The 1,153,433-nt window shown below is 43.3% G+C and overlaps 1 protein-coding gene and 1 pseudogene across 4 annotated transcripts; one reads left to right on the top strand and one right to left on the bottom strand.

The window, feature by feature from the left end:
• The first annotated feature begins 249,348 nt into the window (after positions 1 to 249,348).
• DIAPH3 (diaphanous related formin 3) lies at positions 249,349 to 931,966 on the top strand. 4 transcript variants are annotated; one of them, XM_044286186.1, is made up of 28 exons: positions 249,349 to 249,630; positions 277,196 to 277,231; positions 329,085 to 329,258; positions 353,022 to 353,126; positions 406,211 to 406,341; positions 471,871 to 471,945; positions 493,863 to 493,932; positions 496,117 to 496,253; positions 496,939 to 497,044; positions 530,572 to 530,682; positions 532,602 to 532,720; positions 534,929 to 535,045; positions 538,504 to 538,622; positions 538,731 to 538,795; positions 547,705 to 547,809; positions 560,680 to 560,982; positions 564,571 to 564,685; positions 594,855 to 594,947; positions 595,508 to 595,602; positions 602,288 to 602,389; positions 614,313 to 614,552; positions 636,866 to 636,995; positions 674,517 to 674,641; positions 692,770 to 692,934; positions 732,887 to 733,022; positions 783,043 to 783,138; positions 783,625 to 783,684; positions 928,094 to 931,966. In XM_044286186.1, exons 1-28 carry the CDS (start codon positions 249,523 to 249,525, stop codon positions 928,348 to 928,350), a joined length of 3,495 nt encoding a protein of 1,164 aa, XP_044142121.1. In that variant the 5' UTR covers positions 249,349 to 249,522; the 3' UTR covers positions 928,351 to 931,966. The 4 variants fall into 4 exon arrangements, with proteins under 4 accessions (XP_044142121.1, XP_044142122.1, XP_044142124.1 ...); XM_044286187.1 differs by lacking the exon at positions 277,196 to 277,231; XM_044286189.1 differs by lacking the exon at positions 329,085 to 329,258.
• A 24,394-nt stretch (positions 931,967 to 956,360) lies between these two features.
• Positions 956,361 to 957,357, bottom strand: LOC122931441 (annotated as a pseudogene).
• Between the last annotated feature and the right edge of the window lie 196,076 nt (positions 957,358 to 1,153,433).

Genomic DNA, 1,153,433 nt, shown 5'->3' with positions numbered 1-1,153,433 from the left:
CGGCCGAGACTTAGTGTCCGTGTTCTTGTGTCTTCCCGTATATTTTAAATAAAGAAGTAAACGTTATATTTTGAATTAGACCTGAAACGGGAATCCATTAGCCTTAGGCTATTTGAACTGTAACAGTTCTTTTTGTTACACTAATTTTCTTTGTTGGAGTGGACAGGGTGAGTCCGCTTTACTGAGTGCACCTCAACTGGTTATTAGTTACTCCTGTACGTCATATTCACTATTTCCAATATATACATATACATATATATATATATATATATATGAATGTATGTTCCGCGATCACCCAAAAACGCGATCACCCAAATCGATTTCAACAAAACTTAGTATACACATTCCCTTGCTACCTGGAAAGGAATCTTGAGGGGGTCACAGCTCTCTAAGATGTACCTTCCTGAGATATTCCCCCAAAATTGCCTGAATTAGCCAATACAAGCATGCAAGTCTTTCTCTTCATATCCCAACTGCCATACAGACAGTCACATGTCCCTTATCAGCCAATAGAAGCTTGCAGGCCCTTAGTCTCCATATACACAGGTTTCCATAACAACCCAGACATTTTTCCACCACTATTAACCAGCTCAGGACCGCCGCACACAGGATTGCGTCCTGGCGGCAGCCCTGTTATTCCTCCTGGACGCGACGGCGCATCCTCTCGCGAGACGCGAGATTTCCTGTGAACGCGCGCACACAGGATCGGCAGGTAAACGAGTGGATCTACAGCCTGCCAGCGGCGATCATTCGCTGGCAGGCTGTAGATGCAATTTTTTTAACCCCTAATAGGTATATTAGACGCTGTTTTGATAACAGCGTCTAATATACCTGCTACCTGGTCCTCTGGGGGTCCCTTTTGCTTGGATCGACCACCAGAGGACACAGGCAGCTCTCTAAAGTAGCACCAAACACCAAACTACACTACACCCCCCCCCCCCGTCACTTATTAACCCCTTATTAACCCCTGATCACCCCATATAGACTCCCTGATCACCCCCCTGTCATTGATCACCCCCTGTACGGCTCCATTCAGACGTCCGTATGTGTGTTGCGGATCCATGGATCTGCAAAACACATACGGACATCTAATTGGAGCCTTAAAACACATACGGACGTCTGAATGGAGCCTTACAGCCTTACAGGGGGGGTGATCAATGACAGGGGGGTGATAACCCCATATAGACTCCCTGATCAACCCCCTGTCTTTGATCACCCCCCTGTAAGGCTCCATTCAGACGTCTGTATGTGTTTTACGGATCCGCGGATCCACGGATCCGCCAAACACATACGGACGTCTGAATGGAGTCTTACAGGGGGGTGATTACTCCATATAGACTCACTGATCACCCCCCTGTAAGGCTCCATTCAGACGTCCGTATGTGTTTTTGCGGATTCACAAATCTACGGATCCGCAAAACATGGACACCGCGGATCCGCAAAACACAGACACCGGCAATGTGCTTTCTGCATTTTGCAGATCCGCACATTGCCAGAACTATGTAGAAAATGCCTTTTATTGTCCGCAATTGCGGACAAGAATAGGACATGTTCTATAGGCTCTACAAAAAAACGCAGTGTTCGCCCGATCAGGCCTGATCTTGTGCGCACACTTGCGTTCAGTCCGCCCCACCGCAGTGACAGAATTTTTTTATGATCACTGCAAAAACACCGTAAAATCGCTGTGGCGCTATAAAAAGATCACTTTTGAGGGGCATGGCGAGTTCATAGAAGATTTTTTTTTTTTGGGCACAAGTTTGCGGAAATTATATATATTTTTTTCTTACAAAGTCTCATATTCCACTAACTTGTGACAAAAAATAAAATCTCACATTAACTCACCATACCCCTCACGGAATCCAAATGCGTAAACATTTTTAGACATTTATATTCCAGACTTCTTCTCACGCTTTACGGCCCCTAAAATACCAGGGCAGTATAAATACCCCACATGTGACCCCATTTCGGAAAGAAGACACCCCAACGTATTCGCTGAGGGGCATAGTGAGTCCATGAAAGATTGAATTTTTTGTCACAAGTTAGCGGAAAGGGAGACTTTGGGCCCCTTTGCGCACCTAGGCTGCAAAAAATTGTCACACATGTGGTATCGCCGTACTCAGAAGAAGTAGGGCAATGTGTTTTGGGATGTCTTTTTACATAGAACCATGCTGGGTGAGAGAAATATCTCTCTATAATGACAACTATGCATAAAAAAATGGGAAAAGTTGACATAGTGGACTATGAGACTATGTAAGAAAAAAAAAACATAATTTTACGCTAACGTGTGACAAAAAATAAAAAGTTCTATGAACTCACTATGCCCATCAGCGAATACCTTAGGGTGTCTACTTTCCAAAATGTCATTTGTGGGGTGTTTCTACTGTCTGGGCATTGAACCTCAGGAAACATGACAGGTGCTCAGAAAGTCAGAGCTGCGTCAAAATGCGGAAATTCACATTTTTGTACCATAGTTTGTAAACGCTATAACTTTTACCCAAACCAATAAATATACACTTTTTGATTTTTTTATCAAAGACATGTAGAACAATAAATTTAGAGAAAAAGTTATATAGAAATGTAGTTTAAAAAAAAAATTACAACCAAAAGTGAAAAATGTAATATTTTTTTCTAAAATTTCGGTAAATTTCGATTAATATAAAAAAATATGTCAGAAGCAATGAAATACCACCAAATGAAAGCTCTATTAGTGAAAAGAAAAGGAGGTAAAAAATTCATTTGGGTGGTAAGTTGTATGACCGAGTAATAAACCGTGAAAATAGTGTAGTGCAGAATTGTAAAAAGTGGTCTGGTCATTAAGGGGGTTTAAGCTAGGGGAGCTGAGGTGGTTAAAGGGGCAACTGCTGTGGAGTTCACTGTTAAGGTAGCAGGGTACTGTGGAGGTCACAGTTAAGGGGGCGGACCCCTGAGGAGGTCACTGTCAAGGGATTTAGTAGCTGTGAAACTCACTGTTAAAGAGGAGGGCTGCTGTTAAGGGAATGCGCTGCTGTGAAGGTCCCATTTTAAAGTGGCGGGGCACTGTGGGGGGTCAGTGTTAAGTAGTGGGGGACTGTGGAGTTCACCGTTAAAGGGGCGGAGTGCTCTAGAGGTCACTGTTATGGGGGATACTGTCAATATCTTTTAACGACACACACAAACATTAAGGAAAATAGATTAAATATACCTGTGCAAAGCTTGGTCCTTCTGCTCGTACAGTCCTAAAACAAGACGCTGTAAATCAGGGATGTAAAACTCATGGCCCTCAGGTCATGATGAGAGTTGAAGTTTTGCAACAACTGAAGGCTCCCTTACAGTAGTAAAGCCCACATTGTGCCCCCTCACAGTAGTAATGTCCACATTGTGTCTCCACACTGTAGTTATGCCCACATTGTGTAACCTCACAATAGTTATGCTCACATTATGCCCCCTCACAGTTCTGCCCACATTGTGCCCCCCTTTCACTGTAGATCTGCCCACAGTGTGTCCCCTCACAGTACTTATGCCAACATTGTGCCCCACAGTAGTTATGCCCCCCTTTTAGCAGTGCCACCTCTGTTCCCCCAATCATTGGAGCACATCTTGCCTGCTGGGCTGTGTAGGAGGCTCCTACACAGCCCAGCTGCACGATGGATAACTGCATTGTGCCTGCTGGGAAGCTCCTGTAGTTGAGTTGAATAGTAAAGCAAGCAGCGGTCAGCTCCCAGCTTCACCATTATAAGCAACTGTCTCTGCGTCCTAAGGACAATATATATCTCATCAGATGAAAAAGTTTATTTCCCCTCTTATCAGCCTCGACATTCCTTGCCTTGACATGACTGTCTTGAATTGACTTTCAGCTCACTTAGGAACCAGTTTGCATGCTGCCAAGAGAATTCTATGGAGAGTGGAGGGGAAGAAGGAGTACGCTGACATTTCCTGTCAGTCTCTTAAGACAATGTTAATTTACAATGCATGGCAAAGAACCTGAAGTGAAAAAAGAGGCATAGTCACTTTCAAGACATATTACAAAAGTTTCTTACATTTTTGAGTACTATTGATTTATGTACTGAACCTATCAAAATGCTGTAGCATGACCAGAAGAGGGCTATGCATGCAAGGCATCACAGGCATCGTTCAATGATTTCTCCCTGCATTATGGAAGTTAACTCAATGTGTTAAAAAAGATATGAATAGTTTAACTATTTGCATGTTATTAGTTTAGGTGGATTGAGTTTCTCTATAATTATGATTTAGATAACAATGAGACCACATTTTATTAGTAATTAATGTAGAATTAGAAGTTATTCAAGAATTTACTTATTCATTTTTGCAACTGTAGTTTCTAGTTTGTTGATACATGTATTGGAATTATAACAGTGAGGAAATAGTAGAGGAATGTGATTCTGGAATCATAATGATTTTAATAAAAGTGTCAAGTTTAAAGGGGTTCTCTGACGATGATTTAAAATAGCTACAAACACCTGTCCTAGAATGTGAGCAGCTCTGGTTGTCTTCACTTGCAGAGCTGCCCTATATATATATTGTGTGGTTTTGCTCTGGTAGACAGGCTAGCGGACGCATTATAGAGGCAATCACAAAGTCTTTAACTTAAACAGTTCTGTGTTTGTTCACACCATGCAATGTCCATAGAACAAAATCGTCACCTGGTTAGCAGTTTTCCACCCGCAGTCCACAGCAGGCTTTAGGGGCCTGTTTCCCTGCATGCGGCTCACATCCCTTGAGCATGGCACAAATTCACAGGTCCCAAAACACAGAGACTCCCCAGCTTCTCTGTCAGATGGAGGATAAACCACACCCAGCTGAGACTGCTGGCTGGGTTTATATAGGCCAAAAAGACCCGGCCTGGATCAAGGGCAGAAGCCACTCACCCAGCACTTTGGCTACTCCCAGTAAGAGCCGGCCCGGATCGGCTTTACAGCCATACTAACAAAAAACTGTGTCAGTAAGCACTAGCTGACGCTGACACTTAAAACTACTGGCTCTTACCTCACCGAGGCCAGTAATCTCGGTGACACATACATTCTATCAATGACGGCCCCTTGCCCCTTCCTACATACCTCCCCCTTTTGTTCAACCCTGAAGGGGGTGAGCACCCGCCAGACAGTGTACCCGGGACAGGGCATCTGCGTTTCCCTGTAACATGCCTGCCCTATGTTCCACAGAAAATTTTAAGTTTTGTAATGACAAGACCACCTGGTTACCTGAGTATTCCTCTCTTTGGGCTGGCTCATCCGCTTGAGAGGGGAGTGGTCAGTCACCAGACGGAACTTTCCCCCCAACAGGTAATAGCGAAGAGACTCGAGTGCCCATTTGATGGCCAGGCACTCTCACTCCACTATACTGTACCTATTCTCGGCTGGGGTAAGCTTTCGGCTCAGGAAAACAATAGGATTATCCTCCCCATTGATGTCCTGAGAGAGTACAGCTCCGAGGCCTACTTCAGAGGTATCGGTCTGTACCACAAACTCCCTCTTGAAGTCAGGCATCAACAATACCGGGGACCCACGCAGGGCAGATTTCAAGTCAAAAAAAGCCTTTTCCACCTGCTCATTCCACTGAACCGTCACTGACTTGCATCCCTTCAAAAGGCCGGTCAATGGTGCAGCGACTGTAGCAAAATTGGGGACAAACCTATATAGTACCCCACCATACCCAGGAATGACTTTACTTGCTGAGTAGTGACAGGTCAGGGCCAATTCCTAATTGCCTCAATTTTGTTCACCTGAGGTTTGATAATTCCACGCCCAATTACATACACCAGGTACTTGGTCTCTTCTAACCCTATCGCATACTTTTTGGGGTTAGCGGTTAAGCCAGCATTTTGAAGGGAGTTCACTACAGCCTGTACTTTAGGTAGGTGACTTTCCCAGTCGGTGCTGTGGATAACGATATCGTCCAGGTACACCAAAGCGTACCGACGATGTGGACGGAGTACAATGTCCATTAGCCTTTAAAACATGGCAGGGGCGCCATGTAGACCAAAGGGTAATACCTAATACTGATACAGCCCCTCTGGTGTGATGAAAGGTGTTTTTTCCTTGGCAGTCTCCATCAAGAGTACCTGCCAGTGGCCTTTGGTGAGGTCCAACACAGAAAAATACCGGGCTCGGCCCAACTTCTCAATAAGCTCATCCACTCGGGGCATGGGATATGCGTCAAACTTGGACACCTCATTCAGTTTGCAGAAGTCGTTACAGAATAACAATGTCCCGCCCAGCTTGGGCATTAAGACTATTGGATTGGTCCATTCACTTTTTGACTCCTCGATGACACCTAGTTGGACAATTAGCTGCACTTCCTCCGCGATGGCTTGTCACCGAGCCTCGGGTACCCAGTATGGTTTTAAGCGGACTTTTGCCTGAGGCTCAGTGATAATGTCATGTCGGACTATGGAAGTGCGTCTAGGGAGGTCCGAGAACACATCCGTGTTCTGACTAAAGAACTCCCTGGCTTCCTGAGCCTGTTTAGAGAGGCTGTCAGCAATTTTCACTGTACCAGCCTCTTCCCTTGCTTCAGACAGAGGGGCCAAAACCGCTTCCCCTAGGAACCCTGGTCGTGGGCTGTCTTCCGTACAGATTTCCCTATCTTTCCAGGGTTTGAGCAGATTCACATGGTACACCTGCTCCGGCTTTTGCCTCCCTGGCTGGTGTATCTTGTAATCTACCTTTACAATTTTGTAAAGCCCCTCGTGGGGCCCCTGCCACATATCTAGGAACTTACTGTCTACGGTTGGTACCAGAACCAATAACAGATCACCGGGTAAAAGATCCGGACCAGAGCCTGCCGATTATAGATCAGACTTTGGGCTCGCTACACTGCCTCCATATGCTCCCTAACCAGAGGTAAAACTATTTCCATTCGTCCTTCCATCTGGGTGACCTACTCAACAACACTTCTGTTCTGTGTGGGTTGTTGTTCCCATGCCTCTTTGGCCACGTCCAACAGATCGCGAGGGTGTCTGCCGTATAGCAGTTTGAAGGGTGAGAACCCAGTAGAGGCCTGGGGAATCTCCTGCACTGCGAACATGAAATAGGGCAGAAGGTCCCAGTCCATACCATCCTTAGAGACTACTCTTTTAGCATATTTTTTTAATGTTTGATTAAACCTCTCTACCAGTCCATCCGTTTGCGGATGATACATAGACATCCATAGCTGTTTTATGTGGAGCAACTTACAGAGTTCCCTCATGACCTTGGACATAAACAGGGTTCCTTGGTCAGTCAGAAACTCCTTTGGCAGACCCATGCGAGAAAACATCTCCATTAACTCCTTAGCTATGAGTATGGCTGATGTATGCCGCAGTGGCACTGCCTCTGGGTACCAAGTGGCATAGTCGAGGACAACCAAGATCCAAGATATGTTGGTGTCCTCTAACAGACTTCGGTACTGGGCCTCCAAGATCCATAGCGATTTGCTCAAACGGGATCTCGATAATCGGGAAGGGTACCAGGGGACTATAGAAATGTGGCTTGGGGCTCATTATCTGGCAGGTTGGGCAAGACTTACAATATTCTTCTACCTCTCTGAACAAACTGGGCCAGTAAAACCGTTGTAGAATCCAGTCCTTTGTTTTTAGCCTTCCTAGATGACCCCCCGGGAACATGCTGGTGGGCTAACTCTAACACGAGTTTGCGATAAGCCTGGGGTACCACCAACTGTTCAATGGATTCACCTCGCAGCTGGTTTACTAGATATAACATCTCTTGATGTACCACAAAATGGGAAAACACAGACTCTGCCCCCGGTTGTAGTGGTTCCCTATCTATTATTAATACATTTTCCCAGGCTCAGGATAGGGTTGGGTACCGATGTTGTGCAGTACCAGAATTATCCCTGGAGACATTGAGGTCGGCTAGCCCCGGACCTGGTGGCAAGTCCTCCATGTCTCCCACCATCACACTTAGCGGGGTTGTCTCACCCTCTTCCACCAAAGTGGTGGTCACCCCTACCGCTGGCCCTTTGGACTCAGGTTCTCAGAGTTCTGTTCTTCCCTCTTAGTATAATCGACGGGCCGCACCAGGGCAGCTCTTACTAGGGACACAAGGCTCCCTGAATCCACCAGTGCCACCGCCAGAGTTTCCCCCACTTCCACCTGTCACAGATGGCTATTGTCTACAGTCTCGGAGGTACCTGTGGCACACAGCTTCCTGGCATACAATGAGTGGCGGTAGCCATAGTTGGTATCCATGGGTTCACCCCGATGTGGACAGTCTGCCCTTATGTATCCAGGCTCGTAACACCAGGGCTGGGTCTGCATGGCATACCTCCCGGGCGGGTTTGGCTGGCACCGGCCACCGGGTCTGGGGTAAAGATTTCCGGGGTTTGGTTGGCCCCCTCCCAAAAGAACCCCCATGCAGATTTTTGGTGGCCTCATAGCGCTCCACCAGGTCGACCATCTCTAAGCCGTTACCAGGAGACACCTGGCCGATCCAGTGCTGGAGAGGGTACGGCAAAGCCCTCCAAAACACATCTGCCAAAAGACTGTCCAACATAGCAGTGGGAGTCGATATGTCAATCTGCAGCCATTTTTGAAACCGGTGTAGCAGGTGATAATATTGTGGTCTGGCGGGTTCAGCCGAGTTAAATTCCCACATCTCCCTCACAGCCACCTTTTCAAGCATCACCAGATAGGTCTCGACGTCATCCGAGGGGGACATCTTAGGGATCACCGCACAGACAGCTTTCTGGGCATGGTGGACGTTCTGGGACGCTCCGGCCGATTGCAACGCCATTACATGTTGCAATAGCAGCTGGCTAGTTTTCTGCTGCTGCTTGTTAGCCTCCCGCTGCTGCAAATTTGCCTCCACAAGGGCTTTCATGACCGCCTCCATTTTAATCGGGGACATGGGTTATAACCTTGCCGGCTTAATATAGGACATGCACTTGTGCCCTGGAAAAACAAAAAAACTTTTCGGCCCTAAGGCCTGCCTCACTGCGTTTGTCCACATCCAACACCAATTGTGTGGTTTTGCTCTGGTAGACAGGCTAGCGGACGCAGTATAGAGGCAATCACAAAGGCTTTAACATTAAACAGTTCGGTGTTTGTTCATACCATGCATTGTCCATAGAACAAAATTGGCACCTGGTTAGCAGTTTTCCACCCACAGTCCACAGCAGGCTTTAGGGGCCTGTTTCCTGGCATGCGGCTCTCAGCCCTTTAGCACGGCACAAATTCACAGGTCCCAAAACACAGAGACTCCCCAGCTTCTCTGTCAGATGGAGGATAAACCACACCCAGCTGAGACTGCTGGCTGGGTTTTATATAGGCCAAAAAGACCCGGCCAGGATCGTGGAGAGATGCCACTCACCCAGCATTTTGGCTACTCCCAGTAAGAGCCAGTACGGATCGGCTTTACAGCCATACTAACGAAAAACAGTGTTGGTCAGCACTAGCTGCCGCTGAGACTTAAAACTTGTGGGGGACTCACTCTGGTAGACAGGATTAGCGGACGCAGTATAGAGGCAACAAGTTATTTGGATCAAACAGTTTAGTGTTTTATTCACACGTTAGGCAAGTGACAAAACAAAATCATATTCAAACAAAAAGTTACCTTGCAGTGTTGGTGGTAATTAACACCATGCAGCAATTCTGCGTCAAAGAGTCCTTGCTGATAGCAGCACCAACCTATTTTCACGCCAAACAGGTAGCAAGCCTTTATACAGACACAAGGCGCCCAGATTACAACACAGACTCAGCTGCCTATTTAAAGGGCTTCTGTCACCCCACTAAACCGTTTTTTTTTTTTGTTTACTTATAATCCCTATTATCTAATTAATCATTTTGGTCCAGTAGATTGTGTTAAAAACGTGCTTTTAAAATATGCAAATTACCTTGCTACCAGCAAGTAGGGCGGCTACTTGCTGGTAGCAGCCGCATCCTCCGATCCTAAAGACGCCACTCCGCATGTTGATTGACAGGGCCAGGGAACGGGATCATCCTCTGCTGGTCCTGTCTGCTATCAAGATCTTGCGCCTGCGCTGTAACGGTATTCAGTCGTCGCAGGCGCACTGAGAGGCGGCCGCTCACTCGGCCTCTCCATCCTCAATGCACCTGCGCCGATGACGTCACATCTACACGGTTTAGTGGGGTGACAGAAGCCCTTTATCCGCTTCCGGACCGCCTAACGCAGATCCGCGGTCCGGAGGTGGCAGCTCTGTGCAGAGTGACGCATGTACGCGTCATCTCGCGAGAGCCGTTATTTCCTGTGAACGCGTGCACACAGGCGCGCGCGTTCACAGGAACGGAAGGTAAGAGACAGGATCTCCAGCCTGCCAGCGGCGATCGTTCGCTGGCAGGCTGGAGATGCGATTTTTTTAACCCCTAACAGATATATTAGACGCTGTTTTGATAACAGCGTCTAATATACCTCCTACCTGGTCCTCTGGTGGTCCCTTTTGTTTGGATCGACCACCAGAGGACACAGGTAGCTCAGTAAAGTACCACAAAACACCACTACACTACACTACACCCCCCCTGTCACTTATTAACCCCTTATTCACCCCTGATCACCCCATATAGACTCCCTGATCACCCCCCTGTCATTGATCACCCCCCCGTAAGGCTCCATTCAGACGTCCGTATGTTTTTTACGGATCCACGGATACATGGATCGGATCCGCAAAACACATACGGATGTCTGAATGGAGCCTTACAGGGGGGTGATCAATGACAGGGGGTGATCACCCCATACAGACTCCCTGATCACCCCCCTGTCATTGATCACCCCCTGTAAGGCTCCATTTAGACATTTTTTTGGGCACAAGTTAGCGGAAATAGATATTTTATTTTTATTTTATTTTTCTTGCAAAGTCTCATATTCCACTAACTTGTGTCAAAAAATAAAATCTCACATGAACTCACCATACCCCTCACGGAATCCAAATGCATAACATTTTTTAGACATTTATATTCCAGACTTCTTCTCACGCTTTAGGGCCCCTAAAATGCCAGGGCAGTATAAATACCCCACATGTGACCCCATTTCAGAAAGAAGACACCCCAAGGTATTCCGTGAGGGGCATATTAAGTCCATGAAAGATTGAAATTTTTTCCCTAGTTAGCGGAAAGGGAGACTTTGTGAGAAAATACAAAAAAATATCAATTTCCGCTAACTTGTTCCCCAAAAAAAAAAATTCTATGAACTCGCCATGCCCCTCATTGAATACCTTGGGGTGTCTTCTTTCCAAAATGGGGTCACATGTGGGGTATTTATACTGCCCTGGCATTTTAGGGGCCCGAAAGCGTGAGAAGAAGTCTGGGATCCAAATGTCTAAAAATGCCCTCCTAAAAGGAATTTGGGCCGCTTTGCGCATCTAGGCTGCAAAAAAGTGTCACACATGTGGTATCGCCGTACTCAGGAGAAGTTGGGCAATGTGTTTTGGGGTGTCATCTTACATATACCCATGCTGGGTGAGATAACTTGTGACAAAAAATAAAAAATTCTAGGAACTCGCCATGCCCCTCACGGAATACCTTGGGGTGTCTTCTTTCCAAAATGGTGTCACTTGTGGGGTAGTTATACTGCCCTGGCAATTTAGGGGCCCTAATGTGTGTGAAGTAGTTTAAAATCAAAATCTGTAAAAAATGACTGGTGAAATCCTAAAGGTGCTCTTTGGAATGTGTGCCCCTTTTCCCACCTAGGCTGCAAAAAAGTGTCACACATCTGGTATCGCCGTACTCAGGAAAAGTTAGGCAATGTGTTTTGGGGTGTCATTTTACATATCCCCGTGCTGGGTGAGAAATATCTTTGTCAAATGCCAACTTTGTATAAAAAAAATGAGAAAAGTTGTCTTTTGCCAAGATATTTCTCTCACCCAGCATGGGTATATGTAAAATGACACCTCAAAACACATTCCCCAACTTCTCCTGAGTACGGCGATACCACATGTGTGACACTTTTTTGCAGCGTAGGTGGGCAAAGGGGCACACATTCCAAAGAGCACCTTTCGGATTTCACCGGTCATTTTTTACAGATTTTGATTTCAAACTACTTCTCACACATATGGGCCCCTAAAATGCCAGGGCAGTATAACTACCCCACAAGCGACCCCATTTTGGAAAGAAGACACCCCAAGGTATTTTGTGATGGGCATAGTGAGTTCATGGAAGTTTTTATTTTTTGTCACAAGTTAGTGGAATATGAGACTTTGTAAGAAAAAAAAATCATCATTTTCCGCTAACTTGTGACAAAAAATAAAAAGTTCTATGAACTCACTATGCCCATCAGTGGATACCTTAGGGTGTCTACTTTCCGAAATGGGGTCATTTGTTGGGTTTTTCTACTGTCTGGGCATTGTAGAACCTCAGGAAACATGACAGGTGCTCAGAAAGTCAGAGCTGCTTCAAAAAAGCGGAAATTCACATTTGTGTACCATAGTTTGTAAACGCTATAACTTTTACCCAAACCATTTTTTTTACACAAACATTTTTTTTTATCAAAGACATGTAGAACAATAAATTTAGCAAAAAATTTATATATGGATGTCTTTTTTTTGCAAAATTTTACAACTGAAAGTGAAAAAGTCATTTTTTTTTCAAAAAAATCTTTAAATTTCGATTAATAACAAAAAAAGTAAAAATGTCAGCAGCAATGAAATACCACCAAGTGAAAGCTCTATTAGTGAGAAGAAAAGGAGGTAAAATTCATTTGGGTGGTAAGTTGCATGACTGAGCAATAAACGGTGAAAGTAGTGTAGTGCAGAAGTGTAAAAAGTGGCCTGGTCATTAAGCGTGTTTCAGCTAGGGGGGTTGAAGTGGTTAATGACAGCCATGTGCTGCCAAAACCCGGGCCGGCACTTAAACTCTGGTCCGGTATTTGACTTCACCTGGCTGGAAACCAGCCCAGCCACACATGTTGGGAGGAAAATACCTTTCTTCCCAGACAAAAGCCCCCGCTGTGTCACATACCCCCCCCCCCCCTTTGTTCAACCCTGAGGGGGTAAACACACGCCAGGGCATCCGTGTTTCCCTGTAACCGGCCTGCCCTGTGTTCCACTGAAAACTTAGTTTTGTAAGGACAGAAACCTTTGGATGACCCGGGCATTTCTGTCCTTGGCCTGGCTCATCCACTTGAGAGGGGAGTGGTCAGTCACCAGGCAGACCTTTCTCCCCAACAAATAATAGTGGAGAGACTCGAGTGCCCACTTGATGACCAGGCACTCTCTCTCCACTATACTATACCTGGTCTCGGCTGGGGTGAGCTTACGGCTAAGAAACACAATGGGATGCTCCTCCCCGTTGACTTCCTGAGACAGTACAGCACTGAGGCCTACTGCGGAGGCATCGGTCTGTACTATTAACTCCATTTTGAAGTCGGGCGTCACCAAAACGGGTGACTCTCACAGGGCCGACTTCAAAGTGGAGAAAGCCTCTTCCGCCCGCTCATCACAGGGAACCATCACTGACTTGTGTTCCTAAGAGAGTCCTGTCAAGGACGTGGCTAGAGTAGTAAAGTGGGGAAAAACCTCATGTAATAGCCCACCATTCCCGGGAATGACTTTATTTGCCTAGTGGTGACACGTCGGGGCCAATTTCGTATCGCCTCTATTTTCTTCACTTGGGGTTTGATGACTTCATGCCCAATGAAATACCCCAGGTACTTAGTCTCTTCTAACCCTATCGCACATTTTTTTGGGATAGCGGTTAGGCCAGCTTTCCGAAGAGAGTCCACTACAGCCTGCACTTTGGGTAGGTGACTTTCCCAGTTGGTACTGTGGATGACAATATCGTCTAGGTAAGCCGAAGCGTACCGACGATGTGGACAAAGCACAATGTCCATTAGTCACTGAAAAGTGGCGGGGGCGCCATGCAGACCAAAGGGTAAGAACTTATATTGATACAGCTCCTCAGGCGTGATGAAGGCAGTTTTATCTTTGGCCACCTCCATTAAGGGTGAGGTCCAAAACAGAAAAATACCGGGCTTGTCCTAACCTCTAGTTGAGCTCATCCACCCGGGGCATGGGATACGCATTGAATTTGGAATCCTCGTTAAGTTTTCCAAAGTCGTTACAAAACCGCAACGTACCGTCCAGCTTGGGTATCAATGCTATAGGGCAGGCCCACTCACTTTTTGACTCCTCAATGATGTCTAGCTGCAACATTAGCTGCACCTCCTCTGATATGGTTTGCACCCGGTATAGTTTTAATTGGACTTTTTGCCTGAGGCTCAGTGACATATATTTTGGCCTTCACGCCAGCCTCACTGCACTTGCTCGCATCCTCCACCAATTGTGGGGACTTGCTCTGGTAGACAGGAATAGCGGACGCAGTATAGAGGCAACAACAAGTCCTTTGGATCAAACAGTTAAGTGTTTTATTCACACTTTAGGCAAGTAACAAAATAAGCAGTCATATTCAAACAAAATGTCACCTTGCGGTGTTGGTGGTAATTCACACCATGCGACAATTCTGCCTCAAAGAGTCCTTGCTGATAGCAGCACCAGCCTGTTTTCACGTCAAACAGGTAGCAAGCCTACATCTAGACATAAGGCTTCCAGATCCCAACACAGAGACTCAACTGCTGAGCCCAGCTGCCTATTTAAGGACAGCCAGGTGCTGCCAAAACCCTTACCTGCACTTAAACTCCGGTCCGGTATTTGACTTCACCTGGCTGAAAACCAGCCCAGCCTCACATGTTGGGACAAGAACTACAGCATCTTGAAAACAGCAGTTGTACTGCGAAAACGTTGCATATCTTAGTGGACATGACTTGAAGCTACACTCACTTGGAGCTTGTGATACTGTGGTCACAGGCGTAGGGATCACCAACGGCTGATCCCCATAGCGTAGGGATCACGTACGGATCACCAACGGCTATGGGGCCCGTCCGGGCCGCCTTCTGTTGACACACACTACACACAGGCAGCCATAACTACCGGCGCCCCGTCAGCGTGTGTGACAGTTTATTTTCAAGTTAGTTAAATATGATCGATTCTTGTCTCAGTTCAGGGCCCCCTCGCTAATGTGATCTAATCTTACTGTCTCCTAAAGTCTCCAATGTATCAGTGTATCAGTGGCAAAGCATTTACCCACACAGCCATAAAGGATGCATTGCAACTGCCTGAAAAAATATGAGACTTCTACTGTTATAGCTGGCTAAGTGTACATCTATACACATGACAGCTGCCCCAACACACCCAGCACTGCTAAATCACTGCTATATGACAGCTGTCCCAGCACACTCAGCTCTGCTATATCTCTATATATGACAGCTGCCCCAGCAAACCCAGCTCTACTACATCTATACACCTGACAGCTGCCCAAACACAGCCAGCTCTGCTACATCTATACACATGACAGCTGCCCCAGCACACTCAGCTCTACTATATCTCTATATATCTATCTATTGTATAGCAATACTTAGAGATATATAGATGTAGCAGAGCTGGGTTTGCTGGGGCAGCTGTCATATATAGAGATATAGCATAGCTGAGTGTGCTGAGACAGCTGTCATATAGAGATATAGCAGTGCTGGTTGTGTTTGGGCAGCTGTCATGTGCATAGATGTAGCAGAGCTGGGTTTGCTGGGCAGCTGTCATATATAGAGATATAGTAGAGCTGAGTGTGCTGGGACAGCTGTCATATAGAGCTATAGCAGTGCTGGTTGTGTTTGGGCAGCTGTCAGGTGTATAGATGTAGCAGAGCTGGGTTTGTTGGGGCAGCTGTCATATATAGAGATATAGCAGTGCTGAGTGTGCTGGGACAGCTGTCATATAGAGATATAGCAGTGCTGCGTGTGTTTGGGCAGCTGTCATGTGCATAGATGTAGCAGAGCTGGGATGGCTGGGGCAGCTGTCATATATAGAGATATTGCAGAGCTGAGTATGCTGGGACAGCTGTCATATAGAGATAAAGCAGTGCTGGGTGTGTTAGGGAAGCTGTCATGTGTATAGATGTACACTTAGCCAGCTATAACAGTAGAATCAAGTGGGACATGGGTGGGTTTGGCACTATGATACTGGCACATGGGAGGGAGGAGAGAGGCACTTGATACTGGCACATGATGGGGGGAGGCTACCATGACTGGTCTGGGAGGCTACCAAGAGGCCTACAGCAACATTAAAGGAGCTGCAGGAATATCTGGCAAGTACTGGCTGTGTGTTGCATGTGACAACAATCTCCCGTATTCTTCATATGTCTGGGCTATGGGGTAGAGTGGCAAGATGAAAGCCTTTTCTGACGAAAAAAAACATCCAAGCCAGGCTACATTTTGCAAAAACACATCTGAAGTCTCCCAAAAGCATGTGGGAAAGGGTGTTATGGTCTGATGAAACCAAGGTTGAACTTTTTGTGCACAGGAGATGCCCTCACAATCTGACAGATTGGGAATGTTTTTGCAAGGAAGAGTAGGCAAATCTTGCCAAGTCAAAATGTGCTATGCTGATAGACTCATACCCAAAAAGACTGAGTGATGTAATAAAATCAAAAGGTGCTTCAACAAAGTATTAGTTTAAGGGTGTGCATACTTATGCAATCATAATTTTTTTTTTTTTTTACATCACAGACATTTTAACAGGGGTGTGTAGACTTTTTATATCCACTGTGTATCTATATATATATATATATATATATATATTTTTATTTTATTTTTTGGCCGGGGCTATGTGTGAAAGAACCTACCCCCTCATATACCCCCCAACAGACCTAGCGGTTTGAGTTGTGCCATAACCGCTTCCGTCAAGAGTACACCTGAAAGAGGCCAAAAACCCAGCATGAAAATACAAAACGTGTTTATTGACATATTACAACGCCAAACTCTGAAAGGCACAAGAAATCTCGCTAACGGGGTTCGGAACATATCGGCTGTAACAAGACGAGCGCCACCGGCCCAACTTACGGATAGTGTGTGCTGGCACCTGATTCCTGGAAGCGGCCGAGGCTGCTCCTATCCTGAACGAATGCCCTGACACCGTGAGGGGGTCTAAACCTAAATTGACCGCCAGTATACGCGCATGCGCTATGAATTGAGAGGTGGACAATGCTGCTGCCCCGAAGGGTAACAGAGGGGTGTCAGTGCCGCGACCGGCCAGTGCCCTTGACAATTCCTGCAGGACGTGGACCGGACACCATTTGTGTGACGTGGGGAAGAATTTGATCTGGGTAGGGGGACCTGACTGGGAGGTCTTGGTCACAGGTAAAGACAAGACAAAGCCCTCTGGGCTGGGGACCAACTGTCGGCGAGCTAGGAAGGGGCCACTAAGTGACAGCGAGGTGAACTCTCCTGGCCTCATGAAGCCATAAAAGGCCAAGTAGATGGCAGCTTTGAGTACCAAGCTTTGTAGAACCCCGAAAGGGCTTAGGTCCAGCAAATCGGACATGCCTCTGAACACTGGGCCGGAAATGGGCTGTCTACGGGAGCTGACACCTGGGGTACTGTTCTGCAGACCTTTCAACGTGGCCTTGACCACGTGACTGGAAAACAACGATGTTCTTTCTGGAGGGGAGAGAGACAAATGATGTTGGACCCCTGATAGGTAAGTTTTGACGGTGCCATGTGAAAGGTGCATATGCCCATGACAGTACCCGATGAACGACAATATGAAGTCAATATGATCAAGGCCGCCTCGGGGGTATTCCTGCTGGAACTTGCAGTACAACCGCCAGCCGGTGTTGTACGCCCTGGTGGTATTAGCTGAGAGCGACCTGGCAAACAGCCCATGGGCCGTAGCTAAGTATTTGTTCAACTGAGAATGAGCGCGGCCGGACGAGGAGACGGGGTTCTCGATGTATCGGCTTCGGGGCAAACCTGAGAAAACAAAGAGTAATTCCGCTTAGCTAGGGCGTCAACTGCTACTACCTGCGCATCATGTATGAGGGAACCACAGAACAAGAAATTGTGTAGGAGCGACAACTGTACCAGACGTCTCATCAAGGACATGGCCAGTTGAGACCTGGATTTGCCACTGTCAAGGATAGCCATGGTGGAGGGGCTACCAGAGACAAAGATCACGGTACGGCCTGTCCAATGGTTACCCCAAACATGCGCTGCCACCACCACGGGATACAAGTCCCTAGCCTCCGTAGACTGGGAAATTCCCGTGGCCTCGCAAATCTCCTCCGGCCACGCCCCATTCAGCCAATGGGGGCCAAAAATAGCAGCAAAACCAGTGCTGACCCCGCTGCTGGAGAATATGACGGGGGAGTTGTGCGAGACCGCCGGGACAAACATGGACACGCCATTCCAATGACTCAAAAAGTGGTCCCACATACTCAAATCCGCTTGCATTTGACTGTCCAGGAACACTGGACTATCCTAACAGGGGGCTGCTGAGAGGAGTGGTAACAACCTGGCTACGAAAGACCTACCCTGAGGAATTATGCGCATCGCAAAATTTACCATGCCTAACAACGACTGCAGTTCCACCTTGGTGGTGACCCTACCAGTGACGAAACTGTGAATGACTGCCCGGACCCTAACCAACTTGTCTTCCGGCAACCTAGCTGACATACTCTCTGTGTCCAACACGATGCCCAGGAGGGTGATGGTGGTCGCAGGACCATCCACTTTTTTGGGGGAAACGGGGATCCCTAATTGAGCGAAGCATGCTAAGAGGCTCTGGAGATCGCGCCACGAGCCCTGTGGAGATTCGATCAGCAAAAAATCGTCCAAGTAATGTATAACATGTTCGCAACAAAAGCTGTTCTCGAGGATCCAATGCAAGGCTTTCGCCAGCTGATCGAAAATCCAAGGGCTGCTACGGGATCCGAAAGTCAACTTTGTAGCGAAATAATAAAGGGAATTCCACTTGATCCCGTGCCACCGCCAAAGTTCTGGCCTGATCGGAATCAACTTGAAAGCGTCTGATATGTCTGCTTTGGACAGAATCGCCCCAGGGCCTGTGGCAAGGATGAGTGCAATAGCCTGATCGATGGAGGCGTACACCATGCTGACCTCCTCCGCTGGAATGAGTGAATTCAGACTGGGTGTAGTTAACCCATGAGGCGCTGACAGATCGAAAATCAATCTTTCTTTGTGGCTGAACTTTCCTGTGACCACCCCTATGGGGCTGACCCTCCAGCGTTCGAATGGGGATGACAAAAAGGGGCCGATGATGTATCCCTTGTCTAACTCCAACTGGAGGAGTCTATCCATGGACCCGGGGTTGTGTGACGCAGACTGCAGGTTCCTACACTCATGGGTGTCATCCGGTAATGCCACAAGACCTGTGTGAAAACCATTAGTAAAACCTGACACAAGAAAGTCGCGAAAGGAAGCATCCTCATGCCCCTGCAAGTAAAATTCCAGGAGGTCTACATTTACCACGCTCATGCATAGTTGTTGCAGATTTGCGACCTGCCCAGGTACTTGATTGGGCGGCCGAGTTTGTCTACAGCAGAATTCTGCTGGACGCCAGCCGATGGACCAGGGATAGGAGGAGAAGGATTGGACCTCGGGGCACTCGCGGCATTATGACACCATTCTCCTGTGTGATAGATAGACTGGCACAAAGAACATGCCAGGGCTTTAAGCCCAGCGAAGTGCCTACAGAATATCTCTGTGTCAATATTAGCCCAGTTGGTGGTAAACTGGAACTGACTGAGCGCTGCTGCCACCTTTGCGGAAAACGAGCAATGGTAGTCATAAAACCCGAAGCCTCCGTATTTGTAGCCCAACTCAGTGACCCTGAACAGATACAGGTCCAACTCTTCTCTCCTATCCGGTCGTACCGAACAGATGATATCTCGGTAGAGACTAAAGGCAAGTACAAACTCCGGAATCGTCAACTTCCTGCTAAGCCTGAGATCGCGTCCCTTCAGGACGACAGAAACATCACCGCACGCAATTACCCTATTGTCCGATAGGTCACGAGTGGCAATTAGGAGGGAGGCTAGGTTCACGTCTCTGCCATCGAGGATGTCCTTTTTGATATTTGCCGGAATGAAATGGGCTGGAGTGACGTTGGGCACTGTAACAAAGTTACCTGAGGTACTGGCAACAGGTGCCATTGCGACTGGTAACAGAGTGGCGGGTGAAGATAAGCCAGCGACCCTAGACTCCACCGACTCCAACCTGGATTGCACACCAGACACGGAGGAGGTGAGACTATTCAGCATGACGTGGAGCTGAGTCAAGGAGGTCTGAACCGTGGCCATAGAGACCTCTTGCTGGCTAGGTTCTGCAGGGGTGGACACCAGTAGCCGATACAATTCCGCCTTTCGGGCAGCGACCGGGAAAGGAATGTCTCTTTTGGTTAGTTCGGACATGAGTTTGGGCACAGTCCAATTGCGCAGAGACGGAATACTGCTGGATTCCGATGCCCTGGAACCCAAGTCTTCGCCAGAAGCATCCACGATATCTGACACGTGAGACATGACCAGACTGTTAAAACAAGCAAAATGAAGGACCGTCACTATCACCGTTTAGCGACAAGTTGACTAACACCCGTGACTTGACACCACCACTGCCACTGCTGAAAAACCGTCATGCAAAAGGTAACTGACCCTGGTGACCACCTGACAGCTGAGGTACGGAGAAAGAGGAGACGTGTGACAGTGGAAAATGAATTGGAGCCAAAGAAGGAGGACCTTACCGGAAACAGGACACGATGCTGATATGAGAAGAACACAAGGAATCAACAGTGGAATAGACCTGTCCGCATGAATTAAACAGAATAAGTTTTTTTTGTTTTGTTTTGTTTTTTTGTTGTTGTTTTTTTACAACGCTTGCGCCTGCGTTCAAGTGGCCCGAAGCTGGGCGACGAGACACGATTGTCAAATTGCCAGGGGTTCTCGCGGAGTTGGCAGAACGGCTGACAGGCCTACGCCAAAAAACACGGCTATCTATGCAGCAAAGCAAATTGCGACAAGTGTATGAAGACAGGCAAATGAGAAAACCTGCCCATCTGAAACAGAACAATGAAATAAAATGCCATGCAATGTGAAGGGTCTGGCGTGCCCCTGCTGTCATACGTCTAGGGGCGCCTGTTACTGGGGGCACTACCCCCAACAACTCATCACCATCACACTGTATGGCATTAACCCCCCTACCTAACTAACAGCACGGCGGCCCGTGCCAGACTTTGCCCCCCCACAAAAGACACTGTCTGCCTGTACCTAGTCAGATAAAGAAGATTTGTAAGTTTTCCAGCGACCATCAATTTTAAGAGAAGTACTACTTAAACTGGAAAAATAGTACTTGCGGAAAAACCATAAATCATTCCATTGGTATAAGCAACACATGGTAGTGGAAGCTTTCCTACTAGCCTAAAAATAGTGTTAAAATGTCATTATAACCTAGCACATCACCAGAGCGAAGTATAAAGACACCGTGGAGTATGTGCACAGCCGTAACAACCCCCCGACCCCCCCCCACTCCCCCTCCCCCTCACCGGCCCCTTGCAAGTCTTCCCTATGCAGATGAAAGAAACTGACAAAAGAACATGAACGAACGGAGTCCCGCTGACTCCTGCTACCTGCGTGCAAGTCACGTGGGAGCGGGGCGTGCTGCCAGACTGCCGTTCCGGTGTGGGGATGTCCCTCTCATACCTTAGAGGGACCGACCCCACCGACCGGACTAACGAGCCGATGCTGCGCTGAGGCAGCAGCTACTTACCCGCCGCACGAGGAGGACCAGGACGCCGGACTGCAGGAGGAAGCGCCGACCGGAAGTGACGCTCTGTCGCCTAGGAGATGCTGACGCCGCCGGCTGTAACAGGAACACTGCTGCCGTCTGTCCCCTTTGGAGAAAGGTGCGTGCCAGATATAGGGCAGGGCGCCCCTCCCACAAATACAGGCCAATGAATCGGCCTTGATACATATATATATATATATATATATATATATATATACACAGTACAGACCAAAAGTTTGGACACTCCTTCTCATTTAAAGAGTTTTCTTTCTTTTCATGACTATGAGAATTGTAAATTCACACTGAAGGCATCAAAACTGTGAATTAACACATGTGGAATTATATACATAACAAAAAAAGCGTGAAACAACTGAAAATATGTCATATTCTAGGTTCTTCAAAGTAGCCACCTTTTGCTTTGATTACTGCTTTGCACACTCTTGGCATTCTCTTGATGAGCTTCAAGAGGTAGTCACCTGAAATGGTTTTCACTTCACAGGTGTGCCCTGTCAGGTTTAATACGTGGGATTTCTTGCCTTATAAATGGGGTTGGGACCATCAGTTGTGTTGTGGAGAAGTCACGTCGATACACAGCTGATAGTCCAACTGAATAGACTGTTAGAATTTGTATTATGGCAAGAAAAAAGCAGCTTAGTAAAGAAAAACAAGTGGCCATCATTACTTTAAGAGATGAAGGTCAGTCAGTCTGAAAAATTGGGAAAACTTTGAAAGTGTCCCCAAGTGCAGTCTCAAAAACCATCAAGCGCTACAAAGAAACTGGCTCACATGCAGACAGCCCCAGGAAAGGAAGACCAAGAGTCACCTCTGCTGCGGAGGATAAGTTCATCCGAGTCACCAGCCTCAGAAATCGCAGGTTAACAGCTGCTCGGATTAGAGACCAGGTCAATGCCACACAGAGTTCTAGCAGCAGACACATCTCTAGAACAACTGTTAAAAGGAGACTGTGTGAATCAGGCCTTCATGGTAGAATATCTGCTAGGAAACCACTGCTAAGGACAGGCAACAGGCAGAAGAGACTTGTTTGGGCTAAAGAACACAAGAAATGGACATTAGACCAGTGGAAATCTGTGCTTTGGTCTTATGAGTCCAAATTTGAGATCTTTGGTTCCAAACACTGTGTCTTTGTGCGACGCAGAAAAGGTGAACGGATGGACTCTACATGCCTGGTTCCCACCGTGAAGCATGGAGAAGGAGGTGTGATGGTGTGGGGGTGCTTTGCTGGTGACACTGTTGGGGATTTATTCAAAATTGAAGGCATACTGAACCAGCATGGCTACCACAGCATCTTGCAGCGGCATGCTATTCCATCTGGTTTGCGTTTAGTTGGACCATCATTTATTTTTCAACAGGACAATGACCCCAAACACACCTCCAGGCTGTGTAAGGGCTATTTGACCATGAAGGAGAGTGATGGGGTGCAGCGCCAGATGACCTGGCCTCCACAGTCACCGGACCTGAACCCAATCGAGATGGTTTGGGGTGAGCTGGGCCGCAGAGTGAAGGCAAAAGGGCCAACAAGTGCTAAGCATCTCTGGGAACTCCTTTAATACTGTTGGAAGACCATTTCAGGTTACTACCTCTTGAAGCTCATCAAGAGAATGCCAAAAGTGTGCAAAGCAGTAATCAAAGCAAAAGGTGGCTACTTTGAAGAACCTAGAATATGACATATTTTTAGTTGTTTCACACTTTTTTGTTATGTATATAATTCCACATGTGTTAATTCATAGTTTTGATGCCTTCAGTGTGAATCTACAATTTTCATAGTCATGAAAATAAAGAAGACTCTTTGAATGAGAAGGTGTGTCCAAACTTTTGGTCTGTACTGTGTATATATATATATATATATATATATATATACAGTTTATATTTAGTAGACATTGGTGAGCATTCCTGACAGGCTGCTCAGCCATGATGGCAGGATCACATCATTACCATCTAATGTAAAGCAGTGCAGTGTGGATCTCCAACCAGTGTTATAATATACTAGCAGAAGGACCCGGCTTCCTACAGGTATATTTAATCTATTTAATTTAAAGTTTCTATGTGTCGTTAAAAGATATCAACACTTTTCCCCATAACAGTGACCTAATGTGTATCACGATCGGCGTGACTATCACATACGTGACACAGAGGGAGGGAAAGAGGAAGGCCCTGCCCAAGTGAGAGGGAAGGTGGTGACCCCTGACTCACCTTGCGGCTGGCACCTGGCTGCCCTGACGACCCTAGACGGGTTCCTCACCCGTACGCCGATCACGTGCCTAAAACCCTGGCTTTCCCTAAGATGAGCCCTAGATAGTGAACAGGGCGGTGGGAACACTAGTCCGCACCACTAGCTCTAAAGGAAAACACCAAGGGGAGGACAGACAATACAGACTAAACATATAATCCCAGGTGGGCGACAACAGGAGACAACAAAAAGCCCAACAGGGATCCGGAGGGTAGCACTCTGGAACAACAACCAGGATTCACAGCTCCAGTGGGTCAGTATAGAAGTCCAGGCAGGAAGCTCTATAACTGGCAACTAGAGAAGTGTGAGAGGAGAATATAAAGAGGTTGGGAGTGGCAGACAAGAAACAGCTGAGGAGGAGAAGCTATGGATCCCTGAGTGAGACAAAAAGGATTGCAAGGCAAACACAGAAAAAACCACTAAGAAACAACGTGATCTTTAGACATAAAGCGCGCAGCCACCCGCTGCGACTTCCTGACCCCGGGTATAACGGAGTCAGATGTGGCTCTTGACACCCTCGTGACAGTACCCCCCCTTTCACGAGGGGCCTCCGGACACTCAGGACCAGGTCTCTCAGGATGAGAGGCATGGAAAGCCTGAATTAACCTGTTGGCGTTTACCTCTGACGCTGGAACCCACATTCTTTCCTCGGGACCGTAACCCCTCCAATGCACCAGATACTGAAGAGAGCGGCGGACCCGACGAGAATCAACAATTCTGGATATTTGAAACTCCAGATTACCATCCACAATAACAGGAGGAGGTGGCAGCGGTGATGGTTCTAGAGGTGGAACATACTTCTTGAGTAATGACTTATGGAAGACGTTATGAATCTTAAAAGTCTGAGGTAGCTCCAGGCGAAAAGCCACAGGGTTAATGACGGCTACTATTTTATAAGGACCAATGAACCTAGGGCCCAGTTTCCAAGAGGGAACCTTCAACTTAATATTCCTAGTAGACAACCACACAGTCATTCACTCCTAGGTCCGGACCTGGCGACCAATTCTTATCGGCCATGCATTTATATTTACCACTCTTTTTCAAGTTAGCTTGCACCTTCTGCCATACCGATGAAAGAGATGAAGAAAATTGGGGATGAAAACCGTATGCACCAAGAAATGGTGACTTGCCAGTGGATTCCTGACAGCGATTATTTATGGCAAACTCGGCTAACGGTAAATATGATGACCACACCTCTTGGTTTTCAGACACAAAACACCTTAAATATGTTTCTAGGTTTTGGTTGGTACGCTCAGTCTGTCCATTCGACTGAGGATGGAAAGCTGAGGAAAAGGACAAGTGTACCCCCAAACGGGAACAAAAAGCTTTCCAAAACTTAGAAATAAACTGGGTTCCCCGATCCGAAACCACATCGGAAGGGACCCCGTGAAGCTTAACGATTTCACTGATAAATACCTGAGCAAGAGTCTTAGCAGTAGGAATTGCGGGTAGCGCAATAAAGTGTACCATTTTGCTAAACCTGTCTACTACTACCAAGATAACTGTTTTACCCGCAGACAACGGTAAGTCAGTGATGAAATCCATTGACAGATGTGTCCATGGCCTATTGGGGATGAAAAGTGGCAATAAAGACCCTGCTGGACGTGTATGAGAGACTTTCGCGCGTGCACAAGTAGAACAAGTAGACACGAAATCCATTACATCCTGACGCAACCTTGGCCACCAAAAACGACGAGACAATAGCTCCAAGGTTGCTTTACTACCCGGGTGCCCAGCAAGTGCCGAATTATGATGTTCCTTTAATAATTTAAGACGCAGGTTTAACGGTACAAACAATTTCTCTGAGGGGCAAGAGGCCGGGGCGTCCCCCTGGGCCTCTAACACCTTTCCCTCTAGAACAGAGTGTACAGCAGAGACAACCACTCCTCTTTGTAAAATAGGTACCGGATCACTAACATTACCCACTCCAGGGAAACTACGAGATAATGCGTCTGCCTTGGTATTTTTTGCCCCAGGACAATAGGTGATTACAAAGTTAAATCTGGTAAAGAATAGCGACCACCTAGCTTGTCTAGGGGTGAGACGCTTAGCCGATTCTAGGTACAGAAGGTTTTTGTGATCCGTAATCACCGTGACGGGGTGGATTGCTCCCTCTAAGAAGTGACGCCACTCTTCAAACGCCAGTTTAATCGCCAACAGTTCCCTATTTCCAATATCATAGTTCTTTTCTGCTGTAGATAACTTTTTGGAAAAGAAAGCGCAAGGACGCCATTTGCCAGGAGACGGACCCTGAGACAATACAGCCCCCACTCCCACCTCTGACGCATCTACTTCAACAATAAAAGGCTGGGAGACATCAGGTTGAATTAGAACAGGTGCCGAGGTAAATCTCTCTTTTAGAGAGGAAAATGCAATTTTAGCGGCGTCAGACCATTTAGAAAAATCAGTCCCCTTCCTAGTCATGTCAGTAAGGGGTTTAACGATCACTGAATAATTTTTAAATGAACTTTCTATAGAAATTTGCGAAACCCAAAAACCGTTGTAGAGCTTTAAGGTTCTCAGGAAGATCCCAATCTAAAATTGCCTGGACCTTCCTAGGATCCATACGGAAACCTGAAGCAGATAATAGATATCCCAGGAACTGTATTTCCTGAACGGCGAAGACACATTTTTCAATTTTCGCATATAATTTATTCGTCCGTAGGACCTGTAGTACTTGCCTGACATGTACTTCATGTGTTTTCAGATCAGCCGAATAAATTAAGATATCATCTAGGTATATGACTACAAACCTGCCGATGAGATGACTAAAAATATAATTAACGAAATGTTGGAAGACAGCAGGGGCATTGGTCAGACCGAAAGGCATGACTAAATTTTCATAATGCCCCTCAGGGGTGTTAAAAGCTGTCTTCCACTCATCCCCTTCCTTGATACGAATCAGATTGTAGGCCCCCCTAAGATCAAGTTTGGAGAACCACCTAGCACCCGCAATCTGATTAAAAAGGTCAGGAATGAGAGGAAGAGGGTATGGGTCTCGGATGGTTATCCGGTTTAGCTCACGGAAATCTAGGCAAGGACGCAGGCCCCCATCTTTCTTTTTAACAAAGAAAAACCCTGCAGCCACGGGTGAAGAAGAGGGTCTGATGTGTCCCTTAGCCAGACTCTCGGAGATATAATCTTTCATGGCTTGTCTCTCGGGACCCGAAAGATTATACAACCTGGACTTGGGTAATTTTGCACCGGGAATCAGGTTAACCGGGCAATCATAAGGACGATGAGGTGGTAGCTTCTGACAACCCTTTTCAGAAAAAACGTCCGAAAAAAAAAAATTCACGATCGGCGTGACTATCACATACGTGACACAGAGGGAGGGAAAGAGGAAGGCCCTGCCCAAGTGAGAGGGAAGGTGGTGACCCCTGACTCACCTTGCGGCTGGCACCTGGCTGCCCTGACGACCCTAGACGGGTTCCTCACCCGTACGCCGATCACGTGCCTAAAACCCTGGCTTTCCCTAAGATGAGCCCTAGATAGTGAACAGGGCGGTGGGAACACTAGTCCGCACCACTAGCTCTAAAGGAAAACACCAAGGGGAGGACAGACAATACAGACTAAACATATAATCCCAGGTGGGCGACAACAGGAGACAACAAAAAGCCCAACAGGGATCCGGAGGGTAGCACTCTGGAACAACAACCAGGATTCACAGCTCCAGTGGGTCAGTATAGAAGTCCAGGCAGGAAGCTCTATAACTGGCAACTAGAGAAGTGTGAGAGGAGAATATAAGGAGGTTGGGAGTGGCAGACAAGAAACAGCTGAGGAGGAGAAGCTACGGATCCCTGAGTGAGACAAAAAGGATTGCAAGGCAAACACAGAAAACAATCACTAAGAAACAACGTGATCTTTAGACATAGAGCGCGCAGCCACCCGCTGCGACTTCCTGACCCCGGGTATAACGGAGTCAGACGTGGCTCTTGACACCCTCGTGACAATGTGATCTAACAATGATCTAATCCTATCCTGTGTGATACTGTCTGCTTAGCTATGTATCTAATCCTATCCTGTGTGATACTGTCTGCTGAGCTGTGTATCTAATCTTATGTTATTTGATACTGTCTGCTGATCTGTGTATCTAATCCGATCATGTATGATACTGTCTACTGAGTTGTGTATCTAATCCTATCCTGTGTGATACTGTCTGCTGAGCTGTGTATCTAATCTTATGTTGTGTGATACTGCCTACTGAGCTGTGTATCTAATCATATCATGTGTGATACTGTCTGCTGAGCTGTGTATCTAATCCTATCCTGTTTGATACTGTCTGCTGAGCGGTGTATCTAATACTACCCTGTGTGATACTGTCTGCTGAGCTGTGTATCTAATCTTTGCTGAGCCGTGTATCTAGTCCTATCATGTGTGATACTGTCTGCTGAGCTGTGTATCTAATCCTATCCTGTTTGATACTGTCTGCTGAGCTGTGTATCTAATCCTATCCCATATGATACTGTCTGCTGAGATGTGCATCTAATCCTTGCTGAGCCGCGTATCTAGTCCTATCATGTGTGACACTGTCTGCTGAGCTGTTTATCTAATCCTATCATGTGTGATACCGTCTGTTGAGCTGTGTATCTAATCCAATCCTGTGTGATACTGCCTGGTGAGCTGTGTATCTAATACTAACCTGTGTGATACTGTCTGCTGAGCTGCGTATCTAATCCTATCCTGTGTGATACTGTATGCTGAACTGTGTATCTAATCCCATCCTGTGTGATACTATCTGGTGAGCTGTGTATCTAATCCTGTGTGATACTGTCTGCTGAGCTGTGTATCTAATCCTATCCTGTGTGATACTGTCTGCTGAGCTGTGTATCTAATCCTATCCTGTGTGATACTGTCTGCTGAGCTGTGTATCTAATCCTTGCATAGCTGTGTATCTAGTCCTATCATGTGTGATACTGTCTGCTGAGCTGTGTATCTAATCCTATCCTGTTTGATACTGTCTGCTGAGCTGTGTATCTAATACTATCCTGTGTGATACTGTCTGCTGAGCGGTGTATCTAATCCTATCCTGTGTGATACTGTCTGCTGAGCTGTGTATCTAATCTTATGTTGTGTGATACTGTCTGCTGAAATTTGTATCTAATCCTATCCTGTTTGATACTGTCTGCTGAGCTGTGTATCTAATCCTATCCTGTTTGATACTGTCTGCTGAGCTGTGTAGCTAATCCTATCCTGTGTGATACTGTCTGCTGAGCTGTGTATCTAATCCTTGCTGAGCCGTGTATCTAGTCCTATCCTGTGTGATACTGTCTGCTGAGTTGTGTGTCTAATCCTATCCTGTGTGATACTGTCTGCTGAGCTGTGTATCTAATCATATCATGAGATACTGTCTGCTGAGCTGTGTATCTAATCATATCCTGTTTGATACTGTCTGTTGAGCTGTGTATCTAATCCTTGCTGAGCCGTGTATCTATTCATATCCTGTGTGATACTGTCTGCTGAGCTGTGTACCTAATGCTATCCTGTGTGACACTGTCTGCTGAGCTGTGTATCTAATCCTACCCTGTGTGATACTGTCTGCTGAGCTGTTTATCTAATCCGATTCTGTGTGATACTGTCTGCTGAGCTGTGTATCTAATCCTATCATGTGTGATACTGTCTGTTGAGCTGTGTATCTAATCCTATCATGTGTGATACTGTCTGTTGAGCTGTGTATCTAATCCTATCTTGTGTAATACTGTCTGTTGAGCTGTGTATCTAATCCTATCATGTGTGATACTGTCTGTTGAGCTGTGTATCTAATCCTATCATGTGTAATACGGTCTGCTGTGTATCTACGTCTATTGTGTCATACTGTCTGCTGAGCTGTACATGTCGTCGTGTAGCCCTAGCCTAAAGCTGACTTATAGCAGTGAAGAAAAATGGCTGGGTTGTTTTGTATTGGCTAATGCTGGTCATTTTTTTAGGAATATCTCAGGAACGGTACGCCCTAGAGAGCAGAGACCCAGTCTAAAACTTTAACGGACACCTGATGTATCTGTGTGCCAAATTTGGTGAAGATCGGTCCAGTCGTTTGGTCGCGCATAAAGAACGTCTAGACAGATAGAAACTAATTTATATATATATATATATATATATATATATATATACACTCACCTAAAGAATTATTAGGAACACCATACTAATACTTTTGCATTTAGAACTGCCTTAATTCTACGTGGCATTGATTCAACAAGGTGCTGATAGCATTCTTTAGAAATGTTGGCCCATATTGATAGGATAGCATCTTGCAGTTGATGGAGATTTGAGGGATGCACATCCAGGGCACGAAGCTCCCGTTCCACCACATCCCAAAGATGCTCTATTGGGTTGAGATCTGGTGACTGTGGCGGCCATTTTAATACAGTGAACTCATTGTCATGTTCAAGAAACCAATTTGAAATGATTCGAGCTTTGTGACATCATGCATTATCCTGCTGGAAGTAGCCATCAGAGGATGGGTACATGGTGGTCATGAAGGGATGGACATGGTCCATCCATGGTGAGCTCATGCAAATTGTAGCCTCTTTTTCCTATTTGTAGTGGAGATGAGTGGTACCCGGTGGGTTCTTCTGCTGTTGTAGCCCACCTTTCTTTCCCATTCTGACATTCAGTTTGGAGTTCAGGAGATTGTCTTGACCAGGACCACAACCCTACACGCATTGAAGCAACTGCCATGTGATTGGTTGACTAGATAATCACATTAATGAGAAATAGAACAGGTGTTCCTAATAATTCTTTAGGTGAGTGTATATATATATATATATATATATATATAAGATATATTGTTACACAGTGAAGGGTTGTTTCTGGCAAGACATGTATTTTCCTCCCAGCATGTGCCGCTGGGCTGGTTTCCAGCCAGGTGAGGTCAAATACCGGACCGGAGTTTAAGTCAGCAGAGATGTCTCTGTTTTTGGGATCTGAGGCTTTGTGCCGTGCCGGAGGGCTGAGAGACGCATTCCGGTGGAAACAGGCCACCTAAAGCCTGCTGTGGACTACTGGTCGCAGAACTGCCAGCAAGGTGACATTGTGTGTAAATTAACACCAAGACTGCAAAGTTACGTGCTGTTTTGTGCAATTGCCTCAAGTGTGAATAAACACTGACATTTTGAGTTAAGAACTTGTATTTTGCCTCTGTACTGCGCCCGCTTAACCTATCTACCAGAGCGAAACCCCACAATATATATATATATTTATACATTTTGTAGTACTGAAGTTCCACCAAAATTATATCAGTAATTTTATTAACTGCATTATCAAGAACTTCTTCACAACATGCTTACTTTGTGATGCAAATCTGATTACTGATTACCTCATTTATTTTCACTTAATCCAGAACTAATTGACATTGGAATTCATTAATCTCCAAGAAACAGTGAAACCTATAGATAAGTTTATACCGTTAGCCTGTGGTGTCATGGTTTATTGGGGTTACCTTGAGCTATCTTATTTTAATTAACCCATAGGAATTGCAGTCTAACAATATCATTTCATAGATAGCAATCAAGGATGTCACATTTAACTTGAATATCTTTCTCTGGGTAGCTACCCAGTGCAGAAAATTATCAGTAAACAGGGAGAAGGTCTGTTGAATAAATTATGGATTGAGAGAGAAATAAAAAAAATATCAGTAGTGGTCAAGTATGCTAGTTGGGAGCAATGTAGTTACTTTTCACCAAGAGAAAGTAAATTAGGCCAATGTTATAACATTTCAAAAGACAAAGGCCAAAATACTTCCCTTGCAAAATTAATATTTCTCTATTAGTCAAGACATAGGTATAAAAGTCTATAATTTTAAATACTAATTAGTAAGTGTAGATGCCTTATGAAGTTATAAAAGCTAACAAACAAAAGCACACAAACATATTTTTTCTGTGTCCGTTCTATGTTTTATTTTTTTACAGCCCGAATACAGAACTATTCACTTCAATGGGGCCACAAAACAACGGAAATTACTCTGTGTGCATTCTGTGTCCATATATCCACATTACCCTTCCTTATTTTCCGCATTACGGACAAGGATTGGACTGTTCTATTAGGGGCCAGACGTTCCGTTCTGCAAAATACAGAATGCACACAAAAAAATGTCATGTGACGAACCTTTATAAAGTATCAGAAGTGATACATTTGTCTTAGATGCTGTTCACATTTGAGACTGGTTCAGTTTTGAAGGATTTTTTTTAAATAAAAATTAAACTTAATCTCCAGCACTGTTTTTGCCATCCATATGGATTCATTGAGGTTTGTTAGGATTCACATAAAAATTTACCCATCATTGCTGTCATAGCACCATTAAGAATAGATTCTATTTAACTAATGTGAACAAAAACAGAAGCACAAAGAATGACAAAAAGGTAACATATACAATTATTTTCTTATTCTTTTTTCATAGCATACCCATTGTTACATATTGGGAGGAGGGGACATAAATCAGTACATAGATGTGTATAGTACCTGTGAACACTGTTAAAAGGAAAATATGGCTCTTAGTCAGAACCTCAGCCTGATGACTATACAAATATGCCTAATAATTGGATATAATTTATATTGATATCCAGTTGTATTCAACCATTCAGTGATATCAGCATGGTCAATAGCCATTTTGTCATTGTGTCCTTTGTTTGAATATCAAAGGCAGGATGGGCACATTGTAAAAGCAGTTGGACAACATTCTGGTGGCCAACAGATTGGCAAGAGATTTGGGTGGTCACAGGGTGGAGTCCATGGTGGGCGGCTGGGACACAGGAACATATAGGTGAATCTTGGGAGGCTCTCTCTTTTCCTGCCAGCCCTTAGACCAATAACACTTCAGGAGCAAGCTAAGTATATATCTGGTTATATGTGCATAATGGGACACAGTGAGAGTTTGGTCTGAGGAAACAGGTATTTCCATAGCATCATCATGACGGCATACAAGGAGATTGACCCCTGACCTCTGTATTAGCAGGAACAGAGAAAGATTAAATACCCCCCTCCCACCACCAACACCAGTGTTTCCTGTTCCTACAGAGGACAGGGGCGGAGAAAGGTCACCCTGTATGCAGGGAGATGAAGCTAGGAACTAGGACGCTGGGCAGGGGTGTGTGGGGTATACTCGTTCGGGTTGATCCGGGGCCTGATCCCAGGGCGACGACTCCCTCCTGGCCTACTGAGGCTTCAGCTGGGTGCTCCGGAAGTGACTTAGGAGGCGTTTGGCGTCCAACCCGGCTCAAATCTGAGGCCTGGACATTCTGTGGATGCTCCTGAGAAATCTGGGAGCCCCTCACCTATCAGTCGGAGGGCAAAAAGTATCCAGCCACGATGTCTGGGACAGAGAGATCTCCTAGAGAGCCTGAACCAACGCTGCCGCCATCCGTGAGTCCCCTCCGGGGGGGGGGGGGTTTGCTTGGTCAGAGAGTCTGCTGATCACCCTCTCCTGCAGCAAGAAAGGGGGGGGGGAGATTATTGTTCCCCCAGTCTAAGGCTTAACTCTAAGAATGTTATAGGTCTCCTCCCTATCTTTTCAGAGGTTCCCCTTTTTTGCGCAAATCTTACATGTGGGAGTTTCTTTAGCAGCTCTGGATCCAGCATAGACCTTACCCCCCCCCCCCCCCCCGTCCCATTTACTCCAGTTGCTCCAGCCATTCCCTTATAGCTACCTTCTCCTCCTTTCAGGTGTCAAAAGAAACCCAAAAAAGATATTGTATGTGATGAAGCACCCCCTCTGAAGGAAGAACTTAAATCTATGATACAGGAGGAAATTCGTTCATCTCTAGCCCACCTATCTACTAATCCCCCCCAATTTACTGCAACCCAAGACAAAGCGTGTTAGGTCACCTTCCTCTTCTGACTCTGAAGCCATAGCGGATGAGAGTGTCATGGGAAGAGGGGGAAAGAGTCTCCGATTCGGACTCAGTGGATAGCGGCTGTAGATACTATTTTTCTATGGAAGGGGAAGTCAGGGTGCTAGAGTTATCCCAAAGGGGAAGAGGAAATGGTCAATCCTCCTCCCACCAGAAACCATCTGACGCCAGAGTGGGGGGAAGAGTCTCAAATTTCAAATGGGAATCTATTTCCCCAAATCCCTGGGTCTCCAAAATAGTCGGTACAGGCTATCAAATAGAGTGGTCTTCAAAACCCCCTAACAAATTTTTCGCTGACACGATTTCAACCCAACCTTTGGCAGGGAGTCCAGAATCTTCATCAGATGAATGTAATCACCCCAGTTCCACCTCCAGAAATGGGTCGGGGATACTATTCAACATTATTCCTAATCAAGAAAAAAGAAGGCACATTTCGTACAATCATAAACCTGAAACCCTTAAACAAGTTTATTCTTTACCAGAAATTCAGGATGGAAACCCTTGCATCTATGATACCACTCTTAAGCAAAGACGTCTTCATGTGTACTATAGACCTGCGAGACGCTTACTACCATATTCCTATTCACGCCGATTCAAAGAGTTTTCTCTGGTTTGCAATCCAGGACTTAACTTGAAAAATTAATCATTATCAGTTCAAAGCCCTTCCCTTCGGGATGTCATTGGCCCCGAGGATCTTTACCAAGGTGGTGGTAGAGATGGTTGCCTTCGTCAGGAGGGGGAACTATGGTAGTTCTCTACTTGGACGACTTTCTTCTGATCAGCAAAGATCTCTATCAGATCAACTCAAATCTGAAATATTTTCTCTCCATCCTAAACAACCTCAGGTGGATTATAAACGAAAAACAAGTCCATCCTCACCCCCTCAAGAAAAGTGTGTTTTTTGGGCATGATTCTGGACCTCCGAAAGCAAGCGGTATTCCTAGCACAAGACAAGATCTCGACTCTTCAGCAAAAAAATCAAACCCTTTCAGAAGAGAAGGTCATGCTCAATCAAGAGATGCAATGAGCCTGTTAGGTCTGTTAACATCCTGTATTCCGGCAGTTCCCTGGTGCCAGATTCACTTCAGACCTCTTCAGTCTTGGATCCTGGGTGTCTGGAACAGGCATCAATCCTCCCTAGATCATCGAGTGATCCCACCAATTCGGGTACTTCAGTCTCTAAATTGGTGGAAGAACCATAAAAACGTATCCAAGGGGACTCCCTGGCAGAAAACTCCACAAATAGTAACAGACGCAAGCCTGTCCGGCTGGGGCGCAAAGGTAGGAGATCATCTTTTTTAGGGCACCTGGCCACAATCGATCAAATCCCAGTCATCAAATTTCAGGGAACTGAGTGCAGTTTGGGAAGCATTGAAGGCGACAGAGGGAATACTACGTCTTCACCATATAAAAGTGCTATTAGACAACACTACTGCCATCGCTCATCTCTCTCATCAAGGGGGAATGCGGTCAACAACTCTTCAAATGCTGACAACGAAAAAAAATTCATGGGCAGAGCAGAAAGTGGCTTCTATCTCTGCAGTTCATCTGAAGGGAACGCTGAATCGGGAAGCGGATTTCCTCAGCAACCACAAGATCGATCATACAGAATGGTCCCTAAACTCAGAGACATTCAGGTTAGTGGTATAAAAGTGGGGGATGCCCGACGTGGATCTATTCGCCACCAGGGTAAACCCAAATGTGGAGACATTCTGTTCCTTAAACCCCAGGGACAGACCTCATGCCTTGGACACCTTCGCCACCCATTGGCATTGGAAACTATGCTATGCTTTCCCTCCGCTCCCCTTAATTACGAAGGTAATCCATAAAATTTGACAAGGCCACGGCGATCGTGATCGCTACCCTATGGACCGAAGAGGAGCTGGTTCGCATCTCTCCAGAAATACTTCCTCCAGGATCCTTGGCCCCTTCTTATGCGGGGGAATCTACTCCATCAGAGTCCGGTTTTGCACCCAAACCCACAGTTTCTGAAATTAGCAGCATGGATCCTGAGACCCAGACTCTAAGAGGACAGGGCTTGTCAGATAAAGTTATTACTTCCTTGAAAGCCTCCAGAAAGAAGGTAACATCCGCAATCTACCTTAAAATCTGGAAGCGCTTCTGTTCCTGGAGTGGCGACAAGTCTCCACACCTGCATAGACCCAACATTCAAAGAATCCTGGATTTCCAGCAACAGGGTCTCGACCTGGGGCTTAGACCTTTTACCCTGATGGTCCGAATCTCAGCCCTAGGTTGTTTTTTTTTACCAGGATATAGCTAGTCATCATTGGATCAGAAGATTCATCAGAGAGGCTACTAGACTCCGTCCAACAATCACCTCACGTCTCCCCTCCTGGGATTTTAATATTGTCCTTATGGGTCTCACTCTACCACCATTTGAACCCATTACCAACTATCCAATTAAATTATTGTCCTTAAAGACCGCCTTCCTAATTGCAATAACCTCAGCCCACAGATTAGGCAAGTTGCAGGCTCTATCCGTTAGGGAACCCTACCTCCGTGTCCTAGATGATAGGATCATTCTCCTACTTGACCCACGTTTTCTCCCTAAAGTTGTATCCAGCTTTCATTGGAGCCAGGAAATTACCCTGCCTTCCTTTTGTCAACACTCCTCTAATAACAGAGAGTCTTCCTTCCACTCTCTGGATGTTAGACTGGCAGTTGTAAACTATATTTCTGCTACTGGAAAGTTTAGAAAATCTGACAACTTGCTAGTTCTCTTTGGAGGAAGGTAGAAGGGCCAGAAAGCCTCCCGGTCTTCTATAGCTAGATGGATCAAGGAAACTATTTGCCTGTGTTACCAAATTCAAAATCTTCCGTGTCCAGTCAACATTATGGCCCATTCCACTAGGGCCATGTCTTCCTCTCAGGCAGCGAGAGCTGGCGCCTCCTTGGAAGAAATATGCAGAGCCGCCACTTTGTCCAGCATCCATACATTTATAAAACACTACCGCCTGGATCTTTCCAGATCCTCTGATCTGTCCTTCGGACGGAAAGTCCTCCAAGCCGTAGCCCCCCCTTAACTGATATATTTTTTATATTTCCTTGTATGCCGTCGTGATGATGGTATGGAAAAAACGGAATTAGTCTTACCGGTAATTCTGTTTCCATGAGATCATCACGACGGCACGTTATTCCCTCCCTACATTTATTTCAACATTTTTTAACTTTGGAGGGTCTCCAGAAGGTATGAAGTAATACCTTTTTTACGGTTTGTTTTTTGTCCCCACCGGGTTACTCTGTGTGATTTTGGAAACACTGGTGTTGGTGGTGGGAGGGGGGTATTTAACCTTTCTTTGTTCCTGCCCCTACAGAGGTCAGGGGTCAATCTCCTTGTATGCCATCGTGATGATCTCATGGAAACAGAATTACCAGTAAGACTAATTCCTCACCTGGCTAATTTACAGCCAGGTGAGGTCAAATACCAGACCGGATTTTAAATGCAGTTCTGGGTTTTGGCAGCACCTGGTTGTCCTTAAATAGGCAGCTGGTCTCAGAAGCCAGTGTCTCTGTGTTGAGATCTGGGAGCCTTGTGTCTGGATGAAGGCTTGCTAACTGTTTGGCATGAAAACAGGTTGGTGCTGCTATCAGCAAGGACTCTTTGAAGCAGAATTGCTGCATGGTGTGAATTACCACCAACACTGCAAGGTGACTTTTGGTTTGAATATGACTGCTTGTTTTGTAACTTGCCTAAAATGTGAATAAAACACTGAACTGTTTGATCCAAGGAACTTGTTATTGCCTCTATGCTGCGTCCGCTAATCCTGTCTACCAGAGCGAGTCCCCACAATGTATATAAGTATAATATCCCAGTAGACTTAATATGTGTACATATAGATATTTGTAGTCTGTGATTGTATTACATGTAGATTATATATATGCTATTTAGTCTCTATATGTACATGTACTAATGGTCAGGTACTGGATGTGAGTTGGTTAGAAGAGTATATCCAGTAGAAAGTATATTGAAGGAATATACATACACATTATTAGCCACATTGTTTAGCAGTCAGGGAGGGCAGGAAAGGAGGCGGCTGTGTGTGGTGGTGTCCTATATGTTATTTGTAGTATCTGTATCTTTATGTATAATGCATTGCTTTGTCATCTCTATGGTTATCAGTAAACTATTTTTATATATAAGTATCTGCAAGGGTTGTATGTTACTCCTGGGATGTATGAAGGACTGGAATGGTGTGTAATAATACACAGAACAAGCAGTTATATGGGAAACAAGAGCAACAGTCTAGGAATAGAATAGAAGGGACAGAATATGGAGATAGATATAAATCTCTAATTTCTGATCAGCAAAATTTTCTTCATCAAACACAATTTTGTTAAAGAAAAGCGGCAAATTCCTTACCTTTGAGTAATCTGTAGTTCCTCCTCACCTGTCCTAAGGCTCTCTGCAAACTTCATAAACCTCCATAATCCCCCTAAAATCCATATAGCCTAATACAGTAAATAGAAGATATGAAGAAGAGTAGAAGACTGACATTTAGCTGTGATTTCTCTGAATCTTTAATACCCTGTTGTGAGGGGGTTAATGTTATAATGCTATATAGCAGGGAACCAAAGACTGCTTTGGAAAATTGTACCTTTTTAAGCTGCATTTACATCAGCTGTTTTCCTGAGTGGAGTCTGGCACAATGTGGTAACATAATTATATCATTATTTTACAGTGTTTTAGTAATTTAACATATTAACACCTCATATGATTTCCTCACTATTTCCATCTATTTACATTGTAAATTAATAATGAATGCAGATTGTATTCACCTACAAGAGTCTTAGCAAGCCCTAATGCCTGATTAATTCACATTCATATTCACATTAAAAAGATTTGCATCTTTATGGCCTATTATACACAAAAGATCTGATCAATGGGGATCCATCCACTGAGACCCCCATAATCTGTGGGGGAGGGTGATAAATATCTGGGGAAGTGACTGTACATGTGTGTATATTTTACTGAAAAATACCACTTTAGGCTCAAGTTTTTTTATTGTCACAAGGGGTAACAGGAGAAAGTCACCACAGAATTTGTTACATATTTTCTCCTGAATACGGCAACACCCCATATGTGGTTGTCAACTGCTGCATGGACGCACGTTAGAGCTTAGAACAGATGGAGCACAATATTGTTTTTGGAGAGCAGATTTCACTGGAATAATTTTCGGGCACTGTGTCGCAAGTTACCCTGAGGTACCCCAAAATGTGACCCCATTTTGGAAACTACACCCCCTAAAGTATTCATCTAGGGGTGTAGTGAGAATGTTATTATTTTACGGTATTCATATTGGGGTATAATGAGAATTTATTTTTACATTTTGTAGTTTGTCTAATTTTCCAAATTATAATTGGATAATAATAGAATGAAATGTGGAGTGTTAAAGTGTAACTGCCATTTCACTACCAAAAATGAAAATTCTAACATATGTGATGCTGAAGGGAACATATTCATGAAGCTGCATTTTTCAGCTAATTTTACCTTTCTGATGTCTGTATTCAGCTCTTAGCAACCATATTTCTCTGTGCCTCTATTTCAGCAACTTCCTAAGATGGCCTCTTCTGCTCTTCATGTGATGATCTTTGCTCTTCCTTGAGGCCATCCTGTATTTCCCTCACTTCCCATAAGCCCTTGTTCTCCTCACATGAACTAGCAGGACCAATCACAATGCAAATAACTTCCCACAGTACCCAGAGCCAAGTGTATCCTCACATACAGCTAACCAGAGACAAGCCCTGCAATTATATTAAGTCAGTAAGCATTTCTTTTAACCTCTTAATAGCCAGCTGTCCCTCATTCTCTTCCAGACTGACAGGGAGGGGGTTGGGGGGGGGCTGCTTTAGCTTTATATATCTCTGGTTTGGTACCAGCTAGAAATATTGTATTGTCTGAAAGCTGACATTACCAGAATGACATAAATCTGTTCAGTACAGGGGAAGATATCAATGCTATAAATCGGGATGCTGTGACTGAAGCTCAAAGTAAAAGCAGTTTTTACCCGCAATTATTTCCAACTCTATTTCTAACAGTGATTTCTCATTTGTTGCTTGGACTAGAGTTGTCATTCTGGTCTTGTATGAAAGTCTGGACTGTCAGCTTTCAAACAAGACCAGTTGCATACTAGCTGCTACCATTGAGAAGATATCACCATCTAAAACAGCCCACTCCCCTCCACTTTCTACCTCAGCACAGCTCCAGGCTGTCAGGGCTGAGCTCCTCCTCCCAGAGCTCATCTGTCTCTTGTTGTAATACTAAGAAGACGGCCTTCACATGGCAACGATGTGAGATCAGAGCTGCTTAATAGAAAAGTAGCATGCATTTGTGGGAGTTATTAGCAGGTAAAACTGAATATGATCATATTTTAAATCTCGAAAGCACTTATACAGTAGGGTGTAGTATACCATTAGGGAATACATTTTTTTACGGCAGTTACACTTTAAAAAACTGTTGATTGCATAATTAATTAAAAATTGCCAAAAGTGCATAAAATAAGTAATTTTTTTTAAATGTATTAACCCCTTAGGGATCGGGCTCATTTTCACATTAAGGACCAGGCAATTTTTTTCAAATCTGACATGTGTCATTTTATGTGGTGATAACTTTAAAACGCTTTGACTTATCCAGGCCATTCTGAGATCGTTTTTTCGTCACATATTGTACTTCATGACACTGGTAAAATGGAGTTAACAAAAAATCATTTTTATTTATAAAAAATACCAAATTTACCAAATATTTGAAAAATTAGCAAATTTGCAAGTTTACATTTTTCTACTTCTATAATACATAGTAATACCTACAAAAAATGTTATTACTTTACATTCTCCATATGTCTACTTCATGTTTGGATCATTTGGGGAATTCCATTTTATTTTTGGGGATGTTACAAGGCTTAGAACTTTAGAAGCAAATTTTTAAATTTTTCAGAAATTTTTAAAAACCCACTTTTTAAGGACCAGTTCAGGTCTGAAGTCACTTTGTGAGGCTTACATAACAGAAACCAACAAAAAATGACCCCATTCTAGAAACTACACCCCTCAAGGTATTCAAAAATGATTTCACAAACTTTGTTAACCCTTTAGGTGTTCCACAAGAATTAATGGAAAATAGAGATAACATTTCAAAATTTAACTTTTTTGGCAGATTTTACATTTTAATTTTTTTTTTCCAGTTACAAAGCAAGGGTTAACAGCCAAACAAAACTCAATATTTATGGCCCTGATTCTGTAGTTTACAGAAACACCCCATATGTAGTCGTAAACTCCTGTACGGGCAGGTCATCTGACAGGGTAGATCATGTGGAATTTTTATATTATAGACCAGGTTACATAGTAACAGTACATAAGGCCGAAAAAAGACATTTGTCCATCCAGTTCGGCCTGTCATCCCGCAAGTTAATCCAGAGGAAGGCAAAAAAAAACAAAAAAACCCTGTGAGGTAGAAGCCAATTTTCTCCACTTTAGGGGAATATAAACTTCCTTCCCGACTCCAATCAGGCAATCAGAATAACTCCCTGGATCAACGACCCCTCTCATGTAGCTATAGCCTGTAATATTATTAAGCTCCAGAAATACGTCCAGGCCCCTCTTGAATTCCTTTATTGTACTCACCATCACCACCTCCTCAGGCAGAGAGTTCCATATTCTCACTGCTCTTACCGTAAAGAATCCTTTTCTATGTTTGTGTACAAACCTTCTTTCCTCCAGGTTGTCACGGATGTGGCGGTACCTAATATGTATACATTTTTTGCGGGATGAGATGACGGTTTGATTGCCACTATATTGGGGTGCATATGAATTTTTGATCGCTTGCTATTACACTTTTTGTAATGTAAGGTGCCAAAAAATAGCTTTTTTTACACCATTTTTATTTATTTTTATTCTACAGTGTTCACCTGAGGGGTTAGGTCATGTGATATTTTTATAGAGCAGGTTATTATGGACGCGGTGATACCTAATATATATACTTTTTTTTATTTACTCAAGTTTTACACAATAACAGCTTTTTTAAAACAAAAAAAAATGATGTTTTAGTGTCTCCATATTCTGAGTTTTTTATATTTTTTTGGGCAATTGTCTTAGGTAGGGGTGCGGGATGAGGTGATGGTTAGATTGGTACTATTTTGGTGGGCATACGCCTTTTTCATCGCTTCCTGTTGTACTTTTAGTGATTTAAGGTGACAAAAATTTGTTTATTTAGCATAGTTTTTATTTTTTACGGTGTTCATCTGAGGGGTTAGGTCATGTGATATGTTTATAGAGCCAGTCTATACGGATCAGCTAGTGGGACTTCAACTTTTGGGGTCTAATCCCTTTAAGTACCAGGACATCATGACGTACTAGTACGTTATATGTCCCCAAGAGGTTACATTATTAATCTAGGGAAGTATGGTAAATTCGTAAAACACTGCTTAATGCAAAGTCCAGGCTTGTCTGGACAGGAGTCACATTGATATATGGTATCCAGCCATATACCATTTTTGTAACAGACCCTACATCTCTTTTGGGGGCTCTGCTTTTTTTCAAAGTAGGGGGCACCTCTGATGGGAAATGTTGCCCTGGGATAATTCTGCTGGCATGACTAGATGACGCTATCCCACTGCTATCCTGGTGCTGCTCTCCAAATATTACATTTTTAAAGATTTGTTCTTGAAAATCAAAATATGTTCCTTGGTTCCCTGCTTTTTGGAACATGACAAAAGAATTATACAGGGATACTTGCATAAGGTGGGCTGCAAGTTTCTTATACCAAATGCGGGATTTCCTGACAGCTTTAGGGGGGCAGCATTTGGTCTGCAAGGTCCGCCTCACCCATATATTTATTGTAATCCTTTATGCAGACATGTTTACAGACGGTGGTATTTGTGCCCCGCACAGGAACTGGGCTGCTACTGTCTGGATGTATAGATGACATTATGAGGACATCTTTTTTGTCTCGATATTTTACAAGTAAGATGTCCCCATTGCAAAGGCCCTTTGTTTCCCCAGACTTCAATTTTTGGTTGACTAAAGGCTTAGGCAGGCCTCTTTGATTGTGGCATATGGTACCACATGCCACTGTCTTTCTGACTGAAAGGCACCTGAAAAGGGGTACACTGGTGTAATAATTGTTGACGTACAAGTGGTTCCCCTTAACTAAAAGAGGGTGCAAAAGATCCCACACTATTTTACCTGCCACATTGAGGGAAGGAGGGCATTTAGGAGGGCAAATCTGGGTATCTTTGCCTTCATGCACTCTAAATTTATAGGTGTAGCCAGATCCGCTCTCACAGTGCTTATAGATTTTTAGCCCAAATTGTGCCCTCTCCCTTGGCAAATAAAGGCAAAATTGAAGACTGCCTTTAACCCCTTAAGGACACAGCCCTATTTCACCTTAAGGACCAGGCCATTTTTTGCAAATCTGACCAGAGTCACTTTAAGTGCTGATAACTTTAAAACGCTTTGACTTATCCAGGCCATTCTGAGATTGTTTTTTCGTCACATATTGTACTTCATGACACTGGTAAAATGAAGTCAAAAAAATTATTTTTTTTGCACCAAAAAATACCAAATTTAACAAAAATTTGGAAAAATTAGCAAATTTCAAAGTTCCAGTTTCTCTACTTCTGTAATACATAGTAATACCCCCAAAAATTTGGATGACTTTACATTCCCCATATGTCTACTTCATGTTTGAATTATTTTGGGAATGATATTTTATTTTTTGGGGATGTTATAAGGCTTAGAAGTTTAGAAGCAAATCTTGAAATTTTTCAGAAATTTACAAAAACTCAATTTTTAGGGACCAGTTCAGGTCTCAAGTCACTTTGCGAGGCTTACATAATAGAAACCACCCAAAAATGACCCCATCTAAGAAACTACACCCCTCAAGGTATTCAAAACTGATTTTGAATACGTTGTTAACCCTTTAGGTGTTGCACAAGAGTTATTGGCAAATGGGGAGGAAATTTGAGAATTTTATTTTTTTGTCTAATTTTTCATTTTAACCCATTTTTTCCACTAACAAAGCAAGGGTTAACAGCCAAACAAGACGGTATCTTTATTGCCCTGACTCTGCCGTTTACAGAAACACCCAATATGTGGCCGTAAACTACTGTACGGCCACACAGCGGGGCGTAGAGTGAAAGGTGCGCCGTTTGGTTTTTGGAAGGCTGATTTTTATGGACTGGTTTATTTACACCATGTCCCATTTGAAGCCCCCTGATGCACCCCTAGAGTAGAAACTCCATAAAAGTGACCCCATCTAAGAAACTACACCCCTCAAGGTATTCAAAACTGATTTTACATACGTCGTTAACCCTTTAGGTGTTGCACAAGAGTTATTGGCAAATGGCGATGAAATTTGAGAATTTCATTTTTTTGCCTAATTTTCCATTTTAACCCATTTTTTCCACTAACAAAGCAAGGGTTAACAGCCAAACAAGACTGTATCTTTATTGCCCTGACTCTGCTGTTTACAGAAACACCCCATATGTGGCCGTAAACTACTGTACGGCCACACAGCGGGGCGTAGAGGGAAAGGTGCGCCGTTTGTTTTTTGGAGGGCTGATTTTTATGGACCGGTTTTTTGACACCAAGTCCCATTTGAAGCCCCCCTGATGCACCCCCAGATTATAAACTCCATAAAAGTGACCCCATCTAAGAAACTACACCCATCAAGGTATTCAAAACGGATTTTACAAACTTTGTTAACCCTTTAGGTGTTGCACAAGATTTAATGGAAAATAGAGATACAATTTCAAAATTTCACTTTTTTGGCAGATTTTCCATTTTAATTTTTTTTTTCCAGTTACAAAGCAAGGGTTAACAGCCAAACAAAACTCATTATTTATGGCCCTGATTCTGTAGTTTACAGAAACACCCCATATGTGGTCGTAAACCGCTGTACGGGCACACGGCAGGGCGCAGAAGGAAAGGAATGCCATACGGTTTTTGGAAGGCAGGTTTTGCTGGACTGTTTTTTTTTACACCATGTCCCATTTGAAGCCCCCCTGATGCACCCCTAGAGTAGAAACTCCAAAAAAGTGACCCCATTTTAGAAACTACGGGATAGGGTGGCAGTTTTGTTGGTACTAGTTTAGGGTACATATGATTTTTGGTTGCTCTATATTACACTTTTTGTGCGGCAAGGTAACAAGAAATAGCTTTTTTGGCAGCGTTTTTTATTTTTTTATTTACAACATTCATCTGACAGGTTAGATCATGTGGTAATTTTATAGAGCAGGTTGTCACGGACGCGGCGATACCTAATATGTATACAATTTTTTTTATTTATGTACGTTTTACACAATGATTTCATTTTTAAAACAAAAAAAATGTTTTAGTGTCTCCATAGTCTAAGAGCCATTGTTTTTTCAGTTTTTGGGTGATTATCTTAAGTAGGGTCTCATTTTTTGCGGGATGAGATGACGGTTTGATTGGCACTATTTTGGGGTGCATATGACTTTTTGATCGCTTGCTATTACACTTTTTGTGACGTAAGATGACAAAAAATGGCTTTTTTTACACCGTTTTTATTTTTATTTTTTTACGGTGGTCACCTGAGGGGTTAGGTCATGTGATATTTTTATAGAGCCGGTCGATACGGACGTGGCGATACCTAATATGTATACTTTTTTTTTATTTATGTAAGTTTTACACAATGATTTCATTTTTGAAACAAAAAAAATGATGTTTTAGTGTTTCCATAGTCTAAGAGCCATAGTTTTTTCAGTTTTTGGGCGATTATCTTAAGTAGGGTCTCATTTTTTGCGGGATGAGATGACGGTTTGATTGTTACAATTTTGGCGTACATGCGACTTTTTTGATCACTTTTATTACCTTTTTTTGGGAAGTAAGGTGGACAAAATTTCAATTTCATCATAGTTTTTTATTTTTTATTTTTATGGCGTTCACCGTTCGGGTAAAGTAACATGACCGTTTTATAGATCAGGTCGTTACGGACGCGGCGATACCAAACATGTGTAGGGAATTTTATTTTTTTAATTTTTAATCAGTGATAAATGTGTTTTTTGATTTTTACCTTTTTTTCACTTTTTTTTTGACCCAGACCCACTTGGTTCTTGAAGATCCAGTGGGTCTGATGTCTGTATAATACAGTACAGTACAATATATATTGCACTGTACTATATTTTACTTACACTGAACAGATCTATGCTTTCAGCACAGATCTGTTCAGCACCATGGACAGCAGGACGCCTGAGAGGCGTCCTGTTGCCATGGGAACCTTCCCCGTCTGCTCAGTTATGGTCAGAACTGCGCAGACGGGGAAGGGTAAGGACGGGGCTCTGGGGGGGCTGTCTGGGGGCTCTCTCCCTCTCCATTGAGGGGCTGCAAAGGCACTGCAGCCCCCCGATCGGAGAGGGAGGGAGCTCCCTCTTACTGTTAACTTTTTCCATACAGCGGTCCGTACGGACCGCTGTATGGAAAGGGTTAAACGGCTGACATCGCATCACCGATGTCAGCCGTTTATACCAGGGTGCCAGCAATGTGCTGGCACCCTGGTATACCCACTGTACACCAACGATTACGCAATAGGAGGCGGGCGGGGGATCGCGATCCCGCCTGCCGCACCGCCCGCCTCCCGCACCGCCCCCACCGCCCGCAACACCCCCCCTGCACCTCCCACCGGGCTAAAATCATTCAGAGGTGCAGGGGGGGTAATAAATATATATTTTCGCCACACTAAAGTTTCTGATCGCCGCGGTCAGGGACCGCAGCGATCAGAAACTGCAGAAAGCGCAACAAACCGCAGGTCTGAATTGACCTGCGGTTTGTTGCGATCGCGGACATGGGGGGGTCACGGGACCCCCCCGCGCATTTAGCCGAGGTGCCTGCTCAATGATTTGAGCAGGCACCTTGTTCCGATCACAGCCGGCCGCACGGCAGTGATCGGAACAACACATGACGTACCGGTACGTCATGTGTCCTTAAGGACTCGGGAAACATGCCGTACCGATACGTCATGTGTCCTTAAGGGGTTAAAAAGGACAAGTGACGCGTCCACGGCAATATTTTTTTCTGGGGTGTAGGCCTCTTTAAATTTTTTATTTAAATAATTTATAAGGGGCCTTATTTTATAAAACCTGTCATGGCTGGGTCATCAAGTGGGGGGCACTGTGTGTTGTCAGCGAAATGAAGAAATCACAGGATTGTCTCAAATCGCTGTCTTGTCATTACTTCCCTGTACATTGGGGAATCGTACAACACATCAGATGACTAATAGGATCTCATAGTTTTTTGTTTTTTTGATACGCATATTTAGAAGGAGGTCCCCAAATTTTAAAATGTCCGACACAACAACAGGGCACCATACACCATTCTTGGCGTAATATGAGGTGGGGTGACTAGCGATGAATTAAGTATAAGTTGGTCTGCTTATCCATTCGGGGTCAATGGCGCTAGTGCCAGGCACAGAGTCTCGTCTGCGAATTTGCTGTGGCTCGTCATCACTAGTGTTAGCGGACGATAATGAAGCCTGAAACTGTTCTGTCTCGCTTGCACTTTCTTTGTCAGAACAGATAAATGCATATGCCTCCTCTGCCGTATACATACACCCAGCCATTTTATATGATGCAAACTACAACTTTTATATATATTGTAAGGGATCAGCTCTCTTTCGGGGGTCATTCTCACAATTAGCTTCGCCACATGCTGTCATCATAAAAGATGTGACCACCTGCCAATCAGCGATCAGCGGCATATTTACACAGGCCAACTAGCGAGAATAGAGATGCATAAGAACATTCATTCCCAATAATTGTCCCAATCCTTAGCCCGTGTCAAAGGGCTGCATTAAACCTAGCATTTATAAGGGTGTGTTTTTAACAAAAATGGGAACAGGTTTTTGGAATGTTCTTTCTCTCTTATCCTGCACTAGTGTCAATGTAGATTTGTTCACCTAATAATAGGAACATTTATATTGATGTATACAGCAAGGAGATTAGAGGCAGGCTCAGAAGCCTTGCTTTGCACGTTATAGTGAGCCTTCTTCTGTGCATAGTATGTGCTGGACACTGAAGATGTTTTTTAATTAAACACACTCATTCAGAGAATTGCTAAGAAAGAATGTCAGAGTTTTTTTTAAATAAAAATGAACAAAATCACTTGAAAAGGTATATTACAAAACACTCCTAACCACTTCCCCTACATATAAAAAAAGTACTTGCAGTGACAATATGAACTTTAAATTGTTCGATCAGATAATGTGTGTACATACATATGCGTCCTTAAGAGCACTGCCATACTATCTGAGGGACTTCATATTTTGCCATGTATCCTCCTGTAAAATGGCTCTGTGGTGTGCATGGGACCTAAGACAAAGTTGATATACAGTACAGACCAAAAGTTTGGACACACCGTCTCATTCAAACAGTTTTCTTTATTTTCATGACTATGAAAATTGTAGATTCACACTGAAGGCATCAAAACTATGAATTAACACATGTGTAATTATTTACATAACAAAAAGTGTGAAACAACTGAAAATATGTCATATTCTAGGTTCTTCAAAGTAGCCACCTTTTGCTTTGATTACTGCTTTGCACACTCTTGGCATTCTCTTGATGAGCTTCAAGAGGTAGTCACCTGAAATGGTTTTCACTTCACAGGTGTGCCCTGTCAGGTTTAATAAGTGGGATTTCTTGCCTTATAAATGGGGTTGGGACCATCAGTTGCATTGTGGAGAAGTCAGATGGATACATAGCTGATAGTCCTACTGAATAGACTGTTAGAATTAGTGTTATGGCAAGAAAAGAGCAGCTAAGTAAAGAAAAACGAGTGGCCATCATTACTTTAAGAAATGAAGGTCAGTCAGTCCAAAAAATTTGGAAAACTTTGAAAGTGTCCCCAAGTGCAGTCACAAAAACCATCAAGCGCTACAAAGAAACTGGCTCACATGCGGACCGCTCCAGGAAAGGAAGACCAAGAGTCACCTCTGCTGTGGAGGATAAGTTCATCCGAGTCACCAGCCTCAGAAATCGGAGGTTAACAGCAGCTCAGATTAGAGACCAGGTCAATGCCACACAGAGTTCTAGCAGAAGACACATCTCTAGAACAACTATTAAGAGGAGACTGTGTGAATCAGGCCTTCATGGTAGAATATCTGCTAGGAAACCACTGCTAAGGACAGGCAACAAGCAGAAGAGACTTGTTTGGGCTAAAGAACACAAGGAATGGACATTAGACTAGTGGAAATCTGTGCTTTGGTCTTATGAGTCCAAATTTGAGATCTTTGGTTCCAACCACCGTGTCTTTGTGCGCCACAAAAAAGGTGAATGGATGGACTCTACATGCCTGGTTCCCACTGTTAAGCATGGAGGAGGAGGTGTGATGGTGTGGGGGTGCTTTGCTGGTGACACTGTTGGGGATTTATTCAAAATTGAATGCATACTGAACCACAGCATCTTGTTGCGGCATGCTATTCCATCCGGTTTGCGTTTAGTTGGACAATCATTTATTTTTCAACAGGACAATGACCCCAAACACACCTCCAGGCTGTGTAAGGGCTATTTGGCCATGAAGGAGAGTGATGGGGTGCTGCGCCAGATGACCTGGCCTCCATAGTCACCGGACCTGAACCCAATCGAGATGGTTTGGGGTGAGCTGGACCGCAGAGTGAAGGCAAAAGGGCCAACAAGTGCTAAGCATCTCTGGGAACTCCTGCAAGACTGTTGGAAGACCATTTCAGGTGACTACCTCTTGAAGCTCATCAAGAGAATGCCAAGAGTGTGCAAAGCAGTAATCAAAGCAAAAGGTGGCTACTTTAAAGAACCTAGAATATGACATATTTTCAGTTGTTTCACACTTTTTTGTTATGTATATAATTCCACATGTGTTAATTCATAGTTTTGATGCCTTCAGTGTGAATCTACAATTTTCATAGTCATGAAAATAAAGAAAACTCTTTGAATGAGAAGGTGTGTCTAAACTTTTGGTCTGTACTGTATGTACAACGTTGCAAGACTAATTAACTAGAAGGCAAATCTCCCCAATCATTTTCTCAATGTCAGCAACTTTGTGATTGACTTCTGTATATTTAAAGGGAACCTGTCATCAACTTTATGCTGACCTCACTGAGGGCAGCATAAAATAGTGACAGAAATGCTGATTTCAGAGATGTGTCACTAATGAGCTAAAAGTAAGTTGTTGCTGAGAACCAGCATCATAATCATTGCAGCACAGGCCTTGGAAAGAGTCAAATCCACTTGAGAAGAGTCATAGTTAGGCCTCATGCACACGACCGTTGTGTGCATCCGTGGCCGTTGTGCCGTTTTCCGTTTTTTTTCACGGACCCATTGACTTTCAATGGGTCCGTGGAAAAATCGGAAAATGCACCGTTTGGCAGCCGCATCCGTGAGCCGTGTTTCCTGGCCGTGAAAAAAATATGACCTGTCCTATTTTTTTCACGGCCAAAGGTTCACGGGCCCATTCAAGTCAATGGGTCCGTGAAAGAACACGGATGCACACAAGATTGGCATCCGTGTCCGTGATCCGTGGCCGTAGGTTTTAGTTTCATACAGACGGATCCGAAGATCCGTCTGCATAAAAGCTTTTTCTGATCTAAGTTTTCACTTCGTGAAAACTCATTTCCGACAGTATATTCTAACACAGAAGCGTTCCCATGGTGATGGGGACGCTTCTAGTTAGAATACACTGCAAACTTTGTACAAGACTGCCCCCTGCTGCCTGGCAGCACCCGATCTCTTACAGGGGGATATGATAGTACAATTAACCCCATCATATCCCCCTGTAAGAGATCAGGGCTGCCAGGCAGCAGGGGGCAGACCCCCCCCCCTCCCCAGTTTGAATATCATTGTGCGGCCCCCCCCCCTCCCCTGTTGTTAACTCGTTGGTGGCCAGTGTGCGCACCCCCCTCCCTCCCTCCCTCTATTGTTTTAATACATTGGGGCCAGTGTGCGCGCCCCCCCCCCCCCAACCCCCCCTCCCTCCCTCTATTGTTTTAATACATTGGGGCCAGTGTGCGCACCCCCCCCCCTCCCTCCCTCTATTGTAATCATCATCGGTGGCAGCGGAGTAGAAGATTTTCATACTTACCTGCTTCTTGCTGCTGCGATGTCTGCGTCCGGCCGGGAGCTCCTCCTACTGGTAAGTGACAGGTCTGTGCGGCGCATTGCTGTCACTTACCAGTAGGAGGAGCTCCCGGCCGGACGCAGACATCGCAGCAGCAAGAAGCAGGTAAGTATGAAAATCTTCTACTCCGCTGCCACCGATGATGATTACAATAGAGGGAGGGAGGGGGGGGGGGGGTTGGGGGGGTGCGCACACTGGCCCCAATGTATTAAAACAATAGAGAGAGGGAGGGAGGGGGGGTTGGGGGGGCGCGCGCACACTGGCCCCAATGTATTAAAACAATAGAGAGAGGGAGGGAGGGGGGGGTTGGGGGGGCGCGCGCACACTGGCCCCAATGTATTAAAACAATAGAGGGAGGGAGGGGGGGGGTTGGGGGGGCGCGCGCGCACACTGGCCCCAATGTATTAAAATAATAGAGGGGGGGTTGGGGGGCGCGCGCACACTGGCCCCAATGTATTAAAACAATAGAGGGAGGGAGGGGGGTGCGCACACTGGCCACCAACGAGTTAACAACAGGGGAGGGGGGGCCCACTGGCCACCAATGAGTTAAAAACAGGGGGGGGGGGTCTGCCCCCTGCTGCCTGGCAGCACCTGCCAGGCAGCAGGGGGCAGTCATGTACACAGTTTTTTTGTATATTCTAACCTGAAGCGTCTCCATCACCATGGGAACGCCTCTGTGTTAGAATATACTGTCGGAAATGAGTTTCACGATGTAGCTCATATCCGACAGTATATTCTAACATAGAGGCGTTCCCATGGTGATGGGGACGCTACAAGTTAAAATATACCATCGGATTGGAGAAAACTCCAATCCGATGGTATAACAGAACTCCAGACTTTACATTGAAAGTCAATGGGGACGGATCCGTTTGAAATGGCACCATATTGTGTCAACATCAAACGGATCCGTCCCCATTGACTTGCATTGTAATTCAGGACGGATCCGTTTGGCTCCGCACGGCCAGGCGGACACCAAAATGACTTTTTTTTCATGTCCGTGGATCCTCCAAAAATCAAGGAAGACCCACGGACGGAAAAACGGTCACGGATCACGGACCCACGGACCCCGTTTTTGCGGGCCGTGAAAAAAAACTGTCGTGTGCATGAGGCCTTATTCGTAATCTCCTGCTCTCCCGCCCATCTGCTGATGATTGGCAGTTCTCTCCTAGAGAGAAAGGGAGAAAACTAGGTAGAAGCCTGTCAGTCATCAGCAGGTGGGCAGGAGAGCAGGAATTTATGAATATCCATGACTCTTCTCAGGTGGCCGTGACTCTTTTCCAGGCCCAGACTGCAATGATTGTGATGTTGGTTCTCAGCAACCACTTACTTTTAAAGGGAACCTGTCACCGGGATTTTGTGTATAGAGCTGAGGACATAGGTTGCTAGATGGCTGCTAGCACATCCGCAATATCCAGTCCCCATAGCTCTGTGTGCTTTTATTGTGTAAAAAAAAGATTTGATACATATGCAAATTAACCTGAGATGAGTCCTGTAGGTGAGATGAGTCAGGGACAGGACTCATCTCAGGTTAATTTGCATATGTATCAAATCGTTTTTTTTACACAATAAAAGCACGCAGAGCTATGGGGACTGGGTATTGCGGATGTGCTTGCGGCCATCTAGCAACCTATGTCCTCAGCTCTATACACAAAATCCAGGCGACAGGTTCCCTTTAACTTTTAAATGACAGACCGCTGAAATCAACTCAGCTATTTTTACTTTATTCTGCCGTTAATATGGGCAGCATAAAGTTGATGACAAGTTCCCTTTAAAGGACTGGTTTATAGATATTTGGAATCTGGAATAAAATATTCTCTTTTAAAGCTGCAGTATATCTAACTTTTCTCACTCTACGTTTTAAGGATATGTAAATATCAAGCAATGTTCTTTTTCCTGATCTGTTGTCATCCTCAAACAAGCAAGTAAAAATCTACAACCAAAACAAGGGGATCAATTCATCACATGAAGAGAATTTTACAATGAGAACACAGCAGTTTCTTTGCACAGTAACACAGGCAAATGTAAAACTTTCAGCGTACGTTTCTAGCATTTTACCATTTCAAACAGTTTCCTCCTTTATTTCACTGGCTGCCCCACTGTCCTTAGTACAAGTATTCAATGTAAAGCACATTCAAGGGACAGAAACATCAAACTTTCCTGCTGTGTGAATGGTAATATACATCAAGGCATTGTAGTTTATTTGCAGGGGGCATCTAGATAAGATATATTGTATCCCTGCAGCAGACCATTTGCATTTCATCCATAAGGCTGCGGATGAAAGAATGGAGAGGACATCTGTAAACAGCAGGTAGCATCATCTCTTTGCCCTATTAGAGAACAGCAAGGTGGTGACCATCAGGCTGATTGTGTCCCATGATCTTTTATATGTGATATAATACAAGAAGTGGGGTAACCTGAAAAAGGTCCAGTCTTCCTATAGTTTCTATACCCTATATAGAGCATTTTTAGATTATTTTACACAATGAAGCAAAGACTGCTGGGCAACCACTGAACCATGTCTGATCATCACATATAAATGGCCTGAACATTATAACAACTGCTTCCATTTATATAAGGCGTTTTGAATACCACAATTATATGTTAAAAGGAAAAATCTGTATTGATTGCCAAAATATAGACTAGGCTATGTTAAGCTGTTCAGTTAATAGCCTCTATATACTGTAGGAGTGTCCCCAGGATAATAATGGACGGACGATACGTGCCACCAGAGGTCCTGGCCTTGGTGGAGTAAGAATCGGATCATTGCGGTTACAGCGGCGCGAATGCTGCTGGTGCAGCGTCAGTGGCGTCGCTAGCTTTTAAATTTTGGGGGGGCACACTGAGGGCCAGAACAAAAGTAGGGGGGGCAGCTATAACAACGATACATTTACACAAGTATGGTTAGAAATGCTGCGATACTTTACCCAATACCTAAAACCGCAACAGGGAAGAAAAGTCCTGCTGTCTATGGTTTAAAAAAAAAATAAATCACTCAGATTTCAACATGTCCTAGCTGCCTGGGCATGCTGGAATTACTCCTGAGTCACAGGTAAGTCCCCTTCTCTTTGTCACATTGCATGACCCGATAGTATCGCTATCGGCGAGCACCTGAAGTACTTGTACAAAGACAATATCTGTAACAAAAATAGAGGCACAAAGGAAATGGTGGAAAATTGTGTGCAAATATTACTCCTAAATAACTACTGTGTAAGGAATATCTTCAGTTTTATACATACCTTTGCCGTCTTCCCTTCTTTTCTGCAGGGGGGCATCAAGCTCTTATGGGCTCGCCACACTGAAGCTGAGCCTCACCCACTGCCCTTTCACGATACAAGAGTTTGTGTCCCAGGGTTTTATCTTGTGTGCTTTGGACCTTCAGCAATGATTTAAAAAAATAAAGTAAATAAAAAAATATATATATATATATATACATTTGAATAGCGTATCCCTGTTTACAGTAGAAGAGCAGGGGTCCTGTCAAAATGATAGGAGTTTGTGCACTTTAATGTTATTCTAAGTGCAAAAGGTATGCCAACTCTAGCTGGGCCTGTGACCATCTGTACTGCAGCATAGTATAACTGTCAGTATATTATTACAGTTTGCCTGTGAGATCCACTGGCTTCATGTTGCCATGGCAACCAGACAGGTTCTGCCACCGATCTTGAGGTGCAGTGAGAATGCAGGACGTATGCATACGTCCAGGTGTGTGAACATTGCAGCTGCAAGGACATAGGCATACATCCTGAAATGGGAAGGGTTTAAAGGGTTTTTCCCCATCTCATTAAGTTATATATATCCACAGTATAGCCTATACTGTGGATATATATAACTTAATGAGATGGGGAAAAACCCTTTAAACCCTTCCCATTTCAGGATGTATGCCTATGTCCTTGCAGCTGCAATGTTCACACAACTGGACGTATGCATACGTCCTGCATTCTCACTGCACCTCAAGATCGGTGGCAGAACCTGTCTGGTTGCCATGGCAACATGAAGCCAGTGGATCTCACAGGCAAACTGGTGCAAGGATTTTTGCCAACACAAGCGAAGTTACATTTTGGCCCCCCCCCCCCCCCCCCCACGCTTCTCCTCTGTGTGGTCCTGGTATTTTCTCTCTGCTTCAGACAATGGCTGGTTTAAGGACCATATTTTTCGCCCTCTAAGACACACCTAGGTTTTAGAGGAGGATAATAATAAAATAAAAAATTTCCATTACACCTCAGTTCAGACCAGCAATCAGACCCCCAATGTTAATCAGACCTCAGCTCACAGCCCCAATCAGACCCCCAATGTTAATCAGACCTCAGATCAGAACCCCATGTCAGACATCATCCCCCAGCCATCAGCCCCCAATGTCAGCCATCAGACCCCCATGTCACATTTCTCCCCCTCCATGTCACATTTTTCCGCCCTCCCCCAGTGTGCGCCCTAAGGTGGCTGCTTGGTCTGCCTTATGGTAGCACCGGCCCTGAGTATAGGGGATAACAAGCAGATAGGTGGGAGTCTGACTGCTGGAACCCCTGCCGATCCTGAGAATGTAGACATGCATAGGGAATGGATGGAGTGGTGGACACGCAGGTGCAGTCCGCACCATTCACTCCAGGCACAATTATGTCCCATTCTCAGGATTGGTGGGGGCCCCAGTGGTCAGACCCTCATCTACTGCTTTAGCTTACAGAGCAGTGGTCTCCAAACTGTGGAGCTCCAGATATTGCAAAACTACAACTCCCAGCATGCCTGGACAGCCAACGTGAGTTGTAGTTCACTGAGGGCAGTGATACTGCTGAATACAGGAAAGCGCCCGCAGCTGCTGGCCAAGTGCATAAGTACCTAAAGCTCTTAGCATTAAGTAATGCTGAGAGCATCAGATCATTATGATCTGCTGATGGCACTGGTATGGGGGGGAGATCTGTAGATGACACTGTTATGGGGGGAATGGGGATCTGTCGATGACACTGTTATAGGGGGGATCTGTGGATGACACTTATGGGGGGGAATCTGTAGATGACACTGTGATGGGGGATCTGTGGATGGCACTGTTATGGGGGGATCTGTAGAGTACACTGTTATGGGGGATCTATGGATGACACTGTTATTGGGGATCTGTGGATGACACTTTTATGGAGGGGATCTGTGGATGACACTGTTATGGAGGGGATCTGTGGATGACACTGTTATGGAGGGGGATCTGTGGATGACACTTATGAGGAGATCTGTGGATGACACTTATGGGGGATCTGTGGATGACAATGCTACGGGGGATCTGTGGGTGACACATGGGGGAATCTGTGGATGACACTTATTGCAGGGGATCTGTGGATAACACTGCTATGGGGGAGGGATCTGTTGATGACACTTATTGGGGAGGATCTGTGGATGACACTGTTATGGGGGAGCGATCTGTGGATGACACTTATGGGGGGGATCTGTGGATGACACTTATAGGGGGGGTCTGTGGATGACACTTATGGGGGGATCTGTGGATGACACTGTTATGGTGGGGGAAGGATCTGTGCCACTTTGTAGATGACACTGTTATAGGGGGGGTCCCAGGATGACACTGCTATGGGGATCTGTGAATGACCCATGCCGTATATAGCTTCTTATGCTATATGTGTCTCCCACAGATCCACCCCATGACAGTGTCATCCTGGGATCCCTGCCTATAACAGTGTCATCTACAGAGTGGCACAGATCCTTCCCCCCACCATAACAGTGTCATCCAAAGATGTCCCCCCACCATCATAACAGTGTCATCCACAGATCCCCCACCACCACCATAACAGTGTCATCCACAGATCCCCCCCCCATAACAGTGTCATCCACAGACCACAGATCCTCCTCCCCGCCGCTCACATTTGACATTTGAACATTTCTAAACAGTAAACACTGTAATCCATATCGTGCAGATGGTAACTTTAAGTTTTAAATCAGGAAGGACAAGTGCATAAGTACCTAAAGCTCCTAACATTAAGTAATGCTGAGCGCATCAGATCATTATGATCTGCTGATGGCACTGTTATGGGGGGGGTCTGTAGATGACACTGTTATGGGGGGAATGGGGATCTGTGGATGGCACTGTTATAGGGGGGGATCTGTGGATGACACTTATGAGGAGATCTGTGGATGACACTTATGGGGGATCTGTGGATGACAATGCTATGGAGGGTCTGTGGGTGACACTTATGGGGGAATCTGTGGATGACACGTATTGGGGGGGATCTGTTGATGACACTTATTGGGGAGGATCTGTGGATGACAGTGCTATGGGGGAGCGATCTGTGGATGACACTTATGGGGGATCTGTGGATGACACTTATGGGGGGATCTGTGGATGAGACTTATGGGGGGATCTGTGGATGACACTTATGGGGGGATCTGTGGATGACACTTATGGGGGGATCTGTGGATGACACTGTTATGAGGGAATCTGTGGATGACACTGTTATGGTGGGGGAAGGATCTGTGCCACTCTGTAGATGACACTGTTATAGGGGGAGGGGGGTCCCAGGACGACACTGCTATGGGGATCTGTGGATGACCCATGCCGTATATAGCTTCTTATGCTATATGTGTCACCCACAGATCCACCCCATGACAGTGTCATCCTGGGATCCCCGCCTATAACAGTATCATCTACAGAGTGGCACAGATCCTTACCCCCACCATAACAGTGTCATCCGCAGATCCCCCCCCCCACCACCATAACAGTGTCATCCACAGATCCCCCCCACCACCATAACAGTGTCATCCACAGATCCCCCCCCCCACTATAACAGTGTCATCCACAGACCACAGATCCTCCTCCCCGCCACTCACATTTGACATTTGACCATTTCTAAACAGTAAACACTGTCATCCATATCCTGCAGACGGTAACTTTAAGTTTTAAATCAGGAAGGAAGATTCAGCGGCCGCTCTCAGATCTCTCTAGTTAGTACTTTACTCTTTCAGTTAGCTTCGGTAGGGCCAGGCTTAGGCTACATACAGCCTACAGGCAGTGCGCGGGCTGCGCTCACAGTAGCGTCACATGCCTGCGCCGCCTAGTGGCACTGCCTGTAGTTTGCTTATTACCATACCGAGCGACAGCGAGCGCTGATTTCTGCACAGGTCAGACTACTGGGGATGGGGAGAGAGAGGATACGGAATCGAAGTTTAGAAGAATTGTACAGTACACAGTACACATCTGTGACAAGCGGTTCAGTCCGGCCCTGCCTGCAGCACACCAAAATGAATAGGGGCACATTTTAGTTGGGGTGGCACAGTGTGATGTAGGGGGGGCTGTGCAGCGTGTCTGGGCTGGTTCTTACTGAGAACAGGTAAAGAGCAGGGTGGGTGTCTGTTCCCCATGGCCAGCCCAGGTTTTTGGTGGAGCTGGGCCTTTGAAGAACCCAGCCTGCTGAAAATGGTGGGTGGGGGGTGTCTTGCTGTGCTGGAGATTTTCACAGACAAAGTCAGTGCTGGTCAAGGAGAGACTGGGCGCAGCACAAACTGAAAGATAGCCCTGGGACCTGTGGTGCTACTAGCTGAAGGGTCTCTGGCCTGAGAGAAACAAAGGCAGGTAACCTAGAAGCCTGCAGGACTGGTGTGGTCTGTCCAGAAACAAGGTGACTTAAACCTGCTGTTTATTTGTTATGGAAGGACTTTTGTTCTATGCACTATGTGGATATGCACCTGTGTGTCTGCACATTGCCTGTTATGCCTTTGGTGTGAATTAAGTCACGGTGTATCACAAAGACTGTCTGTGATTGCCTCAATACTGCCGCCGCTACCTTCGCCTTCCACAAGCACATCCCCACAATACATAACAGAATAATACCTGATAAGACAATATTGAGAAGCAGAACAGTATGAGCAAGAGAGGACTTCTGATATTCAAGGGCCAGTGTACTGTGTACATTCATAATGCTTGTAACTGCATGTAATTCAAAATTTAGCATAGCCAGTGAGCCATACGTTCTGTTAGAAGCTGTGGCATTTACAGGGAGAGAGGTGCAGCAGAAAGGACACATCCTCTGAGCTGCCAGGCTGAAGATAATCTAGGAGAGCAATTGGAGTAGTGAATGTGAAGACCTCTTGACCCATGTGCCGTACAGGGCTGGTTTTAGCTTTGTTACAAAGACATTGTCATGTATTATATAGTGTCTGATTTTCATCAGCCATTGCATAACCCTTTTAAATGACATCTATCATAAGGACAAGCTGCTATCCCATTGACTAGTCATAGACAACTGAGGGCGACGAGTACCCTCATAGGTAGTATTACAGGCCACTAGACCTGAACCCTTTAAGATAGTATAATGGTGCAGGTGGTCATGAAGTGATTGATTACCTCATTGTGACCGCCTGTGCCAGGTCTCAGGCGTGCAGCAGACAGCACAATGATATCATCAAGTACTGCCTGCAGCAGGATACAGGCAATATAGGTGGATGTCGAAAGAAGCTTGTGGCGGGAGTCAGGTGAGTATTCTATATATTATTTTTTTTTTTGATGGATTATAACTATTTGGAACACTAGATTGGGGAATTATAGGTACTTGGCCACTACAGGGTCATTATAAGTACTGGGGGCACTATGGGGTTGGGATTATAAGAACTGGGCAACTATCGGGGACAAAAGTACAGAAGGCATTCATAACTATTAAGAATACTATTTGGGGGATTATAGGTACTGAGTCACAATAGGGGGGGCATTATAACTATCGCAGACACTTTAAGGCATAATACCTACTGGGGGCACTTTGGGGAAAATAATTTCTACTATGGAGGAATTATTACTACCGTGGGTACTACGGGGAAATTATTATTGAGCCCAATATGGAGGGCATTACTACTAATGGGGGCGCTCTAGGGGAGCATTGTCACTATAAGGAGCACTTTAGGGGGCACTGCTAATAATGACAGCACTTTGAGAGAGACGTGCCTGAGAGAAGTCATTATGGCGGTCTGGTCCGAATGGAGAAGATGAGGAAAGAGAATGTGCATCATCAGGGGAGACATCACTGGAAATAATAGGTATGTGGTGCTGCATTCTCCTGTATGTTTGGTAGCACCAGTTGTGTAACTATAGAGGTTGCAGCAGTCTCAATTGCGACCAGGCTCCTGCTTGCCATAAAGCACTGATGAACTGACTGTGACCGCACTATTGAATTCTTGCTCCTGGTCAGTGATATCCCTACACTTCACACGCAGTGCAGGGCACAGGCTGTCTTGAATGGAAGGGCATGGCCGCAGGCCCCGTGATGGTATTGCAGCAAGCTAACATCAGCACTTCCAGACCAGACTTAGAGAGAATGTGTAGTGTGGAAGACATCCTGAGATGCCGGTACGCTGCCAGCAAAGCACAGAGCCTGCTTGTAGAGTGGTGCGGCAGCGGCCTGCAGTGTGTGTGGACCTGGAACCTACAGGGTGTGTTGAGATTTGAGGTGTAGTTAGAAGTTCAGATATAAAGGGGTATTGAGGTTACGGGGGCCCAAACTGAAGTGTTTTACCAGGGCCCATAAGCATTTAGCTACACCCCTGGGTAGCACTAAATATAATGTCCATCCAAACATGTCTTAAGTGGACATAACTACTGTGTGGGGGCACAAAAGGGACTTAGAATTGTGATTGTATCGATAGACATTGGGGAGACATGTGGCTTAGAGCCAAAAGATTTGCCACTAATCATTTTCCTCCTTGGCCTTTTTATGTGTATTTATATGTGTCAAGTTAAGCATTACAAAAGTACCAGGAATCATAGTTTATAAGGCTGAAAAAAGACATCTGTCCATCCAGTTCAGCCTGTTATCCTGCAAGTTGATCCATAGGAAGGGTCTGGCTATGGCATTACTTACTTCTTTTAGGATACGGGGGTGTATGCCATCTGGTCCAGGTGATTTGTCTATTTTAATTTTTTTAAGACGCCGCTGTACTTCTTCCTGGGTCAGACAGGTCTTTTTTAATGGGGAATTTACTTTTACCTTCTGCATTTCATCTGACAGTTTACGTTCTTCAGTGAATACACTGGAGAAAAAAATATTTAATAGCTTTGCTTTCTCCTCATCGCTCTCTGCAACTTCCCCTCATCACTCTGTAAAGGGCCGACTGTCACGCTCTAGTGTGGGAGGGAAACCCCACAGTGAACATAGTAGGGAAAGGGTAAAGAAAATAAGGCCTGAAAAACTAGGGAAGGAAGATGGACACCTCCTAGTGAAAACCCTAATCAAAGCCCTTACTGACTACCAGTATGAACAGACCCCAGAGGTAGGTGAGTTCATACACAGGAATACCTAAAGTCCTATATAACCCTAAAAGACCCTAGGACTAATGATAGGAATGAGACATCCTGTTCCTCCAAAAGGAAGGATGAACAGGAGTCTCCCTAAGGACTAATACAAAACAACAAGGAAATGCAACACGCAAAAAAGCCAAAATACAAAGGGAAAGGTAACAATTAACTTCCAAGGAGCTATGGAAGCAACAGGAACTAAGCCGAGATCCAAACATCGGCTATCCACAGGTCCAACTGAAGCTATAAACCGTACAGCATTATGGGAGAAACAACTATATATAGGGAAAGTTAAATTACCACAATAGCAACACCTGAAGGTTAAGGGTGTGGCCAGTACCAGAAACAACACAGACTCCTATTGATCCACAAGGTAAACATGTCAAATAAAAAACCAAGTGTTGCCAGTCTCAAAGATCTCCAGGACTGACCTTATCTGGGTGAGACCTGTGTAAAGGTTTCACCAAACGACTGGCATTCACGTCAGATGCCAGTACCAACATCCTCTCCTCAGGTCCATAACGCTTCCAGTGAACAAAATACTGAAGAGATCTACGGAAAGCTCGAGAATCAATTATTTTGGCAATCTGGAATTCCAAACTACCGTCCACAATGACAGGAGCAGGTGGCAAGGAAGCCTGCTCCAAAGGTTCAACATATCTCTTCAACAAAGATTTATTAAACACATTATGTGTTTTCAGAATCTGAGGAAGTTCAAGATGAAAAGCCACAGGATTTATAATGGCCGTGATCTTATATGGACCAATAAACCTTGTCCCAACTTCCAAGAAGGTTCCTTCAACTTAATGCCACACATTTATACTTGTTGCCCATATTCATCAAGTTATTTAGAATTTTCCACCATATAGATGATAATGATGACGAAAAACATTCCTCCTCAAGAATACTAGAAGTATCTGAACCAGAAACACGTTAGACAGGAGATGTAGCGCAGATAATGTCGCTGTCTGCAGCGGCCAAACAATTGCAAGTTATTTAGAGCAGGTTACGCAAAAAATATATATTGCTTTCAAATACAACTATAGTCCTCAAAAGGACTTTTGGGTCTCTAACAAGATTTATCAATTTAGAGCAGGTTGCGCTAAAAATATATATTGCTGCCACATACAATAGTCCTTAAAAGTGAATGGCAGTATCTACACTCCTGTTTATTGGCTGCGTAGCAGCCAACAAACATGCGGGTGCAGCGTCCCACTCAGGACACGTGGGAACTGCAAAACAGCTTAAAACAGCATTATCCTATCGCATGTCATTTTTGTACTACAACACTTGTTGTATCCCTGTTCATAGGCTGGTCTGGTGTAATTTAGACATCCCACCACTAGATGGGGATAGTACTTAGGTCATATATATACCTAGGTCAGGCCTAGTGAGACAGATTAGATTGGGAAGATTAGATAAATTAGTGAGATGGTTCTAGAGTCTGGAGGATTAGATGGGAGTAGCAGAGACAATGGTTACTCTGGGGCTACACACCACACATTAGTGGGTGAAGCTAAAGGCAGAAATTAGGTAGAGCCAAGGCATGAGGCGCAGGAGAGCGTTTTCCTTCTGTGACCTTCTTAGATCCCAGAACCTACAACCACAGAATAGCATTTTCGTCCCTGGAGAAATTTAACCAAGCTAATGAGAGACATCAGTGATAACAGCCATTATTAAAGGGTTAATGGACACCTTTGCGCATGGTGGGGGACAATCTAGCTACAGGCAGCCTCACCATACTTTGAAGAATACAGATTAGCTACCTGTTCAAGGGCTTGGAAGTTACCGAGACAGAAGGACTAAGCATACCAAATAAGTATTACAGGCAACCTCATCAAATAGCTCTGGTTTACTAGGGACCTGAAGCAAAGTTACCTACCAGAACTACTGATACAGGACCTTAAAGCTAAGCTAAACCCAGCCAAACCTATTAACAGTGGATCAGCAGGATTCCTTTAAATTGCAAAGGACTGTATTCTGTTTGATGTACCTACTGCAACTGGAGCCAACATCAGTAAAAGCTGTGAGTTGTATCCTACCACTGTCTATTTCATTCTTACTACTGGTTGTACCACCATTAACGGTACTGGCGTCACGACAAATACCATCAAAGGACTCAGCCGCAACAAGCACCCTAAGCACCCCTGACATCAAGGGCACCTCAACCTCCATCTTGGCTGAAGCTTCCCTACCACAGAGCATGCCCCGGAGGATTTCGTGCTGTCCACCTCAACACTGTGCTGCCAGCCCAGGGAGGCTTTCTGCTAACCGTGAGTAAACTGATGAACTGTGTTGTTATTTGGCCCCTCATCGGTCCACCATGCACCTCACGTGTTGCCACTGCGGTACTGGCTGGCTGCACGGGGAGGAGACTCGAGCATCGAGCTCGCGCACATGTGATATTCGTCCGGTATTCGCTCAAGTAAAATTTGTGTTCGGCCAAGCATGCTCGCCCAACACTAGTCAAGATATTTGACATCCATTGACTCACCACAGTCCAGTCTAGAACTTTCAAACACATACAAAACTACCAGCTCCTCCCAGGATCCCAGTGCAGAGAGAATGTTAAACAATATGTTGATGAAGACATATCGCCGAAACACGTCCTGGTTGTTGGGACATGTGGCGAAACCAACCTCGCCACTGGGTTTTGGAGGGGCCTGTTTGCCAGCCTCTTGCCCCAGGATTATGGCCCATACTAACTTTGAAGGAGAAGACAGCTTAAATCTGTGGAACTGTTTTGGGCAGGAACCCCTGCTCATATCTGGGTGATTTTTGGATATGTTGTTCACCCAGATCAGAGCTATCCATGGATGTATACATTATGGGGATATGTGGGGTTTTGAGGTGTTTTCTGTGTTTTGGGAAAAATGTGTGTGTTCTGTCTGTGAGTGTTTAAGTTAGACATTATGCTTGGTAATTGTATTTTGTTGATTGCGTCTCAGGCAATGCTAGTGTGTTAGTTAATTGCATCTCAGACAATGCCAGTGTGTTAGTTAATTGCGTCACAGACAATGCTCATTGTATTTTGTTGATTGCGTTACAGACAGAGGGAAGGGGGTTTTGTGTACAATTGCTGGGAAGGTTTCAATACTGTAAATGCATGTGATTGGCTGTTTTTACAAAACCCTGTGGGTGGTAACCTTGTTGGAAGATGTGTATATATCAATGCTATGTGTTCAAATAAAGAGTTGCTGTTTTACATTCAACATAGAGCCTCATCTCATGTGTGTGGGGATTGCTATAATTGTATACTCCCCTGGCTATTACTCCTAGCTCTTGTAAGAACTGTTCCTGTTCCTGGTTCCTGTGGTGGTATCGGTGTCGAGTGGAGTGCTTGGAGTCCTCGGGAGGCACTGGGAGCATCCATCAACTGAGTTACGCAGTCGGGGTGTCAGGAGATCCTTTACATTGGTGGCAGCAGTGGGATCGTTCCCACAGCCAGAAGGACAGCTACAGGAGACACCATTCCATGGATTTTACAATTTGAGGGCAACGCATGTCCTAGTACAGCGACCCTGACAGCACCAGAATGGAAACAGCAGTGGAGTACGATGAGGGTGTCATGGATGACCGAGATGCAGCCCCGGGAGGAATGGGTAAAGGAATTGGAACTCCTAGCATGGCAGGAGCTGTGGCTGGAAGATGCCTACCAGGCGCTCTGGTGGTATGGGGCACAGTACCTACCCAGGACAGCTGAGCATGACAAGCCAGAAGGAGAGGAGTTTGATGGTCCTGGCTTGTTATGGGAGGCTTTTTCAGAGCTGGAGTTTGGGAGCCCTACACAAGCCCGGTTCCGTGATCTCTTGGAATTGAGGGAGAGCAGGTATGACTGGGACGACACTCATGAGATTGAGCAGGACCTGGTCCACCTGGTGACCCGGGAGATGGAGCTGGAACAGGGCTACCAGCAGCTGTTCCACTCCAGTGAGAAGGCTCAGCAGGAGAGAAGAGTGTCAGACCCAGGTCCAGAGCCCTTCAGCTGGGAGGATATTGTGGATGTTTATTGGGAAGAAGCCCAGGTGGCCGGTGGAGATGGGACCGAGGTCTCTCCACTGCTCCTGCAGGGAATTGGGAGCCCAGTCTCAATTCACCAGCGGCAGAGTGTCCTACAGGGAATATAGAGAGCCCAGTCTCCTTTCCCTAGCGGCAGAGTGTTCTACAGGGAATAGAGAGCCCAGTCTCCTTTCCCCAGCAACAGGACACTGTATTGGGAGAGGAAACAGTCGGTCTCCCTCCCCAGAAGCTGGAAGTATGTATGGGAGAGGAGCTTGTTACCCCCTCTCCCTATTGGCAGTGTGAATTGCAGGGAATTGGGAGCCCAGTCTCCATTCCCCAGCGGCTGGGTGATTTACAGGGAATTGGGAGCCCAGTCTCCATTCCCCAGCGGCCGTGTGATTTGTTGGGAATTGGGAGCCCAGTCTCCATTCCCCAGCGGCAGCTTAACTTACCAGGGGGAGACAGTAAGCCCCACAACTGTGCAGATGGAACCGTGGTCTCTGCACTTACAGCACAGGGGGTAGGGACAGTTGGTCTTGTCCCCCAGCAACAGGGCTGTTTAGCCAAAGGGGAGACAGTCGGTCTCTCCCTCCAGCAGCAGAGCTGGGTATCCAAAGGGGAGACAGTCGGTCTCCCCCTCCAACAACCAGGCTTCTTCCGTGATAGCGCTGGCACCAGGGCAAAGTACCGCTGATCCCTGCCCACAAATCAACCTCCACTCCAAGCCAGGGAGCAACACAGAGACCGGGAGTACCAGTTACCAACATAACCTTGGTGGACTCACTGGACAGAGACAGGCTACCAAATTCAGCAGGTCCAGTATTTGGTTGTGGGTGGACTGCCAGACTAACTCAGGTACTGACCGGCATGAGGTCAGGTATCTGGTTAGTCTTCCCTGGGAGAGGGAGATGTGTGGCGAAAGCAACCTCGCCACTGGGTTTTGAAGGGGCCTGTTTGCCGGCCTTTTGCCCTAGGATTATGGCCCATACTAACTTTGAAGGAGAAGACAGACCGGCAGCACAGCTTAAATCTGTGGAACTGTTTTGGGCAGGAAAGCCATGCTTTCGGCCGGCCGAATGTGACTTCCATGGAATTCGGGAACCCCTGCTCAGATTTGGGTGATTTTTGGATATGTTGTTCACCCAGATGAGAGCTATTCATGGATGTATACATTATGAGGATATGTGGGGTTTTGAGGTGTTTTCTGTGTTTTGGGAAAAATGTGTGTGTTCTGTCTGTGAGTGATTAAGTTAGACATTATGCTTGGTAATTGTATTTTGTTGATTGCGTCTCAGACAATGCCAGTGTGTTAGTTAATTGCGTCTCAGACAATGCCAGTGTGTTAGTTAATTGCATCAAAGACAATGCTCATTGTATTTTGTTGATTGCGTTACAGACAGAGGGAAGGGGGTTTTGTGTACAATTGCTGGGAAGGTTTCAATACTGTAAATACATGTGATTGGCTGTTTTTACAAAACCCTGTGGGTGGTAACATTGTTGGAAGATGTGTATAAATCAATGCTGTGTGTTCAAATAAAGAGTTGCTGTTTTACATTCAACATAGAGCCTCGTCTCATGTGTGTGGGGATTGCTATATGTGTATACTCCCCTGGCTATTACTCCTAGCTCTTGTAAGAGCTGTTCCTGTTCCTGGTTCCTGTGGTGGTATCGGTGTCGAGTGGAGTGCTTGGAGTCCTCGGGAGGCACTGGGAGCATCCATCAACAGGGTTACGCAGTCGGGGTGTCAGGAGATCCTTTACAGGACATTTCACTTTGAATGCAATAAAACACATATATTGAAAAAGAAGATATGACTGCTGGGATTTATTTTTATTTTTCAATTGAAAATATTCAGGCGCATTATGCAATTTTGCTAGCTGATATGTTTCAAGTGCATTCCCTTATAGTACTCAAGTACTAATCCCTCATATACTATGCTGATACGCTATTATACTATACTATTTATTTTTTGAGATACTCCAGAATAGCATCTCTTAGAAAACCTTTAGTTTACCTACAACAGATGTTAGAATTGCTGGCCTATAGTTTCTGAGTATTTTTTTTATTATAGGAAGGCACCACATTTGCTAAGCTTTAGTTCTGTGGAATAGACCCAGAGTCTGGGAATATCAGAAATAAGTGTCTGTCTACTGCATTACTTAACTCTCTAAAGGCAGGTTTAGACGGGCCGATGGAGTGGCGGATTGTCAGGAAGGCTGCTTCACAGCGATCCCTCATCCCCATACAGAATAATTGTTTCTGGGCAGCAGATGCTGTTTAGACAACATGATCTGCTGTCCAGAAATGATAATTGGTGGTGCCTGCACGAATGACAGGATTACCCGATGAACGAGCGTTTCACATATTCATGGGTAATTGGCGGCACATCTAGATGGCCAGATTATCAGTAACAAGCATTTGTAGGATATAATTGCACACTTTCTCTGCCATACTCCGCCTTGACAGTTCATACTATTACACATATTCCTCCCCCCCTCCTGCTTAATCAAAAACAAACAGCTCTATCATTACATTTAAACCTTTTGTTGCCATTGTATCCATATTGAAGATCCACTTTGTTTCCACTTTGGACATACTTTTAATGTAATCTCCTCCTCGTGCATCTATTTTTACTGTTTCTACACCACAAAATGTTGATCCCTCAAATTTCCCTCCATGTTTATCCTTATAGTGTCTTGACAACGGGTGTCCCTCAAAATTCCTTGGATATTATATACATGTTCTCCCACTCTCTTTTTCAATTATCTTTTTGTGCGGGTGATGTATATTTTATTGCAGGGACATTGAAAGAGAGAAGAAAATTGAGCCCTCCAGCCTCCCAGCATACCAGCTGTGCTTTCTACAGGGCCCCCCTCTGTCCGAAGTCATCATACACACGGACAAGAGACACATATCTGTATACACAGCACCATCAAGTATGCCAAGGAGCTAAGTACCATCTCATTCTTCTAAGCACAACAATTTTTTATAAAAATTATTTTTTTGCTTACTTTATTCCCTACGTTGACTACACTGTCATCACCTCCTGATGAGCTGCTGTATGCAGCCGAAACGCGTTGGGGTTGTGTCTTTTTATCATTTACATTAGACTTATTCTTTTTGTTTTGTTTCACTGGATTAATATTTCCCGATCCAGCTTTGCTAAGTAGGGCATCACTAGGGCCACATCTAGGCTTAGGTACGGGGGCAGGGTGTCTCCACCACTAGGGGACATCCCTGTGCTGCAGGACATAGTTCCGTAGGGTCGTCTAGGGAGAGAATTTTCCCACAGACTTACCCATTATTATCCCCGTTACTATAGTGATTTATTATTGTACCACCTATCTATAATAGGAGTTTTTTTTGTTTGCATTTTTATATCAGAGCATCTGAGTGTATCGATCACTCTTGCTCATACCCACTTATTAATAAAGGTATCAAGTTTCCTAATTAAGCACGTCAATTCTCAATTTTCTTCTGACTTATTTCCTACGTGTAACCTATCAATAGATATCTTGTTAAGTGTCTTTAGACATTGAAAGAGAACCTGTCATCAACTTTATGCTGCCCATACTAACAGCAGCATAAAGTAGAGACAAATGAATTGATTTCAATGGTCTGTCATTTCTAAGTTAAAAGTAAGTGGTTGCCGAGAACCAAAATCACAAACATTGCAGACCAGGCCTGGAAAAGAGTCACGGCCACCTGAGAAGAGTCATGGTTATTCATGAATTCCTGCTCTCCCTGCCCACCTGCTGATGATTGACAGTCTTCTATATAGTTTTCTCCCTTTCTCTCTAGGAGAGAACTGCCAATCATCAGCAGATGGGCAGGAGAGCAGGAGATTAAGAATAACCATGACTCTTCTCAGGTAGATGTGACTCTTTTCAAGGCCTGTGCTGCAAAGGTTATGATGCTGGTTCTCTGCAACCACTTACTTCATGTTCATGAGTGACACATTGCTGAAATCAGCATTTCTGTCACTACTTTATGTGGCCCTAAGTGAGGTCAGCATAAAATTGATGACAGGTTCTTTTTAATGACATCTATTACTCCTCTGGTGTTGTATGTTAGGTGTTCTTTTATGTTGTGTGTGTATGAACCATCGCTATTCTGTATTTGAATTTGTTTTTTATTCTAAGATTTTTTACATCATGCAAATTTTTGCACGGGAAAAAAACCCTAGGTAACCTGTTATCTTCAGAAAGGGATCGGAGGAGCATGCGTGTGGACGCATGTGATGCTGCTTCAGCCACCGCTCTGCTGTATGCCGTCCCCCGCTGCCTGCTGATGTCCTGCTGCCTGCAGCTCCACCGCTGGGCTGTTTTGTTCCCCTGGGCCTGAAGTGGATACAGAGTGGGCTCCTAGGCCTTGGATAGAGGGAGCTGAGTGAGGCTGAATGTACAACCTAGACCAGAACTGGAGAGACAGTCTCGGCGGTGTGTGAGTACCCTCCCTCCTTATCCTCTCCTCGGTGATGAGGTGAGAGGTACATATGTTCCTCTTTTTTCGGCTGAACTTTGCCAACAAATGGGCCGTTATACAGGCTGATATAGTAGTGCTGTGCAGGCTGATGGGGGTTGAAGTGGTCACGATAACTGGATCTAAAGTGTATATGTGGGATTCAGGTGGTGCCCCCCCCCCCCCCCCCCCCCCCCCCTTGGTAGCTTGCACTTAGTAATCAAGCTTGGAATATGGTAGAGGAGGAGGAGTGCCGCTTACTGCGGATTGTGGGCGAAAAAACAATATTGCGGCCCTAGGCTGGGAGGATGTACTAGCCTGGTACCCATTCTGGGGCTTGTAAGGAGCAAGTTAGATACTGGTGGGTCAACATCATTTGATTAACCATATAGCTTGCGATATAGATGACCTTCATTGCTGGACCCTGTTTGAGAAATAATCTTGGGCCTAAAAAGGAAGATCTGCTAGACGTCAACTAATTGCGGACAAGATTGAGATAATAAACGTAATGTGAGCTTGTTATAATGAGTGAGATCTGTTAATCGATACACAGCGCTATACAGGAAATGGCTTGAAAGAACTGAAAATATGAACTAATCCAACTAACTTAACTGAGTGCCTGCTACTGACCTTTATGCTATTAATTACCGGAGACTGGGATTATTATAACCATGAGATTCTTTTATTTTTATTAACTAATCATGGTATATTGCATTATTAATTGAGACTTTCTTATTACTTTTACTGATATAATCCGTCATGAAGAGGCTGGTTAATAGAACTGATCAACTATACAGCTGCCACGGATGACATAAATTAACTCTTTAACAAATGTCTGCTAACCAGAGTCCGCCATTGGGCCATTGGTATTTTCTTCCCTCCTTTTGCTGTCGGTTGAATAACGCTGTAGTTCGGTCATGAATTGATTGTATGTGTATAGGTAGGAGGATGAAAATTGGCGGATTAAGGTTATATGAACTAGTAGAGGCAACAAAATATACATGCAAAAGGAAAATTGTTGGACGGATTGTTGCTTAATGGGCCTGTAAGCTGAGGCTCCTTTGTTATTGGATTTAGTTAGCGATATCGTAGATTGTTAGTTGGGGAGGGTGGAGGAGGGGTGTGGGGGGCATGTAGTGGGAAAGTTTGGAGATGGTTAGAGAGGGAGCTGGGAAAAAGGGCAGGGTACAGGTGGAGCTTAATACCTCAATCTCCCCAATGACTAAAAAAAATTGAAAAATCAAAGCAGTTACTCCTGACTAATATGCGAGGACAGATCAGTCCGTCAAAAAAGAAAAAAGAGGATGGTACTGTAGTACAAGAGGGAGAGTCTATTATAGAGGGAAGTTCTGGTCTCTCTGGGGAGAGTGTTAATAAACAGGGGAGAGCGATTTTGCCGAAACAAATGAGGAGCAGGCTTCTAGCTTGCAGGACATATTTCAAGAAATAAAAAAATGCAATTTGGCAATCCAGGATCTCTCTCTCCAGGCTGGAAATATTAGGGAATCTGTGGGGCTCCTCAGAGCTGATGTCCAAAAATATAAAGAAAGGTTGACAGAAATCGAGAAAAGGACGTCTGACTCTGAGGACCTCCTGCAGACAATGGTTAAAGAAAAAAACTCCCTAAAAGAGGAAAACAGGGTATTTAAAAATAGAGTACTGGAGTTGGAAAATAGGACTAGAAGGTGTAATCTGAGATGCCTTGGAATCCCTGAAGGAGTGGAGGGGCAAGATCTATGTGCCTTTCTACAATCATGGCTCATGGACCAGTTGGGCCGGGACATCTCAGATTATAAAAATTTAGTGGAACTGGCCTATAGGATTTAGTCTGCTATCGGTCAGGGATAAGGAGGAGATATTGCGTGGATCAAGGAAAAAATGGAAATTAGAATACTTGGACGCAACAGTAATGATATTTTCGGATTATGCAAAAGAAACGATGAAAGCAAGAGCTTGTTTTATTGAGGTGAAAAAAACATTGCGTTCAAACAATGTCAAATACTCAATTATGTTTCCAGCTAAACTTAGGATCGAACGGGAAAATAAAAACTGGGTGTTTGATAAAGCAGATGTGGTAGAAAGCTGGAATAAAGAAAATATAAGGAGCTGAGGGGTAATCGGGCTGGGGGCTGGTGGGGAGGGGGAAATGCTAAGAGAGAGAACCAGGAGAAGTTAACCTGGCTAATTTAGGAGGCAATGAGGGAGGATATTTGCTGTGTTGGTTGGGTTTCTTTCTTCTTTTTTTTTTCCTTCCCTGCCTTCTCTCCTCCCCATCTCGGGGAATCTTGCTACGTCAGAAGAATGGGTGGACAATTATATAGGTCTGTATGAGAATAGTCTCTTGGAATATTAGGGGTTTTAGCAGGGGAGCAAAGAGGGTGGTGGATTTTGACGCAATACACAGATTTTTACCTGCCATAATCTGTTTACAGGAGACGCACTTGACAAGTGAAACGATAAAGGGGTTGTCTAGACCATGGATACAGCACGCTTTTCACTCAGTTTATTCATCATATGCAAGAGGTGTGAGTGTTTTGATACACGGGGATATTGATATTAAAATAAGGAAAATAGTTAAAGATCAAGAGGGCCGATATGTCTTGATTTGATTGTTTGCTGGAAGGAAGACCGTGGATAATAGCTAATGTATATATACCACCACCTTTTAAAATTTAAGTTCTTCTAAAAATGTATGACTTTCTGCTTAAGGTAGGAGAAAAAACACTTCTAGTTACGGGGGATTTCAATAATATTATGGACAGTAAAATAGATAGATGTAGGTTCAAAATGTTTGCACGGGTTCTAAATTAAAAAGTATTACGGAAGAAATGGGTTGGATAGATGTTTGGAGGGTATTACATCCTAAATTAAAAAAATACTCATGCTTTTCAAAGATACATAGGAGTTTATCACAGATTAACTTAGTTTTCACAAATAATAGAGGTGTATTGGAACTTGAAGGGGTTAAATACGGTCAACGCGGGATCTCGGACCATAACCCAATTATTATAAATACAAAAACAAAAAACAATGAGGATGCACATAAATATAGGGTGGATAAACATAATGGGGATACACAATAAGATCTTAAAAGAGATAGGGGAATTTTTTGAGCTGAAGATGATACAGCATCAGTCAATATAGTTTGGAAGGCTGCGAAGGCCTATATGAGAGGGATTTTTCTAAAGTACACAGCAATATACAAGAAAGGCATAAGGGAAAAAATAACTAAATTGCAACAAGAGGTGGAAAAGTATGAGGACAATAATATTAAAAACCCTAAAGAAAGTAATTATGAGGTATGGATAGAGAAAGTTTCAAAATTGGAATATGAGCGACTCTTAATGGCAGAACAACAGAAAGAGAACTACGTGAGGGATAATTATATCTATGCGCATATACCAGGCGAAAAGTTAGCGGCCCTAGTAGCGACACAGATAAGGAAAAATAATTATATACATTGCCTGTTAGATAAATCAGGAAACAAAATTACTGAACACGTGGCGAAAATAGAACTGATTCAAGAATATTTCAAAGACATATATAATACTAAAATAAATAAGAACCCGGAGCAAATTCAACAATATTTGGAGTCAATAACTATTTCCATGCTAACAGTAGAGCAAAGTGAGAAACTAGAGGCCCCCTTGAACGCCCTGGAGGTGAATAAAATACTATCTACCATTACGAAAAATAAATCTCCAGGAATAGATGGCATCCCGTTTGAAGTCTATGCCCAATATAAAGAAATACTAATTCCGAGATTATTGACAATGTAGAACGATTCAAGAATGATAGGGAAGTTGCCAGACTCATTGAGAAAGGCATTCATTACATTAATTTTAAAACCGGGGACCCAACCCTTACAGATTCATATCGTCCCATTTCGTTAATAAACACTGATAATAAAATATTGGCAAAGATTCTGGCAACTAGACTTAGAAGTGTGGTATTGGGTCTGATACATGAGGATCAGAGGGGCTTCATGTCGGGCAAGACCACAACGGATAATGTCATGCGCTATTCTGTGAACACCCAGATTGAGCCCGAAAATTGCGGTGAACGACTGATTGTTACATTAGATGCCTCAAAGGCGTTTGATACTGTAGAATGGCCTCTCTTGATGGCAACACTGAAGAAGATGGGAATTGGAGATAAATTCATATCCTGGGTAAATCTGCTATATACGGAAATTTCAGCAAAAGTGGAGCCATTAGCGGATATGATCAGGCAAGATCCAGCAATTGAGGGCTTCAGGTTTGGTGAACGCGAGGAAAAAATTTCTTTATATGCAAATGACATTATGCTGTTTGTCGGCTCACATAGATCTTTGACAAAGATCTTTCAGGTTTTTGAACAATATGGTGAACATTCTGGGCTCAGGATAAATTGGTCTAAGTCAGCATGTGTCCCGATTGATCCTCTGAAGGACTTTATTCCAGGTCCATTGGAAATTATGAAGATTAATTAACCAGGTAAATACTTAGGTATTCAAATAACCCCGAACTCTAAGGATTATGTTAAATTGAAAGTGATCCCAAAGTTAAAAGAAATAAAGAAAAAGACAGAGGTATGGAAAAGATTGTATGTCTCGATGGCAGGTCGGATCTCCCTGGTGAAAATGTGTCTGCTACCATCTCTTAACTATGTCCTATGGAATTCACTGATAATAATCCCCCCAAAAATATTTTAAATAATAACCAGCATATTAATGGACTTGATCTGGCGAGGTAAAAAACCTAGGATCAAAGCACAAATACTATGCAATCATGAGAAGGAGGGCGGATTATCAGTTCCAGATGTGGAACTTTATTTTATTTCCGGTCAAATAAAAAACATGATAATGTGGAGTAATACGCAAAAGATATAAGTCTATGATTGCAGGGATAAATAAAAGACTAGAGAAATGTAACATCTTTCAATTCATTGAAGCTGGAATTTTGGGACAACAGAGTAGTAACAAGATACCGCTCTTTTACCTGATGGACATGGTTTGGAGACAGGCAAGGAAACTGTGGAACCAGGAGGGACTCCATGCGGACACCATACTGTGGAACAATATCCATCTTACTGATCTGATGTTGATCGAGCAGACAGTGTGGTGGAAACATGGAGTCTATAAACTGGATAAAATATGGAAACAAGGTGATATAATAACATATGAAGACCTTAAAAAGGAATATAAAGTGGGCAACCTAGAAGCAAGATTTTTCTATCTACAGTTAAAATGTGCAATACGTAGGTTGGTAGGAAAAACTACACAAATAGAGACCCTTTCGCCGCTGCTGCCTAATATATCCAGATTAACGGCAGGGGGGGGAAGCTAGTGTCAAAAATATATGAATGTCAAAAAGACCAAGGGAAATGCAATATCCAGCCTAATGTATAAATGGAGGGAGGTTATAAACCCCCAGCAAGAAGAGTTCTGGGTATCAGCAATACAGCAAAAAAAAATAGGGTTTCAAAGAACTTTTCACATAGGATCACCCAATTTTATATACTGAACCGTCTCTATTACTCCCCTGAGAAACTTATAAAATTTTTATGAACCTAAAGTATTTAGTTGTTTAAAATGTGTGGGGGGGGGGGGGTTCAGGCTAGGAAATGTATTATGGGACACTGGGGAAGTAAGACCTCCCCCTCGATTAAAGAATGGGAGAGACGCACTAAAAGTACACTAACCAGAGAAGAATTCCATTTGGTAAATATCCAAAAGAAAAATAGATTTTCAAAATTATGGAAGTTATGGCTATTGTAAGCTTCTCTTTGACATGTTCTGTCCTTTCCTTTTTTGGGGTACTCTTTCTTCTGGGGGCTGGGACCCCGGGAGATGGGGAGTGAGAGAATGCGGGGAGGTATTATTTAGGAGAATAGGGAAGGGGAGGAGGAGGAGATGAGGGGGAGGGGAGGGGAAGGAAAAAGAAGAGAAAGGGGAAAGAATATTTTTCTCTTCTTTTTTTTATTTTTCTGCAGCAAATCAGGGAAATGGGGAGGGGGGCAAATATGTATCTGTTGTAATTTTAAATGTGTATAATGTTTTGTATGATGCAAGAAAATACATAATAAAGATTATATAAAAAAAATAAAAATGTTATCTATTATTCTTTTATTTTCTATTGCCACACCTTTACCAGTGGATGCTACTAGATTTCCTATATTTATTGCTTTGCGGTATACACATTTTGGGGCTTCTGTAATATGGTCTCCAATTACTTTATCTTCCTTTAGAATGTCCCAATATCTGCTTACTATCTTCCTAAAATACTTTGTTTGCCCATTATATGGTATGATAATAGGTGGAATTGATTCCTTTATTACTTCCTGTAGTTCATATGTTTTTTGTTATTATTATCTTTTTCCTCACTTCTTTGATTCATTAATAATAGCTGTCTATCCTTTTGTCCTATTTCAGTTTTCTGATGAATATGTTATTGTGTATCATACCCTTTTAGCTCAAATTTTTTCTGTAATTTTTCTGCCTCCTTCTCATAGTCCTCCTATGTAGTGCAATTTCTTTTGATGTGCAAAAACTGACTTTTGGGTATATTTTCTAGCCACTGAGGTAAATGACAATTCTCTCTGGAGATAAAACTATTGGAATCTGTGGGTTTATTGAAGGTTTTCGTGTAGATTTTTTCTCCTTCCGTATAAATGGTCAGATCTAAAAAATGTATCTCTTCCCTAATATAGGTTGGGGTAAAATCCAGATAAAACAAATTTTTATTTATATCCTTAAAAAAATTGCTTTAATGCTACTCCCCCTCCCTCCCATATAAAAAAAACATTGTCTATGAACCACCGCCATAGAATGACGCCTGCTTTTTGGTACTCACAGTCATCCTTAGCTCGTACAAGTGACGTCACTAGGTAGCTCTACGTGAGCACGAGCCACCGGCGTGCTCCAACAAACAATTACCGAACCCAAATATATCCTGTAAGAGACATCTGCAACAAGGAATAAAGAGGAAGCCGCAGAACATAGATCAATTACAAGGTACTCTTGATTTTAATATTTTTTTTTTTTTTTTTTTATTTAAATTGTCTTTATTAAATAATATAGCGAAACATTACAGATTAAGAAAAAAAGATACAGTTCCCCCCCCAATCCCCCCCTCCTCCCCCCTACCTGTGGTGCGTCAAAAAAGAACCCCAAAAAAATTAAGTAAAAATAAAACAATTTGACCTCAACTAATCCGTCCTCCAGCCACCCCATATCTTAATCCACTTGTCCTCAGCTTCCCTCTGTTTGTACAGAATTTTCTCATAGTTTTTTACCTTAACAACTAAATTTATCCATGTATTTATATCTGGAGTAAATCGAGCAAACCAGGTCCGACTAACCAAGACTCTAGCCAACATCAATATTCTGCTCAAGAAAATCTTTTGATACTTATGATTATTTAATTTGGAAAGATCATTAAGCACAAATACTTGTGGTTCAAAAGGGATTCGAACTTTTAGTTTATACTTAATACAACTATTAATAGTGTTCCAATAGTTTATAATTTCTGGACAAGTCCATATCATATGGAGAAAATCCGCTCCTGCAGTGTCACATTTGGGGCAGTTTGACGTGTCTCTTAATCCACATTTATTCATCCAAAGTGGAGTAATATATAATCTATGACAAATGTAGAATTGTACTAGAACATGGTTGAAGTTCTGTGACAGTGAACCTAAATTCCCAAAAATATTCTCCCAACCTTCTATTTCTATTTGTAAATTCGGACAATCCTGCTCCCACGCTCTTTGTCCTGGTGAATATGTATCATTAAACCGTGCCTTAAGTAATAACTTATATATATATGAAATTTTTATTCTAGACATTGTACCCCCTACCCATTCATTCAAAAAAGATGAATTATCTATATTCAACACCAATTTGTCATCCAGACTAGATAGTACCGAACGCAATTGAAGATACCTAAACCATGAAAAAATTTTTATATTATGTGTCATCTCTATAAATGGTTTAATATCTCTATCCTTAACTACCTGTGAAATGTATAAAATTTTATTCTTCTGCCAAAATGTGTCGGCTGCAATATCATCTAACCTTTGTAAGTGCACATTATGCCAAAGAGGCGTGAATGTAAATGAACCCTTGATCTTCAACCATGTCCTAGTTGTAGCCCACACTTTCAGGAGTAATTTTATAGTGTCTCTATAGCCTCGCTCATAGCCCTTCAATAGCCCGGATTCCAACAAGGTAAAAATATTATTATGGGCGTGGCTAGTTACCAACTTCCCCAACAGTGCACTGTTCTCTGATTCGTAGCACCTCAATAGCTGGGCTGCAATAAAGTACCCTTTAAAGTAAGGGAGGTTTAAACCCCCGCACTCCACTGATTTATACAAATATTCCAGCTTTATTCGAACTCGCTTTCTTCCCCAGATTAAATCATTAATTATTCTTTCCATAAGTTTAAAATATTTATCTTGTATCCAAATGGGTGTATTCCTAAGGACATATAAGAATTGTGGTAGTATCACCATTTTGACTAATGAGACTCGATCGGCTCTAGATAGAGGGAGTCTCAGCCAGATCCCTATTTTAGCTCTACTGCTTACCATTATGGGGATCAAATTAAGTTGTATAAAGTTTTCAACCCGAGGTGATATAATCAAACCCAAGTATTGAAAGGTATCAACGATATTCAACTGTGTCACAGAGGCCTCCTCCCGTGGCAGGGGGTCCACTGGCATCAAACTGGTCTTAGCCCAGTTTATAAGAAAACCAGACACCTCACCAAATGCTTTAACCATTTGAATAATCTTAGGGAGAGTAGATTCTGTATGATCTATAAAGAAAAGAACATCATCCGCATATAATGAGATGCGGTCTTGTGTTCCTAGCGTACCAAATCCTTTAAGCTGATCATCCTGTCTAATGGCCATCGCAAGGGGTTCGATATAAATATCAAATAACAATGGGGATAATGGACAGCCCTGCCGCGTGCCCCTATTTAAATCAATACTGCTACTCAAAATTCCATTGAGACTCAATTTTGCCCTTGGAGATCCATATAGTAGCTTAAGAGTACCTATGAACCTTTCTCCAAAGCCCATCCTTGCCAGAACCTTCCAGAGGAAGCGCCACTCCACCCTGTCAAAGGCCTTAGAGGCATCCAATGACAGGATGGAGCGAGCAGTCCCCCCAGGGGCCTGAATATTAGAAAAGAGCCGATGTAAATTCTGATGTGTACCCTTGTTCTGAATAAAGCCACTCTGATCCGGGTGAACAATGGAGGAAATGATCCTCTTTTGGGATAATAACTATGGCTCAGCAAAAATTCAAGTTGTATGGGATACCTTTAAGGCGTACATGAGGGGATTGCTGGTTAGTAACATCGCGAATCTTAGAAAGGAGTACGGGAAAAAACAAAAAAATCTAGAAGAACGCGCAGCACTGGCGACAGAATCCTTTTATATGAATAAGACGGAGGAGAATAGGGAAAATATGCAAAGAACCACGCAAATATACTCTAATTTTTTATTGGACAAGGCCCAACAGAGCCTTTTTTTTAAGGGGCAAAAATACTTTACGGAGTCAGGGCGACCTGGTAAACTTTTGTCCAGAGTAATATCAAGTCAACAATCCAAAAAATTTATAGATAAGGTTCGATTGAGTGATGGCAAGATGGTCACTGGACAGGGTCCGGTAGAGAAGGCCTTTGTTGACTATTTCCTGGAATTGTATAAGGCTGAAACTAACATCACAGACGATAAGATAGATCTCTATCTTGACAGGATTACCTTCCCCTCTATTACTGAGACGCAAAAGAAAGCACTCGAATTGGAGGTCTCAATTCAGGAACTTGAGGGAGCTATTAAATTATGTTCGGCCAACTCTACTCCTGGCTCAGATGGGCTTCCATACGAATTCTATAGTAAATATAGGGAGTGCATTCTCCCCAGACTGCTGGAGGTCTTCTCTGAAGCAAGGGAGTATGGGAAGTTGCCAGATTCAATGATGGAAGCTGTAATAATATTAATTCCAAAAAAAGGCAAGGACCCCCTAGATCTAGAATCTTATAGACCAATCTCACTTCTTAATGCAGATGTAAAGCTTCTTGCGAGGGTCTTGGCTACAAGGCTTTCTTGATTTTAATATTGATTGAAGTGGTTATCTCGTCCAAGCAGAGCCAGCAAGATATCATTATTTATTGTAGTTCCCCTTAGGCAGCAGGCATTGCGGTACTGCTGCGATACCGCTGCACACTATATAGATCAGCGCCAGTGAATTTATACTGGAGCAGTGCCATTAATGTTGAATGGAGGGTATTAGTCAGTATTGCCCTTACCTTTAAGTGTTGTGTAAGACACAACAGCTGATTAAGCGGGCTGTATTTTAATCCCACACAGCAAGTGGTGTATCCAGGTGGCAGCCTAGGTCCTCTTGCCGTCTCTGCAATGGTAGCGCTAGCCGTGATAGACTTCTTTATTTTGCAATGCATTTCAAGGGCGTACAGCTTCCTCAGACATTTGTTATATAGTGATAATACATTGACACATTCCTCTGGGTGTGGAATGGGTGGAGGGGAAGGAGGAAAAAAGATTTTACTAAAGGAAATGCACGGAGGATAGAAGAAATAATAATGGAACTGAAGTACCTCAATGCCATTATTATTTCTCCTATTCTCCATGTATTTCCTTTAGTAAAATCTTTTTTTCTCCCTTATACTCATTATTATTATTATATTTCATTTTTAGGTCTATATATAAATAGACTTTACATTTAATCTTGTTTTACAACATATATTATACATATTTACCTAATTTAGAAGTCTGTCCTGGGGAGTGTGCCGATCGAGTGGTGCCGTTTTTCTGCAACTTTCTTCCTGTTCATGCTATGATGGAGGTCCCAGGCTGTGCCGTGGCTTCCTCAACCAGTGCACTATTCATTTTGAACTGCAGCAACATCTGTTTTCTTTTGACCGGGCCAAGGTGGCCCTTTGTGATGTTTCTTCTGTGAGGCAAGGCCCTCACCTGGGCTAGTTTGTTATGGGAGAGAGGCGATCCTGTGACCAATAATCTTAATGAGTTCCTAGTCACCTTCTGCTATGTCTTTGAGGAACCCGAATCTTCTTTTCTGCCACTTCCTCCTTTTTGCAACTTCGCCAGGGTAATCTGTTTGTCAGGCAACATGCCATGCAATTCTGCACCCTGTCCTAGGCAGTGGCGTCTCTAGCTTTCAAATTTTGGGGGGGCACACTGGGGGCCAGGACAAAAGTAGGGGGGGGGGCAGCTATAACAACGATACATTTACACAAGTACGCTTAGAAATGCTGCGATACTTTACCCAATACCCAATACCTAAAACCACAACAGGGAAGAAAAGTCCAGCTGTCTGTGGATGACACTTTTATAGAGAGGGGGATCTGTGGATGACACTGCTATGGGGGGGATCTGTGGATGCCACATACCGTATATAGCATCTTATGCTATATGTGTCATCCACAGATCCACCCCATGACAGTGTCATCCCCATTTCCCCCTCCATAACAGTGTCATCCACAGATCTCCCTCCCTATAACAGTGTCATCCACAGATCTCCCTCCCTATAACAGTGTCATCCACAGATCTCCCTCCCCGCCTCTCACAGGAGTGTACATATATAACAAACATATTTCACATGAACACTTATAGTTACTTGGCTTGGCCCTTGGGGATCTCGGACACTACTTCAACACTTGGCCGGGGGCTCGGCGGAGCTGATGTTGTGTTTTATCCTAATGAGAAAGATTTCATAATAAGGATTTGGAGAAGGGGCAGAGGGATAGCAGAGCAGAGAGAGGCTGGTGTTGCTACTAGGGGGTCATACCATGGGGGAATAATAAAACCCACCATAATGCCCCCCAGTAGAAATAATTCTCCTTATAATGTGACAGTGCAAAAAATACCCCCTTATGCCCCCAGTTGAGCTAATGTCCCCCATAATGTGCCAGTATAAAATACCCCTATATAGTGCCCCCAGTGAATGCCTCCATAGTGCTCCTCTCCCCCCTTCCTGCTAGTGCCCCCCCATAATGTACCAGTATAAAATGCCCCATATATCGTGCCCCAGTAGATGCCCTCAGTGTCCCCCATAATTTTTAAGTATAAAATACCCCTTCTTAGTGCCCCCGTAGATGACTCCATAGTACTCCTCTCCCCCTTCCCCATAGTACCCACCATAATGTGTCCCAGTATAAAATGCTACTGTACAGAGCCCCCCATATAAAACACCCCTTCTTTGTGGCCTCAGTAGATGCCCCTATAGTGCCCACCAATAATGTGCCAGTAATAAGTGCCCTCAATAATGTGCCACTGCCAGTAACAAGAGCCCCCATCACGTGCCAGTAACAAGAGCCCCCCAATGTGCCAGTAATAAGCCCTCCATCACGTGTCAGTAATAAGCCCCCATCACGTACCAGTAATAAGTATTAAGTCCCCCCATCATCATCATGTGCCAGTATTAAGTCCCCCCATCATCATCATGTGCCAGTATTAAGTTCCCCCATCATCATGTGCCAGTATTAAGTCCCCCCATCATCATCATGTGCCAGTATTAAGTCGTCCCCCCCCATCATCATCATGTGCCAGTATTGTAATAAAAAAAAACACTTATACTTACCTCAGTGTCAGCGATGCGATGCAGGCCTCTTCTGGCCTGTGTCCCGCGCTGTAAGGCTCAGGTGGCGTGATGACGTCATCGCGCCACCTGCGCCGGCCTCTGATAGGCTGCCGGCCTAGTGCGCCGGCAGCCTATCAGAGGAAGGGGAAGGGACACACCTCTCTCTCCCCTGCACCGCCGCAGCACAGGCAAATTACAATGGAGATGAGCGCAATGGAAGCGCTCATCTCCCTGTGCCCGGCGGCGGCGGCTCACTTGGGGGGGGGGCCTTGGGGCATTTAGGTTGGGGGGGCACATGGGGGAGCACAGCATGATGTAGGGGGGGCCGTGGCCCCCTCTGGCCCCCCCCCCTGGCGATGCCACTGGTCCTAGGAGATGACCTGGAACAACAGGGCTTTAGTGGCAGCATTCTGGGATAGCCTGTCAGCTCATATTAAGAATGAACTGGTGGTTCTCTTGCTACCTGCACTAATCTCCACTTCCAGGAACATGCCAAGGAAGCAGTCCGTGAGAGAAGACTCCACAGTTGATGCCTTCTTTCCACAGATCTCTGATTCATTCTCCGTCTTCTTTGCCTGCACCAGAATCCATGCATGTGGATTGACTCAAATTGTCTCAAAAGCAACATCTGCATAAGCAGTTCAACAACTTATGCCTGTATTGTAGTGCCAATGGGCATTATGTCCGCAAGTGTACTCACAAGGTGGTACTTCTGAGCCTAGGGACCATAGGAGAGATTGCTTTAAGGCTACATTAACAGATTTAACAGATTTTTTTCACGTTGTGTGAATGTAGCCTAAGTGATGATCAACTCTCTTCAAAGTTGACTTTACCAATATCTTTGTCCTGCGTTGTGGCATTGCAAGGGGGGTGCAGTGGGTGCGGGTCGCACCGGGTGACACCAGTGATGGGATGACACCAGTGACTTTGATGGCGGTGGCATTCATCTCCATAGTCATCTGTATCACTGTCCCCAGGACAGCGATACAGATAGCTATGCTGTGGCAGGGGAGGGAGAGGCATTTCCCTTCCCTGTTCCTCTGATAGGCTGCCGGCACTAGGCCGGCAGCCTATCAGAGGCCGATGCAGGCAGCGCAATTACGTCATCGCGCCGCCATACAGCCAGGGACACAGGCCGGAAGAGACCTGCATCGCATCGCTGACATGGAGGTAAGTATAAGTGTGTGTTTTTTTGTGTACAATACTTTAAAGTTTTACTGCCACATGATGGTGGTGCTCTTATTACTGGCACATGATGGGGGGTGCTCTTGTTACTGGCACATGATGGGGGGTACTCTTGTTACTGGCACATGTTTGGGGGGAGGCTCTTGTTACTGACACATGATTGGGGGCACTATGGGGACATTATCTCAACTGGGGGCATTACAAGGGGGTCACATTTTTAAGGATAATTATTTTTACTGGGGGGTTATTATGGTGGGTTTTATTACTCCCCCATGGTATGAGCTCCCTAGTAGCAGCACTAGCATCTCCCTGCTCTGCTATCCATCTGCCCCTTCTCCAAATCCTTATTATGAAATCTTTCTCATTAGGATAAAACACATCAGCTCCAAGGAGCCCCCCAGCCAAAGTGGTGAAGTGGTGTCCGAGATCCCTAAGGGCCAAGCCAAGTAATTGTAAGTTTTCATGTGAAATATGTTTGTTATACACATATAGCATACACTGTGCCACACATTATACAGTATACCTCTACACTGTGTTGTCTGTTCTATAAGCACCATTGTTTTGTGGCGGCGGACAGAAAATAATATGGAAGTACCCCTCCCGAGACCAGGCTCTGGATCCGCCACTGCCCGGTAAGCGATCTGACTGCTAGCCCCCCCTCGTTCATTGGCGATCTGGGGGGTGGGGGGGTTGTCTGCTGAGCTAACGGAAACCCCCCTACAGCAGTACCACCCCATAGCCCCCATATATGGCTAAAAAATTATTGCTTCGGGGGGTCGGGGTGCTTGGGGGGGGGGGGGTGACACCATTTTCTACCACACTGGGTGACACCAGCTCTAGCAACGCCACTGGTCCTTAGGTGATATTCAGTTTACTGTTCAGGCTTTCTAGACTCAGGCTCGGCAGGAACTATTTGCATCAAGCCGTGGTGAACCAGTAAGGTACTGTATACCCGTCTAATGCCTGGAGAAGCCCTTCGTTCTGACAGTGGAATGGAAAGGCTCTCTCTCTGAGACGATTCAGTTTCCCAATGAGCCACTGCAGCTTCAGGTGGTCATGCTGTATTCAGAGAAAATTTCCCCATAATGTTCTGCCTGTGTCTACTTGTCCACTTCTGCTGGGACTGCCTTGGTTGTTCTACACTGTCCAGTTCTCAACTGGAACACTGGGTAAATTCTTTGTCGGGGTCTAGCATGTCAATCCCAATGCCTGACTACTGTGCTGCCAGTCCAGAATCCACCTGTAGTCCAATATTTGCAAGATCTGCCTTGTGCATATGCCTGCTGTGCCAATGTCTTTGTGTGGAAGAAGGCTGAGAACCTGTCTGTGCCTGAAATCTAAGCTTGAGAGAGGGGTTATCCACAAATTTGTTCTTCTTACCATGATTGCGCCAGAGAATCTGCTTGGTTAAGTGCCTGGAGTTCCTTTTTCTGTGTCTTTCTCTTCTGAACTACCAAAGACTGACTCTACTGCCAGTATTTTTGTTATTATTTTATTTTTCATTTTTGCAATAAGACTAGTTCTTCCCTACTACAGTCCTCTGCTACTATGAAGAGAAGCACTGATCCAGTCATTCACAAACAGTATTTCGGATGTCCTGCTTCTATTGTCTCTCCTATCAGCTCCAAGAGCATCCTGGAGGTGATATCCTCTTAATCTTTAGATAATATTAATGCTTCTGCCCTTCTGAATAAATTTCTCAAATAATAGAGGGCATAAGGGAGGGGCTAATGTCATGATGGTGCTCTGTGCCTGCTGACAGCCCACCATCTGGGACTGGCACATGCCATATCACTCACCTAGCTTCTACCCGGGCTGGTTGCCAGACTCCTGTGTCCTATGCTGTAACCTAGCTGCTAGGTCTCTTTCTATTTATTTTTGCAGCACTGCAAGGGTTAATTCCCCTTTTTGCTCTGTGTTCAGTTGTTTGACTAATGAGCTAATCAGCTCTGCTATATATGCCACCTCTTCCTTGAGCAATTAGATTCATTTTTTTGTTTCACTTGCTTCCTAGGCTTTGCAAATGAGCTATAATCTGTTTGTAGGTTATAAGTCTGTTGTAAGTCTGTCTGTGTATTGACTTCTGCCTGTTTCCTGCATCCTGATTCTCTGCTACCTGACCTGAACAATGACTGTTCACTGTACTGACCCTGAGCCACCTGCCCTGACCAGTGGACTGTTTCATGGATTCAGATATACCCTGCCAACCCTGACCTCTGCCTGTTTCCTGACTACATTTATTGTCTGATCCTTTGATGCTTGGCATTGGTGTCTCTGACCACAGTGGTTCAGCAGCCAACCACACCTGGGACTTTTCCAAAAGGTAGTGGCCTGATGTCTTCCCTGTAGCAAAGGCAAGATCCCTGTATAGGGTTTAAAGGGAGAAAACCAGTCAAATGGAATGGTTGGCACAGTGGGTCCACACTCACTGCCTGTAACAGACAGCAGCAGGCCCCTGTGATCCATCATGTCCTTATGCTGGTATTGTCAGGGTCCCTATGTACCCGGCTTGCGGATGTGAAGGTCTATTAGAGTATTATTAAAGAAAGACGATGATGGAGTGCTGGAACAAATATTCTCAGCAGTAAGCTACTACTGCGTTTCAACTGGAAAATTACATGGAAATTCCTATGCAGACAGCTGTTTATTCAAAAAAGTCCTTAGAATCAATAAACCTGAATGTTCTTGGGCTATGAAAAGAAATAGCAGCTAGAAGAAATATACACAATTCTTATATATAATCTGTGGCCAGTGCTAATCACAGCACTTCCATGCCATGCTGTCACTGATTCTTCAATGTATTAGCGATATTTTCCAAAGTCACATATTTTAATGTTTGCCTAATTAATCACCAGAGATCAGTACTGAGCTCATAGAATATTTTTATAGGTCAGAAAGTTAATGTTTCAAAGCGCCAGACAAAGTAAAGGAGACAATCTCATTTCATACAGACAGCCAATCCATACAGAACCAATTGCACATTGCTACGTTGCTGGTTAAGCATTTCAAAGATTATCTCTTAATTACATGGAGGTTTGTATTTTGATGTTGTCAGTATAATTAATTGCTCACTTTCCAATGCATGTTACAGTTTAGAAGTGAACAGTAGAGACCGCTGCATCCTGATGCTAAGTACAATCTGTTTTGTGACAGATTAGAATTTAGGTTATTTATGATTTGGATAAATTATGAATCTGTATCTTACACACGCATTGAAAGATAGCTGCAAGTAAAATGACTGACTACTTCAGCTAGAATCAGCTGTAGAGTAGGACAAATGGCTTTTTCAATGCTGTAAAATGACCTAGCTTTCACTATTTTTAGCATCTAAATACAATTTCATCTTATAAGGTGCCGCCAGTTATAAAATAAACAGCAAAAATTGGACTCATTTACATAACTGGTAGATAAGACCATTTCCATTATCCCTATTAACATAACTGCATTTCTTAATTATAAAGATATAAATCATGGCAACAGTAGACATGATTCTTTTGTAAACTGTGCCCACTTCTAGATATAGCATTTATGAGTAAAATCCATACTATCCTTTGGGACAAGATCTTGTTTATAATAACTCCTCATCTATTTCTAATTTGTCCTCCCAGGATTCTTCATATCCTTCTCTCCATATCAATTAATCTTGCATTAAAGCTGTTGGTCAGATAGATGTGAATGGTTGTTATAAACAGAGGGATGAATTTTCTAAGGAGTAGTCACTGCCCTGCTTTGGAGGGTTATATTATGGTAGGAATAAAAATAAAGTAAAACAAATACTGCACAACCTGTGGCCCAGGAGTCCAAGGACTATGGTATCATGTTAGGGCAGGTTCGCCTGTCCATTCAGTAAATCAGGTAGTCTGTTCCGGCAGAGGAGCACATTACTGAGCTTACTGTATTTGGTATAGCTGGACATTGCTGGGCACTGCTGAATCACTATTCACTATAATGGGATCCGACAGGCATCTGGAAGGTTTCTGGCACAAATGCTGGCTTTTTGCTGGATTTAATGAATGGAGATGCAAACCTACTATTATGCAGCCGGGTCCCTAACATTAAGACATAGACATTCTTATCTGTGGCTGGATGGTTAAGAAAGAAAGTCACATCATATTGACGGACTGCTGTCATTAGCTCCATTCTCTCTTCATTGCACTGATCATAGATATCATTGCAGGTGTTTGCCATGAACTGCACTGTTCATGCTGCTACTGACCTCTAATGACATTTGACCCAGCTCTATTCTTCTACTCTATTCTGATTGGATATCCAGCACTATCTCCAGCCCCTGTGTCTTTCAACCAACCTGTAACCTGCTACCTGCTTCCAGACTGAGCCTGTGGCTTGGTGACCACCTGTCTGTGCTGTGACCCAGCCTGGTGTGGGTTCTGCTCCTGGTTCTGTCCAAAGCCTTTTCGAGGTCACTGCTCCTGATGTCTACTTGTATCGGCTTGATGTACAACTGGTTACTGCTTCTAGTGTCTCCTGGGCTAAGTTTCCCTGTGCTCTATGTCTATATCCGCAAACTCCACATCTTTTCCCCGTGCTCTAAACTCTGTAATCCCTCCATAAAAACCTGGGCACTACTGTTCTACAATTATCAGGACTTCCTTATTACCTTAAACATTGGTTGTTTGTTTGTGTTCTCTTTACATTTCTGTTCATCACTGCTGCATCTGCCAAAGGATCCATTTTTATGTTATGCTAGTCTGAAATCTTGCCTCTTTCCTCAAATATAATATTGTTTCACGGTAACAGTCTTAGATGTATTGGGTTATATACTGTCACAGCAGGGGTATAGAAAGGGGGACACAAGCAAGGTGCAGCTAGGTAGGAATGTAGAGGGAGCCATCCTTCTATCCTCTTTTCTGTATGGCTGTTGTAACTTCATCCACACAGCAAGGAGGTGGAGATAGGCTGTAGATATCAGTTCAAAATGGAAGTAGGTTCTGCTCTGCTTGCCATTCCTCTGCACTGCTGAGATGTCACATATCTGTAGGTGACATAAGTATGTGAAATATGTATGCATGTGTATATATTGTATATATCTGTACAGTGTATATGTAATGTGTATGCATGTGTGTGTATGTGTGTTTAATCTGCAAATATGTGCGTATTGTGTATATATACAGTTGCAAGAAAAAGTATGTGAACCCTTTGGAATGATATGGATGTCTGCACAAATTGGTCATAAAATGTGATCTGATCTTCATCTAAGTCACAACAATAGACAATCACAGTCTGCTTAAACTAATAACACACAAAGAATTAAATGTTACCATGTTTTTATTGAACACACCATGTAAACATTCACAGTGCAGGTGGAAAAAGTATGTGAACCCCTAGACTAATGACATCTCCAAGAACTAATTGGAGTGAGGTGTCAGCCAACTGGAGTCCAATCAATGAGATGAGATTGGAGGTGTTGGTTACAGCTGCCCTGCCCTATAAAAAACACACACCAGTTCTGGGATTGCTTTTCACAAGAAGCATTGCCTGATGTGAATGATGCCTCGCACAAAAGAGCTTTCAAAAGACCTACGATTAAGAATTGTTGACTTGCATAAAGCTGGAGAGGGTCATAAAAGTATCTCCAAAAGCCTTTCTCTTCATCAGTCCATGGTAAGACAAATTGTCTATAAATGGAGAAAGTTCAGCACTGCTGCTACTCTCCATAGGAGTGGCCGTCCTGTAAAGATGACTGCAAGAGCACAGCGCAGACTGCTCAATGAGGTGAAGAAGAATCCTAGAGTGTCAGCTAAAGACTTACAAAAGTCTCTGGCATATGCTAACATCCCTGTTAGCGAATCTACGATACGTAAAACACTAAACAAGAATGAATTTCATGGGAGGATACCACAGAGGAAGCCACTGCTGTCCAAAAGAAACATTGCTGCACGTTTACAGTTTGCACAAGAGAACCTGGATGTTCCACAGCAGTACTGGCAAAATATTCTGTGGACAGATGAAACCAAAGTTGAGTTGTTTAGAAGAAACACACAACACTATGTGTGGAGAAAAAGAGGCACAGCACACCAACATCAAAACCTCATCCCAACTGTGAAGTATGGTGGTGGGGGCATCATGGTTTGGGGCTGCTTTGGTGCGTCAGGGCCTGGACGGATTGCTATCATGAAAGGAATAAGAATTCCCAAGTTTATCAAGACATTTTGCAGGAGAACTTATGACCATCTGTCCACCAGCTGAAGCTCAACAGAAGATGGGTGTAGCAACAGGACAACGACCCAAAGCATAGAAGTAAATCAACAACAGAAAGGCTTAAACAAAAGAAAATACGCCTTCTGGAGTGGGCCAGTCAGAGTCCTGACTTCAACCCGACAGATGCTGTGGCATGACCTCAAGAAAGTGATTCACACCAGACATCCCAAGAATATTGCTGAACTGAAACAGTTCTGTAAAGAGGAATGGTCAAGAATTACTCCTGACCGTTGTGCACGTCTGATCTGCAACTACAGGAAACGTTTGGTGTAAGTTATTGCTGCCAAAGGACGTTCAACCAGTTATTAAATCCAAGGGTTCACATACTTTTTCCACCTGCACTGTGAATATTTACATGGTGTGTTCAATAAAAACATGGTAACATTAAATTTTATTGTGTGTTATTAGTCTAAATAAGTGACACCTGGCAGAAGGAAAGGAGATGACAAAGTGAAACCAGACCTTCTCAAAGAACTAGCAGTGACAGTACCCCTCCGGGTACTGTCGGGTGGACTCCGGACACTCAGAGCCCACCTTCTCAGGATGAGACCTATGGAAAGCCCTGATGAGATGAGTGACCTTAATGTCCGCCACTGGGACCCACATCCTCTCCTCAGGACCATAACCCTTCTAATGAACGAGGTACTGAAAAGAATCGCGGATAATGCAAGAATCCACAATCTTAGAGACCTAAAATTCAAGATTACTATAAAAGAAAATCAGAGGAGGAGGCAAAGAGGAGGGTACAGTGGGTTGGACATAAGGTTTTAATAGGGACCTGTGAAAAACATTATGGATCTTCCAAGTCTGAGGAAGAGGGGATCACAGCTAAGACAGTATCCCATCAGAGGGCGTAATAACCACAGGTGGTGTGTATGTATTATTATTTTAGTCACAGGGTACCTCCTGTTATAAAACGTAGCCTTTAATATAAGTTACATATAAAATAGCAAACTCCCACAAACAAACAAAACACAGAAATGAAAAGGAAAGAAATACAAAAATGACACATCAGGGATATATACTGCATATGCTCAGTGGCAATGTTTCTGTTCCTCAGTTGTGATTGCGGACATAGAGATCTAGGCAGGGTAATCTCTTGTTTATTTGGGCCTGTCCCTAGATGTGGCCCTTTACTTTACAGGCCCTGCCTATAAACAGAATGGTCGCCCCGATAGGGGTGATCCCGTGTTCTGGAACCTCCTGATATGCCCTAGACTGACCCTATAGCACTATTGTAGGCAAAGTCGGGTTGGATGCCCATAAATTAGTGGCCTATTCTAGGTACAAAAATAACAAACTTGCCGTACATAGAGCAATGGAGCACCACGGCCGTGGATACCCTATATCAGTGATGGCTAACCTTGGCAACTGTGGTAAAACTACAACTCCCAAGATGCCCCTCTTGCTTGGTTGCTCTCAGAACTCTATAAAAATAAATGGAGCATGCTGGGAGTCGTAGTTTCACCACAGCTGGAGTGCCAAGGTTAGCCATCACTGCCCTATATGATAATAAACAATTGCTCTAAATGTGTTGTCTTAGCGATACACTAAAATTTTCAATGTGTATGATTATCTATATATATATATATATATATATATCAACACATACAAATATCTATGTATATATTTATATATTATGATGCCAAACATATTTATTGGTATAAATATGATTTTTTTTATATATGTAAAAGGCGCCTGGATTTGATGCACTAGAGTGGCAGCATATAATTAGGCACCTTGATCCCAACGTGTTTCACAAATATCAATAACCTGGGCTCTTCAGGGGATATTTAGTTCAGTATCGTACTAGGCATCAATACTTAATTAAGGATAGCAAAGTTATCAAAAAAGCCATCAATCTTAATGACAATGTATCAGATATTCATGATAGATAACCTCATAGATATAATATATTTGAATAGCTCGTCCTGTCAGACATGAGAACCACAAGACACGCCTACATATTCATTAAACTTGGGGATACAATGCATGGAGCGGAGACCCTATGGGGTCGAGATACCTAACAAATTCCAAACCATGTCCAGGTAACGATCGCTTCAAACACTTCACCGGCACATGTGAGTGTTTGAAGTGATCATGATTCAGGCTCCATAGGAAAGAGGTCAGTGACTTGATGATGAGTCTGGCTAATACGATCCATCTTTCCCTGGTTCTCTACATATTGCTCATGGGCCAACATTGGATTACCGGGGGCACGCTGCAAATCCCAGTGACCTTATGGGACCATCCATTCTTAGTCTGGGCATGCAAGTAACATTATCTTACTTGTATGAGTTGGCACATACTATCAATTATATGTGACCATTCCTGCTGGGTTATGTATTGAAGTATTTACCGGGATTACTTACCTGGACATGGTTTGGAATTTGTTAGGTATCTCGAACCCATAGGGTCTCCGCTCCATGCATTGTATCCCCAAGTTTAATAAATATGTAGGCGTGTCTTGTGGTTCTCATGTCTGACAGGACGAGCTATTCAAATATATTACATCTATGAGGTTATCTATCATGAATATCTGATACATTGTCATTAAGATTGATGGCTTTTTTGATAACTTTGCTATGCTTAATTAAGTATTGATGCCTAGTACGATACTGAACTAAATGTCCCGTGAAGAGCCCAGGTTATTGATATGGATGAAACGCGTTGATATCAAGGTGCCTAATTATATGCTGCCACTCTAAGGCAGCAAATCCAGGCGCCTTTTACATATATAAAAAAATCATATTTATACCAATAAATGTGTTTGGCATCGTAATATATAAATATATACATAGACATTTGTATGTGTTGATATATATCTATAGATAATCATACACATTGAAAATTTTGGTGTATCGCTAAGACGACACATTTAGAGCAATTGTTTATTATCATATAGGGTATCCACGGCCGTGGTGCTTCATTGCTCTATGTACGGCAAGTTTGTTATTTTTTGTACCTAGAATAGGCCACTAATTTATGGGCACCCAACCCGGCTCTGCCTACAATAGTGCTACAGGGTCAGTCTAGGGCAGTGATGGCGAACCTATGGCACGGGTGCCAGAGGCGGCACTCAGAGCCCTCTCTGTGGGCACCTGCACAGTGAAAAAAGTCTATGGTGTATCAATATGCCTTAGACTTTTCCTGCCATTCATCAGCGCAGGGCGCACTATGAACAGCACAGGCAGCGCACTGAATGTAGGCAGGCTTTAATAGCTAAATGATAAAGTACATGGAATATATACTATATTGAACTATAGTATTCAGGTTACATTGCCGTGTTGGCACTTTACGATAAATACGTGGGTTTTGGGTTGCAGTTTGGGCACTCGGCCTCTAAAAGGTTCGACATCACTGGTCTAGGGCATATCAGGAGGTTCCAGAACACGGGATCGCCCCTATCGGGGGCGGCCATTCTGTTTATAGGCAGGGCCTGTAAAGTAAAGGGACACATCCAGGTACAGGTCCAAATAAACAAGAGATTACCCTGCCTAGATCTCTATGTCCTCAATCACAACTGAGGAACAGAAACATTGCCACTGAGCATATTCAGTATATATCCCTGATGTGTCGTTTTTGTATTTCTTTCATTCTCATTTCTGTGTTTTGTTTGTTTGTGGGAGTTTATTTTATACAGTCAGGTCCATAAATATTGGGACATGGACACAATTCGAACAGTTTTGGCTCTATACACCACCACAATGGATTTGAAATTAAACGAACAAGATGTGCTTTACTTGCAGACTGTCAGCTTTAATTTGAGGGTATTTACATCCAAATCAGGTGAACGATGTAGGAATTACAACAGTTTGCATGTGTGCCTCCCACTTGTTAAGGAATCAAAAGTAATGGGACAATTGGCTTCTCCGCTGTTCCATGGCCAGGTGTGTGTTATTCCCTCATGATCCCAATTACAATGAGCAGATAAAAGGTCCAGAGTTCATTTCAACTGTGCTATTTGCATTTGGAATCTGTTGCTGTCAACTCTCAAGATGAGATCCAAAGAGCTGTCACGATCAGTGAAACAAGCCATCATTAGGCTGAAAAAACCAAACAAACCCATCAGAGAGCTAGCAAAAACATTAGGCATGGCCAAAACAACTGAATACAGAGGGTTCACCACAAGATGTAAACCATTGGTGAGCCTCAAAAACAGAAAGGTCAGATTAGAGTTTGCCAAACGACATCTAAAAAAGCCTTCACAGTTCTGGAACAACATCCTATGGACAGATGAGACCAAGATCAACTTGTACCAGAGTGATAGGAAGAGAAGAGTATGGAGAAAGAAAGGAACTGCTCATGATCCTAAGCATACCACCTCATCAGTGAAGCATGGTGGTGGTAGTGTCATGGTGTGGGCATGTATGGCTGCCAATGGAACTGGTTCTCTTGTATTTATTGATGATGTGACTACTGACAAAAGCAGCAGGATTAATTCTGAAGTGTTTCGGGCAATATTATCTGCTCATATTCAGCCAAATGCTTCAGAACTCATTGGACGGCGCTTCACAGTGCAGATGGACAATGACCCAAAGCATACCGCAAAAGCAACCAAAGAGTTTTTTAGGGGAAAGAAGTGAAATGTTATGCAATGGGCAAGTCAATCACCTGACCTGAATCCGATTGAGCATGCATTTTACTTGCTGAAGACAAAACTGAAGGGAAAATGCCCCAAGAACAAGCAGGAACTGAAGACAGTTGCAGTAAAGGCCTGGCAGAGCATCACCAGGGATGAAACCCAGTGTCTGGTGATGTCTATGCGTACCAGACTTCAGGCTATAAATGACTGCTAAGGATTTGCAACCAAGTATTAAAAAGTGAAAGTTTGATTTATGATTATTATTCTGTCCCATTACTTATGCTTACTTAGCAAGCTGGAGGCACATATGTAAACTGTGTAAATACCCTCAAATTAAATCTGACAGTCTGCAGTTAAAGTACATCTTGTTAGTTTCATTTCAAATCCATTGTGGTGGTGTATAGAGCCAAAAATGTTTGAATTGTGTCGATGTCCCAATATTTATGGACCTGACTGTATGTAACTTATATTAAAGGCTACGTTTTATAACAGGAGGTACCCTGTGACTAAAAGTCTGAGGAAGATCAAGACGGAAGGCAACGGGATTGATGACGGACAAGATCTTGTAAGGCCCAATAAACTTAGGACTAGTGATGAGCGGGAGGTGCCATATTCGATTTCAACGAACTTCGCGAATATTCGCTAGGATATTTGTCTTAAATTCGTCGAAATCGAATATTTGTCATTATTCTAGTTATCGCGATTAATATGCGATTTAAATAATCACGTATTGCGATTTTAACTTAAGGCAACTTTCCTATTGGTTTGATATCTAGAATTAGCGAAGATAAGGAATATGACGAATGTATTCGTCATATTCCTCAAAACAAAGATTCGTCAACTTTGCTAATTCTAGCAATCAAATAGGAAAGTTGACTATAGAGACAGCTAAGTTTAATTCGCTATGCGATTATAATAATTTGCTTTTTTTATAAATAGAATAATTATAATAATTATCAAGTATTATATTTATTCTATTTATAAAAAAAAGCAAAGTACTATAATCGCATAGCGAATTAAACTTAGCTGTCTCTATAGTCAACTTTCCTATTTGATTGCTAGAATTAGCGAAGTTGACGAATATGGAGCTAAAACGAAGATGGAGAATATTTCATTATCTTCGTTTTGAGAAATCTCATCTTCGCTAATTCTACCAAGCCAACCATAGTAAACCAGGTCTAAGTTGTAATCACAAAGCGATTACTTCAAGTTATATTAATCGCATTGCGATTTCAACTTAGAGCTGTGTTTCTAATGGGTCAGCTTGCTAGAATAAACGAAGTTAACGAATATGGAATATAGCAGTGCTAAGTTGAAATCGCAATGCGATTAATATAACTTGAAGTAATCGCATTGCGATTTCAACTTAGCACTGTTATATTCCATATTCGTTTACTTTGTGAATTCTAGCAAGCTGACCCATTAGAAACCCAGCTCTAAGTTGAAATCGCAATGCGATTACTTAAAGTTATATTAATCGCATCGGAATTTCAACTTAATTCTCACATCCGACAGTACATTCTAGTATGAAGGCGTTCCCATGGTGAAGGGGACGCTCCATGAGCATGGAAGTCGGCAGAAGCGACAACAGGCACTGACTGGAGCAGCCAGGTAGCCAGGAATCCTCACAACAGGTAAGAACTACTTTTGGGAAGTGGGAAAGACATTTAACAATGTGATCAACAAACGCTTGCGCCAGCGTCTTAGCATTGGGTAACCCAGGAAAGGGAATGGAATGTGCCATTTTGCTAAAACGGTCCACTACCACCAGAATCACAGTCTTCCCGAGGAACGAGGCAGGTTCGTAATGAAGTCCATGGACAGATGCTTCCAAGGACGGGAAGGAATGGGTAACGGGAGGAGAGAACCCGATGGCCGTGAATGAGGGACCTTGGCACAAGTGCAGGTCTGGCAGGCTGCCACAAAACCCTCAACCGTCTTACGAAGAGCCGGCCACCAGAATCTCTGAGCAATGAGATCCACTGTGACTCTACTCCCTGGGTGCCCAGCAAGGACAGTATCATGGTGCTCCTCAAAAACCTTGTGTCGTAAAGCAAGAGGCACAAACAACCTCCCAGGAGGACGAGATCAGGAGCCTCTGCCTGGGCTGCCTGAACCTCTGCCTCCAAATCAGGATAAAGAGCAGAGACTACCACCCCTTCAGCCAAAAAGGGGACCGGATCTTCAAAGTTCCCCCCTCCCGGAAAACAATGTGACAGGGCATCCGCCTTCACATTTTTAACCCCAGGGCGGAACGTAACAACAAAATTAAACCTAGAAAAGAACAAAGACCATCTGGCCTGTCTCGGGTTCAGACGCTTGGCCGATTCCAAGTAGGCCAGATCCATTCCTCAAAAGCTAATTTGATGGTCAACAACTCCCTATCTCCCACATCGTAATTTCTCTCTGCAGAGGAGAGTTTTATTGAGAAAAAGGCACACAGTCGCCATTTGGCAGGAGAGGGACCCTGAGATAAGACCGCACCCACACCCACCTCAGAAGCATCCACCTCAACAATAAAAGGTAGAGAGACATCAGGTTATACCAAAATGGGAGTGGAAGCAAAACTCTCTTTAATACTAGAAAAGGCTTTAAAGGGAACCTGTCACCAGTTTTATTGTGTCCTAACTAAGGGCAACATAAATAAGTGACTGATTCTCTTAGCAAAATGCTGGGTCACTTTCTTTAATTGACCCAGTCAATCTGCCAACATCTTGTATTGAAAAGCTCCAGCTGATAATGATGAGTCATGAATATTCATGAGCTCCTGACTCTCCCCGCCCACCTGCTGCTGAATGAGTTTGTTTCCATAGGAATCAGCAGCAGGTGGGCAGGGGAGTGGCTATAGCTGTTAATTAAATATTCGCTGGACTCAATGACATCACGCCGGACTCGAATCAGCTCATTAGCATGCGGCATGCGGCATCTTTGTGTGTATATTATGAGGTAACCATCTGTCACACCAGTAAGTGAATACATCTAAGGCACTTTTTAGTAGTTAATGATTGTATATAATTAGTTAGATTATAATCAAATATCCACATGACAGGTTCCCTTTAAGCTCATCTACCGACCACGAGGAAAAATCCACCCCCTTTTTAGTCATATCAGTGAGTGGCTTAACAACAAAGGAATAATTCAAAATGAACTTTCTGTAATAATTGGCAAAACCCAAAAACCGCATCAGTGCCTTCTGATTCTCAGGAAGTTCCCAATCAAGCACAGCACAGACCTTCTCAGGGTCCATCCGAAAGCCAGAAGCGGAGAGAAGAAAACCAAGAAATTGAATCTCCGGAACCGCAAACACATTTTTCCAGTTTAGCGTACAATTTATTCTCCCGCAGAATCAGCAAGACCTGACATAGGTGGTCCCGATGAGTCTTGAAATCAGGAGAAAAAAATCTAAATGTCATCTAGATACACCAGTACAAATGTCTCCATTAAATGATAAAAAATGCTGTTCACAAAATGTTGGAAGACGGCCGGAGCATTCATCAAACCAAAGGGAATTGCATAAGCAAATTCTCGAAATGACCCATCAGGGGTATTGAAGGCCGTCTTCCATTCTTCCCCTTCCCTGACCCTGACTAGGTTGTATGCCCCTCTTAAATCCAACTTAGAAAAAACTTTAGCCCCAACAATCTGGTTAAACAGGTCCGGGATCAGAGGAAGCGGATATGGGTCACGAATCGTGATACGGTTCAGCTCCCTGAAATCCAGACATGGTCTTAAAGAAGCATCTTTTTTCTTAACAAAAAAAAAAAACAGCGGCAACAGGTGACTTCGACGGTCGGATGTGTCCCTTTCTCAGGCTCTCAGAGATATAAGTATGCGACTCTTTCAGGTTGGGAGAGATTGTATAATCGTAATTTTGGCAGCTTGGCGCCTGGGATGAGATTAATAGGGCAGTCGTACTCCCGGTGAGGGGGCAACTCCTGGACACCACTCTCGGAAAACACATCCGAAAATTCTGAGAGAAAAGATGGCACAGTCTTGGTAGAAACCTCTGAAAGAGACGCCATGAGGCAATTCTCTCTGCAAAACTCACTCCAACCATTTATTTGCCCTGCTTGCCAATCAATAGTGGGGTTATGTTTAGTGAGCCAGGGTAGCCCCAACACTAGAAGAGTAGGTAATCCGCTTAAGACGAAACATGACATATCCTCAACATGAGCGTCACCCACAGTCAAACGGATATTGTGAACTATACCCTTTAAAGATCTTTGAGAAAGTGGAGTGGCATCGATAGCAAAAACAGGTATATCCTTTTCCAAAGTGCATACCTGGAGACCATGCGTTGTTGCAAATTGATTATCAATGAGATTGACAGTTGCTCCACTATCTACAAAAATCTCACAAACAATGTTCTTGATGTCTAGCGCCACCCTGGCAGGTAGGAGAAAACAGAAACTACAAGCAAACAGCAAGCCTTCAATTTCCTCATCAACCTTGCCAAAAGTAGCAAATGGAAAGTTTTTAGAGGGTTTTTTATTACCCTCAGAAAACTCCATGAATCTCCTAGAGGGGCAAACATTAGCCAAATGATTTATACCCCCACAACAGAAACAAACCCTCCTCTGAGAGCTGAATCCTCTACTATCAGATGCAAGCAAACCCATCTGCATGGCCTCCTCCTCAGAGGGGATTGAGACAGACTGAGACCCCTGCACACTGAATGAGACAGCCCCACTGTCCTTGGGCTGAATATGACAGGAAAGAGTAGTCTCCTCTCTCTCTCTAAGATGCCTGTCAATACGAACAGCTAGAGACATGGCAGACTCTAACGACGCTGGTCTCTCATGAAAAGCAAATGCATCATTTAATCTTTCCGAAAGACCATGGCAAAATTGACTTCGGAGTGCAGCATCATTCCAACCAGTATAGCTGCCCATCTCCGAAATTCAGAACAATATATCTCTGCAGACTGTTTACCCTGGCATAAAAGACGCAGTTTAGATTCAGCCGGAGCAATGCGATCCGGGTCATCATATATCTGCCCCAGGGCTACAAAAAATTAATCTACCGATCGGAGGGGCCGTGCCCCCACCGGCAGCGAAAAGGCCCAAGACTGAGCGTTATCCCTGAGCAGCGAGATGATGATCCCCACCCTCTGCTCCTCATCACCAGAGGAATGGGGAAGTAGGCGAAAATTGAGTTTGCAAGCCTCTCTAAAGCGAACAAAATTCTCACTACCCCCGGAGAACGTAGTCTTTTATAATAAGTATATCTGACTGTATTGACCCCAGTTATCTTCTCCCTGGCTGTGAGCGCATCCAATCAGAGCACCCTGCTCTTAGCCAGGGAGAAGGAGCTCATGTTCTCGCGAGAGAAGGAGTAGCGATTCTCGAGAGAACTTGAGCTCCTTCTCCCTGGCTAAAAGCAGAGCGCTCTGATTGGATGCGCTCGCAGCCAGGAAGAAGATAACTGCACCCAGTACAAGTCCACGCCTAGTATAACCGAGTCGCCTCATTAGCATATGACGAGCCAAAAGATACGGGGACCACAGCGGACGAACAGGGGGTTCTTTAGAAGAAAAAAAGGGGCAAGACATCAGTCTGGGTTGCACTATAAGGTAGGATAATAATTAGATTAAGGATATCCAGGTGAACGGTACTCTTTAAGTGTGATAGATGTGCCAAAGCCAAATAAATCTGTAAGGGGCAAATACTTTTTCACATCACTGTGTATGTATCATATACAGGGAGTGCAGAATTATTAGGTAAGTTGTATTTTTGAAGATTAATTTTATTATTGAACAACAACCATGTTCTCAATGAACCCAAAAAACTCATTAATATCAAAGCTGAATATTTTTGGAAGTAGTTTTTAGTTTATTTTTAGTTTTAGCTATTTTAGGGGGATATCTGTGTGTGCAGGTGACTATTACTGTACATAATTATTAGGCAACTTAACAAAAAACAAATATATACCCATTTCAATTATTTATTTTTACCAGTGAAACCAATATAACATCTCAACATTCACAAATATACATTTCTGACATTCAAAAACAAAACAAAAACAAATCAGTGACCAATATAGCCACCTTTCTTTGCAAGGACACTCAAAAGCCTGCCATCCATGGATTCTGTCAGTGTTTTGTTCTGTTCACCATCAACATTGCGTGCAGCAGCAACCACAGCCTCCCAAACACTGTTCAGAGAGGTGTACTGTTTTCCCTCCTTGTAAATCTCACATTTGATGATGGACCACAGGTTCTCAATGGGGTTCAGATCAGGTGAACAAGGAGGCCATGTCATTAGATTCTCTTCTTTTATACCCTTTCTTGCCAGCCACGTTGTGGAGTACTTGGACGCGTGTGATGGAGCATTGTCCTGCATGAAAATCATGTTTTTCTTACCTTGCAGACTTCTTCCTGTACCACTGCTTGAAGAAGGTGTCTTCCAGAAACTGGCAGTAGGACTGGAAGTTGAGCTTGACTCCATCCTCAACCCAAAAAGGCCCCACAAGCTCATCTTTGATGATACCAGCCCAAACCAGTACTCCACCTCCACCTTGCTGGCGTCTGAGTCAGACTGGAGCTCTCTGCCCTTTACCAATCCAGCCATCTGACCCATCAAGACTCACTCTCATTTCATCAGTCCATAAAACCTTAGAAAAATCAGTGTTGAGATATTTCTTGGCCCAGTCTTGACGTTTCAGCTTGTGTGTCTTGTTCAGTGGTGGTCGTCTTTCAGCCTTTCTTACCTTGGCCATGTCTCTGAGTATTGCACACATTGTGCTTTTGGGCACTCCAGTGATGTTGCAGCTCTGAAATATGGCCAAACTGGTGGCAAGTGGCATCTTGGCAGCTGCACGCTTGACTTTTCTCAGTTCATGGGCAGTTATTTTGCGCCTTGGTTTTTCCACACGCTTCTTGCGACCCTGTTGACTATTTTGAATGAAACGCTTGATTGTTCGATGATCACGCTTCAGAAGCTTTGCAATTTTAAGAGTGCTGCATCCCCCTGCAAGATATCTCACTATTTTTGACTTTTCTGAGCCTGTCAAGTCCTTCTTTTGACCCATTTTGCCAAAGGAAAGGAAGTTGCCTAATAATTATGCACACCTGATATAGGGTGTTGATGTCATTAGACCACACCCCTTCTCATTACAGAGATGCACATCACCTAATATGCTTAATTGGTAGTAGGCTTTCGAGCCTATACAGCTTGGAGTAAGACAACATGCATATAGAGGATGATGTGGTCAAAATACTCATTTGCCTAATAATTCTGCACGTAGTGTATTAGGGCCACATATGTGTGCAGTATAGAAGTACCATATATGTATGTGGTATGGCAGTGGTATGCATAGTGACAAGATGTTTGTGCATGGTAAACTGGTATGATGTATGGGTTAAGCATAGTGATACAGTTTATATGTGCTAGTGGTACGTTTTTGTTGATTAACATTTTACCAGGTGCACATTGAATCTACACCCTTGGTAAAGAAATGCTAGCTATGTACTAATGGTGTGGCAGGCAGTAATGAGAGCCTCTGTGTTACTGCACTAATGCTCTAACTTGTACTATTAGGATGAAATAAGTTAAGACTTGAGGATAAGGAGGTCACTAGAAAATACAGGAGGGTATTTTATTGTTACTAAATTACAGAAGAAAAGTTTAGCAAATATTATATCAGATATTTTGTGAACACTAATAAATTATGAAACACACACAGTGGGCATTGTTTTGTCATTATGTCCCTTTAATTGCAGTCAAATATATTTTAAAGGTAAAAGTGAAGAACTGCTGGTAAATTTTACAACTCTCGCATTAGTAGACATGCCAGCCTCCTAATGGCTATCCTAACAAGCTTTCAGGTTAAGTAGAAATGGTGACTCAAAAATACACCAGAGAAGTCTTATTCAGATTGAAATTATTTGCAATTGAGCATCTTCTAATAAAAACTTAAAATGAAAGTGTTTATAAAGCAATGAGACATGAATCACTGCTTTTATCAAATTATCCTGGTAATACATTTTGGGAGGGCATTAACCCTTACATTAGGCTTGTATTTCATTCATTTTAATTCCTGCTCACTCTGAGCTTTGGGGTCAAGGAGGTGGTCCTATCAGTGAATGATCGCCTTACCTGTATGACTTTACCTACAGAGATAGAGGTCAGTCAGTAATAGGACTTGACTGCAAAGCCCAGAGTGAGCAGGAATTTAAGTGAGTGAAATACAAGTTATACTGAATCATTTCCCACAAAACTATACATCAATCTGCTCAGCTCCTCCTGTTCTATGACATACTGCCTGCAGATTACAATGCATTTCATTGTGACAGATTAACTTTAAAGTAGCATTCTCACAAAAACATTTATTCTCTGACCTGTTAGAAAGGTCCATGATACAAAACTGTAATACTATGTGACTGTATTTGTGAGAGTTATAACCTTCCTTCTCATCCTCAGCTGTGCCATGTGACCATCAGTTTGATCTCCAACTGACACATGACACGAAGTCAGTTACTTCTCTATTCATTCCTAAGAGATTGAAGCCTCATGCACATGGCCGTTGCCCCGTCATGTCCGTATTGCGACCCGCAAACAGTTGTGCACACCGTATCACAGATGTGGACCCATTCACTCGAATGGGTCTGCAATCCGGGAGATACTATGCAGAATGGAATAGAGGCATGGATTAGAAGCCCACATAACCTTAAATAGCCTGTTAGGGTTAAGGCTTGTTCACAATCATCAAAAGGAAAGGCTAGGTGATACAAATTTCCAAGCTCAAAATTTAATTAAGAAATGGAAGTTAACAGGAACAGTGGAGGTCAAGAGAAGGTCTGGAAGACCAAGAATAATTTAAGAGACAACTGCTCGTTGAATTTCAAAAAGGCAAATCAAAACCCCTTCTTGACTGCAAAAGACCTTTAGGATTAAGCAGACTCTGGGCTTGTGGTGCATTGTTCTACAGTTTAGCGACACCTGCACAACTAAGGCCTTCATGAAAGAGTCCAGTCATAATAAAACCTCTCCTGCATCCTCACCACAAAAAGCAGCATCAGAAGTTTGCAAAAAAAATCTAAAGTATAATGCATTGTGGAAACAAGTCCTGTAGACCGCAGAAGTTAAAATAGAACTCTTTGGCCACATTGAGTATGTTTGGAGAAGAAAAGGGCACAGAATGTCATGAAAAGAACACCTTTCCAACCATTAAGGATGAGGGTGGACAATCATGATTTGGGGTTATGTTGCAGCCAATTGCACCGGAAGAGAGAAGAATGGATTCAATGAAATTCCAGCAAATCCTGGAAGCAAACATAACACCAATTGTAAAAAAAGCTGAAATTGAAGAGGATGGCTTCTACAAATGGATTATAGACTACCTCAAAAGGCGCAAGCTGAAGATTTTACCATAGCCCTCACAGTCCCCATATCTGAAAATCATAGAAAATCTGTGCATAGATATCAAAAGAGTAGTGCATGCAAGACGACACAGGAATCTCACAGAACTGGAAGACTTTTACAGTGAAGACATGGATGGAAACCCCTCAAGCAAGGAATTGAAAGATTTTTGGCTACAAAAGCTGTCTTCATCTTCAACTTGCTTAACTGTCCATGGTAACAGTAATTTTGACCAGGGGTGACCAAACTATTGCATGCCACTGTACCTATGTTCTTCCTTCTAAAAGTGTATAAATAAATTACAACAGGTCCAACTGGGTGTTACCAATGGGGTGGTTCCCTGCACAATCTGACAACAGCAGCACTGATTAGATAGTGTAAAGGACCAGTTCTTGGTCAAATGATCACTAACAAGCACCCATAGCAACGCTTGTTAGCAGTTATCTGGCGGTTTTAAAGTGCCACTCATTACCCGATAAAAAGTAATAATTAGTGTTGATCGAGCATCAAAGTGCTCGGGTGCTCTGGTGCTCGAGTAGAACACTTTGGGATACTCGGGTGATCTACAGAGCACCAGAGCAAAATGGAAGTGAATGGGAGAACCAGAGTATTAAACCAGGCACCCCCTGCTCTGAAGAGGGGAGGGTGTCTGGTTCACAGGAAAAGGTCAGAAATTGATGGAAACTCCACAAAAATGGATCGGGAACAGCATGGGGAGGATGTCTGGATGCATCGTGGACTCCCAGGTTACTGCTGGGAAAGATGTTGTCCGAGAAGTATGCCACTTTTACAGACTGACAATAATAGGCACAAAACCGAAGATAAAATCGATTTTAGAGGAAAAATTGCTAGGAAACATTCTTTGCTGTATATTTACTTGTATATAAAGTGCAAATGCTGCCAAAAATTACAAGGAAGAGACACTCCGATACAACCTGTATATCACATAAAGGAGGGCCTCATTCACATTGTGGTACAATTGTTCACGTAGTGGGACTCCTACACTCATAAAGCCTATGCACTAAGTGACAGGGCTGCCAAAAATTTTAAGGAACCGGTACTACAATACACATAGAGGAGGGCATCATACACACCCTTGAAAAATTATGATTGATGGCCTGTTGGTGACCCTCAAAAACATTAGGAGCAAGGGCCTGCTGGTGACCCTCAAAAACATTAGGAGCAAGGGCCTGCTGGTGACCCTCTATAACATTAGAGGCGAGGGCCTGCTGCTGAGCTGAGCATCTAATACATTAGGAGTGAGGGTCTTCTGAGCTGACCCTCTAAAACAGGGATGTCAAACTCGTGGCCCTCCAGCTGCTGCAAAACTACAACTCCCATCATGCCTGGGCATACTACAGCTATCAGGGAATGATGGGAGTTGTAGTTTTGCAACATCTGGAGGGCCATGAGTTTGACATCCATGCTCTAAAACATTAGGGGCAAGGGCCTGCTGCTGATCGGACCATCAAAAACATTAGGGGTGAGTGCCTGCTGATGATCTGACCATCAAAAACATTAGGAGCGAGGGCCTGCTGCTGATCTGACCATATAAAACATTAGGAGTGAGGGCAGCCTAATAAGCATATTGATATGATGGAGGAGGAGGACGAGAAAAGGAAGATTGAACTATATACACTTTTTTTGTGGTGAAAGGGGTGCATTGGAATACAGTGTATTCAATACACCATAAAAGCCTCATTTAAAGTGCCTTTATGTTTAGCCGCTTTCCTCTGGTGGAGTAGAGAAGTCAGGGGCAATCCAGGCTTTTTTCATTTCGATAAGAGTCATCCTGTCAGCATTTTCAGTTGACAGGCGGATGCACTTATCAGTTATTATGGACCCAGCAGCACTAAATACCCACTCTGACAAAACGCTGTCAAGAAGGCAGGCCAGCACCTCAAAGATGAAGAGCGCCAGTTCATGCCACGTCCAGCTTGGACACCCAATAGTTGTAAGGCACAGAGGGATCACCATCTTCCAAAACTTTTCCCTCCTTCTATGTCGCACATCGGTGTCAGGGTGCTGGCAGGGTGTCATGAAACTGTCCCAGGCTTTGAAGAGTGTTGCCCTGCCTCTGTTGGAACTGCTGTGTGTACCCCTCGTCTCCCTTCCTTGGTTGCCCAAGGAATTACGTACTCTGCCACCAGCGTTGTCAGCTGGAAATTTTTGGAGCAACTTTTTCACAAGGATCTTCTGGTATTGCACCATTTTGCTAGTCCTCTCCACCACAAGAATGAGAGATGAGAAGTACTCTTTGTAGCAGCGGTCGAGAAGGGTGAACAACCAGTAATCGGTGTTGGCCAAAATGCGTATAAACGCGAGGGTCACGGGAAATGCGCATAACATAAAGTCAGCCATGTGTGCCAGAGTCCCAACAGACAAGACTTTGCTGTCCTCATCAGGCGTATGACTTTCAATCTCCTCATCCTCTTTCTCCTCTTCGGCCCATCCACGCTGAACAGATGGATTAAACCTGCTATGGGTACTACCCTCTGTAGCGGGTAGTACCCATAGCTCCTCATCATCATCATCATCATCCAAATCGCACTGAGAAGACGAACTGAGAGTGGTCTGGCTATCACCCTGTGTACTGTCTTCCCCTATTTCTACCTCTTCCACATGCAAAGCGTCCGCCTTCATTGTGAGCAGCGAGCGTTTCAGTAGACACAGAAGTGGGATGGTTACACTGATAATAGCGGCATCGGCGCTCACCATCTGTGTTGATTCCTCAAAGTTGCGTAAAACCTCACAGAGGTCAGACATCCATGCCCACTCGTCGCTTGTGATGAGCGGAAGCTGACTGGAAAGGCGACGACCATGTTGCAGCTGGTATTGCACTACTGCCCTCTGCTGCTCACAAAGCCTGGCCATATGTGGAGTTCCAGCACATGCTCACGTCGCACAACATTCGGTGAGCTGGCAATTGCATGCGCTGCTGCAGTGTTGCCAGAACAGCAGCAGCTGTAGATGACTTTCGGAATTGGGCACACACGCGGCGCACCTTCACCAGTAGCTCAGGAAAATTGGGGTAATTTTTAAGAAACCGCCGAACCACTAAGTTAAACACGTAAGCTAGGCATGGTATGTGTGTGAGCTTGCCAAGCTCCAAAGCCGCCACCAAGTTACGGTCATTATCAGACAAAACCATGCCTGGTTGTAGGTTGAGTGGCGAGAGCCAAAGCTCAGTCTGGTCCCTTAAAACCTGCCACAGCTCTGCGACGGTGTACTGTTTGTCACCTAAGGAAATTAGTTTCAGCACGGCCTGTAGCCTCTTCTCCACTGCACTTCTACACTGCTTCCAGCTACTGACTGTTGTCTGACTGGTGCTACAATATGAAAATTCAGAGGTGGAAGAGGAGAAGGGGGGGTTGCAGCCACTAATGTAGGTGGTGACGGAAAACCTTATGAAAGTAGGGCCCGCAATCCTTGGCGTCAGTAGCACCTGTGCCATTCCAGGGTACGACTCGCTCCCGGCCTCCACAACGTTCACCCAATGTGCCGTCAGGAAAATGTAGCATCCCTGGCTAAAAGCACTTGTCCATGTGTCAGTCGTTAAGTAGACCTTTCCAATAACTGCATTGGTCAGGGCACAGGTGATGTTACGGGACTGGTGTAAGGCGGGACTGCACACCGTGAAAAATAGTGGTGGCTGGGGACAGAGTAATGAGGGATGGCCTCAGTGTCAACAAGCCTAAATGGCAAAATTTCCGGGGCCAGCAATTTGGAAAGGTGCGCATTTAGTGCTATGACCTGTGGGTGGGTGGCTGGGTGGCTGGGTATTTGCACTTTCATTCAAAGGCCTGGGGTATGGATATCTGTACGCTGCGCTGGGACACAGAAGTGTATGTGCTAGCTGATGGTGTTTGCAAAGGTCCAGGTACAGAGCGGGAGGCATCCAGGCCTGCGTCTTCGATAGGGGATTGGCCAACACGTAACACAGGGGAAGAGGAGGCAGTGGTGTGACCCGCAGACACTGATTGTGGACCCAGGTGTTCAGCCCACCTATTAGAATGCTTTGATGCCATGTGGCGGATCATGCTGGTGGTGGTGAGGTTGCCGCAATGGGGTGCTCTGGGGAACAGTTGCGGGCCTGTTTGGTGTGGCCTGCCTTCTCCCTTTTGCCACCCCACTGCCTCTTCCATCCTGTTGCAGTGCCGTGGATCCCTCCTCCTCTGTACTGCTGTCCTCGCTCGGCTTGCCACCTTCCAAGGTTGGGTCAGTGATTTCATCGTCCATCACCTCCTCTTTCACTTCCTCACTCTGGTCATCCTCCTGACTTGTTGACCTAACAAGAACCTCACTTATTGACAACTGTGTCTCATCCTCATCATTAACCTCTTAAGACACTAATTGCCGTTGACTTATTGGCAACTGTGTCTCATCATCATCATCCACCTCGTGAAACACTAATTGCCGTTCCCCACCGTCATCTTCTTCTGACTGTGGATGCTCAAGAGTTTGGGAATCAGTGCACAAGATCTCCTCATGTCCCTCTTCAAGCGGGCTTGGAGAGAGGCCCAAATAAAGGAATATTTGAGTGTGGGATCACTTGTTTGCCAAAACTCTCCATAGTGGGATGAAGGAGGATCAGGGTGAGGATTCTATTGACCAGACTCTTGGCTACTGAGACTGGACTTTGTGAAAGACAGGGTGGCATTATCGACTGGAAGCATTATCTGCTGCAATCCAACTGACCACCTGGTTGCAAAGGTCTGACTTTGAGAGGGGTGTCCTGCGCCGCCCTGCAAACTGGGACTTGAAGCTAGGTATCATGGATGAATGTGTTGCTTGTGCTCTGGCAGCAGGCACAGTTTCACCACACCCAGGGCCACAGCCTCTGCGTGCACCATCAGCAGCATGACTTCTCCGTTCCTTACTGCTCGCCTTGAGCATATTAAATGGTACATATGCTTGCAATTATGTCATACGTACAGTAGCGCAGGTTTTGTAAGTGTATGCGCACATAAATTACACTGAATGTCACAGATATTTAGGATGCACAAACGTTATACAGGAGATGTAGCGCAGGTAATGTCGCTGTCACCAGGGGCTAAGAATAATTGACAATGATTGTCACAGATATTTAGGATGCGCAAACGTTATACAGGAGATGTAGCGCAGGTAATGTCGCTGTCACCAGCGGCTAAGAATAAATGACACTGAATGTCACGGATATTTAGGATGCGCAAACTTTATACAGAAAATGTAGCGCAGGTAATGTTGCTATCACCAGCGGCCAAGAATAAATTGCACTGAATGTCACAGATATTTAGGATGCGCAAACGTTACACAGTAGATGTAGCGCATGTAATGTCGCTGTCACCAGCTGCTAAGAATAAATTACACTGAATGTCACAGATATTTAGGATGAGCAAACGTTATACAGGCGATGTAGCGCAAGTAAAGTCGCTGTCACCAGCAGCTAAGAAAATATTACACTGAATGTCACAGATATTTATGATGCGCAAATGTAACACAACAGATGTAGCAGTGGTTGTCACTGTCAGCAGCGGCCAAACAATTCCACGCAATTTAGCGCAGGTATATATAATAATACTTTTGGGTCTCTAACACCTTTCAAGACTAAACCCTGCCTAACAAAAAAATGTAATTACATTTCCTACACTATCTGTCCCTTCTTCCGTAGCTCTTCCTGACTAAGACTAGGCTGACCCACATGTCATCGGGTGCTATATAGCACTCGATGACGCGTTTCGGCGAGCCAATCACTGTAATGCCAGTAACCAACATGGCTACAGCATTACATTAAGTGCCAGTACTTAAAAAATATAAATGGAGGGGCACTAAAGTATCAAGGAGCTTAGGGTAGCCGATATAAACAATATTGTTTATTATATACTAATAAAATTGAGCATCATAAAAATGACATATGATAAAAATGGCATATAATAAAATAATAGAATAAAAATGGATGTCTAAAATGTGGCTAGTGTTGGTCAGGTATATAAAATTGACACATCCAATGCTGACTAGAACACCAAAGGTATCTGAATGTCACCTTAATAGGAAACAGTAATCTGGTCGACATATACTGTGATCGAGTGTCCCATATAGGTGAGCAGAGGCGTACCACTGCGGCGGTTATCTCCTATTAGTGTGGCCTATTGAGATCGATGAGTATGAAAATCGGTCCGTACCAAATGTCAGGAGACCAACCTGGTAACCATATGTTAGATCACCATATAATAAGTCAGTTAACACTTTCCTTAGGATACTGTATTTCAAGAGTCTTACCACCGGATGGTATATTGAATGTCTCCTGTCTTGCGTGTACCGCCGAACCTGCGGGGCTTGTCTTTATACAGACTCGATACAGGGCACAATATGCCACCTGCAAATGACAATTTTTGTGACCAAACAAATGATCTATTATTACTAGTGTTGGGCAAGCATGCTCGGCTGAACACTATTTTGACTCTAGCATTGCTATGCACGAGCACAAGCGGTGTTCGGCCGAACACCACGATGTGCCGAGCATTGCGATGTCAGGAAAGTGTTAACTTGCTCCTTCCCATACTGTGGAGGAGATCATTGCATGTAAATGCAGCTGTCTACTCCACTGACACGTAGGCGCTTGTCGGAAGGAACCTGCAAAATTGCCCCAACTGGTAACACCCAGATGGACCTGCTGGCAATTCATTCATAAACTTTTAGAAAGAGTTAAAGAGTTATAGCACAACATAGGTTTACATTGTTATTACTTGAATAATGCCAATACAGTTGCAAAAAATAGTATATGAACCCTTTGGATTGATATGGATTTCTGCACAAATTGGTCATAAAATGTGATCTGATCTTCATCTAAGTCACAACAATAGACAATCACTGCTTAAATTAATAACACACAAAGAATTAAATGTTACCATGTTTTTATTGAACACACCATGTAAACATTCACAGTGCAGGTGGAAAAAGTATGTGAACCCCTAGATTAATGATATCTCCAAGAGCTAATTGGAGTGAGGTGTCAGCCAACTGGAGTCCAATCAATGAGATGAGATTGGAGGTGTTTGTTACAGCTGCCCTGCCCTATAAAAACACACACTAGTTCTGGGTTTGCTTTTCACAAGAAGCATTGCCTGATGTGAATGATGCCTTGCACAAAAAAGCTCTCAGAAGACCTACAATTAGGAATTGTTAACTTGCATAAAGCTGGAAAGGGTTATAAAAGTATCTCCAAAAGCCTTGCTGTTCATCAGTCCACAGTAAGACAAATTGTCTATAAATGGAGAAAGTTCAGCACTGCTGCTACTCTCCCTAGGAGTGTCCGTCCTGTAAAGATGACTGCAAGAGCACAGCGCAGACTGCTCAATGAGGTGAAGAAGAATCCTAGAGTGTCAGCTAAACACTTACAAAAGTCTCTGGCATATGCTAACATCCCTGTTAGCGAATCTACGATACGTAAAACACTAAACAAGAATGGATTTTCATGGGAGGATACCACAGAGGAAGCCACTGCTGTCCAAAAAAACCATTGCTGCACGTTTACAGTTTGCACAAGAGCACCTGGATGTTCCACAGCAGTACTGGGAAAATATTCTGTGGACAGGTAGAACCAAAGTTGAGTTGTTTGGAAGAAACACACAACACTATGTGTGGAGAAAAAGAGGCACAGCACACAAACATCAAAACCTCATCCCAACTGTGAAGTATGGTGGTGGGGGCATCATGGTTTGCGGCTGCTTTGCTGCGTCAGGGCCTGGAAGGATTGCTATCATTGAAGGAAAAATGAATTCCCAAGTTTATCAAGACATTTTGCAGGAGAACTTAAGGCCATCTGTCCACCAGCTGAAGCCCAACAGAAGATGAGTGTTGCAACAGGACAACGACCCAAAGAATAGAAGTAAATCAACAACAGAATGGCTTAAACAGAAGAAAATACGCATTATGGAGTGGCCCAGTCAGAGTCCTGACCTCAACCCGATTGAGATGCTGTGGCATGACCTCAAGAAATCGATTCACACTAGACATCCCAAGAATATTGCTGAACTGAAACAGTTTTGTAAAGGTGAATGGTCAAGAATTACTCCTGACCATTGTGCACGTCTGATCTGCAACTACAGGAAACCTTTTTGTTGAAGTTATTGATGCCAAAGGAGGTTTAACCAGTTATTAAATCCAAGGGTTCACATACTTTTTCCACCTGCACCATTGTGCACGTCTGATCTCCAACTACAGGAAACCTTTTTGTTGAAGTTATTGATGCCAAAGGAGGTTCAACCAGTTATTAAATCCAAGGGTTCACATACTTTTTCCACCTGCACTGTGAATGTTTACATGGTGTGTTCAATAAAAACATGGCAACATTTAATTCTTTGTGTGTTTTTAGTTTAAGCAGACTGTGAATGTCTATTGTTGTGACTTAGATGAAGATCAGATCACATTTTATGAACAATTTGTGCAGAAATCCATATCATTCCAAAGGGTTCACATACTTTTTCTTGCAACTGTAGTTACTAAAACAGAAATGTCAGCAGTGGTATCGGAGGCATTCAGAAATATGTTGTCCTGGACAGCTGTCAAAAGATAACCCTATGTTCAACATAAGCACATTTTCCATAATTATAGTAATAACAATGAGTCTACAGATTGGCGAGTTTAGATTGCCAAGTGCTTTGACATGGAAAGCATCTGAGGTATGTTGCCTGGTTCACAAACAGGTTATGATAATGTGTCCATAAGATTAAAATATGCACCACATCCCAAGCATGTAATGTATTAAGTGCATTACAAGAGTCAGAACTAGCATGATGATTGATGATTGTGATACTCTTTAAAAACATGACATACCAGTCAGACGGTGGCAATTGTATCACAGTTGGTTGCAGTATACTGACAACACTGTCTGTCAATGATATGTGTGTCATTAGCTCCACTCAATAATTTCATATATAGAATTACATTTATTTTTTCTGGGTGTAGCTGATACACTATGCTGTGTAGGGCCTGAGAGTTTGGTGCATGAGACAGATGTATTATCTTTGGTATTCTATAATTCCCTGTGTTATGCACCAATAGGGGCGTACAGAGGATTTTTTCAAAAGGGGGGGGGGTTTAAATTAACTTCTGCGTAAAGGTGCTATAAGCCCTAGCTAATAGAGAATACTTGCTAATGATGCCAATGGGCACTGTACCCCAAGAAGGGCAGCAAGCTGCCTGTTTGTACACAAATCTTTTGCTGGAATTATCCAGGTTCTAATGTTTTTCGATAGGAGTGGAGTCAGTGTTTGGAGAAGAGGCAGAGAGTAGTCAGTCAATGGTGGGAGGCAGAGGGTCTGTGTTTGCTGTATTCCCCTGAAATCCTCTCCATAAATAAAAAGTTTGTGGTTTAAATCAGAGTTCCCCAACTCCAGTCGTCAGGGCCCACCTACCAGTCAGGATAAGAATATCCCACAGAATGAACACCTGTGGTAAGTCCTAAGGCATTGACACTAATTATATCACCTGCTCAATACTAAGGAAATCCTAAAAACATGACTGGTAGGTGGGCCCTGAGAACTGGAGTTGAGGAACACTGGTTTAAATGACTCCATCAGTTTTAAAGGGTATGTACACCTGTGCTCATGTTCTCATTTCTTTTCTGGGGATTGATATCATGCACATCTGAAGGAGGGACTGCTTTAACCTGGAATATCTTAGGTTACAATTGAACTACAGTTTCAAGCTTTAACACAAGACCAGGATTTGCGGTGCTTAGGTTTTCAGCTATAAAAAAAGACCAATATAGCGAATCTAGCTAATTTACAGACTAAGAAATAGCCCTCAGAAGTAGCCCCCTTTCCAGCCCCACAACACCTTTTGTTCAAAACAGCTTTTCTAGGTGAAGGAATGGTGTTTTAGTTATTTAGAGTGGGTAGGGGGAGGTTAAACTAATACCACTGTGCATCCACAGTTAGCAATGTTGTTACAAATGACAAGGTCAGCGTACTCCTGAGATGATGTCTACCACTCCGGGCACTGACATTGCAAGGCTCACTCAGGAAATGAGGATGCCAGCATGGCAGATATCATCTTGAAACGATGCTGATCCTATCACTTGTAACATGTTCAAGTAGGGGACTTGAACATGGTTGTTCATATAATACACTGCAATACTTCTGTACTGTAGTGTATTTTGTTACATTAAAACTGACATAATGTGTTTTACACCCTGCCATAGGAATTTGTACATGGCAGGTTTGAAGGCCAATATTAGATCTCAGACTGCAAAGACAACCTCTTGGCAACCATGGGTTTGCATTGTGGTAGGGATATAGAGTGAGAGCCCCCTCTCTCTAACCACAAAGGTATATAGTGTTGGTCGAGCACCGAAGTACTTGGGTGCTCGAGCAGAACACCTCGGGATGCTTAGGTGCTCAACCGAGCACCCGAGCACAATGGAAGTCAATGGGAGATCCCGAGCATTAAACCAATCACCACCTGCTCTGAAGAGGGGAGAGTGTCTGGTTCACAGAAAAAGGTCAGAAATTAATGGAAACACCACTGAAATGGTTTAGTAACAGCATGGGGAGGATGTCTGGATGCATCTTGGACTCCCAAGTCGCTGCTGGGAAAGATGTTGTCCAAGTAGTACGCCACTTTCACAGACTGACAATAATACGCACAAAACCAAAGATCAAATCGATTTTAGAGGAAAAATTGTTGGAAACATTCTTTCCTGTATATTTACTTGTATATAAAGTGCAAATGCTGCCAAAAATTTCAAGGAAGAGGCACTCCGATACAACCTGCATATCACATAAAGAAGAGCCTCATTCACATTGTGGTACAATTGTTCAGGTAGGGGGACTCCTACACTCATAAAGCCTATGCATTAAGTGAAAGGGCTGCAAAAAATTAAAAGGAATGGCACTACAATACACCCTTTATTACACATAAAGGTGGGCATCATACACAACCTTGAAAAATTGTGATTGATGGCCTGCTGGTGACCCTCAAAAACTATTGGAGCAAGGGCCTGCTGATCTGACCATCTAAAACCTTAGGGGTGAGGGCCTGATGCTGATTTAACCATCTAAAACATTAGGAGTGAGGGTCTGTTGCTGAGCTGACCATCTAAAACATTAGGGGTGAAGGTCTGCTGCTGAGCTGACCCTCTAAAACATTAGGGGTGAGTGCCTGTTGCTGATCTGACCATCTAAAGCATTAGGTGTAAGGGCCTTCTGCTGAGCTGACCATCTAAAACATTAGGAGTAAGGGTCTGCTGCTGAGCTGACCATCTAAAACATTAGGTGTGAGGGTCTGCTGCTGAGCTGACCATTTAAAACATTAGGTGCAAGTGTCTGCTCCTGATCTGACCATCTAAAACATTAGGGGCGATGGCCTGCTGGTGACCCCCAAAAACATTATGAACAAGGGTCTGCTGGTGACCCTCTAAAACATTATGGTCAGGACATGCTTGTGACCCTCAAAAACATTAGGAGCAAGTGCCTGCTGGTGACCCTCTAAAACATTAAGAACAAGGGCCTGCTGGTGACCCTCTCAAATATTATGGGTGAGGGCCTGCTGGTGACTCTCTAAAACATTATGGGTGAGGGCCTGCTGGTGACTCTCTAAAACTTTAAGAACAAGGGCCTACTGGTGACCCTCTAAAACATTATGGGCGAGGGCTTGCTGGTGACCCTCAAAAACATTATGGGCAAGGGCCTGCTGGTGACCCTCAAAAACATTATGGGTGAGGGCCTGCTGCTGACCGTTTAAAACATTATGGGTGAGGGCCTGCTGCTGAGGTGACCCTCTAAAACATTAAGAGCAAGGGCAGCCTAATAAGCATGTTGATATGATGGAGGAGGAGGACGAGAAAAGGGAGATTGAACCATATACCCTTTTTAGTGGAGGAAGGGGTCCATGGGAATACAGTGCATTGACTACACAATAAAAGCAGCATTTAGAGTGTGATTATGTTCAGCCACTTTCCTCTGGTGGAGTAGAGAAGTCAGGGGCAATCAAGGCCTTGTTCATTTTTATAAGAGTCAACAGGTCAGCATTTTCAGTTGACAGGCGGATGCCCCCAGCAGCACTAAATACATGCTATGATAAAACGCTGGCGGCGGGGCAGGACAGCACCTCCATGGCGTAGAGCGCCAGTTCGTGCCACGTGTCCAGCTTGGACACCCAATAGTTGTAAGGCACAGAGGGATCACTGAGGACACTGACACGGTCTGCTACCTACTCCTTCACCATCTTCCAAAAAATTTCCCTCCTTGTGACACTAGGCCGCGCATCAGGATGAGGGTGCTGGCGGGGTGTCATGAAACTGTCCCAGGTCTTGGAGAATGTTGCCCTGCCTCTATTGGAATTGCTGTGTGTTCCCCTCGTCTCTCCTCCTTGGTTGCCCAAGGAATTAAGTACTCTGCAGCCAACGTTGTCAGCTGGAAATTTTTGGAGCATTTTTTCCACAAGGACCTTCTGGTACTGCACCATTTTGCTCGTCACCTCCACCACAGGAATGAGAGATGAGAAGTTCTTTGTAGTGGTGGTCCAGAAAGGTGAACAACCAGTAATCAGTGTTGGCCAAAATGCGTACAACGCAAGGGTCACGGGAAAGGCAGCCAAAGTCAGCCATGTGTGCTAGAGTCTCAACAGACAAGACTTTGCGGGAAGGGGAGGGAAAAGACCCCGAAACGCGACTGGTTTCAAAAGACCCGCACATCAGCTGATGGACGTCCAACTTGAACTGATGCTTTTACCCTGATGAACTTTCCTGGCATATAGCGAATATTCTGACCCTTGTACTGAGAGAGTTACAATCAAAACTTTTACATCGAAGAAACTCTACATGGAGGGCTACATTACTCACACTGCTCCTGCTGAAACCGTCACTAACAGGTACTGCCGAATCTGACTCCATCAGCCACGTGGGACGCCACCGTGTGCTATAGTCAGACGGCTATTGGAAGTGTGTTTTTCGTTTTGCCATACAGGAGATATTGACCGAATATTGTTATAATCGATAAAATAATCTATAAAATAATCGAAAGCAAATATCCAATCTCAGTCCGGACATTTATTCAAAGATTTATTCGATTTAAATTTATTCCTACACTGTCGATTATCTCAACATTGAACTGCCATCGATTTTACATTCAATCAGGACACACTTTCTTACCCAAGTTGCACAAAGTATCCTGTTTTGCATGCCATTGCATATTCATTTATGTTCTTAATCTGAATGATCTTAACACAGAATTTTTTACTGTTAATTTTTATTGTGTATTTTTGTTATATTGTTATACTTTTATCTTTTTGGATCTATATATTGGTGTAATAAATCTAATATTTTTGAATAGTCCTTGTGTGGTCCATTGGGAGAGTGCTCAGCCTTTCTATCTACAAGACTTTGCTGTCCTCATCAGGAGGATGACTTTCAATCTCCTCATCCTCTTCCTCCTCTTCTACACATCCACACTGAACAGACTCTATAGTGGAGGCAACCGTCTCCTGCTCCTCCTCCTCATCATCCAATTCGCGCTGAGAAGACGAACTGAGGGTGGTCTGGCTATTACCCTGTGTACTGTCTTCCTCCATTTCCACCTCTTAAACTTGCAAAGCGTCTGCCTTATTTGTGAGCAACGAGCGTTTGAGTAGACACAGTAGTGGGATGGTTACGCTGATAATAGTGTTATCGTCGCTCACCATCTGTGTTGATTCCTCAAAGTTGCGTAAAACCTCACAGAGGTCAGACATCCATGCCCACTCATTGATTGAGAAGAGCGGAAGCAGACTGGAAAGGGGACGACCATGTTGCAGCTGGTATTCCACTACTGCCCTCTGCAGCTCACAAAGCCTGGCCAACATGTGGAACGTGGAGTTCCAGCGCGTGCTCACGTCGCACAACAGTCGGGGAGCTGGCAATTGCAAGCACTGCTGCAGCATTGCAAGACCGGCGTAAGCTGTCAATGACCTGCGGGAAATGGGCACACTTGTGGCGCACTGTCACCAGTAGCTCAGGCAAATTGGGGTAGATTTTAAGAAAACACTGAACCCACTAGGTTGAACACATAGGCTAGGCATGGTATGTGTGTGAGCTTCCCGAGCTCCCAAGCCACCACCAAGTTACGGCCTTTATCAGACACAATCATGCCTGGTTGTAGGTTGAGTGGCCACAGCTCTGTGGCTGTGTGCTGTTTGTCACCTAAGCAGATCAGTTTAAGCGCTGCCTGTTGCTGCTTCCCCACTGCAGTGGTACACTGCTTCCAGCTACTGACTGATGTCTGACTGGTTCTGCAAGATCATAGGTGGATCAGAGGTGGAAGTGGAGGAGGAGGAGGCGGAGGAGGAGAAGGGGGGGTTGCAGCCTCTAACGTAGGTGGTGGCGGAAAACCTGATGGAAGTAGGGCCCGCAATCCTTGGCAACGGTAGCACCTGTTCCATCCCAGAGTACGACTTGCTCCCAGCCTCCACAACGTTCACCCAGTGTGCCGTCAGGGAAATGTAGCGTCCATGGACAAAAACACTTGTCCATGTGTCAGTCTTTAAGTGGACCTTCCCAATAACTGTGCTGGTCAGTGCACGGGTGATGTTACAGTACACATGCTGCTGTAAGGCTGGGACTCCACACCATGAAAAATATTGGCGGCTGGGGATAGAGTAATGCAGGACGGCCACCTCCATCAGGCTGTGGAAAGCCTCAGTCTCCACAAGCCTAAATGGCAACATTTCCAGGGTCAGCAATTTGGAAAGGTGCACATTTAGTGCTTTGGCCTGTGGGTGGGTGGCTGGGTATTTGAGCTTTCGTTTAAAGGCCTGGGGTATAGACATTTGTACGCTGCGCTGGAACACAGAAGTGGATGTGCTAGCTGATGGTGCTTGCAAAGGTCCAGGTGCAGGGCGGGAGGCATCCGGGCCTGCGTTTTGGACAGCGGATTGGCCAGCATGTAACGCAGGGGAAGAGGAAGCAGTGGTGTGACCCTGCAGAGACTGATTGTGGACCCAGGCATTCAGCCCACCTATTAGGGTGCTTTGATGCCATGTGGCGGATCATGCTGGGGGTGGTGAGGTTGCTAGTGTTCATGCCCCTGCTCATTTTGGTACCACACATGCAAATGATAATTCTTTTATCGTCCATACTTTCCTAAAAAAAAAATCGCCAGACTGCAGAAAACCTAACCGTTGGCAAGAGAGATTGCCACAAGGGGGTGCTCTGGGGAACAGTTGCGGGCCTGTTTGGGCGGGCCTGTTGCGGTGCTACGGATCCCTCCCCCTCTGTACTGCTATCCTCGCTCGGCTTGCCACCTTCGCAGGTTGGGTCAGTAACTTCATCGTCCACCACCTCTATTTCCACTTTCTCACTCTGGTTATCCCCCTGACTTGAACTAACAACAATCTCAGTTATTTACAACTCCTCCTCATCATCAACCTCTTGAGACACTAATTGTGGCCTGCCTTCTCCATTTTGCCACCCCACTGCCTCTTCCAGCCTGTTGCGGTGCTGTGGATCCCTCCTCCTCTGTACTGCTGACCTCGCTCGGCTTGCAACCTTCTATGGTTGGGTCAGTGATTTCATCGTCCACCACCTCCTCTTCTACTTCCTCACTCTGGTCATCCTCCTGACTTGTTGACCTAACAAGAACTTCACTTATTGACAGCTGTGTCTCATCCTCATCATTAACCTCTTAAGACACTAATTGCCGTTAACTTACTGGCAACTGTGTCTCATCATCATCATCCACCTTGTGAAACACTAATTGCCGTTCCCCATGGTCATCTTCTTCTGACTGTGGATGCTCAAGAGTTTGGGAATCAGGGCACAAGATCTGCTCATGTCCCGCTTCAAGCGGGCTTGTCGAAAGGCCCAAATCAAGGAATGGCGATGAAAAGAGCTCCTCAGTATATCAGAGTGTGGGATCATTTGTTTGCCAAAACTCTCCTTGGTGGGAGGAAGGAGGATCAGGGTGAGGCTTCTGTTGACCAGACTCTTGGCTACTGAGACTCGACTTTGTGGAAGACAGGGTGGTGCTTAACCTACTGGAAGCATTATCTGCTGCAATCCAACCGACCACCTGGTCGCACTGGTCTGACTTCGAGAGTGGTGTCCTGCACCGCCCTGCAAACTGGGACATGAAGCTAGGTATCATGGATGAGTGTTTTTCTTGTGCTTTGGCAGCAGGCAAAGTTTCACCGCGCCCAGTGTCCATGGCCTCTGCATGCACCGTCAGCAGCACGGCCACTTCCCTGTCCCTTACTGCTCGCCTTGCGTATATTAAATGGTATATATGCTTGCAAGTATGTCTCACGTACCCTATCGCAGGTTTTGTAAGTGTATGCGCAAAAAAATTACACAGAATGTCACAGATATTTTTACGATATGCACACGTTAAACAGGAGATGTAGCACAGATAATGTCGCTGTCCGCAGCGTCTATGAAAAAAGTACACTGAATATTACAGATAATTTTAGGATGTGCAAACATTATACAGGAGGTATAGCGCAAGTAATGTCGCTGTCACCAGCGGCTAATAAAAAATTACACTGAATTAATATCACTGATATTTAGGACGCGCAAATGTTATACAGGAGGTATAGCGCAAGTAATGTTGCTGTCACCAGCGGCTAATAAAAATTACACTGAATTAATATCACTGATATTCAGGATGGGCGAACGTTATACAGGAGATGTAGCACAGGTAATGTAACTGTCCGTAGCAGACACAGTTTACGGAAAAAGTACACAGGATGTCACAGATATTATTAGAATGCGCACACGTTACACAGGAGATCTAGCGCAGATAATGTCGCTGTGTGCAGCGGCCAAACAATTGCAAGCTATTTAGCGCAGGTTGCGCTAAAAATATATATTGCTGCCAGATACAACAATAGTCCTTAAAAGGACTTTTGGGTCTCTCTAACAATTCCACGCAATTTAGCGCAGGTTGCGCTAATAATTATATTGCTGGCATATACAATAGTCCTTAAAAGGACTTTTGGGTCTCTAACAATTCCACGCAATATAGCGCAGGTTGAGCTAATAATTATATTTCTGCCAGATACAAAAATGGTCCTTAAAAGGACTTTTGGTTCTCTAACATGTTTGTTCGATAAAATATTACTATTTCACCCCCTACATTATCTGTCCCTTCTTCAGCAGAGCTTTCCCTGACTTAGGGCTCTTTCACACTGACGTGTGCGGGCAAACTGCGGGCCGCAATACACTGGTGCCGTTCCGTGGGCATTCCGCATCACGGATGCGGACCCATTCACTTGAATGGGTCCGCAAATCCAGAGATGCGGAATGGTGCGGAACGGAACCATGGAACGGAACCCTACGGAAGCACTACGGAGTGCTTCCGTGGGGTTTCTTGCCGTTCTTCCGTTCCGCAAAAAGATAGAACATGTCCTATCTTTTTGCGCAACGGCCGGATCGCGGACCCATTCAAGTGAATAGGTCCATGAGCCGCTGCGGCTGCCCCACGGACTGTGCTCGTGCATTGCGGCCCGCATTTTGCAGGCCGCTGCACGACCACGGGCCGCACACGGCAGTGTGAAAGAGGCCTAAGACTGAGCCGAACACATGTCATTGGGTGCTATATAGCTATGGCATTAGGGTCCACTCACACGTCCGCAAAACACGGACACCGGCAATGTGTGTTCACATTTTGTGGACCGCACATCGCCGACACTCTCATAGAAAATGCCTTTTCTTGTCCGCAATTGCGAACAAGAATAGGACATGTTCTATTTTTTTGCGGAACGGAAGTGCGGATACGCAAATGCGGACAGCACATTCTGGCCCCGTTGAAAAGGAATGGGTCCACACCTGTTCCGCAAAATTGCGGAACGGATACGGACCCATTTTGCGGACGTGTGAATGGACCCTTACAGTGAATGGCAGTACCTACCTGCACATTTATTGGCTGCGTAGCAGCCAACAAACGCGTGGGGAGGAGACTCGAGCATAGCGCTCGAGCACACGCAGGGTTCGGCCGAAGCATAGCCGAGCATAGATTAGCATGCTCGCCCAGCACTAATAATATATTATTTCAACATAAAATTTGAAACAGTTTGGGCTGTTTCACACGAGCGAGTCCATTGTAGGAATCACGCTCCATGTGTGAGTGTGATCCTCTGCTCTGGACTTGCACACGGCGTAATCATGATTTATAATGCTATGTGTCTCTGCTTGACCTTATTTCTACAGAATCATACTGACAGCTTTATATCACTATGATTCTGTGGAAAAAAGGCCATGCAGAGATAGATAGCATTATAAATCATGAAAATGCCGTGCGCTCCTGCAAGTCCAAAGCGGAGGATCACACTCACACACAGAGCGTGATTCCTGCAATGGACTCGCTCGTGTGAAACAGCCCTTAAAAGGGCATTCCAGTTTCAGCAAAGAAATGTTATCTTGTATAAGGAAAAGTTATACAATTTCTCAATATACGTACTGTATCAATTTCTCATGGTTCTCAATATCTTTGCTTAATATAATTCAATGGGAACGTTTGTTATTTACGGGTCCTGGTCATGTGATTTACATACAGGTACATGCCCATCACGTGACAGGACAGATTTTTATCCAGGGGAAGTAAACAAATTGAATGAGAAGGAGCAGAGATCTTAAGAACCATGAGGAATTGATACAGAAAAATGTTGGAAAATGGTATAACTTTTCATTACACAAATAATCTAATGTTCCTTTTTCTGGAACGTCCCTTTTAAAGATTCATTCACACGTCCGTAATGTATTGCGGATCCGCAATACACCCGGCCGGTACCCCCCCATTGAACTGCCTAATCTTGTCCGCAATTGCAGACAAGAATAGGACCGGGGCCGCGCTCCAGAAATGCGGATGCGGAGAGCACATAGTGTTCTCTCCACATCTCTTCCGGCCCCATAGAGAATGAATGGGTCCACACCTGTTCCCGATATTGCGGAACGTATGCGGACCCATTTGTGGACGTTTCAATGGACCCTAAATGTGTTTTACCAAAATTGTCCACGTGCTAAGGTGGGAGAAGAAATTGCATGAATTATGAGTAAAACGCCCTCGAAAAGATAATAGGCATTTTCAAGAAAACAGTTACTTGCCAAGGAGAAGAACAACATGTGCATCACCGGGCCCAGGTGGAAGAAGACTTTTAAGAAAAGAAACATTCGCCATTTTAGCTAAAATGCAGGTTATCTTTTCCTGTTCTTAAATGCAATTGATAATAACAAGTGAGTGATGGAAGTAATGGTTGTGAGAAAAACGGGGCAGGAACATTAGCTGCCAAGCTGCAATCTGAGGAACAGAAACCCAGCAGGCATGAAAGAATCTATCTGAGTAAGGTTAGCAACTAATGATATTTCTGACTATTGTGTTATAAAAGCATGCCGTTTTCAGAGACTCTAAGCTTTTCAATACTTGATCTTTGCAGGGGTAGCAGCTGTCCCCAATTTAATTTTGTGGCAAAAATAGACAACCTAGAAAAATCACTAGGCAGAGTAATGGACGGTAAACCACTTATACAAAACAATAAGAGATGCTACATGAATACAGACCCTTTTAATGTGACAAGACCCAACTGGATGCCCCTTGTTAAAAGTAATAACAATCGTGGACCATAGTACAGAGTACAAAATCAAAGAAGCACAATGCACATGTAGATACATTTGTTTGACCTGATCTCATTGTAATGAAAGGTTTTGCAATAGCAATACGCCAGAAACTATAGAGGAAGTGGAGGCATAAAGGGATAAAAAAAAGTGTACAGAAAGATATGCTGAGACGAATGTTAGGGTACTAAAGGGGTTGTCAGACATTTTCATATTTATGGTCTATTCTCAGGATATGTCATCAATATCAGATTGATGGGGTCCAACTCCAGGGACCCCCACCAATCAGCTGTTTAACCCCTTAAGGACACAGCTTTATTTCAGCTTAAGGACCAGGCCATTTTTTGCTAATCTGACCAGTGTCACTTTATGTGGTGATAACTTTAAAACGCTTTTACTTATCCAGGCCATTCTGAGATAGATTTTTCGTCACATATTCTACTTCATAACACTGGTAAAATAGAGTTAAAAAAATCATTTTTATTTATAAAAAAAATACTAAATTTACTAAAATATGGTAAAAATTAGCAAATTTCCAAGTTTCAATTTCTCTACTTCTATAATACATAGGAATACCTCCAAAAATAGTTATTAGTTTACATTCCCCATATGTCTACTTCATGTTTGGATCATTTAGGGAATGCCATTTTATTTTTTGGGGACGTTACAAGGCTTAGAAGTTTAGATGCAAATCTAATTTCATTTTCAGGTATTCAAAACTGATTTTACAAACATCATTAACAGTTGATGGCAAATGGAGATGAAATTTCAGAATTTCAATTTTTTGCCAAATTTTCAATCTTAATCAATTTTTTCCACTAACAAAGCAAGGGTTAACAGCCAAACAAAACTCTATATTTATTGCCCTGACTCTGCGGTTTAGAGAAACACCCGATATGTGGTCGTACACCACTGTATGGCCCAAAGGGCGTAGAGGGAAAGGAGCGCCGTGTGGTTTTTGGAAGGTAGATTTTGCTGGACTGGTTTATTTACACCATGTCCCATTTGAAGCTCCCTGATGCACCCCTAGAGTAGAAACTCCAAAAACGTGACCCCATTTTGGAAAGTACGGGATAAGGCGGCAGTTTTTTTTTGTACTATTTTAGGGTACATATTATTTTTGGTTGCTCTATATTACACTTTTTGTGAAACAAAGTAACAAAAAATAGAAATTCTGAAATTTCATCTCCATTTGACATTGACTCTTGTGGAACACTTAAAGGGTTAACAAAGTTAGTAAAATCGGTTTTAAATACCTTGAGGGGTGTAGTTTCTTAAATTGGGTCACTTTTTGGAGTTTCTACTCTAGGGATGCATCAGGGGGGCTTCAAAGGGGACATGGTGTCAAAAAACAAGTCCAGCAAAAACTGCCTTCCAAAATCCATATGGCATTCCTTTCCTTCTGCGCCCTGCCGTGTGGCCATACAGCAGTTTACAAACACATATGGGGTGTTTCTGTAAACAAAAGAATCAGGGCAATAAATATTGAGTTTTCTTTGGCTGTTAACCCTTGCTTTGTTACGGGAAAAAATGGATTAAAATGGAAAATTTGCCAAAAAATACCTGTTTTGGCACAGTTTTTTATTTTTTATTATTTACAACGTTCATCTGAGAGATTAGATCATTTTTATAGAGAAGGTTGTTACAGACGCAGGGATACCTAATATGTTTACCTTTTTAAATGTATTTAAGTTTTACATAATAATATCATTTTTGAAACAAAAAAAATGATTTTAGTGTCTCCATAGTCTGAGAGCCATAGTTTTTTTTAATTTTTTGGGCGATTGTCTTAGGGTCTTATTTTTTGTAGGATGGGATGACTGTTTTAATGGTATGATTTTGGGGTGCATATACCTTTTTGATCGCTTGCTATTACACTTTTTGTGATGTAAGGTGACAAAATGATGGCTTTTTTTACACCACTTTTATTTTTTATTTTTACGTTGTTCACCTGACGAGTTAGATCATGTGATATTTTTATAGAGCAGGTTCTTATAGACACGGCAATACCTAATATGTGTACCTTTTTTATTTATTAAGGTTTTACACAATAATATAATTTTTGAAACCAAAAAAAAATTGTTTTAGTGTCTCCATAGTCTGAGAGCCATAGTTTATTTTTTGGGCCATTGTCTCATGTAGGGGCTAATTTTTTGCAGGATGAGGCGACGGTTTTAATGGTACTATTTTGGCGTACATAAGACTTTTTTGATCACTTTTATTAAATTTTTTCCTAAGTAAGGTGGGCAAAATTTCAACCCACTTTTTAGGGACCAGTTCAGCTCTGAAGTCATTTTGTGAGGCTTACATAATAGAAACCACCCAAAAGTGACCCCATTCTAGAAACTACACCCCTCAAAGTATTCAATAGGCTTTGTAGACAACCACACCAGATCAACAACATTCAGGTCCGGACCAGGCACACGTCTCTTATCCGCCACACGCTTATATCTCTCACTCATCCTCTTCAGATTACCCTGAATCTTTTGCCAAATAAATGACAAAGACGAGGAAAATCTCTCCTCATCGGGTAAACCAGAAGTCCCCTCTCCAGAGAATGTCCCAAACTGCGGATGAAACCCATATGCACCAAAAAATGGTGACTTATCAGAGGACTCCTGGCAACGGTTATTTAAAGAAAACTCAGCAAGGGACAAAAAAGAATAGCAATCCTTCTGATTCTCTGCCACAAAACAGCGCAGATATGACTCCAGATTCTGATTGACGTGTTTGGTCTGACCATTCGACTGTGGGTGAAAAGCAGAAGAGAACGACAACCGAACCCCCAAGCAAGAACAGAAGGCCTTCCAGAATCTGGAAACAAATTGTGTGCCCCTATCAGAAACGATGTCTGAAGGAATGCCATGCAATTTAACAATATGATCAACAAAAGCTTGCGCCAGCGTCTTAGCATTGGGTAACCCAGGAAAGGGAATGAAATGTGCCATTTTGCTAAAACGGTCCACTACCACCAGAATCACAGTCTTCCCCGAGGAACGAGGCAGGTCCGTAATTAAGTCCATGGACAGATGCGTCCACAGACGGAAAGGAATGGGTAACGGGAGGAGAGAACCCGATGGCCGTGAATGAGGGACCTTGGCACGAGCACAGGTCTGGCAGGCTGCCACAAAACCCTCAACCGTCTTACAAAGAGCCAGCCACCAGAATCTCCGAGCAATGAGATCCACTGTGGCTCTACTCCCCGGGTACCCAGCAAGGACAGTATCGTGGTGCTCCTTAAAAACCTTGTGTCGTAAAGCGAGAGGAACAAACAACCTCCCAAGAGGACAAAGATCAGGAGCCTCTGCCTGGGCTGCCTGAACCTCTGCCTCCAAATCAGGATAAAGAGCAGAGACGACCACCCCTTCAGCCAAAATGGGACCCGGGTCTTCAAAGTTCCCCCCTCCCGTAAAACAATGTGACAGAGCATCCGCCTTCACATTTTTAACCCCAGGGCAGAACATAACAACAAGATTAAGCCTAGAAAAGAACAAAGACCATCTGGTCTGTCTCGGGTTCAGACACTTTGCCGATTCCAAGCCAGATTCTTATGGTCAGTAAACACGGTAATAGGGTGTCTGGCTCCCTCTAACCTATGTCGCCATTCCTCAAAAGCTAATTTGATGGCCAACAACTCTCCTTCTCTCCCACATTGTAATTTCTCTCTGCAGAGGAGAGTTTCCTTGAGAAAAAGGCACAAGATCGCCATTTGGCAGGAGAGGGACCCTGAGATAAGACCGCACCCACACCCACCTCAGAAGCATCCACCTCAACAATAAAAGGTAGAGAGACATCAGGTTGTACCAAAATGGGAGCGGAAGCAAAACTCTCTTTAATGCTAGAAAAGGCTTTAAGCGCATCTACCGACCACGAGGAAAAATCCACCCCCTTTTTAGTCATATCAGTGAGTGGCTTAACAACAGAGGAATAATAAAAAATTAACTTTCTGTAATAATTGGCAAAACCCAAAAACCGCATCAGCACCTTATGATTCTCAGGAAGTTCCCAATCAAGCACAGCGCGGACCTTCTCAGGGTCCATCCGAAAACCAGAAGCGGAGAGAAGAAAATCAAGAAATTGAATCTCCGGAACCGCAAACACACATTTTTCCAGTTTAGCATACAATTTATTCTCCCACAGAATCAGCAAAACCTGACATAGGTGGTCCCGATGAGTCTTGAAATCAGGAGAAAAAATCTAAATGTCGTCTAGATACACCAGTACAAATTTCCCCATTAAATGATAAAAAAAATGCTGTTCACAAAATGTTGGAAGACGGCCGGAGCATTCATCAAACCAAAGCGCATAACCAAATTCTCTAAATGACCCTCAGGGGTATTGAAGGCCGTCTTCAATTTGTCCCCTTCCCTTACCCTGACTAGGTTGTATGCCCCTCTTAAATCCAACTTAGAAAAAACTTTAGCCCCAACAATCTGGTTAAACAGGTCCGGGATCAGAGGAAGCGGATATGGGTCACGAATCGTGATACGGTTCAGCTCCCTGAAATCCAGACAAGGTCTTAAAGAAGCATCTTTTTTCTTAACAAAAAAACAGAGGCAACAGGTGACTTTGAGGGTCGGATGTGTCCCTTTCTCAGGCTCTCAGAGATATAGGTACACATAGTGACTCTTTCAGGTTGGGAGAGATTGTATAGTCGCGATTTTGGCAGTTTGGCGCCTGGGATGAGATTAATAGGGCAGTCGTACTCCCGGTGAGGGGGCAACTCCTGGACACCACTCTTGGAAAACACATCTGAAAATTCAGAGAGAAAAGATGACACAGTCTTGGCAGAAACCTCTGAAAGAGACGCCGTGAGGCAATTCTCTCTGCAAAACTCACTCCTACCATTTATTTGCCTTGCTTGCCAATCAATGGTGGGGTTATGTTTAGTGAGCCAGGGTAGCCCCAACACTAGAAGAGTAGGTAATCCGCTTAAGACGAAACATGACATATCCTCAACATGAGCATCACCCACAGTCAAACGGATATTGTGAACTATGCCCTTTAATGATCTTTGAGAAAGTGGAGTGGAATCGATAGCAAAATCAGGTATATCCTTTTCCAAAGTGCATACCTGTAAACCATGCGTTGTTGCAAATTGATTATCAATGAGATTGACAGCTGCTCCACTAGCTACAAAAATCTCACAATGTTCTTGCTGTCTAGCGCCACCCTGGCAGGTAGGAGAAAACGGGAACTACAAGCAAACGACAAACCTTCAATTTCCGCATCAACCTTGCCAATAGTAGCAAATGGAACGCTTTTAGAGGTGTTTTTTTTTTGTTTTTTTTCGTTTTTATTACCCTCAGAAAACGCCATGAATCTCCTAGAAGGGCAAACATTAGCCAAATGATTTATACCCCCACAACAGAAACAAACCCTCCTCTGAGAGCTGAATCCTCTACTATCAGAGGCAAGCAAACCCAGCTGTATGGCCTCCTCCTCGGTGGGGATTGAGACAGACTGAGGCCCCTGCGCACTGAATGAGACAGCCCCACTGTCCTTGGGCTGAATATGACAGGAAAGAGTAGTCTCCTCTCTCTAAGACGCCTGTCAATACGAACAGCTAGAGACATGGCAGACTCTAACGACGCTGGTCTCTCATGAAAAGCGAATGTATCTTTCAATCTTTCCGAAAGACCATGGCAAAATGGAGCCCTATAAAACCATAAGAGCTCTCCCTGACTTCTATGCACATGCAAGGGTCTGTGAGATAGACAATTGCATGCCCGCGTACCTAATCCTGTGTGACACCTGAAAACCCTATAATAGTGAGGGGACACGATCACCGGCTCCCTGCACTTAATACGGACAGAGTCAGGGTCACTTAGAATCAAGCCAGCAAGGAAACACTATAAAGTAAAAGACTTATCTGAACAAACAGCAGAAGCAGCCTCCAGCAGTGAACAACTCATCCAGGAAGTAGTATAAACCGCAAAGTGAGGCAGTATGGGAGGGATTATAAAGGAAGACTATTAGTCGAAATAAGTGGCACCTGGATCTTCTCACAGAACTGGCGGTGACCAATAGTTTTTATTTTTTTTGGCGTTCACCGTGCGGGGAATGTAACATGACTGTTTTATAGATCAGGTCGTTACGGACACAGTGATATATAACATGTGTAGGGAATTTTTTTTTATTTTTTTTTATCAGGGGTAAATGTGTTTTTTTTAACATTTCTTTTACCCAGGCCCACTTGGTTCTTGAAGATCCAGTGGGTCTGATGTCTGTATAATACAGTACAGTACACTATATAGTGTACTACACTGTATTTCACTCACACTTTGTCTAAACAGATCTCTGCCTTTAGCATATGTTCAGCACCATGGACAGCAGGATTCCTGAGAAGGCATCCTGTTGCCATGGGAACCTACCCCGTCTGCCACAACTGAGCAGACGGGGAAGGGGAGAGAGGGGAGCCTACGGACCGCAGCATGGAAGGGGTTAAAACGGCTGACATCTACACAGATATCAGCCGTTTGAATGAGAGTGTCAGCAATGAGCTGACACTGTGATTCAACCGCTTGGTCATCCTGAGAATAAACGGGGGGCAGGCGGAAGATCGCGCACCCGCCCCCCACACTGCTGCCTGCCTCCCGCCCGCCTCCCACACCGCCCGCAATGCTCCCCCCCCCCCCCCCGCTGTGCCCGCAGGCACAAAAACACAGAGGGATGCAGGGGGGGTTAATTTTGAAATACAGGCACTTTGAGGTTTCTGATCCCTGCGGTCACGGACCGCAGGGATCAGAAACTTGCATAAGCGCTACAAACTGCAGGTCTGAATTTACCTGCGGTTTGTAGCGATCGGCAATGCGGGGCATTGTCACAGGGTACCTGCTGAGTGATTTCAATAGGCACCCTGTTCCGATCACTGCCGGCCATGCAGCAGTGATCAAAACTACACAGGACGTACGGGTACGCCCTGTGTCCTTAAGTACTGGGACATCAGGGCGTACCTGTATGCCCTGTGTCCTTAAGAGGTTAAAGAGGCTGTAGCACTCCTGTGAGTGCTGTGGCCTCCTCACAGCTTACCAAGCACAGTAATGCATAGCGACTGTGCTTGGTATTGCAGCTCAGGCCCATTTACTTGAATGGGACTGAGCTATGCTTAGGCCATGTGACCAATATACAAGACATTACTGGCCTAGGAAGAGGCTACAGCAGTCACTAGAGCGCTGCAGCATCTTCAAACAGCTGGTTGATGGGGTGTCAGGAGCCTGATCCTCGCTGATCTGATATTGATCGTGGCAGAAATAAGATGCTGACTTTGACTGCTGTGCGCTACCTGAAGCGCAAAGTGGAGAAAAGACCCCGTGTGACTGCTGAGGAACTGAAAAAAGATTTGTACAAAAAAGATTTGTAAAAAGATTTGTACAAAAAAGATTTGTAAAAAGATTTGTACAAAAAAGATTTGTAAAAAGATTTGTATTTATTGTCTGAAGTTTCAGCTCAGACAATAAGGCGCACACTGCGTAATGAAGGCCTCCATGCCAGAACTCCCAGACGCACCCCCTTGCTGTCTCCAAAGAATAAGAAGAGTCGACTGCAGTATGCCAAAAGTCATGTGGACAAACCACAAAAGTTTTGGGATAGTGTTCTGTGGACTGATGAAACAAAATTAGAACTGTTTGGGCCCATGGATCAACGCTATGTTTGGAGGAGGAAGAACAAGGCCTATGAAGAAAAGAACACCTTGCCTACTGTGAAGCATGGCGGGGGGTCAATCATGCTTTGGGGCTGTTTTGCTTCTACAGGTACAGGGAAGCTTCTGCGTGTGCAAGGTACCATGAATTCTCTTCAGTACCAGGAGATATTGGATGAAAATGTGATGCAGTCCGTCACAAACCTGAGGCTTGGGAGACGTTGGACCTTTCAACAGGACAATGATCCCAAGCATACCTCCAAGTCCACTAGAGCATGGTTGCAGATTAAAGGCTGGAACATTTTGAAGTGGCCATCGCAGTCACCAGACTTAAATCCGATTGAGAACCTCTGGTGGGACTTAAACAAAGCAGTTTGCCCATGAAGAATGGGCGAAGATACCCGTAGATCGCTGCAAGACACTCGTGTCAAGCTATGCTTCACGTTAAAAAGCTGTTATAACTGGAAAAGTATGTTGTAGTTAAGTACTAAGATTGAATGTCACTTGGGGGTTGAATAAAACTGATAATGATGTGAGCACAGAAAATACATTTTACTTCATTATAAATGTTATGTTATATGTGTCTGACTTACAAGTGCCTCTTTGATTTAATTGTAAACAAGATGACTGAAATGATCAAAATCAATGTCAAACTGGCCAAAACACTCAATTTCAGTGGGGGTTGAATAATTTTGAACACAACTGTACACTCCATGGCAAACATAGCTTTGCTACACAACTGACATACACACACAGCACAGCAGCATAGATCCCATGACAAACATAGCTGTACTATATAATATATGATATGATATGATAAATTGAGTAATAGCTCATATATTGTTGTTTAAGTCCTTACCTGTGCCTGTGCGCGAGCCGGTCTAAAATGAAATGCGGTCTCCGGGTGCAGGCCGTTCCGAGAACAGCCCGATGAAGACCCCCGGCGGCTGTTCTCGGAACTGCCTGCTCCCGGTGACCACAGGGGTGGGGGGCTGACTTGATGTCAATCAGCTTACTGCTATTTAGAACATGAAAATGTTAGCAACCCAGTAGGACCAGGTCTTATAGAGAGGAAAAGGGGATGAGTGACAATTAGAGCATCATGCATTACACTGATGTGTGCAATGCTCTTCTGCGGGCATGTTTATCTAGTCTAGTCAAGAGAACAAGAGAATTCTCATATTATCCCAATTCTACTGATCTACTATTTTACTAACAAATAACATCTTTCCTGAACAAGAGCTTTATCGCTCTGTGCTGACTGCTAAAGAAAGACAATGGCCCTGATTCATCCTAGACTGGCGGCATACGCCTAGTCATAAATTAGGCACAGTCGGCAGTCCGTGCACCTCAACTGAAATCTGATAACTGGAGTAAAACAAGATAAATGTGGCAGGACCAGGGGACCCCCCCTAGAACCATTCATATATTTTTTTTTAATCACTCAGGCCCGCACCGTCAATTGCGCGCGGCCCTGGATCGAAGTGGGGGCGGCGGAGGGGGGGCAGTAGGAGATGAGCGGGGCAGGGGAGGGAGAGGCGGCTCCCTTCCCCATTCTTCTGATAGGCGGCGCAATGACGTCATTATCATTGCGCCGCCTGAGCCGGGCAGCATACAGCGCAGGACAAAGGCCGGAAGAGGCCTGCATTGCATCGCTGACAGCCACATAGAGGTAAGTATTAGTGCTTTTTTTTTTTTATAGATGGCAGTTGCCACAATGTAGGAAGAACCATGGGGGCATCTAGGGACATTTTATAGGGGGCACATTATAGGGGGTTCCTGGTGGAACTAAGGGGGCATTTCTTACTGGCCCATTTGGGGGGGCATCTGGGGGCATTTCTTACTGGCCCATTTTGGAGGGAGGCACTATGGGGGCATTTCTTATTGGCACATTATAGAGGGGCACAATGGGGGCATTTCTTACTGGCCCATTTTGGGGGGGCAGTATGGGGGCATCTTGGGGCATTTCTTAGTGGCCCATTTTTTGGGGGGGCACTATGGGGGCATTTCTCACTGGCCAAATTTTTGGGGGGCACTATGGGGGCATTTCTTACTGGCACATAATGGGGCGAGGAGCACTATGGGGACATCTGGGGGCATTTCTTACTGGCACATTACAAGGGCACTATGGGGGAGAGGAGCACTATGGGGGCATCTGGGCGCTCTAAAGGGGCATTTTTTTACTGGCACATTATGGGGGCACTATGGCATCTGGTGGTACTAAGGGGGCATTTCTTTACTGGCACATTATGGGAGGCACTATGGGGGAGAGTTGCACTATGTGGCATCTGGTGGCACTATAGGGGAATTATTTGGGGGCACTATGGGGGAGAGAAGCACTATGGGGGCATCTGGTGGCTCTAAAGGAGCATTTTTTGCTGGCACATTATAAGGGTCATTATTGCATCTGGTGGCACTAAGGTGGCACTTTTTAAATGGCACATTATGGAAGGCACTATAGGGAAGATTGGCACTATGGGGCATCTGGTGGCACTATAGGAGCATTATTTACTGGCACATTATGGGAGGCACTATGGGGGAGAGCAGCACTATGGGGCATCTGGTGACACTATAGGGACATTATTTACCAGCACATTATGGGGGGCTCTATGCTGTAGAGGAGCACTATGGGGGCATCTGGCGGCACTAGATAGGCATATTATACTGGCACATTATGGGTGGCACTATGGTTGTATGTGGTGGCACTAAGGGGGCATTTCTTTACTGGCACATTATGGGAGGCACTATAGGGGAGAGCAGCACTATGGGGCATCTGGAGGCATCAGTTGGGGGCACTAAGAAGGGGCATTTGTTACTGGCACATTATGGGGGAGTGGAGCACTATAGAGGCATCTGCTGGGGGCACTAAGAAGGGGACATTTTTTTACTGGCATATTATGGGGGGCACTATGGGGAAGGGGGAGAGAAGCACAATGGAGTCATGTGCTGTGGGTACTAAGATGGGGTATTTTATACTGGCACATTATGGGGGGCACTATAGGGAAGGGGGAGAGGTGGCATACATTATGGAGACATTAGCTCAACTGTGGGCACTAAGAGGGGGTATTTCTTGCACTGTCATATTATAAGGAGAATTATTACTACTAGGGGCATTATGGTGAGCTTTATTACTACTGGGGGGCTATGGAGAACGTGATTACTAGTATGGGCACTATGGGAGCATTATTACTACTAAGTGTGCTCTGGCAGATAATTATTTCTATTAGTGGGATTTTGGGGAGCACTATTACTGTGGTGGATTGAACCCTGGCACAGTATCAGCTTAGCATAATAATTTTTGGGGGAAATTATGTTTATACTATTAGTGTCCAGTTATTTTTTCAGAGCACTGCGTGCCAATAATTGTTTAAAGGGGGCAATATCTGTATAGTACTAGTAATTTCAGGGGGACAGTTTGCAGCCAGCCAGTAGCGCAGGGGCAACACGTGAGGTGCACGGTGGACCGATGAGGGGCCAAATTATAACACACAGTTCATCAGTTTACTCACGGTTAGCAGAAAGCCTCCCTGGCAGCACAGTGTTGAGGTGGACAGCACGAAATCCTCTGGGGCACGCTCTGTGGTAGGGAAGCATCAGCCAAGATGGTGGTTGAGGTGCCCTTGATGTTAGGGGTGCTTAGGGTGCTTGTTGCGGCTGAGTCCCTTGATGGTTTTTGTCGTGACGCCAGTACCGTTAATGGTGGTACAACCAGTAATGGTAATAATGAGGCAGACAGTGGTAAGATGCAACTCACAACTTTTACTTTTGGTGACTTTGGTTGCAGCAGTACAAAAATGCAGTCTCAGATGTTGGTGTTGGTTCTGCAAATCCACTGTTTCTAGGCTTTTCGGGTTTTTAGTTTGGAGCAGTGGGTTATTTCCGATATCAGTGCAATTTTGGGTGAGGTTGCCGGAGGCTATGGTATCCTTCACCTGACTATCCCAAAGGTCCTTGATGCCTGACTTGTGGCTTTTATCCTTTGGATGTATATAAGTTATTTTTCCTTGTCCCTCTCTGGACTAAACTTTCATTAGAGCTGAAGTGCTAGATCTGCACTCTTCCACTCTCAGCATCAGTCTACTTACTGATCTCCACACTGACCTGTCTCCACTAATCTGAACTTTTGTCCCAACTAGGCCTGACCAGGTTATATATATTAGACCTGAGCTATATCCCCATCTAGTGGTGGAATGTATAAATTACATCTAATCTGCCTGGTAACAGGGATTTTGCAGATATAATAAATACAAAGTCATACATTACAACATAAAAATGTGAAAAGTGCTTTTAAGCAGTGCCCACACACACGTAGTTGGACGCTGCAAGTTTCTGCAGTATAGTATTGGGGAGCACAGTATTAGGGGTGGCAAGAAAGGGTGTTGTGAAGATGATGGAAAAGTGGAAAATACATAGATTATTCTTACCAGTAATCCGTTTTCCATGAGCCCATGACAGCACCTGTGAGAGATCCTCCCCCATCCGGACAGGAAACAGGAACTTCCCAAATCTTTAAAAGGATCCTCCTCTCTCCATTCCTCAGTTTGTGACAAGATCCATAGGACTGAAATAGTTCTATATACAGTGAAACACTCACTTCAAAAACACACATACAGACGTGGACAAAATTGTTGGTACCCTTTGGTCAATGAAAGAAAAAGTCACAATGGTCACAGAAATAACTTTAATCTGACAAAAGTAATAATAAATTAAAATTCTATAAATGTTAACCAATGAAAGTCAGACATTGTTTTTCAACCATGCTTCAACAGAATTATGTAAAAAAATAAACTCATGAAACAGGCATGGACAAAAATGATGGTACCCCTAACTTAATATTTTGTTGCGCAACCTTTTGAGGCAATCACTGCAATCAAACGCTTCCTGTAACTGTCAATGAGACATCTGCACCTCTCAGCAGGTATTTTGGCCCACTCCTCATGAGCAAACTGCTCCAGTTGTGTCCGGTTTGAAGGGTGCCTTTTCCAGACTGCATGTTTCAGCTCCTTCCAAAGATGCTCAATAGGATTGAGGTCAGGGCTCATAGAAGGCCACTTTAGAATAGTCCAATTTTTTCCTCTTAGCCATTCTTGGGTGTTTTTAGCGGTGTGTTTTGGGTCATTGTCCTGTTGCAAGACCCATGACCTGCGACTGAGACCAAGCTTTCTGACACTGGCTAGTACATTTCTCTCTAGAATTCCTTGATAGTCTTGAGATTTCATTGTACCCTGCACAGATTCAAGACACCCTGTGCCAGACGCAGCAAAGCAGCCCCAGAACATAACAGAGCCTCCTCCATGTTTCACAGTAGGGACAGTGTTCTTTTCTTGATATGCTTCATTTTTTCGTCTGTGAACATACAGCTGATGTGCCTTGGCAAAAACTTCGATTTTTGTCTCATCTGTCCACAGGACATTCTCCCAGAAGCTTTGTGGCTTGTCAACATGTAGTTTGGCATATTCCAGTCTTGCTTTTTTATGATTCGTTTTCAACAATGGTGTCCTCCTTGGTCGTCTCCCATGTAGTCCACTTTGGCTCAAACAACGACGGATGGTGCGATCTGACACTGATGTTCCTTGAGCATGAAGTTCACCTTGAATCTCTTTAGAAGTCTTTCTAGGCTCTTTTGTTACCATTCGGATTATCCGTCTCTTAGATTTGTCATCAATTTTCCTCCTGCGGCCACGTCCAGGGAGGTTGGCTACAGTCCCATGGATCTTAAACTTATGAATAATATGTGCAACTGTACTCACAGGAACATCTAGTTGCTTGGAGATGGTCTTATAGCCTTTACCTTTAACATGCTTGTCTATAATTTTCTTTCTGATCTCTTGAGACAGCTCTTTCCTTTGCTTCCTCTGGTCCATGTCGAGTGTGGTACACACCATATCACCAAACAACACAGTGATTACCTGGAGCCATATATATAGGCCCAATGGCTGATTACAAGGTTGTAGACACCTGTGATGCTAATTAGTGGACACACCTTGAATTAACATGTCCCTTTGGTCACATTATGTTCTGTGTTTTCTAGGGGTACCATCATTTTTGTCCATGCCTGTTTCATGAGTTTATTTTTTTACATAATTCTGTTGAAGCATGGTTGAAAAACAATGTCTGACTTTCATTGGTTAACATTTATAGAATTTTAATTTATTATTACTTTTGTCAGATTAAAGTTATTTCTGTGACCATTGTGACTTTTTCTTTCATTGACCAAAGGGTACCAACAATTTTGTCCACGTCTGTATATGCACTTATATACCTACAGTGCATCCTTCTTAATAAGTTTTAACCCTTGAGACACTGAGCACTTTTGTATTTCACATGAGACCCTTGATGCCTTATTGTTTGAAGTTAAGGGTTATAGATATTTGTATATGATATGACAGGCTGGTTAAAACTGTAAAAAAACAGATGGGCGCACCATAGGGTAATTCTGTGGGTATACAATTATAGGCAGAGAGAACTAGCAAGGCTCACCTTGTGTGGTTGTGCGAATGTAGGCACAACACTAATGTGGGTTTGTCTAACAAGCCTGGACGTCTGGATATGGCGGTCTGCAGCCACGGGACCACGAGGGATCTTCAAATGGAGAAGCCTGGAGCCCCCAAGAAGATGATGAATGCAAGAAAACAAGATACGTCCCACGGCGCAAATTACCGTCAACCAGTCACCAGGATCAAGAAGGAATCTTTTATTGCTGCAATAAAAGATTCCTTCTTGATCCTGGTGACTGGTTGACGGTAATTCGCTCCGTGGGACGTATCTTGTTTTCTGGCATAGATATTTGTATAGGAATCATATCTTGTACTGTATAACACTGATAGTATGAACATTGGAAATATGGGTTTTATATTTTTCATATTTGGCATGTATATGGATGTATCACGAGTATGTACTAGGCACGGATTGTCATGTGATGTTATTGCCTGAAATCATGTGACTTTATTGCTTACATGTGAATTCACTAATTGCACTGTGTGTATATTGATTTGTGGGTATATATACCCAGTAGTAAGCACAGTTGTATAGCTTGACAAAGGCCTCATTGAGTAGGCCGAAACGTTGCTGGGAATAAAGTTTTGGGGTCTTCACCCTGTCACCAAAATCTGGAAGTGCTGCCTCGTTTTTTGGAAAGTGTATATCTATATCTATATACAAAATCTTTATCTGAAGACTCTTTTTTTCTTTTTTTATATATTTATTTAGGGTGGAGAATAATGTAGGTGCTGTCATGGGCTCATGGAAAACGGATTACCGGTAAGTATAATCTATGTATTTCCATTACCCCCCATGACAGCACCTGTGAGAGCCTAAACTAGATGACTCGGGGGAAACCACAGCCTGCAGAACTTTTCTCCAGAAAGTCCTGACTAGTCAAAAGGTCCAGTCTGTAATGCTTATAAAAAAGTATTTGGAGAGCTCCAGGTAGCAGCTCAACAAATTTGGTCAATAGAGGTGCAGCCTCTCTCTGCCCAAGAGGTCACTAAGACTCTTGTGGAGTGTGCTGAAAATCCTGTAGGAACCTGGAGACCCGCATAAGAATACACTAAATATATTGCTCTAACAATCCACCTAGCAATAGAACAACTTGTCACTTTCAGACCTCTATTTGGACCCTGAAATTGAATGAACAACTGGGAAGCATTCCTCCAATCTTGAGATTCTAAATAATGACACACACATCTTCTTACATCAACCGTGTGGAACCTTTCTTCACCTTCATTTTTGAGGTTCTGACAGAAGGAAGGTAAAATGATTTCTTGAGACTATGGAAATCTGAGACTACTTTCAGAAGGAAGGCAGAATCTAATTTAAACACAATTCTGTCATCCAAGATAGAGGTATAAGGAGGTGAAGTAGATAAAGCGGAAATCTTCTCCACCCTTCTAGCCGAAGTGATGTCCACCAAGAAGGCTGTTTTGAATGACAACGTCTTAATATAAATGTAATCTATGGGTTCAAATGGACATTGGGTTCGAGTAGAAAGAACCAAATTGAGATCCCAAGGACACGATTTGGGCATAAGGGTTGGATTCATTCTTTTAATCCAGGGGTGAATCGCAAATCTAACGTCAAACAAGGCACTAAGTACTGAAACCTGAACTTTTGGGGTACTAGATCTTAATCTCTTATTTAGCCCTTCCTGCAGAAAATTTTGGATCAATGGAAAATCTAGAGGTTAGGATAAATCCAAATCTTATCTGGAAAAATTGATAAATTCTTTCCAGATTCTCACATATATATCTGAAGTAATTATTTTTCTGCTAGCTTGAAGCGTATTGATCACCTGCTCTGACAAGTCTCTAGAACTAAGGAATTCCCTTTCGATATCCAGGCTGTTAGGTGTAGTTACACTACCTTTGGATGAATTAGAGGGCCCTGATATAACAAATCCTCCCTCTCTGGCAGCACCCAAGAGTCTGAAAGGGACAGTTTTCCCAACCATCTAAAGCATACTCATTTCGGCCAATAGAGGGCTATCAAAATTACCATTGCTTCCTCCCTCCTGATCTTTTGAGTCACTCTGGGTAAAAGGCCTAGAGGGGAGAATGCATAACATAGATCCTTCCCCCATAGTTGTGACAATGCATCTAACCCCTGGGATTAATCCGCTGGGTTGAGGGGATAAAACCTTTTGCATTTCTTGTTCTCTCTGGAAGCACCAGGTCTACTAAGAGGACCTCCCATAGATGCACTATTTGGTTGAAGACTTCTTCACAAAGGCACCAAATTCCCTGTTTGATCCTGTGCCTGCTTAGGAAGTATGCCTGAATATTTTCTAAACCTTTCAAATGGACTGTTGAAAAAGAAAGAACCTTTCCTTCCAATCAGTGGAAGATCATAAAAGTCAGATTTAATAACCAAGGAAGCTTTGTAACCACCTGTCTGTTGAAATAGGCTATTGATGTCGCACTGTCGAAACATATCTTCAAGTGCCTGATTACTAAAAAGGAAAGGTATTCTCTCAGAGCACAAAATATTGCCCTTAGCTCCCTGTAATTCTGAGACTGTTGACTTTGGGAAAGTGACCAATGGCCTTGGAAAACCCCAAATTTGAGTGTGCTCCCTACCCCTTGGGGCTGGCATCCATTGTTTTTATTATGGGATTGTCTTTTATCCATTCCACCGCTGACCTCAGATTTACTGGACTCCTCCACCAATACAGGGAATTCATCACTGACTTGGGAATCTGAATTTTGTAGCCTAGGGATGACTGATCTCCATTCCAGCATGATTGAATGTGACTGAAGAACCCGGGACCTGAACTGAGCCCATTTCACCACTGGAATAAAAGATGTCATTATTCCTTGCACTGACATGGCTTCTGACCTAGCTACTGATGTAGTGACAATATTAGGTTTAAAGGAGGAAGTGGACATTTCCTAATTTTTCCTAAGATACGTAGGTGTCCGCTCTTTTATGCATTGGGTCCTTTAGGGAACCTAAATTCTCAAACGGTAGGGCTGATTTTTTTTTATTTTTTGCTACAGGGGCATCAACCCGAGGTACATCTTGCCAAGCCGACACTTCCTGATCATTAAATGGGAATTTTCTTTTTACTGATTTTTTTAAAATCAGGTTTGCTCCATTCTCTTTTTATCAATTATTTAACACAGTCCTGTATAGGGAACACTTTCGCCTTCCTCGGTCTCAGGCTATCAAACATTGAATCCTGTCTTGATCTGGATTCTTTTTCTTCTTCTACTTCCATAGTAGACCTTGCCGCCCTTAATAAATGGTCTGTATCTTCTACTTTAAACAATGTCTTCCCAGCAAGCTCTTCAGAGAAATAATCAGAATCCTCTATTAATCCTTCTTCCTCTGAGTCAGACTCTACCATCTGAATTTTTCTCTGCTTAGTGGAGCTAGGTAGAGATTTCTTAAGCTGTTCTACAAAGGAACGAACCTCCACTTTGACCAGATTCTGTAAGTTCTGGAAGAGAGACAGGGATTCTTCCGCTATCACTCTGTCCAAACATGCTTGGCCACAGACTTTGGAGTTAACTTCTTTTTGCAAATCCCACACACACTGCCCTTTGTCATGTGGGTGGATTTTCTTGGGGGCTCCTTAACCTGTATTAACACATAGCCCGCATTAAACTGTATGTAATAAAAAACAATCTCCTACCAGGAGATGGTGGGGCACAACCCCTCTTACCCCCAGGAGTACCATGCCAGATTCTGAATGCTGCTACTGCCGCTCCGTGCGCTGTGCTCCATCCCCTTCTTCCTGCATAATTTCCAGCTGAAAGGGGTTCTTTGGAAGGGGTCCAGTCACTATACAGCAACCTAGCCATGCTGCTGGTGCTCCCTTCCATATCAGGGCTGGCATCTCCTTTTAAAGGCGCCACTACGTTACGATCTTCCTGCCGTACCAGGTGGAATGCGCAGCACATCCATGCACGCTTGCCCACTGTAAATCAGAACGGCCTGCCGGCACACACGCCGCCCGATGTGCATTGGGAGGAAGATTTCCATCCCCCACCGGAACACGCCGGCTGCAGACCTGAAGGAACATGAGGCAGCCACCAGGACTCCCCCATGGCAAGCAAAAGGAGACTAACCGGACTTCACAGCGGTCTAGTGAGTCTTACCCGTCAGGTAATCTCTACTAGATATTATAAAAAACCCTAGAACCCTGAGCCTCGCTAATTAGATCCGGGAAAGATCCACTCCCTGTCCTATGACAGAAACAGGAAGAAACTGAGGAATGGAGAAAGGAGGATCCGTTTAAAGATCTGGGAAGTTTCTGCTTCCTGTCTGGATGGGGGAGGATCTCTCACAGTACTGTCATGGGGCGTAATGGAAACTAATGTCTGTTTGTCAATCTTTGCAGAGACGGGAGATGGCTGAAAAACCATCATGGTGGTCTTGTCTGAATGGAAAGGATGAGGAAAGAGAACGTCTACATAAAAGGTGACATCACTGGATGTTATAGGTATGTGGTGCTGTATAGGAGAGGAAATACTCCGGCTCCTCCCCCTGCCATTTGGAGGATTCAGAGCTGGGCAGCTATAAGCATGGTGGTGGCTGCAAAAGGGGCAGGGGGCTTCGGCATGGCGAGGACGGCCAAGGGGGGGCAGCAGGCCACTAGCAGGTGGTGGATGGTGGGGGAAAACACAGGCCTCGAGCAGGATCCGGGGAGGGAGGAGATTCCTGGCTGTAGCATGCTTTTGTATATTGTCCTTAGGGAGAGAGCACCTTAATCAGTGTGAGGAGACTTATAGGCCATACCCAGACACAGGCCTCTCACCCAGTTAAAGGGGTTGTCCGAGTTATGAAAGAAAATAATATAGCACTGAAAATCATATATATAACTGAGCTAAGCAAGTTTTATGCAAAAAATTTCCCTGGTTCTTTTCTGGCTCTTTGTTTACATGCAATAACAACAATCTCTGCCCCTCCCCCAGCACTGCTAAGGGAGTGGATGCAAGTGCTGCCCTGAGTGACATGTCTGCCTGCTGGGAGACTCTGCAGCATGTTGTATGTGTAGGACTACAAGTCCCAGCTGTATAATGACACTGCTAAGGGAGTGAATACAAGAGCTGCCCTGAGTGCTGGGAGACTCTGCAGCATGTTGTATGTGTAGAACTACATGTCCCACCTGTATAATGACACTGCTAATACACACAGGATCTTCCCCCTACCTTTTTGTGCAATGTTCTCTCTAGTATTCAGCTCCAGTGCTCAGAATTGTCCCTGCTGCAGAGCTGTGCAGCTGAAGGGGTTAAGTATCCTAGCAGAGATTAGACGGCAGTGAGGGGGGGCGTGGCCAGCACAGTGACTTCTCGTTTACAAACATTATCAGCACAGGGAGAGAAGCTGACATCACAGGTCATGTGACCCTCAGTGAAATCTGAGAAACCAGCCACTGGAGATAAAGGGAGTGAATCGGAAAGCTGTTACATTTGCTTAGTTAGGAACATAGAAAGAATAAAAAAATAACTCGGACAACCCCTTTAAGCCAGTACTCTCTGCTCTGCACTGATGAGGGGCAATCACCCCAAAACAGCTGTCTGCAGATGAGGTGCTGGCTTATTTAATATCCAAGTCATGTCTCAAGGCTTATTTTAAAAGCTGAACATTGACTCATAGGATAGCTGCCTTACATCTCAATCTCATCAGTTTCCCTTACCTCACATGACTCCCGGGGGGTGCCGGGGGGGTGCGCCTCTGCGCAAGATCATAGCACGGTGCCTCCGTGCAAGTGCAGTACCAGGGCATGGGTAAGGTAAAATTACAGTGAGCTTTCATTCATGGACGTGCGCATGGACACCGCGCGTGCGCCCAACCACGTGTGCGCTCTCAGGGGTAAGGAGATCTGATGGTCTTTTGTCCTATTAAATCTTCTTACCCTCACACTCGCGGATTGTAAAATCTCCTTACCCTCACTACACAGCGTGCTTCAGATTCATTGCTGGCTGTCTTCAATCTGCGTGTGCGCAGTGTGGTATAAGGGAATCTGACTAGGTAAGGTTTTCTGACAGAACACCGGGCTCCTCCACCTAGACCTACACACCTTAAATATCGTGCAGCTCCTCCTTCACTCCTCTTTGGCTCCTTCAGGACTGGGAGGGAGGAAGTGAAACTGCAATAGCTCCTACCACGAGCTACGTGGGGGAAAGTCTGTGATCAGAACTTGGTGGTGATTCCAGTAACAGGGAGGGAAGAAGAAGAGTTTGAGTACAGTAGCTTTATATCGGGGCCCAGAGTAATGAGTACAGTGTGTCCATGTAGGATGAGGGTGAGACTCTTACCTTCATCCTCAAGAATATAATTTCAGCTGTACAATGTTTGTTGGGAGTGACCTATTATATGTAGGATGGGCTTATAACAATAGGCGGGGTCAAAATGCTTGAGTAGCGCGCTTAGCGTGCCACATTTTTATGTATGGGAGGGGCTTATAATAATGGGCAGGGCCCAAAAATTAGCTTGGGACCCCCCCATGACAAAATTCCTAGGTGCTCCCCTGGGCAGGAACACTGGCTATGCTTCTACCTCACCATGCCTCCTATTCAGGAAAGTGGAGAAGGCAGCGCAGAAACACCATTTGTTAAAAAAAAACGCAGTTTGTGACTTTTTCATTCCAGGAAACAGGACCTAATATGACAAATTAGATCCAATATGTCGCATTTCAATTTTCAATAGTATAGTAATGGTGAAATAAAAAACAAAAACCGCCTATAGGCCTATAATTGTGGAGTAAAAAAAAGTCGCACATTATAGCGAATAGCATGTGTGCACTATAATTTGCCACTTTTTGAGCTTCTCTGCACTTTTCAGAAGTGCAAAGAAACATGAAGCATGGCTTAGCGGAAGCGGCGTGGATTCACGCCGCTGCAGCATTTACTATATCTTTTACCAGAAAGTGTCAGCTTCTGGCGCACAGCAGGGCAGAGATGTGGGCTTATGCCTCTTAACAAAACAGGCGCACCTCATGCCAAGGAAGGGAGATCAAGACTGGCGGATGGATCTGCCAGTCTTGGTATATCTCCCCCACTGAGTTTTTAAAAATATCCCTTTCTGACAAAAGTGTCCCTTTAAACAAAGCTGAAGGACATGCATTATACATAGTTTTGCCATCCACTATCCCAAAATGTATTTTTCCAGTTGTGTTAATAATATTATCTCTACTTTGCATTCGAATTGACCATTACTGAACTGTAATGCTGTAAAGAGTAAATGGGTTAGGACGGCCATGACATGTCTTTCATCTTTAAAATGCCTTTCATTGATCTGTCTTTCAGAAAGGTGCTGTGGGTCATTTATGCACAGAGGTACTAATGTGTTTTTATAGCATTGTTAAGAACACTTTTTTTACAGAATATAAAAACCAATTTTTTTTTTTATTAATCTCATTATTATTTCTGTCTGTATAGGAATGGATACAATCATTTTAAATCTCACAATAAAGAATAAAGAAGGTAAGTAGGCAGTACTGAAATAACCAGGAAATCAGAAGGAGATAAAGCAGACAAGGGCACTTGAAGAGGATAAAGCACTTCAAATATTTCTATCACATTGATAACTTCCGCTATGATGAACAAAATGATAAGGCAGAACAGACCTTTGCACTCTAGATTTAAAGGCTTTGATCTACCATGAGATAAGTGGTTTCAAAATTATCTGCAAAGAGAGAATGAAGCAAATTAGTAAAAGAACATACTTGAACAAGATGCTCATAATCACACTTGGGGTGATCAAACACTTCTGCATAATGGAACTCGTAATTACAAACTGCTATATTCAAGTTTGTCAAATAATTATAAAGAGAACAGAATGTACTGTTATCAGACATTCATTATGATGCACTCTGTAAACATTAAAGTTTTATTTTCATATGGATTTCTCTTATTCAGTGCTGCCTTGCATTTCATTCTAAAATTAGATTTTTGCTTATTTTTTACCCAAACTGCTTAAAATGTTCTAAATTTCTGTACTTTATTTTCTCGTAAAAGTTGCTAGACTCCAGGCATCTGACAGTATAGAGATTTTGGTGAACAGTTCATTGCATACATTTTCATTTATGAGGTTTTCCCAAAGATGGTCTATACTAAGAATAGGTTCTCAATAGGGATGAGCAAATCGACTTCGGATTAAATATCCTAAGTCTATTTGCCTAAAACTTTGTTCTAATACTGTACAGATAAGGAGCTCCGTACAGTATTAGATCGTATTGGCTCCAATGAGCTGAAGTTATTGCTTCGTGAAGTCCCGCGAGACTTCGCGCAATAACTTCATAAATTAATTTGTACTGTAAAAAAACATTTCCCGAACCCCAGTTTCATCGGAAGTCAATTCGCTCATCCCTAGTTCTCAATATCTGTCACGGCTGAGGATGGGGAAAACCCTCAGCCGTGCGATGCCAGAAGATGTTAGTGAATGCTCGGCCAGGACGACAGAATTAGGGAGCAGGTCACCTCCTATCGCGTCCATAATCTGACCCTGACTCCTAACCATATGAGCCAACCCTGATGGTGGGAGGGCTCATACACCGGTACCTATATTCCCTGCTAGCCCTCAGGATTGCCCTGGAACAAGGAGCAGGGTAAGACGACCTGTTCCTCCTAGGCACGGAGGAACAGGAGTCTCACTGGCCAAGCTGCAAGGAAAAGGGGAACACAAACAGACATATGGATATGGCAGGTGAACTACACTAGTTCCAAACCTACCTGCCACAGCCTTGTTGACTGGATACCGTGCACACAAGCTGATGTCCACACCAAACATAAATGGACACAGCACACACACATATACACATAGGAACCCAGATCCATAGCTGCATAAAACATAGAAAGAAAAGCAACATCAACTAAACATCACATATAACATTTATGACCACAAGGGTGGCCCTCACTGGAAGATGGTAAAAGACCAGGAGGGTGACCCCAGCAACATGCCTGGAGTACCCCCCAGACCTCTGCTCTCAACTGAGGCTAAATAGCCCATGTAGCCACACCCACACACAGACACACCCAGTGTTCACACAAAGAGGGAGTTAACCCTTCCTACACCAGGCAAGGGATGGAAGCCACTTAAAGGGGAAAGTGCACACATAACTAAAACCCTGTGACCACCAGACATACAAAAGACACACCTAACAAAGACAGGTTGCCCGGTGCAACCGCATCCACATTGCAGCAAGCTGCCTAGCACCAGCTCAGGCTGCTATAAGGCGACATACAAAATAACAACTTGTTGCCCACGGCAACCACAAGTGAGGCAACATACTAGCGGCCCTCACCTGTGGTTGAACAACCAAACCAAACCGCAGGCAACAGCCTGCGGTTCATGCGCCACGACCATGACCATGGTCGTGACAATATCAGATAGATGGGGGCCGATGTTTGGTACTCTCATTAGTCAGGTGTCTAAAGTCTCGAGTTTTTTAATCGGTGGATGTCTCACCTACATATAATAATTTGCAGGGGCAACTTAAAACATAGATCACAAAATTCGAATTACAAGTGAGATAAAAAGAGATAGAATATCTCATATTAGTCATCGGATGTATGAAAGTTTTGCCCCTGCAAATATGTTTGCAATTGACACAGCTAAGACACGGAAAACATCCCGTGCTCCGCTGTGTCAATGTACTCTGTGTCAAACCAGGGCCAGGGCCAATATCCGCACGCACTAATTTATCTCGTAAATTCCTGGATCTCCTATAGGAAAATAGGGGAGGGGACCTAAATTCAGGCACTTGACTGAGGCAACCTCCTAGAATACCCCAATGTTTGTTAATAATGCAATTAATTGCATGGCTGTGTTCCGTATATTTAGTGATAAAGGGGATCCTGTTGTGAGGACCCTTCTTCTCTCTTCTCAACAGTGTGTTGCTTCTGTCCAAATCTTGGACCTGATCAATTTGGGATTGTAATAATTCAGGGGGATAACCTCTATGTTTGAATTTTTCAACCATGGTCTCCAGTGATTTATCCAATGCCACAGGGTCAGAGACAGTGTGTCGCATCATGTAGCTAAACTTAAGGGCGAACTTGAGGAGGGAAAACGCTCAAAATGGATCCGTGATCTGGAGGATTGAAAAGAGGCTCCATCTACAGATGGCAGTTTGACAATAATATGTCCAATAAAAAAGATAGAAAGAAGACGAAAAATATACAGTCATCAGGAACAGAGCAACCGGCCTCTAGGGAACAGAGGCAGCAATCAGCACAAAAAGGAGGCCATACCAGACGTGGTGGCCGTAGACATTGATGAATCCCCAAAATTGCGCAACAACAAGATCCGTGTACAGGGTGGCAAACCACAGATACAAAAGAGGAAATAACTGTTATTAATTTATCTTCCAAGACACTCACTCCTAAGCAAGTAAGTGTCCTGAATAGGGGATTAACCTTTTGCCCGTCGACCCCACTGAATGTATTTGATTTGGATGTTGATTTATCAGCTTTTTATTCGCAGGATCAAACTTAAAGCTTGGTTTCACGATAAGACGCGAACCAACACCGCCCAACAGAGTGAACTCACATTGGGTAGTCTTGGTCTGCATCTTAAAAGTAGTTTTACTCCTGTGGTTTGTGAGTCTGCCATTGATGCCTTCATAACTGCAGTAAAGTCTGATGTGTCACATTACAAACAATCTTGTGATACTAATGTATTCAAGAGCCCCAATCTCACTCGGTTGGAGATTTAGGCGATTGAACAGTTGAGAAATGACCCCCTCCTTACTGTGAAACCCACGGATAAGGGCGGTGGGATTGTCATTCTAGATACCTCCAAATACATCGCGGAGATTAGACGACAACTTGATGACACTGAAGTTTATCTAGCACTTCAGACTGATCCGAAATTTGATATTGCTAGAGCTATCAAAAAATGTTTGACCAATGCGGTCATAGTTGGCATCATTGACAATGATCTCGCTGAATTTTGCACGGTTAATCATCCGATTACACCGGTACTTTATGTACTCCCAAAAGTACATAAATCATTGGTCGACCCTCCAGGTCGTCCAATTGTATCGGGTTCAGAATCCATTTTTAGTAATATCTCTATCTTTCTGGATGAACATTTACATAACTAAGCATGTGGGGCGGAATCATATATTCAGGACACTACGGATTTCTTATGCAAACTTGAAAATGTTGATCTTGGTGATGCAGACAGTATCATTCTAGCATCATTTGATGTGACATCTTTATATACGTCAATCGACCATGATCTTGGTATCGATGCGGTTAGACGTATGTTAGATTTGTCCTCTTTGACTGTACACACTTGTGATTTTGTGATTGATCTTCTAAATATTATTCTGAGACAGAATTATTTCCTGTTCCAGGATATATTTTATAAACAAATTAGGGGCGTGGCGATGGGGTCAAATGTGGCCCCTACTTACACCAACATATTTATGAGATGTTTTGAGGAAGATGTCGTCCATGTATCCCACCACCGCAGCAAAATTCTGAGGTGGTGGAGATACATCGACGACATCTTCCTCATATGGACCGGTGACTGTTCTGAGTTGTTGGAGTTTCAGGGGTACATCAATAGCATTAACAATGAGTTACAATTTACAATTCAATTTTTGGACACCACTGTTATGTATCAGGAGGGTCGGTTACAGACTAGGTTATTTACTAAACCAACTGACAAAAACACCCTCCTACATTATCAGAGTATCCATCCACGAAATATGGTGAAGCACCTTCCTTTCTCCCAATTCCTCAGGGCTAAAAGGATTGTTTCTGACCCCGAGGCATTGGATAAATCACTAGAGACCATGGTCGAAAAATTCAAACATAGAGGTTATCCCCCTGAATTATTACAATCCCAAATTTATCGGGTCCAAGATTTGGAAGGAAGCGACACACTGTTGAGAAGAGAGAAGAAGGGTCCTAACAGCAGCTCCGATTAGAGACCAGGTCAATGCCACACAGAGTTCTAGCAGCAGACACATCTCTAGAACAATTGTTAAGAGGAGACTGTGTGAATCAGGCCTTCATGGTAGAATATCTGCTAGGAAACCACTGCTAAGGACAGGCAACAAGCAGAAGAGACTTGTTTGGGCACACCTGTGAAGTGAAAACCATTTCAGGTGACTACCTCTTGAAGCTCATCAAGAGAATGCCAAGAGTGTGCAAAGCAGTAATCAAAGCAAAAGGTGGCTACTTTGAAGAACCTAGAATATGACATATTTTCAGTTGTTTCACACTTTTTTGTTATGTATATAATTCCACATGTGTTAATTCATAGTGTTGATGCCTTCAGTGTGAATCTACAATTTTCAGTCATGAAAATAAAGAAAACTCTTTGAATAAGAAGGTGTGTCCAAACTTTTGGTCTGTACTGTATGTATATATATATATATATACATATATATATATATATATATATATATAGATAGATATAGGCTGATGCTCCTATTCAACTCTCTGGTAACAGTCTAGTGCTCCATGATATTTTCTCTAAAGTACTGGAATACAGAACCAGATGCACACAGAGTTCCCAACATACTCTTACTATAAAAAACCTGGATGGCATGGGAATTCTAAAAGGCCAAATTACTTAGCTTTTGAACTCATTTCGCCAAATTGAGGTCAAGATACTTCAAGTTTTCAACAAACCTACTCCACAGAAGTCTCTCCACACACGTCTCAATGACTGGAGTCTGTTAGTTTGGTTTATTCCCTATGGTGTTACCTTCTATATATTACTATAAGGCTGCACATTTAGCTAACTTTACAGAATGCATTTAACAATGGATGAGAACTGTGCTAAAAAAAAAAGGGGGGGTAAAAAACAAGCACATCTGAAAGATATATGAAATTAAACTAGCAAAGAAGATTAATACAATAAATCTAGTGTGAGGCTGACTGCAGGACAAAATGAAATTGCAATGTTATAGAAGAAAGGATTTGTTCGGGCTGAATAAAAAGCAGTAAGCGTGCTGGATATGGGTCCTGTGACAAGCACACTGAAGTCTTGGTGCAATGAATAGCAAATACATGGGGACACTCATGCATACAGATGTTTCCTCTGCTTGTTTGTAGAAAAAAAAACAGCTATTTACATTTTGTGCACCTGAAGAATTTATGTAGATGCTTTTCCCCGGGAATATCTCAAAGCTTGACTGAGGCTCATCTTAGTAATTCTATTTGGTTGGTTTCATACACTTTTAAAAAAATGATTCCAAGTTTTTGTGACATTGTTAACAGTGTTTTTGAGTCATTTTTTTGTTGCAGACAGATATTACTTTAAAGAAGGGGGCAATATAAAATGCATACAATGCATGTTGGTTCTGTGGCATTGTTGTTTTTCTGGGTTAGTAGCCTTCTTCTTAAAGGTTATGCACACCTTAGGGAGCATTTTTTTACGTATTGCATTTGTACTCATTTTCAGCTAAAAATCATTTTTGAATTCATTTTTTTTTTCAATTGCGTTTATTAAAAATGTTGAACCCCTGTCTCTGTGCAGCCTTGAGTTTCTCTAGTAGCAGGATCTAAATTTTCACTCTGTTCTGTCAGTCAGCTCAGCTGACAGCTCCTTATCTCTGAGCCCCTAAATACTCATTATAGCTCAATTCCTATCTTACTGATAATAATGATAATCTTATTGATAATAAGTGTTTATGACCTTTTAGTAATTTATCGATAAGGTTTATATGATGACCGGCACAAAGTGAAAGTACCATTCACACAGGTGTTAATTCTTTGTGACAGAATGGCTTAAATATTTTTAATAAAGACCAATAGAAAAAATGATTTTTACTAGCCCATAATGAGTAAAATGCAATGAAAAAATTTCCCCTGAAGGTGTACATAGCCTTTAATACAACATAATCTAGATATGGCATTTCAGGGCCACTATGACTCCAGGTTTAACTTGGCTTTTTTTTAACAAACATTTTTCTAACTAAAAACATTTGATAAGCAAGCAAATCTAAGGGCCCTTTCACACTTGCGTTGTCCGGATCCGGCGTGTACTCCACTTGCCGGAATTACACGCTGGATCCGGAAAAACGCAAGTGAACTGAAAGCATTTGAAGACGGATCCATCTTCAAAATGCTTTCAGTGTTACTATGGCACCCAGGACGCTATTAATGTCCTGGTTGCCATAGTAGGAGCGGGGAGCGGGGGAGCGGTATACTTACAGTCCGTGTGGCTCCCGGGGCGCTCCAGAATGACGTCAGAGCACCCCGTGCGCATGGATGACGTGTTCCATGTGATCACGTGATCCATGCGCTTGGGGCGCCCTGACGTCACTCTGGAGCGCCCCGGGAGCCGCACGGACGGTAAGTATGCTGCTCCCCCGCTCCCCACTACACTTTACCATGGCTGCCAGGACTTTAGCGTCCCGGCAGCCATGGTAACCACTCTAAAAAAGCTAAACGTCGGATCCAGCAATGCGCCGAAACGACGTTTAGCTTAAGGCCGGATCCGGATCAATGCCTTTCAATGGGCATTCATTCCGGATCCGGCCTTGCGGCAAGTCTTCAGGATTTTTGGCCGGAGCAAAAAGCACAGCATGCTGCGGTATTTTCTCCGGCCAAAAAAACGTTCCGTTCCGGAACTGAAGACATCCTGATGCATCCTGAATGGATTTCTCTCCATTCAGAATGCATTACGATAATCCTGATCAGGATTCTTCCGGCATAGAGCCCCGACGACGGAACTCTATGCCGGATCCGGACAACGCAAGTGTGAAAGGGTCCTAAGGTACTTATTACATTGACCAATGTTCTGGCAGGACTAACGACTGTTGACAATAAATGTATCACTTGCATCAGCACATCACACAAGACAACGCAACGTATACAGTAGATGAATGATTGCTACCGCAGCCGTTTTTCCCTCCGTTCAGTTCTGCTGATTATCAGTAGTACATTGCTATAATCGTGTACCTTTCATTCTGATGCAAGATGCAAATCAGCAGTCACTGATCGGCAGCATATTTATAAGGACAATTATCAGGAATCTTAATTTCTCAATATTTTGTAGCAGTCACAGCTTGGTTTTTCCTGGTACACAGCTCGATATGCCCTAAATAGGAATAGATTTAAAAGATGGCATTCTGGCTTCCTGTAGACATCAGTAGAGGGAGCTTTGGCACTAATGGCGTAAAGTTACACATTGGAATAAACAATAAGGCTCTATGTTACCTCTAGTGGCAACTTTTAACCAATTCAGAACTAGGCAATTTTCCCTCTTTTCTGATCAGGCATATTTTGTGTTTAGTACAAAGTTTTTTATCTTAGCACTTTTTGTATTTTTGATAGCCAGAACATGTAAAAAACAAAACAAAAAAAACACAATAACAAAAACCCTAAGGAAAAGTAATATGTTTAACATTTTAAAACAAAGTGCAACTAAAATACAAGGGGTGTTTAAATATAAGTAGGAATTTATGAGCAACACTTTATTTATAGACTACAGTGAAATAACTTACTATTTTTCTATGCAGTCTTCTACCACTGCAGTACAATTGTACCTGCGCTCAGGAAGCTTCTTATTCCCAGAAGAGTGGAAGTCTTTTGACTGCATGTTGACCCATTCTTGCACAGCGTCAATAACCTCCTCCTTCAAATCAAATTTCTTTCCTCCCAAAATTTAAGATGATCTTTTATTATTTTTTCTACACTCCCAACACTGATTTCAAGTTTTTCAGTGATTCTTTTAGCAGTAATTCTCTTGAAAAATAGCTTTAACATCAGTCTGCTTGTCTTCATTGGTTGAGGTTCTTGACCGGCGAACATGTGATTCATTTTCAACTCTTTTCCGAACACTCTCTGAATGACTTGCACTAACAATACTCTCTAGACTGAGGTACACACATCTCCAAACTGATTTTTAAGTCTTGAATAAACCAGAGATGGAATGACACCTACATCTGTCAAAAAGTCCAAACATTCATGTGTTTGTCCAATGAGTCAGGTGTACTTTTTATAAGAGCAGACAATAAAAATTCCAGATTATGACTGTTTTCCTGTTTAACACCCCTCGCATGTTAATGCTGTCCACAATGGACACTTGATGGTGCTCAAATTCACGTGGATAGAACGAGTTCGCAAACCATTAAAACGTATCCTGCAACGAGAATGTTGGTGGATTTTTTTACTTGATACATCTAGTCCCGGTGGCCTGAATGAACAATTGAATTGTGACTGCTTTATATAGACCCCCTGCCTTTTCCATGATCTAATCCTGTGATCTTGAGGGCCAGAGGTCAGCAATTTATGCCCCATAATATATTTGTGGTGGAAATCTTGAGATACATTCTCACCAGAAACTTCTTTCTCTTTGACAACAAACACTTCCACCAGCTCAGGGGCACAGTGATGGGCAGTTTGTGTACGCCGTCATGTGCAAATTTGCTCCTGGGCTAGTGGGAGGTGACTGTAGTTTATGGTGAGACTTCCCCAGTAGAACTGGAAAATTTTGTCCTTTGGTCCCAATTCATAAATCTGGAGCGGGACTGAGAGGGAGTTTGAGGATCTGGTAGAGAAGCTCAATGTCAAGCAAATTAATCTTCACTTTACCTTGGTGGTTGTGGAGGACAACTTACATTTCCTTGATATCTTAATTTTAAAAGATAATCGAGAGGGACTCGATACCACCATCTACCGGAAACCCACAGCGACAAATTCATTACTCAGGTGGGAGGGTAGTCATCCAACCCCACCGAAGCTTGGGATACCCATTGGACAATATTTGAGGTTGAAACGTAATTGTACTGACCTAGCCGAGTTTAAGCGTCAGACCAAGGATTTGAGGAATAGGTTTCTGGCTCGGGGTTATCCCAATAGAACCTTACGCTCTGCCAGTGGGCTCTTTCACAAACCTGCACGACATTGTTACACCCAACAAGGTACCCTGAACGTAATAAATCTGACAGTATCAGAATAATAGGGACCTATGACGCTGCAGCTAATGAAGTCAGGAGAATTATCAGCCATCACTGGGAGATATTACTAATGGATCCCGATCTCAAGGAGGTGCTTGGCCCCCAACCTGTGATTACCTACAGGAGAGGGAAAAACCTGAGAGACCAAATGGTACACAGTCACTATGTCCCACCAGAGAGGCCCCTAAGTTGGTTGGAAAATCATATTAGGGGCTGTTTTAGATGTGGAGACTGTAGCTTCTACGACTCTATTAAACCTGGCAGAAGCTTTACCAGTACCAGTACTCAGAAGTCATATGATATACATGACTTCATTACATGCCGCTCTATGGGGTGGCTACCTGATCACCTGCCTTTGCGGCTTACAGTACGTAGGCAAGAAAGCAAGAGAACTACGCCGCCGGGTGGGTGAACGGTGTCTTCAGACACAGATGGGTTTATTGATGAAAGTTCTGCGACTGAAAATCAGTTCCATTTATCTGAATAAGGCCTCATGCACACGGCCGTGTTCCGCGGCCGAGAGCGGACCGTGGAAACCCGGCCGGGATTCCTGCTGACAGCATGAGCACACGGCGTCATTGGTTGCTATGATGCCGTGCGCTCATGCTGTCAGCAGGAATCCCGGCCGGGTTTCCACGGTCCGCTCTCGGCCGCGGAACAAGGACGTGTGCATGAGGCCTTACTCAGATAAATGGAACTGATTTTCAGTTGCAGAACTTTCATCAATAAACCCATCTGTGTCTGAAGACACCGTTAGGCTTAAAGGTGCACCACATTTATCAAATGTTGTTTGACAGTTAATAGATTTGGTCCAAATGATGGGAGTGCAGAATCCTGCAAAACTAACTTTACAAATTCCCCTGATAATAAATCAACCAATGACGCCGTGCGCTCATGCTGTCAGCAGGAATCCCGGCCGGGTTTCCACTGTCCATTCTCGGCCGCGGAACACGGCCGCGGAACACGGCCGTGTGCATGAGACCTAAAGTTCAGAAAAATCCACCTGCTTGCTGCCAGAACAACCCCATTCAAATGAATGTAACAGATTTTCAGTTGCATAATTTTCTGCAAGAAAACCGGGCATATGTTCTGACAGCCTCTCTGGTTTCACTTGCTTCTGTGTTGTTGCTGGGTATGACCACACCTCTGGCCATTCCAACTCCCTTATAGAATCCGGCCTCACCCATCATGCTTTGCGGTTGATAGCTCTTTTCTAGTTGTGAAGAGCTGAAGTCTGGTTCTCCTCTGAGTTCCTGCTCATCTGCATACTTTGGAGTTAAGTGTCTTTTCCCTATTTCTTGTTTGTGGTTTTCCCGTACCTTTTGGTTTTAGGCCTGAGGGAGTCTCCTGTTCAAGCTGGGAAGGAACAGGTCATCTCTGGTCCTGACACTATTTCCAGGGTCCTTTAGGGTCAGATAGGGCCCTAGGTTCCAGCGTATGAACATTGCTACCATCAAGGTCTGTTCATACTTATAGTAGTCAGGGCTCGGTTTAGGGATTCACTAGGTGGTGACCTTTTCCTCTTTCCCTAGTTTCCAGTACCTTTTCCCTTCCCTCTTGTAGTCAGTGCAGTGGCATTGCAGGCCGCACCGGGTGACACCAGCAGGGCCAGCAACTTGCACACTTCTCATTTACGAATCCCAGGCATAGTCATCTCAGGAGAGGATGTGTCTGGGATTTGAACCCACGACCTTCTGTATCTTTGTATTTCAGAAAATCTTCTGCTGGGACTCGAACCTACAACCTTCTGTATCAAAGGCAAAGCATTTACCCACGCAGCCATAAGAGCTGCGATGCTTCTGACTGAAAAAATATGAGACTTCTACTGTTATAGCTGGCTAAGTGTACATCATATATAGAGATATAGCAGAATTATGTGTGCTGGGACAGCTGTCATATAGAGATATAGCAGTGCTGGGTGTGTTGTGGCAGCTGTCATGTGTATAGATGAACACTTAGCCAGCTATAACAGTAGAAGTCTCATATTTTTTCAGTCAGAAGCATTGCACTTCTTATGGCTGTGTGGTAAGTGATTTGCCTCTGCTACAGAAGGTCGTGGGTTCGAATCCCAGCAGAAATTTTTCTGAAATACAGGCACTGACTCCATATATAGACATACAGGGCAGGACACAGGAAGAGGCTGCATCGCATCGCTGACAAGTGGTTTTTTTATTTTATTTTTATACCCGACTGTTGCTGCTATGGGGGGAGCGGGAGGCACTTGATACTGGCACATGGGGGTGGGTGGGTTTGGCACTGTGATACTGGCACATGGGGGTGGGGGGGTTGGCACTATGATACTGGCACATGGGGGTGGGGGGTTGGCACTATGATACTGGCACATGGGGGGTTGTCACCTGATGCTGGCACATGGGGGGGAGGGGGGTTGGCACCTGATACTGGCTACTGGCACATGGGGGGTGGCACTATGATACTGGCACATGGGGGAAGGAGAGAGGCACTTGATACTGGCACTTTTTTTGGGGGGGTGGCACTATGATACTGGCACATGTGGGGGTTGGCACTTGATCATGGCACATGGGGGTGGGAAGGAGAGAGGCACTTGATACTGGCACTTTTTTGGGGGGAGATGGCACTATGATACTGGGACATGGGGGAGGAGAGAGGCACTATAATACTGGCACATGGGGGGTTTGGCACTTGATACTGGCACATGGGGGGTGGGAAGGAGAGAGGCACTTGATACTGGCACTTTTTTTGGGGGGGGAGATGGCACTATGATACTGGCACTTTTTTGGGGAGGAGATGGCACTATGATACTGGCACATGGGGGAGGAGAGAGACACTTAATACTGGCACATTGGGAGGGAGATGGCACTATGATACTGGAACATGGGGGGGGGAGGCACTTGATACTGGTACATGGGAGGGTTTGGCACTATGATACTGTCCCATGGTGTGTGGGAAGGAGAGAGGCACTTGATACTGGCACATTGGGGGGGGTGAGATGGCACTATGATACTGGGACAAGTGGGGGGGAGAAGAGAGGCACTTGATACTGGCACATGATGGGGGCATCTATGGGGACACTTACTGGCACATTATTGGGGGGCATTATAGGGGACACTAGGCCGGCAGCCTATCAGAGACCGGACACTGAGGGCATCTACTGGGGCACTATATATGGGGCATTTTATACTGGTACATTATGGGGGGCACTAGCAGGAAGGGGGGAGAGGAGCACTATGGGGAATTTTACTGGGGGCACTATATAGGGGTATTTTATACTGGCACATTATGGGGGCACTATGGGGACATTAGCTCAACTGGGGGGCATTACATGGGGGTATTTTTTGCACTGTCACATTATAATGAGAATTATTTCTACTGGGGGGGGCAATATGGTGGGCTTTATTACTCCCCATTGTATGACCCCCTAGTAGCAGCACCAGCCTCTCCCTGCTCTGCTATCCCTCTGCCCCTTCTCCAAATCCTTATTATGAAATCTTTCTCATTAGGATAAAACACATCATCAGCTCCGCCGAGCCCCCGGCCAAAGTGTTGAAGTGGTGTCCGAGATCCCCAAGGGCCAAGCCAAGCAATTGTAAGTTTTCATGTGGAGTATGTTTGTTATACACATATAACATACACTGTGCCCCACAATATACAGTATAACTCTACACTGTGCCACACAATGTACAGTATACCGCTACACTGTGCCACACAATATACAGTATACCTCTACACTGTGCCCCACAATATACAGTATACCTCTACACAGTGCCACACAATATACAATATACCTCTACACTGTGCCACACAATATACAGTATACCTCTACATTGTGCCCCACAATATACAGTATACCGCTACACTGTGCCCCACAATATACAGTATACCTCTACACTGTGCCACATAATATACAGTATACCTCTACACTGTGCCACACAATATACAGTATACCACTACACTGTGCCACACAATATACAGTATACCGCTACACTGTGTAGTCTGTTCTAAAAGACCAGGCTGACTGCTAGGGGGGGTCTGCTGAGCTAATGGATGCCCCCTATGGCAGTAGCACCACCATAGCCCCCATATATGGCTTGGGGGGGGTGACACCAGCCCTAGCAACGCCACTAAGTCAGTGTGGAGTTATCTACCTATACCGCGCCGTGAAAAGGAGTGAAACTAATTTACATGGCTGAGCATGCTCACTTTCCCACCCCTTTTCAAAACTGGAATGAATGGTATAAAAATGTAAAATGTCACAAAATGTTTGCTCAGATAAGCTCATTATATTGACAGGGGTCCGAGGTCAGGCACCCCTTCCAATAAGCTGTTTCAGGGAGCCGCCATGCTCATCAGATCTCTGGTGAGCACAGCCGGCTCACGGCAGCTTTCCAAGCACAGTGCTGTACATTGTACATCGGCTGTGCTTGTTATTGCAGCTTAGCCCCATTCACTGCAATGGGGCTGAACTGCAACTAGGCTATGTGACCGATGTACTGTCACGTCATATGGCCTAAGCAAAGCCGCCCCTTCTAAGAGCTGACACTCAGGATCCCCGCCGATATGATAATGATGACTTATCCAGAGGATAGGTCCTCAATATAAATTACCAGATAACCCCTTTAACAATAGTTCAGGCAATATGGCTTCCCCCATAATTACGTACAGAAAAAAATAATCTACAATCAGAAAATAAAAGCATAGATGAGAAAAAAGTGGATGTATAACAATATTTGATTTTTATTGGCAGAAAGAAATTGTAGGCAATCAGAAAATGACCTATTGTGTGAATCAAGTTTTTATGTTAACCATATTTTTTAAGATTTTTTTGTGATGTTATTTTTAGTTTTCCATTTCACAATCAATATTTTTTTTTAATCCTAAAATCCTGTTGTTTTTGCACTTGCCAATAAGCGTTATAATAGGTGCCAGTTTTTTGTCTGTACATATCACTTTTCATCATTATTATTAGAGGCAGGAGTACGAATGACAGATAAAACTCCTCAACATTAAAATTACAATGGCAAGGACAAGCATAAGGTTATGCAAACCAAGGAAGGAGCAGGTGTTGCAAAGATCTGCAGATGATCAGATTTTTCAAGCTGTGGCATGTGGGAGGGGCATCAATGCCAGATGGAAAGCCAAGTTGTTTAGCTACATGAAACCTCACACATCTGATCAAGTCACATGGGATGATCGTGTGATAACTCCTGTTTATCATTATGCCAGTTATCGCCACTTTTCACAAACTGAGAGGGACAGAATCCTTAAACTGAGAGGTCTTGGTTTATCACTCGTGGAGATCGCTATGTGTCTAGTGCAAGATGTCAGCACTGTTCATCATTGTGTGTCCCGGTATTTGGGAGAACAACAACAAACTGGAATGACAGCAAGAAGTGCACAGAGGCAAACCTTTGCACAAACAGATCTTCTGATTAGCAGAATGATCTATTCAGTGATCCATTCTGTATGCCAAGTGAAATTAGACATTAGTTTCCAAGCCTAAAGTGTCTATACAAACCAATAGAAGATGTTTGCACAACACTGGGCTATGGGCCAGATGTCCAGCTACAGGTGTTTCATCGACCTCACGCCACATTTGCATATCATAATCATGTGACTACCATGTTACAATTTCGATATTCTTGAGTGTATATAGATAACACATGAATGGATCCACCATTCATAATAGGTGATGGATAGAGTTGAGCGGACACCTGGATGTTCGGGTTCGAGAAGTTTGGCCGAACTTCCCGGAAATGTTCGGGTTCGGGATCCGAACCCGATCCGAACTTCGTCCCAAACCCGAAGTCAATGGGGACCCGAACTTTTCGGCACTAAAAAGGCTGTAAAGCAGCCCAGGAAAGAGCTAGAAGGCTGCAAAAGGCAGCAACATGTAGGTAAATCCCCTGCAAACAAATGTGGATAGGGAAATTAATAAAAATAAAATAAATAAAAATTAACCAATATCAATTGGAGAGAGGTCCCATAGCAGAGAATCAGGCTTCACGTCAGCCACCACTGCAACAGTCCATTGGCATATATTTAGGCCCAGGCACCCAGGCAGAGGAGAGAGGTCCCATAACAGAGAATCTGGCTTCATGTCAGCAGAGAATCAGTCTGCATGTCATAGCAGAGAATCAGGCTTCACGTCACCCAACATTGGAACAGTCCGTTGGCATATATTTAGGCCCAGGCACCCAGGCAGAGGAGAGAGGTCCCGTAACAGAGAATCTGGCTTCATGTCAGCAGAGAATCAGTCTGCATGTCATAGCAGAGAATCAGGCTTCACGTCAGCCACCACTGTAACAGTCCATTGTCATATATTTAGGCCCAGCACCCAGGCAGAGGAGAGAGGTCCCGTAACAGAGAATCTGGCTTCATGTCAGCAGAGAATCAGTCTGCATGTCATAGCAGAGAATTTAGGATTTTCCTAAGTCATGACGTAAAGTCATGATTTTATGAAAGACACGGAGGCGAATATTTGCTTAACTCTTTCTTTACTGAACAATAGCAGCAAAGATAACTGAAGAAAATGACATCAGTGTAACCACGGTAATAACTCCACCCCCATAGCCCCTATATAAGGCGCATCACCACATGGACACTTCCTCTTTCTTTGTGGACTTCAACTGACGAGAACCTGGAATCTTGAACGGTCAACAAACAGCTCTAACCTCGGCTGCGAAGAACAACACTGGATTGCAGTAAGGTGAACACTTGGAAACAGCTGACAGAGGGTGATCAACCTGAAGAGAGAATAAGAGATCATGGTAATATGGTTACTAACAAGCCGAGTATGGGAACCACACCCGGGCTCATTCCCTGCGGAAACAATAAGAGATTAAACAAAAACATATAAGTAACATTCCAAGAAGGTCACGAGACACCCCAGACCAGACGGGCGGGCACAAAACAATGGGAGGGAAATATTCGCCTCCGTGTCTTTCATAAAATCATGACTTTACGTCATGACTTAGGAAAATCCTAAATTTTATTTCAAGACACGGAGGCTCATATTTGCTAGTTTAAAGCTGAGCAATCACTGAGGAAAAAGCGTGAGGAACCGGTCTAAAATAGAATTCCCGAAAAGTAGCAACGCGGGACCAATCCGCCAAACGTAACACATCCTCCAAACGAGCACCAGCCACAGACATAGAGGTAGCCGCTGCCCCGCGCACCGAATGCGCGGTAAAGATGGACGTGTCGATACCAGATAGGGATAGGATCCATTTAACCCAACGGGACAGTGTGACGCTTGAAACCGGAGCAAAGGGGCGGCGGAAGGAAATGAAAAGCTGGGTATCATTCCCAGAGCGAGAAGCCAGAGTGCGAGCCTCATACTCCCTGAGACAAGCCACCGGACACAACTGAAGAGAGGAAGGGAAAGCCGGATAAGCAACGGACTTAATGCCCGTCTTAGTGTGCCGAGAAATATTGAACAAAACTCCCTCCGGTGTAAAATAGCGAGCATCAATATCCAGAGCCCGGACGTCAGAGACGCGTTTACATGAAACCAAACACAAAAGGGTCACTAATTTGGCAGAGAGCTGTCGGAGAGACAACATGGAGTTGGAAGGCCAACTCTCTAGAAATCTGAGAACTGACGCCACGTCCCAGGTGGAAGAAAAGCGAGGTCGTGGAGGCCGCGCTAAACGACAGCCGCGCAACAACCTGCATACTAATGCATGTTGGCCGGCGGGAACACCGTCAAAACCCGAATGCCTGGAAGAAATGGCAGACCGGTACACATTGAGAGTCCGGTAAGCCTTCCCCGCCTCAAACAGAGATGTGAGGAACTGAAGAATGTCCGTCACAGGGGCAAGTACGGGATCCAAGTCCCGAGAATCGCACCAACGACTCCAGACGTCCCATGCAGCGTGATAGGCTCGTCTAGTGCCTGGGGCCCATGCAGACTCCAACAGACGTCTAGTCGCGGCCGAAAAGCTGGAGGTGTCCCAGGAACCCCTGAAATCCGACAGGCGAGAAGATGAAGCGATCCGTCCAGGAGTAGAGGGTGAGGACGGCCGTAAGGGTCGAGCAGGAGGAGGGGGAAAGATGGCAAGAGCCGAGGTTCCTCCGACAGAAGGCAAAGTAGCTGGGGAAACCAAGACTGCGTTCTCCAGTAAGGAACTATCAGAACCAACTGGGCCTGCTGGCGACACACCTGAGCGAGCACTCGTGGGATGAGTGCGAACGGAGGGAAGGCGTAAAGTAGAGACCCGCCCCAGGGCTGGAGGAAAGCATCCACTGCTTCGGCCTCTGGGTCCGGACGCCAGCTGAAGAACCTGGGGAGTTGCGCGTTCAAACGCGACACGAATAAATCGATGGACAACGGGCCCCAGAGAGATACAATATGCTGGAAAACCCCCGAATCCAACTTCCAGTCGCTGGAATCTGAAAGACAACGAGAACTCCAGTCGGCCAACGTGTTGTGTAACCCAGGAAGGTACTCGGCCACCGCTGATAGCCCCCTGGACAGGCAGAACTCCCAAAAATCTTTGGCGAGAGAAGACAGGACCTTGGAGCGCGTCCCACCCAGGCAGTTCACATAACGGACGGCCGAGACATTGTCCATCCGTAAACGAACACACGCCCGAGCCGACCCGTGAGCAAAGCTGCGGATCGCAAAAGATCCCGCTAAGAGCTCGAGAGCGTTGATATGCAGGTGTGATTCGTCCGGGGACCACGCTCCTCCCGTGGACACCCCTTGACAATGGGCCCCCCATCCCATGAGGCTGGCATCCGACTCGATGACAAGGTCGGGACTGGGACCGAAAATGGCTCGGCCATTCCACACAGATAAATTGTGGATCCACCACACCAGTTCGTGCCTGGTCTCCGTGTCTAAGATCAGAGTGTCCGAGAATGAAGCCCCCGCCCTGAGGTGAGCAATTTTGAGCCTCTGAAGGGCTCGATAGTGGAGAGGGGCTGGGAAAATCGCCTGAATGGAAGAAGTTAGAAGACCAATCAGACGAGCCAGTTGACGGAGAGACACCCGCGGGAGGGCGAGAGAATGGCGTATCTCTTTGCGTATCGCCTTGACCTTGGACGCAGGCAGACTGAGCGTTTGACTTCCTGAATCTATGGTAAACCCTAGGAACTCTATGGAAGTGGCCGGTAAAAGGCAAGACTTTTCCAGGTTGAGAATGAACCCCAAGCCCTGAAGAAGGTCTTGGGTCAACTTCAGATGACCAAGTAAAAGGGGCGGATCCTGAGCCATAATCAGGATGTCGTCCAAATAAATGATCAGACGAGTTCCTCTCCCTCTGAGCCAGGCCACTGCCGGCTTCATGAGTTTTGTAAAACACCATGGGGCAGACGACAGACCAAACGGGAGGCAGGTAAAACGCCAGATGCGGTCTCTCCAAAGGAACTGGAGAAGACTTCGGGATGCAGGGGCCACTGGAACTGTGAGATATGCATCCTTTAGATCTAATTTGACGAACCAGTCTCCTGGTTGAAGCATATCCCTTAACAGATGGATGCCCTCCATTTTGAAATGTCTGTAACGAACGAAGACATTCAAGTTCTTTAGGTTTATGACTGGACGGAATTGGCCGCCTTTTTTCTGCACTAGGAAAATACTGCTCAGTATTCCCGTGTGAGGTTCGGGGGATACCTCTATTGCCTCCTTCCGGAGGAGGGAGGAAAGCTCTGCATCTAAGAGTATCTGTATCTGGTTTGAACAAGAAACCCTCGGGATGGGAGGAAGGTTTCTTGGGGCGGACACCAACTCGATGGTGAACCCCTGGACTGTGGAGAGGACCCACTGGTCTGAGGTGATCCTTGACCACGCACGGAAAAAGAAACGGAGCCTTCCCCCAACCTGTAGCGAAATCGGATAAGACAAAGAGAGATGGCTTACCATATGGGCGTCTGGATCCTGGAGCGCCTCGGAATCCTCTGGAATGGAAAGAACCTCCGCGAGACGGGAAGAAGGTTGGCTGATACTTGGGATCCTGAAGGGACTGGCGATAATTAAAGGAGCCTCTGCCCGTGCCTCTGGGCTGGAAATTGGAGCGGCCGGACAGTCGGCCCCTGAGACTGCCGGCCCTGGATGAAAAATGAGACTGGAAAACGCGGCGCATAGAACTTTGCGCCTTATCAAGGGCCGTAAAGGCCCCAACATATTTCCCCAATTCCTTAATAAAGGGATCTCCGAAAAGGAGGCCTTGCGCCTCCTTACCAGACTCAGATAGGGACAGATTTGCTAACTTGGGCTCTATCTTCATCAAGATGGCCTTTCGTCTCTCTATGGCAATGGAGGTGTTTACATTGCCCACTAAACATATAGCCCTTTGGGCCCAGCCGCTAAGATCCTCTGGGTCGACCTGCGTGCCCGCTACTCTAGCGGTCTCGGCTAAATCGAAGATTTTCGCCAGTGGGCCGGTCACATCAAGCAGTTTATCCTGGCAAGCTTTGAGCGCAGAATCAAGCCCCTTGCGTGGGTTGAAACCGGTTTTTGCCAGAAATTGGACCACTTTAGGATCCATGGTAGGGGTTTCGCATATCCTGTTAGGGATCAGGGGACGGGGACATTCCGCGCGCAGCTTGCTGCGAGCCTCCTTGGAAAGAGGCGTGCGGATCCTAGCCTCAAGATACTGGGTAACATGGGTGGCAGGAAGCCACTCAGAGGACCATGGATGGTGTAGTTGGTCAGGGTTAAATAGAGGATCCCCCATGGGGTCTATAACTGCGTCTTTGATGTCTTCAAGCGGCTCAGTAATGACACCCGTTGTCCGAGACGGGTCATCTAAGGCAGTGTCAACTGCAATATCAGCTAACTCGTCCCCTGAGTGAGTAAACCAACTCTCACCTGCCTCCTCAACAGACTCTGTGTCTAAATCCGATACCGAATCCGGGAGAGCCCGGGCGGTTTTCCAAGATCGTACCCTTTCTGCCGGGCGCGGGTTAGCTCTTTTGCGTGACTTATTCACGCATTCAATGGATGGGCCAGAGCCATCATTCAGGAGTGTTCTGGAGGCAGGAGGGGGCATATCAGAAACTGGATGTGCCCTAAGGGCCTGTGATATGGACTGCGTCAGAGAAGCTGACATGGTCCCCATTGCAGCCACAATTGCATCAGAGATAGATTGCTGCAAATGTGTAGCCTGCACTACAGGAGCAGGCGCATCATTAACCCTGTTTAGAGGAGTAGTGGGAGCTACCTGACCTGTGTGTCTGTCCTGGACAGAAGCGGCAGGGGAAGCTGGCACAGAGGACATGATGGGTATGATACTGTAGGAGTGAGTCACCCCAACAGAACCAACAAGGGAACGTAGAAGATGAAATATCGGACTGAATGTGCGGCGCGGGTGAGGCACAGTAGGTAAGGGAAGTACTGAAAGGACAAACCGTGCGGTGCTGAAAGAAGCAGTCGATCAGTACTGGCAGCCGGAGCGTACTAAGGAGAAAAACCCGGGAATCGGAGGGGAGTGGAAAACCTAAGTCTCCACCTCCTAGGAGTGAGGGCCAATGAGCGGACGCCAACGAGATGACGTCCGCAATCTCGCGAGATCTCGGTGTTCAGTATCCACCGAAGTAAAGATGGCGCCCGAGAATCTCGCACCTCGCGAGATTACGATCGCGCGCAGCCCGGGAAGAAGCGGCGAGAAAGGTAAGATCTAGAGGAGAGTGGGGGGGGGGGAAATGGCCGAACGCAGTACAGAATAAAGGAAAAGGTAGAAGCGCTGGGCACAGGCACCGGAGACCAAGCGGCACAAACGAAGGCCTAACGAAAATAAGCAATAACTACAAGGAGGGCCCTGACAGGGGAAAGAACAAAAGAGAGGGGGAGAAGAAGTCCCACAGAGATAAGTGAGATAAAGGGCAGACAAATGAGCCCTAACCCACTAACGGACGCCACAGAAGACGTCCGCAAATCGAGAACCCTATCTTTATAAAGGGTTAACAATAGAAACACAAGGCAATGAAAACTCTACAGATTAAACCATGTACTTATCTGTGAAGCAGCAAAGAAAGAGGAAGTGTCCATGTGGTGATGCGCCTTATATAGGGGCTATGGGGGTGGAGTTATTACCATGGTTACACTGATGTCATTTTCTTCAGTTATCTTTGCTGCTATTGTTCAGTAAAGAAAGAGTTAAGCAAATATTCGCCTCCGTGTCTTGAAATAAAATCAGGCTTCACGTCAGCCACCACTGCAACAGTTCATTGTCATATATTTAGGCCCAGCACCCAGGCAGAGGAGAGAGGTCCCGTAACAGAGAATCTGGCTTCATGTCAGCAGAGAATGAGTCTGCATGTCATAGCAGAGAATCAGGCTTCACGTCAGCCACCACTGTAACAGTCCATTGTCATATATTTAGGCCCAGCACCCAGGCAGAGGAGAGAGGTCCCGTAACAGAGAATCTGGCTTCATGTCAGCAGAGAATCAGTCTGCATGTCATAGCAGAGAATCAGGCTTCACGTCAGCCACCACTGTAACAGTCCATTGTCATATATTTAGGCCCAGCACCCAGGCAGAGGAGAGAGGTCCCGTAACAGAGAATCTGGCTTCATGCCAGCAGAGAATCAGTCTGCATGTCATAGCAGAGAATCAGGCTTCACGTCAGCCACCACTGAAACAGTCCATTGTCATATATTTAGGCCCAGCACCCAGGCAGAGGAGAGAGGTCCCGTAACAGAGAATCTGGCTTCATGTCAGCAGAGAATTAGTCTGCATGTCTTAGCAGAGAATCAGGCTTCACGTCACCCAACATTGGAAAGGTCCATTGGCATATATTTAGGCCCCGGCACCCAGACAGAGGAGAGGTTCATTCAACTTTGGGTAGCCTCGCAATATAATGGTAAAATGAAAATAAAAATAGGATTGAATGAGGAAGTGCCCTGGAGTACAATAATATATGGTTAAGGGGAGGTAGTTAATGTCTAATCTGCACAAGGGATGGACAGGTCCTGTGGGATCCATGCCTGGTTCATTTTTATGAACGTCAGCTTGTCCACATTGGCTGTAGACAGGCGGCTGCGTTTGTCTGTAATGACGCCCCCTGCCGTGCTGAATACACGTTCAGACAAAACGCTGGCCGCCGGGCAGGCCAGCACCTCCAAGGCATAAAAGGCTAGCTCTGGCCACGTGGACAATTTAGAAACCCAGAAGTTGAATGGGGCCGAACCATCAGTCAGTACGTGGAGGGGTGTGCACATGTACTGTTCCACCATGTTAGTGAAATGTTGCCTCCTGCTAACACGTTGCGTATCAGGTGGTGGTGCAGTTAGCTGTGGCGTGTTGACAAAACTTTTCCACATCTCTGCCATGCTAACCCTGCCCTCAGAGGAGCTGGCTGTGACACAGCTGCCTTGGCGACCTCTTGCTCCTCCTCTGCCTTGGCCTTGGGCTTCCACTTGTTCCCCTGTGACATTTGGGAATGCTCTCAGTAGCGCGTCTACCAACGTGCGCTTGTACTCGCGCATCTTCCTATCACACTCCAGTGCAGGAAGTAAGGTGGGCACATTGTCTTTGTACCGTGGATCCAGCAGGGTGGCAACCCAGTAGTCCGCACACGTTAAAATGTGGGCAACTCTGCTGTCGTTGCGCAGGCACTGCAGCATGTAGTCGCTCATGTGTGCCAGGCTGCCCAGGGGTAAGGACAAGCTGTCCTCTGTGGGAGGCGTTTCGTCATCGTCCTGCCTTTCCCCCCAGCCACGCACCAGTGATGGGCCCGAGCTGCGTTGGGTGCCACCCCGCTGTGACCATGCTTCATCCTCATCCTCCTCCACCTCCTCCTCGTCCTCCAGTAGTGGGCCCTGGCTGGCCACATTTGTACCTGGCCTCTGCTGTTGCAAAAAACCTCCCTCTGAGTCACTTTGAAGACACTGGCCTGAAAGTGCTAAAAATGACCCCTCTTCCTCCTCCTCCTGGGCCACCTCCTCTTCCATCATCGCCCTAAGTGTTTTCTCAAGGAGACATAGAAGTGGTATTGTAACGCTGATAACGGCGTCATCGCCACTGGCCATGTTGGTGGAGTACTCGAAACAGCGCAACAGGGCACACAGGTCTCGCATGGAGGCCCAGTCATTGGTGGTGAAGTGGTGCTGTTCCGTAGTGCGACTGACCCGTGCGTGCTGCAACTGAAACTCCACTATGGCCTGCTGCTGCTCGCACAGTCTATCCAGCATGTGCAAGGTGGAGTTCCACCTGGTGGGCACGTCGCATATGAGGCGGTGAGCGGGAAGGCCGAAGTTACGCTGTAGCGCAGACAGGCGAGCAGCGGCAGGATGTGAACGCCGGAAGCGCGAACAGACGGCCCGCACTTTATGCAGCAGCTCTGACATGTCGGGGTAGTTGTGAATGAACTTCTGCACCACCAAATTCAGCACATGCACCAAGCAAGGGATGTGCGTCAAACCGGCTAGTCGCAGAGCTGCAACGAGATTTCGCCCATTATCGCACACCACCAGGCCGGGCTTGAGGCTCACCGGCAGCAACCACTCGTCGGTCTGTTGTTCTATACCCCGCCAAAACTCCTGTGCGGTGTGGGGCCTGTCCCCCAAACATATGAGTTTCAGAATGGCCTGCTGACGTTTACCCCGGGCTGTGCTGAAGTTGGTGGTGAAGGTGTGTGGCTGACTGGATGAGCAGGTGGAAGAAGAGGAGGAGGAAGCTGAGTAGGAGGAGGTAGCAACAGGAGGCAAAGAATCTTGCCCTGCGATCCTTGGCGGCGGAAGAACGTGCGCCAAACAGCTCTCCGCCTGAGGCCCAGCTGCCACTACATTTACCCAGTGTGCAGTTAGGGAGATATAGCGTCCCTGGCCGTGCTTACTGGTCCACGTATCTGTGGTTAGGTGGACCTTGCCACAGATGGCGTTGCGCAGTGCACACTTGATTTTATCGGATACTTGGTTGTGCAGGGAAGGCACGGCTCTCTTGGAGAAGTAGTGTCGGCTAGGAACAACATACTGTGGGACAGCAAGCGACATGAGCTGTTTGAAGCTGTCAGTGTCCACCAGCCTAAATGACAGCATTTCATAGGCCAGTAGTTTAGAAATGCTGGCATTCAGGGCCAGGGATCGAGGGTGGCTAGGTGGGAATTTACGCTTTCTCTCAAATGTTTGTGAGATGGAGAGCTGAACGCTGCCGTGTGACATGGTTGAGATGCTTGGTGATGGAGGTGGTGGTGTTGGTGGTACATCCACTGTTTGCTGGGCGGCAGGTGCCAACGTTCCTCCAGAAGCGGAGGAAGAGGCCGAGGCGGCAGCAGAAGAAGAGGCCGAGGCGGCAGTAGCAGAAGAGGCCGAGGCGGCAGCAGCAGAAGAGGTAGCAGGGGGAGCCTGAGTGACTTCCTTGTTTTTAAGGTGTTTACTCCACTGCAGTTCATGCTTTGCATGCAGGTGCCTGGTCATGCAGGTTGTGCTAAGGTTCAGAACGTTAATGCCTCGCTTCAGGCTCTGATGGCACAGCGTGCAAACCACTCGGGTCTTGTCGTCAGCACATTGTTTGAAGAAGTGCCATGCCAGGGAACTCCTTGAAGCTGCCTTTGGGGTGCTTGGTCCCAGATGGCGGCGGTCAGTAGCAGGCGGAGTCTCTTGGCGGCGGGTGTTCTGCTTTTGCCCACTGCTCCCTCTTTTGCTACGCTGTTAGCTCGGTCTCACCACTGCCTCTTCCTCCGAACTGTGAAAGTCAGTGGCACGACCTTCATTCCATGTGGGGTCTAGGACCTCATCGTCCCCTGCATCGTCTTCCACCCAGTCTTGATCCCTGACCTTCTGTTCAGTCTGCACACTGCAGAAAGATGCAGCAGTTGGCACCTGTGTTTCGTCATCATCAGAGACATGCTGAGGTGGTATTCCCATGTCCTCATCATCAGGAAACATAAGTGGTTGTGCGTCAGTGCATTCTATGTCTTCCACCGCTGGGGAAGGGCTAGGTGGATGCCCTTGGGACTGCTGCATAACTTGCGGCTCAGACAGTTTCCCTGGTATGCATGGGGGTGATGTGACAGACTGATGGGCTTGGTTTTCAGGCGCCATCTGTGTGCTTTCTGCAGAAGACTGGGTGGGAGATAATGTGAACGTGCTGGATCCACTGTCGGCCACCCAATTGACTAATGCCTGTACCTGCTCAGGCCTTACCATCCTTAGAACGGCATTGGGCCCCACCAAATATCGCTGTAAATTATGGCGGCTACTGGGACCTGAGGTAGTTGGTACACTAGGACGTGTGGCTGTGGCAGAATGGCCACGTCCTTTCCCAGCACCAGAGGGTCCACTAACACCACCACAACCATGTCCGCGTCCCTTACTAGATGTTTTCCTCATTGTTACCGTTCACCACAATAAGAAAAATATTATTTGGCCCAATGTATTGAATTCAAATTCAGGCCTTTTTTTTACAGACACCTAACACTATCTGGCTATCTATTTAGGTACCGTATTATACTAATACAGGCACAGCAGTAACGACAGATTTAGCTGCATATACATTTGAGGCCTATTATTTAGGCGCTGGGTGACAGGTATAAGTTTACTGACAGAATTAGACTTGGAAATGCACAGTAGCGTGTGTGTGAAGTTATTCAGAATGACCCTATGTGCACCTTGAATCTTATATACCCTTTTAGGGATAGATTTAAAATAGCTCTGATGCAGCAGAAACCACTAAATTAGGAAATTGCTAAATTGGGAATTGTATTTCAACCCAGAACAAAAACTGTGCTTTGACGGACACTAAATAACTTGACCAGCCACAGCAGTAACGACAGATTTAGCTGGATATAAATTTGAGGCCTAGTATTTAGGCGCTGGGTGACAGGTATACGTTTACTGACAGAATTAGACTTGGAAATGCACAGTAGCGTGTGTGTGAAGTTATTCAGAATGACCCTATGTGCACCTTGAATCTTATATACCCTTTTAGGGATAGATTTAAAATAGCTCTGATACAGCAGAAACCACTAAATTAGGAAATTGCTAAATTGGGAATTGTATTTCAACCCAGAACAAAAACTGTGCTTTGATGGACACTAAATAACTTGACCAGCCACAGCAGTAACGACAGATTTAGCTGGATATAAATTTGAGGCCTAGTATTTAGGCGCTGGGTGACAGGTATACGTTTACTGACAGAATTAGACTTGGAAATGCACAGTAGCGTGTGTGTGAAGTTATTCAGAATGACCCTATGTGCACCTTGAATCTTATATACCCTTTTAGGGATAGATTTAAAATAGCTCTGATACAGCAGAAACCACTAAATTAGGAAATTGCTAAATTGGGAATTGTATTTCAACCCAGAACAAAAAATGTGCTTTGACGCACACTAAATAACTTGACCAGCCACAGCAGTAACGACAGATTTAGCTGGATATAAATTTGAGGCCTATTATTTAGGCGCTGGGTGACAGGTATACGTTTACTGATAGAATTAGACTGGGATATGGCCAAAAAATAACCACACTATTGATGGTTAAATGCACTTGGTGTGACAGCTTGACCAACCACACTATTGAGGGTTAAATGCACTTGGTGACAGGCGCAGCTTGCCCCTGATGTAGTATATGGCCAAAAAATAACCAGACTATTGATGGTTAAATGCACTTGGTGTGACAGCTTGACCCTGATGTAGGATTTAGCAAAAAAACAACCACACCATTGAGGGTTAAATGCACTTGGTGACAGGCTCAGCTTGCCACTGATGTAGTATATGGCCAAAAAATAACCACACTAGTGCTGGTTAAATGACTGATGGGCTTGGTTTTCAGGCGCCATCTGTGTGCTTTCTGCAGAAGACTGGGTGGGAGATAATGTGAACGTGCTGGATCCACTGTCGGCCACCCAATTGACTAATGCCTGTACCTGCTCAGGCCTTACCATCCTTAGAACGGCATTGGGCCCCACCAAATATCGCTGTAAATTATGGCGGCTACTGGGACCTGAGGTAGTTGGTACACTAGGACGTGTGGCTGTGGCAGAACGGCCACGTACTCTCCCAGCACCAGAGGGTCCACTAACACCACCACAACCATGTCCGCGTCCCTTACTAGATGTTTTCCTCATTGTTACCGTTCACCACAATAAGAAAAATATTATTTGGCCCAATGTATTGAATTCAAATTCAGGCCTTTTTTTACAGACACCTAACACTATCTGGCTATCTATTTAGGTACCGTATTACACTAATACAGGCACAGCAGTAACGACAGATTTAGCTGGATATAAATTTGAGGCCTATTATTTAGGCGCTGGGTGACAGGTATAGGTTTACTGACAGAATTAGACTTGGAAATGCACAGTAGCGTGTGTGTGAAGTTATTCAGAATGACGATATGTGCACCGTGAATCTTATATACCCTTTTAGGGATAGATTTAAAATAGCTCTGATACAGCAGAAACCACTAAATTAGGAAATTGCTAAATTGGGAATTGTATTTCAACCCAGAACAAAAACTGTGCTTTGACGGACACTAAATAACTTGACCAGCCACAGCAGTAACGACAGATTTAGCTGGATATAAATTTGAGGCCTAGTATTTAGGCGCTGGGTGACAGTTATACGTTTGCTGACAGAATTAGACTTGGAAATGCACAGTAGCGTGTGTGTGAAGTTATTCAGAATGACCCTATGTGCACCTTGAATCTTATATACCCTTTTAGGGATAGATTTTAAATAGCTCTGATACAGCAGAAACCACTAAATTAGGAAATTGCTAAATTGGGAATTGTATTTCAACCCAGAACAAAAAATGTGCTTTGACGGACACTAAATAACTTGACCAGCCACAGCAGTACAGCAGTAACGACAGATTTAGCTGGATATAAATTTGAGGCCTAGTATTTAGGCGCTGGGTGACAGGTATAGGTTTACTGACAGAATTAGACTTGGAAATCCACAGTAGCGTGTGTGTGAAGCTATTCAGAATGACCCTATGTGCACCTTGAATCTTATATACCCTTTTAGGGATAGATTTAAAATAGCTCTGATACAGCAGAAACCACTAAATTAGGAAATTGCTAAATTGGGAATTGTATTTCAACCCAGAACAAAAAATGTGCTTTGACGGACACTAAATAACTTGACCAGCCACAGCAGTACAGCAGTTACGACAGATTTAGCTGGATATAAATTTGAGGCCTAGTATTTAGGCGCTGGGTGACAGGTATAGGTTTACTGACAGAATTAGACTTGGAAATGCACAGTAGCGTGTGTGTGAAGTTATTCAGAATGACCCTATGTGCACCTTGAATCTTATATACCCTTTTAGGGATAGATTTAAAATAGCTCTGATACAGCAGAAACCACTAAATTAGGAAATTGCTAAATTGGGAATTGTATTTCAACCCAGAACAAAAAATGTGCTTTGACGCACACTAAATAACTTGACCAGCCACAGCAGTAAAGACAGATTTAGCTGGATATAAATTTGAGGCCTATTATTTAGGCACTGGGTGACAGGTATACGTTTACTGACAGAATTAGACTGGGATATGGCCAAAAAATAACCACACTATTGATGGTTAAATGCACTTGGTGTGACAGCTTGACCAACCACACCATTGAGGGTTAAATGCACTTGGTGACAGGCTCAGCTTGCCCCTGATGTAGTATATGGCCAAAAAATAACCAGACTATTGATGGTTAAATGCACTTGGTGTGACAGCTTGACCCTGATGTAGGATTTAGCCAAAAAACAACCACACCATTGAGGGTTAAATGCACTTGGTGACAGGCTCAGCTTGCCCCTGATGTAGTATATGGCCAAAAAATAACCAGACTATTGCTGGTTAAATGCACTTGGTGTGACAGCTTGACCCTGATGTAGGATTTAGCCAAAAAACAACCACACCATTGAGGGTTAAATGCACTTGGTGGCAGCTTGTGCTGGCACACCACAAGACACAAAATGGCCGCCGATCACCCAAGAAAAAAGTGACTGAAAAACGCTCTGGGCAGCCTAAAAACAGTGAGCAATTCAATAGCAGCAGTTCAATCATCCACAGCTGCAGATCGATCTCTGAATGAAGTCTTTTGGAGGAGTTAATCACTGCCTAATCTCGCCCTAACGTCACAGCTGCAACCTCTCCCTATGCTGATCAGAGCAGAGTGACGGGCGGCGCTATGTGACTCCAGCTTAAATAGAGGCTGGGTCACATGGTGCTCTGGCCAATCACAGCCATGCCAATAGTAGGCATGGCTGTGACCGCCTCTTGGGGCAAGTAGTATGACGCTTGTTGATTGGCTGCTTTGCAGCCTTTCAAAAAGCGCGAAGAAAGCGACGAACACCGAACCCGAACCCGGACTTTTACGAAAATGTCCGGGTTCGGGTCCATGTCACGGACACCCCAAAATTCGGTACGAACCCGAACTTTCGGGTTCGCTCATCCCTAGTGATGGACAAAGCTTATCTACTCCCCCTTGTCCTCTGCACAAATCATAGGGCATGCCTAGAAAAATCTCCCATAGTACGGTCCCCTCTAGACTATATATGGCCCATGGTGAATGCTGTAACGCATATGTCTAAATGCTGTTAACATCACAGGGAACACATAACAGGCCCTATAGTCATGTTCAGGAAATAGAACAATAAAAAATACAATCATAAAAAAAACATATTATAAAAAAACATTTTGCTATCTGTTTTTAACTTGAAACAAAAAGAACCTTCTAGGTGACACATTGCCTGTAAGCACCTGCGCTGCCCAGCCATATATCTATACACAGCAGGGGGTCATTAAGCATTGAAGTGTTGCATTGTCTTTTCTTCTTAATTGATTCTGTGTTTTATTGGAGCCCCATCTACTGACCCAATTGTTCTTTGTACAACTGTTCATTAACATGGATCACATTTCTTTAAAGATCCCTGTTCTTGGTTTAAACAGCACAATCATCTGCATGCATAGGCAGATTAAGTCTCTAATCAAAACATCCCCAGTAATCATTAAGCATGACATTAAACAGTGTAAGGCTAATTACACTCCCCTGAAGAATTTCTTTGTGAACATATTGTAAAAGACTGTTGAGAAATCTTGCCCAAAATACAAGACGTTTAAACCAATTTGATCAACTAGCACAAGCTCATTTATTAATACAATGCCAGGCAAAATCTCCTCCTAATTAACAGTAGCTTGGAAGCTTGCTTGCTGTGGATTCTTGCAAAGCCATAAGGGATTAGACCAGGTCACTTGCCCTGTGTATTGCAATGATTTTGAATTCACAGATGACGTTTCTGAAGATTACTTTTTGCTTTGTTATTTCTGTAATAAAATTACCTTATACGAACATATCAGCAAGAACAGAGTTCTACATGTTGGCAAATTATAAGGTGCAGAATAATTTCATCTGAAGTATTCCGTGTTACAAACAAAGCTCATTGTGGATGTCATGGTAACAAAGCATTGTCGAAGATAGGGGAGTGACTATTTTCACTGAAAAGCAGGAGTAATATCAGTATTTTTTTTTTATTAAAGTGGTTATTTCAGTGCATTTTGTATCAAGAACAATAGATTTCTAAAATATAATGATATTTTATAAAACGTTACGTGCCCATTTCATTGATACGGGTGTTGGCAAACAGATAAATCATTTTTCAGATGATCACTGTGGGTTCGGTTTCTCTAACCCCAGGTGGGCATCTGCTATTACTGGGAGAAGCTGCCTCTGGTCTTACATACCTGACATTCAAATAATTTGTCCACTGTGTAATGTATGGTCAGATCAGTTCTCTGTCCTGGCGCATAGAGAGTTGTACTGAGCAGGTTTTACCCCCCCCCCCCCCCATGGACATCCATGCTGTCCAACCCCTTTAATTTTTTGTTTTGTTTTAAAAAGCGCTTATAAATGCTTACAACAAAAGAAGTTATAAATCAGCAAACCCTTACAGCTCCCATGGCAATGCTTCCCTCATTCCCCATTGGTCTTTGTGCACCTAACTCTAGTGATGACTTGTTAACATAAAATGTAACCACGGCAGTCAATCACTGGTCAAAGCAGTGCTTTCCGTAGACATGTCAGCAGCACAGCAAACAACTGGCTATACCGTTATATGTCATGCCGATATGTCATCACTGGAGGCAGGAGTAACAGGGGATTAGCAAGATATTGGAGGTGATATCTTTCTGTGCTAGTCTTGATATCCCCTACACTGCCAGGGGATGCGCCTAATATATGACAAGGTACACTAACCAGTGCTACCTATGACAGCTCAGAGCTGCTGTAGATGTCTGGCTTCATATACGCTAGCAAACTGGCGTAAACAAAGATAAATTAGTTGTGGCTGCTGGTCATGCCCCTTTCCCCGCCCTTGCCACAACCCCTTTTAGAAAAGTGAGGAGGACGGCAGAAAAGTTTAGATGCGACAATTTTTTTTTAAAGTCATTGTTAAAAAGACAATCCTCTGTCTTTAGATTGACAGGCCTAGACTGCACTTGTGTCTAGAACGATGCGTGCGCACAATATCTTCGCTTGTCAAGATGAACCCGAAGATGTTCTGCAAGTGCAGACTAGTGCTGTCAATATAAAGGCAGGGGGCGTGATGAATAGCAGAGAGGCATCATTATGAAAGACCAGGGGCACTACTGGAACGGTGCTCGAACCACATAAGCCCACCTCCTGGTGCTCAAATAGTTCATTTGCGTAATTCTAAAAGTTAAAGGGGTTCTGCATTTTTTTTTTTTTTATAACTCATCAGCATCTGATTGGTGGGGGTCTGACACCCGGGACCCCTGCCGATCAGCTGTTTGAGAAGGCAGGGCAGGGGATCCCTGCTGATCAGCTGTTTGAGAAGGCAGCGCCACTGCCTTGCCATTCAGCTGTTTGAGAAGGCAGCGGCGCTGGCAGTAGCAGGCCCAGTGACGTCACGACTAGTATCAATGGCTTGGGCGGGGCTAAGCTCTGTTCGCTTGACTGGAGCTTAGCCGGGCCCAGGCAAGTCCTACTAGTCGTGACATTACTGGGCCTGCGGTAAACAGCGAGAAGGCCGTGGCGCTACTGCCATCGCCTCTGCCTTCTCAAACAGCTGATTAGCAGGGGTCCTGAGTGTCGGACCCTCGCCGATCAGATGCTGATGATCTATCCAGAGGATAGATCATCAGTTTAAAAAACTGCAGAACGCCTTTTAATTTTTCTCTGACAGACATAAGAAGACAGGTGTTGTTTTAATCAGCTTTCAAGCAAGACCCATAACTCTAGCTGCTACCAATCCCAATATATGAGCAGCTAAAGCAGCCCTTCCACCATTCTTAAAGGAGTTATCCAAGACTATTAAATTCCCCCATATGCCCGGGCCCCTCTCAATAAATATACTTACCTCACTCAGCGGTCCCCACACCGCCACTGCTGCTTCTCCCAGTGTGCCGATTAAAACATCCGGTGTCGGGGGGGGGGGGGAGCCAATGGTGGGGACGAGCCTCCCTAGCCGGCTCGGACTGGCCCACAGGGGTACAGGTGAATCCCCCAGTGGGACCCTGACCAAGGTGGGCTACTAGTCTCCCAACCCCTGCACAAGTGGCACATAACACAGTAGACTTACTGCACTACATACATATATTCAGTGTACAGCACCTCAACCAGCCTATGTTCATATAAAAAACTTGATAGAATTAAAGAAACTCCCCAGTTTATTATTATATACATGATCAGAGCTGAGATGACTTCCAGGCATAGAGGAAAGATAGCCAGTGTCCTCTTATCCCTAGGACCTACTGTCACCACCAGTTCTGTAAGAAGGTCTGTTAGATGTTCTTCTCTACCTGCATGACGTTCTTTGTTTTGGTTTCACTTTGTCATCTCCTTTCCTTCTCCCAGCTGTCACCCATTTACACTGTCTCCCTTTATATTCCCTCCCATACTGCCTCACTTTGCAGTTTATACTTCTTCCTGGATTGTGTTCACTGCTGGAGGCTGCTTCTGCTGATTCCTCAGATAAGTCTGTTTCCTTTATTTGTGTTTCCTTGCTGGCTTGATTCTAGGTGACCCTGACTCTGTCCGTATTAAGTGCAGGGAGCCGGTGGTCGTGCCCCCTCACTATTATAGGGTTTTCAGGGGTCACATAGTATTAGGTACGTGGATATGCAATCGTCTACCATAAAGACCTTTGCATGGGCATAGCAGTCAGGGAGAGCTCTAGGGGTTTTATAGGGCTCACCCATATGCTCCTTAGTTCCAGCTTTCTGCAACACCATCCGTGACACCTACCTTCTTAAAGTTGCTGCTGTGTGAGCTGGTAATATTTGAATGTATCTCTAGGTGGGCCCCCAAAATACATTTTACTGGTGGGCCCTAAACACCCCAGTCCGACACTGCTCTCTAGCATCCCCTCCTGCCATTGGCTGCTGCCCCCCAACACCGGATGTTTTCATCCGTGCGCAGGGAGAAGCAGCAGCGGCGGTGCGGGGATCAGGAGCGGGGAGCCAGGTAAATATATTCAGTGTGGGACCAGCATATGGGGGGAATTTAATAGTCTTGGATAACCCCTTTAAGTTTAGCCAGCTTTGGGCACTTGGGACAGCAAACCCTGCCAAGCCGTGCACTTTGGAGCCGTTTTCTAGTAGAATAAAAGCACTGGACACACAGGTATGTTTCGAATGTGTTGGCAATCTTCTGTGGGGCAGTGCTGTTAGTTATATCGGTGAAAATGACGTGACGAGAATATCACCATGACAATTCTGTGTAATCTGCAGGCAGCATGTCATAGAACAGGAGGAGCTAAGCAGATTGATGTATAGTTTTATGGAAAAGATACAGTAAAATTTGTACTTTATTTAGGCTACTTTACCCCCTAGCATTTTCAATTCCGCTATTGAGATTCGTCATGGGTTCTCAATAGCGGAAGAAAATGCTTCAGTTTTGTCCCCATTCATTGTCAATAGGGACAAAACTGAACGGAACGAAACTGAATGCACCAAAATGCATTCCGTTCCGTTTGGTTGCTTCCCCATCGCGGAAAGAATAACGCAAGCAGCGTTTTTCTGTCCGCGATGTGGTGCGGAGCAAGAAACAATAGAAAACGGATCTGACACACTGACACAATAGAAAACGGATCCGTCCCCCATTGTCTTTCAATGAAGTACATGACGGGTCAGTCATGACTATATAAGACATAATACAACCGGATCCGTTCATGACGGATGCATGGGGTTGTATTATCAGTAACGGAAGCTAATGTGAAAGTAGCCTTATATAAAACTCTGGGCGGTCCTACTTACTGATTAACAGATAACTCTCACTGCTTAGGTCAGGCATGTCCAAACTGCGGCCCACCAGCTGTTCCAAAACTACAACTCCCAGCATGCCTGGATAGCTTACAGCTATTAGAGCATGATGGGAGTTGTAGTTTTGCAACAGCTGGAGGGCCGCAGTTTGGACATGCCTGGCTTAGGTGTCAACTCTCATGCAGAGATACCTGAAAATCAATGAGTTCCAAACATAAAAGGTGGAGGATTTAAAGTGTGCCTGTAGACACCGCTGTCTGTCCTCACTGCAGGAGACAGACTGGAGGAAAGCTCATATACTTTCTACTGAGTCAATCTCCTGCAGTGAGGCGAGAGCATGCTCTTTGTCCCCATTCTAGCAATCGTTGGCGGTCTAAGCACTCAGCACCAATCAAAACCTCTGATATGCTATGATATAGCTAACTACCTGTACACTTTAAATGAATGAACTTACTGACTCTTTTCCCACAAAACTATACATCAATCTGCTCAGCTCTTCCTGCTCTATAACAAGCTGCCTGCAGACTGCTCTGCATTTCATGGTGACAGGTCCTCAATAACAAGTGCTACAGCATTTTCATTAGGGAATAGGGAGATGAATGGGGTTCCCAGCAGTCGTACCCCATGGATCAGCAGGTAATGGTATGTGCTAGTGATTATGGGATCTAATAGGATCACTGTTGTGTGATTAATGACAGAAATATAATCCACTTTTCATTTTTGATACAATGATTAATGTTGAACAGTAATGGCCACTTTCACACAGTTAGTATTTGGTCAGTGCTTTGTATCAGTATTTGAGGCGCATACCTCCTCATAAATTAGGCGCATTCTCCAGCAGTCCATGCGCCTAAACATAAATCTGTGACAGCTCAGAGCTGCTGTACATTTCTGGCTTCATTTGTGTAAGAAAACTGGAGTAAATGAAGATAAATTTGTCGGGCCGGCTGGCCACGCCCCCTTTAGCGGTAGTGGCAAGGGCAGCATAAAACCTAGAGATGTGAAACACATAGTTTGCGACTTTTAAATGCCACTTTTCAGACACAAGAGAGATGATAAATCTCCCCCTTTGTCTACCTGCATACCAACTCTATTCCCAGGCATTGGATTCAGCCAGTTCCCGACGGGTCTCTTGATCCAGTTGTTAAAATTACAGCTGGATCGGAGAACCGTGTTACCAGCTGAGTCCCGATCCGGTGCTCTGGCAGCGGTGGCAGGGCAGCTGGAGATGAGCGCTTCCATTGTGGAAGCGCTCATCTCTATATTCATCTGTATCGCCGTCCTCAGGACAGCAATACAGATGAATGCTGCAGCAGGCCAAGAGAAAGGAATCTCCCTTCCCTGTCCCTCTGATAGGCTGCAGGCACTAGGTGGCATTGCGTCCGCCTGGGCCGGGCTTTGTACTGCGCAGGACACAGGCCAGAAGAGGCCTGCATCGCATTGCTGCCAGGGTGTAGGTAAGTATTTACACTGGCACATCATGGGGGTCACTATGGGGGCATCTACTGGGGGAATTTGTACTGGCACATCATGGGGGACTATGGGGCATCTACTGGGGGCATTTACACTGGCACATCATGGGGGACACTATGGGGGCACCTACTGGGGTCATTTATAGTGGCACTTCATGGGGGCCACTATAGGGGCATCTCATGCTGGCAAATTATGGGGCACTATGGGGGCATATTATATAGGCACATTATGGGGGCACTTTGGGGAAGGGGGAGGAGCACTATGGGGCAACTACTTGGGGCACTATATAGGGGAATTTTATACTGCAACATTATGAGGGCGCTAAGGGGAAATTAGCTCAACTGGGGGCATTAAGAGGGGGATTTTTTTTGCATTGGCACACAGAACAGGAGCATTTTTGTACCAATGCACATTTTTAGGGGGCATTTTTTGCCCTGACGCACATTATAAGGCAGAGACAGGGGAAGAAAAAAAGAGGGTTAGTCCAGTGGTGTATCTTGGTTTTGTGCTGCCCTAGGCGAGACTAAACTCGGGCACCCCCCCCCATATATAAATTTGACCCACCCCTTCTCCCCCATCTAACCACTCAACGGGTCCCAACCACCTTACCCCATAAAACAACTAAGTAATAGATTTTTTGTGAATTACTGTAATTTAAGTACTTACAGTTTTTGAAGACAGCAGGCTCAGGGATCAGTGCATTGGTGGCCGGGGCCTGGCCTCAGTGTTCATGGTGACCGTGTGCAGGATCCGTTCTGCACTTGGAGGGATAAGGCTCACCCTAGCGTTGCCAGCCCGTGACTCCACCTCCGTGTGATATCGCAAAAGGACGCAAAAGGCAGGGGAGGTCGGGAGGAAGTCAGGAGGAGGAGGAAGTACGGTAAGTATTTCAACTCCTTCACTTTGTGGCGCCGGCGATGCCGCTCGCATAGTGAAGGATCGGATCGGACAAGGGGCAAAAAAAATATTTAGCATATTGTGTAACTATCACTAAGCAAACAAGGCATTTTGCCGCCCCATTGGCAAGTGCCGCCCTAGGCAAATGCCTTGTTTGCCTTGTGATAGATACACCCCTGGGTTAGTCACTGGGCCTTCAAAACGATGGTCCAGGGGTAACTTCGCAGGGCGCCAGAGGTAGGGCAGACTGAGTGTAGTAAGATTGTGTCTTGTCTATTTGGAAGTGAAAATAAATAAAAAAATAATAAAATTATATATCTTAGAAATATATATGTAGGTCAAATGACAATGGTAGAACAGAGAGGGGCCGGCTGCCAATGGTCTAGACCCACCCTGATCCCTCAAGGTGGGTGATTGGAAAGAAAACAGTGGGGTTGTGCAGAGGCGCAAAATAAGGACCACAGAGGGGCGCCAGTATCCCTAATGTCTAGGGTTATGATGGTGTAAAACACAAAGGTAGAGGCTTATGTTTTTTAGGTGATGTGCGTACACTCACCGGATATTGTAGTCGGTTGATATACAATAGGTTATTAGTAGTTAAAATAAAATCACAGTAGCGATAATAGACAAAATATACAATCAAGGTATAAAATCCCAAATTTTTTGTTATAAAATCAATTTTTTTTTTGTTATAAAATCAAAATTTTTGTGACTCACTTCACCCAGGAGGGTAATGTGGGATAAAGCTCAAGACACCCACATGACACCTCCTGCGCCTGGATCGCCAGTAGAGTCTCAGAAACGAACAGTGATCACTCTGGAGTCCTTGTTCTTTCTTTCAGTCTTTTATTTCAAAGCCAGGGTGGGGGAGTGAGGAGCTTGACGCGTTTCGGGGCCTCTTAGTGGGTCCCCTTCATCAGGAGCATAGATAATCCGAACATGGTACAATGGGGTTTAAATAACAATGAAGGAGCACAAAAGACCGCCAAAACGACTTGTAAATCCGTCACTTCCGGTGTCTCCATGCGCATTATAAGGGGTATTCTTTGTATTGGTGCTCATTTTAAATGGCCCGTCCCCCCCACAGTAATAGTGGTCCCCAAAGTCCCACTGGTAGTAATAATTCTCTGCCAGAGTGCACTTAGTAGTAAAATTGCCCCTACAGTGCCCCAACAATAATGTCCCCACTGTGCCCCAGAAGTAATAATGCTCCCATAGTGCCCATAATAGTAATCAAGTTCCCTATAGTATCCCAGTAGAAATTGGGGGGGGGGGGGGGGCATTATGTTTACACTATGTGTCAGGGGCACTATTTGCTGGGTGGAGTTATTTTAGGGCAGTTTGTGGCAATAATTATTGAAGGGCACTCTCTTTGTGGTACTCGTGTTATCAGGCGGTTTATCTGCTTCTGCAGTATAGTATTGGGGAGCATGGTGTGCACAGTATTGGAGGTGGCAGGATGAGTTGTTTAGAAGGTAGGAGGATGATGGAAAAGTAGGAACCTAAGATGTCTTTTTGTCAAACTGCAGAGACGAGAACGTCTCCGTCAGAGGAGAAGTGACTGGATGTGAGATGTATGTAGAGCTGTATTCTGTATGTTTGATAGCAATGAATATAATGTGCATGCAAATATGTCTTTAGTGCTAGGTACAAATGTGTATAAAATATATATAGTGTAGGCAAATCTATAAGTGTAGCCTATGTGTAATTTATATACTGTATGGTGTAACTTATATGGGTGTATATTGTATATGTGATTATGTGAGTGTAGAGTCTATATAGTCTGTTTAGATACAGTTATGCTCATAAGTTTACATACCCTTGCAGAATTTATGATTTCTTAACTATTGTTCAGAGAATATGAATAATAACACAAAAACTTTTCTTTCACTCATGGTTAGTGGTTGGCTGAAGCCATTTATTCCGAAACAACTCTGTTTACTCTTTTTAAGTCATAATCACAACACAAACTACCCAAATGACCCTGATCAAAAGTTTACATACCCTGGTGATTTGGCCTGATAACATGCACACAACTTGACACAAAAGGGTTACAATGGCTATTAAAGGTAACCATCTTCACCTGTGATCTGTTTGCTTGTAATTAGTGGGTGTGTATAAAAGGTCAATGACTTTCTTGACTCCTGACAGACCCTTCCATCTTTTATCCAGTGCTGCACTGATGTTGTTTGGATTCTAAATCATGGGGAAATGCCAATCAGCAGTGTTCAAACTCTAATTAAGAAGTGGAAAAGTAGGGGTTCTGTTGAAACCAAACCACGGTCAGGTAGATCAACTAAACTTTCAGCCACAACTGCCATAAAAATGATTCAGGATGCAAGGAAAAACCCACAAATAACTTCAGGTGAAATATAGGACTCTGAAAGAATGTGGTGTGGCTCTTTCAAGATGCACAATAAGGAGGCACTTGAAGAAAGATGGGCTGCATGGTCGTAGTAATGGCCAGTAGAAAGCCATTACTACGCAAATGCCACAAAGTATCCTGCTAACAATATGCCAAACAGCGCAGAGACAAGCCTCAAACCTTCTGGCACAAAGTCATAAACGCTACATTTGGAGATGAGTCAACGAGTCCTATGATGAAAGGTACAACACTCCTACTGTGAAACATGGTGGTGGATTTCTGATGTATTGGGGATGTGTGAGCTACAAAGGCACAGGAAATTTGGTCAGAATTGATGGCAATATGAATGCAGTAATGTATCAACAAATATTGGAGGAGAATTTGCACTTATCATCTCGGAAGCTGCGCATGGAAAGTACTTGGACATTCCAACATGACAATGATCCAAAACACAAGGCCAGTCGACCTGTCATTCGCTACAGCAAAATAAAGTGAAGGTTCTGGAGTGGCCATCTCAGTCTCAAGACCTCAATATCATTAAGCCACTCTGGGGAGACCTCAAACGTGCAGTTCATACAAGACGGCTCAAGAATTTAGGCGGACGGGAGGCTTTTTGCCAGGAAGAATGGGCAGCTTTACCATCTGAGAAGATAAAGAGCCTCATCCACAACTTCAAGCTGTCATTGAAGTTAAAGGGGGCAATACACGATATTAAGAACTGGGGTATGTAAACTTTCAATCAGGGTCATTTGGGTAGTTTGTGTTGTGATTATTATTTAAAAAGAGTAAACACAGTTATTTGACAATAAATGGCTTCAGCCAACCACTAATCATGAGTAAAAGAAAAGTTTTTGTGTTATTATTCATATTCTCTGAACAATAGTTAAGAAATCATAAATTCCTCAAGGGTATGTAAATGTATGAGCACAATTGGTATGCATACCTCCCAAACATCTCAGCTTTGGCATAACTACTGTGTGCACAATGGAGACTAGGCAGGGTCGGGACATGTACAGATAGACATTGGGTAGAGTTAGAGATGTGAGCAATTTAAAAAAATAATATTTTGGCTCCTTAGGCTTTTTAAAAGTTGTGTAGTGTATATATGGTGTATTTATGTGTATGTGTGTTGCATATATATGGTGTATGTATATATAAACATGTGTCGTAACACCGCGTCTTCGCCGTTGAGTAGGAAACCGGTTGTTAAAAATTTGATCCCACCCCTGTCTATACCAACTATTAGTTTGTGTACTTTAAGACCTACCTCCATTTTAAGCATTTTGGAAAAAAGGAAGAAACCCTATTTACGCTGAATTGTTCTAAAATAGCACCAATTTGCGTCACTCTTGAAAGAAAATCTGGGCCATAGTATTCTTCTTTAGTGAAAACAGTCAGGTGCAATTTTCTACATAAAGGTGTGATAGCAGTGTTTTCTACAACATACAGGTGAAAGTCGAAAAATTTTAATATCATGCAAAAGTTCATTTATTTCAGTCATGCAACTTAAAAGGTGAAAATTATAGAAAAAAGTCCCAATCCCTATGACAAAACTTTCCGCAGCGGTTCCCAATTGTACAGTGGGTAAAGATCACAGTTCAGACCATGCCTTTTTGAGGTTTGACCTCCTGAATAGGGAACGCGCGGTCCCTCAAAAACGCATAACTTAAAAGGTGAAACTAATAAATGAGATAGACTCATTACATGCAAAGCGAGATATTTCAAGGCTTTATTTGTTATAATTTGGATAATTATGGTTTACAGCTTATGAAAACCCCAAATTCACAATCTGAGAAAATTAGAATATTACATATAATCAATTAAAAAAGGATGTTAAATAGAAAAATGTAGGACCTCTGAAAAGTATAGTCATGCATATGTACTCAGTACTTGGTTTGCACCCCTTTTGCATCAATTACTGAATCAATGCGGCGTGGCATGGATGCTATCAGCCTATGGCACTGCTGAGGTGTTATGGAAGACCAGGATGCTTCAATAGCGGCCTTCAGCTCTTCTGCATTGTTCGGTCTCATGTCTCTCATTCTCTATGGGGTTCAGGTCAGACGAGTTTGCTGGCCACTGAAGCACAGTAATCCCATGGTCACTGAACCTGGTTTTGGTAATTTTGGCAGTGTGGGCAGGTGCTGTCCTGCTGGAAAATGAAGTCACCATCTCCATAAAGCTTGTCTGCGGAAGGAAGCATGAAGTGCTCGAAAATCTCCTGGTAGACGGCTGCGTTGACTCTGGACTTAATGAAGCACAGTGGACCAACACCAGCAGATGTCATGGCTCTCCAAATCAACACCGACTGTGGAAACTTCACACTGGACTTCAAGCATCTTGCATTGTGTGCCCCTCCATTCTCCCTCCAGACTCTGGGTCCTTGGTTTTCAAATGAGCTGCAAAAGTTGCTCTTATCAGAAAAGAGGACTTTGGACCACTGAGCAACAGACCAGTTGTTTTTTTTCTTTAGCCCAGGTAAGACGCTTCTGACATTGTTTGTTGTTCAAAAGAGGCTTGACAAGAGGAATACGACATTTGAAGCCCATGTCTAGGATCCGTCTGTGTGGTGGCTCTTGATGCACTAACTCCAGCCTCAGTCCACTCCTTGTGAAAGTCCCCAACACTTTTGAATGGCCTTTTCCTGACAATCCTCCCCAGGCTGCTGTCATCCCTGCTGCTTGTGCACCTTTTTCTTCCACACTTGTACCTTCCACATAACTTTCTATTAATGTGTTTTGATACAGCACTTTGGGAACATCCAACTTCTTTTGCAATTACCTGTTGAGGCTTTCCCTCCTTATGGAGGACGTCAATAATGGTTTTCTGCACAACTGTCAGGTCAGCAGTCTTTCAAATGATTGTGATTCCTACTGAACCAGACTGAGAGACAATGGCTCAGGAACCCTTTGCAGGAATTATGGATTCATTAGCTGACTAGAGTGTGACACTTTAATCTGCAATATTGAACCTTTTCACAATATTCTAATTTTTCGAGTTTCACCTGTACTTTCAAATCCTTTAAATACATGTTACGTATTAAAAATCATTGCGCTCTAATTCTAGGTGTCTGAAGTTGCTATAGAAACTTCAGTTTGACTTCCTGAGCATTTATTCCGCTCAGTTAATAGCAAACTGTAAAACAAAACCCCTAATGTAATATTCTAATCATCTAATATAAGCCTTAAGGCTGTATCACACGCTCGTTAGCGATCATCTGGTAGTGTAATACTGTCGCCGATTGCCCAATGAACAAGCAAAAGCTTACAAATCACTGTTTGCTGGCGGCAAGTCACGCTGTCTAATTATAATCTGCCGCCAGGGAACAACTAGACAGCATGGGGATGAGCGATGGCAGAGCGATTGCTTCTCCCAATGCTGCAGAGGAGATCGCTGCATGTAATAGCAGTGGTCTCCTCCACTAGCTAGCGGTTGCTCAATAGGCCTGTGTAATACAGGCTTAACTCTGTGACCCATGCAGAGGTCTCTATACTGGGAGGGAGTAGAGATGTGCCGTCACCTATTGTGAATGGTGCATCCTTTGTTATCTATATAGAGGTAATATCTTTCATTGTAATCCTGCCGGTGGTGATAATGAGATACTGCTGAGAAGTGATCTGTACAGAACAGCAAGTCTGTAATATTAGGATTTAAAAAAAATTATAGATAGTGACATGGAAAATAAAAAAAAGTTTAAAATTTAAGATGAATTAAAAAAATAGGTAAATTTCTAATGAGACATTTTCTTCAATATCCATTTTTAAAATCTCTCATTGCTGTTTGCAAATGGAATTACTTTTACTTACATTCAGAGGCTGAAAAACACCTACAGACCTGTCTCAACTGAGGGATTGCTACATTGTATCCATTCTCTCTGCAAACTAGATACATTAGCTGCAGACATGTGTGCAGAGGGTTTGTAACAATGCATCTGTATAGATAAGAACTACAGGGTGGCGTCTCCAGTAATAGTATGAACAAGTCACAAAAGATTCTGAAAGTGGTCCCCATTCACATCTATGCATCTTTAGGCACATCGGATTATGTTGGATGATACTGCTTGCAGCTCTTCAACGGTGATGCAGCAGAAGAAAAAATGTTCTGCTTTTTCCCAAGAAGATGGGGCACCATGCCGCACCTCACGGAAGTCACTGGCACAGGTTCTTGAGCTGTTTATGGAGGAGCGAACTGTGACCAAGGGGTTATGGCCACCACGTTCCCCAGACTTGTCCACATGGCATTTTTATCTATGGGGAAATTTTATACAGAAAGTGTCCGCTAACAATCCATATATCCTGGATGATCTCAAGGAAAACATCACAATCACTATCCACAGCATCACCAGCAGTATCAGCCAACATAATCCGACCTGCCCAAAGATGGATAGATGTGAACAGCATCCTTTGTGACTTGTGGGTAATTGAAAAACACAATCCACTTGTATAAGGACTGATTCACACAACTGTGTTCGGTTTAGGAAACATGGTCTTTGTGTGTCGGCCGCAGCTCCCCTGACTTGAACTGACTGCATCATAGAAATGTATGATACAGTCAGTTCCTATCTGACGGCAGATCTATTATACTACGCTCACATGATGAGGATGATGTGAGTTTAGTACAATCAACCCATGATCAGATAGATCTGTTGTTGTAGCAAAAAAAGCAAAATAAGCTACATTGCTTCTGCTGTTTCTCTAAGGGACAACTGCTTTAATCCTATAGAGCATTTATGGGGCACTATTCAAAGGAACAAGTACACCCACTCATCAGTAAGGCCCATTTCAAACAGCAGAATTTTGTATCAGTACCTGCAAGTGGAACGTACCACTCCAGCTATGAGCTTACAAATGCTAATGCAAACTACTGACCAGAATACAGAGGTACAGTTGTGTTCAAAATAATAGCAGTGTGTTTAAAAAGTGAATAAAGCTCAAAATCCTTCTAATAGCTTTTATTTCCATACACACAAATGCATTGGGAACACTACACATTCAATTCCAAATCAAAACATGAAGAAAAATATATCAAATTTGTGTTGTTCCTCTAAAAAAAATAATTGAAGAATAGTGAATATTAGACTGTTAAAAAAATAGCAGTGTTTGTATTCTTCTTTACAAACTCAAACATTCACTATATAACCAAAAAAATGTTTGAAGATTTTGCTTTTCTTTGAATCACTTAACTAATATTTAGTTGTATAACCCCTGTTTCTGAGAACTGCTGTACATCTGTGCTGCATGGAGTCAGCCAACTTCTGGCGTCTGTGAACAGGTATTCCAGCCCAGGATTATTGGACTACATTCCACAGTTCTTCTCTATTTCCTGGTTTTGCCTCAGAAACTGCATTTTTGATGTCACCCCACAAGTTTTCTATTGGATTAAGATAAGGGGAATTGGCTGGCCACTCCATAACGTCAATCTTGTTGGTCTGGAACCAAGATGTTGCACGTTTACTGGTGTGTTTGAGGTCGTCTTGTTGGAATACCCATTTCAAGGGCATTTCCTCTTCAGCATAAGGCAGCATGACCTCTTCAAGTATTCTGATGTATTCAAACTGATCCATTATCCCTGGTATGCGATAAATAGGCCCAACACCGTAGTATGAGAAACACCCCCATATCATGATGCTTGCACCGCCATGCTTCACTGTCTTCACAGTGTACTGTGGCTTGAATTCAGTGTTTGGGGGTCATCTGACAAACTGTCTCCGGCCACTAGACCCAAAAAGAACAATCTTACTTTCATCAGTCCACAAAATGTCTCTTTAGGCCGTCAATGTGCATTTTGGCAAATTGTAACCTCTTCAGCACATGTCTTTTTATCAACACTGGGACTTTCGCGGGGCTTCTTGCAGATAGTTTGGCTTCTAATTGTAACAGAACTCACAGGTAACTTTAGATCTTCTTTGATCTTCCTGGAGCTGATTGTTGGCTGAGTCCTTGCCATTTTTGCTATTCTTCTATCCATTCGAATGGTAGTTTTTCGCTTTCTTCCATGTCTTTCAAGTTAAAGCATTTACAATAATTTTAGCTGTGCAGCCTATCATTTTATGCTCTTCTTTATATGTTTTCCCCTCTCCAATCAACTTTTTAATCAAGGTACGCTGTACTTCTGAACAATGTCTGGAACGACCCAGTTTCCTCAGAATTTCAGAGACTGTAACTGTAACCAGCATGTACATTTGCTGCCTTTCTTCCTTAAGTAAGGGCAATAATTGCCACCTGTTTTTCAAAGAATGAATTACCTCACTAATTGAACACCACATTGCTATTATTTTGAACATGCCCCTTTCAATTAGTGATTCAATTTGACAGAATCAGCAGCATGCATGTCATGACTGTTTGGTCTGTTGGGTTTTTATTACTCTACTACACCTGCTAGTAAATTATTTGCCATGTAGAAATATAATTTCTACCAAAAACAGTGATTGATCAGGTTAGTGATGTCTGACTGCTATTATTTTGAACACAACTGTATGTATGAGGCCTAACTCTTGGGCCCCTTTAAAACAAGCTATATTGAATGAGTCAGGATCTGTTCAGGGAAAAACTGATGGTGTTACACACAAGTTCCATCAGTTCAGTCTTCAATTGCGTTCAATGTTTCAGTTTTTCCATGCGGATGCAATCAATTCTTGATGCGTTATTTGCGTCTGTGAAGAAAATCACTCAACCTCTCCGGAGGCCTTCCATTTTTCACACAGGGCCCTTTCATTTCTATAAAGCCATGGCTGCGAGAAAAACACATAATATAGAAAATGCTACGATAATCAGTAATAAAGTGATCAGTGATAAAGAATGGTCATGTGCGCATATCCATTGAAATGAATGGGTCAGGATTCAGTCCAGAGGCTATCCGTTCATAACATCCATTGCATCCAGACAGAAAACTCACTCATGTGAAAGAGGTCTAACAGACTGTCTAAAATGGCAGTCTGTCTGCAGATTTGCAACTATGGAACTGGCTGGCCTGTTACATATGCGCTTGGCAGCTGAAGGGCTTGGTGTGATCATTGTTACACTCAGGGGCGTAGCGTGGGGGGGGCCAGGGGGGCCATTGCCCCGGGCGCCAAACTGCAGGGGGGCGCTCCGGCGCCGGCTGAAAGATTTTATATTGTAAGTTTTTTTCAGGTTGCGGCATGCGGCAGAGAGCTCAGCTGTTTAGTGCGTGCGCCCGCCCGGCCCTGATGCAGATGATTCATTTGTGCGGTCGCGGCGGGCTAATTAACATACATCATGATTGGCGGCTGGCGCCGCCTCCTTCTCCTCGCCGCCTCCTTCTCCTAGTGCTAGTGGCAATCATTAGGCTGGCCGCTGGCCTGGCTCCCTCCGGCTCCGCCCACTTTCCAGGCGGGAAACACAGTGCGGAGCGCGGGAGCCAGAGCCAGCAGAAGATTGCCAGGAGGCAGGAGCAGGAGGCGGCCCCGCGCCAGAAGAGACTGAGTCAGTCGGAGTCCACTAGCAGCAGTGTGCACTGTGTCACAGTCACTTCAGACTCCAGTCAAGACAAAGAACTGTTGAGTCTGACCACTGTGACCAGGCCCTGAGTCTGATGAGTGAGCCCTGAGCCGCCCTAGAAGAGTCCAGAGTGACAGAGTCCAGTCCAGACTGTCCTGAGACTACTACAGAGCAGAGGTAGAAAGGGAGTTAGTGGCACTAGTAGTGTAGTGATTAAGTTGGGTGGCCATGTCAGATGTCACAATGATGACCTCCCTCCCTGTCCCTGAGTCTGTGTGTGGGGGGATGGTGGCTCAGCTGGTGGGTTTACAGTGTGCACCACTGTCTGAGCCAGACTGAGCAGCATGCAATAATAATGGTAATAAATTAATGAGTGAAGTGCCAGATCTCTGCCAGGCCAAATAGGTAGTGTGGCAGTCTGGCATTCATGGTTCTGATGTGGCAGCTTCTAGGTATACATTGGGGCCATAATATATAATAATTATATAAGGGGGCCATCATTAATTATACATAGGGGCCATTATATATTATAATTATACAGAGGCTATTAATAATGGGCCCTCTGTATAATTCTAATAAATAATGGCCCCCCCTGTATAATTATTACCGTAAATATTATGGCCCCACTGTATAACTATAATTTATAGTTATACTGTGGGGCCATAATATATAATAATTATACAAGGGGCCATTATATATTATACAGAGGGGCCATTATATATAATAATTATACAGGGGGGCCATTATATATAATAATTATACAGGGGGGCCATTATACAGTATATTAGAATTATACAGAGGGCCCATTATCAATAGCCTCTCTGTATAATTATAATATATAATGGCCCCTATGTATAATATATAATGGCCCCTTGTATAATTATTATATATAATGGCCCCTCTGTATAATATATAATGCACCTTTGTATAATTATCATTTATTATGGCCCCTCTGTATAACTATAATATATAATGGCCACCTGTAGAATATATTATGGCCCCCTTGTATAATTATTATATATTATGGTCCCTCTGTATAACTATAATATATAATGCCCCCCTTGTATATTATATATAGTGACCCCTCTGTAATATTAGGATATATAATGGCCCCCTCTGTATTATTATTATATATAAAATGGCCCCTCTGTATAATTATTATATATAATGACCCCTCTGTAATATTAGGATATATAATGGACCCTCTGTATAATTACTATATATAATGACCCCCCCTGTATTATTATAATATATAATGGCCCCCTCCGTATTATTAGGATATATAATGGCCCATTATATATCCTAATATTACAGAGGGGCCATTATATATTATACAGAGGGGGCCATTATATATAAAAATAACTAATAATAATAAAACTCTGCAGAGATGAGACGCGGCTGAAAGAAGGTGTCATAGCGGTCTTATCTCCGAATGAAGACGCTGAGGAAAGTCTACATCACAGGAGACGTCACTGGATGGATGAGGTATGTGGTGCTGTATTCCCCTGTATATTTTGTAGTGATGTATGTAATGTCCAAACACATATTTGTTTCACGGTAGGGTTGGGGGGTGGATTGAGAATTTGGCCCACCCTGCCGCATCCTGGCCCCAGACTTCAGGTCACACTGTGTGTGTGTTCTGAATTCTGGGGCCTTACACCCATCTACTACATCATCTGTACTTAGAGAGTTACCACCATGTTATCTGTGGTGTTACATAGGACTACTACATTATCTGTAAAAGGGGCGTGTCCACAGGTTGGGAGGGGGGGGGGGCGCAATAAATGGCTCGCCCCGGGTGCTGGCAACCCACGCTACGCCACTGGTTACACTACCAGGTTCCGTCAATCAAAGCGCAGAGGGCACGGCAGTTGTAGAGAGAGCAGAGCTTCTAGGTGTAACGGCAACACCCTTGTTGTTCTTAGAGCCTAATTTGCATATATTGCATTTTTCTCATCAATGTGGGCACATATGAACATGGTACCAACACAGATGCCTTCCGCTGCCAAGCAAACATGAAACCGCCAGTTTCGTAGGTACGAATCTACTGACAGATGCCCTTTAAAACAATATATTCCAATTTGGACATATCTGACATATCCTGTGGATTTGCCATAAATGTGTGATTAATGTGGACCCCACCTCTGTGCAAAAAGGAAATCTTCTGAAGACCACTGTATCACTTGGTGAAGTGGCTACCAGTAACAACATCCATGTGGAGAACGATTGGAGAGGTGGCTATGCATGTACCTGGATCACTGCATTCACGTTCATTGGACTTATGAAAACATCGGACCACATGTACAGCCTCCTGTCCCCTCATTGCCTAGATGCAGGGGCTGTCAGCTGACTCACCAGACAAGCTGGAGGATCCCTAATATCCTCAAAGGTGCATGAACCATAAATGGGACCTGCATTTATAAGACATTTATGGCATATCTTGATATGCTACAAATGTCTAAGTTGGAAATAACCTTTTAAATTAACATCAGTATTTTCCATCAAAGTGTGCGGTTGGCAGAAGGAAATGCATTTGCCCCAGCAATGACACAACGCCGCTTTGGGTGAGGTTAGCCCCATCCGATGCTGCATCCCCTGTTGCTGATTGCACAGTTTTGGATGGAGCAAAGCTACTGAACTGATATTAAAGCAATCCCAAAAAGGAATACTATCTACAGAGACCATGCAAAAAAATAAAGATGAGAAGCAATTTGGTGCATAACTACAATTCCAGCAGTTTAATCCCTCATATTCTGCGGTCAATAGCGGCCGCAGTGTTGGAGTGGTTAGACAGAGGGAGGGAGCTCCTGTGGGGAGCAATCAACGGGTGCTGAGTACTTGGCATTTGCAGCTAGGAGCCTGACCTTTCCTTCTCCCAGCCAGAGCTTGAATATGGCCATGTGCACTGATGCAGCCAATAACTGGTTTCAGTGGTCATGTGTCAGTAGTGGACAGGTCACTGCAGAAGCCAGTCATTGGCTGCAGGAGCGCACATGGCCATGCCAAGCCCCGGCCAGAAGAAAACAAGCCATGGACCAGAAGATGGAAGAACAGGAGCCACCATGCAGGACCGGAGTGGCAAGAAGTAGGTAATGTATTAATCTTTCTGGAGGCGATGCAGGCTAGGTGCCTTACCTTAAGATTTAATATCCCTGGAAAACCTCTTTAAGGGGTTAAACAAAATGGTGAAGCATGCAGAGACAATTTCAGGTAGCAAGTAAGACACAAGCACCATTATCAGCGAAAGAGAGAAAGTATATAAATAAATGAAATGGCGTAAAGAAAACAGAATGAATAAAAGTTATATATACAATATATATGGGTGGCAATCTCCTTGTAGTGGCACCTGATGCGGTACACTATAGATTAGGGAAACTTTCATGGCCACATAGATGGCTTCTAATGTGCACATACGTTAGGCAGGAGAGCGTGTATTAGCCAATAGAAAAGAAAGGTTTATGAGAAATTGCTTTCTTCTTAAGTCAATATGCTACTTCTAATGCGGCACACAAAGTGAGTCACTCAATAGAAAGAGTCAACGGGACAACAAATGTGAACCATTACTGTCTGGGAGCCAGACCTATTAGTTTAGGCCACAGTCTAGTCACATACTTGTCAATACTCGGTCACTCTATTGCAAACATCTTGGGAAAACAGGACTTAGTTTATCTGCATTAAAAAGAAATCCAAATATCTGTAAATGTAGAAAACTTTCTTGTATAGAAAAACAAAAGCAATATATTGATTCTGCTTCATTTTTGGAGTGGATTATTATCTCCTGTGAAAGTAAAGCCTTGCTGTAATACCAGAGCATACTGTTCACAGCGTTTACAGCTTTATGAAGAGCTACAACAGAGAATATTTCTTCTGCCGCACATCAATGATGTGTCTACACAACTTTATTCAATTGGGAACAGAATACTAAATATTAGACAAATATTCTCATTTAAGTAATACATCATAGGAGACACAACGACTATAAGCAGCAGGACAGTGAATAGATTTTTTTTAGGATTAGTACGATACAATATACTGCTGGTTTTTACCGTGTTACTGCACAAGCTCCTAGGGCTGGATTCAATATTTTCTGATGAGAGTGATTGAAGAAAACTGCCGTTGCGTCAATGCCAGTTTTCACAGTGGGATCAGATGATTCAGACAATATCAGGTCCTTTCCTCTGCTTCATTACTGAAGTCTTCTAACACACAGCATAGCTTATCTCCAACCTTTTCACAGGCTGCCTTCTGCGGCAAAAATGTATGGAAGAAATACTGTTATCAAAAAGTAATAAATCTCATAACACCGCCTGAAACTGTAAAAAACATATATACTAGGGAGGAAAACAATGATAACACTTTTGCAAAAATTTGTGTTGGTGCCTATAAGAAGGAGTGAATATCATTTTAATTTTCATATAATTGTTTGTATTTGAGTCATTATCATCACATGTAATAGCGTACAGCGATCAAACTACAAGCAATAAATAGCACATTTTCTGTGGATCGGAGAGATCTGCCTGATTGAAAAGATTATTACTGATCGCCACCACACCTCCTTGTCTATGGATAGGTTCACATCTCAGTTGGGTAAGTCCAGTAGTGGAGTAATAGTATGCGGCATAGCCAGACACCCCAGATCCCCATTCATTATAATGGAATTAGATAGGTTTTCAACATAAATGTTGGCATTGTAACAGACAAATACCGCTATATGCAGTGGTATTACACCAGCAGAGAGCAGAATTCATGCTGGAAACCCAGCGAATCCCATTATAATGAAAGTGGATCTGGCGGTGCTTGTCTACGCCATATATGTTAACTCCAGTAGTTAACAAAGATGTGAACCTAGCCTATTCAGCAGTCTGCCAATCGTTTGTAGTGAAAATGCTCTAGGGGCAAATGAGAAACGATCACAATAAAGAGAAAACAGTGAAAAATATATACAGTGTCTTGTTGAAGAAAAGTGCCTTTTAGCTTCTATACCTAGCTATAGCACTAACTGTTCAGAAACTCTGATCTCACTTAAAGATCATAGGTTATAAGGAGAAGAGAACCCGCTCCAATCCGGCTGGCAATGCTGCCTCAAAACCCAGCCCTTTTTAAATGTTTTGCAACAGTGGTTTTACTCCTAATCTGGTGCAAAAAATATGTGTGGACTTAACCTAAATGTGCTTAGACTTTCCTGCAGACTCACTATTGTTAACTGAAATTTAAGACTGCACAACAGGATTAAGCAGAGACTGAGGCCAGGTCATGTAAGTGTCTAGGACATGCATATAAGGCAACCAATACAACTATATAGGCAGACATGAACTGTGGTGAGGAATGAGTTAAAGGGTTATTCCCATCTTATAAAGTGATGATATATTGATGGGATAGGGATCCAACCTCTGGGACACCCAGATTTCTGAGAATGAAGGAAGCACAGTGCTAATTTAGCGCCGCAGCCCCTTTCTTGTTTTTCCCCATACAGTTATGTGAATGGAGCTGTGCAACAGTTCCCTACATAGCCAATGGCAGGGAGCATGGCAGCACTTTTTTGTTTGGCAAGCATGCCTTTATTAGACAAACCCTTTAAACAGGTACTTTTATACAACCTTCCATAAATCAATAGAACAGGCAAATATAAGAAACTGTGTAAAATATTTTATTAGAGAAAAATGGATTGTTCTAGAATTATAATGTTTCTTCCTCCTCACCTTTTATAAACTTTCTCTCTGAAATGTGAGAAATTGTCTCGCGAGACCAAGATGGGCTGCTTGCTCGCTGAAGGATCAGATTACATCATCCAATGCAAGTCTATGGAGTGTGAAGGGGAGGGGGAGGCAGGAAGTGCATAAAGAAATAAGTAGCATGAGACAAACATAATTCACCAACTAATAGTGTTATATCCCACCCCTAATGCTTTAGTCACATCACTACTGCTCAGTTCTTCTTTATAATGTCCTATATGGTGCTTCTGAGTGATACTGGGTGCGAGAGAGTTAGGGAGCAGAATATCCTGTCTCTATGTGTACTCTGTTGTCAGATGACTGAGAATTAGATGCAGCATGCAAAAAAGTGCTAAACAAATTCTAGATACAAATCATATAATGGTAAGATATAATGCTATCACGGTATACACCCATGGCAGCTTATTCTGAAAAATAATCTTAAAGTTTTGGTCACGCTTTAACTACTTGAGTGCCATACAGGACAATACAGATAAGTAATTTCTGAAAGAAAAACAACCATGAACAGCTAAGTTTACACAATGATTGAGGGTGCCTTTATACCCTTGTTCCTTGTTCTTACAGATTGTAAGTAAAAACAAGGCAGGGGGAGAGTAAAGTAATCTGTATTACAAATCACACATGAACTGTCAAAAAAGAGAATGCAAATCTAACAACTCAAACCTATAAAGGTATGCAGCTCCTATTGCATCTGTGGGATATCAGAGACTGCCTGTCAGAAAAGGAAATGCTTGTAAGACACTTATCAGCCCATCCCAGCAAAAAATAACATTACGTCAGGAAAAGAAAAAAGTTGAATCAAAATATTGTTTTTTTCAGTTAGCTTTCAAAAGACAGCTAAAATAGAAAGGTACAGAAATGACTATATACAGTGGCATGCAAAAGTATGGATAACCCTGGTCAAAATGACTGTTACTGTGAACAGTAGAACAAGTTGATCTTCAAAAGGCATAAAGTTTAAGATGAAACACACTTTTCAACATTTTAAGCAATATCAGTGTATTGTTTTGGTTTTGTATAATTTTAGAGTGAAGAATGCAAGGTCGTACCTTGCAAAAGTATGGGAGCCCAAGGATATTTGAATGCTCAGATTACTTTGACTGAAGTCTCAGACCTTAAATAGACTGTTAGGGTTAAGACTTGTCCACAATCATTGTTAGGAAAGGCCAGGTGATGCAAATTTCAAAGCTTCATAAATACCTAGACTCTTGTAACCTTGTCCCAAAAAACAGCAGCCATGGATTTTTCTAAGCAGCTGCCTAACAAATGAAAAATGGTTGATGCCCACAAAGCAGTAGGCTATAAAAAGATAGAAAAGTGTTTTCAGGTTGTCATTTATACAATTCAAAATGTAATAAAAAATGGCAGTTAACAGGAACAGTGGAGGTCAACAGAAGGTCTGGAAGACCAAGAAAACAGACAGCTGCTCGTATGATTGCTAGAAAGGCAAATCAGAATTCTTGACTGCAAAAGACCTTTGGGAAGATTTACCAGACTCTGGAGTTGCAGTACATTGTTCTACTGTTCATCAAAAGAAAACCTCTGTTGCATCCTGACCTCAAAATTCAACGTCAGAAGTTAGCAAAAGAAAATCTAAACAAGCATGATGCATTTTGGAAACAATTCCTGTGGACCGATGAGGATTAAATAGAACTCTTTGGTCACGATGAGCAAAGATATGTTTGGAGAGAAAAGGGCACAGAAATTTATGAAAATGAAACCTCTCCAACTAGGGGTGGATCAATCATGCTTCGAAGTTGTGTTGCAGCCAATGGCATGAGTAACATTTCGCAGGTAGAGGGAAGAATGGATTCAATGAGATTCCAGCTAATTCTGGAAGCAAATATAACACCAACTGTAAAAAAGCTGAAGTTGGAAAAAAAGATGACTTCTACAAATGGATAATGGTCCTAATCACACCTCAAAATTCACAACAGACTAAATCAAAAGGCGCAAGCTGAAGGTTTTACCATGGCCCTCGCAGCCCACTGATCTGAAAATCATTGAAAATCTGTGGATAGACCTCAAGAGAGAGGTGCATGCAAAACAGCCAAAGAATCTCGCAGAACGGTCTCACTTTCCATTTTTTTATTATTTTGAAAATGTAAAAGATGAAAACAAAATATAAGACATACTAATATGTCATAGCAGGAAGTGACCTCCATGCTGATCATGCGGGCACTGGAGTGGTTCGCACCCAATCCGTGCAGGGGCCCAGCAGTCACTGACAGCTGGGCCCCTGCTCTATCAACCGGCATCACTGTAAAAGCAGATGCCGGCGAATGAAATATGCCGCAGTCAGCGCTGAGGTGACGGGGACCTGATTGGTGAAAAGGCAGCCTGATTCCCTTCATTGGGGCTTGCCTTCTACGGAGGATTAGGAGATCCAGCCTCAAAGGTAAGAAAGAAGTTGAGGTCTGCACACTTTTAAGATATGGGTGCTCGTGAAGGACGTTCTCAGTCAATTTATATCCAATAAATATCGATAGAACTCTTTGTGAGTATAAAGCAATTAATTCAACTTTTAATGTACAAATCCATCAAATATCACCAGATAATGAAATGCAATGGTTTAAAGGCTTTTTAATGGCTTGGACATTTTATAATGTGCCATTACTAGTATTGAATTAATTGAATTCTATCCAGATTTCAAGAAAAACTCGATTTGCCATGAATCAGAAAAACGTTTTTCTTCCTAAAATGGTGGCTACATGTGTTAAAAAGAGAAAGTAAGAAGCCCGGGAATGAGATATGACCCATAATACCGTGCAGCCAGCCAATCAGCAGATAGCCATCCCCTGTGATGCCAAAGCCATATAAAAGCCTCATCAGGGAGACTGCAGGCTCAGTGTAATTGCCCTGGGCATCTTATACATCTGCAATGCAATTTATTCTTAATCTATTCTGTTATAGATAGACTTACTGTGCATCAGACTCATTGTCAACAGGTGGTCTAATATATAGGTGTGTTTATCTAGCTCATCTGCTGCACCATTTATACTTAATGTGTTCTGTTATACATAGACTTAGGGGGTTGTTTATCAATCTGAAATATGGGGTATTTCAGGCACAGATTGCAGCTTAACAACTAGTTGTGCCGTAATCTGTGACTTCTCCCCACTCCGGCCAGGTATAAAATTGTGGGTGAGGTGTGGGCGGGGACAGGCCAGCAGGCCTGTCTTATTTACCATTTTCTAATAAATGTGCCCCTTGGTGTGAATCAGACTCATTGTCAACAGCCTCTCTAATATATAGGTGCGTGTACCTACTTCATCTGCTGTGCCTTTAATAATAAATCTGTTCAGTTATACATAGACTTACTGTACATCAGACTCATTGTCAACAGGCGGTCTAATATTTAGGCACGTGTACCTACATCATCTGCTGCACCATTAATAATGAATCTGATACATTACTGATTCAGTTATTGTACACTATGACCAACATACAGTTGCCTGGCCCTCAAAAGGAATGGGCAGTGGCAAAAATGTTGCTGTAGCTGGCAAAAATAGCAGCAGAAGAAGGGGTGGTGGTAGCAGCAGCAACAGGCCAGAGCGGCCACTGTCATCCTCTGGACAGGTTTTGACCAAAAATCCAGCTGTACTGGAATAGTTGACACAACTCTTCAACGTCATCTCAGATGACAACAGATACACACAGCCAGGAATTGGTGGGTTCCTCTGAGACCACACTTAGTTGACATGGCCCAGGAACAACCTCTGTGCCCTCACCTGTCCTATAACTGCCTATTTCTTTTGCTGCTCCTTCTGCTCGAGAAGTAATGCATGCTGCTGGATCTGCTCCACTTTTCAGAGAGAACGAGCTTAGTGAGGACAGTCAGCAGCTACAGGCCAGCATAGACTTGGAGGAGAGGACCACCTCCTTGACCCCAAAGTTCAGAGTGAGCAGGAATTAAAATGGATGAAATACAAGCCTAATGTAAGGGTTAATGCCCTCCCAAAATGTATTACCAGGATAATTTGATAAAAGCAGTGATTCATGTCTCATTGCTTTATAAACACTTTAATTTTAAGTTTTTATTAGAAGATGCTCAATTGCAAATAACTTCAATCTGAATAAGACTTCTCTGGTGTATTTTTAAGTCACCATTTCTACTTAACCTGAAAGCTTGTTAGGATAGCCATTAGGAGGCTGGCATGTCTACTAATGCGAGAGTTGTAACATTTACCACTCAACTGCAAGACGTCTTGAAAATGTCAAGGAAACTGTGCATGCACTTCAGCCACTCTTACCATGCAAAACACGCCATCCTTGAGCTGCAAAGGCAGAATGGTGTTCACCTACATCACCTCATATGCAACATTTCCACACGTTGGAATTCCACGCTCCACATGTTGGACCGACTGTATGGGCAGCAGAAACCAGTGTTAAATTTATTGATGATGCAGACGGGGAGGACTCCTCCGTGGTGTAACTTTGATGTTAGACAGTGGCAGCTCATGTGTGACACCTGCTGTTTGCTCAGGCATTTTGAGGAGGCCACGCTATTTGTCACTTGCCAGGACTACGGGATGAATGATGTAATTCCACTCCTTCATATCCTGGAGGAGATGCTGATAAATCTGACTGGCAAGGGGAGAGGTGACGTGGTACATACATCTCATGGCCACCAAAGCCCTGTAGAGGCTTAACTGGCACAGGAGGAGAAGGACAGAAATGCCAAGGTATTCTATACAGAACTAGGTGGTTTATCTGCCCAAACGAGAAAGGAGCAAGGATAAAAGCAGGAGGAGCTAAAGGGCGACAGGGAAAATGACACAGATGACCCTGACAGACTGTGGCAGTATGTAGTGGAGAGGGAGGCAGGGAGTCCCTCCGAGTCCCTTGCGCAAATGGCTAGATGCATGCTGAGTTGCTTGCGTAGTGACAGTCACATTATCACCATTTGGCAGATGGATGACTACCGGCTCACCACAATGTTAAATTCTAGCTAATGGTCCAAAATAGGGTCCTTTTTTACACCTGAAAGGGATGAAAAACTCAAATATTACCCTGTCACCCCAGATCCAAGATCTCCTGGACTACTGAGTAGCCAAACTTTAATTGTTGCTGCAACTGCCCGACTTTGACCTGGGTAAGCTTTCCTGCCCAGCCAGTAGTGTGGTGGATGGCACAGTTACCCCAAAGAGAACTCACCTTTCAACACAAAACGTTTAGAGATTAACTTTTATATTAATCAGGCCTGGATCATCCAGCTTTTCCTGACACCAAAGCCCGATACAACAGAAATAGGCCTCATGCACACGACCGTTTTTGTGGTCCGCATCCGAGACGCATTTTTTGCGGCTCGGGTGCGGACCCATTCACCTCAATGGGGCCGCAAAAGATATGTGCTGTCCGCATCCGTTGCTCCGTTCCGTGGCCCCACAAAAAATATATAGCATGTCCTATTCTTGATTACAAAAAACTAAATGGCTGCACACCATTATATATACAAGTGGTACAATACCGACTATAAATGCAGGAACCAGCTACAAACATACTCTGCTCAGAAGTCCCAGGTAGATGGGCGTGTCCAGTCTAAAAGGGGTACCACACACAATATATTGCAAGAAAATTTAGACTACCTGAGACTTCTGAGCAGAGTATGTTTGTAGTTGGTTCCTACACTGCCCTGAATATTGTAGGCTTAAAGGGGTTATCCCATCTTAGACAATGAGGGCATATCGCAAGGATATGCCCCCATTGTCTGATAGGTGCGGGTCCCACCGCTGGGACCCGCACCTACAAGGAGAACGGAGCAGAGAAAGTGGAGGAGGGCGCACTGCGCATGCGCAGCCGCCCTCGGTTTATTTCTATGGAGCCGCCGAAAATTGCTGAGCGCTGGCTCGGCTATTTCCGTCGGCCCCATAGAAATAAATGGGAGTGTTGGCCGCGCATGTGCGGTGCGCTCCCATTCACTTCAATGGGAGAGGTGGGGAGCTGTGCCTGGTGGTGGTCGGACCCTGGGGAACCTGGGGTCCTCCAGCTACAACTCTCCCCGGCTCCGTTCTCGTTGTAGGTGCGGGTCCCAGAGGTGGGACCCGCACCTATCAGACAATGGGGGCATATCCTTGCGATATGCCCCCATTGTCTAAGATGGGATAACCCCTTTAAGTAAGTCCAAGAGTCTAGAATGACCCACATTTCTTAGCTTTATTGTTTGTATATATAATGGTGTGCAGCCATTTTGTTTTTTGCAATTATGTTTGCTTCATGGATATGCACCTGTGATCCTGAAGGTTTTAGTCTAAATTTTCTTGCAATGTCCTATTCTTGTACATTTTGCGGACAAGAATAGGCATTTCTACAATGGTCCGCCCGTTCTGTTCCGCAAATTGCGGAAGGCACACGGGCGGCTTCCGTTTTTTGCATGGCACGGTCATGTTGGCACTTTCTGAGCACCTGTCATGTTTCCTGAGGTTCTACAATGCCCAGACAGTGGAAACACCCCACAAACGACCCAATTTTGGAAAGTATATACCCTAAGGTATTCGCTGATGGGCATAGTAAGTTCATGGACGTTTTTATTTTTTTGTCACAAGTTAAAGGAAATTTTTTTATTTTATTTTTTCTTACAAGGTCTCATATTCCACAAACTTGTGACAAAAAATACAATTTTACATGAACTCACCATACCCCTCACGGAATACCTTGGGGTGTCTTATTTCCAAAATGGGGTCACTTGTGGGGTATTTATACTGCCCGGGCATTTTAGGGGCCCTAAAGCGTGAGAAGTAGTTTGGAATCCAAATGCTAAAAGTACTCATTGGAATTTGGGCCCCTTTGCGCATCTTGGCTGCAAAAAAGTGTCACACATGTGATATTGCCGTACTCAGAAGAAGTAGGGCAATGTGTTTTGGGGTGTCTTTTTACATATACCCATGCTGGGTGAGATAAATATCTTTCTAAAAGACAACTTTTCCCATTTTTTTTTATACAAAGTTGTCATTTTAAAGAGATATTTCTCTCACCCAGCATGGGTATATGTGAAAATACACAGTATAAATACCCCACATGTGACCCCATTTTGGAAAGAAGACACGCCAAGGTATTCCGTGAGGGGCATGGCGAGTTCATAGAAGTTTTTTTTTTTTTGCACAAGTTAGCGGAAATTGAATTTTTTTTCTCACAAAGTCTGCCTTTCCGCTAACTTGTGACAAAAAGTTCAATCTTTCATGGACTCAATATGCCCCTCAGCGAATACCTTGGGGTGTCTACTTTCCTAAATGGGGTCATTTGTGAGGTGTGTTTACTGTTCTGGCATTTTGGGCGGGGCTAAATTGTGAGCAACCCTGTAAAGCCTAAAGGTACTCGTTGGACTTTCGGCCCCTTTACGCACCTAGGCTGCAAAAAGTGTCACACATGTGGTATGGCCGTACTCAGGAGAAGTAGGGCAATGTGTTTTAGGGTGTATTTTTACATATACCCATGCTGGGTGAGAGAAATATCTCTGTCAAATGACAACTTTGTATAAAAAAATGGTAAAAGTTGTCTTTTAGAGAGATATTTCTCTCACCCAGCATGGGTATATGTAAAAAGACACCCCAAAACACATTTCGCTACTTCTTCTGAGTACGGCGATACCACATGTGTGACACTTTTTTGCAGCCTAGGTGCGCAAAGGGGCCAAAATTCCAATGAGTACCTTTTAGGAGGGCATTTTTAGGCATTTGGATTCCATACTTCTCATGCTTTAGGGCCCCTAAAATGCCCGGGCAGTATAAATACCCCACAAGTGACCCCATTTTGGAAAGAAGACACCCCAAGGTATTCCGTGAGGGGCATGGCGAGTTCCTAGAATATATTTTTTTGGCACAAGTTAGCGGAAAATGATTTTGTAAGAGAAAAAAAAAACATTTTTGCTAACTAAAAAAAATATTCTAGGAACTCACCATGCCCCTCATGGAATACTTTGGGTTGTCTTCTTTCCAAAATGGGGTCACTTATGGGGTATTTATACTGCCCTGGCATTTTAGGGGCCCTAAAGTGTGAGAAGAAGTCTGGAATATAAATGTCTAAAAATAAAAAAATATGAGACTGGAATATGAGACTTTGTAAGAAAAAAAATATATATATAAATTTCCGCTAACTTGTGGCAAAAAAAAAAAAAAATTCTATGAACTTGCCATGCCCCTCAAAAGTGATCTTTATAGCGCCGCAGTGATTTGACTGTGTTTTTGCAGTGATCAGAAAAAAAAACATTTCTGTTACTGCGGTGGGGCGGACTGAACGCAAGTGTGCGCACAAGATCAGGCCTGATCGGGCGAACACTGCGTTTTTTGTAGAGCCTATAGAACATGTCCTATTCTTGTCCGCAATTGGGGACAAGAAAAGGCATTTTCTATATAGTTCTGTCAATGTGCGGATCCGCAAAATGCGGAAAGCACATTGCTGGTGTCTGTGCTTTGCAGATCCGAGGTGTCCGTGTTTTGTGGCTCCGCGGATCCACGAAACACATACGGACGTCTGAATGAAGCCTTACAGGGGGGTGATCAATGACAGGGGAAGATCAGGGGTTAATAAGTGACAGGGGGGGTGTAGTGTAGTGCTTGGTGCTACTTATTACAGAGATGCCTGTGTCCTCTGGTGGTCGATCCAAGCAAAAGGGACCACCAGAGGACCAGGTAGCAGGTATATCAGGCTCTTTATACTGACCCCCCGGGCCAGAGTACACACACCTGGATACTTGTCTGCCCCTTTCAACCTATACAAGGGCACCAGACAAGAATGCCCGCTTTTTCCCCTACTATTTAATATCGCAATAGAACCTCTATCCCGTCAATTACTAAGAATGGATATCGCAGGAGTCAAAATAGGGGACTTGTGTATTTTTTGCGGACAATTTATTATTGTTCCTAGAACATCCACACAGGGATCTACATCGGGTGTTTCAGCTTCTGGGGACTTCGGCAAAGTATCTGGGTTTAGGGTTAATCCTGGCAAATCGGAGCTTCTGTACCTTAACAATAGCCCCAAGGGTAAAAATCTATCACAGCTTAATGTCCCTATCCAGATAGCTAACAAATCTATCAAGTATCTAGGTATATATATTGAAAGGCGCCCTGAGTCGTTGTATCACTTGAACTATCCCCCACTGTTTAAAAAGATACTTGCAGACATAGAAAGGTGGATGAATTTTCCCTTATCGCTAGGAGGGAGGAGTCAGCTCCTGAAAATGATAAGTATCCCAAAACTCTTACACCCTATGCAAAACATCCCCCTCCTTCTCAAACATTCTGACTTGACCACATTAGAAACAGCATTCCAATCCTTTTTATGGTCTGGGAGACGCTCCAGGATAGCATTGTCCAAATTGCAGATACCAAAACACAAAGGGGGACTTTCGTTTCCACATTTACGGCTCTATAACCTAGCCAGTCCAAAAATACACTGTATTGACTGGATCTTTAACACCAGGTTTTTCACCAATACATCATTAGAGGCCCATCTGGTACGGCTTGGTCACTAGGGGCGTTGTTACATACCAAACTCTCAGCGATACCCCCCTAATAAAACAGAGTCTTCTAGTAAGGGATACACTAGCCGCATGGAAGGCAGTGTGTAAATGGTAGGACACTTGTGGAATAAACAGTGCAATTGCTTTTACTGTTTGGAGGAGCTTCAGGAGACATTCCACCTGGGTCAGGCTCAGCATTGGTTAACTTTCCTCCTAATTAGGAAGTTCATAGGAGGTAGGGTACATGATCCGAGAGAGGTCTTTGTCCCATACTTGGATCTCAGAGACATCAAACATGCTCTTCCGCGGGGTTGGAACAGGATATGCAAAAGGGTCTTTAACGAAATCTGGAGATACGCACTTCAGAATGTTACATAAGGCCATATATACGGGTTTCAATACTCTTCCCATAACCAGGATCAAGGGCTCAGATTTGTCCCATGGGGTGTGGTCTTTCTTTTCCATGACCCCTCAGATGACAAATATTTTCCCCCATTAATTCACATCATTATCCTGGCAGCCAAGCGTTGCCTGTTCAAAGTATGGCTCAGACCTCGAGTCCTGACAGCAACTGAAGTGTACCAACACGTTAAAAGATACTTTGACATGGAAAGAGTTGAGGCAGAACTAAATAAAGGGAGATTTATACTCTTTTTCACAAGATGGAAAAGCTTTATAGAAGTAGTATACTCTTATACAGAACTGAAAGCGCTTATGGAGCCCTTTACACAGGGGTGGGATTCAAATTTTTAACAACAGGTTCCCTACTCAGCGGTGGATACGCAGCGCGTCACGAGTCATGACACATATTTACATACACCATATATATGCAACACAGTCACGACATATTTACATACACTTTATTATTAATATAATGACCCCCTCTTTTTTATTAATATAATGGCCCCCTCTTTATTATTAATATAATGGCCCCCTCTTTATTATTACTGTAACGGCCCCCTCTTTGTTATTACTGTAACGGCCCCCACTTTAATAACAAAGAGGGGGCCATTACATTAATAACAAAGAGGGAGCCATTACATTAATAATAAAGAGGGGGCCATTATATTAATAATAAAGAGGGGGCCATTACATAGTGGAGTACCGCTTAAAAAAGCTGCTCTTACATCTTTATTATTATTATAATGGCCCACTCTTTATTATTAATATAATGGCCCCCTCTTTATTATTAATATAATGGCCCCCACTTTATTATTAATATAATGGCCCCCTCTTTATTATTAATATAATGGCCCCCACTTTATTATTAATATAATGGCCCCCTCTTTATTATTAATATAATGGCCCCCACTTTAATAACAAAGAGGGGGCCATTACATTAATAACAAAGAGGGGGCCATTATATTAATAATAAAGAGGGGGCCATTACATAGTGGAGTACCGCTTAAAAAAGCTGCTCTTACTCTGTGGGCAAAATACATGTGTTTCCCTGTGTGTGGCCACCTTAAATATTGTCATCAACCCCATCCATAACTCTTGTTTGGCTAAAAGAATCTAAACATTGGGTCAGGATGAGGGGAAGGTGGAGTAGGCACCTGCTTAGGAGAAATAATTAATACTTACCTCTCTCTCTCCTTCACAGCTTGTGGCATCCTGGTACAGGCGGTCACCAATGCCTCGCTCACTGTGCCTTCCCGCGCCGCGTCATCTCGCGAGATCCGCCGCAGGAGGTCACAGTGAGGTACGTGACTAAGTCCTGCGTCGCACCTCAACTGAAGCCGCTCCCCCGGCCCCTCCTCACTTCGCCTGCCCAGCTGCCCTGCACAGTGCGCGTCACACAGGGCCTCTCCTCTCGGATTCCGCTCCGCCCCCACCCCTATAGCTACGTCACTGGTGCAGGCGCAGCTGCAGGACCGGGTCGGGATCCCTGCTTCTCACCGGTCCTGCGAACCGCCTGTAATTTTAACAAACGGTTCGGCAGAACCGGAGAGAACCGGCTGGATCCCATGCCTGCCTTTACATCCTCCAAGTGGTACCTAAAGCAGAAAGTGGCAGGGAATTTGGGGAGACTTCAGGTTGATTAAAAAGGAAAAAAGAAACTGTACGAAATAAATACCTAGTGTGGGAGAAGAAGCATCTATGTGTTGGGGGTGGGGGTAATACACTGTTCATTTCATTACTTTATGTGCACTGTACTATTTAGCTAAGTAGGGTGATTAAATCCCATGTCTGAGCCTTTCTATTTCTGATGCAAAAATGTCTTGCTATATAAATGTACGAATATATCCATTATTTTATGTCAAATCTTAATAACGATTATATATTTAAAAAAAGTAGCCTTAGACAGATTTCCTTCTTCTGGAGGATAGATAATTTGATTAACTTTTCCCAGGGAGTAATTGCTGTCATTTATATATGGAAATAATCGTATGGGGCAGAGCAGTCGTTACTATGTTCAGTCATCTATACAGTAGTCATTTGTTGGCAGCAAATTCCCTGTTTACATGCAGAGATGTGCTGCCCAAAAATTATTTTTAGTGTATGTCATCACCTAAAAAATGACCTTCCAGGATAGCTACCTATAGGGACAATTTCCTTCCTTCTGGAGGAAAATTAAAGCCGTTGCCCCATGAAAAATATTCTAGTTTTCAAACCAGCACTTGGATCTGAACACTTTTGAAATTGCATGTAATTAGAAATGTATTATAGCTACTGAGTTATTCAATGAACTCTATCTGTATAGCGCCACCTGCTGTTTGCTCTTTTTCTAATTTCTCTGTCCTGTTCACTGAGACGGAAGCACATGCTCAGTTCCACCCCTCAACTGGCACCAGAAAGGACAAGCATTCTGAGAAAGGACATACCGGTACCCTCCAAGCTGACAGCCTGTAGTAAATCTAGAAGAACAAATGGAGCAATGAATGGGGAGATCTCTGGATCCATGTGAGGTACAGGGCTGGATCTAGTTTTGTTAGACAGAGGTTGTCATGTACTAGATTATGTATTATTTTTATATATTTTTTTTACATTAATCACGGGATAATGCCTTTAATTATATACCTAAAGATATACAAGCAGATGAAGATAGGTATGTCATCAGTTCCCACCTTCCTAACAATACAGTGAGGAGATGACGTTAGTTTAAACCTCTCTCTACATTAACCAGAGAGCTTTTCACATTTTTCTGGCTGTGTGCAAGCACTTTGCATTACTGTAATTCTCCTGTTTTGGTTGCTTATGTTATAGGGAAGGAATGTGCACTCCATGTTCTCTCAGTGTTTACGTCAGACTTTAGTCAAACTAGGACACGGCTTCACTTCTGTCAGCCAAGAAGCAGGGTTTCTATAACAAAGAAAAATACTGGAGATGCCATTTGTGATAATCCTGGGCAAGGACATTACTGAAGTGTAATAACAGCCTCTTTATTGCTGTATATTCAAAGGCCGAGTCTTCAGTGCCTGTGTTTACAGGCTGCTAGCTTTTAGCTCAATTATAAAGTTCACTCACTTGAAAGTAATCTGAAGATCGATCCGTGTTAGTTCTTGTCACTAGGAGTTTGAGAGTGGATGTCTCATGGAGGAGGGGAATGTCTTGCTGAGTTGTGAACTTCGAAGAACCCGATGATAGGACTAATTTAGAAGCTGCATGCGGATGCGTTTCTCTGAAATATATTACTTGGCAAGCCACAATAAAGTGCAGCAAAGATTGACCGATGAAACTCTAAGAATAAAAAGGAACAAAGCCCCCAAATATATGCACAATCAATACAGCTCGTTCTGAACACTAGAAAATGCACAAACTATCGTCTTGAATGTAAAAATTCCAGTTGTGACCTTACCCCTACCTGGCATTCTAAACAGTTGTCTCCCATTGTAGTATAAACACCATGTTTCTGTGACGGTCATGTACACAACACACAGGGGGGAGGATAGTGACCACTGCGCTCCACCCTCACCCCTGGCCCTGCCTACTTGCTTCGCAAGTCCTGATGACAGGGGACAAGTGGACGGCAGTCCCTAACTTAGGATACGTGCTGGGAAGACGGACAAGACAAATAACGGATCATGAACGGACCAGGTCAATACCTAGAGAGCTACGCAGTACCAAGGAATAAGCAGAGAATAGTCAGGAGAAGCCGAGATCAAATACCAGGAGAGAAACTAAGTACAACAGGAGTCGGCAAAGAATCGTCAGGTGGAAGCCGGGGTAGGAATACCAGGAGAATAGCGCAGTACAGGAGGAGCAGGCAGAGGATCGTCAGGGAACACAGGATCAGGTAAGTATGCAGGAAACCAAACAAACGCCAGATACCTAATTAACCTGTGGCCAGCAGGCTGCCTGTTAAATACTGACAGGCTGAGGTCATGTGACGTGGCCAGCGCCACATGACCCACACCAGGGAGAACAGCCGAGTACAGAGTGTCCAGCTCGGTGCTCAGACCTCCCCTGGTTACTGGGGGAACTGAGGACGCTGGCCGCGCGGCCGAGACGTGCGCGGCCAGTCCGTCCCACCCCTGTCACCTAGGAGATGAGGACGCTCTGCGCGTCCTCTTTCCTGCACAGCAACGGGACGCTCAGCGTCCCATGACAGTACCTCTCCTCTTATGCGGGGCCACCGGACCCAAGACTTCAGGCGATGGCCTTTCAGGATGTTCTAAATTAACTTTTCGAACCAGTCTGAACTGAATGACAGTTTGATTTAGGTTGTAATCAGGCAGGCTAAGCACCTTCAGACAATAAACAGTGAGGCCGAGCAGACAGATCGGACCTATACCTCAAGATACAATAGCCCAGATTTACTATTCTTTGAGACAATGTAAACTTAGGGCACTTTCACACTTGCGGAAGAGGATTCCGGCAGGCAATTCCGGCATTTATTTATTTTTTTTAAAAATTCCGGTCTCAGCATGCACAGAACGCAAAAACAGATCCGTTTTGCCGGAACACTCGGGCCCGATCCGACATGAATGCATTTCAATGGGAAAAAATGACGGCAAGTGTTCCGGAATTTTGGACGCATGCTGTGGTATTATCTTCGTCCTAAAAAGGCAAAAAGACTGAACTGAAGACATCCTGAACGGATTGCTCTCCATTCAGAATGCATTAAGATAAAACTGATCAGTTCTTTTCCGGTATTGAGCCCCTGTGACGGAACTCAGTGCCAGAAAAGAATAATGCTAGTGTGAAAATACCCTTAGACCGGCTGTCTAGACCTGCGCCAGATTTAGCACAGTGTTCAGGCTGGATGATGAATCTGGTGCAGGAATAGATACCTTTCTCTGACTTTATACCAACTATTGGGTGGCTTACTTTGAGACAGATATTTAGGCACCACCCCTTTTCCCATGAAGATCCTTCCACTTTACGCTAATGCTTTTTCTTGTATTTCAGGGTAAGGCTACATGCACATGACCGTTATGAGTTTTGCAGTCCACAAATTGCGGATCTTCAAAACACAGATGGCGTCCGTGTGCGTTACGCAATTTGCGGAACAGCACGTACAGCCATTGATATAACTGCCTATTCTTTTCCATTTTGCGGACAAGACTAGGACAGGTTATATTTTTTTGCGGACCACGTAATGGAGCAATGGTTGCTGACAGCACACGGAATGCTGTCCGCATCTTTTGCGACCCCATTTAAGTTAATGGGTCCACATCCAAGCCGCAAAAACTGCAGCTTGGATGCGGACCAAAACAACGGTTGTGTGCATGAGGCCTAAAAGTGTAGAAACCCTAGATGCACCATATTGTGTCACTGTTTTAGACACATTTTTGGCGCAGATACATTAGTAAATCTGGACCAATGTTTGGTGCTTCAGACTTCACAAAAATTCACATAAACTGGATTCAATATAGATATCCAATATAAAAGTAAAGGATAAAAATACCAAGTCAAACCCTATAAATAACCCCTCAAGTGCATCCAGGAGTAGTTCAGCTGTTCAAAATAGCTGCGGCCTCCTCACAACATACCGAGCACAGCGACTGAGCTGCACCTAGGACATATAACCGATGAGTGTGACGCTCCTGGCCTAGGAGGCGACATGTTCAGCTGATCAGCAAAGATGCTGGGAGTCGGACTCCCACCATTCAGAAACTAATGACATATCCTGAGAATAGGTCATCAACATTCTTCGCCTAAAAAAAACCTTTAATAACAAAGATACACTGAGCTTTGTGGCATCCTCCATCGGACGCCGTATGCATGAAGATATTTTCCACTAGAAGCACTGCAATGGCTCACACTGACAATTATCGATGTTTTACAGAACTATTGTGGAGTCAAAAAGTCGCAACTTTGGTTGCAACACGCCCTATTTGTCGCTTTTCACTCGTCTAACCATTTTTCAAAAGTGGTGAGAGAAGTGAGCGGGGCTGATGTAGAATTAAATTATTGGCGCACAGGGTGCCTGGAGATGTACCAAATTTGTGCCTCTTAATACATTTGGCACATTCTGCCCCTATGGACTTCAAACTAAGGCTACTTTCACATTAGCGTTTTTTGCAGGATCCGTCATGGATCTGCAAAAACGCTTCCGTTACAATAATACAACTGTCTGCATCCGTCATGAACGGATCCGGTTGTATTATGTCTTCTATAGCCATGACAATGGGGGACGGATCAGTTTTTTATTGTGTCAGAGGAAACGGATCCGTCCCCGTTGACTTACATTGTGTTTCAGGGCAGATCCGTCTCGCTCCGCACCACATCGCGGACAGAAAAACGCTGCTTGCAGCGTTTTTCTGTCCGCTATAGGGACGCAACCAAAAGGAACGGAATGCATTAAATGGGGACAAAACTGAAGCATTTTCTTCCGCTATTGAGATCCTAGGACGGATCTCAATAGCGGAATTGAAAATGCTAATGTAAAGTAGCCTAAGACTGTCGTTTGTAATGCCACTCTTAGTATATCTATTAGTTTGGTGCACCTTAGGCTACTTTCACACTGGCATTTTGGCTTTCCGTTTGCGAGATCCATTCAGGGCTTATAAGCGGTCCAAAACTGATCAGTTTTGCCCTAATGCATTCTGAATGGAAAAGGATCCGCTCCGAATGCCTCAGTTCCATCTCCATTCCGCTTTGGAGCGTTTTGGTGTCCGTCTGACGAAACTGAGCCAGAAAATAGAAAACTGGTACGTCCTCCATTGACTTTCAATGGTGTTCAAGACGGATTCGTCTTGGCTATGTTAAAGATAGTAATAACGGATCAGTTCTGAACGGATGCAGACACTTGTATTACCTGAAAGGATCCGTCTGTGCAGATCCGTGACGGATCCGCACCAAACACGAGTGTGAAAGTAGCCTTACTAGACATGCTAGACACTTCTCTTTATTATGCCAGCTCTTGGCTTACTTAAGGGGTCATTAGTGATGTCCATATCAAACTGCTTGCTTATAGACACATGGCTATGGTTCACCTGAACAAAACACTGTTTTTCTGATGTTGATCTGAGGCTCCTTTTCCAAATTATGATGGTTTTTCCTCAATAGGCAAGTTAGGCCTTTGGTGCCAAGAGGGCATCACCATTGCTCTAGTTACCTCCAAATTCCAATAATTTCTGTGGCCAGCCCCTCCCTGGCTGCTTTGATGGACAGGGTCAGGCTGTGGTAATGCAGTGAGGGAGAAGCTAGCCACAGAAACGAGTGGCACTTGGATGTAACAAGAGCAATGGTGGCACCCTCTCTAAGGCCTCCTGCACACAGTTTCCGTTCCGTTTTTTGCGTTCCCTATATGGAACCATTCATTTCAATGCGTCCCCCCAAAAAAAATAAACTCCATATGCATTCCGTTTCCGTATTTCCATTCCGTTCAAAGATAGAACATGTCCTATAAAAAAAAAAAAAAATATTCAAGAGCTGTTTTAGTTATTCTACGTAACCTTTATGTTTTTTGGTGCGCTGAATCTGAAAATGACCTTTTTTTTGTCATAGGACATCACATTTCCTGACAATTTAGGTAACTATGTTAAATAAGGCAATACCTCAAAACAAATTAAAGTTTATTACAATTTTTTCATGAAAATCCTTTTTTCAACTGAAATGAGCTCACCTACACACACTGAACTCGATTCTTCTTCCCTGTGAGGCTCCTATTGGTGCATTTATGCTTGTGAGTAGCATCTGGAATGTCTCTCTGAAGCATCCAACATTAGTCTGCCATCATTGTAATGCTCCATTTACCCTGGTAACTCCTTTCCATCTCTTTAATGTCTTGGTGGAATCGTTCACCTGTTCCTCACTCACAGCTGCTAAATTTTTAGGAAAGTAGTCAAGGTGGGACTGGAGGAAATGCACTTTCAAATTCAGGCAACCTAAAGCTTGAAATGCTTTCAGCATTCGTCCGATGATCTTTTTGTAGCAAGGATCTTTGTTATTGCCTAAAAATTTCTGTACGACTTCTTTAAATGCAATACACCCTTCTTTTTGAGGATCTGTCATGGTAGTGACAAAATCTTGATCAACTATAAGCCTTCTAATGTCTTGTCCGACGAACACACCATCCTTCAATTTTGCCTCCGATAGGCCTGGAAACTTGGTGACCAAGTATTTGAAGCATTCTCTATCTCTTCGAAGTGATTTTACAAATTGCTTCATTAATCCCAATTTTATGTGGAGAGGTGGTAGAAAAACTTTATGGGAAGGTACCATTTTTTTCACCGACTGTTAGCACTCTCGGCTGCGAACTCTTCTTGGTCCGGTGATTTTGTCGTTCTCGACTGTCCCATAGATACAGAAAACAAGAGTATTTGGTATACCCAGCTTGTTGCCTGAGCCTGATGCACAAGTCCCCACACACTTGCCAACCATGGTCTTCATATTTAAGTTTGCGAAGAACCAATTCCAAGTTCTCGTAGGTTTTCTTCAAGTGTACGGAATGACCTATGGGTATGGAAGCGTAAAAACCACTGTTGTGGAGTAAAAGTGCTTTGAGACTTCCTTTTGAAGAATCTATGAAAAGACGCCATTGCCCTGAATCATATTGGATTTAAAATTGACCCATTAGACCTTCGACATCGATGCAATAAACCAACTTGTCTTCCTGGGTGAAGTAAGGAACAAACTTCTTCTTCACGATGTCTGAACCATGAAGATGACACTCCTGGCTACAATAAATTCCTGCTTTTCAGCCTTGATCCGAGTAACTCAGCGGCATCTTTGGGAAGATTCAAGCCTCTTAGGCTACTTTCACACTAGCGGCAGGATGGATCCGACCGGCTGTTCACCCCGTCGGATCCGTCCTTCCGCTATTTGACCATGCCGCCGCTCCGTCCCCATTAACTATAATGGGGCGGAGCTCCGGTACAGCATGGCAAAAGGCCGCTGGACTAAAAGTACTGCATGTCCGACTTTTTAGTCCCGCGGCTTCTTACCACAAACTGCCGTGCTGCGCCGGAGCTCCACCCCGTCCCCATTATAGTCAATGGGGACGGAGCAGCTGTCCGGCCGCATGGCAAAATAGCGGCAGGACATATCCGACAGGGTGAACAGCCTGTCGGATCCGTCCTGCCGCTAGTGTGAAAGTACCCTTACCAAATCATTCATCTCCTTCTCAGAAAACTATTTTGGTCTTGTATCTTCTTCAAATTCAGAACTTGATTCGTCATCTGGTTCAGGTATGACTGCACCTTCATCGGAGCTAGGTATCTCTTCCAAGGTAGCAGGGGGCTTGGGTACTGGTATATTGTAAATGTTTAAACAGCCGTAACTAAGGGAAAAACTCAAGGAACACAGTGGTGTGAAGAAACTAAAGATTGCTTTATGCATAATGCTGCTGCAGCAGTAACATATGCTAAAATTGATTTTTTGATGAAAACATGACAGTTACCCTTTAAAGATGAAAAACATTTTAAGCAATATCAGTGTATTATTTAGGTTTTGTACAATTTCAGAGTGAAAAAAAAAGGAAAATAGTACCTTGCAGTATGGGATCTGAAGGAGATTTGAGCACCCAGATAACTTTGACAGAGGTCTCAGACCTTAACCCTTTCCCGACTGCAATCCGTCTATATACGTATTAATTACACATGCCCCGTGCAGCTAGCACGTGTATAGTCGTCAGGCATCTCTTTGTTCCAAGCGCTGAAAAATGCTTGTATTAAAGCTTCTGCCCCTGCACTGCTGCTGTCACAGACAGCATACAGTCTAGTAATGCCGGCAAGGGACCAATCAGAGTGGTCCCTTGCCGGCAATCGATCTGATTGGTTAGTCTGTGCAGACTAACCAATCGTATCGCGGAAGTGAAAAAATTCCTGTTCCAGGCTCTGATCTGCGCTCTCCAGATCAGAGCCTGAAATCAGGTAGTGTGTCCTCCGTGCCCCCCGATCTGTGGGCCCCCCTGTGCGCCTCCAACCCCCTCCTGCCCCTGATGCAGTTTCCCGCTGCCCCCATCCATGTTCATGTATTCTGCCCCTGATGCGGTCTTCCCCCTCCCAGCCCCATACATTCATCCTGCCCCCATTTGTGCCCCCTCAATGCTGGCCTTACCTCCCCCTTTCCAGCGCTGCCCCAGCTGTATGTTAACACTCTGCTGTAACCCCTTAGATGCCGTGTTAGAGGCATCCATGGGGTTAATAGAGGGAGGGGGCTCCCTCTTCCAACCATCGGGGCTGCCGCGCTGCGATGGCAGCGCCCAATGGTTGCCATGGCAACCAGACGCTTTGCAAAGGCGTCCGGTGTTGCCACCTTATACTTTGCAATGCAATAGCAGAATTCTTGGGTGTATAGGGAGAGGAATTACCAGTAGAAAGAGGGAGGTGCTCATGCCGCTCTACAGAGCACTAGTGAGACCTCATTTGGAGTATTGTGCTCAGTACTGGAGACCATATCTCCAGAAGGATATTGATACTTCAGAGAAGAGCTACTAAACTAGTACATGGATTGCAGGATAAAACTTACCAGGAAAGATTAAAGGACCTTAACATGTATAGCTTGGAAGAAAGACGAGACAGAGGGGATACGATAGAAACTTTTAAATACATAAAGGAAATCAACAAGGTAAAAGAGGAGAGAATATTTAAAAGAAGAAAAACTGCTACAAGAGGACATAGTTTTAAATTAGCGGGGCAAAGCTTTAAAAGTAATATCAGGAAGTATTACTTTACTGAGAGAGTAGTGGATGCATGGAATAGCCTTATTGCAGAAGTGGTAGCTGCAAATACAGTGAAGGAGTTTAAGCATGCATCAGATAGGCATAAGGCCTTCCTTCATATAAGATAGGGCCAAGGGCTATTCATAGTATTCAGTATATTGGGCAGACTAGATGGGCCAAATGGTTCTTATCTGCCGACACATTCTATGTTTCTAGTACAGCCATCAGCCCCATTAGATCTTCAAGATCCAAGAGGGACTTGATAAAACAAAATGTGAAAATAATAAAAGTAAAAATAAATAAATAAATATGTAAATAAAATAAAAAAAATTATTGCCTTTTCCTATAAAAAATGAAAAAAATAAAAAAATATACATATTAGGTATCACTGCGTCTGTAACGTCCGTCTCTATAAATATATCACATGATAGACCCCGTCCGGTAAACACCATAAAAAATTTATAAAACTCTGTAAAAAAAGCCATTTTTGTCACCTTACATCACAAAAAATGCAACACCAAGCGATCGAAAAGGTGTATATCAAACAAGATGGTACCAATAAAACCGTCACCTCATCCCGCAAAAAATGAACCCCTACATAAGAAAATCGCTAAAAAAATAAAAAAAACTATAGTTCTTAGAACATTGAGACACTAAAACATTTTTTTTTTTATTTCAAATATGTGTCACGGATGGTGTACAGGAAACAAGACAAAGCAACATGCATATATGACTCACTGGATCCAAAGCTAAGGAACCAAAAGGGAGACCCCTGCACAAGACCTAAGACTTTCCCTGGCTGCTCAGCCTACGCAAAGATCCCAGAGGTGGATAGTTGCATATCCACGTACCTTGACTATATAACCCCTGAACACCCTACAATAGTGAGGGGACACGACCACCGGCTCCCTACACCAGACACGGAGGGAGTCAGGGTCACCTGGGATCCAGCAAACAGAAAATAACAGATAAATGTTCAGCACTTAACTTTGTAGCAGACTGGAAAACAAGATCAGCATGCACACACACTCCAGGAAGTAGTATAAGCCGCCCAGTAATGCATTATGGGGCGGAATTTAAAGGGATGCAATTAGTCCAACTACATGACAGCTGAGAGAGGCTAACGAGATGAGGAACTGAACATCACAACAAAGAAACTCAAGGAGGAGGTTCTGAAAGGCTTCTGTCAGAGCTTCTCAGCTGTCTGGTTGTGACAATATGCTATTATGTCACCTTACATCACAAAAAGTGCAACACCAAGTGATCAAAAAGGCTAATGACCAACCAAAATAGTACCAATCAAACCATCACCTCATCCCGCAAAAAATGATACCCTATTTAAGACAATCGCCCAAAAAATAAAAAACCTATGGCTCTCAGACTATGGAGACACTAAAACATAATTTTTGGGGTTTCAGAAATGCTTTTATTGTGTAAAACTTAAATAAAAACTTAGATAAATAAGAAAAAGTATACATATTAGGTATTTCCACGTCCGTAACGATCTTCTCTATAAAACTGTCACATGACCTAACCCCTCAGATGAACGCTGTAAAAATAAATAAATAAAAACTCTTCCAAAACAGCCAATTTTTTGGTCACCTTGCCCCATAAAGTGTAATAATAAAAGATCAAAAAATCCTATGTACCCAAAAATGGTACCAATAAAAACCTCAACTCTTTCTGCAAAAAACGAGCCCCTGCACACGACGATCAGCAGGAAAATAAAAAACATATGGCGTTCAGAAAATGGAGACAAAAAAAGAATTTCTTTTTCAAAAATGCTTTATGTAAAACTCAAACAAAGAAAGTAGACTAGTTGATATCATTGCGTCCGTAACAACCTTCTCTATAAAAATAGCACATGATCTACCCTGTCAGATGAATCTTGTAAAAAAAAATGCCAAAACAGCAATTTTTTGGTTACCTTGCCTCGCAAAAAACGTAATATAGAGCAATAAAAAATCATATGTACCTCAAAATAGTACCATAGTAAGGGTGCATCAGGGGGGCTTTAAATGGGACATGGCATCTAAAACCAGTCCAGCAAAATCTGCCTTCCAAAAACCATATGGAATCATTTCCTTCAGCTCCCTGCCGTGCGCCCTTACATCAGTTTACGACCACATGTAGGGTGTTTCTGTAAACCACAGAATCATGGTAATAAATATTGAGTTTTGTTTGGCTGTTAACCCTCAATGTGTTAAAGAAAAAAATAAAATAAAATGGAAAATCTGCCGAAAAAGTGAAATTTTGAAATTTCATCTCCATTTTCTTTTAATTCTTGTGGAACACCTAAAGGGTTTACAAAGTTTGTAAAATCAGTTTTGAGTAACCTGAGGGGTGTAGTTCTACAATGGGGTCATTTATGGGGTTATCCACTATGTAAGCTCTACAAAGTGACTTCAGACCTTAACCTGTCCTTAAAAAGTGGGTTTGGGAAATTTTCGTAAAAATTTCAAGCATTGCTTCTAAACTTCTAAGCTTTCTAACGTCCTAAAAAAATAAAATTACATTTCCAAAATGATGCCGATTATGAAGTATACATATGGGGAATCTTAAGTAATAAATATTTTATTAGGAATTACTTTCTGTTTTAGCAGCAGAGAAATAGAAATTTTGAAAATTGTGAATTTTTCTAATATTTTGGTAAATTTGGGATTTTTTCATAAATAAAGGTAAAATATATTGACTCAAATTTATGACTATCATAAAGTACAATGTGTCATGAGAAAACAATCTCAGAATGGCTTGGATAAATAAAAGTGTTCCAAAGCTATTACCACATAAAGTGAAGCATGTCAGATTTGTAAATTTTGACCTGCACACTGGGGCATCAATGACTCTTGGTCATGAAAGGGTTAAATAGCCTGTTAGGGTTAAGGCTTGTTCACAATCATCATTAGGCTACGTCTACACGACGACATTTGTGACGTGACAATAAGTCGTGCGACAGATAGGGCGCAACATTTGTCGCGCATCATTTTGTTGCACCAATGTCGCGCGACAATTTTTATAATGGCAGTCTATGGTGTCGCACTGCAACATGCGACATGCTGCGACGCAACAGTCGCAGAAAAATCCATCTCAAATGGATTTTCTGCAACTGTTGCATCGCAGTATGTTGCAGTGCGACACCATAGACTGTCATTATAAAAATTGTTGCGCGACATTAGTGCGACAAATGTCGTCGTGTAGACCTAGCCTTAGACAAGGCCAGGTGATACAAATTTCTAAGCTTTATAAATACCCAGGCTCCTCTAATTCTGTCCCCAAAACAGCAGCCATGGGTTCTTCTAAGCAGCTAACACTATGAAAATGGTTGAGGCCCCCAAAACACGAGAAGACTATAAGAAGATAGCAAGGAGTTTTCAGATTGCCATTTCTTCAGTTTGAAATGTAATTAAGAAACGGAAGTTAACAGGAACAGTGGGGGGTCAAGAGAAGGTCTGGAAGACCAAGACAAATTTCAGAACTGCAAGAAACCTTTAAGAAGATTTAGCAGACTCTGGAGTTGTGGAAAATTGTTCTACTGTTCAGCAACACCTGCACAATATGGCCTTCATAGAGCAGTCATCAGAAGAAACCCTCTTGTGTCCTCACCACTAAATTCAGCGTCATGAGTTTGCAAAAGAACATTTAAGCAATCGTCATGCAATTTGGAAACAAGTCCTGTGGACCGATGAGGTTTGAATAGAACTCATTGACCACAATGAGTATAGGAATGTTAGGAGAAAACAGGGCACAGAACTTCATGAAAAGAACACCTCTCCAACCATTAAAGAGGTATTGCGGTTGGTACAAGTTATCACTATTCACAGGATAGGGGTTTAACTATTAGATCGGAGGGGATCCTAAAGTTTGGACCCCCACCAATCACGATCCCTGCAGGCCCCTTGCTGCTCCTCTAAAATGAGCTGTACTCGGCTATCTCTGGAATTCCCATAGAAATGAGTGGAGCAGCTATGTAAATGTGTGACCAGCTGCTTTGGTAATTTTAGGGAGCTTTAACCACTTCAGCCCCGCTAGCTGAAACCCCCTTCATGACCAGAGCACTTTTTACACTTCGGCACTACACTACTTTCACCGTTTATCGCTCGGTCATGCAACTTACCACCCAAATGAATTTTACCTCCTTTTCTTCTCACTAATGGAGCTTTCATTTGGTGGTATTTTATTGCTGCTGACATTTTTACTTTTTTTGTTATTAATCAAAATGTAACGATTTTTTTGCAAAAAAATGACATTTTTCACTTTCAGCTGTAAAATTTTGCAAAAAAAAACGACATCCATATATAAATTTTTCGCCAAATTTATTGTTCTACATGTCTTTGATAAAAAAAAAAATGTTTGGGCAAAAAAAAAAAAATGGTTTGGGTAAAAGTTATAGCGTTTACAAACTATGGTACAAAAATGTGAATTTCCGCTTTTTGAAACAGCTCTGATTTTCTGAGCACCTGTCATGATTCCTGAGGTTCTACAATGCCCAGACAGTAGAAAAACCCCACAAATGACCCCATTTCGGAAAGTAGACACCCTAAGGTATTCGCTGATGGGCATAGTGAGTTCATAGAACTTTTTATTTTTTGTCACAAGTTAGCGGAAAATGATGATTTTAATTTTATTTTATTTTTTTCTTACAAAGTCTCATATTCCACTAACTTGCGACAAAAAATAAAAAATTCTAGGAACTCACCATGCCCCTCACAGAATACCTTGGGGTGTCTTCTTTCCAAAATGGGGTCACTTGTGGCGTAGTTATACTGCCCTGGCAATTTAGGGGCCCTAATGTGTGAGAAGAACTTTGCAATCAAAATGTGTAAAAAATGACCGGTGAAATCCGAAAGGTGCACTTTGGAATATGTGCCCCTTTGCCCACCTTGGCATCAAAAAAGTGTCACACATCTGGTATCGCCGTACTCAGGAGAAGTTGGGGAATGTGTTTTGGGGTGTCATTTTACATATACCCATGCTGGGTGAGAGAAATATCTTGGCAAAAGACAACTTTTCCCATTTTTTTATACAAAGTTGGCATTTGACCAAGATATTTTTCTCACCCAGCATGGGTATATGTAAAATGACACCCCAAAACACATTCCCCAACTTCTCCTGAGTACGGCGATACCAGATGTGTGACACTTTATTGCAGCCTAGGTGGGCAAAGGGGCACATATTCCAAAGTGCACCTTTCGGGTTTCGCCGGTCATTTTTTACACATTTTGATTGCAAAGTACTTCTCACACATTTGGGCCCCTAAATTGCCAGGGCAGTATAACTACGCCACAAGTGACCCCATTTTGGAAAGAAGACACCCCAAGGTATTCCGTGAGGGGCACTGCGAGTTCCTAGAATCTTTTTTTTTTTGTCACAAGTTAGCGGAAAATGATGATTTTTTTTTTTCTCTTTTTTCCTTACAAAGTCTCATATTCCACTAACTTGCGACAAAAAATAAAAAATTCTAGGAACTCGCCATGCCCCTCACGGAATACCTTGGGGTGTCTTCTTTCCAAAATGGGGTCACTTGTGGCGTAGTTATACTGCCCTGGCAATTTAGGGGCCCATATGTTTGAGAAGTACTTTGCAATCAAAATGTGTAAAAAATGGCCTGCGAAATCCGAAAGGTGCACTTTGGAATATGTGCCCCTTTGCCCACCTTGGCATCAAAAAAGTGTCACACATCTGGTATCGCCGTACTCAGGAGAAGTTGGGGAATGTGTTTTGGGGTGTCATTTTACATATACCCATGCTGGGTGAGAGAAATATCTTGGCAAAAGACAACTTTTCCCATTTTTTTATACAAAGTTGGCATTTGATCAAGATGTTTATCTCACCCAGCATGGGTATATGTAAAATGACACCCCAAAACACATTCCCCAACTTCTCCTGAGTACGGCGATACCAGATGTGTGACACTTTTTTGCAGCCTAGATGCGCAAAGGTGCCCAAATTCCTTTTAGGAGGGCATTTTTAGACATTTGGATCCCAGACTTCTTCTCACGCTTTAGGGCCCCTAAAAAGCCAGGGCAGTATAAATACCCCACATGTGACCCCACTTTGGAAAGAAGACACCCCAAGGTATCCAATGAGGGGCCTGGCAAGTTCATAGAATTTTTTTTTTTTTCGCATAAGTTAGCGGAAATTGTTTTTTTTTTTGTTTTTTCTCACAAAGTCTCACTTTCCGCTAACTTAGGACAAAAATTTAAATCTTTCATGGACTCAATATGCCCCTCAGCAAATACCTTGGGGTGTCTTCTTTCCAAAATGGGGTCAGTTGTGGGGTGTTTGTACTGCCCTGGCATTTGAGGGTCTCCGCAATCATTACATGTATGGCCAGCATTAGGAGTTTCTGCTATTCTCCTTATATTGAGCATACAGGTAATGAGATTTTTTTTTTCCGTTCAGCCTCTGGGCTGAAAGAAAAAAATGAACGGCACAGATTTCTTCATTCGCATCGATCAATGTGGATGAAAAAATCTCTGCCCAAAAAAAAAATGGAGGGGAAAGGCGTCTGCCAGGACATAGGAGCTCCGCCCTACATCCATACCCACTTAGCTCGTATGCCCTGGCAAACCAGATTTCTCCATTCGCATCAATCGATGTGGATGAATAAATCATTGCCGGGATTTTTTTAATATATATATACAAAGTGTTTGCCAAAGCATAGGAACGCCGCCTCCTCCTCAGCTCGTATGCCTTGGCAAACGTATCTGTCACTGCAGAGGAGAAAATCCCGTCTTGCAGCGCCGCATACACCGACTTGCGTGTAATCTGACAGCAGCGCAATGCTTCTGTCAGAATGCACATCGGTGCTGCAGCTAGTAGATCGGTTGGTCCACCTGGAAGGTAAAAAAAAAAACAAAAAAAAAAAAAACAAAACCAGGCCACAACGCAATAATTTTATTAACTTTGGAACAGAACTTGTAAACTTTAACTTTTTGAACTAAACATTAACGTGTTTGCTTACTGGTGTTTTTTTTTTTTGTTTTTTTACCTTTATAGAACAAACCTCTCCTTCTTCATGGGTCAATGTGCAAAGCGCAAATCGCCCAAAGATGTGGCGAAGTGCGTTATGCACTTTGTCCCATGTGAAAGGAGACGTTTGCAGCAGCTGTGAGTGAATGGGCCCTAATAGCCCTGTGTGCCTATCCTGGTGAGATGATCCCTATGCTAATAGTGTACCTGTGAGTGGTACTTCCGGAAACACTCTCCAAAGCATAGGGCAGGGTGGTCAGGACAGTCAGGACAGAAATAGCGGGTGTCACGCCTTATTCCACTCCTGCTACAGACACGACATTTTTTTCGGGGTGGCGGTCGGTTTGAGGTACCAGGAACGACACTGGGGAAATGTCGCTCGTGTAGACGGCTAACTACACTGGTGGATGGGGCCACGGAACCTCCTGGGTACAGGAGGTTCGCGATGATCTCTTCCTGAAATTTGAGGAAGGATCCAGTTCTCCCAGCCTTACTGTAGAGAACAAAACTATTGTACAGAGCCAATTGAATTAAATATACAGACACCTTCTTATACCAGCGTCTGGTTCTGCGGGACACTAAATACGGAGCCAACATCTGGTCATTGAAGTCCACCCCTCCCATGTGAAGGTTATAGTCGTGGACTGAGAGGGGCTTTTCAATGACACGGGTTGCTCTCTCAATTTGGATTGTCGTGTCTGCGTGAATAGAGGAGAGCATGTAAACGTCACGCTTGTCTCTCCATTTCACCGCGAGCAGTTCTTCGTTACACAGTGCGGCCCTCTGCCCCCTTGCAAGACGGGTGGTAACGAGCCGTTGGGGGAAGCCCGCGCGACTAGTTTGCGCGGTACCACAGGCGCCAATCCGTTCTAGAAACAAATGCCTAAAGATGGCCACACTTGTGTAAAAATTGTCCACATAAAGATGGTACCCCTTGCCGAATAAGGGTGACACCAAGTCCCAAACTGTCTTCCCACTGCTCCCCAGGTAGTCAGGGCAACCGACCGGCTCCAGGGTCTGATCTTTTCCCTCACAGATCCGAAATTTGTGGGTATAGCCTGTGGCCCTTTCACAGAGCTTATACAATTTGACCCCATACCGGGCGCGCTTGCTTGGGATGTATTGTTTGAAGCCAAGGCGCCCGGTAAAATGTATCAGGGACTCGTCTACGCAGATGTTTTGCTCTGGGGTATAAATATCTGCAAATTTCAGGTTGAAATGATGTATGAGGGGCCGAATTTTGTGGAGCCAGTCAAAAGCAGGGTGGCCTCTGGGACGGGAGGTGCTGTTATCACTAAAGTGCAGGAAACGCAGGATGGTCTCAAATCGTGTCCTGGACATAGCAGCAGAGAACATGGGCATGTGATGAATTGGGTTCGTGGACCAATATGACCGCAATTCATGCTTTTTTGTCAGGCCCATGTTGAGGAGGAGGCCCAGAAAAGTTTTAATTTCGGAAACTTGGACTGGTTTCCACCGGAAAGACTGGGCATAAGAGCTTCCCGGGTTAGCGGTTATAAATTGTGTGGCATATCTGTTTGTTTCGGCCACAACTAAGTCTAAGAGCTCCGCAGTCAAGAACAGCTCAAAAAATCCCAGGGCCGAACCGATCTGAGCTGTCTCAACCCGAACTCCAGACTGGGCAGTGAAAGGGAAAACTACAGGTGCGGCTGAAGTTGGGGACTGCCAATCAGGGTTTGCCAGCACCTCTGGGATTCTAGGGGCTCTACAGGCACGTCTTTGCGGTGGCTGCGACGGGGTCACTACTGCACGTGCCACCGTACCAGCTTCAACTGCCCTTCTGGTGCTCGCTACTTCACCAGGTTGTACGGCAGTGCTGGTACTAGGTCCAGGAAGGGCTGGGCTGCTGGTGTATGCCTCACCACGTAATCCGACAGCACCAGCCCCACTCTGCTGCTCTTGAAGCGAATCCTGCGCAACCTGCGGTCTAGCGACACGGGGCCGGGTACGCCTGCTGCTATCAGGGACCTCAGCCTCCTCGTCCGAACTTTGGGTCAGAGAGCCACTGCTTTCTACAGGTTCGTATTCTGACCCGCTGGATTCATCAGATGAGGGTTCCCACTCCTCATCCGACTGGGTCAGAAGCCTGTAGGCCTCTTCAGAAGAATACCCCCTGTTAGACATTTGGGCAACTAAATTTAGGGGTATTCCCTGAGACTACCCAAGAAAAAAAAAGCAAGCCTGTCTTACAAAGGGGAGGCTAGCGAAGTACCGGAGGCCGCTGCGGTTGATAAAAAATATCAAAACTGATTTTTTTATCGCCGCAGTGCGTGTAAAGTGAATGTGCAGTGATCAAAAAAAAATAATTTTTTTGTCACTGCGGTGGGGCGGGCGTGGGCGAACGCACGTGTGGGCGACCGATCAGGCCTGATCGGGCAAACACTGCGTTTTGGGTGGAGGGAGAACTAAAGTGACACTAATACAATTATAGATCTGACCGTGATCAGTTTTGATCACTTTCAGATACTATAAAAGTACAAATGCTGATTAGCGATACGCTAATCAGCGAATAACGGACTGCGGTGCGGTGGGCTGGGCGCTAACTGATCGCTAACTACCTAACCAAGGGACCTAAACTATACCTAAAACCTAACGGTCAATACCAGTGGAAAAAAAAAAGTGACAGTTTGCACTGATCACTTTTTTCCTTTTCACTAGTGATTGATAGGGGCAAGAAGGGGTGATCAAAGGGTTAATTGGGGTGATCTGGGGGCTAAGTGTAGTGTAGTGGGTACTCACAGTGATGTGTGCTCCTCTGCTGGAACCAACCGACCAAAAGAAGGAGCAGAGGAGCAGGCAGCCATATAACCCCATCATATTTACTAATATGTGGGGTTAAATGGCTGCTGATTGGATTTTTTGAAAATCATCAACCTGCCAGCCAATGATCGTGGCCGGCAGGTTGATGACGAACTTCTTCTTTGAATTTTGCCGGCCCGCGATGCGCATGCGCGGGCCGGCATACCCGGAAATCTCGCGTCTCGCGAGAGGACGCACCGGCGCGTCCACCCAGAAGAGCACGACCGCCGAGAAGACGCAATCCTGCGTACGGCGGTCGTGAGGAGGTTAAGGCGCCTGCATGGGGTACAGGGCTCCCGTTCTTGTGTCCCCCTGTGCATAGGGGATAACTTGTACCTATTGGAATATCCCTTTAAGCATGGTGGTGGATCAATGGGGGTGGTTGTGTTGAAGCCAATGGCATGGGAAACACTTCACGGGTAGAAATGAAATTCCAGCAAATTCTGGAAGCAAACATAACACCAACTGTAGAAAAGCTGAAGTTGAAAAGAGGATGGCTTATACAAGTGGATAATGATCCTAAACACACCACAAAATCCACAATAAATTAACTCAAAAGGCACAAGCTGAAAGTTTTGCCATGGCCCTCACAGTAGCCTGATCTGGATATCATTGAAAATATGTGGATAGGCCTCGAAAGAGCAGTGCCTGCAAGACGGCCCAGGAATCTCACAGAACTGGAAGACTTTTACAAGGAAGAATGGATGAAAATCCCTCAAACAAGAATTGAAAGACTCTTGGATGGCTGTGATACTTTCCAAAGGGAGTGCTACTCGGTACTAACCATGCAAGGAACCCAACGTTTTGGTTTGGGTCCTTTTACTTTTTTGTTATTTGGAAAATGTAAAAGATAAAAAAAAATTTGTTTTGCTTAAAATACAAAGGGAACATGCAGGGCCGGTGCAAGGATTTTTGCCAACACAAGCGAAGCTACATTTTGGCGCCCCCCCTACGCTTCTCCTCTCTGTGGTCCTGGTATCTTCTCTCTGCTTCAGACAATGGCTGGTTTAAGGACCATATTTTTCACCCTCTAAGAAACACCTAGGTTTTAGAGGAGGATAATAAGAAAAATATATTTCCATTACACCTCAGGTCAGACCAGCAATCAGACCCCCAATGTTAATCAGACCCTTAGCTCACAGCCCCAATCAGACCCCCAGTGTTAATCAGACCTCAGATCAAACCCCATGTCAGACATCATCCCCCAGCATTAGCCCCCAATGTCAGCCATCAGACCCCCATGTCACATTTCTCCCCCTCAATGTCACATTTTTCCGCCCTCCCCCAGGGTGCGCCCTAAGGCGGCCGCTTGGTCTGCCTTATGGTAGCACCGGCCCTGGGAACATGTTATCTTTAACGTTGTCTTTTGGAGATCATTTCATCTTCATCTTGCTTAAAGGGGTTATCCGACTTAAAAAAATATGTGTTAGGGCTGCTTTATACATCATTAACCCCTTAAGGACACAGCCCTATTTCACCTTAAGGACCAGGCCATTTTTTGCAAATCTGACCACTGTCACTTTAAGTGCTGATAACTTTAAAACGCTTTGACTTACCCAGGCCGTTCTGAGATTGTTTTTTCGTCGCATATTGTACTTCATGACACTGCTAAAATTGGGTCAAAAAAGTTAATTTTTTTGCATAAAAAATACCATATTTACCAAAAATTTTGAAAAATTAGCAAATTTCAAAGTTTCAGTTTCTCTACTTCTGTAATACATAGTAATACCCCCAAAAATTGTGATGACTTTACATTCCCCATATGTCTACTTCATGTTTGTAGCATTTTGGGAATGATATTTTATTTTTTGGGGATGTTACAAGGCTTAGAAGTTTAGAAGCAAATTTTGAAATTTTCAGAAATCTTCAAAATCCCACTTTTTATGGACCAGTTCAGGTTTGAAGTCACTTTGTGAGGCTTACATAATAGAAACCACCCAAAAATGACCCCATTCTAGAAACTACACCCCTCAAGGTATTCAAAACTGTTTTTACAAACTTTGTTAACCCTTTAGGTCTTCCACAACACTTCATGGCAAATGGACACACATTTTTAGAATTTAGATTTTTGGGAAAATTTTCCAATATAATCAATTTTTTCCAGGAAAAAAACAAGGGTTAACTGCCAAACAAAACTCAAAATGGGTTGCCCTGATTCTGTAGTTTGCAGAAACACCCCATATGTGGTCGTAAACTACTGTTTGGCCAAACGGGAGCACGTAGAAAGAGGGGAACGCCATATGGGTTTTGGAAGGCAGATTTTGCAGGACTGGTTTTGTTTATACCATGCCCCATTTGAAGCCCCCTGTTGCACCCCTAGAATAGAAATTTCAAAAAAGTGACTCCATCTAAGAAAGTACACCCCTCAAGGTATTCAAAACTGGGTTTACAAACTTTGTTAACCCTTTAGGTGTTCCACAAGAGTTATTGGCAGATGGAGAAACAATTTAGAAATGTCTATTTTTTGGAAAATTTTCCAATATAATCAATTTTTTCCAGGAGTAAAACAAGGGTTAACTGCCAAACAAAACTCAAAATGGGTTGCCCTGATTCTGTAGTTTGCAAAAACACCCCATATGTGGTCGTAAACTACTGTTTGGCCGAACGGGAGGACATAGAAGGAGGGGAACACCATATGGGTTTTGGAAGGCAGATTTGGCAGGACTGGTTTTGTTTATACCATGTCCCATTTGAAGCCCCCTGTTGTACCCCTAGAATAAAAATTTCAAAAAAGTGACTCCATCTAAGAAAGTACACCCCTCAAGGTATTCAAAACTGGGTTTACAAACTTTGTTAACCCTTTAGGTGTTCCACAAGAGTTAATGGCAGATGGAGAAACAATTTAGAAATTTCTATTTTTTGGAAAATTTTCCATTTTAACCCTTACTTTATTACTGAAAAAAAATGGGTTAACAACCAAACAAAACTCAAAATGGGTTGCCCTGATTCTGTAGTTTGCAGAAACACCCCAAATGTGGTCGTAAACTACTATTTGGCTAAACGGCAGGACATAGAAGAAGGGGAACGCCATACGGTTTTTGGAAGGCAGATTTTGCTGGACTGGTTTATTTACACCATGTACCCTTTCAAGCCCCCTGATGCCCCCCTAGAGTAGAAACTCCATAAAAGTGACCCCATCTAGGAAACTATGGGATAAGGTGGTTGTTGTTTTGGTACTATTTTAGGGGTAAATATGATTTTTGGTTGCTCTATATTACACTTTTTTGAGGCAAGGTAACAAAAAAATAAAATTCTAAAATTTTTATACATTTGCTATTTAGTTTTGTGGAACACCTAAAGGGTTAACAAAGTTTATAAAGTAACTTTTGAATACCTTGAGGGGTGTAGTTTCTTAGATGGGGTCACTTTTTTGGAGTTTCTAGTCTAGGCTACATCAGGGGGGGCTTCTAATGGGACATGGTGTCAAAAAAAAAAAACTGTCCATCAAAATCTGCCTTCCAGAAACCATATGGAGTTCCCTTCGTTCTATGCCCTGCCGTGCGGCTATATAGCCATTTACGACCACATATGGGGTGTTTCTGCAAACTACAGAATCAGGGCCATAAATATTGAGTTTTTTTTGGCTGTTAACCCTTGCTTTATTACTGGAAAAAAAGGATTCAAATGGAAATTTTGCCCAAAAATGGGTGTTTTGGCACCGTTTTTATTTTATATTTTTAACACCGTTCATCCGAGGGGTTTGGTCAAATGTTATTTTTATAGCGACGACTTTTACGCACGCGACGATGCCCAATATGTATGGCTCTCAGACTTTGGAGACACTAAGCAGGCATCCTAAAACTGCGGCCCTCCAGATGTTGTAAAACTACAATTCCCACCATGCCCTGCTGATGGCTGTAGGTTGTCTGGGGATGCTGGGAGTTATAGTTTTACAACATCTGGAGGGCCACAGTTTGAGGATGCCTGCACTAAAACTAATATTTTTTTGGGGAAAAAAAATTGTTTCTGTGTCTCCAAAGTCTGAGAGACATAGTGTTTTATGTTCTCTACGGGACGACTGTTGGAGATTATAAAAATTTAGTACTCCATGGAAGTGTGATACTCCCTGAAGCAATCGATAACGCAGAGGCCCGGATGATCGGGGCAAGTGTCACACTGAGTAGTGGTGTCCTTCCGTATCCCCCTCTTGTGACACACTCTGCATCTTTTTTGGGTTCGTCCCTTCTTTCCAGTATGGGGGACCACACCTGGAAAGTGTTGGCCAGGGACGATCCGGGCGCCTCCAGTTCCCGAGGTACTCCGGCCTGCTCTTTCCCGGTCCGAAAAGATCAGGTCTTTGAGGACTGCCTCATAGAATTGGAGGAATGTCCCTGTGCTGCCAGCGCTTCGGGATAGTACAAAAGAGTTGTACATGGCAACCTGCACCATGTAGACCACAACTTTTTTGTACCATGCCCGGGTTTTGCGCATGGCATTATATGGCTTGAGGACTTGATCAGAGAGATCAACTCCTCCCATATACCGATTGTAGTCGATGATACAATCGGGCTTGAGGACCGTTGCCGTGGTACCTCGCACAGAGACTGGGGTGGTGCTGTTACCGTGGATTGTGGACAGCATAAGGACATCCCTCTTGTCCTTATACCTGACCAGCAACAGGCTTCCACTGGTAAGGGCACGGGTCTCACCCCTGGGGATAGGTACCTGGAGGGGGTGGGCAGGGAGGCCGCGTTGATTTTTCCGCACGGTCCCACAAGCGAACGTGGATCTGGCGGCAAGGGACCTGAACAAGGGAATGCTGGTATAAAAGTTGTCCACGTACAAGTGGTAACCCTTATCCAGCAGTGGGTACATAAGGTCCCACACGAGTTTCCCGGTAACACCCAGAGTGGGGGGACATTCTGGTGGTTGAATCCGGGAATCTCGCCCCTCGTACACACGAAATTTGTAAGTGTACCCTGAGGTACTCTCACAAATTTTGTATAGCTTCACGCCATACCTCGCCCGCTTTGTGGGAATGTATTGGCGGAAACTGAGTCTCCCCTTGAACGCAACGAGAGACTCATCAACCGCGACCTCCCTTCCAGGTACGTAGGCCTGCTGAAATGTGGCCCCAAAGTGATCGATGACCGGCCGTATCTTGTACAGCCGGTCATAGGCAGGATCACTTCGGGGGGGACATGCTGCATTATCGGAATAATGCAGACATTTCCGGATGGCCTCAAACCGGGAGCGTGTCATGGCCGTACTGTACAGTGGGGTCTGGTATAGGACGTCCCCACTCCAGTACAGCCTGACACTGGGTTTTTGCACTAGACCCATATGCAGCACGAGGCCCCAAAATGTCCTCATCTCGGCTGCACTGACCGGCGTCCAGCCACCGGGTCTAGCCAAAAATGAGCCCGGGTTTTGAGCGACGAACTGTTGGGCGTACAGATTCGTCTGCTCCACCATCAGATTCACCAGTGGGTTACTGAAAAAAAAACTAAAAAAGTCTATTTCAGTAAACCCCACTGTGGGAATCTGGATTCCAGGATTGCCAGCGAAATCCGGAATCTCAGGCTCAAAGTCCACTGGGGGACACCAGCTAAGTTCATCGGCAGGGGGCTCCGGTGAACTTATTTGGTGGGCCGGGAAACCAGTACGAACCCCAGGGCGGGGGGGGGGGGGGGGCAAGTGGCAGGGGGGGTCTGGTAGCTGAAACAAAAAAGTTTGGAATAAATGTGCTTTTTTTTTTTTTTTTTTTCTAACTTTTCCCTTGTATCCCTGCCTAAAGGTGCCTCTCCCTCACTGACCCTAACCTACCTGGGTGGCGATGGGTGCAGGAGGGTGATGGATGCCGATTAGGGGGACACAGGAGCTGGTGCTGGACGATGCTGCACGGTCAGGGTGCTGGACAGGAAGAGGAGGAGCGCAGGAAGTTTGAATCTCGCGCCTCTCTCCCCTGCACCAATCAGCACCCTGGACAGCAGTGTTCAGCACCAGGGCCAGCTCCGCCTCTGCAAATCCTCGGACTGCGATTGGTGGTGTAAAATTACGCCACCGATCGCAGTCTTTTTCCGGTTCATCGGGTCACAGGACACCCGAATGGACCGGAAACGCAGAAAACCGCAGGTCTGAATTGACCTGCGGTTTTCTGCGATCGTCGATGCGGGGGGGTCAAATGACCCCCCCCTGCATTGTTACAGGATGCCGGCTGAATGATTTCAGCCGGCATCCCGTTCCGATTAACCCCCGCGGCGCCGGCATCGCTATTTAAAGCCATGACGTACCGGTACGTCATGTGTCCTTAAGGACTCGGGAAACATGCCGTACCGGTACGTCATGTGTCCTTAAGGGGTTAAAGATACATTTCTAATGTACTCACTTTATTGATTTTGCGCTGTTTCCACACTGCTGATTTGGGTCATGTGACCCCCGACGTCATCAACCCTTCTCTGGCACTGAGGTCTCGTTTACAAGCTTCTCCCTGCTTGAGGGAGTGGCCCAGCTCTGTAAACGAGACGTCAGAGCCTTTGGTGCCCGCCCCCTCTCTCCGGCTGCCGCAATCTCATTAGCATATCAATAGAGCAGCAGGGCTGTCATTACCATACACAGGGCTGACTGTGCAAAACAGAAGCTCCTGTGTTGCACTGAAAGAGTGTACAGGAGAGCTCTGATTAGGAAAGGGTTACCCAGGTGCTGCCAGTCGCTGTATTGCTGTGATCCAGGAGCAGGAATGAAGGAAAAGCAGCTCAGCCAATAAAAGGGAGAAGGCAAGTCAGGACAGCCAATCAGATGAAAGACCCGCCCTCCCTGCTGTTTACACTGGAGAGTGAAGACATGTGCTTCTGCCTGGGCTCTTAGATTTCCCAGGGGGAGGAAGGTGGGGGACACTGCATTGTGTATATTGTGTGTATGGAGCGGTGGGGGTGACTGCATTGTGTGTATGGAGGGGTGGGGGACACTGCATTGTGTGTATGGAGGGGTGGGGGTGACTGCATTGTGTATATTGTGTGTATGGAGGGGTGGGGGTGACTGCATTGTGTGTATGGAGGGGTGGGGGACACTGCATTGTGTGTATGGAGGGGTGGGGGACACTGCATTGTGTGTATGGAGGGGTGGGGGTGACTGCATTGTGTATATTGTGTGTATGGGGTGGGGGGGGACACTGCATTGTGTATATGGAGGGGTGGGGGACACTGCATTGTGTGTATGGGGTGGGGGTGACTGCATGTGTATATTGTGTGTATGGGGTGGGGGAAGGGGACACTGCATTGTGTATATTGTGTGTAGGGGGTGGGAGAGGGAGACACTGCATTGTGTATATTGTGTGTATGGAGGGGTGGTGGTGACTGCATTGTGTGTATGGAGGGGTGGGGGACACTGCATTGGGTGTATGGGGTAGGGGTGACTGCATTGTGTATATTGTGTGTAGGGGGTGGGAGGGGGGACACTGCATTGTGTATATTGTGTGTATGGAGGGGTGAGGGTGACTGCATTGTGTGTATGGAGTGGGGGTGACTGCATTGTGTATATTGTGTGTATGGGGTGGGGGAGGGGGACACTGTATTGTGTGTATGGGGTGGGGGTGGGGGACACTGCATTGTGTATATTGTGTGTATGGAGGGGTGGGGGACACGGCATTGTCTATGGGGGGACAGTGACTACATAGTATATAGTCAACATAGATATGGCTGTAATATAGCTTAGATAGATATAGGTGTCATATATGACACCTATATCTATCTAAGCTATAGTAGAAACATGCAGCTTAGATACACAGAGCTGCCTCAGAGCTTAGATACACAGAGCTGCCTCAGAGCTTAGATACACAGAGCTGCCATAGAGCTTAGATACACATAGCTGCCATAGAGCTTAGATACACAGAGCTGCTATAGAGCTTAGATACACAAAGCTGCTATAGAGCTTAGATACACAAAGCTGCCATAGAGCTTAGATACAGAGCTGCCATAGAGCTTAGATACACAGAGCTGCCATAGAGCTTAGATACACACAGCTGCCATAGAGCTTAGATACACACAGCTGCCATAGAGCTTAGATACACACAGCTGCCATAGAGCTTAGATACACACAGCTGCCATAGAGCTTACAGTCATGTGAAAAAATTAGGACACCCTTTGAAAGCATGTGGTTTTTTGTAACATTTTTAATAAAAGGTTATTTCATCTCCGTTTCAACAATACAGAGAGATTAAAGTAATCCAACTAAACAAAGAAAACTGAAGAAAAGTCTTTTCAAGATCTTCTGTAAATGTCATTCTACAAAAATGCCTATTCTAACTGAGGAAAAAGATAGGACACCCTTGCCCCTAATAGCGAGTGTTACCTCCTTTGGCTGAAATAACTGCAGTGAGACGGTTCTTGTAGCCATCTACCAGTCTTCGACATCGGTCTGAGGAAATTTTACCCCACTCCTCAATGCAGAACTTTTTCAGCTGTGAGATGTTTGAGGGGTTTCTTGCACGTACAGCCCTTTTCAAGTCACCCCACAGCATCTCAATGGGATTCAAATCTGGACTTTGACTTGGCCATTCCAGGACTCTCCATTTCTTCTTTTTCAGCCAATCTTTGGTTGATTTACTAGTATGTTTTGGGTCATTGTCATGTTGCATGGTCCAGTTCCGCTTCAGCTTTAATTTTCTAACTGATGGTCTCACATGTTCTTCAAGCACCTTCTGATACACAGTAGAATTCATCGTGGATTCTATGATGGTGAGCTGACCAGGTCCTGCTGCAGCAAAGCAGCCCCAAACCATGACACTTCCACCTCCATGCTTCACAGTTGGTATGAGGTTCTTTTCTTGGAATGCTGTGTTTGGTTTACGCCAAACATGTCCTCTGCTGTTGTGTCCAAATAATTCAATTTTGGACTCATCTGTCCAAAGAACATTATTCCAGAAGTCCTGGTCTTTGTCAACTTTATCTCTGGCAAATGTCAGTCTGGCCTCGATGTTTCTCTTGGAAAGCAAAGGTTTCCTCCTTGCACACCTCCCATGCAAGTTAAACTTGTACAGTCTCTTTCTGATTGTAGAGGCATGTACTTCTACATCAACAGTAGCCAGAGCCTGCTGTAGTTCTCGAGATGACACTTTAGGGTTTTTGGAGACCTCTTTTAGCATCTTGCGGTCTGCTCTTGGGGTGAACTTGCTGGGGCGACCAGTCCTGGGCATGTTGGCAGTTGTTTTGAAAGCCCTCCACTTGTAGACTATCTTCCGGACAGTGGAATGGCTGATTTCAAAATCTTTTGAGATCTTTTTAAATCCCTTCCCAGACTCATAGGCTGCTACAATCTTTTTTCTGAAGTCCTCTGACAGCTCTTTTGCTCTCACCATGGTGCTCACTCTCACTTCAACAGTCAGGAGCACACCAAACTAAATGTCTGAGGTTTAAATAGGGCAAGCCTCATTCAACATGCAGAGTAACGATCTACTAATTATGTGCACCTGGTGTGATATACCTGTGTGAGATCTGAGCCAATTTAAGAGGGAATACATGTGAGGGTGTCCTATCTTTTTCCTCAGTTAGAATAGGCATTTTTGTAGAATGACATTTACAGAAGATCTTGAAAAGACTTTTCTTCAGTTTTCTTTGTTTAGTTGGATTACTTTAATCTCTCTGTATTGTTGAAACGGAGATGAAATAACCTTTTATTAAAAATGTTACAAAAAACCACATGCTTTCAAAGGGTGTCCTAATTTTTTCACATGACTGTAGATACATAGAGCCTGTGTTTCTGCAATGGGACAGGATGATCTGTTTGTGTGAGCTAGGAGATGATCATGTGACTGGTTTATGCAAAGTTAGGATGTGCAAAGCAGGGTGAGGGGAAGGTCAGATTGTTCACGCCTACAAATATTCATGAGGCAGAGCTCAGGCTTTGTTGTTACACGCCCCCTCAGCATTGTACTTCAGCATGTAAACACAGCAATGACAGAACCATGAAAAGGTGTAAGTATGGGTTTTAACTTGATGAAATCTAGCTTAACCAAATTATATGTATATCCAGATGGGTTTTAAGAGTTTTTTTTTATTAACTCGCAATTTATGGGCACTGGCCTTCTGTTCTCTGAATCATGGCTGCGGACCCATTGACTGGAATAGGTCCACATCCGCCCGAAGGCTTCTGATCTGTGCCTCCACACCACAAAAAGTTCTATCTTTGGCCGTATGTTGTGGATTGTGGACCCATTCAAGTCAATGTGGAGTGCACATGGCTAGTGCCCATTCATGGGCCCTGAGCAAGTACGCATGAGCACTAATACTGTACCAGCAAAGTGTATGAGATTAGACAAATCCCATGTACATTTTGCTTTATTTTTCTTGGGCTACTTTCACACTTGCAGCAGTGTGATCCGGCCGGATCCGCCGATCTGGGTGTGACTGAAAGCATTGCAAGAACGGATCCGTCTCTCCGCTTGTCATGCGGACAGACGGATCCGTCTTGTATTTTTTAATTAATTTTTTTAGCGGTCTGCGCATGCGCAGGCCGGAAGGACGGATCCGGCATTCCGGCACTAGTACATTCCTATGGGGAAAAATGCTGGCATTCAGGCAAGTCTTCAGTTTTTTTCGCTGGAGATAAATCCGCAGCATGCTACAGTTTTCTCTTTTGCCTGATCAGTCAAAACGGCTGAACTGAAGACATCCTGAACGGATTGCTCTCCATTCAGAATGCATGGGGATATGCCTGATCAGTTCTTTTCCGGTATAGAGCCCCTGTGATGGAACTCTTTGCCGGAAAAGAAAAACGCTAATGTGAAAGTGCCCTTAGGTGCAGAAATTGATCTGCCGAGAAAATTCTGAAATCTTCAGCATGTCCATTGTTGTTGCACACGGTGCAGATTTGAATGCAGAAAATCCACACCAAAACGGCCCATAAATCGGCACTATTTATTGCGGTTTTGGTGTGGTTATTCTGTTTATATTAACAACTCCATTGAAGCCTATGGGGAAAACCACACTATTGAAGGTGCAGTCACACAGATAACCGACAAGCTGCAGATTTTACACTCCACACAAGTCACTTTCTACAAGGAAGACAAAAGCTAAATTTGTCAAATCTCATTCGCTTTGCTAGTACTCTATTATGCTGCAGTTTTTTCTGCACAAAAATCAACGTAGAAAAAAACGAGTGTCTGCTCAAATCCGTGAGCAGATGGTCAGTGATTCATGCGTGAAGTATCCGGGTTGGGTCCATGTTTCTGTTTTTTGCTGTCCGTGTTTCACTGACACTGAACAGCTGAAAAATAATTTTCAACGTATCTCTTCTTAATGATACGTTAAACACGGATGCAACACGGGTGGCATCCATGGTTTTCATGGACCCATAGACTATAATGGACTGTGAGGGATTCGGGAACAAGATAGGAAATGCATCCGTGCTGAAAATACGGACCCACGGACCGCGCTAAAACACTAATGTGTGAATACGCACATTCAAATGAATGGGGAAGTGTGATGTCCGCGGAGAACACGTACCTGAAACACTGACGTGTGAATGAGGCTTAATGCTCACAGTGTGCAGTTACCCTAAGGCCCCTTTCACACGGGCGAGTATTCCGCGCGGGTGCAATGCGTGATGTGAACGCATTGCACCCGCACTGAATCTGGACCCATTCATTTCTATGGGGCTGTGCACACGAGCTGTGATTTTCACGCATCACTTATGCGTTGCGTGAAAATCGCAGCAAGCTCTATATTGTGCGTTGCGGTGCGATAATCCACGCAACGCAGGCCCCATAGAAATGAATGGGGTTGCGTGAAAATCGCAAGCATCCGCAAGCAAGTGCGGATGCGGTGCGATTTTCATGCACGGTTGCTAGGAGACCCGATCACTATTATTTTCCCTTATAACATGGTTATAAGGGAAAATAATAGCATTCTGAATACAGAATGCATAGTAAAATAGCACTGGAGGGGTTAACCCCTTAAGGACCAGGCTCATTTTCACCTTAAGGACCAGGCCATTTTTTGCAAATCTGACCAGTGTCACTTTAAGTGCTCATAACTTTAAAACGCTTCGACTTACCCAGGCCGTTCTGAGATTGTTTTTTCGTCACATATTGTACTTCATGACACTGCTAAAATTGGGTCAAAAAAGTTAATTTTTTTGCATAAAAAAATACATTTTTTACCAAAAATTTTGAAAAATTAGCAAATTTCAAAGTTTCAGTTTCTCTACTTCTGTAATACATAGTAATACCCCCAAAAATTGTGATGACTTTACATTCCCCATATGTCTACTTCATGTTTGTAGCATTTTGGGAATGATATTTTATTTTTTGGGGATGTTACAAGGCTTAGAAGTTTAGAAGCAAATTTTGAAATTTTTGAGAAATCTTCAAAATCCCACTTTTTATGGACCAGTTCAGGTTTGCAGTCATATTGTGAGGCTTAGATAATAGAAACCTCCCAAAAATGAACCCATTCTAGAAACTACACCCCTCAAGGTATTCAAAACTGTTTTTTCAAACTTCATTAACCCTTTAGGTCTTCCACAAGAGTTGATGGCAGATGGAGAAACAATTTTGAAATTTCTATTTTGTGGAAAATTTTCCAATATAATCAATTTTTTCCAGGAGTAAAACAAGGGTTAACTGCCAAACAACACTCAAAATGGGTTGCCCTGATTCTGTAGTTTGCAGAAACACCCCATATGTGGTTGTAAACTACTGTTTGGCCGAACGGTAGCACATAGAAGGAGGGGAACACCATATGGGTTTTGGAAGGCAGATTTGGCAGGACTGGTTTTGTTTATACCATGTCCCATTTGAAGCCCCCTGTTGCACCCCTAGAATAGAAATTTCAAAAAAGTGACTCCATCTAAGAAAGTACACCCCTCAAGGTATTCAAAACTGGGTTTACAAACTTTGTTAACCCTTTAGGTGTTCCACAAGAGTTAATGGCAGATGGAGAAACAATTTTGAAATTTCTATTTTTTGGAAAATTTTCCAATATAATCAATTTTTTCCAGGAGTAAAACAAGGGTTAACTGCCAAACAACACTCAAAATGGGTTGCCCTGATTCTGTAGTTTACAGAAACACCCCATATGTGGTCGTAAACTACTATTTGGCCGAACGGGAGCACATAGAAGGAGGGGAACACCATATGGGTTTTGGAAGGCAGATTTTGCTGGACTGGTTTTGTTTATACCATGTCCCATTTGAAGCCCCCTGTTGCACCCCTAGAATAGAAATTTCAAAAAAGTGACTCCATCTAAGAAAGTACACCCCTCAAGGTATTCAAAACTGGGTTTACAAACTTTGTTAACCCTTTAGGTGTTCCACAAGAGTTAATGGCAGATGGAGAAACAATTTTGAAATTTCTATTTTTTGGAAAATTTTCCAATATAATCAATTTTTTCCAGGAGTAAAACAAGGGTTAACTGCCAAACAACACTCAAAATGGGTTGCCCTGATTCTGTAGTTTGCAAAAACACCCCATATGTGGTCGTAAACTACTGTTTGGCCGAACGGTAGCACATAGAAGGAGGGGAACACCATATGGGTTTTGGAAGGCAGATTTTGCAGGACTGGTTTTGTTTATACCATGTCCCATTTGAAGCCCCCTGTTGCACCCCTAGAATAGAAATTTCAAAAAAGTGACTCCATCTAAGAAAGTACACCCCTCAAGGTATTCAAAACTGGGTTTACAAACTTTGTTAACCCTTTAGGTGTTCCACAAGAGTTAATGGCAGATGGAGAAACAATTTAGAAATTTCTATTTTTTGGAAAATTTTCCAATATAATCAGTTTTTTCCAGGAGTAAAACAAGGGTTAACTGCCAAACAAAACTCAAAATGGGTTGCCCTGATTCTGTAGTTTGCAAAAACACCCCAAATGTGGTCGTAAACTACTGTTTGGCTAAACGGCAGGACATAGAAGAAGGGGAACGCCATACGGTTTTTGGAAGGCAGATTTTGCTGGACTGGTTTATTTACACCATGTACCCTTTCAAGCCCCCTGATGCACCCCTAGAGTAGAAACTCCATAAAAGTGACCCCATCTAGGAAACTACGGGATAAGGTGGTTGTTGTTTTGGGACAATTTTTGGGGTAAATTAGATTTTTGGTTGCTCTATATTACTCTTTTTTGAGGCAATGTAACAAAAAAATTTAATTCTAAAATTGTTTCTACATTCGCTATTTAGTTTTGTGGAACACCTAAAGGGTTAACATAGTTTGTAAAGTAATTTTTGAATACCTTGAGGGGTGTAGTTTCTTAGATGGGGTCACTTTTTTGGAGTTTCTAGTCTAGGCTACATCAGGGGGGGCTTCTAATGGGACATGGTGTAAAAAAAAAAAACTGTCCATCAAAATCTGCCTTCCAGAAACCGTATGGAGTTCCCTTCGTTCTATGCCCTGCCGTGCGGCTATATAGCCATTTACGACCACATATGGGGTGTTTCTGCAAACTACATAATTGGGGCAATAAATGTTTAGTTTTGTTTGGCTGTTAACCCTTGCTTTATTACCGGCAAAATGGATTTAAATTTAAATTTTGCCCAAAAATAGGTGTTTTGGCACCGTTTTTATTTTATATTTTTAACACCGTTCATCCGAGGCGTTTGGTAAAAAGTTATTTTTATAGCGACGACTTTTACGCACGCGACGATGCCCAATATGTATGGCTCTCAGACTTTGGAGACACTAAGCAGGCATCCTAAAACTGCGGCCCTCCAGATGTTGTAAAACTACAATTCCCACCATGCCCTGATGATGGCTGTAGGTTGTCTGGGCATGCTGGGAGTTATAGTTTTACAACATCTGGAGGGCCGCAGTTTGAGGATGCCTGCACTAAAACTAATATTTTTTGGGGAAAGAAAAATTGTTTTCGTGTCTCCAAAGTCTGAGAGCCATAGTGTTTTATGTTCTCTAGTGAACTGTTGGGGATTATAAAAATTTAGTACTCCATGGAAGTGTGATACTCCCTGAAGCAATCGATAATGCAGAGGCCCGGATGATCGGGGCACGTGTCACATTGAGTTGTGGTGTCCTTCCGTATCCCCCTCTTGTGACACACTCTGCACTTTTTTTGGGTTCGTCCCTTCTTTCCAGTATGGGGGACCACACCTGGAAAGTGTTGGCCAGGGACGATCCGGGCGCCTCCAGTTCCCGAGGTACTCCGGCCTGCTCTTTCCCGGTCCGAAAAGATCAGGTCTTTGAGGACTGCCTCATAGAATTGGAGGAATGTCCCTGTGCTGCCAGCGCTTCGGGATAGTACAAAAGAGTTGTACATGGCAACCTGCACCATGTAGACCGCAACTTTTTTGTACCATGCCCGGGTTTTGCGCATGGCGTTATATGGCGTGAGGACTTGATCAGAGAGATCAACTCCTCCCATATACCGATTGTAGTCGACGATACAATCGGGCTTGAGGACCGTTGCCGCGGTACCTCGCACAGGGACTGGGGTGGTGCTGTTACCGTGGATTGTGGACAGCATAAGGACATCCCTCTTGTCCTTATACCTGACCAGCAACAGGTTTCCACTGGTAAGTGCACGGGTCTCACCCCTGGGGATAGGTACCTGGAGGGGGTAGGCAGGGAGGCCGCGTTGATTTTTCCGCACGGTCCCACAAGCGAACGTGGATCTGGCGGCAAGGGACCTGAACAAGGGAATGCTGGTATAAAAGTTGTCCACGTACAAGTGGTAACCCTTATCCAGCAGTGGGTACATAAGGTCCCACACGAGTTTCCCGGTAACACCCAGAGTGGGGGGACATTCTGGTGGTTGAATCCGGGAATCTCGCCCCTCGTACACACGAAATTTGTAAGTGTACCCTGAGGTACTCTCACAAATTTTGTATAGCTTCACGCCATACCTCGCCCGCTTTGTGGGAATGTATTGGCGGAAACTGAGTCTCCCCTTGAACGCAACGAGAGACTCATCAACCGCGACCTCCCTTCCAGGTACGTAGGCCTGCTGAAATGTGGCCCCAAAGTGATCGATGACCGGCCGTATCTTGTACAGCCGGTCATAGGCAGGATCACCTCGGGGTGGACATGCTGCATTATCGGAATAATGCAGACATTTCCGGATGGCCTCAAACCGGTGACGTATCATGACCATACTGTACAGTGGGGTCTGGTACAGGACGTCCCCACTCCAGTATTGCCTGACACTGGGTTTTTGGACTAGACCCATATGCAGCACGAGGCCCCAAAATGTCCTCATTTCGGCTGCACTGACCGGCGTCCAGCCACCGGGTCTAGCCAAAACTGAGCCTGGGTTTTGAGCGACGAACTGTTGGGCGTACAGATTCGTCTGCTCCACCATCAAATTCACCAGTGGGTTACTGAAAAAAAAACTAAAAAAGTCTATTTCAGTAAACCCCACTGTGGGAATCTGGATTCCAGGATTGCCAGCGAAATCCGGAATCTCAGGCTCAAAGTCCACTGGGGGACACCAGCTAAGTTCATCGGCAGGGGGCTCCGGTGAACTTATTTGGTGGGCCGGGAAACCAGTACGAACCCCAGGGCGGCTCGTACTAGGGTGGGCCACAGGATCCCTAGCATGTGTGGCCCCTGGCTCCGCCTGGCGGCGTCTCCGCTGCCTTGGTGGCTCATCGTCATCCGATGATGATGAGGAGGATGCGGATGACAAAAGGAACGTGGGGTCATCCTCATCCTCACTGGGGCTCTCAGAGTCGGAGGCAATCTGGGCATATGCCTCCTCGGCCGAGAACACCCGGCGGGCCATGGGTGTGTGTGTGTGCGTGTGTATGTGCGTGCGTGTAAACCTTTATTCTATGTGCGTGTGTGTGGGGGCACGGGTGTTCACGTACTAAAAAGTCCAGGCAAAAAAAAGTGTTAGGAAAAAAAAAAAAAAAAAAGTTCAAACTTGCTGATCTGCGGTTCAACGCTGATCAGCGGTCGGTGGGGTGGTGGGGCGGGCGATGCGCTAACAGTGGACGGACGCTAAAAAGTGCCGGCCAGTCAGCGCACGCAGAAAAAAAAAAAAAGTGGTGGTGGGGGAAGGGTCTGGTGGTGGGGGGAGGGGGTTGGTGGGGGGGGGGGGGCTGGTGGTGGGGGGGATGCGGGGGGGGCAAGTGGCAGGGGGGGTCTGGGGTCTGAAAGTTGAAAAAAAAAAGTTTGGAATAAATGTGCTTTTTTTTTTTTTTTTTTTTTCTAACTTTTCCCTTCTATCCCTGCCTAAAGGTGCCTCTCCCTCACTGACCCTAACCTACCTGGGTGGCGATGGGTGCAGGAGGGTGATGGATGCCGATTTAGGGGGACACAGGAGCTGGTGCTGGACGATGCTGCACGGTCAGGGTGCTGGACAGGAAGAGGAGGGGAGAGAGGAGCGCAGGAAGTTTGAATCTCGCGCCTCTCTCCCCTGCACCAATCAGCACCCTGGACAGCGGCGTTCAGCACCAGGGCCAGCTCCGCCTCTGCAAATCCTCGGACTGCGATTGGTGGTGTAAAATTACGCCACCGATCGCAGTCTTTTTCCGGTTCATCGGGTCACAGGACACCCGAATGGACCGGAAACGCAGAAAACCGCAGGCCTGAATTGACCTGCGGTTTTCTGCGATCGCCGATACGGGGGGGTCCAATGACCCCCCCCTGCGTTGTTACGGGATGCCGGCTGAATGATTTCAGCCGAAATCCCGTTTCGATTAACCCCCGCGGCGCCGGAATTCAGATTTTAAGTCAGGACGTACCGGTACGTCCTCGGTCCTTAAGGACTCGGGAAATAGGGCGTACCGGTACGTCCTCGGTCCTTAAGGGGTTAAAAAAAAAAAATTTAACTCACCTTAATCCACTTGCTCACTCCGGTCATCACATGATCCGTCATATGATCCATCACCATGGTAAAAGATCATGTGACGGACCATGTGATGACCGGAGTGACGTCACCACAGGTCCTTGACTACAATCAGCAAAGAAAGAGACAGGAGAGATGCCGGCTACGCGAGCAAGTGGATTAAGGTGAGTTAAATAATTTTATTTTTTAAACCCCTCCAGCACTATTGTACTATGCATTCTGTATTCAGAATGCTATTATTTTCCCTTATAACCATGTTATAAGGGAAAATAATACAATCTACAGAACACCGAACCCAAGCCCGAACTTCTGTGAAGAAGTTCGGGTTTGGGTACCAAACATGCGTGATCTTTCTCACGCCCGTGCAAAACGCATGACAATGTTTTTCACTTGCGCGGAAAAATCTTGCATGTTCCCGCAACGCACCCGCCTCTTATCCAGGCCAAAAATATGACACCCGTGTGAAAGAGGCCTAAGGCAGTACGATCTCACATAAGAGCCACATGCATTTCTGCAACATATGCGGTTTTGCCACAGATCTCACTTTCCTTTGGAAAAGGGTGAAATCTGCAAATATAATTGATAGGCTATGGCAGGGCTGGTCAACCTGCGGCTCTCCAGCTGTTGCAAAACTACAACTCCCAGCATGCCCAGACAGCCTACAACTATCAGCCTACAGCAGGGCATGGTGGGAATTGTAGTTTTACAACAGCTGGAGAGCCGCAGGTAGGCCAGCCCTGGGCTATGGTTTGGAAAGCCACACAGCAGGTCAATTTCCACACAAAAAAAAAATAAAAATCAGCAAAGTGTACATGAGATTTGTCTCTCACACACTTTGCTGGTACTATATTAGGCCTCATAGACACGATTGTATGTATTTTGCAGTCCGCAAAAAATACGGATGACGTCCATGTACATTCCGTATTTTACGGAATTGAACAGCTGGCCCCTAATAAAACAATACTATCCTTGTCCGTAATGCGGACAATAATAGGACATGTTCTTTTTTGTGTAAAGGAAGCGGAATGCACACGGACTAATTTCCGTTTTTTTTTGCGGACCCATTGAAATTAATGGTTTCGTATATGGTCCGCAAAAAAGACGGAACGGACACGTAAAGAAAATACGTTCGTGTGCCTTATGCTGTGGTTTTACCGAAGAGTAATCTGCAACATGCGCAGGTCCCCTAAGGGTGGCTGCACACGATGTTGATTATATGTGTTTTTTCCCCGCATTAAAAAAGTACACACAGTACCGGCACAGTGGATAAGATTAGACCGATCTCATGTGTGCTTTCCTTTTTTTTTCTTAGGCGCAGAAATTGCTGTTTGGATTTTGAAATCTGCAGCATGTCAGTTGTTGGATTTTTCTTGTGCAGATTTCACTACTTTCAATGAAGCATCCCAAAATCTAATAAAAACTACACCCAAAAAAAATATTTTTGTATGGTTTTGGTGCAGATTTCTTGCATATGGTGTGCTGTCCGCATCTTTTGCGGCCCCATTGAAATAAATGGGTCCGCATCCGACCCACAAAACATACTTGGGGCCATATTGCTTCATTTTTCATCTGGTTTCCATATTGCTTCATTTTTCATCTGGCGCATGCGCATTTTGCTCGACGATGCCTCTGCCATTAGTCGGCACAGGCTACTGTATACAGTGCGCCTGCGTGAGATTATGGCGCTCCTCAGAAATTACATCACCGGTTTAGCAGTGAATAATTAGCTGAGAGGCGGTGCTGGGCTCCGAAACGATGGGCGCGGATGGGCTCCAACGGATTCTGGGACAACCCCTCAGGCTCCTTATCCAGGTAATTTGCATACCAATGAAATCACCTTTTTGAAGAAAAAAAAGGCAAAAAGAACAGTAAGGCCGAGTTCACACGAACGTGTGTGACACGTGCCCGTGCTGCGGCCCGCAATGCATGATCGTCGGCCGTGGGTCAGCCGTATCAGATCGCGGACCCATTAACTTTAATGGGTCTACGATCTGCCCGTTCCGCAAAAAGATAGGACCTGTTCTATCTTTTTGCGGAACGGAGGAACGGGACGCAACCCCACGGAAGCCCTCCGTAGTGCTTCCGAGGGGTCCCGTTCCGTGCGGCCGTTCCCCAATTCCGGATTTGTGGACCCATTAAAGTGAATGGGTCCGCATCAGTGATGCGGAATGCACACGGAACTGTGGCCGTGTATTGCAATGCGGCCACGGATCACACGCGTTAGCGTGAACTAGGCCTAAGAGTGGGATAATTTAATACAAATCGAGGAAACTGATGGGTACATATGAATAACTCTGTAGGCTAAATCCTGCTGACAGAATCCCTTTAAGGGCTCGTTCACCCGAACGTATTTAGCGTTCCGTATACGGGCCATTTTCTGCGTTCCTCATATGGTCCGAAAACTGAACCATTTATTTCAATGGGTCCGCAAAAGGTGTGGACAGCACACTGTGTGCTGTCCGCATCCGCTGCTCCGTTCCGTGGCCCCACACAAATTTTGCGGACAAGAATAGGCATTTCTATAATGGGCCTCTGGTCCGCAAATTGCGGAAGGAACACGGGCGGCATCCGTTTTTTGTGGATCCGCAATTTGCGGACCACAAAAAACGGCATGGTCGTGTGAACGAGCCCTAAGGCAGATAATCTGCTGAGAATGGAGTGCCAATCAATGACACATTGTGGCTATTTACGCAGGTCATTCATAGTCACTGCACTGCTGGAGAAAGTGCTTAACTTATGACAAGGTGCAGCATGGTGGCCTTGGGTCAAATCCAACCAAGGACGACTTCCGCATGGCGTTTGTATGTTCTCCCCGTGTTTGCGTGGGTTTCCTCCCACACTCCACAAACATACAAATAGGCAAAATGGCTTCCTACGAAATTGACCCTAGTGTGGGTTGGGATTGACACCTATACGGCAGCCATTTACTTCCCAGTAAATGGCCACTGCAGCCACATAACTGTCCCTGTGAGAAAAGTGCATTACAAGCATTTTTCACCGTAAATTAGGTGCACCCTCTGGCAGTCTGTGCTCCGAGACTGAAATCTACTCCAGTCCCTGACAGAAGCAGATTTCAATTCCGCCTGGAAACAGACATAAACAAGAGACTTCTACGTGGCTCCAGGTCTGTACTGCAAAAGAAAGGACACGCCCTGAGTGTTCACAGCCGGTGCACGTGTTTTGCGGATCCGCACTCTGCAGACAGAAACGTGGGCCGTCGCACAGTGGTGTGAATGTGGCCTGAGTGTGATCATTCCTCCCCATACACTTTGCATATTGTTCACAGCACCGGTTACATATAGGAATGTGCTGTGGAGAGAAGAAGCGCTCAGTGGTTTGTCGGCAGATTCCTGGGCACGTTCACAGGGCAGTGATCGGGCACAAACGATCGTACAAGTGTTTGCTGAGCCTGAGGGAATGGGCACTACAGTTTTATAGGCAGAGTCTCTCAGCTCGCCTGACAGGGCCTCACGTGCAAGTCTGTCATATAGGGCTGCGTGCACACAGGGCACACACTGACTTACGCGAGGGCACCTAGGGTTTGGCGCTAGTGCACACACTGACTTACGCGAGGGCACCTAGGGTTTGGCGCCAGTGCACACACTGACTTACGCGAGGGCACCTAGGGTTTGGCGCCAGTGCACACACTGACTTACGCGAGGGCACCTAGGGTTTGGTGCCACAGTGTCGAAACTCTAACCTTATTTCTCACAAAGGTGCCATCGTGTTTTACAGCACAGGGGTCTGGGGACGTTGGGGACATAATAATTCTGGTTACAAATAAAGCACCTGGTAACTGTAAACTGCTGGGCGTGGGGCAAACTACCCTAAAAATAGCAAAAATACATCAAAAGTGCTTATCCACTGACAAAAACACTACTCTTCTGACAAAGTGCATTTCATACAATAGTCCAGTCACGTCATGAACAGCCCCGTGTCCGCACAGGCCTTCACCAGTATATCGAGCCCAGCTCCCCACCGTTGTAGACTGGCACACTGGAGCTCCTGCCCAGCTGAGCCCACAAGGGAGCCTCCCTACCAGCTCTGCCAGTTACCATGATGTCTGCTGGGTGATCACGACGCTACGTGACGTCACAGCCCATGCGCCCTCTTCATTGGTTACTGGATTTGTCTTTTGGAGAATCCAGGTTTCCTATAGGTTTTCCCTGGGATTGTGGGCGTGGCTGAAGTGGCGGGAACCTTGAGTGTGTGCGGGTGAGTCCTGTGTGTCCGGGAGCTGGGCACTGGCTGGGTGACCTCTCCCTGGCAGCGCATAAGTGGATCACTCCTCCCAACCTCCGCCGCGCTAATCGGATTCCTCCTCCTAATCCTCTGTCACAGCGGCCAGGTGACAGACATCTGCTCTCTTCTGCCTATGGATCTGTCACGAGCTAAAATGAGCCGCAAACAGCGAGGGGTGCCGGGGGCCGGCTATCCGGATTGTCAGACGGGAGAGGACGGAGACAGGAAGATCTCCAAATTTGTGAGTATCAGGGTGGCACCGACCACGTGGCCTGGCACGGCTGTCAGTGTGATAGATGTATGTCTTTTGTAGGTGGTCGCACGTCATGTGACTATTAACCTTTTCCTGGCCCGGATAGGACGGGCTAAACCTGTTCTAGTCGCACCTGTACCCCACTGTGACACACACCTGTGGCTCCAATCAGTAAAGTGGCACGCCGCTGCTGAGTTTGTCCTATTACGGTACTTTCACACTAGCGATATTCTTTTCCGGCATAGCGTTCCGTCCTAGGGGCTCAATACCGGAAAGAACTGATCAGGTATATCCCCATGTATTCTGAATGGAGAGCAATCTGATCAGGATGCATCAGGATGTCATCAGTTCAGGCAAAAGAGAAAACCGCAGCATGCTACGGTTTTATCTCCGGCGAAGAAAACTGAAGACTTGCCTGAATGCTGGCATTTTTTTCCATAGGAATGTATTAGTGCCAGGCAGCGTTTTGGTGTCCGCCTCCAATCGGAACGGAAGCGAACTGAGGCATTCTGAGCGGATCCTTTTCCATTCAGAATGCATTAGGGCACTGATCCGCTTGTGGCAGCCCTGAACGGATCTCGCAAATGGAAATCCAAAACGGCAGTGTGAAAGTAGCCATTTTGGGGTACATATAACGTAATAACTTTTTTTTGCGGTTGGAATGGGGATAAACAGTTTTTTGTACGTTGCATCGTTATCTCTTCCACAATAACCCCTTTAAAGGCTCCTGGTTGGTACATTGAAATTTGCTTACTGTATGGTGCAAACCCAAAGTGTCACCCACCTCCCGCAGCAGACAGGGGTGTCACCAGCCCGCCCCGAGTAACGGGCAAGTGCAGGAAGCCACATCTCCTGGCTGCTCTCAGCCCGCCCTCCAATCCGCTAATGGCTAATCAGCATGTGTCTGTCCAGTAACCAATCAGCAGGCCTGTTAGAGCTGCACTTCGGTGAACTGTACATGAGAGAAGAGCTGGGATTGGCTGGGGGATTTGCATTGTATACAAACTGATGCTGAGGGGGCCAGGCTCTGTAACGGTTTCCGCTACCTACACAGGATTAAAGGGGTTGTGTCACTTTTCAGCAAGTGGCATTTATTATGTACGAGGCACTTCCTAATGTATTGTGAGTGTCCATATTGTTTCCTTTCCTGACTGGGTTCATTTTCCTATCACATTATACACTGTTTGTTTCCATGGTTACGACCACCCTACAATCCATTAGTTTTGGTTGTGCTTGCACACAACAGGGAAAATGTGGTGGCCACTCTGGTGGGAGCTCACATAGGTTGGTGCTTTTTCCTACAGTGTGCAAGCATGACCACCGCTGATGGATTGCAGGGTGGTCATAACCATGGTAACGAGCAGTGTATAATGTGATCGAAAAATGAATCCAGTCAGCAAAGGAACAATATGGATAATCACAATACATTAGTCAGTGCCTTGTAGTAACTTTGTCTACAGGATAAATGCCCTTTTCTGAAGTGAGACAACCCCTTTAATGGTCCTGGCGGAAGGGACTGAATGCACTATACATGCTGCAGGATTCAGCGCTTCGGACTGAGATGCGTTGAGATACAGTACACATGATGCTTTTTTTAGAGATGCATTGTAAAGGAGTTATTGCAACCTGTGGTTAGTGTTGGACGATATAAAAAATGTTCTCGCTAGAGATGAGCGAGTTTCCGCTTCTGACATTCGCTCACACTTCACTTGGTGGTAAAAGGTGAATTGTGTTATCGATTCCGTTACCACGGACCATAATGCAATTCTGTAACGGAATGCCTTTAGAGGAATTCCATTATTTATTCCATTGTAATAAGTCTATGGGCTGCAAAACGGATCCGTCCCGTTTCCGTTATGCAGGGGAGTCCTGCCACTAAATGTGGCTGAAAGAAGTCAACGTGGCTGTCTGGTCTGTATAGAGAAGATGAAGAAGGAGAACATCTACTGTATATCAGAGGAGACCTCACTGGATGAAAGGTGTGTAGTGCTGTGTTCTGTTTGTTTGGTGGCACGAAAAGTAATCGTCCATAATTGGTCCTAGTGTGGTGTCTCATCTTGACAGGAAGATTTGCGCTGCTGGCAGAGTCTTAGAACAGAGCCTATGGCAGCGGCATGAGAATAGTCTTATTTTTTAACATCACTGTTCCTTGGTGGTGCTTGGTTCTGCCTTATTGTTACTAGGGATTACTTGGCGTGAAAAGGTTGCAAACCACTATTCTATGTTGTTTTTTGTAGGGTTGCATCGGGTATCCAACTATCGATACCCAATCGATACTTTTAGACCCGGATCTATACGATACTGGGATTTGCTATTTTCTGATACTCGCTGCTCTCCGCCATGTTCTCCTCAGCTGCATAGTGGAGAAGGAGGAAGTCCCTCCCTCCCGACTGTGACACAGCTGCTGCTGGCCACCAATTAAGAGATAGGACTGAGGAGGGGCTGTGACCACTGTGCCACCAATAAAAATAATTAAGCCATTAATTAAAATGTAGGCTGCGGGTGCCAGCTGTATCACATACCCATCCTCAATGACAGGGTGCGGCGATCAGCCGAACCGTGGCAATTAACCCCTCAGGTGCAACATACTAGTGTCATAGACTCCTGTTCAGGCATTTTACTCCCTGGATAAAGACTCGTGCGTATTATTACGCATGGTCTTTTTCTAGTCATGAGCGCTGTATCAGAAGCTGCCAGGTCGAGCACACATGAAGGCCCTCTCCCGAGAAGCCCCACCCCTCACGGACATCTCTCTCCCCAGGAGCAGCTCCAGAGCCTGGACTGAACACTACATTGTGCTGATGTCACAGTCATGTGATCAGCCGTGTGTGGGAGGAGTTAGGGAAACACAGGCTTTGTGTAGGACTGTGCTGGTGGAGAATGCAGAGGTACTTTATGTATGGAAGGTGTGTAAAAAGCAGAGCTATGTCAGTGTAACCAGTCTATTGTTCAGTTTTCTGTGTAATGAGCCCAAAGTAGTTCTATCTGTGTAATAGATATGTAGCAGAGCTGTGTGCAATGTGTATATAGTAAACTATCTGTGTAATGGGCATTTGGTAGAGCTGTGTATGGCAGCGTCCGGTGGGCCCCATATAGTGTATGATGTTGGATAAATGTAAAACTTTCTATATTTATTTATTTTTGCATGGGAGACTAGCAATGGTTCCTTGCAGAAATGTCAGCCTTATAACGTTATGTGGGCCTATAAAATATATATATCTCGCCTAAAGAATTATTAGGAACACCTGTTCTATTTCTCATTAATGCGATTATCTGGTCAACCAATAACATGGCAGTTTCTTCAATGCATGTAGGGTTGTGGTCCTGGTCAAGACAATCTCCTGAACTCCAAACTGAATGTCAGAATGGGAAAGAAAGGTGATTTGAGCAATTTTGAGCATGGCATGGTTGTTGGTGCCAGACAGGCCGGTCTGAGTATTTCACAATCTGCTCAGTTACTGGGATTTTCACACACAACCATTTCTAGGGTTTACAAAGAATGGTGTGAAAAGGGAAAAACATCCAGTATGCGGCAGTCCTGTGGGCGACAATGCCTGGTTGATGCTAGAGGTCAGAGAAGAATGGGCCGACTGATTCAAGCTGATAGAAGAGCAACGTTGACTGAAATAACCACTCGTTACAACCGAGGTATGCAGCAAAGCATTTGTGAAGCCACAACACGCGCAACCTTAAGGCGGATGGGCTACAACAGCAGAAGACCTCACCGGGTACCACTCATCTCCACTACAAATAGGAAGAAGAGGCTACAATTTGCACAAGCTCACCAAAATTGGACTGTTGAAGACTGGAAAAATGTTGCCTGGTCTGATGTGTCGATTTCTGTTGAGACATTCAAATGGTAGAGTCCGAATTTGGCGTAAACAGAATGAGAACATGTATCCATCATGCCTTGTTACCACTGTGCAGGCTGGTGGTGGTGGTGTAATGGTGTGGGGGATGTTTTCTGGGCGCACTTTAAATGCCACGTGCTACCTGAGCATTGTTTCTGACCATGTCCATCCCTTCATGACCACCATGTACCCAACCTCTGATGGCTACTTCTAGCAGGATAATGCACCATGTCACAAAGCTCAAATCATTTCAAATTGGTTTCTTGAACATGACACTGAGTTCACTGTACTAAAATGGCCCCCACAGTCACCAGATCTGAACCCAATAGAGCATCTTTGGGATGTGGTGGAACGGGAACTTCGTGCCCTGGATGTGCATCCCTCAAATCTCCGTCAACTGCAAGATGCTATCCTATCTATATGGGCCAACATTTCTAAAGAATGCTATCAGCACCTTGTTGAATCAATGCCACGTAGAATTAAGGCAGTTCTGAAGGCAAAAGGGGGTCCAACACCGTATTAGTATGGTGTTCCTAATAGTTCTTTAGGTGAGTGTGTGTGTGTGTGATGTGATTTTATATATATATATATATATATATATATATATATATATATATATATAGTACAGACGAAAAGTTTGGACACACCTTCTCATTCAAAGAGTTTTCTTTATTTTCATGACTATGACAATTTTAGATTCACACTGAAGGCATCAAAACTATGAATTAACACATGTGGAATTATATACATAACAAAAAAGTGTGAAACAACTGAAAATATGTCATATTCTAGGTTCTTCACAGTAGCCACCTTTTGCTTTGATTATTGCTTTGCACACTCTTGGCATTCTCTTGATGAGCTTCAAGAGGTAGTCACCTGAAATGGTTTTCACTTCAAAGGTGTGCCCTGTGAGGTTTAATAAGTGGGATTTCTTGCCTTATAAATGGGGTTGGGACCATCAGTTGTGTTGTGGAGAAGTCAGGTGGATACACAGCTGATAGTCCTACTGAATAGACTGTTAGAATTTGTATTATGGCAAGAAAAAAAGCAGCTAAGTAAAGAATAACGAGTGGCCATCATTACTTTAAGAAATGAAAGTCAGTCCGAAAAATTGGGAAAACTTTGAAAGTGTCCCCAAGTGCAGTCACAAAAACCATCAAGCGCTACAAAGAAACTGGCTCACATGCGGACCGCCCCAGGAAAGGAAGACCAAGAGTCACCTCTGCTGCGGAGGATAAGTTCATCCGAGTCACCAGCCTCAGAAATCGCAGGTTAACAGCAGCTCAGATTAGAGACCAGGTCAATGCCACACAGAGTTCTAGCAGCAGACACATCTCTAGAACAACTGTTAAGAGGAGACTATGTGAATCAGGCCTTCATGGTAGAATATCTGCTAGGAAACCACTGCTAAGGACAGGCAACAAGCAGAAGAGACTTGTTTGGGCTAAAGAACACAAGGAATGGACATTAGGCCAGTGGAAATCTGTGCTTTGGTCTGATGAGTCCAAATTTGAGATCTTTGGTTCCAACCACCGTGTCTTTGTGCGACGCAGAAAAGGTGAACGGATGGACTCTACATGCCTGGTTCCCACCGTGAAGCACTGTGGAGGAGGTATGATGGTGTGGGGGTGCTTTGCTGGTGACACTGTTGGGGATTTATTCAAAATTGAAGGCATACTGAACCAGCATGGCTACCACAGCATCTTGCAGCGGCATGCTATTCCATCCGGTTTGCGTTTAGTTGGACCATCATTTTATTTTTCAACAGGACAATGACCCCAAACACATCTCCAGGCTCTGTAAGGGCTATTTGACCATGAAGGAGAGTGATGGGGTGCTGCGCCAGATGACCTGGCCTCCACAGTCACCGGACCTGAACCCAATCGAGAGGGTTTGGGGTGAGCTGGACCGCAGAGTGAAGGCTAAAGGGCCAACAAGTGCTAAGCATCTCTGGAAACATCTTCAAGACTGTTGGAAGACCATTTCAGGTGACTACCTCTTGAAGCTCATCAAGAGAATGCCAACAGTGTGAATAGCAGTAATCAAAGCAAAAGGTGGCTACTTTGAAGAACCTAGAATATGACATATTTTCAGTTATTTCACACTTTTTTGTTATGTATATAACTCCACATGTGCTTTTTCATAGTTTTGATGCCTTCAGTGTGAATCTACAATGTTCATAGTCATGAAAATAAAGAAAACTCTTTGAATGAGAAGGTATGTCCAAACTTTATATATGTCCTTCTAAAAAAATTAGCATATTGTGATAAAGTTCATTATTTTCTGTAATGTACTGATAAACATTACACTTTCATATATTTTAGATTCATTACACACCAACTGAAGTAGTTCAAGCCTTTTATTGTTTTAATATTGATGATTTTGGCATACAGCTCATGAAAACCCCAAATTCCTATCAAAAAAAATTAGCATATTTCATCCGACCAATAAAAGAAAAGTGTTTTTAATACAAAAAAAGTCAACCTTCAAATAATTATGTTCAGTTATGCACTCAATACTTGGTCGGGAATCCTTTTGCAGAAATGACTGCTTCAATGCGGCGTGGCATGGAGGCAATCAGCCTGTGGCACTGCTGAGGTGTTATGGAGGCCCAGGATGCTTCGATAGCGGCCTTAAGCTCATCCAGAGAGTTGGGTCTTGCGTCTCAACTTTCTCTTCCCAATATCCCACAGATTCTCTATGGGGTTCAGGTCAGAAGAGTTGGCAGGCCAGTTGAGCCCAGTAATACCATGGTCAGTAAACCATTTACCTGTGGTTTTGGCACTGTGAGCAGGTGCCAGGTCGTGCTGAAAAATGAAATCTTCATCTCCATAAAGCTTTTCAGCAGATGGAAGCATGAAGTGCTCCAAAATCTCCTGATAGCTAGCTGCATTGACCCTGCCCTTGATAAAACACAGTGGACCAACACCAGCAGCTGACATGGCACCCCAGACCATCACTGACTGTGGGGACTTGACACTGGACTTCAGGCATTTTGGCATTTCCCTCTCCCAGGGCTGTGGAGTCGGAGTCGAGGAGTCGGAGTCAATTTTGGGTACCTGGAGTCGGAGTCGGCAAAAAATTAACCGACTCCGACTCCTACTAAATTTAAATTGGAATAAAAAAAAAAAGTTTAAATGTCCGAATTCATAAACAGTTATAATTAATGACTTCTCTACTGTAAGAATAAAGGCCAATGCATGCAGTGCCTCACGTAACCGCAAAACAAACGCGTTCAGTGATGTGAAGAAGATTAATATAAACCATTTCTAGGTTTTACAGATTTTGTTTTTGGTTCATATAGATAAGCTTTGTTTTTGTTCTAAAACAACCAAATAATGTGGTTTGTATTTTTTAACTTGTAAAGTTCCTGATGTTTATGCCTGCTGCTACTATCCAGCCACTTGATTAAAAAAAAATGAATAAAACTGTTGTTTTCATTGTGTTTGTCTTTTGCTTAAACTGTTCAATACAGTAGACTGTTGGCTTCCCAGCCGGTAGTCATTTGGTAATGACATGTATGTTGCCTTTCTTTCCTTCAAGGAATGTATAAAATACATTCGCATATTAAATACTGAGGAGTCGGAAGTACAAAAAACTGAGGAGTCGGAGTCGGAGCATTTATCTACCGACTCCACAGCCCTGCCCTCTCCCCAGTCTTCCTCCAGACTCTGGCACCTTGATTTCCGAATGACATGCAAAATTTGCTTTCATCCGAAAAAAGTACACACGCCTGTACACGGTGGCTCTGGATGTTTCTACTCCAGACTCAGTCCACTGCTTCCGCAGGTCCCCCAAGGTCTGGAATCGGTCCTTCTCCACAATCTTCCTCCGGGTCCGGTCACCTCTTCTCGTTGTGCAGCGTTTTCTGCCACACTTTTTCCTTCCCACAGACTTCCCACTGAGGTGCCTTGATACAGCACTCTGGGAACAGCCTATTCGTTCAGAAATTTCTTTCTGTGTCTTACCCTCTTGCTTGAGGGTGTTAATGATGGCCTTCTGGACAGCAGTCAGGTCGGCAGTCTTACCCATGATTGCGGTTTTGAGTAATGAACCAGGCTGGGAGTTTTTAAAAGCCTCAGGAATCTTTTGCAGGTGTTTAGAGTTAATTAGTTGATTCAGATGATTAGGTTAATAGCTCGTTTAGAGAACCTTTTCATGATATGCTAATTTTTTTAGATAGGAATTTGGGGTTTTCATGAGCTGTATGCCAAAATCATCAATATTAAAACAATAAAAGGCTTGAACTACTTCAGTTGGTGTGTAATGAATCTAAAATATATGAAAGTCTAATGTTTATCAGTACATTACAGAAAATAATGAACTTTAACACAATATGCTAATTTTTTTTTTAGAAGGACCTGTGTATGTGTGTGTGTATATATACACATATATATATACATATATATATATATATATATATATATATATATATATATATATATATTTTCCTATTAGGGTGAATAGGACAAGGGATGAAAAGACCACAGGTTCTAACACCTAGGGGGGGAAATAGTTATTAAATAAAAAGTAAAAAAAAAAGAAGAGAGTTTTAAAAAAAAAAAACACCAAAATATTAAGTGTAAATCACCCCTTTTCCCAATTTTACATATAAACAATAAATAAACATATCACATATTGCCACGTCTGAAACGTCCAAACTATATATATATATATAAAAACATCACGTATGCGGTGGAAAAAACCCCCCCAAAAACCTGACATTTTTTTTAAGTGCAGAATGCACGTGGCTTTTTGGGTGTTTTTATTTTTTTCGCATGGTATCGAGTATCTCAATACTTTTTTGATGGTATCGAAATCGAATCAAAATTTTGGTATTGCAACAACCTTACTATATACTATGACGGCCACTAGGAAGGAGATCACTAACAAAATCTGTTCTAAAATTTGGAAGAGATATTGTTTGTGGTGCAAATAGTCTGAGGTTCCTCAGAAGTATTTTCATTTCAGTTGATTTTAAAGTTTTTGAAGGCTGTTTTTAACAAGTGATTACTCTAATAGCACTCTGAGAGTCCAGGTTTCAGCCCTGAATTAGTATATGTTAAACCCATCCATGGTTTATGCGATTCCTGAAGGGAGCTGAGGGGTTGTGGTCTAGCTTTTGTTCTCCCTCGTAATAAAAAAACATCATTTCTGCCCATACAGTAGGTGAAATTCAGGCTCTGAGAATCGGTGAACTATTTCTAAAGGTTTCCAATGACCTGTTAGTACTGAAGTATGACCATTCGCTTTTACCCAAAGTGGTTTGGGATTTTCTTAGTCAAGAGGAGATCTTTCTACCTTTTCTGAAAATCCTAGATCAAAAAAATGAAAAGACCTTTAATAAGGCCCCATGCACACTGCCGTGTTTCACAGCCGTGTGCGGGCCGTGGAACCGCGGCCTGGATCCCTCCTGAGAGCAGGAGCGCACGGCGTCGCTGGTTGCTATGACGCCGTGCGCTCCCTGCTGCCGGCACAGTACAGTAATACACTGGTATAGATCATACCAGTGTATGACTGTATTGCGGCGGCAGCAGGGAGCGCACGGCGTCATAGCAACCAGTGACGCCGTGCGCTCCTGCTCTCAGGAGGGATCCAGGCCGCGGTTCCACGGCCCGCACACGGCTGTGAAACACGGCAGTGTGCATGGGGCCTAAGCTGGCTGTTAGATGTTGAGCGTTGAAGTATCTATAAGCTTCCAGACCTTTGAGGAAGTCTGACTATCTCTTTGTTCAATTCCAGGGTCTGAGAATCTGAGGAAAGGGTTCAGAGCTTCCAAATGTTTGCCAACTTGATGGACTAGACTGGTTATTTTTGAAGCCTACAAAGTAACAAATAATTAATTTGAAGGCCCTTTCCAGTTCAGTGTCTTCCTCTTGTCGATGCTTCCATGGAACAGATTTGCATGGCTGCGACTTGGTTAGCCCTCATACTGCCCTGAGCTGTCCAATTGCAGCGGAGAGCGTCACAGTGAGGTGATTTCTTTTTTTTTTTTTTCTTTTTTTTTTTCTCTCTACGCTGCGATTGGACAGCTCACAGCCAGGAAACAGGGCAGTCTCCTCCTCCCTGTACCGCTATTAGATCCCCGCTGTATGCCCTACATACCCTGCTACTTAGTTTATAAAGTCTGGACCCATGAAAGGTCCTCTTTAAACATTATAGGATAGATGCAAGATTTATAGTGTGTGTATATATATATAATTTTTTTTTTTTTTTTTTTTTTTTTTTTTTTTTTTTAATAGGAAAGTCCTGTATGCGATGGTCCACCCTGAATGTGCTGAATGTGTCAATCAGGTAGATCTCGGCGTAAGGCCGAATGCACACGGCCGTGTTTCACAGCCATGAGCGGTCCGTGGTAACACGGGCTGGATTCCTCCTGAGAGCAGGAGCGCACGGCGTCATTGGTTGCTATGCTGCGGCAGCAGGAAGTGCACGGCGTCATAGCAACCAATGACGCCGTGCGCTCCTGCTCTCAGGAGGAATCCAGCCCGTGTTACCACGGACCGCTCACGGCTGTGAAACACGGCCGTGTGCATCCGGCCTAAGTGTCATTGTGGTGGAAAACTGGTTTACACTTACCTGCAATTCCCTTTTCATGAGTCCTCAGGATGTGTGTTGGGAATGTTGGCGCTGCAGATTCTGTTAGGCTGTCTGGTTCTAGTAAGACACCGATTCTTTTTGTCCCTTCCTGCTCGGAGGAGAATCGTCCCTCAGCATAAGGCCTCTTGCACACGAATGTTGCGCGTCCGTTCCGTGCATTGGGGGCCGCAATTTGCAGTCCCCAGTGCACAGGCACTGTCCGTGCGGTGGCCCGAGATGGATAGAGACCCATTCAACTTGATCCATCCGCACTTCAAAACAATAGAAAAAGTAAAGAAAATTTTGCGGTGTGGAGGCACGGACAGAAACACTGTAGAAGACCTCTGTAGTGCTTCCATGGGGTTCCGATCCGTGCTTCTGTTCCACATCTCCGTGATTGTGGACCTAGTCAAGTGAATGGGTCCGCATCCGTGATGCGTAGTGCACATGGTGTATTGCGGACCTGCCGTATGCGGTTTGTGTGCAAGAGGCCTACGTGTCATTGAAGTCTTGTGTAAAGGGAATTACCGGTAAGTGTAATCCAGTGTGTGGTGTTTTTTTTTTTTTATTATTATTATTATTATTATTATTATTATTATTATGATGATTATGATGGAGGGGTATACTGAAGAATGAAGACCCACTGGATCATTCTACTTCTTCACGCTACATAGTGTAATGGAACATATCAATTATTTAGTAATGGAAAATGAGTTATTATCTTCATTCTCTGTTTTGTGTTAAATGAGCGGCAGTGTGACCTAAGCACATATATTTACCCGCTTAATAATGACTCTAGAACTTGTGTTCAACCAAGGCGTAAAATTGGGCTTGAGGGAATTCTCATAATCTTTTGGCGTGATAACATGGCTGGTGGCTACAAGCATCGCGGGCTTTGCTGCTTTTTTAATTAGAAAACTAGCCTAGTTTTGAGCACATTCAATAAATAATCCTTCTGAAGCAGAAATATTCCTCTTAATGACAAACTGAATATTGTGCAATAAGCTTTAATTATTAAATCCGAGAATGACCAAGATTGTTTACATAGCTGATTTTGCGCTACTTTATGCCCTGTTTGTGCTGTCCCTCTATAAACAGATGTAAGGTCTGTGTTTTTGGCAGTAGGCGGCTTCAGTGCTTTGAGTATGGTGTCATAGACTTTGGCATCATATAAAGGCTGAACTAAATAGCAGTATATACATGACCGGAAAACTTAATGCAGTTACGTGGTGATAAACTGGTCAATGATCGCACAACCAAGGTGGGGCATCCTCTTTTTGGGGTTCTGCAGAAGGACCAGCAATGGCAAACAGTAGTGTTCAGTGATGAAAGCGGGTTCTCCCTAGGTACTAATGAGGGTTAACGGGAAGGCTGGAGAGTACCTACTGCACACACAGGACCTACACCAGTTCTCATAGCAGTGAGCAGTTTTTGAGGATTCATTTTATTATTGAACAACTACAGTGCAGTTGGCCAATCCAAAAAGTTATTAAACCTGAAGATAAAAGAAAGTAACGGTGAAGTTTTGGCTTTCCTGGGAGAATATGTACATGGGCAACTATTAGGCCTCTTTCACACGAGCGTGACGGATTAGGTCCGGATGCGCTCAGGATGTGTTCAGTGACACGCGCACCATTTTGCAAGCAAATTCAGTCAGTTTTGTCTGCAATTGCGTTCAGTTTTTTTTATTTATTTTTTCGCCCGAGTGCAATGCGTTTTGAAGCGTTTTTCACACGCATGATAAACTGAAGCTTTACAAAGATCTCTTAGCAACCCTTGTTTGCACATGCAATGTGTTTTTTTTTCACTGAGCCCCATTCACTTCTATGGGGTCAGGGCTGCGTGAAAAATGCAGAATATAGAACATGCTGCGCTTTTCACGTAACGCAGAACTGATGTGTGAAAAAAATGTACACAGACTTATTGAAATGAAGGGGCCAGGATTCAGTCCGGGTGCTATGTGTTCATGTCATGCATTACACCCGCATGGAAAACTCACTCGTGTGCAGAATTATTTTGGAACTAAAATAAAAAAGGAAAATTTCCCATTTAACCTGTTTATCAGATGAAAATAAAGTGAGAATAGTAAGTAACTCAAAATATGTAAAAAGTGACCTGTATATCCCCTTATATTCAATACCTGTAAGTTTCTTAATGTATCGACTATCATCTTTTTGTGGGGCAGCAACCACATCCTCACCGTTCAGAGATGTGAGGAATACGGTTTTCCTTCACTGTTAATCTCCGATTTCAGAAGGGCCCATGAGTTCTCAATAGGGTTTAGGTCAGGTGAGGAAGGGGGCCATGTAATTCTTTCATCTTAAATGGTTTCATCTCGGACAATGGGGTCATATCTCTAGGAGAAGCCCCCATTGTCTGAAAGGTGCAGGTCCTAGAGGTGGGACCCACACCTATCTCGTAAATGGAACCGATAAAGACCCGGAGGGGGCACAGAGCATGCGTTGCTGCCCTCCATTTCTAAAGGGGCGCTGAAAATAGCCGAGCACTAGCACCCCTACTTCATTGTCATTGAACCAGTTCTTCACCGATCTTGACGTATGTTTCGGGTCGTCCTGCTGGAACACTGTCATCCTTTTTATACCCATAGTACTTGAGTGTACGAAGTAACTCGTCTTGTAGGATACTCACATATACTGTAGCTCAGCACTAAGACCACCAATGATCCTGGTCAAGTACCATATCATCAGGCCTCCTCTACCAAATGTGACAGTTCCTTCAATTTCTCTATCCGTTTTCCCTTGTTTCTTCCAGACCCATTTGCAACCATCAGAGACCAGTCTATTACCTTTTTGTCTTATCGCTCCAATTCACAATCTTCTACTGTCCACTGTATATACATTTTTTTGCAGACTTGAGTTGAAACTTCTTATGACAATATTGAAGTTAAGGCTTCTTAACCTTTTTTATTTATTTATTTTGGACCACCATTCCAGATTTGTGCAATGCATGTTGCACCGTGCTTGCATGTGATCTCGCTGTTATGAAGCATACGAGCCACCTCCACTGCTGTGTTTGTTGTGCCAGAACTGATAGACCTTGTGATGAGCCAACTTGTTGACGGCGATATTTTGCCTGGACGTCCAACTCTTGGCTTTGGAATGAATGGAAGGACTTCATTTCATATTCTTTTAACTGTCATAGCACTTACATGATGCAGTCTGGCAATTTTTCTTGGCCGAGATACTGCTATCGATGAGCTGGATGATGCTGTTTGTATTTTCTTGTGATATCTTCATTGCTGCTCGAACCAGTGACCTTTCACTTGGGCATCAACCTAATAACATACTGAGCTATTAGGGAATGTGAGAACAGGTGGTCATTTGTAGTATACAAGAAGAAAAAGATTGTTCCACCACCAGGAGCAAAACAGTAACAATGCAGTTACATTACAAGAATCTGCATAACTAATCATAGGCTAAATAGTTGCAAGTCCAATTTATGTATGAGATAGCCAAGATGATTGTCTGTCTAAAAAAAAAGCTGGTAGTCTCACGTTGGACTTTGTAGTGGATGGTTAGATATGGAGCCTGAAAGTCAAAAGTTCAAAACATTGCTAACCCTTTGCTCATCAGTGTGTGACCGCACTGGTCACTGGAGGATAACAGGTTCTTGGTCACTTTACGGTTGATTCTTCGTAAATCTTTGGCAGTTAATTTGTGTCTTTTCTTCTCAACACATTTCTTTGGACCCTGTTGACTATTTGCAACAAAGTGTTTGGTTCTGTGATCATTCCTCAATATATCAAAAATTTCAAGGGTGCTTCATCCCTCTGAAAGACTTTTAACCTTTTTTTTAACTTTACAGTCAGTTAATTGTCTTTTTTGGCCCACTTTGCCAGAGGAAAACAAGCTGCCTAATAAGTCTGCCCTCCTTATTATAGGGTCTAGGTCTCCTTAGGCTGCACCCTCCCTCATTACACAAATACACATCATGCTTCAGTCTAATAAGAATTACAGTTACAGCTTGCAGTTAGAAAATATGCCTAAGGGTCTATTCACATGACCGTATTTCTGTTCTGCATATTTTGTGGACGTATTCATATCAACGGGGCCACAAAAGATACAGACAGCATGCGGTGTGCTGTCTGCATCCATATGTCTCTTCCGAGGCCCTTCAAAATGTGGCCATGTTTTATAGACAAGAATAGGACAGTTATAGAGAAGGCAGGATGCTCGTGTGCATGAGCCCTGAGGCTTGGGTAACACTTTTGATGCTGTGATTTCTGGTCAGTTGACCCACCATTGGGTCAGGGCACTAATCCGGGATGAGGGTGCATTTATACCTGACATTGATATAATGGTTAGGAAAAGCTGAGACATGGAAACTGGAACGCCAGCATGTTGTTGTACCGTCACTCGTGTGCTTGCTGATGTCTCCAAGTGAAATGCAGTATAGAGCGTGTATGTCTTGGTTCCCTTAAAGCTCTTTGGAAGGCTTGACATGATATATGATGTAAAAAGCATGGATAAAATATTTCCCCCTCTATAATGTAGCGATAAGGCCATGTCCAGACTGGAAACCTAAATTAGGAAGGATGCTGTACCATGTAAAGCAATTTGAAGCCTGCAAGGTTGCAATATATCTTATATGGAGGTAAAAAATTGTATCCGGAGATTGAATTATCTTTATTCATTGCTAAATAAATTGAATTTAAAATTGCTTTTTTATGTTTATTACAAATTAACACCTCTTATAACTTGTTTATGCCTATGGAATACTGCTGTGTGGCAATTGCGGCGTCTCACTTAAATGTAATTATCTTTAATAAGGTTTCTTATAGCGTTTAGTAACAAATGTCTATGCAGGGCTGTGTGAAATAGATAAGCAGTGGGTAATCTACTCTCTGTTTACTTGGTCAACTTAAGACACTGCTTGAGAACTGTATGTGCTGCCGCCTGTTCATTTTATTGTATTAAAGCTTCAATGAGGGGATTAATTCCCACGTGCTCCCCCCTCCGCCACTGCCTTACCTACAGAATAATAAATGTTCTTCTGCACCCATGGCTTTACAAACGCAGCACTTCCTTTCTTTGGTTTTGTAGTGGTTGTCCTGTTTTTTCTTTTTGTGGCTCAATTATTCAGGGTTCTCTTTAGGATGGGTGCTCAAACGCAGTGTTAGTGAATGGGAATTTATGAAATGTCGTTCGATGCATATGACTGTGAGAGGTTATTCTACTACCACTCGTTTTATGTTTCCTTCTACTCAGACTGAAGTTTGAGTACAAGACTTCCCCCAGATAACTGCTGCCACCACCTACAGAGTTTCTGGGCAGATAAGTACCCCAACACCTACACACTAGGCCTGCACAAGATATCGCCAACGCAATCGCAATATCGCAATTGCCAATTGGCCGACCTAAAAATGCTGCAATTGTATTACCATATTTTTCGCTTTATATGACAAACTTTTTTCCCCCCAAAAGTGGGGGGGGAAATGGCAGTGCGTCTTATAAAGCGATGGTTGACTTTTTACGTGGCTGACACGGATGTATCACCGGACGCTATGCTGCACAGAGCGGCCGGCGATACATCAGTTACTGTACGGGGAGGGAGGAGGGGCTGGAGGCAAGTCGTTATTTTAATGAACAAATGTTCTTTTATTTATTCTATTTTATTTCTGTTCTGTGCAGCGCTATTAAGAAAATGGCAAGTTTTGTATTTTGTACTTTTGCAGTAATGCAAATATGTTATTTAATTTAGTAAAAGATGTTTTATTTTGAAAAACACTGTGCATTTCACTTCTTGAGTTAAGCATAACTACATTTCAGCATTATCAGTAGTTTGTGTGTGCTTTTGCCTTGAAAAACCAAGTAAATAGACCTCTAGCACAATTCCCTTTAAAATATCTCATCGCATATCGTTATCGCAATTTTTAGGGCCCTAATCGCAATCGCACAAAATTCCCATATCATGCAGACCTAATATAGACATTACTCTCCAGCAGTTAAATGGTTAAATCACAATTAGAAAGGCTATGGATTCTTTATCGCATACAAGTACCAAACACCATAAACCTGTTTGTGGGCTGCAATACGGGCACAGGCCGCAGGTGTTTGTGTGCATGAGCCCTAACAGTGTTTTAGGTGTAGTTATGTGACTATAGCTGTGTGTGAAGGGGCTGGCTCTGCTCTGGACACATACCCACATAGGAAATGGTGCTCTGTGTTGGGCACAAGTAGGGAGTGCAGGTGCCACGACCTGGGACCAGAGTGAATATCTTCAGATTGGGGCACCTTGGATAATTGAAATGTATTAGTAAGTTTTAGAGCTTGTAAGGATGTATTTTTTTTATTTTTTTTTTTTTTCCTGAACAAAGGGGTTGTTCCATCCGAACGTTTATAGTATATCCACAGGATATGCCTTAAATATTCAATAGATGTGGGTCCCACTCCTATGTTGGCACTGTGCAGCCTAGAATAGCGAGAAGGCCGCACGTGTGTGCAGTTGTCTCCATTCACTGCTATGAGCACGCTCACTCGGCTATTTCAGAAGTCCCATAGCAGTAAATGGAGAGAGCTGCCTCTTTATTCTGGGCAGAGTGTATTGAAATCCCGTTTTTGACATCTGTACCTGTCTCAGAAGTGGGATATGTAAATACGTCACAGATGTTCAGGTGGAAAAAAACACTTCAAGACTAGGGATGAGCGAACTCGAACTGTATAGTTCGGGTTCGTACCGAATTTTGGGGTGTCCGTGACACGGACCCGAACCCGGACATTTTCGTAAAAGTCCGGGTTCGGGTTCGGTGTTCGTCGCTTTCTTGGCGCTTTTGTGACGCTTTCTTGGCGCTTTTTGAAAGGCTGCAAAGCAGCCAATCAACAAGCGTCATACTACTTGCCCCAAGAGGCCATCACAGCCATGCCTACTATTGGCATGGCTGTGATTGGCCAGAGCACCATGTGACCCAGCCTCTATTTAAGCTGGAGTCACATAGCGCCGCCCGTCACTCTGCTCTGATTAGCGTAGGGAGAGGTTGCGGCTGCGACAGTAGGGCGAGATTAGGCAGATTAACTCCTCCAAAGGACTTGATTAACTGATCGATCTGCAGCTGTGGATCATTGAGCTGCTGATCCTCAATTGCTCACTGTTTTTAGGCTGCCCAGACCGTTTGTCAGTCACATTTTTCTGGGGTGATCGGCGGCCATTTTGTGTCTTGTGGTGCGCCAGCACAAGCTGCGACCAAGTGCATTTAACCCTCAATGGTGTGGTTGTTTTTTGGCTAAAGCCTACATCAGGGTGAAGCTGTCACACCAAGTGCATTTAACCAGCAATAGTCTGTTCATTTTTTGGCCATATACAAAATCAGGGGCAAGCTGTGCCTGTCGCCAAGTGCATTTAACCCTCAATGGTGTGGTTGTTTTTTGGCTAAAGCCTACATCAGGGTGAAGCTGTCACACCAAGTGCATTTAACCAGCAATAGTCTGTTCATTTTTTGGCCATATACAAAATCAGGGGCAAGCTGCGCCTGTCACCAAGTGCATTTAACCCTCAATGGTGTGGTTGTTTTTTGGCTAAAGCCTACATCAGGGTGAAGCTGTCACACCAAGTGCATTTAACCAGCAATAGTCTGTTCATTTTTTGGCCATATACAAAATCAGGGGCAAGCTGCGCCTGTCACCAAGTGCATTTAACCCTCAATGGTGTGGTTGTTTTCTGGCTAAAGCCTACATCAGGGTGAAGCTGTCACACCAAGTGCATTTAACCAGCAATAGTCTGTTTATTTTTTGGCCATATACTACATCAGGGGCAAGCTGCGCCCGTCACCAAGTGCATTTAACCCTCAGTAGTGTGGTTGGTCAAGCTGTGACACCAAGTGCATTTAACCAGCAATAGTCTGTTCATTTTTTGGCCATATACTACATCAGGGGCAAGCTGCGCCCGTCACCAAGTGCATTTAACCAGCAATAGTGTGGTTATTTTTTGGCCATATCCCAGTCTAATTCTGTCACTAAATCCATACCGGTCACCCAGCGCCTAAATACTAGGCCTCAAATTTATATCCCGCTAAATCTCTCGTTACCGCTGTCCTGTTGTAGCTGGGAAAGTTATTTAGTGTCCGTCAAAGCACATTTTTTGTTCTGGGTTGAAGTACAATTCCCAATTTAGCAATTTCATAATTTAGTGGTTTCTGCTATATCAGAGCTATTTGAAATCTATCCCTAAAAGGGTATTTAATATTCAAGGTGCACATTGGGTCATTCAGAATAACTTCACACACACCCGCTACTGTGTATTTTCAAGTCTAATTCTGTCACTAAACCCATACCTGTCACCCAGCGCCTAAATACTAGGCCTCAAATTTATATCCTGCTAAATCTCTCGTTACCGCTGTCCTGTTGTAGCTGGGAAAGTTATTTAGTGTCCGTCAAAGCACATTTTTTGTTCTGGGTTGAAGTACAATTCCCAATTTAGCAATTTCATAATTTAGTGGTTTCTGCTATATCAGAGCTATTTGAAATCTATCCCTAAAAGGGTATATAATATTCAAGGTGCACATTGGGTCATTCAGAATAACTTCACACACACCCGCTACTGTGTATTTCCAAGTCTAATTCTGTCACTAAACCCATACCTGTCACCCAGCGCCTAAATACTAGGCCTCAAATTTATATCCCGCTAAATCTCTCGTTACCGCTGTCCTGTTGTAGCTGGGAAAGTTATTTAGTGTCCGTCAAAGCACATTTTTTGTTCTGGGTTGAAGTACAATTCCCAATTTAGCAATTTCATAATTTAGTGGTTTCTGCTATATCAGAGCTATTTGAAATCTATCCCTAAAAGGGTATATAATATTCAAGGTGCACATTGGGTCATTCAGAATAACTTCACACACACCCGCTACTGTGTATTTCCAAGTCTAATTCTGTCACTAAACCCATACCTGTCACCCAGCGCCTAAATACTAGGCCTCAAATTTATATCCTGCTAAATCTCTCGTTACCGCTGTACTGTTGTTGCTTGGAAAGATATTTAGTGTCCGTCAAAGCACATTTTTTGTTCTGGGTTGAAGTACAATTCCCAATTTAGCAATTTCATAATTTAGTGGTTTCTGCTATATCAGAGCTATTTGAAATCTATCCCTAAAAGGGTATATAATATTCAAGGTGCACATTGGGTCATTCAGAATAACTTCACACACACCCGCTACTGTGTATTTTCAAGTCTAATTCTGTCACTAAACCCATACCTGTCACCCAGCGCCTAAATACTAGGCCTCAAATTTATATCCTGCTAAATCTCTCGTTACCGCTGTACTGTTGTTGCTGGGCAAGATATTTAGTGTCCGTCAAAGCACATTTTTTGTTCTGGGTTGAAATACAATTCCCAATTTAGCAATTTCATAATTTAGTGGTTTCTGCTATATCAGAGCTATTTGAAATCTATCCCTAAAAGGGTATATAATATTCAAGGTGCACATTGGGTCATTCAGAATAACTTCACACACACCCGCTACTGTGTATTTTCAAGTCTAATTCTGTCACTAAACCCATACCTGTCACCCAGCGCCTAAATACTAGGCCTCAAATTTATATCCTGCTAAATCTCTTGTTACCGCTGTACTGTTGTTGCTGGGCAAGATATTTAGTGTCCGTCAAAGCACATTTTTTGTTCTGGGTTGAAATACAATTCCCAATTTAGCAATTTCATAATTTAGTGGTTTCTGCTATATCAGAGCTATTTGAAATCTATCCCTAAAAGGGTATATAATATTCAAGGTGCACATTGGGTCATTCAGAATAACTTCACACACACCCGCTACTGTGTATTTCCAAGTCTAATTCTGTCACTAAACCCATACCTGTCACCCAGCGCCTAAATACTAGGCCTCAAATTTATATCCCGCTAAATCTGTCCCTAGTGCTGTAGCTGGGCGAGTTATTTAGTGTCCGTTCAAGCACATTTCTTGTTCTGGGTTGAAATACAATTCCCAATTTAGCAATTTCATAATTTAGTGGTTTCTGCTATATCAGAGCTATTTGAAATCTATCCCTAAAAGGGTATATAATATTCAAGGTGCACATAGGGTCATTCAGAATAACTTCACACACCCGCTACTGTGCATTTCCAAATCTAATTCTGTCACTAAACCCATACCTGTCACCCAGCGCCTAAATACTAGGCCTCAAATTTATATCCCGCTAAATCTCTCGTTACCGCTGTCCTGTTGTGGCTGGGAAAGTTATTTAGTGTCCGTCAAAGCACATTTTTTGTTCTGGGTTGAAATACAATTCCCAATTTAGCAATTTCATAATTTAGTCGTTTCTGCTATATCAGAGCTATTTGAAATCTATCCCTAAAAGGGTAGATCATATTGAAGGTGCACATAGGGTCATTCAGAATAACTTCACACACACGCTTCTGTGCATTTCCAAGTCTAATTCTGTCACTAAATCCATACCGGTCACCCAGCGCCTAAATACTAGGCCTCAAATTTATATCCCGCTGAATTTGAATACAATACATTGGGCCAAATAATATATTTGTTGTTGTGGTGAACCATAACAATGAGAAAAACATCTAGTAAGGGACGCGGACGTGGACATGGTCGTGGTGGTGTTAGTGGACCCTCTGGTGCTGGGAGAGGACGTGGCCGTTCTGCCACATCCACACGTCCTAGTGTACCAACTACCTCAGGTCCCAGTAGCCGCCAGAATTTACAGCGATATATGGTGGGGCCCAATGCCGTTCTAAGGATGGTAAGGCCTGAGCAGGTACAGGCATTAGTCAATTGGGTGGCCGACAGTGGATCCAGCACGTTCACATTATCTCCCACCCAGTCTTCTGCAGAAAGCGCACAGATGGCGCCTGAAAACCAACCCCATCAGTCTGTCACATCACCCCCATGCATACCAGGGAAACTGTCTCAGCCTCAAGTTATGCAGCAGTCTCTTATGCTGTTTGAAGACTCCGCTGGCAGGGTTTCCCAAGGGCATCCACCTAGCCCTTCCCCAGCGGTGAAAGACATAGAATGCACTGACGCACAACCACTTATGTTTCCTGATGATGAGGACATGGGAATACCACCTCAGCATGTCTCTGATGATGACGAAACACAGGTGCCAACTGCTGCGTCTTTCTGCAGTGTGCAGACTGAACAGGAGGTCAGGGATCAAGACTGGGTGGAAGACGATGCAGGGGACGATGAGGTCCTAGACCCCACATGGAATGAAGGTCGTGCCACTGACTTTCACAGTTCGGAGGAAGAGGCAGTGGTGAGACCGAGCCAACAGCGTAGCAAAAGAGGGAGCAGTGGGCAAAAGCAGAACACCCGCCGCCAAGAGACTCCGCCTGCTACTGACCGCCGCCATCTGGGACCGAGCACCCCAAAGGCAGCTTCAAGGAGTTCCCTGGCATGGCACTTCTTCAAACAATGTGCTGACGACAAGACCCGAGTGGTTTGCACGCTGTGCCATCAGAGCCTGAAGCGAGGCATTAACGTTCTGAACCTGAGCACAACCTGCATGACCAGGCACCTGCATGCAAAGCATGAACTGCAGTGGAGTAAACACCTTAAAACCAAGGAAGTCACTCAGGCTCCCCCTGCTACCTCTTCTGCTGCTGCCGCCTCGGCCTATTCTGCTGCTGCCGCCTCGGCCTCTTCCTCCGCCTCTGGAGGAACGTTGGCACCTGCCGCCCAGCAAACAGGGGATGTACCACCAACACCACCACCACCACCTCCGTCACCAAGCGTCTCAACCATGTCACACGCCAGCGTTCAGCTCTCCATCTCACAAACATTTGATAGAAAGCGTAAATTCCCACCTAGCCACCCTCGATCCCTGGCCCTGAATGCCAGCATTTCTAAACTACTGGCCTATGAAATGCTGTCATTTAGGCTGGTGGACACAGACAGCTTCAAACAGCTCATGTCGCTTGCTGTCCCACAGTATGTTGTTCCCAGCCGGCACTACTTCTCCAAGAGAGCCGTGCCTTCCCTGCACAACCAAGTATCCGATAAAATCAAGTGTGCACTGCGCAACGCCATCTGTGGCAAGGTCCACCTAACCACAGATACGTGGACCAGTAAGCACGGCCAGGGACGCTATATCTCCCTAACTGCACACTGGGTAAATGTAGTGGCAGCTGGGCCCCAGGCGGAGAGCTGTTTGGCGCACGTCCTTCCGCCGCCAAGGATCGCAGGGCAACATTCTTTGCCTCCTGTTGCCACCTCCTCCTTCTCGGCTTCCTCCTCCTCTTCTTCCACCTGCTCATCCAGTCAGCCACACACCTTCACCACCAACTTCAGCACAGCCCGGGGTAAACGTCAGCAGGCCATTCTGAAACTCATATGTTTGGGGGACAGGCCCCACACCGCACAGGAGTTGTGGCGGGGTATAGAACAACAGACCGACGAGTGGTTGCTGCCGGTGAGCCTCAAGCCCGGCCTGGTGGTGTGTGATAATGGGCGAAATCTCGTTGCAGCTCTGGGACTAGCCAATTTGACGCACATCCCTTGCTTGGCGCATGTGCTGAATTTGGTGGTGCAGAAGTTCATTCACAACTACCCCGACATGTCAGAGCTGCTGCATAAAGTGCGGGCCGTCTGTTCGCGCTTCCGGCGTTCACATCCTGCTGCTGCTCGCCTGTCTGCGCTACAGCGTAACTTCGGCCTTCCCGCTCACCGCCTCATATGCGACGTGCCCACCAGGTGGAACTCCACCTTGCACATGCTGGACAGACTGTGCGAGCAGCAGCAGGCCATAGTGGAGTTTCAGCTGCAGCACGCACGGGTCAGTCGCACTACAGAACAGCACCACTTCACCACCAATGACTGGGCCTCCATGCGAGACCTGTGTGCCCTGTTGCGCTGTTTCGAGTACTCCACCAACATGGCCAGTGGCGATGACACCGTTATCAGCGTTACAATACCACTTCTATGTCTCCTTGAGAAAACACTTAGGGCGATGATGGAAGAGGAGGTGGCCCAGGAGGAGGAGGAGGAGGAGGAGGAAGAGGGGTCATTTTTAGCACTTTCAGGCCAGTCTCTTCGAAGTGACTCAGAGGGAGGTTTTTGGCAACAGCAGAGGCCAGGTACAAATGTGGCCAGCCAGGGCCCACTACTGGAGGACGAGGAGGACGAGGAGGAGGTGGAGGAGGAGGATGAGGATGAAGCATGGTCACAGCGGGGTGGCACCCAACGCAGCTCGGGTCCATCACTGGTGCGTGGCTGGGGGGAAAGGCAGGACGATGACGATACGCCTCCCACAGAGGACAGCTTGTCCTTACCCCTGGGCAGCCTGGCACACATGAGCGACTACATGCTGCAGTGCCTGCGCAACGACAGCAGAGTTGCCCACATTTTAACCTGTGCGGACTACTGGGTTGCCACCCTGCTGGATCCACGCTACAAAGACAATGTGCCCACCTTACTTCCTGCACTGGAGCGTGATAGGAAGATGCGCGAGTACAAGCGCACGTTGGTAGACGCGCTACTGAGAGCATTCCCAAATGTCACAGGGGAACAAGTGGAAGCCCAAGGCCAAGGCAGAGGAGGAGCAAGAGGTCGCCAAGGCAGCTGTGTCACGGCCAGCTCCTCTGAGGGCAGGGTTAGCATGGCAGAGATGTGGAAAACTTTTGTCAACACGCCACAGCTAACTGCACCACCACCTGATACGCAACGTGTTAGCAGGAGGCAACATTTCACTAACATGGTGGAACAGTACGTGTGCACACCCCTCCACGTACTGACTGATGGTTCGGCCCCATTCAACTTCTGGGTCTCTAAATTGTCCACGTGGCCAGAGCTAGCCTTTTATGCCTTGGAGGTGCTGGCCTGCCCGGCAGCCAGCGTTTTGTCTGAACGTGTATTCAGCACGGCAGGGGGCGTCATTACAGACAAACGCAGCCGCCTGTCTACAGCCAATGTGGACAAGCTGACGTTCATAAAAATGAACCAGGCATGGATCCCACAGGACCTGTCCGTCCCTTGTCCAGATTAGACATTAACTACCTCCCCATAACCATATATTATTGGACTCCAGGGCACTTCCTCATTCAATCCTATTTTTATTTTCATTTTACCATTATATTGCAAGGCTACCCAAAGTTGAATGAACCTCTCCTCTGCCTGTGTGCTAGGCCTAAATATATGCCAATGGATTGTTGCAGTGGTGGCTGACGTGAAGCCTCATTCTCTGCTATGACATGCAGACTGATTCTCTGGTGACATGAAGCCAGATCCTCTGTTACGGGACCTCTCTCCTCTGCCTGGGTGCTGGGCCTAAATATCTGACAATGGACTGTTGCATTGGTGGCTGACGTGAAGCCTGATTCTCTGCTATGACATGCAGACTAATTCTCTGCTGACATGAAGCCAGATTGTCTGTTACGGGACCTCTCTCCTCTGCCTGGGTGCTGGGCCTAAATTTATGAAAATGGACTGTTGCAGTGGTGGGTGACGTGAAGCCTGATTCTCTGCTATGACATGAAGACTGATTCTCTCCTGACATGAAGCCAGATTGTCTGTTACGGGACCTCTCTCCTCTGCCTGGGTGCTGGGCCTAAATTTATGAAAATGGACTCTTACAGTGGTGGGTGACGTGAAGCCTGATTCTCTGCTGACATGAAGCCAGATTGTCTGTTACGGGACCTCTCTCCTCTGCCTGTGTGCTAGGCCTAAATATATGCCAATGGATTGTTGCAGTGGTGGCTGACGTGAAGCCTGATTCTCTGCTATGACATGCAGACTGATTCTCTGGTGACATGAAGCCAGATCCTCTGTTACGGGACCTCTCTCCTCTGCCTGGGTGCTGGGCCTAAATTTATGAAAATGGACTGTTGCAGTGGTGGGTGACGTGAAGCCTCATTCTCTGCTATGACATGCAGACTGATTCTCTGCTGACATGAAGCCAGATTGTCTGTTACGGGACCTCTCTCCTCTGCCTGGGTGCTGGGCCTGAATTTATGACAATGGACTGTTGCAGTGGTGGCTGACGTGAAGCCTGATTCTCTGCTATGATATGAAGACTGATTCTCTGCTGACATGAAGCCAGATTGTCTGTTACGGGACCTCTCTCCTCTGCCTGGGTGCCGGGGCCTAAATATCTGAGAATGGACTGTTCCAGTGGTGGGTAACGGGAAGCCAGATTCTCTGCTATGATATGAAGACTGATTCTCTGCTGACATGAAGCCAGATTGTCTGTTACGGGACCTCTCTCCTCTGCCTGGGTGCTGGGCCTAAATTTATGAAAATGGACTATTACAGTGGTGGGTGACGTGAAGCCTGATTCTCTGCTATGACATGAAGACTGATTCTCTGCTGACATGAAGCCAGATTGTCTGTTACGGGACCTCTCTCCTCTGCCTGGGTGCCGGGGCCTAAATATCTGAGAATGGACTGTTCCAGTGGTGGGTGACGGGAAGCCAGATTCTCTGCTATGGAACCTCTCTCCAATTGATTTTGGTTAATTTTTATTTATTTAATTTTTATTTTAATTAATTTCCCTATCCACATTTGTTTGCAGGGGATTTACCTACATGTTGCTGCCTTTTGCAGCCCTCTAGCTCTTTCCTGGGCTGTTTTACAGCCTTTTTAGTGCCGAAAAGTTCGGGTCCCCATTGACTTCAATGGGGTTCGGGTTCGGGACGAAGTTCGGATCGGGTTCGGATCCCGAACCCGAACATTTCCGGGATGTTCGGCCGAACTTCTCGAACCCGAACATCCAGGTGTTCGCTCAACTCTATTCAAGACCCTGTGATTTCCCATATTTATTTATTTATTTTTTTCTCTCCCTGCATTTACAGGGCCACAACCTTTTTTTATTTTTCTTATTTTAGTTTGCATAGAAGTATTAGGGCTTGTTTTTTGCAGGGCAAGTTGTACTTTCTCATGGCACCATTTAAAGGTACTCCGTCACCTCCATATGGCCATACACAGTGCTTACATTGTCCTATAGCATACCTATTACACTTTCAGAAGCTGGAAAAACGAAGTTTCATTCATATACAAATGAGCACTCACAAGTGCCCAGGTTCAGCGTTCACTGTGTTGGAGCCCAGGCTGCTCTACCTTTTTTCATTGTTTCCCCACCCCAGTCTCTGCCCACTCTCCTATTCCATTGAGTCATCCTTCGGTCTGGCCGAGATCCCGCACCTGCACTACTGCGCATGTGCCGGAAGGCGTGAAACCAGTGGCAATGTAGCGTCCGCCGGCGCATGCGTAGTAGTTAAAGCGATGCCATGCCCACAATGGGCATCGCAGCGCACAGGAGCGGCATCTCTGCCGGGCCGAAGGATGACGCAAGGGAATAGGAGAGTGGGCAGAGGCTGGGGCGGGGAAACAATGAAAAAGGGCAGAGCAGCCTGGGCTCCAACACGGTGAATGGAGGTGACAGACTCCCTTTAATATTATATACAATGTAGTAGGAAGCTGGAAAAATATTCCAAAAGTGGTGTATATGTAGTGCTCTCCTCATCTTGGTCGTGGCAGAACTACCGGTCTTCTTCTTCTGTGACTGGTATCTGCCTCTCTTCCAGATACACTGACAGGCTTGTAACGGCATCAGGGTCTATGAAAATATATCCCTGAGGGTCCCTACACACATGAATTTGGCCATTTTATTACCAGTAGAAAAACCGCCAGATTAATCCTATTATTATTTGTATAAATTTTTTGCCACATTTTTTTCAGTAGTTTTTTTTTGCAAACTGCCGGTTTGTCTTCATGGTGTTTTTACCCACGTAGAGAAGGGGATGTGAAAACCCCTGAAAAACAGTAAGAGCTGCCGCATGCTGTGTTTTTGAAAAGCAAACGGATAAAAAGCACCACCTAATTAAGACAAATGCCAGGAGCAAAGAAACACTTGTGTGTTCCGTTTCATATTTCACATATGCTGTCAGCTAACATCTAGATCTGGTGTTAAAAAAAAAAAAACACAAAACCACTCTCAAAAACCTTTGTGTGTAGGCAGTTTCAGACTGGCTTAAGTGACGCCAACTGTGTTGAATGTGCAAATTGTATTGATAGCGATGTCAGGACCAGGGTAGCGCACAGCAGTCCTGTATTTTCTGTTCTGCAGTTGTGTGGTATACTGTTGTATGGAGCGGGTTTAAAGCCGTGTGTAATGTATTTACATGTGTATCTTTTTTCTTTTTTTTTCATGCAGCAAATAAACAAACTAAGAAACTTGACTGATGATGTGGTAAGACTTTCATGTTTTCTGAGACTAACTTGTGCATGTTGGCATGTCCTGTAAAATTCTGCATGTTCTCTAAACCATTGCTTTTGAATGCAGGCGCAATGAGATGCGTTAGTGGTTAGTGCATGTTCAAACGAATGAAATCTGCTGCAGAAAACACCCGTTTTCAGCCACAAAATCCGCCGTCAAAAAGCAAATGGCTTTCTATTGACTTTGATTGAAAAATGCCACATGGTGTGTTTTTTATTTTTATTTATTTATTTATTCCCCCCCCCCCCCCCCTACTGCTAGATTGAGACCTGCTTCTGAAGTAGCATGATACTTAGAAGCGGATTGTTAGTGGGTTTTGTATTCTGTAGTCGGTGGGAAAGCTGAAAAAACTATGGCAGAAAAGGGAGCTCACGGCCTGCTAGAAATATAACGGCCTGCTATACCACCTAGCTTCTCAATGTATCTAGTAATAAATGGCCGGTTTTCATAGAAAATATATCCACATTTATTGTTTACCTAAAAATACGTATATAATACCTTTATTTAATATATACTGTTGGAAAGCGCAAGGTGCCGTCATTGACTGACGATATGTGTCACCAAGGTTCCTGGCCTCGGATAGGTAAGAGCCGTAGCTAGTGCTGACCGACACTATTGGTTATTTAGTGTGGCTGTAAAGCCGATCCAGGACGGCTCTTACTGGGAGCAGCCAAAGTGCAGGGTGGGTGGCTGTTCCCCACGTTCCAGGCCAGGTTTTGGTTTGGGATAAAAACCCTGCCAGCAGTCTTAGCTGGGCGGCTGATCCTCCATCTGTTAGTGAAGCTTTGCCAGTCTCTGTGTTGGAGCCTGAGAGTTTCGGCCGGGATTAAGGCTTGCTATCTTGTTTGGATGAAAGCATGTGGACTTCTTTTTGACCCAAGGATTTATGTGTTGCTGCCTGGTGTGAACAAACACCAGACTCAATCAATTGCATAGTTTATAGGGGTTAGTAAAGTATCTTATTAGCTGCTTACCAGATCCGTCGCTGCCTGCAGTGTTAGGTGGTACGTACGTGGCTCTGTTGAGCTTGGGTCTCTTGTGGAGCACCTGTTGGTTTTCTTGCACATGTGGTAGTGCCGGCACTCTTATAGCGTATGCTACAACTGCGGCTTTGATTATGGAATTTTTGCTGCAAAGAATCGCACTCTGTATGAAGTGCTCTGCTTTCAGTCCACAGACGCGTTTCGAAACCACTTGGATTTCTTCCTCAGTGGTAAAAAATATAATGCTCATTATATTTTTAACCACTGAGGAAGAAACCCAATCTGTATCTGGCCTAAATCCTCTTCCAAATGCTCAACCAAATAATATTCCAAATACTCTTCTAAAACACTTCCCTTAGGGCTTGTCCACACGGTCCGCAATGCATGGGGATCGTGGACTCATTCACTAGAATAGTCTGCAATCCGTCCGTTCCGCAAAAAGATAGATTATGCTCTATCTTTTTCTGGTGTGGAGGCACGAAACCGAACCCCAGGAAGCACTCCGTAGTGCTTCCGTTGCGCATTTACAGATTTGTGGACCATTTGAAGTGAATGGGTCCGCACCCGTGATGCGGAATGCACACGGAACGGTGCTAGTGTATTGTGGATCCGCAAATGCGGTCTGCAATACAGCAATGGGCAGCACACGTTTGTGTGAACGAGCCATAAATCTGATCAGATCTCTAATCAAATTAGAAATTGGCCACCAAAAACAACCTGTTTTCTGCTGGTAATCTGCTTGGCCTCAAAGGAGTTTTGCCATCTGAAACAATCTGGGCATATCGCTAGTCTGGTGGGACCTGCACCTATATGTAGAACGGAGCTGGGAAAGTGGTGGCTGGAGGACCTTGTGTTTCCTCCGGATCCGACCACCACCAAGGGCTCTCCCCGTAGAAGTGAATGGGAGTGCACCGTCATTGCACGGCCACTGCTCCCATTAATTTCTATGGGGTGACGGAAATAGCTGATCCAGTGCTCTGCTTTTTTCGGAGGCCACATAGAAGTGAACGGAGGACAGCCACACATGCGCGGTGCACCCTACAGACTTTTGTAGGCTATTAGACAATTAGGGTGTATCCTAGCACTGTGCCCCCATTGTCTTAGATGGGAATACCCCTTTAAAGTGGTCTTCTCCCCCCTCTTGTGGGTTTGCTGTACTATTTTTGGGGTACAACTTTATGATCTTATTTTTATTATTCTATTAACTGCAGTTATAGCATTGGGATTTTTTTCAATGGTATTAACAGTTTTTGCAATTGTCTGGTTGCAGCAATGACAACTTGCGGGCCGCAAAGCAATCCCGCTTACTTGCATTATTTCTGTTTCGGGCAGTGCCGCACAGTGATTTCTGGTCCCAGAAGCGTATAGCTTCGGCATAAGAACTGGCAGGTTGTAGAGAACCATGATGTGGTGTTTTGCCTTGGGCCTGCTGACTCTCCTGCTAAGGAACAGCTTTGCCACCACTGCTTATAAAACTGTAAAAACCAAACCAAACAAACCCCTTTTTATGATGGTGGTTCTCACCCCCCCCAAAAAAACCTACAAAATAATCATCAATGGCACAGTTATATATAGCAGACTGTTAGGGCACACGACTGTATGTATTTTTTGGTCCGCAAAAAGTACTGATGACATCCGTGTGCATTCCGTATTTTGCAGAACAGGTGGTCCCTAATAGAACAGTCCTATCCTTGTCCGTAATGCGGACAATATTAGGACATGTTCTATTTTTTTTTTGCAGAATGGAAAAACGGACATACGGAAACGGAATGCACACAGAGTACCTTGTGTTTTTTTGCGGTCCCATTGAAATGAATGATAAAAATAGAAAAAAGTACCACGGCGCTCACCATCAATCTTGAATTGCACAAGTGTGTGTGAATCGGCAACAGCTGTTTCGCGCTAATCCGCGCTTTGTCAAGCCTCCTTTGACGTGGAGGGGAGGAGGATTTAAATACCTCCCTCCGATACACGTCACTGCTATACATGTGCATAAATATACAAAAACATATACATCCTTTAAACATTCAAATGAAGACGGCCAATCATTTTTATCATTTAACCCTAAAGGTCCCATAGCTTGCGTTCTAATTATCCCTGCTGCCTCTCGTTGGAGGAGGATGCATTTTCTGTCCCCCCTCTTGTTGGGGTCTGGACTTTCTCTATCCCTGCACATCTCAAGGTCTCACTCCTCCCTCCATGTTCAGCATGCATATGCTCGATTAGTCTAGTCGCCCCATTTCTATTGATTGATATATTTTTTGTGTTCCCTGAAGCGTATATACAGGCATCTGTGCGTTTTTCCGATGTAATATCTCCCACATGGGCAAACAAACACACATACCACATATTGGGATTTGCAGTGTATGAATTGTTTGACAACATGTCCCACACTTCCTATTTGTAGATATCTCTGCCTATATACATGATCGCACATAGAGCAGTGGCCACATGCGGAATCCACTGGACGGGGAAGGTTGCTCCTAACAATGGCATCCCCTATAGTCCTGCGTCTGCGAAAACTAATAATGGGATGACTCTCTCCACTCTGGCTGATAGTCATATCCCTCTGTAACATCTGGCAATTATTTGAAATGACTTTAATTGTTGGAGCCATTGGGGAATAATCAAATGTGAACATGGCTCTACCCGCTTCACCTCTATTGTGCTTGTGAGTGCCGCGGTACTTTTTTTTTCTTCTATTTTTTATACTTTACTATATGGACTATAAAACCAGCAGAGCACCACCTTGAGACCACTGAGTTAGTGCGATACTATGATTTAAGTGATCATACAGACACATGTAGCAGTGCCGACTGCATTACCTCTCATTTTCTTCCATTAAATCAATGTTTCTGCGTACGGTCCTAAAAAAAAAAAGAAAAATAATGGAACGGACATGGAAAGAAAATACATTTGTGTGCATGAGTCCTTAAAGGGGTTATCCGAGGCTATTTACTATAACACATTGCCGGGCGGAGGCTTCCGCCCAGCAGTGCGTTTGGTGACGTCACAGGCTCTGATGGGAGGGCTTTGGTTCTGCCATAACCGGTTTACAGGCTAGGGCAGCGCTAAAGCCCGCCCATCAGTGCCGGTGATGTCACCAGGCTCACTGCTGGGCAGAAGCCTCCGCCGGGCAGCCCCAAGGAGAGCCCAGTACGTCACGAACGCCACAAAATGCCTTTTCCCTGCGCGATTCAGCTCAGGGCAAAGGAGAGCATCGGCGCATGTACTGCTCCGATGCTCTTGTCAGGGGTGAAAATGGGGATATGTCTGGGTTCAGCTCTGAACCCGGACAACCCCTTTAAAAAAAAATGTGTTTGGGTTGGGAGGCTGAAGTCTGAGTAATAAAATAATCTGCCATTCTTAAGCTGGCCGCAGATTTTAATCTCTTTATACTAACTCTCGCAATATCCTCCTGTCATAACAACAGTATTTTCTAATGTGAAATGAGCTTTTTGGTTGTTGTACAGTAAGCCCACTCGCCGCACTCTGATTTTGTGTGGAAAACCTTGATAAATAAAGAAGTTTTTCTTCTTAACATAGTTGATTGTCCTGTGGTAGTGGAATGAAAGCTTGCGGTAACATTTACACGGTTTGGGGTAATTGATGCCGAGTCTCTGATTGTCCGATACAATGGTGAAGGTCATTTAAATCATACCAAGGAATCCGGCTTTTATTCTGCAATGTCTTCCTTATTTTTAAATGTGTGTCTGCATCACAAAAAGAGGTAGAAAGGGAATTGATTTCCAGGCAGAACCAAATAATGCAGCATTTTCTTCCTGTAATGGCCTGCTTGTGCTCTTTGAGATTAGACTAATGACATAATGATTTTGCATGTTTGAAATATTGAACAACAGGATTGCTTGGGTAATTTGGTGCCTTCCAAGGGTTATTCTTCATCTCACCTTTTGGGGGATGTTGGGACTCCTGTTGTATGTTTTGTGTACTTCTGTTCTGCTAATGGCAGTCAGTGATACCAGCAAAATGCTCCTTGTCTCTAGTTAATGGAACAATTGTGTTACGCTAGGTCCATACTAGCATTAGGAGATCTGGCAGCCTGTTCCCGTGGCCTCTTCCAGCATAAACCGGACAAAAAATTGTATTTGTCCGTTGGGAATCCAGCATTTGTGCCAGAAAGTGTCTGGAACGCTGCCGGGTCCCATTAGGTTAGGTCTACACAACGACATTTGTCGCACCAATGTCGCGCAACAATTTTTCTAATGCCAGTCTATGGTGTTGCACTGCAACATGCGATGCAACAGTCGCAGAAAATCCATTCGAAATAGATTTTTGTGCGACTGTCGCGTCGCAGCATGTCGCATGTTGCAGTGCGACACCATAGACTGCCATTATAAGAATTGTCGCATGACATAGGGCACAACTACACTGCAACATTTTGTTGCACCAATCTGTCGCGCGAACAAATGTCGTTGTGTAGACCTAGCCTTATAGTCTATGGGCATTCGGCAGTTGCCGGCATCGTTTGGCTGGCTGTTCCTCTGCTGGTACTGCCAGCTGGACTTTGAACGCTAATGTGAATGTACCTTTAGGGGTTATCCGACACTAACAAATGCTCCCCCATATGCCCGGCCACTCACACTGATTCTACTTACCTGGCTCCCCGTTCCCCACGTTGCTGCTGCTTCTCCCCACGGTGCAGGGACCAGGAGCAAAGCGAGGAACCAGGTAAGTGGAACCAGTGTGAGGGGCCGGGCATATGGGGAATCATTTGTTGGTGTCGGATAACCCCTTTAAAGGTGCATTTACATGCCCCGAGAATCCAGCAGATTATCAGAAACAGCTCTTCCTGTGAACAGTCGTTGCCGACAATCTGGTTATATAAATGTGCCGCCAATCCTGTCCTTCATGCAGGCATCATAGTTTCTGGGCAGCAGATTGTGTGGTCTGGTCTAAACAGCGATCTGCTCTGAAACCATGATTCTGTATGAGGACGAGCGATGACGATGGCGATCCCTCCTATAGTAAAGGAGAGTGCTGCATGTAAATCACTGAACAAGCAGCTGACTTCCTTCCCGACAATCGGTCACCCAATCAGCACATGTAAATTCAGCTTTAAGTGTAGAGGAATGATGGTGTGTCCTGCAGAGCTAAGCAATATTATGCTGGTTCTGTACTAAGAAATGAGACTAAATTATTCATCTGTTTCACCCTCTGCAGTCTCAGAATAGCCTGAATCCACAAAACAATATTTATAAGAAAATAGGGAATTCTTCAGGCACAGAAAGTCTAATATAAAGTGCTTTTTACACAAAAGATCTTTTCAAACCACCAACTAGTGATTTTAGAGATGGCAGCTTTTGTCAGGATGATCAATGTTGCCAACGAGGATTTTCATGGTGCGTCATCAAACAAGATCAATGATCGTTGATCTTTGAGATCAGTAATCGCTCAAACTAAAGATTGAAATGTTTTTTCTTTTTTCTTTTCCCCCCCTCAAACTATTTCATTTTTCCCTGTTATCTGAAAGGGAAATGATTCTAATAAATCTAAAATCCCTGAATTCATTTCTTACCAAACATTCAGGATGGAGTCCCTAGGGTCCATAATACCCTTGATAGGAAAATACACCTAATGGGCAAGGTGGACTTGAAGGACACCTATTACCATGTTTCAATTCATGTCAACTCCCAAAAATTCCTGCGGTTCGCCATCAGAGGGTTAATACATCATTATCAATTCACGGCCCTTCCATTTGGAATTTCCTCCACTCCCAGGATTTTCACCAAACTCTTAGTCGAGATGGTGGCATATTTGAGGGAAAGGGGACTAATCTTAGTTCCATACTTAGACGATTTTCTCCTAATTGGCTATACTGCAGACCACCTATTGGCAAATTTAGACACATTCCTTTCAACACTGGGAAAACTAGGGTGGATAGTGAACATCAACAAATCAAACCTACAACAGTCAACAAAAATATGTTTCCTGGGAGTGATTCTAGACTCTCATATTCCATCCACTTTTCTTCCCCAAGACAAACTCAAATCACTGAGGGAGAAAGTCAGAATGTTTCAAAAGAAAAAGATCTCCATAAGGGTAGCAATGAGTCTACTGGGCCTACTCACATCACATCATGTATACCCTCAGTACCTTGGAGTCAACTGCATTTTTGAACTCTACAGACTTGGATTCTCAGAGTTTGGAACATTCAACAGATTATTCTAGATTAGAGTGTCCATTCCTCACATGGTAGAAACATCACTATGTTCAGTCTCAGTCTCAAGGAACCTCTCCAGAGGAGTAGTATAGAAGAGAACTCCCTATGTACAAACCATGATGGATGCAAGTCAGTCAGGATGGGGAGCGAAAGTGGAAGATTATTACTATCAGGGCTCCTGGCCCCAGTTGATCAGCTCTGTCGTCAAATTTCAGAGAACTGAAGGCAGTATGGGAATTCCTAAAGATATTCTTTGGGTCAAGACGATTATAGCAGTACCTAATATGTGTAGTATTACTACAGTAATAGTAGTGTTGAGCGAGCATGCTCGGCCGAGCATCGCGATGCTCTGCACATCGCTGTGTTTGGCCGAATGCTGCGTTTGCTTGAGCGCAATGCTAGAGTCTCCTCGCCGCACGTTTGTTGGCTGGTACGCAGCCAATAAATGTGCAAGTAAGTACTGCCACTCACTGTAATGCCGTAGCCTTGTTGGTTACTGGCATTACAGTGATTGGCTGGCTGGAACGCTATAAAGCACCCGATGACACGTGGCTCTGCTCAGTCTTAGTCAGGGAGAGCTGTGCTGTAGAAGGGACAGATAGTGTAGGAAATTGAATTGTATTTTTTTTTGTTAGGCAGGGTTGGTGTTAGAGACCCAAAAGTCCTTTAAAGGACTATTGTTGTATCTGGCAGCAATATATATTTTTAGCGCAACCTGCACCTAAATAGCTTGCAATTGTTTGGCCGCTGCAGACAGCGACATTATCTGCGCTTGTCAAATTAGCCCTAAATTAGAGCATTTTAGATGCACTCTGGTGCTCCAAATCAATGTACCCCCTCCCCCAGGGATTAATATCTACGCGTGGCTGAGAGACTAGACACTGACACAGAAGTTGGTCAAAGCAATCTCTAACTTTTATTACATGGGGTAAGCGTATATACATCTTCAGAAGAGGGCAGTCCTCACTGAGGCTTACACATTGTTTCATTGGTCAAAAAGGAAGAAGAGATAAGAGAGAGGAGATGGCACCCTGGCTTCTGCGCACTGGGTCCTACTTTGGAATGTGAACTAATGTAAACATGGTTACCATCGCCATTTTGTAATGGAGTTTATTCTAACAAGAATACTGCCTACGTCATATGTGACACTTCAAAGAGGTGCTTCTCTATAGGCAGTGAATAATATATACATATCATCAAGCCATATAGTTGGCTTAGGCTACTTTCACACTTGCGCTTGATCGGATCCGTTCTGAACGGATCCGATCATATTAATGCAGACGGAGGCTCCGTTCAGTACGGATCCGTCTGCATTAATAACTTAGAAAAATTTCTAAGTGCGCAAGATGCCTGAGCGGATCCATTCAGACTTTCAATGTAAAGTCAATGGGGGGACGGATCCGCTTGAAGATTGAGCCATATGGTGTCATCTTCAAGCGGATCCGTTCCCATTGACTTACATTGTAAGTCTGAACGGATCCGCTCGCCTCCGCACGGCCAGGCGGACAGCTGAACGCTGCAAGCAGCGTTCAGCTGTCCGCCTGGCCGTGCGTAGGCGAGCGGAGCGGAGGCTGAACGCCGCCAGACTGATGCAGTCTGAGCGGATCCGCTCCATTCAGACTGCATCAGGGCTGGACGGAGGCGTTCGGGTCCGCTCGTGAGCTCCTTCAAACGGAGCTCACGAGCGGACCGACGAACGCTAGTGTGAAAGTAGCCTAATGCACTCCTTCACAGTCTATATGACTCTCAATATAGCTCCCTTGTTGGGACACCTGTACAAGGATGAGAAAACAGACACCTCTCACAGCACAGCCCTTTGCCCCCCCTCTCTTCTCCAATCTTGAAACAAAGCGGGGGTGGGTGGGCACTTGGAAGTAGAAAAAGTTAACTCATTACAATCTAGATATACAAAATATAGAATAAAATTCACACATCTTTAACATGCTACATCTCCTGTGTAACGTTTGCGCATCCTAAAAATATCTGTGACATCCAGTGCACTTTATCCTTTTTCTTAGCTGCTGTTGAAAGCAGCGCTATTACCTGTGGTACCTCTCCAGTATAACGTTTCCGCACCCCAAATATCTGTGACATTGACTGAAATGTATTTGTGCATACACTTTAAAAAAAAAAATGCACTACTGTATGTGTGACATACTTGCAAGCATATATACCATTTAATATGATGAAGGCGAGCAGTAAGGGACTGGGAAGTGGCCGTGCTGCTGATGGTGCATGCAGAGGCCGTGGCCCTGGGCGTGGTGAAACTGTGCCTGCTGGCAGAGCACAAGTAACACACTCATCCACGATACCTAGCTTCATGTCTCAGTTTGCCGGGTGGCGCAGGACACCACTCTCGAAGTCAGACCAGTGCGAGCATGTGGTTGGTTAGATTGCAGCAGATAATGCTTCCAGTCGGGTAAGCTGTCTTCCACAAAGTCCAGTCTCAGTAGCCAAGAGTCTGGTCAACAGAATATTTGCCCTGATCCTCCTTCCTCCCCCCATGGAGAGTCTTAGCAAACAAGTGATCCCACACTCGGATATTCCGAGGAGCTCTTTTCAGCGCCATTCCTTAATTTGGGCCTCTCGCCAAGCCAGCTTGAAGAGGGACATGAGGAGATCTTGTGCCCTGATACCCAAACTCTTGAGCATCCACAGTCAGAAAAAGATGGCAGTGGGGAACGGCAATTAGTGTCTCAAGAGGTTGATGATGAGGATGAGACACAGTTGTCAAAAACTGAGGTTGGTCATCCTCCTGACTTGTCGACCTAACAACAGAGTGAGGAAGTGGAAAATGAGGTGGTGGACAATAAAATCACTGAACCAACCTGGGGAGGTGGCAAGCAGAGCGAGGACAGCAATACAGAGGGGAGGGATCCGCAGCACTGCAAGAGGCAGTGGGATGGCAAAAGGGAGAAGGTGGGCCACACCAAACAGGTCCGCAACTGTTCCCCGGAGCACCACCTTGCGGAATTCAGGGGTAGGTGTTCCGCATTCTGGCGCTTTTTTGCTGAAAGTGCGGACGATAAAAGAATTGTCATTTGCAACCTGTGCCATCCCCAAATGAGCAGGGGCGTGAACACTAGCAACCTCACCACCACCAGCATGATCCGCCATATGGCATCAAAGCACCCTAATAGGTGGGCTGAACGCCTGGATCCACAATCGGTGTATACGGGTCACACCACTTCCTCCTCTTCCCCTGTCGAAGATGCCAGACCGGTTGCCTCCCGCTGCACCTGGACTTTAGCATGCACCATCAGCTAGCACATCCACTTCTGCTTACAGATGTCCATACCCCAGGCCTTTGAATGAAAGCGCAAATGCCTGGCCAGCCGCCCACAGGCCATAGCACTAAATGCGCACCTTTCCAAATTGCTGGCACTGAGGCTTTCTGCAGCTTGATGGCGGCGGCGTCCCTTGTTACTCAGTCCCCAGCCGCCACTATTATGCCGTGTGTGCCGTCCCCGCCTTACACTAGCATGTGTGCTGTAACATCACCCGTGCCCTGACCAACACAGTTATTGGTTAGGTCCACTTACCGACTAACATGGACAAGTGATTGTGGCCAGGGATGCTACATTTCTCTGGTGGCACATTGGGTGAATGTTGTGGAGGCCGGAAGTGAGTCGTACCCTGGGATGGCACAGGTGCTACCGACGCCAGAGATTGCGGGCTCTACTTCCATCAGGATTTCCGCCACCACCTACATTAGTGGCTGCAACCCCCCTTTCTCCTTCTCCACTTCCACCTCTGAATTTTCATCTTGCAGCACCAGTCAGCCATCAGTCGGTAGCTGGAAGCAGTGTAGCACTGCAGTGGGGAAGTGGCAACAGGCCGTGCTGAAACGTATTTGCTTAGGTGACAAACAGTACACCGCCGCAGTGCTGTGGCAGGGTATAAGGGATCAGACTGATCTGTGTCTCTCGCCACTCAACCTACAACCAGGCATGGTTGTGTCTGATAATGGCCGTAACTTGGTGGCGGCTTTGGAGCTTGGCAAGCTCGCACACATACCATGCCTAGCTTACGTTTTCAACTTAGTGGTTCAGCGGTTTCTCAAAACCTACCCCAATTTTCCTGAGCTACTGGTGATTGTGCGCCGTGTGTGTGCCTTTTTTCCGAAAGTCATCTATAGTTGCCACCGGTCAGGCAGGGCTTGCAATTGTCAGCTCACCGACTGTTGTGCGACGTTTGCACGTGCTGGAACTCCACGTTCCACATGTTGGCCAGGCTTTGTGAGCAGCAGAGGGCAGTAGTGGAATACCAGCAACGAGTGGGTATGGATGTCTGACATCTGTGAGGTTTTATGCATCTTTGAGGAATCAACACAGATGGTGAGCAGCAATGCCGCTATTATCAGTGTAACCATCCCACTTCTGTGTCTACTGAAATGCTCACTGCTCCGCTTTGCATGTGGAAATGGGGGAAGACAGTGCACAGGGTGATTGCCAAACCACCCTCAGTTTGTCTTCTCGGCGCAAATTGGATGGTGATGAGGAGGAGGAGCAGGAGACGGTTGACTCCGCTACAGAGGGTAGTACTAAGTTTGGGCGGAGACGTTGCACCGTATGGGGGCAGCCACAAGGAGACGTTGCACCGTATGGGGGCAGCCACAAGGAGACGTTGCACCGTATGGGGGCAGCCACAAGGAGACGTTGCACCGTATGGGGGCAGCCACAAGGAGACGTTGCACCGTATGGGGGCAGCCACAAGGAGACAAGGAGGAGGGAGAGCCTGGGACGGCCTGCTGCCACATACAATAGAACCGGCACAAGTGGGTGATGGACGATGATGACAGATGGTGGGTGGAGTCTGGAGACTTGAATAAGGGAGGCGGAGCAAGAAGGAGCCAGGAACGAGTGGAAGTAATGTGTTTGTCCTCAGCGCTATGCAAGGTGCAGGGGCGGGCGGACACAGATTTATAAGCGGTCAGCTCACTTGACCGTTTCGATGACGTCACAAAATACTGCGGTAACTAGGTAACAGCGATATTGCCGGTTTTTAATACTGCGGTATATTGTGAACACAGGTATATCGCCCAACCCTAGTTAGTACCCATAGCAGGTTTAGTACATCTGTTCAGCGTGGATGGGTTGAAGAGGATGAGGAGATTGAGTCATATGCCTGATGAGGACAGCGAAGTCTTGTCTGTTGGGACTCTGGCACACATGGCCGACTTTGTTATGCTGCATTTCCTGTGACCCTTGCGTTATACGCATTTTGGCCAACACCGATTACAGTTTGTTCACCCTTCTCGACCCCCGCTACAAAGAGAACTTCTCATCTCTCATTCCTGTGGTGGAGAGGACTAGCAAAATAGTGCAATACCAGAAGGTCCTTGTGGAAAAATTGTGAGTACGTAGTTCCTTGGGGAGATGAGGGTAACACACAGCAGTTCCAACAGAGGCAAGGCAACACTCTCCAAGGCCTGGGACAGTTTCATGACACCCCGCCAGCACGCTCACCCTGTGCGGCCGAGTCTCAGAAGGAGAGAAAAGTTTTGGAAGATGGAGAAGGCGTACATAGCAGACTGTGTCAGCGTCCTCCATGCTCTCTCTGTGCCTTACAACTATTGGGTGTCCAAGCTGGACACGTGGCACGAACTGGCACTCTACGCCTTGGAGGTGCTGGCCTCCTCTGCCGCCAGCGTTTTGTCAGAGCGGGTATTTAGTGCTGCTGGGGGCATAATAACTGATAAGCGCATCCGCCTGTCAACTGAAAATGCTGACAGATTGACTCTTATCATCATGAACAAGGCCGGGATTGCATCTGTCTTCTCTACTCCACCAGAGGTAAGCGGCTGAACATAAAGGCACTTCAAATGTGGCTTTTATGGTGTATTGAATGCACTGTATTCCCATGCACCCCTTCCACCACAAAAAATGGTATATGGTTCAATCTTCCTTTTCTCATCCTCCCCCATGTCATTAGGCTGCCTTTGCACCTAATTTTTTTTTAGAGGGTCAGCTCAGCAGCAGGCACTCGCCCCTACTGTTTTAGATGGTCAGATCAGCAGCAGACTCTCACCCATAATGTTTTAGATGGGCAGCAGGCCCTTGCTCCTAATGTTTTTGAGGGTCACCAGCAGGCCATCAATCATAATTTTTCAAGGGTGTGTATGATGCCCTCCTTTATGTGTAACAAAGGGTGTATTGGAGTGCTGGTTCCTTGTAATTTTTGGCAGCCCTTTCACTTAGTACATAGGCTCTATGAGTGTAGGAGTCTCACTACCTGAATAGTTATACCACATTGTGAATTAGACCCTCCTTTATGTGATATACAGGTTGTATCGGAGTGCCTCTTCCTTGTAATTTTTGGCAGCCCTTTCCCTTAGTGCATAGGCTTTATGAGTGTAGGAGTCCCACTACCTGAACAATTGTACCACAAGTTGAATGAGGCCCTCCTTTATGTGATATACAGGTTGTATTGGAGTGCCTCTTCCTTGTAATTTTCTGGCAGCACTTGCACTTTATATACAAGTAAATATATAGGAAAGAATGTTTCCTAACAATTTTTCCTCAAAAATTGATTTTATCTTCAGTTTTATGCATATTATTATCAGTCTGTAAAATTGGTGTACTACTCAAACATGGTTCCCAGCAGTGACCTGGGAGTTAAAGATGCATCCAGACTAGGGCTGCAGTAAACGAATATTTTTGTAATCGAGTATTCTATCGATTATATTTCTCGATTCATCGAGTAATCTAATAAGAAAAAGCTACTTAAAATAACGTACGTAATTAGGTATGTATAAAGTTATTGGTTTGAAGGGGTTAATAACTTTATACATGCCTAATGCCAAGGTGCTTCCATTAACCCCTCCAAACCAATAACTTTATACATGCCCATTGGGTTTGGAGGGGTTAATGGAAGCACCTTGGCATTAGGCATGTATAAAGTTATTGGTCTGAAGAGGTTAATGAAAGCACCTTGGAGGTGCCTTCATTAACCCCTCTCTAAACCAATAACTTTATACATGCCAAGGTGGTGCTTGCAGCCTCCATTAACCACTCTCTCTCCATCTGCCTCCCCCCAGCCTCTGATCTGCTTGCCCCCGCCTCTGATCAGGCTCCCCCCCCCCCCAGCCTCTGATCTGGCTCCCCCCCCCCCCAGCCTCTGATCTGGCTTCCCCCCCCCCCCCAGCCTCTGATCTGCCTCTGATCTGCCTCCCCCCAGCCTCTGATCTCCCTCCCTCCAGCTTCTGATCTGCCTCCCTCCAGCTTCTGATCTGCCTCCCCCCCCAGCTTCTGATCTGCCTCCCCCCCAGCCTCTGATCTGCCTCCCCCCAGCCTCTGATCTGCCTCCCCCCCAGCCTCTGATCTGCCTCCCCCCCAGCCTCTGATCTGCCTCCCCCCCAGCCTCTGATCTGCCTCCCCCCCCAGCCTCTGATCTGCCTCCCCCCCCCAGCCTCTGATCTGCCTCCCCCCCCCAGCCTCTGATCTGCCTCCCCCCCCAGCCTCTGATCTGCCTCCCCCCCCAGCCTCTGATCTGCCTCCCCCCCCAGCCTCTGATCTGCCTCCCCCCCAGCCTCTGATCTGCCTCCCCCCCAGCCTCTGATCTGCCTCCCCCCCCAGCCTCTGATCTGCCTCCCCCCCCAGCCTCTGATCTGCCTCCCCCCCCAGCCTCTGATCTGCCTCCCCCCCCAGCCTCTGATCTGCCTCCCCCCCCCAGCCTCTGATCTGCCTCCCCCCCCCAGCCTCTGATCTGCCTCCCCCCCCCAGCCTCTGATCTGCCTCCCCCCCCCAGCCTCTGATCTGCCTCCCCCCCCCAGCCTCTGATCTGCCTTCCCCCCCCCCCCCGCCTCTGATCTGCCTTCCCCCCCCCCCCCCCGCCTCTGATCTGCCTCCCCCCCCCCGCCTCTGATCTGCCTCCCCCCCCCCGCCTCTGATCTGCCTGCCCCCTCTGGTAATGCAACCCCGCCTCCCTCCCTCCCCAGTATTAATCATTGGTGGCAGTGGCCACAGGGTCCCCCCCCCCCCATCATTGGTGGCAGTGTCAGTTCCGATCGGAGCCCCAGCAGTGTAATGCTGGGGCTCTGATCGGTTACCATGGGAGCCAGGACGCTGCTTAAGCCCTGGCTGCCATGGTATGTTAGTAGTGAGCAGAGAGCAGCGCATTATACTCACGTGCGCTGTGGCCGCCGGTCGCTCCTTCTTCTGTCTGTGCGGCGGATTGCTAATGCTTACAGCATTAGCAATGCGCCGCACAGACCTATGAGAAGGAGCGACCGCCGGCCACAGCGCACGTGAGTATAATGCGCTGCTCTCTGCTCGCTAACATACCATGGCAGCCAGGACTTAAGCAGCGTCCTGGCCCCCATGGTAACCGATCGGAGCCCCAGCATTACACTGCTGGGGCTCCGATCGGAACTGACACTGCCACCAATGATGGGGGGGAGGAGGGGGACCCTGTGGGATATGGCTGGCACATTCATTGGTGGCGCAGTGGCCACAGTCCCTCCCCTCCCCTCCTCCTCCGTCCCTCCCCTCCTCCTCCTACTTGGTCTTCAGCGGCAGCCGCGCACAGTGGGGAGGGAGAGACTCCCTCCTCCTCCTCCCTCAGCTGTGCCGGCCGCTCAGTCCTGCCTCTCTGGCTCCGGAGGACACGGAAGCGGTGAGTGAGACGCTTAATTTCACTCCCGCTCCGTGATCACGTGATCTGAACGATTCCTCGATGCAGGGAAACTGCATCGATGAATTTTTTGACTCGATTTAATCGAGTTATTCGAATAATCGTTTCAGCCCTAATCCAGACTTCCTCCCCATGTGCTGTTCCCGAACCATTTCAGTGGTGTTTCCATCAATTTGCTGACCTTTTCTTATTAACCAGGCAACCTCCCCTCTTCAGAGCAGGGGGTGCCTGGTTTAATGCTCGGGTTCTCCCATTGACTTCCATTGTGATCTGTAGAGCACCCGAGCATCCCAAGGTGTTCTACTCGAGCGCCCGAGCACTTTTGCACTTATGACTTGTAACTCTTTTTCCATTCTACATAGCTGTGTGCGGGATTGATTTTTGTGGTATGACTTGTACTTTTCATTGGTATCATTTTGGGGTACATTCCGCTTTTTATTCAAATTTTCTGTGGTGAATAAGCAAAAAACAGCAATTCTGATGTGTTTTTTTTTTTTTTAATGCCGTTCACTGTACAGAATAAATGACATGATGATTGTGGGTCGTTACTGATGCGGCAATACCAAATAGTGGAGGGGATTTTATTTTTTCCAATCGATTGCACTGTGCCTCAGCCAGGGGGAAGGAGACGCCCACTGAGAAACACGTCAGTCTCCTCCTAGCTGTACCAATGCTCAGCATTAACATACCGGGCACTAAAACTTTAGGGGATCACAGCGAGGCAGACAAGGGTTCTTTCAAATAGGGTACTCGGTTAAAATAAAATAAAGTATTCCGTCAGTGCTATACTATGGTATCTAAGGGGTTAAAACAGCCTGGGGTTGGCACTTCTGCTGATCTGGACCGTTAGAGCAGAAGCCTAGCCCTCTAAGGGCAATTGATGACTGCAGTAAAGAGGGGTATTGGTGGCAACTAACGTGTTAAAAGTAGGACCTAATTGTACTGTCCCATGGAATAAAGTCAGCATGGTATTTTTATTGTGCAGTTAATGCCATGAAAATGAAACCATAAAGCAATGATGGGGTTGTATTGTTTTATTAAATTGTCATCCCACAACATTTTAAAAAGTTATACAATAAAGTAGAGGTGCCCCAAAATGGTGGCATTAAACGTAGATCTTGCCCTGCATAAAACGAGCCCTCAGACGGCTATATCAACGGAAGTACAAATTATTGAAATATGGAGATGGAAAAGAAAAGTGTTTCTGCTCCATTCAGCTCTATGGGGTTGCTGAAGATGGCCGAGCACTTGTACTTAGCTACCTCTGAGATGTGTGTCTGCTGCTCCATTCAAGGGGGAAAACATGGTCGCCCTTTTTAGTAAATGTGGGGACCCCCACTGATCCGACACTTATCCCCTATCCTGTGGACAACCCCTTTAACTACCAAACTAGGTTGTGTTCCTGGGAGGTTAATGGGCTGGACATGGACTTAGAGGGTAGCTACCTATAGGGTGCAGACGGTTTTCTTCCTTCTGGAAGAGCTTCCAAAGTTTTTTAGTGTAAGGAAGGGGTTAAACGTGTAAGCACTTCTTTGAACGCTGTAGTCCAGTAATGGTTACTAGTACATTATGTAAGGATAATCTGCAGAGTGGCAGGGGTCACGGTATTCACTCTGTTTCCGCAGAGCCCTGAAGAAGGCGGTTGTTGAGTCGGTTAATGTGGAGGGCATTAAGTTCAGCGGTCCGGGCACAAGACTTCTTTTGCCTGTGATGTGGCATTGAAGTTGTAAAGTGTGCCATGCGGTAATGCAATGAGAGGATAAATACCGTCATGAATAAAGCAGCCAGTGCTGACAGTAAATACTGATACGATCCTCTGTAGACAAGCTGTTATTGTGCTGGGAGTTGGGGACCGGCTGTAATGATATCCTGCTTTTTTGTGACTGATATGTAATAGGAACGGCTCAGAGATGATGGGGAGGCAGTGTTATACTGGTGTACACAATTTCTATTTTACTGTGCGCTACTGGAAGCTCTTAGAAAATGATTATGCTGGAAAAGATCTTTCTCCCCGGTGAATGTTAAAAAGCGCAAAACCTTTAAACCAGCGCCCATTATTTATGATGATTGCTTTTCCGTAAGCTGTACACCGATGCAAATCCGAGCCCTGTCCCTCGCTGCTCCTCGGATCCTCTGCCAGACCTGCCTGTACTATGCTTGGTGTACATGTATTGATTTTCTCCAATCACCGGTTTCCCGAGCTGGTTGGGGGATCTCCGTATGCTCTCACTGCATCCCTGTGGATCATACGTGTGCAGAGACCAATCAGACGCTCACAGATGAGCAGTCAGGCTTTTCTATTCCCTGGTAGGGAGGAAAGCAGCAGCTCCTGCATGTTCGAAGCTGCACCGCAGGCAGTGGAGGGGGAGCAGAGTCCCAGCTTCTCACCCGGATAATGAGGGTTCTCCCTTGTACCGTGTTGATCGATTAAATCGTGATTCAGGGATCTCTTAGGAATATCACATTTGTTGGTTTTACGTTATATATAATAGAAATGCGTATATACTGAGAGACTGGTTAGTACTATTTGTGAATTTGGACAAAAAAATGTTTTTTCTTTTTCGTGTGTACCTATCTACATGCACAATAAAAAAAAATATTATAATTTACTAATTTTAGGAAATCTGAACTGATTTACTTTTGATTTGTTGCTGAAATGATAGCAGTAATGTTAGACGCTGTATAATACACTATATACACTAACTCATTCTACTTCTGGATCAACATTATTAAGGGGGTTATACCATGATTAATGGAAAAAATAGAAACAGACCTCAGGCATACTACGGTACATGACAATCTTGTTCTAGCAAAGCGAGAACCAGCTCTGTATCACATATGGATCCAGGGATCTCCACATTGAGTGCTCCAGTTGCTCTGCTAGATTTATTTCGGGCTGGCAGCTCCGGGGAGTGTCCTTTATCAGACTGTGCAGCTCTCTCCCTCTTACAGCTCAGGATGCAGTTGAAGGATGGAACAGAGCATGTGCGTCCACCTCAGCAAGGTGGACAGAGAAATATGAAAAGACGTAAACAGCAGGTTGGTGCTATACAGATGCAATTTATTAAATAACTTAGTTGGAATGCTAACTTTTTGATTATATGAAATTAGAAAAGTATTTAGATCCAAATGTTGGTTTAAAAACTGCTGAACATTCTTCAAGGTCTAGGACCTGGGTTCACAAATTGAATATGAATCTATTTTTACCAAAAAGCAGCCAAAAATGAGTCTACTCTGTACAGTTTCTTTATTTTCCTGTGCTGGTTGGGAGCGTACTTCTTAACATCATGCTTGTTGAGTGGATAAGGCTACTTTCACACTCACGTTTTGGGCAGATCCATCATGGATCTGTAAAAACAGATAAGTTACAATAATACAACCACATGCATCCGTCATAAATGGATCCGTTTGTATTATCTGTAATATAGCCAAGGCGGATCCGTCATGAACTCCATTGAAAGTCAATAGGAGGAGGATCCGTTTTCTATTGTGCCAGATTGTTTTTGGCTGAGCTTCGTCAAGCGAAAACCAAAACTCTGCAGGCAGCGTTTTGGTGTCCGCCTCCAGAGCGGAATGGAGACTGATCGGAATCAAACTGATACATTCTGAGCGGATCCTTATCCATTCAGAATGCATTAGGTCAAAACTGATCTGTTTTGGACCGCTTCTGAGAGCCCTGAACGGATCTCGCAAACAGAAAGCCAAAACGCTAGTGTGAAAGTAGCCTAAGCTCTTCTTCATGTGATACCACAGGTATGCTTTTTGCCTTGGGTCATTCTGTTGTCCTTTGTAGCTCCCCCTACATTTCGGTAGAGGCACAAGGTTGTAGTATTCATTCTATATTGAGGCCAGGTTAACTTGCTCCGGCTTGGTTTTACCCACAAAATCCTCTGGCACATTATATGTATATATCCCCCCCCCCCCCATTACTTTGTCGTACGCCTCCAATCCAGAAAAAGGCAAAGAGAAAAAGGTGTCAACAGAGCTTTTCAGGGACATTACAGAAACCAACAAAGTTAACAATAGCAATGCCTCTACCTTCCTGTAGCCCCTGCGCACAAGATCTGATGTTTTTTTTTCTCTCCTAAGCACCCCTTTTCCTGAGCAATCGGTGCCAGTAGTTTTGGATCCCAGTATGTGAATAAGGCCATGTACTGTAAAGGGGTCCCTGGTGCTGATTCTCAAGTGGAAATGACCCGACTTGTTCTGATGCTGTCCACGCTGATCAGACTGTGCCTGTCTGGTTTATTACCTGTTAAGAATTTGGGGGACAGCCCAATGGCCGTGCATGTCCTCAATAGTATAGCACAAGCTAAAGGTACCGGAACTGAATAATTGGGAACAGGGGCCTAGAGAAAGCATGACTGCGCCAAAATCTGTGGCGTGTTAAATGTGGCTGCTCTTGTTGGAGGACGTGACAGGTCCTTTTTAGAGGCGAAGTAGCCCCCTAATGCATTTTGGGCACTGTTGTTTCAACAAACTTTTATGATATACTGTATCTGATTATAGAAACTGCCTCTTTCTTCACTTATGAGCTACACCCCCCCCCCTTCCTGCACTGAACATTCAGCCTACATTCACTTCTACAGTCTAAACAGACCTACATTGCTCATAGAAGTAAATGGAGGGGGAGGAGGAAAAAAGATCAACTCTGAGTGATAGAGAGAGGCAGAGAGATACCCAGATGCTTCTAAAGGCTTTAGTAAGTTTTCTCTCTCGCCCCAGTGCTAGATTCACAGCTGCACTGCTCAGTACTGCTGTGTAACGTCCTTCATGCTGCTGAAGGCTTTAGTAAGTTCTCTCTCTCTCGCCCCAGTGCTAGATTCACAGCTGCACTGCTCAGTACTGCTGTGCAACGTCCTTCATGCTGCTGCTTCTGATGGTAAGAGACATATAGGGAAGCAGGATCTCCTCTTCTCTGTGTACAACATTGACAGAGATGGAGCCTGCAGAGAGAAAGCTGGTGAAAAATGCAAGATACAAGTCACATAATGGGCAGATATAGTGTTATTCCTCATGTATACACCCCATGGCTTATTCACCTAACAATAGGTACATTTTAATCAGAGGCGATGTAATACAGCAAGGAGATGTTTCCATATGTGACACATTCCTTATTTTTGGGGAGATGACACATAGTAGAGATGATGCTGCATTTTCTTTTTCCAAATTTGACATTTGGCTTGTTTCTTTTGTACATGTTCCCAATATTATTGTCTGTGATTCCTTAATATTCTCGTTTTACATAAGGTTTTTTCCCCAGTTTGCATTAAATACTATGGACAGCTTATGTAGTTTGTTAAAAAAAAAAAAAAAAAAAAAAAAAATATATATATATATATATATTTAAAAAAAACTCCCCCAGAAAACAAAACTATGAAAGACTGAATATTGTTCATTGTACACAGCAGAGCTGAAGGGCTTGTTCTCCTGCTGACTTTAGATCGTGGATATTCCCATCTCTGCCATTAGATGGCACTGCAGTCCGTTCCTATTAGATGGAGCGAGAGCAGCCGCTCGGAGTAGAACACAGCCAACCCTCAAGGGGTAGAGAGAAAATAGAAATGTGGGGAGAATGCATTGTTCTAACAAATGCAGAGAGACTTTTTACTTCTTTCCAGGCAAATTGAGACAACACATTGCCTGGCCGCTGCTCTGGCTTGTCGTGGGTTATTAAGGGACCACAATCTACATTTCTAGTGGACCTGTTGGTGAAGCGTATAATCAAACTGTAGCTTTGGTGAAGGTTATTCTGTGAAATATAACAAGGCACTTCTGCTCTGAGGATGCCATTGTTTGTACAAACTATAAAAGCGATGATACATTGTAAAAGCTTTTGTAGGAGATTGTCAATAATATATTTTTCCGGAATACAAAGTAAATCGCTCTATTAAATATATAGATGTATAAACTATAATATGTTGTCGTAGTTCCAGGTAAGGCACAGGCTTATAACTAGGATACCATTAGAGGCAGTGCTTGGGATGGGGAATTAATAGAATAAGGCTACATGCACATGACTGTATCCGTAAACCTCGGATTCACAAAATACGGATACCTTCCATGTGCAATCCGCAATTCTGAAGTTGACCATACACATTAAGTTAATGTTGGTTGAATCCAATGATCTTACTGGCCATGTAATGTGTGTGTGGTAATGGGGGCAGATCGCAGGAGGGAGAAGGTTTAGGCATGTCAGAAGTCAACATGCTCAATCCTTTTGTCGTCGTCGGACCTATCTAGCAGCGCTTTCCTCCCCTCCTCCCATTAAGAAAACATGCATGCTTGCTGAGTGTGCATGTGTATTGCAGGGGCGGCAGGGGGGTGCTATTGGCTGAATGTGCATAAGGAAATAAATACATATGCCTGGATATCAGAATAGAATACACTAATATAAAATGCATAATAACTTTTTTACTTTCAATACTGTCTTGTCTTTTTTAGAGGAAACCTGTTGCCGTGAAAATTCAGTGTAACCTGAAGACGGCGTGTTACCCGGCAGGAGCAGCTGAGCAGACTGATATATGGTTTTGTGGGGAAAAGATTCAGTAAACCTGTAATTTATTTATTCAAATTCCTGCTCATTCTGGGCTTTGTAGTCAAGGAGGTGATCCTATCAGTGATTGACAGCAGTGTATACACAGCCAAAGAGGTAAGGGCTCTTTCACACTCGCGTTCTTTTCTTCCGGCATAGAGTTCCGTCGTCGGTGCTCTATGCCGAGAGAATCCTGATCAGTTTTATCCTAATGCATTCTGAATGGAGTGAAATCCGTTCAGGATGCATCAGGATGTCTTCAGTTCAGGACCGGAACGTTTTTTGGACGGAGAAAATAGCGCAGCATGCTGCGCTTTTTGCTCCGGCCAAAAATTCTGAACACTTGCCGCAAGGCCGGATCCGGAATGAATGCCCATTAAAAGGCATTGATCCGGATCCGGCCTTAAGCTAAACGTCGGATACGACGTTTAGCTTTTTCTCAATGGTTACCATGGCTGCCGGGACGCTAAAGTCCTGGCAGCCATGGTAAAGTGTAGTGGTGAGCGGGTGGAGCAGCATACTTACCGTCCGTGCGGCTCCCGGGGCGCTCCAGAGTGATCGCATGGCACGTCATCCATGCGCATGGGGCGCTCTGATGTCATTCTGGAGCGCCCCGGGAGCCGCACGGACTGTAAGTATACCGCTTCCCACTACTACTATGGCAACCAGGACTTTAATAGCGTCCTGGCTGCCATAGTAACACTGAACGCATTTTGAAGACGGATCCGTCTTCAAATGCTTTCAGTTCACTTGCGTTTTTCCGGATCCGGCGTGTAATTCTGGCAAGTGGAGTACACACCGGATCCGGACAACGCAAGTGTGAAAGAGGCCTAAGACTGTCCATCACTGATAGGACCACCCCCTTGACTACAAAGCCCAGAATGAGCAGGAATTTAAATAGGTTCTTTGGGAATTAAGAAAATACTTAAATATTACTTTATTATTAATATATTCCCAAATAGATCTAATTAGTTATAATGGCTTGTTTTGTCTGGGGAGCAATCACCAGGAGAAATAAAATGGCTGCTGTCCTATTAGTACAAACAAAACCTGTCCTAATCGCACAGCAGGATGAGTTACTTCGCAACAATGAGCTATAGAGCTGCCTCATCCTCCTCACTTCTCTGCTTGTCAGGGATTATGATCCTGCACACTGTTTCATATCATCTTTAGCTGAATCTCTGTAGGAATGGAGTTCATGAGGAGACGTGAAGTACAGAGAGGAGGGTGAGGACATGGTTAATGAGCAGCAGCACTTGTATGCAGTCTACATTACCACAGTTTGTCCGTCCTCTCGGTACTTCATGTCTCTTCATGAACTCCATTCCCACAGAGATTCGGCTGAAGATCTTATTAAACTGTATTCAGGATCATAATCCCTGATGAGCAGAGAGGGGGATGAGGCCGTTCTTTGTACTAATAGAAAGGCGGCCATTTTATATCTCCCTGTGATTGTTCCCTAGACAAGACAAGCCATTATAACTAATAATAGGTATTGGAAATATATTTTTTTTATAATGTAATATTTAAGTATTTTTAGTAATTTTATTTTCTAAATTCCTGGACGACCCATTTAAATGGATAAAATACAAGTTTTACTTGATCTCTCCCATAAAACTCTATATCAGGCATCCTCAAACTGCGGCCCTCCAGCTGTTGTAAAACTACAATTCCCTTAATGCCCTGCTGTAGGCTGATACCTGTAGGCTGTTCGGGCATGCTGGGAGTTGTAGTTTTGCAACAGCTGGAGGGCCGCAGTTTGAGGATGCCTGATCTATATCAATCTGTTCAGGTCTCCTGATCTATAACTTGCTTCCTGCAGCACAGACACTATGTTCAACAAGACAGGTTCCCTTTTTAAAGGTTTCCATCAGAACTGTAAACCTAAAGTCCTCAGTATTGTGGTCTGAAAACCCATGTATTAACTTGTTATATTAACTTCAAACGAAAGTCAAAAGCAGTCGCCGAGATTTATTAACCCTAAAGATAGCATAAGCTTAGATCCGCTGTCTAGACCTTCACCAGATTTATCAGTGTTCAGGCTGGATGATGAATCTGTTCAGGGCTTAACGCTATACTTTGAGTCTATACCAACTATTGTTTGATTTACTTTGAGACAGATTTTTATGCTAGAATTGTGCAGTTTTGGTGCAAAACTGTACATATTAGCCCCTCCCCTGGTGCTAGGTGAAGCCACACCCAGTTTCATTTAAGCACCACCTCCTTTTCGAGCATGGTGGGGTAGGGAAGGGGGGGATTGTAGAAATCCTTGATGTGCCAAATTGCTCTCAATAGCACCCTTTTTTTGTAACTCTGGGCCATTGTTTTCGGCCTGTTATTGGATTGTACCCCTCCTTCCCCCAACCTTTTATTTCATTTCTTTACTTGAGTTGTGCGGTTATAGCGACTCGCAGCAATATGAGAAAAAAGTAATATATGATTTATCAAAATAAATATCAATAAATCAGTGTATTAACTAACAAATATAAAAACACCAGATTGTGTACACAACACTAGAATGGCATCATTCCAACAGCATGTACTGGCCAATATACTGAACAATAAATATAAACATAATAAATCCAATACGCTTGATGAGCTTTCACATCTAGTTAAAGGGAACCTGTCATCAACTGTAACGGCAGAACAAAGTAGAGACAGGCGAGTGGATTTCAGCGCTCTGTAATTTGTAAGTTAAAAGTAAGTGGTTGCCGAGAACCAACATCACAATCATTGCAGACTGGGCCTGGAAAAGAGTCCCGGCCACCTGAGAAGAGTCCTGGTTATTCATGGATTCCTGCTCTCCTGCCCACCTGCTGAAGTGTTAGTGTGCTGGTGATTACTGATTGGCTGCCTGATACACAGCCCAGTCACACCCCCTCTACTCAGTAAACGGTAACACAGCAGGAAAGCTAGGGATTGTGGGGATTGTAGTTTTCTGAGGGAAGATCGGGCGCCATGATACTCAGTGTGTTACAGGCTCACACAGGAGCTAGACAAACGGATTGCAAGGTAAGCTGTGGTTATATGTATACAGGGAGTGCAGAATTATTAGGCGAGTTGTATTTTTGAGGATTCATTTTATTATTGAACAACAACCATGTTCTCAATGAACCCAAAAAACTCATTAATATCAAAGCTGAATATTTTTGGAAGTAGTTTTTAGTTTTAGCTATTTTAGGGGGCTATCTGTGTGTGCAGGTGACTATTACTGTGCATAATTATTAGGCAACTTAACAAAAAACAAATACCCATTTCAATTATTTATTTTTACCAGTGAAACCAATATAACATCTCAACATTCACAAATATACATTTCTGACATTCAAAAACAAAACAAAAACAAATCAGTGACCAATATAGCCACCTTTCTTTGCAAGGACACTCAAAAGCCTGCCATCCATGGATTCTGTCAGTGTTTTGATCTGTTCACCATCAACATTGCGTGCAGCAGCAACCACAGCCTCCCAGACACTGTTCAGAGAGGTGTACTGTTTTCCCTCCTTGTAAATCTCACATTTGATGATGGACCACAGGTTCTCAATGGGGTTCAGATCAGGTGAACAAGGAGGCCATGTCATTAGATTTTCTTCTTTTATACCCTTTCTTGCCAGCCACGCTGTGGAGTACTTGGACTCGTGTGATGGAGCATTGTCCTGCATGAAAATCATGTTTTTCTTGAAGGATGCAGACTTCTTCCTGTACCACTGCTTGAAGAAGGTGTCTTCCAGAAACTGGCAGTAGGACTGGGAGTTGAGCTTGACTCCATCCTCAACCCAAAAAGGCCCCACAAGCCCATCTTTGATGATACCAGCCCAAACCAGTACTCCACCTCCACCTTGCTGGCGTCTGAGTCGGACTGGAGCTCTCTGCCCTTTTCCAATCCAGCCACAGGCCCATCCATCTGGCCCATGAAGACTCACTCTCATTTCATCAGTCCATAAAACCTTAGAAAAATCAGTCTTGAGATATTTCTTGGCCCAGTCTTGACGTTTCAGCTTGTGTGTCTTGTTCAGTGGTGGTCGTCTTTCAGCCTTTCTTACCTTGGCCATGTCTCTGAGTATTGCACACCTTGTGCTTTTGGGCACTCCAGTGATGTTGCAGCTCTGAAATATGGCCAAACTGGTGGCAAGTGGCATCTTGGCAGCTGCACGCTTGACTTTTCTCAGTTCATGGGCAGTTATTTTGCGCCTTGGTTTTTCCACACGCTTCTTGCGACCCTGTTGACTATTTTGAATGAAATGCTTGATTGTTCGATGATCACGCTTCAGAAGCTTTGCAATTTTAAGAGTGCTGCATCCCTCTGCAAGATATCTCACTATTTTTGCCTTTTCTGAGCCTGTCAAGTCCTTCTTTTGACCCATTTTGCCAAAGGAAAGGAAGTTGCCTAATAATTATGCACACCTGATATAGGGTGTTGATGTCATTAGACCACACCCTTTCTCATTACAGATGCACATCACCTAATATGCTTAATTGGTAGTAGGCTTTCGAGCCTATACAGCTTGGAGTAAGACAACATGCATAAAGAGGATGATGTGGTCAAAATACTCATTTGTCTAATAATTCTGCACTCCCTGTAGGTATGGGTTCTGGTTGGGTCACAGCTTGCAGCCTTAATGCAGCTTTTCAAAAATTAGGTTACTTTATCAGAATACCCATTCAACTCTGCTGCATCTGTATATAAAAGAAAGTCTTCCATACAATAATGATTAGACCTAATAACTGGGTTGTCAGCCCCCCGCTGATCTGATATATTAATGACCTATCCTAAGGATAGCGAAAAATAGCAAACGGGGATCACAGCAGCATGTCTGGTCTGTCTGTTGGTAGAGTGCACACACAAGAGTACGACGTCTCGGCTACGCAGTAGCCTTTATCAAGTATACAAATACTACAAATGAGCCAACAGATATACACCAAGGTGACCACTCCTATAACTGATCAAAGCCAATCGGCTGGAGGGTCAATCAAATCGGAGCATGTCTGACAATTAAAAGCGGCCTGAACTCCAATCAGGCCATCTGTGATTAATAATAAAACCATTTATACCCGATTCCACATTGAATAAAATCCGATTCCGTCCACCATGCTTGCACATCAAGTCGGCGGCTCAATAAGCTTCTTGCGCATGTCTGTGATTTCGCCATGTAGTAATGTGGGCGTGCTGCCGTCCGGGGTCACAGGGATGCAACCGCACCCACACCTACCGCAGCCAGTAAGCGATCGCATCCAGAGCACAAGGTCACACGCGTCACCCGCTCACGTAACCGTCACATGACAGGCGCAAGGTCCTACATCATCGACAAGAAGAAGAAGAAAACATGAAGGATTTTATATATACCTCATACAGCTAGCCACGGATGTACAGATGGGGACATAAAATATGTCTCGCACACACCTGATCTCATCCATGAAAGCCAGATGAATTGCCAAAAAGACATCAAAAACAAGTATCCTGTACATCAATACCGAACTGGGGGTGACTGATATGTAATCAGATTATCTATAGACATAGACTTTAAAGACAAAGAAGGAAAAAAAAACTGATAGAAAAATGAGAACCAGTATGAATAGATGGAGTCAGTGATAAAACTGTACCCCGAACGGGACAGATAATATGGTGCAAAAAAGGTGCCTAAAAATATTGTATAAAAACATATATATACTGAATCAGAGGGGAATGCATGAAATTATTCTACCTATCTACGCTATTTACATTAAATTCAATGTTGAGTCCCTGGGGTTGCAATGTAAAGATCCATTTGAGCTCTTTCTTTCTTAACAAATACGTTCCCTGTCACCCCCTCTCCTGGGAATCTGCACCGAATCGATGACCTGAACTCTCAGTTGGCTGACAGACTGTCCACAATCATTGACGTGTTTAGCCACTGGCTTGTCCATCATTTTTTTTTCCTTATGGTGCTTTTGCGTTTGTTGATACGCTCCCTGATTTCTATGGTCGTTTCTCCCACGTAGATCAAACTACAGGGACAAACAATCATGTAGATGACATACTTAGACCGGCACGTGTAATGTTCTGCAATATTACCTTTCTTGCCACTGTATGGGTGAACAAAGGAATTCCCCTTTAACATGTTTCCACAGTTTCAACATCCAAGACATGGAAAAATCCCAGTCTTTCTGGGCTTCAGATGCGTCTGGCCCCCTTTGCTAACATCACCTATGTCGGTCTTAATAAGTTTGTCATGTAGGTTTGTACCCCGTTTATACGCCATCAGTGGCGGATTATCAAATTCCTCTACTGTTAAGAGGCCTCTATGTAGAATATGCCACTCTCTTCGCAAGATCTCTGCTATATCAGCACTGATTGCCATAGGTGGATACAAACGGGATGCGTCCCATATTCTTTTTCCTAGGTGAAGCCTGAAAGGTGGACACTCTGTCAGTCAAGGATATTCTGGACCTCGATTTGTCTAGCAACCTGCCTGGATACCTTCTGTTGGAAAATGTGTGCACATCTCCTCAATACGGTTCATGAACATATCATCATCTGACACCACTCGTCTCACACGCAGCATCTGTCTCCAAGGCAAGGAGTCAAGCATGCGGCGTGGGTGACTGCTGTCATGTCTTAAAAGGTTATTCCTATCCGTACGCTTTTTGTACAGGTCTGTTTTTAACTCTCCTCCCTCAATGTATACCCTGACATCAAGAAACTGCAACTCATCAGATGAAGCTGTTACAGTAAATTGAAGCCCGGGTACCCCATTGTTGAGATGTTGATAGAATTCATTCGAGGTGTCCATTGAACCACTCCAAATCATAAAAATGTTGTCGATGTAGCGCCACCAGCACAGGACCCACTGACGAAATTGTGATGCATATACCATTTTGTCCTCGACCTCCGCCATGAACATGTTGGCATAAGTGGGTGCCATGTTGGACCCCATGGCCACACCGCGTGTCTGTTGGTAAAAGGTGTTGCCGAAAAGAAAATCATTCCTCTTGAGGACCAACTCCAGGAGGTCGAGGACAAACCGGCGGGCATCATGAGTGAGCCCCGTGCCGGCCGGAGCCACATCAACAACATTTACTCCATAGTAATGCATAATAGGTGTATACAGTGATACTACATCAAAACTTACCAGAAAAAAATGGTCAGGTAACGTAATTTCACTCAATTTGGTCAGGAAATGTCCTGTATCCCTGACATAGGAGGGAGCTGAGGTTGCATGGACACAAAGCAGTCTGTCCAAGAACGTAGCGATGTTGATAAAGATGGAGCCCTGCCAGACACAATAGGTCTGCCCAGGGGTCAATCAATCGCTTGCGTATCTTGGGGAGAACATAGATCAGTGGGGTGATGGGGTATTGTACCTTAAGAAACTGACCCAAGTCTGAATCAATAATGCCTCGTGCCTGGGCGGTGTCAACAATATCCGTCACCATTTGGGATCCTGTTTCAGTACCTCTTGTACCTTCACATCACCCAACTGCCTATGTATCTCCCTAGTATAACTGTCTGTGTCCATGACCACCACAGCCCCCCCTTGTCGGCTGGTTTGATGGTAATATCTCTCTGTTTTGTGTCAATGTCTTAAGAGCTTCCGTCTCCTTATGTGACATATTGGATTTATAATGTGACTGTCTATTGCGTTGTTACAACATTCTGATCTGTTTAGTAACTATTTACTTATCAGCCAACCCCAGTTATGTATTGATGTACAGGGCACTTGTTTTTTTTTTGTCTTTTTGGCAATTCATCTGGCTCTCATGGATGAGATCAGGTGTGTGCGAGACATATTTTATGTCCCCATTTATACATCCGTGGCTAGCTGTATGAGGTATATATAAGATCCTTCATGTTTTCTTCTTCTTGTGGATGATGTAGGACCTTGCGCCTGTCATGTGACGGTTACGTGAGCGGGTGACGCACGTGACCTTGTGCTCTGGATGCGATCTCTTACTGGCTGCTGGAGTGGGTGCGGTTGCATCCCTGTGACCCCGGACGGCAGCACGCCCACATTACTACATGGTGACGTCACAGACATGCGCAAGAAGCTTATTGAGACGCCGACTTGATGTGCAAGCATGGTGGACGGAATCGGATTTTATTCAATGTGGAATCGGGTATAAATGGTTTTATTACTAATCACAGATGGCCTGATTGGAGTTCAGGCCGCTTTTAATTGTCAGACATGCTCCGATTTGATTGACCCTCCAGCCGATTGGCTTTGATCAGTTATAGGAGTGGTCACCTTGGTGTATATATGTTGGCTCATTTGTAGTATTTGTATACTTGATAAAGGCTACTGCGTAACCGAGATGTCGTACTCTTGTGTGTGCACTCTACCAATAAACAGACAGACCGGACATGCCGCTGTGATCCCTGTTTGCTGTTTTTAGCTGTTCTTGGGACTGCTGTGGATCTGTGGTCCTGTCACGGCTGTTGCATTCCTGGTTTGGTCTTTGGTCGAGAGGTCCATTTGTGCTGCTCTGCAACCTTTTCATTCTGCTATCCTGAGGATAGTGATAAGTGTTCAGAGCAGCAGTCACTACCGTGAAGACATACGCCGGAGTGCTTCAGCCCATCACGACTTCAGATCTACTTTCGTCATCCGAATAGTGAAGAAAGTAGCCTTGCTAGCCGAAACTTTGCAGCACTTAATTTTGCACATGTGTCATATGAACCCACTTTGACGGCATCTCTAGAAACATAATTTATTCAATCTGCTTTTCTTCAGGTCATCAATATTAAAAGCCCAGTGAACCCCTTTTGAAGGAGAGTGTTTCTCCTAGGCATCATGCATACAAACATATTTTCTTTCCATGTCCATTCTGTTTTTTTTTTTTTGTTTTTTTTTGCGAACCGTATGCAGAACCATTCACTTCAATGGGTTAGCAAAAAATAAATAAAATGAAATGACTGTGTGCATGTCTGTTCCGCAAAAATAGATCATGTCCTATTCTTGTCCGTTTTGCAGACAAGGGGCATTGTTACAATGGATCTGCAAATAAACGGATGCAATACAGATGTCATCATTTAAAAAACAAAAATTTTGGGATGTGTTTTGTGGACTGCAAAATACATATGGTCATGTGCATGACCCCCTAAGGTGGACACACGTTAATGTCAGGCAAACCTCCTGATTTGGGTAGGATCAGCCAGCAGGGTGTCCTGGCTCTCTCCCCAAGTGCAGATGCTGGTAGGACGAAGGATTGGGCTGTTTTATTTCAACCTGCCCATTTCCACTGTCAGAGGTGTCTGGGAGCAATTTATTCACCACTTGGGCTACTTTCACACTGGCGTTTTGGCTTTCCGTTTGTGAGATCCGTTTTGGGCTCTCACAAGCGGTCCAAAATGGATCAGTTTTGCCCTAATGCATTCTGAATGGATAAGGATCCGCTCAGAATGCCTCCTTTCGCCTCCGATCAGTCTCCATTCCGCTCTGGAGGCGGACACCAAAACGCTGCCTTCAGCGTTTTTACTGTCTGCCTGTTGAAGCGGAGCGAAACGGATGCACCCTAGCACACAATGTAAGTCAATAGGGACGGATCCGTTTTCACTGACCCGATTTGGCACAATAGAAAACGGATCTGTCTCCCATTGACTTTCAATGGAGTTCATGACTGATCCATCTGGGCTATGTTACAGATAATACAAACAGATCCGTTAATGACAGATGCATGCAGTTGTGTTATTGTAACGGATCAGTTTTTGCAGATCCGCCCAAAACGCGAGTGTGAAAGTAGCCTTATACATGCACTCTCCGATAAGTGCGGTAGGGATAGCTGTTGGAAGAAAACGGTCTACTCTACAAATGCCAAGGTAGTCTGTCGGCTGCTTTTCACATATTAAACTGCCCTCATTGCACTGTAGGTGATATGAACCAGCAGTCCCCAACCATCATCCGGTACTGGTCCGCGGGGTGCACTGTTGAATGGACTATATGTTTCTGTCCTCTGTTGTTTAGCCTCATAAGCAATGCTAAGGGGCAGGATCATCTTGGCATACCATAGGGACCACCTGCACTGGGTCATAGGTGGCGTGACAATGTCATCACGTCACCAGAGACCTGAGGCAGGAGGTCACAATGATCACGACCGCATGTATCATAATCCCAGGCAGTCAGCGCAGAAGAAGCCTGCATTGCACACAGCTGGAGGGAGGGTATTTATTTTTTTATAGTTTTGTTTGTTTTTTGTTTTTGTTGTTTTTTAGGTTTGTGAGCACTACAGGGGGGATTAGTGCATTATATACTTGGAGGCACTATATGTAAAGAGGTACTATTAGAGGGAGCACCTATATTTAAGGGGACCACTTTTTTGGGGGGCACTATGTTTAAAGAGGCCTCTACTGAGGAGGAGGGCACTGTTTAAAGAGGCTACTACTTTGGGGGCACTATGTTTAAAGAGGCCAGTACTGGGAGATACTATATTTGAGGGGCACAATATTAAAAGAGGCCACAGATGGACTGTTATGTAAAGAGTGCACTACTGGGGGCATAAAAGGAGCATTAATACTAAATCGGTGTGTTCAATTATGCAGAAGAAGTTGTGCTCAGGCGACATCATTTGATTTAAAAAAAGATTCCAACCAGAGGAGACCTCACCTGGAAGTCAATTAGTGGGGGCCTAAACAGGATTCTTAATTATTGTGTTTTGTTATTTGTGTCATTTGTGTTGATGACCGATCCAGAATGGATGATGTCTATATTTTATGATGTCTGATATACGGCAGTGTTGTCATGGCTTGTATTGTACAGTAGGTCAGAGAATAAATATACTACAGCAGTCTACAAGCACCACGCACAGTGATAGCTGCTCCTGGTCCTTCGATGGCGGGCCATACAGGCGCCTGCATTGCAGGGCTTGAAGAGGCTGCTTGTCTGTATGGCCATTGAAGAGCAAGCGCCCATCTGAACATCCTGAAATGCACATGGTGTTTGGTGGGTTGGTCTTTGTGCTGTCAAACTCCCCTAGAAAATAAGCCACATTTTCCTGTAAGACACGGGTTTACATTGCCGAAACTTGCTGCTGAAGCTTCTCTGGTCTCCCACTGGTCTCTTTACTGGGTGACGACATGAGGACGTCTGACCACTGCAGCCAGCCACTGGTTAAAGTGGTGACGTGTCAATCCCACAGAGGCTTTGGCCGTGTCCAATCATTTAGCTGCTGCAGTCACACATTGCATCAATAATATCGCAAGAGTCAGGTAAATGGCGACCAGCGACTAGGCGAGGCATCTGCATGGAAGTAGCAGAGGGTTCGAAAACGATCACTGCTCTTTTTCTAAGGCATTGACAAAAACATAGGAAATCATTGAAAAGGGAAAAATCTTTTTGATGAATAAAGCTGTAGACTAGTATATATATATATTTTTTTTTGTTTTGTTTTTTTGTCCTTTTTAGACAGAAATGAAAAAATATCCAGCATCTTATAATACATTTGAAGTTGAATTAGCTGCTGTCTGGATGGAGTGAATGATGGCAATGCCTTGCTTTTACCAGAAGGGCCTGGTCCGTGTTTGTGTGATTAGTCAGTATAGTATTTTTAGTAAATACCTTCTTTGGGAGAAAACTAATTAGAATCCCAGCAGCTACTTTCATGAGCAAGGTATATTCATTTGTAGTGATTAACATGGCACATTGATTGGAAACTGCCAGGTTCTCTGGCGCTTTGTATTTCAGCTGAAATTGCTCTGAAACATCCAGCTACACATAATGATTAAAAAAAAGAAATCAGGCTTTTGAACTGCTGCTTGGTTTGTCGTGAAATATGTGCTTTGGAAATCATCTGCGGGCTTGTGTTTTATTCTCTATTAATGTAATTAAATCTGATGGATATGTGAAATGAACGTGGCTGGCACTAAATTTAAAATGAAGTTTCAACTCTTCAGTAGTCCTACCAAGGAAGCATTTTAATTGTTGGAAGCAAATATTTTGGACACCGATAATGCAATGTTATTAAAATATAATTTCCATCTGCTTTATCTTCCCTTTTTGTACCATCCAAAATAAACATAAGACAATAATGTCAATTAGCACACCATGTGGAAAGCATAAAGTTACATCTTACTGTCCTGTGTAGCGCAAAATTCCAGTTCCTACATTTCGGTTTAATTAATTTCAGATTAGTGTCACTGCCAATTATCAGTGTGATTACTCACTAAGAGATAATGCTCAATAGGGTGCTCATTTAACTATCCTTGAAGATAAGTGTTACTAATTTACAAATCCAGTGCACCCAAGATGAAACGGCAGCACAACAGTGAGAACATGCCTTATCACCTCAAAGTGGCACTTTAATAGAAATCTCCGAGACTGACGGGATTGCAGATGTGTGGATTGTTTGCTGATTTTCCCAAGCTCTTCCTGAAGATTCTTTTTTCTTCTTTTATCAGACTCCATTCTTGTAAAGGGACCGTAACATCCCTAATTACTTATGGCTATTAAGTGTTAAGGTGCCTTGATGTGCTGCGAGTTCGCAAACCAGGCCTACAAACCGATTGTTGGCGAGGATCTGATCAACATTTTTTTTCTTTCAGGCTAAGGCTCGGTGTTAAAATTTTAAATCTTTGTGTCAGGCTCCTCCACTTGCGGCCGCCTCCCCTCGCCACCACTGCTGCGACTGCGGCCGCCTACCCCCCCCACCTCCCAGCAGTTCAAGTGAGGAGTACTGTTCTGTCCTGTGCTGACTGTAGATGGTAAATAGCATGTCACTACACTCAGCTATTCCCACCCCCATCACAATTTTTTCATCTGGCATGTAACTGTCACGGCTGAGGATGGGGAAAACCCTCAACCGTGCGATGACGGAAGATGTTAATGGCTGCTCGGCCAGGACGACAGAATTAGGGAGCAGGTCACCTCCTAACGCATCCCTAATCCGATCCTAACTCCTAGCTGCATTGGCCGACCTTGAAGGTAAGAGGACCCATGCTCAGGAACCTCGGATCCCTACTCGCCCTCCGCCGATCCCTGAACTAGGAGCAGGGTAGGATGACCTGTTCCTTCTGGACACGGAGTAACAGGAGTCTCACTGACCAAGCTTCAGGGAAAAGGGGAACACAAACAGTCCAATGGATATGGCAGGTGAACTGCACTAGTTCCAGCCACCTGCCACAGCCTTGCTGACTGTACCCCTGTGCTGGCAAGCTTATGTCCACACAATACAAAATGAACTCAGCACACACACATCCAAACACAGGAACCCAGATCCATAGCTGCACCAAATAACAAAGGAAACCATCAACTGAACATCAATAAACTTATGACCACAAGGGTGGCCCCCACTGGCAGATGGAATTACCAGGAGGGTCTCTCCAGCAAAGCATGGCTGAAGAACCCCTCAGCTTCTGATCTCCAAAGAGGCTTTATAGCCCAAAGTGGCCACACACAGGAGAGGAAATTAACCCTTCCAACACCAGGGAAGGGAAGACATCAACTTAAAGGGGAAATGCACACATCACATATAACACCCCGTGCACACTGATAAAAGGCACACCTATAAGGAGAGGTTGCCAGGTGCAACCGCATGCCTACTGCAGCAAGCTGCCTAACACCGCTCAGGCTGCACTGCTGCCACATACCCAATGTTGCCAGCGGCAACCACAGGTGAGGCAACATACAATAGCCCTCACCTGTGATTGACAACAACACCAAGACCGCAGGCAACTGCATGCGGCCACAAGAGTCACGACCATAACCATGGGTCGTCACCGTAACCAGTTGCAGTAAGAGTCTTCCATTAGTACTCCACCCCTAATCCCCACATCCAAGTAGAAAAGATTACTAAGAAATTAACACTTGTGTGATGTATGTACATACTTAAAGGGGTTCTCCGAGAATTAAAAACGTGAAAATACTTAAATATTACTTTATTATAAATATATTTCCAAATACCTTTCAGGATTTATAATGGCTTTATTTGTCTGTCACCGTCCTATTAGTACACACAAAGCCTGTCCGAATCACACAACAGGATGAGTCAATTCACAACAGGGAGCTAAAGAGCTGCCTCATCCTCCTCACGTCTCTGCTTGTCGGAGATCATGAAGTACAGAGAGGATGGACAGGACAGACTGTGGTGATATGGAGCTGTGGTAATGGAGCCTGCATACAAGAGCTGCGGCTTATTTGCCCTACCCCATCATCCTCTCATGTCTCCTCACGAACTTCATTCCCCAGAGATTCACCTGTATACAGGGTCATAATCCCTGACAAGCAGAAAAGAGAATGAGGCAGATTCTTTAGCTCAGTGTTGTGAAGTAACTTCTCTTCCTGTATGATTAGGACAGGTGTTGACTATACTAATAGTATGGCGGCCATTTTATTTCCCTTAATGATTGCACCCTAGACAAAACTAGACATTCTAACTAATGAAAGGTATTTGGTAATATATTTACCATAAACTGACATTTAAGTATTTACATTTTCTTAATTCCTGGAGAACCCTCTTAATAGCCTGTTAATCGCCATACTGAGGGGCGGTGGAAGAATACTGCCTGATCTAATGTGTCTGATAATCTGTCACCGTGATCTTGGACTATTATCTGCGGTAACACATGACTAGTACTGCAGATGAGGGACTAGATTACTACTACTTGTTCCCTCACTGCCTCTCCATTTCCCCATAGCCAGCACAGGAGTCCTCTCCATTTTGTTAGCACAGCATTCTGGATTGTGTTTTCCTGCGCAATTGTGAGTTCTGACAGCGCGATGAATGGGAGGGCGCAGAAAAATTGGGCATGTTCCCGCAACGCACCCGCACCTTTTCCCGCAACGCCCGTCTGAAAAAGGCCTTAGTGTTCTGCAGATCTGCAAAAAATGGATTGCGGAACGCACATGGCCACAACCATAATAGAAAATGCCTATACTTGTCCGCCAGAGCCACGGATGCAGATAGCACACCGTGTGCTGCTGTCTTTTTTTTTTTTTTCTTTTGCGGCCTTATTAAAATGAATGGATCAGCACCAATTCCACAAAATTGCGGCCGTCTGAATGGACCCTTACTCATACTAGAAATTTATTAAAGAGGTTACCCATTACTAATGTAAAAGATTAAAATCAGATGTCCTATATTGCATAGCATTCTCTTTCTAACCAAGCAAGAACCTGTACCTCACATGGATCTCGACATTCATTGCTCTGCTAGATTTAGATCACGCTGGCAGCTCAGGGGGCGTGTATTTGTTCTGTAGCTCTCTCCCTATCACAGCTCAGGGGGCGTGTATTTGTCCTGTAGCTCTCTCCCGATCACAGCTCAGGGGGCGTGTATTTGTCCTGTAGCTCTCTCCCGATCACAGCTCAGGGGGCGTGTATTTGTTCTGTAGGTCTCTCCCGATCACAGCTCAGGGGGCGTGTATTTGTTCTGTAGCTCTCTCCCTATCACAGCTCAGGGGGCGTGTATTTGTTCTGTAGCTCTCTCCTTATCATAGCTCAGGGGGCGTGTATTTGTTCTGTAGCTCTCTCCTTATCATAGCTCAGGGGGCGTGTATTTGTTCTGTAGCTCTCTCCCTATCACAGCTCAGGGGGCGTGTATTTGTTCTGTAGCTCTCTCCCTATCACAGCTCAGGGGGCAGTTGAAGGATGAAACGGAGCATGTGCGACCTTCTCAGTGAGCAGGACAAAGAAATAAGAAAAATATCAATGAGCAGGTGGCGCTATACAGATACATTTTATTAACTCGGTGGCTATGCAAAATTTTTTATTACATGCAATTACAAAAGAATTCAGATCCAGGTGCTGGATTGAAAACTGTAGAATATTTTTCATGATACAACCCATTTAATGAATAATAGGTAGGGTGTTCCTGTGCACTCTGGCCACTGATTGGACGGTGTCAACAACTAACGTCCATTTCTTAAGCTCCATAGAAATAGTATAGGGATGGCAGCACATAGTCATAGGAACGAATGCTCCAGAGCGGTTAATCCATGTTGAATACATGGCAGATATAGCACTTAGCAATATTAAGTTGACAGGTATGTAAAATAAAGCGAAGTAAAACTTAAATTGTCTTATTATGTGTATGTTCACGCCTGCAGCCCATATAATCATCGGTTGTGAGAATCCGTGGTGCGGCTGATTCATTTTAGGATTACATTGATTCCCCTTTGTTTGCTTCCTCCTGCATTTTGCTTTTTTTTTAAAAAATCCTCATTTGAGAAAAGGCTTTAGATGTGCCTGTTCCAATAAGTTCATGAGCACAAACGATGATATCTACATGCTTTGCTTCAGGTCGGGTTTTAAAAGACCAGATGCTACTTTTGGAAGGGTTTTTAAGCTTTTTAGACATTCATCTGCTCCCTTTGCCCAGCAGAGACTAAAATTCCTTCGTTCTTCTTTTAAGTTTGGTTTACTGGCAAATGTGTAGAACTAGATGACACGCGCAGATTATCATTTGTTTGCATGGGAAATGGTGATTTTCGAAGCCACAATTCTGGCTTCATAAAGTTCCGAAATTGCGATTTGTGACTTTGTGGGCACAGAAATGATATGAGAAATTTAAGGTGAATCATTAACTGTATCAAATTAAGCAATATATTAATTGCAGCACTGACTGTGCTGTCTGATAACATGCGGGGATGTGCAGTATGTGGGTTGCACCCGTTTTCAGGGCCAATGAAAGTCTCTTGGGTATTTGCCTGGCTGTTTTTGTTTCTTAGCGACCAGTGAATAGCGGCTGTCAAAAAGAAGACATGTCCTAGTTTTGGCTGTTTTCACGGCCAGATGGGGCCCCATTGAAATCATTGGGCCTGGTTTTAACTGCTGTCTAGACAGTAGAGCACCCGTCTAGCGGCCATTAAATATAGCTACAAGGGTCTTTGACGAGTAAAATAAAAAAAAATACTCTCCTCATCTATTTGAAGTATTTGTGAGATAATCTTGGCCCAAATGTTTGTCAGTCTGAGGAATTTTTTGCATGTTTTCTCAAACCATTTAGGGCTTTTTCACACGAGCGAATGCCGTGCAGGTAATCCGGTGAGTGAAAGAGTGCCAAGCGCCATTCCGGACAGCAAAGACCCGGAGCACTAACATGACTGATAATGCTCCCTGACAACTTTATCTTACTGTGATTTTGTATTAAAAAGATCACAGAGAGGCAAAGAGCATTATCAATCATGTTAATGCTCCTTGTCTCTGCTGTCCGGAACGGCGCTTGGCTCTCTTTCACGCATCTGCTCGTGTAAAGGAGCCCTTAGGCTGCTTTTGCATGCAGCAGATTGTGTTGCAGAAGTTCTCTTCAACTGAAAATCGGGTCCATTCATCTGAGGTTTTTTTTTTTTTGGGCAGGAAGCTCATATATTTCTGGAAGCCCCATTTGGATGAATGAAACTGATTTTAAGTTGCAGAAAATTTCTACAGCAAAATCTGTTGTATGAAGACACCCTTAGGTCTCTTTCACACGGGCGAGATTTCCACACGGGTGCAATGCGTGAGGTGAACGCATTGCACCTGCACTGAATCCGGACCCATTCACTTCAACGGGGCTGTGCACATGAGCGGTGATTTTTTTTTCACGCATCACTTGTGCGTTGCGTGAAAATCGTAGCATGCTCTATTTTGTGAGGTTTTTCATGCAACGTGGGCCCCATAGAAGTGAATGGGGCTGCGTGAAAATCGTAAGCATCCTCAAGCAAGTGCAGATGCGGTGCGATTTTCACGCATGGTTGCTAGGAGACGATCGGGATGGGGACCCGATCATTATTATTTTCCCTTTTATATCATGGTTATAAGGGAAAATAGCAATCTTAAAACAGAATGCATAGTACAATAGGGCTGGAGGGGTTAAAAAAAAACAAAAAAAACATTTTTTACTCACCTTAATCCACTTGTTTACGCAGCTCGGCTTCTCTTCTGCCTTCATCTGTGAGGAAAAGGACCTGTGGTGATGTCACTGCGCTCATCACATGGTCCATCTTATGATCCATCACCATGGTGGAGCGCAGTGACGTCACCACAGGTCCTTTTGCTCACAGATGAAGGCAGAAGCGAAGCCGGGCTGCGCGAACAAGTGGATTAAAGGTGAGTTAAATTATTATTATTAATTTTTTTTCACTACTCACTTCTAAGCTAAAGGGGCTATTCTGGAAGATGCTAACCTTCAGCCTCCCAATGGTATTTCACAATATATATAATATATATGTGTATTGATATCCACTGCATGTGAACTGGATTGTGGAAGCCCTATTCTCATGAATAGATGCTATTCCCAATGCCTTTGGCCATGTCCTGCCCCCTCTGGAGTTCAACAGCCGAAAATTGGAAGAGATCAACGGGAGACTCATCTCAGTGATTTGCACTTGTGCGGAAATATCATGCATGTTCCCTCAATGCACCCGCATCTTTTCCCGTAACACCCGTGTGAAACCAGCCTTATAGAAATCCGTCAGGATTCACTGAGATGAGTCTCCCGCTGATCTCTTCCATTTTTGGCTCTTGAACTCCAGAGGGGGCAGGACATAGCCAAAGGCATTGGGAATAGCACCTATTCACGAGGATAGGGCTTCCACAATCCAGGTCACATACAGTGGATATCAATATATATATAATGTGAAATACCATTGGGAGGCTGACGGTTCGCATCCTCCAGAATAGCCCCTTTAGCTTAGCAGTGAAATGGAAGCGAGAGATAGAAGGAATTGTATTGTCTCTACATGTACTGTACATTTACCCTGGACTGTTTCTAGCCTTACAAGCCGTTTTGCATATTCACTACCTGCATTGTCAGAAAGAAGAAATGTTTATATTCTAGACAGAAGTATCATGGGTCATAAAACGCCAAATCAGAGTGTGTTTGTGGCTTGTGTATTGGAAACACTAGGTGAATAGGAAATTTGACTTGAAAGCATAAAATTGTAATTGTAGTGGAGGCCTTGGAGGCTGGCAATCGTAAAACTGCTTCCAATATATATGACTCATCCCAGTTGATTTTCCCACACCAGTAGATTTATTGTCTATGCAGCAAATTCTGAAAATGTGTTTCTCATGAAGATTTGCAACAGTTTTCAATGTTGACAAGTGACTCTTTGTTCATTTAAAGGACTACTAAACCTAAAATACAAGCGGTCTATAAAAAGGCAGCAAGATCTTCATGGGTAAATATAAGTTCCCTGCTCTTCACAGAACGTGAAATCTTTGACTTTGCAAGAGAAATGTAATCTGCTATGGCTTTGTAGAGAAGACAACCCTTAATACAATATTTCTAATTTGTAGTTCATTAACCAGCTCCCGACCGCATAACGCAGGGATGTGTCCCGCTGATGCTTTCTTGAGATTTCCTGTGACCGCCTGCCAGTGGCGATCATTCGCTGGCAGGCTGTAGATGCGATTATTTTTTAATTTTATTTATTTATTTTTTTACCCTTGAAAGGTATATTAGACGCTGTTTTGTTAACAGCGTCTGATATACCTGGTCCTCTGGTGGTCCCTTTTGCTTGGATCGACCACTAGAGGAGACAGGGACACAGGCAGCTCTGTAAGTAGCACCACACTACATCGCTGCGGCGCTATAAAGATCACTTTTGAGGGCCGAGTTCATGGCGAGCTCATAGAAGGTCCTATTCCTGTGCATGGCAAAAAAGAAGACAGAAGAGAAGCCGGGCTGCGCGATCAAGTGGATTAAAGGGGTATTATCATCTTAATGATCACTGTTAAATCTGTTAATGATCATTTTTCTAAATATATTTAATTAACAAATTCCCACCCCGTAGAAAAAAAATAAACCTATACTTACCTGACTGTGTCTTCCGTCTCCCCTGGTTACGGCCACTGCTCTTCTCGGGAATCGTGGTGGCCGCGTGTGCGCGGACTACTTCTTTGCTTCTCCCGGCCGGCCGCGCGCTGTACTGAACGCGCACGCCGAGGCCACGCATGCGCTGTGGTGATTTCTTCCTGGCCAGTATAGTATACTTGCCAGGAAGAAGTCACCAGTGCGTATGCGCGGACTCTGCATGCGCGTTCAGTACAGCGCGTGGCCCGGCCGGGAGGAGACATCAATCAAGATGGAGCCCGCCCCCTGCTGAGTTCCAAAACCAGGAAGTGGACAGCGTGCCGGGAGCAGGTAAGTATTAAACGCTGTCTTGAGGATACCCCTTTAAGGTGAGTTATATTATTTTTTTAACCCCTCCAGCCCTATTGTACTATGCACTCTTTATTAAGAATGTATTATTTTCCCTTATAACATGGTTATAAGGGAGAATAATAGCAATCTACCGAACGCCTAACCCAAACCCGAACTTCTGTGAAGAAGTTCAGGTCTGGGTACCAAACATGCCGATTTTTCTCACGCACGTGCAAAACGCATTACAATGTTTTGCACCAGCGCGGAAAAAACGCAAACATGGAACGCAATCGCAGTGAAAACTGACTTGTTTTAGTGTTAAAATCGCACCATTTTCCCTGAACGCATCCGGACCCAATCCGCAACGCCTGTGTGAAAGGGACCTTAGGGATGAACTCGAATTAAGATTATCTATCAGACCTTCTAATCCAATATCTGTGTCTGACCTCACAAATGCTCTTCTCTATGAATGGACTCAGATTCCACAGACACGTTGCAGAATCTTGTAGAAAGCCTTCCCAGGAGAGTGGAAGCTGTTTTAGGCTACTTTCACACTTGCGTTTTGGCTTTCCGTTTGTGAGATCCGTTCAGGGCTCTCAGAAGCGGTCCAAAACTGATCAGTTTTGCCCTAATGCATTCTGAATGGAAAAGGATCCGCTCAGAATACATCAGATTGCCTCCGTTCCGTCTCCATTCCGCTCTGGAGGCGGACACCATAACGCTGCTTGCAGCATTTTGCTGTCTGCTTGATGAAACTGAGCCAAACGGATCCGTCCTGGCATGCAATGTAAGTCAATGGGGACGGATCAGTTTTCTCTGACACAATCTGGCGCAATAGAAAACAGATCAGTCTCCTATTGACTTTCAATGGAGTTCATGACTGATCCGTCTTGGCTATGTTACAGATTAGGGCTGCAGCTAACGATTATTTGAATAATCGATTAGTTGCCGATTAATTTCTACGATTAATCGATTAATCGGGAAAAACGACAAAATTACAAAACAGAGGTTTATATCTGTGGGTGGCGCAGTTATGGAGAGGGGGATCTGTGGGTGGCGCAGTTATGGAGAGGGGGATCTGTGGGTGGCGCAGTTATGGAGAGGGGGATCTGTGGGTGGCGCAGTTATGGAGAGGGGGATCTGTGGGTGGCGCAGTTATGGAGAGGGGGGATCTGTGGGTGGCGCAGTTATGGAGAGGGGGATCTGTGGGTGGCGCTGTTATGGAGAGGGGGATCTGTGGGTGGCGCTGTTATGGAGAGGGGGAACTGTGGATGGCGCTGTTATGGAGAGGGGGATCTGTGGGTGGCGCAGTTATGGAGAGGGGGATCTGTGGGTGGCGCTGTTATGGAGAGGGGGATATGTGCACTGTTATGGGCATAACAGTGCACAGATCCCTTTCCTCATAACAGTGCAGAGATCCCCCTCCCCATAGCAGTGCTATACACAGACCCCCCTCCCCATAGCAGTGCCATAGACAGATCCTCCCATCCTCCCCCCTCCCCGATGCTTATAAGTCGGACTAATCACTGCATCTTTATTTTACCTTTTTACAATGACGCTCCTGTAACAGCCAGGCAGAGCGGACGGCGGCGCAACGTCACTCACTCACGTGACGCACCTGCTCCGCCCACCTCATGAATGAAGGAGGCGGAGCCGGCGTGTCACGTGAGTGAGTGACGTTACGCCGCCGTCCGCTCTGCCTGGCTGTTACAGGAGCGTCATTGTAAAAAGGTAAAATAAAGATGCAGCGACCGCCCGCCCGCCCGCATAGCAACGAATCGGCGATTATTCGATAACTGGATTCGTCGACAACTAATCCAGTTATCGAATATAATCGATTACATCGATTAATCGTTGCAGCCCTATTACAGATAATACAAACGTATCCATTCATGATGGATGCATGCGGTTGTATTATTGTAACGGATCAGTTTTTGCAGATCCATGACTGATCCGCCCAAAACGCAAGTGTGAAAGAGGGTCTGACTCCATAAAATGCCTATGGATTTAGAATGGGGGGGGGGGGGGGGGGGGGGGGTCCATAAAGGCTCCAATAGGTGTAATAATATTCTTCATAGAGTATCTTTACTATTTTTTTCAATAGTCTATAGTGTATCTCATACTCAGAATAGATCATTTCCCTTTAACTTTATATTAAGTTAGTAATTGTCTTTCATTTAGTCTATTTTCTGTTGTTTAGGTGCTGGTAATTGGTTTAGGTTTGAACGTACGAATCTACAGCAGTTATCTAAATTGCTGCTTCAAAAATCAATATCTGTCTGGGAAAACTGAACCTAAATCTAATCAGCAAAAAGTGTTTGAAGAATTGTCATACTTGAAAGACCATTATAATTTAATAGGTGTAGGTGCAGGATCTGAAAGCCAAGTTTGTTCTGATGACCAGTGGAAAAGATCTCTGAGGGAAAATCCAGCGCCATTCTGGTGTGAAAGTGCCATGTTTTCTCTCGCTTCACAAATCTCCCAGTCCTGCCATTGCATGTAAGCTGAACCAGGGGCACGTCATGTCCCGGAGAGGTTATGGCTTCCTAGAACATGCTGTAAACATTTTCCAGAAACTGAAATAAAAAAAATAATATATTACATTTTACCTCATTTTATTATTTCTTGATGTATTGCTGATTTTTTTTTTTTTTTTTTTTTTTTTAACTGAGCCCTCTAGTTAGTTAGATGCTTTCCCACAGTCCGTGTTTGACCAGTGATTTGCATCTGCGATTTTGAGCCAAAACCAGGAATGGAGACTACACCGAGATGAGGTATAATGGAAAGATCGGCAGCTGTTCTGTGGTTTTGGCCTTCATGAAGAACATCACTGACCAAACACTGATGTGTGAAAGCAGCTTTAAAGGGGCTCTCCAGGCTTTTACTATTGATGACCTATCAATATCAGATCGGCCGGGGTCCGACACCCGGCACCCCCACCGATCAGCTGTATGAGGAGACGGCGTGCAAATGTGCGTGTCCTGTCTCGTTCATCGGGCAATTGGAATCTTTCAGCAGATTTTAAAATCGTTGTTTGCTGGTGGCAGACCGTGCTGTGTAATCAGAAATCTGCTGCCAGCAAATAATGATTCAGTATGGGGAGGAGCGATGGCATTAGCGATTCCCCATACTGAGGAGGAGATCGCTGCATGTAATAGCGGTTGAGCAGGCGAATGCCGGAACGCCTCCCTCCCGACAATCACCTAGATCAGGGTTTCTCAACTCCGGTCCTCGGGACCCACCGACCAGTCATGTTTTCAGGATTTCCTTAGTATTGAGCAGGTGATATCATTAGTGTACTTACCTCAGGTATTCATTCTGTGGAATATTCTCAAATCCTGACCGGTAGGTGGGTCCCGAGGACCGGAGTTCAGAAACCCTGACCTAGATAATCTGCAGGAGTAATACAAACCGGATTCCAAAAAAGTTGGGACACTATACAAATCGTGAATAAAAACTGAATGCAATGATGTGGAGGTGCCAACTTCTAATATTTTATACAGAATAGAACATAAATCACAGAACAAAAGTTTAAACTGAGAAAATGTACCATTTTAAGGGAAAAATATGTTGAATCAGAATTTCATGGTGTCAACAAATCCCCAAAAAGTTGGGACAAGGCCATTTTCACCACTGTGTGGCATCTCCCCTTCTTCTTACAACACTCAACAGACGTCTGGGGACCGAGGAGACCAGTTTCTCAAGTTTAGAAATAGGAATGCTCTCCCATTCTTGTCTAATACAGGCCTCTAACTGTTCAATCGTCTTGGGCCTTCTTTGTTGCACCTTCCTCTTTATGATGCGCCAAATGTTCTCTATAGGTGAAAGATCTGGACTGCAGACTGGCCATTTCAGTACCCGGATCCTTCTCCTACGCAGCCATGATGTTGTGATTGATGCAGAATGTGGTCTGGCATTATCTTGTTGAAAAATGCAGGGTCTTCCCTGAAAGAGATGACGTCTGGATGGGAGCTTATGTTGTTCTACAACCTGAATATATTTTTCTGCATTGATGGTGCCTTTCCAGACATGCAAGCTGCCCATGCCACACGCACTCATGCAACCCCATACCATCAGAGATGCAGGCTTCTGAACTGAGCGTTGATAACAACTTGGGTTGTGCTTGTCCTCTTTGGTCCGGATGACATGGCGTCCCAGATTTCCAAAAAGAACTTCGAATCGTGACTCGTCTGACCACAGAACAGTCTTCCGATTTGCCACACTCCATTTTAAATGATCCCTGGCCCAGTGAAAACGCCTGACCTTGTGGATCTTGCTTAGAAATGGCTTCTTCTTTGCACTGTAGAGTTTCAGCTGGCAACGGCGGATGGCACGGTGGATTGTGTTCACTGACAATGGTTTCTGGAAGTATTCCTGAGCCCATTCTGTGATTTCCTTTACAGTAGCATTCCTGTTTGTGGTGCAGTGTCGTTTAAGGGCCCGGAGATCACAGGCATCCAGTATGGTTTTACGGCCTTGACCCTTACGCACAGAGATTGTTCCAGATTCTCTGAATCTTCGGATGATGTTATGCACAGTTGATGATGATAGATGCAAAGTCTTTGGAATTTTTCGCTGGGTAACACCTTTCTGATATTGCTTCACTATCTTTCTGCACAACATTGTGGGAATTGGTGATCCTCTACCCATCTTGGCTTCTGAGAGACACTGCCACTCTGAGAAGCTCTTTTTATACCCAATCATGTTGCCAATGACCTAATTAGTGTTAATTGGTCTTCCAGCTCTTCGTTATGCTCAAATTTACTTTTTCCTGCCTGTTATTGCTACTTGTCCCAACTTTTTTGGGATTTGTTGACACCGTGAAAATTTGAATCAACGTATTTTTCCTTTAAAATGATACATTTACTCGGATTAAACGTTTGATCTGTCATCTACGTTCTATTACAAATAAAATATTGACATTTGCCATCTCCACATCATTGCATTCAGTTTTTAGTCACAATTTGTTTATTGTCCCAACTTTTTTGGAACCCGGTTTGTATAAGACTTAGAGTACTTTCGCACTAGTGTTTGAGGAATCCGGCAGGCAGTTCTGTTGCAGTGTGCAAACGGATAACATTTGTTTCCAGATCCGGATGTGGATCCGTCTGACAAATGCATTGAAATACTGGATCCGTCTATCTGGTATCATTCCGGAAAAACGGATCCGGTATTTTTCCCCCCGCACTTTTAAAGGTCTGCGCATGTGCAGACTGGAAAGCCGGATACGTTTTTTCAGAACACTTGGTATCGGATCGGGCATGAATACATTTCAATGGATCCACCAAATACCATAAAAGTGACTGAACGGAAGACATCCTGATGCATCCTGAACGGAATGCTTTCCATTCAGAATGCATTAGGATAAAACTGAAGCGTTTTTTTCCCGGCATTGAGGCCCTAGGACGGAACTCAATACCGGAAAACGTTAACGCTAGTGTGAAAGTACCCTTAGGCTACATGCACACTATGCAGATTAAGCACATATTTTTCCATGCAGACTTTTGTGCGTAAAAACCTTACTGTAATACTGTACCAGCAAAGTGTAAGATTGGCTAAATCTCATGTACACTTTGCTTTTTCACTCTGCGGAAATTGACCTGCCATGCGGATTTTGAAATCTGCAGCATGTCAGATGTTACATTTTAGGGTCCATTCACACGTCCGTTGTTTCTTTCCTGATCTGTTCCGTTTTTTGCGGAACAGATCTGGACCAGATCTGGACCCATTCATTTTCAATGGGTCCTGAAAAAAATCGGACAGCACAATGTCTGATTTTTTTTTTTTTCAGGACCCATTGAAAATGAATGGGTCCAGATCTGTTCCGCAAAAAACGGAACAGATCAGGAAAGAAACAACGGACGTGTGAATGGACCCTTATTTGTATGGATTTTATCCTTTTCAATGGAAGGGTGAAAATCCTCACCAAAAGGCCGAATGCACACGGCCGTTGTTCACGGCCGTGAGCGGTCCGTGGAACCGCGGCCTGGATTCCTGCTGAGTGCAGGAGCGCACGGCGTCATAGGTTGCTATGACGCCGTGCACTCCCTGCTGCGGCCACAGTACAGTCATACACTGGTATAGATCATACCAGTGTGTTACTGTATTGTGGTGGCAGCAGGGAGCACACAGCGTCATAGCAACCTATGACGCCGTGCGCTCCTGCTCTCAGCAGGAATCCAGGCCGCGGTTCCACGGACCGCTCACGGCTGTGAACAATGGCCGTGTGCATTCGGCCAAAGCCTGCAAAAGAAAAAGTCCAAAATGGCAATAAATAGTGTTAATTTATGCGCGTTTTTTTTTTTTTTTTTGGTGCAGCTTTGGTACAGATTTTTGCTCCGTAGCCACCCTTGGTGTGTATCCTAAACTGCATCACTTGTCATCACCAGTTCAGCGCATTGAACTCGCAGCGTGTGTCTCTGGCCTCCCGGACACTGAACTGATCGCATAGCATTATACTGATTTATTAAATATGATATGTAACCCTTAGGATACATGCACACGACTGTGCCGTTTTTTGCGGTCCGCGGATCCGGAAATTTGCGGAATGGGCGGCCATTTATATAACTGCCTATTTTTGTCCACTCGGATGCGGACCCAAACAAAGGCCGTGTGCATGAGGCCTTAGGCTACTTTCACACTGGTGTTTCAGGGCTCTCACAAGCAGCCCAAGACGGATCAGTTTTGCTTAGTTTAGCATTCTGAATGGATAAGGATCCGTTCAGAATGCATCAGTTTGGCTCCGTTCCGCTTTGGAGGCGGACACCAAAAAGCTGCTTGCAGCATTTTGATGTCCGCCTGACGCTGTGGAGCCAAACGCATCCGTCCTGACTTACAATGTAAGTGAATGGGGATGGATCCATTTTCACTGACACAATATGGTGCAAGTCAAAACGGATCAGTTTGCTTTATCATTTGAATATTTTTTTTTTTTTGTTCATGGTAATGCAAACGGATCCGTTCTGAACGGATCTAAGCGTTTGCATTATAGGTGCGGATCTGTCTATGCAGATACCAGACGGATCCGCACCTAACGCAGGTGTGAAAGTAGCCTTAGAGGTCTGGATTGTATTGTAGAACACTGACTGCATTATGTACTCTGGTTTATAGATCTACTCAGACTTTTCAATATATTTTGTCTAGACAGAGGTTTCTAGCAGCAGCTCATTCTCGTCTCCCCGTTGAGATCACACGCATGCTCTGCCAAGCTGAGTATGCATGTTTATGGAGGTACAGGAGCAATGGCTTTCAGATGACCGTCTGTTATCTAAAGTGAATGGGCTAATTTTAGTCTGTCATTTATAATCTAATGTGATGACATTATTTATTTATATTTTTTTGTTTTTCTGTTAAGTTCACAGTTTGATAACTAATACAGAACTTTCTTCTCCAATGCCTCATTCTTGACTGTACAGCAGGACACTCACAGGAGCAGTCCTACTAAGGCCTCATGCACACGACCGTTTTTTTTTTAAAGGTCCACAAAAACGGGGTCCGTAGGTCCGTGATCCGTTACCGTTTTTTCGTCCGTGGGTCTTCCTTGTTTTTTGGAGGATCCACGGACATGAAAAATGAAAAAAAAAATCTAATTCAAGTTTGCCATTGAAATGATAGGAAAAAACGGACACGGATCACGGACACGGATGACAATCTTGTGTGCATCCGTGATTTTTCACGGACCCATTGACTTGAATGGGTCCGTGAACCGTTGGCCGTGAAAAAAATAGGTCATATTTTTTTCACGGCCAGGAAACACGGATGCGGCTGCCGAACGCATTTTCCGATTTTTCCACGGACCCATTGAAAGTCAATGGGTCCGTGAAAAAAAAACGGCACAACGGCCACGGATGCACACAACGGTCGTGTGCATGAGGCCTAAGGGAGCAAAGCTTGGTGCATACGACCTCTGATGGCTCATATATTCATATAGAATTCAACAGAAGAAACCTCACTATGCCTCCAAATAAGTAGGAAGGTATATGGAGGTACAGTAAGGGCCCTATGCACGACTGTACAGGAGTGAGTACACTCACAGAAGCAGTGCTACCAAGGGAAGAAGGCTTGGTGCATACGGCCTCTGATGGCTCATACACAATGCAACAGACGAAACCTCTGTTTCTAAATAGGTAGAAAGGTATATGGAGGTACATTAAGGGCCCTATGCACGACTGTACAGGAGTGAGTACACTCACAGAAGCAGTGCTACCAAGGGAAGAAGGCTTGGTGCATACGGCCTCTGATGGCTCATACACAATGCAACAGACGAAACCTCTGTTTCTAAATAGGTAGGAAGGTATATGGAGGTACAGTAAGGGCCATATTAGGGCTGCACAATATGGGAATTTTGTGCGATTGCGATTAGGGCCCTAAAAATTGCGATAACGGTATGCGATGCGATATTTTAAGGGAATTGTGCTAGAGGCCTATTTGCTTGGATTTTCAAGGCAAAAGCACACACAAATTACTGATAATGCTGAAATGTAGTTATGCTCAACTGAAGAACTGAAGTACAAAATACAAAACTTGCCATTTTCTTAATAGCGCTGCACAGAACAGATAAATAAAATAGAATAAATAGAAGAACATTTGTTCATTAAAATAACGACTTGCCTCCAACCACTTCTCCCCCCCCACTGTAACTGATGTATCGCCGGCCACGCTGTGCAGCATAGCGGCCGGCGATACATCCGTGTCAGCCATGTAAAAAGTCGACCACCACTTTTGGGGGAAAAGGTTTGTCTTATAAAGCGAAAAATATGGTAATATAATTGCAGTATTTTTGGGTCGCCCAATTGGCGATTAATTGCGATTGCTTTGGCGATATATTGTGCAGGCCTAGGCCCTATGCACGACTGTACAGGAGTACACTCACGGGAGCAGTGCTACTAAGGGAGGAAAGCTTGGTGCATACGACCTCTGATGGCTCATGCATTCATATAGAATCCAACAGAAGAAACCTCTCTATGCCTCCAAATAGGTATTAAGATAGATGGAGGTACAGTAAGGGCCCTATGCACGTCCAGGTGCATCAATAAGGAGTTGTAATGCTTCTGTCTGCATGAGGCCTTGTAGTTAAGATATCCATCTATAGTCATGTATTATTATTATTATTATTATTATTATTATTTTCCTTCATTTTATTATTGATATAAAATGACCTGACAGTGAAAGCTGTTGCCTAGCATATGATGCCATAGAACCTTTCGCTCTCTGGCATGCATATCTCGGCTAGGTTCACATTGGAAAGACTCGCTGCTCTCTAACTTTGCACTGAATCCATAAAATAAGATTTATTTTAATAACCTCAAAATGAGATTTCCTTCCCCCTCTAAACCTATAAGTGGAAGTCTTGTTTTAAAGCGACGCCTGGCAGTCACGCCACAGGATTTACTTTCTGAACTCATACTTTGAGGTATTTTCCCTCTGTTTGCAGCAATTAATCAAATCTTCATTTATTTGCAGTTGGATAGATTTGCCAGCATTAGAATTCCTGGAAGCAGAAAAGACCGGCCTAATTTGCATTATGTGAAGAGCTCCAACACTGGCAGCGACTGGTCCACATCGTCGGAATATGAAGACTTTCCTCAGAAGCAGCTGTCAGATAAGGAAATCTTGGCGCTGTTTGAAAAAATGATGGTGAGTGAATTATTTTTATAGACTGTACTGGGTTTTTGCTTTGCGTTACTTTAATGGTTATTTTAAGGGAGGCACTGTATCTGTGTGTGTCAGAAGTCTTCATACCACTATACTTAAAGGGTTTCTGTCATGGGAAAACTCGTTATGGAGCTGTCTGACATTGGCGATGTGCTAATGTCAGCAGTACATAACAGTGTGCTTTCTAACTCCCTGCCCGCCACCGTTCTATTAAAAAAAACAGACTTATAATATGCTAAAGAAGCCTCTGGGTGCTATGAGGGTGTTGCTTCAGGAATGGCCAACCTGCGGCTCTCCAGCTGTTGTAAAACTACAACTCCCAGCATGCCTGGACTGCCCACAGCTATCAGCCTACAGCAGGGCATGGTGGGATTTGTAGTTTTACAACAGCTGGAGAGCCGCAGGTTGGCCAGCCCTGACCTAGAGGCTCAGTCTACTCTGCTTTTGGGACACCCACGTCCACTTGATTGATGTCCTTCTCCGCATCGCCCCTTTTAAACTTTTTTTCTGTATGTATTAGGGCTCATGCACACTGCCATACACATGCTGCAATTTTTTTTTTCTCTTCAGTAGAAATATCCTATCCTTGTCCGGACGGGAAAATGGACAAGAATAGGGCATGTTCTATCTAACAGTCTTTCAGCATCTCTTGTAGCCCCATTGAAATTAATGGGTTTGCATCCAATCCGCAGAAACATATGGCTGTGTGTGTGAGCCCATATACACAAATGATGTGACCACCCCCTCCCCACAAAAAAAAAGGGAAAGGAGGTCACAAAAATAGTGAAATACATACCAATGCGTCAAATAGAAATGATTTCATATACTCACAAAAGTACAGATATAAGAGCGTATTTTAAAAACAGTCAGTAGTGCCCCTACTGACTGTAGAAGTGGAAATCTGGTGTTATCCCTGACAAGCGGCTTTCCATCCGCTGGATTGCCGTTTTGTTCTGAAGATCGTTTGAACCGACGGCTCCAGGTTCGGGTCGACTACATCCACAGAGTGCCCTTACAAAGGACACTGTTGAGACCTCTATTCGTGTGGTTCACCATCGGAAACTTACCTTTGGAAGTGAAAGTGAAGCGGCTTCTCGCTCCTCTTGATCGCGGTGTAGAATTACACCCATCTAACCGACGGCTATAGGCGTATTTCCATCTCACCTGTGAAGCTCTCCTGTTGAGGATACCGACTGGACTTCTATCCCCGCGCGCTCTCAGTGGAGTCTTGTGAGTATATTCTATTCACAATGTGCGGTAACCATTGAGTACATACTACACCATATTGCGGTTTTTCACTTTATTTCAGGTTTCCATGCCATTGCTGGGATGGATGTGTGCATGTGGTCCTATTAACTGAAGACATTTTATGAATGCAAAGGAATAAGAATTAATTGAAATAGAAAAATAACTTTCTCTTGCAGCGCAATCCTTTTTTGTATTACGCTAAATACATTTAGATGCAGACAACTTCCACAGCTCATAGAAGGTATTTGATATCCTCCCATCTAATTTGCGGCTATAATATTACGTTGCATATTCCTCACATAAAGGATTCTTGCACCCGGGGCGGATAATTTTGCTGCAAAAGCAGAATCCACATGGATTACACCTCGATTTTGCATTTGATTTCACACCTCAGATTCAATGGAGTGAAACCTGGCGTGAAAATCTGCAAAATAAATGGTCATGCCTTAAATGTTAAAATCCGCACCTCATTACAGTTTATGCATCGTCAAGCTCAGCAGCTTGTAGATTAGATTTGTTAAAATTTCATCTACTTCGGCTACGCTCTGACTGGTTTCCATCGGTAAACCCAGTTTGGGTACGATGGGTAGCCGAAAAGGGAGTGTATCCTCAGGAAGTGACCGTGTCGTTTAATTCCAGATTTATGCTGGATCTATCCTATAAACTTTTTAGTTGATGTTGTTTTCCCACGTGACTATTGTAAAGCAAATGGTTCGCAGCTCGGGGAAAGTGACTGTTCCCGTTATGTACAGAAAATAAACTTAAATCTGTAGTCATAAAATAAAAACAGATTAGAAAAAGAGAATGTGTTTCAGTATATAGTTTTGATTAGTAAAAAAAGAAAAAAAGTCATGCATGGTATAGGATTGCTCTCGTCTTCCAGGCGCTGTGCTGGTACATAAAGCACTTTAATATTCGGTGCTAACATTTATGAAAGACAGTTTCTTGCTTTATTTAGTTATGCTGTGTTGTATAACGTGGGTTTAACTACTCTTTTATTAAAACACTAAATCTTTATTTTAAGACCATGTGTATATACCAACTAACTAGCAGAACAGAACCGAGAATTGTGATAAACTTCATGGAAATAATCTGCTCCCTCCAGGGAAGGGTGTCTGAAGGCCTGCAAGCATGAATCTACATTACAACGTGCTGCTAGTCCTTGCTCTCGTTAATGGATTCGGGGATAGCTTCCAGTGTTCTCTGTGCCAGTTTTGAAAGCGTGAAGAATGCGATAGGCTTGTAGTTGTCACTGAGAACCGGCCTGATCTCGGAGTAGCAGATTCTATATGATCAGAGGTGAAATAGTAGAAAGTCGAGATGTCACTGTACTTGATACGTTGCTGGAAGTTATGATGATCCTGGGCTAGTATGCTGGTCATAAGCAGAATGACGTTATAACGTACAGTATTGTCTAGAACATGGCCAACACTGTCCACGTAAAGCATACACAAATCTCTTAGTGTTTTTTTTATTTTATTTTTTAATTAATAATAACTTTTTCCTAGGCACTTTATAATCAGAGGGTTCATGTACATAGAAAATCGTACATTACATAGCGACAAACAAGTCAACAATTAAAATGAGAAATGAGAACCCTGCTCGCAAGGGCTTGGAATCTAGTGCTAACACAATAGGGGGAGTAGATATGAAGCTGCATGAAACCTCACCAGCCGATATCTGTAGTGCTTTTTGCTGTATGGGGTGTGGTGGTTCCTGATAGATCAAGTTCAGAAGAATGATGCTGAAAGAGGGGGGTGAATGGAGGAATGTTAGATTAGAGGATGTGATAGGCCACCCTTAAAAGATGTGTTTTTTTAGGAAGCGTCTAAGACTGAATTGACCTAATTGCTTGGGGTGCGCATTCCAGAGAACTGGTGCAGCTCAGGAGAAGTCTTGGAGACGGGAGTGAGAGGTTCTTCAGATTATGGTGGATGTTAGTGGTAAATCATTTGACTGGCACAGGGTGGAGGCATTGGAGTAGCAGTTAGATAAGACAGATAGATGAGCCTGGTTGCTGCAGTAGCACTGTGGGCTTCTCGCAGCTTTCCGTAGGACATGCGACATCACAATCATTGGTCACATGGCCTAGGTACAGCTCGGCCCTATTTAAGTGAATGAGGATGAGTGTCAATACCAAGCACAGCGACTATCAAATGGACTGGGCTTGGTGAGCTGTGAGAAGGCTGTGGCGCCACTGCAAGCTGTGGTGCCTGTGCCGGCATACATACATAATTCCTCTGGGTAGCCATCTTATATGCTTCTGGCATATGTAAAAAAAACTGTGAACTCTCATCTTCCTGAAGCCTGGGTCGCCTATGATAAAGGCTATACCAGGCCCAGCTCATCCTGTCCTGTAAGAGAAGATCAGCTCGCTGTCAAGCCTGGCTGGAGCGTGACGTCATTAATTTCCAGGTCTGGTTTGAGGAGAGCTAATAGCCCTTAATTAGCTCTGGGCATAAAACCAGTCCACTTTCATATTTCATTTATGAATCAACTTATGCCCTTTCTGACACCAGATCCAGGCTCTACAGAGTATTGTGGTTAATTGGGTATCAAATATGACTAGAGGATGTGATTCCGTAGCTGACCTATGGGTGGTAGAAGAACTACAGGTCCCAGCATTACCGTGTGTGGTCTCATTCTGTAGGTAAATAAATAAGGATCGCAAATATGTATTCTGTATAAAAATATGCCGATGTATCAAGGAGATACGAGCTTAAGTATAATCCTCATTGTAGGAACTGAACTTTGATGGGGTCATAAAACACTTGGGGGCCATCCCTAGGCTTCACAGTCACTCTGCTGCCATTGGCTGACAGGAGTAAGTCTCCTGCCCATGGGAGAGTTCATAAAAATCCATGCACAAGGACAGAGGAGAGAGACCCATGGAACATCACCAGACACTTAATTGGACATTGACGGCATATCCCTGTATCAGAAGAACTTTGAGGGTCTCCCCTGATACATACTGAAAAGGGGTTTGCAAGGATTCAAAAAGGACATATGAACGACCATCTGAAACCCTCCAGAGAAACTAAGTATTCTTTCATCTTTTTCCCTTTCATTTGAACTGTCGTGATTATTTATATTGTTATTATTATTCTGTAGATTTATAGTCATTTTCATTAGACTTGTATGCACTGCTTTTTACCGCTTATTAAAGATCTAAATGGCCAAGTCTTCCATATTCTAAGCTGCTGAACAACGTACCTTGCCTTTGAAGAGACGTTACCAGGTAGTTAGTTAAATTGCATTTAGGAATTGTAGCTGGGGGTGATTGACTGCGGTTGGTCAGTAAGTGATATCCGGTTCATCCACTGATCTGTGTGATAGTGAATGACCCGGATAGTCGGCTCGTGGACCGGGAACCCACGTGGTGGCAGTTACCGAAGTGTAGTGGGGGGTGTTAGCCGGATGGTAATACCCCGGTCACGTGAGGTCTCTGTGTGTGCGCAGACTCCGTCACAGACCACTACGTCACAGCTGTGGGATCTGGAGCGATCGGATCCATAGTTCGTGACAGTGCCCTCTCAAACAGCTGATCGTTTGGGGTGCCGAGAGTCGGACCCCTACAAATCAGATAAGTAAAGTTAAGTTCTTTCAGAACACTTTAAGGATAGAAATACTTAGCTACAGGGATATAGTGCATACCCCAATAAAAAGCTGACTCTCATTCAGCAAAAAAGGACAAAAAGCGTCACTAATGTAATACTTTATTGAGACACAATTAATATAAAAAAGATGAATCACTACAACAGAAAATGTGGTGTTTTCCTGAGGGATAGTGACATACAGTGTATGGTTTATGGGATTTAGAAATAACTGTACACACTGTAACTAGAGAACAGTTTGTTAGAAAAAATAGCTGGATCACAAAAATCATGGTTTGTATCCAAAAATTGAATAAAGAAGACTTCCAAATGACCCCAGCCAGACCGTTACGGATACTGCAGAACAATAGTGGTCAGTAGAAAAGAGCTACCCGCACTCATAAAAATACAATATAATGCCCGGCAGTTGAAGTAAGTGAGGGCAAGTACCATACAAAACCTTACCCGTATTAGGTGTTCACCTCAGGAGAACCACACACCCCAACCCACATTTCAGCTGTACCTTTCTCTGGGGACACTTTACAATTCAGCTTTAGTGGCTCCGTTTCTCTTTTTGTAGGCCTTTAAAGGGAACCTGTCACCGGGATTTAGTGTATAGAGCTGAGGACAGGGGTTGCTAGGTGGCCGCTAGCACATCCGCAATACCCAGTCCCCATAGCTCTGTGTGCTTTTATTGTGTAACAAAAACAATTTGATCCATATGCAAATTTACCTAAGATGAGTCCTGTCCCTGACTCATCTCAGGTTAAAGGTTCCCTTTAAGTATAGAGTGGAGAGGGTAGAGTTTAGTAAGGGTGAGACCAATTAAAGGGTTTCTACCACTTCAGTTTGACCAAATTAGCTTTCAGACACTAGCGATCTGCTAGTGTCTGATCTCCATAACCATGCAATTCTTAGACCTTTGTGTGGAGCCGTTTCATTAAAAAACTAACTTTTATTCCTATGCAAATGAGCCTCTAGGTGCTATGGGGGCGTCTTTTCAGCACCTAGAGGCTCGGTCTACTCACACCCGTATGCTCGCCCATCTCGTCTTGAATGCCTGCCTCCATCACAGCCATCGGACGAATTCATGCGCCTGCGCCGTTCACTTCTGTCTTCGGCACAGGCGCAGTGAGTGAAGGCCGCTCTCCTGATGCCGGTGTAGCGTTACATTACCCTACTTCGTGAGATTTCCCTACCTCCTGACTTCCCGTCGCACGGCTAATGACGTGAGGAGGCGTTCCTGAGTTTTGACGATCTGCGCATGCGCAAACCAACAGTTTATGGAAAATCTCCGCAGAGTTCAGCTTCACACCGGGACACTGTGCATGCGCCGGCCGGAGTTAGCCGCGCTTGCGCACTGGGCCGTAATATTTCCCTACTGAGGCTCTCCTGCGCATGCGCAGTGTCCAGGTGTAAAGCTGAACTCCGCTGAGATTTTCCATAAACTGTCGGTTTGCGCATGCGCAGATCGTCAAAACTCAGGAACGCCTCCTCACGTCATTAGCCGTGCGACGGGAAGTCAGGAGGTAGGGAAATCTCACGAGGTAGGGTATTGTAACGCTACACCGGCTTCCTCACTGTGACGTAGTCAGCGCAGGCTCAGTGAGGAATCCGGCACCAGGAGCGTATCATTTACTCACTGCGCCTGCGCCGATGACAGAAGTGAACGGCGCAGGCGCGAGAATTCGTCCGATGGCTGTGATGGAGGCAGGAATTCAAGACGAGATGGGCGGGCATACAGTGCGAGTAGACCGAGCCTCTAGGTGCTAAAAAGACGCCCCCATAGCACCTAGAGGCTCATTTGCATAGGAATAAAAGTAAGTTTTTTAATGAAACGGCTCCACACAAAGGTCTAAGAATTGCATGGTTATGGAGATCAGACACTAGCAGATCGCTAGTGTCTGAAAGCTAATTTGGTCAAACTGAGGTGGTAGAAACCCTTTAATAGTGAGTTACAGTAATCAAGACTGGAATGGATCAGGGTAACAATCAGATTTTCTTGTTTTCACAGTATACCTCCCAAGGTATAAGGGCTCTTTCACATCTGCGTTCTTTTCTTCCGGCATAGAGTTCCGTCGTCGGGGCTCTATGCCAGAAGAATCCTGATCAGGATTATCCTAATGCATTCTGAATGGAGTGAAATCCGTTCAGGATGCATCAGGATGTCTTCAGTTCCGGACCGGAACGTTTTTTGGCTGGAGAAAATACCGCAGCATGCTGCGCTTTTTGCTCCGGCCAAAAATCCTGAAGACTTGCCGCAAGGCCGGATCTGGAATTAATGCCCATTGAAAGGCATTGATCCGGATCCGGCCTTAAGCTAAACGTCGTTTCGGCGCATTGCCGGATCCGACGTTTAGCTTTTTCCCAATGGTTACCATGGCTGCCGGGACGCTAAAGTCCTGGCAGCCATGGTAAAGTGTAGTGGGGAGCAGCATACTTACCGTCTGTGCAGCTCCCGGGGCGCTCCAGAGTGACGTCAGGGCGCCCCAAGTGCATGGATCACGTGATCGCATGGCACGTCATCCATGCGCATGGGGCACTCTGATGTCACTCTGGAGCGCCCCGGGAGCCACGCGGACTGTAAGTATACCGCTCGCCGCTCCTACTATGGCAACCAGGACTTTAATAGCGTCCTGGCTGCCATAGTAACACTGAAAGCATTTTGAAGACTGATCCGTCTTCAAATGCTTTCAGTTCACTTGCGTTTTTCCGGATCCGGCGTGTAATTCCGGCAAGTGGAGTACACGCCGGATCCGGACAACGCAAGTGTGAAAGAGGCCTAAGGCAAAGATCTGCACCTGTTCTGTGTTTAGAGCCACACCTGGTTTTGGCTGAAAATAATTGATGGAAATCACTGACGTTAGTAGATGGTGAAAACACAAGATGTTTTTGAAAGATTCAGTTTAAAATACAGAAAATTATGTTTTTTTTCTGTGGCGGCGTTCTTTTTAAACTCTTTATGCATGAAGTGTTTTTTTTTTTCCTTTTTCAGACTTCTTTTTTTTTTCCTGATAGAAAACGATATAGAGAAAATTCTGTCCCTAGGGTCAGAATTTTCTCTATCCTTTTCTATCAGGAAAAGAAAAGTCTGAAAAAGAAAAAAAAAACACTTCATGCATGCTGCACCATGCACCAACAACCGAAAAAGTTGCCACTAAGAAAAAAAAAAGCATGTGTGTAATTTTTGTAGTCTCCATATTGTTTATTTTAGTGCAGAATACAATCCACGTCTAAAAACATTAGTCACACTGTTGCAAAAGACAGGATTTGGGTATGTTCACCCAACTTTACTACTATACACTTATGTGCACAAAAATGTCTATTACGGTGAATAGGACTTCACACTCTCCCTGCTGCCCTGTGTATAGTGCACACAGCAGCAGAGAGATTACTATGGCAGCCAGGGCTTCAGTAGCGTCCTGGCTTCCATGGTAACCGATCAGAGCCCCAATGGTTATAATAATGGGGAAGTTGGGGGGCGCACTACGCCACCAATGACGATAAGTAACCTTTTAATACAAATACAGGAGGCGGGTGCCGGAGGCAGAATCACATAGCTGCACCTGAGGAGTTAACTGCCGCGGTTCGCAGCACCCTGTCATAGAGGTCTGGTGCCGACTATGTATTTGTATTAAAAGGTTACTTATCTTCATTGGTGGCGCATTGCGCCCTCACCCTTCCCCCAGTACTAAAAATATTGGTGGCGCAGTGCGCCCCCCCAACTTCCCCCAGTATTATAATCATTGGTGGCAGTGGCCACAGGGTCCCCTTCCCTCCTCTTCATTCATTGGTGGTGCAGTGGCAGCTCCGGAACCCCAGCTGCCATGGTAATCTCCCTGCTGCTGTGCGTACTATACACAGGCGAGCAGGGGGAGTGTAAAGTCCTATTCACCGTAATAGAGTTCTATTAGGGTGAATAGGAAAAGGGATGAAAAGATCCCAGGTTCTAGCCCCTAAGGCTGGGTTCACACTTGAGCGTTGCGCAAACGCGCGTTTTAGACGCGCATTTTTATGCGCGTTTTTGTAATAGTAAACGCGCGTTTGACGCGCGTTTGTGTGATTCACTACAGTGTCCTATGGCCACAAACGCCCCAAAAGTCGCTCATGTACTTTTTGGAGCGTCGGGCGTTTTACAGCGCGATCGTACGCGCTGTAAAACGCCCAAGTGTGAACCATTCCCATAGGGAATCATTGGTTTCTCCTTGTTGAGCGTTTTACAGCGCGTAGGAACGCGCTGTAAAACGCTCAGGTGTGAACCCAGCCTAAGGGAGCCAATAGTTATTAAATATAAAGTTAAAAGAAAACACCAAAATATTAAGTTTAAATCGCCCTCTTTCCCAATTTTACATATAAAATATATAACCAATAAATAAACATATTACATGTTGCCACGTCCGAAAAAGTGTGAACTATTAAAGGGCTTCTGTCACCCCACTAAACTTTTTATTATTTTTTTTGTGTGTACTTATAATCTCTATACTGCGATTTATCCATACATAATGTGATTAGTCATTTTGGTTCAGTAGATTTTGCTAAAAACTTACTTTTATAATATGTAAATTACCTGTCTACCAGCAAGTAGGGCAGCTACTTGCTGGTAGCAGCCGCATCCTCCTATCATAATGACGCCCCCTCCGCAGGTTGATTGACAGGGCCAGCGAACGGGATCGTTCTCTGCTGGCCCTGCCTGTTTGCATTCAAAATCTGGCGCCTGCGCCACGGCCGTACCTGTCTTCAATCGGCGCAGGCGCACTGAGAGGCGGCTGCTCGCTCGGCCGCTCCATCCTCAATGCGCCTGCGACGTCACATCTACACCCGGAGCAGGCGCATTGAGGATGGAGCGGCCGAGCGAGCGCGGCGCAGGCGCCAGATTTTGAGTGCAAACAGGCAGGGCCAGCAGAGAACGATCCCGTTCGCTGGCCCTGTCAATCAACATGTGGAGGGGGCGTCATTATGATAGGAGGATGCGGCTGCTACCAGCAAGTAGCCGCCCTACTTGCTGGTAGACAGGTGATTTACATATTATAAAAGTACGTTTTTAGCAAAATCTACTGAACCAAAATGATTAATCACATTATGTATGGATAAATCGCAGTATAGGGATTATAAGTACACACAAAAAAAAAAAAAAAAACTGTTTAGTGGGGTTACAGAAGCCCTTTAAAATACAAAAAAAAATCTGCTATGGCAGATTTTCCATTTTAATAATTTTTTTCCAGTTACAAAGCAAGGGTTAACAGCCAAACCAAACTAAATATTTATGGCCCTGATTCTGTAGTTTACAGAAACACCCCATATGTGGTCGTAAACCGAATTACAGGCACACGGCAGGGCGCAGAAGGAAAGGAATGCCATACGGTTTTTGGAAGGCAGATTTTGCTGGACTGGTTTTTTGACACCATGTCCCATTATGACTTGGTCTGCTATAAGGCTGCAGCTATCAATTATTTGAATAATCGATTAGTTGTCGATAATTTAAATCGATCGGGAAAAAACACCAAAATTACAAAACAGAGGTTTATATGATTTTTCTTGAAAAATTATGTTCGAAGCCATATTAAAACAAATTGTGGATGGCAGTGTTATGGGGGGGATCTGTGGATGGCGCTGTTATGGGGGGGATCTGTGGATGGCACTGTTATGGGGGGATTTGTGGATGGCGCTGTTATGGGGGGGGATCTGTGGATGGCGCTGTTGTGGGGGGATCTGTGGATGGCGCTGTTATGGGAGGATCTGTGGATGGTGCTGTTATGGGGGGATCTGTGGATGGCGCTGTTATGGGGGGTATCTGTGGATGGCGCTGTTATGGAGAGGGGGATCTGCGGGTGGCACTGTTATGGAGAGGGGGATCTGTGCACTGTTATGGAGAGGGGGGATCTGTGGATGGCACTGTTATGGGGGGGATCTGTCATCTGTGGATGGCGCTGTTATGGGGGGATCTGTGGATGGCGCTGTTATGGAGGGGATCTGTGGGTGGCGCTGTTATGGAGGGGATCTGTGGGTGGCGCTGTTATGGAGAGGGGGATCTGTGCCCTGTTATGGCGATAACAGTGCACATATCCCCCTCCCCATAACAGCCTCGGCCCCGCTGCTCACAGCAGACTAATCACTGCATCTTTATTTTACCTTACAATGACGCTCCAGTAACGGGCAGAGCGGACGGCGGAGTAACGTCACTCACTCACGTGACGCACCTGCTCCACCCACTTTATGAATTAAGGAGGCGGAGCAGGTGCGTCACGTGAGTGAGTGACGTTACGCCGCCGTCCGCTCTGCCTGTTACTGGAGCGTCATTGTAAGGTAAAATAAAGATGCAGTGACAAAGTAAACCGCCCGCATAGCAACGAATCGGACGATTATTCGATAACTGGATTATCGATTACATAGATTAATCGTTGCACCCCTAGTCTGCTATGTCTGTAGTTGATCTTTTGCATTTTTAATTATTCCAAAATGTCATTTTCACAAGCTCCTCTTGTCCTCGAATAGAGAACGCAGATGCTGAATCAATGCAAAGGAGCAATTTTAGACATTTAGGGCCTCGTGTAATGCAGTTTAAAAACACAGCAGGAGCTAAAAATCCTATTCTAGCACGTATGTTTTTTGAACGTGTATAGTTGTAATTGGTTTTTATTAAGGGAAAAAAATATAAAAAATGTAAAGGTAGTATGTACGTGTTAACGGCGTTTTTCTTTTATTTTACCATTGCATTTATCTTGTTTATCTGGAAGCTGATTGATCTTGTATATTTTAATACAAAGAATGAATGTAGCACGACGCTACTATTGTATCTTTCTGATTTGCTCTGTAATGATTGCATTCCTTCATTTTAACAGCTGGAGATAGTTGACTAGCCAAAATGTAAGATCTCTTAATGTAATTTGAAAATCGTATAATTAAAATGAATCGGATTTTGTGAGGACTCGGGTGATTTTCTTAAGGAAAAAAAAGCGTAGTTTGCTATCTTTATTATAGGTTATTTAAGCCTAAATGGACTTTTGCGTGTAGCTTACACCTTGTATCACTATATTTTACAAATTGTATTACAGAGAAATATATAATTGTACTTGGAGTAGTGAACATTCAAAATTCTTATTTTTGTTAAAAAAAAGAAAAAAAAATATCTTGGTTCCCTGCTGGTCTATTTCAAAAACAGCATTTATTAAATAAGGAAATGCACTGTTCTGTCTTCATACACGTACACACGTTGTAGTCTGGCATTTAGCATAAACCATTCTTGTCTTCCAAATAAGAGGACTGTTCTTTGTAGTCTAACTTGTTTATTAGCAAAACGGGATATAAAGAACAAGTATAAAGCATAGGATAGCATGTACTATAACATTACATTAACACTGAAGCACATGGTAAAATGACTACTTATACATAGGATTAAGGCTAGGTCTACACGACGACATTTGTTGCGCGACAGGGCGCAACATTTGTCGCACTAATGTCGCGTAACAATTTTTATAATGGCAGTCTATGGTGTCGCACTGAAACATGCGACATTTTGCGACTGCGACGCAACAGTCGTAGAAAAATCCATCTCGAATGGATTTTCTGCGACTGTTGCGTCGCAGTCGCAGCATGTTGCATGTTGCAGTGCGACACCATAGACTGCCATTATAAATATTGTCGAGCGACATTAGTGCAACAAAATTTTGAGCGACAAATGTCGTTGTGTAGACCTAGCCTTAATGTCTAGCTAGCAGTAGTAACAACTTCCCTGAGTAATAATTACAACCAGCTGAACAGCTCTATAGAGAATCATGTTCCTGAAACAAATTTAGATCTCTCACCAGATTTGGTGGAGTTTGAGAAGTAGACATGCATAGGACTGCTCTGCTGATGTGTCCTGGTGACTTACCCAGGATGCTTTTCACTCCCACAATGATTTGCACCACTCACAATGCGCAGCAGTCTTAGTAACAGGAAAAACAGTGTAATACAATGTAACACCGCTAGATACTGCTATAACCACACTAATCACTACAGAAATACCCAAACCGAGGAAGACGTGATCTGTAATGATTCTCAAACTCGGCTGGGCAGAACATGCACTCTTTTTATACCAGTCATCACTGTGTTTGATCCACTGGGATGGGAAGTGACCGAGATCTCCTTTCAGATTTATGCCCATGCAATTATTTGCATTGTTGCTGTTATAAACTGCACAAGTGGTGTTCACACAATTAGCAGTGGCGTAGCTCAAAGCAGTGCAGAAGTAGCGATTGTGCAGGGTCCCACTAGGCCAGTACTAGGGCTTGAAACAGGACTATTTTATGAATCTTTGCTGGTATAATACTTTGCATTGTTTTATGTCTTTTACTCAGGCTGAAAGCTGAAGCGAGGGTTAAAGTGACCCTCCCCCCCTCCCCACACTTACAGCCCTCCTTTTAATCTTTTTAGTTGTAGATCCGCTAAATCTCAGGCTAGTCTTCTGTCATCCAAGATGGCCGCACTGCTTTTCAGACTACCTGATTTACACAGTGCATTGGTAGCCCAGGGAACGCCCTACTGCTTGGCCAGCACTGCTCATGTGAGGAGTGCTGGTCAGTCCTAGGGCAGCAGGTAGTGCCTCGGGCTATTATACCTCAGGCAGTCAGAGAAGCTGTGCCGCCATCTTGGATGGCACAAGATGTGCCTGGAAATTAACTCATTTGCCACTAAAAGATGACGAGGCAGGCGACAGGTAAGTGTTCTGTTTGTTCACCAGTTAATGTGATTTTATGTTTTTTTGTCTTGAATCGTAGGGGTGCTTTAACGCTGCTCTCGGAGATGTTGTCTTCTAGAAGGGAGAGGGAACTTGGCCTCTCCTTTAGCTTATTATTGCATTCAGAGGCAGGAGTGTGTTGAAGCAAGGCAGACGTGAGCAAAATCCAGTCCCGTCAGTAAAAATAAGCCTTTTTGAGTCTCAAGGAGGACTCCCTGGAGTGAGCCCTGAGATGGTATGCAGAATAGAGCGTGGAGCAGCTGAAAGGGGGTGTGTAGACTTTGGAACTTAACCCATGGTTAGGATTTCCCGAGCCTCTCACTGCCCTTTCCTACCGTTGTGACAGCTCGTGCTTTCTTTGGAGTCTGCTTCTATCGGCTAGGAATTACTTAAGAAGTTGGACTTGGGTGCACCCCACAGCTGAGATGGTCTGTGAGACACTGTGATGTATTTGACTGTATATCAAAGTGTTCAACTACGCTCTGCTCCCTCGCCCTTAACACCGAGGGGACCCCCTTCCATCTAACAGGAGGTGGCCTGGGAGAACCAACGACTACCATCTGCCGTGGCCATGGGCAGTCTGCTACAAAAATGGCTGTTTAGTCCTGGCCTATTAAAAGATAAATGGTGTCAATATTTTTTTCCTTGCATTTGTAAATTGTGTTCGGTTAACTTGTGTAATAGGTTTTAAAAAACCCTAATTATGACTAAGCTTGGCAGGCTTTATGGTTTCATATCTGATTAAAACACTGTGAGCACAATAATCCGTAACTTTGATTTCCCCCTAAAGCTACAATTAGGCGAATGCCCCCTTTTATTATGGGAATGATAGACTGATTTCATTTTTTTAAATTAATTATAAATGGGGAATCAATAGTAAATCTTAGCCATGGACAATTTAAAGGGCATTTGGCAAATGAGTCCTGATTATTATATTATGAATTGATGTGCGTCCAGTCCAGTGATGTTACATTATATAGGAAGGCTGTATGGATTAAGCAATTATGTTCTATCAGCTAGTATTATTTTATATTGCTTACGTGACTGCTCATACGTCTGCAGCATTCATTTAACTCATGGTTTCCGAGACAGATGTGAGCAATACATTTTCCTCAACCCACACAAACGCCCTGTATAAAAATGTACATTTTCTTTTTAGTAATTATACTTATTGAGGCCCAATACACAGAAATCTGTTCAATTATTAGATTAAAAATAAATAAATAATACATTTATCAACCATTAGGTACCTGCTGTACCTTTAGGCTCTGATAAGTGGCCATTGGCTCCAGTACATCACATTCACACAGGTCTACGTCTAAGCGCACACTACTTTTATCACTTTTTACACTTTTGTCCTAAGTTTTCTCTTTCATATTTTGCCTAAATAGTTTGGATAAAGGGAAAAGTCCCACTGGAAAACAGACCTTCCGAGATCTGGCAAAATGCATAAAGATCACAGACCACAAATACGGACTGTTCTATTAAGAATAAAATGCACACTTTTAGATTGTTTTTACCGCGCTACGAGCAGTCTGGTTTATAGCAGCCCAACCAGCATAGATAACACTTAACCATAGGTGAAGACTTGTGTGTCGATGCCTGTGTTCACTTAAAGGAGCTGTGCAGAGATTTAAATTGTTGACTAGTGTTGAGCGTAGATCCTAAATCCAAAGGCGATTTGTTCAAAACTTCATTTCAATGCTGTACGGAGATTCGTCTTCTCATCCCATCAGCACCCCACAGCACACACTGACAGACGTAATGCACTGTAAAAGAGAAGTATTATAGTATATTACATGAGCGATCAGAGGGTGCAGGGTGTCCATTGGGTGCCCGCGCTGCTGTGACGGGGACCCGATGGCAGGGAAGGCAGCCCGATGCCTTCCGGGAGAGCCTGTGAGATCCAGCCCCCTGGATCTCACAGGAAGCAGGCTGTAAGTGAATTACATTAAGTAATAAACTTACAGCCAATGCATTACAATACAGAAGTATTGTCATGCATTGTAAAGGGGATCAGACCCCTTGGGTACCAAACATGCCGATTTTTCTCACGCAAGTTCAAAACGCATTACAATGTTTTACACTCGCACGGAAAAATCGTGCATGTTCCCGCCACGCACCCGCACCTTTTCCCGCAATGCCCGTGTGAAACCAGCCTAAGTCGTCACAAGGTTTTCACACACTGTTGCTGGTATTTTGGCCCATTCCTTTATCCCATTCCTCTAGAGCAGTGATGTTTTGGGGCTGTCGCTGGGCAACACGGACTTTCAACTCCCTCAAAAGGTTTTATATGGAGTTGACATCTGGAGACTGGCTAGGCCACCCCAGGACCTTGAAATACTTCTTACGAAGCCACTCCTTTGTTGCCCGGGTGGTGTGTTTGGGATCATTTGTCATGCTGAAAGATCTAGCCACGTTTCATCTTCAATGCCCTTGCTGATGGAAGGAGGTTTTCACTCAAAATCTCACGATACATGGCCCCGTTCATTCTTTCCTTTACACGGATCAGTCATCCTGGTCCCTTTGCAGAATAACAGCCCCAAGCATGATGTTTCCACCCCCATGCTTCACAGTAGGTATGGTCTTCTTTGGATGCAACTCTGCATTCTTTCTCCTCCAAACACAACGAGTTTAGTTTTTACCAAAAAGTTCTACTTTGGTTTCATCTAACCATATGACATTCTCCCAATCCTCTTCTGGATCATCCAAATGCTCTCTAGCAAACTTCAGACGGGCCCGGACATGTACTGGCTTAAGCAGGGGGACACGTCTGGCACTGCAGGATTTGAGTTCCTGGCTGCGTAGCGTGTTACTGATAGTAGTATTTGTTACTTGGGTTCCAGCTCTCTGCAGGTCATTCACTAGATCCCCCCATGTGGTTCTGGGATTTTTGCTTACCGTTCTTGTGATCATTTTGACCCCGTGGGATGAGATCTTGCGTGGAGACCCAGATCGAGGGAAATCAGTGGTCTTGTATGTCTTCCATTTTCTAATAATTGCTCCCACAGTTGATTTCTTCACACCAAGCTGCTTGCCTATTGCAGATTCAGTCTTCCCAGCCTGGTGCAGGTCTGCAATTTTGTTTCTGGTGTCCTTCGAAAGCTCTTTACGCTGGGTTCACACCTGAGCGTTCTGAAAGGAGCGCTCTGTATGCGCGATTGTACTGGCGTTTGCAATCGCGCATACAGAGACAAGCGAACGCCCATTGTCGCGCGTTCCCGAAAGTCTATGTACTCATGTACTTCTTGGGGCGTCGGGCGTTTTACAGCGCGATCGTACGCGCTGTAAAACGCCCAGGTGAGAACCATGCCGATGGGGAAGCATTGGTTTCTCCTTGTTAAGCGTTTTACAGCGCGTAGGAACGCGCTGTAAAACGCTCAGGTGTGAACCCAGCCTCAGTCTTGGCCATAGTGGAGTTTGGCGTGTGACTGTTTGAGGTTGTGGACAGGTGTCTTTTATACTGATAACAAGTTCAAACAGGTGCCATTAATACAGGTAATTAGTGGAGGACAGAGGAGCCTCTTAAAGAAGAAGTTACAGGTCTGTGAGAGCCAGAAATCTTGCTTATTTGTAGCTGACTAAATACTTATTTTACTGAGGAATTTACCAATTCATTAGAAATCCTACAATGTGATTTCTGTATTCTGTCCCCCATTCTCTCTCTCATAGTTGAGGTGTACCTATGATGACAATTACAGGCCTCTCTCACAATTGGTGGCTGACTAAATACTTTTTTTGCCCCAGTGTATGTAATTTATTATATAGATACTCTCCCCTAGTCCTCCCTCTATATACACTATATACCCTCCCCCAGTCCTCCCTCTTTATACACTATATACCCTCCCCCAGTCCTCCCTATATATACATTTCATACCCTCCTCCACTCCTCTCACTATATACATTATATATTTATGGAGGACTGTAGGAGGGTATGTAATTTATATAGCTACTCTCCCCCTGGTCCTCCCTCTATATACATTATATAGCCTCCTCCACTCCTCCCTCTATATACATTATATAGCCTCCTCCACTCCTCCCTCTATATACATTATATAGCCTCCTCCACTCCTCCCTCTATATACATTATATAGCCTCCTCCACTCCTCCCTCTATATACATTATATAGCCTCCTCCACTCCTCCCTCTATATACATTATCTAGCCTCCTCCACTCCTCCCTCTATAGACATTATCTAGCCTCCTCCACTCCTCCCTCTATAGACATTATCTAGCCTCCTCCACTCCTCCCTCTATAGACATTATCTAGCCTCCTCCACTCCTCCCTCTATAGACATTATCTAGTCTCCTCCACTCCTCCCTCTATAGACATTATCTAGCCTCCTCCACTCCTCCCTCTATAGACATTATCTAGCCTCCTCCACTCCTCCCTCTATAGACATTATCTAGCCTCCTCCACGCATCCCTCTATAGACATTATCTAGCCTCCTCCACTCCTCCCTCTATAGACATTATCTAGCCTCCTCCACTCCTCCCTCTATAGACATTATCTAGCCTCCTCCACTCCTCCCTCTATAGACATTATCTAGCCTCCTCCACTCCTCCCTCTATAGACATTATATAGCCTCCTCCACTCCTCCCTCTATAGACATTATGTAGCCTCCTCCACTCCTCCCTCTATAGACATTATCTAGCCTCCTCCACTCCTCCCTCTATAGACATTATCTAGCCTCCTCCACTCCTCCCTCTATAGACATTATATAGCCTCCTCCACTCCTCCCTCTATAGACATTATATAGCCTCCTCCACTCCTCCCTCTATAGACATTATATAGCCTCCTCCACTCCTCCCTCTATAGACATTATATAGCCTCCTCCACTCCTCCCTCTATGGACATTATATAGCCTCCTCCACTCCTCCCTCTATAGACATTATATAGCCTCCTCCACTCCTCCCTCTATAGACATTATATAGCCTCCTCCACTCATCCCTCTATAGACATTATATAGCCTCCTCCAGTCCTCCCTCTATGTACATTATATAGCCTCCTCCACTCCTCCCTCTATGTACATTATATAGCCTCCTCCACTCCTCCCTCTATGTACATTATATAGCCTCCTCTCCCTTCCTCCCTCTGTGTACCTTATATACCCTCCTCTCCCTTCCTCCCTCTATATACATTATATACCCTCATATGAAAAAATTCAACTTGTCCTGCAAAAAAGTAACCCTCATATAATTATATGAACGTAAAATGTAAACATTTGTGGCTTTTGGAAGGTAGAAAGGAAAAAACAAAAAAGGTTAAGAAAATCTGTTCTTTTATTTGGGTAGTTTAACCCTGTAGGTGCTGCAGTTAGTTGCGGAGAAGGTCTTGTTTTCTACTTGTCCTGAGATCTCATGATGTGGCACCTCTGCGGGATATTTAAGCGTATAAATTAGCATATAAATAGAAGCCTTTTCTGTTTAAATAAACTAAAGCCAAATAATATTATTCATATTGACAAGCATCTTAAACATACTGTAATTTATAGGGAACAAAATAGGCTTATGGCTGAACGATGACAGTGAGGAATGTAACCTGCTAACTTGTCTGGTCTGGGCACTTGAAGTACTTTATTACAGCGCTGCTTTATTTGCAAACCTTGCTATTTGATTTCATATACCACTTAATGTGAATTATTTATATACAGCCTGCAGACCATGCATTGAAAAATGACACCATGAGAATGCATTTTCTGCTGTGGCGGAAGGTGCATCATGAATTAACCTCTGCCTACGTGTGCTCACTAGAAGGTCATATATAGGCCTTTCTTAAGGCCTCATGCACATGACCATATTTTTTGTCCACATTCGATCTGCATTTTTTGCGGGTCGGATGTGGACCCATTCACTTCAGTGGGTCCGCCAAAGATGCAGACAGCACACCGTGTGCTGTCCGCATCCATACATCTGTTCCATTGCATCCGCATAAAGATAGAACATGTCCGCATTACTGACAAGGATAGGACTGTTCTGTGTCCCGAACGTTCCGCTCTGCAAAACGTTCCGTCTCTTGCCGATCCGCAATTTGGGGACCACAAAAAAGGCTTCGGTCATGAGCATGAACCCTTATTGTGGAGAAATAATTGCTCTATAATTGAATTCTTGGTTAAAAGAAGGTAGAATTTTGTCCTAGAGCGGGGGTGCACAACCTCTGGCCCATGATGCCATTCCATGTGGACCGAAGCTATGCAGATCCAGAAAGGTTTGTGTTTGTGTGGCTTATCACGTATAGTTTCCATGTCAGAGAGACGAGGAATGGAGCCCCCCTCAGCACCATCAATGGGCATGTACTAATGGTGCACTGCGTACTTATGTCTGGGACCCCAGTTGCAGTGAGGCGACGTTTAAACGGAGCAGTAGGTGAGCATTTGCCATGTGTCTGTAGAGCTATGCTAATGGAAACAGCCAAGTGCTGTAAGTGACCGTCTCTATCAGTCCGGTAGACGATAAATGCCAGCTGTCAGACATCCTATGGATGGGTATAGATTTGGTTTAATAGCACATCACCATCTCGGTTGGTCCCTGTCCACTTGGCGCTTTAGGAAGTTGGGCAATACCAATGCAGCCTAAACGTTATCTGCCAGTATGGCCGCCTTCACATACTGAAAATACAACAGGCGGGTCAGAATCCAGGTCTGATGTCAGAATATTTACAATACTTTATGTATAGTATATGGTCTTTGAGTCTACCGCGTGCCCACAAGCGAGTGCTGCTCTTCTACAGGTACCGTTGTTTCTATGGCTTACCGCAATTCTACTTACAAGCTGTTGTTAGGCTACACGGGATTATTCATCGCAGCTAGTACCCCAGACGTACCCCTCCAATACCCTGAAACGCTGTGTGAATGCCCCCGTTCTGCAGCCTTGGATAATGTACACTGTATAAAAATTCAGGTTTACTTCTCAAACAGAAAAAAATAATAAAAAATGAAAATGTTTTGTGTTTTCAAGTGAAATGGAAAACTGCGACCTGTCCACCATGTCTATACAAATTGTCGGTGTAATCATTTCTCTCGGGGTGCGATATACATTTGGATTAAGTATTGATTTCAGCCACCTTGGTAAATGAGCAGCTCTTGTTTTGATATTGAAAAACCTTCTGTGACTCCAATGTTGGCGGATAAAGAACCGGAACACAAAATGTGCACGTAAATGGTGACCTTTTCCCAAAATCCACTTGCTTGTCCTGAATTTCAGATTTTTTCCTTTTCAGTTTATTGCTTGTGGATGCATATTAAAGTGAAATGCAATTTAACCTCTTTCGTCTACAGGTGACATTTTGGAAGCAGTCTGTTACCAGTGAAAGCCCGCTGAATGCCATGCTGTTTAGCCGTATAATTCTTCTCCTTTATGTGTCCTAATTATTGGATGTGCTGCGGGCGCAGTAATATTTATTTTCCTGCTGGAAAAGCCAACAGGTTCCACATGTTTGAAGTTCAGTGCCAGTTTGGAGCCACCTTCATATTAGGCTACTTTCACACTGACGTTTCAGCTTTCCGTTTGTGAGATCAGTCATGGGCTCTCACAGGCGGTCCAAAACGGATCAGTTTTGCCCTAATGCATTCTGAATGGATAAGGATCCGCTCAGAATGTATCAGTTTGCCTCCGATCAGTCTCCATTACGTTCTGGAGGCGGACACCATAACGCTGCCTGCAGAGTTTTGGTGTCCGTCTGACGAAACAGAGCCAAATGTTCTGACACACAATGTAAGTCAATGGGGACGGATCCGTTTTCTCGGACACAATCTGGCACAATAGAAAACTGATCTTTCGCCCATTGACTTTTAATGGTGTCATGGCTATAGATGACATAATACAACCGGATCCATTCATGACGGATGCATGCGGTTGTATTTTTGTAATGGAAGCGTTTTTGCAGCTCTATGACGGATCCGCAAAAAACGCTGGTGTGAAAGTAGCCTTAAAGGGCTTGCCTGGGATTTTAAAAAACAAAAATCAGACCCCTACTCACCTGTTCAGTCTCGTACCGCTGCAGTGCTACTTCTTTATTGGCCCCCACCGCTCCATGTCTCATACAGCCACACAACTTCTGCAGCCAGTCACTGTCCTAAGTAGTCATATGTGGTACATGCTAGCAGCACCGCCGAGGTAAGTGATTGTCTGCAGAGGTCATGCATGTGTGCTACACTGTTGCTGGAGGACATAGTGTCTCCCCCCCCCCCCCCCCAGCTTTTTCCAAGTATACCATTTAAAGAAGATTCCTGACAGCCCCTTCAAAAACTTCTATAGCTAGCATTTAGCTAAATTATAAGAATTATAAGATACACACCCTTTAAAATGATCTTAAAGGGGTTATCTGGGAACTGGATAAGTCATCAATATCAGATCGGTAGGGGTCCAGCACCCCTAGCGATCTGCTCCGGTCAGCTCTGTGGTCTCATCACCGCTTACCAAGCACGGCGCGATACATTGTATTTCAGCTGTGCGTGGTGTTGCCGCTCAGCTACAATAACATTGCTGGCCTTGGAAGAAGCCTAAGCCTCACTGAGCGCCACGCCGATCCGAGATAACCACTTAACAGTAGTGATAGCCTGTAATGCTGCCTTCACATACTATTTATTGGCCCCAATAGACCAGACATACACTAGTGGTAAATTCAGCGGTTTAATTTACCTTATGGATTTGAAAATGTATGGGAGAGATGGGGCCATATCTTAGGTTACATTCACAGTGCTCATTAAAAACAGACACACAACAGTTTTTCATGGCCATTTTGCATTATTGTTTATATCCATTTTCTGTCCATCTATCAGTTTTTAATGGCCGTTAACAATAAATTTTATATATATATATATATATATATATATATATATATATATATATATTTATATATTTTTTTTTTATTTCAACCGCTTCAGTGACATATATATATATCTATATCTCATACCCTCCTATTGTTCCCCCTAGTATAGATAATGCCCCTTTGTGTGCCCCCCCCAGTATTTGTCCCCCATCATTATAAACTCCTCCTTTTTTTGCCCCAGTATTATAAATTGCCTCCTGTTTTGGCCCCAGTATTATAAATTGCCTCCTTTGTGGCCCCAGTATTAATTAATGCCCCGTTTAGTGCAGACAGAAAATACTCCCCTCAAGCGCTTGCACGTACCAGAAAACACACTCCTCATGGTAGGCAGCAGGACCTTTGCTCTCAGCGTGATCATGTGATGCCACTGCGCTGGGAACCCTGGACCTTCTGCCTCAAGTGAGGAATCTTTTTAACCCTGAAAGGCCCATTATTTACACAATGTACCCATTTTTAACAGCCCTTAGATGCGTGCAATCCTTTCTAAACGGCCATTAAAACCCATCCCATTGATTTTTATTGGTGTCCGTCTGTGAAAACAACCAAAAATAGGTAGGTAGGGTCTGTACCAGGAAACTAATAGGCAGCCGAAAGGTATTGAGTCACCTACATCCAGTATATGGAGGTTATTACAGTTGTCTTGTTTTTCTGGCTCCACCTTCAGCAAACCACAGGAGGGCAACAGCTTTCACTACGGTGTTCAGGACATAAGACATAGAGCTACTTCATCTCACTTTCAGACATCCAGAGTTATCAAAGCAGAGGAAAAGAGTCCAGAATTGGTCGCCATGTTCGCAGGGATGGACTGTGAACTTAAATGGGCCTGGGAGTGGCCCATGGCCCCATGTTGTAGGTGGCACCAAATTGACAGAAGGCGGGGCAGCACTGGTAGGCAGGGAAGCAGAAAACGGCGGGGCCAGCAATGCCACAGTGCAGAATGAAATACCACAATATTCAGTTGTATCACCAGCCAGGTGCAGAAGTATCTGCTCCCAGCATTAAATAATGCTGATAGGGTGATATCATTATATACCCTGCTGGCAGCCTTGAGAAGGGCTTGGTTGCCCCCTTGGCATCGTGCCACCAGGAAATTTCCCTGTAGGGTCCGTGGCCTGTCTGCCCTTGCATGTTCGGCATTTTTAAGGGTTTCATTCATCTGAATGGTGCTTGTAGAAATCCATGCACCTACCTCAGAAACAACTCCATTCAAATGTATGGGATACATTCCTTCAAAAGATCTGAACGTGAACGATACCTCCTTACCTCCTCCGTGGGGTGCAGGGGACAGATATGCTGTCTACATTTTTCTGTACATGTTATCCCATTCCCAACCTCTTTTTTTTTTATTTTATGCTTCAGGAAGATATGAATTTAAATGAAGATCGAAAAGCACCGCTGCGTGAGAAAGACTTTGCAACCAAGAAAGAGATGGTCATGCAGTATATTAGCACCGCTTCAAACGTCGTAAGTACGCCCTGGAAGTTTAATAGGAAATGCTGGCAAATATAAAAGTCTTACTTCGCCTGCTTTAAAGATTTGCAGCTGTAATGAGAAGAAGCGGTGAAGTGTGGTTCTGTAGAGGTTCATATGGGACACGTTGCTGAAATATAACTTTAATTAGATCATTACAGCAATGAAAATGTTGAGCAGGAATTTTGAATTCATTGCCCATAAAGAAGCTCCAAATATTGTCATGCTGCATGAAAGCTATTCTAGGAGCGCCCCCCCTCTATAGATGGCATTAATCACAGGTGGTCACCACTGTATTTCAGATACTGATTCTTTTGCCGCTTTACTTCTACATAAAGGGGTTGTCAGAACTTTTTGTTCTTTGTGTGTTTCTAAATAATCAAATGTAAAGGATTTACCATGTACTTACTGCATCTACAGTTGCTGCTTTCTCAGATTTCACTGAGGTCACATGACCTGTGATGTCATCTTCTCTCCCTGCTCTGATGTTTTGTGCACAAGCCTGAGAGAGCAGATGTCTCTGGCTGAGCTGCTGCTGTCTGCCCTGTGTCTCCCTCCCACTGGATACTTCAGGAAAGATTAACCCCTTCAGGATCACAGACTCGGGGCTGAAGACTTTACGGAGTAGCTGCAGTCACTGAGGAGACAAATGCTGGGCACAGTAGCTGACAGAGGAGTTCTGCAGAACATTGTATAAGAACATGTAGGGAGAAGATTCCGTGTGTATCAGCAGTGTCATTGTACAGCAGGGACTTGTAGTCCTACACATATAACATGCTTCTGAGCATCCCAGCAGGCAGACATGTCGCTCAGGGCAGCACTTGTATTCACTTGCTTTGCAGAGCAGGTGGAGGGGCAAAGAATGTTGTTATTGCATGTAAACAAAGGGCCAGAAGAGAACCAGGGAAATGAGGAAATAGAAGTTTTTTTGCCTAAAACTTGCTTAGTTTAGTTATATATTGCTGCTTATCAGATTTCCAGCGCTATATATATTTTTTTCATAACTCTGACAAACCCTTTAATCAGTCTTTTGATTATGCTATGTGAAACAGAGTCACTTTTAGGCCTCTTTTTCAAACGGGCATCCCGGATTTTCTCCGGATGCGTTGTGTGTGTATTGCGGGAAACCCGTGTGAGTGCACACTCAATTTCAGTCTGTTTTGACTGCGATTGCATTGTGGTGTTCAGTTTTTATTGCGCTGGTGCAATGCGTTTTGCCCTCAGATATTAATAAACTGAATGTGGTACCCAGACCCAAACCCGGACTTCTTCACTGAAGTTTGGGTTTGGGTTAGGTGTTCTGTAGATTTTATTTTTTTCCCTTATAGCATGGTTATAAGGGAAAATAATAGCATTCTTAATACAGAATGCTTACTAAAATGTCAATTTAGGGGTAAAAAAAATAAATATTAACTCACCTTATCCACTTGATCGCGCAGCTGGCATAGTCTTCTTTCTTCTTTCAGGACTTGCAAAAGGACCTTTTGATGACGTAATTGCGTTCACCATGTGGTGAGCGCAGTGACATCAGCGCAGGCCCTGCTGAATGAAGATTTCGTAAAGATCCTTTTGCAGGTCCTGAAAGAAGAAGCAAGAAGACCATGCCAGCTGCGAAGCATTATGTATTAAGAATGTTATTATTTTCCCTTATAACCATGTTATAAAGGAAAATAATACAGTGAATTTACTTTAATGGGGTCCGGGTTTGCTCATCCCTATCATCTCCTAGCAACCATGCGTGAAAATCGCACTGCATCCACACTTACTTGTGGATCCTTGCGATTTTTCACGCAGCCCCATTCATTTCTGTGGTGCCTGCGTTGCACAAAAAAAGCAGAATATGTAACATGCTGCGATTTTCACGCAACGCACAAGTGATGCTTGAAAATCACCACTTATCTGCACAGCCCTATTGCAGTGAATGGGTCCGGATTCAGTGCGGCTGCAATGCATTCACCTCACGCATTGCACCCGCGCGGCATTCTCGCCCGTGTGAAAGGGGCCTTAGGGTATGTCCGCACATCACTGGACACTGCACATTTGCCACTGTCCATTTGCAGTACAGTACCAGGAGTGCATCATTTAAAAAAATATCTTCTAAACTTACAGCATGCCAATTTATGCTGCAGATTTCCATCACAGATTTCAACCTTTGCAATACTCACTGGGAAATCCTCAGCAAAAATGCTTGTGTAGCCACACTACATCCTCTTAACCCCTCCAGGACCCTGTCATATTTTACCTTAAGGACCAGGCCATTTTTTGCTAATTTGATGTGTCACTTTGTGTGGTGATAACTTTAAAATGCTTTTACTTATCCAGGCCAGTCTAAGATTGTTTTCTCGTCACATATTGTACTTTATGCCAGTGGTAAAATTGAGTTAAAAAAAAAATCATTTTTATTTATTAAAAAATACCAAATTTACCAAAAATGTTGAAAAATTAGCAAATTTCTCTACGTGTATAATAGAGAGTAATTCCTCCAAAAATAGTTATTACTTTACATTCCCCATATGTTTACTTCATGTTTGGATCATTTTGTGAATTCCATTTTATTTTTTGGGCATGTTAGAAGGCTTAGAGGTTTAGAAGCAAATCTTGAAATTTTTCAGAAAATTTCCAAAACCCACTTTTTAAGGACCAGTTCAGGTCTGAAGTTTCTTTGTAGGACCTACATAGTGGATACCCCCATAAATGACCCCACCCTTGTGAGGCTTACATAATAGAAACCATGAAAAAATGACCCAATTTTACAAAATACGCCCCTCAAGGTATTCAAACTGATTTTACAAACTTTAACTCTTTAGGTGTTCCACAAGAGTTAATGGAAAATGGAGATGAAATTTCAGAATTTAACTTTTTGGGCAGATTTTCCATTTTAATCAATTTTTTCCAGTTATAAAGCAAGGGTTAACAGCCAAATAAAACTCAATATTTATGGCCCTAATTATGTAGTTTACAGTAACATCCCATATGTGGTCGTAAACTGCTGTACGGGCATAAGGCATTGCGCAGAAGGAAAGGAACACCATATGGTTTTTGGAAAGCAGATTAGCTGGCATAATTAGCTGGCATCTAGAGTAGAAACCCCAAGAAAGTGACCCCATTTTGGAAACTACGGGATAAGGTGGCAGTTTTGTTGGTACTATTTTAGGGTACAAATGATTTTTGGTTGCTCTAGATTACACTTTTTTTGAGGCAAGGTGACAAAAAATTGCTGGTTTGGTACAGTTTTTATTCTTTGTTATATACAATGTTCATCAGGTTATATCATGTGGTATTTTTATAGAGCAGGTTGTTACGGATGCGACATGCCAAATATGACAACTTTTTTGGTTGTTTGTTTCAGTTTTACATAATAAAGCCTTTTTTTTTTTTTTTTTTTTTTTTTTTTTTTATTATTCACCCTAGTAGATCTCTATTAAGCCTCATGCAGACGTCCGTGGAACACGGTCCGTGTAATACCGGACTGGCATCCTGCTTAGTGGAGGAGCGCACGGCGTCATTGGTTGCTATGACGCCGTGCGCTTCATGCCACCTCTGCTGTACAGTAATACACTTGTATAGATCATACGAGTGTATTACTGTACAGCAGAGGGGGCATGAAGCGCACGGCGTCATAGCAACTAATGACTGTGCGCTCCTGCACCAAGCAGGATGCCAGTCCGGAGTCTCTCGGACCGTGTTCCACGGATGTCTGCATAAGGCTTTAGGGTGAATAGGACAAGGGATTAAAAGATCCCAGGTTCTATCTAGCCCCTAAAGGGGCTAATCGTTAGTAAGTAAAAAATAAAAATAAATAAATGCAGAATACTAAAAGTTTAAATCGCCCCCTTGCCCAATTTTACATATAAAATATATAAACCATAAAAAAAATAACATTGCATATCGCCACGCCCGAAAAAGTGCGTCATCAATATTAAAAGCCCGGAGAACCCCTTTAAGTCTTTTGTGCCTATGGCCCATGGTGGCTTTTGTAATGCATGTCTGTAAATGCTGTTAAGTAAAGCTCAGGTAAGATGGCAGCCCCCATAATCACATTCAAGAAATAGAATAAACAGTCTGCAATCAGAATATAAAAACTTATTAGGAATAAAGGCTACATCTATGATTTAGGAAAACTAGAGGAATGTTCAAAAAACTGGCAACTAAAATGTAATGTTGATAAGTGCAAGATAATGCACATGGGCTGTAAAAACCCAGGAGCAGAATATACAATCAGTGATACAGTCCTAACCTCAGTATCTGAGGAAAGGGATTTAGGGGTCATTATTTCAGAAGACTTAAAGGTAGGCAGACAATGTCATAGAGCAGCAGGAAATGCTAGCAGAATGCTTGGGTGTATAGGGAGAGGCATTACCAGTAGAAAGAGGGAGGTGCTCATGTCGCTCTACAGAGCACTAGTGAGACCTAATTTGGAGTATTGTGCTCAATACTGGAGACCATATCTCCAGAAGGATATTGATACTTTGGAGAGGGTTCAGAGAAGAGCTACTAAACTGGTCCATGGATTGCAGGATAAAACTTACCAGGAAAGATTAAAGGACCTTGACATGTATAGCTTGGAAGAAAGACGAGATAGAGGGGATAAGATAGAAACTTTTAAATACATAAAGGGAATCCACAAGGTAAAAGAGGAGAGAATATTTAGAAGAAAAAAAAACTGCTACAAGAGGACATAGTTTTAAATTAGAGGGGCAAAGGTTTAAAAGTAATATCAGGAGGTATTACTTTACTGAGAGAGTAGTGGATGCATGGAATAGCCTTCCTGCAGAAGTGGTAGCTGCAAATACAGTGAAGGAGTTTAAGCATGCATGGGATAGGCATAAGGCCATCCTTCATATAAGATAGGGCCAAGGGCTATTCATAGTATTCAGTATATTGGGCAGACTAGATGGGCCAAATGGTTCTTATCTGCCGACACATTCTATGTTTCTATGTAGTTTTAAGTAGCAAAAATTATAGGTAACAACAACTGTGATACGAACCTGTGCCACTTAAAGTGGTTATCCTGTGACTAGTGTAAAAAATGAAAGTCAGACATCATATAGTCCATGACAATGGCAGGCTAACAAAGCTAGGACCAGCCCTGTACCTCACATGGAACATATGCTAGATTTATATCAAACTAGCAGCTCAAGGGTAGTGTCTTTTCTGTTTCAGCTCGAGGGGGGCATTCTGCTGCAGCTCTCACTATCACAGCTCATGAGGCAGTTCAAGGATGAAATTGAGCATGTGCGGTCGGGCAAAGAAATGAGACGAGAAAAAAAAAACGCAGGTGGCGCTATACAAAAACATTTTATTTATATGATATTACAACAAAATTAAGATTAAGGGGTTGGTTTGAAAACGATAGAATATTATTTGTGGGACGACTCCTTTTAATAAAAAGAAGGGTCACCTGTCCAGTCTTTTAGTCCTTTCATTAAAAGGAAGCAGCTCGGTCCGGAGACTGCTGCATCAAATCAAGAGCCTCAGTGGTCACCTTGGCTTGAACACTACTTCACAACAGTGAAATTTAACCTGAGATGTTTCCTGTACCTGACTCCTCTCAGAGACAGGGCTCTTCCCCGGTTAATTTGCATATGTATTTTTTTTTTACACAATAAAAGCACACAGAGCTATGGGGACTGGGTATTGTGGATGTGCTAGCGGCCATCTAGCACCCCATGTCCTCAGCTCTATACACTAAATCCCGGTGACAGGTTCCCTTTAATAGAGTGGCGGATAGGGGATAAATTGTTATGGGACAGCCCATTTAACCACCTCCCGACCGCTGTACGCACCGATGCGTCCGGGAGGTGGTTGATTTACTCCTCCTGGACGCATCGGCGCGTCATCTCGCGATAGCCGAGATTTCCTGTGAACGCGCGCTCACAGGAACGGAAGGTAGGCGAGTGGATCTCCAGCCAGCCAGCGGCGATCGCTCGCTGGCAGGCTGGAGATGTGATTTTTTTTTTAACCCCTAACAGGTATATTAGACGCTGTTTTGATAACAGCGTCTAATGTACCTGCTACCTGGTCCTCTGGTGGTCCCTCTCGTTAGGATCGACCACCAGAGGACACAGGTAGCTGTGTAAAGTAGCACCAAACACCACACTACACTACAACACCCCCCCCCCCCCTGTCACTTATTAACCCTTTATGAACCACTGATCACCCCATATAGACTCCCTAATCACCCCCCTATCATTGATCACCCCCCTGTAAGGCTCCATTCAGACGTCCGTATGATTTTTACGGATCCACGGATACATGGATCGGATCCGCAAAACACATACGGACGTCTGAATGGAGCCTTACAGGGGGGTGATCAATGACAGGGAGGTGATCACCCATATAGATTCCCTGATCACCCCCCTGTCATTGATCACCCCCCTGTAAGGCTCCATTCAGACGTCCGTATGATTTTTACGGATCCACTGATACATGGATCGGATCCGCAAAACGCATACGGACGTCTGAATGGAGCCTTACAGGGGGGGTGATCAATGACAAGGGGGTGATCACGCATATGGACTTCCTGATCACTTCCCTGTCATTGATAACCCCCCTGTCATTGATCACCCCCCTGTAAGGCTCCATTCAGACGTCCGTATGTGTTTTGCGGATCCGATCCATGTATCAGTGGATCCGTAAAAATCATACGGACGTCTGAATGGAGCCTTACAGGGGGGTGATCAATGACAGGGAAGTGATCAGGAAGTCTATATGCGTGATCACCCCCTTGTCATTGATCACCCCCCTGTAAGGCTCCATTCAGACGTCCGTATGTGTTTTGCGGATCCGATCCATGTATCAGTGGATCCGTATAAATCATACGGACGTCTGAATGGAGCCTTACAGGAGGGGGGGGGGGGGGGTGATCAATGACAAGGGGGTGATCAGGGAATCTATATGGGTGATCACCTCCCTGTCATTGATCACCACCCCCCCCCCCCCCCGTAAGGCTCCATTCAGACGTCCGTATGTGTTTTGCGGATCCGATCCATGGATCCGTAAAAATCATACGGATGTCTGAATGGAGCCTTACAGGGGGTGATCAATGACGGGGGGGGGGGGAAGTGTGGTGATCAGGGAGTCTATATGGGTGATCACCCCCCTGACATTGATCTCCCCCCCCCCCCCCCCCCCCCCCCCCCCGTGAGGCTCCATTCAGACATTTTTTTGGCCCAAGTTAGGTTTTTTTTTTTTTTTTATTACAAAGTCTCATATTCCACTAACTTGTGTCAAAAAATAAAATCTCACATGAACTCACCATACCCCTCACGGAATCCAAATGCATAACATTTTTTAGACATTTATATTCCAGACTTCTTCTCACGCTTTAGGGCCCCTAAAATGCCAGGGCAGTATAAATACCCCACATGTGACCCTATTTCGGAAATAAGACACCCCAAGGTATTCCGTGAGGGGCATATTGAGTCCATGAAAGATTTACATTTTTGTCCCAAGTTAGCGGAAAGGGAGACTTTGTGAGAAAAAACAAAAATCAATTTCCGCTAACTTGTGCCCCAAATTTTTTTTCTATGAACTCGCCATGCCCCTCATTGAATACCTTGGGGTGTCTTCTTTCCAAAATGGGGTCACATGTGGGGTATTTATACTGCCCTGGCTTTTTAGGGGCCCTAAAGCGTGAGAAGAAATCTGGGATCCAAATGTCTAAAAATGCCCTCCTAAAAGGAATTTGGGCCCCTTTGCGCATCTAGGCTGCAAAAAAGTGTCACACATGTGGTATCGCCGTACTCGGGAGAAGTTGGGGAATGTGTTTTGGGGTGTCATTTTACATATACCCATGCTGGGTGAGAGAAATATCTTGGCAAAAGACAACTTTTCCCATTTTTTTTTACACAAAGTTGGCATTTGACCAAGATATTTCTCTCACCCAGCATGGGTATATGTAAAATGACACCCCAAAACACATTCCCCAACTTCTCCTGAGTACGGCGATACCACATGTGTGACACTTTTTTGCAGCCTAGGTGGGCAAAGGGGCACACATTCCAAAGAGCACCTTTAGGATTTCACCAGCCATATTTTACACATTTTGATTTCAAACTACTTACCACACATATGGGCCCCTAAATTGCCAGGGCAGTATAACTACGCCACAAGTGACCCCATTTTGGAAAGAAGACACCCCAAGGTATTCCGTGAGGGGCATGGCGAGTTCCTAGAATTTTTTATTTTTTGTCGCAAGTTAGTGGAATATGAGACTTTGTAAGGAAAAAAGAAAAAAAAAATCATCATTTTCCGCTAACTTGTGACAAAAAATAAAAAATTCTAGGAACTCGCCGTGCCCGTCACGGAATATCTTGGGGTGTCTTCTTTCCAAAATGTGGTCACTTGTGGTGTAGTTATACTGCCCTGGCAATTTAGGGGCCCATGTGTGAGAAGTACTTTGCAATCAAAATGTGTAAATAAAATGGCCTGCGAAATCCGAAAGGTGCACTTTGGAATATGTGCCCCTTTGCCCACCTTGGCTGCAAAAAAGTGTCACACATCTGGTATCGCCGTACTCAGGAGAAGTTGGGGAATGTGTTTTGGGGTGTCATTTTACATATACCCATGCTGGGTGAGAAAAATATCTTGGTCAAATGCCAACTTTGTATAAAAAAATGTGAAAAGTTGTCTTTTGCCAAGATATTTCTCTCACCCAGCATGGTTATATGTAAAATGACACCCCAAAACACATTCCCCAACTTCTCCTGAGTACGGCGATACCAGATGTGTGACACTTTTTTGCAGCCAAGGTGGGCAAAGGGGCACATATTCCAAAGTGTATCTTTCGGATTTCGCAGGCCATTTTTTACACATTTTGATTGCAAAGTACTACTCACACATTTGTGCCCTTGGAATGCCAGGGCAGTATAACTACCCCACAAGTGACCCCATTTTGGAAAGAAGACACCCCAAGGTATTCCGTGAGGGGCATGGCGAGTTCCTAGAATTTTTTATTTTTCGTCGCAAGTTAGTGGAATATGAGACTTTGTAAGAAAAAAAATATATAAAAAATCATCATTTTCCGCTAACTTGTGACAAAAAATAAAAAGTTCTATGAACTCACTATGCCCATCAGCGAATACCTTAGGGTGTCTACTATCCGAAATGGGTTCATTTGTGGTTTTTTTTTTTACTGTTTGGGCATTGTAGAGCCTCAGGAAACATGACAGGTGCTCAGAAAGTCAGAGCTGCTTCAAAAAGCGGACATTCACATTTTTGTACCATAGTTTGTAAACGCTATAACTTTTACCCAAACCATTTTTTTTTTTTTTGCCCAAACATTTTTTTTTTTTATTAAAGACATGTAGAACAATAAATTTAGCGAAAAATTTATATATGTATGTCGTTTTTTTTGCAAAATTTTACAGCTGAAAGTGAAAAATGTCATTTTTTTGCAAAAAAAAGTTAAATTTCGATTTAATAACAAATAAAGTAAAAATGTCAGCAGCAATGAAATACCACCAAATGAAAGCTCTATTAGTGAGAAGAAAAGGAGGTCAAATTCATTTGGGTGGTAAGTTGCATGACCGAGCGATAAACGGTGAAAGTAGTGTAGTGCAGAAGTGTAAAAAGTGGCCTGGTCATTAAGGGGGTTTCAGCTAGCGGGGTTGAAGTGGTTAAAGGGAGTCTGTCACCTCCATATACAGTGCTTACATTGCTCTGTAGCGCACCTATACAGGATTGTAACTGTACCTTTGTCTTTGTCTTTAGACTTGCACCAGCAGGAAAAACTAAGTTTAATTCATATGCAAATGAGCACTTGCAAGTGCCCAGGGGCGGCGTTCAGTGTGCAAGTGCCCAGGCTGTTCTGCCTTCTTTTCACTTTACTCCCCCCCAGCCTCTGCCTTTGCCTGCCCTCCAAGTCTCTTGCCTCATCGATTACCCCTCCCCAGTCTCTGCCTTTGCCCGCCCTCCAAGTCCGGACTAAAGTGCAAAGAAGGTAGAGCAGCCGTGGCACCTACACACTGAACTCCGCCTCTGGGCACTTGGGAGTGATCATTTGCATATGAATTAAACTTCGTTTTTCCTGCTGGTGCAAGTCTAAAGAAAAGAACAAAGGTACAGTTACAATCCTGTATAGGTGTGCTACAGAGCCATGTAAGCGCTGTATATGGCCATATGGAGGTGACAGACTCCCTTTTAATGTTCATTTCCAACGAGACCTATGAATGACTGTTCAGCCAAAAATTCTCAGTTTTATCATTTAGTGGAAGACCATGCAGTCTAAAGGTCAGCCGAACCCAGCCATCTAATGTGTATTCGATGTTTAGCCATAATTTTTTCAGCAAATTTTGGGAGAAATATGGGTAGGGCTTGTTAAATTGCAACATACCCAGTCCTTTGTTTTCAAGTAAGGCTACTTTCACACTAGCGTTTTTCTTTTCCGGCGCCGAGTTCCGTCCTAGGGGCTCAAATCCGGAAAATAACTGATCAGTTTTATCCCTATGCATTCTGAATGGAGAAACACATTGCCCAACTTCTTCTGAGTACGGCAATACCACATGTGTGACACTTTTTTGCAGCCTAGGTGGGCAAAGGTGCCCAAATTCCAATGAGTACCTTTTAAGAGGGCATTTTTAGGCATTTGGATTCCAGACTTCTTCTCACGTTTTAGGGCCCCTAAAATGCCAGGGCGGTATAACTACCCCACAAGTGACCCCATTTTGGAAAGAAGACACCCCAAGGTATTTCGTGAGGGGCATGGCGAGTTCATGGAAGTTTTTATTTTTTGTCACAAGTTAGTGGAATATGAAATCATCATTTTCGGCTAACTTGTGACAAAAAATAAAAAGTTCTATGAACTCACTATGCCCATCAGTGAATACCTTAGTGTGTCTACTTTCCGAAATTGGGTCATTTGTGGGGTTTTTCTACTGTCTGGGCATTGTAGAACCTCAGGAAACATGACAGGTGCTCAGAAAGTCAGAGCTGCTTCAAAATGCGGAAATTCACATTTTTTCACCATAGTTTGTAAATGCTATAACTTTTGCGCAAACCAATAAATATACACTTATTCCATTTTTTTTATCAAAGACATGTAGAACAATAATTTTAGAGAAAAATGTATATAGAAATGTAGTTTTTTTTTTAAAAATGTACAACTGAAAGTGAAAAATATCATTTTTTTGCAAACATTTCGGTTAATTTCGATTAATAACAAAAAAAGTTAAAATTTCAGCATCAATGAAATACCACCAAATGAAAGCTCTATTAGTGAGAAGAAAAGGAGGTAAAATTCATTTAGGTGGTAAGTTGTATGACCGAGCGATAAACGGTGAAAGTAGTGTAGTGCAGAATTGTAAAGAGCTCTGGTCATTAAGGGTGTTTAAAGGGAACCTGTCACCGGGATTTTGTGTATAGAGCTGAGGACATGGGTTTCTAGATGGCCGCTAGTACATCCGCAATACCCAGTCCCCAAAGCTCTCTGTGCTTTTATTGTGTAAAAAAAACAATTTGATACATATGCAAATGAACCTGAGATGAGTCCTGTCCCTGACTCATCTCACCTACAGGACTCATCTCAGGTTAATTTGCATATGTATCAAATCGTTATTTTTTTCCACAATAAAAGCACACAGAGCTATGGGGACTGGGTATTGCGGATGTGCTAGCGGTCATCTAGCAACCCATGTCCTCACGTCTATACCCAAAATCCCGGTGACAGGTTCCCTTTAAGCTAGGGGAGCTGAAGTGGTTAAATGATGTTTTGACACTGTTTGAGTCCATTATGGTAATCACGCTTCGTGTGTGAGTGTGATGCTCCTTTCTGGACTTGCAGGAGAGCACGGGATTATCATGATTTAGAATGCTATGTGACCCTGCTTGACCTTACTACTACAGGATCATTGTGACGTAAAGCTGTCCGTATGATCCTGTAGAAATAAAGTCAAGCAGGGTCACATAGCATTCTAAATCTCTATAATACCATGCGCTCCTGCAAGTGATTCCTGCAATGGAGGATAATGCTCACACGGAGCGCGATTTCTGCAATGGACTCAATCTCGTGGAACAGCCTTTACACAACCTCCAATTTCTGCAACCCAGGATTTTTTTTAAGGTGTCCAAAGATTACATTTCTTTGGAATTATTTTGAAACAATGTTTAGAGATTGTTGTTACATTCTTGTTATGGTGCCCCTGGTGATCTTCTGATCCTTCTCAGAATGTCCACCTAATGGTTAAGTGCGGCTGAGAAGAAGCTGCTCCTAATGCTGTGATTCTTATTGCCTGGCCTGCACAATATGAAGAATAGAATTACACTATTGTCAGTGTACAAGAGGACCCAAGTAGTCTGACTGAGCTACTGAGCATGTGTGACCACTAATAGCAGGATGCGCCATAACCAGTGATGGCCAGTTCGAATTGTTTGCCCACGAACACATGCGGGCTGCCATCTTTTCTCACAAGTCCGGCAATGCACAGGTAAGCCCTTACCTGTGTCGGGGGCCGGTCTGAAGTCAGATGCGGTCACAGGGAGCAGGCAGTTCTGAGAACAGCCTGATGAAGGCCCCCGGCGACTGTTCTTGGAACTGCCTGCTCCCGGTGGCCGCATTTGTTTTCAAACAGGCACAGGTAAGGGCTTACCTGTGCATCGCCGGACTTGTGAGAAAAGATGGCAGCCCACATGTGTTCGCAGGCGAACAATGTGAACTGGCCATCACTGGCCATAACAAATATGCAGTAAATATCTAGACGCATGAGCATTTCTTTAAAAAAAAATAAAAATAAAAAAAAATAAAAAATATATATATATATATATATATATATATATATATATATATATATATTTTTTTTTATGTTCCATATTTCTTTACTTTTATTTTCAATTGGTGAAGCTCTGAAGCTCTGCATCCCCGCTGATCATAAGTTTGGGTGTAGCATTGGAAACGGAAAGCTGGTTACTGCAGCTTCTCTTATTGAAAGGAATAGGATCAGCAGTCCATTAACCAGCTGTGTAGTTCTGGTGCTGGAGCTACTCCTGAGCAGCTTATTGGCGCTGTGTTGGACCCCCTGCTGATCTATTATTGATGGCCTCCTGAAGAAAGGCCATCGGCCTAAAAATCCCAGAGAACCCTTTTAGGTGCAGTAACGGTTTTAGGAGGAATATTTTTGTAGATTTTTGGCTGCTAAGTTCTTAGATTTTGTAGGGGAGTTGGAGAAAATGTGTAAACTAATAACTATTTAGGGTTTGTTCTCGAAAATCCGCCTAAAAAAATCTGTGGGAAATCTGCCCTGACTTTAAAAGCATGTTTGTAAAGGCATATATATATATAAAATCAGTGCTCCAGACCAAAAAAATGACCAGGAGCCATTGGCTCCTAAACTAAAAAATTTAGGAGCCAAATTAAATTTTTTAGTCGCCAAATTTAAAATGCATATAATTAAAAAAAAAAAAAAAAGGACTTTGAGAAAATGAGACGCAGGTCACAGTAGTGAGCCAGCACTACATATAGGAGAAAACCACATAGCTCTCACATCCAGGGACATCTTCTAGCCGACAAGGTGACAAAAAATGGCGAATTGCGAGTTTTTTTTTTTTTTTTTCTGTTACGGCCTTCACCGAGCGGAAATATTTTTTTATATTTTAATAGCTCACACTTTTTGGGACGTGGCGATATGTAATATGTTTATTCTTTATTGTTTGTAAACTTTATATGTAAAACTGGGAAGGGGGCCATTTAAACTTTTAGTATTTTGGTATTTTTTTTTTGTTTTTTTTTTTAACTTTGTATTTAATAACCATTTCTACCCTTAGGGACTAGAACCTGGATCTTTTCATCCCTTGTGCTATTCACCCTGATAGAGATCTATCAGGGTGAATAGGATCTCACACATCTCCCTGTGCTTTGTGCACACAGCAGCAAGGAGGTTACCATGGCAGCCAGGGATTCAGTAGTGTCCTGGCTGCCATGGTAACGATCTGAGCCCCAGCAGTGTAATCTGCCACTGCCACCAATGGAGGGGATGGGACCCTGTGGCCACCATAATACAATGGGGGGGAAGGGGGAGGCACGGGACTTGTGGCCAGTGATAATGGGGGGAGGGATAAGGCTTTGGGAGGGGCGCACTGCATCAGCAATTAATGTAATTAAAGAGGACCTTTCATGGGTCCAAAGAATATGAACTTAGTAGCAGGCTGCATAGAGCGGCACCCAGGGATCTAAGTGCACTTACTATTAGTCCTGGGCGCCGCTCCGTTCGTCAGCTGTGGCCCCCGGTATTTTCAACATTCAGAGCAAGGAGGAGGAGACGCCAGTGTCTGTCCTTCCCCCTGATCCAATCACAGCGCAGGGCTCCGCCCAGGACTATTAGTCCTGGGCGGAGCGGCGCCCAGGACTAATAGTAAGTGCACTTAGATCCCTGGGTGCCGCTCTATGCAGCCTACTACTAAGTTCATATTCTTTGGACCCATGAAAGGTCCTCTTTAACTCCTTTATACAATTGTCTGCAGCGGTATCACAGACCCGGCACCCGGCCTCAATAACAGGGCATGCGATGTGGCACCTGAGGGGTTAATTGCAGCGTCATGCCCTGTTATTGAGGCCGGGTGCCGGGTCTGTGATACCGCTGCCTATACTTATGTTTTACATCCATTGGTGGCGCAGTGGCGACAGCTCCTCCCCTCCTCCTCCCTGCTCTCTCCCCATTGGTGGTAGTGGCGGCCGCGTCACAGTGGAGAGGGAGGGACTCCTTCCTTCTCCACTGACTGTGCTACTGAAGAGAACTTGGGCTGCGCAGGAGCGCGGCGGTACAGTCGCAAATAGCGACAAGACTAAAATGTCTTGTCGCCATCTGCAAATTTTAAGGCGCATTGGCGACCGTTTTGGTCGCCATATGGAGCCCTGTATGTGTGTGTATATATATATATATATATATATATATATATATATATATATATATATATATATATATATATATATATATATATATATATATATATATATATATATTTTATTTATTTATTAGGGCTGCACGATAAATCGAAAAAATTATCGAATCGCCAAATGCGATATGGCGATTTGGCCGACCCGAAAATGCCACGATTATATATAAAGGGGCCCCGCGCACATAACTGCCTTTTGCATGTAAAGTGTTTTACTAGTGTGTGTGTGGGTGAAACAATCTCTCTCCTAACAGGTCCGGCCTCTGTACTCACTATGAATGCAATGCACTGCAGCGAGGTGGCCTGCCGGCGCGTGACTGACGTCACTTAGTAACGCTCCTGCTTCCTGAAGTGGGAGGAGTGTTACTAAGTGACATCAGTCACGCACCGGCCTGCCACCTCGCTGCCGCTCACTGCAGAGCATTGCATTCATAGTGAGTACAGAGGCCGGACCTGTTAGGAGAGAGATTGTTTCACCCACACACACACTAGTAAAACACTTTACATGCAAAAGGCAGTTATGTGCCCAGTTTAGGACACATGAGGGGGACCAGCATAAGATGCTATATGTCTTAAGCTGGCCCCCCTCATGGCCCTATGTGTCCTCCACACATCCCCTATAACAGTGCCATCCACATGTCCCCCTCAACAGCGCCCTCCACAGATCCCCCATATAACAGCGCCCTCCACAGATCCCCCATATAACAGCGCCCTCCACAGATCCCCCATATAACAGCGTCCTCCACAGATCCCCATATAACAGCGCCCTCCACAGATCCCCCATATAACAGCGCCCTCCACAGATCCCCCATATAACAGCGCCCTCCACAGATCCCCCATATAACAGCGCCCTCCACAGATCCCCCATATAACAGCGCCCTCCACAGATCCCCCATATAACAGCGCCCTCCACAGATCCCCCATATAACAGCGTCCTCCACAGATCCCCCATATAACAGCGTCCTCCACAGATCCCCCATATAACAGCGTCCTCCACAGATCCCCCATATAACAGCGTCCTCCACAGATCCCCCATATAACAGCGTCCTCCACAGATCCCCCATATAACAGCGTCCTCCACAGATCCCCCATATAACAGCGTCCTCCACAGATCCCCCATATAACAGCGTCCTCCACAGATCCCCCATATAACAGCGTCCTCCACAGATCCCCCATATAACAGCGTCCTCCACAGATCCCCCATATAACAGCGTCCTCCACAGATCCCCCATATAACAGCGTCCTCCACAGATCCCCCACAACACAGCGTCCTCCACAGATCCCCCCACAACACAGCGTCCTCCACAGATCCCCCCACAACACAGCGTCCTCCACAGATCCCCCCACAACACAGCGTCCTCCACAGATCCCCCCACAACACAGCGTCCTCCACAGATCCCCCCACAACACAGCGTCCTCCCCAGATCCCCCCACAACACAGCGTCCTCCCCAGATCCCCCCACAACACAGCGTCCTCCACAGATCCCCCCACAACACAGCGTCCTCCACAGATCCCCCCACAACACAGCGTCCTCCACAGATCCCCCCACAACACAGCGTCCTCCACAGATCCCCCCACAACACAGCGTCCTCCACAGATCCCCCCACAACACAGCGTCCTCCACAGATCCCCCCACAACACAGCGTCCTCCACAGATCCCCCCACAACACAGCGTCCTCCACAGCGTCCTCCACAGATCCCCATAACTATGTCATACCCAGCCGCGTCAGCGGCTCATATGGGAAAAACCAAGCAAATAGACCTCTAGCACAATTCCTTTAAAATATTGCATCGCATATCGTTATCGCAATTTTTAGGGCCCTAATCGCAATTGCACAAAATTCCCATATCGTGCAGCCCTATTTGTTTACCTTTCTTTTACACAGTTTGTAAAAACTGCATTTTCTGCTCACTGTTTTTGGTGTGGATCAACTCTGAAAACTGTGCGGACACTTATGGAATTATTTTTTTTTCTTCAGTGGGAAATTTATTGCGGATTCCGCACCAAAAGTAAGGCATGCTGCTTCATTTTTTTTTTTTTCCAGAGAAGTAAAAATGAGTCTGTTTGGAGTTATTTTTCATCGTTGAATCTGACGCAAAAAAAAAAAAGCTAAAAAACAACAGTGTGAATGGGCCCTTAGGCTACTTTCACACTAGCGTTCGTCGGTCCGCTCGTGAGCTCCGTTTGAAGGGGCTCACGAGCGGACCCGAACGCAGCCGTCCAGCCCTGATGCAGTCTGAATGGAGCGGATCCGCTCAGACTGCATCAGTCTGGCGGCGTTTAGCCTCCGCTCCGCTCGCCTCCGCACGGACAGGCGGACAGCTGAATGCTGCTTGCAGCGTTCGGGTGTCCGCCTGGCCGTGCGGAGGCGTGCGGATCCGTGCGGATCCGTCCAGACTTACAATGTAAGTCAATGGGGACGGATCCGTTTGAAGATGCCACAATGTGGCTCAATCTTCAAGCGGATCCGTCCCCCATTGACTTTACATTGAAAGTCTGGACGGATCCGCCCGAGGCTATTTTCACACTTAGCTTTTTTTTTGCCATTTTAATGCAGACGGATCCGTTCTGAACGGAGCCTCCGTCTGCATTATTATGAGCGGATCCGTTCAGAACGGATCCGCCCGAACGCTAGTGTGAAAGTAGCCTTAGTTTGCTTTGTGTTTTTTTTTTTTTTTTTTTTTTTTTTCTTCCTTTGTTGCCGGGCTTTTTTTTTCTATTCGAATATGAACCTCGGTGATGACAAAGCCACAAAACCTTACCCCTTCTCATAAATGAAACAGCGGATACTGTGTTATTTCAGTACTATTGTACTAGATAAGTAACTCGGCTACTTCACAAGTGCCGAGCAGAACTTGGAAGAGCACTGTCACTGGAAATAAAGGCATTACAATGGCTGCGATGCGGCATATTACATATTTTGCTCAGTGGCATTATTCTGTATTCCTTATTGTATTCTAGTACTGTGAATTAATGCAAAATGTGCGTGGCTAGAGATTATTAAATCTTTCTCTAATGTGCTGGGCTTATTCTTCCTTCAGATCCCATTTATGCTCACACACATCTTGTTCAGCATCTCTATTGATATAGCTGGCAGCACAATGGCTTCCTAGCAGTGTCAATGCACACAGTGCAGCTGGTACAGCCATCCAACTTGTTTCTTCCTTGGGGAAAAGAGCTCAGCAGTTTGTTCTCCAAATAAATTACTTTTTTTTTTATGTAAGTTGCGGCATGAAACCACTTGAGGGATTTTAAACCAATCTTTGAGAATCTAAATATACTGCAGATGTTGGTTCAATTAAGATAGTCTGACGAGCATAAAGTCTTCAATACATTTGAATGTGAAATGATCTGTTCTGACGTTCTGCACCCCATACAAAGCGTGTGACTGGTGTGAAAGGGTGCATAGGTGCTTAGAATTAAAAATGAGATGGGACACCCCAGTGTTTAATTTACTAACTGCTGGTGTGATATGGAACTAGTTAACATTTGCATGAATAAATGAGCGGCGCTGGAGCTAATGATTAAAAATGAATGGCAGAAATAATGAAATATTAATAACTGTTAAGATTGGGGCAACAATTCAAGCACTTTCTTTCAGTTATCTTTTATAGCACTGGCTGCACACTTAGGCTACTTTCACACTAGCGTTTTAGTTTTCCGGTATTGAGATCCGTCATAGGGGCTCAATACCAGAAAAAAAACGCTTCTATTTTCTCCCCATTCATTGTCAATGGGGACAAAACTGAACTGAACAGAACTGAATGCTCCAAAATACATTCCGTTTTCATTTAGTTGCGTTCCTATACTATGCAACATGTTGTAGTTTGCTTTCCGTCCTGTGATGCGAAGCAAGACTGATCCAGCATGACCCCCAATGCAAGTCAATGGGACGGATCCGTTTTCTCTGCCACAATGGAAAACTGAACTATCCTCCATTGAAAGTTAATGGAGTTCATGACGGATCCGTCTTGGCTATGTTAAAGATAATACAACCGGATCCTTTCATAACGGATGCAGATGGTTGTATTATCAATAATGAAAGCGTTTTTTCTGAATCCTGCCAGATCCAGAAAAAATGTTAGTGTGAAAGTAGCCTTAGAGATGTTTTCCAAGATTTAAATGCTGATGACCTACGCTCAGGCTAGGTCATCAGTATCTGATCAGTGGAGGTTCTGACACCTGAGACCCCTGCTGATCAGCTGTTGGAAAAGGCACTGGTACTCGCAGCAGCGCCACAGCCTTCTTGCTGCTTTCCTTAGGCCAAGTGACGTCAAGTTTATCGATTATCTGGCCTAGGCGCAGCTGTGATACCAGGCACAGCCACTATACAATGTATAGCACTGTCCCTGGTAAGCACAGAGAAGGCAGCAGCACACAAAAACAGCTGATTGGCAGAGGTCCTGGATGTTGGACCCCCACTGATAAGATATTGATAACCTATCTACAGGATAGGTCATCAGTAGTCAAATCTTGGAAAACCCTTTTTACTGGTGTGGTTACTAGGGTGTCCAGTAATGTTTTGTTCTGCCTCATTAACTCCTTAAGGACCTTCACCGTACATGTACCACGGCATGTGTGCAGTCCGTCACTTCCTCTCCGGTAACAGCGTTCCCCAGCTGAGATCGGGGAACCTGTTACACTGCTCTAATAGACTGAAGCCTCAAGCGCTAAATTAATTGTGTGCATTGCTTTTGCTGCCAGGTTTGTTGCAAAAGCAGCTCAGAGTATACTGTGATTACATTAGTTTTTTTTTCTCTTCCTCGTCCAGCATCTTGCAAAGGTGAGTAATTAGGGTGTCGCTATCTAATTAGGAGAAGTTAAATAGCCAGCCTTGAGGGCAGCTCAGTCCTTTGAATCCAGAGGGTAAAAACGGTGTGTTCGGGTTGATAGATTACTGGGAGGGGCTGGAGAAGATCCAGCAGTGATGGTCCATATCGGAACCAATGACAAAATTTAGAGGTAGGTGGAGTGTCCCTAAAAAGGTATTTAGGTCAAAAGCTTAGGGCAAGGACCTCAAAGGTAGCATTTTCCGAAATAATGCCTGTACTTCTCTCTCAGCTACAGGCGCTATCGTAGAGATGGGCTGCACCTCAATTGGGAAGGGGCGGCTGTGTTGGGGGAGAAGATGGCTAGACGGTTGGAGGAGTGTTTAAACTAGGGACTGGGGGATGGGTAATTACGTTATAGGATGGGAAGATAGTGCAGATAGAGACTGGGGGCAAGGTAATGGGACTGGGAAGGAATGGAAGGAGGGACTAGAATATTTCAGAAGGAAAGATGTAGGGTAAAACATATACATAAACCTCTTAAATGTATGTATACAAATGCCAGAAGCCTGACTAATAAAACTGGGGAACTGGAATAGTGATGTGTGACGAGGACAACGGCATAGTGGGAATAACTGAGAAATGGCTGGGTAATAGTTATGACTGGGCAGTTAATGTACAGGGTTACAGTCTGTTTAGAAAGGATTGCCAAAACCGGAGAGGAGGGAGGGGTCTGCCTTTATGTAAAGTCCTGTCTAAAGCCCACAGTCTGATAAGATATAAGTGAGGGACATGAACATGTGGAGTCACTGTGGGTAGAAACCCGACTTGAGGGACGGCCATACTAGACTTAGTATTAACCAATAGACCTGACAGAACAACAAATGGGCAGGTTGGGGGAAACCTTGGAAATGGTGACCATAAAGTAACAACCTTTTATCTTCAGGGAGGAACAAAAATACCAAACTTCAAAAAAGCTAAATTTAGCCAACTAAGAGAGGCCATAGGCCTGACTAACTAGGACAAAGTCCTCAAAAATAAAAATACAGCCACAAAATAGGATATTTTTTAAAAACGTCCTAAAATCGAATTGAGACGTACATACCTTATAGGAATAAAAGGTTAAGGAACAAGAAGAAAGCAATGTGGATAAATACAACTGTAAAGAAATCAATAAATGATAAAAAATAAAGCATTTAAATCACTAAAACAGGAGGGTAGTGGAAAAAAAAGTAAAACTAAACAAATAAAAGCACCCAAACTAGAGACCGAGAGATTAATTGCCAAAGAGAGCAAAACTAACCCTAAAATGTTCTTCAATTATATAAATGGTAAAAATTCTAAATCTGAAGGTGTCGGCCCTTTACAGAGTGATGAGGGGGGAGTTGTAGAGAGCGATAAGGAAAAAGCACAGCTAAGAAGTATTATTTTCTCCACTGTATTCATTGAAGAAAATAAACAGATGAAATGCAGAATATAAAAGTAAATTCCCCGTTAAAAGTGCCCTTTCTGACCCAGGAAGAAGTACAGCAGCATCTTAAAGATTAAACTGGACAAAACACCAGAACCAGATAGCATACACCCCCGTATCCTTAGAGAATTAAGTAATGTCATAGCCAGACCCTTATTTCTGATATTTAAGGACTCTATGCTGACAGGGAGAGTTCCACAGGATTGGCACATAGCAAATGTGGCAAAATTCAAAAAGGGTCCAAAAACACAGCCTGGAAACTATAGGCTGGTAAGTTTAACATCTGTCAGGGGTAAACTGAAGGTTTTCTAAGCCAGTTACTTACCCACATACAGACATTTTCTCACATTCCAAGCATTCTCATTTTATATGATAACTTTTTATGTGGTACAATGTCAAATGCTTTGGAGAAGTGCAGATATACGACATCCATTGATTTGCCGCAGTCAAGTCTAGTACTTAACTTCTCATAGAAAATGGTTAAATTAGTTTGACATGACCAATCCCTTGTGAAGCTATGCTGATATGGTGTTATTTGCTTGGACTCCAAGGACTCTAAACTGGTCTCAGTATCTCTCTAAGCACTCCTGAAGAAGAGGGCTTCAGACCCTTGAAACATGTTGAGCCACGTATTGCTAATAAAGTGATTGACCAGAAGCCACTTGTGTAGGCTTCGTTCAGTCATTCATATTTCTACATGCGATCCTGGCCGGGGGGAAAATAGTCCCAGGTGTCTTGAGTTTATCCTGGTTACTACCCCCCTGTGAAGTGAGTGCATTTGATTTTATAATCTCCATCTTCTACATCACCATTGGAGTAACTGTCTTTTTAAGCACTACGTTTTTATTCCTTTATCCTTTAAACAGACCCGGCTAAAAGTCTTTTAAAGAAAAATTTTATACAATCCTTTCCCACCATTATTGACTAAGGGAGTTGGAGCCTATTGCGTGTTTCTTTTTCTTTTTAACGGGTGCGAAGGGTTCTTCCTCCTCTTCCCCATTCCCTTCCTCTCCGCACTACCTCTATTTCATACAATTAAAATACATTTATGTAATATGGCAAATGGCGTAACAGGAAAAAAAAAAACGGCCAATTTGCCATTTTTTGTCACTACAACTACCCAATTTTTTTTAAATTAAAAAGTGATCAAAATGTCACACACACTGCCTGATTAAAGGGCCATGATGAAAATGTGTTATTGTTGTTAGTTATGTGTAACACTATTTTTTTAAATGTCTCCAGGTCTGTGGAGTCAGTAATCTGAACTTCAGACTGCAGCTCCTTTCTTTTTCTGCACTTCAGCTCCAAGTTGAAGAGTCACCTAACTTTAACACAATTTAATAGACAGGAGTGTAATTAAAAAATATGCCTACATCCACCTGAAAAAAAGCTGCCCAGTCATGGTCACTAGTTTTTTTTTTTTCTTCCACCTAACTTGTATCCACTGCCTGTTATGCTAGATCTATTTCTAGTAATAGAGCCACAGAAGACTGTTCACAGGAAATGGAGCAATGACAGAGCTACCAGAGATTTTAAGCCTGATAGACGTATTGCTTCTGAAGAGCAGAGAATCTCCTGTGTGTCTTAAAGGGAACCTGTCACCGGGACTTTGTGTAAAGAGCTGAGGACATGGGTTGCTAGATCACCGCTAGCACATCCGCAATATCCAGTCCCCATAGCTCTGTGTGCTTCTATTGTGTAAAAAAAATAAAAATAATTATAGATATGCAAATTAACCTGAGATGAGTCCTGTACGTGAGATTAGCTAGGGACAGGACTCATCTCAGGTTAATTTGCATATATATCAAATCGTTTTTTTTTTTACACAATAAAAGCACACAGAGCTATGGGGACTGGGTATTGCGGATGTGCTAGCGGCCATCTAGCAACCCATGTCCTCAGCGCTATACACAAAATCCAGGTGACAGGTTCCCTTTAAAGTCTGTTCTCTACCTCTTTAGCACCTTTATAAGCTCCCTAGAAGAAAACTAACATAGTGGGAAGTGAGGTCACTGTATACAGCACTTGCAGATTGCACAGAATGACACGCCTCCTGCTTGTGAGAGAAATGCTTCTAGCTGTGCAAGTAAGACGGGTAATAATATGGCTGAGGAAGACATTATTGAAGCCCAAAAAAGGCCTGCTCATTCACTGTTATGATTATACAATGAATCACAGCTATTTTACAAACCTTTTCTTTTAAAAACGGTTTCAGGTAAATTGTGGCCATAGATTGATAGAACATAACGTATTTATATGATTTAAATTACAAAACTTTCCTAAGTTCCTGTGGAAGTAAATTGGCCTTAGGTTATGCATGTAATAAATTCATTATGCAATATTCTCTTTTTTGTAGCTTGAGTTTTCAGTTTGTAATTTTCTGATGACTCTGACCCCACAATCCTGACCTCACAGCCCTTGTTGGTCCACAAACAACATTTAGCGGTAGTGCACGTGCTTGACCACTGCCCTGCCTCCTGTCTTTGGAACTGCCAGTGCTTTACACGATTACCTCAGTCAGTCCCAAAGACAGTGAATACAATGGTGGTCGCACAGTGACATTATTGCTCCATTCAGACGAGTGGCTCAGGACCCATCATCTTGTAATCAAAGGAAGTTGAACCCCACCAATTATAGGTCCCATGGACTGCAATATATATTGTTTACGGTCCCTTTAAGGCTCTGGTTAGAGACCCTGGCAGATTTGATGGTAGAATAAATGTGCTAACTATGTGCCACTGTCTCTGCACCTCACCTCTTGACACTGTATGGATGAAGGTTCTTCATGGTTCTACTCTTGTGCATTTTGGTCAGGTGGAAGGCTCGTATGAAGGAGAGGGAAGTATTTCTGCAATTTTAGTACTGTTAATAGCATTACTAATGGTTGGTCCGGGTATATGGCCTATTTCTAGACCTGAGCACAAGGGCATGGTGTTCGCATCCATTGTCCTGTACAAGCATATAGAATGCATGGCTTCTTTAAGTGAAAACGGCCATAAATATAAAAGTTAGCTCCCGTTTTGTAGCAAACATGTTCTTGCTTAAGATGGAAATGTTTTACACAGTCTAATATCCTTCTCTTCCCTTATGTTATGACATCTGCTCAAGCAGTGTAAATTAAAATGACACGCAAGATCTGCTGCGATCACCTGGAGCCATCAAATTTTGCCAAGAAAATCCTCAGAATACAGCTTTGTTAAATGGTATTGAAGCATCTGCGCTGTTAAATTGTGTATGTTAGAGGACGCTTCTATTCACAAACTTGATAATAAAGTGCTCGGGAGAGCGTTATCTTTTATGTAGGATGTATGATCTATTCAGGCAATAGCTTTTGAAGTTCTAATGTTGTGCATCTTATAGAACTTTATCATTTTGTAGACTACAGGACGTTTGAACAAGGAACTTGCTGCTTTTCCGCAGCTGGCTGGAACAAATAATTTCTGCAGGCTGGATATGGTAGTATATAAGTAAGGAATAGAGCTTAAGGACCTTGAAGGCCTAGTGATACAGACGTGAAACAAAGAAAATGCAAATATTAGTGCTTTTTTAATTATTACGTAAGCTGTCATGTCAGCGAAGGCTGAGTATTTATTGTACGGTCCAGTTCAGACACAGAAGAAATGTCTTCTCCAGTGACTGCTCTGAGATGACGTGTGACCCAGCAGTGACATTCCGCTGAGGCCAGTCATTGGTTGCAATGGCACACATGGCTCAGTCGATGGGGAGCAGACCAGTGAAGAGAGCCAGGATAATGTGCCGGAGCATACAGGTACAGATAGGGCTGCAGTAAACGATTATTTTAGAAATTGAGTATTCTATCGATTTTTATTTTTTACGATTGATCAAGTAATCTAATAACAAAAAAACAAATTAAAATAAAGTTTTTCTTTATAATCCTCTACATGGCGACTCAGCTGATCCATTAGGTTTTCAATGGGATTTAGGGCCGGAGAACGTGCAGGCCACTCCATTTCAGGTACCCTATCTCCAGCAGCCGTTCTATAATGATGCAACTTCAATGAGCTGGCACATTGTCTATGAATATGAAATTAGGCTTGTGTTCATGCAGAGGCACAATGACTGGATTAATTATGTTATTCAAGTAGCATGGGCTCGTCACTGTACCATTTACAAAGTGTAGGGCAATTCGGTATTGACTAGATGCACCTGACACTGTAACGCCACCACCAAAGGCAAACAGTGACTGATTCATAGCTCTCTCCTTGATGTCTCCAACATCGTTGGAGACCATCATTTCTGCTCAGCATGAATCAACTTTCATCAGTGAACAGTACTGAGGCCCACTGGTCCCTCATCCAGTGTAGATGCTACCTAGTCCATGCAAGACGATGGACACCTGTGGTCAGGTACCCCTGCAGATCGTCTAATGCGCAGACCATTTGAATGGCCTTACGTAACACTTAGGTGCCTCTCACCTCCCTTAAATGTGCCTGGAATTGTGTGGCATTCATTATCCAATTGTGCATGGCGTTGTTCACAATGAAGCGGTCATCCGTGTGGAATGTGGCCAAAAGACGTCCACTTCTATGCCTTTTTGTGACTGTTCCAGGCTCTCTGTATCTCTGTTGCAACCCGATAATGACACTCTGTGTAAGCTCAGTGGCCACTTGCGCTTGAGAACGTCCTGCTTGTAGCCTTGCAATGTCGAGGTACTGTTGATCCATTGTTAGATGTTTTCTTGGTCTCATGATGTCAAAATGTGAACAGCATGATGAGGAGGACTGTTTATAAATACTAGCTCTAATTGAACCAGGAAATGTATTTGGTGATTCATGGATCAAACACCTCTTGTGCGTTTTGACGTTAAGCTCCTTGTTAGAGAACAGCAAGTTGTGCAAAAAGTACTGAAACATTGGAGAGAGAGAGAGAGAGAGAGAGAGAGAGAATATATAACCAGGAGACCTAAAAATCTCAAACCAACAGGGAAAGAAAGTTTGGTTTGGGCTGGGCTAAAAAGGGTTGGCCCATGGACATTTATCACTTATCCACAAGATAGGTGATAAATGTATAATCAATGTTTATCCGTCTGCTGGGGCCCACGCCCCCCAAGTCCCAACTGTGACTGACGAACATAGCTGATCGCTGTAGTCTACAGTTCCATAGGTTGGTCACTCAGTGACCCTATCTTGTGGGTAAGGTGATAAATGTGTTGTTTTTTTTTGGGACCACCCCTGTAATGGTGACAGCGGTATTCCCTATATGCCAACATCTGGACAGCTGGGATACGTTCGGAAAAGGTACAGTCATTCTCTGCTGGAGCTGCATTTCGGTGATCAGATTTTATAAGATTCAAATTTATAGAGCTCCTTTATGATTATTTTCTATGCACTACAGTAGACATGTCTGGCAACACTGATTTGTGTTTTAATTTGGTAAGCAATTATAGAAAACAATTATTTACTTTTTTGCTATGGGAGACTGCCACGTTAACGGACGTAACTAGTTATTAAAGAATTCTTCTGTGAACTAGATAATGAGGGGCTAAGATTTTGACAAATGAAAATAAGAGCTAATTGGTTGGGATTCATTGTATCACTAATCTCTTTATTTTCTTTCTTCTTGGCTGCACATAATTGAAGATTGAATGGCTCTGCCAGTTTATTGGCATGCCCGGATTTGATGATTCATCAGAAAACCTCTTGATTCTATGTAGCTTTTTATATGCTGTGCGTTTACTGCACAAAAGCCTCCTAAACAATGCCATTCAGACTGGCGCACTCAGAGCTGCGTAAGGAACCTGCATAAAGGACCTGGGAACGTGGACATATGGGAGCCCTCACAGAGGCTTCTAACTGCCACCTTCTTTTAGGAAAGCAGTTGTAATTAGATGGACACGTAAGAGCCATTTTTATAGGGTTAGAACAGGAAGAGCTAGCATTTTTTTTTTTTTTAATACTACAAAGCCCCACACAGTACTGCTAAAGCCAGGTTCACATCACCATTTCATTTTCCGTTCTTATGATCCGTCAGAAGAACAGAAAAAAAAACAAAAAACTGATCCGGTATTTTAAGCATCTATTCCCACTTAAAGAGGACCTTTCACCACTCCTGATATGCCTATTTTAATAGCTACATACATTCCCCGTGTGATAACAATTCTGGAGCATCTATTATTATGACTTCTTATTATGGTTGTGCCATTCCTTTATTATTCCTGCTAGAAGTTGAGTGAATTGCTATTAGCCTTAAGTAAGGGTACAGAGTGGTGGTAACCAGTTGGGGGGTGTACCTGACTCACTCTATCCAATCAGTGCTGTCATGTTCAGACTGTACAGGTACATCCCCCCCCCACTTGTTACCTCCCTCTGTACCCTTACTGAAGGATAATAGCAATTCAATTATAACTTCTGGTAGAAATAATAAAGGAATGGCCAACATAGAGCTATAAGAATAGATGCTCCAGAGTTATTACATGGGGGATGCATGGAGCTATTATAACAGGGATGGTGAAAGGTCCTCTTTAAGCACATTTTGTGTCCGTTTTAGCCATTTCAGTCTGAAATCTGTTATTTTAGATGGGGGGGGGGGGGGGGGGGGGAGGAAAGGTCCTACACAAAATGTTTTTTTTTTAGAGCCGGAGAATTAAAGACGACCTTTCATGGGTCCAGACATTATGAAATAAGTAGGGGGTTGTGTAGGGTGTAGTGCAGGCATGCAAGATCGCTTACTAGCTTCTCTCCCCCCTTTTACTTTTCCTGCATGGTATGTAAATGAGGGTGTCACAGCCAGGGAGAAGGAGACGCCCATTGAGAAACCCTGGTGTCTCATAGAGATGGGAAGTTCGGATCTTTTTCATGAATCGGATCTTCGGTTCACTTCCTGAGGCGGCAGAAGCAAGTGAACTGAAGATTAATGCGCAGGCTCAGTTTATCGAATCTTCGGTTCACTTGCTGAGTCGGCTCTCAAGTGAACCGAAGGTCTGGAGGGACTCGCTCCTGGCAAACACAGCTCTGCTGCAGTGAATGCAGTGGAGCAGACTGATGTAATTACACTGTATAGTTATTGCAGGGATTTAGATAATTGTCTAAGAGTTTATTAGTTAAAAGAATCGAATGAGTCAGAGACTCATTTGATTCTTTGAGTTAAAAGAATTGTCACCGAGTCCCTGCCAGGCCTCCTGCTCTGCTACATTGCTGCAAGCACCCTGTACACACACAGCTCTGCTACATTGCTGCAAGCACCCTGTACACACACAGCTCTGCTACATTGCTGCAAGCACCCTGTACACACACAGCTCCACTACATGCTATACTAATACTTGTCGGGAGACAAGGAGCCGCAGAGCAGGAAGCCTGGCAGGGACTCGGTGACACAGTCTCTGACTCATTCGATTCTTTTAACTAATAAACTCTCAGACGATTCTGAGTCCTTGCATGGCTCCCCTGTGATGTGAGTCAGTGCTGGACTGCTGGCTGCCTCTGATTGGTTGGAGGGTGGGGAGGGGCGGGGCTAGCTTCCACTGTCGGCTCCTATTACACTGCCTGCTGCTGCCTCTATGCTAACCTGACTGAGCGGCATCACACGGATCGGCTCAGTCACAGGAATCGACTCTTCCGGTTCAGTGAACTAAATCCATTCAAAAGAACGATTCCTTCATGATCCGGACATCACTAGTGTCACATCCTCCCTGTACTGATGATATTCATTTCCATACCAGGCGGGAAAAGTAAAAAGGGGGAATGGAGCGCCGGACAGATAGACGCTAGTAAGCGATCTTGCATGCCTGCACTATCCCCTACAAAACCCCCTACTTATTTCATAATGTCTGGACCCATGAAAGGTCCCTTTAAAGGACTGTCCACATAGGATAAAGGAGTAACGGTTCCGAGGATGCTGTTGGCTTGCAGAGATTTGTGGGAGTGATTATAGTGGGAAGCCATTTATTAGTTGTGCACCACTTAGAGAAATATTCATTTGACTCGCTCCCCTGACCACCTCACTAGCATGCACTCTCTGCTCAGGTCAGCAGTCACAACTTTTCCATAGGGTAGAGGAATGGCAGCAGCTTATTTCCAGCACAATAAAGATAATCCTTCCTCCACATAACATCTGTATTTGGTAGACCCCATGTGATCTTTGTGAATCACACCAGCAATTAGCTAATGTATATGCGCGGCTGTAGTCAGGCTATATATTCTTTCCATATACTTTCTTCCATGTACTTGGATTCAACAGATCTGGCAGTAATCATGCCTGGGTGTGGTTTTGAATATTGAACCTAATTGTCAAATCAGTTTGGTTAGCTGATTGATTTAGTGACTAACGGTTCAAATACTTTTTCCTTCAATTGATTGTGATCAATTAAAAATCAGCATTTTGGGCTTACTTGGGTTATCTTTTGTTGCAGACGATGGTTGTGGAACCACTGTGCCAACTAACAGGTTTGACATTGGGCTAGACCTGAATGTGTTATGCTGGCAGTCCCTTGTTATTTGCTGCAGGGGAGCCACCAAGCCGCTCTCTTGGAATAGTCCCACGGTAGTTGCCAGCTAACAGAACAGGTAGGGGTGGGCAATATGGCCTAAAATCGATATTGCAATATAATTTGAAGCATGTGCGATATGCGATATATATATTGCAATATATTATTTTCTTTTGTATGTATACAAAAAATACAAATTACATAACTTTCCATAGCATCATCACGACTGCATACAAGGAGATTGGCTCCTGACCTCTGTAGGGGCTGGAACAGAGAAAGGATTAAATTCCCCCCTCCCAACACCAGTTTTTCCTGTCCCTACAGAGTACAGGGCAGAGAAAAGTCTCCCTGTATGCAGGGAGATGAAGCTTCTACCATGCGATGTAGTTACCTCTCTTTTTTTTTTTTTTTTTTTTTTTTTTTTCAGGGTACACCATCCAGGATCATGGTGTTCCCCTGCCCTCCCGCCGTCCTGGTACTAATGCTGGGCAGGGGATGGATCGAGAGGACTCGCTCTGGTCCTATCTGGAGCCTGCTCCTGTGGTGACGTCTCCAGCCTTACCTCTAGCAGGTTAAGCCAGGTTTGCGCGCCTGGCGCTTCGGGTGCATCTTCATGACGCCACTTCTGTTGGACGGAGTGACATGGTCAGGCGTGCGGCGTACTCCCGGCTAAAAGCCAAACTCAGTGTTCCGAGCTGTGCAGCAGCCGAGCACCGGAGTGACTAACTGAGCCTGCATACCCAGCAGCAGTACTCGGCCTCGTGATGTCTGGAACGGAGACTCCAAAGGAGTCGGACCAGCCATTGCCCTTAGGGGAAAAAAAAGTTCTTATGTTATGATGGTCAGGGAGTCTTTCTGATCCCCCTCTCCTCTTGCTGGGGGATTATATGGGCAGTATTTTAGCTCTCATGAGGCGCCTCCCCCCCCATCTCATGGATAAATTTTTTGATATTTATCCCAAGAACTTATGTAAAGCCTGCATTTCCAACATTGTCCGTGATGAAGCTCCTTCTCTATAGGAGACAAACTGAGGACAATGATTCAGGAAGAGATGCGGTCCTCTTTGTCTCACTTATCTTCCAATCCTGTGGATACACCCCACCCCAAAAGGAAAAGGCTGAGATCCCCCTCATCCTCCGATTCTGAGACTGTTAGTCGACGTTCCGTCGGTCAAATCGCAGGAAGAGAGGGAGTGGGAGTGGGACTCGGACGCAGGATTATCTGACAGTAACCATAGGTTTTATTTTTGCATGGAGGACATGTCTGACATCCTAAAAGCTGTTAGATCAACTATGCGGGTGGAGGAGGTACAGAGAAGCCATTCTATCCAAGAGGAAATGTTTGGAGGCTTATGGGTTAAGAAGACCCGTGTATTCCCTATTAACGAGAATATTAGGGACATGATTTTGGAGTTGTGGTCTGACCCTGAAAAACGTTTAGGGGTCTCCACTGCCTTCAAAAATCGATTTATTTGATCCTGAGGAGTCCCAAATTTTTAATGGGATCCCTAAGATCGATGTCCAGGTGGCTAAGGTGAATAAAAAAAAACATCCCTTCCTTTTGAAGATGCTTCCCAGGATTCCATGGACAGGAAAGCCGATAGCCTCTTGAGGAAATCATGGGAGGCTGCAATGTTTAACATAAAGTCTAATATCATGGCAACCTCCGTGGCCAGATCTATGTTCCTCTGGCTTAATGAATTGGAGGACCACATTAGAAATAAAACACCTAGGGAGGAGATCCTAAATTCCCTACCCCTCCTCAAATCAGCCACTGCATTTCTGGCTGACGCCTCAGCTGAGTTGGTCCGATTCTCAGCTAGGGATGGTACCCTCTCCAACGCTGCCAGAAGGGCACTCTGGATTAAATGTTGGTTAGGGGATAAAACATCTAAGATGAAGCTCTGCTCCAGTCCATTCTCGGGAGAGTATGTGTTCAGCCCTGTATTGGATAATATCTTAGAAAAGGCCTCTGATAAAAAGAAGGGTTTTCCTGAAGACAGGCCCTATAAACGCCGTTATCCCTTTCGTTCCTATTCAAATCAAGACAAATCATACAGGTGGAAAGGGAAGACCGGGCGCTGGACCTACCCCAAAGGGGGTAAAGGAATAGGTTTCCCTACCTCCCACTCTAAACCATACAATAAACAATGACGCCGCAGTGGTGGGAAGGCTCTCAAACTTCCTGACATCCTGAGAATTAATCTCCCGGAATGCTTGGACAAGAGAGATCATAGGCTCAGGATGAATCTATGGTAGGAAATTCAAGACCTTCTAAAAAAGAACGTGTTTACTCAAGTTCCCCTCCTACATCAGGGGAAGAGATTCTACTCGAACATTTTTCTGATAAAGAAAAAGGAGGGTTTGTTCGGTGTGATAATAAATTTGAAATCCTTTAAACAAATTCATCTTGTATCGAAAGTTCAGGATGGACTCTCTGATGTTGACAGTACCCTTGTAAACCCCAAATGTCCTGATGTGTACGATAGATCTACAAGATGCCTACTATCACATCCCAATCCATACCAACTTCCAAAAATTCCTCTGGTTTGCCATCAGAGATGACAGAGGCCGATTCTATTACTATCAGTTCAGAGCACTCCCGTTTGGAATTTTCCTCGGCCCCGAGGATCTTTACAAAGTTAGTAGTGGAAATGGTGGCGTTCTTAAGGAAAGCGGGCCTGACGCTACAGTACACGTCCTCAATAGGATTAGACTTGGACACCCTTCTATCAACACTGGACAAGCTGGGATGGATGATAAACAGGAACAAGTCTATCCTTTCACCTTCCACAAGGATACTCTTTCTGGGAATGATCCTAGGATCCCAGGCCCAGGCTACCTTTCTTCCCCAGGACAAGATCTCAGCCCTGCAACGGAAAACCTGAACATTCCAGGGGAAGAAAACATGCTCAATAAGAGAAGCAATGAGCCTGTTGGGTCTATTAACCGCATGCATTCCAGCAGTACCCTGGAGTCGGAATCATTTCAGACCCTTACAAAACTGGATTCTTGGGATCTGAGACAAACGACAATACTCGCTAGACCGCAAGTTATCTATCCTACCGCCAGTAAAGAAGTCCTTAGATTGGTGGAAGCTTTCCTCAAATTGTGGCAGAAGATTCCCTACATTCCAGTCATTACAGACTTAAGTCTTTCAGGTGGGGCGCGAAGGTAGGAGACAATCTGTTTTAGGGGACCTGGCCCCAATCAATCAGGTCGCAGTCATCAAATTACAGGCAACTGATGGCAGTCTGGGAGACCCTAAAAGTGACGGAGAGGATTCTTCAGGGTCACCATGTGAAGATCTTCTCAGACAACACGACATCCTTTGCTTATCTCACACCAAAGTGGGACACGGTCAGCGGCTCTTCAGTCACCATCATCCAAGATCTTCACCTGGGCAGAACGAAAAGTGAGCTCCATCTCAGGTGTTCACCTCAAGTGTGTATTAACCCAAAAGAGGCTGTTTTTCTTCTCTCATGAAGCTCTCCATCCTATCAGGAAGGACCTCTACATCAAGGTCCAGTCCTATACCCCAATCCACAGTTTCTGAAACTGTTTGCCTGGATCCTGAGGCCCAGCTCCTGAAAAGGCAGGCATTGTCGGACAAGGTAATAAATACACTGAAAGCCTCTAGGAAGAAGGTGACCTCAGCAATCTATTTAAAAATATGGAAGAGGTTCTGTTCCTGGTCGGGGGATGTTGCTCCAGATTTAAAAAGACCCAACATTCAATAAATTGTGGACTTTTTACTGCAGGGGCTTGACTTACGATTGAGACCTTCCACTCTCAAAGTCCAAGTATCTGCTCTAGCCCCCCCCCTTTTTTTTTTATCATGATATTGCGGGCCAAGGTTTATGAGAGCAGCCTCTAGACTTCGTCCAACTATTAAGCCACAAGTTCCTTCCTGGATCTAAACGTCATACTTTCAGAACTGACGTTACCCCCCTTTGAGCCTATAGCTGACTGCTCGATTAAACATTTATCACTAAAAACTGCCTTCCTGATTGCGATAACATCTGCCGTAGACTAGGTGAAATACAAGCGCTTTCCCTCAGAGAACCCTATCTACGTATCTTCGATGACAGGATAATTCTCAGATTTTTTTGTTCTGTGCTCTTGGGAGGCCCCCCGGAAGGTATGAGGTAATATCTTCCTTCACTAATCTTTTTCTTACTCACCACCTTTTTTTTTACTGTGTATAGTTTTGGAAACACTGGTGGTGGTGGTGGTGGGAGGGGGGGAATTTAATCCTTTCTCTGTTCCTGCCCCTACAGAGGTCAGGGGTCAATCTCCTTGTATGCTGTTCTGGTGATCTCATAGAAACTGAATTACTGGTAAGTACTAATTCAGTTTTTTTTTTTTTTTTTTTTCCATTAAATTTTTTGTGTATTGTGTTACAGATCTTTTTCCAAACAATGTAAAGATGAAGAGTAAGTGTTAGTAAAGCACAAATTTCATGCATGTCCCCCAGAGTCAGTGCCATCAGCCCCATGGAATTTGCCATCATCATCATACATGTCCTCCAGGGGTCCAGAGCCAGTGCCATAAGCCCCATGGCATTTGCCATCATCATCATACATTTCACTCAGAGCCAGTGCCATCAGCCCCATTGCATTTGCCATCATCATCATCATCATACATGTCCCCCAGGAGCCCAGAGCCAGTGCCATCAGCCCTATGTCACTTGCCATTGTGACGAACTGCGACCGCCGCGGCCACAATACGTCACGAAATCGTTGCACGCTTACTACGTCACAGCCATCATCAGACATGTCCACCAGTGCCATCAGATCAGCCCCATGCCATCCTTTGCAAATAGACCCCCCCCACCCCTCCCTCCCCAGAAGAATCGCTGTTATCATACTTGCCTTTCCTGCAGGGTGCTCAGCAGCAGCTGGCTGATGGAGTCCGCAGGTGTCGTGTCTTCTTCCCAGCATTCGTTCATTGGGTGGGACCTGACGTCACACACAGCGTCAGCCAGCGGCTGTGTGCACGCCAGGCCCTGGCCGGTGAGTGAGAAGCTTCTTCAATTCACTTCCTCTCTGTGGTCATATCGCGGTCCGGCGATATATATGTAATATAGACTAAATCTATATCGTTGCACAAATTCATATCGTGCATATCGCCTATATCGCCCACCCCTAAGAACAGGTCAGAATCATCAGTGGCACTGGAGACACAAGCAAGATCATAGTCAAAACAAGGGATCGACCGATATTATATTTTTTTTAGAGCCGATACCAATAACCTTTGAACTTTCAGGCCGGTATTCTGTGCATTTTCATTTTTGAAAAAAATAAAAATCCTACACAAATCTGCTGTTAAATGAGCATGTTTTATAATATAAATCTAATGCTAACAATTACGCCCAGACCTTTTAATAGAATATATAATGCCATATCCAGCAGTACCAACACCCCTCCCCCCCTCACTGACTACCATGGCATGCTTGATTATGATCATTTAATATAGTTGCTTTATTAATTTATAATTTACATTTATAATATACTAGTGCCAAATGCCAATTCAGACCACACAAGAAATGGACACAAGAGCGTGTCAAACAGAACTTGGACAGAATTCGGACATACACAGGCAGAATTCATGGAGCAGACTTGGGGACATAACCACAGGAACTAGGACAGAATTCGGACCACAAACAGGCAAACTAACAGATCAGGAACAGGCCGAGTGGACAGATGGACAAACAGATCAAAAACATTGCAGAGTCCAGACATGGACAAAATGTGCAAAGAACCAACAGAATCACTGTTGCACAGCCATGGACAGGCTATAAAACTCCGGAAATCTATAGGAAGATTGCAAATCAGTAAATAAATAGCAGACTTATAAGTCAAATATATGCACAAACAAGACTAAGGAACATTAACTCATGCAATGCTGAACTGAGGAGAGATACAAACATATTGGCACTAATTCACACCCAAAAGTAACTGAGGCCAGGTCTCACGGAAAAGCGGCAACATGAACCACCATAGAAACGGTTGCCCAAATTTGAATCAACAAGAAGCTGTGTCTGAGTGCGTGGCACAGTGACAATAGTGACATGTCATTGCAACATCTTTAGCTCATATCACATGACTAATGACATGCAAAAAAATTAAATATAACGTCCTTGTCCGTATTACGTACAGGGATAAGAGGGCCAGACGTTCCGTTCTGCAAAATACGGAACACATATGGCCTGTATCCATGTTTTGAGAACCACAAAAATTACGGCATGGTGCATAAGGCCCAAATCAGAGCAAATGGACTTTTTTCCTCAACTTCTCAATTAGAATGGCCTGTATGCAAATTCTCCCGCATTACATACTGGTGACTCGCACTTAAGTCTTATTTATTTATTATTCACACTTATATAGCTCTGACATTTTCCACAACGCTTTACAGACATTAGCATAACTCTGTCCCTAATGGGGCTCACAATCTAAGGTCCCTATCACTATTTCTTTGGGAGAAAACCCATGCGAACACGGGGCGAACATACCAAACTCCATGCAGATGTTTTCCTTGGTCGGATTCAAACCCACAACCAGCGATAAGGTGTTCATTGCATTTGCATAACTGAAGCTAATAGGTGTGGTTAAACTGCCCCAGAAGAGGTGTTAGAGCCACATTGTAAGTGGCGGACAATAGATGCTTCAAGCTTGGTTTCTCTAAATTAACCTAAATAATATCTTTACCAACTCTTTTGAACCATTATAGTATTATAACAATTTTTTTTGTGACGCAGCTTCGGATATACCATCCGAAGCTCGCTTTTATCATGTCTAATTATTACTACCAGGATGCATAACTTTACATTTATCCACATTGAACCTCTTTTGTCAAATTTGTGTTAGTCAGCTTGTATTTTATGGACATCTTCCATATACTGCACAGTACTACACAGCTTAGGCTACTTTCACACTAGCGCTTGATCGGATCCGTTCTGAACGGATCCGATCATATTAATGCAGACGGAGGCTCCGTTCAGTACGGATCCGTCTGCATTAATAACTTCGAAAATTTTCTAAGTCTGAAAGTAGCCTGAGCGGATCCGTTCAGACTTTCAATGTAAAGTCAATGGGGGACGGATCCGCTTGAAGATTGAGCCATATGGTGACCTCTTCAAGCGGATCCGTTCCCATTGACTTACATTGTAAGTCTGAACGGATCCGCTTGCCTCCGCACGGCCAGGCGGACAGCTGAACGCTGCAAGCAGCGTTCAGCTGTCCGCCTGTCCGTGCGGAGGCGAGCGGAGCGGAGGCTGAACGCCGCCAGACTGATGCAGTCTGAGCGGATCCGCTCCATTCAGACTGCATCAGGGCTGGACGGAGGCGTTCGGGTCCGCTCGTGAGCTCCTTCAAACGGAGCTCACGAGCGGACCGACGAACGCTAGTGTGAAACTAGCCTTAGTGTCATCTGCTATTAATCCCATCCTAAATATAATTGATTAATTAAATAATAGCAGACCCAGCACTGAACCTTGGAGTACACCACTCATAACCTGGGACCATTCTGAATAGGAATCATTAACCCCAACTCTCTGGACACGTTCCTTCAACCAGTTTTCAATCCAATTGCAAACTATACTTTTCAAGCCTATAGGGCTATAATGACTTGTGGAGGACCTAGAGTCTTTTTTGAATGTCTGCACCACATTTGCCTTGCGCCAGTCACTTGACACTGTACCAGTATCTAGAGAATCTTAACCCCTTTAGGACACATGATGTACCGGTACAGCATGTTTCCCGAGTCCTTACGGACACATGACATACCGGTACGTCATGTGTTGTTCTGATCTCTGCCGCCCGGCCGGCTGTGATCGGAACAAGGTGCCTGCTCAACAGATGTCACCCTGGTATAAACGGATGACATCTGTGATGTCAGCCGTTTAACCCTTTCCATACCACGGTCCGTACGGACCGCTGTATGGAAAAGGTTAACAGCTCAGGGAGCTCTCTCCCATCGGGGGCGCTGCTGTGCCTTTGCAGCCCCCCGATGGAGAGGGAGAGAGCCCCCAGACAGCCCCCGTCCTTACCCTTCCCCGTCTGCGCAGTTGTGGCCACAAATGAGCAGACGTGAAAGGTTCCCATGGCAACAGGACGCCTTCTCGGGCATCCTGCTGTCCATGGTGCTGAACAGATCTGTGCTAAAGGCATAGATCTGTTCAGACAAAGTGTAAGTAAAATACAGTACAGTACCCTATATAGTGTACTGTACTGTATTATACAGACATCAGACCCACTGGATCTTCAAGAACCAAGTGGGTCTGCATAAAAAAAAAGTAAAAAAAAAAGTAAAAATCGATAAACACATTTATCACTGATTAAAAATGATAAAAAAAAATTAAATTCCCTACACATGTTTGGTATCGCCGCGTCCGTAACAACCTGATCTATAAAACGGTCATGTTACTTTACCCGAATGGTGAACGCCATAAAAATGAAAAAAAAAAAAAAAAATATGATGAAATTGAAATTTTGCCCACCTTACTTCCCAAAAAAGGTAATAAAAGTGATCAAAAAAGTTGCATGTATGCTAAAATTGTAACAATCAAACCAGTCATCTCATCCCGCAAAAATCATACCCTACCCAAGATAATCTCCCAAAAACTGAAAAAAACTATGGCTCTTAGACTATGGAAACGTGTCTCTATTGACCGGCTCTATAAAAATATCACATGACCTAACCCCTCAGGTGACCACCGTAAAAAAATTAAAATAAAAATGGTGTGTAAAAAGCTATTTTTTGTCACAAAAAGTGTAATAGCAAGCGATCAAAAAGTCATATGCACCCCAAAATAGTGCCAATCAAACCGTCATCTCATCCCGCAAAAAATGAGACCCTAGTTAAGATAATCGCCCAAAAACTGAAAAAAACTATGGCTCTTAGACTATGGAGACACAAAAACTTTTTTTTGTTTTAAAAATGAAATCATTGTGTAAAACTTACATAAATAAAAAAAATTGCATACATATTTGGTATCGCCGTGTCCGTGACAACCTGCTCTATAAAATTACCACATGATCTAACCTGTCAGATGAATGTTGTAAATAATAAAAATAAAAAAACGGTGCCAAAAAAGCTATTTCTTGTTACCTTGCCGCGCAAAAAGTGTAATGTAGAGTAACCAAAAATCATATGTACCCTAAACTAGTGCCAACAAAACTGCCACCCTATCCCATAGTTTCTAAAATGGGGTCACTTTTCTGGAGTTTCTACTCTAGGGGTGCATCAGGGGGGCTTCAAATGGGACATGGTTTAAAAAAAAAAAAAACAGTCCAGCAAAACCTGCCTTCCAAAAACCGTATGGCATTCCTTTCCTTCTGCGCCCTGCCGTGTGCCCGTACAGCATTTTACGACCACATATGGGGTGTTTCTGTAAACTACAGAATCAGGGCCATAAATAATAAGTTTTGTTTGGCTGTTAACCCTTGCTTTGTAACTGGAAAAAAAAAATATTAAAATGGAAAATCTGCCAAAAAAGTGAAATTTTGAAATTGTATCTCCTATTTTCCATTAAATCTTGTGCAACACCTAAAGGGTTAACAATGTTTGTAAAATCAGTTTTGAATACCTTGAGGGGTGTAGTTTCTTAGATGGGGTCACTTTTATAGAGTTTCTACTCTAGGGGTGCATCAGGGGGCTTCAAATGGGACATGGTGTAAAAAAAAACAGTCCAGCAACATTTGCCTTCCAAAAACCAAATGGAGCACCTTTCACTCTACGCCCCGCTGTGTGGCCGTACAGTAGTTTACAGCCACATATGGGGTGTTTCTGTAAACGGCAGAGTCAGGGCAATAAAGATTCAGTCTTTTTTGGCTGTTAACCCTTGCTTTCTTAGTGGAAAAAATTGGTTAAAATGGAAAATTAGGGAAAAAAATGAAATTCTCAAATTTTATCCCCATTTGCCAATAACTCTTGTGCAACACCTAAAGGGTTAACAAAGTTTTTAAAATCAGTTTTGAATACCTTGAGGGGTGTAGTTTATAGAATGGGGTCATTTTTGGGTGGTTTATATTATGTAAACCTCGCAAAGTGACTTCAGAGCTGTAGTGGTCCCTAAAAATTTGGTTTTTGTAAATTTCTGAAAAATTTCAAGATTTGCTTCTAAACTTCTAAGCCTTGTAACAGCCCCAAAAAAATAAAATATCATTCCCAAAATAATTCAAACATGAAGTAGACATATGGGGAATGTAAAGTCATCACAATTGTTGGGGGTATTGCTATGTATTACAGAAGTAGAGAAACTGAAACTTAGAAATTTGCTAATTTTTCCACGTTTTTTGTAAATTAGGTATTTTTTTTTATGCAAAAAAAAAAAGTTTTTTCTTTACTTCATTTTACCAGTGTCATGAAGTACAATATGTGACAAAAAAACTGTCTCAAAATGGCCTGGATAAGTCAAAGCGTTTTAAAGTTATCACCACTTAAAGTGACACTGGTCAGATTTGCAAAAAATGGCCTGGTCCTTAAGGTGAAATAAGGCTGTGTCCTTAAGGGGTTAAAAAATGATGAACCAGGGGCACAGCCCCTCAGTGTGTCCTTGCGTTACTCCTAAAGGCTCAGCTCTCTCTGCAACTGCCTCGCCCTCTGCACTTTGACATGGCCAGGCAGGCATGATGCCAAGTGCACATGCAACAGGTTAGCCCTTTAAGGCCTATTGTTAGCAGATTGTTACCTATGAAACTGGCAGACCTGTTGCATGTGCCCTTGGCACAGGCCTAGTCGTTAAAGAGTTAACAAATAAGGATATAACAACTGGGAGGCAGGAGGTGGTAATAACCAGTGTGTGCTCTCCTCTGCACTGAAGGAAAGCCCTCATTTATGAATAGGAGGCAGGATAGAAATTACACTGCTTGGTTAACGGACCAGTTACTGGGAACAATTGTTTATAGGAGCACCCATTTCTAATAACTGGCCCGTAGAGTCATGTCACCGATAAGAGAGCACTCGCTTGTTAGATGATTTGCATCTTTCATCCTAATGAAAGATGTTCAATAATTGTCGTCATTTCTCTCTGTGTATTCAGGTATGTGCTACCAACAATCAAAAGAAATGGCGAGAGAGGAATGATTGTAGTATCAATTATTCATCCCCAATCAGTTCCATTGGCTGATGCAAAAGAGTGCCGATTTGGCTCCTTCTAATAGAGCAATGTCACAATTTGGCCCTCCGATCAAAAAAGGTTGTACACCCCTGACTTGGTCCTTTTGAGTGAACCTGTCGCAGTCCTGATGTATCCACCAAGTTTAAAGCAGACAGGGATGCAATGTTTATTACAAATTCTGAGTTTTTCAGATATCGCAGCCGGGTTCTTCTGTCTACCCGTATTCATACCTTCACTGGCGAGCTTGACTTTTTTTTTTTTTTTTTGTCAATACTTCTTTTCTCCCACTTACAATGCGTCTCCAATACCTCTCCTGAGGTAGTTTAAACACACACCTAATAGCTTCTGTCATGCAAATGCAATTAACACCTTACCTCCATTACTGAAGCACAAGTCATCAGTATTTAATGCGGCAAAATTCTCATACAAGCCAGTCGGATGGCTACCGAAACGTCTTCAAGAAAAAAATGCATGTCCAATTGACTTGATATTGCTGATGTACCATGAGAACCTTCACAGACACACTGGGCCAAATTTATCATCACAAACCCACATTTGCAGATTGCCATTTTTTCTACGCCACTTGCGCAGAAATTTTTATGCAAGTGGCGTTTCTCTGCCGGCCTTGTCACTTTCCTGAAAAAGAGGCAGGTCCTGGGGTGCCAGTTTTCTGGCATAGAGGACTATTGAAGATCTTGGTTCAGGAGCATAGACTACCGGATGCTGCACCTAATTTTTGGCAAGGTGTACACCGCCGAGCTCTGATACATCGGGGCCTCTGTGTATGTCGGCTCAGGATTCTCTAGTGCTCTTAAATATATTCTAATAGCTACTCCAAATAACTAAATGTGTTCCTTACTTGATGTTTGAACCTAATCTGTACCCTCACTACTGTGCCACGCTATCTATGAGTGACTGGCTATGATTTTATCTAGTTTAGAAGAGTTGAAAGGTGTTTGAAGGCCACCAAGTATGTGCCATTCCCTATAAAATATGTGCTGCTTTCTGTCAGAACTGCCATTCTATCATGATCTGTAATAAACGCTGTACACCCGAGCTAAATGTCTTAACAAGTAATTTATTTTGGGTATTGCATGATGAATAATATATCTCTCTAACTTTACTTTTTTGATTTATAAAGGTCGCAAGAATACACTTGATAAATTGCTGGTTCCCTGAATATGTTCAGTGTCTCCAAACATAATTTACTTCTCAGCAACTCTTCCACGTTTCTAAGTTTCCCATGCAAAAATATTTTACTTTTTCCTCTTTCTGTGAAGTTACCAAGATCAGTCTTTTCAATGAATAAAGTAAATCTAAACATTTGGAAACTCATCAGTTTGACAGTATGTGGGGGTATGGCAGTTCTCACAGTTAAATTGTTTTCTGTGTAGACAAAGAACCACAAAGACACAAATACAGATGACCATAGTGATTCCATTAGCATTAAAAGTATGTAATAAAATAGAAGAACATAAAGGGGGTCATTTATTATTCAGAAAGATACCTACATTAGGCATATTCCTTGTGCAGATTGCAATGCAAAGGTTAATTGTGCTGTAATGTGCAACTTTTCCTTGCTCACGCCAGGTCTTTAAAAAAATTTAAAAAAAATAAAAAAAAAGGCGGCAGGAAGGGGATGCTCCGGCAAGCCCGACTCATTCATCATTTTCTACTCCTGTTGTAGGTTTAGAAAATGGTCTAAATTTAAGCCAGCAAGATTATAGGGTTTATTAAGTTATAGGGGCTATTAAGACCAGCGTCTAATACGACCCCCATAGTTACCACTTCAAGGGCAACTGTCAGCAGATCTGTACCTATGAAAGTGGCTGACCTGTGGCATGTGCGCTTGGCAGCTGAAGGCATCTGTGTTGTGTCCTATGTTCATATGTGCCCGCATTGCTGAGAAAAATGTTTTGGCATATGCAAATGAGCTTCTAGGAGCAACAGAAGTGTTGCCGTTACACCGAGAGGCTCTTCTTTCTATATAACATATTTTTCGCCCCATGCAGGGAAAATGTCTCTGCATCTTATGGGATGAATACTCATTAGTATTTTAGTATTAGTAGTATAGTGCTCATTAGTACCTGAGGACCAGGAAGCGGTAAAGGCTCTGTACTAACAGCTTCCTGGTCCTTCGCTGTTGGCTGCACACAGTGTGAGGGCACTCTGTGACCTCACACTGTGCGCGCCAGTTCACAACACAGCCGACAGCAGGAGGAAGAAGATAGCAGGCGGTGAGGAGCGGCTGTGTCCATGAGCAAAAGAGGTAAATGTGTGTGTGTGTGTTTTTTTTTTTTTTTTTTTTTTTTTTTTTTTAAATCTGAGGCTGGGGGCTGATTACGTTACTTATGGCTGGGGGCTGATATGAGGCATGGGGGTCTCATCTGAGGTCTGATTGGGGGTCTTCTTTATATTGGGCTCTGATCTGAGGTTGGATTAGGGATCCTTCACATTGGGGTCTGAGCTGAGGTCTGATTATATTGGGGGTCTGATATCTGAGCTGAGGTCTAATGAAAAATGGTTGTTTTTTTTTCTCCTCTCTCTCTCTCTCTCTCTCTCTCTCCCTATTGTCCTCCTCTAAAACCTAGTTGCGACTTATGGGCAAGTGCGTCTTATAAGGCGAAAAATACGGTGACTGCCACGACCTCTGCACTTTGACAGGGCCAGACAGACGTGATCTACTAAAGTTATGCAACAAAGTCAAGTGCGATTTCGTCAATAACTTACTTCAGCTCATCGGAGCCCATACATTCTAATACTGTATGGAGACAAATCTCTGTACAGTATTATTCCAAAGTTTTGAGCGAAGCGACTTCGGATGAAGTTCCGAAGCTTGCTTTCCTTAACACTAACTGCAATGAATTAGCCATTCTCCCCTAGGCTGCAGTGTTATCTTCTCATGGATTCTACAACAGACAGGGCTTCAAAGAAACATAGCTATGGCAGCATTCAGAAGGCCCGAGGCTGCCATAGCAACAGAATGGCTCCCCCAATCTTGTCACGGGAAAGCCGTTGAAGCCCCAGTAGCACAAGGATAGGCATCTCAAATGGCATGGTTGTAATTGACCACTACATCTGAGGGGGTTAAATGTCTGTGAATGGTGCAATTGCCGATCACAGTCATTACATCCTGGTGTCTTCTGTGTAAAACGGTGATCAAAAAGGGGCTAAATATCTACTTGTATTTCTTCCTCCAAGTTTTTATTTTATTTATTTTTTTATAGGACTTCACCTTTAAGTGGCTTTTTGGTGTGCTATGTTTTCTTCACAACCACCTTGGAAACGTTCTTTAAGTAACAGGCATAATTTATTTTTTAATTTGATGTAGTGTAGGAAGGCTTGATGTATAAAGTAATGAATGCAGATTTTATTTTTTTCTTTATGGCAGATCCTACGAGTAGATACCACGTTCTACCCATTTACAATTCTATTTTTTGTTCATTTCCTTTGCTAAAGTAAAAGATAACAGAAAGATTGAATTACTGGGCAATTTCACATGAATTGTATCATGTTACATGGCTCGTAACGTAGAAATAAGGGACCACTCGTCGGATCCACTTTCCAGCTCTGCATACATCCAACAATTAATTTAATGTGGTTTTGTAGGATAATCTGATTGTGGGGCTGCCTGGGGCCTCCATTATGCATTCTGGCATATTGCATTCTATTTTAATCTTTGAGGAAGATATAAAATTTGCGACAATGTTTTAGAAGCTAATTGAACACAGTCTGTCGGAAATAAAAAAGAACATTATGTTATGACAACCAATTTGGATTCATTATATGAGCGGAAATTGAGAGTGAATATATCGGTGTCCAATTTCTTCATCTTATCTGACTTTCTTGGATGTGGTATGAAACGCATCAGTATTTGGAGAGGTAAGGGAACGATCAGTCTCTCAAGTGTCCAGTGATACATGCTGAAATCACTCTCGCTCATCAGCCGCTTTGTAGAAACAGTATGTGTTTGTAATAATTCATCGGCGTTCTTGTCTGCACCTGTTGGAGTGTGACCTACTTACTATAGATGTGTTGTATGAGATGTTTTGTAGAGAAGACAACAGTACATCAGTCGGTGAGCTATAACTAGATTAAAATAGGGAATAAACATACAGTACTTTAATCAAATAACTGCCCATTTCAAAGACCACATTAGCACATGTAGTTGTTGTGTAATACAGATCAGTTTATTTAAAGGGGTTGGCCACTTTCTGACTACTTGTGACCAGTCTGTAGGTTAGATGACTATATGACACTTAGTGATACATACTTTGTTGATATTCTGTGTCTTTGGGTATATTTCTTAATCCATGTCCCCTTTTTGGGCAAACCTTCTGTGCTGTCCACATAGGGGTGCTGTCCAGAAGATGGCTGCTGTTGGAGAGTCATGTGACCAGAAACATCACAGTCTCCTTTATTCAAACACTCTGCACCTGCACTAAACGCCTAACACTACAAGTACAGATGGCAGGTGTAGTGTGTTTAAATGGAGGAGACATCACATGGAGGTGGTTTGCCTGGTCACATGCAGCCCTTTTATGGACAGGACCTCTGTGTGGACAGCACAAAAGACTTGGCAAACCAGAGGGCATACCTTATGAAATATAGAGAATGGCACTTTATTTCAACAAACACTGTATTAATATGTGTCATATAGACAGGGGCGGGCTGGAAACTTGAATAGGCCCTGGAAAAAACTAAAAAACTAAAAGTGGCCCCATGTTGTAGGCGTGCAGAACAAATGGGCATTGCCAACACAAGTAGGTAGGGACAGTAAAAGTTGGCAGGGCCAGCAATACCATGGATAGCAGCATACCATACAGCACAAAATACTGCCCGAGCAGAACGAAATAATACAATGTTCCACAAAATACTGTTACCCCATTTGGGATCTTTTTCCAGCAATGCTCTACATGGTATGCCTTACTAAATGGTGCCATTAGAAAGTACAACTTGTCCTGCAAAAAACAAGCCTTCAGACGGCTATGTGAACAGAAATAATGGATTACACTTACTGGTAATTGGTTTTCTTTGAGCCTATGACAGCACCCCTGGAGAGACCGCCCGACCGCCTCCACCTCATCAGGACAGGAATCGGAACCACCTTTTGAAAGAGGGATCATCCCCTCTACCTCCAGTCCTTTTTTCAAGAACTAAGAAACATAACATCTCAAAAAACTAAACAATGTGTGTGTGTGTGTGTGTGTGTGTATACATATATATATAATATAATTTATTATTATTATTTTATTTTATTTTTGGGGGGGGGGAGAATTAATCAAGTGCTGTCATCGGCTCAAAGAAAACCGATTACCGGTAAGTGTAATCCAATATTTCTCTTTTGCCTATGACTGCACCCCTAGAGAATAGGCAAGATACCCTATTTAGGGTGAGACAACAGCATGAAGCACCTTGCACCTTACGGCCAAAGGTAAGACCCTCATTTGAAGGTATCTTAAGTCTATAGTGCCTAAAAAAAAGTATGTGTAGAGCTTCAGGTAGCCGCCCTACAAATCTGTTCTGTAGAAACTGAAGCTTTCTCCACCCACGAAGTGGAGACTGATCTAGTACAGTGAGCCCGAACCCAGAGGGCGGGACAACTCCCTTAGAAGAGTAAGAGTAAGCTAAGGAGATAGCCTTGAATCTTTGGGGAGATCTTATCAATAAGATCCAAGGGATCTGAAGTGAGAGCTGAGAGGACCAAATTTAAATCCCTGAACTGTTACAGACCGGGGACAACTTGGATATTTCTGTCACAAACCTCTTAACCCAAGGATGTTCGGCTAACCTAAACTTAAACAAAGCGCTTAAAGCTGAAATATGGACCTTTAAAGTGCTAGGCCTAAGCTTTTTCTTCCATCCCTCTTGTAAAAAATGTAATACAAGTGGAATGTCAGGTAAATCTAGCACATCTATTAGCGAATCTGTAAAAGGAACTTATTTCGACTGGCTAACAGAGTGTTAACGACATCCTCAGAGAGACCTCTTTTTCTTTAAAATTTCCCTTTCAACAACCAGGCTGTCATGTGCAGATTCCTCACCTCTGGGTTAAAGATAGGACCCTGAGACAGAAGCTTCTGAGACTCCGGAAGCACCCAGGGGGGGGTTGCTATCGACATACTGCGGAGCCCGGAAGACCAAATCCTTCTCTGCCAAAGGGGATCTAAGACCATGACTGTGACCCCCTCTTCTTTGATTTTTTTGAGAACCCTTAGTAACAACTTTAGGGGGTGAGGGAAGGCATAAAGAAGGCCCTGTTGCCACGATTGAGCCATAGCATCCACTGCTCTCGGATGCTCCCCTGCAGATAGGGAAAAGTAGGTCTATCTCTGGAATCCCCCATAATGCTGTAATCTGATTGAATACCCCCTGATCTAGGGACCACTCTCCCTGGTTTTGATGATGGCGGCTGAGGAAGTCCGCTTTCACATTGTCTGAACCTCTTAGATGTAGCGCAGAAAGAGATAATAGAGAAGCTTCTGCTAGACAAAAAATTTGAGTGAGGCCCAGAGCCCTTGTACCTGCCTGTACATTAATATAGGCCTCTGCTGTCATATTGTCAAAGTAAGGCTCCTTTCACACCTGCGTTCAGGTGTCCGCTCGTGAGCTCCGTTTGAAGGGGCTCACAAGCGGCCCTGAACGCAGCCGTCTGGCCCTAATGCATTCTCAGTGGAGGCGGATCCACTGAGAATGCATCCGTCTGTCAGCGCTCAGCCTCCGCTCCGCTCAGTGAGCGGACACCTGAACGCTGCAAGCACATCTGTAAGTTTTATACTACATAAAGATTAGATCTGCCACCTATATTGAATAAGCCATAGTGGTAATATACAAGGAAATATAAGGTATCTCCTTGTATTGAATATTGGAAGGCCCAATACGAAATAATTCCATATGGACTAAACTATACACATAAAATTGCAAATATAGAAGAAAAAACGCACCTTTACAAGAAAACCGCATCTAAGGGCCCTTTCACACTTGCGTTGTTCTGTTCCGGCATAGAGTTCCGTCGTCAGGGCTCTATGCTGGAAGAATCCTGATTAGGATTATCTTAATGCATTCTGAATGGAGAGAAATCCGTTCAGGATGCATCAGGATGTCTTCAGTTCAGGACCGGAACGTTTTTTAGCCGGAGAAAATACTGCAGCATGCTGCGCTTTTTGCTCCGGCCAAAAAAACTGAAGACTTGCCGCAAGGCCGGATCCAGAATGAATGCCCATTGAAAGGCATTGATCCGGATCCGGCCTTAAGCTAAACGTCGTTTCGGCGCATTGACGGATCGGACGTTTAGCTTTTTCTGAATGGTTACCATGGCTGCCGGGACGAAAAAGTCCCGGCAGCCATGGTAAAGTGTAGCGGGGGAGCAGCATACTTACCATCCGTGTGGCTCCCGGGGCGCTCTAGAGTGACATCAGGGCGCCCCAGGCTCATGGATGACGTGATCGCATGGGGCGCTCTGACGTCACTCTGGAGCGCCCCGGGAGCTGCACGGATGGTAAGTATACCGCTCCCCACTCCTACTATGGCAACCAGGACTTTAATAGCGTCCTGGCTGCCATAGTAACACTGAAAGCATTTTGAAGACGGATCCGTCTTCAAATGCTTTCAGTACACTTTTTTCTGGATCCGGCGTGTAATTCCGGCAAGTAGAAAATTCATACTTACCTGCTGGCTGCTGCGATGTGTGTGACCGGCCGGGAGCTCCTCCTACTGGTAAGTGACAGTTCATTTAGCAATGCGCCGCACAGACCTGTCACTTAACAGTAGGTGGAGCTCCCGGCTGGACACTAACATCGCAGCAGCCAGCAGGTAACCATGAATCTTCTTTTATTGTACTATTGCTAAGTAACCATGGCAACCAGGACTGCAGTAGCGTCCTGGTTGCCATGGTTACCGATAGGAGCCCCAGCGAATAAACTGGGACTCCGATCGGAACTCCGCTGCCACCAATGATCGGGGGGGGGGGGGGGGGGGGATGGGAGGCCGCACACTGGCCACCAATGTTGGTAATGCTATATAGGGAGAGGGGGGGCCGATGGGGGGCGCACACTGTGCCACCAACGATTTATTACAATAGAGGGAGGAAGGGGGGGGGGGGCCATGGGGGCCGCACACTGGCCACCAAGCTTTATTACAATAGAGGGGGGGGGGGGCCGCACTGGCCACCAATGATATTCAAACTGTGGGGGGGGGGGGGGGGGTGTGAAGGGGGTCTGCCCCCTGCTGCCTGGCAGCCCTGATCTCTTACAGGGGGATATGATAGTACAATTAACCCCTTCAGGTGCCGCACCTGAAGGGGTTAATTGTGCTGATCACATCCCCCTGTAAGAGATCGGGTGCTGCCAGGCAGCAGGGGGCAGTCTTGTACACAGTTTGTAGTGTATTCTAACTAGAAGCGTCCCCATCACCATGGGAACACCTCTGTGTTAGAATATACTGTCGGATATGAGTTTTCACGAAGTGAAAACTTAGATCTGAAAAAGCTTTTATGCAGACGGATCTTCGGATCCGTCTGTATGAAAGCAACCTACGGCCACAGATCACGGCCACGGATGCCAATCTTGTGTGCATCCGTGTTCTTTCATGGACCCATTGACTTGAATGGGTCCGTGAACCGTTGTCCGTCAAAAAAATAGGAAAGGTCATATTTTTTTGACGGACAGGATACACGGATCACGGCCTCGGCTGCAAAACGGAAAACGGCACAACGGCCACGGATGCACACAACGGTCGTGTGCATGAGGCCATATGCAGTGATATTTTGTATGACACTTTCTCGATGGAATCTGTGACCAAGTTCTTAACAGAACTTCTGGTGCAGATGTGAACCAAGCCCTAGCGATTTACACAGTGGGCATTTAACATGTTCTGAACCACCCTAAACTGGACATATAAGCATCAATGTTCAAAAGCATTATAAAGCCATTGTGTCAAGGATTTTCAGTGAAAGTACAACAGCTTCATCAGTTTCAAGAAATCCACTCGAGTTATCCAGTTTGCATTGTGAAATCTGCAGACAAATCCTCTTTAAATGCCAATAGTAGTAAACATAAAGCAGTGTAAAAATGAGGCCTATATAGAGCATATACCCACTAATCTATCAGATCCACCCTCAATATCTGTCATTTAGACATCTGCTAAACTGTTTTCTCAGCTCACTCGTAACCCAATGAATACTACAATAGTTGGAAATGATGTACGAACGTTGATCATATTACACGTGGGAAGGAAACATTATCAAAATTGCGCTAACAATAGAAACCTTCCATAGTGACAAGTAATAAAAAAGCTTATTAAATAAGCACTTTTTTCTGCAACCTGCCAACCATTACTTACTGGTTCGTTGAAGGATAAACAGCGACTTCACTGAAAATCTGGTGGACAAATACATAACTTCTTATTTCATATGACTGCACACATCTATGGGTGTTCTTTAATATCAGTCAAGGAGCACAAAATTGCTCTGCCACCTAAAGTTTCCGCTATGCCAAAAACACAGCTGTATGAACAGAAAGGTACAGATAAGGGGAGATTGGATACTGCTTAACTCAGCGCAGAAGATGTACAGGACTCTGGGGAATAGGAGACAACCCCAGTGAGAATAGTTACACAGGTTGTCCGGGCTTTTTCTATTGATGACCTATACTCAGGATAGGTTATCAATATCAGATCGGTGGGGGTCTGCAGCAGTGCACAGGAATAGAGACGGGGAGACGTCATGTGCACACTGATTGCGGCGTCTTCTCAAACATCTGATTGGCAGGGGTGCCGGTGTCGGACCCTCGCCGATCTGATATTGATGACCTATCCTGTGGCTAGTTAATCAATAAAAAAAAATAAAAAATACCGAGCAACCCCTTTTAAGGATTCCATCACAAATTCCATAAAAAAAAGGAAACAAACAAAAAAAAAGGCAAATTATCCCAGTTGTGAAGAGCAACAGGTTTACAACCCAATGGAATCTACCTATAATCAATAGAGGAGATTTATCAAAACTGGTGTAAAGGAAAACTGGCTTAGTTTCCCATAACAAATCAGATTCCATTTTTGAGAGTGCCTTTGTTTTTTTTGTTTTTTTTAGGGAATTTGTGATGAAGGGCTTAAGTTGTCTCTTTTTCTGTTTCTAGTAGTGCTTGTTGACTAGAGTCCTGTACATCTTCTGCGCTGAGTTAAACAGCAGATGGTGTATCCAATCTCCCCTTTTATAGCTATCTGTAGCCTTTCTGTTCATACAGCTGTGTTTTTGGCATAGCGGAAACTTTAGGTGGCAGAGCAATTTCATGCGCCTTGACTGATTTCAAAGAACACCCATAGACTTGTGCAGTCATATGAAATAAGAAGTTATGTTTTTGTCCAGCATATTTTCAGTGAAGTCACTGTTTATCCTTCAATGAACTAGTAAGTAATGGTTGGCAGATCGGAGTGCTTATTTAATAAGCTTTTTTATTACTTGTCACTATACAAAGTTTCTATTTTTAGTGTGGTTTAGATAACGTTTTCTTCCCATGTGTAATACGATCAACGTTCGTAGATTATTTCCGACTATTGTAGTATTCATTGGGTTACAAGTGAGCTGAGAAGATGGTATAGCAGATGTTGTAATAAAAGAAATTGGAAAGGGTTCTGATAGATTAGTGGGTATATGCTGTACAGGTAAAATTAAAAAAAATTAGAATATCGTGCAAAGTTAATTTATTTCAGTAATGCAACTTAAAAGGTGAAACTAACATGAGGTAGACTCATGACATGCAAGTGAGATATTTTAAGCCTTTATTTGTTATAATTTGGATGATTATGGCTTACAGCTTATGAAACCCCAAAGTCACAATCTCCGGTACCCTTTGCTCAGGGGGTATGGATTAATTAGCTGACTACAGTGTGACACTTTGAGCCTAAATTGGCTAATACTTTGAAATAAATAAACTTTTGCACGATATTCTAATTTTTCGAGTTTCACCTGTATATGGCCTTATTTTTAAACATCTTTTACGTTAACTACTTGTGATTGCAATTTTTTGCATTTAAAGCCTATCTGTCTGCAGATTTCACCATGCAGACTGGATACCTTAACTGGATTTCTTGGACCGGATGAGGCTGTTAAATTGATTTTTTTTTTTTCCTATCTGATATTAAAATAAGCACTTTAAGCCCAGCTTTCGGGGCGCTGCAGAACATGTTAGACTGCGTTCACATCAGCGTTCAGCCTCCTGAAGCAGAAACAAAAGTCGTGCATGCAAAATCGCTGTGTACAGAAGAATGCCAGAATGCTTAAAAGAAACCCGCCACATCAGAATAGTCTTGGGTGCCCTCAATGTCCGTCATATGCCAAATCTGGCACTTTTTTCTGTTTTTCTATTCTTTCTATGGAACACATGAATGGAAACTGCACCACAGATGTTAGTCTAATCGCTTAATCTCAAATTTGTTTTTGTGCCGTTCCAGCACCACTAATTTGGTGCCAGTCTGTTGCCTACTCGTTCGGCAGCGGTAATGTCATGTCCATTGTTTTCACGACTGCTGCTGCTAATCACTGGCCACAACGGTCACATGCTGTTGTTCAGTGGTTGTCTTCAGCAGTCACGTGAATGATGAAGAGCACATGACTATGACAGGGACTGTAGCTGCGGGACATTTCAAAGGGAACCTGTCACCGGGATTTGGGGTAAAGAGCTGAGGACATGGGTTTCTAGATGGCTGCTAGCATGTCTGCAATATCCAGTCCCCATAGCTCTGTGTGCTTTTATTGTGTAAAATAACCCGATTTGATACATATGCAAATTAACCTGAGATGAGTCAGAGCTTGAAAATATGACTTTTCTCTGGTCACACAAGTAAGAAATGACTCTTTTATGTTAATTTGCATATGTATCAAATCGATTTTTATACACAATAAAAGCACACAGAGCTATGGGGACTGGATATTGCGGATGTGCTAGCGGCCATCTAGCAACCCATGTCCTCAGCTCTACACACAAAATCCCAGTGACAGGCTCCCTTTAAATGGTGAGTAAGCTTTTTTTGTTTACTGCTCCCTGCTCTGTGCCTATTTTTTATATCTCAGAAAATCCCTTTAAACCAGATTTTGTTTTACTTTCCTTACATTTATTGCTTCATCGCCTCCTTGGTGTGATTCCTTGATGCTCTGTATGCAGTTCAAATAAAATCTAGCAGAAGACCAGCTGACAGGGTTCTTGAAGGAGAACACCTTGTAGGCATTCTCTACTAGAACATTTTACTTTTAAATGAGTTGTTTGATCAGATCATGGACTTCGGCTTAAATATATTTTCTGGAAAGGTTGTGAAAAAAAGTTGTTCACTTTGTGATGTTTGCATGCTATATATTGTAGGGATGATTGCTCAGTATGGTTTTTATCTTGTTGCAGGGAAGCCTCAAGAGCAGCAGACAGATCTCGCCACAGGAATTCATTCATGAACTCAAATCAGGCTCTACAGATGAAAGGCTTGTCTCCTACTTAGACTCGCTTCGTGTCTCTCTGACCAGCAATCCTGTCAGGTACTGTCGATTGATTTGCAGTGATTTCATGTCCAGGCAGTTACCCTTCCACCGGCCTGTGACCCATATAATGTTTGAGTCATATTGTACAAGGTTTACATTAAAATGCATAAAATGCTAAATTAGAAAAATACTTGTAGCTGTTATTTCAAGATTGACCAGATAGTTACAGGCCATAAAATATTCAGAATGTGGTTTATTTTAAGGAACATCTTCACCTGGGTAGTATCTTAAAGATAAAAATAAATTAAAAATATTATTTGGGGAACGAGCATAGTACTGACCTGGTGCCCTCCTTTTTCATTTTTTTTTTGGCGTCGATCCACAAATTCCTAGGCTTCTGTTCTGTCGTCCAAGGTGCCTGCACCACGTCTCAGACTACCTGATGTATACTGTGCATTTTATAGTCCAAGACACTTCCTGCAGCCCTAGGATTGGCCAGCACTGCTCACATGAGCAATGCTGACCAATCTGAGGAGGGGGCTGGACAAGCAGGAAATAGCTTGAACTGCCAAATGTACAGGTAGTCTGAGAAGAAGCGGCCATTTTGGATGACTGAATGGGAATCCGGGAACCAGTGAATCTGCATGCTGAAAGATGAAAAGGAGACCAGATTATGTTCTGTTCGCTCCCTGGTTAATGTGCACTTTGTCTCTTAATCTTTCGGGTCGTTTAACCCTAGAACAACTGTCTAAAATGTCATCTGTTTAAGCATATCATAAGGCATATATAACAGCAAAAATAAAATGACTCAAAGACAACCTATCCCTTTATAACCTATTTCTTGAAAGTGTACTTGTCGTTTTAGGGGAGTTTTCAGAAAGAGTTGGAATACCATTACATCTAGCCATTGCATTACTTGAGTTCTGCAGTACTCTGATTTTGTTGCTGAAATGCTGCTTGTTAGACGTCTATTTCATTCTTTGCATTTAAAAGTGTGAAATCTGTGATGAATCTGGGGGTGTAAATTGACATGTTGCAGATTTGGTACCTTCTGCAGATAAAAAATAAATAAAAATTCTGCCACATCTAAATGAGAATTGGTAAAAACTTAATGAGGGGCATTTATCAAGACTGGTGTTCCCATACAGCGGGAGTGAGATGCACCTAGTCTATGAAGAAACGTCTGCCTCTTAATATATTAGGCACATCTCGGGCCGTCCGTGCCCCAGAAACTGAAGTCTAGAGTTCTTCTTCAGCTCTAACTTACACCATTTTCTGGCGTAAGGTATAGTAAATCTGGGTTGCCAACTGTCCAGAAATTTCTGGACTGTCTGTAAAAATGGACAACTTATTTTTATTTTATTTTTTTCTGTGTCCGTAAAAAAAAACAAAAAAAAAAAAAACCATGATTTATTTTTTTTGGAGGCTGGTTGTCCTTGACTAGATTATTTTGGTAGTAATTATTATAAATGCTGGTAATGGGTTATGATTAGTATATTAATTTGTCCAGAAAAAAGAAACAATCTGGTTGGCAACCCTGAATCTAGCGTGCCAAGTAAAGTTCAGCCCCTTTTCTCACCACTTCAGAAAATTTGAGAGAGGCTTAAAAAGTCACAAATTATTAATTTGCGACTTATTTACGCCATAATAGTGGCGTAAATAGGTTGATATGTGTCCCTCCTTCACTTTGCAAGTACTGTACAAAGCTGCAGATGTTCTGCACCAGAATTCACAACCGTAAATCCGCATGCTAATCAGTCACGTGTAAACCTAACCTTATTGCTATATATAATAGTATTATATTGCATCTTCCTTCTCAATCGGAAGCGGTTTGCTTTCGTAGATGTGCTGAAACGCATTATTCTAATTGCACCTTGCATATGAGATTGCTTGACATTTAATATGTTGTTTTCAGCTGAATGAGACCATTGAAATTCCTCTGTGGAAGCAAGTCAAATTATCAAGTACTCTGATTAACATTGTGCCTAGAGCCGTACATTTATTAATGCTGGGTGGCAATTGCTGTACAGTTTTTCTCCTATCACTTTTAGGCTTTTGTCAGTTTACATAGATTCTCTGTAGCTTGTATATCTGCTGCTTTGTTTGCATTACGTGGTTCTTTTGTATCATGGACATTACTCCCGCACTAGGCACAACAAACTGGAACGCCCTTTTCATGGTTTCATGTATGTATGTTACATCTGCTGGTGGTTCAGTGCTCATGGATGCAACATCTACACGGAGCTTTATATGTTTTTCCAATCTTCACATGGGGTCCCTCTGGGTGCTTTTTTGTCCCACAGTTTAAGTATATACTGATTTAAATTTGCTTCCCTAGTATGTTAATACCTTTATCCATCCAAATACGATATTTGGTAACCTAATAAATTGTAAAGTAGAGGATGAGGAAACGGTGCTAGCACATTTGCTTAGTAGCTCTTGTGGCCCACAAACACTTGAGTGGGTGCACAAAATATTGAGCGGTACAGAAGCACGGTCCATGCTTCTGCACCGCAAAAAAATAGAACATGTTCAGTTTTTTTTGCGGTGTTGACTGAATCTTGCGGTTTGCTGACCCATTCATGGCCGTTGCCCGTGCATTACGTACTGCTATTTGTGCTTTGCAGCACGGGTCGCACACTGTGCATGAGCCCCTGAACTCAACGACCATGCAGCCTCCTGAAATTGTCAAAATACCCTATTTTCAATGAAAAGCTGTCAAAATGTCTAGTTTCAAATTGTTCTGTGGAGCACTTCCAGTGATTGTATAATCCTATTGACAGGCACCGACCACGGGGATACCACATGCGGAACGCGACCCCATTCACTTAGTAACATAGTTTCTAAGGCTGAAAAAATACATCTGTCCATCCAGTTCGGCCTGTTGATCCAGAAGTTGATCCAGAGAAAGGCAAAAAAAAAAAAAAACTGAAGTAGAAGCCGATTTTCCTCACTTTAGGGGAAAATAAATCTTTCCCGACTCCAATCAGGCAATCAGAATAACTCCCTGGATCAACGACCCCTCTCTAGTAGCTATAGCCTGTAATATTATTAAGCTCCAGAAATACATCCAGGCCCCTCTTGAATTCCTTTAGTGTACTCACCATCACCACCTCCTCAGGCAGAGAGTTCCATAGTCTCACTGCTCATACTGTGAAGAATCCTCTTCTATGTTTGTGTACAAACCTTCTTTCCTCCAGACACAGAGGATGTCCCCTCGTCACAGTCACAGTCCTGGGGATAAATAGCTGATGGGAGAGATCTCTGTACTGACCCCTGATATATTTATACAAAGGTAATTAGTTCTCCCCTCAGTCATCTTTTTTAAAGTGAGTAACTCCAATTTTGATAATCTTTCAGGGTACTGTAGTCCCCCCCCCCCCCCCATTCCAGTTATTACTTTAGTTGCCCTCCTCTGAACCCTCTCCAGCTCTGTTATGTCTGCCTTATTCACAGGAGCCCAGGACTGTACACAGTACTCCATGTGTGGTCTGAATAGTGATTTGTAAAGCGGTATGACTATGTTCTCATCTCTGGCATCTATGCCCCTTTTGATGCAACCCATTATTTTATTGGCCTTGGCAGCAGCTGCCTGACACTGGTTTCTACAGCTTTGTTTGCTGTTCATCAAAATTCCTAGGTCCTTTTCCATGTCAGTGTCACCCAGTGTTTTGCCATTTAGTATGTTCAGATGACTTTCATTATTCCTTCCCATGTGAATAACCTTTTGTCAGTGTTAATCCTCATCTTCCACTTCTGTGCCCAAGCCTCCAATCTATCCAGATCCAGCTGTAGCAGTATTCGGTCCTCTTCCGTGTCAATTACTTTACACAGTTTAGTGTCATTTGCAAAAATGTTATATTTTACTGTGCAAGCCTTCTACAAGATCATTAATAAATATATTTGAGGATAGGGCCCAATACTGACCCCTGAGGTACTCCACTAGTGACAGTGAGCCAATCTGAGTGTGAACCATTAATAACCACTGTTTCTTTTCTATTACTGAGCCAGTTACTTACCCACATACAGACATTTTCTCCCAGTCCAGGCATTCTCATTTTATATACTAACCTTTTATGTGGTACAGGGTCAAATGTTTTGGAGAAGTCCAGATATACGACATCCATTGATTTTCCGCTGTCAAGTGGAAAACTGATTAAATTCGTTTGACTTGACCGATCCCTCATGAGGCCATTCTGATATGGCATTATTTGCTTATTTTCCTTGAGGTGCTCCAAGATGGCATCTCTTAGAAAACCTTCAAACAGTTTACCCAAGACAGATGTTAAACTTGCCAGCCTATAGTTTCCGGGCTCTGTTTTTGGCCCCTTTTTTAATTTTGGCACCACATTGGCTATGCTTCAATCCTGTGGAACACTCCCTGTCAGTATCGAGTTTTTAAATATCAGAAATAAGGGTCTGGCTATGACATTACTTAATTCTCTTAGGATACGGGGGTGTATGCCATCTGGCCCTGGTGATTTGTCTATTTTAATCTTTTTAAGACTCTGCTGTAAGTCTTCCTGGGTCAGACAGGGCACTTTTAATGGGAAATGTACTTTTATATTCTGCTTTTCTTACTTCTTAGTAAATACAGTGGAATTTTTTTTTTTTATAGCTTTGCTTTCTCCTCATCACTCACTGCAACTCTGCCCTCATTACTCTGTAAAGGGCCGATGCCTTCAGATTTATACTTTTTACCATTTATATAATTGAAGAACATTTTAGGGTTAGTTTTGCTCTCTTTGGCAATTAATCTCTCGGTCTCTAGTTTGGCTGCTTTTATTAGATTTTTACATACTTTATTTTTTCCTTATGGTTTGTCAGCGCTTCCTCACTACCCTCCTATTTTAGTGATTTAAATTCTTTCTGTCAGTCATTGCTTTCTGTACATTTCTATTTATCCACATTGCTTTTTTTCTTGTTCCTCAATCCTTTATTATCATAAGGTGTGTGTGTGTGTGTGTGTGTGTGTGTGTGTGTGTGTGTGTGTGTGTGTGTATTTTTTTTTTTTTTTAGGACTTTGTCTAACTTAGTTAGGCCTATGACCTCTTTTAGTTTAGCTTTTTTGAAGTTTGTTATTTTTGTTCCTCCCTGAAGAAGCACTCTTTTGAATGACATTTGGAAGGTTATTTATTTATGGTCACTATTTCCCAGGTGTCCCCCAACCTGCACATAATTTTTTCTGTCAGGTCAATTGGTTAATACGAAGTCCAGTATAGAACGAGTGAGGGGCAGTAACGTTTTAAAACTTAAAGTTTATTTAGGACTGTTTTAAGAAAAAGCCCCTACCAGACAAACGAGACAAACAACAATCAACAGTATGGGACCCACATCAGTGAGTCACCATCGTACGAGTCCGCCGGTAATTATACAGAGGTGCGGAGCCGAACGACAAAGCAACACCATATGCAGTCTTATGGTAGGGTGCCGCAGACTAATAAAGATGCCAGAGGCAAATAATAGGGTGGATCTTACCGGTGGTGCCAGTTGGGACCTTGTAGTCCAAAACCCTGGAGGATGAGGGGCTTCTCGGATCCGAAAAACGCGTCCTCTTTCCAATTTCACCTGGTGCCAGGGGCTGCAGGGAGAATCTATCCCTGTTTTTGCCCTACTTGGCCTGTATATCCCTAGGTGCCTCCTAACACGGGGTCCTATCCCCGCAAGGGGTGGCCTCGTCCGGAACTTAACCCTAATAAATGAACCCTAAATGGCCCTATAGGGACAGCAATTGTTGGCCCCAAGGGTGATGGTAGCTAATAGGGTGAAAAATAATCTAAGTTCTGATGGATTTATTCTACGTCCCTACGCGTTTCATCTAATGAAGAACAAATCAAAACTATAAAGAGTACCTCCACTTCATAAAGATAGACTGGAGACCCCCTGACTCATCAGGGGACAGGGGTCATGGGTCATGGGTGGAGAATAAGGTCTATACCCTTAACCTATTGTGATGGATAATGGGAGAGGGTAAGCCAAAAAGGATTGCGCAGACCTGACTAGACCTGTGTGGTCCCAAATCAGTCCGGATACCTGTGGATGATGTAATAACAGAACAAGACCCATTCAGATATTGAACCCACCAAAAGCTGATATACTTGTGGCATAAGGATAAAGAGGTGTACTTACTTTTAAGGTCATGGAAGCCGTGTGGCCAGTGCCATGAAAAGCGGGAGTGTGGTTTAACGCCCGCCTGTTGTATCGGCGTCTGTCTGCGCTGCTAAAGGCGCCAGTAAGTTTAAATGGAAGGGGGTATCAAGTAGTGCGCCTGCGCAAGGAGTGCGGCCGCCGTCATGTGACTAAAGCATGTGTCAGCTGACGTCGCGATCCGCCTCCTAACCAGCGCATGCGCACATGTGAAATGTGCAGCTCGGGTGCCGCAGCTGCTGTGACGTAATGGTAGGCGTCACTGTCAGGGAGGTCCTACCAGCCCGGGCGCGGCGTCGGCTGTATAGTGCAATAAGGTGGGAGGAGTGACCATATAGTGCAGGCGACTCCTACTACTACACCTATGAGTGTTGATGGTGATTAAAGAAATCACCCTCAACATGGGACCTAAGGGGGGGGAGGGGGGGCATTAAGTGACAGGCGTACCCACTAGGGCCCAGACCGGGTCCAGTGGCCACCCGAAGCATAATGACAATTGGGACAAGATGAACGGCTCCGTGGAAAGGTGTCGTCATCAGAACGATTTGATCAACCAAGGTGTAATGGTAACGTTAGAACAAATGCGCGTCCACACGCTCTAGATAAAATAAGTGATTAGGAAACATAATGGTATTAGTGGCACTATTGAGTGCTTGAATGCGTAGACAGTGCGCTCGAGGGACCGTCAGACATTTACTGTCCTAATGATACGGTAAGGAAACCCCTGCTATTAACAGATAGTAGCGTACAAATACATATATGTGTAGGAGACTGGGGATGGTCACAAGAAGCACCCAAATTGTAGCTGGTCATTCAATCCATTGGGGTTGGTGGTGAATACCACCAACCCCAATGGATTGAATGGGGTTTCCTTACCGTATCGTTAGGACAGTAAATGTCTGACGGTCCCTCGAGCGCACTGTCTACGCATTCAAGCACTCAATAGTGCCACTAATACCATTATGTTTCCTAATCACTTATTTTATCTAGAGCGTGTGGACGCGTATTTGTTCTAACGTTACCATTACACCTTGGTTGATCAAATCGTTCTGATGACGACACCTTTCCACGGAGCCGTTCATCTTGTCCCAATTGTCATTATGCTTCGGGTGGCCACTGGACCCGGTCTGGGCCCTAGTGGGTACGCCTGTCACTTAATGCCCCCCCCTCCCCCCCTTAGGTCCCATGTTGAGGGTGATTTCTTTAATCACCATCAACACTCATAGGTGTAGTAGTAGGAGTCGCCTGCACTATATGGTCACTCCTCCCACCTTATTGCACTATACAGCCGACGCCGCGCCCGGGCTGGTAGGACCTCCCTGACAGTGACGCCTACCATTACGTCACAGCAGCTGCGGCACCCGAGCTGCACATTTCACATGTGCGCATGCGCTGGTTAGGAGGCGGATCGCGACGTCAGCTGACACATGCTTTAGTCACATGACGGCGGCCGCACTCCTTGCGCAGGCGCACTACTTGATACCCCCTTCCATTTAAACTTACTGGCGCCTTTAGCAGCGCAGACAGACGCCAATACAACAGGCGGGCGTTAAACCACACTCCCGCTTTTCATGGCACTGGCCACACGGCTTCCATGACCTTAAAAGTAAGTACACCTCTTTATCCTTATGCCACAAGTATATCAGCTTTTGGTGGGTTCAATATCTGAATGGGTCTTGTTCTGTTATTACATCATCCACAGGTATCCTGATTTGGGACCACACAGGTCTAGTCAGGTCTGCGCAATCCTTTTTGGCTTACCCTCTCCCATTATCCATCACAATAGGTTAAGGGTATAGACCTTATTCTCCACCCATGACCCATGACCCCTGTCCCCTGATGAGTCAGGGGGTCTCCAGTCTATCTTTATGAAGTGGAGGTACTCTTTATAGTTTTGATTTGTTCTTCATTAGATGAAACGCGTAGGGACGTAGAATAAATCCATCAGAACTTAGATTATTTTTCACCCTATTAGCTACCATCACCCTTGGGGCCAACAATTGCTGTCCCTATAGGGCCATTTAGGGTTCATTTATTAGGGTTAAGTTCCGGACGAGGCCACCCCTTGCGGGGATAGGACCCCGTGTTAGGAGGCACCTAGGGATATACAGGCCAAGTAGGGCAAAAACAGGGATAGATTCTCCCTGCAGCCCCTGGCACCAGGTGAAATTGGAAAGAGGACGCGTTTTTCGGATCCGAGAAGCCCCTCATGCTCCAGGGTTTTGGACTACAAGGTCCCAACTGGCACCACCGGTAAGATCCACCCTATTATTTGCATCTGGCATCTTTATTAGTCTGCGGCACCCTACCATAAGACTGCATATGGTGTTGCTTTGTCGTTCGGCTCCGCACCTCTGTATAATTACCGGCGGACTCGTACGATGGTGACTCACTGATGTGGGTCCCATACTGTTGATTGTTGTTTGTCTGGTAGGGGCTTTTTCTTAAAACAGTCCTAAATAAACTTTAAGTTTTAAAACGTTACTGCCCCTCACTCGTTCTATACATTCCTTGTTACAGAGCAGTACACTTTGGGAGAGTGTTTTAACACCATCTCCCTCTAGGGACCACCCTTTTGTTTTTCATTAATACGAAGTCCAGTATGGCCGTCCTTGTACTCTGGTCCTGAACCAGTTAGGAAAGGTATTTGTCTTTGGTTATTGCCAAGAACCTGTTTCCTTCATGTGATGTACAGCTTTCAGTTTACCAGTTTATATTTGGGTAGTTGAAGTTCCCCATAATAACTACCTCATTATGATGTCTCGCCTCGTCTCTCTCATTTAGTAGCAGATTTAATGGGGTCCGCGATCTGTCCGTCCAGCAAAAAGATAGGACAAGTTTTATCTTTTTGCGGAACAGAAGCACGGAACCCCAGAAATGCACTCTGTAGTGCTTTCGTAGGGTTCTGTTCCATATCTCCGGATTTGCTGACTCATTCAAGTGAATGGGTTTGCATCCGTGATGCGGAATGTATACGGCCGGTGTCCTGTGTATTGTGGACCCTCCGTATGCGGGCTGCAATACAGCCACGGGGGACACACGGCTGTGTGAAATAGGCCTAACTCAGTATATACTAGTTGCTGAATCCAGATTCCACAGTCTTTAACTTCCTCTCTGTCTGCATTTTTAGCACAGCAGAGAGGCTCAGGCAGGGAACCGGCACACGGGTGCAGGTTTACAAACTGTTCAGGTTTCCATTAACTGCTTCCTGTTTTTGTTGCGGATTTAATGTGGTTTTGCAGCAAATCTCACTCTTGCATGAAAAAGGGTCAAATCCACACATAAGAACTGCACAGAGAATTGACATGGTAGGGATTTCAAAATCCACACTGCACGGAACGAATGAGCCCCCTTGCCGCTGGTATTGTGTCGTTCGCTGGTGCATGCACAGTAGTTGAAGCGATGCTGTGCCCACAATGGGCATCGCAGTGCGCATTGCCTAGCGAAGCGGTGCACAGGCGCAGGATCTCGGACCAAAGCATGACGCAAGGGAATAGGAGGGCGTGCAGAGGCTGGGACCTAGGCTCATCTGCATATGAATTTAGCTTTGTTTTTCCAGCTTCTGCAAGTCTAAAGAAAAAGACAAAGGTACTATTACATTGATGTATAGGTGTGCTATTGAATTATGTAATCACGGTATATGGCTATATGGAGGTGACAGACTCCCTTTAACACACTCTTTCAGACCTTTAGTCAGACCAGGGAGGAGCTAGGTGTGGCCACACAGAGCACTAGTACCTCCCCTATGCTATCCTAGTAGTAAGGCTGGTCAGTGCTTCTTATATTGTACTAATCGGTGGACTTCTCCTCTGTTTGCATGTTTATCAACCTGCCATGAAAACAGTAGAGCTGTCAGTCGTTCTACCTTCTATTGTAATGAGGAATTACTCTTCCTTTTGCAGCAGTTTTGTACACTGACTTTGCCTTCCTATTCAGTACTTTTAGCTCTCTGACTGCTACAGAAAATGGCTTTTTTTTTTTTTTTTTTTTTTTTTTTACAGATGTCACTAAGGGGCCTTAGGCTAGGCTGACGCTCTTTTATTTAATTTCTATTTGGCAGCAACCTAGCCTGAGCATTATATGGGTCGACCCTGCAGTGAAGAACAGGCTCTTAGTCTTCTTATAACAGCCAGGTTTCTGGTAGAACATTTTGTGGTGTTGCTATTGAAGGCAGTATCTACGGTAGGTATTTCAGAGGCACCCGCGTTTATTTCATACACTGGTTCCATTTAAAAAAATATATATATTTTTTTGGGAACAGGTAAACGGGATAACAGTAGAAAAATATGGAGCTCTTTTCTTTTCTTTCTTTCTTTTTTTTTTTTCATTTAAAACAATTGGTTTAAATTCCAGGTACTGTTAATTATTCATGATAATATTACAATAATAGTACAATAAATATAATATTTACTAGTTGGAAAACCCTTTTAATTATTAAAAGCATAACGTTAACAATGGGATGTGAGTAGCTGTCATAGTCGTGGTATATCTTCAGCATATAGGAAATGGCATGCCTCATTACCTGCAGCGGAAGGGAGGTGACCTCCTGCCACAGCTTCTTGATAAGATGCGTCTCTGTACTAGAGAGAGTCCTTGGAGATTCGCTGTAACGTAAGGCAGTGATGACACCGGTGGGACGCCATGTGGCTGCGGACTTTCAGTGCATTTGTAATGCAAGCAGTCCCTTCGTAAAGCTGACTGTAAGAACAGTGCAGATAATGTATTGATTGGTTTTATAGCTGGAAGGATGTTGTGAAGTGCATTGGAGACAATATAGGGGCACACTTATTAAGAATTGTGTTTTAGACGTTCTTATTAATAAAGCCCCATAGCTGCCGAGGGTTATAAAGAGGTGCCGGCCACTCCATAACTTCGGTGCATCCAGCGCCAGTTCTTAATGTAAGATGGCTTCCTTGCTGTCTTACATTTAGACGTTTTCTACGCCTAAAACAGGCGTGAAGAATGATTAATGACATGGGCCTGCTGGCCCATCCCTTTCCCTGACCATGCCAAGCCCACTTTTTTAGACCAAGAGCGTGCAGGGATAAGTCGCAGATAGCGGCGCCGCTATCTTCATTCAGCAGGACCTGCGCTGACGTCACCGCGCTCACCACGTCATCAAAGGTCCTTTTTCAGGTCCCCAAAGAAAGAAGACGATGTTGGCATGCGCGATCAAGTGGATGAGGTAAGTTAATTGTTTTTATTTTTTAACCCCTCAAGCAACATTTTACTAAGCATTCTGTATTAAGAATGCTATTATTTTTTTCTTTTATGGAAAATAATACAGTGAATTGACTTTTATCAATTTACTAACATCATCTCCTAGCAACTATGCGTGAAAATCGCATTACAGCCGTACTTGCTTGCGGATGCTTGCGATTTTCACGCAGCCCTATTAATTTCTATGAAAAACGCACAATATAGAGCTTGCTGCAATTTTCACACAACGCACAAGTGATGCGTGAAAATCACTGCTTATCTGCACATCCCCATTGAAGTGAATGGGTCCGGATTCAGTGCGGGTGCAATGCGTTCACCTCGCGTATTGCACCTGCGTGGAATTCTCGCCTGTGTGAAAGGGGCCTAATTGTCTTTATGTATTTTAAAGGGAATCTGTTGCCGTAATTTGACCTCCTATATAAGTAATGCTACCATGTTGTTGTGCTTTCAGACTTTAACCACCTCCGGACCGCCTAACGCACATGTGCGTTCCGGAGGTGGCAGCGCTGCGCACAGTCACGCATATACGCGTCATCTAGCGAGACGCGAGATGACGCGAATATGCGCATGCGCAGTTCGCGCCGGCATTTCGCACAGCAGTATTTCGTCAGCAACCTGCCAGCCAATGATCGTGGCTGGCAGGTTGCTGATTTTTTAAAAATCCAATCAAAGTGCCAGATATCAGATCATATTTGTAAATATGATCTGTTATATGGCTGCCTGCTCCTCTGCTGGTTCTTTTCGTCGGTTGGATCCAGCAGAGGAGCAGGCTTCACAGTGAGTACACCAACACTACACTATAGCCCCTGATCACCCCCCTGAACCCCAATTAACCCTTTGATCACCCCTTTGATCACCCCTGTCAATCACAAGTGAAAAGAAAAAAGTGATCAGTGCAAACTGTCACTTTTTTTTTTCACTGTTATTGACCGTTAGGTTTTAGGTATAGTTTAGGTCCCTTGGTTAGGTAGTTAGCGATCAGTTAGCGCCCAGCCCACCGCACCGCAGTTCGTTATTCGCTGATTAGCGTATCGCTAATCAGCATTTGTACTTTTATAGTATCTGGAAGTGATCAAAACTGATCACGGTCAGATCTATAATTGTATTAGTGTCACTTTAGTTCACCCTCCACCCAAAACGCAGTGTTTGCCCGATCAGGCCTGATCGGTCGCCCACACGTGCGTTCGCCCACACCCGCCCCACCGCAGTGACAAAAAAAAAATTTTTTTTTGATCACTGCACATTCACTTTACACGCACTGCGGCGATAAAAAAATCAGTTTTGATATTTTTTATCAACCGCAGCGGCCTCCGGTACTTCGCTAGCCTCCCCTTTGTAAGACAGGCTTGCTTTTTTTTTCTTGGGTAGTCTCAGGGAATACCCCTAAATTTAGTTGCCCACATGTCTAACAGGGGGTATTCCTCTGAAGAGGCCTACAGGCTTCTGACCCAGTCGGATGAGGAGTGGGAACCCTCATCTGATGAATCCAGCGGGTCAGAATACGAACCTGTAGAAAGCAGTGGCTCTCTGACCCAAAGTTCGGACGAGGAGGCTGAGGTCCCTGATACCACCAGGCGTACCCGGCCCCGTGTCGCTAGACTGCAGGTTGCGCAGGATCCGCTTCAAGAGCAGCAGAGTGGGGCTGGTGCTGTCGGATTACGTGGTGAGGCATACACCAGCAGCCCAGCCCTCCCTGGACCTAGTACCAGCACTGCCGTACAACCTGGTGAAGTAGCGAGCACCAGAAGGGCAGTTGAAGCTGGTACGGTGGCACGTGCAGTAGTGACCCCGTCGCAGCCACCGCAAAGACGTGCCCGTAGAGCCCCTAGAATCCCAGAGGTGCTGGCAAACCCTGATTGGCAGTCCCCAACTTCAGCCGCACCTGTCGTTTTCCCTTTCACTGCCCAGTCTGGAGTTCGGGTTGAGACGGCTCAGATCGGTTCGGCCCTGGGATTTTTTGAGCTGTTCTTGACTGCGGAGCTTTTAGACGTAGTTGTGGCCGAAACAAACAGATATGCCACACAATTTATCACCGCTAACCCGGGAAGCTTTTATGCCCAGCCTTTCCGGTGGAAACCAGTCCAAGTTTCCGAACTTAAAACTTTTCTGGGCCTCCTCCTCAACATGGGCCTGACAAAAAAGCATGAATTGCGGTCATATTGGTCCACGAACCCGATTCATCACATGCCCATGTTCTCTGCTGCCATGTCCAGGGCACGTTTTGAGGCCATCCTGCGGTTCCTGCACTTTAGTGACAACACCGCCTCCCGTCCCAGAGGCCACCCTGCTTTTGACCGGCTCCACAAAATTCGGCCCCTCATAGACCATTTCAACCAGAAATTTGCAGATATTTATACCCCAGAGCAAAACATCTGCATAGACGAGTCCCTGATACATTTTACCGGGCGCCTTGGCTTCAAACAATACATCCCAAGCAAGCGCGCCCGGTATGGGGTCAAATTGTATAAGCTCTGTGAAAGGGCCACAGGCTATACCCACAAATTTCGTGTCTATGAGGGAAAAGATCAGACCCTGGAGCCGGTCGGTTGCCCTGACTACCTGGGGAGCAGTGGGAAGACAGTTTGGGACTTGGTGTCACCCTTATTCGGCAAGGGGTACCATCTTTATGTGGACAATTTTTACACAAGTGTGGCCCTCTTTAGGCATTTGTTTCTAGAACGGATTGGCGCCTGTGGTACCGCGCGAACTAGTCCCGCGGGCTTCCCCCAACGGCTCGTTACCACCCGTCTTGCAAGGGGGCAGAGGGCCGCACTGTGTAACGAAGAACTGCTCGCGGTGAAATGGAGAGACAAGTGTGACGTTTACATGCTCTCCTCCATTCACGCAGACACGACAATACAAATTGAGCGAGCAACCCGTGTCATTGAAAAGCCCCTCTCAGTCCACGACTATAACCTCCACATGGGAGGGGTCGACTTCAATGACCAGATGTTGTCTCCGTATTTAGTTTCCTGACGCACCAGACGCTGGTATAAGAAGGTGTCTGTATATTTAATTCAATTGGCTCTGTACAATAGTTTTGTTCTCTACAGTAAGGCTGGGAGAACTGGATCCTTCCTCAAATTTCAGGAAGAGATCATCGAGAACCTCCTGTATCCAGGAGGTTCCGTGGCCCCAACCACCAGTGTAGTTAGCCGTCTACACGAGCGACATTTCCCCAATGTCGTTCCTGGTACCTCAACCCAACAGTCACCCCGAAAAAGATGTCGTGTCTGTAGCAGGAGTGGAATAAGGCGTGACACCCGCTATTTCTGTCCTGACTGTCCGGACCACCCTGCCCTATGCTTTGGAGAGTGTTTCCGGAAGTACCACTCATAGGTACACTATTAGCATAGGGATCATCTCACCAGGACAGGCACACAGGGCTATTAGGGCCCATTCACTCACTGCTGCTGCAAACGTCTCCTTTCACATGGGACAAAGTGCATAACGCACTTCGCCACATCTTTGGGCGATTTGCGCTTTGCACATTGACCCATGGGGAAGGAGAGGTTTGTTCTATAAAGGTAAAAAAACAAAAAAAAAAAACAAAAAAAAAAAAAACAGGTAAGCAAACAGGTTAATGTTTAGTTCCAAAAGTTAAAGTTACATGTTCTGTTCCAAAGTTAATAAAATTATTGCGTTGTGGCCTGGTTTTTTTTTTTTAACCTTCCAGGTGGACCAACCGATCTACTAGCTGCAGCACCGATGTGCATTCTGACAGAAGCATTGCGCTGCTGTCAGATTACACGCAAGTCGGTGTATGCGGCGCTGCAAGACGGGATTTTCTCCTCTGCAGTGACAGATACGTTTGCCGAGGCATACGAGCTGAGGAGGAGGCGGCGTTCCTATGCTTTGGCAAACACTTTGTATGTATGTATATGTATATATATATATATATATATATATATATATATATATATATATATATATATATAAAAAAAAAACCCGGCAATGATTTATTCATCCACATCGATTGATGCGAATGGAGAAATCTGGTTTGCCAGGGCATACGAGCTAAGTGGGTATGGATGTAGGGCGGAGCTCCTATGTCCTGGCAGACGCTTTTCCCCTCCATTTGTTTTTTTGGCAGAGATTTTTTCATCCACATTGATCGATGCGAATGAAGAAATCTGTGCCGTTCATTTTTTTCTTTCAGCCCAGAAGCTGAACGGAAAAAAAAAATCTCATTACCTGTATGCTCAATATAAGGAGAATAGCAGAAACTCCTAATGCTGGCCATACATGTAATGATTGCGGAGACCCTCAAATGCCAGGGCAGTACAAACACCCCACAACTGACCCCATTTTGGAAAGAAGACACCCCAAGGTATTTGCTGAGGGGCATATTGAGTCCATGAAAGATTTAAATTTTTGTCCTAAGTTAGCGGAAAGTGAGACTTTGTGAGAAAAAACAAAAAAAAAATCAATTTCCGCTAACTTATGCGAAAAAAAAAAAAATTCTATGAACTTGCCAGGCCCCTCATTGGATACCTTGGGGTGTCTTCTTTCCAAAGTGGGGTCACATGTGGGGTATTTATACTGCCCTGGCTTTTTAGGGGCCCTAAAGCGTGAGAAGAAGTCTGGGATCCAAATGTCTAAAAATGCCCTCCTAAAAGGAATTTGGGCACCTTTGCGCATCTAGGCTGCAAAAAAGTGTGACACATCTGGTATCGCCGTACTCAGAAGAAGTTGGGGAATGTGTTTTGGGGTGTCATTTTACATATACCCATGCTGGGTGAGATAAATATCTTGGTCAAATGCCAACTTTGTATAAAAAAATTGGAAAAGTTGTCTTTTGCCAACATTTCTCTCACCCAGCATGGGTATATGTAAAATGGCACCCCAAAACACATTCCCCAACTTCTCCTGAGTACGGCGATACCAGATGTGTGACACTTTTTTGATGCCAAGGTGGGCAAAGGGGCACATATTCCAAAGTGCACCTTTCGGATTTTGCAGGCCATTTTTTACAGATTTTGATTGCAAAGTACTTCTCACACATATGGGCCCCTAAATTGCCAGGGCAGTATAACTACGCCACAAGTGACCCCATTTTGGAAAGAAGACACCCCAAGGTATTCCGTGAGGGGCATGGCGAGTTCCTAGAATTTTTTATTTTTTGTCGCAAGTTAGTGGAATATGAGACTTTGTAAGGAAAAAAGAGAAAAAAAAAAAAATCATCATTTTCCGCTAACTTGTGACAAAAAATAAAAAATTCTAGGAACTCGCAGTGCCCCTCACGGAATACCTTGGGGTGTCTTCTTTCCAAAATGGGGTCACTTGTGGCGTAGTTATACTGCCCTGGCAATTTAGGGGCCCAAATGTGTGAGAAGAACTTTGCAATCAAAATGTGTAAAAAATGCCCTGCAAAATCCGAAAGGTGCACTTTGGAATATGTGCCCCTTTGCCCACCTTGGCAGCAAAAAAGTGTGACACATCTGGTATCGCCGTACTCAGGAGAAGTTGGGGAATGTGTTTTGGTGTGTCATTTTACATATACCCATGCTGGGTGAGAAAAATATCTTGGTCAAATGCTAACTTTGTATAAACAAATGGGAAAAGTTGTCTTTTGCCAAGATATTTCTCTCACCCAGCATGGTTATATGTAAAATGACACCCCAAAACACATTCCCCAACTTCTCCTGAGTACGGCGATACCACATGTGTGACACTTTTTTGCTGCCAAGGTGGGCAAAGGGGCGCATATTCCAAAGTGCACCTTTCGGATTTCACCGGTCATTTCTTACACATTTTGATTGCAAAGTTCTTCTCACACATTTGGGCCCCTAAATTGCCAGGGCAGTATAACTACCCCACAAGTGACCCCATTTTGGAAAGAAGACACCCCAAGGTATTCTGTGAGGGGCATGGTGAGTTCCTAGAATTTTTTATTTTTTGTCGCAAGTTAGTGCAATATGAGACTTTGTAAGAAAAAAATAAAAATAAAATCATCATCATTTTCCGCTAACTTGTGACAAAAAAAAAAAGTTCTATGAACTCACTATGCCCATCAGCGAATACCTTAGGGTGTCTACTTTCCGAAATGGGGTCATTTGTGGGGGTTTTCTACTGTCTGGGCATTGTAGAACCTCAGGAAAGATGACAGGTGCTCAGAAAATCAGAGCCGTTTCAAAAAGCGGAAATTCACATTTTTGTACCATAGTTTGTAAATGCTATAACTTTTACCCAAACCATTTTTTTTTTGCCCAAACATTTTTTTTTTATCAAAGACATGTAGAACTATAAATTTAGCGAAAAATTTATATATGGATGTCGTTTTTTTTGCAAAATTTCACAGCTGAAAGTGCAAAATGTCATTTTTTTGCAAAAAAATCGTTACATTTTGATTAATAACAAAAAAAGTAAAAATGTCAGCAGCAATAAAATCCCACCAAATGAAAGCTCTATTAGTGAGAAGAAAAGGAGGTAAAATTCATTTGGGTGGTAAGTTGCATGACCGAGCGATAAACGGTGAAAGGAGTGTAGTGCCGAAGTGTAAAAAGTGGCCTGGTCATGAAGGGGGTTTCACCTAGCGGGGCTGAAGTGGTTAAGGCCCCATGCAAACTGCAGATCCGCAAAAAAAAAAACAGAAGCCGCTTGTGTGGCTTCTGCAATTAACGGAACAGGCAGCCCATTGTAGAAATGCCTATTCTTGTCCGCAAAACGGACAAGAATAGGATGGGTTATATTTTTTTTGCGGGGCCACTCAACGGATGCGGACAGCACACAGAGTGCTGTCTGCATCTTTTGCGGCCTCATTGAAGTGAATGGGTCCGCATCCGTGCCGCAAAATCTGCAGCTCGGATGCGGACCAGAACTACGGTCATGTGCATGAGGCCTAAAACATAAAAAATATTAAAATAGGGCATTTTTTGGGCGCTACAGAGGCATGGACTGAAATGCCACGGAAGCAATCTGTAGTGTTTCTGTGTTCTTCCACTCCGTGCCTCCACACCGTATCTTCCGGATTGTGGACCCATTCAAGTGAAAGGATACGCATACCTGTATATTGCGGGTCGGCTGTTTAGGGCCTTTTTGTTTGCATAATTCCTAACGCCACACTATGGGGGAGATTTATCAAAATTGGTACAAAGTAGAACTGGCTTAGTTGTCCATAGTAATCAATCAGATTCCACCTTCCATTTTTCATAGCTCCTTTGGAGAATGAAAGATGGAATCTGATTGGTTGCTATGGGCAACTAAACCAGTTTTCATTTTCTCTATATTTGAGAAATGTAGCTCCTGCAACAGTGCAGGGTTGGTGTAGTCACAGGGCGGGGAACACAGCCTGTCTGGGGACAGTGATAAACAGCTCTAATACTACCAGCATGGTGTCTGCCTAATCATTTGTTATCTGGTTGGAGATAATACCCTCACTTTTAGGGCTTGGTGACGTCCGTGTGCCTTCCGCAATTTGCAGAACGGAACAGGAGGCCCATTATAGAAATGCCTATTCTTGTTCGCAAGACGGGCAGGAATTGGACTCATAATTTTGGCGGTGCCACGGAATGGAGCAACGGATGCGGACAGCCCACACATTGAAATTAATGGGTCCGTATGCGGGAAATAAATGGCCCGTATACGGAAAGCAAAATACGTTCGTGTGAACGAGGTATTAGGGTCCATTCACATGTCAGTATTTTGTAATCCGCATCCGTTCTGCAAATTTGCGGAATGGGCTTGTGGACTAGTTCATTTCAATGGACCCGCTGTGTGCTGTCCGCATCTGTTACGTTCCGTTATGCGGATCCGCAAAAATAAATAAATAAATAGTGCTTATCCTACTATTGTCGTAAAATGCAGTCCGTTGTCCCATTGTAGTCAATGGGTCTGCAAAAATGCAGCTGACATGTGGAATGCATCAATATGTCATCCGCAATTGCGGATCCAGAAAATAGAAAAAAAACACAAAACTTTTTTTTGTACCTTAGCAACATATATTCCTCCTTCCGTTTTTTTGTGGAAGAACTGATGTGGATGTACAATTGGTGAAGCAGGAGGTTTTTGCGGAAACACAGATCTGCAAAAAACAGAACGGAAATCTGGAAAAGTGTATATTCTAACGTGATTGGATCCTAAACTGAGTGTATTGAATAAAGATATTCTTTGTTTTATTTTAAATGTTTCCTCTAGGCAGTGAGGTACATATCAGTTATCAATTTCCTTTCATCAGCTTTTTGAGGGGTTGAGATGGTAGTGGGGAAACAAGGAAGCTATTCCGCCACTCTTTTTTACAGCGTACGCAGTGTGGCTCGTTCTTTTTATTTATGGATAGGTATGTATACAACAATACTAAAACTTTTGTTAGGTACCCCGCTGCCATCACATTGCATTGACACTCCGCAATTCTGCAATTGCGTTTGTTGGGCGGGGGGTGGTGGTGATGGGGAGCCTCTTCCCTCTATGGAACCACAGCAGCTATTGACCATGGCACCTGGCATAAAGGAAATTGAAAGGCTGGGAGTTATTTCTGTAATAGCTGTTACATCTGGACCCAAGCTACAATTAGTACTGATCTATAAAAAAATTAATGTAAGCGGCTCACCTACCAACTCGGAGATGGAGTGGTGCACACCCCACTGTCTCACCCAAAGCCTGTAAACGGCAAACCTAAATATATAAAAGCTAGGGGGGCACTCAATATCAAGACTATACAGACCACTATAAAAATTGAATTTTAAAACCCTTTAATAATAATCAGCATACACTTAAAAATATATAAATACATAAATAAAACAATCAAAACAGCAAGCGCAAACACCTATATTCCTATCTCAGGTATTGTATTAAATGATCATGCCCATAAATGGTGGTAGACAGTCAATTCATTAACAGGTACGGTGTTCATCCAGATCTATGTGGATATTCTATAATGTACTGTGTATTACTCCACTCCTATCCTTCTCAATTGGACCATGCGCTCACCACATCAATATCAATAAATATACAGTCATCTAGCTGCATGCAACACATAAAACTTCAGATGTGAGTGTTTGTTCGCACTTGGTCTTGTGTCGTTTCAGGAGTAATTCTTCCTCTTTGGACTGCCAGGACCTACGCGGCGTCCCACGTGATCCAGCCGTCTCCTCGTCGCGTCCCAAGTGACGGAGGCAGGAAGCAGAGCGTGTCTTCTGGGTCCTAGAGTCTTGACGCTTTGCAGTTTGCTGCAATAATAAACAGTCTGTGTTCCCAAATCCTCAATCTCCGGATTCCCACACGATGCCCCTATATTGGAGCCACACAAGTGGAGTATAGGCTCTTCACTGTCCTCGTTCAAACGCGTTTCGGGGCTACAACATGCCCCTTCCTTAGTGGGAATAGTGCAGGATTATAAACAGAATATCCACATAGATCTGGATGAACACCGTACCTGTTAATGAATTGACTGTCTACCACCATTTATGGGCATGATCATTTAATACAATACCTGAGATAGGAATATAGGTGTTTGCGCTTGTGGTTTTGATTGTATTATTTATGTATTTATTTATATATTTTTAAGTGTATGCTGATTAATATTAAAGGGTTTTAATATTAAATTTTTATAGTGGTCCCTATAATCTTTATAACCCCCCCTAACTTTTATACAATTAGCACTGGTATACAGTGGTGATCTGGAGAAGTGTCAGCTCAGCCAATGTGATTTCTCTTCACTCCCTGCTGTTTGTGCCTGGATTAAAGGGGTTATCTCTTGATTTAATGTAAAAAATGAAAATCGGGCATCATATAATACATGCCTATCTCTATCTAGCAAAGCGAGAACCTGTACCTCACATGGATCCAGAGATCTCCACATTCATTGCTCTGCTAGATTTAGATCACGCTGGCAGCTCAGGGGGCGTGTATTTTTTCTGTAGCTCTCTCCCTATCACAGCTCAGGGGGCGTGTATTTGTCCTGTAGCTCTCTCCCTATCACAGCTCAGGGGGCGTGTATTTGTTCTGTAACTCTCTCCCTATCACAGCTCAGGGGGCGTGTATTTGTTCTGTAACTCTCTCCCTATCACAGCTCAGGGGGCGTGTATTTGTTCTGTAACTCTCTCCCTATCACAGCTCAGGGGGCGTGTATTTGTTCTGTAACTCTCTCCCTATCACAGCTCAGGGGGCGTGTATTTGTTCTGTAACTCTCTCCCTATCACAGCTTAGGAGGCAGTTAAAGGATGAAACTGAGCATGTGCGACCTTCTGAGCATGCCAGAGAAATAAGAAAACGATCAATGAGCAGGTGGCGCTATACAGATACATTTTATTGGATAACTCAGTAGCTATAAAACATTTTTTATTACATTCAATTACAAAGAATTCAGATCCAGGTGCTGATTTGAAAACTGTAGAATATTTTTCATGGGACAACTCCTTTAATGGTGCGCATGGCACAAACTGAGCAGACCACTCACTCGTTGATACAATGCTCTGGACAAAAATAAATAAATTATTAAGCGTAAAGATAAAGGGGGTCAATCAGCACATCCCAATGCGCAGGTGTGCGCTGCCATGGCTAAAAACACAAAGAAAAAAAAACACAATGCAACAGCACTCTGCAAACCAAATAAAGTACAATAATGTCATAGCAATGGAAAATATTCTGGTGCTAATGCAACGCTTATTTTGTAAATTTGGCAAATACATTTTGTACAAAATTATTTGGGCCTGTCTTCCACACGTCAAGGCGATCTCTGTAAGACGGGAACCTAACACTAAATGCCAAGAATCTCAAATTTACAAAATAAGCTTAGCATTAGCACCAGAATATTTTCCATTGCTATGACATTATTATACTTTATTTGGGTTGCAGAGTGCTGTTGCATTGTGTGTGTGTATATTTTATATATATATATATATATATATTGTATATATATATATTATCCACTATAACAGTGACCTCTACAGCCCACCCCCCCCCCCCCAACACTGACCCTGCCCCACAGTTCCTCAGTCTAACAGGCCAACATGATTTTGAATGTGATTGCTTAAAGAGGACTTTTCACTTGTATAAGCTATGTGAACTGAGTATGCTGCCATATAGAGCGGCGCCCGGGGATCTCACTGCACTTACTATTGTCCCCGGGCGCCGCTCCGTTCTCCCGTTATAGGCTCTGGTACCTTTGCTTCTTAAGTTATAGTAGGCGGGTCTTCCCTTGTCCTGTGGGCGTCTCCTTCTCCTAGGCTGCAGCGCTGGCCAATCGCAGCGCACAGCTCACAGCCTGAGCTGAGTTTTTTTTCTCCCAGTCTTCTGACAGCTACATCCCCAGTTATAAGAGGGTGTGCACACTTATGCCACCACATTATTTTATTTTTATATTTTTTCTTCCCTCAGACTAAAAGATTTCAGTTTGGTTTTCAATTGAGTTGTACAGTTTATAGGTCACATTAAAGGTGGAAAAAGTTCTGAAATGATTTATCTTTGTCTCATTTTTTTACAGCACAGAAACCTGCCATTTTAACAGGGGTGTGTAGACTTTTTATATCCACTGTACATACATACACTCAGCTTTATATATTAGATGCCATGTCTGCTCACCTCTAGTACGGTAGTTGAATATGCCATCATCATGCTTAGCGAGGAGTGAATCTGGGAATATATTGATGTAAACCAGTTGGGTTCTCGTTGTTTTATGGGTGTATTCTCCATGAATCTGTCTGTGGATTTTTATGGAGACGGAAGCTTTGGGTCTGATCGTGATAAAGTAGACTGTTGCTCTGGCATTTATAATTTGATTTATCAGATATTTTTATTTTAATTTGCCAAACAGCTGTTGCAGAAAATTACATACAACAGATTTGATCTTCTGGGCTCTTTGGGGCATATGGTTGCTTATGTGATGTGAAATGGAATTTGGGAGTCGGACAGCTGGGTTGCATATTGTCCATTTAAGCAACATCCGAATTTTCTCACCCCCCCCCCTCTCCAAGTGCTTGTTTGTTTGTTTAAAGGTGCAGAGACTCGCATGTCTGCCATTCACCTCCATTACAGAACATCCACTTCCAACAAGAGCTTTTGGGATCGGTTTTATCCTCTTGAGTTCAGTATGTGTTTTAGGTGTGAAGGTAAAAGTCCATGCATAATCCTATGCTCCTCTTTCTATACAGTGCGCTGTTGTAGGTTACATTTGAAATGACAATGACATTTGAAGCACGTTTGACGTGTTTGCTTGAAAATGTGCATAGGTTTTTATTGTTAGATTTCTATAGAGCTGTCTTCCTTTGCTAATTGTATAGATGGGTAGAATAGCGCGTACATAGCATGCTAAATGCTATTATTCCCTTTTAGCACAGAAACCTAGGAGGAAGCTGGTAGAGTGCACGGCCCATCTAGTCTGCCCTTATATGATGTCTTTCTTATAGCTTTATCCCAGACATGGTTAAGGCAGGGCTCCAGACGAAAAAAAATATCAACGAGCCATTGGCTCCTAACCTGAAAAATTTAGGAGCCAAATTGAAGACATAATTACAGTATCATTAAAAAAGAACAAAAAAAACAATTGGGCAAGGGGGTGATTTAAACTTAATATTTAGGTGTTCTTTTTCTCATTTAATAACCATTTCCCCCTTAGGGGCTAGAACCTGGGATCTTTTCATCCCTTGTCCTATTCACCCTGATAGATCTCTATGACTAGGACTTTACACTCTCCCTGCTGCTCTATGCATAGTACACACAGCAGCAGTGAGCCGACTATGGTAGCCAGGGCTTCAGTAGCGTTTGGCTGCCATGGTAACCGATCGAAACCAATGATTCTACTTTATATTACTGGGGTTACCTGAGGGGTTAATAGCGGCGGATCGCAACACGCAGTCATAGAGGCTGGGTGCCGGGTATGGGATATGGCCGGCACCCGCAGCGCAGCCTGTGTCTGTATTCTGGCATAAACTATATTCATAGCCCATTGGTGGCAGCGGCACAGGGGGCAGGGGCAGGGACTGCCTCCTTCTCCCCTGTGCTGTTGAGAAGAACCAACTGACATGTCAGTTCCTCGTGTGTGACGGGCAGAGCAGCGGAGGGTCTAGGCGCAAATGGCGACAAGGCTACAAAGTCTTGTCGCTATTTAGCAATTCTAATTCGCATTGGCAACCATTTTGGTCGCCATTTGGAGCCCTGTAAGGGCGAGTTCACATCACCGTTTACCTTCCCATTCTTCTGATCTGTCAATATAATAATAATAATTATAATAAAAAAGGATGTATGTTAATTTGAGCATCAGTTTGTGTGACTTAGTAGTAGTAACTGCAGTACTTTTTGTTCTGTCAAAAATAACTGTTCTCTGGAAGTGACACAAACTGATCATAACTGATGCTCAAAATAGCAAATTCTTTTTTTTCTTTATTTTTCTTTGCTTCTGACGGATGAGAAAAACGGAAAGCTAAATAGTAGTGTGAACAGAGCCTAAATGCACTTAGGCTACATTCCCACGTCAGTATTTTTCTATAATCCGAATTTCGGTCCGTTTTTTGCGGATCCGTTGTTCCTGAAAATGTTTCCGTATGTCATCCGTTTTTTGCGGATCCGCAAAAAACGGAAACATGTATACATTTCAATAATCAAATAAAGTTGTTTGGATTTCTTTGGAAAAAAAAAATAAAAAATTTGCTATGTGTTTCCAGGAACGGATTCCGCAAAAAACGGAAGACATACGGAATGACATCCAAATGTCTTCCGTTTTTTGCGGAACCATTGACTTTGCATTGTACCAGGATCCGATTTTTCAGGAACATAATAGGACATGTTTTATATTTAAACGGACATGCGGAACGGAACAACGGAAACGGACAGCACACATTGTGCTGTCCGATTTTTTCCAGGACCCATTGAAAATGAATGGGTCCTGATCTGGTCCTGATCTGTTCCGCAAAAAACGGAACAGATCAGGAAAGAAAAAACGGACGTGTGAATGGACCCTTACTGTGGGGTTTCCTTCCTTGCCTTTTGATAGTTGACTTGTACCTTTGCACTACTCCTTGAATGTTCCAAGCTTTGACTAAAGGGTGATTTTTCTTTTTTTATTAGATTAGTAGCTCGCTGTGCCCTCATATACTAGGGCGGTGTAGCCTTCCTTTGGAGGGCGAGTTTTCCTTCTGTCTTCTACTGAGATTCATTTCCGTTTTTTGCAAGACCGTACATAAGAGAGTTTAAATCAGTCTTTGTGTGGATGCAAGATAAATTGAAGGAGTAGGGCACACCTACATTCAGATACACATAGGAGAGTTTTCTAGACAATGAATTTATTTATACCAGAAAAAATATAGTAATACATAAAATATTATTAAACATATATTTGCATGCTATACAGACTTATAATCGCTTTAAAATAGATAAAAATTGCAACCATCCGTAAAAAGCAACACTAAAATAATGTAGAAAATCCTAGGGAGGAAATGTCCAATTAGAGTCTCAGATTTTTTTGTTCCTTTCCATTACTCTGAATTTCCATGTTACGTTAATTGTCCAGTGAACCTGATATCCACGCTGTTTGGACGCAGTCCGTAGTAATCGGGATTTTAGAAAGTTCACAGGTTCAATGTAGCCGACGTGAGGATGTGTGGTTGAGTCACTCACATTTCTTTTGCTACAAGTTTAGCGATACATCCAATCACTTTGCCAGTGTATACATTCATACGGCATTGGTTTACTTACAGTTCTGTAGATTTGAGCCGGCTGTACTGCGGTTAACGTGGCGTCCCACGTATAGTACGCTTACAGGCTGTGATGTAGTTTCCAGGAGATAGATTCAGGGGTCTGCAGCAATCAATTGTAGGAGTGCCGTTTCAGTGGTTTTGTGTGGTTTAGTTCCTGCACAGGTGCTCAATCAAGCAAGCAGGTCAGATGTCACTGCGGCTGTTGATTTCAGGTTTTTTCTTTACCAAATTTTTTGGGATATCGATCCCACTACTCCTGGACGATTTGAAGCGCTTCAATATATATTTAGTCTCATGGGGTTATCCTTCACCAGACGCGTTTCGGAGTTAACTGGACTCCTTCCTCAGTGGTTGATTCGTGCGGATGCAGCCATCATTTATAGATCACTTGGTTTAACTATAGAAAGTCTGAGTAGTCGGGTGATCTACGTAGAATTGTGATTGGGGTCACAAGCCAATTCATTTGTAGCTTATCCAATGGCTGGTCTAGTTGCAAAACTGGAACATAGAAATGTTCCTGATAATTTACAAGAAGAAACCCAGCTTTCAGAGCGCTTCCATGGGATTTCGGTCCATGCCTCCGCAACAGAAAAAAACAGAACATGTTCTATTTTTTGCCGTGCAAACTGTATTTGGAAATATATTTGTAATAAAGTAATATTTAAGTATTTTAATAATTTTTTAATTTCCGGAGCACCCTTTTAGAGCTACTTTTACCTTAGCAGGGTCTGTACGAACGCTAGCCCATGTGTGCTGCCGGTAGTCCACTTCGGCCTCCTTTACTATAATGGGGATAGGACGGCAAAGATGCTGAGAGGCGACGAACAAAAACTGAAACATGCTGCAGTTTTTGTCCAGCCGCCTCTTTGCATGTCTGCTGTGCTGCGGCCGCTTCTCTCGCCCGTCCCCTTTATAGTTAATGGGGCCAGAGCGGACTTCCGGCGGCACACATGGGCTAGCGTTAGTGGGTGTCCGGCAGGCTTTTCATCTGCCCGAAACAGCCTGCCGGACTCTGCTAACGCTAAATCTACTTCCACACTCCGTTTAGGGCTCTCACAAGCGGTCCAAAACGGATCATTCTGAACGGATGCAGACGGTCGTATTATCTGAACGTGATGGAGCCGCACAAAAAGCGAGTGTGAAAGTAGCCTAAGGGAGTTTCCAGGACTTCTTCAGTGTTGATAAACTGTTCTTGGGGTACTTTCACACTAGCCGTTTTCTTTTCTGGCATAGAGTTGCGTCTTAGGGGCTCAATACTGGAAAAGAATTGATCAAGCATATCCCTATGCATTCTAAATGCAGAGCAATCCGTTCAGGATGCATCAGGATGTCATCAGTTCAGTCACTGAACAGCGTTTGGACCGAGGAAATCCGTCCAAAATTCCGGATCAGTTACCGAAATGCCGGCATTAATTTACATTGAAATGTATCAGTTCCGGATCCGGCATTAAAAAATCCGGATCCGGTAAAAATGTGATAAAATATATAAAGATCCTTTTCTCCGGATGACATACGCATTAGTCTATAAATTCTGTCCGTTTGCATGCAGATTGCCTGGTCCAGCAGGCAGTTCCGGCGACGGAAACCCCCAATCCAGCAGTGGTGGCTGTTCTTGCACACTATGGCAGCTCCTAGCCTGGTAGACAGACTACCGGTGGAGCATGTGTCTCGTCAGAAATAAATGCCTCCTCCGGTAGTGCTGCCCCTCTCTAAGATTGAAGTAGCACACACCGATCTAGATAAATCGTCTTCGGTCCATGGTACGTACAGTGGAAATTCAAAATGACTATTTATTTGGTGCTTACATCGATACCTGTTATTTTTGTATGCAATATTACTTTTTTATTATTATTTTAAAAAGGTTGGTTGAGGTTGAGTTTCACAGAAGAAAGATTATAAACCATGTCAATCTGATGAATTGTTTTGCTGGCCGACTAGTGGCCATGAACCTGGATGCTTTCTAAGCCATGGTGGGCCCCAGGTGCAGCAGGCATGAGATGCCATATTTCAGACAAAATGATCCTATTTCTCATGTGTCACGGTGTGGGAGGAGGTGCAGAACACACTATATTGGTATTTGTTTGGTCATCGAATATGTTTTCTTCTTGGAAACACATCGGGAACGTTGGAAGTCTGTGTCTTACAATTGGTTTGCAGGCTGCTTGCTTCTTTGTAGGTAAGCATCTTTTAGAAAAGAAATAAAATGGATCCTTTGCAAAATAAAAAAAAATGCAGCATCGTCCATGTGACAACATAACAAATTTGATGCCTTAAACCTGAAGGTCAGCTTTAATATAATATCAAAAACCAATTTCCGCTAGTCTGTCTGAGTCATTTATCACCTGCACTTAATACAATTATAGGCTGCATCAAGCTTTTATTTGCACCTATTCTTGCCATGATGATTATAGGCTCTAAAGCCTCCGTCTACAGGGATTAAAGACGGTGAAATAATGTACTGCAGTCCTAAATTTGATCATGACTTCTCTTCTGTAAGTGGATAAATTGTCCCAAAGATAACATTCCATTCAGCTCTCCTGGCAGTGCAGTCATTTGGGCTATGACATCTCTGACCCTAATTAGAGTCCATGAGTGAAGATACAGGTGTAGCCTCATTTAATGCACCTAAAATTGTGTGACCCGTATAATCCATCAAGCAGAACTATAATTGTATTCAGAAAGTGGACAGTGGCGGCAAGGCCTCAGCACGTCTGTCCCTTGCCTGGTGCCAGGGAAAGGAACTTTGCTAACCACACTGACTTCTGCTAAAATTTATATTCTCTAATTTAAAGGACACTTCCATCAGAAAGGGGTAATTTTTTTTAAATCAATATTCATAGAAAGGAGTTTTAATTTTTTTGCTGTACTATACTGTTGAAATGTACTTGAAAAATATTGATTTTCCTTAGCAAGATAATGACAAAACATCCTTTATAAATAATCCATTGTTAGTTTACTGTCGCTGTGAGGGGAAGATTGTATCTCCAACGTAATCCTCATTATACTACTAGGTGTAGACTTGTGATGACAGTGACAGCCCTATTGTTCCCATCTGTACTGCGAGCCGCTTTCCTGTACCGGATACTGAAGCGTGTGAGACTTCAGAAGTCGGGGCCAAGCAACCATTAAAGGGGTTCTCAGGGAATGGTCACAAACATGTCTTAAAATGAGAGCAGGACCACTTTCAAAACTGACTAAGGGGGGTGAGGGGATGGGGTCTCGCTACACTGCTCTACAGTAGATGGTAATGATGCAATCCTGCTTGCGATAGGCTATCATGGTTGAGCAGCCTGACAGGATTGTGCACCAATGTGTAGTACATGCAAGGGCCGGAGCATAGTGCATTGAGGCCACCTCACACCTCTGCAAGTAGAGGCAATCAGTTCTGCTCACATTAGAGGACAAGTTGCTTGCGGCCATTTTTGAATAATTTCCGGGTAACCCCTTTAACAATGGAGATTGAATAAACAATGGGGTCTTAATTAGTTAATTTGAGGCCACTGCTTATAGTGCCAAGTAGTACTCCTCTACAAGGTAGCTTTGTTGCATGCTTGTGCCTTAGTGACTTGGGGTTACACTCTGATGCCTAAAGCATACCTGAGTTTTCAAAAATAAGTTTTTTTTTTCCCGCTTACTTAATGTCTCTTTCAGCCATATTATTCCCTTTTTTGAGCTACACAGCCATATGTATTTCACTCGGAAGCAGGGGACATGTCCCTGTGACATCTGCTAGCACTGTACTGCTGTGAGATCCTTTCCCTTACATCCCACTAGTGCTGCAGCAAACAATTATTTTAGCAATCGAGTATTCTACCGATTATTTTTACAATTAATCGAGAACTCTAATAAGAAAAACCTTCTTAAAATAACGTATTACTTTATAGAAACTATATTTTTATTTCTTACAGTGGTATAACAAATGATTACACACACAAGGGCTTCTTCCACAGCTGCACTATACATTCTGTCACAAGAACAGCCAGAATGTACCATATCTGGTATATCTGGATACTGCCGGCTGCTGCAGCCATTGACTGTAATGGGGTCCGGCCTTGTTACAGCATTCAAGCTGGGTTTGTCCGGAAAAACCCCCACAAAAAAGCAAACAACGCTTTAGATGATACCCAGCATGTATGCCGGAACATGGCCAGCATATAGCTGGTTGTATCCAGTTATACCTAATACTGTATACTCCTGCAGGCTGTTCTTCTGCCATGCCATCCATTGCCAGCCCAATTGCCATGTCTCCCAGTGCAATCAGATCAGCCCCTCTATGCCATGTCCCCCAATCCCCCAGTGTCTTCATGCCATCCACCATGTCCCACACTCCCTGAGTGCTATCAGATCAGCCCCCTCCACGCCGCCATGTTCCCCACCCAGCGCCATAAGCCCTTCTATGCCATCCATGTCCGGTAACCCACTCCCCTAGTGCCATCAGCCCCTCCATTCCATTGCCATTGCCATCCATGTACCCCTGGATGATGATGTGTGCACGCAAGGCCCTGGCCGGTGCAGCGTGGTGCCGCGTTGGGAGGCCACGGAGCGGTAAGTGAGATCGTTCTCTTCACTCATGGTAATGTAATTTACCATGAGTGTTTGTTTTCAGCTCTGGAGCTCACAGAACAGATGAGGAGTGTGAACTCAGACATGCAGGAGGTTCCTACAATCTTCAAAAGCTGTGTAGGAGCAGTTCTTTTATCAGGCTCAGGATCTCAGCTAGCAAATAACTTGCCCATAATTCCTCTCAGCCATCTTCTGTGTCTCTTACTAGTGACTTGGAAGTAAGACCCCTAGTGGCCATGATTATACTATTTGTTTGTTTTTCAGGTGGATGCCAGCAGATTTTTTAAATGGTGATTTAGAAATGTGATGGTTACACCATTCTCTAATGAAATTGAAATTATGTGAACGTACAGTAACTTTAAATATTCTTATATTTTTGAGCAGTGTATGTAACGGTTATGTTTTCATAAAGACATTCTGCTTAGCTCCTCCTGATGTATAACATACTGAATGCAGAATGTACTGAATTTTATAATGTGGCCAGTTCCTTTTAAATCAGCTGGGCAGCAGGGTGTTACATTGGCAAGGTTTTATAGATACCTAGTAGAAGGATCCGGCTTAGCACGGGTATATTTTTATCTATTTAATTTAATGTTTGTGTATGTCATTAAAATTATCGACAGTATCCACTATAACAGTGTCATCCACAGCTCTCTGCCCCTTTTAAAGCTGACCTACAGCAGTGAAGAAAAATGGCTTGGTTGTTATGGAAACCTGGAGTAAAACTGTGTGTATATGGAGACTAAGAGCCTGCGAGGTTCTATTGGCTGATAAGGGTCATGTGACCAGGCTTCTATTGGCTAATGCACTTTTTGGGAAAATCTCACTCAGGGATGTCCTTTTGAATAGCTCATGCTCAAACAGCAGTACTGTGCTGTCTGAGGCTGAGCTGCAGGGAGAAAGTCAGCCTCCCACGCCTGACGCTGGCAGAAGTTGATTTTTACCTTCATTTTTTTCAATCTGTTTGCTGCGGAGTTGGAGGGGGCGTGACCTAACAGGATTAGGGGCGTGGATTAGCAGGTCCTGGGGGTGGAGTTTTTAAGTCCTTATTTTGAGGGTGGCCTGAACTGTCACCTCCACAGCGCCCTGCCCCTTTAAACCTGACCTGCAGCAGGGAAGAAAAATGGCTGGGTTGTTATGGAAATCTGGTGTAAAACTGTGTGTATGTGGAGACTAAGGGCCTGCACGCTTCTATTGGCTGATGAGGAACATGTGGCCATGTGTATGGCAGTTGGGATATGAAAAGAGAGACTTGCAGTCTTCTGTTGGCTGATGTAGGTCATGTGATGTGCCATATTAGCATTTTTGGGGAATATCTGAGGAACGGTGCGTGCTAGAGAGCGGTGACCCCCCACAAGATTTCTTTCCAGGTAGCAAGGAATGTGTATACCAAGTTTCGTTGACATTGATGGTTGTGTTTTTGAGTGATCGCAAAATTTCTTAACTGATTGGGTTATCTTGAGACAAAAGCAATTGAAGGTGTTTGCTTAACGCATTTAGTTTAGATAACACGTCTCAAAGCATGAGTGTGGACTCTACTACATCCGTACGTTATATATATATATATATATATATATATATATATATATAACACGCGTGCGAAACACGCGTCGAGGAGCGCAATCACCCAGCTGGTAGCCCCAGTTTTTTCCGGTATGTTGCCTTACATGTTACTTGCACCGCATGGCTAATAGACTTGGCTAATCTTGGCTATGGTTGTGTTGCTTTGACCATTTTTTGTTCTTTGGGCATATGTACTCAAAAATCTATGATCTGTTATAAGACCTATGACCTGTTGTACCCATCCTGGGACTTATTCATAACATCCATTTGGTCATTTTTTGTACTATTGCCTATTACCATTGTCTTGGGGTTATCAGCACGGTGATGAGCATCTGTGGTTAGTCCCCGCTGATTCACAGATATGTACTGTGAAATAATGTTCATTTTTAAAGGATATTAATAAACTTGATATTTTATTACCAATACTTGGTGTGTTATGCACTACTTTCTTGTTGTGATACATCATATGCTTTGGGAGTGTACCATTTAATTGAGACTGTGGGTTATTCAGGTTGGGCCATCAGAGCTAAGCTGTCATTTTTTTTAAAAGCTCTGTAGGAACTGAAAGCTGAGCTCTGATTGGTTGCTATGTTGATATTGGAGGCGGGCTACTTTTTCACCTCCATTTTGCATTAATTCCTGTGAAACACCTAAAGGGTTAACTTACTTCCTAAATGCATTTTTTAAATCCTTTTTTTTTTTTTTTAAGTAGAGTGATTTATGGAGTTTCTAACAACATATAGTCTTGTCAAAACCACATCAAAACTGAATTGGTCACCAAAAAAAAAAAAAACAGGATTTGGAAATTTTCTTGAAAATGCGTCACTAGTAAGCATGATAATCGCGGCATGACGTGAACAGACGGGCGTGCGGCGATCCTCCCCCCTCCCATGACGCCGACTCCAGCTCCTGCTCCTGCTCTCGCTGCAGCGTGGGCGACGATTCCGATGTGCTGATGCGCTGATGCGCTCGCCGATGAGCCCGATTCCCTGTTGAGAGGCTGACTTACCTGAACGATGTGCCGGCTGCGTCCACTGGTGTCTCCTCCTGCTGTGAAGTTGCGAAGCTGCGCTGTGATGCTGTGAAGCCCTGTTGCCCTCTCTGCTGAGTCGACTTAGGAGGCCGTTTGTCTGGGGTCCTTACCTGGTCCTTACCTGGGGGTCCTAACTGTCTCAGGCTGCCCTTCTGTGCCCGCCCCGGACTGTTCCAAACCGGAGGTTACATGCGGTGTCCGAAGACTTGGAGTCGTGAGTAAATGACTCTACACAGAGTACTACATTGTTGCCTGCTTGGTTTTTCGCCTGTTTGGCACTATCTGAAAGGGCTTAAAGTCGACCACTCCCGGACTCCATCTGCCCTGCTGGTGTGTGGCCCTGAAGAGAGGGGGCTGACATCTCCTTTTAATACCCCACTACACGCCGCTTCATACGCTAGCAGGCCAGTTGCCTCTCCGACCTATTTGTGGGGTGGCTGTGACAATTGTTAAGTTTAAAAAAAAAAAAAAAAAAAAGCAGTTTCGCCTGTTTGGCCTTACATCAGCCTTATACACCTGCTATATATATCAGCTTTAAACCAGCCATATTAGTGTAAATCACTACAGCACCCGTTTTTTCGCTGGATATCGCACCGCTTTGCGGCAAAAACTGTTATACATATCTGTTATATACATTGGCCACAATACTAGCTGTATATTAGCTACATCAGTATATACCATCATAGCCCCTGTTCTGCTGCTGGAGGAGGAGGGGGGGGAACATACACAATGGCTCCAAAATTGCAAAACAGAAAGTCCATTGGATCCTCTCCACCCAAAGGGGGCGCTGGAAGGACGCAGCTTGAAAAATATCTTAAATCCCCACCTCCACTATCTAAGACAAGGGGTAATCAGAAACAAACATTACAGATGGGGGACTATGAAGAGAATGAAAACCCCTCAAATAGGGTGGGAGATAACCAGGCAGCAGCAGTAGAGAACCAGATGAGTAATATTGATCATAAATTAGCAGGTATATTGGAAGCAGTTAAAACAACTAACCAATCATTAAATACCCTGACGACAACGGTGGCAGCAGTGCAGACCGATATTGCAGTAATCCGGGACGATCTAAATAAAATGAGGCAGCGCGTTAAAGAGTACGGAACCTTGACCATAGAGCTGCAAAAGGAATCCAGCCAGATTAAAAAAAGGATGGCAACTGTAGAGAATGATAATAAGGCACTGAAGGAAAAAATGGCCGACTTGGAGGACAGATCACGGAGAGACAATCTTAAATTAGTGGGTTTTCCAGAAGGAGTAGAAAAAGACGACCCTATAGGTTTCACACAAAAATGGCTGTTAGATAATATAGCAGCCTCAGGAGCAGCTCTAGGACCCACAGTGGAGAGAGCACACCGTATTCCAACAAGAAAACCCCTACCAGGGCTAGCACCAAGGCCTTTGTTAATTAAAATGACCTCCTCAAGGGATCGGGATAATATCCTTAAGTGGAAGAGAGAAGCGCAAACGGTGAAATATAATGATACTAATATAGAGATATACCCGGACTTTTCGAAAACTACGCAGGATAAAAGAAGAGAATATAAGGATGTTAAAAAGAGACTGATACAAGCCCAACTAAAATATTCCATGATGTACCCTGCGAAACTACGGATCATCTATAAAGAAACCGTACAATTTTTCTCCAACCCAAGCGACGCCGTCGATTGGATGGACTCTCAGGGCATTAAATAACTCGCCTATGGTCGTGGTGGGGGAGAGCTGGGGTGGTCGGCGGTGGGGGGGGGGGGGATAGTCTACAGTTAGAGACCTATGAGCCGCGTTCCGCGACTCGCAGGTCAGAATGGGATTGGGGTTTTTGGGGGTTGGGGGAGGGGATTTCTTTCCGCGGGGGCCTGTCGTGGTGTTGAGGATATGTCGCTGGTGGCTCCCCTGTTCTCCCGCTCAGTGTTGCTATATTCCTTAAAATGTCTAGCATATTGACATGGAATATCCGCGGTTTTGCGGATAAAATTAAGAGGTGCGCAGTGTTCGATTTGGTCTCTAGACATTTACCAGCAATAGTGGCCCTGTTAGAAACACACCTTACAGGTGATAAAATAGCGGCACTGGGCGGAAGGAGATGGGCCTCTCACGAATACCATTCCTGCCACTCTATATACTCCAGGGGAATCAGTGTGTATGTTCATAGACAGGTAGACTATGACCCAATAGAACAGCTAATTGATCAAGAGGGCCGGTACATCTTCTTGCACTGCTATTGGCAGGGGCAAAGGATAATCTTAGCGTTTATATATATTCCGCCCCCCTTTATTACTACTGTATTATGTAAATTGATGGCATATATTACAGCACGAGAGGAGTGCCCGGTGCTGGTGATGGGTGATTTCAACTCGGTCATGGACACCAAGAAAGATAGGACCTCCACCATAACTAACTATGAATCAAATCTGGGATCAAGTACAGTGCTATCCAGAATCAGTACGGAGATGGCTCTGGTCGATATCTGGCGATCCCTTTACGGAAATAAGCAGGTATTTTCTTGCTTTAGTAACACATATAGGTCCATGTCTCGAGTTGATCTGGCTCTTGCCAGCCCCGGGCTTATTAATAGGGTTAAAAAAATGAATTATGAATGTCATGGTATCTCTGACCATAGCCCGGTCATGGTAATACTGGACAGCCCTAAGAAACCAAACCAAAATAGAATCTTTAAACTTAACCCCCATTGGATGACATTGATAAGGGATCTAGATAAGATTAATGAAGAAATAAAACTCTTTTGGAGGGATAATGTTAATTCAACACATATTCATATGGTTTGGGACTCGCTTAAGGCATACCTCCGGGGTATATATTCTCATGAAATCAGGAAACAGAAAAATCTTTTCGCCCAAACCCAAAAAGAAATAGAAGGGAGGCTCAACCGGATAACGAATGAGATTATCTTTGTAAATACTATAGAAAAACAACTCCAACTTAAAAAGGCACAGGAGGAATATAAACAAAATTTATACAAAAAAGCACAAAACAAAATGTTTTTTTCAGGGTTGAGGAGTTTTAGTGAGTCCGGAAAGCCAAGCAGATTATTATCTATGATAGTAAAAAATCAAAGGGGAGGTTCCAATATTACTGGAATTAGGACAGAGGCAGGGAATATCTTACGAGACCCTGATGACATCCTAAAGGAATTTACTAGGTATTTTTCTACATTATATCAAGCCGGGTCCCAAAATCAGGGAGGAAAAATAGATCAATATTTGGATTGGTTAAATAGACCTATACAACTGACCGAGCTACAGACCACGTTGCACTCCATCAAGGGTAATACGTCCCCAGGGGCGGATGGTTTTCCATTCGAAGTATATCGGCAACATGAGGGAACGATTCTTCCCCCAATGTTGGAGGTACTAAATCAATCTTGGACAAAGGGTTCTCTACCCCCCTCATGGATGGAAGCCATCATCACATTGATCCCCAAAAAGGGGAAGGATCCGTTGTTGGCTGCCTCCTACCGCCCTATCTCTCTGTTGAACACAGATTATAAAATTCTTGCCAAATTTTTAGCCAACAGATTAAAAACTGTAATACATAAAGTTGTCCATGTAGATCAAACCGGGTTTATTCCCAAAAGAAATATACAGGATAATATAAGGCGGGCGTTCTTGAACATCCAGACGGGGGACGGGGGGGACTGCTCCATCCTGTCTCTTGATGCCGCTAAGGCCTTTGACAGGGTGGAGTGGCCCTTCCTTTGGAAAGTATTATCACGGGTGAGGATGGGCGAGTATTTCTCTAGATGGGTTCGCATTCTGTACCAAAACCCGGTGTCGAGGATCCGAATTAGTGGAGAGTACTCTGCCCCCTTTCCCCTGACCCGAGGAACACGCCAGGGCTGTCCCCTTTCCCCTTTGCTCTTCTCGCTATTCCTGGAGCCAATTGCATGCAAAATTAGAACAGATGAGGAAATATCTGGCTTCGGGTGCGAGGGGGAAGCTGATAAAATTAGTTTATATGCGGACGACATGCTGCTCTATCTGGGAAAGGGGTATATTGACCTGCCCAGGGTTATGGATAGTCTGGATGAGTTTGGATCCCTATCTGGATACGACATAAACTGGGAAAAATCTAAATTTCTCCCACTGAGACGCCCAGTTCCACGGGGCCACAATTTTCGGGTCAGTATATTGACCCCAGCAGACTCCCTATTGTACCTGGGTATCCAGATAGGGACCAAATTGGAACACTATTTGAAACTGAATATAATCCCAATAATAGATAAAGTTAGGGAAAAAATTAGAACATGGCTAAAACTCCCTATATCACAAATTAACCGAATAGCGCTTATTAAAATGACATTATTACCAATGTTATTATATGTTTTCAACGCCAGTCCAATCACGATAGAAGACAAGTTTTTCAACAAGCTAGAGACCCTTTTTAATGAACTTATTTGGGGCCGCAAACGAGTTAGAATTAAGATTCAGTATCTGTATAAAGAAGAGGGTGGAATGTCCATCCCTTTCTTAAAAGGATATTACTTAGCTGCCCAACTGAGATGGTGCACTAAGAATCGGAGGAATAAATGCATCTGTCTTCTTTTTGGGGAGCATTGTAGACCATGGTCGGATCTTTTTCATATTCTTGAAACCGGTATTCTTAAGAAGAAAACAATAACAAATCCGTTTTGTAGAATGCTCGGGTATATCTGGCAACAAATTAGAGATATGACGGGCATATCTGAGGCAGTTCAGTACACCCCACTGTGGGGGAACGCACACTTATCACAAGTTATGCAATTAGGTCACGCTGAATATTGGGAAAAAAATGGGATATATTTCATTGCACAATTTTTTCATCAGGGACTGATTAAGCCCTTAAATGAAATATTACCAGACATTATATTAGGATTTATTGATAAATTTCGATATGAACAATTACGTCACGCTATACAATACACGGAGAATAAGAATTATTTGAAGATAGTAAGGAACACTTTTTTAGATTTTTGCTTTGACATGACATTTAACAGCTCTATATCACATATATACGCTAAGTTTAAATATGAATACACAAAAACGATCACATTTAGGGGTGAAGCTAAATGGGAAAGAGATTTACATAAAGGGGAACCTATTATCTGGAATACTGTGTACAGAAACATTAAAAGATCGACCGTCTCACCCGCTCATGCATGGATTCTTCTGAAAATTATACACCGTCTTTATTATACACCAGCATTATTACATACCATTTATAAAGATAGGAAACAGAACTGCTATAAATGTAACAAGGACAGAGGAGATTATAAACATCTGCTGTGGGAATGCCCAGGGATAAATGAATATTGGATAAAAATATTCCGGAAACTGCAGGATCTTTCCCCAATGAAATACCAGGCATGTATTGATTATGCCATTCTGGGTACACTCCCAGAGACAGACGAAAATAAAACAGAGCAGATACTGTGGTTTCGGGGCATTGCACTAGCCAAAATAATAATTGTGAAACACTGGGGCACCATGAAATACCCCAGTTTTCAGGAGTGGTTGGAGTGGATGAACAGAGTTAGGCAGTATGAACACACCCTAGCCCAAACAGCACGGAAAAAGGCAGCCTGGCTGCGGATCTGGGGTAACTGGAAATAATGACAGTCTATGAGGGTACAGCGGTTTTGTGGAAGAGAAGGGGGGGCCACTGGCAATTGGAAACAATAATAATGTTAAAGATGCAGATATGGCAGCCCCGCGGAAAGGGGGGAAAAAAAAAAAAAAAAAAAAAAAAAAAAGAGGGAGGGACAGGGGGGGTTTATAAATAATTAAAATGGAAATTTAGTACAGGTTGAGATGAAACCATTTCTGCATTCTCACTTTATCTCTTTTATATTGAAATGGAAGACTGTTGTACATTAATCTTTTTTGGAAAATAAAATATAAAAAAAAAAAGTAAACATGATAATTGCTTGGATAAGTAAAGGCTTTCTAAAATTACTATATAAAGAGACACGTCATTTGAAAAATGGGGCTGCATCCTTAGTGTAACTGTCGTTCTATTTTTATTTGTGTAATGTGTAGAGGCAGTGATGTTAACCATTTTTGTAATATACTTTAATTACTGAAATTATACATTTCTATTAGAAAAATAGCTCTAAAGTGGTCCATTTTGAGCCTTAGCAACACTACTGTCTTCGGTTTACATAACAGTGGATGCTTGCTAACACTAAAGGCTCATGCACACGAACATATTTTCTTTCTGCTTCCGTTTTCACTTTCATGGGTCCGCAAAAACAAAGGAAGGTACTCCGTGTGCATTCCGTTTCCGTATTTCGATACCGCAAAAAAGTAGTGCATGTCCTCTTATTGTCCACAAATCACGGTTCAAGGCTCCCAAGTCAATGGGTCCGCAAAAAATACGCACACAGGAACACATCCGTATTTTGCAGATCCATATTGTAGAAATGCTATTCCCAGCCCATATTGCTCTTGTGTTTGCTGATTTAATGAGTTACTGTTTCCGTTCCGCAAAAAAAGGATCGCGTATGGATATGCTTTGTGGGATAACGGAACAGAAGAGGACTAAAATCAGAGAAAAAAAAAACAGATATGGAACAACGGTGACCCCGGTTCAGACCTGTGATTTGTGGCGTTTTCCAGGTGGTTCCGGCGGCGAGTGCAGTGGCTATCGGGTCCCTGTGCAGCTGTGACGGGGACCCGATAGCAGGTGAGGCAGCCAGCCCCCTGGATCTCTCAGGCAAGAAGCTATATGATTAATACACACTGTATTACTCATACATCCAATACAGAAGTATTGGAATGCATTGTAAAGGGGATCAGATGCCCAAAAGTTGAAGTCCCAAAGTGGGATAAAATATTATTATTTTTTTTAAATGTTAAGTTATAAAAAAATTATTTTTCTGCAAATAAAGTAAAACAAAATTGGTAAAAAATAGGGAAAAAAAGTTGACATATTAGGTATCGCCACGTCCTTATCGACCGTAAAAAATAAAAACTGTGCTAAATAAAGCATTTTTTAGTCACCTTACATAACTAAAAGTACAACAGCAAGTGATCAAAAAGGCATGTGCCCACCAAAATAGTACCAATCTAAACGTCCCCTCATCCCGCAAAAAATGAGCCCCTACCTAAGACAATCTCTCCCCCCCCCCCCCCCAAAAAAAAAAAAAAAAAAAAAAACTATGGCTCAGAATATGGAGACACTCAAACACCATCATTTTTTTGTTTTAAAAAAAGCTGTTATTAGTGTAAAACTTAAGTAAATGAAAAAATGTATACATTAGGTATCACCGCGTCCGTAATAACCTGCTCTATAAAAATATCACATGACCTAACCCCCTCAGGTGAACTCTGTAAAAAAAAAATAATAATAAAGAAAAGTGTAACAAAAAAAATTGCTTTTATTTTGTCACCTTACATCACAAAAAGTGTCATAGCAAGCAATAAAAAAGTCATACGCATCCAAGTGTTAATCAAACCGTCATCTCATCCCGCAAAAAATGAGACCCTACCTAAGATAATAGCCAAAAAAAAACATTGCTCAGAATATGAAGACACGAAAAAATTATTATTTTTTGTTTCAAAAATTATATTATTGTGTAAAACTTAAATAATTAAAAAATGTATACATCTTAGGTATCGCTGCGTCTGTAATAACCTGCTCTATAAAAATATCACATGACCTAACCCCTCAGGTGAATACCGTAAAAATAAAAAAAATTATATATATATATATATATATATATATATATATATATATATATATATAGTTCAAGAAAAAATGGCGGCACTGGTTATTTTAGTTACAAAAGGTAGGGTGCTCGTCCCTAGGGGAATAGGCTTCTTACCCCGATTTGTAAATCCAGAAAAATGAGCGGCACTCCAATGGAAGAAAAACAAGTGAACCTTTATTCACCCAGGTGCAACGTTTCGGCTCTGCTCTTGAGCCTTGCTTGTTGTTCAAATGGGACATGGTGTCAAAAAACCAGTCCAGCAAAATCTGCCTTCCAAAAACCGTATGGCATTCCTTTCCTTCTGCGCCCCTACCGTGTGCCCGTACAGTAGTTTACGACCACATATGGGGTGTTTCTGTAAACTACAGAATCAGGGCCATAAATATTGAGTTTTCTTCGGCTGTTAACCCTTGCTTTGTAACTGGAAAAAATAAATAAAAATAAATGTAAAATCTGCCAATAGTGAAATGTTATCTTTATTTTCCATTCATTCTTGTGGAACACCTAAAGGGTTAACATAGTTTCTAAAATCAGTTTTGAATATCTTGAGGGGTGTAGTTTCTAGAATGTAGTTATTTTTGGGTGGTTTCTATTATGTGAGCCTCGCAAAGTGACTTCAGACCTGAACTGGTCCTTAAAAAAAATGTTTTTTTGAAAATTTCTTAAAAATTTCAAGATTTGCTTCTAAACTTCTAAGCCTTGTTTCGTCCCCAAAAAATAAAATGTCATTCCCAAAATTATCCAAACATGAAGTAGACATATGGGGAATGTAAAGTAATAACAATTTTTGTGGGTATTGCTATGTATTATAGAAGTAGAGAAATTGAAACTTGGAAATTTGCAAATTTTTCTAAATTTTTGGTAAATGTAATTTTTTTTATAAATAAAAATGATTTTTTTTACTCCATTTTACCAGTGTCATGAAGTACAATATGTGACGAGAAAAACAATCTCAGAATGGCCTGTAAGTCAAAGCGTTTTAAAGTTATCACCACATAAAGTGACACTGGTTAGATTTGCAAAAAAAATGGTCTGGTCCTTAAGGGGTTAAGGACCAGTGCCGTAGGTGTACGGAGGGCTGATAAGGCGGGTGCCCAATCAGCAGCACAGACCCGGCAGTCACTGACAGCTAGACCCCTGCTGCATACGCCGGCATCAGTGAAAACACTGATACTGGCGTATTAACCGCTTGTATGCTGCGGTCAAAGCTGACTGCAGCATGCATGGGGTTTGCGGAGGGTATGCGTGCCCTCTGCTTCCCCATCGGGTCCCTGCGCTGCAGTGATTCGGACCCTATGGCAGAGAAGGCAGCCTGATGCCTTCCATAGGGTTCTCGGGGCTTGCCTTCTACGGAAGCCTGTGAGATCCAGCCCTTAGGCTGGGTCTCACAGGCAGGCTGTCGGCATACAAGCTGACATGCAATGCATTACAATACACAATCTATTGTAATGCATTGCAGAGGGGATCAGACAGCCAGACATTCAAGTCCCAGAGTGGGACAAACATGAAAAGTAAAAGCCATTTTTTTTTTGTCACCTTACATCACAAAAAGTGTAATAACAAGTGATCAAAAAGTCATATGCACCCTAAAATAGTATAAATCAGTCATCTCATCCTGAAAAGAGCCCCAACATAAGACAGTTGCCCCACAAATAAAATATACTATATCTATATCTATATATATATATATATATATATATATATATATGTATATAGAGAGAGACAAAAAAATAATATACTATATCAAAATATGGAGACACCCAAAAAATTTTTTTTTTCTAAAATGCTTTATGTAAAACTGAAACAAGCAACCCAAAAAAGTAATCATATTTGGTATTGTCGCCTCCATAACAAACTTCTCTATAAAAATAGCACATGATTTAACCTGTCAGATGAAGGTTGTAAATAAAAAAAAGTGCCAAAACAGCTATTTTTTGTTACCTTGCCTCACAGAAAGTGTAATATGGAGCAACCAAAAGTATGTACCCTAAAATAGTACCAGCAAAACTGCCACCTTATCCCATAGATTCCAAATTGAAGTCACTTTTATGGAGTTTCTACTCTAGGGTCGCTTTAGGGGGGGTCTTCAAATGTGACATGGCAACTTAAAATTATCCCAGTGAAATCTGCTCTCCAAAAACATGGCGCGCCTTTCCTTCTGCTCCATGCCGTGTGCCTATACAGCAGTTTACTGTTATTGTATTTTGTTCGGTTGATTAAAATGGAAAATCTGCCAAAAAAGTGAGATTATAAAATTCCCTCTACATTTTCCTTTTATTCTTGTGGAACAGCTAAAGGGTTAACAAAGTTTGTAAAATCTGTTTTGAAAACGTTGAGGGGTGTAGTTTCTAAAATGGGGTAATTTTTCGTGGATTTCTATTATGTAAAGTTTCCTTACAAAGTGACTTCGGACCTGAACAGGTTCTTAAAAAGTGGGTTTTGGAAATTCAGAAAAATTTCAAGATTTGCTTCTAATGTCCCCAAAAAATAAAATGGCGTTTACAAAATAATCCAAACATAAAGTAGACATATGGTAAATATTAGGTAATAACTATTATATGAGGTATCCCTATCTGTTTTAAAAGCAGAGAAATTGAATTTTGGAAAGTTGCTAATTCCCCCCCCCCCCCCTTTTTTTGTTGTTGTAAATTTGGTCCTTAAGGTGAAAAATGACAGGGTCTTGAAGGGGTTAAAGGATTTGTCCCACTTTAGCAAATGGCATTTGTTATATAGAGAAGTTAATACAAGGCACTTACTAATGTATTGTGATTGTCCATATTGCCTCCTTTAATGGCTTGATTTATTTTTTCCATTGCATTATAAATGGCTCATAGGCAGGGGTTACGACCACCCTGCTGTCCAGCAGCGGTGGCCGTGGTTGCACAATATAGGATAACGTGCCAACCCTCTTTGGTGGCCAGGTCCATGAGAGCGCACATAAGTATACATGTGCAGCAACGCTCATCTTGGCCACGTCGTTTCTGCACTGCAGCCGTGGCTGTAACTCCTTGATGCAAGTAGTGTATATTACAATGAAAAAATGAATCCAGCCAGCAAAGGAGGCAATATGGACAATCACTATGCATTAGTAGGTGCCTTGTATTATCTTTCTCTACGTGATAAATGCCATTTTCTGAAGTGGGACAACCCCTTCCAAGTCTTTGGACACCTTTTTGGTCAGTTTGTAATTTTACATTTTCTTATAATAACTCATTTTGGGCTAAAAATCACTTTTCCGTGTCCGAAGTGTATGGAGGAGGGAGCAGACCTGTTGCATATGCTTTGGTCTTGTCCAGTGATAGGAAGTTACTGGGATGGAATGTTGGATTTGATTAACCGTAACTTGGCGCTGAGGATGCAAAAGGACCCTAAGGTGTGTGTGTTGGGGTACATGACGGATATTGGAGGGAGTGAGCTGGTAAAGATGGCAGTGGGGAGGCTATTATATGTGGCTAGGAAGTTGGTGGCACGGCGGTGGATCCAGGGGAGCCCGCCAACATTGGATGAGTTTGTGCGGGGGTTGCATGACATGTTGACAATGGAAAGAGGGGTGTTTGTGAAGAGAAGTTGTTCTCAAAAGTTTGAGAAATTGTTGAAAGAATGGATGTCTCATACTCATATTGTGATAGAAGATATGTTGGTGGTAGTCATGCTCTGGGGGGGAGGTATGACAATGCTATGCTTCGTGCATATAGAGTGTAATATTTGCTCTTGTCAGAGTGCATTGTACACTACTGTGAGGAGATTCTCTTCTGTTATTGGCGTATGCTATTGTCTTATTCTAAATCGCTGCTTTTGTGATGAAAGAGACAATGTACTGTCATGAAAATAAGTTTATTGTACTTGATCAATAAAAACGATTTGATCTAAAAATAAATAAATAAATAAAATAAAAAAATCACTTTTCCATTTGGTGTTTATTAAAAACGTTCAGCCTTTTTTTGTTTTGTTACCGGGTTAAGTTGGTATGCAGAGTATTACTTCCGTCCCTTCAGCTAATGGCTCCTGTGAAGCCTCATCTGTGATCTCAAACACTCCATTTAGGGTACTTTTACTCTTGCGGCAGAGAATTCCGGCAGGCAGTTCCGTCGCCAGAACTGCCTGCCGGATCCTACAAAATATATGCAAACTGATGACATTTGTCAGATGGATCCGGATGCAGATCAGTCTGGCAAATGCATAGAAATGCCAGACCCGTCTCTCCGGTGTCATCCGGAAAAACGGATCCGGTATCAATTTTAGCATTTTTTTTGTTCTGCGAAAATCGGATCCGGCATTCCGGCAAGTGTTCAGAATGCTGCAGTATTTTCTCCGTCTTGAAATGGCAAAAAGACTGAACTGATGCATCCTGAACGGATTGTTCTCCAGTCAGAGTGTATTAGGATAAAGCTGATCAGTTCTTTTCCGGTAATGAGCCCCTAGGACGGAACTCTATCCTGGAAAAGAAAAACACAAGTGTGAAAGTGCCCTTAGGACATATTCTTATCAATTTTATAAGCGTTTAATTATAAGGCTACTTTCACACTTGCGTTCGGGGTTCCGCTTGTGAGTTCCATTTGAAGGCTCTCACAAGCGGCCCCGAACGGATCCGTACGGCCCCAATGCATTCTGAGTGGATGCGGATCCGCTCAGAATGCATCAGTCTGGCACTGTTTGACCTCCGTCAGCTAAGCAGGCGGACACCCGGACGCAGCTTGCAGCGTTTGGGTGTCCGCCTGGCCATGCGGAGCCAAACGGATCCGTCCAGACTTACAATGTAAGTCAATGGGGACGGATCCGTTCGAAGGTGACACAATATGGTGCAATTTCAAACGGATCCGTCCCCCATTGACTTTCAATGCAAAGTCTGGACGGATCCGTCTGACTAACTTTCAGACTTAGATTTTTTTCTGAAAGATAATGGAGACAGATCCCATCGTTTGCATTATAGGAGCGGATCAGTCTGTGCAGACACCAGATGGATCCGCTCCGAACGCAAGTGTGAAAGTAGCCTCATGAGTGTTTATGGGGTTAGAAATAAGGCTTCACAGAACTCGGAACAGTCTGTAAATAGACAGATTTTTTTTGATTTTGTTTCTTACCTTGGTTTCTCAAAAATATCTGAACATTTGAAATGAGTAAAATGCAATAAAAAAAAATTGCACCAGGGGTGTCCATAGCCTTTAAGGGGATAGGAAGGCTGCCTGTAATGTAAGATATGGCTGCCTGTTTCCAGCTGATTTACAGGTCCTTCTAAAAAAATTAGCATATTGTGATAAAGTTCATTATTTTCTGTAATGTACTGATAAACATTAGACTTTCATATATTTTAGATTCATTACACACCAACTGAAGTAGTTCAAGCCTTTTATTGTTTTAATATTGATGATTTTGGCATACAGCTCATGAAAACCCAAAATTCCTATCTCAAAAAATTAGCATATCATGAAAAGGTTCTCTAAACGAGCTATTAACCTAATCATCTGAATCAACTAATTAACTCTAAACACCTGCAAAAGATTCCTGAGGCTTTTAAAAACTCCCAGCCTGGTTCATTACTCAAAACCGCAATCATGGGTAAGACTGCCGACCTGACTGCTGTCCAGAAGGCCATCATTGACACCCTCAAGCAAGAGGGTAAGACACAGAAAGAAATTTCTGAACGAATAGGCTGTTCCCAGAGTGCTGTATCGAGGCACCTCAGTGGGAAGTCTATGGGAAGGAAAAAGTGTGGCAGAAAACGCTGCACAACGAGAAGAGGTGACCGGACCCTGAGGAAGATTGTGGAGAAGGACCGATTCCAGACCTTGGGGGACCTGCGGAAGCAGTGGACTGAGTCTGGAGTAGAAACATCCAGAGCCACCGTGTACAGGCGTGTGCAGGAAATGGGCTACAGGTGCCGCATTCCCCAGGTCAAGCCACTTTTGAACCAGAAACAGCGGCAGAAGCGCCTGACCTGGGCTACAGAGAAGCAGCACTGGACTGTTGCTCAGTGGTCCAAAGTACTTTTTTCGGATGAAAGCAAATTTTGCATGTCATTCGGAAATCAATGTGCCAGAGTCTGGAGGAAGACTGGGGAGAGGGAAATGCCAAAATGCCTGAAGTCCAGATGTCAAGTACCCACAGTCAGTGATGGTCTGGGGTGCCATGTCAGCTGCTGGTGTTGGTCCACTGTGTTTTATCAAGGGCAGGGTCAATGCAGCTAGCTATCAGGAGATTTTGGAGCACTTCATGCTTCCATCTGCTGAAAAGCTTTATGGAGATGAAAATTTCATTTTTCAGCACGACCTGGCACCTGCTCACAGTGCCAAAACCACTGGTAAATGGTTTACTGACCATGGTATTACTGTGCTCAATTGGCCTGCCAACTCTCCTGACCTGAACCCCCTAGTGAATCTGTGGGATATTTGGGAAGAGAAAGTTGAGAGACGCAAGACCCAACACTCTGGATGAGCTTGAGGCCGCTATCGAAGCATCCTGGGCCTCCATAACACCTCAGCAGTGCCACAGGCTGATTGCCTCCATGCCACGCCGCATTGAAGCAGTCATTTCTGCAAAAGGATTCCCGACCAAGTATTGAGTGCATAACTGAACATAATTATTTGAAGGTTGACTTTTTTTTGTATTAAAAACACTTTTCTTTTATTGGTCGGATGAAATATGCTAATTTTTTTAGATAGGAAATTTGGGTTTTCATGAGCTGTATGCCAAAATCATCAATATTAAAACAATAAAAGGCTTGAACTACTTCAGTTGGTGTGTAATGAATCTAAAATATATGAAAGTCTAATGTTTATCAGTACATTACCGAAAATAATGAACTTTATCACAATATGCTAATTTTTTTAGAAGGACCTGTATAACATGGCTGCCTGTCTGCAGGTGATGTATAACATAACTGTCCGTCTGCTGCAGATTTTTTAATCCTAATTTTGAGACAGCGTAATATTAAACTAGACAGTCTTAAAGGGGTTGTCCAAGTTATACTTATTGGTGACCTATTCTCAGGATAGATCATCAATATCAGATCGACGGCTGGCACCACTGCCAATCAGCTGTTTGAAGAGAAGGTCGACTTTACTCCAGAATTTTTGTGCAAAAATTACGGTGCATGTTTTTTTGCAACTGAAGTCGCACCTCCCTATCTGATAGACCAGTGTTTCCCAACCAGTGTGCCTCCAGCTGTTGCAAAACTACAACTCCCAGCATGCCTTGACAGCCTTTGGCTGGGCGGGCATGCTGGGAGTTGTAGTTTTGCAACAGCTGGAGGCACACTGGTTGGGAGACACTGTGATAGACCACACTCCATTGTCAGACAAGTAAAAAAAAACATAAATAAAAACCTTTTTTTTTTGGTGCAAAATCAGCCAGAATTCTTGTATATTTTGCTGGGTAAATCGCCCCCAATTTTCTTCCGAGGAAGTCTGTGCAGTGTCTTAGGATGGAGCTGGTCTGGTGTGTTGGTCTTTGCCGTTCTGCGCCTTTATTTGGGCTCTAGCTTCTTGATATTGTTTCATAACTCATCCTCTTAAGGTGGAATTGATAGCTCTTCAGATTTAAATAACAGCAGTTTGTCTGCTAACATTGTCAAGAAGTGGGAAGCATAAATTTGAGATTCTGTGCATATATTGAGCACCCTTTGGGATAATGGCTCAAGCTGCTGGAGGAAGAGAAAAAAAACAAATTAATTTAAGCTCGGTGTAGGTACCTAGCCTTTTCAAACAAATTGAATTGAGGTAAAGGCCTCTTTGCTGCACCTTGAAATTCACACTGACATACATGCTTGAATTTGATTATGAGATGCTTGAAGGCATACAGCTTGTTGATTATTAAAGTACGAAAACAGAATGGCAATCCGCAAAGATGTGATTTCCCAAAGTGTGTGTGTTCTCCAGTATAATCTTGACTTGTCATTTACATCTCAAACATCTGTATGCGAGTTGATTTTTTTTACTTTTAATGAATCTATCTAGTGACATTTATCATCGCTGGATAAATGACTCCAGCTAAAGTGCAATCTTTATTCTGGGAATGTACGCTGTGAAGCCAGAAACAAAATATTTGACTTAAAGGGAACCTGTCATCATTTTTATGCTGCCCATACTAACAGCAGCATAGAGTAGAGACAGGTGAGTTGATTTCTGCGGTCTGTCATTTATTGATTAAAAGGAAGTGGTTGCCGAGAACCAACATCACAATCATTGCAGACTGGGCTGGAAAAGAGTCCCGGCCACCTGAGAAGAGTCCTGGTTATTCATGAAGTCCTGCTCTCCTGCCCACCTGCTGATGACTGACAGGCTTCTATATAGTTTTCTCCCTTTCTCTCTAGGAGAGAACTGCCAGTCATCAGCAGATGGGCAGGAGATTAGGAATAACCATGACTCTGCGCAGGTAGAGGTGACTCTGCGCAGGTAGAGGTGACTCTGCGCAGGTAGAGGTGACTCTGCGCAGGTAGAGGTGACTCTGCGCAGGTAGAGGTGACTCTGCGCAGGTAGAGGTGACTCTGCGCAGGTAGAGGTGACTCTGCGCAGGTAGAGGTGACTCTGCGCAGGTAGAGGTGACTCTGCGCAGGTAGAGGTGACTCTGCGCAGGTAGAGGTGACTCTGCGCAGGTAGAGGTGACTCTGCGCAGGTAGAGGTGACTCTGCGCAGGTAGAGGTGACTCTGCGCAGGTAGAGGTGACTCTGCGCAGGTAGAGGTGACTCTGCGCAGGTAGAGGTGACTCTGCGCAGGTAGAGGTGACTCTGCGCAGGTAGAGGTGACTCTGCGCAGGTAGAGGTGACTCTGCGCAGGTAGAGGTGACTCTGCGCAGGTAGAGGTGACTCTGCGCAGGTAGAGGTGACTCTGCGCAGGTAGAGGTGACTCTGCGCAGGTAGAGGTGACTCTGCGCAGGTAGAGGTGACTCTGCGCAGGTAGAGGTGACTCTGCGCAGGTAGAGGTGACTCTGCGCAGGTAGAGGTGACTCTGCGCAGGTAGAGGTGACTCTGCGCAGGTAGAGGTGACTCTGCGCAGGTAGAGGTGACTCTGCGCAGGTAGAGGTGACTCTTTTCAAGGCCTGGGCTGCAATGATTATGATGCTGGTTCTCGGCAGCCACTTACTTTTAGCTCTTGAGTGACACACCCCTGAAATCCCTAGTGAGGTCAGCATAAAGTTCATGACAGGCTCCCTTCAAATTTTTTCACTTTCTTTTTCTTGTGATATTAGGACCATGAATGGGATCACATTTTTATATATGGAGCAGATTGGGTTAAAATAAAAGAAGCATTACTTAAAGAGGTTCTGCAGTTTGTTTAAACTGATGATCTATCATCTGGATAGATCATCAGCATCTGATCGGCGGGGGTCCAACACCTGGGACCCCCGTCGATCAGCTGTTTGAGAAGGCGGCGGTGCTCCAGCAGCGCCGTGGTATTCTCACTGTTTACCGCAAGCCCAGTGATGTCACAACTAGTATCAACTGGCCTGGGCGGGGCTAAGCTCCATTCAAGTGAACAGAGCTTAGCCGCGCCCAGGCAAGTTGATAATAGTTGTGACGTCACTGGGCCAGCAGTAAACAGCTGATCGGCGGGGGTCCCGGGTGTCAGACCCCCGCCGATCAGATGCTGATGATCTATCCAGATGATAGATCATCAGTTTAAACAAACTGCAGAACCCCTTTAACTCTTTGGTCCCCGCTCAACTTGCAGGATGACAGGCCGAACTGGATGGACAAATGTCTTTTTTCAGCCTTATGTACTATGTTACTATGTTACTAGTCTCCTAGCTCAACACATGGGAGATGGCTGCTCAACCTGTCACTGGCTGCTACAGGATGCTCCCCTATTAACCACAACAGCCTCACAGCTTTCCCCTGCAAAATCAGCTGTTGTCCCCCTCTCCCCCTCAATTAATCACCGTATTTTAATGTTAAACCGCTTAACGATCGATCTATTTGTCCTAAATCTTTTTGCACACCTTGCAATGGCAACATAAGAGCCAACTTGGTGCAGAGTCTAGAGGAAACAAGCATGCTTAGGTAGCAGGTCTGTAGTTGAAATGTCTTTACAGTAGCAACTCAGGATAGCGTAACTTAAGTACGGAATAGCAGAGTCGGTGTGTAATAATCATGCAATGCAGAATAACCTACCTACATTAACACAGGGAGGAGTGCAGTCATACAGGCAACACAACCGGCTTGACTTGGAGTGGCAGATGGTAAGGCATTAACAAGACAGGAGTAGTGCTGTGTAAGGGCTCATGCACTCAAACGTATTTTCTTTATCTGTCCGTTCAGTTTTTTTGTGGACTATGCGGAACCATTCATTCCAATTGGTCTGCAAATAACGGAAGTTACTCCGTGTGCATTACGTTTCCGTATGTCCGTATTTCCGTTCTGCAAAAAAAAAAAAAAATGTCCTATAATTGTCTGCATTACGGACAAGGATAGGACTGTTCTATTAGGGGCCAGCTGTTCCGTTCCGCAAAATAAGGAATGCACACGGTTGTATGTATTTTGTGGTCCGCCTACGGTACATGTGGTCGTGTGCATGAGCCCTAATGCAGAGCAGTGATGAAGCAGAGCTGAAACACACCTAGAGTAGTTGAACTGACTTCACCAGGAGCAGACGTGGAAACCAGCTGGTGGCAGCAACAGACCAGGAACCATTGTGGTTTGACTAGGTAGTAGTTTGGCTACCATCCAGGGGTCGCAATAAGGCCAGTACAAACGTCAGCTGCCTGTACAGGTAATTTTACTCTCTAAGAAGGTCTGATGCCTCTAAATACATATAAGACTTTCCCTGTGCGCTATGAATGTTACCGGTAGCACCAAAGCACTGCAGGAGCCGGAAACATCCAATAACAAAGCTCCTTACAGTAAGCAGCGTCGTCATTAGTAAGGAGGCTGCTGATTGGTCAGTTTAAGCAAGCTGGCGGACCATTCAGTGCAATGCTCTGAGAATGCTGTGAAGGGGGGCTCTTGTGCCCCGGCGCCACCATGTTTACCAGCACTGCAAGCGATACAGTGGTGGCCTGGTATATCATCAGTACAGCCATTATTGTCATGACGAGGTGTGGGAGGGAACACCACACCAAACACAAGAGTGGGGGGAGCTAGAGAGAGGCAAAAGGTCACCACCTAATGATTCCTAACCCTAGCCCTTACAGCTAACCGAATGAATGGACCTCAGTGGTAGGGCTGTTCATTCACTGGAACCTAAAGCCTGACTTACCCTGTAAATGCCCTGAGATAGTGTTAGGGCCCAAAGATGACCCGTTCCTTAAGCAGAAGGAAAAGGGGGTCTTGACCCAGACCAGATACCAGAAGGCAGGGGAAACAACACAATACAAAGGAATGAGACACTTAACTTCCTGAAGTAGAAGAAAGAGCAGGAACACCAGAGGAGACAACACACACCAGCTCTTCCACTTGCAAATGAAGCTATACACCGTAAGTAGTGAAGGGAGTAGCCAGACTTATAGTAATGACCACTATGCTGCACCTGACTAGAGGTGTGGTCATTACCATCAACAACAAAGCGAAATTAAAAGAGGCTGTCAGATGACATCACATGCAGACAGCCTCTCCGACCTTCTAACACCTTGCCTGGGAGTGACCGTGACAGTTATACACCTAACCCCCCATTTGTAGTGGGTGGGATGGTCAGTAACACCTGGAACATCTCCATCAGTCCTGGTGCTTGAGAGCCCATTGAAGGCCCCCCAGTCCTGCCATCTTGTACCCATCATGACCTGTTAGGGGCATGGTGTAGCAGGATAGCAGTACACTCCCAGTGCAGTACAATGCAAGACTGTTGCAGTATAGTCTACAAGCGATGAAACTATTACAAGTTCAGTTCCAATCCCGCAGGAGCAGAGATGTATGGATACCGCACTGATAACGCAAATGAGATCTCCGTCTCGCTTTAACAGCTTGCTGCTCATCATGTACATTTCTGACACCGGTTATTAAATAGTTAAGGGCAGTTTCACACTATTTTTTATTTATTTTTTCGAATACCACTGCAGTTTTTGATGCAGCTTTTTTTTTAGTCAAAGCCAGAAATAGATCCATTGAGAATGGAAAGTATAAGTAATTCCTTGATATTCCTTGAAAAACATAAGTGGCACAAAAAATGCTGAAAAACACAGTTGGTTAAATCGCACTGGTATGAAATTCCAGAACTGCAACCCATTGTATCCTCTGTTATGTCTCATTCACACGTCAGTGTTCGGTCAGTGATTTCCATCAGTGAATTTGAGCCAAAACCAGGAACGGTTCTAAACACAGAAGAGGTGCAGATCTTTATTCCTTTATATCTTATGTGGAGGCTCCGATCCTGGTTTTGGCTTACAATCACTGATGGAAATCACTGACTAAAACACTGACGAGGCTTTAGAAGTAGTTACAGAGAGAGCGCTCCAGCAGAAAGGACACAACCCCTTGAGCTGCCAGCCTGAATATAATCCAGCAGAGCAGTGAATGTGGAGATCTCTGGATCCATGTGAGGTACAGGACTGGTTCTAGCTTTGTCAGAAAGAGATTGTCATGTACTATATGATGTTGCGTTAATCATGGGATAGCGCTTTTAACTGCTTTCTGAATCCAAAAGAAAATAATTGGTTAGAAACAGTCTCTCTTTTTACTGTTTGCAGGAGAGCTAGTGTCTTTAAGGCTACTTTCACACTCGCGTTCTGGCTTTCCGTTTGTGAGATCCGTTCAGGGCTCTCACAAGCGGTCCAATGCATTCTGAATGGATCTCCATTCCGCTCTGGATCGTTTTTATGTGCGTCTGATGAAACTGAGCCAAACGGAACCGTTCTGATACACAATGTAAGTCAATGGGGACGGATCTGTTTTCACCAACACAATCTGGCACAATAGAAAACTGATCCGTCCATTGACTTTCAATGGTGTTCAAGACGGATCCGTCTTGGCTATGTTGCAGATGATACAAACGGATCCGTTCTGAACAGATGCAGACGGTTGTATTATCTGAACGGATCCGTCCATGACGGATCCGCACAAAGCGTGAGTGTGAAAGTAGCCTTATCTGTATAGCAATGGTACATTATGAAGGTGAAGCCAGTGTACAGAGGTGACACATTGTGAAGGTGAAGCCAGTGTACAGAGGTGGCACACTGTGAAGGTGGAGCCAGTGTACAGAGGTGGCACATTGTGAAGGTGAAGCCAGTGTACAGAGGTGGCACATTGTGAAGGTGGAGCCAGTGTACAGAGGTGGCACATTGTGAAGGTGGAGCCAGTGTACAGAGGTGGCACATTGTGAAGGTGAAGCCAGTGTACAGAGGTGGCACATTGTGAAGGTGAAGGCAGTGTATAGAGGTGGCACATTATAAAGGTGAAGCCAGTGTACAGAGGTGGCACATGGTGAAGGTGGAGCCAGTGTACAGAGGTGGCACATTGTGAAGGTGGAGCCAGTGTACAGAGGTGGCACATTATAAAGGTGAAGCCAGTGTACAGAGGTGGCACATGGTGAAGGTGGAGCCAGTGTACAGAGGTGGCACATTGTGAAGGTGGAGCCAGTGTACAGAGGTGGCACATTGTGAAGGTGGAGCCAGTGTACAGAGGTGGCACATTGTGAAGGTGGAGCCAGTGTACAGAGGTGGCACATTGTGAAGGTGAAGCCAGTGTACAGAGGTGGCACATTGTGAAGGTGAAGCCAGTGTACAGAGGTGGCACATTGTGAAGGTGAAGCCAGTGTACAGAGGTGGCACATTGTGAAGGTGAAGCCAGTGTACAGAGGTGGCACATTGTGAAGGTGGAGCCAGTGTACAGAGGTGGCACATTGTGAAGGTGGAGCCAGTGTACAGAGGTGGCACATGGTGGAGCCAGTGTACAGAGGTGGCACATGGTGGAGCCAGTGTACAGAGGTGGCACATGGTGAAGCCAGTGTACAGAGGTGGCACATGGTGAAGCCAGTGTACAGAGGTGGCACATGGTGAAGCCAGTGTACAGAGGTGGCACATGGTGAAGCCAGTGTACAGAGGTGGCACATGGTGAAGCCAGTGTACAGAGGTGGCACATGGTGAAGCCAGTGTACAGAGGTGGCACATGGTGAAGCCAGTGTACAGAGGTGGCACATGGTGAAGCCAGTGTACAGAGGTGGCACATGGTGAAGCCAGTGTACAGAGGTGGCACATGGTGAAGCCAGTGTACAGAGGTGGCACATGGTGAAGCCAGTGTACAGAGGTGGCACATGGTGAAGCCAGTGTACAGAGGTGGCACATGGTGAAGCCAGTGTACAGAGGTGGCACATGGTGAAGCCAGTGTACAGAGGTGGCACATGGTGAAGCCAGTGTACAGAGGTGGCACATGGTGAAGCCAGTGTACAGAGGTGGCACATGGTGAAGCCAGTGTACAGAGGTGGCACATGGTGAAGCCAGTGTACAGAGGTGGCACATGGTGAAGCCAGTGTACAGAGGTGGCACATGGTGAAGCCAGTGTACAGAGGTGGCACATGGTGAAGCCAGTGTACAGAGGTGGCACATGGTGAAGCCAGTGTACAGAGGTGGCACATGGTGAAGCCAGTGTACAGAGGTGGCACATGGTGAAGCCAGTGTACAGAGGTGGCACATGGTGAAGCCAGTGTACAGAGGTGGCACATGGTGAAGCCAGTGTACAGAGGTGGCACATGGTGAAGGTGAAGCCAGTGTGCAGAGGTGGCAAGGACTAGAATATATCCAAGCATATCTAAGCAAATAGTGCATATGGAAAACCTCCTATGCGAGTCTCCTCAACTCCCTACTGAAATACAATAAATTTCACTTTTTTATTTATTTATTCCACCTACTTATATTTCTAATGTTCATGACTTCTATTAAGGATGCTTGTTGAATTATCAGTATAGATATGTGATGTGTCCACAAAACATTGCGGTTGCCAGCGCTATGCCAGGAGATCATATCTGCATTCACAAGGTCTAATACCTGCCCTTTCCGTAGCGGCTGACACGCTTTTAGTGCTCTAAGCGCTGTCTGGCTCCGGTCCTGTATTGTCACATAGAAGGTTATTCATGCCAACACCATTATTGTTCCTCATGACAATGCTCAGGGTTTAATACACAGGCTTGTAAATTGGAGAACATTCTGTTCTATGAAACATTTTCGAATCTTTTGTGAGATTATCTGAGGCTTCACACTGGAAGGTTGACACTCCATAATTATTATTATTAATGCTTGAAAGAAATACTGCCTCTTGTATAACGTATTAACCCTTACAAACGTGGCCTAGATTTAATTTAAGGCCCCTTTCACACAAGCGAGTTTTCCGCGCGGGTGCAGTGCGTGACGTGAGCGCATTGCACCCGCACTGAATCCTGACCCATTCATTTTAATGTGTCTGTGTAAAAGAGCGTTTTTTTTTTTTTTTTTGCACATCAGTTCTGTGTTGCGTGAAAATCGCAGCATGTTCTATATTCTGCGTTTTTCACGCAGCACTGACCCCATAGAAGTTAATGGGGCTTCAGTGAAAAACGCATTGCATAGAGAAGTGCGGATGTGATGCGTTTTTCACCGATGGTTGCTAAGAGATATTGTAAACCTTCCATTTTTCATAACGCGCGTGAAAAACGCATCATAACACATTGCACCCACGCTGAAAAAACTGAACTCCATAGAAGTGAATGGGGCTGCGTGAAAAACGCATTGCATCCGCAAGCAAGTGCGGGTGCGATGCGTTTTTCACTGATGGTTGCTAAGAGATGTTATTTGTAAACCTTCAGTTTTTTTATTACGCGCGTGAAAAACGCATCAAAACGCATTGCACCCGCGCAGAAAAAACTGAACAACTGAACGCAATCGCAGACAAAACTGAGTGAACTTGCTTGCAAAATGGTGCGAGTTTCACTGAACGCACCCTGAACGCATCCGGACCTAATCCGTGTGAAAGAGACCTAATACATTTTTTATTTTCCAATTGACTTGGATGTATGAGGGTGTGTTTTTTGCAGAATCACTTGTTTTTTTGTTTTAAAATAGATATTAAACCTCCTTTACTAATAACGTTTATACAGAAATTCACATCTTCATTTTCAGTTACTGCATCATTTGACTTATTGATATATGATTGTGAGGGTCCAACTCCTGGCATCCCCACCACTGATGGAATGGCCAACATGGCTCTGGTGGTGGTCTCGGCCTGTGTCATCCTGTCTATCGCTCAGATGGCCTTTCTGCTGCTAAGTTTCATTCAAGTGAATGTATCTGGATTTGCAAGTTCAATCCAGACGCTATACAGTACCTGGTGCTGTGCTTTGTGTACTGCCCAAGCACTACGGGCCTTCAAACAGCTGATCGGTGGGGTGCCAGTCTTTGGACCCACATCAGTCTAATGGTTGATGACCTAATTTATATTTTTTGGGACTATACACACCTAGAATTTGGAGGAGGAAAATAAGAATTGGACCCACGTTCTTCATTAGACCTCAGGTCAGACCCCCCCCAGTCTCCATCAGCCTCAAATCAGATCTCCATCAGCCTCAAATCAGATCTCCATCAGCCTCAAATCAGATCTCCATCAGCCTCAAATCAGATCTCCATCAGCCTCAAATCAGATCTCCATCAGCCTCAAATCAGATCTCCATCAGCCTCAAATCAGATCTCCATCAGCCTCAAATCAGATCTCCATCAGCCTCAAATCAGATCTCCATCAGCCCTCAGATCAGACGTTAAAATAAATTTACCTCACCTGCCTCAGATGGTGCTGGAGATCCAGGACTCGCTACTCGCCACACTGCTTCTTCCAGGTCCCACTGTGACTGTGTAAAGTCATAGACGAACCTGGATGAAGACCAAAGAGGGGTGAGTGCAGCGCTGCCCTCACCTCCCCATGCCTTCAGTTTGTGTGTGTGTATGTGTGTATGTATATATATATATATATATATATATATATATATATATATATATATATTTATATTTATATATATTACACACACACGCACGCACGCACGCACACACATTTTTTGCCCTATAAGACAGTGCACATAAGACTCACCTCTGTTTTAGAGGGGGACAATAAGAAAAAAAGAAAATGAAATTCATTATATCTCAGGTCAGAACACCAATCAGACCTCAGCTAACAGCCCCAATAAGATCCCCAATATTAATAAGACCTCAGATCAAACCTCAGCTCAGACCCCAATATGAATGACCCCCATTCAGACCTAAGATGAGAGCCCCATGCCTTTTATCAGCCCCCAGTAGCCTCTCTTAGCAGCCCCCAGTAGCCTCTCTTAGCAGCCCCCAGTAGCCTCTCTTAGCAGCCCCCAGAAGTGTCCGTCTGCCTCATAAATATAAAATAAAAGAACCCACTTACCTCACAGAGCGCCACACGCTGTGCGCAGCCCTGCACAGCTGAGGACCAGGAAGTGGTGAGTATAAAGCCTTCACCGCTTCCTGGTCCTCCGGTACTAATGAAGCGGCTCATTAGTATTCGCCCCATAAGACGCAGGGACATTCTCCCCCCCTCCCCCCCCCCCCCCCACACACACACACACACACACACACACACACTCTTTTATGGGACGAAAAATACGGTATATGTGTGTGTGTATGTATGTGTATGTGTATGTGTATGTATGTGTGTGTGTATATGTATATATATATATATATATATATATATATATATTTATTATATGCAAATGTCCAACTATGTTTCAGTACTTATTGCACTAAGGAGCTTAACGGCAAAATTCACCACAGGTGTTGGATCCATGAATCTCCCAATACATTTTCTGGTTCAACTAAAATTGGCATTTAACCCTTAGGATTTTTTTTAGTTTTGTTTTTTTTTTAGTTTTAGTTTTAGTTTTTCTTCCCTATATTCCGTAAGCCGTAACTTTTTTTTTTTTCCATTCACATAGCTGTATGAGAGTTTATTTTTTGCAGGACAAGTTGTACTTTCTAATGCTACCATTTAGGCCACTTTCACACGAGCGAGTTTTCTGCGCAGGTGCAATGCGTGAGGTGAACACATAGCACCTGCACTGAATCCTGACCTATTCATTTCTATGGGTCTGTGTACATAAGCGTTTTTTTTCCCCCGCATCACTTGTGCATTGCATGAAAAACGCAGCATGTTCTATATTCTGCGTTTTTCACGCAGCCCTGGCCCCATATAAGTAAATGGGGCTTAAGTGAAAAACGCATTGCATACAGAAGTGCGGATGCGATGCGTTTTTCACTGATGGTTGCTAAGAGATGTTGTTTGTAAACATTCAGTTTTTTATCACGCATGTGAAAAACACATTAAGGCCCCTTTCACACGGGCGAGTTTTCCGTGCGGGTGTGATTCGTGCGGCGAACGTATGGCACCCGCACTAAATCCTGACCCATTCATTTCTATGGGGCTGTGCACATGAGCGTTGTTTTTAACGCATCACTTGTGCGTTCAGTTGAAATCGCAGCATGCTCTATATTGTCCGATTTCAACGTGACGCAGGCCCCATAGAAATGAATGGGGTGTGTGAAAATCGGATGGCATCCGCAAGCAAGTACGGATGCCGTGCGATTTGCACGCACGGTTGCTAGGAGACGATCGGGATGGAGACCCGATCATTATTATTTTCCCTTATAACATGGTTATAAGGGAAAATAATAGCATTCTGAATACAGAATGCATAGTAAACCAGTGCTAGAGGGGTTAATTTTTTATTTATTTTTTAAATTTTTTTAACTCACCTTAGTCCACTTGATCGCGAAGCCCGGCATCTCCTTCTGTCGCCTCTGCGCTGAGCGGCTGAACAGGACCTGGGGTGAGCTGCTCCATTAAATATCGGTTAAGGACCTTCGATGACGTCACTCCGGTCATCACATGGTCTTTTACCATGGTGAATCACCATGGTAAAAGATCATGTGACGTACCATGTGATGACCGGAGTGACGTCATCGAAGGTCCTTAACCTGTATTTAATGGAGCAGCTCACCCCAGGTCCTGTTCAGCCGCTCAGCGCAGAGGAGACACAAGGAGATGCCAGCTTCGCGATCAAGTGGACTAAGGTGAGTTAAATTATATATATATTTTTTTTTAACCCCTCTAGTGCTGGTTTACTATGCATTCTGTATTCAGAATGCTATTATTTTCCCTTATAACCATGTTATAAGGGAAAATTAATACAGTCTTCAGAACATCAATCCCAAGCCCGAACTTCTATGAAGAAGTTCGGGTTTGGGTACCAAACATGCGCGATTTTTCTCACGCGAGTGCAACGCATGACAATGTTTTGCACTCGCGCGGGAAAATCGCGCATTTTCCCGCAACGCACCCGCCTCTTATCCGGGCAAAAAAACTGACGCCCGTGTGAAAGAGGCCTAAAACTCATTGCACCCATGCAGAAAAAAAATGGAACAACTGAACGCAATCGCAGACAGAACTGACTAAGGCTACTTTCACACTAGCGTTCGGGTTTCCGTTCGTGAGCTCCGTTTGAAGGAGCTCACGAGCGGACCCGAACGCAGCCGTCCAGCCCTGATGCAGTCTGAATGGAGGCGGATCCGCTCAGACTGCATCAGTCTGGCGGCGTTCAGCCTCCGCTCCGCTCGCCTCCGCACGGACAGGCGGACAGCTGAACGCTGCTTGCAGCGTTCGGGTGTCCGCCTGGCCGTTCGGAGGCGTGCGGATCCGTCCAGACTTTCAATGTAAGTCAATGGGGACGGATCCGTTTGAAGATGCCACAATGTGGCTCAATCTTCAAGCGGATCCGTCCCCCATTGACTTTACATTGAAAGTCTGAACGGATCCGCGCAGGCTACTTTCGCACTTGCGCACTTGCGAATTTTTTTAAAGTTATTAATGCAGACGGATCCGTACTGAACGGAGCCTCCGTCTGCATTAATATGAGCGGATCCGTTCAGAACGGATCCGCCCGAACGCTAGTGTGAAAGTAGCCTAAACTTGCTTGCAAAATGGTGCAAGTTTCATTGAATGCACCCTGAACGCATCCGGAGACAATCCGTCATGTGAAAGAGGCCTTACAGGGAAGCATGAAAAAATAATTCCAAATGGGGTTGAATTGGGGGAAAAAAAAAAAACTGGATTCCTCCACCATTTTACGGGTTTTGTTCCCACAGCGTTCCATTTGTGGCAAAACTGACCTATGCCCTTCATTCTGTGTGTCAGTACGATTACAACGATATTCCATATGTATAGGTTTTTCATGTCTACATAGTTTAAAATAAATGTAAACTTTTTTTTTTCATCATATGTAATGAGCTGTGTTTGGGGTCATTTTCGGGACAATCTGTAGTTTTTATTGATATCATTTTGGAGTGTGTGTGACTTTTTGATCATATTTTATTTTATAATGTGTAAACTGGCCCATGTGAGGGAAGGAGCCAGACACATACCCTGAGAAAATCTATCACCTCGGCTCTGGTAAGTATCGCGCATGAGCGATCGCTTACCATCGCCGAGGCTGTGTGAGGAGAGGGGCGGGCACCAAAGGCTCGGACGTCTTGTTTACAGAGCCGGGCCACTCCCTCAATGTCACGGTCTATGGTGTGCGCTGTGACACTGTTGCAACACTTGCTGTTGCCCGCGGCAACGTGTTGCTGTGTGAGCATGCGGTGGCAGTGTCTTGGCCTTCTGGGTGATTGCCTGTGACATGGTTGCCACGCATGTTGTTGCCTGCGGCAACGTGTAGCTTCCTATGCTTGTGCGTGCACTTCCCCTTTAAGTGGCTTCCTTCCCTTGTCTGGTGTTGAAAGAGTTAACTCCCTTCCTAGTGTTTTATTAACACTGGGTTTATGTGTGTGTGTGTGTGTGGCTGCTTGGGCTATTTATCCTCTGCTGGATGCCTGAAGCTGAGGGGTACTCCAGCCATGGTGTATGCTGGAGCTATCCTCCTGGCCTTCATATTCCATCTGTCCAATGAGGGCCACCCTTGTGGTCATAGATGTTTTTATGGTGTCTCACATTTATTTCAGCTATGGGTGTCCTGGGTCCCTGTGTGGTTTGTGGTGTGTGCTGTGTCCTTAATGTTGGTGTGGACACCAGCACTAGTGCATGGGTTCCAGTCAGTTTGTTATAGGTTTCGCTTACCTGCCATCTCTATAGCTGTATGTGTTCCCCTCTCCTTGCAGCCTGGCCTCAGATAGACTCCTGTTCCTCCATGACTGGGATGAACAGGTTGTCTCTTCCCTTTTCCTAAGTGAGGGATTACCAGGGCGACTTAGGGTTTCTAGGTATCCTGAGTAGGAGTCGTCCTACCATCGGGGTGCACTCATACAGTGAGGAGTCAGGGAGAGCATTAGGGACGCGGTAGGAGGTGACCTGCTCCCTTATTACTGCTTTTGGCCCGGCTGATCCCCTTTACCCTTTGACACCACACGGTGGGGGGTTTCCCCCACACACCGGCGTGACCCTCAAGCAGGGAGAAGCTTGTAAGCGAGACGTCAGTGCCTGAGCAGGGTTGATGATGTCGGCGGTCACATGACCCAAATGTGAACTGGCTAAACAGAGCAAAATAGCTAATGTAAGTGATTTACAAAATAGTTTAATATAATACTATAAGACTTATTAGCATACATTTATTAACTCGGCTAACCCCTTTAACGGGACTAATACTGCTAAGCCCCAGGCTGTTGAGGTGCAGTCAGTCCCAGCAGTAGTGATTCTGGGGACTGGAAGATCCAGGACAAAGGAAACCCTTTTTGTTCACTTCACCATCAGGATATATTTCTGTAACGTACGTACTGCTCCTGGCTTGGAATTGTCACAACTAATCGCGGGGTCCTAGTTTTGAATCTGACCATGGGCAACATCTGCAGGGAGTTTGTATGTTCTCCCCGTGTTTACGCGGGTTTCCTCCTACACTCTAAAGACATACTCCTAGGGAACTTAGATGGTGAGCTGCATTGGAGGCAGCAAGTGATAATGAGGTCTGTAAACCCCTGAAGAATATGTCAGTGCTATATACATAAGGAAAAATGCCTGACCTTACGGCGGAGTCCTGTGTATTCTGGATATGAACAGCGTCCATGCTTTTACTGGGGACCTCCTACATGGCATGCCCTGCATAACTTTGACACTAGCACCATGGACAGCAGCTTACCAGCCACAAAAAGCCAAGAATGTCAATTACTAACTAGAAGTGTGACATATGAATGAATCATTTTATTACATTGTGTTCATGCTCTTAGTATAGTGGCTTATTCATGGTTGTTATGGTCTATGTAGAGTACATAAAGGAGGTTATTTACAGTAGGAAGACTCTGCCCTAGTAAGCTGGTGCAAAAAGTCACAGATTTGCTTCTTTATAAAATGCATTTGCACAAAAATATTTGTGCAAATGCCACTTCTGAGCCACACTTGCCACTTTCTGAAAAAGGTTAGTGGCGGGAACATGGTGTGGGCTGGTCCATGGTCACGCGGATATACATTACCGTGAGCACAGGGGGATATCAAGTCTGGAATAGGAAATGTCTGTCTTGATAGATGACCTCCAGTATTAACAGGTATATAAAAATATTTCCATGCCCAAATCAGTGAAAAGAATAGTAAGGAAACGGCAAGGATGGGAAATAGAACAGGGCAGTAGTCTGCAACCTGTAGTAAAACTACACAACCATGACAGCTGCAGAGCCGCAGACTGCTGACTGCTGCACAAGTCAGATAGGACCTCATTTGCAGTAAGAACATTTTATAGACGCCAGTATAAAACAGTGGTAGTACATTTCTAGACTTCTTTGATTTCCACAGCATTAGAAGGATATAGACACAGCTTAATAGATTATTTGAAACATACAGTATAGACATGTTAGAGAGGAGGCTTTTTTCAAGATTCCTCACTGTGGTCCAATTATTTGGAATGTGCTTCATATGGTTTGTATGGCAATGAGGAGCCTTCTGCCTCCAGAGTCGGTGGTCTCATACTGGTTGGAAACCTATTTAGTACTACAATTCACCTGATGTACCCTAAAATGATGCCATATGTGGGGCAAATACAACTTGCCTTGCATAAAACAAGACTTCCTCTGGCTCTGTCGATACATAATAATAATAATAATAATAATAATAATAATGTTATGGCTTTTGAAATGCGGAGATTAAAAACCAAAGAAAAAAAAAATGTCCAGCTTTATATACCGAACTAGCCTGCGTCTTTAAGAGATTAAAAGGGTTTTCTGGGATCTTAAAATTAATGATCTATGTGCAGGATAGGTCATCAATATCAGATCAGTGGGGGTCCTACACCTGGCCCCGTGCTGATCAGTTGGTTGAAGAGAAGGCTGCGCTCCGTCCCTTCGTTGTTTACTTGCTTGCCATTAACAATGCAGGTGTTATTACAAGCCGTCCCGTTCACTTCAATGGGACAGCTCCTACCTGTACACTTGAACCGGAAGAAGCTGTCCCATAGAAGTGAATGGGACGGCTTGTAGTTAGACTGCTCACGGCTGGGATGTCGAGCAGGTAAACAATGAAGGGAAGGCTGCGCTGACATATTAGAATCCCGTAAAATCCCTTTAATATCAAGCGCCAGAAGCATCAAAAGAAGCAAATCTATGACTATATCACAGTTTTATTGGTTGAGTGGTGGGTGTTTTATAACACCGAATCGGCAATGGTTTTCGGTAACAATGCATCATTGACCTTAGGCTTCTTTCACACTACCATTCTGAGTTCCGGCATACGCGGATGTTAACACAATCCCTGCGGCCCCATTGACTGACTATAATGGGGTGTGGCGAAGATCCATGCGCTACCCGGCAAATAAGCCGGGGTTCGGCAGGGCAAAAACCACTGCATGGAGCAGCCTGTCGGAACTCATAACGCCGGCGTAAAACTAACCTTACTCAACTTATAATACACACCTTACTATATAGTTTTTGAACTAAAACAATTGTGTTTTAGTTGAGGAGACCTGTCTCGTTACACTGTTAAGAATGCTTTGGCTATATATTAGGCGCAGGCATGGCCAACCTGTGGCTCTCCAGCTGTTGTGAAACTACAATTCCCACCATGCCCTGCTGTAGGCTGATAGCTGTTGGCAGTCTGGGCATGCTGGGAGTTGTAGTTTTGCAACATCTGGAGAGCCTCAGGTTGGCCAGCCCTGTATTAGGGAATTGTGCTGCAGGAATGATCATACACGTGTCAATATCTTATTTGTCTTTTGTATGTTTTAGATTTTTTTTTTTTATCGTTTTTCTGTGCACAAAATTCATGTTAGGCTACTTTCACACTGGCGTTTTGGCTTTGTTTGTGAGATCCATTCAGGGCTCTCACAAGCGGTCCAAAACGGATCAGTTTTGCCCTAATGCATTCTGAATGGAAAAGGATCCGCTCAGAATGCATCAGTTTGGCTCCGTTCCGTCTCCATTCCGCTTTGGAGGCTGACACCAAGACGTCCGTCTGATGAAACTGAGCCAAACAGATCTGTTCTGATACACAATGTAAGTCAATGGGGACGGATCCGTTTTCTATAACACAATCTGGCACAATAGAAAACTGATCCGTCCTCAATTGACTTTCAATGGTGTTCAAGACGGATCCGTCTTGGCTTTGTTAAAGAATGTGGCGTTATGAACGGATGCAGACAGTTGTATTATCTGAACGGATCCGTCTGTGCAGATCCATGACGGATCCGCACCAAACGCAAGTGTGAAAGTAGCCTTAAATGTTAGAAGCTTGTAAAGTATTATTAGTATAGTGGAGTTATGGGTCCTTGCAAAGTATTTGGTTCTCTGACCATTGTTTAATTGTAGATGATCAATGTATATTTATGTTGTGTTTTACTTTTCTATTTCAGTTGGGTTGAAAGCTTTGGTCATGATGGACTTGGTTTACTTTTAGACATCTTAGAAAGGATGGTGGATGGAAAACGGTAATGTATTTTTCCACTTGTCATTTTTAATCATGTAGAACTAGCAATGCTGCCACTCTGTCCCCTGGATATGCTATGACTTTCCTATGGGTGTCACCACACTGACCCCTGTATGCCCATTGTGCAAAAAATATGATGGACTCTTATCTGTCACTTCTTTCATTTTTCATGAACATTAAATTACTAATTTTGGAAGCATTTGCAGGATATTAATAAGAGACATGGACTACCTTCGGCATGTTGCGTCATAGCCTTTAGGCTAGGTCTACACGACGGCATTTGTCGCTCGACAATAAGTCGTGCAACATTTGTCGCACTAATGTCGTGCGACAATTTTTATAATGGCAGTCTATGGTGTCGCACTGCAACATGTGACGCAACAGTCGCAGAAAAATCCATCTCGAATGGATTTTCTGCGACTGTTGCGTCGCAGTCGCAGCATGTTGCAGTGCGACACCATAGACTGCCATTATAAAAATTGCCGCGCGACATTAGTGCAACAAAATGTCGCGCGACAAATGTCGTTGTGTAGACTTAGCCTGAATACCCTTCCCTTGGTGCAACGTAACGCACGCTACACCCATGCTTGCAGAGTCCACTACGCAATACACTGCTTTCTGTAGTGTAGTGAAATGAAAGTTGTGTTGCGATTGGTTGCATTGGCCCACAAATAGTTTTTCTGTTAGAGAGACTTCCTAAATCTGCTCCATTAAATACGGTATACGTATAAAACAGCACTTTGTTAGAAAAGCCCATGCAGGGAGATAAGAGACAGGCTAGGAAGCCTGACCTCAGCAGTTTAAGATAGCACTATTGAAGTTTGCTGCAAGTTATCGCTGATTGGCTAAAGTGCGTAAACAATGTGACTGCTGTAGCCAATCAGAGAAGATGTATATTGTTGGCAACACCGCTTACCTTTTTTTTAATATAATAGTGTTGTTGTTTTTTTTACTAATGGTCACAATTTTTCATATACCGGATTAACAAATGCTAAGTCCCTTTAATAAAGTGCAGGGAAAAAGCATCAACAAAACGACACCTTGTGAATGTGACCTTAGAACTGATTTATTTATTTGTATAGATTTAAAATAACTCTAACATTAATGGTGTTACTTGATTAGTTTATGCAGTCAAGTCTCATTTAAAATGTCAATCAGTTAAAGGGATCCTTTATGTTAAATATTAATGGGATATGAATCTGTATGTTATCTGGCATTCTTGTATCAGAGGGTTAGTCTGGCAGGAGGAGTGAAGGTGCACAGATTGGCCCTGACACCCCCCTTCCACCTTGGTTACAAGTTCTGTTTGGTCAACTATGGACACCTAAGACGGTTTTGATAAATAATGGAGTCAAGTAAGCAGATTGGACGCACTCAGGGTGCTTGAGGGGGAGGCGCTTGTGGGAGACCAAATTGTATAAAACGCAACAAAGATAAGTTCCTTATTAACAGAGGGTGCAGATATATCAAATGGATAAAAAATCAGGCAAACAGGAGGCCTCAATGTAGAGAGGAATTTAGGATAATTACCATCTACATATGGGAGGTCCTGACAAGTAGCCTAAAGTTTGCTAGCACAGAGTGTGCTCACTGGGATATCCGCAAACTAAGGCCATCAATCACACCCACTGGGGACAGGGACTCACAGGCTACTTCCTATGGTGTATCCATACCGTATACTTGTGTACGACAATAGGTGGAAGGAAACATTAGTCTGATTGTTCTAGTCAGTATAAAGCAATGGAGCGATACCACGGAATACTGGATCCTGCCCGGCCTAGTGAGCTATGGCTAAATAGCACATACACTCAATGCGTTTCTACGTGGTTAACACACTCCACGTTTCATCAGGAGCGGTAAAAGTTAGAAATGAATGCCAGTTGAAACATTATTGCCGCACTGTTGCGTGCAGGCATCTGCTCTGTGATGGCCGTACGCGGCTGAAGACACGCCGAGCTGATATAATAAATGCCCCTCCCCCCGGAGGTGTGCACCAATTCGAGGAGCCAATCAAAGGTGGAGGCTCGTCCATTAGCACGCCTACCACTCCAGCCTCACATGAATAAGGCATTACAGGTCCAGAGGGGTGCACAAGCGCGCTGGAGGTAAAGGGACAGGTCAAATATGCGGTCTGAATAAGACCATAAGGACAATACTAGGGAGGATATAAATTACCCAATGGGCATACGAAGTTGCCCTAAAAGCGGAACAATAGCAGCCCATATAACATCAGACTGGGCTAACAGAGACACCAATGTGATGGATGATACCAGAATTGTTATCAAAGAATACAATAAAGTGACATAGCAGACCGATCTAGAGGGGTCGTGTCTAATACAGTCTGGTGATGTAGATAAGCCTGACCATCAGAAACATAGCAGGTAATACATAAGGTAACAGATTTCCTACTATTAGCTAAATGAAACATGCAAAGCAGATAGTCTCATAGAGTCCCTTAGGGTGAGCAGTGCACAGCTTAAAAATCAATTTTTAATGTGCTCTATTCCCTGGGCTCTGAGTACACCTGGATTTCCGTCATGATGGTCGCACACATGACGAGCCACAGATGTCTCACGGTTGTTTCTGATATCAGATACATATTCTCCAATCCACCTTCTTATCAGTGGTTACCCAAGATCTGTATAAATGGAATTGTAAGTACTTTGGTTCAGATAATTTAAGCCCTGAGGAAAGAAAATCTTTGAGAGATCTGGAGTCTTAGTTATCAAACCCTTAGACAAGGGGGGCACCATTGTATTAATAGACCAGGACCAGTACTGGGGCATGTGTCTTAGTATACTAGAGAACGCTGTTACATACAGACGTCTCTCTACTGATCCAACACCCCGTGTTTAGGGCCAACTGTCTGTAATCCTGAATTAGGCCTCTAAGGATGAGCTCATTAGCAGAACGGAACTTGAGTATCTACTATCTAAGTTTCCGGTGCTTGCTGCTTTCTATAGTTTACCTAAACTACACGAGCAAGGCACACCGATGAAGGGTAGACCCATTATATCTGGCGTGGGCAGTCTCACAGCAAACATCATCATGTATATTCATGTAATATTACGACCATTCATGTTGGGGCTGCCTTAGTACACCAGGGATACAATGGATGTTCTGCAGTGATTGGATGGTATCCAGTGCGATGATGATACATGGCTGCCCAGTTTACCTCACGATACTGGATGCCTAGCTAACAAGGCCTTCCTTCAACAGAGAAGTGGACACTGGAATCGGCATAATGCCTTTGTGATGGAGTTGATGGAATTTGTTTTAACACACCAGGGGAGTTGCGATGGACAGTCTATGTGCCCCGACTTACGAAGATCTCTATCTGCGCTGGTATAAAAGGGAGGTCATCTACAGTGAAACAATGGATCACTACATATCATCAATATTAATGTGAATCAGATATATCGATGATGTATCCCTGCTTTGGAAAGGGACTAAGGAGAGGTTTTCCACTTTGTGGCCAACTCAATTTCAACCAGCTAGGTCTGTTTTTCACGTCAGACATTAATGAACGGGAAAATATGTTTCTGGATCTTGCCATCTCATTAGGGACAGATAGAGAGATCATGACAAATCTGTTCAAAAAGCAGACGTCTACTGACAGCCTGTTGCTGGGACAGCGACCATCCACTAGCCCTGAAGAGAGGCATCCCTAAGGGACAGTATCTGAGGGCTAGGATGAATTGCTCAGAACTGTGTGATTTCAACACTGCCGCAGTTTACGGCAGCTGTCGCGGTTTACTAATCGGGGATATCCGATGTTAAAACAAGCATTTTGCCATTCTATGAGCACTGGCTGTGAAAAACTCCTTGTCCCTAAAACTAGGATACACGATAATAATGCCCCTAGGATTATAGCCACATATGACAAAGCACACAAGCAGATATGTGACATCCTACAGCGGCATTGGTCCATCTTGCAGTCTGATCCAGATATTGGAGAGTTGATATCATAACGTCCCTCTCACGTATCAACGTAGCTCTAATCTATGCGACCGTTTGGTCCACAGCCTGTACATACATCCTACATCAACTGCATGGCTTAAAAACACATTGACGGGCACTTCACCATGTGGCTCCTGTGTTATATGCGGTAACCTAATGAAAGGTGCATTCTTCACCAGTCAGATGACTAAGAAAAGATATGCCATTCGATCTGTCATCAGATGCAGATCAATACGAGTCGTGTATTTACTTACCTGTCAATGTGGGTTCCAATATGTAGGCAAGACCAGATGTGAGCTTAGAAGCCGGATTGGAGAACATGTATCTGATATCAGAAACAACCATGAGACATCTGTGGCTCGTCATGTGTGCGACCATCATGACGGAAATCCAGGTGTACTCAGAGTCCGGGGGATAGAGCACATTAAAAAAAATCCATTTGCATTGTCACTACTCTGCAAGGAAAGTCAATGGATTTTTAAGCTGTGCACTGCTCACCCTAAGGGACTCTATGAGACTATCTGCTTTGCATGTTTCATTTAGCTAATAGTAGGAAATCTGTTACCTTATGTATTACCTGCTATGTTTCTGATGGTCAGGCTTATCTACATCACCAGACTGTATTAGACACGACCCCTCTAGATCGGTCTGCTATGTCACTTTATTGTATTCTTTGATAACAATTCTGGTATCATCCATCACATTGGTGTCTCTGTTAGCCCAGTCTGATGTTATATGGGCTGCTATTGTTCTGCTTTTAGGGCAACTTCGTATGCCCTTTGGGTTATTTATATCCTCCCTAGTATTGTCCTTATGGTCTTATTCAGACCGCATATTTGACCTGTCCCTTTACCTCCAGCGCGCTTGTGCACCCCTCTGGACCTGTAATGCCTTATTCATGTGAGGCTGGAGTGGTAGGCGTGCTAATGGACGAGCCTCCACCTTTGATTGGCTCCTCGAATTGGTGCACACCTCCGGGGGGAGGGGCATTTATTATATCAGCTCGGCGTGTCTTCAGCCGCGTACGGCCATCACAGAGCAGATGCCTGCACGCAATAGTGCGGCAATAATGTTTCAACTGGCATTCATTTCTAACTTTTACCGCTCCTGATGAAACGTGGGGTGTGTTATCCACGTAGAAACGCATTGAGCGTATGTGCTATTTAGCCATAGCTCACTAGGCCGGGCAGGATCCAGTATTCCGTGGTATCGCTCCATTGCTTTATACTGACTAGAACAATCAGACTAATGTTTCCTTCCACCTATTGTCGTACACAAGTATACGGTATGGATACACCATAGGAAGTAGCCTGTGAGTCCCTGTCCCCAGTGGGTGTGATTGATGGCCTTAGTTTGCGGATATCCCAGTGAGCACACTCTGTGCTAGCAAACTTTAGGCTACTTGTCAGGACCTCCCATATGTAGATGGTAATTATCCTAAATCCCTCTCCACATTGAGGTCTCCTGTTTGCCTGATTTTTTATTTTTTTATCCATTTGATATATCTGCACCCTCTTTAATAAGGAATATGAATGAAACGTGATTATTTTTGGTTCCAACGTTCTATCAGGCTGAGATTATAAAGACCAAATTGTATAATCAAAATTTTAAAAAAAATAAACCAGCACTCTCCAATATATGATGGGAAAAGTGGGAAAAAAAAAGCTTTATTTGAATATAGATGTTTCATTTCATCCAAAAGTATTGGATATAATATGAATATTGGAAGCTAGTTGGTTCTGGACGTTTCGGTCAGTCTCAACCTTAAGGATCATTCAGACGGCCGTATGCTGTCTGCAAAAATGCAGATCCGTTTTTTTTGTGGATTAGATACTGTCCCCTTCACTTATATGGGGCCATTTTCTTCCATTGCACGGCTCAGCAAAAAAATTAAGCACGTCCTATACTTGTCCGCGCTTTGCGGACAAGAATAGGCATTTATATTCCGTTCTGTTCCGCAAATTGCGAAAGACAACACGGGCGCTTCCTTTTTTTGCGGATTCGCGGTTTGCGGACCTAAAAAAAAAAGACACGGTTGCGTGTATGAGGCCTAAATGAAACATCATAAGTTTCTGGTACATAGAAGAATGAAGAAAAAGGAGGGGGAAACTAAATGGTTCAAATAATAAGTATTAAATAGATGGAGAAAATCAATAAAAGTGAGCGTTAAAATCTGTGCAGACAATCAATAAAAGGGTTATGGAGATAGCAGATGATAGATAATACATTTACAGCCAGTCCCTATAAAAGGGAAAAATGGGGTTGGGGAGCATGAGCGCAGAACACAGATGTGTAGGGTGGGACGCTGGAGGGAGTCGAAGGAACTGCACGTTGTGCTGGGAATATAGCACCATTGATGGGTTGGTACGGGGTGGTGAGAATGCTTACCTATGTGCCATCAAGGTGTACCTTGTACCAACCCATCAATGGCGCCATATTCCCAACACAACCTTAAGTTCCTTTAACATACTCCAGCTTCCTACCCTACACATGTGTGTTCTGCTCTCATGCCCCCCCATTTATTATGTCCAGACAGGCAAGGTCTACGCGTTTCGACTGCACGTCTTAATCATGACCACGTTGTGTTATCACATACTCTGGTTTACAAATCCTCTCTCACCATGAGGCACGCCGCCGGCCAGGTGCCGAATAATAATCCGCTCCAAGCTAGTGCTTCTCCAATGGCTTTCTTAAAATGCATGAAAAATACTACTCAATTATAACACAACAAAAAACATAACGGGAGCGAGTCAGTGCTCATAAATCACATCGATTATTCGTACCCTTCGGATTTCTAGTGTTCAGTGTAAAAATACAAAAGGATTCTATTCAGCAATCGCCTGTTTGTCTCCTCCTGTGGATTTAAATATACTTTCTATACCCATGACAGCCAGGCTTGTCAGGTCACCCTGATGACCATCACTAAGGCCCCTTTTACACGAGTGTGAACAGCCTGCCGGATCCGTCCTGCCGCAAGTGTGAAAGTACCCTTAATTATATACTACTGAATGAGACAGAAGAAGGGATGCCTTTAACATATATATCTCCTTGAGAAGACAATTTGATCCTAAAGAGTTAATTCAAACTGTAATCTAAACTGTGTCCTGTCACTTCTCTTATCTCTCTGCTCCTGTCTCTTATCACTGCTGCAAAAGCATCAGCCTCAGTGTAAACTGTTCTAGAGTCTGACGGTTCTTTTAACTCAAAGAATCGAATGAGTTTCTAACTAAGTCGGATCTTTAGATTCTTTTAACCTGAGACTCATCCGATTCTTTCTTAGTCTCCCTGTACTTGTGTCAGTGACTCAGACTCAGAGCTGCTAGTGCTCGCCTTGCCTTGCCTCAGCTCTGATTGGTTGGTGGGCGGGGAGGGGAGGGGCCGGCAGAAGCAGCTTCCACTCTAGGATCAGATTACACTCCTCCCGAGCCCCTCCCCTCCCTGCTGCCAGCGGCTCTGCTATTGTGTGCTGTGACCGAGCTGTTTCAAACGGTGCTGCCTCCGGACAGAACGGCAGCTCCGCACCCATCGCCCGGGCACCTTTGAAAACGTACTGACAAATACCTAAACGCCAGAACTAAATTCCTGGGATTTGTCGAGCCCTGTCTTAGCACCCATCGGTGAAAAACGCATCGCATCCGCACTTCTCTCTGCAATGTGTTTTTCACTGAAGCCCCATTTACTTCTATGGGGTCAGTGCTGCGTGAAAAACGCAGATTATAGAACATGCTGCATTTTTCACACAACGCAGAACTGATACGTGAAAAACATCGCACATGTACACAGACACATTGAAATGGATGGGTCAGGATTCAGTGCGGGTGCTATGACTTCACGTCACGCATTGCACCCGCCCTGAAAACTTGCTTGTGTGAAAGGGGCCTAAAATCTCTAGATGGCATCGAGATGTTCAGCAGTTTGAGGCATGCTGATTATTATTCGGCACCTGGCCGGCGGCACGCCTCATGACAAGAGGATTTTTAAACCAGAGTATGTGATAACACAGCGTGGTCATGATTAAGAAACTTCTGTTTTATTTCTCCCCCAGTGGCGTTTTAGATTAAGGTTGAGGCTGACCGAAACGCCCACAACCAGCTAGCCGCCAGTATTCATATTATATCCAATTCCTTTGGATCAAATGAAACCTCTGTTTGAAAAAAAAAACTAAAACTTTATTTTCACTTTTTGGAGAGTGCTGGGTTGATTTCTTGATCTTACAGTTTTGATAAATAAGGCAGGTTTCTTCCTTCATTAGTAAGATGCAGATCTCTGATTTGTCCCATATCGTACCCATTCTCTAACCTTTCCGTTCTGCTCCTCCACCTAGCACTTGGCCTCCCGGTCTGGCCTGATGTTCTAGTGCTACTATTTCTTTAGAAATCTAATCTCTAACTTTCTCAGAGGCCCCGAATGTATTCATCTTACTGTCTCTTTAGGATGCTCCTCCCTGAGCTGTAGGAAACCTGCTAGGAGTACAGCATTTTATGTGACGGATTTTTTTTTTCTTCTTCTGTATTTCTGGATAATGGATTTGAAGCGCCCCTGTCTAGATTTATGTATATGCCAATTCTGTGCTCTGGACCATTTAGGAGCATCACCGATTGTTTTAAATTCTCTCTTCTGAAAATGTAATCAAGTCAATTCGACTTTATTATAATTTTCTTCTCTCAGCCTTATTAAATAAGTCCCTCAGTGGCCAATTTCATTGAATTTGGCTGAAAATTGCAAAATACTTGAATAATCCCTTAATTCTCAGCTATATTCCTTAAACCTCTCAGTTGGTAGAATCCTGTGTGGGTTGTCTTACAGCAGGGACTTGTTCGATAGAAGAATATGTAATGAGCTGCTCGTCTCACTGAGGTGCTTTGGTTGACTTCACTGACTTGTGCTCTTTTAGTAGATTTTAACATCTCACCACACTTTGAAAAAGCTTTTGATATGTTATAGCAAAATATGAAGTTTTTATTTGTGCTAAGACCCTGCTGATGGCTAGATGCAGGAGATGTCACATGTGTAGACTATTTAACCACCTCAGCTCCCCTAGCTGAAACACCCTTAATGACCAGACCACTTTTTACACTTCTGCACTACACTAATTTCACCGTTTATTGCTCGGTCATGCAACTTACCACCCAAATGAATTTTACCTCCTTTTCTTCTCACTAAGGGTCCATTCACACGTCCGTTGTTTCTTTCCTGATCTGTTCCGTTTTTTGCGGAACAGATCTGGACCCATTCATTTTCAATGGGTCCTGAAAAAAATTGGACAGCACAATGTCAGATTTTTTTTCAGGACCCATTGAAAATTAATGGGTCCAGATCTGTTCCGCAAAAAACGGAACAGATCAGGAAAGAAACCACGGACGTGTGAATGGACCCTTATAGAGCTTTCATTTGGTGGTATTTCATTGCTGCTGACATTTTTACTTTTTTGTTATTAATCGAAATTTAACGAAATTTTAGCAAAAAAATGAAATTTTTCACTTTCAGTTGTAATTTTATTTATTTTTTAAAACGACATCTATCTATATATATATATATTATTATTATTATTATTATTATTATTATTATTTTTTTTTTTTTTTTTTTTTTTTTTTTCTCTAAATTTATTGTTCTACATGTCTTTGATAAAAAAAAAATGTTTGGGTAAAAAAAAAATGGTTTGGGTAAAAGTTATAGCGTTTACAAACTATGGTACAAAAATGTGAATTTCCGCTTTTTGAAGCAGCTCTGACCTTCTGAGCACCTGTCATGTTTCCTGAGGTTCTACAATGCCCAGACAGTAGAAAAACCCCACAAATAACCCCATTTCGAAAAGTAGACACCCTAAGGTATTCGCTGATGGGCATAGTGAGTTCATAGAACTTTTTATTTTTTGTCACAAGTTAGCGGAAAATGATGATTTTTTTTTTCCTTACAAAGTCTCATATTCCACTAACTTCAAAAAAAATCATCATTTTCCGCTAACTTCTGACAAAAAATAAAAACTTCCATGAACTCACTATGCCAATCACGAAATACCTTGTGGTGTCTTCTTTCCAAAATGGGGTCACTTGTAGAGTAGTTATACTGCCCTGGCATTTTAGGGGCCCTAATGCGTGAGAAGTAGTTTGAAATCAAAATGTGTAAAAAAAAAAAAAAAAAAAGCCCTGTGAAATCCTAAAGGTGCTCTTTGGAATGTGGGCCCCTTTCCCACCTTGGCTGCAAAAAAGTGTCACACATGTGGTATCTCCGTACTCAGGAGAAGTAGGGCAATGTGTTTTGGGGTGTCATTTTACATATACCCATGCTGGGTGAGAGAAATATCTTGGCAAAAGACAACTTTTCCCATTTTTTTTTTTTATACAAAGTTGGCATTTGACCAAGATATTTCTCTCACCCAGCATGGGTATATGTAAAATGACACCCCAAAACACATTCCCCAACTTCTTCTGAGTCCGGCGATACCACATGTGTGACACTTTTTTGCAGCCTACATGCGCAAAGGGGCCCAAATTCCTTTTAGGAGGGCATTTTTAGACATTTGGATCCCAGACTTCTTCTCACACTTTAGGGCCCCTCTAAAATGCCAGGGCAGTATAAATACCCCACATGTGACCCCATTTTGGAAAGAAGACACCCCAAGGTATTCAGTGAGGGGCATGGCAAGTTCATAGAAGATTTTTTTTTTTTTTTTTTGGGCACATCTGTCTATCTATCAAGCTATCTATTTATCTATTATCTAGAAGGTTTCTTTAAAGTACTCTGGTTTCCCGAAGCTATTAAATCCCATTAAGCTAATAATCTATCTCTCTATCTTTCCATCAATCTATATAGCGACCTGTCTATACATGTTTCTATCTATCTTCTCACTATCTATTTATCTACCTTCTATCAATGTATCTATTTAGCTATTTATCAATCTATCCAGCTATCTAACAATTTATCCATCTATTTACCTATCTTTCTATCTAACCAGCTATCTAACAATTTATCTATCTATCTATGTAAGAATGTATCTATCTTTCTATCAATCTATCTATATATCAATCTATCTATATACAGTGGGGCAAAAAAGTATTTAGTCAGCCACCAATTGTGAGAGAGGACTGTAATTTTCATCATAAGTATACCTCAACTATGAGAGACATAATGGGGGACAGAATACAGGAAATCACATTGTAGGATTTCTAATGAATTAATTGGTAAATTCCTCGGTAAAATAAGTATTTGGTCAGCTACAAATAAGCAAGATTTCTGGCTCTCACAGACCTGTAACTTCTTCTTTAACCGCCTAACGCAGGCGGTCCGGAAAATCATTTCGCGAGACGCGAAATGACGTGCTTAACCGGCCCGCGCATGCGCATCGCGGCCCGGCAAAAGTTAGAGGCGGGTCGCGTCATCAGCTTGCCAGCCAATGATCGTGGCTGGCAAGCTGATGATTTTTAAAAAGAACGAATCAGAAGCCAGTTAACATATTATATTTGTAAATATAATGTGTTAAATGGCTGCTGTGCTCCTCTGCTGGTCCTTTTCGTCGGTTGGTCTCAGCAGAGGAGCACAGTTCACAGTGAGTAGCCACCAACAGCACACTTAGCCCCAGATCACCCCCCCATCACCCCAATTAACCCCTTGATCACCCCTTGATCGCCCCTGTCAATCACCTAGTGAAAGGAAAAAAGTGATCAGTGTAAACTGTCATTTTTTTTTTCTCACTGGTATTGACTGACAGGTTTTATGATAGTTTAGGCCCCTTGGTTAGGTAGTTAGCAATCGGTTAGCGCCCAGCCCACCGCACCGCAGTCACTGATTTGTACTTTTATAGTATCTGTAAGTGATCAAAACTGATCACAGTCAGATCTATAATAGTATTAGTGTCACCTTAGTTCGCCCTCCTCCCAAAACGCAGTGTTTGCCTGATCGGTCGCCCACACGTGCGTTCACCCACGCCCGCCTTGCCGCAGTGACAAAAAATATAATTTTTTTTTTATCACTGCACAATCACTTTCCAAGCGCTGTGGCGATAAAAAAAAATCTGTTTTGATATTTTTTATCAATCGCAGCAGCCTCCGGTACTTCGCTAGCCTCCCATTTGTAAGACAGGCTTGCTTTTTTTCTTGGGTAGTCTCAGGGAATACCCCTAAATTTAGTAGTCCAAATGTCAAACAGGGGGTATTCTTCTGAAGATGCCTACAGGCTTCTGACCCAGTCGGATGAGGAATGGGAACCCTTATCTGATGAATCTAGCGGGTCAGAAAATGAACCTGTCGAAAGCAGTGGCAGTCTGACCCAAAGTTCGGACGAGGTGGTTGAGGTTCCTGATGGCACCAGGCGTACCCGGCCCCGTGTTGCTAGACCACAGGTTGCGCAGGATCTGTTTCAAGGGCAGCAGAGTGGGGCTGGCGCTGTCGGATTACATGGTGAGGCATACACCTGCAGCCCAACCCTCCCTGGACCTAGTACCAGCACTGCCGTACAACATGGTGAAGTGGCGAGCACCAGAAGGGCAGTTGAAGCTGGTACGGTGGCACGTGCAATAGTTACCCCGTCGCAGCCACCGCACAGACAGGCCCGTAGACCACCTAGAGTCCCTGAGGTGCTGGCAAATCCTGATTGGCAGTCCCCAACTTCAGCCGCACCATTAGTTCCCCCTTTCACCGCCCAGTCTGGAGTTCGGGTTGAGACAGCTTAGACCGGTTCGGCCCTGGGATTTTTTGAGCTGTTCTTGACTGCGGAGTTCTTGGACATAGTCGTGGCAGAAACAAACCGGTATGCCACTCAATTTATATCCGCCAACCCGGGAAGCTTTTATGCCCAGCCTTTCCGGTGGAAACCAGTCCAAGTTTCCGAATTATTATTTTTTTTGGGCCTTCTCCTCAACATGGGTCTAACCAAAAAGCATGAATTGCGGTCATATTGGTCCACGAACCCAATTCATCACATGCCCATGTTCTCTGCTGCTATGTCCAGGGCACGATTTGAGGCCATCCTGCGTTTCCTGCACTTTAGTGACAATAGCACCTCTCGTCCCAGAGGCCACCCAGCTTTTGACCGGCTCCACAAAATTTGGCCCCTCATAGATCACTTCAACCAGAAATTTGCAGATTTGTATACCCCTGAGCAAAACATCTGCGTAGACGAGTCCCTTATACATTTTACCGGGCGCTTTGGCTTTGAACAATACATCCCAAGCAAGCGCGCCCGGTATGGGGTCAAATTGTATAAGCTCTGTGAAAGGGCCACAGGCTATACCCACAAATTTCGGATCTATGAGGGTAAAGATCAGACCCTGGAGCCGGTCGGTTGCCCTGACTACCTGGGGAGCAGTGGGAAGACAGTCTGGGACTTGGTGTCACTCTTATTTGGCAAGGGGTACCATCTTTATGTGTACAATTTCTACACAAGTGTGGCCCTCTTCAGGCATTTGTGGCTGCTGTGGCACCGCGCGAACTTCCCCCAACGGCTCGGTACCACCCGTCTTGCAAGGGGGGGAGAGGGCTGCCTTGTGTAATGAAGAACTGCTCGCAGTGAAATGGAGAGACAAGCGTGACGTTTACATGCTCTCCTCAATTCACGCAGTCACGACAATCCAAATTGAGTGAGCAACCAGTGTCATTGAAAAGCCCCTCTCAGTCCACGACTATAATTTGCTCATGGGAGGGGTGGACTTCAATGACCAGATGTTGGCTCCGTATTCAGTTTCCTGACGCACCAGACGCTGGTATAAGAAGGTGTCTGTATATTTAATTCAATTGGCTGCATATAATAGTTTTGTTCTCTACAGTAAGGCTGGGAGAACACGATCCTTCCTCAAATTTCAGGAAGAGATCATCGAGAACCTCCTGTATCCAGGAGGTTCCGTGGCCCCATCCACCAGTGTAGTTAGCCGTCTACACGAGCGACATTTCCCCAGTGTCGTTGCCGGTACCTCAACCCAACCGTCACCCCGAAAAAAAGATGTTGTGTCTGTAGCAGGAGTGGAATAAGGCATGACACCCGCTATTTCTGTCCTGACTGCCCTGACAACCCTGCCCTATGCTTTGGAGAGTGTTTCCGGTAAGCAAAAAAGTTAACGTTATGTTCAAAAAGTTAAAGTTTATATGTTCTGTTTAAAAGTTATTATAAAGTTAATAAATTTATTGCGTTGCAGCCTGGTTTTTTTTTTTTTACCTTCCAGGTGGACCAACCGATCGACTAGCTGCAGCACTGATGTGCATTCTGACAGAAGGATTGGGCTGCTGTCAGATTACACAAAAGTCGGTGTATGCGGCGCTGCAAGACGAAATTTCTCCTCTGCAGTAAAATATATGTTTGCCGAGGCATATGAGCTGAGGAGGCGGCGGTGTTCATATATATATATATATATATATATATATATATATATATATATATATATACACATATATAAATATATAAAATAATAATCCTGGCAATGATTTATTCACCCACATCGATTGATGTGAATGGAGAAATCGGGTTTGCCAGGGCATACGAGCTAAGTGGGTATGGATGTTGGGCGGAGCTCCTATGTCCTTGCAGACGCCTTTCCCCTCCTTTTTTTTTTGGGCAGAGATTTTTTCATCCACATTGATCGATGCAAATGAAGAAATCTGTGCCGTTCATTTTTTCTTTCAGCCCAGAGGCTGAACGAAAAAAAAAAAAATCTCATTACCCGTATGCTCAATATAAGGAGAATAGCAGAAACGCCGAATGCAGGCCATACATGTAATGATTGCGGAGACCCTCAAATGCCAGGGCAGTACAAACACCCCACAAATGACACCATTTTGGAAAGAAGACATCCCAAGGTATTCGCTGAGGGGCATATTGAGTCCATGAAAGATTGAAATTTTTGTCTCAAGTTAGCGGAAAGGTAGACTTTTTGAGAAAAAAACATATAAAACAATTTCTTGTGCCCCCAAATTATTTTTTTCTATGAACTCTGCATGCCCCTCATTGAATACATTGGGGTGTCTTCTTTCCAAAATGGGGTCACATGTGGGGTATTTATACTGCCCTGGCTTTTTAGGGGCCCTAAAGCGTGAGAAGAAGTCTGGGATTCAAATGTCTAAAAGTGCCCTCCTAAAAGGAATTTGGGCGCCTTTGCGCATCTAGGCTGCAAAAAAGTGTCACACATTTGGTATCGCCGTACTCAGGAGAAGTTGGGGAATGTGTTTTGGGGTGTCATTTTACATATACCCATGCTGGGTGAGATAAATATATCTTGGTCAAATGCCAACTTTGTATATAAAAAAAGGGAAAAGTTGTCTTTTGTCGAGATATTTCTCTCACCCAGCATGGGTATATGTAAAATGACATCCCAAAACACATTCCCCAACTTCTCCTGAGTACGACGATACCACATGTGTGACACTTTTTTGCAGCCTAGGTAGGCAAAGGGGCCCACATTCCAAAGAGCACCTTTCGGATTTCACAGCCATTTTTTTACAGATTTTGATTTCAAACTACTTTGCACGCATTTGGGCCCCTAAAAAGCCAGGGCAGTATAACTACCCCACAAGTGACCCCATTTTGGAAAGAAGACACCCCAAGGTATTTCATGATGGGCATAGTGAGTTCATGGAAGTTTTTATTTTTTGTCACAAGTTAGTGGAATATGAGACTTTGTAAGGAAATAAAAAAAAGAAAAAAAAAATCATCATTTTCCGCTAACTTCTGACAAAAAATAAAAAGTTCTATGAACTCACTATGCCCATCAGCGAATACCTTAGGTTGTTTCTACTGTCTGGGCATTGTAGAACCTCAGGAAACATGACAGGTGCTCAGATAGTCAGAGCTGCTTCAAAAAGCGGAAATTCACATTTTTGTACCATCGTTTGTAAACGCTATAACTTTTACCCAAACCATTTTTTTTTTTTTTACCCAAACATTTTTTTTTTATCAAGACATGTAGAACAATAAATTTAGCGAAAAATTTATATATGGATGTCGTTTTTTTTTTTTTTTTTTTAATTTACAACTGAAAGTGAAAAATGTCATTTTTTGGCAAAAATTTCATTAAATTTCGATTAATAACAAAAAAGTAAAAATGTCAGCAGCAATGAAATACCACCAAATGAAAGCTCTATTAGTGAGAAGAAAAGGAGGTAAAATTAATTTGGGTGGTAAGTTGCATGACCGAGCAATAAACGGTGAAAGTAGTGTAGTGCAGAATTGTAAAAAGTGGTCTGGTCTTTGAGGGTGTTTAAGCTAGTGGGGCTGAGGTGGTTAAGAGGCTCCTCTGTCCTCCACTCGTTATCTGTAGTAATGGCACCTGTTTGAACTTATCAGTATAAAAGACACCTGTCCGCAACCTCAAACAGTCACACTCCAAACTCCTCTATGGCCAAGACCAAAGAGCTTTCGAAGGACACCAGAAACAAAATTGCAGACCTGCACCAAGCTAGGAAGACTGAATCTGCAATAGGCAAGCAGCTTGGTGTGAAGAAATCAAATGTGGGAGCAATTATTAGAAAATGGAAGACATACAAGACCACTGATCTCCCTCAATGGGGCTCCACGCAAGATCTCACCACGTGGGGTCAAAATGATCACAAGAACGGTGAGCAAAAATCCCAGAACCACACCAAGGGGGGGGGGGGGGGATCTAGTGAATGACTTGCAGAGAGCTGGGACCAAAGTAACAAAGGCTACCATCAGTAACACTACGCCTCCAGGGACTCAAATCCTACAGTGCCAGACGTGTCCCCCTGCTTAAGCTAGTACAAGTCCGGGCCCGTCCGAAGTTTGCTAGAGAGCATTTGGAAGTTCCAGAAGAGTATTGGGAGAAAGTAATTTGGTCAGATGAAACCAAAGTAGAACTTTTTGGTAAAAACTCAACTCATCGTGTTTGGAGGAGAAAGAATGCTGAGTTGCATCCAAAGAAGACCATACCTACTGTGAAGCATGGGGGTGGAAACATCATGCTTTGGGGCCCTTTTTTTTGCAAAGGGACTAGGGCGACTGATCCCTGTAAAGGAAATAATGAATGGGGCCATGTATTGCGAGATTGAGTGAAAACCTCCTTCCATCAGCAAGGGCATTGAAGATGAAACGTGGCTGGGTGTTTCAGCATGACAATGATTCCAAACACACCGCCCGGGCAACGAAGAGTTGGCTTCGTAAGAAGCATTTCAAAGTCCTGGAGTAGCCTTGCCAGCCTCCAGATCTCAACCCCATATAAATCCTTTGGAGGGAGTTGAAAGTCCTTGTTGCCCCGCAACAGCCCCAAAACATCACTGCTCTAGAGGAGATCTGCATGGAGGAATGGGCCAAAATACCGTTAACGGTGTGTGAAAGCCTTGTGAAGATTTAGGCCTTTTTCACACGGGCAAGATTTCCGCGCTTATGCAATGCGTGAGATGAACGCATTGCGCCCGCACTGAATCTGGACCCATTCACTTCTATGGGGCTGTGCACATGAGCAGTGATTGTCACGCATCACTTGAGCGTTGCGTGAAAATCGCAGCATGCTCTTTTTTGTGCAATTTGCACGCAATGCAGGCCCCATAGAAGTGAATGGGGCTGCGTGACAATCGTAAGTATCCACAAGCAAGTGCAAGTTTCACGCATAGTTGCTAGGTGGCTATCAGGATGGGAACCCGATCATTATTATTTTCCCTTATAACACTGTTATAAGGGAAAATAATAGCATTCTCAATACAGAATGCCAAGTAAAATGTGGATTGAGGGATTAAAAATGTAAAAAATAAAAAACTCACCTCCTCCTTGATCGCGTAGTTGCCGATCTTTTCTTACTACTTTAATCATGAGCTGCCGGGTAAAGGACCTGTGGTGACGTCAAATGACATGGTCCATCACCAATTCTAGCGCCCATTACTGTGGCTGGCATAATGTCTAGTTATTTATAAATTGTAGGGACAAACAGCTGACATAAATATCCACGTGTCAGTTATTCATTTATATCTAAATTTCTAGGAAGAAATAACAGAGGAGTAATATAGAGTTCTAGGAAAAAAAGGAACGGCCTTATTTCATGAGGAATGCAAGTATTCAGTAAAAAAGACACGTAATGAGAGATAACAAGATCTCTTTAACCCATATAAGAGTTTGGAGTCATTTTAGTGACATTTATAAGTACCTACTATAACCGGTATGTCCTAGAGGTTTATGCAATTTCAACTATACAAGATAGTGTATTTATTGTCAAAAGAAAAACCCCTTAAATTTTTATTTCTTTTGCTTATCTTTGTTAGAGGTTAACGTTGTAAATTTTACTTTGTATGTAAAAATGTAATTGTATGTAGTGCCTGATATTGTTTGTATTTATTTTATATAACTGTGTCACAGAAGGTTTGGTTAACGTTGTAAATTTTACTTTGTATATAAAAATGTATTTGTATGTTAACGGTTAGATAGAAACATGTATGGGAAGGTAGATATATAGATAGATTGATAGAAAGATATACATAAATTGCTAGATAGATAAATGGATAAAAATTGTTAGATGTATAGATAGACATTTAGATAAGATAGATATATAATGGATAAATAGATATGTGATAGATAAATTGTTAGATGGATAGATAGAAAGATAGTGGAAAGATAGACATTTGGATAGAAACATATATCGATAGCTCAATATATAGATAGATTCATAGAAAGATATCCAGAGATCCAGGCGATACTCCATAACTTCCATAGTACAGTGTATGAGCTGAACCCAGAAGGAGTAAATATCGCGGTAAGGGACTTTAATAATATACTTCCTCAAATAGGAAACACCAAGATCCGAACAACTCCAGTCTTATGGAAGCCTACAACAACATACAAAGGCAATACAAAACCATCCTCGGAAAGAAAAAGCAAGGCAACATCTCATCCAAGAGCCTCCAACTCCAAGATGCTCTCCAGGACAAATCCTTCTGGGAACTATGGAAGCACATGGACAAAACCAGCAATAACACCAACCTCCACATCCAAAATGGCAACATCTGGCTCAGGTACTTCAAGGATCTTTACAAAGCCATCTCGAGGGAGGACCAAAGCCCAGAATAAAAAGAAATAACGAAAAAGCTGAAGGATATGGAGGAAAATATTTCCAAAACCCTCTAGACACAACGATCACACTGCAGGAGATAACAGATCAGTGATAAAGAGTAAAAAAAGCCAGTGGCCCAGATGGTATCCTTCCAGAAATGACTGAATATAGCCCACCAGGTTTCCAGGCTGCATTAGTAAAACTCTACAATGTTGTGCTGAGTGCCGGCTACTTCAACCAGAGCTGTAACCAGGGCATCATCACCCCTATACATAAGAGCGGAGACAGGTATGACCCAGCCAACTATAGAATCAGCAGCAACATGGGGAAACTTCTAAGCAGTATTCTCAATAAGAGGATCCTCAGCTTCCTCACACAGCACAACATCCTCAGCAGAAGCCAAGCAGGCTTCATGCCAAACCGCCGCACCACGGACCACATCTACACCCTACAGAGCCTCATCAAGAGCCATGTCCACAATACAAAGCATGGAAAGATCTATGCCTGCTTTGTGGACTTTAAGAAGGCCTTTGACTCAGTGTTGCTCCCGGGCTCATTTCTGAAACTTCTTGAAAGCGGAATAGGAGGAAAAACATATGATGTCATCAGAAGTTCCAACACTGAGAACAGATGCAGCGTGATAAGATATGCAGCATATTTACACATATGAGGAGATAATTTGTGTAGTAATTATAATTGTATCACTAATTGATTAATCACATGCAATATAAATATATGCACTTGCACTTTGTTGTTTCACTTGGCTTGAGAAAGGTTCCGTTAGAGGACCGAAACGTTGCTGCTGTGACATGTGTGAATAAAGTCACATTTTTTTTATTGATTACAGAAGGTATGCCGTGGAATTTCTTCTATATTTATGTACCCGGAATCGAGGGTTAAACGCTGGCACCCGAATCATTGACTGTAGGAGTGCTGCCCCACTTTTTGAAGTCTCTAGATAAATTAATAGGTAGATAGAAAGATGGATACGTAGATAATTGGTAGATAGAAAGATAGATAGAAACATATATAGATGGGTTGCTATAAAGATAGATCGGTAGAGAGAAAGATAATTGATAGATAAATTGATAGATAATTGATAGATAGAAAGATATATGGATAGATACGTTGATAGGTAGATAAATATATTAGAACATGCCCTAACATGTCTGTGAACAGCTGTTCATATAGATATGTTAAATTTCTGTGATAGATGCAGCTATGAAATAGGACAAAATGGGAAAACAGAGTCGACACCTGGGAAAGTTGGGTGTCGCAATTAGCTATTGTCAATATTTATAACTTCTACGTATCTGCGTTAGATGCGGCGATCAAATATTTCAATTAAATCACGCTACGATATTATATAAAAATGTAGATTTATATTTTGTAGATTTATATAGATTTATAGTTTTTATATATTTTTATATTTCTATCTATATTTTATATTTTTGATAGGTATATCTCTCTGCTCTCTCCCCCGTTCTTGTAATTGGAGGGGTTCTTAGCATTCAGACCCCACCAATCAAAGCCTTTATGTCTCTATACTCTCTCCCCAATCAAAGCCTTTGATATGTCTCTATGCTCTCTCCCCCGTTCTTGTGATTGGAGGGGTTCTCAGCATTCAGACCCCACCAATCAAAGCCTTTATGTCTCTATACTCTCTCCCCAATCAAAGCCTTTGATATGTCTCTGTGCTCTCTCCCCCGTTCTTGTGATTGGAGGGGTTCTCAGCATTCAGACCCCACCAATCAAAGCCTTTATGTCTCTATACTCTCTCCTCAATTAAAGCCTTTGATATGTCTCTGTGCTCTCTCCCCCGTTCTTGTAATTGGAGGGGTTCTCAGCATTCAGACCCCACCAATCAAAGCCTTTATGTCTCTATACTCTCTCCTCAATTAAAGCCTTTGATATGTCTCTGTGCTCTCTCCCCCGTTCTTGTAATTGGAGGGGTTCTCAGCATTCAGACCCCACCAATCAAAGCCTTTATGTCTCTATACTCTCTCCTCAATCAAAGACTTTGATATGTCTCTGTGCTCTCTCCCCCGTTCTTGTAATTGGAGGGGTTCTCAGCATTCAGACCCCACCAATCAAAGCCTTTATGTCTCTATACTCTCTCCTCAATCAAAGACTTTGATATGTCTCTGTGCTCTCTCCCCCGTTCTTGTGATTGGAGGGGTTCTCAGCATTCAGACCCCACCAATTAAAGCCTTTATGTCTCTGTACTCTCTCCCCAATCAAAGCCTTTGATATGTCTCTATGCTCTCTCCCCCGTTCTTGTGATTGGAGGAGTTCTCAGCATTCAGACTCCACCAATCAAATCCTTTGATGTCTCTGACATAAAAATATTTTTAAAATTGAGTTTATGCTTAAGGCTTAATTTACCGTATTATCACGTTTAAACATTTTTGTAATGGTGTTATTCACATGTATTTTTGTTTGAGATTTTATTTTTTGTTTTTGTTACATGCATTTCTACTATAGTCCTATGGAAAAAATGGTAGGAAAAAAAACACACCACCATACGCATTCATTCTGTTGTAATAGAAGTCTATGGGCTGGAAAACGTATCCATCCCGATTCCTCCCCTGCTTAACGGAAACGGGGCGGATCCGTTTTGCAGCCCATAGACTTCTATTATCATGGAATGAATAACGGAATGCCTTTATTCCGTCATAGAATTGCCTTATGGTCTGTTGGTCCTCAGTAATGGAATCCATAACGCAATTCTGCTTTTACCACCAAACGAAGCATGAACGAATTTCAAAATATGAAATTCGCTCATCTCTAGTGATGACTATTGTATTCTGCATGAGAACAAACATTCGCACTTGCTGTAAGTGTGCTTTTGTTCTAGGTCATAAAAGTTTTATAATCCTTGACAAATATTTATTAGGACAATTATTTTCTGCCTCATAACGCCTCCCCTATCTATTCTATATTGCTTTTAATTGTGTACTCCTCTTTCAAATTTATTTCAGACATGAAAAAATTGAGAAACGGATTCAACACAAAGTCATACAGTGCCTGAAGGCATTAATGAACAACAAGGTAACTTCTATACTGTAATAGTCATATAATGGCATAAGTGATGGCTTATATTCCATACAGTAGGCGGCTGTATTAATAGTGCCCTGAATAAACTAGAGCAGGCGGCATAAACTGCACCATGATTATCAATAAATTTGGTGAATGTTCTCGGTTGTAGTTTACACATTTCACTTTCTTACTCCACTTTGTGACTGGAACACTTTCTACCCATATTTTGATGCCAACATTTAGGGCATAACATGTTGCGTTTCTTCCTAGCCCTTTCACTCTTTTCTGGATACTTTTATATCATTCTTGTGAGGCCTAAAAAGTGTCTAAAACCCCAAATAAATGGCCACACATTCCATTTTTTGCACAATTTGAGACTGAGTTTGAGGCAGTAGAGTCACACGTTGCAGGTTTTCACAGATATTATTGTAGCTGAAGATCAGTTTACTTTGTCTGAATGGGGATACTTTGGTGACAGATTACTACAAACCCCATTCAAATTAAGGAAACCGTCAGTCATTTCTGCTTGAATTTACCGTGGCTCTCCTCCAGTATTTTGTTGAGCATTCGAGGTGCCCATATTACACATTATATAAGAAGTGTTCTGCAAACAAGCATATGTTTATATGAGATTTGCAACAATGAGTCTTGTGCAGAAAATCTGCAACATAACACATACCAGGAGATCACGTCATTTATAAAATATGCCTGTAAAGTCCAAAAAGCTGTAGAGTCATGGCCACTAGGGTCTGACTTCCACCTAATTTGCAGTTCCATTATCAGGCATGATCCGTCCCTAGTTAGAGAGAGTCAGAAGACCGCTTATAGGAAATGGGGATGTGTCACAGCTAGCTGAGATCCTGAGCCTGATGAAAGAACTGCTTCTACACAACTTCTGAAAATCACAGGAGCCTCCTTGTATATCTGTAAGTGTGATTTCCCCCTCCTTATCAATTCTATGATCTCCGGAGATGCCAACAAACATAGCGGGAAGTAAGGGAAAGGATGTTACAGTGCTGGCAGATTTCACAGAAGGTAAACACCCTTGCTTCTGAGTGAAATGCATCTAGCTGTTCAGCTGAAACAGGGAATATTATGACTGAAAAAGACTTTAGGGAAGCTCAAAACAGACCTGTTCCTTCACAGTTACAATTGTACAAAGATGCACAGCCATTATGCAAACTTTTTTTCTTTTAAAAAAAATCCAGTATGCTTTAAATATGGGTGCTAATGCTGCAGATTTGCCATCAGAGATATTTGTGTGGAAAACCTGCAACAATGTACAGTACCACCAAAGGGGACAAGCTTCATCAAAAATCAGCAATTTAAATTGACACGTAGAGCTATTTTGAAATCTATAGCATGTCAGTTTATGCCTCGGATCTCCAACCCCAGATTTCACCTTTTACAAAGAAGAGCACAGAAATGCTGGAGAAATTTACAGTAATTTTTGCAGCCGAAACCACATGTAATTAATGCGGCCTTGGTTTTTGCAGTCGTTTTTTCCACTTATTTGCAGCAAAATCTGCAGTATACTTTTATGCTATATTTTATGCCTCGTGGGCATTTTTTACCGGGTATACCCACTATGGTAGGTAATGGCATATCACTGGGATAAGTTATGACTAGCTAATGTATAGACATTTTATTGTTGAGACCTCTATCTCCACTACCCTCAAAATGAGAAGGCTGTGTTGCAATTCTCTGTACAGTGGGTTACCAGGACTGCTGATGTGTATAGTGTGTGGAAGCAGGGCTAGAGGTTAGTCCCACACTCAGAGGTCACACTACATTTTTCTTGAAAAGTGAAATACTCCTAAGCATTTTTGAGGAGTATTTTCAGCCAAGTGCAATTTTATTCCTGGACATAACTCGTATGAGGGCTTTTTTTTGTAGACCTTTGTTAGTTAACACTAATGCCGGTATCTCTGCTTCAGTCAGAAGAAGGCTTCTGTCATGATCCGAACCAGCGTATCCGTGCAGCCGTTGAGACCTGTACAGCTCCTGCTGCTCAGACTGCGCTGATACGTGTAGATGTGTAGAAATACTTTTTGCAGAATTACCTGTACAGGCGTTGTGACCTCTGCCCCCACCTATCCTGATATAATAAACCAATTATAAGCCTTGATAACATGGAAATACCCCCAAAAATTCCTTTTTACTAAAATTGCAGTATATAATCATATTTTATTTCAGTATGGATTGGAAAGAATCATGGGAGAAGAAAGGAGTCTTTCATTATTGGCCAAAGCCATGGATCCTAAACAAGCGAATATGATGACGGATGTAGTGAAGTTATTGTCTGCTATATGCATTGTTGGAGAGGAGAACATGTAAGTATATTGTTTCTTGGTCAATTAGGTTTAATGACACGTCTCCTTGCAGAGAGCTGCGCTGGGGATGCGTTTTGTCACATCTAGATATTAATTCACCGGCGCCTTGTAGCACATTGTATTAGGATGCTTACTGGTGAGACACCGCGTTGGTTTGCGTTCAAGCTATTTCCTGTAACGAAGACTATCGTTTTTAAGAGTTCTTTATTTTTTCTTAATAGTTACAAGTTAATGTGTTCTCATCAATAAAAATTAGACTGTAATTGCTTTACCTCATCGGGGAGATATTCCACAATCACATGGTAAGCTTTTACCTTTGAAAAGTTAATTAATTATGTCTCATTTGGTGGTGTATCTCTTACAGGACAGGAGTACACTGTTAACATGCAATAAATATTTCCCCTCACTTCTGTTCAGTAGTGAATTGGGAGTTCTTATGTTCTTTGTTCCTAGCCATCTGCTTGAAGTGATTTAATTAGATTTGGTGAATTTATGAAGAATACTGAAACAAGAAGATAACAAACAACGCTGTCATCATAAACTTTGCTGTGTCCTTGCAGCAATCTGCTAAGTTTATACTTTTTTTTTTTTTTTTGCGTTATAAATTGATTTTGAATTTTTGTGTTGGTTGTTTGTTACAATGACATTTTTATCTCTCACTATGATGTATCCTGTCTCCTTTTAGTCTTGAAAAAGTCTTGGATGCAATAACCACAGCGGCAGAAGAAAAGGGAATTGCCAGGTTTAGCCCAATTGTTGGAGGTCTTAAGCACAATATTGTCCAGCTGCAGGTTTGTATTACCCTGTTTTAGATTTTTTTGGGCTAAAATAGCATTTCACAAATCAGTGTTATGCTGATAATTTCATTGCATGTTCTTTTGGAGACTTTTGTCATAGATGAGTGACATCTTACTTAATCCCGACCAAGGATTTAAATAACCATAAGCAAAAACAGACCGCAGCACTCCAGATATATGCAAAAATGGAAAAGTGATGTATTCATCCATGTTCAGTCAATCTTCAGAAAGCTCCTGTGATAGGACTGAAATGTTGCTACTGTGAACCTGAGTGAATAAATCACTTTTCATTTTTGCATGCATCTGGAGTGCAGCAGTCTATTTTGTATATACAGTATACCTGGCCAAGCATGTCTCCAGACCTAAGCCTCATTGAGCATCTGTGGGGCATCCTCAAATGGAAGGTGGAGGAGCACAAGGTCTCTAACATCCACCTGCTCCGTGATATAGTCATGGCGGAGTGGCAGTGGATTGCAGTGGCAACCTGTGAAGCTCTAGTGAACTCCATGCCCAAGAGCGCTAAGGCAGTGCATGGAAAAATGACAGCCACACAACATATTGACACTTTGGACACAATTTGGCCATTTTCATTCAGGGACGTACTCACTTTTGTTGTCATATCCCGGTGTTGTCCCATGAAAAGACATAATAACATATGGGGGTGGACTCACTTTTGAGAGAGACTGTGTATCTATATATCTCATATATACAGTTATTTAACTCGGTCAGCTAAGCAGATCATGATGGCATGCTGCCACACCCTCTGCGACAGCTACGTGACCTATCTCATTCCATCTGAGCCAGGGGTGGATTGGCCCTGGAAAAAAATACCTAAAAGTGGCCCCTTATTGTAGGAGGGTCTAAATTGATAGGAGGCGGGGAAACAAAACTTGGGGTCAGCAATACCATAGTGCAAAATACCACAGTGCCGCACAATATTTTGTCCCAAATGCTGTCCCTCTGAGTTGGCCATCAATAGAGGCCATTTTCTCTCCTCCTCTTCCTTGTCCGATTTAAGATATGGAGCAGGGTGCTTAGGAGGTGCGATGCGGGACACAGTTGAATTCAGGAGGGTATGTCACTGGCAGGGTATAAGCTTATCTGATTCTCACCCAGTTAATTACCACTGAGAGCTTATTAGGTATCCTACCAGTGGCAGAGATGGGCATCGGCCACCGGGAAGTTCTATGGCCAAGCCGCCCCTGATGTGAGCTCAGGTGGAATGGGATTAGTGACATAGCTGTTGCATGCCATCATGATCTGCTTCCTCAGTTTCCCATCTCACAGCCTGATTATATGCTAGGCTTGCCCTTTCGGGCACTGCAATACTAATCACATTGCGACAAAGGGGGAGCGGGGCTAGCAGAAGAGCAACCAGTGTATCAATGAAGGTGCGCTATTGATCATGTCTCGTGACATGATCACACGACCGTATGTATTTTGCGGCCCGCAAAAAAGGGATCCACAAAAAATACGGATGACATCCCTGTGCATTCCGTATTTTGCGGAACGGAACAGCTGGCCCTTCATAGAACTGTACTATTTTTCGTACAATCCGTAATGCGGACAGTAATAGGACATGTTCTATTTTTTGGAAATAGGAACATACGGAAACGGAATGCACACGGAGTGTTTTTGCGGACCCATTGAATTGAATGGTTCCGCATATGATCTGCAAAAAATAAAAATGAAACGGACACAGAAAAAAAATACGTTCGTATGCATGAGCCTTTATGTGTTGGATAATGAAATTGCGCCCAAACAAATCTTTAATACATTTTATCTTGGTGAATAGACAACCATTTATTGTTTCTTAGTATAAAGCAGGGGTGGACCGGGACTTTAAAGTGGCCCTATGTTGTACGTAAATCCAAATTGACAGAAGACAGGTCTACTCAAATTGGCAGGGCCAACAGATCTAGCCAGTGATCAGCAATACCCTAGTGCAGCATGAAATACCACAGTGCAGCATATTGGGTTACACTTGGCAGGGCCAACAGATCTAGGCAGTGATCGGCTATACCCTAGTGCAGCACGAAATACCACAGTGCAGCATATTGGGTTACACTTGGCAGGGCCAACAGATCTAGGATCAGATCTAGGCAGTGATCGGCAATACCCTAGTGCAGCACGAAATACCACAGTGCAGCATATTGGGTTACACTTGGCAGGGCCAACAGATCTAGGCAGTCATCGGCAATACCCTAGTGCAGCACGAAATACCACAGTGCAGCATATTGGGTTACACTTGGCAGGGCCAACAGATCTAGGCAGTGATCGGCAATACCCTAGTGCAGCACGAAATACCACAGTGCAGCATATTGGGTTACACTTGGCAGGGCCAACAGATCTAGGCAGTCATCGGCAATACCCTAGTGCAGCACAAAATACCACAGTGCAGCGTATTGAGTTACACTTTTGGCCATTAAAGTCCAGCCTTCAATACTTATTAGGATACTATTATGACGAAGAATAGGAGCATGAAAACCACTTTGTGGCGTAGCCTGGACAGGGTCGGCATTGTAGTTTTTGTGTCTACTGTTATTACTGCACTCACTAAGCCTTTGTGCTGTCATTTCAGTTGTCTCACACCGACACATAACGCATTCATCTGAATTTGTTTTTCAAGCTACAGTAACCTTGAATAGTGTTTGAGAGTCTGAATCAGAATTTGTCATTTTCATCTTGATATCCCCCCCGTTCCACGTCTGTGCGCTTCCACTGGCACACTCTAATGCACAGAGTGGACCTATGGAGTACTTTCCATGATATGTGCCCCCTAAGTGCATTACGGTGGCGGTTTACCCGTGCACAGTGGAAGAATGCGGCGAGTATCATGATACAAATGACAACCTTCAATTCAGCTTCTCTAACACTATTTACAGTAGCTTGAAATATATACAATGTGGATATGCCATATAGTGTGCCCCTTTAAGGGCTCATGCACATGACCTTATGCATAACTGCAAAAAAATACATATTACGTCCATGTGCGTTCCGTATTTTGCGGAACGGAACTGTCCTATCCTTGCCCGTTATGCGGACAAAACTAGGACACGTTCTATTTTTTTTGCAGTGTGGACATATGGAAACGGAATGCGCACAGAGTAACTTGCGTAAAAGAAACTGAACAGACACAGAAAGAAAATGTTTGTTTGCACGAGCCCTAACGAGAAGGTTTTAATACAAGAAGGATTAGGATGGCATGAAACAAATGTCAACGGGTATGAGTAATTGTGTCATATATAATGGCAGATTTTGGCAGACTTGGGCCTTGTTAGGGTCGTTATGATGGAAGCAGCACCCCATGTAAATGGTCTGTTTATTCACCCACTGCAGCGTTTCAGCTCTTACAGGGACAGGGATTTAGAGAGGCGAGTAAACTGAGCATTTAGTGCTGCCCGTACTAATGGTATCATAAAGTAGAGACAGGTGAGTTGATTTCTGCGGTCTGTCATTTATAATTTAAAAGTAAGTGGTTGCCGAGAACCAACATCACAATCATTGCAGACTGGGCTGGAAAAGAGTCCCGGCCACCTGAGAAGAGTCCTGGTTATTCATGAATTCCTGCTCTCCTGCCCACCTGCTGATGACTGACAGACTTCTATATACCGTATTTTTCGCCGTATAAGACGCACTTTTTCCCCCCCAAAAGTGGGGGGAAAATAGCAGTGCGTCTTATACGGCGAATGTAGCCGATTTTGCCTAGTTTTCAATGATACACCCGCCGCGATGCCGTGCGGCGGGTGTATCAGCTGTGAGGGAGGAGGGGCTGGGGGCGGCATCTGCATTTATAATGACAGCGGGGCCCGTGCAGTGACTATTCTACTACACGGGCCCCGCTCACTGTATAATCATATCCCTAATAGTTAATTGTTGTGTGCATGTAAAAGCACAATGAGCGATAATGATGAGTGCTGTCTATTACTTACAATTAGAAGCGCTCGCCGTTCGGAGCAGAGAGGAGGGAGGAGGCAGGCCGGGAGGACAGGCGCTGGCAGTGTGAGTCATACGTCATGCGCCCACGCCGACTGCTTCATTCATAAAGTGGGCGGCGCAGGCGCGTGACGTATGACTCACACTGCCAGCGCCTGTCCTCCCGGCATGCCTCCTCCCTCCTCTCTGCTCCGAACGGCGAGCGCTTCTAATTGTAAGTAATAGACAGCACTCATCATTATCGCTCATTGTGCTTTTACATGCACACAACAATTAACTATTAGGGATATGATTATACAGTGAGCGGGGCCCGTGTAGTAGAATACAGTCACTGCACGGGCCCCGCTGCCATTATAAATGCAGATGCGACCCCCACCCCCATTATAAAAGCAAATGCGACCTCCACACTTATGGAAGGGATCTGTGGATGACACATAGCATAAGATGCTATATATGTGTCATCCACAGATCCCCCCCATAACTGTCATACACAGATCCTCATAACAGTGACATCCAGAGAGGATCCCCCATAAGTGTCACCCACAGATCCCCCATAACAGTGCGTCATCCACAGATCCCCATAACAGTCCGTCACCCAATCCCATAACAGTCCTCACCCACAGATCCCCCATAACAGTCCGTCACCCACAGATCCCCCATAACAGTCCGTCACCCACAGATCCCCCATAACAGTCCGTCACCCACAGATCCCCCATAACAGTCCGTCACCCACAGATCCCCCATAACAGTCCGTCACCCACAGATCCCCCATAACAGTCCGTCACCCACAGATCCCCCATAACAGTCCGTCACCCACAGATCCCCCATAACAGTGCGTCACCCACAGATCCCCCATAACAGGCCGTCACCCACAGATCCCCCATAACAGGGCGTCACCCACAGATCCCCCATAACAGGGCGTCACCCACAGATCCCCCATAACAGGGCGTCACCCACAGATCCCCCATAACAACAGATCCCCCATAACAGTGTGTCATCCACAGATCCTCCATAACAGTGCATCACCCACAGACCACAATTAGTTCAAAAGCGCACCTTTTGGTTCAAAATATTTTTTTTCTTATTTTCCTCCCCAAAAACCTAGGTGCGTCTTATACGCCGGTGCGTCTTATACGGCGAAAAATACGGTAGTTTTCTCCCTCTCTCTAGGAGAGAACTGCCAGTCATCAGCAGATGGGCAGGAGAGCAGGAGACTAGGAATAACCATGACTCTTCTCAGGTAGATGTGACTCTTCTCAGGTAGATGTAGATGTGACTCTTCTCAGGTAGATGTAGATGGGACTTGTCTCAGGTAGATGTAGATGGGACTCTTCTCAGGTAGATGTAGATGGGACTCTTCTCAGGTAGATGTAGATGGGACTCTTCTCAGGTAGATGTAGATGGGACTCTTCTCAGGTAGATGTAGATGTGACTCTTCTCAGGTAGAGGTAGAGGTGACTCTTGTCAGGTAGATGTGACTCTTGTCAGGTAGATGTGACTCTTGTCAGGTAGATGTGACTCTTGTCAGGTAGATGTGACTCTTCTCAAGGCCTGGGCTGCAATGATTATGATGCTGGTTCTCGGCAGCCACTGACTTTTAGCTCATGAGTGACACACCGCTGAAATCTGCATTTCTGTTACTAATTTAGGGCTCTTTCACACTTGCGTTTTTTTCTTCCGGCATAGAGTTCCGTCGTCGGGGCTCTATGCCGGAAGAATCCTGATCAGGATTATCCCCCTGCATTCTGAATGGAGAGAAATTCGTTCAGGATGCATCAGGATGTCTTTAGTTCAGGACCGGAACGTTTTCTGGCGGAGAAAATACCGCAGCATGCTGCGCTTTTTGCTCCGGCCAAAAATCCTGAACACTTGCCGCAAGGCCGGATCCGGAATGAATGCCCATTGAAAGGCATTAATCCGGATTCGGCCTTAAGCTAAACGTCGTTTCGGCGCATTGCTGGATCCGACGTTTAGCTTTTTCTGAATGGTTACCATGGCTGAGAGGACGCTAAAGTCCTGGCAGCCATGGTAAAGTGTAGTGGGGAGCAGCATACTTACCGTCCGTGCGGCTCCCGGGGCGCTCCAGAGTGACGTCAGGGCGCCCCAAGCGCATGGATCACGTGATCGCATGGCACGTCATCCATGCGCATGGGGCGCTCTGACGTCGTTCTGGAGCGACCCAGGGAGCCGCACGGACTGTAAGTATACCGCTCCCCACTAATACTATGGCAACCAGGACTTTAATAGCGTCCTGGCTGCCATAGTAACACTGAACGCATTTTGAAGACGGATCCGTCTTCAAATGTTTTCAGTTCACTTGCGTTTTTCCAGATCCGGCGTGTAATTCCGGCAAATGGAGTACACAACGGATCCGGACAACGCAAGTGTGAAAGAGCCCTTATGATGCCCTCAGTGAGGTCTGTATAAAGCTGATGACAGATTCCCTTTAAAAATATAGTATAGCCAGAGAGCTATTCAATAAAATGTATCTGTACCGGCCCACCTGCTGTTTGTTCTTTTCCTTATTTCTCCATCCACTTCGCTGAGATGCTCACACACACTCGGTTTAAACCTTCTGTCACCATCCATATCTTCTATTAGAAGCTGTGACAGTTACAGGGAAAGAGCTACATCAGAAAGGACACTCCCCTTTAGCTGCTAGTCTGAAATAAATCTAGCAGAACGATTGGAGCAATGAATGGGGAGATCTCTGGACCCCTGCGAGATACAAGGCTGGCTCTAGCTTTGTTAGAAAGGTATAATCATGTCTTTCGCTTTTTACATCAATCATGGCATAACCCTTTTAACCACTTCCCAACCGGGCCATTTGCCCCCTTCCTGACCAGGCCTAATTTTGCAAATCTGACATATCTCACTTTATGTGGTAATAACTTTGGAACGCTTTTACTTATCCAAGTCATTCAGAGATTGTTTTCTCGTGACACATTGTACTTCATGCTAGTCATAAATTTGAGTCAGTATATTTCACCTTTTATTTATAAAAAAAAATCCAAAATTTTTTAAATTTCAATTTCTCTGCTTTTAAAACAGAAAGTGATACCTCATAAAATATTTATTACTTAACATTCCCCATATGTCTACTTTATGTTGGCATCATTTTGGAAATGTTTCTATCTTTTGGTGACGTTAGAAGTTTAGAAGCAATTCCAAAAAATTTTAAGAAAATTTCCAAAACCCACTTTTTAAGGACCAGTTCAGGTCTGAAATCACTTTGTGGGTCCTACATAGTGGATAACCCCATTGTAGAAACTACACCCCTTAAGTTACTTAAAACCGATTTTTACAAACTTTGTTAACCCTTTAGGCGTTCCACAAGAATTAAAGGAAAATGGAGATCAAATTTTTTAATTTCACTTTTTTGGTAGATTTGCCATTTTTAATACAATTTTCTTTAACACATCGATGGTTAACAGCCAAACAAAACTCAATATTTATTACCCAGATTCTGCGGTTTGCAGAAACACCCCACATGTGGTAATAAACTGCTGTATGGGCACAGGGCCGGCCTTAGGTGTTCAGGCGCCCTGTGCGAGATAACCTTGTGGCGCCCCCCCCCCCCCCCCCCCCCAAAAAAAAAAAAAAACACTGCTTGTTGCTGGCATCATGGCATAGGCTGGCTGACTATCCAACCAAGTAGTTACCAGCCCTCACACCCCAAAGGCCGGTGTAATGTTTTACTTCCCTAGTTCGTGAGATTTCCCTACCCTCGTCACTTCCGGTCGCACCGGACATGACGTGAGGAGGTGTGCAGCGCCGCGCAGGCGCACAACGACAGGTTAGGGAAATTTCACAGCAGAGTGCGCATGCGCCAGGAGCCTCGCCGGCGGTTAGGGTAGGGAAAAACTATGGGCCAATGCGCAGGTGCAGTGATCGGATGGATGTTCTCAGCTGAACACCGGCCGACACTGCGCATGCATCGGGAGCCTCACCAGCGGTTAGGGAAGGGAAAAATTACGTACGGGCCAGTGCTTTTTCCCTACCCTAACCGCTGGTGAGGCTACCAGCGCATGCGCAGTGTCGGCCGGTGTCCAGCTGAGAAAATTTGTTTCCAATGTAGTATTAATAACTAAACAATTAAATAATAAACATATTGCATTGTCTACTTACCACCAGGACAATAAGATGATCTGGACTCTGGCTGCAGTCTGGCTCTGGGGACTCCATTGTCACTCTCTTCCCCCCCCCCCCTCCCTCTCTTGTCACTCTTTCCCCCCCCCTTCCCTTGTCACTCTCATTATCCCCCCTCTCCCTTGTCACTCTCATTATTCCCCCCCCTCTCCCTTGTCACTCTCATTATCCCCCCTCTCCCTTGTCACTCTCATTATTCCCCCCCCTCTCCCTTGTCACTCTCATTATTCCACCCGCCCTCCCTTGTCACGCTCATTATTCCCCCCCCATCACTCTCATTATTTCCCCCCCCATCACTCTCATTTTTCCCCCCCCATCACTCTCATTATTTCCCCCCCATCACTCTCATTATTCCCCCCCCATCCCTCTCATTATTCCCCCCCCCATCACTCTCATTATTCCCCCCCCCCATCACTCTCATTATTCCCCCCCATCACTCTCATTATTCCCCCCCCATCACTCTCATTATTTCCCCCCCCATCACTCTCATTATTCCCCCCCCATCACTCTCATTATTCCCCCCCCCATCACTCTCATTATTTCCCCCCCCCATCACTCTCATTATTTCCCCCCCCCCATCACTCTCATTATTTCCCCCCCCCATCACTCTCATTATTTCCCCCCCCCATCACTCTCATTATTTCCCCCCCATCACTCTCATTATTTCCCCCCCATCACTCTCATTATTTCCCCCCCCCATCACTCTCATTATTTCCCCCCCCCATCACTCTCATTATTTCCCCCCCCATCACTCTCATTATTTCCCCCCCCCATCACTCTCATTATTTCCCCCCCCATCCTCCTTATTCCCCCCCCATCACTCTCATTATTCCCCCCCCACTCTCATTATTCCCCCACTCCATTATTTCCCCCCCCATCACTCTCATTATTTCCCCCCCCCATCACTCTCATTATTCCCCCCCCATCACTCTCATTATTTCCCCCCCCATCACTCTCATTATTCCCCCCCCATCACTCTCATTATTTCCCCCCCCATCACTCTCATTATTTCCCCCCCCCATCACTCTCATTATTCCCCCCCCCATCACTCTCATTATTCCCCCCCCCATCACTCTCATTATTTCCCCCCCCATCACTCTCATTAGTTTCCCCCCCCCATCACTCTCATTATTTCCCCCCCCATCACTCTCATTAGTTCCCCCCCCCATCACTCTCATTATGTTCCCCCCCCCATCACTCATTATTTCCCCCCCCATCACTCTCATTATTTCCCCCCCATCACTCTCATTATTTCCCCCCCCATCACTCTCATTATTTCCCCCCCCCCATCACTCTCATTATTTCCCCCCCCCCATCACTCTCATTATTTCCCCCCCCATCACTCTCATTATTTCCCCCCCCCATCACTCTCATTATTTCCCCCCCCCATCACTCTCATTATTTCCCCCCCCCATCACTCTCATTATTTCCCCCCCCATCACTCTCATTATTTCCCCCCCCATCACTCTCATTATTCCCCCCCCCATCACTCTCATTATTTCCCCCCCATCACTCTCATTATTTCCCCCCCCCATCACTCTCATTATTCCCCCCCCCCCCCATCACTCTCATTATTTCCTCCCCCCTCCCCCCTTGTCACTCTCTTTCTACTCCCACCTCCACCTCTAGTGTAGCGTGGCCGAGCTCTGTTCGATCCGCGGTACAGGAGCATTTGTTTCCTGTACCCGGCCGGACTGAAAGGAAGTGCACACTAAGTGAGCACTTCCTGTCAGTCCGGCCGGGTACAGGAAACAAAAGCTCCTGTACCGCGGACCTAACAGAGCTCGGCCACGCTACATTAACAGGCGCAGGATTCTTAGAGCGGCAAGCGCTCAGCCTCAGCCACTCAGGCGGCGCAGAATGAGGGGCGCCGCCAGCCGCCCCCAACTTATATAAGCAACTTTTTTTTTTTAACCGCAACGGGCGCCGGGCGCCCCCTGCTGAATATAGGGGGGGGGGGGGGCCCGTGCCGCCTCGCCTGCCCATATTACATTGCGGGCTGTCGGCCGCCCGGCGCCCCTGTTGCTATGGCGCCCTGTGCGGCCGCACACCCCAAAGGCCGGCCCTGTATGGGCACACGTCAGGGCGCAGAAGAAAAGGAACGCCACATGGTTTTTAGATGCTATGTCCCATTTGAAGCCCCCTGATGCACCCTTACAGTAGAAACTCCCAAGAAGTGACCCCATTTTGTAAACTAGTGGATAAGGTGCCAGTTTTATTGGTACTATTTTTGGGTACATATGATTTTTTTGATCATTCATTATAACTTTATGGGGCAAGGTGACAAAAAATTGTTTGTTTTAGCACAGTTTTTACTTATTTATTTATTTTTACAGCGTTCACCATTTTTATAGAGCAGATCGTTACAGACGTGGCGATACCTAATATGTATACTTTTCTTATTTAAGTTTTGCACAATAATATAATTTTTTTTAACAAAAAATGTTTTAATGTGTCCATGTTCTGAGTGCTATATATTTTTTTTTTTTTGTTAGCGATTTTGTTATGTAGGGGCTCATTTTTTGCTGGATGAGGTGACTGTTTTATTGGTACCATTTTGTGGTTCCAACACTTGGTGTTGCACTTTTTGTGATGTAAGGTGACAAAAATGGCTTTTTTGACAGTTTTATTTTTTAAAAATTTTTATGGTGTTTATCAGACTGGGTCGATCATGTGATATATTTATAGAGCCAGCCGACCGTCACTGACGCGGCAATACCAAATATGTATATTATTTTTATTTTATATACATTTATTTTATTTTATATTATATACATTTTATTTTTTTTCACTGTTGATTTATCCTGTAACTGGGGCTGACATAGTAGCCCCAGTTACAGAAGAAATGCAACCCCCAGAGAAGCTGTACAGCGCAATACAGCCTCAGTGCATGGCTGATCGAGGTCTCTGACAGACCTCACACAGCTCCTGCACTCTCTTGTCCCGGCGATCACATAACCGCCGGGCCGGTACCTGCTCTGTATGCACAGCTCTTGCTGAGCACTGTGTATACAGCGATCTAGAAGGCAGTAACACCTGGGCACTGTCCCTGCCTTCTCTGAGGGTTGCCCTGCTGTCACTGACAGTGGGCAACCCGATCAGCAGCTGCACGATTTGCGTGCAGCTGCTGAAAGTTTAAAAATGGGTGGACAGGAGGTGGTTAATTAGCCTGCACCAACTATCCGCTGTTTTACCCCTCTGTGCTGCTGTTTTGTCTTTTGCTATGCAATCTTCTAAGGTTCACCCGCTGTCATGATTAGTAAATGACGTTACTAGAGTCTTTTGATGTTATGCAGGCGGGGTCCTCTGAAGCTGCCCCCCGATCTGTTATGGAGAGTGGAGGACCAGTACATTAGGTATAGCTTGATGAGTCTCACTATCGATTGCTATATTATCTGAGCAGCTAACACACATATGGTACCCGTTACTACGTTCCCCTCTAGGGATCTCTGCAGGGATTGTATTGGCTGTTTACATGCTGGGGTCCATACTGTGTCATTGTCACTCGTTTCAGTTATTTGCATTAGACACTATTTTGTTTCTCTTTCTACGAGCAGCGTTCTGCCTTTAGTGATGAGAAGCTAATTTTAATATGTAAATTTGTTTGGCGTTAAATCATATTTTATGTAGATTTTTTCATTCATGTAGCAAGACAGCAGTGTTGACCTCAATTTTTTTTGTTGCTAGCACAGTTGCCATGGCAGGCTATAACATGGGAGGACTCCTGTTGCATGTCAATAGACCTTGATAGCTGTCACCAGGCTAAATCACAGCTTTTAGAAACTATTCAGGGAGGCTGAAGAGACTGAGCGGGCACACAATAACCGAGCAACTGATAGCCGCTGTGTCTAGTGGCCTGTCATACAGAAGATCAGCTCTGGGTTGTAGATGTCTGGTTTTTGGGTGTTTATATACACAGACATGCATGTATATACCTAGTATATACAGGGCCTTAAAAAAGTATTCATACCCTCTGAGCTTTCCCACATTTTTTCACGTTACACCAGGGGTGCACAACCTGCGGCCCGGGGGCCACATGCGGCCCTTGATACCATTCTGTGCGGCCCCCAACCATCTGGTAACAGACATGTATGCCTATGTCTTGTAGCTGCTCACATGTATTTTTCATGTATTTCTTCCATTAGATGGGAGTCCTGGAAGTGTAACTAGACATTAATGGTATAGAATGTGTGTTCAATATGCCAGTAAGTACAATATTTCAGTTGTTAATGCACCTTAAAATTTTTATTTCGGCCCTCGTCATTGGTTCAATCTGGCAATGTGGCCCCCAACCAGGAAACGTTGTGCACCCCTGCGTTACACCCACAAACTTGTTTTTTATTTAGTATTTTTTTTATTTATTTTTCATCGTAAGATTACGGATACATACATAATTAACCTCTTCAGGACACAGGGCGTACAGTACGGCTGCAACGATTAATCAACTTTATCGATAATATTCGATAACGAGATTCATTGTCGACCTATCCAGTTATCGAATAATCGCCGATTCGTTGCTATGTGGGCGGGTGGTTTACTTTAAATCAGCGCATCTTTATTTTACCTTACAATAAAGCTCCAGTAACAGGCAGAGCGGACGGCGGTGTAACGTCACTTACTCATGTGACGCGCCTGCTCCGCCTCCTTCATTCATAAAGTGGGCAGAGCAGGTGCGTCGCGTGAGTGACGTTACGCCGCCTGCTCTGCCTGTTACCTGAGCTTCATTGTAAGGTAATAAAGATGCGCTGACGCTGAGTAAAAGTTACTGCCGGATTAGTCTGCTGTGAGCAACGGGGCCGGGGCTGTTATGGGGAGGGGGATCTGTGTATGACAATGCTATGGGGAGGGGGGATCTGTGTATGGCACTGTTATGGGGAGGGGGATCTGTGCACTGTTATGGGGAGGGGGATCTGTGCACTGTTATGGGGAGGGGGATCTGTGCACTGTTATGGGGAGGGGGATCTGTGCACTGTTATGGGGAGGGGGATCTGTGCACTGTTATGGGGAGGGGGATCTGTGCACTGTTATGGGGAGGGGGATCTGTGCACTGTTATGCCCATAACAGTGCACAGATCCCCTTCCCCATAACAGTGCCACCCACAGGACCCCTCCATAACAGTGCCACCCACAAATCCCCCCCCCCCATAACAGCAGCATCGACAGATCCTCCTCATAGCAGTGCCATCCACATCATTTGTTTTTAAAAAGCTTTTATTGTGTAAAACTTACATAAATAAAGAAAAAGTATACATATTGGGTATCGCCGCATCCGTTAAAAATTTAAAATAAAAACTGTGCTAAATAAACAATTTTTTGTCACCTTACATCACAAAAAGTGTAATAGCAAGCGATCAAAAAGTCACACGCACCCCAAAATAGTGCCAATAAAACAGTCATCTCATCCCGCAAAAATCATACCCTACCCAAGGTAATTGCCCAAAAACTGAAAAAAATTATGGCTCTCAGACTATGGAAACACTAAGGCCTAGTTCACACGAACGTTTTTTTTGCGGGTGTACGGGCCGTTTTTTTGTGTTCCGTATACGGTCCGTATACGGAACCATTCATTTCAATGGTTCCGCAAAAAAAACTGAATGTGTTCCGTATGCCTTCCGTTTCCGTTTTTCCGTTTTTCCGTTCCGTTGAAAGATAGAGCTTGTCCTATATTTGGCCGTAAATCACGGGTCGTGGCTCCATTCAAGTCAATGGATCCGCAAAAAAAACGGAACACATACGGAAATGCATCCGTATGTCTTCCGTTTCCGTTCCGTTTTTTCTGAACCATCTATTGAAAATGTTATGGCCAGCCCAATTTTTCCTATGTAATTACTGTAAACTGTACATGGCATACGGAAAAACGGAACGGAACAACGGAACGGAAACGGAAACACAACGGAACTCAAAAACGGAACAACGGATCCGTGAAAAACGGACCGCAAAAAACAATAAAAGCCATACGGTCGTGTGAACTAGGCCTAAAACATGATTTTATTTTTTTTCTTCAAAAATGAAATCATTGTGTAAAACTTGCATAAATAAAATAAAAAGTATACATATTAGGTATCGCCGTGTCCGTGACAACCTGGTGTATAAAAATACCACATGATCTAACCTGTCAGATGAATGTTGTAAATAACAAAAAATAAAAACTGTGGTACTGAGTACCAAAAAAACTTCCACCCTATCCCGTAGTTTGTAAAATGGGGTAACTTTTTTGGGGGGTTCTACTGTAGGGGTTCATCAGGGGGGCTTCAAATGGGACATGGTGTAAAAAACAAAACAAAAAAAAAAAACAGTCCAGCAAAATCCGCCTTCCAAAAACCGTATGGCATTCCTTTACTTCTGCGCCCTGCAGTGTGCCCGTACAGCAATTTACGACCACATATGGGGTGTTTCTGTAAACTACAGAATCAGGGCCATAAATATTGAGTTTGGTTTGGCTGTTAACCCTTGCTTTGTAACTGGAAAAAATGGATTAAAATGGAAAATTTGCCAATAAATTGAATTTCATCTCCATTTGCCAATAATTCTTATGGAACACCTAAATGGTTAACGACGTTTTGTAAAATCAGTTTTGAATACCTTGAGCGGTGTAGTTTCTAGAACTGGGTCATTTTTGCGTGGTTTCTGTTATGTAAGCCTTGCAAAGTGACTTCAGACCTGAACTGGTCCCTAAAAATTGGGTTTTTGAAAATTTCTGAAAAATTTCAAGATTTGCTTCTAAACTTTACTTCTAAGCCTTGTAACATCCCCCAAAAATAAAAAATCATTCCCAAAATGATCCAAACATAAGTAGACATATGGGGAATGTAAAGTAATAACTATTTTTTTTAGGTATTACTATGTATTATAGAAGTAGAGAAATTGAAACCTGGAAATTTGCAATATTTTAAAAAAAATTGCTAAATTTGTTTTTTTTTTACTTCATTTTACCAGTGTCATGAAGTACAATATGTGGCGAATTTTACCAGTGTCATGAAGTACAATATGTGGCGAAAAAACAATCTCAGAATGGCCTGGATAAGTCAAAGCGTTTTAAAGTTATCACCACTTAAAGTGACACTGGTCAGATTTGCAAAAAATGGCCTGGTCCTTAAGGTGAAATAAGGCTGTGTCCTTAAGGAGTTAAAGTGCAGAAATAAATATGCTTTTAGTATAGGTCCTCCACATCAGATTGATGGGTTCTGACTTCCTTGATTTCATTTGCTGCTTCACCGGACCACACATACAGTGTTTAGTGGCCGTGCCTGGTTATGGCAGTAGCGCAGCAGGTGCTGTCCATAGACATAAACTTACTCTGGCGGGATGTCTCAACCTTTTGATTCTCACAAATACATGTATTTTCTGTCTTTAATTTATTATTGTTATTTTTTGTGACTGAAGATGCAAAATGTGTAATGGCGCCGTGTGGGGGATGGATGGACATGTTTTGTAGAAGTAAAATAAGCGTCATCCTTGTTTGTAATTGAGATTTATCTTGCCTGTAACCGTACGGCGGCCCCCCATCTGCTATTTATTATCGTATTTCATTAATCCCCCGTCACTCAGTGGCAGTAAAGCAGAAAATAACATGCTTTTTAACTTGCGCGTTCTCCGGCCTGCATAACAATGCTTTCCTAACATGGATGTTTATTTGAATTCATATGCAGTACAGTGAAATCCAATTATCTATGCCTACTGTTTTGCCTGTGATCCATTTTCATCAGCTTCACACAGAGGTTTCCATACTAGAAACCTCAGTGGTATTGTTGAAGCTGTTATTAGTTTCCAAGTAATGCAATTTGTTTATCGGTCCGCATGGGTTATCTCACTGTGTGTGTTCCTAAGCAATTTTAGTTGTATAGAAATGTGCAAACCCCTAAGGAAGCCTGTGTAACATTACAGCCTGTGATTCGCGGCTCCATCTTGTGTGGCAGGATCCAGCCTGTCTGATATTTCTCAGCTAACGCTTTGCTCAGGTTTAACCCGTTCTGTAGTTTTCAGTACGTTCAGCCTCATAATAGATTTCCATCTGTTTTCCATCTGTAGCCCCGGCATTTCATTCTCACCTTATTAAAAGCAATTTGCCCCCCTTCCCTTTATTAATGGCTTGCTGTGATCTCTCGCTGTAAAGTCAAGCTGTTAACCCTCAAACATAACCTTTGTGTAGGAAGTAGTAACTCAGTTTAACTCGTGGCATCTACTTCATGGGTATGTCACCTGAACAGTAATGCTTGATAATCCATATTCAGCTCAGATGTCTATTAAATAAGAATACGTTTGAAGGGAGCTTGTCCAGGGGATATGCACATCTTGCTTAAAAAACTATGGACACCTTTCAAATGACAACACCTTTTTCTCCTCTGTTCTCCATCTTCTGCATGTATTCTCATACATTGAAGGCTGCTCAGTCCCATTCAGAGAGAATTTTTTTCCCAAGAATTCTTTGATGTTTCAGTCTGTAGACTCCCTGCTCTCGTGAACTCTCTTGATATTCCTGTAAAGAATAAATCAAGGCAACTGGACGTACTGTAGATTTCTTGAAAACGTTCTTCCAACTGAGCTTTCTCAATTCTGAGTGACTGTACAAGATTTTTCTGGGAATACATATGTAACTGAATCAACATGGGTATAATGACCTTTGACCCCATGCTGGGTATAATGACCTTTGACCCCATGCTAGGTATAATTACCAGATGTTGATTCAGTTACATATTTATTCCCAGAAAATTCTTGTACAGTCACTCAGAATTGAGAAAGCTCGTTGGAAGAACGAGTGAAACGTTTTCAAAAAATCTACAGTACGTCCAGTTGCCTTGATTTATTCTTTACAGATATATACCATGACCTGGATAAATGAGAACCTTCACCGTCTCTTTGATATTCTATTCTTTTTGCTTTTATTTGGTTCTTAGTGATGTCCACTTTGGTTTGTGTGCAGGGGGGCAGAGAGAGAGGGGATACAGACCGAGCCAATTCAATAACTAAAGTTGTCCCTAAGGTGCCCATAGCCTTTAAAGACTCGGTAAGGACGGTGGCTGATGTATCGCTGCTATGTTGTGCGCCTCCTGCGTTTTTCCCCATAACTAATATCAAATTCAACAGGAAATAAAAAAAATTCCCTAAACCTTTTGGGCTCCAAATAAAAAGCAGGTGCACTACAAAGCATTATGTGTGAATCCATGCTAACAAGCCCCCACTTCAGTGACATGACATCCAGAGTGACCATAGCTATTGACCCCCTACAATCCAATGTTTACCCCAGTAGTCACATCAGCATCCCCAACTGTATTCAGCATTTCCTTCTCCCTCGGCAGTAGGTCGTAGAAATATCCCACACAATGTAAGTCACAACAATGTGCTCCGATAGTAAATCACAGAATGGAACTGCCTCTATGGCCCAGTGGTCAAAGCAGTGCCACCAGGCTTTCACACCTCCATCAGTCTCCTGTGCCATGCCTTCTGCTCCTACAACATATTTAATTTAAATGGGGAAAATAGGTGGTTAAAAATGTCAGTGAAGATTTTGTTCCGTTTTACAGCAAAGAGAACAACATTGTGTTGTAATACTCATAGAAATAGTATTTTCTCTTCTGAAATATTGGTAGATTAGATCTCGGCACTCTCATTTCACATCATGCTTGGCCCTGTTTTTGGAGGTTTTTGGTTTTGTTTTTTAAACTTTTTTTGTGGAGAATTGGCACCAATTAATTGTAGATTCTGCAGGATTGACACAGTGTAAAGTTCCCGCTGCACTGTATTGCACCGTGCTGCATATTTTCAGTGCACAAAATGCAAACATCCACAATTAGTCCACCATGTCTGAGCATACACTTAGCATTTCAAATTTTGCAGATTTTTATGTATTTTTGGCTTTTGCAAAGTATTTAATCTGCAGCAAAATCCATGGCAGAGTCACAGCAAATTAGCGGTGTAGCAGACTCTGCGGAATGCCCTAAAATCAGTACAGAGTTATCCAACCAGTCGTGAATGGGGTTTGGGGAAATCCAGTTCACTAGTATTGTAGTGTTGCATATTTTCACTGTAGAAAGCACAACCTATATCCTCAACCAGTACACTGTGACTGAAGAGCCTTCTTAGGTAGGTTATTGGACATATCCTGGACACGACCTTTCCATTTGAAGATTCCCATCTATATTCTAAGATAATGTTTCTGTTTTGTGGCTCCTATATATCTGAATTATCTTTTTGTATTACATTTATGGGGGTTCACACATAGGAGACATTTATTACTGGGGTGGTCTGCAATACAACTGTAATGAGTTACTTACTCCTTATCCATTCGCCTCATTGAGGAGCTTTATCAATGTTAAAATAAAATAAAAATCCCACTCTTAGGCCTCATGCACACGACCATTGTTTGGGTCCGCATCCGAGCCGCCGTTTTGGCAGCTCAGATGCGGACCCATTCATTTCAATGGATAGGCATTTATATTGCCGGCGCCCGTTCTGTTCCACAAATTGCGGAAGGCAACACGGGCGCCTTCCGTTTTTTGCTGTATGCGGACCGCAAAAAACTGTCACCATCGTGTGCATGAGGCCTAAGAGTGATAAAAAAAAAAGATGTTGATACCTTTTAATGGATAACTGAAAAGAGTACGACAGGGCCGACTGATGAAGAGGCCCAAGTAACCTCAAAAATTTGCATTTTTCTCATATTTTTAGTTGGTACTAACCACTAAGAAATCTCAATCTTTTTTCATCTTTAATTTACTGGCTAACACAGTACAATTATATACTTTAATGGATAAACATAAATTTTTTGGAAAGTAACAAAAATGTAGGAAAATATTAAAGCTTGCTAAATGTTTTAGTTTTTGATTACCGTATAATTAGCACATTGGAAAATATAGAGTAGAATAAGGGCTCATCTCCTTCTTCCCACAGCATGGGGTTCCCTTCTCTCTGTCTACAAAGAGGGTACTTTCACACTTGAGTTGTTGGATTCCGGCAGGCGGAAATCTGTATGCAAACGGATAGCATTTGTAGACGGATCCAGATCCGTTTCACAAATGCATTGCAATACCGGATCCGTCTCTATGGTGTCATCTGTAAAAACTGATCCGTTTATTTGTTTTTTTTCCCACATTGTTAAAGATCTGCGCATGAGCGGACCGGACAACCGGATCCGACAATAATGCATTTCAATGGAAAATAATGCAAGTGTTCGGGAATTTTGGACCGACAAATTACTTCAGCATGCTGCAGTATTTTCACGCATCACTTGTGCGTTGCATGAAAATGGCAGCATGCTCCTCTTTGTGCGTTTTTCACGTAACGCAGGCCCCATAGAAATGAATGGGGTTGCGTGAAAATCGCAAGCATCCGCAAACAAGTGCGGATGCGGTGTGATTTTCACACACGGTTGCTAGGAGACGATCGGGATGGAGACCCGGATAATTATTATTTCTCGCCCATTTTCCTTGGGGGACACAGACCTTGGGTATAGCTCAGCTCCCTAGGAGGCGTGACACTAAGTAAAACTGTTAAGCCCCTCCTCCATCAGCTATACCCTCAGCCTGGAGATAGAGGCTACCAGTTTTAGCTTAGTGTCCAAGGAGGCAAGACACTCCCTGCTACTGCAGGGCTGTTTTCTCCTTGTTATTTTTACTTTTTCTTCTAATTTTGTTATTTTATTTTTTCCTAGGGATACCAGAGACGCATTAGACCTCTCTGCTCTCCCGGGGTTGAGCTGCGCCAGTGCCAACTTATCTGCACTGCTGCCTCCCCCACAGAAGCAATAGGAGGATCTGGGCAGCAATGGCTCCCCTACATCCCGCCAGCTAGGGGGTCGCCCGCACGCCAAGCCCCTCTTCCAGCTTCCTGCCACTGCGGTGCCAGTGGCTGAAGGGGCGACCCTGCTGGAAAGGACTGAGGGTGAAGACGTCGGACGGTGAGATGGCTATTCCAGCCCATACCCCGTCCCTATCTGCAGCATCTACCCCTCTGGGTAAGGGTGGCACCCGTGGTCGCTCATTCTGAGCGCTCATCTGCAGGACAATGCAGCACAGCAGCATCCTCAGCACCCCCACGCCGTTCCCCCCCACGCTGCTATCTTTCTCCCCCCCCCCCCCTCATTCGGGGCTGACTCCATTTTTCTCTTCTCTCTCTCCCCCTTCCCGCCGAGAACGGGGGGCGGGGCTTAGCGGTCCCGACAGGGGGCGGGGCTTACGCGCGTCATTTTGGGGGCGGAGCTACGTTCTCCTTCACAGGAGACATTTCAAGCGCTGGAGGGGGCAGAGCTTGTTCCCCGCGCTTTCTGCTGAGGTTTCCCGCGCTTCCTCACTCCTGACAGGAAGCTGGGACACGGTGGGGGACTCTAACCTCCTGTGTACATCGCTCGGCTTCTGTGGGCGCTCTCTGCTGCTCACTGCTGTTCACTGCTTCTCTGCTGCTGCTGATCTGGGCCATCTCCTGACGTTCTTCTGAGGCACTGGTAGGACAGTTAACCCTCTCCTAACCCTCCTGGTCATAGCTGCTATAACCCTTTGTGGTCTCTATATTAGAGTACAACCACACTTCAGCATGTCAGATCCCACAGGTGCCCCCAAACCCTGGTACCATGCCTGTACCGCCTGTAAGGAACTTTTTCCGCGTGGGCAATCTGAGCCGCATTGCCTTGCATGTCAGGCCCCGGTGCAGGGCCCGCTTCCCGCTGCGCCCCCCGGTGCCTCTGAACCCCCTGACTGGGCTAGGTCTCTGTCTCAGGCGGTGGAAAGCCTTACACACGTAGTGGGCCGTCTCGTGGATAGACCGCCTCTCCCGCAGGCTGCCACAATCCCTGTCGCACCCGCTGGGACTACCGTTTCTGCCGCCCCCACTGGTTCCCTGCCTCCCAGCGAATCTTCCAGGGCCCGGCATACTCAGAAACGTTCAAGGGTTGAGCGCACATCTTCTCCAGATGCTTCGCTCTCTCCGCCATGCGTGCGAGCTCAGTCAAGTCTATCCTCTCAAAGGGATACGCTTTCTGAGGGAGAACTGGCGGATTCGGACGTGGACATGGACTCAGAGCTTCCGTCCAAATTGGCGTCCGCGGTGGGGCATCTTGTCACTAGCATCCGTGATACCTTTCAGCTACACGATGACCCCCCCAGCTCTGAACAGGCCGGCGTGTCCTTTCTCCGCCCCAAACAGGCCTCCAAGGTTTTTCCCATACACGCTGATTTTTCTTCTGTGGTATCCAAGGCTTGGACTCGGCCTAACGTCCGCTTTATTACACCCAAAAAGCTGGACATTTGTTATCCCTTTCCAGCGGATTCTGTGACCACGTGGACATCCCCGCCTAAGGTTGATCCTCCCGTGGCTCGCCTGTCCAAAAGCACTACTATTCCTGTACAGGACGGATCTTCCCTCCAGTCTGTTGAGGACCGTCGTACGGAATCCCTCTCCAAGGCCATATTTACTGCCTCTGGTTCGGCCCTTAGACCGGTCTTTGCCTCCGCCTGGGTTGGCAAAGCGGTCTCTGAATGGGGTTTGCAACTGGAACGGGAGTTAGGGGTCGGACGTCCCTGTTCAGGACCTCCGTTCCTTAGCCCAACTAATTGTTCAGGCCGGAAAATTCGTCTGTGAGGCCTCCCTTGATGCGGGTGCCCTCATTGCCCGTTCCTCTGCCCTGGCAGTTTCTGTCAGGAGGGAACTCTGGCTGAAGGTTTGGGCGGCGGACGCCGCTTCCAAACGCTCTTTGGCCGGCCTACCATTCACGGGTTCCCGCCTGTTCGGAACCCGTCTGGACGAACTTATATCAGAGGCCACGGGTGGGAAGAGTACTCACCTCCCCCAGTCCAGGCCAATGGGCGCCCCCCGTGGTCGCGCTGGTTCGTCCCGTTTTCGGTCCTTTCGCAAGCCCACCGGGTCTAGACCCGCGGCCAGTTCTTCTTCCTCTGGCCCAGCCCAGGATAGACGCAAGAAGCCGTTTTTTCGGACGCAACCTACCTGGCGCAAGTCCCAGCCTGCACGGGCTCCCACAGGCCAGCAGCCCTCTGCCTGAAGGTGCGCCCCCACCCACCCGGGTGGGGGGCCGCCTTCTCCTATTCAGGAACGTATGGCGGGCCCACATCTCAGACGCATGGGCGCTCGAGATTGTATCTTGCGGATACAAAATCGAATTTGCGTCCATTCCGCCAGACCGTTTCTTCCGATCCCGTCCTCCGCGAGATCCCGTACGAGTGGCCGCCTTCTTCGCGGCCATTCACTCTCTAATGGACAAGGGTGTCGTAGCCCCCGTGCCTCCGACGGAAAGGTTCAGGGGGTTCTACTCGAACCTCTTTGTGGTTCCCAAGAAGGAAGGCTCAGTGCGTCCGATCTTGGACCTAAAACGCCTGAACCGTTTTCTCCGACTGCAGAGATTCCGGATGGAGTCTCTCAGGTCCGCAGTGGCCTCCCTGGAAAGAGGGGATTTCATGGCCTCAATCGACATTCAGGATGCATACCTCCACGTTCCGGTTGCTCCATGTCATCACCGCTTCCTGCGCTTCGCGGTGGGGGACGATCACTTCCAATTCGTCGCCCTTCCCTTTGGTCTGGCGACGGCTCCTCGAGTGTTCACCAAGGTCCTGGCCCCTGTCTTGGCCCTTCTACGTTCAAGAAGTGTTTTTCTTCTCCCATACTTGGACGACATCCTGGTCAAGGCACCCTCCTTCTCTCAGACATCCCGCAGTGTGGAACTCACTCTGGAGACCCTGAAGCGGTTCGGTTGGATTATCAACCACCCCAAATCTTCCCTTACCCCCTCCAGACGGCTGATCTTCCTGGGGATGCTCCTGGATACAGAGTTGGCGGAGGTCCGCCTTCCGTCGGACAAGCGTCTGGCCCTTCGCGGGTCGGTTCGCAGTCTCCTCCGTCATCACCGCCCTTCCCTCAGATCCAGCATGCGGTTGTTGGGAAAGATGGTTGCCTGTTTCGAAGCGGTGCCGTTCGCACAATTCCGATCCCGCACCTTTCAGAGGGCAATTCTGTCGGCCTGGGACAAATCACTGAGGAGTCTGGACAGGACCTTTCTTCTGCCTCCCCTGGCTCGGGCTTCCCTCGGCTGGTGGTTGCATATCCCTCTAAGGGGGAAGTCCTTCCTTCCACTGAACTGGCTGGTGATTACCACAGATGCCAGCTTACGGGGGTGGGGGGGGGGGTTTCCCTCCCCGGTCCGTCCAGGGCGTTTGGTCTCTATCGGAGTCCAGACTTCCAATCAATATTCTGGAACTGAGGGCGATTCTTCTGTCCCTCAGACACTGGACCCATCTGCTGAGGGGCCACCCTGTTCGGATCCAATCGGACAATGCCACGGCTGTGGCATACATAAACCATCAGGGAGGCACTCGCAGCGCTGCAGCGATGCAAGAGGTGACCCTCATTCTCCTCTGGGCGGAGACGCACGTGCCGGCCTTATCTGCGATTTACATCCCGGGGGTGGACAACTGGGCGGCGGATTTCCTCAGCCGGTCCACCATCGACCCGGGAGAATGGTCCCTGCACCCAGAGGTGTTCGAAGCCCTTTGTCTTCGCTGGGGTCGCCCCGACGTGGACCTCATGGCCTCCAAATTCAACCACAAGGTCCCCCTATACCTGGCCAGGGCACGGGACCCGAAGGCATACGGCGCCGACGCGCTCGTCCTTCCGTGGCGCGAATTCTCCCTTCTGTACGTCTTTCCTCCTTTTCCCCTCCTGCCACGGGTTCTTCGGAGGATCGCGGTAGAGGGCGTCCCCGCGATTCTAATCGCCCCGGATTGGCCCCGCCGGTCTTGGTACGCCGACCTAATGTTGCTGTTGGCAGACGCACCGTGGCCACTGCCCTCCAGGGAAGACCTTCTCTCTCAGGGACCGATCTTCCACGAGCATTTAGGCTCGCTACGTTTGACGGCGTGGCTATTGAGACCGCCGTCTTAACGCGACGGGGTTTCTCCGCGGACGTAGTCCGCACCATGATCCGGGCTCGTAAGCCCGTATCCTCTAGGATCTACTATCGGGTTTGGAGGTCCTATCTGGGGTTCTGTGAGTCCCGGAGCATCCCACCTCTCCGGTTTTCTCTTCCCACAATCCTGTCCTTCCTCCAGTCGGGTCTGGACCTGGGGCTGTGCCTCAGTTCTCTGAAGGGTCAGATTTCGGCGCTGTCTATTCTTCTCCAGCGTCCCCTGGCCCCTCTAGGGCCAATTAAGACCTTCTTACAAGGGGTGGCTCACTCTGTTCCGCCGTACCGCCCTCCAGTTCCTTCCTGGGACCTGAATGTGGTGCTCTCGGCGCTCCAATCAGCCCCCTTCGAGCCTTTACGGGAGGTCTCCCTTCGCCTTCTGTCCTGCAAGGTCATCTTTCTTGTGGCCGTCACGTCTCTCCGACGGGTGTCGGAGTTAGCGGCTCTTTCTTGCTCCGAACCTTTCCTGATCTTCCACCAGGATAAGGTTGTGCTTCGGCCTGTCCCGACTTTCCTGCCAAAGGTGGTCTCCGCCTTTCACATCAATGAGGACATCGTCCTTCCGTCGCTCTGTCCCTCTCCTTCCCACCCCAGAGAACGGGAACTGCACCGTCTGGATGTGGTCAGGGCGTTGAGGATTTACTTGGAGGTCACCGGGTCCTTTCGGCGCACGGACTCCCTGTTTGTGGTTCCGGAGGGTTCGCGCAGAGGGTTGGCGGTCTCCAAGGTGGCTATTGCCCGTTTCATTAAACTGGCGGTGTCTGAGGCTTATCGAGCCAAGGGCAGACCTCCGCCTTTCGGCGTCACTGCTCATTCCACCAGAGCAGTCGGAGCTTCCTGGGCGCAGAGGCATCGGGCCTCGGCTGAACAGTTGTGCAAAGCAGCCACTTGGTCCTCTCTGCACACTTTCACAAAGTTCTATAGGGTGCATACGCATGCATCAGCGGATGCTGCTTTGGGCCGCCTGGTTTTGCAGGCAGCGGTTTCCTGATGCTCTAGTGGTGTTCCGCCTTGGGTTTGTGGTCCCTCCCTTCTTGGACTGCTCTTGAACGTCCCAAGGTCTGTGTCCCCCAAGGAAAATGGGCGAGAAAAGGAGATTTTTGTATAACTTACCAGTTAAATCTCTTTCTCGCTCTTCCTTGGGGGACACAGCACCCACCCTTCTGTGTTTGGTTACAGGGTTATGGTCTGGCGCCCCGTTGGGTTGCTGGCTGGTTGTTTCCGTTATTGGTTGTTATCCTTTCACTACTTGGACACGCAACTGGTAGCCTCTATCTCCAGGCTGAGGGTATAGCTGATGGAGGAGGGGCTTAACAGTTTTACTTAGTGTCACGCCTCCTAGGGAGCTGAGCTATACCCAAGGTCTGTGTCCCCCAAGGAAGAGCGAGAAAGAGATTTAACTGGTAAGTTATACAAAAATCTCCTTTTCCCCTTATAACATGGTTATAAGGGAAAATAATAGCATTCTGAATACAGAATGCATAGTACAATAACGCTGGAGGGGTTAAAAAAAATAATAATAATTTAACTCACCTTAAAGCCACTTGATCGCGCAGCCCGGCTTCTCTTCTGTCTTTTTCTTTGCTGTGTGCAGGAAAAGGACCTGTGGCGACGTCACTCCGGTCATCACATGGTCCGTCACATGATCTTTTACCATGGTGATGGATCATGTGATGACCGGAGTTACGTCACCACAGGTCCTTTTCCTGCACACAGCAAAGAAGACAGAAGAGAAGCCGGGCTGCGCGATCAAGTGGATTAAGGTGAGTTACATTTTAATTTTATTTTTTAACCCCTCCAGCGCTATTGTACTATGCATTCTGTATTCAGAATACTTTATCTTCCCTTTATAATCTACAGAACATCGATCCCAAGCCCGAACTTCTGTGAACCTTTTCCCGCAACGCCCGTCTGAAAGAGGCCTAAGAGTGGCTGAACTGAAGACATCCTGATGCATACTGAACCGATTTCTCTCTATTCAGAATGCATTAGAATAAAACTGGAAAAAAAAAAAAAAAAGGTTTTATCCAGTATTGAGCCCCTAGGACGGAACTCAATACTGGAAAACGTTAACGCTAGATTGAAAGTACCCTTACGCTATCCTTTTCTCTCTTTCTCTGTCCCGCTTTTACAATGTCTTCTTTAATTCTCTCTTCACCACTCTCTCTCTCTCTCTCTCTCTCTCTCTCTACTTTTTTTTTTGTTTTGCTTTCTTTTTCACCTTTTCACTTTCTCTTTTCTTCTGTTCTTTCTCTCTTACTCTCACTTTTTTCTAGCACTGCCTATCATATATTCTCAATTTTTCTTTTTTTCCCCCCATCCTTTTACTTCCTTCTCCTCATTTTCTTTCTTTCTTTCTTTCTTTTTCATATTTTTTTTTTTGTCTCTCACTCTATCATGTTTTAACATGTTAAAGGGATTTTCTGAGACAGATCTGTAGGGGTCTGACCCTCAACAGCCCTGCAAGTCTGCAGTTTGAAGGGGAAGCTGCACTTGTGCAAGTGCTGCAGTCTCTTCATTATATATGTAGATGAGGCCATCTACTTAATAGCAGCATGTTGTGCAGTATTGTATGGGGATGAACCTGTAAAATGTGCACCACCGCTACCAAGTGAAGGTACATTGCACCATGTAAGAAATGAAGAGGCCGCAGTGAAGGCAATGACAGGCCATCAAAATCCTGAAACTGCAAAATCCCCTTAAGGATTTGATGAGGATCAGGCACTGATTAGTCTCATTGAAAAACAGTGGTGGTAATCCTCATGCAGATCTGCTGCCACATCCACAGGAGTCTTGGATTTCTTCTGCTGATTCTTGAAAAATACATTTTGCATTTGCCTATGACAAATCCTGAAAATGTGAACATAGCTAGCCTTTGTATATTTGAGACTTTATCCTGCAAATGTGGTAAGTCATGGGCACGGCACTATCATCAGTCCAGGAATGTCATATGCAATTTAGCAGGCATGGAGAGAGAAAATAAAGGATTAAATCTGCCACCTAAACTGTTAGCCTGTCTTTACCTTTATGCTGACCTCATTGAGAGCACCATAAAGTAGTGACAGACACGGTGACTTCAGCGGTGTCATGTATGAGCTAAAAAGTTTTGTCTCTGAAAATGGGGGCAAAAATTCTGTGCGTCTTATAGTGTGAAGCTGGCTTAGCAGTATACAGTTACTGCTGCTCTGCATAGTAATGACAGTGGCCTGCAATGCACACACAGAGTAGCATTGCCTTCAAGGCAATATCGTAATACAGTTTAACATAATATGTGACACTTTGACTCGAAAATGCCCCCTTCATCGGCCCTCAGCGCGGATACATCATTATTCATCTAGTGGAGTTTAGTGTGTCTGATCCACCATCCCTCTGTGTGCGGATGTTCAGCATTCCCTCCCCTGTGTGTGTAGCTGTTCAACATCCCCCCCCCCCCTCCGTCCCCGTGTGTGCAGCTGTTCAACATCACCCCCTCCGTCCCCGTGTGTGCGGCTTTTCAGCTTGCCCTCCGCTGTGTGTGCGGCTTTTCAGCTTGCCCTCCGCTGTGTGTGCGGCTTTTCAGCTTGCCCTCCGCTGTGTGCGCGGCTTTTCAGCTTGCCCTCCGCTGTGTGTGCGGCTTTTCAGCATGCCTTCCTCTGTGTGTGCGGCTGTTCAGCATGCCTTCCTCTGTGTGTGCGGCTGTTCAGCATGCCTTCCCCTGTGTGTGCGGATGTTCAGCATGCCCTCCCCTGTGTATGTCGATGTTCAGCATGCCCTCCCCTGTGTGTGCGGATGTTCAGCATGCTCTCCCCTGTGTGTGCGGATGTTCGGCATGCCCTCCCCTGTGTGTGCGGATGTTCAGCATGCCCTCCCCTGTGTATGTCGATGTTCAGCATGCCCTCCCCTGTGTGTGCGGATGTTCAGCATGCCCTCCCCTGTGTGTGCGGATGTTCTGGATGCCCTCCGCTGTGTGTGCGGATGTTCAGCATGCCCTCCTCTGTGTGTGCGGATGTTCAGCATGCCCTCCGCTGTGTGTGCGGATGTTCAGCATGCTCTCCCCTGTGTGTGCGGATGTTCAGCATGCCCTCCGCTGTGTGTGCGGATGTTCAGCATGCCCTCCTCTGTGTGTGCGGATGTTCAGCATGCCCTCCCCTGTGTGTGCGGATGTTCAGCATGCTCTCCCCTGTGTGTGCGGATGTTCAGCATGCCCTCCCCTGTGTGTGCGGATGTTCAGCATGCCCTCCGCTGTGTGTGCGGATGTTCAGCATGCCCTCCTCTGTGTGTGCGGATGTTCAGCATGCCCTCCCCTGTGTGTGCGGATGTTCAGCATGCCCTCCCCTGTGTGTCCGGATGTTCAGCATGCCCTCCCCTGTGTGTCCGGATGTTCAGCATGCCCTCCCCTGTGTGTCCGGATGTTCAGCATGCCCTCCCCTGTGTGTGCGGATGTTCAGCATGCCCTCCCCTGTGTGTGCGGATGTTCAGCATGCCCTCCGCTGTGTGTGCGGATGTTCAGCATGCCCTCCCCTGTGTGTGCGGCTGTTCAGCATGCCCTCCCCTGTGTGTGCGGCTGTTCAGCATGCCTTCCTCTCTGTGTGCAGATGTTCAGCATGCCCTCCCCTGTGTGTGCGGCTGTTCAGCATGCCTTCCTCTGTGTGTGCGGCTGTTCAGCATGCCTTCCTCTGTGTGTGCGGCTGTTCAGCATGCCTTCCTCTGTGTGTGCGGCTGTTCAGCATGCCTTCCTCTGTGTGTGCGGCTGTTCAGCATGCCTTCCTCTGTGTGTGCGGCTGTTCAGCATGCCTTCCTCTGTGTACATTAAAGATGTTGAGGCTATTTCTGCTGGACGTGTCTGTGAACGGTTGCATAGAAAGCCCAGGTACCAGCTGTATACAGCTGTGTGTAGAAAAGTGCCTTGTACGTCAGCTGATCATAGGGGTCCCTTCTAGAAATATAATGAACCCATAGCAGTGCGTCGCCCCCAGATCCTCCATAAGTGTGTCATCCACATAGCCTCCATAAGTGTGTCATCCACATAGCCTCCATAAGTGTGTCATCCACATAGCCTCCATAAGTGTGTCATCCACATAGCCTCCATAAGTGTGTCATCCACATACGTTTATGGATTCCTCAGACAAATACCATACAGTAGCATTCGTTCACCATAGAGTTCCATTGTAAAAAAATAAATAAAAATAAACTCATACATTAATGTGTACGTTTCTTTACTGGAGCATGGAAAAGCGTAGTGGTGTTCTCTGTATCCATTTTTTCCCAACGTATACGTCAAATGGGTATCAAGACGGGCACATCCAGTTTGTGGATGCGGACCCCAATCTGCAAGATATAAGACATGTACATTTTTTGGGCGGTGCAGACACACAGAGTGAAATCCCACAGAACCGCTTGGTAGTGGTTCCATGGGCTTCCGATACGTGCCTCTGCTCCGTATCTTGAGGATTGCGGACCCTTTCAAATCAATGGGTCCACATGCGTGATACCTTGTGCACATGGACGGTGTCTGTATATTGCTGCTGTTTGCGATCCGCAATATGGGCACAGGGCACCCATGCTTATGTGCATGAGCTTTTACTTTTAACTCGGGGATGGCACATGGCTGAAATGGGCATGTCTTGCACTATGTTATGCCACGCTCAGTAGATGATGTGTCCTCAGTAGATGATGTCTAAACTGCACCTTCTTAGTCCAGTCACCCTCTATCCTGTGGTTGTAGCTCCATTCTTGTCTGCTTTGTGGCGCTCTAGTGTGCGACTTCATGTTGTATCGTTCATGTAGGGTTCTTCTTGGTGCATCTGGCACATTTCCCTGACATGTTTAGTGTAATGTGATAAGCACAGTGTTAATGGATGTGTTACAACCAGCACTACATCTGCAGCCGCACACATAATTATACAACACAGTTATCTTGCATTTCACATTACACAGAGTAACTTGCAAGATTTGCCGCATTTTAAGAAGGTTTTAATAAATCATTTTGTCATTTACACATTTCTCTCAAGCACCAAGAACAATGGGAATAGTACTGCAATTGCTAATTAACTTTAAAAGTTGATTATGAGATATTGTCTGTGATTAAGCACCCTCGAGGCTGAAAAATATCCTTTTTTTCATTTAATAAAGACAGCATGCTTAGGGCAAATTTGTATATTAAGCTAGAAGCCATTATGCTGCTGCAGATATTGAGCGTGCCTATTGTTTTTCAGGGGATACATTTAAACTGATTAATTTATCCCTTCATCATTATAAGCAGGTATATACCTGAGCCGAGTTTCCTCATCGTATTGTTTCCCAGCACCTAAGATAAAGTATTTTCTAGAGATGAGGGGAAGGAAGTGGCATTACCTGGCTGTGCGCTAGCTCCCCATGTAGCCTTAGTGGCATTACCTTGCTGTGCGCTAGCTCCCCATGTAGCCTTATCTGGGGGTTATTTAATGAAACTACAGATTGCTAGTGAGCTGAGCTGGGGGGTTTCCTTTAACTAGCAAGATAGCAGCTATCATCTCAATAGCAGCCATGTTTTATCTTGGGGCAGTCACGCCCAGACTCCTCCAGCAGCAGCTTATTCCCAAAAAAAAAAAAGGATTGGGCAGCTGAAAGCCAACATGCATAATCATTATCTCCTCTGACATCTGCCATCAAGAGAAGAGTTGGGAGGGTTTCATACACATTAGATGGTTGGCCAGTGCTGCTTATATTGGTGGGTATGGCGGGCAAATTCCAGCCCCCCCCTCCCCCCACAATCTTCTTTCAGTCGGCCCCTTTGTTCTGCTGCTTTGCACCCTGCTCTGTTTTTGCACCTAATATGGCCAGTAAAGGTACCAGGAAGAGATGGTCTCTGCTCTCCTCAGTGGGCTCGTTCTTCTCCTGTGCTGTGAAGAGGTCCACAGCAATTGGATAGCATGTTCTTCTCCCAGTATATGATGCTATCCAGTCTCTGCAGACCAGTTCACAGCCAGAAAGAAGACGTGCTATGCTCAGGAGGTTTACCAAATCTCGTGAGAACACTTTCTGTAATCAAGTTACATAGTTGTTAGGTTGGAAAAAGAGAAAAGTCCATGAAGTCCAACCTGTAATTCTGCTATATTGATCCACGGAACAAATCCCTGGATCAATGTAAATCTTCCTTTCCAAAAAGGGGTTGTGCCAAAGGGAAAGATTTCTATACATTGAGACTTATTAAAATGTTATTTTGAATTAAAAAGTCATCTGAAACTTATGAAGCCATCTACTGTATTTGCTGTGACAATCTCCGCAGGCTATTCCAGAGATTCACACCCTTACAGTAAAGTATGCTTGTTGGCTCTTATGACTGGCGTGGGGAGTGGTCCCTTGTTTTTTAAGAGGGTTTAACACAGCATAGCTTCCATTGATATGTTTTGTATGGTCGGTTTATATATTTGTATAGGTTAATAGTGTCCCCCTTAGAGCTCCAGCAGATTGGACACGCCTCCTGAGCTGTGATATGGAGAGAGCTCCAGCAGATTGGACACGCCGCCTGAGCTGTGATAGGGAGAGACTGGACACGCCTCCTGAGCTGTGATAGGGTGAGAGCTCCAGCAGAATGGACACGCCTCCTGAGCTGTGATAGGGAGAGAGCTCCAGCAGATTGGACACGCCGCCTGAGCTGTGATAGGGAGAGAGCTCCAGCAGAATGGACACGCCACCTGAGCTGTGATAGGGAGAGAGCTCCAGCAGACTGGACACGCCTCCTGAGCTGTGATAGGGTGAGAGCTCCAGCAGAATGGACTCGCCTCCTGAGCTGTGATTGGGAGAGAGCTCCAGCAGATTGGACACGCCGCCTGATCTGCAGCAGTAAAGACACTCCCCCTGAGCTCTTAGCATAATATAAATCAAGCAGAGCAATGAATGCAGAGATCTCTGGATCCATGTGAGGTACAGGGCTGGTTCTAGCTGTTTTAGAAAGGGATTGTCATGTACTATATGAGCTCTGATTTTCATTTTATACATTAGTCAGGCGATAACCCCTTTAAATAGAAAGTGCATCAAACATGGTGTATTGTATGATCCCTCTCAGTCCCTTAGTAGTCCTGAAAAATCATGCTAGCCTAGGGAGCAGGTAAGCCACGTCCCCTGTTTCACAAATGTCAGTGAGCTCAGTATTTGAATAATTAGCTTGTACATAATCTTGTATGAACCATGCACCATAATTGATACATGACGTGTATGTTCAGGCAGAGTAAGGCTCTGTTCACATCTGTGTCTGACCCCATGTTGCAGATTATTTTTGTATTTGCATGCAGTACTATATCCCCTGTTGAAACACACAATTCAGCATGAGCCATCAGACCCCATTATAAGTCAGAGGGGTCGTGAGATTGTTCCGACAGTGCAGAGTGACATTTGCTATAAAAGAAACCGACAACCCCTCTACTAGTCGCACAGCATGGGTGCATCAGACATGACGGTCTCAGTGAATGTACGGGAAGGGTGTGAATTCGGGCTGGTTCTGGTAGGATGGCGAGCATTAATAATTCATGTGTGATCTGGACTGGTTGCATTAAATTAGCCCGTGTTCTTGGCGGGCTGCAGGCGGGAGCTCAAAGCTGTGCGAGCATCGGACTTCTAATAAGTGGATTAATTTTCTGCTACACATTGTAATAAGAATATTTACTGCTTGCAAAGAGCTTCTGCATTTATCTATACTCAATGTAAGTTGTGTAAAGCTGTTTGCAGATATGATAATCAATACGGTCTGCTTTAATCCGTCGCTGTCTTTGGCTGGCATGTTCTTCACGGCGCCATAAATTGGGTAGTTCCTGGCACTCCGTTGTGTTCTGAAAAGCATGACTCTGAGCTAACAGCAGAGACTGAAGATTGCGGTTGGCTTTCAAGGTGACAACTGTAGAGCTATAATACCTGTGGGAGTTATTTCCGTCTGGTTGCCAGCAGCGCCAGTTTTCTCCTATTTTGCTTTCTTCCATTGCATTTCCTTTATAGTGCAATTCATTACAGTGAGAGGAGCGATTCCGTTGAAAAGCTTTGACAGTAAGGCCTTAAGAAAACACATGAAAAATACATAGAGATGACTGCAGTGCAAAAGGGCAATTTTTTAACTTCAGTTCTGCTTAACGGTTCTCAGGCACATCGCAGGGTATTATGTTGCTGGAAATTCTGGCTGCGGATAATGTGTTTAGCCTGATTTAATTTTACACAGTATTGGTTCCATGAATTCTGAAAAGGCCTGATGTGCTTCGTTCAGTGGGATCCAGGCCTGCCAACACCGCGATATGCCTTTTACTATGTTAGTACATGGAAAAATCTATATTTTATGACTGGTGCTGATAAGATGCTATTTAGGTGTATTGATCGCGTCGTCTTTTGCATGATTATATGACAATATGTATTGTACTGCATCTAAGAGCCTCTAATGAATCTATTATTTAGGCACTCTCTCTGTCTCATCTTATTTCTAAACGGACCCAGCGCCGAAGCCTTGTTCATGTAATGACCTCTTTACCATTGAAACATAATGAAAACTGGAAATAAGAGATTTTAATTTTCTCTCCCGGTTTGTCTGCTGTAGGTGGCTTGTATGCAGCTCATCAATGCACTTGTTACATCGCCTGATGATCTGGACTTCAGACTTCACATCAGAAATGAATTTATGCGCTGCGGATTGAAGGCGATATTGCCAGTAAGTGCCCTGTAGCCACTGTTTTTACATTAATATTTAAATTTCCGGACACCCGAGTGGAAAACTTATTTCATATGCTTCTCTGTTCAGAATAATGTAATCTCGTTTGCAGAGACGAGATGTGCTTCAAATAACCCCAGTCTTATTACTGAATATGCAGCATGCTAAGCCAGCCACAGTAGATCTGCTGGCGTGTGTGTGTCTCCTGTTGAAACACCCATTTAATGCACAAATCCTTGCTTTAATAGAATTCTGGGGGCGCAGTTCCATGCGCTGCGTCTACTGCATGGTGGATACCACTAATTGCTGTGCTGCACCCGGACTTGCTACTGACAACATAGATGCGGTCCACCTGTGGCCGGAGGTTGTCCGTATCCGCGGTTCAAGCTGCACGTGCAGAGGGACCCCTCCAGGCATTAATAATAATCCTGGGGCAGATTAAAGGGTGACTTAAACTTTGATGATAAAATAATTGCAGAGCTGCTCAGAAGACTCTGCTCCTTAGGCTTTCATCAGCTCTGCTAGGCTTTTTAAGAACTTTCTATGGATCTGTACTCCACACACTCAAAGCCGAGCAGAGTAGGGAACCTAGTCATTTAAAAGCAACGGCTGAACCACTTAGGCCAAGTTCGCATTACTCCTCAGCTTTCCATTCTTCTGATCAGAAGAACAGAAAAAATAAATAAAATAATCCCTTATTTTAAGCATTAGTTCTGATCATTTTCCATCAGTTTGTGTCAATTCCGTCACAGATCAGTTATTTTTGATAGGAAAAAAAGTACTTTTTCAGGGATTTTTCTACCGTCAAAAATAACTGATATCTGACGGAAGTGACACAAACTGATCATAACTGATGCTTAAAATAATGGATCTTTTTTATTCTTTTTTTGTCCTTCTGACGGATCAAAAGAACAGAAGGTTAGACAGTGATGAGAAACCGACCTTACAAGGTTCATCTGCAGAGCATCGTATATTTGTCTTTGTTAAACTGTACAAACCCATTTGACATCCTGTGTGAAAGAGGTTTCTAAATTGGAGGAGAATGTTTTTGGAGACAAGTAGGGTAGATTTAGGCCTGTTTTACACAAGCGTGTCCTGTGCGGAAATCGTGCTCTGTGTGATTCTCTGTTATGGACACTGCTATTTTCTCAGGAGTGCTCAGCATTATACTGACTTATAATGCTGTGTGTCCTGCATGACCTGTATCTACTGAATTATACTGACAGTATGCTATCAAAATAATTCTGTAGAAGTAAGGTCTTGGACCTAAACAGGTCTTGTTGTCCATAGCACAGCTTTCATTTCCCCAGAGCATCTCAAAGAGGTTTTCCAGGTTTACTAAGGTTTTTAAAAGATATGCTCATGTAGTTGCTTACCTCATGTATGTCTTCCCTGTGCTTTTTATCAATTACTCTGGTCTGTTTGTATCCTGTATGTAGCACTTCGCGTTGCTGAATCCAACCAAACCCATGATGCATTTCTCTGCCACAGCTCCAGCACCTCCCCTAACAACGCCCAGCTAGTTTATAGCTCCTCCCACTCAGCTAGTTACATGGACGCTCTCCTATCACTGCCACTGTTGCTGCTTTGACACATCCATGGACATAGCATCGCAAGATACAGGAAAAAGCTTCATGGTCATGTGACCACAGCCTTGAAGGGAATAGAAGCAATAAGGCTAAAATAAATATTACTAACGTACAGCTACCTTCATAAATCAGTAATGTAAAGTATGCTCATGCAGACTGGAAAAACCCCTTTAAGAGATGAAAGCGAAGTTCTTATTGGTTACTATAGGCAGCAAGGCCAGGTTTACTTTTCGACAGCTTTGATAATCCACCCCCCGTCTTTCTATGATGAATGGCTTACCTGTCCCTCTACCTGTATGTATAAGGCTTTGTCTCTCCTCTTGTTTCAAGCAATTAAAGAATGTCCGCAATGATGCGTTGGACATCCAGCTGAGAGTGTTTGATGAGCACAAAGAAGAAGATATGATTGAGTTCTCTCACCGCCTTGACGATGTCCGATTGGAAATGGAATATCCTGTCTTATAATGCCAGCACTTTGTTATAAACCTGTGAGATGTATTACTTTATTATACAGTTGCAAGAAAAACCCTTTGGAATGATATGGATTTCTGCACAAATTGGTCATAAAATGTGATCTGATCTTCATCTAAGTCACAACATTAGACAATCACAGTCTGCTTAAACTAATAACACAAAGAATTAAATGTTACCATGTTTTTATTGAACACACCATGTAAACATTCACAGTGCAGGTGGAAAAAGTATGTGAACCCTTGGATTTAATAACTGGTTGAACCTCCTTTGGCAGCAATAACTTCAACCAAACGTTTCCTGTAGTTGCCGATCAGACGTGCACAATGGTCAGGAGGAATTCTTGACCATTCCTCTTTACATTCCTTTTTTTTTTTTTCAGCTGCTGTATATTGTGCAGCATGTACAGAGAATGTGATTGCTCACGGTCTCTTTGGGGGTTCACAATCAAAATTCCAAATGAACCTATGTGTAGGTTTGGGGGGAACTGTAGTACCCAGAGAGAACTCCCTAGACACGGGAACCAGGCAAACTGCATGCTGATGTTGTCTTATATCAGATATAGCAATGGGAAACTGGCTTGTAATAAAGATCTACCAGCCAGAGGATATTGAGAAGAATCACAAGCTTGTCATCTGTTAGCATTCACATGGGAGCATCGTTAGAAGCGTTTTCTGGCTTCTTAAAACTAACGACGTGTCGTTAGGATAGGTTATCTATATTGGTTTGGTGGTGGTCTGTCTTCATTATTACTTTACTTTTAGTAGCGACTGTGCCTGCTATTACAGTTTCCTCCCATTCAAGTGTATAGCATAGCCACTTCAGTAAGCACGGAGCTGTGAGGTGCAGAACGGTATAAACAATGATGGGGGCACCGTGTCAGCTGTACAGGAGGTGTTGCTCAGAGTTGGACCTCCACAACCTAATATTGATGGCCCACCTTAAAGTGGTACTGTACTTTGAACGTATGTAGGGGCTATCAAAAGTGCTGAGACCCCCACTGATCTCTAAAACGACAGGAGAGAAGAGTGCAAACATTGCATGCTCTCTCCTCACTGTGTAAAATGGGCCCATAGATGTGATATGCCTCTCCTCTCCCCTCATTCTAGAAATCAGTGGGGGTCTCAGCACTCAGATCTCCACCAATCTAAACTTTCGATATGTCCCTGCAGCATATGAAAAGTTTGTTCAAAGTACAGTACCAGTTTAGGCAAGGACTACACAGGAGACACCTTTCGCAGCCAGGATCACTAAGTAGCGGTGATCCCGTAGAAATTAATGGGATGCCGACGCAACAAGGCTGGATTTCTTGTGACTGCTGCGGCGTTCCCATTCATTTCTATAGGATCACCGCTGCTCAGCGATCCTGGCTGCGACCAGTGTCGCCATGTAACCTTTGCCTTAGTAATAGGCAATCAGTTTTAAAGAACCGGCGACACCTTTTAGTATATAGCCAGTGTGGTACTGAGTATCGTACTTATAACGCATGGGCTGCCCCTTAAACGGTTTGTCTGGTTTCCAATATTGATGATCTATCCTCAGAATAGGTCGTCTTACGAGTGCTACCTTCTCTTCACTGTTTACCTGCCCGCCATTGTCATTTGCATTATTACAACTCTTCTGTCCCTATTCACTTTGGATTCAATGGGAAGGAGTAGACATAGTGTAACTACAATTGCTCCTTCCCATTCAAGTGAATGGGACCCCTGCTGATCTGATATTGATGACCTATCCTGAGACTATATCGTCAATATTGGAAACTGGACAACCCCTTTATGGGGGGGGGGGGGGGGTCAAGACACATACCGTCAAACATATGGCTCATTGAGACTATTTGATCACATACAGTATCTATCTGATGGGTCTGTGCGTCATAAGTCTACTGTAAGATCCTCATCAACCTTCTCTTGATCATTATTCCATTACATGTATATGTGTGTGAAGCCTGCCTATGATGTATTCACAGTGAGCCTGGAGGGATCGGCTGTGAAGGATTTAGAATAACCTTTGTCACTCACCGATGGACGTGTGCGACTAGTACAACGGGCAAAATTATTAAAAAACAATTTTAATATTGGGAAATGGTCATATGCAGTTGCTGTAATGGTATATGACATTTTCATTCCTTGCATATAAATGTAATTATATCCCAGAGTCTGTCAGTGTTATTACCTTAACATTGTAACTGATGCCAGCGATGTTTTCAGCGCGCTGTGGAATTCGGTCAAAAACTCGTATTCTGAGGGATATTTTCTTTCCATTCTTCAACATCTTCTAATAATCCGCAATGACTGTTTTGCAAGGTGAGGACAGACCCTTTCATGTGTTACCCTGTTTTATGTTTATTGTGCATTGTTTTATATGTAAATTTCTTCTGGTATTAGACTGAAGCTAGTATGCAGGACCTAAGAGTTGTTGGTGACAAAGGGCTTGTCCCGTTGTGTTTTTATGTCATGTACTGCCTGTTCAGGCCCTGCCGTAGGTGCACTAGCAGGAGTCATATTGATTTTGTTTTGCAGCAAAATGATGTGGTTTTTGTGGGTGTGAAGGAGAGATGGACTCTGGACCCCTATTTTTGCAATAAGAGGGGGACAAGTATCACTTTCAAACATGTTAGGCTAGTTTCATACCAATGGCAGGGGTCTTCGGCAGGCTGTTCCGACGTCCTGCCGCTAGTTCACATGTGCCCCCGGACTGCCGCTCAGTCCCCATTGACTATAGTGGGGGCGGAGTTCAGGCGCCAGACTTTTCACACTAGCGTTTTTCTTTTTCCGGTATTGAGTTCTGTCACAGGGGCTCAATACCGCCAAAAAAAAAAAAAAAAAAAAAAAAAGATCAGTTTTATCCTAATGCATTCTGAATGGAGAGCATTCCGTTCTGGATGCATCAGTTCAGTCCCTCTTAGTTTTTTTGGCCAGAGAAACTACCGTATCATGCATTTTTCTCTCCGGCCCAAAATCCTAAACACATGCCGGATCCGGAATTAATTTCCATTGAAATGTATTAGTGCCACATTGACAGAGCCATTCTTCCGGTCCGCGCATGCGCATACCTTTTAAATCTGTAAAAAATAAATACCGGGTCCGTTTTTACGGATGACATCGGAGAGACGGATCCGGTATTTCAATGCATTTGTCAGACAGATCCGTCTGACAAATGCCATCCGTTTTGCGTCCAGATTGCCGGAATCCTCTGCCGCAAGTGTGAAAGTACCCCAAGTTCGGCTGCCTCTCAGCGTGCGCTGCTGTGCTGCCGACGGAACTCCACCCCTGCCCCTATTATAGTCAATGGGGACAGAGCAGCAGTCCTGCCGGACTCCCCTGAAAGTACCCTTATCCTATTGTGGGGGTGTTTTGTAAACATTTCTGTAATATGTTCACTGACGTGCATCTCCAGACTGTGGATACTGACACAATTTTGATACTGATGACCTATCCTCAGGATAAGTTTTCAGAATCTAGTCGGTGGTGGTCCGACTGCCATCATCTAGAAAAACCATATAAATGTAATATCACGGTATTTATACTGACCCAGAGATTATAGGTAACAGTTCAGTTTTTCCACATAGGGAGAGCTGTAAAAACAAAACCAATAAAACTGTAGCAGAATTGCATTTTTTTCCTTCCAATTCCACCCAATTTGGATTTTTTTTCCCCCATCTTCCCACTACATCCTATGCAATATTAAATGGTGCCATTAGAAAGTACTGCTTGCCCCCAAAAAGCAACCCTGCTATGTTTATGTGAAACAAAAAAAAAAAAAAAAAAGTTATGGCTCCGGAAAGGCAGGTCAGGAAAGGGTTAATATAGTTTGCTCCTGCATTAAGGTTTGGTGGGGGCACTACATATTTCTCTATTCATGGACAAGGGCATCCCTTTAGTATAAGCCGCCGCGCAGGGTTTATTCATCCACCCACCACCTGTTTATTTGCGGATATTTCATGCATTAGGAGAACGTGATTGCAATAAAATGTGACACAAGAGCCGCTATTATGGGAAATTATTTGGATTACTTCTAGATAAATATAATCGGCGGTCGTAAAGCCATACTCCTCTCGAATGGTCTGTTTTTCTTCTTCAGTCACTTAATTTGAAGTTCATTGGTTATGTCAATGTAATAAATAGATTTAATCCCACTCTTATAAATATTTGTCATTAAGACGCGATTCGCGCCTGTTTTTCTGTTATCGCTAATAATCGACACGTGGGATTGGACATGTTTTCCATATTTGCTTTTCATTACTCCTGCTTTTGCATGGAACGGTTTGCATAATTAGTTTAGCTGCTATAATGCATGCACGAGTAGATAATGCGGGAATAAGAGCTCCAATCGTGGAATAAAGATAAAGCAATTCCCTTCACGACAGCAGATAAATAATGCGCTAATAAGAGCGGCTTACAGTAATACATAGGTTTTTAGTGCACATGTACCGGGCTCTCGGCACCTGCGACCTCCTCACTTCTGACAATCTGACAACTTTCCATTTGTGCAGTTTAGAGGGATCTTTATGAGGATTAATTGCACTGTGTTTGCAGCATGCAGATTTTTCTGATCATAAGAGGTGGGAGAATGGCGTGTTGTGGAATAAAAATGTAATAATGCAGCGCTGTGTCGGATTATCCACTTCTTATCCGGATGATTTATTCCTGCCGTGTCCCCTGTGAGGATGAGCCGCACCATTTTTAGTAATTTGAAGTAATGATTGATTCCTCTGTACCACTCTCTTTCTGTCCATGTGCCGATAGAATAGGTAACCGCTCCCAACAGTAGTTTTTAGGAAGTGTTTCACCTCGATAAAGGATTTTACATAGTGGTTCTCTCTTCCATACTCCATAGGGGCTGGTGTTAAAAATACTGGAACCATTAGCTTTTGTACTATCTTTAATGTATATTATTCTTCCATATTAATATACCTTTCCTTACTTACACATTGAGTTGTCCCATTTGGAGGAGAGGGGTCCCAGTTCTTCTAAGATTGCGTTCCATTGATTATCTATGTGACAGAGAAACCTCCCCGAAGAAAGAAAAGAAGTGACCACACCTCTGTCACCAGTCACTTCAGATTGACATGTGTGGTACCAAAAATCATTACTGTAGAACGAGAGGGTGCATATTTATAAGTGAAAGTATGCCATCTCAGGGTAACATGGCCAACTAGAATATATACATATCTAACTTTTTTTGAATTGGTGACAGGACCTTTTATAACACACCCGTTTTTGTGGCTAAACTTGCTTTCACTTTCAGTTGCTATCACTCCTGATTTCTAACAGCTATATCTCCTAAAGTTGAGGAGATAATGCTGTGATTCTGGCCATCTTTCAAACAAGACCAGAGCCATATTTCCACCGGCTATCAATGCCAAGATTGGGAGTGTTAAAGCAGCCCACTCCACCTTACCATGCTGCCCGAGCTCTGGCTTTTCTCAAACCCAGAGTGGAGCTCAGGCAAAACTGTTAAGTGGGATATTAGAGTGGTAGTTGACCACTTCTCCGTTTTCCACATACAGTAGCCAGGAGAATTTCAGAACAAACACGGCTGACCTTCCATGAGAAATACTGTACATTGTTATTGGATCTGAAGATTGAAGGGCAAACAAAACATTTTATATTATTTCTTTTAGATACAATTAATGTAAAGTGCTTGATGGTGAGATTTTCTCATCAGGCACCGATATTTTGTTTACCTGCCCCCCCCCCCCCCTTTCCCTTTTCTCTTCTTTATATTCTATTTTAACTGTACTTTTCTTCTTTCCTTTAAGGCCACAGTATTTCAAAATAATAGAAGAGTGCGTATCCCAGATAGTGCTGCATCGTAGCGGTGTCGACCCTGATTTCTCTTACAGGAAAAGATTAGATGTGGATTTCGGTTACTTGCTTGGTAAGTGTTACCATCAATTGCTCAGCTGGAATATTGAAACGCTGACAGCTGCCGCCCTGTGTATTATATTTCTAACTTGAGCCTTGTCTATTTCTTATTTTTTTTTAGATGTTTGTATTGACAAAGCCAAGACAGAAGAATATGAAGAAAGATACCTGGAGATGACAAAAAAAGTATGTAGGATTTTACAGATATTGGTGAAGGGTAGAAAGTGGGGAGGGCCTTGCCCTGCACTCCACAATTACATACACATAATATGGGATGTGTGATGCATGCTTACTCCAAGATATTGGCTTATATAATAGTTGTGTTGCCAGTAGCAACTAGAATATAGCGCACAACCTGAAAATTATGTACATCTAGAAAGCTGCCACCTGAGCGATTGCCATGCAAATCCTGCTTTTCTTAGCACTACAGAGAAACATGTTCCTATTGTAATGCTGCTGTAATGCACAAGCGGTCCAAAACAGATCAGTTTGCATTCTAATGCATTCTGAATGGAAAAAGATCAGTTCAGTCTCCATTCCGCTTTGCAAGCAGCGTTTTGGTGTCCGTCTGATGAAACAGCCAAATCAATCCATCCTGACACACAATGTAAGTCATTGGGGACAGATCTGTTTTCACCGACACAATCAGGCACAACAGAAAATGGATCCGTCCTCCATTGACTTTTAATGGTGTTCAAGACTGATCCGTCTTGGCTATGTTAAAGATAATTCAAAGGATCCGTTCTGAAGGAATGCAGACGGTCGTATTATCTGAACGGATCTGAACGCAAGTGTGAAAGTAGCCTTACTCAGCCACCGTAAGGCAGGCGTTTAAATATTGCAGTAAAGAGGAATTGGATAAAGCTAGTGTAGTACAGGTCAGTACTACACCAACTGTATCAGAATGGTGCCTGCCGAATGATTAACTTGATTAGACATGTTGTTTTTGAAGGTTCTGATTCATCCTGGTCATAGTAAATCAGTAGTAATAAGTCAAGAGCAACTGGACTTGTATTTGTTCTTAAAGTCATCCGACTGGCTTTTTCAATTAGCTTGTGCAAGAATTCTTCCACGTTAAAGGGGTTCTCCTGGAATTAAGAAAATGAAAATACTTAAATATTACTTTATTATGAATATTTTCCCAAATAACTGTCATTAGTTATAATGGCTCGTTTTGTCTAGGTAGCAATCACCAGGAGAAATTAAATGGCCGCCATCCTATTAGTATACACAAAACCTGTCCTAATCACACAGGAGTCTGCTTGTCAGGGATTGTAATCCAAAATACAGTTTAATATGATCTTCACGTGAATCTCTGTAGTGCAGAGAGGAGCTGGGGATGTGGCTGATGAGCAGTAGCACTTGTATGCGGTCTCCTTTAACACAGTCTGTCCATCCTCTCTGTACTTCATGTCTCCTCATGAACTCTATTCCTACAGAGATTCAGCTGAAGATCTTATCAGCTATATTCAGGATCATAATCCCTTACAAGCAGAGAGGAGGATGAGACAGCTCTTTAGCTCCGTGTTGTGAAGTAACTTGTCCTGCTATGTGATTAGGACAGGTTTTGTGTGTATTAATAGTATGGCGGCCATTTTTATTTCTCCTAATGATTGCTCCCTAAATTAAAATGAGCCATTATAACTAGGGCTGCAAAGATTAAACAAAGTTATCGATGATATTTGATAACGGGATTTGTTGTCGACTAATCCAGTTATCGAATAATCGGCTGATTCGTTGCTATGCGGGTGGGAGCGGGTGGTTTACTTTAACTTTAAATCAGCGCGTCTTTATTACCTTACAATGAATCTCCAGTAACAGGCAGATCGGCGGCGGTGTAACGTCACTCACTCATGTGATGTGCCTGCTCCACCTGCTCCATTCATAAAGTGGGCGGAGCAGGCGTGTCACATGAGTGACGTTACTCCGCTGCCTGCTCTGTCTGTTACTGGAGCTTCATTGTAAGGTAATAAAGATGCGCTGAACCTGATTTAAAGTAAAAGTTACTGCCGGGGCTGTTATAGGGAAGGGGATCTATGGATGGCACTGTTCTGGGGGTGGAATCTGTGGATGGCGCTGTTCTGGGGGTGGAATCTCTGGATGGCGCTGTTATGGGGGGAATCTGTGGATGGTGCTGTTATGGGGAGGGGGGGGGGTGGTCTGTGGATGACACATATAGCATTAGATGCTATATAGTCTCATCCATAGTTCTCCCCATAGCAGAGTTATCCACAGATCCCCTCCATGGCAGTGTCATCCACAGGACCCCCCCCCCCCCCCCCCAATGCTGCCATCCACAGATCCCCCTCCCCGTAACGGTGCCATCCGCAACTTGTTTTAATATGGCCTTTGAACATAATTTTTCAAGTAAAATCATATAAACCTTTTTTTTTTTGTCATTTTAGTGTTTTTTCCTGATTGATGACATTATCGACAATAATCGATTATTCAAATAATTGTTAGCTGCAGCCCTATTTATAACTAATGTAAGGTATTTGAGAATATGTTTATAATAAAGTAATATTTAAAGGTGTTCTCCGGCCTCTTAAATTTGGGGAACTTTAATTATCTGTGGAGAGAAGTATATTACAGGTATACTTACCCTCTGCAGAGCAGCCTTTATAGGATTATCTTCACGGTCACGTGACCGCTCCAAACGAGGTTTCCAGGCTTCCGGTCCAGCGCCCTCTTCTTCTTTTCCTGCCTGAGGCAGGAGACTGAACGGCATTGCTGATGTCACCGCTGTGGTCTGCAAGTCGCGGATCAACTAAATAAGGTTACTGTCCGTGTGTGATTCACATTTTTTTGCAGTCCCATTGAGTTATATGGGTTTTAGATCTGCATTATGAGGACCAGAATAAGGCATGTTCTATATTTTGCAGGACTGACATACGGATGTGGAAAGCACATTAACGTCATTAGTGTGTTTTCTACATCCGTATGTCAGTTCCAGTAAGGATAGAACATGTCCTATTATGGTCCTCAAAATGAGGACCTCAAATTCATAGAGCTCAATTGGACTGCAAAAAATGAGGATCACAAAATGAATACGGTCGTGTGCATAAGGGTTTAGATGCACAGCTCAGCAGGCAGGATCATACAAGATAGGATTAGATACACAGCTCGGCCAGCTGTATCATAGAAGATGGGATTAGATATACACTTCAGCAGGCAGTATCGCACACAACAGGCTCTGTATCAGGCACACATACATGTTAGGAATAGATACAGATGTGTTTAGATGTGCTTGCCGATTCCAGCTGTTTATTACACTCTAAAGATGGTGAGGGAAGAGCCTGTGGATGGTCAGTGACGAGATTAGATTCACAGCTCAGCAGGCTGTATCACACAGGGTAGGATTAGATACAAATGTGTTTGGATGTGCTTGCTGTTTATCACTCTCTGGAGATGGTGAGGGAAGAGCCTGTGGACGGTCAGTGATGGGATTTAGATGCTGTGTGCAGAAAGATGGACACGGGAGTTGTAGTGGGTGTAGCTGCTGCAGACAGATCAGAGTGGGGGCGTGTCCAGCCTGTGACTGATCACTGTGCAGTGCAGCCAGGCTTGTGTATCAATAAAGTTATATATTCAACAAAACAAGAAGGGAAGAAAGTAAACAGATCTGCTAGGATAATGTGATGTCTTCCAGGGGGGGAAGGAAAGCTCAGACATAAAGAACAGGTATTGGGGGCATGTGTATGGATGGTGAGGGGTGTTAGGAGCACCTTAAAAGAATTTAGATTTTGGGACCAGACAACCTCTTTAAGTATTTTCATTTTCTTCCCATAAGCCCTTGCTCTCCTCACATGAACTAGCTGGACCAATCAGAACGCAGATAACTTCCCACAGTACATAGAGCAGTGTATAGCCTCACATACAGCTAACCAGAGACGATCCCTGCAATTACATTAATTCAGTAAGCATTTCTTTTACCCTCTTTATAGCCAGCTGTCCCTCATTCTCTTCCAGACTGACAGGGAGGGGGGTATCTGCTTTAGCTGGTTATATCTCTGGTTTGGTACCAGCTAGAAATATGGGCTTTGTATTGTCTGAAAGCTTGTCAGCTTTCAGACAATACCAGAATTACATAAATCTGTTCTGTACAGGGGAGGATATCAATGATAGAAATCGGGATGCTGTGAATGAAGCTGAAAGTAAAAGCAGATTTTACCCACGATTATTCCCAACTCTATTTCTAACAGTGATTTCTCATCTGTTGCTTGGACTAGAGTTGTCATTCTGGTCTTGTATGAAAGTCTGGACTGTCATCTTTCAAACAAGACCAGTTGCATACTAGCTGCTACCATTGAGAAGATATCACCATCTAAGGCTACTTTCACACTAGCGTTCGGGGCTCCGCTTGTGAGTTCCGTTTGAAGGCTCTCACAAGCGGCCCCGAACGGATCCGTACAGCCCCAATGCATTCTGAGTGGATGCGGATCCGCTCAGAATGCATCAGTTTGGCACCGTTTGGCCTCCGCTCCGCTCAGCAGGCGGACACCTGAACGCTGCTTGCAGCGTTTTCGTGTCCGCCTGGCCGTGCGGAGCCAAACGGATCCGTCCAGACTTACAATGCAAGTCAATGGGGACGGATCCGTTTGACGTTGACACAATATGGTGCAATTTCAAACGGATCCGTCCCCCATTGACTTTCAATGCAAAGTCAGGAGTCCCCATCAGATCGGAGTTTTCTCCGATCCGATGGTATATTTTAACTTGAAGCGTCCCCATCACCATGGGAACGCCTCTATGTTAGAATATACCATCGGATTTGAGTTACATCGTAAACCTCAGATCCGACAGTATATTCTAACACAGAGGCGTTCCCATGGTGATGGGGACGCTTCATGTTAGAATATACTGAGAACTGTGTACATGACTGCCCCCTGCTGCCTGGCAGATGCTGCCAAGCAGCAGGGGGCAGACCCCCCCTCCTCCTGTAATTAACTTATTGGTGGCCAGTGCGGCCCCCCCCTCCCTCCCCAGTATTAAATATTACCAGTGCGGCGGCCTCCCCCTCCCTCCCTCCCCAGTATTAAATATGACCAGTGCGGCCTCCCTCCCTCCCCAGTATTAAATATTACCAGTGCGGCCCCCTCCCTCTATATTTATTGGTGGCCGGCCAGTGCGGATTCCAAGTATTATGACCAGTGCGGCCTCCCCTCTTCCCCCCCCCCCCCCTAATTAAAATCACCCCCCCCCCCCCCCCCCATCATTGGTGGCAGCGGAGAGTACCGATCGGAGTCCCAGTTTAAATCGCTGGGGCTCCGATCGGTTACCATGGCAACCAAGACGCTATTGCAGTCTTGGCTGCCATGGTTACTTAGCAATAAATACAAGCATTATACTTACCTGAAGAGCTGCGATGTCTGACCGGCCGGGCGCTCCTCCTACTGGTAAGTGACAGGTCTGTGCTATAGGCAATGCGCCGCACAGACCTTTCACTTACCAGTAGGAGGAGCTCCCGGCCGGTCAGACATCGCAGCTCTTCAGGTAAGTATAATGCTTGTATTTATTGCCAAGTAACCATGGCAGCCAAGACTGCAATAGCGTCTTGGTTGCCATGGTAACCGATCGGAGCCCCAGCGATTTAAACTGGGACTCCGATCGGTACTCTCCGCTGCCACCAATGATGGGGGGGGGGGGGGGTGATTTTAATTAGGGGGGGAGAGGGGAGGCCGCACTGCTCACAATACTTGGAATCCGCACTGGCCCGGCCACCAATAAATATAGAGGGAGGGGGCCGCACTGGTCATATTTAATACTGGGGAGGGAGGGAGGGGGAGGCCGCACTGGTCATATTTAATACTGGGGAGGGAGGGGGGGCCGCACTGGCCACCAATAAGTTAAATACAGGAGGGGGGGGGGGGTCTGCCCCCTGCTGCCTGGCAGCATCTGCCAGGCAGCAGGGGGCAGTCGTGTACACAGTTCTCAGTATATTCTAACATGAAGCGTCCCCATCACCATGGGAACGCTTCTGTGTTTAGAATATACTGTCGGATCTGAGTTTTCCGAAGTGAAAAATCAGATCTGAAATAAACAGTTATGCAAACGGATCCGTTCTGAACGGATGCAAGCGTTTGCATTATAGGAGCGGATCCGTCTGTGCAGACACCAGACGGATCCGCTCCTAACGCAAGTGTGAAAGTAGCCTAAAACAGCCCACTCCCCTCCACTTTCTGCCGCAGCCCAGCTCCAGGCTGTCAGGGCTGAGCTCCTCCTCCCAGAGCTCATCTGTCTCTTGTTGTAATACTAAGAAGACGGCCTTCACATGGCAACGATGTGAGATCAGAGCTGCTTAATAGAAAAGTAGCATGCATTTGTGGGAGTTATTAGCAGGTAAAACTGAAAATGATCAAATTTTTTTTATCACAAACGCACTTATACAATAGGGTGTAGTATACCATTAGGGAATAAAAAAATGAAACGGCAGTTACACTTTAAGTTTACTTTACGCTGACTGAGCCATAATCTGCCAGTGTAAAGGTGCCACCGACCACCCGATGAAATAGCGAAACGCTTGTTCACACGGTGATAGTATTGTTGGTTTGATCATCAGCAGCAAATTGTGATGTCTAAACAGAACTCTGCTGCGGATGCAATGACATTAGCGATCACTCCTCCCCTGTAAATGCAGCAGTCTCCTCCACTGACGAGCAGGTGACTGTCGGGATGAAACTCTTCCTTCCAAACAATCGTGTAAAAGGGCCTTTAGTGAAGCACTTTTATGGCTTTGCTCCCACCTACTGCAATTTTACCAAGAACTCTAAAAATTGCATTTTCAAGAAGAGATTTTAAATTGTTAAATTAAGAAGAAACTATTGATTAAGACTACATTGTTTTTTTATTTAGAAGGGGTTTAAAATAACTTGTGTGCAGATATTATTTACAATCCGAGCCTACATTAAAATGAAAGTCTTCCCCTGAATCGTTCACTTGAACAGTCATCTATCATTTCCAATTTACTTTTATCCTAAGAAATAAACACAGTATGGATTTCTCAGTCTTTGGCATTTCAGTTCTTTCAATTCCCATGAATCTTGGAAACTCTGCAGGATATTTCTTTTCTCAACAATGAGACAGTAATGCAGTGAAACCTCTTCATTATTGGAGATTTATTTTTACAATATGTGACTTAATCTCTTCTGTTTTTAATCTGTCTGCATGATTCAGAATGTCATGGGCATAGAGAAGAACATTTATCTTGTGTTTCCTATTTAAAAAGGGAACACTGTTATTTTATAGGAACATATCGCATCCATATTAGATGTGTCACCCACAGCATATGCTTTCCACTAATAGTGTACATTTACAGTTAAGTAAATTTATGCAAGCTTATAAATGTAAGATCGATATATGACCAGGAAACAGACCTAGCTTTAAGTTTTGCTCCTTGCCTTAATTGATGAATAGCCCGCACCATGTTATCATATAGTGGAACCATATACGTATGTAAGTGCAGAGCCTTGATTCACACTACAGGGAATAGATGGGTGAGGGGAAGTCCATGCTTTATTTGATGACCAGTCTGCAACATGGTCTCCATTCACTGCAATTAAAAGATTGTTGAATCCATAATTATTCACTCCTAATTCATTCCAGTATTTGGGCAATTTCATACACATTTTGGCTTCTCATTCTGGGTGCAAATCCTGCCCCAACCGCAGGTGTGATTACCGGAACTTATAGGATCAGTATCCATGATGCTGTTAGTTTGGGTGATCAGACCCGTAGTGAGTCGGGATTTGAAACTGTAGTATGGATGCAGAAACGTGCCCACTTTGCTGTCGTTGGATATTGGCGTTAAGCAGATTTGTGCCATGTTATTTTTGTTTTTAACTGAATTACTTAGGTAACTTTCACACCAGCATTTGTGCTGGATCAGTCATGGATCAGCAAACGCTCCCGCCATGATAATACAACCGCCTGCATCCGTTATGAACGGATCCGGTTGTATTATCTGAAATAGCCATGATTGATCAGTCTCTAAAACCATTGTAAGTCAATGGGGGGCGGATCTGTTTTCTTTTGTGTCAGAGAAAACGTATCCGTCACCATTTACTTACATTGTGAGTCATGACGGATCCATCTTGCTCCGCATCCCAGGAATCACTCAAAAACTCTGCTTGCAGCGCTTGCGTGTGCGTCATGGCAACACAATGAAACGGAACGGAATGCATTCTGGTGACTCCATTCCCTTCAGTTCAGTTTTGTCCCCATTGACAATGAATGGGGACAAAACTGAAGCATTTTCTTCCGCTATTGAGAACCTATAACGGATCTCAATAGCGGAAAGGGAAAACTCTGGTGTGAAAGTTGCCTTACCTTTACGCCAAGTCAAGTTCAGTCACTTGGATTTTTTTCTATTGTGACCATTGCCTGGTGTTTTTCAGTATCCTTTAAGCAGATTTGTTCCTATGACACTGGCTGACCTGTTACATGTGCACTTGGCCGCTGAAGGCATCTGTGTTGTTCCCATGTTCATATGTGCTCCAATTGCTGAGAAAAATGAAGTTTTAATATATGCAAATGAGCCTCTAGGAGCAATGGGGGCGTTGCCATTACTCCTAGAGGCTCTGCTCTCTCTGTAGCGGTCACACCCCCTGCACTTTGATTGGCAGGGGCAGGTGTCATCACCTTAGAGGCTCATTTGCAAATATCAAAACATCATTCTTCTCAGCAACGCGGACACACATGAACATGGGGCCAACACAGATGTCTTCAGCTGCCAAGTGCACATGTAACCGGTCAGCCAGTGTCATAGGGACAAATCTGCTGACAGATGCCCTTTAAGTATTTTTTAAGCACCTGGATTTTCCAGGTAAAGGTGTATTCATATGTCGGTCATTTGGAGCTTCTTGACTTCAAACTGTGGATCTTCTTTCTTCTTTTACTTTTAGTTGTTTATGATTCATTAAATACATTTATTTTTTTACCATTTCTTACATAGACGTTTTGCAACATGTACTTTACTTTAAAGCCAATGGTTGTGTCGCACTGCTTCTCTTTTTCTCCTTCTGTACTGAAAATAACAAGCAGCTTTCTTAGTAAGTATGGCTTTGGAAAATGACACTAGGTATTTCTGTGCTTTTCAGTACGAAGAGGAATTTACAATTCGCCAAGAGACCCAGTCCCAATTGCAGAAAAATGAAGAAAAAATCAATGAACTTCAAGCGGAATTACAGGCTTTTAAATCCCAGGTAATGGACCATGTTAAATGAATCTATTGAATACAAGAACATGACTGAAGAAGCAAATTCCACTTAATACCTTTCAAACAAGAGTGGAATTTCAGTTTTCTTAGCACCCTCCTGGAATTGTTTACTATCCATTTTCTTATTCATAGGTGCCACTTTAACGTTCAAAAAGTATTAGAGAGAGTCATTAATTAGCCATGTGTGATCTTAAATTGATTTATTTTTGTGCTAAATCTTATGTTAATTAAATGCGTTTCATTTAGGTTTTGCTCTCAGTGTCACAATTGTTGTAAGTAATTAACCACAGAGGGTACAAACTCTTCAGCTTGTGGATTTGGCATTCATCACTGATCTTTGTCTCGGCACAGGAAATTATTCCTCCAGTAATCTGTTTTGTTGAACCTTCGGCTTTTGGTAACCTGCAGTGAAAGATAACCTGCCACGTGGAGAAGAATATTTTCTGATAATTTTTCAATTTCGTTAAGTAAACAGATGGAAACATGACATAACCGTTTGATTTCCTACGTAGGCATGTAATTTGGCTGTTGGACAAGTCTTAATGTTTGGAAGAAAAATATATAAAGCCTAATCCTTTCTCCCCTTTTGCATTATCTACCTCTGTTATGTTAAGAATATGCAAGAGAAAGAGATATTTTAAGGGACTGCATTGTGTATTTATTTTGCGTTCAATGTATATTCAAACTATATATCTATTCACAGTACTTTCTCACCCAGAGACTCTTCCAGTCTCACCTTCTTCATTGCTTGCATTCACCTTTTTCACTTAAAATAGCAACTAATGCTGTCCTCTAGGTAGTCAGGTAGTCTTCCGGATCCTTATCAGGGCATCCTGCTTTTTACAGATCTCTCACAGGCATGGCTACAATACTTGTGCACTGATGGCCCCTCCAGGCCCTCTATAAGCTTCTCTTGCTCTTAGACTGTTGCTTTTAAATTTTTTATCCCTTGATGTTTAAAGGGCTTCTGTCACCCCACTAAAGTAATATTTTTTTTTTTGGGCTAGTTACATTCCTTATAGTGCGATATATGAAAATATAATGGTGTTACTTACTTTCATTCAGCCGTTTCTTATAAAAACTAAGTTTTATAATATGTAAATCAGGTCTCTACCAGCAAGTAGGGCGTCTACTTGCTGGTAGCCGCCGCAAAAAAACGCCCCCTCGTCGTGTTGATTGACAGGGCCAGCCGCGATCTCCTCCTCCGGCCGGCCCTGTCAGCATTTTAAAAATCGCGCGCCTCTGTTCATTCGGCGCAGGCGCTCTGAGATGAGGAGGCTCGTCTCCTCAGAACTCCCTCAGTGCGCCTGCGCCGATGGCATCACCGAAAGAGAAGACGTCATCGGCGCAGGCGCACTGAGGGAGTTCTGAGGAGACGAGCCTCCTCATCTCAGAGCGCCTGCGCCGAATGAACAGAGGCGTGCGATTTTTAAAATGCTGACAGGGCCGGCCGGAGGAGGAGATCGCGGCTGGCCCTGTCAATCAACACGACGAGGGGGCGTTTTTTTGCGGCGGCTACCAGCAAGTAGACGCCCTACTTGCTGGTAGAGACCTGATTTACATATTATAAAACTTCGTTTTTATAAGAAACGGCTGAATGAAAGTAAGTAACACCATTATATTTTCATATATCGCACTATCAGGAATGTAACTAGCCCAAAAAAAATAAAAATATATGACTTTAGTGGGGTGACAGAAGCCCTTTAAGGGTCTAAACAGCCCTTTCAAAAAATGCCTCCTATGGAAAGCAAAAACAGCTTATGCAGACATTTTATGTATTCAAGAATCCCTTTTTGAAAGTGTTTCCTCCACAGTTGTCCAACAGGAGTTTCCCTCATTATTTCTCAAATGCACATACGAAAAAAGCAGTTTTTTTTAATTGCTGTTAAACAGTCTGCAAGTTTTCAATTAATCTTTGTTATCTCTGATGCCAGGAGAGCTTTAGGTCTAATCTGCAACATCTAAAATTCCATATTCACTATTGTCAATATACAGTGCTGCCCATAATTATTCATACCCCTGGCAAATTTTGACTTAAAGTTACTTTTATTCAACCAGCAAGTAATTTTTTGACGGGAAATGACATAGGTGTCTCCCAAAAGACAATCAGACAATTTACAAGAGGCATTATTGTGGGAAAAAACATTTCTCAGCTTTTATTTACATTTGAGCAAAAAGTGTCTAGTCCAAAATTATTCATACCCTTCTCAATAATCAATAGAAAAGTCTTTATTGGCTATTACAGCAATCAAACTCCTCCTATAATTGCAGACCAGCTTTTTGCATGTCTCCACAGGTGTTTCTACCCATTCATCTTTAGCAATGAGCTCCAACTCTTTCAGGTTGGAGGGTCTTCTTGCCATCACCCTGATCTTTAGCTCCCTCCACAGATTCTCAATTGGATTAAAGTCTGGACTCTGGCTGGGCCACTCCAAAACGTTAATGTTGTTGTCTGCTAACCATTTCTTCACCACTTTTGCTGTGTGTTTTGGGTCATTGTCATGCTGAAATGTCCACTGCTGCCCAAGGCCATGTTTCTCCTCAGACTGCCTGATGTTGCCGTTGAGAATCCTCATGTATTGCTCTTTTTTCATGGTACTGTTTACTGTGATTAGGTTCCCTGGTCCATTGGCTGAAAAACACCCCCAAAGCATTAGGTTCCACCCCAATGTTTGACAGTGGGGATGATGTTCCTTGGGTTGAAGGCTTCTCCTTTTTTACGCCAAAAAAAGGAAACATAATTGTGACCAAACAATTACATTTTTGTTTTATCTGACTTTAACCCAGAAGACCAGAAGTTGTCTTCTTTGTCTTCTCTGTCCAGATGAGCTTTTGCAATGGTCAAAAAATTACTTGCTGCTTGAATAAAAGTTACTTCAAGTAAAAATTTGCCTGGGGTATGAATAATTATGGGCAGCACTGTATATTCTTCCAATTCCTCTCAGGTTTTCTTTTTGAACTCGGTGAAAAGAAAGCTTCAGGGGAAAATTCTAAGGAAACCTATTCTCTGTGAAAATGTCAACATTATACATGATGCTTTGTTAGACGGTGCATACAGTGGTCGTAGACCTTATCAATTAAGGGCATAGCTCCTTGAGGAAAACTTATATGGTGTATTCAGGTGCCTCCCCACCGCAGGCAAAGACTATTCATTCTACTCTAACCGTTGCAACATGTACACCCTTATTGACATGTTCCTTACTCATAAATGACTGAAATCACACTGCAAAATTGGCCCCAGTAACTCAGTATTTTCTCTCCACTGTGCCCTAATAACACCTACGTATGGCACAATAATACCAGTTTATTATCCCTTGACTCTGTTTAAGCCGTGATATCGACACACCTTAATTCTTAACTATTATCAAATTTGCTTCAAAAGATCAGTTTTTGCCTTTGGAACTCAAATAAGACCTATGCTTGTGGTCTCCTCATTCAACAGACATCTAAATTTAAAAACTTTTCAACAACTTTATGCTGCCGATACTAACGGCAGAATAAAGTAGACACAGGGGAGTTGATTTCTGCGGTCTGTCATTTATAAGTTAAAGGGAACCCGTCACTGGGATTTTGTGCATAGAGCTGAGGACATGGGTTGCTAGATGGCCGCTAGCACATCTGCAATATCCAGTCCCCATAGCTCTGTGTGCTTTTATTGTGTAAAAAAACCGATTTGATACATATGCAAATTAACCTGAGATGAGTCCTGACCCTGACTCATCTCACATACAGGACTCATCTCAGGTTAATTTGCATATGTATCAAATAGTTTTTTTTACACAATAGAAGCACACAGAGCTAGGAGGACTGGATATTGCGGATGTGCTAGCGGCCATCTAGCAACCCATGTCCTCAGCTCTATACACAAAATCCCGGTGACAGGTTCCCTTTAAAAATAAGTGGTTGCCAAGAACCAACATCACAATCATTGCAGACTGGGCCTGGAAGAGAGTCCCGGCCACCTGAGAAGAGTCCTGGTTATTCATGAAGTCCTGCTCTCCTGCCCACCTGCTGATGACTGACAGGCTTCTACCTAGTTTTCTCCCTCTCTCTCTAGGAGAGAACTGCCAGTCATCAGCAGATTGGTGGGAGAGCAGGAGATTAGGAATAACCATGACTCTTCCCCAGTAGATTTTATTATTTTCAAGGCCTGTGCTGCAATGACTATATACTAGTTCTCGGCAACCACTAAGGCCTCTTGCACACGAACACGGGTCTGTTGCCCGTGCTGCGGTCCGCAATGCATGGGGAACGTGGGTCAGTGACACAATTTTTTACGTGTGGGCGTAGCCGCGTGAGATCCTATTCGCGTTCTTTGACTATCTTAATGAAGCTTGTGAAGGCTTCACAGATAAGAATAGTATATTGCACTACACTAGTGCTCATCCTCCTTCACTAAAAAAGGCGATTGAATCACCTGTATATCTGTTGTATAAGATGGCATCAAACACTTGTATGTAACCTTTGTTGATGAAGGCTGCTATAGCCGAAATGCGTCATAAGATACATTATTATGACTGAATGAAAAGATTATCCTTATCTACAATTGACAACTGCTGGGATTTCCTTTTGAATTAGATGTGGAGTTTCACTCCTTCCCGCTGTAGCGCATATACAGGGTCCAGTGCCGCCTGATTCACTATACCTTAAAAATGTTGGCTTTACAGGCCCCATACTGTCTGCCATGACAGCTTTATACACATTCCCCACAGCCATAGTTCTGGCATCCTTTCTAAACCCTTTGACATCACTAATGGGGGCCTGAAAGGGATGATCCCTGTCCCTCCGTATATTCATGTTGGTGATGCAACTCCCTGAGGCTATCAGATCATACCCCTGAATACACGGTTTCCTGTCTTGTACTCGAAATCAATCTATTCACAGTTGGCATTGTCTTAACCCTTAATGACCCACAGGATTCCCTCCCTCTTTTCTTAGACACATTAACAATTATCACACTATACTCATTTTTCCTTTTTGATGCACATTGTCGTTTCCCCACAAACCGGAATAGAAAACAGAATAACATTGGAAAAAGTGTGTGTGCGTGTATATATCTATAAAAATATAATAAATATGTATGCCCGGCCTGACCTGCGGAGAGTTGACAGAAAACATGCTTTAGGAGGGTATAAAATGAACGAGTCAAACCTTAAGCAGTGAATTTTTAGTACATTTGTTTTATTCATTTGATATTCATATTCATTGTTTTATTGTACACACATCTAATATCAAGAAATATGCAGATACTATGGATAGCCTCAGGCAGTCCTTACAGCAGCTACTTATCACAGTCCTTACAGCAGCTATTTTTGTTAAAGAACACATTGCAGATTCTGTCTCTGCATAACAACAAGGACCTGCCATGGTCCATGCTGCGGTTTGCTCATATGTGTGTGTGCAAGGAGACATGGCATCCTGCTTTTTGTAGGCCCCTGTATCCACTGTCTCCTTGTGCGTAGATATAAGCAGCCTGAAGCATAGACTGAGACAAACTCAGATATACATGTTATTTAGATTAATTTTAGTCTGCCCTGTCCTTCAAATCTCACATCTAAGCACTTACCACCTCCAACCCCAAAATTCTTCTCATATTTGCTCCTTCCACAATCCTGAGTCAACAAAAATGATTGTGTGCATGCCCTCATCATCTCCTGCCTAGACTACTGCAACATATACTGTTCTGTGGCCTTCCATCTAACATTGTTCTTCCCGTTCAATCCATTCTGAACTCATTTCTCAGTTATTCAACCTCTCCACTTGTTTCTCTCTCTCCTCTTCCCTATGCCAATCCCTTCACTGGCTTCCCATCACCCGCACATTCAGTTTTAAATACTAGCAATGACACTCAAGGAGTTCCACAATCTGACCACACATTTCTGACCTACTCTCCTGATCCATCCTCACAAGACCACCCTCCTTGTTCTCCCATTGTCTGTTTCTTACATAATTGTCTACATGTGCCTCTCTTATACTCTGGAAGCACATCAGAGACTCTTCCACCATTCAAACATCCAAAAGCAACTTGAAAACTCACCTGTAGGAAAGCCTGCAACATACCACAACCCTTCTGCCCCTAAACTGCCATATGAGCAGCTTTTACCCTCACTTACTATCTTCCCTCATATGACAGCCACACTCTCTTTAAACAGCGGCGGGGTGCGAAGAGTCACATCTCTGATGTTAATGACGTATCCTGGGGATAGGTCATGAATATCAGAAAGCTGGACAACCCATTTAATACATGCTTATTGTACTATGTGTATATTTATGTATACCCCAAGTATATGTACAGCACCCTGGAATTAAAGGGCATCTTTCAGCAGATTTGTACCTATGAAACTTTCTGACGTGGTCCATGTGCACTTGGCAGCTGAAGACATCTGTGTTTGGTCCTATGTTCATATGTGCCCACATTGCTGAGAAAAATGAGTTTTATTATAAGCAAATGAGCCTCTAGGAGCCAGACGTGATGTTTTCACTGCCTGGCCCTGTCAAGTCCAGAGGGTGCGGCAGTTGCAGAGAAAGCTCAGCTTCCAGTTGTAATGGCAACACCCAGTTGCTCCTAGAGGCTTGTTTTGAGATTTTAAAGGGAAACTCTCATCAACTTTATGCTGACTTCACGGAGGGCAGCATAAATTAGTGACAGAAATGCAGATTTCAGCGGTGTGTCACTCATGAGCTAAAAGTAAGTGGTTACTGAGAACCAGCATCATAATCATTGCAGCCCAGGTCTTGGAAAGAGTCAAATCTACCTGAGAAGAGTCCTAGTTATTCATAATCTGATCTCCCGCCCATCTGCTGATGATTGGCAATTCTCTACTAGGGAGAAAGAGAGAAAACCCGGTAGAAGACTATCCGTCATCATCAGGTTTGCAGAGAGAGCAGGAATTTATGAATATCCAGGACTCTTCTCAGGTGGCCGTGACTCTTTTCCAGTCCCAGTCTGCAATGATTGTGATGTTAGTTCTTTGCAACCACTTACTTTGAAATTATAAATGACAGACCGCAGAAATCAACTCTCCTGTCTCTACTTTATTCTACCGTTAGTATGAGCAGCATAAAGTTGATGACAGTTTCCCTTTAAAAGATCATTCTTCTCCGCAGTGCGGACACATATGATCATGGGACCAACACAGATGCCTTCAGCTGCACATGCACCAGCTCAGCCAGTTTCACAGGAACAAATCTGCTGACAGATGTCCTTTAATGACTCTTTAAAAAATGCTAATATTTTAGTAATAATGCCTAGTGTAGATGACCAGTCGGTGTTCTTGCAAATGTATGTAGAGTTCTCATATTGAAGGGGCCATGTTCTAATTTAGTAAACTTAGCTGTCTAGACATGCATGTCACAGTAGCTCAGATGATGTATTTGGTGTAGAGCTAGACACCTACTTCTAACATTATACCAACTGTTGGTTGGATTAGTTTGAAACAGAATGGTGTTGCAATTTTGGCACAACTTGTTAGACATTAGGCTGTGTCCTCTTCTCAATGAATCCATAATCCTGGTAAGCAATTCACCCTTTAAAGACTCAACACAAAGATTTACTCTAAGCCTAAGTTTGGAAAATTGTTCCACATTTTGGAGCAATTTACGTCAAATTTAGGGGCTCTCACATTAGTAAATGTGGGCCAGTGTTACTTATTTCCAGTGCGAGGAGTTCACCCTGCATGATTAATATCTTAATGCCTATTGTAAGCTATGATGAGCCATGTAGTGGCCTGCCAGGGAAGTTCATTGCTGATGGGGTCTGTCAGCCTTCAGTTGTTGATGGAATGTAATTATAAGACTATTCTGCATCTCATGATTTGGGAGTGTACATCACATTAGAGAAAACTGCAGTTTCTTTCTTTTATTTGCTGTGATGCAGTTTTTCTTAGGAGCAACACAAATTCATACAATATGTTTAAGTAATCGATAATGCATTGGTTTATTATTATGTTATGGTTTTCTAGTACTTTACGTAATGAGCCTTGACAAGGATGTCAAATGAATGGGGCCATCGCATACTATATACAGTGGATATAAAAAGTCTACACACCTTTGTTAAAATATCAGGTTTCTGTGCTGTAAAAAAAATGAGACAGATAAATTATTTCAGAACTTTTTCCACCTTTTAATGTGACCTATAAACTGTACAACTCAATTGAAGAACAAACTGAAATCTTTTAGGTTGAGGGAAGAAAACAAAAAAATAAAATAATGTGGTTGCATAAGTGTGCACACCCTCTTATAACTGGGGATGTAGCTGTGTTCAGAATTAAGAAATCACATTCAAAATCATGAGGTGTGTGTGTGTGTGTGTGTGTGTATATATATATATATATATATATATATAAACATAAACTTTTTCTACTACATACAAGGAAAAGTTATAACACTCTTTAATTGCATAACATTATATTTACCCTCTCCTCCCGCCTCCCTTATTCATTGTCTGGTCCCTCTCACGAAAGAGGGAAAAAAAATAATTCCTCCTGCCTCTTACCTCCCTCTCTCACGCCCACATCCCACGGCCCAACTCGTATTTGCCATCATCTCCCAAAGAGTAACTATATTAACCATTTCTGCCATGTTCTAACAAATCTATGTTTTTTCTTAATATTTGCCAGATGGAATTCCTCTCTGGCGAGTGAGGTTCTAGTGCACTTCTCCAATTTCATAACTGTGGGAGCCGTACTACCTCCCCAATGCCCAATAATACATTTCCTAGCTTGGAAATGTACATCTCTATATTGCCCAGACCACACTCTTTTTTTTATTTTTTTATTTAAGATCTGCATATGTTATTATATCCCCCTGTCTCCATACCTGGCCCAGTCTGTACACTCCATGCTTCCACCAATTTTTTTTCTCAATTGAGCTTAGTTCTGTAAGGTAGGTATTATCCCACAGTAGGGTGTCAGCATGGGGCCCAAACTGGATCCACAATGCTCTTGCTTCCTTACAAACCCTATCCATCAAATTAAAATATTGGTATCTTACTATTTCCCTGTTGTGCCAAAATTCCCGCTTCTATTAATTGAAAAATAGTACATTTATCTAACTTATTGTTTATCCCTGTAATCATGGACTTGTATCTTTCCGTATTGCTCCACATTATCAGATTTTTTTTATATGGCCAGCAATAAAATAAAGTTCCAAATCTAGGATGGATATGCCGCCTTCCTCTCTTGGATATACAATATTTGTGGTTTTATCCTTGTTTTTTTCCCCTCGCCATATCAAATCCATTAAGAGACTATTATTTTAAATGTTTTTTTTTTTTTTTTTTTGGGGGGGGGGGAGATTATTACCGGAGAATTCCAAAGTATATGATTCAGGGGAGGTAGTAGACACATTTTCACCAAGGAGATGCGTCCTGCCATCGAAAGGTATAGTCTTTTCCATACGTCAATTTTTTTCCCCTGATTTCCTGTATTTTAGGGTTCACATTCAACTGAATATAATCCTCGGGGTTTGGAGTTATTTAAATACTGAGATATTTGACAGGTTTATTAACCTTCTTGATTTCCAATGCTCCTGGTATAAAATTGTTCACGGAATCAATCGGGAGACAGGCCGATTTAGACAAATTTATATAGAGCCCGGCATATTTACCAAATTGGTCAAAAAATCTGGGAAAATCTTCACCAGTGATCTGTGCGAGCCCACAAACAGCATAATATCGTCTGCATATAAAGCCATTTTTTCCTCATGTTCACCAAACCTGAAACCCACACTTTCTTCATCTTGCCTGATCAAATCAGCTAGCGACTCTATTGTTATAGCAAAAAGCAGCGGGGAAAGGGGGCATTCCTGTCTAACCCCCCCCCTTGCCAATATTTATATTATCAGAATATTCCCCATTTAATATCACCTTTGCAGAAATTTCTGTATATAACAATCCTACCCATGATATAAAATTGTCACCAAATCCCATCATCTTTAATGTTGTAATCGGAAAGGGCCATTCTATAGTATCAAACGCCTTTGAGGCATCAATGGTAACAATCAAACGTTCGCCGCAATTTGTGGGTTCAAGCTGGGTGTTCACAAAATAATGCATATTATCAGTTGTAGTTTTGCCTGCCATAAATCCCGTCTGATCCTCATGAACATGCCCCCGAGACCACACTTCTAAGTCTATTTGCTAGGATCTTAGCCAATATTTTGTTATCAGTATTGATTAGCGAGATGGGGCAATATGAATCCAGAAGAATTGGATCTTTCTCATGTTTTAAAATCCATGTAATTAGGGCTTCTCTTAATGAGTCTGGCAGTTTCCCTACTGTCCTCGACTCATCCCACATTCTTAGTAATTTCAGGATTATATTTTTGTTTATATTGGGCATAGACTTCGAACGGGATACCATCTATACCTGGGGCCTTATTCTTAGTAATCCTAGATAGTACTTTATCCACTTCCAAAGCATTAAAGGGGGCTTTCAGAGTTTCACATTGATCTGTTGTTAACCTGGAGATAGTCATTTCCTCCAAAAACTGTTGTATTTGGGCCAGTGTTTTTTTTTTTTTTTTTTTTAATCTTACTACTATATATGTCTTCAAAGTATTCTTTAAGCAGTTCTAATTTGGCCGCTTGTTCCCCAAAAATTGGTCCTGATTTGTCTACTAAGCAATGGATATAGTTTTTTTTTATTTATATAATTTTTTTTTAATCTGGGTCACTACCAAAGCTGCCAACTTTTTACCTGGAATATGAGCGTAGATATAGTTTTCTTTTTGTTGTTCCGCAAGTAAATACCGCTCTTCTTCCAGTTTGGTCACTTTCTCCATCTACTCTTCATAGTTTTTATCTATGGGATTTCCAATATACTTTTTTTTTTTTTTTTCATATTTTTCCACCTCTTGTTCTAGAGCCATTATTTTTTTTCCTTGTCCCTTTCTTATATATTGCTGTATATTTTATAAAAATCCCTCTAATATAAGCCTTTGCGGCTCCCATACTATATTATTTACCGCTGACCCTTCAGTCATGTAAAAAAAAAAAACATTATTTCTTTCAAGATTCTATCGTGTACCATATTGCTGCCACCCGTGTCATACATATATACTTATAAGACCAGTTCTCATGGCCCCCGATCCAACACCCCTCAGCCTGCGGCCTTTCACCACTGTTGTCTCAGCTTGTTAGCTCACAGGTTCCCAAAGGAGAAAAAGAGGCATCAATACATCTCACCTTATCCTCACAGTGGGGGTGGGGGTGGGTAGAGGTATCCACACGCCGCCGAGTCAGCTCACTTCTCCTGTCGATTCTCAGCCTCACAATCGACTCCACATCCACTTACTATGCTCTACTATAGGCTCAAAGAAACGGGAGGCCTGATGAACAAAACTCAGCGGCAGGTCAACGGTGTAGCAGCGTTTCAAAGTGGGGGGGGGGGGGCAGAGAATAGAGCAGTGGCCGGAGCATCTTCATTTGGGTACAGCTTCACATCGGGCTGAGAGTTCGGTACCCGAAGGGAGGAGCGTGCGTCACCTGCGTGCATCCGCCCATATGCTCACCTGCTCCCGCAACTTATTATTCAAAATAATGTTAAATAGGAATCAGCATACACCTGCCATCATTTAAAAGTGCCTCTGATTAACCCCAAATAAAGTTTATCTGCTCTGGTTGGCCTTTCCTCAAAGGCCATGCCAACTCCTCAGCCGACAGGGATTGAAAAAATGAAGTTAAAAATCAACTTCTGTCAGCTGCAGGGGTGGTAGTGAGAGTGAGAGCGACTTTCTCCCTGCAGCTCACGCTCAGACAGCACAGTGCTGCTGTCTGAGAGTGAGCTGTTCAAAATTACATCCCTGTGTCCGTCCAGGCCCTGCGCCAGACGGAGGACAAGTAGTATGAAAGCCGGACTGTCCTGCCTAATACTGGACCTCTGGCCACCCTAGGGGCAGGCTGCTGTGGAAGTCACAGTTAAGGGGATGGTCCACTATGGATGTCAGTGTAAAGAGGCATATTGCTGTAAAGTCCACTGTTAATGGGGCGGGCCCATATGGAGGTCATTGTCAAGGGGGTGTTGTGCTTTAAAACTCACTGTTAAAGGGGAAGGCTGCTGTAAAGGTCAAAGTGAAGGGGGTGGGCCGCTGTGGTGGTCCAGTTTTAAGGAGACGGGGCACTTGGCAGGGGGGGGGGGTTCCATTTTTAAGGGGTAGCGGGCTGTGGAGGTCACTGTTATGGCGGAAACACACATAAACATTAAATGAAATAGATGAAATATGCCCAAGCAAAGCCGGGCCCTTCATATTCAATAAAACTTGTACTTAATTAATTTATATCTTTGGTTTTCCCACTTCCTGTGAAGAGCTAATAGTACAGGAGGTAGGTGTCATCAGTGACCTCTTCGCAATGTTTTCAATCACCGATAACCCCTCCCTCCTGTACCGTATTCACAGCAGGCAGAAAAAGCAGAGATATAAATGTGTAAATTGCAGGTTTTACTAAATATTTTCCCAGAAATATATCAATGTGCTCATCTTCTTCTGCTCTATAACATGATGCCTGCAGATTGCATTTTGTGGGGACAGGTCCTCTTTAAGCAAATCTGTGTCAGTAATGAGCTGGCATGTATTTGTGTAATAATTTAGATATATTTCTGCCTTAAATTATAGTAGATAGCCTATGGAGGCCTAGTCCCTTCTGTTAAGCCCGGCCCATTTTTTGACAAAATTGAAGAACAATAAAATGCATGCAGACTGTAGTAATTTTCTCTAATTATTTTCATATACCTATTTTCAGCTGAATGTTTGTGTATGTACCATATCTGTCTGGGGGTACTTTTGCTCCACAGTCTCGCTCATATTTGCTTAAATTTGTACTTTATTTTAATTTGCGGTAATTTCTTTTCTTTTCCAGTATGGTATCTCTGATAGTGAAGTCAAAGCACTTAAATCATCTGCAAAATTACCACATCCAGAAGCCCCAAAAGCTCCACCACCACCTGGACCAGCATTTGGATCTGTGCCTCCACCACCACCGCCTCCACCACCACCACCGCCTCCACCACCTCCTATGGCTGGAGGACGTCCTGGAGCTCCACCATTGCCTGGGTTTGGTCCAGGGCAGTTTTCCCCTCCTGCTAAGTCTCTCCCTTTTGGCTTAAAACCTAAAAGAGAGTTCAGACCAGAAATGGGAATGAAGAGGCTAAATTGGCAAAAAGTATTATTTTTATTTGTCTACTTACAATATACTGTAGAGTGTTATACAATGCTAGTTATTAAGTGTGACATCTGCATGGCAGTAGAGTCTTATCACAGTTGATGTTTTTCAGAAATGCTGAATTAATGTAATATTCATTCATAAATTCTCAAGGAAAGTCCTTGTGGATTCCACAGCCTTGTTATGTCTTAGAAACTGAAATTATGTATGCACTCGAGCCGTCTTGGCACAAGTAGAATAATGATCTCATGACATGACAACCTTTTTGAGTCCAAGGACACAGTCACCTATTGTTTGGAAGCATAGATTAACCTCTCTGCCTTGCTATTGCTGTAGTACTTCATAGTCCTCAATATTGTCACGCAGCTGCATGTCTCTTTGAAGTGAAATATTGTGATGTGATTGTTTGTTGGAAGAGAGGTTTGAATGTTAATCCAGCATTACTAATTCTCTGGTTTTTAGTTGATTTAGAAATACCAATTCTGACTTTTGTATTATTCATAGCTGGAAATGTCTTCATCTTTTCATATTGAAGAATTGTTCTGTTCACTTTATTGTTATTCTTTTAAAATGTGTCCTATGTACATAAGTACGTGACTTTGTGCACAAATATGGCCTTCTTTAATAAGGCCGGCATATACTTGATGTGTACCTTCACTTTGAAAAAACTGATGTTATTGCGGTATATCTATGGCTTTGATCGGGGGGGGAGAATAATGAGAGTGATGGGGGGGGAGATGAGTGATGGGGGGGGGTAATGAGAGTGATGGGGGGGGGAATAATGAGAGTGATGGGGGGGAGAATAATGAGAGTGATGGGGGGATATGGAGTGGGGCTAATGGGTGGGGGGGGGATAATGGAGTGATGGGGGGAGAATAATGAGTTGGGGGGGGAGAATAATGAGTGCTGTGGGGGGGGGCGCCTCTGCGTGATGGGGGGCCTCTGCGTGCTGGGGGGTCCTGCTGCTGGGGGCGCCTCCTCGTGTTGGGGGGCTCCTCTGCGCGTGTTGGGGGGCGCCTCCTGCGCGTGCTGGGGGCGCCTCCTTCGCGTGCTGGGGCGCCTCCTGACGTGCTGGGTGCGCCTCCTGGCGTGCTGGGGGGCGCCTCCTGCGTGCTGGGGGGGGGTGCGCGTGGGTAGTGTGGGAGGGGGGGGGGGTCTGAAATGTGAGGAGGAGGAGGAGAGAGAAGCCCTCACACAGAGCAGGAGACTTGACGATTTTCTATTGAGCCTGTCCCTGCAGCGAGGAGAGATGTGACACCTATTATGTCCTGTGGGTATACATAGATGTCAAGATGGGACAACCCTTTTACGATCATGGTCTGCCAAGCTCTCATGTGGCCAATATCTAATTGCTGTTTCACATATGCGTGAAACGGATGTGGCAGGCTGTTCTGGCCATGAACAGCCTACCGCATCCATCCCTGCCAGGCGCAACCAGTATTCCATCCGGTACTATAATAGGAGCTGGTGGAGATCCAGCCGCAACCCTTCAGATATGCCAGTTCTGTTTCACGCATATGTGAGACAAGCCTAACACTTCTGTACCCCCCTCCCCCATAAACATATATGCTCCAGCTGAGCATGGATGTGTCCTCAGTAGGAAGAGCTGAATTGACTAGCAGTGTGGCTTATCTTCCTAAGAACAAACCGATCGGGCAGTAGAAATCCAGCATGTCTGGTCTATATCTCCCCCAACATATAGGAGGAAAGTCTGGAAGCCCAATACATAAGAAATGGTTGAGTGTCCTCACTGAAAATGGGAGTTTTGATTGACAAACATCTAATGTGTACGGCCAGTTTAGGATGTTCAAGGGTAAGGGGTGATTTACACTCTCTGACCTGCAGTCAGTTATCGGGAAGCACTTACAGTGATCCCCTCCACTGATGAGCGATGGCTACGTAGTTTCTGGCCAGCAGAATGTTATTTAGACAGCACGATCTGCTGCCCAGAAAGGATAATTTACTTGTCGGCTTCAACGACTGTCTCACCCAATGAACAAGCATTTTGCTTACTCAGTGCGATCAGTGGCAGCTTTAAACCAGTGTGTACAACCATTCAAACACACTAATCGTCCCTAATATTGGGCAGTGTAAAAAGGCTGTGAATTACTACAACAGGTCCATCAAGTTGTAGAAATAATGAGCTGTATGGACAGAGCTTTTAGGAGCGCAGACTTAAATGAGATAGCACCGAGAATATATTAGATCTGAAGTCTCTTCTAGTTATTAATGATTGATCGAGAAATACAAATGTAGTTTTAAGTGGTACGTGAATTGCTGTACCAGGTAGAATTATTCTAGTTATGACAGAAACAGTGATCAAACATTCGAACCAAAGAGATTTTTCTCTCTTGTAAATTTTTTATTTCATTATTTGATTGATTGACTGTTGAGTATCCTGCTATGAACTTCACCAATATTCTAAGCCTGTGATGGCTAACCTCTGGCACTCCATCTGTGGTAAAACTACAACTCCCAAGATATCATAGAAATGAATGTAGCATGCTGGGAGTCGTAGTTTGACTGGAGTGCCCGGAGTTAGCCATCACTGTTCTAAGCATCCTAAAACAATTTTGCTGGTCTGCCCACATAGATAGCAATTAAAAAGAGTTGACCTAAAGCGCATACAGTATGAAATTATGCAACTTCTTCCATCATTCACCGATTGCACAATACAAGAAGATCTGTCCCTGAGGCAAGCAGTGGAGACCTTCATTCCCCTCGTCTTGTAACGTGATCAAAGAGCAGTCCAGTTACATACACATGTGACGGCTTCATCCGCTGTCTCCGTCTGCATAGCTGACCACGTCACCCCAATAACTTGTGTATGTACTATGTAGGTGTTATGCACCATGCAAGTCCAACACTTCTTGGAATCTGGCAGATGGAAAATACTTATGTAAGTTCCTGTTGTATGGGTTGTCAGCAGATGTTGATGGACCCTTTTCAATGGGTTATCCTACATGTGACATTCATGGTCATTGGTGGGGCATCATCCACTGGGAACCCCACAATCCTAGAAAATGTGGTGCTTGTTGCTCTGTTCCCAGCAGAGCGTTTACCCTCTGCCAATCTCGGTTAGATCATAAAAAGTGTAAAATAGCAAACATTTTTTTTGAGTATCAATATATCTTGAATTATGTTGTAGATTACCTGGTAAAAATAAAATCCCGTTTTATTCTGTGCGTTGCAGAGGGACAGATGACTGGTTTCACTGAAAGAGCGCAAGCCTTCAGATATCTCCGTGCATTTCTATTCCATGCACATTTTTCCCTTTTAACTAACAAAGTCTTTTATCAGCTCTGCCTTAAGCAGATTAGAATTTTTCTTTGACAACAGACATTTGTCATAAGCAATGTTGTTTTAAAAAGTCAAAAGTCTTGGAGCTCAGGAAATCATGAACTACAGAGGATTGTTTAAATATTACCAGGGAATGGGAGGCAGCTGGCGCGGATGAGATGCCAAATAAATAATAGTAGAATTTTAATAAACTCCTTTAATGGTGAGATTTGTTATTTGATAATGTCTTATTTAGAAGGGAAAGTAGAATGAAGATTAAAACTTATATTTTGTAACTTCATTTTTCAGATTCGGCCAAATGAAATGACAGAGAATTGTTTCTGGGTGAATGCAAAGGAGGACAAATTTGAAGATAAGGATTTATTCTATCAGCTGGAGAATACCTTCTCATGTCAAAGAAAAGGTAACAGGGAATAACACGAAATAACACTTACGCCAGTCATTCTGTTGAATGTATGATATTCTGCAAGTCCCATTGGTTTGCTATCTGCAAGATAAAAAGCTCTGGACAAGCAGCTGATTGGCTATGATGAGTTCTAATCTTCTATAAAGCTGCTGCTTCGGATTCCAGATAAGTGGAATATAGATGTGTTGGAAATCTATGACCAGAGAGGGGGTGCAGAGGTTGAAGTCGCATTTAGACCCTGGGACTGAGGGGATCCAAAGGCCCCCGTCACTTAAGAATGGCATGAGCTAGCTGGGGGCCCTGTAGTACTGATTCTATGTTGGGGCCCAGGAGCTTCCAACCACGTCTCTGTTCTACCATATCATACCTATAAGCAAAGAGCATGCATCATTTCCAATTTGTCCAGAATTCACATGGCTACAGTAGGTTTGCCCTGGTTGTGGTTTCCTCCTGTTTGTACGGGGAGTTTGCCACTTTAAAGACATGAAATCTCCTCTGAAGTCTTAGTTTAGTGTGTGTTCTATGGCCGATCACTTGTCTTATTCTATATCGTTTCACTAATTAATCACAAACAAACTCGACCTTGATAACAATTTTTCCTTTTTATGTTCACTTTTAGAAAGCTTCCTGCAGGTACTCACCATGTTACATTTCACTTGTGAAATCCTCATTAAAAGTTGTATTCCAGGATATAAGATATGTCCTGTTGGTACAGAGGAACACTGTTCTGCTGCTCCCGCCGTTCTGCTGAACAACCGATTGGTGGATTTTTTTCCCATTCTGCAGCTGAACATAGAAATATCCCATTAATTACAAAGATTGGTATGTTCATGCATGAGCAGTTCCAAACCTCTGTTATAAAAGGGTTACTACTAAAGTCTTGAACAGTCTGACTTTCAATAAAAATAAAAATAAATTTTTAAGGAAACGGGTCTGTCTGCTGTGGTGGGGAGGACATTAGTGCTGCTGCAAAGGCTCGTGACCGCATTTATATTATGAATACATAACTTTATTAACGAAAATGCGTAGACTTGGTCAGATCTGGCATTTGTTGTTCAGGGGATTGTGTGAGTATGTCCAACATATTTGGTGTTTTCTAATAAACCAGTGGTGAAAGGACAAGAGACAGTAGATGGAATAGGCCCAGAAGAGAAAACCTATGGCGGCGATGTTGAGAAAGCTCTGAGGTTATTATAATCTGCGACTGATGCACTGATACTGTCCGAGAGGTCAGAGGGGGTGTATTTCTTGTACAATATAGTATGTCAGTGCAAATGGCAGCACATGCCTTTACTACAGAGCTCAGTTTCGCTTGAAGGATTTTGACATTTTGGAGTGCTGGTGGAGGAGTAGACTTATAGATCTTCACATGCCTTGTTGTACAATATCTGTCCCCTTTTCTTACCTAATCCCAGTTATTGAAGACTCCGGTGCACGTGTCTTGGACCAGCACAATCTTATATCAGGGGTTCTTTGGCCCCCATCTAACAGTTGCTGTGGACATAGGGTTGGCCGTACACACATGGGGTTCTCCCTTTGCTTCTGTAGCGTTCCGGTAATAGGCGAGCAAGCATGCTTGGCAATTATTCGCACATCTGTAGAAGTGAACTTAGAGAGCTGTGCACCTGTCCACCTCTCCATTTCTAACAACTGTGAGACAAAGTTTGGGGCAGCCCCATTGTCTAAAGGTGGGACCCGCAGCTAAATAACTGTGCGATGGACTGGTATACGGGGGAAGAAGAGCCCACCCACAAGGGCTCTTAGTCCCCAGTTAAATTGCAAGAGCAGCTCTGGGTTGCAAACGCAAAATAAATGATTGTAGAGATTCAGAAGAGGAACACTCATATGTAAGGCCTTGTTCATCAGAGGCCAATGCATTGTACTGTATCAGTCATATAAAGGATCCAAATGGCTACTGACATACCCTAGTAACTTGGAATGGGGTCTATCGGGGTTCTTTTAGATGGAATCCATTTTTTTGGTAGCAAGAATAGCCTTGATTGCTGCGCTATAGCAGCAGTAGTGACGGGAATGCCAACAGAAGCTCCCTGCACCTTTTGGAACAGATCCTTCGTCTGGTCATTGAGGATATATACTTTAAAGAATGATTCCATTTGAGTATGCCTAGCCTATCTGTCACCACTGCGGAAATCTAGTGCCTTGCATTTTGTATAAAACCACAGTGCTGTCTATGTGTGGTGGAAATGTGATATAAAGGCAAAATGTAAGGTTTAGCTGCCCGGTCTTACTGCTTATAATCCACATCTTTATTTAGCGGTTTTCCCATTTTTACCAGATGAGTATAAATTACACCTTTTGGACTGCAGAGAGGTTCCTCATGCCGTAGCTATTATTTTGTGTCTTGTTCCTGCCTTTAGGGGTTCTGAGATATATTTTTCAGATGCACAATGGCACATCCGTAATTTGTCCCTTTCCTACGGTTCTGCAGAATAGAAAGCCATTATTATGATTTTTGTTTGCTTTATAGAAATGTCACAAGATGTCACTCTTGTTCCTGCTGCTAGAATAGAAAGTTTCCCCTCTTTGCTGTCATGATCAATTTCTGTGTGCTGTTTTATATCTTTAGTTCATCCACTTAAGGAGTTCAGTGCCACAATGACACACATGTTGACCTTAGATCTGTCATTGTGTGATACTGCCTCCTTCCCCCTTTATTCAGTAGCATCAGCAGGCACTGCTATTTCCAAAGCAGATCATATAGAGAAATTGGAATTTAATAAACTTAGAATTCACGTTGAAAATTAATTATAGGTGCATGTTTCGTGAGCATGGGAATATTAAAATGTAGTCCTCATGAATAGACTTGCCATTATAAGACATTCACATAGCGGTAGCATTACTTCGTAATATATCTACACTGCAGTATAGCACATTCTTTCCAACAATCCTGAATTCTATTTGATAAGGTGGCATTTAAATGCATTCTGAAGATATGCGAATTCTAGGGTCATATTCATTTTAGAAAGTGCAGGTTTCCTACTGTTTGTAGGCATTATTTTTACCAGGATTACATTCTATTTTAGGAAATATATTATCTTTTTGTGAATACACACACAAAATATAAGTTTAATCTAAACATTTATGACCTATATTAACAGCTATATCAACATAACAGTAATGTTATTCTGGAAAAGGATTCTTTCAGTCCTCAAAAGGAGTCTGTCACTTTTCCCATTCTACACTGCTTATATTGCCTTCTTGCTTCACACACACACAATAATAAACCTGTATAAACAAGGTTTTAATGGTATGCAAATGAGGGCTCACAAGTGCCCAGGCGGCATTCTGGCTGTAAGTGCCCAGGTCCTTTAGCGCTTTGTGCTCCTAACTCCTCTCCCGCCTCTGTCTGGCCAGCCCCGTAATCATCTTAAGTCATCCTCTCCAGCTCCCGAGATCCTGCGCGTGCACAGTTCACCCCCAGGCCCGACAGGCATATCCCTTGGCTGACGCAGGTAAACAGTTGGTCAGCTGGCTTGCTGCCATGGGAGGGGAAATGTAGGGTTACATGGTGCCTCCTCCATAATGGTAGCTGCATGGTTGAACTCCCTGGGCCCTGTTCCCGGCCCACTGCATTTTACAGAGGGAATCCACAGTCAGCTGTTTCCTTCAGGTACTGCTCCCAGCTGATTTTGAGGAAAGCCTTGAACACTTAGTGAAATGGCGAGTATTGAGGTGAATGGCCATTTGTGTAATTCAACGAGGGCACCATAATTAGGACTGTCCATGCAGAGAGTTTCTTTGTTCTACGACTCAGGGGTTTCAGAGCAGGGTGCATCCTCTATGATATCCATCTGCCCTGAATCAGTGTAGACAGCCGTTGTCTTAGGACAACCCCTTTAATTGTTTCTCATTATCATACTTCATTGCTTTCTGTGCACACAAGATGTCCAGCCGTTACCCCTCATTTGCTCTTGACTCTTCTAGGTGAACAGACTTAGTACAGCTGATTGATATCGAAGTACTCTAGACACTGGTATCTAAGGGTGGACTGGGATCAAAAATGCAACATGACCAATTAGATCCTCAATTGGCCCAACTAGAAAGGGATGGGTGTGATAATTGGTGTTCATGCCCTTTTTTGTGCATGGGGCAGTTCAGAGAGAACTACAGGCTCTGTTCTGATACTGCCCTAGTTGAGTCCCTGACCTATGGTGCTTCTCACAGGCTTAGGATTGCTTGCTTGCTTGCTTGTTTAGACATAAGACTTCTCCACCGCTGAGTGTTGAACACAATTGCAGATTTGTAAATGTTATTTTTCATTGTACATAGTTTTTTAAACTCTTCTCTCTCATGTAAAAACAGATTCCCAACCAGTTCTTTCTCATTTCGTATCTTGTGCTTCAACTGGTCCCAGTCATGGATGAACACAGCATTTATTGGCCCTTTTATGCAAGTTTTCTGGTGTAGAAAATTTGCAAAGAGTAATGTGCGACTCGTTTATCCTGCTCTTAAAACTTTTCTAAAAAAAATTATAAATGCAGGCACACCTGAAAGCTTCCATAAAATCACACCTGAAATCTATGCCTGCTGCCATACCTGGCGGCTCCACATTGTTAGCAGTGCCAACTTCTGTCTTGCTGTTCTAAATGCCAGTGTGGGCGCGCCACAGCATCATAGATAAAGCTGTCCTTCTAAGCCCCAGTGATTGTGGTTGAGTACATCAAGTAGTCCATAATGCATGTGTTAGTGAAGTGATTTTAAGGGTTTATGCTGGAGTTTGATGCACGGTATAAATGACACCCACTTCATATTTCTTCATTAAGATGCAGTAATGACAAGACCTAGACAAACAGAATATGGCGTGGTGGTAATTTAAGCCATTTGTCACGTCGATCCTGTACGACCATGGTATTTTTAGATCATTTTAAACACCAACCCCAGAAAATAAATCTGTTTTCATGGATTGTAATTTTATAGGCCTAAATGTTAATTTGCCCATTGTGAGGAAATTGCCTCTGTAAAATTGTTAATGAGTCCAAGATCAAACCGTAAATTCTTGTTCAATGGATTTAACAATTTGCTTAGAATGGAAACTGTAAAATAGCAATAGAATATATAGAAAAATGATTTTCAAATAGTTTAATCTGGTCTTTGCACTAGTTCAATCTAATTCAATGAGAGAAGGAAGAAATCCTGGATATAATTACAAGTGAGGCTCTCTATTTTTGTTATATAAATGAGCTTGTGGGTAATTGTATTTCTGCTAATGGAATATTTGAGAATATTGTCTCGGTGTATAGTGCTCTAATTAAAATTGGAGGGCTATGATGATGTCTTTTGTCTTCTTGGGTTGATCTGTTAACTTTATCTGCTTGCATGCTTACTATTAAACATAGGAAGAAAGTAATAATGAGTGCTGGGTGACAATTTCCTGAAGATATTTTGCACAATAACTCAATTTGAGCACCCAAGGCCTCATGCACACAAGCATATTAGGCATTAACACAAGTCTGCATTTCAATGAGGTTAAAATACAGTGGTAAACGCATGCGCCGTCTGTAGAAGATAAGGCATGCTATTATCACTTGCCGTATATCGGACTGAGTTCTGTTCTGAAGAGAAGCTTGATCCGTAAAACTTACCCTGTAACTCAGAACCAAGAAGATGACAATGTTTTAATATTTGCAAATAAGTCTCTAGGAGCAACAGGGCTTTTGCCTTTACTCCTAGAGGCTCAGATCTCTCTGCAACTGCCGCACCCCTGCCCTTTGGTTGACAGGACCAGGCATTGACGTAAGACAGTGTGGCAGTTGCAGAGAGCAGAGCCTCTATAATACATCTAATACACAGCCTCTGATGGAGCATGCAGTAAATTACCGATTTACATGGACTCCATTGCATTTCCATCCGATTTAGAATCTGGATCACATGAACCCCAAATAACATTGCCGTTTTATGTATGAAAATAAGGTCCTCCGGCAGCAGACCTAGAATGACACAGACATGGTACCAGAGAGGACATTAGTAAAGAACCATGAGTTATGAATAGGAATTTATATTTTTTTAATCAGTGAAACTATATAAAATCACAGCCATGTTAAGAATAGTGAGTAGCCACACACCCAACCAACAGATCTAAATCAATATCACAGAATGGGACCTGTACAATGAAAACGCAAGTTTTATGATGTGCTCCTAAAACAACCAATGGACAGTACAGTAGACCACACATCAGTCCACAAGTCCCTAACTACAATGATAAACTAGCAATGCAGAGCTGAATCCTTGTAAACACCCGAGTCACCAGTCTCTCCCTGGTATGTCCTAACCATAATCCCTATGGATCAGCTTTACTAGGGTTTTTAAAGGCTATGGACACCTTCAGGGCAACTTTTTTTTTATGATTGTATTTTTTACTAATTTTAGGCTAAAAAATAATTTTTTCAATTGTTCTTTATTAAAGTTTTCTAGCCGTTTCTGAAATACAGGGGTTAAAAATTAGTCTATTTGCAAGCTGTCACTTACATATTTTTTTTTATCCCGACATCTGATGGCTCATGTGGCTCTTATCTTCTGACTGCATACGCTGACACACAAATTGAAAAAAAATTGCCCTAAATGAGTAAAATACAATCATAAATAAATTGCCCTGAAGGTGTCCCTATCCTTTAATAAATCATAAGTGAGGTTATTCTCGTTCTACCATAATAAGGAATAGTGCTTTATGGGTAGGGCAAACCAGCCAGACTGACAGCTCCTGCCCTCCAGCACTAGTCATGCTGAACGAATATGAATATCCACATGTGACAAACTACAAACTGAATGAGATTGTTCCAGTATTTACAAGGATTCAGCTCTGCGTTGCTGGTTTGTACCTGATTATTGTGATGAGGAATTTGTAGACTTGCTGTATGTCATATGATTATGGGGAGTCATTTATGATGAGTTATGGGGGGTCATTTATCAATCTGAAATACACCTAAATTTGGCATATTTCAGACGCAGGTTGCGGCGCAACAGTTAGTTCTTCCTGCTCAGGCCATGTTTCACATTGTGGGCTGGGAAGGGCATAGAAAAAGGCCTAATGGTAAGACCGCTCAGAAGCTGTCTTAGATTTAGAACTGGCGGAGGATCCGTCGAAGTTATGTAGAGGCCTGCTCCTCTTCATTACTCCGGATCCACCGCCAGCTATGGGGCTTTATTAAGACTGGCATCTAAAATGCCGGTGTTAATAAGTGTACCCCTATGTTTTAATTGTACAGGCCCAAATCTGTGATTTTGATTATTGAAACTAGATACTGATCCTGTGGTAGATTTGTACTTTTTTTTTTTTTTTTTTAACTCTTCTCCGGCCTCTTCCTCTGTTATTTTATGGGTTTAACCTCTCATTTCTCACTGGACTGTGATGAATACATGAAGGTGTAGCCATGTTTTGATATGTTCCATTTTCACTACATATTCTGTTGTAATATGAAGCAAAGCTAAATGTGCTTAACCCCTTAAAGACCTCTGCCGTAAGTCGGGTACCTAAACGTGGCACCTGCTCGCACGTGCAGCGGGCGCCATAGCCACTGGGTTTCTGCTATTTTAATAGCAGACCTGCAGCACATGTATGCGATCAGCCATAAGGCTTATCACATACATTTTACCATTCAGATGCCGTGGTCAAATGTGACCATGGCATTTTTGCAGTCCGGAAGCTGTAACAACATTCCCCAACTGAGATCGGGGATACTGTTACATTGCTGAAATATGCCCGAAGCGTCAAGCAGGCTTCGCAGTCTATTTCAGGAATATACCAATGCAAGCCACTAGGTGGCAGCATTGTACTGTTATATTGCTAATTAAGTGTTCAATGATAGTTATATAGCCATCAATGAATACAATGGGCAATTGCCAGTTATTGTTACAAGGTGAGATACAAATAAACCAGTTTTTACAAATATAAAAAGCATAAGTTCGAATCAACCCCCTTTCCTTAAAATAAAAGTACTTAACCCAAAAAAATATAAACCTCATTGGCATCGTCATGTGCAAAAATGCCCATACAATTAAAATATAACAATATTAATGGTATACTGCAAATGGCGTAACGGGAGAAAAAAATAAAAACAGCCAATTTGCCATTTTCTTTTTTAACTTTTAAAATGTAGTCAAAAAGTTGCACACACTTCAAATTGGTATCACTAAAAAGAACAGATCATCCCGCAAGCAATGAGCCCTTACACTGCGCCATACAGCTAACTACAAAAAAGTTATAGGGGTCAGGATATGGTTATAATTTTATTTTATTTTTTTCCTCAAAGGTTAAAAAAAATTCAGCAAGAAAAATTATACAAGTGTGGTATCGTTGTAACCGTACTGACCTGGAGAATGAAGATAACAGGTCAATTTTACCGCATAGTGTACAGTGTAAAAAAAATGACCTTTATCAGAATTGCGTTTTTACCAATTCTACCCCATTTGGAATTTATTTCCACTTCCTACTAAATGGTATGCAACCGTAAACGGTGCCATTAGAAAGTACAACTTGTCCCGCAAAAAATAACCCCTCATAAGGCTATGTGAATGGAAAAATAAAAAAAGTTAGGACTATGGGAAGGCGGGTAGTAAAAACAAAAACACAAAAAAAGGAAAATCTCCAGGTCTTGAAGGGATCAAAGAGGACCTGTCACCACACATTGTTTTGTGCCGCGGACATCCATGCTAAAATTTTGCTGACAGCTGAATGGTTTACGCCCCTGTTTCATTTCCATGTAAAGCAGCTCTGAAGATTGCAGAGCAGCATTTAAAGCAATGGCCACACCAAGTAGGGACATATCTGTTCTCAGTGCAGATGTGACTTTTTAAACCAGGACTTCGCAATCTTCAGCGCTGCCTTACATTGAAATGTATAGGAGGCAGAAACCAGGCAGTGGCTGCTGAAATTTCAGCGTGGGCGCCCTTGACATAACTTCTGTATGAATGAGCTCTTAAAAGTGTGTGTTTTTTGGTTATTGGTGAATAGATTGGCAACTGCTATAATGTGGATGTATGGCCATACATAGCCCGCCACTGTCCAGTTAGAGCTGCAGTGTGACATTGTGCAGGGACATTGCCCATTGGTCAATAACGGAAGGACAACTCAGTGCAGAGTTATAAGAAGAGACCCTCCGGAGTTGCTGTTTCATGGGGGATACAAGCATTTACAAAAACAGACAAGTCAGGAGAGGACAGGTCTTCTTTAATAGCATACATGTGTAACTCGAGAAATTAGAATATTGTGCAACGTTAATTTATTTCAGTAATGCAACTTAAAAGGTGAAACTAATATATGAGATAGACTCATTACATGCAAAGCGAGATCTTTCAAGCCTTTGTTATAATTTGGATGATTATGGCTTATCGCTTATGAAACCCCAAAGTCACAATTTCCGGTACCCTTTGCTCAGGGGGTATGGATTAATTAGCTGAATAGAGTCTGACACTTGGAGCCTAGAACATTGAACCTTTTCACAATATTCTAATTTTACATTGCATTACTGAAATTAATGAACTTGCACAATATTCTAATTTTTCGGGTTTCACCTGTACATTGTGTGCACTGTAAATGCTAACTTTATGCTCTTCTCTTTGTTTGCCACATGCCAGGTACTGTACATTTCTAGTTAACTATTTTTCTACTGTTAATTGACACGCTGACATTGTAAAAATGCTGTGCATGCCTTTGTTCTGCTGGATAACTAACACTTTCTTTTTTATTGTTTATTGTTCACTTGGCTGCTTGCTTCTGTTTGCCTCCATCACAGCTATAGAAGGTTAGTGCATTTTTCAACCTCTGTGAGCTTAATATTTCATGCTCTGTGCTGCTTTTCTTCCTTTGTCTTAGTGACATTTGTATTGTTTCATGTTACCATTTAAAGGTTAGTTGCACATTTTATTTAGTTAGCATAAGCTCTATATGGTAAGATGCTTGTTTGGTAACATTGTTATTAAATAGCTTTTCTCTCATTATTCTTGCATTTACTTACAGGTTCCCATTTCAAACATTGCCACATTATATGTATCTGTATCAGCATAGGTATACATAACGTGTGCAAATGCCTTAAAGGCTATGTACACCTTTTGGAGGCAAATTTTGTTTGATTGCATTTCACTCATTTTTGGCCAATTATTTTTTTTTTCAATTGGCCTTTATTAAAAATATTGAACCTTCCTGTCACAAAGGGTTAACTCTTTTTCTAACTGTGTGACTGGTACTTTCACTTTGTGCTGGTCATCTAATAACCCTTTTCTCTAAACTAATAAGAGGTCATAAACACTTATTTAAGCCACGTTCTTATCAGTAAGATAAGGATTGAACTTAAGTGTTTATAAGGGCAGAGCGCAGAGATAATGAGTCAGTCAGCTCCCCAGATGACGGAAAAGACAGAAAATCCACAGGCAGCTACTACAGCATCTCAGCTCTGTAGACAAAAAGGATTATAAAGAAGGACTTATGTATGTATGTTCTGCGATCACTCAAAAACGTAACCATCAATTTCAACGAAGCTTGGTATACACATCACTTGCTACCTGGAAATAAATCTTGTCGGGGTCGCTGCTCTCTAGCACGTACCGTTCCTGAGATATTCCCCAAAAATTCAAATATGGCACATCACATGACCTACATTAGCCAATAGAAGCCTGTAGGTCTTTCTCTTTATATCCCAACTGCCATACACACGGTCACATGTCTCTTTTCAGCCAATAGAAGCTCGCAAAGCCCTTATTCTCCACATACACACAGTTTTACACCAGGTTTCCATAACAACCCAGCCATTTTTCTTCACTGTTGTAGTTCAGTTTTAAAGGAGCAGGGCGCTGTGGATGACACTGTTAAGGGATCGGAGTGCTGTGGAGGTGACAGTTCAGGGGCAGGTAAGGTGGCCATTCAGGCCACCCTCAAAAGACGGACTTAATAACCCCGTCCCCAGGTCCCGCTAAGCCACGCCCCTCCCTCTCTACAGCCGACAGGGATTTAAAAAATGAAGGTAAAATCAACTTCTGCCAGCTGCAGGGGATCGAGGGAGGGTGACTTTCTCCCTGCTGCTCACGCTCAGACAGCACAGTGCTGCTGTCTGAGTGTGAGCTGTTCGAAAGAACATCCCTGTGTCAGTCATTGTTTTTTAGCAGCACAAGTTACTGACAGGATATCATAGTAACTCATAATTATTCATCCGATTACAGGGCCGATGGCTCCAAGTAAATGTATCTCACGCAGGCAGGCAATGATCGAGAATGCATGGTTCAGTCTCAATCATTGGTTTGTGTATTGACCTATGTAAATGGTGCCTGTGTGGACCATAGGGTATGCTGGGACCTTCAGTGTTATTCTGCTATCTTTGCAAGTCCTAACTACCCCGTTCAGTTTCATATTTTTCTTGCATCAGTCCTGGAACAGCTGTAATGTGTGCAAGATTATTTGGCAAGATTGTTATGAGCCTTTTATGCAGGCTGAGGATCAAAGCAATTATCAGGAATGATCATTATTGTTTGTGATAATTGGCCTGTGTAAATGAGCTGCGGATTGATGTTTGTCAGGTGATCACATCTTTTATGTGGCACCAAAAGGCCTTGTTTGTTAGCAGCACTATTGTGGGAAAAGTAGAATGATATTGATCAAACTTTAAAGGGGTTGTTTAGTCTCGGCAACAAGTTTACCTTTGTCCCAGACAGCGCTGTGCAGAACATAAATAATGCAATTACCTGTTCCCCACTGATCTGCTCCAGCACCAAGGGTCTGGTCCCAGGTGTTACTGGCCTCAGTGGTGATGAATCCCCAAAAGGTATGTCACTACTGGGTCACATGCCTCTGGTGGGGCACTGCTGAGGCCACTTATTGGCCGTTGTGTCTCGATCGATGCTGGCAGCGCTGCCGGCTTCTGTTTACTAGAGAGCCAGGCCGGGTCTTCCTCTGAAGGACCACCAGCCAATCACTGAGAGCGCTCCCACAGGCCACAGGTTTCCTGTGAATGTTGTTATCTCCTGTGATCGCCTCACTAGCCTATTATTCTTACACTCCTATCTTGATCTCTGACACCTGGATTGGAACCTGATTCTGCTTCTGCCTGCCGATTTGGACCCAGACGTGACTTCTTGATATTGACCCTGCCTGATAACGTATCACTCTATTTCTCTTGTCCACTGATTGTGGCTCTGATCGTCTTTCCTGGTTTTGACCCCGTCTGTCACAATTATGCTGGTCTCCTCTGATATATTTTCCCTTGTGCCTGTCTGTCACTATATTTGTTATTTTTATCCTTTCTCTTGTCCCTCATAGACCCCTGCACCTAGTTAAGTAGGGACCTGCCGTCCAGTTGCAAGGGTTCTTTAGAACAGATTCTGCAAGACAGTAGGGACAGTGGTGCAGGTGGAGTTTAGGGATCAATGTTCCCGTAACATGTTCCTTCACATGACGTTTACATGCTGGTGACCAAAAAGAACAGGACCAGATCTCTGCTGTGTTGCAGCATGAAACAGGCCTTTATGTTATCTACGGTCCTGTGTGGAGCTTAAGTAACATTGTTGTAGCTGGACAACCCCTTTAAAGTACTGTAGTTGAATGGTTGAATCCTTAACAACAAAAATTGGTAATTGACAATACAAAATGAGTTAATTTTACTTAGTAAGTTAAACATTATCAATTTTAAAATCGATGAGGAATGTTTCTAGGTCATTAACAGGAAGTTTTTAAAAGTCGCTATAGTTAGTTCAAGCAGTAAATGCATGTGGCTTACTGTTGTTGTTTAAGAATAAAATTTTATTCTTAGATATGGATGACTACTTTTTGCATTTGTCTGAAAAATGGCACCGACGTGTATATTCCAGCTCTGATCTCCCTTCCCTACTTCCTGTCTCTTCGGGATTGGAAGTGTAATGTGCTAGCTACCTGCATGTTACCACTGCTGACCAGTCAGTGGCATTGGTCATGTGCCGCGCTTGCACACTTCATCTCTAAGGCCATTGAATGCCCGGCAGTGGTGACATGAATATTTGAACCTTCTTGACCATGTATTGCCTGGGAATACTTGACACGCTATTATTATAAAGATTTCTGAAATGTCTCATTTAAAATAAAATTATTGCAGTAGAGGCTGTAGGGTTTGTACAGTCCTTGTCAAATCTTTTGCTATGAATTTGCACCTTTGCAAAGTATTGTGTGGTAATCATGGCTTTTTAAGTACCTAGACCAGGCATGTCCAAAGTGCGGCCCTCCAGCTGTTACAAAACTACAACTCCCAGCATGCCCTAATAGCTGTAAGCTATCCAGGCATGCTGGGAGTTGTAGTTTTGCAACAGCTGGAGGGCCGCACTTTGGACATGCCTGACCTAGACTATGGTGCTTAATGTAGTTTTTGGAAATGAGAATGAAAGGGGATCATAAAAGGAGAGAAAGTATGCAGGGCAGGTACAACTTCAGTTGTTTGACTTCACTCTTGGTTCAAAATTTTATCAAGAAATCTGAACGTGTGGCCGTACCCTTACAAAAATAATATATATTAGCCCCTCATTGACTGTGCTATCTTGGCCTTTCTGTACCAAGCATTTTTAGCATTACATTTCAAGAGCCAGAACATTTTAATTTTTCTATTGATGGCTTGTTTTGTTGTAGTTCTCATTTGCATAATTTTTGGTGTTCATTACAGATTAGCAAACTTATGCTCACTTCCTGACCCTCACCCCCCTTCCTTTTTAAGGTCTTAAATGCTATGGCTACAATAGCATGTCAGGGTGACACTGATATACCTATTAGTAAATGCAGGAACGGTGTTAACAAACTGTGTTAACATACGGTAGTGTCATGAGAAACAGTATCTTGCTCTGCACAAGCATCTGGAAATGATCTATGAATGATGGCAGAATGCCACCACCATGGCTACAAGTGCCACTGCAACTACTAGCATCACAGCACAGTGTTCATGGGGTCCCCCACATTCCCCGAACCTCCTATGGCAGCCTAAACGCTTATGTTGACACTTCTCACACAAATTCAAGAAAAGCTTATATTTTGGTGTGTACATTCCACCCTCCTGTTGCCCGTCACGTTGTTTCTTCCTATATTCTGGGTTAGTTATCCATAATATATATGTGGTTTCCTAATCTTTTTTTTTATATATATTTTTTTTCTTCCACTACTTCTCACACAAGTCATCAACATGGATACTATTTTAGTATCTTTCATAGCACATGGGGTTTTGTTGCCTCTTCCTAGTTAAAAAGAAGGCACCCCAGTAGGAGGGGGACGTGGAGACAGATATGATGAAACTGAAAGGCTTCTCTAGGGCTGCAAGGAGTACGAGGAGGAATGCTGTGACCCTTTTCCCCAAGGCACAGTGTCAGTCTTTGGGCGGGTTCACATCACGTTTTATGCTGCTGTTTGACGTACACATTAGGGGGGAAAAAAGGGTAAAAAAAACGCAGCATACCACGTTCTTCTATACTACACAGTCCAGTAAAAATAAAAACAACTTTTTTTACAATGGTAAGAAAGAAAAAAAAAAAAAGTCAAACTTTTTTTTTTTTTCCTTTTTTTTTATAATGGAACTCTTTGAGGAACAGATGTCACTGTATGGTATCAGTCTGAGGCATCCGTTCAGCATATATATTTTTTGTATACGTTAAAAGGACAGGAAAAACGTGTGAACCCACCCTTAGACATGATCAATAATATGGCACCTATTGGAAGCCAGGGAAAACTGTGGCCCATTACTACTACTTGCCAGATGGTGCTGCTATACTATTTGCACTACTACCCACATTCTGACACTTGGATGACAAAGCGTGGGTCTTTAATTTTGCACTCCATTTACCAGACATTTTATTATGAGGCCCATAAATTAAAATTCACAGGCTTGGTACACATATTATTAAACAGTACTAGCAAAATTGTTTTTCTGTAATTTAAAGAAAGTTGCACAATTAATCATCACTCCTTTTCTACAAACACACTATACAATGGTATTGGCAATTTACAATAGTGGTAATGCAGTTTTACAGTAAAGTACTTTTCCTGAACCTGCACGGTGTCTTGAACTAATACCACATTTTCACTAACATGGGTATAGTAATGCAGTTTTTGAAGTAAAACGCTTTTGTTCTAACTGAACAGTATCTTGACGTAATACACATGTTCACTAACATTGGTATGTTGATGCCCTTTAATGCAGCTGAATGTATGCTGTTTTGGGTGCTGGCAATAATCCTATGAGTTGAGGGTTTTAGTGTTACACAAAAAAGCTACCTGCCTGTCCATATACAGAAAAAAATAAGCTTATGGCAGGCCAGAACTTGCCAGCAAGCTGTATGAACTATGAAACAACACACAACTCAGAGGGACAACACCCTCACTCTCTATGCAAAGCTTTCCCTAATAAAAACCCTAAAACCTACTCAAGTATATCTCCCTGTTGTCTTCCTATAGTGTGTCAATGTTGTGTAATGGTGTTCTCAGCAGAAGGTCCTTCCAGAAGTCTGCTTTTGATTGTCAGCCTCTGAGCCAATCGGGGCAAGCCCACCCCCAGGGAATTGAGACAGCTGGTTTCCAGTAAAAACAGATATAAGTCTGCCTAGTGGCTTATAGTCTTTGTAGTCAAACGTGTTAGTATAATCTTCTGCACAGAAGTCCAGTCCTAAACATTGCTGTTCATGGAGCATCGTGTGACCTTGCACATCTGTCGATAGTCCCTATTAAAAACCGATACATTTGTGTTAGTTTCTCATACGTAGTGGTTTTCAGTAGAAGCTGCTGATGGAGGCCCCTGATATCATGATCCAGCCATGTTTAGGATCGGGGAGCTGTGGAGGCCATGCAGAAGACTGTACTAAAAATGGGTTGACGCTTCTCAGAAGGCACATTTGTGAGAATAGACAGTGCCCAACCTCGGATGGGGTTGAACTGTGAGGATCTGAGTTATCTCCTCAGCTGCACTAGATGCAGGTCTGTGTGTGACCGCGTGCACCATATTGTAGGTTCCTTGGGCAATAACTATTGCCATCACAGTGCCTGATGTACCCATCACTGAGCAGGATTGAGGATAGAATCCCCTGTACTACCCCAGAACATGTAAAAGGTGCAGTCATTATAAATGTTAAACCAACAATTTTTAGACTTAAAAATGTATAGAATTCTGTATGAAAGGATTTTATTTTATTTTTTTTGTCGGAACTGAGTTCTTCAAAGTTTTGCAATTCTCAATTTGAAGATTGGCTTACAACATGACAACTATGCCTGTAGTCAGCTGATGGCACACAATCTGGATACCATGATAACAGTGGGTAGCTATAAAGTGCAGGCAGTCGGCAGGTGAGAATTGCTGATGCATTTTACTTATGATTAGCAGAAAATAGAAACTAGTAAAATCATCATCATGGTGTGCTGCTGGCCAGAAGAATATTAGCAAAGACTTAATACCTGGAAAATGGAGGTTTTGAAAAGGCAATTTCAATCTTGCCATTAGTTTTCTATCATAGCGTAACATGAAAGAGTTTTATGCAAAGTGGACATCATCTGTATGAAACCTCTGGCGTCTACTTCATAAAAGGCTGTTTAAGCTTATTTTGTTTTGCCAACATACTGTGCATAATGTGTATTTATTCACCTTCTGCAATATGCGGCTGTATTCAGACTGGCATTTAGTATTCACATATTGGTGTCCCATTTAACCATGACATTTAATTTCTTTGAAGGAAGCGCAGTAATGTAACAGCTGATAGGCAGTCTTACCAAGATGGATTGCAGCTCACAGTGAGCCTACGTGTCTGAATCTCTAGGTAGCTTTTCAATTGGATGATATTGAATAGCAAAACTCTACTTCGCAGTAGTTTATTCAGTGTGACAGAGCCTCACGTATATCACATCTAAGGCAAGATGAAGCCTGATTGTTTCACATCTGCTCTTTGTACACTGCAAACATTTGCAGATGAACACTGCATAATGCAGGAGTTTACCGCCACAATAAAAGCTTTCACTATACTAATCTATTCTAAAAGGTGTTGCTGTGTTGATCACGAGTCAGATTACCGCTTGACATGCCCTCCGCTCTCCGCTTTAGCACATAAAAACATAATGCGCCTCCTAGTTGTTGTCTAAACCAATTATCAATATGCCTGTCAGACTTCAAAGTCAAATGACAGGGAAGCGAGTCAAGTTTTTGTCTGTTGAAGGTTAAATACATGGCGGGTAGGCTCCCCTCACATTTCCCCTGTTTAACAAAAGAGCATAAAGCTGTAGAGAATGATTTGGCCCTTTAAGATTTCACTCTGTAAATGGCCAATTGTGCCTGTTACTTGAATAATTAGATGTGAAAGAAACCACAGCTTCACGTTTGCATTGCGTTATAGCCAGTTCACACGATTTTGTAAAACACCCTTAAAAAAGCAGCAGGGAACCCGCATTTTTTTCAAAACAAATAAGTATTACACTGAGCATAGCCTAGTACCAGGGCTTCGTGCCCGGCTGTTGATGGGTTTCATCTAATTATTAGCTTTGGAAGCCACTGCCTTTTTTTCTTTATAGAAGATTTAGCGTACAGCCATTCTTTCCGGTATCTTTGGAAGCCATATTCAGGAGTGGATCCTAATAGGAGAGAAAGTACGGTACTAACCCATTACGGACACAGCCTATTTAGGTACTTAAACAGGTTTTTCCAGGATTTTAATATTGCCAGCCTATCCTTTGGATAGGTCATGAATATCAGTTCGGCAGGGGTCTGACTACCAGCACCCACACCAATCGGCTGTATGAATAGGCTGTGGACTCTCTTCTTGGGCAATTATTCACCTGATGAAGGGGATTTTGTCCCCGAAACGCATAGTGAGTTTGCAATAAATACTTCTGAAGATATGCCATTCCCATCTGGTTGGTTCTTTGCGCCGAGGGATGTTCCTTTTTTCCACTCTTCTTAGGCCATGTGATATGTTCATCATTTACATTGCTTGTGCACAAGTGAATGGGGCTAAGATATAAAAGCAAGCACAGCTGTAATCCAATAGATGGCGCCAGGGGCGGACTGTAAAAAAATATTAAGTGACCTGTTTTGTAGTTGGGTCCAAATTGATGGAAGGCAGTGTCAGCAATACCATATTGTGGCACATTATACCACCCCAACAGAGCCAAGTACCACAGTCCAAATACTACAGTCCATCACAAAATAAATCCCCTAAAACTTCCATTGGCTGGCCGTAAGAAGGTCCATTTCCCTGTAAGGCCTATGGCCAATCCGCCCCTGGATGGCGTTGTGCTTGGTCACCAGTGAGGAGGCCATGACCCTCACTGGAATGAGGCTTATCTGCGCCTAGGCCGTGTGACTGATGGTCATGGCATCACTAGCCTGGGGTAAGCAGCTAAAAGGCTACGACTGATCGGCAGGGGTCCCTAATGTCAGGCAGCGTGGTTGTTCAGTGGTTAGCACTGGGATCCTGAGTTCAAATTTGATCAGGAACAACATCTGTATGGAGTTTCTATGTGTGTATGGGTTTCCTCTGGGTAATCCGGTTTCCTCTCACCCTCCAAAAATATACAAACAGGCAAACTGGCTTCCTATAAAATTGATCCTGTTGATCTTTGTTGAGGTTGAGTTGACCTCCCAGGGAGTTTCCCCCACCACACAACTATCCCTGCACTTTGGGTCCCTGTGGGAAAAGCGGATTACAAATGTCTGTCATTGGCCGCTTTCACACGAGCGTATTTGCAATCTGTATATGGCCCTGATTTTATGTACCTGAATCCACTGCTCTTGTGAATAATTAGGACTATTCACATGGGAAGACAATTTCCTCCAGTATTTGAAATTCGCAGCATGTCTGAGTTTTGTCTGTATTTGTTTCCAAATATGCAGATTACAGTCTATAGGAGTAAATAAAAAATGCGGGCAGGAAAGAATAGGCAAGTAAATCCTGATGAAATCCTGAAGCAATACTGATGGCATATCATCAGGAATCCATGAATAGTCCAGAGCCAGAGTACTGATGGATTTCAGTACGCTCATGTGACAGAGACCTTTGTCCGACCCCACCAATCAGATGCTGATGACATATTCAGAGATGATCAGTTACAAACAGTTGGATAAACCCCCCCCCCCCCCCACAAACTGCCTTGCGTGCTTATTGTGAACAGCCCTCCTTGTCGCACTGTAATTGGCCATACTACTTTAAAGGGAACCTGTCATGTGGATATTTGATTATAATCTAACTAATTATATACAATCAGTAACTACTAAAAAGTGCCTTAGATGTATTCACTTACTGGTGTGACAGATGGTTACCTCATAATATACACACAAAGATGCCGCATGCTAATGAGCTGATTGGAGTCCTGCGTGATGTCATCGAGTCCAGCGTATATATAATTCAGAGCTATAGCCACTCCCCTGCCCATCTGCTGCTGATTCCTATGGCAACAAACTGTCACTCAGCAGCAGGTGGGCGGGGAGAGTCAGGAGCTCATGAATATTCATGACTCATCATTATCAGCTGGAGCTTTTCAATACAAGATGTTGGCAGATTGACTGGGTCAATTAAAGAAAGTGACCCAGCATTTTGCTAAGAGAATCAGTCACTTATTTATGTTGCCCTTAGTTAGGACACCATAAAACTGGTGACAGGTTCCCTTTAAGGCTCCAGATCCGCAAAACACTGAAAGCGGCAATGTGCGTTCCGCATTTTGTGGACCGCACATTGCCGGCACTAATAGAATATGCCTGTTCTTGTCCGCGGACAAGAATAGGACATGTTCCGCAAAAAAATAGAACGGAAGTGCGGATCCGCAATTCCGTGTCCGGGTAGCACATCGTGCTGCCCCATAGGAATGAATGGGTCCGCAATTCTGTTCCACAAAATGCGGAACGAAATTGCAGACGTGTGAATGGAGCCCAACACTAAGTGAAGGGAGGAGCAGTGCAGAGAGAGCCACCAGGGACCTGCACACACGCTGCAGAAGCAAAATGAAAAGGCATTTTAATGATTTGTTTAAAAAGCTGCTTACTTTAGCATCTGGAAAGCAAATGAATAAAAAAAAAGGTTATAAAACAGGCTAAAAGATCAGTAGACTTGCTGTGAGTGCTTCCACATTCGGCTCCTTTTTGAACCTTGTTTGTTTGCATGTAGATTACTTGCAATGCGTTTAACCTTCATTCACTTCTATGGGAGTTTGGAGCAACTGCGCCCATCTTTTTTCAGAATTCCCGTAGATCTGAATGGAGAGAGCTACTCAGTCACAGCCAGCTCTCCATATGTTGCCACCAGCAAGCAGTGGCCTATTCTTGCATCTCTGATATTCTTGACAGTTTGTAGCTTGCAGCTCATTTGCAGACTTTAAAGTGGCTCTGTCACCAGGATCAACCCTATTAAACCAGACATACTACCTGGTAGGGCTCATCATGCTGATTAAATCTATACCTTTCTTTTGTCTGTATGATAAATAGCAGTGGATGTTTTCTTTAGTGTGTGTGTATATGTATGTATATGTGTGTGTATAAATAAATAAATAAATATATATATATATAATTTTTTTTTTTCTTTTTTTTTTTATTCATATGCAAATAAGAGGTTTGAGCACCAGGAGACAGGGCTGAATTAGTTGAGCACAGCTTTGTAACACCCCCTGTGTTCTCTACAACCCCCCCCCCCCCCCCCCCCCCCCCGACCCTTGATTGACAGGGCTGGACATCAGGCGGAAAGATGTATGTACTATGGCTTCACCAGACTGAGATCTGCTCAGAAAGCTAATCTACATATTACTACTTTATTCACAAGCGCCATATACGATTAGAAAAACACCAGTAATTTGTATTAGCTTATAAGCATAAGACAAAAACATGTTTCTCTATATGGTAATGTTATAGCTTAGTGGTTAAAGTGTTTCTTCGGGAATTAAGAAAATGAAAATACTTGAAGGGGTTGTACCACAAAAAATATTCTACAATTTTCAAACCAGCATCTGGATTTCAATACTTTTGTAATTGCATGTAATTAAAAATTTTGTATAGCTACTGACTTTTTTTCAATAAAACTGTGATAGAAGGAGCGAGCAGCAGTGGAATAGACAGCCTCCAGAGCTGCAGCAGAATAGACACTCCTGTTAAGCTACCAGCTTGATTTAAATCTAGCAGAGCAATGATTGGGGAGATCTCTGGATCCATATGAGGTACAGGGCTGGTTCTAGCTTTGTTAGAAAGAGCTTGCCATGTACTATGTGATGTCTGATTTTCATTTTTTACATTATTCGTGCGATAACCCCTTTAAATATTACTTCATTATAAATATTTTGCCAAATATATTTCATTAGTTATAAAGGCTCGTTTTATCCAGGGAGCAATCATTCGGAAAAATAAAATGGCCATCATCCTACTTGTCCACACAAAACCTGTCCTAATTACACAGGAAGACAAGTTAAAGAGCTGCACCATCTTCCTCTCTTACTTGTCAGGGATTCTGATCCTTTATAGAGTAAAAACTCCAAAAAAGTGACCCCATTTTGGAAACTACGGGATAAGGTGGCAGTTTTGTTTGTACTATTTTAGGGTACATATGATTTTTGGTTGCTCTATATTACACTTTTTTTGAGGCAAGGTAACCGAAAATAGATGTTTTTGGCACTATTTTTATTTTTTGTTATTTACAGTGTTCATATGACAGGTTAGATCATGTGGTATTTTTATAGAGCAGATTGTTACGGAGGAGACAATACCAAATATGACCCCTTGATTTTGTTGTTTCAGTTTTACATAATTTTTTTCAAAAATGCTTTATTTTTTATTTTTTTTTGTCTTCACATTCTGAAAGCCATAGTTTTTAATTTTTTGGGCTACTGTCTTATTTAGGGGCTCTTTTTTTTCGGTATGAGATTTGTTTGATTATTTTAGGGTGCATATGACTTTTTGATTGCTTGGTATTACACTTTTTGTGATGGCAGGTGTAAAAAAAAAATGCCTTTTTTGACACACTTTGTATTTGATATTTTTCTTTTACGGTGTTCACCTAAGGAGTTAGGTCATGTGATATTTTCATAGAGCAGGTCATTTCGGATGTGGAATTACCTAATATGTCTACTTTTTATATTTCTGTAAGTTATATAAGTAAGAGGCATTTTTTTTTTTTTTTTTGGGTGATTGTCTTAGGTAGGTTATTATTTTTGCGGGATGAGATGACTGTTTGGCACTATTTTGGGGTGCATATGACTTTTTGATCACTTGCTATTACACTTTTTGGGATGTAAGGTGGCTAAAAATGCAATTTTTTTTACGGTGTGCAGTCGAGGGGTTAGGTCATGTGGTATGTCTACTTTTTTTTTTTTTTGTTTGTTTTTTACATTTAACACAATAAAATCATGTTTTAGTGTCTCCATAGTCTGAGAGCCATAGTTTTTATTTTTTAGGCAATTGTCTTAGGTAGTGGCTGATTTTTTGCAGGATGAGGTGACGGTTAGATTGGTATTATTTTGAGAGGCATATGCCTTTGTGATCGCTTGGTGTTGCACTTTTACGGCTGTAAGGTGACAAAATGTTTTTTTTTTGTGGGGTTTTTTTGCACAGTTTTTTGCACAATTTTGACTGCGTTCACCTGAGGGGTTAGGTCTTGTGATATTTTTATAGAGCCGGTCGATACGGACATGGTAATACCTATTATGTCTACCTATCTTTTTTCCTTCCTTTTTACAAATTTTTATTTTATTTTTTTGGGAAAAGGACATTTTTTTATTTATTTTTTTAAACTAAATTTTTTGTCCCACTCTGTGATTTCAACTTTTGGGGGTCTGATCCCATTTACAATACTTTACTGTACTGCGGCTGCAGCAGGAAGCGCACGGCGTATTAGCAACCAATGACTCTGTGCGCTCGTGCACGAAGCAGGGTGCCAGTTCAGTATCTCATGGTCCGTGTTCCACGGACGTGTGAATGCAGCCTAAAGCAGTAATATGTAGATTAGCTTTCTGAGCAGATCCCAGAGTGGTGAAGCCATAGTGTATGGAATATGACATTGCTCGCGCACAGCTCTAGAACACAGCTCTGCCTTCAGTCTGATGTCTAACCCTGTCGATCACATGGCGGCGGGAGTGTGCAGCGCACAGGGGGCGTTACATAGCAGTGCTCAGAAGATTCAGCTCTGCCTCCTGGTGCTCAAACCTCTCATTTGCATATTGATAAAAACACATATCTCTGCAACTATTTATTATACAGACAAAAGAAAGGTATCATTCTAATCAGCATGATGAACCCTACCAGACGGTGTATCTTGTTTAATAGAGTTTATCCTGCTGACAGAGTATCTTTAACAGCATCTCACATATACAGGTAAGTAATAATAGTAATTGCCATACTATGAAGCTGTTCCACTTTCTAATAGATGTGATTGTGTTAATTAGAGCAGTTTTCCAAGCTCAAAAATATACATTAAAGTGTGACTGCCATTTCACCACCAAAAATGAAATTCCTAACATATGTGATGCTGAAGGGAAGATATTCATGAAGCTGCATTTTTCAGCTAATTTTACCTTTCTGATGTCTGTATCAACCATATTTCTCTGTGCCTGTATTTCAGCTTCTTCCTAAAATGGCCTCTGCTGCACTTCCTGTGGTGATGATTGTCCTTTCTTGAGGCCGTCCTGTATTGTCCTCACTTCCCATAAGACCTTGCTCTCCTCACATGCACTAGCACACAAGCAGGACCAATGAGAATGCCAGATGCCCCCTAGATCCTATTTTTGCAGCCAGTGCCCCCTATACTTTAGTAACACAGCCAAATACTCACCTAGTCCCTGCTAGCAAGCTCCAACTGCGCGATGTACACTGTCAGTTCGCTCTGCTGTGAAGGAAGACGAGCGGTGCCGATTCCCTCCAGCAGCGCAATGTGTATAATGCATTTTCACTTGGGGTATGTAGGCATCACAGACTCCTTGCAGGCATGAAGGCTGGAGGAGGAGCCAGTGTCCTACAACACTGTGAATGCGCCTCAGGGCTGAGCTCCTCCTCCCAGAGCTGATCCGCCAGAGAAGACAGACTGCACATGGCAACGCACTGAGGAGAGGGCAGCACAATGGTAAATTGGCACACATTTGTGGGAGTTTTTACCATGTAAAACAGAAAATGATTACATTTTAAAACACACATGCACATATACTGTAGGGTACACTATACCATTACAGTATAAACAATGAAACGGCAGTTACACTTTAAACTACGTAGATGTGTCTGAACGCTCAGTAGATCATGCCACCATAGCTTAGCCTAGGCTGACAGTGGGGCAGTTATCCTCAGAACACCTGTTCCCAGTAATTGCCCTGTGTGAAGGTTCTGCAGATCTCCTACTGAAGGACCAAATGCTTGTTCATCCGGTGGAAGCATCATTAATGCAGACACCAAAATTATTGTTCCTGAGAAGCAGATTGTCCTGTGTAAACAATGGTCTGCAGCCCCGAAACTATGAATCACTCGTCCCCATACATGATGCAGCTTTCACTTCCTCTGAAAGAATTCATTCCTTCATCCACCTCTGTTCCTTGGTCATTAAGAAGAAATCATTTCTCCTAATCTTGTCCATGTGTCTATTCCTGTGCAGTAATGTTGTTTTCATGCTGCTAGTGCATGCTGTGGGGGGGATTACCAATGCCATGTTTTCACTCCCCTCGCACAGCCACTACTAGAAATACAGTGCCTTACGAATCAATGTAAATCAGTGCTGTTCCCCTTTCAGTTGATGGCCTGGTGGCCGAGGGTCAGACCTGTATCGATCTAATATGGTTGGACTTTAATGCAAAGCAACATAAAACATTCCCTTAAGGGCTCATGCACACTAATGTATTTTCTTTCTGTGTCTGTACCATTTTTTTTTTTTTTTTTTTTTTTTTGTGTGGACCTTATGCGGAACCATTCATTTCAATGGGTCCACAAAAAAATAGAAGTCACTCCGTGTGCATTCCATTTCCATATGTCTGCATTTCCGTTCCACCAAAAAATAGAACATGTCCTATTATTGTCCGCATTACGGACAAGGATAGTACTGTTCTACTGGGGCCAACTGTCCTGTTCTGCAAAATACAGAATGGACACTGACGTCATCCGTGTTTTTTGCAATCTGTAAAATACATACAGATGTGTGCATGAGCCCTAAAGAGAACCTTTCATGGGAATATGTATTACAGATACCCCTTGTTTCCGCCCCTGTGTCCCCCGCTGTTTTTGGCGCCTTATATGTTAATTTAGACCAAGGTTGCTCAACCTGCGGCCCTCCAGCTGTTGTAAAACTACAAATCCCACCATGCCTTGCTGTCCAGGCATGCTGGGAGTTGTAGTTTTGCAACAGCAGGTTGGGCATCCCTGATTTAGACCATCGGTACAGGAAGGAGGAGGCATTTGGTTTTCTCAGTGAGCGTCTCCTTCTCCCTTGCTGTAGCGCAGTCCAATCACAGCGGAGCGCGTCACAGCCAGAGGGAAAAAACACCTCCCCTTCTCCCTGGCTGTGACGCCCTCCGCTGTGATTGGACCGTGCAACAGCTAGGGAGAAGGAGACACCATTGAGACCACCCTCCTCCCTGTACCAAAGGTCTAAATTAACATATCAGGCGCCAAACTCAGCGGGGTACCCGGGCTGAAACAAGGGGTATTGAAAAAATAAAAAAGTGCTGGCATCTGTAGGGGCCGCCCTATCTGGTAAGCATACCAGTTTGTAACACACAATACTACGAAAGGTCCTCTTTAACAATAACAGTACTTTTAATCTGTTTGCTGGTGCAGTCTTTTGTTCCATTTTTAGGCTGGGTTCACATCTCATGTTGGCTCTACGTTTAGCGGATACGTTGGGAGATTTAAAAAAAATAATAATCTGCAAAAAATTTAAACATTAACATATACATTTGTTTTTCTATTTTTTTTAACCATAGAACTCTATAATGACCGTCTGGCATCCGTTTTAAGGAATATGTAATTTTGTATACGTTAACTGTAAGACGAAAAATGTGATTTGAACCCAGCCTTACAAGGCAGGATGGCTTCATGTACTGTAAATATTGGACTAGTTTCAGAGAAATTAGTAAAATGACAGTTTGTAACATTATGTGCTGATAACTAATGGTTGGGGAATAACTTTTGTGCACACTTGTTTCTGCTTTCTCTTGCTTGCAATTCAAAGAAGTAAAGTCTCAGCCTTCAGATGAAGAAATGTGTAAGTTATGTATGTCATTATGGGCGTTTTCTGTAGACTAGGATAATATGCTTCTCCCACACTTTACTGCCCTGCTCTTGGTCCACGGTGTGGATATTGGGCACATAAATCCTTTGGTGTACTTTCCTTTATCGCTCCAGCAGTATTACCTCATTTGACTTGCAGCTTTAGCACATCCTATAAAGAACGGCATGATTCTACGATGCAGACCCTGAATTATTAAAGATGGGCATAGTGTCCTTTTAGATAAATTGCATGTGCATATATTTGGAAGTAGATGTTCTTTTGTACTGTTGAATATATTTTAAATAGTGGACTATCAGAAAGGATTGCTCCAGAGCTGGTTAGCACGGTAGAAGAGGAGAACTACGCAATCAGTTTGCACCTTTTCAGATTCCTAGTTGTAGAAAGAACGTTATGTAAATGTGTATTATTAGGCTGGTGCCATTATGAGGCACTTAAAGGGGTTATCCCATGGCTTCTGTAAAAAAAATGAAAATCGGACATTTAAAACTGTACATGACAATCGCCAACAAAGTAGAGCCTGCCCTGGACCTCACATGGATCCAGAGCTGTCCCCATGCGTTGCTCCAGTTGATCTGCTAGGCATATGGCAAACTGGCTGCTGTGTCCTTTTTGCTTCGGCTCTCTCCCCATCATAGCTCAGGGGGCATGTCGTTTTAGCTGCAGTTCTCTCCCTATCACAGCTCAGGGGGCGTGGCCATTTTGCTTCAGCTCTTCCTTTCACAACTGAGGGTGTGTGTCCTCTCTGCTGTAGTTCTTTCCCTTTGATTGCGCAGAATGGACATCCACCATAGAGATGTTACTGAGCTGTATGGAGACATAAGGGAAAAAACAAACAGCAGGTGGCACTATATAGATAGTTCTTATTAATTTCATGCAATTTCAAACATATTCAGACCTAGTTGTAGTTTAAAAAAAATATATAAATATTTAGAATATTTTTTGTGGGATAACTAACCTCTTTAATGTGATTAGGTGATTGCTGCTGTATAAATACATTGGGCCACAATTAGGCTAGTTCAAAAGGGGAAAAGATGTTTGCAAAGAATAAAAAAAATATATATTTCTTTTCAGTCTATTTAACTATTGACCAGACACTTGTGAGCTGCCAAACAAGAAAGTAGGAACAGTGTTCCCCACAAGCATGTTCAATGAATCTCTCATGTCCAGTCCACACATGCTACACTAATGGAGGACTAATGACTTACCATAGTCATCACGTACCTCTAACCTCAATTTTGCTGGTTCATCGGATAATTAGTGACCCTGTTACACCGTTAGATAATAGCTAACTAGCGTTCCTATGAATACACGTTAGCGGTCATCTGGCGGATTCTCGGCCCATATAAAGGGCCTTTTACAGCTGATGCTCTGTGGCAAAAGTATGTAAGTTAGCTGTCTTCCAGAAGAAAGAAAACTGTGTCTCTGGTGCCATCTATAGGTATCTTGCAGTTTTTGGCCCTCATAAGCGACCTAAAACATGAATTGGCAACATCAGCCAAACCAGAGACACCCATGCATACAGAGTTCTTACTCCTTGTTAATACAGAGGAGGGCACTAGATGACTGGGTGAGATGACTTTCACATGGCTCTTAGAAGGTAGTATACCTATAGATGCCATTAGAAAGGCAGTTTTCTTCATTCTTGAGGACATCTAACCAATTTGTAATTCTACCCACTGATCTGAAGAGCAAGGTGTTCATTGCTACAGATCTGTTCAGTGTTTGTTTAAAGGCGCTCCGTCACCAGGATTAATCCAATTAAACCAGACATACTGCCTGGTTGGGCTCATTATGTGTTTTTATTCATATGCAAATGAGCAATTCAAGCCCTCTAAGGCGGGGCTGAATCTTCTGAGCACTGCTCTGTAACACCCCTTGTGCTCTGCACACGCCCCCTCCCCTTGATTGACATGGCTAGACAGCAGCCTGAGGGCAGAGCTGTGTCCTAACCTCTTCATATCATATACTCTATGTACTATAGCTTCACCACACTGACATCTGCTCAGAAAGCTGATATACATATCACTGCTGTATTCACAGGCAGAATATATGATTATATAAACACCAATAATATATGTTAGCTTATAAGTAGGGTTGAGCGAATCGACTTAGGATGAAACAACCAAAGTCGATTCGCATAAAGCTTCGTTTCAATCCTGTACGGAGTGAGCGCTCCATACAGTACTAGAATGGATTGGCTCAGATGAGCCAAAGTTATTACTTTGTGAAGTCTCACAAGGCTTTGTATAATAACTTCTGAATTTGTTCTATACTGTAAAAAAAAATTGCATATGAATAAAAATGCTTATTTTTCTGCAGCTATTTATCGTACAGACAAAAGAAAGGTATAGCTTTAATCAGCAAGATGAGCTCTACCAGTATCACTAGGGTTGATCCTGGTGACAGAGCCGCTTTAAGGCCCCTTTCACATGGACGATTTTTCCGCGTGGGTGCAATGCGTGAGGTGAGCTCATTGCACCCGCACTGAATCCTGACCCATTCATTTCAATGGGGCTGTGTACATGAGCGATGTTTTTCACGCATCACTTGTGCTTTGCGTAAAAATCGCTGAATGTTCTATATTCTGCGTTTTTCACGCAACACAGGCCCCATAGAAATGAACGGGGCTGTGTGAAAATCGCAAGCAAGTCCGGATGCGATTTTCACGCATGGTTGCTAAGGAACTGAGGGATGAGCGGCCCTGGTCCCCATTTACTTTATTATTTTCCATTATAGCATGGTTATAATGGAAAATAGCTTTCTTTAATACAGAATGCAAAGTGAAATGTCACTTGAGGGTTAAAAAATAATAAAAATATTACTCACCTCATCCACTCGATCGCGCAGTCAGGATCCTTTTTTGTTCTTCTTGAAGGACCTGCAAAAGAACCTTCGCTGACGTAATCACGCTCACCATGTGGTGAAGTCAGCACAGGTCCTGCTGAATGAAGATGCCCATAGACATCACTTAGGTCTAACCTCAATCCAATGAAATGGACATGCTATACTATAGTTAATGGATGACTCGCGTAGCTCTAACCTCAATCCAATGAAATGGACATGCTATACTATATAGTTAATGGATGACTCGCGTAGCTCTAACCTCAATCCAATGAAATGGACATGCTATACTATAGTTAATGGATGACTAATAACTGACTATAGTCATCACGTAGCTCTAACCTCAATCCAATAAAATGGACATGCTATACTATAGTTAATGGATGACTCGCGTAGCTCTAACCTCAATCCAACGGAATGGACATGCTATACTATAGTTAATGGATGACTCGCGTAGCTCTAACCTCAATCCAACGGAATGGACATGCTATACTATAGTTAATGGATGACTCGCGTAGCTCTAACCTCAATCCAATGAAATGGACATGCTATACTATAGTTAATGGATGACTAATAACTGACCATAGTCATCACGTATCTCTAGCCTCAATCCAATGGAATGGGCATACTAGACCAGTGACGGAGAACCTTTTACAGACCAAGTGACCAAAACCCACTTATTTATCGCAAAATGCTAACACTGCAATATAACCAGAAGACTACAGTCCAATACAGTATATCTTCCGTATACTTTATCATTTAGCTATAATATCCTTCCTGTGATGTTCATAGTGCGCCCTGTGCTGATGAAGGGCAGGAAAAGTCTACGGCATATTAGTACACCATAGACTTTTTCCAGGTGCCCACAGAGAGGGCTCTGAGTGCCGCCTCTGGCACCCATGCCATAGGTTAGCCACCACTGTGCTATACCTTAGTTAATGGAGAACTGACCATAGTTGTCACATAGCTCTAGCCTCAATCCAATTGACATGTTATACTTTTAAAACCCAGTCTCTAAATCTTATTTTAGTGTTAAAAGAATGTTCAGTAAATGTTAATGTTTGTTAATGAAATATATTAAGCCTGTTTATTTCAGCTTTCTTTGCTCTCCAAGTATACAGAATATAGTAATGTAAACTATTCAATGTGTGTTTATGTGCAGTAAAAAAAGACGATGAAGTTGATGACCCAGTGTTTACGAAGAAACGAATAAAGGAGCTTAAAGTTTTGGAGCCAAAAATTGCCCAAAATCTATGTAAGTATGCACAGGAAATGTGACACAGCAGATTGGCCTGGATTTATTAATCCTATCGATGGCTGTCTGGCTCTGCACCAGATTCAAGAAGCCTTGTTAAGCCCCGCGTTCTGGCAAGCCGGACAAAAACGGAGCAACTCTAGTTGTGACGAAATTATGCAAATTTGTGCTTCTTAGACATTTTAAGTGTGGAAACATTAGTAAATACAATAGGCATCTGTACAGTGAACAAGATCATTTGGTTTTCAGGTTCAGTTTTATTTCTTTGGTTCCTGTAATCACCACTAGCATTGTGGTAGAAATTCAGATTTATTATTCAGTGGGAGTTGTAGAAATCTGTTTGCAGTTAGCAAAGTCCTGTCTGATGGAAATGTATGACATGTACATGAGAGAAAATTCCACGGATTAGAATCCATGTTCCAATTTATGGTTTACTCTTCATATATCTCAAGTGTATGGGCCAAACCTGATGCAAAGAGAGCCTTACAAACGCTGTATACAGCAGAGAGATACTGTGTTTGGTACCAACAATATTTACTTGATAACCTTTTTTTTTTCAGCCATTTTTCTGGGTTCATACCGTTTGCCTTATGAAGACATTAAAAAAAGTATATTAGAAATTGATGAAACACAGCTGACGGACTCCATGGTGCAGGTAAAGTGAATTTATAGAACAAAACATTTTATATAAGCAAAGTTTAAAAAAAAAAAAATTTTTGTATATTTTTTTTAGAAACTAGATTTTACGCTCACTTTTACTCACTGACCCGAATAAAATAATAATATATGTAGGTCTGATTGAAAATATTGTTTTCTCCCAAACTTTTTTTTTTACCTACAGTATGTACTATAATGCAGGCACATTGGGGTGTCTGTATAAAAATTGTTTTAAGGGGAACACGGAGAGCAGTAAAAATCACAATAACCACATTTCTTTAGTGGCCAGTTTTTTGCCATCTGCACAAGTAAGTTCTTATGGTACTGCAGAGGTGCCCAAATTGTCACTGTATTTGAACCCATTCCTGACGCAGTGATTTTCCATTTGTTTAATTATTTTTATTTATTTTTTAACTCCCTGATAAATACGGTTATATTTTAATACTTTGGGCATTTTGGGATCTGACTATACAAATGATCTTCTGTATTGTTTATTTTTAATTTTAAAAATGTATTTATATATATATATATATATATATATATATATATATATATATTTTTTTTTTTTTGAAAGCTACGGTACGCAGGGTTTGATTATAACTTTCATGTGACTGGCGTCGGAGACTTTAGAAAGCCTGCCATAGCAACTAAACATCTCCCATGGTCTGGCCCAGAGGAGCTGGTCAGTCACCTGGAGTGCAAGTCTTCTGTAATTGACTGCTCTGTGGTTGTTGTCACAATTGACCATGGCATCCGAGGGGTTAAAAGTCTGTGATCATCGTTGTTGCCGGTCACAGACTCTAATACAGAGTGTATGCTGTGTAAAACGGGCACCCATCATCTATGGTGTCTGCTCAACACCTTGAGTGTGCACCATCCATAAAGAACTGACATCCTCCATATATGGACTTCACAAGGGATTAAACAAACTGCATAAATCAATAGTTCAAGCTAACTTAAGAAACCATTAGAGAAACTATTCTTTCTCTACTTATGAGCTCCTTTCTACTCCTCTCCCACCCTCAGTTTTCTACTAAAGTCTTGACAGGCGAGGCAGATTATTAACTCAGTTTATATGCTGCCCATCAAAGTCTGTGGAGAGGGGAGGGGGAGGAGTGATCTGCTGGAGAGTGACAAAAAGATGCTGCTGCTGCTGATTTCTCTATTTCATCCCAGACCTGAATCTTAGAAGGGGGTTTTCCAAAATAGTCAGTGATGACAACTTGGAAGGATGAACCTCCTGATCCTTGGAACGGCTTAGCACTTCAGGGCTTGACTTTGTGTTGCAATTCCCATTGCAGTAGGGGGGGATGGAAATCACTGAGCGCAGTTTTTTCAGTTGTTTGGCGTCTCAAAAGTTGTACTTCCTCTGATCAAAATTTGGTGGCATATCCAATCAATAATATGAGTAAAATGATTGCTACTCACAGTCCCTTTGGTTCAAACATAATTCTTTATTAACATCTTTCCATAAGAATAGTTAGCATCATATTTTCTGATAGCCTTCACAAAGAAAGCCAAGTTTTCTGCGCTCCTAGTTTTCCCCTCAGATGTGCCGTTTGGGAGACATGCCCCCTTCATCATGCGTACCGACAAGAGGAAACCACAGGTTTAAGGCTACATGCACAAATTGCAAGTCCGCAAAAAAAAATGTATTTTTTGGGGGCAGATCCATTGTAACAATGCCTAAAACGGACAAGAAGAGGATATGTTAATTTTTTTTTTTCCGGGGCTACGGAACTGACATACTGATGCGGACCCGTTGAAATGAATGTGTCCGCATCCTATCTTAAAAAAAAAAAAAAAAAAAAACGGAATGGACACGGACACAAACAACATTTGTGTGCATTTAGCCTAAATAGCATGTGCATGTGGCATATTACAATTATTTTAATTATACAAAACACATTATCCCTAAGAGATCTATATATAAAACCTGTTTTAGACTAAATATAAACTAGGGCTGAGAGCAATCACAAAAATACTCGAAATTGCACACCTCATTTAACCCTTAAGGTCACAAGTGTCCATTTCACAATTCAATAGGTTCACGTTGTAACAACCTTCTCTTGGTCTCAGTAAGATTCCATATTTGATTTTATTTATATATATATATATATATATATATATATATATATATGTATTTAAATTGTATGTGTTAAAACTGCAAATAGCACATAAAAGTATTAAGCATAGAATAGCATGCACTATAACATTTACAAGAACAGTGAAGGCTGCCTATACATAGGATTGCATGTCTATCTAGCAATAATAACTGCCTGAACGGCTCTGCATAACACAATGTCCCTGGAAACAGATGTCGATCTCTTACCAGATATGCTTTTACAAGGATAGGAGTTTGAGAAGGAGACATGCATAGGACAGCTCTGTACTGTGTCCTGGAGACTTCTCTGTCCCAGGATGCCTTCACTACCCACAATCCAATGCAGTAGCCTTTGTAACAGGAAAACATAGTGTAATACTGCTAGATGGTATTATAACCACACTGAACACATTTGAAATACCCTGACTGTGGCAAAAGTGAACTGTAATCATTTTCTAACCCTGCTGTGCAGAACATTATATATATATATATATATATATATATAAGAAAAATAAATAACTGGCAGCACCACCGACCAAAATAAAATGAAGTAAAGCGGGTGCAATGTCCGGATATGGCGACTGGAGCTTACCCACTTGATACAAAACAGAGAAACGGACTGCACTCCCAAGAATCTTCAGTGAAAAAGGTTTATTCACCCATAGGTGGCACAAGCGACGTTTCGGCTCTCACATGAGCCTTTCTCAAGCTTGAGAAAGGCTCATGTGAGAGCCGAAACGTCGCTTGTGCCACCTATGGGTGAATAAACCTTTTTCACTGAAGATTCTTGGGAGTGCAGTCCGTTTCTCTGTTTTATATATATATATATATATATATATATAACCTTAATATTCAATTTGTTAATTTATTCCCTTCATAATTGCCTTTCTTGCACTCCACAGACCCCTTACTTCACTTTTAATGAGCATGTCACTCAGTGTTCTCTCTTTCCAATAAGCAAATACAGGACTATTTTTAAAGCGTACACCATATCTTTGATCTTGCTTCAACAGATCCCAGTATTTCAGAACAGTACTCGAGGCGTGTCTATCATATAAAGATATAAACCATCCCTTTTGGTATCCCCTTGATGTCCTCTTCTGACATCACACCTCACACTTTTCCCAGTGTCATGACCCACGTTATCCACCATCTTACCCATATAGCCCCAATCTATGAATTTTTTATTCACCACATATCTGATGCTCATCCTGCTCATCTGTGCTCGCTATTCGTCTTGCTTGCTCAAAGTGACTTCTCTGTATACTCCAGAAGTCATGGAGTGCATGGTACTTAGCGTATAGCAAAAGATTATTCCGATCCATTGACTTCGTATATAGCATGGTAACTGTAACGGACCGTTTCAGCAAACAAGGGGTTAAAATCCGTTTAGGCGATATGCCCCTTTCTGAGAGACAGGCACAGCTACTGCAGAACCCCAAACTCCCTAACTGGATACAAAATAGCACTCCAAACTGGAACCTCGAGAATAGCTGCTAGCAGATGAACAGGAAAAGCATACAATCAGCTTACACTCCTGGCAATCAGTCTCTAACAGCATACAGGGAATCCCCCCAATAACGAGACAAGGCTCCGTGTTGAGGGTCAAGCAGTGGTCTGACGTGCTGGCACACCCAGCCTGGTTTTTATTACAGTTGTTGCAAATACACGACAGATACAACACATCCCCACAATGCATCATGGTTTCCTCCTCTCTGTCCCGGAGACAACCGAAGAGCAATCCAATTATCTCTCAGGACAAAGGGAAGTCGCCAATACACATGTGGAGACAACAGGACAGACATCACCATTTAAACACACAATGGGACAATGGAACACACCCACACAAAATCCTCCCCTCTGCCGGTGATGACTATTGAACACAATGGCGAATATATTTATCAAAGGCAGAGGAATACAGTTTTATAAAAACATATCACAAGAACCCCAAAACATGCAATAACCCCATAACCAATATATCCTCGGGACTGGGGGATCTGGGTGAACCACATATCCAAAATTCACCCACATCCGTTCAGTAGTTTGGAAGATACAGTTTTATGCCAGTTACACCGAAAATATACGAGTTGTACAGAAAATAGTCACTAATAAATGTGTCCCCTGTTTGGTAGTTTCAAACTACTGAATGATGTCTCTGTGCACCAAATACAGGCAAGATAGCACCGTGTTGAAAAGTCAGAACAGTGCGAGTTAAAATGGCCGCTATCTATTGTTCTCACCATGTGCTTCATCCATTGTTCTCACCATGGGAATAGTAAAATCCAAGCAAGTAAGGCAAATGATGCAATCCAGGGACAGAGGGCTCAGTCCCAAGTGCCTTAAGACCCACTAACTTAAGGGACCATAATCCCAGGGCAGGAAGCTGGCAAACAGCCCCCTCCAAAACACTGTGGCGAGGTTGGTTTCGCCACAGTAACAAAACCACTCTTATCTTTACTCAGTACTATTGTACATCCAAAAAAAATGATTTACCTGCACATCCTAATGTAACTGAAATGTAATAGTCATAGTATTCATATTATGGACGGATGGTGAAAAAAAACTTTACTTGAGTTTGTGGTCATGTTCATGAGACTATTAAGTCCTGTTGCAGTATGATGCCCAGGTAAGTAATTTTTTGAATGTAGAACTGAGAAAAATAAGAGTGGTTTTGTTACCACATTATATACAAATCCGTCTTCCAGAGAGTACCAAGAATTCAGTTTGTGCAAGCAAGATAAATAGCCAGCACAGATGAGGAGGATGAGCATCTTTGAGTTATGTTGAATACAAAATTCATAGATTGGGGCTATCTGAGTAAGATGGTGGATAATGTGGGTCGTGAAGTTAGAAAAGTGTGATGTCAGAAGAGGACATCAATGGGATACCAAAATAGATTGTTTTGTCTTAATACCGACATATGATAGGCATGCCTCTATAGTGAAGAGTAATGTTCTGAAATCTAGGGATCTGTTGAAGGAAGTGTTATACATTTTAAAATGAGTCCAGTATTTGCTTATTGGAAGGAGAGAACATTGAGTGACGTGCTCATTAAAAGTGATGTAAGGGCACGTAAAAAAGGGATACAAAGAACTTAAAGGAAAAGAACAGAGAGCTAGGGATCGACCGATTATCGGATTTACCGATATTATCGGCCGATATTCAGGATTTTGAACACTATCGGTATCGGCATCTATTTTGCCGATATTCCGATAGTGTATGGGGAACACAGATCGCGCTGCTGACAGCGCTCTCTGTGTTCCCCTTAGCAGCACAGGGGAGAAGGAGCAGTGTCTCCTCCCCCTGTGCTGCTCCTGCCGCTGCCGCCAATGTAAGGACAGGGGACAGGAGGAGGGGAGGAGCTATGGCCACTGCTCCACCAATGAAGATTAATCTATCATTCATTCATATACAGGAGGCGGGAGCTGCAGGATCACATAGCCGGCTCCCGGCCTTTATGAGCTGTAGCTGCGATCTGCGGTAGTTAACTCCTCAGGTGCCGCGGATCGCAGCTACTGCTCATAGAGGTCGGGAGCAGGCTATGTGATCCTGCAGCCAGCTCCCGCCTCCTGTATATGAATAAATGTGGGATTAAGCTTCATTGGTGGCGCAGTGCGCCCCCCCCAAGCCCCCCCAGTATCAGATATTGGTGGCACAGTGCGCCCCCCACCCCAGTGGTGGCGCATAGGGCCCCCCCACCCCAGTCGCAGTGCGCCCCCCCCCCCCCCCCCACAGGATTCCCTCTCCCTTGCTCCTCCGATCGGAGCCCCAGCAGTGTAATGCTGGGGCTCTGATCGGTTACCATGGCAGCCAGGACGCTATTGAAGCCCTGGCTGCCATGATAAGCTCCATGCTGCTGTGTGCACAAAGCACACAGCAGCAGGGACAGTGTGAGCTCCTATTCACCCTGATAGATCTCTATCAGGGTGAATAGGACAAGGGTTCTAGTCCCTAAGGGGGCTAAAAGTTAGTTTAAAAAAAAAAGTTACAAAAAAAATAATAAAAACACCAAAATATTAAATATAAATGAAAAAGAAAGATTTACAAAAAAAAATAAACATTAACAATAAACATTAATTTTCAGCAGATTTGTGGGAATTTTTTATTTTTTTTCAAAAATGAAAATTCCCAGAATATCGGTATAAATTATCGGCTATCGGCCTGAAAGTTCACAAATTATCGGTATCGGCCCTAAAAAATCAATATCGGTCGATCCCTACAGAGAGCTAGTTGTAAGGAAGAGTTGAAAAATAATAGCTCAACGTTGGTTAAACATTATTTTTTAAGACCGACATCAAATATGGGATCAGAGATGGATGGTCTTGGAGTGAGCGAAGACAGCCCAGATACTGAGAATAAGAAAAGGTTGTTACAACATGAAACCTAATCACCAAACCATCACTTGTAATCTGGGCCCAGCAGCGAGTAGGATCTGCTGAGGCAAGATGGGGTTGAGGGATCCAGGTTTTAGAGGTGGGACCCTCGGCTATCACACGCTTAAGATTGTATTCTATGGATATGCCATAAATGTCTGTGATGAGAATACTCTTTAACGTGAACTATTCTTTTGTTCTTGTAGAATCTAATAAAAAATATGCCTGAACAAACTCAGTTAACGGCATTGGCCAAACTGAAAGGCGAATACTGCAGCCTGTCAGAGCCCGAGCAGTTTGGTGTTGTGGTGAGTATGTTTTAAAGCTTATTCAGTCTGTTTTATCCAGTTTTCCATTTAAAATGAATTGTTGGATGACAAAATTGCATTTGTGACTCTATCAAGCTGAATAGGTTTAGCTGAGGATGAAGGAGATGTAAATCCACTCCAGAACTAGACAGCTTTTTATAGCTATGAGATAAAAGGTGTTGAGATATACAGTATTATCTGTGCTAATTCCCATAAATGGTTTTCAGCTAAAAGGTCACAGTGGCTAGAATTTATGTACAGTTGTATTTCTAAAATTATGTCATTATGACTGGGAAATGTACAAAAGTAAGTTTCAATAAATGAGTCTTGAAGAAAATAATTCTTTCTGCTTTTCTCCTGAAGTACTGAACACATCCAGGGTATGAGGCATTGTCCTCGGCAAATCTGCAAAAAGCCTGTGTGGTATTGTAGATAGTACTTGTCCCTGAGATATTACAGTTTAGAAGACAATGATTTCTTTGTTTGCTGCAGTTTATAGGGTGATTGTACTATCATGGACTATTGTATGCTTCGTACAATGGTAGGAACTCTGGATTCAGACCTGGAGCCCGAAGGTCACAGACAATAGATTACTTTTTCCATCTACTTTTTATTTGGATGTTAACTTACATCAGGCATGTCCAAACTGCGGCCCTCCAGCTGTTCCAAAACTACAAATCCCAGCATGCCTGGATAGCTTACAGCTATTAGGGAATGCTGGGAGTTGTAGTTTTGCAACAGCTGGAGGGCCGCAGTTTGGACATGCCTGACTTACATTGTCTACGAGGATTTAACCTTCTGGTTCTGGCGCTGTTTTTATATTCTGGCCTAAACAAAGTCAGATGCATTGGTTGACTATCAGAAGTAACATACAAGCCGTTGTTCAGTTTGATTAAATGTAATTCATATTCTAAAGTAAAGAAAAAGCATGGACGTCGTGTTCATAATTATTGTACTATACACAAGCCACTTTCGAATAGGTCCCTGTACTAAATTGGCGCAGAATTGCACAGTGACCACTGCCGCACCAACACCACACCCATAGATGACGCCCGCCAACAGCACCCTTGCTGTACAGCTAATCCCCCTTTTTGCACAGCAGCAACCACAACTATTCAGCACTGCCCATGTGAACAGCTCTCAAGAAGCTCCCCATTACATGTGGTCTCAGAAACTGAACTGATACCAAGTAGCTATTAACCCTTGGGCAGTCTCCTGCTAATTACAAACACCTGGTTCATGGGGAGCGGGCCTATGCATTTTGATCAAAAAGTGTATTAAAGGGCATCTGTCAGTAGATTTGTACCTGTTGCATGTATGCTTGGCGGATGAAAGCATCTGTGTTGGTCCCATGTTCATGTGTGCCGCATTGCTGAGAAAAATGATTTATTAATGACTTCACATCCGGGCCATTTACCCCCTTCCTGACAGAGCCTAATTTAGCAAATTTGACGTGTCACTTTATGTGGTAATAACTTTGAAACACTTTTACTTATCCAATCCATTCTCAGACTGTTTTCTCATGACACATTGTACTTCATGACTGTGGTAAATTTGAGTCTATATATTTCACCTTTATTTATAAAAATAATCAAAAATTTACCCCAAATTTTGAAAAATTTGCAATTTTCAAAGTTTCAATTTCTCTGCTTTTAAAACAGAAAATTATACCTCATACAATATTTATTACTTAACATTCCCCATATGTTAACCCTTTAGGTGTTCCACAAGAATTAAAGGAAAATGGAGATGACCTTTCTAAATTTTACTTTGACAGATTTTCCATTTTAATAAATTTTTTTCTTTAACACATCGACGGTTAACAGCCAAACAGAACTCAATATTTATTACCCTAATTCTGCAGTTTACGGAAACACCCCACATGTGGTTGTAAACTGATGTAAGCGCACACGGCAGGGCGCAGAAGAAAAGGAGCGCCGTATGGTTCTTGGAAGGCAGATTTCTCGCCCATATTCATTGGAGGACACAGGAACCGTGGGTATAGCTATGTCCTCTAGGAAGCGTTGACACTAGTAGCTCCTGAAGACTTTTAATTTTAGTTTCTTATTTTCCTTCCTCCTTTTTCAGATGGGAAACAGTGGTCGCCTAGGTTCCCTGTTCTCCCGGGGTAGCACGCCAGCGTTGGTTCGCCACGCTGCCTCCTTCCCTACAAGAAGAAAAGGTGGACCAGGGCAGCCTCGCCCCCCTGCATCCCACCAGCAGAAGGGTTACCCATCCAAGCCCCTTTACCAGCGTCCTGCCACTACGGTGCCAGTAGCTGAAGGGGTGACCCTGCTTGAAAATAGAAGGGTGGCGGCAGGGAAGAGAAGAGAATGAAGATGAGGTGAGTACAGGGGACTAGGTAAGTATGTTAACCCTCCTGGGTCATTTGGTCTCTCCCTCCCTCCCTCTTGGTGGCAATGGTCTTCAACAGCACAGGGCTTCAGCGTAGCTCAGCACTCCTAAAGCCATTCCCAGCACCTCTGGGGTCATTCCCAGCACCCCTGAAGCCATCAGCTTGTCATTCCCTTCACTCCACTCCCCCTCTTGTTGTCCTCTAAGCTGGGACAACAGCACATAGGGGGCGCACTCTGGCGCAAATTCTTCCCGCCCTACTTCCCCCTGTGAGCTGAGCTCCGCCCCCGGTCCTCAAATGGCCTTAACCCTTTCTGCCCAGCCTCCTCTTAGGCCGGCATATCTGGGGATCACTCCTAGTGCAAGTTTAGTAATGTGGAGAAACTCAACCTTTTCCTGCCTCTTGTGCGCTTGAGGCCGGCATCTCACTACCGCAGGACCACCCTGTTTGGTGGTATCACACTGGGACATTACCAATCCACCCTCATGGGTCGTTTGGTTGATAATTCTCAGCCGGCGTAATTCAATTAAGGACCTCTGACCTTCCCAATCCACCCTCCCTGGTCGTTTGGTTGATAATTCTCCACCTGTGCAATCCACCCTCCAGAGTCGTTTTATAATGCACCGCCTGCACAATCCGGTGAAGAGACCTCTAGAAGTTCCCATTCTACCCGCTGGGTAGTTTGGTTGATAAGTCTCCACCTGCGCAATCCGCAGCTGCCAGGGGCGAGATTCTGAGGGGTAGACCTACGTGCGAGCGGACCACAGCACATCTTTTCTCCTCGCAACCCGACCCTTCCTCCCTGGGTCATGCTCAGAGACACCCTCCCGCACAGGAGAGTGTCCCTCCGGGGGATTGGGGGGGTGAGAATAGCTGATTCAGACCCCGACATAAATCCGAAGCAATCTCCCAAGATTGCTTCTACGGTGGCCAGCAGTACTTGTCACCCTTCCATAGGCGGAGTACTTGCACTACTTCGGGATACAGTACTTGCCTTATACATTGTCCCCTGCAACAGGTGGACTAAGTATAGTAACACTGGTTTCAGTGCTGGGCGTATATTTTCTCCCTTCTGTAGGTGGCGGAATTGCATCTCCACTGGGTTCAGTACCTGTCGTATGCATTAGCCCCTTAGGTGGCGCATTTACATTATCACTGGCTGCAATATGTGCTATATGCATTATCCCCTTTTGGTGCATTAATTGCACTCCCACTGGGTACAGGACTCGCCATATGCACTAGTTCTCGCCGCATTAACCCACTTCATAGGTGTAGTATTTTCCCTACCATTGGCTTAAGTACTGGCCGTATGCATTCCACATTCCATAGGTAGGGTAATTGCACCACCATTGGATACTGTCCGACTGCCGCACTTCCATAGGCGGAGTGTTGCACATCACCATGCTTCCTGTTGCATTACCCCCTTCCACAAGTGATCCACTAGCAGGGGAATAACTAAACATCTTCGGATGCTGCAATTCAACTGCGCCACGGCTCTAGGTGCCTTCGCTTATTTCACAAGGGGGTGTGGCATGGTACCCGCGGGTGCCCAGTACTCTTTCTCTAGTGGTATATGGGTGCCGCCAGTGGATACGGTGGCTATTCTTCATTGTATCCTTTTCTTTTTGGTGCTACTTTTGGGCAGGGGGCATCACTTATGTGTCCTAGAGACCCCTTATCTCCATGAGCCTCCATTGTTAGTCGGTCATGATATAGTCTGCATCAATACGTAGTGCGTACACCATTGCACATATATGGTGAGTACGTTCCAGCGAGTCGAGTGTTCACGGACTCCGTATTCTCTATCCACCACTCCCCCTTCTGTGGGAAAGTGGTTATGCTGGCACTCTGGTTTAGCTTCTACAGCTTGTTCTCCTCCACAGGTGCAGCTTTTCGCTAATGCTCGAGTTCGTGGTCGCTGCAGTGGGACATCCCCCTCAGGTAGGGGTCCTACCCTGTCGCTAGCTTTGCAGTTGTGCCTGTTCAGCGCCCTTCCAGGTAGAGTTTTTAAGGTTGGCTCTATGTAACTGGGGCAGTATGGTACGTGGCTTCTACGGATAGTCTCAGGCCTCCCCCTCAGTTTTGCGCTGACTGGGCAAGCGCTGGTTACTACTGTGGGAGCGGTATTGCATTACCACTACATACTTGGGTTCTTATTGCACAGCTCTTTCATCAGGCGGTGGACTCTTTTAGCACTTAATTCGGTGGCCTCTGCAGGCCCCCTCCTCTGCTGGGGTATGGGGTTAGCAATACAGTGTGATTCCCCTTGCCTGGCTTCCTCCTCAGGCGGGGACCTTCTTTCACAGGGTCCGGTCTTACATCAGCATTTAGATGATGGTGTAGCTATTGAAACCGCCATTCTGACGTGGAGAGGATTTTCGGCGGATGTCATCCGCACTATGATTCAGGCCAGGAAGCCTGCTTTGCCCAGGATCTATTATGGGACCTGGAGGTCCTTCCTGGGCTTCTGTGAAAGCCAGGACATCTCCTCACTCTGCTTTTTTTTTTTTCTCTCCCCTCGGTCCTATCCTTTCTACAATCAGGGTTGGACCTTGGTTTAGCCCTTAGTTCCTTGATGGGTCAGGTGTTGGCGCTTCTGTCCTGGGGCAGCTTTTCAGCGTCCTCTGGTGCCCATGGAAACCTTCCTTCAGGTAGTGGCACATACGGTTCCTCCGTACCGTCCTTACCGCCTTGGGATCTGAATATAGTTCACACCCTACGGAAGGGAGTTACATTATTGGACATTGTCAGAGCTCTAATCATTATTGACAGCCTCCAGTCCCTTCCGGCGTACGGGACCCCTTTTTGTCTTCCAGAGGGTCCTCGCTAGGGATTGGCGGCCTCCAAGGTGGCGATTGCGCGTTGGATCCGGTCTGCAAGTGCTGAAGCATACCGTGCCCGGAGCAGGGTTCCGCCAATAGGTGTCACGGCGCACACCACCACAGTGTTGGGCAATTTCTTGGGCTTGGAGGAATAGCGCTGCACAGTTGTGTAAGGTGGCTACTGGTCCTCCTTACACATGTTCACAAAAAATTACCAGGTGCATACTTATGCATCGGCGGTCGCTGCTTTGGGCCGCGTGGTCTTGCAGGAGTTTTTAGATGCCTGCAGGGATGCTTGCTTCCATGGGTCTGTGTTTTTTTTCTCTTCCTGTGGACTGCTTTTGGACGTCCCACGGTTCCTGTGTCCCTCAATGAATATGGGTGAGAAAAGGAGATTTTTGTATAACTTGCCAGTAAAATCTCTTTCTCGCTCTTCATTGGGGGACACAGCACCCACCCAGTACTGTTGTCCGGCCACAGTTGTGGCTGTTGCTGGTTAGAACCCCGTTGGGTCCTTTGACATGGTTGGTGTTCCATGTGTTTTTCTTTGGTTGGCTTGCTTCTACATAAAAAAAAGCTCTCTCTCCAGGCTGGAGGGGGTATAACTGCCAGGGGAGGAGCTAACAGCTTTTACTAGTGTCAACGCCTCCTAGGGGACATGGCTATACCCACAGTTCCTTTGTCCCCTAATGAATTGTGAGAATGAGATTTTACTGGTAAGTTATACAAAAATCTCCTTTTTGCTGAACTGGTTTTTAGATGCCATGTCCCATTTGAAGCCCCCCTGATGCACCCTTACAGTAGAAACTGCCAAAAAGTGACCCCATTTTGGAAACTAGGGGATAAGGTGCCAGTTTTATTGGTACTATTTTGGGGTACATATTTTTAATTGCTCTATATTGCGTTTTTTGTGAGGCAAGGTAACCCAAAAATGGCTGTTTTGGCACTGTTTTTATTTTTTACAACATTCATCTGACCGGGTAGATCATGTGCTATTTTTATAGAGCAGGTTGTTACAGATGCAATGATATAAAATGTGTCTACTTTGTTTGTTTCAGTTTTACATATTTAAAGCATTTTTGAAAAAAAAAAAAATTTGTCTCCATTTTCTGAATGCTATATTTTTAAAAATTTTCTGCCAATCATCTTGTGCAGGGGCTCGTTTTTTGCAGAGGTGACGTTTCTATTGGTACCCTTTTGGGGTACATATGATTTTTTTGATCATTCATTATTGTACTTTGGGTGACCAAATTTTTATTTTTATTTTAGCAGTTTTCATTTATTTTTACAGCGTTCACATGACATTTTTATAGAGCTGATCGTTGCGGATGTGATAATACCTAATATGTATACTTATTTATTTAAGTTTTACACAATAAACCCAAAAAATGTTTGTGTCTCCATAGTCTGAGAGCCGTAGCTTTTTAAATTTTTAACCAATTGTCTTAGGTAGCGTCTCATTTTTTGTGGGGTGAAGTGATGGTTTGATTGCTACTATTTTGGAGGGCATACACCTTTTTGATCGCTTGGTGTTGCAGTTTTCTTATGTAGGGGCTCATTTTTTGCGGGATGAGGTGATGGTTTTATTGGTACCATTTTGTTGGACATGCACCTTTTTATTTCTTGTAGTTGCACTTTTTGTGATGTAAGGTGACGAAAATTTTTTGACTGGGGATTGTTTATATTTTTTTATATTTTTTTTTACATGTGAAACTTTTTTTTAAAAAAGCACTTTATTTTCTTTTGTTTTTATTTTACACTTTGCGTCCCCTTATAAGGTCATACAAGACCTCTGGGGAACATTTAACTTCAGTTTTTTATTATATATAATTTATTTATTTATTTTTTTACTATTGATTTCTCCTGTAACTGGGGCTGACAGAGAGGATGTACAGCATTACACAGCGCTGTAAAGCCTCTGTGCAGGACTGAACGAGGTCTGTGCAAGACCCACCTGGGAACTTTCCTTGCTGTCACTGACAGCGGGCCCCCCGCTCGGCAGCTTCACGATTTGCGAGCAGCTGACATCTCTGAATGGACGTTCCAGAACATCCATTTAGAGATAAACATCCACCCATAGGATGTTTATTTCCTATGAGCGAATGTGAAGTGGTTAATAAATGTGAATGAGCCTCTAGGAGCAACAGGAATGTTGCTGTTATACCTCGAGGCTCAGCTCTCTCTGCACTCCCTCCACTTTGACAGGGCGAAGTAGTGTAAACATGATCACCCTGCTTAGCCCTGTTAAAGTGCAGAGGTTTCGGCAGTTGTAGAGAGAGCAGAGTCTCTAGGTGTAATGGCAAAATGCCCCTGTTGGTCTTAGGGGCTCATTTTCATATATTAAAACTTCATTTTTCAGAGCAATATGTGCAGATAAGAACATGGGACCAAATGCACATGTTGCAGGTCAACCAGTTCCATAGGTACAAATCTGCTGACAGATGCCCTTTAAGTGGCGCGTGTACAGTTTATTAAATATGCTGAGAGGAAAAAGATCAGTGCATGGCATGTGGATGTGTGATTTTTCGTAAGTTTAGAATATTAATTACAGCTAATGCATGCTCTGATTTGGCAAATGCTCTCCAGGCTCAAGGAGCGGTCATTTCGTGGAAAGTTGCAGCAAGCCAACCATTATATAATAATACATGGCAGCTATATAGATGAAGTGCTGAGAGTGTGATACATGGGTGGGATGGTCTGTCAGAGAGGAAGCTTTTCTTTCATAGATGATCCGTACACTTTCTTTCTCGCTTAGTCAGATCCTTCGCCAAGGTTCCTTTCTATGATATTCATTTATCTGTATCCTATTATTCCATGTGAGAAGGGGTTGTCTTAATGAGAATATTTATCCTGGCTGTGTAAGCTCACCGCATATTTCAGTCTTTAGACCTGTTAAACTGCGTGATTGTGGAGTGCTTGACTCTTAGGGTACTGTCACACCTGCGTTAAACTTTTTCGGTATTGAGTTCCGTCCTAGGGGCTCAATACCGGAAAAAACAGTTTTATCCCAATGCATTCTGGATGGAGAGAAATCCGTTCATTATGCATCAGGATGTCTTCAGTTCAGTCACTACGGTTTTGCGACAGAGAAAATACTGCAGCATGCTGCAGTATTTTCTCCGTCCAAAATTCTGGCATTATTTTACATTGAAACGCATTAATGCCGGCCTCAAGTGTTCTGTAAAAACTGATCCGGTGTTGCGGTCTGCACATGGGTAGGCCTTTAACCACCTCCGGACCGCCTAACGCAGGATCGCGGTCTGGAGGCAGCTGTCTCAGGTAGAGTCACGCGTCATACCGCGAGACTTCCTGTGAACGCGCGCACACAGGCACTGCAGGTAAGCGAGTGGATGTACAGCCTGCCATCGGCGATCGTTCGCTGGCAGGCTGTAGATGCGATTTTTTTTTAAACCCTAACAGGTATATTAGACGCTGTTTTGAACTCACTATGCCCATGAACCACATGTATGACACTTTTTTGCAGCCTAGGTGGGCAAAGGGGCCCACATTCTAAAGAGCACCTTTCGGATTTCACAGGGCATTTTTAACACATTTGGATTTCAAACTACTTCTTACACATTAGGGCCCCTAAAATGCCAGGGCAGTATAACTACCCCACAAGTGACTCCATTTTGGAAAGAAGACACCCCAAGGTATTTCGTGATGGGCATAGTGAGTTTTTGTCACAAGTTAGTGGAATATGAGACTTTGTAAGGAAAAAAAAAAAATAATCATAATTTTCTGCTAACTTGTGACAAAAAATAAAAAGTTCTATGAACTCATTATGCCCATCAGTGAATACCTTAGGGTGTTTACTTTCTGAATTGGGGTTATTTGTGGGGGTTTTCTACTGTCTGGGCATTGTAGAACCTCAGGAAACATGACAGGTGCTCAGAAAGTCAGAGCTGCTTCAAAATGCGGAAATTCACATTTTTGTACCATAGTTTGTAAACGCTATAACTTTTACCCAAACCAATAAATATACGCAAATTCTTTTTATTTTATTTATATAGAAATGTAGTTTAAAAAAAAATAATGAAAGTGAAAAATGTCTTTTTTTTTTTTTGCAAAAATTTCGGTAAATTTTGATTAATAACAAAAAAAGTAAAAATGTCAGCAGCAATGAAATACCACCAAATGAAAGCTCTATTAGTGAGAAGAAAAGGAGGTAAAATTAATTTGGGTGGTAAGTTGCATGACCGAGCAATAAACCATGAAAGTAGTGTAGTGCAGAATTGTAAAACGTGTTCTGGTCATTAAGGGTGTTTAAGCTAGGGGGGCTGAGGTGGTTAAAATTTGGAAAAGATAAATACCGGAGAGACTGATCGGTATTGCAATTCATTTGTGAGATGCATCCGCATCTGGATCCGTCTACTAATGGTATCCGTTTGCATACAGATTCCCGGGGGAACTGCCTGCCGAAATCCTGCAACGCAAGTGCACCCTTAAAACTTTTCTTTTTTTCTTTTAAAAGGCTCAGAATAGTATTAAATGGTAAATAAATCGTGCTCCCCTTACTGCCCTTCCACCCTACTCTGATTTCCCTCCATTCTCTACTTCTTGCCCCCTCTTTATATACTGTAAATGACTGCTCAACCAATAACTGGCTGCCGCATTGACCCACCTCAGCCAATAAGTTGCTGTCGACAGAACATCTGACAGCTGCTTGAAGTGTATAGCCAACTTTCAGGTTCTGGCTAGTTAACCCCTTCAGTACCAACGCCATACATGCACAACAGAAGTCTGTTTTTGAAAGGGAGCCTGTCACCTCCATATGGCCATATACAGTGCTTACATGGCTCTGTAGCACACCTATACAGGATTGTAATGGTACCTTTGTTCTTTTCTTTAGACTTGCACAAGCACGAAAAAGAATGTTTAATTCATATGCAAATGAGCACTCGCAAGGGGCGGCGTTCAGTGTGTAGGTGCCCAGGCTACTCTGCCTTCTTTTCACTTTACTCCCCCCCAGCCTCTGCCTTTGCCCGCCCTCCAAGTCTCTTGCCTCATCGATAGGTCCGGACTTGGAGGGCGGGCAAAGGCAGAGGCTAGGGGAGGAGTAAAGTGAAAAAAAGCCAGAGCAGTCTGGGCTCCTACACACTGAACGCCGCCCCTGGGCACTTGCGAGTTCTCATTTGCTTATGAATTAAACTCAGTTTTTCCTGCTGGTGCAAGTCTAAAGAACAGAACAAAGGTACAGTTACAATCCTGTATGGGTGTGCTACAGAGCCATGTAAGCACTGTATATGGCCATATGGAGGTGACAGACTCCCTTTAAAATTTAGCCTCGGGTGCCTGCTGTCTGAAACAGCAGAAACCCAGAGACTATGGTATATTATAGTAACTCCGTTCAGATCCAGAGGTGATTGTTGGGTCCGCTTCTTTACTACTGCTAGGTAGAAATCCAGAACAAGCAAGCCTCAGTTCTTTTCCAGAGATGAAGCTTTATTCCGATTATCAGGCCCAGGTACAGCAGTGTTTATAGCTCTTATGATGAATGACCCTACTAATGCCCAGAATGATGTTTTCTCAGTTCATTCACCCATCACCTCAATTCATTCCTCAATTCATTGAGAACTTCCCCATCACTTCTTCTTGCCTTGGGTTCTTCCTTTCCTTTCTAACCCTTCTACAGTCATTCTATCTTTTCTTGTACCATATTTACCCATTGACTAATGTGGAGGATATCTACGGTAATTGGACAGTACAAAATGTCAAACCTAAACATCAGGGCCGAGCATTCCTAGGAACGCTTGTTCCCGATACTCTGCCATAAGTCTTTATACCGGATTGGTCTCTTTAAGGAGCTTGGGCATCCTGCCTAACCGCGTACTCAGCTAATAGTTTTCTTACTCGTTTTTAAAGCTGCATATGTTGGCATGGCTCTAGTATAATTAATTATATTAATATATACAGTTGTAAATATTCAGCAAGGCTGCAGGGACCACTATTTGATGTGAGATAGGTCTGACAAAACCGGACCAGGCTAAAGACTAGCCCAGAACTGTTGCAAAATTCTCAGAAATATTAGATGTCGTTTGCATCTTTGATGCTAAGTAGAATGAAATGATGCACTGAGATGGGGATAATACTGTATTATTTAGATGATGATGCTCAGAATATATTGCACTATAGACTGTATAGCCTCTAATGCTACTTTTATGAGTGCACTCGTAGAAGAGTCCTTATAGACATAGTTTATGCCCAGATATGGTTTGTGGCATTTTAGAGACCTTTTCGGTGCTTATTCGTTATTATCATTGTTGTTATTTAACATGAAGTCAAAGTAATGAAGTGTTTCCTGCTGCCACCATTCATTTCTCATTTCCCTGTGATATATCAATAAGTCGTGAAATGTCATTAAGATGTCCTGCTTCTGGTTAGGGAAGAGGAGGAGGAAGGTGACAAGGTAGGGGATTTTCAGAGGCGCTGAAGTTTTAACCATTCTGCCCGTGGCACAGTAAATATTCGGATGCGTGGCAGCTCTCTTTATCCACCAAAGTCTTGATTTAAAAGTTTTAGTCTTTGAGAGCTTCAGTTTCAGCTCTAAATTCTGTGTCGGCTAAATTAGAGTGATGGCGAATAGACATTGTAGCTGTGAAGCGAGATGAGATCTGCACAAAGTTGTCCGCCATAATTACATCCCACACTAAAGGATTTCTGTTTTGCTGGCCTCTCTAGAATGGTTTAAAGCTGCAAATTATTATATAGCTTTTTCATAAAATATATTCCTTTCTTTAATCAGATGAGCAGCGTGAAGAGGCTCATTCCGCGTCTAAACGCAATTCTATTTCGCCTTCAATTTGAAGAGCAAGTAAACAACATCAAACCAGATATTATGGCTGTCAGTGAAGCGTGCGAGGAGATAAAGAAAAGCAGGAGCTTCGCCAAACTGCTGGAGATGGTGTTACTCATAGGAAACTATATGAATGCCGGATCCCGAAATGCTCAGACGTTTGGATACAACCTCAGCTCTCTTTGCAAAGTGAGTGTCGCTTTACTAACACCACTTTTTTCTAGGTGCCTTGTAAATTACCTTATTTTTCATCATGTTTGTAAATGTAGACATGGGGAAAATTGTATGCTTGTAAAACATGAGAGGGGCCACCTTCGTGAAACAAGAAGTCTTCCTTTTCTAGCCTGCTGCCCATTGCAGTGGTTGTACACCGTTGAGTCACATTATTATTTTACACACTAGCGTTATTCTTTTCTGGCATAGAGTTCCGTCCTAGGGGCTCAATACTGGAAAAGAACTGATCAGTTTTATCCTAATGCATTCTGAATGCAGAGCAATCTGTTCAGGATGCATCAGGATGTCTTCAGTTCAGGCTTTTTGCCTTTTCAAGACGGAGATAATACCGCAATTTTGGACGGGGATAAAACCGGAACACTTGCCAGAATGCCGGATTTTTCCCATTGAAATGCATTAATGCCGCATCCAGCCCAGAGTGTTCCAGCAAAACTGATCCAGCATTGCAGTCTGCGCATGCTCAGACCGCAAAGAATGTGAAAAAATAAATGTCAGATCCGTTTTTCCAGATGACACCAGAGAAAGACAGATCCGGCATTTCAATGCATTTGTCATACGGATCAGGATGTCATACGGATCAGGATCCTGATCTGCCTGACAAATGCCATCAGTTTGCATACGTTTTGACGGATCCGTCAGACAGTTCCGACGACGGAACTGCCTGCTGCAATCCTCTGCCGCAATGTGAAAGTACCCTAAGGTCCTGATAGGTGTCACAAGTATCTGGAGTCCTGCTAACTGCAGTGCATCCCGCAGCTGCTGGAAGGTGCGTGGGGGAGGATCCATAGAGCAAACACGATTAAGGTGATTCCACAGATGTTCAATTGCTTTCAAGTCTGGGGAACTAGGTGGCCAGGGTAGTACTTTGAAGTCTTAGTCATGCTCTTCCAACCAATGTCGGACATTTCTAGCCATGTGACATGTCGCATCGTCTTGCTGGAAGATTCCATCTACCCAGGGAAGACAACCAGCATGTATGGGTGCATGTGATCTGCAAGGATGGATTCATACCCAAGTCAATTGTGATGATTAATTCAACCCAAATCTTATAAATCTGTTTAAAAATTGGTGTTGCATGGCAGATTCACTAACATTCACAAAACTGGACATGCCAGAAGTGGAGATGACTCCTTTCAGGACATAACGTGCCTGATGCATATTAAAACCAGGGTTCCCAGTCGAAAAACTGGACCGTTTCTCTGGTTAAAAAAAAATTGTAACAATAACCGTTCCAGTTAATATGGTTTCCTAGAACATAGCTGTACAATACATACTGATAACGCTGCTGTGTACCTGGCTTTATTTACATATTTTACTGTTCTTCCCAAACATACTGATAACGCTGGTGTGTACCTGGCTTTGTTTACATAGTTTGCTGTTCTTCTCAATCCCTATTTTGTATGTTACTTATCCCCCGGCTTACTGGGTTGGTTCACATTTTTACACACCTACAGTAATACAACCCTCTCATTCATTGAAGGGCACCTGTCAGCTGATTTGTTCCTATGAACCTGGCTGACCTGTTACACATGCACTTGGCCGCTGAAGGCATCTGTGTTGGACACATGTACATATGTATCTGCATTGCTGCATATGAGCCCCTAGGAGCAATGGGGACGTTGCCGTTACTCCTAGAGGCTCAGTTTTCTCGGCAACTGTGACGCCATTTGCACTTTGACAGGGCCAGAAGCGATCTCGTTTGTACTGCCTGGTCCTGTGTAATGGCAGCTCTCCAGTTGCTCCTAGAGGCTCATTTGCATATATTACAACATCATTTTTCTCAGCAATGTGGACAGATATGAACATGGGACCAACACAGATGCCTTCAGCGGCCAAGTGCACATGTAACAGGCCATCCAGTGTCATAGGTACAAATCTGCCGACAGATGCCCTTTGCATTATAGGAATTTTTCTATAGAAATTATAGACGTATTATAAGTGCAGCTGCCTGCCAGCTTTTAACAGTAACCTCTAAAGTAATCTGTTGCCGGGTGTGAGGTTTCAACAGAGGCTACAAATTCCGGAATATGTTGAAATGAGCTCATTTGTAACTTTAGTCTGGAAATCACAGTTGCCACCATCAGAAAATTCTGTTCTATTGAATTTCTACCTCCATTATACCTCGGTGACTTCCCCTGGACGTTCTGCTCATAAATATCCCGGATGATGTATATATCCAATTGTCCTGTACAGTATACAGAATAATTAGTTTTTTAAACCACATGAATGTCCCGCTCGTAGAGGCTGCTGGGGCAACTTTAAAGCAATATTTCAGGAAAAACATTACCTACACATCAGTGTTATTGATGCCGCACCAGAGGTGACAGCATTTAAAGGAAAATAAACCTATTCAATTTTGCTGCTTTAAGTGTGCCTTTCAGGCTGCATTTAGAGGTAGATGGGGATATCAAATGTGATTAATTCACTTTGAACCTATGTGGAGCATCTCACTTTGTTATTCTCATGTCTGCATGTGGCTTCTAACAATACAGACAAATCTGTAATTATGATGGTCCACACTTTAATGTCTTATGTTCTTCCCCAGGTTGCCAACCTGATTTATCCCAAATGCACAAATCACAGACAGCCAGCATTTTTTATTTTTTGTAAATTCAGAATGAATGAAGAATACAAGCAATATATGTCTGGAGCTCAGAATACCCATATGAACCAGTTGTCAGCGATTACTGCAGACTGGAATATGGTGATTATATTCTTAAAGGACATCTGTCAGCAGATTTGTACCTATGACACTGGATGGGCTGTTACATGAGCACTTGGCAGCTGAAGACATCTGTGTTGGTCCTATGTTCATATGTGCACACATTTCTGAGAAAAATGACTTTTTAAATATATGCAAATGAGCCTCTAGGAGCAACGGGGGTGTTGCCGTTACACCTAGAAGCTCAGCTCTCTCTACAACTGCTGTGCCCTCTCCAGTTTGATTGACAGGGGCATACGATGTAAACGTGATCATGCCTGCCCCTGTCAATCAAAGTGCAGAGGGCATAGCAGTTGTAGAGAGCTGAGTCTCTAAGTGTAACGGCAACGCCCCCATTGCTCCTAGAGGCTCATTTGCATATATATAAAAATATATATATCTCAGCAAGGTGGACACATACTGTACGGACATGGGCCCAACTTCAGCTGTCAAGTACACATGTAAAAGGCCAGCCAGTTTTGTAGGTACAAATCTGCTCCAGCTCACCTCCAATAAGAGAGTCCGGGGCACGGAAAGGATCGGGTTGAATCCAGCACCTCCTTTAATATTTCCGTTGCACTTTATTCCGTTTTGTAGCAAATAACTTACAACCTAATCCTCCACCAAAGCAGCTGTTGACATATTTCAAACAGAGTGAGACTAGCCCTGCCGGGCAATTTATTCATGAAATGAAGCCACACGTCCAAGTGAAATCTGGGGTGGGGGTCCCTAGCGCCCAAAATAATTAATAACCTAACAGTGCAAATTCCCACATTATACATGCTTATATGAATCTAGTCCATATAATAATAATAATAATAAAATAAATAACATACACCTATTCAGCAGAAAATGCAACGTGTGAACAGTGATAAAAACCAAATATAACATTGGCAAGATTTAAGCATGATCAGCATATACAGTATAATTTATTCTGGGCAGTGAATTTCAATGGTGTTTGACTGAATGACTGGGGGTGGGACGGCACAATAACAAGGTTAATAATGATGCATTAACTATTTTCTCATATTTAATCCTGAAGGGGACTTGATATTTAAATGGAAAATCCATAACACTTCTCTTTTGCAGAATATTTTTTTATATCGCCTTCTCTAGAGCTCTAGGGGGAGCCATAGCCTTCCCTAGGGGGAGCCATAGCCTTCCCTAGGGGGACGTCATATAGAAGAAACCGCAGCACTCTAGTGGAATTGAAGACAGGAGAGTGCTGCGGTTTCTTCTATATGACGCATCCAAGGGGGAACTTCTGACTGGCTCCCAACACGGCTGGCACCACCACAAGATAAGACTTTAATTTTTCGTTGTGCTGCTATATGCATTTTTTCCTTCCCTAGGGGGAGCCATAGCCTTCCCTAGGGGGAGCCATAGCCTTCCCTAGGGGGAGCCATAGCCTTCCCTAGGGGGAGCCATAGCCTTTTCTCGGGGGCAAACACTTAGCTCTTCAAACTACCATTATGGATAGCAATAAACTGCCTAGCTGTATTTGATATATTCAGGCAGTGCAGATTTTCTATATAATTGATATGTTCAAGTATTTAAAGGAGGTGCTGGATTCTACTTTATTATCGTACAGATCTGCTGTCAGATGCACTTCAAGATGTCCTGAGATGAGAAAACCACTCTAACATAACCGTACACAAAATGATCAAAGCTGGATGCACTCGGAGCTGGCAGTGTGAGGTGTAATTACCTCGCTGGGCATTATTTAATCTAATGTGTCAATTTATTTTCTATTGATTGCATTGATCTCCTTTAATAAAATAAGCAGCTGTAAGTCATTGCCTCGGCTGCGTTAAGATGGAGTAACAAGACCAGGGAATTGCAGTTAAATTAGGATTTAACTCTTCACTAGTTGCTTGGACTATTGATATCTTCCCATAGCTCTGTCATTCCTATTACAAATTACCCATTTCCCTGTGTTCATTGAGGCCTGACTACATAGTAATCCGCAGCCACTTGAAACCTATCTGGCTGCTCACATTATTGTCAGCTCATCAATTTTTCCACTCACATCTCGTATTTGTATACATTTTTTGTCGTTCTTTTGGCTTAATTGTCTAAATCCCAATTTGCCCATAAATTAAAAATCCATCATGCTTTTTGTGCAGTGAATGCCAGCTAAAAATTAATGAGAAAAAGGTCTTCAATTCACGTTTTCTGCTTCATTAGATTTGTAAAAGAGAAGTGGGAAGCAGCAATATTAACATGCACCAGCATTTTCTGTGCTTGTGTGACATGTAAGGTTAGATATGATAATGGTCAGGGACTGTTACTGCAGCTAGTATGTCTAAGTATTTAGTATAAATCTGACATCTTATAGTAAATGACAATCTCTTTATAAAGAACAATCCTATAACCTGCCTTCTACCGCACATAGATCCAGAGATCTCCCCCATTCATTGCTTTTCTTAATTGACTTCATGATGACACTTCGGGGGGCTTGTCCTTTCTCGGACACTGGCCAGACATATGGCAAAAATATTTTATTTTGATAAGCCCCTTATATTCTATGATAGGTTCGGCTTATACACCCTGAATTGTGGCATTGTCCACTTCCACTCTTCTATAAAGAAATAAAGTGGTAAATTGCAGTAACTTATCCCTTTTACTGGCACAAACTGTCAGGAAAAGTGTCTGCAGGCCTTAAAGGGGTTCTTCAGTTTGTTTTAACTGATAATCTATCTACACCCGGGGCCCCCGCCGATCAGCTATTTGAGAAGGCAGCAGCACCGCGGCCTTCTCACTGTTTACCGCAGGCCCAGTGACGTCACGACTAGTATCAACTGGGCGGGGCTAAGCTCTGTTCAAGTGAACGGAGCTTAGCCGCGCCCAGGCCAGTTATACTATTCGTGACTTCACTGGCCCTGCGTTAAACAGTGAGAAGGCTGGAGCGCCGCTGCGTTCTCAAATTGCTGATCAGCGGGGGTCCCAGGTGTCGGACCCCCGCCGATCAGAAGCTGATGATGATCTATCCACAGGATAGATTATCAGTTTAAACAATTTGTAGAGCCCCTTTAACACATACACCCATGTGCCATAACATAAAAATCGCCTGGCTGATATTGTGTATGTCTCTCTTATGCCACCAAAGCTGCTCTGATCCATCAAGACAAGCAAGTTGTTAGCTGGGGCTTCCTTGAATTGGACATGTTTTTCAGCACATCCCACAGATTGGATTGATATCTGGGACGTTTGGAGACAGAGTCAGCACCTTAAAAGGAGTGTTTAGCTCATTCTCACCTATTAAACTACTGTCAGTGGACTGGGTGACAAACAGCATATACCACGTGCATCACTGACCCTTGGGCCCTATTGACCCCCTCAAGCCCAGACTGGAAGTACAAAGCAGCCCTGGCGTACAGATGCCACCAGGCTATGTATGATATCGCATGACATTTTGCTTTACATGGTCATGGCTCTATGTAAATCATCTGTACAAGAAAGGAAATAAAAGTGCAACACAAAAATGCCTAATCTCATCATCAGGGCCTTACTTTGTGCTCTCTTATAGCACCACCCACCGTGATAAAACTCAAAATATGAATACCACATTGCAGCACAACATATCTGCCACACAATGCCTAATAAATACCACAGCACAGCAAAAATATCTACCCAGCAGCATCCGATATCATCATGCAGCACAAAATACATCCCCCGACAGCATCTGATATGACCATGCAGCAGAACGTCATTGTCTTCTGACCACCCCTCCCCCACTGGTAAACGTCTTGTCCCCTGACCATCACAACCTTCGTTTTTAGTGGTATTGGCTTCTGACCTTCCCTTCCCTATTAGTAGCAGTATTGTTCTGAGACCAGCACTTTCCTACTGGTAGCAGTATTGTCCCCATGGCAGCAGCATTGTCTCTGGTTAGTGACCACCCTTTTCCCACTGGCCATAAAACTGACCCCCTAATCACCCCTTTCACATTGCCCGCAACACTGTGCCTATGTACATTTCTCACCTGTTTTACCCAATGGAAAGGAAGGACACGAGTAGTCAAGATGGAGTTGGAGGGAGATTCTTTTCTTTGCAGTTCCCCTCCATTATTTCAGAGAGTCAAGGACCTGTGATGACTGTGATTATCAGTGCAGTGATGGTGAAGGGCCTGTGATTATGCCACACTAGTGAAGTTCATGTCTAATTATGTCAGGAAGCCCCCTAACAAACAGACCCTCTGTGAATCTGCCCAGACCTTGACTTTTTATAGGAATTAACCACTGAATGCTGTAAACACCCCATTGAACCTTACCTTCTGTTTAGGTTTTGGTCCCATTTAATTATCTTTTATCACAATTTGGCGTTTGTTATGCTTCCATCTTATGAACTTCAAGGGGTAGGATAAATCTGGCAACAAGTAAACAGTAACTTCTTGAAGGATACCTTTGTGACAGGACAATCCATGTTTTTCACTTCATCTGTCAGTGGTGTTTGGGTAGGTTTACAGAGGGCATTTTTTGTGTGTTTTTGATATTAAAATGCCATTAGAAAAACTGACATGGGAAAAATGCTTGTAGTTTTTCTAATCCATTTTTCCCAATGATGTTTTGTTGCTCTGAAATGCCCAGACAAAAAGAGCGATTCCAGCTTTTAGATATTGATGACCCACCCTCTGGATAGGTCATAAGTATCAGATATTGGGTGTCCAACACCCGTCACCCCTCCAATCAACTGTTTTTCGCAGTCGCCTGCATCGGAGACTAAACTTTGGATGGAAGCAGAAGGCCCAATCCACTATATGGTGGCCATGTCAGATACTGCAGTTCTGTTTCCATTTAGTGAATCTACGCCTCAATATCTAAAAGCGGGAATACCCCATTTAATGTTATGGTTTGTGGATATTATGTGCCATCCACCGACCCCCCCCCCCCCCCCCTCCACTCACAGGAGTCTACAACTGTACATTATTTTAAACTGTAATCCTACTTAATCCTACTTTAACTTTTGCTCATAGTGACCTAGTCTTTCTCAGAGTCTCTCTGTAGTCTCAGCTAGTCAGCTCCAGGCAATGCGGGCGGTGCTCACTCGCTGACGTCACGTGCCTCCGCCGCCTAGTGGGAGGAGAAGGCGCCTGACGTCAGTGAGGTGGAGATGCAGTAGGAATCTAGTGAGATGAGCAGCCGACTCCGGATGATTTTTCAAGTTAATTGCTCTGCAGGCAGGGCAGGTGGATTAGGATTACACATGAACAGCAGGGCAGGAGAGTCAGGGCGCCGGCCGGCCCTGCCAGTGCCAGCAATACATTCGGGGCACTGTTCAAAACATCCGGGGCTCAAGCAGGGCCGGCCTTTGGGGTGTGCGGGCTGTGCGGCCGCACAGGGCGCCATAGCAACAGGGGCGCCGGGCGGCCGACAGCTCGCAATGTAATTTGGGCAGGTGAGGCGGCACTTATGTTTTCCCACGGGGCGGGCCCCCCGCCCCCTCCATCTCCCCCTCCCCTGTATTCAGCAGGGGGCGCCCGGCGCCCGTTGCGGTTTAAAAAAACAAAAAACTTGCTTATATAAGTTCAGGCGGCTGGCGGCGCCCCCCTCATTCTGAGTGGCTGAGGCTGAGCGCTTGCCGCTCTAAAGAATCCTGCCTGCGCTTGCTGTTAATGTAGCGTGGCCGAGCTCTGTTCGATCCGCGGTACAGGAGCTTTTGTTTCCTGTACCCGGCCGGACTGACAGGAAGTGCTCACTTAGTGTGCACTTCCTGTCAGTCCGGCCGGGTACAGGAAACAAATGCTCCTGTACCACGGATCGAACAGAGCTCGGCCACGCTACACTAGAGGTGGAGGTGGGAGTAGAATGAGTCTGAGAGTGAAAAGGGGGAGGGGGGAGGAAATAATGAGAGTGATGGGGGATGGAGAATAATGAGAGTGATGGGGGGGAGAATAATGAGAGTGATGGGGGGGAGGGAATAATGAGAGTGATGGGGGGGAGGGAATAATGAGAGTGATGGGGGGGGGAATAATGAGAGTGATGGGGGGGGAGAATAATGAGAGTGATGGGGGGGGAGAATAATGAGAGTGATGGGGGGGAGAATAATGAGAGTGATGGGGGGGGGGAGAATAATGAGAGTGTTGGGGGGGGGAGAATAATGAGAGTGATGGGGGGGAGGGAATAATGAGAGTGATGGGGGGGGAAATAATGAGAGTGATGGGGGGGGGGAATAATGAGAGTGATGGGGGGGGGGGAATAATGAGAGTGATGGGGGGGGGGAATAATGAGAGTGACGAGGGAAGGGGGGGGGGGGGGGAGAGAGTGACAATGGAGTCCCCAGAGCCAGACTGCAGCCAGAGTCCAGATCATCTTATTGTCCTGGTGGTAAGTAGACAATGCAATATGTTTATTATTTAATTGTTTAGTTATTAATACTACATTGGAAACTAATTTTCTCAGCTGGACACCGGCCGACACTGCGCATGCGCTGGGAGCCTCACCAGCGGTTAGGGTAGGGAAAAAGCACTGGCCCGTACGTAAATTTTTCCCTTCCCTAACCGCTGGTGAGGCTCCCGGTGCATGCGCAGTGTCGGCCGGTGTTCAGCTGAAAACATCCATCCGATCACTGCGCCTGCGCATTGGCCCATTGTTTTTCCCTACCCTAACCGCCGGCGAGGCTCCTGGCGCATGCGCATTCTGCTGTGAAATTTCCCTAACCTGTCGTTGTGCGCCTGCGCGGCGCTGCACACCTCCTCACGTCATGTCCGGTGCGACCGGAAGTGACGAGGGTAGGGAAATCTCACGAACTAGGGAAGTATAACATTACACCGGCCTTTGGGGTGTGAGGGCTGGTAACTACTTGGTTGGATAGTCAGCCAGCCTATGCCATGATGCCAGCAACAAGCATTTTTTTTTTTTTTTTTGGGGGGGGGGGGGGGGGGCCACAAGGTTAGCTCGCACAGGGCGCCTGAACACCTAAGGCCGGCCCTGGGCTCAAGCCCCGAATGTTTTGACCTAACGCGTCCCTGTTGTAAAATAAAGTAAGGGATGCACTTTCTAGAGCCATCACTGTCACTTTAAACTGGTTGATTTGCTCAGAATCTTTCTTTTTTTAAATGCCATACTGCTTTGCTGTGAATAGCCATATATAGTATAAACTGTTGTAGTAAAACTAGTACAAGTGTAATGAAATAAAGATTTTTACAATCCATTTGCAGAATATGTAAACTGCTGAGGAAGAATTTCTTTAGCAGTCCATGACCAGGAAAAGCTGACTAGCATATTGCGAATGATTGATAACAAGCTGCAACTGACTGTCACCATGGACAGCGCATGTAACGGATCACCCTTTGCTGGACTCAACATATTTTCTCTACTGCATAGAATCAATACAGTGCACTGCTAGGTTATATTTATATATCACATGCCATTGATATTACACTGCATTGTGAGCTGTGCGGCCTCTTTGCAAATAACATTGCTTACATTTTTTTTATCTAACCCTTTCAGTACTGGGCCACTTTTCACCTTAAATCCCAGGCCGATTTTTGCAAATCTGACATATGTCACTTTATGTTGTAATAACTTTGGAACACTTCTACTTATCCAAGCCATTCTGAGAATATTTTCTCGTGACACATTGTACTTCATGGCATTGGTAAATTTGAGTCAATATATTTCACCTTTATTTATAAAATAATCCCAAATTTACCCAGAATTTTGAAATTCACAATTTTCTAAATTTGAATTTCTCTACTTTTAAGACAGATAGTAATACCTCATAAAATGGTTATCAAGCAACATTCCCCATATGTCTGCTTTAAGTTGGCATCATTTTGTAAATGTTGTTTTATTTTTTTTAGGACGTTAGCTTCTAAACTTCTAAGCCTTCTATTTTCAAACAAAATTTCCAAAACCATTTTTTTTAAGCACCAATTCAGTTATAGGTTCAAGTGATTTTGAGGAGCTTACGTAATAGAAACCACCCATAAATGACTCCATTTTAGAAACGACACCCTCAAATTATTGAAAACGAATGTTACAAACTTTGTTAACCCGTGAGGTGTTCCACAAGAATTAAAGGAAAATGGAGGTGAAATTTCAAGATTTCACTTTTTTGGTAGAATTTTTATGTTAATCAATTTTTTTCTTGCAACACAGCAAGGGTTAACAGCAAAATAAACCTCAATATATATTACTCTGATTCTGCAGTTTACAGAAATACCCCATATGTGGCGTTAAACTGCTCTATGGGCACGTGGCAGTGGTCAGAATGAAAGGAGCGCCATATGGATTTTGGAGGTAGATTTCGCTAGAGTGTTTTTTAGGTACCATTTTGTATTTGAAGAGACCCTGACGTACAGCTAAAGTGGAAACCCTCAAAAAGTGACCCCATTTTGGTAACTACACCCCTTAACCCCTTAAGGACTCAGCCCTATTTCACCTTAAGGACTTGGCCATTTTTTGCAAATCACTTTAAGTGCTCCTAACTTTAAAATGCTTTGACTTACCCAGGCCGTTCTGAGATAGTTTTTTCGTCACATATTTTACTTCATGACACTGCTAAAATTGCGTCAAAAAAGTAAATTTTTTTGCATAATAAAAATACCATATTTACCAAAAATTTTGAAAAATTAGCAAATTTCAAAGTTTCAGTTTTTCTACTTCTGTAATACATGTAATAATTGTGATGACTTTACATTCCCCATATGTCTACTTCATGTTTGTAGCATTTTGGGAATATTTTATTTTATTTTTTGGGAATGTTACAAGGCTTAGAAGTTTAGAAGTAAATTTTGCAATTTTTCTGAAATCTTCAAAATCCCTTTTTATGGACCAGTTCAGGTTTGAAGTCACTTTGTGAGGCTTAGATAATAGAAACCTCCCAAAAATGACCCCATTCTAGAAACTACACCCCTCCAAGTTTTCAAAACAGTTTTTACAAACTTTGTTAACCCTTTAGGTCTTCCACAAGACTTCATGGCAAATGGACATAAATTTTATGAATTTTGATTTTTTTGGGAAAATTTTCCAATATAATCATTTTTTTCCAGGAGTAAAACAAGGGTTAACTGCCAAACAAAACTCAATATGGGTTGCCCTGATTCAGTAGATTGCAAAAACACCCCCATATGTGGTCGTAAACTACTGTTTGGCCAAACGGGAGCACATAGGAGGGGAACACCATATGGGTTTTGGAAGGCAGATTTTGCAGGACTGGTTTTGTTTATACCATATCCCATTTGAAGCCCCCTGTTGCACCCCTAGAATAGAAATTTCAAAAAAGTGACTCCATCTAATAAAGTACACCCCTCAATGTATTCAAAACTGGGTTTGCAAACTTTGTTAACCCTTTAGGTGTTCCGCAAGAGTTAATAGCAGATGGAGAAACAATTTCGAAATTTCTATTTTTGGGAAAATTTTCCATTTTAACCCTTACTTTATTACTGGAAAAAATGGGTTAACAGCCAAACAAAACTCAAAATGGGTTGCCCTGATTCTGTAGTTTGCAGAAACACCCCATATGTGGTCGTAAACTACTATTTGGCTAAACGGCAGGACATAGAAGAAGGGGAACGTCATATGGTTTTTGGAAGGCAGATTTTGCTGGACTGGTTTATTTACACCATGTACCCTTTCAAGCCCCCTGATGCACCCCTAGAGTAGAAACTCCATAAAAGTGACCCCATCTAGGAAACTATGGGATAAGGTGGTTGTTGTTTTGGGACTATTTTAGGGGTAAATATGATTTTTGATTGCTCTATAATACTCTTTTTTTGAGGCAAGGTAACAAAAAATTAAAATTCTAAAATTGTTTCTACATTCGCTATTTAGTTTTGTGGAACACCTAAAGGGTTAACATAGTTTGTAAAGTAACTTTTGAATACCTTGAGGGGTGTAGTTTTTTAGATGGGGTCACTTTTTTGGAGTTTCTAGTCTAGGCTACATCAGGGGGGCTTCTAATGGGACATGGTCAAAATCTGCCTTCCAGAAACCGTATGAAATTCACTTCGTTCTATGCCCCGCTGTGCGGCCATATAGCCATTTACGACCACATATGGGGTGTTTCTGCAAACTACAGAATCAGGGCAATAAATATTTAGTCTTGTTTGGCTGTTAACCCTTGCTTTATTACCGTAAAAAAGGATTCAAATGGAAATTTTGCCCAAAAATAGGTGTTTTGGCACAGTTTTAATTTTTTTAACACCGTTCATCCGAGGGGTTTAGTCAAGTTATTTTTATAGCGACGACTTTTATGCACGCGACGATGCCCAATATGTATGGCTCTCAGACTTTGGAGACACTAAGCAGGCATCCTAAAACTGCGGCCCTCCAGATGTTGTAAAACTACAATTCCCACCATGCCCTGCTGATGGCTGTAGGTTGTCTGGGCATGCTGGAGGGCCGCAGTTTGAGGATGCCTGCACTAAAACTATTATTTTTTTGGGAAAAAAAAATGTTTCTGTGTCTCCAAAGTCTGAGAGCCATAGTTTTTTATGTTCTTTAGTGGACTGTTGGGGATTATAAAAATTTTGTACTCCATGGAAGTGTGATACTCCCTGAAGCAATCGATAACCCAGAGGCCCGGATGATCGGGTCAATTATCACACTGAGTAGTGGTGTCCTTTCGTATCCCCCTCCTGCGACACACACTGCACTTTTTTTGGGTTCGTCCCTTCTTTCCAGTATGTGGGACCACACCTGGAAAGTGTTGGCCAGGGACGATCCGGGCGCCTCCAGTTCCTGAGGTACTCCGGCCTGCTCTTTCCCGGTCCGAAAAGATCAGGGCCTTGAGGACTGCCTCATAGAACTGGAGGAATGTCCCTGTGCTGCCAGCGCTTCGGGATAGTACAAAAGAGTTGTACATGGCAACCTGCACCAAGTAGACCGCAACTTTTTTGTACCATGCCCGGGTTTTGCACATGGCGTTATATGGCTTGAGGACTTGATCAGAGAAATAAACTCCTCCCATATACCAATTGTAGTCGACGATGCAATCGGGCTTGAGGACCGTTGCCGCGGTACCTCGCACAGAGACGGGGTGGTGCCGTTACCGTGGATTGTGGACAGCATAAGGACATCCCTCTTGTCCTTATACCTGACCAGCAACAGGTTTCCACTGGTAAGGGCACGGGTCTCACCCCTGGGGATAGGTACCTGGAGGGGGTAGGCAGGGAGGCTGCGTTGATTTTTCCGCACGGTCCCACAAGCGAACGTGGATCTGGCGGCAAGGGACATGAACAAGGGAATGCTGGTATAAAAGTTATCCACGTACAAGTGGTAACCATTATCCAGCAGTGGGTACATAAGGTCCCACACGAGTTTCCCGCTAACACCCAGAGTGGGGGATCATAGGAAAAAATGCGTATAGCAGCACAACGAAAAATTAAAGTCTTACCTTGTGGTGGTGCCAGCCGTGTTGGGAGCCAGTCGGAAGTTCCCCCTTGGATGCGTCATATAGAAGAAACCGCAGCACTCTCCTGTCTTCAATTCAGTGGAATTTATTTCACCAGCAAAAAAAAAAAAAAATGCATTTTTTTTTTTGCTGGTGAAATAAATTCCACTGAATTGAAGACAGGAGAGTGCTGCGGTTTCTTCTATATGACGCACCCAGAGTGGGGGGACATTCTGGGGGTTGAATACGGGAATCTCGCCACTCGTACACACGAAATTTGTAAGTGTATCCTGAGGTACTCTCACAAATTTTGTATAGCTTCACGCCATACCTCGCCCGCTTTGTGGGAATATATTGGTGGAAACAGTCTCCCCTTGAACGCAACGAGAGACTCATCAACCGCGACCTCCCTTCCAGGTACGTAGGCCTCCATGAATTTGGCCCCAAAGTGATCGATGACCGGCCCTATCTTATACAGACGGTCATAGGCGGGATCACCTCGGGGGAGACATGCTACATTATCGGAATAATGCAGAAATTTCCGGATGGCCTCAAACCGGGTGCGTGTCATGAGGGGTCTGGTATAGGATGTCCCCACTCCAGTATTGCCTGACAATTGGCAGGGGGGGGGGGTCTGGGGTCTGAGAGATGGAACACAGAAAGTTTTAGATAATTTTTATTTATTTTTTTCCTAACTAACTTTTCCCTTCTTTCCCTGCCTAACGGTGCCTCTCCCTCACTGACCCTAACGTACCTGGATGGCAATGAGTGCAGGAGGGTGATGTATGGCGATTAGGGGGACGGTGCTGCCGGGTGCTCGTGCAGAACAGGAAGAGGAGGGGAGAGAGAAGAGCAGGAAGTTTGAATCTCGCGCCCCTCTCCCCTGCACCAATCAGCACTCTGGACAGCGGCGTTCAGCACCAGGGCCAGCACCGCCTCTCCAAATCTTCGTACTGCGATTGGTGGTGTATAATCACGCCACCGATCGCAGTCTTTTTCCGATTCATCGGGTCACCAGAGACCCGAATGGACTGGAGACGCAGAAAACCGCAGGTCTGAATTGACCTGCCGTTTTCTGCGATCGCCGATACGGGCGGGTCAAATGACACCCCCCCCCCTTTGCTTTGTTACAGGATGCCGGCTGAATGATGTCAGCCGGCATCCCGTTTCGATTAACCCCCGCAGCACCAGAATCCCGATTTAAAGTTAGGACGTACCGGTACGCTCTGAGTCCTTAAGGGGGGTACTGAGCACCTTCACCCCCCTAAACATTTTACGGAATTTGGAAACAATTGGCTGTAAAAATGAAAAGTTTTGTTTACTTTAGCTCCAAATTTTTCATTTTCACAAGGGGTAACAGGAGAAAAAGCACCCTATAATTTGTTACTTATTTTCTCCTGAATACGGCAATGCCCAATAAGTGGTGGTAAACAGCTGTAGGGGCACATGGCAGGACTCAGAATGGAAGGAGTGTCATATGGCTTTTGCAGCGCAGATTTTGATGGATTGGTTTATGGGTGTCATTGGTTTTTATTTTTTAAGTGATTGTCTTATGTGGGGGCTCATTTTTTGCAGGATGAGCTGATGGTTTGATTGGTACTATTCTGGGGTACATAAGATTTTGATCACTTGGTATTACACTTTTTGTGAGGCAAAGTGAAAAAAATGTCTCTTTTGGCATAGTTTTTATTTTTTATTATAGAATTCACCTGAGGGGGCATATAATGTGATACTTTTATAGAGCTGGTTGTTATGGACATGTCGATACCTAATATGTCTATCATTTTTATTTTTGTTAAGTTTCACACAGTGAAATAATTTTTGAACTGGATATAATCTTGTTTTTGTGTACCAGCGCGTTGTAGCTGTACGGCGCTGGGATTTCTGTCCCAGTTTCCAGCACCGTACATGTACGGCGCTGATATCCTATGGGTTAACCGCTTCATGTTTGTATTTTAGGTTCACATGGTGCATAAAACACTTAATGGGGTTGTCTCATCATGGACAATGGGGGAATATTGCTAGGATATGCCTTTATTGTCTTATAGTTGCGGGTCCCACCGCTGGGTCCCCCACCTATATTGAGAACGGAGCACCATAAGCTGAAGGACTCAGATCCAACCACCACCAAGCCGACTCCGCAGAGTGAACGGGAGCGTACCACGCATGCCCCCATTGTCCTTGATAAGACAACCCCTTTAACACTTTGCAGCTATAAACAATTTTTATTCTTTAATTTATTTAGATTTTTATTTTTTATTTTTTATTTTTTTCTCCTTCCTTCACATAGACATATAAAGGCTTGTTTTTTTTGTTTTTTTGCACGTTGTACTTTATATTGGCTCCATTTAATATTCCAAACTTTATATTTGGAAGCGAGAAATAAAATATTAACAGTGATGAATGAGAAAAATTCTATTTTTCCTTTGTTTTACTGCTTTTGTTGTTACTGGTTTACCATTATTCTTTAGGTCAGATGATTGCAGAGATACCAAATTTATCGCTGTGTCATGCAGAATAATCAAGACGTCATCACAATATTCTGACACCCATAACCTTTTATATTTCTTTTTTGCAAGATGAGCTGTGATATTTCTTTCTATCATTCAGTGCTAAATATGAACTTTACTACAGCAGACCTGGGAGCCTTGAGATGTCCCATGGGAACCGAAAAGCTTGTGCGGCCTAATTTTGTCACCTGAGGAAACCTCCTCTCTCCTGCTTAGATGCCTTTATCACAATTGGCACCACATCTGAGGGTTTAAATGTCTATGGTCAAAGTTGTCTCAAGCACTGCCGACTATGGTGCTCATTTAGCTCCAGAGAGAGCACCATGTTTAAAGCTAAGTCTTTACTGCAGAAACAAAAACCAAAGTTAAAACATCCCGAATGTTTCCATGGCTGAAATACACACTCAATGCAAATGCACTCTGCAAACACTGAATATAGGAAATAATGCTATAATCACTATATAAATGAAAGGCAATTAGCAAACGTATTGTGATCAAAATCTTTTATGCCCATCCACCATGGTAAGGTGATCTCTTTTGAGCGTGAACCTAACACTATTTGATACCTCTTCTTGTGCCAACTGGCCTCAAATAAATTCAGAGAAATGTTTGTACAACAGATGTCATAAAGGAGTTTAAACATGATCATATAAAATTATATACAGCACACACGAAAAATAAAAATAAAATAAAGGATTGGGGAAGGTAGACAGATGTTCAAGGCAGAGAATTATTTTGTATGCAATCCTATGCATTGCAGCTGGCACTCGATGGTTAAATTCAGTGGAAAGTGTTGTCTAAAATCTTGGTTTAGCCCAAGCCTAAGGGCTCATGCATACGAACGTATATTCTTTCTGTGTCCGTTCCATTTTTTGCGGAACGTATACGGAACTATTCATTTCAATGGGTCCGCAAAAAAAAAAAAAAAAAATGTCACTCTGTCTGCATTCTGTATCATTATGTACGTATTTCTGGTCCGCAAAAAAATGTAACATGCACTGTTCCCCAAAATGCGGAATGGTCACGTACGTCATCCATATTTTTTGCGGATCCATTTTTTGCGGACCACAAAATACATACGGTCGTATGCATGAGGCCTAAAAGTCCTTTCACATGGACCGATAATCAAGCCAATTATCGGGGATAAGCGTTTGCAGAAATGCTGGTCCATCATTTCAGTTTGTGCCAAAAATCAATGGTGGTGTGCACTGCATCACCAGTGTAAACAGAAACAATGACTCTTCATGGGGATAAGTGATCACCATACAGATTAGGTGATTGCTGCATGTTAATGCAGCTCTCACCTCCTTTGACAATTAGGCAGTTATCAGGAATGAAGAATGCGCAATCTGTATAGCTTATAATACAGATGTTTTTGTGAGCTACTGGTTGACTTTCTAGGACTGTGCTTGTACATGGCTCAAATCCTGCACACCGTCTCTTCTGACGTCTTTGGGCAGCCCAGACTTTTTTAATGACATAAACAGCCAGCGGTTTTGAATTGCTTCAACCAATGTGAAATGCAGTTTCTAAGAAATCACATTTGCCAGATATTTTCATAGAAGTTTGCTTTACTGTCACAACAGATCCCTTTCTTGCAAAATTGTGCAGATTCTGAAGCCGCTCCTTTGCCAATTTCCTTTAATTCCTTTATCTACACGTTTTGCTGTAAAGGTGAATTTTACTTTTAGAAGGCACCATTCCCCAGGGCCACCTACATGTAGCGGGCTACATATAGATCATTATAATGCTGTGACTTTGGATTAGAGGATCAGTGTTCAGTCTGGAAAATGCAGCCATCACACAGAGAATGTTTCTCGGACCGAACACGCTTGTGTGAAATTAGCCAAAGCTCCATTTTATGTGATCACTATTTGGTCAGTATTTTGCATCATTACTTGTAAGCCAAAACTAGGAGTAGAGCCTTATATATTGGAAAGATGTGTTTTGGAGACACTCCTGGTTTTGTCTTTTAAATACTGTCGAAAAAAAATGTAGGCATTTGTCCATATTGCCTCCTTTGCTGGCTTCATTCGTTTTTCCATCACAATATACACTACTCATATCCAGAGGTTATGACCACCCAGCAGTGGTGGACATAGTTGCACACAACAGCAAAAAGCATCAGCCTTTCTGGTGGCGGGGACCGTGCTTAGGCATGCATGCCCAGCAGCTTCTGTCCCGACCACCTTGTATCTATTCTGCAGTGGTGGCCGTAAGCCCTGGATATGAGCAGTGTATAATGTGATGGGAAAATGAATCCAGCAAAGGAGGGAATATGGACAATCACAATACATTAGTAAGTGCCTTGTATTAACTTGCTGACGTGACACAACTATTTTAAATCTTTTAAGATAGTCATATTCTATTCAGTGACCTACAATAAATTACACCCGCCAACAGTGTAGAAGTTTATTTATTTACTGTCTTACCTATCCTTACTAGAAATTTCACTTTTGAAGCAGTTGATGTATATTAGATGAAGTACCAAACTGTATTTCTAAGTAGCAATATGTTTCTTTCCTGTCGTCCTGTGTGCGTTTTTTGAATGAAATGTTTCCCCTGCAGCTGCTTCTTCTTGCTCCCAGCATGCAGTCCCCCAGATATAGAATCTGCAGCTGCATATCCCTCCTCCTCCCTGTCTTCCAATTACTGTATCATTCTTGATGGATTGTTTTAATGCTGGGGGAGCATTAAACATTTACATTGAACCTGCTGACAGTACAAAGGAAACAGGCTGCGGGAAGTTGGCACTATTCTGTAATAAAATATGTTACTAACCTTCCTACTGTTGATTTAAATATATGAAAAAATGTACAATATTTTTTTATGATTTAAGAAATAAATTGAATGATGTGTCCTTACTTGTTGAAAACTACGTTGATGTGAGATTTCCTTTTACATTTTGTGCAAAGGTACAATTTGATTTCTGTAAATGTCTGTTTGTCTTGCTTTTACGAAATGTTTTTTTCCTTCTTCTAGCTATAGTTTTTACTATGTTTATTTCAAATTGAAATGGTTTGCATGTGTTCCTCTTTCAACATGCTATTTATATCCATTCATGGACCTGGAATACACTACCACAGGCTAGTGAAATTTTAATATTCTGCATTTACATTTTTTACATTGATTTATTACACTCATTTTGCTGTATGAATATAAATATTGTTGACACCGGTCCAGTAAAGAAAGATTAAAGTCTTTAAAAAAGTATTAAAGCATAAAGTACCTTAAGGCCTTTATGTCTATGCAGAGATATTAAAGTTTCAAATGATTCCATCCTTGAAGATACAATGATATAGAGCTGTTATTAACTAACGTGGACGTTCCTAAAAGGCTTTCTGAACATACCTTTACAAAGTTGATCCAATTTCAAGTGCCTTTGCAGTATATTAGGCAACAAAGTAATACAAAGTCCTCACAATTTAGGTTCGGCTACACGCCAATCTTGGTCTCGCCCAGTGATAACAGTGCCGCGGTGTCGGCATAGAAATAAATCTGGTCTCGGTGCTACTCACACATTGCCGCAACTTGAGAATTGCTGGATTTATTTGGTCGCTGTGATGACATTCATTTCTGTGTTACCACTACTCTGTGATCCCTCCAAGATCGCCATGAAGCCAAACCCATATTCTAGTTATACCTCAGAAAACGACCAGCTGTATTTATGGCAATCTGGATTTTGTGAGTGGAAATTAAGTCAATCTAAATCTATTGCCTCACAAATAAACTACTTGGCCGGCATGTCCTGCATGTACGGTGATAAAGTTTACAATGCTGCTTTCCATGGATGTTGACCACTCGGGATCCACTTCTTCTGGTGTGCCCAAGTAACACGTGTTCAACACCATCTCACCATCTCAAATCTTTGAAAAATATTAGCATGATGAAGGTCTTGTATTAAGCATGTCCAGTATTGTGCACCCATAAGCTTGACATCTCTGGAAACCTACAGTGGGGAGCCTATGATAATCATTAGCGAATCTTTCCCATGGGAAACCTTTTTCTTGTCCATCCCCTGAGGTTTTCTTTTAAGCGATAGACTTCTACTGTAATTGAACTATAAAATTCTGGTATATGCGGTACATGAAATGGAGGTTTACAGCAAGGTTTTTTATATTCTATTAATGAAGCTATGTATGAAACAAAGTTTTAAGCTGCCTGATATGTTCTTTTTCCAGAGGACTCCCTTTTGTCATAATTTGCAATGATAAAGTTTAAAAAAAAAAATGTTTTAGAACAGGTTTTCCGTGAGAACACACACATCTTTTAATACCCATATTATCTCAGTGGGATGACATGCTTGGTGGCCCATTGCTGACATCTTCCTCATTAACAGCCCCACAATAGCTATGGTCCATCACAAGCTTACAAAATATAAAAGGTAGAATGTTCACAGAGTATAAAACCCATCCACTTCATTATAATTTGAACTTTTGCGCTTTGCAGATTTGTTCATTTTTATCAGGCTGTTGAGAAAAGGCTTTTATCTGTGTTACTGCAGCTACAAGGCACATTGCTTTTCTCTGAGTTCTGTTGGAAGTTGTCACTTAACAAAAAAAGTATGGTCACCTCTGTCAGAACCCCTCGATATATATTATGAAAGCTTTGTGAAAGAACTTGCCCGCTTTTCAATCAACTGCTGTTCTGTATAAATCATCTTTTCTCTCCTCTAAAGTACCCTTTGAGTTCCAATGCACGGTGCATATTTTGTCTTTTCCACCTCTAAATTGGAAAGTTCAGCAATTTTGGGATGATATTTCTGAGTAACTCGCATAGTTTAAGACAAACATGTGCCTCCAATATCTCTGCCTTTTCATGCTCAAATTAAAACGGGATTTATATTGTGCGGGTGTGTATTGTGCGGGTCAAGCTTGTGGCTGGTTTTGCTCCTTTTTGGGGCAGCTATGTAATTTTTTCCTTCTATGAAATTTATTGTAAAATTGTGTTTGTGTTTAATATTCATAGAGGTGAACATTTATTTCAGTAATGCAACTTAAAAGGTGAAACTAATATATGAGATAGACTCATTACATGCAAAGTGAGATATTTCAAGCCCTTATTTGGTATAATTTGGATGATTATGGCTTACAGCTTATGAAACCCCAAAGTCACAATCTCCGGTACCCTTTGCTCAGGGGGTATGGATTAATTAGATGACTAGAGTCTGACACTTTGCACCTAGAATATTGAACCTTTTCTCAAAATTCAAATTTTAAGCTGCATTAATGAAATTCCTTTTAATTTTCATTACTGAAATAAATGGACTTTTGCACGATATTCAAATTTTTCGAGTTTCACCTGTATGTACAAAGTGTATGACCATAATTTCCCCTTTGTTCGCATAGGAGGTCATTTATCAATTTGAAATACGCTTAAATTATGCGTGTTTCAGGCGCAGATTGCTGTGCAATGTTTAGTTGCGCCACATTCTGTGACTTTTTCCTGCTCACACCAGGTCTAAAATTGTGGATGGGGAAAGGGCGTAGAAGAAGGTAAGACAACTCGGAAGCCGCCTTACATTTAGAACTGGCAGAAGATCCACCAAAGTTATGAAGAGGCCGGCAGCTGTTAATATATCTGCCGCATCTACCGCCAGCTATAGGGCTTTATTAAGACCAGCATCTAAAATGCCGGTCTAAAGAAATATGCCACATAGTTTGTATTGATTAAGTCCCTTATCAGAACATAATTATGGTTGTCTTTATTTTTTCTTTCAGCTAAAAGACACAAAATCAGTAGACCAGTCAACAACACTCCTTCACTTTCTGTCTGGATTATGTGAAAAGAGGTTCCCTGAGGTCCAGGCATTTGTGGAGGATATACAGACTGTAGACAAAGCAAGTAGAGGTGTGTATTGTGGTTATAGAGATCCTATACTTTAGCATGATGTTAGAAGCGGATGGTCTGAATTTGGACTATGTCCATTTTGACGTTCGCAAACTGTAAAATATGGATGTAGTCCATGTGACGGCAGCATTTTTTTTTTTTTTTTTTTTACGTCACTGACTTCAGTGGGCACCTGGTCTGCATAGACATAGTTTATCTTTTTGCAAAACAGACATTTGGATGAGACGCCTGCAGAGGCTTTTATATCTAGCGTTCAGAAATGGATGTGGGACTGCTGTCTCCCTGACACAGAATTACTGTGCAATGTACCCTTTAGACTATGTTTGCATCTGCTTCAGAGGCTCTGTTTGGCGCTTCTGTCAGAGTCCATCCAAAGTACTTGAGAGAAAACGCCTGCCTGCAGAACCTTTTTCTCTATTTAAAAAACGTTCTCCCGAATGGAAAACTAATGGATCCCATTATAGTCAATGGAAGGTTAGGTTCCTTTCCGGTCAGTTATGTGCCAGATCTTGCACATCTGTTGTTTCCGTTCTACTGCTTTTATAATGGAGCAGAAGAACGGGAATAAATAGCATTGAAAGAGCCCTTAACAGGGTGATATCTGCAGCCAATCCACATGCAAAGTTTTTTTCTGTGGTATAAAATTCTGCTATATCTGAATCAATTTTTTTAGTTCATTACAAAGCCTGATTAGCTTCATAAACCGCATTTATCTTAAAGAGAATGTGTCATCAGAAAATGACCTATTCTTTAGTTTATGTTTTTATGTTTGACTTATTTTTAATGGATATTTGATTTATTTTTAATTTCCCATTTCAATATTTATATTTAAACAAAAACCATAAAATCCTGCAGTTTTTGCACTGGCCACTAGGACTAATAGTAGGCACCACTTCTTTATTGCACTTTATTTTAGTTATCTGCTTATCGGTCATTCTAATCCTGCCTGTAATGATATCACTTCTGTGTATAGATAAGACAGGGTCCACCATTCAAAATAGGTGACTGTCAGTCAGTATTATTATTAAAGGGCCATTCATTCCATAGCGCTGTACATATGAAAAGGGGTATACATACATAATACAGACAACTGCACTAAGCATAAACAAGACGAGCTACAAACTGGTACAGAAGGAGAGAGGGCCCTGCCTGTGAGGGCTTACAATCTACAAATCTATCATTTCCTTGTACAATGACCTCTGCACAGGTCACATTTCTTAGAAAGCTCTCCCATAGAAGTCAGTGAGATACCCTCCTGACCATTGTGTCTATGGACCATGGTGCTGCCGTAAAGCAATTTTTTTTAATGCTTTGTCAATGCTTTTAAGAACAACTGAGGCAAGATGGCCACCTTCATTATCATGTTTAGGAAATAGAATTAGAAAAAAATCTGTGATCAGAAAATAAAATAGATTAGAAGAAAAAGATTTGTTACTGTCTGGTTTTAACTGGCAGATAAAAATTTTGGTGACAAATTTCCTTTAAAGGGGTGGTCCCACTTCAGCAAGAGGCATTTATCATGATGAGAAAGTTAATACAAGGCACTTACTATACTAATGTATTGCCATTGTCCATTTTGTTTCCTTTGCCGGCTGGATTTCATTATACACTGCTCATTTCCATATAGCATAGACTGGCACGTTTTACTACAGTGTGCAGTCATGACCACCACTGCTGGTTCACAGGGTGGTCATAACCATAGAAACAAGCAGTGTGTAATGTGATGGAAAAATGAATCAAGCCAGCAAAGGAAGCAATATGGACAATCACAATACATTATTGTCTTGTATTAGCTTTCTCTAGATGATAAATGCCATTTGCTGAAGTGACACAACCCCTTTAAGGCCCTTTTACACTACCAAATTGTGTTTTTTTAGATCATTGCTGCTTGTTAACATGCCCCTTGATCTGCCAACGAATGGGCAAACATGTACAGTACCGGTGATTACTCTGTATGGCGCTAAATGATCACCAGTCGAAAATAATGCAGTATATATATATATATATTTTTTTTTTTTTAACTAAAAAGCCTCCAGTTACAAAACCATATTAGTTAACACAATCCTTTGGAACCGAACCAATGATTTTTCTGACACACATAGCAGACGTGCCCAAGGCTGAAAGTCTCAGGAGGATCTGATAGCCAGATCCAGGCAGCCCTTGTCTACATATTATGTATGTTTCTCATGAGGACTACTTGTGATCTAAACACATTTTAACCCTTTCAGGGCCCTGCCAAATTTCACCTTAAGGACCAGTCAGTTTTTTTAAAATTTGACATGTCACTTTAACTGGTAATAACTTTGGAACACTTTTACTTATCCAAGCCGTTCTGAGATTGTTTTCTCGTGACACCCCATATCTGGTTGTAAACTGCTGTACGGGCACATGGCAGGGCGCAGAAGAAAAGGAACGCCATGTTGTTTTTGGAATGCAGATTTTCACTGGGGCAATTTTAAGTTGCCATGTCACACTTGAAGACCCCCTGATGCACCATTTTGGAAACTACGAGATAGGGTGGCGGTTTTGTTGGTACTATTTTAGGGTACATATGAAGGTAACAAGGTAACAAAAAAAAAGCTGTATTGGCACGATTTTTTTGTTTTTTACAGTGTTCATCTGACTAACTTGTGCTATTTTTATAGAGCAGGTTGCTACAGACGCGACAATACCAAATATGACAATTTAAAAAAAAAAAAATTGTGTCTCCATATTCTAAAAGCCATATTTTTATTTATTTATAATTTTTTTGGGGGCGACTGTCTTATGTAGGGGTCTCATTCTTTTCAGGATGAGATGACGGTTTGATTGGTATTTTATAGTGCATATGACTTTTTGATCGCATGGTATTACGCTTTTTGTGATGTAAGGTGACAAAAATAGCTTTTTTGACTTTTTTTTTTTTTTTTTTTTTTTTTTTTTTTAACATTGTTCACCTGAGGATTTAAGTCATGGCAATACCTTATATGTCTACTTTTTTATTTTTCATTTTAACACAATAAAAGCATTTTTGAAACAAAAAAAAAAACATGTTTTAGTGTGTCCATATTCTGAGAGCCATATATATATATATATATATATATATATATATATATATATATATATATATATATATATATATATGGGATGAAAAAAGGACAGGAGATGAAGTTAGTGATGTTTTAATCACCCATGTGAAGGCAACGTTTCAGTTCATACAAGAGCCTTTCTCGCTTGAGAAAGGCTCTTGTATGAGCTGAAACGTTGCCTTCACATGGGTGATTAAAACATCACTAACTTTTACCCGGAGTGCTGTCCTTTTTTCATCTCCTATTGACGGGGTAAGCTGCTACATCCCTGGACATAGCACCCTCCTTGTGTTTCCAGTGCCGCCATTGTTTTCCTTTTTTATATTTATATATATATATATATATATAAATAAATATATATATATATATATATATATAATTTTTTAAATATTTTTTTTTTTTTTTCCCCCGATTGTTTTTTGTAGGGGCTCATTTTTTGCCTTTGACTGTTTGGTGCTATTTTGGGGGGCATATGCCTTTTTGATCGCTTGGTCCTGCACTTTTTGTGATGTAAGGTAACAAAACAAAATGGTTGTTTTGGCACAGTTTTTTTTATTTTTTTCACAGCGTTCAGTTGAGGGGGTGCATCATGTGATATTTTCTTAGAGCCAGGTGTTACGGACGCAGCAATACCCAATATATACCCAAGACATCCTGTATTGTAATGCAATGGCTGTCAGCTTTTATGTTGACAGCCTGCCCGTGAAATCCAGCCTAAGGGGCTGGATCTCACAGGCTTCTGTCGAAGTCAAGCCCCGATGCCTATTGAAATCATCGCGCTGCCTTCTCTGCCATTGGGTCCCCGTCACTGCAGCGCCGGGACCCGATGGAGATGCGGAGGGGTGTCTTCACCGATGCCAACATATGCAGCAGGGGTCCGGCTTTCAGTGACTGCTGGACCCCTGCCGCTAATCGGGCAGGCGCGGCACCTACACCCGCCCGATCATCCTGCCGTGCATGTACGGCACTGATCCTTAAGTCATGTCCACCAGTGTAGTACATGTACGGCGGAGGTCCTCTGTCTGTCAGCACATACCTGTAAAGGAAACCAGGGCAGACTGAGAAATAAAAGTGGCCCCATATTGTAGTTGGGGCCACATTAACAGTAGGCAGGGCTAGCAATATCATATTGTGGCAAAGAATACTGCCCCAACAGGACCAAATACTAGAGTGCATGACAAAATAATTTCCCAAGCAGGTCCAAATGCCACAGTGCTTCACAAACTAAAGCCCCAGCAGCACAAAATGCCTCTGCAGAAGCTGCCCCACTGTGGTAACGCATTCTGTACTCCTGCTCCAGTGGCCTCTGGATGGCAATACATTTGAATTCAGAAGTCAGGAGGGCACCTACAGCCGCCGGCCAGATACAGTGCGTAAGCACTTGATGCTCCTTGCGTTTACTCGGGGAGTGTAAAATAGATCATTACTTCCCTGGCTGATGGCCTTGAAGAGTGCTCATGCGGCCCCATGGGCATCAACTCACTGGGAAGTTTCCCTGTAGGGTCTATGACCAGTCCACCCCTGACCGAAGCTAACCCACTTTGTAGATGTACTCTTTCCCCCTGACTCCAGTGGATTTTCTCCCATCCTGATTGGTGGTGACAGATTCCCTTTAGATTCTGATCTAATAGTTAGCCCCTACCCTTCAGATTGGGGATAACGCTTAACAACTGGATTACCCCTTTAAGGCTGCTTTCACACGAGCGTATAGAAATCCGTGCACATTCTGCCTTCAGAATACACATGACCATCCAAACCGCCATCAGTATTAAATCAGCAATTCATCCGTATTGATGTGGGTATTACTTCCTTTCTGTATTTTTGATGCACTCCCATAGCCTACCGTATAAGGGGCACATTTGGAAGCAAGTACGCTCAAAACGAGGACATGCAGTGAATTTCAAATACATTAGCAGCAGATTCTGGTACATAAAATCCTGGCCGTATGCGACTTTAAAATATGCTGATTTGAAATCTGCCGAAGTAACACAAAAAGGCATCACACAGCTCTGACCATGTGAACTCAAGAAAAACATTGAATTTTACCTCCTAATAGTTGTGCAGACAGAAACATGTCAAGATCTGAGCAGCGGAAAAGAGATCTCTCGGTGAAAATTTCTCTATAGATGGAGACATTGCATCCCTAATTTAAACTGACTGACCATAGAGGAGGAAATTGATGAAGTATCAGGGATGTCATATCGCCGCAGGGACTTCTCAAGGTAAAATGGCAATTGGTAAAATACACAGCAATATCTCATCCTCCGTCTCGTGTAAATCTGTTTGGGGTACAGTGCTACAACATGCAAAGCGCCATCTATTTTCCTTTTATTTTATGGAAACATGGAAGATATAGTTTATACATTCATTTAAAATGCCTGTTGAGGTTCCCTCATGTGGAGATACCCATCAAGTGACTGAGCGTCCAAATCTGTACTTTGTTTATTAGATTCTTTGTGCACAGTAAAAATGCTAAAGTGCTATTAAAATGATACTTTAATGGGCAAGAGAATTTTAATTTGTAAGAATTTGCCATTAAATTATTTTTATATTCATACACATCTACTTAATACAGTTTTTGTACCCTTGAAAACTGCTAGTTAGGATCCATCAACGATAAGTACTTGTCATAAAAAGACCGGATTTAAAGGGGTGTCTGAAACTAGAGAAAAAGGACTTTTTTATTGTTTTCAGATTCAGAGCATAACTCTTAGCTTCTAGTACCCCAGCTCAGACGCTAAGGATTTTCACTTAGCACATTTGTTTAATAGATATGAAAGCTAAAAACATGTTTGTCAACAGCAAAAGAATCCCAGGTGGCACTGCTGATGCGTGTTCACAGCTATAGAATACTTTCAGATTCTCCCAAGGTGTGGTTATAAACCTTTCTCTTTGATTTCCTATTGTAGGGGCTATGTGTAAACCTAGATTGGGAGCCTTGGTATATGGGTGGTCTACAGCAAAAGAATCACAGGTGGCACTGCTGCTGCGTGTTCACACTGGTGGGCGCCTGCACAAGCCTCTCGATACCTGCAAACAAAAACCAGCGAGGTGGTGCACAATCCAAAAGATAGTCATTAAATCTTGCAAACTGAGATGAAGAAAAAATAAGCAGCACTCGCCAATGGTTCATTGGCTTCTTTATTTCAAGCAGACAAGTGCTTCATGCGGCAAGGTAGCAGTTAGCCAGATTCACATACCAGTGGCGGCGGCCGTTTCACGCACAAGTGATCGCGCTTACTCAGGCCACTACAGGTGCACGCCCATGCGTGCTGACCTCTTCTACCCCGTTTGCCATGGTAACCCACAACAACCAGGCGCCGCGCACACAAGAGATTATTAATCAACATGTTACAACAAAGAGATACAATATTACAAAAACACATTTAAATCATTGCGGTCATTCAGACCAAGCTGACCTGTTGCTCCTGGTCAAATGATCCACTTTGCTTCTTTTTGCAAAAGGGTGCGGTGTCTGTCTCCTCCCTGAACTGGGTATGGGACAGTCTCTATCCCAGCAAACTGCAGTGCTTTCACATTACCTCCATTTACCTTTCTCACATGGTGAATTAGTCTGGTGCAACCTTTTCCCGTCTTTATAGAGTTAAAGTGTTCCCTGATCCACTCAAATAAACATCTGATGGTCTTTCCCTCATAGACGTGGCCACAATCACACATCAAAACTTTTTTTCCCCATCTCAAATAACTATATATTTTTTTTATCATATCAAGAACATACCAAATTAAAGCACCTTGCTAACTATTTCAATTCAATCATATACAAATCAAAACATTTTCCACACAAGTTGAATAAATTGTGGGTTGGATCTGGTCGGTTACACCTGCTCCTCCTTATATTGAAATATAGTTGTTGGTGGCATGAAAACCATAGAGGTGTTTTATGTGAAAGGATGTGGGGAATCCAGCACAGGATGACACCTTTAACTTCCTTTGGGCAGTATGACTGCATTTTCTGTCTGTTGGTACTGTAAAGCCAAGGCTCCCATCCAGAGGGCTTAAATGGGATGTACTGGGTCTTTAGTGGTGGTACTTGGCTTCACTTTTTACCTAGACAAGAAATATTCCACCCATTTTCAGAAGGACTTTTCACAGGTTTACTCTCGGGTGGAGTTTCTTTATCTGGTCCCTAAATTAGACTTTAAATGTGCTACAAGGAGGAGTAGAGGAAATGACCTGCCTGGCAACCTCCTAATTGTATTTTCTTGTTTTCCACTTCTTCCAGCCATAGTTGCGCGTTGTGCTAGAACTTAGTGATAATATTTGTTTGCATTCTACATTTTTTTGTAGCTAAATTACTAATATTCCACCCGTCTCCAGAGAGGATATTTACAATTTCACTCCTTGGTTAGTGTTTCTTCCTGTTTGTCCCTTCTTCCGGTTACTAAATTTACCCATTGTATGCTCTACAAGAAGGAATAGATTACAGTAAATAACGAAATACATGTCTGGCTTGTTTGTCACTTTTTGTTGGCTTCTTAAACCAGGTTAATTGGCTTTACTACACCATCACGAACTGCTAAAATACTCACTTTATGGACAAGATCATGGACCCGAATTGACCAAACAATGTCCATATGTGCTTGGAATTGCCCTTTAACACACCCCTTCCATCTTTATTGTGCTCTCTTGTTTAACCAAATCTGTTTTTTTCCATCTTCCTTCCAGTATTAAAATACCTTTGGCTGCTGGATATAACATCCTAGTCATTATAGTCCTGCAGTTCAGCAGGGGGAATTTTTTCTTTTCAGCTAATGAGCAACCCATATCACTAGTTCTAAAGACCTGCTTCATTAAAATTACTGCTTTACGAAAAGGTAATGACTTGCAGCTTTGCTGTTAGTGTTTCAAAGGAAATAGTTTTTGTCCATTATTTTATCTGTGCGTGCCATTGTAATATGTCCCATGTTATGGCCTTTTAAAGATGCATCTGTTCATTACCTGCTATACTAGTTTTATTAATTGACATTGATTTACCTAAAGCCATTTCCACCTTAATGCAAAGCTTATTTTCACCCCAGTTAGGAAAGCAGCAATCATTACTTAAACTACTACGATGTTAGGTATAAATTCAAAGCACTGGCATGCATATCTGAAAGGAAATATGTGGTAGAAACTCTCACACTGTTGGATACATTTGGAACTTTTGCAGATAAACTTGTAAATGATTACACATTGATTTTGCTTAAAATTTTTTGTATCTGTAAACTGTTTAAAGTCTTAAAATAGCCGAGAACACATTAAATAACTCTAGCTGTTCTCATTTTGGCTGGCTAAAACATGATCATCTAGAATATATGTATAAAGTTTTGTAAAAGTCTAGTAAATTTTTACTTGGACAAGTTTTGGACAAAGTAATGAAAATTGGAGTTACTTTGATCAAGTAGATGTTTTTCTTAAAAGCTATATAAAAAATGAACATAGAACTGGAAATGGGAGACATGTTAAAATGGATGAATTGGAATACAGATGCAGGAGAGTGAAAAGCCATAACTTTTATTTCCCTGTAAATGTAGGTGTATTATGGCTTGTTTTTGTAAAATAATGGCTTCATTTTGGGATACATATAGTATTGAATGTAATTTTTCTCTGGGGGGAGGGGGGGGGGAAACTGTCGTTATTGTTTTCTTTTTAGGGCAGGGGGAATTTGTTTATATGGCAGTCACCATATTGTATTAATAATATGTTCAATTAATTAGTGCAGAATACTGCATGAATAACTGTAGATTTCCTCCATTATAAATTTATTATTGAAACCTACAACATGATTCTCCACATTTCCAGGCAGAACTACTTCATCTCTCTAATCTCCTCTTTCAAATAGCCCAAAATGATACTTTATACTCACTTCTAAGCCCTAAAGTGCACATGCCCATCACCGAACTCTTGGTAACAGCTGACAGGAAATAATCTCCCAATCCCCAGCCAGCTTCGATCCTCCTCTCCATGCTTCTCTTTTCTTCTTGACCTGCAACCCTCAGCAGTGATCCCATTCCCTCACACCTCATCCAGTCCTTTTCCCCAGTAATTACTCACCTAACTGCAATATTTAGCCCCCCTCTCTCTTATGGTATCTTTCCGTTCTCTTTCAAACATGAAAAACCTTTCTTCACCCAACCTTTGCTGCTAACTACCGTCCTGTTTCTAACCTCCCCTTCAACTCCTGACTCTCGGAACATCTCGTCTGGTCTCGCTTAGTAAGCTATTTTGCTGCAAACCATATCCCTGACCCCTTGACATAAACTGCCCTTACCAAACTGTATAATGACCTCCTATCAGCAAAAAAGAATGGCAACTATTCTCTACTGATTCTTCTGGATCTCTGCAGCATTTAATATGGTAGACCACAAACTCCTCCTCACCATGCTCCACTCAATTGGCCTTAGAGGGGTTGTCCGAGTTTTTTTTTTTTTTTTGTTCTTTGTATGTTTCTAACTAATCAAATGTAAAGGCTTTACCATACACTTAATGCATCTACAGTTGCTTACACAGAGGGTCACATGACCTGTGGTGTCAGCTTCTTTACCTGCTCTGATGAGGTTTTGTGCACAAGCCTGAGAGCAGATATGTGTCTGTACACAAGATGTCACTGTGCTGGCCGTGCCCCCCTGCACTGCCGTCTTCTGCTTATTGCTCTCCCTGGATTATTTAGGAAAAACTTTAAAGACTTCAGCAGCACAGACTTAGGGCTTAAGGCTTTACTAAGTGACTGCAGGCAGTGAGGAGACAAATGCTGGGCACAGGAGCTGACAGACTAGAGTGGTTCTGCAGAGCATTGCACAAGAACAGGTAGGGAGAAAATCCTGTGTGTATCAGCAGTGTCATTGTAAAGCTGGGACTTCTAGTCCTACACTTATAACATGCTGCTGAGTATCCCAGCAGTCAGACATTTCAGTCAGGGCAGACTTTTTCCACTCCCTTTGTAAAACGAAGGGGAGGGGCAGAGAAAAAAAAAAATATATATATATATATATTTTTTTTTTCATAACTCTAAAAAAAATCTATCTCTCTGGCCGCTCCTTTAGTGTATCATTCGTGGCACTACTTTTTCTTCTCATCCTCTTGATGTTGGGGGTTCCTCAAGTTTCAGTTTTAGATCCTCTTCTCCCTCTACACAGCCTATTCTGGACAGACTATCAGGAGATTTGGTTTTCGGTACCATCTCTAAGCTGATGACACCAAACTATATATGTTATCCTGTACATCACCCCTGCTTTACTGCAAAACACTAGTGATTGTCTGGCAGCTGTTTTTAACATCATGTTCTCTCTCTATCTGAAACTGAACCTCCCAAAGACTGAATGTCTTTTCCCCTTCTACTAACCCACCTAAACTTGATATTTCTTGAATTTTGCTCTGTAGTGCTATCATTAACCACTGTCTTGCGGTCATGTTTGATTCATCCCTTTCCTTTGTTCCCCAAATAAAATCACTTACACGCTCTCATCGTCTGTACCTCAAGAACATCTCCAGAATCTGCCCTTTTCTCATGGTGAAAAGGGTCAAAACTCTTGTCGTTGCTTTGATTAATTATCGTCTTGACTACTTTAACTTATTACTAAATGGTCTTCCCCTCATTGAATTCTCCCCACTTCAGTCTGTTCCAAATTTACCAGCCAGGCTCATCTATCTTGCCATCATCTACACCGATGCCTCTAGCCTTTGCCAGTGACATCACTGGCTGGCTATCCACCACTGAATACAGTTCAAACTTCTCGTCCACACAGCCCTCAACAGTGCTGCACCTCCATACATCTCCTCCCTCATTTTCTTCTTCCACCCTACTCGTGCTCTTCAATCAGCCAGTGATGTAAGATTAACATTGTCAATAATTCGAACCTCTTACTCCCTTCTTCAACAATCTTTCAAGCTCTTCCTGCTCTCTTGAATTCACTTCCCCAGACTATCGGGTTAATTCCCAACTTCCTTAGCTCAAACGTGCCTTAAAAACACATTTTCAGGCAGGCTTATCTTGTTTGGTAAACGGACTCTTCCTTTAGTAACCCCCCACCCCATCCCCTTTTCCAAACTGACCACCTTCTTTTGACAGAAATCCCCAATGCACTAGCTCATGCAGTTTGGCCTGCACAACTTTGTTTAGTACACAGATGACTGGACCACTTTGTAAAACAATCAACTTTACCTTTTATGTCATCCTCATTCCCTCATAGATTATATGCTCTTCCGAACAGGGCCCTCACGCCTAGTGTTTTATTTATTATCCTGTAATATTGTGCTGTCTCTTGAATTGTACATGAACTGCAGAGTATGGTGGTGATATACAAATAAGAAAATAATAATAAACTAACAAATTACTATTATTATTATTATTATTATTATTCCATAGGTTAGTGCAATATTACCTATACCACATTGGCAGGGCCGGCTCCAGGTTCATGTGGGCGATAAACCCTCAGTGGGCCCCCCTGTGCTAAGGCCCCTTGCAGATGAGCGTTCCTCCAGCAGCGAGTCTGCATCGCAGCACTCGGCCTGACCTCTCAGCACTGACGGGATTCACATAGCATTATATTGATTTATGATGCTATGTAACCCTTACAGTCCTGGAATGTATTAGATGACACTAACAGCATTATGCCAGTGTTATCCAATACATTCCAGAACTTTAAGGGTTAGATCAATCAATATAATGCTATGTGACCCCCGGCAGCGCTGGGAGGTCAGGCCGGGTGCTGCGATGTGGACTCGCTGGGGGAGGAATGCTAGTCTACAAGGGGCCTAAGGGCTCTTTCATACAAGCGGATGCTGTGCAGGTAATCCGCTGCGTGAATGAGTGCCAAGCCCCGTCCCGGACAGCAGAGACACGGAGCATTAACATAAATGATAATGCTCTTTGCCTCTCTGTGATCTTTTTACTACAAAATCATGGTGACAACTGGTATCTCACTGTGATTTTGTAGTAAAAATGTCACAGAGAGGCACGGAGCATTATCAATCATGTTAATGCTCTGTGTCTCTGCTGTCTGGAGCGGGGCTTGGCTGTCTTTCACACAGCGGATTACCCGCACGGCATCCGTTCGTATGAAAGAGCCCTTAGGCCTCATGCACACGGCCGTTGTGCATCCGTTGCGGTCCACAATGCATGGGCAACGCCCGTGCAGCGGCCGGGACGGATCCGGACCCATTCAACTTGAATTGGTCCATTAACCGTCCGCCCCCCCGCATAAAAATGTAATAAGTTCTATTTTATTGGGGTGCGGAGGCACGGCCAGAAACACCACGAAAGCACTCCATAGTGCTTCCATGGGGTTCTGATCCATGCGTTCGTTCTGCATCTCTGTGATTGGGTCCGCATCTGTGATGCAGAGTGCACATGGGCCGGTGTCCGTGTATTGCGTTGCGGACCGCAATACAGCCATGGGCACACAACGGTCATGTGCATGAGGCCTAAAACATAAACTCCTATAAGAAAATTATGATCAATAATACACTTTATTGGCAAAAATCCATATGAGGAAAATTTCCTCTTATGAATTTTTGCCAATAAACTGTATAATTGATTTCATGCGTTCTGGTATTTTCTTATAGGAGTTTATATTGTGTTTTAGGCTGAATGCACACGGCCGTGTTCCATGGCCATGAGCGGTCAGTGGTATCCCGGCCTGGCATCCTGCTGAGAGCAGGAGCGCACGGTGTCATTGGCTGCTATGACGCCGTGCATTCAGCTTCAGGTTTCCTCTGGGCTGCCCTGCCTGGGCGCCAGGTGTCCTCTGGGCTCGGCTATGCGTCCTGTCTTCTGTAGCTGCGCCGAGACGAGTCCTGCTGCTGGCTGAGGGCGGGCTTACAGTGAGTCAGACTCAGATCTGTGCCTGTGCGGCGTGCGCTGCTGTGGAAACTAGTACTTGCGCCGCACGGCACACAGACGATCATGTGAGAGAGGGGCCGCGCGGCGGGCGCTGCGCAGCATGAATGAAGTTGTATGTTTAAGTTTTAAAGGGGCCGCCGCCGCGCCGTGGAAATGAGTGGGCCCCCAAACTTACCGTGGGCCCCAGCACTTGCCTGGGTATGCCGGGTTCTGACGCCGGCCCTGCACATTGGTATAGCTTTTGGCATGTTTTACTTTTGTGCAATGCATAATTTGTCTACACTCCTTTTGGTAAGGTATGTCACTGTCAGTTACTGAAGACTTAAAACATAAAGAGGATATATCACCGTGAAAGGCATTCAATTTGCAATTTGCAATGTCAAGAATTGAAGTTGCTTCAAAAGGAATGGCGGGTAGGATACTTGCAATTAAATTAGTTGCGTGTTTAAATTGACCAGTCACCTTCAGGATACCCCTGGAGGTAATGGTAAATCCCGTGAGCAACTCCTCCCTGGCATCACAAATATCACATGCTAAAAATCCACCAAGAAGAACCTACAACTAACCCCATTCATAAAGGACAACTTTCCCATGTGGAAAATAAACCAATAATAAACCGTGATCAGACCTGTTAATAGAAAACGGTAAACCAATGAAAATATTATTACTATTTTGGTTGCCGTTCCATTTGTGTTCCTGGACATTGCCTTTAATAGTACAGTGCAGGCAGAGGTCTTTATAGATGCTACGTTTCTGTGTTCCCTGCCTTAGTCCTCTTGCACACTAACATTTTTTTTTCCCATTCTGTTTTTTTGTGTTCCGTATACGGACCTTATATGGAACCATTCATTTCAATGAATCCGCAAAAAAAGGGAAGGTACTCCATATGCCTTCCCTTTCCGTATTTCCGTTCTGTTCAAAGATAGAACTTGTCCTACTATTGTCCGCATAACAGACAAGGATAGTACTGTTCTATCAGGGGCCAGCTCTTCAGTTCCGCAAAAAACGGAATGCACACAGATGTCATCCATATTTTTTGTGGATCCGTTTTTATTTTTTTGCAGACCGCAAAATACTGAAAAAAAACATACGGTCGTGGGCAAGAGGTCTAATGCTGTAGATCAGAGAAAGCTGATTGTGTCATATACAAGAGGAAAAGACATTCTATTCCCATATTTTTCATAGGTAGGCAGAACAAGTTTTGTGGAAGGACGCTAGGGCTGTCCAGGATACCTATGTGTAGGGTTTACTTTGGTGCCTATGTGTGTATTAGTATTAGAGATGAGCAACTTTCAGGTTATGAAATTCGTTCACTCTTTGTTTACTGGTAAAAGGTGAATTGTGTTATGGATTCCATTACCACAGACCATAACGCAATTCTATAATGGAATGCATAACGAAATGCCTTTTAGAGGCATTCCGTTATTCATTCCGTCATATTAGAAGTCTATAGGCTGCAAAACGGATCCGTCCTGTTTCTGTTATGCATGAGAGGACTCCCCTGCATAACGGAAACAGAACGGATCCGTTTTGCAGCCCATAGACTTATATTATGACTGAATGAATAACGGAATGCCTCTAAAGGAAATTGGCTCATCTCTAATTATGATTATTATTATTATGTAAAATAATTATCAAAATTCCTAAAATCCTGTTAAGGTATTAATAAAATAAAACATAAATTAAAAATGCAGTCTTTTTATATTAAATACATTTTATTCCATAGCCGTTAAAAGCTACATAAAAAAATACACATAGGGGGTCATTTTTTAAGACCTGCGTTTTAGATGCCAGTCTTAATAAAGCCCTATGCCGGTGGAAGATTCGCCAAAGTTGTAAAGAGGCACAGGCCTCTCCATAATTCCAGCGCCAGTTCTAAATGTAAGAAAGCTTCCTAGCTGTCTTACATTTAGACCATTTTCTACACCTAAACCAGGCCTAGAAAATAAGGAATGGGACGGGCCTGCCGGTCTGTCCTCGCCCATGTCAGTCCCACGGTTTTAGAGTGATCAGATGGCCAAGAGAGGAGAGAAGGCGCTCATAGGTGAGGGTAAACAGATAGATGTCCCTTCCCCCTAACCAAGATGAGTGGAGTTACTCACCTGGTTTGGTTTGCACTGATTGTGGTGCAACCTTGGTGGAGGGAAGTTTGAAGAGTTGAGGTTGTCTGGGTTGGTGCTGCCGGATGGTGTCCGAAGTAACCCTGGGCGGGGGCCAGACCGCCACTTGGGTGGGTATTGGAATATAAAAGATCTCGTCTGCACTGGATACGTGCGGCGAGCCAATGGACTTATGGCGCAAATCACAACCCGAGCTTGGATACGAGAATTTTTTATTTTGAAAAGACTACGCGTTTCGGGGTACTCAGGACCCCTTTATCAAGTCTAAAAAAACATATATGGTTGTTACAGCGGTCTGTAGTGAATTAAAGGTGTAGATAATGTAAAAGTATAAATATACAAAAATTCATATTAATATTAATTGAACAGTAGCTGAAACTGTGTGTGTACATACGTGCGTACAAGCACACATACACGCATTTATATCTGTATATAGAAAATTGTTTAGATGCGTGGATGGATCAATGGATGAAGACGAAAACATAAACATAAACACAAGCATAAACGTAATATGTATCCATAAGTAATAGATTGGTTCAGTGTTTTGGCTGAATGATTATTTACACAAGTGATAAAATAGAGGATAAAAAAGAAATATAGAAAATAGATAAAAAATGGCTAAAGGATATGGGATAAAATGGGTTATAGATCTAAAAAATAAAATAAATAAAATAAAAAGCTGACACAGACCCTGTTTGGGGTATATATAGCTATATGGGACTGTTTCCTGGTTGTGTACGGGTCTATATGTACGCAAGAACAGATAGGTAAAGGTACATGGTTTAGAGTGTAGATGAAGAGAGAATGATAATATGTTATCTCAATTATTTGAGAGTTTTAACTCAAAGTAAAATGCTATCGTCTGGATAGGGTTGCTAGACTTTGCTGTTCTCTTGTTTGAAACTGGAAGTTGTACTGTACATGAGTGTTTAGTAGTGAGACGGAATGCCTGCAGTACCTGTATCCTTGGCAACGTGAGCCCGCTGGTGCCCTCTCCTGGAGGTCCCTTTCAGAAGGAATGCTAGTCAGCGTTAATGTGGTCAATGAACGAAGGTGGTGGGGATAATATGGAAATAAAATTAGAATGAATATAAGGTTAAAATGTAAATAATGTTTGGTGAGGTTTGGTGGGTAAAATGAATTGAACTTTTTTTTGGGTAGTATATTTCATTTTGTGTTGGGGTTTTATTGTTGTTTACTTGTTGATTGGTGTGTGAGGAGCTGTGTGTCTGTGGTTGTGAGCAATCAGTTGAAAGTATATAGCATATGCATGTGTATACACACACACACCCGCCCATAAATACATGCATATACATATATATATATACATACATACACACATACACACATATACACATATATATACATATACACATATATATACACATACATACACACATGCACACACACAATCCCAACAGCACACAACATGAACATGTATTGTTGGCTTGTTGCCACGTCATATAGTTATCTGCTTCTATACCTTGTGGTCAGCATTGGTGTAGAAGTTTGATCTATAGTGATGGAAGGTATAGGTAACCTAATAATGGGGCATCTGGATGCTGTTTGTGGCCAGTGTTCTGGTGTTGTAGTGGCTGCTGGCATCGGAGGAGGATCGGTGTTTACCTGATGGGGATTGCTGGAGAGTGTCCTGCTGTTGCGGCGCTGTTGTGCTTGCTGCGCGTGTAGTGTGCAGTGTGAGGGAGCGCGCGCTTTCCGGAGTTAAGAGGCGGGGCTTGTGGGTGGGGGCGTGGCAGGGGTGTGTCTGTGAGGGGGGCGGTCATAGGTGCCGGAGGCTGGGGAGCCCGGCTGATGTAGATGATGTGTGTTTCGCTAATGCTGCGGCTAGTGTGCAGGGAGGGCGGTGTCACAGGAGTTGTTGATGCTGCGATTAGAAGAGTGTATTTTTGGCTGGATGTACTGATGTTGGGGCTGTGTGATAGTGGTGACCGGGATTCGGCATATGCCTGGGGCTGGTGGGATGTGAAGGTGATGGGAGGGGTGTGTGTTGTGAACTGATTTGATTTGATGGGTATTCTTATGAGGAGTCACAGAAGGTGGGGATAGGAAACGATGGGAATGGTAGTATGTCAGTAATTAGAGGTGTAATGTAAAAAAGAAGAAATGAATATACAATAAAGAAATATATATATATATATATATATATATATATATATATATATATATATAAAAAAATAATAATAATAATAATAATTGAAAAAAAAAAAAAATATATATATAAATAATATATATGAATAAAAATAAATAATAATAAATAAATAAATAAAAAAATGAAATAAAAATTACTAAATGTAGAAATAAAATAAATATGAATATGAAAAAAATGAAAATAAATATAAATATAAAATTTGAAATAATAGTAAACATAATGATGATGGAGAATGATAGAGAAAATCTTAAATGAGGGTAAGTGGTGAGGGGTGATAGGTTGATTGGTTCAAGTGGGTAGAGCTGTAGGGGTCGTATATGCACGGGATGGTGATATTAGAAGCACTGGTTTTCTATGCTTTCATTGAGTCCGTTGGGTTCAAGCGTGTTGAGCTTGAAGATCCAGAACATCTCGCGTCTTTGGAGGGTTCTGTATCTGTCCGGGCGATTGGCCTCAATATGTTCCAATGGAGTGATGGACAATTTTGAGGGATCCTGGTTATGGGTGGCTAGGTAATGTCTAGAGACGCTGTGTTTTAGATATCCTTTGGTGATGTTTGACCGATGTTTATTAGTGCGTTCTCTTAGGGCCTGGATGGTCCGGCCGACATACTGCAGGCCACATTCACATTCCAGGAGGTATATCACGTATGAAGTGGAACAGTTTATGAAACTTTTGATATGGAATTCCTCCCCGGTATGGTTGCTTCTGAAAGTTTGGATTTTGTTTGAAATGTTGCTGCAGCATTTACATAGAGTGTGGCCGCACTTGAAGCTGCCCACGGGATCAGGGCACCAGCTGATTCTGCTGGTGGGGGTTGGTTTCTTCTTTTTTAGTTTACTTGGGGCTAAAATGTTTTTTAGGGATTTCGCTTTTCTGAATGTGATTTTTGGTTTTTGCGGTATTTTTGGTTTGAGGTACGGATCGTTGGTTAGAATGTGCCAGTGTTTTGACAGGATTCCCCTTAGGGTATCGTGGTTGGGGTTGTAAGTAGTGATTAGTGATGTTCTGTAGTGGTTGGGGTCTTCAGTTTCCTTTGGTTTGGTTTTGGTCACTAGGCATTCTTCTTGGCTTAGAGCATTCGCCTTGGAGTAGGCGTTTTCAATTATTTTGCTTGGGTATCCCTTCCTCAGGAATCTACTGCGTAAGGTTTGACTTTGTGTGGTGAAGTCCTCCTTGGTTGAACAGTTTCTTCTTATCCGTTTGAACTGACTGTATGGTATATTATTTTTCCATTTTCTGTAGTGTGCACTTCCGTAATCAAGGTAATTATTTCCGTCTACTTTTTTGAAAAATGTTTTTGTTTGGATGGTTTCATTGTCGAAAAAAAGGAGTAAATCTAAATATTCAATTGAAGTGATAGAGATGTTGGCTGTGAAGGTCAGATTCCAGGTGTTGTTATTGAGGTATGAAATGAATGCTTTGGCCTCTTCGTTACTACCTTTCCAGATGATTATGAGGTCGTCAATGTATCGTTTGTAGAACATGATCATACTGTTCCAATGGTGTTCATTGTATATAAAGAGATCCTCGAAGCGTCCCATGTATAAGTTTGCATAACTCGGCGCGAAACGTGTCCCCATAGCGGTTCCGTTTTGTTGTCTGTATAGGCAGTTCTCAAATGTGAATGTATTATGTGTTAGAATGAACCGGATGGCCTCTGTAATGAATGTTTTGTGTTCCGGGGAGAGTTGTTCATCGGTTTCCAAATAATGTTTAGATGTATTGATACCTGCCTCGTGTGGAATGTTGGAATATAGGGATGCAACATCTAGTGTCAGCCAGCAATAAGTGGAGTCCCATTTGATTTCTTTTAGCAAGGATATAAGTTGGGCGGAATCTCTCAGGTGAGAGCGAAGATTAGTAACATGTTTTTGTAGAAATAGGTCAACGTAATGTGAAAGATTGCTGGTGAGGGAGTTGATGCCTGATATTATTGGTCTCCCCGGGGGATTTTCAGTGTTTTTATGGATTTTTGGTAAGTGATAGAAGATAGCTGTGGTTGGATGATCAATTGTGATGAATTCCCTTTCTTTTTTCGTTAGTATGAGGTCTTTTTCTGCCTGTTTCAGTAGTGTTCCTAGTTCCTTTGTGTCCTCGTTGAGTGGGTTATGAGAGAGGGGTACGTAATATGATGTGTCATTCAAGATTCTTTGTGCTTCCTTGATGTAGTCGGCTTTGTTTTGTAGTACGATCCCACCTCCTTTATCTGCACTCCTTATTGTGATGTCGTCATTGTTACTCAGTTCTTTTAGGGCCTCTTTTTCTTTTATCGTAAGGTTTGTTTTGATTTTGGCATTTCTGTTGATGTCTCTAACGTCTTTTGAGACAAGGGAGAAGAAAGTGTTTATATGATTGCCTCTGTGGTAAATGGGATTAAAGGAGGACTTTGGTTTAAGTTCAGTGTGTAGGGTGTTGTCTACCTCTGGATCTTGTGTGGTGTCTTTTTTCTGGTTTGTGGTGGGTTGTTTGGCTTGAATGGCGAAGTGTCGTTGTAGAGTGATTTTTCGGATAAATGAGTTTAGATCAATGAATAGTTCAAATTCATTGAACTTCTCTGCTGGGCAGAAGGATAACCCTTTTTGTAGTAAGGTGGTTTGTGCTGTAGTCAGGGTACATTCAGAAAGGTTGAATATTTTCACAATTGTGTGGTTTTGTTCCGCTTTGGACTGTGTTTGTTCTGGGGGGTTTTCTTTAGTTCTTTTGCTTTTGGTGTCTCGTTTAGCTGTTCCTTCTCTCCGTCCTCGTCTGCATTTTTTCTTTTGGTGCCCTTCTGGGGTTGTGTCATTTTCGGTTTGAAGAAGTCGGTTATTGTGGATGTGTTCCCTGATGGACGTTTGAGGACATAAGTAGTTTGTGGGGTCAGGGTCCCCGGAAGAGGTAAAAAAGATACGGATGCGTTGTTGATATGGTAAGGGGAAAGGGGTGGATCCACTGAATAACTGCTATTATGGATGGTTAGTAAAGAGTCCTCATAGATGGAAGAGTCTAACCCGATTGAGGTTGTTATGGGATCCGTGGACCCGAAGGAGGTTGGGGGGAGGTTCAGTGGACACCCTTGGGGGAGATCCAAGGGTAAGGTGAGAGGTTGACTCTCTCGTTGCGGTATAGATGGTGGAGTGAAGTATATGGGGGTTCCAGAGTGAGTATTGGAGTAAGTAGCAGAGGAATTGGGTTTTTTGGGGTTGTTATTTTTGAGTGATCCTGTTGGTTGCATGTTCGGTTTGGGGGTGTTTAGTTGACGTTTATCCCGATTTCGTTGGCGTATGTGCCTGACCGTAGGTGGCAAATTGGGTGAGGTTGGATGGGGGTTCGGGGGTATTGTTGTGGTTGGTAGTTTGGAGGTGGGTTTGGTGGTCGGATGGTTGGTGTGGCGTGTGAATGTAGTGCGTGAGTATGTGGTAGAGTGCTGAGTGAAGGGAGCATTGGAATGTGGGTTGGAAGGGATGTGTGTGTGTCTTGTTCGGGTGGGGTGTTTAGTGGACATATGTGTGGCTGGGTGATCTACTGGAGGTGGATGGATTCTGTCAGTTTTTGTGTTGAGCCAGAAGTGAATGTTATTGCTGAAGAAGTCTGTTCTATCCCTTGTGAGTTTAGCTGACTTTTTCTCAACGAGTTCACGTTCATACTGTATGAGTCTACTTGTGGTTTGTCTATTCAACCTTATATATTCTGTATGAGATTTGTGTGTCTGGAGTTGGTTAGTATGTTCCTGTATTTCATCTTTAAGGTAGTGGCAAAGGGACTCCCTTTTTGCTACCAAACGTGTCATCATACCCTTGGCACACTGTAAAAGATAGTCATTCCAGTCTTTGGTAAAATCTGGGTCGTTCGGAAAAGGGCTTTTGAATCTCAATCGGAGTCCACGTGGTACCAGAGATTCATTAAGATAGGTTTCTAGGAGGATCCAGTCCAGATGATGTTGTGTCTCTGTTTTGAGGCTGGATTCCAGGCGAAAAAATAAATTTGCTAGTTCTTTTGAACTAATCGTCTCCATGCCGATGTCTTCTGGCGGTGTCTTCTTTGGAGTCTTTTGTGTGGTCCCTGTTTTGGTCCATATGCTGGTGAGTTTTTTCCGTTCAAGTAGGCGGTGTTCACAGTAATCCATTCTTTTGGTTTATCAGTGGTGTATTCTCTGGATCAGGACCTAGAGCCGCCGTATCTCTGAGTGGGTTAAGCACTCCTAACCCGAGTGTCTCGGGACAATACAGTGATCAGATGGCCAAGAGAGGAGAGAAGGCGCTCATAGGTGAGGGTAAACAGATAGATGTCCCTTCCCCCTAACCAAGATGAGTGGAGTTACTCACCTTATTGTGTAAATAATCATTCAGCCAAAACACTGAACCAATCTATTACTTATGGATACATATTACGTTTATGCTTGTGTTTATGTTTATGTTTTCGTCTTCATCCATTGATCCATCCACGCATCTAAACAATTTTCTATATATACAGATATAAATGCGTGTATGTGTGCTTGTACGCACGTATGTACACACACAGTTTCAGCTACTGTTCAATTATTAATATGAATTTTTGTATATTTATACTTTTACATTATCTACACCTTTAATTCACTACAGACCGCTGTAACAACCATATATGTTTTTTTAGACTTGATAAAGGGGTCCTAAGTACCCCGAAACGCGTCGTCTTTTCAAAATAAAAAATTCTCGTATCCAAGCTCGGGTTGTGATTTGCGCCATAAGTCCATTGGCTCGCCGCACGTATCCAGTGCAGACGAGATCTTTTATATTCCACGGTTTTAGAGACCTGGTGTGAGTTGGGAAAAATCACAGATTGTGGCACAACTATGCGTTGCGCCTGAAATGCGCCTAAAATAGGCATACATGATAAAGGGAGCAGCATACTTGTACAAATGTGAAAAGCCCCCCCCCCCCCCCCCCCATAAAAATAAAATAAAAATTGGTGTGCATACGTAATAATTTGCAAGTCGCACATATTTAGAATTATTCAGATTTTTTTTTATTTATTTTTTTATCCAGTTTATTCAAACCTATCATCTTTCTGTAAAAAGTCATTAAAAGGGATCTGAGACTCTTAACTGTATATGATTTGCAGCATTTTAAAAACATTGTAACCGTAACATTGTTTATGATGTGAGTTTATGACAATTGAATGGTTGGAGACATTTACAAATTGTCGCTGTATGTATTTTCAGATAATGGTCTTTTTGCTATTTTTATTTTAACAATTGAAAGTGGTCTATAAAACTGCAAAAAGTAATTTAATTATACAAGTGTCACTTCTATTATTTTTCTGTATGTGAAAAGGTCATTTTATAACAACTACTGAGTCTCATTGTGTGCTGTACAAACAGTCTTTTACATAAGCCATTTATGAATGGCAGCATATATTTTAAGGGTGATTACTACTTATAATGCTTGAATAGTAAATTGAACCCATATGTTGGTATATTTGTAGAAATACCTTTCTCTGTCTTATAGATAATGGCACCTTACATTGACACTAGCCAGACTTGAATTTGAATGGGTTATTTAGTTTTTCTCCGACACCTTCTCAAGGATGTGTTGAGTTTGCTTTTTCAAGGCTAAAAATTGGGACGATAAAGATGGCCGCTTGGGGTTACAAATAAATAAGGGGAATTGGAGTTGTATACTCTGAGAGCCATAGAGAAAAGGTAGTTTAAAAGAAGGAGCTATACTTCATTCACACATTGCATTAAAAAAAAATATTCTTTAAATAGGTTTTCTGTGATGACTCAATATAGGCTAAGTGATCAATGAATGTGACCTCACCAGCCTAGGAAGAAGCCACAGCCTCCTCAAAAATCTGATTGGCTGGGGTGCCTGGAGTCTGACCCCACTGATCAGATATTGATGACTTACCCATAATCTATGCTTATTCATGACCTATCCTAAGGATAGGCCATCCTTTTTAACAATCTCTGCATTAATCAATAGCACAGTGTGTGCTCTAGAGGAATTACACTATTTATGGCCATTATGTTGCTTACTTTTGATATTTATAGCAGTTTTCTTCTTTACATGCTGAACATATAGTTAGTATGCTCCAGAATCACAGAGATTACAGAAAAGTACTGACCTGTATTGGTTGTGAATTTAGCACTTGTGATGAGATATGTCTTTTAAGTTGCTGTGTAGTCTTACTCATGCTGCTGCTCACTCCCCCCTCCATAGACTTGTATTGACATGTGTAATATGATGCTCCTGTGGAGCCGCTCCATCTCCAGATTGAATTCCAAGCATTATTTAAAGTTAAAGAGGACCTTTCACCCATTATTACAATGTGAACTAAGTATACAGACATGTAGAGCAGCGCCCGGGGATCTCACTGCACTTACTATTATCCCTGGGCACCGCTCCGTTCTCCCGCTATGCCCTCTGGTATCTCCGGTCACTAAGTTATAGTAGGTGGAGATTTCAGTCACTAAGTTATAGTAGGCGGAGTCTGCCCTTGTTCTGCTCTAGCGCTGGCCAATCGCAGAGCAGAGCTCACAGCCTGGGAGGCTATTTTCTCCTAGGCTGTGAGCTCTGCGATGCGATTGGCCAGCGCTACAGCAGAACAAGGGCAGACTCCGCCTACTATAACTTAGTGACCGAAGATACCAGAGGGCATAGCGGGAGAACGGAGCAGCGCCCAAGGATAATAGTAAGTGCAGTGAGATCCCCCGGCGCCGCTCTCCATGTCTGTATACTTAGTTCACAATATCAGGATCGGTGAAAGGTCCTCTTTAAAGCAATTAGCAAGGAGGGGATAGGTAAACAGCCGATAACCTGTGAACTAGGCATGTCGTACTGATTATTGCAAAGTTTCTTGTGATTCCTTAAACTTGATTCATATATTTTGACTTCGGTTTGTCTTTTCTCCATTCACCATCAAATTAAAAAGGACAGATCACAATGCTATCAAAGGGAGGGATCTCCTTTTGCCATCTCCCCTTCAGCATAGTCATGTTGATCAATAACGATGGTTTTATGCTGGCAACCTAGAACTAAACAAACATGGCTGTTTAGTGTTAGTGCAGCTCATGCATGCCCTAGTAGATACCTTTCTATATTTTGGAGGAAGGCTCTTCCCCTAACGACATATATTACACCATGTACTGAGGTATGTAAAACAGTTATCAAATGGTTTTGAAAGTCAATTAACCAGAATTTACCAAAGACGACAGGGGAATTTATCATTTGCTGTGTTTTTGGTGTCAATTTTAAGTCTGTCTTTGGTCTGTGTTACTGCACCAGATTTATGAAGTGACACTTTCTTTTTAAAAAGGTTAAAAAGAATGCGAAAATATGCCAGGGGTTGTCTGATGTAGAGAGTCCACATTTCTAATCTGCATATTTGGCTTTAATCCTAGCCCACTTTGAAAGCGGCATTGGTTGGTGCAGGAGGCCAAGGTACAAAATGTTACAAAAAGCCGCACTTGTGGCATATTAATCGCATTAAACCGGGGGTGCACAACGTTTCCTGGTTGGGGGCCACATTGCCAGACTGAACCAATGACGAGGGCCGAAATTAAAATTTAAAGGTGTATTAACAACTGAAATATTGTACTTATGGCATATTGAACACACATTATATAGCATTAATGTCTCGTTACACTTCCAGGACTCCCATCTAATGGGAGAAATACATGAAAAATACATGTGAGCAGCCACAAGACATAGGCATACATGTCTGTTACCAGATGGTTGGGGGCCGCACAGAATGGTATCAAGTGCCGCATGTGGCCCCCGGGCCGCAGGTTGTGCACCCCTGCATTAAACTTGTGTGGCAGATTTCTTAAATGCCCCACACAGTCTCTTCTGCTCTAATCTATTATCATGTTAATTATTTTATTTCCGGTCCCATTTCTTATTATTTTCTGTTATTATTTTTCCAGTTTGGAGTAAGAATGCTTTCAGTCTAATAACAGTCTGCCTTTAGTGCTCCATGTCGGGCAACATATATATATATATATATATATATATATTTTTACTTGGATCACGTTTCCTTTTCCCCAACAGCTATATTGAAAAATTCTATTTATACAGACCTGAATTACAGGTAAACCACAGTAGGACTGTACAATGCCTTAACCATTCTATCAAGAGCCCAGGCCTTAATGTGAGAGGATAATTCAGTTGCACTCACTACTAAGCCTGTGGACTTTTTCCTCTGCAGATACTATCATTAACCTGCCAAGCTATAAATTGTCTTCTGAGTTTTCTGCGATAGAATTCCAACAAGAAAATATTCCCACTAAGAAACATTTGATATGCCTCGACCCGAGTTCACGAGGCTAGCATGGAAAGGGTTTACTACGTTTGTCTTGAGCCACATAAATAATTTCCCTGTATGGCCAAGTATATAGAATATTGTAGATCCGTATCTAGTAGAGAATAGCATGTTATAGGAATGTTTTGTTATTTTACTATCTTGGTGCCATAAACTTACAAGAATAAGAAACCAATGGAATTGCTATCAGAAGATTAACTAGATAAGCATGCTTAGGGATCAGCGTAGATAAAAGAACAGTACTCGGCACCTGTGCCTTCCCTATAAGCTTCACAGGCTGACCCTATTATTCCACGATCAAGATCTACCATTTTCCCAAACACCGTAAACTTGACTCCTATACATGATTTCCCAAAACTGGTTTGTGTAAAAGTACAAAGTCTATAATGTAGTTTTATTACGGTATTTTTCTGTAGATTGTTATACTATAGCAAATGGCAGTAAGTAAAATCTTCTCTGAAAACCTGCATTTATTTTGTCCTTTTGTTTTATAGACTGAGTTTATTTCAATTTGTGGCTTAGTATTCTAGTTTAATTCTGTTTGGTTAGCTATTGAACGTGTATTGAAGGAGGGGAGTTAGAATACCCTGATATTGAATAGAGGGCAAAAACATAAGGCATCCATATGTCAACAAACTTGCACAACTTTATTGTTCAGATACCTACAAAATTACTGTAGGTAATATGTGAGGAGTTAGGTTAAAAAATAAGAGATGAAAACCACTCTGGAGACAGCAATTTTGTACCCTCGACAAATAGAACTAAATCTGCCTATGTGTGCCCGCTTGGCCAGTAGACTGTTTTGATGGTCCCAACTCACAGTATAAGTAAATATTCCTTGTGATTATAGCTTATCAAACTGCACCTCCTGTAGAGTAATTTCTGTGCTTAATGGCTCAAGGTATTGCAAAATTTAGTGGACTTCATCTAGGGCTGCTTTCACTTGGCCTTACCTGATGTCCACAATTCCTAGAGCAACCATGGCTTGTGAGCCAAACTCATTGCGTCATAGTGATCTATGATACTGTGAGTACCAGCCCAATCTTGGGTCCATTGTTTTGTACTCAAATTAGTATGAACAGTAGGGCTGGAACTCACAACATCGTAGATCACTATGGTGCGGTGAGCTCGGCTCATCTGACCCACAGTTGGTTTAAAATGTGGCAGTCACATGAACTGCATTTCGCAGACTTCACACAGCCATGTGGAAGCAGCCTTAGCATAATGTACTGTAATAAATACCTCAATGGTTGCTTCTTGGGATGTTTAGTGTAGAAAGCTACACTATTGTAGCCACAAGAGTTAGTCTAATTAATGGCATCAAAGCTATACCTATAATCTGCAATAGTATTAGTGTGGAAAGGGTTTATCTAAAGATAGACTCTGCCAATGTGTTCTTTTAAGGAGCTAACTTTAAGATACAGTCATGTGAAAAAATTAGGACACCCTTTGAAAGCATGTGGTTTTTTGTAACATTTTTAATAAAAGGTTATTTCATCTCCGTTTCAACAATACAGAGAGATTAAAGTAATCCAACTAAACAAAGAAAACTGAAGAAAAGTCTTTTCAAGATCTTCTGTAAATGTCATTCTACAAAAATGCCTATTCTAACTGAGGAAAAAGATAGGACACCCTTGCCCCTAATAGCGAGTGTTACCTCCTTTGGCTGAAATAACTGCAGTGAGACGGTTCTTGTAGCCATCTACCAGTCTTCGACATCGGTCTGAGGAAATTTTACCCCACTCCTCAATGCAGAACTTTTTCAGCTGTGAGATGTTTGAGGGGTTTCTTGCACGTACAGCCCTTTTCAAGTCACCCCACAGCATCTCAATGGGATTCAAATCTGGACTTTGACTTGTCCATTCCAGGACTCTCCATTTCTTCTTTTTCAGCCAATCTTTGGTTGATTTACTAGTATGTTTTGGGTCATTGTCATGTTGCATGGTCCAGTTCCGCTTCAGCTTTAATTTTCTAACTGATGGTCTCACATGTTCTTCAAGCACCTTCTGATACACAGTAGAATTCATCGTGGATTCTATGATGGTGAGCTGACCAGGTCCTGCTGCAGCAAAGCAGCCCCAAACCATGACACTTCCACCTCCATGCTTCACAGTTGGTATGAGGTTCTTTTCTTGGAATGCTGTGTTTGGTTTACGCCAAACATGTCCTCTGCTGTTGTGTCCAAATAATTCAATTTTGGACTCATCTGTCCAAAGAACATTATTCCAGAAGTCCTGGTCTTTGTCAACTTTATCTCTGGCAAATGTCAGTCTGGCCTAGATGTTTCTCTTGGAAAGCAAAGGTTTCCTCCTTGCACACCTCCCATGCAAGTTAAACTTGTACAGTCTCTTTCTGATTGTAGAGGCATGTACTTCTACATCAACAGTAGCCAGAGCCTGCTGTAGTTCTCGAGATGACACTTTAGGGTTTTTGGAGACCTCTTTTAGCATCTTGCGGTCTGCTCTTGGGGTGAACTTGCTGGGGCGACCAGTCCTGGGCATGTTGGCAGTTGTTTTGAAAGCCCTCCACTTGTAGACTATCTTCCGGACAGTGGAATGGCTGATTTCAAAATCTTTTGAGATCTTTTTAAATCCCTTCCCAGACTCATAGGCTGCTACAATCTTTTTTCTGAAGTCCTCTGACAGCTCTTTTGCTCTCACCATGGTGCTCACTCTCACTTCAACAGTCAGGAGCACACCAAACTAAATGTCTGAGGTTTAAATAGGGCAAGCCTCATTCAACATGCAGAGTAACGATCTACTAATTATGTGCACCTGGTGTGATATACCTGTGTGAGATCTGAGCCAATTTAAGAGGGAATACATGTGAGGGTGTCCTATCTTTTTCCTCAGTTAGAATAGGCATTTTTGTAGAATGACATTTACAGAAGATCTTGAAAAGACTTTTCTTCAGTTTTCTTTGTTTAGTTGGATTACTTTAATCTCTCTGTATTGTTGAAACGGAGATGAAATAACCTTTTATTAAAAATGTTACAAAAAACCACATGCTTTCAAAGGGTGTCCTAATTTTTTCACATGACTGTATGTGTCAGCCTTATATCTCTAGGTCCTTTTCATGCAGGTCTTTTCATTTCACTCTATCACAATTATTCAGGAACCTAATGGAAATGTATTTTTTAGATACAAAAGGTTTTATACATTTTGATCAAACTGTATAAGCTAACATGACCACATTCAAGTGTGTTCCTATGTTGGCATCAAATGTTGTACCATGTGGAACTCAAAACTGGACAACCTGCTGACAATTTACCTACTGTATGTCTGACCAAACTCGCTCGCTCACATTTCCTGCATGTCTAATTATGGTTCTGCCTGACAACCTGTATTGCGCGTCCTTCTAATTTCCTGACATTCTGGGGACGTCTATACCTCTGTGAAGTAACAATCCCAAAGACTCCTCACCTCTCTTTAGTTATAAACTAAATTCAGTACCATATCCAGAGCCAAACACCATAGACAAAGCACACACTTTGGAATCCTACAGCTGTATTTTTTACATTTCAGTAAATTGGAATCATTTTGTATAATATAAGTTTATACAATTTTTCTGGATAATGGAAACAATGCAGCGAACACTAGATATGTATGGCTAAAACTTGCACAAAAACTTTCATTATTCCTTCCTTCAGGTTATTTTTATATGATCATTACTGATTGCAGTCATGTTTAGCATGGTAACATTGACCAGCTGTAGTACCAGAGTTAGCCCAAAGAATGTGTCTTAAACTTTGCAAATCAGAGACATACTAGAAGTTTATATCAGTGAGGGTGCTGATACTCCTACTGATGGCAACAACAAAGAGGTTGAGCCCCTTGAGCTGCTGCAGACGCTACAGATGGCCTGCTAGGCAGCCTCTATGTAGTCTTCAACGTAATGGCGTTTTCTACTATTTTCATATTGATAGTGTAGCCTCAGGATAGGTCATTAATATGAGATCTGAAGGGGTCCAACACCTGGAACCTCCACCAATCACCATTTTGAGGAGGCCACGGGGCTCCAATAAATACTGCGTCCTTACAGCTTACCAAGCACAACGCTGTTCATATTGGATAGCGGCTGTGCTTGGTACCACAGCTCAGCCCTAACACTTGACTGGGACTGAGCTTCACCTAGGCCATGTGACAGATGAACATAGTGTCACATTATCTAGGAAGAGGCTTGACAATGATGCAACTGTATAACCCCAAATTATACAGCAAATGCAAATAGATGGTGTCACGATCACACTCGCTGGAGTACAAATGATCTTTGGATGTGGGTGGGCGGTCAATACGAAAGCAACTGATGAGTTATTACTTGGGAAGATGAATAATTTAACACTGCCACTGGTAAGGCTTGTTTCAAGAGCTCACACTTTTAAAGGAAGCCTTCACTTACTCCCTATTTTCTACATATAATTCCAGTTTATGTTAAAATCTACAGTTTCCTCCCAAACTATTATCTAAACAGGTAGCCTTATATGCTATGAGTTTAGCATTTGGATTTGAAGAACGCAAGACAACAGTTATTAAAGGTATTTTAATATGACGAAAAGAGTCACAATGCTCACAAAATCAGGGCATCTTCACTACTTCGGTGAGCCCCCAAGAAATGACACCCAGCCCTGGTGTTTCATAGTTTATGAACCTTTCTCTTTCTATATCCATCCCTGAATAATCTCATGTCACTGTGGAGGACCTCAGTATATCTAGAGTCTTGACTTTTATGATGACCGCTCTGTGTTATCTCCGGTTGCTGGGGTGTGACTAGCTAGAAGGCAACTTCACAGGCCTTAGATGACAAGTATATCTGTAAAGAATAAATCAAGGCAACTGGACGTACTGTAGATTTCTTGAAAACGTTTCACTCGTTCTTCCAACGAGCTTTCTCAATTCTGAGCGACTTCACAAAAATTCTGGGAATAAATATGTAACTGAATCAACATCTGATAATTATACCCAGCGTTGGGTCAAAGGTGTTGATTCATTATCCTAATTGGAGATGACAAGACACCGATCTGCACATGTAAAGATATATACTGGACTCGCCAGGGAGGGAGGAAGAGCTGGATCTAAATTAATATCAATATTTGCAACAAATAGCCAGGATGAACTGCACACCTGGCACTCAGGAGAAAAAAAAACCTGAGACCCAGTCCACAATATCCCAAGCTGGGAACTGTAGTTCCACTGCCTCATACCACGCTCTATCCACTATCTCCTAACATTTTAGGTTGACCCACAGCTTTAGTATCGGCCGCTGGTATATTTTACTGTCACAGCCGATGCTTATCCAGCCTATGGAAAGCTTAACCGAAGCTCATGCATCCAACTCCAACCAGCAACAACCCCATCATCCCCCCAATCAGTGTCCTAAATACCCCAGTGCTGCCCCTCCATGGGAACACCTTACACAATGCTAACTGTACATTGGGGCATGTATTTCCCCAAGGCTAAGCCCCTCAACTGAGACTACACATTAGACCCCTGCGGGGACTGGGTCTACCCGTCACCATCCATGTAATGAGGGTGATGGCTTAATTAAGGCCCCCGAGACACTAACTAGGCTAATGGAATGATTGCTTTACTCTAATTACCAATCTCGTGTCTGGCCTTAAGGTCTGGTGAGCACATCTCACCTCATGGCTCTAGGGTATCGATGAGAATGGCATGTGTATGTGTGAACTGTGTCTCCTGCAAAACCCTTCCAATCCACTAACAAACTTTATATGCACCTTAAAATGCCACAAAATGAATACACCTTATAAACCACAACAACATAACTAAAGCATCATGCTGGAAAGAGTTTGCATCGCTTAGATCTGTAGATTCCACTCTAAGGCCGTTGGTCCGGTTATCTTTTAGCTCTTCACAGCTATCAATATGAAAATCTTGGAACACCCCTTTTAAGCCACTTACATATGGATGTTTTTTTGTTTGTTTTTTGCCCGAAAAAACTGGAGTAGAACAAAAATGGAGTTAAAGTATAATGGAAATATTTGCAGCTTTCATCTATATTCACTTTTTATATCCATTCCTGGTTTTTCCTGATAAATGCGGACCAAATTACAGTTGTTTGACTATGGCCTCAGTTTGCCTTTCCAAGGATAGACTTGAAAGGTTATAATCGTCCAATGGGCCATAACGCTCAGCTCCTTTACCGATCTGTAGTGACCAGGGAGCAGGGCAGACCCAACCTGAGGACATTTCTGATATGGCAGAAGTTTATTGAACTGATAGATACACTTTAAAGTGCTATGTAAACATTTGTGTTGCTACTTCTTGACCTGTTCTTCAGTTCTTCAAAGGTAAATCTTTTTGTGCTGTCCAGTGATAATATAATCTAGTTTATTTCTGAATTTAGGAGAGATTAGTGGCAATTAAACTGTTAATTAGCTGTCATTTACAGCCTCATTTTTTGAGATCATTAAATGTAACATTTGAAGAGACTTTGTATCGTTAAACCTTAAGCAGCTAATCTTTTCCGTGGCTGGCATGATTTGATTCTTGGCATTTCCCATGAACTAAATAAATATTTATTAGTGTATTTAACCTTTACTGTTGACATTCTTCAAATTATGCATGTGTGATATATTTGTGAAAGGCATGTTCTGTCCTGTGTAAACATACTCAGGGGTGCAAACTGTGGTGCAGCTCATGAGGAGAGCTGATAGCCTGCAAATAATGAACAGGTACAAGAGAGACATCATACGATGAAAGGACACACAGCTTGCTCTGTCTAATATCTGCGTGTGCTGGACTGTTTCTTATTGTGTAGCAGAGAGTAATTCTAGAAATGGCCCTGCCTCATTGATCACTGCTTGAACTCCCATCTCTTACTTTTATAAAGCTCTACATTTTAGGCAATGGTCTTTTGAACAATAATTGGGTTTTCCTAATGTTAGAAGCAATGGTTAATTATGATGTGCTGCATTTTCTTGGGCGTGCTCAGATTAAGATCTGTTTTCTAACTTGTGCAACCAGATCTTAAGGGTTTTCTGTATCTGAACAAGTCTGTTGGGTGGAGCTTGTGTTTGACATTGTTCACATTAGGTCATGTGACACAGTCAGCAGTGAAGCGTATGTGCACTGTATGTTCAATACATTTTGGATAAATCAGTAGTATAGGGGATTTTAAAAATATTTTGAATATCTTATCAGAGAAAAAGGCTTCTTTCTCCTTTTGTCAACTCTTTTCTTACCCTCCTGTTTTACGAAACGAAGGCACCTTTCACGCGCGAGGATGCCATGTGTGATACGAACGTGTGAAATCCGGACCCATTCATTTCAATGGGGCTGTGTACATGTGCATTAGTTTTCAAGCATCAGTTGTGCGTTGCGTGATAATCGCAGCTTGTTTTTTTGTTTTGTTTTTTCACGCAACGCTGGCCCCATAGAAGTGAATGTAGCTGTAGTTTTTCAAGGGTGGTTGCTAAGAGATTTTTGTTGTATACCTTCAGTTTTTTATCACACGCGTGCAAAGCGCATTAAATCGCTTTGCACCTACGTGATGAAAACTGAACGCGATTGCAGGCAAAACTGAATGACTTTGCCTGCAAAATTGCGTATTTTTTACTGAACGCATTCGCAATGCATCCGGACCTAATCCAGACACGCTAATCTGCAAGGGGCCTAAGATTCTCTCTGAATTCTTTGATAAATCCGTCTTGAAGGGAGACAGATTGCCGCCTCACTGAAGTATCAGATTTACAAGCTCCCATAAAGTCCAATATTCAAAAAGTAATTTCCCCAATTGTGCAATGAATTTAAAAATGAAGTAACTTTATTGTAAAACATAGTGTGCCCATCCAACAAAATTGCTTACAAGTAAGTGATTTTATTGGATATTAACACCATGTTTATGAATAATTTTTGTACAACAGGGCTCCAAACAAAAAAAATAATAATCAAGGAGCCATTGGCTCCTAACCTGAAAAATTTAGGAGCCAAATTAAAATTTTTAGTCGCCAAATGTAAAATACATATAATTGCAGTATAATAAAAAAAAAAAGACATCTTACCTAGGATTGTCACAATACCAAAATTTAGACTCTATTTCAATACCATAAAAAAGTATTGCGATACTCGATAACACGTGAAAAAAATAAAACACCAAAAAAGACGCGTGCATTCCACATTTTATGGAACGTCTGGACCATAATAGAACAGTCCGATATATATTTTATATTTAAAATTGGGAAAAAGGGTGATTTATACTTAATATTTTGGTGTGTGTGTGTTCTTTTCTAAACTTAGTTTTTAAATAAAATGTAAAAAAAAAAAATATTTCCCCCCTTAGGGGCTAGAACCTGGGATCTTTTAATCCCTTGTCCTATTCACCCTGATGGAGCTCTATCAGGGTGAATAGGACTTCACACACTCCCTGCTGCTCTGTGCACACAGCAGCAGGGAGCTGTCTATGGCAGCCAGGGCTTCAGTGGCGTTTGTATTCAGGCATCAAATATATTCATTGGTGGCGCAATGGCCACAGCCCCTCCCCTCCTCCTCGCTTCTCTCAGCCCATTGGTTGGAGCGCCACAGGGGGGAGGGACTGCAGCCTCCTCCCCTGTGATGTTGAGAAGAACATGGGACACACAGCGCGTCCCATGTCAGTTCAACTCCTGTGTGACAGGCAGAGCAGCGGAGTGTCTAGGCGCAAATGGCGACAAGACTGCAAAGTCTTGTTGCCATTTTGCAATTCTAAGTCGCATTGGCAACAATTTTGGTCGCCATCTAGAGCCCTGTACAATAAAGCTAATTAGTTTTTAAATTCATTGCACAATTGCCGGATATTACCCTTAGAATCTTGGACTTTATCTTGCCTAGCAATGGAGACTGGGGTTTTTACCTTGGTATAGTGAGCTGTGTTTTAACTAAGGGTAGGTTCACACGCCTGTTTCTCTGTCGGAATAGCCTGCTGGAGTTCACCTGATCCAGCCTAGCCAGATACTGCCATTCACCCCTAGATCCTATTGACTACATTGGGATCTGGTGGGGATACTTCTGCCTTCTGGCGAAATGTCTGCTTTCGACCAAACAACTTTGCACACAACAGTTGATTTCTTTTTTTTCCAGCCAGAGAAGGAAAGGTATGAACCCACCCTCGGTGAAAATGCAGCTCACCATCCTGGGGTAAAAAGCCCAGGCCAATTTAGAATGTTGCATAGAGTAAGACTCCAGGGCGACTACCAGCAGATCCAGTGAACTATATATAGCAGGCTGTACTATTCTATAATATCCCATATGGGGATTCGGAGTGAAAAATGTTTAGGGAGAAGAATATCCTGCTATGTACGGTATGTGAGACATCATATCAATTAGTCTCCAATCAGTAGTTTAGGAAAAAATAAAAAATTTGAGATGAAGCCTACAGAAGGAAAACTGGTAAAATGGCAGATGTAATGGCCAGATGCTGTCATTCCTCATGTATACACATGGCAGCTTATTTTAAAAAATTACCTGAAATGACAGATAACCTCTTAGGGACATATGACATACCGGTACGTCATGATGTCCTGGTACTTAAGGACACATAACGTACCAGTACGTCATGTGTAGTTCCGATCACCGGCGTGCGGTGATCGGAACTGGGTGCCTGCTGAAATCAATCAGCAGGCACCCTGGGACAATGCGCAGGGGGGTTCTGTGGCTCCCCCGTGTCGGCGATCACGGCAAACCGCAGGTGAATTCAGACCTGCGGTTTGCTGCGTTTCCGGGCAATAGCGACGTTTTGGCTCTGCACTAGAGCCTTTCTCAAGCAAAGTAACAGGACATAGTGAACAATATATATATATATATATATATATATATATACCCACAACTGATTACATCATGTCATGTGAAAAATACATAATTGGTGAATTGCCTCTTTGGTGTCAGAATACAAAAAATAAAAACATGTCTTAAGCACAAAATTACATGATGGAGACAATAAAATACTATTACAGCTATTTAAAACATGATTGGTGAAGTTGCATATGCATGTGACATATGTAGATACATTTCATTCGCTTATATAATCTCCAAACATCATATCTTTATATAGCCCAAGTGCTGAAATTGTAAAAAAAAAAAAGTGACATGTGCAAATAATTAGTGATGCTGAGGAAAAGTTTAATGACAGCTGGGAGAACACTGACCCGATGAACCACGATCCCGCACATGCAGCAATGTCGACATTGGCGTCTACTGGAACTTACTGTGCATGCCCCGGTTTGCGTATGAGACATATACGTCATTATGACGAAGGAGGATCTCCTGGAGTGTGCGCAGGTCAGTCTCTCACATCAAACGACCACACGAGTCGCAGCAGACAGACTGGATTATCGCGTAGGTCCAGATCTCCTCCAAAGGGGCCATTCTCATTCATGTTTGCATTCATACGGGCTATATAATACCGGATCAAAGCGAGGAACAATTGTTCACCGTCAAGCGAACATTGTCATCACATAAAACTGGGAAAGTCGAGTGGATACCTGCATGATCATGCCGCATCCATTACTATTATCCCTGTGGATCCTTGCAAAGCCCTGCAGGTACTATTTTGGGGTACATAAGACTCTTTTTTAATCACTTTTTTAATACCATTTTTGGGAAGATCCTTTTATAGATCAGGTTGTTACGGACACAGTGATATCAAACATGTTTAGTGTATTTTTTTTTTAAATTAATTATATGTGCGTATATAGGAGATAAGTGGTTTTTTTTATTTATTTTTTAGTTTTTTGGTCTCTGACCCACTTGGTTCTTGAAGATCCAGTGGGTCTGATGCCTGTACTATACCCTGCAGTACACTGTATAGTCAGCTGCTGTGTATTTGCATGTACACTTAGCCTGATTAGACTCCTGCCTGTGTTAGCGTCCGGTTGCCATGGTAACCAACCGGACACTGCCGCAGCGGCCCTCTCTGTTTACCCTTAAGCATCGGAAAGCTGCCTGCTTCATTCATAAAGTGGCACTGGGCTCCACTGCCTTTACAAAACTAGTGTAGATGCCAGACCCCACCCCCTGTATTGGGGGTCATTCACCATGCACAGGGACACTGTTGAAGGGGGGGGGGGGGGGGGATCTGTGGATGACACATAGTATAAGATGCTATTTATCTGTCATCCACAGATCCCCCCCCCCCCCCATAGCAGTGTCGTGCCATCCACAGACCCCGATAACAATGTCAGCCACAGATCCCCCATAACAGTGTCATCCACACACCACCATAACAGTGCGTCATTCACAGATCCCCCATAACAGTGTCATCCACAGATCCCCCATAATAGTGTCATTCACAGGCTACCATTAGTTCAAACCCCACCAAAAGCATACCTTTTGGTTCAAAATATTATTTTTCTTATTTTTCCTCTTATAGGGCGAAACATACGGTAGATTTTATTGTTGCGTTTTAACCAAATGACAATTCTGTTCAAATACTGTAGTAATGTTAACAAAGCAGTGCTGTAAGCAGTTCATGCATTGCAATAAGGTATTTTAGGATTTAAAGGGAATGTGCAACTGAATTTTTTTCTGCCAGTTAAAACCAGATAGCGACACATTTTATTTCTAATCTCTTTTCATTTTCTGATTGGGATTTTATTTTTTTGTTTTATGTTATGAACAAGATTATGGAGGCTGTCATCCTGCCTGAGCTGCCTTAACACCATTTAGAGAGCAGTTAGAGATTTGCCTTACAGCACCCACATGGGCCATAGACACAATGGTCTTGAGGGGACCTCATTGACTTCTATGGGAGAGTTTTCTAGTCATGTTCTGTGACTTGTGCACAGGTGATGAGGGAGTAGATAATATTTGACAATCCCCTATTGATCTGTGATTTGTACAAGTGTTTTGTATTATTAACATTGGTGACCAATGTAAAAATGGCAGGATTTTGTTTTTTGTTTAAGTATAGATTTTGACATGTAAAATTAAAAGAAAGTCACAAATAGTTTAAAAATGGGTTTAACATAAAAATATGATTTAAACAATAGGTAATTTACTGATGATACATTCCCTATAAGAGGTCCAATTTGACTCTTCTTTGATTTAGTGTCTGCAGAAAATCTGGAAAAGACAATGAAGCAAATGGAACGCCAACTCCAGCAGCTTGAGAAGGATTTGGATACCTTTCCTCCGTCTGATGATGTACATGATAAGTTTGTGACCAAAATGTCCATATCCTTTTGACAACTGTACAACTTATGGAGGGCTGGTTGAATAAGCTCCAGGTTTACGTAAAGTTTTAAATCTGTTCCAATAACCTTTGTATATTTTGCAGTATTCGTGGTTTGAAAGCTTTAAACAGTTTAGAACCAAAAAGGCTGCATGCTGTGAGTAAAAGGTTGTGTCAAAAGCAGAGGCTACTAGTTCTGACAGAATAGAGGTGTTTTGTGCAAAATGTTATTTATTTATATATATTTTTTGTAGGACACTATTTAGTATGTCCTTCATGAAAACTCAAGTGGGCATTGGTTATATGCATGTATTAGGGTGATTCACATCATGTATATCAGGGAACCTCCATAGGGTATCATAAGTCAGACAGAGAACAAAAGCGTATCCTTTTGCCCTCCATCTGGATGGTATATGTCAGTATACTACAAAAATAAAAACATGGAATAGCATAGCAGACTAGAGTATTCCATCCTGCAATGTCCTTTAAAACAAAAAGGATCCATTTAACAAACACTATAATAGTGTCACGGCGGGTTAAAGTGTGAGCAAGTTGGAGCTGGGTGTAGGCTCTTATAGTACACAAGAGTCTGAGGTTAGTGAGACTTCAGCTTCTTGTGGAACTGGAGTTATGCTGCCATCCTGGATCTTACCATCTGTCCAGTTTGAGGACCACCTTGTTGGACATACAGTCAGGTCCATAAATATTGTCACATCGACACAATTGTAACATTTTTGACTCTATACACCACCACAATGGATTTGAAATGAAACAAACAAGATGTGCTTGAACTGAAGACTGTCAGCTTTAATTTGAGGGTGTTTACATCCAAATCAGGTGACCGGTGTAGGAATTACAACAGTTTGCATATGTGTCTCCCACTTGTTAAGGAACCAAAAGTAATGGGACAATTGGCTTCTAAGCTGTTCCATGCCCTGGTGTGTGTTATTCCCTCGTTATCCAAATTACAATGAGCAGATAAAAGGTCCAGAGTTCATTTTAATTGTGCTATTTGCATTTGGAATCTGTTGCTGTCAACTCTCAAGATGAGATCCAAAGAGCTGTCACTATCAGTGAAGCAAGCCATCATTAGGCTGAAAAAACAAAACAGACCCATCAGAGAGATAGCAAAAACATTAGGCGTGGCCAAAACAACTGTTCTTTAAAAATAAGGAACGCACCGGTGAGCTGAGCAACACCAAAAGACCCGGAAGACCACAGAAAACATCTGTGGTGGATGACCGAAGAATTCTTTCCCTGGTAAAGGAAAACACCCTTCCCAACAGTTGGCCAGATCAAGAACACTCTCCAGGAGGTAGGTGTATGTCTGTCAAAGTCAACAATCAAGAGAAGACTTCACCAGAGTGAATACAGAGGGTTCACCACAAGATGTAAACCATTGGTGAGTCTCAAAAACAGTAAGGCCAGATTAGAGTTTGCCAAACGACATCTAAAAAAGCCTTTACAGTTCTGGAACAACATCCTATGGGCAGATGAGACCAAGATCAACTTACACCAGAGTAATGGGAAGAGAAGAGTATAGAGAAGGAAAGGAACTGCTCATAATCCTAAGCATACCACCTCATCAGTGAAGCATGGTGGTGGTTGTGTCATGGCATGGGCATGTACAGGTCCTTCAAAAAGAAAAAATAGCATATTGTGATAAAGTTCATTATTTTCTGTAATGTACTGATAAACATTAGACTTTCATATATTTTAGATTCATTACACACCAACTGAAGTAGTTCAAGCCTTTTATTGTTTTAATATTGATGATTTGGGCATACAGCTCATGAAAACCCAAAATTCCTATCTAAAAAAATTAGCATATCATGAAAAGGTCCTCCAAACAAGCTATTAACCTAATCATCTGAATCAACTAATTAACTCTAAACACCTGCAAAAGATTCCTGAGGCTTTTAAAAACTCCCAGCCTGGTTCATTACTCAAAACCGCAATCATGGGTAAGACTACCGACCTGACTGCTGTCCAGAAGGCCATCATTGACACCCTCAAGCAAGAGGGTAAGACACAGAAAGAAATTTCTGAACGAATAGGCTGTTCCCAGAGTGCTGTATCAAGGCACCTCAGTGGGAAGTCTGTGGGAAGGAAAAAGTGTGGCATAAAACGCTGCACAACGAGAAGAGGTGACCGGACCCTGAGGAAGATTGTGGAGAAGGACCGATTCCAGACCTTGGGGGACCTGCGGAAGCAGTGGACTGAGTCTGGAGTAGAAACATCCAGAGCCACCGTGTACAGGCGTGTGCAGGAAATGGGCTACAGGTGCCGCATTCCCCAGGTCAAGCCACTTTTGAACCAGAAACAGCGGCAGAAGCGCCTGACCTGGGCTACAGAGGCAGCACTGGACTGTTTCTCAGTGGTCCAAAGTACTTTTTTCGGATGAAAGCAAATTTTGCATGTCATTCGAAAATCAAGGTGCTAGAGTCTGGAGGAAGTCTGGGGAGAGGGAAATGCCAAAATGCCTGAAGTCCAGTGTCAAGTTCCCACAGTCAGTGATGGTCTGGGGTGCCATGTCAGCTGCTGGTGTTGGTCCAATGTGTTTTATCAAGGGCAGGGACAATGCAGCTAGCTATCAGGAGATTTTGGAGCATTTCATGCTTCCATCTGCTAAAAAGCTTTATGGAGATGATGATTTCATTTTTCAGCAGGACCTGGCACCTGCTCACAGTGCCAAAACCACTGGTAAATGGTTTACTGACCATGGTATTACTGTGCTCAATTGGCCTGCCAACTCTCCTGACCTGAACCCCCTAGAGAATCTGTGGGATATTGGGAAGAGAAAGTTGAGAGACGCAAGACCCAACACTCTGGATGAGCTTAAGGCCGCTATCGAAGCATCCTGGGCCTCCATAACACCTCAGCAGTGCCACAGGCTGATTGCCTCCATGCCAGGCAATATTATCTGCTCATATTCAGCCAAATGCTTCGGAACTCATTGGACGGCGCTTCACAGTGCAGATTGACAATGACCCAAAGCATACTGCAAAAGCCAAGTCAATCACCTGATCTGAATCCGATTGAGCATGCATTTCACTTGCTGAAGACAAAACTGAAGGGAAAATGCCCCAAGAACAAGCAGGAACTGAAGACAGTTGCAGTAGAGGCCTGGCAGAGCATCACCAAGGATGAAACTCAGCGTCTGGTGATGTCTATGCGTTCCAGACTTCAGGCTGTAATTGACTGCAAAGGATTTGCAACCAAGTATTAAAAAGTGAAAGTTTGATTTATGATTATTATTCTGTCCTATTATTTTTGGTCCCTTAACAAGTGGTAGGCACATATGCAAACTTTTGTAATTTCTACACCGTTCACCTGATTTGGATGTAAATACCCTGAAATTAAAGCTGACAGTCTGCAGTTAAAGCACATCTTGTTCATTTAATTTCAAATCTATTGTGGTGGTGTATAGAGCCAAACATGTTAGAATTGTATTGATGTTCCAATATTTATGGACCTGACTGTAGATTGTCATCCCTTATGTATCCTCCATGTCCCCATCTTACCTCTTTTGATGTTTGGCGTGGGTTTATGTTCAGGGTGTGGTGTACGTCTTGTTGTGGCTTCATTTCTAATCTTTTGGTTTTGTTCGTCCAGCATGTATGTAAGGTGTTTGGCTGTGTGTTGTGCCTCCGGTGAAGGGGCTCCTGGGTACTTCGGAGGGGGAACTGCTTTGACCACCTGCCTGCGGAAGTAAGCTCCAGGGTTTCCTGGTGTGGGAACCACTAGTTAGTAGCAGTTGATGTTTCATCCAGTTGTTGTGGCAGGTAAGTGCTGTTGTTCCAGTGTGTGTTGTTTGCGCTGGGTGCTTACCTGCCAATCTGGTTTATCTTTTCTTGTTGCTAGGTCTGCTGGCTGGATACTCCGGTTCATCCATGTCGTGGATGAACAGGTCGTCTCCTAGCCCTGACATTATTACCTGGGATCTCTAGGGTTAGTAAGGCCCGAGGTTCCGGGTATGAGCCCTCCCACCATTAGGGTTCGCTCATATGGTTAGGAGGTCAGGGCTAGGATTTAGGGATGTGTTAGGTCACCTGCTCCCTTTATTCCTGTTTCCAGGCCTAGTGGCATATCCCGCCAACTACATTGTACATTGTGGAGTTTCCCCCCACACCCAACCGTAACAAATAGCCTAGCCTCTACCGGCAAGTAGTGTAGCAGTCTGCTATTCTCCTGCTGGCAGGGCTGTGCATGAGTGGGAGGAGGATTTGAATCTCCTGTGTCCTACTTCTGCAACCTGAGCTTCTAATACAGATCACTGCAGGAGGACCGAGGAGATATAAATTTCCCACTGTGTTTGCGGGGGTGGGAGGGTTAGGTAGGAGGGGACATATCAGCAACGTATTCCACTATTGTGCTATAAGTTACAGATTTCTTTTAAAGGTATACGTCGGGATTCCTCTTGGTGTATACATCTGACAGAAAGCTAACAACATGATTTGAACCCACCCTTAAGCACACTTTTGCATTATATTGAGGTGTATTGTAAGAATTCATTATCTGAAGACGATTCTGCCAAAACAAAATGTTATTAGATGAGTGACACGAGATGACCAGCTTTAAGCCTCAACAGTCACATTAAAATTGGAAGAACCCTCCCAAAAATGTCACTTTTTTATTATAGATTTAGATTTTATGTCTGAAGTGAACTTAGTTGATGCACAACTCAGGTGGCTGAAGTCCATTTTAACCTTTTTAGTGACAACTAATTTTAGCCTTTAAGGAGCATTCTGATTGGTTAAAGTTATACCCTATATTTTGATACCAATTTATTTTTATATATTTTTACACACTTACTATTACATTATGCATCACTTTACAGATATTATCATCACACTTTACCTAGTGCAGCTCACAATCTAAGGTTCTTATCAGTATTTTTGGGGTTTGTGTGAAGAAACCAGAGTACCTGGAGGAAACCCACTCAAACACAGGGGCAACATACAAACTCTGTGCACATGATGTTCTTGGTCAGATTTAAACCTAGGGCCCCAGTGCTGCAAGGCACCAGTTCTAACCATTCAGCCACCATGCTAGGGAGTAACTATGAGATTGGTGGGCGTCCTACCACTGATCACTGAAACTGGGACCTCTTGCCCACTGCAGCTCCTTAAAAAGAAGGGAGCTCCATTCATTTCTGAGCCCTGTACTCGGCTATCTCTGGAACTCTCATAAAAAAGAATAGAGTGGACATGAAGGACAATGTAAAAAGACAGCTTTATTGGTATTTGTGTGGGTACAAATTTTTGTATGACTTTTTTTGCCACCATAATTCTGATGATGTCTGGGTCATGGTATCATTAATGGCCTAATAAAGATCAGAGGATTGATTATATGGACAAGCTGTTATCTTCTTACTCCTTTCCTTGTTTAAAAAAAAAAAAAAAAAAAAAAAAAAGATCATGCTGTCTGGTTGATTGATGAGAGAATGATAGATAACATGCACCAAAGGTAGGGATTTACGTCCTTTATAAATTGAGTTGGGAGTAAATTCAACTGAAAACCAGCTTTCAGCCATTATCTCCTGATGTAGAGAAACTAATGCTGCAACCAGGCCCATATCTCTAGCCGTTACCAAGCCTTCGATATGAAGGGTTAAAGCAGCCCTCGCCCTGCTGCCCGAGCTCTACTCAGATGAACTGTTAGGTCCTTTTCTCAGAGCCCGAACAGAAGGCAAAACTGTTAGGGTTTAAAAAGAAAAGTTAGAGCTTTCATTTATTTATTGTGTATTTATTTTTTTAAAAGCATGTCATCTTGCATCACTAATCATGGGATATCTCTGACTGAATGGAAATGTAAGGGAGGACACATCTGTAGGTGACAGACACTAATAGTTATAGATTTTTAAGGGATTTTTCTTGACATTTTTTTTAAACTGTTAGGATAATGAGGAGTGGCTATGAGACAATGAAATGCACTAAACTTATTAAAGCTGTTCACCAGTACATTGTGTACAAAATATTGGTCTAAAGTATATCAATCAAAAGAGGAGAGAACATTTATCTAATTTCACAATTTTTCTAAAAGTTAAGAATTTATAAGATGTAAGCTGTGGTTAATTTTAATCTTTATTTTATTTGTTGAATACTTTTTGTTTTCAATTCTCCTACTTTTCGCACTCTAACGTCTGTCAGGTGCCCATAACGTCTGTCAGGAATGCGCCATAACTGGCATTAGGAGAATCAGTTGGCAATTGAAGCATTTAACCATGGGTATTTAGCAAACCCTATAGAAATAATTGACAGATTTACTTTATAAGGCATCTGTCAGCAGTTTTGTGTGGTCAAGAGTTGAAGCGTCACTTTGAAGTGCTCCCTGCGTTGATCTGCTTTACTGTCCATCCCCTCTGCTCTGAGTTACAGCTGTAGTGGTCTCCTAGTTGTGATCTCCCACTATATTTTTCACCAGACCATGGACCAATTGTAACTCAATGTGTCTGCAAAAAACTGCAAACGGCACACGGACCAGATCTATATTTTGCAGATCAGCAGTTTACAGACTGCCAAGCGGACATGGTCGTGCATGAGACCTATACAGCTAAATAAATTTGGTGCATTTTACTGCAGCACACTTTATATTAATATCATCCATAATAAATCTCCGCCTTAGTATTAGAACAGCCACACTACAATAATACTATAGCACAGCAAATGTTCTTTTAGTGTCTGCTACAGCTGTACCTCCTTCCATATGCCTCCATCTTGTTGCTAACTCTTTTCATAGATGACAGCCCAAATAAAAAATGTTTTACTTTAACCTTTGAGATGCATAGAAGCACAAAACAGTAGGATACTTTTTGATCAATACTATTTTTAGATTTGTTTCACGTTAGATGTTGTAATGGAAGATGGTGGATTCTCTCTGCACCTGAACAGATTCGGTTTGAGGCTACTCCTAAAGACCTTACCCTGGTGGCCCAAATCTTCACCCTTTCACTTGTATACAGGTATCTGGACTCCACTGCAGGGGAACCACCAAGCTGCTACTTTCTGGAATAGTCTATTTTCAGTGACTGCTAATCCTTGGGAATCAAGAGACAGTTGTGCGGAACACCAAGGGATCAGGCAAAAACGGACAGAGTTTATACAGTCTGGAAAACTGGCAATAGTTTGATGCAGTTGGCCCAGGGTCAGCATGAGAGTCAGGCAGCAAAGAGTCATATACGTTAAACAGGCAGAGGTTGGCCATGGGAGATCAGAAAGTAATATAGTGCACCTTAACGAGGAACTAACTAGCAGAGATGGGTAATGCAGGCAAGAAGCAAGCCTCAGCCTGTGTGGAGGGACAGAGCATTGCTATTCTGACGACCGGACTGGCGCGGGGCAGTTGAGAGTTCCAGCAGCAGGGAGATGAAGGTGTAAATTGTATCTATAATTTGAATAGAAAGAAAGGAATGTGTTGGTGGAGGGCATGCATTCTTGTTGGCCCACTTGTTAAGTCATTTGCTTGTAGTTTGCTGTTTAATCCGGGTTGACTATGTGTTTGCTGCTACTTTGTCTAACAGAAGTTATATAGTCTTTTTGCTATTTACACAGTTTTGACAGTAGTGACTGTTTCTCAGTTTTGAGCCCCCGTCGTATTCCACGAAGACTTGAAGCTTCTGTTCTCTGCTACGGTGTGACACATCTCTGTGTAGACAGACAATAACTTAGAAGCTATAGACCTGCATATGGCTTATGTTAATACGGCATGATCTCACTAATTAGAGAAGCACACATCGAGGCAAACAGATTTTCCAGCAAATTAATAAGAAAAAGAGTGTTTGATATAAAGGTTAGATAATCCTGCGCAGCATGGAGAATTCCAGATCTGTCTGTACATTTAATCCTAAATGAGGGGAAGCTGAATGATTTTTGCTCTTAAAAGACGGGCTGCTCACAAAAAGCCAGCAGGAAATCCGGAATAGGAAGATGCTCTTTGTCTGAGATACTTTATCAAAAAGTGGGGTATTGTTTAATGGTCAATCTAACATCACATCTCCCAGCTAAATAGCACAAGTTGAAGGACACTAATTACAATCTCTGGTTCCGTGCTGATAGTCTGCATTTTGTATACTTTTACATATGACAATTTCAAACTGAAAAATGGATTTTATGGATTTATTTAAAACAAAGCGAAATGTCTCCAAAAGACCACCTCTTTGTGAGGACCACCTCTTTACCCTGACACGATTCCCAGTGACAGCTTTCATCATAAACTATGCATACTCGCCACCTTATTTAGTATTGAATTGTCATGTGTAGTAGCACAAGTCACTTACAGCATATACCCGACGCAGGAGGAGGCATTGTTTTATAGAAAAACAAAAAGACAAGGCATAAAATGTCCTTAAATAGAGGAATAAAGAGTACAATGAGTTCATCAGAGTATCCATACATGTAGTACTGTATCAAGTGTAGTAAAAAGGGAGACAAGACATTACCATCATGTAGAAACCCAACATTTCAGACCAGGAGTACCTATAGGAGCAAATATTGATCCATTGACTCAGATTTGAAATCCTAAAATTGTATTCATATATCAGCATTTTACTGACTCCCTCCTTAACTGCCTCTAAAGAAAGTTGTGCTGTATTGGGCAAGGTTATGTTGCTGGTTACACCAGCCAGGGAGTTAGAGTACGGTTACAAAGCGACAGTTGTGTCAGCCAGGATCGCAGGGCATCACACTGTAGCGGTGACCCCTTAAAAATGAATGGGGTTGCAGTGCGAGTTGCATGTGTACCGCAAACGGCGACCCAGGAATCGCTGAAAAATTTCCACCGTATCACCTAAAACAAAGAATGATGAGGAAACTCAGCCGCCTGGGGGTAATAGTGAGTGAAGAAAATGCAAGCTCTGGTTCAAATGATAATTCTCCTGGGAGGGGATAGTGTTTTTCTGGATACTGCATATTGTAGTAATTTGAAAGAAATTGTAAACTTTACCTAATGTAGTTAAATTTTGCTTAATATTAAATACAAATATTAAAATCTTGTATGAAGGCAGGGTTTCTAAAATTCGGAAGCCAATTTGACGGGTGAAATCTAGCACTTCTCCAGAGAGTAAATGACGGGTGACTTTATAGGAGACAGATGATTTGTTTGTTGAGAGGGCTGGAGTATTAGGTATAAATGCAAGAGAGAATTAGGCAACAATTGATCATTTTCAGTGTGTATCCAAAGTGCAGCTTGGGCTGGAGAATTTACTACTGTAAGGCTAGTCTCACACATGCGCTTACGCAGTCTGGCAGACTGTTCTGGCAGAGGAACTGCCTGCCGGGAGTTTCCCGTAAGGCGGCCTAGCTGGATGTGTGTGTTCACCACAGAACCCCATTGACTATAATGGAAATCAGCCAGACAAAAACGGTTTCATGCAGCGTTTTTTGTCCAGCTGAATCCTGGCATGTATGCTGGGGAGCAGCACTATCCAGCTGCCCGGATCTGCAGAATGTCCAAAAATGTCCGGCACATGGATAAAAAATATGGTCTTTAATAAAGGTATTTTACCTTTTATTCTCAAGGTTAATCTTTTCAATTAATTGACATGATCGGTACCTATAGTTGTCTCCAATATGCTGTATTACTCTGTACATACAAAGGAGTAACAAAATAGAGTGTGGGATATAAGATTACACATGCCAATTTTTATGTGATTCAGTCTGGGGATTGGTGCTTTATATAGAGACGGGTAAATTTGAAATCTAGCATTGGAATGGGTCAAAATTAGACTAATGCTTGATCCTATTCTCTTCTATTGAGCCTTGACATTTAATATAGACCGTTCCTACTAATGTTTGTGCACTACTGTTCTAGCGCCCGTTATTGTAACAGGCTTATTGTCTAGTGTGTGTGTATGTATATATATTTAGTCATCTTCTTGTTTCCTTGTTCTTGGGCTTTGTCACTACTGTTGTTTGTAGGTTTTGAATGTTATCTCTGCCAAGTACCCCCTAATACTTATCTCAACTATTATTGGAAACTTGGTTTCTTTTAGGGAACAAAAGATGGGAAAGTGTTGATATCCACCTTGGAACCATTGCATTATCTATTGTCTGATCTCTACCATAGTTGTGATTAGGAAAGAAACCCTTTTATCCAACAGATGGTGGTGATCAATTTCTTGATTATCTTCTCAAAGGTAGAATTGATGACTATAAACCCAACCTAGACATCTTAAGTATTTTTAAGGGATTCTGTAGTCAAGCATCAGATGATCAATTTTGGCTGCCCTGAGACCATGTAATGTGCCAAATACTACTGAAAGCAAGAAGCAATATAAAAAAAAAACGCTTTTGTCAGGAAACGATGAAAGATTGTCAAACCTACTTGTAATAGCAAAGAGGACGATACGGAGCAGTTTACAAGTAAAATAAGGTTCAGCCTTTAGTCGATGTCTATTCTTTTCATAAAAAGACATTATTGAACAGAGAGGTCAGAAAAGATTTCTAGTATTACATAACTTAGTGTTTAACCTCCAGGTCTGTATGAACGCTAACTATTGTAAATGAAGATGCAAGACTGAAATAATTCATAAATCTCCAATTAATATTTTATGGCCCTGAAAAATGCACTAGTAGTTCTAAAAGCACATATTTATTACAAAGAGAATGGGACCTTGTGGTACAGTTCATAAATAACCAAGCAGAATTGCTGCCATTACACTCATTATTAGTCTCATTGGTAGCTTTAAAGGCATGCGTTGTGTAATGCTAATGATGGTTTATGCCATGTGAAGAGTATGTGTAAATCTTTTATTCTGTAGTTCATAACATGGTTTGTCAACGCAGAAGTATCCAGCATTAGGCCCTAAATTATCTCATTTCCTCAATTTACCTCAATTCGCTGGATTCTAGATTCAAAAGGCTATGTATGCCACAAACACTGTTATGTATGGAATTTCATAGTACCCAGTAATTTCCTGATTGTACATTTTTTTATAGCAGGTATGCATTACAACAGCAGCCCGAACCAAAAAAAGTCATAAAGCGACTAATTGACCTATAAAGAAGAATAATGTGAGCTTGGAGAGGAGGAGCAGGGGAGCTTTGTCCATCCCCTATTGTCAATGGTGGTTCCTGTGTTAGGGCTGTTTCACAGGAGCGAGTCAATTGCAGGAATCACGCTCCGTGTGTGATCAGGATCCTCTGCTCTGGACTTGCAGGAGCGCACGGCATTATCATGATTTATAATGCTATGTGTCTCTGCTTGACCTTATTTCTACAGAATCTCCTGACAGCTTTATGTCACTATGATTCTGTGGAAAAAAGGCCATGCAGAGATACATAGCATTATAAATCATGATAATGCTGTGCGCTCCTGCAGGTCCAGAGCGGAGGATCACACTCACACATGGAGCGTGATTCCCGCAATGGACTCGATCTTGTGAAACAGCCCTTATAATTTCTAGGTTTCATTGTACTCCTGCCCTGTGATAATGGGATGACAGACCCATGCATAGAGCACAAGCTAAAATGTAATGTGTGTAAAACCGTAAAGGCCCCATACCTATTATTGTCGGGTGAGCAAGTAGGTTCAGCACTGATGACCAACAAACTAATCTGTGTGTGGAGCTCCCAACTCTTCCCCAATGGATTGTATCAGAGTAGAGAAGAGTTGAGAAAAATTTATTTTTCACCCACTCTTTTTTTGGGAGAGTTGTTTGCCAGAGGACGTTTTGACTAACGGCTATTAAGTGTTTGAGCGCCTTAAGTGTCATCCTACAATATAAAGAATCTAGGGTTGGGAAAAAAAGGTACTGCTTATTTCCATAAACAGCATTATAGGTTGTGTGGTACTGCAGCTTTGTCCTGTCTATCTCCCTGTACACATCCACACGTAGCTTCCTTGGGCATATGTGTAATCTCAATGGGGAGATTGAAGCAAGCTACCCCTGTAAACAAAAGTATTAGGCGTTGATAGTCAGCATGCCACATATAGGGGAGAGTCTCCAAAATGTTCCTTAAGTTCTGCCATAGTTGTGATGATGTGGGAGTCATCGAAGGCTTAGGCTACATGTACACGACATCTGAAAAACAGACGTGTTGAAAGTATTTTTTTAATTTATTTTTTAACGGCCATCTCACATCTGTTTTAAGACCAATGGTAGTCTATGTGGTTAGTCACACGGCAGTGTTATTATTTTTTTTTTCATAAAAAAACGGACATAAAAAAAAATCTAACATTATATTTTGTCTGTTTTTCACTGACCGCCAGCACCCATACAATTGAATTGGTCAGTTTTTAACTTCTGTTTCACAAATGCATCAGTGAAAAAAGTAAATTCATTTAAAAATGCATGTAGCCTTAAGGAGAGGCTTATATGTCAAAAATTCTATTAATTAATTTCCTGTTCTAGTCCTTCAGGCCTTTTTTGTAAATTAGTTGTTGGTTTGATTGCGTGTTCCCTGAGTTCTCTGGCAGATGTTTCTTACATATACAGTGCCTTGCACCCCCCTTGACTTTTTTCGTATTTTGGTGCCTCACAACCTGGAATTAACATGGATTGTTTGAGGATTTGCATAATTTAATTTACAGAACATGCCCACAACTTTGAACGTGTTTTTTTTTTTTTTTTTTTTATTTTTTTTTTATTGTGAAGCAAACAACAAATAGGACAAAATAACAGAAAAATGCAATGCGCATAACTTGACCCCCCAAGTCAATACTTTGTAGAGCCAGCTCCTTCAAGTTGGATGGTTAGTGCTTGTGAACAGCAATCTTTAAGTCTGACCACAGATTTTCTATTGGATTGAGATCTGGGGTTTGACTAGGCCATTCCAACACATTTACATGCTTTAGCAGTGTGTTTGGGGTCATTGTCCGGCTGGATGGTGAACCTCCGTCCTAGCCATAAATCACACACAGAGTGGCACAGGTTTTGCTCAAGAATATCCCTGTATTTAGCACCATCCTTCTTTCCCTCAACTCTGACCAGTTTCCCAGTCCCGGCTGCTGTAAAACATCCCCACAGCATAATGCTGCCACCATGTTTCACTGTGGGGATGGTGTTCTTTGGGTGATGTGATGTGTTGGGTTTGCGCCAGACATAGCGTTTTCTTTGATGGCCAAAAAGTTAAATTTTTGTCTCATCAGACCAGAGCACCTTCCTCCATAGATTTTGGGAGTCTCCCACATGCCTTTTCTCAAACTCACAATGTGCCTTTTTGCTGAAAATAATGGCTTTCTTCTGGCCACTTTGCCATAAAGCCTAACTCTCTATAGAGCGTACGGCTTATTGTCGTCCTATGTACAGATGCTCCAGTCTCTGCTGTGGAACTCTGCAGTCCCTCTCTGTGCTGCCTCTCTGATTAATGCCCTCCTTGCCCGGTCTGTGAGTTTTGATGGGCGGTTGTCTCTTGGCAGGTTTGGTGTTGTGCCATGTCCTTTCCATTTGGTTATGATAGATTTAATGGAGCTCCTGGGGATCATAAAAGATTTGGATATTTTTTTTTATAACCTAACCCTGACTTAGCCAGGTCCATAAATATTGGGACATCAACACAATTCTAAAAATGTTGGCTCTATACACCACCACAATGGATTTGAAATGAAACAAACTAGATGTGCTTTAACTGCAGACAGTCAGCTTTAATTTGAGGGTATTTGCATCCAAATCAGGTGAGCGGTGTAGGAATTACAGCAGTTTGCATATGTGCCTCCCACTTGTTATGGGACCAAAAGTAATGGGACAATTGGCTTCTCAGCTGTTCTATGGCTAGGTGTGTGTTGTTCCCTCATTATCCCAATTACAATGAGCAGATAAAACGTCCAGTGTTCATTTCAAGTGTGCTATTTGCATTTAGAATCTGTTGTTGTCAACTCTCAAGATGAGAGCCAAAGAGCTGTCACTATCAGTGAAGCAAGCCATCATTAGGCTGAAAAAACAAAACAAACCCATCAGAGAGAGAGAAAAAACATTAGGTGTGGCCAAAACAACTGTTTGGAACTTTCTTAAAAAGAAGGGATGCCCCGGTGAGCTCAGTAACACCAAAAGACCCGGAAGACCACAGAAAACAACTATGGTGGATGACCAAATAATTATTTCCCTGGTGAATTAAACACCCTTCACAACAATTGGCCTGATCAAGAGCACTTTCTAGGAGGTAGGTGTATGTGTGTCAAAGTCAACAATCAAGAGAAGACTTCACCAGAGTGAATACAGAGGGTTCACCACAAAATGTAAACCATTGGTGAGCCTCAAAAACAGGAAGGCCAGATTAGAGTTTGCTAAACGACATCTAAAAAAGCTTTCACAGTTCTGGAACAGCATCCTATGGGCCGATGAGACCAAGATGAACTTGTACCAGAGTGATCGGAAGAGAAGAGTATGGGGACGGAAAGGAATTGCTCATTATCTATCAGTAATGCATGGTGGTGGTAGTGTCATGGCGTGGGCATGTATGGCTGCCAATGGAACTGGTTTTCTTGTATTTATTGATGATGTGACTGCTGACTAAAGCAGCAGGATGAATTCTGAAGTGTTTCGGGCAATATTATCTGCTCATATTCAGCCAAACGCTTCAGAATTAATTGGATGGCGCTTCACAGTGCAGATGGACAAAGCATACTGCAAAAGCAACCAAAGAGTTTTTTTTTAAGGGAAAGAAGTGGAATGTTATGCAATGGCCAAGTCAATCACCTGACCTGAATCCGATTGAGCATGCATTTCACTTGCTGAAGACAAAACTGAAGGGAAAATGAACTGAAGACATTTGTAGTAGAGGCCTGGCAGAGCATCACCAGGGATGAAACCCAGTGTCTAGTGATGACTATGCGTTCCAGACATTAGGCTGTAATTGACTGCAAAGGATTTGCAGCCAAGTATTAAAAAGTGAACGTTTGATTTATGATTATTATTCTGTCCCATTACTTTTGGTCCTGTAACAAGTGGGAGGCACATATGCAAACTGTTGTAATTCCTACCCCGTTCACCTGATTTGGATGTAAATGCCCTCAAATTAAAGCTGACAGTCTGCAGTTAAAGCACATCTTGTTGTTTAATTTCAAATCCATTGTGGTGGTGTATAGAGCCAAAAATGTTAGAAATGTGTTGATGTCCCAATATTTATGGACCTGCCTGTATGCTTCTCCCTTATGTGTCCAGAGAGTTCCTTGGTGTTCATGGCAGTGTTTGGTTAGTGATGCCTCCTGCTTAGGTGTTGCAGCCTCTGGGGCCTTTCAGTAAAGGTGTCTATATGTAATGACAGATTATGTGACACTTAGATTGCACACAGGTGGACATCTTTTCACTAATGATGTGACTTCTGAAGGTAGCTTTTTATGGGCTTCCTAACAAAGGGGGTGAATACCAATTTTCTGTTTTCTAGTTCTAAACAATACTTTTATTTATATATTTTTCCCATTTCACTTCACCAACTTAGACTATTGTGTTCTGATCCATCACATAAAATTCAGATCAACAAAACATTGACCTTAAACGGAATCTGTCACTAGCAATTTACCCAAATTTTTTTTCACGAGTCTTGTCATTTCTTTAAAAAAAAATCAATTCTTCTGATATGCAAATGACGGTGTAAGGAGCCCAGAGGGGCGTTATTCTTTCTCCACTAATAACGCCTCCAAGTTCATCTAAATAGCCTCCCAGAGGCACGGCTAAGTGCTCAACACCCCCCTCCTCAGCGCCGCGCTCTGCTGCAAACACCCCGATCGTCCTCTTGCCGGTGATATCATAAATCCTGCGCAGGCGCAGTGCCGTCAGTCGTCTTATCATAGCGCAGGCAATTGCCGGCACTGCGCCTGCGCGGGATTTGGGATGCCGGCGAGAGGAGCATCGGGGTGTTTGCAGCAGAGCGCGGCGCTGAGGAGGGGGGGTGTTGAGCACTTAGCCGCGCCTCTGGGAGGCGATTTAGATGAACTTGGAGGCGTTATTAGTTTTCAAACTTAGGCGGACACGGCACTTCAGAGGGGCGTTACTGGGCACCGTGGAGAAAGAATAACGCCCCTCTGGGCTCCTTACAGCGTCATTTGCATATCAGAAGAATCGATTTTTTTAAGAAATGACAAGACTCACAATAAAAAGAATAATAAAGATGGAAAAAAAGGTACTTTATAAAACATGGATTCATGAAAAAAAAAATTGGGGTAAATTGCTAGTGGCAGATTCCCTTTAAGGCTGTAATGTAACAAATACGAAAAAAGTCAAGGGGGCTGAATACTTTTGCAAGGCACTGTATGCAGTATTTAGCTTATTACCTTACTAGTCAGTTTTATGTGTATTTTATTCTATGTGGCTAGCATTAGCTGTAATGGCTAAAATATAAAGACAAGCATGAACCAGTCAGGATGCCTCTTACCATAGCGGTCATGTTGTGTGGGAAACGATGCTGCGGGGCTATTTGTAGAAGAGATTGATTCCTTTCAGTTCTGATCATTGAAATCATGGCTTACTATTAATACTGAAACAGTCTTGATATTCTTAGCTCCTCAGCACCTGACAGAAAACTTGTGAGTGATGGTATTTTCTGCAGTTCGGCTCCGCAGCATGACAGCTCAATAATACAGTGCTTATTACAAACATGACAGCTAATGTACCTGCTGGTTTAATTTTTATTGTAATAGATGCAAAGACCAGTAGTATCTTGAGATGTGATTTGTTACTATTCATGATGACATGCAATTCTTAACGTAAAATGTAAGGTAATATAAGTTTCAAAAGATGATTTAATTGTACAAAGTTTTGTGGGAAGCACAGCTTCTGACTGGTTTACATCCTACAAATGGCAGAGATGACTGTGTTTACCACTGTACATGCTTTTCCTGATAACCTGCCCATAAATACAGATCCCTTAAGTGCTTTGTAATTGCCAATCCCAAATTAATGTTAATGGCACCTTTCCAGGGGTGAGATTTATGTGGCAGCAATTGACCAGTTAGTTCTTGAAGTTGATGTGTTGGAAAAAGTTAAAATGTGTAAGGAACTGAGCAGCCTTGATGAGAGCCAAATTGTGATGGCGAGACGAATTGGTTAGAGCACCTCCTAAAGACCAGGTCTTTGATTTTTTTTTTTCTGCCCCCAGTATGCAGTGGTTAGTACCTACTAAACATGGGCCAACAGAGGACAACTGATAAGTTGTGGTCTCTGAAGATTAGTGCTTATTGATGCATGTGTGGAGCAAAGACAAGTTCACTTAGTCAATTCCCAAGGAAGAAAAAGTTAATGCTAGCTCATAAAAAGATGGTAGAACACAATGGTTCTCAGTTTTCTGTATATTTTGCTGATTAGCTGCAGATCCGTTGAGTTCCCATGCTGGACCCAGTTCACCTCCAGAAGTATCTACGGTGGTATGTTAGCATCAGAACTGGACGATGGAGCAGGTAGAAGGTGGCCAGATCTGATCATTCACACCGTCTTTGACATCATGTGGACAGAAGTGATGTCATCAGCATGCACTGATGAAAGAAACAACCCGGCAGAGGCAGTGTGATGTTTTGGGCAATGTTCTAATAGCATTCTTGTGCTCTTACATGTAAGATACAGTAACTGTCAGCCAAATGCTCATTCATCCTATGGCCGTCTCTTCTGATCAAGCATGCATATTTTGTGAATGCAGAGAGTGGAGCAGCTTATCTCCCCATTAACAAAATGATTAAGCAATTGAATCCAATGTACCTGATGCTTATCAAAGTAATTCTGTCCATACACATTAGATGAGTATCTTCTGATACTGACTATTTTCAGTTGAGTCGACCATCTAAAGGTCTCTGCAGTCTCCCTGATTGCTGAAGTCGGGGGGCCACCATACTCATTAGACGGTTGTCCAAACTGACCATCAGCATGTTCAGTCTATACACAACTAATGTGTTTGCCCAACTCTGATACGTACCACCTGCAGACCAAGAACATCACTTGATGGTAATAACATTCCCTGACATCATTGGCCTCTTTCAGTGCTAAGCAAAAAAATGTTCAGAAATGGTCTGAAGAACGTGACAAAGAGTTCAAGGTGTGTGTGTGTGTGTATATATATATATATATATGTGTGTGTCTTCTATCAATAACCTGCTAAATACTGTACATCTTGGTTGTATGCAGTTCATAGAACTGATTATACGGCTTGTTAGTTCTACATATGTGTTTCTTATTCCGTTAGTATCTGCCTTAACAGCATTTCACAGTTTTGCTGTATGCGCAAGAGAGCAATTTAAAAAGCTGTCACGAATGTATGAAAACATGGAGAAGCTCTATCAAAGTGTCATGGAATTTTACGTTCTGGATGCAAAGAAGGTTTCTGTGGAGGAATTCTTTACGGATCTGAATAACTTCAGGACCATGTTTGTGGTACGTAGTTTTTTGCTTTTTGTAGTTTTTAATTAATTTTCCACTGACATTTCATTAAGGCAATACAAACAACCCTGCAACACCATCAAGTGAGCGAGGCTGCCATGTGTCTTACTAATGTAAAAATGAATTATCTTCTATACACAAAGAGAGAAAACTGACATAAACAAGCAAAAACCTAAAAGGCATTGTAGCATTTCAGCCCACTATTTAGTGGGATGGGGCCTTATATAAGAACTGACATAATAGTCATGTACAACATGCTAAAGCCTAAGCTACTCACTAATAACCACTGTATAATTGGGGAAACACAGGCATATGTCAGTTTAAGCACATTACGTTTATTCATCATTTCATGAATGTTCATCAATTTGCTAATATACTTTAGGCATCATTTATGAAAAAATATACACTTTTTTGTTGGCGTATTTAAAGGTGCTTTGCAGCAAAATGTGTGCCTTTTTCCCCATGTACACTACTTTCACTTCTTTTCTCAAATTCCCGGAAAAGGTGGTGGGGAAGAGGACAGACCCATCTCATTCATCATTTTCTACTGCTGTTTTTGGCATAGATTTAATCTTGTTGAACGGCCGCCGGATCATGGACCTTCGTTATGTAGAGGTCGGCACTTCTACATAACTTAGGTGTGTCAAGCTGCAGCGCACAGGGATTGGCGTCTAAATCATCTATTGTGTAAAAAGTCCTCAAGATCTCTGCTTACTGTAATTGAGAATTTTCGTAGTTTACTTCCAAATGACAAATATCTGTCCTGGTCATATAACGGAAACTCAGATATGGTACATGTGTCACTGCACGTCATATAATTTGCTGTGCATCTGTGTGTCACCAGGATTTCTGGAGGTGAACAATGATGGTTACCATTCAATGAATGCAAGCAGAGATCTTGACAACTTTAAGCAATTAAAGCACTAATGTGGGGACTTTGTCCTTGGGTTTTTGCCAGTATTTTGGAGCAAAAAAAAGTTGCACATTTTGGTGGATATTTGTACAAAAATGTACAACTTTTCTCTCCTGCCACTTTTGACAAAGGGGCAGGGATAGGAAATTGTGGTAAAGATTTAAGATCATGTAAATTGTAGCACAAACCTAGGCCAACTCATTGCAGGCATTGATTATATGTTCCCTCTTTAGAACAGTCCAAGAATCTCCAAATTTAGGCGTGTGCCTATTAACACGTTTGGTGTATTTCACTAGGACAAACAGTTTAAGGTCTCATGCACCAAACGTATTTTCTTCCCACGTCTGTTCCAATCTTTATTTTATTTTTGCGAACAGTATGCAGAACCATTAATTTCAATGAGTCCGCAAAAAAGCGGAAGGGACAAGCTGTTCTGTTCCACAAATTATGGAATGCGCAGACTTCCGTATTTTTTGTGGGTCCGTGTTTTGCGGACAGAAAAATACGTATGGTCGTGTGCATGAGCCTTAAGGCTGGTATATGAAATGCCAGTGTTAGGGTACGGCAAGTTGGTGTAAATGCTGTGGGTTATCCACACTGGCATTTTTGTTTGAAAAACGTACATAATTTACAGTACAAGCAAAGTGGATGAGATTTTAGAAATGTGGAGAAAACCTGCAGTGTAAACTGACTTGCGCTGTGAGGATTCAGTTTGCACCATGTCAGTTTATGCTGTGGGTTCTACCCATGACCACAGAAATCCCACTGCAAAAAACGACCTATTTAGCTATTTCCAGGACGTCCTCCCTGACAGCACATGGGAGGATGTCCATCCCCATCTCTGTAGGGACAGGAAGTGAGACAAGTTTAAACCCCCCCCCCCCCCCCCATTCACCAGTGTCTTCCTGTCTCTACAGCGATAGGGAGTGAGCTCCCATGCAGGGGTTCTCCAGCGCACCTCATCTTACCTTTTTGGGCCACGGTAGATGAGAGGCTGAGGCCGCCTCCCCTCCGGCTCTTTGCTCAGCGGACGCCTTCTCCTCCTTCACCCAGGTGACTGTACACGTGACTGCAGCGCCTGATGTCACTTCCGATGTCAGCGCACGTACTGGAAGTGATGACAACAAGATGGCGGTGCCCAGCTAGTATGTTGGAGACTAGAGTTGAGCGGACACCTGGATGTTCGGGTTTGACTGGTTCGGCCGAACCTTACAAAAAAGTTCAAGTTCTGGACCCAAACTTGACCCCGAACCTGAACCCCATTGAAGTCAATGGGGACTCAAACTTTTGAGCACAAAAATGGCTGTAAAAATTTCATGAAAAGGGCTAGAGGGCTGCAAATGGCATCAAAATGTGGTTAAGAGCATGGCAAGTGCTCTGCACACATATGTGGATAGGGAAATGACTTCAAATAACATAAAATATGTAAAAATTTTAAAAATAATAATCTTGATCTTAGAGGACGAGGTCCATATGGAGTAGGAGGTTGAGGAGCCGGTGGAAAAGGGCGTGGAGGAGGAGGAGGTAGCCAACACTGGTTTTTGGTTTACATTTTTTAGTTTTTTGTTTTAAAATATGGTATACCCCAAAACATTGGGAAATATAACCTGTTATAACCCCCTCCAGCTGTGCTAAACACACGTTCAGACAATACACTGGCTGCAGGGCAGGCCATCACCTCCAAGGGGTAAAGGGCAAGCGCAGGCCATGTGCACAATTTGTAGACCGCAAAAAAATAAGTGCTATTATTGTCCACATTACAGGCAAGTATAGGACAGTTCTATTATGGGCTGAATGTTCCATTCCGCAAAATATGAAGTGCACACTGCCGGTATCCGTGTTTTGCGGACCGCAAAACATGTAACAGTCGTGTGCATGAGTTGTTTTCCACATAAACGTACCAGTAAGCATAAAATCTGCAACAAAAGCACCACAAATAACACACCAAAACGGTAATAAATAGTGCAGATTTTGGTGCAGGTTTCATTAGAATTTTCTGCACACAGATCTGCACCGTGTGCCGGTATCCGAAAAACGTCAGCTCCAAGTATGAGCTGAAGGCTTCTGGGAAATTTAAAAAATGCAGGACCCACAAGCGTTTTCTCTGCCTGCAGTTTTGTTTATTTTTTTTGTCTTTCTACCATTTCAAAAATGCAGCTGTGGTGTTTATTCAGGTTTTTTTTGTATCTCTTTCGCATTCGGTAAAAAAAAAAAGAAAAAATGCAGTTCACACCCACAAAACTGCAGCAAAAAATGCAGGTCAACAGAGCAAGCATTTAGAAAACAGCTATTGAAGATGTATGTTGTGCCATATAAACTCCGCTACGTCTCTAATATGTGAATGAAGTAAATATCGGATGGTAATGTGCACAGATCCGGTTTTAATGCTGCTATAAAGTGCTGGTATTACCCCTGTATAGCAGTACAGAGCCATGCTGAGACATCTCCCATAGTCACAAAATCGCAGTACAGACAATAACACCGGAAACATAAGCAGTCTGCTTGTTTTAACACACTAAATATATATGTAAATGAAGCCATGCTAAATCCATTAGACCGCTATTGTGAGCAGCCCAAAGCTTAACTGGAAGTCTGAGTCTGGGAATTTAGCAAGGTTTCATGTTTCAACTTTGGAATAAATTGCATTGAAAACCATTACCGGGGAAGTCATATAATATGCTTTACCCGGTGACAAAATATGGCTTTATCAATAGTCTTCCTGCTCTTTCTTCTGCTGATAAGGTTTTATATAAAGGGGGGCTCATGAAGTCAGTATTATTACCTCGGTGGCCCTTGCTGCTGAGTGTACAAACACAGAAAGTGTAAAAATAATTTACAATTAGCAGATCCGTTCGGAAGATGTGAAGCGCGCACCGGAAATATATGATTGTGCTTTCGGGCATATCAGGATCCATCTGGAGTTTGGGAAAGCGTTATTTACGATCCATATTATTTTACCGTCTCGGTCTATAGCTGTGAGCACACTGTATTTCCCCTTTACGTACAGAGTCATAGTCTGAAAAAAACACAAAAGCTTTCCTAAGCGAGTTGTCAAAAAAGAAGGATTTCTGCCCCGTCAATAATATAAGTGGACCTCCGCCATTCTTTACAAGTACTAGCCGTCCCACTTTCACCTTTAATCAGCTATTTAATATAATTTTGTGCCATACATAATTTCCCGAGAAGAATATAATACAGCCACACGGCTGGAGTTCATAGAGCGCAGTGTGTCATGGTAGAATTATGGAAGAAAGAATTCACAAGCAACAATGCTGAATGCACCATCAAGATACAAAGACACAGGAGGACTCGGGATTAAGTACTAGAGCTGCCTCTGTGTGCCTATAAATGGAACATAATGACAGACATTTAAACATGTTCTTCTATATGTATCATTGTTGAACCTTTGTGCTGTATTTTATGTTGGTGGCCACGTTTTATTTAAATTATATTGTACACGGTGTTTGTGCATGAATACACCGTACTCCATAGAAAATGCCTGGATCTTCCAGAATTGTTTACAGGGTGCTGTATAGACAATATATACAATATTCTGTTTGCTGAAGAACATTTAGGGGACCACAGCCTCCTGAACCTGGGCATGTTTGTGTCCTCTCAGAAGACAACTACACCCGTCTAATGCAGGGGAATAAGGCTCTCTTCTCTTCTTAGTGCCTGGTATTACTATGGAGGGCAGTGTTGGGCTGCCACTTTGTGGTTGGTACTTAAAGGGGTTGTCCCACTTCATTAAATAGGATTACATTAAATCATTACCCCCCCACTGAACATTTCTTCTAATACATGTCATTAAAAAAACATAGCATTCAGCCTAAAAACGCTCCTTTCACTCCCCTTTGTTTGTGCTGGTATCCCATGGATACGGCCGCATCCATGCCGCACCTGCGCACTGGTAACTATTGCGATCCTACAGCCGGCCTCTCACTCACACTGTGAGCGCGCACGTCGCATAGTTCTGCGCATGCGCGGGCGCCCGATCATATCAATGTATTACTGTTTTCTTGTAGCAGGAGGGAGCGCACAGCGTCATAGCAACCGAGGACGCCGTGCGCTCCCTCCTGCCGCCGGAATACAGTGATACACTGCTATGATCTATAAGAGATGATGACATGATGTGCTGCTAATAAACATTGAGTGCGCCCCCCCCCCCCCCCCAGTATAATAAACATTGAGTGAGGCCCCCCCCAGTATAATAAACATTGTGCGGCCCCCCCCCCCCCCCCCCCAGTATAATAAACATTGGTGGCGCAGTGGGAAGTGCCAATGAAGGTTAAAAAAATAAATAAAAAATTAACTCACCTCCACCAATTGATCGCGCAGCTGCCGGTCTCCTGTTCTTGCTTCAGGACCTGTGGTGACGTCACTGAGCTAATCACATGGTGATGGATCATATGATGTACCGTGTGATGACCACAGTGATGTCACCACAGGTCCTTTGACAGGTCCTAAAGAAAGAACAGGAGACCGGCAGCTGCGCGATCAATTGGTGGAGGTGAGTTAATTTTTTATTTATTTTTTTAACCCTCATTGGCACTGCCCACTGTGCCACCAATGTTTATTATACTGGGGGGGGGCCGCACTCAATGTATATTATACTGGGGGGGGCGCACTCAATGTTTATTATACTGGGGGGGGGGGCCTCACTCAATGTTTATTATACTGGGGGGGCCGCACTCAATGTATATTATACTGGGGGGGGGGCGCACTCAATGTTTATTATACTGGGGGGGGTCCTCATTCAATGTTTATTATACTGGGGGGGGCTCACTCAATGTTTATTATACTGGGGGGGGGGGCCTCACTCAATGTTTATTATACTGGGGGGGGGGCTCACTCAATGTTTATTATACTGGGGGGGGGGGGCCTCACATACATTGTCGGCTCCAGAAGGATAACTCATCCACATGAACGAGCACGCAAGGACTGAGCTCTCATGGTGAGTCATGAGGAGGCGTGGCCTTCACTCAACTGCCGGCGCCAAACCAGGAAGTTATCAGGACATTTACTGCTGGTAAGATTGAAAAAGCAAAGTGGGACAACCCCTTTAAAGAAGATTGCGCTTTGTGGCTAGCTGTCATGACCAATCTGTGAAGATGTTTTTCAATACTATTCTCAATTTGGTGCCCTTCTTTGTTAAACCAGGCACAATGTCTTGTAGGGTTAGCCCAGCTGAATGTAATGATACCTTTCACTCTTTGTGAGCTATTGCTTCCTTTTGGGGAAAATGTACTTTTAATCCATATGTAAGTGAGCGGTTAAAGGAAGCTTGTCACATGGAACTTGGTGTCTGAGCTGCAGGTTGCAGAGTCGGAGGAGCTGAGCTGATTGATATGTAGTTTTGTGGGAAAAGAGTCAGTAGAACCTGTATTTTATTCATTTATTTCCCTGCTCCTTCTGGGCTTTGAAACCGAGGAGGCGGTCTTATCAGTGATTGACAGCCTTCCCTCTATGACTGTGTATACAGAGATAGTGGTCAATCACCGATAGGACCGCCTCCTGAACTTCAAAGCCCAGAATGAACAGGAATATAAATGAATAAAATTCCAAGTTAGACAGAATCTTGTCACATTAAGCTATACATCAATCAGCTCAGCTCCTCCTGTTCTATAATATGCTGTCTGTACTGTATTTTGCATTTTCATGGTCACAGTTTCCCTTTAAGTGCTCTGAGGGCAGGCCCAAGCCACACTGTGGACCGTTGCTCCCTCTGCGAACAGTCCCTCCCACTCCTTGATTGACAGAGACAGATGAGAGGACTATGCCGGAACCTGGCCCTGTCAACTAAGGCGTGGGAAGGCCATGGCATCGGCAGTGGTGCATGACACAATGATTCAAAGGGCACCAGATAGCGAATACCAGCTAAGCATGCCTCCTCAGACCTGTCATAAGAGTGCTCCCAGCTAAAATAGTGCCAGGCAGAGTGCCTCCCATGACAACTAACTATAAAGAGCTCTGTTCTATAAATGCCAATGACAGTGGCAGCAAAACAGTGCCAAGAATGTACCAACTGATTGCAAAATGAAAAGTAGATCTACAAGATGTTGTGCCTGCTTTAACAGTACATTTCCTGGTAACAGGCTCCCTTTAAAGAGGCGTTCCTTTTTTAGATATTGTATAAGAAATATGCTTGCCAAAAAGAGGCTTGCCTAAGGCCCCTCGCTGTGGACTCTTAGCAAAGCACCCGGCCTGAACTTCTAGCACTGCCGGAGTCACATAGCATTATATTGATTTATGATGCTAGTAACCCTTAAAGTTCTGGAATGTATTAGATGACACTTACATAATGCTGTCCTTGTTATCCAATGCATTCCAGAACTGTAAGGGTTACATAGCATCACATATCAATATAATGCTATGTGACCCCGGCGGTGCTGGAAGTCAGGCTGGGTGCCTCACACTTGCTCGTCTGAAAGGGGCCTAAAGGAGAGATGTCCAGTGTCCTGCAAGCAAAATACCAGGTGAAAATAACGTGTGGGGATAAGGTTTGCACATTTTGTTTGAAGACACTGGACAGCTCTCCTTTCTTGCAGCTTCGAAATGGAATCCATACTTATCATATACATTTATTGTTGTGCCAACGCCTGCTGTGTGTCTGCAAGGAGCTGGACTTTCTGCTTCTCTTCTTCCATTTCTAAGACCCCTAAATATCTGGAGAAAGGGGTCTCTTGAACCAATCTTCGGCACTCTAGAGAAGAGGGAGTTGCTGAATACTTGGCTGTTTCTGTAAGGGCTCATGCACACGATTGTGGTTTGGGTACACATATAATCTGCATTACGCACAAGGATAAGGCTGTTCTATTAGGAGCAGGACATTCCTTTCTACGGAATGCACACAACCGGTATCCGTGTTTTGTGGATCGGCAATTTACAGACTGCAAAACGGCCAACAGTCATGTCCCTAAGTCTAAGAGAGTAACATGGAGACCCCATGAACACACATGTGGTCAGTTACATGTGTACATATGACTGGATTTAAAAATGTATGCTTTATTTTTTTACTTTAAACACAATAAAAAAAACCATAAAAAACAGGTACAGTCGTTGACATTCTAATGACAGTCAAATGTAGGGTTACATATAAATTGCTTATCAATTCGAAGCAATGCACCTCCAGTTTCACCCCATAACCCTTCCGTTTCTATTTATGAAGGCTATTTATCTGCGATTGTCTAACATTCACACACAGCACACATACGGGCAGCGACCCACAGACGTCCAAGTCATTATTATTAACTACCCCAACGTTTAGTTGGCACTCAACGAGAGACCGCAAATCATGTCAAATCAATCCGGTGTAGCCCTGGCTGGAAAGGTTAGTTTGTACATGGGTAATGCCACATTAATAAGCTGAATCCAGTAGGGTATGGAAGGACTCTTCGGAGGCTTCCAATTTGTAAGAATTAACTTCCTAGCGTAACACAGTAATAACCTATAGAGAGTTCTATTGTACTTCGGAGGAATAATTTCATTAACTAGGCCCAATAGACTAACTTCTCGAGATATAACTGCAGGAGACCCAGTCTATAATTTAGATAGATGTGAACTTCCATCCAGAAGTCTGCAATAACCGGACATTCCCAAATCGTGTGTATCAACGTCCCTCTGCCCCCACAACATCTGGTACATTCATCTGACGACAGTTTATGCATTTGTGCTAGGCGTACAGGGGTTAAATACACTCTGTGTATCCACCTAGCCTGGATCAGTTGATCCCTTGCACAAATCACCGTAGACCTCCAAGAGGAAGCCATTTATTTTTCATGTTGCGAGTCTAAGATCTGGATATAACATTTCCACTTGTTAAAATCCTTTGGTTATGGGCGAAGGTTAGTAGGATAGTAACATCCCATAAAAGGAGGAGACCATTCTACAAGTGTCTGTGTGTCTGGCCATTTGTTCCACGTCCCCATATTCCAGCTGTCCAGCTGTAGAGAGACTGCCCCGAATTGTGCTACACATGCATACCTCAATTGGAAAACCCTAAAGAGGGATGAGCGTGGCAGGCTATATTCAGTTTGCAGAGTGGAGAAGGTCTTAAAAGCCTCCTCCTCAGACAATTGGGTGAGGTATTGAATTCCATGCGTTAACCACCCCCGCCATAATGGAAGTGAAATGTCTCACCTGATTTTTACCCGCTCTATACACCAGATTCACCAATGCCTCATATGATCCTACCAGAGTTGCCTCCAGTACCACTGCAGGATTATTTGAGTCCGCTCTAATCCACCATGACGCGTAGGTCAGTTGTGTGGCTATATAATATAGGTACATGTTGGGGGGAGCTAAACCACCTATCCTATAGGGGGGCCTGTAAAGTCTCCCTGGCAATGCGGGGCACCGATTGGCGCCACAAGAAGAGGGTGGGGGTATGTGATTAAGTGCTTGACAGTGAGCGTTCGGCAGCACCACTTGGGCTGTCCTATAGAGATAATGGAGTTTAGGGAGTATGACCATCTTGCAAACATTTATACATTCTTTGATGGACAAGAGTAAATTTTCCCAGGCCTTTAGCTTTTGTGAGACATAGACCATAACCTAGCCGAGATTAAGTGTAGAGAACTGGGTGACCTCTTTATGAATAACCACCCGCAAATACGTAAATATAACTACAATTTGCAGGGACAAGCAAGTGGAGACCACCAAGTACAATGCTGATTTACCCCAATTGACCCTTAACTCCAAGTATGAGCCATATTCATGGACAACCTCAAGTAAAGCATTCACAGAAGGGCCCACATCTCCCAGATATATTAACATGTCATCTGCATTTCTCAGAAAGGCCAGCAATGTCGCAACCTTGTATTCTAGTACTTCCAGTAATGCGAGCAGATAATGCCTCCATTACCAGGACAAATAGAAGGGGTGACAATGGGCACCCTTGCCTAGTACCCCGTCCCAGTGAGAAAGATTTGGACAATTATCTATTCACTCTCACCCGAGCTGTCTGTTGTAGATAAAGTAGATGTAACCATGTGAGGAAGTTTTGGAGTATACCAACTTTTCCCCTCCCCCACGACAGCACCATAGAGAGAGGGATCCTCCCCCAGGGACAGGAAACCTACAGAAATAAAAGGGTGGAGCCTCTCTTCCCATTCAGTGGTTTCCTGTCTCTGGAGTGGGAGACCTACAGTTTCCTTTTCAGGTCCTACCGTTGGTCTTGCTTCCTAGGTAATTCCTAGAGGGCTAACGGTTTGCTCCCGGGGTCCATCGCGCTGCTGGGCAGGCTGTCAGGACCCTAGGATGCGGAGGTGCTCCAGGGGCCCTCCGTATCTTGCGGCAGTCATGCGGGTTACCTCTCAGGGAGAGCTCTGCCCCATGGGAGGCGCCTTCCGGTGGCGCAGTTAAGTGGTTATCCTTGAATTCGGGGCTCTGCCACTTAGCTTTATACTGAAATAACCGGCAGCGTTTCCATGTGGATCCGAGGGTCACTTCCGGTGTGTGGCGAGCGGGTGATGCACTTCCGGTGCGCGACGTCTGGATGACGCACTTCCGGGACGCGCCGAGCAGGGCGCACTTCCGGATTCAAGGTGGAACGCACATCGGCGACTTCCGGTTCCGATACCGGCACAGGCGGACGCCCTTGTTTTTACAGGTTATTTAAAGAGTACTGGCCAGGCCGATCCTTGAGCCTATACAGGACGGTCTGAGCCAGGCAACATGTAGGCAGGCCCTCAGCGGTTTCTTTGCCTTAGCTTATGGATTTTAATACCTTCTTTTTGTTATCTCTGAAGTGTATAGACTCCATATTCCCTCCATCCAGAAGGGTCGTTATTATGGAGGAAGAAAGAAGACAGGAATCTGCTGAGGGTGATGTGAATCCCATCCCGGTAGTTCTTTTGATCTTCATGGGGTAAGTGGCGCATTTATCTGGCCTTGGCGTTGTTAAGAATTGCGCTTTGTGCTCTCTTTTTTCCAGCCTAAACCGAAAAAAGTGCTGGCCAAAAGAAAAAACAAAGAATGTCCGCTATGCGGTACGGCTTTATCCTCTTCTTATGAGAAGAAACTGTGCCAAATATGCATTGACAAGACCATATCGGATGAGTCACCGTCCCTGTTAGAAAACATCAGGTCACTCATCAAGACGGAGGTTAAGAATACCCTGAGATCAGACAGAAAGGCAAGAACTTCCGTCAAGGATAAAGGTGAAAAAACTGCCCCATCCCAGGTTCTCTCGTCGGAAGACAGTGATAGATAATCTGGGTCGTCCTTGTTCGGTTCTTCATCAGAAGATGAGTCCATGTCCAACACATTTTTCCCCGCTGAGGACACGGATAAATTATTGAGAGTCATTAGGTCCACCATGAACATTGAGGATGTTAACCACCTCCGGACCGCCTAACGCAGATGTGCGGTCCGGAGGCGGCAGCCCTGCGCAGAGTGACGCATATACGCGTCATCTCGCGAGGGCCGAGATTTCCTGTGAACGCGCGCACGCTCACAGGAAAAGAAGGTAAGCGAGTGGATCTCCAGCCTGCCAGCGGCGATCGCTCGCTGGCAGGCTGGAGATGTGATTTTTTTTTAACCCCTAACAGGTATATTAGACGCTGTTTTGATAACAGCGTCTAATATACCTGCTACCTGGTCCTCTGGTGGTCCCTTTTGTTAGGATCGACCACCAGAGGACACAGGTAGCTCAGTAAAGTCGCACCAAACACCACACCACACTACACTACACCCCCCCCCCCCCCGTCACTTATTAACCCCTTATGAACCCCTGATCACCCCATATAAACTCCCTGATCACCCCCCTGTCATTGATCACCCCCCCTGTCATTGATCACCCCCCTGTCAGGCTCCGTTCAGACGTCCGTATGATTTTTACGGATACATGGATCGGATCCGCAAAACGCATACGGACGTCTGAATGGAGCCTTACAGGGGGGTGATCAATGACAGGCGGGTGATCACCCATATAGATTCCCTGATCACCCCCTGTCATTGATCACCCCCCTGTAAGGCTCCATTCAGACGTCCGCATGTGTTTTGCGGATCCGATCCATGGATCCATAAAAATCATTCGGACGTCTGAATGGAGCCTTACAGGGGGTGATCAATGACAGGGGCGTCATCACCCATATACACTCCCTGATCACCCCCTGTAAGGCTCCATTTAGACGTCCGTATGATTTTTACGGATACATGGATCGGATCCGCAAAACACATGCGGACGTCTGAATGGAGCCTTACAGGGGGGTGATCAATGACAGGCGGGTGATCACCCATATAGACTCCCTGATCACCCCCTGTCATTGATCACCCCCCTGTAAGGCTCCATTCAGACGTCCGCATGTGTTTTGCGGATCCGATCCATGTATCCACGGATCCGTAAAAATCATACGGACGTCTGAATGGAGCCTTACCAGGGGGGTGATCAATGACAGGTGGGTGATCACCCATATACACTCCCTGATCACCCCCTGTCATTGATCACCCCCCTGTAAGGCTCCATTCAGACGTCCGCATGTGTTTTGCGGATCCGATCCATGTATCCATGGATCCGTAAAAATCATACGGACGTCTGAATGGAGCCTTACCAGGGGGGTGATCAGGGAGTGTATATGGGTGATCACCCCCTGTCATTGATCACCCCCCTGGTAAGGCTCCATTCAGACGTCCGTATGATTTTTACGGATCCATGGATCGTATCCGCAAAACACATGTCATTGATCACCCCCCTGTCATTGATCACCCCCCCTGTCATTGATCACCCCCCCTGTAAGGCTCCATTCAGACATTTTTTTGGCCCAAGTTAGCGGAAATATATATATATATTTTTTTTTTTTTACAAGTCTCATATTCCACTAACTTGTGTCAAAAAATAAAATCTCACATGAACTCACCATACCCCTCACGGAATCCAAATGCGTAAACATTTTTAGACATTTATATTCCAGACTTCTTCTCACGCTTTAGGGCCCCTAAAAAGCCAGGGCAGTATAAATACCCCACATGTGACCCCATTTTGGAAAGAAGACACCCCAAGGTATTCCGTGAGGGGCATATTGAGTCCATGAAAGATTGAAATGTTTGTCCTAAGTTAGCGGAAAGTGAGACTTTGTGAGAAAAAAAACAAAAAAAAAATCAATTTCCGCTAACTAATGCAAAAAAAATAAAAAATTCTATGAACTCGCCAGGCCCCTCATTGAATACCTTGGGGTGTCTTCTTTCCAAAGTGGGGTCACATGTGGGGTATTTATACTGCCCTGGCTTTTTAGGGGCCCGAAAGTGTGAGAAGAAGTCTGGGATCCAAATGTCAAAAAATGCCCTCCTAAAAGGAATTTGGGCACCTTTGCGCATCTAGGCTGCAAAAAAGTGTCACACATCTAGTATCGCCGTACTCAGGAGAAGTTGGGGAATGTGTTTTGGGGTGTCATTTTACATATACCCATGCTGGGTGAGAAAAATATCTTGGTCAAATGCCAACTTTGTATAAAAAAAATGGGAAAAGTTGTCTTTTGCCAAGATATTTCTCACCCAGCATGGGTATATGTAAAATGACACCCCAAAACACATTCCCCAACTTTTCCTGAGTACGGCGATACCAGATGTGTGACACTTTTTTGCAGCCAAGGTGGGCAAAGGGGCACACATTCCAAAGTGTACCTTTCGGATTTCGCAGGCCATTTTTTACACATTTTGATTGCAAGGTACTTCTCACACATTTAGGCCCCTAAATTGCCAGGGCAGGATAACTACGCCACAAGTGACCCCATTTTGGAAAGAAGACACCCTAAGGTATTCGCTGATGGGCATAGTGAGTTCATAGAACTTTTTATTTTTTGTCACAAGTTAGCGGAAAATGATGATTTTTATTTTTATTTTATTTTTTCCTTACAAAGTCTCATATTCCACTAACTTGCGACAAAAAATAAAAAATTCTAGGAACTCGCCGTGCCCCTCATGGAATACCTTGGGGTGTCTTCTTTCCAAAATGGGGTCACTTGTGGCGTAGTTATACTGCCCTGGCAATTTAGGGGCCCAAATGTGTGAGAAGAACTTTGCAATCAAAATGTGTAAAAAATGGCCTGCGAAATCCGAAAGGTGCACTTTGGAATATGTGCCCCTTTGCCCACCTTGGCTGCAAAAAAGTGTCACACATCTGGTATCGCCGTACTCAGGAGAAGTTGGGGAATGTGTTTTGGGGTGTCATTTTACATATACCCATGCTGGGTGAGAGAAATATCTTGGCAAAAGACAACTTTTCCAATTTTTTTTATACAAAGTTGGCATTTGACCAAGATATTTTTCTCACCCAGCATGGGTATATGTAAAATGACACCCCAAAACACATTCCCCAACTTCTCCTGAGTACGGCGATACCAGATGTGTGACACTTTTTTGCAGCCAAGGTGGGCAAAGGGGCACATATTCCAAAGTGCACCTTTCGGATTTCGCAGGCCATTTTTTTACACATTTTGATTGCAAAGTTCTTCTCACACATTTGGGCCCCTAAATTGCCAGGGCAGTATAACTACGCCACAAGTGACCCCATTTTGGAAAGAAGACACCCCAAGGTATTCCGTGAGGGGCATGGCGAGTTCCTAGAATTTATTTATTTTTGTCGCAAGTTAGTAGAATATGAGACTTTGTAAGGAAAAAAGAAAAAAAAGAAAAATCATCATTTTCCGCTAACTTGTGACAAAAAATAAAAAATTCTAGGAACTCGCCGTGCCCCTCACGGAATACCTTGGGGTGTCTTCTTTCCAAAATGGGGTGTCTTCGTTAAATTTTGATTAATAACAAAAAAAGTAAAATTGTCAGCAGCAATAAAATACCACCAAATGAAAGCTCTATTAGTGAGAAGAAAAGGAGGTAAAATTCATTTGGGTGGTATGACCGAGCGATAAACGGTGAAAGTAGTGTAGTGCAGAAGTGTAAAAAGTGGCCTGGTCATGAAGGGGGTTTTAGCTAGCGGGGTTGAAGTGGTTAAGGAGGATAAGTCCGTAGCAGACTCCTTGTTTGAGGGGTTACAGGAGAAGAACGGTCGATGTTTTCCTGTACACGCTAGCATCATGTCTTTAATTCAGAGAGAATGGAAGAAGCCGGGCAAGAGGGTCTTTGCCTCTAGGGCCTTCAAACGTAAATATCCATTTGAAGAAGTAGCCTCCTCTTCTTGGGGGAAAGCCCCTAAAATTGACGTCGCCATCTCTAAAGCGTCAAAGAAGTCCTCTCTCCCCTTTGAGGATACGGGTATGCTTAAGGAACCTTTAGACAAAAAGGCTGAAACCTTCCTTAGGGGTGCCTGGGAGGCCTCTACCTTAGCCTTTTGCCCAGCCATAGCTGCTACAGTCACGGCTAGGACCTTATCCTTCTGGTTACAACAGTTGGTGGGGCAATTAAAAGATAGAACCCCTAGGGATCAGATTTTATCTTCCCTGCCAACCCTACAAAAAGCAGCCGACTTCTTGACAGATGCATCGGTTGATTCCATTAAGTTCAGCGCTCAGTCAGCTTCCCTCACCAATTCGGCACGGAGGGCCCTTTGGTTAAAAAGTTGGAGTGGGGGTGATTTGGCCTCTAAACAAAGATTATGTAATATCCCCTGCCAGGGAGAATTTTTGTTTGGGCCTGAGCTAGACGACCTTTTAGAAAAGGCGGCAGATAGGAAGAAAAGATTTCCGGTCCCTAATCCTGCTTCAGTCTTTGGTCCCAGAAATAGGCAGTCCTTTCGTCCCTTCAGAGGTAGTACCAGTAGGTCGGGCAGAGATAAAGATCAGAGATTTAGATCCAGAAATTCGGGGGGGGGGGGGAGAAGGGTTCTTATTTGGAAACTCTTCCTCTACTAGCAAGAAACAAACCCAACAATGACGCCAGGTTAGAGGTGGGAGGAAGACTAAAGTTCTTCCAGGCATCTTGGGAAAGGGTTGCAGGACCTTGGGTCCTGGACATCATTCGTTCAGGTCTAAAGCCAGAGTTCATCTCTTTGCCTCCGCAAAGATTTATTATTACAAAAAGTATTTGTGTAAGAGGTTCCTTTCCTATAATAAAAGAAGTTTTGGACCTTATCAAGAAAAATGTCTTGATTCCCGTTCCTCAAGAAGAACTGTCCGAAGGTTTTTCTCCCACCTGTTTTTAGTTCCAAAGCCGGACGGCACTTTCAGGACTATCATCAATCTCAGGGATTTGAACAAATTTCTGGTCTTCAGAAAATTCAAGATGGAGACAGTGAGGAATACGATTCAGCTTCTTTTTCCTCATTGTTTCATGGCGGTGTTGGATTTATTCTCACATACCGATGCACCAGAGGTTTCAGAAATTCCTGAGAGTGGCGATTCCGATAGAGGGTCAGATCCGACAATATCAGTTCCAGGCGCTGCCCTTTGGCCTGTCCATGGCACCGAGGGTATTTACGAAAGTTGTAGCAGAGATGGTGTCGTTCATGAGGATAAAAAATATTTTGATAGTCCCATATCTAGACGATTTTTTAGTTATTGCAGATTCTCAACGGGTCTGCGAACAGAATGTTCAGACTATTATTCAGACCTTCCAGGATCTGGGATGGATAATAAATTACAAAAAATCCAGATTGATACCGCTAAAAGTGCAGAGATTCCTGGGCCTAGTTTTGAACTCCGAGACTCAAAGAGCGTATCTCCCAGAAGAAAAAAATCACGAAGGTTTGGAATCAAATAGAATCCCTCTCTTCCACCTCCCTGACTCTTCGGAAGGCCATGTCGGTCCTAGGTTCTCTGAATTCCTGCATCCCGGCGGTGGAATGGGCTCAGCTTCACTCCTAACAGCTACAGTCAGGAGGTTTTGACAGCCTTCAAAAAACACGGAGGAAGACTGGATGTCAGAATAAGAATTTCGGACACGACCAAGAAAAGCTTATCCTGGTGGCTGGTCAGGGACAATCTGATTCAGGGAATTCAATGGTCCTACCCAGATCCTATTGTCCTGACCACAGACGCAAGCCCCTGGGGGTGGGGGGCTCATGTGCTGGGATACAACTTTCAGGGTCTATGGTCCCCAGCTCAGAAGGCATTTTCCTCCAACCGAAAAGAGTTAGTGGCAGTCAGACTTGCAGTGAAGGCTTCCTTGGTTCTTCTTGGCACAGGCCATGTGAGAATTCTTTCAGACAATCAGACGACAGTGGCATATGTAAACCACCAAGGGGGGACAAGGTCAGTATCCCTACAGTGGGAAGCTGGGAGATTATTAACGTTATTGGAGAAACAAGTCAGTCACGTATTGGCTCTTCACATAAAAGGGAAAGAGAATGTTCACGCAGATTTTCTCAGCAGATACCCCTTAAGACAGGGGGAATGGTCCCTCAACGCATCAATATTTTCCAGGATCAGCAAGTCATGGGGCATGCCGACCATAGACCTTTTCAGTACAAGCCTGAACAAGAAAGTAGAAATCTTTTGTTCTCTAAATCCAAGAGAATCCCCCTATGGGGTGGATGCTTTTCTCCTGAAGTGGAACTTCCCTCTAGCATATGCTTTTCCCCCTTTCCAGTTGATCCCAGCAGTCCTAAAAAAGTTCAGGAAAGACAAAGCAAGGGTCATCCTGATTGCCCCCTTTTGGCCCAAGAGGGCGTGGTTCACTCTGCTCCGAACCATGTCTATTTCGGACCCCTGGATTCTACCAGACCTACCGGATCTGCTGTCTCAGGGTCCGGTTTTTCATCCGGCAGTCGCTGGTCTCCATCTGACTGCGTGGAATTTGAGCGGAGCCTATTAATTAAAAAAGGTTTTACTCAGGAACTCATCATGACCTTACTAAGAAGCAGAAAACCTGTAACGGTTTCCATCTACGCCAGGACTTGGAAGAAGTTTGAGTTCAGTAATCTCAACCCTAAGCATTTACCAGAATTTGTCCCTATTTCCCAGGTCCTGGAATTTTTGCAGAAAGGCCTTTCCTTAGGTCTCGCTAAAAGTACGCTTAAAGTGCAGGTCTCTGCCCTTTTTGAGCAGAATTTTGCCATGAATCCATGGATTGTTAGATTTTTTAAGGCGGTAGATAGGATGACACCAGTCTCTTCCCCTAGGGTCCCCCCGTGGGATCTTAACTTGGTTCTTAATTCCCTTACCAAAGCACCCTTCGAACCCATTGATTCAGTAGGTATTAAAATTCTTACCCTCAAGCTAGTTTTGTTAGTGGCCCTTACTACGGCTAGAAGGATTAGCGAGCTGCAGGCCATTTCCATCAATCCCCCTTTTACTACAATTCTTAATGATAGAGTTACTATTCTACCTGATCCGGCCTTTTCTCCCAAGGTGTCTTCTAAATTCCATAGATCACAAGAGATCGTTCTTCCTTCCTTTTGTGACCATCCAAAAAATGCTGGAGAAGTCGCTTTTCATACACTAGATGTACGGAGATGCTTGTTACAGTATCTTAAAGTTACGGAAGGATGGAGAAAGTCTTCTGCTTTATTTGTTCTCTTTTCTGGATCAAATAAAGGGAAGAAGGCTACCAAAAGTACCTTGTCCAGATGGCTTAGACTGGCCATTATTCAGTCTTACTTGGAGGCGGGCCTGTCTCCTCCCCTTACGGTGAAGGCTCGCTCTACGCGTTCGGTTTCCACTTCGTGGGCAGAAAGGTCGGGGGCTTCCATTGAACAAATTTGTAAGGCAGCCACGTGGTCTTCACCTTCTACCTTTTTCCGTCGCTACCGTTTGGATTTACTCTCCTCTTCTCATCTTTCCTTTGGGAGAAAGGTTTTGCAAGCGGTGGTCCCTCCCTAGGAAGGGTTCTTTTCTCTGTAATTCTCTCTATGGTGCTGTCGTGGGGGAGGGGAAAAATGATGATTACACTTACCGGTAATCAGATTTTCCAGACCCCACGACAGCACCCTTCCTAATTCCCACCCTTGGTGATGGTTTCTTCTATGATCGCAAAAAATAAAAAAAATATATATATATATATATATTGATATATTTATTAGTCTTACACAATTTATAAGCTTTTTATGATGTTCTGTTTGGTATAACCAATGGTGTAGGAGTCCCTCTCTTGCTCTGTAATCCACTGAATGGGAAGAGAGGCTCCACCCTTTTATTTCTGTACGTTTCCTGTCCCTGGGGGTGGATCTCTCTCTCTATGGTGCTGTCGTGGGGTCTGGAAAATCCGATTACCGGTAAGTGTAATCATAATTTTCTTTAGTACTTCCCACATAAAAGTAGTGAGGCAATAGCTCCGTTACCCGCATTATCATGGAAAACCTGTAGATTAGGGAAAAGGCACCTTAGGTTTATATCAGTGGTTTTCCCCTGCATAAAGCCAGATTGTACCAAAAATAGATAGAATGACTGATGACAAACAGAGTGCCAAGACCTTGGCTAGTAGCTTAGCATCTGAGTTAATCAATGAAATGATCGACAAAGCTTCCCGGCTTTGTGGATGATAACTATAGTGGCTTCATAGAAAGACACAGGCAGAGACCAACACATATGCAAATAGCTTGCACAGCCTTTGACTAACTTCCTCCAACTGAAAATTGTACCACTCAACCGGAAAGCCACCCGGACCAGGGGTTTTCTCCCTCACCATTGAGCGAATGGCAGTTTGGATTTCAAGTGGAGTAATGGGGGCTTTTAAAACATGTCCTCCTGACTGAGTTAAAGAGGGAGTTAAAGGGAATATTCTCTAAGAAACTACGTAGTTCCCCCAACGGTTGCAACATCTTAGAGGTGTAAAGAACTGAGTAGTAGTTCACAAATTGCTCACATATAGCCTCTGAAGTGGTGACCAGCTCTCCCAACTCATTCCTGATTGCTGCTACTACTATCTGTGGGTTCTCTGTTCTTGCCAGATAGGCCAAAGTCTTGCCACTTTTGTCGCCCTCTGAAAAGATAGACTGCTTCTGCGCTAACAGTCATTTATGCGTGTATTCTGTTGAATGCAAGGTATTCAACCTCTGAACTGAGGTCCATGCTGTCTCATGTTCCATTGTAGGACCTGTAAAAAAAAAGCCCTCTTCCGCAATTGCCAGCCTCTCTTTCAGATTTCTGTGTGTGGAGAGTAGTTCAGCCCTATGTGTTGCTATTGCTGCTATCAGAACTCCCCTCATAACTGCCTTGCACATGTCCCATTCTATTAACGGATTAGAGGAGCCTGTGTTGATTTCTCAAAATTACGACAGCCCTTACTTGCCTAGTGGTTGGGTAAGAGTAATCTGGAGCGGGGCATGGTCAGAGATACAGACGTGGACAAAATTGTTGGTACCCTTTGGTCAATGAAAGAAAAAGTCACAATGGTCACAGAAATAACTTTAATCTGACAAAAGTAATAATAAATTAAAATTCTATAAATGTTAACCAATGAAAGTCAGACATTGTTTTTCAACCATGCTTCAACAGAATTATGTAAAAAAATAAACTCATGAAACAGGCATGGACAAAAATGATGGTACCCCTAGAAAACACAGAACATAATGTGACCAAAGGGACATGTTAATTCAAGGTGTGTCCACTAATTAGCATCACAGGTGTCTACAACCTTGTAATCAGCCATTGGGCCTATATATATGGCTCCAGGTAATCACTGTGTTGTTTGGTGATATGGTGTGTACCACACTCGACATGGACCAGAGGAAGCAAAGGAAAGAGCTGTCTCAAGAGATCAGAAAGAAAATTATAGACAAGCATGTTAAAGGTAAAGGCTATAAGACCATCTCCAAGCAACTAGATGTTCCTGTGAGTACAGTTGCACATATTATTCATAAGTTTAAGATCCATGGGACTGTAGCCAACCTCCCTGGACGTGGCCGCAGGAGGAAAATTGATGACAAATCTAAGAGACGGATAATCCGAATGGTAACAAAAGAGCCTAGAAAGACTTCTAAAGAGATTCAAGGTGAACTTCATGCTCAAGGAACATCAGTGTCAGATCGCACCATCCGTCGTTGTTTGAGCCAAAGTGGACTACATGGGAGACGACCAAGGAGGACACCATTGTTGAAAACGAATCATAAAAAAGCAAGACTGGAATATGCCAAACTACATGTTGACAAGCCACAAAGCTTCTGGGAGAATGTCCTGTGGACAGATGAGACAAAAATCGAAGTTTTTGCCAAGGCACATCAGCTGTATGTTCACAGACGAAAAAATGAAGCATATCAAGAAAAGAACACTGTCCCTACTGTGAAACATGGAGGAGGCTCTGTTATGTTCTGGGGCTGCTTTGCTGCGTCTGGCACAGGGTGTCTTGAATCTGTGCAGGGTACAATGAAATCTCAAGACTATCAAGGAATTCTAGAGAGAAATGTACTAGCCAGTGTCAGAAAGCTTGGTCTCAGTCGCAGGTCATGGGTCTTGCAACAGGACAATGACCCAAAACACACCGCTAAAAACACCCAAGAATGGCTAAGAGGAAAAAATTGGACTATTCTAAAGTGGCCTTCTATGAGCCCTGACCTCAATCCTATTGAGCATCTTTGGAAGGAGCTGAAACATGCAGTCTGGAAAAGGCACCCTTCAAACCGGACACAACTGGAGCAGTTTGCTCATGAGGAGTGGGCCAAAATACCTGCTGAGAGGTGCAGATGTCTCATTGACAGTTACAGGAAGCGTTTGATTGCAGTGATTGCCTCAAAAGGTTGCGCAACAAAATATTAAGTTAGGGGTACCATCATTTTTGTCCATGCCTGTTTCATGAGTTTATTTTTTTACATAATTCTGTTGAAGCATGGTTGAAAAACAATGTCTGACTTTCATTGGTTAACATTTATAGAATTTTAATTTATTATTACTTTTGTCAGATTAAAGTTATTTCTGTGACCATTGTGACTTTTTCTTTCATTGACCAAAGGGTACCAACAATTTTGTCCACGTCTGTACCTCAAGTTAAGTATTCAGCAGCTTTCACCAATGCTAGTCCAGCCTGGTTGGCAAATGCCAGATCTATACGAGATAATGAATGAAGGGAGGATGAGTGAGATTTCCGTGAGATGATGTGCCTGTGCCCAATGAAGTAATGCTAAATTATGTCTAGGTGACAGGTGCAGCCGGTCTAGTTTTATGTCCAGTATAGCATTGAAGTCCCTCAGCAGAAGGAGTGGAGAAGGCCGGGAGTAGTGCTACCCGGGCCATAATCTGGTCTAAAACCTCCCTATCAAATGGTGGGGGGCACATATATTCCTGCAACCAGTTATAGAACAACCTCTAATAGTGGCCTGCAGCAGTATGTACTTCCCGGACGGATCAATATGCACAGAGATCAACTGAAACAGCAACGACTTACTGACCAGTATGATGATGTAGTATAGTCTTGTGTACACGCAGTCTTACCCTTAGGGCCTCGATGCGCTTAGCTGGCTGATTCAAGAAGAAGGCATGACACTTTGCCATGGGCCGCAGAGGCCTAGAGAATAAGGCATCTATTTCAGAGACCAATTTCCTAGCACTTATCAAATGGAGAATCAAGAAAAAGGGAGAGAAGGTAGGGGGATCTCAAATTTCAAAGGGTTCGGATGAGATACAGAGAATGTGAAGAGAACAAAATTAATAAACGTGGGGAAAAAGTATCTTTAAAATAGAAGGGACATTACCAACCGTGAATTTATAGACTAAAATTTAGGAAAACCCCCAAAATTATATGAACCAAAAAATAAGTGTTCTATAGGAAGATCAAACGCCTGTTTGAAAGGTAAGGTTTTCCGTGCACATCTGAATGAGAGAAGACTGGGAATCATTTTCAGGGCCAGAGGTAGGTGATTCCAAAATCTGGCCCCTTGAGCCGAAAAGGATCTACCTCCACGTCTGATCTTGTTAATTTGCGGGATGTTTAAATTTGCAGAGTTACTAGACCTCAATGTCCTCGTGAATTTACGTCGCAGGTACAGGGGCCCCACACCATGGAATACCCTATGCATGAAGCATCCAATCTTGAACATCACCAGCTGTTCGATGGGGAGCCAGTGCAAGGCATTAAGAGAGAGGGAGTGATATGCTCTCGACGGGCAACACCCGTTAGTAGCCTTGCTGCGGCATTCTGCACAGGTTGAAGTCTATGCAAGTTCTTCTTAGGGAGTCCCATGTACAAGGCATTACAATAGTCAAACCGACTGCTGATCGCTGTTTCGACCAAGGCTTTCCTGAGAGGGGATTCGATGTATTTTAACATCCTCCTCAGAAGTTTCAGCTGGTAGTGACAGGTACTAACCACCTGATTTATCTGAGGAGCCAGGGTTAATCTGGAGTCCAAGACCACTCCCAAGTCCCTGACCTGGAGGGCTGTCTCAGAGACAGGTCCAAAAGACAATGGCCATTGGGGTGCTGAGGGTGTAATTTTCTGGTTACTGAATGTAATACATTCAGGTTTGCTGCCATTAAGCTTTAGATGATTGGCACTCATCCAGTGATCGATCTCCAAGAGACATCCGGCCAGATCGACTTGATCAACTGTTCCTTTGGCAAGCCTAAAGTACAGTTGTGTATCATCCGCATAAACATTAAGCTGAAGATTGTGTCTCCTGATGATGTCGACCAATGGTCTCAGATAGATGTTGAATAAGACTGGGGATAGTGCCGAGCCTTGTGGCACCCATACCCCATAGAGAGTGAATGGACCCTAATTGGTATTGCCGTGCCCGAAAATGTCCAACTTGTTCAAAGATAAGAATATTTGTCCTGCATGGTGAGGAACAGAAAATATTGTTCAAAAAGTTTTTGGTACCCACAATGGCAACAGTGTTTACAGCGGACATTTAAAGTTCACAGTAAAGACCATAAAAAAGCATAGGTTTTTTAGTTTTTGTTTTTTATTTGACTCCACAAAGATTTTTTTGTTCCTATTTTTTTAGTACATGATGTGATGATTTAAATGTTGCACTATTTAAAAAATGCAACTTGTTCCAGGAAAAAAGGTTATGACTCTTGGAAAGTGTGTGTGAGTGAATGAAAACGGACTGTCTGGAATAAATTCAGTACGGGTGAATTGTGGCAGTTCGTTGCAGAAGTTTCCACATGGAGCTTGCAGAAATCTGTGTGTTTTCTGCCAAAACAACCTCATTGAAATGTATGGAATTGATTTTCAGTCGCAGATATTTCTCTGTCAGATCTGCCACATGTAAACTCTTCTTCACTTCTATCAGCGTGGGAGCTCTTTCCGAGTGACTGGTGCACCTGCTAAGCATTGCCATAGAGTGGGGGGAGGGGATGAATCCGTATTTCCACAGTAATGTGTCTACGTGGTATTGCATAGATATTAGCGTGTATTGTTGGCATGACTTCTGGAAGTCTGACAGAATACATGAAATCACTTTACTGGATGTTTCCTGAGATCTTGACAATCTCTTGCAGCATGCCCTCAGGCAGTACACATTTTTATCAATAATACTTTCATTGGAGCGCGGTAAGTTAGTGGTGTTCATCTGCCTGATGTCTGTACAAAGCCGTGTCTGAAGTGCTCCAGTATGGGGTGAGAAGCCTTGTAGGCTAGTAGTGCACCAGCATTCCAAATATGAAGAAAAGGTAGCGCATGAACGGTATTGTGTATCGTGAATAGGCTGTAACATGGCGAAGCGTTGCCTATAATGGACCCTTTGTTTTATCAATGGTTGGGCATAGATCGGGGTCAGCAACCACCAGCACTCCAAGTGTTGTGAAACTACATCTCCCATCACGCACACTTGCTAGGCTGTTGTCTGAACTTCTACAGAAGTGAAAGGAGCATGCTGGGAGTTGTAGTTTCACAACAGATGGAGTGCCGAAGGTTGCAGATCCCTGGCATAGATGTTTGTAGTAGAAACATTTTTTAAATAGAATGTATGTTTATTATGACTGTCAATATAAATCTCTAAAATATTCCAGTTTTACAGGGGTTTTCCAAGTGTTTTATACTGATGACTTCAGGATAGGTCATCAGTATCTGATCAGTGCGGGTGAGACACCCAGGACCCCCACCAATCAGTTGTTTTAAAAGGCCACAGTGCTCTGACGAGAACTGCGGCCTCTCCCTAGGCCAGTGACATCACGTTCATCTGTCATGTGGCCTAGGCGCAGTGAATGGGGCTGAGCTGTGATACCAGTGTATGGCACTGTGCTTGGTAAGCTGCCAGGAGGCCATGGCACTCTCCCCAACTGGTCAGTTACTGATTTGTCCTGAGGACATCAGTATGAAACATTGGAAAATGCCTTTAACGCCTCATGCACACGGCCGTTGCGTTTTTTGTGGTCCGCAAACAGCGGATCAGCAAAAAACGGAAGCCGCACGTTTGCCTCCCGCAATTTGCATAACAGAACGGGCGGCCCATTGTAGAAATGCCTATTCTTGTCCGCAAAACAGAAAATAGGACATGCTATATTTTTTTTGCCGGCCCATGGAACGGTGCAACGGATACGGAAAGCACACGGAGTGCTATCCGCATCTTTTGCTGCCCCATTGAAGTGAATGGGTCTGCACCCGAGCCGCAAAAACTGCGGCTTGGATGCGGACCCGAACAACGGTCGTATGCATGAGGCCTAAAGAGAACCTGTCACATTGAACATGGTGTCTGATCTGCCTGCAGCATGTTATAGAGCAGGAGGAGCTGAGCAGATTGATGTATAGTTATTCATTTAAATTCCTACTGGGCTTTGACGTCAAGGAGGTGGTCCTTTGAGTTACTGACGGCCTTTCTTCTATGATATATATAATACAGAGAGAGCTGTCAATCACTGATAGGACCGCCTCCCTGACTTCATAGCCCAGAATAAGCAGGAATTTAAATGAATAAATTACATCTCAATCTGCTCTATAGCCTGCTGCCTACAGCTCAGACCCCATGTTCAGTGTGAGAGGTTTCTAGTGCACTTACATTAGAAATGTTCTGGTTTCAGCGGTGCTCTTTTCACCCTTAGATTGAGACAGATTGAGCAGAGCCATCTCTTTATCATTAGGGGGTTGGGGAGTTAATGTCAGCTGCCTAGATAAGGCAGGATAGTAGCACGGTACATAGATAAGGCTGTGTCTGCAGATCTCTGGTGTCCGTGAGAAGCTGCGCTCCATCTTTTTTGGAGACTGGATGAGTTTGATGTTTTTCTGACCATTAAATCCTGTTCCTCTGTGAGACTGACACATATTAGCAAATACTTTGCATTGCTCCTCTATCTTTGTCAGTCTCATGGACATTGAATGGACCACTGCTCCATTTGTATAGGGGACATTGAACCCATGTTCTCTTGATTATTGGGACCTCCACTGAGCTGACATTTTCTCACCTATTCTGTGGATAGATCAGATGCTATTATTCAGGAGAAACCCTTCCCAACCGCACCACGTAAATTTGTCAGTGGTCCGGCATTTAAAAATGGCGCCCACTCACAAACAGAGGGGACGCCATGTCCGTCGGGTAACTTCTGTTTTAAACAGATACCCAGGACTTTTAACCCTTCAGATGCTGTGGTCAAACGTAACCATAGCATCTGGATGCACTAAAACCGAGAAACACTCACTTCCAGGGGTGCTCTGGCTTCCGTCGGTGAGCATTGGGGGAGCCGGATGCATTGCGTGGCAGCTTATGGCCTCCTGAATGAACAGAAGCTGCCGCACATTAGGTCCTATGGATCCTATGCCTGTAGCAGGGCGCCATAAGAACATTGTACAGTCCTGATCAAAAGTTTAAGACCACTTGAAAAATGGCAAAAAAATCATATTTAGCATGGCTGGATCTTAACAAGGTTCCAAGTAGAGCTTCAACATGCAACAAGAAGAAATGGGAGTGAGACAAAACATTTTGTCTCACTTTCAGCTGATCAAAAGTTTTTAGGACCACACCTCCAAAAACAAAACGAAACCCCCCAAAACAGAAATCCAATTTCCAAACATGAACTCAGTAATGAGTAGCTCCGCCGTTATTGTTTATCACTTTCAAAATTCGTTTCGGCATGCTTGATGCAAGCGTTTCCATGAGAACATTTCTCCAAGTGGTGAAGATGGACGCACGAAGGCCATCTACTGTCTGGAACTGTTGTCCATTTTTGTAAACACCCGTACTATTAAAATAAAAATATTTTTCCATATAGCAAAAAAGTCAAAATGGCAGATTCGCTTCACCTCCCAGTCCTATACACCCCCCACAAAAAAATAAAAATAAACTGAGTGCCAAACAAACAAAGCCTGATGGGAAGGGTTGGAGATAAACTCGGTGAGTCTGCATTGTTATTTTATCACAGTTGTTGGCCGGGTTTGGTGGGGGGGTGGGGGGGGGGGGCTGGGCATTTCTTTATATATAACTTGTGAAATCTCTTTTTCCGTTATTTTGCTCATCAGCTGATAAGTCTGCTCCCATGCATCACTCAGTGAAACAGGCGCCTTGTGTGGTGAGGCTGTTAGACTACTTTCACATTAGCGTTAATATTTTCCGGCATTGAGATCCATCATAGGGTCTCAATACCGGAAAAAAAAACGCTTCAGTTTTGTCCCCATTCCTGGTCAATGGAGACAAAACGTAACTAAACGGAATGCTCCAAAATGCATTCCGTTCCGTTCTCATACCGGAGCAAGACTGTTCCGTCATGACCCACAATGCAAGTCAATGGGTACAGATCTGTTTTCTCTGACACAATCTGACACAATGGAAAACTGATCCGTCCCCAATTGACTTTCAATGGAATTCATAACTGATCCTTCATGGGTATGTTAAAGATAATACAACCGGATCCGTTCATAACGGATGCAGATGGTTGTACTATCAGTAACAGAAGCGTTTTTTGCTAAACCTTGCTGGATCCAGCAAAAACGCGAGTGTAAAAGTAGCCATATACAGACCAGAGATGTGAACATTGTCGGGGCCTCACATAATCAATTCAAGTTCAAGTAAAACCTAATTCAGCTGTTAGGACCACAAATAATGGTATGTGCATTTTTCGTTAAAGATGATACATTCTTCCAAATGATTGAATTCCCATGGAAACTATTATTATGCAGATCTATCATATCAGCAATCATGTCACTGCCACTTCTGCTTCACTGGTTTTTATTTGACAAGGAGAGGTTTTAGTATAAAGTTGTCACGAGGAACATAAAGTACAACAGGTGCTTTGTGCAGTTCCTAACAATCTGTCAGTAATAGCTTTCGTATTAGGTTTTATTTTTATGAAATGCTGCTGTTTTCAGTTCTTACACTTTTTTGTTTGTATGGTGCGTGGATGGAATAAATCTATGGCTATACGCTGGTGTCAAGGCTCCTTTTTGGCAAAACAATTTTTAATACCTCAAATTGGCATACTGTCTGATCCTATTGATTTTAACTGCTTGCCAACCACCCAAAGGAAGTTTCTGAACATCCTTGCAGGAAGGGGGAGCCCGCTGTTAGTGACGGCACAACTCCCTATAGAGAAGTATGATCCTGATGATCCACATTTATTATGTTGCTGTGGATGCATCTTAGCACCCTTGTATTTCCCCTGTAAAGCCTTAGATACAGTTACAGTAGAAATTAGCAATACAAAAAAAACACAATGTTAAATCCCCCATAATGGCTAATGTCTGTAAAGCGCTGCGGCATATGGTGGCGCTATATAAATGCATCAAATAAATATAAGGGATTCAAAGTGTAAAATAAAATAAAAAAAGACAAGACAAAAGTCCAGCACACACCATACAGCAGCTTCTAGCCCCGACTCCAGTGACCATAACCCATACATCCCCAATATAAAAATATCCATTATGGAAAGGGGATGGAATTTTTAAAAAAGTATTTTTGTTGCCCGCTATGCTGTTTTAAAAAGCAAAAGAAAACATAAAAAATCTGACTTTCCTTTTTTTTTATTTATTTTTTTTACATTTTTCCAGGTATAAAAAATAAAAACAAAAAATACTAAATAAAAAATGTCCTGAGTAAGGCCCCATACATCACTAAAAAACAAAGGTGCAAAATTATTAACATAACAGAATAGCTTGTTCTTCAACTGGTTAAAGGCGTTGATAGAGATTGTGGTTGTCTCTTTGACCATAGGTGAGTATCTTACTTGTTGTAAGCTGCTTTATAATTACTTTTATAAAACACTTTCTCCTCTTTGACATCTATTGATTCTCCTGGCTGTCCACGGGTTGCATGTAAATCTAGCAGATGTTGCCCAGCACGTACGTGCGGATGCGTTATTCATTAGTGCCGCGGCTGAGTTTCTTCAGAGCCATGTCTTTCATCCGTCGGAGGCGGAATGTTGTATGGTTGGGGTAATGCACTGATAGGTGTCCGGAATGACTTGTAATACTGTAACTGCTTTTAATATACCGCCATACAGTGTGTCCTCTAGAAGCTTTTTGTGGATTAATGTGGGACATCATGGTGTACTGAGCTTGTTTGTACCTACGTTTTTCTTCTTCCGGCATGCACAAAGCAGCTATTGATCCTACACAACGACTGCATGATAGTAACGATTTCTTGCAGGCTCTTAGTTGGCAATAAATTTTGCTCACTCATTATTTCCCTAACGCTTGGTCCCCTACTGAGCTTGCATCGATATCTTCAACACTACGGCCACAATAATAAAACTAAAAGTAAACTAAACATTTATTAACCCTTTTTCCTAGTGAGAGACGTGGTAATCTACTGTACTGTATATTAATCCTTCCCTTTTCTTTTAAATTTTTTTTTCATTGATTTTTTGAATAGTATATTGGAAATCAATAAATGTACATTGTATGCACAATGAAGAAGAGATTTCAGTTATTCAGAAGGCATTATAACAATGTACGGCATAAAGACAAATGATACAACAAGTCATTTCGAGCAGTTTAAGGTGGAGAAGGAACTGTAATAACAGGGTAGATGACGGAGGAGGTGTAAGCATGTAACTCCAGAGTTGTATGCTTTTTATATTCCGTTGTTGAAAAAGAAGTAGAAAAGTGTCAGGGGAGGGAAGGAAGGTGGGGGGGGTGGGAGGAAGGAGGGGGATAAAAGGGAGGACCTCGAATGTATGATGGTGGTTGTGATCACCCATGGTGCAGTCAAGTTGAGTCAGATAGAAGTTGTATAATTTGAGTGGAGGATCGGTATTTAACCCAGCCATCCCAAACCTTAAGAAACCTATTGTGAGTTCTCAGTTCCCAAGCTGATAGTTCTTCCATGTGAAAAATGTGGTTAACTTTGTGTAGCCATTGTGGAAGGGTGGGGGAGCTTGGTTGGTTCCAAAGTTGAGGAATCAATGATTTAGCTGCGGTGGTAAGGTGCTGAAAAAGAATTATTTTCTCGGATGGGACATTATCTAGGCGGATATTAAGAAAAATAGAGGTCAGAGTTGGATCTTGTGTAGAAGTTGCATATCTCTTTGATTGAGCTGAGTACCCGGGTCCAGAATGGATTGACCACCGGGCATTCCCACCACATGTGGATATATGTGCCTCTCGAACATTTACATTTCCAGCATATGTCTGAGTTTAGACAGGTCATCTGCTTTAGTCTTACGGGAGTACGGTACCATCTAGTTACTATTTTTATACAAATTCTCTTGAAGCCGGATACATCTAGAGATACCATGAGATTTGAGGTATTAATCCTTCCCTCATAACTTTTACTAATAATTTTCATACTTCCCTTGACGATTAAATAGTGCACTCGTTAAAGAGATGGTCCTGTATCCACAGGATAGGGCATTCGTGTCTGACTTATGGGGCCACCGCTGATCATGAGAATAGGAGTAGTGGTCACGCCTGCGCGCAGTGTAACTCTATAGGTCTGCCGGACATCGCAGAGTGTGATCATAGATCCGAATGGAGCGGTAACATACATGCTTGGCCACTGCTCCAAACAGGGGAACATCTGATTGACGTCAAACCGCCTGTGAGTCAGAAACTTATCCTCTATCCTGTGGAAAAGGGATGTTTTTATGGAAGGACAGCCCCTTTAATTGAGCGGCTCAGTCATCCAATCTTCAACATGCCTATCATAAAGAGCAGAAGAGCGAAGACAGTTTGAAAGATGTCTTTTAAAGGTGTTTTCCTTTACAAAACTCATTCATATAGCCATACGGGACCCAGAAAAAAAAGTCCTAGAAATGTTAAAGCTTGTGAAAAAAAGAATAGTGTAATTCAAAGCTCAAAAGTATGAAGACAAAAAGGTTTGGAATATTATACATTATCTAACTAAAACCACCTTGTAAGGCTCCTAAATCTTGTCTCTTGTGTTTTTAGGTAGAGAAATGCATTATGTTTATATCCAGCATATAATAATATTCACAGTTCTAACCTACCTTAGTTTTAAGTGACCTTTGTCTCAGTTTTTCCCACTATAAATGGGTCTGACCACTCAGTGCCCGATCCATCACATGACGCATACCATTGACTCCAGTCGGGCACTGTTGACTTATAATGCCGTCCCAAGCTGTTCATTATTTTTTCGGGAGAAGTTTTTTCACACAGCATTATTTTAACCATAAAAAACAATAGAATCTGACAGAGACTGCTAACGGACATTCCAACAAACATGTGAGCATTGCGCACAGAATAATTTGTATGTTTCTGCTCATATGTATTTGGAGAGATGAGGCATAGCATAAAGTATAGGAGCAGAAATGGACAAGTACTAATGGTGCACTATGCAGCCATCTCTGTATCACCCATATACCAGGAGAACATGTCCTAAGTGCCAGTTCACACAGAGTTTTTGGCACTGATTTTGGTGTTCTTCTGCCTGAAAACAACCTCCTATTCATGTCAGTGGGATCCACATGGAAAAAAGAAGCAGCATGTCCCATCCTGGGGAGGAGTTTGTACTGAAGCTCCCATTAAAAAATGAATGGGAAGCATCAAAAAACACTCAACACGTGTCCACCAGTTGTCCGTTTTCTGTGTGGTTTTTGGCCTGGATCTATGTAAAAAAAAAAAAACATAATCTGAAAATGCAGTTTTGCGTTGAAGTAAACCCCCATTTATAAAAAATCCTTCCTGTGAACACACCCTAATTGTCTCCGATGGTAATGCACCATTAGGTCTTTTGCGGCCCTTGGGAGTGTTTGGTAGGACAGTGTGGCCTCTGGACCAGAAGAGGTTGTGCACCTCTGCTCTAAATGGTAAATGGCCACTGTAATGGAGGCAGGAATGGCTCGGTTTCTTATAGGTGTCCTTGTTTGTCACTCTTATTGTTGGATTTGTACCAAACCAGTTTTGTTCCGAATTTCAGAAAAGTTTGCCCCTCAAACAAACCCAGATATTTTGTGATTCATTTGAGGTGAATTGGAGTGAGGGAGAGACTGTAAGTCCTAGGAGACTCGAAAGTGTTTTATACTAACTTTCAAGGCAATTGGATCATACCGTATTTGATTCAGGTAGAATAGATTTGTACCCAAATCAAACTTTAATAAAAAATTTGACGAATTGGATCTGCAAAGGAGTTTAAACAAATCCACTCATCTTTACAATAGGTATATTCACATGTTTGATTTTCATCATGGACCAGCTGTCTGTTCAGAGAAAATAGCAGACCGATTTGTCTTCAACACTCCCTCATTCCCATATGTCTGCAGGAAAATCGGACTGCACATGGACACCACCCGTGTGCAGTACCTTTACTTACAGTAAGACCCCTTTCACACGGGTGCAATGCGTGAAGTGAACGCATTGCACCCGCACTGAATCCGGACCCATTCATTTCAATGGGGCTGTGTACATGAGCGATGTTTTTCACGTATCACTTGTGTGTTGCGTGAAAATCGCAGCATGTTCTATATTCTGTGTTTTTCACGCAACGCAGGCCCATAGAAGTGAGTGGGGCTTCAGTGAAAATCGCATAGCATCAGCAAGCAAGTGCGGATGCAATGCAATTTTCACGGATGGTTGCTAAGGGGATGATGTGAATAGATAGGGACCCCATTAAAGTCCATTTACTTTTTTTTTCCATTATAACATGGTTATAATGGAAAATAATAGCATTCTTTAATACAGAATGCTAAGTAAAATGACCTTTGAGGGTTAAAAAAAAAAATAATTCAACTTGATCGCGCAGCCGTTATCGTCTTTTTCTTGCAGGACTTGCAAAAAGACCTGCGCTGACGTCATTGCGCTCACCATGTGGTGAGTGCGGTGACCTCAGCACAGGCCCTGCTGAATGCCATCAAGTGGATGAGGTGAGTATTTTCTTTAACCCTCATTTTACTTAGCATTCCGTATTAAAGAATACAGAACACCTAACCCGAACATAAGTGAGGAAGTCCAGGTTCGGTTCTGGGTACCAACATTCAGTTTTTTGTCACGCGTGTGCAAAACGCATTAAATGATTTGCACTCGTGCGGAAAAAAATGAACAACGCAATCACAGACAAAACTGACTAAAATTGCGTGCACACTTGCGCGGGTTTCCCATAATGCACCCGTGACGCCCGTGTGAAAGCCTAACCACTTGTCCGTGTTTACCGGGTCCATGAATTCCGTGATAGGATTGTCAGCGATTCATCCGTGAAGGGTCCGTGTTTGCTCCATGTGTCTGTTTTTTGCCTGCTGTGTGTCATCCGTGTTTCATGAACACGGCACAGCTGAACATTTATTTTCACAGCATCTCCTCCTAATGGTCTATGAAACACGGATGGACCTATAGACTATAATAGGCGTGATGGACAAAATAGGGCATGCTTCTGTGCGAAAACATAGATGTGTGAATACACACATTAAAATAAATGGGTACGTGTGCTGTCCGTGAATCACTGACGTGTGAATGAGGACTTACAGAATTGTTACAACATTTTTTATAAATTTTTTACTTTATTATTATTTCAATATTAACAAACAATGTATAACATTAACATCATTTTAAAACAATTAAGAACAAAAAAAAGTCTTAGGCCTCTTTCACACTTGCGTTGTCCGGATCCGGCGTGTACTCCATTTGCCGGAATTACACGCCGGATCAGGAAAAACGCAAGTGAACTGAAAGCATTTGAAGACGGATCTGTCTTCAAAATGCGTTCAGTGTTACTATGGCAGCCAGGACGCTATTAAAGTCCTGGTTGCCATAGTAGTAGTGGGAAGCGGTATACTTACAGTCCGTGCGGCTCCCGGGGCCGCTCCAGAATGACGTCAGAGCGCCCCATGCGCATGAATGACGTGCCATGCGATGACATCATCCATGCGCGTGGGGCTCCCTGACGCCACTCTGGAGCGCCCCGGGAGCCGCACGGACGGTAAGTATACTGCTCCCCCGCTCCCCACTACACTTTACCATGGCTGCCGGGACTTTAGGGTACTGGCAACCATGGTAACCATTCAGAAAAAGCTAAACGTCGGATCCGGCAATGCGCCGAAACAACGTTTAGCTTTAATTAACGTTTAGCATTAATTCCGGATCCGGCCTTGCAGCAAGTCTTCAGGATTTTTGGCCGGAGCAAAAAGCGCAGCATGCTGCGGTATTTTCTCCGGCCAAAAAACGTTCCGGTCCCGAACTGAAGACATCCTGATGCATCCTGAACGAATTTCACTCCATTCAGAATGCATTAGGATAAAACTGATCAGGATTCTTCCAGCATAGAGCCCCGACGACGGAACTGCAAGTGTGAAAGAGCACTTACTAAAATGGCTCTAATAGAACTTTCATTCTGTATCTGTCTCATTTACTGATCTTTCACTTTGAACTTGCATTCTCCAGAGCACGTATGGATTGTACAAGGGATTGCCAGCTCTTGGACTTTTTCTCTGATACTTACCTGCTTTGCGCTGCTCTGGTCCTCCACTCTGGCTCCCGCATGTCCATGTCCCGGTCCCCGGACTGTTTACATCCGGCAGAGCATGGCCAGATGCCTTCAGAGGTGATTTGCTGCTTGTGACCGGGTCACTTATTGGCTACAGTGGAGCATATGATCATGCTAGTACACCGCCAAATGTAAACAGCCCAGGGACCGGCGCATAGTCGTGCAGGAGCCAGCACAGAGGATGGGCGTGGTGGGGAACAGGTAAGTATGAATCTTCTACTTACAGAGGCAGGCTGCGGGCAGTACAGAAAATCCCTTTAAGGGCTCATGCACATGAATGTATTTTCTTTCCGTGTCCATTTAGGTTTTTTTGCGGAGCATATGCGGAACCATTCATTTCAATGGGTCCACACAAAAAAACGGAAGGTACTCAGTGTGCATTCCATTTCCGTTTGTCCGTTTTTCCATTCCACTAAAAAATAGAACATATTCTATTATTGTCCACATGACAGACAAGGATAGGACTGTTCTATTTGGAGCCAGCTGTTCTGTTCCGCAAAATGCACACGGATGTCATCCGTATTCTTTGCGGACCCCAAAATACATACGGTCGTGTGCATGAGCCCTAAGGCTGATAAATACATGCTATTCTGGACAAGTTTATAGTCGGCTCTGATCCCCATTGGAATCACTGTGTGCTCGGCTCGGATGTAGAGAAGCGGTTTACATGGTTATAACACATGTTGACAGACTGCACCTTGCTGCTCTATTAGAATTTAATTATACAACTGAATTTAACGCCTATTTTTATTTTAATTATGCAAATTAAAATTGTCTTCCAAATGCTCCTGTGATATCTGCGAGAGAAGTTACAGCAAAACAAGCATGAAATCTGATCCTATAAGCTACATGCTGATTTAATGACTGCATTATCAACCCTTTTTGCCTAATTTCCTTACATAATACTACCCATCACTTCTCTGCCATCGTTAAATTGACTATTATCCTAGACAGATTAAACCAGATGCTATAAATTGTATTGTTTTAACATATTAGGATAATAATTGGAGCCAAAAAAGAAAGTGATTTATATTTTCTAACACCGTTGTGAGGCCGGTGGCTCTGGTCTGCAAACAGTCCAAGTCATTTTGCCTACTAAGGGTACTTTTACACTAGCGTTAGAAGAATCTGGCAGGCAGTTCTGTTGCCGGAGCTGCTTGCCGAATCCGGAAATCCGTATGCAAACGGTTATCATTTGTTTCCGGCTCTGGATGCGGATCCGTCTAACAAATGCATTGAAATACCGGAACTGTCTCTCAAGTGTAATCCGGAAAAAAGGATCCGGTATAAAAAAATAATCACATTTTTAAAGGGCTGCGCATGTCGGATCTGTTAATGCGGCAATTTCCTGAACACTTTTATCTATTAAAAATGCATTAATAAATGACATTACAAAAAGTATTATTAGGGACACGTTGGTTACTCGTTAATACTAGCTGCATGCGTGTACTGTTCCCAACATATGTGCAGCTAGTAATGTATAGTGGCCACCCCCTTTACATAAAGTTACATTGTACCCCTAGCCTACTTTCTTTTCTGCAGAACTGTTGGGCTGGTAAGTAAATTGCAATCTGTCCCACATTTGACAGTCCAAAAATGTAGGCTTTGATCAAAAACCATGGAGGATCAGGAGTCTCTTTTTTTTTTCCCCTTTAAAAACAGAAATGCATCCCAGCATTGCTCGAGCAAATGTTTAAGCAAATGCGTTGTATTTTGCTCTCCCTTTTTCTCCCAAAACAGTTGAATTGAAGGGGTCGGGCAGTGTGATGATCCTCAGAATAGGTCATAGTATGGGATCTGTGGGGAGCTGACTCCCTGCACCCCAAATGATCAGCTGTTTGAGGGAGTTGCAGTGTTCATGCAAGTTTACCCGCGTGTTGTCTCCCTTGTAGTGAAAGTGCAGTGGTCGTCCCATTAACCTGAATGGAAAGGAATGGTTTTAATCACATTGTACTGCTGCTGCAAAGGAGACAACGTGCAGGACCACCGTGCCAGGCACTTCAGCCCCTTCAAACAGCTGATGGGCAGGGATGCCGGATGTCAGACCTACACTGATCTAAATATTATGCCACCACATAACATCTTTAAAGCTTTTTCAGTAAAACTAAATACCCCCCCCCCCCCCCCCTTCCCCAATGCCTGGGCACCTTGTATTGATTATACTTACCTGCTCCCCGACACCTGCATCTCCCCATCGCTTGGAATAAACCATCTAGCATTGCAATCAAATGTCTGCAATAACTTGTGGTACGGTTTTGACATCACTGTGGAGGAATTTTGTCCCATTCCTCTTTGCAGAATCCTTTTGATTAGGCTACATAGGAGGGTTCTTGAGCTGACTGTTTAAAGGGTTTATCCGTGTCTATGAAAAACAACATATTACTGCAATGGTTTGTAATACGACAGACCACAGCTGAGTAGGTTGAAGCATGTTTTGATCAAGCCATGCTTTTCTTCTCCTTTGCAGCCTCTACTTCCTGTTCCATCTCATCCTAGCTGTGGGATGTCAGTTGTGATGGAAGTAGCTCTTCTCTACATCCACCCACTGTACCTCCCAGCAGTGGTGCTCCACACCCAGTGCTCTTCTTAATCTTGTTCCTCTACACCCTTTACACCAACTCAGCCCAATGGCTCTTCCCACTACACCCATCAAACACATACTGCTTCAGGCAGACGTCCTTCTTCAGGATTTTCTAATAGAGAACAGAATTTATGGTTCCATCAATTATGAAAAATTGTCCAGGTCCTCCACAAGAAACAAAGTAGCGCCAGAACATTGCGCTACCACCACCATGTTTGACTGTTAATATGATGTTCTTATGGTGGAATGTGGTGTTATCCACATGTTTTGAGATCACAAAACATCATCCCCAAGGTCTTGCTGGTCATCTAGAGGTTTCTTTGGCAAATACAAGATTAGCCTTTTTTTTTTTTTTTTTTATAGCTGTCGTTTGCACCTTGCATCTCTCCCATGTATGCCATTTTTGCCCAATGTCTTTCTTATTGTGGAATAGTATTCATTGGCCTAAAAGGGGTTACCTAACATTTTATAAGACCTCACAGAGTAGCCAACCTGTGGCAGTAATCGTACTTACCTTGTCCCCATCTCTATCACTTGCTGGTGTGCTGATAACATCCTTTTGACAGGGAGCACATGACCCCTGCAGCCAATAGCTCCTCTTGCATCACATCATGCAAGGGGAGCAGCTCATTGCTGCAGCCAGCGATTGGCTACAACAGTTATGTGCCCAACGCCCTGTCATCAACAGGATGTTGGTATCGGCACACTGGGGAGATGAAGAGCTGGTCGGGGAATGATAGGGACCAGGTATGTATGATGACCTCCATGCGTCGGCCACTCCTGCAGTGAGGACTGCAGTTACTTCTATGTTTATCTGTATTCTTTTGTGGCTTCCTGGATGAGCATTCATTGCACTTTTGGTGAAATGTTTGTAGGTTGGCCACTCCTGTGACCGTTGTTCCAAGTTTTCTCGATTTGTAACAAATGGTTCTCACTTTGGTTCGCTGGAGTGTCAGAGCACTAGCAATTCCTTTGTTACCCTTTCCAGTCTTCTACATTTCAATGACTATGTAGTTCGATCAAAATCATTCAGAGGTGTCAAAAATGTAAAAACAGAACAAATTAGGAAAGAGGCAAGTGAAACCTCATCTTCCTCTAACATGTCTATCATGTTTTTGTTTTTTTGTTTGGCTTTTTAAATGTCAGTTTTTTGTTCATTTTCTTTCATGTGTTTCTCTTTTCCGATATTGATATCTGGCAGAGGATCTCAATACCGGAGAAAAACACTTCAGTTGTTTCCCCATCCATTGTCAATGGGGACAAAACGGAACTGAACGTAATGCTCCAAAATGCATTCCGTTCCATTTGGTTGCCTTCCTATACCAGACAGAAAATAGAAAACGGATCCGGCACTCATTGATTTACAATGGTTTTAATGCCGGATCAGTCCGTGCCTTTTTAGAGATAATACAACCGGATCCGTTCAGCCGATTGTATTATCAAAAACGGAAGTGTTTTTGCTGATCCCTGCCTGATCAGGCAAAAATGCAAGTGTGAAAGTAGCCTTAGCCTATCTGCCAGTTATCAATAGATTATCTGCTGTTTGCGGATCTTATTATGGCTTAGGGTACTTTCACACTTGTGTTAGAGGATTCCGGCAGGCAGTTCCGTTGCCGAAACTGCCTGCCGGATGCACATCCGGCTGACAAATGCATTAAAATACCGTCCGGAAAAACGGATCTGGTATTTTTTTTTTTTGCATTTTTAAAGGTCTGAACATACGCAGACCAGGAAAACAGATCCGTTTTTCCAGAACACTCTGTACCGGATCATTAATACATTTCAATGGAAAGTAGTGCCGGATCCGGCATTCCGGCAAGAGTTCCAGCATGCTGTTAAAAAAAAAAAAAAAAAGATATGAAGGTATATTACAAAGATGCAGAATTTAACTGGCCGACTGTATGAGCAGAGTAATAGGTGCACAGAGGTTCAGGAATACAGATGGTTTCCATGCAGACATAGCAGTAATTGCAGTAGTAATTATTCCCCATGAGATCGTAGTTTGCAAGACAGAGTTCAGTGCCCTGATCAGTCTGCTTTATTTACTTTAGGTAATTAAAAGACCCCTTATTTCCCTTCTAATTGAAATGTTACATTCCGTCGCTTTGTAAGCAAAGATAAGCCTTTGGAACCCTTTCAGAAAATGGAAGTATAGAAAGTCATCCTGAGCCAGGTTACCGAGTAGCGCTTCTTGGCAAGAGATAAGGCACATGTTCTTACCTTGCATTCAATACACAATAAAGACATTTTGGTATTTGGAACAAATGTTAAAATGTAAGTATTCTGCTAAGAGATCTAAACAAATGTGACTATCTTTCAGCGAGATGCACAGATGGTTGAAGTTTTTTGTTTTTTTTCATCTATTGATTTGTTATGATCTCATCTGGTGCGCTGGAAAGTTTGACTGTCTTTTGGGTTTATCTGTTTCTATAATTGTGTTGCACTATATTAAAAAGCAAGCAGCAAGCTGTCCTCCCTGCTTTTTCCACTGATTTGTTTAAAATAACACTACAGATTTTCTGACATTTGGAAAGTAGTCTGCTTTGTTAAGGTAACTGTTAGGCATTAATGTATAATAAATGTAACACACATTGTGACACCGTGCATTCTTCCTGCTCCCGAAGACAAATAGATCTGGCACGGGGAAGATTTTCCAATGACTCAGGAACTTCTTAAGTGTACCCATTAGTGTAAAGCCTGTGTACTGCGGGAAGAAAGGCAATAGCTCTAAATCTTCATTTATTTTCAGATTGATTTTAAATACACTATCATGTTCCCCAATCATTCAGATGGTTAATTAATGGGATTTAATTTTCTTTCTGTGTAGCAAGCAACAAAAGAAAATATCAGACGGCGAGAAGCAGAAGAAAAACAAAAGAGAGTCAGGCTGGCAAAAGAACTGGCAGAGAGAGAGAGAGAAGAAAGGCAGAAGAAGAAAAAGCATCTGCTGGAAAAGAACAGAGGTGCGTAACGTCTGTAGAAATGGAAGGTCCTAGGGACCAACCACTCATTGAAGGTGCATCAAAAGTGATTTCCTCCCATCCTCCTTCCCATTGTAACGTTAGTGTGTTCTTCAGTTTTCTTAGGCTACTTTCACACTTGCGGCAGAGGATTCCGGCAGACAGTTCCGTCGATGCATTTGTGATCCGGATGCGGATCCATCTGACAAATGCATTGCAATGCCGGATCCGTATTTCCGATTGTCATCTGGAAAAACAGATCCAGTATTTATTTTTTGCACATTTTTAAAGGTCTGCACATGCGTGGACCAGAAGAAGGGATCCGTCAATGCGGCAATTTCAATGGAAATACATTCAGGCAAGTGTTCAGGCCAAAAAACGTAAGAGGGACTGAACTGATGCATTCTGAACGGATTGCTCTCCATTCAGAATGCATTAGGATAAAACTGATCAGTTTTACCCCGGTATTGAGCCCCTAGGACGGAATAATACCAGAAATGAAAAACGCTAGTGTGAAAGTACCCTTAAGTTACTGTAGTTCCAGCTATCCGTAAGAAAATTGACCAAAGAATCTCACGGTTATCCAGTAATAAGGTAGAATTTTTGCAGCCATTAAAGGAGTTGTACCAAAGTTTTAAAGTTATCCCCCTTCCTACAGGAGAGGGGATAACTAAGTGATCTCTGGGGATCTGAAAAACTGGGACCCCTACTGATCCCGAGAACAGGTCCCATATCTCCATGCTGCTGGAGTGGCAGGGCACATCTTCAGCCTGCCACTCCTTCAGAACAGGGACATGAGACCCTTGTTTTTGGAATCAGTGGGGGTTTGGACACCCCCAGCGAACAGTTGGTTATCTCCTATCCTGTGGATATGGCAAAACTTCATACAACCTCTTTAAAGGTGTATTCCCATCTCAAGAAGTAAATGCATATATGCCTTCACTTTATTTTCAAAATCTTTGACCTTCCAATTTGCCAGTTTTTCTGCACAAATCCTGTCCCATACATTCAAGTGAGAGGGACTTGTTGCATTTCCTTACTCTACAGGCAGATGCGAGGGTCACCTTGGAGGGACCACAATAGTGTTATGGCCACTTCATTTGGAGGATTGGCCAGGCTCTGATCAGGAAGTGATGGCATATCCTAGCAGTATTTCCAACAGAAAGATCATGATCTATCATTGCTTCTCAGCACAATTAACGTCGCTTCTCAGCGTAATTACTACTATACAGCAGCATAATCTGCATACTGTACATGAGGCATTTGTATACATTATTCATTATAATTAGGCTTGAGCGAATCGACCTTCATATCATAGATTCATTCATTTACTTGCAAATCAATGGATGTCGTGTATCTGGACTTCTCCAAAGCATTTGACACTGTACCACATAAAAGGTTAGTATATAAAATGACAATGCTCGAACTGGGAGAAAACGTCTGTAAGTGGGTAAGTAACTGGCTCAGTGATAGAAAACAGAGGGTGGTTATTATTGGTACATACTCAGATTGGGTCACTGTCACTAGTGGGGTACCTCAGGGGTCTGTATTGGGTCCTATTCTCCTCAATATATTTATTAATGATCTTGTAGAAGGCTTGCATAGTAAAATATCAATTTTCTCAGATGACACTAAACTGTGTAAAGTAATTAACACTGATGAGGACAGTATACTAATACAGAGGGATCTGGATCGATTGGAGCTTGGGCAGATAAGTGGCAGATGAGGTTTAACACTGACAAATGTGAAGTTATGCACATGGGAAGGAATAATGCAAGTCACCCGTACATACTAAGTGGTAAAACACTCGGTAACACTGACATGGAAAAGGATCTAGGAATTTTAATGAACAGCAAACTAAGCTGCAAAAACCAGTGTCAGGCAGCTGCTGCCAAGGCCAATAAGATAATGGATTGCATCAGAAGGGGCATAGATGCCCGTGATAAGAACATAGTCCTACCACTTTACAAATCACTGCTCAGATCACACATGGAGTACTGTGTACAGTTCTGGGCTCCTGTGAACAAGGTAGTCATAGCAGAACTGGAGAGGGTTCAGAGGAGGGCAACTAAAGTAATAACTGGAATGGGGCAGCTACAGCACCCTGAAAGATTATTAAAATTAGGGTTATTCACCTTATAAAAAAGACGACTAAGGGGAGATCTAATTACTATGTATAAATATATCAGGGGTCAGTACAGAGATCTCTCCCATCATCTATTTATCCCCAGGACTGTGACTGTGACGAGGGGACATCCTCTGCGTCTGGAGGAAAGAAGGTTTGTACACAAACATAGAAGAGGATTCTTTACGGTAAAATCAGTGAGACTATGGAACTCTCTGCCTGAGGAGGTGGTGATGGTGAGTACACTAAAAGAGTCCAAGAGGGGCCTGGATGTATTTCTGGAGCGTAATAATATTACAGGCTAGAAAGGGGTTGTTGATCCAGGGAGTTATTCTGATTGGAGTCGGGAATATTTTATTCCCCTAAAGTGGGGAAAATTTGCTTCTACCTCACAGTTTTTTTTTTGCCTTCCTCTGGATCAACTTGCAGGATGACAGGCCGAACTGGATGGACAAATGTCTTTTTACGGCCTTATGTACTATGTTATTTTATTTTAATGCCATATCCGTACATCATTAAAATGTATTGGCTCCGTGGTGCTAAAGTTCATTTCTCCCAAAGTCGCCGAAAACTTTGGTTAATCCCTACTGTATGCATATCTGCAGATTGAAAAACAATTTTAAATAGCAATCCAAACTGGGCTTTGGTACTGGCTGTTACTTCAACACCAAAGCCCAGTTCAGATTGCTATTTTAAATAGTTTTTCAGTACACAGGCGACTACAGGCAAGAAGAACTTTGGCTCCACCGAGCAGCTGTACAGCATTAAAATCAAAGTATTTTAAGATCTATCTATGATCTGAAGGTCTATTCACTCAAGCATAATTTTGATTAAAATTCATGAGCTCACTCACCTCATCAAGGTTGTCCTTACAAGTGGGTACCTACTCAAATTTGGTGCTGCACCTTGCGGTGACTACTGACGCAACGTCACTGCACCAGCAGGCAGCGTGACCCAGCACCCCAAGCTGCCCTGGCACTGGACTCCACCAAACCACAGGCACAGCAGCATGGCAACCACTCAGTACCGTACTACAGTGGGATGCGAAAGTTTGGGCAACCTTGTTAATCGTCACGATTTTCCTGTATAAATCGTTGGTTGTTACGATAAAAAATGTCAGTTAAATATATCATATAGGAAACACACACAGTGATATTTGAGAAGTGAAATTAAGTTTATTGGATTTACAGAAAGTGTGCTATAATTGTTTAAACAAAATTAGGCAGGTGCACAAATTTGGGCACCACAAAAAAGAAATGAAATCAATATTTAGTAGATCCTCCTTTTGCAGAAATTACAGCCTCTAAATGCTTCCTGTAGGATCCAATGAGAGTCTGGATTCTGGTTGAAGGTATTTTGGACCATTCCTCTTTACAAAACATCTTTAGTTCATTCAGGTTTGATGGCTTCCGAGCATGGACATCTCTCTTTAAGTCACACCACAGATGTTCAATTATATTCAGGTATGGGGACTGAGATGGCCATTCCAGAACGTTGTACTTGTTCCTCTGCATAAATACCTTAGTGGATTTTGAGCAGTGTTTAGGGTCGTTGTCTTGTTGAAAGATCCATCCACGGTGCAGCTTTAGCTTTGTCACTGATTCCTGGACATTGGTCTCCAGAATCTGCTGATACTAAGTGGAATCCATGCGTCCCTCAACTTTGACAAGATTCCCAGTCCCTGCACTGGCCACACAGCCCCACAGCATGATGGAACCACCACCATATTTTACTGTAGGTAGAAGGTGTTTTTCTTGGAATGCTGTGTTCTTTTTCCTCCATGCATAACGCCCCTTGTTATGGCCAAATAACTCAATTTTAGTATCATCAGTCCACAGCACCTTATTCCAAAATGAAGCTGGCTTGTCCAAATGCGCTTTAGCCCACCTCAAGAGGCACTTTTTGTGCTGTGGGCGGAGAAAAGGCTTCCTCTGCATCACTCTCGCATACAGCATCTCCTTGTGTAAAGTGCGCCGAATGGTTGAACGATGCACAGTGACTCCATCTGCAGCAAGATGATGTTGTAGGTCTTTGGTGCTGGTCTGTGGGTTGACTCCGACTGTTCTCACCATTTGTTGCTTCTGTCTATCCAAGATTTCTTGGTCTGCCACTTCGAGCCTTAACTTGAACTGAGCCTGCGGTCTTCCATTTCCTCAATATGTTCCTAACTGCTGAAACAGACAGCTGAAATCTCTGAGACAGCTTTCTGTATCCTTCCCCTAAACCATGATGGTGAGCAATCTTTGTCTTGAGGTCATTTGAGAGTTGTTTTGAGTCCCCCATGTTGCTACTCTTCAGAGAAAATTAAAAGAGGAGGGAAATTTACAATTGACCCCCCTTAAATACTCTTTCTCATAACTGGATTCATTCACCTGTGTATGTAGGTCAGGGGTCACTGAGCTTACCAAGCAAATTTGAGTTCCAATAATTAGTTATAAAGGTTTTGGAATCAATAAAATGACAACAGTGCCCAAATTTATGCACCTGCCTAATTTTGTTTAAACAATTATAGCACACTTTCTGTAAATCCAATAAACTTCATTTCACTTCTCAAATATCACTGTGTGTGTCTCCGATATGATATATTTAACTGACATTTTTTAGTGTAACAACCAACGATTTATACAGGAAAATAATTACGATTAACAAGGTTGCCCAAACTTTCGCATTCCACTGTATGTGAAGAGGTGTCAAAAGCTCACCTCTCAATGTGCTCTCAGTAACTACAAGTGATACCAAGTAAGAGTTTATTAACCCTTGTGCAGTCTCCTCATGCAGTAAACTTCGATTACACATTCTAAAGGTGAATCAGATTAATCATAAAGCATCAGCCACTTTTATTAGCCAAATTTAGAGCATTTTTTAGACTGTTTATTTTGTTCCCAATAATTGCCGCATCACCATACATGCAGCGATTCTCTCCTCTGTATGGGGACTAAAGATCACTGCTGCTAATCATTCTTTCTGGACAGCAGATCACTGTATACACAGCACAATCGGTTTCCCAGAAACAGTGGTTTTGTTGACGGCATCAGTGATGCTTGCATTCGATCAACAAGCATTTGTAATAAGGGTTCCCAATTACTCCCGTTACAAGCATCGCTAATGCAGTCAACTAAAGCATCAATTCTGGGAAACAGATCGTGCTGAGTACACAGTGATCTGCTGTCCAGGGCAATTATGGGGAACGGGTGTTCCTAGGTGTCACAAACCAGCGGGTGTGAACCCACCGTGCCACGCATCCTACCTCCTCTAATGGTGTTGTCTAAGTGAGCCCCTCGTTCTGATGGTGGGGGATATAAATCCCGAGGGGGACACCAGGTCGCTCCGTCTTGAGGAAGATTGGCACACAAGGCAGCTGGTCTAGATGAACCACCAGGAGGTACCAGACATACAGACTTAGTCAGCAGGCTGAGTCGTAACGAGGAGCAACAATGCAGGACCAAAGGATGAGGCAGAGGCAAAGTCAAACAAGCAATAGGTCAGGCCAGGCGGCACAGGTACAGGTCCGGCAATCCGGATCGGCAACAGGAGAGTCAAGGCAAACAGGCAGGAATCAAGCAGGTAGCAGAGTCCACGAACCCAAGCAGAAATATTGGCAGGCTTTGCAGGACACTAGGACCTTGACACTCGGGCATCTGGGAAAGGGGCTGAGCCACTTATATACATGCAGGAGCGCTAGGGTTGGTCAGCGAGGTCCCATGATTGAACCCATAGGAAGTGATGCAGGGAACAAGCAGCAAGCATGCTGTGGCCAGGGCTGAAAGGAGACTGTGGAGCAGAACTCAGAACAAACAGTACCTACAAGGTCAGAGCTCAGGACTGCAGTGGTGAATGGGGGAAAGCATTGGCGGCAGATCACCGCTGAACACGGCGCTCGAGACAGCCGCTTTTATACTAGGAATGATCCTTACTGATTGGTGGCCCCTATAAAGGGGCCTTTAGTTTACACTGTCCAAAAATTATTCCGGAGTTGTAAGTCTGCATCATTTTTGCTTTCATTTAAGAACTATGGCCCCGATTTATCATACCTAATTTCCAAAATTCTGGCGTCAAAAATCTGCAAAAATAGTGCTTTCGCGACTTTTTGCACATTTGTCGATTGTGCAAAATTTAGCAACTTTATACATTTTTGCACCTCTAACTCCAGTTTTGTAATGTGGGTGCAAAAATGGGTGTGGTTAGCTTGGTTAATGAGTTTCACTCCAGATTTATCATTGAGACTTAAAAAAAAAAAAAATTGCAATCTCACTCCAGGAGGAGGATGGAGTAGGAAAACTGGAGTAGCATCTCTAGACAAAGTGTTCAGTCTAAGGATAATACAAATTTATGAAATAACATGAGACATTTGATAAATGTGGCATATAGTACTCCAACACAGACTCAAGCAAAACAGACTTCAAATTTTGCCCTCATGATAAATTCCCCCGTATCTGGTATTGCAGCAAAGCCACATTCACACGTGAACTGGGTTACGATGTTTGGCCACAAAAAATAAAATGAACTGCAGACAGATGTCATCCGTGTACTGTCCACATTCTGCAAATTATCAAATATGTCCTATTGTCTGTATTGCAGTCATAGTACAGGGAGTGAGAAAAACGCGGAAGGTGTCTGTATTTTGCGTGTCCGTGTTGTGTGCATGTGGCCTAATGCTGTTTCAGGGTTTCATCATTTGTTAGCTTGGGCCTTACTGATTTAGGGTTCCTAATTAATATTGCTCGAAGACCACATTATGATTATTATGTTGGTGCTTGTTACTGAAGAAACTTTCACAGAATTAAGATGTGCATGGTATACAGTGCACCATGCTTTTTACTTGTTTTAAATGCTAGGATTGTGTTGTACATCAACTTTATGTTGGCATTTATGGACATCTACTGGTAGGGGGCAATGCAGTAGAGAAGCTTTTAAATGCTTGCTGCAGTGACTGGAGATTGTGAAAGAAGCACTCATGCAAAAAGCTTCTCCATGGGAAACCATGTTATTTAACATGATGAAGGGTTTACAAAAAAAAAAAAAAAAGTTCCAAGTGGTAGAGATGCCTTACCAGGAATAGATTTCGAGAATCAAGTGCAACCATAAAGTAATTTTGCTAAAATATTAGTATACACCGAATAATATACTAAAATAAATTACCATATAAAGCACATTCCCCAGCACAAATGGCAGTGCATCTTATCGAGTGAATAATAATTAGCACTTCCATTATTCTTATATCGTCAGGACATATTGCACATAGGTGGGCACTATGATCTGACAGTGTGTGACATCAGGTCAGAGTGCAGCACTGAGGTTAGCAGTAGACCAGAGATGCTGTGAGTGCAGGAAGAGGGCACAGGATCTACTGTAGGGGCACCTTCCAGAGCAGGAGAGGTAAGTTTATTAATTTACTACTGTGAAGGGGCACAATGGGCATTACTACTGTAAAGAGAGCAGAGAGGGCATTTCTACTGTAGAGGGGCACAGAGGGCATTTCTACTATGGAGGGTTCACAATGGGCATTATTACTATTAAGAGGGCACAATGGGCATTACTACTATTAGAGGGGCACAATGGGCATTACTACTATGTAGGGGGTACAGAGGGCATTATTACTATTGAGGTGGCACAAAGGACATTATTACTGTAAAGGGGGCACAGAGGGCATTACTACTATAAAGGAGGCACAATGGATGTTACTACTATGGAGAGGGCACAATGGGCATTACTATGGAGGGGGCACAGAGGGCATTATTACTTTGAAGGGGGCACAGAGGGCATTGCTACTATGGAGGGGGCATTATTATTAGGAGGGCACAGAAGGTATTACCATTAAAGGGGCACATATGGCCATTATTACTGTGAAGAGGGCACAGAGGGCATTTCTACTGTTACGGAGGCACAATGGACATTACTACTATGGAGGGGGCACAGAGGGCATTACTACTATAAATGGGACACAGGGCATTACTACTACACAGGGGGCACATAGGGCATCACTTCTATAAAGGGGCACAATGGGCACTACTATGGAGGGAGCACAATGGGCATTACTACTATGGAGAGGTACATAGGACATTACATATTTGAAGGGACACAGAGGGCATTATTACTATTATGGGGGCATAATGGACATTATTTCTGTGAAGAGGGCACAGAGTGCATTACTACTATAAAGGAGGCACAGTGGGCATTACTACTATGGAGGCGATACAGTGGGCATTACTTCTGTGAAGGGGGAATAATGGGCATTACTTCCATAAATGGGGCACAATGGGCATTGCTACTGTGGATGGGGCACAATGGACCTTACTTTTGTGGAGGGGGCACAATAGGTATTACTACTATGGAGGGGGCAAAATGGGCATTACTACTGTGAAGGGGCACAGTGGGCATTACCACTGTGAAGGGGGCACAATAGGCAATATTACTATGAAGGGGGCACAATGGGCATTACTAATATGAAGGGGGCACAGAGTTGTCATTATTACTGTGAAGGGGGCACAGTAAGGGCATAACTACTCTGAGGAGGAAAAATATCGGCATAACTATTGTGAGGAGGCACATATCTTATCAAAACTACTGTGAAGGTTGTACAATGAGAGCAATACTACTGTGAGAGGGTACAATGTTCTTTTTCTTATTTCTTTGTCCTGCTCAGTGAGAAGGCTGCACGTGCTCAGTTTCATCCTTCAACTGCCTACTGAGCTTTGATAGGGAGAGACCTGCAGCAGAATGGACATGCCCCATGAGCTGTGATAGGGAGAGACCTGCAGCAGAATGGACATGCCCCATGAGCTGTGATAGGGAGAGACCTGCAGCAGAATGGACATGCCCTCTGAGCTGTGATGGGGAGAGACCTGCAGTAGAATGGACATGCCCCATGAGCTGTGATAGGGAGAGACCTGCAGTAGAATGGACATGCCCCATGAGCTGTGATAGGGAGAGACCTGCAGCAGAATGGACATGCCCTCTGAGCTGTGATGGGGAGAGAGCTGCTGCAGAATGGACATGCCCTCTGAGCTGTGATAGGGAGAGAGCTGCAGCAGAATGGACATGCCCCATGAGCTGTGATAGGGAGAGAGCTGCAGCAGAATGGACATGCCCCGTGAGCTGTGATAGGGAGAGAGCTCCAGCAGAATGGACATGCCCCCCGAGCTGTGATAGGGAGAGAGCTGCAGCAGAATGGACACTCCCTCTGAGCTGTGATAGGGAGAGAGCTCCAGCAGAATGGACACGCCTCCTGAGCTGCAGCTGAAAATACACTCTCCCTGAGCTGTCAGATTTATACATATTAGGCAGAGAAATGAATGTGAAGATCTCTGGATCCATGTTAGGTACAGGGCTGGTCCAGCTTTGTTAGAAAGAGATTGTCATGTACATTAGTTATAGGATAACCCCTTTATTTTTTCTATTATATTTTAGATGCGTTTTTCACTGGGAAAAGTATATTAGATATTTTATTTTTATGGCTTTTACAATACGGTTTTATAAAGTAGATGGAAAGATTTAGGTACACTTTAAGGATCTATCAATAACATATAAAAGCTCAGGTTCACACAGGAGAGAGGAGCAATTATTTCTGCCTAAACATCTTCCTCAATTAACTCTATGCAAGAGCCCATAGTACAGATACTGTGTCCTGTGTTCCTGGAACACTGATAAGAGATCTGTATAATGGCTCATCATTAGGAGCAGCAAAATATCAGTCTTTGAAATCTCACTTTTGATTAGAGTAGCTCTGCTGTCCGGTGTGGAATCCCAGACATAACATACACAGTAACATTCCTCATCCCTGTATTAAACTAATGTATTCTTCTGATGGACTTTTGTTATTGGAAGTACATTGCGCAGTCACTCTTTGTGGGATCTTTCTATTTTGGAAACCAAACTGACTCTAGTATGTCCATGCGATCCATTATACCCAACAGATCATCAGTCTTTTCCATCATGACTCCAACAGAGGTAGGGGGTTCAGCACAGGATGTAGGGGTGTCTGAGGCCTGAGTGGTCCTCCAACCCAGGTGATGCCACAAATAGCATAAAAATACCAGCGGACTAATATTACCGTACTATTCTTAATTATTACTATTACCATACTATTACTAAAGAGTACATATACAAAGACCAGTGTTGCCACAATACAGTGACCATACAGTGGTTAGATATGTTACACAGGGAATGCAGTACAGTGACTTACAGTTGATGCAGGTGCTGTCGCCTATTAGTCTTCACTTTTTCCATCTGGCTTGAACCACCATTTTGACTTCTTCCAGTCAAAACTTACCGTATTGTTTGGGGGAAACATGCCCCTGCGTCTTATGGGGTGAATTATGGAAGCGCTCATTAGTATCGGAGGACCGGGAAGCGGTGAAGGCTCTGTACTCACCTCTTCCTGTTCCTTGGCTGTTGGCTGCGCACAGTGTGAGGGCGCTCTGTGTCCTCACACTGTGCTCGCAGGTTCACAGCACAGCCGACAGCAGGATGAAGAGGAGAGGTAATTGTTTTTTTTTTATTTTGTCATATGAGGCAATAGGGGCTGATCAAGAGGCAATGGGGCTAATTTGAGGCTGGGGGGCTGATCTGAGGTCTGAATGGGGTCTTATTTAGGCCTCATGCACACGGCCGTTGTTTGGGTCCGCATCCGAGCCGCTGTGTTGGCGGCTTGGATGCGGACCCATTCACTTCAATGGGGCCGTAAAAAAGATGCGGATAGCACTCAGTGTGCTGTCCGCATCCGTGGCTCCGTTTCGCAGCCCCGCAAAAAAAATAATAACATGTCCTATTCTTATCCGCGCTTTGCGGACAAGAATAGGCATTTATATTGCCGGCGCCCGTTCCGCAAATTTCTGAAGATAACATTGACGGCTTCCGTTGTTTGCGGACCGCAAACAAACGGAATGTTCGTGTGCATGAGGCCTTATATTGACGCTCATATCTGAGGTCTGATTGGGGGTCATTCACTTTTGGGTGTGAGCTGAAGTCTGATTGTGGATCTGATCTGAGGTCTGATTAACATTGGGGACTGATTGCTGGTCTGACCTGAGGTCTAATAAAAAATATTTTTTCTTATTGTCCTCCCCTAAAAACTATGGGCGTCTTATGGGCCGGTGCGTCTTATAGGGCGAAACATGTTAAGTCCGCAGAGTTTGCAGCAGAGATATCTTTGGTGTCTCACTTTTCCAGCATCTGCCTTTCTCCAACCTACTGTGCACAGACTTCCCATCCTGCTAATACCCCCAATTCTGTGCCTGTTGCTGCCCCTATTAGTATACCTAATAATGTTCTTAATAAACAGTGTCATCACTGTGTTTATGCCCCACAATCTTAGTATGACATACAGAAGAATTTGTCAGGCCTTGCACACCAGAATTCTGCCTTCAAATAGTCACAAGTCGGGTTTTTTGTGACTTTGTGAGCACTGTGCCTTCCAGCACTACCTACAGATTTCAGAAGAAAATTTCACAGTAGAGAATTTTTGAGTAACGTTTCTGAAGTATGACTTTTAAAAAAAATGGAAGTCCACAGCAGGCATCCCTCAGGTGTACTTTTTACTGAAATAGACGTAACCACATTGTGCTTGCACCAAATTTATTATTACAGGGTGCCATTTTCATAAATTTGGCACAAGTATGCACATAGTAATTTAAATCTAAAAACTAACCATAAAATCCCCTATAGTGTCCCCATAAATAGCGCTAGATACCACAGTTCCCAGCATAGTGCACCAGAAGGTTATATAGTAAACAACACAGTAAAGGTACAATCTTGTCGTCCACAGAGTAATTTGGATGTTTTTTGTGCCCACACAAAATAAAACCCAACATTGTGCCTCTTACAAAGTACACATGCCCCCTAGAAAGTAACAATGTTTCTTAGAAAGTATTAGTGTCCCCTTTACCCCCAGACAGAAATATGCCTCTTTGACGGTAATAATGCCCCCTAAAAAGTAATATTTTCATTGCCCCCTAAAAAGTAATTGTATCCTGTAGCTCCCTTTTTTAAAATGTTATAGTGCCCCTAAGTGCTCCCTTAAAAAGCAATAATGCCCCGCTTAAAGGGAACCTGTCACCGGCATTTTGTATATAGAGCTGAGGACATGGGTTGCTAGATGGCCGCTAGCACATCCGCAATACCCATTCCCCATAGCTCTGTGTGCTTTTATTGTGTAAAAAAACCAATTTGATACATATGCAAATTAACCTGAGATGAGTCCTGTACGTGAGATGAGTCAGGGACAGGACTCATCTCAGGTTAATTTGCATATGTATCAAATCGTTATTTTTACACAATAAAAGCACACAGAGCTATGGGGACGGGGTATTGCGGATGTGCTAGCGGCCATCTAGCAACCCATGTCCTCAGCTCTATACACTAAATCCTGGTGACAGGTTCCCTTTAATAAGTAGTAATGCCCTCTTAATGTCCAACACTCAATCGCTGCCTTTGTGCTGCAGAAGGTGTTCACCTTCCCACAAATGCCTGGCGAGAGCTGTGACCGAGTCCCTGCGCAGCATCCTGGCGCAGTTGCCGCAATGTGGTGACGTCATCGTGCCGCCTGCTTCCGGGCACTTACATCCTCTGCTTGGTCCTGGCGTACTGTGGGCTTCAGGCAGCGCGTTCCGCTGTATCCGTAGACACCTGCCGGGAGTGTTGGAAATCCATGCAAGCAGAGGTAGAACATGTGCACTCCATGCTATTTCTGCTGTTGATGAAATCTGGTCCCAAGGGCCGGGAACAGTGCTCACTATAGATACTGTAGGAATACATTATACAGTAATTTAACTGATGAGAAGTAAAACCTGGTGTCTAATGTCTGTGGAGGCCCCTGACTCTCCTCTATGGCAGATGTTGGAGAAGATAAGGACATTTTGTTCTCGGGGAATTGCTTTCTCCCCTGTTCAGCCGAGCATGCATGTGTATGAAGAAGTCTGGAGAAAGCACTTTTGTTTGGCTCACAGACATCTAAGGCTACTTTCACACTCGCGTTTTCCCTTTCTGCTATTGAGATCCGTCATGGGAGCGTAATATCGGGGGGAAATGCTTTCATTTTGTCCCCATTCGTTGTCAATGGCGACAAAACTAAACGAAACTGAATGCACCAAAATGCATGCCATGCTGTTTGTTTACGTCTCCATCGCGGACAGAATGACGCTGCAAGCAGTGTTTTTCTGTCCGCAATGTGGCGCGGAGCAAGATTGATCCGTCCTGACACACAATGTAAGTCAATGGGGACGGATTCGTTTGACACAATAGAAAACATCCCCCATTGACTTTCAATAGAGTCCATGACGAATCCATGGACAGATCTTGGCTATAGAAGACATACTACAACCGGATCCGTTCATAACGGATGCAGACCGTTGTATTATCAGTAACGGAAGTGTTTTTGCGGATCCAGCAAAATCACAGTTGTGAAAGTAGCCTAATGTGTATTGCCAGCCTTAGCTCATCCCACACTCCAGAATTACAAATGTGCCTCGTGATGCAACCATTCTTCCTCCTTATACTGTCCATAATGTAGAATAATGGTCATTAAGGAATCTTGGAAAGTAATGGTGGATTGGCGCAGATACACACTTGAAGATGGTTCCTTAGGGTTGAGCTTGGAGGCATGGTGGAATGAAGCACGCCCTGGAGTGCTATATTTTTTCTGTTATAGTGATACGTGGTCAGTGTCTTAAAGGTGTTTTCAAGGGGGGTAGTTTTATTTAAAGAAAACCTGTCACTATGAAATGCAATCCTATCTGCGGACAGCATGCTTTAGAGCAGGAGGAGCTGAGCAGATTGATATATAGTTTTATGAGAAACTTATTTATCTGATGACCTATCCTGTGATTATTTTTGTGTACCCTTTTAAAGGACATCTGTCAGCAGATCTGTACCCATAACACTGGCTGACCTGTTACATGTGCACTTGGCAGCTGAAGGCATCTATGTTGGCCCCATCTTCATATGTGTCCACATTGCTGAGAAGAATGATGTATTATTATTTGCAAATGAGCCTCTAGGAACAACAGGGGCGTTGCAGTTACACCTAGAGGCTCTGCTCTCTCTGCCACTGCTGCACCCTCTGCACGGTCATTGACAGGGACAGGTGTGATGATGTTTTTACTGCCTGGCTCTGTCAATCAAAGTGGAGAGAGAGCTGAGCCTCTGAGAGTAACCGCAACGCCCCCATTGCTCCTAGAGGCTCATTTGCATATATTAAAACTTCATTTTCACAGCATGAAGAAAAATGGCTGGGTTGTTATGGAAACCTAGAGTAAAACTGTGTGTATGTGGCGACTAAGGGCCTGCGAGCTTCTATTGGCTGATAAGGGACATGTGTCTGTGTATGGCAGTTGGGATATGAAGAGAAAGACTTGCATGCTTGTATTGGCTAATGCAGGTCATTTTTTTGGGAATATATCAGGAACGATACGTCCTAGAGTGCTGAGACCCCACAATATTTATTTCCAGGTAGCAAGGGATGTGTATACTAGGGGTGCACCGAAATGAAAATTCTGGTCCGAAACCGAAACCGAAAATTCAGGATACCCCTTGACCGAAACCGAAACTGCCTTTTTGCCCAAATACTTTTAAAAGACCCCCCACCCCATAACAGTGCCATCCACAGACCCCCCAAACCTCATAACAGTGCCATCCACAGACCCCCACCCACCCCATAACAGTGCCATCCACAGACCCCCACCCACCCCATAACAGTGCCATCCACAGACCCCCCCCACCTCATAACAGTGCCATCCACAGACCCCCACCCACCCCATAACAGTGCCATCCACAGACCCCCACCCCATAACAGTGCCATCCACAGCCCCCCCTTCCCCATTGTACAATTAATAGAAAATAGCGGGGAGGGACTGGGAGGAGGAGCTGGGGGCCGGTGCGTTCACTGTGCTCCGGCCCCCAGCTCCAGTAGTTATAAAATGTTGTACAATTAATAAGCATTCTATTCATGAGGCCCCCTCTGCAGTATTACATTCAATACAGCCACATCATACTCACAGGGCTGTCATCTTAATGCTGGCCGGCCGGGCAGAGGACCGGCAGCGTCACAACTGACGTCATGTGCCTGGCCTACTTTCTGAATGAAGGAGGCGGCGCAGGCATGTGACGTCAGTCGTGACGCTGCCGCTCGTCTGCCCGGCCGGCCAGCACAGCCCTGTGAGTAGGATGTGGCTGTATTGAATGTAATACTGCAGAGGGGGCCTCATGAATAGAATGCTTATTAATTGTACAACATTTTATAACTACTGGAGCTGGGGGCCGGAGCACAGTGAACGCACCGGCCCCCAGCTCCTCCTCCCAGTCCCTCCCCGCTATTTCCGGCCGATATGTAAAAATATCGGCAGAAACAGATTAGGTGTATTTTCGGCCGCCGAAATTTCGTTGCACCCCTAGTGTATACCAATTTTCGTTGAAATCGATGGTTGCGTTTTTGAGTGATCACGGAACATACATACGTACGGCCATATATATATACAGTAGATTATTAGTGCAGACAGATTAGAGAGAGCTAGACATGGATTTGGTAGAGATTGTTACGTCTCCTGTGATACACAGATCCTAGTCCCTCTTTAAATGTTCCTGAACTGCGCTGTGAATATTTCCGAGCATATCTTCTAATACTAATCCCATTTTGTCCGTGGTCAGACACCGCTGTCACATGAACATGGACCTTAATGAGCAAGACCCTGTACCTCATTATAGAACTATGGACTATTCATTGAATGTTATTAACTTTTAAGTCCACTTTGGCCGCTTTCTGTTGGCCTTTGCTACATTATCATTTCTCAGCCAGAAGTTTCTGAAGCTTGTGAATGATTTCTTTTCTATAAAAGATAAGATTGAGAAAAGGGTAAAGAAACCAGTTTCTGCTTTATTTCAGTTTTCCTCTGCAGCGGATATTGTAGCCCTTACAGCTGCCCAGTCTAGGTCTGTATTCACTTCTGTAGGGGTGTAAACTACAGATAAAACTCTCCAAAAGACCACCTCTTTGAGAAGACCATTATAGCGGAGGGAAAAAGAGGCAAGTTGTATCACAAATACGCTGGACAGGTACAGTAAATGCCTCAGAAAGGTAAAACAATTAAAGGGATTTTCTGGCAGTAGAATAGTGATGACCTATCCTCAGGATATTTTATAACTATCTGATCGGGGGTCTGACCGTTTGAAGAGAGTCCTCTTCAAACAGCTGATCGGTGGTGGTGATTGGTGTCAGACCCCAACCGATCAGATGTTGATGACCTACACTGGGGATAGGTCATCAATATTCTTCTGGAAAACCCCTATAAACTAGGAAATTATAAAAGTAACGTGATTCCACTGCAGCAATCCCCAAAAAGGCCTAATTATTATTATGGCAATTCCCATCTACTTATGCTTTGGGTATTGTTTTGTTATTTGCACTTTTGCACATCAAGCACTTCATTTGTTGTACCTTATGTTTGTGCAAGCTATATCTAGTGCTCATTTGCAGTCACAGATATACCATATATTCATGCCATCCTTTTGGTGCCTCAGTTGTGTCTTTTGGTATCATGTAGAGAAAGGCACTTACTAATGTATTGTGCGGAGGTCGTGCTCGTACACTATAGGAAATAGCACCAGCCTCTCTGGTGGCTGGGACTGTGGGAGTGCGCATAGGCACGCATGCACAGCGGCTCTCATCTGTGCAGCAATGGTGGCTGTAACCCCTGACCATGAGCAGTATATAATCTGATGGAAAAAATGTATCAACCCAGCAAAGGAAGCAATATGGACAATCACAATACATTAGTCAGTGCCTTATATTAACTTTGTCCACATGATAAATGCCCTTTGCTGAAGTGAGACAACCCCTTTAAGTATTTTTAATGCTTTTGATAAATTTGCTTATTCTCTGTCAATAAAAACCTGCTATATTTGAGATACAGATTGGTTGTGCCCCACTTTCTCATGCGTCTCTTTTTCCCTTCTTGATCATGGTTGCATTTTATTGACACACTTGTCGCACCCCTTTTTCTTATTTTTCTGCGCTTGCATCTTTTTGAGGAAACCACCATCCTCTTCAGGCCTGATGCCCTATGACAGATTTTCAGTTCCACCATACAACCCAAACTAGCTATCTTCTTTTAGAAGACTAACCCATTTGAAGAGCATTGTTGAATTCAATTTTGGGTGGTGGTCTCAACAAGGTCTTACTGCCATTCAAGAAATAATAATCTGTGCCCCCATAGGTCAGTGTACTAGCAGTAGGTGGCTATCTATCAGAGTCTCTGATTTAAAAAAAAAAGAGGGAGAACTTTGTGATACTTCATCTTCACTTTACATTGACTACTTAGTTATGTTCTATGTAGAGAGGCCGATTTCAGCCCGGGAGGACGACTGATTCCGGCCGATGCCAACTGAACGGGAGGCAAATGATTATTACTTTGTTCCCGTTCATTTTGCATAACATTTTACACTGGAGATGTGCTGCTACCATCAATAATTTTTATAGTGCCATCAAAGATCCAGTCACCCAGCAAACGAGTGAAAGCTTGGTCCTTTGCCGGCTGATTTGCTGCCCTGTTTAGACTGGGCAGTGATTGGGACGCTCATTTCCTCAGCTGTCATTAGTCCTTAGGTTATTCTCGGAATTCTAGCCTCCTGCTTTTGCTCTCTTAGTCCTCTAGGACTGTACGCAGAAGTAATTAGGCTTTCATTTTGCTGCATGGAGAACGTAGACAGAAGGTCAGAGGTAACCATTGCTGTTGTGCAAAGGGGCCCGATGGTGGCACCTTACTGATATGTAGGAAGATGCTCGAGTCTATTGCTTCTTTATGTATATACCGTATTAGGGTACTTTCACACTTGCGGCAGAGAATTCCGGCAGGCAGTTCCATTGCCAGAACTGCCTGCCGGATCCGTCAAAACGTATGCAAACTGATGGCATTTGTCAGACGGATCAGGATCCTGATCCGTCTGACAAATGCATTGAAATGCCAGGTCTGTTATCTAGAAAAACTGATCCGGCATTACATTTTTTTGCAGACCGCAATCCCTTTTTGCCTGAACATTCGGGGGCCCGATCAGGCATTAATGCATTTCATTGGGAAAAAAATGCCGGCATTCCGGCAAGTGTTCCAGAATTTTGGACGGAGATAAAACCACAGCATGGTGCGGTATTATCTCCTTCCTGAAAAGGCAAATAGACTGAACTGAAGACATCCTGATGCATCCTGAACGGATTGCTCTCCATTCAGAATGCATTAGGATAAAACGGATCAGTTCTTCTCCGGTATTGAGCCCCAGGGACGGAACGCCAGAAAAGAATATCGCTAGTGTGACAGTACCCTTAGTGGTACTATGTGGAGGAGTAAGGTAAGCCAAAAGTGTATTTCTCTATTACCATGCACAGAAATGCCATCAATGCATGAGCGGCCGTTTCCTCATGACCAAGTAGGTATACAGTAAGTCCTGCGTGCCCAGGGATGGTACCCTTTCTCATGGCGATGTCACTACGGTATCTTTCCCTTTCCACACGTGCACATTAGACGCTGCAGAACAGGTGATTTTATGTATTTGTTTCTACGTTCGTGGTATGTTAGATGCTTCTACCTACTGGCCGTAGAGCACCTGACAAATGAATGAGCTGTAAGATGTCAGTTAATGGCCTGGGGTTACTTCTGGTCTGCTTAGTAAATATGTCTTTCTGCCCTCGCCATTTTTGTACCAGCAGTGCCAATAAAGGTAATAGCTTTTGTAAGAAGCACGGTGTTGATGGATGACAGTCAGTTCTGCTTCATCATCTGTTTGAAAGCCTTAATGTACACAGGACAAGAGCCAAAGCCGTCAGAAAAGAATGCTTTGATCTGACCTTTATACACTGACAATTGCTCATTTCAGCTTCATATTAGGCCTTCTAAATAACAGGCAACACGTATGGCTTATTAATGTGCGTAGAGAAGCAGCCGCTCCAAGTGTCATTATGGCTGTAATGTAAATGTTCCCAGGGCCATAAAACTGTAAGTGGCCTCCAATCCATTCCAGAAATCAATGCTGAAACAAGCCATTAATATCAACCCAGTTTATGGATTATTAAAGTAATCTGCAATTAGCATTGTAGTTTTCCAGGGCTGCATCTGAACAAGGCCCATCGTATGTGACCGCACAACTGGTGTTACTGTGCTAGATCAGTCTTTATTGTTACATGCTTCGATATTTCATCATGGTCAAAAGCCCACAGAAGTCTCGATAAGTAAACAGTGCAATGTCAAATGTTCATGTGTTTCATAAAAATGGACGTGTGTGGCATGGGAAAGCGCGGTACGTCCTATAGCAGGAGCGTTGCTACGGTCTGGGGCCCAAGCCGACCAATAGTCCTCCGTTTTCTGTCCTCAGAAATATAATTCCTCAGCACCTCCACCATACAGTCCCATGTAAATTACATTATTTCCCTGCTCCGCCATAGAGTCCCATGTAAATACCATCACACCATCTCCCTAGCCCCCTCCAATATACAGTCCCATGTTTATAACATCCCTCTCTATCTACAGCCCCCTCCAATATGCAGTCCCATGTTTATAACATCCCTCTCTATCTACAGCCCCCCCAAATTACAGTCCCATGTAAATAACATCACACCATCTCTCCTGCCCCCTCTAATATACAGTCCACGTAAATAACATCACCCCCTCCCCAGCCGCCTTCACCACACAGTTCCATGTATATAGCATCACACCCTCAATATTCAGTCCCATGTAAATAACATCACTCCCTCCCCCAGACACCTCCAATATGCAGTCCCATGTAAATAGCATTACCCCTCAACATTCAGTCCTATGTAAATGACTCCCTCCCACAGCCGCCTTCAACATATAGTCCCATGTAAGTAACATCACCCTGCCCCAGCCACCTCCAACGTGCATTCCCATGTAAATAACATCATTCCTTTAACTTTCAGTCCCATGTAAATAACTTCCCTCCCTTCAGCCCTAACATACAGTCCCAGTTAAATAACTACAATTCCCAACATTGCTCTGCCTCTCACATGGAGTAATCTACCCCTTCACTTACCTCTCCTCATGTAGCAGACCTCACTTCAGCTTCTTCCCAGGAATTCTCTTCACTGCTGAGCCGTCCTCTCCTGCACTGGTCACATTTCAGCTACTGCATTTAAAACTGATCCCATGGAATGTGATGTCATCACAGGTCCTTCAGCTCTTGCAGGGCATTAGATTCAATTGTATTGCCGTCCTGAGGATCGCAATACAGCTGGATCTAGCAGGCAGGACATTCGGGGCCTGGGACAAAGCATAAGGGGCCCAAGCCCTGAATTTTTTAACCTAGCAACACCCCTGTCCTATAGAAAAATTCTCCATAGGAAAGATGGAAGATCATATGTTAAATATGCCATCTTCAATGGTAAAAAAATTGACCGCAGATATCAAGGGAAATCTTTGTCTCTGACCAGCATTAGAATTTCATTGTAGTTTCTGCTTTTCGGTAATATTCAGTTCAACAGTGACGATTCCATTTCTCTTAAAGTAGTGTGGGAGGTTAAGTCTTCATGCACACAACCGTATTTTTGATCCGTGTCTGATCCACATTTTTTGCGGATCACACACGGACCCATTCATTTCTGTGGATCAGTAGAAAAGAAAACTGTGATTACCAATGTGTGCTGTCTGAATCCGTACAGCTGGGCCACAAATGATAGAACCTGTCCTGTTCTCATCCTTTTTATAGACAAGAATAGGCTTTTTTTTTTTTTTTTATATATATATATATATATATATATATATATATATACACACACAGAGAGTTGCATTCGTATTTTGCAGATTTGTGGACCACAAAATTGATACGGTTGTGTGCAGGAGGCCTAACTATACTAACTACACCAACATTCTGTCTTCACTGGTTCCAGAAAACAGGCGTGCATGCCTTTCTCCAGATTGTTGTGTTCCTGATACTGTTCTGCAAAGTGTCTGGGATAGTGTTCGCCTCCTTTATAAAATGCACTGCCCCATTTCCCCCCAATTTTGGGGAAGAAAAGTGCGTCTTATAAAGTGGAAAATATGGTATATGCGGTTTGTAAAATAATTGATATCACTTGCCCTTCATATTTAACAAAAAGAGACAGTTACTTTTACGCTTTGAAGCACAAGTGCTAATTCCAAACATACGGTACAGTAGTCCATGACTTCCAGCAAACGCCCTTGTAACCTCTGAACCTCAGTGTCTGTTTCACACAAGCTTCAATACTGGACGCGGTTTTAGATGTAGTTGATAATACATAGTATTTTATTCCTTTGCCATGTATTGACTAATTTCTGAAGGTGCCATGTGCGGAAGATAAAATAGGATTAGTAAATACAAATGTATCAGGAATGTAATTTAAGAGACCTCCTTATAAATCAGGAGCCTCACCAGGACATTTTAATTAGAAATATGTGTCTGTTCCTGTTACTGCTCTTGTCCTGACAGTTTTGTAACTTGCTCTGTTACCGCTTGCAGCACATGCACAGTTTATTCTCATTGTCTTATACTGCCGCGGTGTTTTATCTTGTTTGGGCTTATTGTTTTTCTTAACTGTTCCTCCTGATATTGCTTCATTCATCTTGTTCTAGGTGAACTTCTATCATAACTCAGCTCCCTATCATGCTGCTGTATTGTTAGGGATCGCCATCTGGAAAGAAGTGCTTTGATGTTATTTCTCTCCAGATATTGTCCACCGTCACCGCTAGTCAGACCTCACCCTGGATTATCCATTTCTTATCTATGGGAGCTATATAGATTTGCTTTAGTGAGAGTTGCTTAATAACCATGAAATGAATGGTTAAAATAGACTAAAGTTTTTTTTTTCTGTTCTTTTGTTATACGTAGTTCCTTAGATCATCTAAAGGTTAAAACCGTTCACTAAGTTCACTGACACACGTGGTGGACTTCTGCTTACTGATGCATAGTGTGGAAATTATTTCCTCTACACTGTGCATGCGTTCGTGGTGTTCTCTTTGGAGTGGAGATAGGGACCACAAATGTCCTTCTGGATGAATGAACAAAAATGCCCAAATAACGCACTCCAAAATCTTGTAGAGAGCCTTCCCAGAAGAGGGAAAGCAGCATTGGCTGCTGTCTATGTCCATCATATTCAAAGGGGATTTGACTACTTCTCTATCCATCTGATTGCTCTGTGGAGACAATACTTCTTCCATTGACATCACCAGAGGTTTTAGGACCTCCCTTCTGGGCATTCTCACTGTCATTTGTCTTTGTTTACTCAGTGAAACATGTCCCTGTGCATCCAGTTAGTATCTGTGCACATACTATGGGGGTCATTTATTAAGACCGGCGTCTAAAACTTAAAGGGAACCTGTCATGTGGATATTTGATTGTAATCTAACTAATTATATACAATCATTAACTACTAAAAAGTACCTTAGATGTATTCACTTACTGGTGTGACAGATGGTTACCTCATAATATACACACGAAGATGCTGCATGCTAATGAGCTGATTTGAGTCCAGCGTGATGTCAGTGAGTCCAGCGTATATTTAATTCAGAGCTATAGCCACTCCCCTGCCCACCTGCTGCTGATTCATATGGAAAATAACTGTCATTCAGCAGCAGGTAGGCGGGGAGAGTCAGGAGCTCATGAATATTCAGGAATCATCATTATCAGCTGGAGCTTTTCAATACAAGATGTTGGCAGATTGACTGGGTCAATTAGAGAAAGTGACCCAGCATTTTGCTAAGAGAATCAGTCACTTATTTATGTTGCCCTTAGTTAGGACACGATAAAACTGGTGACAGGTTCCCTTTAATAACCCCTATATCTGGCTATGGATCCGCCAAAGTTATGAAGAGGTAATGGCATCCAGCGCCAGATTAAATGTAAGACTGCTTCCTAGCTATCTTTCATTTAGACCATTTTGTTCCCTTCCCCACCCACGCCTATGAGTGCATACAACTACCATTAGTGCATTGCACATGAAGCACCTCCGTATATGCACTTGTAATTCTGGTATTACGTTCCTGCAAAGGAACAGAATACGGGAAGAAACCACCAGCACCCGACGGATCCTAATTACTGTAATAGGCTCCTCCAGGTACCTGCATGAATACCAGACAAAATACCAATAATATGGAGCTGGTCTCACCTTTTGCAGCTAAAATAGCTTCCCCTCTTCTGGGAAGGCTTCCTACAAGATTTTGGAGTTTGTTTGTGGGAATTTGTGTTCATTCATCCATGTGAGGTCAGACATTCGGGTTGGACGAGATGACTTGGCTTGCAGTCTCCCTGCTAGTTCTTTCCAATGGTCTTTAGTAAGGTTGAGGTCAGGGCTCTGTGCAGGCCAGTCAGGTTCTTCCACTCCAAACTCACCCAGCCATGCCTTTATACACCTGACACATTAGGATTTCCCCTACACGATGACGAGCCGTGCGGCAATTTGTCGCAGTAATGTCAAGTGACATTTTTTGTAATCAGTCTGAGGTGTCGCACTTTAACATGCTGAGACTGCAACATGATGGTCGCATACAAATCCACACAAGTTGGATTCTTGTGTGACTGTCGCAGTCCCAGCATGTCGCAGTGCGACACCACTGACGACTATTAAAAAAAAATGTCGCTCTACATTGTTGCGACACATGTACCCTAAGGGTCTAGACCAACCCCATAGCGTTATCCCTCCTCCAGCAGACTTTACAGTTGGCGCAGTGCAGTCAGGCAGGGAATGGTCTCCTGGCATTCATCAAACTGCTAGATAGAGAGGAATGAGTCGCCACTCCACAGAACACGTTTCTCCAGAGTCCAGGGCAGTGTGCTTTACATCACTTCACCCGCTGCTTGGCATTACATGCAGAGATGTTCAGCAATGAAGCTCCCGGCAGACGGCTTTTGTGCTGATATTAATGCTGGCAGAGCGTTGGTGACTCTTATGCACCTTAGCACTCAGCGACCCTGCTCTGTATGTCTTATTGAAGACATATTTATAATGGCAGGTAATCTAACTCTTAATATTTAACCTAAGTTAGGGGCAACTGTTTCCAAAAGGCATTCAGAACCAATACAGACATTAAAAAGCAGCTGCACACAGGATCAACCCTATTAAACTAGACATACTGCTTGGTAGGGTTCATCCTGCTGATTAGGATGACACCTGTCTTGTGAATATTGGTTATAGTGTTCCTAAGAACATACCCAGCGCTGTTAGGTTGAGATGCACTTCGGCCACCCCTTTATTGCACTACAGCTCTCACTTGCATGAAGAAGAATATTTGAGTGCCACAACTGATTTTCACAAGAAATGTATCATTTTAACCAGCCGGGTCAACCCTAAAAGACTGGTTTAATAGGGTTAATCTGGCAGACAGTTGCTCGTTAAGTAATTGTATCACGCTATCCCTCTGTTCTGTCCCAGTTATCAGCAATAATTAGCACATTTTCAGCAGAAGATGTTCTTATTCACTTAGCGAGCCCATATACAAGCTAAGCTATAAAGAAGCACAAACTACAGTTATTACATTACTGCTCCTTTGTATTTATTCCTGTAGAATATTTTAGATTTTTTTGTAATTTGCAGAAACCTCCAAAGTTTAGTAAATGTAGGAATGCCTGCATATAAACAGCTGAAAGCAAATGTAGCACTGCTCAGAGCCTGGTGAATAATCGAGCTGCTTCCTAAGATGAAAATGGTATATGCTGTGGGTAACTGGAGTGCTCTTTCCTCCGCCTCCGGACAGCTTCGGGCAGATTGCAGCCCTTACAGAGATTTTACATTCCTACGCTTTTCTGTATATTGCTGCTCTTAATATTTCTAGCGGTTTCCCTATCTTTAGAAAGATGTTTAATATAGCATTTATATGGTATTTAAGCGCAGCAGGGTTATTGCATTTGCTATTGAGTGGTTTTGTGCGGCTCCTGCACCGCTACCATAGCAGCTCAGTGACTGGTTAAAAATGTCACTATCACATTGTATCACATTGTAAATAGTCTCCCTTTTGGTTGTTAGTCATTGTTTTCTGTCAATTTAAAGGCTATAGGCTCCTTGTGCCTTTTTTTTTGTTCCTTTAGTTCCTAAATGCAGAATTAGATATGCACCGCACTTGCAACAAACTTTACATCACTCAGTAGTGAATGTGACACTTTGGAATATATCTTATTATAATATAGAAAAATTCCTTGTTCTCCACTCTTGAGCCTGTTCTTCTGCTCCCCCCTCCTCCTTAATTTATCATTTACCCCCTAAAATTAACAGCTCACTGAGGAATTGGGTTACATGCTACCCAATTAAGTCTATGGAGAGAGGAGGGGGGGGAATGAGTGAGCTGCTGGAGGGAGACAGAGGCGCAGGCAAAAGAATCACTGATACTGGCTCTAGTAAGTTTTTTCTTTCTCACCCCAGTTGGATTTACAGCTACAATGTTCAGTGCTGCTGCATAGTGTCTGCTGCTTCTGAGGGCGCATTATGCAGTGATAGGGAGAGTAGGATCTCTTCTGCCATTTTTGTTCTGCACATTGGTGACATCATAGTAACTAGTCTCTGCCCTGAAACTGACAATTAGGAACAGAGCCTGCAGAGGGGAAAACTAGTGGAAAAAAAAAATAATACAATTCGTATAGTGGTTAGCTATAAGGTAATCCTCGTGTATACCTGCAGCAACATCCAGTAAGTCACCTGAACTTATAGGTACTCTTTAAAGGGAACCTGTCACCGGGATTTTGTGTATAGAGCTGAGGACATGGGTTGCTAGATGGCCGCTAGCACATCCGCAATACCCAAACCCCATAGCTCTGTGTGCTTTTATTGTGTAAAAAAAAAAACTATTTGTTTCACACAGACCTATGGGAACTGGATGTTGCAGATGTGCTAGCGGCCATCTAGCAACCCATGTCCTCAGCTCTATGCACAAAATCCCGGTGACAGGTCCCCTTTAAGTAACTTTAAAAATAGCATTCTTAAAAATTGCCCCAGTTCTGTTCATTTCCTACACATTTGGTTGTACTGCTGCTTTTGAGTACAGCACTCTCACAGTAGCAGTGTACCAGCATGGAGGTGAAGGGGGTGTTGTATTACAGAGCAGTGCACCCAGTCTTCAGGAGGAGATATCCATGGCAGAATTTATAGAGGAAGATGGAAAGATTACATACACAGTTAGCACCAGTGTATGTGACAGCATGGGGAGAAAAGTTCCCCTTTCAAATGTGTTAGAATGGGGAATGAGGACAGAACTGAGGCTATACTGATACATGAGAGCTAGTGAAGGCAGAAGCATCCTGTATCCAAAGACCTCACATGCAGCATACGTTACTTGAAGGAACACGTCTACATGAGAAAAGTCTGAACCTAGAATATTAGAAGATCTGAAAATAGAAGATTGCAGACAGAAACTCAGTACAACCTCAAGGTGTCCACTAAGTAAAGTAATTTTTTTCTATGTCGGGTGTCTATGGCTTTAAAGGGAACCGTGAATGGTGCACTGTGTTCTGCCAGTATCTGGTTGTAGAGCAGGAGCTGACCAGTCTGACATATAGGGGGTCATTTATCAAACTGGTCTAAAGAAGAACTGGCTTAGTTGCCCATAGCATCCAATCAGATTTCACCTTTCATTTTTGACAGCTTCTTTGGAAAATGAAAGGTGGAATCTGGTTGCTATAGGCAACTAAGCCAGTTCTACCAGTTTGATAAATGACCCCCATAGTTTTGGGGAAAAAGTATAAATTTCAATTTCTGCGTGTTGTGGGTTTAGCAGTCAGTTTCACCTATGTTGCCTATAGGTTGTGCAGCATATCCAAAGTGACAGGTTCCTTTTAAAAACATTTTCAAGCCAAGTAGTAGTAGTACTTCACCCTAATAAGAGCGAGAGCAGCATTTCCGTTTCAGTGCGTGCCTTCTTATTCCAGCCTTATGGCTTTATCCATCCTGTTCCTGCAGACACAACATCCAGTGTGAACACAAAAGAAAACATATTCTTGAGACTGCTCTGTGACCCGCTTGAGTGTTCAGCTCAATGCACTGGCTTGATTTGGGGATTTCGATACAATTATGTACAGGAATGTGTTTCTCTGCAGGAAAGAATAGGATAAAGATTGCATGATTGTAAAGTTGTTGTGCTGTGCCTGGTCTGTGTGGTCATTCTGGCTACTATGGGGGAGATTTACCAAGACCGATGCTTTCTGCACCAGTCTTGATATCCTTTGCACTGCCAGAGGATGCGCCAAAGTTGCAAACACATTGGTGAATTTATCATGAGGGGAATATTTGAAGTCAGTTTTGCTTGAGTCTGTGTTGGAGTACTTTATGCCACATTTGTCAAATGTCTCATGTTACTTGATAAATTTGAGGTGAACGCATTGCACCCGCACTGAATCCGGACCCATTCATTTCTTTGGGACTGTGCACATGAGGGGTGATTTTCACGCATCACTTGTGCATTGCGTGAAAATCGCAGAAAGCTCTATATTGTGCGTTTTTCAGGCCCTATAGAAGTGAATGGGGCTGCGTGAAAATCGCAAGCAAGTACGGATGCAGTGCGATTTTTCATGCACGGTTGCTAGGTGACGATCGGGATGGGATAACACGGTTATAAGGGAAAATAATAGCATTCTTAATAAAGAATGCTTAGTAAAAGTTATAATTTAACTCACCTCTTCCACTAACACTTCCACTGTCCTGTGGATAGGGAATAACCTCTTACCAGAATTCCCTATTAAAGGGGTCCTCCTCTCAGATCAGCCTCTGTCCATAAAAAGACATGGATGTCACAGAGAGGGAGACCCCATTAGAGTGGAGATCTAGACATGGGTGTGATATTAGGTCAGACCACCATATGGAGCCCATACGGTAAGTGATAGAGAATGGGAGGGCAGCACAGGACGCTGGGAGAAAAGTACATGTGGTGCCTAGCACACAGCGGCCATGCTGAGTGCTGGTCCTGCAGGAAGAAACTGTCACTCACCTCTCCACCCAGCTCTAGTTCCAGGAGAAATACCCTGGACCGGAAACCAGAAAAAGCGTTACTGGTTGCTATAGGAACTCCCGGAAGTGTATGAGCCGGGCTCTATGGCGACTCGTAAGGGTCAGGTGACGCGCTGGCTCCGCCCACGGTCTGCTGTTCAAGACAGGTTTGGCGGGACAGCGGCAGCTATTTTGGTTTACCTCAGCTGCCTCTGAAGAACCGGTAGTTATAGGACCCGCTGTTCATTGCGGTGCTGAGTCAGGAGGCCACGGACCGGTGATTGAGAGGCTTCTCTAAACTCGCGTTCTGTGGTCATGTGATTTAAACGAGTCCTCGATGCAGGGAAATAGGATCAAGGATTTTTTGGGTTTGATTACATCGATTAAATCGATGAATCGTTTCAGCCCTAGTCTGGACAGAGCATCTCCCAGCTCTAGTCATGGTTTATATCGATATTGCATCATATTTGAGTGACGATGACGCACTAAACAAAAGCTAGAGGGGCACATGATCCAACGCAAAATAGGATCCCTGGAGAAGGAGTCTTAGAGAAACGGTTATACAAATAATTATCAGCTGTGTTTTGTGACCCTTATCACGGTACATACTCCTAGGTAGCATATCTAGATTCTCCCATGCCCATAAGATACTTTAATCACACAGTCAAATATAAGTATTGAATGACCCTATTTTGTTCATCTATCAGTACATTAGAATCAGTTACATGTAATAGCTAATTGTTGACTGATTTCGGGTCTCTCACCCATAACACTCCTAGGATCTTTGTCCGTGCATAATATTCCTAGTGTCTTTCCAAAATCTGCTTTATCTCAATATGTGCTTCATAGTTACAGTTAATATGGTTGAAATACGGTTGATGTCCATCAACTTAATTTAGCCCAATTACATCTCCATGGCATTATTTTTTTTTTTTTTTTTTTTTTAAGTATCAAGAGATTTAGGCCCCTTTTATCTGAGAAGGCCCCTCCCATTAACTTATCTAGGTACCTTGTTGCATGAAAGTGGTATATCAAGTCACTGGCTTGCAAGTCTTTAGTGTTCCTCCTAAAGCATATGGATTGACCCTCCTGGTATACCCTTCTTAACAGAGCACCTCAGGAGGCTTAGTTGCTGTTGCAGTTGAAGGCCAATTTCTAATCTTGGACTTTGTAAGTAGATTTTTAAAATGTATTTCATAGAAGAATCTTCAGAAGTTTTCTTTTATGCCCAACCACAACATGAAAAGGTCTTCAATAAACGTTAGCCACAAGTGTATCATTTTATTCCTATGGCCTCCCACCAGCCCAGGAACAGATTTGCATATTTAGGAACACAAGGGCTTCCACAGTGGTGTGCCTCAGGTGTTGGTAGTCATCTGTAATGAGCAGTGAGTGTGGACCAGCTCTACCAACTAACCAGTTTGATTTTGGGCTAATCCTACGAACGTTATCCTGGTGACTCCCTGGTTTTTACCCTTTACTCACCAGGCCGCTACCTCTAGGAATATCACCAAAATAAACAAGGTACTAGACCCAAAATACCGCAGTAAAACAGTCATCTTTATTGAAATTTCATGTTAAAGGGTAGCAAAGCCACATTAAATACAGATAAAAATGAGGATGAGCCCGATTTCTGGATGCAAAACATATGTCAAAAATAACCAGTAACAGTATAATAGAGCCAAGTGCCCAGGTGTCTCAAACAGTACAAACATTGGAAGCCCCTACATCACAGTACTATAGCAGGGGTCACCCACCACGCCTGTCTCTGAGAGTTGTACCAATGTAGTGGGCAGCTGACCCACGAGGGTCAGAGACACTGGTGTGAAGCACCAAAGGATCAGGCAATACTCGTAGTCGGGAGGCAGGCATAGTTTGTGCGATTCCATGAAACTAATCCAAGTTCAAGGTAGACAGCGTAATATCATAGTCTGATAACAGTCAAACAATGTACATGTGCACAATCAGAATAGCGCACAGTCACTGGAAAACTAGGGACCTAAGCTCAAGCAAGGATTGAAAGGTCAGTCCAGCAATTATAGTAGAATGTGATTAACAATCAGAAGGAGCCATGCAACTAAACACAGATCAAGGCGCATAGTGGTGAAGGCAAAGAAGGTGGTAGTTCAATGAATAATGTTCCTAATGGAAATAGCAGAGCAGCAACAGAGTTTCTGGTTAAGTTTTCAGATTTTCCCACGGAAGAACATTAAACCTATTCACAGGAGTCCAAATGAATCACTAGGCTGTGTGTGTGTGTAACTGCCATAGAACGGGAGCATGTCCACTACCGCCACATACAAACTTCCCCACCATGGACATACTGGTTATTAAGAAAGAGGACTTAAACCCCCTATAATAATGATCATTGAGGCCCCTTTACTGATCTTAAGCTGGCCATGTACATTTGATGTATGTTGACCTAACCCACAGGTTTAGGTGGAATCATCCAGTCATACAATGTGTATTGGGGCCTTCAGGCTCTTTACCATTGGCAGATTTCAAAGGACAGAGGGTTGGGCATAATGTATTTCAACTTGCTGAGCCTTATGTTCTCATGAAGTAAGGCCTCTGTCCTTGCCCGATCCTCTGCCAAAAGTATCTTGCAGTGGCTATATCCTTCTGTTCCTATCTAGTGAGTATGACCAACCTAACATTTTTCACCATTCCTGTGACTAGCTTCTAATAATATTATTATATATTTTTTATGCTTCTTAGAATTGTTGGAAAAGTAGTATGCCCTGTCATTGACAGTGTGATATTTCATACCAATGAAAGGTCCCTTGATGTGATGCAGGTTAAATATGTAAAATAAGGAAACATTATCGATGGGGCACGTGTAAAAGGCACCTGGAGGATAATATTGTAAATCAGTCTTTTTCAATATGGTGAGCATACCTTTGTCATTTACGTACAAGCAGCTTGGGATATTTTTTTCTAACTGTGGCTGATACTTTTTTTGAGACAAAAAGGTAAATCTCTGCCCTGAAAGAAAGGTTACGGTAATTGTCGGGTCATTAAGATTAAAGTTTTATGAAAGCTCCCTGTCACAGAGTCTTAGCATTATACCATTGCAGAACGGACTCGTATACTGTACTTGCTGAACTCTTATTTAATACCCAAACTATCTAAGGATTAGCAGTTCAAAAATGTGCAGATGTGAGAGGAGTTGGAGCATATAAGAAGTTATCGAAAGAACTTTATTTTAGAAAATCCGAATATAGGACAAGGATTTAAGGAAATTACCATTTTTACAAGTTTTTTTTCTCCCTTGTCAACGGATATGACAGAATCAGTTTCTCAAGATTATCAAGTGTAATTACATGTCTGATGCGTGATTTGTAAAATCTACCACATGATTCAAAAACAGATGGTTGGGTTTCTCTACCTTTCTCTACTCTTAAGTAAAATTCCCATCTCCTATTTTTTCTACTTTAGTAATCAGTGAATTTTATGAGAATGCTCGGTGAGTTACAACCATGGCTTTTTTTCTCAGAGAAAAGGTGGTGGAACTCACCCCCCCCCCATCCCCTGGCCATGCCCCTACCTATCCCTAGGACCGCCCCCCTAAAACCGCCCCTTTAGAGAACAGGGATGCAAGTAAAATTTGGGGGGGCTATAAAAGTCCAGCCCAGCAAAGAAACCCCCCAGATGGGGATGGCACTGTTAATGGGGGATCTGGGGATGGCGCACTGTTAAGGGGTGGAGGATCTGTGGATGGCACTGTTATGGGGATCTGTGGATGGCATCCATAGATCCCCCATCCTATAACAGTGCCATCCACAGACCCCCCCCCCATCCTATAACAGTGCCATCCACAGACCCCCCCCCCCATCCTATAACAGTGCCATCCACAGACCCCCCCCCACCCTATAACAGTGCCATCCACAGACCCCCCCACCCCATAACAGTGCCATCCACAGACCCCCCCCACCCCATAACAGTGCCATCCACAGACCCCCCCCCCCACCCCTTAACAGTGTCCTCCACAGACCCCCCCCCCCTTTGCCGCTCCAGTACAGTTATAAAATGTGTAATTCAATTAATAATGATTCATGCTGCCCCCTCTGTAGTATAACATTCAATATATCCTACTCACAGGGCTACTGTTATATCGTAATGCAGGCCGGCCGGACAGACGCGCGGCAACGTGACTGACTGACGTCACGTGCCTGCGCCGCCTGCTTCATTCATAAAGTAGGCCGGGCAGGCACGTGACATCAGTTACGCTGCCGCTTCTCTGCCCGGCAGGCCTGCATTACGATATAACAGTAGCCCTGTGAGTAGGATATATTGAATGTTATACTACAGAGGGGGCAGCATGAATCATTATGAATTGAATTACACATTTTATAACTGTACAGGAGCGGCGGGGCCGGAGTACAGTGAACGCATCGGCCCCCAGCTCCTCCTCCCCGCTGATACATCGCAGCCTGCCGGTGCATTCCACCAGAAAAAAAGCCCTGGTTACAACTATGCTGTAGGTCCACCAAAGTACACCTGAACAGTGACGGATCTGAAGTGTGTGCCATGGCCCCATTGGCTTACTAGTTTTTAGGTTGTTTTTTTTTTCCAAATATTGTAACGTTTAATAAGCGCATTTTTTTGTTTGTTTTTTTGTTTTACTGTATTAGCCCCTAAAGGATCGTGCCAATTTTATTATTTTTTTTTATTTTTCTTCCCCACATTCCAATAGCCATAACCTTTTTATATTTTCTGTTCACATAGCCATGTGAGGGCTTATTTTTTGTGTGACAAGGTGCATTTTTTAATGGTACCATTTATTTTACCATTTTTTTTAGTTTTGTTTTTTAAATGGGGAAAAATTATTTGTGGGGTTAAAAAAAAAAATTCGATTTGAAAAAAATCGAAATTTTCTTTGCGTTACCAGCCATAACTTTTTTCCATCTACAGAGGTGTATTAGTACCATTTTAGGGGTGCGTACGATTTTTTGGGAGGGGACAAGGTGACTTAAAAAAATAATATTTGTGAATCACTTTTTTGTTTTCCCTGTGACTGTGCTCACCACACAGGAAAACTATTTGAATAGTTCTGCCATTTTCGGATAGGGCGAAACCTGTTATATTTATTATTTTTATTGTTAATGTATTTTTTAAAATTGGAAGAGGGAGGCGATTTTGAATTTTTAATATCTTCAGAGTTAAAAAAAAATAATTATAATTTTTTTACTTAATTCTGATTGATTGTCCCACAGACCCTAATAGAGAACTAATATGTTCTATGCGATTTTTCATTGCCTACCAATTTTCATTGCCTGCCAGTAAAGCTGTGCCGCGTGCATAACTTTACAGGCAGTTTATCTTGACAGACCTGGTAACTTTCAGCAGTCCCCACTCTATGTGCTCTGATCTGAAGGCAGAAAGAAGCCCCTTCATATGCCTAACCTCACACATGCCGCAGTCGCTATTCACTACTGCATTTGAGGGGTTAAATTACTTGTTTTAGCATCATTACTATGGATGACTGAATCGACTTTGGATGCTTCATCTGAAGTCAATTCGCATAAAACCTTGTTTTAGTACTGTACGAAGCCGGGGCTCAGTACAGTATTAGAATAACTTTGAATTAATTACTGTAAAAAAAAAAAAAAAAAAATTTATACCGAACTCTGGATCTGTTCCAAGATACCACTAGGAACCGAACCAGAGTTCAGTATCAAGTTGTTTTACAGTAATAATTCATGAAGTTGTTACGCAAAATAATAACTTTGTCTCCATATATCTATTAAAAATCCTTATTCAATGCTCGCAGTGTGCTCTGGGTCTTCCCTGATTTCCCGCCATTTCCAGCAATTTTTTTTTTGTTTTGTTTTTTTTTACCTTGCAAATGGCAATGTTTGTGGCATTTTTGAATTTCATTTTGTGTGCTAATATGTTGCACAGCGGTCTACATGGTTTCCTAAATAAATACAAATGCAAGGCATACAAAAGAAACGCCATTAAAAAGGTTGAGTAGTAAAAAGCTCGATACAAAAACGCTGTCACTTTTTAAACTGTTTTTGTTCCCTAAAAACTCGCAATACTGTTTAACAGCTGCCTAAAAGTATTATAATAAAGCCCACAGAAAAGCTTCTGTTTCCAGTAAGCGCAGTTTTGCAGTGTTTGTATCCAGTAGTTGAAAAGAAGATGCAGGAGTAAATAAATGAAACCTGGGTAAGGATATGTAGATGGAACTGAAATCTCTGCTTGGGAATAGTGTAAAAATGTCAGATGCTGACACCATACTGATGGTAGTTAATGAGCGGAGGATGGCTGTTGATAATGTTGCGGCTGCATTTCGGTAGCAAATCACATAATTATTCTTCTTGTAGTGTATCAAAAAAAGGAAAATGAAAGGCATACAGGCCCACATCAGACTGAATAGCTTTATCAAAATTGCAGGATCTGAAAGTATTTTGACATGGAACCTGCCTTTATCTGACTATCTCATTAGCCATTAATGTAGTTATGTTTTCTTTTCTATGACAGAAAATAGAAAATGTGCCTGTTACTTTGTGAGCGGCTACATTTTTAACTATTTTAGTTCTTGGATGATTTTTGAATCTATAAAACCCCTATAAAATATTACTGAAGTAGATAGAAAACGTAGGAACAGGAAATAGTGGTAAATAGAGGAGGCGTCAGAGCATTTCAGAAATTGGGCTGCATGTCCAAAAATTAGGTTACTATTCATGTGTGATTTTCAGCCCACCATCTTTGTGCTTGAAGGGTAGCTGTCATGTTTTCCACAATTTTTTTTTTTAGCATATGTTAGTGCTGCAGCCGCATTATGCATAAATCAGTCTTTTATTTCTTCACATACCACTGTTTTCCTTGAGTTTTTCCCTTAGTTACGGCTGTTTAAACATTTACAATATGGGGACCTTCTCAAGATGGCTCCTCTGCCAGTTCCCTGAGGCCAAAACTGCTTTCCCTCACTTCCCATACACACTTATGTAGCCAGCAGCTTCCTGCCAGCCAATCAGATTGGATTACTGAGAGACACGCCTCCTCACTCTAAAGCCTAATGCAGGCATGCAGTGTGAAGGACCGCCCCTCCGTCTTCCTGTCTTCTTAGCCAGAGACAGACAAGCCCTAGCAACTGTCTTTTAAGGGAGCAGTGGAAAGAGGACATTAATAAAAGCTGTTATTATACGGTAATTACAGATCTTTTGACAATCATTGACAGACTAACTCAGGTATACATGCCTAGCTCTAATAAACTAGCAAATACATTTTTTGTGGCCTGTATGTGAAACCATTCACTTCAATGGGGCCGCAAAAAATGGAAATGACTCCATGTGCATTCCATATCTGTATGTCCGCATGGCAGTTACGCAAAATTGTCGGCATTACAGACAAGGATAGGACTGTTCTATTAGAGGCCAGCTGTTCTGTTCCGCATAATGTGGAATGCACACACCCCGTATCCATGTTTTGCAGATCCGCAATTTGCAGACTGGAAAACATCCAACAATCTTGTTCATGAGCCCTTACAGTGATAAACAGAAATCGTAAAGATGAAGTATGATGGTAGACACTCACAGCAAAATGCACAAACATACATGTGGCAGAATTTAGGCTACTTTCACACTTGCAGTAGCAGGGTCTGGCAGGGGAACAGCCGGAAAATGCTAGCCCACCGTGCCGCCAGAAGTACGCTGTAGTTTTTGTCCGGCCACCTCTCGGCATGTTGCCATGCCGCGGCCAGACCTCCGGCCCGCCCACATTATAGTGAATGGGGCCAGAACGGACCTCCGGCAGCATGGTGAACTAGCATAAGCACGGATCTGGCTGGCTGTTCCCCCACTTGAATAGCCTGCCGGACCCTGCTACCACAAGTGTGAAAGTGGTCTTACACATACAGCCAGGTCCATAAATATTGGGACATCGACACAATCGAAACATTTTTGGCTCTATACACCACTACAATGGATTTGAAATGAAACGAACAAGATGTGCTTCAACTACAGACTGTCAGCTTTAATTTGAGGGTATTTACATCTAAAACGGTGTAGAAATTACAACAGTTTGCATATGTGCCTCCCACTTAAGGGACCAAAAGTAATGGGACATAGTAATAATCATAAATCAAACTTTCACTTTTTAATACTTGGTTGCAAATCCTTTGCAGTCAATTACAGCTTGAAGTCTGGAACGCATAGACTTCACCAGACGCTGGGTTTCATCCCTGGTGATGCTCTGCCTCTACTGCAACTGTCTTCAGTTCCTGCTTGTTTATGGGGCATTTTCCCTTCAGTTTTGTCTTCAGCAAGTGAAATGCATGCTCAATCGGATTCAGGTCAGTTGATTGAATTGGCCATTGCATAACATTCCACTTCTTTCCATAAAAAACTCTTAGGTTGCTTTTGCAGTATGCTTTGAGTCATTGTCCATCTCAACTGTGAAGCTCCATCCAATGAGTTCTGAAGCATTTGGCTGAATATGAGCAGATAATATTGCCAAAAACACTTCCGAATTCATCCTGCTGCTTTTGTCAGCAGTCACATCATCAATAAATACAAGAGAACCAGTTCCATTGGCAGCCATACATGCCCACGCCATGACACTACCACCACCATGCTTCGCTGATGAGGTGGTATTCTTAGGATCATGAGCAGTTCCTTTCCTTCTCCATACTCTTCTCTTCCCATCACTCTGGTAGAAGTTGATCTTGGTCTCATCTGTCCATAGGATGTTGTTGCAGAACTATGAAGTCTTTTTTAGATGTCATTTGGCAAACTCTAATCTGGCCTTCCAGTTTTTGACGCTCACCAATGGTTTACATCTTGTTGTGAATTCTGTATTCACTCTGGTGAACTTTTCTCTTGATTGTTGACTTTGACACACATACACCTACCTCCTGGAGAGTGTTCTTGATCTGGCCAACTGTTGAGAAGGGTGTTTTCTTCACCAGGGAAAGAATTATTCGGTCATCCACCACAGTTGTTTTCCGTGGTCCTCCGGGTCTTTTGGTGTTGCTGAGCTCACCGGTGCGTTCCTTCTTTTTAAGAATGTTCCAAACTGTTGTTTTGGCCACGCCTAATGTTTTTGCTATCTCTCTGATGGGTTTGTTTTGTTTTTTCAGCCTCATAGTGACAGCTCTTTGGGTCTCATCTTGAGAGTTGACAGCAACAGATTCCATATGCAAATAGCACACTTGAAATGAACTCTGAACCTTTTATCTGCTCATTGTAATTGGGATAATGAGGGAATAACACACACCTGGCCACGGAACAGCTGAGAAGCCAATTGTCCCATTACTTTTGGTTCCTTAACAAGTGGGAGGCACATATGCAAACTGTTTTAATTCGCACATCGTCTTAGTTTTATTTCAAATTCATTGTGGTGGTGTATAGAGCCAGAAATGTTAGAATTGTATTGATGTCCCAATATTTATGGACCTGACTGTATATGTATATCAAGCTCTTAAGTCAGTCAGAAACAAGACACATGCAGTTCCTATCGCACATAGGTAACATGCAATGCACGCACCAAGACATTTTTTTGCCTAACTCTATTAAGTGTGACACAATTAAAAGGGCTGTCTCACTTCAACAAATAGCATTTATAATGTAGAGAAAGTTAATACAAAGCACTTACTAATGTATTCTGATTCTCCATATTTGCACTTTATCCATGGTTTTGACCACTCTACAATCCAGCAGTGGTGGCCGTGCTTGCGCACTATAGGTAAAGAGAGCAGCACACATACATAGATCTGTGTCTGCTATAAACAAATACCCTATTTCCCCCTTATAGTCTCCTACAGCTCACTACTGTCACACACCTAAGAAATCAGCTCAGCACCACAGAGGAGTCTCTCCAGCAGCCACAGTTTTCTTACAGCAGGGGGGCAGGAGGAGGCAGACACCTTCTCTCCTCCTTCACAGCCAGCAGCCCCAGAAGTCGAGAATATACTGCAGGGCCTTCTGTACAATTTACACCAGTAGGAGGCTGCATCACTGTGCGATACTGCCACCTGAAGGTTAGAATAATTATCTCTCCCAAAAAAGAGAAATAATTACTCCTCCATCTTATCTCGGGCGCAGGAGACTGGGGACCCACCAAGGAACCCCCCGCCTCCCCGATGGGCCAGTCCAAGCCTGCTTCCGTGGCAGGGTAGGATCTATAATAAAACAATTCAGACAACCACACGCATTTCTACTGGTCGAAGGTTTACTTTCATCAAATAAGTCTCTACGACTGTTGTATCTTGCAGGGCATTTTATCTGTCTTTACAGTCAAGCTCGGTGTTTAGGAGCTCAATAGGTTTGAAATCTGAGGATTAAGTCTAGCAGTCTATCAAAGACAGTTTTCTGGCTCACTCGTTTTTTTTAATTGATTATTTTTTGCAAAGCGTAGATGTTTTCTTAAGATCTTTGATCTGCCGCATGATTACATTTCAACCAATCAGACCCTGAGTAAAGGGCATGGCACATCTCTTGCCCTCTGTAAATCTCCATTTTTATTTTTTTATTTTTTTTACCAGCTGTAAAAATGTGCAGATGACACTGGGATTTGGTGTATAGTAAGGAAGATGGACATGGCATATGATGATCTGCAGTTGTTTGTCTAGTCTTCTACTTCTATTTTAATACTTTTTAGGTCTAGTTTACCCCTTTTGCTCAAGACCTTTGGATGAAACCTTTAGTTTGATAGCAGTTTGACAAGCTGTCACATTTGGTGGTATGTAGATATCAGTCAAGTAAGGTTAGATTAATTCAATTTAGTAAATTTGATCAAAACACCCAAGAGTCTGAAACAAATCTTTAAAGGCTATATTTACATTTGGGGCCAATCTTTTTCATAATTGCATTTTAGTGGTTTTGGTCTAAAAATCATTTTTTCAATTGGTATATTGAGCCGTTCTGTCTAGTTGTGTGAATGGTACTTTCACTTTGTGCTGGTCAGTTAATAAACTTTATCTTTAAATTACTGAAAGGTCATAAACTCTTATTTAAGACAAATACTTATCAGTAAGATAAACATTGAGCCATGATTAGTGTTGAGGAGCTCAGAGATAAGGAGCTGTCCGCTGAGCTGCATGATGGAACAGAGTGAAAATTCAGAGCCTGCTACTAAAGAAACTCGAGGCTGCACAGGGACAGTGGTTCAACATTTTTAATAAAGACCAATTGAAAAAAAAATTTTTTTGCTCAAAATGAGTACAATGCAATAATTAAATGGTACAACTTTATCTCACTGTGATTTCGTAGTAAAGAGGTCACAGAGAGGCACAGAGCATTATCAATCATGTTAATGCTCCGTGCCTCTGCAGTCTGCATCGGGTCTTGGCTGTCATTCACGGAGCGGATGTCACGCACGGCATCCGCTCGTGTGAAACAGCCCTTAGGGTTGTAATACATTAGTAACCATTATATATTCAAGGGGGATGCCAGTTTATATTACTAGCTTAACATGTGTTAGGAACAGCGCATGCATGCGTCTAGTAAGTAATAAGCTTTATTGAACTGTCAGCAACAGTGTCCAGTAGTTTAACCGCCTCCGGACCGCCTAACGCAGATATACGCGTCATCTCGCGAGGGCCGGGATTTCCTGTGAACGCGCGCACACAGGCGCGCGCGCTCACAGGAACGGAAGGTAAGCGAGTGGATCTCCAGCCTGCCAGCGGCGATCGCTCGCTGGCAGGCTGGAGATGTGATTTTTTTTAACCCCTAACAGGTATATTAGAAGCTGTTTTGATAACAGCGTCTAATATACCTGCTACCTGGTCCTCTGGTGGTCCCTTTTGTTAGGATCGACCACCAGAGGACACAGGTAGGTCAGTAAAGTCGCACCAAACACCACACTACACTACACCCCCCCCCCCCGTCACTTATTAACCCATGATCACCCCATATAAACTCCCTGATCACCCCCCTGTCATTGATCACCCCCCCTGTCAGGCTCCGTTCAGACGTCCGTATGATTTTTACAGATCCACGGATACATGGATCGGATCCGCAAAACACATGCGGACGTCTGAATGGAGCCTTACAGGGGGGTGATCAATGACAGGCGGGTGATCACCCATATACACTCCCTGATCACCCCCTGTCATTGATCACCCCCCTGTCATTGATCACCCCCCTGTAAGGCTCCATTCAGACGTCCGCATGTGTTTTGCGGATCCGATCCATGTATCCATGGATCCGTAAAAATCATACGGACGTCTGAATGGAGCCTTACAGGGGGGTGATCACCCATATACACTCCTTGATCACTTCCTGTCATTGATCACCCCCCTGTAAGGCTCCATACAGACGTCCGTATGATTTTTACGGATCCATGGATACATGGATCGGATCCGCAAAACACATGCGGACGTCTGAATGGAGCCTTACAGGGGGGTGATCAATGACAGGGGGGTGATCACCCATATACACTCCCTGATCACCCCCTGTCATTGATCACCCCCCTGTCAATGATCACCCCCCTGTAAGGCTCCATTCAGACGTCCGCATGTGTTTTGCGGATCCGATCCATGGATCCGTAAAAATCATACGGACGTCTGAATGGAGCCTTACAGGGGGGTGATCACCCATATACACTCCCTGATCACCCCCTGTCATTGATCACCCCCCTGTAAGGCTCCATTCAGACGTCCGTATGATTTTTACGGATCCATGGATACATGGATCGGATCCGCAAAACACATGCGGACGTCTGAATGGAGCCTTACAGGGGGGTGATCAATGACAGGCGGGTGATCACCCATATACACTCCCTGATCACCCTCTGTCATTGATCACCCCCCTGTCATTGATCACCCCCCTGTAAGGCTCCATTCAGACGTCCGCATGTGTTTTGCGGATCCGATCCATGGATCCGTAAAAATCATACGGACGTCTGAATGGAGCCTTACAGGGGGGGTGATCAATGACAGGGGGGTGATCACCCTGATCACCCCCCTGTAAGGCTCCATTCAGACGTCCGCATGTGTTTTGCGGATCCGATCCATGTATCCATGGATCCGTAAAAATCATACGGACGTCTGAATGGAGCCTTACAGGGGGGGTGATCAATGACAGGGGGGTGATCACCCTGATCACCCCCTGTCATTGATCACCCCCCTGTAAGGCTCCATTCAGACGTCTGCATGTGTTTTGCGGATCCGATCCATGGATCCGTAAAAATCATACGGACGTCTGAATGGAGCCTTACAGGGGGGGTGATCAATGACAGGGGGGTGATCACCCATATACACTCCCTGATCACCCCCTGTCATTGATCACCCCCCTGTAAGGCTCCATTCAGACGTCCGCATGTGTTTTGCGGATCCGATCCATGGATCCGTAAAAATCATACGGACGTCTGAATGGAGCCTTACCAGGGGGGTGATCAGGGAGTCTATATGGGTGATCACCCCCCTGTCATTGATCACCCCCCTGTCATTGATCACCCCCCCTGTAAGGCTCCATTCAGACATTTTTTTGGCCCAAGTTAGCGGAAATATATATTTTTTTTTTTGTTTGTTTTTTCTTACAAAGTCTCATATTCCACTAACTTGTGTCAAAAAATAAAATCTCACATGAACTCACCATACCTCTCACGGAATCCAAATGCGTAAACATTTTTAGACATTTATATTCCAGACTTCTTCTCACGCTTTAGGGCCCCTAAAAAGCCAGGGCAGTAAAAGTACCCCACATGTGACCCCATTCCGGAAAGAAGACACCCCAAGGTATTCCGTGAGGGGCATATTGAGTTCATGAAAGATTGAAATTTTTGTCCTAAGTTAGCGGAAAGTGAGACTTTGTGAGAAAAAAACAAAAAAAAAATCAATTTCCGCTAAGTTATGCAAAAAAAAAAAAAATTCTATGAACTCGCCAGGCCCCTCATTGAATACCTTGGGGTGTCTTCTTTCCAAAGTGGGGTCACATGTGGGGTATTTATACTGCCCTGGCTTTTTAGGGGCCCGAAAGTGTGAGAAGAAGTCTGGGATCCAAATGTCTAAAAATGCCCTCCTAAAAGGAATTTGGGCACCTTTGCGCATCTTGGCTGCAAAAAAGTGTCACACATCTGGTATCGCCGTACTCAGGAGAAGTTGGGGAATGTGTTTTGGGGTGTCATTTTACATATACACATGCTGGGTGAGAAAAATATCTTGGTCAAATGCCAACTTTGTATAAAAAAATTGGAAAAGTTGTCTTTTGCCAAGATATTTCTCTCACCCAGCATGGGTATATGTAAAATGACACCCCAAAACACATTCCCCAACTTCTCCTGAGTACGGCGATACCAGATGTGTGACACTTTTTTGCAGCCAAGGTGGGCAAAGGGGCACATATTCCAAAGTGCACCTTTCGGATTTCGCAGGCCATTTTTTACACATTTTGATTGCAAAGTACTTCTCACACATTTGGGCCCCTAAATTGCCAGGGCAGTATAACTACCCCACAAGTGACCCCATTTCGGAAAGTAGACACCCTAAGGTATTCCGTGAGGGGCATGGCGAGTTCCTAGAACTTTTTATTTTTTGTCGCAAGTTAGTGGAATATGAGACTTTGTAAGAAAAAAAAAATATTAAAATAAAATCATCATTTTCCGCTAACTTGTGACAAAAAATAAAAAGTTCTATGAACTCACTATGCCCATCAGCGAATACCTTAGGGTGTCTACTTTCCGAAATGGGGTCATTTGTGGGGTTTTTCTACTGTCTGGGCATTGTAGAACCTCAGGAAACATGACAGGTGCTCAGAAAGTCGGAGCTGCTTCAAAAAGCGGAAATTCACATTTTTGTACCATAGTTTGTAAACGCTATAACTTTTACCCAAACCATTTTTTTTTTTTGCCCAAACATTTTTTTTTTTATCAAAGACATGTAGAACAATAAATTTAGCGAAAAATTTATATATGGATGTCGTTTTTTTTGCAAAATTTTACAGCTGAAAGTGAAAAATGTCATTTTTTTGCAAAAAAATCGGTAAATTTCGATTAATAACAAAAAAAGTAAAAATGTCAGCAGCAATGAAATACCACCAAATGAAAGCTCTATTAGTGAGAAGAAAAGGAGGTAAAATTCATTTGGGTGGTAAGTTGCATGACCGAGCGATAAACTGTGAAAGTAGTGTAGTGCAGAAGTGTAAAAAGTGGCCTGGTCATGAAGAGGGTTTTAGCTAGCGGGGCTGAAGTGGTTAATATGAATAATTCATGTTTACAGGTAGGTCCTGCCCTGGAAATGTGGCCACTAATGAGTGCCGATAGTTAAATAATGCTGTATACTAGCTGCATTCATATTCTGTTCCTGACACGTGCAGCTTTTAATATAAAATGGCCAACCCCCTTTAACCATTCTGATACTGCAGTTGCCTTTCTTTGGAAGTTGGTGTATTTCCACCCTTTTTATTTCTGTGTTATAGCATTGCAAACGATTGTGTGTTGATTTGTCCTAGAGCAAGGAACTTCTAAGGTATTGTATGGATACACATTAACGCAATCTGAAAAGTCCATACAAAGAATAGTGCAAAACAATGCAGGCATATGTAAGAGAGATAATTCCCAATTACAATGTACTTTAATCTAATAGAATATTTTGAACATCATAAGTAGATTTGAACAGAGACAAAATCGGGGGAAGAGACGTGACTGAAACAGTAGGTAGGGAGGAAGGAGAAGGATGAAGAGCTAGCTGCAAGTCTCGAGCGATGGTCTTTAAGTAATGGGTTATGCTGTAGTGCCACTGATCAGCCAAACCGAGAATTGAGAAGAATTGCGGAACTGGAACCATGGTCCCCACATTTTCATGAAGGCAGGCACCGTGCCTCTATCCTCACCACCCAATTCCTCCATGTGGGTTAAGACATCAAGAGCAGTTACCCAGGTCAATTTCTGAAGGCTCTCAGTCGACCTCCACCTGCGGGGTATTATTTGCCTCATTGCCATGATAAAGAATCTAATAGTGTCTTTTTTAACCTGTTGTGTCCTACTCGGGAAGACAGAAAGCAGGACAATTGTAGGTTAGAGATGTATGGTAGACCGGTAAAGAGAGTTGTACAGGGTGATAACTTCCCGCCACAAAGGAGCAACTCCTGGGCAGTCCCACCATATACAGTCAGGTCCATAAATATTGGGACATGGACACAATTCTACAATTTTGGGCTCTATACACCACCACAATGGACTTGAAATGAAACAAACAAGATGTGCTTTAACTGCAGACTGTCAGCTTTAATTTGAGGGTATTTACATCTAAATCAGGTGAACGGTGTAGGAATTACTACAGTTTGCATCTGTGCCTCCCACTTGTTAAGGGACCAAAAGTAATGGGACATAATAATCATAAATCAAACTTTCACTTTTTAATACTTGGTTGCAAATCCTTTGCAGTCAATTACAGCCTGAAGTCTGGAACGCATAGACATCACTAGATGCTGGGTTTCGTCCCTGGTGATGCTCTGCCAAGCCTCTACTGCAACTGGGGCATTTTCCCTTCAGTTTTGTCTTCAGCAAGTGAAATGCATGCTCAGTCGGATTCAGGTCAGGTGAATGACTTGGCCATTGCATAACATTCCACTTCTTTCCCTTAAACTCTTTGGTTGCTTTTGCAGTATGCCTTGGGTCATTGTCCATCTGCACTGTGAAGCGCCGTCCAATGAATTCTGAAGCGTTTGGCTAAATATGAGCAGCTAATATTGCCCGAAACACTTCAGAATTCATCCTGCTGCTTTAGTCAGCAGTCACATCATCAATAAATACAAGAGAACCAGTTCCATTGGCAACCATACATGCCCACGACATGACACTACCACCACCATGCGTCACTGATGAGGTGGTATGCTTCAGATCATGAGCAGTTCCTTTCCTTCTCCATACTCTTCTCTTCTCATCACTGGTACAAGTTGATCTTGGTCTCATCTGCCCATAGGATGTTGATCCAGAACTGTGAAGGCTTTTTTAGATGTCGTTTGGCAAACTCTAATCTGGCCTTCCTGTTTTTGAGGCTCACCAAAGGTTTACATCTTGTGGTGAACCCTCTGTATTCACTCTGGTGAAGTCTTCTCTTGATTGTTGATTTTGACACCTACCTCCTGGAGAGTGCTCTTGATCTGGCCAACTGTTGTGAAGGGTGTTTTCTTCACCAGGGAAATAATTATTTGGTCATCCACCACAGTTGTTTTCCATGGTCTTCCGGGTCTTTTGGTGTTGTTGATCTTACCGGTGCCTTCCTTCTTTTTAAGAATGTTCCAAACACTGATGGGTTTGTTTTGTTTTTTCAGCCTAATGATGGCTTGCTTCACTGATAGTGACAGCTCTTTGGATCTCATCTTGAGAGTTGATAACAGCAGATTCCAAATACAAATAGAACACTTGAAATGAACGCCGGATCTGCTCGTTGTAATTGGGATAATGAGAGAATAACACACACCTGGCCATGGAACAGCTGAGAACCCAATTGTCCCATTACTTTTAGTCCCTTAAAGGGTTTCTACCACCTCATTTTGACCGAATTAGCTTTCAGACAGATCTCCATAACCATGCAATTCTCAGACCTTTGTGTGGAGCCGTTTCATTAAAAAGCTAATTTTTATTCCTATGCAAATGAGCCTCTAGGTGCTATGGGGGCGTCTTTTCAGCACCTAGAGGCTCGGTCTACTCACACTGTATGCCGCCCCACTCGCCCATCTCGTCTTGAATGCCTGCCTCCATCTCAGTCATTGGACGAATTCTCGTGCCTGCGTCGTTCACTTCTGTCTTCGGCGCAGTGACTGAATGATGCGCTCCTGGCGCCGGATTCCTCACTGTGCCTGCGCCGACTACGTCACAGTGAGGAAGCCGGCATCAGGAGAGCGGCGTTCACTCACTGCGCCAAAGACAGAAGTGAACGGCGCAGGCACGAGAATTCGTCCGATGGCTGAGATGGAGCCAGGCATTCAAGACTAGATGGGTGGGCTTGACGGGCGAGTGGGGCGGCATACAGTGTGAGTAGACCGAGCCTCTAGGTGCTGAAAAGACGCCCCCATAGCACATAGATGCTCATTTGCATAGAAATAAAAGTTAGTTTTTTAATGAAATGGCTCCACACAAAGGTCTGAGAATTGCATGGTTATGGAGATCAGACACTAGTAGATCGTTAGTGTCTGAAAGCTAATTCGGTCAAAATGAGGTGGTAGAAACCATTAACAAGTGGGAGGCACATATTCAAACTGTTGTAATTCCTACACCGTTCACCTGATTTGGATGTAAATACCCTCAAATTAAAGCTGGCAGTCTGCAGTTAAAACACATCTTGTTAGTTTCATTTCAAATCCATTGTGGTGGTGTATAGAGCCAAAAATGTTTCAATTGTGTCCATGTCCCAATATTTATGGACCTGACTGTATGAAGCATTGTGCCAACTCCTGTTGAGCACCGCCAACAGGTGTCAGAGACCAGAGGATAAAATTGGTGAAGTTTTACCACCTCGTTAATATCTTTATAGTTAAGTTCTAAAAACTGAACGCAAACAAAACTGAATGACTTTGTTTGTGAAATCGTGCATTTTTCACTGAACACATCCGGACCTAATCCTCACAGGCTCGTCTGCAAAGGGCCTAAATAAAAAAAAAATATATATATATATATATATTTATATATTTTTTTTTTCCTTCTGTAGAAGTAATATCGGAGAGATAAAAGTCCTGAATCAACAGAAACACTGATGAGTAGGTTAGCGTTACCTGCAAGTTAATCCTAATCAGAATAATTAGAGGACTAAAATATCAGAATGACCACTCTGTGTTCTCTTGATAGGCCTAAATAAATATGCAAACAAAGGAGCCGTGCATGCGTTAGTATAATGAGAGGAAAGCATAGGGTAGATGTGGTTATCTAATTGAGGAACCACCCGTCACTCCTCTCTGGTCTGACTAAAGGCTTTACAAAGAGTGTTACGGTTCACATTTGCATTGAATGGATAAGTACTTGCCATAAGTGCCAGTTGCATGCAACCGTTCTCCCATCAGTCAGTGGCATTATCCAGCTAGGTCAGAACCGGTGACCTCTGGCAGGAAGTTCTCTACCAGAACAGTTTGCCGTATCCGTTTAATGCGAATGTGTACCTACCCTAAGTGAGAATCTGCTGTGCTAAAAGGCTAAATAGAGGAAAGATCTGTGGACAGGACTAGTATATGTGGCGTGATTAAGTCCAGAAAACTATCCACTCAGTTTTTTATAAAATAATAATACATAGGATAGTCCCATATAGTCTGTTCTGTGATAAATGGTGGAAGTGTCCCCCTCAGACTGTACTATCCATTATCTTTATGACAAGTTAGAATTAGACGGTATAGGAAAACTATTTTTCTAGTAAAATCTCCTGTGATTGTGCTATCTTTTCTATCGTGTCGTTTCGCTGTAGATCGTTGTCTTATAATTGATCAACGCAATGCAGTTCCCTAAGAAGCGTTGCATTAGCTTGTGCATGTTGTCTGTCAGGCAATTTTTTTTTCTCTGTGTAATTTCTAAGAGCAAGAACAGATCAGCTTCTCTTCTGTTATCATCTTTCAGACTTGTCAAACCAACCTGGCAGAATTACGCCCTGCAAAAGGATGTTTGCATTCCTCTAAAGTATAATTCTGCTGACTGAATATATGCGCTAATTCAAAGTTGAATTGAGCCATGGGACTTTTATTTAATGATCGGCTTCATATAAATGCAAATTACAATGAATCTAGGGATCCCTCAGCTGTTTCATGTTGTTTAAAGAAAAAGTGTTAGATTTCCATTTACTCCCACTGTAAGTGGCGCTACCGCTGCTCCGTGCTATTGTATGCTTACTGTGTCCTTCACCTCTGCTCCACATTGTACATCACTGGATGCCATCCCTTAACCAATGTGTACTATTTCCTCGCTAGACACCGAACGCGGCACACTGCCGGCTGTGAAGGCTGTACCTGTCCACCGTTAAACAAATTAAACATTGTTATCTGTAATTACAAAAACATGGTGGAAGCATGTTCAGTCTTAACGCTATTAATTGAATTTCTCTGTAAGGCAGAGCCAACGTCCCGGCTTTTAAATTAATCTCACGTAGCTGGATTAATGCAATGTTACGAGATCTGTGATATTTCTTTGTTGTTCTGCCAGGCCAAGACAATGGTGTAACTCAAGCCGTGCCGTATTGGCCATAGGGGTCTTTAAGTTTGAGTTTTGCCAATTTACACAACTTTTTACCCTCTGAGGCACACACTGATAGAAATGATATGTAACCAAGCATGGTCACCTAACAAGTAGTATTCACCTCTGTTAGACACCTGGTGACCATGCAGTATTTGTTATTAAGGTGAGGAGACAAAAAGGAAAATATAATTTAAAAAAATTGGCCGTGTCCTGGTCTGGGGGTTGGGTGTTAAAAAGAGGTTTGCTAAGGGTAGGTTCACATCTGTAGCAGGTAAATCTGGTAGACTGTTTCGGCAGAAGAGCCGACCACTGGACACCACCAGATCCTCATTCGCTATAGTGGGATCCGGTGTTTTTTTTTTACATAGATCCTGGGCAAACGTGCATGCAGCAGTATTTTTCCTGCAGAATGCTGGATTCCCGTTGGATCCCATTATAGTGAATGGGGATCTGATGTTGTCAGGCTGTCCCAGATGTGTTAACTGTGGTTGTCTGCTGCTCTGCCGGAACAGGCTACCAGATTTACCTGCACCACATGGGAACATACCCTAAGGGGTGGACTTTTCAAAGAAGGGGGCAAGTGCGCATAATATATGGTGGAAGTGAAAATCTGTCACCGGAAATCTGCTCTGAATAAGAGAGTGGTCCTCTCAAAGAGGTGGGTTTCTTTTGAGTGGTTACATATACACATTCATACAAGCACATACTGTATACTTACCAGAGGCATTCTCGCTGTCCTGTTCTTTTTATACGATGCTTCTCTCTGCCTGTCATCCTCATAATGTTATATTAAAGGAACCTGTCTCATCTGTATAATTAGTTTATGCCTGTTTCGCTCACGGTGATATTTTATTTTCTGTCGTACTTTTCTTTTATCCAGTATATGCCAGTTTATTTATTCCACCTTTTTTTCTGCTCTTCTATTTCTGCCCGGGCAGACAACTCCCTAGATGTTGTGCCGCCATGCTCTAGCGACCATGATATCAGTTGGGTCATCAGCTTTCACAGTCACTGAAATGCAAATGACACGTTCATTATTTTGTCTAGGATTTTGGATGCATAGTTTAGTTGTAATCAAGCAAATCGTCTGTTGATGAAGAGTCGGCGAAACAGAGTCCTAGCCTAATACAAATAGCGCGCTTGAGCAGAAAGCTCTCCATGAATGGCTGCTAATGAGAGATGAATAAATAATTGGCACGTCTAGACATTTAGGCATTAAACTTTGTGCAGGTCTATTAATCTGGCCTTGTTCGATGCATAAACTATTCATAAAACTGCATCCATTGGAAAAGGTAACTCTGGACCGGGGGCGCTTGTTTGACGTCGTTGGTATAAACTATTTATTTCAGCCTTGTGATTCTGCAGTAGGCGCTTTTAATAATTAAGTGCGTTTTTATAAATACATCAGGGGCCGCCTAATGAAGATAAAGGGGCACAAAGGGACACGCCGTTAAAGTGTAACGCCTTTGGGTTCTGTTAAGTCAGATCTAACTACAGCTGATTCCTTTTTAGGGAGCGATAACGTTCCAGTTTTTCACCAGGGACGTATGATTTATGAGTGACCTTAGCTCACAGGGTTCACATAAGAAGAAGATAAGACAGGAGCCATATTCCTTTTGAGATTACTGTCACTGGCTGTAGCGCCTCCGGCCTGAAGTAAATCAATTGAACTTTCGTCCACTTTACTAGATAGCAAGAGCGAAACGAAATGAGACTGATTTTATTAAGAAAAGGATGATATATGAGTCAGTTAAAGGCTTGTCTAGTTTTAAAATTGCTGGTTTTAGTCATAACAGAGTGATCTTTTTTATCTGTCTGTATGTCTCTGACATTACTATAGTAACCTAGTGGGCTGATGGAATTCCCTCAATCTCTTTTTGCAGAGGGCGACGAGACTGGAGTGATGGATAGCCTGCTCGAGGCCCTGCAATCCGGAGCAGCTTTCCGAGACCGGAGAAAACGGACTCCGAGGCCTAAAGGTGACTAGAATACCTTTCCTTTATTTCAAGGCATATTTTTCAGCTTGTACTCCTAAAACATTCATCATAAATACTGTGCTACCGGGAAGAAGTGCTTAAAGTGCCAGCAGCCAACGTAATCCTGACAAATGTCAGGAAAGATGCTAATTCCTGTTGGCTGATGTCACTACCACTTTGCCTACCAATGCACTGAACTTAACATAAGCTGCTGATTATGACAAGGCTCATCTTGGAAACCATATGTACATGATCTCTCTAGGGTATATGCTAATATGATTAAATAGGTTGTACCATCACGATCATGTCTATTATGTTAAGTTTTCAGCTGGTGCACCGGCCCCGGTAACTTTAGTGTATAAATACGGTTACATGTACAAGATCCATATACAATATATATATATATATATATATATATATATATATATATATATGCATGAAAAGTATTATGCATCAGTGGTATATAAAGTATCTTTATGGTTTTTCCAGATATACAGGACAATCTCAGTCTGTCATCAGAGAGGCCTATTCTAAAGCCTTGTAACCATGGTAATGGAACTTGCTGATGCGTTTCATGCTTGCATCTAGCTTTATGCTGCTGATATCTGATTTTTGGCTTGAGATTTACTGCAGAAGACAATGGCACTACCTGTGCCTGCCAAGTCTTGCACCGATCAGTCCCCCTTTCTCTGTGCTTTGCATGCTGCTTTGGCTTTCTTGCATGGTTATTATTACCCATTTTGCATGTTGAAGGGAGACAAATGTTTTAATGATGTTTTTTATGTTTTTCAAAGAAATTGCTATCTGAGGTTTGCTGATCTTTGTTTTATTATAGGTTTTCAGGTGTGACAGGAGCCAGGTCTTGAACATTTTAACTAAATTATTTGCAATTGGTAACCATAATATATTGCTGTAGGTCACAACCATTTGTGGAGCTAAAGGTCGAAGCCTATCTTCATAGCTTGGGTCATACAAGTGCTTTAGAATATGTTATCTTAACCAGAAAAATGCTCCATTATGACACTTACTGTGTGATAAATAGTAGTCAGTGGGCAAGGATTTTAACAGTTAGGCCTTATGGTACAAATGGGGCAAATGTCTGTTCTGCTGCAATGCTTGCGGTGGTCGGAGTTTCATACTCAACTCTTCAGTAAGAGGTTACAATAGAGCGTAATCAGGTTTTATCATTTCTACATACCCTGGCATCGCCTACCACATCTTTTCTGGAGTAGACAAAAGTACCTTTCCCACAATGTGATTTTTAGGAATAGTTAGTGGAGAATCGGAAAGGCCACTGCTACAATTTGGGTAATATATGCCCATAAGAAGTTCAAGGGGATGTCTATTGTACACAAGAACTAGTTCCTAAGCTCAGATAATCAGTTGAAATCAGCGACACATTGTAATCAGCTTGACAGGCAAAATTGTAAAAGAGTTCTTCATACAAGACAAGCCCATACACCCTTCCACTGTTGGGACAGCCTTCATACTGTAGACATACACAAATGAAATGAGTTGCAGGCTACAATCTTTCTTCCACCTGTCACTAGCAACTACCCCCTCTGCATGCACACATGTGCACTAAAATAGAAGAATGAGGTCTTCAAGTAGGAAGTAGCAGGGAAAATCTATCAAGTAGTGTTCTGTGTGCCCTTTTCGGACATGCCTGAAATATCGCTGCCTTAAGTAGACGTGTCTCATGACAGGTGCACCTTTTAAGGGGTTCTGCAGTTTGTTTAAACTGATGATTTATCCTCTGGATAGATCAGCAGCATCTGATTGGCGGGGGTCCGACACCCGGGACCCCCACCGATCAGCTGTTTGAGAAGGCAGCGGCGCTTCATTCAAGTGAACAGAGCTAAGCCCCGCCCAGGCCAGTTAATACTAGTCGTGACGTCACTGGGCCTGTGGTAAACAGTGAGAAGGCCGCGGCCCTGCTGCCTTCTCAAACAGCTGATCGGCGGGGGTCCCGGGTGTCAGACCCCCACTGATCAGATGCTGATGATCTATCCAGATGATAGATCATCAGTTTAAACAAACTGCAGAACCCCTTTAAGGACATCTTTGTCTCTGTTTACATTACTTTTGGTCTACACTTCGTATCTACATATCTCTGCGGTATAGACATACGGTGACACATGTCTCCTGTTTACTCAGCAGTATATATTTTTTTTTATTTGTTTCCGGCACACATGCCAGGCATGTTCACGTGAGAGCAGTATAAAGATAGCCAAAGATGACCATCATTTTCCAGTGTTCTCAATGTCTGCCTTTTAGATCCAGCTTGATGCTGCACATCAGCGGGCATATTATGTAAAAGTGGAGGTTTCACCCGATATTTTGTCTGACCTGTGAGCATGCCCCTCAGCTGATTGCTTAGATAAGCTATTGCCTGGTGTGACATTTTACAGATTTTTAGGCAAGATACTAAAATGAACATCGTAGAAAAATTAAATGTCAGCTAAAACTGAAGCCTGTTTGGAATTGCCTGTAAACTGTTTTTAGCATTTTCTTTTATTACTGACTTCTGCTTGATTGAGCCTTGTTTATGCCGTTAACAACTCATGACAATTCGGAAGAGTCAGTGGGCTGAATTATTTCCAGCATCTCATCTTGACATTTTCAGGTTTTATTCACTTTGTTATTTGCACATATAAATGCACTTGTATAAAATGCTGCTCTACGGAAGGAGACTAGTCGCATTAATAGACCAGTTTGGGGTTACCGGCACTTGCTGGGAACTCTAACCGCGTCTGTACAATGACTAATGAGCAGAATTCAGGCCAGCTCTGGATGGGTAGCACATCTAGATTGAAATTCCAAGTTTGATTTGCCTTTGTGCAGAGGATTTAACACATTAGTTTATTCTGTATAAAATATTCATGCATCTCAAACTGCACCTGCCGGCATCTGTAACTCTTCCTGAAGTGGATACCATATAGTTTTTCGTGAATATATCCGCTGAAATGGTTGTAATATTTCAAAGCAGGTAAGAGCTTTTATTACTGTATTTCTATATCCTTCTGCATTGTGAAGACTACATTACGAGTATCAGACCTTGGTGCAAAAATATGTATAGGTGATTCCACTAATTTATGAGCTCACAGTTGTGTCTTCATGTTCCTCTTTGCTGTATATCACCACTGATTAAAGTCTATTAAATGTCTTTAATAGTGTAATAGAATATGGTTGAAATTATGCATAATGGGCCATGCTCCATTTTAAATACATACAGGAGCTTTGGTATATGTACACTATTGAGTGATGCACATTTTAGTGCCATGTTTAGCCATGCTGTCATGGTGAAGTTGTCACATATTACATGTGAGTCACGAGCCATCGAGTGCGAACCCATTGTGCCACGTGTCGTACCTCCTCTATTGGCGTTGTCTAAGTGAACCCCTCGATCTTCACAGTACCCCTGATGGTGGGGATAGACTTTCCCAAGGGGAACACCAGGTCGCTACCTCTTGAGGAGGATAGGCACATGAGGCAGCTGGTCCAGGCGGACCAGGAGGTACTTGAAAAAGGTACCAGAAGTACAGGCGTTGTCAGCAGGCTGAGTCGTTACAAGGAGCAACAGTGCAGGACCGAAGGATGAGCCATTGGCGAAGTCAGACAGGCAATAGATCAGGGCAGGTGGCACAGGTACAGGTGAGGCAATCTGGGTCTGCAACAGGAGAGTCAAGGCAAGCAGGCAGGGATGAAACAGGTAGCAGAGTCCAGGAACACAAGCGGATATCAGGAACCTTAGGCAATCTGGGTCTGCAACAGGAGAGTCAAGACAAGCAGGCAGGGATGAAACAGGTAGCAGAGTCCAGGAACACAAGCGGATATCAGGAACCTTAGCAGGACACAAGGACCTTAACACTGAGGCAGGGGGCTGAGCCACTTATATATGTGCAGGAGGGCTAGGATTGGTTTGCGAGGTCACACGATCCAACCCATAAAACACAGAAAGTGACCCGTGCCGGCCCTTTAAGGAAATGCTGCAGGAAATGAGCTAGCAAGCATGCTGTGGCCAGGGCTCAAAGGAAACACTGGCAGCAGATCATCGCTGAACACGGAGCCCGGGACCGTGGCGCATAACAGCTGCTGTTAGTGTGTAGTCTGGCATCTTTAGGCACGGGACACCATCCTTAATAAGACTACACTAATTATCTACATTACTTACTACAGTCCACCAACAAAAATGGCACCTGGCCTAGGAACCTCAATTAGCTGATGAAGACATTGGCAAGTTATAATGAAATGATTGACCCTTTCATGGAATTTATGCAATCGGGGAATTATTAGTTAAAGGGGGCTCTATAATGTAAATGTCTGTAATGTTCTAAACCCAGGTCAGCGTCGCCCCAGAATTAAGCAATATGCTTCTTTTCTAATATTATAGCAACATTAGGAAGAAGTCTAAAGATCCCTGGGGGTGGTGCTGGAGTTAGCTCCTCATCACATTGAAGATGTGCTTAAAGGGGTTTTATATTTGTTTTCTTTATTTTGCCAGTTGCTTGGTAACGTAATAAAAATACTTAAACTTGCCTATCTGCACTCCCACCGATTCAGTCCCGACGCTCCGTCCTCTTCCCTGTGGCAGTGAAGTCCTGTGTAGTGCTGCAGCCACAACAATGCACCACTGGCTGCACCCCATGGACAAGGACGAAGCATCAGCTCTGTATTGGAGAGAGAAGGAAAGTAAGTTTGTGCTTTTATTATTTTACCAGCCTCCCAGCACCTAAATAAAAATAAACTTTGAAACCCCCTTTTTCTTACAAATATACAGCTAACCACCCGATAGTGTCAGACCCACTCCTGTGACAACATTGAGCACTTTTAGAGAACTGACTTGCTAAGTTGTACAACATGGGCGTTCACTAAGAAAGGGACAAGTCTGATGAAGCATAGCCCTGCCTTGGAGGGTTTGTGCCACTAATATAAATCTACTCCGCCCAACAGATGTCGCTGTTATATCGCTTTTCCCAAATATCACCATTTGTCTAATGTTATTAGCCTATTATTATGCCCTGTAGCAAATCAGTTTTGATTCCAGTTGCTGTAGGTTACGTCCTGTAGTGGAACCTTGTAATACAGGACGCACATGCTCACAGCGCTTCTTTTCTTTCCCTTCAATAACCACTCTTCTATGTGCAGTGATGGATGGATAGACAGGCAGGCAATAGGATAGATAAACATAAGGACGAGTTTTGCTCTAACAAATGATGGACATTGACACTAGGTGTCTGTTATAAATCTAGTTACGCACAGCATTTTGAATATGTGGAGATAAAAATGTCAGGACTCGTCTCACTGCCCTATGGCATGATGGGTCAGAAATCGCATGACAAACCAGGAAGTAGGATTCAAGCATGGGGGGAGAAGAGAAAACTGTAAGTTAGGTAAATTTGAAAAAAACTATCCAAGAAGGAATGGGAGCCAGAGTACTTAGAGAGAAAAGTAGTTTATGGCACAACCCCGTTAATCCGTGTGTCCATTCTGCAGGCTGCAAATAAATAAAAGGTCTTATTCTTGTCCGTTTTGTGGCCAAAATGGCACTTGTAACATAGTGAAAGGCCTACAGAAGGGGAAAATGTGGGGGACACCAGCCGTTATCTGTGTTTTGCGGACCAGAAATCAAATACTGTACATGAGACATAAAGTGCTTATTGTTGTCAGAGGAGTGACAGAGTGGTCTGTCACTACCTTGTGCTGCCCTCAGTGAGGACAGTATATGGGGGCTGACATGTTTTTTTTTTACTAATAAAGGTTAAATAGTTGCTACATGTTTAATAGCAATAGTTCCAATTTGCATTTGGTAAAAGCACATGAATATATTAAAAGGGTTTTCCAGCACTTTAATACTGATGACCTAGTCATCAGTATCTGATCGGTGTTGGTCCGACACCCAGGAGCCCTGCCGATCAGCTGCGTGAGAAGGCATTGGCGCTCCTCTAAGTGCCACTACCTTCTCCTTGCTTGCCGTGCACAGCACTGTACATTGTATAGTGGCTATTTTTGGTATTGCAGCTCAGCCCCATTCACGTCTATGGGGCAGAGCTGTGCCTAGCCCATGTTCTGAAAACTTTTGTAAATATATGAACCATAGTACAATATCATGCTAACATAGGGTCCATGTGATTGCACTTTGTGTGATAATTTCTGATATTTGTACATTTTATTTGAAACCTACATGAGTATACAGGCTTAGGCTACTTTCACACTAGCGTTCGATCGGATCCGTTCTGAACGGATCCGATCATATTAATGCAGACGGAGGCTCCGTTCAGAACTGATCCGTCTGCATTAAAATGGCAAAAAAAAGCTAAGTGTGAAAATAGCCTCGGACGGATCCGTCCAGACTTTCAATGTAAAGTCAATGGGGGACGGATCCGCTTGAAGATTGAGCCATATTGTGGCATCTTCAAACGGATCCGTCCCCATTGACTTACATTGTAAGTCTGGACGGATCCGTACGCCTCCGCACGGCCAGGCGGACACCCGAACGCTGCAAGCAGCGTTCAGCTGTCCGCCTGTCCGTGCGGAGGCGAGCGGAGCGGAGGCTGAACGCCGCCAGACTGATGCAGTCTGAGCGGATCCGCTCCATTCAGACTGCATCAGGGCTGGACGGCTGCGTTCGGGTCCGCTCGTGAGCCCCTTCAAACGGAGCTCACGAGCGGACACCCGAACGCTAGTGTGAAAGCAGCCTTAGACAGCAGGGGAAACTTGCTTTTATTGCGTTAGAGGGGGGCCAGTGATCCATTAGGTTCTGGGAACCAGTTGATAGTTGAGTTATTGAGTCAAAACATTCACATCCTAAAAAAAAAAAATTGTCAAACCAAGACTCCTATTAAATCCTGGTACAGTTAATGGAAAGTAAGCTGATGGATTACACTGAGTAACAGGACGGTCACTCAAACCTTAATACTTGTGATATGCCTAATGAAAACCCATATAGGGGAAAGAACAACTAGTCTTCACGTGTAATATTGTTTACCATCGTTTGATCCGGTGTGCTGGTGCCCGCACTTCACACTGCTTTGTCGTTCATTGATGCCCTCTTTACTGTTTCCAGTCCCATAGAGATTAATGGAATGGTAGTGCTCGACCTGCCACTCCAGACATAGGAAGCACAGGACCCTCATTCTTTTGTTTGCTGGGACCCCCACTAGTATATCGGTTGTCCCCTATCGAGTGGAGAGGGGATAATGGGGGAGATTTATCCAACTGGTGTAGAGTAGAACTGGCTTAGTTGCCCATAGCAACCAATCAGATTCCACCTTTCATTCTCCAAAGGAGCTGTGAGTTGCTATGGGCAAGTAAGTTAGTTTTACTCTACACCAGTTTGATAAATCTCCCACAATGTTTTCTAACCAGAATACCCAGTTCATGTGGTTGGACGTCTATAGGTAAGGTCCTCACTTTACTTGGCAGTTCCTTCCGAATTTTACAAATGCCATGTAAGTGTGCTCCAAATTCAGTATGATGCAACTTTAAATCCATTTAATATGATAAATGCTGTAATTACCATTTAAAGTAGAACTATCAGCCGGATCTAATCTATCAAATGAGGCTTACTCCTGGTAGGGTTGATCCTGCTGATTTAAAATACCATGTAGAGTATATGGTCAAAATCTATTGCGCCAATTCAGAAAATATAGTTCTATGATATACGCAAATTAGGTCTTCAGTGCACAAAGGTTTGGGCCCCAGCTTCTCGATACACCACAGCACCTTTGCCACAGCCTCTCCCTATTACAGACATGGGCAGGCATCATCATTGGTTCTTTTGCCTGGCCCTGCCATTACAAGCATGCACAATAGGTTATATAATAGGTGCATTTTGCAGTACATCATCTTTGGGTTTCTCTGCCTTCGAGATATTTACTGTGCGCCAGTTGTAGAATCTGCGGTACATGTATGGTATTACAGGGCCTGAGGACAATGATGACGTCTGGCCGTATGATTGCACCGAAGCCCTAATTTGCATCTACAATAACTTATTTTTCCCCTCTACAACGGTGCAACAGATTGTGACAATACAGGTAGCATTTTAATCAGCAGGATCAACGGTATGATGCAGTGTGCTTGTATTGATAGGGTTGATCCTTCTTGACAGGTTCTCTTTAAGAACCAGAATTTTATTTTTATTTCCAGTTGCTTCCATAGTGCTGACATATTCCATGGAACTGGACACGGATTACAATGTCCCTAATCAGACTGTGGACTGTTTCATAGGAGGCCAGTTGTAGTGTGGGAGGAAATCGGGGAAGCGGTAGAACATACCCTGTGCTCACCCCCGAGCCATCCGTAATTCTTGTCTCACTCCTTCTCAGTAATAATGGGTTTCTCACCATTTTTATGTGCTGAGGTTTAATTAGTTACTTCACACTTTGAAAAGACAGAAAATAAAACTTAAAGATTAATGACCTTCACTGTCACAGCAAAAAAAAAAGTTATCAATTTCTCTTTCAAATTTTGCGTTTTAAATGCAAATCTAAATAGTAGTTTCCTTTTTCTTCCAGTTTTTGCCTTTATACCCTAGTGATGGGGAGTTCTTAGATCCATACAGCAGCACTTCTGACCTTCCGATTTCTTTCTTCTATGTTGGCTTCTGCCTGTTGTTCTACAAAGCATACATTTACTTTGAAAGCGACCCTCTGCCATGTACTACTTGACAGTCATATTGTCCCAGTTATTGACACGGGAAGGGGAACAAGTTCCAGTGTAGTCTCAGACTCATGTAAATTCGATTTCTATTTACTTGTCGCTTCGAAACTTCAGATAGATTTTTCCCTGCAGGTAAGTGGACAGAATCTCCCTTTATAGTGACTTTCATCACGGTCCTGCAGCAGCTTTTCCATGTTAATACTTGTCGGGGTCTTTTAAGGAGGTATATTTTCTTTCCTTTTTGATTGTGTGGTCCTAATCCCATCTATGTGTTCTTAAACCGTTTGTTGTGCCATGTTCAGTAAAGAATGAGATATTTCAAAGGAATTAATCCATTTATTGGTGAGTGTTCATGCTGATAGCATCTAATTCCACTTGAATATCTCCGCTTTTACACACAGTTTTATTTCCCTTGGGCACGTGTAATCTTTGAGTTTAAAACAAAATCTCATATACATGCAAAAGCTGTTCTTTTATTTCATAATGCAAAGTTAGAACTATCTCGTCTCCCATCGCAGGGTATCAAGAAAATAATTAGTCTTAATAAACAAAGTAACACTCCTTTCCTTCTGAATAGCCGCTCCTGGTAGCACTGCTAGGGCCTGTTTACATGGCCGAGGATCAGGCCAATTATCAGGACCAATATTTGAATGAATGCTCATTCCTGATCATTTGCCTGTGTAAAGGTGCCGCTTATCACTTGACGAGCAAGCAAACACTTGTTCTTGGCTGATTGCATTTTTAATGCGGCACCTAAAATTATCATTGTGGCTCAGCTCATCTCCCTCTGTAAATGTAGTAGCAATCATGTATCCTAGAGAGACAAATCTATTTGCCTCATCAGCAGTTCTTCTTCATCTGAGGTGGGCTGTGAAGAAGCACCCACCGGCCACAAGATTAACAGGTCCGGACGTTGACCGTTTCCTTCTCCGATTAGTTGAACAAGGGCACAGGCTCTGCTTCACCTTAGGAGCCGTTTCTGTTCATCCCTATACAGAAGGGATGATGGCTGCATGTTCTGGAACGAGTGGTACTTTCCCTGTAGTATCGGCCTATGTCATAGGACTCTTTAGATTGACCAAACCAGATAAGATTGAAGACTCAGTCATAAGATGATCATAAGTAATAATTTTGTTCTTATATGTTGCATGGTTATGCTTTCTATAGTAGGAAACATTTTGTCTATTGACCATAACATGTTCTGTGTGTTGTTAGACATAATTTACTTTTTACTGGTGTTTGCTGTTTTTGATAGTTTTATCCTTTTTTATTCACATATGCAAAAACTTGTCTGCAGAAGAAAGAAACTCTCTAAAGTGCAATTCGCATGCTTTTAAAGGCTGTGAACACCTTCAGGGGAATTCTTTTATGATTTCAGTTTAGTCATCTTGGACTAAAAATCTTTTTTCCAATTGGTCTTTATTAAACATTTTGAGCAGTTTTTTTCCCTAAAGGATTAAGTTGAAAGACCCATTTAGATTTATCAGATGAGCGGCAGATTATCAGGAAGGAAGCATTCCTTCCCAACACTTGGCTGCTCCTTAAGAGGAGGTGAAGCACCACAGTATGAGGACAAGCAATCGCTTGTCTCCATAGAAAATCATTGCTTCTGGGCAGCATCTCCTACCCGGGAACGATGTTTGAGGTGTCCGCACCTCCAATCATTTCACAGAGGAACAGGCGTTTTGCTTATTCATCAAATTGTCATAAACCAGCATTAATGGGGACCTTCTTTCCTGATAATTGGCCCAAATATTGGGCCATCTAATCCAGCTTTAGCCTAGCTGACAGCATCTTACTTTAGCTTTCGTCTGATGGCTACATACAGCCCTTATATATGAACCACTAACATCTCAGCTATATCGAGTGTTTATTAGCTGTCAGGAGATCAGAGATAAGCTTCACATGAGCCTAGGGTTGGGCGATATCAATAATATTCCCATAATTATACATATATATATATATATATATATATATATATATATATAAAGTTATTGCGATAAATGCCCATTTAGAAAGAAAAAAAAACACTCAAAACATGTACTCATGTTTCCTTGTTGCCCCGATACATTATAATGTCTCCTTGATGCCCATATGCAGTATTATCTCTGTTACCCACCAAGAACCGGGTCACCGTTGCCCCCAAATCTGATGGAGCGGCTATGCCTGCTAATGCTGCATTCATTCTCTATGGGAGTGCTGGGGATAGCAGCGATCAGCCATCTTCACCGCTCCCATAGAAAATGGGACATCCTAGCGGAAAACCCTGAGAAGTGGGTTGTTCAGAGTGTGCCTTTTATAGGTGCACATTGTCAGGAAGGGCACCTTGGCATCATAAAGATGCCTTTCAGTCATATGAAACATTGGGGGTCATCTACTAAAGACTGGCACTTCCTATATGGGTCCCTACACACTACAGCCATTTTATCGCAGCCCCCACAGCGCAGTGACTGTTATCCAGCGCCGGTCTCTGTGCAGCAGCGACTGTTCTCACCCCCGGCCTGTCTGTGCAGCAGCCCCCAGAGTGCAGCAACTGTTCTCAGCCTGTCTGTCCAGCAGCCCCCCAGAGTGCAGCAGCTGTTATCCAGTGCCGGTCTCCTGGCTCTGGGGGTTTACAACCACTAGATGCCATTTATTTGTGACCTAGAGGACTTATACCCCCGTGACTAGGGTTATCACAATACCAAATTTTGATTAAATTTCGGTCCCATAAAAAGTAATGCAATACGTGATACCACGCAAAAGAAAACTGAAATGCCCCAAAAAAGTGTGCATTCCGCAATTTATGGAAAGTGCGGCCCATAATAGAACAGTCCTATCCTATTTTTTTTTGCGGAGAAGGAGACCATTTTTATTTTTTTCTGTTACGTCATTCACCTGATAGGAGATATTTTTCAATACTTTAATAGTTTGGACTTTTTCAGACGTGGCGATACCTAATTTATTTATTTATTATTGTTTATATAGTTTTTTATGTAAATTGGGAAAGAGGGTGGTTTAACATTTTCAACTATTAACCCCTGTTTGGGGCTAGAACCTGGGATCTTTTCATCCCTTGTCCTATTCTCCCTAATAGAGATCTATTAGGGTGCATAGGATCTCACACTGTCCCTGCTGCCCTGTGCTTTGTGCACACAGCAGCAGGGAGATTACCATGGCAGCCAGGGCTTCAGTAGTGTCCTGGCTGCCATGGTAACCAATCGGAGCCCCAGGATTACACTGCTGGCAAGCAAAAGACATACTTTTTTTAAAGTACTAATACTAATATCTACTTGCGTTTATTGTAATAACAATTCTGGAGTATCTACTCTTATAACTATATTGCACCATTCCTTTAACCCCTTAAGGACCTCCACCGTATCTGTATGGCGGAAGTCCGGCCCCAAAACATGGCTCCCACTCGCACGTGCAGCTGGCGCCAATGCCGCCAGGTTTCTGCTATTTTAAATAACAGAGACCCGCGGCACATGTACGCGATCAGCCATATGGGTGACCACAGCATTTTTGCAGTCCAGAAGCAGAAGTCGCGCATTTCTGCTTCGGTAACAGCGTTCCCCGACCTATCTAGGCTTCGGAGCTTATTTCAGGACTATACCAATACAGGCCACTAGGTGGCAGCATTGTATTGATATAGTGCAGTGATGGCGAACCTATTGCACGGGTGCCAGAGGCGGCACTCAGAGCTCTCTCAGTGGGCACCCACACCCTGGAAAAAGTCTATGGTGTACCAATATACTCTAAACTTTACCAGCCATTCATCAGCGCTGGGCGCACTATGAACAGCACGGACAGCACATTGAATGTAGGCAGGTCATTATACTTAAATGATAAGGTACATGGAAAATATACTATACTGGACTGTAGTATTTAGGATAAATTGCCGTGTTGGCACTTTGCGATAAATAAGTGGGTTTTGGGCTGCAGTTTGGGCACCCGGTCTATAACAGGTTCGCCATGACTGGTATAGTGCAAATGAAGTCTTCAATGATGGCTATATAGCCATCAATGAACACAATGGGCAATCTAATGATTGCCAGTAAAAAAAAAAGTTTTTACAAATATAAAAAACCTAAAAGTACAAATCACCCCACTTTCCTTAAAATAATAATACTTAACCAATAAAAAATATAAACATCATGGGCATCGCCGTGGGTCAGAATATGGTTATAAAAAGGTTTTAACTTTTTTTCAGTATTAAAAATTATACAAGTGTGGTATCATCGTAACCGTACTGACCTAGAGAATTAAGATAACAGGTCAATTTTACCGCACAGTGTAAAAAAAAATTAAAAAAAAATTCTACCCTATTTGAAATTTTTGTTCCGCTTCCTACTACATGCTAAGCAACCGTAAATGGTGCCCTTAGAAACTACAACTTGTCCAGCAAAAAATAAGCCCTCATAAGGCTATGTTAATGGGAAAATAAAAAAGTTAGAACTATGGGAAGGCGGGGAGTGAAAAATGAAAAGGGGTTTATATTCATTTATTGCAAGAAGTTATGAATAAATTGCTTTGAAAGTCCCGAAGGGTGTTACCAGTTGGGGGTCTATTCCTGCATAGTCTGACATTATATCACAAAATTATATCTGACATTATATCACAAATGCTCTTCTGCATTTGTATTAAAGAGATTTACATCGATTTTTCTTTTTACTGATGACCTGTCCTCTAGATACGTCTTCAGATTCTGATTGGTGGGGGTCTGACACCCGGGACCCCTGCCAATCAGATGTTCGAGAATGCAGCAGCACTCACAGTATAACCGCAGCCTTCTCTCAGCTTTTCTTAGGTCGAGTGATGACACGTTCATCGGTCACGTGGCCTAGGAGCAGATCAGCCCCAATCAAGTAAATGGACTTAGTGCAATAACAAGCACAGCTGCTGGACAATGTACGATGCAAGACCCCCACCATCAGATACTGAGGATAGGCCATCAGTATAAAAAATCTCGGAAAACTCTTAAGTTATTTTAAGTTTGTTTAAATTCTTTCTTTGTGCTCATCCTCTTTGGTTACCTGCATTGCCCACTGAAAGTAGTGCCGTGACTGATCCCAGAGTTCTGCTCCAACAATCGCATTCTGAGCAACTGATTTAATTCCAACAGTAATGGCTGTATTTAATTCCAATATATTCCTTTTTTTAATTTATTTTTTTCATTTAGGTGGTTTAAGCAGTTTTGTTTATCAGTGTTTTATTCAGTGCACGTTTATCAAGTTTTAGAATCAGAGACTTAAACAAATTTTTATGTTTTATTTTTTTAAAAAAACACCACCAAAACAACAGCCTGCAGCGTTGCTCACATTGCAACCTTTACTGCTATTCCCACATGTTCTTGCAGCACAAAGCTGTTTACTATTCAAGCAACAAAGAGATTTACTAAGAACATCTATGCTGCTGAATCATATCTCAACAAGTCTTTCAAGTCCCGGAAACCTCTCATACAAAGGGAGAACCCACTAGACGGCCATGCTAACTCCATTTACATGGTCACTATCAGACACATTAGCAAAGCCCAAGTCCACAATATAGTCGACCAAGCTGAAGTAGTTTGTATGTATCGCCCACCAACCTTCACTTCTGTGCTGTCAAGAAATGTAGAGGTAGAAGTAAAAATAGTAGACTGTAAATCCGTAGTCAGGATTGTTCCGCAGTTTCCATTTCTATTAAGAGAATACTCGATAGGAACATCTCTTGGCTGTCGAAGTAGGAAGGAATTTTCCTGAGATCAGAATGGTAGGTGCAGAAATGAATAATTCATTTAACACATTAGACTAGGTGAGGCCAGTAGTGAATAAATGAATCAAGCTGTCTATGGCGATAGCTTTCAAAATTCCACAATTTATATTAAGGGAATGTATCCTTAGATGAGTTGGTATTCGGTGGAGCGGTGTGAAACATAGTGGCAGAGTGCATACTTTGTTAGAAAGGCTGTGAGGTTTCCATACATATGTATATGGGGCTCTCTGAAGAAGACATTGGAAGGCAGACGTGTCAAGATGCAATCTAAGTTTAAAAATGTCAGTAGCTATTACATCTGAAATAAAAGGTAGCGTATGAATATTTACATACCTGAGCGCAGTCTGTGGTTTAGCCATGTTTTCATTAATATGCTGGAGCAATAAGTGTCGAGATGGCAGGAGTACGTAGGGTGACATACTCCAGTAGGAGTGTCTGTCACGTTTTTAGTCCGCAGGCATGCTTTTGTTCCCATCTCAAGGTGATGTCATTGGATGTTGTCACTTCTCGGCAGGCAAATTAAATATTTCTGTTTAACGCATGCTGCAAAATAAGTTAACTTAAAAAATTGCCATATTGGCTGACAAGTGCAGGATTTCTGCAGCCATTTTATTAAATTAGTTTTTTACCCAAAATACTATTCCAAGCATGCCATTGCTGAAAAACATAACTAATTCCTTTGACATAACAGGTCATCAAACTCTGAGGCGAGTTGTAATTTAAGCTTATGTATTGTAGGAGGGACAGGAATGGCTTCACTATGTAGATAGCTACTTGCCAAACACACATTACAATCCATATTGAGATAGACAGATATGAGATGGATACATGCATAAATAGATGGGCAGTTAAAATTGTCCACGTTTTAAAAGACAGCAGACTGGCAGCTGAATATGCAAATGAGCACATGATGTCACAGTATTCCGTGAATCACAGCATAACATGACATCACATAGACCAGTTGCCTTAGTTAGTGAACTATATTGCCACACACCCTTCTTTTGGTCATAGCAGCAAATCAATTAAAGGGGTTATCACACGAATATATATTTTTTTCTTACGCATAGGGAGGACTTTCTTTGGATTGGCCTCAGCTCCTCAAGTACCTACATCTACCAACAAGCGTTAGTTCTTGTCAACTTATTCTCCACTGCATAGAAAATGGCCCCTCGGTTATAGCCTCAGAGATACATATGGTATGCAATAGCCCCTACAATTTCTTCTCCACCTTCTGGAGAGCAATATAGCTATGTATTCCTATAAATTGTGATGTAGGGATGAATTAAAGGTGGCTGGGCTGCTTCACTATGAAACCAATATGCCAGCACAGAAGAAGTGTGGGAGCAGGGAAGCTACTGAGCATGGTAGTGTACCTCTAAATGCAATAGGAGGTGGAGTAGAAGAATAAACAGCAGGGGGCGCTACCAAAGAGGAAAATGTAATGTACAGTCCAAAATGCATCCCTGTTACAGTATTTATTAACAAGAAAAGAGATTGGCTGATTGAACTGAGCAAATGCCGGGATTCCTTCTATACTTCATTGGGATCACTCCCGCCACGTGCACCGCCGAGTTTGACCAAAACTCTCTTCCGAATCTATTACATAAATGCATCCAGCTTTTGTGACTATAATGCTTTGTGGTGGAGCCTCACAATCCAAATTTGTCCCTCATCCTTTTCCTGATATGTAAAGATCTGAGAAAATCAACTGCGAGGCTTTAGAGTGTCCATGTTAGTAATTTAGCATTTAGGTGGAATAACGCTTTAAATCCCGTCTCCGACGATCGTATCAAGTCTCGTACCCTATGCCGCGTACCCTCATATTTTTATTTAGTTGTCTTGTTTTTGTTCCCGTAAGTAATTGTTACGACACTCACCGCCAGGTAGATGACGCCGCTGGTTAGTGAATAAACCCCTTTCTCCAGGAATGCAGTTTTTAATCCAGCCGATCATCAAACCCCCGAATGGAGCATACGAATGTAGCAACTCCCGATCAGTTATTCAGTCGAACTCCTTCCACAGCTAGCAATATACGAAAGCGCTGTCCCAATAATAAATCCCTCCATAAACGAGACCAAGCTCCGTCTTGAAAGTCAAACAGGGAATGTTTTATTGAGGGCTACCCGCCCATTTTTATGCAGGTCCCCATCTGGTGGACACGTCCCTAGGGGCCCAGAATGGAGACTGGGACACAGGACAGACATGTAGCACTACAGAGACAATACATCCCCACAATGCATTATGGTTTTCTCCTCTCTGCCCTGGCGACACCCGAGGAATAATCCAATTATCTCCCAAGACAGAGGGAAATCACCAATACACATGTGGGGACAACAGAACAGACATCACCATTTAAACACACAATGTCACAACCCTTTTCAATACACAGACATTTAACATATCCCACAATGGCACAAATTAGTCCAGGAGGTCAAGTTGGTTCAAGTCCTTTGTGAACAAGGAGGCCATTTTGGTTAACTAGCAACACACTCCTCTCCTGGGTGGCCGTCTGTTCAGTAGTTCCAATCGGTATGTGGGGAAACACACGAACAGGGGCATATGGACAGGAAATCCAGCGAAATGAGGGCAAACAGACGAACCAGCAATATAGGTCTATACAGATGGATCTGTCACACGGCTCCCCCCTTGTGGGACACTCCGGCAGACCCGGCTTGACCCTTTAGCGGGTCAACTTGGGGATGACCGGACTAGGAGGTAGCAAGAATGTCGGTTTGCCGGGACAATCCATCTGCATTCCCATTCTGCTTACCGGGTCGGTAGCTGATGGTGAAGTTATACGGTTGTAAAGCTAAACTCCACCGCAGCAGTCTCCCATTGTCTCCTGAGACCCGGTTAAGCCAGACAAGGGGATTGTGGTCCGTCACAAGGGAAAATTCCTGTCCATACAAATAAGGGCTTAACTTTTTCAATGCCCAGACCAGGGCCAAGCATTCCTTCTCCACTGCCGAGATATGCGACAGGGTGCTCTCCTCCATCTTCCCCGACCTGGCTCAGCACAGCCCCCAGTCCATACATGGAAGCATCCGTATGGACGAGAAAACGTTTGTTAGGGACTGGGGCAGCCAGGACAGGGGCATTTACAAGAGCCTGTTTGAGTGCTTGAAACGCAGCTTCACAAGCCGGAGACCACAGGACCTGCTTAGGGAGGTTTTTCTTGGTCAGGTCAGTCAGGGGCTTAGCAATAGTGCTGTAGTCTGGGACAAAGCGTCTGTAATACCCTGCTGTCCCTAGGAAGGCTAACACCTGGGTCTTAGTGATAGGTGTGGGCCAGTTAGCTACTGCCTCTATCTTAGCCGGCTCCGGTCTCTGGCTCCCACACCCCACTCTGTGACCCAGGTATTGCACTTCAGCCATGCCTAGATGGCACTTCTCTGGCTTCAATGTCAGGCCAGCAGCCCAAATTTTATCCAAAACTACCCCTACATGTACTAGGTGTTCCTCCCAGGACCCACTGTAGATTGCAATGTCATCCAGGTATGCACAAGCAAATTCCTGGAATCCATCGAGAAGTCTATCCACCATACGCTGAAAGGTAGCCGGGGCATTCTTCATCCCAAATGGCATGACCTTAAATTGGTACAAGCCAAATGGGGTGACGAAGGCCGACTTGGGGATAGCATCCTCGGCCAGGGGGATCTGCCAATAACCTTTACACAGGTCTATGGTGGTCAGATAGCGTCCCCTGGCAATACAATCTAACAATTCGTCTACCCGGGGCATCGGGTAGGCGTCAGTGGTGGTCCGCTCATTGAGCCGCCTGTAGTCTACACAGAACCGGGTGGTCCCATCTTTCTTAGGCACCAGGACTACAGGCGAAGCCCAAGGGCTATCGGAGTGTTCGATGACCCCAAGCTGGGTCATCTCCTGTATCTCCTTCCGCATTCCTTCTCGGACTGCTTCAGGGATACGGTACGGGGGCTGTCGTAGAGGGTTCTGTCCAGGGGTCTCTACCTTATGTACAGCTAGGGTAGTGTAGCCAGGCTCTTGGGAGAACGTCGCCTGCTTCTCCCACAGAAGCTGTCTTGCCTGTCCCTTCTCTGTGGGGCTTAATCTATCCCCTAGCTGTACAAGACTAGTAAGGTCAGTCTGGGAGTCCCTCTCTAACAAATCGGGTAAGGGTAAACTCTCTGTATCATCTGCAGCAGGGGCACATACTGCAGCGACATCCTCCGCTCTCTCCTGATACTCCTTTAGCATGTTCACATGAAAGGATCGCTGGATCCTTTCATCTGAACAGCTGGCTATAAGGTAGGTAGTATCACACACCTGAGCTACCACCTTATACGGGCCCTGCCAAGATGCTTGCATCTTGTTCGCTTTCACAGGTTTGAGCACTAGCACTTTCTGCCCAACCTGGAAGACTCGCTGCCGGGCACCCCGATCGTACCATCTCTTCTGTCTCCCCTGGCCCACCTGGAGATTCTCTCTTACCATCAGGGACAGTTTCTCCATGCGGTCCCGGAGTTCCAGGACATACGGTACTATGGGGGTCCCTTCCTGCTCTGTCTCCCCCTCCCAGTGGCCTCTAATGAGATCTAGGGGTCCGCGGACCCTCCTCCCATAGAGCAACTCAAAGGGGGAGAACCCAGTAGATTCCTGGGGCACCTCTCTGTAAGAAAACAACAGATGAGGCAGGAATCGCTCCCAGTCTCTGCAAGTGTCAGAAAAGGTCCTCAACATCTGTTTGAGGGTGCCATTAAATCGCTCGCAGAGGCCGTTAGTCTGTGGATGGTACGGGGAACTAAGTATCGGTTTAATGCCGCACACCCTCCACAGTTGCTGGGTGAGCACAGCGGTAAATTGGGTTCCCTGGTCAGAGAGAATCTCCTTAGGGAACCCGACCCTAGTAAAAATTCTAACCAGGGCATCAGCAACTGTCTCTGCCTCTATATTAGACAGCGCTGCTGCCTCTGGATAGCGAGTGGCATAGTCCACCACGGTGAGAATATACTTCTTACCGGATGGACTAGCCCTGGCCAGTGGACCCACAATGTCAACGGCTATGCGGGCAAAGGGCTCCCCAATGATAGGCATAGACATAAGCCTAGCTCTTGGGTGGTCCCCCCGCTTTCCTACCCGTTGACAAGTGTCACACGTACTACAATGTATCCGCACAGCCTGATTAAAATTTGGCCAAAAGAAGTTCTGCATGATCCTATAGGCTGTGCGGCGGGACCCTAGATGTCCGGCTAATGGAACGTCATGCCCTATCCGCAGAATCTCCTGCCGGTATTTTGCGGGCACCACCAGCTGTCTATTCGGCGGATGGGCAACACTTTTCTGGGACGGTTTAGGGATCCTATATAACCTGTCCCCCACCCATTCATACCGCTCCCCATCTACTCCTTCCTCTCCAGTATCTGCTCTGTCTCTATACTTCTGGAGAGTCGGATCTGCCTGAGTTTCCCTCCCAAACTCCTCTGGGGAATCCCAGCTAGCAAAGGTCTGTCCTAGGGTATCAGTCGGGGAATCGGGTCTTACCTGGGTCTCGGTGGCAGGTGGGCTGGTTCCAGCAACACGGGTCTGGGCCCGGGTAGTCACTGGGTGGACATCAGCAGGTCCCATTGGAGCATAAGCAGAAACCAAAGGGGCCAGGTCATTCCCGAGCAAGACATCAGCAGGCAAGTCTTTCATAACCCCCACATTCACATGTCCAGAGCCCACTCCCCAATCCAAATGAACCCGGGCAACAGGTAGACGGAACACGGCGCCTCCTGCTACCCTCACTGCCACAGTATTTCCAGTGTGTTGGTGTTCCGAAACAAGGTTCTTTTGGAGCAGGGTCATAGTGGCCCCGGTGTCTCTCAGACCAGTGACCACTTTACCGTTTAGTCTAACAGTCTGCCTGTGCTGCTGCCGGTTATCCTGCTGGGCGGCTTGTACTGGATCCGCCTCATGTAGTATACCCCAAAATTCCTGCTGCTCAAGACAGTGAGCGGAAGGCTGGGGTGGCTGCTGATTTCCGCCGGCTGGTTTTCTCCACGACTGCGCTGGGTTTGAATTGTTCAATGGGCACTCCGGTCTCTTGTGCCTCAACTGTTTGCACCCATAGCACCGGATAGGCTGAGAGTAATTCCGGGCGTTGAACCGAGCTGGCTGAACATAATTGTTCGCTGGTGGTATTGTGGGGGTGCGTTGCGCTGGGGGGTGATACACAGTAGTGGTTGGAGGTGCTGCCGGTTTGTACTCCACTCGGGTAGGGACCTTGGCTGCTGTCTGGTCTAGCCTTCGTGCATCTGTGTATTCATCGGCCAGACGAGCAGCTTCAGGTAAGGTAGCGGGTTTGCGGTCCCTAACCCACTCTCTGACTCCTGCAGGTAACCGATCAAAGCAGTGCTCCAACAAAAATACTTGCAGCACCTCTTCCCCAGTTACCGCTTGGCACCCTGCCATCCAGTGGGCTGCGGTGCGGTGTACCCTGCATGCCCACTCCACATAAGAATCACCAGCCTGCTTGTTGGTGTCCCGGAATCGCCGCCGATACGCCTCAGGGGTGACAGCATATCTGGCCAAAAGGGCATCTTTTACTGCCCGGTAACTTGTAAGTTCCTCCTCTGGGATGGCCCGAAAAGCCTCCCTGGCCCGGCCGGATAATTTCCCAGAGAGGATAGGGACCCATTCCTCTGCGGGTACCTGGTGTAAGGCACACTGCCTTTCAAAATCGGCCAGGAACCCGTCAATCTCTCCCTCCGCTTCCACAAAATGTCTAAATGCAGCAAAAGGTACCTTTCTCCTTCCATTGTTACTATGGGGTACCTCTGCTGCTGCAGCTCCTCTTCCCTGTTGTGCTGCTACTGCTGCTTGCACCTGGACCACAATATCTGCTGCAGGGTTGGGGCCAAAGTGTGCCAGCCTTATCTGGACTGCCCGGTTAAATTGTACCTCCTCGGGTGTTAAATCCAGTATGCCAGGCACATTAGCTCTCTCCGTTCCCTGTGCTGCATCCATCTCCAATAATATAGAAATAATCTCTCTCTTCTTGAGATTACTCGCTGATCGTCCTCTGCGTTCCAATATATCTTTAAGGGTAGCACGCCTTAATTCCTCATACTGCATCTCCACCCTGGGATTTGTAGCTGGCCTTCTGGGCGGTAGGATTCATCCCGTTGCTTGCCACCAATTGTTACGACACTCACCGCCAGGTAGATGACGCCGCTGGTTAGTGAATAAACCCCTTTCTCCAGGAATGCAGTTTTTAATCCAGCCGATCATCAAACCCCCGAATGGAGCATACGAATGTAGCAACTCCCGATCAGTAATTCAGTCGAACTCCTTCCACAGCTAGCAATATACGAAAGCGCTGTCCCAATAATAAATCCCTCCATAAACGAGACCAAGCTCCGTCTTGAAAGTCAAACAGGGAATGTTTTATTGAGGGCTACCCGCCCATTTTTATGCAGGTCCCCATCTGGTGGACACGTCCCTAGGGGCCCAGAATGGAGACTGGGACACAGGACAGACATGTAGCACTACAGAGACAATACATCCCCACAATGCATTATGGTTTTCTCCTCTCTGCCCTGGCAACACCCGAGGAATAATCCAATTATCTCCCAAGACAGAGGGAAATCACCAATACACATGTGGGGACAACAGAACAGACATCACCATTTAAACACACAATGTCACAACCCTTTTCAATACACAGACATTTAACATATCCCACAATGGCACAAATTAGTCCAGGAGGTCAAGTTGGTTCAAGTCCTTTGTGAACAAGGAGGCCATTTGGGTTAACTAGCAACACACTCCTCTCCTGGGTGGCCGTCTGTTCAGTAGTTCCAATCGGTATGTGGGGAAACACACGAACAGGGGCATGTGGACAGGAAATCCAGCGAAATGAGGGCAAACAGACGAACCAGCAATATAGGTCTATACAGATGGATCTGTCACAGTAATGACTTCCCTCCCAGATTGTACTATGACTAGATACAATTTTGCTCCTTCCTGTCAGAATAGTGGATGGTCCATTGCTGTGGTTCTCGCATACCTACATCATTTAAAACCTTGGTTACCTGGAAGATTACTGTTCGGAACAGTTGCAGCGTTCATCAGGGTCCGTGCAGTGATTGACTCTAAAAAGTATATTCCGAACATAATCCATGCATTAAGTAGGAATTCATAAAAAAAAAGAGGAGCGCAGACCATTTGTGCCTCAAGAAGTGCATTATTTTTTTTTAATGATAAAAATGTCCTTTGCTATGTAAGGTTGATAAGTGTGACATCACCATCATCCTGTAAATGGCTTCATTAAATGATCTCACTGTGAATAAACACCATGGAAGAGACAATTTTGGAAAGTTAATATAAAATGTGAGATTTTCACTTTGCAATATTTTAAAGTAATTATATATTTGCTAAACGTACTGTTCAGTGATATACATTTGTGACAAGTTCTAACTTCTAATTTAATTATTCTACCATGTCATGAGCAAAAATGTTCTGCATATTTTAAATGTAATGGAAAAAATAATTTGACTTATAACCTTTTTATGTATTAATGCATACTTTAGTCGTTCTCCTGACATTGAGTTGGTGATGAGGTTTTACTAAATTTTTCTGCCAAAAAAATGCAGATTCAGGTTAAGGCAAGTTCAGCGACTGCATTAGCTCCTCATGATCCTTAATAGTCCACAGTTTATCTACCATATACAACTTTGCTATTTTGTGCAACGTACCGGGCAATTTACATACAATTACCACAGGAAAATTGAGTTCAGTAACATGATATGGATGTCTCTAGGAAAATGTTTAGTTTTGGTCAAAATATGTTGAATGGTGAGCTAAAGGATACTTTATCCAGTTGTGTTATAGATTCCATTTAACCACTGCCTGACACAGCGATTTTTCGTTTTTCGCTCCCAGCATTCCCGAAACCATAACTTTTAATTTTTCCGTTCACATAGCTGTATGAGGGCTTGTTTCTTGTTGGACAATTTGTACTTTGTAAAGGCATACAATATAGTGGGAAGCTGAAAAAATATTCCAAATGGGATGTAACTGGGAAAAAAAGATGCGCTTCCACCACAGTTTTATGGGATTTGCTTTTATGACGCTCCTTATGCAGTAACCTGTTCCCTTTATTCTCTGGGTCCGTACAATTACAGCAATACTACATTTTCATGTTTTCTTATGTGATAATGCAAAGTAGTATAGTACCCTCCTCCAAAACAGCCTCTGGCAGCGCTATAGACCACAGATCTCTGCCGGTGACATCACAGGGCTCACTGCTAGGTAGAAGTCTCCACTGGGCATAGTGATGCAAAGCCCAGTACGTCACCAGCCCACAACAAACACAGCCTTGTGCTGCACAATGCAGAGCAACAAGTGGGAGCATCGGAGCAAGGAAAAGCTCTGATGATCCACTCATATGTAGTCAAGGAATAATGAACTGCTTACATGAAGGTTCAGCACTGAACCTGGGGAACCTCTTTTAACTAAGAGATGAGAGGAGAGTTTAGCACCATTAAAAAAAAAATATATATATATATGCATTTCTTTTTTTTTAGCTTCCTCAAGAAGAAAAGCCTCTGCTGAACTTTCATAATCAGCTAAGGAAGTATTAATCGTCCATGTCAGATCCTTTACGATGTGGAGCCATAAAAAAAAATCTGATGTGGCTGACCCTCTCTACCTCCTCACCATTTATTTGGAGGGGGAAGGTGACCTTTTCTTGGTTCTCCTAAAGTCTAGCATGATATCCATCGGTTTAGTAGTATTCAAAACTAGGATACTGTCTGAACTTAACCCAACCGGATGTTGAACCTCCTCTTTACAGTGTCTCTTATTTCCTGACATCAGTCCTATGATAGTGGTGTCATAAGCAAACATTGTAGTGTTGGATGAGTGGATTGATGTGCAGTCATGAGTGAAAAGGGCTGGACTGAAGACACAGCCTCGTAGAATTCAAGTGTTCACTGTGAGAGTTGACATTGTGCAGTTGCCCACTCTAACAATCTGTGGTCTGTTAGTGAGGAAGTCCAAGATTCATAAGTTTCTCAGGGGGGGCTTATAGTATTAAAAACTGAGCTAAAATTTATATTGGGATGCTCTAACTGTGGCAGGGTTATGTGAAATGCAGTTAAGGATGCATCCTCTGTCGATCGGTTTGCCCAGTCGGCAAAGTTACGGCTGTCCAGAGAAGTGGGGTTATTAGCATTCATGTGAGAGAGTACAAACTTCTCAAAGCACTTCATAATAACTGGTGTCAGGCCAACTGGGTGATAGCCTTTAAGACACTTGACTGCTTACTTTTTGGGCAAAGGAACAATAGTGGTGGATTTGAGGAATGTGGGAATTACAGCCTCTTGCAGTGACAGGTTGAAGATGTTAGTGAACACCTCTGCTAGTTGGTCAACACATGATTTCAATGTACGACCCTGCACCCAGTCTGGTCCTGCTTCTTTGGTGATGTCAGTCTTCCTCGAAGCTCCTTTATGGATTGCGGTGTTTGAGCTCCCACTCTGCTAGTGTGGTTGCCAAAGCATGCAAAAACTGATTCAAAGTGTCAAATATAGTCATGGCTTACTGGAGAGGTTCCAATATTGTAGTCCGTTTTAACTTTAATTTATCTCCACATGCTTTGGGGATTGTTGACTTCAAAATGGCCCTCAATGCTTAGTTAATGTCTGTTTCCTCCTGAAACCGGACAACCCTTTTAAGAGAATGGGTGTACAAATATATGAATGCATATACTGAGATCTTTTTTTATTAATCTTGTATAATCTTTTTATACCCAGACGAGTAACCGTGACAGTAAGGCATCCTCTGTCTAGAGTAAAAAAGGCTTTATCATCGTAGATGGATATTCTCTACTGTACAAGCAGTGAGACTATGGAACTGTCTGCCATAAGATGTGATGGTTGATTATTTGTACACGTTTAAGAAATGTCTGGATGCGTTTAAAAAAATATATATATCACAAGTTATGGGTTCTAGATTTCTGGAAAAGAGATCCATATCCATAGATTTACTTTATTTGGTATATTTGGAGTTTAGAAATATATTTTTTTTTTCTCTTACCATGGGGCAATTGGCATGTGTCTCGTGGGCTTTGTTGTTTGCCTTGTGCTGGATCAACATGGTAAGATTATAGGTATGTGAAGATGAATCTGTCATTTTTGAATATCATCAACCATATAACTACTTTTGTCGTCTAATCTGATGAAACTACTGATGGAGTCTCTGAATGGAGTCTCCACTTCCATCCCATGTGCATGAACCCAACCATACTGTAACAGAAGATACAGTCCTGATCAAAAGTTTAAGACCACTTGAAAAATGGCAAAAAATCATATTTAGCATGGCTGGATCTTAACAAGGTTCCAAGTAGAGCTTCAACATGCAACAAGAAGAAATGGGAGTGAGACTAAACATTTTTGAGCATTCAATTTAATGAAAACGACGAATAAACTGAAACAGGCTGTTTTTCAGCTGATCAAAAGTTTAGGACCATACCTCCAAAAAAAAAAACTTAACCCCCCCACAAAAACAGAAATCCAACTTCCAAACATGAACTCAGTAATGAGTAGCTCACTTCTAAAATTTGTTTTGGCATGCTTGATGCAAGCGTTTCCATGAGATGAGTGGGAACATTTCTCCAATTGGTGAAGACGGCCGCACAAAGGCCATCTACTGTCTGGAACTGTTGTCCATTTTTGGAAACTTCCCTTGCCATCCATCCCCAAAGGTTCTCAATTTGATTTAGATCAGGAGAACACGCAGGATGGGCCAAAAGAGTGATGTTATTCTCCTGGAAGAAGTCCCTTGTCCTGCGGGCATTGTGTACTGTAGCGTTGTCCTGTTGAAAAACCCAGTCGTTACCACACAGGTGAGGGCCCTCAGTCATTAGGAATGCTCTCTGCAACATCTGGACGCCCCTGCACTAACTGAAGCTCCATTGTTCCACTGAAGGAAAAAGCACCCCAGACCATTATGGCGCCCCCTCCACTGTGGCACGTAGAAAACATCTCAGGTTGGATCTGCTTGTCATGCCAGTAACGTTGGAAACCATCAGGACCATCAAGGTAAAAAAAAAATCTCATCAGAGAATAAAACTTTCTTCCACCTTTGAATGTCCCATGTTTGGTGCTCTCTTGCAAAGTCCAAACGAGCAGTTCTGTGGCGTTCAAGGAGACAAGTTCTTTGAAGACGTTTTTTGTTTTTGAAGCCCTTCAGATGCCGTCTGATGATTATGGAGCTGCAGTCAGCACCAGTAAGGGCCTTAATTTGGGTCGGGGATCGTCCAGTGTCTTGACGGACATCCAATTGGTTCCTCCGGCTCAGTGCTGATGTAAATTTGTTTTGGTCTTCCACTTCACTTTTTGGTTCTATAATCCTCAGGATCATTTAAGAAATTCCAAATAACTGTCTTACTGCGTCCCACCTCAGCAGCGATGGCGTGCTGTGAGAGACCCTGCTTATGCAGTTCAACAACCCGACCACGTTCAAAAAGGGAGAGTTTTGCCTTTGCCATCACAACGTGTGACTACCTGACAGAAAATGACAATGAATCCACATCTTTGCACAGATTTAGCCTTTTAAAGGCATGTGGTCCTAAAATTTGGATCAGCCGAAAAACAGCTTGTTGCAGTTTAAACGTTATTTTCAATTAATTGAATGCTCAAAAAATGTTTTGTCTCACTCTCATTTCTTCTTGTTGCATGTTGAAGCTCTACTTGGAACCTTGTTAAGATCCAACAATGTAAAATATTATATTTTTGCCATTTTTCAAGTGGTCTTAAACTTTTGATCACGACTGTATAGAGAATGCCAGACATACTGTAATTTCTGATGCGATAGACAGCCTGTGGAGAAAATTGGGAACCATGGTATCCAGGTCCCAAACATTAATATACAGTAGTTATATATAGTTATAGTGGAAACAGATTTGCCTGGTGTAAAGTGGAGAGAAGGAATGCCCGACAGGTTGGAATAGAACTAGCCCACAATCACATGAAAGGCTATAAACAGCTACTAAATGTAGCGGTAATACTTGAGCAATGTCCATTGTGTATGTAATAATAAAAAAAACAGAATATAGAAGGCACATGGTTAAGATCCAGCAATCATTTTATATTTTTCCGGCTGGTTTCTTGTTCTTAAATATGTAATCTGCAATCACAACACATCGTTTGTTGAGTATTATTATTTTTTTCTAATTGCTTTTGGAAATTGTTATGGGAGTTTTCATTTCTGAATACTAGTGAATAAAGAAAGGTGTTTTACATTTCAATAGCTCTGATAATGATAATGCAGTAAGTAGGTGGAATCGAAAGAGAAACTGTACAAGGATCCCTGTATGTTAACATACAGATTGCGCTCCTTGGAGAGACCTCCGCTATATACAGTATATACCACTGTAATCGGGAGCACAATTTTGTTTTCAGTTGACACCTCTCGGGCTATGGTTTCCCAAAAAGAACCTTGTTAAAAATCCCTTATTAGAAATAAGCTGAGCCATGACGGCGAACCGCCATCTGAGAGCACGGCAGGTATGAAGTTTTAAATAGAAATAAGAGCTTCCTGCTTTTAGTCACTGCCTCTGTTCAGACTTTCCTGCATCGTCAGAAACCCTTTTATTTTGTTACTGTATCATTTATCGTTTTTCAACTTTTTTTTTTTTTTTCTTGGACATGACATTTCTTTCAGCCAGGTACAGTTTCAGTAGACTGCAGACAGGCCTAACCTTAGCCTTACAAGCTCTGCCTTGGGATCAGAGTTAATTGATTTCTGGCTCAAGATGTTTTGGGCTCTATCCTTCAGCTTTATAAATAATAGACGATCCCTCTATCCGCCACGTGGATAATATCATTATTGGGAATTGAAATGCACACTCCACTTTCAAGGTAAAAATGATTTGGACAAAAATGAGGAGCCTTTTTCACAGCTGTATGGTTAAGTAAAGATATACTGTAACGCACACCAGGGCTGGCCCTGTTATCTTAGTGCATGTGTCTTATACGCAGTTTGGGTAAATTCACTAAATAACCTCTTATAAAAAAAGCTTGACGGGGGTAAAACGCAGCTGATTGACCTTGGATATATTAGCCCAACATCCAGTAGTTGTAAGAGTTGGAGAAATGTTGACACTCGACATCTGCATTCTGTAGTGGAATAGAAAGCTTATTAAGAAGCTGGGCATGTCACCGGAATATGGAGAGCACACTTTATTTCAGTCCCTATGGGCCCTTTTAATGGTCGCAGTTCCACTCAATAACCTTTATTGGAGCCTTCTGTAATTTATAGTGGTCTGTCCTATGATAGATGCCATAATTACACCCACTGAACATCTATTTTACCTGCTGCCGATAACTATATGCATTATTACTCAGCCTATTTGAATACAAATGTCTGTAGCAGGTCTTTCATGTTATTAGTATGACTTTTTATTAACGTCGTGCCATTTCCGTAGCGCGCTCAGCTTCTGCTGCATTTGACATGATGCAGTCTTGGGGTAACACGTTGTAACAACTGGAATATAAAACACTGTAAGGCTGCATGCACACGATCATCTCTGTATTTTGGTCTTCAAACAAAGCGTAGGCTACTTTCCGACTGCATTTAATTTTTTTCTCACACCTGTCCATAGAAAGGACTATTGTCATCCTCAAAACGAACCACAATAGAAGTATGTTCTATAATTTGCGGAACGGAAAAACAAATCCGCAAAAAACATGTGACGTGTGCGTGGCCGCATAGAAATGAATGGGTCAGTGCAAAAAATGTGAATAACACACAGATGAAAAATGGGGTTGTGTGGATGAGGCCTAAGGGTCTTAAAGAGGACCTTTCATTTTTTTTTTCCATTCAAGATAAATACCTTTGCCTGCGGGGTGCGTCACAGCCAGGGAGAAACCTTCTCTACTGTGATTGGATCGAGATACAGCCAGGGAGAAGCAGACGCCCACTGAGAAACCTTGGCGTCTCCTCCTCCCTGTACCGATGCTCAGTATTTACATACTGAGCAGGAAAAATACAGGGGGGCAGAGGAGCAAGATTTTTTTTTTTTTAAACAGGCAGGGTGGCAGCATCAGTGGGGGTCGCCCGCAGGTAAAGGTATTTATCTTGAAGAAAAGAAAAACGTGAAAGTTCCTCTTTAAGCTTTTCCTGCCATTTTTTCATGTTTTTTAGCAGCTTTTTTTAAATGTTTTTTTTTTTTTGCAGTAAAAACAACACTTCCAGATGTTAGCTGAAGATCTATGAGAAATAGAAAAGCGGCCCACACAAGTTTTAGTTTTTTGTGTTACTTGTATTTGTTATTTAGGCTTCCTTTTAAAAATGCTGCATTTTTACATCACTTTCTCTTTGGGGGAAAAAACACCATACTGAAAACTGTAGTAGCAAACATACTGTTTGCAAGAAGTGCAGTTGGCAAAAAAATATATATATATATATACGGTATATATATATTTTTTTTAACGCACTCAATTAGGCGTTTTTCCAGCCCCCCCCCCCCAAAAAGGTGCTAATTTGTGTCTAAGCATCCTAATCAGACAAATGTAAGGAGTGTTGACGGGATATGTTGGGAAGCTTACAATGAGGCAGAGAACAATCCTTTACATTCGCCATAGAATGTAATTATGTTAAGTGAATAATGTTGTAATACTTGAATGATAATGCTTGTGATTATAACCCTGGAAATGTGCTTACCGTACATGTTAAGTAATGCAGTGACACTGGGAAATAAATAACCCCTGTAAATACGTGTTTCCTATGTGATGTGTCAGTGCGAGCCCAGCCAGGAGCAGGCACAGATCATTAGCAGGGGATGAGTTGCCTAGTTCCTGACTGTACTGTAGATGGTAGTCTTCCCCTACTGTCTGCAAATAATACCAAAATCTCCAGCTTGCAGCAATCCATCACAGTACAACTACTCCAAAAAATGGTATCCTTCTTAAATGCTCTCAAATGTCCAGTAGCAAAAATAAATGAAGGGTATAGTGCATTAAGGGATTTCCAGCCTCGCAGGGTAGTGGAAACTGCTTGAAGCTGGACTCTCGGGATACCTCTTGCTTTTGCTGCCTTTAGCAATAGCTTCCTAACTAATCAGTCTCTGGGCTTACATCACTGCTTCAAGTCTGTTCCTTCTCTGTTTAGTGACTGAAAACAGGACACAGCCAATTACTCTCCACTGAGTTAACCCACTTTCTGTTTATCCACCTAACAGCAGTTGTCATGAAATCACAGCCTTGAAACCTTGCCGCAGAGAGTGTCATTGTTTTGGCTTCCAATGAAAAAGAAAAGTTCCATTTTTTTCAGTCTAATCAAAGATTAGATCATGCATCTCTTAGGAGAGCGCGGCTCCTCCTGTCACACAGGAATGCTCAGCTTACAGATCAATAGATATTTTACTTCTGCTGTCACTGCTTAATTCTAGCGATGGAAGGCGTACATATACAAACTGTGCTCGGTGGCAGTGGCTACACAAGATATACAACATTAATTACCTAACACTGTCTGGGTCGATCATCTACTCTGCATTCATCCAGCAAGTCTGGGGAATTGGCTGCAGTCGGTATCTGGTGGCCCTAGCAGCCGCTGCGCGCGCTTGTGTTTCTGCTTACACTGTGTGCAGTCATGGATGTCTCCTCCTAAAAGTTGATTATATGCATTTCCATGAAATTGTGACTGCAGATTGACTGGAATGTACCTGTGCTCATATCGCTGATGGCGCTAAAGACTAGATCCATCCTGTGGTTAACCCAAAATCTAAACATTGTAAGCTAAAGGCAAGAAGTACAGGCAGATGGATCAGACATAGTCATAAATTCATATTCAAGGTTGATCATTTTGTATATATATGTGTCTGCTTACCCCTTATTTAGATTTTCATGGCCTTGCCTGAAGGCAGGTCATCAGTATCCTGATCCAGGAAAACCTTTTAAAATGTACACTACATGTCATTCAACAGTGAGCAGCTACAGGCTTGTATTTTGAAATTGTTAAACTTTGTAATATATTTTATTAAAGAGAAGTGCCTGTGTCTGAACGTATTTATCCCCCCATCCCCCTTGCCCTGTTCACTATGTCTGAATTATATGATTAGATTAGCACACAGAATTTCATGCATGGTACATCAGCTTACAGCTGAGATCTTACACCAGAGCGGTCAGTGAGTGATTTATTATCTTACCCAAGATAACTTTCCATCTGATAAACCTGATCTGGGGTGAGATAAATCTCTCACTAGTAGCTGCCGCAATGTCTGACCTCTCTCTGCCTCTACAGATCGACTTCCCTCTCCCTAGACCTCAGTGGGTTGTATACCGACTACCATGTAGGGATATGATCAGTCATTTTGTAGGCATGGGGAGGGAAATAAGTGCAGAAGCCGACACTTTCCTTTAATAAAATATATTACAAATTTCCATGTAGTGAATGGGGGCCCGGTGCCTGCTTCATTCATAAAGTGGGCGGAGCAGGCGCGTGACGTAGTGAGCTACGCTACGAGCGCCCGCCCGGCCTCCTGACTGCCAAGATGTTTTTAAGATGATTGGAATACTTTAACAATACTCACAAGTTAGATATGATTACTGTATACTACAGTGAGCGGGGCCCGGTGTAGTAGAATACAGTGACTGCACCGGGCCCCGCTGCCATTACAGAAACAGATGCCGGCCCCCAGCCCCTCCTCCCTCTCAGCCTATTCACCGGACGGTCGTAGCATTTGCCCCATAAGACGCACTGCTATTTTTTCCCCCACTTTTGCGAAAAATACAGTACTTCTCTACTGTAAGAATAAAGGCCAATGCATGCAGTGCGTCACGTTACCGCAAAACGAACACGTTAAGTGACCATGAAGAAGCATGCTTTTCATATGCTTCACTATATGGCACGCAACGCACAGTTAAGGAGCGGCAATACTTATACTTTCCATTGTGTTGTGTTCCGCTGTTACAGGGAACGCAACGCCCATGGTTAACCTAGCCTCTCACTGATAACTGATTAAGTAACTATGTTTTTTGCAGGACTAGACACTTGTATAAATGACGGGAATGGATGGTCAATAGTTCAAGACTGAAGCTGTAAACCATTTGAAAAACTGCTGTCATTCAGCTAAGGCTATAAAAACTTGTAAACTCGATTGTTAGCTTAAACTTTAAACCTGACTATGGGATTCTACTAGGGAAATCATGTTTTAAAATGAATGCCCCTGCCCGTTCTTGGATCCTCCCACTGCCCTGTCTTCAGCAGAAGATCAGAACACAAAGGAGAAGGCAGCAGCTTTCTAGCCAGTAGTTCTGTGGTAATGACATTCGCATATTAAATACAAAGGAGTCAGAAGTACCAAAAACTGAGGAGTTGGAGTCGGACCACTTATCTACCGATTCCACAGCCCTGCTGCCGGGTTTCTTGCATGAATGCCGGATTTCTTCCAGAAAAATCACACTGCATAGATTTTTTTTTTTTTTTTTTTTTTTTTTTTTTGAGCGAAACCCTCTATAGCGAATACGGATCCGGTGGGCACTGGAGGTGTCTGACTAGGCCAGTACTCTTCTCCTCTGCTAAAACAGAGTATCGGAATGCTAAGCCTTAGTCCGTTTGCAAACAAAGGGAGCTTGAGGCAGTCTGTCTCTTGCTGCATAAACAGAAAACGGGCTGCCATCAACAGCGTCTTTATTATTCTGATGGAAATATAAGGCAGCAGTAAGAATTTTTGTAATTGCTAAGTTTATTGGAGAGCTCAAGCATGTCAAGTAGATAATGCACAAGATGTGAATGTAAATAATACTTGTATCGACGTCACGTTCAGATGTCAGAGTAGTTATACTGCAATAAGTGGTACTGCGTAGTGCCTGTTACCTGTGCTAACCAACTAACTGGCCTTTAGTGCCCTCTCTAGGATCTGCAGTGTGTGTATTATACAGTTCTGTGTTCCCTCTATGGGAAAACTACATAATACATACACACACCCAAGCAGGGACGTACACAGATCTCATAGGGTCCAGTAGCAACTTAGTATGAGCCTTCCTGCCCTACCTAGTTTCCCATTATGCATGCATGAATGTAGAATGGAAAGTGCTAACCCCCAGTCTTCTTATGAATTGGCATTCTTTTGTTAAGTGTAAGCAATTTTAATAATAAAAAAAACAATTCGCAAAAAAACCTCACCATTGGCCTCACCCACTTTATCCAACTTCTATGTCAGTTAAGTGGAACCAGTTGCTTCATAAATTTACTGCTCATTCTGAACACCATATTTATCAGTGTATTCACATCAGCTAAGTGGTATAAATACATTGATAAATCTCCTGCTTCCCTTCTTTTGCAAAGCCAACTGTCACCTCTAGGGGGAGCTGAGTGCATTGAAATTTATGCAGATACAATTGACTGAAAAGTAAGCTGTAACGATCTTTTTGCACTGAGCTCCCCCTAGTGATGGCTGTATGAAAATGGAGTCTTTACACATTGGGAAGAGAAGGAGTTCAGCACTGGCCCCCCTTTCCCTAGCCGGCTTAACAGTCATGTGGTTGGCCTCCATTGAAGGTACACCACTGCACTTATATCGAAGGCATCTCATTCAGCAATTGCCCTATTCAACCTTGTTAAGAAGTAGAAACTCGGATACAGTGCCATGTACAGTTGTGTAGTTGTCCATATTTTCTTCCCCATGGGGTAGCAGTATAAATAGATTTTCATACACCCGCTCAGTTTCTCCAGTGACGGCCAGTACCGTCCTGATTTGTATATGTCAAAACAGTTTTTCTGAAAATCTATTTGGGTGCACTTCCCGGGAGCAAATCATCAGAGCATGGCCTGTGCGGACACAAACCGGAAAGGATTCTGGGAGATTTCAACTCTGAGGCCTCAGGTTGTACTAGGATTAGTACCGTCTATGTGCATTCAAGTTATGTGGTTTGTAAAATGGTGGCCTAGGGTTGGCATATGCGTTGCATTTTAGTCCTTATGTACAAGGACTATTTTATATGTATAAAAAAAAATCAGCAAAATGCGAATGTTGAAGAGTAAAATATGAAACAGGGAAAACAAGAATATTTCCGTTGGAATAAGTCTGTTTTAGATGACTTCACCTCCGGGCCCTTTCAGGGCACTGCCCTCTCACCCTTGCTTCACAGGGTTGAACTCTGTTTCTTCATACAGTCCCTGTAGACTGCATATTCTGTGTCTTCAGGGCTGAGGAACCAAAGGCAGTGTCAGAATCTCATTCCTATTCATTCCAGTTAGGCTGTATAAACTTCCCAGTAGAACACATAGCTGTTAGTAGCGACCCCTCTGCATGAGAGTATTTCAGGTCCATATATAACAATATATAAAATACTGTGTATGCCTATAGAATAGAATGAGTGTTTGTAAACATTCAGCATTGTTTACTGTGTAATGATCCCACGTTATATGATATTTTCTTCTCTGTTCATGTCTGAAGGTAAATTCAGAATTCTACTTAGAGATGAGCGAATTTCTACTTATGAAATTCGTTCACACTTTGGTGGCAAAAGCAGAATTGAGTTATGAATTCTGTTACCACGGACCACAACGCAATTCTATGACGGAATGCATAACGGAATACCTTTAGAGGCATTCTGTTATTCATTCCATCATAATAGAAGTCTATGGGCTGCCAAATGGATCTGTCCCATTTCCGTTATGCAGGAGAGGACTCCCCTGCATAACGGGACGAATCCGTTTAGCCCATAGACTACTATTATGATGGAATGAATAACTGAATGCCTCTAAAGGCATTCCGTTATGCATTCCATCATAGAATTGCGTTGTGGTCCGTGGTAACGGAATCCATAAAGCACTTCACCTTCTACCACCAAACGAAGTGTGAACAAAATATGAAATTCACTCATCTTTATTCTTGTGATTGAGGCCTCGTGCACACGACCGTATGTATTTTGCGGTCCGCGTGCATTCCGTATTTTGCGGAATGGAACAGCTGGCCCCTAATAGAACAGTACTATCCTTGTCCGTAATGGAGACAATAATAGGACGTTCTATTTTTTTGCGGAGCGGAAATATGGACATACGGAATCGGAATGCACATGGAGGTACCTTCTGGGTTTTTTTGTGGACCCATTGAAATAAATGGTTCCGCATACGGTCTGCAAAAAAAAATGCAATGGACACGGAAAGAAAATACATTCTTGTGCATGAGCCCTGACAGTAAAGTTCCGCTTACGAGGGTGAACTGTGCAGGCAGTTATAAGGAGCGAACCATGTGTTCACTGACACAACTTTGGACTGTCTGCATTTTAGAGCAATTCTGCCCCAATATGTCAGAACAATCCTTAGAGGGGTTGTCCAGTTTCAAGAGGAATCAACCTGTAAAGAAAAAGAAACAATTACTTATCTGACAGATCCTGCGCTGCCTGACAGGGCTCTGTTTTCCAGGCTGCAGCTGTCACATCATCTCGACAACATGAGTGCTGCATAGGGTGGCCACTGGCTTCACCCCAGAAAGTTGGACTTCACCGACAACTCCCCCGTTCTTCCCCATTCTTCATTAACCCACGCCACATCGGCAGCAAAAAAAGGTAGGGGGAGAACTTTCAGACCAGAAGGTGAGATGGGGGCAGCCCAGGGTGCTTCTCTCACCCTCAGTCATCCACACGGAGCCATGTCTGTGGGCTCTAGTGATTGACTGGGGGTGAGAGAAGCCTGTTAGTGAGTCCGTTTGTGCCAGCAGCTCACGTTCAGTGCAATGCTGCTGTCTGAGGGTGGGCTGCTGAAAAGGAGTACATCCCTGAGTTCGTCCAGGCCCTGGGCCAGAAAACCGGACTGTCTGGCCACCCTAGTGCTGCAGCCAATCAGTGACCTCAGAGGAGCACTGACGAGGCGAGTGATTGGCTGCAGTGATCACATGTTGTCGACATGTCACCACTGCAGCTGAGGAAATCCTCGAGAGCCCTGCCTGGAGAATCAGAGCTACGGCTCAGGATCTGTCACGTAAGTAATCTTTTATTTTTTATTTTTTTTTATTTATTTATTTTTTATATTTCAATCTGCCTACTTGTCTGGTTTCCTCTTAAAACTGGACAGCCCCTTTAAGACACAGTTCAGCGTTCAGTAGGCTCTCTTTCTAACAAAGCTAGAACCAGCCCTGTACCTCACATGGATCCAGAGATCTCCACATCCATTGCTCTCCTAGCTTTATGGTATATCAAGCTGACAGCTCAAGGGGAGTGTCTTTTCTGTGGCACCTAAGGGGGCGTGTCTCAGCTCTACCTATCACAGCTCAGGAGGCAGTTGAAGGATGAAACTGAGCATGTGCGGCCTTCTCAGTGAGTAGGTCAAAGAAATCAGATACAACAAACAGCAGGTGGCGCTATAAAGATACATTTTATTAAATAGCTCAGTGGCTATACTAACTTTCTAATTACATACAATTGCAAAAGGATTCAGACCCATGTGCTGGTTTGAAAACTGGAATATTTTTCATGTGATAGCCCCTTTAAGTGCTCTACATGAAGCATGGTTACGATTTTCCAGCTGTAGGTGCAACTATATTTGTGTCACCTTTAAATTAGCTTCTTAGACGACGATGGCTACTGATGTGACTCCCGCTGTTTACTAGGATACTGGATGGCTGATTTTACATTTTGTGTGGAAATCGCTAAAGCATTCCGTGGGCAGAAGGAAATAGAAAATAGTTAATCGGCCATACGCAAATCGTTTGAGATATTTTTTCACGTGCATTTAAGCTTAAAATGTCACTTTTAAAGGCTTTTTCCTGACACATATATAAAAGTAATTCCCATATCTAGATTGCATGAAGTGGGAAAGGTAGGAGTCTGGTTGTCATCATCTCCGAAGCCATTTCAGTCCTTCGCCCAGGTCAAGGATTTCCAGAGACTGATGTAAGATATACCAGCTAATTTTGGCAAGAACATTGTGGATTTTTAGCTGATGCATACCTCCTGCCAGGAAAGTATATCAAACTGTCCACGTAATGTGAAGCCCTGCACTTTATTCATATAATATACAGAACAGCTGCCTCATGACATTCACATTGGCTTCATTTTTCTGTTTGTATAATTTGTGTAAATTCTGCTAGTTACTGTATTCAATGAAAATTGCTCCTGCGCATTTAGCAGGGATTACAGTAGTAAATGTCATCGTGTGATAGATAAGATGTCGCCGTGTTCTTTTACATTGTGCTGTATGTTGAGGTGAAACTCCACAGAGCTGCTGTTTCCGTCAGCGCCATAGACTGTGAACGGACAAGAATAGGGCATGATCTATCTTTTATGTTCGGGCCATGGAACGGATATACGGATGTGGATGGCACACAGTGTACTGTCTGAATCTTGTGCTGCCCCATTGAAATGAATGGGTCCGCATCCGATCAGCAGATGGATCGGATGCGGACCAAAACTGCAGTCGTGTGCTTGAGGCCTAAAGGGAATCTGTTACCAGTGACTGACACTCTGAGAATAGATCACTTATTGGAATTGAAAGTCGTTTGGCTAAAATCTGTGTTGCACAAGCTGAGCAAAGTAGCTGTTCAGCACATAGTGCATGCCAGAGAGTCCTCACAGTCATGATCTTCCAGCTCTCCCTGCCCCCTGACACTGATTGCTACAGGAAGCTGCCAATCAGCAGTGGAGGGTGTGGCTAGCCCGGGAGCTCATAAATATGAGGACTCCTGAGCTGGTGCCCTGTAATAAGCGGACTCCAGTGCTCAGCCTGTGCCAGGACTAGTCAATACACATTTTAGCAAAAAGGACTGGTTCAGTTTAAATAGGCGACCCAGTGTTTTGCTCAGCACACTTGCCTCCATTTGATGCGGTATCATAAAACTGGTGGCAGAATTACTTTAAAGTGAGACCGTCACCAGAGCTACTTTAGCTGAATATAATGATACCTTTCACTTAACTATCCATTGCTTCATTCTAGAGAAATAGGACTTTTAATCCATATGCAAATCAGCAATTAAGGTGCCCTTAAAGACTCTGTGCACCCCTGCTCCTCCTGCTTCCTATCCAGTCCTTCCTAAACCTTATTTTTCTCTAGAATGAAGCAATGGATCGCTAAGGCTGGATTCGTATCTTTATTTATGAGATCCGGCACAAATTTCGGCTGTCGGACGGACAGAAAACCATTGCATGCAATGGTTTTTGGCCAAAACCCAGCATTTATGCCGGAAATTGGACATTATGGTCTACTATGTACTGAATAATAGTATGCACCGCTAAAAGCAGTGTCTGGTAATTGTTAATAAAAATTATCTGTTTTAAAAATAAATAAATCAGTGTCTGGTAACCCAAATGTCATTGCAAAAGTGCCAGCCACAGGACAAGTTAGTGTCACATGTCCTGCTGATGTCAGGACACCTCTCACTGTCCTAGCAGAGGCAGTCAGGGGGTAGTGCACACTACACATGAGAAACCAGAAAGTAGGATTTAAGCATGGGGGAAAAAACTATCCGAGGAGGAATGGAATGTACAGTAATTGATGAAAATAAACTTGAGTGAAACATAGTTTATTGCACAGCACCTTTGATCTGTATAGTACTGTGCACGTCCACCTACTGTGGTGGTCACACATGCTCGGTTCCATTCTTCCACCAGCTAAATCTACTGTTCAAAGCTGTGACAGTTACAGGAAGATAGTTGCAGAAAGCACACGTTCCCTAAACTATGATAGGGATGGAACTACAGCAGAAAAGACACCCCCCAGGCTGTCATTGGGAACAGAAATAACTCGCCCCTTGACCTGGAGCAGTGAATGGTGAGATCTATGGATCATTGTGAGGTACAGGACTCTTCTTGACTCTTGAATTCGTTGAGATGAGTTCACATGAGATGACCAGCTTAAAAAAAATCCTTATGCCTTATTCTGTCTGGCATTGTGGGGGGTATCTGAATATCTTGAGTCAAGAGAAAATCTAAGAAAGGACACACCTGTATCCAATAGATAAATGACCCCTTAGTACCTATGAACCAGAATTACGACTATATTAAGCGTATGCCTGGCGCAGACTTCTGCGCAAAGGTCCTTTGTGCTGCGATCTGCACTTTCACCCTGCTCATGCCAGGTCTACAAAAGTGGGTGGGGAAGGGGATCCGCTGGCAGGCTCGTCTCATTTACAATTTTCTATGCCTGGTTTAACTGTTAGACAGCAAGGAAGCTGGCTTACATTTAGATTGGACGGTGGGTCCACTGAAGTTATGGAGAGGCCGGCACTTTTTTGTAATTTCGGCGAATCCACCGCCAGCACAGGGCCTTAATTAGACTAGGCTTTTAGATAAATGTGCCCCTAAATGTATAAGGCCAGGAATACACCCTAATACTATTAATGACAGAGCTTTCTTTTATACAAATCCACATATAAACCACCCATGAATAGACTCTACACAGTTCGGCCACATCCAGCAGAGCCGCAGCGTTTGCCCGGCTGTCCTGCGCCTGTGCTTTCCAGGACTGAGGCATCACCGCAGACGTCCCTACACCTCTCCTCCATTCTTCTACCCCAGCCTCAAACAAAGGCCTGCTAATAGAGCTGCTTTGTATGATTTGGCTTCTAACATTCTCAAAGAAAATCATTTTGGAAATTGTTTGCTTCATTTAAATGTAACCTAACTAAAGAACGCGCCATGTCTGGCAGTGTAATGAAATGGCCTCGGCCTTATCTTGCAGCAGCATGCTCCGCCGCCTCTTCTGCAGGACGTACCGCACACTTTGCTGTCATTTCTTAGGTTGACTGTTTTATTTTTTCCCTCCTCTGGAAAGTATGGCTACACTACCTGCTCGAGAATGAACATTGTTGGGAGAAAATCTCGCATTTGGCAGAATCCCAATGTTTATTTGTTGCTTGGTGAAGAATAGGTGAAAGTGGTTTCTTAATTGCATCCTGACAATCTGGGCGCCTTTCAGATGGGCCAGAAACTGAAGACGCTCCATTTTCTCCCAATGTAACGTGGCGACCACTGAATGAGGTGTTTACGTGCGTGCCAGCTGTTCCATACAAACCCTTACAATGCGGTTCACCAGTCTGTCATAGCCCTGTGTCGTCTGGACAGCTCAGGTTGCCATAGAAACTAAATTCTGCTTCAAGGAGCAGGGCGAATGCTAATTGTAGCCATTTGTTCTTCCTTCTGTCCTCGCCTCAGCTAGCACTGTTGTCGAAAAGCCAGTGCTTCTGGGCAAACAGTATGCATTGCCCCCCTCTTTACTCCCCCCAAAGCATTGCTGCTGAAGGCAAACGTCTGCTGCTCTGAAATGGGAAAAGAGCAACCAACAGGTCTGACAGTGCCACTAGGTGGGGGCACACACAGCTTGACGCCGGCTCTGACAACTGTTGATCGGTGACTTGAGGAAGCCGTTGGCTGCGTGGAATCTGCAGAAAGTACACTGTTGACATGGATATTAATTTGACATCGTCCCCCCTGAGACTCATCCCGTGTAAATTTTAACAAGTATTTATCTTAGTTTAAATACAGCATTGATGTGCCGGGGGTATCGGTGCCGTCCTCCGGAGCTTTGCCTTTATTTTAATTTGGTGCTGCACTCACATGGCCCTGGGCAATCGCACTTATTAGGTTTGTACTGACTGTTTTCTCTCCGCAGCGGTATTTAAGTAGCTGTCATCCCCATACATTTCGATAATAAATGACAAAAACTTGATGTTCTTACAGCAATTAAATATACTAGCAAATGAGGGAAATTTGGAGCGAAGCATCTGTCATTCAGCTGGTGTACACTGTTTCCAGCTTATGCTATGTAAATAATTATAAGTAAACTAAAATGTGAAATATAGGACGCCATGAAAGCAAATTAACTGGCTTTTATGAAGTCTGATTCCTGAGCAAATATAGTGTTAGCACGGGACATAAATAGTCGGCAAATCTCATTGGCAAAGTGAACGCTACGTGTCTATATTACGAAAGGGCATTTAAAGTCCCATTTTACTTATAAAGTAACTTTTTCTGTAACCATTTATCTGTAAAATATCCAGAAACTTATAGCTGAATACCCTCCGCTCAGGTCCCCTCTTCTACGTTTTGCTATGTCCCCCTCCCCCAGATGTCAGTGGCGTCCTCTATTGGTTTATGCACTTCTAGGGACTGTATATTTAAGGTGACCACACACGTGAGATTAGCGTTGGCCACACACGTGAGATTTAACATTGGCCACACACGTGAGATTAACGTTGGCCAGAATGGCCAGTTTTGACCATTCCTTCCTACTGTCGTTTAAGAAACTAGTGCGAAGGATCACAACTGCCAACAGCAAAATCTTGTCTGCCGAAAATGTTATCCCCCCTGCTGGAAAACTTCAGCCCTTTATCGGCTTAAACTGCATGTTAATGGCATGAACATTTGCCATTGTGCTCAAATACCAGGGAGTCAGTTTCTATAAAAAAACGGCTTCGCTGGTCAGCCTATTTAATTGGTGTGATCGCATGAAGGATCCCATGGACGACTGATTGTCCACACTGCATTTGATCATTATCTCACATGTATGGCTTTAGAGCCAGTGACAAGACCAGATAACTGGACATCATCCAATCCTTTGCTGTAAATATACGGCTCCTGCAGAGAACCCAAAGGACACATCATTCTAACATTTGCATTAACATTGCCAGTTGTGTATGTGTGCGCTAGATTAAAGGGGGTTTCCGGGAGTTATTCTTTATTTTACATGGGCCACAAAGCATAAAAATAACTACTCACTCCTACTGAACCCCTACCACTGGCATTCCAATGTTGGCATAGGCCATAAGTATCGCGTTCCCAGAAAACCCCTTTAACAAAGCCGACCATGTCTTTCGGGTAAAAACAGTGAATCTGCCAAATAACGATACTTTCCATGTGCGCTCCGCATTTTTCTCACTCCCATCAATAGTAATGACTATTCATGTCCACAATGCAGACCAGAATAGGGCACGTTCTATAATTTGCAAACTTTCCACACACACAAAATACAGATGTGTGCACAAAATGGGTGGGTCAGTGTGCCATCTGCCAAAAAATACAGAAAACACGCGGATATAAAAATACACTCATGACCTTATTCAAACGTCTGGGTTCTCAACAGACAGTACACGTGTCGATTTGATTTTAATGTGTGTATTCACACATCCGTGATTTTCCACAATCCGGCTGTGTGAGGTTACTTTACGGATGCGTGCGCTATTTTTGTCCGAGTTTATGGATCTCTCACGCTTATTAAAATCTATGGGTTGCTGTAAAACCTGGACATAAGACGGGTGGTATCCATATTTCATCGGTGATTCACGGATCACTGCCAGGAAATTCTTTGGAAACTAAATTTTATTTTAGCAGTCTAATACGGATGACGCATGGAGGGCAAAAAATAGCTCAAAAACGGATCCTTCACAGATAAACCACTGACTGTCTTGTCCCTGATGTCATCATGGACGTGTGAAGGAGGCTCTACAATGCACCTCGACATGATTCATGGGTAGTAATCTCCATTAGCATTGGTTTGATGTTACATTTTTGTTGGGACCCCAGTTAGGCTTTGGCAGTTCTTTCTTTTGGATCACAACCAGGTATTCACCATTCCTCCCGCATGTTCTTGGGCTCATACGTCAGTTTCCAAGGCAACAGTCTTACTTACATCATGCTCCACACGGCAGTGTCTCCAAATAGATGGTATTTGTGAACCTCTAGAGGCGGGGGTGATAAATTGAGCCATCACTACAGTGCTAGTATTGGGACTTGTAGCTTCATCAAAGATAGATCTCTGTTCCACTTAAACACCACAAATTGGAGATTCTGGTCATTGTGATGTACCATGCGTGCAGTCAATGACAGTTTGGTTTATAAGAGTATGAATGATGCCACGGCCATGTCATAAACCATGTGCTGATGGTTATTGCAGTCTGGGTATGAAGATTGCACACATTGATACCTCATGGCAGCTATGTGTTTGCAGCCAGCTTGTTTTTTTGTTGTTGTTAGAATTGGCAGTTTTTCACTCTTTTTTCCAAAGCATATTCCTTGTGTAGAATGTTATTTTTGAGTGTACATTCATTAGGTCCTTGATGTTTTTTTTCTGTATATTGCATTGTATAAAAAGGAGAAACGTAAGTTTCCTAGGTAGAAACTCCCATTCCCTTTTAGAAAGATCAGCTCAAAGGGGTTATAAGAGGAAAAATATTGATGACCTATCTACAGGATAGACCAGGGATCAGCAACCTGCGGCTCTCCAGCTGTTGTGAAACTACAATTCCCAGCATGCTCCATTCATTTCTATGAGAGTTCTTAGAAGAGCAGAGCAAGTATGCATACTGGGAGTTGTAGTTTCACAACAGCTGGAGAGCCGGAGGTTGCCTACCCCTGGGATAGACCATCAATTTCAGATCGACTAGGGTCCGATTTCCGGGACCCAAACCGATCAGCTCTTAGAAGAGGCCAGGTGCTCAGTGAGCTCCACAGCCTCTTTCTAGGCCATGTGACATCCCTGTACATCAGTCACATGACCTAGTTGTATCTCAGGCCCATTCAAGTCAATGGGGCTGAGATGCAATACCAGGCTCGGCCATACTGTGTACGGTGCTGTGCTTGGTAAGCTGCCAGGAGCCCGCTGCGCTTACCAGAGCTCCAGTGACGGCTCACTGAAGCAGCTGTCTGGTGGGGTGCTGGGACACAGACCCCTACTAATGTGATAATTATGACCTATCCTGGGGATAGAGCATCATTATCATTTCCCGAATTAAAGGAGTTGGCCACTTTCTGGTTACCGTTGGCCAATGTGTTTGTAAAGTGTCTATATGGCATTTACTAATATAGCCTTTGTTGAAATTCTGTGGCATTTTCTATATTTCATAAGATATGTCCCTTTGTTTGCCAATTTATTTGTGCTGTCCTTACGGAGGTCTTGTCCAAATAATGGCTGCTAATGGAGGGTCGTGTAACCTCCACTCCATGTGATGTCTCCTCCACTCACATACAGTGCACCTGAGATCTGTAATTGTTCTGTTGGGAGTTTAGTGCAGGAGCAGTGTATGTAAATGGAGGTGATTTGCCTGGTCACATGACCCTCCATCAGCAGCCATTTTATATTCAAGACAGCACAAAAGACTTGACAAACGAGGGCATACCTTATGAAATATAGGAAACAGTGCAGAATTTAAACAGAGACTATATTAGTAAGAGCCATATAGTCATCTTACATACACATTGGTAAACAGTAACCAGAAAGTGGCCTTTAATGTAGGCAGGAAGTTGCTATTCCTCATGATTTAGTGGACCTGAAATCAACACCGTATACAAAGCATATATGTTGCAGTCCTGGTGACGAGTACCCTTTACTGCTATACAATGCAAAGAGAAACTTATATTATCTTCATTAACACCTTCCCAACTAACGTAAATTTGCCATTCCCCCCCCCCCCCCCCCCCCCACCATACAGAATAATTATAGTACGAGGATTTTAGGATGTGGCAATACTTATGTCCTTTTATTGTTTATTTTAAATATAGAGAAAGGGGAGTGATTAGAATTGTTATATATTTAATAACTTTTTTTTCCACTTTTTTATTTTTATTGTAATTGTCTGATAGTTTCTCCCATGCACTGTTATGACCCCATAGCAACATCGCTGTGGCAAGCCTTGAAGCCTGCAGACGCCCAAGGTAGCCACATCAACAAAATGGCTCCCTCGATCTCAGTGTGGTGGACCACATCATCTGAGGAGTTAAGTCTCGAAAACCATGTTTAAACCCTGGACTTTAGCTGTACATGTACAGCAGAGGTCCTGAAGGGGTCAGTTATATATACGGGTTAATAATTATAATTTTTTTCAGAATAAGTTGTCATGTATATGTACATGAGGAATAACACTATATCTGGCCATTATTTCACTTGTATCTGTAATTGTAGCTCTTTTCCCTCTGCAGGCTGTTTCTGTAATGTTCAGTTCTCCCTCAGCTTATGGGTGCAGACCAGCTGCTGTCATGTCTACAGATAGAAAATGGAGATATCGGGAGTGTGGACTCCCTAACTTTCCCTCACTCAGATAATGTGAGCGCAGTACCATAGCCCCAAAATCTGATAAGAACTGACCATATGATAAATTACTGTAGTGCAGTCAGTTCGGGTCTGGGAAACCATGGTCGGTCCATTATATGTGGCCGACACATGGGCTTTGTTTCCTGAGCACGGTCATCTGAATCATTCCTTACTAAAGAACTCGTTACAAATACTGGAAAACCTCTTTCAAAAGAGTATGGTGAAGGAAAGACCCTCAACAATATGTTGTGAAACTCCTGATGTGTGTATTATATGGTATAGTACATAGCCACAACTTCTGCAGAACCTGTTTTAGATTAGCGCTTCATGTCCACCGCTGTATATTAAAAGGATAAACTGATGACCTATCCTCTGGGGGATAAAAAAAAATCTTGGAAAACCCCTTTAATTGCTATCAAACTGCGTTTAAGGACTCGAACATATTTTCTTTCAGTGTCCTTCCCGCTTTTTTTGCGGACTGTATGCGGAATCCTTAATTGTAATGGATCCCTAAAAAAACTGAAGTTACTCCGCGTGCATTCTGTTTCCATATGTCCATCTGCAAAAATATAGAACGCATGACGGACAAGTATAGTATTGGGTGAATAAACCACACGTTTTTCATTTGAAATCCTTGGAGTGCTGCTGGCTTTTTTTTTCATTTTTTCTGAATTGGACCGTGGTGCTGGTCCACACTGGCCTGATTTGCACCCGAAGATAGTGTGCTACATCCCCATTTTCCAAGTATAGTACTGTTATATTAGGGGCCAGCTGCTGTGTTCTGCAAAATGCAGAATGCACACGGACATCATCCGTATTTTTAACGGATCCGCTTTTCACGGACTGCAAAATACATACGGTTGTATGCATGAGCCCTAAGAGGAAGTGCACTATGGAAGCAGGAGTAAAGAGACAACTGGGGAGAGAGGAAGACATCCAATTGGAGGTAGTTTGGTATAGTATAGTGTTTGTCTAATGTTAGATAGGAATTTGTGCCTTTATTATGCACTTCCCGTACTTGACCTCTCTGTCCTATTAGCACATGATGTGGAACTTTCTGCTTTCACAAATACAATTTATACTGCAGTGCCACATTCTTCTCTATTAAATGGCACTTAACTTGGCATGGTGTTCAAAGTTTCATGTCTTGCAGGTTGATGAATCAGGAAATCTCAATATTCAATCATTCACCTTGGAGAAATGGTCGGAGCAGGGAATAGAAAAGCAGAACCAGATGGACTGAGGAGAGCAGACAGCTCCTTCTGAGTGATGAAAATGCTATTGATTTATGACGAATGCCAGCCCAAGCGGGCAGGGACTGTTTTGTCGCTGTCAAATGAGAAGTGAAAGCAGGCAGGTTTTGTGATCAATCATTTGTGCTTCATGTCGGCCAGTGGCAGGCTGCTGTAAGCCATTCGAGGACTTGTCCTAGTGGCGTTTGTGGCAGTGCAGTCCTGAGGAGAAGAGACGTGGAGCTGGCGTGACACGAGGGCTGGGAGGCACGAGGCATGTTTAGCCGCACACTTCAGAGCCACTTTGTTTGCAAGGCTCAGATTTGAAGGCTTCATTTTATAAAATGTGTTGATTGTGTTAGATTGTGCTCATTTGCAGATTGACAGAAAGATTTCCATGGCTAAACAGGTCTTAGCTTTTGCTCTTTTGGAGCTCCTGGCAACGTCTGTCTGATGTATGGCTGGTGCACAGGCTCATTTCCTGGAATAATGTATCATGACCAGTGGTGCAGTTTTATTTATGGACGGCACAAGTTGTTTGTATTTGTTGAGCTTCATATCTAGATGTACTTGGCTTTATATATCTTTGTTTCCTTCTGAAGTCTGCATTGTGCCCGGCAACCCCTCCGCAGTCGGCTCTTTGTTTTTCTGCGGAGCTGCGGTGACTATTTTTAATTAAAACCTTTACATTGAACATTGTGCAGTTATTGGTAGTAAACATTGCAGCCTAACCCATCAGCGCCGGCGTGCACCACATTTCAGCCTTGTCAGAAAACCAATTACCGCTTTATTATTAAGAGATAATTAGAGCGATTCATTTTTGCATGTCCAGAGTGCATTGATTAGTAAATAGAGATGACTGATTGCGTTATTTTAGAAACAAATAAAGGCAAAGCCGATTACATGACAATTGTGCCGTTGCTTTGTTTAAAGGGCTGCATTAGCATCTGGTGTATTTGCATTTATCACAAGTGGTTATGGAGGATAAGTGTTTTTGACTATTGCAGCAGCTTATTTTTACTCCTCGTAAGGCCTCATGCACACAGCCGTTGCCCTGCCGTTCTGCAATTTGCTGTCCCTAAAGCACGAGCAACATCCGTGCGTATTCCGCAGACGAATCCAGACCCATTCAACTTGAATGGGTCCGTCCGCTCTCCCAAAAAATAGACCATGTTCTATTTTTTTTGCAGTGCAGAGGCAAGGAGAGAAATCCCACAGAAGCACTCTGTAGTGCTTGTTGGCGTTCCATGCTCTGTTCTGCTCCGCACCGCAGCTTCCAGATTTGCGGACCGCAATACGGGCACGGCCGAGAAACGGCCATGTGCATGAGGCCTAATGCAAACCCATAGTGAACCTTCATTAGATATTCAGGAGCTATATAACATGCAGGGTAGTATATGCCATACAGATGCCATTTAGCTTGACATATAAAGAGAGCCGTCATCAGTGACCTCCCTGTCAATTTGCATAGACACATGGCTGTGGTTCACCTGGTTGAAACGCTGTTTTTCTTTGATTGTTCGGAGGTTTAGTTCCCAGCTTATGCTTTTTTTTCATATGCAAATTAACACTTTGGTGCAATGGGGGCAGTCACCATTGCACTTGTTACACCCTATCTCCACTCCTTTTTGTGGCCAGCCCTTCCCTGGATGCTTTGATTGCCAGGGTCCAGGCAGTGGTAAAGCAGCCAGGTAAATGAGGCTAAGCTGCACCAAGGCCATGTGACTGATGCTCATGATGTCACTGGCCTAGGGTAAGCTTGTAGAAGCCATGGCTACTCACAAGAGTGCCAGGGTTTTCTCAAATAGCCGATCGGGGGTGGGGGGGTCCTGGGTGTCAGACCACCACTGATCAGATGCTCATGAGTTATCAGAAGGGTAGGTCATCAGTTATAAAGAGTTGGATAACCCCTTTAAGTTTTCTTTAAGAGAAAGTTTCCTCAGAACATAACCTATTGATTAAATCAAGTTAAAAAAAAATAAAAATCCTAAAAAGTTAGCTTTTTTTTTTACACTGACCGCTATGCCTGTTAATAGGCTAACACTTCTTGTTGTAGAGATCAGTTTTCTGCAGTTCTCATGATCACACACGGGATTACAATGACAGATACTTGTATAGATAACACAGTATGCACCATTCACAACAGGTTTTGAACACAACTACTCCCTCCGTGTACAATGACCTTTTCACATGGTCGATAGTTGTGTATGCCTAAAGAAAAAACTCACACTGATGTCAGTCATCTCGTGTCCTTTGTGGCAGTGGTCCATGTGGCTTCTGTAAGCATTTCTAAAGACCATTAAAAGCAGGTCCGGTAAGGCTACTTTCACACTAGCGTTCTAGAGCGGATCCGCTCATATAATGCAGACGGTGGCTCCGTTCATGAACGGATCCGTCTGCATTATATTGTATAAAATTTTATAAGTGTGAAAGTAGCCTGAGCGGATCCGTCCAGACTTTACATTGAAAGTCAATGGTGGATGGATCCGTTTGAAGATTGAGCCACAGTGTGTCATCTTCAAACGGATCCTGTCCCCATTGACTTACATTGTAAGTCTGGACGGATCCGCACGGCCAGGCGGACACCCGAACGCTGCAAGCAGCGTTCAGGTGTCCGCCTGCTGAACGGAGCGGAGGCTGAACGCCGCCAGACTGATGCATTCTGAGCGGATCCGCGTCCACTCAGAATGCATTAGGGCTGGACGGAAGCGTTCGGGTCCGCTTGTGAGCCCCTTCAAACGGAGCTCACAAGCGGACAGCCGAACGCTAGTGTGACAGTAGCCTAAGATGGGTGCCTCCATAATCATGTAGAGGAAATAAAAATTATATACGAATTTAAATAAATAAAAAAGTTACAATATGAGGTTTTAATTAGCTATGTATATATACATTCATTTTTTACTCATTTCTTTGGAACACATACTTTTTGTAGCATATTCGCATACAGCTGTAGTCTGAGTCGTCTTTGCAGAAATTGCTAGCTGTCATCTCCGGTGCACCTCTTCTCTAGTGCTCTGCCTCCGGGCTTCACAACACAGTCCTCTGAAGATAATTAACAAGTGAAATTACTCGTCACTTTTAAATTATCCTCAGGAGTCACATCTAGAACAGACTACACATGTTAATAGTGTGTGTGTGTGTGTATATATATATATATATATATATATATATATATATACCGTATATACTCGAGTATAAGCCGACCCGAATATAAGCAGAGGCCCCTAATTTTACCCCCAAAAAATGGGAAAAATTATTGACCCGAGTATAAGACTAGGGTGGGAAATGCAGCAGCTACTGGTAAATTTCCAAAATAAAAATAGATACCGTACTAATAAAATTACATTAATTGAGGCATCAGTAGATTAAAGGTTTTTGAATATTTATTTCAAAGAAAAACAATATGGTATCAACAATAACTTTAACAGTACAAAAACCAACTAAAGCGAATATTCGATTTTTGGGAAAATACCAGTTCATGCAAATTTTTATGCGAAAATTTGAATGCGATTTTTTAGCGAATTTTCGCAATCAAGAAAATACCCCTCCCTACTTCATACTTGGCCAGGGAGGGGGGGCTGTCCAGGGGGAGGGAGGGCCGTCCAGGGGGAGGGGGGGCTGTCCAGGGGCCGGTACTTACTGCCGGTGTAAATCTCGCGGTCTGCTCCCAGTGTAAATCTCGCGGCCCGCGTGTCTCGCGAGATTTATACTGGGAGCTTAACAGAAGTGCCGCGCGGACGTGCTGGGAGCTGACCGGAGCAGCTGTAAAGGTAAGTAACAGCTTCTCCGGCCCCCAACATGTCATGGTCTGTATTATGGCAATGTAAGTTGCCATAATACAGACCTAGACTCGAGTATAAGACGAGGGGGCTTTTTGAGCACAAAAATATGTGCCAAAAAACTGGTCTTATACTCGAGTATATACGGTATATATATATATATATATGTAATACACCTACAGCAGGAGCTCTTGTTCTTTATGACTTCCCATTCTAAACTCATTGGCATTAGTACGTTAGAACGGAGTTGTACCCCTTGCCCCCATTACCAACTCACACACGTTTTGCAGCTGAAACAGCTTCTGCTCTTCTGGGAAGGCTTTCTACAAGATTATGGAACATGTCTGTTGGAATTTTTTTATATTTTCCCATTCATCGAGAAGAGCATTTGTAAGGTCAGACATCGATGTTGGATGAGAAGGCCTGACCAACAATCTCTGCTCTAGTGTATCCAAAAGAGATTAGATGGGGTCAGGGCTCTGTGTGGGCCAATCAAGTTCTTCTACACCAAACTCACCCAACCATACCTATATGGACAATGCTTTATTCACAGAGGCACAGTGATACTAGAAGAGAAAATGGCCTTACCCCAAACTGTTGCCACACAGTTGGTGACCTAGAACAACCCCTGAAAAGCATATCCCGATGCTTGGCATTGTGATTGGAGATGTAAGGCTTGCATGTAGCTGCTCATCCATGGAAACCCATGCCTTGAAGCTTCAGTTGGTAAAGCCAAACTAATCTAATTGGTAAATCTCTGCAGCTATTGAGTCAGCAGAGCATTGGCAACTTTTATGCACTATGCGTCTCACCAGACACCACTGCTACTTTACTTGGTCTGCCACTTTTGTGGTTTCTAAACACTTCCACTTTGCAATAATGCCACTCAAAGTTGATCTTGGAATATCTAGAAGGTAAGAAATTTCAAGAACTGACTTGTAGTGATTACATCCTATTAGGGTACCGTCATATGTTAAGATTTCCTGAAGCAGTTTTGCAAGCCCAAACCAGAATAAAAAAAATGACAGCCTTTATATATTCTTATCAGGTGTGATGGAGTGATAGCTGACACAAAGATGTAGAGTGATATATAATCAGCTTTGCTCTGATCTTACTCAAACTTGCAATATACAGAAAACCATTCAGAATAAAATTTCAAGTTGTTCTACAAGGTCACACTATGGCATATATCTAGACTATAAAGAGAAGGAGTTAATTAAAATTATTAAAGCATGTAGCTTACTGGTGTAAAGGGTAGGATAAACTAAAATCTTCTATTTCTCAGCCAGAAATCTATTTAAAAATCTGATGAATTAATAAGCTGTAGGCCAACTGAATGAATATATAGAAACAAATTATTATACAGGGGGTAATAAATCTGAATGTCTGTTGGCATTGTTAACAAATCTCATATTTTCTTGGCATTAGATTCATATGGCTAATAGTATTTACTCAGTGAATCAAAGATGAGTTAAGATCTTATCATGGACAATCATATAACAGAGAAGGATAGACGAAACAGATAAACATGTAAAAAATATATATATATTTGTGAAAGTTTTAAAGGATATGCCCACTTTTTTAATTTCCAATGCAAATTTAAATAAAAAATAAACTTAACCAACTATTCACAACTAAAATATACTTCCTTTTTGTGTCTACACCTCCTGTTCGCACCTGTGTGTCTCTGTGGTTGTGGACAAAAACCAAAGCAACTGTAGACCGATCCTCTCTGCCTCCTATTTCTTTTCCCCTTCTTAAGGCCTAGTTTACACTTCAGTGATTTGGCCATTGATTTTGAGCCCAAACCAGCTGCGGGTCAAAAACACAGAACAGGTGCGGATCTTTCCCTTATCTCTGTGTAGCCTCCACTTCTGGTTTTGGGTCACAATCACTGATAGAAATCACTGAAGTGTGGCCTAAAACAGGATCAGACCGTGGTCTGTAACCGTGGAGGCACATAGATCTGCATGTGCAGAAGATTCTTTGGGTGCCATTGTGCGGTAAAAATCATTATTCTAGTACAGAGCTGACATGTCCGCTACTGTACTGGTGGGCGGATTTCAGTGGGGCCGCAGTGAATGCTGCACAGGCTGGAGCACACGTCGCTGCTTCTGCCTGTGCCCCCTCAGACTTGGCTAAATTGCAGTACATTGGTACCCTGTGCCCTGTAAAGATTTAGCTCTTGAGCCTGCTCCACTTAGCTGAAAGCTCTCCATAACACATCAGTACAGAAGCAGCAATCTGCTGTGGAGAGCTTTCAGCTGAACAGAGTGGGCTCAGGCAGGAGCCTGCTTCACTCAGCTACAGGGTACCAATGTGCTGTTCCAGAATTTAGCCAAGCTTGAAAGGGGCACAGGCAGGAGCAGCGATGTGTACTCCGTTCTGTGCAGCCCTCTATTCCCTGTCGCCCCCATTGAAATCCGTACAACAGTACGGAGCTGTCATCTGTGGTTTTTGGACTTCCAGTGATCTACCGTATTTTTCAGACTATAGGACGCGCCTTTCCCCCCAAAAAAAATTGTAGGGTTGGGGGAATGGCAGTGCATCTTATGCCAGTGACTGTTTCCTTTATGCAATCATTAGCATACAGGAAGTATGCACTGGCGGTACTCACCGCTCCCTGGTCTTCTTCCAGGCTCCTTAGTGCATGTAGGTGCGCACTATGACCTGACGCTGTGAGACTTCAGGTCACTGTGCAGCGATAGGCAGGCAGAAGACCAGGAAGCGGTGAGTGCAGTCCAGAGCAGGAGAGGTAAGTTATTTATTTTTTTTTTGTTTTTTTTATTGTTTGATGGAGCTTGGTCTGAGAAGGAACGGGGGTCTGATACTAAGGTCTGAGACGACGTGAAGGTCTAATTTGAGGTGTAAGAAGGAATGGGGATAAGATACAGAGGTCTGATTGAGCTTGGAGGTCTGATCAAAAATCATCCTGTGGACCTGTCATCAGTGTCAATATACTGGAAATGTAATAGAAGTAAATAATAATGTTTGCTGCAGTTCATTTCACATCCTGGAAGAGATTATGAAAGGTTTAAGGTAATCTAAGCTTTAAATATCTATGTACCCCATAAGTAACAGCTCTTCCACCAGGGAGGTCCAGCTCCTGCTTTAATTATGGAAAGTTTTTATTTTATTTCCCAAGCCATTTGCAAGACTTGAATGAATAGCAGAAATCCCATTGGTATAACGGTTGAAGCACTCTTTTGTGGCTCGCTTTGTCGTTTGGGTGATGTCAAGCCGTTATTTATTTCTGTGAGTTTGGGAATACAAGAAGATCATAGCGCAAAGTGCCAATTATTTTACTATAAGGATGTAAATAGTGGCACACCAAGCCACATTTCTAATAAATAATGAACCATAGTGCGGCATATCTTGACAAATGCACAGCGTATCTTGACAAAGGGCAATTCATTAGAAGAGTATGGCTTACAAATTGCTATTTTACATGAGTTTATAATTTCTACAGTGTAGCTTCTTCTAGCACTTGGGGCTAAAGTTGCAGTTGCATTCTTAATGTACAGACAGCTGTGGGAATATATGGTTGTGCAGTGTTTAGGAAATGAGGAGAATATCGGTTATTTGTTAATCTTTGCTTTGCCACAGTATAATGACCATCGTTTAGGTACTATTCACACCATGGGCACAGTTAATATTCTTTCTGCGCCAGTTTTCTGGTGTTAAAAACTCATAAATCTTGGTACATGCCCCACTTGTGCCAAACATGTGCCATTTTGGCACTTTGCAGCATATTCAGCACTCTTATTATAATTTATAGCACTAAATTATACCTGAAATCTACAGAGTTATCGGTTCTGGCACACAGACGTACCCCTCTTAATAATTGTGGTTCATGTGACACCAGCGGACCACAGATTGACAGGTGTACCAAATGCCAGTTTTAATAATTATCTCCCTGTGTACATTATAATGATTTTTAAACATTTTTGTTTTATGGACAATTTTAAAATGCGGTCTAGAAACTGGATATCACTGGGCTTCAGTAAAATACTGTAGCCTGCTAAAATGTCAGGATCAGCGGGAATTAAAGGGGTTGTCCATCCTGATCCACTGGATAGCTGAACCATGTTAAATAAGCAAGGTCCAACTGCTAGGACTCCACCAATCTTTTTTTGTACCCCTTAGCTCCAAAACCACAGCAAAAAGTTTAGAAGCGGTCAAGCACACTGCAACTCTATTGACAAAAACAGCCAAGCGGCAATAATATTTATTTGAAAATAGTGGCAATCGAGGATCTCCCATCTTCCTTTTTCACCCAAATTTGTCTCTGGTTCTGCACCAAAAAACATTGTTTTCAGTGGGAGGTTGTGCTGCCATTCCTGAGGCCATGGTTTATTGCCATGACTGTGCCCAAGAAAAGACATGGGAGGTGTTTTTGGTCCAGAATCTGCTCCAATTTCAGCGGCCAGAACGCTCTATGATTGGTCCATAACATGGGTATCATTTTTCTACGTTAGTGAGGGACAATTGACAATATGGTGACGAATGATCGTCAGTAATATAATTTGTCCCCATACCATTTTCTTTTGTGTCAGGCACATAAACGAGTGGTTGCTCCTTTACAAATGACAATTGTTGGGTCAACAAAAATTCTTATGAACATTCATTGGCCCATGTAGATAACACTTCTGAAATCACTACCCAAGTTGAAAAAGCATTTACTGTACTGACATAATAGCCTTTAGAGTAAGGTCTTGTTTGTGTCTGTAATAGGGGTGTTCTTAAAGGGGAAGTCTAGACAAAACAACTTAGATACATCTGAAAGAATCACTTGTACCATATGATCTTGGACCACCATCCTTTTACTACTGCTCATTGATGTACAGTATGCTATTGAACATGTGACACAACCATAAAAGGGTCATTGAATTTAATGGACCTTTGCTAAGAATATCGGGGCCAATTTATTAGGTAGAACAGTGTATTTGTTTGGATTGACTGGTTTCATAGATATATTTAAAATAAAATGAACCAGATTTTGGCAAAATGCACAACATTTTAGCACCAATTAGTCTAGAATTCAGGAGTAAATGTGAGTCACTGTGTCTCCTTTCCAATAGCACAAATCTTTTCACTTGGATGAAGATATGAAGTCAGTGGATATCTGAGATAAAATATCACTGTATCTATGACATACTGTATCTGAAGACTGCTGATCCCCTTTAAGAGTTAATTATGATTTGTATCTGTGGTTATCGTTTTTATGTCTTTCATAATGTCGAAGAGTTTATTTTTCTCTCCTCTGAGGCCTCTACGTTTCTAGTGCTATGACTAAGGGAACTATCTGACCTGAATTGTGCTGGAAAAGCTCAAGATGTTGATGTTTTTACCTGTAATGTCTACAAACTGAAGATTTTTATAGCATCTGAAGAGCCGGCTTCTAGATCTGCTATTTCTAAGTGCATGCGATCTGTAAGCACTATCTCGTACTCCACATTTAGAAGCACATTACATATATGGCACATTACTACATGTTTACATCCAGCATTCACTGCTGCTGCATAAGTTAATTAGTGCATTATTTTCATTCTTTGCTGGTATAGATACAAACTTTATGCCAACTATTTTGTAGTCAATGAAGAGACAGACCAAAGTAATCTATAGTGTTTTGACAGGTACTGAACAAATCCCATGAGAAAAGGTAGCCAATGTACCTAGATGTTTGTTCATGGTATCTCTTTTTCAGTTGGTTTATTAAATGAATGCTAAACATAGAAACAGTTTTCTTGACCCCTTCACTACCGAGCCACTTTTCACCTTAAATCCCAGGCCGATTTTTGCAAATCTGACACTGTGTCACTTTATGTGGTAATAACGTTAAAACGCTTTTACTTATCCAGGCCATTCTCAGATTTTCTTGTCACATATTGTACTTTATGACAGTGGCAAAATTTAGTCAAAATATTTAATTTTTATTTGTAAAAGATACCAAATTCACCCAAAATTTAAAAAAGTCCTAATTTCAATTTCTCAACTTTTATAATAGATAGTAATAACGCCAACAATAGTTATTACTTTACATTTCACATATGTCTACTTTATGTTTGAATCATTTTGTAAATGCCATTTTATTTTATGGGGACGTTAGAAGTTTAGAAGCAAATCTTAAAATTTTTCAGAAAATTTCCAAAACCCACTTTTTAAGGATCAGTTTTGGCACCGTTTTTATTTTTTCATCTGACAGGTTAGATCATGTGCAATTTTTTTAGATCAGGTTGTTACAAACGCGACAAAACCAATTTTTTTTGGTTATTTGTCTTAGTCTTACATAATAAAGCATTTTAGGGCTCTTTCACACTTGCGTTGTTCTGTTCCGGCATAGAGTTCCGTCGTCGGGGCTCTATGCCAGAAGAATCCTGATCAGGATTATCCCAATGCATTCTGAATGGAGAGAAATCCATTCAGGATGCATCAGGATGTCTTCAGTTCAGGACCGGAACGTTTTTTGGCCGGAGAAAATACCAAAGCATGCTGCGCTTTTTGCTCCGGCCAAAAATCCTGAACACTTGCCGCAAGGCCGGATCCGGAATTAATGCCCATTGAAAGGCATTAATCCGGATCCGGCCTTAAGCTAAACGTCGTTTAGCTTAAGGCATTACCGGATCCGAAGTTTAGCGTCCTGGCAGCCATGGTAACCATTCAGAAAAAGCTAAAGTCCTGTTTGCCATGGTAAAGTGTAGTGGGGAGCGGGAGAGCAAGTATACTTACCGTCCGTGCTGCTCCCGGGGCGCTTCAGAGTGACGTCTTATGTAGAGGCTAATTTTTTTCCGTCTGAGATGACGGTTTGATATTTTAGGGTGCATATGACTTTTTGATCGTTTGGTATTACACTTTTTGTGATGTAAGGTGACAAAAAATGGCTTTTTTGACACTGTTTTTATTTTATATTTTTTATGGTGTTCATCTGAGGGGTTAGGTTATATGTTATTTTTATAGAGCAGGTTGTTACGGACACGGCAATACCGAATATGTCTACCTATTTTATTTTACATTTAACACAATAATATTTTTCTAACAAAAAATAAATAAATCATGTTTTAGTGCCTCCATAGTCTGAGAGCCATAATTTTTTTGTATTTTATGGGCGATTGTATTAGGAAGAGACTAATTTTTTTAGAGTTGAGGTGACTGTTAGACTGGTACTATTTTGGGGGCATACGCCTTTTTGACCACTTCATGTTGCACTTTTAGTGCTGTAAGGTGACAAAAAAATGTATTTTTTAACAGTTTTTTTTTTTATGGTGTTCACCTGAGGGGTTAGGTCAGGGATGGGCAAACTCGGCCCTCCAGCTGTTTTAAAACTACAAATCCTATCATGCCCTGCTGTAGGCTGATAGCTGTAGGCAGACTGGGATTGATGGGATTTGTAGTTTTAAAACAGCTGGAGGGCCGAGTCTGCCTATCCCTGGGTTAGGGCATGTGACATTTTTATAGAGGCGGTCGATACAGGCCCGGCGATTCAATTTTAAAAAAATATATATTTTTTTTACTTTTTGGGGGGAAAGGATGCCTTTTTTTTATTTATTTTTTACTTGAAACTGTTCTTTTTTTTTCACATTATATTTTGTCCCACTCTGGAACTTCAACTTTAGGGGTCTGATCCCCTTTACAATGCAGGGGGCTGGATCTCACAGGCTAAGAGGGATGGCAGCCACGATACCTAAGGAAGACATCGGGCTGCCTTCCCTGCGATCAGGTCCCCGTCACAGCAGCGCGGGGACACAATGGCAACTCCAATCCCCGCATGGACATCGCTCATGCCACGGTCAGCGCTGACCGCGGCACATCAAGGGTTAATGCGTCGGCATCTGTTTTTTCACTGATGCCAGAGCATACACCAGTGACTGCCGGACCCCTGTTGCTGATCCTGCGCCCGCCCGATCATAACGCCGTAGCTGTACGGCGCTGGAATTTCAGACACGGTATCCTAAGGGTTAAAACCAAGACATACAATATATAAATAAATCTCAGATCAGCTTTTCCCCCTCGTCTCCATCATCACCGTGTGTCTTGTTGTCCATAGATTATTGCTTTCAAACAGCCGTTATGTGAATGACTTATCGATCACGTTTGGTCCGTGAAGGTTATAATTTTGGATGACAGTGTCATAAGTTACAGAAACAAATAACTAATCGATCTCTTCCATGATCTGTGGCCTGGGCTTCAGTTGATGGGATGCATATATGCCATTTGGCTTTTGGAACTTTTTAACTACACCATCCAAAAATCCAGCGTAGCAAAGCAACTGGACAACACATCTGCCTTTGGCAGAAATCTGCCACCGTCAGAAGGGGTTATCCCATCTTAGACAATGGGGGCATATCGCTAGGATATGTCCCCATTGTCTGATAGGTGTGGGTCCCACCGCTGGGACCCGCACCTACAAGGAGAACAGAGCAGAGAAAGTGGAGGAGGGCGATATGCACCCATGGGATAACCCCTTTAACTGTCACAAAAGGGCAGCAATAACTGGCAGACAGCGTACTAAATCAGATATTTCAGCTGTCCAAAGTCTATAGTGGATTGACAGCTTTAGGCTAGGTCTACACAACGACATTTGTCGCGCGACATTTTGTTGCACCAATGTCGCGCGACAATTTTTATAATGGCAGTCTATGGTGTCGCACTGCAACATGTGACATGCTGCGACGCGACAGTCGCAGAAAATCCATTCAAGATGAATTTTTCTGCGACTGTCAGCGTCGCAGTCGCAACATGTCACATGTTGCAGTGTGACAACATAGACTGCCATTATAAAAATTGTCGCGCGACATTAGTGCAACAAAATGTCGCGCAACAACTGTTGCGCCCTATATGTCGCGCGACTTTTTGTTGCGCAACAAATGTCGTCGTGTAGACCTAGCCTTAGACAACTGGCTGCAGCAGGAGCCTCTCCCGCTGCTTTTTTTAGCTGTAGAACATAAAAATTTAAACCCTGACCATAGGCTACGTCCTTTCATCAATTTGAAAGCCTAAAATGGAAGAGATCACCAAAAAACCTGTAGATCTACTGTTTCCTTTTATCACTCATTTCTAGTTTTAAGGCCCTTGTACACATGCTGAGGAAAGGGGAAATTCGAGGGAATGAGTTTGTATGAATGGTAGTTTGATACTCACCCTGTCTAAATATGCCACAAATCACCCATATAGAAGCTGAATGCTTTTTTGTCGGTGATCACGCATCTTATGTGGCAGCAGAATCTCCTGTGTAAATATGGATCTACGCCTGACAACCATTGATCATGTATGAGGTTGAACATTCATAGAAGCAATCATTTGTCCCCATACAGAGGAGATGATTGCCGCACATAAATGCTGCTATCCTTTCTGTTCAACAGTTAGGCAAAGAACAGCTTGTTCCTGATAATTGTCTCTGCCCATGTAAATAGACCTTTAGTGTTCCTTAAAGCTCCATCATCATCTAGGTTGCAGGATCCCTAAAAATGACCGGTAGTTGATTCCTAGAGTGGTTTAAATAAGTAAATCATTCTGTACTTTGTCCATCTCTGCGTTCAACAGTTTATTAGGAAGAGTTGAAATTCCCTGTTGTTACTCTGCGCTGATTCTTGTCTTCCTAGTGATTAATATTTCTTATTGTATCTCAGTTCTTTAAATTATTTGCATTCCTCTTGGCATGACTTAAACACTCATTTCAAAAGAAGTAGTACGTCTTTAGTCCAGCAAAACTTGCAAGTACATTTAGCTCTGTGAAAGGTATCAAGTAAAACTTTACTTTGATCGGAATATAAAACTTAATGTTGTTTTATGCTCAAAAATAATACTTGGCTTGTACAAAATATTTGGGATTATGGCATATTATAGCTATTTACGTTTTTTTGATGATCCTTGTAAATGGTATTTAGTGAGTTTGTGTTCAGCTAATCTTTAAATGTTTGTCTCCTGAGTCTAATTATGGCATGGGCAGAGCAGCAAGTCTGTATACACTGGAGATCCAGGGTTCTGTTTGTGTTTCATTATTTTTGATCCTGCTCATCAAAAACTCCACTTTGCAATTTTTATTGCAATAATGGCACTCCTGTGGTTGCTTCCATATATGTTTGCTCATGTCTAGCTTTTAGAGGGAAGCTCTGCATTTAATAACAATTCAGCTTTCCATCGTAGAATACAAATTCATGTATGTTTATTATCTCTCTTCCCTCTCTAATCCCTATTATTTTGCCTGAATATTGTAGAATGTTTCCATACTTTTGCAGTCAACTGAAAGCCATTAGAATTCAGTGAGCTTACTGATGGATCCACCTTGTGGTGTTCTCTTCGTTATTTGGAGGATTCGATCTCTGATGTGCTATTATATACTTTGCTAGTGCATTTTCTCAATTATTCTTTTCTGTGCAAGCTCTGAAAAGAGAGTGGAAATTGTAATATGAAGGTGGGGCAAAGTGACATTAGGGGACGGATTGTAGCCCTCATGGTATTGATGAAGTATCTTTAATGGTTCTTAATAGAGATTTGGATTCTCTTGACAATAGCTAGAATGGGTCATAGAGTGTAAAGAATCTCCCTGTTCTTAACCCCCGCAAGAACACATGGACTTTCTAGGTGGTTGTCACCAGAACATGTTTCAGGCAGACACACAATATCCAGGAACAGGGCCAAGGTCATGGACAAAACAGGAGTCAAGATCCGAGTCATAACACATGATCAAGAGGTAGTCAATGATTAATGCCTTAATCGGCAAGCAAGACATGGCAGTCAGACTTTCCTTTAAATAGGCTGCAAGGAAAGATGTCATCAGGGGACACTGATTGCTTCAAAAACTTAACGCCATCGGCCACGGTCTTGAGGAGAGCCTGATGTCAAAACCATGAGGCTTGTTGCTCTGTCAAATACAAGCCATTGGTCGTGGTCTGGATGAGAGTTGCTAGATCGCTCCATATCTATCAAGCCTAAGACTGACATCAAGACCAAAGGGCTAGTTTCATCAGCAACTCAGCGCTGTTGGCCATGGCATGGAGTAGATCTGTCTGGCTCTGGCAAGCCCGTAGTTGATGTAGCCACTAGAGGAGGAGTCTGCGGATCACTGGGACTCGTAACTGGAGTTGCGTGGGGTGAGTAATAATATGCCTTTGGCAAATCTCTTTGCAACCGTGAAGCTTTTCCTTTTAGGACAGAGTAAGACCCTCTGTTAAAGTAAATGTTTTTTTATTTTTTTATTGTTTTCTCCATAAAAAAATATAAATATACAAAGCATTTCAATGTCTACATATATATACAACAAGAATAAGGAAAAAGAAAAGAAGAAAGAATCTAGATAACTAAATGAGACATTGAAATATCTAATACATGAAATATAATCATCTTATCCCCCCGTCAACCCACCCCACCTTCCCTCCACGGTTGTCCTCCTGGGAGCTGTGTGGCCCATACCCAGATCTATCCCTCGCAAAGGGGTCTGTACCGTCGGAGCCTCTCTCAGTACCACCCAGTCCATACCTTCTCCCATAAACTCATTTGTTTTCCCTCTTTACATTTAATACGTTCAAATTCCTTTATTCTACGCATATAGTTTTTACATTCTTCAAGAGCGGGGGGGCTTATCCGATCCCTGGCCCCTGAGAATCAATACTTTGGCAATTAATAGCCCATTTAACCACAAGAACAGATCCATTTTTGGTATCTTTCTATCCGGGGAGATTGTACCCAATATGGCAAACTTAATCGTGGGTTCTAATTTTAATTCAGATCTTAACCCTATTGCCTGAAATATACTTTGCCAATAGCTATTGATAGCCGGACAGCTCCAAAGAAGATGGATATATCCGGCATCCGGACTCTGACATTTCAGGCAACAGAATTCTCTCTCCTTATTCTTATACATTTTAAAGAGAAGTGCCGGAGTGTAATATAACCGATGCACTTTTTTTATATTTTGATATATTTCTCCCCACTGAAGTGAATTACTCATCCCTAAATCCGCCTCCCATTTTAATACACTCTTAAACTTTGTGACAGTCACTAACTAAATAAATAAAATAAACGACCTTCTCTTTTATTTTATTTATCATAGGGGTAACATTTAACCCGGTGTAATCATGTAATTTCATACCAATTTTAATCCCTAAGTAATCCAAATGATTAGCACCAGCACCAGCACTTTGATATCTCTTTGTGAGGCACTACGGTTCAAAGGGAGAAGTACAGATTTGGACCAGTTTATCTCGTACCCTGCCAATTGACTGTACTCGTCAATTATCTGAATGATGCGGGACACTGCCCTCCACCCATCATTCAAATACAGCAAAACATCATCTGCATATAAGCTGATCTTGTCTCCATCCCCAATCTGTATGTTTAGAAACGCTCTTCGTATATGGGTTTGAATTTGCCGTCTATTTATTACTCTTTTCGGTTTGCCAGTAGCTTAGCCACTATTTTATTTATTTTTTATAGTCCGTATTGAGTAACAATATGGGTCGATATGACCCAATATCGTTCCCATGTTTACCTTTTTTCAAGACTAAAGTGACTACTGCCTCCATTAACGATGGAGGCAGTTTCCGCGCTGATCAGGATTAATTTAATACCTGCAATAGACATGGCGGTTACACATCCTAATGGCATTTGTAGATATCAAACGGGAGACCGTCTGCCCCTGGCGATGAGGTCCCCTTAATCCCGGATATCACTTCCTGCAGCTCTCTCAGTTGGGTGGGGGAATTCAGTATCACTGACTCCTGCTCTGAAAGGGAGGGGATCTCAGTCTGCTGCAAATAAAGTTCTATAGACCTCTCTTTACCGTTTATCTCTCTGATCTGTATAAGGTATTAAAGTATTTAACAAATTCACACTTAATTTCCTCTACATTATGGGTTATCTGCCCCGAACTTGTTTTAATCTGTCTAATTTTATTGCAGTTCCTTTGATTAGAAATAATCGAGGAAAGTAATTTCCCCGGTTTACCAGCCTCACAATAATATTTCTGGCTTTGAAAAAACAACTTATTTTGTGCCTTATTCATCATGAAGTTTGTGTATTTATCTTTAGCTATTTTAACCTGAGCCCAAATTTGGTCATCATTATATTTTATAAGCACTGCCTCCAGATGTTTAAGCTTCTCCTCCAAACCTTTCTCTTTTTTAGAAAATTCTGATCTCTTCACTCTGATTTTACTGTAATATAGGCCACGAAGGAATGCTTTCATCGCGTCCCATGCAAAATGGATGTGAGTTTATCCTATATTTTAAGACCAGAATTGAGATATTTCTTTCCGGATTGAATCGTAATCTTTTATAATAAATATCCAATATGGGTTAAGTCTAAACGGTCTGGTGCAAGTCTTTTAATCCCTCTCCTTAATAAATATCAAAATCTTGGAATGGTCTGATATTCCATGTGCCTCCTATTTCATTTTAGTAATGAGATCTATCATATCGCTATTGGCCAGTGCTAAGTCAATCCTTGACATAGCTTTGTATGTATTACTATAACATGAATAAACCTTCCTATCCCCATACATATCTCGCCAAGTGTCAATTAACGCCATTTACAGAGTAGTGAATGTTTCTCCTGAATTTCTTTGTTTAATGACATTAGAGAATCTATCCATTTCAGGGTCCATTACACAATTGTAGTCCCCCGAGACTAATAAGGGCACCGCTCTCTCTTATGTATAAACGCGGCCAGTTGATTAAGAACAGTCATGGCAAATGGTGGAGGAATGTATACAAAGGCCAATATACAAATCTGACCATTGTAAAAAAACTAATCTCCCCTCTCTGTCAAATCTGATGGTCCAGCGGTTTATAGTCTACCCCTTTGTGCACATATACACTAACCCCACGCGAGTATGAGGATAAACAGGAGTGAAATTGATATTTTTCCAATTTTTTCTTGAGATATAGCGGAATCTCCAATGAAGCATGTGTTTCAAGCAAACCCACAATTGCAGGGAGGTGTCTAGATATTAAATAAAAAACAATAATCCTCTTAGTTTTATCCCCCAGCCCACGTATATTCCTTGTTAGAACTTTATGACTCATTCAGATTTACGTTTTATGGGAAGGTCGCCCTCTACCCAGTGATGACAACCGTGCCCTCCCCCATACCCTCCGAGACCTCCCCAATACCCTTCGCCCCCTCAACCTGATTCACAAGAGAATACAACCTTGTCAACCTCTTCCATTTATCCCCACCCATCCATCCCCCACCGCTGAACCGCAGTGAAAAAAAAAAAAAAGGGACACAGAATTGTTCCCTATATACCCACTGAATCCAAACATTTAATGGCGTCTGCAGGTTTAACGATAAAGCGTACAGAGTCCCGATATACAATTCTTAGTATTTGATACTTGCAGCCTGTAGCCTTTTTTTTATCTCATAATATTCTCTGCGTTTATTTTGCGTGTCTTTTGAAAAATCTAGATAGATCTAGATCTGACTGCCATTATACTCAATCTCTTGCAATTCTCTCTTGCGCCTAAGAACCCAATCCCTATCATTAGAGTTTAACATTTTGGCCAAAAGGGCGTGGGGGGGGCGCCGATTGGGGGCTTTTTTGATGGAATTCTATGGGCTTGCTCTACACAAAACATAGGTGAACCATGGTTGGGCCCCAACAGTTGTATAAGCCATTTTTGTAAGAATCCGTCCGGATTCTCCCCCTCCGCCCCTTCAGAAAAACCTATTAATCGTAGATTATATCGGCGAGATCTATCCTCCATATATATTCATATTCATCCTCCATATATATACACACACACACAATATTTAGAACACAACACAAAATCAGATGATTCCTCTGTACAAGTTCTAGCCAAAAGTTAGCAAGTGTACTTGAGCATACTTGAGTATTCAGAGGAGAATAAGCGAGCCACAATCAAAAGTTCTCAATACCCGCTAGTGCTGAACATTATCAACAGCTTGCCAGTAGAATTTGATTATCTCCACAGCCAGGGCGGAGGAGGTAAACAAACACCCCAACACCAAGAGTGTTTTAAACGGTGGGTAAATTGGAATTGAAGAGTCAATGGGTTAGGGGGTTAGTGACCCAATCAAATATCTGAACACTTCATTCCATAAATATATGGGCCGGGAGTTAGTGTGTTAGGCAAATCCCAATCTTCCCCATTCCATCATTACGGGTATACCCTATCCCAACATCGTCACCAGCTCTTTATGCAGTGTTAGTAAGGGATTAGCAGGGTAATGTATAGGCCAGCAAGAAGGAAGGATAATTTAGTCTCCCCGCTCTTCAGCCAAAGTTTCCAGGCTATTATCTGCAGGCTATCTGTGCTCTTTATGCAGCGTTAGTAAGGGATTAGCAGGGTAATGTATAGGCCAGCAAAAAGGAAGGATAATTTATTCTCACCGCTCTTCAGCCCATTGTATCCAAGCTAATATCTGCAGGCTGTCTGTGGTCAAACACCTCTTCCATACGCTCTGCCATCATATGACTCCGGCATATAGCGGGATTCCCCAGGAACGGAGCGAAGCAGGGGTGAGATCTTCCAAAGTGCAGTGTTACAGATGATGAGCTCCATCGGCGCCCAGCCAGTGAAGTTCCGATCATACGTGATTGCTCCGTATGAGAAGGATGGAGCAGCCAGAAGTTTAATACATAACAGATAATCTTGATAGACTACATAAAGAGACTAGCTATGGTATATTGATATACAATAGGGGAGCCCAAGATATATTACATGTGATTCCAGGCATTCAGGATAAGGCAACACCACCTAGGACAGAAAAATTAAACTATGTCAGATACAGATATACTGTGGCAACAAATTGTGGTGCCACAGATCATACTCACATGTGGAGGTCCCCATTTGTTTGGCCAGGTCTCAGAGGGCGCATGATGCTGCAGAGACATGAGGTAACCAAACTGGGTTTAAATAGCCGGGCTTCACACACCTTCCAAACGCCAGGATGGACGTTTCCTGCCAGAGGAATGCATCACTACCCGGCATCTCCCACTTCCGTGGAACGCAGCGCTGGGGGTCATGAAGCGCATGCGCTGCCTCCGGGACGAAGCGCTGCTCTTGGAAATGTGAAAAGGAGGCACAGGCACATAGTCTACTGCTGGTATCTTACAATTAGGTGTGCAGATATCTGATCAAGACCCAGAAGGACCTGGGTATCGATACGCCTTATCATTAACACATCTGGTTCATTAAATAGTTCCAATCAAGTATGTATCACCAATGTTGTCCATTTTCTTCACATTGTCTCCGTGATATTTTAATAGACACATACTGGGTGCCTCCTCTATCGTCCTACCAGTGCCCTTACTATATAATGTATACATGCCTGATGTATGAAGTTAGAGAGAGAATAATATCACATATACACAGGCGAAGGTATTATTGTCTAAAGATGGATAGCTATATCGAATGCCTCAACATCTCTAATGTTACATTAATGGAGAACAAGATATTCCTCCTTTACACACCCTTTAATGACCGACTAACCTACTGAGGATCCACCCTTGATACATATGGATCCTGAAAGAACAATGAGTCTACTTGGCAGAATGGAATGCCACTGTAATATTTTGGATGTTTCTCACATCACGGTTAGTTCAGGACTCACAATTACCAAAAACTGAGGCGGTTACAAAGAAAAGGAAAGGGAATAAAGAAGATATAATTAAAAAATCAAAACTAAATCCTCCATCTAGATAAAACAGCTGAAGGTCAATCTCTCATTCAACCCCATCGGGGATTGTGATCTAAACCTATGAATCTATTTGAATTCCTTCTGAAGGATTTTTTTTATCCCAAACTCCTTTTCTTGGAGATGTGAGAATTATTTACAGAACTGAAAATCGAAGGACCCGGGGGTCGCCTGCATGTTTCTCAGTTACATGGTTAGCTACGGGTCTGATGTTCTTTTTATAAATGTCATTAATGTGCTCACATATCCTTCTTCTCAGTTGCCTAATTTTCTTCCCGATGTAATCTTTTGGGCATGGACACTGGCAGATGTAAACAACACCTCTGCTCTTAAAGTTAATAAATTCACTTATTAAGAAAATCTTGCAGAGCTCGTTGCAGAGCATGTTATTGTTTTTGATACAGATATAAAGTCACATGCTTTAAATCCCCCTTCGTTGTGGGGGTTTGCCTTACTGGCCATCTTGGAATCCTTGAAAGTAACTCGGACTCAGTTAAGACATCATTATGTCCTAGTTAACTCAGACAACTCAACAGCAGTAGACTTCATACAGCACCAATGCAGAACAAGACTTGGCCCTCTTCAGAGTACTTCAGAGCAAATATTCTGTTGGGCAGAGGCAAATGTAAAATCCTTGGCCTTGGTAAACCTGAAGGGTTCACTAAATGTGAAGGTATATTTTCTAAGTCGACATGCTCTGGATCCAAGGGATTGGTCCTTGTGCCCAGAGGTATTTATGATGATAGCAAGATAATGGGGCAGACCGGCATTAGGCTACTTTCACACTCGCGTTTGGTGCGGATCCGTCTTGTATCTGCACAGACGGATCCGCACCGATAATGCAAACACTTGTATCTGTTCATAATGGATCCGTTAGACTTTTTTTTTTTTTATGAATAATGCAAAGTCAAAACTGATCCGTCTTGACTTACATTGAAAGTCAATGGGGGACGGATCCGTTTTTAATTGCACCATATTGTGTCAGTGAAACACAGATCCATCCCAATTGACTTACATTGTAAGTCAAGACGGATCCGTTTGGCTCTGCATAGTCAGACAGTCACCAAAACGCTGCAAGCTGCATTTTAGTGACCGTCTGAAAAACGCAACCAAGACCAAATGCAGCCAAATTGATGCATTCTGAACGGATCCTTATCCATTCAGAATGCATTGGGGCTGAACTGATCCGTTTTGGGCCGCTTGTGAGAACCCTGAAATGGATCTCACAAGCAGACTCTGAAACGCCAGTGGGAAAGTAGCCTTACCTGTTGACATTGAAAGAAAACCACAAGGTCAATAATTTCTTTTCACTCAATTCCAGGGACTATCCCTCAGCAGTTCAGCAAGTTCAGACGCCTTCAGCAAGAATTGACATCTGGCCTAGTCTATGAGTTTCCTCCTGTTCCACTGATTCCTGGAGTGCTTCAGAAATTCCAGTCAGAGATGTGCCCACTAATTCTGGTGGTTCCCTACTAGCCTAGAAGAAGCTGGTTTGGACTTCTGAAGACCCTTAGCAGGGAAGAACCGATCCTTCTTCCTTAAAAGTTAAACCTGCTATCTAACCATCCCAACCCCAGATTACTTAAGTTATCAGCGTGGATACTGGGAAATGCTCCTATTATAGATAGGTTTGTCAGAGAAAGTGGTTAACACCTTGCTGGTTGGTTTAAAAATCTAACACTACCATGACCTATCTGAAGGTGTGGAAGAGATTTGCTTCTTAGTGTGGGGATAGATTTTGTCAATCCTCTCCCAACATTCCTGTGATCCTTGAGTTCCTATGAGATGGGTTGGATTTAGGTCTTTCTCTGAATAATTTGAGTTCAGATTTCAGCCCTTAGTGCTCTTTATAATATCAGCCTTAATGAAGAATCCTAGGTATCCAGATTTCTTAGAGCAGCAGACAGTCTCAGACCTAAGATGAAGAACATGGTATATTAATACAGTGTTAACAGGTTTGACCTCCGTGCCCTTTGAACCACTGGAGTCCATATCTATTAATTGGCTTACCATTAAGACTATATTCTTGGTGAGCTTCAGGCCTTCGACTAGTTAATATTTAAATTAGACCCCAGTATTCTACCAAAGGTTGTTACCTCTTTCCATAGGTCCCAGGAAAATGTAATACCATCTTTCTGTGCTAGTCCCAAAAATGACTAGTAAGCTAAATTCCACACCCTGGATGTAAGGTGGGATGTCTTAGAATGCATGAAAACAACAAAGAATTGGAAAATTGATTTATACAGTATTGTGGTCCAAACAAAGGAAAGAAGCCAACAAAAAGTTATTTTTCCACTGGCTTGGATCTCCCATTGCTGAGGCCTATAAAGTGGATGGCAAAGAGGCCCCCCTTTCCTTTAGGGTCCATTTGGCTTCTTGTGCGGAAAGATCTTCAGCATCTTTAGAGCAAATTTGTAGGGTTGCATTGTGGAAGAGGGCCCATACTTTTACTAGACATTACAAACGGGATCTTTTCTCAAATGAAGATATGACCTTAGGACATAAAGTGCTTTTAAGCCTCCCTAACTGATTCTCAGGATGTGCTGTAATGGAGACGACTGGGGAAATGAGTATTACACTCACTGGTTTTCTGGATGTCTCCATGAGAACACATGATTCCCACCCGATTTTTGTTCTATTTTTTTTTTATTATTTTAATCCCTTTAGGCCTGTTGCACACAAACCTTTAAACCTCTCTGTGTTTTTTCCTGTCAGAGGAAGTAAGTCTTAGGATGTGCTGTCATGGAGACTTGTAAAAAACTGGATTAAGGGTCCATTCACACGTTGGTAGTGTATTGCGAATCCGCAATACACCCGGTCAGCACCCCCATAGAACTGCCTATTCTTGTCCACAATTGCAGACACAAATAGGACATGTTCTATTTTTTCCCAGAGCCGCCGACCAGATGAACGGAGGTGCACTCCGGAAATGCGGATGCGGGCAGCACACTGTGTGCTGTCCGCATCCATTCCTGCCCTATAGAGAATGAATGGGTCCACACCTGTTCCGCAATTTGCAGAACGGATGCAGACCCATTCTGCTGATGTGTGAATGTACCCTAACTGTGAGTTTACTACTCATTTCTGTACATATCTATGGTAGATGAAGTACTGAAGCAAATGAAACTCCCCAAATTTGTGCAAATGACTTTTTAAGTGATCATTGGTTGTCTTCAGCTGTGACCTTGGCATCAACCCTTCCTTTATAGGCTTGATTTTTGTCTCTTAAATCTCCTACATCATCCACTGTCCTCTGTGAGATGGGAGAGGTTGCTGTCATGGTCACGGGACTTGTAAAGAAAGAAAAGGCCCACATACAGTACAGACCAAAAGTTTGGACACACCTTCTCATTCAAAGAGTTTTCTTTATTTTCATGACTATGAAAATTGTAGATTCACACTGAAGGCATCAAAACTATGAATTAACACATGTGGAATTATATACATAACAAAAAAGTGTGAAAGAACTGAAAATATGTCATATTCTAGGTTCTTCAAAGTAGCCACCTTTTGCTTTGATTACTGCTTTGCATTCTCTTGATGAGCTTCAAGAGGTAGTCACCTGAAATGGTCTTCCAACAGTTTTGAAGGAGTTCCCAGAGATCCTTAGCACTTGTTGGCCCTTTTGCCTTCACTCTGCGGTCGAGCTCACCCCAAACCATCTCGAATGGGTTCAGGTCCGGTGACTGTGGAGGCCAGGTCATCTGGCGCAGCACCCCATCACTCTCCTTCATGATCAAATAGCCCTTACACAGCCTAGACTGGAGGTGTGTTTGGGGTCATTGTCCTGTTGAAAAATAAATGATGGTCCAACTAAACGCAAACCGGATGGAATAGCATGCTGCTGCAAGATGCTGTGGTAGCCATGCTGGTTCAGTATGCTTTCAATTTTGAATAAATCCCTAACAGTGTCACCAGCAAAGCACCCCCACACCATCACACCTCCTCCTCCATGCTTCACGGTGGGAACCAGGCATGTAGAGTCCATCCGTTCACCTTTTCTGCGTCGCACAAATACACGGTGGTTGGAACCAAAGATCTCAAATTTGGACTCATCAGACCAAAGCACAGATTTCCACTGATCTAATGTCCATTCCTTGTGTTCTTTAGCCCAAACAAGTCTCCTGTCCTTAGCAGTGGTTTCCTAGCAGATATTCTACCATGAAGGCCTGAGTCACACAGTCTCCTCTTAACAGTTGTTCTAGAGATGTGTCTGCTGCTAGAACTCTGTGTGGCAATGACCTGGTCTCTAATCTGAGCTGCTGTTAACCTGCGATTTCTGAGGCTGGTGACTCGGATGAACTTATCCTCCGCAGCAGAGGTGACTCTTGGTCTTCCTTTCCTGGGGGGGTCCGCATGTGAGCCAGTTTCTTTGTAGCGCTTGATGGTTTTTGTGACTGCACTTGGGGACACTGTCAAAGTTTTCACAATTTTTCAGACTGACTGACCTTCATTTCTTAAAGTAATGATGGCCACTAGTTTTTCTTTACTTAGCTGCTTTTTTCTTGCCATAATACAAATTCTAACAGTCTATTCAGTAGGACTATCAGCTGTGTATCCACCTGACTTCTCCACAACGCAACTGATGGTCCCAACCCCATTTATAAGGCAAGAAATCCCACTTATTAAACCTGACAGGGCACACCTGTGAAGTGAAAACCATTTCAGGTGACTACCTCTTGAAGCTCATCAAGAGAATGCCAAGAGTGTGCAAAGCAGTAATCAAAGCAAAAGGTGGCTACTTTGAAGAACCTAGAATATGACATATTTTCAGTTCTTTCACACTTTTTTGTTATGTATATAATTCCACATGTGTTAATTCATAGTTTTGATGCCTTCAGTGTGAATCTACAATTTTCACAGTCATGAAAATAAAGAAAACTCTTTGAATGAGAAGGTGTGTCCAAACTTTTGGTCTGTACTGTACTTCCAAATTAATTTGCATATAAAGCACAAGTTATTAAAACTTGTTTTTCTAAGGAATGCCTTATTACGTTTGGCACACATGCATATGTTTTCTAGTCCTTATATAGAATTTATCGAATTGACAACAGTTTAAAGGGGTTCTGCACTTTCAATTAACTGATGATCTATCCTCTGGATAGATCATCAGCTTCTGATCGGTCGGGGTCCGACACCCGGGACCCCCGCCGATCAGCTGTTTGAGAAGACAGCGGCGCTCCAGCAGCACAGCGGCCTTCTCGCTGTTTACCGCCAGGCCGCCCACTGACATCACGACTTGTATCAACTAGAGTGGGCGCGGCTAAGCTCTGTTCACTTGAATGGAGCTTAGCCGCGCCCACTCTAGTTGATACAAGTCGTGACGTCAGTGGGCGGGCGGCTGGCGGTAAACAGTGAGAAGGCCCTGGCGCTGCTGGAGCGCCGCTGTCTTCTCAAACAGCTGATCGGCGGGCGTCCCGGGTGTCGGACCCCCGCCGATCAGAAGCTGATGATCTATCCAGAGGATAGATCATCAGTTAAATGAAAGTGCAGAACCCCTTTAAGGAGGTCAAAACTGCTGGAAGGTTCCCTTTAAAAGTGTTATAGGCATTAACCCTTCTACCCCGAAATGATTTTCCATTTTTAAGTTTTTTTACTCCCTTCCTTCTTGGAGCCATAACTTTATTTTTTGTTTACACAGTCATATGAGGGTTTGTTTTTTACGAGACATGTAGTACTTTATAATGGCACCATTTAATATTGCACAGGGTCTAGTGGGAAGCTATAAAACTATTCCAAAATGGGTGGAATTGTGCTCTTCATTCTCCAAGTCAATGATACCACCTATAAATAGTTTTTCTTGTGTTTTAAGACTGGAGACTATAACATGCAATCATTGGAACTGAATTTTATGCATTAAAATATACAAAGATTGGTATATTCCAATGCAGTGCTGCCACCTGCAGGCCTACATTGGAATATATCTGTGAAAGGCATTGAAACCTCAGCAGGCTCTGGCCTTTCACAGACAATGAATGGCTCCCCCGATTGCCGTGTGGGGGAGCCGTTCCAGGCCCAGGCATTTCTGGGTTTTGCAATCTCAGATTCCGTGGTCACTTTTGACCACAGCATCTAAGGGGTTAAATATCTGCGTTGTGAATTTTCGCCAGTCGCAGACATTAGCCCCAGGGGTCTGCTGTGTGAAACAACAGGCACACGTCGGCTATGGGACCAGCACCTCTCTCTAGCTGTTGCCATCTTTAAAGACCCTACGTGATTTACTATTGCATCACATGTTGGGAAGGGTAAGCATTAGTGATGATCAAACATGCTCAGCCGCACACCAGTTCGGCTCGAGTATCGCGATGGTTGGCACATCGCGTTGTTCAGCCGAATACCGCGTGTGCTCAAGCGACATGCTCGAGTCTCCTCATCACACGTTTGGTAAAAAAAAAATCACGCAGGTAAGTGCTGCCACTCACTGTAATGCCGTAGCCATGTTGGTTACTGGCATTACAGTGATTGGCTGGCCGAAACGTGTCATCAGGTGCTATAAATCACCCGAAGAAACAGGGTTCGGCCAGTCTTAGTCAGGGAGAGCTGTGCTGTAGAAGGGACAGATAGTGTAGGGTTTTGAATTTTATTTTTTGGTTAGGCAGGGTTGGTGTTAGAGATCCAAAAGTCCTTTTAAAGACTATTATTGTATCTAGCAGCAATATATATTTTTAGCGCAACCTGCGATAAATTGTGTGCAGTTGTTTGGCCGATGCAAACAGCGAGATTATCTGCGCTACATCTCCTGTGTAACGTGCGCGCGGCCTAAAAATATCTGTGGTATCCAGTGTACTTTTTCCGTAGACACTGCAGACAATTACATTACCTGTGCTACATTTCCTGTATAACTTTGCGCATCCTAAATATCAGTGATATGCCCTGTAATTTTTTATTAGCCGCTTGTGACTAGCGACATTACCTGCGCTAAATCTCCTGTATAATGTTTGCGCACCATAAATATCAGTGATATTCCCTGTATTTTTTTATTAGCTGCTTGTGGCAGCGACATTACCTACATATTCTGTATAACGTTTGCCCGTCCTAAATATCAGTGACATTCAGTAAAAAAAAATTGCCGTTGGTGACAGCGACATTACCTGTGCTACGTCTCCTGTATAACATTTGCACATCCTAAATATCAGTGACATTCAGTTTATTTGTGCATACACTAGGGCTGCAGCTAACGATTATTTGAATAATCGATTAGTTGCCGATTAATTTTTACGATTAATCGATTAATCGGGAAAAACGACAAAATTACAAAACAGAGAGGTTTATATGATCTTACTTGAAAAATTATGTTCAAAGGCCATATTAAAACAAATTGTGGACGACACTATTATGGGGGATCTGTGGACGACACTATTATGGGGGATCTGTGGACGACACTATTATGGGGGATCTGTGGACGACACTATTATGGGGGATCTGTGGACGACACTTATGGGGAATCTGTGGACGACACTTATGGGGAATCTGTGGACGACACTTATGGGGGATCTGTGGACGACACTATTATGGGGGATCTGTGGACGACACTATTATGGGGGATCTGTGGACGACACTTATGGGGGATCTGTGGACGACACTATTATGGGGGATCTGTGGACGACACTATTATGGGGGATCTGTGGACGGCGTAGTTATGGAGAGGGGGATCTGTGGACGGCGTAGTTATGGAGAGGGGGATATGTGCACTGTTATGGGCATAACAGTGCACAGATCCCTTTCCTCATAACAGTGCACAGATCCCCCTTCCCATAGCAGTGCCATACACAGACCCCCCCTCCTCCCCATAGCAGTGCTATACACAGACCCCCCTCCCCATAGCAGTGCCATAGACAGATCCCCCCTCCCCCTTCCCCCTAACAGCCCCGGCCCCGATGCTTGCATCTTTATTTTACCTTTTTACAATGACGCTCCCGCTCCTGTAACAGCCAGGCAGAGCGGACGGCGGCGTAACGTCACTCAATCACGTGACGCGCCTGCTCCGCCCACTTCATGAATGAAGGAGGCGGAGCAGGCGTGTCACGTGAGTGAGTGGCGTTACGCCGCCGTCCGCTCTGCCTGGCTGTTACAGGAGCGGGAGCGTCATTGTAAAAAGGTAAAATAAAGATGCAGCGACCGCCCGCCCGAATAGCAACGAATCGGCGATTATTCGATAACTGGATTCGTCGACAACGAATCCAGTTATCGAATATAATCGATTACATCGATTAATCGTTGCAGCCCTAGCATACACTTAGAAAACCTGCGCTACTGTACGTGTGTCATACTTGCAAGTACAGTCGTGGCCAAAAGTTTTGAGAATGACACAAATATTAATTTTCACAAAGTTTGCTGCTAAACTGCTTTTAGATCTTTGTTTCAGTTGTTTCTGTGATGTAGTGAAATATAATTACACGCACTTCATACGTTTCAAAGGCTTTTATCGACAATTACATGACATTTATTCAAAGAGTCAGTATTTGCAGTGTTGGCCCTTCTTTTTCAGGACCTCTGCAATTCGATTGGGCATGCTCTCAATCAACTTCTGGGCCAATTCCTGACTGATAGCAACCCATTCTTTCATAATCACTTGTTGGAGTTTGTCAGAATTAGTAGGTTTTTGATTGACCACAAGTTCTCAATGGGATTAAGATCTGGGGAGTTTCCAGGCCATGGACCCAAAATGTCAAAGTTTTGGTCCCCGAGGCACTTGGTTATCACTTTTGCCTTATGGCACGGTGCTCCATCGTGCTGGAAAATGCATTGTTCTTCACCAAGCTGTTGGAAGAAGTTGCTGTTGGAGGGTTTTTTGGTACCATTCTCATGGCTGTGTTTTTGGGCAAAATTGTGAGTGAGCCCACTCCCTTGGATGAGAAGCAACCCCACACATGAATGGTCTCAGGATGCTTTACTGTTAGCATGACACAGGACTGATGGTAGCGCTCACCTTTTCTTCTCCGGACAAGCCTTTTTCCTGATGCCCCAAACAATCCCGAAAGAGGCTTCATCAGAGAATATGACTTTGCCTCAGTCCTCAGCAGTCCATTCACCATATTTTCTGCAGAAGATGTGATGTGTTTTTTTTGGAGAGAAGTGGCTTCTTTGCTGCCCTTCTTGACACCAGGCCATCTTCCAAAAGTCTTCACCTCACTGTGCGTGCAGATGCGCTCACACCTGCCTGCTGCCATTCCTGAGCAAGCTCTGCACTGGTGGCACTCCGATCCCGCAGCTGAATCCTCTTTAGGAGACGATCCTGGCGCCTGCTGGACTTTCTTGGACGCCCTGAAGCCTTAACAAGAATTGAACCTCTTTCCTTGAAGTTCTTAATGATCCTATAAATTGTTGATTGAGGTGCAATCTTAGTAGCAACAATATCCTTGCCTGTGAAGCCATTTTTATGCAACGCAATGATGGCTGCACGCGTTTCTTTGGTTTCTCACCATGGTTAACAATGGAAGAACAATGATTTAAAGCATCACCCTCCTTTTAACAGTTCAAGTCTGCCATTTTAACCCAATCAGCCTGACATAATGATCTCCAGCCTTGTGCTCGTCAACATTCTCACCTGAGTTAAGAAGACCATTCTGAAATGATCTCAGCAGGTCCTTTAATGACAGCAATGAAATGCAGTGGAAATTTTTTTGGGGGGGATTAAGTTAATTTTCATTGCAAAGAAGGACTATGCAATTCATCTGATCACTCTTCATAACATTCTGGAGTATTTGCAAATTGCTATTATAAAAACTTAAGCAGCAACTTTTCCAATATTTATGTAATTCTCAAAACTTTTGGCCACGACTGTATATATACCATTTAATATGCAGAAGGCGAGCAGTAAGAGACCGGGAAGTGGCCGTGCTGCTGATGGTGCACGCAAAGGCCGTGGCCCTGAGCGCAAAGAAACTGTGCCTGCTGCCACAGCACAAGAAACACTCATCCACGATACCTAGCTTCCTGTCCCAGTTTGCAGGGCGGCACACGACACCACTCTCGAAGTCACATTAGTGCAACCAGGTGGTCGGTTGGATTGCAGTAGATAATGCTTCCAGTCGGTTAAGCACGACCCTGTCTTCCACAAAGTCCAGTCTCAGTAGCCAAGAGTCTGGTCAACAGAATCCTGATCCTCCTTCCTCCGACCATGGAAAGTCGTCGTAAACAAGTGATCCCACACTCGGATACTCCGAGGAGCTGTTTTCATCGCCATTCCTTGATTTCGACTTCTCGCCAAGCCCGCTTGAAGAGGAACATGAGGAGATCATGTGCACGAATGCTCAAACTCTTGAGCAGCTACAGTCACAAGAAGATGACGGTGGGGAACGGCAATTAGTGTTTCACAAGGTGGATGATGATGATGAGACACCGTTGCAAATAAGTCAACGGCAATTAGTATTGCAAGAGGTTCTTGTTAGGTCAACAAGTCAGGAGGATGACTAGAGTGAGGTGGTGGATGATGAAATCACTGACCCAACCTGGGAAGGTGGCAAGCCGAGCAAAGACAGCAGTACAGAGGGGGAGGGAGCCGCAGCACCGCAACAGGCTGGAAGAGGCAGTGGGGAGGCAAAAGGGAGAAGGCAGGCCACACCAAACAGACCGCAATTGTTCCCCGGAGCACCCCCTTGCGGCAATCTCCCTTGCAGATGGCTAGGTGTTCCACAGTCTGGCGCTTTTTTTTGGAGAAAAGTGCGGATGATAAAAGAATTGTCATTTGCAACCTGTGCCGTACGAAAATGAGTAGGGGCGTGAACACTAGCAACCTCACCACCACCAGCATGTTCCGCCACATGGCTTCAAAGCACTCTAATAGGTGTACCGAACGCCTGGGTCCACAATCAGTGTCTGCGGGTCACACCACTGCCTCCTCTTCCCCTGTGTTATGTGCCGGCCAATCCCATGTCCAAGACACAGGCCCGGATGCCTCCCGCGCTGCATCGGGACCTTTGCAAGCACCATCAGCTAGCACATCCACTTCTGTTTCCCAGCGCAGCGTACAGATGTCCATACCCCAGGCCTTTGAACGAAAGCACAAATACCCAGCCACCCACCCACAGGCCATAGCACTAAATGTGCACCTTTCCAAATTGCTGGCCCTGTAAATGTTGACATTTAGGCTTGTGGACACTGAGGAATTCCGCAGCGGCGGTCCCTCGATACTCAGTCCCCAGCCACCACTATTTTTCCAGGTGTGTCGTCCCCGCCTTACACCAGCATGTGTCCCGTAACATCTCCTGTGCCCTGACCAACGCAGTTAATGGGAAGGTCCACTAACGACTGACACATGGACAAGTGCTTGTTGCCAGGGACGCTAAATTTTCACTGGGTGAGCATTGTGGAGGCCGGGAGCGAGTCGTACCCTGGGATAGCACAGGTGATACCGATGCCAAGGATTGCGGGCCCTACTTCCATCAGGATTTCCGCCACCACCTACATTAGTGGCTGCAACCCCCTTCTCCTCCTCCTCAACAGGCCGGGCTTAAACTAATATGTTTAGGTGACAAACAGCGCAGAGCTGTGGCAGAGTATAAGGGACCAGACTAAGCTGTGTCTCTCACCACTCAACCTACAACCAGGAATGGTTGTGTCTGATAATGGCCTTTACTTAGTGGCGGCTTTGGAACTCGGCAAGCTCACACACATCCCATGCCTAGCCCACGTGATTCAGCGGTTTCTCAAAACCTACCCCAATTTGCCTGACCTACTAGTGAATGTGCGCTGCGTGTGTGCCCATTTCCGAAAGTCATCTACAGCTGTCGCCGTTTTGTAAACGCTGCAGCAGCGCTTGCAATTGCCAGTTCATCGACTATTGTGCGATGTGAAAACGCATTGGAACTTCACGTTACACATGTTGGCCAAGCTTTGTGAGCAGCAGAGGGCAGTAGTGGAATACCAGGGTCGTCGCCTTTCCAGTCAGCTTCCACACTTCACAAGCGATAAGTGGGCATGGATGTCTGACCTCTGTGAGGTCATACACAACTTTGAGGAATCAACACAGATGGTGAGAAGCGATGCCGCTATTATCAGCGTAACCATCCCACTTCTGTGTCTACTGAAACGCTTGCTGCTCACAATGAAGGACAGTTTTCATGTGGAAGAGGTGGAAATGGGGCAAGACAGTACACAGGGTGATAGCCAGACCACCCTCCGTTCATCTTCTCAGCGTGAATTGAATGATGAGGAGGAGCAGGAGATGGTTGCCTCTGCTACAGAGGGCAGTACCCACAGCAGATTTATTCCTTCTGTTCAGCGTGGATGGGCTGAAGATGATGAGGAGATGGAGAGTCATCCTCCTGATGAGGACAGCGCAGTATTGTTTGTCGGGACTCTGGCACACATGGCTGACTTTGTTCTGCTGCCTTTCCCGTGACCCTTGCGTTATATGCATTTTGGCCAACACGATTACTGGTTGTTCACCCTTCTCGACCCCCGCTACAAAGAGAACTTCTTATCTCTCATTCGTGTGGTGGAGAAGGCTAGCAAAATGGTGCAATACCAGAAGGTCTTTGTGGAAAAATTACTCCAAAAATTTCCAGCTGACAAAGCTGGTAGCAGAGTACATAGTTCCTTGGGCAACCGTGGAGGGGAGATGAGGGGAACCCGCAGCAGTTCCAACAGAGGCAAGGCAACACTCTCGAAGGCCTGGGACAGTTTCATGACACCCCACCAGCAACCTCACCCTGATGCGCAGCCTAGTGTCATAAGGAGGGAAACGTTTTGGAAGATGGTGAAAGAATCCTCAATGATCCCTCTGTGCCTTACAACTATTGGATGTCCAAGCTGGATACGTGGCCCGAACTGGTGCTCTACGCCTTTGAGGTGCTGGCCTGCTCTGCCACCAGTGTTTTGTCAGAGCTGGTATTTAGTGCTGCTGGAGGTATAATAACTTATAAGCGCATCCGCCTGTCAACTGAAAATGCTGACAGGTTGACTCTTATCAAAATTAACAAGGCCGGGATTGCACCTGTCTTCTCTATTCCACCAGAGCAAAGTGTCTGTGACTTTTATGGTGTATTGAATACACTGTATTCCCATGCAGCCCTTCCACCACAAAAAGGGTATATGGTTCAATCTTCCTTTTCTCGACCTCCTCCTCCTCCATCATATCAACATGCCTATTAGGCTGACTTCGCTCCTAATGTTTTAGAGGGTCAGCTCAGCAGCAGTCCCTCAACCATAATTTTTTTGATGGTCAGCTCAGCAGCAGGCCCTCAACCATAATGTTTTTGATGGTCAGCTCAGCAGCAGACCCTCAACCATAATTTTTTCAATGGTTAGCTCAGCAGCAGGCCCTCAACCATTATTTTTTAGATGGTCAGATCAGCAGCAGGCCCTCGCCCCTGTTTTAGATGGTCACCAGCAGGCCCTTGCTATTAATGTTTTTGAGGGTCACCAGCAGGCCATTATTCATAACTTTTTAAGGGTGTGTATGATCCCCTCCTTTATGTGTAATAAAGGGTGTATTGGAGTGCCAGTTTCCTTGTAATTTTTGTCAGCCCTTTCACTTTGTGCATAGGCTTTATGAGTGTAGTAGTCCCACTACCTGAAAAATTGTACCACAATGTGAATAAGGCCCTCCTTTATTTGATATACGGGTTGTATGGGAGTGCCTCTTCCTTGTAATTCCTGGCAGTATTTTCACTTTATATACAAGTAAAATCGATTTCATCTTCGGTTTGGTGCATATTATTGTCAGTCTGTAAAAGTGGCGTACTACTCAGACAGCATCTTTCCCAGCAGCGACTTTGGAGTTAAAGATGCATCCAGACATGCTCCCCATGCTGTTCCCGAACCATTTCAGAGGTGTTTCTATCAATTATTGACCATTTCCTATGAACCAGACAGCTCCCTCTCCCAGTATTATCTTGTCATACGAATCTCTTCCATTAATCAGCTGGCCTTTACAGTACATACCGTCATCAGCTAGTGTTTTTTTTGTTCTGTTTTTTTTTTTTTTTATAATGCAGATTAATTCTTTTATCCTAGTGGGACTGCTGACATTCTCTTTTATTTTAATATTACGCTTAGTTTAGCCTGTTCCTATGCTTAAAGGGTGGTATGAAACAACTTTTTTTTTTTCTTTTTTTTTTTTTCGAGACAATGCAAGAAGTGTGTTGGAAGTAAATATAAAGGAAGGAGGACTCCTTCTCCCATCTGTCGGATCCACTTCTGGCTTTGGTTGAAAATCTTACACAAAAACCCACCCTTCAAGAGCTTCGGTCAGCAGGTTATTACCTATTAAATTGGCTGACCTGTTTGCGCTTGGCAGCTGAAGGCATCTGTGTTAGTCCTATGTTCATATTGCTGAGAAAAATAAAGTTTTAGTTTATGCAAATGATACTCTAGGAGCAATGGGGGTGTTGCCTTTACACCTCAAGCTTCAGCTTTCTCTGCAACTGCTACACCCTCTCCATTTTGACTTTAGGAGAGGTCAGGGCCAGGTATGACTACGTTTTCATGGCCTGCCCCGGTCAATAAAAGTGGAGAGGACGCAGCAGTTGCAGAGAGAGCAGAGCCTCTAGGTGTTATGTCAATGCCCCGTTTGCATTGCTCCTCATTTGCATGTATTTAAAACATCATTATTCTCAGAAATGCGGACACATATGAACATGGGACCAACACAGATGCCTTCAGCTGCTCATGCACTAGGTCATCCAGTTTCTTGGGTACAGATGCCCTTAGGCCCGGGCCATTTTTCATTTCATGTTATCTTCATTCTCCAAGTCCGTACGGTTCCAACGATACCACATTTGTATAATTTTCCTTGCGTTTTAATACTGAATTTTTTTTTAGGCCTTTGAGGAAAAAAAAGACATTTTGTAACCATATTCTGACTCTCGTAACTTTTTTATAGTTGTGTGTACGGTGCTCTGTGAGGGCTAATTTTTTGCAAGTAGATCTGTTCTTTTCAGTGATACCAATTTGAAGTGCGTTTGACTTTTTGATCACTTTTTATTAAAAAGTGTAGTTAAAGTGACAGAAAATCGCAAATTGGCAAATTGGCTTTTTAAAATGTCCCCATTACACCATTTGCCATAAGCCCTTAATATTAATTTTTTAATAGTATGGGTATTTTTGCATGCGTTGATACCCATGATCTTTTTTTTTTTTTTTATTGGTTAAGTATTATTATTTAAGGGAAAGGCGGTGATTAGAACTTTTTTATTTTTTTTATTTGTAAAAACTTTTTTTTAAACTTTCTTTTAAGTCAACTTGGCTGACAATAACTGGCAATCATTAGATTGCCCATTGTGTTCACTGATGGCTAAAAATCCATAATTGAACCCTTAATTTGTAATATTACAATACAATGCTGCTACCTAGTGGCCTTTATTGGCATATTCCTGAAATAGGCACTGAAGCCTGCTTGAGGCTGCAGTGTATTTCAGCTAAGTGACAGGTTCCCCGTTCTCAGTCAGGGAACGCTGTTACAGGAGCTTAAGTGCGCTACTTCCGCTTCCGGACTGCGAAAATCCTGTGGTCACCTTTGACCATGGCATCTGAAACGGAAAATGTATGCGATCAGCCCTGTGGCTGATCGCATACATGTGCTCTGCTATTGTCATATACATGTCTGCTATTTAAAATAGCAGAAACCCGGCGCATGCAATCGTGCGCCATGTTTAAAGACCGGCCCGATTATATACATGTACGTCACTGGGCGTGAAAGGGTTAAGAATGACACCTTTCTTGTGTTTGCGGATAACTTTTCTCCATGGTGGCTTCCCTTTTGTTAACTGTACTTATCATTCTCAGTGTAATGCATTTTTCTTCATTATCAATAGCCGGAAGCATACACCATCGAGTTTTCAAAGGGTATATTGAACTTTGTCTTTCCTCCTAGGAGACATGTAGATTTTCTCATGAATGAGCTTTATTCTTGCTTCATTTAGTATTAGATTGCATGTTGCCGCGGAGCTTCACCAGAATCCTAATTAATCCAGGGCATGTGAACTGTCAATTTATTATCATTTGGGGAGGTGTAGGCTTCAAATGAGACACTTATAATTCAGCGCTACCGTGTCACAAAATGCTTTGCATCGATACTTGGAGAAGGGTTAAGGAGGGTAATTATCAGATATCTGTTTTCATTGAACCCCACCATGTTGGTTTATTGACAAGGAAAGGATTTTAGTCATGAATCCATAATCAAGAAACCAGTGAAGCCGGACAATGTGACATTAATTACCGCTGCCTTCAAATATTAACGTTACCTTTGGGCTTTCAAAGAGTAATTAGCATAGTGCAAACATTTAATTCGCCATGCTAAATTGGAAGAACGTAAGCATCTGTAACCCCTGGAGTGGTCAGTGATCCTGCTTGGCATAGAGATGGGAAAAAAAAATAATTATTCATTTCAACTAAGCATTTTTTTCTCAATTGTAAGTAAATCTGACTTAGTCTTTTAATAGGCATTATAAAGCTTCACAGGCATCCTAGCGAGGGATTCTTGTTTGAACAACCTCGTCTGGTGCCATCTTGTATTCTATTCTGCAGATCTGCTGAGATTTAAGCATTTATAATCCTTAGTTTAGGACGGAAAAGCTTTAAAATCTGGAAAATGCTTGTGACAGCGGCGTTGTGAATGTAGATTTAAGCTCTTGCATTCCTTCTTTTAGGAATCGCCTCTCCTATTTGTTCTAATAAGTCATTTCTTCCTGTTATATTGCCTGTGGCCTTCCCTCAGTCTACTGCAGCTGAAGCTTATGGATGGAGGTGAATAGTGACAACCGTGATTTGTGACAGATCTGGGAAGACTCCAGTTTCTATTTGCTTCCAATCATTACTTTAAATGTTCTGTTTTGTATTCTCTGCTGTTTGATTGGCGGCATTTATGCAGGTAATTTCTTGTAAGTGCAAATTACAAAGTGTACTCAACATCCTTGGTAAATGAGCTTCAGTGCCTGCTTGTATTATTTAAGAACTCAGAAATATTGCCTTCCCTAATTCCAAGTAGTGAGACATCTCTTCTCAGTATAATTGAACCCTTTGGGGTTAGTATTAGCCCTGTAATATTTTTCTAAAGGCAAAGTTTCTTAAAAGCAATTACATAGAAAGTTCTAAAATATATTTTTTTTTATCTGGTCTCTTAGAAATATCTACAAGATTCAGGAATATAAGATGGATTTTCTGTGACTGCTTTTAAATCTGACACAAGACAGATATCCTTAAATGGGGTTTCCCACAGACCTTAGTGTAAAAATAATTATCTACTGGTATTCCTACTTAAAACTATACTTTTTTTAGTTACTTACTTTACATTTTGATTTGCTTTTGAGGCTCTTTCTGCTTGACCACAACTATACTCCGGACTACTTCTCTGAAATCCCTCTTTCTGCAGAGTGCGTACCGGGGCAGAATCGGATCTTTTTCTGCTGCAGTCATTTACTACATGGCTCTGCCTTTACTACAAGTTGCTGCCAGGTCAGGAAAGCCATCCATGTGCTAAGAAAGCACATTCACAACAATGGAATATATATATATCACAGGATAACAAAATGAGTATCATGAAACTGTGGAGAACAAAAAATAACGAGGAATTGCTGCTGTTTCTCAATAAATCCCATGTACTCTAGAATAGAAAGAGTATAATTGAAAACTACATTTCATCCCACAAAAATCATGCACTGATGGGAAAATGATAGTTATGGCTCTTGGAGTGTGGCCGACATGTACTATTGTTGTGCAAAAATAATTAAAAACCCTCCACATATTTGACATCGCTGTAATCGTACAGACCCTTACAATAAAAGTAAAGTCATTTTCACGTCTCACAGTGAGTGGTAATTAAATTTTTTTTTTTTTGCATGAATAATTTTTTTACATTGCAGCACATGTGTCCATATCAGTCAACAGTTTAGCCTTAAAGGGGTTATCCCATCTTAGACAATGGGGGCATATCGCAAGGATATGCCCCCATTGTCTGATAGGTGCGGGTCCCACCACTGGGACCCGCACCTACAAGGAGAACGGAGCAGAGAAAGTGGAGGAGGGCGCATTGCACATGCGCAGCCGCCCTCCATTCATTTCTATGGAGCCGCCGAAAATAGCGGGGAGGCGGGGAGCTGTGTCTGGTGATGGTCGGACCCTGGGAAACCCGGGGTCCTCCAGCCACAACTCTCCCCGGCTCCGTTCTCGTTGTAGGTGTGGGTCCCAGCGGTGGGACCCGCACCTATCAGACAATGGGGGCATATCCTAGCGATATGCCCCCATTGTCTAAGATGGGATAACCCCTTTAAGCTTTGGGAAGGGTTATAGAAGTTTGTATTAAAGATGCTTGTTTTAGGTGAATCGGGGACTGGACATTTTGGATTTCATATGTTGAGAGGTATGACTGTAAGTATTTCATTTTTAGAGTGGGTGAATGAGTGCCCATGTGCTCTACACAGCACATCCTCCGCTTACATAATGGAGGAAAGTAAAATTCGTAATATAGAAGGAATATATCTTCGTAAGATCATCCACAATCCACTTACTTGACTGTATGTTTTAAATAAATCTAACACTGCGTCAGCTCTTCTAAAGCCACATATGCCGTTCCAAGTAATTGCTACTGTGTTTAAGTAAATTCCTCCACGTACACATTTATCCTTAAGCTTTCCTAAACATTAATTGCTCGGAAATAGATCTGCAGCATGAATCGCCCTTTGTTTTCTGCAGTTTGAATGTGTGGATAAAAAATTTGACAGTTAAATTATTTGCTTGGTTGAGCAGCGTGAAATGGACTAATTGTTACCTGAACTATGCAAATAATAGAGTACAATTTGGACATCTACCTGTTGTTCTCATAAAGCTTGCACAGACATACAAATGCTGTGTGATCCTTTTGTTGTTTCTTCTGCTATAATTTCCTTTGGGCGTCTAACATTTTTCCCCCTTGAGATATTAGGTTGAAGGTAAATTACTTGCCTGAATTATGAACTACCTTTTTGGAATTAAGTGGTCTTCAATGTCATGTTCAAATTCTCATGGTTCAGTGAACTCGACATTCTAATATTCACTTCAGAGTTTATGAATATTGCAGTGTGTATGATTAGAATATACTGTACCCTATAATTTAAATTCCATAAATTGGACCTGTCACCACAAAATGCAATCCAATCTGCAGGCAACATGTTATAGACCAGAAGGAACTGAGCAGATTGATGTATGACTTGTGATTTACACATTAAAATCTCAGCTTTTTCTGAGTTCAGTTGTACACAGGGGAGGTGTTATGAGCGATTGATGGCATTCTCTTTGTAAGGGCTGATTTACATGACCTCGCTCAGTCCAGAAACACAGACTGTGTGTTGGCCACACCTACTGGACCAACTGCGGCTTCCGTGACCTGAACAGACTGCATCATAGTGATTTATGATCGAGGTGTGGCCGACACAGAGGGCCAATGTTTCCCAGTCTGAACCAGGTCGTTTGAATCAACTCTTCGTGTGTGTACAGAGATGGCTTTCAGTCATTGATAGATGTACACGGGGGTGGTCTTAAATTGGTTGTTTCACATAAAATATTCTTTTTTTTTTTTTAAACCAGCGCCTGCATTTGAATAATTTTAATTGTAACTGCTTGTAATTGAAAATTTATTATAGCCACTGAGTTATTCAGTGAAATATATCTATATAGAGCCACCTGTACGTGCCCATGGGCTTTGTTTGATGGGGACATGCCAAGGAAAGGAGATATCCATATCTCCACACAGAAACCAAATACCGTTACCATGTTTGGACTCTAGTTGTAGCCGGAACCCAGGCGGATCAATTGGGCCTGGAACCATCTTCTTGCGACATTCTGGTCTGGGGCTATGAGCCCTTTGGAATATTTTCTCCCAGCACCAGAGAAGGAGGGGTGGACCCTACCCATAGGCAGGGATGGGAGTGGCCGGCTACAGGTCATAAGCCCCTGCAAGCCAGAGGGCGGTGTCTTTTCTGAAGAGGGTCACATTGTGCCAATGTGTTTGGAGAGACAAGGGACCAGCTGACCTCACTGCCCCCACATGACTGCAGCCAAGGGCTATTCCACCCTTATGACCCAAAGGAGCTTCCATTTACCCAGTAACAGACTTTTACTCTGCTTAACCCTTGTACCCATATAACCTCAGACCACTGTATATATTCTCTGTTTATATTGTGCTATATCTAGTGTGCCCTTACGGCGATTAAATATATAATTTAATCTTGTGCTGTCTTGTATCTCGATCACGAATCCCCACGTGCCTGTTTTGTCCTAGTTATAAGCTACCGCAGGTTGGTTTCTCACTCTATGTAATCCCTTTAGCGGACCGGGCTTATATCAAACGAGAAGCTGGTGGTAGATTTCCCGGCCTGAGACGGCGCTGTTTTCACTGCGGCAGTGAAAAGGCTCTCTCAGCTTGTTGCCTCTCTGTGCCCGCGTGAACAGTAGGTGTGTGTGTAAACTGTACCAACCTGACCTTACCTGCTCCTCTGAAGGGCGTAACGTCACGTTTTTGGTAACCCGTGACTATACCACGTCTCGTAAGCTCAGCGGTCACGAGGTGTGGTATTCGTCACACCTCCCAAATTGCATCATTTTGTGCCACAGTTTTTTGTACAGATACATTAGTAAATATCGGCCACAGTATCTAATGTCTTAATCAACTAGTTGGTAAACCAGTTGTCTCCTGTATAAGGGCACATGCACACTGCCGTTTCTGTCAGCATCCGATCCACATTTTCGGCGGACCACATGCAGACCTATTCATTTAATTGGGGCCACAAAACCGCACACTGCGTACTTTCCGCATCCGCACATCTGTTCCGTGGCCCAGCAAAAAATTTATAAAAATAGAACACGTTTTATCCTTATCTGTTTTTGCAGACAGGGATAGGACATTTCTACAGAAGTTAAAAAATAAATGACGACATACACTCGGCCGGGATCAGTGTTTTGCGGATCCTCGATTTGCAGAGCACAAAACACAGCCATGTGCATGAGCCCTTATGCGGACTTCTCTAGTCTGTTTAGTGACACACCTGATCCAAGGGTGATGCAACCTACACACAGGCTCTTCTGATCTGGAGTACACCATTCATGGACCGGAAAGCTCCTGCTGTCTTTTCACCGATTCTGCTCTCACTATTTAGCTAGTTTTCCTACGTCGTCTTAGTGCTCAGCACCACACTCTCCTCTGCTCCCAGCTTGACACAGCGCACACCTCACAAATCTCTTCCCCTAGTAACCAGTTTCTCTTATGTAGTGCTCTCTAGCACAGACTTTACATGAAAAGACTTTTATATGGAGATTTTATTATGCTTAAGTGCAGTTGGGGTTTTTCACTATAGTTCCTATCATTACTGTTATCTACTCATATGACTTCTGCAAATCTTATTCACAATTCCATTAAAGAGGACCTTTCACCACTCCTGACATGCCTTTTATTAGCTTCATTCATTCCCCATGTAACAACAATTCTGGAGCATCTATTCTTATTTCTATATGATGTGCCATTCCTTTATTATTTCTACTGCAAGTTATGAAGTCTTTTTTTTATTTTTATTTTTAATCTTAGCTGCTGTGTGTTGCGATCAGAGCTTTATAAATGTGTTTGTCCAGCATAGATGTCTTTTCAGCAGCATAGGAAGAGAGCACCTTAATCAGTGTGAGTAGACTTATAGGCCATACATGCTCCTCTGGAATTCTGGGAGGGAAGGGATGAAAAAGAGCTCTTAACAAGCTCTGCCTCTAATGCCACCAGATGTAAGGCAGCTATCCTATAAGTCAATGTTCAGCTCTTAAAATAAGCCTTAAGACATGACTTGGATATTAAATAAGCCAGCACCTCATCTGCAGACAGTTGTTTCAAGGTGATTGCCCCTCATCAGTGCAGAGCAGAGAATACTGGCTTAACTGGGTGAGAGGCCTGTGTCCGGGTCAGGGGTAACTAACTCTCTTTAGGGAGAGAGCACCTTAATTAGTGTGAGGAGACTTAAAGGCCATACATGCTCCTCTGGAATTCTGGGAGGGAATTTGCATCCCTTCCCTCCCAGAATTCCAGAGGAGCATGTATGGCCTATAAGTCTCCTCACACTGATTAAGGTGCTCTCTCCCTAAGGAAAGTTAGTTCCCCCTGACTCGGACACAGGCCTCTCTGCTCTGCACTGATGAGGGGCAATCACACCGAAACAGCTGTTTGCAGATGATGTGCTGGCTTATTTAATATCCAAGTAATGTCTCAAGGCTTATTTTAAGAGCTGAACATTGACTTATAGGATAGCTGCCTTACATCTGGTGGCATTAAAGGAAGAGCTTGTTAAGAGCTCATTTGCATCCCTTCCCTCCTTTTCTTTAACCCCTTCCCGACCGCAATCCGTCTATATATGTGATAGCTGCACATACCCCGTGCAGCTACCACGTGTATAGATGTCAGGCAGTTCTTTACTCCAAGAGCTGCAAAGCGGTTGGATTAAAGCTTCTTCCCCTGACAATCTAGTAATACCGGCAAGGGACCAATCAGAGTGGTCCCTTGCCGGCAATCGATCCGATTGGTTAGTCTGTGCAGACGGCGGCTCCATTCCTGAGCCGCCGACATCAGCAGCGAGTGTCAGCTGTATGCTGACACTCTGCTGTAACCCCTTAGATGCCGCGGTAGCGGCATCCATGGGGTTAATAGAGGGAGGGGCAAAAGCACCCGGTGTTGCCATCTACAGGACAGTTGATAGTATTGTACTTTGCAATGCAAAAGCATTGCAAAGTATAGTACAGCCATCAGCCCCACTGGATCTTCAAGATCCAAGTGGGACTTGATAAAAAAAAAAAAAGTGAAAATAATAAAAGTAAAAATAAATAAACAAATAAAAATGTAATTTTAAAAAATTAACTGCCTTTTTCTATAAAAAATGAAAAAGAAAAGAAAATGCACATATTAGGTATCACCGCGTCCGCAACGACAGTCTTTTTATAAATATATCACATGATCGACACCGTACAATAAACACCATAAAAACTGACAAAAAGTAATTTTTTTCACCTTACATCACAAAAAGTGCAACACCAAGCGATCAAAAAGGCATATGCCCCCAAAAATAGTACTAATAAATCTGGCACCTTATCCCCCCGTTTCCAAAATAGGGTCACTTTTTGGGAGTTTCTACTGTAGGGGTGCATCAGGGGGGCTTTAAATGGGACATGGCATCTAAAAACCAGTCCAGCAAAATCTGCCTTCCAAAAACCATACGGCGCTCCTTTTCTTCTGCGCCCTGCCGTGCGCCCTTACATCAGTTTACGACCACATGTGGGGTGTTTCTGTAAACCGTAGAATCATGGTAATAAATATTGAGTTTTGTTTGGCTGTTAACCCTCAATGTGTTAAAGAAAAAAATGTAATAAAATGGAAAATCTGCCAAAAAAGTGAAATGTAGAAATGTATTCTCCATTTTCCTTTAATTCTTGTGGAACACCTAAAGGGTTAACAAAGTTTGTAAAATCAGTTTTGAGTAACTTGAGGGGTGTAGTTTCTACAATGGGGTCGTTTATGGGGGTATCCACTATGTAAGCCTCACAAAGTGACTTCAGATCTGAACTGGTCCTTAAAAAGTGGGTTTTAGAAATTTTCTTAAAAATTTTAAGAATTGCTTCTAAACTTCTAAGCCTTCTAACGTCCTAAAAAAAAAAATTCTATTTCCAAAATGATGCCAACATAAAGTAGACATATGGGGAATGTTAAGTAATGTTTTTATGAGGAATCACTTTCTGTTTTAAAAGCAGAGAAATAGAAATTTTGAAAATTGCGAATTTTTCTAACTTTTTGGTAAATTTGGGATTTTTTTCATAAATAAAGGTGAAATATATTGACTCAAATTTATCACTATCATGAAGTAGAATGTGTCACGAGAAAGCAATCTCAGAATGGCTTGGATAAATAAGTGTTCCAAAGCTATTACCATATAAAGTGACGCATGTCATATTTATAAAATTTGACCTGGACACTGGTGTCATCAATGACCCTTGGTCATGAAAGGGTTAAGGAACACCAACAGATACTTGATAATTCCACAAGCAGATTTATTTAGTTTTACTGAATTCACATTTAGCACATGTTTTCTCTATTGTAAATCCTCAAGAGGAGGACAGAGAAGTTTGGGAAACAGAGTGCTACAACTTCAAACAATTGTTTTATTTGACCTGAGGTATCGAAATATAGACCAGAATCAGGCCAAGAATTTGTCTGAAGTTACGCTTCGATACAAGAGAATTCTTCTGGAGAATCATGTTTATGAATGACCAGTTGGTTGTCAGGACTTGTCTTGGATGTCAAAATGTAAAAAATTCAAAATAAAGGCCAACTTTATAGCCCTTAGTTTGTAGCTAGTACCTCTTCAACAGACAGTATTAAACCAGGCTTTTTCTGTAATTAGAGTAAGGGGACAGCCAAATGGGGTGGACATGCTGTTGATTTTTCTCAAGCAGCCCTGTATGCAGAAAACCGCAGAGTAATAAAGTATCAGTCTAGTGGAAACTTTTCTCATCCAGATACTACGGAAAATTTCACAATCGAATCAACACATATCCTGACCTGCAGAGCAGATTTTAAAGTTGCTGCTGATCACTGCAGATTTCGCCATTTGCAATGCAGAAGAAAAAATTTGTGGAAAACCTGCGGCATTTACACTGTGACAATTTGATGCAGATTTTCTTGTAGTGGCATTTTACGAAATTGCTATTTAAGCAGTTCCCTATACATTTAGGCCAGTTTCAGACGAGCATATTTAAGGCTTCATGCGCACGAATGTATCCATTTTTACAGTCTGCAAAGCGGGGATCTACAAAATACGGATATGGCCGTGTGCATCCCATATTTTCCCTTCCCGGGCAAGAATAAGACTCCGGGTACTCCGGTTTCCTCCCACACTCCAAAGACATACTGATAGGGACCTTAGATTGTGAGCCCCATTGGGGACAGTTGGATGCGGAATATAGTAACGCTATATAAGTGCATAAAATAGATAAATAATGATTTATAGTGCTGTGTGCTTCTGCCTGACCCCCACTGTAATGATTTGTACTGACTGCTTGATGTGAGTGCACATTATTACAGTTGAGGTCGGGCAGAGTCACACAGCACTATAAATCATTATAATGCTGTGCAGTCTGCTACAGAAATTTGCGTGTTTCACGCAGCAAACATACTCATCTGAAACGGAGGGCGGTATACTTTAATAACTTATACGTGAGTTTTTTCATCCTGCAGCCATTGCACATATGCAATCCTTGAACTAATGTTCTTCTGTGAAAACAAATGAATCAGAGTTGATACATGCATATTTATGGCAACCGTGCGCCTAACAAGCCCTACGTATGCATGTGTATGCTCCAATGTTACCCATAAAGCTTCATTATGTATTAATAGGAAACTGCTCAATGTAAATATATTAGAAAGATTTTCTTCAGAAAGACTAAATCAGAAGAACTTGTTTGGTTTTGTGGGTGAAGGCAAAGGGGGGCTAGATATCACATTTCCTAGCAATCGCATTCAGAATTTTAGAAAGGAAAAAAAAAAAAAAAATGAAAAGAAAGCTCCACAACAGAAACAGTTTTTCCTTTTAAAGTAAATAAAAGCCCTTCATACAGTGCATCAATTTTCACAGTCGTTTAATAGATTAGAAGCAATTGTAAACAGCGAAACCCGCATTATCAGCTCCCTCTAACAGATTTTCTTTCCTAGCTTTTTACTTTGTCTTCTATTTTTGCACATAGTTATGTTACTGCTGTTTGTATGAATTGGCAGCAGAAATGATTGCAGGAGCGGGTTGTATTCATGTACTCTGTACTAGGCATGCTAATTTTGAAGACATACAAGCCAGCTCGTCAATTCTGAGGCAACAGAACAATGGAAATATTTAGACGTATTGCACTTTGTTACATTATGAAAATACGTTTTTATGATGCGCGTGTGAATGCGGGATACTTTCTGTCGCTCTTGAAGTGTAACTATCAGCAGGGCAGTGTAGTTTGTTGCAAAAAAGATCTCGCATTGTGAACCTCTTTTTAATTTCACGTGCATTTGCGCTGCAAAATAATCTTGGTTTTGTCATCAACACGTCCAGATTAGTGCAGAGTATTAGCAGCAAAAGAATAGCAAACTGCTCCATGGGATGAACGCAATCTATCACAAGGATGTACTACAGCTTTTCTTTTCCAGAAAGCCACTGCCAATGAAAGACAATGGTTGTGAAAACTGGTAGAAAGGAAACAAGAAGTAGAGACTATCATGGGACCCCGGCCTCCTGATGGCCACCAGTGTGTCATACTGTGAGTCCGCAGCGCAGCCCCGTCGTGACCTCTCAGAACTGACGGGGTCACATAGCATTATATTGATTTATGATGCTATGTAACCCTTACAGTTCTGGAATGTATTGGATAACACAGGGGCCTTAGGATTTAAAAGAGGCCAGTAGAAAACTGGTGACAGATTTCTTTTAAACACACATGGAGAATCTCCCAGGCATACGCAAAGAGAGTATAGTTACAAGCTACAGCTGAAGGAATCAAAGGAAGAAGGTAATTCCAGTACAAAGATAAGTTGAAAAGTTAAAATTCTTACTGGTGTGCCTCTTTAAAATATTCAAAATCATGACCTTCTAGAACACAAATTGGAATTCTGTGACATTCTGCCTTTCTAAAGGAGCCAAAGGGTTGGTGTTCTTAGTTCTTCTGCACCTTCATTTTAGCAATGTTTGTAGATCCTTGCACCAAATCCCCCATGATCAAAACTTGTAATATTTCACTCTGACGTGTCATATATATATATATATATATATATATACATACCCTTTTAAGGAAGTTACAGAACAAGACCAACTTAGACTGCACTGTATGTGAAAGTGAAACGGAAGATATTATCGGTGTTCCTCGCGATGAGCGAATGGTGAGGTAGAAGTGTGACTTCTGTGCACTCTTCAACATTGATATTGCAACAGCAAGAAGGAAAATTTTTGGCATTATGGAAATCACTGGATCGATAGACATGCTAATGATATGCAAATTGTAAAATATTCAAAGCATCTCAATTTGTTCACTATCAGGTATGACCACCTCAAGCAGAAATACACACACTTGCATGCTTTGGCTTGCTGTGAGTGAGGTTAATAATGATTGATGAATGTCCTGCCACATTGAATGCACATAAATCATCAAGATCAACTGATGGCCACTGCTCTAGCAATTAGCGACCAATGATGTCACAGATTTGCTTAATGGGAGACAAGTCCGGAGACATTGCAGGCCCGTGGTAGCATGTTTAGATTATGTAGGCTGCTCACAGTAGCATGAGCAAAATGAGGCCTGGCGTTGTCCTATGGTGGTACCATCGGTTCCACAACCAAGCTGTTAGTGTACCTGAAATGAAAACTAGAGGGGACTGGCTACCATTCAGTAAGCCAGCAAACACCATAGTCTTGGGAGTAGGAATGGTGTGACGTTCCCTTCTGAAGTCCTCTTCATGCTGTTGCTAACGTAGTCTCCAAACCAATCTCCAGCTATTAGCATGTCCAAAATAAAAACTGTACTTGTTGCTGAAGACGACAACTCTCAGTTCCACCCTTCATTGCTGTCTTGCTGTGAACTCTGATAGCCTTTGAGGGTGGTGGCATGATGTCATTGGAATACCTATAGCTGGATGTCTGGCTTATAGCCAAATATTGTGCAAACATCTTCTTATGGTATATGTTGTCACTGTTTGCTGCCCTAGGCTTGGGATGTGACGTCCAATATCACTTGCAGAACAGAATAGATCACTAGGCACCTTTCTTCTTATCAGATAATCCTTCCCTGCAGGTTGGCCTCTGTGCACCTCTTGCTGTCCTTCCAGTTCATCATCGTTCTCCCAGCTTTGAATGGTGCTGACATCTCAGCATAGCTGGATAGTCATATGCTAGAGTGCTAAACCAAGATCTCTTAGTTCAAGGTTTCTGCCCCTCTCATTTTGTGACAAGTGGATGTGACTGGCACAATGACAAGCAAGAGTCATTGCACAATCATCCCACAAAACTTGATCTGATTTTTGAGTTTTCATGTGGCTAACAAAACTTTGCTTTCATTCTGGCTTTTACGCCCCTTCGACATGTCACAGACTGGACTTAGGTGCTTGAAAATGTGATCATCTGCAGACCTGTGCTGCACCTGCCACTTCATCAATTTGCTTGCACAGCTTGTTCTCCTTGGTTCTGGAATTCCAATGTTGAGTGTACTACCTTGTATTTGCACTTGTTTGGTTAAATCTCTTCCAATATTGTAGCTGTTTTGTGTCGTCCTTGTGATGCCACTTACCACATTGTCTGTGGTCTCTGACATATAGGAGTCAGGCAAGATTATCTTGTGTTGCAGGACAGCACAGTGGGGTGGCTCGTACTGAATGTGACTATAATGTCCAAACAGAAAAATGATTTGGAGCAACATCCCTGAAACATGTTGGATATTTTGTTGTTGTTTTTTATTATATTTTGAGGCTTTTTTTTTTATTTTTATTTTTTTACAATTTCTATTTAAGTGACTTGCTGTGTAATCAGCCATTTTATTGGAAAACTGCTCTTTCTTGACATACTAATTTATCCTAATTTCTGCCACACTTTATACATAAGTTGTTTCAAACTCTCTTCTTTTTCAAGATGTCTCAATTTTTCAATTCTGGTTCGTTTATTATAGAGGTTGAAAACTGGATGAGATTTTTGACATATTACAATATTTTCTAAGATGTGAATAGAGAGAGATGAGAGATGTCAATATTTCTGACAGATTACAGCTTGTTACATTTGTATGCCGTCCAGGGAGTCATCTGTGATCTAAACAGGCCGGATCACATACTGATATTTTAACAATTAGTGGGTGCGGAACCACTGTGTCAACCAACTGGTTTAACTTTGGGGTAACTCTAAGGTCATTATCCTAGCAGTTTTCTGCTGTTCACACTTTATTCCCCTATACAAGATGTAGACATCAAAAATGTAAAAATCAGCGGCTCACCCTAATACTGAATGGACAGGGTGCACACCTCTCGGTCCACCCAGACCGCACAGGAAAAGAATAATATAGTAAAAGAATGAGGGGCACTCCGTATAAGGGAACAGGAGACAGTGGTTCACAATTTAAATTTAATTATACTACCACATAAATTCACTGCACATAAAAACAATAAAATCCAATAAATGATATAACAAATTAGATGAGGATCCTTATCATTCATAAAATGTCCAGAAAGTCCATAGGACAACACACATCCGGTATTCAATCGCCACAGATGGTATGGGCAAATAACCGTATTGAAAAGTCTTTTTCAAGTATATCACTTGGGGATATAAAACTTCCACAAAGTCCCATATATAACATCCGATTTCGGACAGATCAGGTCAGGCATAAAACACAAGAGTTCTCTTTTATAATAAGACAGCCAGAATATCTTACCCTCCGTATGTCCGCACCACTTGTATGGGGACTCGAGGTAATGGCTGGATGATGTTAACGCGGCGTCCCACGTGGTACGAGTCTGACGTGATGTCTCACGTGACTCACCAAATTAGATCGTAGTAGCGTGTGCCTGTAGCGTCACCGGCTCTGTGTTTAAGCTTGCTGTATAGATGGCCACCGAGGGATCAGGCACAACTCGTATTCTTAACATGCCGAGGCCAGCGAAAGCAGAGATGGTGCAAATTTGTGAAACAAGTCCAAAGATCAGGGCAGGCAACTCTGGGTCAGTATAATAACTAGGTATGGGTCAGGTGAGACAACAGAGGGTCAGAATCCAGGAAACAAGCAGAAGTCGGTACACCAGCAGATAAGCAGTTTAAAGGATCTCTGCAGGATCTAGAAAGCTAGTAAAACTATTGCTCAGGCAGTGAATAAGACAAAGCAGCACACCCTATATTGCAGAGCTAATTAACGCAAAAGTGGCAGCTACATACAGGACCAAAGTAGAGTTAGGCCTCTTTCACACGGGCATCATATTTTTGGCCTGGATAAGAGGCCAAAGCGGGAACACGCACGATTTTTCAGCGCGAGTGCAAAACATTGTAATGCGTTTTGCACGCGCGTGTTATTTTCCCTTTTAACCATGTTATAAGGGAAAATAATGCAGTGAATAGACTGTCACCTAGCAACCATGCGTGAAAATCGCACCGCATCCGCACATGCTTGCGATTTTCACGCAACCCCATTCATTTCTATGGGGCCTGCATTACGTGAAAAACGCAGAATATAGAACATGCTGCGATTTTCACGCAACGCATAAGTGATGCGTGAAAATCACCGCTCATGTGAACAGCCCCATAGAAATGAATGGGTCCGGATTCAGTGCGGGTGCAATGCGTTCAACTCGCGCATCGCACCCGTGCGGAATACTCGCCCGTGTGAAAGGGGCCTTAATCCTTGCAATACTGCAGAATAAAGTGAGGTCCAATAAAGAATATATCCAATAGACACAGAGGTCACAGACACCCGGGCCTGCTGCTGGAGCACTTGAACTGCAACAGACACAGAGTGCATGGAGCTGTTACATCAGAGGACCATGCCCGCCACTGCACCGCTACTCTAGGAGGGCATGTGCCGCTGATGTAACAGATACAGTAGGGCATCAGTTATTTTAATCACTTTGTCCATTTTTTATGAAGTTTATTTAATGAAGTTGCATTGCTAGATAAGTTTTACAGTTGTACAACTTTAAAAGGAAATGCTTATATTCATAAATATCCCTATCCTATATATGGTATATATCTATATATGGTATATATCTTTTTAAAGCAGTTCTATTTTCATCACTGAGATGCCTCACGGCTTGTCAGGATGATGTGACACACTGTAGTACAGTCTGGGAACCGTAACTCATACTTACGTAGCCCCTACTATGCCAGTTTAGTCCTACATGAATCTGCCTGAAATCCCCTGGTATATACCTGCAGAAATATGAGAAACAAAAATAGCCACAGCAAAACACATCACATTTTATGGATTATGGTTCATCTGCAGAGTAAAACTTCTTGTGCAGCTTTCACTTATTTATTACTGTATATAGAGAAGTCACAGTGCACTGTATATATCTTATTTGTACTAATGCTGCCTTGTAAACTATAGCTATCTCTGGAAAGACGGGCTTTAAAAAAAAAAAAAAAATCTCAGGCAGAAAATGTAACTGTAATAAAGGAAGCAATACTTAGCATTGTCTCCCCTGCCGCTTCCATCGTCACGCTCCGGTCCTGCACAGCTGGCATTATTATCCTGGTTGCTGCGATGAGGTTTCATGCACATAGGTCACTGTGCAGCCAATCAGTGTCCTCAGCAGTATGTAGGATGTTACCACTGAGGCCAGTAATTGGCTACAGTATTTGCTTGGTGGGCACGAAACGTCACTAATTCAGCCAGGAAGGCAGACTGGGACAGTGGGGAAAATTGCTAATTATGACTTGGTTGTTTTTTTTGTTTAGTTTTTTAACATTTACCACACGTGCCCAAGTTTTATTTGACTCTGACAATCCTTTTAAGGTTTTAGCAAGTAACAGTTATTCTGTTTCAATTTTTCGATATTCAAGATCTCTCCACTTCATCACATGCGTCGAGGGGATACAAATCAGCCATAGTCATGTAACACTTCATACAGAAAATATATTTGAAAACTTTTACCTTTCCATTATTCAAAGAGTAACCTGAAAATCATACAAACCCCTTTAAGTGTTTACTCTATATTAGACCCAAACATTGGCAGGGATTTACATTCCTTAGAGGGGTTTTCCAGGTAAAGATAATGATGAGCATCATTATCACATTGGCAGGGGTGATTCAGGGAGCCGGAGGTCTGGTGAGCGGAGCCAGCTTTTGGCAAGCACCAGTCTGTACGTTGTACAGCAGCTGTGATTGGTATCGCAGCTCAACTCCATTTACTAAAATGGGGCTGAGCTTCAACTAGGCCACGTGACCAATGTACGGTGACGTCAGATGGCCTAGGAAGAGGCATCTGTGCTCACAGTGTGCCAGCCTCTTCTAACAGCTGATCCCAGGATCCCCACCAATCTGATAGTGATGACCTACCCGGAGGATAGGTCATCAATATAAATTACTGGATAACCCCTTTAGAGAGCGTCAAACTTTACAAGGCACATTGAGTGATGGATTCGGAGCATCTTGCTGGACATGTTTAGACACTTTACTACGTCACCTAATACGTTGCTCCAAACATTTTTTTTTCTAAGCCATACCCAGTTTTTTAAGGAATGATCACCAGGGTATTCTTTGGAGCAAATAGAGCCCAAATTCAGGCGCATTTAGCTTGGAAAATCTTCTTTCACCATAAAATTATAGATTCACATAACGTACTGTGCAGTGTTTTAATGTCATAATGAACATTGAATTCTAAAGAATATGGTAGAGATTAAAAAAGGACTACAGTAGTAAACGTGTAGTCACCCTGCATTGTGCATATATGTTTGGAGTAAGCTTTCAGCGCATAGATCAAATCTGCCCGACTCCAAAACAGTGTCAAGACATTATACTTTTGTTGTTTTAGGCTAGTGTAGCTAACTATGCTATTCTATAGTGTGGCATCCAGTAAAAACTAAAAATATTCCATGTGGTTTTCAAAAACATGGAAGCTTATATACAAAAATGTCTCTGTAATGACTATGCATTGGCATAGGGAAGATGATGACACCTGCACACATTAACCCATAGTGGGTGCCTATAGAGGACCTGACAGTCCATAGAATCAGAAGAAAATTATTTGGAACGCCGCAAGAAATCATTTGGGATTCAAAAAGTTGTATTCAGTAATGTGCAAAATATCCCATTGAGTATACACTTATTCATTTATTAGCTACATTGTTCCAGGTGCTGGCACAGCCACACAGTAGAAAAATGACCACACAGTTGTATGAAGAGGCTGCGAAGATCTGTTAGCATTTAGAACGCTTCCTAGGCCATGTGACATTGTGTTAATCGGTCACATGGCCTAGGCGGAGCTCAGTGCCATTCAAGTAAATGGAGCTGAGCTGCAATACCAAGCACAGCCACTATGCAATGGAGAGATTACATAACAAGGTGTGATAGGGTGAACGAGTATCTGATAATGTATTAGTCATGCACTACCTACAAATCTCAAGAAGAAACATTAGGGTAGTGGCAATATTAAACTAAAATGTAACTTTTATTCTGTTCATATTGAAAAATTAGACAAATAACAAAATGTATAAAAGGAACGGTCTTACCGGTATGTAGACTTGGCGATAGACACTTGAGTAGCGGGCTGCAAGGGTGATGCCTGTATTGGGGGGGGGGGGGGGGGGGGGGCAGGACATGTGATACTTGCCCTAGAAAACCCTGTCAGGGACGCTGCACCCCCTGTTTAAATAGATAAGAATGCCACATTCACCTGACACTTCCGGGTTCCCCGGTGACATCACCAGCATGTGACCAGGAGCGCGAGGCAGCCAGAGCACTTCACAAGGGGGGGGGGGGGGTTGACAGGGCAACACAGCGCCTGCGCTACTAAGCAACAGACACTGAACGCTCGTGTCCTCTCAGTGGTCAGAATGCTGTATGGGCATCCCGTAAAGACTTCAACAATTGCCGCACATTAGGGACACCCGGTTTAAGTGAGGTTGGATGACTACTCTCAACCCTCAATAAATGGCTGTAGGTTTACCTTTAGCTATACACGTTGTACCTTTAGGAGAAGGGCAGATATCAGGTCTTCCCTCATTTTAATACAAGTGAGACCTGTATTGATTACTTGTGGGTCTCACTATCCCTTTGGCCCCTTGTCCCCTGATGAGTATGAGGCAACTAAATAAGAGGAAATGTGTCAGGACAACTGAACTATATATACTATCATTAGTGCCACTGGGTACAGCTAAACTATTTATTACCATTAGTGTTAATTTTTGGGGTTTTGGGTGAACTTCTCTTTTTCACACCCCTTTCCCTGCGATAGGGACGTCTAGGGCTTGTCAGGTTCCAGATGGGGCCGTCCTTCTCAGGGCGATGAATAATTAGGAGGCTATTAGGGTATAATAGTCCTGACAGGGTTTTTTTTAGCAGGCATCACCCTTGAGTTTGAGTGTCTATCTACATACCAGTAAGGCCGTTCTTTTATTAATTTTATTTGTCTGTTTTTTAGATATGAACAGAATAAAAGTTATATTTTAGTTAAATATTGCCACTACCCTTTCTAGTGTTTCTAAGCAATGGACAGCCCTGTGCTTGGTAAGCCATGAGGAGGCCACAGCTCTTACTGGAGCTCCAGTGATCTCTACAGCTTCCTCAAATAGCTGATTGGCGACGGTGCCGGGAGTCAGACCGCGAACAATATCATATTGACAACCTAGCCTGAAGATAGACCATCTATATGAAAATCCTGGAGAACCCCTTTAATAAAGCCTATTAATGGGAAATTATATTGTATATGTTCTTTAGAAAATATTAATAAAGGCCCCTTTAAATGCTAAATCTGTCAATGATATTAAACTTTGTGGTAGAGAACCAGTCTATGCAGCCTGGTTATTTATAATGGCATGTTATGACAAATATTTGTAGAAGTGACAGGAACACATTTTCAAATAAATGTGAGAAAATGAAAAGTACTCTTCATAAAGCGAGCTGTGCATTTACTTAGTTTTTATGTTTGTTTATTGAGAATTTGTGAACGGGATCACAGCTCTATATTCATACATACCTTTCTTTAAAGCGATGTAAAATAAGTATCAGGCATAGTATGTAATGCATGTTGGGTTATAATAGTTTTTTTATCTTTGAATTTCACAAACACGTTTTTGTCCTGGCGATTTCTCATTTTTTAACTATGAAAACAGCATTCCATTTGATAAAGTAGGTGATATAGGTCAGCCTCTGCAATCCATTAGCACTCTATTGATTTTAGAATTGCGCTACATTGTTCCCAGTGGAGTCATAGAGAGGCAGACATAGTCATTTGTCTCAAAACTTGTACCAAAATCAACTATTTGTCGAGTCCCCTTCTGTTCCTAGGGCATTAAATGTTATTATGTGCATGCATCACTCAAACGTGCAACGTATTGATATAAAATACTATACATATAAACTTGCAGAGATTTTAATTCTCTCCATATAGTAAGTTTATTATTGCTTTTGTACATGGGAATTCTGAAGAAATAAACTAGAATACCGCCTGCCATGTAATATTGCAATAATTCTTAGATTTCTTGTGTGAAGTCTGGCCATTATTAGTAGGTGCTGTATTTTGTGCTTTTATTATGTTTGCTCTGATGTTTGTCATTTACAACATTAAAGGTGCAGTGGAGATAATTGCAGCATTTGATATCCCTTGGAGAGTACCTTTAGATATACTTTTGATAGGTCATCAATGTGAATCCATGAGATGGGTCATTAGAAATTCCCAGAAGGGGCCATGCTGCAGTAAATTCTACTCTGATCAGTTGAGTTTAAGTTCAGGCCCGGAAATTGATACTTTATTAAAAGGTTTCAGAAATATAATACATTTCAAAGAAAATGGAGTAGGATGCTAGTTTTTGTAAATCTTTACTAAAGTTATCTTCTCACAAGTCAGATGTAAGAAAGAAGATGATTGCATAGGGAACCTATGGAGAACTTCATGCTGCCTAAACAGGGAGAACAGGCAAGGGAGCTGCTTCAGCCGTGCCAAGTTTACAAGTTATTCCCTATTCACAGGAGAGGTCTAACTGGTGGGGATACAATGACTGACACCCCACCAAACTTAAGAACAGGGGTCTCTCTCCCTGGATCTTATAAAGAGACATGCACCCTGCTGCTCTATTCATATTTTATGGAACTGATGGAGATGGTAATGTACAGCAGTATAGTACTCAGCAATTTCTGGTGTTCCATAGAGAATGAGTGGGCTGGCAGATCCCCACGATAAGGTTAGTTATCCTGTGGATAGGGGATAACCTGTAAACTTGGCACAACCCCTTTAACAGGCGTCCCCTGTACACAAATGCACACTAACAGGCTACACTTCATATAGTAATAGTAGTTGTACTTACCATAAAGACAGGCTTCTAACTTCTATGACAGCCCTTAAAGGCAACCTATCACCAGTTTTATGGTGTCCTAACTAAGGGCAACATAAATAAGTGACTGATTCTCTTAGCAAAATGTTGGGTCACTTTCTTTAATTGACCCAGTCAATCTGCCAACATCTTGTATTGAAAAGCTCCAGCTGACAATGATGAGTCATGAATATTCATGAGCTCCTGACTCCCCCCGCCCACCTGCTGCTGAATGTTTTTTTCCATATGAATCAGCAGCAGGTGGGCAGGGGAGTGGCTATAGCTCTGAATTAAATATACGCTGGACTCGAATCAGCTCATTAGCATGCGGCATCTTTGTGTGTATATTATGAGGTAACCATCTGTCACACCAGTAAGTGAATACATCTAAGGCACTTTTTAGTAGTTACTGATTGTATATAATTAGTTAGATTATAATCAAATATCCACATGGCAGGTTCCCTTTAAGAGAAGGGTCTTCCTGGTTTGTTCTCTCCTTTGCTTTATTACTGTACAAGTGGCTGGGGAATTGGTGTAGTGTCATGGAGGGGGAAGTGAAGAAAAGTCAATCTATCTTGGGGGGCAATTCTGACACCATAATTTGGTGCCCAGTTTGAACTTTGCTAGGACCTACTCCATTATGTCTCCGCCAAAAGTGTCAAATCTTGTTTACTCGCAGCAGATGCAGTTGATACAATTACAGCCAGGGTCAGACTGGACCACCAAAGATTCCTCTGGTAGGCTCAGTCTCTGTTATAGTATCCCACAAAGCATTAAACCACTGACAGGTGAAGTGAATAATATTGATTATCTCATGACAAATGCACCTGTCTATAAGTGAACAGTCATTTCTTGACGTTGACATTTTTGAAGTAAGTGGAAAAACAGTGGACAATTGTATGAACCTAAGCGACTTTGCCAAGACCTAAATTGTGATGGCTAGACATAACTAAATACCTTTTGTTGTGTTTCTGATATGCAACCGGTGAAGCAGCAGTATGGTCATGAAGTTCTATGCCTCACTGATGCTCATCAAGAGTGAAGGCTATCAAGGCTGGTCCAGTATCACACTATACTGTAGCATAGCACAAATTGCTAAAAAAAAAAAAAAAAAAAAAAAAAAGTTTATGTTGACTATGATAGTAAGTTTTAAGAACATACAGTGCTCTGTATGTGTGTGTGTGCAGACTAGTCAGAATGTCCATGCTGAACCCTGTCCACCGCCAAAAGCGCCTACAGTGGGCATATAAGGATCAGAGCTGGACCATGGAGCAACGAAAGAAGGTGACCTCATTTGATCACATTCTCTTTTGTATCATGTGGACGAATGAGTAAGTGTGCATTGCTTACCTGGGAAGGAAATTGCATCGGGATGTAATACAGGGACAAAGGCAAGTTGATGCAGGCAGTGCAAAGTTCTAGCCAATGTTCTGCTGGGAATCTGACTGGAATAATATTGTTATGAATGAGGAGCCTCAATAGATTTTTCAGATGAAAGGAAGTAACTGAAAAATGTGGCTGTGTGCGCACATTTCAAATAGCCTGTAGCGTGTGTTTTTGCGTTTTTTTGTGCATTTATTTGAAATGTAATATAATAACTTACCTAGACCACGACTGTATAATCAAGATGGAGTAAGTCTTGGTTGGCTTTCTTTAATGATAACATATAGATGCAACAAAGTAATTTTCCCCCACAACCTCCTTTTAATGAGGCCTGCGGATGTCATTTTTGCTGAGATGCTTGCAGCAATTTTTTTTTTCATAGATAGGAATGTCGAGTAGATGTTTAACAAGAACCGAGTAATATATTCAAGACATAAGATACATGGAACATTGTTTATTTCGCATGCTGACAGTTGAGATAGTAGCAGTTCTCTTAAGATGAGATGGCAACATAAAGGAGAGGTGGAAGATGATGACGCTGAGAGCTATGCTGTATATGAGTAATGGATTTATACTTTGTGCTGTCGGAGATGTGTATCTGTGAGGAGTGGAAAGCAGCAAGGTATGGAGTTGAATGGAGCAGACCAACATTGGTTTGAAGCTTTGAGAAAATGTTATGAAAAATTGTGTTGAATGATGAAGGTTTAGGTCATTTTTACTGTAAATGAAATTGATGTTCCTTGTGATCAAGATTGTGTAGATGGCAACATAACAGTTCTGGTCTTGTGATTTATACAGTAGTCAGACTCTGAAAAAGGACCTTTCACCACAAAAAGTTCCGAAAGCACCATGTTATCAAACAGGAGGAGTTGAGCAGCTTGATAGAGGGAACGGATTCAGTAAAATCTGTAATTTATACATTTATATCTTTGTTTTTCCACTCCCTGTGAACAGCTATCGGTACAGGAGGGAGGTGTTATCATTGATTGATAACATTGTGTGTGAGGACTCATGCACACAACTGTATGTATTTTGTGGTCCGCAAAACAAAGTACGCAGTCCCTGTTACAACCTTTTTTTGCGGATCCATTGTAACAATGTCTGTTCTTGTCCGCAAAAGGACAAGAATAGGACCTGTACAGATTGAATTTTTTTTTTTTTTTTTTTGCTGTTTGCTTTTCTATTGAAAAAAAGGACACAGAGACAAATAAGTTTGAGCTAGCTGTCAGTCTCTGGTGATTCCTCCCTCCTGTACACACAGGGCTGCAGATAGAAATGTAGAAAATTACAGGTTTTATTGAATCCTTTCCCACAAATGTATATATCAATCTGCTCAGCTCCTCCTGCTCTATAGCATGCTGCTTGTCCTCTTTAAGTCTGTAGTTAATTGCATACACACTTTTAGCTCTAGGATATTTAAGAGGTCAAGTAGGAAAAAAAAATCAATATACATTGAATTTTAAACAGTCACCTGCAAAATACTGTACAGGCTTAGGGCTCATTTAGACGGCCGTATGCTGTCCACAAAAATGCGGATCCGTTTTTTTGCGGATTAGATACTGTCCCACTTCTATGGGGCCCTTTTCTTCCATTGCACGGCTCAGCAAAAAAAATCAGGACATGGCCCTATTGAAGTCTATGCATCAGCAAATGAAATGGAATGCAATCCGGTTTTTTTGCAGACATGCTGAACTGTCCACGAAAAAAGGATCCGCATTTTTGCGAACATCATACGAGCATCTGAATGAGCCCTTAGGCTATATATTTTCTGTGGCCAACAGATTCCTTTGAATTTTAAAAGGGTTGCCTACTTTGAACTATTTAATTTCCTTAGACTTGAGAGCTGATGGGGGAAATGTTCTTTGTTTCTGCAGCGCCACCAGAAGGGATATGGAGTATTGTACCGTGCTCATTAAAATCACAATTGTATAATGAACAGATTGCCTGGATTTACAGAATAATAGATTAGGGTCCTGAATGAGGGCCCCTGATGTAATAACTCAGAATTTCTAAATAGGGTATTTTTTTAAATGAGCACAAGAGGTATGATCAAGAGGATTACTTAATAAGGAAAAAAATGCTACATTTTTTATGTGGTTACTTACTTTTTAACTATATAAGCGAGATGAAAGAAGTGGACAGGCCCTGGCATGCTTCTCCACAAGTATTCCAGTTCCACAAGTCAAAGACCCCACGTAAGTTCCTTTAGGAAATGCACTGTAGAGATCCCTCACATAACTCATTAAAGGGGTTATCCGAGGCTGGAAATTCCCCCCATGAGTGATGGCCAGTTCGCCCGCGAACACATGCGAGCTGCCATCTTAACTGACAAGTCCGGCGGGGCACATGAAAGTCCTTACCTGTGCCTGTGCGCGAGCCGGTCTGAAATGAGATGCGGTCTCCACGAGCAGGCAGTACCGAGAACAGCCTCCGGGGGCCTTCATCGGGCTGTTCTCGGAACTGCCTGCTCGCGGAGACCGCATTTCATTTCAGACCGGCTCGCGCACAGGCACAGGTAAGGACTTGTCAGTTAAGATGGCAGCTTGCATGTGTTCGCAGGCGAACTGGCCATCACTTCCCCCCCTATACACCCGTGCCCCTCACACTAATTATACTTACCTGCCACCCCGCTCCCTGCACCGCTCCTGGTCCCAGCATGGTCACCGCTGCTTCTCCCGCCTGCCATTGGCTGCCATCCGCTTCTCATCTGCGCATGGGGAGAAGCAGTGGCGGCCGTGCGGGGAGCCAGGTAAATGGAGTGTGAGGGGCCCGGGCATATGGCGGGGGGGGGGGGCATTTCTTGCCTCTGATAACCCCTTTAACTTCTACATGTACATCTATGAGTGGTACAGGCTTTCCTTTGTAATCCTCACATGAAGTCATTAGGCTCTTTGCTTAAAGGTTTTTTACAGCCTTATGGTGGTGTTTAACTAGACCTCAAGTGTATCTCAGTGCCTCATGTTGGATGATAAATTGGTGCATGGCTAGATACTTTTGGTTGCCAGAATTGTGACTCAGTTGTGGCACTAAATAACTCACATTAGGCCATGGTCCCTCCCTCCCCCCTTGGTGAGCTAGATGCAGAGAATTTCTCTAAAACTACATGCCTCAAATTGCACCCCAAAAATGCATCTAACTTTGCTGCCACTTACAACACTAGGTGCACCGACATTAGTAAATGTGGGCCACTGTATATTGTGGATCCTCTAAATTGATACACCTTGCTTTTAACTGTAGAATCTAAAGTGTTTCCTCCCCAGTAGTGTTCCTGGAACCACACATGGCAGGTGCATTTCTACAGCTGTAGCAGATACCATTATGGTATTTTCTAATAAACATTGCCCCTGTCAATTTGTCCTATTAGGTCAGATGGATGTCATAGAGCAGGGTTCAGAAACCTCTGGCACTCGAGCTGTTAACGAACTGCAAATCTCAGCATTCATTTCTATTGGAGTTCTAAGTACAGCCGAGCAACTGTGCATGCTATGATCCCTGTCATAGAGAGTGGCCTCCCAATGTATGAGATGCAACGTGTCCATGAATAACAACAGTTACCAGGGCCAGAATATGACTTGCATGTGACATCATACACTAGCCATATTTCTGTCTCCATGGCATCTGTGGGGTTATACAGAGGGAGGGGGATTCCTCTGTCCTTTGATTGCGGGGCTCCAATCAGTTCCTGTGACAGCCTGGGGCCTTATGAATGTTCTCAGCGCTGTCATGCTTTAAGCTCTGCCTAAAGCATGACATGACAGGCAGCCTGTGAAAATCCTATAGACTGAAAGTCTTATATTGAAGTCTATGCGACAAGGGATCAGAAGATCACAAGTCCTACTAGGGGACTAAAATGTACAGTGGAAAAAAAAAACAGACAAAATATTTCAAAATTCAAATCATGTCTTTCCCAATTTCACAAAATGTTCAAACTATTAAAATATGACAATATTGCAATGGAATAAAAAAAAAGTAAAAAATACTTGCTCTGGTGTTTTTTGGGAATGACCCCAAAAAAGTAGAAAGTGATCAAAAAATTGTATTTACCCCAAATTGGTAGCAAGAAAACACTATGAGCTCAAAACCCAAAAGATCATGGTGCAGTTAAGTTTTGTTTGTTCTTTCAATTTTATCCCACAAAGATTTTTTTTTTCTCATTTTCCAATACAAACTATCTAAATTTAATGACGCCATTAAAAAAATACAACTTGCCCACCCAAAAAAACCCTCATATGGCTAAGTGAGCGAAAATTTTTAAAAGTTATAGCTCTTGGAAAGTGAAGAGTAAAGAACAGAATGCAAAAACTCACCATGTCCTTAAAGGGGTTTTCTTATCTCAGCCAATGGGGGCATATCGCTAGGATCTGCCCCCATTGTCCAACCACTGGGACCAGCACCTATATCGAGAACAGAGCCCCGAAAGTAAAGGATAGCGCACTGCGCATGCGCAGCCGCTCTCCATTCATTTCTATGGGGCCGTCTATTGCAGTCTGCTCCATAGAAATGAATGGGAGCATGGGCCGCGCATGTGCGCTTGGTGGTGGACGGACCCCAGGAAATCTGGGGGTCCTCCAGCCACAGCGCTCCCCGCTCCGTTCTCGATATAGGTGCAGGTCCCAGCGGTGGGACCCACACCCATCAGACAATGGGGGCATATCCTTGCGATATGCTCCCATAGTCTAAGATTGGAATACCCCTTTAAAGGGCTAATGAAGCATCCCTATAAGAACAAGCTATCCCCTATGCACTAGAGGAGATAGCTAGAGATCAGTTTGTGTCCAACCACTGTGATCCACACTGATTATTAGAACGAGGACCCCATGTCCCCATGTGAATGGAGCAGTGGTCAAGTACTACCTCTCCTTTCAAAGTCTATGGAACTGCCTGCAATATCTCATTGCTCTAGCCGGCTATATCTGGACACCAATAGAAATTAAAGAGGTTATCCAATACTATAAAAATTTCCCCTATATGCCAGGCCCCTCACAGTGCATATACTTCCCCCGCTCCCTGCGCCTCTCCTGGTCCCCACACCGACACTGCAGCTTCTCCCCATGCGCAGATAAAAACATCAGGTGTCGGGGGGAGCAGCCAGTGTAAGGAACCCCCCACCGTGGGACACCGGATGTTTTCATCCACGCACAGTAATGAGCTGCAGCGTCGGTGCAGGGACCAGGAAGGCCCGGGGTAAGTATATTCACTGTGAGGGGCCTGGCATATGGGGGGGCATTTTATAGTGTGCACATGCTCAGCCTGCCACTCTATTTATACTGTGGTATGAGATTCTTGTTTTCATGGTCTATGGGGGTCCCAGCAGCCCTTAAAAAAAAAAAAAACTTTAAATCACCCTTTCACCATGATAAAAATAAGTAAACATTAAAAAAAAAAATCATTTGAACTGCCACGTCCCAAAATGGCCGAACTATTAAAATGTAAATGTATTGACTTGTCAGTTAAGATGATTTTTTCCAAATCCACCCATTTGGAATTTTTGTCCCGCGTCATAGTATACAATATTAAATGGTGTAATTAGAAAGTACAACTTTTCCTGCAAAAAGAAACCCTCAAACGGCTATGTGAACAGAAAAATAAAAAAAAGTTATGGATCTGGGAAGAGAGGGAAAACACAAATACGGTAAATTGCTGCGTCATGAAGGGGTTAAGCCTTCTTGCCATTTGCAGTTGTATTATTTTTCTTACAGCTCATGCATCAGCACGGATCTGAAACACTTGATAGCAATGCACTATGTGCTTCCATCATATTTCACACTGATTGCAGCAGAACAGCTGGCATTTTACGTGTTACTGAGGAACACTTTGGTAGCAGTTGAAAGACCGAGAAAAGGAAGGGGTTAGGCGATTGCAGTGGATAGTATTTAATTACAGTTCATGCATGCATGCTCTGGTTTATTACATTAACCTACGATGCGTAAATGAGATTTGTACCTAACAACAGGTCTAGATTCACACTATGTTCTTTAGAAGCTGTTGACAATCTCAGCCCATTTGATTCAATGTCCCTGGAGTGAAAAGATTTGGCTGTGATGATCAACATGCTTGACTTGTTAAATAAGCGCAATTCCATCACAAATCCAGCTGCCCTGGGAGACCTTTCTAGATTTTTGTCTAATTGTAGATCCTCAAGCCTGAAGTAAATTTTAGGGATTCGATAGTTAAATTCTACTCTTCCATGGTAACAGATTGATCTGAATTTTTTTTTTTTTTTTTTTTTGTTCAACTTTGTTTATTAAACAATTTTTGGTATATGTATTACAGTCTACAGTGACATATTTCAAAGGCCTCTTTAAATGGTACAAAAGCATAGGCATATAATGCCATTGCACCTGCTTATATCACAATAAACAAAACAGGGGAGTATCATGTGCGGGGGGGTATGAAAAGGAATAAGTAACAAATTGTTCTCCTTTGCACTAAAAGTGCAAGTCAGTATGGTGAAGATCCCAGTCTACATTCCTTTGCGATAGAGCTGTATAATATTCCAGTGGGCGTATTTCCTGAATACGGGAGTAATAATCCGCCTTGGATGGAGGAACAGTTCTCTTCCAGAAAAGTGCTATAAGACATTTTGCCGCGGTAAGTAAATGAAGGAGCAGCCAGGAGAAATGACTTCTCAAACCCCTTGGGGGAACGTTTAGTAGGCACGTAAGTGGGTCTAACGTCACTCAATAGCCCAGGACCTCCTGTATTACAGAAGCTACCATACTCCAGAAGGGCTTCACCAGAGGACACTCCCTAAAAATTTGATAGATTGAAGCGCCATTAGCTGAATAGAAACGGTCATAGAGAAGAATGCAGAGTGGAGAGGTTAAATCTTGCATGTTAGCAAAAGGTTTCTAGTGACGGTCATGGGACCTAGCAAACTCTGGGGCTAGATATCAGCTGGGCGACCCCAGATCATAGCACTCATATGTATCGGGGCTAACCATAGTCATTCTGCCTCCGTCCATTTATTAAAGGAATGTAATATAGTCCAAGAAGCTAAGTGTCTGAGATGTGTGGCGTAGTAGTAGAGGGCTATATCTGGTAGCGAGAGGCCCCCTTGGGATTTCTGAGAGGTCAGGACTGACTTAGCAAAACACTGTCGCTTATTATCCCACATGAATGTGAGAAAGGCAGACTGGATCTGGTGTAGGATCTCTGCAGGCACTTTAATTGGGAGCGTCTCAAATAGGAATAGGAGTCTAGGCATGATCGACATCTTTATTGCTGCTATTCGGCCTAATAAGGATATATGTAGGGATCTCCATTTACAGAAAAGTGTGGTGATGTTCACTCCGTATAAAGTAGGATTAGTGGAAGTGATATGAACCCCTAAGTATTTTATAGAACGGTTCTGCCAGGAGTAGTTGTAAGAATGCTGCAAAGCCTTGTGGGATATTTCTGAGTAAAGCTTCTATTTTTGTATTACTTATTTTATAACCTGATAGTCTATTGTCGTTAGCAATAGTGTCATGTAAATTATAGATGTAGCAGTAGTAGTGTTTCATTAGAGAAGGAAGCGCATACAAACAGTAGTGAGAAAATTCAGGGTGAAACTTGGGTTTGTAAACAGTAGGTAGCGAGGTGATTGGGTTCGTTAGTGTTAAAAGGACACCATCCGCAAATAAAGATATGGTAAAGGATCCGTCTTTTATTTGGATGCCCTTGATGTTTGGGTCTGCCCGAATCCGAGCGGCCAGGGCCTCAATACTTAATACATATAAAAGCAGAGATAAGGGGCAACCCAGCCGGGTTAAATTTTTAATATGGAACACAGAGGAGCATGCATGGGGCAAATTGACCTGTGCTGTTGGAGTCAAGTAAAGACCTCTAAGTGCTTGTAAGGCTACTTTCACACTAGCGTTCGGGTTTCCGTTCGTGAGCTCCGTTTGAAGGAGCTCACGAGCGGACCCGAACGCAGCCGTCCAGCCCTGATGCAGTCTGAATGGAGGCAGATCCGCTCAGACTGCATCAGTCTGGCGGCGTTCAGCCTCCGCTCCGCACGGACAGGCGGACAGCTGAACGCTGCTTGCAGCGTTCGGGTGTCCGCCTGGCCGTTCGGAGGCGTGCGGATCCGTGCGGATCCGTCCAGACTTTCAATGTAAGTCAATGGGGACGGATCCGTTTGAAGATGCCACAATGTGGCTCAATCTTCAAGCGGATCCGTCCCCCATTGACTTTACATTGAAAGTCTGGACGGATCCGTCCCAGGCTATTTTCACACTTAGCTTTTTTTTGCTAATATAATGCAGACGGATCCGTTCTGAACGGAGCCTCCGTCTGCATTATTATGAGCGGATCCGTTCAGAACGGATCCGCCCGAACGCTAGTGTGAAAGTAGCCTTAAAATGGTCCTTTAAACCCAAATCTCTGTAGCGTATGAAACATAAAGGACCAATTAAGGTGGTTGTGATGAATACCACCCCTCGTGCCCGCTGACGTCAACCACGTCGAGCTCACGAGACCCGGTTGATCACAGGGTTTACCAAAAACGTGAAGTTACGCCCTCCAGAGGAGCACGTAAGGTCAGGCTAGTATAGTTTACACACACACCTCCTGTCCACGCGGGCACAGAGAGGCAACAAGCTGGGAGGGCCTTTTCACTGCCACAGTGAAAACAGCCCACACTCAGCCCGGGTAACTGCCACCAGTTTCTCGTTTGATATAAGCCCGGTCCGCTAACGGGATTATATAGGGTCAGAAACCAACCCGCGGTAGCTTATAACTAGGCCAAAACACGGACGTGGGGATTCGTGATCGAGATACAAGATAGCACAAGATTAAATTATAGATTTAATCGCTGTAAGAGCACACTAGATATGACACAATATACAAAGACAATATATACAGTGGTCTGAGATTACAGATACAGATTATATGGGTACAACTGGGCTAAGCAGTGTAAAAGTATGTTACCAAGTATGATGAAAGTTCCTTGTGATGTCCTGAGCTGGAGTCCACACGAGGGGCTGTGATCTCCTGCTATTTCCTGGGTCCCTCTAAACACATGTGTAGGATGTGACCCCTCTTCAGAGAAAGACCCCGCCTACTTGCTGGCAACAGGCTTTTAACCTGTAGCCGGCCCATCCCCTCCCTGCCTCAGGGAGGGGTCAACTCCCCCTCTTCTGGGCTGACCGCAAATGACCCACAAAACCCTTTAGGGTTCATAGCTCCAGACCAGAGGGTCACAGGGAGATGGTTCTGGGACTAATGGACCTGACTGGGTTCCGGCTACAAGTAGAGCCCAAACCTGGTATCGGTATGTGGTTTCTATGGGGAGATATGGGTATCTCCCTACCCCGACTGGGTACGAGTAAACAAAGACCATGGGACCGTACCTCGTGGCCACCGGGACACAAATATGTATCCGGTTTGCGACTGCGATGGCCAGGTGATTCATAATTCCTTATGAGAGGTAGGTGCCAATATGTCTAGGAAATCTCATTGAACCAGGCAAGAGCAGCCACCCCCTGCTGGGGTTTTTTCCTGCAATATTCAGCTGGCTCCGAACTGGTGCATGGAGGTGTGAACTTTTCCTTGAAGCAGGGCCCTCCTGTGGAGTTCCTTACCTCAGCAATCTGTCAGCACATGGGGGGTGTAAACTTATTTTGCGTGTACACTGAATCATGCCAAGAGGTGCATCAAATTGCAATCAGGGCTGGGGGCTTTGAAGCAGGGAAATCCTGTAGATTTCCCTACCTCTGCTGTCTGTCAGCAAATGGGGGGTGTGAGGACATGGCTGACAGTAAATATTAATCCATATTCCTCGCAGTGGTCAAAAGTTTTTTATGCATCAAGACTAAGAAGCAGAGCTTCAGTCGGCTCCTTATTAATCAGATCAATCAAGTCAATTACTCTTCTTGTATTATCCCCCGCCTGTCGAAATCCGACCAACCCAGCCTGATCCTTAACCAATTGGCAAGCAATTTAGTGAAGATCTTAAGATCTGAATTCAGTAGACTGATTGGATGGTAGCTAGTACATTCTGAAGGATCCTTTCCTGGTTTAGTTAGTTATTACTGTTATAAAAGATTGGACAATGGACTCCTGGTATAGGTTCTCCTGCTAAGAAGGCGTTAAATGAAGGGACCATATGTGGTCATAAAATCTCAGTGTAGGTTTTGTAGTAATGATATGTGAGGCCAACGGGTCCTGGCGCTTTGTTCCCCGGGAGATCCCATATCGCCTCTTTCAGCTCCTCTAATGTGATCTGCTGGTTCAGGTGTGAAAAGACCTCTGGAGGGAGAGTGGGCAAGGTACAATCAGATAAATAATTATCTAGCATCTGGGATCTGGTTGATTGATCTGATTTTTAAAATACAGCTGTTGGGACACTACAACGGTAAATGATGGTCTACAATAGTAAAAATTCCTCCCTAGTGCTACATGCATAGGAGACTTCTATGCTTTATCTTACTTTTTCATTTAGTTTTAATATTTGATCTTTAACAATAATGACGTAACAATAATGATCTATTTTTTTATTTCGTAGTAGTGTTTTTATTTTTGTTAGTTTTTTTTTCATCTCCACACTTCAAAAGCCATACATCAACTGTATTATAAAACAGCATGAAATAACATCGATTCTGGCATAGTTTTTGTTTTTTTGGCATTCAATGTGTGGCATAAGGGAAATAATAACTTTATTCTGTGGATCTGTACAATTATGACAAAATTACTATATTTTTTATTTTATTTATAAGACGTAGCTTGGTTTTAGAGGACGAAAAAAAAAAAAATTTCATCAGACCTCATATCAGATCCTCAAAGTAGACCCCCAAGATCAGATTCTCAGATCAGACCCCCTTTTCAGATTATCAAATCAGACCAGCATCCCAGATCATACCCCAATATCAGGACCTCAGATCATTAGACCTCCATGTCAGACACCTGTATCAGACCTCCATATTAGACCCACAGATCAGACCTTAAACCTCCTGCTACACCCCTACTTTGCAGGTCTGGTGTTCTCTCCTGCAGGCATGCTCCCTGGTCTTCTTTGGGCCTGCACTGGATTGTGACCTGATAGTGCGTGCACTATGACCCAATGCTGCACAATGTCCTGACGCTGCACACATTCAGGACAGTGTTGTGCGGCCCTAAGGAGAGGTAAGTACAGGCAGCGCGAACAGTGCCTCACTCCCTGCACCTACTGCACACTAGTGAGCACTTCCATAATGGAAGCGCTCACTAGTATTCAGTTTATAAGACCCACTGCCATTTCCCCCCCACTTTTGGGGGAAAACTGTGTCTTATAAAGTGGAAAAATACGATAATATAGTTTGTATGTTGACTAATCTGTGTGAGAACTTGAATATGTTTTTTTTTTTATGTTTTTCATTATTCACAGTACAGGTCAGATTTTATTTACAGATGCAGCAATAAAAAATGAAAGTGTTTTATTTTTGTTTTACACATATAACAGATTTTGTTAGTTTTTTACTTTTTTCTCCTGAAAACTTTTCTTTACTCTGTTTCTAAGTTCTGCATGCAGCCAAATCAATCATACATTGCAATATTTCTGTATTGCAGCATATTATATTGTGGCAGACCTTAATAGGCATTATGTTTTATATTTAATTAGAGATAACTAGAAGAGGAGAACGTACATAATGTGGTGTCGCAGCTAGTGCTGGGCACCACAGGAGGGCATCTTCTGCGAAGGTAGTTTTGTTTGTGCCAGGGCAGTATTTTGTGCAGTACTGTGGTATTTGGTTGGGCCTAGGCAGTATTTTGTACTGCACTGGGGTATTTGTTTGTGCTCAGGCACTATTTTGTTCTGCATTGTAGTATTTGGTTCTGCTGGGGTGGTATTTTGTATTTCACTTTGGCTGCAGTAACATCTGACGTAAAGAAGACCTGTCACCTCTCCTGATGTGTTTATTTTAGTGTAACTACTTGTATTCCCTTAGAAGTTTTAAATTGCCAGCAGTTTACAATAAAGATTCAAGTGGGTATTACACGTTGGGGTGTGTCCCTGCACAGTCTGAAACTATCCAGTCAGTGTTACAATAAACCAGTGTGATTCTTTACTGGAGGAATTTATATGCAAAACAATACAGGCGAGGCATAGGGTTGCCTTCTCCACTCTCCTACCTGGCAGAAGAAGGCATTGATACTGAGGAAAAGCCTGAGCTAGCTGTCCTTCTCTTTCTCAGAAGGCTGGCATCCTGGTCAAGGGCTTAAGGCCCACGGTTTGTAGCTCAGTAGTCCGGGTGGCTCCTTGGTCACAGGGCTGCCAACCCATGGTCTTTGGCTCAGCGTCACCAGCTCAGCGTTTTCTTTTGGTCACTCATGCAGGCTGGTATGAGTCTCCTTTCTAAGCAAGGAGTCCCTAACTGCAGAACACTAGGGGCTCTGACTGCAATGCTTATATACCATGTCTAGCTAGATTTGAACCTTCTAGTGGGAGGGGTGGAGTGGAGAATCTCAGCACAAACGGATGCATTGTAACACTTTGCATCTCTCATAGACTTATATTAGAGCTTCAGTGATACTCAATGACAATGACACAGCAGTTTTTCCAGACACAAACAAGTTTCCAGACATAACAATAGAGCTAAACCAAACATTCAAAAGGTCAGTCTGTCTGGTTTTGGTGGTAAACAAGTCTGGCTTTTTCCATCCAAAATATGCTCTTATTTAAACCCTATGGCAGCTGTGGAAAATAAGCAGCTTATTATTCAAGGTCCCAAAAGTCTCTCTCTCGGTATTCATTAACCCTTTCCTCAGAGCCTTGCAAATACAGTGCAAATGAACAGGATAGATAGATATATATATAATGCAGTAACACAGTACTATACAGTATAAGTTAACCCTTTCAAGAGAAATATAGTAAGAAGCAGGGGCATAGCTATAAGGGAAGCAGCTGCTTTGGGGCCCAAACTCAGAAGGGGCCCACCCAGGAGGAGGACTAAAAGATTGTATTGTCATTCTCAAGTTTTAACTTTGCATAGGGGAAACAGGAGAAAATGTCCGGACTTCAAAGTACCACTGCTACCGGGCACTACAACATCACCATATTCTTGCTGCTGAAACCCTAGTACAGTGATCATCAGTGAAGGTCTCGGTGGTCAGGCCCCCCAATCAGCTTTGATAGACTCGGCTCTGCAATTGGAGCTAAATGAAATTAGCAATTGTATTATCTGTTATTTAGGGCATACATGAAGCATGATGGCATTTTAGCATTATTTTTATTTTCCTTTAAGTGAAATTTATTGAAACATAAATTTGACCTAGAAATGCTGTGATTATTCGGAAGTGACTCAGAGTGGCTATACATCAGTTATATATAAGAGGCATGTCTGCCTGCTATGCTTATCACACGTCATTAATGGTCTTTTATTAGAAACTATAAACACGAGTCTACCTACACTCTATGCCAAATATTTCCACATTTCATCCTTGTGATAAAAGGTATCACAGCTTCCATGGCTACTTTTATGTTCGAGTGGCTATAATGAGTGGTCAGATTGAGGTGGACTATTATATGAAATGGCTGCCTTTGATAATTGTTTTAAGAATGTAAACATTAGATAATAAAAGGATTGCTCATGGAGCCATATGACATGAGAATGTGTGAACGATTGGGGTGGGATGAAACAGGACGTATGCCATAATGACATCTATTATCAGTTCATTTTTGCCTTTTCACTCTCAGGTAAGGAAGCATCAAAAGTTAGAATTGGAAGTAAACAGAAGCTCTGAGATGAAATACCTTCACAGTAAGCACAGGAAACTGCAGAAGGATTTTTTGGCACTAGTTCTACTTTCCTTTCCCCAAAAATAACATTAGCAAGCAAGAGCAAAATGTGGCACCATGTCATGGATGTAACAGAGGGAAGTTCAGGCAATTAAAATTAATAGGTGTCAGCACTTGTGACACCTCAAGAGTCAGCCCGCATATTGGCAAAAGGAGATATTTTAAGGTACCACTTCTTTAAAAATATGCATATTGGAGATCTTGCAGTGCTTAATTCCTAAATAATTCATACTATTTATATACCAACAATCTTGTGTACCTTACAGTAATGTTTGATTTTATTCTTTGTTTCCTTTAGACTTAGGTTTTTTAAATTTCCATCTTCTCTTTGTAATGAACTGCAATATAAGTAAGCATATAACATTAGGCATTGACATAAAATGATAACCCTCTAATGCTACTTATAATAAGTAGTAGTGGGAACCGATCCTTGAGCATGTAGGTTTTTTTAAAGAGCTGGAATGGACAACAGCTTCCTCTTTGACGGCCTTGAGCCATACAAGGATTACATGTACAGTAATACCATATTTCTATGGCTGTGGCTACTGGCAAAGTTCTGGCCAGATGAAGCTGATTCTGCCAGAGGTACCAGGAGCCAGACCCACAGGGATAAACTGATCGCCAAGACTGCAGCGACCTGGATGGGTTGTTTCTTCTGAAATAACCCCTTTAATCATAATGATCGTAGTTAAAGTGATTCAAAGTTACACAATTTATAGATTTGCATGATTTACACATTCCACTCATTTTCGATTTATCTGCAGATCCAGCCAGTTAGTAGCAGTTGATGCAACTAATTACAGCTGATGTGTGACTACCTATGCTCAAATGAGTCTATAGCAGGTCTCCTGCTCTTTTAATCGAAAGCTTGCAGCTGCACTACATCTGCTCTGTCTCAAGCATTGGACAACTTTTGTTTCCTATTTCCTTCCTTTTTTTTTTTTTTTTTGGTTTGTTTTTTGTATCCATTTCTTAAATGTAAGAATTTCTTGTACCGCATTTCATTGTCTGAGAAATAATCAAGAGACTTCAACTCCTACATATGTAATTGGGTTTCTTGTATGGATGACATAAGTGTTTGTTTAGTGAGATGTTTTATTATTTAGTTTTTTTATGGGACCATAGTGCCTTTTTGTATATCATATGTTTACATGCATTTTTTATTCTGATCTTGACTGAATTTTGTTCTCACAGAAGTTAACAAATTTTACTACAGAAATTGAAAGATGATGAGAAAAAAATGCATACGTTAAAGAGGTTATCCAACCCCTACATTGCCCCCCACCAAATTCCCGGGCACCTCACACAGGTTATACTTGCCTCGCTCCCGGTACCTGCGTCGCTTTTGATGCACGCACGGCCGCCACTGCAACGCACAGATGAAAGCATATGTGAGGGAGCTGGCAGCCAATAGCAGGCCACAGCGGGGATAAGCCTCCCTTGCATCGCACGTGATGTGTGAGGGGCCCAGGTATTTGGGGGGCATTATAGGGGTTTTGTGACGAATACCACACCTCACGCCTGCTTGACGTCAACTACGTCGAGCTCACGAGATGCGGTATTGTCCCTGGTTACCAAAAACGTGACTTTACGCCCTCCGGGAGGAGCAGGTGAGGTCAGGTTGGTACAGTTTACACACACACCTCCTGTCCACACGGGCACAGAGAGGCAACAAGCTGAGAGAGCCTTTTCACTGCCGCAGTAAAAACAGCGCTGTCTAAGCCTGGGAAATCTGCCACCAGCTTCTCGTTTGATATAAGCCTGGTCCGCTAACAGGATTATATAGGGTCAGAAACCAACCCGTGGTAGCTTATAACTAGGCCAAAACAAGGACGTGGGGATTCGTGATCGAGATACAAGATAGCACAAGATTAAATTATATATTTAATCGTCGTAAGGGCACACTAGATTTAACACAATATACACAGAGGATATACACAGTGGTCTGAGGTTACAGATACGGGTTATATGGGTACAACAGGGTTAAGCAGAGTAAAAGTCAGTTACCGGGTAAGATGAAAGTTCCTTTTGGTTGTGAGATGTTCTTTGCTTGAGTCCACATAAAGGGCCGTGATCTCAGATAGTTCCTGGGTCCCTCTAAACACATTTGTCAGATGTGACCCTTCTTCAGAGAAAGACACCGCCGCTTGCTGGCACAAGCCTTTTAACCTGTAGCCGGCCCCTCCCGGCCTTTAGGGAGGGATCCACTCCCCCTCTTCTGGGCTGGCAGCAAATGACGCACAAAACCCTTTAGGGTTCATAGCTCCAGACCAGAGGGTCACAAGGAGAGATGGTTCTGGGACCAACGGACCTGCCTGGGTTCCGGCTACAAGTAGAGTCCAAACCTGGTACCGTTGTGGTTTCTATGGGGAGATATGGATATCTCCCTCCCCTGACCTCATCCCATTAAACACTATGGGCACGTACATCGTGGCAACCGGGACGCAAATATGTATCCGGTTTGCGCCTGCGATGGCCAGGCGATTCATAATTCCTTATGAAAGGTAGGTGCCAGCATGTCTGGGAGGTCTCATTGATCCTGGGCAAGGACTGATACCCCCCTGCTGGGGGTTTTCTTGCAGGATTTAGCTTGGCTCCAAACTGGTGGACTGAGGTGTGACCTTCTCCACCTGGGGCCTCCTTGAAGCCTGGACCCCCTGGGGCTTTCTTCCCTGCCAGCTGACACTCAGATGGCTGGGGGGGGGGTGGAAACTTATTTTGCATGTATACTGATGAACCTGACAAAAGATGAATCAAATGACAAGCAGGGCTGGGGGCTTTGAAGCAGGGCCCTCCTGTGGAGTTCACTACCTCCGCTATCTGTCAGCAAATGGGGGTGTTAGGACATGGCTGGCAGTAAATATTAATCCATATTCCTTACAGGTTTTATAACCCCTTTAATAGTTCTGTTCACATTGGAGTCGTGATATCTTTTTATAATTGAGCCATGACAGCTTTGACTTTTTTTTTTTCCTTGATTGATTGATCCTAACAAATATTGATGAATCCTGTTGAGTTTATGGGTCCATCAGGTTTCTAGAATATTTTTTTATGGCAATAGTGGTGCCACAGACTATGCTATTCTTACCTTGAAAAAGTAACCGAATATGATGGAAGAAAATCTAATGCTCGGGTGAATAGAGTCTTACTACTTGATTACAGTGATCCCTCAAGATACAATGGCCTCAGGATACAATATTTTCAACATACAATGGTCTTTTCTGACCCATCGTAAGTTGAAACCAGACTTAACATGCAGTATCTCAGACCGAACCAATCAAGGCCACTTTTCTGGTAAAATAGCTGATTTAGTTGATAGTAAGCAGCTATTCCTGACTGTTATATGGAAGGACTTGATTTATCAGTGTTAGTTATCTGGTTATTTTTCTTAAATCTTCATTTTCTCTAATCTTGGATGACATTTTGGGGGCTTTGGTACCGATTACTCAACTTACAATGGTTTCAACATACAATGGTCATCCTGGAACCAATTAATATTGTAACTTGAGGGACTGCTGGTATAGACTTTTTCATGCATGGACACTTATTGGAATGCATAACATATCTATTTAAAGGAACTGTTTAGCCCCTTATTATCAGACTTTGGGCGGTAATGACCAGTTTGTAGATTTCTATTATCCATTAGTTTTTTTTTTTTATCATTTTCTTTGTAACCAAAGATCCAAAGGGTGGCAATGCCATAACAATGGAGCAGTAGCCTTTATCATGAAAAGTAAGATAAGGACAAACCCTACATGAAAAGTTGTGAAACGTAATAGGGGGAGGACCTTGTTTCAACCCAAGACATCTCATCAGGGTCGTTGGCCAGTTGGTAGTAGCACTTCAATTAGTTTTTATTTTATTTTTTTGTGTGGAAGCTTGAAAGGGTAAACTAGGTTAGTGATTTCTACAGGTACAGCTTCCTTTATTTTCCAGATGGATATCGCTACACTACCATAGACTAGACCTTTGGTGCACGTTGTAATCACATTGTTATATTTTCTACTTCACAGTTTTGCCAGGGTAGAAAGGTAAATTGTGTCATTATAACAGCCTTTCAATGCTATGTAATGCTTTAAGAGGGTAAAATGTCAGGAGTGAAGTGCATTCAGGAGAATATAAGCAAGTATAATTTTTTTATATCAATAATAGATATAAAAAATGACCTTGGGTATGTAGTGTGGAAACCTCATTGGTGCATTGTTAAGTCACATTGTATATGTGCATGCACATCATAAAACAGTGCATGTGTGACAGCTGGGTTCTCCTACTGATTTCATCAAGCTATAGCCTTAGGATTATTCCATATGGCACTAACTATATAAGCGAGTAGTTGCTGTTCCAGTCATCTGCACGGTTGACCAGTGAAGATAAAAAAAAATCAAGTCATGCATGGTATATTGTTTTCTTAATTATTGCTTTAGTAGTTTCCTAATGTGTGATTATGTCCAGGTATTTGCTCTGCAAGTCCTTTAAAGTGACAGCTTCTGGAATAATTGTTCTCCCAGTACCTTGATTTATAGGTTCTTTGTTTTTCTCTGGTTTCCATAGCAACTGGCACACACATCTTTCATACTTTACTTCCCAATCATTTACAATATGCAATAATAAAGTACATCAATTAATGTACCACAGTAGAACATTTTCACACAACATCACTAAATTTTAAGAGTTGACTTTTATTTTCCAACTTTCAATCTTTGTTGTTTCCTTTTAAACTAAAATTCTGGAAAATAATACAAACGGCAATCAAACACATCGACAGACCACAAGGTAAATGGATCATAAAATTAAATTGTTGCTTGAAAACATATACTTCAGCATTTTTGTAAGATGCATCATTTTAAATATATTGTTCCTTTTCGCAGATAGATGGTTTTCTAGTGCTTACTACTTTCTTGTCAGCTGTATAATAATGTGCCTATCATGTCAGTGCAAAATTGTCTTTTCATGATATAAAGCATGTACACTTAAAGGAAAAGATGCTTGACACGCACGCAAAAAAAAGTATTATAAATCAAGGATTATCCTCTGCCTGTTTGACGCTAGATATACAACAAATGTAAAACTGCAGTGTTTCCGACCCTGGTTGTCAAGAGGCAAGTAAGGAATAATCACTGGAACATAATAAAAGCCGCTGAACTCCAGTGTATAGCTAGGTCTGACCTTGTGATCAATTCTCTACTTTTGAAGAAAACTGATCTGAAAGTAAGGATTCCCAATGTTGTTCTATGCCTCGATGTAGTAAAATGATAGTATTAAATATGCAACAAAGATTTGGAGACAAAGTGAATTCTAGATGTTGATGCTTAGTCGAATCTTGAGTTGTTGTTTTTTTTTTTATACAAATGTGAACAAAAGAAGCTGACTTTTCATTGATTTCATTTATCAGGACATCGGGAGTTCTGCATTCTATAAAATGTTTCTACCAAATCTGTATTTTGTGTATTCTAGGAGAATTTCTATAACAGTTAAGTAATTTAGATTCACTTTCCGAAAAAAACAAAACATGTTCTTTATGTATGTATCGTGTTCTTAAATGGGTTATGCAGGGGTTTTATATTGGTGGCCTATTTTCAGGATAGGCCATCTGATCAGCAGGTGTTTGACACTTGACACACCGCCAGTCAGCTGTGAGGAGGAGGCGGTATAGTGTAATCACAAGTCCTTGCTCCATTCAAGTGAATAGAGCGAGTACTTGTAATTACACTGCACTTTGATGGGTGGCGTAATAAAGAGGAATGCATGCTCAGTTGAGCCAAGTATATGTGCGTGTATTTTATTAGGGTAACGGGAGTAAGCTGTAAGACACCTCTGATGTTGGGCATGAGAAATTCAATGTGCCCAATCCTTTTTTCTCAACATCATCTGTAGGAGTTCGGCTAAATGCACACGATTAGGATTGCGTGCGGAAAATCTGCACCGTTGGTCATGCACATTGTATTCTATGACCACTTAAAATTCTGATGTACACGATGCAGATTTTTTTTCCTTGTGGATTTTGAAATCCACAGCATGTCAATTTATTTTATTTTTCCTGACCGGATTTTCTTCATTCACTTCAATGGGAAGAGTAAAATCCGCATGCGGAAAATGTGCATCAAATCCACATGTAAATCTACACCAATTGTTATGGATTGTCCGCACAGATCTCCCTGCGAACACCTGCGGATTTCAGTGCAGATTCTCCGCACAGAAATCCTGAACGTGTGCAGTTACCGTTGGACACCCACCTACTGCAGAATCCTGGCCCACCAGAGGGTCCTCCAGTGCGTCCAGCATTTAAACATCCTCCAGTGAAATGTGGACTGGGTAACAATGTTAATGTAAAACATCCAGGGTCGGAGTAGCATAATATTCTCAAGTGCGAACAGTAAAATATAAACTCACTTGGAGTCGGTCAGTTTTTTTTCTTATAAGTTGATTCACAAATAACCTGTTTGACCTTACTAGACATATGTTCTGAGTACAATGAAAAATACAGATGTGTCCTACCTTAACTCGACATATCCTGAGTTGTGTGCATTCAATGTATATGTTTTTATACCAGTGGATCCCATCTTCTGCCCATAGACTAGGATGGGATCCACTAGAGCAGGCATGTCCAAACTGCGGCCCTCCAGCTGTTCCAAAACTACAACTCCCAGCATGCCTGGATAGCTTACAGCTATTAGAGCATGCTGGGAGTTGTAGTTTTGCAACAGCTGGAGGGCCGCAGTTTGGACATGCCTGCACTAGAGTATACGTTAAGCATATACTTTTTTTTACTTGATGCTGTGATGTTGTACCCATTTTGTAGCATCAGTTGGGTGATGAGAGAGTATCATGAATGGATAACTGTTGGCCAAATGCTCATTTGAGTGATAGCTCTTGCTCCACCCTTATTGCTGTACCATGCACGCTTGGCCAACCATGTATGTATTCTCTGTAGAGAGAAGGAGTAAGCAGCTGTCAGAAACCTCTGGCGGTGGCTTATCGCCTGTAAAAACAAAAGGATCAGGCCCATTGAACTCTTATTTCAATGCCACGGGCAAGTCCGAACACCACCATACACACTAGATCACATTAGGTTAAGCATCCCTGCACTAGATGGTCAGCCAGTCCATTAAAATGGGCAAGTCAGATTGGCGTGAATCTAAGATGTATGGACACCCTAGGAAGACCTCATGATTTCTCTAGTCTTGCACTATGATAGCCTTATATGTGATAAGAATATAATCTATATAGATATATCTATATTGCCATTATGTTGCTCATTGCATTGATGGAATCACAGAATGAATTTCTAATAAAATAATAGGTCCTTCATAATGAGTGCTGCAATCACAGCCAGCAGCCCCTCAAGGTAGAAGGATAAAATGCATTTACTGCCCTGAATGTTTTATCCATGGCTTATTATTGAGCTCCCGTTTCCCATGTGAATTGTTTGAATGGCCATTCTTCTTTTCTACATTAAGGAATAATCACGAAGTATAATTGTTCCTCCTTGTCATTGTAACCTGGAACAATAGTAAATGAACCATTTACAAGTAAGTGTCTATTTGCTGCTCTACCTAGGGTCCAACCTTCTGCTTTTAGTGACATTGTCTACACTATATGTCCCTGGGCTCCTTATGTAATAAATTCAGCTGAGTAAATGAACAACATTCAGTGCAATGAATCACTTGGCAAAAGTGTGACTAGGAAGCCATTTATTTTACTTTTTTCCCTCCAATTTTAATGTAGTCAATGTTGATGAAAAATAATGGGCTCTTAGGTAGGGCTGCCAAGAAAGAAGAGGCAAGGCTCAAATAATCAATGATGAATAACTGAGCAGGCGAGCGGTCCTAGGTTGTTTCCAATTGAATGAATTGCCCAATATTAGTTTACCGTGACACTGCCATTTTAAATACATTTGTCTATTATAGTTATCATTATGTACTCAAGTGGAATATATTGTCGGATGTGGGATTTTCATCTTGCCGTGCTCTTGTTGATATTATGAACCATGCAGCAATCAAATTACCATTAATATTCCTCTTTTTAATTTTTATGGGGAGTTTTAGTCAGGGCATTTTGGCGAGGGCTCGGCTATTATGGAAATGCGCTATGACTAATTTATGTCTCGTTTACTCTGTGGCCTATCACGTCTCTAAATACAGCTGTGTGTGAGCTCCATGGAGAGAATTTCCAGAAACCTTTTTTTCACTTGATTGAAAGTATTTATTAAAAAATTAACAAGGTCATCCATGTGTTGGAAGTTAGTTTAGGGGAGTTACGTGAGCCTGTAAAATAGTACTACAGGCTAGGAATTCCGTGGTTTCATGAATTTAGGCACCAAAGACTGTAATTCATCTAGCCTTTTGGCCCCTTCCGTGCTTGGTTTCCTTTTGCACATTTTTTATTTACATTTTTTTGCTTGTGAGAATTTTTTTTCTAGATTTTATTTTTTTGGGGGTTGGCATTTTACTTCAGACTTCTTTTCCTATAGAGAAGTCTTCAGGAAAACTCCACACCCAAAGCATGTTGCAGTTTTCAAAAAATACCAAGAGACAAAAAAACACAACAAACCGGTCTTAAAATGCCCCTACAAAAATGCTGTGATTGCAGAGCGTTGTATAATATCCCTTTGACCAGCATGTATCATCCAGGCATGGTTTTCTGCAACGACTTATATGTGCAACAGAGGACCTGTACCCTCTCCTGACGTGTGCTTTAGTAACAACTTGCACTCCGCATTCAATATCAGTTCTGGAGCGTATATTCTTATGACTATATATTGTGCCAGTACTCTTTTATTCCTGCTAGAAGTTAAAATTTACAAGCAGTTTGCAATGAAGGTCCAGAATGGGCGTTACCAGTTGGGGGGGGCGGTATGTCCCCGTACAATCTGCCATTATCAGAATTGATTGGATAGTATCAGATTGTGCAGGAACACACACCTAATGTTAACACCAATGTAGACCTCCATTGCAAACTACATTTCTAATACTTCCCATGGCCACGTTTAGGAGTTTTCACTTTTAGGAAACCGCTTTTATAGCTATGCCCTAATGCACAGAAATGCCCTTTTTCATTAACCAATGCTTCTGACACTACAGAATTGAAAACGTGTGGCCACCAAATTTCCACCATGTGCACTGCCAGTTTATAGCAGTTAACCTACGTACATATGTAACAGAGAATAATCAAAATGACCCCTTTTAGACATTCATGCTCGATGGTTATGTACTGCAGGTTCCTGCAATCATCTGGATGTCACAGTACAGCAGAATTCACACCCCCTCCTCATCACTATTGGATGCATACCATACTTTAGCTTAAAAATACTATACATGTATATATCAGTTTGGCAGAATGACAGTGAGATAGTAATTAGTAAGTAAAATATGCCAATGAAATGTCATTTTATGGTGATTCCAAGTAATACTGCGTGTCAGAGCAAGCGAGCGCAATGTCATCTGCATGGAATTATACACGGCATTGTTCATAGCATGTTGTAGGCTGTGCACCTCCATACTCTCGCATTTGCTTGTGGTCTGCTGCACCTATATTTCTATAGTGTATACCAGGTGGGTATTCCAGACCTGCGCTCCTGTGGCGCGGGCAGATTAAAGGACGGCCCAGCGGTTAAAACTGTTGTCTTGCCGTTCCTGTCTCCTGGATTTGAATTCTGACCATGAAGGGCGACATCTAGGTATGCAAGACAATTGTACCTGAAGAAGGGGTCAAACCCCGAAACGCGTTGTACCACTTGCCTAAATAAACAAGAATCTTTATTACTCCAACTACTGGGTGATTTTGCGCCGTGGGATACCTTTTCTTTTATTTGAACCAAGGGCGACATCTGTCTGAAATGTATATGTTCTCTCTGTGTTTGCATTGGTCCTCTCCAATGCTCAAAGACATATTACATATACACATGGGGGAAGCAAGATCAATGGGGGAGATTTATCACACCGGTGTAATTAGAAGTGGCTTAGTTGCCCATAGCAACCAATCATATTCCACCTTTCATTTTCCAAAGGAGCTGTGAAAAATGGAAGGTGGAATCTTATTGGTTGCTATCGGCAACTAAGCCAGTTCTACTTTACACCAGTTTGATAAATCTCCCCCCACTGTTCTTAAAAATACAAAAGATGTGACACTGGACAAATCAAAGAGCTTTATACACAGAGTGCTAAGGAACTACAAAAACCTGAAGACAAAAGTGCCTGTGCTCGAAAAGTGTAACATATGTCTGCGCTAGAAAAGAGAATGATAGGTAGGTATGCAGATATTGCAGCTAGCCATCCATGAGGCTACCCACTGTTCTCATATAAACTATGTCCCATACAACTGCCTAAAGCAGTTCATACACCAGCTACTGGTAGAAATGTAAAAGCATTGTACCCATCTTGGTCTCGCGCACTGGGATGGCACCAACTCCATATGCGTTTTCAAGCACAGCCTTCATCCATGGCTTGACGCCATCTGTGGTGTGGATTTTAGGTGAAATGCACAGTAAAATCTGCATATATGGCCTCATGCACACGACCGTTGTGCGTTTTGCGGTCCGCCAATTGCAGATCTTCAAAACACAGATGGTGTCTGTGTGCGTTCCGCAATTTGCGGAACAGCACAGACAGGCATTAATTTACCTGCCTATTCTTGTCCGCAAAACGCGGAATGGAACGAAGCAACGGATGCGGACAGTACACAGAGTGGTGTCTGCATCTTTTGCGGCCCCTTTGAAGTGAATGGGCCGCCAAAACTGCAGCTCGGATGCGGGCCAAAACAACAGCCGTGTGCATGAGGCCTACGTCGGATAGCTGCAGATTTTCAGCACCTGTGTAATTTGGGGATTCTGCTTTCGCGTAACGACTGTGAATTATTGGGTTTTTTTGCCGTACATTAGCTTTTTCCGAGCCTCACATTCTGTTGAAGATATGGATGAAATATTAAGAACATCCCGGCTGCAAGTTTCTTTGACAAGGCCACATTCTGAAACTGCGGTTTTCAAGCATCAAACATTTCTTCTACAGGGCTCCAGTTTCCAAAGAACAAATTAATACAATCTCTTGTTGAGCTTTCCGAGGGCATTCAATTGGCTTATTCTGTTTTTTTGAGACTGACTGTCAAACTGTTTTCTTCAAACGTTGAGAGATTTCCCTCTAACCACTTCATGACTAACCCTTCTCTGGTCTCCTGCTGGTGTATTTGCAGGCGCTTGCACTTTCCCCAGCTGTGCTCTTCTGGTGTCGGTTAGTTTAGTGCTCCCCTGTGGATTATACAGTCTCCACTACCTGTAAAGACAAATAAGAGGTTTCAGAGAGAAAAGGTACAATATATTTAGGAGCCAGTGCTTTATTAAAGTACTGATTTCAGATGGCCTTCATACGACCATTTCATAAAGTCTGATGTCTCCAGTCTCTTGGTGTTCATTTAATGTTTTGCTTAACCCTTCCACGGACATGACTCTCGCAATTGTAATCGACGGAGAAACACGAGACAGGACAACCGCCTTCGGCTTTTTCTATTTCCTTGCAAGACATTACAACAAAATGCGGTACAAATAGAAGGGTATGTTGTGACTACATTGTTAACAACAAATGGATCAGTATGAAAGCACTTCAGTGCAGTAAAGTATCAGTGACGACATATCCGGGTATAGTATATGGTATTTAAAGCGGAACACACAAAGAAGTCAACTCTGTGTTGTATTCCCTTCATATAAGCTAAATGTTCAGTTTCGCAAAGCCCTTCCCCTTGGTTATATTTCAGTTCCGGCTTCTTGTGTGGTTTACCCCTCTGTTTATCACTTTTCTGTTGTCTGTATTTTGAATAGTCCATTCTGCAGCTCTACATTTTCAGCTAATGGATTTCACTAATTAAATGCGTTATCCAGCACAGTATAACTAGCAGAAGAAAATAATTGAAATGAACATAGGCTGAAATCTGTGTAATGCATCTCGGGGACCATCATCAAACAGCTATGGACATCTTTGCCATGGAAAAAACGATTTTAACTTACATTTGTGGTTGCACGGTGTTTTAAAAAAAAAAAAAAAGTTCATTTAATTTTCAATCTCAACACCTTCATTCAATTTCAGAAGATCCTCCTCAGTTGGCAACTAGAACATAATGTCCCAATTTTCTCCAGTGGAAATGTCCTTCCCAAAAATGCATGTGGATTTCTGCATCCTTGATGCTGCTGTCTTTAATAGCCTATGGACTGCTTTTTTATTCTAATACAGCCTTTATTTACGAATTTTGCTGGGGGTTCTCCACTAACTACACTGTTGCTGCCTGTATGATCTGTCCCTCTGTAGGTTCTGCTGTACCGTACTTCGCTCTGTCTCTACCCTAATGTTTCCCATGTAATCTCTCCCCTAGCAGTTCTGTTCTCTTTCTCTACATTGATGCAACCTGTGGGTGATCTCTTCCCCTGCAGTCTCTGCCATGGACACTTTCTCCTCATTGATGTTGTGCATGTAATCTTTCCTTTGTCCTCTCCTCCCTCCTTTACTCTTCTGCTACAACTTTCTCTCCTTCCTTCCTTGATGATACCTTAGGGCTCATGCACACAAGCGTGTGTGCTCTGTGCCCATATTGTGGTCCGCAAACAGCGAGTCTCCAATATATGGACACCGCCTGTGTGCACACCCATTGACTTAAATGGGTCCACAATCCTCAAGATGCGAAGCGGAGTCATGGATAGGAAGCACTACGGAGCACTTCCGTGGAATTTCTGTCCGTGCCTCCACACCGCAAAAAAAAAATTGTCCTATTTTTTCACAGTGCAGATTGTCTCTTGAGGATCACAGAGCCATTTAAGTCAATGGGTCCGCATCCGCAAGTGGCGTGAGAGCTTGCAGAGCACTTTTTGCGTTCCACAGCACGGGCACACACAAACCCTTAGTGAATGGGTGGTAAGAGTAGATGGAATTAGCTTTGTGCTGCCAGATTTGTCACAAGCAGCCACACAGCTGGCTATGTGGAGGATTTGTGCAGACTCTACAGAAGCAAATTATACTTTGTTTGCATCTAGGTTGTCTAAAGAACTGGAATGCATTCATAGAACTGTACTAAATCCACATTCCTTAGATGCTGGCACAGCTATCACTGTTTACCATTGGTATCTTGGTGTACATTTATAGATAATGGGACAGATTTATCATTGCTCTGACAAATCCCTCCACTTTTTCATATGGCTAAAGTCAGTTTTAGCCAAGTCAGATTTATGATCGGCCCTTTAAGACTGTAATAAATGTGGTTTGACGGTAGCAGTTTATCTGTCAGTAAGCAGCTTTGCAAAAGTCGCACGTCTTTATAAAAAAGTTGTGCATCTTCTATTTAAAAGTCTAATAAGATAAGCATGGTCCTCACTGGAGTGAAATTGCGCATTTTTTGGGGACTCTTTAAATAGTCCCAATAGTAAATCTGTCTAGAGATTCATTTACATAGGAAAACACGCCCACTTTCTGAAAACTGGCGAGCATAGTGCAGAGCAGAAAAAAGTCGCAAATTTGTGCGCCGTTTTAGTGATTGCGCAAAAATTTGCGACTTTTTCACTCCATTATTCTGACTTGAGCTAATGATAAATCTGGCCCAATAGGTTGCTGATGTATATTAAAAATTTCTAATTTTAGAGAGCCAGAGTGAATAAATAATTTGTGAGCAAGCACAGTAAGTATTGATATTTTATAGATACAGTAGGTGGCTGTCTTTGAGTACTTTATATTTGATCATCTATGTTTGTTATTGCAAACAACATTTTTAAATGGTTTAGCCCATGATTAATGTAAAAAAAAAAGAAAATCGGAGATCAGATAGTACATGACGACAATGTCTTTCTAACAAAGCTAGAACCAGCCCTGTACCTCACATGGATCCAGAGACCTTTCCAGTCATTTCTGTGCTAGACTTATATCAAGCTGGGAGCTCAAGGGGCGTGTCTTTTCTCCTGCAGCTCAGGGGGCGTATCCATTCTGCTGGAGCTCTCTCCCTATCACAGCTCAGGAGGCGTGTCCATTCTGCTGGAGCCCTCTCCCTATCACAGCTCAGAAGGCGTGTCCATTCTGCTGGCGCTCTCTCCCTATCACAGCTCAGGAGGCGTGTCCATTCTGCTGGAGCTTTCTCCCTATCACAGCTCAGGACATGGCCATTTTATTGAGCTGGACAAAGAAATAAGGAAGAAAATAAACTGGGTGGCAAAGATACTTTTCATTGAATAACTCAGTGGCTATGCTAAATTTTTAATTACATGCCATTACCAAACTATGGTGCTGAAAACTAAAATATTTTTCGTGGGACAAACTCCCCTTTAAAGGGGAAATTATAAACTTGCTTGGTATGTGTAGTACTTTAGCCAGTGATGTGCCAACAAGGGTGGAGAGAGGCGGCTATGGGCTGTGGTGCTGTTCCACTGAAACATTGACATATATTCTTTTACTCTGCCTGCAGGGGGTGCACCCCTATTGAATCTGTGCAGTACTTTCTTACATAGACGGCAGCAATGTGACTTTTCCAGCTGTCGGTGCCAAATACACACTTCGGAAATTGCACAATTTTTGGCCAACCAAAACCTGTGTACAAAATGATGCTTTTTATAACTGTGCCCCGTGATGTTTTGATAGTGTGAAAATGCTCTTTCTAGAAAATTAATTTAGAAAGATCAAGACTAACTGAAATTTCAAAAGCAAAGCCTTCACAAAGCGAAATTAAATGCAGCTACTGCGAGAGCCAACTTCAAACACACATTGCAAATAATAAATCTAGGTGGAATGACATTCAGAGAAGAGGCATAAAAGTTTGACAATCTTTGGGTGTAAGTCTCAGCGCTTCCATCCCTTTTTTTTCTAGCATGATAAAAAAAAAATGGAAAGCTATTGATCTGAGGAGTTGGCATTAGTATGCCAGAGATGTCCACACAGGGGATTGCATTCAAATATCTGACAAGCAAATACCTGGAAAATTGACAATAAAAGCTAGTACATGTCCAGACTTTGAAATGCGCACTCGGATTTGATTATTGAAATTCCAGCATCCTTCACAGGTCACTCAAGCCTGATTATGATATGATAATTCACCGAAAAAATCAGTCATTTCGATTGATGAAATCCCCGTCCATCCACTGTTGCGCATACGAATGGTTTCACTTTATTGTCATATTTTTGACACATTAATTGTGCCATTTGTGAGTGCGTTCATGATGAAGAGGATGCATGCAGAATTAGCACAATTACTTATTGTAGTCTGTTTTTTGCACTTGTTTTATTTTTTAATGGGAAATGCATTTTATTTTCTGATTACCATTATGCTTTGGTCAATTTGTTACTAATGTAGCCCAGAAGTATGAATTATTCATCAACATTGAAATGCTAATGTGGTCACATTTGTAATATTTAGTTTAAAGGGGAATACTGCCCTAAAAGTTGTTCTTTAGTTTATAACTGTTGTTAAAGCGATCAGGGAGAGGCACGCTCTGAATAACCGTGCTGTTCACTATTGCTATGCTGTGGCTGAAGTACCTTTTTGATGGTGCTGATGCAGAGTTTGATGTAGTATGTTCAGGTCAGTAGTAATCATTCCATCTAGTGCAAGGAAGGCTATTATGATGATTAATCCTAAGAGCAAGAGTTTGAGTTTATTTATCCTTACCTTTTTATTTAAATAGGTATTCTGGTTTGAATTATTTATATAGCGAATAAGATGTAGAACAATTTTTAAATTTATATCTGTTTTGCTTGCAGACCTTTATTATATCTGTGCATTTGCCTCTCCCTAAAGAAGCAAAAACGGTACAGTCCATTTTAGTCCTGTAAAATTCATCCATGGGAGAGCTGGATAAGACTAAATATGACATCAGTCATGTGAGCCGTCACGTGACCCTCACAGTTATCATGTGACCTGGCTTTCAATTAACTGACCAGGTATCTAACAGATGAATATCAGTGTATTGAGGAGCAGAACATGTACAGCATATACAGTATTACTACCTGCAGCAGCATCTCATCATGTCTGCCAGTGTCTGTGTAGAAGCAGATTTCTTTTTTTTTTTTTTTTTTTTTTCTTTTTTATACTAACCTTTATTAGCAAGACAGCATCTCCTAGCAACAGGCGGCCATTTTACTAATTGTTACAGACAAGTGCACAATGATGTAGTTAGATAATAACCACAATACAAATTCCTGATTCCACCACTATTCCTAGTTACTTATCACATGAATCTGTCCTGTCTGCTCTGCTGACCCAGCACATGTATGTCATGTAATACCATGTCTTACTGAATGTCAGGGTTTAAAGAGTGTCACATGACTGATGCCATGTTTCAGTTAGGCCACGGATGCATTACATAGGACTGATACATGGGCTATACCATTCCTCTGCATGTAGGGTCAACTGCCTGTTAAAAGTGAGGTATGTATGCAGATTTTTAAATATCTTTATATATGTATGATTTCCTACTATGGAAACAAAGCAAAAAATAAAAACCAGAATACCCCTTTAATCATATAAATATTTGACACACAGTAATATCAGATTGTTGATTATGGAATGAAATTTAAAGAGACCAATCTAACTTTTCGTGATTACAGTGGTAGCAAACTTTACATATGGGTGACTTTACAACATGAATATGCTTTTTTTTTTATTTTTATGTTCCACATGAAAGGAGTGACATCTTCAAACCCTTTCACTTTTTTACATTTGTTATGTTGCAGCCTTGTGCTAAAATAAAATAAAAAATACAATTTTTCCCCAATCATTCCATATGAACAAATTAAAAATGCAATGTTCGAAATCTTTGCAAATCTTTTGAAAAGTTAAAACTTTTAAAAGTGTTTATACCCTTTACTCAGTACTTAGTTGAAGCATCTTCCACAGCAGTTGCAGCCTCCAGTCTTGTTGGATGTGATGCTACAAGGTTTGCACACCTGGATTTGTGGATTTTCTGTCATTCTTATCTACAGATCCATTCACGGTCTGTCAGGTTAAATGGGAACCTTTGGCAGGCAGCAATTTCTAGGTCTCCAGAAGTGTTTGATTGGGTTCAAGTCAGGTCTCTGACTGGGCATTTCAAGGACATTCACAGAGTTGTCCCTAAGCCACTCCTCTGTTGTCTTGGCCCACTCTGAGGTACAGATCACTTTGAATTCGTTTTTCTTTAAGACTATCTCTGTACTTTGCTCACTTGAACTTTCCCAATCCAGTCTCCCTTTCTTAGCCATTGCAAAACACCCCCACAGCATGATACTGCTACCACCATGCCTCATTGTAGGGATGTTATTGGGCAGGAGTTGTGTCTTGTTTCCTCCAGATATAATGCTTAGAATAAAGTAAAATCTTGGTTTCATTAGACCACATAATTTTGTTTCTCACAGTCTGAGAGTCTTTTAGGAGGCCTTTTGCAAACTCCAGGAAGTAAAAATAAACAGCAGCACTCCCAGGTCTTTGGGGGATAGATAGTTTATTCCCCAAAATTGTGACGTCGCACATTTTGGTGAATAAACTATCTATTTCCTAAAGACCTGGGAGTCCTGCGGTTTATTTTTGCTTCTTGGATGTCCAGGGGACCACGGATGGTTACCACCGCTGGCACCACCACCATACAGACGTAAGAACTTAACCTGTAAGTGCTGCTACATATCCCAATGAACTTTTTTTTTGCAAACTCCAGCAGGCTTTCATATGTATTTTACTGAGGAGAGGCTTTTTGCTGGCCACTCTGCCATAAAACCCAGATTGGTGGAGTGCTGCAGTGATGGTTGTCAATCTGGATGTTCCTCCCATCTGCACATAGGATCTTTGGAGCTCATCCAGAGTGACCATTGGGTTCTTGGTTACCTCTTTTTACCATGGTCCTTATCCCCTGATTACTTAATGTGTTGGGTCGGCCAGCTGTGCGAAAAGTACTTGTTGTTCTAAACTTTTTGCATTTAAAAATTATGGAGACCATTGTGCATTTGGTAACTTTCAGTGAAGCATAAAAATGATTGGTACTCTACTCCAGACCTGTGTCTCCACACAATCCTGTCCCTGAGCTCTACAGACAGTTCTTTACTCCTCATGGCTTGGTTTTTGCTCTCTGACTTATATTGTCAGCTGTGGACCTTATTTAGACAGTGGTGTGTATTTCCAAATCATGTCCAATCAACTAAATTTACTACAGGTGGACTCCAATCTCAAAGATGATCTTGAGAAATGGGAGCCCCCCAGAGCTAAATTTCAAGAGGTCATAGCAAAGAATCTGATTACTTATATACTTATGTCCATGCGAAATAAATTTTTTAGTTTTTATTAGCAAAAATTTCTAAAATTCTTTCACTTTTACATTATGAGGTATTGAGTGCAAATTAATGGGAGAAAACGTTTTTTTTATTTTTATTTTTTTATTTGTCCACAAAGCCGCAACATAACATTGTGAGTAAAGTGATAGGGTCTTAAGATTTTATGAATGCATTGTTAATATAACTTAAAAGGGTTGTCTCACTTCAGCAAATTGCATTTATCCTTTAGACAAAGTTAATACAAGGCACTCTCCTTTGCTGGCTTCATTGTATAATTTGACTCTGGGGTTTTATCTTTGGCAGCAATGACTGGTTCCAAATGTTTCTTGTAGCCAGTTAATTGGCACATTTTTACTAATTTGTTTTAAAAGGTGCCAAAATTTTGTACATATGAAGCAAATACAGCAAAGAGAAGAATCCACCATACCTCGCTCGCCATGAGGCTTTAGCTCGGTGGAAATGGCTTCAAAGTTTTGCACATTGGCATAATATTGATGACCTATTTTCAGATGGGGGTTTTCTAGACCTAGAATGTGTCTATGCGCCAGCACCTCCCAGAGGCCTTAAAATGGAGCTTCTAACAGCATGCACACTCACAGTTCCACCTACTTGACAGCACCGCGTACCTTGCTATGTATAGTACCTGTGCGCTAATATGTCATCCAATTGGCATTATCATGCATCTGACTCTGGAACTGTCCCGATATACCACCTTTTTAAGTACAGTACCACATCTCTACTATACACTACGTGCAGAATTATTGGGCAAATGAGTATTTTTACCACATCATCCTCTTTATGCATGTTGTCTTACTCCAAGCTGTATAGGCTCGAAAGCCTACTACCAATTAAGCATATTAGGTGATGTGCATCTCTGTAATGAGAAGGGGTGTGGTCTAATGACATCAACACCCTATCTCAGGTGTGCATAATTATTAGGCAACTTCCTTTCCTTTGGCAAAATGGGTCAAAAGAAGGACTTGACAGGCTCAGAAAAGTCAAAAATAGTGAGATATCTTGCAGAGGGATGCAGCACTCTTAAAATTGCAAAGCTTCTGAAGCGTGATCATCGAACAATCAAGCGTTTCATTCAAAATAGTCAACAGGGTCGCAAGAAGCGTGTGGAAAAACCAAGGCGCAAAATAACTGCCCATGAACTGACAAAAGTCAAGCGTGCAGCTGCCAAGATGCCACTTGCCACCAGTTTGGCCATATTTCAGAGCTGCAACATCACTGGAGTGCCCAAAAGCACAAGGTGTGCAATACTCAGAGACATGGCCAAGGTAAGAAAGGCTGAAAGACGACCACCACTGAACAAGACACACAAGCTGAAACGTCAAGAGTGGGCCAAGAAATATCTCAACACTGATTTTTCTAAGGTTTTATGGACTGATGAAATGAGAGTGAGTCTTGATGGGCCAGATGGCTGGATTGGTAAAGGGCAGAGAGCTCCAGTCCGACTCAGACGCCAGCAAGGTGGAGGTGGAGTACTGGTTTGGGCTGGTATCATCAAAGATGAGCTTGTGGGGCCTTTTTGGGTTGAGGATGGAGTCGAGCTCAACTCCCAGTCCTACTGCCAGTTTCTGGAAGACACCTTCTTCAAGCAGTGGTACAGGAAGAAGTCTGCAAGGTAAGAAAAACATGATTTTCATGCAGGACAATGCTCCATCACACGCGTCCAAGTACTCCACAACGTGGCTGGCAAGAAAGGGTATAAAAGAAGAAAATCTAATGACATGGCCTCCTTGTTCACCTGATCTGAACCCCATTGAGAACCTGTGGTCCATCATCAAATGTGAGATTTACAAGGAGGGAAAACAGTACACCTCTCTGAACAGTGTCTGGGAGGCTGTGGTTGCTGCTGCACGCAATGTTGATGGTGAACAGATCAAAACACTGACAGAATCCATGGATGGCAGGCTTTTGAGTGTCCTTGCAAAGAAAGGTGGCTATATTGGTCACTGATTTGTTTTTGTTTTGTTTTTGAATGTCAGAAATGTATATTTGTGAATGTTGAGATGTTATATTGGTTTCACTGGTAAAAATAAATAATTGAAATGGGTATATATTTGTTTTGTGTTAAGTTGCCTAATAATTATGTACAGTAATAGTCACCTGCACACACAGATATCCCCCTAAAATAGCTAAAACTAAAAACAAACTAAAAACTACTTCCAAAAATATTCAGTTTTGATATTAATGAGTTTTTTGGGTTCATTGAGAACATGGTTGTTGTTCAATAATAAAATTAATCCTCAAAAATACAACTTGCCTAATAATTCTGCACTCCCTGTAGTTATTACATTTTGGTCACATTATCTTTTCATGGTGGGTGTATATTTGATATCGCAACCATTTGTTTTTAGGCCCACCCAGTCCAAGGGTGGGCCTAATAACCACTGTACCTGGTCATGTTATCTGTCTTCCTTCCAGCCTCTCCTGTACATGTACCATATGGGTAATCATGATGTATGGAAATGTGATTTACAATGACGTCTCATGAATTTTACTATAATCATGTGTAAACACTATGAATTGAGGACACTAAGAGGCCCATGTAGAATATATAGTACCGTGATAATTCCATGTACAGTGAGGTCCATAAATATTGGGACATTAGCACAATTGTAACATTTGTGGCTCTATACACCACCACAATGGATTTGAAATGAAACAAACAAGATGTGCTTTAACTGCAGACTTTAATTTGAGGTTATTTACATCCAAGTCAGGTGAACGGTGTATGAATTGCAACAGTTTGCATATGTGCCTCCTACTTGTTATGGGGCCAAAATTAATGGGACAGAATAATAATCATAAATCAAACTTTCACTTTTTAATACTTGGTCGCAAATCCTTTGCAGTCAATTACAGCCTGAAGTCTGGAACGAATAGACATCACTAGACGCTGGGTTTCATCCTTGGTGATGCTCTGCCAGGCCTCTACTGCAACTGTCTTCAGTTCCTGCTTGTTCTTGGAGCATTTTTCCTTCAGTTTTGTCTTCAGCAAGTGAAATGCATGCTCAATCGGATTCAGGTCAGGTGATTGCATAAGATTCCACTTCTTTCCCTTAAAAAACTCTTTGGTTGCTTATGTAGTATGTTTTGAGTCATTGCCCATCTGCACTGTGAAGCGCCGTCCACTGGGTTCTGAAGCATTTGGCTGAATATGAGCAGATAATATTGCCTGAAACACTTCAGAATTCATCCTGCTGGTTTTGTCATCAGTCACATCATCAATAAATACAAGAGAACCAGTTCCATTGGCAGCCATACATGCCCACGCCATGACACTACCACCACTATGCTTCACTGATCAGGTGGTATGCTTAGGATCATGAGCAGTTCCTTTCCTTCTCCATACTCGTCTCTTCCCATCACTCTGGTACAAGTTGATCTTGGTCTCATCTGTCCATAGGATGTTGTTCCTGAATTGTAAATGCTTTTTTAGATGTCGTTTGGCAAACTCTAATCTGGCCTTCCTGTTTTTGAGGCTCACCAATGGTTTACATCTTGTGGTGAACCCTCTGTATTCACTCTGGTGAACTCTTCTCTTGATTGTTGACTTTGGCACACATACACCTACCTCCTGGAGAGTGTTCTTGATCTGGCCAACTGTTGAGAAGGGTGTTTTCTTCACCAGGGAAAGAATTCTTCAGTCAACCACCACAGTTGTTTTCCATGGTCTTCCGGGTCGTTTGGTGTTGCTGAGCTCACCGGTGCGTTTCTTCTTTTTAAGTTGCTTTGGCCACGCCTAATGTTTTTGCTATCTCTCTCATGGGTTTGTTTTGTTTTTTCAGCCTAATGATGGCTTGCTTCACTGATAGTGACAGCTCTTTGGATCTCATCTTGAGAGTTGACAGCAACAGATTCCAAATGCAAATAGCACACTTGAAATGAACTCTGGACCTTTTATCTGCTCATTGTAATTGGGATAATGAGGGAATAACACACACCTGGGCATGGAACAGCTGAGAAGCCGATTGTCCCATTACTTTTGGTCCTGTAACAAGTGGGAGGCACATATGCAAACTGATGTAATTCCTACACCGTTCACCTGATTTGGATGTAAATACCCTCAAATTAAAGCTGACAGTCTGCAGTTAAATCACATCTTGTTCCTTTCATTTCAAATCCATTGTAGTGGTGTGCAGAGCCAAAAATGTTAGAATTGTGTTGATGTCCCAATATTTATGGACCTGGCTGTATTTGAATGATGGACACGATCAGAGTTTCATGTACCTGTACTGTATTGTATGTAGAATGATCATGTATCTGAATTCTGTAAAGCTATGACTGATCTATCATATATTTGTATTTATACTCCCCAGCTTGATAAAGGGCTTCCTCCTAGAAGGGCCCGAAACATTTCACTATTCTGATACCTACCCTTAACGGCTGAATAAAATGAAAAAATAAATAAGCATTTTAAAAATTACATTGGTGTGCGGTCTGAAACCCTGCTATATTGATGACCTATCTACAGGATAGGTCATTAATATGAAATTGGTGGAGGTCCAATGCCCGACTTTTTGAAGTTGTCCTCTTCAGAGTTTACCTGCATGTTGTCTCCTTTGTAGCGGCGGCGCGGTGTAATTAAAACTGCTCATCCCATTAAAGGGAGTTCATTGACTTTTGACTATGAAATACTGTGAACAAGCTGCACCATGTAACAAAGATTCATTCAGACAGTGATGGCACATCCCAGAGATATACATCACTTTTGAGGGCAGACCCCTCTACCAAAACCAGTTTTGCTACGTTAGTGGAAAATAAATTAATCTAGTCTGACATCGGATTATCCAGCCCAGAACTGCATGATATTCTTAGGCTCCTTTCAGATGAGCGAGTTCCACTCATTGCAGCGTGAGTATGCGGCAGCTCTCCAGCACTGACAGGGTTGCATAGCATTATTTTGATTTATGCTGCTATGTAACCCTTATAGTTCTGGGATGCATTGTATAACACTGACAGCATTATGGCAGTGTTATCCAATGCATTCCACAACTGTAAGGGTTATATAGCATCATAAATCAATAAAACGCTATGCAACCCCATCAGTACTGGGAGGTCAGGACAGGTGCTCTCCCTGACACACGCTGCGAGTCCAATATCTTAAACTTGCTCATGTGAAACCAGCCTTAATGTTCACTAAACCAGAAAGAGATGACTGATAAGGTAGAAGCAATGAGAAGACTCCCCTCCACTGTCATCCTCGGAGCTCTCCACCCTTCTAAACCATCCAGTAATCCAGCATATCTGATCATCTGGAGCTCACAAAGTCCCATTAATGCTGGGTTAAAAAATGTTACCACATTTTTTGATGTTCTTTAATTTCAGCTTTTTATAAAGAACGCAAGTGCACATGGTCGTATGTCGAGGAATAACAGAATTAACATCACTATCTTTATTCTTATCAGAAAGCTGTTTTTCCTTACACAGGCAAGAACAGATCTTAAATTTGTAATTCAATTATAGGTTAATGAAGCATTGTAAGCACTATTTATTACTGCGTTTTTAAAAAGTCACTAGCCAATTATGCAAAATGTCTATATACCTTTCCTCACCTAGCAATGTAAATAGATTTAACCTTTCTATTAATTACTTGTTCATGCAGAGCACTGCTTTCAATAATGCAGCATTTCCAGTAATAGCATTATTTTTCAAAGACTTGACTTTTTCCAAATTTACACTGTTTTAATGAAAAATGTAACCCCTTTCTTTGCCCACTGCTCATTACCAAACCAATATGCTGAAAACTTCTCTGACGAGTGCCTGAAATGAATTTCGTGATTGCGTTTGGCAAGTTCACTCTTCCATTTTCTTGCCCATTTCTTCCGTCTTTATGACGCTGTGTGCTCATATTATAATCTTTATACTGTAGAAAAAGCCATTATTAGAGAAATACAACTGAGAATCTCTCCAAAGGACTCACTGGATTAATGATCAAGGCCAAAGGTCCTGAACCAGTTATAATCATTGTGGGGTGATAGCTCACATTAACTTTCATTTCAGCATGGTATTGCATCTGGTTTCTGCCCTTTGAATATTTTAGCCTAGGGTTAATTGAATATTAATTGGGGAGAGTTTCCAGCATTTTCCTCTCTAAACTGAATGTGCGAATGTAGGCTGACTGATAACTGTGTCTTGTTGCTCTAACCAGGGAGCCAGAGACGGACATACTCGCACAGGGACCCAGTAGGTGAAGGGGGCCCACTGCCTCCCTAAAAGCAATCAGCAGCTTACTACTGTATATTAGTGTTAATGTATGGGGCTGAGCATAGCTCAAAATGACTTAGACAGTGACCCTCAGCTATCTGTGTCTGCCCCTGGCCCTTGTCTTACAGAAATCTAAATGTCATCTTAGTGACTTGTGTGAAAGCATCCCTACCCATTCATTTCTATGGGATCATGCACACATCCATATTTTTTGTGTATCCATAATACTCATGATTGCTTGATCTGCAAATTATAGAATGTGGCCTATTCTAGTCCTTTCAGTTGATGGGACTGAGAATAATGCGTAATGTGCATTGAAGTTGTCCATATCTTGTGGAGCTGTTGGTTGTGGGCTGAAATATGGATGTGGTCGTGTGCATGAAGCCTTAAATATATTTATAATCCTTCTGCATTGTATTATATAGTATGCAATAGAGAGTTATACATATTTACAATATATACTTATGTTAATTGGAGCCCTTGAATATGTGCTAATGATGACATTTCCATGGCCCAACCGACAGTGATATACTCATTCACTGTGTCGTGGAGCCACCAAGCTTAGCGCAAAACTTTGCCAATCTGTTTACCTATTTTTATGTAAAGTTAAACCTCTTTGTGATGACCACCCATAATTAATGTGATCTGCTAGAGTGGTGGTCTTTTACAGATGCCAGTATGCACAGGGAAGACATGGTAAAGATTGGTCACTTTGATGGCCATAAAAGTTCCAGTAATCTAGCATTCATCAAATTGTAAATTCGGCTGGTCTGACGTGTGGCCAAAACTCAATTTTCATCTGGTATTACCAAGTAGTCATACGTTTTCATGATCTACATTTTATATAGCAGTGAAAAGACAAATGGTGGAAACCCTTTTTCGTCTCCGTTGATTGGAAGTGAACAAGATTAGGTTGTAAAGAGAACTTATGGATCCGTCGTCCAGTCCCAAATGTGCCAGGATATTAAGATTTTACTCTACATTAAAAAATTTTCAAGATTGGAAAATCCATAAAGCTTTAATATTTGCCATAAAGCTGGAGCTTCATTTTACAGCTACATAAGATGTATTTACTAGATGGCTTCTACCTGCTCAGACGTTATCCTTAAAACCTCAGTAAAGCATCAGTCAAATAAACTGACCCTCTATACATCCACTAATCTAAATGGATATCCTTCATTGTAGTGTAATATGTATTTCACATATGCTGAGGGTAGAGACATCTGATTTTGAGACATCTCTATAAGAGTAATACTCTGCTGGGAAATCATGTCCAGTTTTGACTAATTCTATTTAAACTGCACACATTTTATTTCATAATTTGAAGGTTTTCTTTCCCTGTAACCAAACAGTGGACGCACTGTTGGTAATTGTCAAGATTGTGTGTAAAATACTCATCCATCATTGTGAGCCCCTGGTCAGAAAATGACAATGCAGTAAATATCTTCAGCAACCACCTTTTAATGTACAAGCTGTTTTCAGTAGGAATTTCCAGCTCTCGCATAAACCACACTGTCATGAGTGACTGCCTGTGCTCCAAAGTCATTACTATTGAGATGATAGGACATCTTTCAGCCGATAACCGACAAACTTTAAATGTCATATCAAGTTTCTGAAGCCATTTTCAATCCCCCTGCTCAAGGTTGCCTGGATATTGAATATGCCAGCGTTAAGGAGGCTGCATATCTATGGGAGGGATCATTCTTGAAAATGAGCACTAACGATTTGAGGAGTCAGCCGCAGACAGTCACTTTATCATCAGCCAGTGTGGCCGTCTTTTTCCGCACTTGTGATAAGTCAAGATCATTGTCTCTTAATAGTCGCTTTCTAGAAAAAGATCACAATGTAGGAAAATAGATTTCTTGGGAACATTAAACTGCAGTGCTGATTTCATTGCAAATGTAAAGTTTCCTCCCGACACTGAGACTTTATAACCAGGAAGAAAGCCTGCATATTCATTGTAATAAATGCAACCGAAAATAAAATATATTTACTTCTGATGCGTTCTCTTTATCAGACTTATTTTATGTGCAAATGCAAATTACCCTGATAAAGATGTATTACCGTCATCAATATCCTCCCCTCTCGGGCCAGATCAGCTATAAACAACTACTTTACAAAATCGCTTCTTTCTAGAGACTGTCCTTTTAATACCAGTATATATTTTCCTTTGCTCTTTAGTTTATGCCAGCGCACTTAAAGCATATTTTTGCTTTTCCTCCTACTTTCAGCTTCAGCCCTAAATTACCTTTTCCATGTTCTATAAATTGGGTCTATAATGCAATGTATGCTTAAAATGTAATTCAATTTAATAACCTAGCATTTTCTCCTCTTCTAATTTCCACAGAAAACCAAAAACCTCAATTTGAGAGATCACGTTCACGACCAAATATCCACTCTACAGCTGCAAGGGCTCCAGTTGCTAAGGAACTCAGTTATGAGTCGGAATCTCATGCGTCTGCAACAAGAAGCAAGGTTACCGCTAGAAAAGAGGTGTGCAACTCAGAGGGGCACAGAGACAAAGGGGCAGGTCACAGCACTGCTGTCAAGGCAGAGTCAATTCCAGAGGTTGAAGCTTTACTTGCAAGGCTGCGGGCTCTCTAACAAAGTGGTGTGGTTCTTCCGGCTTTTATCAAACACATATAAATAAAACCATGTGCCGATCTGCGAGTAACCATGGAAAGCTTTGTGTGCAGTCTCAAGCATTCAATAACTGTCTATAAAAGTGGGTTTTTTACTATTCCCTCCATGGACTCAAGCTTAAAAATGCAGTAATATAGTATATACCAACCATACAGACTATGTGCAGTCTCAAGCATTCCATAACTTCCAATTCAAGTGAGTTTTCTACCATTCCCTCCATGGACCCAAGCTTAGAAATGCCATTATATAGTATATACAGAATATAAGAGTTAATTACTCTAGTTCAGCACCGCAGTACATAGCTCTCTGACCATTGCTTCCAACCGGCTCTGGATAGAGGTCTACTTCTAGTTTTTCAACAATAACCAATGGTTATTTTGTCTTTCATTTTTGGTACTTAAAATGAAAAACCATTTTGAATTAGTTTATTTTTCACACTTGATCTCCAATATATTCAGTCCTATTTATAATGATGCCACAAAGTCCCAGGTTATGCAGCTTAGTAAGTGTAATTTGTTATTTGCTTATGTAGGGAAAATGGCTCCTTCAAAAACATTAGCCGTTTAGCAACTCCTTAAAGGGGTTGTCCCAGAAAAATAACATGGCCACCTATCCTCTGGATAGGTGATAGATATCTGATCGATTCGGTCCGACCAATGGCATTGCACATTCTTAACTTCTGTTTCATTCAAACAGTGGACACAGGGTCTCCATTCTCATGAACAGGAAAGGTCCCTTTTGTCAGACCTGCAGCAATCAGATACTTACCGCTTATCATCTGGAGAGGCGATAGCTTGTGATTCTGTGGCAACCACATTAAGGAAATTGAATTCTAGCATTTCCATTCTTGGAATGACTGCTTTATCACATGTTGTAATAAATATTGCTTGAAGGTGCAGTTTCACTTCTGTCCATCAGTTAACTGTTTAAATTCATATTCTACATCTATATTCTAAGTAACTATGCAATTTATTTATATTTTCTTTTTTCTTTTTCTTCATTTCACTTATAATCCCTAGTTACAACCTGCACTATACTCCAGAGCTGCATTCACAATTCTGGGGGTTGATTATTGGTCTAAGCTGATAATTTTTTGACAGTTGCAGCTTAGCAGAACACTTATAATGCTGCTGAATTGTGGCATTGTTTGAATAGATGATGAACAAGCAATAGGTGTTTAAAGGGGCTTCTGAGATTTTGATTCTGATGACCTATCCTCAGGATGGGTCATCAGTATCTGACTGGTGGGGGTCTGACACCCTGCCGATAAGCTGTTTGAGAAGACATCGGTGCTCCTGTGACCCGAGGCGGCCTTCTCACAGCTTACCAAGGATGGCTTCATACATTGTATAGCGGCTGTGCTTGGTATAGCGCTCAGCCCCATTCACTTCAGTGGGCCTGAGCACGATACCACAGTCACTATAGAATGTACTGCGCTGTGCTTTGTAAGCTGCAAGAAGGTCACGGCTCTCACAGAAGCACTGGTGTCTTCTCAAACAGCTGATTGGTGGGGGTCCCTGATGACCTGAGGAGAGGTTCCGATCAGGATCAAAATCTCAGAAAGCCCCTTTAAAAAGGGGAACTTAGATGTATGAAGAATATTGCTATGGGCTGTAATGAAGGCTGTAACTAAGGACTGGTACAGAATAGCAATGTATTTGTAAAGTTACTAAACTTTTTATGTAGACTACTTTGATAACTGTAACATGTTAAAGGTGAAACTGCACTTATTAGACAATCATTTAATGTACAGTTTGACATTTCTTGTAATTCTTTTGTTTGCTAAATATTCACCCTTTTTTATAATGCACATGCAGTACATATTTATTTTATGATCAACTTATTATACCAAAGTATACTTTATCTATATGGAAATTGCTTTATAAAAAGCAGCAGAAACGAACTTTTTACATAACTTTGCATGAATCAATAATACAAGAAACTTTGTAATATGGCTTATCAGAGAGAAATGTCTAGTTTAGCTGTTTACCTTGACCCCCTCCCCTATATACCCTTGCTAAATGCTTTTCACTTTGAAGAATGTCTTAAACCCATCCAGGATGGATGCGCTCTGCTGAATTATTATATTACACATGTCAATACAAGCCTGTGGAGAGGGAAAGTGGGAGGAGTGAGCAGGAGCTGAGTGAAGCACATTCAAAGAGACTTCTGCAGCTACATAGGAAATATATATGTCAGCCCAAGTGCTTTATTCACGGCCATATGGAAGAAAGGAAGGTTAGGAAGTAGATTCTCCTCTACTATCTGTGTGCAGTGGATGGCATCTAGGCTCCACCACCTGATCAAGGAGTGTAAACTAGACATTCAATACACAGGGGAAAACTGCTGCAAAAAATGCCAAATCAAAGTGATATAGTGCCCAGGAATAGTGTTATTCCTCAGGTACACACACTGTACTATTGATTAATACAAAGTTTGATGAAAAGTTAGCTATGCCTTAAAGAGGTTGTCCTGCCACATATATTGATGACCTATCGTTGGTCATCAAATAATGGAGCGAGTACTTCTAATTACACTACTCCGCTGCTCCACAGGAAGCGGCGATCACATAGAGCACCACCTCCTCTTCAAACATCTTATTGGCGAGGGGGCTGGATGTCAGACTCCCGCCAATCAGATACTGATGACCTATTCTGACTATAGGTCATCAATATATATGGCAGGACAACCCCTTTAAAGAAGCAGAACCAGATATTACAGGTATATTGGCACAAACCATAGGCTTTAATTAGCTATCATAGAAGCATGTTGGTCTTAATGAGGCAGATAGAAATTAAAAAAACCAAATGCAAAGGCAATGTTTCCCTCTCCCTCCCTCTGTCAATGCCAGCGTTCTCAGTCAAGGGTGAAGAGCACACATAACAAGGTCAACAAGTCCAATGCTGCGCAGAAATTCCACATGGTATTAAATGACTTGTTTTAAACCTTCAAAGCACTTAGCAATTGCTGTCTGATAAGATGTCAGTACAAACTACAGCTTGCAGCTGAAAGCACATTAGGTTAGTTTATTATATATTTGTGAGAAATAAGATAATATATTGTATAATCTTGATTGTAGAGAACATTGCCTTCTTTTAAGGAGCATTTCAGCTATAAATATTTTTATATGCCAATCTGGATCTTTTCATATTACCAACATTATTCTCCAGTCTTGCATTTTTTATTACCATAGTGCATTATGTGCTATAAACACTACATGTTTATTATTGAAATTGCTATTAAACTTGCAAATACCTCATCCACTTCACTCCTCCGTTTCCCCCTTCTCAAACAGCATGGCTTGTCATGCTCCTTCTGATCAACAATATTGAAAGAGCACTCTTAATGGGCACGTGGGTCAGCGTTAATGAGGCCTTGTGATTTCCTATGCAGTTGGTAATTTGCTTTAGTAATATGGTGCCTGAAAATGTTATCAAAACCCTGCTCTGAAAACAATATGGGAAAAGTCTTATAGTGAAGTAAATGTTCCTACTGTCAGCAGGAACTGTTGCATTTCACATGTATTGAAGCCATTGCAGATTCCATAGCTAATCACTGTCAATACCAATGTCAAATAAAAGAGGAGTTTGCTATAAACCCTTGTGTTCGGGTTTTTCTTTAAATAAATGGAGTTTTGTTTTATAAATGGGTAACTTAACATGAGCCTGTTTTCAGTGTGAAATTTGGTTAGAGCTGCACAGCCTTCCAATTAAAGTTGTGTTAATGAAATTACTCAATGATATTGCTTATGAGTTATGATGCCTCTCCGCTCAAATTTATATAGCTTAAAAGGTTATTCCAGGTATAATAACTGTTAAGCAGCGGCCTAGCCTGCATTGTCTCCTGAAAAAGTCATACTTACCTGCTCCCCACTGCTCCAATTCTATGCACTGGCCCATTTCTCAGTCTCCCAATCCCTATTTTATTTAATTTGAAGTATGGACATAGCCATTGCAGCCAATGACTGGCTTCAGCGGTGATGTGTGCCCGTGCTCCAAGCAGAGGAAAACAAACTGGGTACTGGAAGAAGGAATCAGAACGGCAGTTAGCAGATAAGTCTGACTCTTTAAGGATTCGATGCAGGCTGGAGGTCTCCCCTTAATAATTAATATTCACTGAAAACTTATTTAAAGCAACACTCCAGAGTTAGTTTTTTTCATGTCCAATCTTGGTAATAAGTTATTAACATTTTAGCAACATTGTACAGTGATCCCCTGAGGAGCTGGTGCAGAGGATGGGAGTGATAGTGGCCCAGATGAGAAATTGTGTCACAGTGTACTCCATAAGGCGTTGACTACTATATTTATGGCGTCTATATCTTGTTCAAACATGGCGCATTTAAAAGGGTTAAGTCCCTCCACTTCCTGCCCCTCTCCCGACCCCCCATATCCAGACATCTGTATGTGATGATCATTAAACCCCTCCTCCTAACAATTCCTATCCTAGAGGTTACTTGCCAAGTTGGTAAGGACGTCATCATGAAATATTGCACATTTTTATAATGATAGTCTATGGTGTAGCGCTGCGACACAACAGTAGCAAAAAATCCATCCAAGATACAATAGACTATCAATATAAAAATTGTCACGGGACACATGTTGCAGTGTAGTTGTGCCCTATATGTTGCGTGACTTATTGTCGCACAACACATGTCATCGTGTAGCCCAAGCCTAAAGACAGCTTCCACTCAGGAGCTGAGTGAACTCCATAGCCACCGAGTTTCTCTTGCTTTACACAGCAGACACCCAGAGGCAAAGTCCAAAATTGGTAATGCTGATGACAGACTTTTAAACCATCAGATGCTGGTGTCTATGGCATTCTTAGGCCTTCTTAAGGATCCAAGGTAACGTCCTTAGTAAGAGAAGTGGCCAAGAACCCAATGGTCCATCTGGTTGAGCTCCAAATATACTGTATGCAGATGGAAGAGCCTTCCAGAAGTTCAACTATCACTGCACCATTCCACCAATTTGGGCTTTATGGCAGAGTGGCTAAAAAGAAGCCTCTCTGTTGAAAACAAAAAAAAACACATGCATGAAAGCCTAAAGGGCTCTCAGACAGTGATGAACAAGATTCTCTGGTCTGATGAAACCGAGATTGAACCTTTTCACCTCAATTCTAAGCATCACGTCTGGAGAAAACCAGACCCTGCTCGTCACATACACAATACCATGCCTACAGTGAAGCATGTTAGTGTCAGTATTCCGCTCAGGGGATGTTTTCAGCAGCTGTGACAGGGAGACTGGTAAAGGTGGCGTGAAAGCCGAATAGAGCAAAGTACATAGATATTGAATGAAAACCTGATCCAGGGTGCTCTGGGATGAAGGTTCCTCTTCCAACAAGACAATAACCCTAAGCACAAAGACGAGACAACACAGGAGTAGCTTAGGGTCAACCATGTGAATGTCCTTAAGTAGCCCAGCTAGACCTCTGACTCGAAACCAAAGGAACATCTCTGAAGAGACCTCAAAAAGGCTGTCTACTGACAGAGCTTGGGAGGATCTGCAGAAAAGAATGGCAGAAAATCCTCAAATCCAGGGGTGCAAACCTTGTAGCATCATAACCAAGAAGACTGAAGGCTGTAATTGCTTCAACTAACTACTGAGTAATGAATAGTTATGTCAGTTTTAGTTTTCCCTTTTCAATAAATTAGCAAATATTTCGAACATTATGGGGGTAATTTATTAAGCAGAAATATACCTATATTAGGCGTTTTTCTGACGCAGATTGCAGTGCAAGGTCCTTTGCAACGCAATCTGTGACTTTTCACTGCTCACACCAGGTCTAAAAAGTAGACATAGAAAATGGTCTAAATGTAAGACAGCTAGGAAGAAGTGGTGGATCCGCCTAAATTATGTCGAGGCCGTCACATCTACATAACTTATATGGATCCACCACCAGTGCAGGGCCTTATTAAGACTGGCCTAAAACGCCTGTCTTAATAAATGTTCCCGTTTTTAATTCTGTTATTATGCGGTATTGAGTGCAGAATGATGCAGAATTTTTTTTTTTTTAATTAGGCCGCAACGTAAAATGCAAAAAAAAAAAGTGAAATGGTTCCAAATGCATTGTATATATAAAAGTAAATCATTTTAAATTGCATTGTACAACCAAAATGCTGTATATAGTTCCTCAGTTCACTCTAAGTGGTTCCTACTTCACTTTGTTTTTTGATGGCACTGTGCGCTCTATTGTGTCCTTAGAAGCTAATTAGGAGCCACTGAGAGTGAACTGAAGAACCGCGTATGGGATTTCACCTGTACAATCCAAAGAGAGTGTACAAGCCAACAGTATAGCCTTAATTTACAGCCTTCAGTTTCTCTCCAATCATAGAATAAAAGAAGAAATATTTCTGCCTACATCTGACATTCTTCTATGTGCAATAAACGTATTTGGGATATCCAATTTGCTGTATATTTTCTTTATTTGTACTCTCGGCTCCATTAAAATGTGACATTTCCAAATAATAAATAAGTGAAAAGAACAGCAGATTTATGTTTTGCTAGATATAATAGCATGCAATTGTCTGAATGTGAGGTTATGTTTGAATTCCACATTTTATGCGCTGCATTAGTTATTTAAATATTCTTCTTTGCGTGTCAGTGTACATTAATCCACACCAACACTTAGGGTATAAATAATTTATTTGATGTTACTGTTAATATTCTCTGATATATCAATCCTGTCTTATGTGGGTGTCTTTAGATAGGTCAAATTAATAGTGGTTCTACACACAACATAGGATTTCAGAGGTTATTCTCTGCAGTTTCTGAGTGGGTATGTATTGGTCATTTTTGTATTTCATGGCTTGGAAACTAGACCTACAGACAGAATGTTTTAATGTATCCTATTCAAACTTTTCAGTACAAAACACATGTAAAAATGAATGACAAAATCATGGTGTTAGCTGAATCTTGTGGCTAGGCTTATTTTTCAGCTTCTTTACTTCTGTTTTCCATCATTGAGGCCAATTGGGCATTTTTATTTATTTTAAAGGATTTGGAATATAATTCATTAGCTTTCATTTTATGTTTTAGACACTGTCCATCGCTGTCCTGGGCGCTGTGTTCAGCGGTGATCTGCGGCCGTTGCTTCCCATTCACTGCTGCAGTCCTGGGCTCTGTCTGTGTGGGTGCTGTTGTTCTGGGATCCACTCCACAGATTTCTCTCAGCCATGACCATAGAATGTTTTCTGTTTGTTTCCAGCAGCACTGCCTTAAGGGCCGGCCCGTGTCACTTCCTGGGCTTTATGGGTTAGGTCCTGTGACCTCGCTGACCTATCCTAGTCCTCCTGTGCATATATAAGTGGCTCAGCCCCCTTCCCAAATGCCTCAGTGTCAAGGTCCTTGTGTCCTGCTAAGGTTCCTGGTCTCCTTTAGTGTTCCTGACTCGTATTTGTATTCCTGGACTCTGCCACCTGTTAGATCCCTATCTGCTTGCCTTGACTTTCCTGTTGCTGATCCGGATTGCCTGACTTCTACCTGTGCCGCCTGCCCTGACCTTTTGCCTGTCCAACTACACCTCTGTCTCATCTTTCGGTCCTGCACCTCTGGTACCTTTTTCAGGTACCTCCTGGTCCGCCTGGACCAGCTGCCTTGTGTGCCTATCCTCCTCAAGAGGTAGCGACCTGGTGTTCCCCTCTCGGGAAAGTCTATCCCCCACCATCAGGGGTACTGTGAAGATCCAGGGGTTCACTTGGACAACGCCCTTAGAGGAGGTAGGACACGTGGCACAGTGGGTTCACATCTGCTGGTACGTGACAGACACAATACTAATGCAATAAAACAGCATTGTTCTACTCTCTGTGGCCTAAAACCAACCCCATCCCTACATCACGTTGTAACTGAAATTATATTATATTGGGATCCAGTTTTTCCCTATGAATATCCAGTATGAGCCTTCTTATTTTTTTCATTTAATTTTCCTTAAAATCGTATGTGGCAGTCATGAAGTGATTAACCACTTTACTCATTTTCATGTACGTGGGGGAAATGCAGTCTCTTGTAATTGATCTAAACAGGTGGGTGCAGGAGCCCTGCTGTATAAGCCAGCATCGTAGACAATGCTGATTCTGGCGGATTAACACTTCACCTTCAGCGGTTAGCTCTGACACCCCCTCTACACACACTGTGGTATAAGAGGGCCAATGGTTGCTATGTCAGCCTTGATGCCTTACACAGGCAGCGTACCCTGCCAGCTACGGAAGCCTAGGAGATCAAGCCCCCAAGCTGGGTCTCCTAGGCAACTGTCACTGTCCTACACTGATAGTTCAATGCAGTACAATACCGCATGTTTTGTACTGCATTGAAACAGCATTTAAACGCTGAAAAGTCCCACAGAGAGACAAAAATATATATATATATTTTTATAATAAGTAAAAGTTTAGAGTAAAAAAAAAAAAAGCCCTTTCACCAAATGTACAATAAAAAATTAAAAACAGACATACTAGGCATTGCTGCGTCTATAAAAAAACAGCTCTATAAAATGTCACATGATCTACCCTGTCAGCTGAACACCGTTAAAAATAAAAACTGTGCTGAAATAGCCATTTTTTGTCACCTTGCCTCACAAAAAGCATAATAGTAAGCGATCAAAAAGTCGTATCCACCCAAATATGGTACCAATGAAATCATCATATACCGCAAAAAAGGAGCCCCTACATAAGCCAATTGCCATAAAAATGAAAAAAATGGCTTTCAGAAAATGGCAACACAAAAAAAAAGATTTTTTTTCTTTTCAAAAATGCTTTTACTCTGTAAAAGAGAACAAATATTTAACAAAATACACATATTAGGTATAGCTGCATCTGTAACAACCGGCTCTATAAAAATGTCACATGATCTACCTCATCAGTTAAACGCTTTTTAAAAATAAATAAATGAAAACTGTGCCAAAATGGCCTTGTGCCAAAAAAAGTGTAATATTGAATAATCAAAAAATCATATGTACCCAAAAATGAATGGTACCAATAAAAATGTCAACTCTTCCTACAAAAAATGAGTCCCTTTTATTGTATAAAACTGAAATAAAAATAACATTTGACATATTAGGTATTGATGCATCCATTATGACCTGCTCTATAATAATATCAGATCTACCCCAAGACACAAATACAATTTCTGTTTGATACCAGGAATATAAAATGAGCAGCAGTCCCAAAACGTCGGAATAAGTCCCTTCTCCAATAAAATCCAAAAGAGTATATACAATTTGGGTCAGCGCTAAGCTTAAATGGGGAGTGTTTCACAAACAGGCAGTCTGTACGGATATTTCACAGATGCATCCCCGGTGTATGGTCTCGATACCAACCAACAAAGCGACTTCCTTCAAGAGGAACAGATCATAGTGCAATATCCGAATCTTTTTTAAAAGGTATAATTTATTGTACTTACAATAAAACCACTTGCATATAGCGTGTCACTTGCACTATGATCTGTTCCTCTTGAAGGAAGTCGCTTTGCTGGTTGGTATCGAGACCAGGGATGCCTGTTTGTGAAACACTCCCCATTCAAGGGGAATGCAGTTAAAAATATATATATATATATATATATTCAAAAAATCATATGTAAAAATATGTAATCTTTTTTTTTTTAAATGCTTTATTATGTAAAACTGATTTAAAAAAAATAAAATTACATATTTGGTATTGTTGTGCCCATATCAACCTGCTTGTAACAAAATCCGAGGTAAATAGACAGATATATAGATATATTGATTTTATATTTTCCTAAACGTATTATCAATAGCTAGTATAGCATTGGCTGTGGATCTATTAAGTAAATGCAAATTGTACCTCCAGGGGCCAGCCCATCTTAAAACTAGGTGAGACACTCCACCTTCTCATAGGAACTCTATTTAACACTGGCCTGCTAATTAGAAGCCATTTGGGCACACTAATCAAGACCTGGAATGGAGAGATTAAAAATGCGGAACAATCCCAGACATGTTGTCTGCTAGACCAGCGGGTGGTCTAACCCATTCAATAGATAAATGATATAATATCAGAAGCCATAACTCCGACCTCATAACACCCACATCCTCAGAACCCTAATAATTGTGTTCAGCCTGACATGGGCTTTGGGGAGAGTCTATACACGCCATACTGAACATGAGGAGTTTCTCGGTATTCAGGATCTGGCCTTCTGGAAAGCATAATTCAATCAGATTTGGTGTCTGTATGACCGGGACGAAGCAACTCAGATCATGGGATCATACCTGTACTCGCAGTCCCTGTGATACGGCGAGAAATCACTGTAATTCATAATGCCACATCGGTCAGCCTTGTGGGAAGGTGGGGGCAAAAACCTGAATAATATCAGACGTCCCAGAAGGCCAGACCTAAAGGAGGAAGGTTCCCTCACAGCCCACTCGGCTGAGGGGGGATAAAAATGGGTGTTTGGGAACAGGCAATTGTCAGCCATTTTGGGGATCCACATCGTTTGGAGTGAGTGCCGTATCCTCAGCCGGGATATAACTGCTGCATCTCAGTAAGGCAATATTCTGTATTTTATCCCTTTTATTTTATCTGTTCACTGCATTGTTATTGTATGTATATTTAGTTTTTATCTGACACTTTCTTTTTGTATTGCACTGCACTATCATGTATTAAATTTAAACATTAATAAGTCCCTTCCTTGTGGTCTTATAGAACTTGCTCTTTTGGAGGGAATAACGTTACCAGTAGTGTTTCAGAAGATTTAAGGTCCCATATAGATAACTTGTGTTACGGTGTTAAATTTGGGTTGAGAGAATATCTGAGTATAGGCCCCTATTGCCTTATAGTATAGGTGGTGGCAGCTATTGTGATAGAAAATATTGGGGTGTTAGAATCTAGGGGGGGTAAGTTAGCATAACTCAGTCATCTAAAATAGGTGGGTGGGAATTTCAGTGGTAACTTGATGAGCTCACTAGTATAATTCGCCCCAGTGACGTGACCCGAGAGTAGGGATCGTGACACTGCTCTATAAATATAACAGTTGATCTATCCTGTCAGGAGAACTCTGTAAAAATAAATAAATAAAAATGTTACCAGGAAAAAACCTTTTTTTTGGTTACCTTGCCTCACAAAAAGCATAATATGAGTTGTACCACAAAATAGTACCAATAAAACTGTCATTGTATTCCGTAATTAAGTCACTTTTTGGGAGTTTCTGTAGGAGTGCATCAAGGGGTCTTAAAATGCGAAATGGCAACTTAAAATGATCCCAGTGAAATCTGCCCTCCAAAATCCATATAGCACTCTTTCCCTTCTGCGCCCAGCAGTTTACAAAGACTACAGAAGTAGTAGACTACAGAATCGGGGTAATAAAAATTTAGTTTTGCTGTTAACCTTTGCTGTGTCGCACAAAAAAAAATTGATAAAAATTTAAAATCTGCAGAAAAAAAGGGAAATTTTAAACTTTCACCTCCATTTTCCAGTAATTCTTATTGAACAAAGGATTAACAAAGTTTGCAAAATAAGTTTGGAGTAGTTTGAGGGTAGTAGGCTCTAAAATGAGGTAATTTATGGTTGATTTCTACTATGTAAGCCCCACAAAATGACTTCATAACTAAATTATTCCTTAAAAAAGTGGGTTTGGAAATTTAAAATTTTTTTTTTTTTAAATTGCTTCTAAATTTCAAAGCCTTCTAACGTCCTAAAAAATAAAATGACATTTACAAAATGATGCCACCATGAAGTGTGGGAAATGTTAAGTAATAGCTATTTTCCTCTGGCTGATATCGTAGAAGCCAAGGAAGTACAAGTCTTACAGGCCAATTACTAGTATATTCCAATGCAAGCCTGGCAGCACTGCATTAGAATATGCCGAATTCAGTATTCTGTTATATATAGATATGCATTACAGAATAAAACATGCAAATCTAATAATTGCATGTTATTGTCACCTAAAAATAATTGAAAACATTAAAAAAAATCTAAGAAAAAAAAAAGCTATCAAAAAGTCATACAAACTACAGATCATCACATAAAAAATGATCCCTCACACAGCTCAGTAAACATAATTCTATAAAAGTTATGGGGTCAGAATATGGTGATAAAAAGAAAAAAGAAATTTTCCAGGGAGTAAAAAGCAAAAAGATTGCCCTCTCATGGTTTGTCAAGGTGTAAAGACTTAAAATCACCAACACAGCCCTTAGTGGAAAATGGGCAGATTGTAATATTATATATATATATATATATATATATATATATATATATATATTTTTTTTATCTGTAGTATTTCTTAAGTATGAATGGCAATTTGTAGCTTTTTTATCAAAATATTATCCACATGTATTGCCAGTGTGCTGAAAACAGAATTCTTCCCAGAGACAAATTGTCCTTCTGGTGTTTCTGCAGATTTTTGTGGATTTTGGGAAAGCAATACTATGCCAGGCTCTAGGCTTACTGTCTATAAAATATTCTGTCCAAACTTTTTTCAATTACTTGTACAGGCGGCTGATGTCTGTGACTATATTCTCTGTAGCACCTGTATTGTAGTTAGCGCCTATAGAGGTCACAGCCAGTTGACCATATTAGTAGCATGGTTAGAATGTCGCAATTTAGTACACAGTATATTTAAAGAGCATTTGTCAGCATGATCGACCCTAGTAAACCATACTATGTGCATTGACCCCTCTCTTGTAGCAATCTGATGTTTAGTTTTAGAGAAATAGATACATTTATGTTTATGCTAATGAGGGGCTCAAAGCACCTAGGCACAGGCCTAACCCCTTGGAGCACCACTTCACCTCAGCTTTTCATCCTTTACCATTCCCTCTCACTGATTAAATGACTAGGCCAGGCATCATTACTTTTCCGATACCTATCCCTGAAATCTCACACATTCATCAGCAATAGTACAATTGGCGGATGTGTGGCAGATCTTAATTGGCTGTCCCAGCTTTGAGATCTGAACTCTACATGCACTGATTGTACCGTCACCAGTGTACCAGTACATTTGCAAGATTTCAGGGCCAGGCATCAGAATACTGAGGGTGCCTGGCCCTGTCAATTGGAAGGGGGAGAGGGAGTAGCAAAGGGTGAAAGGCAGAGGTAAAGCAGTGCTCCGAGTAGCTAGGTCTGCCCCGGGTGCTCCAAGCATCTCACTACCATAAAAATAAAAGTTTGGTCTTTATAAAAAAATTGTAATATGGATTCTATTTTTCTGTACATAGCCAAGATGCTGTAGTGGCAGCCTTTGGATTTTCTCTCTCTTCTGTCAGTTGGGGAGCTGACAGGCTCTTTATATCTGCTTTCTGAGATTATAAACACTCATTAGAGCTCAGTTCTGATCTTACTGATACGAATTTGGCTTAATTAAGTGTTTATGACTTCTTAGTAGTTAAGAGATAAGAATTTTTAGATGACCCGCACAAATGATGTGAAAGTACCACTCACACAGCTAGAAAACCAGTTAACTCTTTGTGACAGAACGGCTCAATATTTTTAATAAAGGCCAATTGAAAAAAAAGACTTTTTGCCAAAACTTTGTAAAACGCAATCATAAACAAAAATTGCCTCTGAAGGTGTACATAGCCTTTAAAAGTTATATATAATTCTTCTAAAAAAGTTTTTTCTTTTTTTCTTAGATGAGTTATTTAAGAAATTATCCAGTGAAATGTAAATACATACACTAAGTAGAGCAGACATATGTTAACGCAGGGATAAGCATAACATTTTATCTATTATAGTTTCACATGAGAGCAAAACAATGTTTTTTCATGATTAAAACAAATGGAATACAAATTGAGTTAGTGTGCGGCAGCCTTGGCATCTTCTTAAATAATGCATATATTTAGTACAGATGGTCAAATTCAGCACCATTGTACTATACCAAACAACACCTGGCACTTTCATAGCCGCTTTTATTTCACAATTGGATTGATGTAATTGTCTTTGTGGATGAAATGAATTATTTGTTTGCTTTGCATTAAAGGAACTTGATAAAAAGTTATATTTCCTTTACTCTGGACAGTCAGTTAATTGTATGTGTCGTTACATTGGCAGTGGATGCAGAACCCTATGCTAAAGAGTTGGACAACTGTGGATTTAGAGGCTTATGTTAAAATACAATTGGCTCTTGATAGTTTAAGCACCATACGCTTTAACCTACAGCCCAGCAATCTTGGTGCAAACATCTCAACCAATCTGCTTTGTTTCGATGTCTAGCCCATAAAATACATTAATGTTTATTTATGAAGACTAATGTGCTGGATCATTTTAACCTGGGAAAATAATGACCTTGACTTCTCCTTTGTAGTTCATATATGGTTTCTGTGGTTATTCATGGTTTGGGTCCTCAGTTTCTAGAAGTGCTTGCTTCATCAGAGAATGACCCCTCTTAGGATTCTGACCCTTGACTTTACTTGGGAGAAACGCTGTCAAACCACTAAAAATGGCTCAAAGGAAGCTAAGTGAGACTAATAAGAACTGCATGGGATCAACATAATGCAGTTCCTTTATTTTAGTGATCAGAAGAGGAGGAGGCTAAGTGCCCGGAACTGACCACACTGAGCCTTTGACTAACATATTTACCCCCTTCCTGACATGACGATTTTCCGTTTCCATTTTTTACTCCCTGCTATCCTGCGCCATTTTTTATTTATTTTTCTGTTCACATATTTTTTTTCGGGCCACATAAGGGCCCATTTTTTGCAAGTTGTACCAATGGCACCATCTAATATTGCATATGATGTAGTGGAAAGCTTGAAAATAATTTCTAAATGTGATATAATTGGAAAAAATACAATTCTGCCACAGTATTATGGGTTTGGTTTTTACGGAGTTCACTGAAGCTGATCTATTCGCTTCATTCTTTTGGTCAGTACAATTATGGCAATATCATATTTGCATTTTGTTTCTTGTGTTTTAACCACCTCAGCTTCCCTAGCTTAAACCCTGTTAATGACCAGACCACTTTTTACAATTCTGCACTACACTACTTTCACCGTTTATTGCTCGGTCATGCAACTTACCACCCAAATGAATTTTGCCTCCTTTTCTTCTCACTAATAGAGCTTTCATTTGGTGGTATTTCATTGCTGCTGACTTTTCCTTTTTTTGTTATTAATCGAAATTTACAGATTTTTTTTTTGCAAAAAAATTACATTTTTCACTTTCAGTTGTAACATTTTTCAAATAAAACTACATTTCTATATAAATTTTTCTCTAAATATATTGTTCTACATGTCTGTGATAAAAAAAATAAGTGTATATTTATTGGTTTGCGCAAAAGTTATAGCGTTTACAAACTATGGTACAAAAATGTGAATTTCCGCATTTTGAAGCAGCTCTGACTTTCTGAGCACCTGTCATGTTTCCTGAGGTTCTACAATGCCCAGACAGTAGAAACACCCCACAAGTGGCCTCATTTTGGAAAGAAGACACCCTAAGGGTGTTTATACTGCCCTGGCATTTGAGGGTCTCCGCAATCATTACATGTATGGCCAGCATTAGGAGTTTCTGCTATTCTCCTTATATTGAGCATACAGATTTCTTTTTTCCATTCAGCCTCTGGGCTGAAAGATAAATTGAACGGCACAGATTTCTTCATTCGCATCAATCAATGTGGATGAAAACATTTCTGCCCAAAAAAAAGGAGGGGAAAGGCGTCTGCCAGGACATAGGATCTCCGCCCAACATCCATACCCACTTAGCCCGTATGCCCTGGCAAACCCGATTTCTCCATTCACATCAATCGATGTGGATGAATAAATCATTGCCGTTTTTTTTTTAAATATACAAAGTGTTTGCCAAAGCATATGAACACCGCCCCTCAGCTCATAAGCCTCGGCAAACGTATCTTTTTTTACTGCAGAGGAGAAATCTCGTCTTGCAGCGCCGCATACGCCAACTTTTGTGTAATCTGACAGCAGCGCAATGCTTCTGTCAGAATGCACATCAGTGCTGCAGCTGGTTCATCGGTTGGTCCACCTAGAAGGTAAAAAAGAAAAGAAAAAACCAGCCCGAAACGCAATAAATTTATTAACATGAACTTTATAATAACATTTGAACAGAACATTAACTTTTATAAACTTTTTGGAACTTTTGGAACAGAACATTAACTTTTTTGTTTACCGGTGATTTTTTTTTTGTTTTGCTTTTTTTACCTTTTTATTGGACAAACCTCTCCTTCCCCATAGGACAATGTGCAAAGCGCAAATCGCCCAGAGATGTGGCGAAGTACATTATGCACTTTGTCCCAGGTGAAAGGAGAGGTTTGCAGCAGCTCTGTGTGAAAGGGCCCTAAGAGCCCTGTGTGCCTGTCCTGTGAGATGCAATCCCTATGCTAATAGTGTATCTGTGTGTGATACTTCCGGAAACACTCCCCTAAGCATAGGGCAGGGTGGTCAGGGCAGTCAGGACAGAAATAGCGGGTGTCACGCCTTATTCCACTCCTGCTACAGACACGACATCTTTTTCGGGGTGGTGCTTGGGTTGAGGTACCAGAAACGACATTGGGGAAATGTCGCTCGTGTAGACGACTCACTACACTGGTGGATGGGGCCACGGAACCTCTCGATGATCTCTTCCTGAAATTTGAGGAAGGATCGTGTTCTTCCAGCCTTACTGTAGAGAACAAAACTATTATACAGAGCCAATTGAATTAAATATACAGACACCTTCTTATACCAGCGTCTGGTGCAGCGGGACACTAAATAAGGAGCCAACATCTGGTCATTGAAGTCCACCCCTCCCATTAGCAAATTATAGTCGTGGACCGAGAGGGGCTTTTCAATGACACTGGTTGCTCGTTCAATTTGTATTGTCGTGTCTGCGTGAATGGAGGAGAGCATGTAAACGTCACGCTTGTCTCTCCATTTCACCGCAAGCAGTTCTTGGTTACACAAGGCAGCCCTCTCCCCCCCCCTTGCAAGACGGGTGGTAACGAGCCGTTGGGGGAAGCCGCGGTGCCATAGCAGCCAATCTGTTCTAAAAACAAATGTCTGAAGAGGGGCACACTTGTGTAAAAATTGTCCACATAAAGATGGTACCCCTTGCCAAATAAGGGTGACACCAAGTCCCAGACTGTCTTCCCACTGCTCCCCAGGTAGTCAGGGCAACCGACCGGCTCCAGGGTCTGATCTTTACCCTCAAAGACACGAAATTTGTGCGTATAGCCTGTGGCCCTTTCACAGAGCTTATACAATTTGACCCCATACCGGGCGCGCTTGCTTGGGATGTATTGTTTGAAGCCAAGGTGCCAGGTAAAATGTATAAGGGACTCGTCTATGCAGATGTTTTGCTCAGGGGTATACAAATCTGCAAATTTGGTGTTAAGGTGGTCTATGAGGAGCCGAATTTTTGTGGAGCCGGTCAAAAGCTGGGTGGCCTCTGGGACGAGAGGTGCTGTTGTCACTAAAGTGCAGGAAACGCAGGATGGTCTCAAATCGTGTCCTGGACATGGCAGCAGAGAACATGGGCATGTGATGAATTGGGTTCGTGGACCAATATGACCGCAATTCATGCTTTTTTGTTAGGCCCATGTTGAGGAGAAGGCCCAGAAAAGTTTTAAATTCAGAAACTTGGACGGGTTTCCACCGGAAAGACTGGGCATAAAAGCTGCCCGGATTTGTTTCTGCCACAACCAAGAGCTCCGCAGTCAAGAACAGCTAAAAAAAAAAACTGTGCCGATCCGATCTGAGCTGTCTCAACCCGAACTCCAGACTGGGTGGTGAAAGGGGGAACTAATGGTGCGGCTGAAGTTGGGGACTGCCAATCAGGGTTTGCCAGCACCTCAGGGACTCTACGGGCCTGTCTGTGCGGTGGCTGCGACTGGGGAACTACTGCACGTGCCACTGTACCAGCTTCAACTGCCCTTCTGGTGCTCGCCACTTCACTATGTTGTATGGCAGTGCTGGTACTAGGTCCAGGATGGGCTGCGCTGCTGGTGTATGCCTCACTACGTTATCTGACAGCGCCAGCCCCACTCTGCTGCCCTTGAAGCAGATCCTGCGCAACCTGTGGTCTAGCAACACGGGGCCGGGTACGCCTGGTGGTATCAGAGACCTCAACCTCATCGTCTGAACTTTGGGTCAGACTGCCACTGCTTTCTATAGGTTCGCATTCTGACCCGCTGGATTCGTCAGCTGAGGGTTCCCATTTATCATCCGACTGGGTCAGAAGCCTGTAGGCCTCTTCAGAAGAATACCCCTTATTTGCCATTTGGTCAACAAAATTTGGGGGTATTCCCTGAGACTACCCAAGAAAAAAAAGCTAGCCTGTCTTACAAATGGGAGGCTAACGAAGTATCGGAAGCCGCTGCGATTGATAAAAAATATCAAAACTGATTTTTTTTTTATTGCCGCAGTGCTTGTAAAGTGATTGAAAAAATGTTGTCACTGCGGCGGGGCGGGCGTGGGTGAACGTACGTGTGGGCGACCAATCAGGCCTGATCGGGCAAACACTGCGTTTTGGGTGGAGGGCGAGCTAAGGTGACACTAATACTATTATAGATCTGACTGTGATCAGTTCTGATCACTTACAGATACTATAAAAGTACCAATGCTGATTAGCGATACGCTAATCAGCGAATCAGTGACTGCGGTGCGGTGGGCTGGGCGCTAACCGATGCTAACTACCTAACAAAGGGGCCTAAACTATCCTAAAACCTAACCGTCAATACTAGTGGGAAAAAAAAATTGACAGTTTACACTGATCACTTTTTTCCCTTTCTCTAGTGATTGACAGGGGTGATCAAGGGGTTAATTGGGATGATGGGGGGTGATCTGGGGCTAAGTGTAGTGTTTGGTGTGTACTCACTGTGATGTGTGCTCCTCTGCTGGGACCAACCGACGAAAAGGACCAGCAGAGGAGCACACAAGCCATTTAACACCTTATATTTATAAATATAAGGTGTTATATGGCTTCTGATTCGATTATCTGAAAATCACCAGCCTGCCAGCGATGATCATTGGCTGGCAGGCTAGTGACGAAATACTACTTTAACTTTTGCCAGCCCACAATGCGCATGCGCGGGCCGGCTGTGAGCGTAATCTCGCATCTCGCCCCTCGTTGGGGGGGCTGATTAGCACTTACTGTAAATCTTCTGCCCATTCTTCCTATACTCATAGCTGAAGGACCTGCGATCACATCATAGTCATGTGATATTTTCAACACTGAAAGTGGTGGTAGGACCTGTGATGAGGTCACCATCATGTGACCAGTGCAGAAAAAGGCAGAGCACAACAGTGGAGACCTGTGATGCCATGGAATGAATGTGAATGCCAGAAAAATGCTGGGAAATGTGGTTCTCCCCTATTACACCTACACCCCTTTTTAACTGGGACTGTATGTTATATTGGCTGAAGGGAGGGGAGGGGTGTTATTTACATGGGACTGTATGTTATAGAAGACTGCAGGGAGAAAACTGGTGTTTTTTACATGCGACTGGATATTATAGAGGACTGGAGGGTAAGGAGTAATGTTACTTACATGGAACTATGTGTTGGAGGGGCTGAAGGAGGGGGTTTAAGTTTTTTTCATGGGACTGTATGTTATGGAAGACTGTAAGGAAGAGATATTTACTTGGAACTGTATAAAAAAAGAAGACTGGTGGGAGAGGACTGGTGTTATTTACATGGGATTGCATGGTATAGAAGACTGTAGGGAGAGGACAGGCATTATCATTTTTGGGGTCAACAGTTAAGGTGACTGGTTGTGTATAGTTATGCTTTGGGCAGAGTTAGAGGCGTGGCCTAGTATGAAATACCGCATTTATCGGCGTATAACAAGCACTTTTTCCCCCTGAAAATAGGGGGCAAATGATGTATGCGTGTTATACGCCGATATAATGTTAAGAAGCCATGTTTTTACAGTATTAACAAGTACCGTATACACCATATACACCGCCGATATAATGTACCGTATTTTTCGCTTTATAAGACGCACTTTTTTCCCCCCAAAAGTGGGGGGAAAATGGTCGTGCGTCTTATAAAGCGAATACTTCGCTGGCCGCAATGCTGCACATCGCGGCCAGCGAAGTATCAGTGTGAAGGGAGGAGGCGGGGACACTTATGGCGGGGCCCGGTGCAGTGACTCTAATACACCGGGCCCCGCAACTGTTAAACATTCAATTTGATCTCTATATCTAATTGTAGACGCACTGTACGGTACTTACTGTAGTACCGGAGGTATAACATTGAGACGGCGCAGCGCCTGCCGCAGCTCCCTCCTCATGCGCCGCCTGTCCCAGCTCCCTCAGTCATGCGGCGCCTGTCTTAGCTCACTCTGTCATGCGCCGCCTGCCTGTTCATTCATAAAGTGAGATAAGCAGGCAGGCGGCGCATGAGGAGGGAGCTGGGGCAGGCGGCGCATGAGGAGGGAGCTGGGGCAGGCGGCGCATCAGGAGGGAGCTGAGACAGGCGGCGCATGACCGAGGGAGATGCCGGTCTGCGCCGTCTTAATGTTATACCTCCGGTACTACAGTAAGTACCGTACAGCGCGTCTACAATTAGATATAGAGATCAGATTGAATGTTGAACAGTTGCGGGGCCCGGTGTATTAGAGTAGAGTCACTGCACCGGGCCCCGCCATGAGTGTCCCCGCCTCCTCTCTCCACACTGATCCATCTGAAGGGGGATCTGTAGATGACACTTATGGGGATCTGTGGATGACATAAGTGTCATCCTTTTACATTATTTACCTTATAAGTGGTAATAATATTAATAAAAAAAAGTTCTGAGCTACCCTTATTTTGCTTCAAAGTTCTTTATTTGAAATTTAAATTTTTTTCCTGAAATTTCCCTCTTAAAATGAAGGTGCGTGTTATACGCCGATAAATACGGTACATACCTAGTATATATACTGTAAACATATTGACCCATATTAACAATATGTTTTTTATTTGCGCATATATATTTATATTTGTATGTATGGTTTGGGGTGGGGGGGCTCAAGTACATTTCTTGCACATGGGCCCTCTGCTGTCTGTGTCCACCCCTGTCCCTGTGTGTAACAGTAGGCACCTGGTAGCTATGGTGCTCACTCCGCTTTGGAGCGAGCATCATCTTTAAAGATCTGAAATCTATCATACATGTACGGTGGATGTTGGGAAGGGGTTAAAGTGTATGCCAAACACATGGCATCTGTGTTAGACTTGCTAATTATAACTAGACTAGACATTAAGCCCGTTACAATAACGGGCGCTAGAACAGTAGTGCATAAACATTAGTAGGAACAGTCTATATTAAATAGTAAGATAATTTAATCACATTGTATTGTTTAATTATTTTTGTCAAAAATATTTTGGAAAGAAGTAAAGTAAGTTAATAATAAAAATAAAATGAAAACTTATATATCACAATACAGTAAGTATAATTTGTAACAATCTGAAATATACAATACCTGAACCAGATATTCAGGAAAAATGTTGTATTGCTTTACCTCTTGAATTTTTTTTTTTATTACATTTCTTTATACACACTATTTCTTGTAAATATTCTATCTGAATTTGGCAACAGTTTGCCTTGTTCAGGACCATCTACAACCTCTACAACCACATATGAAAAAGTTCTAACTCTAGATAATGCAACATATAATTGACCGTGGCTGAATACTAGTTCTGGCAAGTAAATGCCAACTTTTTCTAAGGTTTGCCCCTGAGATTTATCAATTGTCATGGCAAAGGCTAATGCAACTGGAAATTGTCGCCTTCTTAAAGTAAATGGCAAATTAGTAGAAGATGGAGCTAAATCAAAACATGGAATAAAGACCATGTCCCCTTCAGCTGAACCTGTTATTACTTGAGCAATACTGAGGTTTCTTTTCAAGTCTTTAAAGGGGTTCTACAGTTTAAACTGATGATCTAGTTTAAGCATCTGACCGGCGGGGGTCCGACACTCGGGAGCCCCGCTTATGAGCTGTTTGAGAAGGCAGCACCGCTCCTTCTCACTGTTTATCACTGGTCCAGTGACGTCATGACTAATATGAACTGGCCTGGGCGGGGCTAAGCTCCATTCACCTGAATGGAGCTAAGCCCCGCCCAGGCTAGTTGTTACTGGTCGTGACGTCACTGGGCCAGAGGTAAACAGTGAGGAGCGCCGCTGCCTTCTCAAACAGCTCATAAGCAGGGCTTCCGAGTGTCGGACCCCCGCCGGTCAGATGATGATGGTCTATCCAGAGGATAGATCATCCGTTAAAACAAACTGCAGAACCGCTTTAACAAAGAGGCGGGTTCCATTGCAGATTCCTCTTTTAGTGTTTATATTTCTAAGGAGCATAATTATTGCTCCCTTTTCCATTTCATCCACCATGACGGCCCACATTGAGATTGACCCTTGACCTCTGTAGGGGCAGGAACACATAGAGAGTTTAAGAACCCCCCACCCCTCCACCTCCTCAGTGCTTTCCTGCCCCTACAGGGGCCAACATGTGGAGAGGATCCTCCTCAAGGAGGATAGCATCGTTATTTCCTTTGCAGGTTCTCCAGCTGGCCTCCCGCGGCATGGGCTAAGGCTGGCCAGCTTGGAGCATCGAGGACCCTCGTCTTGGCCTATGCCGAGGCCTGTGGTCCTCCCCCATACCTCTTGCACTTCCTTCCCTCCTTGGGGAAGCAGTCGGGGGTGCCGGCTTCACGGGCGCACGCGGTATGCGGCGTTCCTTCCTCTGGGCATGCTGTGAACTTGTTACTGGCTGAGGGAGCAGGTGCGGTGCATGGAGCGCTCAGGAGGCAGGCCGGAAGTCGCACGTATCCTCTCATAGGCTCGTGCGGCGCCGGCTCTTGCCGTCACTAGGGGCGCAGCTAGATGACGTCAGATGCCGGGATATTTGAAAAGGAAGAAGACCGCTGTTCCCTCCGGCCCTTGCCTGCTGCACCGCGATGTCTGAGAAGCCTGCTCCCCGCCAGGAAGGCCCTGATCCCACTGCTGCCAGTACCGTGAGTCCCCTCCTGGGGGGGTATATATTTCAGTCTCCTGTCATTGAAATACTAATTGTGGCATATCTGGTTGCTTCCTCACTCCAGGGCAGCAAGGAGTCAAAACCAAAAACCAAACTCTTAAAATGCTGCGCTTGCTCTAAGCGTCTCCCTGAGAACTACAAAAAAAGGTTGTGCAAATTTTGCACAACGGAAATTTGGAAGGAAGAACAACCAGATATACTGTCTGAGATGAAATCTTTTATTGCGGACGAAATTAAGTCCTCTTTAGCCACCTTGTCTGCCCCCGCTAGTACTCCCATCCCCTCCAAGAAATGCAAATTGTCCGCTATCTCCTCTTCCGAGGGTGAAGATGTTGAAGTGGCTTCCACCTCATCCAGACAATTTCCTAATGAGGAACCCTTGTCTGACGGGGAAATTCCGGACGAGGATAAAAAATATTTCTTCTCCGCTGACAAAATGGAGGAGCTGCTGAGAGCAGTCAGTTCCACAATGGGTATCAAGGATACCCCTAAACCCCGTACGGTACAGGACAAAATGTTTGGGGGTCTTAGATCCAAATCCTCTATAGTTTTTCCCATTAATGAAAATATAAAAGAGATGATAATGGAAGAATGGTCAGACCCGGAGAAAAGATTAGGCGTTCCTAAAGAGTTCAGAAACAGGCTCTGCTTTGACCCGACTGAATGCAAACTTTACAGTCAGACCCCTAAAGTGGATCTACAGGTGGCCAAGGTAGTAAAGAAGACCACCCTACCCTTTGAAGACTCACAGTTGAGCGATCCTATGGATAGAAAGGCAGATGGGCTCCTAAAAAGATCCTGGGAATCAGCCATGTTTGGGGTCAAAACTAATATCGCTGCTACCTCCGTTGCCAGAGCAATGTATATATGGCTAGGGGAGTTGGACGAACACCTGAAAAATAAAACCCCAAGAGAAGAGATCAGAGATTCGCTCCCTCTTCTCCGCTCCGCCACAGCATTTTTGGCCGATGCTTCTGCAGAGTCGATCCATTTCTCAGCCAAGGATGCGGCTCTTTCTAATGCAGCCCGGCGGGCGTTATGGATGAAGGCCTGGTCCGGGGACAAGGCTTCCAAGGCCAAACTTTGCTCCATCCCCTTTTCGGGGGAATTTGTCTTCGGTCCCACTCTGGATAAAATCCTAGAGGGGGCGGCAGACAAGAAAAAGGGGTTCCCAGAGGAGAAGGATTCTAAAAAGAAGCCCTTTCATCAATTCCAGCCTCAGCAGAGATCCTACAGGGGGAAAGGGAAAACCGGCCGATGGAGCTATCCCAAAGGAGGGAGAGGAAGAGGCTTCATCCTCAATTCCCAAAATAGACAAAATAAACAGCAGTGACGCCAGAGTAGGGGGGCGACTGACTGGTTTTCTATCTTCCTGAAAACAGGTAACCTCAAATCCCTGGGTTCTAAATGTAATCTCTCAGGGCTACAAGATAGAATTCACATCAGTCCCCCCAAGAAGATTCTGCATCTCACCCCAGCGCAGGTCAGAACTTCCGAAAATTTGGCAGGGCGTCCAAGACCTCTTGGACCTAGGGGTGATTCGGAAGGTCCCTATCCTAGAGGAAAGGAGAGGGTTTTGTTCCAGCCTTTTTTTAGTAAAAAAACCAGACCAATCCTTTCGCACTATTATAAACCTAAAACCCCTAAACAAGTCCATTCTATACAGGAGGTTCAGGATGGAGACCATCCCATCCACAATTCCCCTGATCCAGAAGGGGGTGTTCATGTCATCAATCGATCTAAAGGACGCCTACTACCATGTCCCCATTCATCATCTCTCTCAGAAGTATTTAAGATTTGCTCTAAAGGGTCCAGACGGATCAATCCATCACTTTCAATACGTGGCCCTTCCCTTCGGTATCTCCTCGGCCCCCAGGGTCTTCACAAAGGTCGTAGTAGAGATGGTGGCCTATCTTCGTCAAGAGGGAGTTACAATCATCCCATATCTTGACGAATTCCTGATTCTGGGCAAGACAGAGTCCGAAAACCTCCGGGCAACTCAAAGATCCTCGGAATTCTTAAAAAATCTCGGCTGGATCATAAATCTAAAGAAATCCACCCTAATCCCATCCAAGAGAATAAGGTTCCTGGGTGTGGAACTGGACTCATCCCTGTTGAAAACTTTCCTCCCTCAGGACAAGGCCTCTACACTGACGGAAAAGATCCGAGCGTTCCAGAGGACTCGCAGTTGCTCCATCCGGAAGGCCATGAGTCTCCTGGGAAGCCTAACCGCCTGCATTCCCTCGGTTGCTTGGTGCCAAAGCCACACAAGGGTGATCCAGAGTTGGATCCTAGGTATCTGGGACGGGAAGCAAGTAAGTCTGGACAAGACTTTCCGGATTCCGCAGGCCGTAAAGACAGACCTAGATTTGTGGAAAGAAAGAAGAAGACTGCTTGGAGGCCTACAGTGGCAGAACCATCCGGCCGTACAGGTAATCACGGATGCAAGCCTCGGAGGCTGGGGTGCAAAGATAGGAGATCATCTTCTGCAAGGCTCCTTGGCCAGCCAAGATAAGAGTCAGATCCTCAAACTACAGAGAGCTGTATGCGGTCCTGGAGGCGTTATTAAGGGGAGAGAGTCTTTTAAAAGGGCGACACCTAAGAGTAATGTCCGACAACACCACAACGGTGGCTTATCTGCGACATCAAGGAGGGACAAAGTCACGGCCTCTGGGTGCGATAGCAAGAAGAATCTTCTCCTGGGCAGAAGAGAACGTCTTATCTCTCTCCGCCATCCACCTAAGGGGCTGCGAAAACACGATAGCAGACTTCCTGAGCAGGAAGATAATAGATCCAGGAGAATAGTCTCTGAACAGGGATATCTTCCAGAAGATCTCGGAAATATGGGGCCGTCCGGAGGTAGACTTGTTCGCCTCCAGAAAGAATGCGCAGGTGGAATGCTTCTGCTCCCTAAACCTAGAGGACAGACCCTGGGCAATCGATGCCCTGTCAATACACTGGAATTGAAATCTGGCCTATGCCTTCCCCCCAATACCTCTTCTACCCCGGGTCATCCAGAAGCTCCTAGGGGAACCAACTACTCTGATCCTAATAGCCCCTTTATGGCCAAAGAGGAGTTGGTTCTCCACTCTAAAACAGCTATCGCTGGAGGATCCATGGGGGATCCCTTTCCAGAGGGACGTTCTAGTCCAGGGCCCTCTACTTCATCCAGACCCCGGGATATTCAAACTGTCAGCCTGGATCCTGAGAGCGAGACGTTGAGAAACAGGGGTCTTTCGGAAAAGGTGATACTTACCCTAAGGGCCAGTAGGAAAAAGGTGACGTCTGCCATCTACCTAAAGGTCTGGAAGAGATACTGTTCATGGGGAGTGGAGCGCCCAGACACCTCCTCCCCTCCCATCAATAGGATCTTGGACTTTCTGCAGTGCGGCTTGGAATTGGGCCTAAGACCTAGTACTCTGAAAGTCCAGGTTTCTGCTCTCAGCTCTTTTTATGACTGCAACCTAGCTAGTCACAGATGGATCAGGAGGTTCTTTAGAGCGGTTTCAAGATTGAGACTCTCTCTGAAATCCAGAGCTCCTACTTGGGACCTTAACATCGTCCTAGAGGACCTAACAAAACCTCCCTTTGTACCGGTATCAGAAATCTCTTTAAAACACCTTTCCCTAAAAACTGCCTTTTTGATTGCTATCACCTCACTCAGACGTATTGGAGAGATCCAGGCCCTTTCTTGTAGAGAACCCTACCTCCAGATCAGCAAAAATCACATCCGTTTAACTCTCGATTCAGGTTTTCTCCCAAAAGTAGTCTCCCCCTTTCATCGAGAACAGGAGATCTTCCTACCTTCCATCCCCAGATCTGAATTTTCAGGGTCTAGCGTTAATTTACATCTCTTAGATGTCAGGGATACAGTTATCCAGTACCTGGATTCTACCAAAGATTTTAGGGTTGATAACAATCTCCTCGTTCAGTTTTCGGGGAAAAATAAGGGAAAGAAACTAGCTAGGTCTTCCATAGCCAGATGGATCAGATCCACCATTGAATGCTGTTACAGGATCCAAAATAAACCCAGTCCTGATAATGTTAAGGCCCACTCTACTAGGGCCACTGCCTCCTCTTGGGCTGAGAAAGGAGGAGTCTCGCTGGACCAGATTTGCAAAGCTGCAACCTGGTCAAGTGCTAATACCTTTGTAAAACATTACCGTCTTAATCTTCCGGATTCGAATGAAGCTCTTTTCGGCCGGAAGGTTTTACAGGCGTTATCCCCACCCTCTTAGTTATCTGTTATATCTCAATGTGGGCCGTCATGGTGGATGAAATGGAAAAACCGCAATTATACTTACCGGTAATTCCGTTTCCTTGAATCCACCATGACGGCCCATAATATTCCCCTTCCCAAAAAAAAAAAAAAAAAGATTTTTATAAAAAAAAAAAAAAAAAAGGGATATATACTTACAAATATATTTTTCATATATACGTACTTTAGGATAAATAGGAGTTTAAGGGTATGAATCAATATCCTTTTACTTTTGTTCCTCCTTTTCGGGTAATTGTAAAGCACTGAGGAGGTGGAGGGGTGGGGGGTTCTTAAACTCTCTATGTGTTCCTGCCCCTACAGAGGTCAAGGGTCAATCTCAATGTGGGCCGTCATGGTGGATTCAAGGAAACGGAATTACCGGTAAGTCTAATTGCGTTTTTTTAAGGTTCAGTTTATGCCTCGTCATTCCTGTTGGAGTTGACTCAACTGAGGAAGATATGCAGAACTATCCTATTGAGTTTCTTATTGAGCTATCAATTGTTGAGCTAAGGAATGTCACAGTATCTCCTTCCAAAATGTTTAGCACCTCTTCATTTATGCTATCAACATCAGAGTTCTTTGGGCAAAGAATGTTATCTTTGAGACATCAGCAACTAAAATTATTTCTCCATTTCCTGTACATAAATTTTATAAGGGATTTTAATTATGTCTTCAGGCAAACTGTTAATGTGCGATGTATCACCATTGCCAACTTGGATCAACCAATTGCTGAATTCAGTATCAATTGAACGGATATTGTTTGTAAAGTTAAGTATTTGGAAGTTCTGCCACAGTTTATTATACTTTATACATGCTTCAAAAATGTTGGTCCAGTCACCATGAAGAACCACTGGAAGGGTTGAAAAAAAACAAAAACGATTCTTCTTCAGGCAGATGCACTGCTAATCTATGGATGGTATGGGATTGATAATGCATTTCAAACCCATGCAAAAGCCATGCTGCTTCTGGAGCACTGACATACCTTGAACTAATCATGGTCTTTATTTCATCATGATTCAAATTATTGTTCTTGAATAACAACGTTTGCACAATCGTGACCTTTGTACACATATTTAAAAAGGTATTTGACACTTTTCACTGATGCGCAAACTTCCACATTAATGTGGCAATTGTACTTCAACTCTAAGTAAGGATTATATGGTACAACCCAAGAGTTATCAATTTTCTTTCCGTTAAGAATTATAGTTTGGCCTGTATTTCTTCTCTTGTACTTTGGATAGCCATTGCTGTTAGCAATAGATTTTTGCTGGAATTCCTTTGGAAAATCCTTACAGCATTTGTCATTTGTCATACATGGAGAATTAGGATTAAGTGCTCTACATGGTCCATGAATCATATGCTTTATTACAATTGCATGTAAGCGAGGGATTTCAGCAGAGACAATTTTATCAATACTTCATTTTTTGGTTTACAGCTTTCTTTAAGAATGAGAAGTATGTGAGCATGTGGTAAACCTCTCTTTTGAAATTCTATCACATAGACTATTGCTTTTGGGACTCCAAAAATATGGTTTTTTACTGATGAAATCAATTAGAGCTTTAAGTTTTAGGTGAAATAATCTTGCAACTAAATGTGGTTGTCCATCAACAGTTTGTCCATGTTGTAGGTTATGTACAATCTCTTCTCATTTGGGATTGCATGCCATTGTAATAAAAAGATCTGTTTTTCCATATTTTTTTCATATAATTGCCATAGCATCCTGATAATTTTGTTGCATGTTTCTGGGCTTCCCTGCAAATGAAGAAGGCAAAATATAAATTTTTCCATGACTTAGGCCTGCTTCATTGGCTTCATTAAGTAAATGTTCCATTAATCCAGAGTATTTTGGCTTCTGTTTTTACATATGCATCAACTATATATTGCTGTGTAAGGCGGCCTGCATTTAAGAAGGGATTAAAATCCTCTCTAATGGAAAGATGGTAACCGTAGTATTGCATTTGAGTGACTCTAACTCTAGGATTATGTGACTGGTTTGGTAAAGTTAATAAAGCTTGTGGTCTGTTTTGCAATGGAATGCCAATTCCCCAGCTTTGATCCCCATAGGGGAATAACAATGAATAAACCATGGGTTCCAAATTAGGATCAAGGACACTAATTATTTGTGTTTGTTTATTATTTGTATAATCTTTACTTGGTTTGCAGTGTATAAGAAGATCTCTTTCAAGTGGTGGTTCTCCATCATCATTTTGAAAAATAAAAGCAACCTCATTATAATTTGGTGCATTATAGTGCCTTTGGTCATTTTTGCGATCTTGTACTATTATCATGGACACTTCCTTAATAACATTGTAATTTTTGGCGGCAAACGCTTCATATTTTTTTTCAACTTGGTACAACATTTTGCAGGCCTCGGCAAAAGGATTGAATTGCACCATAAATGTACTTAATGTTTGCACAAGCTCTGTATTTATTCCTGAGTTGGCAGAAATTTGCATTATTTGCTCTGCAGCTTCAGAAGGATCTAAACTGTATAATTGTGCAAACTGTCTGTTTTCACCCTGCTGAGGATGCAGTGTTCCTGCTCTGTGACAAATCGAACCATGGATTCGAAAACAGTATGGCCCATAGTCAGAAGGCGGACTAATGTTAGCTCCCATAGATGCAAATGCTAGAGCACTATCTATTGACCTTATATTTAGCATTACATTTTTGCTATAATGATGCTGACCCATCATGAGCTGTTGTATGTATAAAAGAATTTGTTCGAATTGGTTGAAGATTTACTTTTACTTTTGAGCAACATTGTGTAAATTTTTGATCAGATGGTCTTTCTCCTTCAAAATGGTTTGCTTGACAAAAATTTCATATCTGATTTAAATCTCCACATGTGTGGGGTATAATGTAACTCTCATTAATATTAACGATATCATTTATCAGTGCCATTCTTTCTATTGTGGCCCTAGATTCATTTGTTTCTACTCGTTTACTCCGGACCAGTCTCTGTAATTGTGCATGCCGCAAACATTGTAATTGTCGATCTTCTGTTGCTCTCCTAGCTTTTTCTCTTTCAGCTTGTCTCTTACGTTTTTGTCTTTATCTTATATCATTTATCCTCTCCTGTGTTGTTGATAAATGTGTTGTGTCTGTAGATCTGTTATCCTGTTTTTTTTTATTGCTTGTTGCTGACGTAGTATTGCTCTCCTAGCTCTGTGTGCTTTCACATTTTTCTGACGCTCATTTTCCTTTTCTTCAATAGATCTATTTGCTCGTCCTCGTCTTTCTCTTAGAGATTGTTTTTTTTTTACGCAGATTTTCCTGTTCTATCACATTTTTCTGATGCTCATTTTCCTGTTCTTCTATAGATCTATTTGCTCTTCTGAGTCTTTGTCTTTCAGCGTTTTTGTGACTCTCATTTTCTTTCTCTTCAATTGATCTATTTGCAAATTTTTTCCTTTGTTTTTTAGCCTTTATTTTTTTTATTTTTTACTTGCTGACCTGACAGTTTCACCAGGAGAAGTTGCTTATGTAGGGTTTCATTGTCTGGGTCTTTGGTCCTACTTGACGTGTCCTTTTTTTGGGGTGGCATGTTGTTAGTAAAAAGTCCAGGTAATATAGGCTTGTACTTTTATAATTTTATAATATTTTCTCATACTGTAATACTATCTTATATGTAGCTATAATATGCATCACTGGCAGTGACTTTTGGCTGAGACTGTGGGCACTGTGACTGGTGGCTGATATGACTGCCACTGACTGGTGGTGCTGAGACCACTGGCACTGTGACTAGTGAATGATATGGTTGGCACTGACTGGTGGTGCTGAGACCACTGGCACTGTGACTGGTGGCTGATAGGCTGGCACTGACTGGTGGTGCTGAGACCACTGGCACTGTGAATAGTGGCTGATATGGTTGGCACTGACTGGTGGTGCTGAGACTACTGTCACTGTGACTGGTGGCTGATACGGCTGGCAATGACTGGTGGTGCTGAGACCACTGGTACTGTGACTGGTGGCTGATACAGCTGGCACTGACTGGTAGTGCTGAGACTGTGGGCACATTGACTGGTTCCTGAAATGGCTGGCACAGACTGGTGGTGCTTAGATTGTGGCTGATGGCTGAAACAGCTGGCACTGACTGGTGGCTGAGATGACTGGCAGTGACTGGTGATGCTGATACTGCTGGCACTATGACAAGTGGCTGATACGGATAGCACTGACTGCTGTCACTGTGACTGGTGGAACTCACTGATGGTACTGAGACGGCTGGCAATGACTGCTGGCTGATACAGCTGGCACTGACTAGTGGTGCTGAGACCACTGGAACTGTGACTGGTGGCTGATACAGCTGGCACTGACTGGTGGTGCTGAGATGACGGGCACTGTTACTGGTGGCTGATAGATCTGGCACTAACTGGTGGTGCTGAAACCACTGGTACTGTAACTGGTGGCTAAAACGCTTGGCACTGACTGGTGGGGCTGAGACTGCTGTCACTGTGACTGTTGGCAATGAATGATGGCTGGCAATGAAAGCTGGCACTGACTGGTGGTACTGGCTAATACTGCTGGCAGCAGCTGCAGTGTGTATCTGATTTTAATTTCTGTCACTCTGTGCATGTAATGGCGACGCTTGCTATGCACAAAATGGCGCTGCTCCAACTGACACAACACACCATAAGTTGTGGGTATGGTGTAATTGGACGGCTCCATGCTGTGGGCGGTCCGTACGGCATGTGGTGTGCTGTGTGTCTATTGGCCGGCACAATTGTGGGTGGTCTGGGCAGCGACTGTGATTGGACGGCCGCGCTGTTGTGGGCTGTCCGGGCTGCATGTGTTGCGCTGTGTTTTTATTGGCCGGCGGTGCAATGCTTTGGGCAGTCCCTGCAGTGTGTATAGTGTGTGCCAATTGGTCTGTGCGCCGCGCATGCACACTTCACTAATCGGCACACACGCCCGGACACCAGCCCTGAGGACTCACACACGGCTTTTATTAGTATTGATTAGAGATGAGAGAGCACTAAGGAATTTACTTGTCATCAGCAGGGCTTCTTCACCTTTGGGAGGCTACCCTCACAGGTGAAGAAGCTCCAACTGCAACAAAATTGACAGGGCCGGACATTTAGCGCTGACAATCTCCTGCCTGTGCTGCTACTCTGATTAGCAGAGCAAGGGCAAAGTCTCTGTTTCAGAGCAGCATCTGCGAAAACGTCTGCACCTGCTGTTAAAATGAATCAATTAATCTTACTCGATTTGCTCCAAGCTAGGTCTGAATTGCAGAAATTAACTTTTCTTCACAGTAAAAAAATGTCAAAATTATGGCAAATTTCTTTTATAGTTCTACAGTTATTTGAGTCAAACAGGCTCAGAAGGGGATTGACATAAGAACTGAGCCCAGATAGAACATAAGGTCTAACAATAGACCCCTTAATAGAAGATTACACAATTGATTTGCTTTATTTCATATAAAAACTGATTAGTCATTGTTGAATATATGATGAGTACAGTAATAATGGCAGAGTCTGATTCAAGTGCATATGCTATAACTGAACTTGGCCCTGCTTTCACACTATAGTAGAATCATTTTCTTTATTAATAATATGCTGTAGAAGTTTTGAAGTTTAAAATGTTGTACCATTTGTCGCAGTTAGCCTTACAAGTGGTATGCAACTAGCAGGATTTGATGCAGCATGAGGGTTTTATAAAAAATAAATAAAATAAAAATGTCCCAACAGGATGGCTTAACATCAGCCGTTTAAAGTTCAATCACATAAAGCACTTATCTTCAGCCCCAAATAGCCCAATAGTAAGTTGTGTCATGTGTCTTATAACAGTCCGTTTCAAACAGGCAGAAATGCTGTTTGCAAAGTCACCTCATGCAGGGTCTTGTTCTCTGTCTCTCTGGTGCACTGTGGAGAATAATGCTCCCAAATCCTCTCCATTAGAGTCTTTCTTCCCCCCTGCCCTCAGGTAGCCATTCCCTTTTTAACTACCTCTGAGAACTGCACCTGGACTCCTTTTCAGTAGTGTGGAAAGTCTGGGGTGAACTGCCGGAACAGCCACACTGCAATCCCTGGACTTAGATAACCGAGATTAGCAACCTGTATAGCACATATCTGCCCTCTAGTACCTTTCCTGCTGGTTGCCTACCCATTGTATACATTTGTGGCATATCTATAGGACATGCCATAACTGGAAGAATGGGGTTCACCATTTGCTGATTCTGCATGGTTGCGGTCTCAATAGAAATCAGTGAGGAGTTTGCCGTGCTCGTACATGAACTCTCTATTTTAGTCTATTGGAGTTATCAAAAAGAGCCAAGTAAGCAGTGCAGAGCACCAATAGGTATTACTTAGTACTTGACAATCTCTTTCTAAGGGCTCATTCAGATGAACTTAAAGGCTCTGTGCCCGTGCTGCGGACCACAAATAGTGGTCCGCAATATACAGGCATTAAACATGTGCACTCTGTGCTGCGGATGTGGTTCGATTGGCTTGAATGTCCTTTTGTGGTTTCCCCTTCCCTCTCCTCCCAACCCCCTTACTCTTACTATCTCAGTGTATTTATTATCTGTAGATTAATGGTTGTACATGCGTTTCAGAGTAGGGTGCATGTAATTCTCATTGAGGTTTTGGCACCTTACGGAGGGACTAGCATTCTCTGATTGGAGAGCATGCAGTGGAGGAGAAGGCGCTAGATCATGTTTGCATTCCAGGCTGGAGCGCAAAAGCTCAAAGGGTGGTAACTGCCTTCACTGGAGGGACAGGAGTGCTCCATGACGGAACGCATATGTCTGAGTGGCGGAACAGGAAGTGCGATCGCTTGTGCGTTCCAGCTTGGAATGCACGCAATCATGAGGAGTAAATTCTCCTGTCTGCCGGCATGGCAGTTGATAGGTATTTCCCTTTTTGATCTGGGAATAGCTTTTTTGAATCAAGAATTATTGATTTGGCTCCCCCTCCAACCCATAATGAGATATCTTAGCCTGATTATAGTGCATTCCATCCTGGAACGCAACTGAGCAGGAAATGGGAGCCCGCAAGTGAGGGATAATGTTTAATAGGAGGCTGTAGTTTTGAACAAATGGCGCTTCTACTTATTGACATCACTGCGGATCAGCTCCCCACCAAGGTTACACAAAATCGATATATCCCCCTAAGTACACGTCTCCTGATGGCCTGAGTAAGCTGAATAGCTGAATCAAGATAAATCGTCTCATCCACAGGCCAGAGGGAAACGTGGGCTTAAGTAATAATGCAGGTGTTAACCTGCCAGCCGAATCATAAGAGTTAATGGACACAGTGTATGGATAGCATATCCACAACAACGGACATAATTAAATGCCACATGCATCCAGCACATAAAGAGTCACAACCGGCATATAAAACACATATGTAAAATAAAGGGGAACCAACCTTGGGACCTTGGTGAGCGCACCCCTGACGCACGTTTCGCTTGTATGCCGGAGACGCTTTCCCCTTCCTCAGTGGCACGCTACAGCCGGGACGCCGGCATACAAGCGGAGGAAAGATCAGCTACAAGTCCTATCAAACAGCAGTGCAGGCAGAGGTAAGCCCACACTTGTGGGTAAAATACCATGGTTTAAAAGTGGAGGAGGTGAAGTGAATGAAAGAAAATATCACCATTCATTCACAAATTTGCTTGTACCGGCAATCTAATCGCAGCACCATTACCTGTGGATATTGTATACAGCTACGGTAGCAATAGTAACCAATTCTAACAAAGATTACTAAGTGTGCCTATGTTTGCAGATCAAGATATCTGTCATTTGAAATATAAATCAAACTTCATTCATCTCTGGACATAATCGCGATGCCATTGAATAGCATCAATACACAGCGATCTAACAACATAAACCGGTGTGACTGTTGTGAGAAACATTCTTTTATGTGAACATTTTATAAGATTCTATGTATTAGGAGGCATACCACCCAAGAAGGTGGAGACGGATTGTACTATTGTCTCTCCAATACAATAGCCCATACTTATCATCCAGGACTACCATTTGTCCATATTAGGAGAGACGATTCAGTACCACCAGTCCCTGCACATCTCTTTTTTAACATGTGTATATTGTTTCTTTTTTACTGCTAACATGTATATTGTGTTCTGATACATTTTTATTTTTTACATTTGTGTGCAATTCATATTGTATCTTATCAGTGATAGCATCCACCTTGTACTTTTCTGAAGGAAGCCATATTCCAATTAGCTGACAAATTAATCAATAAATAGCGTTTTTCCGTATATGAGTGCCAATCCTATAATTTAACATAACAAAAACACCTTTGTCTGAGTTTTGAAGGGATTTTTACCTTTCCTTACACAAAGTCTGATGCAAGCTAATTTCTAATACAAATATTTCTATTACACCTGTACGTCACATGGATCCAGGGATCCCCCTGAAAGGTCGGCGGGGGGGGGGGGGGGGGGGGGGGTGAAGGATGGAACAGAGCATGTGCGTCCACCTAAGCCAGGCGGACAAAGATATATGTAAAAGAACATATAGAGGTTGAATATCTTACTGGCTATACTACATTTTTAATTATATGCTATTACAAAAATATTCATATCCAAGTTTTGGTTTGAAAAATGTAGAATAGAAAGTACTGGCTTTGTGGTACATGTGACAACAAGACGTTCAGTGGACTCTGTATGTGTCGGTTACACATATTTATTTGTATACCGAAACGCTGTTCATTTTGTATAATACAATTTTAAATGTGTGTTTGTTGGTGTTTCTAATAAACTTTATACATTTTATCATTTGGTTATTGTTGGATGTGCATTGATAGGATGGTTCTTGTGACTCTTTCTTGGGTCAGGTGTATCTAGTACATGTGACAACAATCTCTCGTATTCTTCATATGTCTGAGCTAGGGGGTAGAGTGGCAAGACGAAAGCCTTTTCTTACGAAGAAAAACATCCAAGCCAGGCTACATTTTGCAAAACACATATGAAGTCTCCCAAAAGCATGTGGGAAAAGGTGTTATGGTCTGATGAAACCAGGGTTGAACTTTTTGGCCATAATTCCAAAAGATATGTTTGGCACAAAAACAACACTGCACATCATCAAAAGAACACCATACCCACAGTAAAGCATGGGGGTGGCAGCAGCATCATTCTTTGGGGCTGTTTTTCTTCAGCTGGAACTGGGGCCTTAGTTAAGCTAGAGGGAATTGTGACCAGTTCCAAATAGGAAGAGGAAATTCATCTTTCATCATGACAACAACCCAAAGCATAAATCCAAATCAACAAAGGAATGGATTGTCCAGAAGAAGATTAAAGTTTTGGAATGGCCCAGCCAGAGCCCAGACCTGAATCTGATTGAAAATCAGTGGGGTGATCTGAAGAGGGCTGTGCACAGGAGATGCCCTCACAATCTGACAGATTTGAAGTGGGCAAATCTTGCCAAGTCAAAATGTGCTATACTGATAGACTCATACTCAAAAAGACTGAGTGCTATAATAAAATCAAAAGGTGCTTCAACAAAGTATTAGTTTAAGGGTGTGCACACTTATGCAGCCATATTATTCTATTTTTATATATTTTTCTTCCCTTTACCTAAAATATTTCAGTTTGTTTTTCAATTGAGTTGAACAGTTTATAGGTCACATTAAAGGTGGAAAAAGTTCTGAAATGATTTATCTTTGTTAATTTTTTTTTACAGCACAGAGACCTGATATTTTAACAGGGGTGTGTAGACTTTTTATATCCACTGTATATATATATATATATATATATATATGTATGTATGTATATATATATTACATATTGTAAGCATTTAAGAGGTGAGGGTTTTGATGGCAAGTATGTGTCACTGAGGCTGCTGCTCTCAGTGATGTAAATCCCGGATGTAAATAGCAACTAGTGATGTTAGATCGGTGAGTTTGTGGTAGCTGGAATTTGGGTCTGGGATTTAGTAGTGACTGAAGAGTTTGGGTGGGAAGGTCACTCCCATACTCCATCTCGTGCGTTACCACATCAACCAGCTGGAAGCTAACTTAAAAGACACACCGCCAGTGTGTGTGTGTGGTGGCCCGGAGAGGATTTGGGAGCATTCCTCTCCACAGTGTTCCAGAGAAGGAAAAAGACAAGACTCTGCACAAAGGTGACGCCTGTATTTCTGCCTGTTTAAAAATGTAACTGTTATTACACATGAGGCCTGAAGATAAGTGCTTTATGTGACTGAACTTTGATGGGCTGAAGCCAAGCCATCCTGTTGGAACAATTTTTGTTGTGTTTTTTCTCCCCAATAAAACCCTTATGTTGCATCCAATCCTGCCGACTGCCTACTATTTGTACAGCTAACCTCCATATATGGTGTCGGATACGGGCAAGTGGTTGCTAAGGGTAATGGCTGCATACATAATTTTTTTGACTCTGTAACCTGCTTATGTCCTGGATAAAAGCTGCTACATTGGTGCCCAGCGAGACTCCTGCCATGGAGGAGGTGTTCAAACAGTTGATGCAGGTCAGTGCTGCCCAGCAGGAAACCAACTGTCTGTTACTGGAACAGAGCTCAGTCAAGGAATATGGAGGAGTTATCTGTGACTATGAATGTAAAAAAAGGCAGTGCACAGCGACTTACAAAAAATATATATATCTGGCAGTATTTGAAAGGATTGTGGAAAGGGAGAAACTCCCTGTGGCTGAATGGACTGAGGTTCTGGCGCCTTATTTGACTGGGGAGCCGCAAAAAGCCTATTTTGATTTAACGGCAGAGCAGGCCAAAGACTATGATATCCTTAAGGCAGAAATCATGGCCCGGCTGGGAGTCACCTTATCTGTGCGTGCTCGCAGAGTCCATGAAGAGACAAAAACGCCCCGCTCTCAAATGTTTTATTTGCTACACCTTGAGCACAAGTGTCTACAACCCGAGACCAGCAACCATTGTCGAACAAATCGTGCTCGACCGTTATGTGAGTGGACTTCCTTGCGACATTCACCGCTGGGTTTCTCAAGGAGACCCCAAAACCCTGGATCAATTGGTTTCACATGTGAACCGGTTTACGACTTCCAAGACCTGTCTGAGGCCTGAAGGTAAACCGCAGCAGTTCGTGGGATCCTCCAGTGGTCGTCTACAGAGAGCAACCTCCACATCCATTTCTGACCAGGAGAACCGTGCCAGCAGACAAAGCCTGGATGGCTCACCCAGGATAAAGCGGTTTGTCGTTACAAGAAAGGTACCCTCCCGCTCTGAAGCCCCACTCGAAGGCCGACCTGAGCTGCTGGAGGTGTCAGCAACCAGGGCATATTGCAGCTCACTGTCCCCAGGGGGGAGGAGCCAATGGAGTGTGGTGCTACTCGCCACCTCTCCATGTTTGCTCATCCTTTCTGCAACGCTGCACCCCTGCAGGAACCAGGTCTCCAGGAGCGTCAACTCCAGGTAAACGGGGTTAGCCCTTTTGGTAGCCTGGTCACCCTCTTACGTGCAGCCGTACCCCATGACCTGGTCGTCCCTCAAAGGCGGGTGGTGGTGGTTTGTATCCATGGGGACACTAAGTTTTATCTGCTTGTCAAAGTGACCAAAGAGACTGGCTGAGGGACAGTGACCCATGAAGTGGGTGTGGTACCAGACTTGATACATCCGTTGATTGTGGGACGTGATTTTCCGTTGTTCTGGGAACTCTGGTCTCAAACCCCACTGTATTGATATGCCTGTCGCATGTTACCCTTTGTTCAGCCCAGTTCCCTTAGGTGAGGATGCTCAAACAGATGCTTTAGGGGTGACCATGGATGTATCGAACAGTTTTCCCCTTACAGTGTTGGCTGGGGATGAGGGTGAGGATTCTAACCCTGAGCAGAATGTCCCGGAATTGGAAGTGTCACGGAAGGACTTCGGGACTGCTCAGTTACGAGACTCCACCCTAAAACATGCATGGGAAAATGTAACCGTACTGAATGAGGTACCCCAGGAGTCTCATGCTAATCAAAGGCTTCCTCACTTTGCTGTAAGCGATAATTTATGGCATTGTGTTACTAAGGAGCATGATAAAATTGAAAATCTTGCAATAGGTGACACCCTGCCCAAATCACAAAAACACAAAACCAAGGATTTTCTACATTAGAACAGGGATATTTTTACGGGCCTGCCAGGCACTACAGATGTCATTCAGCATGACATAGTCACTGACTCCAAGGACAGGTACTAGGCCTCATAAGTGCCCAGGCTGTGACAAGGTCTTTGTGACAAGTGGTGAATTGGTCAGACATCGCCGCTACAAATGTACTCATGAGGAACCTTGTAAATGTTCCATGTGTGATTACGCCAGGATTGAGGTAAGCAAGTTGAAGAGCCATATCCGTTCTCACACTGGAAAGAGGCCTTTTCAGTGCAGTTATCCTAGTAGAGACACCTACCAACTGAAACGACATATAAGAACTCATTTAGGTAAAAAGCCATATGAAGGCTATATTTGCCATTTATGCTTTACTCAAAGTGGTACAATGAAAATGCATATATTACTGAAGCACACTGAGAATGATGCTAAATTTCAATGTCTAGCAGGGTCAAGTGCCCAGTCCTCTGGCCTTGGGCAGAGGGGCGGGATATGTAAGCATCCAAGGGGTGAGGTTATTGATGGCAAGTATGTGTCACTGAGGTCGCTGCTCTCAGTGATGTAAATCCTGGATGTAAATGGCAACCACTAATGTTAGAGTGCTGAGTTTGTGGTAGCTGAAATTTGGGTCCGGGATTTAGGAGTGACTGAAGAGTTTGGGTGGGAAGGTCACTCCCATACTCCATCTCGTGTGTTACCACCTCAACTAGTGTGTGTGTGTGTGGTGGTCTGGAGAGGACTTGGGAGCATTCCTCTCCACAGTGTTCCAGAGAAGGAAAAAGACAAGACTCTGCATAAAGTTGACTCCTGTATTTCTGCCTGTTTAAAAATTGAACTGTTATGACACATGAGGGCTAAAGATAAGTATGTGACTTAACCTTGATGGGCTGAAGCCATCCTGTTGGAACAATTTTTGTTGTGCTTTTTTTTTTCCAATAAAACCCTTATGTTGAATTCAATCCTGCCGACTGCCTACCATTTTTACAGCTAACCTCCACAGCATATATATATATGTATATATATATATATATATATATATACATATATTTATATATATATATCCAGATCCCATCAATATACCGTCTACTGAATCTACTCTTCTAACCAACTCACATTCATGTACATATATAAAGTCTACTGGGAAATTATACTTGTATTCATACACAGAAAGCACACATGTAATATAACCTGATCCTAAGGTGCTGTTTGTCCAGGGGTGGCAGGGAAATAGAGCTTTACATGGCCTATATGATGCTGTGTCTAAGCCCCCTCCTTGCACTCCACCCTGTGACCACCCAAATATCTTCTAATCTACTGGCTAAGAGAATGATGCATCTGCTTTCCACCAGCTTTACAAATGCTAAAAAGAGACATAAATACCAAATGGTGCCTGGACATACTGATAGCTCAATGAGTGAATATCACTGAATATTATTGTTATATACTACATCCCATTACTAGGTAGATTTTATGTGATCATTGGACAGGGGACCATATTTTCCTGTAACACCAACAAACAGATTTTTTGTGTCATATGAATTGCTGGACAAACCTGCAACCTGCATCTTGCTGATTTGCGATCAGCGATAACTTTACCATGGGCAATTATCGGGAACAAGCATTCTTTCCTGATGATTCTTCTGATAATCTGCCCATGTAAATTGGCCCTAATGTTAAATAGTTTTTTCAGAGGGCACAGTAATTTCTATAACATAACCATAATACAAACAGTTGTGAAACCTGATCCTCCACCAAACTCTCCACTGCACCCATGTCCCCACAAGCACTTCATATATCAGCTGGTGATGGTTCATGCAGCTTTATATCTGCTCCTCTATTCTCCCAAGATGGCTGGACCATTGTACAAATCATGCAGTTATTACTTTTTCTGTCATCCCTATCTCCTCATAGATTGTAAGCTCTTGCGAGCAGAGCCCTTATTCCTCTTGTTGTAATTATTGACTTGTCTGTTGCTATGTTATTTATGACTGTTTGTTCATGGACCCCTTATTGTAAGGCACTGCAGAATTTGTTGGCCCTATATGAATAAAGATTATTATTAAGTTTTCTTGCATAGCAAGACCACTTACTGTTATCTCACATATATATTCTTATTACACAGTTTTTACACTACATAGACAGTAATATACCAAAATGTGCAGACTGTTCCCGATTGATGTGCTATTACTTTGTGGAACGTTTCACCGAATGGTTCATGAAATATCAGTGTTTTTGTGGCAAAATTGGTCCTATAGGAATGAATGGCGGAATGTTCAAAACTAGAGTGGGAGCTAAAAAATCAGGACATGATTTCTAAACTGCCACTCATTTTCAAGCCCACCTACACAAATCTTATATCAAAACGTCCAGCTATCCCTGCTGCCACTAAAAATGTCCACAGCTAAGCCATAGTCCTGGGACCATTTGTTTGCAACTCACGCTGCCTATTGACATTCATTGAAACTTCACTCTAGCCACCTTGAATTTGAAGGGCAATTTCTAAATTGCAACTGTGCCTTAATTTTATATATTTCAGAGACATACTATGCAGTGTAGGTCTGGGTCTTGTGATTCTCACTATATAAAGCTCTTCACTGTAGGATTTATAATTTTTAAACTACATCCGTTTGAAGATGGCAACAGCCAGTGAAGTGAGCAAGTTGGAACAGTTTGTTTTTAGCTATTCTCTGCCCTTGCTGTAGAGTGAGTTGCCATAGGAACCCAGGTGTGTCAGCAAGAGTGACAAAAGCTAGAGTGTGAGCTGAAAAATCAGGACATGATTTCTAAACTGCCATCACTGCCTCATTTTCCAACCCACCTACACAAATCGGCTGCTAATGTTTTTATGAATGTATGTTTTAATGTAACTGTGAAGCACTTTGGGCAACAACATTGCAATTAAATGTGCTATATAAATTAAAAAAAGTTGAAATGCATTTACTCTGCCCAGTCCAACCTTTCCACAGTTACTCCAGCCACTCCAACTACATAACAGTTACTCAAGCCACTCCACCCAGTTACTCCGCCCATTCCAGTTTCAGACTACTGGTGGAGGCAAGAACGCTTCACACAATTTACCCAGAAATTGTAGCTTTTCTAGTTATTATTGAAATTATTTAGTACAAGTTAAATCTCATATCAATGACTATAATCCTCCTAGTGTATCAGTAAACTGTAAAATGAGCGGTATTGCGGTAACTAATACTTTATACCAAGGGTTACTAGTTCTTACTTTCCAGCATTTCATTCCGTTCCTCTGCTTAAATGACTTTTTATCTTTAATTAAATATTTAAATATATTCATTGTACAGGTCTAAAGAGCACCTGAACCTATCCTCTGGTATTCACAGTTGGTATTGCAAATTGCAATTTTTCTGTGCTCTGAAAAGCTTCCAGTCTTGTAAACAAGGAAGCATTGCTGTATCTCAATCTGGCAAAGCACCATCATCCTTTAACAAGCCATTATATTTGGGAAAGCAGTACTAAAAAGACCTTCTGTCACATAGCTTCAGCTGAAAGTTTTCACTCCAGGTTATCATCTCCCACGCCAGGAAAGTAAAATATGCATGGCACATAGTAATTAATAAGATTAAAACTGAGAAAGTATTGTTAATGAAATATGAACTTATTCAAAACAAAATCACGCAGCTATGAGTACAGCCAGGTGGGGGAATGGAAGGAAACATTTCAGAGGAGGAAAGCACAAGCTTCACTAATGATGCGAGAAATGCTCAGATGTAAACTTGTCACCTAGCACTTTTTGCTTCTAAAGAACTTGTATTAACCGTATCAAGAAAATTATGAAGGATAAATTAATATATCTTCACTATTTTGTATACATTTATGTGTTTAGCTCACTCCCACGATTTTAATTAAAACACCCTGTGTTTTTGGGCCTAAGTGGGTCCAAGAGGAAGGAAAAATATAAAGTGAAGTCTGATACCTCTCCTCTCTTTTGTTTTGTATCCACTAGTATGTATAACTTGAAGATGCATGTATGAATTCAGTACCATACTGAAGCCATCTTATTTTGGATGCAAGAGCAAGTTTACTTAACGGAAAATTCTGTAAAAAAAAAAATAAAATAAAAAATAAGGTTTTTGGTAGACGCCAACCAGCAACAAACAATTTATGACCCAAAATAAAGGCAACACATTCTGAAGAGACACCACTAATATTTCTCGCTGGCCACAAGGCGTGATATTTGCATTATCATTAGTATTCAGGTAATTTAATTATCCAAAGTGGACTTCGATCCAAATTTCTGGAAACATTTGATTAATTATGAAGCAGAATTTCCAACTGCTTCGTGGCAAGGAATCAATTTTTCCCTAAAATGCTGACAGGAAATAAAAAAATTAAGCTCACCTGATCTACTTGCTCGCACAGAGGCCGTCCGCTCCTGTCTTGCTTGAAGAAAACCCGCCAAAGGCTCTGCGGTGAGCGTGATGACGTCACCACGTGATCATGCTGGGCGCACGCAGTGATGTCCTCCGAGACGACATCACCGTGCACACCCAGTGTGATCATGTGGTGACATCACCATGCTCTCCTCGGGTTCTTTGACGGGTGTTCTTCAATCAAGATGAGAGCAGACGGCCTCTCCGAGAGCAAGTGGATGAGATGAGTATCATTATTTTCTAAACCTCTGAAAGGCTTAATGTGAGTCACAGATGCCACAATCAGCGTTGAACGCGATATCTGAGGGTTTAAATAATAGAGGTGGCGAGATTGCCATTCCCCATCATTGCGCCCATTCCATACAATGGAAAACACTCTGTGATGAAGTAATTCATAGCAAATTGAACTTCTTGAAGTTCGGTGAAGCAGCCGAATCGATTTTTCAAAACTTTACTATTTCAAATTATCATCACAGGTAGAGCTATAATGACAGATATCAGCTCTTTATAGATAACACAGGATTCTCCATTCACAATAGTTGATATCGCAAGTTATCTTCTCCCTCATGACCTCTGCACAGGTCACAGAGCATGCCTAGAAAGCTCTCCCATAGAAGTCAACGAGGTTCCCTTCAGTCCATTGTGTCTATGGCCCATGTGGTTAATTTCCAATAACAGGAAGTTTTAATATATTATTAGACATACTAGACAGTGGGAAAACTGCTTGATTTTAGGATTTTTATTTAAATATAGATAGTGATATGAAAAAATGAAAAAAATTCTGAAAATTGTGTTTAACATAAAAACTAGATTTAAACAATAGGTTATTTTCTAATGACACATTCCCTTTAAATGAACACTGCCCCAATTATACTCTTGGGTAGTGATTAGATAAATGTCTAGCCTTTTTCCCAATTCTGTTACTGTTTTATGGATTGTCTTCATTTATGTTCAGGCTTTCCAAAATTTGTGTGCTTAAAGAAACCTTAAATATATTGATATTGGAAGCGCATTTCCCTCCTATGTACATGTTATAATGATGACTCCTGTCCCTATGAGTTGATCAGATGTTAGATATGGGGTTAAGGCAAGGTTACGTAGAAAATTTGCCTTTTATTTACTTCATGCTCGTAAAGTTTTAGGCCAATTGAGAACTGAAGCTTTGACCCAGCTTAGGTACTGTTCTGGCATCTACATCAGGACATGAATAGTAGAGTTCAATGAGGTTGAACATTTAAATCTGAAGATATAATAACCACAATATAGTATGTTCCTGTATCTTCCTTACATATAAATGTATCTTCTCTGTCTAGAGTATTTTACATGTTTATTGCTTACTATTCACATTTAGCATTTAACCTTTTATATTTAAGATCCCCCATTTCCATGCTCTTGTTGTGACATATGTTGGATGGATGTAGTAAAGTGCGGCAATGCCGCATTTCACTATGGATACATACATGCAATGTGTATTTTGACTATAAAATCTCTTTATAATGGACTGCACCTGGGAAACAGCATATGGATCATTAGCTTTCTTGCAAATTGCTTGCAGAAAATGCATAGTTTTTCTACGTTGTGCTATTTACTGTAAATTGAAATATAAGAAAATGCTAGTTCAACACACACGGTGCCACAGTAAATTCCATACCGGTAATAGACATGTAAAAACTTTAGATGGTACCCTTTTTAATAGAGCAGTTGTTGTATGGTTATTATATTCTGCATTATCCTTCTTTGTGTAAAAGTCTGAAATTGAAGAAAATAAGTTCTAAAATATAATGGTGTGATTATAGTGCCTGCAAGCTAATTCTGGTGTTGCACATATTACATTGTTTTGCCTTTTTATGGCTATGTCTCCATAATAGCGCTTTCTTTTATCAAGGGATTCATTTGAGAATAAAAAAAGAAGTGGATATGTGTTAGCCTAAAGTTAAAGATAGTCAGCCTATGTCATAAAATGGAAAAACACTTTATTTCAATCTAACCAATGTATACCAAAATTGGATTTCCACATGATTATCCATAGTATTCAAGTAAAAATAATTGCTTATATCCCTGGATGTATCTGGCTTGCTTGCCAGTTTGGCTTCATATTGTCTAAAGTTCATCAGGCAGAATAATAGAAACGTGTACAGAGGACTATTTATGGTTTTAATGTTAAGCCATTCATCTACTGGCATATAAACGGTGCTGACAAAAAATTGTATTATAATAGAGTATGAATGTGCATGGCACCAAGCAACCAAGACTGTTTTATTGCAGTTTTTTAAACTAGTACAATATGTGTGCAGAGTCACATGGCGAATGATGGCACCAAGTGCAAATTACAGTATGTACAACTTATGCTGCAAAGCAACATCGCTAACAGCAAAAACTCAATAAAATTGGTTAAAGAGAGAGGTCTAGTGCTAAATAGAGGACACATGGAATTTACGAGAACATTACAGAAAACAAAACAAGGACTCTGGGGCAGTCCACAGGAAGAGAAAATAGAAGGTAGGACCACACTTTAGTTAGGTGAAGAATGGAAAACCAAATTGATAGACTGGAAAATCGTTATGATGAGCTAATCTTTTTTGGGAAGGGAAAGCATAGTATTTTCTGAATATTTAAATACATATGCATTTTGTGACTATGTAAAGGAGCATCTTGTCCTTTTAGAGACTAGACAGGGATACTATCAGGGATGCTGATAGTATGTCTGTCTTGGAGTGTTAAGCTGTTAAGGCCTGTGAAAGATTGATCTTTACTGAACTCAAAAACCTTTGTGACACAGGGTAAAGAAAAGGTATATTAAAGCCCATAAAGTTCAACCTATGTATTATTGTGTCCTGTTAAATCAATCATTACAATATCCTGTAGCAGAGAGTAAAAAAAATGCCTTGATTAAAATTTTTATAGTCATAGTCGATGCCCCTCTTGTTTCCAGGTCTGAAAGGATTGCTTGAAGGATTGTTTCAAAATAACCCATTTGTGCCTTACAGGAAATGTGTTAGAATAGTACCTACTGTTTAAATCAAGTTTTATCTTAAATATATTTTGAAGGAATTTTTTGTGGTTATTTTTAGTTATCCATGTTTCTATATAACAAAAAGAAATGTAAAATTCTGTAGTTTTCAATATGGCCACCAAGCCTACGTTCAACCTACTTGTTCTGTAGAGATCACTTTGATCAATAATATATAAATAATCTCATTGTCACTTCAGGCAAAGAATGCACCATTCACAACAGAAAACTCTCCCATTGAAGTCAATGAGGTCCTCTCCAATCTATTGTGTTTAAGGCCCATGTGGTTACTCTCAAAGAAAACAAAGTTGATATATATATATATATCAACACAGACTTCACTATTCACAATAAGTGATGTTCAAAGCTTATCTACTCTTTCCTTTACTCTGTCATTTACTGTAAAATTTGGTGGAGTAGGTATAATGGTATGAGGATCTTTTTCAGAGTTTGGACAAATCCTTATTAGTGAAAGATAAGGTTAAATCCACAGCATACAAAGACATTTTAGACTATAGTAAGCTTCCAACTTTGCGACAAAGTTTGGGGAAGGCCCTTTCCTGTTCCAGATGAAGGGGTGGATTGGCCATAGACCTTACAGGGAAATTTCCTTATGGGCCGATACCCATGGGGCCACATGGGCATTACTCATAGCCTCCTAGAAGTTTTTGGGGATGGACTGTGATATTTGGCTCTGTTGGGGTGGTATAATGTGCCACAATATGGTATTGCTGGCCCTGCCTTCCATCAATTTGGACCTGACTACAAAGCCACTTTTAGTATTTTTTCCAGGGCCACTTTAATTTCCCAGTCCGGCCCTGTCCAGATGGTTTGCTGAACATGGTGTTAAGGAACTTGGGCAGTGTGTGGACGGCCCTTAACTATATGAAACACTTTTTTGGCTGAATTGGAACACCAATTCCAAGCAAACCTTGTCCAACATTATTGCCCAACCTCACAAATGCTCTTTTGGATGATTGGGCACAAATTCCCAAAGACAAACAACAAAATATTGCATAAAGTCTTTCCAGAAGAGTAGAGGCTGCAATAGTGGCAGAAGGGGACCCAACTACATATCCATTACAATGGCTTTGGAATGGGATATCCAACAAGCTCTTATAGGTGTGATCGTGAGGTGTCCACATACAGTACTTTTGGCCATATAGTGTATTTGTTGTATTCAGAAATGGGTAGTCATTAACTGATAGCAAGCAGAGATCTTAATTGATACATGTTACAAAGTGACTTAATTCTGCTTCAATATACCAAGAAACATATATGTAGGTAAGAAATACAATAGTAATACCTGCGCTGGTTTGAGAGATAGAATGAGAATGTTGGTAAGAGTACTGACTATATAGGTAAAAAATTGCTGCTGTTAAATGTAATGTCATAAGAACATGATTTCTACCTGTCCAGAAGATGAGGGGTAAGGTAGTATTCTTGCTACAGTCTTCTCCAGTGAAGCGATGCAATTCTTACCGGAGGTCTTCTGGCTCAACTTCCTATGCGCACACCCATCCGGCCGGTAGATGATGGTAGAAAGTTTGGAAACATGTTTGTGTGATGTCACAACACTGCTACAGATACTTCCAGGGGACAAAGTTCCACCAACGCGTTTCAGAGCCACCGGGTTCCTTCGTCAGGGATGGTCTAAGTTTATTGTCCTATGGGTTAAATAGGCATCCAGTTTCCATAGCAACACCTGCACATTCCACCAGAGTTTTCGTACATATTACTCCCTCTTTTGTTGGCAGTCATGCTCCCGTCACCAAATTTCAATCAGTTTCTAAAATGCCCATTAATGTATGGTATATAATATGGTCTGTGACTAAAAGGCAAACGGTTCAATCTCCTGGTTCAGACCTCTTGGCGCTAGGCTATTCAGTCTGCAAAGAAGAGTCAGTAAAATTAACTGCATGATATTCTGCATAGTGTCGTGACAGTGGATGTCCGTCAAATTTGTTATGTATATTTTTAATATGTTCCCCAATTCTGGTTTTCTGACAGGAGAAAATCACTCCTTTTGTCATTTGTTTCCTTTATGGGTTTCTCCTGTAAAACTACATTCCCGTCAAGGTCTCTCACTTGCTTTATAATTGGTTCTAGTTTGTCTATTTTATACCCCTTTTCTGTAAACTTTCTATTTAATTCCTTAGTTTCTTCTGCAAAATGCACAATACTGCTGCAATTCCTGTGAATCCTAATATACTGGCTGCTGGCAATATTGGTCAGCCAGGCATGTGAATGGCAGCTATCAAGGGGTATAAAACTGTGGGTTTATGGTAAGACTTGGTATGTACTTGACCATTTTCAATAAAAATTGTAAGGTACAAGAAGTTGATCTGGTGTCTACTCCACTGAGGTGTAAAGTGCAAGCAAAAATCATTATTATTGAGATCGTTTAAATATTGATTTAATAAAAGTTCTCCTCCTCTCCAGATAAAAACAATGTCATCAATGAACCGTTTCCAGAGGACCAGATTCGCACCAAGCAGGACACGTGGGTAGATGGTGAGGTCCTCCCATCTACCCATATACAGGTTAGCAAAACTCGGTGCGAATCTGGTCCCCATCGAGGTCCCCCACGTCTGCAAAGTTTCATGCTTCTATTTAAAATAATTATGGGTAAGAATAAAAGTGATGCATTCCCCTACAAATTCTATCTGTTCTTCAGGCATGCATCCATCCTTTCTTAAAAAGTATTCAGTTGCTTTTCTTCCCTTTGTATTTTCAATAATAGTGTACAGAGGTGATGTCTAGGGTACCTAAAATATAGCCATCTTGCCATTCTATCTCTTTTAATAAATGTAACATATGCTTTGTATCTTTTAAATATGCTGGCAGTTTCTGTACATATTTCTGTAGTAAGACATCGCCATATTTGGATAAGTTTAAGGTGAAGCCCTCAATCCCTGAAATTATGGGTCTACTTAGGGGGTCAAAACCTTCAAGAAAAAAACACAGAGAGGAAGAAGCGGGAAAGGACTAACAAAGAAAATTAATAGGAAAATAAGAAAAGGCAGGGTATTTTTAATCTAAGCAAATATACACTAAAACAGAATGGATTAGAACTATTGGCGAAATGTCTAAAATTTGCCCCTACGTTTAAATTTTGCCCTTTTGATGCCTTTATAGGAATAAAAAATAATTCTTATGTAATCTGGCCCTCAAGAAACATTTTATGAAGAAGGATGCAATAATAACGAAAAATAGTATGCTAGCTGAAACGAAGAGAACAAACCCCAAAAAAGATATATAACTATAAATAAAGAGAGAGGCAATTTTACCCATACTGAATTGAAACCTAAATCCCACTTTAATCCCTTAGGAGAATATTCAAATGCTTTTAGAACCTTTCAAACACTAGTGCTACGGGACTTATGAAAAATTAATCCAAATCCAAAAAAGAAAAATGGTCCACAGACCCTGACAATTGGAGAGAGAAAAGCTATAAAAACGCTGCAGTTAAAGAGGACCTTTCACCGATCCTGACATTGTGAACTAAGTATACAGACATGGAGAGCAGCGCCCGGGGATCTCACTGCACTTACTATTATCCTTGGGCGCTGCTCCGTTCTCCCGCTGTGCCCTCCAGTATCTTCTGTCACTAAGTTATGGTAGGCTGAGTCTGCCCTTGTTCTGCTGTAGCGCTGGCCAATTGCATCGCAGAGCTCACAGCCTGGAATAAAATAACAAGGACAGTCTCTGCCTGCCATAACTTAGTGACCGAAATCTCCGCCTACCATAACTTAGTGACCGAAGATACCGGAGGGCATAGCGGGAGAACAGAGCGGCGCCCAGTGATAATAGTAAGTGCAGTGAGATCCCCGGGCGCCGCTCTCCATGTTTGTATAGTTAGTTCGCAATGTCAGGATCGGTGAAAGGTCCTCTTTAAATCATGACATCGTCATTAGACCAGCAGATAAAGAGGGGGGGGGATAAATATTTTAGATCAGGAAGCATATAATAAAGAGGCAATAAGATTATTGATGGATAAGAAAACATATAAGAAAGTATGTATTAATCCTACTGAAGTGTATAAAAAGAAACTTAACTCATTAGTAAAGAAGGGGAAATCAAAAGGAATCTTGTCCATAGATGAAGCAATTTTTATAAATAATCAAAATCCCAGGATTCCAATGTTCTATTAATTGCCAAAAATCCACAAGTGCCAAACTGACCCCCCGGGTAGACCCATAATTTCAGGGATTGAGGGCTTAACCTCAAATTTATCCAAATATATTGATGTCTTACTACAGAAGTATGTACAGAAACTGCCAGCATATTTAAAACATACGAAGCATATGTTACATTTATTAAAAGAGATAAGATGGCTATATTTTAGTTACCCTAGACGCCACCTCTGTACACTATTATTGAAAATACAAAGGGAAGAGAAGCAAAGGAATACTTTTTAAGAAAGGATGGATGCACGCCTAAAGAAAATAATTTGTAGGGGAATGCATCACTTTTATTCTTACGCATAATTATTTTAAAAACAAACATGAAACTTATTTGCAGACGTGGGGGGCCGCGATTGGGACCAGATTCGCACAGAGTTTTGCTAACCTGTATATGGGTAGATGGGAGGACCTCACCATCTAACCATGTGTCCTGCTTGGTGCTAATCTGGTCCTCTGGAAATGGTTCATTGATGACATTGTTTTTATCTGGAGAGGAGGAGAACTTTTATTGAATCAATTTTTAAACAATCTCAACCAAAAGGATTTTTGCTTGCACTTTACACCTCAGTGAAGTAGACAACAGATCAACTTCTTGGACCTTACTATTTTTATTGAAAATGGTTAAGTACATACCAAGACTTACCATAAACCCACTGATAGTAACAGTTCTATTCCCCTTGACAGCTGCCATTTACATGCCTGGCTGACCAATATTCCCCACAGCCAGGGGAATATTAGGATTCACAGGAATTGCAGCATTGTGCACTTTGAAGAAGAAACTAAGGAATTAAATAGAAAGTTTACAGAAAAGGGGTATAAAATAGACAAACTAGAACCAATTATAAAGCAAGTGAGAGACCTTGACCGGAATGTAGTTTTACAGGAGAAACCCATAAAGGAAACAAATGACAAAAGGAGTGATTTTCTCCTGTCAGAAAATGTATATAGATAGAGCCAAAAGGATGATGAAAACCAGAATTGGGGAACATATTAAAAATATACATAAAAAATTTGACGGACATCCACTGTCACGACACTATGCGGAATATCATGCAGTTAATTTTACTGACTCTTCTTTGCAGACTGAATAGCCTAGTGCCAAGAGGTCTGAACCAGGAGTTTGAACTGTTTGCCTTTTAGTCACAGACCATATTATATACCATACATTAATGGGCATTTTAGAAACTGATTGAAATTTGGTGACGGGAGCATGACTGCCAACAAAAGAGGGAGTAATATGTACGAAAACTCCGGTGGAAAGTGCAGGTGTTGCTATGGAAACTGGATGACTATTTAACCCATAGGACAAGTAACTTAGACCATCCCTGACGAAGGAACCCGGTGGCTCTGAAATGCGTTGGTGGAACTTTGTCCCCTGGAAGTATCTGTAGCAGTGTTGTGATGTCACACAAACACGTTTCCAGACCCTCTACCGTCAGCTACCGGCCGGATGGGTGTGCGCATAGGAAGTTGAGCCAGAAGCCCTCCGGTAAGAATTGCATCGCTTCACTGGATAAGACTGTAGCAAGAACACTACCTTACCCCTCATCTTCTGGACAGGTAGAAATCATGTTCTTTTAACATTACATTTAACAACAGCATTTTTTAACCGATATAGTCAGTACTCTTACCAACATTCTCATTCTATATCTCAAACCAGCGTGGGTATTGCTATTGTATTTCTTACCTACATATATGTTCTAACAGAGTCAGGACAACGGACTCTAGTTTACGTACCCAGCAGCGGTCCCCAGCTCCTAGATCTGGGGAATGAGGGATTGATACATTGGTAGCGCTCGCGTCACTTTGTGTCTATTTAGACATAGAACAGTTTGGGATGTTTTACAAAAACTAAACCATTTGAAAAATAAAAACAGCTACCAGTTTCTAGGGGAACTCTTTTATGACTTGTCATTTTATTTACTCAATACCCAAAACCCAATTAATCCCTATTTTGTCAATTTTTAGCACATTATTTTAACAGGATAAAAAAATATGGCTACATTTCATAAAGTGTGAGAGATTAGTATCTACACAGTTGATACTTTATTCAAGAAGCATTTGCAATATAATTTATGTTTTTCAAAAAGAACAGCTTTTAAAGTCTGCAAAAATCCAGCTGTTTCCCTGAGATAATCACCGCTCATAACTCATCCCGTTTATATTTGGAAATGAATGAGCAATCTGTTAATTTGTCTCTGAAAATATGATAAAATTACAGTACTTGCTCTTCCATATTCATATTCTTACTTTTTCCAGATATAGATATATTCTGACTTTATGCCAGAGTCTGTCAATTTGGGACCTATTATAATACCCCATTGTACAGTTTTTCATCATAAACTAAACCCATACAAATGGCCTTAAAGGGAAGTTTAGTTTTGCTTATTACATGTAAGTGCAATGCATAGAAGAAACATAATTGTTTATATTTTTAAATTCAGTAGAATTTTTTTAAATAAAAATTCATAGGGATGGTCATATTGAAGATACTCTACACAGGCTATGTGTGCTTTATTTACAGCTGCAATGAGTGGGGTTATCTGTAAGAGAAATGCCAGATTTTTACAGCCTCTAGAAAATTATATTTTATACTCCCCTCCAAATTTTAATGAGAGGCAGTAAGATTAATATACTATCTATGTAGATTTTGTATAGTGTTACTATCCTGCCTTATCCAAGCCTCCAGGTATACAAGAGAGCTATCATTAAATATTCTCCCCTCTGCTGACTCTTTCCCAGTCTACACAGCAAAGTTGATAAGTGAACTGCAGAAAGCAGGAAGTATCTGCTCATTGTGTGTACTTTGGTGGCCACTGTAAAAACTGTAATATGTAAAGATTTGTTATGTAGATAGTCACTTAAAAATAAACAAAAAAACACCAACAATATTAAAGGGGTTGTCCACATTCTGGCTACTAGTTACCTGTTAACACCACACCGAGTATAGGAGGGAAGGGGGGAACAGGGAATCAGGCCTGAGAACTAGAGAAGAAAGATGGACACCTCCTAATGAAAACCCTAACCAAAATCCTGACTGACTACCAGTATGAACAGACCACAAAGGTAGGTGAGTTCATATGCAGGAATACCTAGTCATAGCTAGCCCTATAGGACCCTGGTACTAATGGCAGGGACAAGACTACCTGTTCCTTCAAAAGGAAGGACAAACAGGATTCTACTTCATGCCTAATACAAACAATAAGGAAATGCAACACACAGAACCCAAACAAAATGCAAAATGGGAAAGGAAAGACTTAACTTCAAAGAGGCTATGGAAGCACCAGGAACTCAGCCGAGATCCAACCACAAACAATCCACAGGCACAGAAGCTATAAACCGCACAGCATAGTAGGAGAAGCAACTATAAATAAGGAGAGGCAAGGGGTGTGTCCATTACCAGAAACAACACAGACACCTATTGATCCACAAGGAAAACCTGTCAGATCAAACCACGAGTTGCCAGTCTCACAGATCTCCTGCCGCTCACTGTCGCCGGGACGTCTGTATCTCTTGGTGCGTCCGTGACATCACTATTATGTATGAAAAAGGACTATGTGACACTTACTAATATATTTTGTTCATATTCTGCCCCATTTTCTATATTTCGTAAGATATATTGCCTTGTTGGCCAAGTCTTTTCTGCTGTCCACACAGAGGTCCTGTCCATACGATGGCTGCTGATGGAGGGTCATGTGACCAGACACATGACTCATCCGTCTCCATTCAAATAAACTGCATTTACACTGTTGGGTGTTTAGTGCAGGTGCAGAGTGTTTGAGGGATTGCAATGAGGTGAGTTGCCTCAGCAGCAATCTTATGGACAGGACCTCTGTGCAAACTGCACAACAGACTTGCCCAACAAGGAGACTTGACTTATAAAATATAGCACAGAACATCAATACAGGCTATATTAGTAAGTACCATGCAAACATCTTACATGCACATTGTTCAGTAGTAGCCAGGAAGTGGCCAACACCTTAAAATAAAAAGTTAAATAATTATTTTTCATTTCTCAAGTTATTTCAATGGTAGCACACCTTAAATTGCCTACTTGGGATTAATACATACAGACAAGTTAAAAGCTCCATTCTTCCACCTATCTCCTGGTAGGTAGATTAGAGAGCTGCTGGATGCTCTATATAGAACCCCTTAGCCCAGTGGTTCGTACTGGCGCTGCTGCCCTCAACGCCTGCCGCCATGCGCTGCGCTGACAAGCACGGGCAGCAAATAGCTTAACTATGGTATCTGTGTTCTATGCCAGAGTTTCCTTACTTTGCATCTATCATCATCAACTGTGCATAACATCATCCGAAGATTCAGAGAATCTGGAACAATCTCTGTGCGTAAGGGTCAAGGCCGTAAAACCATACTGGATGCCCGTGATCTCCGGGCCCTTAAACGACACTGCACCACAAACAGGAATGCTACTGTAAAGGAAATCACAGAATGGGTTTAGGAATACTTCCAGAAACCATTGTCAGTGAACACAATCCACCATGCAATCCGCCGTTGCCAGCTGAAACTCTACAGTGCAAAGAAGAAGCCATTTCTAAGCAAGATCCACAAGCTCAGGCGTTTTCACTGGGCCAGGGATCATTTAAAATGGAGTTTGGCAAAATGGAAGAGTGTTCTGTGGTCAGACGAGTCACGATTTCTAATACAATAAGAAAAATGGGTCCCAATATTAAAGATACTACAATTGTGGGAGCATAATACACCTATAGAGCATAAATAGAAAGACCCTTGATTGATAATGAAACTGGGTTGCCAGAAACACTCAGGATGCATAAATAGAGTGCTCGGCGGCACAAAAAAATTTAACCAAGGGACAATGTAATTAGGAATGCCTACCATAGGGCCGCTACGACAGCTCGCTCAGACCTATTGGTACCGAAAGAGAAAACTGTAGATGACAAAAAAAATCTTCATCGGGCTGTTCTCGGAACTGCCTGCTCCCGGTGACCGCATTTGATTTCAGACCGGCTCGCGCACAGGCACAGGTAAGGACTTACCTGCGCCTCGCTGGACTTGTGAGAAAACATGGCAGCCCGCATGTGTTCGCAGGCGAACAATGCGAACTGGCCATCACTGCTCCTCATGACTTGTTTTTTTGCGATAAAATGCATTGTCAGCTGTGAGACTTCATATAGACAGGGGTGTGTCTTTCCAAATCATGTCCAATCAACTTAATTTACCACAGGTGGACACCAATCAAGGTGTTGAAACATCTCAAAGATGATCAAGAGAATGGGGGCCCCCAGAGCAAAAGTTTTCCTTTTTAATACATTTTCAAACATGTCTAAAATTCATTTTTCACTTTCTCATTATGGGGTACTGAGAGCAGATTGATTGGGGGGCGGACATTATTATTTTTTTTTTTTTTTTTTTTTAGCACAATGCCACAACATAATAAAATATAGGGGAAATAAATTCCTTCTCGACTCCAATCAGGAAATCAGAATTACTCCCTGGATCAACAACCCATCTCTAGTAACTATAACCTATATTATTATTACACCCCAGAAATACATCCAGACCCCTCTTGAACTCTTTTAGTGAATTCACCATCACCACCTCCTCAGGTAGAGAGATCCATAGTCTCACTGCTCTTATCGTAAAGAATCCTCTTCTATGTTTGTGTACAAACCTTTTTTCCTCCAGACGTAGTGGATGTCCGCTCGTCACAGTCATGGTCTTGGGACTAAATAAATGATGGGAGAGATCTCTGTACTGATAGACCACCCAATATTCTCCTTTCTGATTGGCTGTCATGCAGACTTCAAAGCACTGTTACTGTTGGTAGGCCCCCCGGCCAGAAGATCCTGCCCTATTTCCCTCCCTAGTCTACCAAATTTTTTATGTAAAGTGGCAGGTGCTGTTTTGAATGATTCATCCTAATCAATTTGCTAAAACTTAACATTTTTTGGAAGAATAATTTTTGTGTCAATTTTCAAATCAATTTATTCATCTAATTAACATATCACATACAGTATATGGAGTTGCTTGAGCAGAATTCCATTTGAATCATCTTCAAAAGTAATACTGTGTAGATGGAGCAACACATCCATATCAAAATTAAAAAACTGGATAAAACCAAATTTTTTTTTTACCATCACTTAAGCACAGCATGATAAATCAGCAACTTGTGAAAAAAAAAGACTTGTCCTGACTCTAGAAGTTATCAATAGCAGGTCTGTGTAACTACATTTACTTACTTCTGTAAAGAGGAGCAGAACCAGATGTTGAAACCATAGATATCCTTTGCGTAGATTGTGGATGGATAACCACCAGAGGAACATTAGTGGTTGTCCATCCAAAACCTACACAATGGATTTCGGGAGTCTCAAGATCTGGTTCTGTCAATCTTTACAGTTGCATACAAGCACATGGAGCTGGGAAATTTACACAGGCTTGCTCTTGTTTCAGAGAAAGGGGACAATCCATCAGAGAGCTATGTGGTATCTGAAGGGTGTAGGGGGATGGTGGTCAACCAAACCTCTTTATGACCTAGCCAAAAAATCTGGGTAGAGAGGTTAGTGATATCCCTAGCTACACCTAAATGGATCCATGAGCCTGAATGTTTGCTACCTGAATTAACCGAAATTAGATCCAGTAGTAGGGACTCAAATGCCTTGAAAATACTAATTGAAAAATGAAAAACACACAAATACATATGTTCACTTCAAGGTAAAACCACAAAATTATCTTATTATTTTCTTTGAACCCAATGGTCTTCCCATACTAGTGGAAAATGCAACCCAAAACTGGAAATTCAGTATGTAGAAACTTTAGTAAAAGGTTTGTACTCTAAGGCTACATTCACTCTACCGTGTTTTCCAATCTGCAAAAAACGGATGCTGGCCGTTCGAGCTCCGTATTTTGCAGACCGCTCATGGCCGGAGCTGAAAATGCCTATTCTTGTCCACTTGCAGACAAGAATAGGACAAGCTCTATATTTTTGTGGGGCTGCAGACGGAACTACAGATGCGGACAGCACGTAATTGCGGAGTGGATGCGGACCCAGATTACGGTTGTGTGAATACACCCTAATCACGGTGGTACCATCCTTGCCCAAAATTTGTAGTAAAAAAGATTAGCCTGCCAATCCATTCATTTTCAAGGTGTTTCCAGACATTCCTAATGTCTCATCATCTGCCTACAAATGTCATGAATGAATGCTTATAGCACAAAGCAATGAGATGTCAGCTTGGTCTCTAGATGTCTCAGATTATTTGAAAGACTGAAACACAGGATAAAGAACTGGATTCCACTACAGAATCACAACTGTGTTTGTTGTCTCTGCCCTTTGAACTGCTAAATTCCATATCTGCTAGGCGGACTATAAAGTCTATTGCCCTGATTTATGAAGACTGATGTGTGCTAAATTAAATGCCTCCTCCAAAAGTCTGTGTGTCAGACTGAAATCTACAGCAGCTCAGAGCTGCCATAGATTTCAGTCATTAATTATGCCTGTTTTTCTGTTTTTGAGAGCAATTAATGATAAATGTACTGGGGGCAGTGGCACTGCCCTCCCTACTCTAACTTTTCAGAAACCAGTTGAGTGTGGTGTAAAAGCCTGGCTGCTGATGTGGATATCAGCCTAAAGTACAGCGAGGAACAGAAGTATTTGAACACCCTGCAATTTTGCAAGTTCTCCCACTTAGAAATCATGGAGGGGTCTGAAATTCACATTGTAGCTGCAATCCCACTCTGAGAGACAGAATAAAAATAAATAAATCAGGAAATCACATTGTATGATTTTTAAAGAATATATTTGTCTTGCACTGCTGAACATAAGTATTTGAACACCTGAAAAAATGTTTGTTAATATTTGGTACATAAGCCTTTGTTTGCAATTACAGATGTCAATGGTTTCCTGTAGCTCTTGACCAGGTTTGCACACACTGCAACAGGGATTTTGGCCCACTCTCCACACAAATCTCCTTTAGATCTGTCAGCTTTCGGGGCTGTCGCTGAGCAATACAGAGTTTCAGCTCCCTCCAAAGGTGTTCTATTGGATTTAGGTCTGGAGACTGGCTAGGCCACTCCAAAACCTTTTTATGCTTCTTACAGAGCCACTCCTTGGTTATCCTGGCTGTGTGCTTCGGGTCATTGTCATATTGGAAGACCCAGCCACAACCTATCTTCAATGCTTTGTCTGAGGGAAGGAGGTTGTTGCTCAAAATCTCACAATAAAATGCCCCATTCAGCCTCTCCTTAATACAGTGCAGTTGTCCTGTCCCCTTCGCAGAAAAGCACCCAAAGCATGATGTTACCACCCCCATGCTTCACAGTAAGGATGGTGTTCTTGGGATGCAACTCATCCTTCTTTTTGCTCCAGACACGATGAGTGAAGTTTAGACCACAAAGTTTTACTTTGGTCTCATCTGACCACATGACTTTCTCCCATGCCTCCTCTGGATAATCCAGATAGTCATTGGCAAACTTCAAGCGGGCCTGGACATGTGATGATTTGATCAGATGAACCTTCCGTTCAATGCATGATTTGAAACCATGATGGTGTAGTGTTCTACCGACAGTGACCTTTGAAACTGTGGTTCCAGCTCTCTTCATGTCATTGACCAGCTCCACCCTTATAGTTCTAGGCTGATTCCTCACCTTTCTTATCATCAGTGATACCCCACTGTTACGCTGAGCGCTCCGGGTCCCCTGCTGGCCTCGGAGCGCTCACAGCGTATGCCCCCAGGCAGCACTCCAGCGTCTCGGCGTGTGCGTCCTCGCTCTCTAGGGCGCACGCGCGCCGGGACTCTTAGATTCAAAGGGCCAGTGCACCAGTGATTGGTGCCTGGTCCAAAGGGGTTATTAAGGGTTAAGGTTTGTGAGAGGCAGTGCTGACTTAATTAGGCTGCACCTGTGCACTGCCCATATATACCTTCTCCTCCCACAGCTTTCTGCCGGATCTTTGTGCCTTGTGCCTCAGAGAAAGCGTTCCCTACTGTGTTAGTTTGCCTTGCCTGTTGCCGAACCCGTTGCTACCGTCTACTCGCCTTTGAACCTTTGCCGCCTGCCCTTACCTCTGCTACGTCCGACAATGCTCTTGCCTTCTTCCTGTGTACCACGCCTTATCAGCTGCGAGAGAGGTCGAGTTGTTACTAGGGGACACGGCCTGGTAGTTACCGCCGCAGCAAATCCATCCCGCTTTGCGGCGGGCTCTGGTGAAGACCAGTAAATGCTTAGAACCGGTCCTTTAGTACAACCTGCGCCATCACCTCTCTGGTCCAGATGATCCACTACCTGTCCTGCCGGAACGTGACACCCACAAGGTAAGATCTTTCATGGAGCCCCAGTCTTCCATTTTCTAACAATTGCTCCAACAGATCTATTTTCACCAAGCTGCTTGGCAATTGCCCTGTAGCCCTTTCCAGTCTTGTGGAGGTCCACCGTTTTGTCTCTGGTGTATTTTGACAGCTCTTTGGTCTTGCCCATGGTAGTAGTTGGCATCTGACTGACTGACTGTGGGGTGGACAGGTGTCTTTAAAGAGTTCAGACAGGTGCTACTAAGTTAGATAATTGAGTGGTGTAGAGGTGGACTTTTTAAAGGCACAGTAACAGGTCTTTGAGAGCCAGAATTCTTGCTGTTTCAAATACTTATGTTCAGCAGTGCAAGACAAATACATTATTTAAAAATCGTACAATGTGATTTCCTGAATTTTTTTTTATTCTGTCTCTCAGAGTGGGAATGCACCTACAAAGTGAATTTAAGACCCCTCCATGATTTCTAAGTGCAAAATCGCAGGGTGTTCAAATACTTCTGTTCCTCATTGTAGCTCCTACATTTCTGCGCATAAAACATCAGTTTAAAAGCAAGTGACTTGGCCCACCATGGTGAAATATTGGAAAATAGAATAGGTCTGAGCCTCTAGACACCCCCATCACTCACAAGGAACAACAAGACCTGCAAAGGTTTCTTAAAAAAAAGGGTTCGCTTGGGGTGATCCCAAGATGGTGTCAGGCATGGCAGTCTCTGTTGCAGCTTCGGAGAACTCTGAAGCTGACAGCTCACCCAAGGTTGAGCAGGAAGATCACGATCATGCTCCTATATCTAAATTGTTCCTCACTAAAGCTTTAGAACAGATGCTTAAACCAGTACTAATGGAGCTCCTGGACATCAAGACTGAGCTTATACAGATGGGCCACCATGTTGCAAACCTGGCGACCACAACCTCTGAGATTGTGGTGCATTTAAGTCCATGGCCAACCAGGCAGTGCAACATACAGCCAAGATAAACAGGGCACTGATTTCACTGGAAGATCAGGAGAATGAAGGCCTGCCGGTAACCTGGGCAGCAGAAGCCCTTAATAAGGTGGCTATGGGCATGTTTACTGACTGAGCAGACAAGGAGGCAGCCTTTTCAATCACTATTAACCACATTCACAGAGCACTCAGACCAGTACCGAGGCCGGCTAAGTGATCACAGGAAGCGGCTGTTATTCTAGCTACTGCATGAGAGAGATCGTGGATTACATATAAGGGAGCAGAGTTGATGATTTACCAGGACATAACACCATCTGCACTGGCAAAGAGAGGTACAATAAAACCGCTCCTTCATGCTCTAGGTGCTGAAAAGATTCCAAATATATGGCTGTACATTTTGGCATTTCTATTCTACATGGAGATAACCATATTACCATCCATACCCTACGAGAATTTTGAGAAAGCTTGTCCCATCTGGGGCTGTCACCAATCAAGATTGCATCATGGATGCCACTGGTTTTGACCAACTTAAAACAATCTCTGCCTCGCGTTGAACCCTGGCGCAAGGTGTTCAAGACAAAGTCATGTAAGCTAGCCAAACTCCAGACCAAGATCACATTCCCATTGACCCTCATTGCATATTTGTCTTTTCTTTATTATCCAACTGTGTACATTTTCTAGGGGTGCTTGTCTTTAAGCTTTTGCAGCTGGCTGTTGGGCGTGGGCACTGGCCTGGTTTCTGGCCTGGACCTATGCTTCAACAGGACCTTTTTGTTAGTATAGTTTTTTTTTCATACTCTTTCCTCAACCTTATCTGCTTTCCCCATCAGAGCACCCCTCCTTTTAGACTATTTTTCCAGCAATCTTATATAGTCTGTTTAGCTATTGACTACAGACAGACGTACTTCTTTTACAGCACTCACAAATTGATGTTCAACGTGTTTAATTTTAAGGATTGAACTCTCCCAATAAATTAAACCATCCTGCACTTAATACTTTGCAAACCTAAAATACACATAGGGGAAGATTTATCAAACTGGTGTAAAGCAGAACTGGCTTAGTTGCCGATAGCAAACAATCCGATTCAACCTTTCATTTTCCAAAGGAGCTGTAAAAAATTAAAGGTTGAATCTGATTGGTTGCTTTGGGAAACTAAGCCAGTTCTACTTTTCGCCAGTTTGATAAATCTCCCCCATAGTCTTTCTGCAGGAGACACACTTTAAACAACTGAAAATTCAGAAACTACCCTATCATCCATTTAAGCAAAGGTTCTACAGCTGCCATCCTTCCTCTGCATCCAAAGAGGTTGCTATAGGTTTCCATCCATCAGTTTCTTTTGTACAGCAGCTCTCAAGGGTAGAATGCTGCGGCTGAAGGGGGAAATTGCACCTCAGATGTTCACAATTGCCAACCTATATGGTCCTAACACATCTACTGTTGCTTGACTTCTGTGAGTATTGGACACTTTAAAGCCTTTTGCTCAGAGCTCACTCGTAGTGGGAGTGGACCTTAATTTAGCACTCGATCCTATAAAGGGGTTGCCCCATCTCTCATTCTCACCTACTATCTCCTTCTGCAGTTTGCCGCTTTGTGTGGGCAGCACCTCCCACTTTGATTGACATCACTTATGTGTACAAGCGCATGCCAGATGCAATAGCTAACAAGTCTATTAGCACCATCTACAGAAGCTGCTTGCACTCTGCATTGATTACTATTATGATGGTCCTGGCCGGCACAGGCAAAAATAATGTAACAGGCACTGCACAAGAGCAGCCACTGCTGTAGTATCGCAATAGTGTCTGTAACCCGTGACAACAAGCAATAAATAAAGGGAACCAGAGAGGAGGTGGTCATAGTGAAAATAACATGGATAGGGTACGTTTATTATTAGACTAAAAACAACAGAATGAAAGCAATTTAGCATGATAGGACAACCCCTTTAATTGACTCCTCTTCTGCAAAAACACACTCAGGAACATATCAGTAAATTGCATAAGAAGTCCAGCAAGTGCCAGGATCGTCTCCTAAAGAGGATTCTGCTGCAGGATCGGAGTGCCACCAGTGCAGAGCTTGCTCAGGATTGGCAGCAGGCAGGTGTGAGCGCATCTGCACGCACAGTGAGGCGAAGAATTTTGGAAGATGGCCTGGTGTCAAGAAGGGCAGCAAAGAAGCCACTTCTCTCCCAAAAAAAATCAGGGACAGATTGATCTTCTGCAGAAAATATGGTGAATGGACTGCTGAGGACTGGGGCAAAGTCATATTCTCCGATGAAGCCTCTTTCCGATTGTTTGGGGCATCAGGAAAAAGGCTTGTCCGGAGAAGAAAAGGTGAGCACTACCATCAGTCCTGTGTCATGCCAACAGTAAAGCATCCTGAGACCATTCATGTGTGGGGTTGCCTCTCATCCAAGGGAGTGGGCTCACTCACAATTTTGCCCAAAAACACAGTCATGAATAAAGAATGGTACCAAGACACACTCCAACAGCAACTTCTTCCAACAATCCAACAACAGTTTGGTGAAGAACAATGAATTTTCCAGCATGATGAAGCACCGTGCCAAAAGGCAAAAGTGATAACCAAGTGGCTCGGGGACCAAAGCGTTGACATTTTGGGTCCATAGCCTGGAAACTCCCCAGATCTTAATCCCATTGAGAACTTGTGGTCAATCCTCAAGAGGCGGGTGGACAAACAAAAACCCACTAATTCTGACAAACTCCAAGAAGTGATTATGAAAGAATGGGTTGCGCTATCAGTCAGTGATTGGCCCAGAAGTTGATTGAGAGCATGCCCAGTCGAATTGCAGAGGTCCTGAAAAAGAAGGGCCAACACTGCAAATACTGACTCTTTGCATAAATGTCATGTAATTGTCGATAAAATCTTTTGAAACGTATGAAGTGCGTGTAATTATATTTCACTACATCACAGACACAACTGAAACAAAGATCAAAAAGCAGTTTAGCAGCAAACTTTGTGAAAACTAATATTTGTGTCATTCTCAAAACTTTTGGCCACAACTGTATATCAGAAGCCCATAAGGAATTCATAAGGGGTATCCTCATTTCCCTAGGTACTAAGGTCAAAAAGAATGAACAGAAGGCCATCGACACTCCCTCTTGGCACAAATTGCTACTATAGAAAGATTGCACAAACAATCTCCAAGTGCGACAGCATAATCAAAATGTACAGAACTCAGATTGCAGCTTCAAAAACTACCCTTTCAGAAAGCTGCAAAGCATATGCTATATGTTTAGCATAAGATTGCTCACGGTAATAAAGAAGGCAACATGATGTCCTCATTACTTAAGGAAACTATAAGCTCTATTTATATATCTAAAATTAGAAGAAACTACACTCAGACATGCCCACAATAGCTAAAGCATTCCAAGAGTTTTATCGGCTCTTTATAACCTCAAGCAGAATGATGGTCAAGATGATACCCTACTTAAAACGGAAGTTACGTCTACTTTTCTTAGCATGCTTCATTTACCTATTCGTTGAAATGGTTGCTAATTTAATTAGAACGATTACTCAGAAAGTGAAGTCTGTTACCCATAGCTTCACTCCAGGTTAAACTCCAGGCCCTGATGGTTTTCCCCTTTTATATTATAAAAATTTCCAGGATAAATTTTATCATTTTACTGCAGTATGTAATTTACTATTACAAAGTGAGACCCTCCCTTGACAGGAATCTACGTTACCCCCCCAACCCCATCACAAGGCAGGCAAGGACCCACAGGCTTGTAGTAGTTACAGCCCTATATCACTTTTAAAAATGTATCTAAAGATATGGGCAAAAATCTTGGCTGTGAGATGTAAACAATCTGGTTTTGTAAGGGCTAGGGAGGGCAAGGAAAACTCTCACAGCATATCATACTATATCCATGTGGCACACAGCAAAAAGATCCCCCTAGTGCTTTTAGGTATTGATGCTGAAAAGGCATTTCAGGTAAGGCTACTTTTACACCTGCATTTAGGTGTGGATCTGTCTGGTATCTGCACAGACGGATCAGCACCTATAATGCAAACGCTGGTATCAGTTCAGAACGGATTAGTCTGCATTAGTCTGTAAAAAAAAAAATCTAAGTGTAAGTCAAACGGATCCGTCCTGACTTACATTGAAAGTCAATGGGGGACAGATCCGTTTACAATTGCACCATATTGTGTCAATGTAAGCACATCCGTCCCCATTGACTTACATTTTAAGTCAGGACGGATCCGCATCCCCAGGCGGACACCAAAATGCTGCAAGCAGCGTTTTGGTGTCCGCCTCCAGAGCGGAATGGAGGCGGAACGGAGCCAAACTGATGCATTCTGAACGGATCCTTATCCTTTCAGAATGCATTGGGGCTAAACTGATCCGTTTGGGGCCGCTTGTGAGAGCCTTGAAACGGATCTCACAGGCGGACCCAGAAACGGCAGTGTGAAAGTAGCCTTACATGGACTGGCTCTTCATAAATTCAACTTTCCAGACACATTTTTCCAGGCAATATTCACTTTATATGGGCAAACACACACTAGATTACGGTCACTTGTCTTTGAGATATTTAATTGGGCAAGGCAGGGGTGTCCTTTGTCTCAGACTTGTTTATTTTGGTGGCAGAAACTTTGCTCCAATATATTAGATAGACTACTGAGATTGTGAGCATCCAGTATGACAATATAGATAAAAAATGCACTGCCTTTGTGGTTGATTTACTGTTTCTTATTACCAATCCAGATACTCAACTGAAAGTGTTAGATGACAAGTTGCAGGAATTTGTCAGACTCATTCACTTTAAAGTGAATCCCATCAAGTTGGAATTGTTGAATATTACATTACCTGGAGACGCAGTAACTAAGCTGCAATCCCTCTCGTCCTTTCCTTGGACAAAGGGACCTCTAAAGTATTTGGGAATAGAGATCCCAAGATTTTTAATGGACTTATACTTGATGTTCCCCTCTTGAACTCAGTAAGGAGACTCTTACAAACATATGATCGCTAATTTCTGTCTTGCATATATAATCCCTAAATTGCTATACACTATGCAGATGGTATCTACATACTTACCTACAAGGTCCTTTATGTATTATCAGGCTATTCAACTAAGCAGATGGCTAGAACTAGTGGAGCCAAAGAGACAACCTGATGTTGCAGCGGTTTTCGCACACAGTGTTGGCTCCTCTTTCAACAGGTTCTAGTTGCTAGATTCTCGTAATGATATGCCATTCATCTGTTTGTTTGCCTGTGCCCTGACTCCTGCCTGTTTTGGAGATTTGACTTTTTGCTCCCTGACCTCGGCCTATACTTCGTATTGACCTTGAGCTGCTTGCCATAATCTTTGAATGAGTTTGTGAATCATGAAGGGGCCACTTAGATATTGCCCTTAGGAGTATCCCTACAGTATGTCAAATTTGTTCAGGGGCATAGCAGATCCACATCTGCTTCCATAACAGGTTTATTTCCTATTTCTTGATTATACATTCCCTTTAGATATGTTGTATATTGTAGTGATTTCAAATAAAAATATATTTTTTGCTATCTGTATCAAGAAAGGAAAAAAAAAAATCATAATTGTACATTCAAGTTGATATGCAGTGTACAATGACTTGGTCCTATCGTCACTAACAATCTGAACACTGACATTTCCATTAGTACACATAAAGGTAAATGTAGATAGGAGATTAAAAAAACATATCTAGCGTCTTGACTTCTTGCCAGATGGAAGATTTCTTCATGTTAGCCAATTTGGCACATGTAAAATCTCATCATGTGTTGTCTTTAAAAGTATTTCTGCCTGTTAGTACTAATTTACAGTTTACCTATACATATCAGATACATAAATATTCTAAATACATTTCATTACTTCTCTTGAAAAATCAATGAATTGATTTTTAATAGAATAGTTGTATTATGCAGTTGATGTCAATCCACTGTGCCACTTGAACAGATTTGACTTTGAGCTTCTCCTAAGGGTGTTATCTAAGTGGCCTCCCTGGTATTCATTCTTTAATTTATACACAGGGATCTAAACTTTGCTGCAGGGGGGCCACCAGGCCTATACCTCTTGGAGTAGTCTTTGTTCAAGTGCCAGTTGACCCATGGGGGTCAAGAGACACCGCTGAAGAGCATGGTGAGATCAAGTTATATCTGGGTAACAGGCAAAAGTTGGTACAATTTAGATAGATAATAGTTGGTACATTGCTGGTAGGTTGTAAGCCCTTGTGCACAGGGTCCTCTCCCCTTTGTACTAGTTTGTAACTCATTTTGTTTATGCTTATTGCAATTTTCTTGCATGATGTATTTATACCCCTTTTCATATGTACAGCACCATGGAATGAATGGCACTTTAATAATAAATAATAATAACAACACAGGCAGACAAATGTAAAACAGCACACCATTGCAGGACATTAGAGGACTTGAACCTACTGCTCAGGCACCATCCCACAGGGGAAGTACCCCTGGGTGGCTGTCCATAGGCCCGGGAAGATTAGGGTACATACACAACATGCAAGAAGGAAGAGCCAGGCTATTACAATGGTTGGGCCTGCTAGGAAGAAGGAGTGGACGGCTGGCACGTCTAAGCTGCTGGTGCACAGGAGTGGGGGAGCAGGTGAGCAGAGTGGCACCCTTGCTCACCATGGAGAGTGAATCAGCAGAGGGGCAAAGGCCAGTTGCATCTTAAAGCAAGAATGTTCTTATCTCTTTTTGGTCTGTGGACATTCTTTTGTGTTCTTAACACCCTCAATCATTCTCAAATTATAGCTATTTAAGTAATACTACCACAAAATTAACTATTTTTTATGATAAATTGGTCCATCATAACCCTTCCTGATGCAGTCATTTTCATTTACATTTTTTTCGTTTTTGTGTTTTTATGGCCTGCTTTCCAAAAGCTATAACTGGCTGTGTGAGAGCTTGTTTATTAAGGAACAATTTGTACTTTCTAATAGGACTATTTAATATTCTATGATGTAGTGGGAAACTGGATAAAAAGTCTAAATGGGTGGAAATGTAAAAAAAATAAACATTCTATCATTGTTTTATGGTGTGGTAAAAAATACATGTAAACTTTATTCTGTGGGGCAGTACAATTACAGCGTTGCCAAATTTACACTCCTCAGCATTGAATTTGCACTAAGAAAGGAAAGTTGTGGAATTATGGAAATCACAGGATCGATAGACATGTTAATGATATGCAAATGATAAAGAAATGGAATCAAAATATTTTAATTTACCTTGCAATCTATTTGTCTAGCTCCTGTGTGAGCCTGAAACACACTGAGAGTATCATGGTGCCTGATCTTCCCTCAGAAAACTACAATACTCACAATCCCTAGTGTTGATGTTTATTGATTGGCTAGCTGATATACAGTCCAGTCATGCCTCCTCTACTCAGTAATCACCAGCACAAGACATATAGCTAGAGAATTGATAGCAACACACTGAGCATGCTCGACCTAACAAAGGCTCAGAACTACAGGTCGATGCCATGGTAATTAATGAGGAAACACAGTAGGTAGCAGAGGAAGAAAACTACTTTTATAACTACCGAATAGTAAATATGTGAAATTTACATTATATTAGGAAATTATTGATGATGAATTAGTCTAAAACATAGGTTATATTTATGGTAACCAGAATATCCCTTTAATACTTGTTCTGCCTTGCTGAATGCACTTGGACACGTACATATCAAGATCCACTGCTTGCAGCTCCCTTTGTAATCACCAACCAATGATGACCCAAATGTGCTCAATGGGAGAGTATTCTGCCCGCAGTAGCTTGAGCAACATCTGGCTTGGCTTTGTCCTGTTGAAAAATGATGAAATCAATGTAACACTGAGCTGTTAGTGTACCTGAAATTAAGACCATGACGTCTGAGAGAGCTTTTCCCAGGAGTACTGTGCTCCAGGGGTGTGAATGGGCTTCCCCACGCTGAAGTTGGGGAATCAGTTTTTTGTGGTAGCCTCATTCCCTTTGAAGGATCCGAGGCTACCGCAGCAATAGTTCTTGTTGCTGTAATGGAACCTACCATAGGCTTGTTAGCATGCCAGTTTCCCAAAGCACCCAAATTGTTAAAATATAATCATATTTATCCTGCATGATAATCGCTGTAATGGAAAACTATTTCTATTTCCCCAAAAATGTTTAATAAAAAGTGATCATACACACTCCAAAATGGTATCAAGCTCTGTAGCTGTAATTATAAAAAAGTTATGGGGGTCAGAATATGTTAGTGCAAAGAAAGAATTTTTTTTTTTTAAGTTTTCATATTTTTTTCAGTATTAAAACACAATAAAAAAAAAACTATATAAATCTGGTATCATGTGGAGAATGAAAGTTACAGGTCAGTTTTACCGCATAATGAAGGCTGTAAAAAAACAAAACCCATAAAACTACAGTGGAACTGCATTTTTTTCCCAATTCCACCCCTTTCCCCAAAAAAAGTTATGGCTCCGGGAATGCAGGGAATAAAAATAAAAAAATTAAAATTCCAGGGTCTTGATGGGGTTAAGGATGCCGCTTTATATCCTAGTGAGAAATGCTCTTGAACACAATTGAAAAGGACAGCAAATATTTTATGTGGATGGTGAAAAGGAATTTTATATAATAACTTCAGTTTTTCAATACTTTAAACGTAGCAATAGTCTTGAAGGATGCTAAGAGTACAATACATTTATACCTATCACTAATATTATCTGTCTCCACAAAGGAGCAAGAATATAATGACACACAGAATCCCCTTCCTTCATAAGACTATAACATATATTATTGGGGTTCATACTATATTACAAGTATATATTAAAGGGAATGCTTAATTAGCAATTCCCCCAACATAATGGTGGCATACAGATTGCTCCATTTACCTATTAAAGGTTTATATACTGTAGAAATTCCCATTTGCTGTGGTCGCCCTGTTATATCCTGCTGTTTCCAGAGGCCTGTAGCCTGTAAAGGAGCAGAAACTGTCTGAAACAGCTTGCATTTTCTGCTGGGATGACAAGGAGACCTCAGTGATGGAGTCCCCTGGCTACCATGCTGCATAATTGGAACCCTCTTTGGCCTATAGAGAGCAATTCTGGTAATAGTAAAGTAGTTGGGAATTTCTGTTAAACAATCCTCTGATGCCTGCTTCAAGGTTCATGAATATTAATATCTATAGAAATATTACATTTAGTTAGACAATATCTCTTCTGACTTTAGCATAAAAAAATATCTAGGACATTCACTATTAAGTAAGAGCAGAGGCAGAGGAGAAACTGAAGGCAGGAAGAGAAGAATACAATGAATAAAACACAATGGTTCTAGACTGATATTTCATCGATAGAGGATGAAAAGAGGAGCCGAATAATTAATAACGTAAAGTAGAGAGGATGGTGGAGGCGTTAGTGAGTCCACTGAAGTGTAGCAGAAGTTGTTTCTCATGAGTAGATACTGATGGATGGGGTTTTGAGGATGGATTTGTTGTTCTCGTGCTGCTCGGTTGGGTAACTGCTGTTAGTTCTGCTGTTCTAAAGCTTCTTACAATGCAAGCATAGCAGAGGATACTTATGGTGAATGTAGACGTCTACCTGTGATTGTAAGCCATATTTACTTATTGTTAGCACGGAGATAAGAAGGAATAATAACTGTCAACCCATTGATTTTTCTATCGTAGCATAAAAGGCTCCTGCAATTTGTGCTGTTATGTGGGTGATAGAATTACCCGTCTCTTTAACAGAATTAATGCTGGAATACACATAAATTCATTAATGATTTGATTTAGACTGAAATTACAGATCTTCTTAAAGCCTGCCTGTCAGAACAAATCTAAAATTACAATAACTCCTGTAGATTTGTAATACATGTAATGCAGATAGAAATGTGGTGATTGACCAACATATTTTAGCCCATTTACTTTCTTTGTACCATTTATTTTTATTACTTTTTTCACTTTAGGTTTGGTTAGTAGGAACATTTCCTCTGATGTAGTGATGGAACTTCCCTGTGTGAGCCAAAGTAAGATGTCTCCTCCTCTTCTGCACTCAAATATGTGCTGAAGTAGGGTAACTGTAGCGTGATCCTCCCTCTTCCCCTCTCACAGCATGATTCCAACAGATACTGAAGGAGGGATTCTGTTGTAGTGTCTCCCCTGCCACCCTATGTAGTGATTTACTCTGAACAGATTTTATGGGGACAGAAGAGATTTCTGAAACAATAACAATGAGCCTTCAGACAAGAAAAGGGAAACATTAGAAAGCTCTGAGGTGAGAAAACATTTATCTCACTGAAAGAATGCTGTGAGGTGCAAAGTACAGATGAACATCCCGTCATAGACTTCCCATCTATGAAGACAGAGGGCTTAACCCCTTTGGGACACAGCCTTATTTAACCTTAAGGACCTGGCCATTTTTTGCAAATCTGACTAGTGTCATTTTAAGTGGTGATAACTTTAAAATGCTTTGACTTATCCAGGCCATTCTGAGATTGTTTTTTCGTCACATATTGTACTTCATGAAGTAAAAAAATATTTGTGGTCGGATCGGCTATCAGAAAGGTGTCCCTAACCTATCTAACCCTATCTTGCAACAAGCAGTAGAATTGTGCCATAACTGCTGCGGTAGGGCAGCCTAAAGGGGGCCACCCTAATATGAAGTGACTGTAAAATGGCGTGGGTGGGTGGGTGAAATCAGCTGAATCGTCGTCAGCCCAGGCCTACAGGAGCCTATAAATAGCCTAGTAACCAACCAGCCTGGCCTCACAGGTGCAAGTAAGTAGCCGTGTAATGAGCCTCTCCTCTCACAAATACAGCAAAATTCTTTTGCTTAACACTTGTGGTCGGATCGGCTATCAGAAAGGTGTCCCTAACCTATCTAACCCTATCTTGCAACAAGCAGTAGAATTGTGCCATAACTGCTGCTGTAGGGCAGTCTAAAGGGGCCAAAAAGCGTAGACCTTGTTTAGAGTAAAACATATACATACCATTACGATACCCGCTTTGAACGCAGAAGACTCTACACGATGAAGGTGCGGAATATACCGTACATGTCAGCGACTTCTATATACCTTACCTCTTTGTCACGTGCCGTTGTTTTTTGGAGGTAGCTAAAGTTGATGTTTTGAAAGAGCGGTCGGTAGTCAGAAACGATTTACCCCTATGTTGACGAACATATGAACATATTACGAGAAGGTCTGAACCCAGGAGCTGCAGACTGAAATAACAATGGTGAATGTAATGGAAGACTTAATGAAGTCCAACCATTCGCTAAGGGCCCTGCTCAGACACCAACTATTGCTGGTAGCAAATACTTCACCTATACTTATTCCCCAGGCCACTGCTTAATTTATTCTTATTATTTATAAAGGACCCAAAAGTTAGAAGATGGCATATGCCGCTTAACTCTGGTAATGGATCAGGACTTCGTAATCGCCTGTAGTCGTGACAGGACTTCGTAATCGCCTGTAGTCGTGACAGGACTTCGTAATCGCCTGTAGTCGTGACAGGACTTACTAATCGCCTGTAGTCGTGACAGGATTTATTACTCGCCAGGCGCGAGAGACCCTAATGGCGGGGCCAGGCGCCAGCGAGGGAAGAAACGTAAACCTGAAAGAAAGCAGCTATGTTCATCAGGAGAACGGTATCAGAGCGGTGCACTGACTCCCCCAGAAAAAATACTGAGTAACCATGATGTAGTAATGAAAAGGAAAATGCAGCCTTGAGTGGAAGCCGAAGTGATGTATGAACAGGTGGATGAACGCAGCTGTGGATGTGAGTAGTGCCTGAAACATGGTATGGGCCCAGCTGTGAGCATGAAGAGCACTGTATAACGCAGCTGTGAATGCAATCTGAGATAACAGGGTATCAATGTGATGCAACAGCAACACATGAACGCAGCTCTAGTGGTGAACAGAGTATAAATTGTAAATGCAGACACATGGACATAGCTTTGAAGGTAACGCCTCCACATAATGCTGCAGGCTTTTCCTTTTTTTTTTCCTTTTCTCAGGGATGGTCACCACAGCATCACCCAAGAAACATAAACGTGCATGAACATGAACCTTGATGCAACGCCAATAAATCAACATATAGTGCACCTATACCCTAGCACAGAACCGCTGACACATGCGTGCCCATAACATACAGTTTATAGATAAACCCCACTTACCTACAGGAGCATCAGAACTCAAATGCAGGCACCTCGACTGATCTGCATGGATCCCCACATGCAGACCCCTGGTATACATACCCCAACGCCTTGCATGTTTAGCGTTGGCTACGGATGTGCCCCCACATGTTTAAAACACACTTTTTTTTTTTTGCAGATAGAGGAAACCTGCGACCATACCTACTCCAGGCGCATGCTAGGCCAATAACTATATGCAATGACCTCCAACGAGCCCCTAGACAGCCGGGCATTCACTAGACCGTTAGCACCCCACTCTGCTTTGAACCAGAGTACTGCGAATCGCATGCCGCACTGTAGGCACCATGCCATCAAGTGCAATACTACAGCATTTTTTTTATTTTTTTACCACCATCACTCAACCGTTTAGCGCCCGACTCTGCTACATCTCAGAGCGCTACATGTCGCGGACCGCAGCGTTGGTCCCGTGCAAACTACTCCAATCCTACCATGAATACCAGTGCCCTGCTAAGACATTCTGCCATCGCCCAGCCATAAGGAGCCTCCACACCATGCTGCTGTATCCTAGAGCCGACTCACAGGTAGTGAAATCAGCTGAATCGTCATCAGCCTAGGCCTACAGGAGCCTATAAATAGCCTAGTAACCAACCAGCCTGGCCTCACAGGTGCAAGTAAGTAGCCGTGTAATGAGCCTCTCCTCTCACAAATACAGCAAAATTCTTTTGCTTAACACTAATTTTTATTTATAAAAAAAGTACCAAATTTACCAACATTTTGTAAAAAATTTCAATTTCTCTTATTCTATAATACATAGTAATACCTCCAAAAAAAAGTTATTACTTTACATTCCCCATATGTCTAGTTCATGTTTGGATCATTTTGGGAATAATATTTTATTTTTTGGGGATGTTACAAGGCTTAGAAGTTTAGAAGAAAATCTTGAAATTTTTCAGAAATTTTCAAAAATCCAATGTCACTGCCACTTCTGTGAGAAGGTCTGTTAGATGTTCCTCTCTACCTGCATGACATTCTTTGTTTAGGTTTCACTTTGTCATCTCCTTTCCTTCTCCCAGCTGTCTTCATTTAAACTAATTGTCTCCCTTTATATTCCCTCCCATACTGCCTCACTTTGCGGTTTATACTTCTTCCTGGATTGTGTTTACTACTGGAGGCTGCTTCTGCTGATTCCTCAGATAAGTCCACCTAAGTTTCCTTTATTTGTGTTTCCTTGCTGGCTTGATTCTAGGTGACCCTGACTCCGTCCGTATTAAGTGCAGGGAGCCGGTGGTCGTGTCCCCTCACTATTATAGGGTTTTCAGGTGTCACATAGTATTAGATAAGTGGACAAGCAATCGTCTACCATAAAGACCTTTGCATGGGCATAGCAGTCAGGGAGTACTCTAGGGGTTTTATAGGGCTCACCCATATGCTCCTTAGTTTGGGATCAAGCCAGTCGATGTTTATTTCTAAGTTCCAGCTTTCTGCAACACCATCCGTGACATTATAAACCGCCATAACCGTCTTAAGAATGGATCCGATTTCAGTCTTGCTTGACCGCATGCAGGGTCTTTCGCTGGAGGTAGCAGATCTCCGTAAAACTGTGCATCGGTTTCAGGTGACCGGTTCTGCTGGAGTTCATGGAGTTTGTTCCGAGCCTAAGATCTCGTTTCCGGATACATTCTCCGGGGGTAGTGAGAATTTTGTTCGCTTTAGAGAGGCTTGCAAACTTCATTTTCGCCTACTTCCCCATTCCTCTGGTGATGAGGAGCAGAGGGTGGGGATCATCATCTCGCTGGTCAGGGATAATGCTTAGTCTTGGGCCTTTTCACTGCCGGTCGGGACATGGCCCCTCCGATCGGTGGATGAATTTTTTGTAGCCCTGGATCATATTACTCTGGCTGAATCTAAACTGCGTCTTTTATGCCAGGGTAAACAGTCCGCAGAGATATATTGTTCAGAATTTCGGAGATGGGCAGCTGATACTGGTTGGAATGGTGCTGCACTCCAAAGTCAATTTTGCCATGGTCTTTCGTAAAGATTGAAAGATGCATTTGCTTTTCATGAGAGACCAGCCTCGTTAGAATCTGCCATGTCTCTAGCTGTTCTTATTGACAGGCGTCTTAGAGAGAGAGAGAGGAGACTACTCCTTCCTGTCATATTCAGTCCAAGGACAATGGGGCTGTCTCATTCAGTGCGCAGGGGTCTCAGTTTCTCTCAATCCCCACTGAGGAGGAGGCCATGCAGCTGGGTTTGCTTGCCTTTGATAGTAGAGGATTCAGCTCTCAGAGGAGTGTTTGTTTCTGTTGTGGGGGTATAAATCATTTGGCAAATGTTTGTCCCTCTAGGAGATTCATGGAGTTTTCTGAGGGTAATAAAAGAAAAACAAAAAGAAAAAACCCTCTAAAAACTTTCCATTTGCTACTATTGGCAAGGTTGACGCGGAAATTGAAGGTTTGGCATTTACTTGTAGTTCCGTTTTTCTCCTTCCTGCCAGGGTGGCGCTAGACAGCAAAAACATTGTTTGTGAGATTTTTGTAGATAGTGGAGCAGCTGTCAATATCATTGATAATCAATTTGCAATAACGCATGGTTTCCAGGTATGCACTTTGGAAAAGGATATACCTGTTTTTGCTATCGATTCCGCTCCACTTTCTCAAAGATCGTTAAAAGGGAAAGTTCACAATATCCGTTTGACTGTGGGTGACGCTCATGTTGAGGATATGTCATGTTTCGTCTTAAGCGGATTACCTACTCCTCTAGTGTTGGGGCTACCCTGGCTCACTAAACATAACCCCACCATTGATTGGCAAGCAAGGCAAATAAATGGTTGGAGTGAGTTTTGCAGAGAGAATTGCCTCACGGCGTCTCTTTCAGAGGTTTCTACCAAGACTGTGCCATCTTTTCTCTCTGAATTTTTGGATGTGTTTTCCGAGAGTGGTGTCCGGGAGTTGCCCCCGCACCGGGAGTACGACTGCCCTATTAATCTCATCCCAGGCGCCAAACTGCCAAAATCACGTTTATACAATCTCTCCCAACCTGAAAGAGTCGCTATGCATACTTATATCTCTGAGAGCTTGAGAAAGGGACACATCCGACCCTCTAAGTCACCTGTTGCCGTTGTTTTTTTTTTTTGTTAAGAAAAAAGATGGTTCTTTAAGACCTTGTGTGGATTTCACGGAACTGATATCACGATTCGTGACCCATATCTGCTTCCTCTGATCCCGGACCTGTTTAACCAGATTGTTGGGACTAAGGTTTTTTCTAAGTTGGATTTAAGAGGGGCATACAACCTAGTCAGGGTCAGGGAAGGGGACGAATGGAAGACGGCCTTCAATACCCCTGAGGGTCATTTCGAGAATTTGGTTATGCCTTTTGGTTTGAAGAATGCTCCGTCCGTCTTCCAAAATCTTGTGAACAGCATTTTTGATCATTTAATGGGGAAATTTGTACTGGTGTATCTGGATGACATTTTGATTTTTTTCTCCTGATTTAAAGACTCATCGAGACCACCTACGTCAGATCTTGCTGATTCTGCGGGATAATAAATTGTACGCTAAACTGGAAAAATGTGTGTTTGCAGTTCCGGAGCTTCAATTTCTTGTTTTTCTTCTCTCTGCTTCTGGTTTTCGCATGGACCCTGAGAAGGTCCGCACTGTGCTTGATTGGGAGCCTCCTAAGAATAAGAAGGTGCTGATGCGGCTTTTGGGTTTTGCCAATTATTACAGAAAGTTCATTTTGAATTATTCCTCTGTTGTTAAGCCACTCACTGATATGACTAAAAAGGGGGTAGATTTTTCTTCATGGTCGGTAGATGCGCTTAAAGCCTTTCTAGTATCAAAGAGAGTTTTGCTTCTGCTCCCATTTTGGTACAACCTGATGTCTCTCTACCTTTTATTGTTGAGGCGGACGCTTCTGAGGTGGGTGTGGGTGCGGTCTTATCTCAGGATCCCTCTCCTGCCAAATGGCGATCGTGTGCCTGTTTCTCAAGGAAACTCTCCTCTGCAGAGAGAAATTATGATGTGGGAGATAGTGAGTTGTTGGCCATCAAATTAGCTTTTGAGGAATGGCACCATTGGTTAGAGGGAGCCAGACACCCTAAACCGTGTTTACAGACCATAAGAATCTGGCCTACTTGGAATCGGCCAAGCGTCTGAACCCGAGACAGGCCAGATGGTCTTTGTTCTTTTCTAGGTTTAATTTTGTTGTTACGTTCTGCCCCAGGGTTAAAAATGTGAAGGCAGATACCCAGTCACGTTGTTTTCCAAGAAGGGGGAACTTTGAAGACCCGGGTCCCATTTTGGCTGAAGGGGTGGTCGTCTCTGCTCTTTATCCTGATTTGGAGGAAGAGGTTCAGGCAGCCCAGGCAGAGGCTCCTGATCTTTGTCCCCCTGGGAGGTTGTTTGTGCCTCTCGCTTTACGACACAAGGTTTTAAAGGAGCACCACAATACTGTCCTTGCTGGGCACCCGGGGAGCAGAGCTACAGTGGATCTCATTGCTCGGAGATTCTGGTGGCCGGCTCTTTGTAAGACGGTTGAGGTTGAGTCCCTCATTCACGGCCATCGGGTTTTCTCCTCCCGTTACCCATTCCTTCCCATCCTTGGACGCATCTGTCCATGGACTTCATTACGGACCTGCCTCGTTCCTCGGGGAAGACTGGTAGTAGTGGACCATTTTAGCAAAACTGCGCATTTCATTCCCTTTCCTGGGTTATCCAATGCTAAGACACTGGCGCAAGCGTTTGTTGATCACATTGTTAAGTTACATGGCATTCCTTCAGACATCGTTTCTGATAGGGGCACGCAATTTGTTTCCAGATTCTGGAAGGCCTTCTGTTCTTGCTTGGGGGTTCGGTTGTCGTTCTCTTCTGCTTTTCACCCGCAGTTGAATGGTCAGACTGAACGCGTCAATCAGAATCTGGAGACATATCTGCACTGTTTTGTGGCAGAGAATCAGGAGGATTGGTGTTCTTTTTTGTCCCTTGCTGGGTTTGCTTTAAATAACCGTCGCCAGGAGTCCTCTGATAAGTCACCATTTTTTGGTGCATATGGGTTTCATCCGCAGTTTCGGACATTCTCTGGAGAGGAGTCTTCTGGCTTACTTGATGAGGAGAGATTTCCTCGTCTTTATCATTTATTTGGAAAAAGATTCAGGGTAATCTGAAGAGGATGAATGAGAGATATAAGCATGTGGCGGATAAGAGACGTGTGCCTGGTCCGGACCTGAATGTGGGTGATCTGGTGTGGTTGTCTACAAAGAATATCAAACTGAAGGTTCCCTCCTGGAAGTTGGGTCCTAAGTTTATTGGGCCTTACAAGATCTTGTCCGTCATCAATCCCGTTGCCTTCCGTCTTGATCTTCCTCAGAGTGTTTCCATAGTCTGATAGCCATAATTTTTTCAGTTTTTAGGCGATTACCTTGGGTAGGGTATAATTTTTGCGGGATGAGATGACGGCTTTATTGGCACTATTTTGGGGTGCGTGTAACTTTTTGATTGCTTGCTATTACACTTTTTGTGATGTAAGGTAACAAAAAATGTTTGTTTAGCACAGTTTTTATTTTTTACGGTGTTCATCTGAGGGGTTAGGTCATGTAATATGTACAGTGGAGGAAATAATTATTTGACCCCTCACTGATTTTGTAAGTTTGTCCAATGACAAAGAAATGAAAAGTCTCAGAACAGTATCATTTCAATGGTAGGTTTATTGTAACAGTGGCAGATAGCACATCAAAAGGAAAATCGAAAAAATAACTTTAAATAAAAGATAGCAACTGATTTGCATTTCATTGAGTGAAATAAGTATTTGAACCCCTACCAACCATTAAGAGTTCTGGCTCCCACAGAGTGGTTAGACACTTCTACTCAATTAGTCACCCTCATTAAGGACACCTGTCTTAACTAGTCACCTGTATAAAAGACACCTGTCCACAGAATCAATCAATCAAGCAGACTCCAAACTCTCCAACATGGGAAAGACCAAAGAGCTGTCCAAGGATGTCAGAGACAAAATTGTAGACCTGCACAAGGCTGGAATGGGCTACAAAACCATTAGCAAGAAGCTGGGAGAGAAGGTGACAACTGTTGGTGCGATTGTTCGAAAATGGAAGGAGCACAAAATGACCATCAATCGACCTCGCTCTGGGGCTCCACGCAAGATCTCACCTCGTGGGGTGTCAATGGTTCTGAGAAAGGTGAAAAAGCATCCTAGAACTACACGGGAGGAGTTAGTTAATGACCTCAAATTAGCAGGGACCACAGTCACCAAGAAAACCATTGGAAACACATTACACCGCAATGGATTAAAATCCTGCAGGGCTCGCAAGGTCCCCCTGCTCAGGAAGGCACATGTGCAGGCCCGTCTGAAGTTTGCCAATGAACACCTGAATGATTCAGAGAGTGACTGGGAGAAGGTGCTGTGGTCTGATGAGACCAAAATAGAGCTCTTTGGCATTAACTCAACTCGCTGTGTTTGGAGGAAGAAAAATGCTGCCTATGACCCCCAAAACACCGTCCCCACCGTCAAGCATGGGGGTGGAAACATTTTGCTTTGGGGGTGTTTTTCTGCTAAGGGCACAGGACAACTTATTCGCATAAACGGGAAAATGGACGGAGCCATGTATCGTGAAATCCTGAGCGACAACCTCCTTCCCTCTGCCAGGAAACTGAAAATGGGTCGTGGATGGGTGTTCCAGCACGACAATGACCCAAAACATACAGCAAAGGCAACAAAGGAGTGGCTCAAGAAGAAGCACATTAAGGTCATGGAGTGGCCTAGTCAGTCTCCGGACCTTAATCCAATCGAAAACCTATGGAGGGAGCTCAAGCTCAGAGTTGCACAGAGACAGCCTCGAAACCTTAGGGATTTAGAGATGATCTGCAAAGAGGAGTGGACCAACATTCCTCCTAAAATGTGCGCAAACTTGGTCATCAATTACAAGAAACGTTTGACCTCTGTGCTTGCAAACAAGGGTTTTTCCACCAAGTATTAAGTCTTTTTTTGTTAGAGGGTTCAAATACTTATTTCACTCAATGAAATGCAAATCAGTTGCTATCTTTTATTTAAAGTTATTTTTTCGATTTTCCTTTTGATGTGCTATCTGCCACTGTTACAATAAACCTACCATTGAAATGATACTGTTCTGAGACTTTTCATTTCTTTGTCATTGGACAAACTTACAAAATCAGTGAGGGGTCAAATAATTATTTCCTCCACTGTATATAGAGCCGGTCGATATGGACGCGGAGATACCTAATATGTATAAAAAAATTTCCCCCTATTTTTTACCAATTTTTTAAAACTTTATTTATGGAAAATTACGTTTTTATTTATTTTTACTTGAAACTTTTTTGAGGGGAAAACTTTTGGGGGTCTAATCCTTTACAATGCATTCAAAAACTTCTGTATTTGAAAGCATTGGCTGTATGAGTAATACAGTGAGTATTACTCATACAGCTTCCGGCCTGTGAGATCCAGGAGGCTGGATCACACAGGCACATCACAGGAAGGCAGCGGCGATGCCTCAGGAAGGCATTGCGCTGCCTTCCATGCCATCGGGTCACCCCTACAACCCCATGGGGACCGCAGCATGCTGCGGCATTTTCTCCAGCCAAAAAAGGTAAGAGGGACTGAACTGATGCATCCTGATGCATACTGAATGGATTCCTCTCTATTCAGACTGCATTAGGATAAAACTGACCTGTTTTTTTCCGGTATTGAGCCCCTGTGACTCAATATCGGAAAAGAAAAATGTTTGTGTGAAAGTACCCTAAGTAGTTTAGAGATAAGGGTAATTAGATGGCAGCCGCAAAGTGAAAGTGAAAGTACCAGTCACACAGTTAGAAAAACAGTTAACCCTTTGTGACTAAACAGCTCAATATTTTTAATAAAAACCAATTAACAATATGATTTTTAGCCAAAAATAAGTTTAATGCAATCTTTTTTTTTTTTTTTTTTTATCACTCCAAGGGTGTACATAGCCTTTAATATCCCAAATACACACAGGTAAGGCTTCTATAAGGTGCTGGTCACATGGTGATGTGTAGTGCATCATGCTGGTTTACAGCCTATTGGTCATCTGTATACTATTAGATCAGACAAGCCAATCCAGCACCACTGTATGTCCCCCACACATATACTGACACAGTATTATCACGAGGCCTGGAGCATTCTGCAAGAACGATAAACTTGAGATATCAGTTAATATACTGGCCAAAAAGCAAGCTTCAGATCATAGAAGTCACTTCGGTCAAAACTTGTTACCTCTGCAGTCACGTGAGACTTCGTTAAATAACTTTGGGCATCAATTATATTACTTTTAAAACTTGAATCCAAAGTTGGCTTCGGTACCGGCTGGTACCTTGTTACTGATGCCGACTTTGGATTCAAGTTTTAAAATCGAAATCCGTATTCACTGAATACTCGTGAGACTTCGAAGATAATGAATTTCACCTTGCCCGAGCCTATACATTTGAATGTTTTATGGAGACGGATCTCCATACAGCATTCAAATGAAGTTTTGACTGAAGAGACTTCACATCTGTAATCCAAAGTTTGCTTCCTTTAACACTACTTGTAAGTCCTAAAATCACTAGAATCAAAAGCCACTGACATACAGATTACAACATATTATTGAAAATAATGATACTGACAAGGCTACAAAGTGACCAAATGTATTACTCATTTATGCAAAGCAAGGTAATTATCGGTAAAATGTAACCTAATCTTTCACAGGAAAATTCAGTTAGGGTTTACTAATAGTTTGATCAGCTAAAGAATGTAGAATCGAGGAAAACCCTTATAGGGGGAGATAATGACCCCCGACAGTCCTACCTTAAGCCCTCTTTAAAACCTCAATATAAAACAAAATACCCCCCACCCATCTTCTGGGCCAGGAAGTGCTGGTGGTTACATGTGATGGCACCAGATTTCTACATTAGCATATAGCTCCCACAGTGAAAATGTCCGCCTCAGCATGTTGTGTAGAAGCATGGTTAAAAAGATCAAGGAACATCACACTGGAAAATGACTGCAGTCATGTTATATGGCATGTTCTACATGTTCAGGGATTCATTAAGGCTGGTAGAGGCACCTATGCTAAAAATTTCCTAATTGCTTGTCCTAAGTAGCAGTATCGTATAATTCATAGGATGGAAATGCACTGATGTGAACAAGAACACCATCTAATGTCTATGAGGACAGTTGTTAGGGTTCAAGAAACAAAGATCAACATTCTGGATTTTAACATGCCTAATCATTTTTTCACATGGAAGATAAGAGGACCCAGGGGTGTCAGATAACTGCTAATTCCATCGTGATATGGCAAATACAATGTACCACTGTCTTAGGGCTGTATTACACCAACAGATTATCTGACCAATATCTGTCCAATCAGAGCAGTAGTTGGTGTGTATAACAAAAGATCTGTGTGTGATAGGCCATCTGACCAATGATTGGTCAGAAAATCGGTCAGATAATCTGTTGGTGTAATACAATTCTTACAGCTTCACATTCAACATTTCAAATCCTATGTTTGAAAATTTAATCTCATGCCATTAAGACAGCCGGAGACTAGACATTCTCCTGTGCCATAACATTCAGTCAGAAGAAGTATAACGACACGCTATCCTTGTCCTTAAGATGAAGAGATGAGTCTCAGCCCAGTTAATATAATAAAATAGAGACTCCTAACTCCAATAAGTAGTTTGCAGATCATACATGCAATAACATTTCTATTTCATCATAAATTACATTGTTCATACAGAACTAACTGATAAAGTCACCAAAATAATCGTTAATTACCATGTCAATAAAAAAAGATAGTTAGATCCAGAATTTTAGCCTCTTACACCACCACAATAGATTTTAAACAAAACCATCAAGATTGGAATGTGCACTTTCAGCATTAATTCAAGGGGTTTAACAAAAATATTGTATTGACGGTTTAGGAATTACAGCTACTATTTGCATTGTCCTCCATTTCACATGCTGAAAGTAATTGGACATTATTATAAATGTAAGGATTGTTTTTAATACTTGGATGCAAATCCTTTGCAGTCAATGACTGCCTGAAGCTTGGATCCACTGGACACCATCAAATGCAGAGTTTTCTTCCATAATGCCACCAGTACCCCATCCTAGAATGTGACTAAGATGGGTTGCCTCCACTTGCAGAGCTGGTTAGGGGGGTGAGGGTCCAAGGACAAGCACTTGTTACGTTGCACTCCAGTGCCTGGCTCCACTTGCTGAGATTTGCTGTCATGCTCCATTACTACTGTATATAATGTAGTGCGGGACATCTACTCTGCAATAGATAGCAATGATAAGCTCCTGTGTGCAGTATACTGCCATGGTTGAGCAGCCTGACAGAAATGGGAAGGAGAAATGTGATCCTGCTTCCTGTCAGACTTCTTAGCCATGACAGCGTATTGGACACAGGATTATATAATTACTATCTATAGATAGTAATAGAGTGATTGTGCCTGAGATATGCCATGGAGCTGGGCAACCTGACAGCAAGGCTCAACAATGTGAAATGAAGGCAGGTGCCAGAGCACAGTGGGCAGAGTATCCTCCCCCCTAACCCAGCTAAGCAACTTTACAAGTGAAGAAAATCTGCTAAAATTCTAGTCACATTCTAAGGTGTGTTGCTGGAGGCCATTTTTATATCAATCTTGGACAACCCCTTAAGGTTTTGTTTTTAGTAAGTGAAAAAGGTCAGTCAGGTTGAGTTCGGGTGATTGACAGAAGAATTCAATTTCTTGGCTTTAAGGAAGTTCCTGAGTGTTTTTGCAGTATTCTTTGGCCATCATACACCTTATTGTGCAGCAACATTGTATCGATTTTTGCAGCATTTGATTGCAAAATGTATAATGTATCACGTAATTCAAACACCAGTGAAGCAGTTCCATTGGCAGCCATACTTGCTCATGCCATAACACTGCCTCCAATTTAGAAAGACTCCTGTACTCCACTTGAGTTTCAGTATAAAGCTTTTATTTTGTGCGGTTCCAGTCAAAGAAAGTTTTCGGCTGAATAGCCTTCTTCAGTATAACTGGAAAGGCATATAAAGTATCACAATAAATGTACAATAATCGCAATGCGTGTGCAAAAAAATCTTACGGTATCTAAAGTATCACAATAGGTATAGAATAGTCGTACAATATACATCCTGTTGCAAATAAGTGCGCAATAGACATACAGCACATGACATATCGATTAAATTATATACAGAAGAAGAAGACGTGTCGATATGGCACATCAAGAGAGCGTCGTCTGTCATCTGGGGACCCTGTTGTTACTTCATCAGACTAGTTAGAGGTCTGGCTAAGTGCAGAGTCCGGTTTAGTATAGGTTGCAGTCAAAATATTAATACAGAATGTTACATAGTACAGGTAGAGAGGCAGTTTAGTACAGGCAGTTTGGCATGATCTGTTCTTACCCGGATTGTGGCCGCATATAGTGCAAAGCTGAATAAGGATAAAGTTCCCTCAGTGGGTGGCAGGAATGCTGCTTCTTACGTGGGCTCAATGTCCCTGTTTGGCATGCGGTCCGGGAGGCTGAGGCCTATGTTCCGGATTGCCATAGTGGTGGTTGTGTCTCCGTTCCCCTTATGAGGAGGCTCGGCTTTGCGGCGTGGTTGGAGGGGCGGGTACTAGCTGACGCACTTCCGGGTAAACCAAGATGGCGCCCGGAGCTCTCCAGGAGAGATTGCGCATGCGCGCGTCGCGTCTGGGCGGGCGTTGGAGCGGCCGGCTGTTTCTGACCACTGAGTGTGATTGCGCATGCGCCGGGGCTCGTTGTTGTTGCTGCCAGTTGCTGTCTAGTAGGGTGGTGGGGAGGCGCTGAGACTGGGAGAGTTAAGGGTGCAATATCTGCCATATTTACCTAGAGATGACCACCAGGGGAATGAGCCATAGAAAGGATATGATCTATTCAGTTCTTGTTGGGAACTTGGATAAGGTTCAATATCTGCTCTAAAATAGGAATAGAGGTGCCGTTAGTACTGTTTTGTTTAAGGCAAAAGGTCAATACTTGCAAATTAAAGTCTTGCTCACAGTGGTCCATAAGGTAATACATGTGGTTGATTTACACTCAAACAAGTCATATATACAGGAATGTAATAAACGTACATGTTGCATGTTATATTCACATGAAAGCCTGTTGACACCAGTGTCACCGTTGCTCATAATTCAAAAGCACTCGATTTTAAATATTTTATAAATATATTTTACATATCATCCGCCGGCGGTGTCCATTTTGGATATGGATGAATATCGTATCTTTTGTGAACAGAGAGGGGGGGGGGGGGGGGGGAGCGAATCAGTTACTGTACTGTAGGAGCTATATGAAGATTCCTATTTCATAATCCCGGTTGAGGCCCTTGGGTTCCAGCGTTTGTAGACAGTGGATCCACATGGCTTCCCTGTTCATAAGGAGGCGTGATAAATCTCCGCCTCTTCTGGGAACTGTTACCTGTTACACTACCTGGAATCGCAGTTGGGCAATAGTGTGACGTTTAGCTGCGAAATGTGCGGGAATGGGCAGGTGATTGTTTTCACATCGGATGTTGGACTTATGCTGACATATTCTGTCCCTAATGGTCTGTGTTGTTTCACCCACCTAAGTCAGGCCGCAAGGGCATTTGATGACATAAATAACATTGGTGGAATCGCATGTGAAAAAAACCCGGATTGGGATCCCTTTCCCTGTTAGAGGGTGGAAGATCTTGTCACCCTTTGTGACATGTGAACATTGTGTGCAATGCAGGCAGGGAAATGTGCCTTTACGTTGTGTTTGTAGGAGCATTTGTCTTGGTATCTTGATATTGGAGCCCACATCTGCCCTTACAAACATATCTTTTAGGTTCTTGGGGCGTCTATTACATCGATATGTGGGTACGCCTGGTGTAAGAGGTGCCAGTGTTTGGGTAAGATGTGTTGGATCTTGTGAGCAAAGGGGTGGAATGTATGCACGAAAGGTACCCTCTGGGCCTGTTTTACCCTGACTTTCTGGCTGGGTTGTAGGCATTCTTTTATCACAGTGTTAGGATAGCCCCTATTTAGAAATCGTGTGGACATTTCATTTAATCTCATTTCCTTTGTTACCGTGTTGTCAACTATGCGGGATATTCTTTGGAACTGTGATCGTGGGAGGGACTTTTTCATGCTGGTGGGGTGAAAGCTAGAATAATGTAGTAGACTAGTGCGGTCTGTGGGCTTTGTGTATAGGTCAGTATGCAGATCGCCATTGGTATCTTTTGAGACTATGGTGTTGAGAAAATTAATTGATGTGCTGCTGTGGTGTAGGGTGAACTGGAGTTCAGGCCAAATGGAATTTAAGTAGGTGAGGAAATCTTGTAGTGATTCTATCGTGCTGTTCCATTTGCAGAAAACATCATCGATGTATCTTTTCCAGGTTACTACATGTTGTTGGAATTCTGTATTCATGTAGATGTAATCTTCTTCTAGCGTGGCCATGTAACAATTGGCGAAGAGGGGTGCCATGTGTGCCCCCATCGCGGTCCCTTGTTTCTAAATGAAGAAGTTGTCTTCAAACAAAAAGTTGTTTTGGGTAAGGACAAGATGGAGGAGGTCCATGCATAGTGATGAGACTTTAGGTTTGGTGCCCGTTATCTCAAGTAATCTCTTAGTGGCAGCTAGGCCCTTGCTGTGTGTTATTGATGTATACAGGCTTACTACATCGAGGGTGGCCAGAATGGAGTCTGGTTGAACCTGTTTGATGTCCCTTATGAGTTGTAGGAATGTGGACGCGTCGAGAAGAAATGACTTGGTGGTTTTAACTTTGGGTGTGAGGACCTTCTCTAGGAATTCCGAGAGGGGAGATAGGATGGAGTCAGAGGATGAGACTATAGGGCGTCCCGGGGTTTGTTGAGACATTTGTGGACTTTTGGTAATATGTACAGTACTGGCGTTATTGGGTGGTTTTTAGATAGATAAGATACTGTTTCTTTGTCAATAGGGCCCCTGTCGAGATGGGTTATCAGGACTTGTTGGATGTTATCCCTAATGGCCGAGATAGGATTTTGTGATAAACGTTCGTAGATATTGGTATCGTTTAATTGTTTTGTCCATAACCACCAAAGCCCCGCCTTTATCGGCGGGCTTGATGGTTAAGTCCTTATCCTTTTGAAGACATGTTAGGGCATTACGTTCGTCTTGTGTTAGGTTGGATTGACATGAGAGTTTTCCCCTCTCAATGTCCCTCTTGAGGCTCTCCGTGTCCCTCGTCACCAGTGCAATGAAAATTTCCACTGGGTGGGAATTCTTGGGGGGGTTGTAGGTGCTCTTTGGTTTAAGGCCTAAGTCTTTTGAGGAGATCAATGCTCTCCCTTCATCCACAGTGGTATTGTGAGGGGGGGACCACTTGTCCTCCTTGCCGAAATGGACCTTGAGCCGTAGGTTCCTGAAGAACCTATGGAGGTCCAATTCAGTCTGAAAAGTGTCAAATTTGTAGGATGGGCAGAAGGAGAGGCCCCTCTGTAGTACCTGTATTTGTGTAGGTGTCAGTGTTTTGGATGAAATGTTGATGACTAGTGATTACAAGGATGTCTCCATTACCTGCGATCTAGTCGTCCTCCCGGTGTATGCTCCAGCTGCGTCCTGTCTCCCTCTGCGGCTACGGTTTCTTCGGGATCCCGGATAGGCGGGTGGGGGGTTCTTCTTCTGTATATAATTTAATCGATATGTCATGTGCTGTATGTCTATTGCGCACTTATTTGCAACACTATGTATACTGTACGACTATTCTTTTGGCACCCTGGTCAAAATGACTGTTACTGCGAACAGTTAAGCAAGTTAAAGATAAAATGATCTCCAAAAGGCATAAAGTTAAAGATGAAACACAGTTTTCAACATTTTAAGCAATATCATTGTATTACTTTGGGTTTTTGTAGAATTTTAGAGTGAAAAAAGGAAAAAGCAAAGGAATGCCTTGCAAACACTCAAGGAGATTTGAGTGCTCAGATAACTTTGAACGAGGTCTCAGACCTTAAATAACCTGTTAGGTGTAAGGCCTTGTTCACAATCATCATTAGGAAAGACCAGGTGATACAACTTTCAAAGCTTTATAAATACCCAGACTACTCTAACTGTGTCCCAAAAAACGGCAGCCATGGGTTATTCTAGGCAGATGCCTAACACTCTGAAAATGAAAATGTTTGAGGCCCAAAATAAGATAGCAAAGTGTTTTCAGGTTGCCATTTCATCAATTTGAAATGTACTTAAGAAATGACGGTTAGCAGAGACAGTGAAGGTCTGAAAAACAAAGAAAAATTTCAGAGACAGATGCTCTTAGAATTGCTAGAAAGCCAAGTGAGAACCCCTGCTTGACTGCAAAAGACCTTTAGGAAGATAGCACTTAGCAGACTCTGGAGTTCTACTGTTCAGCAACCCGTGCAAAAATATGGCCTTCATGGGAGAGTCATCAAAAGAAAACCTCTCCTGCACAAAATTCACCATAAAATTCAGAGTCAGAAGTTTGAAAAAGAACATCTAAACAAGCCTGATGCATTTTGGAAACACGTTCTGTGAAATGATGAGTTTGAAATAGAAATCATTGTCTTCAATGAGTAAAATTACTGTATGTTTGGGGGGAAAAGGGCACAGAATTTCATGAAAAGATCTCCTCCCCAACTATTAAGCACGGGGGTGGATCAATCATGCTTTGGGGTTGTGTTACAGCCAATTGCATGGGGAACATTTCATGGGTAGAGGGAAGAATGGATTTAATGAAATTTTAGCAAATTCTAGAAGCAAACATAGCACCAACTGTAAAAAAAAAAGCTGAAGTTGAAAAGAGGATGGCTTATACAAATGTATAATGATCCTAAACACACCTCAAAATCCACCAAATACTATCTCAAAAGGTACAAGCAGAAGGTTTTACTATTTTACTATGGCCTTACAGTCCCTTGATCTGACAATCATTGAAAAACTGTGGATAGACCTCAAAAGAGCAGTGCCTGTAAGGCTAGTTTCACACTAGCATTCGGCTGTCCGCTCGTGAGCTCCGTTTGAAGGGGCTCACGAGCGGACCCGAATGCTTCCGTCCAGCCCTGATGCAGTCTGAATGGATGCGGATCCGCTCAGACTGCATCAGTCTGGCGGCGTTCAGCCTCCGCTCCGCTCAGCAGGCGGACACGTGAACGCTGCTTGCAGCGTTCGGGTGTCCGCCTGGCCGTGCGGAGGCGTGCGGATCCGTCCAGACTTACAATGTAAGTCAATGGGGACGGATCCGTTTGAAGATGCCACAATATGGCTCAATCTTCAAACGGATCCGTCCCCCATTGACTTTCAATGTAAAAGTCTGGACGGATCCGCTCAGGCTAATTTCACACTTAGCTTTTTTTTGCCAATATAATGCAGACGGATCCGTTCTGAACGGAGCCACCGTCTGCATTAATATGATCGGATCCGTTCAGAATGGATCCGATCGAACGCTAGTGTGAAAGTAGCCTAAGATAGCCTGGGAATCTCACAGAACTGTAAGACATTTGCAAGGAAGAATGGATGAAAATCCCTCAAACACGAATTTAAAGACTCTTGGCTGGCTACAAAAAGTGTTTACAAGCTGTGATACTTGCCAAAGATGGTACTACTAGGCGCTAACAATGCAGGGTGCCTACAGTTTTGATTTGGGCCCTTTTTTGTTATTTTGAAAACATAAAAGAAGAAAATGAAAAAATGTTTTTGCTTAAAGAGGACCTTTCACCGATCCTGACATTGTGAACTAAGTATACAGACATGGAGAGTGGCGCCCGGGGATCTCACTGCACTTACTATTATCCCTGGGCGCTGCTCCGTTCTCCTGCTATGCCCTCCGGTATCTTCGGTCACTAAGTTATAGTAGGCAGAGATTTCGGTCACTAAGTTATAGTAGGCGGAGTCTGCCCTTGTTCTGCTCTAGCGCTGGCCAATCGCAGCACAGAGCTCACAGCCTGGGAGGTTATTTTCTCCCAGGCTGTGAGCTCTGCGCTGCGATTGGCCAGCGCTACAGCAGAACAAGGGCAGACTCCGCCTACGATAACTTAGTGACCGAAGATACCAGAGGGCATAGCGGGAGAACGGAGCGGCCCCCAGGGATGATAGTAAGTGCAGTGAGATCCCCGGGCGCCGCTCTTCATGTCTTTATACTTAGTTCACAATGTCAGGATCAGTTAAAGGTCCTCTTTAAAATACAAATACTTTATGCCTTTTGGAGATCATTTCATCTTCAACTTGCTTAACTGTTCACAGTAACAGTAATCTTGACCAGAGGTATACAAACTTTTGCATGCCACTGTAGATCATGAACCTTCTCTTTCTTTATTCATACTGTTCCTATGCTGTCATTCTGTTGGTACAAGTTAGTTCTGCCCATACAGATAAAAGTATTTGTTAGATGTTTTCTAACACCAAGTGTAATCAGTTGAATGTTACGAGTGGTTTGCATTTTCAGATAAACTGGATTTGCATTCATGAAGTTGTCTCCAGATTGTAGATTTTGACGATAATATGAATGTCTTTCAATGTTATCTTTAGTTGTCTTCCATGGTTGCCCAGGCCTTCTGGGGTTACTGAGTAGTGTTAATCGTGAATATTCTAATCGCAAATTTTTATTGCGAATATTGGCACTTCGAGAATTCGCGAATATCTAGAATATAGTGCTATATGTAAGTAATCGTGAATATTCTAGATTTTTTTTCATCAGTACCTATAATCCCTCACTGGTTCATGCTCGTGGGCCAATGAGAAGGCTGCATTATGTTTGACTTTAGGAGTAGTGTTTACCGTGAATTTTCATAATAAAATAATGACTGGAGATCACGAATTAGCAAATATATGATGAATATTCTCCCAAATATTCGCAAAATATTGCAAATTCGAATATTGGCCCTGCCACTCATTGCTGTTACTGAGATCACCAGTGCTTTACTTCTTTGTAAGGGCTCCTGCACACGGCCATTGCCCGTCTGTACCCATATTGCGTCCCGCAAACAGCGGGTCTGCAATATACTGGTATTGGCTGTGTGTACCCTGCATCACGATGCAGACCTATTCACTTGAATGGGTCCGCAATCTGGAAGGTCTGACGTGGAATGGAGGCAAGGAGTGCTTCCATGGGGTTTCTCTCCGTGCCTCCGCACCGCAAAAAAGCAGTGCATGCACTACTTTTTTACAGTGCGGACGGATTATGGACCAATTCAAGTTGAATGGGTCTGGATCCATCTGCGGAATCGGCACGGATGTTGCCCGTGCATTGGGGACGGTGTGCATGAGCCTTAAGTATGCAGCTTATTGTTAATCATGCAACTCCTAGAAATTCTGCTATCTCTCTGATAGAGTTGAGCTTTTGTAGTCTATTAATGGCTTCCTTAACTTGTATTGACACCTCCTTGGACCACATATTGAGAGTTCTCAAGAATAGCTACTAAATGCATATTCAACAGCAAGGTGTGAAAAGTAGATGTTCAGGTTTTTAAAGAGGTTGTCTATCCTTGAAGTTGACAACCTGTGGGTTCTTAACCTGTGCCCTTTAACGTAAAGAAAAACACAACTCACCTGTCTGCAATCCCACTGCTACTCCTTTTGTGACCGCTTCCAGTTGACCCAGTGGACCAGGAATTGGCTTGGTCCCATAAATGTTGTGGCCAATCACAGGCCATAATTGTCACATAGCATTAATATATTATTTCAGCCAATGCGACTGTTGAGGCCTGTGATTGGCTGCAGCAATCAGCCAAGCAGCTAGGACCAGAGCAGAAGCGAGACAGTGGATGGGTGAGTGATGTTTTTTAAGTTAAACCAATCAGTATCTGGTGTGGCCAACATTTGCTTACACAGTGCAACACATCTCCGTCGCACAGAGTTGATCAGGTTGTTGATTGTGGCCTGTGGAATGTTGGTCCACTCCTCTTCAATATTTGTGCGAAGTTGCAAAATATTGGCAGGAACTGGAACACACTGTCGTATACGCCAATCCAGAGCATCCCAAACATGCTCAATGGGTGACATGTCCGGTGAGTATGCTGGCAATGCAAGAACTGGGATGTTTTCAGCTTCCAGGAATTGTGTAGAGATCCTTGCAATATGGGTCCGTGCATTATCAAGCTGCAACATGAGGTGATGGTCGTGGATAAATGGCACAACAATGGGCCTCAGGATCTTGTCACAGTATCTCTGTGCATTCAAGATGCCATCAATAAAATGCACCTGTGTTCGTTGTCCATAAAATACGCCTGCCCATACTATAACCCCACCACCACCACGGGCCACTCAATCCACAACGTTGACGTCAGCAAACCGCTCACCCACACACACGCTGCCTGCCATCTGCCCTGAACAGTGAAAACCGGGACTCATCCGTGAACAGAACGCCTCTCCAGCGTGCCAGACGCCATTGAAGCATTTGCCCACTCAAGTTGGTTATGACGACGAACTGCAGTCAGGTTGAGACCCTGATGAGGATGACAGGCATGCAGGTGAGCTTCCCTGAGACGGTTTCTGACAGTTTGTGACGAAATTCTTTGGTTATGCAAACTGATTGTTGCTGCAGCTGTCTGTGTGGCTGGTCTCAGACGATCATGGAGGTCAACATGCTGGTTGTGGAGGTCCTGGGCTGGTGTGGTTACACGTGGTCTGAGGTTGTGAGGCCGGTTGGATGTACTGTTAAATTCTCTGAAACGCCTTAGAAGATGGTTTATGGTAGACAAATGAACATTCATTGCACGGGCATCAGCTTTGGTAGACATTCCTGCAGTCAGCATACCAAATGCATGCTTCCTCAAATTTTGCAACATCCGTGGGATTGTGCTGTGTGATCAAACTGCACATTTCAGAGTGGCCTTTTATTGTCGGCAGTCTAAGGCACACCTGTGCAATATTCATGCTGTCTAATCAGCACTTTTATATGCCACACCTTTGAGGTGGGATGGATTATCTTGGCAAAGGAGAAATGCTCACTAACACAGATTTAGACAGATTTGTGAACAATATATGAGAGTAATGGGTCTTTTGTGTATGTAGAAAATGTTTCAGAGCTTTGAGTTCAGCTCATGCAAAATGGGAGCAAAACCGAAAGTGTTGCGTTTATATTTTATGTCAGTGTATATATTACAAATCAGTGTTAATTGCTGCTTGTGAGCTCTGATTTATGGTTAGGAAATGAAAATGTAAATATCGTGGCCCGTGACACGATGCACAGATTTGGATGCATTCCAAAGAGTAAACAGCATATTCAAACAGCCTTCCATTGTTTAAACATTTGCCTTATATTCTTGCCTCTGGGATAAAGTTATTTTTGTTTTTACCTTGTCTTCCAGTGGTCTATTGACCTCACAGCAAAATATAATTGGCATGGCATATTCCCTGCATTTGTTAAGCCTCCACACTTCTGTTTAATATTTCCTCTAAATATACAGATTAAAGTTTTATGTATAGCTTGATAGAACATCATTTGTTAAATGAGTGGGCATTAGGCCACCCAACAAAAGCTATCTGACATCAATCATCACACTTCACAGCCTTGACTCCAGATGGGCTCTGGACTTTGTTCAGGATACCGACCAAATTGCCTGGCAAGATGACACAGAGAAAATGATATATCCATAGCTGAGTTGTCAATAGGCAAAGGCCTTCTGCTACAGGTGCTGTATCTTTTCATCCATCACCGGCTCAGATCTCCAAACTAATTATGGAGTCAGCCAAGTTTGCTATTTTACGCTATTTGCTATAGTCTCCCTTTGTAAATCACAGAACTGCTTTCCCGGTAAACAGACAACTGCAGGCGTGGTTGGGTTGCGGCAGTCATATTCATAAAGGACAATGCCCAGTGCTGCTGTCTGGAGTTTGAAAAAGTATACACTGTGGTTTTTGCATGATATCTGTCAGTGTGGAGGAAGTAAGACTCATTTAGATGAGTTAGTGAAGTGATGGAGCCACTGTCTCCGGCTTTAATCTCCAATGGGCTCATATTACGCAATATCACAATATCGCATTTGATGGTATTTCGACACCTCAATAGCATATGAACTGAAGTGCTTTAAATTATACCAACTATGTTGCAGCATAATCCTGATTAAACACTTTCTTAATAGGTAAGCAAATGTTGTGAGCTATAAAAGGAGTGTTTAATGGATATTGCACATAGTAAATGGTGTGGATTGGTTGGCAGTAATATGTAGTAGACGATAAGTTCACATTTAAGTTCAGTTTCAAATCTAATTTAAATTCAATATAGTTAATTACATTTCAGGTGCCATAAAGCATTTGGCTTGCATCTATTAAGCTACAGTTTTCACAGAATGTTCACTTCATAAATGACCACAAACTGAACTGAAAATGTTGCTCCGGTATTTCTGAAATGCTCAGACCAGCTCATTGTGTCCTCAAACAACATAAACAATGAAATGTCTGGAACACAGGTTGCATCAGACAGGGGTCATCATGTTGATTAACTTCTTAATAGGACTAATTGATATTTCAGCATTTCAGAATATAATCATCCAAGGTTCAGTTTTAAAGTCAAAGGGATGCAAGTGATGCATCTTCTGTATTTAATGAATACAGGTTAAATGCTCACTATGAAATTGCTAAGCTGAAAAAGATAAAGTGTGAAAACATATTCAGCCTAAAAAGAATGAATTATCAAGGAGAACATCACTTTGAACACCGTGGCCATTGCCAGGCTCTGATACTAAGTGGAGCACCCCTTTACCTGAGTGGGTCCGTAGAGTTGTGTTGCAGGGAAATACTTGGGAAACTTTATCACAATAACACAAGGCTAAATAAAGACAAATACTGTTGTGACATCACAATATAAGTCTGCCTAGAAGAACCTAGAAAAAACCTTCATGACGTCATCACTATAGATAGAACACTCAATAGAACACTCCCTGTAAATGAAATGAGAGAGAGAGCTGTCATGTCATCACAATGGAACACAGCCTACAAATAAATACACAGCACATTGTGACAGCATAACAATAGAGTACAACCAAAAAATCTCAATAATGTGGGAGTTTATCATAATGGTTCTTTACACCAAATTTATCAAATGGTGCACTCTTTGTTAAAAAGCATTTGTCAGCAGACATGTACCTTTGACACTGGCTGACCTGTTACATGTGTGCTTGGTAGCTGAAGGCATCTGTGTTGGTCCTATGTTCATATGTGTCGGCATTGCTGAGAAAAATTTAGTTTTAATATATTCAAATGAGCCTCTAGGACCAATCGGGGCGTTGCCGTTACACCTAGAGGCTCTGCTCTCTCTGCAACTGTCGCTCCCTCTGCACTTAGATTGACAGGGCCGGGCATGATGATGTTTTTACTGTCAGGCCATGGCCCCAAGTGTGGAGGGTATGGCAATTGCATAGAAGGCAGAGCCTCTAGGTGTAATGGTAACGCCCCCGTTGCGCCTAGAGGCTCATTTGCAAATATTAAAACATAATTCTTCTCAGCAATGCGGACACATATGAACATGGGGCCAACACAGATGTCTTCACCTGCCAAGTGCACATGTAACAGGTCAGCCAGTGTCATAGGGACAAATCTGCTGACAGATGTCCTTCAAATCTGATGGATCCTTAAACTTAACACTATTGTCTGGAAATTCTACTCAAGTCAAACCCCTAATGTGCGATTTTTTTTTTTACTTTTTAAAAAGTCATAGTGATAAATTTGGAGTGTAGCTAATTAACATAGCAAACCATACCCACGTTCCCATCTAATTTTCAAAACTGGTGTACAAAGGAAAAAAGTTGCATATGTTTTGACCTCAAAGGGTTACAAAGCCCTTATTTTTAAACTTTTTTGAAGCTAGAATTCTGGAGTGCAGGGTTAATAAATTCCCCCCAATGACTATGACAGCATTACATTGCAAAAAATATCAAAGAAAGAACAAGGGGGTTCTTTACTGTAAGAGCAGTGAGACTAGATAGCTGTCTGCCAGAGGAGGTTGGGATGGTGACTCGTTAGAAGGGCTCAAGAGGGGCCTGGATGTATTTCTGGAGTAATAATATTACAGGCTATAGTTACTAGAGAGGGGTCATTGATCCAGGGAGTTATCTGATTGTCTGATTGAAGTCGAGAAGGAATAATTTTTCCCCTAAAGTGAGGAAAATTGGCTTCTACCTCGTAAAAGTTTTTTTTGCCTCCCTCTGGATCAAGTTTGCAGGATGACAGGGTGAACTGGATGGACATATGTTTTTTTCAGCCTTATATAATATGTTACTATGTTACAAAGCTAATGTGAAATTATTTCCATAGAACAAACACTGTTGTAACATAACAAAGATAAAACCTATGCCACTTTTTTGACATCATCACAATAAAATACAACCAGAGAATAAAGACAAAAATGAATGGGGCATGATTACAGTACATTAGAAGACACTACAGTGACACCATCAGAATAGAGCGCAGACAGTTAAATAAAACAAGGGCTACACTGACATCTTAAAGGAAAACACTATTGTGACATTGTCACAAGTGAACTGTGCCTAGGAAGAAAAGACAATACTATGACAACATTACAATTGAAGACAACCTAGAAATGAATAGAACGCTGCCTTGGAATGACATATACTATTGCAATGCCATCAAAGTAGGAAAAAAGCTAAAAGAAAATATAAAAACACTATTGTGCCATCATCACCACCACATAAGAACGTAGCCCATAATTAATTACACAGACTAGAAAAACAATCATAGAGGCAGCAGATATCCAAAGCGATGTGCACATCGTATTTACCCATAGGTATGTAATGCAATATTTCAGCTCTTTTTTATAACAGTGACATGAGGTATATGTACCTGTCCCTGTGCCTAAAGTATGATAGCTCATTAATCAAATAATTAATAAAATACATCTAAAATATCATATATGGATAATTCATCCAATAAAGTGCATGTTGCAAATAGTGTTCACAGAGATGAAATGCTGTGTGCTGAATGGTAAGACAGAAAGGAGTGATGTGCATGTAATAAATGTTAATCAGTATATATAGGGGCTCTCACTCGGCCATTATCGGGTTCACAGACTATCATGTCATCACCGTCATAGAAATCTGCAAAATGACTATTGTAACATCACAATGAAATAAATTGCAATGTGTCCGCAGTGATCTAATGATTGACTGCGGTGGTCACGTGCCGCAACCTGCAGGTCACTGTGCATGTCACCGACACTGAAGTAAACAGTGACGTGCAAGTCTACAGAGCGCCTCTGCTGCAGCCAACTACTGTCCTCAGCATCAGACCGCTGAGGCCACATCCCCACTGCAGTTTGTAAACAATCAGCACCAGGAAGAACAGTGCTGCACAGAATGAAACCGGAGAAAGGGGTGAGTATAAGATTGTTTTTATATTTTTTTTATTTCAAACTGTTACAGGCTTGTCCGAGCTTAAATTTTCTTGGACAGTCACATTCTGCATGACTTTTTGTTTGTATTTTATTTCATTCATCGGGAGGCAGAAGAACAAATAATAGCAATTCTGATTTTTTTTTCTTTTTTGGGGGTTCACCATGTGAGATCAATAACATTATACAGCTTGTGTCATTACATTTATAGGAATATGAATTATCTGCAGTTTTTACAATTTGTTTCCAAAATAACAGTCTTTGTAAGGGAAAACACAGTTTAGGAAGGATTTTTTTGTTTTTCTTTTAGCAAAACACTTGTCTTTGGTGGGCAGTAGGGGTAACAGAGGGACCCCCTCCCTCTAAGGTCAGTTAGATGCAGCAGATGCAATTGGACATGGCATCTAAGGGCTCAAGTACCACCTATTAGCACTGAAGCTTGGGTGCCCACTTGTCCACCTATACAGGGCGTATGCAACAGTGGTGTAAAAAGTCATACTGTCAGCTGTCACTGGGTTAATAGAGACCTGTCTAAAAAATAAACACAACCATAATTTGATATTATTATAACAAAAAACAGCAAATATGGACAAGCAGTAGTGTGATTTCATTCCAAATTCTAATTTATGTTAAAGCACCATTAACATTCAAGGCATTGCACATATGAAATGCGGAGGGTTTTAAAGACAGCCTAGGAATAAATACATATACTGTTGTGAAACCATCACAATAGAAGTCTGCCTAGGAATAAAGATGAATACTACTGTGAAACCACCACATTAGAATACAACTAAAGAATAAAGCAAACATGCCAGCAAAGGAATAATTGTGCACACTATAGGGCGTTATACATAATAACACTGCCAGAGACTACCATGATATCATTAGATTACAGCGAGTCCTGGAACTGACTGTACAGACTATTGTAACATCATCCAAAAAGAACCTTGTTGTCTAGGTACAAGAAAAAATACCATTGTGATATTACCACAAAATGAACTCTAAGGCCCCTTTCACACGGGCGAGTTTTCCGCGCGGGTGCAATGCGTGACGTGAAGACATAGCACCCGCACTGAATCCTGACCCATTCATTTCAATGGGTCTGTGTACATGAGCGTTGTTTTTCATGCATCAGTTCTGCGTTGCGTAAAAATCGTAGCATGTTCTATATTCTGCGTTTTTCACGCAGCCCTGGCCCCATAGAAGTGAATGGGGCTGCGTGAAAAACGCATTGCATCCGCAAGCAAGTGCGGGTGCGATGCGTTTTTCACTGATGGTTGCTAAGAGATGTTGTTTGTAAACCTTCAATTTTTTATCACGCGCGTGAAAAACGCATCAAAACGCATTGCTCCCGCGCAGAAAAAACTGAACAACTGAACGCAATCGCAGACAAAACTGACTGAACTTGCTTGCAAAATAGTGCGATTTGAACGCACCCTGAACGCATCCGGACCTAATCCGTCACGCTCGTGTGAAAGGGGCCTAAAGGTAAATTTACACATGCCGACAGAGCAGGCAGTGAACCATTCCTTCCTGATAACTATCTGCTCATCATTTACCTGCAGCCATCGCTCCCACTGTATAAGGACGAGCAATGGACACAGATGCCTCATCTTCGCACAGATTCATTATTTTTGGGGAGCAGATCGATTTTTACACAGCACAATCAGCTGCCCAGAAACGAAAATTGAGGTGTCTGCATCAGCGATATTTTCACCCAGTGAACGACCATTTCGTTTATTCATTGGGTGATCTGCAGCACATTTACATGGTTCGATTATCGTGAACAAGTGTTTGTACCAAGAAATAGACAAAAAAATATAAAAAATCACTGAAAAAACTAAGATAAAAACATCCTGCACAGTATGATAAATAAATCTGCGGATGTCCCTGGCCACATTCACAAAAAAAATCACAGAAAAAAAGATAATAAAGCACTAACAAAATAGATGCAAGCATTATATATGGACAAAGTCCTCACTCTGATGTAATAAAATGGGAGATACTTAGCCAATCTATTTTAAGCAAAACACATCTGAGCCCACCTACCCAGCGCCAAGGTGGTCTCAGGTCAGGCGGGTCCTACGCTAAACTTACCTAAGCCGTTGGACTTCTATGTTCAGGAGCGCAGAGGCCGCACATATGGTGTGCTGCTCCTAGTCACCTCCATGTGCATCAAGCAACCAATGGGAGGAGGAGCAAGCACACCCATATGTACCACCTAATCAAGGCGCTCTATTGGATAGGAAGGGCAAAAGTGCAAAGGAATGCTCCTCCCAAGATAGAATAGGAGCGCATTCACACTTGAAGGTGCCACTCCCTCAAGCATATACTACATAAACAGAAAAATCACAGAAAAGAGAAAAAACTAAGATAAAAACATCCTGCATGGTATGATAGATAAATGTGCGGATGTCCCTGGCCACATTCACAAAAAAATTATATAATAATGCATAACAAAATAGATGCAAACATTATATATGGACCAAGCCCTTACTCTGACGTAATAAAATCAGAGACACTTAGCCAATATATTATGATCAAAACAAATCTGTGCCCGCCTAACCAGCGCCAGGTGTAAATGCGCTTCTATTTTTAAGTAGCATTCCTTTGCACTTTTGCCCTTCCTATCTAATAGAGCGCCTTGATTAGGTGGTACATATGGCTGTGCTTGCTCCTCCTCCCATTGGTTGCTTGATGTACATGGAGGTGACTAGGAGCAGCGCACCATATGTGCGGCGTCTGCGCTCCTGAACATAGAAGCCCAACGGCTTAGGTAGGTTTAGCGTAGGACCCGCCTGGGTGGGAACAGATGTGTTTTGATCAAAATAGATTGGCTAAGTGTCTCCGATTTTATTACATCAGAGTGAGGACTTTGTCCATATATAATGCTTGCATCTATTTTGTAATTATAATCTTTTTTTTCAGTGATTTTTTTGTGTGTTTGTACTGATATTCGTTCCCAATAATCAGCCTCAAAATTGCCCCATGTAAATCTAGCATTAAAATAAAAAAATAGAGAATCCGAAAAGGTTCTCAAATATATCGAATCTTTCGAATCTCGAATCCTACGAATCCTGTACATAAGAATTGTGTGAACGGTGTAAGAAACAAAGTGATCTGTGGATGACACACTATTATGGGGGATCTGTTGATGACACGGTTATGGGGGATCTGTGGATGGAGCTGTTATGTGGGGGGATCTGTGGATGACACTGTTATGGGGGATCTCTGGATGGTGCTGTTATGGAGGGGATCTGTGGATTACACTGTTATGGGAAGGGGGATCTGTGGATGGCACTGTTATGGAGGGGATCTGTGGATGACCATGCTATGGGGGGGGATCTATGGATGACACTATATAGCATCTTATGCTATATGTGTCATCCACAGATCCCCCCCATAACAGAGCCATCCACAGATCCACCATAACAGCGCCATCTACAGATCCCCCTCCCCATAACAGCGCCATCCACAGATCCCCCTCCTCATAACAGCGCCATCCATAGATCCCCCCCATAACAGCTCCTTTCACAGATCCCCCTCCAATAACAGCCCCGGCCCGGCAGTAACTTTGACTTTAACTTTAAATCCGGTTCAGAGCATCTTTATTACCTTACAATGAAGCTCCAGTAACAGGCAGAGCGGGCAGCGGCGTAACGTCACTCACTCACGTGACGTGCCTGCTCTGGCCACTTTATGAATGAAGGCGGCGGAGAAGGCGCTTCACGTGAATAAGTGAAGTTACGCCGCTGCCCGCTCTGCCTGTTACTGGAGCTTCATTGTAAGGTAATAAAGATGCGCTTAGTTAAAGTTAAAGTAAACCGCCCGCTCCCGCCCACAGAGCAACGAATAGGGCGATTATTCGATAACGGGATTCGTCGAGAACGAATCCCGTTATCGAACGTTGGGATTCGAGTCCACGAATCCAACAAGATTCGAGGGGTTTGTGGATTCGACGGATTCGTCGTCCCACCTCTAAGAAAAACACAATAGTGACATCATCAGAACACAACACAGCCAAGGTGTAAAAAAAAGCAACGTGACATCATTACAATGGAACACAGCCAAATGCTATTAAGACATCACAATAGAACAATGTATAGGAACATACAAAACTCTGTTGTAACATCATCGGAAAAGGACACAGACATGGAATAAATACTAGCAGCAATGAGAGGGCATCATAATAGGACACAGCCAACATAAGAATAGATGGACTATGATGGACCATGAAATAGAATACACACAGGGACAATTAATACAAAAACTCTTGTGACATAATTACAATAGACTATGGCCAAATACTTTTAACTGATCCTTTATCAACAGGATTTCTTAAAAATGAACTTTTTATGCACATTAAAAATAAATGAACTCACGTTTGAACAACAAACACAAAACCTGAAACGGTTACATCTAATGTCCTAGAATGCATATCTCCACTGGTCATTGTAACTGCTCCATCAGTGTGTATGGATTCCTAGGTCAGAATATAATATCACATTTACTTTCCCTAGACGCTAGATAGACAAGAAAGCAAGAAATACTGATATAATCAAACAAATGTAACTTTCTAGTTTAAGAATATCTCTGCAGTCTGTAATAGTCCAGACCTATATGTCATTCACAAGTGGAATTGTTCCCATCCATACGCTGTTTCCTATGACCCCATAAAATATGAATGATAGATAGGGATACCATAGGCTGATACTTTTCAGTGATAGCCACTGAGGAACCAATGCTCAGAAGCATTTAGTAATTGTGTCTTATTCTAAAGATGCTAATTGAATAGGAATACTAGTTGAGGAGGCAGCTGATCATGGTGTGAATACTTGTACAGATTACACTGTACAGATAAATACATAGAAACATTATCTCAAGGTCCTTTTACACAGAAAATGTTCTGGTTATCTGTGCCGATCAAGGGCAAACAACATGTCAAACGGCTCTCATTACCTGCGTTTAATGCAGCAATTATTGTTAGTATGGCAACAAACGATCAGTAATAAGAACATTCCTCTGCATACAATACTAATTTTTCAGTAACATATTTGCTGTCTACATAGGACGATATGATACTGAGAAATGGGAAATTTTGGAGTTGCATAAAAAACGCAGTCTCCTGACAAATGAACATTTATTGTTTGTCAGGTGGTGACATATTTTCATTGGACAAGGACTAGGCAAAATCAAAAAGCTAATCACTGTCTAGTCTATAAGGTCTCTTTCTTTCTATATTGAAAGGTATTTGGGTGGCCTTACGGTGGGTTCATGGAGTGGAAGCAATGTCGGACTGAGGTTCCTTGGGTCCACCAGAGGAAATTACTCTTGGGGCCTGTCCAGGATCAGGAACTTAGATTCAGGAGTGGAGCCCGCAGGGTCACACTGGACCTCCCTTTGGCAGCACTCCTTCCTGAAACTAGCTGCCACCACTCGTCATATCAGGCTGACGAGACACCTTTGCATTAACACCTAAGTACTCTCTTCAGATGCTAGCATTAATAGGGTTAATAAATCAATCTAGGTAACGCTTCTTCTAAGGTCATGGAATCGTTAGAACACAAGAAGGCTCTTATTAAAGTGAAGTTTTAATATAAAAAAAAGGACAGTGCATACAAACAACGGGGTTATCATAGAAAACATAACATAAAATATACAGACATATAAATACAGTGCAAAATAACAGTTTGTAAAATAAAAGGGATAAAAACAGAACTTAAAACGTTACGTGAGGGTTAAGTCCGGTTGCCTGGGGAAGCAGAAATATTGGTCAGTCCATTTTTCTCTTGGACTTTTGGTCCTCTGGTACTGATCTTTCAGATTAAGAATTTCTTGATGTTCAAGATGCTTTATTGTTAAGCATGGGAAAAACTGAATATAGATGATAAGGAGATATTGGTCTTCTGACACATCCAAGTTTAAAAAAATAAAAAAATATTTTCTTATCCATCCAGGAAGTTTAGTGCAAGTCTTTAGGGTGTTGAGCTGAGCAGGAAACCACCCAGTTTTCCCCAGGGTCTACACCTTTGGCCATTAGTGCCATATGATACATGACCAAGGGCTGCCAGAGATGGGCTGAGATGTGATTGAAAGTTCAAAAGTGCCCCAGTAGTTGTGACCCTAGGGTGCCTGATCTCACTGGGGTGGGAGCCCCACTGAGTAACAATAGATTTGCATGTACTTCACTCACACACATTTTGAGTGCACTCACCTCTCTTTAGCTCAGCTTTGGCTGGCATAAAATGAGGAATTTTTATAATTCTGGCTGTGTTTTCACATTTGTTTGTCACTAGAATTTTTCAGGGTTGTGGTACCTTTATGGGGTACCCCCTTAGGTCTGCCGGTGGTGTGTGGTGATCAGGTTCCTTACTCACCTGCAAAACCCTTGGTCTCTCTCTCTCCGGGGAAGAGAGAACAGATCTTAACAGAGACTCAGTGCTAACACCTGCGCTGGCAGCCTGATGGAAACCGGAGCATCGAATGGAAAATCCTCAGCTTTGTCTGAGGGTTAGCCACTTGTCCCGGTCCCTTGCCTTTAGGCCCAGAGGGATTGGGAATAGTTTACGAGGGTCCTACACTTATGGAGAGGGCTTGTGATAGACCACGACCCAGTGCACATATTTTGTATGGCACATTGCACGCTTTTAATGCATGGGAGTAGAAAGTTATGTTTCTTGAGCATAAGAAAAAAAGAAAGAGAACTAGCTTGCATGTTTCATTGAGGGAGGTGTAAGCTTTGTAGGATCTTGTAATTCTCTTGTCTCACTTTCAGTCAAAGGTTATTTTGGAGGTGTCTTTATGTGAAGTTGATCCAAAATAGTGAAATAAAGTTGCTGAAGTTGTTGTCTGTCTTTGCTATACTGATTATGTATCCTCAGGTGAATAGGAAGGAGCTGTCCTATTGAAGTGGGACAGCATAAGATATAATTATATTTACTTGCCGCTGCATAGCAAGTAGTTAAACAGTAAGGAAAACACAGTAGCAGATTAATGAGCACTGCATTATTTTCACATAGTGGATTAGCAGAGATGCCCTTAACCAGAGAAAAGCATATGAGAACAACATTTTTAGTTTAAATGCTCCTCTGGATTTCTGGGTAAAATATATGCAATTATCATGTCTGCTGGTGTCATTTAAGTCTAAGAAAGCTAATTTAAATATATTTCCAAGAAACCCAAAGGGGCATCGCCCAGTCAACAATATTGCGCTCACATACTCAGCATACCAGGCACATTGCCTGCCCTACAATACTGCACACATGTACCTGGCATAGTAGGGGCATCATCTGACCTACAATACTGTGTACATAGTGTACCATGGGCTCTCCTGAATTGAGAACTTTGGACCGAATCCTGAATCAGTTCCCTCATCCTTAATATGGGGTATTTCCGTTGAAACCCATTCATAAACTTGTTTATATGTATAATCATAAAAATACTGCTAAACATTTCCTATTTTAACCCCAGTACCATGATCTTCTAATTTAGCAACTTTCTATTGCAAAGTTTGCATAAGTTCATCATACGGTGCATAAGATTTCACATGCTGTTTGGTATTCTCAATCTGAGTTTTAATGTAATTGAGTTTAACCTCCTCCTCTGAGATAATTATTCTGTGTCTGTAACATTGGTGGTGTACATGTTATGACTAATATGGCTTAGACAACCAAAACGCGTCATCTGTACTCACTACCATAGCCTGTGACCTTTTAATGTGCTAAATTAAGAAGATGGAGGTTTTACTTTCTATTCCGGTGTTGCTGGATTGCATTCTGTTTTGTTAAATTATTAACATGCCTGATAGAGAAACAACGTGTTGGTGGTACAGTTTATCCAATGTGAGCAAACATCATCATTATCATACATCCTGGTCCAAATTGATGGACGTTCTTTAATTTTTCTAACAGACAGGGATGCAAACTACAATCCAAGTTTGTGGATGTAATGTTGATTTAAGGGTCGTTAGATTTATTCCAAAACGGATTTTACCATAAAAAGTGTCATTATGAATAATGTCTCTTGTGTCTACATTTTATTTGCGTTATAGGATCCTGTCTATTTTCTGATTAATCTACCACACTTCATTTTCATAGAGTAGGTTAAGTGGGCTAACAAGTCCTTAAGCTATATATGCATGCAGAGCATATGTACCCATTTGAATCCAATAAAAATTTTATGACCTTCACAGTTATAAGCATGACCTCGTACAGCTAGAAGTAGATAGGGTAGGTTCTATTCTTAACAGCTAATAACTAGATTTTACTGCAAATATAAATCCTCCGATTTTAACTAGTAAGTAGTCTTGAGCGAACCTGAACTGCAAAGTTCTAGTCCGCCCCAAACTTTGCGAGTTGGGGTACCTGGACCAGAACCCGAACTTTGCAGCAAAAGTTTGGATTCGAGTTCGGTGTTTGGGCATTTAATAAAACATACATGACAGGGAGATTAATATAGTTAATCCATCTGTTAGTTCGGTGGGTGGCATTTCCATTTTTGGTGTGAGGTACACCTGCAATGCATCCATGACAGGGAAATTGATATAGTTAATTCATCTGTTAGTTCGGTGGCTGACATATACCCATTTTTGGTTTGAGGTACACCTGCACTGCATATGTGACAGGGAAATGAATATAGTTAATCCGTCTGTTAGTTCGGTGGGTGACATGTACCTATTTTTTGTGTGAGGTACACCTGCACTGCATACATGACAGGGAAATTAATATAGTTAATCCGTCTGTTATTTCGGTGGGTGACATGTACCTATTTTTTGTGTGATGTACACCTGCACTGCATACATGACAGGGAAATTAATATAGTTAATCCGTCTGTTATTTCGGTGGGTGACATGTACCTATTTTTTGTGTGAGGTACACCTGCACTGCATCTGTGAAAGGAAAATGAATATAGTTAATCTGTCTGTTAGTTCAGTGGGTGACCTCAAGGAATGAGGAGAGCATCAAAGAAGGGACGTGGCCCTGGTCGTGGTGCTGCTGGTGTTGGTGGAGCTCCTGTTGCAGGGAGAGGACGGGGTCAATCTGTGCTTGCTACAAGCCCAAATTAAACATCTTCTTCAGGTGCACATAGGCGACAGAACGTTCAGCATTATTTTGTAGGCCTGAATTCCGGTGTATGAATGGTAAGGCCAAAAAAAGTAGAGGCGGTAGTAGATTGGGTGGCTGACAGTGCCTCCAGTTCCTTCACATTGTCTCCCACCCAGGCCCCTGCTGAAAGCACAGAGTTCGCACCTGCAGTCCATGGGAATCTGTCTTTTACCTCACCCCCTTGCAAATCAGCCAATCAGTCTGAGCCCCAAGTCATGCAGCAGTCTCTTATGCTTTTTGATGACTCTGATAGCAGGGTTTCCTTTGGCCATCCACCTAGACCTTCCCCAGAAGTGGAAGAGATTTAGTGCACTGATGCCCAACCACTCAGGATGTGGACATGGGAGGACCACTGAAGCACATCTCTGATGATGACGAAACACAGGTGCCAACTGCTGCATCTTTTTGCTGTGTGCAGATCGGTAAGGAGGGCAGGGTTGAGGAGTGGGTGGAAGATGATGTGGAGGATGATGAGGTCCTATACTCCACATGGAATTAAGGTCATGCGAGTGACGTGTGCAGTTTGGATGAAGAGGTGGTGGTCACACAGCACCAGCCGCACAGCAAAAGAGGGAGCAGGGTACAAAAGCAGAGTGGCCATCTCCTAGCCAGTACGCCTTCTACTGCCCACGGCACACAGGGACTGAGCACACCAAAGCCAGCTTCAAGAAGTTCCCTGGTGTGGCAGTTCTTCAGACAATGTGCTGACGACAAGAAGCAAGTGATTTGCACACTGTGCAATCGGAGCCTGAAGTGAGGCATAAATGTTCTAAACCTGAGCAAGACCTGCATGACCAGGCATCTAAATTCAAAGCACGAGCTGCAGTGGAGTACACACCTCAAAAACCACGAAAGATCTCAAGCGCCTCCTGCTCCCTCTTCTGCTGCAGTCTCGGCCTCTTCCTCCCCCACTGGATTGACAGTGGCACCTGCCAACCAGCAAGCAGAGGATGTGGCAGCAACACCACTACTTCCACCACCGTCACCCAGCATGTCCACACTGCCCATGGAAGCGTTCAGCTCTCCATCGCCCTACCTGCAGACAGCCAGTCGCAGGGGCAACACGTGAGGCGCACGGTGGACCGATGAGGGGCCAAATGATATAACACACAGTTCATCAGTTTACTCACGGTTAGCAGATAGCTTCCCTGGGCTGGTAGCACAGTGTTGAGGTGGACAGCACGAAATCCTCCAGGGCACGCTCTGTGGTAGGAAGCATCAGCCAAGATGGTGGTTGAGGTGCCCTTGTAGTTAAGGGTGCTTGTTGCGGCTGAGTCCCTTGATTTTTTTTGTCGTGACGCCAGTAGCGTTAATGGTGGTACAACCACAGGTAGTAATAGTGAGGTAGACAGTGCAACTCACAACTTTTACTTTGGATGTCTTTTGGTTGCAGCAGTACAAATATGCAGTCTCTTGGTGGTACAGAGTTAATTCTGCAAATCCACTGTTTTAGTCGGTTTAGGTTTCGTGGTTTTGGAGCAGTGGGTTACTTCAATGTCAGTGGAACTTTTGGTGAGGTTGCCGGAGGCTATGGTATCCTTCACCTGAATATCCCAAAGGTCCTTTATGCCTGGTTTATGGTTTTTATCCTTTGGATGAATTTGAATCTGTACTTTTCTCTTGTCCTTTTCTGGACTAAAACTTCTCTTTAGAGCTGAAGTGCTGGATCTGCACCTTTTCACTCTCTCAGTGTCAATATACTCACTGATCTTCACACTGACCTCTGGCCTCAACTGAACTACACTCTTAATCTGCCTATTCTCATCTAATCTCACTAGGCCTGACCTGGGTATATATAGGACCTGAACTTTATCCCCATCTAGTGGTGGGATGTATAAATTACACCTAATAGGCCTGTTAACAGGGATTTTGTAGATACATAATTCAGTTATACCATACTGTACAATGCAATTCTTAAGATCAAAAAGTACTTTTAAGCAGTGCCCACACACACGTAATGGGATGCTGCATACCCCCATGGTAAAATGTTAGTCAACCTCGACACATTCTTGACTCGATGTTGTATCATCCTGAAAGATATAAAAAAGGAGAAGCATGCATGCATAGGGAAATAATGCCATAACTCACATTCTTGTATTTCTTTTACCTATGAATAAAATGGGTTAGGCAACAACGAAATGCATCAAATGGGGTAACACATTATTTTCTCTGAATACTGCTGTTATACTTCTATATCTAGGAACGGCAGTGATGAACTTTCTACAACTATCTTTAGAAAGCCCACCTCCACCAATTCGGTCCTTCATTGGAGCAGTAGCCACCCTACCCCCCTGAAGAGGGGTATTCTGTGTGGTCAATACCTGCGCCTTAGGCGCAACTGCTCCAAGGGACCCAATTTTAAGAAAAGGGCCAATGATCTAAGGACTAGATTTCTCAACAGGGGGTACCCTGATAATGTACTCAGGGAGGCCTACCACAGGGCGGCCGACACAGCTCGTTCGGACCTCCTGGTGCCTAGGGTAAGATTGCCTCAGGACCAGAAGATCTGATTATTAGGCACCTTTGATGGTTGTGCCGACAGGATACGAGGGATCCTCAATAAGCACTGGCCCATCTTGATGATGGACCCTGATATCAAGGAAGCCGTACATGACTACCCCCAGATAACGTTCAGAAGGGGTAGCAATTTGAAGGATCTTCTCGTGCACAGCCACTTTACACCAGTTCCTAGGCAAGGCACTTGGCTCGACCGTAGGCCCATGGGCTGTTTTAGGTGTAGTGGTTGTGTAGCCTGTGGCTTCATCCAACCGAGTAAAACCTTCTTCAGCTCCAATCTGTCAAAAACGTTCCCCATAAGGGATTTTATCAATTGCAAGACGCAGGGCGTTATTTACAAGATCACCTGCGACTGCGGTTTGGAATATGTGGGAAAAACGAAACGTGAGCTGCGCAGGTGCCTTGGCGAGCATCTTGGCGATATTGCCAATAACAGGGACACAACAGTGTCGAAGCATGTTCATGATCATCATCAGGGGAATCCAAACTGCCTTAAGGCAATGGGAATTGAGAAAGTTGTGCGTTCAACCGGTGGTGGAGACTGGGACCGTGTGTTACTCCAGAGAGAATCCCGCTGGATTTACACACTAGGCACAGTGTCACCCACGGGTCTTAATGAACAGCTCAATTATAGCTGCTTTATTTAGCCCATTGGTGGCTTATTCACTGTTTGTGTCTCTTTTTACATTTATAATTGTATTCATTATTTTATGTTTATTCCCTTCCCCCCCGCCTCCCTGCCCCTCCTTTCGTTACCATCCTCCCTTCTGCCCTTCATATGTGTCCATATAATGCCAACATAGTCTTGATTCTTATATTATTTTATCTTTGTGCCATTAAATACCATGTTTATATTGAGCACAGCTACATATCTGGAGCTGCGCGGTCCGACGGTGCCTGGGAATAGCGTCCCATTTGCTTGGCAACCGTCGCGTGATCTCACGTGTATCAGCGAGATAGGACGCGATGACGCCATCTTTGTCATTCACGTCCGCTTCCCTGCCTTCCTCCTTCTATGCGATGTACCGCTCTGCGCATGCGCGGGCGTACACCGCTCGCTCCAAATGAGGTAGGTGTGTCCTAGCCAAGCCTCATTCTGAGGCTGGCTCTCTTTTTAAAAGGCAGCGATTTTCATGTGCTACCTAGGCTACATCAGCCCATGCGTCTCAGTCAGTTATTAGGAGAGGGGCTCTATATCTTGACCCCCTCTTCCCTCATAGCTAATCCGCCCACGTTGATCCATATCTGGATCGTGGTGAAATTTTGTCTCTGTGCAGAGCGCACATTTGACATTATTGTCAGTGCACCCTGCACAGGTTCAGCCCAAGCTCCCGTGTTTCCCCTGATGAGCTTGTTACTCATCTCCTCCAGCGAAACATGCATGTAGGGATCAGGTAAGCGAGGGCTTTCTAGGGCGCACAAATTCCAGGGTGAGGTTCCTGTAGGTGACTGGTGGCGGGTCACCGTTATCCGGTCACAGAGGCCATTGTAGGGCTCTAGGGCATTACTAGGGCCAGCCAGTTCTACAAACCACCCTGCGTTACGCAATTGCCGTTAGCAACGGTGTGCATATCTATCAACACCGGCCGGACAATTGTTGATCTAGGAGCATCTCATCTGAGCGGTAGGACCAACCGGTTATTATTCTAGTGCCGCCGAGCATCTCTTTTAGTGTATGACTTGGTTTTGTGCACTATTACCTTCTGTTTGGCAACCCGCCGCGTTGCTTCTTGTTTATGTCAATGCATTATTGTTATCTATTATCATGGGACCTATTTTCTAAAATTTCTTATTAAACGTTAAGTTTTAATTTTGACCACTTACTACACAATTCTTCTGTTTCACTCAGGTGGTCACCCATCATTATCTAAATTGTTATTTGTGTTACTTCAATGTCAGTGGAACTTTTGGTGAGGTTGTCGGAGGCTATGGTATCCTTCACCTGAATATCCTAAAGGTCCTTTATGCCTGGTTTATGGGTTTTATCCATTGGATGAATTTGAATCTGTCCTTTTCTCTTGTCCTTTTCTGGACTAAAACTTTTCTTTAGAGCTGAAGTGCTGGATCTGCACCTTTTCACTCTCTGTGTCAATATACTCACTGATCTTCACACTGACCTCTGGCCTCAACTGAACTCCACTCTTAATCTGCCTATTCTCATCTAATCTCACTAGACCTGACCTGGGTATATATAGGACCTGAACTGTATCCCCATCTAGTGGTGGGATGTATAAATTACACCTAATAGGCCTGTTAACAGGGATTTTGTAGATACATAATTCAGTTATACCATACTGTACAATGCAATTCTTAAGATCAAAAAGTACTTTTAAGCAGTGCCCACACACACGTAATGGGATGCTGCATACCCCCATGGTAAAATGTTAGTCGTCCTCGACACATTCTTGACTCGATGTTGTATCATCCTGAAAGATATAAAAAAGGAGAAGCGTGCATGCATAGGGAAATAATGCCATAACTCACATTCTTGTATTTCTTTTACCTATGAATAAAACGGGTTAGGCAAGCATATCTTAGGCAACAACGAAATGCATCAAATGGGGTAACACATTATTTTCTCTGAATACTGCTGTTATACCAGCAACCAAAATAGTCCATAACGATGAGGAAAACACAATAAACATCTCAGGAGGCTCACAGGGTATGAGTCTGTTCCCTGGGCACCAATAAATGTAAAAATGGAATAGCACAGAGGCTCAGGTACGTGAAAGTCTATCTCTGGGTGCGGACTTGAACGTTTCAAAAAAACGATAAACAAGGATTAGTCCTTTTTCTGAATTAACATAGCTGAATATTAACTTTTCAGCTACTGGAGCAGGAAATCTCCGTAACAGACTGCTGGTTGTCCTCTGGTACTCCTTTCAGATCTCTGAAGTGGCTGAGACTCTTCAGACCTTGCTTCCGGGGAACTTGAGGTTTCCTGAGTTGTAATAACTTCAGTTTCTGGTTGAAGTATTGGGGTATTGGTTTTAGCAGGCGCTAAGATGTTAAGCCATGGGGTTAAGAACCATTGCAAAGGGTCAGAAGCTAAAAATGTTTTTCCCAAGGACTGTATTGTTCCTTCTGGCTCTGTTGGTTTTTCCAGTTCTGGCTCAATGGCTTTCTATGCACTACACGGGATTTATCCTCTTGGGTAATCTCATATGACTCAGTTTGAGTGGTTCTGCCTTGGCAGATTGGTTGTACTCCTTCTGTTATTTTTCTTGGGCATGTCCCATGCATTGTTGAACAATCTCTTGTGCGGCAATCAAATGCCTTTGGTGTTCAGCCACCCAATCAGTCTTTGGTAGCGGGTTGATTGCATCAGGCACTTGTACACCCAAAGTGTGGTCAGCAGGTAATGTAACTTGTCGGCCAAACATAAGGTAGTAGGGCGTATACCCAGTAGAACAATGGATAGTGTTGTTGTAGGTATACATCAGCTGAGGCAATAAAGTAGGCCAATCATTTCTTGTGGCAGGTGGGACTGCTCTTAACATCTCAATAAGAGTTTGGTTCATCTTCTCACAAAGTCCATTCCCTTGGAGATGATATGCTGTGGCCCTGATTTTCTGACAATTGTGAAAAGTACATAATTCCTTAACCCCTTCAAGACACAGCCTTATTTCACCTTAAGGACCAGGTCATTTTTTGCAAATCTGACCAGTGTGACTTTAAGTGCTGATAACTTTAAAACGCTTTGACTTATCCAGGCCGTTCTGAGATTGTTTTTTCGTCACATATTGTACTTCATGACACTGGAAAAATTAAGTCCCAAAATTTATTTATTTTTGCATAAAAAAATACCTAATTTACCCAAAATTTGGAAAAATTTGCAAATTTCAAAGTTTCAGTTTCTCTACTTCTGTAATACATAGTAATACCCCCAAAAATTGTGATGACATTACATTCCCCATATGTGTACTTCATGTTTGAATTATTTTGGGAATGATATTTTATTTTTTGGGGATGTTACAAGGCTTAGAAGTTTAGAAGCAAATCTTGAAATTTTTCAGAAATCCAATTTTTAGGGACCACTACAGGTCTGAAGTCACTTTGCGAGGCTTACATAATAGAAACCACCCAAAATGACCCCATTCTATAAACTACACCCCTCAAGGTATTCAAAACTGATTTTACAAACTTTGTTAACTCTTTAGGTGTTGCACAAGAGTTATTGGCAAATGGGGATGAAATTTGAGAATTTCATTTTTTTGCCTAATTTTCCATTTTAACCAATTTTTTCCACTAACAAAGCAAGGGTTAACAGCCAAACAAAACTCGTTATTTATGGCCCTGATTCTGTAGTTTACAGAAACACCCCATATGTGGTCGTAAACTGCTGTACGGGCACACGGCAGGGCGCAGAAGGAAAGGAATGCCATACGGTTTTTGGAAGGCAGATTTTGCTGGACTGTTTTTTTTGACACCATGTCCCATTTGAAGCCCCCTGATGCACCCCTAGAGTAGAAACTCCAAAAAAGTGACCCCATTTTAGAAACTACGGGATAGGGTGGCAGTTTTGTTGGTACTAGTTTAGGGTACATATGATTTTTGGTTGCTCTATATTACACTTTTTGTGCGGCAAGGTAACAAGACATAGCTTTTTTGGCATTGTTTTTTTTTTATTGTTATTTACAACATTCATCTGACAGGTTAGATCATGTGGTAATTTTATAGAGCAGGTTGTCACGGATGCGGCGATACCTAATATGTATACAATTTTTTTATTTATGTAAGTTTTACACAATGATTTCATTTTTAAAACAAAAAAAAGTTTTAGTTTCTCCATAGTCTAAGAGCCATAGTTTTTACAGTTTTGGGGTGATTATCTTAAGTAGGGTCTAATTTTTTGCGAGATTAGATGACGGTTTGATCGGCACTATGTTGGGGGGCATATGACTTTTTGATCGCTTGCTATTACACTTTTTGTGACGTAAGATGACAAAAAATAGCTTTTTTACACCGTTTTTATTTTTATTTTTTTACGGTGGTCACCTGAAGGGTTAGGTCATGTGATATTTTTATAGAGCCGGTCGATACGGATGCAGCAATACCTAATATGTATACTTTTTTTAAATTTATATAAGTTTTACACAATGATTTCATTTTTGAAACAAAAAAAATGATGTTTTAGTGTTTCCATAGTCTAAGAGCCATAGTTTTTTCAGTTTTTGTGCGATTATCTTAAGTAGGGTCTCATTTTTTGTGGGATGAGATGATGGTTTGATTGTTACAAATTTGGCGTACATGCGACTTTTTTGATCACTTTTATTACCTTTTTTTGGGAAGTAAGATGGGCAAAATGTATATTTCATCATAGTTTTTTATTTTTTATTTTTATGGCGTTCACCGTTCGGGAAAAGTAACATGACCGTTTTATAGATCAGGTCGTTATGGACGCGGCGATTCCAAACATGTGTAGGGAATTTTATTTTTCTCATGTTTAATCAGTGATAAATGTGTTTTTTGATTTTTACTTTTTTTCACTTTTTTTACTTTTTTTTTGACCCAGACCCACTTGGTTCTTGAAGATCCAGTGGGTCTGATGCCTGTATAATACAGTACAGTACAATATATATTGTACTGTACTATATTTTACTTACACTGAACAGATCTATGCTTTTAGAATAGATCTGTTCAGCACCATGGACAGCAGGATGCCTGTGAAGGCGTCCTGTTGCCATGGGAACCTTCACCGTCTGCAAAGTTGTGGCCACAACTTCGCAGACGGGGAAGGGTAAGGACAGGGCTCTCGGGGGGGCGGTCTGGGGGCTCTCTCTCTCTCCATCGGGGGGCTGCAAAGGTACAGCAGCCCTCCGATGGGAGAGGGAGGGAGCTCCCTGAGCTGTTAACATTTTCCATACCGCGGTCTGTACGGACCGCGGTATGGAAAGGGTTAAACGGCTGACATTGCATCACCGATGTCAGCCGTTTATACCAGGGTGTCAGCAATGTGCTGACACCCTGGTATACCACTGTACACCAACGATTATTATAATGCAACTGCCCCGCACCTAGCAACCCCAGCACGCCAGCTTCACTGAACCTTCAGCACTTAGGTCCCTGCGCTGACAGTGAAAGTCGATCACGTACATGCACTTGGGGATGCGGTGAGGCACCACATTCCCCCACGTACATGTACGTGATGTTGCGTGAAGGGGTTAAAGTATAACTGTCATATATTATTTTTTGGGGGTTAAAGTATAACTGTCATATATTATTTTTTGGGAGTATTGGATTGTGGTGATTAATATCTCCTTGGTGGCCCTATTTCAACTTTTCACTGTGTATTCAATTACCCCTTAATTCCACAGTTTTGTTCCCTGTACTGCCTACTTTTACCTGTGCTTAAAATCAATTTGCTATGCAGGGTCCGTCTATGTGTTGAAGGACGCACGCTGTGTGCAAGGTCACATTCCTGACAGCCATGGACTGTAAGTAAATGATTAAAGCCAGGGCCTCCCCAGCAGCTGATAACAGTGCCTGGGCTGTGTGCACTTCTCCCTGTCCCTGCGCTTGGCAGACTCTCCCTCACTCAGCAGACTGGGACAATGCAGGGCCGAAGCAGCACAGACCAGGGAAGGGAGATCTGCCGTCTGCTCAGTACCTTTCTGCCTGGAAAACATCAACTTTTCCGGCTGCTGCTACAGCAGCTGCTGCAACAATATCTAATTTTTCAGGCATGTGTACATGCCTAATTTTTCTGGTCTCTAGTGCTGCACTGTGGCTGCAAAAACAAAGCAAAAAAAGGCACATACATGTGTCAATTCCCCTTTGTGATCGGTACCTTGTTGTGGTGAAGGGGCTTGCGTATCACAATGAAGCGATCATCACCTCTATGAGTGTGTTGGCAATGTTGCCACAACCCCAGATAAGGCCGTTTCTTCATTATGATCAGACTAATAGCGATCGGCTGGATAATTTTTCACAGAAAAAAACATTATATTTCTTTTTTTAAGTTGTATGGGTTTTTAATACATAAAATAAACTATTAAGAGACTTTATTATCATTTTTTTTTATTAGAAATAATGCAGACAATTTAAAAAATCCCCATCAATTCCAATACAAAGCAAGTACACAGCTCAGAACAAAGTTATTTCACGATGTCGTTAATTCTACAATGATTAATCAATTCGACACACGTCCCCGGATAGGGGACATAACAGGGAGTAAACTGATGAGAATAGTACTACAGAATATACCACTCATATCGGGTGTGACAGTAAATTGCACGGCGCAGACGTAGTGACCGTGGCTTGGATTCAAACAAAGGGGAGGGAGCCAGCGTTTTTTTAACCATCTCCCCATTCGAAAAATCTATTCAATTCACCTTTTGGGGACCCTTGGTGTTGTACGTGGCTGGGTGGAGGAAGAAACCTTCAATGACATCAACGGGACATTGCTAGCTTGGTATCCAACCTTGTGCAAATGGGAAGTTTTCTGTTGGGCAAATGGACTATTTTCGGTGCATTAAAAGGGGAGTTTGGTCTGTCAATGTCTGTGAAGCGGGCGTAACCCTTACACTACCTGATCGATACAACATCATACCTGATCGTATACACCTACTGGATGTTTTAAACCACGTTGTTCAAAAATTTTTAGGATTGTTAGGTGATTTATGGATTAAAATCCAACTCTGCGTCATCTATGTAAATTTCCATGGGAGTTTTGCCATGGATCCCCCTCCGGCATGCCACAGTCCAGGTGGTAGTCCCCTTGAAACAACTTTTCCACCACTACTGTGGCTAGAAAAAGTCCCTGTGGGTTTTAAAATTTGCCTGCCTATTGAAGTCAATGGCGGTTCACCCGGGTCGCCCGTTCACGAACATTTGCAGAAATTTGCGTTCGCCGTTCGTGGTATTAGGATTTAATAAAGACTATCCCATGTAATTGGGTCTAAAGTTCTTCTTAGTAGTGGGCCCTTTTGTAGAAAGAGGTGTTTTCAATGTCTCCATAATTTGGACAATTCTAAATCTGCATTCTTTCTGCAAATTCTTTCTGGGGTTCTTCCACTGGTGAAGAAATCTTGCAATTTTCCTAACACTCTGCTTTCATTCTGTAATTTGATCCATCTTTCGTTGTCTACATGAGATTTTAGATCCACTTTTTCCCTTTAACAGTGATGTCTTAATGGGCAAAGTTGTGGTAGAAGGATGGCATTTCTACTTCTTCCCAAATGTCTTCTTGTGAAGTAGGGTCTTCTTTGGTTGGCAGACGGGATAAGGCATCCGCATTTTCGTTTGCTTTTCCTGTTCTGTATTTTACAGTAAAATTATAGTTAGCAAGGCGTGGGGCCCATCTTTGTTCCAACGCTCCTAACTTGGCAGTGTTAAGATGTGCTAGTGGATTGTTATCAGTGAAGGCCACGAAGGGTGTTGCGGCAAGATAGTCTTAAAATTTTTCTGTAACAGCCCACACGAGTGCGAGGATTTCCACCTTGAAGGAACTGTAGTTTTGGTTGTTCTTTTGACTACCTCTTAGAGATCTACTAGCGTAGGAAATTACTCTTTCTTTACCTTCTTGGACTTGTGACAAAACAGCTCCCAGGCCTTTCTTACTTGCGTCTGTGTAAAGATGAAATGGCTGTTGATAATCCGGGTAACCTAAGATAGGTGGTTAGGATAATTTCTTCTTCAGGAGCTGGAAGGCAATCTCTCTTTCAGTGTTCCATTCCACTGGTATAGGAGTCTTCTGGTATCTTTTAGGATGCCCTCTCAAAAGTTCCAATATTGGCTTTGCAATTTGGGCAAAGTGAGGAATGAAACGTAATACTCCCACTCACCGTAGTGGGAGTAGGCCAATTACGGACTGCGGCTATCTTCTCCGGATCCAGCTTAACACCTGCAGAGCTGACGATGTTCCCTAAGTATTTAACTTCTGGCTTCAGTAGATGAAACTTGGACGGTTTAACTTTAAGTCCATGCTTAATAAGAACTTGAAAAACTTCGGCCAGATGTTTCAAATGGTCTTCATAAGACTTGGAGTAGATGATGACATCATCTAATTACAGCAGGAAGGTTTCAAAATTTTTGTGGCCCAGACAATGCTCCATGAGTCTCTGAAAAGTTCCAGGCACTTTGCACAGTCCAAATGGCATGCAGTTGAACTCAAATAGGCCCATAGGGGTGGTAAATGCAGTCTTCTCATGATCTTCTGGTGCCATTGGTACTTGCCAGTATCCACTGGTTAAATCAAGAGTAGAGAAGTAGGCTGAAGATCCTAAAGCTGTCAAGTATTCCTCTATGCGTGGCAAAGGATAAGCATCCTTGTGGGTAATTTGGTTAATTTTCTGTAGTCCACACAGAATCTGATGTTGCCGTCTTTTTTCCGGTCTAGGACTAGTGGGGCAGCTCATTGACTATGGCTGTCTTTGATGATGTTTGAGTCTTTCATCTCTTGAATCATTTGCTTGACGGATTGGTACATAGTAGGTGGTATAGGCCGATACCTTTCCTTGATCGGTCGGTGTGAACCTGTAGGAATGGAGTGTTTTATGATGTCTACTTCTCCATAGTAGAATGTTTGCTGAAGGCATGGTGATGTTCTTTCACAACTTGCAACACACCTTCTACTTGGTGTTCTGGTGTGGAGGCCTCTCCCACATGAAGTTCTTTCCACCAGGGGTGTTTAAGTTTTGGCCCTGTGGGTGTGTTTTCTTGAGATCTGTAGTCACGCTGATGATGTCTTGAAAGGTGATTTGGATCAGCTGTGCAATGGGACGGTACTTGGCTAATCTTACATTGTGATCACTCAAGTTGAGGAGACGAATAGGCACTTTACCTTCAGTGACGGTTACCAGGCTTCTTGCAGCTCTAACTAAAGGATAGTCTTCCAAAACAACTGGTTCCACCAAGGCTTGGTAGTCTTTACCTTGAATTCCGACTACAGCTTGGCACCATAGGAGAGTTTCAGTGTTGGGCTTGAGAATCACGGGTTGATTGTCTCGGATGCGGACACAGCAAATTTCTCCTTTTTCATTGGCGAATTTCTGTTGTGCACTCAGTACACGGATGTTTTGCTGAATTACCTTCTTAGAAGCAAAAGAAGCAGTAGGTACTGACTGGTGTAAAGATTCCAACATTTTAACATAGCAATTCCTAAGGACATTCATGCCTAGGACTATAGGAGGGTTACTGTTATTTTCCTTCACTTGCACTACGATAATGCCTTGTTGGGATAGGATGGTTCTTCCTATTTGAATGGTAGGTTCTCAGTAACCCAGTATTGGTACCGGTTTGCCGTTGCTGGCTATGAGACGCAGCCAGGATTCTGGGGGCTGGGTAAGTTGATTTTGGTCCCAGTATTTCTCAAATGCTGTTTATTGTATGGTAGTGACTTGGGATCCTGTGTCAACTAGGGCAACAAAAGGAACTCCATTTATTTGGAGTGTCACTTCTGGACGGGATCCTACATATCTTGGCATCCACTGTGGATCTTCTGGACCTATTGTTCTACCTCCCGGGGGGGGTGGTCCCTGACCTCAGGGGTCACCCGTTTAACTGCCAGCAGGTGGCTTCAGTATGGCCTGGCTTGTGACAGTATGTACAGATAGGCCGCTTGGGGTACTAGTGCGGTCAGGTGGGCGTCCGCCTGAATTTCTGGAATAAGTCGCTTTGTAATCAGGGGAGAAGAGCCTTCTGGATACTGGTTTCTCATCCTCTAGTAATAGTGGCTTTTCCCATTGTTCAAATTTTTTGTGAACTTTCTCCAGATTTTTAGTTAGAAATTGGACTTGCTCAGTAAGGGCAGCAACTGCGTCAGGAATTGGGGCTTGAGTTGCCTGACTGACGACAGGTAAAGGTTTGACAGGGGTGACCGGCTGTGTTGCTGGCACCACAGCGGATCCAACAGGTTCTGTTGGTGAACTTTTTCCCAGTATACTGATAGCTAGTTCTTTAAAATCTAGGAAAGCAGCACTTGGATGCTGGACGGCTAACATTCTTAGTTGGCTCTTTAAATTGTCTGTATTAACACCTTCTATAAACTGTTCTTTCAGGGTTTTGTCCTGATTCTCTGCTTCACAGGGGTCTACTTGTACAACAGCTCTAAAGGCTTCTTGTAAAGATAATGCAAAGTCTCTGAGTGACTCACCCGTTTGCTTTTTCTTACTGAAGCACCTCATCTTGACCTCGGACACGGTCCTGGGTTCAAAGGTGGTGTAGAGACATTCAAATATCTTCTCCAATGTCCTTCTTTCTGAGCTTGGCCAGGATTTCACTTCTCTGAGAGCAGCTCCTTCTAATTGCGCAAGAACAATCTCCATCTGCTGTTCTGGGGATACAGGGTACAACCTGAACACAGCAAGCATTTTTTCTTTAAAGCCCCTTAAAGTGTGAGTTTCACCAGAATAATGTAGGAACCAGTGGGCCCCAAAATAATAAAACATAGTCAAAGGCATTAAACTTGGTGCTGCAGCAGTTTGCATTGCGCTAGTACAGGCTGCGGCTTCCGCAGTTGGTCCGCGGAGGTCAGCCTGCATGTTTTCCTCTTGCACAGACATGCTGACAATAGGTTGATTACAGTCAGATGGGCGGCCGCTATCTGGTGGTGTATGGCCCTTTAAATGTATGATGCTGAGTAAATACAACACTCAGGCAGCGCTTGCTTGAGTTTTTGATAGCGCTCCTGGCTAGCGGTGCTTCACTCTAAGGTGGCAGTAGTAACTTACAATGTCTACAAGTTTGTTAATCGCGCTGCCTTCTGAGTGCAAAAGTTCCAATCCCAGACCCTCTTTTTTCTCCAATGCTCAGGTTGTTTCACTTTGTAGCCACACAAACGGTTACCAGAGGCTAGGTGCACTCACGTACACCTGCACCCTAGAGGGAAGTATTAGTACAAATAGTGAAGTTCCACCAGGTATTTATCGCAATCAGCAGGTTTTATTCTACTTACAAAAAAGTCTAAAATCTCAGTCATAAAAACAGCTCTTTTTCATCACAGATCTGTGATGAAAAAGACTTGTTTTTTTGACTGAGATTTTAGACTTTTTTGTAAGTAGAATAAAACCTGCTGATTGCGATAAATACCTGATGGAACTTCACTATTTGTACTAATACTTCCCTCTAGGGTGCAGGTGTACGTGAGTGCACCTAGCCTCTGGTAACCGTTTGTGTGGCTACAAAGTGAAACAACCTGATCATTGGAGAAAAAAGAGGGTCTGGGATTGGAACTTTTGCACTCAGAAGGCAGTGCAATCAACAAACTTGTGGACATTTTAACTGTGAAGCGACCTATACTCATGTCGCTTTGTAGATCTGCAGCGCCGATAAGTACACCAAAAATTGGAGATTGTTTTTATATTGTTTAATAGTAACTTACAGTCTTGCGGTGGTTACTTGGGGGCAGACAGGCAATGCGATGTGTTCCGGCTGCTTGCCGGTGTAAATCTTGCGATACCTTTGGGGATGCATACACGTCACACCGTCCTCTCGTGCGCTGCGTCTCCCTTTGATGTGGCCACAAGCAGAGGAGGTGACGCTGCGCTGGCATACAGGGCCGGCCTCTCAGAACCCACACAGTACAGGTAGGATGGGCTTTAACCGGACAATTTTGCATAAAGGGGCGGCACACTGGTTTCCCGCTCTGCTCACCAACTTGCACACAGTGATGGCGCAATATTATTTTTCAAATCGGAGCTCCGGTGGCCATATTAATTGCACAGTAACAGTCTATTCACTGACAGCAAGCAGGTATAGTGACACACAAATGTTGAGTTTTCTCACTTTTGACACTGCGATTTTGATGCTGGGGACTAGTATAGCACCTCCATATACTTTGCAATCAGTTTGAACAGTTCTGGATGCCAAAACAGCGCACAATAAGCAAAAGTCTCTCAAGCAAATAAAAGGGGCTTATTCACATGCGACAGTCTCTCAAATATGGCACAAGGGTTAATATCCTGTTTGTGACGCCAATAAAAATTTATGCAGCCAGCCAGTCGCAGGGGCAACATGTGAGGTGCACGGTGGACCGATGAGGGGCCAAATGATATAACACGCAGTTCATCAGTTTACTCACGGTTAGCAGATAGCCTCCCTATGCTGGCAGCACAGTATTGAGGTGGACAGCACGAAATCCTCCAGGGCACACTCTGTGGTAGGAAGCATCAGCCAAGATGGTGGTTGAGGTGCCCTTGATGTTAAGGGTGCTTAGGGTGCTTGTTGAGGCTGAGTCCCTTGATGTTTTTTGTCGTGACGCCAGTACCGTTAATGGTGGTACAACCATAGGTAGTAATAATGAGGTAGACAGTGATAAGATGCAACTCACAACTTTTACTTTGGATGTCTTTTGGTTGCAGCAGTAGAAATATGCAGTCTCTTGATGGTACAGAGTTAATTCTGCAAATCCACTGTTTTAGGCGGTTTAGGTTTCGTGGTTTTGGAGCAGTGGGTTACTTCAATGTCAGTGGAACTTTTGGTAAGGTTGCCAGAGGCTATGGTATCCTTCACCTGAATATCCCAAAGGTCCTTTATGCCTGGTTTATGGCTTTTATCCTTTGGATGAATTTGAATCTGTCCATTTCTCTTGTCCCTTTCTGGACTAAAACTTGAAGTGCTGGATCTGCACCTTTTCACTCTCTCAGTGTCAATATACTCACTGAGCTTCACACTGACATGTGGGCTCAACTGAACTCCACTCTTAGGCCTCTTTCACATGGGCGTCATGTTTTTTGCCCGGATAAGAGCCGGTGCGTTGCGGGAAAATGCGCAATTTTCCCGCGCGAGTGCAAAACATTGTCATGAGTTTTGCACTCGCGTGAGAAAAATCGCGCATGTTTGGTACCCAAACCCGAACTTCTTCACAGAAGTTCGGGCTTGGGATTGATGTTCTGAAGATTGTATTATTTTCCCTTATAACATGGTTATAAGGGAAAATAATAGCATTCTGACTACAGAATACATAGTATAATAGTGCTGAAAGGGTTAAAAAAATAAAAAAGTTAACTCACCTTATCCTCTTGTTCGCGTAGTTCGTTCCCGGTCTGTTCTTTGCTAGCTGTGGGCTTGGGCTAAAGGACCTTTGATGACGTCAGATCACATGCTCCAATCACATGGTCCATCACCATGGTGATGGAGCATGTGATCTGACATCATCAAAGGTCCTTTAGCCCAAGCCCACAGCTAGCAAAGAACAGACCGGGAACGAACTACGCGAACAAGAGGATAAGGTGAGTTAACTTTTTTTATTTTTTTAACCCTTCCAGCACTATTATACTATGTATTCTGTAGTCAGAATGCTATTATTTTCCCTTATAACCATGTTATAAGGGAAAATAATACAGTGTATAGACTGTCACCTAGAACCCATGCGTGAAAATCGCACCGCATCCGCACTTGCTTGCGGATGCTTGCGATTTTCACGCAACCCCATTCACTTCTATGGGGCCTGCGTTGCGTGGATTATCGCACCGCAACGCACAAAGAGGAGCATGCTGCGATTTTCATGCAACGCATAAGTGATGCGTGAAAATCACCGCTCATGTGAACAGCCCCATAGAAATGAATGGGTCAGGATTCAGTGCGGGTGCAATGCGTTCAACTCACGCATCGCACCCGCGCGGAATACTCGCTCGTGTGAAAGGGGCCTTAATCTGCCTAATCTCATCTAATCTCACTAGGCCTGACCTGGGTATATATAGGACCTGAATTTTATCCCCATCTAGTGGTGGGATGTATAAATTACACCTAATAGGGATTTTGCAGATACATAAATGCAAAGTTATACCATACTGTCCAATGCAATTATTAAGATCAAAAAGTACTTTTAAGCAGTGCCCACACACACATAGTGGAACGCTGCATACCCACCAGCGATCCCTGGCCCTGAATGCCAGCATTTCAAAATTTCTGGCCTTTAAAATGCTGTCAATCCGTCTGGTGGAGATGGAGACTTTTAAAAACCTTATGGCGGTGGCTGTCCCACAATACGTCTTTCCCAGCCGCCACTACTTTTCCTTGCAAGCCATACCTGCCCTGCACAAGCAAGTGGGGGACAAAATCAGGTGTGCACTACGCAACGCCATCTGTGGCAAGGTCCACCTAACTACGGATACGTGGACCAGTAAGCACGGTCCGGGATGTTATTTCTCCCTAACAGCACACTGGGTAAATGCAGTGGCAAGTGGGTCTGAGGCGTATAGCAGTTTAAAGCATGTCCTTCCGCCCCCAAGGATCGCCGGACATTTCTCGTAGCCTCCTGTTGCCTCCTCCTCGGCTTCCTACTCTACTACCTCCTCATCGGGTCAGCGTAACACCTGCACCACCAACTTCAGCACAGCCAAGGGGAAATTACAGTAGGCTGTTTTGAAACTCATCTGTTTGGGGGGACGTTATATCGCCCTAACTGCACATTGGGTAAATCCAGTGGCGGCTGGGCCTGAGACGGATAGAAGCATGTCCTTCTGCCACTTAGGATTGCAGAATGTTTCTCATTGGGGGGAAAAATCCACACCGCGCAGGAGCTGTGGATGTGCCTTGAACAAGAGACCGATGAGTGGTTGTTGCCAGTAAGCCTCAAGCCCGGCCTGGTGCTGTGCGATAACAGGCGAAATCTCGTAGCAGCTCTGGGCCTAGCCGGTTTGACTCACATCCCTTGCCTGCCGCATGTGCTGAATTTGCTGGTGCAGAGGTTCCTGAAAAATTACCCCCGATATGTCAGAGCTGCTGCAGAAAGTGTGGCCCATCTGTGCGCGCTTTCGGTGTTCTCACCCTGTTGCTTTTCTGTCTGCTCTGCAGTGTAACTTCGGCCTTCCTACTTACAGCCTCATATGCCATGTACCCATAAGGTATATTCTATGTTATTTTAAGTCACTTCCCTATCCACTTTGGTTTGCAGGGCAATTTTCCTGCTCTTACCCCCATTTTGCTTCATTTTGCAGCCCAATAGGCCTTACTATGACTATTTTATAGCAATTTTAGTGCACCAAAGTTCGGGTCCCCATTGACTTCAATGGGGTTCAGGCCCCGAACACAAACTTTGACCCGAAGTTCGGCCAAACCCGGTGAATCCGAGCATTCACGGGTCCGCTCATCCCTACTAGTAAGCCATTAAAAAAAATATGAAAAAATGATGTACTCCAAATCTGTAATAAAAATGGCATTGAACAGTACTTATATGAATACATAACTAATGCTGATGTATACTGTATGCACACCCATACTGTATAAAAATAATATTATTTGCATGTAAAATGCATGCACAGATATGTTACAATAGAACGCAGATCTTTTCATGGGACAGCACTGAAGATAGGACACTTTGAAACAATGTAGTTGGTGTATAGCTTGTATAACAGTGTAAATTTGTTGTGCCCTCAAAATAACTCAGCACACAGCCATTAATGTCTAAACCACTGGCAACAAAAGTGAATACACTCCTAAGTGAAAATGGCCAAATTGTGGCCAATTAGCCATTTTTCCTCCCCGGTGTCATGTTGTTCGTTAGTGTTACAAGGTCTCAGGTGTAAATGGGGAGCAGGTGTGTTAAATTTGGTGTTATCGCTCCCACACTCTCTCATACTGGTCACTGGAAGTTCAACATGGCACCTCATGGCAAAGAATTCTCTGAGGATCTGAAAAAAAGAATTGTTGCTCTACATAAAGATGACCTAGGCTATAAGAGGATTGCTGGCACCCTAAAACTGATACATATTCATCACCATCAATGTGAAATTACATACAGTACAGGTAAAGTGACAGTGCCTCGTGCAAAAATACATAGCATAATTAAAAATACACGTGTTCCCAATATGTGGTGTTGATTAAAAACGTACAAAACCAAGTTAACAAACAGTGTCGACGGAGCATCACGGTCTTGAGAGCGTCCACATTCAGTTAATGCGCATGTGCAAGATCCATAGATCTCACGATATCTCAGGCACAAAGGAAGTCTATGGAAACCTCATCAAAGATGGCCAAATCTGGAGATACTTGTGCACATGTCTGAGCAATAGTTGCCACCCAAAGCAAAGTCATGTGATCATAGTCACATGATCCAGATCGCAACAAGTAAACATGATCAATGATACATAAAGGATCACAGCGACTAGCAGCGAATCTAGACTGTATCAGCAGTTAACGATTCACTAATGGTAGATGATGGAGACGCCACCACGGATCCCCGGGGCAGAGCGTCCCCCCAACTTACATCACGCTGTATAGACCCAAAGGTGAACAAAATAAAGTAATATAAACAGCAGGATTGAAGATGTCTCACAGTCAAAACCAACTGGGTCAGCAGTCAGGTCATCACTGTTGTGGGGAGGTGAAGACGTTGGCACGGGTTACCGTGTCAAACCGTCCAATGGCGCCCAAAATACCTTAAACAAATCCATACGTATGACAGATACAAATAGAAAACAGATGCAGTGTAACCCCCAGGGTCAAGAGGAAGCCATCATTTCAATGATTCCCAAAAATATCACAGATAGTCATATGTAAAGGTGGACTCATGTATAGTACTATATAAATATGGCCATCCTATAATTGTTGACAATATATAAAAAAAACAGAATGTGGGGACTTCCGGTTCCTGCGCCGCCATGTGAAGTCGCTTGGAAAGTGCCTGCCACAAACCGAGACATACTGCCCGTGCACCCTCATTTCTGGTGTTGCGAGAGGGAACACAGGGTCCGATTACGCTGCATGGACCGGTACCTTGTAAGCATGGGCAAAAAACTGGAGAGCAGAGTGCTTTCTTCGCCGCTACAGGAGGATGTGATGCCTTCCAACATGGCGCCGAACTCAGAAATGGCGGAATATGCCGCGGCCCAAACCCCGCTGGAGCAGTTAACAGATGGGAACGAGGTACGGAACCTCATGCCGGACTCCCTGATAAAACACATTGATTATAAAGTGCTTGCAGTGGAAGTCGCTGCACACCTGCTTCCTGACCTGCGGGAAACCCTGGCCTCCTCCGTCACTCATGTTATGCAACAGCTACAGGAAACCGTGCAACAGCATGATGCCAGACTGGATGCAGCCGAGTCCAGAATACAGGTGATGGAGGACACTGCAGAATCTATCCTTCACAAACTACAAAAAGTCCTTACGGAAAATAAGAGACTGTGTGAGAAGATGGAGGACTTGGAAAATCGCTCCAGGCGCAACAATTTGAGACTAGTGGGGCTGCGGGAGGCGATTCCGGTGGGTGAACTGCTGGCCATTTGCGAAAATGAACTACCCGGTGCCCTGGGAATCTCGCGCCATTGTAAAGTAGAGCGCGCACACAGAGTGGGTCCGAACAATCATGGCGACGACCGCCAGCCTACCAGACCTAGACAGGTCATAATGCGCTATTTGGATTACTCTGACAAGGAGGCCATCCTCAGAGCTTTTAAAGCACGCAAAGGCCCTGTCATGCTAAGAGGGGCGAAAATATTGCTGTTTGGGGACTACTCTGCGGAAGTTTCAAAAAGGCGGAAAGCCTTCTCCCCGATCTGCACGCAGTTACATAGCAGAAATGTCAGATTTGCCCTGATATACCCGGCCTCTCTTCGAATTTACCGCTCAGATGGCTCTTCTACGCTGTACCATTCTCTGGATGAAGCGTCTAATTCCTTGGAGAGGAATACGTCACCTCTTTGGGGACCGTCGAGATCGCTGCGACACCGCGACTGGGGATCCCATAGCCTTGCAGAAGAGCCGCTGATGTCAAGAACCCACGAGCGACCCTTGGTGGAATGGGTCGGTTCAAGCCAGCACCGCGGGGCAAGATGAACTTCCTGTTGTGGCTACCTAATGTGCCTCGCCGCGTGGGCCCAGGAGACTACACAATTTGCACGGCGCTAGAGTCGGTATGTTTTGGGGTCAGCCTTTTGGGTAAGGGAGGTCGTGGATGACTTCGCTCCCGCAGGCATGTTGGTTGCTCTTCTGATCCCTGGGGCCCCGGTTTCCCAGATCCGGGAGGTGGATCCATTGACCTATAATGCTGTGTCACATAACTGCTCATAGGGGCTATCCAGTAGATGAACTCCCTGCTGTGATTATCTACGGTGCTTAGTCTCATGGGCCAGGAAGCTACCATTGACTGCGGTCCGCAATAATTATTGCGTTGCTTGGGACAGCCTTTTGGGCAGGGGAGATTGGGGGCGAACTTGCTCCTGCAGGGACCCTATTTATAGTCCCTAATCCCCCCGAGAGGTTGGTCCGATCGACATGGCATAACATGCCACATCTTCACTGTCTATACGCTCTGCTCGGTTGCAGTTAGAATTGTATTTCAAATTGCATGGTAGTTGGGGAGTGTAGCGATCATAACATCCCGTTCGCTCGCTCTCACATGGGGAAAAAAGTGAAGTCTCAAAGAGACCAACTGTGGCCTTTAGGGTAATCTTCAGGGCCTAGAGCCCTAATGTTCTTTGTTTGTTGCTGTTTTTTTGTTACTTTGGAGGGATTATGGGAAGAACTAATGTTGCACTTAACGCTAGGATGTCTGCCTCTCCCCGCTTTCTCGTGCACTTTAACACCCAGTGGAAGCCTCCATGAGAACAGTTTCCTGGAACGTTAAAGTGCTGCGCTCTCCTCAAAAGCGCAATAAAATACTTCGGCACCTAAAAAACCTTTGCGCTGACATAGCCCTCTTACAGGAGACCCATTTGGTAGAGGAGGATTATGTCAGAATGAAGAAGACGTGGGTGGGTAATGTGGTGGGTTCCGCAGCGGTTAACCGCAAAGCAGGAGTGAAGAATTTATCCTCTACTCTCCTGGACCGGTCGTGTGATGGCCGAGGGGAGATGGTGTACGGCGAGAATCTCACTAGGGGTAGATGAGTTCATGATCTATAATGTTTATGCCCCCAATGGGGATAATAGACCCTTCTTTAATGATTTAGCCAGGTTTATTGCCAAAGACGCGTCAGCCAATAAGCTGGTGGGGGGAGACCTCAATGCCGTAGCCTCCTCGAGGGAAGACAGGAAATCCTCACAGAAATCTGGTGAGCGACTTTCCGCTACTGAGGGGGCCTTGGCAAAGTTTATGGAGGATACGGCACTGATAGACTCCTGGCGACTTTTGAACCCCGATAGTAGAGAATACACATTCTACTCAAACCCCCATGACTCGTGGTCGAGAATTGACTACCTTCTCGCTTCTGGTAATCTAACTAACAGGATCTTAGGAACCAAAATCCATGATCTAATCATATCCGACCACGCCCCCATCTCTATAAATATAGCAGAACAGCAGCCCAGGGGTTCTGACATTATATGGCGCTTCCCGTCATTCTTATATCGGGATGAGAACTTTGCTGACCCTCTTAGGGGCTGGTATTGGGAATACAAGGGAGACAACAGCTCATATAAGGATTCACCGTCCATTTATTGGGACACAGCAAAGGCGGTGTTGAGAGGATGCATAATGACTTACACGCTGGGGCTTAAGAGGAAGGTGGCGTCTGCATTGCTGAATTATAGTAAAATACTCCGCTCGGCTTATACTGAGCATCTGACTACACCATCAGATCAGACTAGACTAAAATTGAGGGAAGCCAGGGAAAACTATGAGCTGTGGTATGAGAGAAAGGCGAAGATGAATATGTCGAGTTCCACGGCCAAATTTTTTAGAGAGGGCAATAAGGCAGGTAGACTCTTGGCGTCACTAGTGAAGAATTCTAGACGACAACATCACATAACGTCCATTGCTGATCCTCGGGGCGGGGTGCATACAAATCCAGAGAAAACAGTATCTGTCTTGCGTGACTTCTACGCCAAGTTGTATGAGGCTCCTGGCCCAGCTGACCCTATGTCCGAGTTTTTTCTGAGATGCACCACTCTCCAGTCGCCATCGCAGGCCCAGCTAGAGACCTTAAACACACCGATCACTGAGTCGGAAGTCCTGAGGGCTACAAAAAACTCAAAATTGCACAAAGCACAAGGCCCAGGTGGGTATTCAATAGAGTTCTATAAGTTGCTGGGAGGGGAAATAGTAGAACCCCTCACGAAAGTCTTCAATGGTATCCTCACGGGCTCACCCTTGTCATCGTCAGATAATGTAGCTTATGTTAAATTAATTCCCAAGCCCGAGAGGGACGCCATGCTACCTTCTTCATACCGTCCCATCTCACTTATCAATGTCGACCTAAAATTAGCAGCTAAAATAATGGCAGATAGACTCTCATTTGTAATGCCAGACCTGGTGTCTCCATCTCAATCGGGATTCATCAGGAATAGAGCTGCAGTTACCAACATACGTAAAGTCCTCACAGTACTAGATGCAGTACGATGGAAATCAGATAGATCTATTGAGCCCAAGAAGGCATTTGATAACGTGAGATGGGATTGGTTGGACAAGGTATTGGATAGGATGCAGATCCTTGGTCCCTTTAGAGTTTTCATTTCAGCACTGTACTGCGATCCCAGAGCCAGAATCTCGACACCTGGATTCTTATCAGCACCCTTTAAGCTGGCAAGGGGAACGCGTCAGGGATGTCCCCTCTCGCCGCTATTATTTAATCTAGCTCTGGAGCCTTTGATTAGGTTGTTAGAAGAGGGGGATATTTTTCAAGGTATAAAAATAGGGAATCAAGAGGTGCGGACGTCGCTTTTTGCTGACGATCTGCTCATTTTTCTAGCCGACCCGTTGACAGACCTTGAGAAAGTGCTGCAACTCTTATCCTCATTCGGCCCGGTCTCAGGCTTTAAAATAAACCTAGATAAATGTATGTTACTCACATTAAGAGCGTCTTCTTCAAAACTTAAATTGCCGGAGTCCTGTAGTCAGATTGTAGTAGCTGATACGTATATCAAATACTTAGGTATTAAAATAGGGAGAACCCCTGAGTCACTCTACACCCTGAACTATACCCCGTTATTTAAAGCAATCAGAAATTATTTGGAGATATGGAAAAATCTGCCATTTTCATTAACGGGCAGAAGTCATCTCATCAAGATGATCTGCTTCCCAAAGCTCTTGTACCCCATGCAAAAATTGACGCTACTCTTGAAACACTCTGACATCAAGGGTATTCAGTCAATGTTCACATCATTCTTGTGGTCGGGAAAAAAAAACAGAGTGTCCCTGTCCAAGCTAATGCTACCGAGGTACCGTGGGGGTCTAAATATCCCAAACATGCGGCTTTATAACCTTGCTTGTCTCTTCAGGCATTGCCTGGATTGGACACATAAAACTCACTTTTGCTCAGACCCCACTCTGGAGCAACAATTGACTGCTGAATGGCCGCTAGTGAATTTACTGCATACTAGGAGGCAGACACTCCCATCCCATCTAAAACACTCACTGATATTAAGGGACACCATTGTCGCTTGGAAAGAGGTGCGCAAATTAGCCAAAAGACCATTTCTGGCTTCCAGGAACATGGAACTCTGGAGGCACCCAGAATTCCCCCTAGGGGCACAAAACAAAATGTTTAAGATCTGGAGGGCCAGAGGAATCTGCACATTTCTAGATGTGCTCCACATTTCAGGGAAGAGATACCTGACGTTCCCGGAATTACGTGACAAATTTGGTCTTGACAACTCCCAGTTTCTGACTTATCAGCAAATGATTCATTTCTGTAGACAGAGACTGCTAGATGTGTCTAGTGAATGCATAAACCAATCCCTGGTATTCTCATTAGTACACAGGGACGCTAGATACTCTATTTCCCAAATATATCATATCATGAGAGAGTCAGTTGATAAGAAAGTAGAAGCCGGTCTTTTCAAAAAATGGGGGAGAAAACTGCAAGTATTGTTGCCAGTGGAGGAGGTTTTGATGGGATGGGCAAGAGTTTGTAAAGCAGTACCTTGCAAAAAATGGAGAGTCACATTTCCGCCTCATGCACTCAGCGATCTATGCATTCAATGTTTCAAGATGGCCACCTCGAAATTATTATTTGACAGCATGTCCGAAATGTGGAGCAGATCAGGCAGATTTGCTGCATTGTATGTGGGAATGTGCATCTGTCCAGACCTTTTGGAAGGAAGTGGCTGGTTGGGTTAGGGGCACATGGGGAGAATCTCTGGCCCACAGTCCTAATACATTACTTTTTCACATTTTCGATGATGCCTCCAAACCCAGGTTGATAGTCGATGTATCCCTGTTGGTATCTCTCCGTGGCCTTCTAAATAACTGGTTAAAACCTGATACCCCTCAAATTAGTGAACTGATTTCCCAGATGTCTCATTTTATGTACATAGACAAACTTGACACGGAACACCAAAAGGAGAAAAAAACGAAGGGATTTTTCTGCAAATGGCAAACCTTTATTGAAAAACATCTCCCACGGAGAGATATTAAGGAGCTGATGGCATCCTTCATATATACGGAGTGGTACTCAAAGGCGTTATTGACCGGGAGCATAGCGAGTCTAGATGTAGACAGTCGGGGGTCCTATCATGCGTCATCGTCCACGTTAAACATACACGCTTACTGTTATAACATGAGAGGGGGAAGTGGGAACAGACATCCTTTGGGGTGGGGCGGGAGGGCTAGGGAGGTAGGGGGGAGTTTGCTTTTACTTTTTTTTTTGTTTCTCATATATGTACTGCACTAATTATACGACCTCAATGTACCTGCACTACAAAAAACATGTAATGTATCCTTTATCTACCATTATGTGACATGTAAGGAAAATGCCATGTAAGATGATACATTATAAATAAAAATATGTTTAAAAAAAAAAGAAAACAGAATGTGGATAGCTGATGTAAGGCCGCGATGCTCAAATCATCACCCCGGATGTCCACTGGAGTCTTAACTCGTAGCTGAATCTAAAAAGATTTATAAAGAGAGAGAAATTATTACTCATTTTATAACATACTGTACTTGTAAAATGTAAGCATAGTTATTAACATACATGTCCAAAAGGGCTACACCAGGGAAGGAGAACAACACCATCAGTTCACCCTGAAGTCAACGTTCAAGCCGTTTGGTTTAAGTGTCTTCAAAGTGAATATCCCAAAAAATTCTCGCTTTTTAAGAAGAGCCTTCCTATCACCACCACGTCTGCCCATCTGTACATGCTCTAACACACGGAACCTAAGGTCTTTTTCAGAATGACCTGCCTCCTTAAAATGTTAAACTTGTTTTAACATCCCACGTGGTCTCTCCAACATACCACGCCTCACATGGGCATGACAGTAGGTAGACCACGTGGGACGAATCACACGTGAAATATTGAGCAATCTTAATTGTTTTATTTGTCGCTGGATTAAGGAAAGAGTCCCCCTTGAGCATGAGGCAACAGTTCACACAGTGGTAGCATGGATAGCAGACAGTCCATGTAGAGCCACAAAATGACCTCACAGTGGTTCTGTTGCTGCCCACATCAGATCTAACTAACCTATCACCCAAGGGGATGTCCGAAACTCCTCAATCTGAGGGAAACTGTTACCAATAATCTTCCAATGTTTTCTGATGACAGACGCAATCTGTGGACTGTCAGCAGAATACTGTGAGATAAAGGTAATGTGTGGGGCTACTGTAGTCTCATTGCAGGGAGTCTGTGTCCAGCTGGTGTCAGCCCGCAACTTGCTCTCTGCAATGAGTTTCTTGGGATACCCTCGAACTGCAAATTTCTTGCTCATTTCAGTAAAGCATAAATCCCTAGTGGATTTGTCTCTCACAATTCTCTTGACCCGAAGGAATTGGCTGTAGGGTAAAGACTGAACCATGGAACGAGGATGGTGGCTTTCAAAGTGTAACAAGGTATTCTTGTCAGTATCTTTCACATACAGATCAGTGGTTAAACCCTGTCCATCGACCTGAACCTCTGTATCCAAAAATTGTAGTTTCTGAGTCAAATGGATAACAGTAAACTTCACAGTGGGATCGATTTAATTGAGGTATGCGTGGAACGCGAGGAAGCCCAACGTGTCGCCCGTCCACACCAAGAAGATGTCATCAATATAGCACCACCACCCCAGAACATGTTTAAAGTGGTGGCTGCCATAAAGAAATGACTCCTCAAGGTGGGACATGTAGATGTTGGCATAGGTGGGCGCCACGTTGGACCCCATCGCAGTCCGACGCAACTGTACAAAGAAATTATCTTGAAATAAAAAATAATTCTTAGTTAACACAGATTTCAACAGTGTAAAAATTAAATGTTGACATGTCTCAGTGTGATCAGATTGCGTTAGACACCTTTGTACAGCTGCACACATCGAATGAGACGAGGATGGCCCCCACGGGCACACAAAGGTCATAAAAAAAATTTTCTGTATAATTGCCATGTAATGTTTTTTGCACCATCTGTTTGTTGAAAGTTTGGTATAGTATATGTTGGTTAGGGAATATTAGTTTAATTAAGCCTAGTCTTAAAGGGCATCTATCAGAAGATTTGTATTGAACTGGCTGACCTGTTACATGTCTCCTTGGCAGCTGAAGGCATCTGTGTTGGTTCAATGTTCATATGTGCCCACATTCTTTAGAAAAATGAAGTCTCAATATATGCATATGAGCCCCTAGGAGCAATGGGCTATTGTTGTTACTCCTAGAGGCTTTTCTCTTTCTGCAACTGCTGCACCCCTGCACTTTATTGACAGGACCATGCAGCTGTGATGATTATTTTTTCACTGCCTGGCCCTGTCAATCAAAGTGCAGAGGGCGTGGCAGTTTCAGAAGGCTCTGGGCTGAGGCTCTAGGTGTCACTGCAATGCCCCTTTTGCTCCTAGTGGCTCATTTGCATATATGAAAACTTAAATTGCATATGTGAACATTGACCAACACAGATGCCTTCAGCTGTCAAGCACACATGCAACAGTTTTATAGGTACAAATCTGCTGACAGATGCCCATTAAAGGGGTTCTCCGTGAATTAAGAAAAGGAAAATATTAAAATATTACTTCATAAAAAATATTTTCCCAAATACCTTACATTAGTTATAATGGCTTGTTTTGTCTAGGGAACAATCATCGGGGGAAATTAAATGGTCACTGTCCTATTAGTACACACAAAACCTGTCCTAATCACCCAGCAGGACAAGTTACTTCATGACACTGAGCTAAAGAGCTGCCTCATCCTCCTCTCTGCTCTGTTTGTCAGGGATTATGATCCTGAATACAGATGATAAAATCTTCAGCTGAATCTCTGTAGGAAAAGAGTTCATGAGCAGCAGCACTTGTCTGCAGTCTCCATTACCACAGCACCATATTACCACAGTCCGTCCGAGATTCAGCTGAAAATCATATTAAACTGTATTCAGGATCATATTCTCTGACATTGATGAAGGATGAGGCAGCTCTATAGCTCAGTGTAGTGAAGTAACTTGTCCTCCTGTGTGATTAGGAGAGGTTTTGTGTGTACTAATAGGACAGCGGACATTTTGTTTCTCCTATTCATTGCTCCCCAGACAAAAAGAGCAATTTTAACTAATAAAAGGTATTTGGGAATATATTTATAATAAAGTGATATTTACTTATTTTTGTTTTCTTAATTCCAGGAGAATCCCTTTAATATGTAGTATTTTCACAAATGACTAATTTTCACTAGGATATAAGAAGGTGAGTTTCACTAGAAGGTCACAATAAACCTTAGGCATATAATAGTGTTATTCATGCATATCACCAAAATATCAGTGTATAGCAGTTAATCAAGGAGTCCAAATGCAATTAACCTGTGACTGCACTCAGTTATTTCTGCTTGACTTTTACAAGGATGATTTCTATTTGACCTTGTTGGACAATCCCCTTAAAGCTGTAGGTTGAAGCATCATTGGCATACCAGTTAATTAGAATACTTTAAGCAGTGGAAAATATATTCTTGGCAAGTCGTTTAGAAAAAGCTATAAAACTACAGATGCCAGTGAGGTATTTAATACAGTTATCAAAACTTAATAAAGCGTTGAAACTAGTTATAAAGGAACCAATACTTCTTATAGATGTGACACTAAGTGAAATTCTGGGCCAGAATAGAACATATGAAAATTCATAAGGTTTAGTAAATAAATTGCATGACATACAATTTTGGGTTTCCCAGAATATATTATATATTTTATGATTTGGGAACTGAACTTGACACAAACAATAAATGATTGAGAAATTCAACTAGAAGGCTTTATGAGTTTTAGACAAGACAAAAGATGATGAGACAGGGACTAACTATACAATCATTCTAAATTAGAGACTTTTCTTAGTGTATGTAAGGGAAATGCAATTCCTTCATGTCGCAGGAAAGCTGCCTAAGTTGCATTAGGGGATGATTTATTTATCCTTGGGGAATAGAATTAGTGCATTTGAATTAATGACAAAGAAGATAGCCTTGCCTGCAGGAGATAAGAATATTATCCTTAATGGAATTTTCATTGCTGCCTGGAACAAAATTGGGAGAGAAAAAAAATTAAATTTTTCAAAATCTAAACATCAAATGCATAATTACAGTAAGTATTAGCAAAGTGAACAGTCAGCAAAAGGGTAATACTGTCAAAACCACTCAAAATCAGAACCATTCGACCTTGTACCAAACTGGAATTCTCTTACACTGTGAAGTGGTTATCTCGCAATATAAACATTTTACATGTATTCTTTTTAGTAATAGGAGCATATTTACAGCTCTAGTTTAATTGTGTTGTAGAGATGGAAAGTATCAGAGCACAGACTGTATGATTAGCAAGTACAATCAATTATAAGAGTGCACTACAAAAATAAATAACATATTAACTGAATAAAATAAGGAAAACAAGTGCTTTTATTTCAAAACCTCTATTGCCTATACATCTACCGCAGAGGTCTCCAACCTTTTGTGCTTTCAAATATGGCAGGTGTTGTTGAGCAAAAGGGAAAACCCAATTAAATTTATGACTAGAGTTGAGTAGACACCTAGATGTTCGGCCAAACTTCACAAAAAAGTTCGAGTTCGGGACCCGAACTTGACCCGAACCTCATTGAAGTCAATGGGGACCAGAACTTTTGAGCACTAAAATGGCTGTCAAAATGTTATGGAAAGGGCTAGAGGACTGACAATGGCATCAAAATGTGGTTAAGAGCATGGCAAGTGCTCTGCAAACAAATGTGGATAGAGAAATTACTTTAAATAACATAAAATACATAAAAAATAAAAATATTAAACTTGATCTAGGAGGACGAGGTCCATATGGAGTAGGAGGTTGAGGAGACGGTGTAGGTGGAAGCGGTGGAGGAGGAGGTAGCCTACACTGCTTTTTGGTTTCAAATTTATTTTTATTTTTTTAAATTAGGGTACACCCCAAAACATTGTGAAATATAACCTGTGATAACCCCCTCCAGTCGTGCTAAACACACGTTCAGACAATACACTGGCTGCAGGGCAGGCCAGCAACTCCAAGGGGTAGAGGGCAAGCTCAAACCATGTGCCCAATTTGGAGACCCAGAAGTTGCAGGGGGCAGACCCATCAGTAAGTTCATGTAGGCGTGTGCAAACATACTGCCCTACCATGTCGCACATCCCTGTGATGTTCACAATCCAATTGGATATCTGCTCTATCAAATTTTGATGTTCTTTTCTGCGCCTACCATGTTGATCACGGTTAGCAGCGAATCAGGGTTCCACGCCGGAGAGGGAGCCTGAGAAAGAGAAACCACATCCAAGGGGATCAATGGATGAAATTTAATTGTAATCGAGCAGAAATGTGGGAGAAGCTATTAAAACGGAAGAATTGAAGGAAAGGAAGGGGTGCACGGCAATTACCCACTCCCGACTTGGGGAGGTAGTGACGATAAATAACAATACAAGACTCTTAAGATGCTCTGTTATTGTAATAATTAATACAAAATTATAGGGAATTTTACTGGGGTATTTTGGATTTAATAAAAAATGGAGTGGTATATTAAATATACGCCTATATATACAATCAAGCAAATATTGTGAGGATAGGCGCTAAAACAAAATAATAATGTCTTTATTAAATGTATGATTAAAAAAGAGGATATCACCCGTCAGTGTGGTGATCAACACTGACTATAACTAAGTGTGTGAGAAAATAATGATATCTGCCAAACAGCTCCACCATCTGGGATACCAGAACAGTCTCACAACTCACTAACACATAGAGGGCTCAATGCACCACAGGGTTCAAGATGTATGACCCAGGGTGAGGACTATATCTAGGGGATGTATGGTATGGGGGATACACCAAACACCACTCCAAACAGCAAGAGCCGGCGCGCAGACTCTCACTGCACTGATAATTGCAGGTGCAGGACTATGGCAGAACAAATACCATCACTCCAAAGTGAATTTGCGGAGCAAGGATTGCCCTGACATATCCCTTAGTGGTAACAGCTCAACGCGTTTCCATGCATTGAGGATGCATTTCGTCAGGAGCTATGTGCACCAAACTTAGAATGGAGCCCAAAGCCTCAGTTATGTTTTCTTGACCGAGGTAGTGGACGGACAGACAGCAATATAAATACCTGCCTAGCGCCGTATTCCTCTAGTGTGAGGTACGGAGCTGTAACAAACAGTTGCTATCCTGCCTGAGCTAGCAACCTCTAGGTTGAGGTGCTGCGTGCTAGTGCGCATGTGAATCGGCACTGTAATGGCCGCAAAGTGGCCCACAGAACGCCGAACTTTACAGGGTGAAACCCCGCCCTGCTAGACACGCCTCCGTCACACAGCCAATCCGGCCAGGAGGCAAGGTATGAGGCGAACCAATGGCTGACAGAGGGAGGAACTCAGTGGGTCTCAGGGGAAGCGCAAAAAGCGCCGCATTAATAGAACAGGGAATTAACAAGGCGGCTTTAAATACAGTTACCGCAGCATGGACACCTTACTATAGGTATACAGTGGAGGAGGATCACCACAGGGAGATGTATATGAACGAGCAGACGCATAAGCTCATATATACACAGGGACCCATATGAATCTATTTCTTACAATACATTGCACAATGTCACAAAAACCAGCTTTGTCATTATATAAAGGGGACAAATGAGATCGCATCATTGAGGCCGGATGGTTTAATGGTGTTCAGAGAAAAAATCCATCTCGCCTCTTTTTGTAACAACATGCGATCACAGTCACCACCCCTAGGTGATAACTTCACAGAGTCGATCACTTGAAACTTGACCGATGATGTATCCCCTCTGTGATGGTCAAGAACATGGCGTGCAATTGGCGTATCTTTGAGATTCGTGATGTCCAGGATGTGCTCCCCAATCCGTCTTCTTAGCTCTCTGATAGGTCATGAATACACACGTCATTAAGTACACAACACCAACCGACTTGCAATTGTGGAAAGACTTAATGAAGAACGTTTTGTCCGCAGTACTGTTGGTAAAGCTTTTGGATTTTTTAATGAACCCACAAAATTTACAGGATCCACAAGGAAATGTGCCTGCAAGTGGGTTTCGTAGCCATGATTGCGGACGGGGGCCAGTGTATAGGCTATGCGTCAACATATCAAGTAAATTGTTGTTGCGCCGATATGTGACTGAGGGGTTGGCTGGGATCAAACACCCAATGTCTGGATCAGATTACAGTATGTCCCAGTGCTCAGCAAGAACATGACGCACCCTATCATGGGCACTGTCAAACGTTCCGATAATCCTCACGATGTTCTCACCAGTGTCTCTCTTTTTCGGAGACAACAACAGGTCCCTGTTGGTGCTCATTGAGTGCTGATAAGCCTGTTTTAGACACTGCTGAGGATAACCACGACACTGAAACCTCTGCTGGAGATCTTTAGCAGCCACCCTAAAGTCACCAAGATGGGAACAGTTCCTCCTCACCCTCAAATATTGGCCCTTAGGAATTCCTCTCCTGAGGGCCAAAGGGTGCGCGCTCTCCCATTTCAAAAGATTATTCGTGGCTGTGGGCTTTCTAAAAACGTTGGTACTAATATGCCCATCAGCAGACAATGAAATGGACAGAAGGAAAGGAAATACTGTTCATATCAATTTCTGAGGTGAAGAACAGTCCCAGGGTATTGTTATTGAGGACCGCAACGAATTCAAGGAACAGCTCACTGTCGCCCCCCCACAGGATCAGCACATCGTCAATGTATCTGATCCAGAGGGGGACCACATCCGTGAATCGCTCCATGTCCTCACAGAACACCACCTCTCTTTCCCACCAGCCCAGGTAAAGGTTCGCAAAAGTCGGGGCACAGGGACTACCCATTGCGACCCCCCTGAGCTGGTGGAAAATACAGCCATCAAACAAAAATACGTTATGTGTGAGTATGAAACTCAACAATTCCATGACAATGGCATTGTGGTCCCTGTATTGTTCACCCCTTTGCTGAAGGAACGTTAGGATCGCTCCACAGCCCAATCCATGAGGAATTGAGCTGTAGAGCGCCTCCACGTCCAAACTAGCTAGATAGTGATGACATGTGAGGGCAAACTATTAACAAATGGACGCAAGATGGTGTCTATGTGTTAGTGAGTTGTGAGACTGTTCTGGTATCCCAGATGGTGGCGCTGTTTGGCAGATATAATTATTTTCTCACACACTTAGTTATAGTCAGTGTTGATCACCACACTGACGGGTGATATCCTCTTTTTTAATCACACATTTAATAAAGACATTATTATTTTGTTTTAGCGCCTATCCTCACATTATTTGCTGTATTTTGGATTTAGAAGCGTTAAACAGGAGAGGCCCCTGCTGCCGCTTTGTTGACTCTAGATAACTTCTGCCTGATCGCACGTCCCCCTGACAACCACGATCCATTTGGATATCTTCTCTATCAACTTTCGATGTTAATTTCTGAGCCTACCATGTTGATCACGGTTATCGGCGAATCAGGGTTCCACACCGGAGAGGGAACGTGAGAAAGGGAGACCACATCCAAGGGAGGTCAATGGCTGCAATGTGATCAAGCTGAAATGTGGGACAAATTACTAAGGCAGAAGGATCGAATGAAAGGGTCAATTAAAGACAAATTTTACAAATTGAATTCCCTGTCACCTATGCAGAGCAGGGTTTTTTCTTCACCAGAAATGGGTTAATGTCACCCACCAATGGAACAGATGATTTTTTAAAATTTCGGTCCCTGTCACCTATGCAGAGCAGGGGTTTATTCACGGCAAAAATGGTGAAATGTCACCCAAAATTCGAACAGAAAAATTAATGATTTTTTTTTTTTACCTGTCTACTAGGTATAGCAGTGGCATATCACACCCAAAAATTGGTGAATTACACCCAAATATGTAACAGACAAATTAGTGAAATGTTTTTACCTATCTACTAGGTAGAGTTGGGGTATATCATACCCAAAAATTTGTGAATTTCACCCGAATATGTAACAGACAAATTAGTGAAATGTTACCTGTCTACTAGGTATAGCAGTGGTATATAACACCCTAAAATTGGTGAAATTCACCCAAAAATTTAACAGAAAAATCTGTGCCATTTTTTTTACCTATCTACTAGGTATAGCAGTGGTATATCACACCCAAAAATTGGCGAATTTCACCCAAATATGTAAAAGACAAATTAGTGATATGTTACCTGTCTACTAGGTAGAGCAGGGGTATATCACACCCAAAAATTGGTGAATTTAACCCGAAAATGTAACAGACAAATTAATGAAATTTTTTACCTGTCTACAAATTAGTGAAATTACATAAAATAAAATAAAATATGTACAAAAAAATAAAAATAAACTTGATTTATGAGGTGGAGGTCCATATGGAGTAGGAGTTTGAGAAGGCGGTGGACGTAGCAGTGTAGGTGGAAGTGGGGGGTGGAGGAGGAAGAGGTAGCCAACACTGGTTTTTGGTTTGAATTTTTATTTTATTAGAGTACACTCCAAAAGAGTGTGAAAAAAACCAAAATACAACAATGAGCAATTGCGCTGTAGCTCTGACAGGCGAGCAGCAGCGGGGTGAGAACGCCGAAAGCGCACACAGACGGCCCGCACTTTCTGCAGCAGCTCTGACATATCGGAGTAATTTTTAAGGAACCTCTGCACCACCATATTTAGCACCTGCGCCAGGCAAGGGATGTGCATCAAACCGGCTAGTCCCAGAGCTTCTATGAGATTTCGCCCATTATCGCACACCACCAAGCCGGGCTTGAGGCTCACTGGCACCAACCACTCATCAGCCTGTTGTTCAAGGCCCGTCCACAGCTCCTGCACGGTGTGGGGTTTGTCCCCCAAACAGATACGTTTTAAAACTGCCTGCTGTCGTTTACCCCTGGCTGTGCTGAAGTTGGTGGTGAAGGTGTTACGCTGACCGAATGAGGAGCTGGTAGAGGATAAGGAAGCGGAGTAGGAGGAGGAGGCAACAGGAGGCAAAGAGAAGCGCCCTGCAATCCTCGGTGGTGGAAGGACATGCGCCAAACTGCTATCCGCCTCAGGCCTAGCAGCCACTGCATTTACCCAGTGTGCTGTTATGTAGATATAACGTCCCTGACCATGCTTACTAGTCCACATATCCGTAGTTAGGTGGACCTTGCCACAGATGGCGTTGCGCAGTACACGCCTGATTTTGTCCCCCACTTGGTTGTGCAGGGAAGGCATGGCATGCCTGGAAAAGTAGTGGGGTCTGGGCACGGCGTACTGTTGGACAGCCACCACCATAAGGCTTTTAAAACACTCCGTCTCCACCAGACGGAATTACAGCATTTCAAAAGCCAGTAATTTTGAAATGCGGGCATTCAGGGCTAGGGATCGCATGTGGGTGTTGGGGGGGGGGGGGGTGTACTTCCTCTTCCGCTCCAGTGTTTGGGAGATGGAGAGCTAAACGCTTCCGTGGGACATTGTGGAGATGCTTGGTGACCCAGGTGGTGGTGTTGCTGGCAGATCCTCTGTTTGCTGGGTGGCAGGTGGCACTGTCACTCCAGAGGTGGATGAAGAGGCTGAGACTGAAGCAGAAGAGGAAGCAGGAGGAGCCAGAGACCATTCTTAGTTTTTGAGGTGTCTACTCCACTCCAGCTCATGCATTGCACTTAGGTGCCTGGTCATGCAGGTTGTGCTCAGGTTGAGAACGTTTATGCTTCGCTTCAGGCTCTGATTGCACATTGTGCAAACCACTCGTGTCTGTTGTCAGCACATTGTCTGAAGAACTGCCACGCCAGAGAACTCCTTGGAGCTGGCTTTGGTGTGCTCGGTCCCTTGCTGCGGTGGGCAGTAGCAGGCATACTGTCTAGGGGATGGCCGCTCCTCTTTTGAACCCTGCTCCCTCTTTTGCTGTGCCGGTGGCTCTGTGCAACCACCTCCTCTTCCTCCGAACTACACAGGTCATTCGCATGACCTTGATTCCAAGTGGGGTCAAGGACCTCATCGTTCTCCACATCATCTTCCACCCAGTCTTCACCCCTGCCCTCCTTGTCAGTCTGAACACTGCAGAAAGCCACAGCAGTTGGCACCTGTGTTTCGTCATCATCCGAGACGTGCTTCGATGGTCCTCCCATGTACTCATCTTGAAACATAAGTGGTTGGGCATTGGTGAACTCAATCTCTTCCACTTCGGGGGCAGGGCTGGGTGGATGGCCCTAGTAAACCCTGGTAGCAGAGTCATCTAAAAGCAGAAGAGACTGCTGCATGACTTGCGGCTCAGACTGCTTGGCTGATTTGCAAGGGGGTGAGGTTAAAGACTGATGGATATTGACTGCAGGTGCCAACTCTGATCTTTCAGCAGGAGACTGGGTGGGAGACAATGCAAAGGAACTGGAGGCACTGTCAGCAACCCAATCTACTATCGCCTGTACTTGTTCTGGCCTCACCATTCGTAGAGCCGCATTAGGCCCGACCAAATACCGCTGAAGTTCTGTCGCCTTATCGCACCAGAGGAAGGTGTTTCACTTGTGCGTGTAGCTGGCACAGATGGATTACGTCCTCTCCCTGCAACAGGATCTCCACCAGCAGCACCACAACTGGGGCCAGGTCCTCAAACTTAGGATCTTGCCCAAAATAGGTGTTTTTTTTAATAACAGAATAGAACAACAGTATCTAAAGGGTGTATCTCACAATGACATATGCAGCAATTGCTGCAAAATTATGATTTTTAGGATTATGCCCAAAATAGGTGTTTTTTTTAAAATACCAGAATAGCACAGAAGTATGTAAAGGGTGTATCTCACAATGACAGATGCAGACAAGGCCGCAAATTATGTATTTTGCACTAAATGGGTGTTTTTTTTTAAACCCAGAAAATTATAGCTGTATTTCTAGCTTAAATTGCACACTGACTAATGTGGCAGAGGCGCCAGATGGAGGGTATTGCAAAAAATTGGTGTTTTTTAAAATCCAGAAAATTATTGAAGTATTTCAAGCTTATTTTAACAGTAACAGATGCAGCAAATAATGCAATATTAAGTACTTTGGGCAAAAAGGGTGGTTTTTGGAATAAAAGAATATGACAGCAGTATAGAACGCTTGAATTTCACACGTACAAATGCAGCAAGGGCTGTAAAATTGAGTATTTTGCCCAAAAAGGGTGTTTTTTAAAACCCAGAAAATTAAAGCTGTATTTCTAGCTTAAATTGCACACTGACTAATGCGGCAGATGCCCCAGATAGAGGGTATTGCAAAAAAAATGGGTGTTTTTTAAAATCAGAAAATTATTTAAGTATTTAAAGCTTGTTTTAACAATAACAGATGCAGCAAAGGCTGCAATATTAAGTACTTTGCCCAAAAAGGGTGTTTTCTTAATAGCAGAATATGATAGCAGTATATAACGCTTGAATTACACACGTACAGATGCAGCAAGGGCTGTAAAATTTAGTATTTTTCCAAAAAAGGGTGTTTTTTTAAAACCCAGAAAATACAGAAAAAAACACAGAATATGACAGCAGTATCTAAAGCGTGTATCTCACACTGACAGATGCAGCAAGGGCTGTAAAATTGAGTACTTTGCCCCAAAAGGGTGTTTTTTTTTATAGCAGAATATGATAGCAGTATATACACGTTATTTTGCTCCTTAGTGTTGGCTTTTTTTAACGTGTTAGCTGCTGACAATAGTATTGCTACTTGCAGCCTGTGCTGTCAACACATAAGTCGCGGTAACGACTTCCGTGGCCCAATTGTTTGAGCGTAAAAAAATGTATGACGCCGGATAATCCTCTTGCCCAACTGCTGACCGCTGGCTTGTCGTAACTGCTAGCCCGCCAACTACTGCCATATAAATTGGTGGACTCGGAGGCATTTAGAAAATTTGTGGCAATTGGTACACCGCAATGGAAAGTCCCCGAAAGGGAATATTTCTCCCAGAAGGGCAGCTCTGATTTATATGGCCACATTCAGCGGCAAGTTAATATATCTCTGGCACACAGTGTTGGTGCCAAGATACATCTGACCACAGACACGTGCAGGGAAGGAACATAACTTTTACTGCCCACTGTGTGAATCTTCTGACGGCCATCAAGCATGTAACCCGTGGCACCCGTGTGGATTTGGTGTTACCTCCACGAATTGCATGCAGGCCTACCTCTTCTTCTCCTCCTCCTGCTCCATCCTCCGTCCCTTCCTCTGCTGACTCCTCCTTTTCCACTGCTACCACCTCTTCTGCTACACCCCCCAACCTCCCCAGAACCTATTCGATGTGCCAGGTGAGATGTTGCCATGCTGTTCTCCAGCTGTTGTGCTTGGAAGCCAAGAGCCACACCAGTCCAGCACTGCTTTCAGCTCTGTGGTCACAGGCCGATCAGTGGCTAACCCCGCTCAATTTGACAGTTGGTAAAGTGGTGTGCGACAACTGTGCCAATCTGCTGAGCGCGATGAAAAAGGGCAAAATGACACACATCCTGAACATAGTCGTGCAGCGATTAGTTGCCAAATACCCCGGGGTCCAGGACGTCTTGCGGCAGGCCAGTAAAATCTCTGGCCATTTTAGAAGGTCTTACACGACCATGGCTCGCCTTGCTGGCGACAGCAGCGACACCACTAGCCTGTCAGACGTCTGATTTGTGACTGCCCGACACGCTGGAACTCCACCTTGTACAGTATATGCTTGATAGGCTGCTCCAGCAGAAACGTGCCGTTAACGACGACCTGTACGAACTCTGCGGCAGGACAGGTTCTGGGGAACTTGGTTTCTTTTGACTGTGCCAGTGGCTGCTCATGTCCGACGCATGTAGACTTCTATGGCCATTTGATGAGATCACCAAACTGGCCAGTCGCAGCCAGGGCACTATCAGTGACATCGCGTCATTGATCAAGCCATCGAGGAGCAAGGAGCAGGAGCAGGAAGATGAGGAAGTCCCAATGCTGAATGAAGTCCCGGGGGGGGGGGGGCTACTCCTCCTGAGATAAGTCAGCAGGAGTCTGAAGAGGAGTCAGAGAAGGATGGTGGCTGGGGGGAGGAGGAGCAAGAAGAGCAGGTTTTAAACTTTTTGGGAATCCCTGGTGTTGTCCGTGGCTGGGGGGAGGAGACCGAGGACGACATTCTCCTGGGCAATGAGCAGGAGCCAGGGCTCTCAACCGCTTCCAATTTAGTGCAAATGGGGGCTTTCATGCTCCAGTGTTTGAAGAGGGATCCCCGTATAAACAGCATAAAGGTCAAGGTCCTGTACTGGGTGGCAACGTACTTAGACCCCCGGTACAATCACAAAATGGCGGACATGTTACCAGCATCACAGAGGGCTGTCAGAATACAGAATTTCCAGGCCTTGCTGCAAGAGATGCTGCATTCTGCTGTTGTGGGCACTGGCAGAGGAATTTCCACCCACAGCGAAATTGGTAGGGGTACCAATCCGACCTGAATTTCCTCATGCCAACCCACACATATCCGCCACCACCCAGAACAAAGAATGGTCCTTGCCTTATGTATATACAGTGGCATAAAAAGCCTTTTATAGTAACATAGTATATAAGGCCGAAAAAAGACATTTGTCCATCCAGCTCGGCCTGTTATCCTGCAAGTTGATCCAGAGGAAGGCAAAAAAAAAAAAAGTGAGGTAGAATCCAATTTTCCCCACTTAAGGGGGGAAAAATTAATTCCCGACTTCGGTAAGGCAATCAGAATAACTCCCTGGATCAACAACCCCTCTTTAGTAGCTATAGCCTGTAATATTTATGTCAGGTGAATGCCTAATTTTTGGGGCCTGCACTGGCCGACAGTGACATATTTATCCTGTGACCACCTAATGTACCTCCAGCCACAGAATCCAAAGTTCTTTGCTGTCAGGTGAATGCCTATTGCCTAATTTTTGAGGGCTGTACTGGCCGACAGCTACATATTTATCCTGTGACCGCCTAATGTACCTCCAGCCACAGAATTCAAAGTTCTTTCCTGTCAGGTGAATACCTATTGGCTAATTTTTGGGGCCTGTACTGGCCGACAGTTACATATTTATCCTGTGGCCGCCTAATGTACCTCCAGCCACAGAATCCAAAGTTCTTTGCTGTCAGTTGAATGCCTATTGCCAAATTTTTGGGGCCTGTACTGGCCGACAGTTAATTTTTTTTATCTCTAGCGACATAATCACACCCTTGTCTCACTCCTCTGCCTCTCGTTATGGTGGCGTATGAACCACATTCACCATAAGGACCTTTTAATGTCACAGGGTCATGTGACTATGCCCCCCACCCCGCACTGTGACCCTCACCCCGTACTGTTCCCCCTTATACCCTGCATTGTGTCCTCTTAACACACCCTGTGCAGTGCCCCTAGTCATTCCCTGTACTGTGTCCTCTTATACCCTTTTATCCGTTCACGGTATGGTGGTGTTATCCTGTCACTGTACAGAGGTGTTATCCATAACTGTATCCCTTTGCCCACGCCATCCTTTTTTAGACCTGACATGAGCGGGAAAAATATGCAGATTGCGGTGCTAAGGACCTTTGCGCCACAATCTGTGTCGGAAATACGCCTAACATAGAAGTATTTCTATATAATAAATGACCACCTAATTGTATTATTATTCGGGGGTAGGGCTAATAGCTTTATATTATATAGATTTTAGTGTATTATACTGTGCCCTGTATTTCCCAGTAGAAAATGATCCTTGGGAAACACAGTCCTCATCCCTGACCACCAGGACCAGGTAGCGCTCTGTCAGTACATGGTGGCCTCCCCTCTCCGCCACGCTGCTCTGTTGTGTACTGGTGCTTATTCTGACACTAGGGCTGGATTCACATCCTATTTTTGCCATCCATTTAATACATACTAAAAAGGTATGCGTTAACAGATGCCTCAGACTGATGCTGTACAGTGGCGTCTGTTCACCATACAGTTCCATGGTAGAAAAAAAAAATTGTTAACATATTACATTTTTTATTGGACTCTGCAGGATACAAAAATGTGGAGTGCTGCACATTTGTATACATCAAACCTATAGGAAATGCAATTTTTCTAGGCTCCAGCAGGGCACATTTTTGAGAATTTCCCTTTAAGACGCATAAAAATGGCCCCTGATTATAATACATATTTTTTTGTGGGAATTTTTGCCAATGATCCCCCTCTGGTATATCACTGTCCATGTTGTGGGATTATATGTGTACTTCTAGTAAGTGTTTGTTGGCTGCAAATATGACCTGAAGGTTTTTCAGGTTCGCCTGCTATTAAAGTGAATGGGGCCCACCGCAAACGCGCGGTTCACATTTGATTGTGAATGAGCGTTCGCGAATCGTCCCGGCCGATGTTCATCCATCACTAATAATGTACCCACAGTATCATCAGCATCACCAGCTCCCAAAGCAAATCTGGGCCTGGCAGTTGTTTGGAAGGTTTTTGCCATACTGGTCTTTATTGCGGCCACCTTTGTCAACATCAGATGTTACCTCCTCCTGAGTACCAAAATCCATCTCCTAGGTCCCGTACAACACACGGTATTCACCCTTCATGACACTTTTATCAGATTGTGATATATCATGGTGGGTGCCTTGGCCCCCATTCCAAGCTCTGTATTTGCCCCTACTGCAGCTGTGCTTTTCCTAACCGCCATTACCATGACTACGAGTGCCGCTATTACCACTGTGGCGAAACCAACCTCGCCACTGGGTTTTGGAGAGGCCTGTTTAAAGAGATGATTATGGCCCATACTAACTTTTAAACCCCTGAACCTATTCAAGTGAATTTTGGATAGGTTTGTCCCCAAGTTATACTGGTTAAATTGATGTAAGTTATATGTATGGACAATGTAAACTCACAAAGTTGTAACAATTTATAATAAGTGTAACTTGTCAGCTTGGGAGATAGTTGAGTGGATAGACAGAGGGGAGGAATATGCTGGGTGTGTCTCTATTGTCCCATTGTGTGTTTAAATGGTGATGTCTGTCCTGTTGTCTCCACATGTGTATTGGCGATTGCCCTTTGTCCTGAGAGATAATTGGATTGCCCCTCGGTTGTCTCCAGGACAGAGAGGAGGAAACCATGATGCATTGTGGGGATGTGTTGTATCTGTCCTGTGTCGCAGTCTCCCTTCTGGTCCCCTAGGGGCGTGAACGATTGGTTGCTGTACTTACAGTGTATGTGTTGTAATATACTGATTGGTTGTATTTCAAAACCCTGTGGGCAGTACTATGTTTGTGGTTTGTGAATAAAAGAGGCTGTACTTGAAGTACAGTCAGTTCCTGTTTTAACCCTCAAAGTGCAGTGTCGTCTAATTCTTGGGGGGAGGAATTATGGTATGCTGTTCCAGTCTGACTGCTAGGAGCGTAAACCTATTCGTATGGTTTCCTATTCCACTGTCTACAGCATTCATATGCTTGAAGAGGATTTATCTACTTCTTCGGTTCGGTGATGGTGGTGTCTGCCAGAGTGGTTGGAGACCTCAGGAAATGCTAGGAGCATCCAGCAACGGAGGTACTCAGTCGGGGTGCCAGGTGATTCGTTACATTGGTGGCAAGCGGCGGGATCATTCTCACAGCCAGAAGCACAGCTACAGGAGACACCATTCCATGGATTTTACAATTTGAGTGCAACGCATGTCCCAGTACAGCGACCCAGACAGCTGCAGGATGGAACCAGCAGTCGCATACGATGAGGAAGACCTGGATGGCCAGGATGCATTAAGGAAAGGCATCTGGTACCAGGCCCTGGATAATGTACAATACCAGCGAGGCGAGAGTCTCCCCAGTGAAGAGCAGCGATTGCAGAAGCAAGTGGCCCTGCGGATGCCCTTCCTGGGAGAGCAGCCCCTGGAGGAATGGGTGAAGGAACTAGAGCACCGGGTATGGCAGGAGCTATGGCTGGAGGATGCCTACCAGGCGCTATGGTGGTATATGGCACAGTATATACCCTGGACAGCTGAGCATGACAAGCCAGAGGGAGAGGAGTTTGATGGTCCTGGCTTGTTATGGGAGTCCTTTGCAGAGCCTGACTTTGGGAGCCCTGCACAGTCCAGACTTAAGGACATTTTCTACGAGAGGGAGGCTAGGCAGAATTGGGATGACCCCCATGAGGTAGAGAAAGACCTGGCTCACCTAGCAACCCTGGAGTGGGAACGAGCAGAACTACCAAGATCTCTTCCACTCCATTGGGAAGGCTCAGCAGGACAGCAAGAAGTCAGACCCAGGTCCAGAGCCCTTCAGCTGGGAGGATATTGTGGATGTTTACTGGGAAGAAACACAGATGGCCGGTGGAGATGGGACCGAGGTCTCTCCACCGGTCCTGCAAGGAATTGGGAGCCTAGTCTCCATTCCCCAGCGGCAGGCTGAGTTACAGGGGGCAGAGACAGTAAGTCCTGTCCCCCAGCGGCAGTGTGATTTACAGGGAATTGGGAGCCCAGTCTCCATTCCTCAGTGGCAGAGTGTCCTACAGGGAATAGAGAGCCCAGTCTCCTTTCCCCAGCAACAGGACACTGTATTGGGAGCGGAGACAGTCGGTCTCCCTCCCAGAGGCTGGAAATATGTATGGGAGAGGAGCTTGCTACCCCCTCTCCCTATTGGCAGTGTGAATTGCAGGGAATTGCAAGCCCAGTCTCCATTCCCCAGCGGCCGTGTGATTTACAGGGAATTGGGAGCCCAGTCTCCATTCTCCATCGGCCGTGTGATTTATTGGGATTTGAGAGCCCAGTCTCCATTCCCCAGCGGCAGGCGGAGTTACAGGGGGCAGAGACAGTCGGTCCTGTCCCCCAGCAGCAGATTGAGTTGTTGGGAATTGGGACCCCAGTCTCCATCCCACAGCAACAGAAGGATTTGTTAGGAATTGGGAGCCTAGTCTCCATTCCCCAGCGGCAGCTTAACTTACCAGGGGGAGACAGTAAGCCCCACAACCGTGCAGATGGGACCGTGGTCTCTGCACTTACAGCACAGGGGGTATGGACAGTTGGTCCTGTCCCCCAGCAACAGGGCTTTTTAGCCAAAGGGGAGACAGTCGGTCTCCCCCTCCAGCAGCAGAGCTGGGTATCCAAAGGGGAGACAGTCGGTCTCCCCCTCCAACAACCAGGCTCCAACCAGGCTTCTTCCATGGTAGCGCTGGTACCAGGGCAGAGTACCGCTGATCCCTGCCCACAAAGCAACCTTCACTCCAAGCCAGGGAGCAACTCAGAGACCGGGAGTACCAGCTACCAATATAACCTTGGTGGATTCATTGGACAGAGACAGGCTACTAAATTCAACAGGTCCAGTATTTGGTTGTGGGTGGGCTGCCTGACTAACTCAGGAACCGACCGGCGTGAGGTCAGGTATCTGGTTAGTCTTCCCTGGGAGGGGGAGATGTGTGGCGAAACCAATCTCGCCACTGGGTTTTGGAGAGGCCTGTTTAAAAGCCTCTTGCCTCAGGATTATGGCGCATACTAACTTTTAAACCCCTGAACCTATTCAAGTGAATTTTGGATAGGTTTGTCCCCAAGTTATACTGGTTAAATTGATGTAAGTTATATGTATGGACAATGTAAACTCACAAAGTTGTAACAATTTATAATAAGTGTAACTTGTCAGCTTGGGAGATAGTTGAGTGGGTAGACAGAGGGGAGGAATATGCTGGGTGTGTCTCTATTGTCCCATTGTGTGTTTAAATGGTGATGTCTGTCCTGTTGTCTCCACATGTGTATTGGCGATTGCCCTTTGTCCTGAGAGATAATTGGATTGCCCCTCGGTTGTCTCCAGGACAGAGAGGAGGAAACCATGATGCATTGTGGGGATGTGTTGTATCTGTCCTGTGTCACAGTCTCCCTTCTGGTCCCCTAGGGGCGTGAACGATTGGTTCATGTACTTACATTGTATGTGTTATAATATACTGATTGGTTGTATTTCAAAACCCTGTGGGCAGTACTATGTTTGTGGTTTGTGAATAAAAGAGGCTGTACTTGAAGTACAGTCAGTTCCTGTTTTAACCCTCAAAGTGAAGTGTCGTCTAATTCTTGGGGGGAGGATTTATGGTATGCTGTTCCAGTCTGACTGCTAGGAGTGTAAACCTATTCGTATGGTTTCCTATTCCACTGTCTACAGCATTCATATGCTTGAAGAGGATTTATCTACTTCTTCGGTTCGGTGATGGTGGTGTCTGCCAGAGTGGTTGGAGACCTCAGGAAACGCTAGGAGCATCCAGCAACGGAGGTACTCAGTCGGGGTGCCAGGTCATCCGTTACAACCACCATCAACACAGCTATGCATGAGGTCCCCCTCCTCCTGAATGTTTTCCTCAGGACAGTCAAAACGCTGACTGCTCTAATATCAATTATCAACAGGAAGACTCTTTTGACTATCTACTGTAGAACATGGTAAGGATTTGTTGCCTTTTCTCAGGTAAAAAGAAGACAACCCATTAGGAATGGGCAGTGAAGACAGAGAGGAGAGCACTGAAAGGCTTCTCTAGGGCTCAAGGAGGAGAAGCAGGAGGACTGCTCTGAGTCTGGCTCCAAAGCACAGTGTCAGACTCAGAAGTCACCTCCTCATCATCCTACTGTGACTGAGAGGAGTGAGCCATCCATTCCACAATCCAATCCTTTCTGAAGCCAAGGAGAACTTTGGCCTACTACTACTAAAACTACTACTACTACTACTACTTCTTCTGATTCTTTTTACCTGAGAAATGGCAACAAATCCTCACCACGTTCTACAGTAGATAGTCAAAAGAGTCTTCCTGTTGATAATTGATATGAGAGCAGTCAGCGTTGTGTGCCTCTGCTGCACACATTCAGACCCAGGGAGGACAAAGCCTGGCTCTGGGTCTGTTGGAACCCTTCCATATTCCAGACATTTGGGCTAATGTATACAGTCAGCATTTACAAAGAAACAATGGTGTACTACAATGCAAAATACAATTGACAATATATGGCTAAACCCTCACACTGATATTACAATGAGACTTTCGCCAATATATTCTTATATCAAGAACATTCTGGCGCCTGCGCACCTTATCAAGGTCTCTCAAAGTGACACGGGACCTAACAGTAACCTATCTATGGTATATGAGCAATTACGGATAGGGACATATAGTCCGACACACAACCAACAACTCCCAGTTGCCTCCAGTGTGAAATCACACATACAATGGGAGGAGGGAGGAGGCTGCGAGTCCGACCTATCACAGGCTCTTGTGACGCAGGCCACACAGCTGCACCTGAGTGTTACCATTAACCGTTAAGTCCCGTGCAACTTTGAGAGACTTTGACAGGGTGCGTGGGCTCTGGTATGTTCTTGATATAAGAATATATTGGAAAAAGTCTCATTTTAATATCAGTGTGAGGGTTTAGCCATATATTGTCAATTGCATTTTCCATTGTAGTGCACAATTTTTTCTTTGTAAATGTTTGCTTTACATAGCCAATTACATCCATGCATTTGGTTTCCCTGTGTAGGATGTTTTCGCTGCAGGCATCCTCCATTGTATGCATTTTTTGCTGGGAATTGCTGTTAGCAAGGATCACATGTGCAGGATTTGCTCCCCTGATTATATATGCACAACAGCGTATGGGGGTTTGAGCATCATTCTGCCTTTTATGACCACATTATTTGGTTATTTTGTCTTTTAATGTATACAGTCACACAAAGTATGGAACGGTTTGCAAGTCTGTTTTTTAGAACTTAAAGTCAGACAGGTGCAATAAAATGTCCTTCTCTTTCTAAAAACACACTGAAGACACTACTACTGACAATTTACTTTAGGTGTAATGCAGTATTGATGCCTATAACAGATTTGGGCCTAATGTCTTATGTGAGTTCAAATACACAGGCTCAAAAAAAAGTTTTCTCTAGTGTAAAACACAAGTCAACCTACTATGAGATTATATTCCCCCCTCCCCCACACCAGCACTTGAACTTTCTGGAAGTGCCCTGTCCCAAATTTAGGTCTACTATGGTTCCATTCACACATCCGTGTAAGCTTTGCTGATCCATGGATCCGCGGATCTGCAAAACATGGACAGCGGCAATGTGCGTTCCGCATTTTGCGGACCGCACATTGCCGGCACTAAGAGAATATGCCTATTCTTGTCCGCTATGTGCGGCCCCATAGAAATGTATAGGTCCGCAATTCCGTTCCGCAAAATGCAGAATGGAATTGCGGATGTGTGAATGGAGCCTATTTCAGGTGTTTTCACTCAGAGATTTAAAACGGTTTTCCCCCACATCAGCACTTGAACTGTCTGGATTTGCCCTGTCCCAGATTTCGCCTACTAGTTCAGGTGTTTTCACTCAGAGTTTTAACAATATTCTCTGGATTGTAAAACATGTGTTGTATACTTGTATTGTTAGTTTTGCACCCCCAAACCAACACTTGAACTATCTGGAATTGCCCTGTCCTAGATTTTGGCCACAAGTTTCATTAATAAGAGAGTTAAAATGCTACCCTCTGGATTGTAAAACATGCGCTGCACACTTGTATTGCGGTTGTGCAGGGTAGGCGGTTTGATTTATGTGTACAGTGTAAATTACATTCAAATTCACTGGTAGAAAAATGGCGATATAGCTTTTTTTTTATTTTTACAATGCATCTGTTTTATATTATACAATGCTGTATTAAAACAATACAGATAGGATGCACAGATGCTGTTATTGCTGTAAATGCTTATGCTACAATGCAACATATTTAGCATGGATGGCTATGGTTCACTGAATCAAAATAATGCTAAATGTACTTGGATAAAGCTCGCAATAAGCCTAAAGAAACTTCAGGTTTGGTAAAAAAAAAAAGCTGTCTTTTTGTTCAAACGAGAAAGAAAAAAGAAATGTTTTTTGCAGGTGGCTGCTTTTGAGGTTCTGCAGCAGCAGCAGTTGTGTTATAAGGCAGTAACTGCAGCTAGAAGGCACTGCCTGTGCCAGGCATATCCAGCCTCAGCTCCTTACTCATTTCTAGTTTCAATGTCTGTGGGGCAATAGAAAACAGCTGAGCGTTGTATTGGCAGTCTTTATCTGTACCATAGGATTTGAATGAAACGGCACCCTCATGCTTGACTGCTGCTCCATTTAGACTCCCCCACAATGCAATTATATGGTGAATGGGAATGTGGGTATGGACCACAATATTAGTCATTGCTGGATGTCCCAAGGGTGGGTTGTCCAGCAATCAGACATTTATAACCCATTATATGAATTGGTTATAAATGCCTACTCTGGGAAAAACCTTTAACCCTTTCTCTGCCAACTGAAATGCATTATATGTTCTTGCAGGGTGGCAATAACATACAGTACGTAGAGTGAGTTAAAAGGGGGTCTCAGTGAATGAAAGCTGCATATACCTGCAACTTATAGTGGCTAGAGTTTTAATCTGAAATTGTCAGCTTAAAAACAAGACCTGGCATTAATCTCTAGCTGTTATGCTGCCTGAGGTATCCAGGGCAGAAAGCAGCCTTCCCCTTTAGCAGGCTGAGATTTAAGCCAGCCTCGAGGAGGATGGGACTGGGGGGGGGGGGGGGGGGGGTGTGCAATGACAGGATGCACAGGGAGAGACATACATTGTCTCTCTCTGTGTACCAGTATATGTCATTGAGGGAGGATAACGTATGTTATGAAAAGGAGTGAGCAGATGAATGCTTGGTTACCTAATCACCTCTCTGTGCCTAATTAGGCTGTTTATTGAAGTCATGACCTAGACATTTATCAGCCTCTGAAATCATGGCGCCAAATAAGTCACAGTAAACACACCACAAACATATAAGCATCAATAAAGTTCACTTTTTACACTGTACCTATCCTGTCGATATATTTTTAATGTAGAATATGCTGATTGCTTCTCTAGTAATACCTGTTACACACTGCAATAATATTATCACTAGAGAGAAATATTTACACTGCTGCCAGATGAAAAATATATTTTCACTCATTTGCTGCCACCATAAACAATAGTTTCCAATTACTGTAGGTTTGAAACAAACAAAAAAGATTCAGACGTGTGTAATACAGGGGCTTTTTTGTGCCCATATTATGGTTGCAACCTTAAGTTACATGTCACCCTGTATAAGTAGTCTTTTTATCTCCTTCCCAATAAACATACCTCCACAGCAATTATAGGGTTTGTAGGTAGGGTTGCGCGAACCTGAACTGTAAAGTTCGGGTTCTTACCGAACTTTAGGATTTTTGGACCCTGGACCCGAACCCAAACATTTCCGTAAAAGTTCGGTTTCGGGTTCGGTGTTCGGCGCTTTCTTGGCGCTTTTTTAAAGGCTGCAGAGCAGCCAATCAACAAGCGGTTAACTGTCTGACCTTAGAAGTCATCACAGCCATGCCCACTAACGGCATGGCTGCAATTGGCCAGAGCAGTATGTGACCCAGGCTCTATATACAGTGCTGCCCATAATTATTCATACCCCAGGCAAATTTTGACTTAAAGTTACCTTTATTCAACCAGCAAGTAATTTTCTGACTGGAAATGACATAGGTGTCTCCCAAAAGATAATATGACAAAGAGGCATTATTGTGGAAAAAAAAACATTTCTCAGCTTTTATTTGCATTTTAGCAAAAAATACAAGATGTTCCACACTTTGGAAAATCTCTAAGGACGTGGTCGGAAGCCAAAAGTGACACCTGTGCTGGCCAGGAGGATAGTTAGAGAGGTGAAAAAGAATCCAAGGATCACCACCAAGGCCATCCTGGTGAATCTGGGCTCTGCTGGTGGCAATGTCTCAAGGCAGACAATCCAACGGACACTGCACAATGCAGACCAAGGAGGACGCCACTTCTCCAGATATGGCACACAAAAGCTTGCTTGGCCTTTGCAAAAGCTGATCTGGACTGGTCTTCTGTGTTATGGTCAGATGAAACAAAAATGTAATTGTTTGGTCACAATGATGTTTCTTTCATTTGGTGTAAAAAAGGAGAAGCCTTCAACCCAAAGAACACCATCCCCACTGTCAAACATGGTGGTGGGAACCTAATGCTTTGGGGGAGTTTTTCAGCCAATGGACCAGGGAACCTAATCACAGTAAATGGCATTCTCAATGACAACATCATGCAGTCTACAGAGAAACTTGGCCTTGGGCACCAGTGGACATTTCAGCATGACAATGACCCAAAACACACAGCAAAAGTAGTGAAGAAATGGTTAGCAGACAACAACATTAACGTTTTGGAGTGGCCCAGCCAGAGTCCAGACTTGAATCCAATTGACAATCTGTGGAGGGAGCTAAAGATCAGGGTGATGGCAAGAAGACCCTCCAACCTGAAAGATTTGGAGCTCATTGCTAAAGATGCATGGGCAAAAATACCTGTGGAGACATGCAAAAAGCTGGGCTGCAATTATAGGAAGCATTTGATTGCTGTAATAGCCAATAAAGGCTTTTCTATTGATTATTGAGAAGGGTATGAATAATTTTGGACTGGACACTTTTTGCTCAACTATAAATAAAAGCGGAGAAATGTTTTTTTTTCCCCACAATAATGCCTCTTGTACACCGTCTTATTATCTTTTGGGAGACACCTATGTCATTTCCCGTCAAAAAATTACTTGCTGGTTGAACAACAGTAACTTTAAGTCAAAATTTGCCAGGGGTATAAATAATTATGGGCAGCACTGTAAGCTTGAGTCACGTAGCGCTGCACGTCACTCTGCTGTTACAAGTGTAGGGAGAGGATGCTGCTGGACTTGTGATTTCATGGAGAGAATGTAACTCAGCGATCTACAGAGAAATAGTTGTGTGGGTGCAGGACACAATCGTTTTACCCTGCCCTGAGGCAATTGACAAAAAAAAACTAACTTTTATAATTCTGTTAGTTAGGTGGGTGACGGCTGCGGCCATTTTATGCAAGCTCAGTGCACCAGTACTGCATCTGAGCTTTTGGGACATTGCAAATCACAATTTGGGCAAACTGCAACATCTGGATTAGTCAGTGTGCAATTTAAGGTAGAAATACACCCATCATTTTCTGGGGTTTTAAAAACACACTTTTTTTTGCCAAAAAACTGTAATTTCCTGATCTGCAAGTGTTAAATTCAAGTTTAAAGAGGACCTTTCATCGGTCCAAACATTGTGAACTAAGTATCATGACATATACAGCGGCACCCAGGGATCTCACTGCACTTACTATTATCCCTGGCAGCCGCTCCTTTCTCCCGTTATGTCCTCCGGTATGTTCGGGGACTTGGTTATAGTAGGAGGAGACTGCCCTTGTTCTGCTGGGCATCTCCTTCTCTTAGGCTGTAGCGCTGGCCAATCGCATCGCAGAGCTCACAGCCTGGGAGAAATAACCTCCCAGGCTGTGAGCTCTGCGCTGCGATTGGCCAGCGCTACAGGAAATGCCCAGCAGAACAAGGGCAGACTCCGCCTACTATAACCAAGTCCCCTAAGTCTCCGCCTACTATAACCAAGTCCCTGAACATACCGGAGGACATAACGGGAGAACGGAGCGGCGCCCAGGGATAATAGTAAGTGCAGTGAGATCCCTGGGCGCCGCTGTATATATCATGATACTTAGTTCACATGTTTGGACTGATGAAAGGTCCTCTTTAATATATACAGCTATCATATTCAGCTACCAAAAAAATAATTTTTGGGCAATCTACAACATCTGAATTAGTCAGTGTGCGATTTAAGCTAGAAATACACCCATCATTTTCTGGGGTTTTAAAAACACACATTTTTTTGTCAAAAAACTGTATTTTCCTGATCTGCAAGTGTTAAATTCAAGTTTAATATATACAGGTTTCATATTCTGTTACAAAAAAAAAAAAAGTTTTTGGCAATCTACAACATCTGGATTAGTCAGTGTGCAATTTAAGCTAGAAATACACCCATCATTTTCTGGGGTTTTAAAAACACAGTTTTTTTTTTTTTTACAAAAAACACTATTTTCAGGCCTTGCAGCATCAGCACGTGTGAAATTACAGGCTTATGAACTGCTGTCAAATTCAGTTGTCAAACAAACACTTTAGTTGGCAGACTTTGATGGAGATGTTATTGTGAGATACTTAATACATTTGGGTTATATTCAGAGATTTTAAATACCACCATTTGGTGCACCAATATTGAATTCAGGCCTACAGGCCAAAAGTTTTGAGAATGACACAAATATTAGTTTTCACACTAATATTTTTAGATCTTTGTTTCAGTTGTTTCTATGATGTAGTGAAATATAATTACACGCACTTCATACGTTTCAAAGGCTTTTATCGACAATTACATGACATTTATGCAAAGAGTCAGTATTTGCAGTGTTGGCTCTTCTTTTTCAGGACCTCTGCAATTCGACTGGGCATGCTCTCAATCAACTTCTGGGCCAATTCCTGACTGATAGCAACCCATTCTTTCATAATCACTTCTTGGAGTTTGTCAGAATTAGTGGGTTTTTGTTTGTCCACCCGCCTCTTGAGGATTGACCACAAGTTCTCAATGGGATTAAGATCTGGGGAGTTTCCAGGCCATGGACCCAAAATGTCAACGTTTTGGTCCCCGAGCCACTTAGTTATCACTTTTGCCTTATGGCACGGTGTTCTATCGTGCTGGAAAATGCATTGTTCTTCACCAAACTGTTATTGGATTGTTGGAAGAAGTTGCTGTTGGACGGTGTTTTGGTACCATTCTTTATTCATGGCTGTGAGTGAGCCCACTCCCTTGGATGAGAAGCAACCCCACACATGAATGGTCTCAGGATCCTCTACTGTTGGCATGACACAGGACTGATGGTAGCGCTCACCTTTTCTTCTCCGGACAAGCCTTTTTCCTGATGCCCCAAACAATCGGAAAGAGGCTTCATTGGAGAATATGACTTTGCCCCAGTCCTCAGCAGTCCATTCACCATATTTTCTGCAGAAGATCAATCTGTCCCTGATGTTTTTTTTGGAGAAAAGTGGTTTATTTGCTGCCCTTCTTGACACCAGGCCATCTTCCAAAAGAATTTGCCTCACTGTGCGTGCAGATGCGCTCACACCTGCCTGCTGCCATTCCTGAGCAAGCTCTGCACTCCAATCCCGCAGCTGAATCCTCTTTAGGAGACGATCCTGGCACTTGCTGGACTTTCTTGGATGCCCTGAAGCCTTCTTAACAAGAATTGAACCTCTTTCCTTGAAGTTCTTGATGATCCTATAAATTGTTGATTGAGGTGCAATCTTAGTAGCCACAATATCCTTGCCTGTGAAGCCATTTTTATGCGACGCAATGATGGCTGCACGCGTTTCTTTGCAGGTCACCATGGTTAACAATGGAAGAACAATGATTTCAAGCATCACCCTCCTTTTAACAGGTCAAGTCTGCCATTTTAACCCAATCAGCCGGACATAATGATCTCCAGCCTTGTGCTCGTCAACATTCTCACCTGAGTTAACAAGACGATTACTGAAATGATCTCAGCAGGTCCTTTAATGACAGCAATGAAATGCAGTGGAAAGTTTTTTGCGGATTTGGTAAATTTTCATGGCAAAGAAGGACTATGCAATTCATCTGATCACTCTTCATAAAATTCTGGAGTATATGCAAATTGCTATTATAAAAACTTAAGCAGCAACTTTTCCAATTTCCAATATTTATGTAATTCTCAAAACTTTTGGCCACGACTGTACACTGGTTTAGGCCGTGTGAGATACACCCCCTACATACAGGGGTTTGATTCAGCCATTTGAAATACAGCCATTTGAAATACAGCCATTTTGGGCAAAAACATCTTTAATTGAGGCCTTGTCTGGTTCAGGCCGTGTGAGATACACCCTTTACATACTGTTGTTCTATACTACTATTAATTAAACACCCATTTAGTGCAAGATCCTAAATTTGAAAAATATGAGGAGAGCGTCAAATAAGGGACGTGCCCCCAGGTGGTGGAGCTGCTGGTGGAGCTCCTGTTGCAGGAAGAGGACGTGGTCAATCTGATCCAGCTACATTCCTCAGGTGCGAGTAGGCGACAAAACCTGCAGCGGTATTTAGTCGGGCCTAATGCTGCTCTACGAATGGTGAGGCCTGAACGAGTACAGGCGATAGTAGATTGGGTTGCTGACAGTGGATCCAGTTCCTTCACATTGTCTCCCACCCAGTCTCCTACTGAAAGACCACAGTTGGCAACAGCAGCCGATGTCCATCAGTCTTTCACCTCAGCCCCTTGTAAATCAGCCAAGCAGTCTGAGCCCCAAGTCTTGCAGCAGTCTATTCTGCTTTTTGATGACTCTGTTAGCAGGGTTTCCCATGGCCTTCCACTTAGCCCTGCCCCAGAAGTGGAAGAGATTGAGTGCACCGATGCCCAACCACTTGTCTTTCAAGATGAGTACATGGGAGGACCATCGCAGCACGTCTCGGATGATGACGAAACACAGGTGCCAACTGCTGGGGCTTTCGAAAGTGTGCAGACTGACAAGGAAGGGAGGGGTGAAGACTGGGTGGAAGATGATGTGGAGGACAATGAGGTCCTCGACCCCACATGGAATCAAGGTCATGCAAGTGACCTATGTAGTTCGGAGGAAGAGGTGGTGGTCACACAGAGCCACCAGCACAGCAGAAGAGGGAGCAGGGTGCAAAAGCGGAGCGGCCGTCCTCTAGACAGTACGCCTGCTACTGCCCAATGCAGCAAGGGACCGAACACACCAAAACCAGCTCCAAGGAGTTCCCTGGCGTGGCATTCTTCAGACAATGTGCTGACAACAAGACACGAGTGGTTTGCATGCTGTGCAATCAGAGCCTGAAGTAAGGCATAAATGTTCTCAACCTGAGCACAACCTGCAGGACCAGGCATTTAAGTGCAAAGCACGAGCTGCAGTGGAGTAGACACCTCAAAAACCAAGAAAGGTCTCTGGCTCCTCCTGCTTCCTATTCTGCTGCAGTCTCGGCCTCTTCATCCATCTCTGGAGTGACAGTGCCACCTGCCATGCCGCAAACAGAGGATCTGCCAGCAACACCAACACCTGGGTCACCAAGCATCTCCACAATGTCCCACGGAAGCGTTCAGCCCTCCATCTCCCAAACGCTGGAGCGGAAGAGGAAGTACCCCCCCCACCCAACCCCGATCTCTAGCCCTGAATGCCAGCATTTCTAAATTACTGGCCTTTGAAATGCTGTAATTCCGTCTGGTGGAGACAGATAGTTTTAAAGGCCTTATGGCGGTGGCTGTCCCACAGTATGTCGTGCCCAGCCACCACTACTTTTCAAAGCAAGCCATCCCTTCCCTGCACAACCAAGTAGGGGACAAAATCAGGTGTGCACTGTGCAGCACCCTCTGTGGCAAGGTGCACCTGACTATGGATATGTGGACCAGTAAGCACGGTCAGGGACGTTATATCTCCATAATAGCACACTGGGTAAAATCAGTGGTGGCTGGGCCTGATGCGGATAGCAGTTTGGCGCATGTCCTTCCACCACCGAGGATTGCAGGGCGCTTCAGTTTGCCTCCTGTTGCTTCCTCCTCCTACTCTGCTTCCTCATCCTCTACCAGATCCTCATCCGGACAGCGTAACACCTTCATCACCAACTTCAGCACAGCCAGAGGTAAATGACAGCAGGCAGTTTTAAAACGTATCAGTTTGGGGGACAAACCCTACACCGTGCAGGAGCTATGGACGGGCCTTGAACAACAGACCAATGAATGGTTTGTGCCAGTCAGCCTCAAGCCCCGCCTGGAGGTGTGCGATAATGGGCGAAATCTCGTAGCAGCTCTGGGACTAGCCGGTTTGACGCACATCCATTGCCTGGCGCATGTGCTGAATTTGGAGGTGCAGAGATTCCTTAAAACTTACCCCGATATGTCAGAGCTGCTGCATAAAGTGCGGGCCGTCTGTGCACACTTTCGGCGTTCTCACCCTGCTGCTGCTCGCCTGTCAGCACTGCAGCGTAACTTCGGCCTTCCTGCTCACCGCCTCATATGCGACGTCCCCACAAGGTGGAACTCCACCTTGCACATGCTGGCCAGACTGTGCGAGCAGCAGCAGACGGTAGTGAAGTTTCAGCTGCAGCATGCACGGGTGAGTCGCTCGGCGGAACAGCACCACTTCACCACCTATGACTGGGCCTCCATGCGAGACCTGTGTTCCTTGTTGCGCTGTTTCGAGTACTCCACCAACATGGCCAGTGTCGATAATGCCGTTCTCAGCGTTACTATCCGACTTCTATGCCTCCTTGAAAAAACGCTCCTGGCGATCATGGAAGAGGATGTGGCACAGGAGGAGGAGGAGGAGGAAGAGGGATCATTTTGTAGGGGTTCTGGCCATTCATTCCCAAGTGGCTCCGAGGGTGGGTTCCTGCACCCACAAACCCAAGGTACACAATTGTCCAGCCAGGGCACAGTTCTGGAGGATGAGGAGGTGGAGGATGAGGAGGAACCATGTTCACAGCAAGGTGGCACCCAGACCAGCACAGAGGACACTGCCTTTGGGCAGCCTGGCACACATGAGCGATTACATGCTGCAGTGTCTCCACAATAACCGCCGAGTTGCCCACATTCTAACTTGTGCTGCTTACTGGGTGACCACACTGCTGGATCCCCGTTACAAGGACAACATACCGTCCTTAATTCCCTCACTGGAGCGTGATCGTAAGATGCGCGAGTACAAGCGCACACTGGTAGACATGCTGCTGGTGGCATTCCCACCTGACAGAAGGGACACAGTGGAAGAACAAGGCGAAGGCAGAGGACGAGGAAGAGGCCCCTAGCACCTCAGAAGGCAGGGTTAGCATGGCCGAAATGTGGAAAAACGTTGTCAGCTTGCCACAACAACCAGCACCACCAGCTGATATGGGATGTCTTAGCAGGAGGCAGCATTTCACCAACATGGTGGAGCAGTATGCGTGCATACGCCTACACGTACTGAATGACGGGTCTGCCCCCTTCAACTTCTGGGTCTCCAAATTGGGCACATGGCCATGAGCTTGCCCTTTGCGCCTTGGAGGTGCTGGCCTGCCCTGCAGCCAGTGTATTATCTGAACGTGTGTTTAGCACAGCAGGGGGCGTCATCACAGACAAGCGCTGCCGTCTGTCTACAGCCAATGTGGACAAGCTCACGTTCATTAAAATTATTATTATTTGTACATATTTTATTTTATATCATTTCACTACTTTGTCATTAACATTTTCAGGTGAAATGCACAAATTTTTGGGTGTATAGTACCACTGCTATACCTAGTAGGCCGGTTAAAAAAAAAAAATTGGCATTAACATTTTCGGGTGAAATGCAACAATATTTGGGTGTATAGTACCACTGCTATACCTAGTAGGCCGGTTAAATTTTTTTTTTTTTAAATTGCCATTTACATTTTAGTGTGAAATTCACCAACTTTGGTGTGTATAGTACCACTGGTATACCTAGTAGACCGTTAAAATAAAAAATTGGAAGTTACATTTTCTGGTGAAATTACCAAATTTTTGGGTGTATAGTACCACTGCTATACCTAGTAGGCCAGTTAAAATATAAATACATTTTAATTTACATTTTAGTGTGAAATTCACCAATTTTGGTGTGTATCGTACCACTGCTATACCTAGTAGACCAGTTAAAAAAAAAAAAAAAAAATTGTCAGTTATATATTCTGGTGAAATTCACCAATTCTTGGGTGTAATATACCCCTCCTCTACCTAGTTGACAGCTTAATAAATTTCAATAATTTTTCTGTTACATTCTTGAGTTGACATTATACAATTTAGACGTGAAGAAACAAACACCTGCTATGCATAGGTGACAGGGAATACAATTTAATATATTATTCAGTAATTAATGTGCGCCACATCCTTTCATTCAATGCTTAAACTTTGAAAAGTTTTCACACTTTTACGCTTTAATAATTTCTCCCATATTTCAACTCTATAATTTTAAATTTTAAAAAATGAATCCTCCCTTGGATGTGGTCTCTCTTTCTCACCCTACCTCCCTGGCCTGGAACCCTGATTCCCCGCCACCCGTGATCACCATGGTAGGCGCATAAAAGAACATCGAAAGTTGATAGAGCAGATATCAAATTGGATCGTGAACATCACGAGGACGTGCGACATGGTGGGGCACTAAGTGTGCACACGCCTACACAAACTGTTGTGGCACATGGCCTGAGCTTGCCCTTTACCCCTTGGAGGTCCTGGCCTGCCCTGCAGCAAGTGTGTTGTCTGAACGTGTGTTTAGCACGACTGGAGGGGGTTATCACAGGTTATATTTCCCAATGTTTTGGGGTGTACCCTAATTTAAAAAAATACAAATACATTTAAAACCAAAAAGAAGTGTAGGCTACCTCCTCCTCCTCCACCGTCACTTCCAACTACACCGCCACATCCACCGCCTCCTCAACCTCCTACTCCATATGGACCTGGTCCTCCTAGAGCAAGATTATTATTTTTTTAAGCTATTTTTTGTTATTTTAAGTCATTTCCATATCCACATTTGTTTGCAGAGCACTTGCCATGCTCTTAACCACATTTTGACGACATTTGCAGCCCTCTAGCCCTTTCCATTACATTTTTATAGCCATTTTAGTGCTCAAAAGTTCGGGTCCCCATTGACTTCAATGGTATTCGGGTTCGGGGTCTTGTTCGGGTCAAGTTTGGATCCCGAACTCAAACTTTTTTCCGAAGTTCGTCCGAACACATCGAACTCGAACATCCAAGTGTCCGCTCAACTCTATTTGTAGCATCAATTTTAAAATGTAACTCAATTTTATGGAGATAAGAATGTACCGCTGTCACGGATCAGTGAGTGTGGACCCACTGTGCCAACTAACTGGTTTTGCTTTAGACTAAACCTTAAGGGCATTATTCTGGTGCTCCCCTGGTATTCATCCTTTAACCCCTGTCAGGGATCTAGAGTTCACTGCAGTAATATAACCAGACCACTACCTCTTATACTATACACTACAGTTGGCAGCTGACATACTGGGTGAGGGACTCTGGTTCAAGCACCATTCAGTCTGAAGAGCCACTTTTATAGATTATGTGTTTTTGGCAGACTGTAGGAAACTTGGCTGGATGGCTTAAATACGGGGAAACAACACCAATATAGTAGAAATAGTCTATACCATCTCTACTGGAACTACAGATAATGGCAACAAAAATTTGGAGATACTAGGAGCTTGCCAGCAGGGTAGTGATGGATGCAGGAATAAGGCAGGTAGGAACCAAGATTGTAGCACAGACAGGCAGGGAGACTAGGAGAATTTAAACACAAGCTTGAACTAAAAACTAAACTGTGAGGTCAGGATTACAAAGGCAGGATGGGTACACAACAGGAACACAGATGGAAACACAGACTGTAAAACACAAGAGAATCGCTGAGGCACAAGTTACCAAACACCTTTGCTGGTCACAGGGTATCTTCTCCTTAGGCACCCTCTGGCCACCTAATATACCCAGGAACCCCACTGGATTTTCAGATGTGCATCAGGCCTCAGGTGAGTGTGCATACCTTAAGGGAACAGAGACTGGAGCAATTGAGACAGCAACTTGCAGAGGATGCTGGGCAGTATGACAAATAGCAGGGCAATGGTGAGCATGTACCTCTGACCTAGCAACAGCTAATTCTTAAAGGGGTTGTCCTAACTGGCACAGTTATGGCATATCAATAAAATATAGGAATTTAAAAAAAGAGCCGAGCACTGGCTTTTTTCAGAAGTCCCATGGAAGTGAAAGGAAAGCACACTGTGCATGCATAGTAGTAGTGGTGCCATACCAGGCTCACTGCATATGTACAGCACAAGAACCTAACACAGTAGAACACTATAACCAAGCACAGTACATATATACAACACCAGAATCAGCTCATTACATAAATACAGTACCAGAAGCAAGCACAGTACATAAATACAGCACCAGAACCATACTCGGTACATAAATACAGCACCATACCCAAACAAGGTAGAAAAAAAGAATACAGCACTAGAACCAAGCACAGAACATAAATGCAGCTCCAGGACCAAGCTCATTACATAAATACAGTACCAGAACCAAGCACAGTACATAAATACAGCACCAGAACCATGCTCGGTACATAAATACAGAACCAGAACCAAGCACAGTACATAAATACAGCACCAGAACCATTCGGGACATAAATACAGCATCATAGCCAAACACAGTAGAAGAATAGAATACAGCACTAGAACCAAGCACAGTACATAAATACAGCACCAGAACCATGCTCGGTACATAAATACAGCACCATAACCAAATACGGTAGAAGAATAGAATACAGCACTAGAACCAATCACAGAACATAAATGCAGCTCCAGGACCAAGCTCATTACATAAATACAGTACCAGAACCAAGCACAGTACATAAATACAGCACCAGAACCATGCTTGGTACATAAATACAGAACCAGAACCAAGCACAGTACATAAATACAGCACCAGAACCATGCTCGGTACATAAATACAGCATCATAGCCAAACACAGTAGAAGAATAGAATACAGCACTAGAACCAATCACAGAACATAAATGCAGCTCCAGGGCCAAGCTCATTACATAAATACAGCACTAGAACCAAGCACAGTACATAAATACAGCACCAGAACCATGCTCGGTACATAAATACAGCACCATAACCAAATACGGTAGAAGAATAGAATACAGCACTAGAACCAATCACAGAACATAAATGCAGCTCCAGGGCCAAGCTCATTACATAAATACAGCACTAGAACCAAGCACAGTACATAAATACAGCACCAGAACCATGCTCGGTACATAAATACAGCACCATAACCAAATACGGTAGAAGAATAGAATACAGCACTAGAACCAATCACAGAACATAAATGCAGCTCCAGGGCCAAGCTCATTACATAAATACAGCACCAGAAACAAGACAGTGCATATATATACCTCCAGCTCAAAAACAGCTCAATAGAAATATACAATATTTCACAAAGTGTGTATACCACTCACATTTTTGTAAATACCGGTATGTTATTATATCTTTTTATGGGACAACACTGAAGATATGACACTTTGATACAATGTACAGTAAGTAGTCAGTGTACAGCTTGTGTAACTCAGCACACAGCCATTCATTTCTAAACCACTGGCAACAAAAGTGAATACACTCCTAAGTGAAAATGGTCAAATTGTGCTCAATTAGACTACTTTCACACTTGCGTTCGGAGCGGATCTGTCTGGTGTCTGCACAGACGGATCTGCTCCTATAATGCAGACGACGGATCCGTCTGCATTAAAGTTTAGAAAAAATTCTAAGTGTGAAAGTTGCTCAGACGGATCCGTCCAGACTTTACATTGAAAGACAATGGGGGACGGATCCGTTTGAAAATTGAGCCATATTGTGTCAACTTCAAACTGATCTGTCCCCATTGACTTACATTGTAAGTCTGGATGGATCCGTTTGCCTCCGCACGGCCAGGCGGACACCCGAACGCTGCAAGCAGCGTTCAGGTGTCCATCTGCTGAGCGGAGGCCAAACTGTGCCAGACTGATGCATTCTGAGCGGATCCGCATCCACTCAGAATGCATTAGGGCTGGACGGAAGCGTTCGGGACCTCTTGGGTGAAGGTGTGCAAATCTGTTAAAAACGTTCCAGCCGGTTTTATAATTTCTAGCGATGTGAACACACAGATATTTTTGCACTAGGGACTGGGCTGAAAAATAGCAACATTTTGTATGCCCTGAATGTGCCTGCATGATACAGGAAAATTGTGGCACACGGAAAGCCAGACCAGCCTGCGGACAAAAGACATAATAAAAAGTGACTTTGATCTGCCTTTGGTGATGATGTCTACTACTGCCTGGTTGTCAGTGACAAAAACTACCAAAGAATTGGCCCATTGCCTGCTCCATACTTGGGCAGCCGCTACGATTGGGTAGACCTCTAATAATGGAGAAGACTTAAAAGAATCCTTAGCTGAATAGACTTCTGAGGGGCAGGAACCTGCGAACCACTGATTCACGCAAATTGCCAGGAAACCCCCAGAAGAAGCTGCGTCAGAAAAAAAACATGGCTAATGTGGACCCCATTGAGGAACAAACAAGGAGACTCTGTTCCAATTGGCGAGGAACGTAATCCACATGGCCAAATTGGCGATCGCTTAACCGTCTAAGCATATGGGTCTGTCTTGCTCGGGGACTGAGGAAAGCAACTGCAATAACCTGGACGTGAAAGCCCTGCCTTGGGGCATGTCTCTGGTAACAAAATTTTACATACTTTGCTAGCAAAGATTGTAATTCAACTTTTGTGAAGACTCTGGTACCTACTGATTTGGAGATGGCTTCCTAAATTTTTGAGAGCTTCTCCTCTGGTAGCCTAGCTTCCATTTTTAATGGTATCTAAAACTATATCCAAGAAGGTAATTGCCATCGGAGAGCCTTCTATTTTTGAAGGTGCAACCGGGACATTGAGTTCTGAGAAAACTTGGAAAAGGGACTCAAGTTTACTAGGTCTGCAGTCTGGTTTTTCTATCAACAGGAAATAATCTAGATAATGGATGACCAGCGGACAATCACAACGGTAGACCAAGATCCAATGCAGAGCCTGTGCGAATTGATCAAAAAGCCAGGGACTGCTCTTGGACCTGAAGTTCAAACGGTTTGCAAAATAGTAAAGATCTTGCCACTTCATGCCATAAAAGCCCCTCTGCCTACCTGGAGGATGAGTTGGATAGCCTCATTGACTGAAAAGTATTGCATGGAGAATTCTTTGGAGGGAACTAGGGAATTGAGACTAGGAATGCTTGAACCATGAGGCACGGCGAGGTCATAAATCAAATTTTTTTTATTGGAGAATTTTTTTGTTACAATACCGGTGGGGTTAATCCTCCAATAATCAAAGGAGACAGTGGAAAACGGCCCGATGAGGAACCCCTTTTCCGAATCTGACTGAATTAAATCCCCTACTGAGTTGGATCCCCGGCAGCTGACAGGAGATTGGGACTCTCCCAAGTGGACTGGGGAAGAAGGACTATACCCATGTGGAACCCTTCAGTAAACCCGGCTATCAGGAATTGGACGAACTGAGGATAGTGGTGGTCTTGGAGGAGTGCTGCTAAAAGGTCCACGTTAACCCCCGGCTAGTCATGTGGTTCTGGAAGATCTTTGGGGGCAAGCTGTTAAGGGGTGGGCTCTAAAACAAATTGAACATACATGAATGGCTCTAAACTTGTTTTAGTTGCAGACTGAAAGGTTATAATTGTTGCACACTTGGCTGTTACCCAGAAAGACTATAGCGCGGCCCAATTTGTCTGTGGATGGGGCAGGTCTTTGCTGAAATCCAGAGGTGCTAGGTAAAAATCTACCCTGAGAGATGGGAGGAACTACATTAGGGCACCAATCTGAGGCGTGGAGGATAAACTGGCAAGAGGCACATGCTGGGGCCTTGAGGCCCGCAATATGCAGACAAAAAAGCTCCATGTCCATGGAAGCCCAGTTGGTGACATACTGGAATTGAGCAAGGGTGGCAGCAGCTTTAGCAGAAAATGAGCGGTGGTAGTCATAAAAAGCATGCCCACAGTACTTGTGTCCTAGATCTGTGACCCTGTGTCTAGATCTCGTCTCTCAGGTTGGGCTGAATATTTGATGTCCCTGTATAAACTAAAGGCCAGAACAAACTCTGGGATGGACAGTTTTTTGTTAAGACGGGCGTCCCTAGCTTTAAGGACGATAGAAATGTCACCGCAAGCGATGGTCTTGTTGTCTACTGTGTCATGTGTGGCTATGAGAATGGAAGCTCATCCCTCTAGGGTGTCTTTCTTGATGTTGTCAGGAACAATATGTGACGGAGCTATCTCAGGCGTGTTTGGGACCCTACCTTGGGAAAAAGAACGTGAAGCCGAGGCAACTGGAATGAGAGAGGCAGAGGAACTGAATGCCAGTCCCCTAGATTCTACAGCAATCAGCCTGGCCTGTATGTCCGACACTAAGGTGGAAATGTTGTTGATCGTAGAATGCAGCTGTGCTAAAGACAGTTGAATGGTAGACATGGAGACTTGCTCCACTAGTGGAACTGTTGGCTCAGACATCAAAAGTCTATATAACTCTGCCTTACGGGCAGAAGCTGGATAATGAATCCTTCTTTTGTTAAGTTCCATGATCAGTTTGGGTACTGTCCAACATCTTAGAGACATGGTGCTGGCATGCCCAGAAGCAGAAGTTTCTGGGACAGACAAGGCTTCCTCGCAGGGGCGTACATAGAAATCATTGGGCCCCATAGCAAGAATCTGAATTGGGCCCCCTAACTCCTCCCACTACTCACCCCTGGCCCATCACACCCCCTGCCCTGGCTCCTCCCCTGCCACCCCCCCATCTATGGCTCAAGGAAGATAGGGGGAAAAATTGAAAACGTAAAAACAAAAAAAAGTCCAGTATCCTAATTAAAGCAGGAACGTCCAACCAGCTATTCATCTATTGCAACTACAAGAAAGGGCATGCAAGTGTTTTGCACCAGCTGGAGGGCCGAAGTTTGGACATCCCTGACTTAAATTAGTTCAAGTATACCCAAACTTTAAAAAAAGTTTTGGGTGGGGTTGGGGCAGCCAATAGCAGGCCGTGATGGGAACAGGTCTCCCTAGCGTCACCCGCGTTTTTTTTACAGAGTCACTCACGGTTCACTGCTCTGAGTGGCTGTGGACAGGTGGAAGTGGCACACAACAGAAGAAAGTCAGTGTTTGCGGAGGTGAAGCTGGGGCCCTGGGCTGTGTTCAGACCGTCCTCCGGTTCGGTGGGTGCCTGACTGAGCAGGCAGCACGTGACCGCAGTATACAACTGCCGCGCCCGCCTGCACAACAGCTGAGGCTGCTGCGAGCGATACACTGGCCAATCAGCAGCAGGAGCTTTGCACTGCTAAATGCTGGTTGGCCAGTGTGCAGCAAAGCCCAGCAGACTGAAAAGAGAGTGGCAGCAGCAGGGAGGGAGAGCTATCAGAGCATGCTGTGCACACAATGGGGAAGAGGGGCCCTGAGCAGAGGGGAAGGGCCCGGGACGGAAGACAAGTAAGCCCCATCAATGATATTAACTAGTAGCCCGATATTAGCTAGTAGTGTAGCGTAGGCGGGGCCTTCCATGTGCTCCGGGCCCTCCCCTGCCACGGGCCCCATAGCAGCTGCCTGGTCTGCGTATATTGGCACTACGCCACGGCTTCCTCGATGTCCAATATGTGTGACATACTGTGACTGTGAGATAATAATGACAGCAATTCACGGCCAGACTGGAAGGCCCTGAAGTATAAGATAGAGACCCGAGACTGTGAAATGATGAAAGAGGAAATAAACTAGTGATGGTGCCGGTGGCTGGTGGACAACTATCGCATGGGCGCTTACCCGTAAGGAACCTGGGGAAATAAAGGTACAACAATGGAAGTGAACTGAACAGAGGAAAGGGGGGGGTTAACTGATTAAAAAGGTGTGCACCAATGTGTTAAAAGTATGTCTAGATGGTACCTGAAGGAACAAACCAGGGAAAAACAAAAGATAAAAAAATAATAATATGGCACCGGACCTGAATCGTACACGGGGATGAAGGTTAATTCGCATGAGCCTGGGAAGTGACAGGCCAAAAGACAATGTAAAAATATATATGTATAAAAATATATATATTTTTTTTACAAAAAAACGTGAGCATAAATGAACAGAGGCCTGAGTAACATAACAGGTAACAGACATTAAATAATTTATAAATGTACAGATAAGCCTAGATAACATAACAGGCACAGACATTAATAAATTATAAACGTAAGCCTGGATGATGTAACAGGCAACAGAAATTAATGAATTATGAACGTAAGCCTGAATAACGTAACAGGCACAGACATTTAAATGAATTAAAAACGCAAGCTTGAATAACGTAACAGGCAACAGACATTAAATGAATTAAAAACATAAGCCTGAAAAACGTAACAGGCAACAGGAATTAATGAATTATAAACGTAAGCCTAAAGAACGTAACAGGCAACAGACATTAAAGTAATAAAAAATGTAAGCCTGAAAAATGTAACAAGCAACAGAAATTAATGAATTATAAACGTAAGCCTGAAGAACGTAACAGGCATAGACATTGAAGATTTATGAAAGTAAGCCTGAAAAGCGTAAACAGGCAACAGATAGCAACGAATTTAGTAAACGTCAATATTTTGAGATAGAGCCAGGATGTACCCAGTAAACCCCAAATTTGACAGATATGATACTGCATGGACTGGAATGGATTATTGTCTTTGAATTGATTTAGTAATTGAAGGTCCATTGGGAATGATAGGAGCCTAAAGCACCCGGATATGGATACATTTTTTGAGTCATTTGTTCGAGAGCAATGACTGTGGAGCATTAAAATACTGTGAACGAAAAAAGGGGAAAGTAAAATTCCAAGTATAAGCTCAGGAAGGCATCTTGAAATTCAATAATAGTTAGTATTACTAGAATCAGACATACTCCGGATGTAAGTATTAATACATTTATCTGAAACTATCACCACACAGGAGACATATTGGTTAACTATGGCTGGATTAAGGAAAGGAATTTATATACATTTGGGTTGGGCTGGCGGATTAAGGAAGCCTGGTTAGCCTTGCAGAAAAATTCTGGAGGCAGACACCCCTTGACTGCAACAGTAGAAGCGGCGAACGAGAGATCAGGGTGGCAAAATCAACAGTGACAGACGAATCAGCCACACCGTGGCCACTAGTGCAGGTAAGGGAAAGTTCAAGGGGGGGGGGGGGGTGAGATCAAGCATGAGCCTTGTGCCCGAAGCTGCGGGAACTTTACCTGACCTGCAAGCCTAGCCAGAAACAAAACCAGAGGCCGAGTCGTATTTACCATAGGAAGCTTTGGCCGGCTTAGGGCACTGTGGACCATGCACAGTTACAAGAGTCGATGGCACTTCACTGCTGGTGTGAGCTGCTTGGACCAGGGATGAAAACGCGCCCCCTCCCTGGCACTGAGAAACGCGTGTGCGGCTGGGGACAGTGTGCCGCTGTATTTAAAGGTACCTCCACCCCCTCCCACAAATACAGACTGACATGTCAGCCTTAACTATACATATATATATATATATATATATATATATATATTTATAGTAGGAAGGCGCAAGAGGCCATCATGGAAGGTATGTGTCACCGAGATTCCTGGCCTTGGTGAAGTAATAGCCGGTAGTTTTAAGTGTCAGCGGCAGCTATTTCTGACTGACACTGTTTTGTTGTTAGTATGGCTGTAAAGCCGATCTGGGCCTGCTCTTACTGGGAGTAGCCAAAGTGCTGGGTGGGTGGCTCCTCCCCACGCTCCAGGCTGGGTCTTTTTTGGCATATATAAAACCCAGCCAGCAGTCCTCCTTCTGACAGAGAAGCTGGGGAGTCTCTGTGTTTTGGGACCTGTGAATTTGTGCCGTGCTGAAGGGCTGAGAGCGGCATGCTGGGAAACAGGCCCCTAAAGCCTGCTGTGGACTGCGGATGGAAAACTGCTAACCAGGTGAAGATTTTGTTCTATGGACATTGCATGGTGTGAACAAACACCAAGACTGTGAACAGTCATTTTGTTTTTCCTTATGTGTGAATAAAGACCGAACTGTTTAAGTTAAAGACTTTGTGATTGCATCTATACTGCGTCCGCTAGCCTGTCTACCAGAGCAAAACCCCACTATATCTAGTAACATAGTAACATATTACATAAGGCCGAAAAATAAAACTGTGAGGTAGATGCCAATTTTTCCCACTTTAGGGAAATAAAAAATTCCTTTCCCGACTCCAATCAGGCAATCAGACTAACTCCCTGGATCAACTACCCCTCTCTAGTAACTATAGCCGGCAATATTATTACACTCCAGAAATACATCCAGGCCCCTCTTGAATTACTTTATTGTACTCACCATCACCACCTCCTCAGGCAGAGAGTTCCATAGTCTCACTGCTCTTACCGTAAAGAATCCTTTTCTATGTTTGTGTACAAACCTTCTTTCCTTCAGACGCAGAGGATGTTTCTCGTCACAGTCACAGTCCTGGGGATAAATAGATGATGGGATAGATCTCTGTACTGACCCCTGATATATTTATACATATTAATTAGATCTCCCCTCAGTCGTCTTTTTCTAAAGTGAATAACCCTAATTTTGATAATCTTTCAGGGTACTGTAGTTGCCCCATTCCAGTTATTACTTTAGTTGCCCTCCTCTGGACCCTCTCCAGCTCTGCTATGTCTGCCTTGTTTACAGGAGCCCAGAACTATATACAGTACTCCATGTGTGGTCTGACTAGCGATTTGTAATGTGGTAGGACTATGTTCTTATCACGGCAACTATGCCCCTTCTGATGCAACCCATTATCTTATAGGCCTTGGCAGCAGCTGCCTGACACTGTTTTTTGCAGCTTAGTTTGCTGTTTATTAAAATTTCTAGATCCTTTTCCATGTCAGTGTTACCGAGTGTTTTACCATTTAGTATGTACGGGTGACTTGCATTGTATGTACAGGTGACTTGCATTATTCCTTCCCATGTGCATAACTTTACATTTGTCAGTGTTAAACCAAATCTGCCACTTATCTGCCCAAGCCTCCAATCTATCCAGATCCCTCAGTAGTAGTATACTGTCCTCTTCAGTGTTAATTACAGTGGCATGCGAAAGTTTGGACAACCTTGTTAATCGTCATGATTTTCCTGTATAAATCGTTGGTTGTTACGATAAAAAATTTCAGTTAAATATGTCATATAGGAGACACACACAGTGATATTTGAGAAGTGAAATGAAGTTTATTGGATTTACAGAAAGTGTGCTATAATTGTTTAAACAAAATTAGACACGTGCATAAATTTAGGCACCACAAAAAAAAAAAAATGAAATCAATATTTTGTAGATCCTCCTTTTGCCGAAATTACAGCCTCTAAATGCTTCCTGTAGGTTCCAATGAGAATCTGGATTCTGGTTGAAGGTATTTTGGACCATTCCTCTGAACAAAACATCAGGTTTGATGGCTTCTGAGCATGGACAGCTCTCTTTCAGAGAAAATTAAAAGAGGAGGGAAACTTACAATTGACCCCCTTAAATACTCTTTCTCATAATTGGATTCACCTGTGTATGTAGGTCAGGGGTCACTGAGCTTACCAAGCTAATTTGAGTTCCAATAATTAGTTCTAAAGGTTTTGGAATCAATAAAATGACAACAGTGCCCAAATTTATGCACCTACCTAATTTTGTTTAAACAATTATAGCACACTTTCTGTAAATCCAATAAACTTCATTTCACTTCTCAAATATCACTGTGTGTGTCTCCTATATGATATATTTAACTGACATTTTTTATCGTAGCAACCAATGATTTTTTACAGGAAAATCATGACGATTAAGAAGGTTGCCCAAACTATCGCATCCCAGTGTACTTTACACAGTTTAGTGTCATCTGCGAAAATTTATACTTTACTATGCAAGCCTTCTACAAGATCATTAATAAATATATTGAAGAGATAAAATCATACTTCTGATATACAGTACAGACCAAAAGTTTGGACACACCTTACATTCAAAGAGTTTTCTTTATTTTCGTGACTATGAAAATTGTAGATTCTCACTGAAGGCATCAAAACTATGAATTAACACATGTAGAATTATATACATAACAGAAAGGTGTGAAACAACAAAAAATATGTCATATTCTAGGTTCTTCAAAGTAGCCACCTTTTGCTTTGATTACTGCTTTGCACACTCTTGGCATTCTCTTGATAAGCTTCAAGAGGTAGTCACCTGAAATGGTCTTCCAACAGTCTTGAAGGAGTTCCCAGAGATGCTTACCACTTGTTGGCCCTTTTGCCTTCACTCTGCGGTCCAGCTCACCCCAAACCATCTTGATTGGGATTAGGTCCGGTGACTGTGGAGGCCAGGTCATCTGGCGCAGCACCCCATCACTCTCCTTCATGGTCAAATAGCCCTTACACAGCCTGGAGGTGTGTTTGGGGTCATTGTCCTGTTGAAAAATAAATGATGGCCCAACTAAACGCAAACCGGATGGAATAGTATGCCGCTGCAAGATGCTGTGGTAGTTATGCTGGTTCAGTATGCCTTCAATTTAGAATAAATCCCCAACAGTGTCAACAGCAAAGCACCCCCACACCATGCTTCATGGTGGGAACCAGGCATGTAGAGTCCATCCGTTCACCTTTTCTGCGTTGCACAAAGACACGGTGGTTGGAACCAAAGATCTCAAATTTGGACTCATCAGACCAAAGCACAGATTTCCACTGGTCTAATGTCCATTCCTTGTGTTCTTAAGCCCAAACAAGTCTCTTCTGCTTGTTGCCTGTCCTTAGAAGTGGTTTCCTAGCAGATATTCTACCATGAAGGCCTGATTCACACAGTCTCCTCTTAACAGTTGTTCTAAAGATGTGTCTGCTGCTAGAACTCTGTGTGGCATTGACCTGGTCTCTAATCTGAGCTGCTGTTAACCTGCGATTTCTGAGGCTGGTGACTCGGATGAACTTATCCTCCGCAGCAGAGGTGACTCTTGGTGTTCCTTTCCTGGGGCGTTCCGCATGTGAGCCAATTTCTTTGTGGCGCTTGATGGTTTTTGTGACTGCACTTGGGGACACTTTCAAAGTTTTCCCAATTTTTTGGACTGACTGACCTTCATTTCTTAAAGTAATGATGGCCACTCATTTTTCTTTACTTAGCTGCTTTTTTCTTGCCATAATACAAATTCTAACAGTCTATTCAGTAGGACTATCAGCTGTGTATCCACCTGACTTCTCCACAATGCAACTGATCGTCCCAACCCCATTTATAAGGCAAGAAATCCCACTTATTAAACCTGACAGGGCACACCTGTGAAGTGAAAACCATTTCAGGTGACTACCTCTTTAAGCTCATCAAGAGAATGCCAAGAGTCTGCAAAGCAGTAATCAAAGCAAAAGGTGGCTACTTTGAAGAACCTAAAATATGACATATTTTCAGTTGTTTCACACTTTTTTGTTATGCATATAATTCCATATGTGTTAATTCATAGTTTTGATGCCTTCAGTGTGAATCTACAACTTTCATAGTCATGAAAATAAAGAAAACTCTTTGAATGAGATGGTGTGTCCAAACTTTTGGTCTGTACTGTATATGAATGCATAATATGTGGGAAACTACTACTGATGTTTTAGCCATAATGTATTTACATATATTATAATATATTATATATTCTAAATATATAATAAGTGTAAATATATTATGGCTAAAAACTTTATTTATATATTTAAATTAAGTTTAGCCTCTATTTCTAAAAAAGTTTGTGACAGGATTTAAACTCACAGTTTCTGCATCACAGCCCACTACACTATATAGCTGCATAGCTAGTCACTAAAAAAAAAGAGACTTCTACTGTACAGTCCAGTAGAAGTAATTTATTCATTTATTTTTATTTATTATAATGGTTGCAGAGGAGGCATTGCACACAGACTCAGGAGACTGTGGTTGCCTGTTCAATATGGAAACTATAAATTATAGTTGATTAAGGCTCCGTTAGAATTTTTTCATTGGGCCCAGGCACATCTAGGTTTAATTTTAAGAATAGTTCACATTGTGCTGTCTTTGGAGAGAACCTGGAAGTACTTAAATGGGTTCTCTGGGATTTACATATTATTGACCTATCCTCAGGATAGGTCATCAATATCAGATCGGCGGGGGTTTGACTCCTGGGATGCTTGATAATCAGCTGTAATGAGGAGGCCACAGCACTCTGTGAAAACGTAGGTACGGCATACATATTAGGACATCGTCAGACATCATCCACAACTCCATCCTCCGTCAGGCAAAACTCAATCAGCCCTCAGACATCAGACAAAACTCCGTCCTCCGTCAGGCAAAACTCCATCAGACATCAGACAAAACTCCGTCCTCCGTCACCCAAAACTCCATCAGACCTCAAACATCAGACAAAACTCCGTCCTCCGTCACCCAAAACTCCATCGGACCTCAGACATCAGACAAAACTCCGTCCTCCGTCACCCAAAACTCCATCAGACCTCAGACCTCAGACATCAGACAAAACTCTGTCCTCCGTCAGGCAAAACTCCATCAGACCTCAAACATCAGACAAAACTCCGTCCTCCGTCACCCAAAACTCCATCAGACCTCAGACATCACACAAAACTCCGTCCTCCGTCACCCAAAACTCCATCAGACCTCAAACATCAGACAAAACTCCGTCCTCCGTCACCCAAAACTCCATCGGACCTCAGACATCAGACAAAACTCCGTCCTCCGTCACCCAAAACTCCATCAGACCTCAGACCTCAGACATCAGACAAAACTCTGTCCTCCGTCAGGCAAAACTCCATCAGACCTCAGACATCAGACAAAACTCCGTCCTCCGTCACCCAAAACTCCATCAGACCTCAAACATCAGACAAAACTACGTCCTCCGTCACCCAAAACTCCATCAGACCTCAGACATCAGACAAAACTCCGTCCTCCGTCACCCAAAACTCCATCAGACCTCAGACATCAGACAAAACTCCGTCCTCCGTCAGGCAAAACTCCATCAGACCTCAGACATCAGCTAAAACTCTGTCCTCCCTCAGACATCAGCCAAAACTCCGTCCTCCCTAACTCAAAATACGCCCTACTACACACACTCTTCACCTGACGGAGCTGCTAGCTGCTGGAGAGGCAAAGGACCTGTGATGACGTCATGACCATGTGACGAGTCACGTGTGTGGGAGGGGTCAGATGTGCACAGCAGCTGGTAGAGTGTACAGAACAGTAGCCATCAAATAGAGCTCTGTACTAGAGATGTGTGTGTAACCTGCATGTAGCAGAGCTGTGTACTGTGTTACAGAGATGTATGTGTAACCTGCAGGTAGCAGATCTGTATGTGTAACCTGCAGGTAGCAGAGCTGTGTACTGTGTAGCAGATCTGTATGTGTAACCTGCAGGTAGCAGAGCTGTGTACTGTGTTACAGAGATGTATGTGTAACCTGCATGTAGCAGAGCTGTGTACTGTGTTACAGAGATGTATGTGTAACCTGCAGGTAGCAGATCTGTATGTGTAACCTGCAGGTAGCAGAGCTATGTACTGTGTAGCAGATCTGTATGTGTAACCTGCAGGTAGCAGAGCTGTGTACTGTGTAGTAGATCTGTATGTGTAACCTGCATGTAGCAGAGCTGTGTACTGTGTTACAGAGATGTATGTGTAACCTGCAGGTAGCAGAGCTGTGTACTGTGTAGCAAATCTGTATGTGTAACCTGCAGGTAGCAGAGCTGTGTACTGTGTAGCAGAGCTGTATGTGTAACCTGCATGTAGCAGAGCTGTGTACTGTGTAGCAGTGCTGTATGTGTAACCTGCATGTAGCAGAGCTGTGTACTGTGTAGCAGTGCTGTATGTGTAACCTGCATGTAGCAGTGCTGTGTACTGTGTAGCAGAGCTGTATGTGTAACCTGCATGTAGCAGTGCTGTGTACTGTGTAGCAGAGCTGTATGTGTAACCTGCATGTAGCAGAGCTGTGTACTGTGTTACAGAGATGTATGTGTAACCTGCAGGTAGCAGAGCTGTGTACTGTGTAGCAGATCTGTATGTGTAACCTGCATGTAGCAGAGCTGTGTACTGTATAGCAGAGCTGTATGTGTAACCTGCATGTAGCAGAGCTGTGTACTGTGTAGCAGTGCTGTATGTGTAACCTGCATGTAGCAGAGCTGTGTACTGTGTAGCAGAGCTGTATGTGTAACCTGCATGTAGCAGAGCTGTGTACTGTGTAGCAGAGCTGTATGTGTAACCTGCATGTAGCAGTGCTGTGTACTGTGTAGCAGAGCTGTATTTGTAACCTGAATGTAGCAGAGCTGTGTACTGTGTAGCAGAGCTGTATGTGTAATCTGCATGTATCAGAGCTGTGTGCTGTGTAGCGGAGCTGTATGTGTAACCTGCATGTAGCAGGCTGTGTACTGTGTTACAGGGATGTATGTGCAACCTGCATGTAGCAGTGCTATGTACTGTGTTACAGAGATGTGTGTGTAACCGCATGTAGCAGAGCTTTTTACTGTGTAACAGAGATGTGTGTGTAACCTGGGAACTATAAAAAAGTGTAAAATAAAACATAAAAATTCAGATCACCCCCCCTTTTCCCAAAATGAAAATAAAAGAACTAAAAAAATACACATCATGGGTGTCGCAATGTGTAAAAACACCCATTGTATAAAAATATATTCCCCATACGGCAAACGGCAAAACAGAAGAAAAAAAAGAGTCCAAATGTCCGATTCGCCATTTTTGGTCGCTTCATTTGCTACAAAAATGTAAATAAAAAGTGATCAAAAAGTCTTAAACACCCCAGAATGGTATCAGTGAAAAGTTCAGATTGCCCCGCAAAAAATGAGCGCCCATCCAGCTCTGTACACATAATTACAAAAAAGTTATAGAGCTCAAAATATGACGACAAAAAAAATAAATCTGATTCTGTAACTCTCCTGTCACTCCGAGTTACTCAGAATTGGTAACCCTAATTAATAAATACATGCAACACGAATGCATACATGCCGCTTCACACAGATCACAAGTGTTAGGCCTCTTGCACATGAACGTTGTTGGTCCATTCCGTGCATTGGGGACAGCAATTTGCAGTCCCCAATGCACGGGCAATGTGCGTGCAGCGGCCGGGACAGATCCAGACCCATTCAACTTGAATAGGTCCGTGAATATGTTCTACTTTTTTGCTGTGCGGAGGCAGGGCCAGAAACACCACGGAAGCACTCTGTAGTGCTTCTGTGGGGATCCGATCCGTGTTTCTGTTCCGTTCAAGTGAATGGGTCGACATCACGGATGCGGGATGCACACGGCTGGTGCCCTGTGTATTGCGGAACCGCCGTATGTGGTCCACAATACGACCACAGGCACACAGCGGCCATGTGCAAGAGGCCTTACAAAGATGGGATTTATGGTGCACATCCTCTTGTGCTTCCCATATTCCACAGATTTAGATCACAGAGCTACTTACAGTTGTGCTGATAAGTTTACATACCCTTGCAGAATTTATGATTTCTTAAAGGGGTATTCTCATCTTCCCTTTTTCATACTTACCTTCCTTGAGCGTGACGTTCACTTCCTGTATTCTTCTCCCGGCCGGGCCGCGCTTGCGCAGAAGACTGAAGATTCTCTCCCGGCCGGGCCGCGCAATGTCCTGAACGCGCACAGCGCCGTGCATGTGCCATGGTGACTTATTCCTGGCCTGTATAGTACAGAGTCGGCGTGCGCATTCGCGGCTCTGTACTATACTGGCCAGGAAGAAGTCATCATGGCGCATGCGCGGCGGCATGCGCGTTCAGGACATTGCGCGGCCCAGCCGGGAGAGAATTTTCCATCTTCTGCGCAAGCGTGGCCCGGCTGGATTCGACAGGAGAGGTGGCCGTGACCAGGGGAGACCAAAGACAACATCAGGTAAGAGGGGACTTATTTTCTAAAAAAGGATGGGAATTGGGTAATAAAATGTATTTAGAAAAATTATCACTGTCAAATCATTAACAGATTTACCAGTGATCATTAGGATGAGAATACCCCTTTTACCATTGTGCAGAGAATATGATTGATATCACGGACACTTTTCTCTCGCTCACGGTTAGTGGTCGGCTGAAGCCATTTATGTCAAACAACGGTGTTTACTTTTTATAAATCATAATCACAACACAAACTCCCCAAATGACCCTGATAAGAAGTTTACACACCCCAGTTATTAATACCATGTATTGCCCCCTTTAACATCAATGACAGCTTGAAGTCTTTTGTGGTAGTTATGGATGAGGCTCTTTATTTTCTCAGATGGTAAAACTGCCCATTCTTCCTGTTGAAAAAAAAAAAGCAATTCCACCACAGTTTTACGTAATTTTATTTACGACATTCGATGTGCGATAAAACTGACTGGTTACTTTTATTCTACAGGTCAGATCGAATCCGGCAATACCTTATATGTATAGTTTTTCTTGCGTTTTAATAGTGATAAAAAAATAAAAATATCCGATTTTTTTTGTCGCCATATTTTGAGCCCCATAACTTTTTTGTAATTATGTGTACAGAGCTGGATGGGGGCTCATTTTTTGCGGGGCAATCTAAACTTTTTACTGATACCATTCTGGGGTGTTTAAGACTTTTTGATCACTTTTTATTTACATTTTTGTAGCAAATGAAGTGACCAAAAACGGCGAATCGGACATTTGGACTCTTTTTTTTTCTGTTTTGCTGTTTGCCGTATGGGGAATATATTTTTATACAATGGGCGTTTTTACACATTGCGAAACCCATGATGTGTCTTTTATTTTAATTTTGGGAAAAGGGGGGTGATCTGAATATTTATGGGTTTTTTTTACACTTTTTTATAGTTCCCAGGTTACACAAACATCTCTGTAACACAGTACACAGCTCTGCTACATGCAGGTTACACATACTTCTCTGTAACACAGTACACAGCTCTGCTACATGCGGTTAGACAAACTGCTCTATATACACAGTACACAGCTCTGCTACCTGCAGGTTGCACATACATCCCTGTAACACAGTACACAGCTCTGCTACATGCAGATTACACATACAGCTCTGCTACACAGTACACAGCTCTGCTACATGCAGGTTACACACACATCTCTGTAACACAGTACACAGCTTTGCTACATGCTGTTACACACACTGCTCTATATACACAGTACACAGCTCTGCTACATGCAGGTTACACACACATCTCTATAACACAGTACACAGCTCTGCTACATGCTGTTACACACACTGCTCTATATACACAGTACACAGCTCTGCTACATGCAGGTTACACACACATCTCTGTAACACAGTACACATCTCTGCTACACAGTACACAGCACTGCTACCTGCAGGTTGCACATACATCCCTGTAACACAGTACACAGCTCTGCTACATGCAGGTTACACATACAGCTCTGCTACACAGTTCACAGCTCTGCTACATGCAGGTTACACATACAGCTCTGCTACACAGTACACAGCTCTGCTACATGCAGGTTACACATACAGATCTGCTACACAGTACACAGCTCTGCTACCTGCAGGTTACACGTACATCTCTGTAACACAGTACACAGCTCTGCTACATGCAGGTTACACACACATCTCTGTAACACAGTACACATCTCTGCTACACAGTACACAGCACTGCTACCTGCAGGTTGCACATACATCCCTGTAACACAGTACACAGCTCTGCTACATGCAGGTTACACATACAGCTCTGCTACACAGTTCACAGCTCTGCTACATGCAGGTTACACATACAGCTCTGCTACACAGTACACAGCTCTGCTACATGCAGGTTACACATACAGATCTGCTACACAGTACACAGCTCTGCTACCTACAGGTTACACATACATCTCTGTAACACAGTACACAGCTCTGCTACATGCAGGTTACACACACATCTCTGTAACACAGTACACATCTCTGCTACACAGTACACAGCACTGCTACCTGCAGGTTGCACATACATCCCTGTAACACAGTACACAGCTCTGCTACATGCAGGTTACACATACAGCTCTGCTACACAGTTCACAGCTCTGCTACATGCAGGTTACACATACAGCTCTGCTACACAGTACACAGCTCTGCTACATGCAGGTTACACATACAGATCTGCTACACAGTACACAGCTCTGCTACCTGCAGGTTACACGTACATCTCTGTAACACAGTACACAGCTCTGCTACATGCAGGTTACACACACATCTCTGTAACACAGTACACATCTCTGCTACACAGTACACAGCACTGCTACCTGCAGGTTGCACATACATCCCTGTAACACAGTACACAGCTCTGCTACATGCAGGTTACACATACAGCTCTGCTACACAGTTCACAGCTCTGCTACATGCAGGTTACACATACAGCTCTGCTACACAGTACACAGCTCTGCTACATGCAGGTTACACATACAGATCTGCTACACAGTACACAGCTCTGCTACCTGCAGGTTACACATACATCTCTGTAACACAGTACACAGCTCTGCTACATGAAGGTTACACACACATCTCTAGTACAGAGCTCTATTTGATGGCTACTGTTCTGTACACTCTACCAGCTGCTGTGCACATCTGACCCCTCCCACACACGTGACTCGTCACATGGTCATGACGTCATCACAGGTCCTTTGCCTCTCCAGCAGCTAGCAGCTCCGTCAGGTGAAGAGTGTGTGTAGTAGGGCGTATTTTGAGTTAGGGAGGACGGAGTTTTGGCTGATGTCTGAGGGAGGACAGAGTTTTAGCTGATGTCTGAGGTCTGATGGAGTTTTGCCTGACGGAGGATGGAGTTTTGTCTGATGTCTGATGTCTGAGGTCTGATGGAGTTTTGGGTGACGGAGGACGGAGTTTTGTCTGATGTCTGAGGTCTGATGGAGTTTTGGGTGACGGAGGACGGAGTTTTGTCTGATGTCTGAGGTCTGATGGAGTTTTGGGTGACGGAGGACGGAGTTTTGTCTGATGTCTGAGGTCTGATGGAGTTTTGGGTGACGGAGGACGGAGTTTTGTCTGATGTCTGAGGTCTGATGGAGTTTTGGGTGACGGAGGACGGAGTTGTGTCTGATGTCTGAGGTCTGATGGAGTTTTGCCTGATGGAGGACGGAGTTTTGTCTGATGTCTGAGGTCTGATGGAGTTTTGGGTGACGGAGGACGGAGTTTTGTCTGATGTCTGAGGTCTGATGGAGTTTTGGGTGACGGAGGACGGAGTTTTGTCTGATGTCTGAGGTCTGATGGAGTTTTGGGTGACGGAGGACGGAGTTTTGTCTGATGTCTGAGGTCTGATGGAGTTTTGGGTGACGGAGGACGGAGTTTTGTCTGATGTCTGAGGTCTGATGCAGTTTTGGGTGACGGAGGACGGAGTTGTGTCTGATGTCTGAGGTCTGATGGAGTTTTGCCTGATGGAGGACGGAGTTTTGTCTGATGTCTGAGGTCTGATGGAGTTTTGGGTGACGGAGGACGGAGTTTTGTCTGATGTCTGATGGAGTTTTGGGTGACGGAGGACGGAGTTGTGTCTGATGTCTGAGGTCTGATGGAGTTTTGCCTGATGGAGGACGGAGTTTTGTCTGATGTCTGAGGTCTGATGGAGTTTTGGGTGACGGAGGACGGAGTTTTGTCTGATGTCTGAGGGCTGATGGAGTTTTGTCTGACAGAAGACGAAGTTTTGTCTGATGTCTGATGGAGTTTTGCTTGACGGAGGACGGAGTTTTGTCTGATGTCTGAGGGCTGATGGAGTTTTGCCTGACGGAGGATGGAGTTGTGGATGATGTCTGACGATGTCCTAATATGTATGCCGTACGTAGGCTTCTTCCTAGGCCATGTGACGTCAAATTCATTAGTCACATGGCCTAGGCTCAGTGCTATACATTGTACGGCGCTGTGCTTGGTAAGCTGCGATAAAGCTGATATGCTCACAAGAGCACTGCGGCCACCTCAAACAGCTGATCATTGGGTTTCCTGGGAGTTGGACCCCCGCTAATCTCATAGTGATTGCGTATACTGAGTCTAGGTCATCAATATGTAAATCCCGGAGAACTCCTTTAAGTGAAGACACAATATGAATCCCTTTTAATACTAAACCTAGGTACTCCAATATCCTTAAACAGGAGCATTATGGTGGTGGTGCCATTTTGGAAGGGCATCATGTTTCAAAGGGTAACCTTAACAGCTCAGTCATACATAGATGCAAAGTGACTACTCCAACAAAGAGAACACCCCATTATCTGGAAAACCAGAATACTTTTGGGTAATAAGGGATTACCTGGGGCAGTGAGTTTATATCCCTTCATAATCACTCTGCAGATGATTACAGTTTATGTGGCCAGATTATATAGTCTCCGGTAAGAACATTCCTTTTTTTACCCTGTGCACTAGTTCTATATGCCACTATGGGTTTATGTTTTTATATTTTCTGCTTTTATATTTCAGCAGAGGCATGCTCCTGGATAGTTATATTTTGTTCTATTGACCAATACCAGAAATTGTCGACCACCACGTACTGTAGTTTGTGATTATTATACATAGATGCTATCCTCTAACATAATATCTAGCTGTTCTTTCTGTGGCCATAGCACACTATATAGAGCTGTTGTGGTGAATAAATACCTTGAAGGAGAGGAAAACAGGACATTTTGTGGACAATCCTTTCACCTGATTTAAAGCATATGTTACCTATAATAATCATATCTCTGCCACTTAGTTGGATCATTTTAATATTTATGCCATTGGACTGCACATTATTTAGTGCACCTAACATTCTCTGTCTTTCATCACTGTATCTTTTCTTTGTATGTCTGCCATTACCTTTCATTTCACTTTTATTATACAGGTGAATCAAAAGTCTCAGGACACCCTTTTATTTCAGAACTGAAAGGGAAACTTAAATATTTGAGTAATGGGTAAGGGGGGTCTATCTTTTAGGCTATGTCCAGAACATGGTCCCCATCTTGAAACCCGCCATTTCGAATCAAGGACAACATTTTCCAATGGTAAGGGGTAGCATATCAAAGAAGACCAGAATTTTCTCAGAAAGCAATTGCCACAATCATATTTTCAATATCTCCTGTGGTTCAAAAATGATCAACACAGAAAGTGTAGCAATTGATTTCTGAGAAAATTCTGGTCTTCATTGATATGCTACATGATCCCCTACCCATTGGAAATCTTTGTCCTTGATCCAGTATGGCAGCTTTCAAGATAGGTGCCATGTTTTGGACATAGCCTAAAAGATAGGCCCACTCCCACATTATGTGCTAGGGCATTCAGATATTTCATTTTTCCTTTTATTTCTGAAATAAAAGGGTGCCCTGAGGCTTTTGACTGAACTTCTACAAATTATTTTTGTCAATGAGTATACGAGTATATTTTAACTGGATTCCCTGATTTAAAGCATAGCATTAGATTAGGTTTCTTCAGGAAATCAGGACAGGGGTCTTGTATTAGTGTGGCTCTACCAGATAATTTTGTTCCCATTGTGCCATCTTGCTTCACTGTTTGATCATACAACATGTTGAACTTTTCCTACACGGCCACAAATTGGTGGCATGACTTGTGAGGGGAGATAAACCTACATAAACTTTGACACTATGATAGAAATGGATATGTACAACATTTTGTTGAATAGTCCTTAATTGAACTTTCCTTTGTTTTAAGCTATTTTGACCTCCTGTCTACTCAAGTGATGCTAGAAGAATGGTGATAAGTAAAGGCTTTCAATATCAATTCTAAGTCTATCGACGTCAATTCTATGTTCTGTAAACCATAAATACACCCGGGCCTATTTAGCTATGCATTATTGACTCACAGGTCAGAAAGGATCTCCGATTATGTAGTCAAATCCTTTTTCCATGATGGTTTCTATAGAGAGATAGAGAAGGATGAGGAGTGAATATTAGCAGCAAGGTTGCTAGATGTAAGGTAGCCAAAAGATGTATCAAGGGAACAAGAGAAGAAGGAGCTCAGAAATTACCAAAGGTCAGATACATCATTGTCAGTATTGCAGAAGTGAGAAAGGTGCAGAACACTTTACTGTACGAAATACAGCAAATTGTCCTTTAAAGTATCAGATCAAAGTGAAAATAATGGATGACACTTTTAGAGGTTACTTCTTGCACAATACACTTCTTAATCTCCATTCCTGAGGTAGAAATTGTATTTCAGTGAGAAATAAGCGTGAAGTATAGAGAGTGTTTAATTATCGACTTTTCAAGATCACTTAAACCGTGTTCAGACTTACTGCACTCCAAAATAAGATCTAGCAAAACTACTTCCAACATCCACTTTAGTAAATGAAGGTTTATAACAAGTTTTCTAAGAGCTGCGCATTCTGGTGAGGCGTGTGCTTACAGTCTACTACCCTGAAGGATAAAAAATTCTTACAAAATTTTATTTATTTTAGTTAGCCAGGATCTATGGTGAAATTTAAAAAAATCTTAAAAAAGGAACAGAATGATTTAAAAAAATAAAGCGAGCATCCGCTGCTGTGTCTCGTTCCACCATTTACTGGATTAAGGGAAATAAACCCTCAGTCAATCATTGGCTAAAGGGGTGACCCGCCTCAGACAGCAATTGGCTGATCAGGCATATCCTGTGTGATGAGGCAACAGGAAGAATAGATTGACATGTTCACATGAAAGACCCATTCACCACACAGACAAACATTTGCTTATTTGTTGGGCAATCTTTATTCCTAATAACTGGCTGAATATTCAGCCCAGGTGAAAAGACCCTTACCATACATTTGTGCATTATCCCTCAATTTTAAGACATGGGGGGTCATTTACTATCAAATATATCAGGGGACAGTACAGAGATCTATCCCATCATCTATTCATTCCCAGGACTGTGACTGTGACGAGGGGACATCCTCTGCGTCTAGAGGAAAGAAGGTTTGTACACAAACATAGAAAAGGATTCTTTACGGTAAGAGCAGTGAGACTATGGAACTCTCTGCCTGAGGAGGTGGTGATGTTGAGTACAATAAAGGAATTCAAGAGGGGCCTGGATGTATTTCTGGAGCGTAATAATATTACAGGCTATAGCTACTAGAGAGAGGTCGTTGAAGTATTTTTTTTATTCCCCTAAAGTGAGGAAAATTGGCTTCTACCTCACAGTTTTTTTTTGCCTTCCTCTGGATCAACTTGCAGGATGACAGGCCGAACTGGATGGACAAATGTCTTTTTTCGGCCTTATATGTACTATGTAAATATACTCTTATTACAGATTGCAGTGCAAAGGTTATTTGTGCCGCAATCTGTGACTTTTATGCGCTCATAAAAGGGGACATAGTATGGGCGGGGAAGGGGACTGGCCGGGAGACCCATCTTATTTATCATTTTCTATGCCTGTTTCAGGTGTAGAAAATGGTCTAAACTTGAGCCAGTGTCATGGTCTTACCTCCTTGCTGTTCTCCTTCGTTTGACATGTGCTGGCGGCCATCTTGGTTTCTGGGTTTCTTGTAGCCTCCCACCCTGCGGCTCCTCCTTCCCACTGGGAGGAGCTGGATGCCTAGCTCATATATACAGGAGGTCTGTGGCTTCAGTTCCCTGCTTGGTCCTCCTGTGCTCACATGCTTCTAAGACTGCTGCTGCTTCTGGTTCCTGATCCTGGCTTCGTCTGACTACCCTGCTGATTCCTGATCCTGGCTTCGTCTGACTACCCTGTTGGTTCCTGATCCTGGCTTCATCTGACTACCCTTCTGGTTCCTGATCTCTGGTTTCGCAAGACCCTGCTTCGGTTTAGCCATCCGTTTGGACTTTTGCCTTACAGCTTTATTTTCAATAAAGCCTTCTTATTTCCACTCATCTCTTGTTGTACGTCTGGTTCATGGTTCCATGACATTAGGACCAAGCCATGAATTCTGACGGTACAGGGCCATCCTCGCTACCTACGCTGGTTGCCAGACTTGATCAGCAGGATCACCTGTTGGGTCGGTTCGCTGTGGCGTTGCAAACCCTGCTTGAACGCACGGCTCATTTAGCTTCCGTTGCCGATGGGTCGGTTGTCGCTCCTGGGCCCGCTCCTACTGCCGCTCCGGTTGTTGCGCCAGAGTCTACCCCGACACCTGTTGCTGCGCCTGCGGTGTTTCGGGGTATGACCGGTTCTGCCCCCCTTCCACAGCGCTTTGGGGGAGAGCCAACTCAGTGCCGAGGTTTCCTTAACCAGGTGGGCATTTACTTCGAGTTGCTGCCACATGCCTTTCCTACTGAGAGATCAAAGGTGGGCTTCTTGATCTCTCTGCTCTCGGACAAGGCCTTGGCCTGGGCCAGCCCTTTATGGGAGAACAACAATCCGGTGGTTGCCAAGTTTTCCGGTTTTGTTGCTTCTCTTCGGAAGGTATTCGATGTGCCGGCTCGTGCTGCCTCTGCTGCGAAGCTCCTTATGTCCATCAGACAGGGTTCACGATCCATAGCTGAATACGCCATTGAGTTTCGTACCCTGGCAGCAGAGGTGGGCTGGAATAATGAGGCTCTGGTCGCTGCTTTCTCTCATGGTCTCTCGGATGCCTTGAAGGATGAGGTTGCAGCTAAGGACCTACCTGTGGAGCTCGAGTCTCTTATTTCTTTCCTGATTTTGATTGACACCAGACTCAGGGAGAGACCTTCCTTTCAGGAGAGCCTGCGGAGGCCTTCTAACAGATTGGCGCCTACGTTTGCTGTCCCACCCGTGCCTCCCTCTCCTCCCACGCCTCCTGGGGATGACTTGTCTGGGGGTGAACCCATGCAGCTGGGGTTTGCTCGCCTGTCCGAGGGGGAGAGGGTACTCCGGAGACGCGAGGGCCGATGCATGTACTGTGGTCTCGGTGGGCATTTTCGGTTGGCATGCCCGAACCGTCCGGGAAAACGCTCGCACCTGAGATCCTGTCGGGGGCAGATCTTGGGTGGAGTCTCCTCGTCCCCGGTTTCCCGTGTTGACAAACCACTGATTACTGTTGTCCTCTCCTGGGTCGGGGGCTCGGTGACGACCCAGGCGTTGGTGGACTCTGGTGCTGGTGGTTTGTTCCCCTTCTGCCGCCACACGTGACTCATGAGACCCTTCCAGTGGGGATGGCCATTGGTGCCGTTCACAGAGAGTCGGTCTGTCTCCAGGTTATTTCGTCTCCACACTACTCGGTGGTCTTGGGGTACCCCTGGCTCCAGAAGCATAATCCGACTTTCGATTGGAAATCGGCCGAGATCCTCTCGTGGTCACCGCAGTGTGGGGCTAGTTGCATCCATGGGCCTGTCAAGTTGCTGTGTACTTCCTCGGACTCTCTGTTGCCTCCTGAATACGAGGAGTACCGGGATGTATTCGATAAGGTGCGTGCGGTTGCCCTACCTCCGCACCGCCCATACGATTGTGCCATAGAGTTACAATCTGGTGCCGTTCCTCCTCGTGGCAAAGTCTATCCACTGTCGGTAGCGGAGAATGAGGCCATGGAGGAGTACGTGAGGGAGGCGCTTTCACGCGGACACATTCGCAAATCCTCGTCCCCGGCAGGGGCTGGATTTTTCTTTGTGAAAAAGAAGGGCGGTGAGTTGAGGCCTTGCATCGATTACAGGGGTCTCAATCGCATCACGATCAAGAACGCTTACCCGATACCCTTGATTTCCGAGCTGTTCGATCGCCTCAAAGGGGCCACGGTCTTTACCAAACTCGACCTGAGGGCGGCATATAACCTGGTAAGGATCAAGGCGGGCGATGAGTGGAAGACCGCGTTTAACACCAGGACCGGTCATTATGAATCCTTGGTTATGCCCTTTGGGTTGTGCAATGCGCCCGCAGTCTTCCAGGAATTCATCAACGATGTTTTCCGTGACCTGTTGCAGCAGTGTGTGGTGGTCTATTTGGATGACATCTTGGTATATTCTGAATCCATGGAGGCCCACATTCTGGATGTCAGACGAGTGTTGCAACGGTTACGAGAGAACAAGCTGTTCGGTAAGCTTGAGAAATGCGAATTTCACCGATCCCAGGTAACCTTCTTAGGTTACATCATTTCCGCTGAGGGGTTCTCCATGGATCCTGAGAAGGTTTCGGCTGTCTTACAGTGGCCCCAGCCCAGTGGTCTTCGTGCCCTGCAGCGCTTTTTGGGCTTCGCCAATTATTATCGGAAGTTCATCAGGGACTTTTCCATGCTAGCCAAGCCTCTCACGGATCTGACCAGGAAGGGCAGTAATCCCCAGGTCTGGCCGCCCGAGGCCATCCGAGCTTTTGAGGCTCTAAAGTCCGCCTTTGTGTCGGCTCCGATTCTGTCGCATCCCAACCCTGGGTTGCCGTTTGTCCTCGGGGTGGACGCGTCTGAGACGGGAGTAGGCGCCCTCCTGTCTCAGCGTAGAACACCAGAGGGTCCTCTGCTTCCTTGTGGGTTTTACTCCCGGAAACTGTCTTCCGCGGAGTGCAACTATCAGATTGGTGACAGGGAGTTATTGGCCATCGTGCAGGCCCTTAAAGAATGGAGGCACTTGCTCGAGGGCTCGGTGGTTCCGGTTCTCATCCTGACGGACCACAAGAATCTGACCTACCTCTCTGAGGCCAAGAGATTGACACCACGTCAGGCCAGATGGGCTCTGTTCTTGTCACGTTTTAATTACGTGGTCTCCTACCTACCCGGTTCCAAGAACATCAGAGCGGATGCCTTATCACGGCAGTACTCCGAGCTGTCCGTGGAGGAGTCGATTCCGACTTCGGTCATACCTCCGAATCAGATCCTGGCCGCCATTCGCACCAGCCTGACCTCTCCCCTGGGTGAGCAGATTTTGGCGGCTCAATCTGGTGCTCCCTCTGGGAGACCCAACGGCAGGTGTTTTGTGCCTGAGGAGTTGCGCACTCGGTTGTTGCGAACCTACCATAACTCCAAGGCCGCGGGGCATCCTGGAAAGAATCAGCTGTCCTGGGCTGTTTCACGTCTGTTCTGGTGGCCTTCTCTACGTTCCGACATCGCCGCATATGTAGCGGCATGCTCCGTTTGTGCCCAGAGTAAGTCCCCTCGGCACCTTCCGTTGGGCCTTTTGCAACCCATAGCCACCGGGGAGCGTCCATGGTCACACCTGGGGATGGATTTCATTGTGGACCTCCCTGCATCCCGAGGCCATACGGTCATTCTCATGATAGTGGATCGGTTTTCCAAAATGTGCCACTGTGTACCTCTCAAGAAGTTACCCTCTGCACAAGAGTTGGCCTCGATTTTTGCCAGGGAGGTCTTCCGGTTGCACGGTTTGCCCAAGGAGATTGTGTCGGATCGGGGGAGTCAGTTTGTGTCCAGGTTCTGGCGCGCCTTTTGCTCCCAGTTGGGGATTCATCTCTCTTTCTCATCGGCCTACCACCCTCAGTCCAATGGGGCCGCAGAACGATCCAATCAGGCCTTGGAGCAATTCCTTCGTTGCTATGTCTCCGATCACCAAGACAATTGGGTTGACCTTCTGCCTTGGGCTGAGTTTGCCAGGAACACGGCGGTGAACTCTTCCTCTGGGACGTCTCCCTTCATGGCCAATTATGGGTTCCAACCTGCCGTGTTACCGGAGGTATTCTCTCCCCAGGATATTCCGGCTGTGGAGGATCACCTTTCCGTCCTACGTGCTTCTTGGGTACAGATCCAGAGGTCCCTTGAGGTCTCTGCGCAGCGCCAGAGACTCCAGGCTGATCGCAGACGAGCGCCCGCTCCTTCCTACCAGGTCGGAGACCGCGTATGGTTGTCCACCCGCAACCTCAACCTTCGAGTGCCCACTCCCAAGCTGGCGCCTCGCTTTGTTGGTCCCTTCCGAGTGCTTTGCAGGGTAAACCCGGTAGCCTATGCCCTTGCGCTTCCTCCTGGCATGCGGATCTCCAACGTGTTTCATGTCTCCCTCTTGAAGCCACTGGTGTGTAATCGTTTCACTTCCTCGATTCCTCGGCCTCGACCGGTCCAAGTGGGCAATCGTGAGGAGTATGAGGTGAGCAATATCCTGGACTCACACCTGGTCCGCGGCCGGGTGCAGTTTTTGGTCCATTGGCGTGGTTATGGTCCAGAGGAGCGTTCCTGGGTTCCCTCCGCAGATGTCCATGCTCCTGCCTTGCTCCGAGCCTTCCACGCACGCTTCCCTCAGAAACCGTTCCTTACTCCGCGGAGGAGGGGCCCTTGAGGGGGAGGTACTGTCATGGTCTTACCTCCTTGCTGTTCTCCTTCGTTTGACATGTGCTGGCGGCCATCTTGGTTTCTGGGTTTCTTGTAGCCTCCCACCCTGCGGCTCCTCCTTCCCACTGGGAGGAGCTGGATGCCTAGCTCATATATATAGGAGGTCTGTGGCTTCAGTTCCCTGCTTGGTCCTCCTGTGCTCACATGCTTCTAAGACTGCTGCTGCTTCTGGTTCCTGATCCTGGCTTCGTCTGACTACCCTGCTGATTCCTGATCCTGGCTTCGTCTGACTACCCTGTTGGTTCCTGATCCTGGCTTCATCTGACTACCCTTCTGGTTCCTGATCTCTGGTTTCGCAAGACCCTGCTTCGGTTTAGCCATCCGTTTGGACTTTTGCCTTACAGCTTTATTTTCAATAAAGCCTTCTTATTTCCACTCATCTCTTGTTGTACGTCTGGTTCATGGTTCCATGACAGCCAGCAAGGAAGCTGGCTTACATTTAGACCAGCGATGGATGCGCTGAAGTAATGTAGAGGCTAGTGCTTCTACATAACTTTGGCAGATCCAGCACCAGCACAAGGGGTTATTAAGACTGGCGTCTAAAATGCTGGTCTTAATTAATGACCCCCACGATCTTTACCTATCAATGTAAAAACTTAAAATGACAAACATGCAGTTGCTGCTTAAAGGTGTTATCCAGGAATCCTCAGGATAGGTCATCATTATTACATTGACGAGGGTCCCGGCACTCTCGAAAATCCGCTGTTGCTCCTGCTCTGGTGAGGACGTCTGGCTCCAGACAGCTTTCAAAGCGCAGTGCGGCACATTATATAGCACCTGTGCTTTGTATTGCATCTCAGTCCCATTGTCTTGAATGGGGCTGAGCTGCAACTAGGCTATGTGAATGATGTACGGGGACATCACATGGCCTAAGAAGAGTCCACAGAGCACATGGAGTGCCCAGCCTCTCCTAAAAGCTGGAACTTTTTTCAGCCATTTTCCATTCCCTTCTCTAAAGGAAAATATATATATTTTTTTTAAAGGGCAGCTATAAATGCAGTAAAAAATTATGTAATATACAAAAAAAACATGTATTTTTATGGCATTTTTTAAGCTGTAAAACAACTCCAAACCAAGTTTGTTTGTGAAGGGGGCCTAAAAATGATTTGCTTCTGCAAACAAAAGAAAAACAGTTAGAGTATGGAACTTTATTAGATCTGGCTGCGCCAGTTCATGACCCATCAAGCCTAATTTCCTCCACCCCAAAGCAAAACATGTGTCCTCTCTCCTCTCTGTACTTCATAAGATCTTCAGCTGAATATCTGTAGGAATAGAGTTTGTGAGGTGACATGAAGTACAAACAGGCAGTGAGGATTAGGCTATTGATCAGCAGCAATTGTGTGTCGTCTTCATTACCACAGTCCGTCCTGTCCATCCTCTATGTACTTCATGTCTCCTCATGAACTCCATTCCTACAGAGATTCAGATAAAGTTCTTATCAGCTGTGTTCAGGATCATAATCCCTAATAGGCAGAGCAGAGAGGAGGATGAGGGAGCTCCTTACCTAAGTGTTCTGAAGTAACTTCTCCTCCTGTGTGATTAGGACAGGTTTTGTGTGGACTAATAGGATGGCGGCCATTTCATTTCTTCTTATGATTGTTCCCTAGACAAAATGAGCCATTAATATATTTATAATAAAGTAATATTTAAGTATTTTCATTTTCTTTATTCCTGGAAAACCCCTTTAAAGGGGTTATCCAGAAATATAAAAAAAATGAAAATACTTAAATATTATGTTATAATAAATATATTCACAACTACTTTTTATTACTTAGAATGGCTTGTTTTGTCTAGGGAGCAATCATTAGGATAAATAAAATGTCCGCCTTCCTATCAATACACACAAAACCTGTTCTAATCACACAGGAAGAGAAGTTACTTCGCCACAATGATTCATAGTGCTGCCTCATCCTCTTCTCTGCTCTGCTTGTTAGGAATCATGATCCTGAATACAGGTGAATCTCTGTGTCGATTGGATATAATGAGGAGACATGATGTTGGGGATGTGAATAAGAAGCAGCAGCTTTTGTCTGCAGTCTCCATTACCACACCCCCACATTACAACAGTCTGTCCTGTCCGTTCTCTCTGTACTTCATGTCTCCTCGTGAACTAAATTCTCTAGAGATTCAGCTAAAGTTCTTATAATCTGTATTCAGGATCAGTGGAGCAGAGAGGAGGATGAGGCAGCTCTTTACCTCAGTGTTGTTAAGTAACTTGTCCTCATGTGTGATCAGGACAGCGGCCATTTTGTTTCCCCCCGTTGATTGATCCCCAGACAAAACGAGCCATTATAAATAATGAAAGGTATTTGAGAATATATTTATAACAAAGTAATATTTAAGTATTTTGATTTTCTTAATTCCCAGAGAACAGGTCCTTTAAAGAGGACCTGTTTGCTTTAGTAACTACTTGCATTCCCCATGCAACAACAATTCTGGTGCATCTTTTCTTATTCCTTTGTATTATTCCATTCCTCCATTATTCCTACTACAAGTTTATTAATAAATTGTTAACTGGTTGCTACCAGTTTGGGGTGTGTCCTTGAACAGAGTCATGATGTCCAGTCTGTGCTAACAGTGTCAGCCTGTGCAGGGATACCCCCCTCCCAGATGGTAACGCCAAAGTGGCAATTCATTATTAAATGTCTAGTAGGCATGATAGAGGAATGGTACAGCATAAAGTTATAAGGAAGATGCTCCAGAACAGTATTTAATGTGGAATACAATAATTTACTAAAACATATATGTCAGTAGTGATGGCAGGTCCTCTTTAAGTTCTTTTTTTCCCATGCATGGGGCTCAAATAACATTCACAACCTGTGACCTTCTGCATTCCTAATTTGCATAGCTAGAAGAATGATATCTGGGAAGGGAACTGATGCCCTGAATGATAAATTTGTAAGAAAAGGTAACCATTAGTTTTGCTTAGAATACCTGCACACCATAATTATGTCATTGGGGAGAAAATGGTGACAGATTCTATTAGCACATTATCAGTTTGAATGAGACACATACGTCCATTTTCTTCTTCCTGAATTATATGTTATTAAGTGAGCTGCATTACATTTCTGTACAGTAAGATTACAATGGTAAGGTAGGGCATTTGACATTGATTTCTAACCTGGAACATATTCTAATAATTTGTACAAGATAATATTGAGAGAAGTTGGCCAATTATCTCCATTAGAAGTTTTAGAAGAATCTCTGTGGCACCTACAGACAGAATGACTGATAAAATGATTCTCACATAAGCACTTGTGTCTCAGCTTACACTGTATAGCTCATCATTGTTCTGTTATGGTGATAATGAGATTTCCATTGATCTCCAGTTACAATAAACACATGGCACAAGGCCAAATGTCAGAGAAAGCAAGTCTACAACCCTAGCATTTAAAGAATGCTTTCTATCTGGCCTTACCATAGGTGTCAATTGAAACACGCTCCCTCAGTAAGACCTGAGAGCTTAATAATGGTTGTCTTGCAGAGATACAATTATAAACTATTTTCCTGTGATATTTATAACAGATTTAAAATAATTATCCAAGAAAAAGCAATCACTATAAATGAACATGTAATCACTCTAAATATACACGCGTGTGGGCTGGAGGTTTACTGGGGAATTCTAACAAATAATTTTGTATAAATGCTTTTTACATTTTTGTATCAAAAGCACACTACGAAGTGATTAGGTGAGCCACTCATAGCAGAGCACCATTGCCATTACTGATAAGAGAGGTGAGCCACTTTATACCAAAGTGTATCTTTTGTATCAAAAAGCCAATGAAGAAAAATAATTTTGCAGGTCAATGCAATCTAGTGGTTGGAGGTAAATGGCTGCATAGCATCAATTCCCCATTTAATTAATTAATGGAACACATACCAAGGGAAATTTTGACTGACATTTCTGTAATTTCCCAGACCACTAACCCAACTGGTAGGCCGCCTTCATTTTTACAGAGGAACAACCCAGGAGCAATAAACAAATCTGTGATACTAAGCATAGGCGCTAGTATGGTATTGCACAGTACAGAGCCATGTAAACAATGAAGAGGCCTCAACCTTTGCCTGATTGCCGCAACGCCTTATAATAGCTGATCAGTGGAGGGCCAATAATCTGACCCTAGCAATCTAATATTGATGGCAGAAGCTACTGCAGCACGTCCACTGAAGTCAATAGGAGCAGCATGTAGCAGGTAATATGCTTCATCCAGTACAGAGTGGATGGAGCTGCAATTCTGGTGCCGAAGCTACTGCAGAACAGCTGCTAGGGAGGGGTTTCTGGGTGTCAGACCCCCCCCCCCCCGCCAACTAAATATTTCAGGCCTCTTCTGAGGATAGGTCATCACTTGCAAAATCTTGGTCAACCAATTTAAATGACCTAGAGAGCTCTTGTAATCTGTCAAGACCTTTAAAGACCCTGGGTTTTTCAGTTTTTACGTTTTAATTTTTTACTCCTTGCCTTCCCAGAGCCATAACTTTTTTTCTTTGTGGGACTAGTTGTACTTTCTAATTGCACAATTTACTGTTGCATACAATATAGTGGGAAGCTGGAAAAAATGTGGTGGAATTGGAAAACAAAATTCAACTCCACCATAGTTTTATGGGTTTTGTTTTTATGGTGTTCCCTATGCAGTCAAACTGATCAAATGCCCTTCATTCTCTGGGTCAGTACTATTACAAAGATACCACATTTGTATAGTTACATATATCTTAAAAATAACTTTAATCGCCATATTCTGACTACCATAAGTTTTTATAGTATGTCTATGGAGCTGCTTCAAGGCTATAGATATATATATATATATATATTAAGGTTTTTTTTTAAACTTTTTTTTAGCTCCTTCAAGGGGACTGGAATATGCAATCTTCAGATCACTCTTATCTTACATTGCAGTGCATTAGCACTGCATTGTAAGCCTAATTTGTTTTTATCCTATGGAGTACTGACACCTGCAGGCCTCCAGATCTGATATGCTGGGTTTCTTCAGAGAGACCCAGTCAGTCAGAGAAATGGAATGGCATTGTGCATTCACCCATGGAGGAGCCGTTCAAGGTCCGGTAGTGCAGCACTTCTGGATTTTCAGCACTCAAATGATATGGTCACATTTGACCATGGCATCTGAGGGGTTAAATTTCTGCAATTGGTGTTATCACCACCATATCGATTCAGGGTGTTCAGCATCTCCCCTAGCCAGCTTGATTGCCAGATCTCTCCTCCATCAAGAATGTCTTGGACTGGCTATGGCAATTGGTTTCCCATACAACCACATTCACTAAATTATGAAAGAGCTTGAAATGACATACCACAGGAGGATAGTCAACATCTCTATGACCATTACCATGTCAGAGTGGCAGCCTTGTATTACAGCAGGGGAAGATGCCACCCAGTATCAATGTGAACCTACTGTAGATTCTAAAATAAAGGCTGCATCACCTTGGTTGTGTGATCATTGACTAAGCACTACTAACAGTTTATACGCCATCAAGCTCAGCTCATTCACATTATGTTTTTTAAGTGTTCTTTTTTCATTTTCCACTAGTTTATAAATTTTCTCCTGATGTATAATATTGCTCAACTTTCTACCTACCTACCTACCAGAAACCTAAATGGTAATTTTTATAGCACACCTCAAAGCAGAAAATACATCAGTCATCTTCATACAGAAGTAGAGAATGTACACCAAATAGTATCCAAGACAGTAAATCAATCAGCCACACATCCAACCATAATGCTACTGGAATCTTAGAATAGGTGATCAACAAATAATCCAGGGGTGCAACCCCGTAAGCCCTTATTGAGTAGCGGAAGGAAGAGGCTGCTTTTACAGGTGAGATGTGAGTAATGTAGAATATATGAAATATATGAAAAGCTAATTCCTCCACCATAGAGGTCCTACAGAGTAACATACATTTTGAAGATGAATAAAATAACAAAACAACAGTTTCAAACGTGTCTACATGAGAAAAGTTTCATAGGAACCAGGTAAGTTCTTTTCAGTTGATTAATTTTATGTTAACATTTATAGAGACTATATACTCTGTTAGCATATCTTACTGTAAAATATGAGTACTTGAGCTTAAAAGTTTTCAACTATCAGAACATCAACTATTGATTTATCAAGTTCAAAAACTGTGTCAGAACTTTGGCAGAAAACAACAGTCCATTTGGCTTAAATAACGACAATCAGCACACTTGGGCGCACCAGTCCATTACTAAACCAATTTTCACAGTGGCTTTAATACTATTAAAGCAATGTGTAGCACAATTGAGTACATTCACACAAACTGCTCAGGGACTTACATAATTAGGTATTGTTTAGCTATTTGTGGATAATTTGTAAAATGCTTGTAAAATATTTCAAATGTTATGTTTTATGAGATTAATGATGCTGTAATTCCACAAAATAATATTAATTTATAAGCATATATGTTTATGAGCAGAGCCTGGGAATGTGAGAAACACAAGCTCATCTGAAGGGAAGTAGAATGAACTGTATGCTAATATTTTTGAGAATATAAAAATTGAACATTTTAAAGGTTTGGAATATTTTTTCATCCATTCAATATTTTTAAGTTCCTGTTAACACAGAAGTACTTATTAAACACGTAAGCCTACATTTACTAGTTTGCGTCCAACTAAAGTGTGGCAAAATTTTCTTCAATTTGGCTCATCTAGACTTTGAGAAATTAGCTGTGCCTAGTCTGACAGGGTAGGTAGCTTGGCAGGAAAGGGACATAGCCTAATATGCAACATTTTGCGCCAAATTGCATTACAGTTCTGTTTTAAATCTGTCTGAAACTACAGGTAAGCCAATCAATAGTTACAGAATCTCACAAAAGTGAGTACACCCCTCACATTTTTGTAAATATTTTATTATATAATTTCATGAGACAACAATGAAGATAGGACAGTTTGATACAATGTAAAGTAGTCAGTGTACAGCTTTGACTCACAAATCAAGACACAGCTATTAATGTCTAAACAGCTGGCAACAAAAGTAAGTACACCCCTAAGCAAAAATTGCCAAATTAGCCATTTTACCTTCCCGTGTCATGTGACTCATTAGTGTTACAAGGTCTCAGGTGTGAATGCGGAGCAGGTGTGTTAAATTTTGTGTTATTGCTCTCACATTCTCTCATATTGGTCACTGGAAGTTTAACATGGCACCTCATGGCAAAGAAATATCTGAGGATCTGAGAAAAAGATTTGTTGCTCTACATAAAGATGGCCTAGGCTATAAGAAGATTGCCAACACCCTGAAACTGAGCTGCAGCATGGTGGCCAAGACCATACAGTGGTTTAACAAGACAAGGTTCCACTCAGAACAAGCCTCGCCATGGTCAACCAAAGAAATTGAGTGCACGTGCTCAGCGTCATATCCAGAGGTTGTCTTTTCAAAATAGACATATGAGTGTTGCCAACATTGCTGCAGAGGTTAAAGGGGTGGGGGGTCAACCTGTTAGTGCTCAGACCATATGCCAAACACTGCATCAAATTGGTCTGCATGGCTGTCGTCCCAGAAGGAAGCCTCTTTTAAAGATGATGCACAAGTAAGCCTGCAAACAGTTTGCTGAAGACAAGAAGACCAAGGACATGGATTACTGGAACCATAGAACCATGTCCTGTGATCTAATGAGACCAAGATTAACATATTTGGTTCAGATGGTGTCAAACGTGTGTGGCGGCAACCAGGTGAGGAGCACAAAGACAAGTGTGTCTTGCCTACCGTCAGGCATGGTGGTAGTGTGCGTCATGGTTTGGGGCTGCATGAGTGCTGTTGGCTGTGGGGATATACAGTTCATTTGGGGGACCATGAATGCCAACATGTACTGTGACATACTGTAGCAGAGTATGATCTCCTCCCTTTGGAAACTGGGCCGCAGGGCAGTATTCCAACATGATAACAACCCCAAATACACCTCCAAGATGACCGCTGCCTTGCTAAAGAAACTGAGGGTACCGCTGCCTTGCTAAAGAAACTGAGGGTGAAGGTGCTGGACTGGCCAAGCATGTCTCCAGACCTAAACCCTATTCTAATCTGTGGGGCATCCTCAAACGGAGGGTGGAGGAACGAAAGGTCTCTAACATCGACCTGCTCTGTGATGACATCATGGAGGAGTGGAAGAGGATTCCAGTGGCAACCGGTGAAGCTCTAGTGAACTCCATGCCCAAGGGAGTTAAGCCAGTGTTGAAAAATAAGGGTGGCCACACAACATATTTGGTCATGTTCACTAAAGGGCGTACTCACTATTGTTGCCAACAGTTTAGACATTAATGGCTGTGTATTGAGTTATTTTGAGGGCACAATAAATTTACACCATTATACAAGCTGTACACTGACTACTTTACATTGTTTCACAGTGTCATATGTTCATTGTTGTCTCATGAAAATATACAATAGAATATTTACAAAAATGTGAAGGGTGTACTCACTTTTGCGAAATACTTTGTAGTATAAAGTTAGACAAAATGATTGAGCCATTCGACAAATTTGTCATCCAGCCTGAGCCACTGTGATATACTGCATTTTGTGCACCACTCAAAGCTGTACTGAAATACTGTTCACAGTCTAGATAATGGAGAGGGCTCCTGTGCATGCAGCAGTCTTGACAATTGATTTCAGCACAGATTTGAGCACTGATATTTGGGGAATGGGGACAGTAGGGAAATAAAAAATAGTGTTCTGGACTTCTTATCTGCAGTACTTCTCATACAATACTGCAGATAGTTGTCCAGGATCATGTTGACAGACTCATGTTAAGTAAACAATGGAAAATATTAAGAGAATATTAATTAGCTTTTTTAATGGTTTTCAATGGCTCTTGTGTTGTGATATCATGGTGTGACGTGATGCAACACTCAATTTTAGATATAATACATCTGTATTTTACTATTTATCATATCATCCATTCTTGTAGTTCAACAAGGCAGGAATTTGTGGCTGGAAGATGGTTCAATCACTCTCGGCTTAAAAAGGACAGGTACAGTTGACTATCGTCTGCATATCAGTGGTATGCCAGACGTCTCTGAATTATTTTGCCCAGTAGTGACATACAAAACTACAAGGCAAAGGCAATAGGCTAAGACCGAGTCCTGAGAAATATTTGGACAGAACTGGTGAAGAGGATGATGAACCAAGAAATACTCTTTGTGGCCTTTAAGTCAGAGAATAACTAAACCATTGTGTATTAATATATCGTGGTGAACTGTTTGAAATACTGCTGAAAGGTTTATGGGATGGTATATTTTTGATACTTTAGATAGATTGTTTAGGATAATCCTCGGTGGATATGGCCATATGACAGTTGCCTTTCTGAACTGTCCAGACAAACTTGCTGCTGTTCAACTTAAAGGGAATGTGTCACCAATATTTTTTCTGCCAGTTAGAACCAGATAGTGGCACATATGCCTTTTTCTAAACTGCTTTTATGTTCCGATTGTAGATGTTTAAATTCTATTTCCTATACATGATTTCCTGAGCTGTTTTTAACAGCAGTTAGAGATATGCTTTACAGCAGCCACCATGGGCCATAGACACAATAGACTGGGGAGAACTCATTGACTTCTATGGGAGAGTTTTTGGAAAAGCATAGCCAGGCTTGGATGTTTTTCTTTGTAGGAAAACGCTTCCATCTTGTCACTCTACCCGACAGCTCTCTGCTTCAATATTATGTTCAACTGTATCCATGTCCCCAGGGATATGTCCAGATAGCAGGCAATACTGGTCCCGATTCTGACCATGGTCTGCCAATTGCATGTCCCTGATATAGAAAATGTAGATACAATATTTTTTTTGCAAACCAGTTTCATTATTCATTTCTGCCAAAGCGAGACAGCCTTTAAAGGATAACTGTCACACTTAGACCCTAATTTCAATTTTCATATATGTAGTTACTAATAACATGATATTCCAGAATCAGTTACTATTAGACTGACTTACCCCATATTTAATAAGATTCAGCCCTTAGCAACCAGTCTGCATAAAACTGCAATTTCACTATTCAGTTAAGATGGCCGCCACTGCCCTCACCCTGAGGCTAATCCCGCCTGCCCTCACTAGCCAGTAACAATAGCCCCCAAAAAGGGTCAGTAACCAGAGCCCTCCCCCTAAAGGGTTCATCTCCTGCAGCACAAAGGGGTCCTCTTACCACATGTTGCTTTCATTTATACACTGAGCAGATGGCAGATCTCCCTTCCCTGCTCTGCGCTGCTTCGACTCTGCATTGTCCCAGTCTGCTGAGTGAGGGAGCGTCTGCCAAGCGCAGGGACAAGAAGAAGTGCACACAGCCCAGGCACTGTTATCAGCTGCTGGGGAGGACCTGGCTTTAATCATTTACTTACAGTCCCTGGCTGTCAGGAATGTGACCTTGCACGCTGCGTGCTTCTGCGTCCTTCATCCTTCAACAGATAGATGGACCCTGCATAGAAACCTGATTTTAAGCACAGGTAAAAGTAGGCAGTACAGGGAACAAAACTGTGGAATTAAGGGGTAATTGAGTACACAGTGAAAAGTTGAAATAGGGCCACCAAGGAGATATTAATCACCACAATCCAATACTCCCCAAAAAAAAATATATATTATGTTATCTTTAAGGTTCATGCACATGTTACTTATCCATGTTACAGTTCTATAGGCCCCTCTGCTGTTTCTAGGAGAAACTATGTAATGAAACATACCATGATTGTTTTTGTCACGTGTTTTGTATGGCTCCATGAGAAAAAAATCCCTATATCTCCATATTAAAGAGAATGTGACATAAATTACCTATTATTTAATCACATTTTGGTTTTAAACATGTTTTAGAATTTTTGGTGAGTTTTTAAAATTGTCCATGTCTATTGAAAGGATTTGGACCTTTCTGGACCTCTACAACCTTGGTTTGAGACACTGACGTCAGGAGAGATGTTTCTCAGTTGGCAATAATAGACACACACATCTCTGAGAAACACTCTAACTTTATTATGCTATAGCTTGGCCTTATATAGGCAGTAGAAAAGTTTTCATAACAACAGCGTTAAACCAATCATAAAATATAAACATTGGTGCTCACACAGATACTACCGGAACAACCTTTTATGGTATGCAATACGTCACATATAAGAATGTACGCAGTTGTGCCGAATGGCCGTGAATGAGACGGAACATTTTTTCTACAAACCGGATTCCAAAAAAGTTGGGACCCTATACAAATCGTGAATAAAAACTGAATGCAATGATGTGGAGGTGCCAACTTCTAATATTTTATTCAGAATAGAACATAAATCACCGAACAAAAGTTTAAACTGAGAAAATGTACCATTTTAAGGGAAAAATATGTTGAATCAGAATTTCATGGTGTCAACAAATCCCCAAAAAGTTGGGACAAGGCCATTTTCACCACTGTGTGGCATCTCCCCTTCTTCTTACAACACTCAACAGACGTCTGGGGACCGAGGAGACCAGTTTCTCAAGTTTAGAAATAGGAATGCTCTCCCATTCTTGTCTAATACAGGCCTCTAACTGTTCAATTGTCTTGGGCCTTCTTTGTTGCACCTTCCTCTTTATGATGCGCCAAATGTTCTATATAGGTGAAAGATCTGGACTGCAGACTGGCCATTTCAGTACCCGGATCCTTCTCCTACGCAGCCATGATGTTGTGATTGATGCAGAATGTGGTCTGGCATTATCTTGTTGAAAAATGCAGGGTCTTCCCTGAAAGAGATGACGTCTGGATGGGAGCATATGTTGTTCTAGAACCTGAATATATTTTTCTGCATTGATGGTGCCTTTCCAGACATGCAAGCTGCCCATGCCACACGCACTCATGCAACCCCATACCATCAGAGATGCAGGCTTCTGAACTGAGCGTTGATAACAACTTGGGTTGTCCTTGTCCTCTTTGGTCCGGATGACATGGCGTCCCAGATTTCCAAAAAGAACTTTGAATCGTGACTCGTCTGACCACAGAACAGTCTTCCATTTTGCCACACTCCATTTTAAATGATCCCTGGTCCAGTGAAAACGCCTGAGCTTGTGGATCTTGCTTAGAAATGGCTTCTTCTTTGCACTGTAGAGTTTCAGCTGGCAACGGCGGATGGCACGGTGGATTGTGTTCACTGACAATGGTTTCTGGAAGTATTCCTGAGCCCATTCTGTGATTTCCTTTACAGTAGCATTCCTGTTTGTGGTGCAGTGTCGTTTAAGGGCCCGGAGATCACGGGCATCCAGTATGGTTTTACAGCCTTGACCCTTACGCACAGAGATTGTTCCAGATTCTCTGAATCTTCGGATTATGTTATGCACAGTTGATGATGATAGATGCAAAGTCTTTGCAATTTTTCGCTGGGTAACACCTTTCTGATATTGCTCCACTATCTTTCTGCGCAACATTGTGGGAATTGGTGATCCTCTACCCATCTTGGCTTCTGAAAGACACTGCCACTCTGAGAAGCTCTTGTTATACCCAATCATGTTGCCAATTGACCTAATTAGTGTTAATTGGTTTTCCAGCTCTTCGTTATGCTCAAATTTACTTTTTCCAGCCTCTTATTGCTACTTGTCCCAACTTTTTGGGGATTTGTTGACACCGTGAAAATTTGAATCAACGTATTTTTCCTTTAAAATGATACATTTACTCAGATTAAACGTTTTATCTGTCATCTACGTTCTATTACAAATAAAATATTGACATTTGCCATCTCCACATCATTGCATTCAGTTTTTATTCACAATTTGTTTAGTGTCCCAACTTTTGGGGAATCCGGTTTGTAGTTCTGGGAGATTCCCAGAATCTGTCCTGGGACAGATAAGTGACCCTAACTCACAGCGGGGGGAATGTGAAGCAGTGTGTGGGTGAGATATTATAACAATTCTGTACATGTAAGAGAAGACAAGATGGAGTCACATTTCCCTTCAATCCCCTCTTAGAACCAAATTTCTTAGATAATATGGTTCTTACCCTTGCCCTTTTTCCTGTATACCGCCAGATATTTTCTATATCCTTCATGTGAGTTGTCTTCAGGATTAGGCAGCAGAGTCTCATAAAATGACATATTTGATACTCCTTTCATTATCAGTTTCCGTACACATTGTATGATACATGTTGCAACTATTGCTATTCCTATAATAATTATCAGGATAATGATTCCCAACTGTACAAGTGCCTGTTTCCAGGTAGTGAACCAGACAAAATACTGATCCCAAGGGTTATTGATACCTGAGTTTCTTTTGAGCTCGATTGATAAATCCTCGAGTTTCTTTATTGCCAGTGTGACCTTACCATTAGGGCCGGTGTTGTTGGGTATGAACGCGCAGCAGGATGAGGGGTCTGTCAATACCTTACAGACACCACCTCTTTCTGCAAGTATCATATAGAGTACCATGCGGTTTTGAAATGTCATAATGGAATCTGCCTGTAACTGTTCTGCTGGTGTAGTTTACAAACCTTTGTTGATTATAGTAAATATAGTTGATCCAGTCTACATTTTTGTTGATTGTTATGTGGGTAATTATGGATTCAAATCCTGCTGCCACCTGACCTCTGGCCTTGAATTCATTAGGGAACCCTCTTGGGACCCCGATTGCATCAATATACACGTGTGGGTCGAAGCTACCTTTTGGGAGGGCGTGACGGTTGCGGATATGTGTGTTGGTGTCTTTTTTATTTTCAGTGAAGATGTGTATGTTGCTTTAGCAAGAGCACATTCATCTTTCCAAGAACCCTCTAGTCTAGATCTTATCTTTCCATCCCCACAGATCCAATATACATCTCCAATCGAGTATACTTGATTCTGTCTGAGGGAGGTATCTGTTTCACTGTAAGTTGCACAGTATCATTCAGTGAAATTACCCAGGGATCTTCCTTGATCTCCCCATCTGTGGCAGGTATAGTTACCATGATAGATATGTATACCTACACCAGGGCGGGGAGTTTTTATGAGGAGTGGGTATTTTTGCTTCCATTCTTCACATGCAGACTGGTTACTAGATAAATTTGAGAATAATTACAAAAAACATTCCTCAACACTAGAGGGCAATAATAAGGGCACAGTACCTCGGTGAGGGTTAGCGGTCCCACATATATAACAATTACTTTAATTTACTGAAGCTGCGCTGTACTTCATCCATTCTAACCATAGGTTGGCATCAGAGAACCCAGTTTCTGCTGCAAGAGCCTCCTCATATGTTGGGTCAGATATTGCTCTCATATTGTTAAAAGTTAAGATACAGGGTTTGAGGGGGTTTGTTTGTTTCTGAGGGTATGTCCATTCTTATAGTGGTTACAGCATCTCGTGGAAGGACTGCATTTCATTATGCTACATAAACAGAAGGAGTAAGTTGCAACGTGAGTACTGGAGGAATTGTACCAGAAGGTAGTGATTCCACCTTTCTGAGTTATAGCAACTTCAGATTGGTTATCCTCCGGCAGAGTCATTAGGATCGTCAGTAATCCCACAGTCTAAGTGGACCGTCTGTGCCATCTTCCAGAGTTGAGGGAGTGCATCCTGGTGGAGGTCAGAGCTGTCTGCTCCCGTTAGTACCTTACTTTGTCCTTTTTTGAGGTCAGGACTGTCTGTCCCCGTTATTACCTCCTTTTGGGGTGCCTCCTTCACCAGTTTTACTCTGGTGGCGTGGATCCAAGTAGGTGCTTCTTCTGTGAGTGCTGCTGTGCGGGTCGCGGCTACCACTGTAGTCGGTGGTCCGTAGGTGAAGTCTCCTGCAAAATTTCCTTTCTTTAAGTTCTTTATCAGCACGATATATCTCCCACTTGGAATGGGTGAGTTGGTTCCTGTGGAAGACAACTTTTTTCTCAATTTCACTTAGGGCTTTAATCAATCTGGTTACATTGGTGTTTGGGTTGTTCCTCAAACATGTGATACACCTTCCCACATAATCTGACACTAACTGTTTAATGCCTGTAATATAGAAATTCTGTGCCAGCAGCATGTGTGTTGTTTAAATGCTGTTGTGTCCTACTCCATGAAAATGTGCAATGAACAGAGGGGAGCTGTGCTGTGGTATGCATGTTTCCCCCTCTTTGCAGATTAATCCTGTCCTAGGATTCTTCTGCAAGATTGGATAACACCAATCGGTCATTTCATCGTCAGTAGCTGAGGACTGGAGATCCACAAGCATCTGAGTTAACTCAAGTGAAGGAGGTACTAATTTCACCATTTGCAATGTGGCCGGGGCCATCAGTGCAGCCTTCTTGGCCTCTGCGGCATTGCCTTGGGACACATGATCTTTACCACCAGTATGCGCCCTGCAGTGGACAATTGCAATCTGTGAGGGAAATTTTATGGCTTCTAAAAGTTGTATGACAAGTTGTGAATGTGAGGTGTGCTTACCATCAGCTGCAATGAATCGTCTCCTTTGCCAAATGACCCCATGGTCCCAGACCACTCAATGTGCATACCTGCTGTCAGTGTAAATGGTGACTGGCTTGCCTTCATGTAGTATGCATGCTCTCGTGAGTGCAATTAATTCTGCTGCTTGTGCAGATTGGTATGTGATGGGTCTGGCTTCCAGGACAATATCTGTGTCATGCTGTATGGCGTGTATACAATCATGTGCCTCTGTCAAGTGATCCTTAGGTCCTTTAAGCCCTAATAGGTTATTTAAGATAGGTGCTGGACCTGAGGTGTGTGTTGCATATTTGATTTGGAGGGAGGGAGGGATTGCTGAGGAGTAGAATCTCACATCCAGATAGTATTTGTGCGGACATGTGCTGTGTGTGTATATGCCCCCGAGAAGGCCCACTACATCATGTGTGGTGTACAGGATAGTCTGATGTCCCATTGTGAGTGGCTTTGAAAGCTCAACCATCATAGCACAGGCTGCAAGAGATCTCAGACAGGCCGGTATTCCTTGGACGGATGCCAGAACCACCTTTGAGAAAAAGGCACAAGGACGTAACTTGCCTCCGTGATATTGTCAGCACACCCGCCATGGTTTTACAATTTTGTCGAGCATATACATGGAATGTGAGTTTGTAGTCAGGGAGACCCAAACCATGACTTGTCATTAAAGAACATTTCAAATAATCAAATGCATTAAACATTTCTTCAGACCACCTGATGAGATCTGGAATGTCTGCCAGAGTGGCTTGTCTCATTACATTGTCATAGTAGGAGCAATCAGGAATCCATTGTCTGCAGTAGTTTATCATACCAAGGAAAGATAACATTTCTTTCTTGGTGTGCGTGGTGACCAGGCCCGTAACAGACTGGACTCTTTCTGTGCTGATTCTCCTTTCTCCCTTTGTGAGAACAAAGCCCAAGTATTCAACTTGCTTAATATACACCATTGCATTTTCTTGCGTGACACCTTATGTCCACATTCAGACAACCATTTCAACAAAGATAAACCATCTGTTACATTGGCCTCCTCTGACATACTACACAATAACAAATAATCCACGTATTGCAAGAGTACAGAACCCTGGGGTGGAGGGGTGCTAGTGTTTAAACTGGCTGAATCAGCATATCCCTGGGGCATCCTGCACCAGGTGAGTTGACGACCCTCAAAGGAAAAAGCAAGAAAGTCTGGTCTACTTGTCAACCAAGATAGAGAAGAAAGCATTTTTCAAGTCTATCACACTGAAACAGACAGCATCTGCAGTAAATGGCTGACAGCAACTGAGAAATGTCTCGGCTGTCTCTGTTTACTCACGGTTTTGGCTCCTGAACTTTTGTAACTATGTGTGGGGGTCTGTATCTTCCTGATCTCAAAGCATCCCGCTGCCTCCTTCTCATATAAATGTTTCTCAAAGTCTTGTATTTTGCGCTGCTTTACAATCAACATGAGGTTGGGAAGGAGAATTAGGCTGCCACTATTTGCAGCTGCAGTCACTGGTTGGGAGGGGGGAACTCACACTTAGATTTTCGACACTGACGTCAGGAGAGATGTTTCTCAGTTGGCAATAATAGACACACACATCACTGAGAAACACTCTAACTTTATTATGCTATAGCTTGGCCTTATATAGGCAGTAGAAAAGTTTGCATAACAACAGCGTTAAACCAATCATAAAAGATAAACATTGGTGCTCACACAGATACTACCGGAACATCCTTTTATGGGTAAGAAATGCGTCACATATAAGAATGTATGCAGTTGTGCCGAATGACCCTGAATGAGACAGAACATTTGTTCTAGTTCTGGGAGATTCCCAGAATCTGTCCTGAGACAGATAAGTGAACCTAACTCACAGCGGGGGTGGTGAAGCAGTGCGTGGGTGAGATTTTATAACAATTCTGTACATGTAAGAGAAGACAAGATGGAGTCACATTTCCCTTCATCTATCTACTTATATATATAAAGAAGGACGTATATATATATATATATATATATATATATATATACAGGGAGTGCAGAATTATTAGGCAAGTTGTATTTTTGAGGATTAATTTTATTATTGAACAACAACCATGTTCTCAATGAACCCAAAAAACTCATTAATATCAAAGCTGAATATTTTTGGAAGTAGTTTTTAGTTTGTTTTTAGTTTTAGCTATTTTAGGGGGATATCTGTGTGTGCAGGTGACTATTACTGTACATAATTATTAGGCAACTTAACAAAAAACAAATATATACCCATTTCAATTATTTATTTTTACCAGTGAAACCAATATAACATCTCAACATTCACAAATATACATTTCTGACATTCAAAAACAAAACAAAAACAAATCAGTGACCAATATAGCCACCTTTCTTTGCAAGGACACTCAAAAGCCTGCCACCCATGGATTCTGTCAGTGTTTTGATCTGTTCACCATCAACATTGCGTGCAGCAGCAACCACAGCCTCCCAGACACTGTTCAGAGAGGTGTACTGTTTTCCCTCCTCGTAAATCTCACATTTGATGATGGACCACAGGTTCTCAATGGGGTTCAGATCAGGTGAACAAGGAGGCCATGTCATTAGATTTTCTTCTTTTATACCCTTTCTTGCCAGCCACGTTGTGGAGTACTTGGATGCGTGTGATGGAGCATTGTCCTGCATGAAAATCATGTTTTTCTTACCTTGCAGACTTCTTCCTGTACCACTGCTTGAAGAAGGTGTCTTCCAGAAACTGGCAGTAGGACTGGGAGTTGAGCTTGACTCTATCCTCAACCCAAAAAGGCCCCACAAGCTCATCTTTGATGATACCAGCCCAAACCAGTACTCCACCTCCACCTTGCTGGCGTCTGAGTCGGACTGGAGCTCTCTGCCCTTTACCAATCCAGTCATCTGGCCCATCAAGACTCACTATCATTTCATCAGTCCATAAAACCTTAGAAAAATCAGTCTTGAGATATTTCTTGGCCCAGTCTTGACGTTTCAGCTTGTGTGTCTTGTTCAGTGGTGGTCGTCTTTCAGCCTTTCTTACCTTGGCCATGTCTCTGAGTATTGCACACCTTGTGCTTTTGGGCACTCCAGTGATGTTGCAGCTCTGAAATATGGCCAAACTGGTGGCAAGTGGCATCTTGGCAGCTGCACGCTTGACTTTTCTCAGTTCATGGGCAGTTATTTTGCGCCTTGGTTTTTCCACACGCTTCTTGCGACCCTGTTGACTATTTTGAATGAAACGCTTGATTGTTCGATGATCACGCTTCAGAAGCTTTGCAATTTTAAGAGTGCTGCATCCCTCTGCAAGATATCTCACTATTTTTGACTTTTCTGAGCCTGTCAAGTGCTTCTTTTGACCCATTTTGCCAAAGGAAAGGAAGTTGCCTAATAATTATGCACACCTGATATAGGGTGTTGATGTCATTAGACCACACCCCTTCTCATTACAGAGATGCACATCACCTAATATGCTTAATTGGTAGTAGGCTTTCGAGCCTATACAGCTTGGAGTAAGACAACATGCATAAAGAGGATGATGTGGTCAAAATACTCATTTGCCTAATAATTCTGCACGTAGTGTATATATGTGTGTGTGTGTATGTGTGTATGTTCCACGATCACTCAGAAACGCAACCATTGATTTCAACGATACTTGGTATACACATCCCTTGCTATCTGGAAAGAAATCTTGTCGGGGTCCCAGCTCTCTAGGACGTACCGTTCCTGAGATATTCCCCAAAAAATGATGCATTAGCCAATACAAGCCAGCAAGTCTTTCTCTTCATATCCCAACTGCCATACACATGGTCACATGTCTATTATCAGCCAATAGAAGCTTGCAGGCCGTTAGCCTCCACATACACAGCTTTACTCCAGGTTTCCATAACCACCCAGCCACTTTTCTGCACTGCTGTAGGTCAGCTTTAGGCTAGGGCTGCACGACACATAGGGCACAACTACACTGCTATATGCATCCATCTTAGATGGATTTTTGTGACTGTCATGTCGCAGTCGCAGCATGTCGCAGTGCGACACCTTAGCTTATCATTATAAAAATTGTTGGGTGACATTGGTACGACAAAATGTCACGCGACACATGTCGTCATGGAGGTCACTGTTAATGGGGCAGGGGCCTCTATTAAAGGGGAAAGGCACTGTGGAGGACACTGTTAAGTTGGCAGGGGCCACAATTAAAGAGGCAGCTGCTGTGGAGGTCACTATTAATGGGGCAGTGGCCACTGTTAAAGGGGCAGGCCACTGGGGAGGTCACTGTTAAAGGGGAAGAGGGGAAGGCACTGTGGAGGTCACTGTTATAGGGGCAAGGGCCACTATTGAACGGGCAGCTGCTGTGGAGGTCACTTCTAAGGGAGCAGGCAACTTTTGAGGTCACTGTTAAAGGGGTGGGCACTGTGGAGGTCACTGTTAATGGGGCGGGCACTGTGGAGGTCACTATTAAAAGGCAGGGTGCTGTGGATGTCACTGTAAAGGTGGCAGGGGCCACTATTAAAGGGGCAAGGGTGCTGTCCAGGTCACAGTTAAATGGGCAGGCACTGTGGAGGTCACTGTTAAGGGGGAGGGCACTGTAGAGGTCACAGTTAAAGGGAAAGGCACTGTGGAGATCACTGTTAAAGGGGTGGGTACTGTGAAGGTCACTGTCAAAGGGACGAACACTGTGGAGGTCACTATCAAAGGTGCGGGCACTGTGGAGGTCACTGTTAAAGGGGGAAGGCACTTTGGAGGTCACTGTTAAAGGGGCAGACACTGTGGAAGTCACTGTTAACCCCTTAAGGACTTATGACGTACCTGTACGGCATGTTTCCCGAGTCCTTAACCCCATAGGGACACAGCCTTATTTCACCTTAAGGACCAGGCCATTTTTTGCAAATCTGACCACTGTCACTTTAAGTGCTGATAACTTTAAAATGCTTTGACTTATCCAGGCCGTTCTGAGATTGTTTTTTCGTCACATATTGTACTTCATGACAGTGGTAAAATGAAGTCAAAAAAATTATTTTTTTTGCACAAAATAATACCTAATTTACCCCAAAATTGCAAAAATTTGCAAATTTCAAAGTTTCAGTTTCTCTACTTCTGTAATACATAGTAATACCCCCAAAAATTGTGATGACTTTACATTCCCCATATGTCTACTTCATGTTTGTAGCATTTTGGGAATGATATTTTATTTTTTGGGGATGTTACAAGGCTTAGAAGTTTAGAAGCAAATTTTGAAATTTTTCAGAAATCTTCAAAATCCCACTTTTTATGGACCAGTTCAGGTTTGAAGTCATATTGTGAGGCTTAGATAATAGAAACCTCCCAAAAATGACCCCATCTAAGAAACTACACCCCTCAAGGTATTCAAAACTGATTTTACATACGTCGTTAACCCTTTAGGTGTTGCACAAGAGTTATTGGCAAATGGGGAAGAAATTTGAGAATTTAATTTTTTTGTCTAATTTTCCATTTTAACCCATTTTTTCCACTAACAAAGCAAGGGTTAACAGCCAAACAAGACTGTATCTTTATTGCCCTGACTCTGCCGTTTACAGAAACACCCAATATGTGGCCGTAAACTACTGTACGGCCACACAGCGGGGCGTAGAGGTAAAGGTGCGCCGTTTGGTTTTTGGAGGGCTGATTTTTATGGACCGGTTTATTTACACTGTGTCCTGTTTCAACCCCCCTGATGCACCCCTGGAGTAAATACTCCCTAAAAGTGACCCCATCTAAGAAAGTACACCCCTCAAGGTATTCAAAACTGATTTTACATACGTTGTTAACCCTTTAGGTGTTGCGCAAGAGTTATTGGCAAATGGGGATGAAATTTGAGAATTTCATTTTTTTGTCTAATTTTCCATTTTAACCCATTTTTTCCACTAACAAAGCAAGGGTTAACAGCCAAACAAGCAGTCCAGCAAGGATACCCTGTTAAATCAAAAGATGACTAAATTTAATTTTAAAAGAAATGTAAAAATATACATATACAAAAGACTCTATATAATTAATCCGAGGTAAGAGGCCAGGATATAGTCAGATGCACTGGGTAAGTGGTGGGTAAAAATGGGGGGGTAAAAGAAGTCCCTAGCACTGATACCATATACTGGTCCTCTGCCCAGGGACGTCTCCTAGTGGTGGGGACGCCCTGTCCACGTACCTAATCTCCACCTCCTGGCTGTCCCTGGTGAAGTGAACGGTGGAGGGAGACAGGTAATAAGTGGTGCCCTAACGGATAACTAGCACACAATGAGAGAGTAAGAAGGGTGTCCACTGTATACTGCCCTCGTGAAAATATGCCAGGAGGTACAGGGTACACCAAGAGGATAAAAAATACTGTATACGAACAGACACACGCACAAAGAAACACAGATATAGTAAACAATAGATGACCTACAACCCGACGCGTTTCACCCATACCAGTGGGATCATCAGGGGGTTATATGGGGTAGGTGTACTAAGGACCGGGAGCCCATGACAGTGGCTATAGCAGGCCCAGTCCAATGATACGTGCGTAAATAAATGCGTTGATAGATAATCGCTTATAACACGACAACAGACCCAGGGTTGGTAAGTAGTTGCCTAATAGCAAATTACATACGGTCACTCGGCGGCATGGTTAGTGAAGTCGACCGCCTAGATCAGGCTGCAGATCTGAGATTGGCGAAGGCTGAGGATCACGTAAAGATAATTAGTGAAGAGGCTCATGAATAATCACCCCGAACATACCTAGCTGATGAGCACTCGAGGAGTATGATACCAAGGTTCGTAGCTCCTAAGGTGTAGGGCTACCCGCCAAAAAGATACATAGTGCCGCCGTCGGTGTGGAGAAGTGGGTCTGAGGCCAAACAAGACTGTATCTTTATTGCCCTGACTCTGCCGTTTACAGAAACACCCAATATGTGGCCGTAAACTACTGTACGGCCACACAGCGGGGCGTAGAGTGAAAGGTGCGCCGTTTGGTTTTTGGAGGGCTGATTTTTATGGACCGGTTTATTTACACCGTGTCCTGTTTCAACCCCCCTGATGCACCCCTGGAGTAGAAACTCCCTAAAAGTGACCCCATTTTGGAAACTATGGGATAAGGTGGCATTTTTTGGGGGACTATTTTTAGGGTACATATGATTTTTGGTTGCTCTATATTACATTTTTGTGAGGCAAGGTTACCAAAAATTGAAAAACTGAAATTTCATCTCCATTTGCCATTAACTGTTGAGGAACACCTAAAGGGTTAATAAAGTTTGTATAATCAGTTTTGAATACCTTGAGGGGTGTAGTTTCTTAGATGGGGTCACTTTTAGGGAGTTTTTACTCTAGGGGGCATCAGGGGGGCTTCAAAAGGGACATGGTGTCAATAAAAAAGGCCATCAAAATCGGCCTTCCAGAAACCATGTCGGTCCTTTCCTTTTGCGGCCTCCCTTTTACTGATACAGCAGTTTACGACCACAAATATGGCATTTCTGTAAACTGCAGTATCAGGGTAATAAATATTAACTTTTGTTTGGTTGTTAACCCTTGTTTTGTTACCGGAAAAAACGGATTGAAATGAAAAAGTGCCAAAAATTGCGTTTTTGGCACCGTTTTCATATTTTTTTTTTAACCGTGTTAATCTGGGGGGTTAGGTCATGGGATATTTTTATAGAGGAGATTCTTACGGACGCGGCAATACCTAATAAGTCTACTTTTTTTTTTACAATTATTTAGGTTTTTGACTATATTATCCTTTTTGATACAAAAATAAATTTTTTGTATCTCTAAAGTCTAGGTGTCATTTTTTTTATTTATTTTTTATCCGATTATCTTATGTGGGGGCTCATTTTTTGCGGGACGAGCGGACTGTTTTTTTGGCACTATTTTGGGGGCTATATGACTTTTTTATCGCTTGCTATAAAAAAAAATGTTATGTTTGGTGAGAAAAAAATTCTTTTTTTGAACTTTTTTTTTTTTTTTGGGACCGTGTTAATCTGGGGGGTTGGATCATGGGGTTTTTTTATAGAGGAGATTCTTACGGACGCGGAAATACCTAATAAGTCTGAGAACCAGTTTTTTTTTATCCGATGTCAGTCCTAAATTGGGATATAAATTTAGTACTCCATGGAAGTGTGATACTCCCTGAAGCAACCAATAATGCAGAGGCCCGGATGATCGGGGCACGTGTCACATTGAGTTGTGGTGTCCTTCCGTATCCCCCTCCTGTGACACACTCTGCACCTTTTTTGGGTTCGTCCCTTCTTTCCAGTATGGGGGACCACACCTGGAAAGTGTTGGCCAGGGACGATCCGGGCGCCTACAGTTCCCGAGGTACTCCGGCCTGCTCTTTCCCGGTCCGAAAAGATCAGGGCCTTGAGGACTGCCTCATAGAACTGGAGGAATGTCCCTGTGCTGCCAGCGCTTCGGGATAGTACAAAAGAGTTGTACATGGCAACCTGCACCAAGTAGACCGCAACTTTTTTGTACCATGCCCGGGTTTTGCGCATGGCGTTATATGGCTTGAGGACTTCATCAGAGAGATCAACTCCTCCCATATACCGATTGTAGGCGACGATACAATCGGGCTTGAGGACCGTTGCCGCGGTACCTCGCACAGGGACAGGGGTGATGCCGTTACCATGAATTGTGGACAGCATAAGGACATCCCTCTTTTCCTTATACCTGACCAGCAACAGGTTTCCAGTGGTAAGGGCACGGGTCTCACCCCTGGGGATAGGTACCTGGAGGGGGAGGGCAGGGAGGCCGCGTTGATTTTTCCGCACGGTCCCACAAGCGAATGTGGATCTGGCGGCAAGGGACTGGAACAAGGGGATACTGGTATAAAAGTTATCCACGTACAGGTGGTAACCCTTATCCAGCAGTGGGTACATAAGGTCCCACACAAGTTTCCCGGTAACACCCAGAGTGGGGGGCATTCTGGGGGTTGAATCCGGGAATCTCGCCCCTCGTATATACAAAATTTGTAAGTGTACCCTGAGGTACTCTCACAAATTTTGTATAGCTTCACGCCATACCTCGCCCGCTTGGAGGGCACATACTGGCGGAAAATGAGTCTCCCCTTGAACGCAATGAGAGACTCATCAACCGCGACCTCTCTTCCAGGTACATAGGCCTCCATGAATTTGGCCCCAAAGTGATCGATGACCGGCCGTATCTTGTACAGACGGTCATGGGCAGGATCACCTCGGGGGGGGGGGGGGGGGGGGACATGCTGCATTATCGGAATAATGCAGACATTTCCGGATGGCCTCAAACCGGGAGCGTGTCATGGCCGTACTGTAAAGTGGGGTCTGGTATAGGACGTCCGCACTCCAGTACAGCCTGACACTGGGTTTCTTGACCAGGCCCATATGCAGCACGAGGCCCCAAAATGTCCTCATTTCGGCTGCACTGACCGGCGTCCAGCCACCGGGCCTGGCCAAAAAGGAGCCCGGGTGTTGAGCGACGAACTGTTGGGCGTACAGATTCGTCTGCTCCACCATCAGATTTACCAGTGGGTCACTGAAAAAATGACGAAAAAAGTCATATTCAGTGTAGCCCACTGTGGAAATCTGGATTCCTGATTGGCCTACAAAATCAGGAATCACGGGCTCGTATCGCTCTGGGCTACACCAGACAAATTCACCGGCAGGGTGCTCCGGTGGATTTAACTGGTGGGCCGGGAAACCAGTACGAGCCCCAGAGCTGCTCGTACTAGGCTGGGCCACAGGGTCCCTAACATGGCGGTCCCCTTGCTCCGCCTGGTGGCGTCTCCGCCGCCTTAGGGGCTCATCATCATCGCTAGATGATGAGGAGGATGCGGATGACAACAGGAATGTGGGGTCATCCTCATCCTCACTGGGACTCTCGGAGTTGGAGGCAAGCTGGGCGTATGCCTCATCGGCCGAGAACGTCCGGCGGGCCATAGGGGAGTGTGTGTCTGCGTGTGTATGTGCGTGCGTGGAAATCTTTATTTTGTGTGCGTGTGTGTGGGGGCACGGGTGTTCACGAACTCACCCTAAAACTAACAAAACAAAACAAAACAAAAAAAAAAACTGACTAAAAAAAGACCAAAAAATGTGAAAAAAAATTCAAAACCGCTGATCAACCGTCCGAAGTTGATCAGCGGTGGGGTGTGCGATGCGTTAACAGTGGCCGGACGCTAAGAGTGCCGGCCACAGTCAGCGTACACAAAAAAAAATAAAAAATCCTGCACCCCAAAAAAGTGTGGGGGGGGGGCAGGTGGGGGGGGGGGCAGGGGGGGGGGGCAAGTGGCAGCACCCCTGGGGGACCCCAGACACCCTAACTAGGGTGATGCAATGAAAAGTTAAAAAAAACTAACTTTCCCTTTTTTTCCCTGCCTAACCCAAACTTTCCCTAGCTGTCCCTATGTACCTGATGGGGGGGGGGTGCTGGTGGCAGAGATCGGGTCCTGGGGGCACAGATCAGGTGCAGGCAGCGGTGCAGCGGTGGCAGCAGACACGTGCAGGCAGCTCCTCTCTCCTCCGGCTCCGGAACACAAAAGGAGGAGGAGAGGAGCGCCTGCCTCTTTTGAGTCTGCCGCCGGACTGCCCACTGACCAATCAGAAAGCGATCCTGAGTGGTAATGTCACCATCACCACTCAGGATCGCTGGATGGTGATTGGTGGAGTGAAATCACACCACCATCACCATCCTGTTCCGGGTTATCGGGTCTTCAGAGACCCGAATAACCCGGAAACGCAGAAAACTGCAGGTCTGAATTGACCTGCGGTTTTCTGTGATCGCCGACATGGGGGGGTCACAGGACCCCCGGGCGCATTTAACCTAGGTGCCTGCTCAATGATTTGAGCAGGCACCGGGTTCCGATCACCGCCCGCCGAGCGGCGGTGATCGGAACCATTCATGACGTACCGGTACGTCATGTGTCCTTAAGTACCAGGACATCATGACGTACCGGTACGTCATGTGTCCTTAAGAGGTTAAGGACCCATGACATACCGGTACGTCATAACTTTCAAAACTAGATTGTGGCTAATAGGATTGTGGTTAATAGGAACATGATGTCCGCTGAAATCATTTAGCGGGCTTCCTGTCACAATGCCAGGGGGGTCATATGACCCCCCCATATCGGCGATCGCAGCCAACCGCAGGTCAATTCAGACCTGCGGTTTGTGGCTTTACCTGCGGTTTGTGGCGGCAATCTGGTCCCCATGCGGCTGTAGGGGGGACCCGATGGCATGGAAGGCATCGCGCTGCCTTTCGGTGATGAGCCTGTGAGATCCAGCCCCCTGGATCTCACAGGCCGGAAGCTGTATAAGTAATACACACAGTATTACTCATACAGCCAATGCATTCCAAAACAGAAGTATTGGAATGCATTGTAAAGGATTAGACCCCAAAATGTTAAAGTCCCAAAGTGGGACAAAAAAATTAAGTAAAAAAAAAGTTGAAAAAATTAAGTTTTCCCCCCAAAAATTGAAAGTTTTAAGTAAAAATAAACAAAAACATCAATTTCTCCAAATAAAGTAAAAAAAAAAGGTAAAAAATAGGGTAAAAAAAGTATGCATATTAGGTATCGCCGCGTCTGTATCGACTGGCTCTATAAACATATCACATGACCTAACCCCTCAGATAAACACAGTAAAAAATAAAAACTATGATAAATAAACAATTTTTTTGTCACCTTACATCACAAAAAGTACAACAGCAAGCGATCAAAAAGGTGTTTGCCCACCAAAATCGTACCAATCTGTCACTTCATCCCGCAAAAAATGGGCCCCTACCTGAAACAATCGCTAAAAAATTTTAAAAAACTATGGCTCAGAATATGGAGACACTAAAACATCATTTTTTTGTTTTAAAAAAGCTGTTACTTACATAAATAAATAAAAAGTATACATATTAGGTATCGCCGCGTCCGTATCGACCGGCTCTATAAAAATATGAACTAATCCCTCAGATGAAAATCGTAAAAAATAAAAAATAAAAACTGCTAAATAAACCATTTTTTGTCACCTTACATCACAAAAAGTGCAAGCGATCAAAAAGTCATATGCACCCCAAAATAGTGCCAATCACTAGGGAGGACCAAACGTGTACTAAAAATCTAAATATGGGAACATATAAAAAACATTAATGAGAAGTTTGATTGTCATCCATTGTCACGTCACTTTACTGAGAAACACGAGGGTAGATTTGAAGGTTCCTCCTTTGGACGCATAGAACAAGTGAGGCAGGATCCTAGAGGAGGCGACTATATTAAATTGATGTCTTGTAAGGAGAGTGAATGAACATATAACCTAAATACCCTGGCTCCCATTGGCCTCAATCACGAAATTGAATTATTCGCTTTTTTATAACTCACACTCCCTGGTAAACCCATAATATGTGTAATGCAACTAAACAATGGGCCCATAAAACATATATGGGAAAATACCAAGAATTAAAATGGAGTTGAGAGCAAAAATTACTAATCATTATTAGCAATCAACTACTATGGATCTCAAGTATGGAATGTATACCCACGGACTTGTGGAGAAAAAATCCATAAGACTTACTACTAACTACGGCAAGACTTTTCCCTCGATCATTATAGTGTTCTCTGGTGTTCTCTATTGCTCCTGCACTGTCTTCCAAACAAAAGCTGTCTCCATGGGAACCAACTCGCTTAAAAACTGGCCAAACAGGATCTACATTCATCCCTGAGGAAGGAATACGCTTATTCCGAAATGCATCGGAGGTATTGTAGACCCTAGAGGCTTCCGTAGTTTTGGGTGTGATGTCACACGAAAGGTTTCCAGGACGACGAGTAAACATCGCTTCCCTGCATGCGCGAGAGCTACGCGCGTGCCACGAGGTAAGCAGAAGATAGAACTGGGAGAGACACCAACAGGAGAATTGTAACAAGCAGCGTACGAACCCAACTATAGCACCACACCTGCCTGGCAGTGCGCATACCAGTAAGTGTCCGTTGCCTAATTCTATGCACACACTGTATCCGACTATACTGGATTCTTATCTGCCATAGACTAGTGATACATTTATCTATTTCAGATTCTGCTGTATTTGAATCAAGGAGTCAGTGAATATTTAGTCAGTTAATATTACGCATTCAAATAAATTTCACATATTACGGTATTACCCTATTTCACAAAACCACTTAACAAGTCTGTGAGGGTTCTATTTTTCTTCTCTTACTATTAGGTTGTCCTTACATATTTGGGTGTTTTTGGCAATTGACCCCATATTGGAACCCTGCAGCGACGCAGCCCACACACAGTCTGACATTGTGCGGGCTCACTTCCCCTATTTAGACGGCAGCACGAGCATCTTTTCCCTGACTACAAACAGTCATCTCATCCCGCAAAAAATGAGACCCTACCTAAGATAATTGTCCAAAAACTAAAAAATGATGGCTCTCAGAATATGGAGACACTAAAACATGATTTTTTTTTGTTTCAAAAATGATATTATTGTTTAAAACTTACATAAATAAAAAAAGTATACATATTAGGTATTGCCACGTCTGTATCGACCGACTCTATAAAAATATCACATGACCTAACCCCTCAGATGAACACCGTAATTTTTTTTTAAATAACTGTGCTAAATAAAAAAAAAATTGTCACCTTACATAACAAAAAGTGTAATAGCAAGCGATCAAAAAGTCACACGCACCCCAAAATAGTGCCAATAAAACCGTCATCTCATCCTGCAAAAATCACATCCTACAAAAGGTAATCGCCCAAAAACTGAAAAAATTATGGCTTTCAGACTATGGAAACACTAAAACATGATTTTTTTGTTTCAAAAAAGAAATCATTGTGTAAAACTTACATAAATAAAAAAAGTATACATATTAGGTATCGCCACGTCCATGACAACCTGGTATATAAAAATATCACATGAACTAACCTGTCAGATGAATGTTGTAAATAACAAAAAATAAAAACAGTGCCAAAACAGCTATTTCTTGTTACCTTGCCTCACAAAAAGTGTAATATAGAGCAACCAAAAATCATATGTACCCTAAACTAGTACCAACAATACTGCCACCCTATCCTGACGTTTCTAAAATGGGGTCACTTTTTTGGAGTTTCTACTCTAGGGGTGCATCAGGGGGGCTTCAAATGGGACATGGTGTAAAAAAACAACGTCTAGCAAAATCTGCATTCCAAAAACCGTATGGCATTCCTTTCCTTCTGCGCCCTGCCGTGTGCCCGTACAGCAGTTTACGACCACATATGGGGTGTTTCTGTAAACTACAGAAACAGGGCCATAAATATTGAGTTTGGTTTGGCTGTTAACCCTTGCTTTGTAACTGGAAAAAAAATATTAAAATGGAAAATCTGCCAAAAAAGTGAAATTTTGAAATTGTATCTCTATTTTCCATTAATTCTTGTGGAACACCTAAAGGGTTAACAAAGTTTGTAAAATCAGTTTTGAATACCTTGAGGGGTGTAGTTTATAGTATGGGGTCATATTTGGGTGGTTTCTATTATGTAAGCCTCGCAAAGTGACTTCAGACCTGAACTGTTCCCTAAAAATTGTGTTTTTGATACTTTCAGAAAAATTTCATGATTTGCTTCTAAACTTCTAAGCCTCGTAACATCCCCAAAAAATAAAATATTATTTCCAAAATGATCTAAACATGAAGTAGACATGGGGAATGTGAAGTAATAACTATTTTTGGAGGTATTACTATGTATTATAGAAGTAGAGAAATTGAAACTTGGAAATTTGCAATTGTTTGGTAGTTTTTTCTAAATAAAAATGATTTTTTTTTTACTTCATTTTACCTGTGTCATGAAGTACAATATGTGACGAAAAAACAATCTCAGAATGGCCTGGATAAGTCAAAGCGTTTTAAAGTTATCAGTACTTAAAGTGACACATGTCAGATTTGCAAAAAATGGCAAGTCCTTAAGGTGAAATAGGGCGGAGTCCTTAAGGGGTTAAAGGGGCAGGCACTGTAGAGGTCACTGTTGTGGGGGCTGGCACTGTGGAGGTCACTGTTAAGGGGGTGGGCATTGTGGAGGTCACTGTTAAAGGGGTGG

Source organism: Bufo gargarizans, chromosome 3, assembly GCF_014858855.1.
Source record: "Bufo gargarizans isolate SCDJY-AF-19 chromosome 3, ASM1485885v1, whole genome shotgun sequence".
In the NCBI taxonomy this organism is placed as follows: domain Eukaryota; kingdom Metazoa; phylum Chordata; class Amphibia; order Anura; family Bufonidae; genus Bufo; species Bufo gargarizans.
The sequence above is the reverse complement of the archived record's forward strand: the minus strand, read 5'-3'. Positions and strand labels throughout refer to the sequence as shown.

Bases quoted from the DNA above. Each gene is read 5' to 3' on its own strand.
- DIAPH3 (XM_044286186.1), top strand. From the start codon at position 249,523: ATGGATCTGTCACGAGCTAAAATGAGCCGCAAACAGCGAGGGGTGCCG. The intron at 329,259-353,021 runs GTGAGTGAATTA...TTTATGCTTCAG, and splicing joins CGCTGTTTGAAAAAATGATG to GAAGATATGAATTTAAATGA. The intron at 636,996-674,516 runs GTGTGTATTGTG...TCTTTGATTTAG, and splicing joins TGTAGACAAAGCAAGTAGAG to TGTCTGCAGAAAATCTGGAA.